Here is a 1,153,433-nt window from a genome sequence, read left to right on the forward strand (position 1 = left end):
TGTACAGGTTAAAAACACTACAAAAAATGGCAGGCCATGGCTGAACCAAAAGCAAAAACAAAAACCCAATGTAGAAAACATGAAAAGAAATTTAAATACTGCATATTTCATAAAAATTACATTAACTACAAACAATTTTTTTGTTTGCAAATATCAAACAGTACTGATGTGATTGGAAATCTTTCCCAAACAACTTCATTTTTAAGGCACATCTTGCATATTTACACATACAACACCGGATCTGGTCAATAACTTAAAGGCTCTTAGGAGTGACCTAGTTGTGTGCGCACAGGGATGGGTGTACTTGAGGGGGAGCATGTTGGGTTACGCTTTCTCAGTCGTGTCAGTCTGGGGGCCCAGGTATCTAGTTGAGGGGGCTGGGAACAGGGGCACTCCAATCTCCTGAAGGTCGGGGAGCCGTGCAGGGCGTGGAGGGGAGAGGAGAGTGATCGTCCGGTCAAAGTCCCTGTGCAGCACCTTCTCGTAGACGCTCTGAAGCCCTACTGTTTTGGGCAGCTGGGCTTGATAAAAGTTGTCCCTGCGAAGGGGATCCCTGGGCAAGGACGTGCTCTTGCAGAAGGTGGAGAGGGGTGCCGAAGGATGTGGAGAGGGGTGAGGATTGGCTCGGCCACAGGAGGGGCTCCAGCAGCGGTCTGAGTGGCCCAGGATCTTGCACTCAGCCGTGCATGCCCACAGACCTAAAGAGAGACAGAGAGAGAGGAGGAGAAACCCGTTGTTACTGCAGGAATAAATCCACATAATTCATAATCCTCAGAGCTATCAGTCACAGGATGATTCAATGTACTGATGGTAGCAGTGGGGAGGTGATGCTCTACCATACAACAAAAAAACCCCCATGCTTGGGAAGGTTATGTCATTTTGCTAGGGACACTCCTCACAATTCTAACTTAAAGGGAAGCTTTTTGGGGAAGAAAAACACCCAATCCTACAGCACTTCCAGCATCTGCTAATTTGTGCTGGGCTCTCACTGCAGAGAGGAACCAAGATCTAACAGCCTGCTGCAAAGAGATGGGTGGTTTGAGCCGTGCAACGTCACGTTTCCCCTTCCAGCTGCCCTGCCTGATCACTGTGCCCCAAGGATGGGTCCCTCCATCCACCTTCCCATCCACCCATCTGTCTGTCCGAGGGTCCAGCGGGGAGCAGGGGCCGAGCCCTTACCGTTCTGCATGTGTGTGATGAGATCTTTCTTCAGGGCATCTCCGCTGACATCTGAGTCGCTGTCGTTAAAATCACTGTCACCTTTGCCGCTGTCTTTGCCACTGAACTTCTCTGCCTCCCGGCCAGAGATAGTGTTGAAGGAGTGTCCCTTCCAAATGGCCACGGGGGGAGCAGGCTCCTTGTTGTAGCTTGGAGTGGCAGCAAAAGCCTGCTGTTGGGGAGGGAAATTAAAGGAGATGTGAGAGGGGGAGTGGTGAAGGGTAAATCAACATCAACTGCACCTCTGCAATTCACAACCTCCAAGACACCCCCACCCTTTGCCCCACTTCCCTGCAGTGGGTCCTTACCTCCCCACTTTGTCCTCTCAGCCTCTTCTGACCCTCATAGAGGCAAGTGCTGTCACTGCCATTCTCAGTGGTGGAGATCTCTTCAGCAGCAGGAGAAGGGTCAGAGCTGGTGAAAGAGGTTTTGCTGGGAAAGGTTCGTACCTCAAACACATTCCCCCTCTGGCTGCCCTCCTCCTGATGGCCCTTCTCCAGGTGGGAGATGTCTATTTGGTCCTTCAAGGCAACATTGTTTTTGATGTCATTCCCCTTCTTGCGTCTGTTGCAGGTGGTGGCAATGGTGATTATAGCCACCAGGAGGAGAGTGCAGCTGCCTGCCAGGATGATGATCACAATCAGAGGGATGTCCCACTGCAAAGCCTTTCCTTCCCAGGAGCTGGGCTTGGCTAAGTCCTGGATACTGGATGGAGCAGTGGCGGTCACCAGGAAGTTTACTGTGGCAGTTGCAGCCAGGGGGGGTCTGCCATTGTCTGTCACAGTGAGGACGACCTTGAACAGCTGTCCCAGCTCTTCAGAGAGGTCGCCCCTCAGCACGATGTCCCCAGTACTTGGGTTGATGGTGAAAAGTTCCTGCTCAGACTCTTCCAGGAAGGCAAAGGTGAGCTCGGCATTGGCCCCATCATCTGCATCTCGAGCTTTGATCTGGGCCACCAGGGAGTCACGGGAGGTCTTGCTGGACACACTGATTTCCACCGTCCCATTAGTGAGCACTGGGTGGATGATGACGGGAGGGTTGTCATTCTGGTCCACCATCCTCACTTTGACAAGGGTGCTGCTGGAGAGCTGTGGGGATCCACCATCAGTGGCCTGGATCCTCAGGTCCAACTGTTTAAGGATCTCGTAGTTGAATGTCCTGAGGGCATAGATGGCCCCAGTGGCGGGGTCCACCGAGACGTAGGTGGAGATGGGGGCCCCCATGACTTGTGTTTCCAGGAGCCGGTAGGTGACCTTACCGTTGTGGCCAAGATCAGGGTCACGAGCCACCACTGTAGTGATGTAGGCACCTGGGGGGTTGTTCTCTGGTACGGCCACCTCGTAGAGGGGCTTGGCAAAGAGCGGCGCGTTGTCATTCTCGTCGCTCACCCGCACTGTGTACTGGCGGACAGTCTTGAAGGGTGGTGAGCCCAGGTCCTCGGCCACCACAGTGAGGTTGTATTCAGGGATGCGCTCGCGGTCCAGTGCTGCTGTGGTGACGATCATGTAGCTGTCCTCATAGGCGCGCTGCAGGGCGAAGTGGTCGTGGCCGCGGAGGCTGCAGCGCACCTGCCCATTGGTGCCCGAGTCGCGGTCTGAGGCGCTGACGAGGGCCACAAAGCTCTCGCTGGCTGCCGCCTCGCTGACGTAGGCCACGCCAGCGGCACTGGCAGCGCCACGGAGGGCGCTGATGCTGATGCGCGGTGCGTTGTCATTGACGTCAGTGAGACGCACGATGACGGTGCAGGTGGCAGCGCGAGGGCTTGCACCACGGTCCTGGGCACGCACGTCCAGCTCATAGGTGCGGGTGCGCTCATAGTCCACGGTGGCCTCCAGTGTGAGGCGGCCTGAGCGTGGGTCGAGGCGGAAGAGCCGCCGCGCCTCGGGGGGTACCTGGCTACTGAAGGCATAGACCACCTCACCATTGGGGCCCTCATCAGGGTCAGCAGCATCCAGATCGAGCAGTAGGGAGCCGGGTGGTGCATCCTCGGGCAGCTCCACTGTGACTGAGCTCTGGGCAAAGGTTGGACTGTTGTCATTGGCGTCAAGGACACGGACGTGCACGGTGGCTGTGCCCGAGCGCGCTGGACTGCCACCATCCTTGGCCACCAGCTCCAGGGTGTAGGAGGGCTGGCGCTCACGGTCCAGCTCCTGGAGCAGCACCAGGTCCGCACAGCGTGCCCCATCTGCCCGCGTCTGCGCCTCCACACCAAAGTGGCTGTTGAGGGAGACCTGGAAGCTCTGTATGGAGTTGGAGCCCACGTCCTCATCTACAGCCACCTCCAGTGGGAGGCGAGTGCCAGGTGTGGCACTCTCCGACACCTCCAGCGCCATCTGGGCGTGGGGGAAGCGTGGTGAGTTGTCATTGATGTCACGCACCTCCAGCTCCACGTGCACCAGGCGGTAGCGCTCCCTCCAGCAGCTCACCACGTCGAAGGCCAGGACACACTGGGGGGCCTGCCCGCACAGTCGCTCCCGGTCCAGCCCTGCTTCACCGATGCTCAGCTGTCCGTCCTCCTCCCGCACCCGCACCAGCGAACTGTTGCTGAACTGCCTCATCATGCGAAAGCTCATCTCCCCCGGCGCCTTCACGGGCATCTCGTCGGCCAGCGTACCGATCACCGTGCCCGGCGCGCCCTCCTCGTCGGTGCGGTACCTCACCGTCTTGCAGCGGGACAGGGCGAGCAGGCAGGCGGTGGCCAGCAGCCGCAGGGGGCTCATGTCAGCGGCGCAGGGCTCAGCCCGACGGCGCGGCGCGGACGGCTCTGTGCAGTATCGGGGCGCGGCGCTGCGCAGCACCGAAACACCGACACCGCCGTCTGCGCCCCCCGCGCCGCCGCGCGGCCTTTCATAGACGGCGCTATGCAAATGAGAGGGCGGTGGAGCCAATGGGAGGCGGCGCCGCGCGGGCGGCGGGCGGCCCCCGGCGGTGCCCGGGCCGGGCGGGAGCGGGCGCGGGGCGCGCGCCTTTGTTTTCCTTAACTCTCCGGGGTCTGGGGCTTCCCTTTCTCTTTTTTTTTCCTTTTTTTTTTTTTTTTCCTCCCCCCCTCCCGTTTTTATTCCTCATTTTCTCTCTATTTATTTCTTCTTCCCCCCCCCCCCCCTTCCATTCTTCCCCCCGTCTCCGTCTCTGCGCTCTCTCCGTACGCGCGGCAGCGGCGCTGGCGCGGGGAGCACGGCGTACAGTGCGCACTGGGGTTTGTCAGTCCTGCCACAGGTCGGGAAGGTGCCGGGGCATGCAGCGTCATGCCGTGTCGTGGCATGTCGCGGCGTGTCGTGGCATGTCGCGGCGTGCCCTGCGGGCGCGGGCAGCGGTGCGGTGCGGGCGCGCATTAGCGGGGTGCGGGGGGTGGCGGTGGCCGCATTCAGCTGCGCGCCCGGAGTGGCGTGTCACTCGCGTGAGAGCCTGTGATCAGCGCCGTAAGTCGCCTTTCAGGAGGTGTCCCCGCATGCTTTAGTATGCATGTCACCGCCCGGGTTTCTTAAGCCTGGGGCACTAGCAGGCGAGGAGGAAAAAAAGGAAAAAAAAAAAGTTCCAAATAGGATTTAGCATAAGCTTGAGGAGATTTGGAAAGGTTTCAAAGATCAGGCTGTATCAAAGGCTTATGAAGCCCTCGTTAGCTGCAGAAATATAATAGCATGGCAGGCTATCCCATTCGAGGAACCAATGTCTGTATTATTTCACTATGACAGGCTAAAGGGAGAGAAAGTTGAACAGTTTCCACAGAGGAGTTGGACTAAGTTGAATATAATGAGCAAACGCCACATGTATCCATTATGTCCGTCTATTCATTCCCAATCACTGCCATAACTCTTTGACTAAACGATGATGAGCGCTGAATTACACACAATGCCCTGCTCATATTAAAATACATTTAAGACCTATCCCTCCTGGTGCCCTGTTACGCCTATTCACAGGATTTTCTTTTTGTCCTAATAGGGCCTCTCTGGGAAGCAACACCAGTCTCGTTCCAGAAGAACAAAATAACAGCATGAGGCTGAAACCTGGCACGAACCGGGGGGAACGAAACCATCTGCCCCGCAAGGCACCGAGGCCCTGTGTGGAGCCGGGCGCAGGCTCCCAGCGCCGCAGTGCCTTGGCGGCCATGAGGAGGGCTGTGCTGGCCTCGGCCCGCAGGGAGGAGACCCTAAGCGAAGGACGATAGGGATCCTGAAGGACAACTGCCTTCCTTCCTCTCCTTCCTCTCCTTCTTCTCCTTCCTTCCTTCCTTCCTTCCCTTCCCTTCCTCTCCTTCTTCTCCTCCCTTCTCCCTTCTCCCTTCTCCCTTCTCCCTTCTCCCTTCTCCCTTCTCCCTTCTCCCTTCTCCCTTCTCCCTTCTCCCTTCTCCCTTCTCCCTTCTCCCTTCTCCCTTCTCCCTTCTCCCTTCTCCCTTCTCCCTTCCCCCTTCCCTTCCCTTCCCTTCCCTTCCCTTCCCTTCCCTTCCCTTCCCTTCCCTTCCCTTCCCTTCCCTTCCCTTCCCTTCCCTTCCCTTCCCTTCCCTTCCCTTCCCTTCCCTTCCCTTCCCTCCCCTCCCCTCCCCCCCCTCCTCCCATGTCTCAGGGAACTCAAGACATGAATTTTATAGGGAGAGGGTGGAAAACAGAACGGGGCCGTGTCCAGGGGTGTCCCGGGGGCGTCCTGGGGCTGCGCGGGGCGGCACGCGAGCGGGGGGCTGCGGGCTGCCCGCAGCACCGGCTTATGGAAATGGGATTTAAATCGCTCCTCAGCCCTGGCTGCGGGGGCGCGGGGAGAGGGGGGGCACGCTCCGCCGCCAACAAAAGCTCCCCGAACGCCCGGTTTCCATACGAAAAAGCTCCGCGGAGCTCCTTTCTCCTGCCCGCGGGAGCTCCGCAGGCGGTCGCCCGGCGGGGCGGGGAGAGGCCGGGCCGGGCTGCCCTTAGCCGGATCGTGGTCCGGACCGGGCCGTGGTCCGAGGTGTAGAGGCCGGGGCCGAGCTGCCTGGGAACGGGGCCGCCGGCCGGGAGCGAGGAGTGGGCAGCGGGGCGGCCCCTCGTGTGTAACAGGATTATCTTTGCCATTTCAAGTTCCATACAGCATGTAATTTATTTTTAATTAGGATTAGATCGAGCAGGGAAGGAGACCAGACCTTTCCGCCCACCCTCTACCTCCCCCTCCCCGCAAAGGCATGGCTATTCCACGAGGAGCTCTTATTCTTTACAAAATAGCCAATCAATCGATAAACCAGGACCTGTGTTCACCTCCCATGCACTCTGCAGGAGAAGAGGGTGCAAGGGGCTGTATTTTCAATGTGTGCTCAAGTATTTGAATCAGAAAGAGACTTGGAAATCCTTCCCCTTTCCCATATACCTGGTCCCCATCTCAAATGCTTACAATCCAAACCCATTCTTAAGAGCATCCCAGTGGGGTCTTGCTTCTCACGCCTTTTTCAATTTTTTTTCTTTTTTAGAGGCCAAATGCACTTTCTGCCTGCCTGAGTTATTCTCTTTCCACTGTCGTGACTTTGATTTAAAAAAAGCCCTGACATATCAGTGTCTCTGCTGGAGCAAAGCCTTCTCCTCAATAGTTTGGATAGAGTCCATCACAGAAACGTTCTGAAAGGCTAGTGAAGAATCCTGTTTTACAGCTCAAAATAAACATACGGATCAGCTGCATTAAAAGCACTTCTTTGAAATATTGTGGTTAAACAGCCCACATTGGTTGATTGCTCCATGCGGGGACATATGTTCTTGCAAACTGTGCGTATTGTTACTAATGGGGATTCTCACACCACAGCCTTTCCTTTGAATCTGAGGCACTGGTGGTTTCTCTGGAGCTGTTGCAAGGTTGTTTTAATAATTTACCAGCTCTCTTGCACTTAATGTTGTTGCAGAGACTCAGAGCGTGCAAAGAAGGAGGTGTTTTGTGGTGTCCGGAGGTCTGATCTCTGCTGCCAAGCTCCTTTCCATACCTCTTAGACACAGAAATCAAAGCTGCTCCGAGAGATGGGCATCAGGCAAAGGAAAAAGCAAAGCTCCCCCACTCACCTCTGTGAACCTGGGTTCCTGGGTAATGTGTTGCTCCCAAGGAGTAGGAGCACTTCTACACCACCAGCCTGATGTCAACAGCAATCAAGTCAGTGATCACCAGCAAATCACTCCAGGTTCTCTTTTTTAAACTTACCTTTTTTTCCTCCTGATTCTGATTCAGCCCTTAGAAATAAAGTTTGTGAGTGCTTTACCCTCTCCCCAGGTAGTTACTGCCTTAGGCGGAGCAACGAAACCCCAGGATCTCATCCTCTTCTTCACTCCTCCAGCTGAGCACTGACACTGCTGTGGCCCTTTTCACCATCACCTACAACACAGTAGGTTTGCATATGTGTATCAAGGTGTCAGTGTCCCCAGCACAACAGGGTAAGACTTTCCTTCTCTCAGCAGATGTCTGGGATCCTGTCCAGTGATCTTCGTTGATGGAGATAAGCTAGAAGGTGTTAAGTTTTGGTAGTGTGAGAGAAGGTAAGAGTCCAAAAGAATTCCAGTCCAGCACATCAGGACCACATATACCTTGAGGGAGAATGTGCAGCTTCATGCAAGCATGGGGTGGTGGAAGCAAGCCAGGCTTTAAGAAGAGGTGGCTGTCTTATATGTGCTTCCCTGTTCCCAGAAGATCTTAGGGGCACCAAGCTTTGGCTATTGAAAGTTCCCCTCTCTCTTTGGCCCTCTCAACATAGGCTGCTTGCATGTCTTCGGGGTGGTGTGTTGGGATCCCCTTGTAGCATAAGCCCTAGGATGGTATGACTTTGCTGTGCCTCTCAGAAGAAGTCAGGATATCTGGGCATGGTGTCCTGCTGGTCCTGCTCACCAATATACTTAAAAGGTCTTTTTGACTTCTCTCCAGATGTGAAGTTGAGATGAAGCATGTCACCCCATCCCTTGTTTCTGAGCCTGTGGAGTAGTGGCAGAGACTTCCCTCCCTGGAAAATCCTCTCCATGCTCAGCCCCTTCCTCTTTCTTCTTGGGCACCCCCACAGGCTTGGCTGCCTTGGAGTGATCTACAAAAACAAAGGAATTCCTTCTGCTTCACGGCCTAAACAATCCCCCCTGTTTAATCATTTCTACTGAAACCAAGGAAGTGCGGGTTAACCTGTCAAGCTCCACAAGCCTGGGCTGACCAAAACCCCTGGAAAACAAAAGAGTGGAACAAAGTGACAAAGGGTTTTGTTGCTCTATGACTGTTTGCGTTGGAGGGTAGCATGAAGCATTGTGCTTCTGTCTCTGGCCACGCGGGCTTATAGGAGACAGAGGCTGCAAACCTTCCCATGAGCTGTGGGTTGGTACTGGGGTTATAAATCATTCTGATCATTTGTTTATTTACTGCAAATGCTTCCCTGCCTGCACCTCCCCTCTGTGAAATGTGGGTTGGAAGAAAGAGTTTGTTTTGCAGAAGAAAGAAATCGTGTGCCCGTACCCCCCACCTGGCAAGCAGTTTTGATTCCACAGGGAATTTATTTTTTAATTGGATTAATTTCTAGCCTCTCCCAGAGTAGCAGCTGGGATCTTTGATTCAAGAGGTTAAAACAAAGGGGCATGAAACAAAAGACCAGTTCTTCACATTCCCCACACAGCGTGTGCCTCATGGGCCTCGTGCGAGCTGCCTGGAGGTATCCGTTCAGCAGCGCATTCCTAAAGGTCTCCCTATATCGCCCTCTGTCAGGGTCTAGTGCATGTTTTTTTGGGGTGCTTCATAGTCTGTCTTGCCTGCAAGGTATCTGCGAATTTTTCCCTCCTATCCCATACAACCTTACCCCTTAGTGTCCCTCTCCTTTTCTGCTCCCCCCCCCCCCCCTTTTCCAGGTCTCTTTACCCTCTACTTTTCTGCCCCAGAAGAGGTAAGTGAGGCTCTTCAGCTGTTAAATCAGGAGGCAGGTGCTCTCATGTTCAGTTCTCAGCTTTCTCATCTGGAGCAAGGCTCCACCCCAGCAAGGTCTGGGATATTTAGGTATCCAATTGCCATTGAATGCCATGGAAGTTGAGCATATTTTAAACTGGATGAGGGCTGAGGCTCTCTCAGAATCCACCCCTCATGTCCACAGACTGTGGGTGCATTGGACCAAGTCCTGCTGTTTGCCCACCATGATGACTATTGAGTCAGAGTTGCCCTTAGAAGTAACTATTTTTATTATGCAGGTTCTTTGTAGCTATTTTGCCTGAGTGCCTTTGGTTTTAAGGAGTGCAGGTAACAGTCAGTCTCCAATCTGGACCTTTAGAAGAAGTGCTTACCTTCTTCAGAGCTTGAGAACTGGTTAGATCACTGAGATGCACAGCTTCTCTCCCTGGATGTTGGGAGCTGGTGCTCCCACTCTGTGGCTGCTGCTGTATGCCTGCCTGGGATGTCTTTCATAGCACTTTGAAGGTGTCCGGACTGGTATATTTGGCTTTCCTCCAGCAGCTCCTTGTTTCCTCCTGGGTCTCATTCACAGTCTCCTCCTTGAAGGACTCTTTGGAATTTTAGACTCTTACAAATGATGAATGGCTGGAAGAAATACACCTCTCAGCTACCACGAAGAGGTACAGTCCTCTGTGAATACTTATGTGTGGTGGTTGTGATGGGCTCCACTGATTTCTCTGAGAATCAGCTCCCTTGCTATTTGGTGTGCCAAGTCCCTTTCTGCATGTCCTTCTGCTGCCCCTGGCCAGCCAGTGTCACCCACCCAGTGCCACACTAAGCAAGTATGGGCAGGTCACTCCTTGGGCTCTGCCTCCTTCCTACAGTTTCCAAAGTCCTTCCAAGTAAGATTGTATCCTTATACAAACACAAGGGTAGTTATATACATGACAATATATTTTTACTATGCCCTTAATAATGTCCTTCCTGTTTCTCTGTTGTCTGTATATTTCAAGTCTTACTCTGTGCAGGTAATTTCTTGTCCCATCCACTGATACATCTGCAGGACAAGAGGGGACAGTGGGAAGCAATTATTGTTGAGGTCTTGGAAACTGAGAAGTTGCATTAATGTGATGCCATGCTGGAGCTAATTAGCCCAGTGTCACAGCGGGGTTAATAAGCTTGGGCACAGTGCCACAGCTTCTGATTCCCAGGCTGGGGGGCTTTGCAGGTTCTGGCCCTGGTATGCTCCTGGTTGCTTCCCAGACGATTACAGTGATGAAGGTGGCATGGGAGGAAAATGCGACAGTGAGGCAGGGACTCAGCCATGTGCCATGAGCCCCTTCCTCCATCTCGCCTCTCCTTCTCCCCCCTCTTCCCTCCTTGTCCTCTATCCTAATCGCGCCTCAGCTTGCAAAGTCAGGGCCCCCAGCTGTGAAGGACTAAGTCTCTTCTTCTCCCAGCCTCCCAAGTGGCAGCAGGCTGTGAGCGAGAGTGTGCCTCGCGTCACTCCTGTTGAAGAGGCAGCGAGAGCAGGGGAAGAGCCCAGACGCGGGCGGCTGCCGCACTTGGCTGCCTGCCAGGGCAGGAGCACGCCATTCACTCCTGGGGAGCCAGCAAGCACTCCCCCTCAGCCGGCTGCCTCCAGGGCTGGAGTCTACCCAGCCTGAGGTTTTATTTTGGTATGTCAAGGAGCACCCTGCAACTGAAGGATGGGGGGGGGAGCGGTGATGAGTTCCATCAGGCTGCTCTCCTTCATTGTGGTTTTGGGATCATCTCCCTTTCTGTTCTGCAGAAGGGCTCATAGTTAAACCTCCCTCTCTGCCTCCACCTTTGATGTGCTGGGTGACGGATTTTAGCTTCAATGGCTGCCAGCATGTTGCTGCCTGATGTACAGCAGCTCCAGGCAGAGCAGGGCAGGAAAACATCACATAGCAGTACAGAGGAACCTGGAGACCAAACACATCCCATTACAAGAAAGTTGGAAAGGTTTTAAATATTCACACTGAGTGAATGAGATGTAAACTTTTCAGAAGCTTGGAAACTCTGGTTCCTAAATCATTTGAGTGTTCTTGAGTGTCTCACCCAGGATTTTTGCTTCAAGGTTTTCTGCTGCTGCATTGTGCTGCGTTTCATGAGTCCAGGATTAGATCAGACTGCTTTTTGAGGCCATGGGTAAACTTTTTCTTTGTTTTTTTTTGTGTCCAAGTCTACCATTCTTTGACCTTTGCAGGACCTCCAGATGCACAAAACGTCCCTGTACTCATGGTCTGTCTTTCGTGCGCGGCATTTGCTCATTCTCTGCATACGCTTCACTGAAGGGGTCTAGCTGAGGAGGCAGAATATTGGCCCTGGGTGATGTGACCTGGGACTGGAGCTGGTGACAGAGTGGAGAGGAGTAGAGCTATTTCCCGTGGCTGAGGGATGCATCTGCACCATAGCCCTAGGTGGCATGTTTGCCCATCTTTAGGAGTTAGCCAGTCAGTTCCCAAATGTCACCTGTCCCTCCTGCACCTGCAAATGTGCATCAAAGCAGGACAAGGGGGCCATCTGGAAACCACTGCAGTCTCTATGGCTACATCTGCAACACTGAATAAAATGCTCCATACTCTGGTTCTACCTAGTTTACTTCTGCAGATGTAGTCTATGGTGATGGAACCCTTTCACAATTTGGGGGGAATTACCTATTTGCCTTTTCAGGTTTAGCCATCTGGTGCCTTTATTTATTTAACTCACTTTAAAAAGAGGTGCACATTGCTACCCTTTGTCTGTGGGTTTTGCATCTGGAAATACAGACACCATCACATATTTCACACATTACCACCGGGGAAAAAAAATCATTTGCCCCCAATGTCTTCAGAATTCAATTCTGAAAACTTAAATAAATTGTTATCGCTTTTCAAGTGCCATAATAAATGTATGGAATGATGTCACAAAAAAGCTTGAGGCTTAGAGAGTAGGTGCTAAAGAAATGCATCAAATTAGACCAAAAAAGAGGCATAAAATCTGTTATCCCAAAAGATAAGGGCTGACGGCTCAAGCGACTTTTCTGTTTGCTGCTGTACTAAACATCAAATTCATGTTTCTGCCTAAAAGAATTTGCATCTCTGCAGTGAGCAGATCTGAAGGCTTTGTTTTGCTGGAGAGGTATGTGGTAGGGCGGGAGAAGAAGAAAATGATGCAAACCGGCATGGTTCGTAAGCGAAGGGTCACAGATGGGTGAAGCCTTGCAGAAGTTAAAACTGACAAACAAGCCTTTGGTGATGCTCCTGGAGCATCCTGAACATTTAGAACTGAAGAGGTTTGAGTTTGCCTCAGCAACATTATGTATGCATATGCATGTGTTATAATGAATATGATAATTACAGGAGATAATTTGTAATATATGTGTATTATATATGAGTGCCTCCTCAGCAGGCTAAAACAATGCCATGAGAGTGCAAAGAAATGTGAAATCTAATTACTGTAGCTGTGTAAGTGAAGTAATGAGGAGCTTGAGAGTGTGACTGATAAGCAATTAGATACTAGACTAATGAGCAAGCTGTCTACAGTCCATCAAAAGAGTAAGAGAGCCTTGTGTAAGACACCTCTGGCATTGCAAAGAGGACAATATACTACATCCAAATGCAGCTCAGTAATGACCGGAGACTGTGTGCTCAGCTCAGGGATAAAGTCATTAACCAGTCAAAAAACCTGTGGCAGACCCACAGGAGATAAGGACAGGAAAAAGTACAAAATATATAGAACTGCAAGTAAGTATAGGAGAGCTAAAGCTTGGATTGAAGGTTCTGGATTAGTGACTCCCCAGATTGGGTTTGCTGTGCTATTTTACACCAGATAAAACAGCCAGGGTGAGAAATTGGTGTTGGGTTGGGTCGTGTGGGTGGCAATGTAAGTCTTGCCTTGGAAGAGCTGCACTGGGAAGGGGGAGCAAAGAGCCAGGCAAGGGTAGTGGAGGCAGAGACAGCAGGGGTGCTGGGGAAAGACACTCAGGACTTTCTATGTCCTGTAATAACAATACTTATATTGGATAGATATCTGTCTCCAGGAGCTTATTCTTCTGCAAGTATTAACTGTTTAAGCTGAAATTTTCCATCCTGGGTGTTGCCTTCAGGCTGTTGCTTCTTTCTAAGAGAAAGCTTCAGCTGAAGCAGTTCACTTATCTCCAGAAAGGAAGCTAGGATAAATCTATCCTAGCCTTTTTTATGGTTGTTTTGCCTGTGAAATAAATATCCAGGCTCTCCTTTTTCTTTCCTGTGTTTTTTTTTCCTTCTTTCTTTCTCTCTTTTTTTTGTGTGTGTGTGGTTTTTCTTTTGTTTGTTTTTTGTTTGTTTGGGATTTTGTGTGTGGGGTTTTTTTTTGGTGGATTTTTTTTTTCCCCTAAGTTATGGAAATCTCATGGTTTCATTTGAGGACTAGACATTTGCAAGAAGATGCAGGGAAGTGACTTGTGCCATTTTGGTGAGTATCCAACCAAACTGGACTATACATTTGAAACAGTGCAGCCTGTAGGAGTGTCATGGTTTGAGAGCCCCAAAATCCAATTCTTGAGTCCTAGTCCCCCCCTCCCACATCTCAGCCCAGTGTGAGATGGGTTTTCCAGACACCACACGAGACTCAGAATGGGGGGAAGGGATTACATATTACAATGACTGTACAAAATAAATAGTATAATACATCATATACAATCTTAACTATCTCTAACTATGACAAAATAGTATTTACAATGGATCAAATCTCTTCTTCCTTCCAAATAAAAGTCCAGGAGGGAAGAAGGAAGAGATCCTTTCTACTCTCAGAGCAACAATGTCTCTAGGGCATCAGGTTTTCTCATGCAGCAGCTGTAGCTGGATCTCTGCCAGTACACACGAGGGGGGTATCCAAGCCTCTCAGCCCATCGTCTCCAAGCAAGGGTCTTCTCTTCCGTGGGCTATGCTCACCCGGACACGGTCGTTTCACCATGGTCATATCAATGAAACTCAGGGATTTTCGTGACGGTCTGTATCTTCAGGAGATTCAAGCCCCCTTTGCAGAGCTCTATGCTCTGTCTCAAAGCAGTGGGGGGGAGCCAAGGTCACTCCCTCCACATTCCTTCTCTGAGCTTTTCAGCTCCTTTCTGCAGTGCTGTAGCACTCCAAGACTCAAAGTCCATCATCCTCCTCTCTCTAGGAGGTCTCAGAGGGGTTTGGGGTCTTTTGGTTCAGTTCTTACACCAAAACTCTGTCTCTGTCTGTACAGCTTAGTCCTGCTCTCTCTGCTGCTGGCTCTCTTTCTCTTCAGACAACTCTGTGTCTCTCATCCTTGGCTGCAATGCCTGTTTGCTGCTCGTTCTTATCTCTTCTGGCTCTCTGCCACTTTCTCCGTCCACTGCCGTCTCTGCTGCTGCTCCTTCTGCCCGCTCACGGTGGAGGAAACTTCTTTAGCTTTCTAGCTACAGGTGCTTAGCCCAGTCTTACACTGTTCCAAGTCCCTGTAGCCCCCCAGCTGGGGCTGGGGGGGGCCAGAGCCCCCCAGGGGGCTCCTGCCCTTTCTCCTCGTGGCTCTACAACATGGCTACTTCTCCAATAACAACTACCACAACTTTCTTTTCCGGTCTGCTTCTGATATGTTTATATTTTGCAGAAGCGCTCATTGGCTCAAACCCCAAGGGTCACCACCCCCTGGGGATTTACCATTTTATAGCTTCAGGGGGAAAACTGTTTTCCCCCCACCACAAGGAGTTAAGTAGAGTAGTGATTAAGCAAGTAACCTTCTCTGCTTTTTTCCTGGTCTCCCACAAACTTGATATTCTGAATATCCCACAAACAGATATTCTGGCTACTTGAGAGTCAGAGCCAACTATTTGCCTAGTATCAGGAAAAACCATCAAAACCCTCTAGCAAAACATCCCTTGCCCTCTTGATTTCAAGAACAGTTGGCTATGATAGGCCGATGCCGGTCTTGGCTCTGTTCTTCCTCAGACAGGGATTGGTCTGTCTTGATGGACCTAAGTCTTGCAACCCTGGGGACAACTGTTGGAGAGCTGATGGTGAAGTTATGACTTACCAGTATCTCTACCTTAAGGTCTAAGGAGATATGAATAGGGCATCATGGATTTTGCAATGTCAGGCCCTACAGAGTGAAGAGAAAGCTAGACTTGATCATTTCAGTTTAAGTGTGCAAAATTAGCAGATACTAATCTACTAACCTGCATTTCTTTGTGTCTCAACTCACCAACTGTAATGTAGAATTAATGACACACTCTCCTTCCACAGGGTCATTATGAAAATAAGATAATTAAAATCTGTGAATTACTCTAATTTAAGAGAAGGGAAGGCCAAAGAAATATCTTTGAGAAAATTATTGCTTCCATCCTGAGCAAGGCTTGAGCGATGTGAAGAAACTGGAACATAGAGCAAGCACCCAGAATATGCCACTGAAGCTCTTGGGTCTGCAGACCAGAGTAGGAGAATGGTGGAGAAATAACACTTCTCTGTGCAAATAACAGCTGTATCACAGTGTGTCTGGGCCTGCAAAGATCACCTTACGCTCCATATTTCCTAGATTAAGTGCCTCACTTTGCAGTCCTACTATCGTACTTCCAGTGCAGTTCCCTTGGGTGTCATAGCCATGGAGTTACACAGGTGTGTGGAGGGAAACCCCTGCCCTATATGCCCTGTAATAACACAAGTTGCCTTTGGCATGATGGGGGTTTAGATCAGTGATTGCTCATTAAGCTACAAACTTCGGCTGCCCAGATGGTGAATTCTTTTTTCACTGTCCTCCAGATACACAGTGACATTCTTGTCTTCCTTTTCTCTGCAGCTGTAAATCTTCTCTGCTCTTCCTCTGATGAGGAAGGAACCCCTGTATGGGACTTCCTTGTCTTGGTGCCTCAGGAATGCGGCTTTAGAGATTAAATAACACCAAAGCTTTATAGGGGGCTGCAGCTTTTTTAGGATGAAAAGAGGCTTCCAAAGTGGTCACAGGCTGAAGACCCAGGTGAGCCTTGAGGCAGAGCTGTGCGGAACTCATTTTGGGCAGCTAGAAATGATGCACAGGCACAGTTTGCTTAAGGTGTGCCTTGTGAGTTTGAAGGTCTAGATTATACTGCCATGCTATGGCTCTCTGTGTGTTCTCGGACAAGACACCTCCTTGTGTTGCTGTAAATAATACTCCACAGAGGGCAATGGGTTCAGCCTGTGGTTAGGTCCCTTTGAAATGCTGCAATGAAAAAAATCAAAGCTATTGATTTTATTTTTCTAAAACCCTTCCAGACATATAAAATCCCAGCGAAGTCTTTATTGATGGGAATTTCCTCCTGATTGACTGTTGTGGAGAAGTGGACATGGAAAGGGAGTTGTGGGGTTTCATCTGGTGGGAGAAGCTGAAGATCTCCCATTGGGATGTCAGGGCTGTCAGCAGCATGGTAGGTATGAGTGGCAGGGAGGGAGGCAGGTAGGACTCTCTGTATAGCAAGGACATAGTGGAGAGATGGAGTGGTCGGAAAATTCGGGATTGTGAGCAAAGGTGGGAGAGGGAGGACCAGGTGGGGGGTGCAGGGTTGGGGAGTGTTATGGGGTTTGAAGAAGCCTGGGGAGCTGAGAACTTGATGGGGAAAGTGATGAGAGAAATGTGATGAGAATGCTGGCTTTGGGGACAGCAGCTGGCTTGGGGGAGGCTAGAAGCTGTGATCTGGAAGTAGCTGGGGAATTTGAGCCTGAGATTGTTTAAGAGGTGTGGGGCCACAAATATTGGGTATAGGCACTGCAATATAGTGGGAAGCTAAGGAATCTAGACTGGGAAGGGCTGATGGAAGGGGCTTTGTTTTTGGGGGACAGCAAGGGCACATGTAGGGCTGAGTTTCTGGAAGAGGAGGGATTTTAGGATGGCCACCAATAGGCATCGTGTCCTGGGGTGCAGGCAAAGGCATGATCTGATGTTTGCTCCAAGAAGGCTATCACATGCCTTCTTGATATCATAAATATGGTAATCCTAAGCGTGCCAGGAACTTCGACAGGCAGCATGCAGCTGGACTCTCATGTTTGATGTATCACCTGCAAAAATCAATGTCCATTAAGTGGGTAACAGACTGGTCTGGATGTGTTCATCCCTTGAGCAAGTCACCAGGCAATCCTATTAACTTAATAAATTCTCACCTTCTCTCTCTGCTCTTCCTTCTGTGACTTATCCCACTTTCTTTCCATCTCTGGTTGAAACAGTGTACTCTTGTCTTTCCGGTCACTTTGCAGCATGTCTGGCTTGCTCTCAGAGAGTAACCCTGGAAAAAACAGCAGATATCCTTATAAACAGATGTGTTTTGCAGCACAAAGCTTTTCAGGGATAGTGTTCTTATGTTGCACAATGTGTTATTTAGGGGCATGGTGTCAGGGCATGGGGAATGGTTGTAGGATGTCTCTCAAAAAGCATTTAGAGCTGCACATGGGCAAACTCAAACTGTGCATAGCACGTTGGCTGCCATCCCGTGTTGAAGCACAATGTCCAACCTAATGATGTTGGTAATGTAAGCTGTCCTTCTAGCCTGTCCATTTCAATTTACAATATTTCACCTGAAATCCCTCTTTAATCATAAACAGATCAGAAATTACTTATTACAGAGTGCCATAGGTGTACATGGTGTTTTACAAATATATGAGGAGACAGATTGCTGCCCTGAAGAACTCACAATTGGATTTAGACAAATGCAATAAGAAAGGAAAAAACTATTGGAGTTGAAACTTTAAATAGACAAATAAATGCCTGTATACAAGTGCTTCAGTCGCAGTCCATGGAAATATTATCTTTTTTTTGATTCAAGTGTTCAGCTGTGTCACATCTACTGCTGAAGATGACAGACTGCTAGTTCCTTAGGTAGAAAATGCTTATACTTTAATGCTTGTTGTGTCACGATTTATTAAACCAATTTAAATGTAAAAATCAACTGAAAGAACAAGCTTATGTTTAAGGATGACCTGCAGCATCTAAAATAGAGACACTGACCAAACTAGTAGAAGCAAGGTCAGATTTTGTTTAGTTCAGATAATTTATGCCCAAGTTGTAATGCTGATGTAATTTATGTTGCATTTAGTGCTTTGTTTCCTATGAAATTTGACTGTGCAACAGTGTGATATGAATAATATTTTAAGACAGGATTTTTATAGATGATGCTTGCAGCTAATATACACAGAGTTTTTACTGGTCTTTCTTGTGATAGGAAGAAAAGGAGGAAAAAGGAGGAAAAAGAAAGAAGAGAAAAACATAAGACAATAGCCATGCAGGATTGCATCCTTTACACCATGAATAACATTTTGCTCATTTTAATTTTTTGGTATGCTTTTCTTGAAAATAAAAAAGGCAAATATATTTTGGAAATTATAGACTAACTAATATAGCTCTAATCTTCAGAGCAGCATTGAAGTAGCCCTCCTGTCCTCTGTTCCATGCCTCTTTTTTCAGATTTTTTTTTATCCATCAGTGAAGGAGTCCAGCCCTTGTGCTACAAATCAGCTGGAAAAGATCCTGCTCATGTGCTGTGAAAAAGTGCCACTGAAGTATGCCCTGTACAGCAAAGGGAATGGTCCTTAAAGGCAGCACATAGATTTATGAAGTATGACAGCAGAAACAAGAGGTGTTGGCTATTTTTTATGGGCAGCCATTAAAATAAGCCCTTATTTATCAAAGCTGAGACAACGGTCATATAAATGGTTTCTCAGATTCAAGGTGAATCAAAGGAAAATCATGTCCAGGAGGACAGAGATGCTCAGCCAGTACCACTACGGCATGGCCACATGATACACCCAGCGGCAGGCACGGGCTGTGAGTACGGCTGCCCGCAGACTCTGCCAAGGAGCCAGATGATGCTGGAAGAATATCTTTCACAGCTCTGGATCTGGCTGTTCTTGGCTTGTTCTCTGGCTGAAGCTCAGTGCTGGGCAGATAAACAGAGAGACTAATAAAGAAGATGAGGAGCTGTTGATCATTTCAACAAATTGGAGATGAGCTGTTAAGCAGAGGAACGTGGTGATCCTGTGAAAAATCACCTGGTGGCTGACACTTGGTCGAGGATGAAAGCATGTGCATAACTCTTGGAATAAAACTCCTCTCTCCCCCCAAGCAGTCCCTCTCCCCAAATGATTAAATCCTGTGCATAATTACAAACGTGAAAAAAGCTCTACCTCTTTCATACACTGATTTTTTTCTAATTCCCATAATTGGCAAGCGGGTGTACATGGGGGAAAAAAAGGGGAGAAAGCTTTGATTTTTTTTTTCAAACTGAAAACGTGCAAGCCCTGTGTGGGTTAGGTCCTTTAGATATTTAAAAAGATTGAAACAACTTCAAAGGAGACATTCTGTTCTATCAGGTTAAGTATATTTTAATATTAGAGAGTCCTTTTTTTTCAAGAACAGAGATCTGTTCTCTTGAGGAAATAAAACATTCTGAAAGATTTTATCCAGAATGGTTTTTCATTGTTTTTAAAGAGACAAGACAGGATTTCAAGTCTGCTGAAGCTGGTAAATGTCCCAATTTCTGCTTATCAGTGCTGACTGCTCTGTGTTATCAGGTTGATAGTTATGTAAATCAAATTTTTTTATCAACAGAATGCTGGGGTTTTTTTGGAAACAAGAAGGCAGAAGCATTTGGCAATAATGTTTTTATTTACCTGTTATGAATGCCAGAACGCTGTGGCTGAACAAGGTGCAGAGTGCCAGCCCTTCAGTTCAGAGACACATGGGAATTTTCCTAAGGAGGATTTGCTGAATTCCCTGTGTATGGCCCAGAATATGATGGATTACCAGAAGGTGGAACTATTCTCTCTCCAATGCAGGGGTCTGTTTGAGCTACCTCTCCTGCCCTGCCTGGTGGTCTAAGTGCATTACTCATGAGAAGTGTACTTTAAATACAAACTTGAAATTTGTGCTGAGCAAATGGCAATGAAAAAATTTAAGAGAAGGGGGTTGAAAAATCTTTGGAGGAGAGTCACAGCCACAGCTTGAAGCAGTGGCATGGGGTGAAAGACATTGTGAAATGCACGTGGGGATGGAGTTGTTGTGCTTCACAGCAAAGGCAACGCAAAATATGGGCCCCATGGTCCCACAGCTTGTGATCCTCATGGGACTCCCCCTGCAGGCCCATTGGCAAGAGTTGGTGCAGGTGGCAAAGATCTTTTCCAAACCCTGAGGGACATGGAACCAATTGGGATGTGAGACTCTGTAGAGCTGTATCCCAGGTGGCATCTGTGTGGCAAATTCAGGCTGCGCATCATTCAATCTGTTTTGTCAGGAGGGGGAAAGGTAGAGGCCATGCTTCCATCTCCTGTTGTCAGCCCTAGCTTTGGCAGCAAAGCCTCTGTGTGGGTTTTGTAACCAGTTGGTTTAACATCTGGGCAAAGAGTCCGCAGGGAAGTGATTGCCTCTTACCCTCTTTTCTCTCTTTTCATTGTAATCCAGATAATGAAAGCGACAAGTGGCTGATCTGCCCCTTGTGAACACCAAGGCGATCCAGCTGCCAGCTTCTGCATATTCTCATTATTTTAGATTAACCTCCTGGCCTGTGTTCCTTTTGGGGCTCAAGACCAGAAACAAGGCAGCAAAACTGTGCAATGTTTGATCAGGGTTCTTTCTTCCCTTCTCCTGGTTCAGACTCCATATAGTCTAACTGGGATGCTTTAGTCTAGGAGAAAATCTGGAGACAGGGTCCTTGTCAGATTCTCCCAGTGTGTGGAGCCAGTAACCAGGAGCATGGGACAGAGAACTGTTCTGCAGGTTTTCCTCTTTGCCATCTATCATGACTGGAAGGGTGGGGAAAAGGCTCTGTATTTGGTGAAGGTGCTCCTGAGTATGGATATCCAGGGGATGTGGGATGGTGGAAGTGGTGACTGTTCTCCCACTGGGAGTCATCCCTCAGTCCATGGGAGGGCAAGCTGACTCAGGGCATTTGCCTGCTGGGATCAACACAGCCAGAGGACAGAGCATCCTGTCTTGTTAGATCCTGTCATTACTAACAGTGGTTAAACATGTGTTTTCATGTACAACGTAGTACGTCTGTCCTCAGTTATCCAGAGTCCTGTAGCTAAAATAAGATCATGTCCCCAATGTGTAATAATGACTCTGAAAACTTCCTCTGTATTTTACGCTCCCTTGTCCTTCAGCTCATTGGTAGGAAGACTTTATTTTTACCACTGGGGTGATTTTAGGCTAGACTGGTCCTGAATGAAGTCTTGACGAGGTAAAGTAAAGAAGGAAAAAAATAGCAGTCTCTGAGCTTCTGCAGTGCTCATGTATGCCTTACGATCTCTGCATGAAAAGTCTTAGTGGTGCACAGCAATGAGCAGAATACATATGCTCAATAAAACAGATGTAGACATCTTTCCTTAAATAGATCTTTTGTTAATTTGGTTCAACATTGGGTCTCTGCTTGCTCTGGGGGTCCGGTCTGTAATTCCCCCGATTAAGAACTTGCTGGAGATGCTATAGCTTAGCACAGAACTGTGACCAGGGACTTCAGCTTCCCTCCTAAAGTGCAGAAAAGGAGGTGCCCCAAAAAGTAGACCATATATAAGTGACTGTAGATAGCCTCAAGCCATAGTTTTCATCTGAAGTTTTCATTTGACTGGCTTCATTCACACACTGAAACAGTGCAGCAACTGAAAGTTAACATTTCATGTGTCAAAACTGTCACTTTTTGCTGCTTACTTCTTGGCAGAGACATCCAGGTCATACCAAATTTACCCTATTCCTTCCTGGATACCAGGTTATCCCACAGGAAGATGTATTGGTAATTCTGATGATGCAGACACTGAGTTAGCTGCACAAAAAATTATAGTTCATTCTGTTCTGGAAGTGGTCTGATATATAAAATATGTAAAATGATTTAAAAAGTCAGATAAATAACAGAGTGTGTGCTCTCATTATTCATCCTCATGTTTAATTTAACAACATCCTTCCTTTTTGTAATGAATGTGACACTGCTACAGAATTTCCAGCTCGGGGCACTGCAGCGTCCAAAAACCAGAGGCGAGATCTGGAAGTTCTCCAATCCACGTGGTTTACTGCCCATCTTTCACTTGCCAAGCCAGAGCTCTCAAACAAGGCTACGGGCTTGACTCAGAGGGATTTCCATAGCTTGTGGGGCTGACCAGACCTGTGAGCTAGGAGTGGGTGGCAGAGGACTGCAGCATTTGAAACCCTCCCAACCTGCAGCCCCTAGGTGCCCACCTTCTGGCTGTAGTAAGGGATATGTCTCACCTCACAGCAGGGTCTTTTCAAACTACAATTTAAATTTTTCTTAAAGGATGGAACAAGGCTCATTATTTTTCTGCAAGAGACATCTGGAACATGATAAGGTATCTGTTTCTTGCATGGTGGCCTCTTGGTTATGGCAGTTATCCAAGCAGTTATAGACCCAGGTTTGTTCTCTGCTCTGCTGGGGGGTTTGAATCTGTAGGTCACAAAAGACACAACTACCAGGTGATGAGCTTATGAGGTGGGGAGGAACACTGCAGGAAGAAAATGCCTTATACATGATTCTAGGGAGAAGGGACAGAAGAGGGAACAGGAATTGTAAGAGACAAGATAATTGTGTGAACCTCTGTAAAAGCCTCTTCAGGCTATTATACAGATGAAGGATACCCTCGGCATCTTCTTTTCCAGATGCATTTTAAAAGTCAGATGCCTCAGGGTGCATTTTGTGAGGACTTGAACTGCATCAGTGTTAGGTGTGCTCTGAGAATACGTCTTGGAGAGGGCTGTGCAGGTAGCCTAGTGTTTTGCATATTTTGTGTTTGCATCTTGTCAGTCTGTAAGGCTGAGCTCCCTATACCTGGAGCAGATCTAGACTTGCCAGGCATTAGAACTCTAAATTTTTATAATGTTTAGAACTGGAAAGAGAATGATGACTGAATTTAGGTATTTCTAGGGCTAAATAGCTTTTGAATGGGAGGGGGTTTCAGTTTAACTGAAGCCCATTTTAGACACTCAAACCCCAATAAAATTACTACTACATCAATGGACCTCTCTGGCCCTTGTGTAAATATTGTCAGTACAAGCAGAGAGACTCATTAAACACAACTCTCTTGCAATGTAACATGAGCTGTAACATCAGACTTCAAAATGTTTAAGCTATCTACAGCAGATTCTGTTGATCCCTGTTCCCGTTATCTCTCTTCAAAAAGTGCAGCTGATTGTAAGCAAGTTTGTTGAATAAATTGAAACAACCCAAGAGAATGAAAGTGTGGACTGTGGAGGCCAGCACCTTGAAATCCTCAGTTGCCTCTTGTCTCACCAGTGTGGTACAAAGCAAAATATAAATGGATGAGGACATCAAGAGACTAAAGTAGAAAGGTGCCTGTAGCAAGAACTGAGCTGCCAAAGCAACAAAATAGTAGTGTGGTGATTAGCCCAGTTACACTAGACTCTTATCAATATGGAACTATTTTTTTCAGGTAGAGTAGCAGGGCTGGAAATAGTTTTTTTCTTATGTAGCTGTATTCAGTTAAGGTTTTCTGTTAATACAGCTATGGACCATATGCCTCTGTGAGCATCACTGTAGCATCACAGTGAGAATTCCCTGAGTTAGTGGGCAGCTTTTGAAGCACCATGTGAGAGACAGTCGGCTCAGAGTAGCCCTGGAGCATTAACTGGGTTTTGATGGTTTTGTCTTGTGGAAATGTAAAACTGATAAGCAAGCAGTTAAGAAGATGTTATATTGGAACATCATTTCGAATTCTGATGCTAACAATTTTACAGGTGACCCAAATATCTTATGATTTTATTTTTCAGCTGCAAGGAAAGACTTTAAGAAATGAAGACTGGTCTCTTGGGGTTGGATTTAGGTTTTGTTTCTTTTTTGGTCCCTTTGGGCTATGAGAAGGTAATTTTGAGGCTGTTTGGAGAACTGTGAACTCCTGTTTTCAAATGACCTGCTAAGTATTTAGTGTGCCTTTTGGTGACTGTCAGTAAAATAGAAAGAAAGGTTTTCAGAGGAAGAGAACAAGATCTTAATAGTGGGTAATGGAGTTGGAAGTCCCGATAGCAGGATGTTGGGATGCATTAGCCCCATTTATTATAGGAAGATTCATCAGGAGAGAAGACTAAATGAGCAAACCTGGGAAAATGTATTAAAATAAATAATTAAAAAGATAACTTTTAACTTACTGTGCTCACAGACTTGGTGTTTCATGGAACAGAACAAAAAAAAAGATTTTTGCAAAAAGTGTGCTCCCAAACCAGTGCTATGTGTGTATGTGTTATGATTCCATTTTTTTTCCCCAGCCTTTGAATTAATTAGCTACCATGTTGAATTCTAAGTGCAATAATTAAGCAAATTAATGCTGCAGTGAAGTTATTAATGAGGTAAAAAATGCTAATATGCTTTCGATAAAGAACTTGCTTTTTCTCTCTTACCAAGAAACTGGAAAAGCTCTTTTATTTCAGGCCAGACACCTTCTCTGGAGTTCTTAGAGAGAGGGTTCTTAGTCATATGCCAGTGAGCAAATGTTTAAAACAGGGGTTAATATCTGCATTTTTAGACATCTATAAAATCCTTCAGAAATGTTGCAGTGACAATGAAGTTATCAGTTTGGTTTCTAGCAGTGTCAAAAACGAGAAAACGAAGGTGTTCTGTGACCTGTACTTCCATTATGGAAGAGGACAATACCTATTAAAGGATTGCTATTTTTATGATGATATTTAAAACATTCAATTCATATAAAGCAGTGAAGGCAATTATTACCATGGCACAATAAAAAACATATTTCTCTATTCAGTGTGCCTGATGCCATTATGTTTTCAGACTGTAAAAAAATATTCTGCATTGAAACATGATGGTAATTATTTAGTGACTTGGAAATATGTGTGTGTAGCAATCATAATCATAATAATAACTAGTAACTGGTTTCTGTAAACTTTGCCCAAGTGTTTGGATGTGGGCATGTAATCTGTAAAGCCATTTAAAACATGACAATAAAACACTGTTCCTTGAAATGCTAAAAGTATCCATCTATGAAGAAAGCCAGCCATGTTATAACTTAGAGACCCCTTGTATGGCTGCTGCTTTCTCTGGCTCTGCCTAATAATCACTTCTTTTAGTCCCGGATAATACAACAGACACTATTTTCCCCAACTGATTTCTTTTTTTAAGCAGAGTCTATGACTTTTAGATATTGCTCCTCTGTGAAAACTTTCAGCCTCTTCTCTTTCACTCCTTACTTATCCCTTGTTGTACTGTATGCTTCTTGCTATTTGCATCAGTTTGGTCAGATTCTCAAATGCTGAAGGGCTTCTAACTGGTTCAAAGAGGCCCTCAAGCCAAGCCAGGCAGCTGTGTTCATTAGTTTCTTGTTTTTGTGTTTCATCCTTTTTTTAAATAATTTTATTTTTATGTTCAGCAGTATGCATGCCTTGGAGATTTTCTTATCAATCTCATGAAAAGATGTATTCTTGCTACCTCCCAGGATTTAATTTCCTTCCTTTAAACCTTCAGGATATTTTCCTGCTCATTTGCTGACATGTCTTTTGTTTTCAAATATGCTGTTAGCAGATCCCTTTTTGGTATCGAACTAAACCCTTGGACATATTTTAGTTATTTTGCAGTCAGTAACAGTGATTCAGGTAACATTATCTACTGTTTCTTAACTCTATGCCAAGAATAATCTCCTCTCTTTATGTGCTTATTTCCTGAAAATGCTAATTTTAGAGCATTAAAGTGGTGAAAAATCGTTTCTCTAAATTTTCTCCCTGCGGGCAGTTTGACCGGTTTACTGGACAGTGGTTGAAACTCTCTGTTTAAAGAAAAAAAAGGTTAGGAGTTTCTGCTGCTTTGATCTGTAACTTCAGCATCTGCTTCCCTTTAACTTGTTCCAAGGCTAGCAGTTCATCCATATATTTATATCCTTACGGGCTGGGATCTGTATCAGATGGTCTCCGCTGTTTGGATCTCATCATTCAACATTTTTGCATCACTGGGGGAGCTGGTTTCATTTAATTACAACACTACTCACCCATGTGTTTGACCTGCCTCTCTGGTGCCTGCTGACTATGGCATTATGCATCTCCACTCTTCTTGCCATTTCTGCAGTGCTGTCTTCTGCAGGTCCAAAACTTCTTGCCTGTTTTCTGCTTTTGGATTGCTCTCATTCACATCCTGGCATTTCCAGGGTTTGTTCCTGATGAGGAGCTAGCTCCAGTGAAGGATCTATGTGTTTACATGTTAGGAGGCACATTGCTGTTTGGTGCCCAACAGTACAGCCAAGAGGTCCCCATGCTGACTGGTGAGACTTCTTCTGCATGCCAGAGCTATGGATTGAATAGCCTTGTACATTGGGGCCTCAAAAACTGGTTGGCATTGACAGCTGACATCCAGTTTCAGGGAATTAAGATAGATTGAACTCCAGTTTTATACCACCCTGTATTTGGGTATGAGTAGTGGGTCTAAAAGCCACAGTATGTGGACAGTATGGGTAATTTTAATAAATTATCTTTTGGTAGGGTTTTTAGAATATGAAAATGTTGTTTTGAAACCTAAGTAAATGGACATGGGAGGATATAAAAGAACATGTGGAAGTACCTGGTGACATCTGGCAGGTAAATTTAATAGGGTCAGGACATTTCTCCCTTATGGTCTGACTCTGAAAATACTATTTGTGCCTTTATCTGTCTTGTGCAGCAGCTTGAGCACCCAGTTACAGCATTTGGTGTTAGTATCAGTGTGGTCATACCCTGGTTAAATTTGGACTGTGCTATTTGTTTGCGTTCCTGAGTGCCTTGGAATCTTTGGCGTGGATCCGGACCTTGCTGTGCTCACAGTGCACAATAGCAAAATGAAAAGGTCACCTCTGCAATAAAGAGTTCATACTGTATGGAGCTGAGGTTTGGATATATCACCCTCTTTCCTCTGAAGACTGTCCTCTTGGTTAAACATGAGAGCTCTGATATCAGAGATTGAAGGTCTTTCAATTCAAAGGCCGGGATATTGTTCTATAAAGTAAATAGTGGCAGTGCCCAAAGAGGGTCTAAGTGACCTGGGAGGAAACACGCCAAGAATGACTGCAGCCCTTTGTATATTGGTTTGCTTTTCTGCATGATTTTCTTTGATCCAAAATGTGTTGCTGCTTCATTTATTGTGGAGATTCTCACATGATTTCTTTAGTCAACAGCAGAACTCCATCAGGAATTCATTAAGCAGTGTTTGTACAGATGTAAAACTCCGTCTAAGTGATCCTATTATTATTTATATTGGGCCTGATACTGCAAACCCTTAGTCACATAAATATTTCCTAGGAAGGCAGTCAACTAATGTGACAGAGAGGACTGTAGCAGTGAATTTAAATTTGCACTGCCAAGGCAGCAGTAAACTTTTTCCTTGATACATAAGAATTTTGTTATTAATTCTAATTTTTGGGTTTTTTTTCCTATTTTTTTAATTGATCATGATGAACTACACTTCTATATTTTGCACTATGCACACTTCTTTAAAAGTACTTTCAGGTAAGTAAGGTACATCTTACTTCCTTACTTTTCATGTTCCAGAACTGACTATTTTAAATCTTTATCTGTACTTTGTTTTATGTTCTCTGCAATAATTCCCTTCTGTAGCCTCAGAAGATACAGTGTGTGTATATATATATATATGTATGTTGTATATATCTATATACACAGATGTAGTCTATCTGGACTTTTGTAAGGCCTTTGACACAGTTCTCCACAACATCATTTTCTCCAAATTGAAGTCATATGGACTTGATGGGTGCACCGTTGAGTGTGTTGATGCTCTCATCCAGAGGACAGAGGTCAAAAGTTCTATGTCCAGCTGGACATTGGTGATGAATGGTGTTTCTCAGGGGTTCATAGTGGCACCAGTACTGTTTAATATCTTCATCAATGGCATAGACAGTGGGATTGAGTGCATCCTCAGCGAGTTTGCAGATGACACCAAGCTGAGTGGTACAGCTAACATGCCTGAGGGACAAGATGCCATCCGGAGGGATCTGGACAGACTGGAAAAGTGGGGCCATGAGAACCTCATGACGTTTAACAAGGCCAAGTGCAAGGTGCTGCACCTGGATTGTGGCAACCCCTGGTAACATCACAGACTGAGGGATGAACAGATTGAAAGCAGTCCTGCCGAGGACATGGAAATCCTGATGGATGAAAAACTGGACGTGATATGGCAACGTGTGCTCACAGCCCAGAAAGGCTGCATCAAAAGCAGTGTGACCAGCAGGTCAAGGGAGGTGGTGCTGCCCCTCTACTCCTCTCTGATAAGACCTTGCCTGAAGTGCTGTGTCCAGCTCTGGCGTCCTCAGCACAGGAAAGACATGCAACTGTTGGAGTAGGTCCAGAAGAAGGTCACAAAAATCATCAAAGGGTTGGAACATCTCTGCTGGGACAGGCTGGGAGAGTTTGGGTTGTTCAGCCTGGAGAAAAGAAGGCTCTGGGGAGATCTTATTGTGGCCTTTCAGTACCTAAAGGGGGCTTGAATGACAGAGACAAGCTTTTTATCAGGGCCTGTTGCAACATGGTAAGGCGTAATGGCTTTAAATTACAAGAGGGTTGATTTAGATGCGATATAAGAAAGAAGGTTTTTACCATGAGGGTGGTGAAACACTGGCACAGGTTGCCCAGAGAGGTGTTAGATATCCCATTCCTGGAAAAATTCAAAGTCAGGTTGGATGTGGCTCTGAGCAACCTGGTTTAGTTCAAGATGTCTGGTCATTGCAGGGGAGCTGGACTAGGTGATCTTTAGAGGCCCCTTCAACCCAAACTATTCTATGGTTTAACAATTCTGTGGTTAGGGATGGTCCAATACAGATGTCAACCTTATGTGATACTGTTTGGGTCATTACTGTAGAACATACTGTTTCTGAGGTCACAGTACCCAATTACTTGGCTGATAACACAAAGAGAGAAAAGATATGTTCTACAAATAGGGTAAAAAAAGAACAAAGAGCTTACTTTTTATCTTCAGAAAGCATAGCTGTAGACATTTGGAGGTGGAGGAGTGAGAATGCATCCTCTCAGTTTAAATGGAGTTAGAAGCTCTTCATCTCAATGGTTGGTGAAACAGTCTAGTTGCAGTGAAGGTTGAAGCTGGTGATTGTTTTCAGCATTAAGCTCTGAGATGTTGTCGGATGAGGCAACCCCAGAGGTTCTTTCCAGTCTAAGGATTCTGTGGGGATTTATTGCTAAATCTAGGTTGGAAATTATATTAGATGTTTCTTTGGCTTAAAAAAGTACTGCCACTCTTGCATGTGCACGTGTGTGTGCACAAATAAAAAGGGGAATACTCTTCCTACTGCAGCTAGTGAATGTTTTGGTTCTGTGTACATGAGGGACCATGACACTTGCAATAGATAAAAGTTGCTCCAGGGTGCATACTGAATCTTTGCTGGAGGCAAAGGTTTTCCAGTGGGGAGCGTATGGCATGACCAGTGAAGACTATTTCTGTTCTTCAGAACACACAGTTCATCTTCTTACAATATTCAGTTTGAGACAGGTGGCATAACAGATTTACCATGCTACTGCTTCACTGCAGTGTTGAGCTGAAAGCTTTGTCAAGCACTGGAGAATTACCACTTTTGAGAAGGAAAACTAATGTGCAAGAGTTATGATAGAAGAAGTCTCACTAGGGATATAGAGGGACCTGGCTTCCATATGTCTTCATAAAACCACTTGAAAATGGTCCTCTTGATTCTGAGCTTCCGTAAAACCATATTCCTCACATGAACATAATGAAAAAAAAATCATCTGTCAGTCTGCAGACACTGAGTATCACAGAGAAGAAATAAAGCATTAGATCTTAGAAATGCACATCTTGCTGAGGCACCCATGGGAAGCTTGGTCCACGTATCAATGTTGAGTACAGTTGGCATATGAGGGCATAGCAGTGATTTCCCATCCCAACCACCAGACATTTTTGCCCATCTGGAGCACAGTATGGTTAAACTTATGGTAACTGAAGGATCTATGAATGAATTTAAACGCATGTACTGAAGGTTCCTCCTTAGACAGTTGCTTGCCTCCCACTGTCAGAATCCCTCACGCTAGTGATGGATGGCACGCTGGTGATGACAAACCCTTGCACTGATGAAACTGCACTATGTACATGGACTGTGGCTTTGTCCTCCTTAATCTAATTGTCTTATATGCACAAGTGCTTAGAGGTTGGTGATTTTATTTTAGCACAGGTTGGTCTGCACTGGGCCAACCGCATATGTCTTGTTGCCTGTCTACAGCACAGTTCAGGGCACCTTAGAAGGAATATCTGTTTGCGTTTCAACTGGCTGAGACATAGACTTCAATTTTGTGTGCTCCTTTGCATCTAGGCAATAAATCTTGTAATAGCTTAACTTTTTATATGAATGCTGCCTCAGGCAAGGACTGCGTGGCCTAGAAAGCAGGAGGTTTAATATTTTATAAAATCTCCAAATGCTGTTTTGCTGCTGCCTCTCCTCGAGTGAATGGAAGCCACAGTAGTTTGATAGACCTCCAGACTCTGAATTGTATCAGGGAACAGAAATAATCATGGGCCATCTCAGTTAACTGACATTACACAGAAATCAAACACTGGGGAAAAGTGGTTTGAGTGGAAGCATTTGAGGAAATCACAATCCACTTGGGGAATAAGAAAAATCTGAAAAAAATCCCAACAAACCCAAACCCCCAAAAAACTGTGCCCTGCAGGTTAGTAATTTGAGGGAAATTGGTCACTTGTCACAAATAGTAGCAGGGCTGGGGTGTGTTTTGAGCTAGGCAAACAGTTCATGTGAAGGTAGACATGAGATAAACAGTGAAGTCAACAGCCTGGCTCTGTACTTTAGTGGTGTTAGAACTTTGAATTGTTGAGGGGATGTTACTGTGGTGACTTTATTTAGGTTTATTAGGCACCATCATGCAGCAAGCCACTGGAGGGGGTATTGGCTTTGTTATTCTGGAGGAGTACCTTGCATCTCCCAAAACAAAAATAATTCCCTTGTTGTGGGTGGGTTAAGACTGAGCTGAGCTTCATCAGTGAGATTCATCAATACTGACTTGGGGCTGCTTTTGGACTTTGATGCAGTTGGGGCCCTTTTGTCTTCCTCAACTGTCTCTCAGGTCTCAGGACAGAGCTTTGAATAAGCCAAATGAAAAACAAACCATGCAGAATGAAAAGAAGCCAAGAGACTCCATGATGAAGCTTGAGACTGTCACAATTTGCATCTTTCCAGGCATAAAATATACCTTTCTTGAGGTAAAAAGGACTTCTGTCTGCTGCTCTTGGTATCTTATGCAATATATTCCCAGCAACGCAACCCACAGTGTCTCGTGTGTAGTCCAATGATTATACCTTGGCTATGGGCTGAAGTTATTGTGGCAGGACTTGGGTCAGGACAGCACTTACATACGTTCACCCCATGGAATTCCACAGGGTCGAGTGAAAGAGAGGGAGAAGGCACGGGGTTGTACCTTCCCCTCTACCCCTTTCTGGTGTGATGGACTATGATGTTGTACAATGCGGTTGCATCCTCTCACCAATTTTCCCCCTCAAAATGACTAGAGCCAGCCAGGAAAGGCAATAGGGTTCACTTAAATACATAAAATGAAACACAGGATTAAGTGGTTAGCAGAACTGTATTTATACAGACCCTCTGGAGACTGGAATGAATTAGTTTCAGGCAGAAGCTCACATTGCCATCTGTGAGCCCTGCTTGGGATCTCTAATTTTAAGCATAAGCTGTGGTCAGGGAAGAATCCAGTACTGCAGAACCTGAATGCATTTCATCTCTGCAATTCTTTTTTTTTTTTTTTAAACAGTTGCTGTTCTGACCACATTTTCAACAGAGCCACCTGATGGTGAGCTAAAATGAACAGAATCACTTCTTGGAATTTGGCATCTCCAGGTGCTATTACTTAGGAGTTGAGAAAGATAGCAGATGTGACAATTTGTATAGATTTTTCTGGAAAATTTGCCAGCTGGGGAAGAGATAAATGATGACTCTTGAACATGCTTCGCTTATTCATCCCTAACAGCTCAATGGGCTAAAACTTTGAAACGTGTTGGGCAGGAGTAAGTGGGACTAAGGTCTTTTACAATGGTTGGGGGAGGGTACCTTTGGAAAGTCACTTTGCCTTTCACATGGGTGTTGCGTTCTGGATTAAGATATAAACTGCCCAGAGTAGTTACATTTTTATTTAAGACTTTTAAAAAGCCTTTTGGTTCGTTATAACCTCTAATTAGTGTCCGGAGAAAGAGTCGCACACTCTTCTCTAAGAGAAATTATTTTTAATTTTGTGAGAAAAATAAGATATTTTGGCAAAAGGTTTTTACAGGAGCAAAATACAATCAAGAAAAAAAGCACATTTCACTAAAACATTCAGCACAAAGACCCATTCCACAGGAAACACCCACTAAAAAAATCCATATACCAGCTTTAGTAAAACATAGTTCATTGGTTTTAAGTTATCCACAAGAGAAGGAAAAGAGTAAGAGAAAACAGATTAAAAGGAATAAAGAAAGAGAGAAGGAGAGAAAGGAGAGGAGAATAGTTACCGACAAGATTCGATGGTTCGCATGGTGGCAACTGGAAAGGAAGAAGAGGGAGACCTCATGGAGTCTTGTGTATTTATAGAGTTCAGTTTTCCCTCCCAGGCAGGATATCCAGTCAGTGCCTTCCAGGCCAGAGTGAGTTGTGCTGTAGCCAGTCACAGGCTCCAGGGGTGTGGTGTGGTCGGGCTACCAGGCAGCTCTGCCTCGACTGACAGCCCGGCTGCAGGACCTGCAGCTCTGCTGTGTGCTCTGCGTGGGCAGCAGGCCTTGCCTTCAGCTCTGCCCTGTGCCCTCAGCACAGGCCTGATGTGCAGACCTTACCATGGACCTGCAGGTCCAGGCCCAGCCCTTCCCCACATGCACACTCACAGTGAGTTGGTTCCAACCCATATCAGTAAGTCAGTGAGATTCGGATCCAGGATCTCACAGTGGGTGCCGAATGTGGAGTCACCAGGAGGCTGAGCTGGCAGTTCAAGGTGCTAGGGCTTCAAGTTGTTTTTTTTCTGTACTTCCCTCCAACCCTCTGTTCCCACTTTGTATTTTCATACCAATGCAGCTGCTCAGCTTGTGCTTTCTGCACATCATTCCTGCCTTTCGTTCCTGCATGGTTCCCTCAATCTCATGTGTTTCTCCTCCCTCTGATGTTAGCCTCTTGCAACAGACACCTTGAGATACCAGTCCTACAGGGCATCCTCCCTGGAGCTTGCTGCCTGTGTGAAGACAGTAGTGGTAGGGGGTTGCAAATGGCACCAGAGAGAAATTCCAGACAATTAACAATGCAAGAAATATTCAACCTGGACTCTGCCTAGTCTCTCTCTCTTCCATTCCCCCTCCTTCTCTCTCCCTGCTTCTTTCCTGGGGACTTTGTCCTTTTTTCTGGAGCTGTGCTTGGCATGTTGATGCAGGTCCAGCGTGTGAAAAAACAGGCTGGGTCTGGTTCTGCATTTAAGGGGGATTTCTTTAGAGCCATCTGCCATCTCGAAAATTAAAGCAGGGAAAGGTCATTGGGATAAACCGATTTGCTAAACAAAACAGTTAACAACTCATGAATAAAACTTAAAAAAAAAAGAATATCCTGACGGGAGGGGCAAACATAACGAGAAAGAAACACGCCCCCAAAAAACCATAGCCTGCCCACACTGATCTCCACCCACCCCTTTCCAGTTCATTTCCACTCTTTTGGGGGAGGGACTGGTCCCCCTCTTTCCTTCCTGAGGCCCCCTCCCTCCTCCTCCTGAGCCCCCATGCCCTTGTGTATGCCTTGGGAGAGGAGGACTTGCAATCTGTGCTGGGACTGTGGCTGTGAGCTTCCTAATGACTTTCCAGTGGTAATGTCCACGGGGCTTTGTGCCTCCCCTTAGCTACTCTGCAGCAGCAGCAGTAGCAAGCAAGTCACTTTTGTCCCTTGCTTGCTTCGGCGGTGCCTCCTCCTCCTCCCTTTTGCTGGGTTTCTTGCAGGTCACACACAGGAGCAGTGAGCCTGCCCCTGTGCAGACGAGAGAACACACAGCCCTGCACAGGCACAAAAAGCAGCAAAATCCTCTTCCTTCCCCTCCCCCATTTCAGCTCTAAGGAATAATAAGGATTATAGGGAAAGCTGACTGTTGGAATACGGCTCACTGGCCATGCTGACCATAGCTACTGCGCCGCTTATCTGGGCTCAGCTGACAAGAGAGCAACCTACCTGAGACAGAAAATAGGAGATGAAAGAATCTCACCAACCACCCAGCATCTGCTTTTGTTCCTTTCCCCTGCAATCAGTTATGTATATTCCCTGATGAGACCTTAACACAAAACCAAGCAATAGATGGTTTCCGTATTTGCTTACTGCTCTGCAGACCCTGCCCTAAGCAGCAGTTCTCAGGGGTCCACTAATGGAAGAAATCCTTAAAAATGGTTGCTATCTGCAAGACCCACTAGGGGCTATGGGGCTTCTCTTGGAGATGGCTGAAGAGAGCTCCTAAAGACCTTGGCAAGAATAAAGCTCTTGCAAAGAGCACTATGAGACTGTTCAAAGGGACTTTCTCTAAGGGTGAGTGCCACATTGCCCTTCTACCCACACAGAGTTGCTCTGGATCCATGTCCTTACCCTGCCCTGTAAACCGTCAAGGTCAAGATACAGCCCTCATTATCTTCCCCTTACGTCTGCAGGAATGATGACAACTGCCCTCAACCTTAAGAAAAGGGGCTTAAAACATCCAATGCCTAAGGGATGTATGCTTGTGGCTCACCAAAGAGCAGCTGAAGGTGGAAAGTGCTGCCTTGCCCTAGCTGCTAAAGGAAATCCATGCGGGCTGTTATGTAAGTTCTTTCTAAAGCTACTTTTTGTTGGTATGTTGGGAAAAGTAAGAGCATGTTAACAAAATTTCCCATTTATTTATCTGCAGTCCAATGACATCAATACAAAGACATCCATTCAGCCAGTTCCTTTCTAATGTCTTTTAGTGTGTGCTCTTTTCTCTTTCCTTTCTCCATTTTATTTAGTTTTAGAATGGTTAAAAAGAACAATATTAGGGGAAAATGTAAGTACTTGACTGAAAAGAATTAATGGATATTGTTATAGCTATTGCTGTAGCAGAGTTCAACTTTCCTACTGATCTTGCAAGTGCAAGCATCAAACTGCCAGAGTAGACAAGGAAGGTCCCTCTGCCCATGCAGAAGCTTTATCGTCAAACTCAAGTGGGCAGAAAGGCATTTTCTGTGCTTTTGTTTAACTTCCCAGTGTAAATGAAGTTGGCCTACATTGCTGATATGCACCTATATCAAACTCATACTTGACTTTATGAATTGTTTATAGAATTCACACCATGAATTTTGCATAAAATAGATGCAGAAGAATTGCGCATTCACTATATTTGCATTTCCATGGGTAAGGTGGTGAGTACTTAATGTTTAATTGATCAACAAGCAGGATTGTCCAACATATTTCCTTTCTAAAATGCACAGTGTAAAAACAAGAATCTGTAACAACTAAGGTCAAAACAAAATCAGGAGAAAAATCTCAAGAAGCTTGAACTGTAGAAGCATTTATAAGGAGAAAACTTCAAAACAGGTGATAGAATAAATGAATGTTGTCCCTGGATTAATTATTACTCTAATTATGCCTCATTTTCCCTTAACTCATCCTACAAAAGAACATATAGCTACTTACTGCTGTTTATATATCCAGGTGATTTTTCTTTTGATTTTGGGAAGTAAAATATGTGTTTAATATGTTGCTTACTTGCTTTGATCTCTGACAGTCATTAATATAATTTTAATTTTTGGACTTCCTTGCTTATATTTAAAGTATTAACCCTGAAACATCATTTTTCTGCAGGGAGGTGATTGCTCCTGACTTGATCTATTTAGAGTTGGAAAGAATCAAAGAGCCCTACAGGGTTGTGGCAAAGCACTCGAGATAAGTGTTTTCCCCCTATGTATTACTTATTTATTAAAGCTGGTGGAGCATAACTAAAATGGAGAAAAAAGACCAAAGAAATACAGAATACAATGGCCTTCAGATTTTAATGGGACATATGGCTGGAAGCAATTTCTAAATTATTAAATAAATCGATTTTATTCTTGCAGTCACCCTCTAAGGTGTGTTTGTCAGCCTTATTATATTCATCTTCAGTGGTATTCAAAACCACTTACAGAGAAACATGCTTTTCTTGGCCACAATTCTTCAGCCCTCCTATTTAAACATGAGATTTACATTACAAGTACAGCATTCTTTCTGTTTCTTTCTCTTTTTCAGCCTTCATTTTTTTTCCTCAGTCAGTTCTTCCTATGTTTGGTTTCTAGACCTAAAGACAAGAGACAAGAGGGTGCCAGGCTGACAAACCTGTAGGTAGCCCTGTTCCCATTTAAAATGCAAGACCTGTTGGCTACACACATTTTTTAAGATAATATGTGCAGCAAAGTCCTGCTTTTACTGCTCACAGAGGGCGACGGGGCACAAAGTGTTAAAGAGCATATTTGTGACAGCGGGGTTGTAGACAAAAGGTTATTACACAAAGAAAAATAGTTAAAAAAATATTTGAGTTATCATTTAAGTGGTTCTGTGCTCTCTCACTCTCTCTCTGTGCAGATGTGCACTACACAAAATCCATTTGCTCAGCTTTTCCCATGAGTAATCCAACCACAGTGGTTTGGAGCAAAAATCTGAAGAAGCAATTGAGAAAATTCCGGTATTGAAAGTTATTATTAAATGCCTATCGATAAACCAAATGTGCTGGCGTGCTGAGAGTGGGAAAGTAGCAAAGTATTTATTTCCTGAAGAACAACTTTACAGTCTCGAGCAATTAAAAATGGATAAAGGCAGAGCATTTCTTCCCTTCCCCCAATTGTCAATAGTGTCTGTGCTCAGCACACTGAAGCATGGAAAGAAATTGGGAGCAATTTTTGCTGCTCCCTTTATAGAGGAGAGGGGAGATGCTCTGCTGAGGATGAACGCTTCAGAACTCTGGCACGGGGTGTACCTTTTGTGGCCATTCTCTCCACTGGCATCTTTGCTGGAGTACAGACTGGGAGAGGTCTGTGAAGAGATGAGTGCATGGAACTCAGAGGTGAGGTAGTTCATAGCACATGACTAGAGGTTGTGCCTTTAAACAGGATTTCTTTGAATGTGCAAAAACATGACTAGTGTTCTGCTGCTTTCTGTGTGGGTTTACCACAGTGAAACAGTGCACAATGGTACTTAAAATAGATGACTACCTCTCTAGAAAATATACACCCGCTGTGTAGTGTTCATCCAGCTGACTCTTTGCTCACTGTTTTTTCTGAGATATGTAATTTTTATTATTACACACTGTACCCATAAATAATATGCAACTTGAGAAGGAATGAAAACATTCCTCAGCTCAATTAAAAAGCAGGTTATCTCAAGGCTAGAGCTGTTGCCAAGTACATAATGGCTGTTTCACTTTACTGCCACAATCACTTTATTGCCAGAGCCAGGCTCATTACTTTGGGCTACTGTGCATCTCAAGGCTTTGCTCTGAGCAATGCAGAAGCCGGGTAGCTGCCTAATCTCAGGAACTGCTCTGAAAGACACCATGCCCCTTGCACACCTCCCTGCTTCATCTTTGCTACAGGGGACAGTAATTCACTGTTAATCTATAGGCAGAAATTTACATTAAGCCTTGATGTGCTGAGCAAGGTGTTTGGGAACAGAGCCCATTCCCCACTTCTCTTTATTCCCTCTCTGCTGCTTTCCCTTCCCTCCAGCCCCCAGCTCTGTGAGCTGACAGATGGGCCCATGCCCACCAGTTTTCATCTTGTCAGATTCATGATGCAATGACCATGGGCAAGGCTGGAAGCCTAGAAGTTCCTCTTCTCTTGTGCAGTTCCTCACCTTAAGTCACAGTTGAATCCCCAGTTGTGGGGCACAGGGTGGGATAGCTGTAAGAACAGACCCACACCACTCAGTGACATACTATCTAAATCTCTTTTACTTAGCATGGTGAGTTTGGTGGGTGGATAGTGATTTTTTTTATTCCAAGAATTCCATTTTATCACATATAGATGCATGACACACATGAATCAAACCCCAGCCTCATCCGGTCTAGACCAGCACCCTGGACACCAGAGGGCAGATGCTTGCTCTGGCAGAGGGACATGTCAGGTCATGTGGCAGCTCAGCCCCAACACAGGGTTGTTCCACCTTGGGCAATGGCTGCCTCTCTGTGTCAGCTGTCCTCGTACATAAGTTCTCCTGCCCCTGGGAGACTGTTGTTTTTAACTATTTATTACTTTCTAAATTAGACTGTTGGCATAAGCTGCCAATGACTTTGCTAATTATATTGCCCCAGGCCCATCTCTTTGACTTACTCCTTACTAAGGCCGATTAGCAATTGCCAGAGTGGTTTCTGTCACCTGCTGGCCTGCCGCCCCAAATGTGAGTTCAGCAACAGTTATATAACAAAGTTCACCTAACACTTGGTTTCCTGGATCATTATTTCAGTTGGCCAGAGCTGGGCAGATGTAGACAAGGTTTCATATGGTGCTTTTGGGGAGGCTGGAGCCTACCTGATGGCTCAGGACCCTCTCAATAGAGATCTAGCCCATGGTTTTGAAAGAAATGTTTAGAACCCAACCTGGTCCTCTTATATCTCACCCTTCCCATGACTTCTTTTGAATACTTTGAAACCGACTTGAAAGCAGACACAGGGCAAGCTTCATCTGCCCTGCACATGAGCACATGGGGATGCAACCACTTGTCCATGAACGTGAGGTCACATCACACAAATTGCTCTTAGTGATTGTAACAGACAAACTGATGGTTTTCCTGCCTCCATTTAAATCTGCATAAGAGATACATGAAGATAAGGCACTGGAATGGAGCAGGAGAGGGAAAATGTGTGTTTCCATCCTCTTCTTGCAGTCCCTTAATAATAAGAGGTCCCTGTTCAGAGGTGTAATGGCTGGTGATGTTGACAGTGAACACATTGATCAGTCTCACTTTTCAGTGGGGTATACTCCATCAGAAAGCTAAGGAGGCTATGTGGGGTTCTTGCAGAGACAAGCAAGCCTTGTGTAACTCAAACTCAGTGAAAAGACTATGCAGCCCTGTTGGTAGGTGAATTGTGCTGGTTTTTTAACCTTGTTCTGTTTTTAAGCTTATTTAAATTATGCCAATGCAAAGGTGTTTGTAGTCCAATTAGTTAAACATTGCTGTTGATTTTAATCATGGAAATTACATAAGGCTGAAGCTTTTCTCCTTTGGTTTTTCTCATCTGCACTCCACTGTGGAATGTGATTGCACTGCTTATGTTTATGATATCAGTGTCAGAGCTAGACATAAGCTAACCCATCTGCTAGCAGGGCAGCAACAGCAGCAAAAACTTTGCCCAGGGTTTGCCTGACCCTCACTGCACACTACAGACATGGGATTTACTTCCAGTTTTATTTGTCAGCCAGCAGGGGTGAGAAAGGAGGCATGGTCAAGACTGGGGAAGGAGGCAGCTGGCAAGGATGCCCCTTTTATTTTTTACTCAGAATATAGAGAAATAGGATAAAGATGGGGCTAAGAAGGAGAGCTGATCTAGAACAACATGGCTTTTGCCCATGAGGGTGGCAATGGCAAAATGGTTTATTTAGGTTTTCAGGTGGTGGGGAACTAGTCATGATTTCAACAACGAGTTTGACAGAACCAGTTGGAACAGCTCCATTGCCCTCACACCTCTGAACTGCAGTCTGCATACCAGCAGACAATTAATTCTAAGGATACAGTCTAATGTTACCAGACCTTTCCCAGCTGGAGCAACAAAATGGCTACTTAGAATATACAGTAAATTCCATTCCTTCAGGACTGCAGTACTGGCAACTAGTCCCCAGAGGTTCACTTCACTGTATTACTTCATGCCTACATTGTTTGTGTAGGCCCAACATTGTTTGTGTAGGCCCAAATAAAGTCTTTGCATATGTCTTTGAAAGTAATTTACAGTGAGCACTGTAGTGTTCGCTAAATATTCCTGGTGCTAAATTCTTTACAGGGAATCATTTGAACATGGTGATATCCTTATCCACTTTCAAAGGCAGAATTGGAGAAGTTTTAATGATAACCGCCGTCTATGCATTTTATGCATTTTGGCTGAGTTTTTCAAAGCATGTAGGTAATGAGGACATCCAATTCCCATTAATTTTAGAGGCACCTTAAAAGGCTTTATAAATCTCAGCCTTTATGCTCTAGCCAAGAAGGGAAGATTGATTTCCATAGTGAGAAAAATTTTAGCAAAGTACTGATAACGTACTATAATAATTTCCATGATAGCTCACAGAAAAATTAACCTCATTATCTCCACTATGTATGAATTTCTCTTCTTAGTGGCTTACCTTGCATATCAAGGTAGTTGAAGGTTATGATTGCTGATGTGGTTGATGTTACATTAAGACTGAAATTGCTGAGTACTTATCTTTTTTTTCTGCTATCCTCCTGGACTCATGAAGTTGCTTAGATTGCTTTACACAGCAATGTCACTTGGGTTAGACTAAAATTTGTCTAGGAAACAGGTTCCTATATCTGGGGATTCTAGACATCTTTTGTAGGAGCTGAGATTTTTTTGGCAAGATTTTTTCATTTCAGATCTGTTCAGCTTTGATCACTTTTGACCACTATTTTTATAGTATTTTCTTCTTCCCCTAGGTTTTTCTTTGCTCTCCTTCTGATTGAGTGGAATTTGTACTTTCTTCTGTAAATCTGTGATCCTTTAGCAGACTGGAGACTATATAAATTTCTGTGAACTACAAGCTTATATATAACCTAATATATTTCAGCTCTTGGATTGTGCACAGGCTGTTTTCCAGCGAATTTTACTTTAGGTTCATAATTTTTAATTTTAGCTACTTTGGATGTATATAAGGGGTAAAATAATGTCTTTGCTAAAGCCACTTGCTAAAGTGATGTGGGAGAGAGTGAGAGTGCTCTTAGTTCACATGCACGTGTTTGTGAATAATGTGAGAATTAGTTCTTAATTCAGAAATTGCATGCATGTAAATTGCAATTGATACACGTATCTATAGCTGTAGAAACACACAGATATGGATATCTCTCAGTGCAACTCTCACTGTTGCTGTTTCTCAGTACCTGTGGCTTCAACTTCCAAAACTCCCAGTGCTTCTTACATCACATCCCCAGTTTCACGTGGGCAAACTGAGGCCCAGGCTGCCACCTGGAATGAGTGGCACTTTTTGCATGCACCATATAATTTAGTAGGTGAAGGGCTTAAAACACACATCTCTTGATGTATAGTGATTATATCTAAGTGGTGGGACCTGATAGTTCCTCACAGCTACTGATTCTGGTTGCAGAGCATGGCTATGTTCTGCCTGCTGAGGTGGGCTGAAGACTCAGCAGTGTGGGGCAACCCCTTCTGTGTCCTGATTTCTGTGTAATGATAACCTCCCCCTGCACCTATCTCTTCAATGACCATCTATCTTATGAATGGGTCTTGATATAGAAAGAGCTACCATAGTATATATAATGTACCTAACACCTATACCTCTCAGGTGAGTGGGGTTCAGCCGACCCACCTTCAGTATCACAGCAGGTTTGTGCTGAGTGTCTGAGCTCCTGTTATTCCAAATGTGGGTAGAGTAGCTCTCCAGGCTCCAGTGATCAGATTGTGACAGGGGACAATACCAGATCATAAGGGAAACCAAAACATACAGCCATGGCCCATGGACTTAGCTCATATCTATGTCAAAGATATCTCATGGCATAGAAAACTAAACCCACCCCAAGAATGTTGTGCTCATTGCTGTGCAAACATATTGAGAGACTATCCTTACAGTCTGGGAGACCAGCTATATAAACTCAGTAACTTTCTATGGAGAGAGTGTACTGGGAGATGTTGTCCTGTACTATGAGCAAACATGCCCCCAAAACAGAGCTATGCATCCAGTTTCTTCTGTGGAAGTTTGCATGGGAATGAAAATGTGAATTATGTGGCTCAGGTCAGTCCCTATTATGTGGCTTGCTGAAAAATGTATTGGTTTCTTAAAGGCAAAGCTATTCCCATCAATGCACAACACTAAATTCATCCTTGTTATGTGCCCAGTGAGTTACACTTGGGTTGAGTTTCATCCAGAATTTTTATAGGTGTCAGAATTATATAAAGCCATAATAATTAAATGTTTCCTTTTTTTAGAGCTGCAATATGTAATTGTCATGTACGTTGCTGTGGTTTATGCCTTTAGTTACATTGCCAAGGTACTTAATGTTTAATAAAATCCTTTCATAACCCTTTGTCATTAATACATAACTTGAAAGAGCTGGGACAACAGTCATGGAATCTAAATGAAGCAGTAAGCTAGGCACTTTTTAGTCTTCCTCATTATCTATCTTTTAAAGTAGGCTAGAGCTAAAACAAACAGACTTCCTGGAAAGTATTATTAAGACATACAAGACTAGTGTTATAGGCAGGAGCCCTGTGAAGCAATTGTATACAGGGTAATTTTGTTGAAAATGTTTATTTTTCAGAAAAAAACTGAAAACAGTTTCTTGTTAGTACAAAATGTTCAAGTGTTTTTTCTTTTCTTTTTTTATAAGGTTACTCCATATGCCTAATAAAGTTCCTTTATTGAGCAATTATGACTTTTTTTCATTATGCATTACACCTTGTCACATGTGATGAAGGAAACAGCAAACTCTTTCTCTGTCCTGGAAAACCAAAAATGTAAATAGTGGCATTACTCTCAAGGGAAGAGCTGTATTAATTGTGGAGCACTGCGTTAGAAATCCTGGGTATTGTATGTCCTCATTGTTTAGTTAGTGTGGGGTGGTTACTGTGGGATTTAAACCATATGTCACTTGAATTCCAAAATTGGCCTTTTCAGTCAGCTGTGCTTTATCATTCGATATTGATCACAGATAATATGCTTTGCAAATTAGGGGTGGTTACACTGCCTTTGTCCATAATAGATGTTGTCATTCATGTAGAATAGCCTGAAAGTGAAGAACATTTTAAACGGGGTTAAAGCTTCTATAGTCATCATTAATGAATTTTCTAATGCTGTCTGGATTCCATAATAGTGCGAAGATCAATAGCTATCCCAGTATAATGTAAACAAACAGAGAATCCATTAGGAATGGAGAGGTTGCGATGAAACACTTCTTGCCTACAATGGCACATTAGTTATTATCAGGGCAAAACTGAATAATCGAATGTATAAAACACAGCCTTAATGAAATGGTGATTAGTGAAAGTGAGGCTATTGCTGAACTAAGACAGTCTTAGTACCTTTTGTAAGTGAAATGAATTTGAACAAATTTAGCAGCAATAACAGGATCCCTTTTAGGTACTGCTGTGGTACTGGACTACTTATGAGCTGGATGTTTGAAAATGGGGAAATAACAAGATGGTTTTGTTGACTCACACCAACACTTAGATTGAGATAGCACACAGATGCTCTGCTGGGGTGGGACCTGCATTACCGCAGGCACAGGAGAAATACAGAGAAATGGCAGTTCTTGTCCCTAAAGGGCATGGTCTGAAATATAAGGGATGAGAATAAGAAACAAACAAGGAGGTGAAGGGATGACAGGAAGAGTGGCTGGTGTTGAGCTTCTCTCAGCATATTTTAGCATAGTCTGGCTAGCTGTGAATCTCTCATCCAGCTGGTGATAGCAGCCTCCCCCTAGGTCCATCGCTGAGTTGTGGCATTGTGAGCATTGTCTGCTGCAGGATAACTGAATGTTGAAATCAAATCACAGCACAACAAATAAAGTGCATTTCTTTTGTACAGTCTGCGATACTGGGTCGTATGTGTGATTTCTTTATAGCTTCATTAACTTGATTGCAACGACAAACTCAGAGTCCTTATTTGCAAAGAACATTGTATTTCTTCTTATTGTTGTGTGCCATTTGTTTAAGCTCTCCTTAGCAGATAATAGGAGAGGTCAAACCTGGGAACTTCACAGGGCTTTGCAGGACTGAGCCTGCGGAGGCCTATTAGTGCTCCTGTACAGCAATCGTACAAGGTTGTGACAGTGTATTTGCCCAGGCGGAATGTGACTGCCTAAGACTGAAATGTCACACTATCTGCCAGTCTTCAGTGGGGAATGTTACCTGAAATATCTATCATGCTGCAGAAACTGCTCCAGTCTGTTTCCCTGTCTGCTTACCAACATTACAAAAGAAGTGAGAGAAGTGTTAACCCAGGATATTGCACAGCCCCGGTTTGTGGCTGTTTGTTTCATACTGTGTTTTGGTTGGTTGACTTTTTATGGGAACTGTGGTGTGACACAAGACAACCCACCTGCCTCGGCTGCGATAGGGTTTCTCAAGGGTTCTCAAGTTTTTTTTCTGTCATACGGCAGACCTTACTGTGAATTTGTGATTTGAACATTCATAAACCCACATGTCCCATACTGGAGTTTAGTAAGAGCTGACCTCACTCAGCAGACTTTCCTTATGTCTTTTCCTTAATGTCTCTACTAGGCTACCTATTTCCTTGAAATTTACAGGAACTCTGAATCTGTTATTCCTCTGTTTGAAACAGCTTGAAGACAGGCCATATGGAACTGGCAAACGGAGGGACTGTGTCTCCTTAAGAACCTGAGAAATAGAAAAGGGACATCTCCAAGAAGTTTCCACTCCATAACACACCACAACTGAAATACAACATAGCATGTCACTCACATGAATATAAAGTTATGCTTCCCATTTAGGAACACTTACACACTCAGAGGAGCCCAATCAGTTAGGAATATATACTGGGGAGCCTACTCTGTCCTGTCTGTGAAGCTGAGATCCCAGTCATGTTGCTGCTTCCATTTCTGCAGCAAGGCACAGAAGAGCATTTGGCTTAATCTCTCCTGAGCTGACAGTTTGCTATTTGTGGCATTTTCTCAGATTACATACTCCATGTAGCTGACAGTAGCTTGTGATTTTCAGCAAGTGGAATGCAAGGGAATGACACGCATCCCTGGCAGTCTGGTATCACAGTCACAGTGGGCTATTCCCAGAACCCTGAAACATTGAGCCTGTGTGAAGAAATGGCCTGGAGAGGCTGGGTCCACTGGTGCCTCCAGCCAGGCACAATTGTCCCCGGTTTTGCTATCTAACTTCTCAAAATATTACTTAATTTTTGTCCAAGTGCAGATTTGCAGGGCTGAACCCACAGAGCTGATCTTATTTCAAGCCTGAATTTTCTTTTTTTTCTGTGCCTCAGAAATAATCCTGCTGTAATTACCCTGGTCTGAAACTTGGCTGAGAGGAAAACGGGGAGAAAGCGTTATATAATTTTCTGCTATTTCTGATGCCTGAGATCTTTTTGGAGCCTTCAAATTTTGTGCAACTGTCGTGTCTTTTGGAAATTTTTTCTGTCATTCTAAATTGTCTTGCATTTGTTGTAAGATCTTGAGGCTAATTGCTGCATAGCTGTACACACAGTCCTCAGCTATCCATGTCTCCAGGCTTTGGACTGATCATGCGTGGTGCAGATCCACCTTGGCTGACTCTGAGCAGAACCAGTTTGTCTTGGCGTGGCTTATTCTTTCAGACACAGTGCTGGTAGAGCAAGACTATATTGTTTCAGGGCCCAGCAGGGTTAGGGAAGCATTTTAGCCATTTTTGCACTGTCGAGGTGAGTGCCTGTACACTGCAGGCAGCTCAGGCCTGTGGGCACTGTGTGTCCATGCCCCAGGAATGGCATTATCATGTGTTTGGCTCTGCTTGGACCTAAGCCCCATACAAAATGGGTCATCCCAGCTCTGCTATTAAACAAGACAGAACCCATGTACTGGGTGCTGGCTCTGAGTAGAAGTGACACAACTTAGCTTGTGTCCATGGACCTCTTCTCTCCAAAAGAAAGGAGCCTTGTGCAAACTGCATAAAAAAAAGAAAAAAAAAAACAGGAAAATCTGTGTTCATCTGTTAAGGGTGCCTAGGCATTGTGTAGGAGACAGCAAATTGTTATGGGCCAAAACCTTACCAGGAGTGTGCTAAGAATTAACCAGTATAGACAACTGTGAATCAGGGCTCAAGCCCTCACCCTGGCCCTGGTTTATTTTCCTGTACAGTCTGCTAGAACCAGAGTTGCTCCTGCAAAGTCTTCAGATTTACTTGTACTCTACAGATGTGAGCTCACACTTTGGCAACGCTTTGCAATGAGGTGAGTTTGGTCTGCCTGCATTTTTAGTGGACATAGTCTCATTCTGCTTCTACTGAGAGCTGAAAGCAAGCCTTGTGACCATGCTAGCATACTGCTTTGACTGCATAAACTCTGCAAAGGTCCAGCATTTATTACTTTTGGCTCAGGGCTGGGCAAAGGTGTTATCGAGGCTTCCTTTTGTTGGTAAGTAAACTTAGTGCTACATCCAATACTTGGGGTCAGAGTGCCACAGGAGATACATTCTGTGTCACCCAGTGCACCAGTCTGCTGGGATGGTGAAGCTTACCTGAGTTAACAAACTGTCCAGAAATTCTGCACCTTAGAGAAGGGTGTAGGGAGATACTCCAGGAGCTTAACACAAGTCAGGCTGGAAGTGATGAGGCTCACTAGCTCTGGGTCCGTGCCAGATCCTGGTTTTCCCAGGGAATCACACAGGGTTTTCTCCATTCTTTCTTCCCCCACCATGTATATTTTCCAGACTTTATCCATGGCTTCTTATATTTTAAATTCCCATTTTTCTGAAAACAGAGAGTGAACTACATGTTTGTCTGATAATATATAACAAACAGCCAAATGGCTCACATTCAGGATTTGAAATCCCTCAGTGTGCTATACAGATGTGAACAGAACTGTATTCTTTAAAAGAGAAGTTTCTGAGTAAGTGTTGCTGGACAAGCTTTTTTTTGGTAGGTTTTTCATGGAATGTGCTTCAAGCTTATGTCAGGTGACTGTAGGACTCCAAAATATTCTAAGTTACTATACTTGACTTTACATTTCTTTACATTGACTTTATGTTTCATGCCTATTTTCTAGGATTTTTAAAAATTATATTTTACAATGCTTTTAGTTGTGATCTTTAAAAATTAAAGAAGGGTGAGGTCTGAGAAGGGAAAGCTACAGGTATCAAATTGTGTCTGCAGTGTGAGTTTGGGTTTGCCTGAAATGGCAGCACATGGAACTAGGACTACATGAATATCTACTGAAGTGTAAACATGCATACTGTTCACATGCCACTCTGGACTCAGACTTGCTTGGGAATGCAAATGTCTTTTGTTTAAAATAGAACATTCTGCTTTTAGGAAAATATTTAATTGAAACAGCTGGTCTACAACAAACAAAGACAAAATTCTTCAAAAGGGGTTTCAAAAGAAAAAAGAAGGAAAGAAAAGAATATCCCTTAATTTCTGGGATGTGAAGATATAACTTTTTTCAGATGTGAGGGACTGAATGAGGGAAGTGGTAGCTACTGTGCTGCTGGGTGTAATTAGTTTCCAGATTATATCACTTTTGATAATTAGATTTACATGAAACCTCCAGTCAAAGACTTCACAGGCATTTCTTGTATGTCAGCCTGGATATGCACTAGTTGGAATGATAGATCTACTGGATAGATCTAGGCTGGTAGATGCTTTGGGAAACACCTTCATCTTTCTTTTAAGCTGGCAGATGGTTTGAGTCCAGGCTGGACTGCCTGCTGTTGTTTTCAATGAGGGAGTGTTACCTTTTTGGATTCATGAAAGACTCTCAATCAAAGCTAAAATGGCAGGCCAGTGCAGTGAATCAATAAAATCTCTACTTTCAGCTGGAGTGTCGGATAGTAATTCTTCTCGTGTCACTGCCTGGTTAAACAGTCATACTCCTGCTAAAAGCCCTATAAGACATAATAGATTCATGTGGCATTAGTCTATTGTCCTGCATTTACCCAGAAAAACGGAAAGAGGTTACTGTTTCACTAAAACAAATCAGACATTGATGCATTGTGTATCAAAATGTATTCACCCATTTCGCTCTGCCTCATTAGAGCAGGGGGAGCTTGTTTTCTATACCACTTGTGGAACAGCGTTAAGACATCTGACATATTCATTGCAAATCCTAGTTTAATGATGACTTAGACATCAAATGCCAAACTATTTTATATCCTGGCTTTCTGATTTGCCATTACAGCACATATAGTGTGCTTTCTGTTTATTAAACTACAATTAAGATGTACAAACTGGATGTATTAGAACATATTCCAAGAGGCTTTAGAATAAATCAGTTGGCCCTGTGGAACAATTATCTAACTGTATAATTTCTAATTGCAGGAAATTAACTTGCTGCATCTGATTTGATGTATTAAATTTCCTAGTATATCATGTTTTAGTAAAAAATGTTTATGGGACAAAGAGTTTTCATTCAAAATGAATCTGAAAGGCCTTAAATGTTAAATATCAAGGCTCAGAGCATGCAAGAAGGAGCGGCTGCTTTGTGCCCTACAGCTGGAAGCTGGTGGTCCTAAACCAGCCTTATTCAGATGCAAGCGAGTTCCCCAGCCCTTGGAGATTCCCCAGCTGCATTTATCAGCCATGGATACCCTTCTCCTATTCACTCCCAGAGACTGACCTTGTATTAGAGAAGTGAATTAGCAAAATGCATGCAAGAGATCTGAGTTAAAACTCTGTTTGGAGGCCTCTCATGCACATCACTCTTCTGGGACAGCCAGAAGTTAGAGCCAAAGTTAGAGCCAAAGGCAAAACAGTCAGTGTCTTAGAAGGGGAAAAATCATGTTACAAAGTCTATTTATCTTCCTTGTTGAAGAGACCTGTTCAAGCAGTGGAAGTTTTGCTTCCTACTACTCACATAGTGCTCACACATCTGCCATATCTACTCACCTACCCAGCTATCTAACTACTTAATTATCTTCATGCATATTACTAATGGGAAGCATTGATTACTTTTAGGAAAATCATTAAGGGAGTATTTTCATTACTTACTTTGGAAAGACTCCGATTACCCTTGCTAGTATACACAGCAGTGCAGCTTTGTAACATTGTAATTCAGAGGCGATGTGCAGGATTTTTATACTTAATGAGACTCACATACCACATTATCTCGCCATCTGCGTGGATCTGGGAATCGTTGTAGAAAGTTCCCATTAGTCATATTAACATCCATCATGCTTTCAGCTCACTTGGAGGATACAACCATGGAAATGTTTCTTTCACTGTGGAGGTTATTTTCCTTTGAAAACCCACTGAACTTTTGTATCTTGGACAACTTATAGATTCCTCTCTGCTACTAGGTCAGGTATGACCCTGGATACTAAACAAGGGCAGACTACAAAATATCAAGGGTCCCTTCCTCCACCCCTCTGAAGCAAACCTCAGCAGATGTAGACAAGATTTTAATAGCTACAAAAAGAGAAATGCATGACAACCTCATTAAGGGAACTATAATAGGCTGTCAGAATATCTGCAAGAGGACAATATATCAATGTCTAGTTTGTTGCAGCATTGCTAACTATGGTAGCTTGCTCCTCTCATAATCTTTCATTCATCTTCTATTGGTCTGCTTTCCAATAATACTTCACCGCCACATGCATCCACTCTCCTTTTCAGCTGCCGCACAATTACTGACATAACTCTTTAGGTATAGAAGAATCAGGACTGGTAAGTGACAGTAATAAAAAAGCAGTTAGTGATCCACCCCACTGATAGCCCTGATACGGTACATTAGAAGGGTTTTCATTTTCTTTCCCTTTCTACCATCCTGAGGACCATTTTGTCCCATCCCAACATCTGCAGGAGGTCAAGGTCCAAAGGGCCCAGGGATTTTACACCATCTGCCACCAAAAAAAAAAAAAAAAAAGAGGGAAAGGAAGGCACTAAACAAATTCTATGAAGAGCTATTTAAAGTTATTTATCACTGTAATGGCAAACCAATCATTATTAATTGTACCCACCCATTGTCTTTCATGTAGACCACATGGCTGTGAGACATTATTAAAATAGATTTAAACCACTGCAGTTGGACTTCTTCCCCCCTCCCCTTTCACCTTCCCTGACCCTTCGGGAAGATGAAATGGAGACAAGTGATTTTGTTCCTTTCTTTCACAGTGAAGCTGGCTCTTCTGTTCTGCTGGGGATCCAGCATTCCTCTGAACTAGGAGTGATCCATAAGGGCTGTGAGACATCTCATACCAGTCTGTGACAGCTGCTTGAAACTGCTTCTGAAGCTGGGCTGGAAACACAAGCAGAAACTCACACCAGAGACCCATAACATTGCTTCCTCCTGTATTTTTGAAGGTTTTCTTTCCCCATCTGCCTAGGAAACATCAGTCCCGGTCAAAAGGCAAGAAAACAACAATGGGCTTTGAGGCTTTTCTGTTCATGTGTCAGTTAATAGCGCTTTTGGTGAACCTGATTTTGTTCACCTTAGGCAGCTGTGGTTACAATAATGTGTCTTGAATGAAATGCACCAATTGGAGGAAATTGTCAACTCATTATTGTGGCTAACAACTGAGATACAAACATTTCAGTCAGAGCAGAAGGTGATTTTGCAAACAAGGAGCATTCCTAGAGGGGATTTTGATTGCTAAAATCAGTATGAAGTAGACCTGAAATAATTGTAGTGACAAAGGGTACAGCTCTGGTCCTGCTGGATTTGATGAATACCCTCCATCTGATTTCCATAGGGAAATCATACCCTTTGGGGAAACACACCTAGCACTGGCTCGTGCTTTGCAGTGTTACTCATGTGCCCAGGTGCAACCTGGAGTTCAATCAGCCAACTTAAACTAGCTGATTAAATGGCCCAATGCCCACCTGGATGCTGCATTTCCTCTACTGGTCCAAATACACTTCCAGCAACAGCTCCCCACTGCTTGCTGTCTGGGACAGCTTTGGGCACAGACCTGAACTTCGCTGTCCAGTAATCCCAATGCCCAGACACTACCTTACCTACTTTTAAACTCTACAGTGCTGTTTTAGAGATGCTTCTTCTCTTGGCTTCAACTGTATTTTGAACATGTGCATGACTCCCCAGAAAGCTACTCTGACACTAGTGTCCTTGTGCAGGCAGAGAAGACTGGGATGTGTTTGGATGGGAGGGAGAGAAGGAGGATAGGAGGAATGGGGTCATGAAAGCTTTGAGTCACTCTGAGACTGAAGTCGCCTCTGGGGACATGACAGAGAGAAGAAGCTGAGAAAGGCCAGGCAGCAGGAAGGAGTTGTGACAGCCCTGAGAACAGAGAAGGCCAACAGAGAGTTTAGCACTGTCTGCATGCTGTTTGACACAATTAAAGAGACATCCATCTTTATCTTCTGAAGGTTTATATCCTCCTTGGTGTTGCGTATAGCTGAACAACATTGGTCCAGAATGGGAAAAAAGGATACCATGGGCACATGTCAGGGGAACAGTGTCTTTTGCAGGGCCTCCACAGTCATCCTGGAAAGAGGTGGAAGAAGGAATTTTTGAGCCACAAACTAACAAGAAACTTGCTGAGACCAGAGAGAGAGAGGGGGAGCAGAAATCAAATTGAGGGCTGTCATCTCTTTGCAGTTCAGTTGGGATAAAAAAATATATGGAATTGTAGAATCATAGAATGGTTTGGGTTGTAAGGGACCTTAAAGATCATTTAGTTCCAACCCCCCTGTCATGGGCAGGAATGCCTTCCACTAGACCAAGTTGCTCAAAGCCCCATCTAACCTGACCTTGAACGCTTCCAGGGATAGGGCATCCACAACTTCTCTGGGCAACTTGCGCCAGCGTCTCACAAAAAGAAAATAAAATCCTGTCTGTTCCCTCAGAGTCCTTCTCCCTCTGCTTGTCCTTTCTTAAGAGAGTGACTGCGTGTGTAATGTTGAAGTAAGGAAGATAGAAGTTACCTGTTTTATGATGGAATCTTGTACTTTTTATTGTTAAATAAAAATAAAAATACTGGAATGAGCAACCTTAAGTCACTACAAAGAACAAGTTTTCAAGTAAGGCAAGCAAAAAATGAATTTCTGATTGCAAATCTCCATAAATAACAGTCAAAAAGACTACTACCTTTCACAAAGACTATTGCTTCAGAATTCATCCATAGACTACAAAATATCTAAAATAATCTTGGCAGCAAGCCACTAGCTGGTCATTTGTATTCCATGACTTGTGGAACAACCCAAAATGTAAACAGGTAAATGCTGGATGCTTTGTTTTCACTTGTCCAGGTCCAAAATATATCGCACTGGAAAGTCTGTAGCTGGTGCTTATCACAAAATGAACAGTGTTTCAGTGTTTGAGCACACAAGATTCCTCCACCCAACCTGTGCTGCTACTCAGGGAACGCAGGCAGCACTGGTGACTTTCAGTCACCCCTGCATGGAGGATAATCTGTTTTTCACTAGATCACAACTGGCTGCAGCAGAAGATGCTGAAGCTCCTCCCCAAAGGCAGGAGAATTGTCACCAGGGACAGTCCACTATCACATGTGGCATCCAAACCTCTACTGAGAGAGCTGGCAAAGGCATTGAATCTTGGCAGCTGGACAAGCTGAGATGTACCTCGGTGGAGGCATAGTGATTGAAGGACGTGAGTGTGGAAAGTTGTCTCTGCGGTCTCATGGTTTCCAGAGAACAAGGCTGATCTCCCACAAAGTAGACATTACTGTCCCACAAGGCAGCAAACATGCCAGAAGGTGACTTGGCACAGATCAGAGAATCCTTTTCTGTAAGCACTCAGACTGAGACCACAAGCTCTGATAAAAACCATGTGAGCCTTTTCTAGTGAAACAGCAATTTCAACCAGTCTGCATCAGCAGAATCTGCCCTCTGAGGTAGGAGTGAAAGCACAGTATTTCCAGTGGCATGCCTAAGGGAAGACAGGTTTGGGATTACAGCCATCCTATTAAAAAAATTTATGTTCTTCCTTGCGCTACCTTCTCCTTTCCAGTACAGATAACTAGGTTTTTCCCCTCACCTTTCTGCATCTTTTTCCCTTTCAGTGATCCACTTGCCTCAGAAAATCCTGTCCATTCTATAGGACATCTCCAGGTTGCTCACAAAGAAATTTAGGCACTGGTGTCATATAACATATAATATTCTCATATAGCAATTTGCTGTTGCCAAGTGGTGAGGCTTCTGTTACTCCTCTGCTCATGCCTGGTTCCCTTGTGTCTACTCCTGTTTGCCAGACCCTTCCCATAGCCAGTTTTTGAAACTATCAAAATCTCTTAATTTTCTTTTGGATTTCATTTCTGCCATTTTCCTGAGTTAGTTCAGCTTCTGCAGGAACCTTCTAAGTGACAAGCCAGATGAGTGAGCGGGTACTTTTTATACAGGGCTGAGCAGTCACATTGACTGGTCTTGCCTTCTAAAAAATTATTTTGAAACACATTGAATGTAAAAACTCATTTGCCAAAACACTGAACAACTGGAATTCTTTGCTGAAGCCACTTCTCTTCTGATACTTGGTGCTATGGAGATGCTTAATGCAGTGAGTTCCCAGATCCTGGCACTGAGGGCAGGCAGTTGTGCTCACACCATTTACAGGGATCACAAAATGAAAGCATCAGCAGAGATGACTTTTCCTTTTATAGAACTATACACATACCTGGATACACAATGGCTTGGTGAATGGCTCATAAAAAGTGTTCTGAAATAAAATGGAGATGAGTGTGTTCAGCTCATGCACCTGACAAAAATAATGTATGTGATGTGGGAAATAAACAGCATTCCCTCAAATCATGTGCAGTTCATCACTTGTTTTCATCCACAAAAGGACCAACAGCTACATCTGAACGGAGTGAAAGAAATTGGGATGAAAATCTTGACATCTAGCCAGTTAAAAAATCTGGTCTAACTACTCAGGACAGGATTCATCTCTATAGGGTGCAGGTACACAGGTAAATACAGTGGTCCTGCTTCTGTAGTTTGAACATGAAATACCAGAAATATCAGAAAAGGACTGCTTGTTTTGTACTTGTTTTTCCCCACCTAAATTATAACCTACCTTCTCTCCTTTTGGGCATTTCAGTATTCCTGATTCCTTCATGTGCACTTCTAGTTCAAACAAAGGTAGACAAAAAAGTCTTTGACGTCATGAGCAGGGACATATATCTGGGATGAGATTGTATCTTATTTGTTCCTGGAGGACTCAAGCAGGGTAGACTACTACCTTACAGAGTAGTCTGAGGAGGCTGTTCTGACTGAGGTAGGGCTCTCTGTGTTTTGCTGTGTCTCTCTTCGATGAATAGGAGCTTCAAAAAGCCACAAATATGGTTTGCAACACTATCCTGCTCCATGTTGCTTGCCTCATTTATCCAAGACATGGTAGAAGCTCTTATTTTTAGATATGATAACATGCTGTATTTAAAAAAAATATTTCATTCTATTTGATCTGTCATTTTGAAAATGAAACCGAGTTTTTCCAGTTCAGGAACATTTTGTTCTGTTTTTAAGCTCGGTGTTTTACTAAAACTATTTGAGAACACACACCAAAGAGAGAACCACAAACCTTGAGAAGAGATTCTTTGTGTGAAAATATCGATTTTACCTGACACACCTGCAGCAAGTGAACAAAATTGTTCCACTTGTATACGAGTTATTCCTATTGAAGTCATTCTTCTGGCCAGAACTGAACAATTATAAATCTGAAATGAAACCACCATTTATTTTGGTGGTTTTGCTGGTTGGCTGCATTATTTTACTCGTTTTTTTAAATTTTGACTCTTCTATAGGTAGAATCAGGTCTCCCTTATTTGACATGGCATGAAGGGTGTTAAATATTTTCAACTTAAAGGCTGTTAGCATTAGAAAAGTTTGTGGTTAATATAAGTATTTATTGCTCTTCACTAAAGACATGGTGTAATAAAAACCCCTATTTTCTTCAGATACTAATTATACAGGTACATAATTAAACATCTTAAATAATGAAATAGTTGCTCTGTAAAAGGCTAAAAATATGTGGCCATAAATTAGTAATTTAGCCTATATTAATAAATAAGTTCTGGTTGTCAGCTTACAAAGATTTCCTTTCTGTAATTTGACCACTGGTACATGCATTGCAAACACATCAGACTCCCCATCTAGACACTGCTCAGTTGCATTTCTTTGTGTTCCTGAATCACTGCACCTTGCAGAGGGTTTTGTGTAAATATTGAGACTGATCTGATTCACATATGGGCCATGGTTTTGTGCACAGGAGTAGGGTGGCTGTGTCTGTAGAGGATGCAAATCTTTGTAAGTGCTGATCCGCCTTGGTGTCAGTGGGGTCAGGATTTCATCCCAAAAACCATCTGAGAAATCTTGGTGCTTGCCTGCCATAGATACATTGCATTCTTAGGAAGCTAATTCCCTTTGCTGCTTCATTCACCTTTGAAGAGTGAAGAGTATGTGTATGTAACCTACCCAAACGAACTGCTGTGAGGACTCAATAACTGATATTCGTAGAGGACCAGGAAGAGTTCATGCTCCAGAGAAGTGCTACTGATTACTCCTAGCCAGGCTTCCTAAGGAAATTAGACTCCCACGATCCCCCTGTCTGTGTTTACTGTTGCACTCCTTTAACAACTACTGAAATGTCCATTTTAAGCAAATTGACACAGCAGTAGAGGCTCTAGGACATTGTGGTCCTGTGACTTCTGTGGAAGCAGGCAGGTAAGTAGAGGAAAGGCAAACAGATTAGTGCTGCCACCAAAGGAAAACCTGCAGTGAGAGCACAGCCAAGTAGCAGGCACTAGAGAACCCACTTAGGAAACAGAACCTGGCTACTGGAAAAGCTGTGAACAAGGATCACGGTTTTTAAAACAAAGCAGCCACACAATCTGTAAGCACCCTTGCACAAGAAAGTGCTTGTTTAATTTGGTTAATTTAAATGATAGGGAAAGGGCAAATTGTTTTTGGAAGAAAAAGCCCACCCCCACTTTTCCACTGGCCTTTTGCCCTTTTCGAAAAAATTGCTCAAACTACATCATTTTGAAGGTTCTGAAATATTTAGTTACTGCCTATCCTTTTCTTATTTTTTTTTCTTGTGTCTTTCTGGACTGTGGCCAGAATAGGAAACAGATTGCTGAATACAGCAAAAAAAGCTGTTCTCAAGGTACTTCCATGCCATCTGAAAGCTAGAAATGCTGTAAATCTTGAGCTAACCTGCACTTGAAACCTTGAAACTTGCTGACAACGCACTTTGTCTGTGCTACCAGGTATAACCGCTGACTGTTCTTGTATTAGCAGGTCTCATGTTACAAGGGCTGGCCCGCAGGTAATGCTGCTGTTCTCTGTAGTACCAGGCACTTGCCTGCAGGCTCCCATAAACTCAGCTTTGGGAACTGGAGATGGACTCTGTCCTACTTCTCTGCAAACCATCTCAGAGCAAAGAGATGCAGCAGAGCAGAGCTTGTGTGTGTGTGTGAAACTGGTGCAGGACTATGCCTGTGTTCGAGACGTGCTTGGAAGAGGTTTTATAGTCCCATAGAGAGGCATGGAAATTCCTGTGATGCTACTTTGTGTTGCAAACTCTATCACCATGTCCTAGAAACAGATCTTTCCTTCCGTTGGACAGCAGGATAAGGTGAGCTGAGGCAGAAAGAATTTTTCAGCTATTAATGCTTGCCCCCTCAGACTCTCTAAATCTTGCCAGTTCTAGCAATCTGTCATGGTTTTATTACATTACAGTACTTGGTGATATCATATTACTTTTTCACCAGTGTTATGAAACTTCCAGTCAATACTGCCTAAAGAATCCTGTTCGTGTATTCCTTCTGGTTGTTTGGTACAGCTTTGTCTTACTTTCATTTAAACATTTAAGGTACAGGCCATGCCTTTGCTAGGTTATCGGCATCATCAGAATAACATATCCCTGATGACTGGCAGGATCTCAAGGAACTGCTGTAAAATAGATAATGAACAATACTTTTATAAAAACTTCTACAGAATTTCTAGCCACTGTTCAAGATCATGTCAACAAAGGTAGTACGGATAAGTCTCGGGAAGTCACCATTTCCTCATATCCGAAATGGACCTATTTTCCACGATTAACATAAATTGGATTATTTGTTTTGGGTTTTTTTAGTGAGTACAACCAAGTCTAAGAAAGGGAAAGGATGAATGTTTTGCATCTATTTAATGAAAAATAGTGAATTAATACAGAATGCAAATTGATTCCAACCATGTTTGTTAGGAAAAATTCTAGTTCTTTTGTTCTGGGCTTTATTTTTCTGGACAGTCAGTCTCATAAGAGATAGGCTGTGTAGTCTTTACTTGCACAGATAAGCTTGTACTCACGTGAGAGCTCCATTGATTTCCTGGCCAACAGCCTAGGGAAGTAAGTCCTGCCACTTCTGCTGAGCACTTAGCTGACACATAAATGACAATAGACATAAATAAGATATGTATCACTGAGGTCTGTATCATCTGTTCATTTGAAGTGCCACTTGTTGATGTGTGTAAGCATGTGCACAACAGTGACTGCTCAGCAACAGGAGAATGGTTCTGGAAGGAAGGGCAAAACATGCAGAATACTATAATGAGACCTTTTCCCTCATTGATTGTTGAAGAGGCACGAGCCATTTATTATATGTGATGGTTGGCAGAGACAGAGAGAGATAAGAAGGGCTGTTCAGGCACCATGAGAAAACCACTTATGAAGAGCTGGGATTTAGTTATTCCATCTTGGGTTGATTGGTATTTTTAACTTCATTGAATGCAGTGTATTTTCTTTATGGCCACAGTCCCTTCATAGGCTGACTAAGCATTTGATATTCTAGTATTTGATCAATTCTGAAACTATTATTCTAAAGATTGATGCCCTGCTGGTGAAGCACCCTGTACACGGACACTTTCTGTCCCAAGTAATTATCTTTCTAGAGAAGCAGACAAAGGATAGCTTGGGGTCACTTTATTTTTCCCTCTTTAGGGATGAGGAATTGGACATAGGAGAGATAACTAGAATTTCAAATGCTACAAAGGAAGTCTGTGCCTGAGCCAGGAACTGGTTTCATGTTTCCTGAATCGCAAACTACAGTTTTAACTATCCCTTCCTCTCAAACAAATGGAAACATTTATGAATAGTGATGTCACTGAGGCTTTAAAGTGATGGGACATAGGCCAGTGAGTTTAAGGGAATTTATAAGAAAGGACACAAACATAAACCATACATATGACTGAATAATCTCTGTCCATAAATCAAAATTGTAGTTTTTCTCCCAAGGAAACATGTATGCCGGCTTTTTTCTTTACAGTACTTTAGTAAATTTGGCTTGAAAGTTTACTTCTCACCTCTAAAGTTGATATCTACAATCCAATCATGTATCCTTTTGGGTTGAAATAATGTTGGTTGAATTATGTGAATTCAGCTGAATGCTCAAGCTCATGACAGTACAATTTGCTACTCACTGTTGCCTGTCGCTGAACTTTGAGAGGAGAAAGGTTCCACAGGAGGGAGAAGACAATGGAGATGTTCTCAGCACATAATTTTTAGAGGCTGGACTTAAAAAAAAAAAAAAGAAAAAGAGATCACTCATGCCAAACATACTGTGAATTTTTACATACTTTCTGTAAATGAGTTGCATTAGAAGAGCCATCATTTAAGTTATGCAAAATCAATATGCTATCTTCTGTGGATATGAGCACGTCTCAAGGACAATTTAAGGAGACTGATGGTAGTTGGGAAGTGCACACTGAGGGTTGGAATTAACCCAGAAGAGCCTGTTGTACCTATGAATAGAACTGAAGCCTAGTAGGTGAAAGATTTGCACAGGGCTAATCTAGGAGAACTAAAGATTTACCTCGGTAGCTATGAATTTTCACGTAGTCTTTTTTGTTTCTTTTCTTTTTAACAAAATAGCATCACATAAATCTGAGGACCCTTGCAAACTTTTCATTGTCATTACACTTCATGGCCAATATGGTTTCCAAGTGATGTACTGAATTCCATGTGGTAAAGTCATCCTGATCTGGTGGTTCTGTTTAAAAACCACAATGTATTCAGAGGAACAGAATTCTCATAGGCATAGCATGACTGGCAATACGGGCTGGCCGCGTCCTCTGTTGCTAATGTGTGTCATTGTTCCTTGTTGCTCACAGGGCAATAAAAGTTCTTACCAACAACAGAGTTGGAATACATGGCACTTGCTCACCATTTGCATTTCCAGGCAGTGGAACAACACCTCTTTGAATCTCAAAATCAAACAAAACTGCATTTTAATTCACTAGTATCCTTTTATTTTATCCTTATCCTTAAAGAAAAAAGCATTTTTATTTATTTCTCATAAAAGAAACCCTCATCCAAACCCCATGCTAACAGAAATTTCCAGCTCAAGTCAGCAGTGCAGCTATACCCACAGTTCTTTTTGGTCAGTGTCTATTGGTAGTCTGAAGGCTGGGAGGGTCTCCTATACAAACAAAACTTGCTCATAGGAGAAATTCCTTCCTATTTGTATCCCTATCAGTACATTTCTAGCTTATATCATGAACCAAATGTGATTTTCTGTCTCTTTTCTAATTGTATTTCCTATTGTGATTGCAGGAGCTGGTACTACTTGGACAAGTCTAGGATCTTTTAAAAATCCTGTCCTCTAAGATGTCTTTGACAGTTGTCTTCTGAATGCAGTGGCTGTTATAGTTACAGTAGAGGATTAATGCACAATTTATATTTCCATATATCCTTTGCTATTGTATATTTTTATATGGTGTAATTTCTTATTAATTTCCTCCCTGAATTAAAATTCCCTCATATTTTCTACTGGCTTTTTACAGCTTTTGCTCCACTTTAAACAGTCTTAGTGATATAGCAAAGCACCATCAAGGTTGCACAAGGCTCCTGTGAGATCTCATCTGGAGCACCCTGTGTAAGTTCTGGTTGGAAACTGACAGGCTCATGCATGGGTGATTGGGGAAAGGGAAAAGATTATCATATGAGAGAAAAATAGAATATCCTGGCTTGTTTTCCTTCAAAAACTGAAGGCCAAGAGGGGATATACCTGCTCTCTGTGGATCAGGGGGTTAAACTCCAGCAATGAAAAAAGTATTTCTTATGCAAAGGCTGATGTTGACATAACAACCACATGCATATAGGCTTGCTGTGGATGTATTAAGCCTTGGAGTTATGAGAATGTTCCTCATGATTGCAGCAGTGAGGTTCTGCAAAGGTCTTCCTATAAGAGTGGGGAAGGGCTAACTACTTCCACGGTGGTTACGAAGGAAAAAAGCACTATGTGGTCCCTGAGGTAGTAAAGGACCAAAGTCAGTGAATTCAGAGATTAATTCCAGTTTCTCTGTCTGGAGGTCCCAGGTCCAGATTGTAAGTTTACACTTCAAGAAGAGACTTAAGTATTTTTTCTCCCATTATATCCCTCAGATAATGGAAAACAATCCAGCTCAGCCAAATGTAAATACAAGCATTTGATCAGTCTCCACTAATTGTAGGTTAGGTGAATAGACACCTACTTTTGGACACCTCAATTTAGATGTTAGCTCTGAAATCTCATTGTACTCTGAGTTAATTAATTGCATAGCCTACAGGGGTTTGACTCAGCTGGCTCAGAAAAGAGTCTTGGCCCATCTGAGAGGCCAGTAGGAAATCTGCAGGGGCAGGCAGACATGGCATAGGACCTGCAGAAGACCTGCTCTCTTCTGAAGGAGCAGCCAGGCATTCAGTAGGCATGAGGGTAACTTATAAAGCACAAGCTGCCTATATTTTGGCAACTGGATTGGATCCCAGACAGAGGGAGCAATGAATCTGAAGTCATAAGCTTGATAACTTTCTCTCCTCTCCCTTCCTTGTCTCCTCTTTTCTTTTTCTGATTTTTGTTGTATTTGTCTAATTTGGTTACACATACTTCAGAAAAGACTCCAGAAACTTGAGAAGCAAAGAGTTATGCATATTTAAACTAAAAAGAAATCAAGTATGAGTATAACTTTCTTTCCCAAGTAAAGGCTTCCATGTTCAATGGGCATGTGAATTCCCTCTTTACAGCCCCAACCCTTGTGCTAACTTTTCACTAATGTTCTCAGCATGGTAAACTGAGCATTTTAATGTTTACTACCATGTTCTCAATGACACCAGTGAGTTTCTTCTTAGCCAGCAGAAGTCTGGCTGACGTAGGGCAAGAAAGAACTTTAAGGAAGGACAAACAGCACCAAAAGGTAAAGCGCTGGTTTGCTGCAGGATCCTGGTTGCCAACCATTATTAATATGCTCATTTTTGGATTTGTCTTTGGGGCTTTCCTTGCACTGTGATGTTAAAAGTCTTGGCAGATGTTAAAAGTAAACACAATCTGCAGTGTTTGTTGCCTCTCTGAATGGAAGGAAGGTGTGACTGATCACTGCCTTGCAACCCCTTGATAAGAATAGTGTTATTGAGGCACGAGGAAGGAAAGAAATCCAAGCCAGACTGTTGCGAGAACTTCTTGAGGGAGTAAGAAAGGAAGGAGAATAAAACAGAAGATTTAAGAGAAGACAAGAGATTATGCAAATATAAGCTGTGAATAACATCCTGGCAGTACAACCCCTCCAGAGATAACTTGCCACCTGCATTTCTCTAATAGGCACTTCCAAGTAAGTGAGAAAAATAGAGTAGCTTTTGAACAAAAAGGGAAGGACAAGAAATAAAAATCAGACTAAGCACTCTTTAATTCTAGCCACGTTAAACTCTAAATGCTGCCAAAGAGCTGGTAATAAAATTTAATTCTTTCTGAGGACATGACGATCAGTCATCTGACCAAAAATCAAAGTCTCCTGGGAGTGTTTCTTCTATCACAGGGCTTGAGTAGACTTGACCCTTTCAACATGTCATATTTCATAATTGAACTCAATGTCCGTCACACTTTTAACATCTTCTAGATTAAAAAAGAGCATTAATCACTCTCGCCTTGGAGCAGCTCTGAAGAGGGAAGTAGGATACCAGGCGCAGTTTAGAGAGGCCTGGGGTATTAAGATGATCAGTGTCTCAGTGCATGCATTTGCGTGCATTCGTGTCTGTGTCAAACAAATAACAAACTCTCCAATATCTTGCTCCAATATATATGATCTACCACCACCTCAATAGTTTCACTCTGGAAATGGGGGCACACAATTGAGCACTGCACTTCTTCGGCTTATCTCTGGAGAAGCAAAAAAAAAAGATTTAAAAAAAGCCCTTTTTGACTGGGTGCTTTGTTATGATTTATACATTTCTTTTTTTGAATAGCCGCGGTTTATCTCTTTCAGCTGCAGGAACTTAGAGCAAATGATAAATGAAAACATCAAGCCAGAGCCTGCGCTAATGTCTGACACAAACGTGTCACTTGATATTTAAGTATTTATTTATTCATTTATGTTTTTGTAGTCTCTTCTTAGGCATAGAACCTTTGTATTTATTGTAATAATGGTGACAAAATGTGGGAACGAGGCGGGGGGAGTGGGGATAGAACGAACACAAATGTGAGGGAAAAAAAATGACAGCAACACCAGAGACAGAGGAACGGTCCCCGTAGAAGTGGGGCAGTCGCTCCCTCTCTTTGTTTTTGGTTTAACTGAGGAAAATCCAGCTGGGGAGCGGGCTGCACCCCACGTCTGAGAGGAGCAAGGCCTAGAAGGCATTTTGGGTGCTGGCCAGGAGGAGAAACTGAGGGAGCGCAGGGCTGGGGCAGCCTGAGGGCACTGGGGCAGCCTGAGGGCGCTGGGGCAGCTGGTGGCCCCTGAGCGGAGCGGGGCCATGTCCCACAGGCCGCGGCGAGGCCCAGGTGGCTGCGGCCATCCCGCGGGTTGCCCCGAGCCCAATGGCGGGGTGGTCCTGCCACCAGCATGGCTACAAATTGCCGTGGCTGCGGGCCCAGGAGCGGGAGAGCGGGGTGGTGTTGGGAGGGGTGTCCCCTTCTGCTTGGTCGATCTGTAGAGAAGCCACAGGGCCAGGGGGTGCAGCGGAGCGAGAAGGGGACAAAAGAGGTTGCTGGGGCTGGTTGCCGGAGAGGGGTGCCTGGCTGAAATCCTTCACAGTTCCAGGACACAAAACCTCCTAAATCTTCATCAGAAAGTCATTAGAAATCTGTTGGCGGGGCCGGGCGCAGATTGCCAGTGGAGAGAACTCCAAAGCCCCTCCAGCCTCCACAATACCTGAAATGAACTGGAAGGGATGGGGTGGGGCTGGGAAGCAGATTTCCTGCCATAACTAAAGCCCCCTTTCAGACTGCCCTGCAACACTTTTACGATGTGTTAGAATTTACATTCACGTGTTGTTAACCATTCTTTGGTGCAATGAAACGTTTTATCTGTCTGACCTCAACCTTTGCCATATGCTGGTGCAAACTGTTCAGCTTAAGCCTGGATGAGTTTAAGAAAAGGAGGAAAAAAAAAGAGAGAGAGAAAAAGGAGGATCCAAAAAGCACATTGCTGGTTAGGCTCTGTTGTTACTTGTGATAGCTGCCTTCCTCTCCGTTTTCCATGGAAACGTTTTGAAAGCCAATTCCAAAAAAAAAACAAAAAGGAAAAAGGAAAAGATCCAAGGTTCAGAACATGCCAGCTCTTTACTAACTGTCCACTCTACTTATGCTCCTTCATGTCTGGTGATTCCTTTTATATTGTGGAGAGACGACAATGAAACTTTATTATGTTGGGTTAAGGAGAGGTGTATTTAAAATAATTATTTTAACATTTAAAATAATTGGAATGAGTTTTATAAGGTTTTTATTTATTTTATTCTAATTTCCTGATTTCTTAGCCCAGTTAGCTTGAAAGAATCAGAGATGTGGATTATGGAAGGAGAGTGATAATTGTGTGAGACAGCCTGGTATTCCATAATGAAAGACCCCATCTTCTGCTTTTGAAGATGTCCTGGTTAACTTGTAAATTCCACCTTATTTTTCAAGACACCTGCACTGTGGCAGTGCCCTGGTCTTGCTATTCAATTCCTCTGAAACTGTGCTTATGGACTTGTCTCTACATCTTGCCTCCAGTGTCTAGAAGTGGTTAGGTATTTCTCACCTTGTGTTTTGGGTGAACTAAACAATCCAGAGTGCATTTCCTAATATCTGGTATGAGGGATTATCTGGTAGTTATTTCTGTTCTAAGAACCATCAGATTTTCTTCATCCCACAGATGCCTCTAGAGTCTAATAAGAAAGGTCTTGGACAGATCCCTAAGGAGGATGTCCACAAAGATGTTGTAATGTTGCCATATTCAGCAGCAAGGGAACTTTGAGATCAAAAAAGCTTCAGTTCAGCCATTCGGCTGTGAAAGCCCATGCTGAGGAAGATTCATTTGCACACGTAGGGAGTTGTTTATGACAAGACTTTGAATGCTTAAGGTTATTAGGTTATTTAGGAGTTAGTCAAGTCCTTAGTGACTCAACTGGTACCACTTAGGTTCCTGGAAGTCCCCCTTTTGTAAATCTTATAATTGCTTTGTGAGCCTCCTTCTGTAAAGCCATGCTGACCTTGGGGGCATTCAGGTAAGAAAACTCTTATGGCTAGATAAGGCTCATATAGTCAACATAATCATGAATCCTCAAATTCATTAAATTCAACCTAATTAGGTATGTTAGCATTGTGAACTGATACAGCCCATCAGTAATCTCTACTCTGGCCCAGTCATTGCTGCAGTCTCTTGCAGTATATATTGTAGCATTTCTTGGTATATGACATGTCTCTCAGGGAAATAAAAATCATTGTTGCTTTCTGTGAAGCCCTGCCAAATTTTTATAAGTAATTTCCATTCTGCTATGGTCTATTACATGTGATGTTTTAAAAGAGTGAGAAAGACTTAAGCAAAATGAAGACCATTATCAATATTTCATTTGTCACAGCTGAAAAACTACACTTATAGGTCAGTCTGTTGCAATCCATTCATTGATTTCAGTACTCAAAACCCTTCAGGGAGTGTCTAAAATCCACTGATGTTTCAGAGTGCTAAGTTTTGTGTTTGGATTTCTGATAAAACTGAAAGATGTGTCAAAACCATGTAACAAGCTCTGGATCTGATTTACCACTGTACACTTTCAGTCTCTACTGGTGTTAACTCCAGTGATTTCATTGATGTGGAGCTGCACAGTATTGATTTAATTCTTATGTTGATGTGACCCTCCAGAGACATACTTTCCTGCTCTTATTCCCACAGACTTCAGTTCAGAATATAATCAGGATCATAATTAGAAATGATGACCTGATTCAGTCAGGCATAAAAATACAAGCCAGTCTTGAAGTTTCTCAGTAACGCTACTGACTGCAGTTGCACTACTTTCTTTCTTAAAGTCAAATGTGTGCTTACATCCCTTGCAGATGGTAACCTATGTATTTAGGTTCACTCTTGAATTCTGTGAAAGTGGAAGTGTTTTGACTGGCTATATCAAGTTTTGGAACAACTCCACAAACAGAGAAAACTTGGTAAGAGATTTAAGGAGACTTGGGAACAGAACTGTAGGTGTTCCTCAATCCCTATCTATGCAATTCCATTTGCTTCAATTAACTTTTATGTTTGCAACTGGAATGCATGGAATTTGATCAAAGTCCCTTTCAGAGCATATTTATGGTATTGTCTACAAACCTATTACTCTCAGAAAGCAAAATAGGATAATGCATTTCTTTCTGCGGGTTGTGCTGTCTATTCTAGGTGCCATTTAAATATCTGATGCCTCAAAAGGCATACTCAGCAGGGTTCAAATGCCTTTGTTTATATGTATTTTTCAGGCAAAAACTTGCCAAACTCCAGTTGCGAGCCTGTGGGGAGAGAACTTGGCTTGGAATTAAATGCCCTGGAAATGGGCTGGATCCAAGAATGAGTAAAATCTGAGTAGCTGAGGTGCAAACACCTAATTATAACCATATCCAAAAATTCAATGTAAAAATAAGGAAACTCTTCACATTAAAAGGTGAATTTTTCTAGTTCCATTCAGAGATTTTAAAAACAGCAAAAATATCAAAAGTTGAGTAATCAAAGTATCCATGATCAATATTTATATGCAAGTCAAAGGGAAGAGCCACAACAACCCCCTGCAGCACTACAGGCTGGGGACAGAGTGGCTGGAGAGCAGCCAGACAGAGAGGGACCTGGGAGTTCAGATTGGCAGGAAGCTGAACATGAGCCAGCAGTGTGCCCAGGTGGCCAAGAAGGCCAATGGCATCCTGGTCTGGATCAGGAACAGTGTGGCCAGCAGGTCCAGGGAAGCGATTCTTCCCCTGTACTCAGCGCTGGTGAGGCCACACCTGGAGTACTGTGTCCAGTTCTGGGCCCCTCAGTTCAGGAAGGACATTGAGGTGCTGGAGCAGGTCCAGAGAAGAGCAACGAGGCTGGTGAAGGGACTCGAGCACAAGTCCTATGAGGAGAGGCTGAGGGAGCTGGGGTTGTTCAGCCTGGAGAAGAGGAGGCTCAGGGGAGATCTCATCACTCTCTACAACTACCTGACGGGAGGTTGTAGCCAGGTGGGGGTTGGGCTCTTTTCCCAGGCAACTATCAGCAAGACAAGAGGGCATGGTCTTAAGCTGTGCCAGGGGAGGTTTAGGTTAGATATTAGGAAGAATTTCTTTACAGAGAGGGTAATCAGACATTGGAATGGGTTGCCCAGGGAAGTAGTGGATTCTCCGTCCCTGGAGGTTTTTAAGATAAGACTGGATGAGGCCATGGTCTAGCAACCACAGCGGTAGTGGATCAAGGGTTGGACTTGATGATCTTGGATGTCCCTTCCAACCCAGCTGATTCTATGATTCTATGAAAGAAATTTAGAAGTGCATGTATTTTAATTTGGTTTGAACAGTCAACATTGGTAAAAAGCCCAACTGTTTACTATAAAATTGCTTTCTGATTCAGCACTACCTCACAGATCTACATCTGTTACTCTTCATTTGAATACGAAAATTACCTCTAGTCACCTAGTCTAAGGGTTAGGTGACAGGAAGAGCATGCAAATTGAGGTAGGCTGGTTTTGTATCTTGACTGGTATCACTTTCTTTCCCTTGCAGATCTTTTTAAACTGTGACCTGAAAAGGGCTTGCATCAGAATTTCCCCTCCAACATAGTAAAAGCATTATTTCTCTTAAATACATTAGATTACCTCTGAAAAAAAAAAAATCCAACATCCTGGCAATAACATTTTTTTGTGTGTGTAGTAATTGTTTGCTTGGAAAAGCCTCCTGTTCCTGCAAGCCTATGAAAACAAACACAGGCATATGCAGGGAACAGTGTGTGAATTTTTTAGTAGAACGCTTCCATCGACGCTACCTCCGTACAATCCTAAACATCCACTGGTCAGATTATGTGACTAATGCGTCTGTTCTAGAACAAGCAGCAATCACAAGCATTGAGGCCATGTTGCTGAGAACACAGCTGCGCTGGGCAGGGCACGTCTCCAGGATGAAGGACCACCGCCTCCCTAAGATCTTGCTTTATGGTGAACTTGCCACCGGCTGCCGCATGAGAGGAGCCCCGAAGAAAAGATCCAAGGACTCCCTGAAACAACATCTCAGCCTTGGCCATATCGATCAACATAACTGGTCTATTCTGGCCTCCAATCAGGAGGCCTGGAGACACACCTGGAAACGCTGCTGTTTCCTTTGAGAACACATGCAGGATCACTCTCGAGGAGAAAAGATAACGCAGAAAGAATCGTACCTTGCAGAATATACCACCTAAGGAGTCTTTCTGCTTTGCCTTTTGCAATCGGATATGTCTGTCTCATATTGGCCTCATTAGCCACCAGTGTGCTTGTAACAAGTGTGGATAGAGCCTTCCTAAATCTTCGTTCGCAAAGCCTAGCCATGATGATGATGATGATGATGATGATATCTTATGATAAGTGACTAAGACAGGCAGAAAAACAGTAGTCTGAAGTATTCATGTAACATTTTATATTCCTATTTAAGGTTTCCACTTCCTGTAACTAAGAGAGGACATCGGTTTGTCTTTTCAATGTGGAGATGAGTGAACACAATATAATAAATGTCATATTTGTTTCTGATCTTCTAGTAAATCTTGTGAAATTGCTTTGCAAATTTCAGGTGGAATCTATTTCACCTAGCTTCAAAAAAACCCAAAACACCAGGAGTCGGCTAGCATAAAGCAGCCATCTAGGCTTCACTTTTAGTCAATGAAGAACAACAGATTTCTCCAATTTGTGTTGTATTCTGTCCTAGTGGAGGTATGTAACAGAAATGCATTGGAAAGAGACCTTTTCTAAGGGCTTGTAGTGACAGAACAAGAGGGAATGGCTTCATACTCAAAGAGGGTAGGTTTAGAATAGGTATTAGGAAGAAATTCTTTACTGTGAGGGTGGTTAAGACACTGACGCAGTTTACCCAGAGAAGCTGTGGATGCCCCATCCGTGGAAGTGTTCAGGGCCAGGTTAGATGGGGCTTTGAGCAACCTTGTCTAACGGGAGGTGTCCCTGCCCTTGATGGAGGGGTTGGAACTAATTGATTTTAAGGTCTCTTTCAACTCAAACCATTGTATGAATCTATGAAACGGGGTCAGCAACCTTTGGAGAGCACTGACAAATGTATCTCCACAGTGACTGTGGAGGAGGAAGCTCAGGGAGCAACTGGCTTACATCAGATGCCTGATTCTCTGGCAGCTAGAGTTAGTTGAGGTAAAGGTCTCCCACTATGGTGCTGTTGCAGGTCTGTAAAAGGGAAGGGCACTCCAGTTGGTGGTTTTAGTAGATCAGATGTAGATGGTTAGATGTAGATTTGGTAAGGTGAATGCTGATTGCAATGTCGCTGGCATTCCTGGAAGACCTTTGTTTCTTACTGTCGTTTCAGGTTGTGGTACATTACAGCAACTTGTCGTTCAGCATTCATGTGTCATGTCTGGATGCTCTATCAGAACTGAGGTTAGTGGGTGCTTGGCCGCCAAGAAGAGCTTTAAGCCTGTAAGTAGTCTTGGATGTGCCTAAGGCCCCCTACTGTCACAAATGAGGAAGTGTGTGCCATCTTTCTTGCCAAAGATAGAGGATTGTAGGATCTGTGAGAGAAGCTATTTGCATAGGAGTGAGGCGGGACATGCCATACATGTGGCTGCTCTGCAGACCTCTTTCACTTCAAAAATGTTCAGCACCTTGACCTAATTCCCCAGATAAATTATTTACCATTAATATTAGATTGTCCTTTTGGAAAGTGTCAAGACAGACAAGTTTGATACTACTTTGATCTTTCAAAGAATTCAGGCCCAATTATCTAAAAATATGGCATAGGATTCATCTTACCTACCTCTAGAAGCCTGCAGCTTAACCGATGTCTATTTCTGAGCTAGCACTACCAAAGGGCATGTCTTCAGCTCCTGCTCTATGAGAGACGACTCATCCAACTGCAAGTGCTTAACTCTTCCCACTGACTAGGCTAGCCTGGAGCAGTGAAGTCAGACTAGACACCTTGGGTTTAGACATTCAGCAATAAGTGGGATAAATCCTGTTCCTAGTAGGTGGGTACGGCTATTTAAAAATTACAGATAATATTAATGGAAAAGTTGCTACTGATGTGCATGGGAAATGTGACCTTCCAGCCCCATGGGACTTACTCACATGAGTAAAACCCATGTGACTATTTCACTGATCACTGGATCTAAGCCATGCTTACTGCTGTTTAAATAAAAATAACAGTCTTAATTGATTTTAATTCGTTTCGTGTTAGGATTCCACTATAGATCCTCCTCAGTATAATCCCTTGTGCACCAGGATGAGTTTTCTAGTTTGACATTGGTACTTCCCATATCAGAGCACATACAGGAAGTTTCATAAGTCTCCATTGCAGCCATGGAGAGCAGCTTTAGGCAGTAGGTATCTTTGGAGTACCTGTATGGCATATTGTGGCAGGTACTCTATGGGCAGCTGGGGGCTACACTGCTATGGGCTTTTGTGGCTGAAATGTGAGATCTGCTTCAGCACATCAGATATGGTTCGTCACCTGGGCTGCTTGCTGAGTACTGCTGCCACTGTCTTGTTACTGCTTGCTCCAGTCTACTCTCCAGCAGCCTCTTGCTCCTCTGGTTCCTTCTGCTGTGCAGAAATCAGGCCAGGATATCAGAGCTGGCTTCAGGTCCTGAGCATTGTGATGTGTTTGTGAACAAGAAACGGTGCAAACTGTCTGTCCCAAACAGCCTCTCCCTTGTCCCTCATATTCCCCCTTGGACTCTTGTTATTTCTGCTGCTGCCTGAGATTGAACTGCCACTAATGATTGCTCTGAGCAGCCAGAGGAACACGCAAGAAGTTAGAGAGTGGAAAATAAAGGAAGATGGCAGGGACAGAAGACTAGAAGTCTTGTTACCCACCCATAGCACATCTCCCAGTTATACATCCAGTGTACGTATCTATCTCTTGCTATCCTTCTTATGCTGCCAAGTGCAGAAGTGTGTTTGCACCAGTGGTCATACTGCTCTTGTCATGTCTTTCATGGGGAGTGGCAGAATACAATGCAGAAAGGAAATTGTTTTTCCATTTTGGGATTTCAGGGCATATGTCTCCCTTCTTTCACCTCCCGATGTCCTTCGGGGAACGCAGGGAAATTAACCCCATTCACAATGTGAGTACTTGTAATTAGAATTCTCATTCACTCTTAATAGCCTCTGGTATCCATCTAAGGCTTGATTTCCAGGTCTGTTGTGTAGTGCAGTGAAGAGGAAAAGAGCTGAAGATACTAAGCTTGTTGGCAGAATGTAAGCAGAATGAGGGGAGCTACTCTGCTGGCTCTGAGAGCAGGCTTGAGAATTCCTAGCTATGCTTGGCAGGCCCCAGGGTGCTATGTGGTCTTGAAAAGCTGGAGGAGTGAGAGTGGGGCTTTTAAAGGCATTTTATTAGACGCTAGGGGCAGGCCAGGAATGGGTTTATAATCTGTTGTCATGGTTCAGCTGACAGATGGCAACTGGTGAGCAGTGCAGTCTTGAATGCTTCATGGGACTGAAGCCTGTGCTAGCTACTCTAACCTGATGGTAAGCTGATGAAAATGTCCCTGTGCAAAGAAGCTGTGCTAGCTAAAGGCTGAATGAATTGAAAAACTGATTTTAATTATACTAGTGCAAATTTTGTGAGCAAGCACACAGTCACCTTGACAGTAAGGAGAGAGATGCTATTAGTGGGGTGTAAGACTCATCCATGCTCTCTAGACCAGGCTAGCACATACTGGAAAGAGTATCAGATGCAAGGTAATTACCATAATATAAATGTTCAAAGTACCCTTATATTATGATGGTACATGTTCACCTGTCCCTTGTTAACAGCATCTAACTGATGAACAAGCTGTAATTCAGAACTCAAAACTGCGAAAACCCACTAAATGGTACTCTATAAGGTATAGGAACAGTGGATTAATAGGGTACAAGGAAGCCTGCCAGATTTGTGTTGTATCCTAAGCTCCACCATCCCATTTGGCAACCTCTTTACAGTGCAACAAGTGTCATGAGCTGGCTGCATGCTGACACATCGGATTTGTGACCTCGCGTTTCATCCCTGTGCAGCTGAACTGACCCCTGCAGCCAGGGATCAGATGGAAAGCCATTAGGGCTGATTCTGCACCAGCACCATGTCCAGACTCATGTCACTGCTGCTTCAAGTCATCCTGGGAGCAATCATCCATGCATTGATTTTATGGCAGTGCTGACACTTGCTTTCATTCTTTTGGAGCCGGGGAGAATTGCTCTTAACCATGCCCCCTGCCGCCTCGGGATATAATCTCAGGAGCATAGTTTAGGGGCACAGCCAGCTTCAAGGAGCATTACTTTGCTTCAGTGCATTTTTATGTATTTTCTTTTCCCTGCAGGCCTTTTTCTGCTAAGGGGGATGTTTGAACCAGCAAATGCACTTCTTTTTTCTTCTCCTAAGTAAAGCAACAGTCAAAATGTCTAAGTCTGTGTGCTGTTGTAAAAAAAATACAAACATTTGCCCAATTTGTTTCCTGGGTAGCATCCTGGGCAGCATCCTGGGCTTATGTCTAAGATTCCAACTTGGTGATAATATCCTCTCTTAAAAAAGGACTTTGTGAAAAAATCAGTTCATCAGTATAACTGCAGTTTGAAGCCTGCATTTGCCAAATCCACAATCCCGGGAATAAGTTTTAAAGGATAAAGCTTCAGTAAGACTATTTATGCAAAAAATTTTTTTTAGCCCCAGGATCAAAATAAGATTTTTTTTTTTCTATCGGTCAGGAATCCCTTGAAGTCCTTTTTTTTTTTTTTTTAAATTTATTTATTTATTTATTTATTATTTTTATTTTTTTTTCTTTTCTCTGTAATTCTCATTAGCTAAATTAATTGTTGCTCTCTCTTGAAATTAAGGAGAACAAATTGTTTTGCTGGTACTGAAGGGTACAAGAAAATAATTGCAAACAATCTGTTTGTACCTGAGTTTTTATTGTATTCCTCTTGAATGGAATCTCAGGAAAAAAAGGGAGAAAAATTTTTCAAAGAAAAAAAAAAGCACAGTACATTAAAGAAAAAATATATTTGTGTGATGATTTTTTGTGGATGCATACAACATTGCAGTGTTCTGATAATGGAAACAATTTGTTTTAGAAACAGTACAAAGCTTGCTAATTTCCAAATAATGGAAAATGGTCTGCTTGACAGGCTTTTCTCTTTGGTATTTATTCTGCGTATATAGTAGCAAAAGAGCAGGAGCAGAGGCAAAGCTGGGCAGGCAGGGCAGGCTTTCCAACAGCTGCATCGGACCCCTGCTGTGTTGCTGCCAAAGCCAGTGCAATGGGACAGCGACAAGGAGACAGGCTTTTGCGAGTGAGTCCCCTTATGTGATTAGCCCTCTCCCTTTGGGCTGAAAAGGGAGAGAAATGTTTTTTAGAGGGGGGTTTTTAGAGAAAAATGAAGGCAACACCCACATGGGCAAATGGGTTGTTTTCCATATTTTTCTACTGCATGAACAAATATCTCTGAAAAACAAGCAAGATTTGGAAAGGTAACCTGGCTAAGGATCTTTCAGAGCTACATTTTTGCTAAACCATTTTTCATCTTCCTATTACATTTCATGCATCTGAAACAAGGGAAGGAATCTTATGCTTATTTTTTGCTGTTGTATGGGGTTGGAGGTCTGTGGATTAATTAGAATGGGAGATGGTTTCCTGCCTTCTGTTGGTGGGAGATAAAGGTGCCTTCTCACCTCATGGGTCTTTCTGAAACAGTTCATGAGGTTCGGTATTAGAAAAGAGAGTGGATGAACTGAGTGCAGAGCAGTAGGTTTCTGGAGTAGAGTGCATACTTTCTACTTACTGACCAATGATCTTATGAGTGTACTGGTCATATTGCTCTGGCAATATTTGGGACAAAGGGCAATAGTGGACCACTGAGGAAACTAGAGCTGATTCTTGGGAAGAATGGTTAGCCTGGCCCCTATTTAGCTGACGAATAACCTAGAATTGGAATGGGAAAGCATGAACAAAACTGTCCATGCATACCCTATTTACAAGATAGGAAGGTTGAAGAAGGGTTGTTATATGGGCCATTCACATAAAAGTTGGACTCTATGATTCTTGTGGGTCCCTTCCAGCTCAGAACATTCTGTGAAATCTGTGAAATCTACTGCATTTAGCAGCTCATTTCTTCCTCTATCTACATAAGAAAGCAGTTAGGATGCAAAGGATTGGTTTCTTGTGGGTACATAGTAAGAATGCGTGATGATTGATACATAGTAAAAATATGTGCTGGCACAGTAAGTCACTGAAAAGCTTCACATATTTTGATAGAGGATGAACCATCCGTGCTACTCTGTAGAGGCAAGGTCAAGTTTTCAGTCTTTTCAGTTTCCTATTGAATTCCTTACGGTGAAATGTCTTTCAAAAAAATTTTAGAAAGGTTAACAGTCCCCTAAGAATCCTATAACCTTCTAGACAGATAACAATAGAAGATCTTCAAATTTACTGTCTTTTGGGATTTTAGACTCACTAAATCATAGAAAGCTTTACATGTACCTCAAACTGCAAGTATATAGAAAGTAAAGAGTAGGACTCACAAGCATCCTGTTGATAACAGGAACATGCAAAACTTCCCTCAGTGGGCTAGTTGAATACTATCTGCTCAAGGAGGGCTAGAAAGCTACCTGGTAAAGGAAGGCTTGAAAGGATTGAAGAACAACGAAAGAAAAAGTTAAAGAAGTGTTATGAAATACCCGTGAGAAAAGGAGGAGAAAAGAAGACTCGTACACATGTGGGCTTTTAGGCTCTGTGGAGCAGGGGCCGGCCACCTTACACACTGTTCACAAGGCACTTTGTACATGCAAACACACATAACAAATCTTAGTATCATTCCTGATATGATTACTTTGATAATTCAGTGTATCATGGGTGAGAATGAGTAATTAAAATAAAATTTAAATGTAGGTTTTATTTGCACAGGTACTGAAAAATATTGCTTTAGTAAAGCCTTTTGCTATTGCTCTTTGTACCCTGGGGAGTCTTCAGATGCCTGATCATTTCCCTTGGCTTCCCAGCTCTGGGGAAATCATATCTTTTTGTTGGTTCCCTTGGCTTCCCAGGCAATGCAAAGAGCTGGCTCAATGTGGGACATAAATGTCAATTCACTGCCAGGAGGGAAGTAATTTTCAGGCCTCCTCCCCTTCTTTTTTTGCCATGAATATAATAATACACTTTGGAAACATTACTGGGGTAATCTAAAAACAGCAATGCTGTCAGAATTTAGAAAATGCCTGATAGAACTGATCATTCACATAGCTTAGCTATGATGTTTAGAATCACTGTACATCATATTTCATTCTTCACTAACATCCTGCTGGATTTTTCCCCAGTGAGAAGCTGTCTTTGCACTAAACTACTTGTTATTTTTCTTCTCCTTCCTTCCTGTCTACCTCTTTTTCTTCCTTTTTTCTTTTTTTCCCCCCTTTTTTTCCTTTTTTTTCTCTTTTCCAAAAAGCTACTTCATGTTGCAAAGATCATCAGATGAAATGAATGCAGCCCAGCTGGGATTTGCTGGAAATGTGTTCAGCTTGGCAACACCTCTCACAGAGTAGCTGTGTCCCTAAAAGCTTTGTTTAAAACGATGAAATGAAAACAAAGGAGACATAATTAGCTGGTGTGTAATAATAGAAAAGGCTTGTATCCAGCTACTGTAAAAGTCATTTAATGAAGGGTAATCTGGACATAAGCCTGCACACTATAGCTGTAAAATATTTAAGCTTTTTAATGAGAGAGAAAATGGAGAGAAGGGTTTGCTAACGTGATTAGGAAAAATGCCTTTCATAACCATTTTTACAGGGTCTTACAATTCCTAAACTGAGGTTTGTAGCTTTCTTCAAGCCAAAGCAGCAATAAAACTTTTATACTGCACCAACCCTTAAAAGCTACATACATCACATTGGTTTTATATGTCTGAGTGGGAACATCAGCATACTGCTTTTTATGTCTGCAAAGGGCTGCACTGGCTATTGAGTAGCAGCTCCAATTTCTTCCACTTACCTCAGATTGTAGAGTGTTTGTGGATGAGCAGTCATTAATCTTGAACTGCAGTAAAAGTTGCTTTCAGTGATGTTCTTTTTCATCTCCCCTCCTTGTTCTGTTTCTTCTGTCTATGTTCCCTATCCTCCCCTTCTTTCTCCATCCTGAAAAGCTTCCTTCTCTCATAGTTCCTCCACTATTGGAACCAAAACCAATGCTGCGTGGACCAGCTGCTCTGATGTGATGAATACATAGCACTACTTTTAGTCCATTCACGGGTTACTAGGCAGAATGCAGAAATCAGCTGGGGATTTTCTATCATGGGAGAATCATAAATGATGTATTAAAGAATTATTGTACCCCTGTGAAATATTTAGAGGTGGGTATGATTATGGTATTTACCTAACCTGAGTGCAAATGTGTCTATGTTTTTGATACCTATACCTGGGAGGAAGGGATAATCCTGTCACCTGTAGGGGACACCTTCTCTCTAATCAATGGAGAAAGGTGGACACTGAGAAAGGTGGGCACATCTGTAAACCTTCTGGATTTAGGTGTCCCTCTCTTTGTTCAAGAAAATGAATGGAGTGTCCCAGTGGTACACCAAGTTTCCGGTTCTTTTCTAAGATACAAGAATGGCTGAGAAGGGCCACATGATATTGAAACAGAGTGCATGGTTCTCTGAGATCTGGGCAGGGAGATAATGGAGACAGGATGGTTTCCACCCTAAACCTCTCTTTGGAAAGTCTGATGCTTGTCAATAGCAGGACGGCCGCTGGTAGAGACTTCTCTGTAGTCCTCTGAGCAGTGACCGAGGAGGAACAAGGGCCTGGTGATGAGGAGGAGCTGCGGCGCAGCAGTTGCCACTGAAAGTTTTGAGGGTGAAATGAGGAAAGTCCTGGGAGTTCATGTGCCCTCATTGTGCCAAAACATTGCCCAAGCAATGCTTGCCTGCCTGGCTTATATGCGCTGCCATAGTTCAGCTGGCTTCAGCTGTGCTCTTTCCCTTGTTTCCTAGCTGCCTTTTTTCAAGGGCTCGATGGATTGCACTCGTTGTCAGTACAGCCAATCAGAGTAATCGTTGCCATTGTTTCAGTGATATTTCACAGAAATAACATGCTCATAGCCACAGCTTTCTCATCCCTTCAAAGTCATTACTGTGCCATCAGAATTTTAGCTCAAAGGTTTTGCTTAAGCATATAAATAAATATGTGTAGGTCTGTCTCTCATATTCTTGCAAATTCTTCATTTAAGTTTCCATGTAGGAATGGAGATAATAAATATTCATGCATTTCTTCCTACCTTGATATGCTAATTCTGGTGTGAATGGTAATCAAGAAGCAGCTGAAAAAGATGGCTTGATTCTGGTATTATTTATGAATCCTGCACTGAAGTATTGGGCTCGGGCTGTGTGACAATGCCAGTTAAGGGTGATTTAACATGAACTGTTCATTGGAGGTGTCATCTTTGCTTCATCCATTACATAAAATCATTTAATACTATTGAATTCCCTATTTATTACCTTATTACCTTATTACCTCAGTGAGTGGTCTCAAATTAAGTGAAATTGATTCTTTTTTCCTCACCTTTTTTCCAGCCTTCTAAATAAGGTGTTGAACTCAAGTGCCTTGAGCTGTGCACCTAATAGTCTGATCGACTTCAATGAGCTAGTTAAAGCCTAAATATTTGTAAGAGTGGTGGGTCTTCTTTAGTTACCAGCTCTATAGTATAAACTGAAGAGGTTGTTTCTGAGCAAGATGAATGGAAGTTCAAGTTGACTTATTTAGTGTTGGAAGCAGTCACAAAATATTTTCATAATATTGGAGAATTAAAGACACATCTCAAATGAATCTCAAACATAAAGACCCCCAGATTTTGTTTCTAAAAGCTTCATAATTGAAAAATCTAGGACAGAAGCCTGTTTTTCTCACTCATCTTAAGCAGCGATCCAAGCAGTTGCACTATACCTGATAATGTGAATATTAGAGTGAAAATATAGAATCATGACTATTTTTTGGCTAGTTACTTGTACTACAGATCTCAGGACTCTGCTGTTGCCTTCAGTGACAGCAGGGACATACTTTCATCAGTGCCAGAATCTAATTGAGTTAGAAAAGTAGCAGTGGCTCAAACCAATCACTCCAAGGTAACCTCCATGATAAGTGCTTGAAGGAAAGACAAAAGACAGCTTGAGCTACTTGTAAAGTGGTCACTCTGATCAGTGTGTAAACTCTGTCATGCACTGTATTGCATGTTTGCTAGAAGAGGTGTCATACAAATGGACAGAATTAATTTTTCTTTTTTGCTATTTTTAGCATTTCAATAGAATTGTAAATAACAGGAAGAATCAGAAAAACCCTGCTTTAGCCAGTTTTCCATGTCACAAGCTGGTCTCCATTTTTAGTAAGTGTGAAATTATGTTTGTCATATCAGCAAATCTTGATTGCTGAAAGATCAAATAACCCTTGAATGTAAGGGGTTAAAAAGACCAGATGCTCAGAAATGAGTTAATTGTAGATTCAAAGTGCATAAAGCTAAAAGCTGAAAGACTGAGCTTGTGTTTTCTCATTTGATGTTGCAGGTCACTGAGGTTACATACTCTTAACTATTGAAGGCCCTGTGAATATGAAGACTTCTTTCTTTTTATCTAGTGGTTTCATAGCAGAATAACTCATTATGGTTATAAATTACAAATTTTTTTTAGTATCTGGAAAGACAAGAAGGGCTAAACTTTAAAACCCTGATTCAAATATGCCCAGTTGCAAGCTCTTTAACATGGGAACCATGAGGATTGTATTTAACTGGTGGTAGATGGCACTCGACTAAATAATATCAATTTGGCTCATGAGCTGCAGCATCACCAGATGTACCCATAAACTGCAAACATTCTCTTTATTCTGTTTTCTCATCAACACTGAGTAGGTTAAGGAAGAATATTTGTCTTTGTAAGTGGTCAAAAATTGTCTAGTCCATAAAAATGGGAAGGTAGTAAAAAACGGCGTAAAACAGATACAATAATTAAATACAACTTCTCTATCCTCTCTGTAATAGACTTAAAAAATTTCATTATAGTTTTCAAACAATTACATTTCTGTTTGTAAGATCAGTTGCTTATCAGATAGATTTTATAATGGGGGGAGGTGGTTTGCCTGATTTGACACAAGATATTTGTTCTGGGTCTAGATTAGCTGGACCTAAATGGTGAAGTTTATGGAGATTGTAGGATGCAAACTCCATTTTTGTGTTTGCTCTAGAGCAGTCCTAAGAAAAGTGACATTCACTGCATCACATTTATTCAGTCTTGTTATTGCCACTTCACCCTGCTGCAAGGAGGGCCTGAGTGGGAAGGACTCTGAGGGTGTGAGAGTTTAATATTTCTCATTAAGGATGTGTAAGACAATGGAAGGGAGAGTGGGACTTCTGCCAGAGGTGTCAGTGGCAGAAAACAGGTCATTGATGCCTTCTATCAAAATGACAACTCCCTGTAGGAGTTCCTCATCAAAGGCTGCTTGAGACCAGTGGAAAGGTAGTCAATTTTGTTGGTGACAGAGGAGATCAGGAACTGGTATTGTATCCATTGCACCCCCTCAACTGTACTGCTGTATGACCTGCTGGTGGGAAATGCACTGTACAAAGACAGAGGCACTGCTGGCATGGGAGGAGTCCTGCAGAAGTTGAGAGTTGTCAGGAAAGCACTGACAGCTTGTGCTTTTCAGATTTGGTAATCAGCTGATGCATGGCTTGTTTAGCTGTGCTGTGAGGATAGCAGGCCTCTGCCTGCTGTTTTGTGGTGTTGAAGCTAGATAAGTATACGCCACTCATATATTGGTTTGCTCTGCTACTGCTGAAGTTTGAATGTGTTTTTATTACTTTCTTTGTTTTAAGAAGCAGACTGTAGGAATTACTTTTGATTCAGCAAAACATATGTGTCATTAAGTTTAAGATGCTGTGTTTGCTCTGGCTGGCCCACAGATCCAGGTGGAAATCCTGTCTGACTTCCAGTTGGGGAACCTGCTCTGTTCTCACGGACTAAAGCTGAAGGGACTACCACAGCAGGACCAAGAGGGGACCTCTGCAGATAAGGTAGCAAGGAGCTAACTTAACTCCACATAGCCAACTTCATTTAACCTTTGAGCACATCTTTTAGAGCTTGGTGTTTTAGGGCTAATCCCTGCTGTAAGCAATTCCCTGCATCGGTCTTACTGAAACATTGCTGTCTAAAAATTAGATGTCTAGCCTAAACTCGTTAGACATCTTGCCTCTAGACTCTACTGCCAGTGGGGGGAGAGAGAGAGTTGATCTATCTATCCTGTTTTATACAGACTTGACTGTCTCTGAACCATCTCATGCTTCTGCTGTTTCTGAAAGGATTTGGTGGCTGCATCATTTATATTTAACAGATCCTGAGCCTCAGCTTTGCCATATGTATTGACCAGAGTGAAAAGATGTGCTGTACAACATTGAAACACTCCACAAAGAATTGAGTGTCACTTCTGAAGGTAGATTTAGAGGTGGTTTGCTGCCATTGTCATGTCACGGAGTGGTAGCATGGGTGGGCTTTAATCTAAACATTTCTTCTTAAATGTAATCCTGGTGTGCATATTTAAAGTGCTTTCCAGATTCTGGCCTCATTTCTGTTTTAATGGGAAATTTTTACGCTGCAACTGTTTTCTCCCTAGACACAAAAGGAACGAGTTCTCTGTAACATATGATGACACATTTTGCTAGAGGGATAGAAATGAATATTTTCTGATAAAAAGACCCTGTTAAATAACATCCATCTTCTTCTTTGCAAAATGAGCAGTTATTATTAAGTTATTTCTGTGAATGGCCCTGCTATAATGCATTTTCTTTTGCATTTAAACTTGTTCAGCACCTCTTCATTAGTGCTGTTAAACCCATAGGAAAAGCAATCCATTGTACTAACTGGATGGGATGCCAGATACAGAGGCTGGCACAGAATGAAACTCAGATGGTCACTATCTGCTTACTACACTGCCTGCCAGGAGTGGGATTGACCAGGAATACACAACTTGCTTTAACACATTTTTACAAAGGAGTACATCTTGGTGCTCATACCTGTTCCCCTCTTTTCAAGTGAACACTTGCTTTTCACTTTGTCAAGAGTGTGACTGCTCACTCTGAAAACGTTTGTTGACCCTCTCTGCTAAAATACTTTATTCTTGGTCATCAGGGGTCATGCATTTTTATACGGAGCCATGAGATTTTTGGGTGGTGAATATTCCTAGATTTCAGCACCTACCAATGCTGGGATTTTTGTGTGCTTCAATCCAAAAGAAATATATTTTTGTAAAAGAAAACGAACTTTGATGTAGGCACTAATAAAAGGATTTATTTTACCTCTGAAAGTCAGATGTCAGGTTGAAACTAGTTGTCTTTCTTCCTCTCTAATTAACAGAAAGAGAGTCATATCAAAAATCTTTCTGAGACACTTACCTTAGTGTCATATATGTCACTCTTTGGAATTACCTTTCTCTCTACTGATTTTAGAGATTAATCCCACTCCTGATTTCCTTTGTTTATCTCTTGATGTCATTGGGAAGCTGGATGTTGACATAGAAATTAAGAAACTAAATTTCTTTATGGATATAGGTCCGAGTTGGAAAATTTTGTATGATGATGTTTCTGTCTGCTTCTAAGTTCACAAGTATCACCTTACCTTTTATTTTCACAGGGCAGGGCAGAGGAGAAAATCTCTTCATAAATCCTTTCCATAGAAAAATACTACAATCAGCTGAACACCAGTAATTGTGTTCTAAGTCTTTATAGCCTCAGTTCTAGTCTTTAAAGTATATTTAGAATAGCATATTTAGCTATATTTCTTCTCTTGCTTTAGAATGCCAGGCACACCAATAGAACTATATGAATAATAAATTATAATACTGTTTATCATCTAAATTGTTATCATTTAGAATTTTTCTCTCAAGTGTTTCTTGTAGAAATCTATTCAGCCCTCCCTGATGACACATTTGGATGAACATTTTTCAACTGTGAATGCCTAAAGTTAATCATCTAGATCTATATTTAGGCACAAAAAAGAATGACCTGATTTTCAGAGTTGCTGATTACTTATTTTGATGCATTAATATGAATTTAATAGCTTTGCTGTAGGTGCCAAAGTCTTAAGAATGTTGTTTTTTTTCCCATGCACAACTTGTCTATCAAACTGCAGAACACATGCAGAATTAAATCGCTAATGAACGATGACAATATGCCATATAAAAATGATTTTACATTGATTCATTTATTTGTTTACATGGCTGAGCAGAAATTTTATGCAGAAAGTCCACTATGAAAGCTGATTTATAGTGATTTAAAAAGAAAAGCATTTATTTCTCCCGTTTCATATCGAGACAATGGTGAATTCTTTGAGAAGAAAGGGCATCCTCTGGTTGTTCTTTGTTGTACGCCAAAGAGGAATATCATAGGAAGACATTTTGTTCATTTTATAGAAAAAAACCTTAGTTTTTCCTGATGACTTCCATTATTCTAAAAATTGTGGAAAACTGGAGATTGCACAACAAATTGACGCATATTGTAAAATAAAAGCCTTTCAGAAAATATTAAGAGCCATATGTTCATTTTACAGATATGCAGTGTCACTTTGACATATAGCTTCCTTGCTGTTTAAAGACTTGAATCACCAAAGTACTTGGCTACTTACATTAAGGGGTCATAAGGATTTGCATAAAGACTGCTGAATAGGGGCCTAACAGTCTGATTTGCTATACCTTGCCTAGCTGAGTTTGAGAAGGTGTCCAAACTACTTTGAGGATGCCCAGGACTATATGGAGAGTAAGGACTGTTGAACTATATAGTTGAATGGCAGGATTCAGACTTCAGAGATAAGGGTACTAAATAACCTTTATTTAGTGTGTTGTCTTATTCTCTGTTTTTATATTGGAATATTCTTGATACACACAAGGGCTTTTTGCAAAAAAAAAAAGTAAAATGAGGAGTAGATGCTAGTTTTCCTCTTTTTTAAGAGTTGGTCTTTGGGTCTTGATTAAACCAGTGGGGAGATTCTTACAAGCCACAGTGGCATTGGGTGTAGGATTCCACCTACTGCACTTGATTTGCTGGCAATATCCTGAAGGGGATAAGCTTGAACAAGAGTAAGCTGAGTGAGGACTGCATAGCTCCATCTGACATTATATTGACAGCAGGTGGCAAATGTGGATGGAAGTGCCTGACTATAGCTGAATAAAGTGCACAGTCCCTTCAGCATCAGCAGCTGTGTGATCACTGGGGAGTTGGTTACATGTGGGTTTTTTTCACATCTATCATTTTAACTAAATTGGTTGTCTAAATGAATGGTGTCATGCACAGGAAGGTTACATGGATTTATGGCAGCTGAAATGTATAGCACCTAGGGGATTTGGGGTCCATGAAGCAATGAGTGGATTTCAGAAAAGCATGATTTTCATCTGTAGTAGATATAAGCTTGATCCATTATTCAACATGCTATGCAAAAGATAATTGCACATTGGGTTCACAGGGCAGTCTTCTGGCATTTCAAAAAGAAGAAAAAGGAATTTAAGAGAAAGATTTATATGCTTATGTTGCCTCTGTTTATGATGTTAGCAAAAGAAGTCCAATTTCCTCCTAATTAGATTATAACAGGTGCAAGCAAGTCCAACGGAAGGGAAGCTCTTTGTATAATATCTATACAGCATTTAGCGTGAGTGTAGCAGGGAAATAGGAAGCATCTCTCCGCTATGCTTTTCCCATCTTATGATCTGACAGCTGTCACATGCTCTGCCATCAGATAGCAGTGTTACTGGACTTGGTGAGGTGGCCTCACCCTGGATCAGGTTGGGCATCTGAGTTCAGCTGAGTTCAACTGGGGAAGCGAGGCCCCTTCTGAGACCCATTTCATACTATGCCTTGTCCTTCTGAGAGCTGTGTTGCCCCAGGTGCTCTCATCCTGTCTTGTACACCCTGTTTCTTGAAGGCTTGGGTCCATTGCTTTCACCCATGTCGGAGACATTGCAGTCCTTGCCACTTCTTCCCTGCTGATCCTGCCTCATGTTCCCCTTTGCCCTCCAAACTGAAGAGGCAACAAGAAAAGCGTATCACATTCTGCATGCAGATATTGCCTCCTCCAGCCATTTAAGTTGAGATGCTGAGATGTGAGCAGAGAAGCCTTGGGGAGTGTCACACATTCTGCTGTGTTAATGGGTGGTACTACCAGCAGAGTGGTCTGGTGGTCAGTTGGAGTCAGAAAGTTCTGAAAGTGCTACACCAAGAACGGCCACAACTGGTCTCTCAGAGATTTCAAGTTGTTTTGGTATGTACAGATGGCAAGAGTTTTTCTCCTTTCTCATCAGATTTGCACTGAGGAAGCTCTATTGACACGTCTCTGATAATGACAGCAGAGTCCAGATGGGCAGATACTGAAAAAGGGGTATATAGATGAATGTTTCACTCCTGTTTTTAAGCAACTCAGAGAGCAATGTTACTTCAATTAAAATAAAAACTAATGAGTTCAGAAACTTTAATTGCATTTTAAAGGAGAGGTAGATTTTCTGCTTTCATTTTGACTTTGTAATCTAATATATAAGAAAATGAAGATCTACTCTTTAATTAAACAACTGAAGAGATCATATTGAGATCCTATTTGACTACGATGTTACTCTGTTCTTTAAAAACTGCAACTGAAAAATATAGAGGATTAACTTATGATTATTTTAAAGAAATGCATAGAATCATTCATGATGGTGAACTTAATAATTTTCTTGTGGGTAAATTGAAAGATTCTGATATCATACTGTGTGTTTGTGAGGAAACAAGATAAAGTCTATTTCTGTGTAAATACATTTTACCATAACTTCAGACTCCTGGTGAGATCATAATGATAAAGTTGCACAAATAATGTTACAAACCGGCAGAAACCAGCCTGGCAGGAAACTTCAAACGCAATGGCAAACTTCCACAGGCTGTTCCACTAAACAGTCATTGGGAGTATGTCTCATGGGAAGAGAACTGAGTTTTAATACATAGGCGTGCAGATGGGTCTTTGTCAAGTTTATGGAGTGACTCTCATGTACCTTCAGGGAGAAGCTGAAATCCAGACTGTAAAGAAAAAAGAGATTCAACAGGCAGGATCTGTGAAAAAACATTTTTTTTTTTCCAGGTATTGCTGTTGGCTCTTCAGAAAGATATGTGAAGAAGTGCATTTACAGAAATTAAAGTGAATATTATAACTCTGGTGGTTTTTTACAACTTGGATTTTCTCCCTGCTTCTCTTTCCTTTTGGCCATAAGTTCTTCTGGTGCTACATTCTTACCTGTTTTTGATATGTGTTTTGAGAAATTGCTCCAGACTTGTCTATAGCGCTCTATTAATAGAAATGCACTCTCTAGGCAGATGCACTAATTCCACTGATAGAGTGCTTTTTTTTTTTGAATTAGGTTAACTCCAGTCAGAGTGAATTTAGACTATTTCAATCTAAGTCACTATTATTTGGAAATTAGAGAGCCTATCCAAAAATTGAGGAAAAACTTATTTTTCTTTAAGGATGACACTGTCTCAGTCTAAATACACTCTGTGGTGTAAACAAGCCCTGCAGAGCATACCGTGTGTTCTGAATTGCATTTGTAAGCTTTTGTGAGTACTCCAACTCATGTTCATGTGAAATTCAACCTACAGCAATTCAAGATATTATCACTTTCCCACCTTCTCCGCTATTTATCATAGTCAGTCTGTCAGAAGTTCCTGCCAGGGTGGCAGAAGCAGGCAGGAGCACCAGCTCATTCAAGTCCTACTGCTTCAGTTCAAAGGGTACTGTCTTAGCACAAGCCTGGTTTCACTCATGAGTTACACTGGACTAAGAACGGGAATGTGATTAAGGATGCAGTTCTGTTTCTTTGACTCTAATTTTGGTGTTGCTTAACTCTTGCAGGGCAGCAGATGGATGCAACACAGCACTGCTGGAGCGAGATTAGCCAGGAGCAGCCCTTTGTCAGAAGATCCCTGAGAGGTGATGTGGCTCAGTAGCTCACCCAGGAGTTTGGGCATTATAGACTCATGTTCTTTCTCCCATCCTTCTATAAGTGACCTTGCATGGTGTCTTTGATATTTTTCTGTAAAGAAATCAGTTTTTTCTTGAGGTCAACAAGAGAGCTTTTTCAGCCCCTGAACTAGGTTCATTTGAATACCAGATTCCTCTGAATGCCAGTGAGGCTGTTCAGAATTCTGCCAAAAAATAGCATTCAGAAGAACTGTCTGTTCTCCTTTAACCTTGTTCTTGAAGCAACAGCGACAAAAAATTGTTCTGATCCCCCTGAGTCTTAAAAAAACATTAAGGCAGGCACTGAGATCAGACACTTGAAATTTGGCTATATTAAAACAGACTGAAAATGAGATATTTGCCCTGGTAAATGTCTTAATAGAGGGGTCATTACCTGTGCTCTCTCAATGACTGGGTTAAACTCACTGCAGCTGAACATGGATCAGACTAATAAACTCTGAAGCAGACAGAAAGTCTGCAGTAGTCAACAGCAGGGAAAGCAATCAGTGTGCGTGTTATAGTGAGAACATTACTGGAGGAAAGCTTGCCTTGCTCAAGGATCCCCAGGGCTGCTTGGGCCACTCTATTACCTTCAGACTCTCTTACTTCAGTTGTCTCAAAGGTGAGAGCGGATATGTTAATTTGTTCTGAGAAGTAGGCTGAGTTGCATAATAGCAACTGCAGGAGATGCAGAGCCTATCCCATCCTGAGGTTTGCAGAAATCTGGCTTGCCCCTATAGTCACAGTTCAGGTCAATCAGCTGTAGAGAACACCTCTGAGCATAACTCTTCTTTGTGCTGCCCAACAAGCACGTTTTTGTGTGGCTTATCTATTTATTTCTAGGGGAGAAGAGCTGCTTTGGCATTGCTTGCAGTTACCATTACGCAAAATTATATATCTGGTCAGAATGAATCATTGTGTCCATTGTAAAGCCCAAAGCACACATGTCCATTTCTACAGGAACTGCAAAATAGAACATTTGAATAGCTTATAAAACCAAATGATGACTTTCTTTTCTAGGGTCAAGTGTTATCTGGGTGTGAGCTTTCTTCTCCCTGAGTGATAAATGCAGCTGAAGAGAAAGGACTACTCATGTAAATAGCTGCTCATCTAGTCTATTTGATCACAGTCAAGCCCCTATATATCCTGTCTAATATAGTGGACATGCCTATGCCACACAGTGTTGGGCAGTTTGAAGATACAATGGCCACACCTTGATCCTGCATGTAATAGTGCTGAGGTGATGGAATGGTCCAAAGAGGCTGAGTAGGTGTAGGATTGTTTAACTTTGTGTGCATGCCACAGGAAAGGGATGAGGCCTTTGAAATATATGCTACAGGTCTCTTTAGGGATATCTAATATTAATGTGAAAATATTCACAACGCTAAAGGTTAATAAAGCTGCAACTATATCCAGCTGATAGTCTATAGGTTTCCTCATCTCTTATTCCAGTTCAGATATTTTCCATATCCTCTTCATTGTGATATCTGGCTGAGGATGAAAACATGAAGGAGGACCTTAGCAACCGTGCCAAACCCAGAAGATTTTGCCTGTAGAAGAGAAAGTGGTCATTAGTACTTTTGGTGTGATTGAACACTTTACATTGCTTGACCCACATATAGGGAAGAGATTGTATCTCTGAGAAGGAAAGTATTAGTAGAACTGTCATGAAAACACATTTCTCTCATCAACTCCTTAGGTTGGTCAAGGCAACCCTGATCTGAGACTCAAAACAGGTAGAAAGAGTAAGAAGGAGAAGGCCACATCATTCAGATGTGGGATTATTGTGGGGAAGAAGATTTTTTTTTCTTGTCTCTTAACTCTGCACATATGTGCACATTTAATCAAGGGGTCACTAAACACTTGCCACCTCCTGGCTGGGCTAGCCACATTCTTTTTCACAGAGCAGTCAGGGCTGCAGGTGCATGAGGCTGGTGCTGCTCTACAATTTGACAGAAGTAGCAGTTTTTCTGGAATGTGCAAAACCATAAAAAGCAGCTGGGAGCCTTTTCCCTCTGGTCAAGTGGCTGCACTTATATTCACCAACTGCAGGCATATGCAGGCATTAGAGAAATGGCTTTCATTTTTTAATAAAGGTTTTATTGTTGTTGGGACTTGTAACATTGTGATATGTGGAGCAGATGTTTCAAGGACCTTTCTGTATTAAGTCTTTACTATATAGGTGCCTGTAAGTGCTGGGATTCATATTAATGACTCAGACCACATCCAAGTCGTATTCCTCCATTCCTTGGGTCTGGGGACATATGTATGAAGGACAAGTTTTTGTGAAGGAGTAGGTATTCTCATCATTGGATGTACTTTTATGGGAAGAGGCAGAATTAAATGCAAGACTAAGAATTTCAGCTGCAGTGTACCGAAGTGCTAAACAAATAGCTGCTCAGATGAGAAGACAACCTTTAATAGGTTGGTGTCTTTCCTAATTGTGTGTCACCTTTTACTTTTGAAAATTATTTATCTGCAATACAATACCAAAGCAAACAATTATGTTCAATGTCATGCTAGGTCTGCTTCCCAGATGCCTTTTGAAGAAGCAGTTATCTGTTGTCAGCAATAACATGTCCCCTGCCTTGTCATTGCCCCAGGTTATTGTTGAGCAATTATTTAAAAAAATTTGCATGAAGGTTTCTCCTGCATTTGTACATATGGTTAGCTGTCCAAGAAAACCTATCATAATCACAATTCAACAGCGTACCTTTCCTAGACAGACTGTCCTCAAACGCTCCTTCTCCTGGATGTTTTCTTCTGCCTTCTTTTGCCATGTTATATGAATATAAACTACTCTCTGGTTTTGTTCTTGTTTCTTTTAATGAAGTAGTTATTTATTCTTCTTAAGTGTCCTTGCAATGGGATTTCATTTTCTCTTACCATCCCAGCATATTTTGATACTACTATTTGTGTTTAATATATACAGACTTCTAGATTTTGGTTTTCATGCATTTTGATGTTCTCTAACAAAATGTGACAGTTTTCATGTATGCTCTAGCCTTTTTGCCATCCACTCTCCCTGTTGTCCTTCCTTTCTTACAGACCAGCACTATACTTCCTTGATAACTTTTGGCTTTGAGCTCACAGGCAGATTGTGGTTAGAAATAATTAATTTATCCAAGAGTCTCTAGATTGCTTTGTTTCAGGGTAACAGGCTCTTCTGCTGAACCAGAGTTGGTGGCTAATAATTTCTCATACTTCTGTCTGGTGTGTACCTCACCAGCTGTTATCTTGGTCTTATGTCTTCCTTAGTGAAGATCTTTCTTTTTTGACATTACAATAATTTTTTTTCCTTTCATTTTTGAGTCTCAGTCAGCTCAGTTTGTGTCAGTGGTGTTTTTAAAGGTGTAAAGGAAATTTCACCCTCTCTGCAAAATATACTCAGTCTCTAATTCTGCTCCAGGAAGATGCTCCTTTCCTACAGTCTCAGAAAATTGAGGTTCACCCTTACTAACATAATTTTTGAAACTAGGGGTTAATATTTCCCATACACTTTCTTATTTTGAACATGGCCCAGAGGGATATTTTTTAAAACACTAACCTGACATTCTACTGATAAAGGGATTAAATGAAAGTATTTGCATAACGTCTTCCAAATAGATGGGCTTTATGATAGATGACACCAAAATATGTTGCATAAGAATGTGAATCTCTTGAAGAGGGAAAAAGTGCAAGCAATATGTAAAGGGATTAGCAGAGCAGAACAGGTCTATGTCGAACATAGATATCATGAAATAGATAGATATAATGATGTCAGTTGTTACAGAGCACCTTATCAAAGAAAGCTGACCACCTCCTTGTTTCACTACAGGATGATCCTATAATCAAAGAAGCCCAGACTCTTTAGTTTCAGAAAGAAACACCTTCAGAAAATAAAAAGGAATATTAGCTGTTTTGTTCTTGTGTCACAAGATGAATTTGAATTAATATTTTCTCCATCTTTTTGGCTTTACTTCAGGAATACATAGTCTGGTGGGAGGGGGGATTTAACAAGCTTTAGGCAAGCTTTGCTAAATCCACAGTATAGAGGGTACTGGACGACATGCGCTGAAATACTGATTCCATGAGGCTCGGAGTCTTATCGCGTCTGCAGGCAAAGAGTAGAAATGCTTTCACATTAGACTTGCAAAATGTAACATGCAGTGCAGTACTTTCTGTCTGAGCCATTCTGTCAAGTTAGCACCATTAGGTGCTGTACCCCTCTTTGAATCTACTTATTTTTATTCTTTATACCTGTCTTGGGAATGTAGTGAACAATTCAGCGAGAATTTGAAATTGCCACATCAACTAGGATAAATATATTTATTGATGATTACTTGATAGATAGAAGCAAGATACATAACCTACATTCAATTAATGCTATTATTGGCCGACTAAACTGAGACAAATTATTTACTTTTTTTTGCCTGTATTTTTGCATGTTTAATGTGGTCCCTGTTCTGTAATAGCTGAATGGCTCTTACTCTTGTTAATGCATCTAATTGCAAAACATGGCTCTGAGGCAGGGAAATACTATCTTTTCCAAATGTTGATGGGAAACTGAGATGTAGAAGGTTATGTTCATACCACCAAGCATGTTCAAATAATATTTAACTCCGGTGACTTTGGATTGAGCCATCAGCTTTAGAGGACAAATGAATCATCTACCTCTCTGTTAAATAACAATCACAATAATCTCTGCTGTAATAAAAGCAGTGATTAAATTAGACCAGATTTGAGAAGGGATCTGCTGAACAGGTGTCTGAGGGACCTAAGCTGTGGTTTTTTGCAAAGACATTTCCCACCGAAATCAAAGAGAAGGTCTGTTGTAAAAGAAGGGACTTTGCCCTGGATTGCCCACTATGACTGTTGCATAACAAGGAAGTACTGATGTGGGTGCAGCTCTACAAAGAAAAAATTCTTGTATTTTCCTGTTTTCCCAAGTGGAAATTGCTAAATAAGTGCAACTTTCCTGTATGACATAGAAATAGTTTCTCTCCTCTAAAACGTAGACAATGAGTCTAAGTTATTTCTTCAGATGAAGAGCTCTACATAGATCAAGAGAAGGTATTTTTATTTAGCATTAATTACGGTTTGATTAGGAATAAAAATGTAGGCCCCCATTGTCTCTGTGAGGTCATGTGAAAACACACATCCTGGAGAAAATACCAGAGCAACCGACTAACTATTATTACTTAGCCAATATTTGCTTCCTATCTCGGAACTGCCTTTTAAGCATAAAAGAAAAACATTGAGAAATTGTTGTGCTTTGTGGGCGATTTGCAGCACCAGCCTCTAGAAGGAACAGAGAACAGGTTTTTCTCCTGATCAGATATCAGGCTGGAAACTCACAGGCTGTCTTTGCTGACAGCACAAAGCTGCCTACAAAACTTCACTCGCTTGCTACACAGTGGAGCCTGCGAGTGTGGCCATGTGTGCTGCAAGGTTTCCCTCCCTGTAGGCAACAGGATTCCTGGTGCCCTAGCAAGGCCAGCGGGTTTGTAAGTGCCATAGCCAGCTGCCTTCAGGCAGTTTATAGGCTGCCAAGGAGTTTTTGCATGAAGTGTTTTTCCCATGGTGCAAAGGATATTTCATAGCCTACAGCTGCTCTGACATGAACCACTCTGTTTGTCTTGCACTGGAGCTCAGGGCTTGAGCCCTGACTGTACTTACAGTTTTGGTTTCTCCATTCCCTGGACAGCACTGTGATTTACCCCAGGAAAGCAGATCACTGTAACCTGGGAGGAAGAAGCTTGGATTAATTTTCTTGCTCTACCAGTATGGCTCTGTTTCTTTTTGCTTTTACATTATCACATGCCTTCCAGGTCTTGTCTATCTTACATTGAATTATTAGCCATGAAATCCTCCAGTAGAGATGCAGCTTCTGCTGTGAAAAAATGTTTTTGCAAGAACTTATTATATCCTTACCCTGCAAGATGCTTCTTCCAACCTTGTGAGTCTGCCAGGAGGCTTATGCTTATGCAAAGCTGTGGTAAAAACGTGTTACCCCAATGGACTTGACTCCTCTGAAGAGTTTTCTAGTATGGATTTGCCCTAAGCCTCAGCTTTTTCATTGCCACCTGGAGCTGATAGTGCTGTGGTAACACAAGAAAGTCTTAAGAGTTCCTTACCAGGGAGCTGAGTTTCATATGAGGTAGCACTGCTACTCAGAAATACTGCTGCTCCTGCCTTTACCTCTGCCCACCAACACTGAAAGGGAATAAGGGTCTCCTAATCACTTTCTTCACCTAGACACAACCATAGCCTTTTGTTGCTGACCTAATAGAAGAACTCAGTCTGACAAAATGAAGAAGGAAAAGGAAAATGCTGTTTTGGTCATGGTCATGTTTTGGTCTAGGGACTTCTTGACTTTTACAAGTGCACAAACATGGCTATTCCCTTAGTCCTGACTAGAACCTTCCTTCCAAACACCAAGCTCATTTTCCCAGTGATCCACAGAACCTGAGAAACTTTAATTTCTTTTGCACCAGATGGAGGCTTGCAGCTGACCCTACCAAGGTAGTAGCTTGTTGGAAGTGAGGAGTTTCCATGGTGGGTTGGGTGCCTTGGGAACTGCAGGCAGCGCACTGCTTGTTGTACAGCAGTGCAGCACAGCTGGGGAATGTGGGGACCACACTAATTCTGTGTGGCCTTTTTTCATCTCTCTGATTCAGTGCTCTAGAGACAGGACAGTGAATCATTGTGATCAGGTGGCACGTAGCTCCATGAAAAGAGTGCAGCTAAGTAAGCATTGATGGATACACGGTGCTAATACATGAGCAAACATTAATGGGTACATAGTGTTAATATATGATACGTATGACTGCTGGGATGGAAATGGGAGATAGTCTGTGTCTCACCTGTGCTATCTGAGAATAAAGGGAACTGAAAAGCTGTAGAGACCCTTGTGTATTTTACTTATTGGCAAAGGTCTGTTGGCCTTTGGAAAAAAGGGAACATGGTTCTGCTGTGTGAACAGTCTAACCTGACCTGCTCTTCTCTGTACATATAATAAGTAATAAATACCACCAAGACCTGTATAGTCTACATAACTTTGAAGGAATCTATAAGAATTTTTATGATTGAGTCACTGTAAGGGAAATATCTGTCTACCTGTCATAGCAAATAAGCATCTGATGTTCTGCATAACCAAGATTAAAATCAGACAGTGTACTGTACAGGAAAGGTATCCTGTTAGAAAATTGGACATAACTAATTTATGAGGGTAACTTGTGTTCTTTGTACGTTAGTAATTTGGCACCTGTTATTATATGAGTTTATGACATCACTTACTTATCCAAAAACTAAAAAAATATCACGCAAGTTCCTTAAGGTTTGGTTGGGGAAATCCCCAGACTCTACTATAAAACAAATCCTTTCTCCCTTTGCTGTCACATTTGCTGGCTGAGAAGATGAAGTGCACACAGGTGGCTGTGCTGCTCCTCATGCAAAGCCTGAGTGCTCTGGCTGGAACAACGACAGCAACTGAAGCGGTAAGATGGGGCTCTCATAACCTGAACTTTGGTGCCTTCTTGTATTCTCATGTAGGTTGCTGAAAATTCTTTCAAGGTTGCTGGAAAATTATGAGATCTCTGCATCATTTTAAGAACAGAGAAAGTTTAAAGTATTCCTTCATCCTCCCCCCCAACTAATATATAGGGACTGGGTAATAAACGTAAAAGCAAGGCACAGGTTTAAAGTCAGAGTCAAATTCTGCCTTTGGTTAGATGAGTGCAACTCCCAGTGAGGATCCAAGTCGGATATTAAATGCTCTGTGTAGCTTCTAATTAATTAGCAAGGGCTTATAGCAGGAATAGATCCACATCTTTGATGTGGAAGGATTTGGGAGGTGGGAGCTTTCCCAGTTGCATGACTGCTGTCATGCTCTGAGACAGGCAAATGAAAGCCATGTTGCATGGTTTTTGTCGGGTGCTCTCCCTCTTCCTCAAAATACTGTATCTGGTTGGGCAAGAGAGAAGTTCAAAGCAGATCAAATCAATCAGAAAAAATACCATGACAACTCCAAACCAAAGGCAACATCAAATTCAGGGAGGGAGGTAGAAGAGGAAACTTTGAAAAATGTTTTTTTTAAGAAAAAAATTACAGTAGTGAAAGATCATTTTGATTTTGTACTGTCTTTTTTTTTTTTTTAATTTAAAACTGGACTTCAATTGTTAAAAAAAAAATGTTTGTGAATAGTTTAAAAGGTCTTTCAAATGAAGCAAAGCATTTTGGTTTTTTTTTGACCCAAAATAACTGCCTTTTGGTATTTATTAGTTAAAATTGGAGGAAAACCATTTTGGCTCCCTATGACTCTTTCTGATTTATCTGGTTTAGTCACCAACCAGAAAATTCCTGTGTGCCCCTAGTTATATTTTTTGAAGTTTGAGAGTGCTGTGGATGCAGGCAGTGAAGTCAGCATCTCCTGGGAAGGTGTTTTTATCCACTCCAGGAATGAAGAGTTGCAAAAGTCAAGATGGAGGTGTAAATATATGTTGATAAGCTGAGGATAGAAGGCTTCATAGGGAAGAAATTCCTCCTCAGTCTGCTTAGCTTTAAGTTAGTCCTCAGTTTGTGTAATTTACACAATTTGTGATGCTCCTCTGCCCAAACACTCTTAATTGCTACTAGCTGCCCCCTGTTGTGTACAGTGTAATCATGGAAGCACACAAATGACTGTTCAAGTGGGTTTATTTGACAAACTGTCCCACAAAGCTTGTTTACACTGTGCCACTCAATAGACCTGCCCTTTGCTGGCCATTTGGATTTCTCCACCATTCCCTGGCTCAGGAATATGGTTCCAGCTGGGATTTGGGAAATGCAGAAAGACCCAGCAGAGAGTGTCCTGTTGCAAGGGAAGCCCATTTGGTGCTCTGTCTGTGACACCATTTGACATTGAGGGTGTCTTGCTCCAGTTTCCAGTCTGCCAGAGATTTTGGCAAGACCCTGTTACGGTTGACAGTGTGTTGCACCACGGCAATGCACCGTGCTCTGCACACTGTGTGAGGATGAGCTAACCCACAGTACGGGTGACAGCTGCTCTCCTTGCTGTGGCAGGAAGGCAGACATCTGCCACAGATGAAAGTTAAAGTAGTGTAAATAGTCTTACTACCTAAAAGGTTCCCAAGGTGGACCTGGCTCTATCCTTGGCAGTGTGGTGTCTTTCCCCAGCACTCCCTCCCCACAGTGGGATGCTGTCACCTCCATGGTGCTAGTAGCAGAGGGACACGTTCCCCAGCAATCACAGCTCACACCCTGACAACTTGGTGTGAAAGGTGCAGTGAGTCCTGTGCTGAGAGGCTGGAGCATGAGCTGGGTAGTGAGGTACAGACATCCCTGCTGGGAGGACAATATTCTCTGGATTTATGGCAGAGGGGCATGGTACTATCTTTTTAGACTGCCATACAATCTGCCAGGGCTCAGAGCCCCAGTTCCCACCTCCTGGACCGGCTGAGTGTCCCCTGCCTTGCACTGGTCACACAGAGCTTTTCTTCAAGAAGAGGTGTATGTGAAGTGACACTCTGCTCAGGGAAACCATTGCCTCAGCAGCAGATCAGAAAAGCCAATTAATTTTACAGTTGCTGGGGATGGCTCCCATAATAAAACAAAGTGCTTTGGAGCGGCAGGATGGGGCCTAACTGGTGGGGAAGGGATGGTGCCATATGCAGGAAATTACACTGAAAAAATATTTCCTTTTCTTTTCAGACCACTCATCTCTATACAATGCTTCCATACCTGACTCAGCCTAGGAATACGAATGGTACACTGCACACTCCGCCAAAGGTATAACCATTACTATGCTTCAAAAAAGTCCAGAAAAGAACAAATTTAGGAACTTCTGTCCCATTCTTTAAATGCTACACAGTCACTCAGAGGCTTAACCCTGATACATATAAGCCAGTTAGTCTGTCTGGGAAAAGCATTTATATGTTGTGTATCCAGTATTTTAGGAAGTGGTGAATTTCTAAAATCTTCGCTACTGCTACCATGGCATTCAATGCCTTAAGTCACATCCAGAGCTTTGGCATTAACCTTGTAACTACTGAACTGGACCCCAGACATGAAGCAGGTGGGGCCCTGGGGATTTGATGGCAATGTGCCAAACAATGTGGTGATTAGCCTCCCTGGAGGAAGTCTTCTCTCATAAACTAGAACAGGGCCTTGAAACTATTTGCTGAGGAGCACCCATTTCTGGTTGCTGGGATTCAGAAAATCTTGATTCTCACTGTTCTACTTCACTATATATTATCAGCTATTTGCTGATAGAGGGACCCAAATCTGATTTCTGTGCCTTCTCGTACAGTGCTTAAGTCCACGGCCTGCAGATTTCAATGTTTGGTTTCTTTCCTTCTCTCTATCAGTGACTGTTTAATAATATGTTTGCCTTGGGACAGATTCAATGGGTTACACTTGCTCTGAATGGTCCTGCAAGCTAGTGTCATAAACAGAGTTTGTTCAAAGAACAGCTCCAGATTAGGTTGGAGATGGTAGACAGCTTGACAGCAGATCTTTCTTGTCTAGGCTAGCCAAGTGTGGCACCTGGGATGTGTGGAGGGACCTCTTCTGAAACAGAGTTAAGTCTCTGACTCCCGTAGAGCATTTAGAAAGTTAAATGGAGTCAGGGGTCTCTCTCTCTGAGTCCAACTAGCAGGACCCAAATCTTATTCATCTCCTTGCCCAGCTGAGGTGGCTTCTGTCCCCGCCATGGTCTCTGTACTTGTCATGTGGTTTCTGTGGATCCCATTCTCTGTCTTAGGATGAGCAAATAGCTGATTCAGAATTGTAAATGTCACTAGGATACAGTGACAAATTTCCTGGTTTTCAGAAAATTGAGTAACTGCTGGCTCCCTTTCTTAATTTGAAGGGATGTGGAGAAGGAACATTTCTCATAGCTTCAAATATGTATATCTAACAGCTTAATTTTACAGGGTGAAAGTTGCTGTCAAGTCCTTGCTGTCGGCTAGGACAGTTCACTCTCTTTTAAGCATTCTGTATAAATTATTAAACTTTAAAAAACATACAACTCCACCAAAAGTAGCACACTTTCTCACGCATTTTTCTACAGGATGAAGGAAGACATTTTTGTTACGATTGTCATTTGACCGGTATTATATTTTGATTGAAGCACTTACTGACCGAAGGGGCTTTTAACTAAACATTCCTCTTGGTCTTGTCAGCATCATGATCCCAGTGTCTGTAATGTCAATGGAAGAATGGAAGCAGTTCTGTCTGCTCAGGTTTACTCTTTTGGAAAAACTGTCTCTTGGCTTAGATATAAGCTGCACTTACTGCAGTGAAGCTCTGCTTTCAACTCAAGGCTCCCTCCAAATGTCAAAAGATAATGATTGTTTTTCACAGGGAGGTTAAAAACATGAATTGGAGTTTTTTTGGGAGATCATCTGAATACATTTATGAATTTTTTTTAGCACATGAAATAAGCAGGAAATCTAGAAAACTTACTGCTATATACAGTAAAGACTGTAGTTTATAGCAGAGTGTACAATGTATACAAAGGTGTAGCACACACTGTGCTATACTATGTATAGTACACTCTCTCTTGTAGACATATGCACATATTTGTGTTATACACAGAAGGAACAGAATACAATACCTTCCATATAAAAATTAGCATGCCAGTGTGCAACAGTCTAAAAGAAGGTCCCATGTACTCACTAAGCCACATTTATTTCTTCTTTTGGTTCCCCCCCATCTGTTTCTTTTGTTATTGCTGAGCAACTTGCCATCCCAATCACGCCCATACACAGAGGACTCAGAGATGCAGAAATGTCTGACTTAGGAACTTATTTTTCATATTTTCATATTTTACATACTTGTAGCCACATCTTCGAAAATACTTGGAAACTTAGACATAATATGTAGTGTGTTCTCAGTGGGATTTTCAGAAATGCTTTGGTAACTTACCTGGCAGGGAAATCAGTGGAAGTTATGTGCTGGGACATTCTGGAAAGCTTCTTTTCATGTTAAATGTCTTCTGCAGTCTGTCTATGAGTGAAATTTTAAGACCTGTGGTGCTTGAACAACACAGATAAAATGACTTTTCACGCTTTCTTTCAAAATGAGATGCATGTTGTTTGTTGTGACTGCAGTAAAGAGGTTGCCAGAAGTGTGAACTGTGATCATTCCTGCTTGCTGCTGTTCTCTTTTTGGGCTCAAAGATCAAGACAGCTTTGCTGCTGGCCATCACTGTGTGTTCTGCACTGGTTTGTTGGTGAGGATGTTAGTTGAAATCACTGTGAAAAAGCAAGAGAAGTGCTGAAATGTCAGATTTCAGGACATAGTTTTGTTGTTTGCATATTTAAGAGGGAGAGAAAAAGAGAAAACACATGAATAAGACTAGTATTTCTGCAAGGCAGGAGGAGAGATTATAGAATGAAGCATGTTTAAAGAGTAAGTCTGTAGCCTTAAAATATGCAGCTGCATTGAAGTGTGTGCTAGAATATTTTAAAGTAACATAGAATATCTTTATTAAGAAATTTGTGATAGGTTTATGAATTGGGAAACATTTTGTGAGCAAACAAAAAAGAACTGCTCCAAACATACTCAGTATTCAGCCCAGTATTTATAGAATATAGTGTGCTTTGACTGTAAATTATGGCAAGATCATGAATTGCCAGCCTTGACCTTTTCATACCTCATACACATTGCTCCAGTGATGATGCTTTGAGCATGCAGACAACTGGGACAAGGCAATTCATGCTAATGGCACGGTCAATAGCTTTGCCAGCTATTCACAAAAATGGATGGGTGGGCTGTGATGTGTGGGTGTTACGAGCAATATTTTGTAGGAAAATAAGAACCTCAACCTTAGGCCAAACCTGCATATTTAATTCATCACCTTTCAGTGGTGTATAATTAAATATATGTCTGTTTGCTGTGGCTGGCTGAGAAACTTCAAATGAAAGATTTTTCTTTTCAAAACTTTCCCTGTTACTAGTTCTACTTCAGTGCTTTCATCTCCATGGATGGAAATGACTAGATGATTTGATCAATTTAGATTAACAAAATAGTAAATATAAGACATAAATTACTAAGTTACTATTTTCCTGCTGTTGCCCACTTTTCTATCTGCTGGAAAAGTTATTTCATTATGTTAGGAGCATTATCCATAAGATTAGGAAAGTCAGGACTATTATAGGCCTCTGTTTTTCTAATGGTAAAATCTTTACAGCAGTATTTGACTATTTTCAGAGAGATTTGTAACACTGAGTCATAAAAATTGCTAGATATTTTGAGTTCTTTGGAAGAAAAAGGTGAAAGCTGGCTAGTAATGAAGTTATTGATCTCATGATTGTCGCAACTCATATTAGTGCCAGACATTATTAGGTACTAATTGTAGAGAAGAATATTAACACTTTTTTTCTTACCAATTTGTTATTGCAGCTCTTTGCCAATGTATCCGGCTCTGTGGATGATGAGGGAACTTGCCAATGCTCTGTGTACCTGCCGGATACCACCTTTCCAGTGCAGAAGGTTGAGCAACTGGAAATTATAGCCACAACACTCTCGAAGAAATTTGAGACAGAGCTTTCTAAAGTAAGGTGTTCTTTTCTCTTAAAAATAACAGTTGCATCTTTCCTGAAAAATGGTTGCCTGGGAAAAAGTACAGCAGTCAGCACTTTTCTGTGGTGTGTCTTTCAAACCATGGGAAACTGGGCTCTGTAAGAACAAGGAGAAAGGTGATTAAATCTCTAATCTTTGACATTGTAGCATGTCATACATTTGAATATCCTCCTGTCTCTTTTCTAGGCCTTTGCAGCTAGAGACATATGGTATTTTTTGGAAGAATGATTATGTTTTTCCTCTTTTGGCTCAGTTTTATTAGTTTGTGATTGCTACATGATGCTATAGGAAGCCAAGCCTCCTGCTCTTTCATGTGTTATTATTTGTATCAAGCCAGCCAGATTGTAGGAAGGCAATGAAGGGAAAGAGGAGAAAGGTCACCACAGGCCAGAGTGAAGAAGTAGGTGAATATTTGCTCCTTCGCTGATTCTGCTCTCACAGATAAAAAAATAAAAAAAAAATAAAAATCAAATATCTTCCTTGTCAACATCTGAAGCTGTCACAGTGAGACTGCTGAATTATGCATTTCTGTTGAAGACAAACATACCTTACACTGCTTTGGCTGCTTGTTTCATGAATTGAGATCCGGTTTTTTGAGGAACTCAGGCAAACCTACACATGCTGGAGTGCACTGGGTGAACTGCGTGTGAAGACAGAACTCTGCCTTTTATTTTTTTATAGTGAATAAATATTCAGGATTCAGATTAGGTGCCCAGCAGAAAGTGTTTCCTTCAGAAACCAAGCATCTTAAGAAATGAAGTGTCCTTGAATTAATCAGCAGAAAAGGCAAAGCATTAAATTATAAATTCTAATCATTAATATTCATAACCCTCCTCTGGTATAATCAAGAACAGATAAGAAGTTATGCATAAAAAACACAACAACAGGCATGGGATCCTGTGGTAAGATCTTTCAGTTCAAACTGTGTGTTTTGAAAGAACTGGAGCTAACAGTGTAAAACATTCAGCTGTCAGCAGGCATATGAAGGACAAGTTGAAAGAAGTCCCACTGCCTCCAAGCACAGGAATTACCTGATCCCTTGCAGCATGGAGGTGTAGCTCCGAGTTAATGAGCCATGAAAATTACTGAGATTTCAGATCCCCATACAGTTCCCACTGTGGTCATTTGAAGCTAACTGCACTGGAACAGGATCAGGGGCATGATTCCCAGCCAAAAAATTGGCATGATTCGTCAAGGTGCTTGTACACCACCTTTCCCAGTCACTTGTCCTGGCGTGACCAACCTCTTACCAGTACTTTCCTCAGAATGATGCATGCTTCCTTTATCTGAGTGCCATACAGGTATGCAGAGCATCTCAAGTGCTGCTTGACCTCTCCATGTGGACAGTCTCAGATATCCTTTGAATTCAGACATCATGCTTATACATAAACATAGGTTGCTATAGATACCTAAAATTAGGTGTATGGATTTGCACCTGAAACTCACCTCTAAATTCACGGCAAGCTGAATCCCTACCCTAGACATTAATGTCTAGGTTGCCAGCTGGTGTCAGCTGGTGACAACTGTGTTGTCATCCTTCGGTGCCCAGCAGTGTACCACATTACTGACCTCAACTTTCAGTTCTCACTGCAGACAGTGAAAATTCTTGACCGTACTCAGGCTTCACTGAATTTCATCCTGTCGAGACCAATCCTCCAAGCAGTGTTACAATGCATCAAGTTGAAGTGTGACGTATACTTCGGTGTGATATGGGCAAAGAGACACATTGGGTCAGAAATTAAAATGAACAGATTGTGTTTTGGTGTAACTTTATGCGTGCAAGATTTCTCAGTTATAATGTTGTGGATTTTTTTGTAGGAAGAAGAGAGCTGTTGAGCATGGCCCTATTGAGAACTGAACTTAAGTACTCTGAGATCTTGCGATGCATCCCCATGCTCAAAAATTCTTCATGTTTTCCATATGGAAAGAATCCTCCTTATGCAATTCTGCATATTACTTTAGTCATGATAATACTCATAGAGAGAAGGAAATAATGAAATGGAGGAAAGCCAAGCATTCAATATTGACCACTATTAGAAATGATCCAGAGCAAATTCCTAGGGAATTTCATTCAGACATAACCCAGTCTCACCACAACAGTGTGAATTTCTACTGAATGCTTCCTTTTCTGACTCTCAGAATCCATGCTTTAGTTGCTCTTCTGAAACACCCTTTGAAGCTCATGGAAACTTTTCCTGGGTAAGAGCTGCAGGATTGGACCCTCTTAAGGATGCTTTCCATGCACTAGAAGTCCCAGAAAAACAGCCTGATTGACTCATTAACCTTTTGCCTGATTGTTGGTTAATTCAAAAAGCAAGGGGGTCCTTTTATAGAATCAGCAGGCAAGGAAGCTTGCAGATAAAGAGATGCTCTCATGTGCCAAGTGAGTACAAACCATAGGCTGAAAATACCAGACTAATTTTTCCTCTGTCAGATCAACCTTTGCCAGCATAATTATGATTACAGAAGAAAATTAACCTTTTAAAGCAAAGCAGTAATTGGCTGCTCCTCTCAATAGAAAAGGGGAAAGGACACTTCCATAACAGGGATAGATCAGCACATGGTCACAAGGAGACAAAATGCCTTTCAGAATATGGCTCACAATGGCCACAACATCCTCACATAACCAAAACAGGAGGCAAAAGCATGCTTGCTCTCTACTTTGCAAAACCAGTTAACCTGTAATGGAATTCTTCTCTGTCTCAGGAGGCAGACTGCCAGCCTTGCTCCTTATGGACCTACAGAGTGCAAGCCTGCCCAAAGCTAGTGTCCTGGGCTGAGTGATTTCATGAAGTTGCTGGTTTTGTCATTTATTTCTTATCTTCTCTCAGTCCTCCCACATTTTGTCTTTTACATCTTCATCCTGCAACTTTGTTCCCCCTTCTGTACTCTTCAAATGCATACTGGAGAAGTGTCTTTTTGCATGCTGCAAAACCTGTTTTGATAAATACCAATTGCAGGTAAATGACACAGTAAATGAGCATTGCAGATTTTTCCTGCCCTTTTCATTTCATGAAGGTGACAATGCTTGGAAAGGAGGAAAAAACTGAAACTGAGGATTTTTTTCCCCTATATATACCTCACATGACTCCATTCCCTTCCTATACAAGGCTAACACAGGCCCTGTGCACTCATCATACCCTACTTTAGGCTTTATGATAAATGTGACTGCAATCAGTACTAGTTATTGGTCTGTATCCTTAAATATAAGATACGCACAAAATTTCTGTGCCAGCCTGTCAAGAGACAATAGCCAGTCCCTAGAAGGGAGATGCAGTAGAAGAGCAGGGATTACAAGCTGCTTAAATCTATCTGCCAATAAAAGAGCAACATCATGTTCTTTTTTCAAATGATATTTCTAAAGTATGGAAACTCCTAAACCAGATCTGAGCAGGTGGTGATTTCCACGCAGGGCATTGCTATGCTTGACATATGTACTGGATTTGTCTGAAAAAGCAGTATAGACCTGTTAGAGCAGCACTGCTGAGAAAATTTTATTTGTCCAATAATTCGCCAGGGGAGATATTAGCTTAAGTTCATTGTGATGCTGGTGTGGCCCTGCAGAGTGATGGTGCTAGTTCAGGCTCAGCTGTACTCTGCTGGATGGTGTTGACATGTCCTTAAATGACCTAGATGGTTGACTGAGTGAAAATCCGCTAATATGGGAGGAGAACTTCAGGTCTGTGTCCTGCAGCATTCTGCAATCAGTGCTGAAATAACTATGTATGCCTTGTTCCAGCCCTCAGCATTTTGTCCAGGCTCTGAGGACCCTGGAGAAAACTTCACATTCATAGGTTTCTCACTAATGAATAGCCAATACTAATTCCAGCAGCCTGTTTATTTCAGTGGTTTGTGGATTTGTATCGCATTATTATTACCAGTATTACTGTGAGAAATGTTATTAATACCTAGAGAGGTTTCCTAATACCTCTATGATATACATAGCTTCACCTCTATGATATACATCGCTTCACACAGCACTGCCATTTTGTTCAAAATGGCCTTGCTTTATATTTCTCGGGCTGCACTAATATATTCTTTCTTTTTTTGTTGTTGTGCAAACTCTAGACACACACTGACATTTGAAAAGTTTTTTTTGAAGATCTCTTTCAACTCCAAACTGACTTTGGTGATCACTGAAAGTGTGAGGTCCAACTACCTCTGGTTTTTCCTAGAGCATTGTTTGGTTATTCTTACTGATCCCTACCAAACAGATGATGGTGACAACCAGGAAAAAGGATCCCAGTTCTTGGCACTGTTGCCAGCCAGTTACAAGGAACTAGGTCTAAGTCTTGGTAGGCTATTATTTTTTATTCTTTATTGCAATAAATAGCTTGAAGTTTCCCTGGCTTGACCTGGGAGATCTAGAACATCCAGTGCTATTAGTCAGGGTGCTACAGCTTGTGGAGACAGTTTCGAGCAGCTCAAAGTCTGGCTGCTTCTTTAGAACAGAAGACCTGTTTCAAACTGATTTAAATATACGGAACTAAGCAACCTGGTTTTGGTGTATACTATGTATGTGCATGCAGAGGTTTTGTAGTGGGTTCTTTAAGATTTATAATGTAGTTTTGCCACTATTGAAAATTATACTTTTGAACAGAGGATCTACTCTTACACTTCTCCTTAATTCACATCACTAAATAACTTATGGACTTAATGGATCCTTTCTGCCCTTCACGAATTTCCATGCCATGAGCTCCCATACCTCCTCTTTGGTACAGAAGGAATCAAATCAAAACTGAAAGGAATTATTTGATAAATATGGTTTTTTTGGGGGGTCCCAATCGCAAGGGCTGGTGCCAGAACAGAAAAAGGGAGGATTCATGGTCTTTACACCATGACAGAATCTTTGATGACATTTCAGAGACAATAGGGAAAAATACTGACTTTTATTTAATATTAGGGGCCCTCTGGTAGTCTAATGGTTAGGATGCGGCGCTCTCACCGCCACAGCCCAGGTTTGATTCCTGGTCAGGGAACCCCTCCGGGCAGATGGAGCTCGTCAGCCCTGTAAGGCCATCCATCTAAGAGAAGGTCACTCTAAACAAACCTACGTCCTGAGGACCTCGCTGCCACTGTCCAAGCTCGCTCGGCCCTGGCAGTTGAACCTCAGGATTAAAGGGTGGGCTCAGTTCAGCGCACACTGTGTCTCACCTAAAAAATCCACTGCGCAGGCTCGAAGGGTAAAGACCTTTCCCAAATCTTCGTTCGCGAAGACTGGCCATACCATTTAATATTAAGATAATGTGAAAATACTTGAGAAGAAAATCTTTCAGCTGAAGAAATAATAGTTATGGAAAGAACAGTGCTCTACAGAGAGGCACACATACCATCTCAGAGTATAAATACGGAGTTACTAGTGCAACAAACTAATTATATTTATTCTTATTTTTTGTGATATAATGATATTGATTTAAGGGAAAAGAGACATGACTTTTATGAAGCATATGGGAGAGAAATTATGTCTCTTTACCAAAGTGTTAAATTTTGAGGAATTAACATTTCTAAGGGAAGTCTCAAATCCATATCATATTCTTAACATTCTGCATCACAATGCTTGTGCTGTGACCTTTACCTTCGCAGATATATGTGTGAAAATATATTTATCTGGACAACTGCTTAATGGTTCAAAGACTGAAAAGGCTGCTATATAAATTACTTTAGGTAAAGCCCACAATATATTTTACACTTTCACTTAAACGAGATTTGATTTTTAACACTGTGTTTAAACATTTTCCCCCTGTCTAAAGACAAAAATCAAACCAGTATTGCCAATGTCTGACACAATTCAAATGTACACAGGGTAATGTCCTATTTGGATTCAGAGTTAATAGGAAATGAAGCTGAAAAGCTTGGGAATCCTTTGTGGCATTTTCCAGCCTCCTCTGGTTGCTTCTGAGAGATAATACACTGCATATTTCCTAATAAAATTTTCACGAACAGAAGTTCTTGGCATACTGAGGATAAAATTAGCTTACAGAGACAATATTGGCAAAGAATTAAAAAAATGGAAGACTGTGAATAATATTCTCCCTTCAGTTATCCCCAGGCATTCCTGAGGGGATTTTGGGAAACTGCCAACAATAAGCGAGGGTTAAATTTCACATTTTTTATGTATGTGATGAGAATTTCATTTACGTAGTTTATGTGAAGAATATATATGTCAAGTATGTGAAAGCTATGCATAGGGCACTCAGAAATATAATAAAGATGTCAAACAGGCTTGTCTTATTTGCTAACCTGGACTTAAATATGTATCTTTTTTTTCTTTCTTTAAGGTTAGAGAGTACTCAAAAAGGATTGAACTGTATCAGCAGCAAATTCTTAATCTAACCATCAGAGTGCAGCATATGGAGGAGGGCAGTATATCCTACACAGAACTGGACTTCCAGTTACTGAAAGTGGAAATCAGTGACCTGGAGAAACTGGTCACTCAGCTGAAACCCAGCCTTGTTGGAAGCAATGTCATCATTGAGCAAATATATTTGGAGGTATTGTCAAAGACTTAATTAGCCACAGAGGGTTCAAATATACAGTTAGTCTATTCTCTCTTTAGTGTTTAGGTTGAGGAAATGTAGCCTGTCTCTACTGCAGCTGGTGGAATTATTTTAGCATTTCATCAACATAAATTAAAAGAAAACTTGACCTTAAACGTGTTAAAGTCTTATTCCTTGATAAAAAAAGATAAGCACAGAAAAGTAAAGAAACCCAAAACCAAATGGAGACCACTCCTTTTTTGCAGAATATCTGCCTGAAAGTTAACAGTGTTGTGTAGTGTTAAGCACACAAGCTGATGAAATTACTATAATGAATATTAATTTACAGACCCCCATGCTTGAAAGCCTCTGTGCTTTAATTCAGATAATTAAAAAATCAGCTTCTCGTTGCTAGGGCAGTGGCCCAATCAATATGAAATCAAGAAGTGGGAAAGACTATCACCTTCTCAGCTGACTATAAATCACATTTTCAAAACTGTAGTTAATCACTCACCTAGAGAGAATAATTACTTCAGATGGATAGTGAAATATCACTTTCTCCATTGTCCTCTAGATCATCAAGTAGGTGATTAAAACCATTATTTATCTTTGCAAATAAAATTTCCAGATACTTTTGTAAGGCTGGAATAAGTACTTTCTATATTTAATAGGTAGTACTTGCCTATGACTTTCTGGCTATTTTTTTACTAAGTATAAAATAACACTATATTTTTGCATTCTGTTATACAACTTAGTCTTAAAGCATTTCCTTGTGTTCACATACCTCTGCTGGAAATGTCAAGTTGAGGCTGGTAGGATAAGGCCTATTCTAAGGATATTTTTTAAAACCATTTTCTGTAGTGCCTTCTGTGTTGTGATCAACCCTGCCTGCAAATACCTGTACAATAAAGTTGACATCAAGCTTGTTCTGTTTTTTTCCTCTCTAGATCACAAATCTGACTATACTGGTAAATGAACTAGAATCACTGGACAAAAACAATGTCCTTGCAATTCGTCGACAAATTACGTCCCTGCAGAAACGACTGAAAGAGTGTGAAGAGAACGCAAACAAAACTACAGTACCCCCTTATTTCCCACCAGGTAAGCATATCACATAAGAAATAACATAATACATAGTTAGACCAGTAAATGCAGGTTTCTCTTTGTTAATATAAAATACAATTGTAATGATAACCCTTAGCTGTCTTGAGTAGACAGCTCCTATTAGTTTCAGCAACGGATTCAAATGGAAAATGAAGGCAGGAGTCAAACTCTTATAGACACAGTAGCTGTTTTCAACTGGAAAAAGTTGTAATCTTCCTCTCACCTATAGTGCAAAAAGCAAATCTGTACCCCTCTTCTCTTTTTTTCCAAAACAATTACCTGTGGGAAAGTATGGGTTTTGTTCTAACCAGCTTTGATTTTTAATAGTTTCTGTGAAAGTGACCTGTGACATGGCAATATTGCTCTAATGCTGCTTGGGAAATGTGTGAGCAACAGTCAATGTACAAAAGCTGTTGGCATGTAAGCTCTGGAAGGTAACCTTGCATGAAGATTACTTTTGCTTCACAGGCAAAAGATTCTTCTAAAACAGAACGTCAAGAGACTTGGAGAGAAATTCTGGTCTCAGGGAAGTAAGTGGGAGCTGTATTACTGCTTTCAGTGGAACTAGGATTTTATCATTTTCTTAACTAGGAAAGGTTATATTCTGGGGCCTGGAACAGTGACTCCCAGAGTGCAGTTCATATAATGGTGTCAACAGTCACAAGGTGTGTGGTAATTAGTTTTTAACCAGAATAACTTTTGTCTTGACATTGTGTTCAGTTTGAAAAATCACATTGTGAGTGAATCACAGTCTGAGAAATTTTGAGAGTCAGATATGATACACTGGAGCAGACCATTCAGGAAACACTAGTTTAGATATGCCAGGTCAAGCATCCCACTTGCTAAGAGACAAGAGGATTTATCAAACTGTGTTGATCCCCTGAGTGTTTTATACACAGGGGGTTCCTTTTGGCAGAGTATTGTAAGAGCAAAAGTGCTGTGTTGTATACAATACACAGGGGAAGAATCTTGCTTTTTCACATAAGCTGGTTAGCAATCAGCTAGAGGAGCCTATAAAAAAGGACAAGTAGTGTCCTGCTTGCAAGGAGCACAGATTTGCACCTATCAGCATTTACCTTTCATCACCTTCAGGTCAGCTAATTCAAACATCTCATTGGAAAGGTGAGAGGCAGAAATACAAGCTTCCCTTAGGGTGAGCAGCTCATCACTGGGTCTTCATGGTGGTGCAGGCAGTTGCTGTTTTTCTCTGACAGAATGCACGAGTAACACCTTGTCTGGGAATCAGACAAGAGACAAAGCCAAAACAAAAACCTGTATTAAAAAATCTCAAAGCCCTTTTCTGCCTCTTAAGGAAGGGCTTAAAATGTTTCAATGAAAAAAAAACTACATGAAAGGCACCTCACTGATTTATTGAGGGTGATGGTGTGTGGAAAGGAACAATCTTGTTCTCTTCAAGCCTACAGCAAACCTTTGTTTTGATGAGAAAGTACTGAGCTTTGGAACAAGAATACTGTTTCCTTCCATGAGTGAAGAAGGAAAGGGCTGCTTTTAGGTCTGGGTGGCTGGTGTGTCTGGGGGACATAGCAGCTTTCACTAAGTGGGAAAGGGAGGACAACACTTCACAGTGCAGCCCCATGCAGGGACAGGCAAGTCGTGTCTAGAGCAGGATGATAACTCTGGGATGGATAAATGTAACTGCAAGGAATTGTGACCGGAATAGAATTATTTGCCATTGTTTCTCAGGGCATGGTAGGGAGATGGATAGAGTTTGTCTGGGACCAAAATGGTATTGCTTTAGCATTGTCTTATTCCCAACTGGTGAGCCAGCTAGCTCATGCATCCTTGCATTGTAGCAGAAATAACCAAGGAGGTCAAAATCCTGCCTGATATAACAGCTTCCAAAGACTTACTAGCACTGACGTCAGCTGAGGACAGCCTCTGGTGTTGTCTGTGAGTTTGTCTTCTGTTCACAGCAACAGGAACCTGGGAGGGGTTCCTGTGTGTGTGAGCGTATTGTCACGGCCTCCTTAAGGATGAGGGCGACCTTTAGGGTAATCTCTGCGGCTGGCACAAAGGACTGGCAGAGAAATTGCTGCAGGCTGGCAAGTTTTCTTTGTGATGGGAGATACCGGCTCTACATATAACCCAGGTGTTATGTAGGCTCAGATCCTTGCTAATCCACGCAGGACTAGTATATAGCATATGCATAGACTTTGTGTGACTGATGGGGAGCAACTCTCATCTGTGCAGAGAACTTTGTAGAGCAACTACATGTCCTGCAGACTGTATCTGAAAACACACAGAAATAGTAAGATGTGATTGCTTAGGACGATGAAGTAAGTATCTACGAGGGCTGCATTTTCTAGTTGGTCATTTTGAAGTCTTGGCATGGATGCTCACACCTAAACCTCTGAAGCTCTCTAGCACTCATTTATGTGTTTGAACACAATTTCCATATGTTTTCTCAGCAAGCTTGAATGCCTTGAATTTCTGCCAAACACTTGGCCTTGCCCTGCTTTTAGTTCATATTATATTTATAAAGTTTGTATTAAACTGACTCTTTGTCCTGTTTTCAGATTGCTTTTTCTTTCCCCCTTCATCCTCTCTCCTGCATGTCCTGGCTAGGCAATGTGAACTAGAGAGACCTTGGCTAATCCCTAAGATATCTAAGATTATGAGTCTAAAAGCAAGTTTAATTAAAGCTTCTCTCTTTGCATTGCTGTAGTTAGCAGCCCCTCTGACTCTGTCCCCCAAGGCTTTTGCTGCTGTATTTCTCAGAGTGAGCAGGCCTGTTCTCAAGCAACATAACAGAAACAAATCACTTGTTTCCATTTGCCCTGCTGTCTGACTGGAGAGGTGGGTGTTGAGTGTTGAGTGTAGTTAATCATCCCCCTCATCATCACTGGCTTTCCTATCTGCAATGGTTCCTGGCATCTCGCTCCTCACCACTCTGGTGGGAAGAAATATTTATCCATTTGTTTTCTTTTGTGCCGATCTCATGTGGCTGCATTGGGCAGGTATAGAGAGGAAAGACCTCAGGATGGTTCTTTGAGTACTGCAGAAGATTTTATGTCACATCTCACTGAAATAATCTAAGAGAGGGAGAGGAGAGAAGTGAGTCAGGTGAAACTCAAAGGCAAAATAGAAAGAAAAGAAAAAAGGAGCAACGTTGGGTTTTTTCTGGCTTTTATACACTCAGAAATTAAGGATTTCAAGCTACTGGTGAATATGTCTCAGCAGGAGGAAAACCTGAAGTAGCCCAATGCTGAAACTCACGCAATTCTATTAGTCTTACAGTGATTTCAGTTTACCTATGACCCAAGTTTTCTGTGTTTTTTGAGTAATTTGGGTTGTATTTTGAACTGAATACATCCATCCACAAAGAAAGAGACATACCTAGATGTGAAGGAGCAAGATTCAGGATGGGAACAGTTCCAGGCATGGAGGAAGATATACAGCAATTGACAGGACTTTATTATACGGACTTTACAGTTTTCATGTGCTTATAAATATACACATTGTGTGTTGCCCCTATATTTATATTTCCCGGGCGTGCCCAGGCATGCCTGCTTCCCTCTCCCTGCTTCCCCGCTCCCCTCTCTGATTGGCCGGGGAAGCTGGAGAGAGGAGACAGACTCCATTCGCCCTTTCCTTCCCCGGCTCCTCCCACGTTCCTCCCCCTTTTGCCTGTGTCCCTATCCCGGTTTGTTCCCCTGTTTGTCTGTCTCATGCTCCACCCCATGTTCTAGCACTTTTCCCGCCTGAATTGATAAAAAATCCCGTGCACGCCTCAATAAAAGATTCCATCTGCACACCTACCTTCTCTCCGGATCCATCCGTGCTGTGTCACGGCCCCATCCCCCCTCGGACCGTGGCACCTAGAAGCACCAGAAAAGAGCTGGCCAGTCTTTCTCTCCAGGACTTCCTGAACTGCCCCCGGAGACACATGCATTTCTCCACTGGCAGTGAAGGGAGCCGAGCTAAGGGAGCAGAACTTATAGTTGCTTTAAGGCAGGTCAGATGAACTCCAGCCCTCCCTCCACCTCATCTACTGTTACATGTTGCCAACACAGGTCTTCTTTGACAGCTGTCAGCCTGTATCTGTGCCCCGTGATAGTGGTGAAAGACTGGAGTGTCTTTGTTTGTCTTCCTATGTCAGTGAGACAGTAGGAGACAGGATGAACCTTTGCATTAGAGCTCTGTCTTCTGTATCTCAAGTCCTAGTAAGGCTGGTAACAGCTCACATATCTGGATGCAGTGGTTCATCTGATGGGACAGGAGGGTGCACATCTGGTGCTTAGGAGCATGTGTAAGAATATAGAACCATCCTGCTTCTGGTCTCTGTGCCCCTCGTGGGAGTTCCTTTAAATGTGAGTCCCACCTTGTTTCGTAATCTTTGGCTTGATAGGCCAACTGTGGTCCCTTCTCTTCTGCAATCAGATGCAGCTGCTTGGTGGGAGGAGGCTGCTGGAATGTTTTCCTGTATTGTTGGAGTGAGAAGCTGAAGTGCTCTGCCGGTGCTTCAGAGTGAAGTGGGTAAAATGAGACCCAACAGGATGTGTCTTACGTTCAGTTCTGCAGCCTGTTAGCCAAGCAATTCAGACTCACTCCAGTCCTGACAATTAGGTGTCAGCTCCTTTTCTGATAAACCAGAAGGATTAGGAGACAACTGAGCTGAGACACTGGTTCTTTGTGTAGGGAGGAGAGGTATACGTGTATGTACTTATGTTAGTCCTTCCCTTGTCTATTTGCTACATTAGCATGAAACAGAGAAAGGCAAAAATACCAGGGCATCATTTATCAGTGGCCCAAAATGGTGGAGAAAGGAGTTAAAAATCTGAAAGTTTGAATAATGCATATGGATTTATTTCAAGTACCTTCTAATATTTACAAAATTACATGACACTTTGTTTCCTTTGTGCATTTTTTCCCCACAAGATCCAGACACAGAGGCAAGTTTAGATTAAATAAACAACAATGAATTCTTCTGAACCTGTGTAAAAGACGAATCACCCCTGACTATCACAGTTCTTTAAAAAAAAAAAAAAAGTGAGAATTTTTTCAAGGAATCAAAATCAAGCACATTCTCTATAGAAACTGCAGACAATTTTTGATGTCATTAAAACGGAACATGCTTCTAACTTTATTTTAATAATTCATTATTTCATAAATAAAAACCAAACAAGTGTTCAGCAGAGAGATCTCTTTAAGGGGAGAAAAAATAATTTATTATTATTTCTTTTGTAAAAAAAGGTCTCTCTGCTGAACACACGTTTGTTTTTTATTTATGAAACAATGTATGAATTATTAAAATAAATCTGGAATTGTGTTCTGCTTAATGGCATGAAAAATTGTTTGAGGTCGCATATAGATGAGCTTAGCAGTGCTCTACTACCTGCAAGCTTCGGTGCTATAGTTTTCTAAACAAATGAAGAGTTTTAGAGCACTTAATAACCATTTAATTCTGAGATAAGTTTATTGTGATTTAAGCACAGTAATATATTGAATAGGTCACCAGCTTTAAAGAAGTCCTCATGCCAGAGTTATACATAATAGAGATATAAGAAAAAAACAGTTTCAAATGATTTATGAAGTCGGCAGACTGCAAACCATTTTGCTGCCTTAGCTTTCTTCCTTTGCATGAGCTGAGGTATAAGCACCTCCAAATGCTGGTATCTGTGCCAAGTGCTGAGGCCACATTACCAGACATGCTACTGCCATTTCCAGAGATACAGCCTGGACAGCCATACAGCAGTGCCTGCCTTGTGTGCTATATTTGGAAATGAGATTTCTGCTCCAGGGCCTCATCCTTTGTAAAGCACTTAAGTGAATGCTTAAATGCTCATCTGCTCTGAGCCAGGAATGCTGATTTCTGTTGATTCTTGGTGGTACAAAGAGAAGCAGTATTCAACCGGGGTCATGCCATGTTTCAGCTGCAAGAATCTCAGGACACAAAAGGGTCTGGGGGAGGAGATGGGATTGTTTACAATTCATGTCACCCTCTCTGCCATCAGCTGGACACTCAGTGATGAAGAGCTGCTCTCATGGGCAATACTGACTCCAAGGAGGTTGCCAACATGGCCTGGGGACACAGGGATTTAGCTCAGCATAGTGATTAATATAAAACTGCTCCTCATCTTCCTCACAGATGTTGAGAGGAGGCTGCAGGTGAGTTACCTGTCCCTCAGGTCACAGTCCTTAGCACAAGACCGCACAAAACTATGAAGAATGAAGGTGTAAAGTAGGGGAAGCAAAGAAATACTGCATTTTGATTGAAAAAGAAGACATGAAGAGCTTCACTGCCCAAATTGACTTTACACCTTGGCACAAATGTTACCCACTTGCTTGGACATTACTAACACTCAGAATACAGGTTTCCTTGTCCCAGAGGCACAGCACCTTTCTCCTGGGCAAAACAGATCAGAAAGAGGTTTCTCTGCATTTGCAACAGTCCATTTTTTTCACCAAATATCTTGTTTACCAGTGTTTTTCCAAGTACAGTGCTTCATATTGGTCTGTCTCTATGTTTCCTTCTATCTGTGGAATGGACTGTGATGTCTTTGAGAACAAAATGTCTCCTAGGTTTTTTCTATCAATGGCTTTAGGAAATTCCAGTTCTTCTTCATAAGTATTGTCTGGCCTTGCTTAGGGATGGTCAGCTTTGAGGACAAAAGGTAAATTCTTTCTCTGTTATTTCTCTTTGTGATAAGACAGAAGTTATTTATATGCCAGACATCACTTCATATGACTGAGCTTATGAGCCATTCTTTTTGTAGAAGCTGTAAGAAAATGCATGGTTCCCATACAAAGTATTAAAGCCTCAAAAGATAATCTTGACTTTCATCATTGACGCCATAGCTGGCAGTGCATGGATTTCCTGTGTTGAGGGAGTTATTATTAACATCAAACAATTGTGGTCATTAATTTATTCATTAATTGATGTGGGAGGCTTGGGTCTATTCATGTTATACTCCATCTTTAATAAGAAAGACTGTCTGGTGTCTAGCGCGCCCTAATGAACTGGGAAACATTGAAATACCACTAAGCTTGTGAGCTGGTACCAATCACTTGACATCTCTGTCTCCATTACCTCAGGGGAACACACTCTTACAAAGAAAAATCTGGGACACTTTTGTGGCAGTAGTAAAAAAAGCTGATATTAACATTTGGAAAAACGCATGCTAGTTTTTGCCAGTGGCAGCTTCAGACTCATCAGCAGCCCATGAACACTTCTGAGTGCAGGATTTTTACCATCAGTGACTTATAGTACTGAGAATTTGTCAGGAAACAGGAAAGTCACTAATTCACCATAAGTAAAAGGAAACTATTTCTTGTATTTAAATTAAATTTTCCATGATCCTGAAAATGGTTTTGCTGTTGATATGTGTAAAACAAAGCTGTTCTGGTTCAGCTTGAAGTCGTATTTTTTTCCAAGTCACCTCACATGAAAACTCAGAGTAATATCAGTCTACATTTCCTGGGTTGTGATTGTTACTGTCTGCAGATTTCTTTGAGGGCCTGAGGTACAAAGCACCATGTGGCTGTGACGCACTGTTGTAAAGCTGTGATTCTGACAGCAGAATGCTAATCTGAAATGTGACTCTGGAATTACTGCTGCTGCTGCTCCTTCCTTCCTCTTTTTTCCCCATTGCCCAAGCTTTTGGTTCCACTGAGGTAGAAAATAACCTAAAATGCTTCTGAACTTGTATTTTCCAAGGGATCTCCTAGTGTATCAGGCTGGCCAACATCAAATGGGTAGAAATAGAAATCTGTCCCTTGTATGGAACAGCACAGTGAGCACTTATTTTCTTATTCTTCAAATAACTGTAATGATATGTACTCTGTTTTCTATTGTTAAATTTTTTGACTCAACTTGGAACACTGAGTGCCATTCAGTTGCTGACCTTAGCCCGAAAGGAACCTTTTACACATGAAGCTATTCATTTATGTCTGTGTTTTGCCACAAAGCTAACCTCTAGTAAGCCCAGTCTAGAGGCTATGGTCTGCAAAACCTCTCTCCTGGTAATGACATTTGGAAAATCTGTTTGCTTTTTTTTTTCTCTTTAATTGCAGGTACCTGCATGCACCGCGGACTGCTGAATGTCAGCCAGCCCTATGTGGTAAAGCTGAACTGGAGAGGATTTTCCTACAAATATGGCTCCTGGGGTAGAGATTACTCTCCCTCTAATCCAGAGGACGAAGTCTATTGGGTTGCACCATTGAACACAGATGGGAGATACTTGGAATACTACAGAATTTATAATTCCTTTGATAATTTGCTGCTGTTTAAACCCACGTATGAAAGTAGAATAACCTATGGGGAAGGAAGTGGTGCTGCTCTTTATAATAACTATTTGTACTATCATGCTTATAATTCAAGATATATGGTGAAGCATGATATAAAAAGAAACACACAGGTTTTGAGGAAAGAGCTTCCAGGTGCTGCTATTGGTAACCGTTTCTCCTATGCAGGTGTAGCATGGCAAGACATAGATTTTGCCGTGGATGAAAGTGGGTTATGGGTAATATATTCAACAGAAAATAATGTAGGCAACATTGTGATTAGCAAACTCAATGAGACCACACTTGATGTGCTAAATACTTGGCAGACAAGACAGTACAAGCCATCTGTTTCCAATGCTTTCATGTTATGTGGTGTTCTTTATGCCACAAGGCCATTGAACACTAAGAAAGAGGAGATCTTCTACATGTATGACACGAGTACTGGCCAAGAAGATAGAATTAGTGTCATTATGGATAAAAAGTTAGATACAATCCAGAGTATTAATTATAACCCCACAGATCAGAGACTGCATGTTTACAACGATGGTTACCTTGTAAGCTATGATGTGACCTTTCAGCCTTAGTACCCTAGTGATATATGCATGTGATAAAACTGGCAGCAGCTAAAATGAGAGACCCATTATGCCTTTAAACAGTGCTATTGCCAGTTTAGAGTTCATCTGGTCTGATGTACTGTGTCTTTGGGTGTCATATAGTTACTTATACTCTTTAAAGGGATTGCCTGCTCTATTTGTTGCTAGTATTGCTGGCAGCAGTGTTTGGCACTACTGGGTTCTTTAGGTTTTGATTAGTGTTTATTGATGCTCGGTGCTTTACAATTGTCCTGCCTCTGAGGGTTGATTTTGTGTATAGATTTAGTGCATCTTGTTTGCAGAAATAGCTGGGCACAGCCTGTCTATTGACCAAGAAGCTAGTTACCCACTGGTTTGCATTTGTCAGAGTAACACAGGCAAGGCACTCAGAAACTGAGAATGAATTTCCACTTATCTTCATCAGAGTGAAATAAGGCCCCTTCTGTCCCACTCTGCTTCATCTAATAATTTCTTGTGTCTAAACCTGGTCTTACGAATGTCTTACTACAATTCAGTCATGTACTCCATTTTCCTGGCAGTACAAAGCAAGAGACATTGTTTTCCTTTCCTTTATGCTCTTATAAGTTGATGCAAATCTTTCCATTGACTTTATTGGCCACAAGCAGCTCTTGGTATATATAATGCATTGCCATAACAGACATGTTATTAGATGTGCCTCTTTTCAGCATTTTTGCCATTCTGTAATTAGATTCCTGAGAGCCTTGTTAGTCTAGGGTCCAATTTGTTCTCTGGGTAATTCTATCTTATAGCAAAGTAAGAGGTCTTGTGGAAAACAGGAGTCTGGTCAAACTAATTCAATATTATGATGTGGTTTTGTTTTTTTTTTTTAATGGGTATTGTGTGATAGTTTCTGAGTATGTGCATTGTAACAATGTCTTATTTTCATAATTTCAGAAATTCAGAGCTCTGACTAAGAAAGCAGTTCATGTGGTTCATTTTGTGCTTTTACATATGCAACTGTGTCTGTACCCTCTAATAATCAAAATCAACACATATACAACTGATTGTTTTTGTTTTAATAAAAAAAATATTTCAAAGAATCTCAGTTGTTCTATAGAGGCATTTAAAGCTGCTTGCGACAAAGTGCTTGGTAATTTCTGTGGTGCAACAGTAAGCCAGGGCACCAAATGTTTGAAATAGAATCACTGCACTCAACCTGGACTCTGTATGCTTAGGTAGGAACAACACAAAGGTATGAATCTGTATGCCAACAAGTACAAAAGGGGGGCTTTATTTCCCTGCACAGAAATATGGTGGTTAGGGTAACCACTCCGAGATGTTACTCAAGATATTGAAGATATCAGATGAACTGATGATAGGTTTTGAATCCAGGTGCTGCCACTTACCAGGTATCAGTATCTGTTTCTTGTAAACCTGTGAAATGAATTTGAAAGCCATGGAGGTGTTGGTGCACTAATCAGATCAGGCAGTACAGGCAGGACTGCTGTGTGAATAATCTGTAACAGCACAAATAAGGATTTGGCTGAGAAAGGAAGAAGAAAATACTGCAAAAAAATATTTTTTCCCTCTTTATCTCTGTGTGTCATGGAAGGTGAACAGCTCTCCACTTATTTTCAAGAAATGCCATCAGTGTGGGCCTTGAGGCTCCTTAGCTCATCACTGCTTTGGGAGGGAGTTGATGTTAGCATGTAAGTGACTTATTCTGGTGAATTGACAGTGGTACTCAAATCCTTCCTTCAATATCTTTAATGTTTCAATGCCTTTAAACTGAAGAAAGGTAGATTTAGATTAGATATTAGGAAGAAATTCTTCATTGTGAGGGTAGTGAGACACTGGAACAGGTTGCCCAGGTAAGCTGTAGATGCCCTATCTGTGGAAATGTTCAGGGCCAGGTCAGATGGGGCTCTGAGCAACCTGGTCTAGTGGAAGATGTCCTGCTATGGCAAGGGGGTTGGAACTAGAAGATCTTTCAGGTCCTTTCCAGCTCAAACCATTCTGTGATTCTGTGATTCTGTGATTCTGTGATGCTTGGGAACAGTTTTCTCCCCTTTGGAAACATCGGTCAGCCTGGAATGGAGGCTTCCACTTGAGGTGGGGATGCTGTGACTGCCCACCATGTTCATTTACAGTGTGATCCAGACCCTGTATGACTTGGCACCAGGTTCTGGATGGATGTCACTGAGGTGGGAAGATTGTGACAGTAACCGTCTCTTCAGGTTACCACTCAGTGTCACTGCAGAGAAGATAAACCACAACTGGGTTGGACGTCAGTAGCTCAGCACCAGAATGAAAGCAGAAACATCCCTGAACTTTCAAAACCTTAAAATATGTTGTGTAGAGGGGCTGGTTCAGGATGTTTTGGTGCTAACAAGGCTGAGCTTGTCCTTTGATTTTTGTCCTGTGCTAATATTTCTCAGGTAGCAGGTCCCAGGGTGCAGCTGGGACTCCCAGTGGGTCTGTCAGGGCAGGCCTGGCAGCCAGGGCCGATCCCAATGCCCTGGCCAGGATCAGGGCAGCCCTGAGGCACCAGGGCAGCCTCAGCCCCAGGTGTTGGACACCTCCGCGGGCAACAGGCTGAGGCTGGGCTGTGACACTGGGCCCATGGGTGGGCCAGGTTCCATGGGGCCCATGGCTGGACAGAGCAGGGCTGCAGGGAGCTGGAGAGTGGCCCTGCTGTGCCATCACTGGTTAGGGGCTGATGGCCCTGAGGGCTGACAAGGGGTCCTGGGCAGGGGTGGGGGGAGCCCCAGCGGGTGGGCACCTGGGGCATCGAGGCACATGAGTGCCCCTGGGGGCACTGGCAGCTCGCAGTGCTTATGTTAATGTTATAAGAGGTTTTGCAGAGTTGTAGAATGACCATTGTCCTTTTAAAAAACAGAAAAAATAAAGGCAAAAAATGACTTTATTTCAGCTCTTGGACTATTGATTTGTTATCCCCCATGGAGGTTTTGGGGTCTATAAACAATATTGAACATAAATAGTACCTGCCACAGAGCCTGGAGGAGAGGACATCTGTCTGTGTGGTGACATAGGGAACTGCAGTACAGGGGCTTAGATGCAATTTCACTGATGAGTGGTTTTCACACCACCTAACTCAGGTCACCTAAGGTGGGAAATTCGGCTCTGATCCATGCACTGATGGCATGTGGGGAGAGAGGGATCTTCTGCAAAGGAGCACTTCAAGAAGGAGTAATATATCTTTTCACTTCTTCCCTTAGACCTGTCCTTTGAGGCCTTTGTTGAAGGTGGTTCAGTAGAGCTGGCTATTAAAACTAAAGCTCGTTCTTGAGCTGGCCGTGGCACACAACCTTGGGTAGACTTCATTAGATGTCCCTGTTGCATCCTCTCCTGTCGCTGGTGCTACCTCTGCTTTATTTGGGGGGTGTTTCCTCCTCTTCTTCCTCCTTGGATGTGGAGAAGACCTCATCCCCATGCTTCCCAGTAAGGACTCTTACTGGTTTGGTGGCTCTACACCATTTCTTGAGAAGGTGTTTGCCTGCACTGACATAAGTTTCTCTCTGACCATTTTCACCCAGAGTTTCCTAACACCTGCTGACCTTGTTCTCCCCGGTCTATTCAAAGTGCAGTGACATATTCATCCTCTTTTGCATTTTACAGTCCTCCTTGGTCTCATTGTTTTTTTAACAAGTTAGGTACAAGCTCTCAATTCTTTGATCCATGACTTTCACATCCTTCCCTCTCAGCAACCTAAGCCTCCTTGCTTTGCTGCCTAGGCAATGCTAACCTCCTTTTTCTTTCTGTTCCCTTGTTTCATGCTCTTCCATTTATTCCACTTTTCTCTGGGATGTCCCTCCCTGGACTCCTCCAAATTTCTCACTAATTTATCTGTGAATATCCTGATAAATTGCTAACTGGATACAGTTAACTTTTTGCCTTCAGTAGGAGATTGGTATTTATATGCATCAAGTATTCAATTAGCTGGCACATCAGTGCATAAAGCTGGCACATATAAACTATCTTATTATTCATTCCCGTATGTTACTCCCTCACCCCCTGTTACAATCACTTGTTATATCTTGTCTTAAACAGAGATAGTATGTTCCTCAGGCAAAATACCTGTCTTTAAGTTTGGGGTAGTACAGCACCTAGCATAATGGGTTGATACCTTCTTCCTCTTTCCCTGGTACTTCTGAGCAACAAACAATAAGGAGCAACAAGAGCTGACTAGGGATTGTTGCACGCATCTGTGTTTTTGTCTAAATTTTCATGCATGCTGTGATGTGTGCTGCATACAAATTGGCTTTGAAAAGTAGACAAACAATATGCTTCCAGACAACAGTGTAAACATTCTGTTGGAAACTGTTTCAGTAGCTATACGCACATAATGTAGCTACAATGCACCCCTAAATTTGTACCATGTGGGGTAGGATCACTTTTTCTCCTGTAAATATTTGATTTCTTTCCTTTCTTTCTTTGTGTTTTTGTGATGCTCAACAGTTGCTCCCTGAAAGCCACAGACCAATGGCACAAGTGTGTGCCATGTGCAGAGTCTGCAGCCACAACCTGTTTTATACTGCCAGAAAACTTGAGATTTAGCAGAAATTGGAGTTCTCTTAATAGGACAAGAGCTTTGTTGGTGAATTGGGTTTGGAGAGATGAGAATTAAGGAATTGCAACATTATGGTTTGCAAGAGTAAGTATGTGTGAGGGTGAATATGTGTGTCTTCCCCTCTGCTTTCTGGGTTGCTGCCAGCTTGCAAGCTGTTAGCTATGTATGGGGAACCAAAGGAAATGAGGGAAGATGCACAGGCAACTGTTCTTTCAGGTCTTCAGGGAATGGCTCCTGCCACTGGCCTACATTCTCCAGGCCAGTTTGGCTGTACTTGGCCATGGGCCACATGTGAAGGCAAATCGGGCTTTAAACCATTGCCCTTCATCAGCAATGAGGGTGGAAAATGGTGGTTGAGTTCCCAGCTCAGCAGCTCCCAAACTTCTTTAACTTCTGCCTGCTTTGTATGATTCCTGTGGAGTAAATGGACACAGCCATATGTCACATACATCTTTCTGCCTTTGGTACATGAATCATGCTGGAGAGAGAAGGAGGTGGACAATACTGCTATACAGCTGGTGGATCCACCAATGGCAGGAAGTGTCACTGAAAGAAGACGTGAGAGAGCACTGCTTTTGGCCACAGCTGTCCAGAAGAGGGGCAGAATCCTAGATATAGGTCCCAGGAGGTGTCTTTGTCCACTCCTCTGCTTGAAGGCAGGAACACTTTCTAAGCTGCCTCTGACAGCTGTTTGTGTAATCTGTTCTTTAAAATCTCTAATGATGGAGATTTCACAGTCTCCCTAGTCACCTCTTTTGGCACTTAACTACCCTCCCAACTAGGAAATTTTTCATAAATCTTCTCTGCTAAAAATTAAGTGGATTTGAGAAGATAAGCATGACTATGTTGCTGAGACCAAAGGCTCAGCTGACCCTGCATCCTCTACATAGCAGTGGCCAATAGCAGAGGCTTCATAGAAATGTATAGGAGCAGGACAAGGATGCAGTGATAATCCTGCTACTGGACTTCTGTGGCTTGATTTTTGGGAATGTTTTATTGGTCTGTCTACAACAGGTTCAAAGCACAGTTAACTCTCATCTGTCTAAGAACCATTTATGTAGTGGAAAATGCATTTCATGTAGCTACAATGGCTCTTTTCTAGATAAAGAAAGTCTCAATTTCCACCCCTTCCTTCTAGGTCAAGTTTTATAAACCTTATAATATTTGTGTTGATCTCGCCTTTCAGTTGACCTATGACTCTTTTCCTCATCACTGAGGAGGATGGACTGGTTACCTCTAAATCTCATGTGTAACACTTTGAATTGGCACCACCTTTTCTATTGCTGATGAGTTTAGGCTCCATCTGGTTTGAAAGGAAGCACTAAGGTGCCATAAAGAGAAGAAACAAGAAGAGGGCTAATACCCTAGCCCAAACAACCTCCCTGAACACAGAGAGTCCCCCGGCCTGCCTCCTGCATCTGATGTTCATGAACGGTGTGTATGAGATACACAGAAGCTGCCTAACATATAGGAACCAGCCTTAGGACTTCTTCCTCAGAGAAGCACAGAAGAACTGGGCAGTTGTTACCCCTTAGGACCCAGGGATATTGCATTCCTTCCTGCATGGTAATACAGTTTTCAGAGGAGGAATGGAGAATTTGCACCCATACCGCAGCCCCTGTATTATTCCTGCTGGTGCTGTAATGAGAGTTGAGGGATATATGGATTTGTATGGGGTTTGGCTCTGACTCCTAGTGTTGCAGTGCCATCTTACTGGGAGATTTCAGTCTTTGGCATTTCTTTCTGGCTGCCTCAGTGTGTTGGTTGTTCCACATCCTCTTAGAAGCTCAGGTCTCTCACAGTATTGCATGGGGAACTGAGGATATGTCTGTGCCCTGCAGTGCAACTCCTTACAGTGACACTTGAGTCATTAAGCTGCGATGATGTAAAGCTGCCAGTGTCTCTTGGACCAAGGACAGAACCCTCTTTGCTGTCTTTCATTTGGCAGTATAGACAGCTTCTTGAAGTTGAAAACAAGGATAGCTGTTTTAGCAGATGCTAACATGAACACTTGGCTAGCAGGCTATGCTAGTGTGGCTAACTGGCTTCCAGAGTGTGAGCACTCCACCACAGAAATAACTCAGATTGTTTAGAAATACCTGGCGAGCAATGTGGCATGGGTACATCGACAGGCAATTTCCTCAGTGCCAACATTCTGCAACTGGGTGTGGGAATGCCTTTTGTGCCTTTACCTAGTGAGCCATAGCTTTGTTAACCTACTGGGTTCTTGGCTAATTTTACATGCATCTGTGTGACTCAATTAATTAGCTCCTGATCTGTAATCAGGGTGGGCCAAAGAATACTCTAGAAAAATTGAGTGGACAGAGTGGACTTGATGATCTCAGAGGTCTTTTCCAACCTGGCTGATTCTGTGATTCTATGATTCTATGACCGAGGTGATGGAAGATTGCTGCCATTGCCTGTGTGATGGAAGATCATTGTTAGAAAGATTGACAAAAAGAGCTCAGGTTCTTGATGTTTATGTGGGAAGCACATGCACAAACTGCTTGAATCATTAGCATCTGTATTATGAACAGACCCCAGAGCATTAACCTGTTCAGTTACTTACCTATGCTGGAAATACTGTTTGTGTTGGCAAAGCTGAGGTACAAATCCTTCTTATGCATAATGCAGGACATTTAATACATTTTACAGGAATGCAATTTGAAACATTTTGAATGGAAACATTCTCTGCTAAATTGTTTTATTGTGATGAAAAATACCCCCAAGTAACAGTGACGTTAAAGATGCTGGGTCTTTGGAACTCAGGAAAGTTTGGAGTGATAAAATGCACCTTTATTTAACATTTGCTGAATCTACATTTTGGTGTGTTTTAAAGCAGGAAGAGATTAGTTTGGCCTTTTTAATGGGAATAATAATAGTTAGCTCTTCGTAGAGTGGCTTTTATCTGTGGGCCAAAGTCTTTCACTAGCAGTTATTTAACATGGAAAACCCAATGTGAAGAAGGGGAAGATATAATAATACTCATATTACCATGACTTTATAAATGGGGAAGAAGAAAAATTCATCTGGAAGTTGTGAAAGATCTCTTTATCTGCAAAGCATTCCTTTTATAGATTCTCTCCCCTCGAGAAATCTACAGCTTTGTAGAAGGGGGGACAGTCATGATTCTGTAGGTCAAATGAAGCACGTGCACCTGGGCTTTTGTCTGCTGATTACTGAGGTCTTTTCCTTTTGACCAATCTGACTCCCTACAAAACTTTGGGATGCAGTCTATGCAGCTTCTCACTATGCCCTGCCATGCAGTACAGGAACCAGGATGGGGAATGGTACTGTTTCTGGCATCACCAGCTCCTGCAGGGATTTCTTAGTGCAAGTCTTTGGGAACTGGATTATGTTTTGGAAGCAATTCTTTGATGTCTTCTTATTGAGGGCCCAGGGGCTTTAACTGTGTGTCTGTTCTCTGCTGGATATGGGAAGTATTTTCTCTTTTCCCTAGCTCAGAATAATTCCTGCTTTTCCCTTTGTATTGACAATAAGAGAAGTGGCCCAAAGAGATTCAGATGTGCATCTGCAGGCACAGAATCAGGCTCAAGAAGAATGGCAATTTTTTTTCTTATTCTGATCTTCTGGAGTGATGTCCAGAATCTTGGGTGATGGACATTGCATAAGAGCCTCAAGATGAATAAGCTTCGAAGAATAATCTCTTGATTTTTAGTTTTATCCAGTGTTAACTCTTCATGTTTCCAAATGGAGAAATATGAGCCAGTAACTTCTTTCTGTTGCAAAGCAACCTTCCCAAAAGCATTTTAATATAGTGAGATTCATAAATAAATGACTTTAAAGTGCACTTATCCATGTCCTGGGAATGTAGGTGGATTCATAAGCAGGTCACAGAAATCCAATTTTGCAACCCTCCGAAAAATAAATGTCACTATTGCAAGGGAAATAGGGCCAAGTCCAAGCGACACAGGCTGACATACTGGTGAGAAATTCCAATTCTTTCACAGCTAATTCTTGAAAAAATCTAGTTGGAGAGCAGAGACAGGGAGTCAGGAAACACCACGTGGAGGATCAGCAGTCCAGCACGGTTCCGCACCCTAGGTTATTTGAGTGTAGATTTTAGTGCACAGCTTCAGCTTACAGCATCGGGATTTCTATGACTGACAGGCAGATCATGGACATACTTTTTTTGCAGCTTGGGAAACAGAGTTCCATATGAAATGCACCTGTAAAACATGAGGAAGAAGTTTTTCCACAGCCAGCCTGTAGAGAAGTTTTGGACAGGGTGTCCTAAGTGATGTGTCCAAGATAGTTTGGAGGTGATACTAACATGATAAAAGTGAAAGCTGTAGGTAGAGGTTTGTTACTGAAACAAAAAGAAGAGGTTTGAGTGGTTTGGCACTGAAAGAATTTGGGGGTGAACAAAGAACGAGGACAGACCACAAGGTTTCTTGACTTACAGCTTTCAAGAGAAATAAAGCTTAACTTTTTTGGCAGTTAAGTACTTTATTAAGTAAGCTTTTACATACTTTTCCTTTAAATAAAGGGTGTGTGACTACAGCTTGTTCACAACATTCACAATGTACTTTTGGCCAAGAATTATTTTGTACCCACAAATCAAACAAGTTTGCTTCATACAGTGAAAAATGTTTTGTTAAATGAACAATGCACTAGACAGGATTTAGCAATAGTACCTGTGGAGCATTCCCAGGAGTTAATTCTTGACGTATCTCAGTAAAGAAGTATTAGTAGACTGCAACAGGGTGAAAAGCATCTTATGTTAGTCCACATTGTAAAAATCCTTCTACTTCGGGGAACAAAATACAAGATAGATGTTACCATAGGTACTAGTTGCTGTATTGACAGGGTCTCAGTTTTACTGCTGAAATAGGGCACTCTAAAGAGCACCACTTAGTTTTAGACATTTCAGACATGATCAGCAGAAAAGTGGTTAATGTGCTGAGAGCTGGAAAAGAGATTATGGTTAAATGGAGCAAAAATTGCCATTTTGTACCTGACTCTTCACAATCCTGCCTTCGTTTGCAGCTGTATTGTGTCATCAAACCATGAGCAATCCATGGGGTTTCAGCTGCATGACTCCCATTAATTTTAATCAGAGTCAGGAGAATAAACTGCTGAGCAGAGCACTCTGAAAATGTACCCCTCCATTCTTAACAATTATATTACTCTGCTTTGTGTGGTGGGGAATCTTCAGGAGGGAGAACTGAATGCTCCATCACTTCAATACCTGCTCTTTGTGCATAACAAAATCATCACCATTTGCAGCCTGCTCCCTACTACAGTTGACTACTGATTTCACTACAGAAATGACCAAATGATTGACTTCAGCATTTCTCTACATGAAACAGATACAAATCTTTCAGGGAAATATCATCTGTGTCCTGTGCATGTGTGTGAGGTTTTATGGAATGGAAAGGCTGTTTGTGAATATTCAGTGATGTAGTCCTTTAATTAAAATTGTTACCAGGGTACTGTCAAGTTATACAGGATAACTGCAGCTATGACTGTTCTAGTGTTAAAGAGATGACCAAATACCAGCAGCCAGAACAAGTGCTGTGTGTTTAAGGCTAGAGCAGAGATCCGGGTACAAGCTGATACATCCCCACTGCCATATTTTCATGAACTATAGCAGGCATGCAAACCCCAGAGTGGTCCATGCAAACAGCCTTGCAGCAGTCAGAGCCTGTGTGAAGCTGAAAATCCTCATCCCTCATTAGTGTCACTGACGGAGAGGTACGGCTGCTCAGAACCACAGATAGGCAGTGAGCACGTAGAGCTGGCATCCAGCCCTCTCACTGTATATGTGCTTCCTGGCTTTTATACCCAGGCTCAATTGTTCTGAGTAAATAACTGCCCTCGTTTACAAATCTGCATTCTGAATAATTTCTTCAGCATTCAAACACGCCCCAACCTTTTACATGATCCTCAAAGTGCAGATAAAACCTCAGAGATTTCCTGTGGGAACTTTAAAAAAACAATAACCACAAACTCCTCTGAAGGACAGATAAATATGTGGTGAAAGTTTCATTAGCAACAAACTCTAGCCCTTTTAGTTGCACTAGCAGCCATATTTTTTGTTCAGTGGGACAGTCTTTGCACAGATGTCAAGTTTTGCTACTTGAGGAATGTGAAAATGGGAACAGAGTTTTCAATGCATTCGGATCAGTAGGCATAATCAGGTCTTACGACTACCCTTCCTTATCCAGATAAACAGAAATTCTTTACAATGATTTCTGAAGTGTACCATGTTCCCATTTATTCAGACATGCAGTGCTTATAGTGGGAACCATTGAAAAGCGTTGTCCTGCATTATCTGAGGGATTTTGAAGGAAATGAAGCAAATCTGCTTTACAATACATTGTTCCTGCAAGGAAGGATCTCACAGAATCTAATCTTTTTTCATTCATTTTTTAGTGTAGCCTGCACAACAGAGGCAGCTCTTCAGCATCATTTGTATGATAATAGCATTGTTTTGTCCCAAATATGGTGCACATCTCAAGGACCTCCATAGTCACATCAGGAGGATTGTTCAGTCCAGACAAGGGGGAGGCAATTGTGGAGGGAACATGTCCAAACACAGTGAAGTGAATTTCAAATATTACCATTAAATCATTACATTAGCTTTTTCATCTGCCACCAAAGAGCCTTTTGAGCAAGAGGAATGCTTGGCTTCCCATGGAATATCTGCCAGACCAGAATACACTGAGCTTTTCCAAGAGACTTAGTCTCCCAAACGTCACCTGTCTGCCTAATCCTGGACTGCAATAGAGCCTTTAGGCAGTCAATAAATACTTAGCCTCAAAACAGAGGTCCTTTTCAGTGTGCATGGGTAATTAAAGATAAACTTCTGGGAATTTTGAGGTGAAGTAGGAAGTCACTTAGACCTCAACGTAGTTTAGGTCTAGAGTTGTCTGAGGTGCCGTTCCTGGCCACCACAACCATTCCAGAGAGGTCGGTCCTTCCTCTCTGATAGCCATGATACCCCAGGGTGTCTTGCATGGTCCTAAATACCCATGTGAGAGCAATCACAAGCTAATTTATTAATGATTTTAAGCGTCTACAGGACTATGAGGGCTCAAAAGTCTGCAGAATGGATTGGTGTTTGAGATGTAGGTGTCATATAGGGAGATTGGTTCCTTTTGTTCTTTCTCTGTGGATTATGCAGGGAGCCCAGGGAAACTGGCCTCCTAATTTAGGCACTTCATTGGGATGCCTAAAGCTGGCAACATGAATACCCCAAGTGCCAGTTAGAACAGTGCTTGGGCTTCCACAAGTGAAACTAAATGCTGTCTATGACTGTATAATGAGTACTTTTATTTTAACAGAGCAAATGATTTGGATGTATGCTTTAATTATAAAACTGAACCCACTTTTCCTTTTTGCAAAATGTTAGTGAATAGCTCATGAAGTGCTTATTGTGACTGGTTGTGTAACATTCATTGTCCTCTCAGTGTGATGAGTTTGCTGTGAATATTTGAAGTTCACACTTGTTATTATATTGCAAAGCTGTATGAATCAGATGGAAAGAAATTTATTTTATGCATCATTTTATTTATCAATCTAAAACATGTATTGCTTCAAGCCAGTTGAATAGGCACTATCCATAGAAAGAGTTAGACACTGCCCAACTATGTTTCACCTTCTCCTTTAGGAAAAATATGAAATAATCAAAATAGATAGGCCAGATAACAGTCTGGAATGTTGTTGCATGATAAGTGGATTAGATTAAGCAGATGCGATTTAATTCTCTGGCCCACCCTGCCATTTTTAGGGCCATTTGGAGTGCTTTAGGGTATACTGCCTTGCCTGTATCTGGTCTAGTGAGATGTATTTCCCATAGCCCCTTTGTTATAGGTACCTCTTCTAGGGCATCTTAAACAGCCCTAGGTGCTTCCATTGTGTTGCGACTGAGTCCCTGAACAAGTGTCCCTCAGTTGCCTTGGTCCAAGAAATTAGAGATTTCCTTACTGATCAGACGTATATGTTTACTCTAGGTTGTGTTCAGTACCTTTCTAGTTTCTGTTGGTTCTATTCCCTTTACCTCTTGGATGAGACACACCTCACATGCAGAGATCTGCATTCTGGACATCTACATGTAAGTATCTGGGTTCTACTATTCCATTTGGGGGGAATTAAGTCGAATGAGATGAATGTGACCCAAAGGTTTTATTCTAATGACAATAAAAACAAGTAATAGCATTTACAGTTTGAAGGTTGAGACAAAAAACTGTGAGAAGAAACAACTAGCTCAACTCACATCAAACTGTAGCATGTTTCCTTCTTGGGGGTGAGATAGAGGACCCCAAAATAATCTGATTTGCTTCATACTTGGCATAACTAAAATGTGTGGTTAACTAAACCACTCATTCCCTATGCAGTTGAATCCTCTTATTTTTAAATGAGGTCAATTTTGATATGAAAAGCCATTTTGAAATAAAAAATGCAAAAGATTCCTTTTGAAAATGTTGAAATGAAATGTGCCATTTTGGAAGTTTCATTCCTGTTTTTTCAAATGAAATGTCAAATAAATGCAAATCAAATTTACACAGTTTCTATCATGTGAAAACAACATAGTTTATCAAATCTATTATTCACCTATATTTTTAGGATAACTCCATGTTTGATGTGTGAGCAGGCAACTTATAAAACTAGCACAGTGTGAATTCAGTTGTAAGAAGAAGATGACAACTCATTTTCTGTGACTCTCTGCATTGCAAAAGAATGACTGAAAATTCAGCTCCCATGGTATTTGTGTTAAAAAGGTTGACTATATAATGATTTTTACTGAATAGACTACGAATGGAAAATAACTTCGACTTCTAAAGAAATAATTCTGGACTGTGTTTTTGCTTGAATTGAAAACCAAAAGAAACTGAACTCAGCATATAAGATGAAGATAAGGTCTAGTCCCCCTACTTTTTGTATTTAACTTTAGTTTACATTTTAAGCTGCTGTTTAAATGATCCTGCCATAGTAATTACCTAAGTATTTATATGGCTGTTTTCTGTGTAGATATTTGGCAATGGTAATTGTTTTTGAAAAAACTCTAAAAAGTTATGTAGTCCATCTATATTTGGTCACTTGAGTTGGACACATAACTGCTCTACTGAAGTCTTCAGTTTTCCATATTTGCCGTGTAGGGACCAAAACAATTTAGGAGGGCTGCCTCATCATAAGCCTAATATTTAAAGCTTAACATAGGGGCCAAGATCATTGAGTTGGATTGTGTTCGAATTGTCCAGTGACATTGTTCCCAGACCACTGCTGAGAGTTAGGGATAGAAGGACTATAGACACCTATAGGAGGAAAAGAAACTGAAATGAAAGGTTTCTGCTGATATGCACACCATTTTTCAAGTGTGGCCTAAAACTTCAGCAGGCAGAGACCTGTGCAGCAATTAGGTTCTTACTTTTGGCAGTGATTTCCTAAATTATGGCACCATAAGGTTCAGGTTTTATGTTTTTCCTTTGAAAGAAGCCCAGCAGCCAAATAGGTCAGACTTTCTGGGCAGTGGCTCTGCAGATCTGGAGACTCAGATGGAGTGAATCCACACCTCATGCTCAGGGAGCTGGTCTCACTGCATGTACAGAGAGATGCACATGCTCCCATTACCCATGGCCTCCAGCATCCTTAAGACAACACTGATTTCTAGAGTGAGTTTCCTATATGACTTTGGACAAGTCACGCTTTAGTTTCCTCATCTGTAGTCTGGGGATTATATTGCTGGAATAAATGGAGGCTAAAATCACTGATGTTTGTAATTTGTGTTGATATTCTCTGAGGGGAGGCAGGCACAATAGAAGTGCAAATAAATTGTTGTGGCTGTTTAGTATTTCAGTAAATGGAAAAACTCTTCGAAACAGAATTTACAGCAAGTACAATACGGTGGAAAATTACATGTGCAGAGCTAAGAAAGACAACTGAAGGATGTGAGGAAGCAATTTCATTTCAGTCATTCTAGTAATCAATGAGATGTGTGCATTTATTTGCCAGTGTATATTATAATATTAGCAATGAGTCTCTCAAGAAGATCAGTATTGGATTTCGGCAGGTAAGGCAAATCTGAAACAGGTCCAAATTTGGTCACAGAAGTCCAAGTTGGTTTCCACTTCCGTTTTCATGCCTGTTATTTATAGTTAGGAAGTAGAGCTACATATTTCTCTGGGAAGGGACAGCTGAGCAGGCTCCTGACTTTAAGATGGACCCACGCTTTCCTCATGAGTCTGACTGCAGTGGGATCAGGCATTTGACAGCTTGGGCAATAGGGGATGGCTGGTTTGGTGCTGGCTAAACAGTGTGGACATGCTGAGCTGAGACCACCTATACATGTGGGGGTGAAGGGCAGATGGATCATGGAGCTTGCCATGACCGTCTCAGGTCCACCCACCTTGGGGGGATAAACTTGGGCTTTGTAGACACTGGAGGGGTGAGCATAACTCTGCTGAGTGGGAACAGGGAGGCAGCTCTTGCTTAGGTCCTGACATTGGAAGTCATTCCCACTTGGTGAGGAGGGACTGGACTGGTGACAATGCAGGAGGCAGGTTCTGAGGTGGAATTATGAGAACCAATTCCTTTTGGGCCGGTTACTCACATTTGTTGTAATCATCATTATTCATCTTCTTAAAAGAATATATATTCCTAACAGGGATGAGCAGGGTGTCTGTAACTGTAGTTTGAATATGAAAGCCTCCATGTACATATCAGAGACTGTGACTGTGGAAATGGCCATTTGACAGCTTATGGGAAACAAACTATTTTTCAGCCTGGCTATTAGAAGAGTGGTTATCCTCACGTCAATGTTGACCCTGTAATGCTTTGCACTGGTGATCACAACAGCAAACACATCAGGGCAGAATGAGTGTGTATTACTCCCATGGGTATGTTTCCTTAAATTCTGCATTGACACATACCATGAAGTCCTTGTCATGCTTCTACTAATGCTACATCATTTCTATCCCTGAGCAAGTCTCCTAAATTCCCAGACTGTTATTCTCACACTTCTAATAAACAGTCAATTCCCTTACAGAGAGAGATTGCACAGAACCAGACCTCAGATGTAGACTATTCTCCATTCTGGGAGGTAGACAGAGTGTAAGTAAACATGAACTTAGAGCTTGCAACTGGGTCTATATATCTAGCAAAATCCCCTTCCTCAATTCAAATATTCCCGATCTTTGATCTGCTAGGAGTATTGTTTAGAAGTAATAACTGAAAACTGAAGTCTCTCCTATATAAAAGACACCTTATAAGAAAATATTCTGATGTGGGGTAGGTTATACCAGCTCTAGAGAGGTGGGAGGATGACGGTACAAGCAGGCTGTGATATGCACTAATTTTTAATACCTATGTATCACACAAATGCAGGAGAGAGAGAAACCCTAGGTGAAGAAAAGATGTGAAAAGGTAAAGAAGGAAAAGAATGAAGTGAATACTAAAACCTTAAAAGGCTCATACCTGGAAGCAATATGAAATGGTAGAGGATGTTAGCTGTGCTGAAGAATGAGGACAGAAGTAATCTAAGCTATGATAATACAATATTACTCTATTTAAATAATCTCTTTAATTCTTTTTGATTTGTGGGATCTTTTTCTTGGAAACTGGGGTCCTTTTGACACTAAAGGAGTGTTAGCCCTCCTTAAAAAGCTGACCCTGCCACAAAAGGGACTGTTAAGAAAAATTGAAAACAGCCCTTTAACAATGGATGCTTCAGTTATAGTGTGCAAGTGTTGGAAAAGCATGTCTCAGGACTTCCAGAGAGCTGCTGCATAGAGCTGAAAAGCGATTAAGGCTGGCAAATCACTGTATAGTTTTGCACTGCCAGTCTTGAGACTGCCTCAGTAATGGTGTGACTTACTCAATTCACTATAGCCCTGAAAAGGGACCTCTTGAGCTCAGAAATGCTGTTGTGTAGACCACTCATTTGCCTTGAGGGGATTGTCACAACATTTCCATGGCAATTGCTCTTGCAAGCTGAGAAACGTTCAGGAGGCTGCCATAATATAGATGCTGGATAGTATGTACTGACTTGTGTGTGTATATATGTGTGAGAGAGAATGACTGTCTAATGGAAGATCTATCTATCTGACCTATCAATGTAGCTGAACAGGCTAAGGTGTTTCTCTCAGTGCTGTAAAGATCTGTTTTTAGACCAATGTCTAAGCTTCAAGTGAATACATTTACAGAAACTAGGACCGTTTTGTGAATTATTTGTCAGCAGAAAAAGAGATCTAAATGCATGAGATAATGTATTCATAATGTGTAATTTGACTATTTTAGAAGCAATTATGCTTCTGAAACCATCCGTGTGAGCTTAATGCAGGCAAAATAGAGCTCTTCGTACCACCCCTAAAGTCCTTTTCCTTGGGCACTGTATAACATTTTTGGCTCACCTGGGTCCTTTCTCCAAATCCCAATATACAGGTCACGTTAAAATTTTTCTCTTTCTTCCTATACAATAATAGTGGTCCTTTCTCCCCACCCCTGACACTAATTATTTCCCATCTGGGCCCTCATCACCTCTCATTTCACAAGCTATCATTGTGTATAGCCACTTTGGAAGGTTTCTGAAAACTTAGGGAAAAATAGGTGCTGGATTGGAATTTTGGGCCAAATTTTCAGCAGAACCTTAACCATGGTTTCAGTCTGCAGCTATGCACATCAAATATCAGCATTTCTGGAGTGTTGTAGGATTTGGCCCACCAAATGACCTTAACTGGAATCACCGACAGCTTGTGGCTGCAGAGAGGTGAGGCAACAAGGACTTTGCTACATCCTGCCAACCAGGTCCTTGGAGAAGGCTCTTGCAGCACTGCAAAAGCAATCTGGTCTCGTTTGTGGCTGCAGCTTAGCTAAAAAGGCAGGGAAAAGAATGAAGTCTTACCTGGTAGTGCTATCTGGTTTTATGGTGCTTTTTATTGTGCATACAATATACCTTTTGCTGCTGTTGCCATGGGCAAAGGCTGTTGTCACCTGGCTGTGGTTTGTGGCACATCAAATGCCTTTTCTTTTGTTCTGATGACCTGCTGTATGTTTGGCAAGATAAAAATAGCTGGGGTGTTCAGCTGTCATTGAGAAACTGCTTTACTATTATTTCCTTAGCTCTGCCCTTGGTGCTCCTTTCCACTTCACCACGCATAAGTGTTACTTACCATGGTCCATCTGGCCAACTTCAGAATGTCTTAACTGTGAAAGTGTGTGAAAAACCCTGAATTCTATCAGCGTTTTCCTTTCTGGTGATAGAGGGTGCTGAGAAGAGAAATAAATAGGCAAAGAGCTGTGCCAGCTGGGAAAGGAATGAGTTGACATGTTTTACATGTCAGCAGGACATAGGACAAGGAGCCACAGGCTTCAGATACAGCAAGAGAGCAGTATGATCAAAATTTAGAAAGGTTTTCTAAATGGAAAGACAGTCAAACATCTAAGAGACTGACTAGGGATGTTAAAACATCTTTAAGACTGGACAAATATATGTGGCAAATAACACAACCTTGGTTGTTCATGCTGTGGTGCTGGGTCTAGTCTGAGCTGCCTCCTGTCATACTAGAGGTCCTGTTCTGGTCCTGTTTGTGAGTCCATCTCCTGTCAGGTAGCTCAGTCATAAGTTTTTTCTTTTTCTGACTTACATTGATGAGTCAAAATTCTGGAATTAGACTTGATACTGATTTCCAGCTTAATTCCTGAATTTTGCTATTTGCCACTTACTGTCTTGTTATATATGTTCACAAGACATCTTGCTTTGCTTTTTTCATCAGTTTATACCTCTCAAGGATCTAAACAGTAGCAGTCTGACTAGTTAGGATGCTTTTTACAGTGACCTACCTTGGTGTTCTGTATTTCCAACCTTGAATTTTTCCCAATTGGCTTTACATACAGTTTCCCAAGGCTTTGTAGGCTATTTCAAAATTGACCTAAGCAATCAGATGTGTCATGTAGAGCTCAGATTGTTAACAGCACATTGGCAGTTGAAAGTTATTTCATCTCTCCTTGATGACTGTAAAGAAAATTCTTCAGAAAAGGTGTCCTGAAGCATTTGTAAAACTCTTTAGGAAAGCAGTGTGTTCCTATAATTTAACCAGTCACTGTCAGATGACCTGCTATCCCATATCAGGGAGCAGAATAGAATTTCTGTTTTCTCTGTTGACATTTGCAGAAATTCATCAAAGGCAGTTCATTTTTGCATCTGTTTTCTTTCCTGTGACCAGAAGAAAACCTTCTTATATCAAATGTCACAGTCTGGATTTACACGATGTTTCAGGGTGTATTGACTTTTCACTGTGACTTCCAAACCACCTTCTGAGTCGACGCCTGATTTATTTTCTGTTAGTGGCCCAGACACCGTCCTCCCAGTTGAACCCTGAACCTCACTGTAACGTACAACGTATATTAATTTAAAATGTCTTTTTATCTGTTTCTCAACAGTTTTCCTGGGATTTGTTTTTATATTGTTTTTATAGTCTTTATGGGGTCCTCAGTCATGGTGACCACTGAAAGAACAATTTCATATGCTTTCTATATTCCTCTACAGCTTTGAAAAGCATGCCCATCATTTGCATATGTGTGTGTCTGTGTATGAATGCGTATGTATAATTATTTCTTTCTGGAATAAAGACAGTATAAGGAACAAAAATGTTACATGATGAGCTCTCAATTGTCAGTAATGAACACAGAATACAAAATCAAATTAAAACCTTGTATGCTAGAAGATAGCATTAGGAACAATTTGACACTTATTGAACAACAGATGGTGATTAAAAGCATAAAACCTTGATTGTCTTGCTAAAAGCCAAACCTCATAGTTCTTTCCAAAGAATGTCTAACATTTCAAATAAAACACTCAAGGCATCAGGGAACTCATAGGAAGATCAATCTAAAAAGGAGTTTTATATATGTTCTTATCAGAAGTGCAGTTAAAATCTGCCCTTTAAAAGTATCACATTTTTAGCTTGATAGTTTTCTGGAAATAAATCTTCTCCTCCAGGAGAAGATCCAGATAGTAAACACTTGAGAGAGAAAGCATGTGTGTTGAACTGTATTACAGGAGGGGGGAAGTGAATGCTTTCTTTCCCTTCTACCCTATTCTTTCAATGCAGCCCAGCTTTCCTTATAAAAGGACGCCGTGTACAGTCCTGTCCTTCAGAGTAGGAATCCATGGCAGTGGGGAGGTCCCCTTGTCAATCATACTGGAGTGAAAGGGGGGGCAAAGAGAAACTCCAAAATTATTTGGTAGCCTGTTTTGTCCTCTTTCTCTTGCACCATGCAAGTAGGAGCTGCTCTCCATGGGGTGCCTGTGAGACACCTAATAAAGGTGTTTAACCAGTAGCTTTGCGTCACAGATCCCAGAGGTCTGTATCCTGCCTGTGAAGGAATATATGAAAGATAATAAGCAGTCTATTGTCAGCAGATTTATATTCACTTCTTTGTGGAAAAAGGGTGGATGCACATTGTACCAGGCGGTGGTCTTGGGCAAGTGGTCCCATTTTACCTCCAACCAGTGCATCTTGCCTGCCTGATGGCACTCAAAGGTTGTCTACTCTGAATGCATTATCTGGCTGAGTCTGTTGGTGGACACAGATTGAGACATGCTGAATTTATATTTGTAGGATGAGTTATGAATAATTTTGCTTCAACTCTTTCCCCTTGTGCTAAAAAATTTATCACATCTTTGTGTGCAATCACTGCTGTGTCCTTAGGAGTGATATACTGATAATTAGCAATAATTGATAGATATATTCAACTTAAGTTTCATTGCTCTGACTGTGTATTCTTCTCTCCATGTGTAGTTGTCATGTCATCTGTTGATGGATGAGTTTTGTTTTATTTTTTGTATCTAAAGCCACTCTGCACCCTTCAGACTGGTTTGCTGTCATGTTCTTCTTTGCTCAGACCATACTGCTTCTCTGCATCAACCATATCCTTTTTTCCTTCAGCATTTTCACCTTTTCTGTCTTGGCCTTTCTTCTGCCTTCTCTATGTTTCACTGACTGTGCATAATGAATTTTCAGTCATCATTCACACATATTTGCTCTGCCAAGCCTGCTTCACAGATTGCGTTTGCTGTGTCTAGAACAATAACCAACAGCATGATCCTACAGACTTGATGATACCAGATATTTCGTGATAGAAGTATCCTTTAAACGTCTTTGGAAGTCAATGACTATAAAACTCAAAGTATAGAGACAGACTGTAGGGTCTTCAAAAAGGATGGAGATTCATGTGTTGAGACAAGGAGACAAAAGCATTGCAGTAAGTAGTTCATCCTACCTTGGGCCACGCATCATGGTAAGACGGCTGAATCTCTCTCTGAGGCAATTATAGCTTTCTACTAACTATCAAGGTTGGCTAGATGACTGTCTCAAAGTTATGGGAAGTAGACTATGGCCATGAACTGGAGCATGAGATATTGGATTTTTCAAGTCCATGTGACAGCATCACTGTGTTTCATCAAAATATTTACTTTCTTGGTTAACAGTATTCAGAGTTTGATATTTTGGCAAGAAGTTTGAGGTTTATTTCCATAACATTGTAGGCATTTTAAGTCAATATCCAATTCCAAGTTACAATGTAACTTTGAGAATAAGAAAAGTCAATACAAATATGTGGTACTTTAACACCAGAAAAGGACTCCAGTGAAAAACCTGAATAAGTCATTAGAAGTATCCTGGCCTTGATCTCAAGGGTGTGAAAGATGTCAGAAAACCATTACTTTTAGTTAAGGAAATTGCAACCTGTACCTACTTATTAGTGATACAGAAAGCAAGAAACAAACAGTGAAATTTGGAGGGGGAATACTGAGGACTATGAGGAGAGAAAGGTGAGCTGGAAGTATTGGTGAATAGATCATCTGAAGAATCTGGACACTAAATGCTAGAGCTGTGAGTCTGCTTCACAAGGTGCAGGATGGCTAGTGAAAGGCATCAAAGGAAGAGAGAGAGATTACATGGAGAAAGACAGAGAAGATTTTCTTGCAATGCTTCATGGGAAATTGAGGACCCTGTTTTAGGAGCTGTTCAAATCTCAAGCCCTGAGCAATCTGAGCTAGGTCAACCCTGGTTTCATCAGGGTGTCAGAGGAGATTATTTCAGAGGTGCCTTCCAACCTCAGCTGCTCTATTATTTTATGCCTTTTTTCTCAATTTCAATCATAGAAACATGGTATTATTTTCTTTAATTTGTCCCCCAATAAGTAGCATAAATTGTCTTCATTGCTATTGAAAGAACAAAGGCCTCCTGCTATTATCAGCCAAAATATCATACTGAAGACATAGACTGAGGAAATCCTCTTCTTTACTGTAGGGCTAACATTATTGCATCAGTAGAAAATAGTAAAAGATTATTGAAAAAAATGGAAAGCACTTTATTTTGCTGATGTTAGCATTAGGTAATGACAATATCAGCAGTAAGGACCTATTAAGCTACTTCAAAATTAGTATCTGATCTGCTTTAAAAACACACTCATTATCAGTTAATTCATTAAGGGTATTTGTTGAGATTTAAAACATATGAAACAAAAATACCTCATTTGCAAGTAATTAATACAGAATTACTTAAGCAATAGAGTTCCACAAATGAAATACTTATATTTTAATTTCTTTTAATCCACTTGAAAGAGATACTTAGACCTTTAATCATCAGCTAAATTAGATATGTTTTGTTAATTACCTATCAATCAATATTCCAGTTCAGCATCTAAATTGTTTAAGAGAAAGGCACACAGTTGAGATAGGAGGGTTTTTTTCATTAAAAATTCTTCTTTATTTATTTTCTTTGTGCAGCTGGCATTGAGGGTATTAGCCAATTCAATTGTTCAATAATTCAAGGGAGAATTACAGTATTTATTTATTTATTTCTTACTGGATTGTAAGTAAAGCTCCCAGGAGATTTGGTCATGTATTCCTATGCAGTGAAAACTTCATGAGTAATGTAGTTTTATTTAAAAATATTATCACAAAGACAACATTGCATTTAATTTTTTATTTTAATCCTGAATTGACTGGATTTTTCTGGCAATTGCGTGGATCTAGTGATTTTGAAGAGACAGCTCCCTGTTCTAGGAAACCACTTTCTTGTGTTAGAGTGGTACACTGTGTCCTCAGTTTGTGTAAGGTGCAGGCAGCACCTGCAAAGGTCAGACTTCATCATTCACTAGTCTTTTGGCATATTGTGGAGGAGAACTGGGAAGACGACATTCTGCAGGAAGGTGAAACCACCAGGAGAAATTTCTTGGTCTGTGGTTTAAGCTCCAGCACTCAGTAGAAGTTCTGCTGTGTTTCCCTGTTCAGAAGCAAAAATGGATCTTCAGATAAAAAGTGGGCCAGAATGTTTCTTTAAAAATTATTTCAAATGATTCTCACCTAAGTTTAAAATATTTTCCAGTCTAAAGCCAGGGATGAGAATTATGTTAATGTCTGCCTTGAAAAACACTGAAAAGCCAGTGTTAATAACGAAATGCTGACACAAGTTTATCTATAGCCCTTCTAGCAGAGCAGTTATAATATGAAAAAGTAAGGTTCAATAAGATGCAAGGCAGAAATAGCAAATTATATTAGATGTGACATATTAGCCATAAGGTCTTTTCTAAACTACACTGAAAAAATTAGGACAAGGATATGGTAGTATACTTCTCCCCAAAGCATGAGAAAGGCCTAACCCCCAGAGCATTTCCTCTGAACTTGCATTCTATTTCTAGCATGTGTTTTATTAACTTTTATTTTTGTTTTGCAGGCTAGACACACAGCACCAACCTTAATGTCAAATTAGATAATGAAAAGCAATAGTCATCTTAACAAAAATCATTCAAATAACTGTCATGTTGCATTATAGTTTTTGCTGCTAGCAAAAGCCTTAATTAAGTCTGCAGAATGGTTTCTTTTCTCATCTTCTGATTTCAGATGTTCTGAACTTCCTAGGCAATTTTTCTGTTAGAGCTGCATCTCTATGTTCTTATAGAAATCATCCTATGCATAGAATAGAGCAATATCTAAAAATAAATAAATAAATATAGGAGGGGAGAATTTCACACGGAGTTGTGCCGTTTTTCAAGTTGTATGAAAAAAGTGAAAACTGGAATTTAGAGTGTTGCCAGATTTCATCTGGGATGATGATGAATGCAAGCCTAATGACTGCTGCTGATATATAGCGATTATCAAATCAGAACAACAGCAAATGACACATTAGTATGATAATCTGGAAATATGCTATCACACTGATCCTGTCCTACTCATGCTGCAGTGAGGTTATCCAGACTAGGAGTAATCTCTGGCTGGTGCAGAACCAAGTTTATCCCAAGATAAATTTTCCTAAAGGAAAGAGCACTGGTGGATCATTGCTGCTTTGAGCAATCTCTGACTGAATCAGTAATTCCCAACAGGGAATCTAATTATGCCAGGGGCTGAAATGATGAGTAAAGGCACCGGAAAGTGCAAGGAAAATTATGTCTCACTCGGGTGCTGAATCAAGCAGAGCACAGCTAGATCTGGAGGAATGGGTCTAATGAATGAATGCATAACAAATTGCAATTAATACCACCGAAGGAGTTACTGGTGTGATAGACACTACCTACTGTAAATGCATTAATATGCATTGGAATTAGTAAGTTGAATGTGGTTCTACTGCTTATGAACTTTCAACAATTCTCCTTAGCCTTAAGAGCAAACTCTTCCTCGTGGGCGGTGCTTTGCTTTCTATTATGAAGTGAATCTCAGCAATCATGATCAATTCATGATTCTTCTAGGTTGAAACTAAACTGGAAGAAATGACTGAGATCACCTACAGTGTACAAGCTTCAGACAGATTCTTAGCCCATAGAACCAGATTAGAACTATTTCTAAGTGAAATACTCAGAAATATGCTTATTGGGATGCCAGAATACTCTGTACCAATCTCTGACGTCTGTAGATCTACTTTTAGTGGTCCAAACAGCTTGCTAAAGCCTTTGGAGAGATCCTCAGGCCCTGAACACAAACTTTGGCCATGAGGAAAACATGGCCTCTTCTCTCTGGCGTTTACACAATGCAGGTAGAAAATGTTTCTGAATCAGAATATTCCATTGTTACATGTTCCTATTTACACAATGTCCTGTAGAAATGACAATGATTACATGAGGTAACAAGTCGCAGTGAGCCAGGCTCCAGTTTTTTTTCACTCAGTCTCCAGATTTTTTCCCTGACTTTGTTAATGCCTGAATTGAGCTGGATCTATTGCTTGTTGCACTAGTGAAACCAGCAGAAGTATTGCTGTCTTAAGGCTTGACTGCGAAACCAAGTATTGCACATTTATTCAGGCTAGTATGAGAGTATGATATTCTAAGGTGATTTTAATATTGGCCTAAATTCCCCTTCTGCAAAACTGAAACAGTAAAACTACGTTTCCCCTGTACTTTGCCCCTCTACCTCAGTGGTAAGACCTCTGTAACATAAAAACATAAAATTATCAGGCCATGATCCTTTTAGGATGATATGCACGAGGGGAAATAGTGTCCTCTTGGGAGTACATTCATAGTTTGACAGGATGCCTGGCTATCTTAGGCCACCAAGAGGAAAAACAACTTGAAATGCAGAAACTTTCCATGGAAAATGAAAACCTGGTCAAATGGAGAAGGAAAGAAGAAAAGTAAATCAAGCAAACAAAATGTTTTTAAGAAATTTTCATGATGTCTTTTGAACTTGTTTGTTATAAAAATTTGTTTGTTTTGACCAGCTCTATAAAGTCACAGCAGAGCTGGCAAGAGGAAGAGAGGGTCAGGACATGCCAAGCTGAAACAGGAGTATACATCCCCTAAATGCTTGCTGCAACCCATAAAGGGTTTGTTCATAAAGACCTGAAGCTAATGCAGTCATATTTTCCAATTCCTTCCTTCCTTCCTTCCTTTCTTCCTTCCTTCCTTCCTTCCTTGCTTCCTTCCTTCCTTCCTTCCTTGCTTCCTTCCTTCCTTCCCCTCCTGAATCAAACCGAAAATGATTCCCTTTACATGAATATGTTATAGCTTTCTTTGCCAACCTCTGCAATAAAAGACTCAGTCACTTATCACTACATACATGTAATAAGTGCCTTGGCCACCTCCATATTTTACAGTGCTGTTTAAAAACATTTGTTTCTGGAATGCAGGCACTGATTTCTAACCTGGAAATGAGAAAGTAGTAGAAAGTGTATGAGGAAGATTTACACAGCGAATTGAAGGAAAAACTTTGTCAAGCAGGGTTTTGGTGGTTTTTTTTTGTTGTTGTTGTTGTTTTGATTTTCAGTTTAGTTTGTTTATAGGTCCTGGAAAATCCATCAGATTAAAATACATCAGAAAATCCCTAGGAACAGGCTGAAAGTGAACAAGAATTTAATCTTTCTTCATCACTGTCAACTGCACTTCTTTCCTCCTGATAAATATAAGTAGATGCTGTTTCTGCTTCTTTATTGATGTTGGTGATCTCAATCCAATAGTGCAGAAGAAAGTAGAAGATTAAGATGGATTGTAAAGCAGGATTGCAAGATTATTGCAATAAAATGGAAAAAAACCTGTCAGTCATATTGCCTTAAGATGAAATTTTACAACGCTTTTTTGGTTAAGAAAGGTTAAAACTCTTCCAAGAATATCTTTCTTACTGATAGGCTTTCCCTGGAGAAGACCTTGTAGTCATTTTAGTCCTTAGTGACCTGACTATAAATCTGATATCAAAAGTGCAAAAATAAACTGACTTGCTTAAGGAAATTCAGCTGTCGAAATTATAATTGCTGTGAGTTCCATAAAATAGGAAATTAGAGTCTATGTAAAAATCGAAGTCCATCATGTTTTCTGGGCTAAAACCAGCATTTCAATAATACTGAATTAACTAGATGGTGAGAGCTATTGAATAACAGGTTCCATGTGTTAACCAAGGAAATCAGATGGGATGAGGTGAATGGTAATTTAAGCCAGTATCCCAAAGAGAGGACAAAGGTTATTTGGGCTAATCATAATTGGTCTTTAGATTTTAGCAAGGCCCAAAAAGTGTCTGGAACCTGCTCCTCAAAAATTTCAGTTTTAAAATGGTGAAAGTGAAAGCAGCATACAAAGGGCCTGGGGTCATACTAGCACTCAGATGGTCACCTGAGGAGAGAGCACTGCAGCAGAGAATTTTGCACAGGGAAAATCTGTTATCTGGTGAAGGCATGAAGTTGCCTTTACAGGGGCATGGAATCTGGAAACATGTTGTGTGCACAGGTAAATCTCATCATCACAGGAGAACTTGAGCAGAGCCCTTTCCCGCTATAAGGATGCTAGCACTGAAGCCTTACAATAACATCAGACTCATCCCTGTTTTTTCACACAGCCTCTGCTTGGATGATTTGTATTGTGAAAAGGACTGGGCAGAGTATCACTCCCATTCCAGTACCCTTTGACACTGAGCTGAAAATATTTAAGCCTGCAGGGAGATTGGTGAAAGACTCTTTTGAATATGTTTCCATCTAAATCATTAGGCACATGGGTAGCGAGGGGAAGAAGCCCTGACAACATTGCATAGCATATATTTTAACATTTCTAACTACAGAGAAAAAAAATGACCACAGAAAAAGTCGTGCAAGAGCCCAGTATGTCAAAGCATTTCCAGAATGCTTGTGCTCCCTATTTACATCCCTCTATTTGCATGTGAAAGGCCTATATTTGCAGATGTCAAGATTTCATCAAGGGTCAGACTGAGCCAAAACCCTGAGATTCAGATATTTCAGAAGGCTTGTGAAGGCTTGTTTTCATGGCTCTGGTTTATGTCATTTTGGAGATAAGAAAGTGAGATGATTCAGTGCAGAAATAAATTCCTCCGGGACTGGTGCGTGCTTTGGTTTTGGTCACTTCTTTCGGATGGCATTGTCTGATTGTTTTGGCAGTGAAGGCTTCATACTTGCACATTTTGCTCTCATTTGAAGTGGAGCTTACTGTAGTCTTGATTAAGATAATTCAGTTTGCCAGAGAGATATTCTGCACAACTGCTCTGGGGCACTTTTCAGCATCATCAAACATGTCCAGGACTGGCATATAAGCTGAAAAATCATGCCAGAAAAGCAAGGAAAAGAATGAGGAGGATGTTCTTGGTGTCATGGTGGCTGCAGAACTGCAGAACTCAGCTTACATTGGCTGACTTGAGGCAGGGCAAATTTCTCTGTTGTTAAAGTCCTTTCTGAGCAACTGGGAATTTCCTGACTTGTGGACTCCCATCAGTGGGCAGTCGTGATCCCACTGCCTGTGCGGCCATCCCTACTATCAACTCTCCACTATGCTAGTGTCTTTGCATCCTCAGCAACTGGCTGCAACAGAGTGGAGTGTCAGAGCTACCGCAACACTGCATTTCCTTATCCATTACTGAGACTGCTAGAATTTTTCCTCATTACTGTGACAGTAAAATTTGATTTTGTCTACACTGCTGTGAATCCTTGATCTTCCCCTGAGGACTGTTCTTCCAGATCTCAGAATGAGGCTATTATTACATTTCCATTCAGAGTGGGCTTGCCAACATAATTATTCCTATTAGAAGTGCCTGCATCATTGCAATTTCAGACTATTGAATTTGCATTACACAAAACTATTGGTCAAGATCTTAGCTGATGTAACCCTCCTAATTTTGCTGAAAGCATTCTAGTAGGTATGGATCTGGCTATATGCATGTACATGTCTGTATATGTAGATGAAACAGAGAAATGTTATGGTATACATGACATTGTTAGGAAAAACTCTGCTTTATATTCAGTTTGATGCTTCTATAATAAAGACCACACTGGAGAACAAGTTTGATTTTTCAGATGAACAATGGAAATTGGTCCATTTTGCCCTTCAGTAGAATTAAACTTTGAATTATGTGCTGTAAGTCTTCAAACAAAACACTGTAATTACCTTTATATTCACTCTTCTGTTGAGAGACTTTGTGTCAGGACTACGTATGCAGACTGGGAAGGAAAATAATGATCAGATTTAAGTGAAACTAAATGGCAATTTCTCAGCTGGAGGTTAGAAAAAAGTGATTCCATATATGCAGAATTTAGTGAGAAGTCCTTGATGATGTCTGGAATAACATTACATGCAGCACAACATAATAATAACAAGAGAAAACAAAAAACCCCCAACCCCTGCTTTAAACTTAGTTCATTCCATTCATGTACATTTTTCATTTTGGTATTATATTGTTCTACATAAAGTGTATTTTAAAGAGGACTTAGATGTTTAACTGCATTGAGGTCGTACATTATACTCTTTGTCCTTTGCAAAAGTGAGCATGTCTGCCAGAAGCACATAATTTAATAAAGAAAATATCATTATAACTAGATTTTAGTGATAGCATAATCAGGAAGCACAGGCAAGGGGTCAGCCAACCAATTAGGTTTTACCAGGTATTTGAGAACTGTGGGCTGCTGTTATTTTCAACTACACCATAATTTTATTTTATTGTGGGGAATAAATCAAAGTTTTAAAAGGAAGCTTTTTTCCCCCCATATCTAAAAGCTACAGATGTTGGCATGAGAATTGCTTGTTGTTGAAACTAGCTTGTAAGCATATTTAGCCCTAGAGAAAATGATAAGGCTGATAGCTCAGAGGTCAAAAAAACACCTTTATGAAAATTATGCTCCATTTGGCATCAGTGCAGCTTCTTCTATGCAATCCTGTCGTTGCTCCTTCATTCTCCTTTATATTATTTTCTTGTTATTGTGTCCTTTAGGGTACAGGCTTTACAGGCTGTTCAGTCTGTGAATAGGTTTAGTCCTTTGCTTCCGCGGAGACTGCTGAGAAGGGTGTCACTTGTGAAGGCAGTTTTGTGAAGAGGCAACTCACTAATAAGACCCATACTCAGACAGCCAGCCTGTTCCATGCAGGCCTCTTAGCAGCTATCAGAAGCTAATTGTAATGCTTATTACAGACAGCTTAGCAGGGATGTGAAAATGGCAGGCAGAGCTTTGCTATTATCTACACCAGCTCTCAACCCTCTTACTCAGCAGCTCTGCTCTCTGGGTCTATTCAGGAACAGAGATGCTGCTTTTCTAAAAGGAGGGGAAAAAGAAAAAAAGATTCCAAACTAGTATAACTTGGCAGTTCTGAAAAACTGGGAAGGCTGATGGAGGCTCTTCAGGTTGCATTTTCATCTTGTGCCCTTTTTTTGATAGAAAGCTGTTTGCAGGACCACTAAGCACATTGTACTTTCTTCACAGGCAGCATGTGAACATGACATAGGTGTTTCTGAGGAAAATAGAGATGTACAGATGTGTCTAAGATCCTTTATTAGTGGTGATAATAAAGAAAATGAAGAACCAGAAAACTACAGCTTGACTTAAGTATCCCCTTTTAAGCTTTTGAGTGTCATATTTTATCATTTGCAACATCTCCTTCCCACTTCCTCCCACCTCTTTCAGTTTTTCCTGTGAAAACTAAGCAAGTATGGTATGGAAATCAGGGACACAACGCGTGTTAAACTCAACATGCCATATCCTTAAACTCCCTGTCAGAGTAAAAATACAGTTTGAGGCTTTGCATTCTGTTATTCCTCATGCAAACTGCTACTGCAGACAAGCACTTTGCCTGTGGTAAATGCTCTTGTTCAGAGCAGATGTTTCCCTTAATTAGCATTTATTCAACTATTTAGCAAGTACATTCTATTAAAATATTTTAATTTATGCAGAAATTATGTTATTAAATTTACAAATTCTTTTTATAAGACACATCCTGTAGTTTCAAGCTAATAATTTTCGATCAGCAACAGTTACTATGGACCAGAGAGTATTCCTCTAAAAGAAATTTTTTTCAACAGTGAGCTATTTGCTCCTTTCATGTGTTCCTCATAGTATGATGATTACATTTTTTATATTTTCCCCATAAAGATACTTAACATTTAAGACACTTGACAGGTTTTTGGAAACATAGGGCTACAGATTTTTGAAAGTTCTGCACATATGTAATAACCCTTTTGTTCTTATTCTATTAACTTCCCTTCTTTCAAAGCCACGGACAGACAAGACAGTCTTTTTCTCCTTGTCTTTCCATCTGTTCAGAACATTTTCACACACTCTGACAATGCCATTCTGCCCCAGTGTTCCTTTTCCTTTGAATATTGACTTAAACGGACAGTATAGCTTAAGAAGTCCACATATAGGTCAGCAGTATTTCTGAAAACATTTTCACCTATCAATTAAAATCAGCTGTAGCAAAGGCTAACCCAGATTTTTTTCTGTTGATAGTGAAATGCTGAGTTTTTTCGCATCTCAGTTGTGTCAGGAATCCAGCTCAGGTTAGGAGTGACCGACAGTTGCTACCATCTGCTGGCTGCTCGCGGTCCTCCGCGGAACAACCGGGCACCTCGGTGCCTTCCTGCCGCGGGGGGTGCCTTTTGCCTCGCTGGCAATCTGACCGAGAGCCTGTTGAGGTTGGCAGTTGACCAGAGGGATAGCACGTTCCCAAGTCCTCTTAGCAGGTCTTTTACGCCAGTAAAATTTAATTTTTTAGTCTCTTGCTATATAACGTAATGCTCATTGTTTACTTGAGATGGCTGCGGTGTTAAGGCGTGTGCCAGCTAATCGCTGCTGAACCGCGATTTGATGCGAAGCAGTCCTTATCTACCTCGGATATCAACGTTCAGTGTCCCATCAGTTAACCTGTGTTTATCTGTACATTTGTAAAGGCCTTTCTCAGTGCTGGTAAACCTTCAGAGCTGTGGGGCTAAAACAAAAATAGTATTTTGTATCAAGGTTAGTCCTGAAAGGCACTAAGTTAACTCTGAAGATCCTAAAGGGCTGAGGCAGTAAGGCAGATAATGTCTTTCTGTAAATAATAGATATATTCACTTAATAATGAACAAAGAGTAAAAAGGTTTGCTGCCACAACACTGTCTGCTTCAGGTTTTTCAGAAGATTCAACGCAATTTAATTTTTTTTTTTTAGTTCCTTTGTAGTAATATGCACAGGTTAGCTACTTTAAGAAAAAGTTGGTCTAATCTGGAGAGATGCATATTTATTCTTCACGCTTATGATTTTGGAGATAAACATGGTAATTAACAATAACAACACAAATGAATTACTACACTAATTCAAACACTTTCTTCTTTTTTGCTTTCCTTGGTCTCCTGGCTCTCTTAACACCAGAGTTTAACACAATTTGGCTTTTCCTTTCACATCTCCTAGGCATAGCCTTCCTGTTCTCTAAAGGGGAACAGCTTTGACTAGTTGCCAAGTCCTTGTCAGCTACTGTTGAAAGAAAGGTTTTTAAAGTAGAATAGCAAGTGCCAGTACACTGGAAGTTTATTTGCAGAACGTAATAGATTATAGATCTAACATCACCTAAAGGGAACGCACAGAGGCAGCAGTGACAGAATGACAGTAGAGTTTGAGGAAGCCAGAATTCAACATAGCAATGAAACATTTAATGTTCCTGAAAGCAGTGAACTCTGGCAAGAAGAAAATTAACCTCAGACTTCTTGTAAATTTAGGTCACAAGCAAGAACAACAAGAAACTTATAAATAACTGGAGTGTTACTGTTGGTTTGATGTTATGAATGACATTGCCCTATGTATACCTGGCTATGGGCAGTTTGTTAATAATACAAGAATTCTAGTGCAGCTCTCCTACCCCTACTGATAATATTCATCACCATAATGGAAGAATTTATCTCTTCTTGACAAATAAATATTAGGTGGATTTCTCTGGCTTCTCCTCTGGTAGAGATCAACCAAAATATTTGACATATTTTTATTTGATCTGAATCTCAATGGAATCTATGAAAAGTAAGCAGCCTAATATCTTCCCTGATTAGTCTGTTCCATCTCTCCAAGATTAAATGCACACATGCAGGTCATGGTGGGAACTATTATAGAGTTCAGGTATTCATGGCCCATGCAGTGACTTTCAATTTATGCAGCGTGATAGTAAAATAAGAAGAGGAAGGGAAACAATGTCCTGATAGTTTGGCCATAAACTGAATCTTTTGTTTAAACAGTAAATATGGAAAACTATAGTGAACCGGCGTTTTAAAGTCCAGCAATTATGGGATGCTTTGCTTTCTTCATTACTCTCAACTGTGTGGTCAGCTGAGGTAAGTGATGTGGTCACCACATAGGTGGTCAGCACTGTGCAATTGCTAGAATCATCTTAATTGCTAGTTCTGTATAGAGCTACTTAAGTAACTGGGACTTCAGTGTCTCAATTCATACCACTTTGGTAGAGCTGGTCATTATCATCCTGTTTTCCCCTTTACAGGGACTCTACAGTCTATCTGTCTAAGTTTGCTGAGTGGTGTAGCAAACCAGAATTTCTCCTGCCATTCTGAACTAAGGTTTGCAGACTTACTGTCTAATGGTGGACAATTTTGATCCTGCAACTGCTCTGACTGCATCTGTCTGATCAGTAAGACGGGATTTGGCTCCAGGTAGAGATGCTTAAATGTAGGTGTCTAAATGATGGTATTTACTATAATCTTACTAAAACCCTATTGAGGGTTTTCAGCATTACTGAGTCACTTTCTAGGCACTGCTGAATGTACTGACTGGCAACAGAATTCAGATGCCCACACATGGACTCACTGATGTTTTAGATTCCCTGAGATACCCTCCCTGGTTTCAACTTGCTGCTATGGGAAGTTATTTCTTGTTGTAGGTCCTCTGTCATATCCATCGTCTTCACAGGAGTGTTTTCCACATTATAGGACGTCTTAAATGTAACTCCATGTGTATGTGTGTGCAACTCTTAAGATCTCTGATTACATTGGGAATTACACAGGCCGTAGGTAAACATCTGAGCTACCTAAACTGAAGTCTCCTGCCATTAGAGATGCCTTAGGGTGCTCCACCTGACTGTCCTAAATACTGTAGGCTGCCTGAAATGGCACTGCACAGTTTTATTTAGTCAGCTGAATCCTGCTCCTGAATTTAGATGTCTTAGTCTCAGACTGAATCTCATCCCAAGGGAGTGATGGCACCTGAAACGCAGGGGTTTTTTCTGTATTAGGTACATGAATGTACTCCTGACATATGCAGAGATATAACAGATAAGCCACAGTATTCGTAGACCTGAGTGGTGTTGGAGTGGCAGCTGGAGAGATACCCTTGATGTCTTGTGGAGAATAAGGACAGTGCTGCACTGTTGAGTACATCCATGATAGGTTCCAAACAGGTTGGATAAGATGTGCATCCTACCCATGACCCAAGCAGAGCCAGGGTGGATGGAGCCTCATGAAACTCTACCAACACAGACTATGTAGGTCCGCATGTGTGTGTGTACAGGTGTTTTATCTGGGCCACCTGCTTCTCTTCAAAGGGAATATTCTGATGCTTAGACTCTGGGAGGTCAGATGTGTTTCATTGGCTTCAGAAATTAAGCTGGTCCGCCAGGTTAGGCTGTGAGCCATCAGGGATGTCAGCACTGCTAATGGAAGTGTTGCTTTGTTTTTTTATTGCTTTGAAGAATTTCATTTTTCCTGACCCTAGCTGACTAGGTTGAACAAATTAGGCAAGATAGAAATGGTTATGGAAGTATCGGGAGAGCTAGATAATGTTGGTGCCTAAATTGTCTGTTGGAGTAATTTTCTATTTACTATGTAGTCATCAGTTAAAAGCCATACTTGATCTGTCACTCTGTGTCCATTTCCAAATAACACTGGTAGCTCATCGTGTCTTTTGAAATCTGTTTGGACAGAGGACTGAAACATTTTTTTTCTTGACAAGGAACTTGTCACACTTACTCATGTCTTTGTCGTTCCAAGCAAGATTTCTGCAACATGTTCTGCTTTAAAGGGATTGCTAGAAATAGAAGTGAGGTGTGCTGGAAGTGAGGTGATCACTAAACACCATTGCAGTATTGCTCTCCCTGCATTTTAGTATCTTTTCCAGTTTGCTGGTGAAACTCAGAGAGTTATGATTAAAGCCCCATGGATACAGCAGCTTGAGAAAAAAGTCTTTTTCTTGTGAAAAATCCTGATGGAACAGAAAGTTTTAGCCAAGAACATATTTACTTGTGAGGAGGAAAATTAAAGTTTTTGGGCTTGTTTTCCTGACAGAAACTGTGGGTTTGATCATGTGTCTGAGTGTGTGTGTGTGTGTGTGTGTGTGTGTGTGTGTGTGTGTGTGTAAGACAGGGATATTTTCCCATAGAAACAGCTTTTGTCCAATGGAGACATCCTGTCTGTATACAAATGCTACGTCAGCTTGATAATGGGAATTTGCTGTGCATACAAGTGTTCAGCTAAAAAATACATTTTGGGGACATAGTTTTGTCCTCTGATATGCTTTGCTTCAACTATTAGAATTAAATCCATAGTTGGTAATAGGAAAAATTCCTACACCTGGTGTATGAATAACAACAAAATTCTAACAAACTTGAATGACTGCCAGTAAAGGCAAAGTGTCACTGGGCAAAGCAATTTTTCAATTCTGCACTTCAGAAAGACGTAACCAAGTGATGGATTATTCAGTAGGAAGTGGTTTTAATCTGGTGAAATTTAGGGGGAAATTTCCCAACAAAGTTGAAGTCAGAAGGACTGACAGACATAAAAAAAAGGTTCGAAGGGATAGAGAAGTGGGGAGAAATACTTCATAGTGAAGGTGCCAAGGAAGAAGTTGTTTGGCTGTGGGAGTGGAGGTGTGATTCTGAGAAACTTTGAGAGAGAAGAGCAATTCTGAGAAGATATGAAGGTGAACAGTTAAAGATTAGGACTGTTTGGGAAGGAAAATACTTAGAGAGATAGGTTTTCTTTTGCCTGTAACTGACACACCCTTTTACTTCAGAAAATCATGTTGATGGGAAATTTTCAGCTAGCTCTGCCTGGTTAAGACAAAGGAACCTTGGCACTTTCTGTGCCTGTTATTGTGCTCAGTCTTCTACCACTTTAGGCAATGATTCCGGCTTAGAAATATGTGAACTGTTTTCAACCATACATCTTAATTGAGAATGATGCATCTGGAATAATTTTTACTGGGATATCTCTGGCAGAAATTACATTCCCTATGACGCACATATTATCTTCCCAGTTCAGGGTACTATGCAAAAGATGCCTGTATATAGTATTCATTCTTTAAAGTACTGCTCTGAAAGTTGTCACTCTCCATAAACTATTTTGTATGCTCTTCCACTGCAGCAATATTACATTCAGATAGCATGGTGCCGAGTGTCAAATTAAAACATACAAATAAGCAAAATAATTATCCTTGGTTATTATAAAATTCTGCCTTTAGTTCTCCACCGGGGAAAAAGAAAAGATTCTCAGAGTTCTTTACAGAGTAAAAAAAATATCCATATATTTTATTAGAAAACATTTTCCACTTTCAAAACATTAAAAAAATAAACATCTGCATTAAAGGTTTATAGCGAATGACAGTCCTTAAAAGAAGAATATATCTGAAGGTTTTTATGACTTCATAAAACTACCTAAGTTACACATGCTGAAAGTGCTGCACATTAGATACTCTTGTCTTGGAATGTAATTGCCTTAAAGGTATGAAGGAGGCTGAGGCTAATAATTCCCCCAGTGCGACTATTCTCCATTTCTGTTCCACAGAGGAAGATAGAAGGATGTGGTATCATCAAAGAAGCATGTGTTCGGAAAAGGAAGAGCTAATCCTTAAAATAGTTGTGCTCTGCATCTCAACTAAGGAATGAAAACCTTGCGAAAGGATTTCCTGAAATCCTACATACACTATATCCCTTAACCTACTAAATACTGTAATTGTTGCACTAAGATAAAAGATGCTTCTAAAGTAATCCATGCTGGGTGGCCCTAGGTAACAAACTATTTATTAATATCCCAGAGCTGTGCCATGGAGTGATAGTGATGGAAATTTGGCAAACCAACTCTACTTCTGTCAGATGAGTAGAAGAGCCACTTCACTCAAGGCTGGATGACAGATAGATATAGAGATCATAGTACAAGGGAAATCTGAAGAGATGGCTCATGATTAGGATGGCGACTGAGAGAGATGACAAGAAAAAGAGAAGTGAGCACTTTCGCATCCAGACAGTTTGACAAACATAAATAAGTCTGAACCCTTTCTATTTTACAATCCATATTGCTAATATAGATTGGCTGCAAAATTCTGTTAATTTAGATTATTAACATTTGGCACTGGTTTTGATCTTGTGCAAATAATTTTGGGTGGTGGACTGATTTCAAAGAATGTCTGCAGTCTGTTTTACATGGACTGATATGATTTTCCGTACATGAATGGGAAAAGTGTTAGATAGAACAGAAATAACTTGCTTAAATGGAATGAGTAGAAAACCTAGGTGATAACTGGTATTTATTTTTGTGACTAGTTAAAATCTTTGGAAAATATGATCGTAGTTGTCCTAAAACTAGTCATAAATTTGGGTCGACAGGATAAATCTGGCAGAATAATGTGGGAGGTTTAATTCAGGAAACAACTTTTACTCAGCAGTATACGGTGGTGCGGCATTTGCTTGGGTTCTGAGTGGTTTGGGACTGACTATTTCAGCTGTACTGAAGCAAATTTCATTTTTCCTGCTCCACCCAGGGAAGGCCCCTCCTGTTAAGCTACTCAGGTGTAGGTAGTTCTCATTTGCTGTGGATAATGTCTCATTTTTATATCATCACCTGAGCATTCAAGTGCTGCAACTGTCAGGACACAGGACGATTCCTTGCAGTTTGGGGGAAAGCCATGCAGGAGACACTGACAACATGGCATTTGAGTTGTTCAATGAACATAAACAATCTTGGATCTTTTGCCTATGACAAATAAGTCAGAAGGTGGCCTTGAGCTTGGGTGTTCTGCTGATTAGATAGTCCTGACCAGAAGGGTTTTGGGGAGGCATGTGTTGTTGAGTGTCCTTCCCAGAGCTGTTCCACTTTATGAAGCTGGTGAAGATGGTACCCTGCTAGAAACATAAGGACAAATGCTGTAAGGGGTGCTCTCAACCCTAGGCTGGCCCAGGGTGTGGGTCTGAGAGTTGTGGGTTCAAAGACCGTGAAGAAGGGCAGGCTTAAATCCAGGACTTCAAAATCCTGGGCCCCATTCTGCTAACAGGTAAGAGGCAAAATAATGTCACCAGTAAGTTTTGTGAACTTGTCTCTCCCTGTTCAAGGGGGTGTTTGCTCATTTTTGGTGTCCAAAACATTCTTATTCTCTGTTGAGTGGAATATTTTAACAGTGGAATATAATGATATGCACTGAAAAAAATAATAATAATTAAATTTTTTATTCTTCTCGAGATGAAGAGATGAAAGAAATTCCAAAGTGTCTGAAATGAGGCTCGTTTTTTTTTTTTATTATTTGTTGGCCAACCTGAGAAATCAATTAGTCATACTGTCTTCTTGTGAGGGCTGCCCCAACTCTGAGCAGCACAGGGACATAGATGAGCAGTCCCAGTGAAGGAAAGTCATGGGCATCCTAGTACACACAACTGCTGTGAAAATCCCACCATGTCTGAGGTCAGTGGCATTGCTGCACTTCCTTTGTGAAGCATTTTTTTCATGTTTGTGGTGCACTCTTGTTGCTTGGACCTATGCTGAGTCTGAGTTTTACTGAGAGAAAATAGTTCAGAGGATCTAAATATTACATAAAATAACATGCCGGAGCACAAAGAGTTTATAAAAGTCTTGGTGTCAGTGCACAGACAGGGCTGCTTAGCAGGGGAAAGGAGCAGAGGTGGCGGTGAGGCAGGTAGCGGTAGTGTCCTCCCCTTCAAGCTATGATGCTCCAGCAAGGCCAGCAGAGCAGCGACAGGGACTGAAGATTGTCCAAGAGCCTGGTGGCCTCCAGACATGTCCTCATGTCCACCAACCAAAGCAGGTATGAGGTCAAGCCAATGTGCTCAGGGCAGCTCAGGGCCACTTGTGCACTCAGGGACCTGAGGCTCGTAACAGATCTGCACCATGGCAGACCAAGGATGAAAATAAGTATAAATGAAATTAGTGAGAGAAAACATTTAAACATAAATGAGAAAACATTTAAACATAAATTCTCATATATGGGAATTGCAATTTTTTAATGAATGCTTCTGTGGGTGTTCCCCTCCTTACCCTAAAATTAAGATGTTCTGCCAGTTAGAAAGAGAAGGCATCAATATATTTTCTAGATATTATCAAAATGAATGAGAAATAGAGAAGTTCATAGACACATATATAAATTAGCAGAGGAAACAGACAGATAAATGACAAACTAAGTTAAGGATGTTTGTGAAAGATCTATATGTACAGCAGCAAATAAATAAAAATGGTAACTACTAATCATGATTCAGAAATGAAATGGTATTCGGAAAGTCTGGGTGATATATTAGTGTCAGAGAGTGAAAGACTATGGCTTAAACAGGAGAAGCCAGGTGTTATTAGAAATGAAGTGTTTGGTTCTCATTTTGTACTCCACAATCCCCAGGTGGACACACATTCTCCCCTGTTTGTGTGTGAGGGAGGCAAAATGCCTTGGGCTGGAATCCAAACCCACTCACGATCTGACTGAGTGACTGAACACTGAGCAGAGAGAGGTGAATGAACCCCTGCCCTTCCCCATGCTCCTGCAGCAGAACCACAAATTTCGGGGGATTACCCAGTGCTCACTTTGTAGTGCATTGAGCTGGAATCCCTGCAGCTGTAAAAATCTTATTCTTAAACTGGGGGAAAAATACATCAAACCCACAATCAAAAGATGTAATATGTCTGCCAGCTTTCTACATAATAATATAGTAGTTAGAGCACTCACTTGGGAGAAAGGGATTTTTTTTCAGAGCTTTCAGTAGCATGACAGAATTCACATCTTCCATCATTCTGGAGAGTGTAACCTGAGCTGCTGATTATGATGAATTGCCTCCAGTAATGTTTGTGAATTCACAGTCAGTGAATAAACACTATTTAAACACACCCTGTGTGAAAATGAAGGATGTAGTCCTGAGAGCAGTCCTGAGAGCAGACTGAGAGCTCAGTCTGAACACAGGTGAGCTACCTCCCAGCTGGCTTACCAGCTTCATATCTCATTTTCTTCCTCTTCCTCTCTTCAACCTCCCATTAAGGTTTCACAGAATCACAGAATATGCTGAGTTGGAAGGGACCCACAAGGATTATAACCCACTCTTAGCCCTGCACAGGACCATCCCCAAGAGTCACACCATGCGCCTGAGAGTATCATGCAAACACTTCTTGAACTCTGTCAGGCTTGGTGCTGTGACCAGTTCCAGCACCCAACCGCCCTCTGGGTGAGGAACCTTTTTCTAATATCCAGCCTAAAACTCCTCTGACACAACTTCAAGCCATTCCCTTGGGGTCTGTCATTGGTCACCAGAGAGATCAGTGCCTGCCCCTCCACTTCCCCTCATGAGGAAGTTGTAGACTGCAATGAGGTCTCCCCTCAGTCTCTTCTTCTCAAGGCTTCCCCTCAAGGCCCTTTACCATCTTTGTTGCTCTCCTTTGGACACTCTCTAATAGCTTAATATCTTTCTTATAATCCAGTGACCAAAACTGCACACAATATTCAAGGTGAGGCCATCCCAGTGCACAGCAGAGCAGGGCAATCCCCTCCCTCAACCAGCCGGTGATGCTTTGTCTGATGCCCCCCAGGACATGGTTGGCCCTACTGGCTGCCAGGGCACTGTTGACTCATATTCGACTTGCCATTGACCAGGACCCCCACGTCCCTTTCCGTGGCACTGCTTTCCAGCATCTTATTCCCCAGTTAGTCTGTACATCTGGGATTGCCCCAACCCAGATGCAGAATCCGACACTTACCCTTGTTGAACTTCACATTATTGGTGATTGCCCAGTCCTCTAATTTGTTTAGGTCTCTCTGCAGGGTCTCCCTGCCTTCAACGGAGTCAACAGCTCCTCCCCATTTTGTATCATCTGCAAACTTGCTTAGTATCCCTTCCAGTCCTGCATCCAAGTCACTTACTAAGATGTTGAAGAGCACAGGGCCCAAGATGGAGCCCTGTGGAATCCCACTAGTGACAGGATGCCAATCCGATGTCACCCCATTCACTATCACCCTCTGTGCTTGACCCGAGAGCCAATTGCTCACCCACCACATGATGCATTCATTTTGTCCAGCAGGATCCTGTGAGAGAGAGTATAGAAAGCTTTACTGAAATCCAAAAACATTACATCAACAGGCCTCCCTTGATCAAATAGGTGTGTTACCTTGTCATAGAAGGCAACCAGGTTTGATAAGCAGGACTTTCCTTTCCTGAAGTTGTGCTGGCTGTGTCTGATGACTGTGTTGTGTTTTTCAATACCTCACAGAATAATTTTCTCCATAACTTTAGCAGGCACGCAAGTGAGACTAACAAGCCTGCAGTTTCCGAGGTTCTCCTTCTTGCCTTTCTTGAAAATCGGGACAATGTTCGCCAACTTCCAGTCAGCTGGGACTTCTCTGGATTCCTAATACTACTCAAAAATAATTGAGAGAGGTTTTGCACTGACATCAGCCAGCTCTTTGAAGATTCTGGGATGAATCCCATCAGGCCCCATAGACTTGAAGGGATCCAGCTGGAGCAGCAGATCCTGGACAATTTCAGCGTCAACTGGAAGTTGATCTTTCAGTCATGGTCCTCCAGCTCAGGGCACTGAGACCCCTTTGGCCCATCATCCACGTTGAACACAGAGGCAAGTAAAGCTCTAAACACCTCTGCCTTGTATCTGTCCCTGTTTGTGAGGTGACCATCCTCATCCTGTAACATGCTGATGATATGTCTATACTACCTGTTGCCATTAATATATTTGAAAACACTCCTTTTATTGTCCCCCACATTTCTGGCATCTTCAACTCCAGCTGAGCTTTGGTTGCATTTTCTCCTTACATTGGCAAGCAACATCTCTGAATTCTTCCCATGTCCCTTGACCTTGCTTCCACTGGGCATACACCTTCCTGTTTTGCCTTATTTCCAAGAGAAGATCCCTTCTCAGACAAGCCGGCCTTCTGCTTCACCTGCTTGACTTCCAACATTTAGGAATTGCCTGCTCCTGTGCCCTTAGGAGATGATGTTTGAAAAGTGACCAGCACCGATGGACCACAGCACCTGCAAAAACATTTTTCCAGGGGACCTTACTACTAATTTCCTGAACAACCTAAAGTCTGCTCCTCAAGTCTAGAGTTCAGGTTTTGCTGGCACTTTTCCTCCTGTCAACAGAGATTTCAAACTTAATCCCTTCATGGTCGCTGTGGCCAAGACAGCCCCCAATCTCCACTTCGCTCATAAGATCCACTCTGTCAACAAGCAGCAGATCAAGGAGCAGCTCCCTTAGGACCTATTCCATAAAGTTGTCATCCAGATTTGTTAGGAATCTTCTGGCCTAGGTTGTACCAGCTGTGTGATACTTCCAGTTAATTTCTGGCAAGTTGAAGTACCCCATAAGGACAAGGGCAATTTACTTGGAAGTGTCCCTTAGTTCCTCAAAGAATAGTTTGTTGGCACCGTTGTCCTGTCTAGGAGGTCTATCAGATTCCCACAGTGACATCCACAGTATTTGTTTTCCCTTGATTCTCACTCAGAGGCTCTCAACTGTGCCATTGCCAACTGTGAGCTCCATACATTCTAATCCTACTACATACAGTGCCACCCCTTTGCCTCTTCCACCCTGCCTATCCCTCCTGAAAAGCCTGTAACTGTTCACCAGGTTTAACTTATGCCAGTGATGTCAAATCTCTGGGACTGGGATAAAGCTTCCAGTTCCTTTTGGTTGTTCTTCATGCTGTGTGCATTGATGTAGAAACATTTCAGGTGTGGTACATTGTAGCTGACACACCCTGAGGCAGATTGAGGCATCCCATTAGTGCTGGTTTCCTCAAGTTTTTGCACACCATCCCATCGCTCATCACTGGCAAACCTGGTTTTGACCCTTTCCCCTTTCAAGCTAATTTAAAGCTCTATCAAGGAACCCAAATAGCTAGCTGTCCTAGAACTCTTTTTCCCCTCTGAGGCAGGTGCACCCCATCATGTGCTCCAGGAGTCAACCCTTTCCTTGCTCTCCATCCCTGTAACAGTGTGGGTCTCACTAGAGGTATGAGGGTGGTGTGAACAGGTTACCAGCCTCGGAGAAGAAGGGGAAACAAATCCTCACAGTTGCTTTTGTTGTGGCTGCCCATGTAGCAAGTGAAGGTCTTTGTCTTTTCCCTCTCTGCCCACAGACTCACCTCCTACTCAGTGTTGCTGAGTGAAGGCCTGGCTGCCTTATAGTGATGGCAGCAGGGCTGCAGGAAGTTGCGAAGACCTCTGCAGCTGAGCAGGGAACTGCTGTGGCTACTAGTGATAAAAGGAGGCCATGGAAAGAGGGATGGTCCCCAGGAGCTGGATGCAGTTGTCATCTAATTCCAGGCACTTGGTGCATGTAAATGGCCAATGGCCAATTTTGGTTATCATTCTGATTACAGTTTTTATGTAGATAATCTATATGTGCTTAAGGCATTATTTATACTGAGCCTGTAATGAAATACTTTCTCGTTTTCCAGTAACTAGGAATGGGGTGGGGGGAGGATTAGTGTGAGGGATTTAGAACAACCTCAAGATTCTCGGTATGACCACAGATGAGGAGAAAGAAAGATAAATTAGAACTACTATTTGCTGCATTGCTTCTCCTATCATCTGCCTTTTTTTTTTCTTGTGCTGGCTCCAGCTGGCTCTCTTGTGCTTCAGACATTCAGGGACCCCATGACAACTGAGGCTTTTTAGAGAAAAACCTGCTCCAAGCTCTGTGTTTCCTGCAGACACTGTAAGGACTCTGGCACAGCTTGACTTAGTGTTGGAAGGGTAAGGCAAGTTCCTTTTTTAGGCCACAGAGCACTTAAGAAGCATAGCCTGTCTGCTCTTAGTGAAGCAGCATGCAGCAGATCCCACAGCACACATCCAAAGAGTCAGGCATGACTCACCTTTCCATACAGATAATTACTTCATTATACATTGTGTCATGTGTTCTAATGATCCTCTTTCATGCCTCTATTGTGTAATCTGTTTGTTCCTTTAACCCTGTGCTCAGCATGCACTCGAATGCCAATCATTACCAGCACCATGTGTTTAGTTCAAAGTATATGTCCTTGAGCTCTATATTTGGTTGTTTTCTGGTCCCTCTGCACTATTTGTACAGTACCACATACGTTTTGTGGAACCCTCTGATGAAACTCAGACGTGCTGCTTGTTAGGCTGTTGTGGAGCTACTAAACAGTACCAATTCTCAGTTGCCCTTTGGTGACAGAGTTACAATTATTGGACTTCCAGGTCTGTATAAATGAAGACTTTACCCTTCAATGATGCTGGCCCATGGCCTGCTAAGAGAATCTGGGCCAGTGAATGAAAAATAGGGCAAGGTGGCAATGACTGTAATCTTCGATAAAGGTTTTATAAATTGACTAGTGCTTCCTGAGCACACAGTGTTATAATGAATATAACCAAATATTTATGGGAGACAAGTAATTAGATATGAGTGAATAAAAGACCCTATTAAACCATCTGGACAGTTCAAAGAATTGGAAATTTTCAGATAAAACATTGAAGGGTTAAGGACAGCAGTTAAAATCTGACCCTTGTTAATGGTGATTAGACATTACTATCTCTTGATCGTGTTTATGGCTAATTTTGGAGAAGAGATTTTCAGATTCTTGTAATCCTTCCAATAGGTCCCCAGCAGGAAGATGAAATTTTAGGTTTGTCTCCATCAGTGTTCACTTAAATTTAAATTGGGATGTGTTAGATGTGGGAAAGCTTGTGTTTCTATGCCGAATTATATGTGTATTCTGTTGATTAAAAGAGAAGCTGAGATTCCAAAATGGATGCTTTCAAGGGAAAAGTGGAAAATCCCAGGGAAAAAAAGTCTGAAATCTACAAAAATGTTTTACATGGAACATAGGCAGTCATGGAAGGTTGAAAAAAAGAACAGAGCACTAACTGAAACCTGCTTATAAGAAATCTTTGTCAGCAAAAGAAAATCACTTGAAATATTTCAACCCTCAGCAATTAAGAAACCAAGCTGTCCTAGTTAGAACAGCTGGGACCAGTTCATCACTGTATGGGTGTAACCCAAAACTGTGTATTCTATAGCCTTCCATGCCATTTCCCAGAAACTGTTGTCAATAGACTATTTACACCCTCTGCCCAGAGCAGCCTGACTCCTCAGGCTATAAACTAGGTGTTAAGAGGCCTGCAAGATAGGAGGGTGCCCCCTGTCCTCATACCCATTGTGGAACTCCCCGCCCTGAGGGAAGTACTGGGCATTCCTGCCTGAACTGGAGAATATATAATCTTACAGTCTTGGAACCTTTTTTAACCACTCGTGGGATTCAGAGGAAGACTCTCAACCAGACTGCAATCATCACTCTCGACCGGACTGCAACAGCACTCTCACCAACAGGTTTTCCCCTCTCCTTTTACTTTGGACTCAGGTGGCCCAATGAACACCACTCTGTTCATGCCCCAGGATGCTGGGTTATACATTTGGGTTTTGTGGGTTAAACCCAATTGTTTGTCTGTATAATCGTACTTATCGTATTATTTTATTAAATTGTTATTCAGATTTATAATCTCTCTTTTGAGTTGGGTTCATTTCCCCTGCCGGTTTACCTTTAAACCAGCACACAAGCTCTCAAGCAAGTAAGAAACTGTGAAGGAGGCATTACACAAATAAGTTTTATATGAATTAGAAAAAAGTTACATTAAAGTGGGTGGAGATTGACTCTCACTTTGCTAAAACTGGTGTTTACCACTGTCATAGCTGAGAATAAATTTCAAAGGCAAAGACAGCTGCATTCAGCTATATCCAGCCTAACAAGTTGCTAATATATCTTCCAGCTAAAAAGCTCCTTATGTGACCAGTACCATGCTTAAGCAGGAAGTTACCTTAGTCAAGAGATTCTAAATGTTATTCTCTCCTCCTTTACAAACTGCTACTGATTCAGCAAGGTTGTGATTAAGCATAAGAGGAAATAAGCAGTGAGATGCTGGAGCCTACTTTGGTTCCTTGCTTAATGAAAAGAGTTATGGATTTCAACCTCAAGCTTCTGTCCACACTTAGAGGTTATTTAACACATCAAGTGCTTGCTTGTTAAATAAGTAATGGAGAAAGGGATGAGTCAAGACGCATTTGGGCAACACTCTCAGCCACTCTTGGGAATGGTTCTGTGCAGAGCCAGGAGTTGGACTTGATGATCCTTGTGAGTCCCTTCCAGCGTGGCATATTCTGTGATTCTGTGAGTGCTGAGCTGCTTGGAGCAGACTGCCTTTGTGCCATGTGCAGTAGTGTAACACCATGAACGCCAAATGCTAAGAAATGTGGGGCTAAAGAAGGATTTGCCTATTTTAGGTTCCTTATGGACTAGGTTAGGCTTAGGTCCTTCATTGGTACTTAGTTTAGACTTATTTTACCATATAAGGCTTATATGCTGGGCACTGGTAGGTATCATGAAGACAACTGGATACTCAAGACGAGTCTGAAGAAGCCAGAAGGTTTGTTGAGGAAGTTCCTGAGCAAGCCATGGAGAGTTGCCTGCAGCTAGAAGAAAGACAGCTTTTCACTCCTTCACATAGGAGTAAGCCACCTCCTGAAGTTGTGTGTTATCCACAGTAGTCTTTTGTTGGAAAGGCAAGTAGCAGTCTGATATGTGATACTTAACCCTCTGAAGGCCTGATTGGGAAGATCCTCAACCCAAGTTTCCCACCCCTCTGATGAATGCTGTAACCAGGAGTCTGCAGGTACCAGCAGGTTAGTGTCTCCTTTTGAAGCTATTCTGTATGATACAGGCTATTGAAGTATTCATTGGAGCAGAGACTGTGTTGGAGCACTCACTCCCAGGTGAGTCTTCCAACCACCAAACTACAGCATTTCTCTCCCTCTCTCTCTAGCCTAATGAATATTTATGGTATGATAGTGATGACAGCCATAGAAAAGCCCATGAGAAAATTAATTCTGTCTTCATAGCAGGGTTTGAATAGTGTGCCGTAAATAAAGCATGGGGCCACACTGAATGCGGAGGATAAAAGAAAATGTTGAAGAGCTTACTCTTAAGTGAGCACCATCAAGCACGAGTACTGGACTGTGTGGAAAAAATAGTATGTCATCAAGTAATTAAAGAGTGTGGCCCAATGTATATGCATAAGAGAATGAATTAATGTTTTCAGGAAATCTAAATTTTGGCATTTACTAGCACTGAAGTGCTTGACTTTGCAATCTGAGCAATATTCATTTAGTGTATCTTTTTGTGTAGATAAGCTGGACATAAAAAGGAAGTGAGGGAGCCTTACAAAGCCTTAAAAAATATACTTCTTTTTCCTTCAGCCCAATCGGCTCTGAATGAGAAATTATAGTAGCTGGCTGAGAATCATAATCAAACAGTGAAAACTTAGTGTACTTGATAATTATTACCATTGCATTTCCTCTGTAGGAATAATTTTCCTCATTTTCATTCCAAGCATTCTCTACCTCATCAGAGTAACATGTAATAAATGTTACCAGAAGGAGGTTTTTCCAAAAAACCTCTACTGTTACAGCTGAAGATAAAGAGGGTGGCAGCAGAGGCATTATAAAGGGTGAGGTTTTGAAGAGATAACTAGAATAGATGGCTAAATAATAAAAAGTAATGAAGGTAGAATATTTTGCCTGCTGTTTTGCTGATGAATTTACCCAGAAGCAGATAAGAATATTTTAAAAACATATTTGTTATTCAAAATAATTTGTCAAGGGTCAAATTCTTTCCTGATTACTCATATTGAAGCAAGAAAAACCTGCCTGTGGAACAAGCTGCTTCTGTGTGAATAGATGTGAAGAAATCTGTTCCCAATTAATTTATGGAAATAATCCTCCATTTCATAAGCGACTCTCTGTGTGTGTTTATTATTCAGAATGTGAATGGTTTTGACTGATCTTATAAGTAATGTGGCATGTTACAATGTGTCACAACACACTGAACTCGGTTTCTAGTAAAAATATTTGGCTATCTTCGGTTTTAAGTTAAGTTCTCTGATTGTTTTCTGATATTCATAGATAGTTGTCTTTCTTAACAGTTCTCCCCCTTCCCCTGGAAACGTTTTCCTTGAAACAATGGGAGAAAGTAAATACAATAGGGACTGAAGTGAATTCATTTTGCCATCTACAAGAACATGTGTGATTTTTATTTGGGAAGGGGGCAGTATTGGCCTAGTGCTAATGATAAATGACAGATGAAAGGATTATTTTTAGTAACACATGAGAATAGTCAGACAAAAACACACACATGATATTTCTAAATTCTCAAATGCTTATATAGTGAAAAGATAATGGACATATAAAAATGGTGTCTTGTAGATAGATAAAGAAAACATTATGTTTTATGAAACACTTCTTATATTTATTTGTCAGAAGCTTTTTATATTTTGGTAGCTTGCTGTGATAGTTTCAGTCTAGGCCTTCCTGGAGACCAGCTTGTAACCAGGAAAGTAGCCTACGTTCCCAGTATTCCATATGATTTTTACGTAAGCCAGGGAATAAATAATAAGAAGAGAGAAGGCTCTGCCCTTCTTCTGGACTTGAAGACAACAGGTTCCCTGCACCAGCTTTGCTCGTGCGGGAGTGAGGCCTGGTCAGGCTTGCTGTGGCCTGTTGTTTTTCTTTCCAATCCAGGAAGCCGTCTGGTGGCGTGGTGTGATCCTGTTTTCTCAAGGAAAGTATTGAGATTTAGTTTTGCTAGTTCTTTATTGATTGCTCCCGGGTTTCGATGGTGCATATCTGTTTTGGTTTTCTTTTTGTACCTTTTCCCTTTCCCTTTGGAGGGTGTTTGGGGTTCCTTTTTTATATGTACATAGTATTTTAACTGTATATAACTGTGATATATGTAAAAAAATATATATTTTGATATAATTCAATTGGTTTCATTTTTTTTCAGTTTCTATAGTTTTTCCTTTGCCCAAAGGGGAAGGGAGGGGGGAGGTTTTCACTATAGTTTCGAGGACTTGGTGGGGAGCCAGGTCCAAACTTTAACACTTGCCAAAGAGTCATCATGGCACAATATCTCTCTTAGTCTGTAATACACTTCTGTTTCTGCTTCAGCAAAAGTAGTTTTAAATGTGACATTTGGGTGAATTGAGATGAACAACCAAATATCATTAAGAATTTTTGCAGTCCTGCAGGAGTTCTGAGAGTCTTCAGAGCCTTTTTGAAGTGGAAAAACAATAGAGGTTAAAACTGGGTACTTTTTTCCTCTCACTCACACTGCAATGACTAACTCTGGAAGAGCAGAGATGTGCTTACAGCCTGCCTGAAGCATCAAGCCTACAAAGAACCCATAGAAGTATTTTGTTTACTAGCTGAGCTGAGTGCTAAGTTTCTCCTTATTTCTTCCTAGACTGATTTTATAATGGGGGTTTCCACTCAGTCACAACTAGAAGGGAGTTGTTGAAACTAGTTTGTACAGCTACAGATGAATTTGGGTTTGGCAGTTATGCTGCTACATGAGGACCTTTTCCTCATTGTGCTAGTTACAGGAGCCAGGACCAGTTTATCATTATGTGGGTATAACCAAAACTGTATATTCTACACCCTCTGTGTCATTTCTGATGGACTGTTAATAAATGGATCGTTTGCAGCAGCTGCCCAGGGCACACCTGACACCTCAGGCTACAAGCTGGGGTTAAAGAACCTGGGAGGCAGGGGAGTGTGTCTTCACACCACTGACTCAGCTGAGATAACTCCCCTCCAGGGAGGCATTGCACCTTCCCACCCAGCCTGAGGGGTCATCTCTGCTAATGGGCCATACCGGACTGGCATTATAGGCAGCTGCAATGACCTAGACCATCAAAGATTCCAAAAATATCCCATGACTCAGAGTTAAATCACCTGTTGTGAAACTCCTTGCCCTGGGGGTGGTACTGGGCATTCCTGCCTGAACCTGAGCATATATAATCTTTGGGTTTTGGGATTTCTAGTACCACTCATTGGATTGAGAGGAGAACCAGAACTCCGACAGGATTGTTCTGCCACTCTCGATAAGACTGTGATTGTTACTTCAACAGAACTGTGACCATTTTCCTTCCCTTTTACTCTGCACCCAGGGAGGCCATGTGGTGCTCAGCACAGGGGTTAACAAACACTGTTCTGTTCTTGTCCCTGGGTGCTGGGTTAGCCATCTGTCTTTGGGGGTTAAAACCAGTTTTCTTTGGATCATTGTATTTATTTTACTCCTTTTAGTAAATTGTAACTCTGATTTGTAATCTCTTGAGTTGGGTTCATTTCTCCTGCCAGTTTACTTTTAAACCAGCACACTCATTGAATAGTAGAATGAGTTTTTAATAATTTTGGAATTTCAAGCCAAATTATGCTACATGCTTGGATTTACCACTAGCAGGGTAAAAGGCAGACCTTTAACACCAGACTATCAGGGCAGACTCAGAGTGTGGACTTAAGATGCTTTTGACCTGTATATCAGGATAGCAACAGTGGCAATCCTGTTAACTGCATCTACAGGAGGCTATTGAAGGTTCTTTAGACCACTGTGCACTGCACTTAGGAACCAATACGTATTATTAAAACACAATGTAGTCACATTTAGCCTCTAAAATGTCATATCCTAAGCATCTTTCAGTGATTTATTTGCCTCAATTGCATCTTTTCAATGGAAAGTTATTTCTCTCTCTACATATAATAGCTGACGTGTTAAGCTTGTCATGGCTGAAGTGGAAGACTGGCCATCTGGAAGTGGTCTTTTCTTCAGTTTTGGATCCAGATGGTTTAATCTAGAATATTCTCTGAGTCAAATTGGTGGCTGTTGTGTTTTAACTGGGAATACAGATGTAGTTTTTTCATGTAAGGGGGTCATTTATGACTCTGCCTGCCTTGCCACCTTGCTGTATAAAGATAGCCAGAGGTCAATCCACAGCCCAAAATTTGTGTGAGCCTGGTGAGGGCTCACACATGACGTGAGGGTTAGCCCCTCTCTATGAGATTTGGTTTTGAAATAGCCCAAATTGAGCCAGGTTCTCTTGAAAAGCCAGGGTCCTCCACTCATTCTTGCTTCCTGATCCTCTAGTGCCAGTGGTACGGATGTGCCTGTTTTAGGACCTAAAAGGTAAAACTCAGTGTACACTGTATATTCATTCCTATGGATTCTTCTTACTGAGTCAGGCAGGAAGTTTTGAATGTTGCCTCCTCTCCTTTGCATCCCTGCTTGAAATAACAAGGGCCTTAAAGAAATGGACCTGTTGTTTTTTTGTCCAGGAGGAGTACAGATTGGCACTTGAGTATCGAGTCATGAATATGCTGAATAAATTAATGAACTGAAGTGTGAAATGAAGAATATTCATTATTGTAAAGACTGGTTCCAGCAGAAACTGAAACTTATTTTTATTCAGAGAGTAGGTGGTATAAAAGCCAAAGAAATTCAATTTTCTCCTACAATAATGGCAGCCATAATAGAGGGAGAATACCTTTGATGTAAGAAGATATTGCAGAACCAGGTAGTGGCTGAGGTTGGAAACGACCTCTAGAGGTTATAAGGTCCAACCTCCTGTTCAAGCAGGACCACCCAGAGCTGGTTGCCCAGGACAATGTCCAGACAGCTTTGAATACCTCCATGGAGGGGGTCTCCACAACCTCCCCGGGTGACCTGTGCCAGTACTCAGTTACAATCACAGTGAAAAACTATTTCCCGATGTTTGGGAGGACCCTCCTATATTTCAGTTTGTGCACATTGCCTCTTGTTCTGTCACTGGGCATCACTGAGAAGAACCTGGCTCCATCCTTTTTGCACCCTCCCTTTAGGTATTCATATTGCTTTATATGATCCCCCTGTAGCTACTCTTCTCCAGGCTAAACAGTCTCAACTCTCTCACCCTCTCCTTGTATGTGAGGTGCTCCAGACCCTTAATAATCCCTGTGGCCCATTGTTAGACTCTCCTCACCAGTATGTCCATGTCTCTCTTATACTGGAGACTGCAGAGTTGGACACAGTACTCCAGGTAAGGACTCCCCAGTGCTGGATAGAGAACAAGGACCAGCTCCCTCCACCTGGTGACAATATTTTATGTAATGCAGTGCAGAATACCATTGGCCTTCTTTGCAACCAGGGCACATTGCTGGCTTGTTTTTTTTGCCTTTTATGCAAATCTGCTTTCCAGCTAGGTGGCCCCCAGGACATGTTCATGCCTGGGATTGTTGCTCCCCAAATGAAAGATTTTGCGCTTCTTGTTGAACTTCATGAGGTTCCTGTCAGCCCATTTCTCCAGCTTGTTGAAGTTCCTCTATGACCCTCTGGCATATCAGCCACACCTCCTGGTTTAGTGTCATCAGGAAACTTGCTGAGAGCACACCCTGCCCCATCATCCTGATCACACATGAAGATGTTGAACAGGATCAGAGCCAGCGCTGACACCAGTGGTACCATCATCAATTAATACCTGGACTGCCTAGACTTTGTGCCAGTGATCACCACTTTCTGGGCCCAACCATTCAACCATTTTTCAGCTCACCCCTGCTCATCCAGACTATACTTCATCAGCTTCTCTATGAGGATCTTATGGGAAAACTGTTAAAAGTCTTACGGAAGTTAGGTAGACAACATCCACTGCACCTCCCTCCTCTACCAGGCCAGGCATTTCATCATAGAAGCCTATCAGGTTGGTCAAGCATGACTTCCTTTTGGTGGATCCATGCTCACTAGTCCTGATGGTTTTCTTATCCTTACTGTGCCTGGATGTGGCTTCCAGGATTATTGGCTCCATCATCTACCTTCCCAGGGATCAAGGTGACTGGCCTATAGTTCCCTGGATCCTCCCTCTCACTCTTCTTGAAGACAGGAATGATGTTTCCTTTCCTTCCCTCCTCAGGTACCTCTACTCATTGCCATGATTGTTCAAAGGTAATTGAGAGTGATGACATTGGGCAGATCCTTCAACACTTGTAGGCACATTCCATCAGGGCCCATGGACTTATGTTTGTCCAATTTGTTCAGGTATTTTCTAACCTGACCCTCTTCCACTAAGGGTATGTTTTTCTTGTTCCATTCTTTCCCTTGGTATCTGGGATTCCTGTCAGCTGGTCTGACTAGTAAAAATTGAAGCAAAGAAGGCATTCACTACTTCAGCTTCTTCCATGTCCTGTGTCACTAGGGTCCCTCCCCCATTCATCAGTGAGCCCACATTTTCTCTGGTATTTTTCCTAATTAATGTACTTATATAAGTCTTTCTTGCTGCCTTTGACATTCCTGGCTGGATTCAATTACACTTGGTCTTTGGCTTTCCTAACTGCATCTCTGCGTGCTCAGGGAGGGCCGTGCATTCCTCCCAGGTTACTTGTCCCTGGTTCTACCCTGTGTATACTTGATTTTTGCCAGGCATTCCCTGGTGATCCATGCAGGACTTGTTGGGAATGGATTGCTCTTGATATTGGAGGAGGCAATCCTTGACTATCAATCAGCTTTCTTTTCCCTTCCGGGCCTTGTCCCACAGGAGTCTTTTAAGCAGATCCCTGAATATTCTTTGCTAGTAACCACGTAGGAGCTAATCTTTCTTCTAAATCATGTCAATTATACCAAATGTGAAGATTTTCAAAGATGCAAACCTGACTTTGGTAGGACAAAAGTGGAGTGTTTTGTGCTGGTTGCTGAACAGCCCTTCACCACTGTGGTTCCCAGCTTCCCTTATTCTAAAAACTGATGTCCCAGAAGTAAATATTTCTCTAAGACAGACTGATTTGCTGCATCTGCACCTATAAATGGGACAGGGAGGTGATCATCCTTTGGCCCCACAAACATAACTGTTCCCGTCCGTGTAGCTAAAATTATCACCAAATTCAGGCTGTCTGTGCCCAGGTATCTGTTGTGAATGGCCTCAGAGTGGTGCTAATTTCATAACAGTGCTGTGAAAGGAAAGCTGTTCTGAGCCAAAAGTGTGCTAGAGAAACTGCTTGCAAATTAATATACTTGGGCCTGTGCCCTGCTCCGCTTTCTTTTGCTGATACTGATGTATCCATGTAGTTGGAGCAGTTGCTTTCCCCAGGGAAGAGTTTCATATGATTTGCTGCTACATGAATTTGTCTTTTTTGCTTCTGGCTTCCCAAAAGTACCTAGAACTCACAGCATGGCATAGCACTTTGCCAGCTGAGACAGCCATCATTTGAAACCTTGGTGTTCCACTGCCCCCAAGTCTGTAAAAGCTGGAAGCTGGTCTGGGAATGGAGGTTTATGATATTTTTCGATAGAACAAGAACAACTGTACTTAATTTTTAATTTATAAAAGAATTTACTGTTTGCTCAGGAAGGGATTTGAAGCCTTTTGTGTGCTATTTTTTTAAAAATTTATTTTATTTTATATAAAGGCAAGCCAAGCTGTTGTTCTTAAGCACAGTAGTTTTACAAGCAAGCTCTCACAGGAATGAAGTGTTACTCCCCAATGTTTAAGCATTATTCTGTATAATTATGGATATTTTCTTCCTTCCAAAAATATTTTTTTTGAGAAGCTGACATTTCAAAGGCTTTCAATTCTGTGTGTCACTATCAAATAATCTTTTTTGTACTTGGCTGTTTATTATTGGATTGCAACAACGATAAAGCTCTAGGGGTTTTGTCTCCTTTGGTATGTTAATTATCTATTTTCCCTTTGATCTTTTTCTTACTGAAAAGAGTGAAAAGCTATCTCGGTAGGGAATCTTACTGATGTACATTCATCCCCTCATCTCCATAATCTGAGGATCAGAGGGAGACAACAAATTTCACCGCTGAGTGAGGTTGCTATAGGCCTTAGTTATAATGCACTCAGTTTCTAAATAATCCCACCACCGCTTATATTCGGAATATTGAAGAGGAACCTCTGAGAAAAAGAAACCCAAAAATAATTAATTTTAAACTGTGAACTACCTTCATTAATTTAACTTTTTATTGAAGTTTTAAGCTCATGCATATGCCACAAGCTCGCTCTTTCTTGCATGCCTCTACACATTTTTTCCTTTTTTTCTCCTTCTTCTTTACTGTTGGCTTTTGATACATTTTCAGTTCTCACAGAAATAAAATATAGGCTAGGCACAGAGTAACTACTGAGTGAACTTTTAAAGTATTAAATGTTAGAATACTTTCCTATGAAAATGATGAAAGTCCTGTAACTTTGGACCATTGGAAAGGATTGGGCAGAATTGTGGAGTGGTGGAGAAAAACATTATAAATATATATAAACACATTATATGTATGTGTTTCTGTCTCTCAGTCCTTCCTCAAAGGCTGACATCATTTCTTGAAAAACCTGAAGGAAAAGCACTTCAGCAAGAGGCAAAGGCAGACAGATCTGCTTCATGGGGCAGTTCAGCAGTGGCAGAAATGTAGGCAAGATTATGTACTGGAGACTTTCCAAACAGTTTCTCTGAGGTAGTTTATCCATTTCCACAGCAGACGGACAATGCACGAGGCAACCTTGCTGTTGAGATTCTTGTGTTGTGCAGTGTGGGATATGATCAGATCTTGATGTTCACAGTAGAGACATCTATATTTGAACTGGTCATGTAGTCTGCCTTGGCAGTCAGGGAAGGGAAGCTGGCACTTACAGAGCAAGAATGGTGCTATTTCAAAGAAAATGCTTAATACAGTTCAGGCAAACTGTGCCCTAATAGTATCCATTTCTCTCCAGTGCCCAGTTCATACCTGTATCAAATTGATACTGGTGTTTTCTGAAATGGGATGGTACAAATCCTCCCTCTTCCATGTTACCTTGCATGTGGAAGGGTGAAGAGGACCTAGTGCAGTGTACCTAAGATGCTCTTGCCAGTGTACTATTGCTGCTGTTGCAGCTTGCCATAGCCATGTCTCAGCTGTGTGCATGCATGGGAGGAGGTGCCAGGCTGTTCACATAATACAGGTGCATCACCTGCTGATGGATGTATTGGTGTTCTCCTGTTGTGAACCCTGGGGTTGGAAATCATCCCATTAACTTGCAGCAAGTTCAATTTGGTCATTAAAATAGTGATGGCTAATTCAGTCTGAGATGCCTGAAGAAATCTCAAAGAGCCATATGAGGCTCTTATGAAAGGCACATCACTAATGAGAGGTACAAATTCTTCTGGAGCAGCTGGAGGTTCTGTAGCATCTTTTATGGCATTTAGACAGCTCGGTGTCACTCTGAGAGTGGTATTTAATGACACATTGAGACACTGAAATTTATGCGTTTGCATGAAAACGAGGTGTCTAGTGGATGAAGATCTAGTCAATGCAGTAGAGTCTAGAGCCAATAGTCTCAGTTTAAAAGAAACACTGCATGTGACCAGCTGACTACAAATGTCTAATATGCTTCTACATTCTGGACCTGAATTCCATTGCTGCTATGTAAAAGTCCAATTCAATGGACCTACATTATTGTGGCACCTACTGTGATTTGAGATACTCCCATTTGGCTACTATCTCCTATTTTAGGAGAACATAGGTCCTTTGTCATATCTACACGTCTACCCCATGTAGATACTACAGTCCATCTAGGGCATCTGAAATGGCACTAGATGCCTGTAATGTGCAATTGACTTGAGCATTAGATGTCTCCTTTTTTGTGAGCTCAGAAGTTGCCCTGAAAATACTCTTTCTCTCCACTGACTACAAAAGAAACTTAGTTCAGATATTAAGACATCTGTGGTAGATCCCTAGACGTGGTCAAGTGAACTCCATTTCTGGTTTTCTGGGCACATGCATCTCAAAGACACCTGTGATTCCTACTTTTCCCAAGGTGGTAGTACATTGTTTGTTTCTCTAAAGCACCTGCATGATATAGTCTCTGCACTGGTGTTTCTGACACAGAATCAAAAATGAGTGAAAATCATGCTGAAGTGTTTCTGGAGTGATTTCAATTCTTATGCCTTCCTACATGCTCTAAAACCACAGGATGTGGCTTGTGACCAATGCAAATTGATGCTAAGATACAAAGAGTCAGGGATATAATTTTTTTTTGGCCATAGTGAGACCTGTGGTGTTAATTTTCTAAATGTGCTTCTTGCACAACAGCTCTGCTCAAGCTTTCCCCCACTATCTCTAAGACTTAATATTTTGAAATGGTGTCAGTCAACCAAAGGTAATGAAAAAAAGTAGACAGGAGGATTTAGATCCTACTATAGTCTTATGCAATAAAAATCTTGTTCCCACAAGGATCATCTGTTCTGAGTAAGGCTCAGGTGGGATCCCCAATGGTCTGTGTAATTATAGGAGAAAGGATTCTTGTTTTCTGCTCTGAGTTAGGCAACCAAGTCTGAGCTAGCCACATGACCTTTCTTTCACTGAAATTGAAGAGAGAAATTGAAGTCTCCAGAGGAGTTTTGCATTTAAGACTGCTCCAATAAATCACTCTCTGGATGTGTTCATTTTGGTCTACTGCCTATAAAAGACATTTATAAAGTCAATGAAATAAAACAACCTATATGGACCTGAGACCAGTGGAAGATTTGCTCCTGGTCTTCAAGATTAAATCTTTTGTCAGCCTTTATGTGAATACATTAAATTGTATGTACAAACCCACTATTTTTATGCCTTTTACTGTTATGCTACTTTTGAAATATTCAAACAGTGACCTTCATATGAAAGTCGTCAAAGTTTTAAGGAAAATGTGATAAAAGTCTGCTTGGCAATCACATCTATACTTAAGCCATGGTGACTGTCAAAATATATACTGAGTTAATGCTAACTGAATCAGGTATAGTACAAACCCCCTGGGCACAGTGGGTGGGTTTCTATTTGTTCTGGCTGGCTATCTCTTCCAATACACATTCTGCTTCTTTATTTCTGACCTCTTAGCTCAAAGGTTTGGCTGTTGTTCCCTCTCTACTTGTTTTCTTTTCCTGTCTTGCTTTTTCCCTGTTTTTCTTCTTTGCTTGTCATTTGGTTTTCAGTCAGTTTCTCAGTTCTGCAAGTTGTGGATCATCTACAGGAGATGCTCAGTGTTCCTTGATCTATGTGGCTTTTCTTTTTACTGCCATATCTGCAGTGAGGTTTATTAGTGCTCTGTCCTGAGACCTGACCTGTGTAACATGTTTACAGTGACCTAGAGGAGGTGAGGCACTCTTCAAGCCTGCAGATGATGACAGACTGGAAGGCACCTGTCGATATACTCAAGGGCAGGACTGCCAGACAGAAAGACCAAGACAGGATAAAGGAATGGGCTGACAGGAACCTTATATAAGGACTCACCTTGAATATTGTGTACGGTTTTGGACACTGCAATACAAAAAAGACATTAAGCTATTAGAGAGTGGCCAAAGGAGGGCAACAAAGATGGTGAAGGGCCTTGAGGGGAAGCCATATGAGGAGCCTCTGAGGTCACTTGGTCTGTTCAGCCTGGAGAGAAGGACACTGGGGAGATCTCATTGCAGTCTACAACTTCCTCGTGAGAGGAAGCGGAGGGGCAGGCACTGATCTCTTTGTGGTGACCAGTGATAGGACCCGAGGCAAGGGTCTGAAGCTGTGTCAGGGAAGGTTTAGCTTGGATGTTAGAAAAAGGTTCTTCACCCAGAGGGTGGTTGTGCACTGGAACAGGCTCCTCAGGGAAGTGATCACAGCACCAAGCCTGACAGAGTTTAAGAAGTGTTTGGATGATACTCTCAGGCACATGGTGTGACTCTTGGATATGGTCCTGTGTAGGGCCAGGAGTTGCACTTGATGATCCTTGTGGGTCCCTTCCAACTCAGCATATTCTGTGATCTGTGATTATAAAATGAGGACTTGAGAGACAGCACACTGCGCAAAAGCCCTGCAGCACACAAGGGCAAAAGCCTCCTCAGCTATATGAACAGGAGTGCAGCCAGTAAGCAAACTGAGGGAAGTGATCATCTTCCCCTGCTCAGCACTCACTAGACCACATCCAGATACAGAAACCTTCTGTATTTTCAGATTTCATACCTACATTTCACAACTTCTCCTTACTCTTTCATCTACCTGGGAATAACATCTAAATCAGCCTGTCATCACAGAGGGCTAAAGCACAGGCAAGAGGCAGTGGCATAATGGTTGCAGTAGAAGCATGTATTTTTATTATCAGCATCCTGGAAACCATTAAGAAATTGCAGCATTACTTCTCGATATACTAAAGCCATCATATTATCTTTATCTGCTTTGAGGAAAAAAAATTTGTTCACCTTGGGGCACTGTTGAAGAAATATAGGGAAAGAGATATTCCTGAAGAATCACATGGTGGGAGGAGAGAGTAAGAAGATACAGGGCATATAGGATTTGCAAGAAAGGTGTAGTTATAAGTGGTCGGATAGTTGTGGGGAAATAGTTTGACCATTACGATAGGCAGGGGAAAAGATCTGGTTTATTTACTCCTGTGGTTTATATAAACAATGATGTACAGCTATTAAATTTTAACTCCATTGTACACCTTGAAGACAAGTTGCAGGATTATCCAGATTCTCATGTTACTGCTAGAGACAGGAGGCATATAGTTTCAGTGTTCTTCTCACCTTAGCCAGCAAGTATCTGTCCATGTAAATACTAAAATATGAATTTTTTCTGCTGTTCAAGGTCAGCATCTTAGCAAGAATGCTCATTCTTGAGTATGTCATGCCAAACAAGACCAAACATATCCACAGTTTATTGATTGCTGTTGCTTCTACATCCCTCTAGAATCAGGAGTTGCAAGTTGTGGGTGGTGGTGGAAAGAAATTTAGGAGGGAGATGTAGGCTTTTTATGTGACAAAATATTTTGGTATGGCTGTGCTGGACTTACTCTGTGTGGTATTTGGGATGCTGCTGCAAAACTACCTGGTGAAAGTTAACAGTGGATTTTGTAATCAGGAAAAACTGTCCCAAACTCTCATACATGCAGTGCTCAGTGCTTATCTGACAAGCTGCAGCTAGTCTTCTGATCAACACTGTGTTGTCAGAGCATCATGGAGAAGCTGTCCCAGTATGTTGTTCTTCGAGTTCTTGACAGCACAGACTTCTCACAAAGTGCACTTGATCCTTACTTTCTTACCTTCTGCTGTCTACTTATCATTGTTAAACAGATATATCCATCCCACTTCCCTGCAGAGTCATAGCCTCTCAGTTTTATGTGGGCTTGGAAGGAAAAAGGGCTTATGTTGTTTCTGAGATCCCCCAAGATTTGGAGACATTCATTAGGATTTTCTCCTCCTCACACTGACGTTGCGTAGGAGATAGATGCATTATTTTAGTGATGACTTTGAATTGGGTGGCATTCTGTTTTGAAGCATACTGTGGAACAAGGGGTGGGTGGGGGTCACAGCTGAAACTTTCTGCTAAATTCATCAGGATCAGCTAAATAGACAAAGATCACAGATAGAAAGATGATAAAATGATAGAATGTTTGACTGCAAGGATCCTCAAAAGATTGCTTATTGCCACTATCTGCAGTAAGGTAGGGTCAGGTGTACCTAACCTTTGGTGACAGAGCATTGTCTACTCAACTGTTACAAACCCATTGCTCAGCCATTATATACCCTAGATTTCACAACTGCCCCTTGCAGCAAACTCCAATGTGCAACTACTCTCTCATTTGCAATGCCTTCTTAAATGTAAAATTAAATAATGTTTGCCACAAATTAAAAGTCTTTCTTTTTATGGTGAACAAGGAGAACAGTTAATCACTATAATGAGCAGTAGAAAGACTGGACCACTGGAACAGGACAGTCTGCCTCCAGAGGTTTTGATTATGTAGGGCTTGCCGGCACCTTTCTCACCTTCCTTGCTTGAAAGACAACACTGTGCAAATCGCAGATCTCTGCTGCCTGTCTTCATGGCTGACAAAAAGCATTGACAAAGGAGAGAGTTTTCCCAGGATTAAAGTGAGCCCAAACCAATCTTTTTTTTGAGAGTCAGAAATGGTAACGTTGTAAAATCAAATGTCTGGCATTGCAGACAGTGTCCAGAGCATGGTCATGTGGGAGACTGGATACTGGAGCTGGCTATAGCTGTCATATTCACAGAGATGCCCTGTACTTGGTCCAGTGTCATCATGTAAACTGAGTTGGTGGGGTTGAGAAAGGCATCTTTGAACCTTTGTATGGAGGTGGTAATGCAGACACCTCTCCCAGCTGCTGCCTGTCTGCTCCACTCACACCAAATGCCCTTCCGTTTGCTCTGAGTCAAATGGGCAGGAGGAAGCCAAATGCTGCATAAGCTTCATGAGGTTGCTAATTATGATGGCTGCCTGGAGTTGATGTGGTAAATAGAAATACCACAGCAGAGTCCAAATGGACATGCTGGTGTTTGCTTTTACCCTGAAGAAGCAAACTGAACGCAAGAGTTTGATAACACCTGATCCCAGCCCTCAGAGCGTAGCTGGCATATGGTACTCTGTGTGATGAGGGACATGTTAGATGGACCATTTGGACAAAGAAAGTGACCCAAACTCTCCCACAGACCACACTTAGGAGGCTTGGGATCTCTACATAGATAAATAACACAGCAGAACAGCTGTGTATCACATAGCTGCCAGTAACCTTGTATTTCCAGTCTGTTGGAAAAGATACTTATTCTAGAAAAGTGCTAAGTACATTTGTGTAAATACAGAAAGTGATCCTGTTTGCATTTAACATACACATTTAATGAACAATAACAATTGCAAGGTCGGTATTTAGGAATAAATAGAGTCATTATTAAATTTATTCACGTAATTTCAGTTCTGACCCTTTGCATACATCTGATATTTACAGCTGTATCTACTCCTAGTTATAGTCATTATTGACATCTGAGAAAAATTTAACATTTTCTGTTGCAGTGGAAGGTTGCATCCTTAAAATGCTAGAAGTTCACAGGAGGAATTTTAGAGTTGGCATTTTCTAAATTTACACAGTCATTTCTTCTTATACAGGCTTATTTTCTACTCATTTGTTTGTGTGTGTCTGTGAGATACATATGCACTTTATTCTATATATATTCATGTCCACACCCACTATTTTTTATTTCTTTCCATTATTTTAAAAACCATATTAAAGACTATAATTCATTTTTAGTATATCTGTGCTACAGTGCAGGAAAATCAATTAGCTTTAGCTATCCCAGTTTCTTTTCCGTAAAACTGGGATTTACAATTCTTTGCAGTCCTCCCATGGAAAAGGCATGTTGACCAGCACCTGGATGTTGTTATTATTGCTGTGTACTCCCTGTTATCTGTTGAAGGGGTTAATAGTTTTTTTTACCCATACAAGTCTGAGCTGACGATGGAAGCCAGCTTAGGCACAGAAGTTTATTGCCTCATGTATGGTACTGTGTATGTGTGACTATACTACATGAAGGCCCCATGTGGCCTCCAGTATTTGACCTCCACTGGTAAGCTTCCATGGAAAACAAAGCAGAAAACAAACAGAGAAGGGCACTAGCATCTGATATGCCACATGGCACTACAAGGCACAGCATCATCCCTGGGACAGTAGTTAGCTGAGGTGGGGACTTTGGGCATGAGCACAGAGCTGTAGCCCCTCCCATGGTGCTGCAGTACCCAGCTGATATTGCCCAGGGGTGTCTGTACTGTGGCAGATGTATATTGCTGTTCTAAAACGGCAAACAGCAAAGCTGTAGCATGCATTCTGCACTGCTTTCTTAATGAAATGGAGCTGTCTGCATGATGGGCTCTGTCATTGCAGCCTGCTTGTTCTGTGGTCAGTGCATGGAAACCATTTAATGTAGGTCACAATACGCTAAATGCAAATAAAGCAAAATCTGGAATGACTGCACTCTAACATGTCTATGCTTACACGCTGTCTTAAGTCATGGCTCAGAGACTGTTTATTTGCAAAAATAATTTCCTCTCTGAGCATCTGCAAGGAAAACAGCTTCTGTTCAGTGCTATAGGACACATTAAAATGACAACCTCTCTTCCCTTTTGGGTTTTGCAGACTCCATTTTTTGGAGCCCCACTGTGAAGTACATCTTGACTTTTTTTTTTTTTTTTAATTACCCCTTTCGGCATCCCCTCTCTGACTATCAAACCCCCCCCCCCCCTTTTGTGAGTGTCTTGCTGAAGTCTTGGGCACCTACTTCTTGAAAGAGAGGAAGACAGAGAAGTGGATAAATAGCAGAGGTAGTGCTGGAAACAGCTCTTTTCACATCAACCTCATCTAGGCTCAGTCTTGAAGTTCAGGTAGAGCAAACATAATTCCTAACTCTACTGCTGTCTTGATATTCAGTTCTAGCTCTGCACTGCCATTGCAGCAGTGCCCCAACCCTTAAATAAGGAATGATATTACCTACTTCCCTATGCAATATATTTAGACTTCTGTGACAAATAGCCATAACTAAAATCAAAGTGTTATTATAAAATCCTATCAATCATAATAAATAAAAGTGCTGCAAACAGCTGAAAGAGAATTTAAAAAGTGCTGCAAATATCTTATTTGTAAATTGACCAGGACACTGCTGGTAGCAAATTTTATGTACAGTGTTTTGTAGGGTTTTTAAATGACCTTAAGTAGTCAGGGCATTTGCTCAGAGTGTGTTGTGCAAGTTGGAATAAATGGCGGAATGATTTGGGCTTTTAAAACTAGGCTGAATAAAATGCTACAAGATATCCTGCATGGGTGGGCTCACTCTGACAGGCAGATGCATTCAGGAACATAACGTGTCTTGTATGGCTCTGATTTATATGACTCTGTGAAGGTGCCTAAGGGCTGGTTTACACACAAGCTCGCACTGTTTTAATTAAACCTGTTTTTAGTCTAGGATTTCAGTTCAGAATAAAAGTTACTGTCATCAAGACAGCTAAAAAATGTCAAGCTCTGCTTTATGCATCCCACTGTAGGTGTCTAAGTGAAGTGGTACAGCTCCGCAGGTACTGTACATACGGAAAACAGGTAAGCACTTCAAGAGTTAATGTCCTGAATTCCTTCAGGAAAGGGTTTAATTCTTTCCACTGACTCCAGGGCATGAGGAGATGAAGTCCATAGTTTAGAAAACTTGAATGAGAGATTCAGAGAAGATGATGTAGTATCTCCTCTCATTTGTGCAATTGTTTTTCCCTGTCTCTGATAGTTCTTTCAGCATTTATACCCAAATTGCCATTGCTGGGTGCAAATCAGAACTACAAATGCAAATATTCTGGAAAAGATATGAAGAATAGCCTGGATAAAAAATGAGGTCTAATAATAACTCACTAAAAATATTTGTAGAGAAATTCAAGAAAAAGTGAGGAAAAGAAATAAAACAAAAATGAAAAGGTACAGATGAAGACTTAAGGAATATGTGGCTGGAGCTTCTTTTAATGGAATATAGAGGGGTTTATGACGATATTTGTTGTCTGAGCCTTGAGTTTTAAGAGAAGTCAAAGGGAGTAAGACAGGCAACTTAATGGGGCTTTGGCACTAGTTTTCTTTCAGAAAGTCTTGCCTTAGATACCTAAGTGATGAAGTCTATTCTATTCATGTACATATATATTAATGTATATATGCATATAAACCACATGTGTGTATGCATGAAGAGATATACTTATATATATCGCATGCATACAAATATAAAATGTATATTTAGTAGATTTATGTGCACAGTAATTGGGTACACATATGCAGACATACCTCCCTCCCCTTTACATAAGTACAATCCTAAATCAATGAGAGTTTTTTTAAAAAGAATTAAATAATAGTTAGACACCACTTACCACTTGAACTTTAAGCACTGATCTCTTAACAGAGGGATTCAACGGTCCCTCAGTCAGACCCTCAGACTCTGGGGAGTTTGACCCGCTGCCCATTCAAACTCCTCTGAGTTTGTTTAGCTCTCTTAGAAGCTGCAGGCTCCCCTGTTTTCCTCAGTGGTCTAAGTTCTGCTTGCACAGAAGCCCAAGGGCTCTGGATCTCAGTCTATCTAGGGTTTGGAAATGAAGTTCCATCCCTCTGTCAGGTCTGGCAGTCATGATCCAAGCCACCCAGCTAGCAGGATGGTCTTTGTACAAAATACAAAGCTCAGAGAGGTAGAAATAACCTTGAGACTGGAGCACTAACCTCAGACTTGGATTCAATCTTCTGTTTCAGAGACTCACATCTAGGTTGCCTCAATAGAAAAAAAACAGTAGCAAGCACACCTGGAGGGTTTTTTCTGCTCCTGAACTGAGACCACAGCAGTATCCACATACAGGAGTGCCTGTGGTCAAGGCCAAAGTCCATGTGCTGCATTCTTATTGTTTAGCGCCAAGCCCCTCTGCGCTGGTCTTCAGGCTCTTCTGGACTCATTGTAGGCTTAGTATTTCAAGTATCTGAAATCAAGAACTGGAGATAGCTGGTGCTATCCAAAACAGCAGTGGAGGACTGAATTTCGTGCAGTTTCACCTGTGCCACTGCTGAGGTCTTACCTGGGAGGGCTAAGAGTAGGAAGAAACAAATTTAGCAGCAAACAAGTTGTTTCGCTCCAAAGGAGAATCCCAAGCTAAGCTGTAAGTAAACAGATAGGGTGTTGGAGAGAAATGAAGAGGTAAATCTGTTGGCATTTATATAATGAAGAGCTAAATCTGTTGGCACGCATCATAGCATTTGTGTCTAAGAGCTACAGGACTAGGAAGAGTGTCTAAGTTTTCAGCTGAACGGGTAGGTCTCTTGATTGTGAAGATTCAGTTACAGATCATTTACAGTTCTTCTTCCTCATGAATAATGTTCATTATCACTCGTGGAAAAAAAAAAAAAAGGTGGAAAATATTTACAGGGGTGATCAGTGGTAGTCAAAAGTTTGGTCCCACTATTTTGTAGAAGGAGTCTGCAGTCTGGGGAGGAACTGACTTGGAAAAAGGGCATAGATAAAAGTGAATTCTGTGGAAAAAGTGAATATACAATAATTATTTAGTGTAATATCCAATGAAGTTTCCTGGGAAACTTATAATAAACAAATTCGGTATTTTCACATCATTAAGTTATGGAATGCATTGTCCATAACTGATATCTCATTAATACTGGGAGAGCCCAGAGTTTAACACTAATGGGCAGGGGGCAGATTTGTGGGGGAAATCTTTCTTGCAGCTTATTCAAGCTGTAATAGAATGTCTATTAAACATAAGGATCTGATATAACCTGTGGCTGAGGAGGATCCTAAGCTGCTGACAGAGGGAAACAGAGGTTTGTTATTGATGTGCTTTTTCTTTCTTTCCTAATGTCTTCCTCAATGCCTCTGCTATTGGTTGCTGTCAGAAACAAGAACTAGGTTAAACATGCCTTTGGTCTAACTCAGTGACTCTCTTCTTATGTTCTTGTAAAAGAAATCACAGATAATCCTGTGCATTGTTACTTTTAAAGCTGGAAAGGGAATAGTTCACATATTTTTCCTGTTGCCTCGATAGCTCAGCGTACTGCCATCATGCATGAAGTGTGCCAATAATCCCATTTAACTCTCCTTATTCCACAGAGGTTTCAAATTCAAGAGAACAGCTCCAGGCACTTAAAATATCATATAGGAAGGCCAAATAAAGGACAGTGATCACAGAAAACCCTTTCCAAGCCTATTGGGCTTGACTAAAAAGTTCCTGCTTATGTCCCAGAATGTCACTGGTATTTTAGAGCAAACTCCCTTGGTGCCTACTTCTTATGATGGAGGTCCAACAGTTATAATTGCTGGTTTACATTAAATGATGGGACACAGGCAGTTTAAGTCTCAGTGCCACAAGCGGAAGTCTGTTCCTATTTCTTCCCCCTCCTATCATGGGCACATGGACACATGACTTCCCTGTGCAAGTACAAGCACTTCTGTGGCTACATAGTCAGCTCGATCAGCAAGATGATAACCATATGGCTACCTGCATACTACTGAGCAGAAATGTGGGACACAGGCTGAAATCAGTATTTTAAGAGCAATGAGACTTTATATTGGTTTAGACCATGTGTGAAGGCATGTACATCCTCTCTGGTAAGATCTAATTACTAAGTTTGCTTGGTCCATGATGAAGTTGTTTGGATAACACTGACCTCAGTTAAGAACTTGTGAAATTTATTGTATAAATGATCATTAGCTCCACCAAATGTGGAGCATTTGGTCAGGAAGTAGAAGACCAAGGATTTAAATTAATGTCCACATTGTGCAGATTAAAACAGGGGATTGTACTGCTGAGAAGGATATCCTTGCTATAATTCAGACATATCCTTAAGATGATCCCCTACATCCTTCCTCTTTAAAGCAGGAGTGAAAAAATTTACAGGGTCAGAAGAGGTGGGACAGAGTATATTTGCAGCTTAGACCTTAAATGCCTCATCAGGGGAAGGAAAAGCCTCTTTCTTTTTCTTGGATGATTTTTTCCCTTCAGTGCTTATGTCAGGTAGGATGTGCACACAACATCCTGTAACTACATCCAAATACACAGTTGTCCTTACTCCCAGGTATAGAATTGGGCTCTTCTGCTGTTCTTCCAATGAGGGCCATGAATTCCAATGCCTGGCTGTACAAAAATTCAGCTTGAACAGATGTGGAGGCATCTTTCCACCCAGGTAAGCCTACAGACGGCCATTCATGCACCCTTCATCACTTCTGGGAGGTATAAATTTAAAACCTGTTAGTCTGAGGAAGACACTGAACTCAGGTTTATTATTTCCTGGATAAGATGTTATGCAGAAGAGAGCTGTTGTGGAGGCCTACTCCTCAAGGGAAATCCAAAAGCTTAAGCTAGTACCAGGTCTCTGAATTGCATGTTGACAGCTGTGTCTGATACAAGTGCTCAAGCCTTAGCAAGGGACAATGTTTCAGATGCACCCTCCCCTTCGTCTTTGCTGTGGCAGGCTGCGGTGTAGGAACCAAATCACCTAGTTTTACTCAAAGGGAACCTCAGCACCTCATGCATTTGAGTGCAGTGAGGCACCCTGGTGAGTGCCGCAGCCGAGCCTCGCACTGCGAAACTGCCTGAGCTGAATATGCACAGAGGCGGTCTGCCAACACCAGCTGGATGCTCACACAGGAGGAGGGGAAAATTTTTAATTAACCAGATTCCAGTTACTGTAACACAAATCCAGATTGTAGTTGGGGCTTCAGTGTGTTCCCTTGAGTGCTGAAGGCTACAGCCTGCTTAGGAAAGCCCCATGATGGTCACACATAAAAAGAAGACATTGGCTGTGTTACTACAATGGGGCAAGCCTTCCCATTAATTGAATGGGCCTGTGATTAAGCTTCCAAAGAAATTTACTTGCATGTAAGGCTACTCATTTGCCCAGAAAATAGGAATAAATGCAAAGAAGCTTGAAAAGAGTACTGTATTTTTATGTTAGGAATAAAGCCAAATTCAGCAGTGTAGTGATGATATTCCTGTAACTCACTTAGAAGAATTAAAAAAGGATGTCTATTTTGTGAATATTTATATTTTTTCTTAAATAATGATAATTAAAATAGCAAGAAAAGAGGTGGTTGGAGGACATCATATACCTCCTCCTACTCCTTGGATGAAATTCACAAGCTTCAAATACTATCATCAAAGATAAAAGGCTTGTTGTGTTGGCAACTTTACAGTTGCTTTTCAAGCCTGTCAGTCATGCTATGGCACCAGCCATTGTTCTTCTGGAGACCTCCTTCTTCTCTGACTTGATGGGAAAAAATCTGTCATCTTTTAAATTATATTCCCTTCCCAAAATTAAAAGGAGGGCAAGAATTGGCAGATCCCGCTTTAGGAAAGAGAAGACATCTATTATTTACATACCTCTTTTAACCTTGCCGCTGTTAAATCTGATTGCAGAAAAACCCAAGCTGCCATTCACTATGAAAAAAAAAAGTAACATTGAAACCTTTGTTTTGTATTGAATTAAAATATTGGAAATGCAAAGCTCTACCTTGATGTTGGGATCAAGGGAAATGCATTTGTGTTGTTGCGGCAGTCATAAGACAGAACCCATTCTTTTCAAAGTAATTGGCTGCCTGCTGTCAGAAGTCCTGAGGAAAGTTTGGCATGTTTGTTCAGAGCTGCATTGTCTTGCTGTATTTATTTAGAATAGGATGCTGCCTATAGCTGGACCTGTTCAATCAGCAGTGACCGTCTACCTACTGAGTTCTGAGCATGTTCACGTGCACTTGCTTATACTGTGCAACGTATTTTTTTGGTTTTGCTCCTTTAAACTGCTTTGGTTGGAAAAACTCCTCTGCGAACATGGAGTAAACTGAATTAGAAAAGATTTCCACTTCAATCTTTACAACAGAGACTTCTGAAATCCTTGTTTAGAAGTGTTTTGGAGAAAAGATGTGGCCTCAAAGCAGCTCAAAAGCTTCATCTCAGTCTAGAAGCTCAGAAATAATTCTTGCACACCATCTGGCAGGGAAAAGTATCAGACTCAGACAGTGGAAAGAAAACGAGATATTGACCAAATGTTTACCACTTAAGTATCTCTCAATGGATATTCACCCCATTCTCATCTTGAGAGCTCAGATTATCCAGTGAACCGCTTTGCCTCAGTATGAAATATGCATCTATCCAAGATGTAACTTTCAAGCACAGCTACTGATAGCTGAACAAAACCCACCAAAAACCAGAGCAAGCCAGTTGGATAGTTCCAGTAAAGCTTCATATAATGAACAATACAGACTAAAGCTGAAGTTTTTCATGAAATCACAAAGCAATTATAATCAAAAGGAGCTTGAAGAGATGTGATATGAAATACTAGCATTCCCCTGGGATAAAATAGTCCTGCAGGGCCCTTCCTGTCTCATGAGTCTGTCCTGAATTGAAGGAGGAAAATAGGACATATCAGCTGATACAACAGATAAAGAAATTATAAATTCTTAGTATTATGGACCAACCTGCCTCCTGCTATAAATGTGTTTCTCATATTGAAGAGGGATATTCTTCCCTCATCTCCACATTGAATCACTGTGGATTTTTGAAATTTAGCCTGAAAGGAAAATGAAAACCAAAGGCTATGTCTGAAATTATTAGCATCCTACTACTATCCAGTATTTCATACTGAGACAAGGAAAATACCAGCATTACTGTTTTTTTGTACATACACAGTAAACTTTTTTTTTCTTTCATATTATGAAAAGAATTTCTGAATTTTGAGTTCTAGAAAGTCAGAAAAAATATATTTATCTAACTTCCGCATATGACAAAGTTTCCCTCATCAATCAGCTACTCTATACCTTTTTCTAATGTCAGATACCTAAAAAGAAAAAGTGTAACTCTGGGCTTGTAATCTAGATACTACTTCTGTTTAATGGACACAAGTAGATATCTCCAAAATATGACACATTTCAGACTATGCTAAATAACATGGCTGGGTGAGTCATTCCCTGTCATGCCCATTCCAGTACAGCTGCTTTCTAGGAACTGGATAGAGACCATTAGGCACTGAAGGCTGCCCAGCAGACATAATAATTTTGGTTCCAAATTCACGTCACCACTATGAACCTGGTCAAAATCCAATTAGTGACCTGCTATAGAGGTGAAAACCTGAATAGCCCATTGGTAATTCCCTGAATTATTTGGTCTCCCAAAGCAATTTTGTTTAGCTTGAAGCCTGTTCGTCCAAACTACTGATTTATATTTTAGCCAAGTACAAACAGGATTTTGATCATTAAATGTAATAACAGCATTTGTTCTTACAGGGTAAAATCAGCTCAATCCATATCCAGTAAAGTAGCCTGAGTAATTGAAATAGAAGCACACCACTCCATCCCTTCAGGCATGTAACAATAATAGCTAATAGTAAAAGATGATATATCTCAACCCTTAGAGACACTGGAGTAATTTGTAGGCCAACAAAAAGATCTTCTGTAGCAGCTATTCAAAGAGGGCAAGGTGTTTTCTTTCTATTTGTATCTCTTGATTTATGCTTTGGATAGTATTACTAATCTCTGTGCTAGGGGTAGCTTGAACAAGATATCTGTAACTAGAAAAATTACACACACATGCTCACAGGTTCTCACTTGTGCCCATACTCAGTCACATACTTTTCTTCCCTATTTTTGTGATAATAATTTGAACTCATAGAACAGAACATGCCAGAGCAAGGAATGTTTTTTTTAAATGCCTGAATGCCAAGGTATCACATCACTTTTTCACTTTTGCCATAGTAAATGTATCAGAGCAAATGTGCTTGTGCTCAAAAATTTAAAAAAAAATCACAAGTCTGGTAACTGCTGCTGCCAGAATCTAACTGCTGCTCCCATGGTGAAAGTAATGGAACCAATGTATTAAGAGAAATTAATCACTAGCTATCTAGATGGTAACAGCCCCCTCTCTATAAGAATAAGCTTTGTTGGACACAGCTTGCCTGTTTCCAGCACGGATTGACACGGACTCTTTGGGTGATTATTCCGTTTGTGCTTCAGTATGTTTCCAAAAAGTACTGTGTACTCACAGAAGAGAGGTAGATGACCCTGAAGGTTTCAGGGGCAGAACAGTTCCAGCAAACCAAGTTGCCTGCTCCCAGGAAAGCAGCTTTCTTCCTCAAGAGGTCTTAACTGGCATCTACGTCTCTCCAGAGAATGTAGAAACTTCCTATAGAAAAATTGCTTCACCTGGAAATTTAAATGTGGGTACAAGTGAGGCATCCAAGTCAACTGGATTAGATCACTCCCTTTTTTAAAATCAAAATACTAGTTGAGTTCTTGACTTGCTCTAGACCCTTGACTGTTGCAGCCTGGAGAACAAATGGTCTGACTCAGAGCAAAGGAGGAACAGAGGGAACCTTTATTAATGGGGGACGGGGACTTATATAGGGTTTTGAGGGAACTCTCTGGAAAAAGGGGTGGAGTGAGGGTGGACCATTCTAAACAGGACCATATAAGGGAGAAAGGGGAGGGTTTTATGAATAACTGGGTGGAGACTACCATATATGGAACATCCAAATAAGGTATGGTGCACTGCACCAGCTGAGAACCAATCAGCAACAAGGAAAGGAACAAGGGCACAGACCATGAGGGATTTTACAAAATTAATAAGAGGAAAGTACATAAAAAGGGGTAAAATACAAACTGTAAGGTATAACTTTAACATATAGTCCAAACAACCATATCATTCTCTGAAGGTGGGAAAGGTAGTATTATTAGAAACTCCACAGACTTCTTCTGAATCCTCTTGTTCAGATTTCCATATTTCATATTTGTCAGGGTTCCTGTTTTCCATGTCTCTGTCACCGTTTCCCACACTTGACTATTCTATGGATCCGTACAAGCAAAGGAATTTCCTTTTGCCCAATGAGATTTTGGAAGCTTTTGGGAGAATCCTGTTCTAATTCAGAGATGTGCATCATCTATCACTTGGCTTATCATAACCCATGCTCTTATCTAATAGCTTAATTAATTTTTAAGAGACAACATAGACAGCTTGTTTCCACAGTAGTTTGTTATGCCAGGATGGGAAGGGAAGTATGCTCTGGCTGCATGTGGATAGAGGAATAAAAATGATTCTGAGAGTGCAGGCATATAGAGATAAAAAGATAAAATGGAATAAAGAGTGATTCATTTGGGGAAAAATAAAAAACAGCCCATACAGTCAATGACTCTAGATGTCTAACTTAGGTGTGAATGAATGCAAAAATTTGGATAATTTTGAAAATACTTGAAAATGCGGGGATGGAATTTTTTTTTAGGTGGCATGTGAAAATACAGGACTATAGCATGGAGGTGGCAGTCTCCCTGGGTGAGTTTCATGTCACCTAGTTCTAGGCACTTAAAATTAGGTTTGTAAGTATGCCTTCCACATGCAGGTGGAGTTGCCTGAGATTAACTACAGGCAGTGAAGATTTCTTCTTCTAATCAACTGCCCCCCTGCAGGTGTCTACTACTACTTGAGAAGCCTAAGTTATTGTTCTTGGTCTACACCTCCTCTCCAACAGGCAATAGATTCTCCACAGGTTCTCTGTCTCATTTGCTATCTCCATTTGAGAATCTCAGGTATGTTAGAGCATCTCAAACTGCCATAGATGATGGATTAATAGAGATAACTGAATCCTACTCAAAGTGTATTTAATACTGGCGGAACCAAGTGTACTGAAGCAATTGCAAGGACAGTCTGCATGGAGTCCATCCACCACCCTATGACTACAAGAGAAAGATGAAGTGGTAAAAGGAGCAATGAAATAAGAAAGAAAAAATTTTGACAAAACTTTCTGAAGAGGGAATGCTATTAGGATTATGAAACAGTCTTGCTAGAGAAATTACATCAGCACCTGGCACTTTAAAAATTTGATAGCATAAGGCAATAACAAAAGTGATTTTCAACTCATTTGCATTGTAGATACTCACTTTCCATAAAGGCCTTCTGCTCCCCCCTCTGATAACTGTATTTGTCCAAATTATTTATTGCAAATGAAATACGAGATGAATTCAACTATTTCCCCCTGTTTATAAATCATTTTCAAGCTTATCTTAATTTGTATGGAAGTATTCATTGCACATAAGTATTTGCCAACTAGTTTATGAGGACAAATTACAGATGACAACTTGTTCGTGAACACTTATTTCAACTCTTTATTACTCTTGAGCTGTGATTAGTCATCCATATCACATGGTATTGAACTGACTGTTACTTTTTAATCAAGAAAACAATGATTAATGATGGCAATTAACTGATAATGAGAAACAAGAATGATGTGAAGTTCAGGACTCACAAACATTTTTAAGTAAACCACCAAGCATTGGAAGATACACAGGAAACCAATACGAGTTTCCTATGAGTATGAATATGACTAAATAAGTTCATTGATGAAGGATGCATCTCCTCTAGGTTTTATTCCTAAAAATCCATGCTGCCATTGATACATGCAAATGTAATTTTGGGATGGTACTGAAGTAGTTTGTTGATCCATGTTGTATTTGCTTGCTTTCCAGGTGAAGGATGTTATTAACATTTTATTTTCTCCTGTGGCCTGCAGTACTCTTAGATGTAGTCTTTTGAGGACATCCTGGTAAGTCTGGTCCTGCACAATATGTGGTAGTCCCCAGTTTTGATCCTGGCTGGAGCTATACCAAAAAAAGATAAGACAACACAAAAGACAAGAAGCAGCTGTGTGGGTTGCAGACAAATAGTTGTTATTTTGAATTTACTTGGTTTAACTACCTACAGGGAACCCTGGAAGAAGCTTATTCTGGGCTATAAGAAGCAGAAGGTGTCACTGCTGAAAGAGTGAGTCATGCTTCATGGCTGTGACAGAAGCAGCTCTAAGCACTGTCATTTGAGTACCATTGCACTAGCAAATATGTGATAGAAATAAACTCGCCTTTGCAGCAAAATGGGCGACAGTACTTATAGAATATCTTTTAACATCTCTTCTTCTTCTGATTTCAGAAAGAAACAACACATAAAACACTTAAATTTGTGATATTTCTGTAAATAATGCCTCTCGATGAAGGACAGCTTTTACCTTCTCTCAAATTAGTTGGGGGGAAAGTGAAGCAGAATATCCATCTACAATCTCTACAATCTCCTTGTAAACACATAATCTCCTGTGATAAGCCAAGCTATGAAAAAAATCCAACCTGATTACTCTTGATAGACGACAAAAATCCAGAAGAATATGGAGCCACCAGAAAAGCAGTGGAGCAATTGGTACTGCAGCCTTTCCCCTGCTTTCAGGCTGTTCTTCCAGTCCCTATCTATTGCAAAAATGCAATGTTTTGGGATTTCTTCTTGACTTTCAGATGTAGTTGTAACTGGTGAATGTATTTGGAATGGACTGGGAAGCGGCAAAAGAGCACTGCTGTGTCCCCTCTCACTAAAAAAACCAACTTATATACAAAATAAATGTAGAAAGACTAAAATCATGATCAATTTACATGCATTTTAACATACAGACAGTATCATGGGATCATAATTATAAAAATAATTGGTTTAATTACGTAAAAAAAGAAACACATACACTTTTTTTATATAGATATATCAACGTTTCAGTTTGGCTGTGCAATTATCATCACCTCAGGCAGTCAAAACAGCCTTAACCACCAAAAAAAACCACCCCAATGCCCACTCCCCAGCAGTTAGAATAGATTAAATACTCCACAGAAAATGAAGCCTAGTTGTAGCGCAGGTATTTCTGAAGCATCTCTCTTTTAAGACTATGAAGGAGCTGAGTATAATGGATCATGAGCAGTGAGTCAGGTGAAGAGATGTTCGTAGCCACTCCTGAGCTGCATGAAGGGCACACACCTGGCAGTGCTGTCTCAGCTCTGCCCACCTGACCACCTGTGCTTGTGAGAGTGGCTGATGGCAGGAGCCTAGGGAAGTTTATAGGATTGGGATAAGTGTGTAACTGATATTCCTGAATGATTTCACTTAGGCTCCGACAGGCCAAAATGCCAGGACTTCCTTTACTGAATATGGATTTAACAGTTCTTAGTAAGTTTTTTCCTAGGGTTTTGCCTGTCAGTTCTTTAAGCTTGCTAAGCTTTCAGCATCTGTACTATCAAGTGACAGGGAGCTCCTCAGTTTACTTCTGTAGGGTGCAAAGGAATATATGTCTGTGCATCCTCAGTACTTCTTCACTGGCCCTGGCTTTCTGCCCTGAATTCCCTCAGATCTGCTTTATTGCTGCAAACCTGTCTGGTAGTTGCTGGGCTCTCAGATGACCCCTGCTTCCCCAGACCTGCTCTGCTTGGGTACCAACGGACTGTGTCCCTGCAAGTGAGGACACTGTGCCTCTGCCTGCCTTGCTGCCACCCTCCACTTCCAGCCTCCCTCCTGCTGTGGAGCAGTCCTGGCTGTGCCCTGGCAGTGTTCCACTCACCAAGATGCAACTCTCACTCCTGTTTTGGACCTCTTATATGCCAGTTCCCCCGGATGCTCTTGAGTCTTGGAAAGCACAGTGATCAATTAATTTCCTTTAATTTTCCCAGGATTTTACAGAATCAATTTTTCTTTGTACCTTAGTTTCTCCATATAATAATTAGTAATAGAGTCCTTTCTTTCCTATGTGAAATCATTTATGATCTAAAGATGAATAGGGTTATGTAGGAGCTGCCTAGGCCTAAACCTTGAAGTATGTCCCACTGAAAACAGTAGGAGCAGACATCTCTGTACCTGTGTGCAACTGGCTCCTACTATAGCTAAGTTAGGGAAGTTAATTTTCCCTAGCTTCAGCAATCTAAATAATAGGCATTTAATATAAATTAGTCAACTGAGATACACGAGTAGTTTCAGACCACTTTAAAATCCCCGTGGTGTCCACAAAGAGAATCTAAATTAATTGCTTGGATGGCCAGACCTAACTGGTTGTTTTATGCTAGGTGTCAGAAAGTTAATGGCTAATATACTTGAGTCTGGACTGATGGATCCAGTATTAGGCATTGCTAATAAGTAAAATATTTGCTTATAAATCATTAGAATAGCAATATTGTCCTGCTGCAGCCTTATAATGCTGCCAATTTAGCATGTGCCTGAAAGGGCCCTTTGGGTAAAAAAGGATTAAAAGATTAGAGATAAGATGAAGGTGATGTAATTCAAGAAATCTTCTTCTACATCTAGTCCAGATAACAATTAATTCTGATTCTTCCTTAATTTACACTAAGTTAAAGAAAAGATGGCTTTGAATTGATAAAGATGATTTGTTCCTACTCTGCTGCACTTTAGTAATCTCAACTGTATTTCAACCTGCCATGATGGTACTGAATATAAGGCATACTTAGCACTATGTGAACCTGAGTTATCTTCTTGGAATATACTTTATTAAAGAGACGAGTATTTTTACTGATATCTTTCTTTTTAGCAGGCTGAACTCTCTGGTCTCAGTCACAAAAGAATGTAATATTAAAGATTTTAATAAGGATGAGATAATATGACATTGAGATGTCCCTCATTTGTTTGATTTTGGTTTAGATTATTAACTCTGGTTCTGTTTCAAGGAATGGTTATAAAATTAAAACAAAAGACCACAAACTCTATCCTTCAGATTTATTTCTCAGATATATTAGTTTCTTCTTATGGTTTCCATTCCTGGTGTTTAAATCTTAAAACTATTGCACATGAATGCTGCCATAAAATCTACAAAATGTGCAGACAGGTGAGCAAAGCAAATTGTATTCAGGTTTTACAAGAACCTGTACCAGGGATAAAATCAGACAGAAGTTGTTTATCTCATAGGGAAAACAAAGGAGAAAAAGAGGAGAAGTTTCCAAGGTATTGCAGAAGTTTATGCTTCCATTAAGACCAGCCATCTCACCACTCACTGTGTTACATTCGGGGAGCTTGAAGCAGCCTCCCCGCGGTTTCATTTGTTCGCAAAACATGCTAATGACAGTTTCATGATTAGAGCTAGCGAATATGAAACGTGTGGAATGAGATTGGGAGTTGACTCGAGAGAGCAACTAAATCTGCGGTGCGTAACCTTGCATAGTCACAGCTCTCTCCTCCCCGTGTCAGTGTCTGCTGTCCTATTATTTTTTCACAGGGAGGAGGGAAAAGCATCCTCGGGTCGCAGCTGGGCTGCGGTTTCACCCGCTGGCGGCTGGACTGTCCCGCGGCGGGGGCGGGCGCCGAGCCCCCGCCGAGACCGGGCGTCCGTGCTCTCCAAAACAGAGCCCCGGGCTCCCTCTGTAGTTCAAGCCCGGAATTCTATATACCTCCAGGAGCTGGTTAGTCCGGAAAAAAACCCAAGAGGGCGAGTGGTTTGTACGTGCGTGCATGTGGCAAAAGGGACAACGGCCTGGGGGCGGGGCAGGGGGTCTTAGGGGCTTCCCCGCACCACCCGAGCGGGGACGCATCAGGTCTGTCTTCTCCAGGGCTCTGATGGGGAGATCCACAGCAGGCAATAAAGTAGGCTTGCTAAGTCCTCAGCACAGGAAAGACATGGACCTGTTGGGGCAAATCTAGAGGAGGGCCACGAAGATGATCAGAGGGCTGGAACACCTCTCCTATGAAGACAGGCTGAGAGAGCTGGGATTCTTCAGCCTGGAGAGGAGAAGGCTCTGGGGAGACCTTACAGCAGACTTCTAGTACCTAAAGGGGGCTTTTAAGAAAAATGGAGAGAGACTTTTTACCAGGACATATACTGATAGGACAAGGGGGTAATGGTTTTAAACAAAAAGAGCATTGATTCAGACTGCATACAAGGAGGGTGTTTTTTATAATGATGGTGGTAAAACACTAGCACGGGTTGCCCAAAGAGTTGGTGGATATCCCATCTCTGGAAATGTTCAAGGTCAGGTTGGATGGGGCTCTGAGAAACCTGATCTAGTGGAAGATGTCTGATCATTGCAGGGGGATTGCACTAGATGACATTTAAAGGTTCCTTCTGACCCAAATTATTCTATGATTCTATGATTAAGCTGTAGGGTGTATAATCCACATCAGGTCAATGCCTGATGCCCCAGGGGACACATCTACAATGTCTGGTCTAACTTACCTGTCACTTCACGGGTGTAGCGTTGATCTTGCCTCAGAAAATGTCATTCTTTAAACTGCAGATGTCCTTCATTAGCACACGCTGCTTTGTTTGGAAATGGTTGGTGCATGTGCAGGAAAATAACGGGATGACCATGCACCCAGGGCAGTCAACCTGCAGGGGCGTGATGCCCAGAGCAAGTGTAATCTGAGATAGAATCAAAGAAAGTCCCAGAAGAGCTAACAGAAAACATTGCCATCTCAGGCTTGATTATGAAAAAATAAGACCAAGAAATAAGTCATGCACTGTTGGCCCTTAATTGCTAAATCATCGTTGTCAAAAGCATATCTTGAAATGCTACAGTAGTTGTCAGCCCTGGTGGGCTAAAAGAAGCCTCCTGCCTTTATCAAGTAAAAAAGACATATTGGAAAAATCAAATCATTCACAGATGGGAGATTTTCTGTATAGAGCTTATAGAATAAAGAAATATTCATGATTCCTATAAAAAGACCTTGTTCAAAGATAATTTTGCCACTGTTGCTAGGACCAGAGGCCAACAAGTGGGGCAGAGTAACTGCTTCCCAGTACGTGCATTACTGCATAAGATCAGGATAATTCAGATATAACTAGACAAATACAAAGGAGCTGCATACCTCCTTTTGGCATCACTTCATAAAACTAAGTTTCTGCCATTTTCTAGCTGTGACTAATCTCTTCAGTCATTTGTGTTTCAGTACAACCGTGAGAGTCCTCTCTGAAATCAGAGTAAGCTAAAGGTTCTCTGAAGTTTTTTTGTGCTCTTTCCATGGAAGATGTGTTACTCCTCTTCTCTGCTGCTTGACCTGAATGCTTCTAACTTTGAGAAGGTCCCCAAAGATGGAGATACCAAGTGCCCAAATGACTGATTCCTCTGAACTTCAGCCTCTTTATATGTAAAGAGAGAAAACCAGATTTGTTCATCCTGTAAATATGCAGGTTATACTGCAGCTAAGTATTGTGCAGAAGTTTGTACTGTACTTACATTACATTTGAACTTTTCTTTAGTTCTTCCTCTTCAGTATTTTTTAATCTGAGTTATGTTTGCACCACACTGATATTTAAATCTTTGCAATAAATAAGCAAAGATATTTTTTCCTCAGAGCCAAGTTCTTCTTTTCATTCTTCATCTCTTTGGTGTGAGGAAATATCTACTTCCAATTTAAGGTAAATTTGCCTATTTTGCCAAATTAACAGTTGAAAATATTGTCCTTCATTTTCTTGTGGTGTCTGGAAAAGAGAGTTTTAATGGTTTCCTTTTGTTTTTAGTGTCCATTCAGCTGCAGATCAACTGAGCATGAAGGACAGCAAAAGAGGAGACAGTGAATTAAATGACAGTCATTCTGTTATCAGTGGAGAAAGGCTAAAGAAGCCACCTTCAGAGATGATGGAAAATCAGGTTGGAAAGTATAAAATTTAACATCTCAGTTTTGGAGTGCAAGACATAAATGGAGGCAATGAACTAAAACAAACCTTATAATTCTCCTTTACAAAGGCCCTGGATGAGGAAAGGCAGGAATAGATTGAAAAGTAGAGATGTCTGACCCCCTAGTCATCATCGTCCCTGACTCACGAGTAAAACATCTCAGTGATGTTACACAGACATGAGGTAATCACAGGGTGGCATGATAAACACCTTCAAACCCCAAAGTTACTGGCTTCTGAGTGCTTCTTTTTTTGGGTGCTCAGTTTGGCACACCTCAGAGAGGCTTGAGAGTGAGCAAGTGCTGAGCATTGGTTCATAAGGCTTCTTGAAGCTGAGTAGCAGAATACTCCTAAAGTGTTTGGTCCATGTCTGTCCATGTGTGTTGCGAAGTGCATGTCATATGTATGGGCACTATTTGCCTAAAATGAAAGAAAAATTGTCTGGAGAGTTTGTTAAAGTAAGGTAGAGAGCAGGTCTTTATTAAGGCCTTAAGGTGCATAAAATACATTCAGCACACACATGCAGAATAACTCTTACAATTTTATAATACTGGCTAGTTATCCTAACTAACCATTACATCCTGGCCCAAAAACCGTACATCCCCCCACCCGCCCTCAGGCCCTCCCCTAGGCACGCCTCCCCAAGTTGGGTTGGTGGTCCCAAGAAACAAAAGTTGGTCCCTCCTTCATCTTCATCATCCCTCTCTGTCCTGCTTGGCCCTCTTTCAAGGATCCTGGGTGTTCTCTAATAGTTTAGTCTAAAGTTTGATAAGGGGTGATCAAAATCTAGAATGGTGATAAAAGATTGTGGCCTTAGATACTTCCTAGAGTTAGGTGGTGGTGTGGGCCCGGGCCGGCCCCGGAACGGGTGTTTCGTGGCGGTGCAGGCCTGGGCCGGCCCTGGGCGTGTGTGCGGCGGCCCGGCCCCGGGCGCTGGGTGAAAGGAGCAAGAGAATGGGAGCTTCGCCTGTGCGGACAGTGCCATCGTGGGAGATGAGAGGGGAGCCCCGGAACACACAGAAGAGAAGGACAACTCTAAACCCGGGCAGACAGAGCTCATTCAGCCCTGTAAGGCCATCCATCTAAGAGAAGGTCACTCTAAACAAACCTACGTCCTGAGGACCTTGCTGCCACCATCCAAGCTCGCTCGGCCCCAGCAGATGAACCTCAGGATTAAAGGGTGGGCTCAGTTCAGCGCACACTGTGTCTCACCTAAAAAATCCACTGCGCAGGCTCGAAGGCCTTACCCGCATTTGCAAAGCCCTGTATCACCAGCGCGCTTGTAACAAACGTGGGCAGAGACCTTTCACAAATCTTCGTTCCTGAAGACTGGCCATGACTGACTGACTGACTGATAAATAAATGAATGAGATATAGGAACAATTGAACTGCTGAGTGTTGAAGCACATGTATTTCATAGGTATATGTTTATTACAGCTCACTTCATGTAGGTGCTTCTAGGATCCTAGCATAGTATCTGGTGACCTAGCATAATTTTAGGATATCTTATTGCCTGCAAAATTAGCCCAAAGAAATGTAGATATACTTATTTGTAACTATAATAAATAGTTTTTTGATAGAGTAAAAACACCTAAGATTTTCCTATTGTGTGATATTGCTGTCCCAAGCATTAGGTTGCTACAGTCAGCCTTTGCTGATATATGAGAATATATTGTTTGTGATTTAGTAAAACATATTAGATGATTGAATTCTAGAAAAATACCTCATACTAATTTAAAGGACTTCAAAATATTGCTTCCTTTCCAGATACTGTATCCTCTGCAAAGGAAAACACATACAAGTACACAAAGAGCTGTAACAGTTCTTATACCTTACAGCTGAACACAAGGAAAACACTTTCTCTACATTATGAAATTGATCATACAATCACATATTCTACAATACCAATTTATTAGCCCATACCTCCAGTTTGGAAAGTCTCATTTTCATTCCCAGCAGCCAAAGCAGAAAGAATCTAATTATCAAGCAAATATTCCTAAACCCCAAAGACTGTAGAGTATATTTAAAAGATTTCTAAATGACAGGCAGACCAGCTCAGGTACTGTCCTGTCAAGACAGCAGAGAGGATTAAATCACCCTTCACAGAACACTTTACCCCTAAGTGCCTCTGATATAGGAATATCATTCTGAAAGAGCAATGGAAAGATATCACAAAGTATCATAAAATTGTACTGGGTTCTTTTGTCTGTGTTTATGAGAAAGTGTTGCTAACTGAGTTGTGTAAATAAAATTCCAGCAAGACAAAATGTTACTTTAAATTATGGTAAAATCAATCAGTGTCTAGACAAATCGTCTTTTTAAAATCATCTGTATTTTATCAATGAACCTGAAAACCATGTGAAAGCATGCAATTACTGCTGCTAGGAATTAGAAAGTAAATTAAACCAAGCCATGACTTTATTCTGAAATTATTATGTAAGTAAATAAAAAGATCTAAGTGTACATCTACAGTCAAACGTATTCTGAAGTACTTATTGTGTGATATATCAGATGGCCTATTTATATTTTTGCTATTTAAAAATAGCATCAAATTGGCCTCAGGTCTGCATCTTTAACAGTGCAGGTAGACTTTAATGCCCACATGGCTGGATGAGTTCTCTGCTAATGAATGAGCAAAAGCTCTCTATTAGACCTCTAAGAAAGTCATAAAAATAGCTGTGCTGGAGGCATGAGGAATGTAGGTTATTTAGGAAATTATTGGACATAGACATAGTTATATACATCTCTCTGTATGCAAAAAGATAAAACTTTTCAGTATTTCTTTTCATGATTGTAGGGGGTCTGGCTGGGATGGAGTTAACATTCTTCATAGCAGCCCTTATGATTACCTGTGGTTTGGATTTGTGGATAAAGTAGCAATTTATTATTGTTGGTAATACATCAATGCTTTGTCTGTTAATGAACAATGCTTGCACACCTTCAAAACTTTCTCTTTTTTGCCACTCTTTCCCCAAAGTAATTAAGACTGTGATGTGCAAGAAGTTGGCAGGGGGCACAGCCAGGACAGCTGATTTGAACTCTCCAAGTTGAATTCCCAAAGGTATATTCTACACCATATAATATCAGTTCCACCTGAAAATATTTGGTGAAGAACTAAACTTTTTCTGGTCATTTCAGACAAGGCTAACTCAATTTTCGATGAAAAGCAATATCTGAGAGCTGTTTAATAGTGATTTTAGTTAAAGAAGATTAATTAAAATTGGGTACTGGACAACAAACTGCTGTCACTAGGCCAATTGATCCAGGTGAAGATAATATGAGGACAGGCTTTGGGATCTCCACAATCAAACTAAATAAAGAAGGAATAGAGCAAAGATTTTCTATTTGTAAATGCACACTTGATCCTGGTATTTTCCTGGATCATTTTAGAAGGAGTTGCTTTTCACAGCAGAAAGACATAATTCAAGCACTTCACATCACCAAAAAAGATAAAAAAATATCCAAAGTATAATATAAATGATCGATGATCTGGGACCAGTAAGCTATTTTAGTGGATGAGTTAGGATGCTCTTTACACACACCACTTGTGTAGCTTAAAGCACTCCAGGGGAGGTAGCTACATTTTGGCTGCATATTCTTCTAAATTATATTCTTTTTTAGCTTTTAGTTACATTGTGTACTTACTTAGGCACTTTAGATATGATTTTTTGAAGACTGAGATGATTCTTGAATTAAAACCACTGAGATAAACACTGGCTCTTAACTTCAAGGTGATACACAGTTCAGAAATTCTGAGAGTCATCTCCTAATAAAAACTTCCCCAAACACCAAAGGCAGTTTGAAGTATGCTTCTCAGGGAAAATATATACCTACCTAAATCTAAGTCTAGAGTCACAAGTTTGATCCACGTCCCTCAATAAACATAGTATTCTAAGTCACAGTAAAAATTAGATTGCTGTTAAATGGGATAATTTTTAGTGTCTTCAGTCTTCTTTCAGGTGTGTGTATATGAACCCTCTTTGATAGCTTGTGAGTGCTAGCAGCCTGTATGGTGCAACAGAGACCAGGGCCGGGAAAATGTGGTTTGGTTGATATGTGTGTTCTACCACAGTATTCTTATTAAATAAGGCTTGACTGTCACAGGTACCAGCCTCATTTATTAAGGGAAGCCAATTTACCTGAACAAGCCTGTGAAGTATGACAGTATAGTTGCTGCCTCATTTGCAGTTGCAATGTCCCAGATGAGACGTGTAAAAGTGGAGAGAAGGGTGGGATGAATAACTAGGATTAAGAGTCACTAGAGTCATCCCAGGGGAAGAAGCTGTCACTCTGAAACAGAACCCTTGGCTTGTTTGAAGCATATATATATATATAACATTTATTTTAGGCTGCTGTGGTGATTTATCTTAGCTACAATTTTGAGTCTAAAGGTAATAAGTAAGGCAGGCAATTTCCATGTACAGCCAATGACAAGAAGTAGGATCCTCCAGGGGGCAATTCAGACCATGCAAGTTAGATGCTAAAGTAGCTGAAAATGGATGATGTGGTCACCTCTTTCTCAACCTCATTTTCTTCATCCATTAAGGGGGGAAAATAGTATTTCTTTTTCTCCTCTCCCCCCACTATTTCATTACAAATTAATTTTTATTCAGTACAACTCCTCCAGCAGCACAAAGGCAACTTAAAATCCTGCATTTCCCATACATACTTTGTGTTCTAGGAGCGAACATATCCTGTGACCAATGAATGCTGGGAAGGAATACTGCTCCAGTATGAATGTCTTTGGCTATCTTGGTATTGCTAATGGGGAATAAAAAATAGTTTTCTAGAGCCTATTGTATTGATACACTAGCTATCTTGTTTGACCTTTGATGGTTGAACTGAATTGAATTGATCTCACTCGAGGAAGAGTTAATTTCTGAGATTTGTGGACCATGCATAGAAGCCATAAAGACTTGAAAGAAGACTTTGTGGTTCAAATCCAGTCCATAAAGGCCATATTGTTGGGCTCAGCATACAGGTGAAGGAACCCGTTCTTAACCAACATAACCAGCACATCCAGGCTCAGAGTTGGCATGCTAGGTACTCTGGCAACCATACAGTAAACATGGAGAATCAGCTGCTGTCTATCCTGTCAGCTGGTTTGAATAAAAGACAATAATTATGAAGTTTCTGTGCCTTCAGCAGATGCTCAAGGGCTCATTAACCTCAGCAGAACAGCAGACTCATTAGCAGGCTTGTCTATGGATTAACCATTCAAGACTGACAGAGATTGCATTTGGCCAGGGTAGGTTAAATTAACTCCATAAATTCATATTATTTTTATATTTTATAGAAGCTCGAGGATCTTTAGAAATAAAGTTCTGTAATTTTCTTCTATCACAGCCCAGCCAGGTTTTAGAAGGCCAGGCAGGGATTTACTGTGGCTTAATTAGTGTGTCAAAACTGTCATCAAACTGGATTTGTCTCTAAAAAAAAATCAGGAATGCAAGTTATGGCTTGGTAATTTTACTCTTTTGTCCATCTGCCTTAAATATTGGTGGAAGCTCCAATGATAGTATGGAAACATGTCTAAGATGATTATTCTTCTGCCATTTCTCAGATCTAAAATTGGGTTCTGGCCAACCCTCAGCCATCCTTGTCTTCGAGACACTTATAAAAGAAGACAATAATGGAGGCAAGGTTGAAAAAAAACTCCAACCAATTAGTTTAAAATCATAGTGATAACTCTACTTCACCATTAATTAGACCTCTCCACCTGTCTGTTTTGATTTCTTTGCTCCCAAAGGATGCCAAGAGGAATCAAGAGTGTCTTTCTTGAAAGTAAGAGTAGCTCTGTGTTGTATATGGGCTAAGAAAGAAAAACCTGGTTTATTTGCAGATACAGACTTGAGGCAGAAGCCTCCTCTAAATCACTGAACTTGATGAAAGTGTGAGAAATGAGCAGTGGTCAATTCATTATACAAATGGGGTTTGTTCTTTTCATTAATTGAAAAATAAACCAACGGATTCTTATTATTTGTTGCAAGTGACCATTAAAATAAAGATTTAAATGAAACTTGGATAAACACATTTTTCCCCTTTAGAATTTAGAAAGAACTCTTTGAGTAGAAGTCATTTTTACTGTCTTTATTCTTGCTTTGCACAGAACTAGGTAGTGAAGAGTCAAGCTTGACAACCAGAGCAGGTGTGAATTCAGTGTCTCTTTAGGGCAGAACAGAATCTCTGCCTGAGGTGCTGAACGCACACATTCACTTTAGTTGCCTCAAAAATCAGGTGTTCTAAGTTTTTATCTCATGGAAGGATGCAGTTTTGCTTTAGAGAAAGATCTTGCCTGCTTAATTTTGGACATGTCAGTTAGGCAGGCAGGTCTTCAAAGGTACCTGCCAGTCCTCGCTGACTATGTGGGGAACTTTGGCATGTGCTTTAGGAGCACTCCTTCTCTAGTGTGAAGGTGTGAGAACGATGTTAGTTAGGTGTGAATACGATGTTAGAGTTGGTCAGGTTAGTTGTCATCTGGTGTCATCTGTCTGCAGTCATATTTTGGGACACCAGGATAACACTGGCAGTATTTACTGAGGATCAAAGTTGGGGTGCAATTTACAACTAAATTTGTGTATACTAATGTAGCATATTCTATCGCACCTTTTTATTCTGTGTTAAATCACCTCAATAAATCCAGCATCAGTAACACACACAGAACTCTGCCAAGGCTGTAAGAGCAAATCATATCTACCACAGAAAGGTGACCTCAGAAGTTTAAGGAGGATGTCTTAAAGATGAAGGGGAGTTGTTTAGGAAAAAAAGCTGACATCTGTGCTATGTTGTAAGAGGAAAATATTGGTGCATCTTTACTGGTGAATTAAGTGGTGTCAGAGTGTTTTCCTGGGTTTGGCACTTGACCATCTGTATTTTCAATGTAGTCATTGAGAAAGGTTTGGCCCAGACCTAGTAGCAGCCTAGCCCATAATTCCTGGGCACTGTTCGGGAATTAACATGCACCATGGGTATTTCCAAGAAGCACATTGCCTGTGATGAGCCCATTTTGAAGAGCAAGAGAGTGGAACTCCATGTGGACACTGGCCCTTTCATGCCAGCTGGCCTCAGTGCCTGAGATCAGTCCCAGAGGTTTTCCATTTACTGGAATAGCCAAGAGGCTGGCATAGCCTCTTGGGGACTGAAGTTCCTGAACTGTACAACTATCTCTGAAAAGATCATAGAATGGTTTGGGTTGGAAGGGATCTTAAAGACCATCTAGTTCCAACTGCTCTGCCACAGGCAGGGACACCTTTCACTAGGCCAGACTACTCATAGCACCATCCAACCTGGCCTTGAACACTTCCAGGGATGGGACATCCACAGCTTCTCTGGGCAACCTGTTCCAGTTCCTCACCACCCTCACAGTGAAGAATTTCTTCCTAGTATCCAATCTAAACCTACCCTATTTCAGTTTAAAGCCATTTCCCCTTGTCCTATCACTTCATGCCCATGTAAAAAGGGCTCTGTTTTAGTGCAAAGGATTGTACTGATCCTAAAGTAATCTTTTTCTATTAATTTCAGAGCCTTCAGCTTTAACACTTGGTTGATCTGTTTTCCTCTGCTTCTGAACTGGTGTGCCAACAGAGCTGCAAAGTCCCGTGGTACTCTGATTTTAGTGGACATTTTCAGTAAAGAAATCACAAGCCACAGGTAGAAGATCTGAAAGGTGCAACAAGTACTCATTTTGTAAACGTTAATGTTACTTATAAGCAAAACCATCACCTGCGAATAACAGTAAGTCAGCTCTCTTGTTACAAGTTCTGGAGGACACCTGATAATGTTTTTCTTTTGAAAAAGGCACTTATATATTTCTTACAGTAGGATATTTTTTTCCTGGTAGGAAAGCTAACAAGGAATTTCCTTCTCAGTGTTGTATACAAGTAAATATATATAGGCAAGATTGTTTGAGAATGATACCATCTTCATTCAATAAGACGTCTTAGGAAATGGCTCTTATGTCCTCTCAAAAGTGTAACCCATGACTGTGCTCTCTTCATCTATGGAGATGGCTTCTGTCAAACCATCAGACCAAGATTTTTCTCAGACCTTTGAATGATGTCTCGAGAGTTTTTGCTGTGCTGTAATTAACCAGGGAAGGAGCAAATCACTTTCAAAGTTATCCCACACACTCATTTGCTATTTGTGATATGCCTGAAAATTAATTACACTTTGAATTTACTCAACGCACAGAGAAGCTAGTGAATCATAATTTGCAGTTCATTGAATAAATGTCAGTTATTGATTTCTGTGGTTGGGTACTAGTGAGGTAATGCCATGTTTGCTACTCATTAGAGGTACAATATATCATAAAATGTAATTAGGGCAACATCAATCATTTAAAATATGCAGCTAAGATTAAATCTATTGCTATGCACAGAGAAATGAAAGGGCTCATTAACAACATAGTGTAATGTGACAGCAAGAGAGAGCTTGATTTCAAAAAAGGAATCTTCCAGTGTATTGAAGATCATGACAAGCCTCTTCATATTTTTATTAAGATTTTAGTCTGATTTTGCTTCTGCTGCTACAACAGATAAACTTTCATGCGTGCCATTTTGTCAAAAATATTTAGGATAATGTTCGTTAATTGTTGATTAATAAAACTTATGATTAAGGTTCTTTCAAGACTGGGCAAATGTCTTTTTGAATGGGGCATTAAGTTAATCTTTGCTGAGATCTGAAATGTGATTGTTTGATCACAACTTCCAACAAACCAACTAATCTTCATGATTTTTTGATCTCTCACTTGGAGAGAGAGAGAGACAGTGAGTCAGGACAATAAAAAGCAGGGAGGGAGGGAAAAATCAAAGCTTTACCTTGCTGTGAGGGAACTTCTGCAAGGAGCTAGTGGGAAAAAGAAAAAAGCAGAGGAAAAGCTAACATCCTAACACCATTCTACTTCTTTCTTCAGTAATGCAAGTAGATTTTCAGTAGGGGTGATTCTTACAGATCTGTGAAGCACAATTCTAGTCTGTGAGCTTGTTAGAAATGCTTGAAAAGTGGAAGGCCTGTAGAGAAGACTAATTTTAGCTCCCTGTGCAGCAGAGGGATCCAATTCTTGTGAATGGTGTGAAAATGATCCTTTTACCCCTGTCTGTAGAGTCCCTCATCTGTTCTGTCCTAGGCTGTTCTTTCATCTGAGCTGAAGCAACAGCTGAGAAGAAAAGTCTCCTAGGAGGAGAAACACTACCAAATAGCCTTGCTAATTCTGCCACTTGAAAAGCTTTAAAATTTTCCTTACCTGAGGGAGGAATGAATTTTACAAGTAATCTAGTTTTAGGATGTGTGACTCTGTGAGCAAGGCCCTCATTATACCATAGCCTTAATAGGAGGCAAAGATCTTCTCTAGCAGAGAATTTCTTTAATGATTCTTAGATATTCAGACTCTGATTGCTATCCTAATATGAAGCAAACTATACTAGCATTTCTATTCACACTGTAAGTTGTTAATTTTCAGATATCCTTAGTCATTCTCTCCCTTTCTACTTTTATTTAAAAAGAAAAGAAATTTGGCCATAATGGAATGGCTAAAACATGAATTTTATTTGCAACATATTCCTTCTCTTTGTTTCTCTTCCCTTCTCTCAGGACTACATCTGTGTTGACAGCTTAACTCATTACTGAACTCTAAAAAGTTCCTTAAAAAAGCTTAGTCAATGCCTCTATGCCTAAACTCCTGCCTCCAGGTTAAAATTTAAACCCAGGGCTTTAAATTACTCGGTTAAAATGTAAAACTAGAACTAGGACTCATGGCACCAAGCCTGTCAGAGTTCAAGGGGCAGGCATATGGCACCTTAGTCATATGGTGTAGCTTTAGGTAGTCCTGTGAGGAGCAGTGAGTTGGACTCCATCCCTTATGAGTCCCTTCCAACATGAGATATTCTATAGTTCTATGATGCTACGACCCTCTGGGAACACTTGGGTTGATGTCAAGTCTGGAATGCATCCCCCTACCAGAGTTTTCCTGTAGCTGCAAAAACATTCAAGGCTCCAGTCCTAAACCAGCCCATCTGTAGATCACGTTTTATTTACACAAAATTCAATCCCAGTGGCCATGTCTGTGCAAAAATACCCTTCTGTCAGTTACCGCCGTGCCCTTTAGAATGCACCCATTGCACCCTTTAGAATGAGCTGTGCTCCCACTTCTTCTACAACAGGTTTTCCAGAACTCTGCTGGTTCCTGTTGTTATGCCCATGTCTCTGAAAAGAAGTTACCAAAGTAGGAAGAAAGCAGATTGTAGGACCGGAGGAAGTAGATTGCAGGACTGTAGATGTGGAGACCATTCTCATTCCAAGCCACATCAGTGAGAAGTGGTCTTCTTTCAGATAACTGGCCCTCTTGACTATACCGGTCACAAGCATTTGACTTTATGGCAATAGGTCTATTAACTAGATATTTAACAGAAGCTCATGCACCTATCATGCTTGTAGATACCTAACTGGAGGACTCATGGGTCACTTCCCTGAACACTGGTGTGTAGTGCTACTTCAGGTAGATGAGGTACTCTACCACTTCAGCTGAGCATGGATCTATGGGACTGCTACTGAGTATTGCAGTCTTGAAATGGCTGATAAGTTTTTCTCATCCCTTCCTCTTGATTCTGGCCAGAATTTAATCCTGTGGTGTTCCTGAGTTGCCTGACTGATCGTGGCTGAAAGCATAGGATCAACATTGGTTGCCTGTGAGTTCAGGGGCTCCTCTGTTAGGAAGAAATTGAATCCACATATTCTACTATCCAGTAAGATACTTCTAATTTCAAACAAAACCCCAAACATTTAAGCATTTAACAATCATTAAAAGGTAAGCATTCGTTGTTCAATAAAAGAGGATAAGAGAGCTAAGATCTAGTCTCAGAGTCAGGGGTCTCGGGAGTGAGTTGATCAGATTTTTTGTTTGGAGTAAAAGGCATATAGAGGGCATGACTTGTGTGTAGTATTTGTGGGAGTACATGTCCCAGTGTGTCCATGCAGCAGGAGAAATTCCACTGTGCCAGTTCACAGGGCAGAGACTTGGATTTTGTAACACACTGAGGAGCACTGGCTGTTACTGAGGTCTTTATGTACTTTTGTCATAGCATAGCATTGAAAGTTGTCCACATTTAAAGGGTTATGGCTCGAGAAGGAAAGTTAGAGACATTTCAATATCCTGGATATAAACTGGGATTAAAAGAGCATAGTCACTAGTCCTAGTCACTAGTCCTAGTCACTAGTCCTAGTGACTCTTATTAGAAGACTAAGTCTGTCCTGGGGCTACAAAAAGCTTTCCCATTTTTCCCTGTTTTTATTTTAAGATGATTTTTCTTGGTCAGATTATCTGGATTATTTGAATCTAAGACAGCAGAGAAAATTTTAAACAGAATTTTTCAAGTTGAATAAAGTAAGTTTTAATGTTAGAAAATGTGCAAGAAGAATAGGAAATGTTGCAAGATCTGCCTTTAATGTACCTATAACACTATTTTGCATGCATATGTAATGTACATCTGTGGTATACTGGTCAATAATAGTGCAGAAAGAATTAAATAAATTGATTGCTTATATAAGTTCAGACCCAAGATGGTAATTGCATAATTAATGTGTATTACATAGCTTTAGCTGAAAACTTACCAACCTCATCTACTTAGCAATATACATTTAAATAATGTTTCAGAATTCCAGGGAGACACTACAGCATATGAATAAATAGCATTCATCCGTTCCTAGCTGAGTTGAAAGCACAGCCAGACTGTATGAATTTATTTAAAGCAATCCACAAATGTGCCCCAGTGCTCGCAAAGTCAGCCATGTAGAGAACCTTTGTTAGTTTCCTTTTTATCTTTATTTTCAAATGAAAGGAACAATTAAAAAAAGCATTTAGCTAAATAAAGGAGAAAGGGCTAAGTAAAAGAAAAAGATTGTGAGTCAGCCAGTCTTTCTGTATCATTCAACAGGCAGCAGACAGAAATTGGCAGCTGGCCACCTTTCTCCGTAGGTGAAGGCAAGAGTCTGAGCTTTACTGCACAATGACTTTTCCTAATGCATCAAAATTACAAAGGCAACTGTACTAAATAACTTGGAAAAATGTGGAAGCTTCAAATGTGTTATTACTTCTCACAAATGTTCATTTGGGGAAGGAGTCTTCTGGTTGCATATTGAGCAGCAATGCAGTGAACATGAACAGTTGGCCATGGTTATGAAAGTTTTAAATACACAGTCTGACTTTTGCAAGGTTTAGTAATTCTTAATGTCTCTCTGTGTATTGACAAGTAGATGAATTTTAAAGCATTCCTTTGACTGATAAACATAGAACTAAAAAGGGAGATGTGTCAAAGACACAGGATTTTCCGAAGCGCGGTGTTGACTCTGCTCTTAGGTCAAGAGCTCAGAATTTACCAGTGTCACAAAAGCATGGATTCACAGGATAATTCAGCTCATCATCTCACAACATCTCTAGTTCAACATTCTGTGGTTGGTGAGGCTGAAATGTCGCATGTTGCACTATGTTTGAAAGGAGAAATTAGGTATGAGAGAATTTGATATGTATTGGGCAAATTTTCTTATTATAGAAGGATTAATGTCAGGTAACAGTAGCCCTCTTATGATTACCCTAATTTTACATAGTCATTCATGTTCCCTCTCAAGGGAGTAGAGATTCTTCAATTAAACAGTACATAAATTTTGAAGACAGATTAGATGAATCTTCCAGATCCTCAACTGATGAAACTTAGGCAGCTATCTGAGACTGGTTACCTAACTTTTAGATAGGCGAAGACAAGTGAAGTGAGTTGCATGTGTGTAACCTTCAGTAGCATAAAGAAATGGACACTTTTGGTGTCAGCCTGTTTGGCTGGAAAGGAATTATATTAAGTAATGAATAAAAAAAATATTGACATTGAGATTGATCGTGTTTGATTATTTAGGGTCTGATACATAAACATCTATTCCTTGTTCATAGTATGAAAGCTTTTTGGAGGCTACTGTTCTTCTGGGTATTAATTTGAAAATTAGATTCACATGATGATTTGACGTTAACCCATAGTATTCAAAATTAATTGCCATTATTCTCATTCAGGAGCAAGGCAAAGAGGAGCCAGGCAGCTTAGTTTTAAGATGTTGGAATGCAAGGCTGAATGGAAAAATATTATTTTCCTTGTCATCAGGTTTTAGCAGCAAGAGGAGATGAGAGACAAAGCAATGTCTTAAAACTTCAGTCTAAATTCTCCCTCCTATTCTATTCCTTAGAATGGATTTGGCACCAGACATAAAAGCCTGAAGCGTGCTAAAAAAAGGCTGTGGTGACTGGAAATGGTAATCTGTGTGCTTTCTCCATTTTTACAGCACCAGTGCAAGGGAGTATTTCATCTGAGATGGAAGTGAAGATAGAAGCTTACAAAGTAACATGATGTGGTGTCAAATTTGCTGAGTCCCCTGGTGAGATGTGGACAGCTTTCTCTGTTAAATGATGGAATACAGAGGGCCAGAAACAGAGAGTGCTTAGACCTTTTTTCTCATTGATATTTTGCAATCTGAGCTCAGTGACAGCCAAGCAATGTTTTGCATAGCTTCCCTCTCAGCATGTGGATTTTCTTTCTCTTTTTTTTCTTTTTTTTTTTTTTTTTTTTGGTGTTTACCTTTAGTTTTATTTTTCCTTCCTGTTTTTCAACAACTGGCAATAGCATATTGCTTTGTTTAAATGGAGAGTTTGCTATTAGAGCTGTCAGTATTACCAGCCTCAAAAAATTAAAAAGAGTAATTTGCAAGTCAGACTTCAAAAGCCACAAGAATTTGTTAAGATAAAAGCCTTTCATTGTAGTCTTATTGTATTTTGTTGCATTCTATTATGATATTGTATTGACTTGTGATTTATTTTTTATTCTCAGAGAAAGAATATCATCCAGTCTTCTAAATTTCTAGACAAAGGTCAAACTCCAGCTTCAAATTTGAGTTTACTTACTCTCTCTTGCTCACATTCACTTCTCCCAGTCATGCTGTTTCTGTCCTTATATTCTCTGCCTCACACTCTGACTACTACATATCTGATGCCCAGATATATATTTTGTTCAACCCCTCCATTCTCTCATCTCCCTGGCAGTGATTCATTGTGTTCCCAGAGTTGTACTCCCATTTGAAGCCCCACATTTGACCCTGGATGTTTGGATCATCCAGTGGGGGATTTGTCTAACCGACTGTAGACTTTTAAAATGTACACGTGGGTACTGGAGCTAGTCAGCATCTATAGCCTTTAAAAAAAAATTGAGCGAAATACAAACTTCATCTTGTCTTAAAGTTAGTAGGAAAAAAATGAGTTAGTTGAATCTCGTTTTGCAAAGAAAGTTTTCTTGCACTTGTCTGCTAAGAAAGCCCAGAGTGACAGTCTCAGAAGAACAGTTCTGTACAGCAGAAATCAAAGGAAAGGCAATATGGACTCCACCTTTGTAACTTAAGGCCCACCCCACAAAGCAGAAGAAACTTTTGCTTTTGCTAATAAATCCCTTGAGGTGAATTAATGTTAATAGATACTAGATGATCAGTGTTTACAGATATATAGTTTATTTTACAACAACTTGGTTGCAAAGGAAAGCAGGTATGTAGCCATTTTGGTTATTATGATCTATAGTAATATAGAGATATAAAAGCACAAGGATATCACCCAAGAAAATGTGTAAGAGAAAAGAGAGAAGGAGAGAGAATAAGAGTTATAAGGGAAAAGAGAGAAGAAAGGGGAAAAGTAAGAGTTTATATTCACCACCCAGAGGTCTCCAATGAACTTGGTTGTTTTTGCTGGTATCTTGGTCCATTGGAGAGTGGTGGGGTAAAGAAGCCCATGAAACAAAAACTCCAGTGGGTTTATACACCCTCAGAAACCCTCCTGGTACCTTGCCAGTGTGTGTGGGGGGGTGCTGTCTTTGCACAGTCATGCCGTTTTTGCAGGAATGAGTCAGAGGCTGCAGGTGCTGGTTTTTGCACAGTTATTTTAGGCTTGGATGTGTGTGTGTGTGTGCTTCAGACGCACCCCTGCTAAGAGTGAGGCCTTCTCTAGGGTAGTGGTGGGTGTATGCACAGAGGACCTCCTTTGACATGGTCTGGCACATAGAGATAAGCATCACACAGCCAGAGACTCACCCCTGGGCCTCCCCACATTGTAACAGTTTGTGGGATATGGCCTCCTCCCCTCAGCCTTGGCTTCAATGTCCTGGCAGGAGGCTTGCACAGCTTGCTACAGGAGCAATGTTTTACAGCAGTTAAAAAAGTCCAATTCCTCGAAAACTTGTAGGGCTTCTCAGTAATTTGTTTTTATCTTTAGACGTTGGATGTAGAGGGAAGACAACAGAAATAATCACACTAATTCATTTTTTATGAGGGAGGTGAGTGGAAGAATCAATAAAGATGTGATGATGCTTCTAAGGAAAAGAAAAATTTTATATTGATATGGAAATAAAGGACTAGTTCCCTTGAAGCCGAGTATCAGGTAGAAAATACTCATGGTAGTCTGGAGACTGGCCTTCTGCGAACAGAGAGCTTCATGATTTGTCTGGAAGTGCTTCAGCTCAAAGAATTGATAGAATCAACCTAAAGGAAATAAGAAATCTTCCTGTCTTGGAGCATGATCAATCAAGAAGGTAAGTGGTCATGTCATATTGAAGGATTGTTCCCTGCTGAGAACTAGTTCCTACTGGGAACTGGTACCTGCTAAGGTCTGGTCCACAGACTCCAGGAGTCTCTAGATGAGAAGCAGACTGCCACTGTTCTGGCTTGAGTGGATTGTTTACTGGTCTGCCTCAAAGACACAAAGTCATGGATTTGGGGTTTTAAGATGCATTCATGTGACATTTTTTAAAGTATTGTAGTGTTTTCTTCTATGTTAATCGGCCCTTGGCCTCTCCAGATGACTTAGCTGGAACCTGTGATAAAACAATACAGAAAGCAGTGAGATACTCTCAAGTATCAAAAATTAGTTCTAAGAGTTGCAAAAGGAGGAAGTGACAGTGATTTATTTTTAATACACTTTGTTTTCTTTCTGATTAGCCTCTCAAATGTAGGGGAATTTTAAATTTTTTTCATGACTCTACGTGTGCCCTTCTTCCAGAGATTCACAAACATACATACACTGGTGCACAAGCCAAAGTATTCTTGTATTCTACTTGGCATAACAAATCATGATGAAGTCCAGTGGTTAGCAGTATAAATCTTGTGAAACTCAAGAGCAGAAGCCCCAGACTCTTGTTTCCCTTTGCTCATAGCAGCTGTTAGTTGGATAAATAGCTGTGCTTATATTTGAGAGACATCCCAGAAATATTTAAAAGAGTTAAAATGCTTTATTAGACAGGCAAGAATAAGAACGTGCAATCAGTGTGCCTCAGCCGTGCTGAAAATGCCAGAGCAGACAAATGGCCTGGAAAACCTATATCAGCTACTCTTTTGAGGCCTGTCTCTCATGCATGCAATTATTTAGGGTTTTGTTTAAAATTACTGGGAAAGTTATAAACATGGCTCCCAACATGAACCTGGCAGGTATGCTCAACAGCCAGGAGGGGGAATGTAAAATAGCATCTACCTAAATCCCTAAATTGTGTGAAATTCAGGTGCTGGGGAGAAAATCAGGAGCTTGATGATTAAACGTAGAAAGCTGTCATTGCTGTGTTACATTAAAATAATTTGCCTCTAGCAAACCACTCACTATTTCTACCTTTAAATCTGTCACTTTTGAGGATCCTTTTACTCTGGCTGGCTGCATCAGAACCCTCGGAGCTATGTAAGTTTTACAGTGAAGAGGGCACTTACAGAGAGACTTTTTCAGAACAGTGGGGACCCATTAACCACTGAGTAACCACTGCAGTGTGCAGATTATATTTTCCTGTGACTTAGTAGGACTAGGCACAATCAGAAACTTAAAGCAGAAATATTCCTCAAATGTGTTTTTAAGACACCACAAGTCTCCAGGCAAAATGAAACTTATTTGTTTATGGATTGCTGTCGTTAATAAACAGATCAGAGACTTATTACTGCCTCAGTTTTAATGATGTCCAAAGCAGATAGGTATTAAAGCTGTGAACAGCAGCACAATGGACTTGACCTAAATGAGCGGGAGAAGGAAGAGGAATAGCATGTCAATGGCAAAGTGCCTGACACTTAGAGAACAAGCAGAGGTTTCTCATTATAAAGACTACTCTTTCTTTGTAGCTTTTGTCTCTCTGAAGCAGACTTCAGTGTCCTCCAATAGATCTCCATTAAGTTTGTGTTCTTTTTCTTGAAGCTGGAGGCGTATTCTCTTCTACTTGACCTCTGGGGTTTTTCTTTCCTCCGAAAAAGGCAGCTTTAATACATCTTTGCAAGAAGCGATTTTCTTGTCCCATGAAATTTTGTGCCTTAAAAACCAAACAAAACTCTCTTTTCTTTCCACAGTGATTTTTTTTTTCGGTGTGAGTTTTTCACATCCCAATTGTGTGACTAGACCATAAGACTATCAGGTGATTCTGAAAAAAATATCTGCACTTTTAAAAATATATATATAGGTATGTGACATAGGCATTTATCTTTCTTGTTTCCCCAGGGAAAGTGCCCCTAAAAATTGTAAATATAGTTAGCTTATTGGTTTTTTTTGGTAGACCAGAGAAGTGGTTTTAGTTGCCAGGTTAATTTAGGGACTCTCAGGTTTGGGACTCTCATCCATTAAATATTTGGGCACTGTTATACGGTGTGGAGAACAAGATAAGTGCCCTCTGTGCAGACTCTCTCCTTTTCCTGTGATTTCTTGCAGCTCATCCTCAGAAACAGCCTGTCCCCAGACATTAGTTTCCTACCTCTTTCCTCTGCCCATGTTTTCTCCTGAATTGGTGGGCGTACAAGGAGCACGTCCCTCCTTCCAAGCATGCATATTTCCTCACAGCCTGTAGCTTGCTGAATGGCTCTGAAAAGTATGCATATAAAATTTAGTCAATGTAGAAATTATTTGCATGCATTTTGAGGGCATTTACATGCTTGATGTGTATTTGTGCTTGTGCGAATGTTTGTCACATGGATGGGCATGTCATGTTCATTTAAACAGCATTTCTTTTGAAGGTAGCTGTGAAATTAAGGGCCCTTAGAGTTCACCAGATGAACTAGGGATAGGCTAGAGGAGATGTGTGCAGGAAAAAGAGAATCTGAAATGGGAATGTCGTGGTTTAAGAATGGTACTTTCCCATTTAGTACTCCTGCTAAAACCCCTCTCCAACTGGAGGCACAAAAGGCAAAGATCATGGGTTGAGATAAGAACAATTTATGGGGAACAGCAATGAGCTAAGAAAAACTAACATTAACAGCAACAATATTAACAACAAAAGTGTACAAAAGACAGAGTCATTCATATGCCAAATGCTCATCAAGCCCAATCCACAAGACCACAGCCGGTGCCCCCCACCCCAACCAATCCATACACCACACTTGCTCCCTGGAATAGAGTTCCTTTCCCCTTCCCCTGGCAATGACATGAGGTGGTATAGAATAACCTCCCTGTCTTAGCCATGCCTCCTACTGTAAAAATTAACCATGTCCTGGCCAGAACCAGGATAGGAAAAAAGGGGGAAAGTAGGGGAGTAGGTTTCTAAAATATGTAGGGTTTTATGGTAATGAATAAAGCTTGGGAACTTTATGAAGAGCAAGGGAGCCAGGGGGTCAAGGGGCCAAAGGGTAGGACGAGAGGATCTGTGAATTTATATACTTGTAACAGAAATGAATTGAAGGCCCCAGTGAAGAAGAAGCTACACCTCCTTTTTATGGCCTCCCCAGGTGAGAGAGTGCACAGATAAGACATGGAGCTACAGGAAGGTCTGAATCATAGGCTAGCAACTCTTTCCTCCAGAAATGTTTATGATTGTACTCTCCCCTAACAGGAAAAGGTGAGCAACATGTCCAAAAAACGTAAAGTGGAAAATATAATTACTGTGAGCATATGAAAAGGGGCAGGCTCTCCTGTGGCTAGTTTTTCTGCCTTCAGCAGGAATCCCTGCTTCTTGTAAGATGCTGTTTCTTCCATTGCCAGGAAAGGGCCATTGCAGGTCTTTTCTTTCTTCGTATTGACATCAGGTGATTTTGCTTTAGGACTTTTCTAAAGTCTGTGAAGGACCATGAGTTGTCTCGTAGAGTTAAAAGAGTTAAAAGAAGAGATGTGAGATACCAACTCATATCTCATGTGAGCTCTAAATGGGGCTCATGGGACCTATTTAAAAATTCTGAATGCTATTTTTTTGAATGCCAGTGTTTATAAAAATGTTTATATCAGTGAAATTCCTTCTAAAATGTTACCATTAAGTTTAAATGAAGTTGATTTTTTAAAACAGATTTGTGACTTTTTTATTTTAATGAGTATACTATGTGCGTGAGAGTTTGGGATGCTTCCTGCTTATCTTAAAGGACATGCAGGTAGAAATAGAGGTATTGAAAATGCATCCTTTGGTAGAGTATTTCTCTTGGAAAGTATAAATGGGTGCAAAACGGGGATGAATTGACAAACTCCACCACTGCTGATGAATGAAAGAGTGGGGAAAGGAAGGAAGAAAACATCCCATAAAATGCTAAAGGATGGATATGGTACTTGCTTATCTTAAAATCAGAAGTATATGTGAAAAATATATGGTATTTCCTTTACATCTTGAAAAATAATAACAGCTTGTGACTTTTCTTTTTACTTTTGATCTTATTAATTGTTTGAGACTATTTCAGTCATCTACTGCAAACACAAAATTATATCATTACACAATACACACCTTTGTCTGTATCACATAGCTTGTTAGGAGATGGTGGTGGTGGTTTGTAACTAATGAGTCTGTGTTGTTTTTGCTGTAAAATCATATCCATCTGTGTAGATGATTTCAGTGAGTTTTAACAGGGTCTCTGTAAGATGTTATTACTTCTGTCATGCAAAGACAACTATATAATGATTTGCATAATTATAGATGGAGGAAAATGTTAGCCTGAATATTTAAAACTGTTATATACATCTCCACCTCATTAAAGAAAATCAGTGGAGCTAGGTAGTGTACTTAGTTTGGAGATCAGGTGGCAAAGTGTATACATTACACAATCTAATTTTCTACTGTTAAAGAGTTCCAGCTGAACAAAACCAATAGAACTGACCTCGTTCATTGAAAAAAGTTAGAAAACTCATTTAAGAGTGCTTCTGTGAAAACAGACACGTTCCTCTCTGTCATTGTAACTCTAACCTTGGGGATCAATCACTTTGGATGTGCTAAAGAGATGCTTTCCTGAATAAGTGATGATAGGCTTTAATATAATTATGGATCTTAACAGGCAGAGCGGGAACAAGATTACAGTGCTTGCAATGTGAAAGCACGGGGAGAGCTTTGCAGAGGGGATGCATGCACTAAAATCTATAGTTTAGATCTTTTATTCTTCTGCCTAAATCTGGTATTGTGTAAATTTTTGCTTTCTGGCATCTGTGGAAGTGCTCAAGTCTTGACAGCTCTGGATGTCTCAGCACATACTACATGCTATGACTCTGGCAGGACCTCCAAGGAGGCAGATTCTGCTAATCTCATACTTGAAGTCTAGCCCTGTTCTTGTGACTGCTTCAAAATACTACTGAACATGGTCCTGCATATGAACAAATACATGCACTTTTGGTGTGCTTATTCTAATTAAATGAGTAGGAATACAACTTTGGCCATACTATTAATTTGGGTAACATGCTTGCCCTTTTTCCATGTTTCCTTGATAAAAGCACAAGAACAAGGAGTGCGTCTAAATCAGTACAATAAAGAGTACCTGAAAACAAATTAAGGAAGTGAACCTTGATTATCCACATTTATTAGCTTAGTCCCTGCCTCTGTCTCGGATTGCTTCAATCAGTTCTCTGAAGGACTGGTCTGTAAGAGGCTAATCAAATGCAGTGTGAACTCCATCCTTGATCTTGGGGCCAGGAGTGCTTCCTGTTCCTTTTTGGTTTGTTATTACAGATGTAATTTAGAGATCTCACCAAATGCTGACGGAGCAAGGATTCTTACAGGCACTGGTAGGAATGGCCTATTCATCCTAGTAAAGTGGTGTGCAGGGGCTCCCTGCCAGGGAGCAGCGTTTGGGCTGTGTAAGGTCCTACAAGATACTCCTGCGTATTTGATATACACAGAACTGTCCAAATTCTGCATGGGGATTTTCCAGTTCTCTCTCCAATTTTAGCGCTGGATTAGGAAGAGCCAAAAGAAGCTTAGAAGTAGAGATCTCCAGGATAACTTCAAATGACTTGGGGTATCTGAAGACTGGGAATCAGTGCTGGACAGAGATAAATGCTCAAGACTTGGAAAATATACATCCTGCTCAGAGTTGATAGTCTGTCTGGGGTTTCAGTTGCATGTACCATATCAACTACTGGAAGTCAATCAATGGCAGCTAAAAGCACTGGCTTTCTGTTCGGGGCTCTCATCATCTGCTCACTGGACCACACCTACAACAGAGAGATGTGAGAAGGCAATTACACAGTTGCAGTTACAGAGAAGCTCGATAAGATGTCTAATAAAAGCATGTCCAAGTCCATCATCTAAGCTTCTGGTGTAACAGAGATTCTTCAGTATCTTCACTATTAATTTTGCACTGAGATTTAAAAATATGACAGGAATTCCATACTTTTTGTTTATGAACTGTATCATATAATCCAGATTTAAAGGAAAAACATTTTGACTATGCTATGATTCAACTGAAAATGTAAAAGACACTATTTTAATTAAGAAAGGTTTGAAAAAGACTTTCAGTGGTTTTTTTGGCAGGGAAAGCAGAAGAAATAAGTTTCATACTTCACTTTTAGTGAAAATGTGTCTGGAATTAAAAATTTTGAAGCAGGATCCACTATGTATTTTTCCCTTCTATAAGATTTGGCAAAACATAAATTCAACATGCCTTAAACTATTATTTTGTGATCACTAGTTCTAATAAATATTTCTATTAGGCTACCATGGTCTTCATACAGTCCTACTTACATCAGATGAATTTCATGAAAAATGAGTGTGGCAACAAATATTTTTGAAGTTTGCAGGTTTTGTTGCAGGGGTGGAACTTCTATTCAAATAAGCAGTGCTAGGCAAATGGATATTATATAAGCTCAGTGAATCATGGAAAGTGATGAATGGTACAACACCTAACTCATTATGCCAAGGGAAAAAAAATAATCAGTTAAAAATATTTGACATGACAAATTTCTTTCAAAACTCCCAGCTGCATTTATTATACATTTAACACATTTTGTACATGCCTCACTCAAGTATTCCCTTACGTGCTAATATGTTTTTAGGTAAGAAAGCTGGAAAAAGAGGTTTTTTTAGTTATTATTGACACAGGCAAAGTAGCAACAGTGCAACATGCTGACACTGGAAAACAAAAGATTGGGTCAGACTGAATTAATCATAGTCCCCCTTGCCAGTACTGCTTCTCCTGGTGATTTTAGCAGATGCGAGCAAAAAAATCCAAAGTCACTGCAAGGCAGTAGTAGTTTTGTCACTGATTCAGTACCATTACATTTTCTCTGTGATACTTATCATTAGATAAAAGCACTGAGTAGTGACAAACTGATTGATCAAGGTCACTATAGAAGTATTTTTTGAAATACAGGCAGCAATGTCCTAAAATGGCAAGCAAGTTCTAGTTCTGTCATTTAGATGCATGAGCAAAGCTTCAATAAACAGTGAACATTTATAAAACTCCTGCCCTGGGTCTGCTGGTGGTAGTCTCATTTGTCATTAGAGGGCCCTTAAAACTCAATGCTAAGATGCTTCCAAATGAATTTTGATTCTGCGAGTAGCTACTCACCACAGGAATGATTTGTCTTTACTCCATCTTGCTCAGCTTTATAATGCTTCACCTTTTTATTTTGTAAGTTGGCCCCAAGCAAAACTGTGTGGAGTCTGTTGATGATCCTCTCTCACGCAAAAGTACTTTGAAGACAAGAGGGATAATACCATCAGTTCGTGAAAGAAGACTATCTGCATCTTTGGTTCTGTGCCAGATGCAATCTTTCTTTTAATCTCAAAGTATCCAACAGATATAGATGAACTTGATGTTTCCATAATGTGCAGAATGACCATTTTATATCTATGGATTCATCAAATACTCCCCTCCCAGGAACTCTGCTCAGGGACTTAGATTCACACAATGCTGCCTGCAATATAAGCACAGAGCGGAAAGACTCCCCCAAACAATATTCTGTATAAAAAGAAGAAAAGAGGTGGTTAAAGACAAGTGGGAAGTACAAAGGGATGATAAGATAAGACTGAGGGAATCTTGAAAATGAAGTGAAAAGAGGTCTTCCTAAAGTTTATGGAGATCATTTCACAGTCATGAGGGAGGCACAGGTGAAAGTGTGACAGATGTTTTTTGAAAATGCAGCAAAACTGTGGATCTAAGACTGAGCATCAAACAGGATCAGATGATGGTGGTGGCTGGTAAGAAAGGAAGTAAGGGATGAAAAGCACTGTTTTACTCCGATTGTGCCTCCTTTCAGATGACAGACAGGTTCTTCAGTGCTTGTTCTGCTTCTGGTCTGAAGACTTGCATTCTTACCCATCCAGTGTTGCAACTTCAACAGTGAGGGAGGCTTTTCCCTTGTGCTGACAGGGAGTCCACAATGTCTGGAATGCCCTCCAAGGATGGAGGGTTTAAGATCCTCCCAGGCTAAGGCTGTTTTCTCTCCAAAATTGTGCCAACAGCTGCTTCTGTTAGTCCATTGGTTTAAAAAAATTGCCAGCCCTAGAGGACCACTGAAGAGAGGCTGGAAGCTTGCTGCACTACCTTGGCTACCTGAAACGGTCTTGCTGAGGGGTGTCTTACTGCACTGTTCACAGCAGCAGGCAAGCACTTTGGAAGGGCTGGGGATCCAGTCAGATCTTATATGCCAGGGCTAAGCACACAACAGCCATAACTCACTTCAGTGTCTACCTTAGTGGCATGCGTTCTGGACCACAACCTTCTGATGGAACATTGTGTGAGTACTTGGAGTGTGCAGATCACAAATGTCTTTTCTCCTTCACATTTTTGGTATTACTATTACATATACAAACATCCTTCCTCCCCAAACTATTGACTGCTGACGCAGTTCACATCTCCTAATTCTTGACCAGTATGTTCCACCAGTTCATTCTGAATAGTCTTGCCCATGAGCTGTGCCTTTGTGAGACCACATTTTAAATGTCTTTGACACCGTTGTCACCACTGTCAACAAATGCCTGAAAAATTCCGAGTATCTGTTGCTCAGAAAGAAAGTATTTCCTAGGATGAGACTCATGAGATGGATGAAAAGAGTCCTGATCCCCATGCTGCAGCTGTATTAGTCTGCCTGCCTGGTGTGAGCTCAGTGTAGAATTGTTTTCTGCCAAGGTCATCTTTGGAAGGTTTTCTTGGCTGCCTTGAGACAGAGCAAACTACTTCCTTTAGAAACAGCTTGGATTCTCCAAATGCTGATGGGCTTTCCATGGGAGTGAAGGCACATGGTCACATAATCTCTTGCCCCACATATCCCACTCTGTGTTACTGAGGGATCACACTTGTTTAAATGACATACAGTTTTATCAGTTCCTGTGAACTTGAAAAGTCTTTTTGATGGTGGAATTAAAGATGCACTTTTGCTTCGTGTTGCATGAAGGTTATTTAATGGTAAGATAAAATGCTTTTTTTTTTTTTTATATCTCTGGCTTTCACAATTATCTTCAAGGGACATTCAACATGTTGGGTGATTCCAACTGAGGGACCTATCATGTTTTATACTTTCCGTATCCAGATAAACTGTTTACCAAAATAAAAGCTGCAGATTTCTCTCTAGTGTTTATCTAGAGTGTCCCTCATGTACAACACTGAAAGATTTTGGAAAGCAGTGGAACTATCCGAGACTAATGATGAGAACTTGTTAAGAGCAAAACTAATATCATTATTTCCTGACAATTAGGTCTATGCCCACCTCTATCCAGACACAGAGTTTCACCTGATCATTTGTGGCTGTCTGGAGGTGTTTGTCTGAGTACTGCTTCTACACTCTTTTGTACTTGATGGGATGTGGTAAGCACCTTTGTGGCTCAATTCACTTTGACATGAAGGAGAAGGCATATAAATTCTAGGTGAAAAGTGCCTCAAAATACCTGTTTATTTTTTTAACTATTAGAAGAACCCTTGGGCAGTTGGATCAGATGTGAGAATCTGGCTCTTTGCAAGCTTGAAGCTAAGGAAAATGAATCCACGGAAGAAGAGTCCTTTCTTATCTTAACTGTAGAATGAACCTCACACCACTCTTATGTGAGCAGTGAGCCTCTCTTTGTGATCAGAGGCACACTAGGGAGTAATCTGAAATCTTCATATGCCTCTAAATCAACACATGTATAGAAGGTTCCCTGCACATTGGATTCCATAGGAATCATTACCAAAGTGCATTTAAAAGATCTGTATCATCAGACCTGAATCTGAATTTGTTTACCCTTAAGCAAGATGACCTAAATGTTAAAAGCATGTTTGAAGGTAGGTATCTGAAAATCCCAGTGACTGACTACTTGATTCTTCAGGTACTTAGGCATCGAGTCCCAGGGGCAGTCCTTGTCTATGGCAATGCCTCTTTTCCCTGTTTTTAACAATGTATTTCAAAGCGTGGGACTTGTGTATAAATATAAATTACTCTTTTCATGTTTACTGAGCTCGACAGGATGCATTTGAGATTTTGAAGCAGTACTCAGCAAATGGTGAAGGAAATACGAAACTGAACAAAATTGTAGATATTTTTATGTCTTTTGTTTGTTATTGTGGCATACTACAAAGCATAGATTGTTTGACTTCACAAATTATATCTACTTTTGTAAAAAAAGAGCTAGGTCTCTCTCCTTTTAAAGCAAGCTTAAAGACAATCAATTTTTTTTTTATCCTTCCAAGATCCCTGAAAGTTTAGATTATCCAGTAAAGGGACTATAAAAGTAGCAAAAAGACAAAAGTACAAAATAAGCAAGAATAAAGAATGCATTTAACCTGGAAAGCAATTTGCACAGTGCCTTGTGTTTTGTTGCTGTTAAAGTACAAATGAATGTAGGGGTTTATATGTCACCTCAGAGGATAGCTGCAAAGATTTGGAGTCACAGGACACTAAGCCTATTGAATCCATTTCAAAATGGCTAAGTAGCTTGTTGTACAGCAAGCAGCAATAGATATTGTGATAAATATAATTTTTTTGCCTGAGTAGTCTTGGGACTGGCCACTAGATGGCACTGGTTTTACATAGCTGGACAGTAAGCAAGATTTTTTCCAGAGAAAAACTGAAATGGCTGGTTCCATTAAATTCTATGTTATATCGGTAGGTGGCAGATTTGAGCTATTTATGAGGGGAAAAAAAAAATATTCTGTGTTGCTTCTTGCGAAAGTATTTTCATTTTTTTTCTTAAGTTTTCTATGCGTAAAATATTATACAAAATAAAAACTACTGGCTAAAAAAAAGTTTTCTTTAAAGCTTTTGTTTCATCGTTTCAAATTACAAGCAAAAATATACAAGAAAGCAAGAGTCTATTAAAACCATTTATAAAAAGGGAATCAAAACATAAATGAGTAAGAACACACTTCTAAAACCAATTTCCAGGTAGTGGCAATAAAAAAAAATATTCTAACACATAAAGAATACTTAAAAGGCAAAAATAGAGAAATGTCTCTTGATTTAAAAATATATGACAAAGATGCTTTTCACTTCTGTGCTGCTTTCAGTCTAATATCACAAACCTGCCATTTTTTTGGTCTCTGCGAGCCCTTTTAAATACTTTTACAGAGGTGAGTAAAAATGGGTGCAAAGAAAATTATTGCCTCGTAACATCGATTTCATTCTTGGATGCTTGTGCTCTGTCTAGAGCAAGAAATCAGGAAAGTAGGCTTGGCTTCCCTGAAATCAATGAAAAGTGTTTTTCATGGAGCGACATTTTTCAGCCTAGCTGTCTTTAGGATCCTAACAATCACATCCAAAACTTATTTGCCATGAAGGAGTGTGTCTACCTGGAGCAGGTAAAGTTCCAGCTAGAGGCAGCTGGGTTAGCTCTGAAGCAAGAGCAGAGTGGCCACAGTTCATGTGATGCTTTGTCTGGGGAAATTAGCTTTCAAAGGATTGGGAGGTGAAGTTGCTCCCAAGACCTGAGCTATTATTTCTGCAAGCAGTGCACTGTGAACCAACCAACAGAGACAATTTGAGAACAGGAATGAGTCTTGTCCCCTCTAATATGCTACTATAGCATCAGGTGCCTTCATCCACTTGGACCCTCCATTTTGTTATTTTACTCTCAGAACATTTTTACCTCTATTTTCCAAAGTGGTATACTGGTCTCACACTTCTTTTTAATTTTAATTTTTTTCAGATCCAAGTATGCTGTTGAAACTGTGTCACCTTCTTACGTAACAGACCAGTGCAGTCACCCAAGAAGGAACAGCCCACACTCAGCTCCCACATTTCCTTGGGGAGACTGCAATCCATGTTTCACTGCTCCTTGGAGGTACTGTGAACACCTGACTGTGGGGTGCTTGAGCGTGGAAGCTCTCTTTTCACTTGTTCTGTGGATGGTGCACAGCAAAAAACATCACTGGGGTCAGAGCAGGAACAAGAGTACAATCCCTGAGAGATGTGGATTCTGCTGCTCTGCTAAGTGGGTGCATGCCAGGCTTTCCTTCTGCTTCCAGCACTTACGAAGTTAACTATTTCCTATGCAGTGGAAAACCTCCAGGCTGAGGACTATAAGCAGCCAACTGCCTGACTACAAGAGGCTGTGTTTTTCAGAATCTCCTTTGGGATGTTGTTTTAGTCTTGAACCCCCTCGGGCAATGATGGGGATTGAATGCAGGTTGCCTCTGATCCAGACCTGCTGTAAGTACTGTGCAAAGGCAGGAACATAACCCTCCTCTTCTGGGTGCCTTTTCAAAACAAGCTGTGGAAACAACAGTGTTTTATAAAGGCCCTAATTTTGTAGGTGTGTTAGGTGAAAAACACGGAACTGAAGGGGAGTTAGAGTGGGTTTCTAAATGCTAATTGAGGTTGAGTGTGAGATGGAGCTCATCAGTGCTTTCAGAACTGAAGGTTTATCTGTGCACACCCAGAAGATCTTTAGGCACTGAGGGAGGTTTGATGTAAAAAAGCATTTGAATACTTTTGTAACCAGTAGAATCCAAGAGAAACTGAGGGAAGGTTTTGTCTTTCCACCCTATAGTATATGTGCTGATTCTTGCAGACACCCAACAGCTCTCTTTTGGACCAGTCCTAAATGGTTAGCATAAGGACTCAGAAGAAATTAGTGTGTATGCTTAACCAGAACTGAGCAGACATTTACTCAGACATTCCCTCCTATTTACTTGGAAGCTCATGAAGATACAGGAGACTCCAGAGGGGCTTGAGTTGCATGGTCTGGCAGAAGGATAGCAGAGATTAGACCAGCGTATTACACCTAGAGCAGACAGATTCCCTAAGGGATGTGTGTGTAGGACGGATTAGGGAAACCTGGATGAGAAACATATAGTACATAACAACTCCAGGCACATTACACTGATGCCTGCTGCTTGGGTAGGATAAACACAATTAGTTATACGTGCTGTGCTAATCTGACAAATCCCATCCCAGCCAATTCACTCAAATTGCATTCTCTAGCTCCCCCTTCGCTTTTTGTGTAGACATTCCCGTGCCTAATTCTGGGAGCTTAACCAGAACGTCACTCTGCACACAGTTGCTGGAGGGGATCATAGCAGGAGTCATGCCCTCACATGTTCTGCTTTTCAGACTTCTAGCAAATGCTGTCGCTGTCTCAGAGTGTCTCTGAGCTCCTGCAATTCCTGTCAAAGCCAACTCAGTACCCTGATCAAATCCAAGCATGAAATTAGCCAGCATCTCCCTCAGATTTAGAACAGGGCTCATTTCTTTTAGCTTTAACTGTGTAAAAGGTAGATGCTCAAGGGCATCCTCTTTCTAGACAAGAGACATTGTCACCTCCAAAGTGATGGTGCCTATCTAGTTTCTCATTTCAGACCCTGTTTTATGACAAGATGAATTTCCCTTTCTTCTGCTTGATTATGAAGGGGGCTCACAGAGCTGTCTGAGATTGCAAGTTTAACTTTGAGGATGTCACAGCTAGTGAGGTGAACTCCATACTGTCTTTGTAAAGGAATTAAAAAAAAAAATATCCCCTAGATGATAGCTGTACTCCAGAGATATTGGCACTTCTGTGGTGCTGCCCTCTGCTTCTTAAATCACCACAAGAGAAAATCCTTCCAGAATTTCTTGGGTAGGTTATAAAATATTTCAGACTGGGAGTCTTTAGAAGATCTCTAGTCAAACATAGTGCTCAACTCAAGGCTAGCTGTGGGGTCAGACTAGGTCGCAGAGGACTTTATCTAGCTGGATCTGGAAAATCTGCAGTGGACAACCTGTTCCACTGCCTAATTTCTCCTGGGAATGAGAAATGCTTTCCTCATACCTGCTCAGAAATTCTTGCTCTTCTGCCATGTACTGCTGCGAACAGCCTGTCTCCATCTTCTCAGTGACCTCCTCAAAGGTGCTGGGATCTGCTGTATGGTCCCTCTGATGCTCTCTCTTCTCCAGGCTGGAAAAACCCACTTCCTTGGCCTCTCCTCATAGGCCAAGTACTCCACCCCAACCATCATGGCAGTCCCTTGCTGAACTTGCTGTACCAGAATGGGAGTTACTGATTCCCATGTCCAGCCTACAAGATATCTCTCACACACACTAACAGGAGCTGGACTTCCAGTAACCCCATCAGGATGCTGTAAGGACCACAGATCTCCTGCTTGGTCTCCCAGAGGAGTAGAGCAAGAACAGCAGCTGACAGGCTAATTATTAAGGTAAGTATCTCTATGTCTGTAAGACTTCTAGTTTTCCTCCTCAAAATTTTCAAGCATGGAAGGCAATGTGTGCTATGTGCCCCAGTTGTGAGGAACCAAGACTTTGGCCTTGATCAAGACTAACCTTTGTGAGTGTTCTAGTGTCAGGCCTGCAGTTAAGAAACTAAAAAAGAAGATAGATATGTGCCTTAAGAGATTTTCGAGGGATATCAATGCTTAATCCACCTCCATTATGACTTGGCTGACTCCTAACTACATTCTTCACCAACCTGTACACCCACATAAAAGCTGCCAAGTTCTTTGTTTGACTCTGGATAGGTTTGCATACTCAGAAAGTGTTATTTCTAGCAGGGTTCAACGCTCATGGTGTTTCTCCTGTGTTTCAGCAAAGCTAGTGTTTCTTCCAGCAACTGGTCTCATTAGAGTGAACGGGAGTATTTTTTCTCTCCTTTTGTATTCAGCACAAAGCAGTGTGGTTCTGACATGACTGAGTTTAAAATGAAGCAAGCCCTAGCATCTGCATTTATGAAAGAAGCTGCAGTTTGTTCTTGCCACTAGATCTATACGCAGCCTAAAGAGCTGACTGTAACCAGACTACAAACGAGATGCCTGCACTGGTATTGTTTGAATTTAGAGGCTACCTTGTTTTTTTCTGGGGATGGTAAAGACAGCTCAAGTGTCACACCTGTGTCTGCAGTGTCTCTGGACAGTCATCAGGAGGAGGTCAGAGTCACACTGTCCTCCTTTCTGTTCTGCTCTAGACTGCCCAATCTCCACCTTTGGTAACAAATTTTCGCAGTAGCTCTAAGCTATGTGGGACTATTTCTGCCTGCTGTGCATGTCTCTGTATGTCCCACTGTAGTCCAGGCGAAAAGGCAACAAGGAATCTGGCTCCCCTGCTTGTCTGCACAAACCTCGTATCAGTAGAGGAAAAATTCTTCCCCTCCTCTCTTTCATTTGCTGTAAGAACAGTCCCAGCCTAGGATGTTAAAAAGGTCTGGATTTCATCTCAGTTTACTTCTTTGACAAATGTGGGATTCCACTACTGCCTTGGCATTAAGCTCTTTTTCAAATGTAAATTTCTCAGCTGCAAGGAATCACATTAAAAAAAAGTATATTCAAAAAGCAACTGTCTAAATCAAAGACTAATTGGCTGCCAAATTATGGGTTTATGCAACTCCCTCATCACAGCTTGTTTTGCTTTTTTACCAGAGGTAAGTAAAAAAGCATCAGAAAACACACAAAAAATATTTTTGTTTTCCTTTCATAATAAAACATTTGATGTCAACCCATTTACTTTGAAAGCTCTTGCTACCTACAGTGAAAATCCTGTCCACCTGAGATTGCCTGTCCAGCCAAAGAATGTGTCCACAGGGAAATGGAAACCACTCTTGTGATTAACTCCTAACTAAGGGGAAACTGAGGCAAGAAGCATGGTCAGCAGCAAACTATTGGGTGACTTTGGAATGGCAGTAGGTTCCTCAAAGACCTGGCCACCATGACTACCTGCAGAGGGTTCAAAGCAGCAGCACTGAGATCATCTTTCTCTAAATGTATGTCAAAGGGCACAGGGATTCACAGTCTTCTTATACCTGGGATTTTTTGGGTGGATACCCTCTGTGACTGGGGCCATATGGGGACTGAATATGCAACTGAAAACTCTTGAAATCAAAGTGCAGCAGTTGGTTAACTTTATTGCTCAGGTCTCCATAGTGGCCTCAATCTCACACTCAGGGAACTTAATGAGAGGAAGAAATTAGTTCCTTGACAGATGTTCACAATTACATGGGTGAAATGCTCTGAACCATGACCCATGAGGCACTGGGGTTAATGTCAGACCTGAGGTACATTATTCTGGGTCACTGTCTTTGTCATTGACCCAGTACCGGTGTGGAATTTGGAGACAATCTCCCCGGGATGTAATAGGAGTCAGATCACATTTTCCTTTCTTCTTTCTTTCTGACAGTTCCTCCTCCTGCCTCAAGCTCTGTACTTGCCAGCCTCTCAAAAACATCATATGCAGCAGACTACCTGGATGCAGTGATCTTCTTCTCTATATGACCTTGCAATGATATTTTTCTTCCCCTACTCCGGGCCAGGAGTTTTATCTTAATCCTTTGTTGCAATCTCAGCATGTGAATTCACACTTGCAATGAAGAACAAGGATTCCAGGTAAATTACATCAAAACAATGAGAGTTCATAGGAAAGCATTTGCCTTATTTCTTCAACTTTATTGATTACTTTTTCCTCTAAGTTTTCCCAGTGATTCGTGTTTAAAGGGGTAACAAATCCATTGCCACTGGGGAACTGTACACCTAACACTATGCTGTAAAACAATTACTCAGGAATTCCCATAAAGAGTGGGATAAGAAATCTGATTCTCCTGCTTCAGCAACACAGTACTTTACTAGAGGACTGGGGAAGGAGGTGCAGGAGGCAAGGGGGGAACTTAGGCAGGCAGAGAGCTCAGTATATAGAATAGTGTACCTATTTTACCAGCATAAGGGCTTTGTGAAGCAATGAGGGTTTTATCTAGTAACAGGCTTGCTGTGTATATGTACATACACTAACCAGGTTAGGAACTTACACTCACCTTTGAAATATGCTCTCTGGTAAACAACAACTTAGAAAGAGAAGGGTAAAAATACCATTCCGAGAGCTTTTCCAACCGTGCTGCATCTTTCCTATGTCAAAAATAAACTGCAAAATGAAAAGATGAAGAATGAACCTACCATTTTGTGTCCTCACCTCTTAAAATAAAAGAGTAGTTTTAAACCACATAAAAATGTTCTGCCATGATGAATTACACATTTATAACCCTATTTAGTGAAGTATTTTACCTATGTAATTTTAAAACTGTCATTTTGACAAAAAATATAGATGAGCAAGTTGGCCTTTCACATTTAATGTTTTCGTTCTTATTTGCAATTCACCAGGTTCAGCTTTGATTAAAGAACTGGTATAAATGCGATGCATAATGGTCAGGACTTGAAGAATATATTACTCTGACACTGCAGGATAAGACTTTTTTTCTTTGTATAAGCAGATTTGGTTTCTTCACCTGAGAAACTTCTTTATTCCAGGCCTGCTGGCTTTATAATATCTGAAATGCATCTTACCTTCAACTCCAAATTTGCCTAGAATAAGGTACTTGATTTAAAGAGGAAAAGACAAAAGTCAGTGGACAGACATACTTATAAATTTGCACTTTCTTTTTAACAGACTTTCAGTGAATTAATCATCCTATGCAATCTGACTTCCAGCCTGAGATGAGGTGGGGCTGCTACAAGAGATCTTAGGGACAACACTAAGAGATGATTAAAAAAGGTTCTGCTCTGGATGTGCGCCTTCTGTTAACAGGGGCTTTTCTCCACAGCAACTGCTGTGAGTGCTTGGCATAATGTGACCCTGAATTAGCTCAGAGGAGATATTTCCCTCTCTCCTACTTGTCAGAGAGACGTCTTTATGTCTTCAACTTATTGTTCTCTGGAAGTCTCAGTGCTTTTAGGTTAAGTTAAAATTTGTGAATAAAATCCTGAAAACAAGCCCAAACCTCAAAACCAACTAGCAGAACAATCCTCTAGATAAAGACTTCCCTTTAAAATAGATAATCAAATACATTAATATCTTCTTTTTCAGTAAACATGTTAAATACAGATTCTCTTCCTTTTGGATAGCTGTAATTATTACACATTGCTTTCTAGCTCCACACTCAAAATGGTTTCCTAATGAAATCACTCTACATCAGTATTTAATGACTGAGGAAAATAAATCCAGATGATCCCTCTGGAAAGACCTTAGGTATGTAAAAGAATTAGTGACTGTTAGGGCAAGTACCTAAGGAGTGAAGTAGGCAGCCATTTAATGGCTAATAAGAACTTTGCACAATTATCTATTTTTAGTTCTGTTTGATTAAATGGATCTCCCTCTCAAGGGTCAGTGACATCAGAGTTTGCTTTAGGATCCAAGCTTACCAGCTTGGATAAAATGAATATAAATAAATAACTGAATAATAATAAGAAGACAGATGTGAGAAACAAGGAGATAACAGAATTCAATTATGCTATTTGGAGATGGTCCTGACAGAAGGCGTGAAACATCTACATATCTAGGAAGGCCAATTTTAGGAATGAGGGTGGAGGTACACTGAAGCATTCATTCTTCTTTTTTAATTTCCTTCTTTGGATGTTGGTTTGCAGTAGACCACTCGGCAGCATCTTTGAGCCAGCACACAGATCTGACACCTGGCTTCCAGTCCCTGTTCCAGGGAATTTGATAAGCAGTTTATGCAAGGCTAAACAGTATGAAGAAGAGATATTGAGCCCATAATTTTAGATAATGTACCCTGTGCTGTGTAGGAACTTGTCTTTAGAGGTAGAAGACAGGGGTCTTAGTCCATTTTAAGAGCTCCAGGTTTTCTGTATCTGGGTTGGTGACAACTGGAGGAAAGAAGTCACTCTTTCAGGTATTTTTTATGCCAACCTAAGTTTCAGAAAGCCTTCTCAGCTGAAACTATTTGTCAAATTAATGTTGAATTCATAAAATTGTTTTGGAATGGATGAAATTGCTTTTTGGGGATATGAATAGTTCATTCACAGGAAGAAAAATGTGCCCAGCTCTGGCAGATTATATTGGCAGGGATGCACCCAAATGTTGCTAGAAATGACTTCCAGGCTGAAGAAGAGTGATGAATCCCACACTTAACCTTAAAAGTGCACTTAAAAGCTTTCCTGAATGCAAAGTATATTCTTGTTACTGGAAGTGCAGGGCCGAATTCTGCGCTGCTTTATGTGCTCATGTACATCCACTCAGGCTAAGTGCCAAAAAAATGCAACATGCAACACATTTGCAGAAGTGTTTGCTACATCCCCACCTATTTCCAGAAGTGTTTATGCTTATGCAGGTTTCTTTGACAGCAGAGAAGCAGGTCTTTTCTAAAAGACCACATTTTTTTATACTACATTGTCTCATTTGATTTGCCTGCAGAGATTGTTAAGCAGAAAGTCTCCAGTGAGGTAAATGAAATCTTTTCCTAACTGTCCCTTTTCAGGGCAGTGAAGGTATTTAAGTCAAATATGACTCTTCCAGGCTGAGTGTGACACATCTGCTGTACCTTTTCTTCCTTCATTGTCACTTATCCCACTTAACGGTGTCTTGATTAACTGACTAGGTAGAAACGCTGAACTGTAGCTGAAATCCTCTCTTTTCCTATCAGTTCTTGAAAAGCCAACATGATAAATGGGATTCATAGCTCAGAGACTCGCATCACAAAATGTCAAACCAACTACTACCTGGGTTCAGTGTTTCTTAAAATCTAGTCCATGCCTGCTGTCTTTATCTTCCTATGTAGGTGCATGTGGCAACATATGTGTGTGTTTTTAAGGCCAACCTCTGGTTGTCTTGAGTTGCAGGCCCAGAGAATGTGGAAGACTATAATACGTCTCTTCAGCCTCTTCTACTCATCGATATCCAGCAATTCAGAGATCTGATACACAAAGGTAAGAAAAATAAAAGAAGGGAGAGGAAGATATTTTGAAATTCTAGAACAGCTATATAAGAGGTATGCAGAAGGACTGACAGAATGTCAACTCCACTTGAACCTCCTGTTGAACATAGCCCAAAAACCATTTCCACAACTAAAACCCCACCATACCCATTTCTATAGTGAAGATGAAAAGACCACAATAGAAAAGATGAAAAGGTCACAAATATATAATATTTCTCTGGAGAACCCAAGAGAGATAGATCATGGTCAATCATCCTAAGGTAATTTTTGATCCCAGGATACAAACCTTTTACCAACATGATAAGAAAGGCAAGGAGCCTTAAATAGCTCCCATCTGTTGGATTTGGATGGAAGGACCTACCTGCTCCTGAATCTGTGATTATTTTCAGCCTGAATGTGCAAGGAAGATGCAGTTGCACAGCACCAAAGAGAAATTAGTATTACAAGGAGCACTGGTGTGTCCTGCCCTCTGTCTGTAGCTGCAAAATCTACTGTCCTGGACATTACAGTGCCATTGTATCTTCCAATTACAATTTTATCACCCTGGGTTGCGCACCTGTGACTTTTTCAGGCTTCTAATTGTACAAAGCTCATTCTAGTGAAAGGATCATGAGCATTTTCAAGCAGTTTATAATGAGGATGTCATTGCTTTTCATAGTGTTAACAAGATTACCATCATGTGTTCATGAATACTTAAACACATTCAATAAAAAGGATGGGATGTGAAGAGGATGAGCTATTTCAGCTCTGAGATTGTTAATCAAGGTTGTAAATTATCCATATCCTTTAAATTCATGATGGGACAGCAACATCAAAGCACTGTTTCTCCAACTGGCTGTAGTCAGAAAACAAACTTTATTTTTTTTCCCAGGGACATTACCATATTCTGTAATCTTTCAGGATAGAATATTAGCTCAGAGTCCCAATGTACATGTGGTCATGAGCTGTATCTGCTTTTGCTTGCTCCTGTCAGCTGATAAATTAGTGATTTGAGCTAGAAGGAACACTTTATTCCATGTATTGGATCTGGGGGAGGGTGTGATACAGGTTTGATGCTTTACAATGTAGGCCATCAGATATACAACTTTGTTTCCAGGCAGCTCCATTTATTTACTTACTGATGTTTGTATTGAACCTTCTTCTGCCACCTAATTCATTCTTGTTAGCTTTCTGGAGTCTGCTTGTTTGCACTCCCTCACTCAGAAAGTTCCCATTGCTGCACTACTCTAGGGACACAGGACTCTGTTCTCACAATCACTGATGGGTACTTCTTGAGTGCATCAACAAGCAAAAAAGACAGTTGGGCTGACTTCTGGCCCACAATTCAAGTGTCACTGACCAGTTCCTGTCAACACTATTTAGAACAACCCTTATACTAGAAAATTCTTGGAGTTAGTTGTCATGGTGTAGTACTAAGGAGTAACTAGCAGCTAAATCATGTGGACAATTAGATGGACACTCAGGCTCAGTCTTGTTTTTCTCAGCAGAGTGGACAAAGCCTCTCAGTAAGAGTCATGTTTCTGTTTACCTGCTGGAGTTTCTACCATGAAAACATATTGTCTATGAAAAGTCATTTCAGAGCTACTGTGGCTTCTAGTGAACTCTTCAACTTTGAGCACTACTATGTTACCAAAATCCTCACTTGCTTCTTACCTTCTTGGTTCATAAAATTCACTTCAAAGCTTCTGTCACTCTTAAAATTAAAAGGCATTGCTGTACAATGATTTATTATTGCTGTGATACTGTGATAATTCCCAGAGGCCCAGTTAGTAACAGGGGTACTGGGATCTTGCTAGCACTCAAATGCCTACTTAAGTGTTTTGAATACAGAGGGGGAGTCCTGAGTTCTGGGCTCTGATGAAAAATCCAAAATTTTATTTAGTATGGAACACTAGAGGAAGTGGACACAAAAAGTTTCTAGCTATAATATGTCTCTAGCCTCTGTACTAGAGAGATTCACTCTCCTATGTTTTACTCCCTTTAGATCTCTGTAGTTGTTCTTAGTTCTATGGCAGATTGTCATGAACAAGGTTAAAGACAAATGGTCCCAGCCCTTTTCAGCCTGCTGTATCATTTGGTGGTTTGGACATTCTTGTAAAAGGTAGAAGGAAGAGGTGACTCAGCATCTCCTCTGGCAGAGCAGTGAATTAAAACTGGGCCCATGTGCGATTGCTAAAATGACCAGATTATTGGAGAAAAGATGATGTTTGTTCAGGGCTATCAGAGGCTGTTAGACATGTTCTCCCTAATATGCTTAATTTGCTACTGAGGAGGGTGTTGGAAGGCACATTGACCTTGTTGTGCCCTGTTGTACTGTGTTGAATCTAAACCTGTGCAAGACTCAATTAATATAAGCTTATTTGTAACCATCTGAGGGATGAGTCTTTTATATGACACTCTGATGCAGGGGAATATAATCTCTAAATCACTCCTCTGCTCTCTCACTTAGGTTAGTGTCAATGTCAAGTGGTCACATGAGGAAGACACATCTCCTGAGCTCCTGAGTTTGATCCCAAAAACTGATGCCTCCAGTGTTTCGGCTGACACTAACAATAATAAAACATCGGAGTCTGCCAGGCTCCCATTACGATTAGTTACCACTAGGTTGTGATGACCAGGTATTGGTCTAAAGAAAACAACTTGTCACACCTGGTGGTACTACAGGAGCTGGATTCTCCTTGTTTGTCTTTAAAAGTGGAGTGGAACAATAGAGGAGGTAATCTTTGCAATTAATGTGATTGAGTTATACAGTGTAAACCTTTGACAAATTAAAACAGACTGTTGCAAACAGACTTTGTACATAAGTTCTCCTAAAGTTGACATGAAAATACACTTTTAATCAGAAAGCCAGATAACGAAATTCTTTCATGTTATTATTGCACTATATCTTTTTTATATTTTTTCATCTTTTTTTTTTTTGGCACTGTGGTGAGCCTCTAGTATTATAATTGAACCGAACAGATACTTTTCATTAAACACCATGGATCTTTTCTGTGCCCCTCCTCAGATGACTTTGAAATTCTCAGAAGTAGCAATATGATTTGGTTCATATTCAAAGCTTCCTTCTTGAGGGGACAGTAAAAACATGTATGATTGCTCTAAACCTTAGTTGAGGTAAATGCAATGTTCAATAACTTCATCAAATAAAGCTTGAATTTTATGGTGCATATGCCAGTCTTCATGGTTCAGTGAACTTTTCCAAATAGTACACAGCCTGCCTATATCAAATTTGTAGAAAGGAATTGATTTTGTTGTTGTTGTTGGAATAAGGCCATTTCAACCTCTTTGCACGCTTTCCTGAAATAATAATGCTATATTAAAAGATAAATGATAAACAGATTACTGGTTTTAAGGATTATTCAAAATGTTAACAACAAATATGACAGATTTTCTGCTGTAAACTTAAATGGCATGTCTCAACCTGATTATTAAAGCTCAGTTTTCCATAGTCATGTAGGATTATAGGGCAAGGGTTTTTTTTCATCTTCTAGACAGAAGCATTATGCTTTCAACTATAACTGTAGACTGTTGTGATTATTTTTTTCCCCCATCTATTTCCTTAGTTTTGTGGTGGTATTGATAAGATAGCTATGGAGACTGCAAAATGCTTCCTGAGCACAGCTAATGTTACCAACTATGGTAGGGGGAGAATATGTGATGAAAGCAGACACATTTAGAATGTTGTCAATTTCCAGACTGATAGTCAATGACAGGACAAGTGGTAGATGTTTAATGAATTATTGTGAAACCTGGCTAGTGCAATGAATTCCCCTTGGATTTTTTCTATCCATGTTTTCTAAGGCCGTTTGTATATAGCTATTTTTTTCCTGCATTTGTTTGCTTTTATGTATAGTCAGATGATGAAAGGACTGCCTTTAGCATACACCGGAAGTAGCACATTTAAAAGCATCTAAAATGCAAATCTACCTAAAATTTGGGTTAGGAAGTGTGTAGTAGCAGATTCTGAACTGCTGTCAGTGAACACAACTTTATTAAAGTCACAGGCATAGTGCTAATGTGTCCGAGATGAGCCCATATCCTCCTTAGGTCTCTCTCAAAGCAATACACGATCAAAGCTTTCTTTGTTCCTTCTCCCAAATAGTTTGTAATCTAGCATTCAGTTCTAATTGGTTTATCCTCATTTCCTTTTTGTCAGTGCCTTTTTGTGACACTGGCAATTTTAAATGACATGCATCTTGGGATTTCACAGGCAAAATTTATGCCAGTAATAATTAGACATCACTTATGCCTAGGACTTAAAGAGGAATATGTTCACCTAGTGAAGATAACAGTAGTATTATCTGAACGTCTCAGTATAGTCTGAATGCCAACGACATGGTATCAAGTAGTCTTTGGTGTTCAAACAGTATGGAGAAAATGGAAGCTTATTTCAATTAGCCTAGAAAGGGCCACAACAAGGCATTTAGCTCTGCAAGCTAAAGGTACAATTTACCTGATGGTGGCAATTCATTCATTCTATATTGGAATACAATGAAAAAAAACAAACTCAAACTCTGCAATTTCGGAAAGTCTATAGACAAGAGCTTGTATGAACTTTTATTTGGACAAAGTAACTTTGGACTAAAACTAACAGGTACAGTGAGAAGTGGATACTTTACAGAGAAATAGTGGGCATTTTTTAATCCTCTTTATTCTTAATTTGATTTGAAGCCCCCCAAAACCCTTGGCAGTATGTATTGGGTCTGGCTGAGATGGAGTTCATTTTCCCTCAGCAGCCCTCACAGTGCTGTGCTTTGCATTGTTAGCTAGAAAGGTGTTGAAAACACACCAGTGTTTTGGCTACTGCTGAGCAGAGCTGGCACAGCATAAGCACTGTCTCTCAACATTCCTCCCCCTGCCATCAAGGGCAAGATCCTGGGAGAGGACACAACCAGGCCAGTTGATCCAAACTAACCGAAGGGATATTCCGTACCACATGGTGTCAGCTCAGATATAAAAGCTAAGGCAAGGAAACGAAAGGAGAGTATTACTTATTTACAATGTTTGCTTTCCTGAGCAACTGCCGCACGTGCTGAAGCCCTGCTTCCCAGGAAGTGGCCGAACATTGCTCACTGATGGAAATTAGAGAAAAAAGTTATTGTTTTTCCTCTTTGATTGTGTGTGCACAGACTTTTGCTTTTGCTTTAGTAAAGTGCCTTTTCTCAACCTATGGTTGTTTTTCATCTTATTTTCTCTCCCCTGTCGAACTGGGAAGGAGGAGTGATAGACCAGCTTGGTCGGCACCTGGTGTCCATCCAAGTCAACCCACCACACGTTATTAGGTAAATCATCTGAAATCATTGCCTATAATCACAATCAGTTCTCTCACATGTTTTCCTTGGCTTCTTGTGGGACTTTGAATGCAGCTGCCATCTGCAGTGTGGTCTTTGGGTCAGTGATGCCGCCTTCTATTTCCCCCTAAGACCTGTAACAATGAGGCCCCAGTCCTCATGAATTTCAATACTTATGGTATGAGGAATCAGTAAAACAGGGTTTGATGAGAAAGAGGAATTGCACAACAACCACTAGAGAAATCTATGTTGGCATACTTGTTCTTCAAGATTGGGATTTTTAAACCTATATGTCATGAGAACCTGGTCATAGGGTATGCTTAGTGTAGTGAGAATATAATTTATTCAGTTAAGATGTCCATTAAGTTCTTACAATCTGGTTATCTTAGTCATGACAGGTCCTGATCTGCTCAGAAAGTAACCTGAATGTGAAACCGAGTGTGGAGTAGATATGGGATGTCAGGAAATAGATAGATAAATATTAGGGAGTAAGAAAAAGCACTTCATTAAAAACACAGGATTCAGGCAAGGTTAGAAGTAAATTATAGATTCAGCCTGCCTCCAGGTTTGTTGGGAGCAAGGGTGTATATGCTGAAATCTCTTGGGTATGGTTGTCATCAGCTATAAAATAAAGTGTACCACCAAGGGCTTATGTGGGTATTTTTTTTTTTTTTTTGGTTGAACATGAAGTGTAGGGAAAAAATGGGAAAGCTTAAAAAAAATAATAGGGCAAGGAAGACTGGTAAATACTGGTTAAAAGAATAGGAAACTGACCTTTGACCGATGGTGGAAGGTTGACAAGGTTAAGCCGGGATTGCACATTAGAGTGTTTAACATATTGTTCTGTGCATCAACATTTTGATTTCATATTCACTTGATAAATAATACAGTGAGAACAGGAAAAGATGCATATGAACCTCCTCTGACATTGCTTGTAACAGTGGAAAGGAATAGACTTGCAGTGCCTGGAATGTCAGTTGCCACACATACTAACAATTATACAGAAAAAACCTTCAGACAGCAAAATGAAAAATTATCCTCTTTCAAGTAACCCTGCTGCTGTGCTGGAAAGACTTAAATAAACTTGAATTCCATTTGCACATGCTGCAATGTGAAAAGTGTATCTCTAGCCTATTTATTTTGTGTTGCATTTGAACTGGGCATTTTCAAACCTAATGCAAATGAAGTATGACCTTCAAACTGAGACAGAATTTGGGTTCTTTTTGTGTATACACACACACACATATACACACACATGCACACCCACATATATATATATATATATATATATATATATATATATATAAAGAGAGAGAGAGACATATGAATATTGGAAATATCAGCTGAATATCTGTAGCTCATCCAAGTCCCTGGGGAAAATCTAACTGGAGACATCCAGTCTCATCTCCCAGAACAAATTGAGACCACCTTCCCCGACCTAAGTGACACTCCTCTTTCCTCTTTCCCGGTGCCTTTGCTCTTTCCTTTTGGGTGTGCTTTGCAGCTTGTTTTCTGAGTGAAAACAGCCAGTATTCTGAGACACCAAATAGTGATGAAGTAATTTTAAAGTATGAAAAAGCCCACCCTTAGGAATAAGAAAGGAATAAGGTTAAGGTTAGGTCCAGTATAATCAAAAGGAGATTTACCATGTTGCTTTCTTAATGTATGTTGATGACAGGAGTTAGAAGGAGTTAGGAGTTAATGGCATTTCCTCTTTTATGAAGTTATGAGGCTGATTGTTACTTTTGGCTTTTACTATTACCGGCAATCTGATTCAATGAGCAATCACATATAGTATGTGTAATTCTATTATTTATTGCTTTGTTCGCTATTCACTTTACAATTTGGCTTTAGATAGCTATCATTTCAAATTATTTGGTTCAATGCTGCAATTAGACAGTCGATAGTCAGTCCTAAGTAATGCTTTCTTCTGGCACATGGTAATACTTGAAGAATAATTCCATTCTCTCCTTCGAGACAAAGCTGCCGAGAACTGTGCATTCAATTTTCTCCTACTCCAGATTGGCTATTTTAGTTACTGCAGCTCCTGAACTTACGCAGTTTCAGCTGCTTACTTATCTGCAATAAAACTGTTAGAACTAAGGAGGCCCTGAAAGCTTTTCTGATTAACAGGCTTGATGCCTTGTAGAGTGCATTACTGCTATGGTGAGAACTATATGGAAATTAAGAAGCCCAGTAGCCTTGGTACCCCAGAAATACGAAGGACGTGATTTAAAAAAAAAAAAAAGTTAGTTAGGTTCATTTGTGCTTGTGCTTGAATGAGGTCAGAGACAGCAAGTTGCATTTTTTTCATGTGTATTGGTCTTATGAGGTAGCTCTGCCATGAAACAAAGTAAGTTCTGCTGGTTAACTAAAGATTCAGGTTGTTTAAAGGCTTTTACATAAGACAGAATGACTATAAAACAAAAAGCTATATTCAGATGTTGTTAGCTGGCTACCTGTTTCTATTTTTGCCACAGTCTTTGTCCCAAATCTGAAAAAAAAAAAGTTGTCAGATTCTGTTTTTGTTACCATTTTTTTCCTCAATAATGAAATATCAACATTTTCATGGTTTGTACACTACATGAAATATAATATTTTGCTGGAATCCTTTGACCTTTTCAAAAACATGTATTTTGATTGTCTGGCAATTCTGCTATTTCCCTGCAGGATAGAGAGGAAAACTATGTTTTGTGGAGGAGGTGAATTTACAATGGCATTGCACTGGTCTTTCTGGCAGGTATTCATATGCAGACCGGATAGGGGGATGGTGGTGATTTGTAACAGTTAGTCCTGCAAAATGCAATGACCTGGACCGATTTACTTTTTTTTTTTTTTCCCTGGGTTTCATTGTAATAGGATCTGTTTTGATGAAAAGAAAAAAAAATCCTCCTCAGAAATTGTCCAATTACCCAAGATGAAACTCAACCCAGGCCTCCAGGAATGATACCCAATTCTGTCTTGGACCTGAAGCCATATTCTTTTTTCCCAGGCACACTGATAAACACAACCTTTCTCTTTAGCAGAGAGGCTCCAGGCTGACAAAAATTCCCTGCCTACTTCCCTGCATGTTTTGTGAAAAATGTCAGTGTTGAGAAAAAACCCTCTTTTCTTTTTGTGTAAAAATAAAAATCAGACCTTTCAAAATATTTTATGAGAAAGAACAAGTCCGATTCCTTATCCTCTGCAGTGGTATGAAATAAATAGGTGGGACACATATATATGCAAGACAGAGAGAACAAAAGTAAATCTGAGCCAGCAGTTTTCTTGGACCAAGTGAGGGTGCTGAACAGCTTCTTGTAGTGTCTCACCAGATTCGGACACGCCTTGGAGGTTAGGGTATGCTTTTGACAGGTTGATACAATAACCATAAAGTGCCTCACTTAAAAGAATTCCGCCTGATCCTACCCACAGCTGGAGAAGTTCTTGGAGCAGCAGCCCTGTCATGTTGAAGCACTGCTGTCTCTTTATGTACCTGAAGCTCTGTAGGTGCTTCTCTGGTCTGCAGCAAAACTCCTCATCATGATGGACAATCCAATGTTTTCATCTTCCTTTGCAGTTTCTTTCTCCCCTCTTTTTCAGTCCAGCTTAACGGCACAACGTAATTAGTTTTTCCTATCAGGTACTACAAGTTCCTTATGTACCTGGATTGGTCTTTTTGTCAGTCTCCTCTGCACCTTTTTTGTTCTCATCCCTCCTCACTTCAATTTGTTTTAAGTCTTTTTCTAATCTGAAGCACTCTCTCTTTGCATGGCCAGTGTCAGCTTTTAAATTTCTGCATAAAAGTAGTATATTTTCCTTTTCAGGTTTGTGCATATTAGGCGCTTGTGTTTCATGCTGCATAAACTTCTGCTGCAATTTCTTTGACAGTCTTTTGCATTTTACTTCTTTTATAGCCTTACATCTGTTTAACATCTTTGTTGGTAACATGGACAGTGAGATCAAATGTGCCCTTAGCAAGTTTGCCAATGACACCAAGCTGTGTGGTGAGATAAGATGCTGGAGGGAATGGATTCCATCCAGAAGGACCTTGACAGGCTTGAGTGGTGGGTCTGTGTGAACTTCATGAAGATCTACAAGGCCAAGTGAAAGTTCCTGCTCCTGGATCAGGGCAATCCCAAGCACAAGTAAAGGCTGGGCAGAGAATGGATTGAGAGCAACCCTTAGGAGAGAGACTTCCAGATGTAACACAGCTTTCAGACCTTTAATGTTAGCGCTGGCAACCTGGACACAACCTGCTGAGAATTAATTTCTTTTTAACTATGGTATGTGATTTAATCTACCATCACACAATTTTTGAGTAATAATTTTCCTGCCTAGTCATTTTCACATTTGACATTCAGTTAAACCTTTCTTATGTTGTAAAGAAAATAGCTTTGATATAGGCAGTTATAGTGTAATTTAACATTTGTGTCTTCATTATTTGGGCATTTCAGTTGCTTAATATGACTTGCTTAACCACCTGATCTCCCCTTCCTGTCCCTCAGATAACAGTAAAGCTACGTGTATCAGTGAAAATTTCACTTATAATTCTAGTTATCCATAGAAGATTTTCAGTATAACATGATATCTTACAAAAAAAAAATCTTTTGACAATGGTATTAAGCATAAGAAAGTGACTGATTTTAGTGAATTTGTAAAAAAAAATCCTTGATTACATCAAATCTTTTGTTAGATTTGAAAACATCATTTTATTGCAGGGAAAAAAGAGAATTTTTGCATACATAATTTTTTCTAGAAATTAGTGTATGAGCATGAACTTCAGTTCTAGAGTTGTTTGATTATCTCCAAGGTAAAATCCAGTACTTTGGATTAGATCTGCCATGAGATATTTATATAAATTATAATTTCTTAAACAAAATATTGAAGGTGTAGCTCGAATCTTGTACAGAGGCAGAACTGCACTCACCTAGTCTTTCACAGAAAAGAGGCATGCAGTAGATTCCTGCTAAGATTTCATCATACATTGTTTTTATGTGAACTGTTATGAAGCTCTGCTTGTATAAAAATGCATTATTAAATGTTGATCATTTAACAAACATTCTGAGTTTTCTTTCAGAGATTACGTGGGGGTCTTGAACAAGAAAAACTGTTTCTTCTTCTCCCTCTGGGAAAAACAGAGAATGCAGATTTCTCTGGCTAAGTTTTGCTACATCAGAACCCAGTATTCACATGAAAAATGTGTTTCTAAGCTCTGCTATTACTGCCTGTCCTCTTTCTAACATTTGTGGAAGTGCAGTAAAAGGAAGAATTGCAATAGTTATAGTCAACAAAAAAGAAATGAAGTCTGCCATGAAAAATTGCATAGCAACTCCACGCTTCCAGAGCTTGGGCTTAGAGGGTGCTTAGTGGGTGCTACAAGCTCCATTGCTCCAGTAGCTTTCTAAAGCTCAGCTGTACAAACTGATATACTAGTTTTAAAGGGAACAGAATAAACCCTTCCTTTTGTAAGTTCAGTGAAGTCTTTTGCAATTAATGGGTAGGTAATTGATCTAACAGCTACAAGACTTTTAAAAAAAAGATAAGATAGTGCTATGTACACAACTATATGAATTTTAAACTCTAACCGTTAATTGGAATGTATTAATTTTTAGCTTTGATTCTGTTATGGTGTTTCTGCACACATAATGATTTCCTTACAAGATCAGATTTCTTGAGCCCATACCTTGGCACAAATGAATATTTGGTTTACTGAATATTTCACAAATTTATTGTCTTTACTTTGTACTCTTAAAACTCACATTATCCTTAACAGAGTTTTTCCTCATGCCACACCTGACTGCACCTTTAAGATTTTACCCATAGTGTGTTTATTGGAGTCAAATTACTGTAAGATTTAAAATGGAGATGTAGTTAAATATCTTTCTTTACCTTTTATTTTTTATTTTCAAGCCTTATTTTCTGAGAAACACTTGGGCAGTGTGGGTCTGATCACATGTCAGGGACAGCTCAGGTTGGAGGGATGAGATAATAGAGAACAGCAACAGCAGAAAATTCTCCTCCAAAACCTAGCCTGACTGTTCAATTTCTATTCTGTCCAGAGGAGCTATAAAACTAGAGAAAGGTGAGTAATAGATTTGAGAGTCATCAGAAATATAAATTGTAGCTAGACATTTGCTATAAGCATCTCATGCAGTTAATGATAAACAGTCAATGAGATGTATGCACTTCTAGATATTTTATAATGAATCTATTGCTTCCATGACAGTTTACTGTCAAACATTATGCTTTGGAATTTATAACTTTTGATACCATTTTAATAGATGGTCTGGATATGCTAAAATCTATTCATTTTCTTTTGTAGGAGTATGACACTTTCACCTAATGAACCTACCTAATGAAGTCCAAATGGTTCTGCAAACACATGCACCTACACACAAGGAGGATTTTCTTCCTTCCTACTTTGTCTCCCTCCTTTTCTCTCTCTCTTTCCTTCTTTTCTTTCTTCTAAATTACTGCCAATCAAAAGAGAACAAACAATGTTTTTAGAGACTAACATTTCAGTGGCTCAGAGGAAATGAAAAAAACAAACACAAATGAGATTATTTAAAATCTATAATTGTATAAAAAAGGATCACTTCTGTACTTACCTCCTGATTTATTACTGATCTTCCTACTAGTTCTTTGTGTGTTTACAATCTTATATGCTAGGTGTTTTCAAAACCATTCAAATAATGACTGCTCTGCAAGCATTGTTCCTCTTTGCATCATTCCAGATTTATTTGCCCAGGAATCAGTGATCAGACCAGATTCAAGAGATGGGAAAATGCAGTATTAGATCCCTGTTACCAGAAAAGCAGGTTTCACCTTTGAAATTATGTTCAAATATCAACCTTTTCACTCATTCGGGTTCGATTCTGATTGTTTTTAGTGGAAATATTTACATTAAAATTTTCCTGCCCTTTGCATGCACCCTACCCCAAAGGAGGCCATGGTTTTAGGTGACAAGAAATGTTTTAGGTTGAACACAATTTTTTTTCCACTAAAAAAGTCTGCATGCTACTTTTATGCCAGCTTAACTCTACTGATTTTATTAGCTGCCAAGGCAGGTGAGCTGTTTGTGAAACATTTTCCTTTTCCCACACTGCTTGCCAGGCGGTTGCAGCCTCCTTGTCCTCAGATTTCTCCATAGTGATAGCTCTCAAAGGGAGGTCAGCTTTTTCCTGGCTTTATTGCTGGTCCGGTTTTTCCTCACAAGCTCTTCTTCCTTTTTTTCTAACACGTGAGGGATGAGGCCTCCCTTGTAACAAATAAGTTTTGGAAAGAGTGGGTGACATATTCAAGTCATGTCTAGAGGACTTGCTTATTGCAAGATAAATAGCACTGAGCATCAAAATGTATGAAAATGGCAGTCTAGGCCTTTTGTTTAGTTTTGTACTTTATAATTTGAATATTAATCCCATCATTTAGAAGAGTATCACATGCTCACTTTTTTATAAGTACGGGCAGGGCATTTTTATACTCTGTCTTATAACAGAAGTCTACACAGGTGATAATAAGCCTGATGTTTTTTAAATAATTCCATGCTGAAGTTGAAAAATCACAACTTTCTTTTGTCTTACAATAGGAGAGCCAACAATTCGCTAACATCTCATAACATATGCAGGTTTCATGTATGTTCATTACCTGGAGTCTAGGAACTTCTACCTAATTGCATAATCAGGCAAGCAGTTACAGAGGAACTGGTAGCTAATAGAGCTAACTTTGAGCCCCTCAGCTGCTACAAAGGTTGCATATAAATGTGACAGCAGTATGTGTGACTATCCTACTTACTAAAGTAAAGATGGGAACAAATGAAAACATGAAGGGAGAGCTCCACAGAAATGGGTGCAGAGCAGTATAATCGACAGGCTAAATGGCAGAGGTGGTGAGGCAGCAGCTTAAAGGCAGGAGAGAGGGATGAGAAGGAGAATTTGTAATGAGTGCTATGGACTCTATAATCAGATTTTCAAATGTTATAGGGCACTTGGAGCAGGGATGTGAACAACTAATATGGGCTGTGAGCAAATTAGGATGGAGAGCCCACTGGGATAGGGGGACTGAGACAGGCCAATTTTCCAGGAAATAAAGCTGTTGCTGTCTATCTGAGAGACTAGTATAGGCAAGATTGTTGTGAATGGATGTACTGAAGAGGATGCTGATAATGAAGCCACAAATATGGGTAAAAGAGTGCACAAGAGAGAGAAGATAAAATGGAAAAGACTATGATAGGTGTTCTGGAGAGGAATATATAAATGAATATAAGACAAGGGGATCTGCTACATCACCCCACACTGCAGGAAGAGAACGAACCTTAGTACAGTCCTGTGTAAAGGTGTTTGGTTTTTTTCTTTCCCTTTAATTCACTCACAGGGACAACTACAGGCTGAATTCTGTAATTTTGTCTTTTCTATATTTTCTTGAATCAAATTATTCTAAAGTCTTCTTTCTGGTGAGTAACTGAAGGGTTCATAACAAATCATCCCTTCCAGGAGATCATTCATTATTAGACATATTGATGGCATGTTTGAATCTCTAAAGTGGTAATTTATGCTATTAGCTTAGTTGTCTTGATGACCTTCACTACACTAGTATTTTACTCATTCTTTCATATTCTTGTACTTCATACATACCAGAGAATAATTCATATCCTTGGTAACCTTTGCAAATGATTTCCCCAGAGGTTTTTCTTCATCAATACCAGAGAAAACTAACCCATTGTCATCATCCTCTAAAAAGTAATTAGCCATGAATAATTGCTCCTTTCTGACATCTTTCTAACTTTGCACTGAATTGATTTTTTTTTAAAGTAGATCTATTAATTGTGGAAGCGTTAGGCTGCCTTCACACTTTTATTCTCTCATTTCTTATTCTATGCTTTTGTTACAAGTGCTCTGGATTACATTTTGTTTGTCTTGCTTAATGTTGCTTGCACAGTTCCCTAGCTTTATGATACTTTGAATTCCAGACTGGTAGAATAGATTTTTCTATGCAGTGTTATTAGATTCGATTTTGGAATACTTTTACTCTGCGAGTTATTTCTGTGGAAGTTTTATGCCACTTTCATGGGACATTTTTTCTCTTATTTACCCTGCACAGTTGACAGTTTGTCTCTGCCAAGCAAGATCTAGGGAAGAAATATTGATCAGCTGTGGTTCCCTATCTTTTTGTAACTGATCCTTGCTTTATGTATCTGGCACAATTTGTGCTTCATAGGGTTTTCTGCAGTTAGCTAAGCTACTGCCCAGGGCTCAAGGATGTGGCCTACCTGGGATACACCTATGACTCACCCTAAAAATCCTAAAAAAAAATGTTTCAGAAGTAAAAGAGAGCAAGAGAAATGCATTCACATGCCTGCACCGGTGTTCTCCTGAAGGAAGAACCTCTTTTCATCAGTGTTGACTAAGTTTCCCCGTTTCCCATGGAGGTATTTTTATAAAGATGGGTTATGCTGGAAATGTTTCTTCAATGGACTATGAGGGAGAAATGTGTTTTCCTTCAGCATAAGGGAACCCTTCAACCATACTGCTACACAGCAAGAAAAACTGTTGTTTTAGACTGCTGCAGCTCCATTGATTTTAGCAGAGCCATAGTTCTTTTTAATAACATGAGAAGAGGCAGGCAATACACTGTTTTGTGTTCCACATGTCTACACCCGTGCTTGTCCATATGAGTAGAAAATCACCCTATTTTTTCCTACTGGCATGTCTGAATCCTTCCTGATACTGTCTGAGTTCTGCTACACTCCCATCTCTCTTTCATATATAATGCAGTGGTGCTCAGTGATGCTTCAGAAAGCTTTGAATCCATTTTAATAATTAAAATAGCTTTTTATTTAAATTTCTAAAGAAATATCTTCTGGTGCATTCCTACACGTTTTTTCAGCCTTCTCTATTTGTGGGCCTCTTTCAGCCAATTTATTTTTAAAGGTATTTTAAATTTTTTTTTTAATCAATCCTGCTGTTTTGCTTGTCTGGTTTGTTTGTCCTACATAATTACATTTTATTCTCTGTATTCTTTCTGGTTTTACATGTAAGTTTAGAGACTCTTAATGGAGTTGAAAAATGTGGTGGATTTTAAAGCTTTCTTCCCATTTTTCTTGGTAGCTTCTTGTTTTTGTAAGCCTTATACACGTCAGGTTCTCCTTGATTTCCATTAAAGTTCTGCCTTTAGGACTGAACTCTTGTTTACTTAAATTCTCCAAGTGCTCCTTTCTGAACTGAAAACCTTTACACTGCTTTATTACATGAACTCATTCTTTACTCTGTTGGATACAAGCATCCAGTAGTCACTATTTTCAGGTTTATCTATCTTTCTTTTTTTTTCTGGTTTCTTTTCTATCTGTAAACATTACTATAGACTGAGGACATCTTAGCTGCTAACTTTGGTAGTTGTTTCATGAATCCTAAAGTTAACTTCAAAAGGATTTAGACATTTGTTTTGGTACATATATCAGTATACCCTAGAAATATAACAACCTAGCATGTTAGCCCAGGAATATTTTATACTTTTCCTTTTGAATGTTTTGACTATACTTTCCTTTTCTATTTGTATCCCAACTATAGCCTGTTGAGATAGCATATATTTCCTGGACCATAAGACCACATGGCTTGTTTTTCTGTCTCAACCTCGAATGCAGTGCTTAGATTGAAATGATGACTGCTTAGAAGGGAGATTAAAGGACTGCCATGAAGCTACCCAAGGACAGGGAATCTGTGTTCTTCTGTAGGGAAATTCTAGCTATAGTTACAGATTCTGGTTGCACAGTTGCCATCCTAACAAAGGATTTATATGTATTCGCTGGTAAAAATTTATCATATTTATGTATATACCTATGACTGAGTGGGATCAGCTGAAAATGGAAAACGTTCAGATTATATATGTATGTGTGCAGTAGGGAATGGAACTTGTCTTAAAAGAATTTAAAAAATTAAACATGTTTTTCTTTTTTCTTTTTTTAAAAAAAAAACTTATTCTGATTAAAACATATTGGACTGTAATAATAATGGACTTAAATACTAAAGCAGCATCTTCATTGATTTATATCCCTCTGGCATAGCTCAATCTACAAAACGTCAACAAACAGAATGTAAATTTTCTCCCTAATGCACAATCCCTTCATGCCACCACAGACTCTGAGAGACTCCTTGTTATTACTTTTGATCTCTTTGGGTCTTGATATTACAAAATCCCTCTGTAAACTGAGCTGCACATTTCATCTGTAGAGAAAGCACTTAAGTTGACTTTATATTTTTTTCCACCTTCAGAATTCTTTGTTTCTGTCCATATGAAGCTAAATTTCTCAGGGAAAGAGGGATTGAAGCCTCAGTAGAATGGGAAATGGAGAGGAAAATCCCCTGTTGTCTACTGGGTATGAAGAAGATTCATAAGCATTTCATTGGAAGTGTTATCTAACCTCAGATACTTCTGTGCTGCCTTATATGTAATCCGATATTTTTCATTTGGAGTCCAAGTGCATCTAATTACTTTTACAGAAATGTAAAATAAATCTGCATATAAATTATAGATTAGGAATGAGGATACTCTGGTAAGTAATTCCATATAGTTCAACTACTTTTTTTGTTTCTATTACATTATTGGTTTAAGTTTGAAGCAATAAAATCCTTTTTTAAACTTTTAGAATTACTTGCATTATTCCTTATTTCTTCCTTCTGAAGCCTCCCTGTATGAAAGGTTATTTATTGTGGCACTACCACTTGCTAAAGCTTAATAGGAAAAATTCTTGTAAGCGTCACCATGGTATCTGTCACAGTTGCAAGTAATAATTTTGTTTCCAAAATCTGCCGTCTCCTTCTTTTTTTTCCAGAAAAGATACCCTGCTGATATGAAAATTGCCTGTGCTCTACTCAAATGGACAGAGAAAAAACACTCAGTGCCAATGTTTTTCATAGACAAGCCTGGTGAAATTCTTTCTCTAGGTGAATTTTAACCTTATTCAGGTGAATTACTTATGTCAGCAATTAATTTGGCCCCAGATTGTTCTAGAAAGCATTTCAAAAGTTAACAATATGAGTCTCGCTGTACCTGGAAATAGTGCTGACTTTTCCATGTCACTTCAGGGTCACAGTATCGTCAGTTTCTGATTTTAATGGAGTCTCATGATATTTGTTGTTTTGTTTTGTTTTTTTCCTTGAAGTCCCAGATTCTGGGGCCATAGATCATATTTCATTTTTAAAAGCACAGGTTTATAGCTCTCATGGTACCTCAGAAACCCTTGATAACTTGACTCTAGTGCACCTTATGGTCTCAGAAACACAGACTTAAATAAAAGAAACAAGCATTCATGAGACTGCTAAAAATGTAATGGTTTTTTTGGCCAGTATTATTCCTTGGAAACTGTAGTAGAGATAATTTGTGACTTTTGAATGCATGCATTTTTCTTTTTCCGATAGTTCCAGATACACAGGAATATATTTATGCAATATATGTATTTTATACATATATATTTACAATTAATTTCTTTGTAGTTAGTTGAATCTCTCATCCCTTTTTCTCTTAGGCACGCCCAGCACAGCGTATTGAGGGTCAATGTAAACTCTACTCATGTCTTGAGGTGGCCAAAATCTGGGTGCCACGGTCCAAGGGGGGATGGGGCTGTGACACAGCATGGATGGGTTCAGGAGACAAGGTAGGGTGAGCACGGATGGGTTCAGGAAACAAGGTAGGGTGCAGATGGAATGCTTTATTGAGGTGTGCACCGGATTTTTTATCAGTTCAGGTGGGGAAAGTGCCAGAACATGGGGGGGAACAAATCGGGATAGGGACACAGGCAAAAGAGGGAGGAATGTGGGAGGAACCGGGGAAGGAAAGGGCGAATGGAGGCTGTCTCCTCTCTGCAGCTTCTCCAGCCAATCAGCAGGGAAGCAGGGAAGTGGACAAGCCTGGGCATGCCCGGGAGATACAGATTCTGGGGAAACATACAATGTGTATATACATAATAACTGTGAAGTCTGTATCATAAAGTCTTTTCAAATGCTGTACATCTTTTTCCACTTCTGAAATTGTTCCCATTCTGATTCCTGGTCCTTCACATCTCACCCTTTCTTGTTTGTTTGATGCACGGCTAGAAAGTATCTGTTGTGATAGTCCTCTTACAGTATGTTGTGACACAAGAAATAGTTAATAACAATACAAACAGAGAAAGCAAAATTTCAAAGCAAGTTAAAAAGGGTTTGTTTAAATGGGCCTGGGGGAGGACAGATCTGCATCTTCCAAATCAGTTTGGACAGCTGTATCTGCTCAGTGACTCCCCCCTAAAAAATTGTTTCCAGCCCAAGATGCTACTGCTCCATGGTGTCTAAAAGCCCAGTGATAGTGGTCTTCTGTGGACTACGAGATCCTGAAAAGAAAACAGAACATGTTAGAAATGGTCTTTCTGCTTGTACAGTTGTCGTCCAATTGACTTGTAGTTCATAGCTGACTGTGAGCTCCTCATCTCGTGACATGAGATTCATTAGAGAAGTTGTGGAGATCATCTTTGCCACTGGAGAACAGTCCTTTACTTCTACAGGTGGAAGGGAGACAAAAATACAAATAAAAATGTTATGTTTGTTAAGTTCAGTTAGCAATGTTGGTAATACTGTAATTCCTTTCTCATGTGCTGCTAGGTGTGAGATGACCAGATAGGTTTCATTTGGGTCTAATTCAGGGTCAGGGTCAGGTTGTGTGGGCACAACTTGCATAATTTGTTTATCTGATTTAAGTTGAACTGTAGGGAATGGTAGATTTAACATGATCCATTCTAATTGCTGTGGTTTCCTGGCACCTGTTGACAGGATGGACTGCGCAGGATGGAATGCAGTTGAGGGGATGTTTGTGTCATCACGCCACCCCTGGCACTTGCTGCCTTGTTTCCTGACAGCTCACAGGTGCACTGTCTGAGGTCTGGCAGTGAATTAAAAGTCACTTTTCTCTTTAAGTCAGGTGACTTTTTCGGGGGTAGCAGCTTTCCATAGATATTAGTGAGGGACCCGCAATCCTTAGTCCAGTGTCTGCCTTTGCCACATCGCTTGCATGGTGTCTTTGGAAGCTCTGTTTTTGTGGTTAGCTGAGGGCAGTTCTTTTTTATATGTCCTGTCTCACCACAGTGAAAACAGGTTTGTGGACCAGCTAAGGCTTCAGCTATTAGCCTTGCTTTATGAGAATTAGACCCCACATTCTTACAAGCTTCTATCATCTCCAGAAGTGTGGGATCTTTTAGCATTTTTAAGGCTTCTTGGCAATCCTCGTTAGCTTTTTCAACCACAAGCTTATTAAACAGAATGTCTTGGCTTTCTTTCTGCTGGACTTGGCATGCTATAGCTTCCTTTAGTCTGGTTATAAAGTCCACAAAAGGTTCTTTTGGGCCCTGATGAATTAGGGTGAATGAAAGTGTTTGGACATATGCATCAGCAACCTTTTTAGGGCTTCCATTGCTAGCTCCTTTGTAATGTCCAGATATTTTAAATGCACAAGAGCCTGATCTTGTCGGCTGGCATAGTTGCCCTCTCCATACAACATGTCAATGGCATTGCTTATTGGAATACCACACCTTTCCATCTTTTCATTAACATATTTAACTATAAGCCGTTTCCAACCTGCTTCCTGGTCCTTCACATCTGGGTGATTGGGGGAGTGTGTTGCAGCATGTTGATGATGAGTACCTGGCTGGAGGCCTCTCTGAAGGTGTGGGTCCCACCTACAGCTCTGATGCAATTCCCACCATGATGCAGAGGTGTATGATGGGTATCAGGGCCATAGCTGGGGTAAGGATTGATAGCTCACCCAGCCCCTGCTGGGTATAATAAGTCAGCAAAGATAGAAGATAAAAAAAAGAGGATTTTAAAACAACAAAGGCCAATTTGCATGTCTGTCTTACTTGGGTTGTTGCCAAGTGCTGACAGAGCTACTAAATAAGCTTCCTGTTCACTGTCAGCTCTAATGGCTGCGGTTAGAGCTGTAACCTCTGTCTGTCTGTGTCCCTTCACGGCTAGGCTTCACGAACGAAGATTTGGGAAAGGCTCTATCCACGTTTGTTACAAGCATGCTGATGGCTAAAGAGGCCAATATGAGATAGGCATGTCCAGTTGCAAAAGGCACAGCAGAAAGACTCCTTAGGTAGTATATTCTGCAAGGCACGATTCTTTCTGCGTTGTCTTTTCTCCTCAAGGGTGATCCTGCGTGCTTTCTCAAAAGCATCATCAGCATTAAAGATAGTGTGTCTCCAGACCTCCTGATTGGAGGCCAGAGTAGAGGCCAGTTATGTTGATCAATGTGGCCAAGGCTGAGATATTGCTTCATTGAGTCCTAGCATCTCCTCTTCGGGGCTCCTCTCTTGTGGCAGCTGGTGGCAAGTTCACCATAAAGTAAGATCTTCGGGAGGCAGTGGTCCTTCATCCTTGAGACGTGCCCTGCCCAACGCAGCTGTGTTCTCATCAACATGGCCTCAATACTTGTGACTGCTGCTTGTTCTAGAACAGATGTATTGGTCACATAATCTGACCAGTGAATGTTTAGGATTGTACGGAGACAGCATTGATGGAAGCATTCTAAGAGTTGCAGATGGTGACGGTAGATGACCCATGATTCAGATCCATATAAGAGAGTAGACAGCACTATGACTCTAAACACTGATCTTTGTACTTTTCTTCAGATGTTTATTTCGCCAAACTCTTTTATAAAGCCTTCCAAGGCACTGTATGCCTTTGCTAACCTGTTGTCTATCTCTCCATCAATCTTACCATCTGAGGAGATGAGGCTACCTAGGTAATTAAACTGCTGGACTGATATGAGCACTGATTCGCCAATGGTGATGTGGGGATGATGGAAGACTTCCTGAGGTGCCAGTTGATAGAGAACCTCTGTCTTCTTTAAGATGACTTGCAGCCCAAAAAGCTAGGCAGCTTCTGCAAAGTAGGATGTTAAACGCTGCAGAGCTGCTTCTGTGTGAGCAACGAGGGCGGCATCATCAGCATAAAGCAGCTCCTGAACAAGATAATTTAAGGTTTTAGTATGGGCCTTCAGTCGCCTTAGGTTGAATAGGCTTCCATCAGTACGGTATCGAATGTAGATACCATCCTGATCATCGAGGTCTGCTGTGGCCCTTTGGAGCACCATGCTGAAAAAGATTGTGAGTAGAGTTGGTGAGAGAACGCAGCCTTGTTTCACTCCATTAGTTATTAGAAAGGGCTCAGAAAGTGCATCACCATATCTGACTTGTCCATGCTGATCGTCATGAAGTAAGATGATCATTTTAAGGAACTTGGGGGGACATCCTAAACGTTCCAAAATCTGCCATAGACCTTTTCTGTTCACAGTATCGAAAGCCTTGGTGAGATCAACAAAGGTTACATAGAGACCTTTGTTCTGCACTTCTCTTGCAGTTGTCTGAGAACAAATACCGTGTCTGTGGTACTCCTGTTCGCTCTGAAAGCACACTGGCTTTCAGGTAGAATTCCTTCTGCTATAGTGGGTATTAGTCTGTTCAAAAGTATTCTTGCAAGGATTTTGCCAGCAATGGAAAGCAGAGTAATACCTCGGTAATTTGAACAGTCTGATTTAATTCCTTTTTTCTTATACAAGGTGATGATGACTGCATCACGAAGGTCTGATGGTAGTTCGCTGAGTTTCCAACAGCGCACCACAAACTCGTGAAATTTAGCATGGAGTGCTTGGCCTCCATGTTTCCAGACTTCAGGTGGAATTCCATCAACCCCAGCTGCCTTGCCAGTTTTCACCTGCTGTATGGCCTTGAGGGTTTCTCCTGAAGTGGGGGCAATATCCAATTCATTCTTCACCAGTAGTTGTGTGATGGACTGAATAGCTGAGTCTCGGACTTCATGGCTAGTACTGAAAAGGGTCTGAAAGTGTTCAGACCAACGATTCAGAATGGAGGTTTTATCTGTCAGAGGTCTTTGACCATCTGCGCTGAGTAGAGGGCTTTGGACCTGGTATGTAGGCCTGTATGCTGTTTTCAAGGCCTCATAGAATCCTCTGTGATCACCTGTATCTGTGCATAATTGAGTTTTTTCAGCTAGATTGATCCTCCACTTGTTTGGGATGTCGCAGAGTTTCTGTTGGAGCTTGCTGCATGCAAGACAAAAGGCTGTTTTTCTTATGTGACAGGATGGCAGTGCAAGGTGTGCTTGGTGAGCAGATCTCTTCTCCCTCAACAATTCCTGGATCTCTTTGTTGTTTTCATCAAACCAGTCCTTGTTCTTCTTGAAGGAGAACCCTAAGGATTCTTCGGAGGATTGCAGGATGCTGTTTTTAATATGTTGCCAAAGTGTTTCAGGAGAGGCATATATAGAATCTATGAAATGGTTATCAAGCCTAGTTTGAAGGTTTGCCTGGAATCTGTCTCTCACTGTGGCTGATTGGAGATTGTTAACTTGGAGTCTCCTCCTTGGGATACTGCCCCTTTTGGGTTTGAACTTAAGTTTAAAGTTAAGTTTACAGCACACAAGTCAGTGGTCTGTTTGGCATTCTGCGCTGGGCATCACGCGGGTATGGTGGACATTGCGGACATCTCTGTTGCACCAAGACAAAATTGATGAGGTGCCAATGTTTAGATCTAGGATGCATCCAGGTTGTCTTCAGACTATTTTTCTGCTGAAAGATAGTATTAGTGATGGTGAGCTGTTGCTCCGCACAGAATTCTAGCACAAGTCGACCATTATTGTTGCAATTTCCAACACCATGCTTGCCTAATACTCCTTTCTAGGCTTCAAAGTTCTTTCCTACTCTGGTGTTGAAATCACCAAGGATAATGATCTTACCATCTGCAGGAACCTTTTGGGTAAGGCAGTACAGGTCAGTGTAAAATTTATCTTTTTCGGCAGGGTCAGCTTGGAGAGTTGGGGCATATATACTAAAGAGGACAGCGTGTTGCTTGTTGTGTAGTGGAAGGCGTAGGGAGATAATGCGGTCAGAGTGACCTGTCGGCAGATTTTCGAGTCGCTGTCAGCCCTAATGGCTGTGGTTAGAGCTGTAACCTCTGTCTGTCTGTGTCCCTTACTTACCTGGGAAAAACCTATACCCCTCTGCAGACAGAATTGTATTTTATTGCAGGAATCTTTTATCATTTCCTCTTCCTGCATTTGTAAATCTCCCACGTGTTTGTCAAGAGGTATCATGTCTGAGATTGTTTCTTGGCTTTCCTCATTGTTTCCCAATTTCTGTGTTGACACCTTTCTCCAGTAAACCATACCAAGTTAACTTGGTATTTGGGAATTAACACAGAGCAGCTCCATTTCTGCCACAACCTGTTTCAACATTACAAATAGTCTTTGGGTTTTTGGTGAATACTCATTCCATTTTTTACGGCATTGAGTGAAAAAAGATCCACTTTAACAATCAAGGCATTATTTTATGATAAGCAAAATAACATTTTACAAAGTAAAGGCATGGTTGTGAGAAGCTTTGAAACGGAATTTTTGAACCTCTCAAAAATGCATGACTTCTTTTCTTACACTGTGAAATATTTGGACAAGGGTTTTACTGCAGTGATTCCTACTCGGTAGTTTTGTGAGACTGTGATAGTGCAGGAATCAGAAGCAGGTATGACGGGGGAAATCCTAGTCTGGTTAGAAAGCTGCCAAGGACTTAAACTAAGCCAGGGCTTTGCCTGAAGTTTCTGCACAGCAGAAAGTCTGCTATAGGAGGAGTGGAGAGCATTCTGATGTAGTCTCCTTTCAACCAGTACTGGAAGTCAGCCCGTCTAACTTAAGCTGCCTGGAAGTCCAGTATCTACTCTAAACCAGTTTTCCGGGCTACCCTTATAATTAATAGGAGGAGATAAGCTCCAGAGGGCAATTCATGCTGCTTTTCTGAGACACCTGCTTTAGCACTGGATAAGTCAGTCTCCTCAGTGTTTTTCATTCTTTGCTGACTACAGGTGGATGCCAGACAAGTAGCTTAGACTAGACATTTCCAGCTGGGGAGTGAATAGGTTGCTTGTTAGCTGCATGGTTTCGTGCCTGTGGAGTGTGAGTACCAGTTCCTGGAGGATTCCTGCTCTCTTTCTCCTTGTGATTAAAAAGGTAATCGATGTTTGGAAGTGAATTTGCCCCTTACTGTTTTCAAAATACAATCCTCAACTGTGTAGCAGGCTTGGTGTGGAGTAGAACACAAATTAGACTGCAGACGTAAAACACAGATGCAACAGCTTGTAACCAGGAGTAGCTCTTGAGGTGGTCACCATGCTTCTCTCAGGCACTGTGACTATTACAGTATTGAACTTCAGCCCACAGGATCAGACTGCTGCCTGCTGCTAGCCAAGGAGCAGACATAAACATAACATCCATGTAAAACACAGTCTATACGATCTGGGTGAAATCAAGAACGAGCAGGAGTGACTGTCATGTAACTTGTGCATGGGATGCATAGACACATAGTGAAGATGAGTTTTTGATAGGTGGATCAACTTTTCTGTAAGCCATGCAGTCCTCACGCATTACTGCATTGTGGTGCAGTGGCATGTGTAGATGTTCATTGCTCCACACCTTGTTATTTATAGCAGAAGAACTAAAGGAGAAGAGGACTCACAATAGCTGTCTAAACCCTTGTAAATGGCAAGGGGGCAGAGGGAGAGTCTGCAAATGACAGAGAGAGATAGTTCTTGAGTTTGACAGGCTAAAGAAAAGTTAAAAAACAACCAAACAACCGAGCCTCTAAGTAATGTTTGTCTAACTATTTTCAAAGATGGCATTTTGAGCTTTATGTTGCTTTAGTCAGTGATGTGTTTTAGCAGAGAAACAACAGGAATCGCGTTGAGCTCATCTCAAACACACATAAAATATTTTCTTTTCTTTTCTTTTATCTCCTCTTTAAGATACAGCTCAGGAGAACTATGTTCCAAGTGACAGCATCTTTGACAACCTGTACTTTTTTGTTCTACCTTTTGTTCTTCTTCCTGTGAAAAGCCATGTGATGAAGATTGCTGGAGAACATTGATACTGTCCCTACTTAGGTAAAAAAAACCCAAGAAGAAGTAACTGTATACTTCCCAGAGGGTCAGACTGAGCCTTTAACTGCAACATCAATTGAAGGGCTCTGTATCTCTGAAGCAGCCCGGGGCAGGATGTATCCTTGCCAGTATGTATCAAAATGAAGTAGTAGAGCATTGAACAGAATTCCTCGCTCTACTGCTAACAAAATTCCTCACAATAAGCTAATAAGTCTATGCAGCACCATGGAAATGCCATAGACTGAGTTTTCTGAATGTGCTTCCTCCCTTTGTGCCAGCAAATGCTGCTCTGATGCTTGGAGAGAGATAGATTTTGAAAATGTAGGCACTATTTCTTAACCTCAAAGTTATTGATTTCTTGAATTGGAACATCACCTTTTTATTTTAAGAATTTCAAACTTCAGGTTTTTCCTTAACTGTACCTTTCTTGAACTTGGGCCAAAGACAGCAAGCACTTATGAATGTATTAAACTTTAGTCATGACTAATGATAAGCCCAAACAAAACTAGTTTTTGAGAGGCTTTTCTACAACCCTTTATCTCTCGTAGTAGAGGCTTTCACAAGAATAATGAATTTTCTTCACAGAATCCCAGTGAGATAAAGCAATGTTATTATCCCGTTGTACAGCTGGGAGAAATGATGATATGGAAATGAAGTGCTTTTCTTAAAGTCTTATTTTCAGTTAAAAAAGAGGTTACTATTCCAAAAAATGTCATTGTATTATTTTAATTTAATTGATCTTTCTGTCCCAAAGACTTTTTCTGTGTATCCATACACAAAGCAAGCGGTGCTCTTAGGTTGCTAGTGATCATTTATGATGACAGACCTCTGCTGGGAAATGACTAAAAACTCTTTTATAATGTGAGCCTTGTGTCTGTAGGTGCATGTGTGCTTGTTTGAGAGCATGTTTTAGAGTTTAGAGTCACTGAACTAAAGTTTAAATCCTCTAAGTCTCCCAGCAGGGCAGAAGTTTCCAAGAATGCTGGAAATCAGAAACAGAAATCAGAAGAGACTGTAGAGAAGGAGTGAAGAAACACACACTGTGTATTTTCAAAGCAAGGTCATTGTTCATTAATATTGCTATGGAGAATTTAGCTATACACAGAGTTCTTCACAAGCTTTACTTATCAAGGTGCTTGGTACTTCAAATCATCGCCTGCTTGTAGAGCAACATGACTAGTCCTGCACTTACACAGCTGGGAGAGTTGGCCGAGATATGAAGACGACTTCAAATTCCTGTTGTTTTACTGTTTGGAAGTAGCATGACATTCTTTGAGAGCTGTATCCCACTGACTGCAGAAGTTCAGAGGCAAGCTGTTTGGAGTAGTTGGAGCAGAATTCAATTGATTTCAATTATAAACTGGAAAACATGATGAGGACCACACCCTCCACCTGGCATCTGCTGCGAAAATCCACCCATTATTATCAAACTTGGTGTTCCCTCCAGATTACAAATCAAGTCTGGGGAAAAAGTATCTCCTTACATAAAAGCAAGGTCCGTCCCAACCAAATTTCAAAACTCTTCTAACTTCATGGGCAGGAAAGGGATAATGAGAGATGAAGACCTAGGTGGAAATTAGAGGCACATGAGCCCCGTACAGAAAGCAGAAGACACAATGGTCTCTGATGTACTGGAAGCAAAGTAATGAAGAGAGCCACAGAGGCACTGGAATTGGAGAAGATGGAGGAGGCGAATGGAGATATGGGAGGAGAATGGGGTATTTTGGTGCACAGGGTGAGTATAGATGCAGAAAAAAGCTATTACTCACCAGAATGAAAGAATTACAGATCCTTGATATACAGGAAGGAGGGCTGCCAGTCCCTAAAACAAAGGAAAAGGGTAAATAGCACACAGAAGGAAGGTGAAGGTGAAGGAAATCTCTCCAGTGTGTCTGCAGTAAATCTAGGCTAGTCTTCCAGTAAATCCAGGCTGCAGAAGATACAAAGTGTTTACAAGTTTATGAAGCAGTACATCCTTGGATGTGCCTGTTCAATTTTGAATCTGTTCAAGTTCCTATGCTGCCTTCAGAAGGATGGGCCAAGGACCACCACAGTTGAGCCTCCTTCCTTAGATGGCTGTGAACACTGAATAGGTCGGAATCTTGATGCCTTCACTGCATCAAGAATTTGAGAAATTTGGTGTTAGAAGCAGCTCTTACGGACAGGAAATTACAGTATTTCTATTTTGGTGCCCAAGAGTGATCACAGTGATCCATAGTTAAGTGGAGAAGGGAGCATGGTAGTTAAAACTGAATAGACAGTCAAGATCTGAAGGCAGTAAATCTTTTTTCTGTGAGAAAGCTATAGGATCAAATTATATGTTACCAACATTACAAAATATTTGTTTATTCATTAACAAGTGCCCCCTTGAAAGAATTTCACAAGTCCCCTCTCTCTATTCAGTTAAATTTAATACCTGAGGTTTCCCAGTTATAGGGATTTCATTGCATTACCACCTTCGACATGCAAAACAGATGACAGCCCGTGATAGGTCACTAGTTTGCAAGTACCGTTCAGGCGTATTTTTACCCTTCAGCTGAAACCTCACATGTGGAAACTGTGTGAAGTTGAGGAAGCAGATAAAGGCAGTGTGGACAACTCAGGAAGAACAAAGAGGATGATTTTTTTCCCAGTGTTTTGAATGTAATTTAAAACACTGCTTCCAGCTACAAGAAAAAACAAAAATACAAGCTATTAAGGTGTAATGAAGACAAAACTTCAGATCTTCTTGAAGTATAATATATATGTAAAAGCAATAGATTGTTATAGTGTTTTGTAGCGGAGACTGTCAGACCTTTGAAAAAATAGACCTTCCAAAACCCCTGCAATGTATTTGAGCTGTTGTTTCCATTTCACAGAAGATTAAAATGAGTCCTCGAAAGATTCATAGGACCGAAGTAAAATAATTGTGAAGGCCGTGACAGGCTTTAGTATACCACTCCTCTCCCAGGCCTATGCTTCATCTGCATTGCTGTCTTTATGTTCGCCTGCAGCAAAACAGAAGTTTAAAATAATAGGCAAGTTGCTATACATGTATTAAAATTCCTTTCAAAATACATTAAATTGTATGTTAATATGAAATTCTATTTTTAATCCTTTCGTCTAGTTCATAGACATAAACAAGAAGGGGAGGATATTTATAGGCATGTTCTTAGCAGACAACATTTTGTAGCAGGAAAGTTTATCTTCTGTGTGTTAGAGCTGCTGCAATCTTCAAAACACTACAGCATTCTGCTTTGGTAGTCCCAAAATTCTCTTTCTTGCAGCTACTGCACATCTCGTGAATTCTGTGATTTGCCTAGCTTTTAATAAAACCAGATAGCACGTGAATTAGGACACTCTGGGCCAAAAGAGTTTCACCTACTTACAGCTGGACTGAATTTTGTCCTGAACAACACTTTGACCGCTTTTCAACAGAAGAAATAATCAGAAGGACATGCAGCTGCTGCATAAAGGCCAGGGGAAATTAAAATGTTTCCCATAAGGAAACAAATGAACAAAATACATATGCAGCTTGATTAGAATTTGCATTGTAACATCATTAATTACTAAAATGCCACAGGTGGGAATGACATGAGGCATGAAAATATTATTACGAAGGGGGAAATGATTCTGTGTCAATAGCACAGTCCTTGCAAAGGGGCATCAAGCTGGCTGTCAGAGCAATATCTTAGTAGATGAAATATTTCATAAGAAATAAGTACATAACAACAGAATGTTTTCAATGCTTACTTTTTTTCAGTCCTTCACAAATATAATTTTTTTTTCTCCTGACAGGAAACTGTGTAAACACTTAGTTAGCTACTGGTTTTCTATACACAATAGCTAATCTTGGCAGTTTATAATTTTATAGTTAGGGAAATAAAGGAGAGAGATGCTCAGGTAAGGCAATGAGTTTGAAGCAGAACTGAGATTGACAAACCCTGCGTTTTATTGACAGCACAGGTTCTCTTTGATTGTGATTTGTCTTGTGCTACCTTACTCTTCTGGTAATTCTGCATAGATGCTTCTGCCTGGGAGCTTTACTCTAGGACTCCATTGTTGGCAGATTCCAGACTTTAAAAAGTTGTTGCAAAATTTACAGAAATATCTGCAGATTTCACATTTTTTAAAAAAACTAAGCTAATAAATTGAAGTTACAAGGAAGAACACCAGGAATAGATCCAAATAATTATCTTTACAATTATTTAACTTATAAAATTTTAAACCAATTTTACTGAACATCAGGCTATGTAGGTAAAACTAGTTTAGCTAACTAGCTAAATGTTGGAGATAAATGTTGGAGAAGCTGACAACCAGCAACTAATCTGTTCTTTTGTGCTAATCTTTTCTTACCACAAATGGCAAAACAAATGGAGCAATACTTGGGAAGATTTTTCTATGCTTCTGAACACAAAGATCCGTCCCCTTTCAAAGAATTTAATAGTGGAATTGATAAATGAAATAAATCTTCTCTTAAATGCTGAGAAACAGATATTGGTGCCTGTGATGCTAGCAAAATGAGTAATATTCAGCAAAAGGAGTCTTTCACACCTTAAGGATATGTTGAGATTCTCCTCAAAGAACAGGTCTGACAGACAGAATAATTTTAGATTGGTGACAAAAAGCACAACAAAAATTTTTAAGATTGGGCTGTGGCCACCAGGCCAGAGCCTCATGATTATACAGTATCCTCTGACTGCTATCCCTCACCCACTTGTGACAGATGAAGTGGAAAACCACGTATTTATGTACAGGGCAGTTTGGGCAGCTGACTCCAGTGAACATGCCACTGTGCTTTTTATCCCTCCTGGGTGGCTTATATGAATTTTCAGCTATAGATATTTCAATGCAATTTGAAACACAAATTCTGATATGGGATGAATGAAGGGGAGAAATAGAAAACAAAACGAAACGACTCAGCAGTAGCATATGACTGTGCAGCAATGCAAGTCTTTACATGTAAACAGCAGCATGGATGAGAACACAGCCTCTGAAAGCTGAATAAAAAGTCAGTATGAGCCTCAGCCTGTCTGCAGTGCACTGAAGCCTTTTCCCTTTCCCTTCAGAGTATAAATTTTTTTCACCCTTTTTCATATTTTCTCTGAAAAGAGGCTATTCCTCCGTGCTCAAAACAAACCAGTAAAAAGTAAAGCAAACAATCTGAAGCAAAACCCAACAACTTTTGTTGTTATATGATTGTTTTCTATCTCAAGTAAAGCAATAAAAATATTGATTGCTGGAGGAAAGCCTAAAAATCAAAATGATTTGTCTCAGTAGTAGTCCCTAGAAGAATGAGCTCCTCAGCAGCTGTAAATTGGCCTACTTCTATGGACTTAGATTTTAGTGCAATCGTCGCATGTGTCTGAAATGTCACAAGAGCTATGAAGCATTAGATATTAGATGGTAAAAATAAATAGAAACTAACAAGGTTTGCCTTCCCGCTCAAGCCTTTCAGTCATTCTCTGCCTTGTTTTTTCTAACCTAAATAAAACCAAAGGACTTCACTTTATTGCTGCTAGCACAACTCAGTGATCACTTGTAGTCATGGAATGATTCAGTCCTTGAAGCTCCCCTCCATCACCACCTGAATTCAGATCAATCAACCCTGCACAGCATAAGCTTCACCATGTCATTATCAACAGCTGCTGGTTTTCTTCTGACTGTATGAGACTGTGCCTCAGAAAGGGGTAGAATCCCCAGATTCTTTATAAATGAGGCCAGAGGGTGGTCTCGAAGCCCTATCAGCAATGTGCATGCTGCACACAAATTGTCATCCTATCTGAAGAAAATGTACCTGCACAGAGTTTCATTTTGCTGGGCAATTTGAGGAATCACAGAACTGCTGCCATGCTTGTGCTTTGGGGACTAGGGTTAGCAGGGGCCGGTTGGGAGGGCTGAGGGGGATCCTGCCTTAGAAAGAACTACACCATACTGCAGGAGTGCAGCTATTCACTTCAATTCCTCATCCTCAGGCAAACTTTTCCTTTTTAGACTTTCTGTCTCATAATATTTTTCACTTGCACCATTTTCCCTTCTGCCTTTATATATATCCTCCAGTTATTTTTTGTGCTCCTTTTGTGTTGCATGTCCTCTGTTTTCCACTGTTGGTGCTTTAGCATTCTGAATCCAAACTCAGTAAGCTTTGCCTGTGGTCTAATCATTGTGCCAGCTATGTCTTGCTATTCGAATTTGCCCTCTGCCTTCTCATCTGTTTCAGTAATCGACCACTTTATTTGTTAGTTTAACATTTTCATTCCTTGCTCTAGTTATTGTCATTATTCTACTTATACAGACTCACTAATGTTTAACTCCATAGTCATTATATGGAGAGAAAAGCTGCAAGCAATTTGGAACAGTAAGTCCCTTTAAAAAGAGGAAAAGCTTTAGAACAATTTTCCCCCCTCTCTCCAAAGAACTGTTTTTCAAAGCTAATCAACTAATACACCAGAATAAACTACTTTGTCTAGAGAGTCAACACATGGCCATCTGTCCAGTAAACAGGAATGAAACAGTGCCTCATAAATGCCTCAAGGAGAATGACATTTTCTGCATCTTCCACATTCAGGAGAGAGAGAGTGGCCAAAATATTTACTGCTGATAGACATTAATATGCCCCTTGAAGGCTGCACTAGAGAAATTGTTTTAAGATAGGCCAAATCTCCAAATATGTTTCCTGTTCCTGCTGCTTCTGCAATTTTAATTAAAGTCAAGTTTTTCTCCTTAACTTTGCAGTATGATTTTAAAATAAATATGTTGTATTTCATTTCAGAGGCAGCAGCTTGGCTTATAAATCTAGGCTCAAATGGCCTAGGCAGGCCGTTTCAGCCATCCTCAGCCTAAAGACAGAATAGCTATGAGTAAACATTTCTGTCTTTCACGTATCCCTTTTAAAAAGCCTGGTGGTAAGACTGCCCCATATATATCATCCAATCCTTAACATTAGGAAGTTTTTCGTAATGTCTCATCTAAAGCTTCTTTGAAACAGTTTAAACTTACAACCTCTTTCCCTACCCCTAATAAACAGAAAGATCAATTTATCACTTTCCTTTTTTTTTTGCAGCAAACTTTTACATGTTTGAAAATGGTGGCCTTTTAGTCCTATGAGTAAATGTTTCCAGCTGGGCTGTTCTTTAGACATCCAGTCATTTTTATTTTTGTCTGGAGTCTTTCATGTTAGTCAGCTGTTGTCTTGAATTATGAATGTTCAGTGGCTGACATGACATTACACTGAGACTTTCTTTGCCAGATGCTAAGGTTTACTTTTGCATATGACTCTTACATATAACATTACATATAACATTAATAGGTTTCAGCACAGTGCTTGTTTTCTTTTTTTATTTTTAAATTGGTTGGACAGAATTTGTTTATAGCAGCTGTAGCAAAAACGTGAGTTGCTAGCTCAGCTACAGAAGAGGCTGCAAAATATTAGAAAACATGTATTTTCATGCTTGTCTTTCCCTTTCCTGACCTCCGTATAATTGTTGCAAAGTCTCTGACTAGTCAAAAGACTTTGAGAGGTAATGTGATATTTAATACCACTCAGTTTTTGAAAAAGAGTTTCTCTTTCAAGAAGCAAATATCGGTGCTGATCCCTCTAAATCTTGCTTTCCTGCTGATCCCTCTAAAACTTGCTTTCCATGTACAAGATTACTGCTTCCCTTCCTCTGCCTCTTGCAGAGGACTGGACTGATGCTTCCCTAGTAATCCTAAAACCCTTTTGCAAGCATGTGGCTACTTTTGGAAGTTGGTAAAGTCTTATATAATTCTCAAGTTTCATTAAAAATGCACTTTATCTCCAAAGCTTGTGAGCTAATACAGTGCAAAGAAGGACAGTGCAGGGCGATATTGATCAATGTATTATTCTTTGCATACGTCTTTCTTGTCTTGAAGCCACTTACTGAGTTATCTTGACTCTAATCTTTCTGGCGCCCTGCACACTGAGCTTCAGCTGAAGTTAATGGCAGAGCTGCATGTAAACTTGCAGGTTCAAGCCCTCTCTCAGAAGCAATATCTCCTACACTTGCAGATTCTGTGATAGCATGAAAGCTTTACCGTGCGATTGCTTTCCTCTTGTAAACAGGATCAAAGGCAGCATGTCATCTTTTTATTTTATTTTATTTTGGTCTGCTGTCTGGTTGCTGTCATCTCTTTCTATTCTGACTCATCGTGTATTGCACCTTGAACATTATATCTCACAGCACTTCACAGTTTGGTTCCACCCTTTTTGTGTGGTACATGACACATTTGACTATTTTTCTGCTATCAGGTATGGCATTTTGTATGATATATGCTACTCTGCTGAAATAATTGTGATAAGTCATGCTGCTAGATCCAGTACAAATGTCCCTTTTCCAAGGTTTCTCTTGTGCTTACATATCCTTCACTTTCTAAGCATGCAAGTTCTGTTTTCCTAATTGATCTGTTTGTATGACAATTTGATAATGTTAAGCCCTGTTGCAATTTTCCTAGGACATAAAAATACAGGCTTTTCTGGATGACACCTGAGAATAGTCCTGAATATCTATCACATGGACGGCATAAAGTACATAGGTTGCAAGTGCCCTAAATGTCTCAGCATTGCAACTGTGAGTATTCAAACAGTATTTCCCCCCCTTAGCCCTTATTTGTAACCCTTTGGCAAAACTAAGCAGCTGAAGTGAATGCAAACTCCTCTGAGCTGAGGAACCTCTCTCAAATCCCAAATTACACTAAACAAGGCCATCCCTGCAGTTCTCAGCAGCTTCAGGAATGTAATTGCAATCCTTCAGTCAAAGATTCAGTCTCAAAGATTCAGTCTCAAAGCCATTGAGGATTTCAGTCCTCAAAGGCATTTTCTTTCTTCTTTCACATCTGGATTTACACTCCTGCCTTTCAGAAAGAGGGCAAAACCTATCAGATGAAACACCGACTCCTCAAAAATAAATTACATTGGGGGTACCTGAGCCTAAGTCATCAGAGGTGGATGTAAGGGGTTGCTGTGGGATAAAAAAGATGGGTTTCTATATATAAAAGGGATAACTGAGAAAAACTAGTGCAGTAGTCATTCCTCTGTGCTCTGCATTGTTAGGGGTACTATGAAAAGGTGCCCTCAGCTCAAGGAGAATGGGGAAAATCTAACAGGGATAACATCAGAACTTACCCTCTTCTACTGACTGAAGAAGTGGTTGAGAAGTAGTCACTGGATTTATTTACTTTTCACTGGATTTTGCTAGTTCTCTACAGAGAGGAGTTTTAGTAGCTGTGAGAGATACGTAGAGAAGGGCTCCAAACTTGCTGACACACACCAACTGAAGCATTGCATCAGAATGCCAAAGGTAGACATTATCCATAAATAACAAAATGTATCTTTGTAGCAATGAGTTTTAAATAAGATTCTCGAAATTTCTAACTACACATAGGAAACACAAGTTCCATGGATTGCTAGCACTTGGGGAGAAATCAAGCTAGACAAATACCACAAAGGATGTAAAAGTTCCCCATTCAGTCCTTCTCTGCTGAGGCTGTAGGGAGAAGAAGTTGGGTGTTCCCACTAACACTGAGTTGACAAGCATATAGGTTTTTGTCTTCATGATCAGGAAAACTCTCCCCCAGGGCAGACCTGGACACTGCTCCTTTGTGGTACAGATGATCCTCTGGTTTAGTTCTTGCCCACTATGTCAGGTTCACACATTTAGAGGCAAAGGTGGGTTCTTCCCAATTCAGAGCATCAAGGGCTCTGGGTTTTTCCTGCTGTACAAGAGTACAGCACCTCTTTGTTATCTGGTGTTGCAAAGGTTGTGGGCATTTTTGGTGGCTCTGTTTCAGCTGATCTCTGTCTGAAGCACTTAACAGTAAGGTCTCAAGGGAGCTGGAATGTTTTAATTTGAGTAACGTTACTTGATTTCCTTAAGGGGAAGAAATGCAATGGCCTGTGATACAGAAGAGGTGACCTTCAGCTCTGATTTTAAATCCTTTTATGAATTCCTATGCACAGATATTGCTGAGGGAAGGTTTTGGCACAATATGCATTTAATTTAACAGTCTTGTTTATTCCATTAGTGCAGAGGTGTTCTAGCCTCTTGTATGAAAAGTTAAATCCAGAGAAAGTCATTTTAACCAAAGAGCGAGATGAAAAGCCAAGCTACATTATAAAGATACTTAAGCAAACATACTATATTTAAACTACTCTCATCTTAAAACAACTTCCAGTTTTCACTTTCACTTACATTTCTAATGCAGTGGTATTTATTACTTATTGCCTACCTTACCAAATGAGCAACAATATCTAGAGATACCTTCTCTCTGATTAGAAAGTTCTCATTGCAAAATAATAGATTTATGAAATATACATGAAGAAACTTTTATTAAAATTACATTAATAGCCAAATTCTGCACACAATTACACTTGGCTATTGTGGAAATCAATGAATTGCACTAGGATAATAGAGAGCAGAACTTGCCCTGACTGAATAATTTTAGCTGATTAGAAACAATGAAATGAGATATTAATATTGACATTCCCTGTTTGTAATACTCTTGTTCTATGGTTCCAGGACTGATGATTTAGGGCTTTGTGTGGAAGAACAAAGTCACTCTGCCAGCAAGCTCTGACAGTAAGACCATATATACTTAGACAAATGGTCTCATATATAATTCCACTTCTGGGAGGCAAAAAGGAGGAGAATCCTATTCCTTCCTTCTTTGCACCAGGTCACATTTAATATTCCCCCTCAAGTAGCTGGTAATACATACCCGACTAAGCTTTAAACTCACTAGCTCAGGTGTTGAAAGCAATGGAGCTCCAGCAGCATAGAGTTCAATAGAGGCTAAGCACCTGAATACTTAGGCTGTCTGTTCTGTCACTAGTTAGCTGTGATACCTCTTTTAGGTTAGCTACAACATGAGGCTGGCTGCAGTCCAGTAAGCAAGTTTATTACCTCCAACACAGAACTGGGTGTATTAGCCTGGGTATAGTACTGTGCTAATGTAATATATATGATACGGTATAGATAGGGAAGTGGCTTTAATTCTTCTGGTCTGCAAGGTAGCTCATGGCTCTGCACTGTGTTTTATACTCCAAGGGAATTATATGTTTCCTCACCTGAGGAAACATCCGGCCTAGGGGGAAAAAAGATCTAGGGCTAATGACTGTGCTCAACTGTTTGGACGTTTAGCTGAGTGTTCAGATTTTCATGCAGAGGAAAATGGGGCCTGGGAGAGATGCAGACTTAGACAAGGACTCAGAAAGCAAGGGATGTTTGGGAACTCATTGCTACTAAAAGAGGTGTACTGACTAACAAACGCTGTGTACCCTCCCTGTGTCAGCTGGAGCAAAGGTGAACTCAACCCTTTCTTCCCCTTCTGTTTGGAACTGTAGGGTTATGGTGCAGGAGGGTTTCTGAACTGTGTGAGAACTTCTTATCTCTTAGAGATGTGAGACCCTAGTGTCTTTAGAGCTGCCTAGGAGGTTTGCACAGCTCCTTTGCACAAGCTACCTACCAGCCCAAACAACCAGACCTCAGCAGGCTCTTCCCTGCTTGACTTGTCAGCATCAGAGACTTGCTGTAGTACAGAAACCAGCATAATTACAAAAAGATGTAAAGACAATGTGTAAAAAGCTGTACTGCTCACTTCAAAGGTGTTAAATGTCTGCTTCCAAATCACAGAATAAGAGAATCATAGAATAGATTGGGTTGGAAAGGACTTCTTTAGAGGTCATCAAGTCCAACTCAGCTGCAACAAGCAGGGACATCTTTCAGCTAGGTCAGATCTCTAAGAGCTCTGTCCAGCCTGACCTTAAACATTTCCAGCAATGGGGCATCCACCACCTCTCTGGGCAACCTATTCCAGTGTCTCACCACACGCATTGTAAAAACCTTCTTCCTTTATCTAGTCAAATTTTTCCCTTTTTTAGTTTAAAATTATTACTCCTTGTCCTATATTACTGAAGGATAAATACAATAAAGGAGGGCTAATATCTGAAAACTGCTAAAAGAGAAGAGTTTGAATACACTGACAGGCTGGGAAGAGTCACACAGAAATAAATTAATTACACTTCAAATAATGCGGGTTGTTCTTCCTGACTCAAGTGTTGAGGACCTGGAGAGAAGAAGAAACTGTAATGAAATACATTGCTTCTCTCTTTCTCTTCTATGTCCTGTTCCCAGGCACTTCATTTGGTGGGGTAAAAGAAAAAGCTATATCTTTACTGGAGAAATCAGATTGTTCAGCCAGTTAATATGTCTCTAGTCACAGGTCCCAGGTAAGAATATCTGTATAACTGAAATGGGACCTGGGCGACTGCAGTGCTTGGGAAGCAAATGTGCCAAGGAGTTCAGGGGTGCTACAGCAGAAACCCACAAACTGAATGTTTTCCTCTGTGGTACCCTGGCACAGAGGTATATTCTCTAGAGATCACTCCAGGCCCACGACGTGGAGTGGCAGGAAGAGACTGGGGAGCAAGACTCATTGTGTATGCTGAAAGGAGCAGCTGGATTAAGATGCCTCCTTCCCTTTGCAACTCTTCTTATCTGCACCGAAATCACCGGGGCAATAATATGTTGGAAGTCTGAGGACTTCAGAATGGATGCCCTATTATTTCTCTCTTTTGTTTTCTTATAATAGGTGTGACCTTCAACTGCTTTCACACACTTTTCACTCTGTGGAGAAAATACCATGCTGAATGGCTTAACTGTGATTTCAATACAAACCCGACCAACAAAAAGAGCATTTGGGACAAAAGCAACAATGTGGGCAACGACATTCAGAAGTGTTAGAAGTAAATCTAACTGCACACAAAGCAGAGTTCAGCTGAGTGTCACTGCCAAAAATCATCTTCTGTTCTCTATGAAATAAAGTTGGAAAAGAGTTTAATCGAGTACTGAAACTCATTGGGTGCATAAAAAAACATTGGGAGGAAAGGGATATACCTGCTCTGGAGGACTGCAGGCACCTGTTCTGCATCTATGTGTATTTGACAGACAGGATGCAGAAGGCCAGTCTTTGAGCTGGTGTAAAAGCACACAGCGATTGCTTATGCGGAGGATCTGCTCCACGGCCTGCGCTTAATTCGCCCAGGCAACACTTTAGGAAGTAATCAGATAGTCCTTCATATCTGATTTTGAGTGTACAGCTGGAGGGAAATGCTGTAATTCCTCTTTTTCGAAACACGTTTCCATAAAAAAGCCATCTATTTTAATTTCCTTCCTTGTCTTCACCTGCTCTTCTCTCTCAGTTTTATTGCTGCTTGGAATAGGTTTAGTTCTACACACAAGGCACACAAAATGTTGCCTGGCTGGACTGAACGAATAGAGGAAAATCCCCCAAATTTCTGAACGGTGCTGTGCTGCGACACACAAGTTGCTTTCAGATGCAAGGGGTGATGCACAAGCCAATGCTTCATTTGCATGCTAAGGAAGGTCTGAAAGCCTGCTCATTCTCTGCTTGGATCACTGTAATATGCATGAGTGAGAAAGGAGGATAATAACCAGTAGAAGGAGTTGCTTTTATTAACATGTAAATGCTTCTGCAGTTTTTCTTTTAGATGAAAAGTTTAGAGGCAAATATTTGCTTCCTTTGCTTATGTGTGAGAAAACATCCTTTTTGTCTCTGTTTCAAATACTAAAAATAGGAGGAAAAGGTTTCAATTTTGATTTTTTAATCAGAGGAAAAATGAAAATACCCATGTGGTTTGATAGAAGACATAAAATGCTTCTTCAGAAAACACCATTTTCCACACAGATGCAGTGAACAGGGACTTTGATATTTACTTCAGATTGATGCCAATACCAAAACGACACTTCAGGTGAAAAGTTTGGCAGTCCCACTACCCTGCCCACCTCGCACAAATAAACCCTTAAAGCAATTCGTCCTTGTCCAATTATGGGGTTTGTTTGTTGGCTTTTATAAACGACAGGAATTCAGGAAGAATTTCAGGCTGGTAGGGAGTACCACCATTGATATTCTCAGCATCCTCCATATACAGGGCACAGGAGAACAGCGTTCACTGTTCTGGTCAGCTTCACCATTGCATGTTTTTTTCCTGAAATCCAGGAAGCCTACAGTGAAGTATTTTGCTTTTTACAGAAAACACGGGATCAAGGATCAACAGACGGGAGAAGTAGCAAACATTCCAAAAATAATTGCTCAAGAATCAGAAGGAATTAGAATACCTTGTTCATCTATAGTTTGCAGCAGGAAATGAATATTTATGTCTCATATGTTATGTTAAAACATTCTTCCTTAATATGTATTTATATACAACCTTCCACAAAAAAATCTGCCTTCAAAAGCAGCAGGCACTGACATCCTGTCTTGCCAAAAACACAACATCTCGTCAGATGCTCAGAAAGAATTTATATGAGACTTTGTGAAGTGCCTAACAAATAGCAGGCATTCTACTGAAGAAAGCATCAGCATTTCAAGATGAAGAAGTAAATCTGTTCAGTGCTTTAGGAGTTTGAAACTACTTTAGGAGTTTAAAGAGGCTTCCTTAAAAAATGTAGACTCCCAGCCTAATGTTTCCTCTGGACCCCTCTGGCTAACAAATGACTTGTTTATAGCATTTCTAAATATAGACCCAGGTAACTTGGATTAAATCCCATTCAAAACTCACTTTATTTCTCAGCAAAATTAATAAAGTTTGTATTGATGTCATAGTTTTTACATACATATGTAAACAAAGCCTCTGAAAAATTCCTTATTAATGTACTCATCATTTTCATGTAATCCAAATATACAGCCCCTTTTCCAAATAAAACCCAGAATGTTTTTGAACACTTTTCTGCATTATTACTGACAGTACCACTTTACTAATTTAGGATAAAACCAACACTTCTGGCAGAATTCCTTATATTTGGATTTTTTATTACATACAACTGTATAATCCCTTGCTTTTTACTTTATTCTTTTTTGTTTTCTTAATCAGTTCCTCGAACTTTCTATCTTCAAAATTTATATACATTTCTGTCGTGTTGTCCTTTTTTTCATTACCTCCCACCACAACCCTCCCCACTAACACATGCACACACAGACCACAACTATATTTTAGCTTTTGTAGGTGCTTTTATTCTTTCTGCTAAAGTCAAGTTGTTTTATTACTAACATCACCTAATTTTTCAGCGTTGGGATGGTAGCTTTTTGACCATCAAATAAAATATTTAATCAGTTCTCCCAAATTATTCATATCTTTTTCCAGTTCCATCAACCTATAGTTGTTTTCAGTTTTATGAACCTGTCTCTTTTAAATCACCAACCATATTTATTACTGATTTGAGCTTTTTTCAGTCTGCATATAATGAATGTAATTAAGTCATGATGACTTGCTCCTAAAAAAATCTTTGTTTTTAGTTCTTAGATCAGTGCTCTTTTATCTGCCAAGATGAAATCAAATTTATCTTTCCATGACATTATTTTTTGAGTTATGAAATTGTCATAAATTTTTTTTAGAAATTCCAAGGTAGTTTTTGTACTGACAGATCTCTGATATATATCACTCACATCAAGATGTCAAGTTCTCAGCTTTTTTTCCCTAATATAGGACAGGCAGGTTTTTAAGGAGCTGTTGACGCTGTTCTGAAATGTGATATGATGGTAGGAGCTGCCAGTGGTTTGTGCCCCAGCTTGCACTATATTGGCTAGAAAATTGATCCATAAACCTTCAAGATCACTTGCACAGGGCTGTGTTAGTGGCTCAGACATGAGTATTTTGTGAAATTTGAGCAGGTATATAAAATGGTACTCTCGTCCCCTGTTCTGCAAACCCTGATCTGTCATACAGCTTGTTCCTTAGTGATGGGTCCCTGTTGCCTTGAATCTTCAACAGTGGTACTTTTCAGATGTGTTTTTTTTCAAATATCCCTCCTGTATGTTGTGTGCGGTCATTGTCTTTCTTTCCAATCTTCCTTCATCTGCGTGGTTCCAAAGCACATCAGGCAAATGATTTATATATAAATTCTCGCTGCAGAGTCTCATTCCATCAGTAATCTGGGAGGGATTAGCTACTTGATGATTTCAAGCACTGATTCTGATCAAAGACCTGCTAGTCAAGGCCAGATGGGTCTCACAGAAACACTGTCAAGTCAATCAGTATAGTCTAATAGGAGATTGAGACACTGTCCCCACAGCCTCCCCAAAGGACAAAACTTGAATAGATAATGCACACACACACACACAGACACGCATGCAGATGCTCTCCCAACTCACCTTCTGCAACTGCTTTACCTCTGAGTACAGAGTCTGTAGCTAACCCTTCAGAAACTCCCATGTTAGCTGCTCTGTTTGCTGGGCTCAGCTGTTTCATTCAGCTTTTGATTCTGAGTAAAGTTATTTCAATGGCTAAACAGAAGGAACGATACATGCAATGCCCTTCTGGATTATCCCAAGTTATGAGCTGTGAGTGATGGTGCAAACAGTAATATACATGTATCATGGTGAAGTGAAAGATGGTCCCAGTGATCACAAAAGAGAGGCAGAGGATAAACAATTGCCAGAAGTAGCCTTGCTGGCTGAAAGAAATATCTGATTTCTACTAAAACCAAAAGAACAAAAAACATTTTCAAGTTTGCTGAAAGACAGATGGAAATGACTTATGGAACTTGACACAAAGCAATTATGGATGCTCAAACACAACAAAGATTTTGAACATGAAAAGAGAATACTAAAAGGATTTTTATACTTGACAGTTGATTTCATTGTATTCTCTTTTTATATTTAATTATTAAAAAGAGCTATATCAATGTGTATATTTTTGGTCCCTTTTTGCCAGTTTAGCTTATTAGAAAAGTTTAACATTTCCCAACAAACTATTTTCATAATATTTCACAAATGTTACAATTTGCCAAGTTTTGCCCTCAGTAAATTATTATTGGTTGTAGCCTCTGATGGGTTAGTCTTCCCCTCTCAAATGAAACTTCCTTCATAATTTAATAAAGCACTGAGAGTGGGACACAGATAAGAGAAGCTGCTGATCCTCTTTGAAGTATCTTTGAACCCTCATCTTTAGAACACCACTGAATTCAACAGCACCATTATTTTCGGAAGGTTTTAACCTCCAAGAGCTTTAATAGTATGTTAGAATGATATAGACATCTAATTCCTTTACTCATGATTCTTCCACGTAGCTGAATGTAGTTAGATGTGTGCTGGAGGTTTGGTGGTTACAAATCAATTTTTACACTGCTTATGACTGCCATGTTTTTAAGTTCTTCTGTATCACATTATGTAATATAATATGTCGATTACAGGCATCCATTCTGAACTGTTCACATGGTCCACTGCTATAATGCATTGTCAAGGATGCCTTGAGAGAAAGCAAGCCATCCCACCTCAAGATAACTGTGTAAGTTAAGAACAATAACATTTCCGTGGAAATACCCATCTCTGCATTGAATGTAGAAGGAGCTTGGAGACCAGCTTAGCCAAAAGCTAAACATTTGAATTGCTAAAATTAGGTGAGATAAATCCCACTGCAGGAGCTCAGTCTTGCTGCACAGTCAATGAAGAGGCAGGAGACAAGAGCCTGAGTTAGGAGTTTGTGTCTCTCCATCAGTTGTGTAGAGACTTCACAAGTCTCACGTAAGCATCTATATGAGACAGTGTAATTTAAATGCCCACATTTAATGTCAACAGCTATGTGATCAAAGCACTTATTCACTCTACCAGGACTCATAAGGAGCATGCTGTGCTGAGGTTATACAGTTCTACAGGAATTTGGGTTTGCAATGTGCTTACAAGCCAGTTTTGCTATGGATATGTACAGAGCGACAACAAAGTTAAAATCAACTCAAGTTGTCATGTGATACTATTTAGGGAACTATTATCTGCTCTTCTCCACTCTGAGTTATTACTTTCTGCCTAAATGCAGATTATGTGCAGGAACCAGAACTTTTATATGACTCAGAGGTGCTGTGTACTTTCCTGGCACTACAATAATACACAAGGACTTGCATGCAGCCAAAACACATTGATACTGCTAACCAATATTTTAAATTCTCTGTAAGAAGTCTGCATGTAACTTCTCCTCACAGGCACTCCCATCCCTGTCACATGCATCTTCTCTTATAACACAGTTTTAAGCAAAACCAAAAAAAGACCTTGTTTCTAATTTATGTTTTCTTCTCCTAGCATCCTGGCCAGCTGCTGCTTCTGTTTACTACTTGAAAAACCCTTGGAGTACTGGAGGAGCTGCTAGCTCTCAGCAAGAGTTGGAAAAGTTGGACATTATTGCAACTCAGAACTTGATGTGTGCTCCCTGTGGGTGGCTGCTCACCAAATAAATTTTGGGTGAGATACGTACTATTTGCAGAAACCATATCATATGGGGAAAAAAAAAGTTTATAAGATGTGAATTAAAATCTCTCTGATTACCTTTACAAAGATACTTTGTTAGTTTCACTAGGAATTAATTGCATTACTAAAGTGTGCTGCTGTATCTGTAATTCTTTTCCTTGAGTAAACCATTTTCAAGTAACTACCAGGTATAGGTACTACTTTTGCAGTGAAGAGAAATACTGAAGCAACAGAGATGAACCCATTTCACCCATAAATGAACTTTCTTCCACATTCAATGATGGTGTTGGGAGACAATATGTGATGTCCATTATTGCTGATCTTGGATTCTGTCACAACTTTTTGCCCAGAATAGTCTGAAGCACTGACAAGAATAAGGAGACACAAGGGAATTAAGAGAGGGTTAGTAAATGACCACTCTTGGAGAATGAGGTGCAGGTAGATTCATACCTTCTGTGGTTGTCACTTTGGTAATCTTTCACAAAGTATTTCCTTTTTCTGAACCTAAATGTGTGAATTCTTATACAGTATCACAGCTAACTGCAAGGGGCAGTCTCTTTCCAGCTGTTCCTTTTCCTTTTCTCAGAATGGAGACCTCTCTGGACACCATGTGCCAGTATTTGACCATCCTCAGAAAGTAAAATTGCCTTCTTGTGTTCTGATGGACTTTCTTGTATTTCAGTTTGTATTTCCCCATTGCTACTGATCCTGTTACAGGGAACCACTGAGAAAAGCCTACCTCTGTCTTCTTTACACCTGCTCTTCAGGTATTTGTATGCATTGATAAGATTCCTCTGGAGCCTTCTCTTCTCCAGATTGAACAGTCCCATCTCTCTCAGCCTCTCCTTGTATCAGAGATGCTTCAGGCCCTTAGTTATATTTGCAGCTCTTTTCTGGACTCTCTACAGTATGTCCATATCTCTCTTATACAGGTGAACCCAGGACTGGACGCAGCAATCCAGATGTGTCTCATCAATGCTGAGTAAAGCAGAAGGATCAGCCAGTTTTTAGCCTGCTTTACTGTCTGTTTATCTTGCCTGTGCTTCATCAGTTTGCCAATGGTGATATTATGAAAGATGGTTGAATGCCTTGCTAAAGTCTACTTCTGCTCTCCCCTCGTGCCAGATTACTCATTTCTTTGTAGAAGGCTACCAGGTTGGTCAGACATAAATTACCTTTATAAATCCATGCTGATTACTTCAAATCACCTTGATATTTTTGGAAATGGTTTCTGGGATTATTTGGTCCAATACCTTAAAAAGAATTGAGTTCAGGCTGGCTGGTCTGTAGCTCCCTGGATCCTCTTTTTGCCTTTCTTGGTGTGTTATTTGAATTTAACCAGTCCTTGTGAACCTCTTCCAATCATGATGACTTCTGAAAGATAATTCAGTGTTGACTCTCCAGGAGAGCTCCCTCAGCATGGGTACATCTTATGAAGTTCCGCGGACTTATGTTTGTCCACTTTGTTTAAATGTTCCCTAATCTGATCCTCCTCTACCAAGGGTAAGCCTACCTTGCTGCAAACTTCCCCACTAGTCACAAAGGCTTTGAGTTGGTGAGCATGACTTTTACTAGTAAAGGCTGATCAAAAAAAGGCACTGAATTCTTTGGCCTTTTCTATGTTGTTTGTCACCAGATCATGTGCCCCATTTAGCAGTGGGGCCACATTTTCCTTCAAATTACTCTTCCTTTTGCTGCTGATATACCTGTAGAAGCCCTTCTTGCTTCTCTTCTCTGCCTTTGCCAGATTCAAATCCAGGTGGGTTTTGGCTTTCACTGCCTCATCTCTGCATGACTGGACAGTGTCTCTGAGCTGCTCCTTGGTCACCTGCCCCTGCTTCCACCTCTTGTCTGCTGCCTCTGTATGTCTGAATTTTTCAGGGGCTCCTCGTTCATTCATGCAGGCCTCCTACTGTTTTTATTCAATTTCATGCTCATCATATTGACAATCCTTGCACTTGGAAGAGATATTTGAAAATAAGGCAGTGCTCCTAGATCCCTCTTCTCTCCAGGATGGTATCCCATGAGATTCTTCTAAGCAGATCTCTGTACAGACTAAAGTGTTCTCACCCATATTCCAGGATTATCGTACTGCTATTTGTCTTGCTCCCTCCTTGAGAATCATCATCTCATGGTCACTGAAGCCAAAGCTGCTCCTGACCTTCATGTCACCAACATCCTTCCTTTGCAATATCAGGTCCAGCAGAACTCCTCTCTCTCTTGGCCCTTGTCTTGCTTTGCCTTCCCTTCCCCTCATACAGAGCTCCTATTTAATCTAGTGCAGAATGCTCTTTTATTGTTTTGCTTGTACTATTCATTTTTTTTTCAAACTAAATGAACAATGGAGCTATTTGGTCTGAGGACATTTCCAAGTGAGTCTTTCTTAAGCAGAATTGAGTACCAGGAGCTATGAACACAGCCTTTTTACAGATTGATTGGTATATTAATCCATATTTACTACTATTATTTTATGAATTTGGAAATCTGGATTCATATCTTATTCAGATAAATCTTCAGCTGAAGTGAATGTAAGTTTAGTCTGTGTAACAAATTGGTAATAAATGAGTAAGACCTTCAGGATCTGGCATGCTAATCATTATAATTTAACACTACTATAGCTCTTTCCATCTTCAAAGTGCTTCACGAACATTAACCATTCTAATTAATTTCATTTAGAATTGTTCCTACTGTATCTTTCTCTACTGAGCACTGTAGTACACTTACTACTGTATTGTAATTCAAAGGTTGTTACAGTAAAGATTTTGACAAGAACAGAGAATCCCTTGTGAAAATTTGCAATTGTGCTAATTACATCAGAGATCAGATGTCAAGATTATCCTTGAAAAGGATTTTAGTAAACACCACATATGTAACAAGTCTCTCAGTAGAAGGGCTAGGTTTGGTCAATCCACCACTTTCTGGCATATACCTGCTGCAGGGGTAAACAGATTTAATAACTTGCAAAATTGATTGAAGACCATGTTAATTTTCAATCTTGGGCTGAGAAGACACAGATGAGGAAACAAAGAACCCATGCAGCTATCCTACAACTACCAGTAAATTTGTCAAAGGCAGTAGGACAGAAGAATGACATATGACACAGTCAGGCATCTGTGTTCCATAATTTTCCTGTCCTGAGATACACTATTCAAAGTGTTATCTTGTTAGTCTACATTATTGGGAGTTACAAAAACAGTTTAATATCAGTCACTTGACAGATTGGTCAAGTTTCCTCACTGTGGGGAACTGCCTGCCAGTTTTGGGACGTGCCTTTGCAGGCTTCCAGAATGTAGTGGGGGTAGACCGTGAGTGTAATTTCTGGGCCACCCAGGGGTACAACAGGAGATGCCCTTCTGCTGAGCCTTGCTAGCTGTTTGAACAGCTTTTTTTTCCTGCTCTTACCTCAGAAAAGGCTGTAAGGAATCACCTTTTGGAAGCCTGGCAGTCAGCATGCTGGCATTGTAAGTTCTGTGCTAGAGCACTTGTGGAAGTGTGCACGTGTGGTGGGGGGAAACAGTTTTCCCCCTGCAGTTATAAAATGGTAAAACCCCAAGGGGTGGTGACCCTTGAAGTTTTGAGGTTTTACCCAACGAGCGCTTCTGCAAAATATAAACATATCACAAGCAGAATGGAAGAGAAGGTGGTTGTAGTTGTTGTTGGAAGAAGTAGCCATGTTGTAAGGCCACGAGGAGAAAGGGTAGGAGCCCTCCCTGGGGGGCTCTGGCCCCCCAGCCCCCGGCTGGGGGCCTGCAGGGACTTGGAACAGTGTAAGGCTGGGCTAAGTACCTGTGGCCGAAAGCTAAAGAAGTTTTCTCCACCGTGAGTCAGCAGACGGAGCAGCTGCAGGGACAGCAGTGGACGGAGAAAGTGGCAGAGAGCCAGGAGAGATAAGACCGAGCAGCAACAACAGACATGCAGCAACACAGAGAGAACTCCTGGAAGGAGAGAGAGACAGAGAAAGAGAGCCAGCAGCAGAGAGAGCCGACCTAAGCTCTACAGAGTTTTTGGGGTAAGAACTGAACCAAAAGACCCCAAACTCCTTGGAGACCCCTCACTTCCTAGAAGGGAGGGGTGAAGTGCAACATGAACTGCAGGAAGGAGCTGAAAAGCTCAGAGAAGGAATGCGGAGAGGGTGACCTTGGCTCCCCCGCTGCTTGAGACAGAGCACAGAGCTCTGCAAAGGGGACTTGAATCCCCTGAAGATACAGACTGTCACGAAGACCCCCGTGCTTCGTGGTATGACGTGGTGACGTGACTGTTGTCTGGGTGGATGCAGCCTATGGAAGATAAGACCCTCGCTTGAAGACGAGTGGCCGAGGGGCTTGGATACCCCCTCGTGTGTACTGGCAGAGATCCAGCTACAACAATACAGTTACAGTTGCTGCATGGAAGACAGAGATAGGCTGCTGCCCTGAAGACACTGCTGCTCTGAGAATGGAAGGGATCATTTCCTTCTTCCCTCCTGGACTTTTATTTGGAAGAGAGAAGAGATTTGATCCATTGTAAATACTTTTATGTCATGGCAGAGATAGCTAAGATTGTATATAATGTATTGTAGTATTTATTTTGCACAGTCATTGTAACATATTCCCTTTCCCCATTTGAGTCTCGTGTGGTGTCTGGAAAACACATCTCATTGGGTTGAGATGTGGGAGGGGCCTTGGACTATGGAATTGGATTTTAGGGCTCTCAAACCATGACAGCATGGAGAGGTACACATCAGCCTTTGAGCAACTGTGTGAACATCTGGTGTGTGGAAAATGTGATTAGGGTGTCTAACTAGAATATCTAGAGAGGTCAGTACAGTTTTTCAGGTACAGCTTGTGAAAGAGAACTCAACATACACTGTTTCTTATAGGTATTGAGAATATGACAGGACGGTGAACATAGAATCACAGAATCATTTAGGTTGAAGAAAGACCTCCAAAGTCATTGATGTTCATGACTCAACCAGTTACTTAATGGTTGAGTCAAAGTGAGATATGTAGAAAATTCACCAATAAAGTTCACCAACTCTTGGCCTATGGCAACATTACTAGTTGAAGGAAGTCCAGGGCCCTGAGGCCAGCTGACACTGACTGCTTCCCAGTCACACAGTTTAGCATTAACACCCTCCATAGGCTCCTTGGAAAGTCTCAGTTGGAGGGCTACAATATCAATTGGAGGGATAATATAACAATTTGAGAGTGATCACAGAGTCTGTGCTCAGTCTGCATCCCAGATCTGGTTTGTAAAAGTTTCAGCTGAATCCTACTGAATAGCCCCATCTCTTTCCAGCAAGCCCAAATATTTTCCTGGAAATTGAGAACAACGCTACAAGCTGGAGGATGGCTTGAACTTTTGAGAGAATGTCATCCTCTATAGGAATCACAGTTCTGGTCTACACTGATTTACTTCAACACTGCTTCATTTAGACATCTGTTTCTGTGGCAGTGGCATATATATCAAATGATCAAATGCAGAATCATCTGATTAAGTATTTTTCTATGTGCCAGTGGATATCTGTTGTTTAATAACATACAGCTCTAGTTCACAGAGGCTCCTAGAATAGCCCTTCTGATTTCTCTTTGTAATGGCTGTTTCTGTAAGGAAAAAATCCCAAATGTAACATTGTTTTTAAATCATACAGTGGCATTTAACAGATGATTATATTCCTGAAATGGCCATTTCAAAATAAGGAATAATTCATTTAATTATCGATTATCATTGCTAAATGATAGATGTTTCCGGGACAGCTCCTATAGCATCTTATTACATTTCTAGAGAATCTTATTATTTTAATTGCTGCTCCTTTTCTCTTTTTTCCTTTACTGTCAAACTGCTTAACTAATGGCCACTATGGTCAAGGATCTTAGTCTCCTGCATTTGAGACCTGAATTGTTCATGATGTGACAGGACAGTAGATTTCTCCTTTTTCATGTATTGATACTTCTCAGTTTGCAGAATATGACTAAACACTAGTTGTTAATGTAATACAAATTTCTAATTATATCTACCGTTTTTTGTGAGATCCTGGATGTTTCTGCAGTGGGATTTTATAGAAATGTCTGGTTTTAACCAGTAGTTTGTAGCCCTTTTGCACTGCTACGCACATTTTTCCAATGAGCCTTGGTGCAGTTATACAACAAATGACATTATGGAAGCTGTTAAATCACAGATCTATGAATTTTTATGAGTTGCATAAGTTCCCTGCTTCATGGCAGCAATGAAGTGGGCTGGGACAAATGCCAGGTGGGTCAGTGCAATGGTGCAGCTGTATGGTACATAGTCCTGAGACTGGATTGAGGTATTCCCAGGGTTCCCCAGAAGTCGCTGAGGTTCTTCTTCTTCCTGGGTTCCCTCTGAGGTCTGTGCCCCAGGAATCTCTTTGTAAATTCTTTATTTTCCGAAGTTACAGGAATGGCAGAAAATACATGCCTAGTGACTCATCACTACTAGTCCCACTGTCTTTTTCCGACTTAACAGTTGGTGCTCACAATCAGCTGCTGTGGTTGGTTCTGTTTGGGACAGTTCTGGACAAGTTTGAATCTTCTCAATTTTCAACAGGATGTATGTGAAGCTTGGTTGTTTATTTTCCTTGAGCACACAAAAATTGTTCCAAGTACTTGTTTATTTTTGGAACAAAGGATTCATCTACTTCTGAAACAGTCAATTAAAGCTCATGGACCTATGCTAAGAGCTCTGCTAACTAGGCCCAACTCACGATAACTCCTGCAAGCCCTCAGAACCAGACTTGTTGAGGCCAACAAGTTGCCGACAAGTTGCACAGCTTGCCTGATGCCTCAGAACAAAAAGGTTATGGAAATCTGGAATGATGTTCTGCAGTTCAGAGGGTACAGCACAAACAGAGGAAAAGGTCCAAAAGACTAAAATCTACCTGCATGCTCTGAGGATCCCATGATGCTGGGGGAATTGTTGCTGTGGTATAAAATAGTGAGATTACTCTATTACTGTTGTGTAGAGTGACTTTAAACCACTGAATTTGATCTATGTTAGTATTTTCCACAGCCTGCTCTATTTGCTTGCACCAAGAATTTATCCTCAGAACTTAAATGGTTGTTTCAAGCCCCACAGAGCATCTTGAGTAGAGGAATCACCATCCCCAAAGATTGATCAGTCCAGTTTTACTCACACTAAGTACACTTCCCACCTTTGCCCCTTCAGGATCCTGAGGTGACTGGCATTTTGGTGTTTCACTTTGATTCCTCTGAAGTTGTGATTTAGTGTGTAGAAAATATAATGCAAAATTATGTTAAAACTGTAATAGAAGGTGTTACTGTACTTAATTGTCATAAGTCATTCTATTAAATCGCTGAGGAATATTAACAAGGGATATGATAATATCACCATCTAAAATTCATATACATTTTTTAGCAGTTGTAAAATGTGTTATAATTATTTAATAGCTTTGCAACTGGTTGTGTTTGATACTTTACTGCTGCAGTTAAGGAACTGTGCTATTATTTTAACTATCTGGAAAAGACAGCCTCAGTTTAACCTGACAATTACTCACAAAAATGATCAAATGACAGAAAAGTATTTTTATTATTTTTTTTCTCCCCACAAAGGCAAACATAAGGCAAAGATAGCCTACATCTTCCAAATGTGCTTGTTTATTTTGTCTGCACCAACATATGGATTAGATTACTGAAATTCTCTCTACTGAGGGACTGCATCTAAAAAAATCCTTCAGAAACAGCAGAAACAGGTTTTATAATACTCATTATCTGCTCCTTAATTGCAAGCTTTGTGCGGGAGAGAAGAAATGTGTGGAATAGTATTGTCATGACCTATAAATCACATTTTCTAAAGTATTTAGGCAGGTGTTTAGGTGTGAAGTCCCACTATGGGCAGTGAAGCTCCCTACTCTTACATCCTGCAAATCAAAATGATGCTGCTACCTCCAAGGAGAACTGGGAAGAATTCAGGCATCAAAATGTGCAACCTGAAAATCCCTGCTCAGCTCTCATCCAAACCTTGAAAAGCCTCACAAGCTGCCTCTGGAGATGCCTCAATTTTTAACCTTTAAAATCCCTGAGAACCTCGTGTTCCGCTTCTGTGCCTGCCCAGAAGTGCTCAGCCTGAGGAGGACAGATGAAAAGTGCTTCATTCTCACTGAAGTCCACACAGACAGTCCCTCTCGCCAAGAGGCTCAGCCTGATCAGGCATTCTTAGAAACTGCTTACGGCATGCCTGAGAGATATCTATGACAAATGTACAGCAGTGGCTGCTGCTTTCCCTGAAAATGTACATGGAATGGCTTAAAGTCTGAGTACTCATACAGCTATGGGAGTCACAGATTCAACTCACTTCCCCATCTAAAGCAGTTCAAGCACACCTTCCCCCACCCCTGAAAGGACAGAAGTTCTCAGTATCATCTTATCTCTAGCACTCAGATATGTCTGAAAGCCCACTTAAGAACTTCTCTTTTCAAGTGTAGAGCTGAAAGTTGAAATCAATCATAAATGAAGAGAGGGGGATGCCTGATAATGTTTACTTGCATTTGGTGCCTATTTCATTTTGACAAGCCATTTAAAATGGCTGAAGAACTGCCTGTATGGAAGATCCTTCCTCTTGTAGTGCTGCATCTTACTGCAGGTGCCTTTGACTTGAAGTCCTATCTGTCAAGCTAATGGAGATTTTTCAGAGTGGTATCTTGGTACCATTCATGGCTCCATCTGTATGTGTTAGAAAAGCTGACACTAAAACAAAAAAACTTTTTTGGGTGGACTACTACAGGCATGTGTTTCAGGGAGGAAAGGGCTATTTAGGGCTAATGGGCTTCCTGCTTCCTTTTCCTGTGAGACCTAACACAAAATGGCTGGAAAATACGGAAGCTGTGTTTCCCCTTGCCTGTCTGCATATTTTTTCATCTTTTTGAGTAACTTGAAGGTCACCTAGTATGCAAAGGTGCATATTTTATCTTACTATTTGGTATCAATAATTAAATGAAATAAGCAATAACAGATTATTGATTAAAAATCTGTCAGTAAATAACCTAAACTCCTACTCAAGCTCTTTACATCTGGCCCTGCCACCAGTTACACCTTGCAACGGATCAGATCTCTAACAATAGGAGTTGTTCATTCTTGCTTACAGGGAATTTTCTGAAAAGACTGAATTTTGCCTTGCACTCGTTACCTGACCAAAGTCAGTGGAGAACCTTGGGACAGAGTACAGAATTTGACCAAAGAAATAAGAGATGAAGGCAAGGAAAACCAGACAGATAAGGTCATCCTTCAGACACCACAGGGACATTCCTTTGCCTGACATGTTTCTGCAGCTGATCCTAGCAGTATCTCTTTGTCTGCCTGCCTTCTCCTTCTCTGACAGCTCAGCTGTGATTCAGCCCTTAAACCAGAACTGAGATTTTAAATCAGCTGATAAAGCCAACTTTAACAGGAGATGGAGCTCTCACAACACTTATGGAGGAGTTTTGAGGGTGTTGTTTACCCAAGGCAAGCAGAAGACAGAAACCTGTCCTTGTTTTTATCAAGGAGGAAGAGGTGCAGGCTCATGGGAGGCATTCAGAGTTTAGGTTGCCTACTGCACAAAAAAGACTAGGGATTTGAACATATTTAGGAACTAGGGGTATCCACAACCTGCAAATTATTTGGCCCCGTCCGTGTTCTAACTCATGAGAAGGTGTCCACACATGAAAGGAGACTTTCCTCCTGCAGTCAGCTGACCTGCTCCAGCACTGGTGGTCACTTGCACAGTGTGACACGAGTGTTCCAGATAAGGTCCAAGAGGGCAGTGAAACACAAATGAACCTCTCGGCTCACTAGGCTTGTTTGGGGAAAACTTACTGAGGGGTTACTAGCAGAACTGACACTTGCTTTCCCTCATCCCCTTGTTTCCTCCAAAGCCCCCACCAAAAGGCTCATTTTGTCTTTCCAGAATTATGCCTTTTGTGCTTACAGAGACAGTTAACCTAAATAGTTAATTAATGTTTCCAACAAATTAATATATTCAAATATCCTCTTTTTTAAGAAAAATGGAGTAATATGTTCCTTTATTTAGTAAAAAGGTCTTAGGAAAAAGGACAACATATTAATCTTATCATAGATTTTTGGTATCCTGCAAGAGAACAGATGTGCACTTCTTCCCTTTTCTTTGCCTACATCCTTTCTACAGAAATTTTTTTTGTCCAGTATAGACATTATTCCTTTTTGCTTTTTATGTGTGTGCTCAAATGAACAAGACAATAATGACAGCACAGCTATGGGGAAGTGAGAACATAAAAAATTGTAAGAACCAATCCTGCTCTCAATGTGGTAATATAAATCCCAAGCTTCTCCTTTGGCTGCAGTGAATATACTGCTGACTTAAGCCTTAAGCATGCACCAAAATCAGTGCATGTTTAAGACTGTGCTATAGGACATCATTATTAATGTCAATGAAACTCTCCTTGTATACCAAGGCTTTTTCATGGGGAATCTCAGTATAATTTCCAGAGAACAAGGAACGTGTCACCAGAAATAAAATGAAGCTGAAAGACTTCACATACTAATTTGAAACTAACCCTTTTCCTTTGTTTTCTTAGATGACAGAAAGAGTAGTGACTCATAATCCATCATAAATCTGAGGAACGTCAAACGAAGAGGGATTCTTCAAAGGGAAACCAAGAACAGAAACTTGTTATAGATTTACAATGTACACAGATATATAATGAAAATGGTATACAATCTGATCAGAGACAAACCCCCACATTTAAACAAAAACCCAGTACAACAGAACATCATTGTCCCAATGACACAGCCAACTTGTGAAACTGTTTTGACTTAATGTTTCGAAATTATAGATGAGTTATTCCCATTTACCAGTAGTATAGGAGTCAAAGCAGTTAGCCGAAATGTGGAAGAAAATGCTATCTCTTCCTTCTTCTATCTGAAAACTTCAAATCCTCATCAGAAGTTCCTAGATGCCACTCCACTAGTGATTTCCTAATATTGTGTCATCCTCTAAAAATAAATACAAGCTGGAGTGAAGATCAGAATCTGTCCAGTTCTCTGGCTGGAGATCCAGACTCACAGCTTTGCTATTACTCTCAGTAAGTGTTTATATGTGGTATATGAAATAGAAAAACACCAATAAGAGAGGAAACTGAGACCTTTTTTCAATGAATAGTTAATTTTAGCAGTTGAGGACTTCCCCGTGGAAAAGCCTGATTCAGATCTCCATTCAGGAAGAGATTCTTAATCAAAGAGAGGTCTTCACTGCTGGATGCTGAAGACATAACTCTATAAAATACATCACCAGTTATTTGGTATAACTGTCTATCCAGAAGATGAAGACATTCATCTGAGGGAAGTGGGGCTAAAGTCTCTATTCTAGCATATGCTTACTTGGCTCTGCAAGGATACTGAGGCAGCCCAATATTTGTTCAGTCTCATACATGGTGGATTATGGTGTTTCCAGTCCACCTAGAAGGGAGCTAAATCTGAATCACCCACGCGCTTGACCCATGCTCACAGAACTCAAGTTTTGGATGAAACAGAGATGATCTTTTTTTGATAATTTTCTAAATCTAGGTCATCATCACATTTGTTTCTTACACGCTCTGGAAATGATGGATGGTGTCATTGAAACAACAATTTGGCAAGAAAAACCAAAGCATTTTAAGTCTCCTTCTTCTGGACTATTCTTTCTAACTCTTCAATTTGCCACCCAAAGTTAAAAATAGTGATTTCTATGGCTCTAGTTTTGATTTGGTGCTGCAATTCTTCCACATAGACTCTCCTTGAAAAGGGAGTTTAGCCTGCTATCCTGTTGTAAAATTGATATCTCATCTTAAATTAGAGAACAGAGCAACAAAACTGATTGAAGAACTGAGAAAGTGAAATGTAGAGCAGGAGAAAGATTAGAATTTATTGTAGGCTTAACATTGATTGTTAAGAGGGAATTTATTGAATCTTATAAAATCCTCAACAGCATGCATAATATCCCTGTAGTTTACTGTTTTCTTTAATATAAACTAAAGAATTATAAATATGGAACAGATGGTATAAACACGTTTTCCATACTGAGAATCATAAATGCATCTTACTGCAGAAAGGTTGTCAGAACAGTCTCTGTGGGGAATAAAAAAGTTCTAACCTGTATTTTATCTGAGTGGAAAATGCATGTGAGAAGTTTTGATCGCTTAAGTTTATATTAATTTTTGAACTTCAAAAGCCACCTCTGCCTACTAGATAACTTGATGAGATAGAGTCACAGAATAATTTGGGTTGGAAGGCACTTTAAAGATCATCTTGTTCCAACTCCCCTGCCGTGGGCAGAGGTACCTTCCACTAGACCCCATTGCTGAAAGCCTTATCCAACCTGGTCTTTAACACTTCCAGGGATGGGGCATCCATAGCTTCTCTGGGCAACCTGTCCCAGTGCTCCAGTAAAGAATTTCTTCCTAAAATCTAATCTAAACCTGTTCTCTTTCAGTTTAAAACCATTGACCCTTGTCCTGTCACCAAGAGAGTTGCTGGATGCTGGTTCCCCAGGGAAGTGGTCAGATGCCCAAGCCTGACAGAGTTCAAGAAGCCTTTGAACAATACTCTTAGGTACATGGTGTGACTCTTGGGGATGATCCTGTGCAGAGCCAGGAGCTGGACTCGATGATCCTTGTGGGTCCCTTCTGACTTGGCATATTCTGTGATTATGTGATTTTCCAGTGTGTCTGAAATCCCTTTTTAGCTACCCCCCTACAGTCTGTACATTTGAAGTTCCTATTAGTATTCCCTGAAATGGCATTGAAAATTATCTCTGAACTGCCTATCTAAACCTCTCATTCAAAAATATTGTTCAGACCTATTTGTGGGGAGATTCACTAAATAATTCTGCTGACTTGTAAGTTCCATCATGTGATGGTCAGGTATGGTTAAGAGGAAGGACTTTTGAAGAAGAACCTAAAGGTCTGCAAGATGGAAATGAAGTTATACCCAAACAATTGCATAGTGTGTGAAGGTAGGCAAATGTCCCTTCAGGTTAATTCAGTTGATTTAAGAGTTAAATTCTTCTCTGGAGTTATCTTCCTCCCTTCACCACGTATATGTCAAAAAATTTGTCAAAAAGCCTAATCCTGAGTTCATTTACACTGAAATTAATTCAGAGTTCTGCAACAAACGTGGGTAGGGCCCTTCCCAAATCTTCGTTTGTGAAGCCTAGCCATGAGCAATTCAGAGTTATCTTATTGTAACTGAAAAATGAAATGATGGTAATCAATCACAGTATTTCCAAATGAAATTACAGTCTACTGCTTCCGGTTATATCAGGGTAAATCAGGAGGGTTTTGATAGTGATTTTTCTGGCATTACAGTTCAGTTGAGACTAATTTGAGCCTTTATTTCAGGAACTGATATTGTATGTGTATTTTAAATAAGGAGGGATGAAGAAATGTATCCCAAAGTCATATCCATGTTGGGGATTGAATGACCATGTAATTAGACTTCAATATTATATTCCCTTTACTTAAAACATTCTTTACTGGCTAATTTCTTCTTTATTGTTATTAGCATTGCATTATTTTCCAGAAGATTGCTTTGTAGACTAGTGTGTCCAGTGCTAGACACTCTACAAGCACAGAACAGATCTGCTGCTGTGAAAAATATATTGCTTGAGACAAAAAATTGGTGAAATCTATATGTCTGTAGATGTTAATCATAGGTACACAGGAATTTCTCTTTTTATCCTTTGAACTGGTTTAATGTAACACTGTCTTAATCCAGAAATATGTAACAATGCTAAAGTGACACTGTGCCTGTGAATGTATTGATGGAGCGTAGTCCTTTGGACACTGTGTTGTCCAAACATGATTGTTTCTCTTGTAGCATCCTGCCAGTTTGGAGCATGGAAAAAAGACACTGGATCTATGTACCCATCAGTAAGAGGCATGCACAATAACGCAAAAGCACTCAGCATGTGTAAGACCTTGGGTGCAAGCCACGTGCTTGCCCCAGTGTTTTACTTACATTTAAGACTCCAAGAGTTGGCCTCCCGAACTTTTGCAGAGCCTTCTTCATACTTTGAGATAGTGTAAAGACAAAACGCTGTATACGTTTCTCAAGAGATTTCTTTTAATTTAGTGACAAAATAGGCATTTTGGTAAAAGTTAAAAGGGGTAACATGCAACCAAGAAAAGCATTTCACCAAAGTACCCAGCACACACTAACCCACACAACTGAGTAAAATACAACTCATTGGTTTTAAGTTACCCAAATGAGATTAAGAGTAAAGAAAGAAAAGAGATTAAGAAGAGATATCAAGAGAAAAATAGCTACCACTGAAGAATTCTACGGAAGTCTGGTTCCACATGGCAATGGCAATCCTGAGAGAAAAGGCAAGATAGAGCCCATGTGCTTCTGCATTTATGTGGTTTGGTTACCATGGTCACCCCTCCCAGGCGGGATGTCCAGCTCACTGACCACTCAGTGCCCTCCTAGCCGGAGTGAGGGGTGGTGTAGCCAATCAGAAGCTGGGTTGGGGTTCCAGGGGGTGGCTACCAGGCGGGCCTTTTGATTGACAGCTGCCCTATCCAGGCTTTGTGCACCCTGCCATGTGGCTCTTGGTGCTGCCGTGAGGCTGCAGGCCTGACCATGTGGACTCCAACCTGGTCCCTCCCCCCACAAACACACACGTTTGTTCTGACACAATAATAAAATCCAGTGAGATTTGATTCGAATCCAGTGTCTCACAGCATGGAAGCCAGGAGATGTTCTTGACGTCTGTGAGACTATTAGAGAAAAGAATCATGCTGCCTGAGAAGGAAGACTGAGTGGTGTCATTATGAATGATCCATAAAGTATCATTGAAATGCTAAATTTCTTATTTTTATCTATTTCCATCTACAACTATTTTCTACTGTTCTCCCTTAGTGCAAGTGCCATTTGCTTTCATGATTTATTCCTCTTTTTAGTCCCACTCCTTCTATTTATTAACCAGATAATCCATCTTTACTATACAGCCAGTGCCATGATTGCAAATCCTACAGGTTTTCAAAATGGCTATAAAGTAAAACTTTTTTAAGAGCCTCAGGATGGTGACTGGTTGCATAAAGCAGATTATTCCTGTCTGGGGTTTCCAGGAAATTGTTGTATTCCACTTATTACCTGTCTTTGAAATGAAAACATCAAGATAGTTTATCTTTGAAATGCTACACTCCACACTATACGAGACCAAAAACTTAATAGCATCATGAATTTCATATAAAATAACAATACATTTTTCCAAGATAGCTTTCTCCCTATTCCACATCATGAAATCACACTCAATAAACTTATTCACTGTTGTGTCATATAAACGTATTAAAATCCTTGATTGACTGAACTAATCTTTTTTCAAAATAGGCTGTAAATAAATAAGTATGGTGCAGGATACAAACCTTGGCTATATGCCTCTCATGAAGAGAAAAATCCAGTCAGGTTCTGACATTTAAGAGCAGTATAAGTGAAATGTTAATGGGCACAAAGCACTCTTGAAGAGCCCTGCAAATTACAAGCAATCCAAACAGCCCTTAATGGTTTTCCTATCTATTGACTATCTTTTGCTGTCACTTACATCTCAGCAATTACTTGGTCTGCAGCAGAGTTACAAGGAGGTGTAGATTTAAATTATGCATAGACATAGGGGCGTGGATTTATTCTACTCAATTTAGACATCTCACTGAGATACTGGAGTTAGGAATCTGATCACCTTAAATTCCATAGTCAGTGGATAAAGACAGAAACCTCCAGACGGCAATGCAGGTCTTAAATGGGCAGAATTGTCCTCTGAATGTCATTGTCCCTCTATATTTACTGCAGAGAGAGCTTTGGGCAAAGATGTTCTTCGCTTAGGGACCTGAGTTAGATTGCATTAAACCAGAGGCAGCATTTTCTCGTGTAGTGAAATACGTAAGTTCTCTGAAGTCATTAAGTTTGCACTGAGTTAAAATACATGTAAGTAAGAGAAAAAGAGGTCTGTCTATTTTAGGAAGTGGACATAACTATGAACAAGTTGTTTCTTGTAGCTACTGGAGGCTGGACAGGGTGGAAAAATGGCACATTCACCAGACATAATAATTTGTGCTTTCCACTAAATAACTGCCAACTACTTCTTAATACTCCTCATCCTTCAAATAGTTTGTTTCTTCAGCACTTTATGCTTAGGACCGAGATACATTTAATGTAATTTCTCTGTCCTATAACTGAGCTGATGCTGCAGTGGCATCTGAAGATAGACTTGAAAGCCCCAACTCTCCCTCTGAATCAGCAAGAGAAGCAAAACTAAGCAGCAAACTCCTGCACCTCTGGGCTCAACAGCAAAGTTCCCATGGACTCCCCTGAGCCCAGGGTCTTGCTCAGTGACCCTGAAACAAACATAATCACTTCTGTCATTTTGTCTCTCTCCCACTCTCAGTTGTCTGCAATGCTGTTTGTAATTTTCATATTTTAGATTTTAAACATTTCATGTAGGGACCCTGCCTGAATGTGTCTGTAAATCACCTATCACACAGCTGTGCAGTAATACAATAATAATAATAATTAATTAATAATGGGCCTCTTCCTTAGAAGTGTCAAGAACTGGCAACTGACATTGATGTCGACCCCTCTCAGAGGAATCTAGTCATTAATAATAAATAATAGCAGGAAAATAATAATATCACATTCTGTTTTTTCTTGGTGCTGTGATGATCAAATCTTTCTTTCCATTTGCTAACTACATTTGTATAGATCAAGTTACATATAGGACACACACCTGCTGTCATACCAGCTAAGTGCCCTACACAAGCTTTGGGCTGTCTTCAGCTGTTTGGCAAGTTAGTGAAATTTGCAGTCTCCACAGCCTGAAAGAATATATCTAAGGGACCAGAACTCCAAGTGTCCTGCAAAACAATGATGTGAAGGTTAATTAAGCACATAGCCAGTTATATAGAATCATAGGAACATAGAATCATCTAGCTTGGAAGAGACCCTTAAAATCACTGGGTCCAACCAGAAAACTAACACTGTCAAGTCCACCATTAAACCATGCCCCTAAGCACCACATCAATAGCTTGATGCTGAGCAAATGCCCCAGCTGTGATTTTGTAGAGAGGTCCTCCATTTTCTGCAGTGCTTATGTGTACAAGGTGTCTGTCAAGACAATGCTACATGGTAAACGTTCATCCTTCAGCTGTCATGTCTTTAACCTTGGCTTGGAAGAGTGATTGGGCTGTGCAGTTCATCAATCCACATAAAATTAAGGACATCAGTAATTTCATTATGCAGCCACTCCAGACTCTCTTGATGCAAACCAAAAAAAATCCCCCAGTATTCCTACAGCAAAGGTTTCAAAATTCAGGCTGGTATTTATACTACAGAGTGGCAAAACTCTGTGGACAAGATGGAAACTTAGTCTGTGACGTCCCAGTTTTTCCTTGCTAAGTCTGTAAACAAGTGTGTTATGACAGGCCAAACTAAGCCTCTCCTACTGCCTTAGCATGCAGTGATGTAATGACACATTGCTTTACTGGGCTTGCAGATAAAAAGACTGTTAGCATTAGGACAAGCTGAGGATTTTCTAAGATTTTCTGCCCTTTTCAGCATTCATGTTCTATATCCCATTTGATGTAGTTTGACCAATGCTGAATAAATATTGTTTAAAGGTAGCTATTTAATCCTTATAATGGTGACAATTTTTACTATAATTAAGATCATATTATTTTAAATAACTCAGATTTTAAAGTAATTTTAAACCCATTTTATTTAAATCCCAAATAGACTAATATCCCTAACACCCCTTTCTTCTCTCTTGATAGAATTTGCTTACTTTCACATGCCATAGAACTTCCCCCTGTAACCCTCCCCCTGTAACCCTGTGCATCCAGCCTGCCTGGATAACCTTGCAACCTAATCTAAGGCACTAGTGTTGCAGGGAGAGCGTTTGTTTCGCTACTGGCTGCAATGAACTTTCTCTGCTGCTACACAGAGGACTTCCTCTGAGGCTGTCAGTCAATCATCTTTCAAACATAAAAATCACTTTAGTAATGAAAGGGTTATTATTCACATAATTCTCTGCTTTTCTTAACTACTGTACGTCTGAGTCCCTCATGCTACGTTATTACATCAAAGTTGATTGAAAGGAGTTAAATGGTAATCACTTGATTTTTAACATTGCTGGAATCTCAAAGGACTGTGTTACTTGTAATTACGACATTTTTCTTTACTTCACTCTGAATCATATTAGACAATGCTTTCTCCAGTATTCCTGGTTAGTCTGCCTTTAGAATAGCTTTGTTTCTTCAGCTCATCAATTTTTGTAATGCTAGCTGACAAAACACAAAACTGCACAATGCTTACTTTGCTGCCTGTGTGTATATATATATATATATATATATGTATGTATATATGCATGTATTTTGCCAAGACTGTCTAAAATCTTAGGGGATTTCTGCATATTTGTTTAAAAACATGTGTGAATGAGGTCTCTGTTGCCTGAATTTTCAGAAGAATTGACATTCTTATACCATGAAGTTAACAAGTACAATTATGAGAAGAAAAAAGAAAGGGAGAATAAGAGAAAGCCATATATATTAGTGATATGACATTAAGATTTGGTTTCTGTTGTGCTTTACACTGCTTTTGTTGCGTTCTAGTTTGTAGTAAGGCCACTAAATTAAAAACCTGACATCCAGAGGAGAACCGAGGCTGAGACAGCAGCATCAAGTCACACAGAGAAGGGAGACTATGATGGAAACCATGCTTGTTCCTGGTAGGAATACAGAATTCAATCCAAATTCATATACTTCAAAGTTGGATTGCTGCATCCTTGAAAGAAGAAGGAAAAAAAATTAGACTTTTTTAAGCAGCATGTTTTTTCTTTGGTAGCTAGAGATGCAGTCTCAATTGGAATGCCTAAACACAGACAACTATTGCCACTTCAGATACTTCCTGGTCATTTGCTGCACTCCCTGTGGCCACGGACTTCTGGTAAGTCCTATGTTAACTCTGCTCTCTCCTTATCGATTTCTTGGTTGCAGCAGGCATTTCAAGAGGCATGGTAGCCTACTTTATCTAGAGGAGAGTCTTAAGCTTTCATGTCACTTCAATCAAGAAATAATTCGCTTTCAATTTCATGATAATTTTTCACATCTCAGATCAAGGGTATGACATAATTTTTGGGATGTGTGTGAGTTCTAGATAGTGGAGTGACTCTATGAGTGCTATTAGCGATTCTAAAACGGCTAGTGTGTTTTGTAATCATTATTATATCTTTATGTTTGCTGATGTAGCATGTGCTAAGCTGGAAACTCCATTGCAGAACTGGAGCTGAGGGTACATGTACAGAGTTTCCATTTAAAACAGAAGTTATATTTTTTTGCTTTTGATGTTCTTTAGCATGAGGATGCTGAAACATCAAGTAATTATGTTAGTACCTGAAATAATAATTTGCTTGTAGAACAGAAATGTTGGTTTAAATTTTTAATTTTAATTACTTTCTAATAGCATGAAAACTCACAGTTATTGGCAGCAGTTGTGGCCTGAAATTGATTAATTTAAAACATATTTGAGAAAACTTGTGAACCTTATGTGGATCCCACGTTAACAGTCACAAATTTTAACCCAGTAGAAAAATTAAACTCTTACAGAAATTTAGGACTCTGCCAGCTCAATCTTTCATAATTATGTTGTGCTTATTTTTTTTTTCCCACTTAATCAAGGTGCTATTTGAGAGTTCCAAAAAGGTGCTTGACTACTGCAGTTCTCAGAGCAGTTTTTCACATAGCAAAAGTTTGAATTTGTACATTTTATATTAAGCTGGTATTTGATTGGAGGCATAGACATCTCTTGGAGTGGGAGCCAGAACTCCATCTATCCGTCCCCCATATAATTCAACTTCTGACCCAGTGAAGCTTAGGTCATATACTCTTTATAGGGCTTAGATAAGGCTTACTTTGAGAAAGAGTTTTAAACTTTTGCCTTTGGAGTATTGCTTTTTATAACTCAGAGAAAAATGTGTACTTCCAATTTCTTCAAGAGAATTTCAGCATTGTAGAATACATTAAAAAGTATATATCCCCACACTCTAAGCTATACCAGTAAACAGAAAACCAATTTAATTTCTAAATTATGTCTTTATAATTAATTTTATTTCACTTCAGCAGATTTTCAAAGATAGATGGCATTCACTGTGGGAGAACTGTTTCATACCCTCTGGTAGATACTTTCAGTAGTTATTTGATGAAAATGTGTAATCAATGTCACCGTAATGTCCCTAACAGTAACACTTCCAGGAATGTCTATCCAGGCATGATTTATCAGTACAGGACTATTTTACGGTGCTATTGAAGGATGTATCTTTGAACCCTACAAACAGATCCATTACCAAAAGTCAACTACTTGTATACAGTATTGATTGTGTAGATTTTTTGGGAGGGAAAGAACTGAAATAACTTAATGTAAAAAATGGGAGAAATTATAAATATAATTATTATTATTTTTTTTTCCAGTGGATCTTTTGTAACATTTTGGGTATTATGATCTCCCATGTTGTCATTTTCTTCAGCTGTAAATCTGTGTCCCTGAATGAGACTGTACCTGATTAATTTCTGCCAATACAGACAGACAGCAAAAAGCTTCACACCTCCCTGAGAGCAGGTAATAACGATGACAGTTGTGCCAATCAGTGCAATGCAGAACTGCAAAAAAAGTGTATGGTGCTTGTTGCACCTGCAGAAAGAGTCCTTGGTGTGCTACAGCCAGTATCACTGCTGGAAGAAAAGGAAAACTATCACTCTGTTAAGCTGTTCATTGAGTATCTTGTAGGTTCATCAAAGGTGAGCTCTGAAACTTGCATTGTCTTCCTGTCTATATTGGATATAGGGTACAAGTGCAGATGAGTTATATTAAGGGCAAACTCAGAATTTGTCACTTTTTCCAAAGCTTTTACTGTAGAATACATCCCTTCCCATGGCAAAGGTGTGATGTCCCACCCTTAAGGTGAAGGGAGCACTCAGGATTCACAAATGAGTATCTTTTTATGGGCAGGTTTCCCTGCCCTGGAAACAGGTTCCTTGCTTTCTATGGGAATTAATTATCATATGCAGTCTGTTCTTTCAGATCTTTCTGGTAATGGGTCAGGGGTCTTCAGGACTCTTGACTGGTCTTGATCCCCCCCTACAGTCCATCCCCATTTCTTGGCCTCATTCCTGTGCTTGTGCCGTGCTGTGTTTATCTCCAGGAACTAAACCAAGGATTTTTGTCTCATGAAAGTGCTGCCCTATCTCCTCATGTCCCCCTTCTCCAGCCACATATTGTTATTCTCCACAGTATTTTATTACCAACAATCCTTGGCTGTTACCATCAATCCTTTTCCATCACTACCAACAGTCCTTGGATGGCTCACAGATATCTGACTATTGATGTTTGGGATGTACACATTGGCCCCTTATCTTCTGAGATTCTACAAAAGACCATCCTCTAAACCTCTGGCTCTAAAACTGAATATGATGTATTTGCCCATGAAATATTGCTGAATTATATTTTGTGTTTCTGAACTGTTTTATTCTGTTCCCAAAATGCAGTTATCCCTGAAAGAAAGTAGATCTGACTGTGGTATGCTGCATTCTCTTGTGTTTCAGACATTTATATGCAAAATGCTATTTAATTTTTCTTATCCAGCGCTTCAGTGAGACTTGTGGTGTGACTGAGGACAAGTTGCACGAGTAAGAGCTCTTAGGATCAAAAGCTTTAAAATATTCTGTGCTTGTTAAGTTGCTGATGGAAGTAGAGTAGCACACACACAAAAAAAAGACACAAAGAACTGATTATAAGCAAGCCTCATTTGAAAGCAGGTGCTGTTGTAGTTACCCAGCAGAAGACTCAGTTCACAAGTTGTCCATAGACTAAAGAAGAAAGAAGGTTTAATACAAAAAGACTGTCTCATTGACCCAACTTGATCTGTGTTTCAAAGGCAAAGTTGTAAGTGTACTGCAGTGGGCTTCAAATATTGATCCCTACAAGGAAAGAATGACATAGCTCAGCCCATGCCATTGTCCTTTTTTTTTACCTTTTGTCACCTGCCCCTACTTCTTTTCAAGGTAAAAGAAAAGTTGCAATTAGTTCACCGTAAAGAGATTAGATTTCCTACTCAAAATCTGGAAAAGATGCTAAGAAATCACAGGTATCTTGGATGGATTTATTTTTGCTTTATGAGTTTTTGACTTCACATAACTAATAAATATTTCTAAATGAAAAGGAGGCAAGTAAGAGAAGAATTGGAAACACTTTTTTCTTTCTTTTTCTCTCTCTCATACACACATAAATGCACACATGCACACACAGACACACAGGCACACACTAGTTTTGCAAACTGAAATGAATACGGACATCGCTGCAAATAATCTCTCAGCTCCTCGTTTTCCATTTTTGTGAGGATAATGAAATCTTATTAAAAAGACTAACAACAAAATGTTTTCCCATGAGTCAAAACTAATTTTCTCATATGAATGAAGGAGTTCTATACAGTGAATAGTGTGGTGTATTGGAAAAATTTTAATGACCTAGATTTGGATGTTTGTATGTGGCAATTATATAGGTCAGCCTCAGCAAAAACAGATGTCTTAGCTACTAAAAGTCCTATTTGCAGAAATCAGAAAGAGGAAATATAACTTGTAATTATTTTTAAAAAAATCTCCAGTGGAGCTGTTGCCTTGCCATTAAAATGGCTGAATGTTGAATGTTGACTCACCTAACATACCTATTTATCCACCCAATAAAATTTACATCATCTGCATTAGGTCTCTTAGATAGGAAAGGGGAATGATCAGTTAAGCATGTGTTGCACCAAAGCCAGCACGCTGATTGGTTATTCAAAGATAGTTAATAGAAAATTCAAGTAGTTATTACAGTTACATTGGCTACATCCAGAAAAAAATGTTTTAAAGCCTTACTTGCATTTAACAAGCTGCTCTGAGCTCCTTGAGCTGCTTCCTATTGTAGAGGATGTCCATGCCTTTATTCTCCTTGTGAGTTTGACAGTATAGCTTTGAAGGACCAAGAGTAGTTCAGGCCTTTACAGCTGCAGTGCAGGAAACGAAAGAGATGCCATTTCACTTCTATGTTCCGAAAGGATAGTATGGACTGACCATCCTAGTCATTTTTTGTAATGGATTCAGGTTTTCTTAGGTGGGGGCAGAAATTGAATTAAAATCTCCTGTGCCTGAAGGAGGGCTCCTGATAAAGCTGGTAGATCCTTATAAAACCAGGAAGGGAGGTAGGCAGAAAATTCATCAGTGTGGTCAAGGCCAAGGTGTGCTGGGATTGCTCAAAAACAGAACTGTGTGTTTCAAAGGAACTTTGTGTGTGAAATCACGGAGGGTTCAAAAGCCTGAAAACTATGTGTACATCCCTGTCTAGGTAGCAACTAGGTGAAGGCTGGGAGGACTTGTATTTGGACAGGAGACATGACAGTGGCCATGAGATATCTTCCATAAATTTATTTGTGGAGCTATTGCGTGGTCAAAAGTGACCCCAAAACTCTATAGAAAGACACCTGCATATGTGAAAATACTGTCCTTTCCATCTGTATTTTCATGTGGAGTAAATATAGCCATCTGTGACAAATAGCTCTTTCCCATACAGAAGTCTTTCCTGTGGAAACCAGGACATACATTAAATAATTTTTCATTTGGGATCTGAGGATTTCACCTGTCTTTTTTTTTTGTCCCCAGTGACATATAACTTGGTTTCTAGGTCTGCAGGTCCATCAGACTTTTGACATCAAAGTTGTTATGTTTCCATTTGTAATAGTTTTATTTGGCTTATTGTTTGCAAGAAAAACAAAGCTATGCAATTCAGTCATTATAAAAGGTCATTATTAATTTATTCCTGTTGTGCTAGAACTTGATATTCTGTCTGTGTGCTTAAAATGCCTTTGTATCTTGTACTTTGTTATTTCCTAGGCATGTAATTTAATTAACTCATGTACACTGCTTTGAAGATGCAAAGAGATATATAAATGCTTAAAGCACCAAATTAAGGCTTTCATGGGTGAAACAGAGGGGCAGCAGATGGGAAGTATGACATACAAGCAGAAGTGCTTGAAGGTAACATTGCAAAGGGTAAGAGCAAGTATAATCCCCTTAAATTGCTGTGGGGAGCAAAAAATCCAGTGTCAACCATTGAAAAGCACCTGGGTCTTGCTACCATCCGGTGATGAAGAATCAGGTGCTTGCTGCTATTCAATTCTCTAGTTCCTTTTAAATATGATGGATAATTTTTTGTGGTGACTTCACCATGTAATCCTGGAAATGAGGAAAGAAAGTACCACAGGGCGGAATAATACCTAGCCATTTAGGTCTATATTCTGCCAATTGTTAAAACAGGAAGGAAATAGATTCATGTTAATAAAGTTAAACAGATTCATGCCTGTCAATTATAGACAGTACCGAGTAAGGGATAGGTGACATTGTATCATCTGTCTTAGTGAGCTGTAGATCTTGTGAAAGCTATTTTACAAGGAAGGGTAATAAATAGCAAAACTACTTTAGGACTTCAGCTGCATCACTGGCATTAGTCCCATAACACCACCATAAAATGACACAATGTCTTACATATGGTATGCGAAGATCTCAGGTGAGAGGAATGAACTGCTGTTAAGAAAAATTCATTGGCTTGGGACTTAAAAGCTTTCTGATAGTTTACATTTAGGAAACAATTTTAATCAGCAAGGGTGGAGTCAGATGCCTAAACGCAGACATCTACTGCCATTTGAAATTCTGTATCTGAGCCTGGGCTAGCAAAGACAGCCCAAGCCCCATGAGGGACATATGCCCTTCCAGAGCAGCAGTTGAACTCAGGAAAGCACTGATCTGCCAGTCTTTCTTGTCAGCCCTGCACGGATATTAGAAGAAGTTAGGATGTTTCAGATGGCATTGGCTGCCTATGTTTATGCAACTGAATCTCATCCATGCAGTCAAGTGCCACCGTTTGGCATCAAAAAGTGTGATAGTGTCATGGCTTCTATTCAATTTACAGGCCATTAACCTCTCTTCTTCTGGAACATTTGCATGCAGCACACATCAACGCAATACCACAAATGTTAGTTATAAATTGCATTAATAAAATTAGGTTTCAACTAAAAGAAAATAAAATTGCTCTGATGTATATTTCAGGTATAATTCCCTATGAATGAGTAGGTTCATTCCATTTCGGATTTGACAAGCACTTTGAAGTTGTCATCAATTCTTATGACATCCCAAACCAAAGATCAGCCAGCCAACACTGATACCGCATTGTAGATACAATATAAGGGCAGCATTTATTTTGTCTCAGGTGGAAATTTTTCTTGTGCATTTTATTGTGATCTTAAAATTTGTTACCTTATGTGGGAACATTTTAATTTTTCTATATGTACTTTGTCATGTTTTGGGTGGAGGTGGGGAGGAATCAACAAATCAGCATATTTATCACTCTGACTGACACATTCACTTCTGATGGGTTTTATCTTGCACATACTTATTATATTATTCACAACAGGATCCTTATTATGAAGTGGATGGATGCTACTGTTCATTCAAAACAGATGCACATTAAGTGACACTCACTGAGTCATTGCCTTTTATATGACAAGGAGATCAGTACAAAGTTGGCTTTCATTTGACACAGTTACATTACTTTGCAGAGGCTAGCTATCCTTTAGTACCAACAATATCATCCTAATTTCTACTGTACAGCTTGCTGTTGCCATGATGTCTTACCTTGGTTTTGTCGTTGCTGTTGTTATTTTTGCAAGAGCCACCAGATATTGTGAAGCAAAACTCATTATCAGCTTTCTTAGGCTGCAGTGCTGTATCTCTCTCTTTCCTTTTGTGATAAACAGTGAACAGACAGAAGGGTTCATCTTTTATACAAATATGTAAAGCTCTGTTGCCACTAGTCTTCCAGGTTTGACTTTCATTCTAATTGCCATGGGAAAACAATTTACAGATTTAAGCTTTTTTTCCCTCTTGAGATGTGTAAATTTTCAAATTCAATCATTATAATGATGAACATGTGTTGAAGAAACATATTAAAAGTGGCATATACCTGTCAGGGATTTTTTTATTCAGTATATCCAAGTAAAATCTATCGTAATCACCGTATCTATTTTTCAAAGGCAACAGAACAAGACATTTCTAGAATTGCAGTTAATGATGACAGCTGAAAGATATAATAGTGTGTGAAAAAGCCTGTATGTAGAGTCACATTTTTCTGTTTATTGCTAATGCAGTGTATCTTGCATATTCTCTTGATAAGCCTGTGTAGTCTTAGTTTCTGTACAGGCTTGAGTGAAATTAAGGAGGCACTGTTATGTTGTTATCAGCAGAAAGATGAGATTTTTCTAGAAGAAAGTCATCTCATGCCAACACATCAGTTTTACAAAGCTCTGCTTTGCTGTCATGTACATGAGTGAAATTCAACTCTAGCAGTTCATAGAATTGACTTGCTTTTTTGCTTCTGTAGAAATAAAAAGATCAAATGCATGTACATGATCTAAAAAGATCAAATACATGTACATGATCTAAAAGTAATCCTTCTATATTGCCTACTGCCTGAATAGGTTGACTAATGATAACTGATTATCTGCTTGGAAAATAATGGGTGAGTTTCCCTTTCTGTAACTTCACTGACTTCGGGCTGCACTGTGTTTTAATTATAACTTGTTCAGACCAAACTCAATAAAGAACTAGTAGATGTGCTAAAGGGAGAAATCTTCCTTTGGTCAGGTCAGACTATTACTATTTATTTAAGTGGTCTAATGTGACAGTCTTGACCTACTTGGTCTTTTCTTCTGCTAATGGATGTGAAATTGAAAGAATTTGCTTGGCATTTTAGACTGTCATTAAAAAAAATGCCCAAGCATGCCAGAATGGAGACATTTCTTGCCCATTTACGCCACTGCAAGCTGCTTAAGAGTTGCTTTGCTGCACTGTTCACAGTGAAGAGGACATAAAATCCTCTGCGACAAATTATTGTACTCAGAGTACAAAACCAAGGTAAATTCATTTCAGCCACTCTATGACTAGTTGGCTTTGAGGATATCAGACAAAATCTTTAGCCTTAACATCAGTGAAAGTTTCTTGTTCAATTTGATTATACTTGAACTCATAGTGCTCCTATCACATTTCTTTAAAAGTCATGGACTGACAGTTCCCACAGTGAGAAACTCATCTGATGCAATATGAGCATTGAATAGCTCTGGGGTGTCTTGTCATTGTGAAAGTATGCTTGGGGAGCTGAATAGAACAGTAGGAAAAGGAGCTGAAGGTCCTGACTCTGATGTGAGTTTAATTTGTGAGTTTAATGTGAGATAATTTGTGAGTTCAATGTGAGATAATTTCTTCTGCATCCCTTTCCTTTCTTTTTTCTCCCATTTTTAAAAAGTAATTAATTTACACTTGTAAATTTTCTCTTTTCAATGAAAGTGATGCTATTTTGGAGTTTAATCAAGCATTTGTCAAGTGCTTTATTGATGAAAGACACAATATCAATGCTCTCTGAAGCGTATGCAGATCCATATTTAACAGGAAAACATTCTTTAAGGATACTGCTGTAAGATAGGAACAGGAGCATATGTGCTGAAATCTGCTCAGCAGTGCAAGGAGCTATTTGGGAGGAATCTGTACACAAAGAAAGTAAGGACAGACCCCTTATGCAGCTACTTCCAATTCCTACTTTAGTCTCAGCATCTCATCAGACTTCCCCACCTTCCTCCTACCCTTTTCCTCCTACCTCATCCTTTTTGTTAACCAGAGTCCCATTAAAACTGCAGCCTTTCTCAGACTGCAGTCTTGCAGCTGGCATTCGCTCCTCCATAATTCCATACCTGCCTTTCCTGCCTGTTTGGAAAAGCATTCTGAAAAAGATTTATGCAGGAACAACAGGGAGAGAGGTGCTATGCTACTGGAAAATGAACAAAGAGACCCCTCTCAGTGGCAACCCTTCCTCTCTTATCCCTCTGGCAGTGGTGACAACTTTCCTCTCCTCCCTTGAGCCACAAATCCCTATTTCTTGCTCCCCAGATCTCCAGCAGCCACATCGCTTTCTGTTGCAGCCCATGAGTAAGTGGGGGAGGATGAGGCCAGTTTAATGCTTACACAGCTCCTCCCCATTTGATTCCTGGTTCTATGGGCTACCAAATGGACTATAGTGGCTCACATCCTCATATATTCACATGTCCAGCAGGGTTGAAGAACTTAGCACAAGGTGCAGAAGACCAAGAATTATTCCTTTTAAAAAACTGGAATAGTTTTTCAATTTATTCTAGCTGTCCTCTCTGCAAGTAAACTGAACAATTAAAGGGCATTCACTTATTTTTCATGTACTGAAAGTATGAATTTTTCATTACATTCCAATTCACATTTTTTTCCCCTGCTTCATTAACTGTCTAGTGTGAACTTTACTGTCTGCTCATTCATACCCTTTAACTAGCTGGTGTGTTTGGGGGAATATATTTTGCAGACTCTTCCTCTGCACAAATCTTGTTATTCTTTGAAAGTGAAAAGAGAAAAAAAGGGAAGAATAAATAATGATCAAAAAGCATGTTTCTTTTCAGGCATCAGCACTCAGCACTCCACTGCAAACCATGCTGTGTAGGATCTTGTAAAGCTTGATTGGAAACATGTTATTATATTAAAAATGTGCATATCTCTTCCATCCCCCACTCCTCCCTGCTCTTACAATTATCCAAAACATGGGTTTCAAGGGGATTTTTCTCTGGCAAACAGCTGTGTTCTCTGCTAAGGTTACTCTTTCTGTAGAGCCTCAAAGACACCAGTTTTTAAGACCTTATTAAAGACAAAGTCAGAGCAAATAGACTGGCAGCGTTATGGCCATTTCAGGTGAAAACGACAGGTCTTTTCAGAGACTCCTCTGGGGGCATGTAATGAAAACTGTTTGGGAGATATCCCCGTCGTGAATGCCCAGCTGCCTAACTCAGATCTATTGCAGCAGTTCAGGGATGAAATAGAGAGTGACCTGACCCTATTAAACCTTGACAGCACCCTGCTACCCACAATACACACGCCCTAAGTGCTGCCCCCATGCCCAGGCGTGCATGCACATTGTTAATGTTGTGGGCTGTGTTTACAAAGTCATTGAAGTCAGCATGATGTTGGACAGTGGCAGAAGCAGTCTATTCCAATCTAATGCACAAAAAGGCTGTCACACAGGAGGAGAAAGATTACATTCACTTGCAGTGTAGCTGTGAAAGTGGGCTATTAACTTCTAATACAGCCCTTTTTTTTCTTCAGGAAAGCTACAGAGACATGACATTAAACCTGTGACTGTCAGAGAAAGCGAGAGCGAATAGGAGTGTGTTGGTGAGGTCTCAGGTCAGGGTGTTGTGCTGTGAGTGCAGCCTTCCCTCTGGAGTTGGAAGCTGCTGCCCTTCATCCTTCTCCACCTTTTAGTGCTAATGCTATAGGGGTTCCTCTCACTCAGACACGTATGTAGCCTGTTGAAAGTCTAGTCCTGTATGCTAGCAAGTGGGGACAGAGAAAAGAGAAGATTTCTGAAATAAATCCAGGTGAGAGTGCTGAGATTTTGGCATGAAATATTTTTCTTTAGGCTGTTTACAATGATGGCATCTGGCTAATTAGGAAGCATCAATGCTACAAGGACTTGAACTGTATAGGTTTATCATACTCAGTGTGAGGCTGCTTGAATCTTGATCTGAGGGTGCTTCATCTTCTAATAAGTGCCTGTCACCAACTGCATTTTAGTGTTTGTGGCTTTGTATTTTATTTGAGTAATAATTTCTGAAGTTTGGCAAAAACCTGAAGAATTCATAGGATTTGTTCCTCAAATGTTTCCTTTCTTTTCCATTTCTTCACCATTTTAATTTCTGCACTGCAGAACAGCAATTTTGAGCCACACACCAAACCCTGAGGTCAACTCTGCTCACTTTGGACATGCATTTTGAAACACAAAGTTTCCTAGCATCTGAAACATAATCTGAATTTAATTGCTCTGAATGCTATCTAAAAGAGTAGAGAAGTTTGAGGAAAAAAAATTGTGATTAATTTTCCTGTCACAGAAGTGTTCTCATTGGTCTCTGACTCTAGCCCTCCTCTTAATCTAAGGTCCACCAAGTAAAAGATGGCAGAAGGTAACAGTCACATAGCAAAGTTCCTGGGTTTTCAGATATTTATACTGGAATTAACTTTCTTTCTTGCTTAAAAATCACTTGCTGTTTTAGATGGGGTCCCTGGAATTTAAAAGACTCTCTCATTTGCCAGGATTTTATCACATTTTATGAGGATCATGTTTCCAATTATATGTTTTGGTGTAGTTCAGAGGAGCTTTGGAGATAGGTCAATAACAAAGTATTCACTTGTTAACTTTAATATTTACATTACCTCCTAGAGACATACACTGAATTGACATTCACAGTGACAGTTCATCTGCCTATCTATTGGAAGAGACAAGTTTTAAAGTTTTTTGATGAAAATGAAGTGTTATTATTACCATTTTATAGCAGAATACTAAGCCCATGGAAATTAGAACTAAGCACTGAATTCAGATCTTCAGAGTTGTGCTTTTCAGTTCAGTACATGCCTGTTCAGATGTATAAATAGACCCTTTACACTCCATGTGTAAATTCCCTGAGAACCTTAAAAGAGCTGATATTTCAAAGTCAGATTCCACATTTCAGCATGAATGTGTGATAAAGAAGTGGGAAGAACAAGAAAAAACATGTTATATTAACTTGAAGAGTTTACCTTTGACATTTGTGGAATCTGCCTCTGACTTAAATGCTGTAATGAATGAATGAATTATTTTACATTTTAGGCAAATGTTGGGAAGCCTATTTGTACCACAACATATGGTGAAATGAGCAGCTTCCTACGTGTGCTTAGGAGAGGGAAGAAGATGTTTGTGAGAGCTTCATTCCATCCAGCACCAATCAGTCAAGACTCCTGCCTGCTGCAGGGCTCAACACTCGCCGTCCCTTGGGATTTACCTGTGCAACCATCACAGGGCAATATTTTTTTTTGTTTTCTTTCAGTTGGGTTACTCAGATACAACTAAGGGTAAAAATTAGGCTGCAGTATTTTTATTACTAGTAAATATGCATGTTGTGGAAAGAAGACAGGTTTTTTCCTAGCTCAGGTTGAATCTGCATAATGCCAGTTGGAAAAAAACCCATCTTTGTGTGAAAAAATAGGGAATCTCCCTTGGATGTCTGAAGAAAAATAAAGGTGGAACCCCCTGAATCCTGAAGCTGTTTTTACGAAGTTGGTTTGAGAGCAGAAACACACTTTAACCCCAAATTGGTAAAAGCGACTGTGCCAAATTGCAAATACACTATCTGAATAATTACATATGCACTATCTGAATAGGGAAGTTGTACTCTAATTGTTAGATATAAGCTTGACTGCCTTTGAATTAACAGTTAAAGCTGTATTCATTAATCTGAACAGGGAAGAGTGGGCAAACTGTCACAACATACCTCAGTTCAGTAGTCATGCAGAGCAGGTGAGAGAATGCTAACTTACAAAGTGAAGCAGTTGATCTCTATCAGCCCCAACACTTAATGATGAAGAGAAAAAGACAACCAACTGCATATCCAGATTTATAATGTATCTGAAAGTCCAGAGTCCCAACAGGCAATGTACAACATACAATAACCCGGAATGATTAGTCTTAATGTTTTTAAATGCTTTACTAACTCAAGAACTACTAAGGACAGAATCTGTACATGTATTATGGTCCATTTGCTGTATCCACAGCTTCTGGGGAAAAAGAAATCTCTTAGGGGAAACAAGCATGAAATTCACTACTTTTGAAGGAAGCATTGGAAATGAGAATGCTAATTCAGAAAGAAAAGGACCTGACCCAAAACTAGGGATGAGATAAGGCGAGACACAAATTTTCTCCAAAAAGGATTGATTAAGGGAACAACCTGGGTTCCTAAAACTGGATCAAATCCAATTTCACTGCCTACTGAAATTTTCACTTCTTCTTTGTCTTTTTTTTTTCCTTAAGAGACAGGTCAAGGGTTAACAGATTCACCACTGAGAACTGGAATATTTAACTTTTAAATGGCATTGTTGTTGAATGGAAACTGCTGTAGTGTATGAACTGTGAATAAGAACTCTGGCAAGTCTTGCTGGGATAACTTAAGATATTTCAGTCCTCAGTTGTCTGTCCAACCTCTTGCTGAAGGATACCACTACTCTCATGGAAACTGGTGTAAAGGAATTGCCAGCACTCCACCCACTCTGCTTTACATTCTGGCATGTTAGTTAAATCCACCTTCATCAGCAGAGAGATCTAAAACCAGTCAGGCTAAGATATTCAAGCTGTGCCTTCTTTTTTTTTCTGCAGGCTTTATTACCGAGGTTATATCTGCCAGCAGAGAGGTAGGTGTTGGAGTTATCTGAGTCAACATTTTAAACACAACCAGACTTATAAGAGCTAGCACATAAAACCCGAGTTCTTTTTGTGTTTGTTTTTGTTTTTGCCTTAGTCTTGCCTGCTGACAATATTATGGAGTGGGATGCAGCAGAGGCAGCAATTCCATAGATAATAGTTGTGAGAAGGAGCATTCATCTGAAAGAAATTAAATGGTTTCTGCAAATGTATCTCAACTGGAAGTGTAGTCACAATTTGAAACAGCTTGGAAATTGCTGATCATAACAGTCCTGTAAACAGTACTTCTGAGAGATCTCTGCTAGTGCAAGTTGCTTGTCCAAATCCCCTGGGTCAGGTCTTCAAGTGACCACTTCCTTGTGCTGTCACTCATTCTCTGAGCTGAAGCAACACCTTTCAAGAGTGATACATAAAATAAGCCGTAACAAAACACATAATTGTTTTCAGGTTTCCTACCTGGATGTGCCTAGTTACCTAATCAGTGACTCTGAGCAGTACAAGCTGCACCATGCCTCTCATATTTTTGTGTGAAGCTCACCTGGGAAGAATCCAGAATATTGGGGGAAATAAAGTGTGCTAAATGACAGCTCTTGGTAATGAGATGAGGAATGAGAGATCTCACACAGGGCAAAGTCAGTGGGATCAGCCATGTGGAATCACCTTCTTTTCAGCGCAAATTGAATATTTTCTGTCTTCATTTTCCTTTGTAAGAAAGGCTTTGTAAAATTTGCTCTCACTGACAGAACTTGGTTTATAGTTTCTCACTGTAGCTGGATCTGGATAGCCTGGAGACAAACATTATATGAAAGAAAGGTTTTCCAATCTATCTGAATAAAGCACTGGTGAAACTTTCATGAGAAAACCTATGCTCCTTTATAAGAAATTTGTATATATCTCAGAAAGACTGCCTGCTTCTGAATGTGGAAATGACACAAGTAATATATACTATGCCATTTTCTGGTTTGAGATTAATAGCCCATAGTCAACATGTAGTCTAGGATCTATTTTTGCACACAGAAAATGATGCCCTCTTGCATGAAGCATGAGGCATGAATAATCTTGCCTCTTACTGAGATTTTTTTTTTCCCCATGGCATAGAATTCCCTTGTCTAGCTGTAAAAACAAAAAGAGCTGTGAAGCAAATTTATTATTAATGGTGTACCATAGTAAGTGTGGAATACCAAGACTCCAATATCAGATTTTGTGGACATTGGATCTACGTAATCACAGATGTGTTTGTATTTTCTCTATTATTTTCCATAAATATCCACTAAAACTAGACTTATTTGCACCTGAAGTGGAATACAATTCTGTGGTGTTCAGAAGACTTTGCTGCCTGAACTGCATTTCAGTAAGGCAGATCCCTGGCTCCTTACATACTGCTGCCAAAAATTACTGCTTATTGTGATACTCAGCCAAACTGAGTGTTGTATACTTTGAGATACCTGTGAGAAAGGTAAGTTCATCTTTTAAATATCTGTTAGGTAGTTCAGGATCTCAGTACTTATGAATTACTTGAATTGAAATGAGTAATTTAACTTGTTAACATTCATACAAAATAAAGTGAAGGATGAAGAAAGTGTTGTCTGTTAAACTTGAGTATAGTGTTTATATTTTTCATATTTGTTTAAATTTCTTGTTTATTTCGTGTTCCAGAGCCAACCTGGCATTTGTAAGTCCTTGTGCATTTTCTGACTTTTTCTTGACCACTGACAACCATTTTTATTTTAGGCCTGTAAGGTGACATTATGTCTAAAGTGTGCTGACTGAGCAGTGTTCATACTATGAAAACAAGAATGGTGAGCATGTTAGTATTTAGATAAAAATAGACTGATGTATTTGCTAGTCTTGTGAAATACACTTTTTTTCTGTATGTATGTACCTTGGCCTCCATTATACTTCTAATGCCAAGGTTGTGGGTTCAATCCCTGTATGGGCCATTCACTTAAAGAGTTAGATTTGATGATCCTTGGAGGTCCTTTCCAACTCAGAATATTCTGTTATTCTGTGATTCTGTGATTCCTCTACAGGTACCGATATAGAATCATAGAATGGTTTGGTTTGGAAGAGACCTTAAATCACAGATCATCTACTTCCAACACCTTCCAGTAGACCAGGTTACTCAGAGCCCCATCAATAGATAGATAACCCAAATAAATATCTCATCTATGAGTTGACAATGTGGAACAAAAACGAGAAAGCAACACGTGCTTATTCATTTTGAAAGTAAAAGAGATGAGTTAATTTCTTAAGTCAAAGCCTAGGTGTTCAGCTGTACATCATATATTATCTTCATTAATCTACTGTAACAGAACAGGAGCAGAAGGGTGAAACATACTTATTCAAAACTCAGATACACTTCTTGAGCATGATGAGTAAACACAGCATTTAGTACTCCCCTTTGTATTCCTGCCTGCTACTTAGAAAGCAGGAAAAAGGAATGGGCGTGCTTACATAAAGACAGATGTATAAGCATCTGTATTGGGCATTGAGTGATTTAGAAAAATGGCAAAATATGGCAGTGGTATTAGTCAAGTCTTTACATGTATTCCCCCGTAATTTTTAGAGATCTAGAAGCAACATGTTGGTATAGATTTTGATGTGCAAACTGAATGGTGAGTGGATGATGGATTCCATGCTGTGCTTGGACACAGTTCTCAGCTGCCTCCTACTCTGTGAGAAATTACTGCAATCATAAAGCCATCACGTAATGAAGACTTCAATAGGAGCAGGAAACACTACCACACCAGGAATTTGCAGGACATCTGGTAAATCAACAACATTATCACAAACATCATGGCCAACATTCTGAGCTGTAGCAACAGTATATTCATTTTCCAAATGTTCCAACTGAGAAAGATACTCAAACCATTCCCACTATACACCAGATGGTTGATTGGGAAGCCAATATTTTCTCTACACAGAGAAGCTTACTCTTTCATCATTAGGAAACATTTTGCATAGAGACCAGATATTTTATTAGAGACAGGATTTTCTCTGGCCCATGTTCTGCTGAAGAAATATATGTGCTGTACAACATACACACCACAATATGGGCAACTGCAAGATATTGGAAGAAGTGTCCCAGCAAACCACAGACATAGGAGAAATTTGTATGACAAAATGCCCCCCCCTTTCATTTTTAATGATGGTAAACATATTTTAAGTGAACTACAATACACTAAATTGTATTAAATATGACACAATATCAAATCCATATGAAAATGAATTAGTCTGTAATACAGCAACAGCAGAGGGCCATAAAAATAGTCTAGTGATGTAGTAGGTCAGCCTAGTGCTTAGTGGTATGATAATTTAGGCTTTGAGTAATTAGCATAGCACAATTCCTAGTGCCTTAGTCGAGAAAAACTGTCTGCAAAAATCAGTGAAAGTTTTACCTTATTAAATATGTACTTGGGAATAGAAAACTGAATTGACTTTGTGTGTTGACTTTGCCAAATGCTCTCCAAATAATAATAGTGAATTTACCTACAGAGAGAGAGAAAAATTCTTGTATTACTAAAACTTTCAGTCTTGCTTTCAGTTGGATAACAAAGATTTTGATGTAAACCTTTTGTCTTTCTTCTGTTTATCTGTGTTTTAGCTGTAGTTGTAAATCACTGGATGGGCTCCTAGCTCCATTAATCCAAGTTTTAGCAAATGTCCTATAAAAGACAGGAATTTCCTTAAAGCTGTTCCAGTCTGATATTTGATTCTTCTATGAAGCCGAAGAGAAATACAATATTTTTTATTTGAAGGGTGTATGGCCTATACTTTTTAAAACATTAAGTTATTTTTTTCTTGCAACTTCCCCAAACTCTTACTGCTTGACCCCAATATTTCCATTATTAGTGTATATGTCAGACTGCTGGTTTTGAGAAATCAGCAGCAACAATAGTTAAACTTCTGCAAAGGCCTAGGAAAACATGTTGTCCTATTATTTTTAGATTCTCCTAGACTTTGTCAGGGGAATTTTAGTGCTATATTTGAACAAATATTTGAAATTAAGCAGTGGGATTAGCCTGGTTGTTGGGAACATGTCATCTACTTAGTTCTTCATCATCATGGCTAGGCTTGGCGAACGAAGATTTAGGAAGGACTCTACCCACATTTGCTACAAGCCTGCTGGTGGCTAAAAAGGCCAATGCGAGATAGGCACGTCTGGTTGCAAAAGGCACAGCGGAAAGACTCCTTAGGTGGTATCGACAAGACATGATTCTTTCTGTGTTGTCTTTTCTCCTTGAGAGTGATCCTGCGTGCGTTCTCAAAAGAAGCAGCAGCGTTATAGATGGTGTGTCTCCAAATCTCCTGATTGGAGGCAAGACTAGACCAATGATGATCAATGTGGCCAAGGCTGAGATATTGTTTCAGGGAGTCCTTGTATCTCCTCTTTGGGGTTCCTCTCTTGTGGTATCCAGTGGCAAGTTCACTACAGAGCACGATCTTAGGGAGGCAGTGGTCCTTCATCCTGGAGACGTGCCCTGCCCAACGCAGCTGTGTTCTCAACAACATGGCCTCAATACTTGTGACTGCTGCTTGTTCTAGAACAGATGTATTAGTCACATAATCTGACCAGTGGATGTTTAGGATTGTATGGAGGAAGCACTGATGGAAGTGTTCTAAGAGTCGCAGGTGGTGGAGGTAAATGACCCATGATTCGGACCCATATAAAAGAGTAGACAGCACAATGGCTCTGTAAACATTGATCTTGATACTTTTCTTCAGGTGTTTATTTTACCAAACTCTTTTATGGAGTTTTCCAAAAGCTCTATATAACTTTGCTAACCTGTTGTCTATCTTTCTGTCAGTCTTACTGTCCACGGAGATGATGCTACCTGGGTAATTAAACTGCTGGACTGATTTGAGCTCTTATTGGCCAATGGTGATATGGGGATGATGGAAGACTTCCTGAGATGCAGGTTGATAGAGAACTTCTGTCTTCTTCAAGCTGACTTGCAGCCCAAAAAGCTCAGCAGCCTCTGCAAAGCAGGATGTTAAACGCTGCAGAGCTACTTCTGTGTGGGCAATGAGGGCGTTGTCATCAGCATAAAGCAGCTCATGGACAAGATGATTTAAGGTCTTAGTGTAAGCCTTCAGTCACCTTAGGTTGAATAGGCTTCCATCAGTACAATAGCAAATGTAGTTACCATCCTGATCATCGAGGTCTGCCATGGCTCTTTGGAGCATCATGCTGAAAAAGATTGTGAAGGGGTTGGTACAAGAACACAGCCTTGTTTCACTCCATTAGTTATTAGAAAGGGCTCAGAAAGTGCATCACCATATCTGACTTGTCCGTGCTGATCCTCATGAAGTGAGATGATCATTTTAAGGAACTTGGGGGGACATCCTAAACGTTCCAAAATCTGCCATAGACCTTTTCTGTTCACAGTATCAAAAGCCTTGGTGAGATCAACAAAGGATCAACATAGAGACCTTTGTTCTGTTCCCTGCACTTCTCTTGCAGTTGTCTGAGAACAAACACCATGTCTCTGGTACTCCTGTTGGTTCTGAAACCACTTTGGTTTTCAGGTAGAAGTTCTTCTGCTATAGTGGGTATTAGTCTGTTCAAAAAATTTGGTAATTTGAACAGTCTGATTTATCTCCTTTCTTCTTATACAAAGTGATGATGACTGCATCACGAAGGTCTGATGGTAGTTTGCCTAGTTCCCAGCAGCGCTCCACAAACTCATGAAATTTAGCATGAAGTGCTTGGCCTCCATGCTTCCAGACTTTGGGTGGAATTCCATCAACCCCAGCTGCCTTGCCAGTTTTCACCTGCTGTATGGCCTTAAGAGTTTCTCCCACAGTAGGGGCAATATCCAATTCATTCTTCACCGGTTGTTGTGTAATGTACTGAACTGTTGAGTCTTGAACTACATGACTAGTACTGAAAAGAGTCTGAAAGTGTTCAGACCATTGATTCAGAATGGAGATTTTATCTGTGAGAAACATTTGAGCATCAGCGCTGAGTAGAGGGCTTTGGACCTGGTATGTAGGCCCGTATGCTGTTTTCAAGGCCTCATAGAATCCTCTGTAATCACCCATATCTGTGCATAATTGAGTTTTTTCAGCTAGATTGATCCACCACTTGTTCTGGATGTCATGAGCTTTCTGTTGGAGCTTGCTGCATGCAAGAGGAAAGGCTGCTTTTCTTACATGACAAGATGGCTGAGCAAGGTGTGCTTGGTGAGCAGATCTCTTCTTCCTCAACAATTCCTGGATCTCTTGATTGTTTTCATCAAACCAGTCCTTGTTCTTCTTGAAGGAGAACCTTAAGGATTCTTCAGAGGACTGCAGGATGCTGTTTTTAATATGTTGCCAAAGTGTTTCAGGAGAAGGATCTATGGAATGATCTTTGAGCCTAGTTTGAAGATTTACCCGGAATCTGTCTCTCACTGTGGTTGATTGGAGATTGTTAACTTGGAGTCTCCTCCTTAGGATACTACCCCTTTTGGGTTTGAACTTAAGATTGAAGTTAAGTTTACAGCACACAAGTCAATGGTCTGTTTGACGTTCTGCACTAGGCATCACGTGAGTATGATGAACATCGTGAACATCTCTCTGTCGCACCAAGACATAGTCAATGAGGTGCCAATGCTTAGATCTAGGATGCATCCAGGTTGTCTTCAGACTATTTTTCTACTGAAAGATAGTGTTGGTGATGGTGAGCTTCTGCTCTACACAAAACTCTAGCAGAAGGTGTCCATTATCGTTGCAGTTTCCAACACCATGCTTGCCTAATGCTCCTTTCCAGGCTTCAGAGTTCTTTCCTACTCTGGCATTGAAATCACCAAGGATGATGATCTTATCATCTGCAGGAACCTTTTGGGTAAGGTCCGTGTAAAATTTATCTTTTTTGGAAGGGTCAGTTTGGAGAGTTGGGGCATATATACTAAAGAGGACAACGTGTTGCTTGTTGTGTACTGGAAGGCGTAAGGAGATAATGCGGTCAGAATGACCTGTCGGCAGATTTTCGAGTTTAGGGACAATAGAGTTTTTAATCATGAAGCCAACTCCTGAGAGATGCCTTTTGGTTCTGGGTTTACCTGACTAAAAGAGTGTATAACCAGCACCATGTTCTCTAAGGCTGCCTTCTTCATGGAAATGAACTTCACTGACAGCAGCAATGTTGATGTGGAGACGTGACAGTTCATGGGCAATTAGAGCAGAACGACGCTCAGGACGTCCACTATCCGCAGTATCAAGCATGGTTCTGATGTTCCAGCATGCGAGCGCCAATTTGGATACACCTTTGAAGGCAGGTGTATGCCTCTGTCTCTTAATCTTTGTTTGACCGCATCAGAAGATGCCCGTTGGCTGCAGTTAACCAACCAGGTGAAGGGTGGAGATGAGCTTTGGTTAGGCCACCTTTTCTAAGCCCCTCTTCATGTGGAGCAAGCAGTGCTTTCCTTGAAAAAGGATGCTTGGTCATTCAGGGTGCTACCAAATGAGGCTGTCATCTCCAGGGTCAGTCTCAGGCGACCAATATCCTGAACTGCCTGCATGCAGGGTTGGGTCTGTGGCTTCCAGTGCACCTTATCACCTGCCTTTTCGACCCTTGCCTGTCCCTACAGGGCTTTACAAATGTGGGTATAGCCTTCGAGCCTGCGCAATGGATTTTTTAGGTGAGAAGCAGCATGCGCAGAACTTGACCCACCCTTTAATACTAAGGTTCATCTGCCGGGGCCAAACGAGCTTGGATGTGACAGCAAATTCCTCAGGACGTAGGTTTAATTAGAGTATTCTTCTCTTGGATGGATGGCCTTACAGGGCTAAGCGAGCTCCATCTGCCCGGGTTTGGGATTAGAGTTGTCCTTCTCCTAGGATGACTGTTGGAAGGCTAGTGAGCCCATCCTGCCCTGGACACATTTTGTCTAACCCTTCAGTTTTGACCTGTCTGGCATGAGAGACCCTGCCAGAGGCATATACCATCACCAGCATAGCTCGCAACCTCATAAGGGCACACAAGCAGCTTAGTTCTACATCCCTTAGAAAACTCAAGAGACACTTGGTAGAGTTTGAAAACTACATCCTCTGAAGTGTCCATGTTATGGTGCTAAACATACTGCTTGTGCTTAGGAATAACAGAAACTCTCTAGGAGTGTGCTGGCCTCCTTTTGGGTAGAATTGTGGTATTACTTTTGTTGTGAAAGATGAATAACAGAGACAACACAGCGGTCTCCAGACTGGATCAGTCCAGACAAAGTAGTTCAAATCCTGGTCTTGGTAAAGTAAATGGCAGCTATGCCTTGTGACTTTAACTGTCAGTGAAGAGAAATGACTGTGTAATTGCTAAAATCTGATACTAAGCTAGTAGCAAAGAGACCACATTTCACAGGTACAGATATGTTTGGGTTTTTTTCTTTTTAAAACCCAACCTAACAGCAGAAAAAGGCAGGCCAATGCATTAAAACAGGACTTAACAGAAAGAGTTAATTCTGGTCATACTTTGCTTTAAAAAAAAAAAAAGGAGAGATTTAATATACTTTTCAATCATGTCAACTGAAATAGACTTGCCTACATCTATCACAAGGTAAACAATCTGTGCTAAAAACATAAAGACTTATTTTTCCTTTATTCTTATCTCCATGAAACAGTCCACTGACAGAAGCGCCTTTTGTTTGGAAGAGATTTGGTCGTGTTTCACCCTAAACTAATGCAGAAATAGAGGTGTATTAGAGAAGTTTTGACTGCCAGCGGCAGTGGAATTCATTGCCCATTATTTTAGTCTCTAACAATTAAACACAGCTTACTCTTGCCAAATAACTACATGCAGATTTGCAGTTTCTTAATAGTAACTTATTAGCTTTCTCAAGAGTTAAAAAGTCATTAATGACAGGCACTTGCAGAAAGAAAAGGACAAAAAGGCATTAACCTGGGAGACTCCATTTTGACAAAACTGAGTGATAGGAAGCAGTATTCCTGAAGGAACAATCCTCCAACTACTGAAACTCTAAGACAAAAAGTATGTGGAAGCTGTTAAGGTGTAACATGAGTCTGAAATTAGTGAGGATTTTTTTTAAAGTTGGAGAGTGGGGTGGTTTTGTTTTGCTTTAGTGCCTTGCAGAATTTGGCCTCTCTGTACCAGATTTCCAAGAGTTCCGTCAGGTAGTGTGTGAATATCCCAGGCAAAGCTGTCACATCTCAATGCCTGTCAGTTGGAATCCGTTTCCAATGACTGAAGTCTGGAAGAATCAGGATGGAGCTGAACAACCAAATTTCTCTTGCAACCCCCTGTGTGTGATTTGCTCATAATAGCACATCCAGGGGCATCCTTAACTTATGAGACACAATTTTTCTGCTTATGTCAGTTATCTGCAAAATGAAAATACATTTTCAGTATTCTTCAGGCCTTTTTCATCCTCTTAAGAAACATAGCTCATCTATCTTTTGAAATCTCCTTTTGGTACAAATGGCATGAGTCCCTTCTGTCTTTCACATTGTACGGTAACTTTCAATTGTACATGGTCACTTAGTGAAGTAAAAAGAGTAAAAAATTCCAGTTTGATAGTTCTTATACTCCATTTTATCATTATTAAATGATTAATCAACTGTAGACATGTAAGCTATAGCATCATAATGATACAAAGTTTTAAAAGACTGAAGTATTAGCATATCATCTGCATGACAGATTTGGCTAAATCATCTGAATATATTTATGTAAATGTGATGTGCTCTGCACTGGAAAGAGCAGAATAAATTTATTGGAACTCCTAGTACCTCTTAAATTTATAAAGTAAATTTGTGCCTGTAGTATAGTAATAAAAAAAATTCAATTGCCTTGCCTCTCCCTGTACCCAGAATATCATGAAATCAAGTTATGTGCCTACCTTTGTCCTTAGCTTAATTACAGCCTCTGACACCTTCTTAAAACACTCCTGTTTTCTAGCCTTTCACTTTTACTATGCAATATCTTAATTACTCTTTCAAAAAAGAAGATTAAGTATGACAGCCTTGACCTCCCTTTTTTCTCCCTATTCCTCACACTCTCTAAAGCTTCATTACATTTCAGATCACATTTTCCTTTGTGGTATTCTATCCTTTAGTTGGGTATTTTCATATTCACTGTTGGTTTCCCAGTTGCTTTCTCTTGGTGCTCTTCCATTATCTTAGTGAAAAAACCCACCCTTCTTTCCTTTGTTAGATGCAGGATTTTCTTAGGGATTAATACCTCTTTAAGTGGCTGACTGAAGACAAAATTTCATTTATTATTTTTACATCAGTCATTTTCATATCAACATCTTCATTGTCATCTCTCCCTTCATCAAACTTGCCTACATTGTCTCTCTTAAGATGTTCTGTGTGTTCCACCTCCCCTGAAGTATAGTAAAAATAAAAGCAAATTCCTTACCCTTTTTCTGAAACCCTGTCAGCTGCTAATTGCCTGCTGGTGCTGTTAACAAAACTCGTTGACAGATTCTGTAACTGTGGAGATCATTTTAGACCCTCCTTCTCTCTAGCTTTGCAAATGAGAAAGCATCTCTGTGTTTCAATACCACTGTTTTACTGCTTCTACAAAATGTCTAAGAACCTTCTCTTTCCAAACAGATGTTGAAAACCCTCCTATATTCACGCAGTTTATACAGTTTGGGTTCTTGTTAAGTCTTCCTTACCATATATGCTTAGGAAGCATATAATTTTTTTTTCTGTAAAATATGCAATCACAACATTTTCCTCAACAATTTTCTTTTTTGGGTGCTTTTGACTCTCATCATCGGTTCTCTGTTTCTCTGACTGCTTCAGACATTTGTTCTCCAAATCCTTTCTGAATGTTATCTCATCCCAACTTTTAGGTGAATGGTGGAGGATGAGTGAACTCATTATTTGTCTACAGGAGCGTATTAAATTTGCATGTGTAGCTGAGATCCTAGCACCCAGATCTTGCAGTTTAAGGGTGAGTGGTGTAAGCACCTGATGAAAGAAAGCAAGCACTGGTAGAATAAGATACATTTTGAATATTATATTTGAAAAGGTGTTATTTTTAAAACCAGATAGTTAACTAAAGGAGCAAATATAATGTAAACATCAGTTTTCTCACTGATCTAATTTCCAACTGGATAGGTAAATTTCCTCCATTTAATGTATTTGATCCCCAGGCATCTAATCTGACTTTATGTGTTACACTGCCAGCACAAGATGTCTAAACCATCCTGCTTGAATGTTTGAGTTAGTCACGCTAGATATGCATTCTTAATTTTAAAATCTTTAGAAAGAAATATTTGTACACTTTAAAGGCCTTTCTTAAACCAGCCTAACAGCCCAGCTTTTGGAAATGTGCAACCAGACTGATTCCATTCTCCCCCTCTCATCTTTTCAGAACTCTTTCTTTCCCCATGTTTCTTCCCATTTCAACTACTTTAAATTGTTTGAAAATGAGTGTCTAGATGCTGGCCAGAGACGGACACAGACGTCCAGAGATGCTTTCCAGATTAAAAAGGGGTACTTAAGTTAGGAAGAAAGATTTGATAGACAGGCAAAGTAAACTCAACAATTAGTTTAGACTAGACCCCTGTCTTCTGGACAGTTAGCTGTCTAGTTACTCAGGTGAGTTAGATGAATATCACTCTGAGGCAATACAATTATTTCAACAGGATATTACCTAAAAAATAATAACCAAGAAAAAATACAACTCCATTATTATGGTAATGGTACTATGGTATTGGTACCAACTCCACTAACGTTCTTTATTTCTCCATGGGGCTAATGAGCTTAGGGTAATGCTGCTATGCCTTGTGCCATAAGTACAATAACTTTCTGACTCTGACAGCAGACTAGACTGGACCAGTGCACAAGGCACAAGTAATGGTAGATAATTCTCTGTAGTGTTTAACAGGTAGCATTTTAGCTAGGGGCAGTTAGCATTTTCTAGACAACACGCAAAGAGGGTTTGTTCCTCTCAGGCACTGCTGTATCTCGTCTTCAGCACCAGAGAACATGGCTGGATATAATTTCTTTAATGATATACCTTTAACTCTGCAACTAGCCTAGCTAGCCCTTCACAACACAACACTTACCCTTAGTAACCTTGTAAAATTTCACCGCTGGGCACTCCTGAACACTTTACTGACTTTGACAATAGATAAATCTCTTTACCACTGAGATTCACAGCCAAAAACTGATTGTGGTATTCCTGCACTAGTCTCTGTAGTGGGTTGACTTTTGGATTCTTTAGGCCTTCCTTAACAACGGGGGTCAGAAATCTAAGGAAGTATTCCATATCATCCTTTAGTGTAACACAACATATAAATAAGGTGCGGATACGAGAGCTCGCTCTCTTCTCTCTTCCAGTGGCTGAAGACGACAGGTCTCTCCACAGATGGTCTTTGCTTGTATAGGCCAAGGCCTACCTGCTTGGACCTGCTGTTATCTCCGGTCTGTTCCGGAGGCGTGGGGAGTTGGTTGGTGCTTCGCATGGTTCTGCTGTCTCATTCAGGGAAGTATTTAATTCAGGGTTTTTTTGTTTGTTTGTTCCCTTGCTCTCCATTAGTGGTATATATTTGGAGGGTATTTTTTTTTTTTTATAATCCCTCTTTCCCTCCCCCTTTTCCCCTTTTTTCCCCTTGGGAGCTCCCTACTGTGTGTACAATATATTAACATTGTATATATAATTGTAAATATATGTAAATATATATTTTTGATATAATCTCATTTTGCTTGAGCTTCTTTGTTTTTTTTAACTCACTTGAAGGAGTGGGAAGGGGGAGGGGGCAGCTCGGACTTAGCAAGAGAGCCAGGCCAAACTGAAACAGTCTCAAAAGTCACATACTATAACAGCAGATAGGATCACAGATTCACAGAATTGTTTAGGTTGCAAAAGACTCTAAGATCATTCAGTCCAATCCAGCAACTGCTAAATCTACTGCAAAACCATGTCTCTAAGTGTCACATTAACACATCTTTTAAATACCCCCAGGGTTGGTGACTAAACCACTTTCCTGGGTAGTATGTTCCAGAGGTTGACAACCCTTTCAGTGTTGAAATGTTTTCTAATATGGAAATGAAATATCAACTCTTTAATAGCTGCAGCCACACTATCAGCTCATAGGTTTAGGATGGAGATTCTGGAAATAGTATAAGCAGTTTCCCTGAGACTCTGAGGTTCCTATTGAAAACTTTTATGGCAACCGGGTCTGAAAATTTTCACAGGCCAAGGTATAAATCCTGTCATGGCTCAGTAGGAAAGTACCTGCAGAAGTTTGATCAAATCATCATTACGTGATCTCACATTTTGACCCTTGCTGTCATTAGAAGATCAGGAATTCTGTATCTAATTATCACTTTGTTTGTTTGTTTGTGAGGGAATATGTTTTGGGAAGATGATTTTGTTATGAGACTGCACAGCAGAGAAGGGAGTAGTGATAAAAAGAAATTATATTCCTTGGAAACCGAGGGAGAACTACAGGTTTCTCTTGCTTAGGACTGAGGCAAAAAGGCAAAATTGATCCCCAGTTTCTCTCCAAGTGTCACAGTCTAACCTGATAAGGAGTTTTAGGAAGTCTCATTAACTCAGTGTTCCTGCAACTAATAAATTTTCTTGCAAATAACTTAGCTTATTTTGCTAAACCAAACATGAATAACCTCCAATTGAGTCATTTGGAAGGTAATACTAACTGTCTTTATTTATATTTGTGTAGATTGACTTCATGGCAGGATCTCTTACGATAAAATGCAGCATAATAACTATCTACTAATGATACTTTGACTTGAAATATTGCCAGGAAGTTTAAATTGGTATCCACCTATTTTTAGCAGAAATAGCTGCAAACAGTTCACAAAATAAGCCCCAGCTGTAATAGCAAGAAAAAATTGACATAAACCAAATGCTCACCATGGGTGAATTTCCACCTACTCTTCACAAATAGAATGAGATCATAAACAGTGGGAGGCTGTCCTGTCTCTAATTTTAATTGTTTTATTTTTCAGTTCACAGCCTGATTAGATTGAGAATGGTAAGCAGGTATAATTTAATTTTAGCACTGACCCCCTACAGGATGGATTACAAAAGTGATGAGCCCTAGTATGAATAGACTGTTTACTAGTTCATGTGCATGCAAAGACCTTGTTATACAATTTATCTTCTGCAAATTCATTTTGCAGTTTGAAGTTCACTATCTACCCTAACAGAAACCGAGCACTATTATGAGCATACTCATATCCTTCATGGATTTATAAAGTGATCCAATGAAATTTTCCCTTACATACTCTGTGATATGTTTATATAATTGTCATCATCTTATGAGCAGATCATTACACATATTTTATGGATTGGTAGGAGAAATAAAATATGGAGAACTGTAACCATTCAATAGTCAAAACTGAAATGTGACTTCCATTTTAAATCTGATACAGAAATTCCATTCAATTTTGTAATCAAAGGCCTACCTGTATGAAAATGAAGGTCACCTGGGATTTTTTCTACTAAAATTCAAAATTATTTACTTAAATATTTGTAAAGCTGATGCAATAAAACTAGTTGCTTGTTTTAACTTACAAGTAGGAAGGAAAACAAACAGCTTCTCTTTAAGATGCAGAGTTTACTAGTTTCAAGCCTTCAGTTAGTTTTTTCTTTGTCAGTTCAACAGTGTCATGTCAATGCTTTTACTGGATTCTCATCAACCATGATACAGTATTAACTGTTCTGTTCCACTCAATACCATCACCATCTGGTACCCTCCAAGGGACACTTCTGAAACAGGAAATCTATTGATAGGTAAGGGACCAGTGAAGAACATGAACTCTACAGAGGTAATAAAAAAAGAGATTTGGAACATCATTAGACTAACAGCACTTTGCAAGTCCTTAACAGTTTAAGCTCCTGCTATGTGTGTAAATGATTTTCACATTTGAAAACTGGATAAAACTGTACTGAGCATAATAACTAATGTGACATTTTTTGATTTCCCTCCACTTTTGACCTGCTGAGATCCAGACTTGAGCACATGAATGATCTCACATCTGTCATCCATACAGTATCTGTCTATAGAGAATGACTGAAATATTGCTTAGAATTGCTTTAGAATTAGAATTATTTGAATTAGAATTAATTACAAATCCCCAAGACACCTTAGTAAAATTCAAAAAGCTAATTAAGTATGTAATATTTTCAAAACAGAACAACTTATCTGCATGTGCTCAAGAGTGAAGATTTAAGGAAGTGAAGACCCCAAAATATGCCCAAAACTCTCCATGTGCATGCAGCACATCATGACATATTGTGCATGTGAACTGGAAATAATTTCGGATGGTGCCAGGGATCTGCGGTGCTAACATACTCTACGGTTTTACTAATCTGCCAATGTCTCAAAGCTTTGGCAGAGCTGTTGCACAGTGCACAGATACACAGAAAAATGTTCTGGAATAAGTGTAGGCTGTTTTATTTTCTACATTTACAAGTTACTAAAAAGAGTTTTCTTTCCTTTAGACCACAAATTTTATTAACTTGCTTACATACCACCGTGTGACTTCAAGCAGTGCACAGGTCTGAATTTTCTTCCACTGTTGTTTGCTCTTGTATGCCTTGGTTTTGCATTTGTACAATAAACAACCCTGTTCTCACCTCACATATTATTTGGCAGAGAGAAATGAGAGTGATTTTATGCAGTAGCAAAGTGAACTTCTGTAAACATTTGGTTTCCTCTGAGATATTTCCATATCCCAAATACACGGCTATCAGAGCTGTGTTAAAGATGGAATGCATGGCATAAGAGGTGAAATGTAAAGATGAGGTTGACAGTGTGTTTGAACTAGTACCTTTGGGGAAATAAGGTTCAACACCATAAATTAAAGATAGATGCAGGCTATGTTTTGAAACTCCTTGGAGACATGCCTTCAACAAAGAAAAGGAAGAAGGGTTGCATGAAAGCCTTGGAGGGAACAAGGCTGTGAAAAACTGAAAGTTATAAAAAAAACCAACTGAGGGCTAAAATATGCATATTAGGTAAAGTAGTTTATATTCCTTTATACCAAACTCCTTACAGTTTCTCCCCTGTTAGGTAGATGTGTCCCTAAGGGTTCTCCTGAGATGTTGAAGAACTGGTGGCTACATCAGGTTTGTACCTTGTGGTTATATATCACTTTGGATTTGGCTTATATTTGTAGTGATTTCAACTCATCCTTCCTCTCACTGTGTATTTTGTTAGCACTAAGGTCTTGGTCTCCTGGTCATCTAGAAAGCCTTTGAAGAGCATGGGTATTCCTATCCAGGATGGATGATGGGCTTTCCTCTGGGTAATGAGAGGAAGGATGGACATAGTAATATTGCTGTGATTCTCATGGGACTCTTCACCTGCAGTCTGGGCTCAGCTGCTGCCCAGTCCTGGCTACTCAGTCGTGCTCAGACAGTATGGACACAGCCTGAAAGAGGAGAGCAGCAGCAGACAGATGGAGGATTTCAGCAGAGCAGAAAGAATCTCAGAAGCTGTGATAGCTCTGGAGGAGACTGAGCTTTGCTGTATTGTCTGAGTGCTGCTAGAGGATGGTTACACTCACATGTGCCACTAAGCATGCACAGCCCTACTCGGGCAACAATATACTGGGGTCTTCTGGGGTGAGTCTTACACACATGTCAAGCCAGGACTAGTTCTGGGGTTCAAGGAGAAGGCAGTGAGTTACCAAGCCAGGTGGCAGGCTTTCTGGGGCTCAGCTGACCTATGAAGGAAAGGACCTTGCAGCACTGTTAGTGGTACCAGTCTTCAAAGTGGCTTGCGTCTTGTTACAAAAATGTTCCTTCTGCCCTAGGAAAGAGGGTAAACTCTACTGTAGAAGGGAAAACTACTACAATAGCACACTGTAGCAGCCTCTGCTCCAGTGATCAGCCTTCACACAGCTTTTGTTTTTGAGAGTCTATAAACATGTAAAAAATAGCCTTTGAGCCTGAGGAAACAAGGTGGTAGCATCCTGCCTGTTTTGTGGGGCAAAATTTTAATCAAAATGATTAAGAATCTCAGGTAGTGAAGAATGCTTTGTGGTCTTGTTGCCTAAATGCAAGATCTTAACTCCTTGCTTGCCCTAGTACTGCTAAAGGATACCTCCTTCAGGATTTTGTTTATCCTGTTCATCAGGGACTATTTTTCTAATGAGTTTTACAAAACTATTTGAAAACACTAATTTCCTCTTGTTTAGACACTGCTACTAGAGATCTTCTTTCTCTGCCATAACAAAGCTGCCAGTCAATCTGCCAGATCATGCCCTTGCTTTTCCTTCTAAAGACTTGCTTTGTTCAAACTGAATTGCATGACCAACAATCTCAGCACATCTGTGCTCTTTTAAATGCTGCAATATGCTATTAAAGAGATACATTCTTTCTACTGCCACAACCACATTTAATAAGACCATGGGAGACATTTGGAAATAGGCAGTATTGTTAATTCCTTGGGATTTTTGAGGAGGAAGCAAAGTGCACCTAAAGCATTGCTGATTAATTCCAAGAGATACCATTTTCCATGAAGGTACCCTGCACCCAGCAGGCATCTTAATAATAGCAGCAAGAGATTCAGCCAAAGGGAAAGGGAAAAATTCAAACCATACAGCAGTTGGAAGGGTTTCCATATTTGATTTTACTTGTCTCCTTTATAATCGTTCAGAAATAATATTTTACAAAGTACAGCAGTGCACGCTCTACATGTTGCATTATATCAGGTTTTTGACTGTAAGTAACCTACGCCCATTTCATCCCAGATGCAAAGCATTAGATTTTCAAAAGAGGAGTTGATTTTAAGTGTGTTCATTCTGCTGGGGAAGGTTTTATAAATCCATGCTGAACAACTTGCAAACGTGAACTAAGTTTCCCATCTATGCAACACAGCAGGCAAAGTCTGAAACATATTTTTCTGCAAGTGATAGCTTTGAAAGAAAAGTATATGGGCTTTCTTTTTTGCTGTCCCTTTGTCCCACTGCTAAAGAGATCTTCAACCTCTGTGACACAGTGGTAAGAGGGAGGTGAGGCGCATTGGTGTCAGCAGGGGGCCTAGAACTCCAGCTTTTTAATCCTGTCTCTGAGAGAAACCAAACCAAATTAAAATAATCTCTGGGCTAGATAGTGCATAACGTCACTGTTTTGGATCAGAAGTAGCTCTGAGGTGTGCAGCCCAGCAGGAGCTCCTGGAGACAATGTACTGTCATTCAAACCAGCACTGATGCTCTTGAACTCCGGTGAGCAGCCTGACCATGGGGCTCTGAGGACAGGATGTGTCCCTCTGTCTCCAGCAACAACACTGCAGCTTCGGAGAGGGAGCAGCATGTGTTTGTCCCCAAAACACTGCATTATGCACAGTCCTTTCAGTACTTTTTATATTCCCCTTCCCTTTTCTCATCTCCTGCCTTTGTTTCCCACTGACCCAAAGTCGCCTACACCTCCACACAGGCTTACAACAGTGCTTGCATTGCCCTGGAGTTTGAGCTTCTGGCTCAGAGCTTCTGCCATGATTGAAAAGCACAAAGTGCATCTGAGGATTTGGACTGAAAAGGAGGAATCAAGCTAGTCTCTCCCTTGATCTGTGATTGGTTGAGTGCCTAGCTGGTACCCTTGGGTATATGAGAGTGGTCTGCAGGCAAACAGCCTTAACTAACTTGCAGCAGATGCCAACAGCAGCAAGGGCAGCTGGACATTGTCAGTGCATGATGAGACCTTGGATGCCACTCAACAAGAACTTTACCTCCCTATTGTATGCCACTGGAGGAGCTCCATCAGCTTGAGTGATTCTTCTGCATGATGGCTGCAATACCAGCAGGCGCTGAAGCAGTGTGTTAGCTGTCCTTTTCATGATTATAATGCATTAGACTGAGCAGCTCTAGGACCCAGTTATAAGATGCAAGAACATTATGCTTAGGTGATATGTTTAATTCATGTGTGTGCTTGCAAATATGACAGGCAGGTTTCATTGTCAAAAGGACAATGCTGTTGTGCTCTGGGTTCTAATTGGAACGCAATAACCTGAAATGCTCATATATGTTGCATATTTACTTTCAAATTTCAAAGGCTATGGGTGTTTCCTTCTGCTTGCAAAGTTTTAGTTGGTCACTACTTAAATAGAAATCAGGGTATGTAAACAGATATTTGTAAGAATGAATTCAGCTCTTTACTCCTTTGAGTTGCAATGCAAAGTAAATAAATCTAATCACTTCTAAATATAGAAAGTGTGATGTGCTAAAGTGCAGGAGGGAATAAAAAATATTTAGGAATATATTTCCCCTATCTGCTTAGAGAGTAATGAACACACACCCCAACTTGAAACTCTACTCTAAACAAAAAAACTCAAAACAAAACAAATAACCGAAAACAAAACCCCAACAACAAAAAAACCAACTGTCATGGATTAAAACCATCCATTTGGGGTAAAACTTAAATCCCTGAATTTTCATATTTTTAATGCTGACTGTAAGAACAAAGGCCGCATTTTTCTACCTTTATTTTCCTTGTATCTGAATGCAAGTTTTGGCAAGATTTACTGCTGAGCATTTCTCATAGTGAGTAAAATTACCAGAATTTGACCTACTGAAACTACTTCTAATCTAAATGGAGTCAGAAGGTCTTCAAAACATTTCTAGAACAAATATACAAAACTTAAGAGAGCTGATTTGTTCATGAGATAGAGATAGGAATCTAGCACTGAGTGTTTGATCAAAACTTTGAAAATTGCCTGTTAATCATTAATGTTGATATAGAATCAGTGAGCTGAAAAGTGATTGTACATAGTTCTTTTTCTTTACTTCTGTATTTTCCATATGCAGTTACTTACATGACTGTCCTAGAAAGCTGATGTGTTTCCTTGGCTCCTACTTTCCCTGAAAGCTTGCAGTGGCCTCGTATATGTATTCTTTACATTGGGAGCCTGACATGTATGTGGAGATTGAATTAAAAACAATGTGACAGAATGAAAGTTAACCAAAATGATTTGAAAAAATCAATGGGTACAACTTCAAAGTCTACAGTACAGGGCCCTTTTGTCTCAGCAGCATTTTCATTGTTCCAAGACTTGTCATCACGGACTTCCCCTATCGGCTGCTGTGACTGAAGCTGGATGCTGAACAGCAACAATCTGAGAATTTTTTAGTAAATGCAAGTATACAACAGCTTTCCTTTCACCTCCCAGACATAGTGGCCACCCTGAGTGGAAAGAAATTAGGAAATTGCTTTCTGCTGCTATATTTACATCCAGAGATACAAATTTTTCACATTTTTTGGTGTTTAAAGAATTCTGTTTAAAACTCAAGTGTTTCTAAGGAATCAGTCTGATGCCTCTAAGGTCAGAACTAATTTGGTATCAGTTATTTCTTCTTGGGGAGAAATTTGTGTTTGGTTCAAGGAGTCATAAGGCACTGTTTCTGTGCTTACTGAAATGATTCCCATTATGTGAAGGGAATCTTTATCCCCTTTCTCTTCTTCATTTTCATAAAGATTTTAAGTAATTCACTTATGGACTCAAGTTAGTTCCATTCCTACCACAGATCTAAGAAACATTATTTTCCCAAGCAGGCTCTGTGAAAAGAAGCACATTTCATCATGCCTCTCTGACTCTATTTTCAAGGCAGACTTTCAGGGAGAAGTTGGTATTTCAAAATCTGCTTTGTTAAAAAGACTTGCTAATAAGGTGAGGGTATGTTCTGCCTGACTGAAAAGCAAAGCTCTTCATTTTCAATAGTAGACAAACTGCAACATAAGTCCCTGAAGATAGATTTAATCATTAGAATAACAATATGGAGGCTATAGAAGCAAATGGCTTTTTGAAAATTCAAAATTAGTTGAATTTGTATGGCTATTCTATATACGAATGAAGGCTTCCACTTTAGAAAGATAATTTAATGTCTTCTGTGCCACTACCCAGACATTTAGAATGAGGCCAATACTTGTGGAGCTTGATGAATCACAATAAGACATAGAAAGTGGGTTACCATGTGTTGCATTAAGCATCTTTAGAGTCTGTAGCACCATTGAGAATGTTTCCTAGTAAGACTGGACCTCCTTCTCACCTTCATTCACCTATTAAAGACTGAAGAAATGTTAACATCCTGCAGTCTAAATTTCCAGTATCCTTCACAAAGCGTTCATGTGATGTGTTTTTCACCATTTTAACTTCTCACAATGGGTACCACAGTTGCTCTCCTTTAAACAAAGTCTTCCTAGCATTAAACACACAAAAGAAGACAAATTCATGTAATTTCTCAAGAAACAAACATGGGAGTCTACTGAAATGCACTTATACACTCTCAATTAGCACACTTATTAGGAAGTGTTTTGAGCAAAATAATGAACTTTTTACTTCTTGCACAAGATAAAAATTGCAATGGAAAATGTGTAAGTAGAGATAGTGTATGTTATTGAATTATCATTATAGAGCTGTGTGAATGGCTCTAATAAAAATCATTTTCCCCCTGCTCAGAAATGATGGATTTTAGTCTCCTGAACTTGAATAATAGTGTCCGTTGTAATGCACTCCTTAGCCCTCTAAGTAGCTAGTAAAAATTAATCTTCAACAGCAAAGAGCAGTACTAGGATGCTTCTTCTGCTATGAGATTAAATTACTCAGACTTTAAGTCTTTATAAAAAACAATGGAATATGATGCATCCTGTTTACCAGGTGTTTTAGGAGCAATCAGCATGAAGGCATGGAAATTTAGTCATCAAAAAATATGAAGGCATGCTGTGAAAAACCAGGGGGACTTTTAATTCATAGCATTAATTTACAAAGGTTTGGTGTTTGCTTTTCGTTTTATTGGTTTTTTTTTAAATTATTATCCTTTTGTTTTATTTCAGTAATAGTATAAACTTGAATATGAAATAATCGCTCTCAGGCATTTCCCTATTGCAATTGCTAATATAGCCTAATATTTGAGGGCCCTTCAGATCTTCTCTTAAAGAATTTGAAGATTACCTTAATCTCTATGACCTGAATGCTAGTTCAGAATTGCTTATGTCTTCTTAGTAAATGGAACTTGGGAGAATTGTACTCCTATTGTAGGCACTTCTGTTGAGTTTAGATGAGATAAATCTGACTTCATAAACACAGGAGAGGACAAACCTTTGTTTTGGGTGACATTCTGCCATGACACACCAAAATAATGGTGACTAGATGCTATATGGTGAATACCATGAAAAACTGAGACCAATTCATCCTGGAGCTAATGAGATAATGAAATTATTTGCATGGCATTTTTACAGTTAATATCAGGGCTGTCATACATGGTACTCACATGTCAGAAAGAAAAAGGAACCAGCTGTATGAGTTTTTCTTTAATTCAAAACACTATCTTCAGAGCTGGATGTCCAGGTTCATAACCTGGTTGCACCATGGTTGGTTGTGCAGAATTTCCTGTCTCACACCATACCACTGAATCTGAATGAGCAAATCTTAGCTGATCAGTATGGGAAGGCAGAAAGGAAGTGCATAAGTGAGAGAAGGGAGGAAAAAAGATTACAATGGAGCTATGTAACTGACAAAATGTTTGTTTTTTTTTTTTTAACAGCTGCTTGTGTGGGAGGACACAGGATACAAAAAACCATCACTTGAGTAAGTCCCTCTATGAATTTGTACATGAGAGAGAAAGAATTCAGCTAGAAATTTGTAATTCTGTTTTCAGCTGATTTTTTTAGCTCTATTCTGCTTAAATAATATCTTTTGCAATGCCAAGCTTGAAGAAAGGGGATACATGGATTTCTTATTGATAGAATGTTTTTTAAGAATGAAGAAAATAAACCAGATTTAGAGGTACATAAAATGACACATATACTGCCAAAATATCCTGCCCTGCTTGCTATATTATGACCACTGGGTTGTCAGTTGTGCTCTGTATCTTATGTATAAATACCAATTTACTGGTCTGATTTCTCATTAGTGGTAGTAGACTACATTAGTAGACTAAGAATTTCCAGTTATTCTATTTTCAACAATCATTTTTTCAGTTCCATAAAATCTTTCTCCTTCTCATTTCTTTTGGAAAAATAAGGGGAGAAACTCTGTTTGTATGAATTTCCTCAATTTTGCTAAAAACCTCTGTCTTTTCTGTGATCACTGATACAGTTATTGTGAAGTGTTTTGTAGTTATAATGGACTTTTTCCAGAAGCCTTGCTGTGGTGGCCCAATCCCTAATCCCTGCTCTAAATTGTTTCTTTTGGTGCCATATCACAAAATTAATCTTTCCATTTGCTTTGCACTGAATCTTTTAACAGTGTGTGAATCCATATAAAGAGCCATGAGGCAAAGTTTTTAATAAAAGCTAGCTACAACTAAACCAGCCTGCATATCTTATTTGGCAATAAGAAAATAAAATTTTCAGGAATGGCAGGTTTCACTGCAACTTTTAGTTTTTCTCCTGCCTTTCTGCTAGAATACATAGTCCATTTAATAGTTTCCTTTTATTTTGAATATATTTTGCTGTGTAATCAGGTGGCTGTGAGATATGACTGAAATACTGGTCATTCTGGTCACTTGTTTATTCTAATGATTTGAAATAGCATTGTGGTAGCAATGCCCTATATACAGAAAAGTAACGCCAGCAGCAAGATTTCCGCTTAGGATCTGAGGGTGTATTTAAATGGCATGTGGTAGTGGTCATAAAAGTACTCTGGATAGCAGACCAGTCTTTGGGAAAAGGTTTATATGACAAATAGAGAACACCTTACTAGTCCTTTGAATCTGATCCCACTATAATGGTAATATTAATGATAAAATTTGTTGGTTTCACATAGCCACTCAATGGACTGTATGAGATGGTATTTGTTGAATTCTTGCTCCGGGGGGCCTGTCTTCAAACTAATACTGCAGTAAGGCAAAGTGACTGAAAATACTGTCAGTAGGAGAATCTGAGAGGGTGCTGGAAGTGCACTATTCGGAGAAAGTCAGACTAAAAGAGATGGGCTAGGTTGCAATTTGAATAAGATGCAGTAAAAAGTCTTAAATGCTGGAAAGTTTCTGACCATATTGTCCCAGCAGTTTCTTTATATTAACTAATCAAGTATTAGCTAGCTTGACTTGAAAGAAAAAAAGGAGAAGATAAATTGTAGTTAAATTTAATATTTGAAGTGGGAATCACCTTATCTAGCTTTCAGAGTGTGATTCACTCCAGAGCTGGTCACCTGGATTCAGTTGCCCATTTTGTATCTATGTATCAATCAGATGTTTAAAATCCCACTCCAGTCAGAATTGGACATATACCACTAGCAGAACTTCAGGTTTTGAGCTTATTCCAAGCCCAAAAATGTCCTCACTCTCATGCTTAGTTCTGATCCTGATCTTTCTTTTCCTGCCTAGAAATTATAGATGGAAAACATTGTTGGTTCTAAATCCAGAGCGTACCAAATTTTTGAAATGTTGGATTCTGTTTAGCTCTGACAAAGTGCAATTGCAATCAAGATACTTTTTTTTTCTCAGTTAGCTCAGTTCAGAAAGTCTTTATTTAGGTCTCTATGGAAGAACTGACAAAGTAACATGAAGAATGAAATATTTATTGAAAATATTTAAAAATTATGATGATGTTTGCAAAATTGAGTGTTCCTGTAACAAAACCAAAGGACACAATATTTTGTAGTTTGCATGATGCTAACCAAATGTCAACATTTCCCTGCTTGTAGGGAACTGTGCTGAGGGAAATCATATAGATGTGGTGTAGATTCACACTTAAGCTAACACTCTTGGTTACCTGCAGCCAGTTATCCTCACGGTTGAGTTATTACAATGCTGGGGTACATTGTGTTAGTTTACAAACTTCTCACTAAATGGAGCCAGCCACTGATCATAAGATGCAATTGTCCTCCTGTGACAGAATAACTCAGGATGAATTTAATCATCATTGCAGTCAGATGGGCGCACATGTTGTAACACCAAAAAAGTACTTAAACATCTGCTTTATATAAAGCAACAGGGTTCATCTCATTGTCCACATTTATTAATTTCTTCAGCAGCAGTCCCAGAAGCATGGGAATGCAGTGTGGATCCGACCTTTTCTTCTCTTTTCCCTTTTCTCTTCCATTCTGTCTTTATAAAACTGCAGGAGCTCACAGATTATTTTTTTTTTGGTCTTCTGGAGTATGGAGGTGGAGAGTGTTTATGAAAACACATCTGGGTTATTTTTAATGACTTGGGTTTTGTAACATAGTTGGGTTATATTTCTAAATTGCTCTCTACAAATATAGTAGCAATGTGTTTTGAAATTCTGAAGTGTTCCTATTCAGTTCCAAAACTAGGGCCCCTAGATCTTATGATGAAATCTACTGTTATAAGAATAACTAGAATCTGAAGCAATACTACAACATGGAGATTAGAAAGACTTGAAGTAGGTTGGAGAAGAACTTTATATGAATTTCTTGATTCACGCTAAAACCTGTTTGATCTAATTTAGCATTAAGTATCCTTCACTAGTAGAATTCTTAAGCCGGGGGGAAATTTCAGCCCCATAGATAATCTGCGTGGAAAAGAACATTTTAATTCTTAGAGCCTTTTTAGTTCTTTCCCTTATAGATGCTAAAGCACCTGTGAGATATTGTCTGAAAAGTGTTGTGTTATATTATTTTCTATTTAGAAATGAATTTAGGTAGTTAAATCCTTGTCTGTTGAGCTGAAAATTAACTCCTTGGGGCATACATCTGATGCCAGCAGGAATGAGTAATTTAGAACTTGAAGCCTGTACTTCCTCCCCAGAGGATATGGGAGATATATAAAAGTGCTTTAAAAATTATCCTTCACATTTGCATCCAGAGGAAAATACAGCAGCTCCAATTTATTTGATTTGTTCATTAATTGCTCAGCTAATGCTTAGAAAAAAGCACAACAAGAACAAAATGTAACCAGGCAACTTACCAGGCAGCGTTGTGAAAAATTTTGAGCTACTAGGAGAGGGAATGTAACACAGAAATTGTATTGCATATTAATCCAAAATAAACATGAAAGAAAAATCAATTCATATTTAGGTCTCTATTCTTTAGCAGTGTTAACCCATAGCATATGGGAAAGAATATGACAATGTGTACCTGTGTGAAACTGGAATGGACAAAGGATTTTATGAAAGTATCCCCTATGTCATAAAATGCATTTGATCCAATAGGGGTTTATAGCTAACAAACTTCAGACAAATATTTTGTACAGTCTTGCTGCTCAGACCCAGGTGTGAGTTCAGGAGTGTGACAACCCTACCCAGACCTGTAGGGTGGATTACTAACTGGTGATCATCAGAGAATCTATTTAATTTAAAACAGTAAGTTTTCTTCCAGAAACCTCATGTCTAAGTTTTCAAGTCCTCCCATCTGTTACTTTACTTGTTTCTGCAATAGCATTTCTGTTTGACTTGCAACTGCATGTATAAATCTAAAAGCCCGATTTGGGATCACAGCTAGTTGGTTCAAAGATCCTTTACATAAAGCTGCATCACAAGAGTTTGTGAGTTGTTACCTGAATGAAGAAAAAAAACCAAACCAAAACAACAAAGCAAAAAATCCCTACCTTTTCTGGTTACCTTTTTTGTTGTTGAAGAAGAGATCTATCAGATTGCTCATATTGTCATAATCCATTGGCATTCCTGTCTCCACTGGCTTAGTTTACATTAAGTTGAATCTACCTACCTCTGTATTACTTAGAAAGGGATTTCTTCATCTGTAAAGATTACAGAAAATTGTAAGAATGGCACATATAAAACTTCTCATTCAGAAAACCTCTACACACTGCTGGATGTGTCAAAGTAAGTTGTGACTCCATGTACTTGTCATATGTAACAACCTGACTGTTTTCCAGCTTTCTAGGCATTGATCATGGTGTGTGGGCTATACCTGATGAGCTAATTGCAGGTCTCCATATTTTTTTAAGGTTTTTTGGTTTACCCCAGTTACAATACCAGTTCACACTGTCCTGGACCTATAAAAAAGCTAATTCTAATTTAATTCCTTTTTATACATATAATTAAAGGTGGGGGTGTTTTTTGTTTGTTTTGGTTGGTTGGTTTTTTACTACTACAATGCATGTGTCTTTCAGTTCTGAGAAGTATCCACAACATGTATAGTTATCCAACTCTGTCAGGGAGACAAGGGACAGACTGAAAATAGAGATAGCCCATGTAGAGGAAAAATTAGTTTCAATACCAGAAATGTGTTGCAACTGATTTGTATAGTATGGAATAATGCAAATATATCAGGGCTTCAGCTGTCTGTCTGCAATTGTTGGGAAGATTTTATTATTGTGTTGTGATGGATAGCTCTTCTCTCACTCTCTTTCCAGGTAGAACTTGGGACATTTTTACTCTCTTTTGTAGGTTGGACTGTGGTCTACATCCATCACCTGGATATTGTCATCCATCCCATTCTCTGTTACAGGAAGGGCCTATGATATTAGTGACACATACAATGCTCACTCTTTCTTCTTGTAGCATTCACTAGATTCAAAGCCTTTGATTCTTGTACTCAAAGTCCTTAGCTGTAGAGGTTTGGGTGTTTTGTGAATTATGTTATGAAAACAGACTGGAGCTGCGATGTTTGTAATTCTGTGTTTCTACTTTCTGAAAAGTCAGAAGATCTTGATGTGTTATACTGAGGATGAGAGTTGTCTGACTGAATGACTATATCTACAGTGAAGATACTTAAAAGAGAAACACTGAACTTCTTTTATAGTCAGTGAAGAAAACTAGCAGCTCCTTGTTGCTTACTGTATGAAGCAACTCATTCCGTGCTCGACACCTGAAACTGCTCAAGTGAATTATCCTCTATGAGTGCCTGCTATCCGTAAAGGAAACAGGACGACAAGCTGAGATGTAGACATACAGAATGGGATTCTGTTGCTCAAATGTAGCCTCTTAGTACCGCTGACAGTTTTTATTATCCAGAGTATCCACATAGGCTGTAAATTTGTCACAGATGGCAGATCCATATCTTTCTGATGGAAGCTAAAGGGCAGAAAGGATACTTTTTGGAACGTAAAGCAGCACAAAACGGCTCTGTTTAGATGATGAAATTGTACATTTAGTGTGCTCCTTCTGAATTTTGCTTTTACTTTCTCCCTTCCTTTCAGCTGCAGCTGCCTGGTTAAAAAATAAAGCTATTGTGTCTGTTCTTCTGGAATGTCAGTGTTACTATTTCCCAGGAAAGAACTGCTTTTACTACCTAGAATTCAACTTCTTGTTTCATTTAGGTTATTGATGTGTTAGAAAACATGGTCACATAGGAATTTAGGCTTCTCCCCTCCAAATTGTGACAGGATCAATAGCTCTACTGAAATACATCTACATCGAAGCACACAGCATGGACAACAAACAGGACAAAATGGAAGCCACTGTGCAGCAGGAAAACTATGATATAATTGCAATCACATAAAACTGGTGGGATGTTTCACACAATTGGAGTACTGCAATGGATGGCTGCAAATTCTTCAGAAGTGTTTTGGCAGTCTAGAACTTGACGGTGGTGATGACAGGGTTGAGTTTTATGTGTCGGAATCAGGGGTAATGCCAACAAGGCAGATGTCCTGGTGAGAGTCTGTTATAGACTGTCCAAAGAGGATGAAGAGGCAGACAAAATACTGTATAATTTGGGGGCTTCATCTTACCAGACATCTTCTGGAAATACAATACATCAGTGAGGAAACAATCTGAGAGGTTTCTGGAGCAGGTGGAAGAAACTTCCTGAAACAGATGGTGAAGAAGCCAACTAGGGGTGGTGCCTCACTGAACCTGTTGTTTGTGAGAAGGACTGGTGGGTGATGTGATTGTTGGAAGCTATATTGAGTCTCTGTGTGAGATAGAATTCATTTCCCCATGGCAGCCCTCACAGTGCTGTGCTTTACATTGGTAGCTAGAAAGGTGTTGGTAACACACCAGTGTTTTGAGAACTGCTGAGCAGAGCTGGCTGTCAACTTTCGCCCCACCCCATCAAGGGGCTGAAGTTGGGCAAGGTTCTGGGAAGGAACACAACTAGGTCAGCTGACCCAAACTAACCAAAGGGATATTCCATACTGTATGATGTCAGCTCAGATATAGAAGATAAGGAAAGGAGGATGAAGGGGGGCATTTGTTATTTACAGTGTTTTTCTTCCAGAGCAACTGTCATGTGTGCTGAAGCCCTGCTTCCCAGGAAGTGACCAAATATCACTTGCTCATGGGAGGTAGAGAATAAGCCTATTTTTTTCTCTTTTTGCTTGTGCATGTGCAAACTTTCTCTTTTGCTTTGGTAAACTGCCTTATCTGAACCTAAAAGTTGTTTTCCATCTTATTTTCTCTTCCCTGTCCAGCTGGGGAGTGATAGAGCAGCTTGGTGGCCACCTAGTGTCCAGTCAAAGTCAACCCACCACAGAAGCCATCTTGGGTACAGCAATCATGAAATTATGGAGTGTTTGGTTCTTGGAGAAGTTAGGAGGGGGCCAGCAGAACTGCCATCTTGGAGTTCTGGAGGACAGATTTTGGCATGTTTAGGACACTAGTTGAGAAAGTCCCTTGGGAGGCAGTCCTGAAGGGCAAAGAAGTCCGTGAATGCTGGACATTCTTCAAGAGGGAAGTCTTAAAAGAAGCAGAACCAGGCTGTCCCCAGGTGCTGAAAAATGAGTTGTCAGGGAACAAGACCAGCTTGATTGAAGAGAGAGCATTGTCTGAAACTGAGGAGAGAAAGGAGAATTTATGACCTGTGAAAGAAGGTGCAGGCCTCTCAGGAGGACTAAAAGGATGCTGTGAGGTTATGCAGAGAGTACCCAAGAGTACTGAGGGAGCTGGCAGAAATGCTCGCCAGGACACTGTCCATCATTTGCCAGCAGTCCTGGCTAACCAGAGTGGTCCCAGTTGATTGGAGGCTAGTAAATGTGAAACCCATCTACAAGAAGGGCTGGAAAGAGGATCCAAGGAACTAGAGGGCTTTCAGCCTGATCTCAATGCTAGGGAAGGTTATGGAGCAGATCATCTTGAATGTCATACTGCAGCATGTATAGGACAATCAGAGGATCAGGCCCAGCCAGCATGGGCTTGTGAAAAGCAGGTTCTGTGTGACCAACCTAATCTATGACAAAGTGACCCACTTAGTGGATGAGGAAAAGGTTGTGAATCTTATTTACCTGGACTTCAGTAAAGACTTTGCACTGCTTCCTGATGTTTTTCCTGGAGAAAGTGTCTGCTCGTGGCTTGGCCAAGTGCACTTTTTGCTGGGTAAAAACTGGTTGGATGGCTGGGCCCAGAGAGTGGTAGTGAATGGAGTTACATCTCCTGGTGCCCTAGTACAAGTGGTGTTCCCTGGGGCTCAGTATTGGCACCAGTCCTGTTTAATATCTACATTGATGATCTGGATGAGGGTCTCAAGTGCATCCTCAGTCATTTGCAGAGAACACTGAGTTGGGTGGGAATTTTGATCTGCTGGAGGGCAGGAAGGCTCTGCAGAGCAATTTGGATGGGCTGGATCCATGACCTGAGGCCATTGGTATGAGGTTCAACAAGATGAAATGTTGGATCCTGTTCTTGGGTCACAACAACCCCATGCAATGTTACAGGATGGGGGCAGAGTGGCTGGAAAGCTGCCTGCAGAAAAGGAGCTGGGGATGCTGGTCAACAGCTGGCTGAACATGAGCCAGCAGTGTACCCAGGTGGCATCCTGGCCTATATCAGAAATAGTGTGGTCAGCAGGACCAGGGAAGTCATTTTTCCTCTGTAGCCAGCAACTGTGAGACTGCACCTCAAGTCTTGTGTCCAGTTCTGGTCCCCTCACTACAAGACATTGAGGTGCTGGAGCAAGTCCAGAGAAGGGCAATGAACCTGGTGAAGAGCACAAGTCCTGTAAAAGGAGCTGGGGTTGCTTAGCCTGGAGAAAAGGAGTCTTAGAAGGGACCTTATTTCTCTCTACAATTACCTGAAAGCAGGCTGTAGTGAGGTGGGTGTCAGTCTCTTTTCCCGTGTAAAAAATGATAGTACAAGAGGAAATGACCTCAAGTTACACCAGGGGAGCTTTAGATTGGATATCAGGAAAATTTTCTTCACCAAAAGGGTTGTCAAACATTGGAACAGGCTGCCCAGGGAAGTGGTGGACTCATCATCCCTGGAGGTATTTAAAAGACATGTAGATGTGGCACTCAGGGATATGGCTTGGTGGTAGTCTTGGCAGTGATAGGTTGACGGTTGGCTCCATGATATTAAGGTCCTTTCCAACCTTAATGATTCTATAGTTCTATGATTCTTCTCTTTTTTTTTTTCTACTTAAAAGTGTAGCTGCTCTACATACATCAGTCTGGTGTACTACACAGTAGCTCAGACTCAAAACTTCATAAGCAAACCAAAATTTTACTACTTCAGTGTGAAGATGCTTCAGTCTAGCAGTTAAAAACCCATGTCTGGCAAAATCTTTACTGTATGCCATTGTATGTCCAGGAATTACATGGCAGAGTTTTCATAAAGAAATCTTGCTGTCTGCTATCCTCTTTATCTGAAACTTGAGCATCCAGAGTAAATTGTTGATGTTCAAAGGAGAGACACAGGCTTCTCTGCAAGTTCATTCTGTTTGTCAGGATTTTGAGAGTTGAAGTGAAAAGAAACACCTATGCTAACCTATATAACTTGAATCTGGACGTACAAGTCTGATCAAATTATTCAATATTTCCCTTATTAGAGAGCAATAAATACTCCTAGACAGTGATTAATTTTATCCTAAATAATGTGTATAAGATGAATCAGATGAGTCACCTTCTATTTATGCTTATTTCTATCTGTTGACTAAGAAGGATGCTTAAAGGTATTCCTAGAACTTCAATACATAACTGTTAGAAGTCTAAAGCTGGTTGGGGTGAATCCCTAAAATACAGTGACTGAGTTATTCCAAGAGTTATTGTTTTTCTGTTGACTCTTCAAAGGGTTTACACAATTAGCTTTACAGAGATACTTAATGTCTGGGTGACCAAATTTAGTGAACTGAATCATATTCAAAATGAAGCTCAGATTTTAAATGCATGTATGACCTTCTCCGCACGTAGAAAAAAAAAGGAGAGAAAGCAAATTAAATGTGTTCCATAATGTTTCATACTGTCCAATCAGAATTCATCTCATGATATGTTCCTATAATAAAAATATAAATCCCCAAAACATAGTAATACAATCAATGTACATTTTACTTGAAGTGGGAAGTTTCCCCTGCACATATATCCTATATAGAGCATTGATCAAAACCAGATCATCATTAAAAGTACTGAAATAATGCATCCCTTGTATCAGGGTTTACATGCCTATGACACCTTTAATAGTGGGTGCTTGGCATCAAGACAAAAGCCATCAATATTACTCATGCCTGACAGGAACTGTGTAACATATATTAAGTTCAGCAATTCAGCAAAAGAGGTCTGAACATTTTTTTTATTACAAAGGAATTAAAACTTCATTCATGGATTCATGAATTATAGCTTGTCATGATGCATCTAATGTGTTTTAAGTTGTGCTCAGTGAGTGACTTAAAAAGATAGAGCTTACATATTTAAATGACAACCTGCTGCTGTATCTGCCATCTTTCCAGTTGTCACCAGGGTTTCAAGAAAGTGTTGCTGGCTTTCTTTTTCTCTTTCTTTCTTTTCCTCTTTCTTTCCTTTTCTTCCCTTTGGAGGCTGGGGGAGGGGAATCTGCCACAATAAACTAGAAAAATCCATTCTGTCAAATTGCATGCCCTGCTGCTTCATCACCATTATTATACCGAGGTTTTACATTAAAGTACCCTGGATTTTAAATTGAAAGTCAAATATAATTTGCCACTAGAAGCATGAAGTGAGTGACTAGAAAAGCTGATAGGTAGGCGCAGCATGACAAATTGGTATCTATCTAATAATGAGCCTTACAAGGTCATGGATCACTACGAAACTCTAAATTTTATGTAAGTAGAACTGGACTACATTGTGTCAATTGTTGTTTCGGGGGAAAGGGCAATATATTTTAGATTGGCCCATACATTTTCAGAGCTAAAGCTAGACAGCTACAATAAGTCCCTTTTTGATAGAAAAAAAAACCCAGGGAAAACAACAGAGAAAGGAAGGGGGAGAAATTTTGTAGTTCCACACATCCACTTTCAGGATAAATTACAGACAAATAAATTGTTTCAGTGTGTAGGTTTAGGCTCTAGAGAGGAAAAAGCCCACAGATTTATAAAGTTTTTGAAAAAATCTTTAAGTAAGTGGTCCTTTACTGGGATTTTTAGGGTAAATAGTGAAATTGATTTTGTGTCAGCAAAAAGAGGAGAGGACCACCCTTGTTCCTACATAAGAAGTAATCTTATTATTAGACCATTACAACATTTGAAACATTCAAATCAGTTCTCAACAAATATTAAACAATAGACCCCTAGTGAAATTGATAAAGGTATGACTATACCACAAAATAGATGATTTGATAATATCATCCCTTAGTGACATCCACAGAATTTGTGCAGCTGGCAAATGTTGTCATTTGAGACTTACACTCAGCTGAGATCATTTACTAGGAGTTGCTCTTCTGAGACACAAAGACCTTCATCAGTTTGTCTTATGACATTATTTTTATGTGCCTTTATGAGACACTGTGTAGGATTCATGTACCATAACTTTGACATCTGAAACATAGTTAATCTTCTAAGTTCCTTTGCATCACTGTAGTGAAATAGGTGAATATCATCTTTTGGAGATGTTGAATTCTAGGCAGAGATTATTTTATTACAAAATAGGCCTCTGGGACAGATCACATTGTCTGCTAGAAGCTAGAAGGGTTTCTGGCAATAAGGGGAGCTTAGAGTAGAAATTTGGGTTTCATCACCTGTCCTTTAGATGTCTGAAGATGGATTAGATGATTCCCAGAATATCTACCTCTCTTCTCATCTGTCTTACCTAATAGGAGAACTGAAAACAGTGAGAACTGAAAACTCATTGTAGAAATAAATATATATTTGTAAAGGACAATGGCTGGAAAGTGTGCAGTGAGGGCAAGAATTGTAACACTGGGGAGAGATATGTTTTAAGAACCTGTGGAACTGATAGGTAGCTGGAGGGCCCTGTTGGGTAACTGCTGTTCTGACACAAAGTGGAGAATGAAATTCAGCAGAAATAACCCAAAATGCCCACATGCGTCATTCAGCCAGACCAGTAACCACACTACTTTTGTACAGAGAACATTAAATTTCACTGGGAGATTATTGTGATTTGATGTTCCTCTGTTGTCTTAGAAGTAGGATTGTAGTAGCACTACCAAAGTAACAAATAGAGAAGCTGTCTCCCTGTAAAGGTGCTGTGTATTGAAAATCAAAATGCACAAGTTGTGATCATGTAACAGTTCTAACTGTGGAGTTTGGCTTTATAAAGTATCTTGTTTAATCTATTTCCATGTTGGAGGTCTCTTGTTTAATCTCTGCCATGTCAGGTAAAAGGGAGGCAACTGCGACAACAATGGCTGTGAACAAACAACCCATAGTATTCAAAATGAATACAATTTTATTTCCTGGGCAATGACCCTTTCAAAATGCTATGAGTCTGCTAGCTGGAAATGGCTGATGTTTTTTCTGTAATTCACATAAGGGACACACTGTGGCTTGCTTCTTGATTCTTCTGGTTTTGTTGGTTTTCTTCAATCCACAATAAAACTCACATTATATGTGGGAGGAATAACCCAACCATTGGTGCTATGATTTAACCTATAATACATTGAAATAAATATAAAAGACCATTGCTGATTAGTGCTGAAACAGACCCCTAACCTAGTGCTGGGCCCTGAAAATAACATGCTGAACAATGAGTTTGCTTTTTGGGGGACAAATAGTCAAATCAGAGTCAATGTGTGGAAGAACCATCCCTTACAAGCACAGAACAGCCCCCAGAGCATAAGAAAACCATGAGAAAGAAGCAGCATGATTTAAGAAAAAAAATCTTATCAGACAAATTTGATTGCTTCTTCTGATAGCATTACCAAATAAGCAAATGAAAGGAAAATGGCAGACCTAATATAGTTTGACTTCAGTAAAGCATTTGCTATGGCATCCATGAAATCTCATACAATTAATTCAAATTGACAAATATGTGGACTGTTGCATGGATTGAAGATTAGCTCAAAGGCCATAAACAAAGAATATTGATAGATCAAGTTGAAGGAAGATACATAGTCATTTGTTGCAATGCTGGTACTAAATCAAGGCTGGTTTAACATCTTCTTCCCTGATTTGGAAAAAAGGATGCATCAGCTCACTAACAACATTTACTCATGGCATAAACCAGGAGGAGCTTTGAATGCCCTTATGGGGAAAGAAAAATACAATGTGTCAGAGATTGATGTGATAAAATAATAAATAATTTATAAAAGTGCAAGGCACCACTGCTGGTAAAATTTGGATTGAATATTGAACGAGTATTTAACAATCTGGAAAAGATGAGAGAATAGAATATAACTGTGGCAGATAATGGGAACAACTTGAAAGGACAACAAAAAGGGCAAGTGAAATTATAGGTGCTTATGTATTATTACCTAATGGAATAAGGTGATACAGTAATATGTGAGAATAGTAGTCTAATTTTGATCACAGAAACAGACGTAGTCTATACAGCTCTGGCACTCAAAGCACAAAATTGGATTCTTGGAATGATCAATGAAACAAACTATAAGAAACTATAAGTGATATCCAAATGGTCAGATGAAATGAAGAAAGATTAAAATGGACACACTGTACTGGGCTAGATTAAAAATATTGGGTCATACAAGCATTGAAATACCTTTCTGCCATGAATTTAGTAATCAGTACTAAAAAGCTTAGATTACCTGAAAATATAGCTGTCCATGTATGCCTAATTAACAAATAGAAGGTACCTGGTTTTCTCCAAACATCAAAGAAGTACAAATCTCAAGCATGTAGAGGAGCTTTGTGTGATGTAGAAAAGTATAAACAAGAACAATGGGAGAAAGTTGAGAAAAATACTAAGGTGATTACAAGCAACACTTATTTGTCATATTAGAACTGTATTGTGAGGGAGCAATACTGTGTGACTAGAAATGCACTATATGTACTTGTTTGGCTTTCATGTTCATGGCAGCATACTACACTTGCAATGAATTTTGCTTCTTTAAGAGAAAGTTTCCTTTAGTGGGAAGGGTGTTAGAGAGAGAAAATATTTGGGACCATACCATATCCCATATGCAGAGTCTTTACCACCCCAGATGGCACACCAAATGCCAAGTCCTAGAAATACTACTGAGTTATTACCTTCCAAACATGAAGCAGACTAAACCAGCACAGTGTATATAACAGATCCTCCTGCAAATGCTTCCAAAATTAAGGCTAGGTGCCTCTTTTTATATGCAAAGCCCAGATGGTACATATAAACCAACTGTGAACTACATTGCTGGTGTGATGTTTAAACCCTACAAAAATGTATGCTGATATAAAAAATGGCCTCTATTTACAAATGGAAGACTGAATAAATGAGAGATGCAGTTTTGCAGCTTGCATTGAAGATCTTCAGTTAGATAGACTTTGGCTATCACTCTGTATAGCCATTCTTATATTAAAATTAGATGCAGAACAAGTTTTACCCAAGTAGGAATATTTAAAATGGCAATATGGAATCTAATGTCTGAGCTTGTGAAAGTCTAAGTTAAATTCTTGCAGCAAGACCCTGATCATGGAGTAACCACTCAATACACTTGAAGTCAATGCCTTTGTTGACTAAGTAGAGGAAAAAAGAATAGAAGCAAGAGAATGATTTTCAGCTTAACATTTGAAGAAAATCAGGGCTTTGTGTTTGCAGTAGTTTGTCAGCCTTTCTTCTCTTCAATATCTATTAGATCCATTAGCTAGTTTCAAGCAAAGAGATGAGGAAGTTTAAAGACTAATACTAAATAAAAGAGGAATTAGGCAGATCCATGGCTTCATCACAAGTGGCATCACCTGTGTTCATGGTAATGGGACTGAGCAGAGGAGGAAATTCCTAACTACTTTTGCAGAAGGAAAGTCTGCACTACGAGTCCTTATAGCCTTCTTGCACTGAGAATGCAGGAAAGCAATATTAACTCAAACAAAAGTTTTATGAACTAATCATGAGTTTATTTGGATACTAGTATACCTTAGACCAAGGTGGTTTATTTGTGCAAATACTTTGTAGCTGTCCATGCACAAGCTAAAAGTGAAGCTTTTCATATGGCATTCTTAAGGAGTTTCTCAGCCTCTCTCTTTCTTGCTCTCTTTTCTTTTCCTTTCCTTTCCTTTTCTTTCATTACCCCTCAGAGCTGTTCTTGTGTATATTCTGATGCCTATTAGTGTGTGCAGTCAGACTGTGTCCATAATGCAATTAATTTAAAAAGTCAGTTAGGGATAAGGCAAGGTTTCAAAGACAGCACAATCATCAGGAGGCTGAATTGGGTGGTTCTTTTCTGGACTTAGGAGAAAACCATGATGAAAAAAGGTGTTATCTGCTGTAGTTTAATTCAATGAAAACTCAGCATTTAACACCACCCCACTGCTCTGCCTCTGATATTAGATATGTGAATATATCAAAGTTGGGACAGCCTTACCTCTAGGACAGTGAGTGGTGAATCAATAACATTTTCTCTGTGCTAGCTAGCAACCTGATAGAAACAAAGACATACATGTTGCTGATACTGTATCAATAAAGCATGACAAATTCTGATGATCAAACTAGTATTTTTTTACTTGTTTAGGCATATTTTCAACAAAAGGAAAATGTAACAACATGATAAGATCATCATTCTGTCACTATATGAGAGGCTGTTAAGGGTGGCTGTAGAAAAGAAGACTAGATCTGTTCTCTGAGTCAGCATTTTAGAAGTTACATATATTCAGACATGTGACAGCATATAGCTGACTCGTACTTCTGCAACAGGTCTAAATAGGTATGAAAAGTACCCCATACATGATATACATTTAATCAAAAAGTTCTGTATTTTTAAGTATATCAATTTAAACAACTTCAGCTTCTCTGAACAAATTTGAGTCATGTGTCATAACATCCAAGGTTACCAGAACACTGTCTGCTTACCTAACTGCTGAATGTTTTGGGTCTTTTGTGCATAAAGGTCATATCTTCATGCAGTGACTTCAGTGGATGCACACCAATTTAAACCAATTGAAAAAGCGGTCTGTAAGTGTTTGTGGCCAGGATTTCTCACAATAAAAGTCTTGGCAAATCTGAAAGTCATTATTTTAATGGCACTGCAGACAGCTATTGTTAAACATGAGGCACAGTTCTAGAGCAATTATGGCATTATAACATTACTTTATAATTCAGCTTTTCTCAGCCTAAATTACCATCATTGAATTGTGTTTGTCTTGCTCCCATCTAGCCAAGCATTCTGCACAGAGAGTGCAGAACAGGAAGAGAAGCTCTGCTAGTACAGACGCCAGGAGTTTGTACCTTTTCTTTTTAAAAGTCTCACCTAGGAATAAAGCAGTGGATAATTCTATGTGAATTCATGGTGTTAAAATTTTCAGCTTTCTAAGTACTTTGGCAGCATCTGGCTTTACCTATGTGCCTATATGTAAAAGTGCCCACTGACTGTAACTGAGGTTTAAATTGATAGGTAGAATGAAGGAAAACTTGGAAAACTGGGATCCCTAAATTAATTTCTTGTATCTGTTTCAATAGGGAGTGATGTAGCATATATGTGGAATCCTTAAAACTCATGTTCTGAACATGAGTCGTGTCAGCTGTTACGATGTCTCATGGCTTGCAGATTGCACTTCACAAGAGTCAACTACCCAGCTCACACAAGGGGTATGTCTAGCACTGAGATTTAGATATGTCTCTCCTCATTACAGGCTCTGATCACATCTCCTCTGCTGCCAGGTGACCCAGTCAGGGAAGAGGACTTTTCAGGACAGAACCTTCCCCCTTTTAATGGTTTTCAGAGGTATACAAGAGAGCAGAGCTCCTCTCTGGGTTCTGTAGTACTTGTGTGTGGAGCAGAAGAGCAAAATCATGGCTTGTGATGGGACAGGCTAGAATTGCCTCTGTTTCTGTCATCACTAGTTTAGGTGTGATTTTTAAGGATTATCTGGAGCAGCAACTAAAGTCATAACCACCACAATGACAAAAAGCGCAGAAGGTGCAATGTATTACCTGGAAAATGTGAGAATGTGAGATTTTGAGTTTTACATGAAAGCTTTCAGGTTTGGTTTCTCTAAACTTAGGGGCTCAAAATGGGTCAGGTTTGGGTTTTTTTTGGTTTGGGTGGGTTTTTTCTGTTGCTGGTTGTTTTTTTTTTAGCTCGCCTCCTGTAACTTTATGAGAAGATTTATTTGGCCCAGCACAGCTCTGCAAGAGTAAAATGAATTGTTGCTTGTTCATGCATCCTGATTAAGGGCCTTACTGTCAGTTCTGTTTCTCTCTGCTGAGGCTTGAAATGTTGGTATTGAGTACTTGCTATATCATCATGGTACTGTTTGCCTGAAATTGAGCTTGGAAAATGCGGAAGAAACTGTCAGGCATTCTGGCAAGTCCTGAATTGCTTTTCAATTCAGCTGTGTTCACGGTCAGAGGGAGTAATCCTTGGGGGGAGACATGATTAGCAACACAATATCCTGACTTGTCTTTGACATAGAAAGAAGGGTTGTAGGTCCTTGACAACGTGGGATTCAGGTGCCTCACTGGACCAAAGGGACTCATGTAAAACCTGCTAAAATGACGCATTAAACCCATACCGAACATTTGGCCAGTGTTCCTGTTTGAAGGATAATTTGGGAATGGATCTTCCCATTCATTAACCAATAAGCTTGCAAACCCAAACCCATTTGGATATCTTTTTACCACAGCTATTCTCCTACTCCATTTATGGACATTTAGAATTTCAGGCAAGTAGTGACGGAAACTGCTATGAAACTGAAGTTGCCAATCACACCCTTTGAATAAGAAATAGTGCATGCTGAGTAGTCAAGGACATAATTAAGTGAAAAGTTTGCAACAGGTAAGTTGATTGAAAAATGTTTGTACAAAGCACCACAATAATTTAATGAAAATGAACACATTTATAGGGATCATAATACTTTTACTAATAATCTGCCAACAAAAAAAGGGTCTAATTTATTAGTTAAAATGTTTGCCAAGAATAGTTTGCCCAGTACTGTGAAATGACATACAATTCCTTTGAAATAAAATTTTTTGCAGCTAGTAAAATATCCCTGGATAATCACAGCGGTCAGAATCTGTGACCTTATTGTGTTATATGCCTATTTACAGTTCACTCCCATTGCAGGTAGTCAGGGCTTCAAGTACTTGCTCTACTTGAAGTACAAAAAAAGAAGCCTCCATATTTGGCATTGGGAAAAACCCAACCGTCTCCCTTCCCTCCTAATTTAGTCAAATTTTCTTCTTAACCTATAGGAATATCATAGCCCATTCAATGACTCACGCACCTGCTACAGTGATGATGATGGTACCAAACAGTGTCACTTGCCACATTGTTTCATCAAACTTTTTTCATATTCTATATATTTGTTCCTATTTACAGTATTTGTCAAAGTTCCAGTACAGAAGTACTGAGTCTAAGCATATAAAAATGCTTAAGTTACTTTGGGAGAATTCATTCCGGTCATTTCTCTCTTTTAGTCCTCACAAATTTCCTCAGGGTTGGTAAATCTTTTATTTTTTATTGAATGTGTTTTTCTTTCCTGCTCCTCCATTTAATTTGAGCAAATTTGATAGCCATGGGCATTTTATTTTATTTTTGCCATCTGTTTTCCATTTTTATTAAATAGTTATGTTTATTGTTAATTGAAATTGCAAATTGGCCATATTATGTTTATACTATAATAATAGCGTCTGGATTTAAAACTGTGGGAAAGATTGCTTCCAAACTGTTCTTACGATGTATAGGCCTAGAGCCTTAAAATTATACCTGTCCTATGGGGGATTTCCTGCCCTTCGAGTTGACCTCTTGAACAGCCACGTTTTTTCTTGAGAAATAAAAACTCTCCCTTTCTGTTCAAAAAGAGAAAGGTCAAGCTTCTAGCATAGTAGACTCAAATATTTTTAAAAGAAGTCACTTGCAGTAAGGTGGGTCCTTTCAGGGCCTGATCCAAAACTCCTCCTTATTTCTGGAAAACAATAGCTGTACAAGAAACATATGCTGAATTACAAATATCTTCAACCAGATTTGAGAGAGGTTTTATTCTGTACTCTTTGGCAGTCCAGTGTACTATTACTAGAGACATTAGAGAGGTATTGCGGGGCTATTGAACACTGCAAACTTACCCAACATATCACGGTTAGAGAAACACCTGTTCTAAGTAACATTTTGCTGAGCCACCATGAGAATTCAGTGCTCAATAGCCCTCAAAATTTCTCATTTCTTTCCTGTGGTGAGGTACTTTAGCAACTTCACTCTGGACCATAAGAGAAAATGCTTAAGGTCAATGGTTCAATGTCTCTTAAAGAACAAGGCCCTACTTTCCTCCCCCTCTCCCCTCCCCCCATTTCTTACTAATAGTGCCTTCTCAACACAATTGTGATTCTTTTCTTACGGGTGTCTATTTCTTCATCTCTGTATTTTTGTTGTTTAGAGCTGAGGAAGAAATGAAATAAGTGGCAGATTAGTTACCGGTGTAGTCTAAATTGACATACAAAGGTGTTATACAGAAGGAAGAGGAATTTATAGGAGAGAACAAATGCATGAAGATTACTGTTAAGAAAAAAAAAGTAGAAAATAGGAGCTCAGTCCAGACAACCTTGAAATCGTATGCTGTGGATGAAAGACCTGATTATGTATGGAGTTGGTGGGAGACACCAATTCTCTGCACAGTAATGGCCAAGATTAAATGCGCTGTTCTAGACATATTTCATAGTGCTCCATGTCTCGTTCAAGTACAAAACAAAAGGTCAATATTTTAGAGAGCAGGATGTTAATTGCTGAGTGATATCGAAAATTTCACTCTCTTTCATTGCAACTCTTGCGTTGAAGTACTTTGGCTTTTTTTGGTATGGAGTAAAAAGAGAAAACTGATAACAACCATATTAATCAAAGACACCATAAAACTTCTATAAAGAGTATATGGGATGAAGGACATTGGTGTCTGCTCTTATACTGTTTTGAATGAGACACTCTACTGCTTTTCTTCCCATCCTTTATCTTGAGCTTGTCTATTTGTGCTAAAATATTTGAGGATAAAGACTGACCTTCTGACTGACCTTCTGTGTGCTTGTAAACTATTATACATAAATCTTACAGGTCTCATGATGCACTTTTGCAGTTAGTATCTTATATTACTAGATGAAGACATGAGAATGGATAATGGGAGAAAAATGAACCAAACATTGAAAGATCCATTAAAAGCAATAAACAGCCACCCTTGGTGAGCACAAGCACCTGCTTCTTCTCCAGTGCATGACAAAAGCAACTTATTCTGCAACTGTAACTCTAAACATAAAGTAAATGGACCCCAAACTGGAGCTGGATGAGGTAAAACCAGCAGTTTATCCAATAGATGTCACCTTTTTTCTCTTTTTTCTTTTTCTTGGATGATCTGTGGACAACTCTGGATTTGAATTAAAGTATTCAGCTTTTCTAATTGTGTGAGGAAAGTTTTTTGTGTGGGGGACTCTTTGAACCTACCAGGTTTAAGTAAATCACCTCGCCTTGTTCTGTTAAGGAGGAGGAAGCATTTCAGGTAAGAATATTGATGTGTAAACATGTAAGTTCATGTTCAAAAGCAAAATAGATATTTTCTTGAACATCCTGACCCTAAAATCTCAAGGGTGAAGATTATGAAGATACGATCCTTCTAGACTGGAGCAGGACTAAAGCCAAGATTGTGAAGCCTTAATTCCTTGTCTTGATAACAGTAATCCCCAAAACATAAGTTTTTAAAATAAGATATGAAAAGATTAAATACTACTAGACATATTTACTTTGATTTTATAAAGTAATTTAAAAAATATTAATGAAAAGAATTTCTTTTCTGACTAAAAGGGAAACCAATAGGCATTGCTAAGTTAATGTGCTTTTTTTTTTCAGTGTTCAGTTACGCAGTGCCACTTGAGCCATCTTCTGCTACAAAACTGTAGTAATTAAAGTGTAGCATGTTTAAGACTACTATCTGCTGCAATCCATTGATCCATACAATTGCTGTCACACTGGAGAAGACAATCTTCAACTTGACATTAGTTTCTTGTCCTTCCAAATTGTATATGACATACTGTCTTTGCCTTTGCATGTTACTTGCAGGACCACGGCATTTTAAAAGAAACAGAAAAAAGTCTTGTTGGGGTGTCAGTTATTGACTAGTCTTGGAAGACTTTTCTTCTGTTCAGAAAAACATAACAACCACCCTTTCAGACGTCAGCTTTTCAAGCACCTCAGCATATTATATGAAGTTTTGTTTGACTTCCTAACATGGAACAATAGGGTAATGCAGTGGAAGTTCTGCATGTGTAATTCCTTGAAGGGAGCAGTTCAGCTAGTAGTTGAGATCTCAGTTAGGCTTTTTACCTTCTACCTCACACATAAATTTTCTGTGATGCTATCATCTCCTGCTTTTCAATATTTCTGGGAGAAATTAAAAATCCTGTAATTCACACAGGAAAAAAATTACTCTCACAATTCCACTCTCTAAAGAATAAAGCAGATATCTGATGAGTATTAGTCTTTATGGAGCTGAATAAGGAATGCATGATGAAGAAGCTCTTACTTCCTAGCCTATGTAACCTGGGAATGATAGTTTCCTATGTTAGAAAACACTATGACGATAAAAACTGGGAACTTTATAGATCTTATGTTGCATTCCTTGTTAGTTTCTGAACTCTCATATGGTTCAGTAAAAATCCCAGCCAAATTCATTACTGTTCAGGTCTGCTCAGAAACAATTGTGATGGGAAGTATTATGGTTATAATTCAGCATGTCTGGGGTGGAGTAGGGAACACTTTTAATTTCCCTTTACTGCTGGTGATGGATTTTTGCAGCTTCACCTTTCTGTGCTACTGATCCCAGCAGTCCTAGGCTCTAAACAACAAACAGCTTGACTTGCAGAAACTTTCCACTCTCTCTGGGGAAGACCACAAACTTATAGCATATTTTAAGCTGTTGTTCAATTTTCTGAGGGGAGAGAATTGTCTCTAGGCACAAATTAGTGCTACTGGTGGAAAACGGAGTTCAGCTGTTTATATACTAATATGCAGCAATTATGATAAAACAAAACTTATTCTGAAATTCTGCTGTAACTATGGTAACCTACATTCAATGTATTCTATTAAAAATATAAAAAAGGCTCCCCAGCAGGAGAGAGTAAGTACTATCTATTATTGATTGATGAAGGTTTCAGACTGTGAAAAGTGGCTAATATATTTTTTGCAATGAAACGCAGTTGTTAAACCTTCCTTTTTATTAATGCTTATTGTCTGTTTAAATAGCATCAGGTAGTTATCATTAATTTTTACATCTATTTTGAATAATTTGCTTCCTTCATTAGAAAATCTCCATTTTACAAAAGGTCTCTGAGAAATTCCTTTATTAACTTTCTTTTATCTGATTTCTGGTCTGGGACATTTCCATTAGTATTTGACTAAAACTTAACAAAGAGGTTACACCTCCAAATTCAGCTGGTACATTTGGATAATTTTATATTTAATAATAATAGTAATAATAATAATAACAATAATAATAAATCCTGAAGGATTCTGCTATTTAATGAGGAACCAACAAGTTATGCAGACATTTTTTTGCTTTACTCACTAGTTATGGTTTCCAAGTTATTTAAATCAAATGTTGCAAATTACCTATGGAATAAAAAAACTTTTTAAGTTCAGTCAGCAACAACAATGTCAAAGCATAATGATATATGTGTGGCTGGGAATGAAAGAGAAAAAATTGGCAGCACCATGTAGGCATATTAGCAAAATGCTTGCTGTGCCTGTACCTCTGCAGAAATCCATGGACAGAGCTGCTGAAGGGGGAAGCAGGATGGCCATGTTGCAGGGCAGTCTCCTAGGCTGAAATAACCCCCAAAAATGCTGTTTCCTATACAGTTACAGGACAGTTTAGTATACTGGCAGTTCAGCTGTCTCATCCTTTGGCTGCTGGTCTAGCAAAGAGTTTCTTTCCTGTGTATGTTCTGACATATTTACTAAGTCTTTGAAGCCGTCACAGGTACCCTAAATGATTTTAACAGGATACCTGTATGAACTGTGATACTGATTGGAGCCCTTGATCTCTACTCTGCATAATGGGAGCTTAAAGATATGAGTGACAGATGACACACAGCTAAAGACACTTTCATTTGAAGCCAAATCCGACTCGTACTATATATTCTGTATTTTTGTGGGCATGACACAAGACAACAAAGGAGATGTGACCCATACCATTGCAATTTCCTGACAGAGACAATATTCTGGTTTCTCGTCTCCATTTCAAACAGACTTTCCCTTCACCTAAAGTGTCTGTGGAAACACAGGTTAGTCAGGTGCATCAGAATTGAGCATTACACAAGCGATAACATTATTGCATTAGTTGATGTATCTTTTAGAAGAGATACAAAAGGAGATCTAAAGCAATATTGAAAATGTGTAATGGAGAATTATTTTCTTATTTTTAGATCAAGACTGAAATCACTGTCAGGACTCTGTAAAAAACACATATTGATATCACTTCTGTAGAGGAAAAGCTTAGGTCTTCAGCAATATATCCCTCAACTACTCACTGGTGATAGAAAAGGGAGAGAAAAAATGGAAAATAATGATGATAGAATTTTGGGGGAGGAAAAAAAGAAAAGATATTTTCTTTTTATTCACAGCCCAAACAAACTGTCTATCTTCTTTTTTTGGTTTTGTTGTAGGAACTCACTCTGGAGTGTTGATACGGATTACTAGGCTGTTATCTTGAATAAAAAGTGCTGTCATTAATTCTCTTTTGCTTCAGCTATGGGCCATTATTTCCAATAGCTGTAGGTGTCACTTCCAGTACTGTGACCCATCAGGAAATCTCTCAGGAAACTGAAAGAGTTTACACAATGGCCTGGCAAGAATATAATTTACAGGGTAGCAGAAGGGGCAACTGCCTACTGGTTTCAGATTTATTCCTTATTCCTATAGCAGGAATAAGTACAAGGAGATGTACTTTTCCTGCTGTTGGGCTGTCTTCCTGCCATTTCAGAGTGAGTTTTGAGCACCCCAAGACAGTATATCCTCCATTCATTAACTACCTGCTGGTGTTAGAGCTTGTGTCAGGATTGCAGCCTTCTGCGGGGCACTGGCAGCAAAGAGGGCAGGCAATTTCCATTGTTGTGGGGGTTCCAGAAAGCAAAACAAAGCTGGTAAGCATAAGAATGAAGAAGGAATTTTTAATAGGTTAGCAGTAGGTATAAGGAGGAAGGAGAAAAGAGGGAAAAAAAGCGATATCTGGTGGAGAACATCTGGGACTACATATTCCATAAATTGACAGAATTTTTAGTTTATTTTATTTTTCCTTGTGTACTTTCATTTAAAAGAAAATCATTGTAGTCTCTGGCTTTTTGTATCCACAATAATAATTTCAAACAAAATACGTAACTTTCAGAGCTATTAATTTGTTTACACCATTAGGGAATATTTAGCTACCGTGTAAGAATTTTTGCTGCTTATGTTCAGATAATACAAGTTGATGGGAAGAGTACTCCTTCTCATACTTGCCCTTCAAATACTGGGAAATGATCATCTGAAGCTGAAAACCAAGCTTATTACTATTGGGATTCCTTGATAACTTGTGATTGCTATCTTTCTTAGGAAGCATTGACTTTCTTTCTATTTGATAATAATCTTTAAAAAGGCTATGGCTTTTTTTTTTGTTTTTGTCATACTCCTCCACCATGTGTATTTGTTATTCTCTCATTTTTGAGCATTTAGTGATTTGTGAAGAGTTATGAATGGTAATAAAATAGTAATCAAAACAGAAGCTCTGAACTGATCCATGCATCATCATGAATTTTTTTGTTCCTTAAATCTGAATGCAGTAGTTAGAATGAAATGTACTGCGCAAAACAAAAATATACTCTCCATAGATACTTCACAAATTATTCCTCTGAATACTGCTTTGTATTTCATATTTTTGTATGAGCTACTAGCTGAAGGTATGCAGAAAACCATTGTAAAACGAGCAGTAATTAAGGGCCAAATTATTTTACTCTATAAAACTCTTTACAGACCAATTTCTTTAAAGTTCTTTTTGACCTATGTGTATATATTTTTGTCTGTCACTTAATGGTTGGGTCTGTACTGGGTTGGGTTGTTTCTGGTATCCTCATGGACTTGTTTGAAAGAATGGAACCTAAGATTCTCACCCTCCTCAAATATAAGTAATACCTCATAGTGCCTAGGTCTATATCTGTGTTTATCCTTGCCTTCTTCAAAATATACTGGATTTCTTTACTACATCTGTTTAGTTCAGAAATCAAAATGTATTGCTACTGGAAACTACTAATTACTAACCTAATTCTACCAGACTAGTTTGTTTCCCTCTTTCTACATTATCTAGTACATTTTATTCTGCTATAGCTGAAGAACAATCAGCAGCTATGCTATGTTGTTGCACTATGCCTTATACAAAATTAAGACATTATTAAGCAATTTGAGAACATATTAAGAAAGAAAAAAAAAAGAAGGAACAGAATCACTTTACGATGAATTTCCACAACTCTTGTAATAAACACAACATACTGGTCTTGATAGAATACAGAGTAGATCATTAATGAGACAGTACACAGGAAAAATAATTTCTAATATAGTTGTTAAGATATTTTATATAGATTGTAAATTAATTGAATCAGGGACTGTCTTCATTTTTTCTGAGTAATGCTTGACACTTCATGATACTTACAAATCTTAAAAAATAGTGCATAATACCAGAGAATGAAAACAATGACCAAATTATAGGAGAAACAGATTATTAATTTTCATTTCTATAAAGAGCATAAACTGGTAGAAAGCTAAGTGTTTCTGCCCATCTAAGCACCTACAAGAACTGCAAGGAATTGAAATTAACACTTTGCAGGATATGTCAGAATTTTAACTTTTTAAAGTCACACATAATGCAACTACAAATGTATTTTGCTTTGCAGTCCACTTTAGTTTTTATGTATTGCCTAGCATTTAAAATTAAGATTGTATAAGAGCCAATTTTGAAAGAGAAATAGGTATGATATTTGAAAAGGTAAAGAATGTCTGTTTTACTCTTATTTGAAGGCTTTCCAATTTATAAGGAAAGGTAATGAAAATTTCCGTGTTTTCACAAAACTTTTTGACTGTTTTCCAACAGGTGTTTTATGATGAAAAACAGTTATACCAATAGATTGCCAGAAGTGTTTTAGTGCAGCTTTCAACTGTGTAGAGGTTTAAGGAGGGAGGGAATGAGTGCAAATCCCCAGATAAACTTTTGCCCTATTTCTACTGAATTGAAAATAAGATGGTGTTAGCTATTGTGTTTCTACTCCTTCAAATATAAAAGTCAAACTTCACCTGTGCTGGGCCATGTTTCAAAACCAAACAAAATTTAACCTGGAGAAACAACATTGTTGTGGAATATCGTGGGAATGTTCAAAATTTCAGGAAGGAAAGTCAAGCTACGAGAGGATCCTTCTATTTTTGTAGCACTGTATAGTTATCCAGGTACATCTTGCCACTGAAAATATTACACCTGAAGCACTGTTATTATGTTTTTTCATAGGAGTGAAAGAGATATAACTCAGAGAGCCTCAGGCAACAGTGAATTACCATAGACTTTCCAATAATTGAGTGAAATATATTTATACTCTTCAAGAGGTGAAATAAAATATATTTTGGGTAAAGAAAGGAAGGTAAAAAGTATATGAGACAAATTGATTGTGCTATATATTTATCATTAGGAAGATAAATGAATGCACATGGAACTAGGAACCTAGCCAAGGTTTTACAGTAGTAAAAGAAGTACAGAAGTAAAAGGAAAAGCCTAGTTTGACATAAAAAACAATAATTAACTTCTGCTGGTGTTGCTATATTAGTGTTTACTAAATCATGAGGCAGATTGCTGATAAGAAACACTCTGGCCATTCAAGGATGTGGGTGAGGGCACATGCATGCACACACATGCACACTCTGAAGATGCAGCCCCAAACCTAATTTTTGTTAGCAAAAACCACTCCCTAAGGCTGAGATATAAGTCAGCTATTCAGCTGAATTTGTTTCACCTAAGATACAGTACCTGACTCTTACTCTTTGCACGTCTCTGAGGTAAAACACAGAAAAATAAGGTCTTTCACTTAAAGATGCATTTACTTCCCATGGTTTAGCTCACTGTGGTATTCCATTGTAATTTAACCATGTCTGTGCTACTTGAACAAGCCTTTTCATGCTGAAACATTTTCATTTTGGAATTTAGACCGATACCTTCTTTCTGTGTAAACTATGATTGAAGTTAGTGGAGTTTTCACACCTTACTGCTTAGCCCAGGCACCTCATTACTCTGCTTTGAGACACAAAGTGGAAAAGTAACTCTCACAGATATTAACTGAGGTTACTGGGCTGAAATCAGATCTATTTCAATATCCTGCAATAGAAGAAATAATTCATAGATTAGTAATATGCTGGCATTGCTTTCTACTACAGAGATAATTACCTTTGATAGCTTTTTGTCCTTGCAAAGACAAACACAGCAGAGCAGTTGATGTAATTATGGTATGGTTAAGCACAATCATGATAAGAAGGAAAAATAAAAATTCTGCTTAAGGCTGACTACATTTTGAAGATTTGTCATTTTGAATTAAAAATTGCATCAGAAAGTAGTCTGTAAATAAAACCTTTAAAAATGAAAATTAAGAAATGACTTAAAACCACTTACTAAAACTAATAAAATTTTAGAACTGTGGTTTAACAAACACATATTTTTCTCAAGTACTTTTTCAGTGCCAGTAAAAACAGTGAAGGCTCCCTACTGAATATAATTTGAATCCTAGCTGAGGGGAAGAAAATCATCTTTCTGACACATAGACCGTATAATTACAGAGATAATTTTCTTCAAACAGATTTTTTTTCTTTTCAACGTCTTCCCCAAATAATGACACAACACCTAAAAGCTGTGGTGAGTGTATGCATGCATTCTACTCCTGAGCACTTTTTTCTTCACTCATGCATGAGAACTGTTCACACCCCATTTGTTTGAACAGGTACTACCAAAACAAAAATATTTGAAGACATTGCAGATATTGCTTATATCAGTAGGGAAAAGAATACGTCAATATGTCATCTGGTCCAAACCCCTTGCTCAAGTGGAACCACCTAAAGACAGTTGCCTTGGACAATGTCCAGGTGGCTTTTGAGTATCTCCAAGGATGGAGACTCCATAACCTTCCTAGACATCTTGTGCCACTGCTCAGAAGTGCTTCCTTGTCCTCAGGAGGAACTTCATGTATTTGTTTCACTTTTTGCCCTTTGCCTCTGGTCCTGTTACAGGGTATCACTGAGAAAAATCTGACTCTGTCTTCCTCATTCCCTTCCATCAGGTATTTGTATACATGGACAAGATCCATCCTGAGCCACCTCATCTCCAGGCTGAACAGTCCCAGCTCTCTCAGCCTCTCCTTACAGGAGAGATGCTCTAGTCCTTTCATTGTCTTTGTGGCTCTTTGTTGGACTCTCCTCACCAGTATGTCCATGTCTCTTTTATGCAGCGGTGCTCAGAGCTGGACACAGCACTCCAGGTGTGGCCTCACCAGCACTGGATAAATGGAAAGGAACACCTCCTTCAACTTTATGGCAACACTTTGACTTTATGCAGCCCAGTATACCATTGACCTTCCTTGTGGCAAAGGCACATTACTGACTCATATTCAACCTAGTGTCCACAAAGATCCCTATGTTTCTTTCTGCCAAGTTGGTTGCCAGCTGAGTGGCCCCCAGCAAGTAATGATAGCTGGGATTGTTCCTCCTCAGCTGCAGTACTTGGCAGGTCTCCTTGTTGAACTTCACGAGGTTCCGGTCAGCCCATTTCTCCAGCTTGTTGAGGTCCCTCTGGATGGCAGCACCACATTCTGGTGTATCAGCCACTCCTCCTGGTTTTTGTACCCCTGCTGAAGTGCACTCTGGCAATCATCCCAAACATTGATGAAGATGTTGAACAGGATTGGAGCCAATACTGACCCTTGGGGTACTCCACTAATTAATGGCTAGACCAGCTAGACCTTGTGACACTGATCACCATCCTCTGGGTCTGACCATTCAGACATTTTTCAATGCACCTCACTGTCTGCTCCTCCAGCCCATACTTTACCAGTTTCACTATGAGTATCTTAAGTGAGACAGTGTCGAAGGCCTGGTAGGCAGTGAAAAAACTGAAGTGGTGGAGTCCAAGTTGGCAGTATTCACTGCTCTCTCCTGCTCTACCAAGCCAGTCATTTCATCATAGAATGTTATTACGTTGGTCAAGCCTGTTTTCCCTTTGGCGAATCCATGTCAACTATTCCTGATGATTTTCTTATCCTTACCATAATTAGATATGATTTCCAGGATTAGCTGCTCCATCACCTTCCCACGGATCCTGGGGAGACAGACTGGCTATAGTTCCCTGGGTATCTCTTCTTGCCCTTCAGGAAGGGAATTTTCTTGGGTGATATCTTTATGTTTATACATTGCTATATTACCAAAACAGCTAAATTCCTGTTCCCATTTCCAATACCTTTATGCTTTTATATTATCATGTTACTATACATAACAACGGCTACAAATGTGTTTTCCTTTGCAACCAAATTGTTCTAAAATAAATAAAAAAAATATATCTATATCTGTCTATGTATCTCTATCTATCTATCTATATCTGTAAACACTGATCATCTAGTATTGATTGACTTTAATTCACTCCAAGGGATTTATTAATAAAACAAAAGTTACTCCTGCTTGGCAGGGCATATTGTAACAGGCTTATGGACTTATACATGTTCAGTTAGCTTAAATATTCCTTGACATGACCCTCTTCGGCCAAGGGTACCTCTTTCTTGTTCCAGCCTTTCCCCAAGTCTCTGGGATTCCTGACAGCTGGTCTTGCTAGTAAAGACTGAGAAAATGGTAACATTCAGTACCTTGACCTATTCTGTGTCCTGTACAACCACATCCCCTTCCTGTTAAACAAAGGTCTCACACTTTACCTGGTCTCCTTTTTGGCACCTGAGAGTACTTAAAGAAGTCCTTCTTGTTGCCTTTGATATCCCTGGACAGATTCAGTTTTACTTGATCTTTAGCCTTCCTTTGTCCCTGGATGCTCAGACAATGTTTCTCTATTCCTCCATCCTTGCTTCCACCCACTGTATGCTTCCATTTTTGCTTTTGAAGAGGTCAAAGTCTGCTCTGCTGAAGTCCAGAGCTGTGAGCTTGCTTTTTACCCTCCTCCCTGCCCTAAATCCAGGGTTGCTGCAGCCATGACTGCCTTGAACTTCATATCCACAGCAAGTTGCTCATTGTGAACATGAAGTGCAGCACAGCACCTCTTTTCATTGACTTCTCTATCACTCAAAAGAGGAAGCTACCATCAGTGCACTGCAGGAACCTTCTGAATTCTTATATTCGTCTGTGTTGTTCCTCCAGAAGGTATCAGGGTGGCTGAGGCCATGGCAACCAGGGCTTGTGAATGTGAGGCTGTTCCTATCTGTTTATAGAGGACCTGATAAAGGAAAACTGACTGAGTTCTCTGAGTGGTAAACAGACCAGTTCAGTGCTCCCCATTAATGATATATATGAGTTTGGAGAAAGGGCACACTGATAGAAAGTTGTTGACCAGGAGTGAGAGACAAAATGTTCTCTGAAAACCACCATTCTCTATAAGGCACTTCAGTAATTTCATTTTATAGGTTTCAATGTCATGAAGACACATGGTCTACTCATTCTACAAATAGGTTTCACACTTTGATGAAGAAAACATTACTTTTGTGATTTAACCCCCCCTAAACCCCATATTATACATGTAATTTATTCATTTTAGCAAGGTAAATAAAAAATCAGTCTTTAAACTTCAGCATAAGAGTGTAATCCAGTGTAAAACTAAATTAGAGGCAGAATTTAATTATTGCTTTTCTCTGCATGATTTGCTCCCTCGCCCCATTGCAAACTTTCTAACACTTATTTAAAATTCCTCTTTTATCCTTCATCTATTGACATTATTTACATACAGAACTCTGATGTGTTTACCATACAATTAGAATAGATCTTCATTTTAATTAAATATCAATTCAGGATCACAGCTTCAAGCTATTTGTAAGTACTAATAGTGATCAATAGAAGGACATGCTGAACAAAGAAGACAAATAGATTTTCTGAGTAGTCAAATATTTTTCATTTCTTCACATATCCCATTTTTTTTAATAGAGGACGAAGAGATTAAATTTCTTGCATCCTTTCAGTTATTCAGTGGCACATAGTTAGAAAGTTAAAATGAAAAGCTAATTACCACATCATTATGCTTAATTGACATGCTACCTTTTTCTCTGTAACTCACCATGACAGCTTCGTTTAACTGACTGCAGGTCCCAGGAGTAAAACTTTTGGTAGCTGTTGGCAAATTCCTAAAAGTGAAACTCAGTTAGGAACATGGAATTCACACCAGAGCCCTTGGGGCCATGAATCCACTGTCTTGCTAGTGCAAAATCCACATCACATAACCTTGTAACTTACAGCTTAAGTATATATCATACTCAGTCTACACTTTTTTTTTGTGCTCACATCATTTTTGAGCTTTTTCAGGTTTTTTACCTGCTGACATATGTCCCTTCATGATATGTTTACAGTCAATTCCCCACTTAGTCTTCTTTTACCATACCGAACAAGCAAATGTCTTTTATTCTTCTCTCTTAAGAGAGTGTCTAGTTTCAGATCAGTATCCTAGTACTCTGCATCTCTTGAATTTATGTACTTTGAAAAAGTGTGAACAAGGTTCAATGGGGGTGAGCCCAGTGAAGCACAGGGATACACCCTCAAAAACAGTGAATACGTTTTAGCTGATACATTTGCATCGCAGTTGCCTTTTCATGTTTGAATTGGAGTCATAATGGATATGGTGTAATTGACTATTACCTCCCATATTGTTAGATTTTATCCATCTCTTAGCCATTCTTCCCATTCTCCCTCTCTCCCTTCTCGTCCTCCCACCTTCCCCAGTTCTCCCTTCACTCCCTCCTTCCTCCTATTCCTTCCTTCCTTGTTCCCCTTTGTTATCCATTCCTTTACCTGTCCATATCTAACATCGATGTTAGTATGGAAAATAGCAGTACAGAACTTACCTGACAATGAAAATTTAGTGCAAAGAGAATATAAGTGAGGAGAATCTTAGCGCTAAACAGCTGCTTCATGACTTTTTGCATTTGATGTATTGTAAATACAGACTGGAGAAGAGAAAGCCCTGGATAGACCTTACAGTACCTAAAGAGTGCTACAAGAGAGCTGGAGAGGGACTTTTCACAAGGGTGTGTAGTGACAGGACAAGGGTGAATGGCCTTAAGCTGAGAAAGGATAGGTTTTAATTAGATATTAGGAAGAAATTCTTCACTGTGAGAGTGGTGAGGCACTGGAACAGGCTGCCCAGGGAAGTTGTGGAACTGTTCAAAGGCAGGTTGAATGGGGCTTTGAACAACATGGTCTAGTGGAACTCATTCTTGCTGTGGCAGGGGGTGTGGAACTAGGTGATCTTTAGAGTTTCTTCCAATCCAAATAATTTTAAGATTCTATAAAATACCCATTACAGACATTGTATTCATGAAAGATAATTCTTTCACACTTCGTAAGAAATAATTCCTCAACAATTAAATTACATATACTTGGAGTACTAAATTTTGAGTCTCAACATTTCCTCGGTTTGAAATTCTAAATTTCAAGACAAGAAATTTAACTAATGAATTTCAATTTTACAATGCCTTTATTTTGTAAGAGAAGTGGGCTGAGGAAAAGAAGAGAGTGAAAGAGAGCAGAGATATTTAAATTACACCCTATTGACCCATCACACTGGGGTAACAAATGAAAGGAGATTACAGTTTGTAGAGAGATTGGGAGATCAAACAAAAATGAAGTTCACTAACGGAAAGATATCTTCTCCCTGTCGCAAATTCAAATCTGTATTAAATTTCTAGGCTGAAACATTTTAATACTATTCTTGCCTTTAGAGGGCATAAATTTTAACAGCACATTTCTAATAATTTGTTTATATTTTACTTATGTGTCTACTGAGTATCAATTTTTGTCTCATGTGTGCTATTCTAATAGCAATACCTATTTATAGGTACCATGAACCTATGTACAAATGTACGTACAATTTGTGTGTGTCTAAGTGAATGTATAAGCACGGATGCGTTAAGTGATGGTTATTGAGAACGTTCCACAGGGCCTAAATGCAGTGAAAAATGAAATGAATGTGAAAGAGGGATTGAAAAGACAAATGAATGAAGGGGCAGAAATGGAGTGTCAACTGGTAAATATCTAGCGAAATTTTCATTTAGCAAAGCTCTGGTTGAGTAGCTCAATATCTTACCCTGCTATGCCAAAGAGGTATTCCTTAAAAAGGTATATTGGATGTAGCATATGCAGTGATGCTGTGATTGTAACCCAGTAATACGTGTACCTGCAAATAGTGTGATTGAAATTTCTTTTATGGCTCATTAAATAGCTCTTTTATTTGTGCCAAATGGTATTCCCCTTCACATATAAATGCCATATTCTTATGTGAATATTTGCATGTCCATATTTATCATTCACATTTGCATTAGTACCCAAGCATGTGAACTAAAAATTTTACAGTACAGTTTCTTACAGAAAACAGATGTCAAAAGTCTGAAAGAAGCCAGATAAGTAAGATCATAAGAAGTTAATTTTTAGTTTTACAATATTTGCCCAGCTTCAGAAACAATAACAATCACACCACCCTTTGATTCCTACACAGTAGTTATATCTTAAGATGTACTAAATAGACCTATTAAAAATAAGGTTGAATCAAACCCCATTTCTACATAGAAAAATTACTGCAAAGTCACACCTCATTATAAGACTGTAAAGATCAAAGATGTTGTATTGTTACTGAGTACTGCTAAGTGTATTTTTATGCATGACAAGGTAGGGCATGAGTGATTAGGAATTCTCAGAGTTTAAAAGTTGTGACTGGAAATCCAAATGACAATCAAGTTGTCTTTATAGATTCACATGAATTAATTAAAACAGAATTTTATCTAGTCACAAATACTCTGGAGACTTAATTGTTAATTAAATGTTCACAGTAGAATTTTTATATATGTTAACTTTGCAATTTTGAAATGTGATGGACCAATAAAAGTATCCACATAGATTTTAAAATAGATAAACTTATTTAAATAAACAGAACCATATTCCCATTGCTAGCCAACTGAAAAATAGCATCAAGTAAACACAAAGTGGGACTTAAAACACCATAGAAGTTCTTCAATAAAGGCTGTTACTCTAGATTTCTAGATATTGCAGTTTTGAAAACCGTTTGCCTTCTATCTTGGCAAGCTTATTTTTGGTTTAGGTTTTTTTGTTTTTCCCTTCTCTTCCCTTACTTTAATATGTTTTGGCAGTTTCAAACCTGTTTTGAGAAGGATTTCAGGGCTGCCAGATTTGAGACTCATCAGTATGACTTGCTTCCCCCTCATGCTCCTCAGCTTTTCTACCTTTTGCAGATTGCCTGTGGTTCAAGTAACATATCACAAATAAAATTTAAACATGAATTGAAAAATCACTTGTTGATCTATCTAATATCATATGAGGACATGGCCACCAGTTCAACAAAATATTTAGACTCTTTACTGTTATTTAGGCTTTGAATGTTCTTCTGAAATCATTCACTGATGTTTATTACCTCACAATTGGGGTGGACTAAAAGCCTACCCACAGACAATTAAGTAAATTCAGCTAATGGCTGGTAATTTATTAGGCCACTGTAATTCAATTCCACCCTGTTATGTGCCTTAGCTCTTACCAAGCTCTCTCAAATGAAGTTATAACAAGGGCTTTACTTAGTATGTTTATGGTAGCATTGACAGGCGTTACCAAATTTCTCAAGGATATGTTATTATATCATGCTTTTAACAAAATTACAACCTTCCTGCCTATTTATGCAGACCAGAAGTATTACCTAAAGCTATTTTACAAAATAAATGAAAAAAAACAGATTTTCTCCATTATAAGGACAAACTTATTATATATAGGGAGAGTGACATTTAAAATGCAATCTTCCCCATGTACGGTGATCCTAGGTGTGCTGACTAAGCAGTCCAGTGTTTACCAGAGTTTCTTATGTGTGGCTGTGTGTACACCACTGGTTCAGCTGGCAGATACCAACTGCCAGGAAATGATGTAGTTTGGGTCCAGCCTGGTTAACTCCTGTTCCCATGAGTCACCCTTATGTGTGCAACTGTTCCCATGACTGCTGAAAATTCCTGCACACAAAAATTGTACAGATTGGTCCCTACCAGTTTTTGCCTTGGCTAAGAGGTGAAGCAGAAAATCTGTCCCAAAGTGGATTTCTCTTCAAAAAGATGAACTTGATGGAACATTCAAAATGCCAGATTTGGCAAGGAAAACGATATCTCTCTAGGTGAGCGTGACTCAAATCCTAAATTACTCACAGTGAAGCAGGCTGGCAGTGTCATTTACAGAAAAGCAGGTGTAGTGTTACGACTAAAATAGTTCACTTCTCAGTCCCACCCACCACCTCTCTGTGAGAAAACCACCACCTCACAGCTCCCACTAGGGTGGATACTTATGAAATTATATAAAAAAAATACAGCAAGGAAACAAGAGATTGAGTTTGTATCAGACATATTTCTCAGAAAAAGCAGGAAAATATTAAGGCAGGGAAGCACTCTAGGTGGTTACGATAACTGTAGTACTTCTTAGAGTCATCCAAAGGATGGGACACTGATGTGCCCAGAGTTGTTAGGCAGGTGGTAGGGAAGACTGAATTTTTTTTTTTTTTCAGAGTAAAGAAAATGACTGCTAGCACTCACAGTTGTAAACAGTTTCAAAGTATAGAAAAAAAATAAAACAATGTAAGGAAAGTCAGAGCATCCATATGTATCAAAAATAAACTAGGACAGTAAATTTTCTGCAGTTTGCCCTGCTCTCTTATTTGTGTGAAGAGATATTTTGCACAAAGATTGTTTCTTTCTTTCTGTAAAAGTCAGGAAATACAGCCTGTTTCATGAAAAAAGCACTCATCCTGTACTGAGCTCTGAATATGCTGTATGCACTTTCCTCAAAGGGAATCATGACATTAAATAATCATGGAGTGAGGAATGATAGATGAGTGAAGAGGGCTATCTATGCACCCGTGACAGAGATTGTATTTCAGCAGTTGTAAGCCAGACCAAACAGATCTCATTAAAAGACGTGGTAGCTGAGAACACTATAGCTGTATGAAGGCCATATTGAAAGCTGTAATTCCAGTGTTTGTGGGGCTCTGTTTTAGAGCTGCATTTTTTGTGCTGTGCTGTTGTGTGTCTACTTGTGTGTGAGAGAAAGAAAAATTTAAATGGACAAAAAAAAGAAGGGATGTCAGGGTGATTCAGTCATCTAATATTTGGAAAGAGAGTTTTTTCAACAATTTGTTTCCAAACAATATATTACTTGAAATATTTTTCTATTATATGTCCAGCTGAAACTGAGAGCCAAGGGATATATTGATCTCTTGAAAGAGCTCAAGATTTGAAAGATAAATAGGACTGTGGTGGCAAAAAGGCATATAAAAACATATACATTATACAATGAGAGAAAATAGAAGGATGATGAACTTAATACCAAAATTTTTTTAGAATAGAAAGCCAGATTTTCAAGAAAACCTAACCCCTCAAAGGTGATTGAGAAGGAGATGGACCCCTGAAAACAGTTTTAATGAAGTTAGTAATTTATTAGGTTAGGTACGTGCCTGACGAGCCTCAGGAAACTACAGTTACCTGGGATAGGACTTAGTCCTTACATTAAGGCATCTACATGCAGATATCGACATGTTGAGGAAGCCTGATGCCAGTCCCTAAATATAAACATCTCATGCTGCACCCTGTCCTCCATCTGCCAGTCCAGATGCACTCAGAGCATTTCAAATGCAGACATGTATTTATGCGAGTGTTGCCTATCCTGGGTGACTAAAGCCTCATTATCAATAAGGGAGATTTAGTCAATAAGGTCAGTCAAACCTGGAGATTTGGCTCAGCAGATGAGACTAACCATATTAACCAAGATTTCTGTTCAGCTTCCTGAATGCAGATGTCTTGTATCACTTTCAGATACCACAAAATACCCAGAAAATCCATATACAATACAGCAGTTACAGGAAAGGGGTGGAGAGTGGAGGCCAGACATAATTGTCACAAGTGCTTCAAATACCAGTCATTGTTTATGCTAAATAGATACCGGGAATGCTTCTGATTAAAATAGGAGCTCAGAAACCTAGCAGATGGTCCATACTTATATGTAGGCACCTGCAGTCCAGAACTGAATCCCGTGTTTTGGGATTTTTTTGGCTCTGTTTCCAACACAGACCATATCTTCCATGATTTATTTTCTTTGTCAATCTGAAATGAAAAGAACATTTTAAAAGATGGGGATTTGGAGACTGAGTTCACAAAGGATACCTCTGGCACAGCAGTTAGCATGAGGCTGCTATTTGCACAGCACTCAGGAATATTGTTTACTAGAGTATGGAGTATTGATTTTTTCTGCTGATAGTTAGCTTTTAATAAATTGATTTCTTGCAATGTTAAGATAACAGAGGTGTGAAGAGCTAGAATTGAACTTTGGTTATAGTACATGGGCCATGCTTTTCACCATACTACTAACCACTACAGAATTTTTTCTCTATATTAGCATGTTCTGCAATGTCAATCAGGAATTCTAGCTTAAAGTTCATTGAAAAGGAAGGACAGAACAAAACCAGAGTCTTTCTCTTAATTAGGAATAGAGATGGACTTCCAGAAGATCTGCAAATGACACAAAAAAAAAAATTAAAAAAATATTTTGGGGGGTCCTTTGTCAGCAGGATTTCTGAGGAACCTCTGGAAGAAATAAAAACTGTCTAGATCTACTGCAGACCCTGAGGTAAGGTATTTAGTCTTTCCATGGCATGCCTTCTGCCAGAATTAATCTTCTCAGAAGGATTAGATGGTGCACAGAGATATAAATTATATATAACTGTACCACTTTGTGGAAATTTGGTCTCTGCTGTCAACTCAGACCACTCCGGAAATTTCCTGCTCATTTTTATTACCTACTAAACTGCTTTACTGTAAGGCTGGAAGCGATAAGTTTTTTGATGTCAGAACTCACAGGATAATGCCTTCTTGAATGGCTCACAGCTGTGTGAATGATGATATTGTCTGCTACTAAAGAAAAATCAGAGATATGGTCAGTGTTTGTTATCATGTCATTTTATACATCATTTTATCACTTGCAATATCTCCAACACCTAGAATTGTCTGTTCAAAGCTTTTACCCCTTTACTATAAGTTGCTGAGTTACTGCTAGTGAAAATTGCATTTCCTTTTGAAAATGTGTGGTGATGTAGTTAATCAAAGCAAACAGTAAAGGGATGCTGAACCCCACATAAGCTGAGGGTCTGATTCTGCCACCTCTACTTCCATTGAACAGCTGTTACTGAAGTACCCTCACAGAGGATAATTGAACAATTCAGATGAAATAATGCTACCCACTGTATATGGACTTTGGGGAGTTCAATTCTGTATGCTAGATGCTGTAAGAGAACTCACAAAGAATTATGAATTACAGCAAAAAGAAGTGGTGAGATTAATTTTAAAGAATGACAGTAAAACTTTTCAGCTGTTAGTTTTCTTAGACTTTTTATGTCTGTCATGTAATGGATGGCAACTAACAACTGTACTTGCCTAGGGATGCTGAACTGTCAGTCCTGCTCATCTCCTTAATAGTAAGGATGTACTTTTTAATACCCAGTAATACCTGATACTGGACTTGGTCTGTCCTGAAAAGCAGGCGAAGAGATGGTTCTATGAAAGGCACAGACACTTCTTAGAGTCTTCTTCTAGTCAATACTGACAAATTACTTTGCTGCCTGCATATATTTTCTAGGCAAACCAGATTTCTAGCACATATAATTGTACATTTTAACATTTGAAATCTAGCAGCTGAAGTCCCTTGATTGTTAAAAGAAAATTTGGATTTCAGCTATGTTATAGCTTCCAGAAACTCGCTCTTAAATTAACGAGTCACTGAGTTCTTCAAAACTTTTTCAAGTGCTGATTAACAAGGCAATGCAAACACTTTGAAACTTTTTGCCCTTTTCCTTTATTAAACGCCTGACATTTAGCAAAACTGGTTGATGGAATATGATGAATCTTACTACGTGTGCTGTGTGATGGAACATGATGCAAAACCTAGCACAAAATCTGAACTGAAATATTGCCATTAGTTTGGACACCTACTGTTAAACGTGATTTTTCTTTTTTTTTTGAAGAAAATTACTCACAGAAGCGAAGTGTTCCAAGATGATGTGGTATTGCAGGAGGATGGCACAGCTCCACATTAATCTTTTTCCAATTAGAACTTGGTAACATTTCTGGTGCCCGGAGGACTCCAAGATCTCCTTAAATGTTACCTCTCTGTTAGCAACTTCAAGGTATTTACTCACAAAAATACAAACAATTTTCTCCAAAGGAGTTGAAGTGTAGGTGGAAACAAGAAACAATGTAAATACTTGAAGTATAAGGTAAAGAACAGCAGACAGACTGGCATGCTGGGTAGATAATAAGCGATAACAGTGGTTAGAAATACAGTGCAATAATTATCCCAAATAAAATTTTGGTATGTGTTTTAGGGAAGAAAACAGAAGTAAGGAGGGAAATAATGTGATAATATTGAGTACTGATGATGTGTAAAGACAGGAAAGTAGAAAGAGTTGAGAAAACATAAACTGCTATGGTATCAAAATGTGACCTGGATGAATTTCAAAACAAGTGCTGTTGAGGAGGTGATAGAAATAAAACATGGATATCTATGCTCAGATTCAAAAAGCAGACAAATAAACTAAAATTCATATAATGTTATAAAGTAATCATAAGCACCTTTAGCCATTGAAAATAAATTTGGATCTAGAACAGACCTAGTTCACATCAAATGGACAGAAAACAAAATTAGGCCATTTCTGTTCCAAAGAACCAACCTTGGCAAACTGAGGAAAATGTTTAGTGAAGTCAGCTAGACTAAAGCACACCTGACCTTAGAAAAAACTTGACTTTTTTATGAATACCAATGGTCCATAAATGATTAGAAATTGTAATGGCTCTTCATCTATTGTTTTAATATACATTTTGGACATGATTTCCAGGCATAAGTAGATAAACTAGCAGTAGAGACAGGACCTTGGTGATTAGTTAAGAGTTAAGAAAGAATGAAAAAAATAATATAACCAGTAAAGAAAGCTACAGCTTACAAATCCTGAAATGTAAGGCGTGCCAAAACTCAAGTTTGTTTAGTGGTCATGAAGGAAATTAAAAGAAATATTAACTAGCTGTTTAAAATTAAGAGGGGATGGGTCAAGAAGTGCAATATTTATACTGGGTATACACTGTCTAGCTAGCATCAAAACCACCTGTAACCTAGTTTGCCTGAATATTAACACATGATAGATTGCAAGGGTCAAGCTAGGATGGCCTGTGAGAATGAGGTATGGAAATAAGAATGGCAACATTTAATTCAAATAAATTACTACAATTAATTGGATGATCTTAGTAACAGATTAACTGTGAAAACTAGCACATGAAGGCAGATAATAAGGATTCAGATAATGACTCTATTCAGTGAGGAATGGCACTGTTCTCCACAATATGCCAAAACAAGTTGTGAAGAATATGGAAATTGAGAAAATGAGAATGCCAAGCAAACTTGAAACACTTTTTGATAAGGTAGTATATGTTCCCAGTAGGGGAAAAAAACCCAAAAAGATCTCTTTGATCTTCTAAAAGAAACAGATATGCCACATGGGAAACTATTAATTCATATGGAGAAGATGGCTGTAATTATGTGAAAATTAACAAATTGGCTGAAAGTTAAACAAAAAATGATTATGTAAGTAAGTGAAACACCTGGTTTGAAAAGAAATTGTCAATAGAGATCCTCAAAGGAATTTGAGAATCGATATAAATGTTAATATTTTACTTAAAAATCATGGAGAGGAATGTGAGGATGCAAAGCTGAGAGACACCGTACTTCTAAAGTTTGGTCTATTAACACAGGAAAACCTAGTCGTTTTAGAGGATAGAATTATAAAGTGGCATGAAATCTAATTGTATCTCCTGCAAGGTCATGCATGTAGATACTATCAGGTGTAAATTTGCCACCTGGAAATGGTAATTTAGCTGATTTAATACTATAAGGGTGCCTCAGACCTATGAATGAGATGAAAAGGTAAGCATTGTAGTAGAATGTTAAAAATTATGGAGAAAGCAGAGTAATATTAATTATGCAATGTAATAGCAAAAAACCCCCCATGTTTCCAAATTGTGGGAAGGTTATTCAGAACAGGATCATCTGTAAAGAATACCACCAAAATAATGAAGTTAACTTTATGAGTTAATGTTTAGCATCTAGTTTGCAAAAGGAGAAGCCATCAGGACCAAAACCACCATATAGCTAACCACCACTCTACCATTTCTAAAAATGAAAAGACAGTGGGAAGGTAAAGGTGTGTTCAGCAGATGTTACCTCTCTTGAAGATATGAGTCTCACATCTGATCTGACCCATATTACAGACTGAAGATTCTACAGATTCCTTTTTCTTTACTGGCTGAGAGATTTCATTTTCACAGAGATCCATATCCAGCTGTGAGGTAGACCAAGACAGATGTATACCAGCTGACTGAGATTACGTTTTAATTGTAAAGCAAAGGCTCATATAATTGAAATCTCAGTGGTTACAGTCACTGTAAGAAGGAAACTGTCCTCAACTATTCTATTGCTTAGAAACTTTTTCTAGAATGTTCCATATCAGTTGAATTAAACAGCTGCAGGCTTTTTCAGGTGTAAGGGCTCTATAGCATTAAGTGTAGATCTGGAGCTTACACGAGTCCAGAGACAGCACAGATTTTATGGGACCTGTGATGCCTTTAAGACAAGGAGTCTTGCTAATATTGATGGGTAAAAGCACAGCAATCATTTAATTCAAAGTAAGCATTTGTGTATAATCCAAGCACTTGGGCTCTGTCCTGGGAAAAGCATTAATCCTTTGAAACTCCTTCCAGCAACTCCTTCTTGTGCAAAACCAAGAAAGCAGCAGCATGCCAGAGCTCCACTTCCTGATGAAAAAGCAGGTCTTTTAAATTGAAAAGACTCTTAATCTCTTTTGACTTCCTAGTAAATCTAGTCTGCAGGATGTCAATGATTTTGTTCAATGAATCATTTCTGGATATGATGATTGAATATAACTTTTCTGATCTAGGACATTTGAGATGAACTAAGACAAAATCACTGCAGGTAAACCTTGAACCAAGATTTGGCCAGGTCCTCAAAGTGTTAGAATATAGATTGCAGATAAACACTTCTCAGGTTTCCAAACCTGAAAAGAAGATCTCCATACAAAATACCTATTAGGTGTTGTTCTCCAGGATGTGCTCATACACAGAAACATCTGTTCTATTAGCCAAGGATTTCTGTCTCTGACCTAGACAGTAGGGAGGTCACCAGTTGTGAACTGCTGTGCCTAGATTGGTTGCATGGTCTGAGAAAAGCAGAGAATTAACATAAATGGTAAAGCTTTTATGATTTCATGGCTGAATTGTTTGCTTGATTTGCTTTTATTGAAGATCAAGAATTTTAACGGTAGCATAAACAAGATTGGAATATTAGACAATTCACTGATGACATTTTCCCAATTAGATGATGTACAAGAAGTGTGATTGATTTAATCTGTTTTTAGTTGTTAGCAATATGTTCTTCTATCATAGTTCTGTTTATTTAGGCTTTCTCTATAGATGGTAAAAAAATGCAGTTGCTTTCAGGGGTGTAATTGAACTGGAAGTTTTGAGAAAAAACATACTTCAATTTTCAGTTTTGAGTTAGACTTATTATTCTGTCATATTTTCATTTAATTTGCTTGACATTCTACTCTGTATTCAGCAGAACAGCTATTTGCTTGAGATGAATTTCAATTACCTTCTCATCAGTTGTTTCTTAAATATTATATTTCCTCCCCTTCTTCAGGAGATTTCTCATACATTATAGAATTCCAATCAGCATTCCTCAGAGCATCCAGCTTTCTTTCACTGTCCTCTTTCTCAAAGTCAAAACACTTCTAGTACACAGCATTCTCTCATGAGTATTTCAGACTCAATGATAAGATAATAAGTAGATCCAGGATGCTCTGTATCTTAAATGTGATTCTTACATTTAGCTCATTTCTTAGTATTAGACATGGAATAGCCTTGGACTATAAAACCTGCTCAAGGAATTACTGGAAACAAAACATCTGCACTAAGAATATGTAACAATTAAGAATATGTTCTTCCTTATAATTGCATTCCTGTTATCCTAATCAATATCAGAGTAATTAAAATGCCTCACGATCAATGTTTCTGCCTTGTTCAGGAGGTATCTCTTATCTCTAAAAGGTTGCCATGATCTACTTTTTCTAACCTCACTAAATTTCACTTTGTCGAAATTCATTTGACTTCCTATTTGGCTATAAATTACACGTAATCGGCCCATATTGTCAGATAAAATTGCACAGTTTTTCCTTTCATGCTACATATAATTGCTATGCAACTTAATTTTTCTATGCACTGAATGGTATTTTCACTGCAAGAAAATTAAAACTTTTTATCAGATACTTTTATTATCATGAATCTAATATCCATCCTCCAACCTCAGGTAGACTTTTATTTTTCCATATGTTTTTAACCACTGGCTTTGTACTTACCATCCCTACCAGCAAGCATTTGGCTTGTTTCATGCTGTGAGTTCTGACAGGAGATAAAGAACATTTTTTCAGCCACTATAAAAACTGAATAATGCTGGCTTGATTTGAGTGTCTTTGCCAAGTTGTACACATGGCCCAAAGGTCTGCATGGAACTCGTGAGACTTAATTTAGGAATCTAAAAGAAGGGTCTCCTTGTAAATGCAAGGGGACGCCCACTTCCAAAGAGCTTAGTGACCGCATCCTCATAGCAGGACATGGAAGATTCATCCTCTGGAAACACCTGACATCAACAACATTTGACTGTGTGAGATGGATCACACCCATGGACTCTGCAGCCTCACAGAATCAGCTTGATGACATGCTACCAAACTTGTCTTTGAGGTCCTGGTCTTACTCCTTTCATCTGCATGCTCATCTAAATCCCTCTCTGCATCCTGGCAACTACAATGGATGATGAATGACATCTGGAGTCCAGCCACCAAGATATTCAGTGCTCTAACAGCAGTTGCAAACATTACGGTGTTCTTCGGCCACATTCTGTCAAGTAAAAACTACAGCAATATTTCTATTTCTAGGTGTTCTATTTCTAATCTTTCTTGGCTGTGGTACCTTTTAGCCTTATATCACCAGCAGAACATTCAGAATAGACATAGCAGATGATTCCAAATTTTCTGACTTGTTATAAAACTTTTAGTAATATTTTCAGCTTTTGCAGACTGATTCTTCTCCTTTATCTCAGCTCATCTGATAGAAATGGCTATCTATAAAGTGGCTATCTTCTGTTATCAATACATCTCTATTTTTATGCTCAATAGCTTCCTCACATGTTAAGTTACAATCTCCTTCCTCTCCCTAGTCTTTCTCAGGCTTACTGATACTGACTCAATTCTTGGAGACTATTATTCCACGCCATGGTGGGTTGACCTCGGCTGGCCACCCATTCTCTCTATCACTCCCCTCCCCAGCCGGACAGGGGAGAGAGTAAGATGGAAGCAACCCCTGGGTTGGGATAAGGCAGTTTATTAAAGCAAAAGCAAAGCAAAGCCTTGCACGCACAAAAGCAAAGTGAAAGATAACAATGTTTATTCTCTACTTCCCATGAGCAGCGATGGTTGGCCACCTCCGAGCAGCAGGGCTTCAGCACGCGTAATGGTTCCCCAGCAGGCAGCCTTTGGAGGCAATGAATGCCTGCCTTTCTGCTCCTTCCTTAGCTTTTATATCTGAGCTGATATCATATGGTATGGAATATCCTTTTGGTCAGTTTGGGTCAGCTGTCCTAGTTGTGTCCTCTCCCAGGATCTTGCCTTCGATTGAGGAAGGAACGTTACAGTGCTGATGCTGAGCTCAGCAGCGGCCAAAACACCAGTGTGTTATCAACACCCTTCTAGCTATGAATGCAAAGCACAGCACTGTGAGGGCTACTATGGGGAAATGAACTCCAGCTCAGCCAGACCTAATACACATTCACACTTCGAAGTACTCACCTTACCTTTGTTTCTTTTCCAGACATTTACTTAGTGCCTTTTCTTCTGACTTTCTTTTTTTTTGTGCTGTGCTTCAGAAGTAAACTTTTTCCTGTGAATTCACAGCTTTTACACCTTTCCTGATGTTGTGACTCCTTTTGCATCTCATCCTAACTTCATGCCAACTGTCATTCTGTCATACACATCAATCTTTATAGGAAAATCAACCAGTTGCTCTAATTTGGCTGTCCGATCTTCTAGTACCCCAGCTAAATGACAACACTCACACACAAAAAAGTATTTTTTAATGTCCTCAGGTTGACAGCCACAAGCATTTCACAGTCAATATGTACCATTATATATATACTGAACTTCACAGATACCTCCAAATGAAATAATTCACAAATAAAATTGTCTCAACCTTTGAAGGGATAAAATAAAGGCAACAAAATGCTGAGGATTAAGACACTTTTCAGGCAGGTTTCAACTCTTTTCTTTAAATTTACATCTTCAATTCAGAATAAAACATAAAAAAGCATTCTTTAAACTTTGCAATGACTGAGCATAGAACTGTTTGCCTGACTCTTGTTCTCAAAGAACGATGAAGGACATGGTTCTGTGCATTCAAAATCTGCAAATTATCTTGTTAAAAAAAAATAGGCAGCACTGCTGCATCAAGTGAGCATGAGCTGGGTGCCCTGGAATCCAAACCCATGCAAACATGCTGACACATTGCTGGACCCAAGCTAAAACCCCTGCCTTAATTTTGTGCCTGAGTAATGTGACTATTGCTTCTAGTTGTACGACTACATCATTCTGTGTCCGCCATATCGTGCTATGTTATGCTGTTTTGATAGGCCCTTAAATATTTACTGAAAACCTTTAGTTTTTGTCAGGCAGGTTTAGAACAGGATAACAGCTCTGGCACCATGCCTCCTGTATAAACTGGGGATAATTGATTAATTCTAAAGAGTAGAACCAGGTAGAATGAAGAATTGGAGTTTATAGTCATTGCACATTGGAATTATTGATGCTTAAGTGGCTTGTCTGTTACTCATATTAAAATAATAATCTGTGTTTTATAGTTACATATATATATTATTGTAAGTTTTAAATTCTTAAAAAAAAATTCTAAAACTTATTTCCCATTTTTAATGTTTTAAAGAGATCAAATATATAACTGAGGAAATATATAGCAAATAATAATTTAAAAAATCTGGACAACAGTTTTGCCTTGTTTTTCATTCAGTTCATCTACTTTTGCAATAATGTCTAAATAAAACAAACATTTTGAAAGAACAATTTTTTCCATTTATAAAAAAAGACATATGTGTGACATCTAATTTAAAAGCCTCACAAGATATGTAGACCAAAATAATTCATCAACAAGTTTTCGATTTTCAAGAATTAGTTTTCCTTTCTGATAAATTTAACAGAAAACCAGTTAGAAATAAAGAAGCTAACTTCCTGTGGTTCTGAAATTATAATAATAATGATATTTTTTAATTTTCATTACCTTTGTTAAAGCGATCTTCAGGAATCTGTGGACTAAATCTAAAAGGTAAACAAAAGCATATATCAATGAGTCATATTTTTGGATAGGCAACCTATCAGAGTCTAAGTCACTGTCAGATGCAGGGCTCTTAGAAAGGTAGGCATAACTCTTCTGTTCAGATCTAAACCAAACCCTTTCTACCTACATTCATTTCTGAAGGTCTTTTAAACTTTTTGACAGATAAGCTGAAAAGTTTTTATCATCATGTACAAAACACATCTCCTTCGTGTTTCTCTACAAGCGCTCTCAGACTTCCTAGGTGTGAAAATCTAATTTCCATACTAGCTAGTTTAAGGTTGAATTCTTTATATGTTATTTTATTAATTAAAAAAAAGATATTTTTATGGTTCCTACGTGATGCATCATAAAACCCCGTCTTTTTGGGGGGCAGATTTGTAGATTTCAAAGGAAATTAAATTTGTAGGTTTGAGGAGATGACTTTAAAGAAGTTGAGAAATGGGCAGACTGTGGAGATTGTATAAATAAAATAAATTTTTGTTATTATAATATCTGGAGATGTAGCTTAGCAGATAGAGCTTCTGAGAATGAACTCCTTTAGCCACAAATTACTAGTTTCAGGTAGTGTGTGCTACCTCTGGTGTGATAAAGTCCTTGGTCACTTTATCGGGAGTAAAAACTTTGCAGCTAAACCCAAATAGCAGATACAATATAGTTTTAATGGCATCCTGTAAATACATTGAATTACATATATGTTGTATTTATCATATTCTTTATGTGTTAAGAATAACATAGAAATTCTAATTCTGGGGAAAAAAATTCTCTGTAGAATGTCCATTGCTGGAAGTCTAAAGAGAGATTAGATAAATATCTGTCTGATACAGACTTAATTGATCCAGCCTTGGATAACAGAGATGAACTTGATGACCTCTGAAAATCCCATTCATCTTTAATTTTCTGATTATATACCAAGAAGTATTTCAGAAGAGGGCTAGAAATTTAATCTTTGAAACTTGCAAAACACCTGAAAACACTCTGAAGTGGATTCACATCTGATTCTTTTTAGATACTGGATTTTCTTGAGTGCTTTTTGAAACTGCTTGGTCCTACACATCTCCTTTGTTTTATGAAGTACCCAAATATAAACAAGACTTAGTAGGGAAGCTAAAGTTTTTGATACTAAGGTTTTCCCTTGCTGAACTTTATTTGCAAGTTTATTTTATGGAATGGTGTACACTGACAAAAATACTCTTCCTGACCTATATGGCAATCAGCCTACACTCTGAAGTGTGACATTTGATTACCTTGTCTTAACATGCAGAACTGCAAATGTTATTAATGGTCATAAAATTATTCAACCCTTTTAAAAATCAGACACAGTATTTGACTTGATGACCTTCTGCAGTCATGAAATTCACGTTCTGATTGAAGTGGTATCAGTCTAGAGGATCTGATAGAACTCTGGTGCAAGTGTCACAGCTCTGTCACTGAGGTGGAAAAGAATCTTAATGAGCTGTTATCTAAGCAATGTAAGTATCTTTGAGTTTTACTATTTTCTGATTTATTCACAAAATATAGACCACAAAATATAGGTTTGCGATACCTTGCATTTTCACTGGTAGTAAGCAGGTACTGGGTCATAGTTCACTAGCTTTCTTGCCCTTTAGCAGCATGTTGCATCCACTGGAGCAGATGTCACTTGGAAACCAGTGTGGTGAGAAGTATAGATGTAGCAACGGGTTGCATATTTATGCACGTCTTGTAATCACGGTCACCTGGGACATTAAGAGTTTCTTTACTAATTTTTTTTAAAATGTGTGTGAAGAGCAGAAGAGCACATCATTTTGTATTAAATGTTCCAAAACAGCAGTTGCCACAGTGGCTAGTATTGGTTGAGTAGGAAAAAGGACTATTCTTAATTTGGAAATGTGATGGCAACATGTCAACATTATGAATAATTTAAATTGCCAATTATCTGAAACATCTGTTTACCCATCAGATTTAAACCATTTTTCATATGGCCAACCCAAAATCTTGCCCTTATGCTAGGAAAATGAAAAACCATTCATAATGCAATAAAATTATTTGCTTGTGCCATCAGTTGACAGCAATGTATCATCTTAAGTATTTGTGATGGAAAATGGTTCCCAGCATGGTTATTATGCAGAGGGGCGGTCAGGGTGTTTAGGCTGAAGCAGTCACATAATCCTCTAATTTCACAAGTTTTCAAGCTTCTTTGTGGCTAGAGACTATTTCACTTTCTGCAGTGCAGCCCTGTTCAGAGCAGGCTCAGGCTTTAGGAATTCAGTGAATGTAGGATGATGGATGAAACCTGACGCTTAATGTTTTCTCTTGGTTGTCTCTAGATTAGTCCTGCATTTGGTATTGGGGAGTAGTTACTCTGCAGAGACAACACAGAGTCAGTGGGGAGTGATGAACCTCTGTCATCTATGCAGGAACACACATTAAATCCACAAAATTGCTCAGTTCTGTAGCATAATACCTTTTCCCAGGGTTGCAGCCCCAGCTATGAAGGGGCTCCATGTTAAGGGCTCCTGATCTGGGTATGCAGTGCCAGATTCCAATCTCAACTGTCTTCACGTGTTGAGACTGAGATGTGTCTGCAATTGTGCAGACTGTCAGGGGGACTTTTTGTTGGATGTGCAGAGAAATATGAGCTTATAGACTGGAAGCAAGTGTGCAGATGTGTACGCACACAAAAACTATGTCCAAGATGCCTGTGGGAACTCTTCTGGGCATAGGAACCTTCTTTTAAACTTTAGATTACTTCGATTAGGTGTTCGAGGTGGGCGGTTGATATAAAGTCTCAGATGAACAACAGCAAGAATGTTAGAGTATTTTTACTTCTCAGTTCCATTTGCTAATTTATTTGAAAAAGTTGCTACTTACTCCCCTCTGCGTCAAGTGTTTTCTGCAGAATTTGAGTACAGCTTAAGGCAGAGTTCACAAACAGCAGGGGCTGCATGCGCTTCCCTTTTCTTGCATCCTGCGTCCTTCTGCCCCCTACAAAGGCTGAGAAGCTGGTCTAGCTACTCCTTTTGTACTCTAAGCAACTTCAGCTCACGAGAAAGAGTCTGTACTTCGGGTTAGTTTGACATTTTAATCTCAGTGGTTTGCTTTTTATATTGAATCGGTATGGAAGATCAAGTATAAATTGTAAGAGGACCATTCTCATTGGGCAACTGCTCATAATAGGGTGTAATGGCAAACACTTCTGGGTTGGGTGTTTGAGAAATTAATAAATGATATGGAGAACTGAGATGAAGAGGGATTATGTTTTTACCAAATACAGCTGTAAGGTCTCTGTCTCAGAAAAAAGAAATCCATAACAACAGCTAGGTATGGCAGCCCTGGGTTCACAGATCTCTCCCTGCAGGCCAGGCTGGTGGCTAAAGAGGCCAATGCAAGATAGGCAGGTCCGGTTGCAAAAGACACATCAGAAAGACTCCTTGTATGGTATCTGCAAGACATGATTCTTTCTGCGTTGTCTTTTCTCCTCGAGAGTGATCCTGTGTGCGTTCTCCAAAGAAGCAGCAGCATTATAGATGGTGTGTCTCCAGGCCTCCTGATTGGAGGCCAGAATAGACCAATGATGAAGATCAATATGGCCAAGGCTGAGATGTTGTTCAGGGAGTCTTTGTATCTCCTCTTTGGGGCTCCTCTCTTGTGGCAGCCGGTGGCAAGTTCACCATAAAGCAAGATCTTAAGGAGGCAGTGGTCCTTCATCCTTGAGACGTGCCCTGCCCAGCACAGCTGTGTTCTCAACAACACGACCTCATTTCTTGTGACTGCTGCTTGTTCTAGAACAGATGTATTGGTCATACAATCTGACCAGTGAATGTTTAGGATTGTACAGAGACGGTGTTGATGGAAGCGTTCTAGGAATCACAGGTGGTGATGGTAAATGACTCATGATTTGGTCACTCCTCTCGGACAAATAAGCTAGAAAGGATCAGCCTATTGCTGAACTAATATGATCCTCTTTATGTATTATTACAAGATTTACTTATTTGCTGTTGTTCATAAATAACTACAAAGTACAGTCCTGATGAAAACCACTTAGATACATTGGAAAAGCCCAGAGAAATTAATGGGTTTGATTCCATTGTCAACAAATAGGTAGTGAGTGCTATTTAAGTTCTCAAAGTGTCCCAGAGGGCACTTAGGGGTTGTTCCAGAAGGGAACAGATCTTCCTGAAGTCCCACATTATATCAGCCAGTTCCATGTCTCTGGTGTCCTAAGCCATCCCAAAAAGCACATCGCAGGTACAATTCATGTTGAATTTGTGGGTTCCTAAATTTAGATGTCCAGTTGTGGGACAGAGGTGCAGAATGGGATTTTGTTGGCTAATGTGGATACTTAGGGTTACTGTGTACCTGCTAGAGTATCTGACATGTCAGCCTAGAGCAGTTAGATGTGGCACAGAACTTACAGGAGATTCATGCACTTCTTGAAGGGTAGATGAAAGTGGGGTCGGATAGTCTAGGATGACATTAAGCACTTCAGTTTAGACAGCTGTATGATGTCCAAGATATTTAATGGGAAGTTTACTCAAGTAGTGAAATAGCTAAACTGGTAAATATGTTATGGGTGAAAAATTTGGAAGTGAAAAAATATATAGTTCTATTTCTATTTCTGTTCTCTCTTTGAATTTTTTTCATCTCTGCTTTTTAGTTTTATATTTTACCAGTGCGTATATCATTTCCCACTAAAATATAAACGAGATTAGTCTTTTTATTTGAAACATATATTCTCTTTAAGCATGGAATTTCTTCAGTCATATTGTTATATTTGGGCCACATCAAATGTTGATATGACACAGGAGAAAATTTGTTGCGACTGCTTATTTATTTGTGGGTTAGTACAGTATGTCAAGGCACACCAAAATATTCTGTGCACATTTGTATCAGTAAAAAGCACTTGTGGTCTTTGGAAATGGAAAAAATAATATGTCTATGTTCATGCTGCATGACAAAAGGTGCTTTTGGAAAGGTTCTCACGCAAGAAAAGAATAATCAGCTTTTTGATGCACTATTTCAAAATGCGTAGCTGAATTCCAGAAGGGTTTGCCTTTTATTTCCCATGGTGATCCTCTTAGTCAGCAGTAAACCAATATTCACAAGAGCATTATATCAAATATGGCCAGTGTACTCCTCTTCACACATCTGATGTTGTGCATCTTTGGGGAAAAATTTTTTGTAGTTTTTTGTATAACTACTGAACATGTATGGATAACTTGGCACCTGCCATGCATTGTCTTCTATATAAGTCATCAGTCAGCCAAGAAAGCCTTGCCCTGAATTTTTAGCAGTTAAAATTATTTGTACTCCCTTTGACACAATACATAATCTGTCAGTTTGTCAATATGGTCAGCTGTTCCTTGCTTTGAAGAGTCTAACTGCAGTTAAAAGGTATACAAAATTTAGAACACATAATAAGTTAAAGAAAAGAAATAAAGAAAAATTAACAAATTAAAAAAATAAAGAAAAAATATAGGCAATATTTTAAAAACTATCCCTCAGTACTTTCAGGGGACAGTAAATACTTAAATTTCATGGGATTCCTAGCAATACCTTGACAGTCACACATTCATAAGCAATGCTGCTAGTTTCAATGTTTCCTGTGGTATATCCCAAGTGTGGTAGTTTCAGCCTGGGACATATTTTGTTCTACGGCACAGTGTCATCACAGTTTCCTGAGATGAAGTCATTGAATAGATCCTCTTCAGAAAAGGAACATTTTGTAAAAAAAAAAAAGATTTTTACTTGGTTATGCTAACACAACCTTAGAGTGTGGCAAAACCACACAAAAATTTTACTACATGACTCAGATATTTAAATATGTGCATATGAAGTCCCACATCAGCGACTGTCAGTTACAACATATGCCCACAAAGACTGCAATGCTAAATGTATTCTGCTATGATAAGCATAATTGCTTTCTGAAACATATGATTGACAGGAATAGACAAAAGAAAGAGGAACAGGAGATCAATTTTCCACATCTTACTGTAGTCCATCTCTCTTCAGAAACATTTTGACACAGCAACTGTTTTTAAAACACTGTGACCAAGGGCTGTAAATACCTTTAAGCATGTCCATGACATACTTTAATAAAAAAGCAATGTGTTTTGCCTTCAGGGGGATGGACTTTCCTGCTGTCAGCCTCCCAGTTCTCTTGGTTCATTGTCTGTTCTCTTTTAAACTAGGACACCTATTGTATAGCTGGATATAAAGAGGAGGATGTATTTAATCTTTTATAAGGAAATCCAAGATGTAGTGTCAAAGACAAGAATATCTGAAAGACACTTTGTCTTATGATGAATAAGAATTAGATCCTGGTATCATACTGTCAAGCTGCACCACAACTATCCCTTTATTTAGGTTTTGTTCTGTAGCACAAGGACTTAAAATCCTATTCATTCTAAACTCCAAGGGTAAGTGCTTTCTTTATCAGCAGAAAGAACAAACTCAAACCAAATGTCACATGCATTTGGAAATTCACAACAAATTTAATAATGACTATTAACCCTCAAAAGAGATATATTTTAGCTCACGAGAAAAGAAACAGGCAACTTGGGTGTGACAACCAGGTGGAAATACTATCCCCTTATTCCCCATCTTTCCTTTACTTGCATTGTCCAAAATACAAGCAAAGTGATACAGAATTTGCAATTTCAATTCCTGAACATATTAGGTGGGTTAATTTCCTGGAGCAGTCAGCATTCTTAAGTGATAAAAGATACTGAAAAGTTTATTTTTTGCTTCAATGCATGAGTAGGATGAAAAGAATCAAATGTTCAACTTTTTTAGCATTTTAAGCTTATTTTTTGTGCTGAAACTGAAGTGAAACAAGGCAATATTGTGTGTTTTACACTTGCAGTAATATGCTAGTGCAAGGTTAAGTTATGATCATGCACTGAAACTTGAAATTTCACCCAGACATAAGTCATTAAGAACTTGGATATTTTTTGATTGGTGTGATTTTTCTTACAGAAAGGCATGACTACTGTAGTTCAGCACACAGCGACATTAGCTGTAAAGAAAGTAGAACACTTTAATTATTGTGGAAGAGGGGACGTCACATAAAGTTACAGTTTGCTAACAAAATTTAATGATAACTCAAAGTTAAGCGGCATTTTCAGCACATCAGAGGACTGGGATTTTATGTAATGAATAATTTCAATGTCTTGAGAACAGGAACAATAGAAATGAGATTAATTTTAATAGAACAAAGTGGGAAGTCCTAATTTTAGGGAATAATAATAACAGGAGTGTTGTCATAAGTCATAAGTAGAAGTAGATAAGAAAAACTTGTATACTAGCAAAACAGTGTAAGTATGAACTGCTGGTTTGATATTTGTTAAAAAAGTTAAATCAGTTCTGGGATATGTAAGTGAAACAGAGATTAGGGAAATCTAAGGCCATGACGCTGTGTACTTATGGGACCCTCTTTGGAAGGCAATGTTCCATTCTGGACACCTGCATAAAAGAAAGGTGCATTTAATTTAGTGTGGGGGCACAGAAGTCTTAGAAATATATTAAAATAAGTGGAGATTTTGTTTTAAATAGAAGATGAATAGAGCTAGGTTGATTTAGACTGCTGCCCCTACTGAACTGAAAGAGAAGGAAGGACATGTTACTGTCTGTAAAATTATTACAGGATAAAACTCTCATTATTTAACTTAGGAGATGGCATCAGCAGAAAAACAGATGGATATAAACTAATCATGAATACATTTAGCCTGATAAATAGAGAAAATTAACACGTGGCACTTAAGAACAGGTTTTCAATAACAGTTATAGCTACAAAACAAAGAAAACAGAAATATTTTAATTTTAATTGGAATAATATTATCAGCACATGATGTAATGTCTTGCTTTCAATAGTATAAAACTGGATGCACAGACCCAGCATGTCCTTTTCAGTCCAATGTATTTGCAAGGTGGGGGGTATCTATGTCCAAGACCAGAAGACATAAAGAGCTTTCAGCCACAGAGAAGGGGAGGCAGATGAGAAATATGGAGAGGCAATATACTGATTTTTTTTTTATTTTGTTTTTTATTTTTTTTGTGGGAGAAATATACTATAGAAAACAGTTATCTGAGTTCTCTGTAATTCAACATGATGTATTGCATCAGTAATAGTTTGTTAATGGGAATAATAAAAGGATTCATAGCATTAAACACTGAGATGGTCCTGAGGACAGTTCCATTAATGATCCACAAACCAGCTGCATTTCACGTGCTCAGTGACATAATTCTGTTAAGAAAACCTGTCTTTTAGGAGGATTAAAAAAATGTAAATACACCAACAGTGAAGAAAAAAAGGAGACTTCTGACATGCTGAAGCTCCAACTTTACACATGCTAGAGAACTTCAAAACGCCAGATCATAAACTTACCTTTTGTTAATCAACCATTGAGTGAAATATCATGCATTTAATTTCCCTGGGTCAGTTTGTTCCTCATGCAACTCTCTTTCTTGAGCCAATCAAATTGCAAACATAAATAACAACAAAACAGTATGGATACAGAATCACTGGAGGTATGGAAAATTCAGATTTAAATATTTGTAATAAATCATGCTATTAATAAATAAATAATCCAGTAAGGCAAACTTGAAATACCTTTGGGACAAATTTTCTTCACTAGGGATGAAGGTCTTGACCACTGTCTCACTGGCTGTGATGGAAAAACTGGGTTGCTGCACAGCTGTGCAGCTCTCAATCTTCCCTTCCCATCTGTCTCCTTTTCCCAGTATCCTTCTCCTCTCTGACTTCTATTAAACTTCCATAAGGAGGACATTTATATGCAGAAGTACAAAGGAAAGCCAGTGTGTGTTCTAACTTGTGCCTAGTTTAGATGATGATGGGCCAAGAACTGAAAGACATTGACCATTTAATTGTAGGTGCAGCATTTTTCTCTCTTCCCGTCTTCCTTTCCCTTCCCCAAGAACTATAATAAAAGGTCTAGGCTACATGTGAAGCAGAAGAACAAGGATTTAAATTTATATGTACCTGGTTTGTGAACTGGAATTTCAGCTTTTTTATATTTTAAATGCAATCCACCTTCAATAGCTTCATTTTCATACAAAAAAAAAAAAAGGCACTTTTAGTAATTATTCTACAGATATTCCAAAGTCAAGTGACTGCAAACCTAGTCTCATGCACAGAAACTCCTTTCAGGAATAATCTCATGTTCCTTCAGCGGAGCCTGCCTTGTTCATTTCCAGATAAAAATATCTTTGTCAAGTTTACCAAGCAGTACAGAATGGATTTGCTTTAATAATCTTTCCATTTACTATTTATTAGTTTCTCAGCATTTTTCAGATGCACAATTAATCAGTTTTGTTTTAATTTTTTTCTTGGTTATTGTAAAAAAGTATTAGCTAGCATGGAACCTTGGAAAAACTTCAGTTAAAATACACATGCTCTCAATGGCTTACAGTTTAAAATTACTTGTCTTTTTGCTATTTTTAAAATTCATGTAATGTTTTGCATTCTGATTCTGTAAGTTCTTAATTGCATGATATATAGAATAAAATCAAATATTCTACTGAAATATAGCAACTTATCACTAACCTTGTACCTCTCTTATAAAAAAATTAGTATCTCAGTAATTTGACAGATTCTTTTGTCATAAACTATGTTGCATGACATTAAATATGCTACCCTCTATTCTTTATTAATCAGTTTCTCTATCTGATGTTCCATTACTTTTCTCAAGATTTATGTCAGGCAGACAGGTATATATTTACCTAGACTACCTCATTTATCATAGAATTCATAGAATAGCACCAGGTTGGAAGAGACCTCAAGGATCGTATGGTCCAACCATTCGTGCAGAAGCGTGATCTAGACAAGATGGCCCATCACCCTGTCCAGCTAAATTGTAAAAGTGTCCAGTTTTGGGGAATCCACCAATTCCTGGGAAGAATATTCCAGTGGATGACTGTTCTCATTGTGAAAAATGTTGCTATTGTGTCCAATCGGAATCTCCCCAGTAGTAATTTGTTTCCATTACTCCTCATTTTTTCCATATGACTCCTCATAAAAACAGAGCCTTCATCTTTGCTGTAGCCACCCTTTGAATGCTGGAAGATGCGATAAGTCTTCCCTCAGCCTTCTTTTCTTGAGGCCGAATGAACTGAGTTCTCTTAGTCTTTCCTCACATGTCAGGCTTCCCATTCCTTTCATCATCTTTGGAGCCCCTCTCTGGACCTTCACAAGTCTGTCCACATCTTTTTCTGTATAGCAGGGACCAAAACTGAACACAATGTTCCAGATGTGGCCTGACAAGTGCTGAGCAGAGATAATGACTTTTTTATTTCTGCTGGTGATATCCTTGTTGATGAAACCCACCATCCTCTTGGTTTGCTTTGCCACAGCAGCACATCATTCATTCATATTGAGCTGCTTGTCCACCAGGACCCCCAGGTCCCTTTCCATAGAACTGTTCCTCAGCTGAGTGGATCTCAATCTATGCTGGACTCCCAGATTATGTTTTCCCAGGTGCAAGACCTTACACTTGTCCTTGCTGAATTTCATAAGGTTCTTGTTAGCCCACTCAGATAGCTAGCCATAGAATTCCACATATATTCTTCTGTGTGGTAGCCATCTGTTATTTCCATTTGTATTCTAAATTCAAATGATCTAATTTATTCACTTTCTGTCTTGTCTCCTTGTCAAACGTTTATATCTAAAATTTCCTATTGTCTTTATCTTTTCAGCTAGGCTGGTATAGAATAGACTTTGTTTTGATAGCAGTTCTTAGATCATCTCTTAAAGTGCTTTCAAATATCTTTATTATTGTTTACACATTTTTTTCCTTTTATATCATTCCTCTTATTTATCAGGCACAAACTTGTCCTGTTCCAAAAAGGCAATTTTAAAGTAGTAAATGACTAATTGTGTTACATTCTATTTGCATGTAACAAATGTAATCAAGTTCTCACTTTCATTTAAAGAATCACTAACTTTTAGTTGTGGAATCAATTTTGATTTAGCTGTCAAGATGATGTCTAGTACAGAGTTTTCTAAGGAGACACACAAAACTTTTTGGTTTAGGAAATTTTTATCCATCATTTTTCAGAATTTCAAAGGTATTTTATATATGGAAATGTCAAGCCTGTAGAGCTACGTCTTTCAACTGGTTTTTCAACCCGTGAAAAACCATTTTTTTTTAAAGCTCATACAGTACAAAAAGTCTTTTCTCTTCTTCCTCTCCATAGACATTGTAAGTACGGTTTTAGGGTACTAATCATCCTGCTCCATAGGGTAGTTTCATGGTAAGTAGCTGCCTACATGTAATTGTCCTTGTCGCAGTCTCCATGACAAGGGAGATTGATCTGTAAACACCAAAAACATTTACTACAGGGTTGTCAGTGGGCTGAAATCAGTTATTGCCATGTACTGCCTCGTCTCTTGCCACTGTGTTTTTCCTAAATTGCTTATAGTTAATGAGTTTAACATTCCTATCACAGAAATTTTCTTTCAAGTTCCAGTAATATCGAGCAGGTCAAATTCATTCTCATAGTAGTTGTTCCTACTCTTTCTGTTTACTGCACAAGCTCCTGCCATTCATGAATAGGCAATTAAAGAATTTATTTTCTTTCTGTCATTCAGTGTCTCGATTAATTTTGTTCTTGACAACTTGGCTGTTCTAAATGAGTGTTTATTTGGTGCCCCTTTTTAATCTCCCCTTTTGTTGTAAGTTTAATGTCATTATTACTAGTCTAGTCAGCTTGTCCCCTGTAAAATTGATTTCCCCTTTAATGAGCTGGAAGCAGCACAAACCACATAACTCCTTAGTTAGAAAATGGCTCTATAGTCCACCAAACTAAAATCCCCTCTCCCTCTTACACCTGTCTAATTGGCAGTTTATTTGCAAGAACTCCATATTCATGTGTTCATTTCTGGGACAGGAACAGTTTCCAAAAAGATCATTTGTGTATTTTCATGCTTTATCATCTTTCTTAACTCTCTGAAATAATTCATAACTGGTGAGGAGACACATGAAGCATCGCTAGTACCAATACATACCACTGCTACACTAAATCTTCCCCACTCAGTTGGGTAAGGTTGACTTTTTTCCCTGAATGAAGAAGAATTGAGACTCTGTAAGAAAATATCATAAACTGCTGTCAAAACTATCAATTCTTTCTATAGGATAAAGCTGTTATCTGTGCAATTGCAAAATTCCTGGAGAAGCTTCTCTTGTTTGTAACTAACTTTTGATATTTTGCAGGAGGAATACTTTAGGGCACCAGAAATATCTTTTATCTGTTGCATGAAATTCCTTTCAGCTTTTGCTCCTTGCAGGTAGCTTTTGGTCCATGTACATGAACTTAGGAAGAGTACTTCTGTTGCTGAGGAAAGGTAAAGCACACTCTTTCCATAATAGCCAAGCTCTCTAGGTCTGTGGAGTACAAAAGGAGGGTGAAAGAGCTTCTGAGTTCAGTGTGTATATACTGAGTTCTTCCTCATGGCTATTTTTTTCATTCAGTGCATGAACCAACTCTACATTACCCCTTTGGGTTAACACTGCTCTGTACGTGCCCTCTAGTAGGTTACCATGAAAACTGTCTGTGCTGCTGTGCTACAGGCCCAGAGGTAAAACCATGCTGCATATATATGTGGGTGGTTGAAGTTGTGCATTATCAAGTTTACTTTTTATCTTTGTCTTCAAAGAATGCCAAAAAACCCATGTTCATTGGTTGGTTGATATTTTAAGGTAGATTTTGCAGAAGATTTTAGAGCAATGTTAAATTCTTGGAAGTTAGAAAATACTCTTAGGTTGCCTATGTAAGTGCATTCAAGAACTCTTGCTACAAAATACTAACAAGGAGGTTGTTTACTACATTTAAAACACTGCATCCTAATTACAGCATAGAAAGGAATCCCATTAAATCTTCCTGAGAGCATAATTCTATGTAATACCATCTCAGTAACACTATTTGTCCTAGTTTTACCATGACATGGATATATCTTTGAGTGTAGCTAAAGATACAATGCCCCTGGTAGTAAAATCCCTTATCATTACAGCTACACATCCTGTTGAGGCTAGTTGTTTCCTCTGTTAGACTAAGGCAAAGGATGGGAGGTCATTGTACAGGATAAAGTGGAAAAGTGACACCTAGAAAATTCAGACTCTGTACCAAGAAACTCTGTGTTACCTCATTCAGGTTACAGTGTTAGATTTTAATACTGAACTTCCCTAAAACAGGCCTGAAAGCCCCAGTCAAGCCATGGCCTTCTGAACAAATCATATCTTGGTACTGCCAGCCAGTGCCTGGGCTGTCCAGCTTGGCAGTAGAGCTAGAGTGCCCTGAAGGTGACACTTGCATCATTTTGTATCCTTTCCCTTAATGCCTTTTTAGGACATCCATCTCTCTAGACTGTAATCAGCAATGCACATAGCCAGTAGAGGAAAGAAAAGGTGTAAGGAAGCCTATTTTGTGCTCAGTTGAGAATAGGGAAAGTGGACAAGTGACAATTTAACCTTTAGTAAGCCATTTACCCACCACAATTGTGTATGATTGTATGCAGTTTAGCACTGAGGGGCTCCTTTCAAAACATAATTTCAACTTCCATTTGCCTCAGTTTCCTTATATCTAAGCCATGGATAACTCTCACTTTAACAAAATATTGACAGTAATGTTTGTGAAGTTGTGAAGTATTCTCTAATCTTCACATGCCAGCTGCTCTATCATCATTAGTTTACTTCTTTTGAATTGCCTTGTTTTGTTTTCCATAGGCTAGCAGGCTTAGAAGTTATTGTAAAAATTATGCCAGTGAGGTTTTAAGTTATACTTATTTATTTTCTAATAGAATTGTGATTAAGGCTCATCAAATCCCCTCTATTGCTTTTCCTGCTATTGTTGATTAGTTAAGAAGCAGAAGGGAACACTGCACTGTAAAACATCCATTTATCTGCCAGTGTCAGGTTTTCCTGACATGAGGTGCTAATGCAGAGCACATTAAGCATTAGCAGTAGGTGCTCCAGACCTAGCAGTTCCTAGACAGGCATTAAGAGACCTCAAATGAGTCAGTGTCACACCATGGTTTAACCTAATACCAACCCCTTAGGGCATCACTATCAAATGTAAGAGAAATGGAAGGTTTTAAAGGCTATTAATCTCAGTGACTCCACATTAGAAGAGCACAAAGTTATTGGTCACAGATCTTTTTGTCATCATGATATTGTGGTAAAATGTGAAGTATTCAGTATTCCTGAAATTTCTTCTTTTACCTACTTAAGCATAGAGATTTTTTATTGATACATTTACAATGCTTAACTGTGATACCAGCTACTGGCTCTTACTGACACTTTCTGATCATGAGGTTTTCTCATATCTACAGTGCATGAGAAGTAGCAAAAACATCTTTAGAAAACAAGCTTTGAACTGAAAGGAATCCTAAGTAAACAAGCAAGCGAACTCTCTGCTCCCAGACAGGCACCACTACAGCATGCAGCAGAGGCATTGAATCAGAGTTAAATCTAATGCAAGGTCTTAACTTCTTTTACCCTACTTGTTACCTGGAGCTGCTTTATTTCTAATGCAATATATGTTTTGTTCTGTGTTTCTTACCTTGAAGTTGCTGAGTCTCGGGAATAATCATGTTGTTTTAGAAATCTCTGATCTAGTGTTTTTGTGGAAAGGTGTCTCAGATAGCTGGTTGTCTGGCAGCAGCTGCTTCAAAGGGTCTGGCAGCTGAATGTGAGCAGCTCAGGTTTTCTGGAAGTGGTGACAGTTACATGACTTCAAACCCTTGCCAGGGTCAGAATTTGTACATTTCAAATTCACTTCATACACATTCGGTTGACAAAAATTTTCTAACCATCAAATTGCCACACTGGTAGATGTTCTGGCTTCAAGTCCTATCTCTGATAAAAACCCAGTCCCTTTAGATAAATATTCCTGCAAAATATTTGCTAGCAGGCTTGCAGGATACATAAACTTGTAAAAGGTTTTTAAACCTATTGATGGAATATGTCAGTCTGAGGGGTTTTATTAGCTTACCTGCATTGTAGCAAAAATACATGGAATCACAGTGTGTTCATTTGAGCATGCATATGTATATATCTGTGTGTATGTGTAAAGCCCAGCCATGATGATGTGTAAAGCATGTACAATTGTTTGGCTCCAAGGAGTTAGTCAATATTTTAACCTTTGTCAGAATGCTCTGAAATCAAGTATCAGCCTTTTGTGTATATACAAAAAGCAATCCTATTTATTTGAAAAGAGTCTGGGGAAAATCCTGTACCACTGAACATAGTAAAAACTAATTAGAGCAAGAGAATGTAGTAATGGTTGTTCCAAGATGCACCAGAGGTCCATCTGCCACAATCTCTGATGGTGGCCAAAACCAAAGGACTGCAGAAGAGATTAAGAACAGAACAAGTGTATTTGATACTTCCCTGTGTACTCTCCTACTGACCAATATTTTGGGGCTCAGAGACAAGATTTACTTTAGAGATTTCCGCAAAGTTGCCCAGCTGCTCCCTGAACCTATCTACAGTGAGGGCTGTAGAGCAAGGTTTTGGCATGTAAAAACCACAGATTGTGTAGTATCACTCTCTTTCATTTGTTTTAGAGGTACCAATTGCTAGTTTTATTTGATGAACCATAGATTTGGTACTAGAAGGGCTAGCTGTACCTATCCTAGACATCTTCCTGTACTTGGGGTTTTCAGAGGCTTATGTCATGATACACTCTCTTTTCCAGTGCTGTACAGTTGTTCCATACTTTTGAAAGTGTTTTTCAGACTGCCATGAACCTTTCTAATAATTCCTAATTTTTCAATTTTTTTTTCCTCCCCAACCATTACTGAACACTAAGATGAGTTTGTCCTGGATCTTTAAGATCAGGATCTCATACCTCTGTAACTATTAGTCATCTCTGAGCTCATTCTTCAGTACATAAGATTAGGAACTTTTCCTTCTCCCATGATACTCCCTTAAAATTCACCTATACTGAATTTTATTATTTCCTTGCCTTGTCACATAGTCCTTCTGGATTTGTTCTAGTAAATGAACCAGGGCAACAAAAAGCTTTCAAGCACTATGCTGAAAAACTTAAGTGCTTTTTCTAAAAAAAAAAAAAAAAAAAAAAAAAAAAAAAAAAAAAGGTGGCCTTCACATATGTCTTCACAGCATATATTTTCTGGTTTATACTAGAAGGCATCCCTGTTCTATTGCTTTTCCTCCAAAATGGTAGTCAGGCTTTAGCTGGAAGTGTCAGGTAGCACCATGCTGACAAATGACAAAATGGGCAACCATGGGCCAGAGTCTGAGGCCATGAGAGCCCTAAGTTAAGCCATGTCAGAAGATGATCCCTAAAAGATGCCAACCAGTACAACTAGTACTCTCCAAACCAACACCCATTCAAGGCTGGAGACAGCATGTGCTGTGTGAGAATGCTCTAGTTTTGGCTCACTCCATCCCACATGGTTTTCTAGCAGTGTATAATGCAGACTTTTTACTCTGCAACATCCATATCTACCTTCAAGTCAGACTTAGGGTATACAATCAGTCTCTGCTTTCTTGCCAGAGAAATACCACTCTGACAGAGTAGCACTGCCCTCACATTTTTCTCTTTACTTTGAACATAAGTGTGAAAAAGAAAAAAAACAATTTATAGTTTTCTGAAGATCTGCTAAGAGCCAGCTGAAAGTACTGTATAATGAATACTACCAGCCTGTACGACTTGGGTTGGGGCTGGAAAAAGTACCTGACTGTTTTATTTAAGATTATAAATGTATCTATGGAGAACTTCTGCAATTCTCCACAGTCACTCTAGAATACCCAATACTGTGAGTGATCTTGGTTCTTTCATACTTTTTTCCCACTGTTTATGAATATTTTAAACAGTCCAGGCACCTGTGAAAATTCCTGTGGGAAACAACTCACGGCTTCTCCTTACTGGGAAAGCTGACAGTTTACTCCTACATTGTTTTCTTCCTTTTTACCAGTTGTTTATACATGTGAGGACCTTCCCTGCTGTGCTATGATAGCCTGGGCTTCTAAACAACTTTTGGCGAAGAACCCTGGCAAATGTCTTTTGGGAATTGCAGTAGACTGTCATCTACTTGCCTCAGGACCGTCTCAGTGAATTCCTGTGGCTTTTATGGTCATGACAAGCGACATAAAAGTCTCTTTATAAAAGAGACTCTACATGTCATATGTACCCATAAAACATCTTACTTGTTCTGCACTTATTCATTCAATGCATATGCTAGATCTTTTATTGGCCTGTAGTTTCTCAGTTTTCCCCATAACTTTCTAAGACTGATGCCACATTAGCCACTTTCCAAGACTTCTGATAATAAGACAGATTTAAATGAGAATTGACATGGAGTGGTGAGTTGTTCAGCTATTTCAACCTTGAGTTCCTTTAGAACCAATGATATATGACTATTCAATTGATTCATTTGCTTCATTAACCTCTTTTGCTAATACAATCAGCAACTTACCTGATTGTAATAGGGAGAGTTCGGAGGATACTGAAACTGAAACCATGGCACTGTTGAGAGCTCAACAAGCACTAATCTTTATTACTAAGAGGTGGCCAACAAAATGAACAAACCCAAAAGAGAGGATGGAGGAGGAAAATAAACCCTTGGTACGACTCCCCCAAATTACCCAAGTGTTTCTTATAAAGTTATCTTATCAACCCAGAATGTCTAGAAGCTGAAGCTGCATTCCCGGATAGAGTCGGCAGGCTCACACGTAGCGGGCGCCCCCGCAAAAGGCAACCTTGTACTTGATGTGAAGCTGGCTTCCCCCTCCAACCAAATCTAACCGCTTTTATACAATTAACTGAGTGACGTCTACCGGAGCCGGTGTGGTCAGCACTGCCCAGCTAGAGGCCCTCAGTCCCTCCCTTTGTTTTGCAAGTAACACCTCTTCTGCCCGTGTGTGGCTACTTGGGGATTTCCCTGAGCATGCGTGTTATACCTGGGGGGGTCTTTCCAAAATGAGTCTGGGGGTTTACTTCATCCTCCTCCTCTTCAATGTCTCCTTCAAGCGACCTTGGAAGGCGATTAGCCAACCATAGAACCCCAATTAAATATAGTTTATACAAGAACCTCTCTTCAAGGATGAAGTTCCTGTTTATCAGTGTTTGTTTTCTCCTAACTTGGCAGAGAAAAGATACAGTCTCACGGGTGGCTGGGCCAAACACAGACCAAAAGTATCAACGTCCCTGATACACTGATCTAAGACGGAACTTTTGAAGAGGTTTGAAATGAAAACTTCCTCAGGTTCCTTTACACCGCAATGCAGATACAGAAAATTCCTTAGCTGTTTTCTGCTCTGTACTTTTCTTCACTGTGCACTTCTTGATTCTGTTGACACTCTGGCCTCTGCCTTTTGTTAAGGAAAGGAAGTTTATCAGGTAAATCCTCCTCCAATGCCAAGCGGTACCAACTCCCTTACAGCCAACTTGCTTGGGGCCCTAAGGAAAACTGTTCCCAGAGATGGGAGTTTGGGGCAAATCAAAACAGAGTCAAAGAACAAACCAGGAGTTAAAGAGTAGAGACTACAGCAATCCAGTGTTTGACCTTGTTCCCTGCTTTCTTTCATTGATAGAAATAGATGTAGACACAGGCTCTCCAGCAAGCTTCCTGTTCTGATATGTTAGAAAAGGGATTTACTGGAAGACTTTATGCCTTTTTCCAAGTTCAACCTCCAACTTTTTTCAAGTTGATGGAAAAGGCATTTTTTGCCCACATTTCATGAAAGTTCTGCTCTCCCAGAAGTTCATCTTCTGCTTCCTTTAGTGGCTGTGCTTTGAGATGTTTATCTCCATGTCTCCTGACATTCCTTTTTTTGTTGTGCTGCCCAAAACTTGAGGGAAGCAATTGGCCAGCCTTTGAATTTACAATTAAGGGAAAAAGGAAGTTGTTTCTGTCTGGTCCTGGACAGTCACTTCCTCTGTTTCAACACTTTTAGTACTTGAGGATTTCAGTGGTTTCTTCCACTTAGCCTAAAAGCTTAGCATTCTCAACAGCTTTAATGATGTCTGTGATTGTCTGCAGTTCAAAGACAAGCTTGTTAGCAGCCATTAACACCTTATAGTACCAAGAAGGATAGCTCAGTAAGAACTATAAAAACTTGGAAATTGAAAAGTGCTACAGAAACAGTTGAACTTATTTGTCAGCTGTACTTGTTTATTCTTTCTTTTGGCACAGTGGGCTTTCTTCTGTGGTACTAAAGACCTAGTGTCTTGGCACATGTTTATTTGTGTTCTAATTTCAGTTTCATATAGCTTTAACATTATTTTATTACAAAATCAGTTATAAAATATTTTACAGAAAAAAGGAAAACTTATCATTCTCATTGCCTAAGTTTCCTAAGGTTTCTTCCCTGAGATAAGATTTTCACAAGAGCTCACAAATCTGAGCAGCATGAGCTTGTTGCCTTTATCATAAAGCAGACAGCAGTGTAGGACCTATTATATTTGCATGTGATCAAGTGAGAATCAAGGGGCAGCGAATTGACAGCCATCATAATTCTACACTGGGCTTCAGGGCACCAAAATTTAACAGACATGATCATGACTTATATCATTGGTCACAACATCAGTTTTCAACCTCATCTTAATCTGCATTGGTTGAAGCAATGTATAGGTCAACGCACATATTTATTTTACACGCAAACTAAACATTTCTGTAAAAGCATCTCCTCTAGCAAAGAAACCACTAGCTACGTCTTATATTGAACTTAATGGAGGCAACAGAGACCACAGAGGTGTTTAGGTATATAATTAGCTGAATAACTTTTGGCACATAGAGTTGAACACATACAGTGTAAGGTCTTGAACTACAAAGACCACCCCACTGGTGGTCACAGACTTATATTCATAAGTCACAGTTGCTGGTTTGTTTTTTTTTTTTTTTTGTAGACATCTAATTCAAAGCCCACCAAAGTCAATAGAAAGAAGTTTTCCCACTGGCATCATTGATTGGGCCATAGGACAGTGATGGACCTTTAGACATCATTAAATCCCTTTTCATATTGAGCTGGAAATGCGCAATAAGGATTTCAATCCTGATTGAAAAATTGCTATCAAGAAAGTTATCATAACATTTCCCATGAAAAACTTTATAAAACACAAATTAAACAAAAATACTAACAGTTCCTGAATGCATGTATGCATTTAGATGCATCTATGTAGTTAAGACTTTAAGATGCAAAAGAATAGAGAGAGAGACAGCATAAGAATTCGATAAATGGCAAAAAGAAAATCTAGGAGAGGTATCCACATAAAAACTAAGCATTTCCTTTATGAAGGAGAGTTAACTGATTTCCTGAATGGTGAGATATTTTTAGATAGTTATCTTGTTAAGGAATGAGGAATCAGAAAGAGTGATGTGCTCAAAGCACTTTTTCACTGAATGGTACATGTACTTACACTGAATTCCTTAAAACAAATAGTTGACAATGGCATGAACATGCTTTTGGTGACTGAAATAAAAAAAGTGATAACTGAAAATCAAGCAGTGAAACAAACATCCACCTATATCAGCTGAAACTGTTCACTGAAAACAATTCCAGGAGACTTCCCTTACCACATTAGACCCATGAAATTGATTACTTATTTTACTTGTGGATAGATATAGGAAGAGGAATCCCTCAGGATTCTGCAATTAAGTCTGCTTTTTCCCATCTATATATGTTATTGGCATTATGTTTTCTAGCCTTTCCTAGTCACAGCTGACTTCTTCCTAATGCCAGATCCTGCCACTAACTCACACTGAGTTGTACATATTCTCAGACAAGTGTTTGTATTCATTAGTCCCAAGGAATCAATGGAATAACTACTCTACTCACTGGAAGCAAGGAAGGTAGACTAGGATTTCATATAAATGAGCTTGTCACATGAAGCAGCAGCAAACAATAAGAGAATGTGCATCTGGCACCTCATCATCACGAATGTTGCATCCAGTTTTTGTGATCTTGCCATTAAAAGGCTATGCAGATGGATAGTAAAACTAATTGGAGCAACATGCACTGTGGCAGGGTACAGGTGCCCATGTGAGACAACATATTAAAGCATAGAATTATTTGCAGATATATTCATGGGAAGCTGGTAAGAAATATACCCAAAGCAGAGATCAGAGATAAATGAAATCATGCGAAGATTTTCTTGTGAGACGTTTCACTCATAAACCTGGAGTTTGCTCCTTTCCCGCTTTGAATCTTAAAACTTCCTGTTGCAATTTCAGACTGCAAATAATTGTTTTGCAGGTGTAAATGGAATTTTGGGAAAACATGCTTTTTGTTGAATGCTAGAAAGTTTATTTTTAGCTACTCCTTAAAGAGCTTGAGAGGCTGGAAAAAGAAGACAGAAGGGCCAAAGCCATGTGGCCACTTGTATGCAGAGCGCAGTTTGAGAACCTCTGGTAATGTAAATGCCAGGCTGCTGCACCTATTTACCTTATCCTTTACTACAAAATCAACGATAATCTCTTTAGGGTAGGGACTGTGTCATCTGGGAACAAAATCAGCAAAATGAATTATGTTTGTTTGTTCACTTTCTTTCAGCTTAGGTCACTTCTGGATGCAGGATATTTGACAGGATGGAGTATTGACAGTTAGTGCAGTATGAAATGCCCTATGAAATTTGTCAACAAGCTGCCAATTTCTGTCCTGCAAGATGATGCCAGGATACATTTGAGAGGCACATGTTTCCATCCTGGCATTTATTTCGGACTGCCAAAGATAAAAGGTTTCAGACAACAGAAGACTTTAGCAGTGTCAAGAATAATTCATTACCCAGTACTATGACATTCTCTAATGAATATGAGGAATTTAGCATCACATCTTGCTAACGTCTCTGTTGCAGACATTGTTTTGGACTTTTGAAAACATTGTTCACATGCATAAAGCAATTACTGAGTCATACCATTTATTGTGTATCTGTCTCTATTTCTGTGAGCTTTCCAGTATAACTCTGTGATGCCTATTAGGCTAAATTTGCTGAATGGTGCCCTTCTTTCCTTGTTTTGCTTTTTTGATTTGCTTGTTTTCTTCCTTGGATAATCAGCTCTTGGTTTGTGTGGAGGCTGTGTTGATGTCTGTATGGAACAAATAATCTTCAGCTTGCCCTTGCTATGCATTTGGTTCAGTAAGCAAGCAAGCAACGGGATAAACCTGTAACTCTGTGGAGTAGCCCACAGGTTCATCTGTTTGTGCTCCAGGGTTTGGGTTTGTAAAGCACAGCTGTGTGACCTTGGCTCAGATTTACAGAGAAAAGTTGTTGTTGAGCTGAGAAAAAAATATATACACTAAAGCCACTCAAAATAGGAAAAATAAAAACAGAGAGAAGTGAAATTGTTATGCTAGTAATTGTAAGCCAAAGACTCAGAAGAAGAATACTGACATGAAAAGGTCTAAAACCCTGGGATGAAATGTAGGGAGTTGGAAGATTATAGTAACAGAGTTGAGGATCTGCCTGTTCTGCAGGGCAATAGGGGCTTACGCTTCCCTATGTTACCAATCGGCTTGCAGAGACACCTGATTTATGTGGCAGGGGTGCAAATATATGACTGATTTCTCCTGGCTGGATCCTATTAGCAAATAATTATTGCTAACCCATTTCTCCTTTCAAGTTTCTACTCATGGCAAAAGATGCCCAAAGAAGAGCAGTGTAGCAAAGAGAAGGTTGCAGTGGGCAACCTGCAAAGGTACAAAAGGGGCATGCTGAGGTATGACAAGGTCAAGGCAACATGAGGACAGATAAAGTGTGATGAGGCATTCCTACACCAATGAGCATTCCTGGTTTTACCTAAAAATTGTTGAACGTAAAATATATGATCATTTGAGGGAGCTAAACTTTGAATTATGCTACTTCCCCTTCCATGTGGTTTATTGAAATTTCTCTAATGCTCTCTGCTAAGCTAAATACATACATGGTGTTGATATAGAGACTGTGTTTTGCCATTACTCTACCTGGAGAGGTACTGCAGAAGCAAAAAGAGAAATAGGGGCTGTATTCAGGTGGAAGCATAACATTCAGGTATTCTGACCTTTTGTGCACAGACTGTGTCAGGATCCAAGGTCTGGCAGCCATGGGTGGCAGCCATTCTGAATCACTCATTGCTTGTTTGTACTTAGATGCCAGAGCAGCCTCCTAAGCAATTTTTACACCTGTCTGTGTCATTCAGATAAACTCACTCCTGTTTCTGTGCAATAAAAGAAACACAGAATCTTTCCAAGAATAATCACAGTTCAATAGTATCCTTAAAGCACATTTATTTTTCATTTTGTTGAGGACTTCCAACTTGGAAAAGGTATTATAAAGCCTGTCATTTTCTAAATATGAATATACTGGGTGGTGTGGAAAGAATCAGTTTGTTCCATTTCTTTTCCAAAATGACTCCTGATGTATATTATGGAAACTGTTTTAAAAATAAAGAAAATTCTTTAAATCAATAAATATAAATGATTTGTTAAGAAAGTATATGATTCTCATTGATGGCAAAGACTTATGGCTTCTTGTTGGAGAATAGATGTGGTTTGTGTTTGAAATCACTCAGCTAATGGGTATGTGGAGAAAAGGTTTTCAAAAGAAAGAAATGATCTTCAGAGAGGCTTTTTTAGGGGATACTTACCATTATAGCAGAAGCCTCTGAAATGGCATTTGTGTCAGCTAAGGGAGCAAAATTGCAGCATGTTTGTGATAATTTAAAGCATGTGTCACTAATGAAGATAAAGAGAGCAAAGTATTTAAAGCTTAATGATACGGCAATAGCAATTGCCCTGTGATAATGAACAGTAGAGATTATCAGGCAAAGCTTAATGAATGCTGTGCTTATAACAAGCTTTTTATAAACAAATACTGGTTGAGCCCTCTTTCAGAATTAGTACTGACAAGAGAGTGAAATGATTTCATTAAAATATGCAAGGTAAATAAGGACTTGGGCAAGGATGTTGCATAAAATAGTCTGGCAAGTGTTTGCTGACAATAGGCCTTATAAAATTGCTAGGCAGAGTACAGTATGTAAATGGTTTGACCCACAAAGTAACGTTAGCACTCAGAGGACAGACTGTGGCTGTATCTACAGCTCAGCCCATCCCCTACGTGGAAGGAGATGCTTTCACTTTCTTCTTCTGAATTCCCACAGTTTGGAGATACACACCTCCAGGGAAAAGCATTGATTGTTTTCCCTCTTGATTATTGAGGGGAGAGGTGGGAAACCACAGCAGATATTAGCACTCATTGTGGAGATCTGGTACAGCCAAAGTAGCAGTGGGCAGAGTGAATTTTTTTTGTTAATACACTGTCTTCAGTCTCTGAATTCAGGGACCCGTAGGGAGGAGGGGAAGTTTCACAGCAAGGCTTGTCTGCCATTCACAGGGATATCTTGGGCCACTCATCAGTTCAGGGACTCATCAGGTCAAGAATGACATCCAAATTAAAAATGTAGCCCTGAGGATTATTTATTAATGCCTTATCGCCATGTTATCAAAAGTGCTCACGCGTTTCACCAAGATTTTTGGGACATTAAGAAGATGTTCACAAAGAGCTCCAGCTTTTCTGCAATATCTCTTTCCTTTGATAACCAGCATCATAGAATCATAGAATCATACAAGTTAGGTTGGCAGGTACCTCTGGAGATAATCTAGTCCAACCCAGCAGGACAAGTCAGGTTTTGACTGTCTCCAGAGATGGAGACTTCACAACCTCATCTGTTACAGTGCTTGGTCATGCTTACAGTAAAAAAGTGTTTCCTGATGTTCAGATGGAACCTCCTGTGTTTCATTTTGTCCCCATTGCCTCCTGACCTGTCATTGGGCACCACTGATAAGACCCTTGTTTTGTCCTCCCACTTCTCTCAGTCTATCCTTTTATCAGAGGTGCTCCATCCACTCCCTTAGACACCTTCTGGCACTTTGTTGGACTCTTTCAGGTGTGCCCATGTCTCTTTTGTACTGGGGAGCCCAGAAATAGACCCAGCATTTCAAGTGTGGCCTCAAAAGAACTGAGTGGAAGAGAAGGATCACCTCCCTTGATTTGTTGACAATGCTCCTCCTCACTCAGCTCAGTATGCTATTGCCTGCCTTTGCTGCAAGCAGATATTGATGACTCATTCAACCTGTACACCAGGATGCCCAGTCCTTGTCTGGAGAGCTGCTTTCCAGCCTGTTGTTCACCAGCATATACTGGTGCTTGGTTTTATTCCTCTAGGATTTGGGATTTTTGTTTGTTGAACTCTCTGAGGTTCCTCTTTGCCCATTTTCCCAGACTGGAGAGGTCTTTTCAAATGGCAGCACACCGAAGCCTGATGTGTCAACCACTCCTCTTAGTACTGTGTTGTCTGCAGACTTACTGAATGCACACTTGATCCCATCATTGATGTAATTAATGAAGAAGTTAAACGCTATTTTACCCACAACTGACGTGCAGAGTACACCATTAGTGACTAGCCCCCAAATGGACTTTGTGCTATTACTCACAACCTGCTTAACCTGGCGGTTAAATCAATTTTTGGTCCACATCACTGTCTGCTTACCTAATCTGAATTGCATCAGCCTGTCTACGAGTATGTTCTGGGAGACGGCATCAAAAGTCTTACCGAAGTCAAGATAAATAACTTCCATTACTCCTCTCTGTCCAACCAAGCCAGGAATGTCGCTGGGGAAGGCTATCAGATTGGATATGTTCATAAATCCATGTTGTCTGTTCCTGATCACCTTCTTGTCCTTCATGTGTCTAGAAATGGCTACCAGAATTAGTGGCTTCATCACCTGTTTGTGTATTAATATGAATCGACATCTGCTGACTTTGGTTGGAGCTGCATGCAGAACTTTGTTTTGAAGGCTGATGTCAACTGGGTGAATATAAGATAATTAAGGTAATGATTAATTAGAAGTCAAATTACTTTATGCAGAGCTACTGGCTAGTTTTGGCTATCCGAGCAAGACTATAGAGAAGGTTCCTACGAGATGCCTTCTTACACATGTGAGAAATATGGTTCTAAACATTAATTGATATCCTATTGCCTAAAAATATTGAAGATATTTTTTCTTTTCTTTTTTTTTTCTGAGAATATATGTAACTTCATTAATGTGAAAAAAAAACTAGTTAGGAACAGCTGGAATTTGTTGTCAGATAGAAAAATCAATCCCATACATCTCTGGGATTATTAGATGGATACAAAATAATGTCATAGGCTTTGAGAAAAAGACAGTCTTGCATTTAGTGCAAATTCTGTTTAGATTTATGTTAAAATTGGGACCAGATTCTGGTACACTGGGGTCAGAGACTGGTATATATAGCAAGATTATACGTAAGGTAGAGCCTGTGGACTGTGCCCATGGTGAAATGCACATGCCTCTTCCTATCTCTGTCATTTTGAGAAGAGACATAAAATGTCATATTAGTCCTACAGAATTTAGGGGGAGTGAGTGTTAGTTAGCAGGTGATTTAATGAAATGGAAAGGACTGGAGCACTGAAGGAGACCGAAGTTAAAATGCAGCCTATTGTTTGCTCCCTTCCCTGTCGTTCCAGAGCTCTGACTGTATTTTCTAGTGTTTTCTACTGTTTAAGCAACTAAAAAAATTAATTTCTTTTGACATCTGTCTTAAACAAAGGATTGTTAGCATGCCCCCTGATCTCAGGATGACCTGTGATAGAGATAGCCTAGAGATCTAGGTCTATCCTGGACACTTGCCATCAGCGGCCTCTAGCATGAGAATGCACAAAAAAACTAGAGAGCTTCAATGAAACAATGAACAGCAGTGAAATAGAGACATTTCTAGGAAGGAAAGACTTCCAAACTGGAGGTGATGTGGCTTCAGGAAGAAAGAGAAAAGGTTTCCTTTTATTTTAAAAACACTTTGTATGTTTCTTTAGTACTCTGAGGGGCACGTGCACATATGTAGGTAGTCGAGGGTGCTCTCTGAATATAAGTGGAAAAAAGAGAAAAGCTTTTTTAAAATGACCCCAAGAATACTTGCGCACACAAATCTACATATAGATAGATACATATATGGCAAGTCACAAGATGTTTATTTACTGAGCTATAAGCTTGTCGGGTCAAGTCCACCAATTACGCTACATTTTCATTGATACGTTAGAGGAAGATCTAGGAAGGAGGAAGAAAAAACTAACAGCACTTTGTAGCTCTGAGGGAGTGCTGCTGTTCTAACACATTACAAGAGCCATTACTGCTAGCTGCACATGGATAAGAGATGTATTTTTACCACTGTAAAGTAAGCCTTCTGTGAAGAGAATGACAGCTACTTGCAGTGGCTCCCTCCCCTTCTCTCCCACAGGGCCCTATGCTGGGATCTTCAAGGCCAAAGAAGGTGGTTACTTTTTCCTACTTTTGAAATGGATTCCTACTCAATGAAGTTATGTCAGAAGCCCTCTGACAACCATTTGGGTATTGCTGGAGCAAGTATCCTTAGAAGCTTTGTGGGGGCTTTCTGTGGTTGTTTTTGCTAGTTTGTCTGTCTTGGTGGTTTTTAATGTTTTTTTTTTTCATGTCTGGCATCTTTCATTTCTTTACACAGAAGTGGGTCAGTCTTCTAAATTATTTTACTAATAATAAAGAAGGGAATAGTATGCTCAGCAGCAGTGTTCTGCAAATGGTACTTTTTGTGTATGAATTCCTTCTAGTCATGCCCACCCTGAAACTCAGACCAGATTTAAGATACTGATGGTACCAGAAAAGGAGGAGTTGTGCTGCAAAGGCAAGGCAAACATAGACAAAAGTGATAGTTTCCCAAAGAGGCTGCATTTACTTTATAATCTTTTGAAAGCCACGGAGCCCTTTCAGAATAGTAAATTGAGTCAAGTGAATATATACTGTGCATATGAGCCATTCTTAAAAATGGTAAAATGTGCTACTCTTTTTTTTTTATTTCTTATACATATTCTTATTTTTATTTCTTATATTTCTCAAGGTACACTGCAGAGCTTCTAGCATAACCCAACTGATGACAAAACCAGCTTGGATGTAGGAAGATTTTTGAAGGGAAAGAATAAAGGCTGAAAGAGTTTAAGCAGGTGTAGAAAATTTACAACAAAAGCAAATTTTCACATCTATTGATCCTAGCATTTGCATCCAAACCCAGGCACTCAGTCCTAAAGTTAACCTAAGAAACAAGTAACAATGGACTATTTGAACAGAATGTTTATCTAACAGCTCAAATTCAGTAAAGCAAAGGGTGTCAGTGACTTGTTTACAATCCAATTTTTTTTCCCCTGAATTTATTCAGTTAAATTCAAATGATGGCTAGATTCAAGATCAGTTCCTGGACAGTCAATGAAAATGAATAGAAAAAAAATGAAATTCATAAAAGAAATTGCTTGTTACAAGTTTCTCCTTTAGCTTAAATTACAATAAACACAAAGGAAAAACAAGGCCTATGAGCCATCTGTGTGTGCATAACCTCAAGGCTGACAATGACAAGCTAAGTTAACAAACAAAAATCTGCCCAGGGTGGTTAACAACTGCTGACAGTGTGGTAAATGCTAAGGCAGGTGATACTCATCAGATATGGCAACAGCAGAAAGTATTCCCAGGCTCAGAGTGCAAGAAAAAAAAAAAAGCCAATGGAAGCTTCTTTTTGTTTAGGCAAAAGCAGGCATATAGTTCAAAACAAAATAATGGCAGTCTTTAGCTATTTAAAGGTTGTTATCTTATGGCAAAAACTGTGATAACAGTACATGGAATCAAATTGCTCTCAGAGATTTTCTGTGGCTGGACCAGGTATGTTCTCCCTTCATGTTTCAGGGTTTACAAGGCACTGTGGTTGCAGGCTTAAAGCAATTGAGTTCCAGTCTTAAGATCTGGATTTGACCTTCCCTGGGGTGCCACAGTATCAGTGATACAGATTTCAGTTACAACCTCCCAACACCTCCAAAGTCACCTCCAGCTCAGCACCACCTCACTGGTGATCAGTCTCTTCCTTCTAGGCAAAGAAAAGTGGATTGCTCTGACACCACAAAGCTCACCAGTGAGTACTTTAGATACATATTGAAAAAAGCATTTAGAGTGGAAAAAGGTGAAGATAGCACATGATTTTTCCCACAGAGTTAATTTTCCATGCTTGTCTTTTTAAATTTTTCTTTATTTTTCTCTTCTGTTGAAAATGACTCCCACAGAAGAGTCCCTCCTAGTATGTATGTAATGCAGTACATGTTCGCTAAGAACTCTTTGTACTGCTGTTGTACAAACAATAAAATACAAAAAGTTGATGATGTGAAAACAATTTGCGTAGTCTTGTTGAGTTGCAGAGTGAAAGATAACTTGTTTCACAGCAAGCTTTTATCACTGTATTCTCCATTTTTTCTGTTTTGCATGAGTGTCCGTAATTTACATTAAATGTGTGGGGTTTAGGTGTTACACATGAACATTTTGATGTCTCATTTTCATCAAACACTATATATGACAAAAGAGCAGAGAAATAATAATGAGGAAAGAAAAATGCCCTCTTTAAGTTCACAGGAAAAACAGGTTACAACAGGAAAACCTGGAAACAATATTCTTAAATCTACCAGAGTGGGAATATCCTAAAGTTAAAAAAAAGTTGAACAAGTAGTTTCTCCCTAAAAAAACCCCACCCATGAGTATACTAGATCTTGTGAAACTGCTGTGTCATATAGCCACAGCTTAAGACAATTCTGAGGGGGTAAATGTGTAATTAAATGAGTGATCTATCCTGTGGGGGTAATAATCATTTTGTAGTGAGATTGCTCTAAAGGTTACAGTGCATTGACAATATTGATGTAGAAAGTACAGAGCCTTTATCCATATAAAGGTGTGTTTGAAGAGTTGGGCTATACAAAAGGCATCAAAGTTCCTCAGCTTGTGATGTGCTCACCTTTCAGAGTACCATTAGTATTAAGGGAGCAGATTAAACACAATTTAGATCACATTGAAAGACTAAAGTCAATTTAGCAGGTATATAACCATGCATGATAATGGTCTCTAAATCTACAGCAACAAGGTGAGGATATGCTTGGATATGCAGCATAAAGATGTGAAAGTAAAATAATTTCCTTCGAGGACTATAAAAGAAGCAATGATGAGGAGACCAATTTTAGATGCTAGTTTGTTTAAGTATGTAAATTCGATGGACTGATCTGGAAGGGAAATAAATATGATAGCAATTTTATATATGTGGTCCGCAGGGTATTGTGAACTTGACCTTTGCTGGAGTAAATGGGTTCTTAGCTGAATGATGCAGTATTTCACTGTTATTTGCATGCTGATAGCAGCATGCAGATGCAATACAGAGGTCATGAGAAAATCTTTTTCAGAAAAGCACATGATCATCCAGCTTTTCCGTGCTCAAAATTTTAAATTAAGGGATTTTTTTTTGTTTTGTTTTGTTTTGTTGTTGTTACCCACTCTTTTTTTCTGATGCTGATTTCTTATCTGTTGCCCATTATGTGCTAGAGTGCAGAGGCACACAGGGGAGAGGAAGATTTAAACTGCAGGAAAGTCACTTCTAAATTAGAAGGTGTAGTTATCTTGGCAATACATGTTTCCAAACAACATAGAAAACATGAGGAATCAAACTCATAAAGAGCAAATTTACATAGTACTGGGATAGCAGGTGGGCTTAGAAGAATAAACAAGCAATGCAGCTGCTATGGAAGTCTCGTTTGAGTAAGTTGAAAAGTATCCAAATTCATCTGTATTACATAGCCTGACAGTTTGCTGTCATAGACATAAGAAAAACTGTGACTGACTACTTAATGTTCAGTCTGATCTGACTAATGAGGATGCTTAACTTTTGCCTGAACCTTAGGCTCAGGGCAGAACCCTAAGAAGACAAAAGAAGGACACATTCAAGGAAAAATGAATTTATGACTGCACAGCTTTCCTTTCCAAAACATCTAAAACAGAAAAAAAGTTAAGATGTTACAAGTCCTTGCACGTAGTTATTGACAGTACTGCTTTTGCCTGTGGATTGACTTTGCTGCCCTGCTTGCTGGGAACTCCAGTTGTGAAGTGGCTGGAGCTCTATTACCACCTTCTATAGGCCTTTTATCATCCCTAATGGATCAGCCACCAGTGAATATTTCCCAAGACAACCCCACAGTCAAACTGCCTGCTTTCTCTCTGGTCCATACTGCTGCCTGCCTATCTACCTCCATATAAAGTCTGGAGCAGCAAGTCCTTGAGTTCTGCCCAGACCCCTACTGTCATGGCTTGTGACCCTGTTGCATTCTCCTCACCAAGTGTTTTGTGTTTAATGTTAGTATGTGTTAGTATGTTAGGATGTGTTAGTAACCAGCTCCAAGGATTGCAAGAGCCTCCTGTGTGTTGGCTTTCTGAGCCCACAAAAATGTATTGTTTTCAGAGACTCTACATTGACATAATAAGATGTGTCAACATTACCTGCCGTTGAAGCACTAATGGAAGTCTTTCCTTTGTTCATTTCTGAAAGAATGCACTTTGAAAATAGAAACATGAAAACTGAAGAGTGTTCTTTCATAGGCTAAAAAAGCAAAAGCCATGGTCAGAAAAACTAATTATGGTCCTCTTTTGGGAGAGCCTATAAAACTGTAAGGTTGGGCTAATACTTACCTGACTTAAATCTTCTGTTGGTAGCTTCACTGAAAGAGTTAAAACACAGTTCCAAGTCCATACAAGCATTCCAGTAGAGCTATATTGCTGTAGTTTTTATACTGTGCCAGTATCCATCCTTTAATGTGTGTTTTAACCTCCTATGTTGCTGATATAAATCTTAACTCTTTTACAAAAAGGATGAAAAAGCTCCAATATTGCAAATTAACATCCTGATTCAGTCAGGTAGTAAACTGTGTGCTTAATTGGAAGCAGTAGTTATGTTGTAGCAAATGGGATTTCTTGCAAGCACTAAATTAGAAATGTACTTAAATACCTTGCTGAATTTCAGCCTGAGTTTGCATATTGCACTCTTCCTAATAAACAGCGTTGTATTGTATGTCAGTGTGTTGCATGCCATAAGTAACCCAGTGTCACATGCAGTAAACTGAGCAGAATTGCAAACTAAAAAGCTCTGTGCAGAAGATGGGGGGTTAATTAAGGGCTGCATCAGGTTTCTTATTTTGATCAGAACACAAAATTAAATATAGGTTGCATGGTACATTAATGTGCCTGTCAAAGACGATGGCTTTGGCCAGGCAATTAAAGAGAGCAAAATAATCTAAATGAATTTTTAAATAGCTTCTTCCAGTCATTAAGCACAGTTATCACATCCATATTTTGTAAATGTAAAACACTGAAGTTCTCAAAAGTCTGTTCTCTGCAGTAGTTTTTATTGATGATCCATCTGAGCTTCATTTCCTAACTGAAAACCCTTGTCGGTCAATTTATTCCAACATAACACTATTTGGTTGGGTAGTTATTAATCCTGTAATTGTTCATGGCATGCCAGGAATAATTCAGCTAATTATTACAGTATGTCTTACTTTGCCATGCTTCTATATGTCAAAATGACTTCTACACATATTGGAAAAAATCATTTTTCTAATTGACTTGAATATATAAAAATTGATTATTAATTCACTAAAAAATGGAAAACTAGATTTTTTTCCTCTGCTCCACACATAATTTCTACTGGTCTGGATACATTTTTGACAAATATTCCACTGCTAACTTCAACTGATCCATGAATAGCACTATGCAGCAAAACCTAGGAGTGCTGCCCTCACTGAACATTAGTTTCAATTATAGGACAACTATGACAGAGCACATTGAATCCTAATAGAAAAGGACTTAATTTTTTCCAGTTCCTTGTAGATGTAAAAAAAAATACTACTTGAAATGGTGAGATTAAGAGGTTGGTTATCCTTGTAAAAAGAAAAATTGGTCTATACATATGTACTTTATTAATTACACTGTACATACTCTAATGCATTTTAAATGCACATTTATGCATAAAACACATATATTTAATTCTCCACTGGTGAGTTCCCATCAATACAGTTCGCTTTGTTCATCTTCAGTTTTTTTCATATTTGACAATGTATCTCATTTCACTGAAGTCAATCTCCAATCTCTCTTTGGCCTAATAAAAATAAAACCAGGGTCTTATGGACTAAAATATCTTTTAAGTTGCAGGAAAATTTTAGATGCAAGAAAATTGAAAGTACAATGGGTATCAGTGTATTTGCTGGTTTATAGTTCTCATTAGCACATTTCCATAGTACAAAATTCTCAAGTTGTATTCTGTTGGGGTAAAGAAGATCCCTAGCTCCTAATTAATGAACGACTGTGTGTACACTGACTAGAACAATATTTTACACAGTAGAGCTCCATGCTGTGATATATTGAAGTAAGACAGGATATTTGAAAATGAGAAACATGTAAAAAGTCAGTAACTTTTATTATTGTGAGAATTGTTCCAGAACATTGTTCTCACTGTGAATTTCCTCCAAAGAAGATGGCTCACTCAAGGCTTCATATGGTGTTTATGTGCCATACGGGGACTTATTCAGAGATACTCTAAATAATTTTGAGAAGTTTTTGAATGGAGATGGATTATTTTTTAAATATATAATTATGACACCAGAGAAAGAGGAAAAGGAAAAATGGTCTGAAAGAACAAATCAGCTCAAAATTAAAGATTGAAACTGGTGGAAATAATCCTTTTATTGTGACAACTGCTACTTTGACTGATAATGGAGGTTTAATTGGAGGAACTCCAGAACTATGGTAATATATCTGAATTATCCAGATTCAGTATCAGTGTTTACAGTAAACTACTCTGCACTAAGGAACACGTGACCTGCAGAAGTAGGTCAGTTTCAGTGACCAGATATAATTAACACATTTTTGGGGAGAAATCTGCCAATTTACCAAACCGTTTGAACTTCTTGGTTGAGTAGTTTTTTGGAAAAGCTTTGCAAATCACACTCATTTTTGACACACACAGCCAGAGACTTGAGATGTCTGTGTGATTTATCTGAATTGTGCAGATCCTTTGAGTTTCAAAAATTGGATAGGAAAGGACTTTAATATAAGATTTTGTTACATTTTTAACTGATGGGTCCAAGTAGTGTCACACTGGGAACCACTATCATGATATTTTAGTGTTTATTGTGGTGAACAGGAACAAATACAGCAAAAAGGCCCCAACTCTGAATCAGAGTTGAAACAGAAAAGCCTAATGCTAGAAACTGCAAAAACCATTAGGAACAAAGCTCAAGAAACAGAGAGCCAGGAGAACAGTCTGCTACTAACTGAGAATAATTCTGAATTGGACGGTTTAAATGCTTCGGTGTCTAGACACTGTGAATGCAGTGGTTAAGTTACTTGTGTCTATTTTCCCTCTCCTACTGTAAAGGGACTGCCATTCAACACTTACTTTTCCATTTAGATAATTCTATTTTTACCTTTGATTTTTTTTAATTTTTTTTTTCATAATAAAGGATATTGTGTACTAGCATAATGTTCAGAAATGGGGAGATGCAGATCTGCAAATGCATATCATCCACGGTGTCATGTACCACAGATGCTCTTACTCAGTTGAACTTGTAAAGTGAGAAAAAGCACTCTTAGGAGCACTTTAAAGGAGAGCTAGCTAGAGTAGAAAGCTATTTCATTTTTCTAACCATATCGATACTCTCATATAGTATTCACCTTTAAACTAAAAAAAAAAATAAGGCTTTTTTTGTACATTTCTCATAAAACTATGACAAAAGTAGGTATTCTTCTGAATTGTTGAACATTACATCATTACATCATTTTTTGTTGGATATGAAAATGTGTATCTTCAAGCAATATTAGAAGGCAATACTGTTAGTAAGCATAGAGAAATGTAACAGAAGAAAATATATTATGTACAATCATATAATGATAATACTTATGACTTGCCATAATACCAGTATAATTCTCAGTATTTCAAATTATACTCTAGAAAATTAAAATGAATGCAAAGTTAATGTCTAAATAAAATGGTTAATGAAGTTAGCAGTTGTTTAGATACAGTAGAAATTAACTAAGAAAATTAGAAAATGGTCTGTAAGTTTTCCTATGGATTTCTTTGTAAACTACGCTCCCATAAAAGAGTTCAGTTTAAACAAAACCATGTTTTCAAAGTTCAAAGAAAACAGCAGGCAGGTCAAATAAGACACTTGTTAGAAGTACCTAATGTTATATGCTTCAAATTGATCATGTTCCTTCCATGAAAAATGCTCTTTTATGAAAGCAAATTGGAAAGTAGGAGACAGTCCATCTCACACTGTGTTTGATTGGGATTCAACATCCATTGGCTAAACCAGGGTCTTAAGTCTGTGACAGAGTGGACATGGAAAATGTTCACAACTATAATTTCCACTGCCAACTTCATGCTGCTACCTAATGCAGCCAGTTCAAATCATTGCTTATGCAGTTACAAAGAAATAAGTGCATATCTATTTGCATATAGATTGTATATCTGCCAAAGTGAAAAACCTAAAAGAATAAGACTAGCAATTTCTTGTATGCATATTGAGGGAGAGCCTTTCATTTAAAATACATTCCTAAAAATTAGGTGGAGTACTGGACTATTCTTTGTTTTGCCTTAAACTTTCTTTGTGACCTTGAATAAACAATTTAGAACTCTTTTTCCACAGAGTAAGTATGTGTGTGCAATCATAAATGCGCTGCTGTTCTAATTGTGCCAAGTTTAAAACACGAGGTACTTCCTTTTCTATTCTTCATATGTAAAATAAGGTTAACATCACTTAATTTGCTTTGTAATAACTAAGATGGTGTTGTGTTGATTCATTAGTTTAACTTTTTGTACAGTGCTTTGAAAACTGCACAGTTTTTTGACAGTTATATATAATTATTATCAAAGGCATGTAATTTTTCTTTCTTGATCTACCCTGCCGCATATTTATGACATTGTTTTTATCATAATATCGGGAAAGCAAAAGGAATTTTTTTCTGTATGTAGAGTTGATGAGTAACTTTTAAGGTGTTCAGGGGGAGGGAGGATTACACTAGTCCTGGAACAGGGTTCACGCCATGGCCTGATTACACATCTAAACAAGGCCTGAGCAGGCACTGTCTTCTGTCTTCTCCCTGCCAGGTTTCTGTCCTATCCTATGAAGAAATATGACTGTATGGTGTGAACCAACACTTTGAAACACTTCATGGCGTGCATCAGCCCCATGGCTTAGGATGAATTTCTGGAGGAAATAGTCCTACTTACTTGTAGAGGACCCTGGTGGATGGTGGTGTACTGATACTTTGGAGATGTGGATTCTGTCTGGCTGAATTACTCTGAGCAATATATTTTCAATCCCTGGCTTTTGGCATCTGTAAAATGGACAAATACTAATGCAGTTGGAGAACTGAATAATGAAAACCTCTATCGATTATTATTAATGTCACTGTTATTATTTTTGTTATTAGCTGAATTCTGGAAGAAGAGTTAGAAATTCTCAGAGCTAGTGGGTCTGCTGGAGTTCCTGTGCTCATCCTGAAGTCATTAGATGCATCTCTGTACCGCAAAAGAGAAGTAAAATGCACCAAAACCATACTCTGCCCCATAAACACTGGGTGCTGTGGGATATATTCTTCTGTTGTTCATACTTAGAAGATTGCACTGGAAACAGTGATATTGCTTGGAAATGAAGTTCAGTGTTAATACAAATAAGTGTGAAAGATTCTGGCCTTTCATTGTTAGTGCAGTTATTAAACCATATTTTTCTAATATAAAAGAATCAGTTTTTCAGTTAGTGAGCTAGAAATACCTAAACAGCAGTTATCTGTAGCACTTGTGTTGACTTTATCTATCTTACATTATGAATGTTCCTGTATTTTTTGTCCCTGAAAAGCTTCAGGCATCAATTGTGGTTGTGACCTAAGTGTAATCTCGAACTTACTTTCAATTATTTCTAACCCAAGAGGCTCTGACTGTACAAATCCAGTTTGAAAAAATGAAAAAAACCCCATGTTTTTATTTTCCTGTTTTATACAAGTTATACATAAGAGCCATTTGAGGGTAAAACATTTGTCTCTAATATCTGGCAGTCTAGTATTTCAGTTTTTATGTATTAGCCCAGAAGCTTTGTTGAACTTGGAGATTACTGTTGTAATTGTTATTTATAATTTGTATTGCCAAAATACCATGGACAGTCCAGCTCCATTTCTGTTATGTATTGTATAAGAAAAGCACAAAACAACCTCCCAACAAATATCCCAAACTCTAGTGTAGTGTGGCCTTGGCTATTTTAATTTTCTTCCCTATTCTGCATGTTAAACAGACATTGAGGATCCTTTGGAATGCAGAGAAGATGAACAGTGATGATAGGGGACAAGCTTTTAAATGGGTGTAAATTGGCATTTTTGGTCTTTATAGTGTCTGTGAAACTTCACTTTATTTTAGTTTGATTGGCCTCATTTTTCAAAAGAAATGTTGAGGTTTTCAGTGATTTTTTTTTAACTGACAGATGTATAAAATAGGATATATTGTATTTCATAACAGATTTTTATGCTTGCCAAAACAGATTGTACAAAACCTAACAGTAAATAGAGATAGTTTAGTTCTATCTTGAAGATAGAGTACTTAGAAATTGGGTCCATCACTGTCATTTTTCTCAGAAATTCCTCTCATCTGTCACAACACAATAGTTATGAAAAATGAAACCATAAATTCAATTTGCAGTTAATCTTTGAAGTAATTCCAGTGTGAATAATTCAGCAATTTGGATGCATGGTCAGTCAATTCTGTCTCTGATTTATTAGAATTTAAGAATTTTTTTTCTTTCATTAATGATAATTACCCAAGAAGAGAAAATAATTTCTCAAAAATTATCTATCTTCACATCTGTGGCCTCAGTTTTGAGAAAGACTGCAATGTTTTTTAAACTTATTATTGCAGAGAGGGGGGAAGCTTTGTACAAAAGATATATGAGGTATTTAAATTCTGAACTGTATCTCTTTACAGCACATGTGTGAACTGTTCAGCACTGGTTTATGGCTGCTTTTATATGACTCCCATTAGAGCTAACATTTTGAATATCTCAGCATAAGGACACTGGGATTTGCTATTGATTTGCCACACTTCTTACACCTTGAAGATTGCATTAAAATCCAGCTGAAGTAAGAGTGACATTTTTTGTTCCTGTTTAAAAGTCAAATTTATTATCTGAGACTTTTTCTACTTATTAAATCCCCACTTTCTCTGATACATTATTTATGTATATTTTTTCTATAGCTTTCTTCGGCTCTCAAGGTCTTCTCTTGGTTTTAACAGACAGTATCTACAACAGCTACATATGATAGATACTATCCATATGTTTGTGTCTGTTGCTGAAGACGGGGTCTGGGATGGGGCCAGAGGACAAAACAGTTCATTTAACATTGGCTTTAAGGTTTAGGCAAAATTTTTAGTCATCTAGAGAAATACTTCTCATGAATAAGTGCCTTTAAAAACCTCTAGAGGAAGATTCCAAGCTAGGTATCTTGACTCAGTGTGCCTTCAAAGCTTTCTGCACTGACGAAGGAATGAGGTACTTCAGAGATGCTGGCTCCCAAGGCAGCTAAAGAGTAGTCAGCTAGTCAGTAGAATTGAAGCGTATCCTTTCTCCTCTCACCTGGGGCCACACATGGCCTTCTTCATTAGCTTTATGGCAAGTATCTCTACTATCACACCATTGTTCTTCGTAGGGAAAGTATTTCATAATAAGGAGACTCAATAGGGACTGACATCACTCTCCCACCAGAACAAGTCATCTTCCAACCATGGATTCCTATGTTTACAAAAGTAGCACTCTTAGGGTTTGTTTGTTTTGTTTTTTTTGTTTTCTTTTGTTTTGTTTCCTTGTTTATTAAAATACTGCAGAGTTAATTTGCCCGCTTTATCGTTCAGAGCACCAACTAATCTACAATGCCTCTCAAAGCCCTAGGAGCAATCCACAAATTTGTGCATCCTAGTTTTCCAAAGTTAAGGGTGATACTTCCATCCGAAAAGATGAAGAAATATTTTCTTCCCTGAAAATACTACGGTTAGATATCTAAACTAGAGATCAGGTATGCTTGGCAAGTTTGTTTCATTGGAACAGTAATGCTGCATATGAATTGGCAGCATCTGCCAAGCAAAACATGTTATCAAATTTCTAGCAGCTTTCTTTTATCTACACTTATATTTAGATAATTTTTAGTTGAATCTTGCACTCAAAAGAATAGATTTCATATAAATATGGGAAAGAGGAAAAAAGACAATAGCATGTTTTCATACATTTCCTTACACTAGACTGTGAGTCTTTTAAAATAGGTCTGCAAAACTGTGAACCTGGAAATGTTTTTTGATTGCTGAAGAAAGTTTGTATTTGCCTACTTTGAGCACATAATCTTTTTAAACCTATGAGGAGAGTTTAAACTGGCTTCACAGGAAATTCACACACTGATAACAATTTTCAAATTATCATGCCATGAGACTACTGTCATTTAAAAAATAAAATATTTGGTTTACATTTTGTTTTAATAAATTCTATTATTTAGTTTTTATTCAACGTATAGGTTTCCAAGTATATTCTTTTCTTACTTTTTTTTTTTTATAGATTTATTCATACATAGGTTTCAATCTTGTAATCTACAGGTCTTTTTCACTTCCTCTCAGCTAAAGGTCAGTCCTGTTAACAGATATCTGTGTGAAGATGTTAGAGGAAAGTATTTTGCTCAAGTGGTACAACACTAGAGCTCCAAACCTTCACAACTGATTGATTCTGTGTAATGTTCTTAATGTTGAAATTATCTTTGATAATAACTTCAAATTGCATCACAACTTCCACCCTTGTTACAAAAAAAAAATCTTGGTGAAGTAGTATTTAATTTATTATTAGTCTATCTAAATAGTTTCTCTAAGCATATCTAATTAAGACCAAAAAAATCATATTTATTTAGTTCCAATTCTCTTAACATTTCAAATCTTTTCCCAGCTGCAGAGAAGCTGATGATTGGTCTGCAATGTTGGACCATTTCTGAGGTGGAACCACCTCATCTCTTAACTACCAGAAACTGCAAACTGTTCTTTTCTGCCTCTTGCTCCTTTGTGAAGGACTTCTGACGGCTTGTTTTGTGTGCAATGTGGTTCCACACACCTTGGCAAGTATGTGGGGCTGTAAAGCAACTGTACATGTGCAATAAGTGAAATATAGCCTAGGAACATAAGGTTTGCTGGAACTGTGCAGTGAACATTCATCTAGTAACTCGGTGGATTTCCTTATAGACTCCAAAGCTGCATATGATACATGGAGTGTGGGCAGGTGTGATGCCTGTGTAAGGATCTGGTCCTGATCTGCTGGATCTGCACAGACTGACCAGCAGTTCCCTTCCACAACAGTTGTAAACTACATCTAGGCAAAGAGTGGGATCTGGAAGCAAAGTAACCTTGCACTGGAATCTCAGGGCAGGTAATATGTTACACAGCTAATCTACTAAAAAATCTGGGCCTTGTGTTTGAGCTGTAAGTGAAAATAAATGGAACGGAAAGTGGGATACAGGACAGTGTTTTTCACTACTTCCTTTCCCCAACATATGTCACCTGCTAGGTTAACTTTTTTCGAGTTTAAAACATTTTAAGAAAAATCCAGCAAGCTCTATGGCAAACTATCTCATAAGAAATCACCGAAGCAGGGGATGAACTGCTCTTTCAGTTCCCTGTCAGTTCTGTAAAATCTGAACCGAATGCAGCATGCAATTGGATTTATGGTGACTTTGTGCATTGTGCCAGTTGCTGAATAACCTCAAATTACTTTAGGCAAATGCTTCTGGGAACATTACTCCTTTGTTCATTTATTTAGGGGTTTAAAGTCTTCATTAGTCAAGGGATAAATACATCTGTGGAAGTAATTTATCAAATTAGTAGATGTCTTCTTGGGCTGCATTCTTTTACTTGGTTATCTTAATAATGACTTGAGGTATGTAGCCTAAGTGATATTTGCTTACAAAATATAAGATTTTTGTAGACACAGTAGGATTGAGATGAATTCACAGTGTGCATGAAATTACATACAAAATTAAATTATGGATGGTAATGTGTGCATGTCATTCTCAGCTGAGTGCTTTAAGAGTAAAATATAAAATTACATGGGCTCTTTTATTCCAAACCACACATAAAGACTATGTTTTGTACTTAGACATCATCAGCTGATTGATTTTAAGGACCTGGAAGAAATATTTCTCTCACTTCCTAGTACAATCTTTGCAAATACTTGTATGTTAACTGAAAAGAGTTGTTCCAAACTGAGTGTTTCTACTGCACATGAGATAACCAGATTTTCAATTTTCTCTGAGCCTGATTTTTTAAAAATTAGTTTCTCCCAAAGGCGTTTGTAAAGCAAGTTATAATATTTTACAAAATTTCAGTTTGAAATTAAAGTTATCATCAGAAATATGTTTTTTAAAAATATTTTTATTATTTCATAACACACAAACAGAATTGCATGATATGCTATAGTATACAAAATAGAATTGGGAGGAGGGTAATTTCTCCTACACTTGAGTTGCAGACATTCAAATCAAAGCTAGCTATTTAGAATCCCTTTGAGACTGGCAGAGGAGATAGGCTCTTCTAGCATGTAACACCTCTCAACAGAATCTAGACAACTTCAGTATGCCAGATGAATCATGAAGCACCTACTTCATTCTCTTGATTCTAAAGGGAATCTACATAAGATGTAAATATTGTAATTATTGTAGATGTCAAGGTGAGGTGAGAGAAACTACCCCTTACCTGTCCTACTATGACATCATATAATGACCAAAGCATTTAAATATAAACATGAAGTGTCATTGTTACTTTATATATGTGGTAGTACTTGACATATATGATATTTATTAAATAAAATTTCTTATTTTAAACATCCTCTTCCAAGACTTGGAGTATAAAAATAACAGAAGCATTCATGTTTATGTACATCTTATCTAACAAAGCATCTGACTAGCTTAACTTAATAATTAACTTAAAGGCTTAATTGCCTCTGTGATCAATGGTGATAAGCATCTCCAGAGTCACATCTTAGGTTGGCTGAATAATCCTCTGGAGATACCTCTTTTTCTAGTGATTTTAAGGTAGCACAAAATAACAAGGAACATCAGCTGAAATCCCTGCCTATGGAGACCTAGTTTCTTGAAACTTATTTGACTTCCAGGCACCAATTTAATTGACCAAATTTTCAGGATTGTCTAAGCTTAATGTCATCTAAATTTACTAGTTAGCTCCATACTTAGCTTGAACCTCTATGGACATCTAACTCTAGGGACCTATACATGTTCATACTTGGGAGTTAAGCACTAATTTCCCACTCAAGCTCTTCCTCAAGCCGTATTGAGACACCAAAGTGCTATCCACACTGCAGAAGTAACTTGCTGGAGAAATCTGGAGTGTTAGATGTGGTCCTCATCATCATGGTAATAAGACAGTCTGAAAGTAGGCTCTCCTTAAGCCATCAGTCCTCTTATAGAAAGGTGTGTAATCACCTTGGAAGTAGCCTTCACAAGTCTAAACACACACATCCTTTGAAACAGAGTCTTTGTGCTGCCGGTAAAGCAAGAGTCAGAAAAAGCTAGAAGAAGGGACTCTTGCTGCTGTCCGTTAGTGGACTAAGGAGAAAGAAAATAGATACAGGCATACTGGACTAATTAATGTTTTTTATCAGTTCCTTGTATTCATAGTAAAGATGTTGACAACTTTCACAAGCTGAACTAAAGGAAACTCCAGATTCATATGAAGAAAACCCTGTTATAATTAGGGGATCTTTCTCTGCAGGTGTTCAGACATATCAATTGTTTTCCTGTTGTCTTCAACTTTAAAAAATGCTATTTTCCTCCTGCAATCCTCTCTGTTCATCACCCTAGCCAGTTAAAAGTTCTGTGAAAGAAATTACAAATCAAATTCCCTATGGATCCCAGTTTAGGACTTTCAGTTTGGTGCCTAAGGCAGAGCAGGATGAATCTGGGCCACTCACCAGTGCAGAAGGTCTTCCCAAAATGTAGATGTTTGCTGAGAATCACTTTTCCAGGATGCTGCAAAAAGCTGTTCCTTAGATTAATAAACAGACACCTAAATTTTTAAATCAAAAGTATGAAATTTTTTGATTACAACATAGATTAATCTATAAAAATAAGATGCTTCCAACAGCTCTAGGTAATAATGGTTCATAATAACATTTCAAAAACTAGAACATTTTATTTATCATATTATTCATACTGACACATTAACAGCAACATAGATTGCCATGTCATTACTAATATGACTAAAAATATGCTCTGTATTTCATGTTGCTCTTTGTATAACAAAATATATGAATAAATGAAAAAACCTGACTTGCCATTAAATTACATTTTATTTCAAAATAAACTTAGAAAAATATTTTAAAGAAATATCTCTAGAAACTTCACTGGAAGTCAAAACTCCACTTTTGACACATCTGTTTGGATACTGGATTGTGGAATTCATGTCACCAAAGGGAGATGTTTACATATGACCTAGTGTGACTCGTTCAGATGAGGATGCCTAGAATCGATGTATCTAGGATTTGGTTCAGCTCCCTAAACATAAACCTCTAGTACCATATGACGTGCTCCAAGGTACCTGTGGGTTGATCCTGACAGCATGCCAGCTCTCCACCAAACTTGTTCTGTCAATCCCCTCTTCAACTGAATGGGAGAGAGAAAATATAATGAAAGGTTCGTGGGTTGAAATAAGGGCAGGGAAAAATGACTCACCAATTACTATCATGAGCAAAACAGATTTGACTTGGGGAAATTAGTTTAATTTAATACCAATCAAATCAAAGTAGAATAATGAGAAAATAAAAGCAAATTTTGAAACACCAGGCATATGGTTACTCATGGTTTCTCCATTTCTCTCCTGCAAGCAGCACAGGGGGATGGGGAATGGAGGCTATGGTCAGTTCATCACATGTTGTCTCTGCTGCTCCTTCCTCCTTAGGTGGAGGATTCCTCACACTCTTCCTCTGCTCCCATGTGGGGTCCCTCCCATTGGATACAGTCCTCCATGAACTTCTCCAACATGAGTCCTTCCCAGGGGCTGCAGTTCTTCACAAACTGCTCCAGCATGGGTCCCTTCCCTTCAGGAACAGACTGCTCCAGCCTAGGTCCCCCACAGTGTCTCAAGTCCTGCCAGCAAACCTGCTCTAGTGTGGGCTTCTCTCTCCATGGGGACATGGGTCCTGCCGGGAGCCTGCTTCAGTGCAGGCTTCCCACAAAGTCACAGCCTCCTTCAGGCATCCACCTGCTCCATCATAGGGTCCTCCATGTGGTGCAGGTGAATATCTGCTCCCCCATAGACCTTCATGTGTTGCAGGGGCACAGCTGCCTTGCTGTGGTCTGCAGATTTTAAAGACATCTGTCATGCCTGAATTCTCACTGTATGGACCAATGAAGGAAACATACTCACTGTAAGGTCTGTAAATCAAGCTTCTGCTGTTCCATTAATATAATTGCAGCATATGGGAGGCTCTAGAACATGTTTTGCATTAAAAAACAACCTCTTTTTAAATGGGAAATAGAAGGTAGAATAGGCTTGGAGAAGGGCTACTAAGATGACCAAGGAGACAAAGCACTCACCTCCTGTAAGAGGAAGTTTTAACTTGTTCACGTCAGACAAGTGCATCAAAGAGGAGTAAGCAGCAGGAAAAAAAAGAACTACTTAACCTAAGGAACAATTTTGGCCTAAGTACAAGTGTGTGTAACTTGGCTAGGAATAACTGAGCTCTAATCTAGATGAGTGTTTTTTGATCAGAGTAATGATTTTTCAGAACATCCTTCCAAGTGACTGCCAAGAGGACTAGTGACATCAAAACTCCAACTTGTCCTTGTCCAGAGTTTTAAAAACAGAAGATGATGATCTATGAATCAGATTATCTGCTGTGATCGGCTGTGGTAGCAGGCAGTGAATTCCCCAGCTGCCTTCTTGCTGCTAAGTGACAGAGGATCAGAGCTAGACTGGTGTGGCCTGGCTCATCCCCTCACTGGTGAAGTTCAGTCTCCTCTAAGTAGACTGTCCACATGGCATAACACTTTGTTTTGGTCTCGTCTGTAGCCCATATGATGCCCTTAGGAAATAAAAGCTATGTTGTGCGAGTTTGGGCACTTGTTCAGTTCAAATTAACTCAAATGATGTGAAGACTGTGCTGTCATCCACCAGAGTGATGTTTTATTATAGCATGAAATAGGTACTTGCTGCACATTAAGGTTTCACTGTACAGAACACTGTACCCGAGGATGCAAAGCCTGCTGAGGTATTTTGGTTAGTGCTGCTTTTTGTTTAGTTACACCTAATTTACAAACCACATTTCAAGGCTTAGTACCTCAGTGACCAACAGGTGATAGAAAACTTGGAACCTCCCTGTTTTGGTTGATGACTCTCCATAAAGGACTTTATATGCTATGGAAATTGTGTCACTTCCAGGGGAACACAGATGGAGGAAACCAAGTCTGGTACAATACCATCCATGCTGTCTCCTGGGATCAGATCCTGGAGCGAGGACTATTCAAGTCTTTCCTTTTCTTGGGAAACTACTTGGAAGAGCCCAAAGCTGAGTGGATAAGGAAGCTATTAGGAAAGCACTGTGAGTGATTGTAGGTGTAGTGCTTGATCGTGTTCCCCATTTCTCTTCTGTACAGTATAATGTACAAAATGTAATCTCCTGCATTAATGTAATCTCCTGTGTGAGATTCTATATCCTTTGTAGAGGTGTGTTTGAGAAATCCTTAACAAAGTTTAAAAGATACAGGTGACCTGGCAACCATGGTAAGTCTAAGGTTGTACAGAAAATATTCCTAAAAATAAAATACTGTCAGTAGAAAAATTAATCTTGTTAGACTTAACATTATTGTCCTTATTTAGCCACTACCAGCCCTCTGGTAGAAGATGATCAGTCTAAGGAGTTTTATGGGTGTACTAGTGAGATTGAGAGTACTACTCATGAAACATATGAACTTCTCAGCCATAGGTGTTGATTTTCTCTGTATTTCAGCACTGTTTTTGTCAACAGGCTATGAACTCTGCTTTGAAGCTGAACTGATTTTATTGCTTACATGTGGTTGTTCCTTCTGTGCAGGGGAACAGCATTTTACTCCTTTCACTCAGACAACCTAATGCTGTGGACATGATATTTGTTAGAAACCCACTGGTAGCTTGAATTAGAATATGCTGGAACCAGCACCTCTGTGGACTAGCCTTTTTTCTCATGATCAGCTCTGTTCACACAGCTGACATGTAACTTACCATAAATAATAAGGTACAGTGCTAAGCTGTTAACTGGGTTTCCATTTTGGCTTTCTCTTCCAGTTTATTTATTTGAACAAATACTAATTATATACATAAATATACATAAATATACATACATATATGTCATATATACATATCACTCAATAATAATTAGTGAATTAAAAGAATTAGTTACACTTGCAAAAAATGGTGTACTATATGTGTGCATGAAGGGTAGTAGAGGTTAGAAGAATGACTTCAATTTTGACAAGAGAGGTAAGGGTTGTGTGCTATTATGCATCCAGAACTGGATGCAAACCTAGTATCTGAATAGGGTTTTAATAAATGTATCAGGACCAGAGATGGAGGAGAACCATTCTATATCACTTTTTTTTTCTGATAGGTCTCCAACATTTTTAGGGTTGGGAAAGGGTGAGAAGAAGAGGAACTGGAAGAAAAAATATAATGTTTGTGTGAATAGAATTGATGAATGTATGAAAGTGAAAAACAAAAGAAACTTACACTTTTGTCATAATAGTACCAAATTATTCCAATACAGAGTAAAAAATTATTGCATTAATTACAATGGCTTACAGACCTGAATGAATGGCTGCAATGATTTGTGCAGTTGTCTGGATCACATATGCTGCCACATACAGACTCAGCATGCTGAGATGTATTAAAACTGTTGGTAATGTTGATGGCGTAACATAAAATTTGCCTTAGAACTCAGATATTTATCAAAAGGTTTGCTAAGGTCCATAGGCCTTTTGAATGAACTTGAAAAGAATTATGGCTTTGCAATGACATGCTGAAAAATTTGTGGTGCAATGTGAAACACAGTAAAACTCCTTACTTACAGAGGCAATTTTCAGCCAGGCAGAACCTAATACCTCCCGCATGTTACTGAGACAAGCACACCACAACCCTTTTGCCTTTGAGAATCTCATCTTCAAATAAAATAAATGTTGCAATGTAGTGTTTCTTTGCATCTCAGCTTTAAATGGCAGATTGTAATTAGAGTTTGGAGCATGTGAAATGTGACTTGGGGAGTCTGCTGTGTATGGATTACAAATTCTGATTGATTTTATTAAAGAACTGTTTCATTTGGTGCCACCATATGTGATGAGTCACCTAGAGCTGGCAAGATTCCTGGCACATGTTGCCTGTCCTCTCTGAAAGATATTACAGATCTTCCACGGGAAGGTTTTTAGCACTAGGGAATGAGAAGTGGTAAAACAATGCACACACTAAGGAAAAGAGTAAGAAAAATCTAATTTGACAATGCAGTCTGAGAGAATGAGAGGGAAAATATGCACTAAAACTCAACGCAATAACAAAGACCAAAGGTGTAAAAGGAGGTTTTTAAGGACAAAGGCAAAAAATCACAGTATTTTTGTAAGTCCACTTTAAACTAATGCACAGAGACTTCCAGCTGCCTTGAAGAGGTTGTTCTAGAACACATATGATGTGGCTCATTGCTCTACGATTTATTGAAGAGAAGAAAACCACTTGGATGATATTAATTATTTTTACTAAAATAAAATATGAGTGGTTTTGGGGGGGGGTGTTTTGTTTAGTTTTGTTTTGTTTTTCCCCCAGCAGTTACAACCAAACCTTGTTTCAGTGCTTCTCACTTGGGCACAGATCTGATCATACAGAGACAAGGCCAGATTCAATATAATGACTAGGTTGGGGAATGTGTGTAAATGAATTAGTGCTTCAGAGAAGTTATGAGGGGAAAAAATCAGGAAGTTAGTTGGACTTTTGAACTTGAAAACCTATTGATGTAAACCTGAAATTTACTCAGGATTTTTCAGGAAGCTGATGTATGGAACGAGGAATAAGATTTTTACTGCTGTGTAAATATTTCCCAAACATGCATATTTCCTAAACTGTCTGTGATTTGAAGTGATCAGTTTACAGACTTTGGAAAAGTTTGTATGATATGTATTCAGTTGCCTCAGGTGTTGGAGAATATGATCAGCCCTATAAACCTACAGGGAATATATCCACTCGTGTCAAGTGTGAATATAGATGAAGAATTGCATTGCTATATTTTAAAATACAAAAAAACAGCTGAGGAATATTTTATTTTTTTTTTTTTAAGGAGAGGAACCCTTTCAAATAAAATAAATGTTCACAGAATCACAGAATATGCCAAGGTGGAAGTGATCCACAAGTCCAACTCCTGGCCCTGCACTGGACCACCCCCAAGAGTCACGACATGTGCCTGAGAGTATCATCCAAATGCTTCTTGGACTCTCTCAGGCTTGGTGCTGTGACCACTTCCCTGGGGAGTGGTACCAGTAACCAACAACCCTCTGAGTGAAGAACCTTTTTCTAGTATCTAATGTTGCAATACAGAGTTTCTTTGCATTTCAGTTTTAAATGGCACATAATGGTAAATAATGTTTAGAGCAAGTGAAATGTGACTTGCGGAAACCGCTATGTACAGGTTACAAATTCTGATTAATTTGATAAAAAACTCATGGTAGAGGCATTTTGTATACTTTTTAAAGTAAAAAGAAAGAAGTTTCTGCATTATTTTGTTGCAAGAATAATCTTTTCCGGTCATACCTTTTTATTTCATTTGTATTAGCAATGTGTTGCTTCAGTCCAGGACTTAGATTGCTTCATCTGACTGAGTACTCTTCAAAGAATTCACAAGTAAATTCTCTCTTTCCTTGAAATATTTTTCCTTTCCTTATCTCAATATTAAATATCTTTGCATCACTCAGTCTACAGGGGTTATTAAGACCACTTTCCAGAAATCAGAATCTTGTATGTTCATTTCCATATTCTCTTCTTCATATGAAGCCAAACAATACTTGCTTGATGTGCCATGACTCTCTTTAAAAAAAGAACTGAACCTTCTTTATCATTTTCAATGTGGATTTTCCCCAAAGCAACTGATGGAAATGTGAAGACTTTGTTTTAAAAAGTCCATTGGGAAGACAAAAGTAATGAGATTGAAACTTAAAGAAACTTGTGATCTCTTGAGAGAACCTATACAAGGCTACTTTATCCTCAAAATGGAGTGGTAGTAACAAAGACAGGATGCAGAAATGCCATGTGTGCTATACATCCTTACAGCAAACATTATTAGGGCAAAAGTAATGGGCACCCTTATATTAAACCAGGATGCTTGTCTTTGGACTGTATGGTCTGATTCTGACCACTGGATCATCTTCAATCTCAAATGTGAATCACATTCCTAAACTTGATTTGCAGTGTTGGCTCCTAGGAGATTGACACCACTGGTTTTTTTTAACTAACCTGGTTGCGTTCCTTATGAGAAGTTATCACGATTCTACATAAAGCAAGACAGGAAATTATAATAGAACACTGTCAGAATCTGGGACTTTCAGGCCTGTTTTAGCACCTCAAAAATCAGTTCCTAAAACTGCTCACTGGACCTGCACTGTCTTGAGTGGGATGCGGCAGCTCCCATACTGTCCTCCAGAGGAAACCATTCCTGAACAAATATAGATGTTAAGTATGCAAGGAGTGTTTTGATTTGTGTCCAACAGTGAATAGAAAACTTAGAATCACAGAGTCTTCTAGGCTGGAAAAATCTCTTATGATCATTGAGTCCAACTGTTAACCTAATGCTACCATGTCCACTACTAAACCATGTTCCTAAGCACCACAAGTGGAAGGTGAATGGAAGCGCCACCATAAGATGTATTCTGAAATGTTACAATTTGGCTACATTCTGTATGAGAATTGAAACAAAGTATTTTAAAATTCTCTGAAGGAAATTTACTTTGAAGTTATATCAGGTGGCTAGAAATATTTTGTTTCAAGAAAACTGAGGCATTTAATTTTGCAGTTGACAATTTTTGCCCTACAAAATATAGTAATACACAATTAAAATATTCAAATTATGATGCATTTTTAACAATAAAAAACTTTGATCTGCATATTCTGTGAAAGGGAATTCAATTCTCTTGACAATTTCCTTCCTTTTTTACTTTCAAAATTAAATTCTGGGAAAACTGACCTGATTTTACAAGGGTTCTTGATGGTATGGCATATTCTAATGGAAAATGGCTCACTGAGTGTCCCTGAGCAGCTTTGGTAATGAGTTTACCCATGAAACATTTTCTGAACAGGTAATGTCTGCTCAATTGAATTACTGTGCTTCCTTTATAAAACACTGATCTTTAGATTCATGATTTCATTTGTGTTCTTTCCTGTTTTATGGCTAAAGTGAAACTAATCAAGGAATAAAAAAACAGGACAGAGCCCTGCATTCACATGCAGTTTACATTTTCTTATTTGCAGATCTGCAAGCTTTTCAAAACTAAGGCAATAGAAAATTAACTGTTCTTTTGAAAGATGCTGGGAATTGCTCTCATTCCCATCAGGGAAAAGTTTTATCTTTTGAAACACGACTTGACTTTAGTTTTTATTCTAATTAAATCAGTTAGTAAAAGGAGGTAAAAAAAAATACCTGTCAAGAAATTAGCTGTAAGACCAGTCAGTTAATTAAAATAAATACATAAATAACACCCGTTCTGTCTCTGCAATATATCACAAAGGGGAGAAGAGATTATAAGGAGCAAAAATAAAGATGTTGCTTTCATTCATTATAAGTCGGTGCAGTAAATTTTAGAAATGCTGTACTTAAAGTCATTCTAACAAAATAAAAATCACATGTTGCTCATTCACCTAGGTACATTCTAAATATTTTTTTTTTATCTTTTTCATTACCTTGACAATGTAGAGCACTAAACTGGTAGGGATGGTGTGTAATTTGAATACAAAGCTTCCATAAATAATAATCCAGTATTCATGTTCAAGACTGTGCTTTGCTGGTGACACAGGGGATTTCCAGGAAAGGAAGGACTCTTTGTGTTTACATTAGGGGTAAAGAAACAATGGAATTGCATGTCTAGGGCAGATTTGGAGTTTTCATCACTGGAATTAAATACCCGTCAGACAAAATGGATACAGTATGGTAATGTAACCAAAGAGTGGAAAGATGATCTCTCATGTTTCAAACCTGTCTTCTATAATTCTGGGATGGCCATTTTATAAGCTTGTGGAGGGTAGAGGGAAAACTGTTCTTCCAACCTGACTGCAGCTGCTCACTGCTCACTGCGGCTGCTGCTGCTCCCTGTATCTGTTTGAAGGAAGTGTGTGCTACAGATGTGTAGTTGCTTCACAGTGAGATTTTCTCTCCATAACCCAAGTTTGTTCAAGTTTGGGTATATTGGAGGTTTTCCAAAGTGGATACATCCATGGTATATAACACTTGGCCCTGTGCCTTTCCTGTGCTGTGCATGTTGTCCGTCTAGCCTTAGGAGACAGTCCCTGTGTTTTCTTTACTGGTGCAGGCATACTAGCATGATTGGTCTGACAGTGAGAGTGACCTGGAGAGGCCAGACTTTTAGCTTTAGAGAGCCTCGGGTGTAACCAATGGCTAAGCATGTGAAACATGTCGAGTTCAATAATCGCCTGGGTCCTGCTGAACTCTGTAAAACCACTGCCTCATGCTGAAAGGCAGATTGTCTTTGACTGGCACAGGCTCATGGAAGAGCAGAGCCATTGCTCCCTCCAGGGACATCCCAATCTTACTTCTCTGAATGGGGCTTTCCCCAAAAAAATGATAAGGGATGTTGAATGAGGCCACCGTGGGGTTACTTGCACTCCTGCTGCAGCCCATTTTCCCAGTCTGCTCCTTGCCTCCCAAATGTGATAACATATTAGCATTGTCATTTACTGGACATTTTTAATGAAACCAGTGGCTGTAACAGAGTTAGTCAGGTCTCCTTATCTGTATGGACCTTTAGAAGCAACTGCAGTTGGAATTATATACGTTATATATTTTCCCATGGGATATTTGAGAGCTGTATTATGTCTGTAAATTTTGCTAAGGAGAGGGTAGGACAGCTTGTCTTTCTGTGTGATACTCCAGTCTGCATGTTGTATATCCATATGGTGTAAATACTGTTGCTCCATTGACTTCACAATCATGTCCTACTGAGACAGCTGCATCTCCTGGCTGTGTACAGCAAAAATTAAGACTTGAATGAGAAGTATATGAGGAATATTCTGCTTCTGTAGGAAGCAGTATCAGTAGGTCAGGGCAAACAACTTCCAAGAATGGACTGTAGGGGGATATTTATCCTCCCAAAGCAGACTTTGTCAGCAAAATTACTACAGTTAACAGTCAATGTCTTGTCAACACCCTGTTGGATCTCAGCCACTTATTTCTGGAATCAGATTACTGGGCCTCAAATATTCAGGCAACAAAGACTAGGGGCTGGGACTTTACTTCCCTCATTTATCTTTGGCTAGGAAGCTGCCATCTATTCTCCATACACTTATTGGTCTTCTCTTGCCCCTTCCACTTGCAGGTAGAATCAATGAGGTGATCTTAGTTTAGTCCTAACAATAAGACTAGTTAGGAACACGAGCTTTTCCTAATGAAGATTAAATAATGAGTACTCCGTATTATGCACTGTCTTTAAGCTTAGTTGGAAGAAGTCCATGTTTCTCTATGACACCTTTAACTATTTAGATTACAAATGTCCTACAGGTCACCTTTTTAATATTTCTTTAACTTGTCAGTTTGAGAATAAATTATTTGCTCAAGCTTATGATTCCCACACAAGTTTTCTTGGGATTGAAGCATACAATATCTGCAAAAATGTCCTTTACTTCTTAGAAGCACTCCTTGTTATTTTCTAGTGGCCCACACATTTGCTGATCTTCAGAACAGAGTTGTATTTATCACTGATTTTTTTTTGGTTCAGTGTTCAAATAACAACAAAAAAAAGTCATTTTGAGTCAACCTGAAATGAAAATTTGTTTGGTTGCTTCTCTCCCAGCTCCTGAGAATCAAAACTGAAAATCATTTTAGCCTTGTTTGATCCCACATAATGTTAGATATAAGTTTTACCACTTAAGTAATGTTGAGGAAATTTGGGAGCAAATATTGAATTGACAAGGGAAATTAATTTAAAAAAATGCTATGTACTTCTGTTTATCTCCTTATTCTTGCCTCTTCAATCCCAATGTTTACAGCAGATTTTGGGGAAGTGTAAGCTGCAGGTTCAACTCTCATGTCTCTCTGATTTTAAATATAGATTTTTCTATCTCTCTAGCAGGCCTACTGGTGCATTGCAGTCTCACTTGCTGAAGCTGTTCCACTTTTTGTAAATAATTGAGTGTTCATTTTGACAGACAGGGAAATAAATGTGAAAGCCTGGTTCTTTAGTTTGCTGGTTATGACATTTTAGCTTGGAGGTATGAAAGTCAGTTGAAGTCCTTGCTTCAGCAATGGTTTAACCACTTCTGCTGGCTACAGGGACTCTGGAAAGAGAGCTCATTCCTAGAAATATTGGAATGCCGAATGGTAAGGGTAATGGTAAGAGTACTCTTTGGTAATAAGGAAGACTCATCAAATTCTGATGCACACAAAGCAGAGCAGAAGTAGAAAACAATTTCCTGCTCTCCAGCTACAAGTGCTTTCCTGAGGGGCAGTACCAGTCTGCACTATGTAGTTCCCATGGGGCTGCTGTAGTGTTTTTGTAAAGTTTATAAAATGTTATGTTGTTTTGTCCTATCAACAGTGCTTGTCTAAGCTAAGCTGAAACAGTAGATGGTTTCAGATGCACCCAAATTAATCTTTTGGTGTAAAGAGACATCAAAGGAATGTCTACCAGCGCTAATTCAGAACTCTTCTTAGATTTAACTTGATAGGATTTTTTGCGGTCCTAGTGGAGTGAAGGAGAGGCTATATAAGGAAATAATCAGTGTGTGCCACTTGAAGATGTTTTCTGTATAAGCGAATAGCTGAGTGTGAATTTAAAAAAACTCCAGTTTCAGTATTGTTAGTCCTCGAGACAGTGATATTTTATAAATAGAAATAATAAATGTGATCACAAAATGTTTATAAGAACTTTGAAGATGTAAAATGCTAAAAACAAAGAAAAAACAGAAAGAAGTTCTAAGTTCATGTCAAAGGAAAAGTCTCCAAATTTTGACAGTTTGACAGTCATTTTCTCTTCTGGGTGCTACTGCAAGTGATATCTCAGACTTCCTTTTAAAGGTGCACCAAACAAATGCAGAGTATGTATACCAGTGAATTTATTTAAAATAAGAAAAGGTTATTAAAGATGACAGATAACAAGCTCCTGAACAATTATTTTGCAATAAATAACTCAATGCAAAATATTTTTAGGAGAACGCATGTTCAACACCCTGAGAACGGCTGCATGGGTCACGAATCAACTCAATATCAGTCATCTCAAATAATGAAATTATGATATTGAAGTCTGGTCCAGAGAACACCTGTTTCACACATCCTTATGCCTGTCACTCAAAAATTCCTCCCAACAACTCTATATTAATTAAAGACACAGTTTATAGGTATAACATTCCACAGTCCTTTTTCAGTGTTTTACTTTTTAGGGACATCAGCTATATCTTGGCATTATAGCCCATTCTTCAGAGTAAGGCAGAAACACCAGTGATTCCTATTGATTCAACCTGATAAAAAAAAGCCCTTTGAAATTTCATGGTTAATTTATGCCTGAGAGTGGAACTACAGATCTGGAAAGCACTACAAACCAATTACCTACCTGGACCTTGTTTTATCACACCCTATTTTAGAAATCTACTTACTATGTAAAAGCCTACAACTGAGTTAGTCATAGGAATTATCTTAAAAGAAAATGTGCAAAAAATGAGCATTTCTGGAAGACTTCTGGTGGTATAATATCTAACATATGTTGGTAGGGGTTATGCACTGCAAGTGACTGTAAAGGAAACATTTGTTTTCAGCTCGAATGTAGGCATCAATACCACAGGTGTACTCCAACTTAATTAAGCTTAATTAAACTTATTTTATGGTAGGATGCCCACCTAAGATGTTTTTCTGACAAAACGGAAACATCATCCTTAAAGCTTCTTTGTATTCTAAGTATCCTACCTTCATCAGTTTTGATCCCGTTATTGTTGCCTGGTCAGAGCATAGAAGGCTAGCAAGGCAATGGAAGAGTTTGTTTTACAGAACATTGATTCTGAGAAACTCTAAGGTAATGAAAAAACAAAAAATGAAGATAAAGAGAAGAAAATGAAAAGGGAAATAAACATTCAACTGTGTAAAATGTCCAAGTATGTGACTTTAGATTATTGAGAAATAATAATATTGAAGCAAAAAATGTACCATTTTACTTTATTGCTGAGAAACCTCAAATTTGTCTGTTTGAGAGTTTAAAAAGTCAATTCTTTAATGAACAAGAAACTCTGCTGGTGTTATATTGTTTCCCTTATTTCCATAGAGTTATATGCCAAATTACTTTATTAAACTGAGAATGTAATACAACACTATTTAAAATTTTGGAATCTTATTTTATTAAAGCTAATATTCAGAGGTTATTGAAAGAATTAGAAGGCAATTGTTTCAATTGCTTTAAAGAAATCATAATGTTAATTTCAACTTCCTTTTTAATTCTTGCCTTACCAGAACCTTGTGACAATCAAGAAAAACTCATTAATTTGGTTAACAAGCATAACACCAGTTTTTCTTGTGAAATCAAGTAGGCAGAACTGAGCTACACATTGTCCATTAGCCCAATATCTTCTGCCTTTTCTTATGAAGAGCTTATAGCTCTGCCTCATATAACATTTCTTGAATTAATTTCATAATGATCTGATCCCTTCCTGTTGTGCAACAGTAAAGAAAATGACCTTTGGAGTATTTTACCTGGTGTCTTTGCATTCTGTGGGTACAGATAGTATTTTTTCAGTATGTCCTTCAATAAGAGAAAAAGCAACAAAACACTTCAACAGAGTAAAGGATGCAGAAAGGGGAGGAGAAGAAATTTTTCTGTCTCCTCACATATCAGACAGCTATTCTGGACAGCATGGTACGATTGAGGATGATGTATTTGTTGGAATAGTGATATTTTTTGTGTACCCTACAGGTATGGAAGAGGTGAACCTCCAGTACTGTGAATACTCATCATCATCCAGGTAAGGAGTTTCACCTTAAAACTATAACTGAAAAATAAGAACAAATATTTAAAAGTACATACAGAACTTTCAGGCCTCCTGGCTTTAGTCAGGAATAGGTAGCTTTATGTAGAAGGTACCTCTCAAAATTTTTCCTATGTGCTTATTCCTGCTAAAACTTTTTTCAGTTACTCCAATTAAGGAAGAAAATCTTCATAGAAGTACTATTCATCATCTGCAAAATTTCTTTCATTATGACAAGCAAGGACTTGTCAGACAAACTAAGTATTCCCTAATATCCACCATGACATGGAAAACACTTTACATTTTAACTAGAGGTCAGGAAATATGGCTGCAGAGTTTGATACTACTGATTTCCTCCTTCAATTACATAATAGTTGTTTAAAACTGAGTGCTAACTATAAGTAGGTTTTTGAAAATACTGGCTCAGCATTTGATAGATTCACATATTCACATTTCTTCTAGTGGGTCTTTCCCCTTAAGACATTTGAATAATTGAGTTCTACTGACAGGAAAACAAATTTTGAAGTTGCAAGTACCATACTTAAATTCACATACAGATGTACTCATGTCCAGAGTGTAACACTCACCAAAATGAAAAAATTAAATAAAGTCACATGCTTTACCAAACCAACTACAATCTACCAATGCAAATCATGTAGTAAGCACTGTATATCAAATGCTCACAGGGTATGTTCAAGTTCAATACAGGGATAAAAATATTTACCAAATGTGGTCAGACAATTTTGATTAACAAATAAACTGGAAAGTAGATTTGCAGCAGATATTCAGCAAGCAGAAAATGAGCTTACATTCAGCATATGAATTATTCATTGTGAATTATTTGCTCAGTTCTAATAATTACATAAGGGAAAAATTAATTAATGTTACAGCAAATACTTTAATTTTTAAAGATTGATCATTGAAATGAGTCTCAAAAAGAGATTTCTAAATGGAAGAAAAAATGAGACATGATCAAGAATAATATGAAGCTTCAACCTGTATAAAATTTACACCTGTGAGTAATCTCACACATATAGTTCCAGTATAAAAGTTGGACATTTAAATAATTTCTTACTTATTTTCCTTTGCACGATGCTTATGAAAAGTGTCTTTTTCTTAACCAGGAAGGTATCCTAATTGTATTAAGTACAGGTTCAGCTCTAGTTGTTTTATTGATAATTTTATTGCCATTTCTTTGTTTCTTGCAGTCACAGTCTCCTAGAAGCTCTACTGAATGGAGGTATTCCCAGCAATGAAACAACATAAAAGTAGGATTGAAGTCACTAAACTGACAGTATGGATCTTGATGGAGACTGTCAAGAAAATGGTGAGAGGAAATCTTTGCACTGGAATGGAAGGAATACGCTCATTTAATCTCAAAGGGAGCTAATGGAAAACAGTGACAGAGAAAGCTGCTTTATCTTGGCCACCCTCTTTACTGGTAAATATTTTAAAACAATATAGATTGCACCAGAGAAAGTATTGTCTGTGGAGAAACAGTTTATAATAGAATTTTATTTATTTAAATTATTATATCAACAGCCTTACAGAAGTGTTATTCAGTTATAGAGATTAATTTATCATCAAACATCTGTTTTGAGACATTCACAACACTCATTGAACCAAAAGCTACCTTTCTTTTAAAGTGAAAATTTCCATAGAAAAACATGGCAATAAAATTGTTCATGTTTTCATGAAAATAAAAGTAGTTTGTTTTTTAAAAATTTTGGCATCAAAAATGGTTAAACAACACATTTTAGAAGAAGAACTGTTTAGTTTGGTTTTGCTGACTTTTTATCAAGTGCCAAAGTCTAATAGAACCTCCTGATCATTTCTGGAGATTGTTTAAAACTTGAATATAAAATGCGTTCTGCTGCTCTAGGGCTGATTGAAAGGGATACATTTAATTCCTCTGCTGTGTTGTTTAACTAACAGAAGTTCTGTGCCATTATATGTTATTAAACTCATAATTTAAACCTTTGTTCCAAAAACACTTTGTGAAAACATGGGATCTCGTGAGCATCCAGCTGCTTTAGAGCTGAGTAACTATTTTGTGGCTATGACTCACAGGGTGAAAGGCAAGAGCAGCACCTGTCAACATGTGTGTATGCCGAAAGCTGTCCCAAAAATACAGAGACCCACTGTGCTGAGAAGCCTAACAAAATATAGCAAGGGTGGCCCTGCCCCGAAGATTTTTCCACTGTGATATAACTCACAACCACAGCATCATCACAAAATGAAGAGGCTCTGAAATGGAAGGCAGAGATAAGACATTATAGGTCTTATTATACAAAATACTTACATGCCTAGATTCACAGGGTTATGTTTAAAAAGTTAAAAATACATAAGGAACAGGAGACATTAAGTATGCCAGAATCCCTACTGGCTACCTGCCTAAATATTAGTCAAAGTGCTTGTTAATGCAGCCTGAATTCAAAGAGAAGCAAAAAGCTTCTTGAAATCAGATTTCAAATTAAACCAAGGCAAAAGGGTTTTCTGTAGACTCCCTTTCCTTCTTCTTAGGGAAACTCAGGCCCTTGGGTCTGTCCAAATTTAGAATATTAGAAAGTAATAAAACTTTTTTTTTTCATTTGTTTCTTTTTCATATGTGTATATTTTCTGGCTTCTGTCCCTCATGAAGCAATTAGCCTCATCTGAGCCCTGGTACAGTTTCCCATGGCATGGCTCCACAGAAATTTCTGCAGTGGGTCAGACATCTGCTTCTATGATTTCATTTTCTTTGCTACATGAGGCAAACATACAGCAGAGCACCAAGAGGAATCAGAAGAACTGGTGTTAATTCCATCCATCACAGTTCTTTGTAGAGCCTCAGATGTGATGTTTTAATCCTCTGAGCCTCATTTACTGGATATGCCACATGGCAATTCATGTTTTCAGTTTGAAAGTAACATTTGGGATCAGCAGCTTTTTTAGCCCTTTGCCTTCCCCCTCTCTGTTAGCCTCCTCTGTCAGCAGCATGTGACCTTCTGGATCCTCCCCACTGCTTTTCTGAAGCATGTTGAAAGTATCTTTGTCTGTGTGCTATATTTTTCCTTTTCCATATTTTCTTCTTTTTTTAAACAAAATTTTCCCTAGCCAGTGGTAGTTGTTGGATCTCTAACTGGCAGTGGAATACCTCACAATAACAAGACTTTGCCACATATAAAATACCAATATTTCCATAATATTGTGGTGTGGCAACCAATACATTAACTTGGGATGCTTTATGACATCAGGTACTACAAATCATCCTTTTAATTTTCCTTAAAAAATACAGCTCGAGAAAGGAGATTTTTCAATCACAAAGCTACACATTTAATTAGAATTCTCATTACAGTTCATACTACTTATTTATGTTGTGCTCAGAAGTGTGATAGATGCTGTACGGCTCTGTAGACCTTAGGAGGAAGCTTTAGATATGACAAGGCGAGCGAGACCTGAACAATAGGTGAATCAGTCAATTTCTTTTTATATTAATTGGATCTGGGAGGAAAACTGAAGGAGGGAAAAAACCCACTATTCAAATATCTCTAGAACTTCCACTGACTTTAATGGCATTAGTATTGAGGCTTTAACGACAGCCTTGTTCTCTTTGAGGAGCAATGACAATAATTTTTCACTAAGACTCTGTAAAACCCTCTGCTTATTTTTTCTTTCTCCAGTAACATTTCTTTCCAGTAACAGTTCTGTGTCAGCTTCCAAAGCATGCCTGTTGGGGAAAGCCTGATTTTTACTTTCAGTGGATTTCTGATGCCTAACTAACAATAATAAAAGCAGTTTGTGTCCCTGAACCCTCTCAGGAACACTGCAGCCTGAATTTGGTGTTATGCATTGCAGTTCGGCCTTTCAAAACCATCTGTGGAAACAGAGCACACCTCCTTGTCAGCCTCTGTTCAATTCTTCAATTAAAATGTGAGCTGTCTCTTTTATAGTTCTGTGTTTTGTCTCTATTCCTTATTGCAGCACTTCTACCTGATGCATGATATTTTAACACTTGCTTTCTGGCAGTCTGTTATATATTGAGGATTTTTTGTCCTCTAGGAGTGAGCTCTGTTGTTTTGATTGATTTTTCACTCTTTTTATTACCTGCAAAATACTAGGTTCTGAAAGTAATAGCAACCATCGTTAAATAGTATAGGAAATAAAAGATACTTCAGTTGTCTTAAGGCTGTTTCAATCTCCTTTTCCCTTTCTACAGAGGCACATAGGTTTGTCTATGGCTTAGCAAAAAAACCAAAAAACAAACCACCTTTTTTCAATGTAGAGGGTTTTTTGTCCTTTAAAGGCAAACTTGAAAGGCTATAGATTGTTTGAAGAGAATAAGAAAAGTAAGTTAGGCTCTAAGAGTCTACTTTATTCTGCCCACTACATTTATTCCTGCTGTTAGCAGGATTAAAATTTACTACAAGAGAGAGGCATAAATAAAGACAGGTTCTTGAGAAATATATGCAAATGTGAGCACACCTTTCAAAACCTCATTTGGCAGTTCAAATGCCTAAGTGCCTGAGCTAGAAGCTACTGTAAAATTGAGTGCAAGGTGGAGAAAATGCATACAAAATAAGGCACAGGCAGAACAAGGCTGCAGTTCAGGTCTACAGAGTACCAGTCCAGGATAGCATCCTCTAGGGTACATTGCCATATATTTGCCTTGGTTTTGTTTGTGAGAGGGCACATTTTCTTTTCTGAATGGTCATAATTTTCTGGTTGGAGAGCTGAATCCAGATTTTAGGACATAGTCTCCCTCTTAGGATTTGCTCCCAGCTGTCCTTCCAACAGTGGTAAATAACCTTGCAGGATGTGCTAGGGAAAAGTCAGATTGCTGCTGGGAGAGGAGGGAGGAAAGGGCTAAAGCTGCTTCTGGAAAGAGTGTGCAGCAGGTTGACAGCATCATCTTCCACGTCTGGTCCCAGGGGAGGAGGCTAACTGCAGGCAAGCTGTAGAGTCTGGGTTTGGAGTCCTCCAAAATCAATAATGCCAGTCTGTATTCAGCACCAGGATTTTCAGGGTAGGTAATTTAATATGGCTCAGAAATCTTCCTGTATAAATACCCTAGCTGTGGTTGTTTGAAAACTGCTTGACCTGTCAGTCCTTGACACAGAGAATTGTTGGGAGCAGATTCTTTGCAGACCACTTTAAATTGCACTCAGATAATTAGCCCCTGGAGGGCTGGGCACACTTTTATCACACAGAGATGGTCCTGGCATTCCACACCACTCCTCTCTCCTGCTGCTGGCTTCACTGGTAAAGAGATATGACAGAGGAAATTGTGTGGTGGCTCATGTGCCCTGTCAAACAGGTGCTTGATCTCTTTTCTGGGTACCTTGCAATGATAAAGGTTGGTGTAATTTAGAACAGCCTATGGATTTCTCAGACATGGGCCAAGGGAATGCCTTCCACAGAGCAACAGACCTTTTTGCACAACAGCCTCAACCTGTGAAGTTTGATTGTGCCTGAGGAACCAATCCTTTGAATGACAAGGGCAACGACCTGAACCTGGATTAAAATAGACTGAAAGCTGGTTTTAATCCTCCCATTATTTCCTCACAGAATGATTTCTAATCAGAGAGGCCAACCTGTGAAAGGTGTAGCTAGTTAGCACATATTTCATTCTTCCTTATGTGTTTATTTGCATTATTTTCCAGGCATGTGAATGAATGATGTGAATAATGTGATTTGAATGCTTCAGTGACTAGGTCTTTTAAGAAAAACCAAGAGGGGATTGATCAGTGTCATGAAAGAGCCAAAGAATCCCTTAAACAGCAGCTCACATAACTGTGGATTGCATAATTCAAAGCTGTCCTGGGGCATCTTTAAATGATGCATAGATTTTGTTTTCTTACTTTACATTTTTGAGAGGAGAAAGTTAGATTCAAGTTTCTCATTGACCATAGTGCCACTGAGAGATGTGAAGTGTTTTCCTTGGAAGGGAAGATGCCATGTCTACCTGATGTCTTAGAGTGGGAAGGGGGGGAATCAGCTCGGCTCAGCTCTGTTAAATTGGAGACACTGCCTGAGCAATGCTTTGTCCCTTGTTAATTAAGATACGTGTTGGAAAAGTAATACAGGGAGACAAGCTGAAGACTTTTAAAGTCACCATTAGATGTTGTTAGTGAGAATGGTGTGAGCATCCCCTGGTTTGCAAACCAAATTGCTGTCTGGTGCAGGACTGCTGCTAGAGCCTCCCGGAATTCTCCAAATGCTGTTCCATGCAGCCAAGCGCACGGTGGCAGGCATCAGATGGTGCGAGGCAGCAGGTACGGTGAAGAAATCCGAGATAATGATTTTATTTGTTCAGGACATTTAAGTTTTTCAAATTGGCAAATTAAGACAGCGTAATTAGTTAATAAAACACCATACTTGCTCAGCCCATGAGTCTGAAGAGCTGGCATCATTAAGATAACACCTGTGGGTTGTGTCTAATTACCGAATTTTTGAGACAGAGGTATACATTTTAATTTTCTGCCTTTTAAAACTGAAGTCAGAGTTTAACAAGTTGATATTTATGAGAGAGGAGATTTTAATTTGCGGCGTGAGCAGCGGGTTGGTTTTTTTCCCCTAAGAGCCACTAGGTGGCACAGCCCGCCCGCGGTTCGCCCGAGCCGCCTCGGGGCCGGGGATGGCGATGGGGCCGAGGATGGGAATGGGGATGGGGCCGGGGATGGGCCGGGGATGGGGCCGGGGCTTGGCTTCGGGGCCGGGGCCGGGGCCGCTGCAGCCAGGGCCGGAAGCCGTGTAAAATCAAGCAGGAGAAATGGCCAGCTTGAAAAACGGTGACGGAGGCGAGATCCCTTCAGGTACGGAGCTGCATTCTTGACTCCTGCTGGCAAACCTCGGCGGAGAACTCGATGTAGGGAAATAAATGGTTCTTGTAAGTGCTGGTGTTGGGAGAAGGGACTGGGAGAGAAGGTGTCCATGCGATCTTGCACCGTTGTCCTAAGATGTTACAACTGATGCGTGCGTGTGCCTGGCTCTCTGTCTGCAGCTGCCTTTGCAGCTCTCTTAGAGGTATTGTAGGTGTTGATAAATCTCTGTGTAATAAAGGTGGGGCAACACCCCCCTAAAATGTTGTGCACAGCACAAGTTGTCTTTGGCATACTGCAAATTGCAGCAAAGTGATATCAGTCATATAGGGATTGATTCTGGAACGCCCTTTCTGTAACCACTTTGGGGCAAAGATTGTTTTTTTTTATGTTCAAGGCAGTGGCAAGTGTGCTGGCAGTGCTTAAACAACACGTGGCATTTCATAGTGGAGCCTAATTTTAAGTACACTTCAGTGCTACACTGCTGATAGATTAGCATGGGGGTTCCCACAAAATTATACCCTGAAGATTGTAGTAAAATACATTTTCCAAAGCAACATGGATTTGAAAAGAGGAGGGGATTGCAAATACACTTGTTTGCTTACCCATTTAAACAAAAAATATCCTTTCAAAGCATGAAAAGAAGCTTGGCAAATGAACCGATGGGAGAGGCCAGATTCCCTCATGTGTGAGGGGATTGCCGCCCTGTGAGTGGGGCTAGAGGTCCCCTGTGAAGCATCTCTTGGATGCAAAGAATCTCCTTTCTCCTCCAATACAGGGATTTTCGAGACATCATTGCATCTCTGTGCTACCATATAACAGTACAGTACAGTGTGTAGTCTGAGAGAAGGGAAGGATAAAGGCAAACCTCTGCTCTCCTATAACAGTTGCAGTGCCCCTGGTTGGAGCTTGCAACAGAAGCACCACGAAGGGATTGTTAGACAGCAGCTTTGATAGAGTTTCTGCATAGCAAATTGGAAGGGTGATTGAGACATTGATAAACTTATTGTCTTCCCTGGGGGTTTGGGGCTTACTGACAGATTGAACAGCCTGGGATGTGCGTATCTGCCTTTCCCTAGACAAGAAATAGGGTATCACACTCCCACGAACTAAGGTTGCTGTCAATATAGCATTTCATCCTGTATTTTCTGATCCTATATTGAAGGTGGGTTGGGTCATTCAGGTACAGGTAACAAGACAGGATCCTGAAATCAGGACTTTTTTTCTTCCTTAGCGACTTGGGAGGAAAAGGTGAGCTCAGAACTTCTGTGCAGCTACAGTGCAGCTTCTGACACAATTCCAACATCCCCACAGGCATCAAACGTTTGGGAAACTGCAGCCAAAGGATTCCATGTGCACCTACACCAACTTCTCATTTCAAGGATATGAGGTGCTCTGAAGAGAGTTCACTGTTCACTCCTGATACTGTGTTACTGAGCTGCAGAGGATGACAAGACCCTGTGGGCCAGCAAAAAACACTACTTTAGTATGGCCCAGGGTTTAGCATACATTCTTCAGGTCGTTGTTGTGTGGTTTTTTTGTTTTTTTTTTTTTTTTTTTTGTTTGGTTTGGTTTGGTTTGGTTTGGTTTGGTTTGTTTGTTTTGCTGTTGTTTTTGGGGGGGGGTTGTTGTTTTTATTTTAAATGCAGGAGCTGTTTCATGTAGACTATGTATTAAATTTTTCATACTGTATCGTGAATAGTTAAGGCAACACAGTTCAACAGGCCATCCCTGGCAGGAACAGCACAGCAATGTTCTGACAGAGAATGGATGACATCAGAAAACCACACCAAACCTTCCATCAGTGTGGGAGCAGGACCGCTGGCCAGAGCTGCTGTAGAGAAAAGACCCCCATCAAAAAATACCATTTGTAGCCTATCGTACTTGGTTTGCACTCTCTCCTAGGTAATGAATTGTAAGCATTAAGGCCTACTTAATCAAAATGCATGTCATCATAACACGGGTTTTAAACAACTTTTGGAATTTGCACAGGAAAATCAAAATTAGATAAATATTTTTTAACAGGAACACTGGGGGAATAAAAGTGAGTGAGACAAAATAGAAAGAAAACCAATCATCAGACTTTATCAATCATTTCAGTGTAATTTAACTCAGAAAATATACATTCTCTCATTTTCACATTAGAATTTTGTTTATAAGGATATTACTAAAAAGTAGTTGCATTCTACTGTGTATAACTGCATGTTTTCACAGCACAACTTACTGCTTTGCAATTAAGGCACTTTTTTTTTTAGTTTTATATTTTAACAGTCACACTAGTGTTTTGTTCCTATGGGTATAGGATTTTCACCTGTATTTCTTGATCCTGAAGACAAATCATCCTGGGCAGTGCCAAGGGGTTAGGCATAGATCAGTCAGGAATTAACAGGTTAGTTAATTTCAAGTGATTGAGCTTTAAACAGCATTTGGATTATCCCATGCTAAAGAATCTCAAACTGTAAATCACAGTGGTAAAACACAGTGATTCCTGAGGGTATATAATTTGCAAACCTTCCCTAATGATTTTAAAATCTCCCAAATGAATCAGTATATTGACACAACTCAGGCCACAGTGGGGAATATTTGTAGTTCAATAGCTATAAATCCTAGAACTGTTGAGTAATCTTAAAATAAAACCAACTCTGTAAATGTCATATACATCCACTGTATGTTTTAAAACCATATTAGCTCATTTAATAGCTATAGCAGAGAACTGCTATCTGTTATTGCTGTCTCCACTGGCAGGTTCACAAGATGAAGGGGAGCTGCAGCTGTTCTACTCCGTTTATGGACCAGCTACCAATTTCTTGTGTAGGCATTAAGTTGCGCACACTGGATGAAGGAACTGGGAGGTTTCTGTTCCAGCTCTGAGGGGGAATACAGGCATCAGTTTTATGGGAACATATTGTTGATCCCCTGCCTCCTGACAGTTCACCTTTTCTGACTGAGCTTTTTTGATTTTAACCCCAGGTCCTTGCTCTAAGCATAATTTTGGAGAAAAATAAAAGGATTCCGCCGTATATTGGCAGCTGTTAATTTATACTATCTACAACTACTATCTTGAGTGCAAATAGGTGCATCAGGAATGCTGCCAGTATGAAAGAGTCCAGACTTTCATGGAAAAAGTACAGATTTATCCTGGAGTTTCAGGTTCTCACAGTGCAGTATTCAGCTTTGGTAGTGACAAATGATAGATTTAAAAGTGGCATATCTCACAGTGTGAGTAAATGTAACATACTGCAAACGGCTGCAAGAGAGCATTTCTTCTAATGATATTACATACATAATTAATGCTATGGACCTCATTATGCATGAACAGTGGAATAGTTCTGAAATACTTGAGACATCTGTCTGAACAAATCAGTGAGAAATCTTGGTGATCTTTACTACAGAAACTTCCTATGATCCAAAAGTAAGTTTTTCCAGTTAAAAACAATGATCCTTTTGCTCCTTTAACTTTTATAGAAATTGAATTAATGCAGTAATGACATCATCAAACTTCCCTGCATTATAATTACAAAGATCTAGTGGGGTATATCCTTTTTCTAAACACTGTCACATCATTTTATGCTGATCCCTGATCCCACTTTCAATATATCTAGGATTACCGTACTGAACAGTACATAAAGCAAACATTACCTGCAGTCTTGTCTGAGTCAGCTGCAAGTGCACTTTAGAAACTGCCTCTTCTTAAATCATGGCATGGCACTGGAGATCAAACAAAATACTGAAGATGTTAGTCCCTGAATTTACATCTTCGGGTTTCACAAAAGGGCATTTGCAGTGGAAGACCCAGCAGAAAACTCACATACCCTGCACTGTAAGAGAAATGTCAAAGTGTGTTTATTCATCCTTGTGCTCAAATGGCCTGATCCAAATCTCACTGAAGTTAATGATGAGACTCGGGTTATAACAGGTTTTGGATTAGACATTTATTAAAATAAGTGTAAATATTTCTATTTCACTAATGTAAAATTTCTCTCTAAGCAATTACACCTACCAAGTCCTCAAGATGTTGAAATTTAGGGGTATAATTGAAGTTTACGAACTGGTTTATATTCTGAGAATGTAGAGACGTTTTGGCTTTCTGTGATTTTTTTACCACCTATCTGTTGAAATATCCATGTAAATAAAGCCATTTACACAGACACTTGGATATTCTCTACTATTTGCACATTACTGTTAATAAATAGAGAAAATATTGATTTTTCTCTCCTTTTCCAGATCTATTCTTCAGTGTCTTTCTTTACTACTCAGGTAATAGCAAGAAATAAAATATGAAGATTATCTTTTGGAATTAAAAGACACAAATATCAAAAATATTACTAAACATAAAGTAAAAACTGGGTAAACCTATGTTAAGACATATGTGCACAGTCTCAAATGCAGTGTGCATATGTTCACTGAGGAAATACGTCCTAATTCAGGAGAAGGTTGCTCACACTTAACACACTGAAGTGTGCATAAAGTTCTCACATTATCTAGCCCTGGGCAAAATATGGATCTCTTATCACATGGGAAACTCTTTCATTCCAAACTGTGCATTGCAAAGTTGAAAACACATTACTTTTAGTGATGGGACTACCAGAATCCATTTGTTAGAGTGTTATAAGCTAGTCTCTCTGGAGTTCCCCCAGAGAAGGGTTAATTTGCATGTCTAATATCAGAGTGTAATTCCCTCCCCTAGGCAAGACTTCCCAATGCATTTACAGGCCTCTGGCTGTTGCTTTGAGGAGTGTCTTTTCCAATCCCTCTGCTCCTGAGGGGATAAAGCTTAGTGGAGGACAATAAAAGAAACAGGACATCTACACTAATACTCTCATGAGGGACAGCAGGAGCCCAGACAAATGCAGATTTATATGCATCACTCAGAGAGAAATAAGTCATTTAGGGGTGTTAAGATGCAATATTTTAGTCTTCTTTCTCAAGAAAACACATCTTTAGTGATTGTGCTCATTGTTCGTCTACCCATTCCTTTTCTGAATTTTTTTGCCAGTGTTGATCTTAACATAAAAAATAAATTAAGTTCCTTCATGTTTCTTGAACATAGACAGCAATGTGGAGAAAAGGGGCCTAAATAACAGAGGGAACACATTGCTACAAGTCAGTTATCTGCTCTATTTCACCCTGAGGATGCCCAACACCAAACTCATCAGTCAGAGCATACCACAAATAGGGACAAAACTCTGCAGCTGGTTAAAGGTACTGTAAGGAGAAAGTGTTCTGAGAGACATCCTTTAAAGTTCAGAGGAGGAAGATCTCCATTTTGCATAGCAAAGTACTAGCCATAATCAATTGGTGTCAGCAGAAACATGTGGGCAGACAGCACCACTGTGGAAAATAGCTGAATAATTGCAACACCACCTGGAATTCCAGGAGAGAAAATATCTCATAAAAATTGATGTAAGATATATGAAGAGATGTGCCCACTAAGCTCAGACATGAATCTGCACAGACACTGCTTCTGTGTACTCCTTTTACAAGAGCTACAGTACATTATCACTTCTGACCTACACCTGAAGAAGAAATAGCATGTACCCCATAAATGGTAGTTCCATATGAGAAGAACATAAGTTATCTTGACATTTATTTCTACTTTTGTTGCTGGACCATTTCAATTTGTTACTGGTTACAGATCCAGACAGCCTGGATTTTAGTACCAGTTAAGGCACTGCAAAAGCCCTGGTCCCTCCCTAAAGCAGCCTTGCAGAAATTCTCTTTCCAGAGCAAATGTGTTCGTATAAGACAGTAGAAAAACAAAACAGAAGAAGAGAATATACTCAACTACAACTTTCTTATGAATCCCCTTCTTATGAGTTTTTTTTTTTTTTAAAGAGAGTGCAGAGAGTGAAAGAGATTTTTGCTTGGACTATAATACATACTAGTACATAAATTTTCATTAATACCAAGACAATCTCCAATGACATACTTGTTTTTCTCTACCTTTTTTTTTTAGCTGAAAACAACTGAACGTTAAGAAAAGTAGGAAATGCAGTAGCTGCCACCATAGTGAAGATTTTCTTTTCCTTTAAAAGACAAATTATTTTCCACAGATTTCAAATATTATTGTATTAGGAAAAAAAGAAAAAAATATCCTTTGAATTCCTTGTATTCCTTCAGCAATTATAGTAATTCTGCTAATGTCTTATGAGCGGCTTTTATGATTTGATCCAACATATTTGCATGAATTTGCTAGCATTTTCAGATTTCAGTCTCTAGTTCCCACATAAATGGCTAAGATTTCAGTGACTAGCTCTTCATTGCCTTTGTCTTTCTTATGTGGGAGTCACCTTTTGGCTATTTGCAGAGAAATATTCCCATGCTCTGAGCATAGATAGTGTGGTTACCTTATACTTTTGTACATCAGATAAAACAAATCTTCCCATGAGGCTAACTGAAGATGCCAGTCACATTTTCATTGCCTATTGTAACTAATACCATCAGCAAAGCTTTTTACTGTCACCAAATACAGGGGAAATTCTTAATCAATAATGGACCAATGGTCTCAATAACTTGCTCTGGATTTATAAGTATGCACAGTCTTCATTCCTGTTTGCAAGGTCTTGCTGCAGGTATAAGTTGTACTCAGTCCAAGACATTTGCCATTGTCAGAGGACATGGAGAAAAACACTTCCCAGATATGCTTTAGTAGTATTTCCTGAGACCTAACCCCTGGTTAGTCTTCCTGCTGCTCCCTGCTGTATTACCTCAGAGAGAAGACACTGTACTCTTCACAGTCTTTACAGTCTTTCGTGTGGAGAACTTCAGCTTTATACAGAGGTTTCATCTACCCTGCACTCTAACCTTAAACTGCTAGCCAATCTAGACAGATTAGGGCGGCAGAACCAGAAATATTCTGAAGGTTTACAGCTTTTTGTGGACTTAGAAATGAGGACAGCAAAAGATACAGAGACTTTGCCCTGTCTGCCATTCAGAACATATCAACATTTTTCAGCATCACTATGATCTCGCTGCTGGTCTAGAGCTGGAGGAAGACCAGAGTCCAGATCTCATATCAATCACCCATTGTTTCTGTTGATGATACATTGCCAGTGCACAAATATCCTGAGTCCAAACATGTGCTGTTCAAACTGACGTAATTTGGATGAGTCACCGTCCCTGGAGACTGATATGATGTGTAGATGTGGCACTTAGGAACATGGTTTAATTGTGGACTTGACAGTGTCAAGTCCAGTTGGACTCGATGATCTTAGACATCTCTTTCAACCTTAATTTCAACATAGAGTCTCTGATTCCATACGAGGTAGCTACTTGCTCTGCATGTATGAATATTGTCACAAAGTCCATGATACCAGATTTATTCCCTGTTTTGCTCTATCCTGTGAATATCGGACCATCTTTGCTGCATTTGTCCCCTCATCCCTGTACCTTTCATCACCACTCTAAAGAGAAAGATAGATTAGTGTTGGACACAGCTCTTCACCCACCTTCTGATTCAAAAAATTTATGCCATTCCAGTGAAATGCCTGCTGTGTATGCTAGATCAGTTGGTCCCAGGAGAAGAAGAGAGGGGGAAGGGAAGACTCAGGGCAAAGGCAGCTGAAAAACATGGACTGGGAGGTAGCCCTTGTGCTGTAACTTCTACCAAGTATACATTTTCTTCAAAACAGCCTGATCTATACAAAGTTACTGTGATGCAGTACACCCTCATCCCATTCAAAGCCTTCTAACATCCTATGGACCCCTTTGTCTAAAGGTTTACTGTGATCCCTGCTATTGTGAAGAGTTTTTTCAGTATCAATATCTAGAAAGAGTTGAGTAATATTGCCCATCACTTATAATTATTTCATAATTATCAGACTGCACATTTCGTATTACCTTGGCTTCCTGACTACCAATTTTTATTATGCCAAATGGCTCCTTTTTTGAAAAGTTTGCTGTGGCATTTAGCTATTGTGGTCTGAAAGAGTCTGGACTGTGTTACTTATCATCAGAAATGTATCCCGGATTTTCTAGGATTTGAGAGAGTTTGAATTTGAGACTCAGGTTTTGCCCGTTAAGAGTGATCTCTAGGTGCCAAAAGGAAAGTCTGAGTTTAGAGCTGCTGCTCTTCAAAGTTTGACAGTATTTAAAGTGGATGTTTCAGGCCTAACTCTGCTTGTTATATTTCCCAAAGCTTTCCAACCATTGTGCATTCTGTGCTATAATAACCAATGCTCCGGCACTCGACTGCACTACTTATAATGCTCCCAGTGCTACTTGACTCTGCTACTAAAAATGCACCTGATGATAATGCCACTTGCCCACCACTTCCTAATGCACCACTGGTTGGCTCATTACTGGATGCCTGGAGGCAAAGTGAACTGTCCCAGTCTTTCTCTCCACCTTGGCAAAGATAAGGGTAGCATAATAAATACCACTCAGCCATTTGATTTCCCAGTTCCACTGAGTTCATGCGTTTGGAATAGGTTGTAAATTCTCTTGAACACAATCGCCCATAGATTATCACTGATGCACATACACCGAACTCTGTGCTCTTTATTTCAAAATAAGCACTGTCTTCAGCAAAGCAGCTCAGCTCAGCTGCTTTCCTATCTTCATGTGCAATAGATTGTATCTTTAACAAATTATTAATGTTCCTATTACAAACTGATTTGATTTATATTTTTGCTGCTAGCAACGGTCTAATTATTTTTGTATTACTGTGTGGTCATAATGATAATTGTCCTCAATTTACACACTGACTAAGCATTTACTTTCACAGATTTAGAGATTGTGAGATTACTGATGAGAAAAAGCAGAGAATGTAGAAGTTTAATATAATTAGTTCTAAGGGAAGTCTCTAATAAGGAACCATAAAAACTCAATTTTCATTGAAAGGATCATTTTACATTGTATGGTTTTTGTGTTGGTTTGTGCTTTCTTTTTTTTTTTTTCCCCCTAGGAGCAGAATAAGCTGATTGTACTGTCACAGATATTTTATTTGATCAGTCTATTTATATGTCCTTTGTAGATTTTTGTTTTGAGGGATAATATGTAGAGGTTAATGCATCATATTAAGGACTGGGACCTAACTGTTCTGTATATTTAATGATATTTAAGGAGAATAACAAATCCTGGCCCTCTCATTTTCAACAGAGCCAAGATTTGCCTTTGGATTGGCAAGATACACATACGTGTATAAAACATCCACCAGGGAGAAAGGGGTGGATAAGATAACAAGAAAATAAACAAATTATCACGCAAGTAGTCTGAGCTTGCTAACAGCTTGTCCATTGTCTGTAAGCCCTGTAGGTTTCACTGGGGAGTCATGTTGTAAATACTGATTTGACAGTAATTATGTGGATTTGTGAAGGAATGTTTACCATGCATATTGAAGGTGGCAAGTTAAAACCTGAGCTCATCACCTTCATGTCTTTTTAGAGTTAATAGAAAGACACAAACATCTGCAAAGGGGAATTTATCTGGTCTTTGCTAGATTTCTGTTTGAGGGTGAGTATTAACTGGGAGATGTTTACTGCTCTGCATTAACTCTAAGGGAAGCAAAAGAGAGTTAGACTGTACTTAGACAATAAGGTTTTAGATGACTAATTTAGACAGGATCAATCCCACCAATGGAGAGGTTATATTACTCTCCCTGTCTAAGAAAATAGGGTAACAGACAATGAAAGGAAGTGGTTTTTTTAAATAATTTCCAAGTAAAACACAGTCATTCTACCAGACCTTTGAAATTTTCAGCTCAAAAAGGAAAAAGAAAGTTTTAGGGAAATTATTATTCATTCCATGCAAGAAGAGTGTTATTTCTGTGACATTGTACCAACAGGATAATCTGAAATAATTCAGGGTTATGAAGATTCCACAGAAAACACTCAAAATATTTGTGTAGTAAACTCAGAATTTTGTACTTATTTTACCAGATTTTATATATATTTTAATAGATTTTCTTATATTCGCCTGTAAATCCATAATGGTAGATTTTCAAAACTGCAGATTTTCATCATGTGACATCAGGAGAACAGTATTTAGGAAAACAGTGTAGTCTGTGAAGGAGCAAGTAGCTGTTGTAACACAACTCCATTAATTAGAAACCTAGCTTGACAAGTTATAACCCGTCTTCCTAATTTTAATTCGACCTGGTAGATCTGTAGGAATGAGTTATTAATGCTGATATTCTGAAACGCCACTTAGGTCTTGTGTAATCAAAGAACTGTATTCTCTTAGAACACAAAGGAACCCCTAGTGTGAATTTGTAATTAACATGCTGAAGGGAATGTTTCCACCCATGTACCGAACACAGTTGTTGGGGCTAATAAACAAGAACAATGGATTCATCCTTTCAACATGATCAAAGAATACATAAAGATACAGGCACATGTAATTTTGGGAAGTGTGGAGATACTGCTTAGCATAAGCTTATATCACAGAAAGCATGTTAGATCTGTGTTTTTGGATATGAGCAATTTCCAGAAGAGATACAAAAAACATCTTGCCTAGACTAGCAGGAAGATGCACTGTGTAACATTAAATAAAAGATGAGGCAGCACCCTTGGTACAAGTGAAACCTGGTACCAGTCTATAGACATGCCTGTACTAGAAAGATTTAAAAGGCTCCTGAACAGGACTCTTTCTGGCTAATGTAAAGATTTTAAGCAGAGAAAATATCTTTTATCAGACAAGAAACCATGTAACTTTCCAGGCACAAGTAATCTTTCTTTAGGTCCTTTCAGGCTTATGAGTCTAACTATTGTTTGGAGGTTTGGAATTTTTTTTAAAGTGTATTGGTTGCTAATAGAAGATAGTGATTCCATACAAAAATTGCTTTGTTTGTGTCCTTAGGACATGGTGGTACTATGCATACCACCCCAGTTGCTGCTTTAAGCAAACCGACCAAAGGCATAGCTTGCCATGTCTTAGTTATGTTTCAGAAAAATGTAAGCGAAGCAAAAAAATCACTGATGTTTTTGTCAGAAGATGAACCATGGCCAGGGGGTGGCCTCATTTAGCCATCTCACAGTAAGAATACTGTAAAAAAGCAAGAGGCTCATCTTGTCTGTTTAATTTGAGAGTAGTGGCTACTCCAGTTAGCAGATATCCTGATGACAGAAATACCCACCATTTTTCAACAAAAATACAGTCCAGAAGTGCTGAAATGCAGCAACACCTATTCATAACAGCCTGTTGCATTTCTATAATCTCAAAAAGAGGAAAAGATCTTGATTTTATAGGATATTTACAAGAGGTTAGACTAGTGCTTAATAATCACTGTTTAGGATTCAGTCTAGGAACAAAATCAAATTTAGGCATATTTAGACATCTATGAGAAACCATATCATTGAGGTCTCTGGTTATTTTTAATCTTTTTCTCATGGTTTCTTGGTTACTGACAATATTTACAGAAAAAGAATTCAAGACTTAAAAAATATCCAGCTTCTCCTCTCACAATAGCAAACCAAAAATATTCCAAAAGTCATATTCAGCACTTTAACTCTTGACTCCTGTGCCAGGGTCTAGCGATATGACTTCCCTTTAAAATATCTGTAAGTTATCAAAGTAAGAAATCTGTAACATAATCCATACTGGAAACAGGGAAAGCTGATAAATTCTACTTGTAGCTGAACAGTCAGCAAAAGCCTCAAAAGTAAAAAAGTATTTTAAAACCTCAATAAAGCCTTATCTATCTATCTATCTATCTATCTATCTATCTATCTATCTATCTATCTATCTATCTATCTATCTATCTCCCAGCAATCTAGCTAGCTAGATTCTCATGTTATTTTCCTTTTTTAATGTAGAACCTATTATTACCTAGAATCTAAACACCTAACACTCTAAACAACACATAATCTAAAGAAGCTGACAAAATACTTGCCTGGAACATTGCAAATCTTGCTATTTTGTGCTATGTTTGCACAGCTCATGCATGAATGCTCTCTCCATATACTGAGCTTTTGTTTGTTAAGATAGTGAGGATAAATGAGGAAATATATATTTTGTGACTTGAACTGAAAGTGCAGAAATATTTCCAGTGTTACATACCAAAATTTATTTTTTATTTTTTAACAAAAAATTTTATGGTAATGAGAGGAGTTCATGGACATTGCTTTCTCTGTTTTCCAAATCTTATTTTATTTATTGATAATTTTAGAATGTCATGAAGCCTCAGTTCGCTACATATACTGAATACATATACATATTCTTCTGAAAAAAAAATAATGTGGATGGTTAAATTATCAGTTCAATTCATTTATCTTTGAAACTAAAGAGACCTGAAAGCAAAGAGGAGCCTCAGGGAATTCATAGTAAATCTAATCAGGTAAAAAAGCATTTGTAAATCTCAATGCATCTTCATGTTATTTTATTTTGTACTAACCATATTTTCAGGAAAATGGTTGTAGTAGGTTTTTTAAAAACTAAGAGCAATCATTCCTTGTTCTCTAACAGGGTATACTACCTATGTATATAAGCTCTCTCTCTCTCTCTCTCTCCTGTTCTTAATTTCTGAAAATATTCATTGCTTATTTTGGAGGATACCACACTGGACTTTCTTAAGCAGAACTCACTCTGAAAGTTGTATTCAGTTTCTGAAATTAAATGCAGAAGATGGAACACCATGCTACAAAGGCCACTATTTCATTTTGAACACTTCCAAATTCTGTATATTTTCAGTTTGGGAGTCTACATCTACTCCATAAACTCTGTTTGGTGGGTGTGCTGCATGCCACCAGAAGTGTTGTAGAGCTCAGCTGCTCCATGCTTAGGCTGTGAGGCTCAAATACCCACCTCTTTGTCTTTTTTTTTTTTTTTTTTTTTTTTTTTTAACTACCCTCTGACCCTCTCTCAGGCTTCAGCAGTTATGTGCCTCAGAGTCAACTTCACACCAGTGGAGAAGAGGAATCTTCTTCAAACAGTTTTGCCATCTGTGAGATTCATTTATAAGTCATTTGCCTCTGCTGTTCTAAACCTGTCAGCAGTTATGCACATGGATAATTTTATGGACTGGGCTATATCCTTGAATGGGTAGAGGCACACTCTAACAGTTAGGCTACATAAGTGCCAAGCTGTTTGCAGCAAGAAGGCTTTGGCCTTGAAGATTTTCTGGCAGGGACTATGTATAATGGATGGTTTTTTGTGGTTCCTAGTATGTGCCCTCCATTTTATTGAACACCCTACTTGCCTCTGTTTATAAATGCTCACCTGGCACAGTGATGGATACACCTCACTCAGGAGCCAAACAAATTTGGCACCAGGAGTCTTTGGGGGGGATTGTAGATCACCTAATGACCATAGGTGCAATTAGAACAAATTCAGAAATTATGGGTGAACACACAGAAAGTGAAAAAATTGGAAAATTCTTGTTTGACCCTGTGGTTTTCGTGGGCAGACAGAAAAGATCTTTGTCTGTGACAATTGAACCGGGGCTTATCAGCAAGGCAAGTGTTTTTAAGAATAAAGATTAAAAAATGTCATTGCCTGTTCATGATATCATATCGATTCTATCTAGTTTTTATTGTATATGTAAATATGATTGAAATTCTTTTTTCTGTTTTTTTTCATTCTATCATACATGATAAGATGACATCCCTGAATTAAAAAGCTATATTAATTAAGAAATAGTCCCATATTTCCAATAACTTCTTTGAAAAAGTTAGAGGTTCTTTCAAATAATGAAGCAAAAGCTCCAGTGGAGTTTCCTTTCTCTGCAAATAAGATAGAAATCTTTGGAGTTTGCAGTCTCCACTGAGTGCGTACTATTTTCATAAAGCTGTGTTACCTCCTACAGAGCTTCGCTCTCAGGACCTGCCTTTCATCAGTTGTTCTCTGCTCTGCATTTATCTTTCCTGTCTCTACTGACAGTACAGGGCTAGATCCTCCCCTCCAGAGGCAAACCCCACATCTAGGATGAATCTCTAGCTGCGTGGTGACCTCTGCACAGCAACTCTTTAAGCAGGGTGGTCCAAGTAAGGGTCTATATTTTTGTGTCTGGTTGTTTGTGCCTGCTCATAGGACTGGAGGTTGCCAGGCTCCAGGGAAAAGATAATACAGCTTCAGTTTGCTGTTTTCTAGGAGATTCAGTCAATAGCAATAAGGCCTTTGGAAATCCTGGTCCCTGACTGAACCAGCAAGACCTTCTCACAAATAGCTCGTCCTTCAAAAGCCTGGCACTTTGGGCCTGCCTTTGGAGGATGCCTTGGTGCTCGGCGTAGCCTGCTGAGACAACTGAACTCCATGGGCATGGATCAGGGGACCACTCAGAAGAGAGGATAGCACACAAAGTCTAGAAGAAACTGGAAGCAGTGACTCTAGCTCATGGTAGAGCTACCATGCACAGCTAGAGCAAAGGATACTTAGTCTATCTAGAAAAGGAATTAGAAATGGCCCAATAAAACGTGGTAATCTTACATTAGTTTTATATGAAGTTTAAGTACAACATTTGAATTATATTTAAGTATATGGAGATGAATGAAAAAGGGGGTAAAAAGGCCCATGAATAAGTAAGTGGATCTCATCATAACTTTGGTAACAGAACTTGTCTGAAAAGATTGTTTCAGCATTTAATCTACTTGGATTCAATACACATGGAAAATAACTACATATTGGCAATAAAAGGTAGATTAGCACAAGATCATAATGTGGGAACTACAAAAAATTATGCTTAAATAAAAATAAATTGTTGGCTGTAATTCCTCAGAATCAGAGCCAATGTTATGGAAAATATCAGCAATATCTTTAGTACAAGATACAGGAAAGCGTTAATTTTTTTTCAAGAAATACAAATGTAGCAGACATGAACAATATGGAAGATGATCAGAATATCACATGGGAAGAAATGGATAGGCTTTAGAAATGGGACAACGTATGTGATTTAATTAGTTTGAAATGTGAGGTAATGAACATAGGGAGCAATGAGAATTTTTCAATCAGAATTTCTGCAATCATCCTAAGGCCCACTGGTTGAAATGGGAAGACTTAAGGGTATTAGTCAGTCAAAGAATTATTATGCACCACCTAGGTGCATGTAGCAGTAAAAAATGGAAATACAATTCTCAAATGTATCCAGTGAGGCTTTTGCAAAACGAAAGCATTAAGTATTAATTATAAGTTGCACTGTTGAGACATTATCTGGTATGGAGTTTAGAATTCAAGTCATAAAACTCAACAAGTTAAACTCCTAATGGAGCAGGTGGAGAGAGGATAAGAGTTAATAGCAGTGCTATAGGAACAGAAAGCCTGATTTGTGGCCAAATCTTATCAAATTGTTTAATGCAATGAAATAAAAACCAAGAGTACTTTTGGTCTATTTTTATAAAGACATGATAAAAGCAGATGGAAAAGTAAAAGAAGGCCCACTAAAGCTAAGGGACAATTTTGACCTAAATAGGACATAATAAATGCAGCACTGAAATTGGGAAAAAAAAGTTCTAGAAAAACGTTATAATAGAAGTAGCGGTGGCAAGAAATTGAATTAGTTTCAATGCATAGTATTTTCAGTGAAAAGGATTTGATAATGTGATTGATTATGATGAAGAGCTGGAGATGGAGAAGTGTCCTAGAATGAGACTTCATGTTGAAGCTGGAAAAATGAAACCAAAAAGATCAAGACCCTGATTTTAATAATACCTACATTGTCCTTATGCATATGGACCTGGTCTGTTGAAATCAAAGTAATATTTAACTGAACAAAGCACTAAACAATGAGCAATGAGACTGAAATTAAGCAATAGAAAGGATAAAATGCTAAAGAAATTATTCAGTAAAAGTTGTCACTTTAGTTTTATATGTGCATATCAGTGATACCTGTAACTTTATACCTGTATATAGACTTCACTCTATAATGATCTATTTAACTATGTTAATTGTCAGGGCCCCATGGGCATCACTCCCTATCCCTGGGGCTGTCTGCCCGGTCTAGGGGGCAGTTTACAGTGTCTGCCTGTCCATGTTCCCTGCTTTGCTGGTTTGGTTAGGGCACCACAAGACTGCAAACTTGCCAGGCAGGACACTGCCCCTACCTGCCCTGTCATCACCCAACCTCCTGGAACCTCTTCCCCTGTGGAACATCCCTGATTTTAGCAACCCTGACACTAAACTACTTTCATGATCTGTATTACTTCTTTGAAGGGAAAGAAAGGTTCTTCACTCTGAGGGTGGTTCGGTACGAGTACTACTCCCAAGGGAAGTGGTCACAGCACCAAGCCTGCCAGAGTTCAAGAAATGTTTGGATGATACTCTCAGGCGTATGGTATGACTCTTGAGGATGATCCTGTGCAGGGCTAAGAGTTGGACTCAATGATCTTTGTGGATCTCTTCCAACACAGTATATTCTGTGATTTTTTCTCCTCTGGGGACCTGGGAAATGCAGCTGTTCCTTTTTAATCTGTAAATCCAGGTTTACTCGCAATGTTGAGGAGCAGTAAAAGGGCACTTGAGCAAGGAGTCTGGATCTGGGTCTGGGATGTGCAGAGAAGCCTGGGAACTGGAAAGCACTCTGGAACTCTCTCTTTGGCAGCTGCCTGGCAGACCAATACTAGATTTCTTCTGTCAATACCAATACAGAAAGTATCTAAGCACACGAAATCCAGTTGATTTCTTCTGAGCATTCAACTTAACCAGGCAGGAACACTGAAGACACAAGCGCTTCACCACACAATATGCTAAAGCTCTCCCTGACATCTAGAAGTGCTGAAAATTTAGTTCAAGTGCTGATGAATTGCTGATGGATGTATCAGGATCAGCAGAGAACACTGCAATTCCTCTACAGTCCCATGGGCTGCCATGGCATGTGTCCTGTGTGTTTTAATTTTGCTTTGGATATTCTATTTGGTACAGGCTCCCTGCAGCAGCACTCTCATTTCAGCAAAAGCAGTACAGAAATGATTCACATTCCTAGGTAATTTACCACTGTGCTGCTGCACAGAAGATGGGAAGGGAGTTCATTTTTCTTTGTAGTTACCAACTTGTTACTTGAGACCAAAAAACTTAAAACAAAGATTCTTTTTTATTTGCTTCTTCTCTTTTTCTCTTCCTCTTTTTAGAGTGTAAAAAAAAGTTGTATTTGTGAAAATAAACATTGTGTTGCTATAACAATTTCCCAGTCCAAAGCATTTTCTCAGAATTTTTTTTCCTCCTTGAGGATCTATAACACCATTCTGATGTATTAGAGACTCCCTCAGCATTCCTGTATATGGACTACAATATTTGGTTCCACACAGATCACAAGAGTATTCTAAGCACGCAGAAAATATTTTAATGCATGCTCCAAAAGCAAAGTCTTCTAAATAGAAAGGGAGTAAGGTGTCAGCAAAGTAACTTTTCCAGATCAACATATTTAATTTTTCTGAATTCTCAGTTGTTAGCATCTGTGTATATTTTTCTGTTTTTACTCGAATGCATTAGTCATATGTTAGTATTTGATTTATGTTAATGAAGATTGTAATTGGATGATAGTGAAAAAGGGAAAGAGGAACCAACATAAAAAGAAAAATGTTGCAGGGGAAGCAAAAGACCAAGAGGGTTGGATCCATTTCCTGTTAAGTTCTTCAGGAGTGTTTCCACTGATTTCACTGAATCCTTGGTGGAAAAAAAAAGAGAGTGAAGTTCATTAACAATTATTATTAAATAAAACTTATTACCAAAAAAAGTACAACACCCACCTTCCAAAGAGCTATGTGGAAAGAGAAAACAGGAATTAATTAAAGGTTGTGGGGCTTAGCTGAGCAGGGATCTTCTCTTCGAAATAAGGTAAAAAAGGAAGGTGTATGCCCAGTGGAAGCAAAGTCAAGGGACATGGGAAGAATTCAGAGATGCTACTTGCTGCTCTAGGGAGAAAATTTGTGTGGCCAAAGCTCGGCTGAAGTTGAAGCTTCCCAGAAATGTGGGGGACAATAAAAAGAGTTTTTTCAAATATATTAATGGCAAAAGGCAGTATGGAAATATCATCGACCTGTTACAGAATGGGGATGGTCACCTCACAAACGGGGACAGAGACAAGGCAGAGGTGTTTAACACTTTCTTTACCTCTGTCTTCAACACAGATGATGGACCAAGGAGGTCTCCATGCCCTGAGCTGGAGGACCATGACTGCAAGAATGATTAACTTCCAGTCAACCCTGAAAATGTGCAGGATCTCCTGCTCAAGCTGGATCCCTACAAATCTATGAGCCCTCATGGGATTCATCCCAGAATCTTAAAGAGCTGGCTGATGTCATCGTAAAACCTCTCTCAATGATTTTTGAGCAGTCTTGGGAATCCAGAGAGATCCTACAATGATTTTTGAGCAGTCTTGGGAATCCAGAGAGATCCTAGATGACTGGAAATTGGCAAATATTGTCCAAGCTTTCAAGAAGGGCAAGAAGCAGGACTCCAGAAACTACAGGCCTGTCAGTCTCACTTTGGTGCTGTAAAGTTATGGAGATTATTCTGGGAGGGGTTGAAAAACACCTGAAAGAGAATGTAGTCATTGGTTACAACGAGCACGGCTTCATGAGAGGAAAATCCTGCTTATCAAATCTGATTTCCTTTTATGACAAGGCAACCCATCTAGTTCATCAAGAGAAACCAGTTGATGTAATCTTTTTGGGTTTCAGTAAAGCTTTCAATACTATCTCTCACATGATCCATCTGGACAAAATGTCCAGCCCACAGCTGGAAAAACACATCATGCAGTGGGTGAGCAATTGGCTTATGGATCAAGCACAGAGGGTGATAGTGAACGAGGTAACATCAGGCTGGTGACGTGTCACTAGTGGGGTTCCACAGGGCTCCATCTTAGGCCTTATGCTCTTCAACATCTTCATAAACTATTTGGATGTAGGACCGGAAGCGATATTAAGCAAGTTTGCAGATGATACAAAACTCAGAGGAGCTGTTGACTCCCTTGAAGGCAGGGAGGCCCTGCAGAGAGACCTTGACAAATTAGAGGACTAGGCAATCACCAACCATATGAAGTTCAACAAGGGTAAGTACCAGACTGGGGAATGAGATGCTGGAAAGCAGTGCCATGGAAAGGGACCTGGGGGTCCTGCTCGATGACAAGTTGAATGTGAGTCAGCAGTGCCCTGGCAGCCAGGAGGGCCAACTGTGTCCTGAGGGGCATCAGGCAAAGCATCACCAGTCAGTCAAGGAAGGGGATTGTCCCACTCTGCTCTGCGCTAGGATGGCCTCACCTTGAATATTGTGTGCAGTTTTGGGCAAACCAATATAAGAAAGATATTAAGCTATTAGAGAATGTCCAAAGGACGATGGTGAAGATGGTGAAGGGCTGTGAGGGGAAGCTCTATGAGGTGTGGCTGAAGGTCATTTGGTCTGTTCATCCTGGAGAAGAAGAGACTGAGAAGGGCACCTCATTGCAGTCTACAACTTCCTCGTGAGGGGAAGAGGAGGGGCAGGCACTGATCTCTTCTCTGTGATGACCAGTGACAGGACCCAAGGGAACGGCCTGAAGTTGTGTCAGGGAAGATTTAGGTTGGATACTAGAAAAAGGTTCCTCAACCAGAGGGTGGCTGGGTGCTGGAACAGGCTCCCCAGGGAAGTGGTCACGGTACCAAGCCTGCCAGAGTTCAAGAAGCATTTGGATGATACCCTCAGGCACATGGTGTGACTCTTGGGATGATCCTGTGCAGGACTTGATGATCCTTGTGGGTCCCTTCCAACTCAGCATATTCTGTGATTCTAGATTTTTTTGTTGTTTGTGATCTTGTTTCTTTATTGGTTGGTGGCTTTGAAACTGAAGCTCTTTTTCCTCAGAATTGCAGGAATGCTTGTGTTGCAAAGAGTTTTTCAGTTTTTTTACCTGGGACGGAATAAAAGGACATGAAACTTCCATTAACTGAATGGAGGACACAGAGTCCTTTTTCTGCCTCTGGACCTGATTCCATAGTTAATATGTTCCCTGACACATTATTTCATTGTGAACATGGGCCCAGGCATGATCTACAGTGGACCCGAATGCAAAGGACAGATGAACCATTGCATTTGGAGAAAGAGAGGTTAGCTACAGGGATGCTGGCTTTGCCCTTGTCACTTCCCACATGGTCAGATGTCGTGGTTTGAGACCCCTAAAATCCAATATCCGAGTCCAAGCCCCCCTCCCACATCTCACCCCAGTGTGAGATGGGTTTTCCAGACACAACACAAGACTCAATATGGGGAGAAGGGAATTTTATTACAATCACTATGCAAATAAATATTAGAATACATCATATACATAATCTTAACTATCTTTCCTATGATAAAACAATATTTACAATGGATCAAATCTCTTCTCCCTCCAATAAAAGTCCAGAAGGGAAAAGGAAAGATCCTTTCCATGTTTAGGGCAGCAACCTCTCTTCTTCCATGCAGAAGCTGTAGCTGGATCTCTTTCCATTACACATGAGGGGGTCTCCTTTCACCCCTCTCTCTTCCATGGACTGTGATAGCAGGGACAGGCTCGCTTCACCACATCATATCACGAAGTGCAGGGGTCTTCGTGACGGTCCCTTTCCTCAGGGGATTCAAACTCCCTTGAGTCAGAACGACAGGGCAGCTTTCAGTTGAAAGTCTTTGCCTCAGCCGTTCTACCAGAGCTCCTGTGCTCTGTCTCAGCTGCCAGCTTGGCAGCAGCAGTGGGGAGGTAAGGACACTTCCCCCGCATTCCTTCTGGTCGTCCTGGTCCAGCTTCAGGATGTCTCTGAGCTTCTTAGCTCCTCTCTCTCTGCCGCATGCTGCATTTTAGGACTTCCATCCAGTAGGAGTCCACCCCCTTCACTTAGGAGGGGTCTCAAAAGGGTTTTGGGGGGTTTGGTTCAGTTCTTACCCCAAAACTCTGTCCCTGTAGAGCTTAGTTCTCTCTCTCTCTCTCCATTAGAGATCTCTGTCTCTCTGTTTAGTTGTATGCTTGTTTCTGCTGCTCCTTATCTCCTTCTGACTCTCTGCCATGGTTCTCTGTCCACTGCTGCTCTGCCGCTGCTTTTAGTATCTCCTGCTACCCACTCACAGTGGAGAAAGACTCTCAGCTTCTCAGTCACGGACTTCGGTCCAGTTTAACACTGTTTCCGAGTTTCTATGACCCCAGCTGGGGGCTGGGGGGCCGTGGTCCCCCAGCGGGGCTCCTGCCCCCTCTCCTCGTGGCTTCAGAACATGGCCACTTCTTCCAACAACTACTTCATCAATCTTCTTTTCCGGTTTGGTGTGATATGTTTAAATTTTGCATGAGCGCTGATTGGATCAACCCCAAGGGACACCACCCCTTCGGGGGTTTTTTTAACTCCAGGGGGAAAACATTTTTTCCCCCACCACACCAGAGAACAGACAGGTTAACCCATTTTATAAACTAGTATATGCATGCTTTGTGAGTTCTGAAAACTATGTGTTTTACTCCTGTGGTGACTTTTCTGCCTCCTTACAATCAAAATTCTTGCTTGCTTTTAAATTGTCTTAACCTCAATCATTCCAACATAGCAAATGCTTTACCAGGACTGCTCAAAGTAGTGCCCCCTAACGTAGAACTGATTATTTATTTTGAAACATTTTCAACATTGCTTCTTCTGTCATGTGAGCACTTACAGAGTGTCACTTTTCTAATAAATTAATTTATTATTTTGAATTCAAAGAAGTTAAATATGAATGGAGCAGAATGAAGCAGACAAAAAAACAAGAAAGAATGAAAATAGAAAATTGTTTGGGAATACATGCTAAAGTAAATGGATTTTAAAATATCCTCTTGCTTATAGTGCTTACTTGTAAAACAGTGACAACCCTAACATCTCAACAAATACAGGGCAATTCATGCTGTAAAATAACTGTGACTTTTTATATCTTCTAGATTCGTGGGTGGAAAGAGGGATCTGCATGATGTGGGGTTTCAGAAGTGTGGAGAGAGGGATGCTGACCCATTATTACCTCTCATATTACATGGTGATACATTCTAATGTAGGTAATTACTTGGTTTTTGATTTGAGGCTTAAAACACAAAGACCTCAGAGGTAGGGATTTCTTCTGGTTTTATAGTAATTTTCCCTCTATATTGCTGTACAGCACCCACACATACCTTTGATTAAGTGAGAAGTGAACATCAAGTGCAGGGCAGAAAGAAGCACTCATTACGATATCACTTTAGGACATAAGCTGAAATTCACCAAACAAGAGCCTCTGCATCGTTTAACTCCAGGAACTTTCCTACTTTGAGACTCCGGGTTCAAGTTGATCTGATGTTGGCTGTTGCCCCTAATTTAGATTGCAGATGTCAAGACGAAGTGTTTGTAGATGGAGCAAGAATGTAAGAAAAGAGGTATGGATGGGTTGCCACATAGGTGATACCTGATTTATTTATTAAATCAGAAATAATGAATATTGTTGCTTTTATGTTTAGGTTTTTGCAGATTTCTTAGGGTCTCCCATAGGTAATGAGACTAATTCGTGTGTCTCACTACTCTGTTGTACCCTCTGTATTTTAGAATTAAGCTATAAGGAGTAGATACCTTAATATCATAGCCAACTAAGTAGTAAATTTTGTAGGATTTCTGAATGCACCTCAGTAAGTCCACATTTCAACAGTATGCTCCCATTCAACAAAATTCTGAAGGTGAAAGGTGCCAAGGTGCTACTTTGGTCTCATTGACTTAATTTGTATTCCTCAAAACCTTGTCCTTAGGTAGATACATATACTCTGCATTTTTGTGAGGCAATGATCCCGTGTGTTGCTGGACCTTGGCTCCCACTGGAGTCAGGGGTCCTATACATACAGCAAGGCACTAATGGCCATGAGTAGTCTGATTACAGAGAAGTACCCACACAATGGTTTTAGCCTGATTGAGCCCCTTGACTCCAAAGGGATAAAGAATACTAGGTCCCTTGGAGGAATCAGCCCTGAAAGTCCTGAGTTGTTGATGTTCCCACTGACATAGGCTGGAAGAACAGAAGGAAGGAAGGTTAAGGACTTCAGAACAACATTGTGATAGAAGAAAGAAGTGTATATTGTTTATTCCCATCAAAGGGAATAATGCTGCAGAAAGGCTATAAAGCTGTCCTCCTCTTGCAGAAGTTAAAGTGACAACTGCACAGTCCAGCTCAGCCAGGTGTTCTGAGGTCCCATTTCAAGGGAAGCAGACAATGATAAATTGAACAAAGCAGGTAAACTGGTGAGAGAGAATGAAGAAACAACATGCAATGGGGCAGAGCAGTTCTGCAGCTGTCTCTGTGTCCCTTTTCCAGTGGTCCCACTTGAGGAAGGATGGGACTTGGGTCTCAGTAGAGGTGGTAAAGGCTGAACACTATTTTGCATTAATGTTTTTAAACTCCTTTGTCTCTCTCTCTTTTTTTTTTTTTTTAATTGACTTCAGCCTGAAATTCTCAATGATCTTTAAATATCTGAGGAAAATAAGCAGAACACTTCCACACACATAGTATAAATGAAAGCCATTTCTTTGGATTTTTATTTGTTACCTTTTTGCAAGTATCATTTTATCCTTTCATTTCTCTTTTAATCCTGATCTAGTTCCATTTGGCAGCTGCAACAATAGTTTCTAGCTTCTGGCAAGTGAAAACAGATGAGAAATATTCTCTACCTTGAAGTTAAATGCTTTGCTGCAGCAACAGGCCTCTCTAGCTTTCCAGCTACCATGAATCCTGAGCCTACTCTTAAACTGGTAAGTCAGCAGCCATGCCAGCACAACGCATTGCCAGAATTGTTCAATCAGGCCAGTCTATATTGATTTATTTTTAAATGTATTCAGCATCAGTTCCTCTGTTTTCTGTCTGTTAGCGATACTGTCACAGGCTTTGATTCACCACCCCTTCTACTGCAAATCCTATGAACACATTATCAAGCAGCTGGTGCACCTTGGATTTGAAGCTGACAATACAGGATCAAGGTCCCAGGGGTCCAACCCTGAATTTCAATAATTCAGTTAAATTTCTTGAATACTGGATTCAGCCAGATCGATTCCACTTTGCTTGCACGTTCACATAAGAGTCATCCTCCACAGAGAACCTGCATGTAGTCCTCTTGTCGATGTATAACAAAGGGAAAAGAGAAGATATTGAGCTGGAAAAAAGATAATCAAGCATCGAACCTGCTGAGCCTATTACGTGAAAAACTGTTCCGGAGAATGCTGCAGCAGCTGAAGCCACTGGAGGATACTGCATGTAAAATTGGGGTCCTATTAAAAATGTATAAACATATTCAGGATTAGGGTTTAAAGCTATGGCTACAGGTATGAAATGAGCTTAACTTAGAACTCCTAGGTTCCCTCTGGGCTCATTTACAACTAACCAAGGGAAAAAATAAACTCGTTTATTGCTTGAATAATTCTATGGTACCTATAACACTAGTTAATAGTTAATAAGGATTTATGCCTCTCATAACTGAAAGGTGTATCTAGTTTCAGCAAGTGGGAAGGCTTATATTACAAATGCTAGAAATTCATTGCCCATACTTCATTCACAAACAATATAGGAAGAAAGAAAGAAAGAAAGAAAGAAAGAAAGAAAAAGGAAGAAAGAAAGAAAGAAAGAAAGAAAGAAAGAAAAAAAGAAAGAAAGAAAGAAACAAAGAAACAAAGAGAAAGAAAGAGTCTGTGCAAGCCACAGGTTATTACTACATAGAAAGATTCTTTAAAGAATGCCCCAACTTCCAGGCTCAACTCCAAACATCTCTGGATCTGTTTCTTTGGATGCAGGAATCTACAATATAGTCCCCTCCATCATGGTATCCTATGTGAACAGTTATTCAGGCCATGTAACAACCTCCTTCCCATCCAACAGCTACTGCAAATCTGTAACTGCATGATGTGCTGACTAGTGATAAACACTCCTTCTTAGTCTGCAGCTGGAAGTTTCTTTGGGCCCTCATTACTTCTTGGTAGGTGTTTGCAAAGAACACTCAGAATGAGAAGTTATCATTTTATTTTAAGCTGCTGTCCTTGTTGTAATGGAAGAAGGTAAAATAGCAGTAATTGATAGTAATGAAACTGTGAAATCAACTTCCCAAAAAGCAGAAAGTCTGTCATGGCTAGAGATTCTATATTTTTATTCTATATATTTAGGAGAGGACATTTGTCCTTATGGTCTAATTTGCAGGTCATTTTTCATTGACTACTAAAGGAAAAGTCATTCCCCTATAAAAAATTTTACTGGGAACTCAATTAAGAAAAAATTCCAATTTTTTCTGATTAGGTGTTATGATTATTTCATATTTAAAAAAAATCAATGATAAATGGTCCATATAGGGCATAGCATAATAATACCCTGGAAAGTAAGTATTCATGGGTCTTCCAGTATCAATACTTACCCTAGATTATAGTCAACAACAAAACCAAAAGATCACTTTAATTTTGAAAGGAGACAACTCATTTTTTTAAATTTTTTTTAATAAACTATGACCATTTCAATTCCATAGGTTATGTTCCTGTATGACTGTTCTATTCTTATTCATTTATTTGCTATAGTAGCAACCAGAGACCCATTCTGAATTGAGATATTGCACAAACACTCAGAAAAACACAAAAATTATTTTTATAAAATACAAATGAGGATCAATGAAAGCTGGAAAGGATGGAGCTTGGAATACATGCTCTTATGATACCCTTATGTAAAACCATTTATATTAACAAAAAAATGAACATGTTGAATAAGAACTAACTTTGCAATAGTATCAGCTTAAATTTTATTACCACAATAAAAAAAAAGTAATTTTTTTTCAAAAATGCAGTCTGATTACTATCTCAGGAAAGAAGTACTATTTATTTTTATAAATCTTTATTCCTTTTGTTGACATCTTCTCAAACCACAGTGAAATTTTCATTGACAATATCTCTGGGTATAGCATTTTAATATCTTTTGACAGTGAGGAGCTGTCTTCTGACTAGCTGGCTCATTGAGGATAAGCTTCCCATCTATACCATCATTCACCATACAGATCTTTTTTATTTCAATCATTAGTTCACCGGTGCAGGGACTTTTTAAAATTTGTGTCTCTTCTTATTTGTATCCCACAAACTGAACTGTAATGTTAATACTAATACTTGCTTCAATATGATTTCAGAATCAGTCCCCTAGTATACCAGTGCAGAGATGGTTCATTATACAAATATGCTTGTAACATACAGTGTTGTCCTTTGTGGCTGAAGCAGAGCTAATCCAATTAATTTGTTCATGAAAGACAAGCTGGTTTTAAAACAGGGTCTAGAACAAAGAGGAAAGGACAGTTTTTATTAACTTTCTCCCATGTCTCAAGACATATTTATTGCTTTCTGCTGAAGCAGAAATAATAAAAGCCTGAGTTCAACCACTTGCATGAAAAATCTTTCAGCTCTTGTGCACGTAAATAGATTGGACTTTTGATTGAAAATACTCTATGTGTTTCTTAAGGCTTAAACTTTAAAATGCCTAATTTGGAAAGATAACAGGATGTGGAAAAGAGTGACTTTCATAATACATGGCAGTAACATTATTAATTAAAGCCAAGGACACTGCAAGGATATGTCAAAGCAAAATAACCTTCAGCTAGCAGCAACAGTCTGAGCTATAGGTCAATTTTATTCTGTTAGAGAGGCAGACACTGTTTTTCACATTGTGTTACCAGAGATACCAGTGAGATACTCAACTCAGGTTTTTGCTAAAGAGAGAGACCACATAAAAAGCACAAGTAGTCAAATTTAGAAACTGTGTGATTGTTCAGGGATATTTTCTCTTCCTCGTCAGGAATATTTTCTCTTTTCCACTATAAAGACTCTTACCAGTGGTGGCCTTTATGAGTCTCTGAAATAAAAGTTGAACACAAAAAAGTGGAATGAAAGGGTTAATGTGCATTTACACAGGCACAAGTGGTAACATGTATTAGCAATTGCTTGGTCGGAAGACCTGTGAAATTGAGTTGCAGGTTCACAGTTATGGCAGGTTTTCCCTTTCTAGGTGCTGAGCATGTACTCCTACTGGGCTGAAAACCTCCAGGAGGATGCTGTTAATGAAAGAGACTTTTCTTGGTTCTGAAAATACAGATGTATTTATCTGTGTGTCTGGCAGAAAGTTCTTTCCCTCCAGGTTATGACACTAATAGTCATTAGCAGGTTTAAAAATCTTTACAAATGGTAGCGAGAAAGGATGTACCAGTCACCTTGGGATATACCAAGGAAGGAGTGGGAGCAGCATTCACAAAGCTATTATTGCATTGAGAGATGGGGTCATGCTCAGAGAGTTTTATTGTCTGTCTAAAACACCTGATTTGAGAAGTATTTGTCCAGTTATGAGCAAACTGGTTTCTCTGACTTGTCCTCCTTGACCTTTATATATTGAAGTTATAAACAGGACAGAGCTTCAACTGGCTTTATTTGTCATGGACATACTAGATCTTCAAATACTTAGAAAACTTTCACCAGGCAGAACCTGCACTTCTATTTAGATCCCATTTCTTTCTCAGGCTGTTCTGAATTGTTCTGTAGCACTGACTCATAATGCAGTCCAGTCTGTAATAGTGCTAATTAGCAGCTGCTGAAAACATCTATTGTTCCATACATGGCTTTCAGGGAAAGATTGTGCAAAACCACAATGCAGCCTGAAGTATGAAATGTTCTGATGCCTGAAATAAGATTTGGAGTCAGGTCACTTTCTTGTTATGAGCTTTTGACCTGTGCTGGGTACATTAAATAAATATCATCGAATATAATCCATATTGGAATAGTCTTGTAGACTATTATAAGGAATTCCACATTTTCAGTTGAGAGTAATAAGCCTTCAGAAAATGGTCTTCTTGATTTGGAGGCAATAACAGAAAACCAAAACACTAGAGATCATTCAGTTGCCTATATCTGGGAATGATACTCTGATTTAGAAAATAAAAGGAAACAAGATAACATTCCCACAACAAAATGATGATTTAATCTTTTTATAGAATATGAAACTATTTAGTATTTTCATAACTTGGAACTAGAAATATGGCAACAATATGGTAGTTGAGAGAAGCATCATGTACACAAGCCTCTGACTTGCTTCTTTGTGATGGTGTCACTTTTGCTTGATGACTGTCCACTGATAGAGAAGACCCAATCAGAAGCTGCTCACCCATTACAGGTGGGCATTTCTACACCTCTTGTAGAGGACCGCCTCTTGTGGGAGCCATTTCAGCATCCATTTACTCTTGTTTGGCTGAGCTCAGTGTGCTTTGGATGAAGTGCACACAGAAGAGTAAATGCACTGAGCAAAATGTTTATCCAACCCCACAGCAGCCCTGTGTAGAATAAGTCCTGCACATGATTCATTCCACTTGTGCTCTGACCTGTGCCACTGTTGCTTTCCACGTGCACTGCTGGCTGAGGGTCATCAGGCACTGGTGATTGTTGAACATTCATTTTCTCTGTGCCTTCACAGCAGCAAAGCTTGTCTAAAGCTGTACATCAACACATTTTCCAGCAACTGTGTCCTCTTCTCTCCTTCTGTGGCCAGGTGTGTGCTTAGAACTAATCCCCCTGGTATTAACCTTGCTTAGCACTGCAGAGATGAATACAAAATTTAAAAAGTTGAGAAATGTTTAAATGGTTATCCCAAATGTACCTGATCAGTGTTACTGAGACCTTTTTTTTTTAATCTTATTTCAGGAAAGGTACTTTCCTTTTGGTTCATTGCATGTAGCTTTTTTCTCTTTCTTTCCCCCCCCCCATCTATAACAACATTTTTGATTCCTCATATACAGATTTTTGTGAGCATCTCTTCTGTAAATATTCATTCCTGTACCTACAACCTTGGGTGAATTGAAGAATATATTTTACAAAAGGTAGAACCTTCAAGTAGCAGAGGCTCCACCATGTTGTAAATAGATGATGCAATAGATAGATGACGCAATAAATTCTTCTACCAACTGATAGCTTTCATTGTTAAGAATCATTTATTACCACTCTAAATTTATCTAGATTAATTTTCCCTTCCAGTGGAAGATGTTTTATCATTGTTTGCTAGTCAGAAATCTTTCTCTGACACTCACAGTGATCAAACCAACTCATAACCTTTCCCATACATTAATAGGACTGAGCACTAGGCTCCCAGAAAAAGTGAGATTTTCCAGGTCTTACATAGATCTTTTAGGTCTTCACTAAATATTTCTAATTTGTAAACATCCCCTTTTGCAGCCAACAGACTTCTTATTATTTTTCTTGACTGTTTTATTAATATTATTCATGGTTATATACGATGGAATAAATAGTTTGCACCTACTCTCAGTATTATTCTTTATTTCTGAATATGACTACTGCTTTGCTTTTTATGTATTCTGTCATACCAGGAGGTCATGTTTGAAACATCATCTGTTTAGCACTTCAGAAACAGTAGTTTTCCAAAAACCATTCCCCCTTCCTGCAACTCTGACCTAAATTCCATTTTCACAGATGCTTGTCCTTGAACTCCATTATTTTAAGAGGCATGATGGTCATATGGTCTCATCTTGCTAAGGGAACTTGATTGCTCTGTGGAACTGACCAATTCTCATCCTGATCTACCACTCCACTGATTTTGTGTAATCTATAGACCTCGGCAATATTGACTAGCGTGGAGCCAAGAGTAGATCATGGTGGGATCCCACTAAAAATATTCCTATTAGATGATGACTACCAGCCAGTTTTAATCCATTGAATATATAGCACAGTGATTTTTAATAGAACAAATTTATTAATCAAAATAAGATGAACTTCTGGGTCAGATTATGTACACATAGGTGACTTTGTCAGTTGTATTTGTAATCTCAACAGGACATAGTTCCTATCAATGAGATCTGTTTCCAATTCATCCCTACCGATTAAGCATTAATATTACTATGATTTCTTTTTTCATCTTGTGTGTACAGTGAACCTGAAAATCTGCCCATCTATTAATGCTCTCAAATACGTCTTCATGTCTTACCTCCAAGAAGCTGATTCTAAATTGATATCACTTTTCCTTTTAGGTGAGTTTGCAGTGACCAAGTTGTAACATGGGATACAATTTCAGGCTAGAAAAAGATTGTGAGGAGAAGTAAGAACTGGATAGAAGAGTTACATGACAGTGTATCCAGCACTCTGTCTTGTGATATTATTTTAATTTTGCTCCTTGTAGAGTTGTTTGTTTATTCTACTGTGGGTATGTTTGTTTGTTTGGGATTTTTTCCCCTGTTAAATACTTTGTGGTGCTAATGTTCGAAAACTGGGACATCTGTGACTTTTCAGGATTTTTTCATTGCTTTTTCTAATTCCTAACAGCCCACAAGAACAGGTACATCACTACATGTTAATGTAGCTAACTTTTGTAGGAGTAACTTTTTCTTGAGCTACTAGGAGATATGTCATAGAGGTTTCACAGGTGGTGTGCAGATTTTATTGAAAACATTCAATGCTTCTGCATTATTTTAACACCTCCTCACTCCCCATTAATACTAGATATTATAAGCTTCTGTAGGTTTTTCTAAGTAAACAATCTACAAGAAAATTGAAATAGAACAATATTTTAGAAATTTATTACAGATACTTTACAGTGGGCTCAGTAAAAACATTCAATTTTAAAGACTTTTTCTTTCCTCACCCACTCTTAATAATCTGGTCCCAAACACCACCTCAAAATGACATTTCTAGCTTAGGAAAACCAAGAGCCACATATTGCTGGAGGCTGAGAAAGTGTCATTGTATGCTTGACCTATTTTACTCCTTTCTATTGGCATCTCTTGTTGGCCATTGTTGGAGATGAACTGATGGGTATTTGGTTTAACCCCATTTATTGTTATTGTGGTCTTGATTTCTCCAATAATTAATATATATTCTTCAGAGGTACCAGTATATTAGCTTTCTTCAACTTTGTTGCATAAGATTTTAAACCCTTACCATTCAGGCTAAGCACAGCAGCTGTATCACTGTAGTAAATGGTTACATGTTGCATATTTTCCCTTTTTCTGTTGCTATGAATGCAGAGTTTATTAAATACAGAAATACTCTGCTTATATTTTCTGTTTGGAAAATCAATATAATCTCAAATATACTCAAATTCCCTTCATGTTTCCGCCACAGAGACTAGCTGTCACTTGTTCCATATGTATATTTCCAGTGAACAACAAAGCTGCTTTGGGGAAAAAAGAACAACGTGAACAGTAGAAGGAAATGGTAAGTGATATTAATTTATATTAGTGGAGGGTATCATTAGCCATCATTAGAATATAACCTGAATGAAATACATGCTATAGAGTTAAAAATATTAGTAATTATTATATTGCTTTTACCATCCATCAAAGTTTATGATTTTGTCCAGTCTAAATTACTTGATGATGGATACAAATATGAGTGCAGTGAGACCTGAGATACCAAGGCTTGAGGGCACTTCTATGTGTCACCTATTGGGAAGGTTTTCATGAAATTCAAATAACCAAATGACAGACTCTGATAAGATTCAGATGAAGAAAGGTTTCAGTTTTGGTTTTTTTTTTTTTTCAGTAGCAGTAGACCCCCCTGGTCCAGTTCACTGTTCTTGTGCTATAGCAATCTGAAAACTGGAACAAATTTAGAATAAATTAAAAGGATTTATAGTTGAATAAAAAAAAATAATTTATCTTCTACTTTCTGTGTCACTGGATTAGAGATATCCAAGACATCAAGATACACTCTCAGAAGGAAAAACCACCGAATCAAAAGAGCACACTTTAAAGAAAATCTAGCGTAGTCACTATCTCATGGGTCCCTTGCAATCCATGCTACTGGCTTACAATGACACCTTTAGTACTCAGACATACTGATGCAAGAGTGTAACATTGCCATGGATCTGTAGCTACTCTGGTGTAGGCACTCACACAAAGAGAAATCTTAAGACAGCAGTAGAAGCCAGTCATGAAGTGAAATTACTTTGTCAATAATTTTGACTGTTCCCCTTAGAGAAAGGAATATGTTCTTTCTACATTTTCTCAAAATGTTTTTCAGAATGCTGCTTAAGATTCAAAACATTTCCAGTTTCTACACTCTGCACTCAAAAGACAGATTGAAGAATACACCTGAATGTTCAAACCTGCCTCTCATGCACACTAAAAGCAGTAGCAGAGTGATTTTTTCATAGTATAAGGATATGATATATGCCTCTTCTCTCCTTTGCACCAGCACCCATGCTGTGCTGTGCTTTGCTTTCATGCAAACTGTAATCTATACAAAATTCTCTTTTCCCATATTGTTAACTGATCTGCCTCTTTACTTCTAGCTTAGGTGGAAGTTAAATAAACAATAGGAAAACCCCTTGAAAGCAAAAGATTGCACATAGATTTATTTTCCTTCCTACAAGCCTCATACAGAGTTAAAAGTGTGGTAGCCTGGCAGGAGGACAAGAATTTTTAGCCATGCTTAATGTAATTAGAGCGGGTCAGCCATAAACATGAGGTGGCTGTCCTGCAAAATGTTATGCACATTGATAATTACAGAATTGTATATGAATATGTGTCTGAGTTTGATACAAACAAACAAGCACCTTCACTGAAGCCAGTGTGGGTCTACTTGTGTGATTAAGTTTCAGCTCTGCAGGTCCAGGGAGAAAGAATTAAGCTGTATCTTTTAGAGATGGGAACTATGAGACATCTTTGTAATTTTAAAATAACCTTCAAAAGAAAAGTAGGATGTATCATTAGCCAACACCAAATTATTTTTTTATTTTCTTTTAAACTCTTTTCTTCTAATTTTTCCCTCATCTCCAAAGCAGCGGTAAAAATCCTTATTTGGTGCACCACAAAAAAGAATGTTTAGTATCTTGAAATAGATGTCCTTTCTTGCTTCTGTACCCACTCAAAAATGGGTAAGGTTGGAAGGGTCATTGTCAGTGGGTCATCTGGTCCAATCTCCCTGCTCAAGAAGAGTCACTCTAGAGCACATTATACAGGATTGTGTCCAGACAGTTCTTAAATATCTCCAGTGAGGGAGACTCCACAACTTTTCTGGGCAATCTATTCCAGTGCATAGTCACCCACATGCCAAAGAAGTTCTTCCTCATGTTTATGTGGAATTTCCTGTGAAAGAGTTTCTGCCTGTTGCCTCTTGTCCTGTTGTTTAGCACCACCAAGAAGAGCCTGGATCTGTCCTCTTGACACCCTCCTTTCACATACTTAAAAACATTGATGAGGTCCCATCTCAGTCTTTTCAAGGCTGAACAGGTCCAGCTCCCTCAGCTTATTCACAAGAGAGTTGTTCCTTTCCCCTAATCATCTTCATTGCCCTCCGCTGGACCCAGTCCAGGAGCTCCATGTCTCTCTGGCACTGAGGAACCCAGAACTGGACACAGCATTCCAGATGCAGCAACACTAGAACTGAGCAGAAGGCAGGACAATCTCCCTCAACCTGCTGACAATGCTCTTCCTAAAAGAAGAATTTCCTGTTCATGTCTAGGAAAATAAATAAATACTTTAAAAAAAAAAATAATTCAAAATACAATATAAAAAATCAAAATATTCTGGCTATGCTGCAAAAGGGAACTTGACTCCCCCAGGGCAGTTTGTGGTGCTCCCAAAAGTATGATTTTTTTTTACTAAGCAATAATTATGTTAAAAACTAAAATAAATCAAAACAGTTAAAAATTAACCCTCCTCAGACTTAAGCATTCTGAATGTAAGATTCGAGTCAGTCTTTACATCCCTCTTTTTTTTTGCCTTGCTTTCAGAGTAGCTCAATCTCTACAAGAGAACTAGAAACTACTTACATACGCAAAAGTACCCTATACATTGTGAAGCATTTCAACACTCTGTGATAAAAAAACTTAAATAATCCTGTCTCATTTTTAAGACAAGTTTTTTGGTGAAAAATACTGCTCTTTAATGGAAGTGCCTGGGTGGTTTTGCTTTCCTTTTGGTTTTCAGTATTTGCTTCCCTCTCTAAAAATACGGTGATGTTAAATTTGCTTTGTGATCAGCTATAAAAGTATGTTATTACTGAATAGAAAGAACAATTCCTGAAATTAGAATTTTAAACTGTAAGTGATAATGTTTACTTTAAATTAGAGTCATTCACTCACGCAAAAAAAAATAGAATCCGAGTTTTAGGTCAAATTCTGACATTAACATTTAATAAAATAATCATTTGCCATAAACAGCTGTAAAACTACATAAGAGGAACACGGTAATAATTATAAAGTATAATTCTTTGTACTAATCGAAAGATTGGTTTACTGTTTGCATAATGTGTATCTCATCATTTAGGGGCCTTGTCCCTGATCCCGTAATGCGAGAGTGTGTTTTATGTTTAATAATCAGAATTGCAATGAAATCCAACAATTTATCTGGTGTTTCAAATACAAACTCAAGTTGCTTAATGGTCAAATGCAACATTTTAAATTTTTTCTATTCAAATGCCACTTGCTGAAAGAGTTAAACTCATATGACTGGAATTAAAGCTAGGCAGATATTGCTCACAGGCAAAAGAGAAGGCAAAAAAGAAAGAAAATAACTGAAGGAAACAGAGCACCAATATTGCAAATGCTTAAATGAGAAATCCAAATAAACATACAAAACATCTGGGTTTAGATAATTTTCAGAGACAATTCTAGGACTTCAGTAGTTTTAGGTGTTCATTTTGTTATTCTCTTACTCTTGAAGAGTGGTGACACTTTTTGCACAAAAGACAAAGGTTTTTTCCTTTACCAGTAAGGATTTGAAAAAAGTCATAATACTAAAATTTGCAGTGTTTTTATAGAGCTGAAGTCACCAACAAGCCTAACTGAAAACAAAGAAACAAAGCACCTCTGAAAACGTTGTCTTACAATCCACAGTTGGAAGCAAATTCTAAGGTATCCAAGATTCTTAGACATTTCTGAAAGGTTTAGCTCACAATTTGAACACTAATAATACAATATAAAAGGAAGAGGGAGGTTTTGTTGTTGGTCTGTTGTTTGGTTTTGGTTTTGTGTTTTTCTCTTTTTGTTTTATAAATCTCCACTTATCAGCTATACTGAAAGCTTTAGAAACAAGGGAGCAAACAAGTAAAGTGCCTGAAGGCAGACTTCAAAGTAGTTCCATTAACTTAAATGGGATATGGTGAAGTTTAGAACTTCCTAAAGTCAGACTATTTCATTAGTATGATACCATGGGTTTATGAATGTAAATTTAAACTTGTACTTATCAAAATCTTGTCCCAGATACCAAGTTTGCATTTTAAGGTATTTCTGTAAATTGAGAAAACAAAACATTAAGATGACTAGCCAACATAAGTTTTTCTCATCAAGCATCTAGGTTAAGCAATTTTTTAAGGGTTTGCCACAGGAAAAATGTTTTCTTTTTTTTCCTTTAAAAATGGTTAAATATGAAAATTTAACAAACTGAAGAGTTACCAGCAATCATAGACCCTTTTGTCTTTACATCTTCGTGAAACACATTTTACTTAACTTGAAAGGACAATTAGGATGCAGTGATGTTGTAAGCTTGAGATGCAGTCTAATTTCCACCATATGGTGTTTTCGTTTTTATCACCATCTTTGTAACAAAGAGTAGAACTTATTAACTTGTTTGGTTTCATGGTAATTTTGTCTTTTTTTTTTTTTGTCTTAAAAGATCTAGGTTAAATCCAATAAATTTCATCATTCCCCCCCTTTTTTTTAGTAGCTTTCACATTTTCAACATTGTGTAAAATACCCATTTGTAATTATGTGTAACCTTTGTAAAGCCTCTGGGTAAAGTCTACTCATTAATCTTTAACCTGACAAGCCTTGGGGAGGGTGGAATTGGCACAGATGTGTATTAAAGGCTCAGAAACCATAGACTAGAGGTGAAAAAGGCATAATTAAGAGATAGTATGAAAGGAAATGGAACAAAACTAAAGGGATAAGATGATATTATGGTGCATGTCAGACAATAATAAGGACCAGGGAATGCAAATTCCTATATACACAAATAAAAAATAAAGGAGGTAGCGCATTTTTCAAAACAAAACCAATTTAATAGTCTTTCTTAGTGAAGCACAGATAACATTTACTAAATTAGATCTCGAACATTGTAATAATCATACAGCATAAAGACATGGTTAGTTTTTAATGCACCCCTATTTATCTTTTGTTTGTCTGTTTTAAGACAAGCTGCCTCACAGTAACTGTAAAAGGCACAAGTTAGTATATCTCAACATCTCACAGCAGCAAACATCTCCTGGACAAGTGTCAACCTGTAACTAAGGAAAAAATCCTACCCCTGGCTGTGAGGAACCCCTGGTTGCTACACAGATGCTCTGTGCTGATCCCATCAGGAGTCAGGGCCAGGATTCAAAACACTAGCTCTGATAAGGCTTTATGGTTTTTGCAATACCTCTGTAAGGAGTACTTTGAAACTATGAAAACTACTCTCCTTGCTGTTCCTAAAGGACAAGATCCTGTCATCTCTTTGACTGTCTGCTGAAATAGGTCTCTAATTTTAAGTTCATTAATCATTCTACTGACCACAGTTAGTCTCTCCATTTGATTAGACACTTGCCTTAGCACCTTTCTCAGTCTGATCTCCTCTGACCAGTCTCTAAAGTAGTGGCATTAAGTGGTAATTTTACCCCAGTTCTCTGCAAAAATCCTCCTCATTCAGTTGTAATATTTAGACTTGGCTCCAGGGGCTGGGTTTCCTTTAAAGAAAATTTCATTTTATGCTTCTGTAATCCTTCAGTGTATTACTGAATAAAATGAGACTGTCATGCATTCATAAGCTGATAACATTGATGCCTATGGATTTTTTTTGATTTTTAGTGATGATTACTTTACCAACAGGTAAAGTTGTTTTTATTTAGAGGTTACATGAGAACCTCAGTTTTCATCGGAAATAAAATTTAATTTTTAAAAGAACTATTTCTGACCTTCCTGTTTTCATGGAAGTGTGACAACTGTTCAGAAGATGCAGCGTGGTGTTCTGTACCTCTGCCCCTGGGTGGGGAAGAAAAAGTCACTAAGATGGTTGTGCAGTGATAGGACAAGAGGGAATGGCTTTAAACTGACAGAGGGTTCAGACTGGACGTTTGGAATAAATTCTGTACTCTGAGGGTGGTAAGACACTGGAACAGGTTGCCCTGAGAAGTTGTGGATGCCCCACCCCTGAAGTGTTAAGGCCAGGATAAATGGGGCTTTGAGCAACCTGGTCTAGTGCAAAATGTCCCTGCCCATGGCAGGTGGTTGGAACTAGATGTTCTCTAAGGTCTATTACAACCCAAACCATTCTATGATTCTATGATTCAATGATCTCTAGCATACTGGAGTTACAGTTTTTACAGTTCTTCCTTGAGCAAGGTTATATGTTCAGTGAAGTAGCGACCTACGAGGAACTAATCCTACATCTGAATATGTATTTAAGTGACTTATGAACATTTCAATGTTAACATATTACAGGAATTTTATTTTAAATTCCCAGTGAAGATAAAATACTTGAGGGGAATGTGTCCCTGCCGTACCTCTCAATGTGTTTATCTAGCAAATCACGTGAGTAGGGAAAAGTAGAAAAATGTTTGAAAAAAAATGCTGAGGAAAATAATTGTAATGGTGAGAAGAATATATCTTGTCTTTCTCAAGGGCAAATACTAGACTTGCAAACATAATTAAAGCTCCTTTTAAAAAATGCTTCTGAAACATGAACAAGCTGACAAAAGTAGACTTTACCAGTTTTGGAAGGGGTGGCACGACACACAATGTGGAAGTTGTCAACTTTGCACGTAGACTACATAGAAAATGTAATAAATCAGACACTCCAGTCTGGCAATGTTAGCAAAAAATAAAGGTTTAATATTTTGAATTCGTTTCTTTCTGCTTTACTGCTCGCAAGAGGCATAACTGACTACAGTAAGTTAACTAAGGGCCAAATACTACCTTTTTGTTAATGGTTGAAATAGTGTCTCTGTTTCTTAAATAAAGGTATAGGCTTTTTTAAGGCCAGGTCTTAATATTCTGAAAATCCAGCTCTGAAATGTTGATTAGTGAGGCACTCTTATTATGACAAAGTGATGTGAAAAAATAGAATTATAGGGAAAAAGTAAGATTCTGTACAGTTATTATTTTAAATTTCATTAAGAATGTAAACTTCATATACTGAGAAATATCCAATTCCCTTGGTTTTGAATGAACTCCAAAGCTTGTTGAACGTAGTTAGCTTTAAACAACACAGAGAATCATACCATAGCTTTTTAAAAGTTCGGTGTAAATAGGAATAACGCTTCTCCTTTCTTCCCTTAACCTAGCACTTTTCATTCCTTAATGAGATAGAGAACATGTGTAGGTCCTACTTGTAGGATTTGCTTATCTTTCCCAGTCCTTCAGGGCTCCCAAGAGGAACTAAATCAAACCTAATCAAACAAATTCTTACTAAATTTAACAAATAACTAGGAAACCAGAATAATGAATGCAACCAATATGTGAACTCAGGATATAACTGTAAGACAATTATGGGAAAGAAAAGTAGGTCAGAAAAAATAAGGTGGAAAATGCTGTGTTTTTAATGCTGTATTTATTAGCTGTCTGGGTCAGCTACTTTATCTCTTTTTAATCATCTGTGTAAATAAGACTAGCAATGTCATATACTTTCATTCCTGCATTACACTGACAATTTTCATTGCTTAATGAGATCGAATGTTTCTGGCTTCTACATATGTATACTCATTCTCCTCAACCCTTCAGGGCATCCTCCTAACGATGAAAAAAATCGTCAAAGAATAATAAACCGTTTGTAGTGAATTCAGTAAATAAGTAGGATACACATGCAGCGCTTTAAATTTTCAGTTATAACTAAATTACCCTCAAAACACACAACATAAATTTTTACTTGACGTGCAGTATGTCACAAATTAGTGCCCTGGTCATTTCTCCTGGAGTTTGCAGTATTGGCTATTGTTGGATGCAGAATATTGGATTTAATAAAGGTTGCTTTATTAACACAGTGATAAATACTGTATTACTTTAAACATGAGTGGTATTTTTATCAATATAAAGAATTGGTTATATTGATAAATGGTTATATTGATAAAAGCTTATAGTGAAGACTTTTTAAATGGACAATATGAGGCAAAATACAACAGTACTCGCCTGTGGCTTTTTTCCGTTTTCATGCAAACCAGTTTACACTTAATTTCCTTATAATTTATTTTCTTACCCCCCTTAAAATAGTGGTCCCATAGACAAATCAGCTCCACTGAATCCCAGTCAAAAGAAATAGCAAAAACATAAAATGTCATCATAAAACAAGAATCTTCTCAAGACTCTCTGGTAACATTCCCAGAACAAGCTTAATGTCAAGACAGTGCCTTATTTGTTTGGACTGGAAGATAAACAGGAGGGCAAATATTAAGACTCAGAAGTAGACTAAAATAACACAGAAACCTGTCAAAAATCCAGGAGCAGCGAGACTATAACACTCAGAGTTCAATATCCCCATGTAGACAGGCATAATCCTTAGGAGAAAAGAGGTTTGAGCAAATTTGCAAAGAACCCAATGTCTGCAATACATGAATATCAGCGTTATGGGGATGCTGATATTATCATGCGAATGTTGATTATCAGGGCTGAAGGGAGGAGTTCTTAGTCTATCAGAGTAAACCAAATATCTTGCGAATTACCAAAAATGTGAATAATAGAGTCACTTTTTAATTTCTAAATATTAATTCCCGAAAAGTCTCTGTAACATTGTTAAATACATTTTGGACACCTTTACCAGGAACTACTACTTCCTGCCTTTGTGTTAGCCGTTGTAACCTCCATACTGGTACATTTTAGATGTCTTAAATACTGTCATCAAAGAGTGACTGGGTGATTTGATATCTGTCTAGAACATCAATGTCTTTTGTCTGTCCTTAATCTACCTTTTTAATTTTTCTTTTCAATAATTTTTTATTCACATGGATCAGTTAAATACATAAAAAGGGAATGATTTGTCTCTGATGATCCTAATTAAGTTAATGCATATTTCATTATCACATTTTATATGTACCTTTTAAAGTGGTTTTACCCACTCACATGTTTAATGACTGTGACTCCTAGATCTTGACCTAACTTCTTACTCTGGGTTTGCCTCCCTATGCCTGGTTTAGCAAGGTGATACAGAATTCTGACATCTCCTTGTTAGATTGCTGCCAGTTTCAACTTTACATGGCCACATGTGATCTACTGTCCTTCCCTGTCACTACTTTCACCCCTCCTCTTTTTCTTCTGTCACTGTCACTTCCATCATCACACTCCTGATCACTAAGCTCCATAAATAACCCATTTATTCCCTTTAAGACTTCTCTGTGGATTTGTACAGGTGCACTACTTCCAAGTCCTGTTTTCTTCATTCACAGCATTTTCACAATGTGGATTCAGCTATTTCTACCTTTAGGAATTGAAGAAGGACTAGAAATTAGCCTGACCTAGTCACCTTATTGACTGAGAGAAAAAGACATATGCAGAAATTGATTTACTTCTTATCTTAAACATCTATTTTAAATTTAGATGAAGTAATCCCAAGTAGTACCTCTTCCTCTGCATATAGTTACAGGTAGTGTTCAAAGTTAGAAATCACAAATGTCTAGATTTAGACCTTAGGATTGTTGACATTATTGCTTGTTAAATTGCTGGCCAATTTTATCCACTGCTATACAAAGTCAGAGATCGCCTTGCTACAAGTTATGGTAAATATATTTGTGCTGGGTCAACAATACTATTACTGCCCCATTTCAGCACAAAAGTCCCCTTTCTGTAACCATGGGATGATCTTTTTTGCTGTTAGATTTCTTTCTACAATGCATCCTCTTATTTTGACTCCTTGACCATAGATGAACCAGAATTATGTGTTGCCATGGCTGGGGTGACAACATGACTTCAGATAGGTGGAAGACATAACCAGTCAATAATATCTTTCGTCCCCTGGGCTCATGCTGGACCTTTGATGTCTGGGCAGTCATGATTTGTCAGAGTAGACTCTATATAGTCAACATCAGGCAAACTGTTTTACTATTTAGCACTGATAAATTAGAATAAGTTATAATGCATACTAGTATTAATATAATCTATTAAAATTATAGACAGTTCTGGTCAGTTGGATGACCAGGGATGTGGACTGAAAACTGGCTGAACTACCTGGTTCAAAGATCACTGGCACAAAGTCCAGCTGGAGGCCAGTTGCCAGCATTGTGTCCCAGAGCTCAATAGCGATTCTGATACTGTTTAACATCTTTATTAATGACCTGGATGATGGGATCAAGTATGCTTCCAGCAAGTTTGCAGAGGACACAAAACTGGGAAGAGTGGTTGATAGACAATATGCTTGTACTGCTATTCAGAGGGAGCTACACAGGCTGAAGAAGTGGGCAACTGGGAACCTTACGGAGTTCTGCAAAAGAGAAGAGGGAAGTCCTGCACCTGGGGAGACAAAACCTGCACCAATATATGCTGTGGCTCCACAGACTGGAGAGCAGTTTTGCAGAATAGAGCCTGGGAGTCCTGGTGGAAAACAGGCTGCCCATCAGCCAACAACACCAAAGGGCCAGCATGGAAAAAACTGCGTTAGAGGTGCTGCCAGCAGACCAAGGGTGATGAATCTTCCCCTCCACTCAGTGCTGGTGAGATATATGTGGAGTGAGTGGTCCAGTTTGAGACTACCCAGTACAAGAGAGATAAGGACATACTGTGGACAATCTAGGGAAGGGCTAGTGAGGTGATTAAGGGGCTGTAGCATCCACCTGATAAGGAGAGGCTGAAAGTACTGAGACTGTGCAGCCTGGAGATGAGAAGGCTAAGAGGGATCTTGTCAATATGTGTAAATACATAATGCAAGGGAATGAAGAAGGCATAGCCAGACTTTTCTCAGAATTGCACAGTGACAGGGCAAGAGGCAATGACCATAAATCAAAACACATCAAATTTCTTCTGGACACAAAGAAAACACTTGCTTTTACTGTGTCAGTGCTCAAGCACTGGCACATGTTGCCCAGAGAGCTTGTATAGTCTCCATCTTTAGAGATATTGAAAACCTTTTTAGTCATGGTCCTGCACAACCTGGTCTTTGAATATGCTGGGGGTTGAATTAGATGATCTGCAGCCATCTGTGTCAACCTCAACCATTTTGTCATTCTGCAAAATTGCAATAGGATTTATTAAGTGTAATAAGTATAATACCTCAGTTGCCATGGAGGAATAGGCCATGAAGTTATCATGTGTTAGTGCTATTTGGAGCTTTAATTTTTGTTGCAATTCAGATAATCACAAGCAGTTCCTGAAGTGGTGGTGTTAGAGCAAGTGTCACAAATAACAGGATGGTTTGTGCAACACTGCTTAGAATGCTTTCAATATTTTAGTTCTTTGATACTTTCGATATTAACATTGTTATTGATGCACATACTCCTTTGAATTGGGGCTCATATCTTGCCTACTGTCACAAGACAAATGGACATATATAATTTATATCTTTTATTAATGATGTGGAAATAGATGTCTGAGTTGTGCATGTTATTGTGGGGAGGCATAGACCATAGTCTGAACAAAACTCTGTCAACTTAGTTTCTAGTGAAGCAGAATTGCACTTTTTACTGAGTTTGCTTATTATTTATAAGATCAGAATACAAAAGTTGGCATCATAGCATATGCAAGTGCATGGCCGATACTGTTAACAAACACAACCTAGAAAAGAGAAACCAGAGAGACCTCATAGTGGTCTACAGCTTCCTGTTGAGGATGAAAGTGAGGAAGGAAGAAGCAGCACTGATCTCTTCTTTCAAGTGACCAGTTATAGGACCAGAGGAAATGATGTGAAGCTATGTCAGGGGAAGTTTAGATTAGATATTAGGAAATCAGATTCTTCATCCAGAAGGTGGTTGGACATTGGAACACGCTTCACAGGGAAGTGGTCTGCCAGAGTTCAAGAAATATTTGGACAATTCTCTCAGGCACACAGTGTGTTTTTTGCAGTTGTCCTGTACCAGGGCCAGGAGTTGTACTCAATGGTTCTTATAGGTTCCTTCCAACTCAGGACATTCTATAATTCTATGATTCTCAACTATGGCACAGGAGTTTTTTACTGGCATGCTGATCGGTATTTAAATGCCTAGGAACATATCTAAGAATTGGTTCTTGATCATAATCTTGAATTTATTATTCAACAGCCTATTTTACTTTTAATACAGATATTGCTACAACAAAGAAAGAATTGCACCTTCTGGGCCCTTTCTGGACTAATACACATAGTCTGTTGCAAAATCATTTACATTGCTCATGACAGGCTTGATGTTTATGATTAATCATGACCAGAAAAAATATATGCTTAAGTCCAAGGTCACTTTGAAATTGGATCTATACATACTGCTAGTCTGTGATTTAATGCCTCTGGCCCTATGACCCTTGCCTTCCCTCCATATGCTCTCCAACTACTTGCATTGTTTTGCAAATTAAATCCTGACTCCTTAACTGACTCTTTCCCTGTCCTTGGACAATGTCAGTGTTTGGTGCTACTGAGTACCACTATTCTGCAAATGAGAAGAAATGAAAATATCAGATGTATATAGCCTACAGTGTGCAGCTGAACAGTTCAGATTCTGTCTGAGAGAGGGTTCATGAACTTTGTCTTTCTTTATGCTCTTTGGGAGTAGTCCATAAATCTTTATTCATGTCTGAAGTGGTTTTACCTATGCGAGAATTGGGTTGTAGCACACAAAGTTATAAGTGATTTAAGAGGATTTGTTGCTAGCCAACAGTTTTATGTTATTTAAATGTGAAATGCAATTAAACTAAAGATGTACCTTTGAATCTTTAGTTCTCTTTTTTTCTGATGGTGGGTGATGAGACCAAATGGGATTTCACCTTCTCATTCATCAAATTGACCTCTTTGCTAATTAATGAGAGTGTGAGAATCTATAGAGCTTGTGACTCATAAGGATGTTTCAATTATTGGTGTGTATGAAAGCCTTCACAGTACTAAAGCATCGTTCCAGATGAACTTATGTGAATGTTTGGCAGAAAAATTCCTCCTAAATAAACAGACCAGAACAGTAGTATTAAATCACATGTCTCTTTAACACTCCTCTGCAGTCTTATACCTCATTGTGTTTTAAAAACTTTATGTTGCTGGACCTGGTTGAGCACAGTACAGAGGCCAGATTCATCCTATGTACCTCACATATACCTCACAATTAAGTTAGAAGAGTGTTGTCTTATGCTCTATCTTTGGCAACAGACAGAGGCAGGCACTTCTGGAAGACAATCCAGACCTCAGGTGTACTCAATCACACTCTGGCATAGCCTGTTCTCCTTGTATAATAGAAATCAGGGCTAGGGTGATGATGAAGTGCCTTCTTCAACTTTACATGGATACCACAAGAGCTTCACAGTTAATAAGCTAGTGGAGCTCATCTTTAGATCCTTTTAAAACCTCAGATTTTGTGTAGTTACACATGTTGGGAACAGATGTGCATTGTCCATCACTTAACAATGTTACTTGCAAGGGGGAACATGACATGCTGTCCTAATGGATGTAATGCATCGAAATGTGACAGTGTGACAGTAGCTAGCCATGAATGAATGGCTCCTACAGCTGTTTATACCTTCTAACGGTTTTTCCCAATTTCTAGTGCAAAATTTCTTCATCTCAGGAAGTCAATATATATAAGAAAAACAAAATACATGGTTCAAATCCTCACTCGTAGCACTTTCTCATAATCTTTGGTGGTTTTAGCTCTCAGGTCTTTCCTCTTGTTGATTTGCCTTCTCCATATCTTCTACAGCTAGCTCTATTCTACATTAGCTATATTCACCATCTGTAACCTAGATAGGCAGAATTCTGGCTATCACGGGGCTTTCCACTTGGCAAATTTTATTCACTGTTTTCTGTTCTGAAAGGGTTTGGGGTTTTGTTTTATTGCTTGCTTTGATTTTGCTTATTTGTTTTAAACATTGAGTCAAATATGTAAGTTGCATTGTTTGGGACATTTTTTTTTCTTGTTTTGTTTTGTTTGTTTTGTTTTGTTTTTTTTTATTTATTAGCTGAGAACTGTCTTTACTCCAAAATGCAGGAGGTCTGGGTAGGTATTCAGCAATGCCCTCATATTTCTACCATCAGTTCTGCTTTTTTTTCCTTTTTAAAAATGACTACGGGCTTTGAGTTATGATTTTAAAAATCACTTGATGGGAGAAAATATAAGTGCTCTAGTAGCTAAGAGCAGAGAGAGTTATATATTTTTTTGCTACTATATACTGCAAAAGTCATCAGAGGTCAATACTCATCATACATGTAGGAACAAATTGGGTCATTTTGGATGTGTTTACACTCTTGGGTTCAGGTAAGTGCAAGAACCTTTGTTCATGCTCTGAGTTGCAAATCAAAAAACCCGTGAACTCTGGTCTTCTGGCTGAATTGGTAAATCTTGCCTCTCCAAAGGATTAATTATAACAAAACTATATGGTTTCCGAAGTGGGGCTGAAGTAAGGAAAGTGACACATGGTCATGAGCATCTGACTGAGTAAAGTCCTTAGGTACCATTAGTTATTGTCATATGCTGAGTTTTTGATACTATACATTACTTCTGTGCATTTGATATGATAGCACAATTTGTTAAATAGATGCAGAGGAGAGAAGGAAAGAAAAAGAAAAAGAAAGAAAGAAAGAAAGAAAGAAAGAAAGAAAGAAAAAAAGAAAAAATTGAAAAGAATATTCACTGATATTTTTGTGAGTTAGAAATAACTCTGCGAAAATCTGTCACCTAAACTACTGGAAACCTTTTATCACTCATCTCTGAAACAGCTGCTGCTGGTTTAAGTAGTAGTCTGGTCTTTCATAGAAATTTTTAAGAGTAACTTCATTTTCATTTTCAACTCCTTTAGCAAAAATTACAAATATAGTAAAACAAGATGGTAGTTCCCAAAGAGCCTTTTAACATTGCTAGCTTTCTCTGTTTACTATGCAGGCACCCTGCACACTTATACTAAGTTAAATGTCTGTTCTGAAGGTCTAAAACTGAGTGATTTGAAAGTCCTCCATTGCCATTGGAAATATGTTTTTCATTAAAATTTACATCCAAAATAAAAATACTTAAAATCTAAGTTGATTCTAACTATCCCCATGCTTTATTTTCAGTGACTTCTTAATCATGCTGATGACATTACTAAGGTTTGTAACTAAATAGCATGAAACAAAACATAGTAAAAAGGTTGAAAACTCTAAGAAGACATGTGAAAACCCACTGTAGTATTTCCTTACAAATTCTATATTGCTTGATAAAAAAAAGGAATAATATATCTTTAGAACTATTTAAATAACAAAATTCTCCCTCTTATGTTCAGCTAAGTTACTAAGCTGGAAGGTGCTGTTGGAGACTTAATTGAGTAGCTTATAAAAGCTTACACTAAAAGGAAAAGAAAATCACATGTAATTATTCTTAAATATTCCTATTAATTACAGTACACCCATGAGTTTTAAATTCAGAGCTGTAAGATTTTTATTGCTTTGCAGTGGTCATGAAGGATTTGAATTTTTGTTTATGTTTCCATCTCACAAACCTCTTATAAAGAAGGAAGGAATTCCATAGTACATAAGACTGAAATATGTAGGCCAGTCAAATACAAGCATCTGCCTCAGACAATAATCTTCAGCAATATTTCAGGAGACTTCAAGTCATATTGTATGCTCCCATTTGTCATGAACAACTGAAAACTAGTGGCAGGTCATGGCTAAATAACTTGTGTACATGCTTGTCAATATGGTCCATTTCAGAAAATTAATGACATAAGATTGATGCTAAGCGAGAGTCATTAAATCATATAGTCCCAACTGGGACTTCAGTTTTCAACTGTTGATGTGTTTTCACTAAGAACACAAATTTTTCAAAGTATCCTTGATGCTGGATGACGAAATAAGTACGTGAGAATGTACCGGCCAAGTTTTTTAAGTTAGTTCTTGGTCCATATATTTTCCATATTAAACAATCTGATTTCAAGGTTGCTGCTAATCCACCAATTTACAACTAATTATCATGTAAAGAAACTCAACAGAAAAATATACTGAGGAAGATAGATTATGAAGAAAGAGTGAAAAATAACAGAGTGGATACCACTGGCCAGAAACTCATTACTAGAGGATGCAATATCTGTCTACAAGCAACTGAATAGTGTAAACACCTAGGAGGTATAGAATTTCCTTTGAGAGGTCCAAGGCACCATAACTGGAAACAACTGAATGAAAATGAACTAAGAAAAATGCAGACTTTACACCAGTAAAACTTCCTGTGAGGTCTATTAAGCCATAGTAATCTGCCCGAGGAAGTATTGGAAGCCCAACGTGAATAATTTAATACTATACTGGATGAAGCACTTGAGAATATACTGTAGGAAACAATCATGTCCTGACTTATTAGAGCTTATAGATGGATAAACTACATGCCTAAATTGCATGGAGTTCTCATGGTTTTAAGGGTCAGGCTGCTCTGTGTATAACAGGACTATGGTCTAGAAGACCACACCAACCTTTCACCCTGCAACAAGACTCTCTAGGTCTCAACATACATACATCTAGTCCACATACTTCTAGTCCACAGAAGAAGGACTTCATCCTTTTGGGATAAAGTTGTTGCTTTATTTTGTATTCTCTTGATGCTTACAATGTTAGATTGTTGAAATTTATTATGGTGTCAGACTATTCATGTTGTTGACATGTTATGTCATCAGTTATCTCAACAGTTCTACATCAGCTATGAGCAACTGATTCCCAAGAGTTCAGTAAAACCCAGGAAAAAACAGTATTTAAAAGACTTTTTTTAAAAGCTTTGATAAAGTTCCAAGCTATGCCCTGTATTTGCCAAGGCAAAATTAACTGTATTTTTAATATTACCGACTCTATGGTTGTATTGTGAAAATTTCAATTTTGCATGTTTCTATAATGTGGGATTTATTTTTAGCATTGTACAAAAAAGATGTAGAATAAGTGTGGTTTCCATTCATGTTTTCTATAGGGAGTACATATTTATAAAGTAATTTCAATAGCTAATGTCTAATAGCAACAATGCATTTGGCTTATAGCAGAACTAAAAGTCCAATGTATTCAACTTTGAAATACGGAGTTCCAATAAAACCATATTGGAGTGTAGAGAGTAATAGGATTTTTTGGCCTACCACAGGGTTCTGCATTTTCTAGAGTAGCACAACCACTGGGGTTCACATCAAGGATGTGTTCAGTGCCTTCTGCTCCAGCGGTCCCAGGTTGAAAAGATATGATTTTGTGTAGGCATAGGGAACTGTGACTTCTGTGATGGGGAGGTCAGGCCTTGAAGAGAGCAAACAAAACAAGAAAACTGAAGAACTGCAAAAGCATATTTGCAATTCTAGTTTTGAAAGACTTTTGGGAAGCAGTTTAATCACAATAAGAAGCATGTCTTCCCCATTGTAAAAGAAATAGCTAAATATTGATTGCAGAGGGTAGATCCAAAACCCCAGATGCAATTTACTTTTTTAGTGTAGTATTTTCTGTGAGGAGATTGACCTACATCCTTTTCAGTTATCAAGGAAAATTCTATCATTTTTGTGTGGGCTGTTTTGTCTGGATGTACTTTGCAAATGGAAGTAACAGATTACAGGAAAAATGAACAAAGTATTGTTTTCTAGCCTATGGTAAGAAATCTTCAGTTTCTTAGAGTCATAGACTTGCTCGGTGATATTCAATAGGTCTGCTTGCTATGTTTGCTCTATTTTCCCCATCTATTAAATAAAGTTTATAATTCATGGAGTTGTGTTGTGGTTTAACCCCAGCGTGCAGCTCAGCCCCACACAGCCACTTGCTCAGTCCCCACCAATGGGATAGGAGAGAGAATCAGAACGGCAAAAGCACGAAAACTTGTGGTTTGAGATAAAGGCATTTCAATAGGTAATGCATAGATGCGCTCAGAAACAAAGTAAGGAATTCGTTCACCACTTTGCATGGGCAAGTAGGTGTTTGTCTGTCTCTAGGAAAGCAGGGCTCCGCCTCATGTAGCAGTGACTTGAGAAGAGAAACATAATCACTCCAAATGTTCTCTCCCTTCCTCCTTCTTCCCTGCAGCTCTTATTGCTGAGCATGATGTCATATTGTGTGGAATATACCTATATGGTGGTAATGTTTTCGTTATCCTGCTGCATCCCCTCTCAACTTCTGCACCCCCAGCCTCCTTGCTGTCAGGGAAGGCTGAGAAACTAAAAGGTCCCTGATGCATTGTAAGCACTATTCAGCAATAATTAAAACATCCCTAGGTTAACAACACTTGTGTTGAATTTTCAACTCAAATTCAAAAAAATAGCATGATATAGGCTTGTATGAAGAAAATGAACTCTATATATTAATACATTTTTGTGTTAAATACAGTAAGAGTTGTGAGGTACACTGACATTACAGTAAGGGTAGGTATAGCAAAGAGACAAAGGCTTTCTCATAGCCTATGGGAATTACAGGAGCTAATCCTTCCAGAAAATACTTTATAAAAATCATGATTCATTTTCTTAACCTTCTTCTTGTCCTACAAATTGGTAATAGTTTTGATTAGATTTTATTATTACTTTCAGTTGAGTTTGCAGCATGTTCAGAATATTCAGTAAACCATGAAAAAATTTCTCCAAACAGGGTGATTTATTTGCTTTATCAGAGCTTGGTAAAACCTGTAAATTTCAATATACAGTACATTTCACCAAGTGCTTACAAATTTGGGAGCTCTATGATTTTTTCACCCATGTTGTTTAATTTTCTATTTTACAGGAAAACAGAGAACAAAGTTGAATGAGATGAACAAAACTGAAACTGCTTATGTTTTAAAACACTTTCTCTTTCTTACAGAAACATTGCTTGGATTTATTTTCGTGGTAGATTGAAAAAGTTTTAGAAACTGAGATAGGCATTTCTTTGCCCTAGTTTCTTAAGTGTTCTCTAATGGATACAGATCTACTTGTAAAACTCCTTCCTCATATAGAAAGAAAAGTCTATTTCTACAAGAAAGAGTTTGCAGGGTCAAGGCTTATAGCTGTAATAGAATACTGAGGCAGAACTAAATAACAAAGAATAAAGTGAAAAACACCAGTAAATTAAAATAAAGCTGAAATACACTCAATTAGCTAAATTACTATTGATATCTGTCATTATAAAGTACCCAGGGCTGTATAATTTTCTTCTAATCCCCTAAATGCACAACTAAGCAAGTGAGAGAACATATATTCCTACAACCCCCAGTGGAGACATTGAGATTATGCATGCTCTCACTAATTTAAAGAGGGACTTTCACACTGGGATACATTTTAAAAAGAGAACATTTAAATAAAAAGCAATTTAGTCTGCCTGTAATTGTGTTCCCCTTGCTGTTATTGCTAATTATTGAAGATATTTGTGCTTGAATGTGTGAACTTCTCCATTCCTTTTTTAAAAAAATTTTAGTAACTCTGTTTCTGCTTTCGCTCAATTCTGCTGAAATTACAGGGTCAGAGTCTTTCTTTCATGTTTTGTTTTATCAATGTCAGCATGGTGGGGTGACCTTGTCTGGACATCAGTTGCCCACCTAATCCACTCTATCATTCCCCTCAGCTAGACATGGAAGAGACAATATAATAAAACTGTAGTGGGTTGAGATAAGGACAAGGAGACATCACTCACCTGTTATCATCATGGACAAAACAGACTTTGCTTGGGGAAAATTAATTTAATTTATTATCAATGAAATCAGAGTAGGGTAATGAAAAATAAAACCAAATATTAAAACAGTTTCTCCCACTCCTCCTTTTTCCCGGATACAGCTTTACTTCAAGTTGCCTACTTCCTCCTCACAGTGGTGCAGGGAGATGGGGAATGGCCATTGTGTTCATCACAAGTTGTCTCTGCTGGTCCTTCCTCCTCAGAGAGGGGATTCCCCACACTCTTTCCCTGCTTCGGTGTGGATTCCCTCCCATGGGAGATGATCCTCCATGAATTTCTCCAATGTGAGTCCTTCCCATGGGGTGCAGTCCTTCAGGAACAGGCTGTTCCAGCGTGGATCCCTCACGGGGTCATAAGTCCTGCCAGCAAACCTGCTCCATCATGGGCTCCTCTCTCCATGGGGCCACAGATCCTGTCAGGAGCCTGCTCCAGCGCAGACTTCCCGTGAGGTCACAGCCTCCTTCAGGCATCAACCTGCTCTAGAGTGGGGTTCTTCATGGACTGCATGTGGAACTCTGCTCCACTGTGGGCTTCGAGGGGCTGCAGAGGGACAGCCTATACTTCAGTATGGTCTGCATTGTGGGCTACAGGAGAATCTCAGCACAGGCCTCTGGAGCACCTCCTTCCCCTCCTTCCTCACTGGCTTTGGAGTCTGCAGGGCTGTTTCTTTCACATATTGTCTCTTCTCTCTCTGGTTGCTCTTACACATTCCCCCCCCGCCCCCCCCCCTTTCTTAAGTCTGTTATTCCAGAGGTGCTAACACTGTTTCTGATGTCCTTGGCCTTGGCCAGGGGCAAGTCTGTCTTGGAGACAGCTGGCATTGGCTCTGTCAGACATGGGGAAAGCTTCTGGCAACTTCTTACAGAATCCATGCCTGTAGCGCCCTCGCTACCAAAACTTGCCACACAAACACAATACAGTCAGCCCAGAGGCAACGTCAGCACACTCTTGGAGGGAGTCACACAAATGCTTGACTAAAATCTGAAACCAGTCTAGAGCTAACCATATTCAAACTAGAAATAAGATAAAAGTTTGATAAATGAGGATGATGTGCTCCCAGAAGAAATTCCTCCGAGAATTAATGGATCCTTTCTCTCTTTCTTTACTGCCATATAAATGCTGGATACTTTTTGGATCTTGATCTATTAACTCAAGCTACATATCAGCCACATATGTACTATTGGACTCAACAGAGAGGTGAAGGGATTATTTTTAATGCATAGGTAGCTAATTATCTATTGGCCATTTCTGGCATTAGAATAGGCTAGTATAAACTTTGACCTTACTGTAGCGGAACTGAAAAGTGATGAGAAGTGTATTAAAAATTATTATACTTGGAAACATCCTTACTTCATTTTATAATTTGTGTCTAAAAAAAAATACCATCCCTTTTTTCCCTATGGACCAGAATAGCAGAAAGAAAGACTTTGTCATGAATGTAGCCTTGTGATAAGAGGGTAGTTTTGTTAACATTCTCATCCAGATCATAGACAAGTTTTTTTAGTCATTTTATATAAGGTGAGGGCATGAATTTTGAACATGGTGGACAACTGGTGACTTCCCAGCAGTTCAAGCAAAATTTCCATTCTAGGGATTCATTACATAACTATCAACAAAGAGGTCTTGGCTCAAAGCTTCTGAGTGAAACAAAGTCCTAGCTGTGGGAGAATGTGGGGTCCTTGGAGTTATTAGGTCAAAATTAACAGGCTATCCCTGTCCCCTGACACATACTGGCCTAGTGATAGAAGACCTTGTAATTCTTTGATGAAAAATTACTCACAGAGTTCCCTTACTACTATTCTGAAATGTGGTACATATGTTATATTTTTCCAGCCACGTGCGGGTTTTCAAATGTGGTTAATAGGATCAGAGAGCCTGGCCATCATCCAAATTAATATGTCTGAAGGCTGAATTTCAGAAAGCATATCTGTAATAAAATATCCCAAATATTTCCTAACTGAGTTACCAGATTTAGCAATATGCTAGTGTGCTTTTAAAAACACACTCTGCTTTGCAGGCAATTATGTTGCCCTTTAATAAATTTCATTGTTTATAATGATATATTGTACATATATGTTACACATCTGAATGCTTTCTCAACATATTTTTGCTAATAAAAATAATTTAGTGAATCACCCCATTTAAGTAAAGATATCTCATCTGGCTTTAGTTTTCTTCTACATTAGCCTAGATGTGGCCCTTAGATTATTTCTTAATACTGTAGCTATTTTATACTTCTTGTTACGTGGCTTAATAATTACATGAACAAGGTAAACAAACAAGAATTAGGGAATGTGAACTGAAAAATTTGGGTTTAGTACAAATCAAGAATAAACTATATAATTCCTTGCTATGTTAGGATGTTCAGACTAGATATGTTAGATACAGATACCTTTAGATCACAATTTTCTGGCACTGAGGATAACTGGCAAGGGACAGCTGGTATTTGCACTAAACTCTTGTAACCTCCAAGACAGAGTAACTGCATACAAACTATCTGTTAGGAATGGTCCTAGCTTGTGCTTAACTCCCAAATTGTGCCTAGGAAATATTTGAAAGAGCTCTAATTGGTATGAGCCAAAGCTCTGATAGCAACTGTTATAACAGCTTAGCAGATGATCTAGTTCGAGTTTGGGAATATTTCCTGGTTCTGTTTAATTTCATACCACTGACATAGCCTACAGACGCTAAAAACATAAATAGTTAAAAAACCGATTCAACAAGTAGTAAAAAATTCAAAGGTATATATAACGGAGTGCATGTTATCTATAAACTCAAGAAGGAATTCTCTTTAAGACACAAAGAGCCGAAGAATAGAAGAGTATTACTACATGCTTACTTTAGTCTTACATTTGTCCCTGGGAATCTTTTCTTGCATATTGTCAAGACCAGAATATTAGGGTGCCCTAGAAAAGATAAATCTCTGGAGTTCTGTTCAACAAGTGTAGAGGCAGATGCAAACAGTGGCTGGACTGAAGGTGGTTTCATGAGAAGGGAATTTCTCAATATCAGGGCATATGTTAGGTAAGAGGACAGCATGGAGTTTAAGTTTGAAAAAAGCAATCTACACTAGACTCTTGGGAAATTCTGCTTGTTGCTGATTTATTGCATGCAGCACATAAGATTGTGGAGCCAGGCAGATGTTACCACAAAATGCTGGGAAAATGAATTGTACCTATGTCATAGAAACAGAGCAGGAGACAAGATACATCTTGTGGTGTATGAGAGGGAATTAAAGGTTCATGGCAAATCTGTGCCTAGAGCTCTAGGAAAGCAATTATAGAGGTGAGCTGATCACTTCCTATTACAGATGAACTACTATACCACATGACCTTGCCACTCTAATACTTTAAGAAGCAGCTATATGGAAAATATGAGATAACAAGAATATCTGGTGACTAAAGATATATAAAATATGTCTTGTTTTTCAAAATACTGACATTTAACACTCTGTCAGTCCTTTGAAAATGTAACAACTTTGGAAAGTGCTCACTTGGAAAGTCCCTCTGACTGTATACTCACATGTACGTGTATGTGCAGCCAAAAGCAAAATACTCAGTTGATGCAATATAATATTATGTGATGAAAAAAATGGAATATTGTACATTCCTCAGAATTGCAAAGATAGGTCCAGATAGCATTGTTAAACAAAACAGTTAACATCCATACCTTATAGATGTAAATGTCACATTTTTTCATGCTAGATATGTATTTTCTTTCAGATAGAGTACTGTTTATTTTCATACTGTTGTTCTCTTCTCTTCTATGTTTAGTCATTTAGTTTTCTGATGAAAGAAAGTATCCTTGTTTTGCAGCCACAACCACATCTGTATTTTTCTGTCAAAAGAAAGTCCATGTAACAAAAACATCTTAGTGAGCAATTGAAACTGCATGAGTCCCTGCCACAGGCCTTATTCCCCTTTGCCATTGCTGTACACTCTCAAACTCAGTACAGCTCCACTAACCTAAAATCTGTGCAGTGGTGACCAGAACTATTCTCTCAAAAACCCCCCCCTGTGTCACTTTATGATTATTGTAATTTCAAAGGTATCTTTATTAGCTTCCTTGGTAAACAGGTAATGTATTCACTGCTGATACAATGGAGAAGAGCAGCAACACTCAGCAGAAGCAGACTTGGCAATTGTATATGTTTTGCAAATTCCACATTTATCTCTTTTGTTATATCCCACATATCCCATTACATCTTATAGGCTCTATACCACACCGAATTTAAATTTGCTGTTGTATCTCCCTCTTCAGCAACGACTGTAAATCATGACTGTGCTTACCTTTACTTTTTAAACTGACAGGTATGAACAGATAGCTGTTTTGTATGAACAGACCTTTTTAAATGGACGGGTATGAGCAACAGTTATTGCTCAGGGTGTGGCGGGTGTGACAGGTGTGACTAAGCAACCAGAGGAAAAAAAAGCTGTTGCTTTTAGACTGGTCAATATTAGTCTTCATCCCAATTGCATAATTTTGGATGTTGCAAGAATGTATCTGTAGCCATTTGCTAGAGGGAACACTGCACATTTAATAAATCTGAGACAGCACCATTACAATCAACGGAAATTTGAGATCTGCTGAACACTTGAAACTGTAATTTCCAAATATCTTTCTTTTCTTTAATTGAGATTTGTTCTGCTGACAGACGAATGCACCCTCAGCTGAATTTGAATAGGGCTACTGCAATAATCAGTGATTCTATTTGAATGAAAAAACATGCAGCCTGGTTCTCTGCATGGTTATATCTAAGAATGTTTCTCAGACAGACCTGACTGCTATTTTTCCTAATTAAAAGTGGTAATAACTGTTTTATTGGATCTAAATTACACTTTTATATGACAAACTTAATTTAAAGTGTGACCTATCAACTTAATGACATTTTGAGACTGGGCACAACCATACATAAATTAGGAGAATGTGAGATGCTTTGCAATAAAGAGGTAAAGTGAAGAGGGAAAAAAGCCCCAAAATACAAATGGAGGATAAAAGCACATCAGAACATTGTAGCTAATGAGGTTTGCAGTTTGGAATGGAATCAGAGCTAATTCTGCAGAATATTGATTACCAAGCTAATGACTAAAATAAAAAATATGGAACTTTGAAGTTTCTGATAGGTCTGATTTGATTTCTGTAATATAAATGCTGGAAGTTTTAGAATTGAATCTTCAAATTAAGAATTAAAAGCTTCCCTAAACCTTTTGATTTCTATCAAGAAAGGTATCTCCATTTTTCACATCCTTTTCATCCTTTTATGTAAGTATAGGAAAGTAGGTAAATACTTGTATATTAAAACTAATTCATCCGTGGCTCCCCAATAAACTAATATATTCAAAATTCACTAAATGATTTTACATTTTTCTCTCCAGGAAATGAAGGATCATTTCTTCCTCTACATAAGGCAGTCCCAATATTAGGATGTTTGTACACACCAGTAAATCAGGAAATAGGGAAATTTTACCATAAGAAGAGTATCAATATGAAGTGGGATTTATATTGCTGTTCATAATACAAACAGGAATCTCAGCTACACAACTGAGGAAAGATTGAAAATAAAATGAAATGTAACAGAGTTTTTTTGTTTATTTTTCCTGGAAAACTTTGAAGACAAGAAAGTGGAAACTAAATATGCACCTTTTTCTTTATATCCTTCTTGTTGATGTTTGCATGTGTGGATAGAAAGAGACAGAAAGAAAAAGAATGAGGTAGCATGGACAATATCACACTTTCTTTAGTACACTTTGAGAAGGACAAAACTGGTTTTTGGTAGAAGAAGATACTTATGCACACCCTTCCCATATATAGTCTTTGGCAATAGCTGCAATATTTTGGAAACGCAGTTTTTGCCTTTTTGTGTCTGGGACCAGCTAAAAAGTAGCTACAGATCACTATGGTGACAGATTGAAATAACAGGTCTTTACAGAGAAGTTATTTTATTTCAGTGCACTTAGTTAAATGAGAGGAATTCCTTGCAGACTATTTATAACCTACAGGTTTGCAGTAAGAGTCCAGTGGATTAACCTTTTTTAGTTTATTGTTATATCCAATTTATAAGCACCTTTTGCTACTCAGACTGCTCTGTTGGAAGGGGCCATCTTACTCCATTCCAGGCTTATCAAGGAGGCAAATCATATTTCTCTAAGCGTGTATATGTGTATATAGCCCTATTAATTCCATGTATGAGTTTGTTTGTATTCTAGCAAGTAATTTTGACCTTTTATTTTTTTTTTGGTAAGTTCAAAATCCAGACCAATTTCTACAAAATTTGTGACTGGAATTACCATACAAATATGTGTGTGTGTGTGTGCATATATATGTGTACTTCCTAGGTGTTCAATGGTGCTGATAGGTGCATAGTAGGATTGATTAGATCAATTAATACTAGTTTCCAATAGAAACCATATTTCCTGTTTACCTTCATTAGGTTTGCCTTGCAGAACCTTACAGTAGTAATTAAATGTCATGTGTTCTTTGTTCCTTCCTTCACCACAGCAGCAATATGAAAATTTCTATCATGATGTAATATTTGCTCTGAAGACCCAAGCAAAGTTCTGCTACCATGGCCAGTTGGTTAGTGGAAATTTCTTCACACTTGTCCGCTTTTAAGTATGGCCTTACCATTGCCATTCTTCTGCAGACTGGGATGGATGCTCTGGTGTTTCTTCTCAGCTGGTTCTAGTTTAAGAGTGCTGAGCCAAGAACAGAAAACATGCTGATATTACTCAAGGGACCTTGTATTTGGAAAAACCTTGGTTAAATTTTTTGTTATTCAGGGATTAAAGTCTTGGCATCTTCTCCCCCTCAAAAAAAAGACAAAATGTTTATTTTCATTTCTTCATCAAGAAGTTGCTTCAACACATTTCTTGAGAGGTTTTTCTTACTTTCTTACACTTTGCCCATTTCTCCCACAAATCCAAGCTGGCTTGATATCACGCATTCTTTTGTAAATGTAGACCTCAAGGAAAGAAAAATGACAGAGAAAAAAACAAAAAACAGGGAAAAAAACCCCTCAAGAGCTTAGCAAACTGAGGATTCAGCAGCTTGGTAGCTCATGCCTGTCTTGGTAAACAAAAGTACCTTACATTAGTCATGTTGTGTAGCAGTCTTTCATAGAATCATAGAATAATTGAGATTGGAAAAGACCTCTGAAGTTCATCTGGTATAACCCTTCTATCCTAGCTGGGATACCAGGGTGCTTAGGGCCATGTCCAAATAGCTTTTGAATCTCCAAGTAGGAAGATTCCACAACTCGCTGCGCAACCTGTGCTTCTGCTCAGTCACGCCTGGAAGAAAAAATGTTTCCTGATATTCAGACAGAGCCTTCTGTGTTTCAGTTTGTGCCTGTTGACTCTGGTTCTGTCACTGAACATCACTGAAAAGAACCTGGATCCTTTCTTTGTCCCTTCAGGTACTTATGAGCAATGATAAGATCCCTCTGAGCCTTCTCCTATTTAAACTGAACCGTTTCAGCTCTCTTAGCCATTTCCCTTTTGTATTGAGGAGTCCAGAACTGAACACAGTGATCCAGGTGTGGTCTTATCAGGGTTGAGGAGAGGGGGAGGATTACCCTCTTCCGCCTGCCAGCACTGCTTTGCCTAGTGCAGCCCAGAATACCAAATGCAGTCAGAATGCCATAACATACTCATTATCCTCCAGTAGTTCTAACATCTGCTTTCCTTATGGTTTTCTTCTTATTCTTAATATTGGGGTTCTACCCAAAAAACCTCAGAAAGCTGTTGGACCAGCAGTTACTTCAGTAGCCAGAAAAGCCTGAGTTAACTGAATTTATTGATTATTAAGGAACAGTATTCACACTGAGATGGGGACATAATTCTGTGAAAATAGTCATTCTTTCCTACATTTGGGCATGAATAGTGCTACTATGAGTGAGAAGTATGGAAAATAGAGGGGTTTAGTTATTTTTTGAGGGTTTTATTGAGTCTTTTACAAGCGAGAAAGTCACTGGGGTCATGAAGGTGAAAGCAACTCGTAAAGAGACAGGTAAATAATTCCAATGACATGTTACAAAAGATTCTAATACCTGTCTAAAATAGACTTATGTAAGGTATTGACAACTGTTCACAAGATCTTGCTTAGGGCAATATGCATATATAATGCATGGTTGTCACTCATAAAGGGGTTACAACCTTTCCTTGTAGTATTATTTCAGGACTTGGGAGAAGTCATACCTGAGGAGTTATACCTGAAAGATCATCTGGAAAGCTGACTGTTCCTGTTCTTTTTGCAGGATTTCAGAGAGCTGAATTTTAAGAACATCCATTTTGTCCTGTACGGAAAAAGATTGTCATACTAAGTAGTATGATAATCATAGTATTACAGCATCATTTAGTTTGGAAAGGACCAACAGAGTTTTTCTACACTCACCCTTGACTCAAAGCCACCTCAAAGATTCAAAGCAACTAGACTTGGTTGTTCAGGGCCCTTTCTGGTTGAGTTTTTTTTGTGCCCGAGGAAAGTGTTCCTACAACCAGCCTTTCCAGGCAGCTTGTTCCAGTGTTTGATCGCCCTCATAGTGATGTTTATTTCCTACTCATATCCACTTCTTGAGTTTCAAATGATCAAAATGAATAAACTAGTGTGTGTATTTGTATGGTGCATGTGTGTGTACACAAAGGAGTAGTAAACTATAACCAGTGTTCAATTCTTGTTCTATCTACTCTCAGACAGTTGCAAAATGATAGTCACTAAAGCAAAACTGTAATGTTTCATACTTACCTTGCATAAGGTAATTGCTTTTATAAAATGACAGATGAAATTTCATAAAAAACTGTTTATACATTAAGATTGGAGATCAATATTTGATACATTTGACCTTTATTCTGAGAAACTATGTGAGTGCAATTTAAGGGTTTCTTTCACAAACTTGAAAATTACTTTCCTCTGGAGTTTCATTCATTTAAAATTGGTGGAAATGAGAAGAAACTTTGCACAAATCTAGGTCAGTGTGACTGTTCATGTTGTCTTTGGTAGTGTCCTTCTTTGTAAATAGATGACTGCAGCTAAAGATTAAACAACTATATGATGATATTAAAAACGTTTTCAGATATTATCCTCAGACAAGTAAATACCCACTGAAAGACGAAGATGGCTTCTAAAGTGCTCTTCAGCCCTCTAAGGTAAAAGAAACCAAACAACCCAAAACCCCCAAAAAACATGTATGATTGTAAGTTATGGCAACATGAGAGAGGCATTTGAAGTGCTCTGTGATAAACATACAGCAAAGTTAAGACTTGCTTCATGTATTGCAGGTTAAACCATTTGATTACTTTATTGCAATAGAGTCAGTATAACTGCACATGTTTGTTGTTTTACTTCAGAAGTCTCTTCCAATACAAAACATTCTAAGATTCTGTGAAACCCAAACCTACCTACATCAATTTATGTAAACCAATATTCTTAAAAATAAGCTTCCACGAGTCCTAAGAAGCCTTTTGCAACATGATGAAATTACCTTGTGTGTATAGTGTCTCTAAAAAACTTGCTTACAACCTCCACTGAGTCTCTACCTCAGTTAGAAATGCCTGCCAGTCCCTTTTGAGATTCATGAGAGTTTATTAAAGCTTGCAACAAGTTACTTCTAGGCAAATGTCAGTAGTTAATGTATAACTATGTTAGGATAATTTATAGCCAGCTTGAAGAAATTTATGGCCTCTGTGTGAGGGGGTGATATAGAATCTTATTATGTAAATTCGTTAAACCATATTTCACTTGAAAGTTTTTCCTCTTACCATGGCCAGCAGACTGAGTTAGAGACATGGCACACCCCCTCCTGAAACACTTGAACGTGACAATCATATCGAACATTCACAGTTATTTTAATGTGCTCTTTAATTTCCACAAAGAAGTGAAGTATTAAATACAAGAATTGCAATGTTTGGAGAAAGAAAACATTTGCATGAACAAGGCCCCAAAAGGAGACTTTTAGCATATCTCATTTTCTTGGTTCTTTTTTACTTTTTTTTTTTTTTATTTCATTTGATTATGCTTGCCATAACTCATCTGTAATATTTAATTGATTCCTCCAGTTGACTCTTACTGCTGTGGGCATTCTAATGAATTAAGAATCTCCACTGAACTGTGGCCTTCTTTTTTCCCTCCTCCACCTTTCATCCATTAAACCTCTTGAGCATGACTGCATGCCTACTTGTGTTTACATTTGGATGTGCTTGTTTGTCCTCTGAACTTAAATCAGATTCTTTCATTTCCTTTATCTTAACGTTGTTTATTTCCACCTGAATTTCCTCAAGATCCGGTATTCTGTGGGGCTTGCTCTTGCTTCCAGCTAACCAAAAAACTGCTTGTGTGGCATCCGACAGCATAAACAGTATTTCAGCAGTGTTTATCAGGCAATCTTGTGATATTATTGCATCAATATGTCTATAATGATTCAGTGTCATAACCAATGTTATCATAAGGAAGCAAGCATCTAAATAATCCTCTAAGATCCCATAAAGCCTTTCAGTGTATTTAATTCTTCCTATATCTCTAAAATTCAACTGGATTGCTAAACTTCACAGGTTTTCTTTCTTGCTTGCAGACTGATGTTTCGCTTTCTCATCCCATTTATTTGAGAAACTAGCTTTTGATTTAATCTCTGTGTACTCCAGACCCGCAAATTTCCAAATGTTAATGCTGTTACTGCTGGATTATTGTTCTCCTTGACATCTGGTATGCTGAATATTTAAACTTGAGGAGTCAAATTCCCAGACATGCCTAACCTCTGGCCCCCACTTTTGAAAATTACTATGAACCAGAATATGTTTTTTTAATATGGTTGTCTTTTTATAGTCAAGGAAAAGAAACATTCTTTGAGGATTAAGTAATTTGATGTTCTGCTCTAATACCCTTTGTCTACCATAAATTTTCTCTGACAATAAACTCAGTATTTTTGCTTTTACTAAGGCAATAGGTGTTGTAATTTTTAAGTATATGTACCATGTAAAGTTTGCTTTACTTTTTACAAAAAGAACACACAGTACATACCAGAAAGCATGTTACACTCTTCAGAAAAAAAAAAAAAGGCTCATACTGTTTCCTTTCTCCTTTAACACCTAGAGTCGCAGGAGATGTTCAGCTGCTGGAAATGCAAGGGCTTCCTAAAGGTCCTGATCTGGCAACATTTTTTGTGCCAAGTATTATTCTATATTTTAATCTTGCACACCTGTATTCAGGAAGTTTCCAGGATGAAAGTATCTGAGGGGACTTAACTAGTTAACTTGGACTGGAACTTACATTAGATCAAAGTGACCACCGCTACATATATATTAATTTTCTCTTCCTTAGCATCCCTAGGAGAAACTTAAAAAGTATTGTAATACCAACCTGCTGGCTCAGGGTTTTTTTTCTCTTCTAGCGATGATATTAAAATCCTTTCCCCAGGGATTTTCACAACTGCTAGCAATAAGAAAATTTATCTGATACTTTTTTCTTCCTTTGCTTTAGAATTGCTAAACTGGTAAGCAATGATTCTTTTCTTCTTTTCCTCTGTGTTATTTTTCCCTCTGTTCTTTCTTCTGATAATGTTACAGAAAACTCATGGGAGACAAGAAAAGACCTAAAAGACTTAAATTATTTGACTGGAAAATGTACTGCCTTTTTATCACTTCAGCATCTCAAGGAAAACATATTTATTTTACTTTTATGGAAGATAGCACAACACTTACTGTATTGGGATACTTTTCAGTTAAGCAAATGTCATTAATTGAATGAAAATCAAATTTATTTTGCAAGACTAGATAAAATGCTCATTTAGAATTTAGGCATTTATACAGTAGTTGTTTTCTTTCAAATATATCCAACTGCAGAATCCAAACTCTCTGCACATGTTTAGACAACTGAGAACAGATTTTGGCTGTGCATGGCTTCAGTGGACACATACGGTAATTGTGCTTGTGGACAATTTCAGACCTTTATTTCTAGAGACTGGGCTTAGCGAAAGAGACATCATGACAACTGTATATTTCCTGAGATTCTTCCTACATGAAAGCACTGCGTCACTATTTGGTATGAACTAGTTTTTAGAGTATTTTGGGGAATTGAGTGTACCATTAGCAAATTTTCAGATGACATCAAGTTGGGGGGGAGTGTTGATCTGCTAGAGGGTAGGAGGACTCTGCAGAGGGACCTGGATAAGCTGGAGAGATGGTCTGATTCCAACGGGATGAGGTTCAACAAGGCCAAGTGCCGAGTCCTCCACTTTGGCCACAACAACTCCCTGCAGCGCTACAGGCTGGGGACAGAGTGGTTGGAGAGCAACCAGGCATAATGGGACCTGGGAGTTTGGATTGACAGGAAGCTGAACATGAGCCAGCAGTGCACCCAGGTGACCAAGAAGGCCAATGGCATCCTGGCCTGGATCAGGAACAGTGTGGCCAGCAGGACCAAGAAAGTGATTCTTCCCCTGTTCTGAGCGCTGGTGAGGCCACACCTGGAGTACTGTGTCCAGTTCTGGGCCCCTCAGTTCAGGAAGGATATTGAGGTGCTGGAGCAGGTCCAGAGAAGAGCAACAAGGCTGGTGAAGGGACTCGAGCACAAGTCCTATGAGGAGAGGCTGAGGGAGCTGGGGTTGTTCAGCCTGGAGAAGAGGAGGCTCAGGGGAGACTTCATCACTCTCTACAACCACCTGAAAGGAGGTTGTAGCCAGGTGGGCATGGGTCTCTTCTCCCAGGCAACCAGCAGTAGCACAAGAGGGCATGGTCTTCAGATATGCCAGGGGACGTTTAGGTTGAATATTAGGAAAAAAATTTTTACTGAGAGAGTAATCAGACATTGGAATGGGCTGCCCAGGGATTCACTGTCTGTGGAGGTTTTTAAGATGAGACAGCATGTGGCACTTAGTGCCATGTTTTAGTAACCACAGCCGTGTTGGATCAAGGGTTGGATTTGATGGTCTCGGAGGTCTTTTCCAAGCTGGTCAATTCTATGGTTCTATGATTCTAATAGCTGAGAAGGACAAAATGTACCCACCTAATATCCATCAAAAATACAGTGGGTTTTATTTAGAATCATAGAATCAAAAAATATTCTCAATTGGAAGGGATGCACAAGGATCATGAAAGTCCAACTCCCGGTACTGTGAAGAATTACTCTAAGAATGATGATGTATGTGAAAGCACTGTCCAAACACTTCTTGAAATATTGGATGTTGGTACCATGACCACTTCCTTTGGGAGACCTTCCCAGTGCCCAGTCACCCCGTGGGTGAAGAACCCTTTCCTAAATCTCCCCTTACACAGCTTCAGACCATTCCCTCTCGTCACCAGAGAGAAGAGATCAGTTCCTACCCCTGCACTTCCCCTTGTGAGGAAACTGCAGACAGCAACGGTGTCTCATCTCTGTCTATGCTAAACAAGTCAAGTGACCTCAGCCACTCCTCGTATGGCTTCCTAATCCCATCACCATAGATGACCGGGATTAGAAAGGTGTGAAGGTAGCAATGCCAGAACCCTGTCATGATCACCATGGCATGACTTTTCCAGCCCCAGTTTCCCTGGAACTGTAGGTTCTCTGAACCCTAACCCCAGCCACAATGGTAGCTTGTCACTGAGGATGAGGCCCTGTAACTATGGGTGGCCCAAATTATAAAAGTGTGGAGGCAGCAAAGGTAGCACTCTGATGTGATACCCCTGGCATAGCTTTTCTGACCCCATTATCCTTGGAGCTTTAGGTTCTGTGGTTCTCTGAACCCTAACCCAACCATAAAGTGAAACTCGTCACTGTGTCAGAGGACCACCACTGTGGGTGGCCCAAAGTAAAAAGGTGTGGAGGCAGCAATGTTGGGGCCCTACCACGATCCCCATGGCTTACCTTTTCCAACCAGAATGCCCCTGGAACTATAGGCTCTGTGGTTCTCTGGACCTTAGCCCTACCCGTAACCCCAACGGCAGCTTGGTGCTGCTCTGGTAGCCCAGAGTAAAAAAGTGTGGAATCAAAAATATTGACACTCTGCCATGAGAGCCTTGCAATGCCTTTTTGAGACCTGATGCCTCAGGAGCTGTAGGCTCAGTTGCTCTCTAAATACTAACCCTAAACCTAAATGTAATGGCAACTTGACACTACAATTGAGGTTCCCATCATCATGGGTGGTCAAGATTAGAAAGATGTAGGAGGAGCAATGTTAGGGCTTTGCCATAATCCTCTTGGCATTCCTTTTTGAATCCCAGTGTCCCTGAAACTGTAGGTTCTGCGGATCTCTGAACCCTAACCCTAACCCTAACCCTAACCCTAACCCTAACCCTAGTGGTAGCTTGTGCTGCTGCTGAAATCCTCATTACCATTAGTGGCTCAGATTAAAAGAGTGTCATGTCAGCAGTGTTTGGGCCCTACCATAATCCCCCTGCAATTGTCTTTTCTAGCCTCATAGGCCTTGGAGCTCTAGACTCTGTGGCTCTCTGAACCCTAACCCTAATCTTTAAGCAAACTTGGTGCTGTGACTGAATCCCTCATCACCATGGGTGGTCTAGATTTGAAAAGTGTGGAGGCAGCAATGTTGAGGTCCTGCTATGGTCCCCTTGACATGTGTTTTCAGCCCTAGTATCCCTGGAGCTCTAGGCTCTTTTACTTTCTCAGCTCTAACCTTAACCCTAATCTTGTTGCTGCATCTGAGGTCCCCATGGGTTGCCCAGATTAGAAAGATGTAGTGGTAGCAATGTTGGGGCCCTGCCATGGTCTCCTTGGCATGCCTTTTCAAGTCCCAGTATTCCTGGAGCTGTAGACTCTCTTAATCTTTACGCAACCTTAGTGCTGCAGCTGAGGTCCCTATCACCATGGGTGGCCAAAATTAGAAAAGTGTGGAGGCAGCAATGTTGTGGCCCTTCTTGATCCCCCTCTTCCAGACTCAGTGTTCCTGGAGGTCTAGGTTCTGTGGCTCTCTGAACCCTAACTCTAACTGTAATCCTAATGGCATCTTGGTGCTGAGGCTGAGGTCCCAATCACCACTGGTAGCCCAGATTAGAAAGATGTAGGGGCAACAATGTTGGGACTCTGCTGTGATCCCCTTGGCATGCATTTTCCAGTCCCAGTGTCCCTGGAGGTCTCTGAAACCCAACCCTAACAATAACCCTTAAGCAACCTTAGTGCTGTGGCTGAGGTCCCTATTGTGGAGGACTAGGCATATAAGCACATTTTGTTTTAATCATTGACTGTTGTGACCGGAAAGATGTAATTGAAGAGTGGGTCCTGTGGAAGTGTGGACACACTGTGCTGAGACAACTTCCTGCTTCACCTTGGGACTTGTGCCTCAGTCCCCACGCCTCCTCGACTTCCTGTTGGACTCAAAGCGCTGACTGTGCAAGTGGGAATGAAGTGTCATGAAAAATCTAGTTTACATAAGAGGCGTGTACCAGTTAAACTATAAAAGCAAGCGGATCTACAACACTCGTTGTGTTTTTCTTCTCTTTACCTTTCTCTTTCTTTGTCTCACTTTCCAAGCTCCTGACCATCCATACAGCAGGACCAACATGGGATCTAAGGATTAGTGGTATTTTTTGTTCCTTCCTCTCTTTTTCTGCCTTTATTGTCTCCTCCATTGCTTCATTTGGCCTAAGTGTGGCTGTCATATTCTACCCCATATTCTCTACTGAAGTTTGTTTTGAGAGTGGGGAGCTTATGGAAGTGTGTTGTGGTTTGTTAGTCGGTACCTTTGAAAATTGATGCGTTGTGGCTTGTGAGCCAGCACCTTTGAGAAATTTGTTGCAGGAGTTCAGAGCTTATTGAAGTGCACTGTAAAAATTAAGGGTTTGTTAGCCAACACCTTTCTGAGTCTAAATAGTGGGCTGGTTGCTGCAGTTAAGGCAACTATACAATAAAACATAAGAGTTCTCTGACGTGTGGTCTGGTGTCTTTGTTCAGCCTGATGAAAATTTACACCCCTCACCGATGGGTTGTGACACCCATCACCACGGGTGGCTGAGACTACAAAGGTGTGGAAGCAGCAATGTTGGGCCCTTGCTGTGATCCCTTGTCATGCCTTTTCCAGACCCAGTGTCTCTGTGGTTGTCAGTAGAATTCTTAAGGTACAGTGAAATACTGTCTCTGGAGTGTGCTTGCTGACGTGGCAGATGGTCTTTATTACTCCTATATATCTGTTCTGTTAACAACACTGTAATTCTTTAATATCTCCCTATCCTTTAATATCTTCCCTTCCAATTAAACGTTGGTGACACAGTTTTATATTCTCTAAAGCAGCATAAATTAGCATCAACCATGGACACAATAGAGTCTAATTGCACTAATTGCAATCTGATGATTGACTTGGAGATACATACTGAAGTTTTAAGATTGGAGAACTCCTGTGAATGTTATTCTGATATGAAGAACTTTTTGAGTCAAAAAGTTTAGTAAAACTGTCCATATAGGCAACTAAAAGAAATACTGTAACATTATTTTAACATATATTTACTGATAAAATTTTAAGCAAATTCATATGTTGGTGGACATGCTATAGAAGTTTATTATAAACAGTCATGCATGGAAAAACTCTCTTCATATGCTACAGAAGCTAGAATACACTTCATGGACATCCAAGCAGGACCTGACTCATAGTATATTTAAGTTATTGCAGAAATCTTTAGCCTTCAGGGAGTTTAGGTCATAGTTGTGATGATCATTTTAAGTCACTACACAGAGTCCCATAGTTTCACATCCAAGCATTTCTCATCAGTACAGGCAACATTTCATAGACTCATATAATGGTTTGGGTTGGAAGGAATCTTTACAAGCAGTAAAACAGGGACTTTCAAGCAGGAAGCAGGGACACCTTCAACTTGATTAGGTTGCTCAGAGTCCTGTCCAACTTGACCTTGAAAGTTTCCAGGGATGGGGCATGTAGGACATCTCTGGGCAACCTGGTCAAGTGTTTCCCCACCCTCATTGTAAACATTTCTTCCATGTATCTAGTCTGAATCTACTGTCTTTTTGTTTAAAATTACAACTCCTTGTCCTATCACTACAGGACATGCTTTGCAGAGGATGAGTTAGAGAGGGCACTGTGATTTGAATTAAATTAACTTAATTAACTCGAATGGTAATGAACTGTAGCCATTTTATTATATTGATAGCTCTTTAGCTGTATTTAAATGTCATATTTTCACAAAGTTCAATCATGTCTTTCTACTTTCCAGAAAAAACCACAGACTTTAAGACTGCTATTCTCCTTTCCTCAAATGAGAAAACTGCAAAGAAGTGAACATTTTTATTGTTGCCTGATGTGGAGTTCTTCTGTTCTTGGCAGCCTTTGAAGTGAGTGTTTAAAATCAGAGTACACTTTCAAAAGACTTAAGCCAAAAAGTACTGGATGCAAAGCCAAATCTAGGACTCAATTGCACTATTGTCTCTCTTGTGCCTCATCCATCAAATGATGCTATTAGTGCTACCTGAGCATGATGGTGTCTCTGTCTCACAGCATTACTGACATTATAGATCACTGAGAGATGCTGGATACTTGCCCTGTAGTTTGCCCTCCTTTATGCTTTTGCCTAAGCTTTCAAGTTACCCATTATTGAGGACAGGATACTTGTCTAGAAGGAATTTTTATCTTACTGAGGACATTATATTCTCAACTGTGCTGCTCAGAGTAAACTGATGTGTAGAAGATGAATTTCTTGTTCACTTTTTACATATTTGCTTAGTCTTGTGAAAGTTAATATTCCTTCTCGACTATCTGGAAAACACTTACGCAAATGAATTACAAATACAAAAATAGGTGCATAATTCTGTCACTGATAGAGTTCAATTAAATAGTTTTAAGCTCTATCAAATAATCAAACAAGGACAGTTCCCTGCTTTTAAATAAGTTAACATCTGATGTTCTAAATAAGAATGTGCCCTGAATTCATACACTGAAGGGATGATAGCATAACTCTAGCTATAAACCACATAATGTATTTCTGGACAAGGAAAATAACCAACCTGCTAATATATGCAGTATCCTTTAGATGAATCTCTAAACTACTGAGAAAGAAAACAACATCTTTTTTTGCTAACAGAAAAAAACCACTGATTTCAAAGCCTTATATCAGTTTCTATGTATGCTTATGTATCCATTGTTTATATTCATAAAGGAAAGGTTAGTATTCATGACTTTCCTTTATACTATTCAGGTTTTCTTAGTGCAGTTGCAAGTGACACTTTAAAATAGGTACATTTTGCTTATAGTTGCTGACAATTTTACTTTTCTTAATTTTTGACTAAAATACTCATAGTCCCATTCTTGTCAACAAAGCAGAAAGAATGATCAGTTTCTTTTGATTTTCTGATTTTCTATTGAAATATTGAGTATTAAAATTCACCACAGTTAGAGTTTGTATGGTAAAAAAATTTCTTTGTCTGGATGGTATATGAGCTAACTGTGGATTTAACTTACTATAAGTAGCATTTCTAACAAATGACAGGTCAAAGTCTTGGATTTGAAAGTGTTTATGCAAAGTGTCAATCATTTACTGTTTGCCAGCTGAAATACATAGACATATAGGCACACCTTTAAGGTATGCCCCAGACCTTTCATAAAACAATTTCTTCTTTCCCTGTCTCATATGGTGGGTCTTAATGATTGGAACTCAAAAAGAGATAAAACCCAACATATTTGAAAGGAAGATCTGAACAGCTATACTGGTTTTGTTACTATTACTCACTACCTCCTAAATTTATAGTGCAATTTGACTCTTTTCTCCTCTATCCTTTTTAAATGAACAGAATTTCCTTGATTTTTCTGCAGAGAGTTACCTTAGCCTTTTAAGTTCAAAATAAAGAACATCATTAAAGAACTAACAGAAGCAGCAGCATAAGGAGGGTCATGGCAAGTTATTAATTTAGTAGCATATTACAGAAAACAAACAATGAATAGGAAGGATGAAACAAATTTTACTGGTAGTATTTAAGATAGTATTTAGGAAATAACTTTTTTTTTTTAGCAATATCTATGACTAGTTCAAATAGTCAAATTCTGTTTATCTTTTAAGTGCTTTTTTTTTCTGATGGCATGTCTGTTTGAAGTGTGAAATGCATAACAAAGGACCTCTTTTAAAGAATTTTGGAATCATAGAATTGTTTATGTTGGAAAAGACCTCTAAGATCATTGAGTCCAACTATTAACTGAAGGCAACTCTTTGATATGTTTCATTGCAGAAACTAATGGTTTCCTGAATATCTCTGTCTTTGAAAGAGATTTTTCTGGAAAAATTATTTCCTCAAGTATTTCATTTGCAAGTAGCACAATAGGCAAAGAAACATGCTTATTTTTAATTTTTCACTCCTTTTAACTGGTATTTATAGCGCGTCTTGCGATTAGTGAACCATCTGAACAGCAAGGTTTGCAAAAGTCTGCTTTTAGTAAAACAATAATTCAGAAGTCTTCACATTACATAAGTTTGTGATGAATTTATACCTCTTTGTACGATATTTTCCCAACATACCTGCAACTGCTTGACATCAATATATTTTGTTCATCTTTAGGAGGTGAGATTGACGAGCAAAAACCTGATATAGTAACTGTGGGTAGCAGTTTTCTCAAGTGTTTAGAGTTTACCATACTTTGTTTCCACTAAAAACACTGGAACTTATATAACCATGACTTTACTGGAACTGGTATTTTAATCTCTAGAACATACTGGGTCAATGAAGATTCTGATCACTTAAGGTTTTGATGCACTTTATGGAAGTTTCCATTGTAGTTTCAGTTGACACAGGAAGGAACAAAAACAGTATTTCAAAATTACACAGAGGCTCCAGAAGTTTCAAAAGAAAAAATATTTCTCCATTAGTTCTGCATGTCTTTAAGTACTTGTATTAAACGCTGCATGATTCACATTTTATGACATTTCTCCATCATGTCTTTATGCCTTTATCCTTGTGAAAGTCTTATTTCTGGCCAAGAATTTAGAATTAACTTTCACATTAAGTGTCCTGAACAGTAGCCAGTATTTAATACTACAAACTGACATTATTGCACACAGTTACATACTATTTTGAACCTACTTGGAGAAAGGCAAATCTCTTCCTCCTTTATGTTTACACTCTTCATTTAGTGCCTTTATGGAAATTCAGATCTTCCTAGAATCATTCCAGTACGCTGTTCTTGTTGAACAATGATGTTCACAAGGAATACTACTTATATATTTCTGCCAAAGTCTGAGACAGCTTCTTGCTGTAAAGTTGCACAGAAAAGGGAAGGTGGAATTTGGCCTACAGACTTCAGCAATTACCAAGCACCCTAACTTAGAAAGCAGATAACTCAATTATGTAAATCAACAAGAGATTGACCCTGCTGTGAATTTTTAATAATACACTAATTGGCTGATAGATAAATCAAATTAGACTTCAGTGGCAAAGCTTCATCTCAGCATGCAGAGTTATATCCCTAAATCTATTGCTAATAGAAGAAATGCATATAATTCTTGAGGCAGTATGATAACAATTTAGGTTGGATTTTTTCATCTATAAAAAGAGATAATATCGAGATTTAGTCTGTCCTGGCTCTTAAATATTGATCTTCAGAGTGAATCTCAGCTACATTTAGGAATTTTCTATGGTATTCTCCTACAGAGTATACATTGGTTGTGAGATTTAGTAAAGACCTTTTTCACGAGATAGTTGTCCAGGGGAAGAAAAACCTCTCTTCACAGAGAAATTCTGTGAAACCATTGGAGAAAATTGTGCCTAAGTAACTATTTTAAAATTCCATAAAAATTCTGCTGAAAGTTTCAAAAATTACCTTTTACATTCTCTTTTTACAATTTGTCTTTTGTTATAACAGACATGTAAAATACTTCTGCTACTGCTATGTCACAATAATGAGATACGCTATTTGTCTAATCATTTTTTCTGTAGCTACTACTGATAGAAGCATTGTCTAGAGATCAAAGTGTCTTTTGTTGTGTTCTGAAAAAAACTTCAAACTGCTGCTTGAAACTTTTCAAAAATATCTTTTTGAAGATATTGGCTTTCATATACAGTCTCAAAAGTATCTGGCTCTTTATATGAGACCCTGAAATTTTTAATGTCATAGATATTCTGATTTTCAGCCTGCTAGTTGCTGGTATCAGCAGCTGGCTATTTATGATTGAAATAATATATTATGAAAAAAATACTCTTAAAATCATGAATCAGATGCAACAAGTGCAAGAAAGAGGAGTGAAAGGGATGCCAAGTCCTTACAGATTCATCTGTATAGAAGTGTAAACATTAACATCTATTCAAAAATTAAATACACTTGATAATTCCCCTGTTTTCACTGAGTAATCATGCTCTTAGTCAGAGTCCATAAAAAATAATCAACATGGACTTCTGGCAGTTTCTGCCACCTTTAATACGAGAAATAGAGCAAAATTCTTTTCTCAGAAACATCAACTGTAAGGACTTGGCATCCCTTTCACTCCTCTTTCTTGCACTTGTTGTATGATCTGGCACTTTAGGCAATCTTCAAGCAACATACGAGTGGGGACTTAGAAATTAAACAATTATTTTAACTTGTAAAGTCCTTTGACAAGTATTAAGATGGCACTTATGAGTCAGCTGGCAACAATGTCTTACATATGTTTTAAGTGGACAAAATAATAGACCTGAATTATGCCTGACTCCATTGGTTTCTAATGCTTTGGTACAAAATAATCTTTCTCACCTCAGGCTCTGAGTGGTAGCTGAGAGCATTAGTGAAAGGCTCTCTTAAAGCAACTGTGGATGGGCTCCAGCATCGCACTGTTTTATCTCGTTTCTCTTCTAATTCATACAGTTTGGCATTCTTAGGTGATGCTTCTCAGTATAGCTCTGTCTGCATTTCATCTCCACAGAGCACCTCCATCAGTTACATCTAACCAACTACTTTGTTCAATCCTCATTTGAATTTCTTTTTCTTTTCCTTTACATTTTGGAATATTTCATTTAAAAAACCCTAATTAGTTTGAGACCCGAGTTCTTCAGGGGTTTTTTGTTTGTTCATTTTGCCTTTTGTTATTGCTATTTTCACTCAAGACTTTTAAAAGATTCTTTTCTTGCAGTAGAACTGAAATATCCTGTGGTTCAGCTTTGTATTGGAATAAGAATGGCAGCATGCAATGTTCTACATCACTATTCATTTTGTTTACAGTTTTTGACATCTTTTCTCCTCTGTTAAACTCTCTCATAAGCATATAACTTTCCAGCATGACTTTATTGCTGTAAAATACACATTGTTTGCTCCACTGTATTTTGTCCCTCTTGTTTACATAACAATGGTTCATATATTTTTTTTATTTATTTAAATAGAAGTTGGATCATTGCTGCTCAAAATCTTACAACAAATTATATTCTTGTTAATAATCATTAGGAAAACTGCTGTGTTTCTCCCATACCTTATTTAGTCAGTGACAAGATTATTACCTGCTGTTATTCTCTTTGAAATAAATATGTTGAAAGCATTCTCATGAAAGCATGAGCTAGTCACTGAGGAAAACTTCTCAGATCTCCAAAGGGCCTACCCTTCAGGATGCTACAAAATTCAAAAACATTTCACAAGACTTCCTCTTGAGATAGGTTTAGTCCTGGGTTCACATTCACAAATTCTTAGGAACTCTTCTAGTACACCTAAATCGTGGTCTTTACCAAACTAATCTGACTTTGAAGATGGTCCTATTTTCAGCAGAAGTCCGATGCTTCTGCAGATACTCTTTGGAGCTACCTTCTAGCTCTAAATTATTCTGTGATTCTGTGACTGGTGCTCAAACACGTAGGTAACTAGGGTAACACACAAGGATAGCATTTTCAGTATTTCCTCTCTGACATGTGCCTTGGCAGTTTACTCTTGCTGTAAATGAGAACTGGAATTTTCATTATATTAGTTGCATTCGAAGACTGGCCTCTAAGATGGAAAGGAGAGGCTTTTAACAAGAAAACAACAGAAATCTCACCAGAAATTACAAGCTGACAACTCAATAAGAAAATAAAAAAACTTGATGACCTACTTTTTGCATTTCAAGGTAACATTTTGCATTCCTTTCAGTCTGAGAAAACACCATCTGATGTCATGCATACTCTTGGATTTGTATCTCTTCCTAGCTTATAGGAGTCAGACCAGGGGATCTGTTAAGTTGCAACAAGTTTGAAGTTTCCCTATATGCAGTAAGTTGTATTTTGTGATGCTGTACTGACTCCACCAGCTTTTTGTTTCTTTTGGTTTATTTTTACCGGGGAACACTTATTTTCTAGTGTGTATACTATGTAACAAAAAAAAGGAGGCCAAAGTTGGTAGGGAATATCTGTCCCCTCGTAAATCAGAGGAGTAAACCGGAAGATATAAATATATATATATGTGTACATGCACACAGACATACACAAGTATATAGACATACCAGCATATATTTATCTATATACAGGACACATATATGGCTTGACCTTAAAGGAAACAAACAAATAGTCATCTTAATTATGCTCTTAGCTATGGATTTGTGTCTTATCAGAGTAATGAAATAGAGTAATATATCATAATCTAATAAAATTCTGTGAAACAAGCATAGACTACAGATATTTGAAGTAATTCTGAAAATTCCCTTTATATTATATTCAGTTTCATATATCTGAGCTTGGCATAGTTCTGTAAAATTTTGTAATTCTTAGATTTTAAAAGTATAACATTCCTGTTGTACAATAACGAAACCCATGATTTCAGATTGCATTTTTCTGATCCACATCCACATTCATGATGAGTCATAAGGAACAAGAAAGAACGTACTCTTCAGTATTTTCTCTGTAACTTGCAGACAGAAAACATGTCTCAAAAAAAAATGAACAGCAAAATAACCTGAAGCCTTGAAATTACAGAGATACTTAAAAATAGGCACATGAGAATAAAGGGACAGGACTTGAAAAATACTCCTGCATTTATGTTAGAACATTTGTATTTTTCAGATTCACTTGTATTTTGCTGACTCACCAAACAACTCATCTGACAAAAAAATAATTTTATATTCTAACCATTACAGAACCAAATTATTTTTGGACAGGTATATATCAGATAGACATAATCAGCCCTCACCATTGCCTTCAACAGCATCACCAGCAAGAACGCAGAACATTCATGGTAGTTATAGCACTTGAAAATACATTGGATGATTCTGAATTAATTAGTCCTGCTTTGCAGTACAGCTGTTGGGTGTGCATGGGCAAGATGAGCACTAACAGTCTGTGTATTATTACTGTTCACAAGTATTCATTTTTCAACTTTACCGTATACATACATTATGTGTAATGGTTCTGAAAACTCCCTTTCACAGATCTTAATGATATTGTGCCTCATGTAAACTGAAATGAAAGAGGAAAGAAAAAGGCAAAATCAATCAGATAAGCTTCTTTCCTGTTCTTAATTCCTCATTTAAATCTCCTTTTTTTACTGATGCTTACAAAATACCAGCTGCAGAACTGAAATTCCATGCTGCCAAACATAGACCCTGTATTCCTTCAATCTCTCTATCTCTATACATGATACAGATTATCTGATTGCAGACCATATAAAATTAAGATGACCATTCAGTTCTATGCTTAAACCCTATCTGCTTTTAGGGTCTTGATAAACAAGTAAGGATTATGGCAAAAGAAATAGCTACTAATAAAATATATGATATAATGTCAAATTAGCTTTGTGAAGTGCAGAAGAAATTTACAGATATATAAGAATGTGATTTCTTTAACATCATCATATAAAGCAAGGACAGCTAATCTAATACATGTAAATATCTTCTCCATGCTCATGGAGGTAAAACCACAGATCCCATCATGGAGTGTATCCTCTCTCCTTAGCTTGGGGACGCCTGCTTCTGATAGCAGAGACTCTTGTTTGTCCTGGCAAGGTATGGAAGGTTCCTTCCTTAAGTTCCTCTCTTAGCTTCTGATGGCCCTCTTCAGTTTTGTCTTCCAGGCTTCTGACGTATTTGTCCAGTTTGTTTCCACAGATGAGATATGGGGTCATAATGGGGTGGTGACAGTGTCTTCATAAATCCTGAGTTTACTAACCAACATGCTCACCTTGTCCTCTCCCTCCCTCCATTGCAATGTTGCTAAGTAGTGGCTTTTGGTCAAAATTCTTGTTAAACAGCCATTTATTATCTCAACCATTTTCTTGAATGGATTTTTTCATTCGCAGTACTAGGGATCAGCATGGAAAGCATTGTCTCAGTGAAGAAATTTTGATCCTTTGTTGTTCGTATTACTGAGTTTAGTTACCTCTAGTATAATATGGAAAATGTATCAGAAAGCAATTTACAAACATGAGAGAAAGCATGAGTTTTTGAAACATTTATTTGCGGAGCCAGACATCTCTAGATTTTGCAGTTTCTGCCAAGGAAACAGAGACCACCTAATTGTAAAATCATAGAATATGCTGAGTTGGAAGGATCCCATCAGGATCATCGAGTCCAGCTCTTGGCCCTACACAGGACACCCCAAGAATTCCACCATGTGCCTGAGAGTATTGTCCAAATGCTTCTTGAACTCAGGCAGGTTTGGTGTTGTAACCACTTCCCCGGGCAGCCTGCTCCAGTACTCAACCATACTCTGGGTGAAAAACCTTTTCCTGATATCCAACCTAAACCTCCCCTTGCTCATCTTCATTCTGTTTCCTTGAATCCTGTCAGTGGTCACAAGAGTGAAGAGTTCTGTACCTGCCCCTCCTCTTCCTCTCACAAAGAAGTTGTAGACTTCAATGAGGTCTCCCCTTAGTCTCCTCTTCTCCAGGCTGAACAAACCAAATGACCTCAGCAGCTCCTCATACGGTTTCCACTCCAGACTCTTTACCATCCTTGTGTCCCTCCTTTGGATGCTCTCTAATAGTTTAATGTAGTTTTTTATACTGCGGTACCCAAAACCGCACGCAATATTCAAGGTGAGGCCACACCAGTGCAGAACAGAGCGGGATAATCCCCTCCTTCAACTGGTTGACAATGCTTTGCCTGATGCCTCCCCAGGACACCGTTGGCCCTTCTGGCTGCCAGGGCACTGCTGACTCATATTCAACTTGCCATCGACCAGGGTCCCCAAGTCCCTTTCCATGGCACTGCTTCCCAGCATCTCATTCCCCAGTCTGTACATGCATCCCAGGTTGCCCCATCCCAGGTGCACTTTCTCTTATTAAACTTCATATGGTTGGTGATTTCCCACTTCTTTAATTTTTCGGGGTCTCTCTGCAGGGCCTCTCGGCCCCTGAGGGAGTAAACAGCTCGTCCCCATTCAGTGCGATAAGCAGTATTACTTAGTATTCCTTTGAGTCCTGCATCCAAGTTGTTAAATAAGATGTTAAAGAGAACTGGGCTGAGGATGGAGCCCTTGGGAACCCCACTAGTGACTGGATACCAGCCTGATGTTACCCCATTCACAAAACCTCCTTATGTCCAACCTGTAAGCCAGTTGCTCACCTGTCGCATAACATGGTTATTCAGCTGTATGTTTCCCACACTTAGTGACTGAATATTTATAGCTACTGCATAACATACATTATACTTATCAGATGCATATGTTTGTATGTGTATCTGTACTGCCATGACACTGCTAGTCAAGCTAGGCAAGCTAGTCATTTAAATCTCTTCAGAAAGGTAGCATAAAAATGACTAACCAAACAGAATGACTAACTATAAGAGGCATATTTGTATTCTTCACTATAATTTCTTTCAAATGGTTTTCTACCTTCTTTTACAAACCACTTTTTCCATATTTTGTTGATCTTTATGGCATGCAGAATATTTTTAAATTGTTTTTAAAAGACCTTCAGATTTCTTGGCTCCTTTTTCAGTGTTTATTTCTCCTTTGTGTTTGCTAAAAGCTCCAAATTATTTTAAATAGAGGAGACCAGCATCTGGGCTGCTTAAAATATTTTTATTGGGTCCTTAGATATGACATCTGCCTATACGTCTTTATTTCAGCACAGTCTCTCCATACACCATCAACTTTCACTGCTACATACCATAGGGTTTTATTCAACTTATAACTCAGTTCTTGCATTTTCACTTGATAACACTTCTTTTTCTATGTTACCTTTTTCCTCTATAGAAAATTCCGGTTCGCAAATCTAGGGCCTACTTCTTTGTCTTTTGCTCAAGTGTCTACTTCTTATTACAAACATAATTGGGAATTCCAATAAAAGAACCTGATTAAGAGACAGGGAAAAAAAAAAAGAAAAAGAAAAAGGACTTCTGTTGTGCTGAATACAGGACTGACTGCACTGAACATGCTAATAATAAAACATATGACCTCCTTGTCCCTACTCTCTCAGATAACTCAATGGTGTAATCTCCATAAAAGCAAGATATATTTCTGCAGTAACTTTTGTATAGACTGTGGCTATTAGTAACTGATCCACATGTGGAGAAATTGTTAGAAACCTAGTTAAAAAGGTGTTCTGTATTTTGAAGTGCTTGTAAGATTAAATTAGAGAAACCTTTGGCTATTCCTCCAGCTTGCCTATTTCAAAATCAATAACTTTTTTGATTATAAAGTAAATGTCGTATTTTTAATTTTTTTTTTGTGTGTAGTAGTTCAGACAGTTGAATATCAACTTTCTTTTAAAAATATTTATCTCAAGGACATTTATAGATTCTCAATCTGAATTACTGTACCAGCACAAAGATTTGTCTCAGAAGAAATGACTTGCACTTAGACATTTAAAAAGTGTCACTTTATGGAAAGACTTCACAGAATTTGCTCTATATTTCCTCAGAAACTTTCTGGTCACTATTTGCATGCATATTTGGCATGAGAATTACTCTTCTGGCCTGTACACACGTTTACTGGGAGACAGGAGTGGTGAATGTAGAGCACAAAGCTGGACATGCACAGGCTGTGGACTGCAGGCTTGATCTTAGCCAGGGAACACTGAACAAGGATACCAATGGCCATGACAGCAGCAGGCAAATTACATATAAACCCTCCAGGTTATGGACAGTGAATCTAAAGTAGCACATGGCAACAGCCAGCTACAAATCCTGCTGTTCAGGACTTGGAACACTGAGTGTGGCATCTGGGCCCTGCAACTGCCAGCTCTACTCTTACATAGCCTCAAAGGTTGACTTATCCGCAAAAATAGTCAGAGGAAAATGAAGGCCAAAGGATCTGTGTACAGCCCACTCCTTGCCAGCTACATGAGGAGGGAGTGCCAAATACATTTTCGTATTGCCTTAGTCACAATCATATTGATGAAGTCCAAGGATTTAAAAATACATTAGTGTCAGATAAAACCTGGGTTGTATGTATTGGTTTTGTTAAGATAGTATTAGGGATTACATTCTCCAAACCCTGTATATTTGAAATGATTTTCAAGGCTACCTTTTCTATCTACCCTCGGTCAACTTTGTGATCAATCATTTCACTGCTTAGAATAGATGTCAAGCAAATCAGGAGAGATGCATATCAAAAGATCAATATAGGACTGAAGACGGAGTCAAAGTAGTTGTGAATATAAGAAGGAAATTCACATAAATTCTCATCCCAGCTCCGTATCCTTTCCAAAAGTATATAAATCGTGCTGACATAAAAGATTTTAAAAAAAATACAAACCAGAAAAAATATCCCCACCACAAACCAAAACCAAACCTAAACTGCTCCTTTTGCCCAAAACACCCAAGCAAATAACTAAAAGATGGATTCCAGAAGCATGTTCCTTGAATTGTGTCATATCACATAGAAATGTAGAACCTTCTCTCTACCCAAGTGTTAGTTCATACAACAGAGAGCACACCTGATTGCTTTATATTGGACTGCATGAACAGGATGGCTGACTTTCATCTTTTTGCTGTGTTAGCAATTTGGGGCACTTTCTAGAACACAACTACAGTGGAAGATGGTAGAAAAATCTTGTATTCTCAACTAAAATTTATAGTACTGCTGCCTTTGTACATACTAATAAAGTAAAAATACATGAGGAAAATAGATCCCTCTGTGGAATGATGGAATGGAGAATTCCAAGTCTACCGCAGACAAAGTCAGACATGGTCACTTGTAATGAGGAAGTTAGTCAACGATCAAAGAGTGGATTAGGATTCAAAGTATTTGCGTAAATTCTTCTATTTGACCCAGAGAAAAGCTGTTAATATTTTTCTGCCTCTTTCTGAAAACACAGTTAGAATTTCCTCCTTCTTGTCATTACACAATAAAAATTATCTTAAGGCAAATTATTTCCTTGATATGGACAGGTCTATTGTCCAGAAAATAAAGCCTTGACTTTATTCGTTCTTCTAGCTGTCACCGATATTTAGAGAGATAACTCAGAAATTTATCTGGATTGACACTTCAGATTTTAGTTGAATAAAGTGGCAATGATCTTAACTCAGGCTTAAGATTTAGGCTAGTCATCTAATCATTGCAGAGATGTACTGCTCTATTAGAAACCAAACTCTTTTATACAGATGCCCCAGAACAGAATAAAACATTTTGTCACCAGAACAAAATAAAACATTTTGTCAGGGGACTTTTACACTGAATATATAAGCCTAGACTATTGACTTAGTCTATAGGTCTCCCTTCCAGAGAATCACAAAATTTGAGATTCGTTTTGATCATACAATCTCACAATGTACGAGAATGGTCTGGGGAGTACTGCAATACTTAAAATTTCCAGCTAAAAGTAGTAACACTGGAAGAAGGCCTCTGCCCAAAAGCATATCTGAATTCAGACTCCTTTGCTGAGTTTTGCATCTCGTATCCTCAGTAGTATTCATTCAATCAATATGAAATATCTGAGCTTTTTTAAGGAAATCATTCATAAAACAGGGCTATTGCCTCTAGCTGTGCATCAGTCTCTCTATGTAGTATGTAGTTACCAAGCAGTTTGACCTAAAAATTTCAGTTTACCAACTGTTGATGAACTATCTAACTTAACATTAAATATTATGTAAAGCTAGTCAACAAAATTATTAGAAATTCTAATGAAAAATGGGTCCTTTTTAAAACAACATTTCCCTGAATAGTTCTGCCAGTTGAAAAAGAATCTAGTCCTCAGCACTTCCTCTTACTAATTTCTTTTCTCTCTCTGATACATTTTATCAATGACCAGCACAACACAAAGGGCTGTGGAAGAAGAAGAACATGAAGTATTAATATTTTGTGTTTCATTCAAAAATGCAAAAATTAAACCCAAAAATATTTCTAAATGCTAGTGAACAAAGTTATAAATTGCTCTGGCAAAGTGTACGGCAAATGAGGATGGAAATTCAGTCTAAATAGGGCTTCTGTGCTATTCTGGTATAAGATCACAGCTCATGGCAGAGAAAGACATAAATTTCCTGCCAGGGAGACCTCTGGTTCCTGAAGATGTCACTAAAACCCTTCTAGACCCTATGGAAAATCCATGTTACTAATTGGGTTTACTTTGTCTCACTAACACCTGCCCAAGTTACAAGTAACTGTACTGTCAGATAATAGATTTTGTTCTTGTGATATTCTAAAAATTTTGAAGATCTGAGTGAAATTAGTAGATCTATTATCCAAGTAATTTCCTGCTCAGTATAAACAGCAGTACTGGTTCCCGGTGATTTTCAGATCACGTCTCTGGGCTTAAAAATCTTTCTGCTTACATCTTTTGGACACCACCACACAATTAATTCAGTATCAGCTGCAGCCAAAGGTTTTACCATCTCCTGAAGTATTAAGCGTCAGATGCTACTGCACACAGTAAGCATATAGAATTTACTTTTCTATTGACCTGAGATACCAGTGTCTGAACTCCTAGCTGCAAAGCTATGGCATCACCACTCAGCCCTAAATTATGGGTTTGCTAGAAAGTGCTTAAGATTATCATTATAAAACTGCATTTTGTCATGCATCAGCACTGTGAATCACTCGTACTTTGAATCTGACTATGCTTTAAAAGTGATGACGAAGGAAGGAGATACAGTTAGTGGTAGATGAAATAGAAACACAAGGAAAACCCAACAAAACTCAGTATATTCCAAAGGGGCTTTATAGTGAGGAGCAGTCATTTGTTATTAAAAGGAAGTCATTTTTGTTTTGGAACAATTTTTCCTTAGGTAATGGTGACATCTAGAATGATGATTAGCCCCTTTGAATCCCCTTTCTAAATCCTCACATTCCTGTAATGCCTAGTTTTCACAGATTCTTTTGACAGACCATATCTAAGATGAGGCTTTTGCTATCTACCTGCACAGTCAAAATATCTCATGTCTCAGCTACTGCAATACTCTTTTTTCTCTGACTTTGACAAATGCAATCTTGCTCAGCTGCTGCAAAGATCATTTTCCTGGCCTGTCATTTCGACCATTTCACCGGTCTCTGCACCTTCCTTCACTAGCTACTGCTTTTCTGCCACTTCAAACACAAACTGCTTGGCTTCACCTTCAAAGTCCTTTCATGATCCTTCCCCACCTCACAAATGATCTTTACATTCAGTAAAGAGTAGTTGACACTTGTTATCGATTGGCAGTTGAAACCAGTCTCTAACAGATTTTTAATTGAGTGCCCTCCTGATTTCTCCTACTCTCTTTAAGATTCCCCACGTTTCCTCATTTCTCTCTTTTTCAATTCTGTCATTAAAATTTGCCTTAACATCATGTCCAGAGAGAGCTAAGGACAGAGAAGCGTCAGAAGTACAGTCTTCTACTCCCCAGTATCGCATTATTATTGCCTTACTTCTGTCTGTCTCTCTGAAAGCAAGTTCTTTGCAAAAGGGATTTTGTGAGGTTTTATGTGTTTTTCATACATTGGCATCCTAGTCAACTACTAAGATTCTTTAAAAGTACACAAAATGAGAGAATTTCTTCAAAGCTTTGCTACACTTTTTGTGTTTAGAGTGATTTGAGCAATGTTTCTACATTTCCTGGACTTTCTGATCCTTGAATATTGCTATTTTTAGCTTTGGTTTTCATCTTCCAGACTAAATATCCAATAGATTCATTTGGGCCACGCTAAGACTTCAGTTTCATCTCAGTATAACAATGACTGTCAGAGCTGAGCCTATCATCAACATTTACGAGAAAGTCTTGGTACTTCTTAAATGTAGAAGCTTAGGGGTAATGATGGCACCTGAAATAGCAATTTCCTCAGAAGTGATACCATATTCAGTGTAAGTGGCCAGCTCCTTCTGTCTTGTATCATTGCTCAGATAAAAATGAAGTAGTTCAGGCAGTTTATGAGAAGGATATACTACCTATAAAATTTATTTCTCTCTTCACATGGTGAGAAAACACTCCAGGGTATACCAGAGAACAAACATAAGGTACATAGCACATTGGATGCAGGCCATTAAATTAGTGCTTTCTAAGCTATCTAATTGGATGCGGCAAGCAGAATTGACTGTTACAAGTATTAGGAATGAACATGTGTTTCACCTTCTTTCTCCTTTGCTCTTACTTGCATTTTTTAATCATAATTTTTAAGCAATTTCTAGGAACAGGTGCTGCCACATTGATGGACTCTTTTCTATGAGTATGTGTAGAGCATATGATGATGAACAAAAAAACCCCAAAGTGCTTTGGTTAACGCTCATCCAGAATGTTCAGATCCATAATATTTTAATTATTTTCTTTTAAGGACCATTCTGAGGAAAATCAAATCTTACTTTAGATAATACAAAATAGAAGATTGAAAAGACCACCAAGAACCAAAAAAACCTCCAAAATCAAACAACACACCTAAACCATCAAAACATCCATTTTTCATGCAATGGTCTGAAGCCTCTATATAGACACACATGTACCAACAGCAATTTAATCTTAGATCTGATTCGAACTCACATAATAGTTTTAAGTGAATCGTTGATAGTGGTATATGAAAACTGGTGTGTATTTGTGAGTATTTATATTCACAGACTTCTATCAGTGGTTTGACTATTTTTCTCCACAGAGCTACTGAGCTAGGAAGGTGAATGTTGACCTTTCAACGCACATAAGTGACAATTTTGGGTTGGATATGAGGTTTATTATGATGAGTGGTAGTTTTTCAAATTGCATGAACAGTTTTTGATGTCTCATGAACCACGTCTTGGTGTTCTGGGCTTCTGATCTTTTGGATAAATGACCACACATTTCGTATGCCTTCAGTGAAAAACAGTAAGATGCAAAAAGGGTGTTGCGTATGCATATTTATATCTACGTAAAGTCAGGGCATAGCCTATGAAGAGACTAGATTCAGAAACTAGGAACCCCTTCTGACACCTTTGACATGTGTAACCTCAGTTCAGTAATGTCTGGCCCATTCATCTGGAGTATATTGATGAAGAAGGTAAAGCAAGCATTACTTATTGCAAACTTTTTAAAGATCAACTTCATATCACAGTATTCTGGCTGTGGGAAGATTCCAAAAATATAAATTTTTATTGAAAAAAATGTTTACTTTGTACTTGAAAGCTCTACTCCTTTCTCTGTACTACATAAAAAACTGATCTTTTTTTTTTTTTTTTTTAAGCAAGTAATTTTTGGTAGCATTTTAGAGTCAAGACAACTGTGAAAAAGTGAGTTTGATTATTTTTGTTTGTGCATCTGTTGTATTCAGTCAACACCATGTCCAGAATCTTTTCTCCTGTTGGTGCAGTGCATTCAGAGTGCAGACCAACTTTCCCATCTTGAGTAATTATGGCTGGAAGACATCTTAAGTATAAATTTCTTGAGGTACTTCAAGATAAGAAAGATGACATTTCCAAGTGAATATATCAGTATTACCTAGAGAAAATTGACAAGGGAAAAACCCCCTAAAAGTCAGAATGGGATGTTCAGTTTCTAGAACTATGCTTAAAACTCATTCAGCTCCGGTTGCAGAAGAACAGTAAAATTATATTTAAACACATAAAATTGTAAGTAAATATAAGAGGTAAGATGTAGAATTCCCTTCTAAGATTAGGAGTTGAGTACTGAAGTATCATTGAATTGCTGAGAAAATCAAAGACACATGGAAAGTTCTAAGAAGTGTATGAATTCACTCTATATGGAATAAACCATACTTTTTTGTAAATATAAAAAATATCTCATGAGATAGAAATAGAAGGATAAGTAGAAAGATGATGATTTTTCGTCATCCCAGTGAGATAGTGTTCTCTAGTACATATAGATTATCCTTCAGTTGTACCTATTATCTACTTCTTGTTTGAAGTTTTCACAGACACTAGCAAAACAAAGAATGTATCAGTAAGTGAGTGAAATTCACATTATGTATCTAAAGCCTAAGTAAAAGCCTGAGTGAAAAAGGTCATCTTTCTGCTGGATATGCAACTGGAGTTTTGATGAGGTGAAATCCAGTCTTCAGTGTGGATCCAAAATCTGTGTTGCAGCTCAGCCTTCATCTTCTCTATAGTCTAAACTACATACATCGCACAATAGTGTGTGTCAATGTTGGCAGAATTAGTAATGATCGGAGAAGACCACACTGATTTTTGTACTTGTATGACTTGAAGAATGTTACTGTACTTTGTTAATTTGTTCCTCACTGATCAAATACAAAGAATTCTGGTTTTACTATGGCATTTGTGTTTTAGTGCATATGTAAGATACTCGTGAAAGAGGTTAGCAAATTTTCACTTGAACTACTCATTTTTTGTTCTTGCTGACTGGCTTCCTGCACTAAACATTTCTGTGTTTGATCCTTGTTCCAGAGATTGAAGCTTCAGCATAGAGACATTGATTCAGACCAAGATGTAGGCAGCTCCATGCACATTTATGCCGCAAACATAGAAGAATTGGTAGAATTTCAGTTTAAAACATTTAGGGTTAGCCGACTTTTCTGCTCTTAACTGTAGTAATTATCTGCACGTACTTTGACAGAAATCTTTTAACTATGTTTAAAATATACATAGTTTTCCTGATTTTTTTTTTAGGTGAGAAATTATCTTTATGTGGTAATCCAATCATTATATTAGAGATGGGAATGTGAAAATCAAGGAGGATGTTTTGACATTCAGAGAAAGCACTTTGATCTTTTGACCACTTAATTAAGCATAATCAGGTTTTTTAATTTTATTTTGCTTCCCGTGCAATTTGTGAATTTGACTTTACAGCTGGCCAAGGTGGATAGCATGACACAGCTTGACAATCTGTGTCAGAACAGTAAGCATATATCTGAGTCATTGCATGGCACAAAAATGTGGACTGCTGCAGAGACAGCAACAGTATTTATAAAAATATTGCCATAAGTGTCCCTTCAAAGACAATATGTACAGGTCACAGGTAATAACTGATATGGAATAACTAAAACCTCATATTGAGGTTTGTACCAGGATCAAAAGTATTACACTTTTTTTTTTTTCTTAGCAAAACATAGATACAGGTCATGAGAAATACCCTGACATTCTCTGCTGCACTCATTCCTCTGACATACCAAAGCATATTTTTGGGACTGTCTGATTGGATGCTAAATGTACTGACAAATGTTGACATACTCCTACTCAAGGTGATTTTTCTTCTTTTTCTGTAAACTGCTATACAGAAAGAAAACAATCTTTCTGCAGTTATGCTCAGATTGAAAACTATCAATATCTGCAACATAGAAACCAGATTTTATGAAATGGAGCTATTTAATTTTGAGATTGGTTTTATGTAAGTAAAGACACTGCACACACAAATGTACTGTATAGAAATGGTGTGGTTTTTCTTGGACCAATAGGAAGACCAGAGAACACAATAGTTTTTTGAGGACACAGTTAGAAAAAAGGCTGGTTGAAGTGTCTATATGGAAAGTCTGGAAATATTTTTTCTAATCCTTTCTGATTTTCATATATGACTGGAAAAAAAATATCTAAAATGAAAACCATTTGACTTGGGGAAATGCCACTGCACTGTTTTACATCAGCTATAACAGAGGTGTCTCAGTTTCCTTCCCCTTCTCTGTAGAAGACTTCACGGTTGTCAGAAGTCTGACATAGTTCACCATAGCTTCTGTGACTTTGTGATTATCTATATTGACATAAAATGGTAGGAATCAAAACAAGCACTACTTGCATGCAATCCTAGAATGGGCACATCCAAAATTTGTCAGAAGTTACCCTGCTGGCATTTCTGAATTAGCAAAACCTTTTGCTGCTTAAAAAGTGTATTTTTAAATTTATTTTCATGGGATCAAAGTACAGCATGCCCAGCTAACTCTAGCTCCTTTTTCATGTAGTCATGCTTACACACAGTTTAATACTCTATTTTTAAGATGTTTAAAAATGTTTTCTTAATGAAAAAGGAAACTAAATTATGTTTAAAGGGAAAAGCATGAACAAAAACATGATCCTGAGTCCAAGATACACCAAGAGATTAGTTCACTAAACATTTATATTGCTTTTTTCTTTATAGGGAAGAAAAGAATGGAAAGGATGGAATTTGTTTTGAGCACACTGTAGTAATTCTCTCCTCCTAACTAACTAGAGTTCCAATTTAATAGTCAAACACTAGTTTAACATCACCCACTTTCTAAAAATCTGTTAGTTGGTGTTAATTACGCCTTCTATTAGTTATGACCTGAGTCATGAAACAGCTGTTCCACTATTTCATCCACAAACTGGCATGCTCATAATTACTTATGTTGCTTGTTTAGTGTTTTACAATGTCATAACAGTAACTTTGCTCAGTCAATGAAGATGATGAAAAGCCTCGTCTCTTCAAACCATTTTTCAAAAATTTATATGTCAGGCTGTTGTTGTTGTAAGGAAGAAGCTATATGACCAATGAACACTATATTTGTTACTCTTTGTATATTCTTTGAGTGAATTCTTTTGTTTAATATATAATTTACGCTTTATAAGTAGAAAAGTTTTGAGTATATTCTGATGAATTCTGTAGTATCAAAGCTAATGTGATGAAAAATGCTATCGTATATCCTTTTTGCACCCACTAACTTGAAAAGGAATTGACTTAATTTAAGATGCATACGGAAAACATGGCTGAGTCCTTAGAAGTAATTTACTAAGATAAAATAAGTTTCAAGTGAAGCATTGGGGAAAAGAACTAACTGCAGAGAAGCCCTACATTTGAAGCTGCTTAAAATGGATAAAAGTTACACTGTGTTTCCCAGGCTTGATTATGTAGAGGTAAATATCCCTGCTTTAGCATTCTTCCAAATTCATCTCCAGGGTTAACCATCCATGTTTAATCATTGCTTATAATGAGATTTGTAAACTTCCAAAAATCTCTCTAGAACTCTGTGATTGGCTTTTTTTAACCTGTACTTCAGGAAATTTTCTTATGCAGAGAACAAGCTTATTGCCAAGATGATGGAGTGAAAGCAGTGCAAAAGAAACAAAAAGAAGTTATTCAGTTTTCTTCAATATCTGAATATTTCTGAATACACTGATTTCTGCTGTGCAGGTAGGCAAAGTACACATCCATCTGAGCATTTCTTTCTTTTTCCCTTTGAGTTTTAAAACTGTAGAAAAAATACTTCTGAGTTTTAAATTCATCTAGACCTTGTCAATTTGAAGTCCAAGGGTATGTGAAAGGAGCATGTCTGTTCTTTTAAGGATATCTGGACAAAGAAACTATAAAAAAGAACAGATACAAACCTGACTGACACGTGGTAAAGGAGGTTGTGATAAGAACAAACCTGGTCATTCACACAAATTGGTGTGAATATCTGGAGTTGAGGGTGTTTATTTTTCAGGTGGATAGGGAAAGGAAAGGGAGGAAAACAGCCATAGACATAAAACCTGACCAAGTAGCATTAACAGACAATAGTCAGAACCTATTGTCTCACTGGTGAGTCAAGGTAACTGATGGGCTATAGAGTCCAGGCAAACTGGGACTTGCACAACTGATATGGGTGCAAACCTGAGTGTGTTGGGTGTTGGAATCTGTTGGTGGGACAAGTGCTGAGGCTATGTGCAAAGGAGGGAGGGCCCAGGAGGAAAACATAGGGGTAGACTAAAAGCAGTCTAAAAGGGGCCAGTTGTGTAAAACGGGGTCAGTCAGTACTCTTGTCTAGCTGTGCCCAGCACCTGATGAATCCAGTTGTCCTGTCTTCTTATGCCTTCTTATTGGATGTTTTCTCAATTCTCTCTCTACATAATCTCACTCTCTATGCCATGTATTTGCCTGTTGCAAGGATTGCAACTGCCAGCTACTGGTAAGAGCCTCATGCATGTGAGTGAAATTTTGTGCCTGCTACTGTAGTCAGACATGGAGGTGTCAGTGAGTGTATCTTTCCAGAACTGCCATGTGTGCATGCAAGGGGTGTATGCTTGTGTGTGCGCACCTCTGGGACATGTGGTAAACTCCACTAATTGATGGAATCTGCAGACAGGAAAGTGGTAGCCTGGGCAGGAGAGTGTCCTGACTGAGGCAGCTGGAGGAGGCAGACACTTTTAGTTTCCACTCAACACTAAGCTGCACATGCATATATATGTATAAAATATTATTGGCCCACATGCAATCTCACAATGTATAAGCATTTGATTGTTTGAAAGTATGGAGGCACACAAATAAATCTGTGTTTGCTTTCTTAAGAACAGAAATATCACTGCTGAAAACACACTCTAGCTCAAATGTTACTTACTTAAAGGAAATACTGACAGAAAGTTAATGAAATTTTGAATCAAATGTGAAAAAATTAATTTTATACCCTTTATTAATCATCTGTTGTGAAGCAACAGTGATATAATGCATAACTTTCAAAAGGATGATCATAGAAACAAATTTATAAATTCTTTTGATAAATCAAAATGGGCAACGTAGTAAACACACACACCCATTCTTCTCATTATTCAGAAGTCTGTTCTGACAAAGAAATTAGCTGTATTTTGTCACCTCATTTGTCACACAGAGGGAATTAAAAAAAAAAATTGCAATACCGTACCTTGCCCTAAGCCTATTTCAACTAACTTGAAATTGTCATTAGAATTCTACTTTGGTGTCACTCACTTTAGCGATCTGTTTCTTATTTGCAGTTTCTAAACTTAATTACTACAGCTATATCTAAGATACAGAATCCTGCCAGAACAAAACTCTTCCCTCATGCATTTGTTGGGTAGCATCACACTCCCTGTAAACTGACAGTAAAATGCCAGTTGATAGTAGCTTGTGACGTGTGTTTTCTCAAGTAAAATTATTTGTTTTCTTGACCTAAAGTTTTAGAATATAAAGGACTCTGTTCTTAAGCTGTTTGAGTAGAGTCCTTTGTCAAAATAGTTGCAAAACTCTATTACCAATGTCTCATGCTTTAGCCTGAGTTGTTAGATCTGATGCCAGTTGGATAATGTGACAAGACAGGCAAGGCTACCTTTTCTTTTACTTAGTAAAAGACTTTGGTTTTCCCCTAACTTCCCATGACAATTGTCACTGTGAGCTGCAGCCATGTTCTCCCACTTACATCCTCATCAATGACAAAAAGAATATCCTTGACTTTAAGGAGATCTTACATTCTCCTGCTGAGGCACCCCATTATCCTCTTCTCAACAAAGTCCTGAGCAAGGCAGTGAGTCCTCCTGTCACAGGAAATGCTGCTCACGTCTAGCTGTGGGCACAGCACTGGAAGCTACATGTCACAACCAAATTTCAAAGTAAATTGGTGCCTGTTTTGCAGCAGGGGTATGCAACCAGAATGCATTCTAGGGGATGTATAGGAGGTGAGGGCTATATTTAATACTTTCAGGTTGGTATTTATTCTTAGGGAAGTCAAAAAAGCCCTCTGCAGGCAGCAGCACTGTCCCAGCAATGTGGGCTCCCCTGTGCTCCAGCAGGTTGTGAAGCCAGCATCAGATACAGTTAAATAATTTATTGTGAGGTTCTTTTTGTTTGTTCGTTCATTTGTTTGTTTGTTTTTCTTGATTTGGGCTGTTTTGATTTCCTGTTTGCCCCCCTTAATTAATACACCTCTGTCAGCAGTTGGAGTATCAAGAAAAGGAGGTGTCACTGCACAGTCTGGGCAAAGTGCATGTAAATTGCAGCAGCTCTGTCTTTCTGCATCTTGTGATGTTCCTCAGAGCTCTGGTCTATTTCTCTGTGATCCTCTTGCAAGGTATTTTACCTGCTCCTGCTCCTAATCCATCATCCTTCCCACATAGCCTGTGTCTGATTCATTTAAAATGTCACTGGGTAACACTGTGGCTTGTATAACAATGCAGCTGATGGGAAGTTTATTCCCAGAGCCTTTTCCTCTAGAGTTATGGGCACTTTGCATCTAAGAGGCAGTGGTTGACTCCCACCCCTCCATGGTTCTTCCTCCTCTACCTTCCTCCTCATGCCCTGTGGCTCTGGAAGCAACAGATGATGGAGGGCACATGGGAGGGAGGGACCTACATGAGTGACTGCTGCCACCATAGGTGCAGGTGTTTCTCCTTTAGCTAGTCTGCTCCCAGACCTAGGGAGAGACAGGGTCTGACACTGTGAAGGAGGATGGCTGGCCCATTCGGGTAGAGCAAGGAGGAACAAGGAGATGTGGATGTAGGATCGCAGGCCTATCAGTTGCAAGATGTAGGGAATGACATCAAGGGTGTGAGGCGAGGAGCTGTCACAAATCTGGTTGCTACCCTGAATGCTGTTTTTGCATCCAAGATGATGGATGCAAATGGATGGATTGTTAAGGGCCAGGCTATGAAAATACTTATGAAAATACAATTTCTGGGGCTGCTTTAATGCAATTCATCCCTTGAAGAACAGCAGTCAAGTGCTTTCTGCTTGCAATCTAGCTGCTTCTACTTCCCAAAGTAATCCAACTAGTTTGATCATTTGCTGTTGCCTTTTTGGTCTGTTCTTGTTATCTCCACTGATTATTCTCATCTCTCTACTTCTATAAAGCTTTCCCCAATCCTAAATTGGATCTTAAGCATATGTTTCTTCTAATTCATCATGTTACTTTTCCTTCTAATCACATCCTTCTATTGCATCTTTCATTTCCTTCTATCTCTCTCATCCTTTTACCTTCCCTTTCTTTTCTTCTGCTACCACTTTCATTTCTCTCACCTGCTTGCTTCTCTCCTGCACATAAACCTTCCTCTGCTTTTCCTGCTGCCATTGAAATTTATTTGTCTTGATGTGGTTGTGCTCTTTCCCAAACTTTTCTCACCTTTCAGTTACTATGTTTTGGAACTAAGTAATCACTGCAACTTCTTCCTGTTCCTTTGCACCTCAGGAATGTCTGCACACCCTCAAAATCTCATAGCTTGGTGTCTTCTCCTCTTCTTTTTGCAACCCTTCCTTTGCGCAGATCCTGCTCTTCCCCTTTTGTGCTTCTCCTGGGCTGTCCTATATGTCTTTATTTTCAAACTGTAGTAGCTGAAAACTTGTATGTTCCCCCCCCCCCATATAATTAACTATGAGAATGTCATATTTTCTGCTTGCCATGCAATTGCAGTCAGAATCAGTAAACAGAGCAGAATTGCTTAGAATTAGCCCTTTTACAAGCTCCTAACAAAAGTGTCATGTTCTCTGCATTGGATTTATAGAGCCCTGAATCAAATGAGTGCAGGCTTCCTTTCGTTTACGGTTGTTTATCTTCCCAGCAACTAAGATTACGTAAAGCAAAACTGCATCAACTTTGATAATTATATACAGGGGGGTATTGATGGGCAAAAATAATGTTTTTCTTATGTTGCTAGAGGAAGACATTTCCCACGGAGTAGAAGGCCCATCTGTTTATCCAGAGCTTTATTTCACTAAAGATTTAGACAGAATAATTTGGGTCTTTTTAAAAAACTTTTTCAGCTGCACCTGCCTTTCTAAAATATTGAGGCATTCTACTACAATAAAATTCTGTAAATTATATGCTCCTGTAAGCAAGTTGGGTTTTTTTTTAAGAATTTGAGGATGAGAAAGGGTATAAAAAGTTATTTTGATATTGTATTTTATTCCTTATGTATTATATAAAACAAAATAAAATTTAATTTAAATTATGTGTGTAAACACTTTAATGTTAGTAAAATGATTTGTTAAAAGACATGCACCGCAACATGAGCTTCTCACTATTTTTATGTTTTGTGATATCATGTACCATAGATTTTTGTATGATTTTTTGTATTTCTAAATATATTGGTGCACACGCATATACATGAGTTAGATTTCATTATATGGGTGTATGTAAGTATATTTATATGTATGTCTTCTTACACTTTTGGGTCAAATTTCTCTCATGGAGAAGACAAGAATTCAGTCCTTTGCTCCTTATTTCTCTTCTTTGATACTGGTATAATTTTACTTTTCATTTGTTACTATCAAGTAATGATATCCATTGATCATCCTAAATATGAATTCCAAGTTCCATTTCTATGTTTGGGTACTGAAAAAACAACATTTTCTAGAATAAATGGCTTTTCATTTGTGGTTACCTCTTTTAATATTTTAAATTGCTAAAGATGAAATATTAATATTTTCAGTTATTCTTTTTTTTTTTTTTTTTTTCAGGTGGCATACATACCTATATGGTCTGATCTAATTCCTGCCCTATATTTTTGGAATCTCTGTAACAGTAATAACTCCTGTAACCACAAGTAAGTTGATTTAAGACTCACCATCCCTAGAGTAATTCAAGAAGTTTTTAATAGTGTCTCTGCCAAAGCTCATAAGGTGGACAGTGTTTAACTGTTATTTCTGGGGTATTAGTCAAATTCTCATAACAACGTGAAAGAGTTTAGAAAAAAAATAAATTAACTACAAGTTTCACAGAAGTCTTGGAGAAAAAGAAATGGCTTTACAAACTAAAGCTATTCAGTTTTCCATAGTGCAGTTTACAACTGTAGTTTTATCACCTTGTGTATTGGAAATAAATTACTGATAACAGTAATTTCCTCATTCTGTGAGAAAGACATATCCAAGACATAGGATATCCAAGACATATCCTTATCCAACAATTGGATAAGGAAGTTAACCAAAAGCAAAGAAGAAATAAGGGACTTTTTTTAAAAACAGAAAATATGTTTATTATTCATTGGACAAATTCAGCTACGTGTAGGATAACTTTTCTGTCAACTGTTGTTTAAATCAAAAATAATATGTTACCTCTGAAGGTTTGTCTCTTTCTTTTGATTGACTGAAGAGACAGTAAAGCTCCTAAGTGTCCTAAGTTAGGTAAAATAAATCACAAAGTGTGACTATGCACTTAAAGAATAAGATATTCTTCAGTGTTGTGTTCAAGATAAAATTTAGAACCTTACATGCATCATCTACTGGACGTAAAACAGAGAATAATTTATGGTCTGGATTTTAGAGGTCCCATTGAAAAACACCTACACAAATTCTTAGATGTAATTTCATGGGTCTATTTGAGTGATTAGTACTTCACCAATAAGTGAACCATGTTCTACCCTAAAGTTATTTAAAACATCTTAAAACTCTACTCCTTACTTTTTCAGTATAATCTATAACTATTCTTTTTTTTTGCTGCCCCATGGTGCTCTTTATAACCAAGACCATAATTCAAATTCTTATCAGCAAAATTGATAGTAATCTGAGGAAGGGCTTAGCAATTTTGTCTAAATTCCAAAGCATTGTGCAAAGGATTTGCAGATGCTCTAGGGAAAGCCTCTTATCTTTTGGCACTATTGTCAAACTTCAAATTTGCACGATAAAAATTATAAGCAAAGAAAAAATAAAACCCCCTTTGGTCTCAATGTAAGAGAACACTGATGAAAAAACAACAGAGGAAAAAAAATTCACACAAAAAAAGGAAGAGAAAAAATACTAAGGGAAGAGATTGCATGTACAACAACGTACAAATCTAAGAAGCTGACAGAATTAATATAGCAAAAAACAAAAGCTATCTCACAATGGCATCACATGCCACAAAGGAAATAAATAATTAATTGTTTTATTTTGGTGTTTAATGAGGAAACAAGTCACTTGTGTAACTGTTTCTAATCGGACAACCTCTAACAAAACCTTTCCTTGTCTTTCACCAATTTGGTGCACAAAGATTGACCTGTTCTGCTCTCTGAAACTGATACTGGACAGAAATTATTTTCAATAACAATTGGCACTGGGCCACATCGAAAATTATTTGGGATCAAACCCTGACTAATTAAAGGAAAATGATTTAGAAGTCATCATGATAATCTGTGACTCTGAAAAAAGTGGAAACAAGCTGTAAAACAGAAGCAATAAAGAAAAATAGGACAAGTAATGGAGACAACAACTAATCTCAGTTGTTAGTGTACTGTGTCCCTTGTTTCCTTCTTTGTTTTTTTACTTTTCAAGATTCAGCATATTGAAATGATAAATTACAATTGCAAATAGATTTATATCAGTTAAAATTTTTGGATGCTATAATAAGAGGTTGGGTGGGTATATTTCTTGTTTCCCTTTACTCCTCACCACCCTCCTGCCCCCAAACTCTTCTATGTGTGGTGTCAGAAGTTCATTCAAGGAACAGAAAACAAGTTACTCAAATTTTTTATTTTCTGTTCTTTTTCTTTACTCAGTGGTAATATGTAAGGATGAGACCTAAAACATCCAAGTCAAGATTCATGTTTCTCTTTACATGACTACCTAGCACATTAAACATCATCAGAATATACTTAATCCATGATTAAATCTTTTGGCCTTGGTCATTTTCATTGACAAATGTATCTGGAGACAGATGCTCATTTTTGCAGGATATCTTAGTGAATACATCGGTCACATAGGAGCTGATTTGAGTGCCATCTTAGGGAACAGTTGGTCACATTTGTGACTTTCACCTGGTGTTTAGCATCTTTCATGAGTAGATAGATAGAGTTGGGGCTGTCTCTTTTTTTGATAAATGGTCTAACTACTGGGAAATTATAAATGAAAATTATTTTTGTTGTACTCAGGACAAAACAGAAAAACAAGATCCTCCCACAGAAATATTGTTTCTATTTAAATTTTCATGCTAATTTCAGTAAGGCTTACATTGTGTTGCTGTGTATTGTTAAACAATAACTATATCCTGCTGAACAGACGGCTGCAGTTCAGTAATGCATGAAGGCGTTCCTGAGTATTGTATGCTGTTTGAATGATCCATATAGCATGCTAAGAAAGGGCATTGAAATCCATTTCCATGACAAGCGATAGACGAAAGAATAACCTCTGTAATGCATTTAGAATTTCTTCTGGATTAAATGTGCTGTATGAAAGTAAACCCCGATTTTGTTGTTTTTCTTCAGATTATTAGTGCTTGGTGTAGTAGTTAATAATAATTCTGACTGTATAACAAAGGTATTCATGCATGGTTTTACTGAAAAGTAAATTTGATATTTGTCAGATTGCTTTATGAGACAGTGAGGAAGGAAAGCTGATGACTTTAACTATTTATGTCTACAAATGTTACATACAGGTGAAGACCACCTGTGACTAAATAATTTAAGTGCTACACATCCCACTTTTAGGACAGGGTGTCTCCTTTTCAGTGACATCTCAAGTAAAACTGCATCAGGTGGCCATGCAATTCAAAATACCAGTGGTACTTCTGAGCCCCAATAATACAGAGCTCATGTAATTTTTCCTCACAGATTTTCTGTTTACACAATGGTGCAAAAGTTTTACCTCTGGAAGCAATTTTTATTTATTTCTTTGCAATACCACCTTCAGGCATTAACAGCAGGGGGGCAAATCCTGTATTTTATGCTGTCAAAACCAATATGCTGTGAGTTATTCACATTGCTTTCTGAAGTACCAGTCAATGGCTTTGTGTTTGAAGAAGTGCAAACCACTAACGGACTCAGAAAAAGCATATTCTGAATTGGTAGCACCAGAATGGACATTAGTATGGAACGAAAAAGAAAAAAAATAGAAAAAAAAGTATCAAAAGAATTCTTTTTTTGTTATTGCTGCTGTTGAAAGTTTTCTAATGAAAGGAGTTGAATCAGGAACTTTGTAATAACGTGCCTGGCCACTTAGCTGTAGCAGCAGATCTGGAATGACGCTTACTCAGCACAAGCTTTGGACCTTTCAGACCTTATGTATCATTTCTCATCTACTGAGCTTCTCATATTTGTACAAAATAAAAAAAGGAATAAAAAAATCATTTTTTTAACAAGTTGAGTCCAAAAAGTACACACATATTCACCCATTAGACCTTTAGAAAAAAAAAGTGGCAGATAGTCTGACTTTTTGCCCCAAAAGTATTTGTCTTCAGAGCCATCAATTTAGACTGATACTCCTTTGTCCATTTTTTTTTAAAGGAGTCCCGCTCAAATGAGCAAAAAAGAAAGGGAAAGAGCAAACATTAAATAATGAGCCTGTAATGGGAATATCTGCCAAATTCTTGCACTGCAGGCTGGAAGGCTGCTGAAATCTGAAACTGATTGTATTCCGTGCAGAGAAGCAACTCTTCAGGACTTCTGACAATGCAGAGACCTCAAGACAGCATTTCTGGAACTGTTACAGTAAAGTCTTGTAACCATAATAAATGTGTTCGATTTTTATTTTCCTTTAAGGGCTGAAACACCTCCCCCCTCCACCTACTGAGAGGTGCTAAAAAACCTCTTCCAACTGCCTGTTTGTTGAGAAAATGTAACCTTCCTAAATCCTACCTTCAGGTTGAAGCTGACAGGAAGATCTGTGGAATATTTCCCATTTTATCTAGGGAACTGCAGCAGTTCAGTGGAATATAATAGTTTTCTGTATGAATTACAGCACACCAGTTGTCAGAGATAGATAACTTGGTAGAAGTCCAGCAAGCTCGATTATTGAGAGTGTCTGAAGTACCAGAAGACAGCAAGCAAGACAAGCATAGATGTTGCTCTCTTAGTGACTTACACCGAGATGGTTTGCTTTCTTACTTTGAGTGTTGAATCAGGTAGGAAACTTCCAGGTCCCAGTTGTAAGAGTTTAGAAGGTCGGTTAAAGGAACAGTTCACATTTCACAGTTACAAACTATCAGCCTGAGGTTGAAACCAGCAATAAATAAATACTTATTTGGAAAAGGAGAAGTAAAAAACAACTACATTAAATTAATAGTGCTTTTTTTTGTACTCTGTGTTACAGAAATTGGTGGGGCTACTGTGACCCTATCCAGGTAAGTATTTGGGAAGAAGTGAAATGCTGATAGCCCATAAGTATTCTTTGCAGCTTAAACCTTGTTGGGGCTAAGGTTTCCTTGGTTTAGTTATAAGCCATAAAAGTCTGGTTTTATAAAGCGTTCTGTAGGATGCGATTCTTCTGCTATTGGGAGAATCAAAATAACTCAGATTTCCTATTTTTCTTGTCTACTATGATGCGTAAGAATAAAGATTTTTTTTTTAAATACTTTTTAAAATACTTGTTCATGATCATGAAACAAAAAAAAGCCTTACTGCATAGATATTAAAGTGTTTTATTTTTTTAAATTTCTAGAGTGCTGTACTCTTAGTAAAAAAAAAAAAAATCTCTGCTCATAATTTTCTCAGGAAGGAAGTGCTGGAATCTTTAAGCTGAAACCTTGTTTGGCAGTGAGATCAGAAATGATATTTTGATAATGATTTACAAGTGACTGATCAAAAAAATCATTCTAAACTTTCATCAAATTAGCCATTCTCATCTAGTTCATTTGGTATTCAATAATATTAAAATATATTTTCAACTTAAATATTTATAGTAACAAAAATAGACTTTCATATGACATTTAAAGGTGTAAAAGAGACATCTAGTATGAAAACATCCCAAATTCCTGAATGAATTCGAGTTGCTAAGAAAATTCCAAGTTTATTATTTTGCTTTTAGGAAAGAATTCCTGTTACAGAAAAATCAACTCTTCATAGACAGAATTGTTACTCATCAAATGAAATGCTGAAATTAAGTTATACCATATTCAGGAAAATGATAATAGTGTACCTCAATTGCTGTGACTTTCATAAAAATCAGACACACTGGCACCAACTGAATCAATCATTGAAAGACACTTAGCCAGTGCATTTCAAACATGTTGGTTACCATGTTGCTTAAGCCCATTACTAGAGATCTGTATTATATCCTCATTTATTTTTTGATTATGATTTTTAGCATATTCTCAGGAAGAAAATAGTAGTTAAAAATAAGTTTTTCTCTTCATGTGAGTGTAGTTCTCACTCAGTGTACATTATTGCTTTGTCATTGACTTCAAAGGATAAGGACAAATCAGGTTGAAGAAACGGAATTGCAGAAAATGAGATTTCCAGGTTAGAGAGAAATCATTTGAAGTTATCATACTTGAAGGTGCTGGGATAATGATAATAGGAAAGAAGATTTACTTGGATAAAAATTCTGATATCATCTGTAAATGATGATGCTTTGACATTTGGTTCTTTTATAATTGGCCTGGAGACGCAATGTGAATATCAGAAGCAAATGAACATTGTCTGCAAGTTGAATTGCAGTTCTTATTTTCCTCCAAAATTTTATTTAGATTGTTTGAATTAAGAATGATTCTTCAAGAAATTTTCAAAAACAATTTACTAGAGGAAAAAATAAGCATGGACAAACTGAGAGAGATGGGGAAATAATTTACTACACTCCTTTTACAGTTGCATAAATGAAAAACTGAGACCAACTCTCTTGTGCCTTTTCCTGATCGAGGTGATATTCTTAATTTGAGTAGTTCTGAGCTTTTTGGTTCAGGAAGCCACAAAGCATTTGCTAGTTTTAAAAGGAAAATCTGTGGAGACTTCCTTGTGCAACGATTAATTCCAGGGTAAATGCAGGTCTGTATGCTGCCTACAGATACAATATTTGTTTCTAAATATCTAAGGAATGCTAAGATCCATATAGTTTCAATAAGGTCATCTTCCAGTGATTCAGTGCCAAAGTGTCCAATTCTTTATTTGAACGTGTAATTGCATTGTTTTTCATAAATTAGAATCCTTACTTATAATAATTGATTGTGATAATACAGTGAATCAACCCCAGTCACTGTTCTATTTAACTATTTTATTCAAATGTCAGGTATGCACGGTAAGTCATCTAGTTAAGTGGAAGCTTGATAACCTAATGCAACATCTTTGACATCAGAGATCAGATAAAGTCTTTTATGTGTCATTGGCTCCAAGAATCTGCCTGGGCAGATGGTGTTGGTTTTGTAAGTTAGACTTACATTGCCTGGAGAATTTCAGAGAAATATGGGCATTATTTTCCAACTCCAGTAAAGGAGAAAGGTGTCATTTGACTGACAGCCCCTGAGAATATTTCCCTGTTACTGCATGCTTGACAGATGCCATGAACAGATTGATGTGCAGAGAAAGGAAAGGTACAAGGAAACCGTACATTAAAACTCATTAACTTTAGATAGGAAAATTCTGTTGGGAGCAACTCTAGAGCATTTTTTGATGTACAGTGAATGTTTAACATTCTAAATATATGTGCTATTTAATGTGTTGGGACTGCATTTACATATTTGGTGTAAATATGAATGAAAATGAAAACAGTGACAAAATAAACACAAGAGAAAATACATCAGTAAGATGAATCATTAGGAATCTCAAGGAAAATAAAAGAGACACACTTCTAATTTTAGAACCAACAGAAGTTACAGGTCTGATATTTGGAGTGGATCACTTGAATTTCCAGTATTAATTCTCTCAGAAGAAAAAATTCACTTTTGTTTATAATGTAACACTTGTTTATAAATAATCAGATCTGCGTCTTAACACAGCCAAACTCTTATGTATAGACTTAATTTTTATCACTGAAAAAAGAGACATTGAACCTTATTTTCTGAGTTATCATAGAAAAGAAGTTTTCTGGTCACCTGGTCCATATGTGTTGTCTCCTTATTCCATTGAGTCTTTTTTACAGATACAGCAAATTCCTATATTAAGACTTAAGATTAACTTGATTTTTTTTAAATTAGATATAAGATGAGTACTATAATACAAATAGAGCACTGAATGATGAATATAAAAGCAGTGAATTTTTAATATGAAATTGAAATTGTAATATTACATATACATAACTATAATTTCTTCATTATAATAATTTCTATTCCTGTCCATTGAATGGGCATAGATTTGAGAAGGTATTTTTAAAGGATCTTGTATTTAAAACCACCACAGATTAGTGTATTTAGAAACACCACAGAAGGTAAGGAAGATATATGTGCTTGTGAATAACTTAGGCATCCTTAATTTTGATAGTTCTTCATTTGAGCACTTGACTTTTCAACCTTAATATTCTTTTAAGGTAGATCTCATTGAGAATTTAATTTATGTAATTCCAGTTTTGATATAAACAAACTTGATGGTAATTTTGAAGATGAAAACAGATTTTAAAAACTAAACAGAATAGCTGAAAGAAATGTTTGTAAGAAATTCTGTTCTCAATGCAAATAGGGCAGCGTTTAGTGAACTGAAAGTGGAAAACACAAATAAACAATGACGTGTTCTTAGTATGTGAATATCTACTTATTCTATATCTTCATGTCAAGTTTGAAAAGGCTTCTTTTAGACAGGTTGAACTTAATTGTTTTATTAGAAATGTGTAGGTACTAAATAATTGAAATAGCCATGCATAATTCAAATAATTGCTTCCAGTAGATACCAAGTCTGATAAATATCTGTTGAAAATGCCAATTGAATACTTTTCCCTGATATGAGAATTTCTTTAATTTTGAATTCATGGAATGTTGTGTTAATTTACATAATGGTATAACTGTAACAGCAGGTTACAGGTGATGACTTGGATTCTGATGCTATCTGATGCAAAATGACCCATCTCTTACTTCAACTTGCAGACAGCAGCTAATGGAATTCAAAATGATAAACATTGTGCAGTTCTAAAGATGAAAAGAACCTATCTTGAAAGGCAGTAGCCAATTAGTACTCATTTTTCCTTGTAATAAATGCAAATGCTTGAATGAGATACCATGAAAGTCTGTGCTACAGAAGTTTACCAAGAGCTACTTTCTAGTTTTGAATTAAATCATGTATGGCCATCAAAATAACAGTGTTTGAATAAGTTCTTGGAGTGCATTGAGCAGCATTGGCAAGATCTGTTACATGTGATTTGTTCTTTCTCTCACACACACACATCCTCTCCCCAGGACGAGTAACTGAACAGGCGGGATAAAAAAATGCATTTGGTAAGTCATACTTTTCTATCTTAAATGAAGTCAAAATATTTATGAAAGAAAAGGTAAGATCCTTCATTTGAAATAGTATGTTATTGGGTTTAAGGAGGCTCCAGTTCCTGTGGCAGTTCGCAGTCTCAGAATCCCATCCTTCCCTCAGAAACATCATTCTCCAAGGGGTTAAATATTTACCCCTTGGAGAAAATTTTTCTATGCTTAGGGGTTAGAACTGAACAACAGACTTCAGCTACACATGACAGATGGCATTAGAGTATCTTGAAAAAAAATTACTCCAGGTTGTTTATGATTGAAAAAATGCTTAAAAAGAAACACCTCTATTTTCTGGTGCTTTTGCATCTCTACTACCTAATGATGGACCTTCTCCAATTTTACAAGTCTGTAAGGTTCTTTTTCCTGCTGACTTGCCTTTGGAACATCATTGGAACACCTCTTGGTGACCTTGCTTTTTAAGGTCTCAGACTAAGAAATACTTTTTTCTTCTTCCCAATATACAGGAAAATACTAGCAAAAGTAAGGTTTATTGTTTCTGAGGTCTATGTTTAGTCCTGAATGAGGAGGGTGAGGCAGAAGAGAGAAAGAAGAGGGAGATGAGGAAGGGGTTTCTTTCATAACCAAAAGCCCTAATAGAAATTACCTGTGCCATTATTTCAAGATATAAAGAACTGACTAATGGAATAAATAGAGGGCTAGTCAGTGAACAGAAAAGTTTGGGAAATACAAAGATTTGCATTTTCTTTGTGCATTATTTGTAAGGACATTTATTTATTCCGTATGTGATTATAAGAAGAAAACCCCCTCACCCCAAAACCTGAAGTTTCACAGGCCATAAAAAAATTCTAACATGGCTTTGCAGATTTAAGTATTCTATATAGAATTGGAGTCATTAGCTAAATTTGAACTGCTTAAATGATTGAGGCAAGGTTCCAGTGACTTTTGAAACCTCTTCATCCCTCCATTTTTGAAACTGAAAAAGTAAACATGAAACAGAGATGCTGAACCAATTTCATCTATACTCTGTTCAGTTTCCACTTTGTTATCCATATTTCTTGCCTAGGTTTGTAGAAACTTAAATTTTCTAGGAAATTCTGAGAACTACAGTAGGTTTTAGATGCAGCTTTTGTCAGGAAACTCAGAGAAAACGAATTTGTAGCAAGTGAGTCTCCTATAATATTGCGGATAAAGTGGGAAATAGTTGTGTAGCAAATGAAATTTAGGAGGTTCTTAAGGTCCCTGTGCAAAGTATTTATTTTTTAAACACAATTACAGTTGTATTTAATGAGGTAACAGAACTGTAAAGCTGTCAGGAAATGCTGTGGTAACAACATTTCTTGAAGGAACATATTAAATAGTAATGATGTCAAACACTGGAAAGAGTGAGTAGACCTTGCATGCACAGTTTTCTAGTCATAGGAAATTAAAAAGGGGTTTGGAATGTTGCCAGTTGACTGACTGTAGGGAAAAAAAGATTCATAATAAACAACAGTTGTAGTTACAATATTTGCTGAAACCAACACACATTAAATAATAATGAAAGCAGCCCTCTAAAAATGCTGGCAGACTATATGAAACAGCTGAGCTGAAGAATCTGCAAAAAGGATAAAAAAAGAAGAAACTGGTATATAGCCAATGTGCTGTCAAAGAATAAAAAGCTCCATTGGAGATTAAATGGTGAGATCAACTTCAGATGAGTATTTATAAAACAAATAGTTTGAAAGGAAAAGACTTAATTCTTGGGTTGTGTAAGTGAAAAAATCTCTACGGATAAAGTGATATCTTCAAAGAAGAACTTATTTCATTAGAGTACTAAAGATTTTTATGTGTTTGCAATTTTTTGATTAGGAAAAGGTGTGGGCAAGGAAGACTATTTTTAACACATTGAAATACAGCATGATGATTGTTTTGTACAAGAATCTTGCATGAAATTATTTTTTAAATTTGTGGAAGATTTAAATTTCCTTCTAGCCAAGAGGACCTTGTTATCGCTACATTAAAGAACTTAAAAACCAATGACACTGGGATCTTGTGTTTGCTTGTAAGAATTAAAAGTAAACTTCAAGAAACAGAATAGCTGATGATTTTTTAAAAGACAAACAATGTAAGTGTTGAATAAGTGCTATGTCTTTTTGGTTGTTATCCTATATATACTCTAGCAAATATTAGACTGTCATAGTCATTGGGAGGAAAAAAAGGCTCATTTTCAGAGTTATAAAACAGTCAGATAAATATATTAAAATCATAGGGATTTGATTGATAACAACACAACATGAGATCATTACTAAGCCTTATGATTACATACAGAATATACACTTCTATTAAAGAAAATATATCCTCACTGTTAAAATGGAAATTGGGATTTGAAACGGACACCAAAGTGCAAGGCTTGTATCCTCTCAATCCCTGCTCTGCTGTTCTATAGAAATGGAAGTCCTTAAATTTAAAAGTGCTCTGAAAGCAATTGACTGTTCCCCAGAAGCTTTGTGTTCTGTTCTGGAAACATCTCCCTTGCGGTATGTTCCTCAGTTCAGCCCATTGGCACTTGCACTTTCAGTGGTTATACTAAGCATTCATAGAGAGTTGAGGAATGTTTCTGACCCTAGGAGAGACCTTGCTTCCGCTAAGACTTCTGCCAATGGTAGTACTTGCATGTCACTGTTTGCAGATAATATTTTAAATTTTTTGATTATAGAGAGCATAAACCACTCATCTCAGCTATGAAGATTCTTAGATTACAAGCTCAGGTCTGGCATAAACCCATCTGCAGACTAGTGCATATGTGTTTAAACAAACACATACATACATCAAGCTCCTCTATGATCTGAATTCCTTAGGAAGGATCCAAGGGGAAATAATGTAGACAATCTGAATAGGCGGAGGACATGATATGTTTGAGATACTCTGCATTACATGGCCCAGAAGATCAGTTCGAGGCCACAGAACATGACTAATGGGAGGTTCTTAGTATTTCTTGAGCCTCTCTGTCTTCACAGGCAGTCAAAGCCAATATCCTTTAAATGTTTATCTTCTATGAAAAGTTATTCTATATGTCTTCCTTTTCCCACTATAATATGACACATAAAACAAAGAAAATGAAAAATATTTCCATGTTCAAATCCTCTGCTAGGCGTCTGAAACTATCTCTGAAAACCTTAAAATTACTCACAAAGCCTTCTGAAGGTTATGACAGACCTCCTGCTTCTTTGTTCTTCTTGGTGGTGGTAAAAGCTGGATCCATGCCCAGCACAGGGAACACAGTGTAAATAACGCTGCTGCAGATTGCTATGGATTGTTCAAAACATCAGATGGTGAGAATATGTTATTATCAACAAGCTGTTTACTGGCCAATCAATTACAAACTCTGATGGAGCACCAGGCATTTTATTGTAGGCTAGCCAAAGGGATGGAGAAAACATATGTCAATCTGTCCATTACTTTAAGGGGCAAATTTTGCTCTTATGCTTCAGCATGCTTTAAAGCCTCCCACAATGGAATCACACTGATATTAGTATAGAAGGGCAGGATCTGTGACAGTGCTGTGGGAATCACTTGGATAATGCAGTTCTCAGATATTTGGGCAACTTTATGTCAACATACATTTGCATAATGAGAATACAGGTGAGGCATCTGTGAGTAGTCCACCCCTCAAAAGGGTTTTGAATGCATGAATTTGTCAGTCTGTGTGCAATATAGAAATAGTCAGGAACTGCTGATTGGCTTTTATATTTGTTAGTTCTTACATGAAGTGAAGTTTTGGGTCTTTTATTCTCCTTCCACTTTTGTTTTTTTTCCTGGAGTCTATAAAATAAAATAGGTCCATTATCTTCAATCCCAAACTGGAAAACGCTATCCAGAATCAGATACTTCAAATAGAAAATATTTGAGTTTAGAAAGGGAAAAATGTATCTGTTTGCTCACAGTACCTTAATCAATAATAGGTGATTGAAAGGATGTTGCCTTTGCCTTTTTTTCACCCATGCAACTGGGACTTTCTTTCTATATTTTTACAGAGAGGGTTTAGTTCCAATGGGAAACAGAATATAGAGCTGAGAAGAGAGTCATTATGGTAATGAGAAGAGAAACAGGCAACTTTCTCTGGAAAAATCTCTGTTTATATTGGTGGCAAGTAGTTATATACTTAGACCTTATCCAAAGGACACTTGGACAATGACTAGAGGCAACAGGTCTCACAAATGTGCGGTCATTTGATACGGTTGCTTATGTCACAGTATGTCTGTGACTTGCAGGCAGTATTGGCACTGGAGGTTCTCAACTAAAAATTAAGTCAGAGGTGATCCAAACTGTTGTTCTGAGCTGAAAAGGAAGAAACGAAGCTCTGCCTTTGAGAACCTATTAAATATTACATAAGATCTCTTGAGATTAAAATAAAAAGAAAAAAAATTCAAAATGTTCATTCTTCAGAAGCATACACTGAAGAAAAGTTACATTAAGTGAAGGGCCAAGCAGGTGAAAAGATCTTTCTTTTTATCTCCTCTTAGCTCCAACACCAGTAATGTGTTAATGCTGAAAAAAAGCATTAGAGGGAATGAATAAAAACAATTGAGAAGTATATGATATTTATATTCCAAAACTATCTGTTTTAAAGTGTTAGAAGAGTTGAATAACTTCTTATTGATTGTTTCTTGGGGTATTTTTTGCCGCAATCTGTGACTGTGAACAGTAAGTCACTCTGCAAGTTGTTCTTGAAAATACCAGTAAAAGAAAGAAGAATCTGTTCTGCAGTGAACTTGTCACTACAACAAGCTGAGGGCCAAGGATTGTCTTTGTTCAAAAGAAAGAAGAGCTACCTCCTGTGGAGATAAGGAGTTCTGGAAGAAAAATTAAAAAAATAAAAGCATACCTGCTTTGCATTGAAATATGTTGATGGATGTTTCCTACAATGAAAAATCCAAATCCTTTCTCAAAAAGCTCACTACTTAATTTTAATTATTTCTTTTTTTTTTTTTTTAATTTCAGCAAGAAGCAACTAAGATACTGAGATTTTTTTTTTCCTAGTCACTCAAAATTGCTTAAAATAAGGCTCCGACTCTCCAGTTGTTTGCAAATCAGCACAGTTCTATTACCTTTAACAGACTAATGCCAGCAAGACCAAAAAGGTCTGAAAGATCTCGGCCAGATCATCTGAGATTGAATGCCTGACGCAAAATTATTAGTATGAGCGTGCAGGCTGCCTCTTTCTGAATGGTTACATTTTCACTGGTATTGACACCTTCTTCAGATGAATTGAAACCCATAAAATCATTCAAAGGTGAAGGATGGAAGAGCAGGGAGATGGTGAAGGTTACTGGAGCAGGTTATTAAACAGGTGGTAACAGGACTCTGAAACGATGGGAAGAGAAGGAATGGATAGTGGCATGTACTCTGCTGACAGTCCCACAGCCACACAGGTGTTTAGGAGTGGGAAGAGGAGGATCACATGCAGCTGATGGAAGCCGAGGAAGTCGTATTAGCATTCCCAGCCCATCAGTCACTTCTGAAATATGCACAGAGCAGCCCTGTTGCTTGCAGTAAATATCTCTGAAATAGTTGGTGTTCGATCTTTTGTATTCTGTGAGACTTAATATTATACAGAAGATGAACCTGATTAACATCTCTCCTCCTCCCTCCACTTCAAAAGTTTAAAAAACAATTGGTAACTGCTAGATGCCAAGCAAGACTTTAAAGGTGGCTTGTACATTCTAAATTTCCTTTTATCCCTATTATTAGCATGACTCAGATAAAATAAGAGGCATTGCGCAAAAGAGAAGCCAGCTTGGCCACAAGCAGGAGACATCTCAGATAAAGCAGTAACTTCTACAATACAAAAGTGTAGGGCAGGTCCAGGAGCAAAACTTTGGCTGATAACATTACACAGCTCTGCTTTCCCTTCTTCAACAGTTAGATGTTAATGCTATTGAGAGGCTTTCAAATTGAAATCAATGGGATTTTCATTATTCACTCCAATAGGAGTGGGATGAAGTTCTAAATAGTAAATGGAGCAATAAAAATCTAAGAAAACAAGAGACATGCTAATGTGTGTCTTGTTTAAGAATTCTCTGTTTCATTGTCTCTGTTTAACAAGAGCAAGCAATTGAAAACGATATGGTTGGGGAGTGTGAAAGCATGTGTGCCTCCTGGGAATGACAGACTATACACCTTTCTGCTAATGTTGGACGGAGACAAAACCAGAGGTAAATAATTTAGCCTACATGCAGAAAGTGTTGGAACAAGTGCCTTCTAGAGTAAAAATAAAAAGAATAAAAATAAAGGTGCATTAAGTGTTGTGTGTGTTTTACCAGCTTGGGTTTTCTTGGAACCATTAAATACAAATCAAATGAATAATTTAATATTTTACACAGTATGAGCATCTTGCATCACTGAGTTTTTGGAACAGTTTAGCATAGAGAAAATGCAGTGGGTGCTTGCCTTGCTGTTCTGTAATTTTACCTTGTCTTTATTTCAATTATATTTCAAAGCAAATACTCTTCCTATTTGTGAGGTTGTCATTCTGGTGAGCTAGTGGTTTGTTTGGCTGGTTGGTTGGTTTTGTGGGTTTTTGTTTGTTTGTTTTTTGTTTGTTTCTCTGTTTTAGAATTTCAGAAAATGAATTGTAGAGACCAGAGTGAATATTTCTAATAATCTTAAGCTAAATGAATACCTTTTTGCTCCATCCAGATTCATTAGTGCATAGACCCTTTTTTACTTCACTCTGGGACAGCGTATAAAACACTTGGCAGTGAAGGTGTGTTTACAGATGCTTTGTCTGGAAATAGCAACCCCAGATCTCTTATTTCTCACATCCCACATGCTCCTTTTCCTCACATTTGCACAATATTTACCTTTACAGTTTAATTTTCCCTTCCTTTTGTCCTTGAGCCTGCAATAGTCAAGAATCTTTTGCAAAGAAAAGCTTAAGATCCATGGCCACTTTTTGTTATTTTCATAAATTTCTCTCAGAGGACCCCAGAAAAAAGGTTGTGAAGAGAACTTAATGAAAAATAGTTTCTTTGTGAAGATTTGAAGTCAGTCTGTTCTTGGGTGTAGTTGTTCTAATTCCCAAGTTTTTATTCTGTATTAGAGCAGACAGGGATGTACACCAATTCCCTCCGAATCTTGATTATTCAGAGAAAACCCCCAAATATTATCAACTGCAAGAGAGCTACAGAATAGTCTGTAGGATCTGAGGTCAGGCTTCAGACCTAGATGAATCAACAGGAGAGATTTACCTTTCTTAAAGGGGCCATTGACTCATTAGTGTGGATTAGAAATAGGTAAAACCTAAGACATACTAGCTTAGAGGACTGATGAATCTATGATCAGTTCAACCAGCCTCCAGTCTTAATGTAAAGCTCAGATGTTGCAAAACTCCATTGTATTAAATGTTGCATTTCAATTATGTTGCATCAAAAAGTTTTTTGAAGCAGAAATAAAAATTAATTTCTTCAAAAAAATAGGAGATTAGGAGAAAGTTACTTAAATAGCAATGAAACTTTTAGAAATAATGAAAAATGGAATGTTTTGATTTACACAAAGCAGTGTTCTTCTGCAAACTTTTATTTTTACAGAGGTTTCTGAAAGGTGATTCTTTCATCATAATATCAGATTAAAAATTATCTCCATGCCTTTAAAATCTCTGTGGACAGAAATGACTATTTTCATCTCAGTTATGCCATCAATCCTGTAGAAGCTTTTATTTTACACATATATGAGCATGCCTTCCAATGGCAAGTTTAAGTCTATTGACTTACTGTTGAGATTATTTGAGACAACAAAACACAAAATTCTGCAGTGGATATTACTATTTTAAAGGTCTCTAAACTGTTTCTATCTCAAAGCACATCAGCTTATCTGTGTATTTTTGACAATAAATCACCATGCTTAAGAAAACCTGTATTTTGGTAATCTCTGTAGTATTTTCTTTCTAGCTGCAAAATGGTTGAATTCTTGCATTAGTAAGAGTTTAAGTTGGATCTTACTGGAAAGCTGAAAGAAATACTTTCACTTGGAGAAAATGCTAATAAGAGCAATTAACCTTGCTCTTATTGCTGTTCCAGGATTTCTGAGTACTACTGTTTTAATCATGGAGACTTCTAAGTGAGTAATGACTAACACCAGGAAAAAGTTTCCTACACTTTGTTCTTGTCCAATTTGGCATTGAAACTCTCTTCTATTCAGCAACAGTTTTTTTCCAGAGCTTGAGTTTTGGTTCCTATAAGGGATCAGTGTAAACTCTATTGGCTGTAAGCACTGAGGTAGCATGGTACTGAATGTTAACCCTTCAGGTCTGAGTAGCAGAGCAATCAGGTTTGCGTTTGCATGTTGTATTAAGTCCATGTTTTTTTACCTGGCAAAGGCTCTTACCTCCTTCTGTTGCATCTGCAACTGAACTCACCTTCTCTCACTTGGAAGAAAATAACTTCATGTTATGCAATTCACATTAGGGCATAATGTTTTACCTTTTATTTTCCTGAGCAGAGTGTAGGCTCATCAGTTCAGAGGTGCTGTAAACTGCTGTTCATTCGATATCAAAACTTCATGCCAAAGGCATGCTCAATGGACAGCACTCAGGGTAACTCGCATCACTCCTCTGGAACTTGAGCTTCACTATGGCTTGAATCAATAAACTGGCCAAGTGGCAAGAAATATAGTGGACTTTAAAAGTGATTAATGAGTAGGCAGGGACTTTAGACTGACTTCTGAAATGTCTTGATACAGCCAAAATGAATGCAGGAGTAGAAAGAAATGAAACCAACTACTGTTAATACATATTTGGAGAAAGTCATTGGGTAGCAAAGTCCAGTACGAAGACTGAATTTGTGTGTAATTGCACTGGCAAAGACGACAGAGGACAGAGCACGTGGCTGTTGCTTTCCTGAACCTGTTCATACTCTGAGGTCCTGTTGTAGTGGCAGCTGGCAGGAAGACAAGGGGTGGTTGCAGCAGCAGACAGACAACTTCAAAACACACATGGGAAGATGTGTTTCAACTGTATTTTTTTCACCCAAGAAAGTAGTTTACTTTTTAGCTATCAGTCCAGCTAGTTACAGTGGCAAATGCCAATCTATTGTTAACAGCAGTAACAAGATGAATTACTTTTGGACTCAAAGTATCTGAAATAATAAAAGCTGTAAATAGTCTGACAGGCAGTGTCCTTCTCCTAATATGAATTCTATCTTCTAAAGTGAGTTTAGCATTTATTGTTCGGCAGGTCTGCATGGGATGCATGGGATGTTTTGTAAGAATTCAATTAGCTTGTGTTGTGAGTTAACACTATTTGCATGGAAATGAAACATTCTTTCAACAAAGTATTGAATGAAAACAAACTAATTAGTTTTTTGAGCAGCACCTGACATTCATAGGGTCCAATGGTGCTGTTGGATAAATGTCTGCACGACTGGTGCCCCTTTCTTAGAGCTGGCCAGCATTTTTCTGTTTATGAGTATATGAGACAAACAAGAAAACAAAAATCTCCCCAATCCCACTATAGCTCCTTAAAATGTTACTAAGCCAATTTAATAAAATTTACCATATATCCCTGTCCTTCCAATCTCTGCATCCCTTTTGCTGCCTTCTATTTCTTTGATACACAAAATGTTGTTTCGTTTTTGCTGTTATGGACTTACATTACTTCTCTTCCTCTATTATATCGTGTTCTGTTTAAAAAAAAGAAGACTCCTACTTTCTAGTATCCCCCTATGATCCTCCAAGCACTATTCTCTGTACTGCAGGAATCACCATGGCAGCAGAGTGGCTGCCAATAAACTGCTCTCTCCTTTTTCCATACAAGTGACCTCCAAATTGCTGACCAGAGAGAGAAAATAAGTTACGACAAAAAATGGGCTGGCACAGGTTAGTTCCCTGCTGGGGTTCCTGAGAGCAGCACAATTGTCCTTAGCCCTTCCCTTAGGGAAGATGGGCAGGTGCCAACATTCTCCACAGTGGATAGCACAGCAGAATAAATAAAACCAAAATATTTTTTCAACCACCATAAACTACTTGAATAAGAAACCAGCCAACCAAACAAAATTTCATCTTCTGGTCAAATTTTGCTCAGGTTCAATCCCACAGTGTTTCTAACAGGTTTGTCCATTCTTTTGTTCCCCCCCCATATGTTTGTCCAAAAGATTTTTGTTCACAAAAGCTCCCACAAACACAGATGCATTTATTCTGAGGGAAATTGTCATACTGGATTTGACTGCCCTGTAATTTTTTTTTACTATCTTTCATCTGTAAATGCTTCTATCTTACAATGAGGAAATAGCCACGAACATGGTAACTAATGAAGTAATTGCGATAACTGTATTAACTACTGCAGAAGGTTTGTGGCCTCATCTGAACAGGCATCTTTTGCACATATGAAGTTTATTTTACTTCTTCATGATTCACCACTTTATAGATGGTATCTGAGCATGGAAGAAAAAAGCACTATAAAAAGGCATAGCTGTCGACTGACAGGCCTGACCTAAGGCAGACCTGCAGCTGCCACCTGACTCCACATAATCAAAGATGTGTCCACCTTGGAGGTCTTCCCAGAAGGTTTTACCATTGCTACAGAAATCTCTTGAACACAATGATGCATGCAATAACTGCAAAGGAAAAGGAAATTTGCTATAAATTTGTGTATTTGAAGGTATCCAGTGATTTGATTTAGATAAAAATTGATTTTTCAGCTCTCAGCTGAGCTATTGAGTCCTCTCACAAGACACTACCCACAGCCAGTTCAGCTACTACTGCTTAGCTGATGGCAGGAAACTGGATGACTTCATGTACTGTGCTTACACCTAACCCATATAGCAATTATCAGCTGTCCTGGCTGGAAGAAAATGATTCCTCCATTCATTTGGTAGACTAAGATAAAGCAAGAATCCATTTATTCCTAAAGGATAGGGAACAGTGTTTTTATTTTTTCCACAATACACTGACATTATAATACTACTTCTGAACTGGTTACCATTTTAACCTACCCTAAGAATGGTGTAAGAATCCCTCCAGTATAAAGAGAACGGCTGTAGTGTGCCTGAATTAAATATCAAGTCTTTGGGGGAAGAGTCAGTCCTTTTTGCCATGCTGTTTCTTGCTGCAAACTGAGAGAAATACTCCAAAGCCTGGCCACTGCCAGGATAGTAGGCAGAAACATCTGTGGATGAGTTATTCCTGCAAGTGTGCAGCAGCTCAGCCAGCTGCCAAACAAGCTACCCACAAGTTGTTTGACTTTGGGTGGTGTCAGAAGACTGGTTGGGGAAACAGAGCTCATAGCACAATGGAGAAGATTGCTTTCTTATTATTGTTCTCACTCTCTCTTATTATTGCACTTATTTTATCTCATCTCTCAGTGTGCTAATGGTCTGTTACGTAATTGCTGTAATACTTAGCAGCAGCACAATAATACTTGGTCCATTTTCCGAGATGGAAATCTCCTCAGTTCTCAAAAACAACTGAGTCAGTATATTTTGTATGAGAGTTGTAAGGGATAAATAAGCAGCTGCAAAGCATAGGGTGCCCTTTCATATCTGTCGTGTCCATGCAGGGTCTAGGGTATCTGTGTTATTCTGGAAAAGCAGGCAAAGTCTCTGTTGATTCTTTCTCTTGGTGAGCCCTACCATCAAATCCAAGATCTTCTAGGTCTCTTTCAGAGTTAACTTGTTTTCATAATACTGCTAATAAAAGTGGAATAAAGAATTAGGGGGGCTTGCACTAGGAGGAATTTGAACCTTTTAAATTCATTACTAAGTAATTGATTAAATTCATTCACTAAATAACTGATTCATTACTAAATAATGGATACACTCTTGAACTGGCATTTTTTTAATGCTTCATGAATAAAACTTGACTTTTTAAATATTTTTTTTTAATTTTAAAGTATTCAACCTTCAAGCTCTTTTACACATATTTGTTTGTAGCCCTGATAAACAACCAAACATTTTACAACTGCTCACAGCTTCTCTTTTTTACTTGAATTTTCTGAAAATAATAAGCAGAAAAGTCTCATTGTCCTGACAAGCTCATTCAGGCATGGGTTTCTGGCTGTAATTTGACATTATTAATTGGTGCATTCTGTTCTCACATGGGAAAGGACTGAAACAGAACTGAGGTACTTTCTGCATCAAGAAATAAGTCAGGTGAAAAAACATATGTCTAATCTATATGTTCTGTTTATTTAGCAAGCTGGTGACTCAGTCCATGTTAATGAAGACCAAAAGGACTGTGAATAATGATCTGTTATTTTTATTTGGGATTTGTAAAATCACCAAGACTACAGCTAGAAAATAAAGGGAAAATCAGAGGCTCGAATAATTTTGATTTTAAAAAGAATAAGAAATTATAGAGCTTATTTTGACTACACTTAGAAGACAGCATGTTTCACAGCAGGGATTTTGATGCATTCTGTAGACTTAAATTTCTCCCAAGCTAATGAAAGTTGATGTAGTGTCCTTGCAGGTAGGGTTATTATGTTGCTGTTTAAAATCCCACAGTAGAAAATTCTGGGAGGTTGAGCAGGGGCCTGTTAAATGTTTTATATGGTGGCTTAGGGAGTAGAGCTATTGCAAGAATACAAAGGAACTTCTTAACCTGAGCTGAGACCAGTGCAGTACTAATCAGAAGAGATTTTTTAGCAACCTGCATTTGATTTGCACTTTTGTGCCACAGGCACTCATGAAAACAAGGCATGTGGAACAGTACTATACAAAGCTTTGTAGTGAAATGACTTTTACCTTACCTGGAAGATTTGTATGATTTCTCATGAACTATGGACATACTACAGACAACAGTTCATGGTAATGTGAGCTGTCAAGACACCAGAAGTTTTAAATGCTGCTTCAAAATCATTAGTATCACTCCCAAAAGGCATTTGTGGTGTATCTGTGTTACTACATACTGTGATCCCTGACACGGTCACATGTAGAAGGAAACATCTTTTACAAGGACACTTTGTGTTCTGAAGTGCCTTTAGAAACCTTTATGAAGTGTAATTGTACATGGACATAAACCCCAACAGCAGTGTCTGAGACCTACTGCATGATTTTGAAGATGGAAGGGACATCTGAAGACAGTTAAATGTCTTTCTACTTGCTACAGCCAAAGAAATGGCATCATGCAGCGCTACACTTAACTGATCTGTTTCTATTAACTATTATTAGATCAAAATTGAACAATTAGGAAAAAACCCCAAACTGAACCACAACAGGCATTTAGAGATGCTGAGTATTCCATTACTAATTTTAGGTTGGAGATCTTTTTAGCTAATAGCATATCTGCTTTTGAGGAAACATGGAACAGAAGCAGTCTATTTACAGAAATGTCACATTTAGTGCTTCAGAATGAAAACTTGTGCAAGAAACTTACAGAATTTAGTTTACAGAATTCAGTATTTGATATATTTGGTTGATCATGTACATTTTGATATAAAGTAGCATTTCTGTCTAGGGAATTATTGGTACTAGAAAACCTCTCAGGGGACCTAATCACTGAGCAAAGTTACATTGTAGTACTGAAATTACTTTTTGTAAAGCATTCAAAGATTCAAGGATAGAAAGTTATATGAAAGAGTTATACATTAGCTTCATTAGTTTACAGTACGAACATGATTCTAACAAAATTTCCTTTGCTTATGAAGAGTTCAAATGGCTTTTAATTGCCAGAGCAATAGCTTTCTTTCAGACTGAGATGGGCACTCCTGTCTTTTTAAAAATCTATTTCAGGACTGAAAAAAGATAAGTTAGTTAAAAATGGATGAATACAGAGGACAGTATAAAGGTGAAATGGATAAGAAAGTTAATATAAAGTGACAATGTGACTTACGCATAAAATATTTTTTTTCAAACAGCATTTTTTATCAAAATCTAGTGCTACCAAGTATGCTTAGATTATTTCAAGTGAAATAATATTAGGTCATTGAAAAAGGAAACTTGAAAGACTTTCTTTAAATTCTGCCCTTAGAAGTACCTACACAGCTTACAAAGGCAGAATTGTGGAGCTGTTCCATGGCAACACAGCAAAACTTCCCAGTAAGTCAGGAAGAGAAATCAATGTGTCTAAGTTCAGGAATGAGTTACAGCAGTGGTGAAGAGTCTTTTTTCCTTTGTGGTAGAATAAAGATGATATGTTAGCTAGGAGTCCTGTCTGGAGGAGGTTTCATTCAAAGTGAAACCACCACCAAATCATATTTCCCTGCAGGCTTTCTCCCTGAAGTGTTATCCTCACTAGGATCTGTTTGGTAACCCAGTACAGTTTGTGCTAAATGGCACTTTCTAAAATCTTTATGATGATGTGGGCCTTTGTGAAACTGAACAAACACAGTCTAGTAGCATAGCTGGAATTCTTGTCCTTTTGCACCCTGAGTTTATTTGTTATGAAAGGTACTACCTGAACATTTCTCACTAGAATCTCTGGATCAATGGTCCCCACATAAGGTTGTCTCTCCTCAGGCAAAGGCTTCACAGGAGCAGCTGAGGGGAAAGGATGGCAGTAGCTGAGAACCAGGGTCTCCCATTAGCAATCTTGCACAAGGCTCTACCTTGCCCTGTTGCCTCCTTGCACCTTTGCATGAGTGTTCCAGCTACCTCGTTATGAACTGGGGTTGCTTTGACACTTCTGGAAGGCAGGTCTGGGAGGCAACAGTCAGGGGTACAGTAAAGGGAAGAAGAGGAGAAAGATAACTTCATACACTATTGGAAACTTATAACCTAAATTTTTCCCTCTCTCAGAACTGTTCTGACATATCTAGGTGGTGTAATGAGACCTCTGCTTCAGCCGGTCTCTTCGGGGTCATCTATTATGAGGAAAAAGAAGGTATCAGCCCAACCCTAACCTGCCATGTCAGATTTCTTTTCAGGAAAATATTCAAGATTCATTATTTATTAAAAAATGTCATGGCTCTTGGGTTGAATAGTATAAATACCAGAAATAATTTTGGATCCTGGCTGCAATGAAATCAGAGGTTTTCATGCCATGACGCTGATTGACAATCAAGATTTTACCTCTGGTTAGAAAAACACTTAACTTTAATTAATTTTTCTCCACCTACAATACTAATTTTGAATGAGATGTACAAAATTGAAGATTTAATGAAACTATTTTACAAGGGAAAATTAAATAGTGAAAATTTTAAAGGAAAGATGTTTATCATATGTGAGAAATACAAGAGAAATATATTTCTGAGTTAGCTTAGAAAGAACAGAGGGTTACTTGAACCTGATTAATATCTTGTAATCTCATCAATGTATATAAATATCTCAAAGGCATTCATCTAGACCCTTTTCAGTGATGCTCAAAGATAAAATAAGGAGCAATGGACATAAACTAAAGTTCAAGAAGTTTCACCTCAACATGAGGAAAACTTAGTGGCAGAGCACTGGAACAGGTTTCCCAGGGAGGCCTTGGAGTCTCTGTCTGGGAACATTCAAAACCCACCTGGATGCATTCCATTTTAACCTGTTGTTGGTGACCCTGCCTTGGCAGGGCAGTTGGACTAGATGATGTCCAGAGGCCCCTTTTAACCCTAACAATTCTGTGATTCTGTAAATCCCAAGATATTCTGAAGATAGAAACTATACTGTAGAGATTCCTCTTGGAATGGATACCTACACCTGAGCATTGAACATGTCTATCTGTCATACACAGAATCACAGAATCAATTAGCTTGGAAAAGACCTCTGAAATCATTGAGTCCAATGATGTACCATGCCAACTAGACTATGGCACTAAGTGCCACATCCACTCTTTCCTTAAACACAGCCAGGGATGGCAATTCCACCACCTCCCTGGGCAGCCCATTCCAATGCCCAATCACTCTTCCTGTGAAGAACTTCTTCCTAATGCCGAACCTAAACCTCCCGTGGTGCAGCTTAAAGCTGTGTCTTCTTGTCCTATTGCTATTCACCTGGGAGAAGAGACCGACCCCAAGCCAGCTACAGCCTCCTTTCAGGTAGTTGTAGAGTCTCCCCTGAGACTCCTCCAGCCTCTTCTCACAGGAGTTGTGCTCTGGGACCCTTCACTAGCCTCATTACCCTTCTTTGGACATGCTCCGGCACCTCAATGTCCTTCCTATATTGAGGGGCCCAGAACTGGACACAGTACTCCAGGTGTGGCCTCACCAGTGCCAAATAAAGGGGAAGAATCACTTCCCTGGTCCTGCTGGACACACTATTCCTGATAGAGGCCAAGATACCATTGGCCTTCTAGGCTACCTGGGCACACTGCTGGCTCATATTCAGCTTCCTGTTAATCAGAACTCCCCGGTCCCTTTCTGCCTGGCCACTGTCCAGCAGCCTGTAGCACTGCATGGCATTGTTGTGGCCAAAGTGCAGGACCCAACACTTGGTCTTGTTGAACCTCATCCTGTTGGATTCAGTCCATCTATCCAGCCTGTCCAGGTCTCTCTGCAGAGCCCTCCCGCTTTCCAGCAGATCAACACTCCCCCACAACTTGGTGTCATCTGGAAATTTGATAATAGTAGACTTGATCCCCTTATCCACATCATCAATAATGATATTAACAGGACTGGGCCCAACACTGATCCCTGGGGGACAGAGCTAGTGACTGGTTGCCAACATATAAGTAGCTAAAACAGAGCTTGGTTTTAAGAAATTAAATAAGACATTGCTTCAGCACGCATTTGTCCCATTAACTTTTGTGGAACTTCAGCACAAGCTTTAAAGCTCAACAAGAATTTTAGAGCTATTTTGAATACAGAACCTTAAACTGATGGTTTAAAACTTGGAAGAGGAAGTATGTTTATATTTTGCTTGAGCCAATCAGTACTTAATGGATGTCAATTTGCTGACAACACCCAGATACCTAACTTCATGCGGCAATTCGCATTTGTCAGTTTGTATACATGTGTTCTGGGGGAAAATACAGAGCAAAAGAAAACTGAAAGAACTAAATAGACAAATTGCCCACTTGAGCATTTCAATTTTGCTGATAAGACTTTGAAACTCACAACTTATTTAGATGAATGCTGTTTTGGGGGACTATCAGAGACACATGATGAGATGAATGAGATGGGGACATACGGGTTTACACATTTGTTGATTCTACTTGGTTGGTGACATTTGTTCTCCGAACCCGGATTTGATAGCACAAAAATGTCTTTGAGGAAAAAACATAAAATAAGACCCTGTTCTCAGGCCTTCTTCTTTCACACCTCTTTGACAGTGTGAAGAGGCATGAGAGTCAGTGAAAATAACAGAGAAAATTCGTGCTTGTTAATTACTACTGAGCATATTACTTACTCTCATGAGTAAATCCACTGGAATTGGGGTATAAATCACTGTGCTTGGTTGTAAATGTTTTCAAGACTGAGAACTCTTCTGAGTCTTCAGGGATATTTTGCTGTGTGTGTGTGCCAATTACACTTTTACAACTCATCTCTCTTGTGCGCGTTTTCCCAGCAGCATCTCCCTTTCCTATTAAGTTATGATGGCCCAGTGGGCCACAGGATGTGCCTATTAAACAAGATTCCAATGGTTTATGCTCAGAATAGTACTTTTTAAAATTAATTTAATTTTAAATTATAACCATTTTGGAGGCAGTAGGGGGTTGTGCAACAATACATCCATTCTGCAACTCCTTCATAAGAAGTTTATTGGCTCACCTTGCTACTTTAGTAGAAACATCTCCGAACAAATACGTGTCAGTGCAATGCCAGTTCATTCAGTTTTATGCAAAAGCAAAGCTACAGGATTCGGAGAAAGTTACTAGGAATACCTGACACTGTGTCATTAGTTTTTGGTTGCACGGAATTGTAAAAGGTTTTCTAGTTGCTCACATTATTTAAAAAGGAAGAAAGAAAGAAATAAGGCAGTCTCTTCTTTGGAGAAGTGAGAGCTCTAAAACCCACAGTGGGTCTGAGGTCATAAATAAAAGGTTACATTTTGAGAAAAAAATATTGCATAATTTAGGAAAAGTATGTCTGGGTTTTATAAACTTTTTTTTTCCCCTTTCAGTAGGTATTTTTTAGTATAAAAGAGAAAAACACATGTGAGTATACAAATATTTTGCCATCACTGTGCCTCATCTATGGTATCTTCTACCTGAACTGGACCCAAGGGACTTTCCACTGAATTAATGTATGCTTGTACGATGTTGACTTTTTTTTCTTTTATCACTTATCTCCTGTTTAGCCTACATCCAGGATATATGCATTTTCCTGTTAGAGAGGGCTATAATATTGCCTATGGGCATATGCTGCTTATGAGTTTATTTCTGTTTCAGATGCATTCACAACAAGCTCTTTAGACCAAAATTAAACCCTTGCTTCCTTTCTAGAGAGAGAAAAAAAAAAAAAGAGAATTCTCACAGCTAGATCTGGCACTCAAAAATCTCATCAGAGGACTGGAAAAAATCTATTCATTATTAGAAAAATTGTCCACTGTTAATAGAGTAAGCAATGGATTCCTGTTCTCATCTCAACTGGGAATGAAGCTGGCTTGTCTGTTTGAACTGAGGTGACAAAAAGCATTTCTTGATTGAATTCACGTAACATCTGGTTACACAATCAATTCAGAATATCCTTATGCATAATACTAACTTGCTCTGGATTAAATTATTTTTCTGTATCCAGTGCCAGCAGAAGTTATCATCTGTACACTGACAGCCTATCACTGCATATAATGTGAACTTAGGGCACATCCTTATCTCCCTGAGTATTTTTATAGAGGACAGACATCTTTTTACTTGTTTTTAACCATATTTATCTGTGTTTTTCAGATGAAACAAGATTATATGTGGAGCCAGACATCTCAGGATTTTGCAATTTCTGCCAAGGAAACAGAGACCATAGAGTCATAGAATATGCTGCATTGGAAGGGCCCCTTAAGGATGGCTGAGTTCATCACTTAGCCCTGCACAGGACCATACCCAAGAGTCACACCATGTGCCTGGGAGTATCGTCCAAACACTTCTTGAACTCTGTCAGGCTTAGTGCTGTTGAGACTTTCCTGGGGAGCCTGTTCCAGTGCTCAACTACCCTCTGCTTAAAGAACCTTTTTCTAATATCCAACCTAAAGCTCCCTTGACACAACTTCAGGCCGTTCCCTTGGGTTCTGTCACTGGTCACCACAGAGAAGAGATCAGTGCCTAACCCTCCTCTTCCCCTCACAAGAAAGTTGTAGACTGCAATGAGGTATCCCCTCATTCTCCTCCAGGCTGAGCAGACCAAGTGATGTCAGCAGCTCCTCACATGGCTTCCTCTCAAGGCCCTTCACCATCTTCGTTGCTCTCCTTTGGATACTTTCTAACAGCTTAATACCTTTCTTATATTGTGGTGCCCACACTGCACACAATATTCAAGGTGAGGCCACACCAGTGCAGAGCAGAGCAGAACAATCTCCTCCCTCGATTGGCTGGTGATGCTTTGCCTGATGCCCCCCAGGACACAGTTGACCCTCCTGGCTGCCAGGGCACTGCTGACTCACATTCAACTTGCCATCGAGCAGGACCCCCAGGTCCCTGTCCGCAGCACTGCTTCCCAGCATCTTATTCCCCAGTCTGTACATACATCCCGGGTTGCCCCATCCCAAATGCAGAATCTTGCACTTTCCCTTGTTGAACTTCATGTGGCTGGTGATTGCCCAGTCCCCTAATTTGTCAAGGTCTCTCTGCAGGTCATTTGTCTTCCCAAGTCACCGTTATGCACGATGGAGCCCTGGGGGTGGTTGAACACCTCCATGTCCGTGGGAAGTGGTGAATGAATTTCTTGTTTTACTGTGCTTGCGTGTGTGCCTTTTGCTTTATCTATTAAACTATATCTCAACCATGAGTTTTCTCACTTTTATTCTTCCAATTCTCTCCCCCATCCCACTGGTGGGCAATGAATAAGCAGCTACGTGGCACTTAGTTGCCAGCTGGGGTTAACATAACAACTTTATTAGAAAACATACAAGTGATTTAAAGATTTACAATCAGAACAAATAAGAATTCAAAATGTTCCTTGACCAGTCCAGCACTTTGTTGCCACAGTGTGTGATCTCCTATGTCCTATTTATTATATGAAAGCCTTAGTTAATTTCAGAGTAAAATTTAACAAGTAATTAATATTATCTGTAGATAAAAAGTTAGATGCTTTAAAGAATCCTATGGTATTGGACCTTCATGTTGATACCTTCATGTGGTATCAACTAGCAACCGTCCACTGACATTTGAAAGATAGAGGTTAAATTGGGGAAGGTATTACTAAATAATCTTAACTCTAATATAAAAATAGATGGTGACTGTAAGAGACAGAAACTCCTCTGCACTAGCTATAATACAAATAGATGGTATTTCAAATTTTTACCTTTTAATTAAAGGAAAAAAAGACCCAGTAGAAGGGGAGAAGTCACTGACCGGTAAAAGTTTGTGTCTAAAGTAATAGAGAAGATCAAGGTCTGAACTGTGAATAAAACCTGTGTTTTCTGAATTTCTGCCTAATGCTGTCTCCACTCTCTGATGCTGCCTGTAAGGCAATGAAATGTGTGTAGACATGCAACCCCATCTTTTCTTTCATATACTTCACTGTGTGACATGAAGGTTGGAACATTGTCAGTTGGGTTCTCTGTTGTGCGTGGTCTAATTTCTACCAATGCCTGTACACTTGTGCAGACAGCTGAGTGCTTGATTTGCAAAGGAATAGCAGAGCACGTAAATAGCTAGTGAGACACAAGGCGCTGTCAGTGCCTGTAATACAGGGAAGCATACAGTCAAGGTGACTACACGAATGACATAGATGAACTGTTTTGCAGGTGCACTTTTGCAAAGCCAGGTGAGGGAAAAGTCACAACTCATGAATAATTTTAGCTCATGACTATAACTCTCTGTTGTCAATTCCAGTTCTGTTTGTCATCAGACAAAGGCACACAAGACAGTAAACCATTACGGCTCTGCATTCATCTATACCCAAGGGGGCCTTTTTAAAGAGACAAATTGATTTTTGCCACCAGACAATGATTCATGCATACAAAATAGGGGAGTACTTTTGAATCCCTATATTCATTTCCCCAGGGCGCTTGGTAAGGTGTGTTGTTTTCCTGATTTGTTTAAGAATAGATTTTGAGAAAGAAACAAAACAAAGCAAAACACAACCCTCTAATGTTTTTAACCCCTGCCTCAATAATACAATTTATCTATCAGCGTTCAGATAAATATTTTCACTCCCTATGGAGGGCTTAAATTTTTGATTTACACTGTATTGATATGGTCAAATTGTTTGCCAAGTGCTCTGTATAGAACTTTTAAAACAAATCTTTGCTTGGTTATTTTCAGAAAGAAAAGAAGAAAATCCAAGTAAGAGGGATTGATTCTGTTTTCTTTACAGGGGCCTTTTGAGATGCCTTAAAGTCCAAGGTGTTCACTGGAGCTGTGTAAAACCTGTATCCTTTTAGAGGAGCAATTGGAACCCAGGTGGGACACTAATTTCTATATAACCATGCAGATGAGGAAAAATTTGGACAAAGTAATAGAAATTGAAGGCAGACTTGTTAAACTAAGCATATCTCTACTCGAAGACCAAAACTGCAATTGTCCTACTTTTCAAATTAAGGAATACTGGATTTTGATAATTTTAACTTTCTCAAAAAATGGTTTTCTTTCTGCAAGAGGTTTTGGTTTTGTTTCTTTTATTGTTTGGGATTATTTTGCTATCATTTAATATAAATATGTGACAGTTATATAAGACTGAATGTCAGAGATAATGTGATTGAGAGAGCTTAGCTTTCAAGTTAGGTTTGTAAATTATCAGCAGAGCAGAAAACGTGATTAAAAAAGCATCACCTAGAGCAACAGACCTGCAGCACACACTGAAAGTTGCATCTGTTGATATAAGATGGAGCCAAAAATGGGCTTGTAGGAGAAAGTAGGTGGAGGTTTGTCTCAGTTTGGAGGGGCAGAGACTTCGAACAGATGTCTCCTCCCCTGGATTCAATGCCCCTAGTTTTTCCAATACAGAGAGAGAGACCAAATACACCCAGATGTAAGTGAAAAAATAACTTTTTACCAAGAATGCTAATAACAATACTGATAACACTGGGTTAAACCAACTGAGATGTTGCAGCTGTCTCTTATGTCAGTGCAGCTGAGTCCGTTTTGGCCCATTATGGCTTGTCAACAAGAGATGAAAACCTTCAGCCTGGGTGTGAATGTTCCCAGGAGTTATCACAGCTGAGCCGAGGGAAGGGCTACTCGGTACAAAATATCATAGCTCTCTTCTTTGACTGAGCCCTAATGATTTGCACCCATTGGTCTTGGACAAAGAGCTAAGTCCGGTTGGCTGGCCACCAGCTGGCAAACACATTGCACTCAGTGTGACACAGGAATCACATTTCAATTGACCTGCTATTTTTTCGTTTGCTTTAGTGGAAGATGTATTTCACAACATAGAAGTTTTGCCAGAGAACAAAGTAGTAGGAAGTGGGAGATACTATCTAAAATCACATGTAGTTCTCTGAAAATCTAAGACTTTGGTGCCTACATTTTCTAAACTTTCTCTGTGTAACCTGGAATCCAGGCCTTTGTTTTTTATTTTATCTTTCTTCTGGATGTTTTATATCTATACTCTTTCCTAAGTTCCCAATGATCTTAAACATTTTGAAATATTCACAGATCCTAAATCTCAACTAAATGCAAAACATAAAACAGCTACAAAATTCAAAGGCAGCTTTATAACACAAAGGCAAGCAAAGTTTTATATTTCCTGGTGTAATATTAGCCCTTGAGTTTAAGCAAACATGGGAATACTTCAAAGGATGACTGACTGATAGAAAATACCAAAATGAGAAGGAGAGAAAAGAATATAAATCTACAGACATCTATCAGTGACTCGTTTAAAAATACAGAGGAGTAAATGGGATGGAGGATACATAGTGAGATGAAACTGGAACAGAGAGGGTGAAAGCAGAGCTGCTGCTGAGACATAGAAAGGATGCAGAGGACGAAAAGGTACGGGGCAGTCAAGAAATAAGGAAATAATTAATAAAGAGGGAAAATATAGAGGCTACCTACTTCATTCTTGTTAAAAAGGTATAGCCGTGATTTGAGCAGGACAAAATAGAAAAAAAAATCAAATCTTCAGTCCAATTTATTCCACACATTTGAGAGCAGATAATCTTTCTTATGTTTTCAGGGGAAGAATGCATTGTACATTTTTGATTAAGATTCAGATATGAGGCATAGTAGTAATAGTAGTCTCAGGAAGGTTCCTTTTTTTTCTCTTCTGTTTTTTTCCTCTCATATCCTGATATTTCTGTTAGAGGTAGGAAGCATGATAGCTATAAAAAGGAAATTAGCTATCAAATTGGAAGTAGGTAATGGAAAACTAAACTGTTGCAAAAATTATAAAATTTTGTCTTAAATGCATTTTTTCTCAGTTGAGTTTTTAGTAGGAAATTGTCCATAATAAAGTCATGAATAACATATAGATCAAGAAACATATGAAGAATTTTTGCCCCCATGAGAGTACATCCCAGGTTTATCAACCACTTCTTGCCAGCCTGGGTACAGGTGGAAGAGCTTGCTTTGCTGACACATGTGCTGTACTAATTCTAAATTTTTATTGTATTTCAACCTGTGGTCTGTCCAAAACCAACCCAGTTTTTACTATGGTAGTTCAGTGAAACTTGCCCCTAGGATATCTCTCATATCAGGATATCTTTCTTATCAGAAAAAACCTCTTATACTCTTAACTGCCACTAAATTCCTCCCATGGTTATGGTGGTAGCATGACAGCTTCACATCCCCTTTAGGATGATGATTTGGAAAAGCCCTGCTTTTTATTGGACCATCCTAGGTAATATGTACTTTTTTTTCCCCAAGGAATAATGATTCTGAGGATGTAGATGCTTGTTGTGCATTGATGCTTGCCAGTAGTTAAGCACTCACTCACTCCCTCCCTCCCTCCCTCTCTCCCTCCCTCCCTTCCTCCCCACCTCCTACAGCAGGATAGGGGAGAGTATCAGAACAACAAAACCTGAAAACTTACGTATTGAGATAAAGCAGTTTAATAAGTGAAACAAAGCAGATGTTTTGACACTTCCTGGAAAGCAGGGCCTCAGCATGCAGAACAGCTGCTTGGGAAGACAAATGCCATAACTCCAAATGTCTCTCCCCTCCTTATCCTACCCTTGAGCTTTTATTGCTGAGCATGATATAATATGATATAATTAATTTTGGTTGTGCTGTCTGGACCCTCCCAACCTCTTTTCGACTCCCAGCCCACTTGCTGGGTGGACAGCATGAGAAACAGATGAAGCCTTGATGTTTCACTGTATGTCACTAGCCAAAACATTGATTACTATCACTATTTTAGACACATATCCAAAATATAGTATATGGTCTACTATGAAGAAAGTTAACTTTATCCTAGGCAGAACTGTTCTCCTGTAAAATACAACTGGATAAATTCTGCTATAACTTATGAAAATTATTCTTATTCAAATATGTAGGCAATTAATTTGGATTTATTCAGACATAAATAGTGAGAGGAATAACTACTGGCTTTGACTGATTACTTCTAACTAAGACAGGTAAAAATGAGAGGAGAATTAGGTAATTATTTTTTTTTTATAGAAACTTGCTTAAATTAAAGTACAAAGCCAGAAAGCGCTTTAGAGAAACAGGTCTAAACTAATTCCCAATAATTTTCTCATCTAGCTGGGGAACATTTCAACTTTTATTTAAGCTTTAAGAAAAGAAAACAAAGCAATATAGATTCCTTATTACCATAGGTTAACAGTATATTATTTATTCTATTTTAATTCTAAATACTCTAATATTTATTTTAATTCTAAATAAACATTTTACATCTTTATTATAGTTTTTGCACTATTTAACCTGAAGAACTGCACCATCTTCTGCTTGAATAAAGACAGATTACTGAGTTTGAGTACCTAAAAAGGAAGGTAAATGTCAGGTTTCTGCTAAGAATACAAGTTTCCAAATGACACTACCATTGTTATAATTCCTTGCAGTATGTTGGTATTCCTAAATGGTATGAGTTCTACCATTTCAACAAAGTCTATAGCAGTAATCTGATAATAAATCTGTTTTTACACCAAACATACCTAGAGAGGATAGGGAAAAATGAATCAGGTCTAAGGGGCTGGTTTCATCCTTTGAGAAGAATGGCCATAGAAAACGTCTGTGACAATACTCAACATGTGAATAAAATAAGTTGGTAGAATGTAGCATTTTACCCTTTGGAAGCCTAAGACCTACCTTTTTCCTGTGATGAATATTCTAGAAGATATGTGGCCAGGATATCTTAATTTTGATATCTGCACATCTGAAGGCAGTAACTGCACCAGCAAGGTTTTTAACCTCATCTTCAGTACTACAAGAACAAAGATTCCTTTTATACAAAGTGTTTTCCATATTTATTGACTCATAATGCTTATTGAGATGCCCTTGGTTTAATGTTTAAATGTTTCTAACTATTGTTTATAGTAACGAAATATTACTTAATGGGAAAAAGTTCCATTTCTTGTCCACCAGGATCTTCAGGGCCTTTTCTGCAAAGATACTTCCCAACCAGTCAGCCCCAGCCTTTACTGGAGCATGTGTTTAGTCCTCTCCAAGTATGGGACTTGGTGTTCTCCATAGTTAAACTCCAAGAGGTTTCTCTCTGCCCACGTCTCTGGCCTGTCAAGGTCATTTTGAATTAAGTACAACTACCTGATGCATCAACGTGGTGGATTGGCCTGGCTCACATCCAAGCACTGACACAGCCACTCACTCACTTCCTTCTCATCCCGTGGCATCAGGATGAGGGGGAAAATAGAATCATAGAATCGCAGGGACCCTAAAGACCATTAAATCCAACTCCCTGCTACTTATGGGCTGCTTGAAATTGAAATTATTTAAGAGCATTTTCCACACACTCCATGAACTCTGACAGGAAAATAGGAAGAATAAGAGCAAGAAAGTTCATGGGACAGGGAGATAACTTAGCAGTTACTGATGCAGGCAGCAGATACCTGACTCAGAGGAATTTAACTTAGTTTATTTCCATATAATATGGATAATTGAGTACTGATAAAGATATTGGGAAATAAAAACAAAAAAAGAGACAAGCACACGCTTATGGAAAACACCTCTCTGCTGCCTTTTCCATGCTCAGCTTTACTCCAGACTCTTCTTTTCCTACTTTGTTATTGATGCAGTTTATACTGAGTCTCTTCAGTGAGACAACTGGCATTGTAAGGTGTGGTAGTGGTTTCTCTCTTCTGCTCCTTCCCTCTCACACTTTCTGTAGTTTGGTGTGGGTCCTTTACAGGATGCAATCCTTCCAAAGCTGTAATTGTTCTGTCATGAGATCATCCATATATCATGGTCCCATTAGGAAAAATTTACTTCTGCATGGGCCCTCCACAAGCTGCTGCCCCTGCTGGGGCATGCCTGCCCTGCAATAGAGCACCTCCTACTCCTTTGACCTTGGTGCTCCCCCATTGCTTCTCCTCTAATTCCATTCTCTCTCTGTCTCTCTCTCTTTCTCTCCCTCTCCCTCTCCCTCTTCCTCTCTCATTTGCTGATGGGCTTAGCTGTGTCCTATGGTGGGTCCCTTGTCGAACTGGCTGAAATTGATGGGAACCCCTGGTGTCCAGCACAGGGAAGACACTGGTCTGTTCTAAAGAGAACACTGCTGTAGCCGTACCAGTACCTTACACTACACTTAGTACCATCACCCACTCTTCCCAATTTTGTATCATCTTTAAACTTGCTGAGGGTGCTCTCTGTCCTACCAACAAGATCAATAATCAATATTTTACATATTATTGGCCCGGATATTGCCTCCCTTCTGACTGGGGATATTACTTGTGAATGGCCACTAGTTGGACTTCTTGCCACCGATATTAACTTTTTGAGTTTATCAGTTCAGATAGTCCACCCTGCTGTCCATTTATCTAGTCTGTACTTCACTTTGTCAATAAGAAAGTTATGGGAGACAATGCCAAAAGGTTTCTGCAGGTGCATCGTAAGGGAAAAAAACAACCCTTCTTTTTGAATTTAAATTGAAAATAAAGGAAAAAAATCAAAATAAAAGGAGTGCACTATCTCTATATTATATCTCAGACAAGATTAAATAACTTCCCTAAAATCTCTGAGGCAGTCCCTGACAGAGGAAGTCATTAAGCCCATGTCCCCTGAACCAGTTCTCACATTACAGAGGAACCTTTTCATTTTGTAATCATTTTTCTATTTATTACCTACTCTGCCTTGAAGCTGTCCTCTTCAACTGTTTTTTGAAATTAACCTTAAATTTTCAATATCTCAGAGCAAGATGTGGTCACTCACATCTTGCATTTTTCACAGTCCTGGAAGAGCCTGAATATCATTCTTGCTTCTCTTTTCCCTATCACACAGAAAGTGAACTGCAGTAGTTGTGAAGTACTGCTGAACTGACAGGTTGGAGCTGCTGCTGACACTGTAGAAAAAGACTTCCCAGAAGGCTAAAACCTACATTTTTATCAAAGAAAAAAGCAATGAATTATTTGAACTGTTCTGTCTTGAACTACAGGTCTTTGAGATAACATATGGAATCACTTAATCCTTCTAAATCCATCTTATTTTAACTTTTATGTAACCATGCAAGTCTGTAACACTTCAGGAACCGTTAGGGCTGGTATTAAGGCTGATGGGCTGAGTGTGAGCTCAAACTCTGAAGATTCAAGGCAAAACCAGAAGCTCAAAGTTCAGGAAAAGTATATACTTTGAATTTTTGTACTTTTCAATGGACTCAAACCATATATATCCAGGTTATTTGTAACATTCATGAATCAACTGGTGAAAAAAAGAAGTAATCAGCCCAGTGAATACTTCTTTTGAAAAGTAGTAAATGTATTGACTGAATGCATTTTAGGGAAAATATTATAGTGGTAGTTGTGCCAGATAAATTTGAAATCAATTGGACTTGACTGCTGTTCTCATGTGACACATTTAGAGAAGCAGATTGATCTGTTTTTTGCAAGGTAAGTGCTTACAATTAAGTTTTGATTTTGCTATGTTACCAACAGTGAAATAAAGGGGTAAGAGATGAGCAGTAACACTCTACTTCAAAGTATCAAAATTTGCTAAAAGGACAAGAGCCTCCATTTTATAAATAGAAATAAGAACTTCAGTCATCATTCAAGAAAATCCTATAAAAAGATGTTCTTTTTATTGGTGCATATGTTTAAAAGGTACTGAGTCAGCATGATGGAGGTAGTTAAAGATGTGCTGGTCAAGAAGGCATGAAATATACAAAAAGCATCACAACCAGATAAACTGTAATCTGATAGTCACAAAATACACTTCTGTCTTCCTAGCCTAAGGACCTGTCTGCACTTAGTCAGATTTGCAGCCAGTCGGTGACATGGCTTTTCTAAAAAGTGCTACAATACAGTTGGCCAAGGCAGGGGCATAGGCCTAGGTTATGTATGAGAAAAAGAGAAAGAAAAAGAAAAAGAAAAGAAAAGGGAAAAGAAAACGAAAAGACAAAAAAAGAAAAGAAAAAAAAGAAAAAGAAAGAGAAAGAAGAGATGCTGCATGGACAGAACTAGATGCAAAACAAAGAGGCGAGCTTAGAGAGCCATTGGTAAGTATGGCAGTGTACTTCTTGCTTGAGGCACATTTTATTAATTGTCAAGTGTTCAATCTCTTCATTACTCCTAAATTAATTTATTTTTCTGTACATTTAGGAGATTTAAAAAAAAAAGAAATACAATATTCTCCCAACTCAGATATTGAATAAAAGTGAGCTGAATGTGCAAAGTAAACTGCATGACAGAGGTTGCTTTTCTATATATCCCAGGCTTTGAAACATATGCTATGGGCTTTATGTTTCATTTTAGTAAGAATAAAATGAAGTCATCAATGAACATCCCCTTGAAAAGACACTTTGGGTGTCTTTTCATTGCATGAAGTGCTTCTAGTTACACCAGCTTTGTAGAGTCTGTATCATTGCATGCAACTCATACTAAATACTGAATCTTACTGTATGAAAAAGCACTGTTTCCCAAATGCAGTGTATATCTTTCCCTACACTTCACTAAAACCCATCATTAGGAATCTATGAAGCAGGAGAAGAAAAACTGGCAGAAAAGATTAATTTAAAAATACAACTAGACATCATGTTCTTTCACTCAAAACAAAATGAAACAATAATTGCAGCATGAGCTGAACCTGCAGAACATAACCAGCTAACCCTAATTGAATGCTGCTTTCCATTATTACAGAGGGTGGATTTGGCATTTATCCATTCTTTTATCTGAATCAGCACATGAAAATGTCTTCCTCTGAGTCAATTACCAAGGACTTTTGTTATAAATGACAGACAAACTGACAAGAACTCTTGCTCTACAAAGGTTTACTTTGAAGACACAATAAGTTTAAGTACAGATCTGATCTCCAAGTACTTTCTTCTTTCATATTTATGTATGTATTCAAATACACAGTTGTTAAATTGATTACCCCAATACATGATAATCCTGTATTGGAATAAATAAGAGAGGAAACCACCACCTTTCTATAACCTTATGTCAAAATCAAGCAAGCTGTGCTAAAGGACTGAATCCTTTTGGCTTCATGGATCAGATTCACACATAGAAGGATCTGCTTCTGCATCACGTATACGCAAATGCTGATGTGCAATCCAACATGGTGTATTTTCCTCTCACAAAATACAACAAAAATGACAGTGTGGTAATGATGGAAGAGATGGCCTGGATCTTAAGGAACTTCAGTTCTTCTTCAATTTGTAACACATGCTGAGAGTTTACAGCAGAACATAACTTCTGATTTGGTGTCTAGCAGTGGCATCTGTCAGCGTAAAGTAAAATGGTTACAAATGGCTGGGGAAAAAAGCCAGTGTTCGAAGTAGAATAAAACAGAACAAAGCAAAACCTTGAAGTTTATATTTTTAGGCAAAATGTACTTAGCTTACATCTTGTCCTTAACAGCAATACCACAACATGGCAAAAGAAGAAAATGTGATACACGCTTCTGTGCTCTGCTGTAGTCCTTCAAAAGCAGTATAACCACTGCTTAGTTAATAAGCCTACGTGCCAGTGATAAGTGCATTTATGTATTTCATAATAATGATAATAGTTGGAAAAAAAAGTTGCCAAATGAGACAAGCAAAAAGAAATATTACAGTCCAAATTGCACATAACTATTTTTTTTCTTGGTATAATCAGGAATTGAATACTGTATAGTTATTTTCATCTTTATTTACTGTAAAATGAGAATAATAACTCTATATGATTCATGGCAGATGCTGGTGACACAAAGTTACATACCTGTGGAGAGCTGGATGTTATAATCCCACTGCGATTAAGAAGATATATATTTGCTGTTCTGCAATGAGGATGGATTGTTTACTTTTCCTATTAGGTCTGTAATTAATCATGGATGTTTGATCTGTGTGATACCAAATGGATTTTGTATCCCTCATTTCTTAAGTACCATGCTGGTTTGTACAATACCCATTGTTTTTATCAAGAGATACCTCTACAGAGCACAGTACAATTTTTTTTTCTTACATAAACTCTGTTTATTTGGACAGAAAATTGTACTGCTGTGAATAGAAAGTAATAACCAGAGAAACTATGGCTGGGAAAAAAAGTACTTTTGAGTTACCATTCCTGCACTGAATAAATAATTTCCTTTTACATAATGTCTTGATGTACTCTTTTTCAAAGTGCTTTAAATAAGAATTAAACAAGTCTTAAAGGAATAAAAAAAGTTTAATTTTACTTCATATTGCAAGAGTTCTTTGATGGAAAAAAGTCATATCTGGGTCAAATTACCTATATCTTAGTTTACTATATCTCAGTTTTGGAATAGTATATCTCTAGCAGAGCAGTGAACAAAAGTCATGTCCAGCTGGGCCTGAAGTCAAGTCATGACTGGCTAGCAGAGTCCAATACTCTCTAACCACGTTCTTTTAGATATCCAATATGTGGAGGGTGTTTACTAAATGTTTACTTTCAAACTTACTTACTTGAAGATGGTTAATATTACACGGGATTTCTGACCTAGCAGAGTAATATAAAATACATAGAAATCACAATTCAAATGACAAATGTAAGACAAATATAGAAGTTACACTACATAGTTCAATCACACTACCAATGTAATTTCCATTATCGGTTTCTATAAATAAAAACCATTTTAGGGTTTTATTGGTCAGTCACATTGATGTATTCTGGACACTTACCTGGCTAACATGGGGATCATCATTGTGACGATGGACTGTTTTCGAAGAGCTGTCAAGACAGCAATTGAGAGCCACTGGCTGTGGTTGTATTGTGACTATTAACCTAAACCATGCAAAGGAATAGAATTCATCTTTCTATGAATTATGAAGCGGAATAGGAAAGTCTGAAGCTCGGCAAATCAAAGATCCTGTCTTTAATATATGATATTTATGTGTGGTTTAGATCATCTTGGTTAGATTAGCACATGCAAGAAGATTAGGAAGCAGGAAGAACTCATTATTCCTTTACTTTTGTTACCCACTTTGCATGATATTTGCATATGTTTGTTGAGTGTACCTAAAAAGTTTGACTGGAATTTGATTTGGATGCTGTGTGTATGCTAGTTCACCTCAAAATTGTGAGATCATCCTCAGACAGTTTTGGTTGGGATTTGCTGTTTTTCAAATTACAGCAGGGTAGAACATTTATTTCTTAAAGAAAGATGTAAAAGATAATTCTTTACTGAGACTTTATTCCTTCTGTCTGCTGCCTCTCTGAAGGCATTAAATGCAAAGCCAGGACATTAATCAAATTAAACTATGGTACATCAGCGGTACAGTCAAATGAGGCTGTTTACCATCAGAGTTGTTGAGTCCACATATTTACCTTGCATGTATCTCTGCTGTCCCCCATCCATAAATTTGAAACATCAGTCTTCAACAGCTTGTTTTCCTCCCACGTCTTGCTTTACATGCAAAGGGAATCTGGGTGTTTCACCCTAAGAGATATGGGCTTGGCAGGGTTGGATCCTGGGAAGCAGAACCCTGGATGATCTGTGGATCTCAAGAGACTTCAGCAGAGATATAGGGTAAGGTGCTGGACAGGGAAAGAGGCAAGTCGCTGACTCCCAAGTCTGGATGTTTGGATTCAGGGATCAACATCCAAACACCAGATGGCCTGAGAGTGTGGAATATGTCCTAGAAGTATTTGTCTCAGTGAATTAATATCACTTATGCTTAATTATAGTTTCAATATCTGCTTAAATGACATTTCAGTTTCCTGCGCTAGAATGGAATGATCACTGATACCTCTACAGTCCTGTAAGATATATTTGAACTTGTTTCCAGAACATAAAGATCTTTGGGTTACCACTGATACATGTATTCTTTACCTTAGTTGGAAATGTGGCAATTATCAGAATCAATTATGGACATAAACCATGGAAACAAGATAGATCAAATGATGTGTACATAGAATTAAATGCTGAATATCTAAGTTATATATTGTGAATAACATCTCATTTCTGGCAACTTATGGGTCAAATTAAGTTTGCAGGCCCACAAAGGAAGAGAGACACCATCCCTTTAGACTCATCCATCTTTCTAATCTGACTTGGTGCAATGTCAAATGTTTGAAGTGGAACCCCTGAGTTGCTCATGAAGTGAAGACAAGATAATAACTATGGTGCTATAATATTGACATTTTCAAGTATAGAACAAGAACTGTGTAATGTCAGGTTTTTTTTTTCATTATCCTCTGGTAATGAAAAACCCACAAAATATTTGGCTAACTGAAATGAGAATTTTGAATAGACTTTCAAACATGGAATTTCAGGAGAAGAGAGGGATTTCACTGATAGCAGAAAAATAAAGAAGATATAACATTAAACTACACTATTCTTAGGAAAATGCTGAGGCTACTGCCAAAAAATACCTTCAGAGTCAGTCACAGTGTTAAGAAACCTGCTACATTTTTCAAAAAGATGTAACTGGTAATACAGTTACACTTACCTAGATGATATGAACTATTACATTCACTATCCAGGAGAAATTTAAAATATATTTTAAATCTGTAGTTTAGGAAACACATGTCTATTAAAGGCATAGTGTTAAAACTGGGTCTTCAAAAGAAACTTATCAGTGGGATGACTTACAGTTTTCTGAATACTTTATGGAGAACTGGGGTATTTTTGTCATCCTGTTCACTGTCATGCTCTCTTTCCTCATACTTTCTTCATTTCCTTGGCCCTTCAGGAAGGACCAGGAGATTCTTTTCTTTCCGACTGAGTCCAAAGAGATGCCTAATTCTTATGTGATTGCAATTTAGATGCTGGTAGACTTGCTGACAGGTGTCTCAGAAATTCCTTCTGTGAATCATGCTATTGTTGGCATATGGTTGCTTTACAAGACAGCTGAGCTGCTGCTGCTGCATGGAAAAGTTAATAAGCATTCAGTCTGAATCAGTGAAGATTCTCCCTGAAGTTTTTGATGCTGCAAGGCTCCTTCATACTTGTCCCTGTCCTGGACATTGCTTTGACTAGAGAAGGCAGTCCAGGGTTGTATCATTCTTTTGCCATGTCCCTCTGACTTATTAAAGAGACTAAAGAGATGTGTCAGATCAACTTCGAGCTGTTAGAAGGCTAGATGCTGAGGCTCAATGAAGAGGGGTGAGGAAAGAACTCATTTATAGATGTGTACAGCCTAATTATCACTCTAGTGTCAACAGCACTGTAGTTGAAACTGAGTAGAAATTTCCCGAGGAAAAATTAACTGCATTGTTGGATTGTTTTGTCTTCTTTTTCTAAACTACTCAAAATAGTAAGGTACTTGGCCACCTATTTTACAGTCCACAACTTAAGTCACTTCTCTCTCATTTCCTAGACTCTGGTATAGGGAAAAAGACTGAAAAAGGATTGGGTAAGATAGAGCATTGTGCATCCCAAAGTGATCACTGAATCATAGAAAGCAGGAAGGCACATTTCAAGAGGTGGTTCTGATGAATATGTGAATCTGAAACTTTATGTTTGTGTGGCAGAAAAATGAAATGGTTGGATGGATGAGAAACTCCTTTGAAGTTCCTAAGCAAAATTGTTCCAAGTATAGCCACTGCAGGGAAAGAGAATCAGAACAGGGCCGTAAATTGAATTCTCTGAAGTGCGGAGGTCAATGAAGCTAAGGATCCCAGGGGAGGTGAGAAACTGGAATACTTTATTGGACTCACAACTTCATATTTAAAGGGTTCAGGGTTTACATATTCAACAGGGGGTTTACATATTCATCGTATTAAAATTGGGGACTTTCACAAGGATGAGGTAAGGGGAAAACCCAGGTTAACAAACCTTGGGGTCTTACATCATAGGAAAAACCCACTTTATCTTGGGGGATTTTACAGGGAGGATTAGGTAACACATCTTGGAGTCTTAGGAATTACCTCATGGGAAAAATGCTACTTTATCTTGGAGGATTTCATGGGGTGAACAGGTAACACAAAAGAAGAGATAAAACACAAAAGGTTTTCTGCACAGGTTTGATGAGATCAGGGCATGGTTTCTCCAGGCTTGGGCAGGACATTCTAAATCCATGACATCAATGGATCCTTGTCTGGACTCTAGATGGAGGTTTTTCCCCAGTCTCTGTCCATCCAAGGCTTTGTTTAAACTTAGCAGTTTTTCTTTTTCTCATATCCAATTTTTGGAATCCAACACTGAAGTGCACCCTAGAGATTTATTTTTTTTCTACATGGACCAGGAAACTCAAATTTCCAATTTTGGTGACTAAAATTAGGCTATTTAAAACCCAATTTCAGACACCAAAATCTCCATTTTCAGAAGCAAGATCTTTTGCAAAATTTTAGACCTGAAATACTAGTTACACTCAGCATATTCACAAATGAAACTGACTTGTGTACAAATCCCTGGGAGCTATTGGAGCCATGAATAAACAGATTTTTCCCACTAAAAATCTGTTTTTTCTTTTTTTTTTTTTTTGCACACACCTTCAGTGGGTGGCTTTGTTCATGTATCTACATGAGAACTCACTCACAGACTGAATGCTTGCATAGAATTTTATAAGTAAAAATACTTCTTCCACAGAGTTATGAATATTTGAAAAGATCTCTATCACAGAGATGAACAACAGTTGTATGGATTGCCCTGATGATCAGCAATCACTGCAATGTAATGAAAATAGTATTTTCCCCCTGCAATGCTGCAAACTATAAATAATTTGCCATGTTATAGAATGACTGAAGTATCACAGATACTTGGAGGTGTTTTCAAGGAATTACTTCAGTTTTACAGAAATTGTGATGTCATTTCCAAAAGCAACTTTCCCTAAGAGCACAAGGACTGCCACTAGTAACACTGATCAAATAAGATTAGCAGTTGATAAATACTTAGATCCATACATACACGTACCCCTACTTCACTGTGATGCAGAGGTATCCAATGAAGACCCCAAACTGATCCACTACTAATATCACGCTTCTAACTCTGAACATCAGCTTCTCATCTGTTTTCTTAGAAATGAAGTTGTTACAGAACCAAAGGGCTTATTAAGCAGTCCGTCTTCCTGCCCATACAGGAATGTTCTCTGCAGTAGTCTTTGTGACATATTTTCTGGTGTTTAACCTGTGCAGGTTTTGAAATTTCCACACAAATAACATTGCAGCTTTCTTTTGGGAGACTGCACAGTTCAGGTCCCCTTTGGAAACAGTTGAACAAATTCCTTGGACGAAAGTCAGTAGAGCAGCTCACTCACCTTAACCGAAGTGCAACAGTCTTAAGGAAACTTCCCAGTCTGACCATTCATGAGACTCTCTGTCAGTCACACTCCCAGGGCCAGAGTCTGTCACTGCTGGGGCTGAAGCCCCTTCACAGGGGGTGGCTCCAGTGAGCTGAGGGTGCCTGGCTTGACTCCCCACTCACACAGTCAGACCTGGTTTCCTTGTTGATTCAGCCCCAGGTTTCCCATGGCAGAGTCTCAGATGACTTGTTCCACAAAGCCATTTATTCATGTCACAGTAACACAGAAACAGCCCAAGCTGGTCCCTCTGTGGAGGACCTCCAACACTGGGTTTTTATAACCTCACAGTCCACCTCTGCACAAGTCTTGCTCTTCTTCCCATGTCCTCCACACCTACTGTGTCTCTGAGTGTCTGGTCACCCACTGGAGCCACAGGTCCCCAAGCCCTTTGTTTTGAAAGGGCGGGCAGTTCCTGACCTCTTGCCCTGGGCTTCCACTACCCAGAGCTCAACACGCAAGTGGCACTGCAGCTCTATATGTATTCCTCAGTATACTTCAGTTAGTGTTGAAGCTAAAGCAAAATAGAACTAGAAGAGTTTCAGAAGTGGAACTTGGCAGGTTGGTTAAATTGGTAATTGAGCTTAAAGGTGAACCATAAGTGGAAAAAAACCCCAACAAACCCCCACAACAACAACAAGTGGTGCTCTATACTGCTTATTATTTATGCTAAAAACCCCCTATCAAACCCTCAAACTTTCATCATGCCTTCATTTTCTCCTCTCTCAGGAAATGTAATTACTTCTCACTGCTTCCTTGGGGATAGCAGAAAAAAATCCTTGAAGGATTTTTGCAGTGCCAGTTGATAAAGCTTCATGAAACTGTAATATGACTATTGATATTCTGATCAGTGGAAATATTAAGCCTTTATTCTTCAAATGTATTGCTATAGGTAGACAGTCACACAGATTATGCTACTGTCTCTGATCCATACTGAGCTTGCTCAGATGAACAAGTGTGATGTAATTCAGGGGGCTTAAATAATTATTATGTCCACGTAAAAGATACCACCCTGACTGGAGACTTTGAGTGCTCTTACTCTGTTTCAATGTCAGGTATAACAGGTTATTGTAAACTACTTTTGCCCTTAGAAATTACTTCTCTAGATATGATTCAACTGTAATGATAATGTCTGACATGTTATTTGAGTTACCGTCAAGGCACCGTATAATTTTGGTGTGATATGCAAGTGGATACAATATATAAAAGCCCTGAAAATACTTTGCAGGATTATGTTCTTTTAGCATTGACTCCGCTTAAAATCATCTGAATAATCCCTGTTCACAGACATGGATACTCATAGAAAGAATATTTTAAATTGGTATCCCTGAAAGTACTTATGGGTATTTTATACAGTTCTTTTTTTGTAACAATGAAGATTTATTCATATCCATGCACTTAGTTTGAATGTAATGTCAAAAAACTTAAGTATCAAAGAAACTCCTTGCACCAAAATCTTAGCTGTGGGAAGTTTAGTACAATAAATACTTCACAAGTAGTCTTATTGACCCAGGACAGGACAAGCTACAGCTTTCTAATATTCCCTAAAGGGTCCCTAATCTTCCTTGTCTAATACCTCTGCTTAAACTGCTGCTTTTCTCCCCTTGTGTTGATGAGAATAGAAGTGCCACTGACTATGTAAGCCATCATCTTCCTGGTTATAAGAATGACATTTATGTAAATGGAGGGAAGAAACTGTATTGAGAGGCTAATTCTACTTTGATTAAAATGGCTTACATTTCAAATGAAACACATCAAAAATTGATACAATCTGAAGTCAAGAAACATAATCAAATAAATCAGTCCATCACAGAAAGCACAGTAGAAAAGGAGAATTCACGAATGTTTCCTGTCTAATTTTCTCATCCTTGGTTTTAGACAGGGGTACTTCATAAGACCCCCCCCAATACCTGGAAGACTCATGCTAGCCCATGATTAATAGTTTTCAGTGCTGCTTTTGTCACAGACTATTGATTCAGTAAGAGAATTAAAAGTTATGATCTGTGCATAAATTGTCATGGTTTAACTACAGCTCCCAACTAAGTACCATAGAGCCACTCAGTCACACTCCCTGCCCTGACCAGGGATGGGGATAAGAACAGGAAAAAAAGATTAAACAAGTAAAACCCATGGTTGAGATAACAGTTTATTAATTTAAATATAATAATAATTATAATAATAATAATAACAGTAGTAGTAGTAGTAGTAATAGTAGCAGCAGTAATAAAAAGGGAGATAACAAAAAGAGAGAAAGAAAACCTAAGAGAAAAGCATAATGCACATTACAATTGCTCACCACCTGTTGACTGATGGCAAGCCCATACCCAAGCAGTGATCAGCCCCTCCTGGCCAATCCCCCCTATTTTATATACTGCCATGACATCTATGGTATGGAATATCCCTTTGTCCCATTCAGGTCACCTGTCCTGGCTTTGCTCCAAGCTTCTAGTGCACCTGTGCTTTGACAGAGAATGGGAAACTGAAAAGTCCTTGACATGGAGTCAGAGCTACTTAGCAAAAACTAAAATGTCAGTGTGTCATCAACTTTATTCTCATACTAAATCCAAACCACAGCACTGTATCAGCTACTAGAAAGAAAATTAATCCTATACAAGACAAAATCAGGACATAAAAAAGGTCGGTTTTATGCTAATTTTGCTATTGCTCACTGTCATTCTGGAAACTGTTCAGGGTGGAGGCCTTCAGCTGCTAATAGGAGAGAGGAGAGGCAATTTTAATATCTTGTGGGTCACCTCCTTTATGGTGATCTTTACTTGAACTCATAGAGTTTCATGTTCAAAATAAATAGCTTTCTTTTATAGAAGGCTGCACAGCCATGCAGAAATGTCAGCAGTTTTACAGTGGCTTTTCCTATCCATTTAAATTTCATACATTATTTTCTTAGGAAAATAAATATTTGTGGGGATAAACTCTAATGGTGCTATCCTGTTTCTGATGCCAGGGCCATGGGGGTACTGATGGTCTGATTGTACCTGCCAACTTCCCGAAAACTGCCCTGACCCTGACACAGCACAGGACCCCATGTCAGCCTCCTAGGTCTGTCAGTCCCTGCATAAGCAATACCATAGCAGGGTCAGAAAAGTGGGACAGGACCTGGCTGCCAGGTCCTGCCCTGATGGAGAGCACCCAGAGGGGATCTCCATAGCACTCGGCCCCATGGAGACCCTTGCCCATGCTGCATCCTAACAGTTGCTTCTCACCATCACACCCACCCACTCATAAGAAATAACCTTACAGGATATACTATTGTACCAAAAAAGCACCCTGAGGGCCATTTGTTTTCTCTAAGGGCGGGTATTTTGTCCTTCTGAGGTCTGAACATTTCAGCTGCCTCACCACTTGAAATGTGGTACCTGTCCCTAAGCCACTAGTTTAGGAATATTTCCCTTTGCTTGTGCTACCACCATATCATGTGTTGGTGCTGTCTGGGAGAGCATTAGCTAGCCCAGACCAAAGCTGCACACAGAAACCTCCTGCCAGCAACAATAGAGTTATACATGCTTTTTTTGGGCATTAATATCAATGTTATAGTCTAGTTCTTGCTACATATTAGAATGAATGTTTCTGAAGAAGGCAATTAAAACAAAAGTCAAGCCCACTAGGAACAAATACCTAAGTGTGGCAATGTAACTTTCAACTTCAGAGGAAATCAACTGGTGAGTTCCCTAGTGATGGTGTTCAAAGCAAATGATGAGCTGAAGTTTGTAGCTGTCATCTAAGTGCAGTAAAACTAACAAACAACAGGGTGGAAGAGAAACACGTATCTCAGACAAACATCACTAGTCAATTAATGCAATCAGCTCCTGGTCTCCCAGTGTGCTGTATTCAAACATGTCTTTGAATGGGCTGGCAAGTCATTAACTAAAGGCTTTTCTTCTCTTCTTGTCTTCAGATGGAGCACTACAAAACATTTCCTATATGTATTATTATTCTTGCTTGGTCTGCTTTGAGAATATAATACTACAGAACGAGCCAAAGAAAAGGTGATTGATGGAAGGAGTCATGTGGACAAAGCTATAGCTAATGTTTCCATGTCTCTGTGTTAGAAGTTCTACTATGTCCCTTTCTGCAAGAAATTTATCATATGTGCTGAAAGAAAAAGAACAGAAAAGTGTTGGATAGAGAAATCTTGCTCTCCAGAGATTAATTCCTGTCCTCTCTTACATGTGATAATCCAAGAAAGCCCATTGATCAAGCAAGCTCCAGACAGTTCTGTAGTTGAAATGCATTTAGTGTTTGAGAATTAGAGAGTCTGACCCCTGATATGTCAACGTTCATTTGTAAGCAAGCATTTTGATGTTTAACTTGCCCATCTCACTTGACATTGTGACTCAACAGGTGAAAATCAAAGAAAGACTTCAATTGGGCAGAATATTGCTGTTAAAATATTTTAGAGAGGTTAAAACTCTATTGTGGGTCTTCATGGTTTAGTTTAGCAGGTTATGGACATTGTTGATCTCCAGCTTGTTCTCAAGAAACCAGGATAAGTGATTCTTTCTGTGTGTCAAAGAAGAAAAAATCTGCAGATTTTATTTTCACTGTAACATGAAATTATCAAGCAGAAACACAAGGCTATGTGGCATCACTGTGCAATATCTTTATGATTCTTGGCAATTTGTGAATGTTCAAAAGACAAAGTAGGTAATCGCAGAATCACAAATATGCTGAGTTGGAAGGGACCCACAAGGATCATTGAGTCCAGTTCTTAAGTGGCCCATACAGGGATCAAAACCATAACCTTGGTGTTATTAGCACCATGCTCCAACCAACTAAGCTAATCTCAGGGTAGAAGCATTTGGCATCAAATAGACATATTTGAAAATAACTGTAATCTTTGTGGGAGCAAAATTTCTTTCTCTCTTAATGCAAACTCAGGTGTTCAAAGTTGAGATCTAAGAGCCTACCAAAGCCAGGAGTTTGACAAGTAAGATATTCTGCCAATATGCTAGAGACTGAAAATTTAACTAATATGATTATCATCCATACAGTTTTTATGAAATCATGTAGCTGTTTTCAAATAAGCTTCTGATGATATACAATTATGCTGATTAGGAGGATATACTAACTGTTCACCAAAGCTTAATTAAAACTAGAAAGATCAAGAAAGTTAGCCCTGCATTGTTGTAGGTGTTCAGACACTTTTTGCTTGGGTTTTAAATCTCATCTCTTTTCACTTATAATTAATAGGAAGGAGGAAAACTGAAGCTTACGTTAATGACAACATGCTTAGTGTGAGGAAATACTTTTTATAGATATGCATGAATGTAGCAAGTTACAACTGGAAATGTGGTGAGCCACCTCTGGGTGGAGACTTTCTTATCCTGAGTTTGCTTGACTTGTTAAGTGAACTGGATTATATATTACCACCCTTTATACTGTCTGATGTTTGAAAACTTATTTTCTAAAGCAGATGGCTTATGCCACAGCTAATATTTTATGCCACAATTTCATAGCATTCTCTCAGGGAAAACTCAACAGCTAAAGTAATAATAAGTCTTCAGGTACTATCTTCTGGTCTTGCACCTTTGAAACCGGAAAAAAAAAAAAAAGTTAGCTGGTTCATCTGAACCAAAAAGGGAGACAGGAGAAAGTTTACTTGTGTTGGAAAGTAAGAAAGGCAAATATGGTTTATTGCCCCAAAATTGGTTTCAAGAAGTTAGGAAGACCACAAACCATGTCCTTAGCCACCATTTGACTATAGAGAGGTACAGATTTTGAAAAGGCTGGAAAATTGGTTCTTGCCCTGAGCTGAAGCAAAATCAGTTCACCTCTTCAAGCACCGCAGTGATTCCACAACAATTCTACATTTTCCTACTGTGCGAGTATTTTCGGGTTATTTGCATTTTGTTATACACACAGCCAGTATAAGAATGTATGATTATTATGACTTTAAAATTTCCACAACTAGGTAAAACTTTGATAGGCTTCTAATGTAAATTGTAAAAGCTACTATAATCATTGTAGTATGATAATTTATATTAGCCAAGGGCGACTGCTTGGATAAAACTTTAAAAAAGGGAACATCCTCTCCCTTCTCGTAAATTGCTTTAATATTCCTGTCACAGAAGGGCAAATAATTTATTAAGGGATGAAATAACAAATATGTAACAGAGTTTTGAATTCTATGAAGATTCATGGATCCACTTTTTTATACATTTGATTAATTTCTTAAAATTAGGAAACTATTCTTTTAAACAGTGTTAATTATGTATGTGCAAATCACTCTAGCTCTGAATCTAGTCATAATGATAGTTATTTCAGTGTGTCTTTCTACCTCTGATTCTCTCCTGACTTGACATTTATCTTTGACAATGACATTGTAGACTTCAGAATGAAGTGGATAAACCCAGTAAAGTTTGGATCTGTATTTCTTTTTACTCTGAAATCCTCTGCAATATTAACAAAACTAATCTTAGCCCTCAGGAGAGGGACTACAAAAGTAAAATTTCAAATAGTAACTTTAATTTCTTTGTGTTGAACAGATGAGTGGCTGTATAAGTTGCATTCTTCATGGAACGATTCAATTCATGTCTTGTTTCATATCTTTATTGGTTAGATGGTTTATGGAATGGAGTACACCATCATCAGGTTCATGGAACACAAAATTAGTGTGAGTAGTTAGTACACTACATGGCAGGGCTGTCACTATGAGGGACTCAGAAGGTGAAGGAATGAACTGACAGAAGCCTCTTGAAGGTAAGCAAAGACATATTAATTATTACTTGATATATGACTATTTATGGCCAATTCTAATCTGAGATGCATTTTTTCATTTAATTTAATTGGAAATTCAATTTATAGATATGCAAAGCCTACCTATCTCAGACATTTATATAAACAGAGCTGTGTAAGAGGTTGATCTCTTTAATTTCTAAACTTTTAAACTTTTTTTAAAGATCTATAAATGTAATTTTTTAGAAATTATTTATTTTATGGTGTTCATGAGCAACTTTCAGGTAAATGTAGTCACTTCTGTGCCTAAAATGATAACAGACTTTGCAATTAGAAGAACACAAACCAAGTTTCAGCTAGGATAAATCATCGCTTTTCTATTCTCTATTTATATGAACTGAGTTGCAGTGAATTTTACCCTGTACCTCTTTCAAAGTCAGGAATTTAGATTTTTTAGGGGGTTCAGAAACTGTAAGGTCACATAGTACTATGTTCATAGCCCTTTTATCATTTAAACCTGCTTCAAACCATTCTCTGCTATCTCCCTTCAGTTCTTTAAAACCAAGAATGCCTTAATTTGGGATGCAGTTGACAGGAAGAGCTATCCTCGGGAGACTTATAGTATTCTGACTGTTGGCAATAGCTACCCTGTTAATCTAATTATTTTTTCTTAAAGATAACCAGGAGCAATATGCAGCTTGATTTGTAAAGAATAAATCTTACCAGGCTCACTTTATTTGTTTGGTACTGCACAGAATTTTTAAGTTTGTGAGTGAAGAGAAATGGCAGTTGCACTGTAGTTTGATTTTCTTAAAGTTTTCAAATCTCTTCCAAAATCTTGCCCTCAGATTAATTTGAGGAGGCTTGGGTATGAATACTGATGCATGGATTGAAAAGGGGATGAAGAACTTTAAGTGGAGATTTTTGATAAGCAGCAAATAATAGGGCACCAAGGTGGATTCTTAGAGGCTTCTCAGAAGACCTCCTGGGTCTGCATATCTTCATTAGTTCAGAGGTGGAAATCAACTGCAGACAGTGCAATGACCAGGTGACATTTCACCAAGAAAGGCTGTGAAAGGTAAGGAAATGTGTTGATTTGGCAGTTTGAGGAGAGAAGAATGTAAGTTGATAATACAATTGGGTAGCAAAAAAATAAATCAGGCTAAATTAATTTCAAGATGCACATTCATTTTACGGCTCAGGAAGGTAAGGAGAGTTGGTATGTGCATGGTCTAATATTATTTATATGAAACATTGCCTGGATGTCTGGATATTGCATTAACAAGCACATTCATGAGTTGAAGAGCACTCAAAGAGAGACAACAACAATTAAGAAAAGGTGACAGAAACTGATTTATAATTAAATATTAACAGAGTTAAATATTTTAATTTTCACCATTATTAGCCATAGGAGACTACTAAACTATGGCTGGAATCATAGTCCTGAAATAAGAACTTCAAAAGTATAGAATTTCGTAGCAAATTTCTTGTCTGAAGTTTCTATTCCAGAGAAGAAACACAGGATTGAGAACTATTATTTATGGGAGATTGTTATTTCTCTTTTTTTTCTTTTTTTTTTCAAACAAACTCTTTTTAGTTTATATTTATAAACATAGGACTATGTGGGTGCAAACAAAAAATACTAATATGATATGAATTAAAGGGAAATAAAAATTGAATTATATGGATTAAAAAATGTAATCTTTGTTAGTTACAGTTGTGAGCACAAATAAATTACTTAGAAATGTAGCAGGTGAAATCTTATTTTTAATTTACATAAGCAAACACTTTAGAAGATTGCTTCCACCAGATGTGTGAAGTTTAGTCTTCCCCAAGATTAAATAAAATGCAAATACAACCAGCTTTCATCACATTCTGTAAACATTAAGATAGCTGGAACAGAAAAAAATAGAATATTTACATTTTGGAGCACCTTCATTTTCAGCCTGAGCCTAGGATGAGTGGTATTGCACCATCATGTGCCCTGTTTAAAGGGTTTTTAAATATAAAGAAGTATGGTAGCTCACAATTTTAACTGAAATACATTCTCTCCTGAGGATTCAATCACCAGTTGATTTAATGTTGCCTATTTAATCATATTATAAACTACTTCAACAAGATGCTTGTGTAATTGCCTTCTTAGCAGAAAAGGATAAAAAGTATACCTTGCAATTTTGACAGCATTAAATAAGATATTACAATCCTATGAACACCAAAAGATTTGTCAGCATTTCCATTATCAACCCCTATGTTCAGGAATTGAAAAGATGTCCATAAAATTATTCTACTGGCTGAAAAATCCCATATAAAGTCTCATCCTGGGAACAAGCTTCCTTTCCTCCTCCTCAGCTAATACTTTTCATTTACAATGCATTATTTTTTGTGGGCCAAATTACTTCACTCTATTCTCCAAGTTGCTCTAGAAACAAACAGGGGCTGAAGAAGAGTCAGAAAGTGCTTGACTTTGGCATTGGCTTATGATGGACTGCATATTGTAAGTTGATATTTCTACAACCATTTGAACAGTGGAGTGCAGCAACAAAAATGTAGGTCTCCACAGTTCTACAGTCCCCACTCCACTGGTTGCCTTTTCACTTTCTTCTTGTTTTAATTCCTTTTTTGTTTTGACTACTTCATGGTTTTTAAACTGGGAAACCTTCTATATGCTCAGACTTCAAAATCAATTTGGTCTGTTCCTGAAATTTTTCAATGCCACTGACTTTTGTAATTCTCCACTTCAGTCTTTTTAATTTCGGTGAAGGCATCTATCTTCTTTTTCTCCCTGTCTCAAGACAAAGCCTCACAAATTAAAACTGTTATCCACTCATCTGGGTGGTTGTCCTAGTTAGGACAGCTGAGATCAGTTCATCATGGTGGGTGTAACCCAAAACTGTATTCTATAGCCTTCCATGTCACTTCCCAGAAACTAGACTATTGTTGTCAATAGACTATTCGCACCCTCTGCCCATAGAGCATGGTGGGTGTAACCCAAAACTGTATTCTATAGCCTTCCATGTCATTTCCCAGAAACTAGACTATTGTTGTCAATAGACTATTCGCACCCTCTGCCCATAGAGCCTGACTCCTCAGGCTATAAACTAGGTGTTAAGAGGCCTGTGAGATAGAAGGATGTTTCTGTCCTCACACCCTTTGTGAACTCCCCGCCCTGAGGGGAGTACCAAGCATTCCTGCCTGAACTGGAGGATATATAATCTTGGAGTTTTGGAACATTTTTCAACCCACTCGTGGGATCCAGAGGAAGGCTGCATCTCATCGCTCTCAACCAGACTTAGACCACCACTGGACTGCGATCACCAGTTCTGGCCAGACTGCAGCAGCTCTCCCACCAGCAGGTTCTTCCCCTCTCCCTTTACTTTGGACTCAAACAGGGCCCAAGGAACACCACTTTGTTCAGGCCCCAGGGTACTGGGTCATACATTTGGGTTTTTGATGACACTATTGCTTTAATGAAACAACAACAGTGTCATTACACATTCTTATATGCTAATTCACAACATTTTAAACACAATGCCTTTGACATTTGTAGTATGTCTACTTGAACTCTACCACATTCTTAATGATGTGGCTTCCATTATTGTAGCTGTGTTGTTTCACTCTCATGTGCTGCTATAAGGAGAGAGGACTGTGAAGAAGAGGGGTTTAAAAATGTTTTGTTCATTGAAGTTGTAACATAAGATGAGGTAAGAATGTGGATTAGCTGGGGACTTTATTAAGCCTTCTCAAATCCAAAATCAGTGCCCTTCCTCAAAAGATGGAGCCGTTGAAACAATTTTTGTGATAAGTTGTGTCATGAAACTACCCTCTGCAGCCTGCAAGCCAATAGAACATATGGCAGGTTGAATTTGAGTCTTGCCACTGAAAAACCTACATAGAGCTTTGAAAATTTACTGCTACATGCCTAACTTCTATTCATGAAAGGAAAGGTTAGAATTGAAGTTTATTCTCTAGTATACATTTGTCCGAAAGAATCCCTCAGTAATGTGTATCTTACAAGTTAAAGACTTGTAAGCTCCAAGTCTGCAAGCCAGCTAAGAAAACAATTGCCTACAAACCTCATGTCAGAAAACTGCACTGTAGCCAAAACCACCTGTTGTGAGCATTCCTTACTTGAGACATAAAGCCAGTTCCACAATGAAGAGCCATAAACTCCAAAAATAAACCAAAATGATTGCAGTCTGAAGAAGTCTGTGAAAAGTTGAAGGATACCTGCATCACCCTGGAAAAGCCATGTCTGGCAGTGGAAAAAGTAATTGAAGAAAGTTAGATCAGCTCCCAGTAGCTTTAAGTAACTGCTGCAAGTAATCCATAGTTCAGGATGGCAAAAATGTAAATTCTATAGGGGTGACTAAGCAGTCAGAGGCCATCTACAAACAGCATAAGGACTGTGGCATTCCATTCAGGCTGTGAAGGGTTCAGAAAATCTGTGTTTCTACAAACCAAACCCTTTCTCACTCACCTTTCCCAACACAAAGGATACCCTGCATTTAACCCCACAGATTTCAAGTGTTTTACCACTGGCATCACGGCTGTCAGGTAGTGCACTAATAAAGACAGATTTTAAATACACAAGCCTTGGGGAACGTAGGGCTTGGGTGAAGTACTTGTTCTATCAGAGGATTACACAGGACTATCTAAGGCATCAAATTTCTCCCTTTTAGTTCTTTTTTTTTTCTTTTCTTTAACCTCTAGTAGAAGTCCCTTTTAGTCCTCAGTTAAAATAAACAAAAAGTAAAATAAATGATCTAATGAAATTTATTAATTCCTTCTTCAGAAGTCAACATATTAATAATGGTGGAAAAGCTGTGTCAATAACTGCAGTCAAGGATGAGCAGAATACAGGGATCAGGAATGTACCTTTCTGCATGTTGAGATAATGAGTCTAATCAGAGAGACAAAATAATATGTCCCCTGAGCCCTCCATGTGGTCTCCAACAAAACACCCACCTCAAAAAATTTCCATTTTTTAAGTAATTTCTTTTTAAATTAATGTTTTAAAATATTTCAATTTTGAAATGTTAGCTCTTTTCTTGTTTGCCTGCTACTTAGATACTTATTAATAATTATAATTAATAATTTCCAAATACTGAATTTTCTCTTAGGGTGTCATATTTTTCCTATCCTCCCCTTCCTAACCTCTCAAAAAAATAAAGTTAGGCTTACAAATGCTTCTTTCCTCCATTAAAAAAAAGAAAAATCAAGCATTTTTGAACAATGTATATTAGAAACCAATTCTCATTCTTTTGAACTCTACAAAAGCTATTTCAGTTGTGGCTACTTTAATATCTAATTATACTGCTTGACTATAAAACAATCAGGATTTACATAAATGTATATTTTTTCTCCTCCATGAAACAGATTACTTTTCCAGATATGTAGAAATTGAGTGCACTATCAGTATTTTTTTCAGGATTCTTTCTAAACTTAATTGGAAAAAGAAAGAAATAGTCCACTAATTTATTTTTAAGGTGGAAAATTAAAATGTGTAAGCTCTTTAAAGCAGAAAGCAGATCTTTGCATTTGTAAAACCTTCTTTATTAGGGCCTTTGGGTATTATAGTAAGATAAACACAAAAAGATAATGCAAGGGATGACAGCATTTTGCTGGAGGCAGCTATATATAATTGCTGTGGAAGGGGGGCTTATCAGAAACGTGAATGCATGTATGTGTTATGTATTTTTAAAAAAGGTTTTTGTAGCACATTTTGCAGTGCATTTTCATTAAAAACTAGCAAGTGCAAGAGATAAGTATACAGATTTTGCAAAGAAAGAAGAAATTAATTGATTTGTTCCATTCTTACATTTCCCCTTTCTCTTCTCTTGTTGTCTGCTTGAAAAAAATAGTCACAAGTTTGTAAATACAAAGCAAAAAATAAAATGTTGCTTCTATCTAGAACTCTCATCAAAGACTAGCTCACATCAAATATTCTAATGAGAAGCAAGTGAACAATGACTTAAAACATGATAACAAATATGTGATGAACTAAGAACAGCATAAATCAACAATTGCACTCAGGCTCTGTGAAAATTATACTGTCCTAGATTCTAGCAGGAGAGGAGACAATTTGCTGCAGTATTTTGTGAACAGAGCTATCCTGTGGGATCAGGCTGCAGAGGACATTTCAGTGGGAGGAAGAGAGCAGTAGGAAGAGCAGCATGATTCATGTTCAGCATCTCAAGTGGAGGATAGAGCACAAGGATTGAATAATGAAACAAAGACGAGATATTCAGCATGCCAGGAAGGTTTCTGTTAGAGAGCTGTTAGAATTATTTAAAAAGGTTAGTCTATGAATAAACATGCTTCATCAAGGTCTCTTACACATGCAAAGGGAGATGCTAATGAATAATAAAAGAGTAATGGGGACTGGTGAAGAAATTAATGTTAATCTTATCCAAAGCAGATACAAATTAATATTGGAGAAACATTTTTGTAATCACTTCTCAAGGCAAAAATTCAATTAATGTGACTGAATCAATATTTCAAATCTCAGTCCCTTGAAAGTATACTTGTCTCTCTTCATATCAGCATGCTCTCCTGTGTGATCAGCCTGTGCTATTCAAGTTAATACTCGGGGAGACTTGTTAATGGTCTATTTTTGAGAAATTTGGTCCAGTTCTTTAAACTACAATGCTGTATTTCAAACTCGCCTCAGGGTATCTTTCTGTTAGGAGAGCTGAGTTTACATAGGGTAATTACTGTATAGAAAATAGATATTTGAGCCAAAGATAATTTTGCTTTAAGCTTCAGGGTTTGCCTCTTTAATTTTCTTTTTCTCCCAAAGATTACCCTCCCTTCACGCAGGGTGACATGTCAATATATATGACATTACGCATAGGACTATGTACCGAAACAACATCTTCCATAACAGCTAAAAAGACCCAGGACAGAAAAGATAAAAAGAAAACCCAGAATAAAAGAAAACAAAGCTCTTCACCAAAAAATAAATATTGACTCATCAGCAGAAACAGCTCTATGTGCCTCAACTTTATTGTAGCATGGGTCATTTTATATGTCTCTGATAGGCAACCTCCTTCCTTGTGTATAAACAAGTTTGGACAGCAAAGATATCTTTGCAAAGATCACAGATAACAAGATAACCTTACTTGTTCACTTCAAAAAATAATACAAAATATCACAAAGTGGTTCCTGGTTTCCATTATTTTGTCTTTTATCACCTCTCGATAAGGTGTTGTTTTTTTTTTTCACACAAAAAGTGATCTTTCTTGTATACTATACAGTATAAATGCCTGTCATATTTTGTTTAAGGTGTCAGGGAATTGGAAAAAGTGTATGAAACTAAATGGACTACCAAATAATAGTTTTGCAGCTCTGGTAGATTGTGCTGTTTAGGTTGTAATATCTTGACGCCTTGACAGGTTTATACAATCAGAGGTTCTAAAGCCACCATTCTGTGATAGACTGGAATTGTTTGAAGCATGGAGTGGTTGAAAAAGTAGGCTTCTGTTCTCTTGCTTTCGAAACCAAATGGCCACTCACTCAGAATCATCCTATTAAAATAACTGCGTGGGCAATCTCACTTCTGCACTTTTAATACCTAAAGTATCATTCCCATAATGAAAGAAACATGAAATGGTTTCCATGCTGAATGAGCTCCCTAGAGACTCTGGGATTTGTCTCATTATATAAAGCTTTTCCATCACCATTGCAATGCTTCTTCTCATCTTTGCTTCTCATCTGAGTGGAGAAATTTCTGTCAACAGTTTTAGTCTGGCTAAACCGGTATAACATTGAAAGCAGTATAGGCAGTAGATAAGATTACTTTTTTTCCATTTATGTAGAAATTTATACACAGTGTCCCTGCTTTAAAAAGGATTACTATATGATGTGGACAGCATTCCACTCTCTCATTAGAAGAGACAGATCACAATTTTATTTCTCTAAATAAGTCTGGATTAGGCAAGGATATCAGTAATTTCAATGCAGCTGCTTTCACAACGGAAAAGAAATCATCACTTGTGTATTCTTATCAGAACTTGCAGGTAACTTTAGCATTCAGTACTGATCAGAATAATTCCTTGCATTCTGCAACCTACCACGTGCCTCAATTATTTCATATGCAGAAAGGAATAGTAAAATAATGAAATAAAATGTTAATAAAATAATACTACTGAGGGGAACACTTAAAAAAACCCTCACAACAAACCCACAAAAAACCTTGGGAATTTGGGGACAAAGTTTCTACATATATGTTCTGAATTTCCCTCCTTTTTCCTCCCTTTCAAACACAGTTTTAAACAGCTTGTAGGCCATGGATAACGAAGATTTTATTTCAGCATATTCCAGGGACTGGTGTTGGAAACAGCTCTGTTTCATGTGGCCAACTGTAGATGAGCCAGGGGGATCCCCAGGCTCAGACAAGCCATGAACTGCGATCTTCCTTGGAAAATCTCCAAAAGCACAGGTACCACCTCTGTCTCCTGTTTGTTCTAGATTTCTATATCTCTGTGAGACTAAATTAAGACAAGCATGAAATGGTGGTTTTGTGGCTATGACACTCTATGACAGCAGGGTTGTGTATTTTCACTGCATAGAAGAAACCAAAGATAAATTGGCAAAATAATTTTCTATAGACCACAGCATAAATTAGGTGACTAACATTAGTTGCTAAATCACATAACTCAGAAAAGCTTTTGTTTTCTAAGTCCCTGACTTCTGGTTTCAGGCTAAAACCCTGGGCAGTTTTCCTTACCCTAGAGTGAATGGAATGTAGTGTGGTTCCCTCCTATCTCTGGGAAAAGTATTGGTGGCTTGGATTTTCCTGACATCAAAGACTCAAAATGATATAACCAGGTTTCTGATGACACCTCCTGCTCGGGGAGAATATCATGCTGTGTCAGTGCAGACCAATAAAAAATGAACTATATGGGTAAAAGAGGATTAGAAAGAGGAAAAAAAAAAGCATAATTCAAATATTTTTTTCATTTGAAACAGATGCAATCATTGGCCTTTAATTACTGTTAAATTTAAAGGGAGTTTGGACTTTAACACATCAGAATATAACATAGCTAAAATTTAGTGTGGTATTAAGGTATGCTACTCATAAACCCATTCTGAATTTGTCGTCTTCTTTTTCTTTGCTGAGAATACTGCTCTACCTTTCACGCCATAGCACTATTCTTCTGTCGTAGTTATGTATCATACCATTGCATACTAAATTCCCACTTAGTTACTAAGAACAGTTTGCCCTAAGACGTTTCCCCAGCAATTATTGTCAAGTTCACAGGAGCTATGAGAACTTGCAGAGTTTTCATAGAAACATAGCAATTAATTCTGTTTGGAACAATGACAAAATCGTTTGGAAATGTCTGAAAGAGGATAATATAGAAGTAGCTTATTTGCAATAACATCATATTCTAGGGGCCTCTCTGCTTTACTCTGTAACCAATTTGCTCTGTTAATTTTACAGAAACAAAACTACTGAATATTACTCAGTGAGTCTAGGTCCTGACTGCAGTTAACCATAAGAAATATGCAGCCCTAGAGACGCAAAATTTGCCCAAAACTGCAAATTTTTTGATCAGGGGAAAAAGAGAAAGAAACACAAAACACCCCAACCAAACAAAATAAACCAATAAGCCAACAAAAACTCCAAATCCCCAAGTAAATACATAAAAAAAAAGAGAAAAGAAAAATGTCTCTTCACAGAAAATATTCTAATGTCACTTAAAATAAGAGTTAGAGTTATGTTGAGCCAATATCACCAAAAAGGGCAATTTCACTGGCTTACTTAGCTACATTAAATGGTAAGAGATATCTGCCTACATTAAGGAAATACAGATCAATCTAAAGCAGAGTTTTTCCAGTTCTTTAAGAATTTTTCTTGATTTACCTGTCTCCATTGCCTCTCTGAGCTGGCTGCACAATGTTGATAATCCTGAGGAAGAGGGTGAGAGATGACTGGCTTTGCATGTTTCCAGGAACTCAACCAATTTTCATCCTGCTTTTCTAGAAGAACTAGACTTTGGCAAGCCATTTAAAATAATTGTCAGGTTCTTTTGCCTCTTTTGCAATCACCCCAAGAGAATGCAATTCATAGACTGAAAAACAATATCTTAGGTCATCATCTTTCCTTATACGGTCAGTGGAAGTACCCTCAATAGCTTGCAAAGGGTGATGTAGTTCACTGGGACAGAGTGTTAGAGACTAATTTTTGAGCCAGTGCAGAATCCCCTTGTCATTTGCACACAAAAATAGACATTGCCATCATATGGTTCTGCACAATCCACATATCTGAAGTTGAAGAACTTAATTACACTTATAAGGATACATTAACTAGAGGGAATCTGGACAACTAGCCTAATAAATATTTTTTTTGCAAGCATTTGAATTTAGTCTAGAAACCACCAACATGTGATATGTTTTCCTGCAACTTATGAGCAATGTAGCTCATTCTTAAGTACTGTGATCACTAAATGCAGGTTACCAGAAGAAACTACTATTTAGCTAACTTAAGTATGTTTCTGATACTGGTTTAACCTTTCACAGCTCTGTGCTTAAAATGTGACTTAATATGTTTGCACTTTGAATTAAATGTCTATATTAATCTCTTTGTTTGCAAATTGCAGAAAGACCAAATAAACTTGGAGAATGTCACAAAATAACAATGGTTAACATTTTTAATATTATTTATGGAAGTTACACAAATATGACGATTGGGGTTTTCAAATAGAGTAAATTAGATGGCTAAGTCCATTAGATTTAGTGGAAATTAAGGGACTATGGAAAAACCCTACTTGATAGATTGTAATGGTCAATACATAATTGCAATGAAACTCACTAATAGAAATATATATCAAATTGATAATTATGAAGTAAATTATTAAAATCAAAACATGAAATACATATTTTGGTTCAGATTCAAAGATCTTTCTTAGTCCATTACCTTCTCTCCTACCATAGTAATAGCAGAGGTAAGCTTCTTAGATATATTCTCTCAAATCCCAGCAATTACTACTAAATTACTACTGTAATTTTTTGAGCCAGAGAAAGTATCTTAATATTTGGTAGCTCTGGATGTTGGGTTTTCTTCCTTCCCTTCCCCTTTTTACCCCAATCATGGATTTGTCTGCTCTCTTATTGAACTCCTGTGAATTTCTAGCATACAAAATGTCTGGTGGAATACAGTTCCAAAGTTTAAATAGCCATACTATGGAAAAATTCTTTGCTCCAGCCTCCTCTGCTAGTTTTGTTTAAGATTCTTCTGATCTTATATTGGAAGAGACAATGAAAAATTGTTCAAAGTTTATATTCTTCATGATGTGTATGATTTTGCAGACTTTTGTTTTATTTTTCTTCACTCATCTCTTTTCCAGGCTGAAGAATCCCACATTTTGATCATCCTTGTTCTTTTTCTCCATTTTCTAGTTCTGTTATATTCTTTTTTAAGATGGGAGATTCACACAGCACACAGTATTCAAGATGAAAGCACACAATGGATTTATACAACAGCATAATAACAATGCTCTTTGTTTTGTTCTGTTTTTCTTTCCTAATAATTCCTACCATTGGAATTGTTTTTTTCTACTGCTACTAAGCATTAAGTTGATATTTCCATAGAAACATATATAATTACCCAAGATGTATTTCCTGACTAGTAATAGCAATTTCAGAGTCCATCATTCTGAATGTAAGGTTAGGATTGTTTTCTCCCATGTGCATCACTTTGTATTTATCTAGACATAATTTATTAGATTATACTACGCTGATTAGAAATGGGAAGTGAATGTTCAATGATTAATGAAAAAAAAATACAGCTTAGTTGAATTATAGTAGGTTGTACGGATATTGAAAGTTGTGTGTGCCAGATGAGGATTTAGTCAATCTGACTAGTGGTTTACATGAAACTCTTAATTTATAAATATGTGTTTGTAAATATTCACTAAATTAGACTGTAATTAGGAGCAATTACAGATTAAGACAAAATAATACCCTACATACTAGTGCAGGGTTATGTGTCTTAACAGATGTTGGCGTATGTAAAACTCCCGTAAGTGTTGAAGCATTAGGCTATTGATTGACTTCTTAAGTTAATTCTGCCACCCTTTAAACACAATCGAAAAGGATTTTGATGAGTTTACTTTATATGAAAAGCATAAGCCTATATGAGCCGGGATGTAGCAACTCAGCTGAAAGGAATTCCAGATTCACCACTTGCTGGGCCATTTTAAACTGGATTGGAAACAAGAAGCCAGTAAAAATGTATTATAATTAATCATTTTTTACTGACTCTGGAACAAACTGGATGACCTAATTGACCATTTTCTCTTTCTAATTTATGCCATTCTATGAATCATAAGAAAGGTATATACAAGCTGTCAGATCCTCACTGTATCTCTGAGGCAAGTTGTATTTATTAAGATTCCATGCAAAAATTGGTGGGAAATCTACCATTATAGCAGTAGATCAAGCGAAATCTCTGGTTTTGGCTTTATAGGAGACAAAGTTCACCTTACAATACAGCTATAAATTGAATTTATACAACACTGCCCATATAAAGTATCTCAAAACACTTTATATTAAAAATGCCTCAAACAAAAACTTAGGAAAGTTCTGAACTTGAAATTGAGATGTGAGTCTTAAAATTGAATTGAAAAGTTCTTTTTTTTTTTTTTCCCTGAAGAGCTGTGCTGACTTTACAGTTCTAATGTCTGATAGAAGTGAATCCCACAATCAAGTAGTATAAAAAGCAAAAGAAAAAAATAGCATTGAAAGGATTTAGGCTAAACTAAGGGTCAGTTGGCAACCACTTAGCAGAAAACCTCAGTACAATGCAGAGGAGAATACTGATATCTATAATTGAAAATGGATGAAAAACCAAGGTCATGAATTGCTTTAAAAAGTAATAGGATAGCTTGATGAAGCAGAGAGGGCAAAAAGCAGATGGGAAAGGATCAAGGAAAAAGTTGTCTAGAAATAAGTCAAGCCAGGAGAAGTCAACAGCATCCTTAAGGAGTTTTTGTCTTGAATGGACCAGAATAAGAAAACATTCTGTATTCTTTACATCCCTTCCCCCACCCACTCTTCAAGATGGAACAGTTAAGAGAGAAGGAATCTATTTATTTCTTCTTAAATCATTCTTGCAAATGGAACCAAAAAACGGCAAATGTTTCCTAGTTAAATGAGTGTGGCGGTTACCTCAAAGTATGAATATTAGCTAACAGAAGAGGAGACTAAAAGAGGTAGGATTGGGCGAGATAGGTAGATAGATAGATACTGAGAAAGCAGAAGTGTCTGAAGTCTTTAGGAAAGCTTTTATTTGGGCCAGTAAAATAATTTGACTTCTGCATCTATAACTCTTGTAAAATTACTGGAGTATTTCTCTCCAGCAGTTCATACTGGCAAGGCAACACACCCATGAAAACTGGCATATTTTGACTATGTAAATCACTCAAATAATCTATTAAGAAAGTAGTGCAGATAAAAATGCATATGTATCATCATCTCCTATGTGTTTTCATGTCCTGTCTAAATCTTGTGAGCAAACAGAGGTGATAGTGAGTTTAGAAAAACCTGTGTTATTTTTCATAACTTAGCTTGAGCCAGGTAGTTTATTTTTAAGACAAGAATTGACTTTCTGTCAACAGACATCTAGATTTATGTTCTGAATCTGACTTTTTCAGGATGTGGTTTTGCACCTCACTCTATATGTATACTTTGCTTTGGCCATGAAATAAACTTGCCAATGCATTTTTGAATGAAGCATGAGGAGCATGTGCTAGTGGCAATAATCTGAGCACTCCTGCTGGTGATTTGAAGTTAAGGAAATCAGGTAAAAAGAAAAAGAGATAATTTTAAAGACAAATATTTCAAAAGTTTTGAAGGTGTCTGTAAAATCCTTTCAAGCTGGTGCTGCTTATCATCACTGAAAATCAGATTACTTTTTATGTAATTGTCTAAATGTCAGTTTAGTTAATGATTTTGGTTTTCTTACACACTCCAGGTACACAGTGTGATTAAGTAGCTCAAGATGTAGATATTATGTATACATGCACAAGTAGTTTTCTATGAGAAATCCATCTGGAGAACAGTATAAGCCATACATAATGGACAGGATGGGCAGGAGGTGTTTAGTTTAGCTCATTAGTTTAGGTCTATTGGCTGTAGTGGATTGAGCATGTCAATTATCAGTCTGCTTCTGTACACTGTCATGAAAGAATTGGGAAGGCAAATGTTCTTTAGTGATAGGTCAGTCTTTACTTTGATTCTTATATATGACCCTAACTTGAACTTCCTTGATCTGTACATCCCCCTCTCTGAAAATGACAGATTTCTATTTCTTTAAATGTTTCCTCTTTGTGGAAGATAAGAAATAGCATTTTACCAGGTAACATGTAAAAGAAATAGTAATCCCATAAAAAAAAAGGATATGAGGGTTTGAGTCTTTCTAGACAGCTGGTTAGTACAAAGGAAAAAAGGATTCAGCTAAAATCCTTTTTTCTCTGAACAGTACAGTCTCACGTGCTCTATACATTGGGAACATTTCCTGTGTCATGCTAACACCTTAGGATATGCCCAGATGTTTTCTGTATAAGGGTGTTAGTTTGCATGTGTCAAAAGTTTGGCAGGCAGTTGGATTGCAGTTAAACAGTATGGATAATCATGTCCCATATTCAACCTTGAATTCATGAACTATCCAAGTTGGACCTACTGTAATAGACACAGTAACAATGTCCACATGCCTGTAAGGGCATGGTATCAGTTTTTAGTGGTCTCCGACTTGGCCACATATGGGCGTTTGGTATATCACCATAAGTGGCCACAGGAGTCTTCAAAACTAAACACCTCCACCTTAAGCTAAACACTACCTAGAGAAATTAATATTATCATGATGTGGTCTGGTTTCTTGCTATATGAAATATGTATTTCTTAAGAGATTTAAAAAAAACAGGGAGAGAATTGGGGATGAGTTACATTAGTTATACTGTCTGAGGCCATGTATAACAAAAAGATGCCCTACAAGCTGAGAATTATAGACAGCTATAATAACATGTGGAGGAGCACATATGTTTGTGCACAGCCACTACACACTTCAGAAGTGCAAATTAAATAGTCTGTGCCATTGTATAGCTGTGAAATGGGAGCCGAGAGGCAGGAGTGTTTGTCTGTTTAGATAAGGTACCCTATACTGGAATCCTGCAGAATCAGAAGTTGTTGATGGATTATTCTGCCACCCCATATACATTCTGAATACATATAACTTCCATTTATGTCATGCAAAATCCATACCAACCCTTTTTATTGTAGTTCTCTGGATAATGTAGAAATATCCCCCATATTCTCTTTAAATGGGGCATTACAACATAGGATCTTACAGTGTTGTTAAGGAAAAAAATGCATTAAATATTTAAGCAAACTAAATGGATTTCCTTATCTATCAGTTCAGATATATAGAGCTTATCTAAGATGGTAAAAGGTGCAGATCAGAGAATCTAAAAATATTTTAAAGTCATATTCAATGACACTTCCATAATCAAAAGAAAAACAATTGGAATTTTGGAATACATAATAAAAACAATTCAGTGTGGTGCTTTAAAACTCCAAAACCAGATACTTTCCTCCATTTAAAAAAGGAAAAAGGTGTTTTGTTTTAAATAAAAGAATGTAAGAAAATAGCTTTCATTGAAATTGTACCCTGGTATGTAAATAAAGTATATAGTACTGATAACAGGCACAATTCTATTACAGTATACTCTGAAACTGGCAAAATGTTCAATCATAAGGTCAATACAAGCAAAAGGAAAGCTGGAAAGATAAAGGTTTTCTGCTGAGACTGGTAATTGGCTGAATGTTAGGGTTTGGGGAGGATGTTTTTCTTTACATAAGTGGGAAAAGTAGCTTCAGGTTCAGTGATTTACTCACTCAGATGAAACTCAGCCCTGTTAACATTTTTTTTTTATCAGATCTCAAGGCATGACAGCCATTCAGGTCTCAGTGGAGCTATTTCCTGGCACACTGCAGGTGCATTTTGACTGAATCCCTTTTTTCTGTTGTCCATAAGTGATTTGGCACTACAGGTGAAGCACACTCCAGCAGAATCATAGAACCACCAAATCACTGAGGTTGCTAAAGACCTTTAAGAGCATCAAGTACGACTGTGAACTCAGAACTGCCAAGTCCACCACTAAACCATATCCCTAAGCACCACACCTGCATATCTTTTAATATCTTCAGGGATGGTGACTCAGCCCTGTTTATGTTCAGCTGGCTATTGACCAACACCCCCAAGTCCTTTTCCACCGGGTAGCTTTCCAGCCTCTGTTCTTCAAGCCTGCAGCATTGTTGTGACCCAAGCACAAGATCTGGCACTTTACCTTATTGAACCTTGTACCATTGGCCTTGGCCCACTGATCCAACTTGTCCAGATCCTTCTGCAAATCCTTCTGACTCTTCAGCAGATCAACACTCCTGCCCAACTTGGTATCTTCTGTAAAACTGCTGAAGGTGTGCTAGATACCTTTGTCCAGATCATCAATGAAGATGTTAAAGAGAACTGGCACCAATACAGAGCCCTAGGGAACACCACTTGTGACCAACTGCCAACTGGATTCAACTCCGTTAACCACCAGTCTCTGGGTCTGGCCATCCATCCAGTTTTTAAGCCAGCAAAGAGTGCACCTGTCCAAGCCATGGGCTGCCATCTTCTCCTGGAGAATGTTGTAGAAAATTATGTCATTTTAGTGAGGTCTAGGGAGACAGCATCCACAGCCCTCATTTTGTGGCTAATGCATTTATAGAAACATTTGTTTATTGTCTTCTATAGTAGTAGCTGATTAAGTTCTAATTTTCTCCCTGTATAACCTCGCAACTTCATTGTAGAGCCCTCCTGAGTTACATGCCAAGGCCATAAACTCTCTTTTTTTTCCCCCTGAGTTCCAGTCAAAGCTCTCTGTTCAGCCATGCCAGTCTTCTTCCCTACTGGCTTTTAACAAATGGGGATGGCCTGCTCCTTTAAGATTTCATTCGTAATGAAGATTACCTTCAATCAGTTTGTGGTCAAGCAGGAAATACCTGAGTTATTACCTTATGACAACAGCAATGTAGCCCAAAGCTCTGCATATTTTTAGGACGTGAATATATCAGGAGATGAAATCTTCTCAAAAGGAGGTTAGTAAATCTACAATTGGAGAACCAATGTTTGTCTTACTGTAAAGAGTTGCTCTATAGAGTTCAAGAAACGCTATTCTGGAACAACAAACCAGCTCCTGAAAGATACTGCCTAGCCAGAATGCTGTATGTGACCCACCTCCAGGGTGACAGGGTACATGAGTTATTAGCTGCATGTCTCGGGCAGTGAGTAATGGAAATTTATGTGAGAGTATGACAAATATGCAGTTGGGAAAAATGAAGCATGCTTGAAAGAATTTTTATCAGCTTTTTAATATTAAAAACCTCAAACCCCTCTTTCACTTCTATTTTGTAAATGTAAGAAGAGTGCTTACTTTGGACTGACTTTTCTCTTTCTTGATTGTGGGTGCGACATAGTTATGACATCCAGAGAACAATGGTGGAGATGAAAGTCTGCTGAAAACATTATTTTATGCATGGTCATGAAAATGAAAGGAAACTATGAAGGGTTGAAGAAGAACTTATGATGCTGGGAGACTGGTCAGTAAAATAGTAGATTCAAAGGAGGACTGCAAGGTGTGGAATAAAATCTACCAGAGGGAGGCATAAGTAAACTGTGACTATTCAGCATGAAGAGGAGGTGTGCTAGAGACATGAGAAGTGCAGAGAGGACTGGTAGACCATAAACCATCCCTGTGTCTTCCAACAAAAAAGATGAAAGTTATTAAGTGCAACTATGAGGATTAAGTTTCAAACAACAACAACAAAGGCAAAAAAATCCAAAGAAGTATTTCTTCAGTCAGAGGGGATAAAAAAATATTGTGGGTGCAAGAAATTTACCTGGGTTCAAAGGGCAACTGAACTTGGAAGACAGATCCACAGAGGGTTGCTAGAAAGACAGACATCAACAGCCTAAGGTAGAAGAACATAATAAGGAAATACACATATATTCATCCTTACTTAGGCATACATCTGTGGTCTTCCTGAAGACAGGGGATTGGTCTAGATAAACCCTTGGGCTAAACTAGTGTCATCATTCTTCTGAATATCATTCAACCTATACACCTCAAAAACCAACTATGAAAATGTACCTTTTCAATCACATTCAACACAAATTATTTCCATGCCTTTATGCTCCCTGTAACCCCAGTTTCAGAGTGGCAGAATATAACAGGAGCAGAGCAGGATTAGATACTGAAACCATCCATCCACCTGTGATATACATCTTTGGGCCCTTTTCTGACCTTTTCCATTTAATTACTTTTCTGTGTTCATCTGGTTTCGCAGTATGGATCTTCCTCTTTTTCTCTCTTTTTTTTTTCTTTTTATTTGAGAGTGGGGAAGGGCCATGGTCTTTTTTCCTCTGAAAGTTTAATTTTTTTGTGAGGAAAATCTTAACTGGTTCTAAGCTTATCTAAGTTTCCTTAATATGTTCATTATCTTTATTGATTTCTCTTTAGTTATGTTTTACTAAATCTTCTTGTATCCAGAATCCTTTCCCATTACTTCTGCATCAACTCAGGGAAAATTTCTTAGGGAATAAGTGAAAAGATGCTTTGGCATCACTGGAGCTATTTAGCAAATAATATTGTTCTATTAGATCTGGATTTCAATTCAACAATATTTGAGAACTTCATGCCCACCCAAATTTTTATTCACCTAGACCCTCTGTGTTCTGGTGACTGAAATGTGTATGAATATTTCTATATCAAAAGCAAATCTGTGACTGCTCTTTTCTCAGAGAGTCATGAGATCCTTCTTCTCCAATAGCCACTCAGAAGCTGTACAGGCTCAGTATCTCTGTGTTGAACCTCATTTAGTATCTTACAGAAAGGCTTCTTTTAAGGAAATTTCATTCCATCTTGGACTTCAGTGTTTCTGGTTGGCTTGCAGCCAGGCAGAGTCTGCTATATCTGACCATAAAAGATTGTAGAGAGAAAATTCCAGCTGGAATAGTGAGGTAAGAGATTGTTGTATGGCCCCCAATAAACTTGCTGTCCTTAATTTATGCAGCCTACTCTGATACATGGAGGATTTGTTCAGCTTCAAAGAGTGAGAAGGGAATGAGTCACAATGGAATAAAATACTTTCCCACAAATATGCACCTCTATTTGGATGATTTTTTTAGAGATATTCTCTTCCAAATCTCTTTTAAATATTGATGCAAATGTCTCAACTTATATTTAGAGAAGAAAAGGGATTTAGATCTAAAAGCATATCATCTTGTATTCAGGTCATTTAAGAATATTGGTAATTATTTTTGTGCATATTCTAATTAAATATGTATGTATCACTTTAATTTCAAATAGCACTCCATAGAGATTTAAAACCCCAGACCTACCCACTCCAGAGTTTACCATCAAACAATATATGAGGAGCAGAGATGACAGAATGTGCAGTGCAAGATGGGGTAAGTCCTACTATGAACATAATCAGAACCTCATGCTGCTGTAAATGAAACTTGGCAATGATGATGGTTTAATTTAAGAACATGTAAGGCATGAGGACAAAAAGCAGATAATGGTGGAAAGCTTAAGAGGAGGGATTTGAAAGAAAAAGGGCAAGCATGAAACCTTCTACAAAATATATCTCATATCAAGGCAACTCCTTTGAAGTTGCTCAAGTCATTAAACCTACAAGGACCAAAATAGAGCTGTGACACAGGGCCAAGGTTCTGTGCATAAGTAGATACAGCCAACAGGAAATTCCAGCATGCACTGGATATGCCAATATTGTCTTCTGAGAGCCTGGAAGCACTGGCTAAGTCATTGGTGCAGTGGGTTCAGCCCTTGAGCATGTTAGACAGTTTCTAGACAGAGAAGCAGACAGACAGCTGGATAGCAGGTGGTGGGTGGGAGCAGTGTACACTATGCTAATTTCTCTTATTCTATGCTTATTCTGTGCTTATTCTCTTATTTCTCTTCACTTTCTGCATCTGATAGACCTCTCTTAACAAGAACTATGGTTGCCTGGGTGAAAAAGCTAAGTTTGTGAATGTCACTTAGACAAAATACAGTGGTGTCTGTTCTGATTTTTAATACACACACAGTGTGTATTAAACTGGAACAGTCTTGCTGCCCATCACTGTCGGACTGGGACCCTTATGTCTTGATGAAAATTTTGTGTTCTTTTGGAGTCTCATACTTTTTGATTCAAAAAGATCTTTCTGATGAGATTTAGGTTCTTTTTATGTCCATAGCCCATAAAGGGATTTAGTAAGTTTCTCTATGGTTTCTAGTCTTCCTCTTGCTCACATAATTGACCCTAAAATAAAGAAAAACATATAGCAGAGACTGTTGAACAATACTACCTTTACAGAGGATTTTAGGAAGCATTTTATTTCTCACCTCTCTTTTGTGAGAGACATAGGTAGACACAAAAATGTTCAGTCAATTATTGCAAAGAAAATAGTTTTCTTAGAGAAAAGTAAAACTTTGTTTTTCTTTTTAGATATGGAGTGCACTGATACATAATTCTGTTTCTTTGAAGTGTGCAGCACAATTCTCATAAAGAACAGTTTCTTTAATATTCCATTGCTTTGTATTTATTGACCTGATATAATACAACACAGTATTTATTGTGCTGAATTTTGTTTTGATGTACAGCATGAGCAGCTTCACAATGCAGTTATATGAGCGGGTGATTTCTTACAAATAGTAGATGTGTTCATCAGGTGTTTATGACCCCAGCTTTCTTTATTTGTAACAGGCATGTACCAGTACTTGGAGACAGTGCACATAGATGAACATGCACACAAATATAGAAAATGTTTGAAATATGCATTTCCATCTCTTGCCTACATTCTCCTCTAGCCTGGAGGTACTTGGAAGGATATCTATCACTAGGGCTAACAGAAAGCGTTCAATGCATCTGAAACTACTCTAATTCTTGCTCAGTCAAAGTTCAGCTCAATCTTATCACTTTATGAAAGGCAGGTCCTACTTGACTCACTTGGGCTCATTCTATGACAGGGTGACCCACTGTCGTGGTTTAAGCCCAGCTGGAAATTAAGCACCACGCAGCCACTTGCTCAACTCCCCCTCTCTCCCTGCCCCATGTCAGTAGAATGGGGAGGAGGACTGAAGTAAAATTTGTATGTTGAGATAAGAACAATTTAATAATTGAAAATAAAGTAAAATCCAATAACAATGGTAAATAGTAATAATGATAATAAAAGGTAAACAAGCAAGTGATGAACAATGTAATTAATCATCACCTGCTGACTGATGCCAGACCCCTTTTCTGAACCCAGCTTGTTCTCTTCCAGGTAACTCCCCCATTTTATATGTTGGGAATGACGTTCTGTGGTGTGGATTATCCCTTTGGTCAGTTTGAGTCACCTGTCCCAGCTATGCTCCCTCCCACTGGCAGGGCATGAGACAAGGGAAAAAACAAAAGACCTTGACTTAGGGTAAGTATGACTTAGCAAAATCCAAAACATCAGTGTGTTATCAACACCATTCTCATTCCAGACCCAAAACACAACACTGTGACAGCTACTGAGAAGAAATTAACTCTAACCTAGCTAAAACCAGGACACATGCTTAGTGGATGAAGGAAAGGCTATGTGTGTTGTCTCTCTAGACTTCAGTAAAGTTTTCAATGCCATTTCCCAAAGTATCCATGGTCTGGATGGGTTCACTGTTCATTGCATTAAAAACTGCATGACCAGACACAGGGAGTTACATCCTCTTGGCAACCAGTCACAAGCAATGTTCCCCCAGGCTCAATACTGGGAGCAGTTGTGTTTAATATATTTATCAGTTATCTGGATGATGGGATCAAGTACATTCTCAGGCAGTTTGCAGAGAACACGAAGCTGGGCACATGTGTTGATCTACTGGAGGGTAGGAAGGCTTTATAAGCAATCTGGACAGGCTAGATCAATGGGATGAGGCGAACTGGATGAAGTTCAACAAGGTGAAGTGCCAGGTCCTGCACTTGTATCACAACAACCGCATGCAGTGCTTCATACCTGGGGAGGAGTGGTGGGAAAGCTGCCTGGCAGAAAAGGACCTGTGGTTTCTGGTCAATAGCTGGCTGAACATCAGCCAGCAGTGTGTCCAGGTGGCCAAGAAGGCCAGTGGCATCGTGGCCTGTATCAGAAAGAGTGTGGCCAGCAAGACTAGGGAAGTGACTATAGTGACTATGGTGACTATATTCACACTGTACTTGCACTGGTTTTGTGAATCCTGATTTAGGATCCTACTGCGTATATCAATTTTTATTGAATGAGTGATTTTGAATTCTCAAAGAATCACCAGGTATTAGCAAAAGCATCTAACTCTCAAATTTTTACCTGTCACAAAGCTGTGAAACATTGAAGATGAATGGATATCTCATCTGTTGAAGCTGAGTCTTTGAGAATACAGAATTCCTGACTCCAAGGAGAATAAATAAGTCAGATCCTTTATTCTTACTGTTGAGCTACTTGCCTAGAAGATGCTCAGTGAAAGAAAAATTGTGTGAGTATTTCTTCCACAACTGTTTATTTTAAAATAGACAAATATTGAATTTTAATCCTTCAATTAAAAGTAATTTCTTCTTATTATTATAGAATAGCTTAGGTTTTCCATCCTGTCTTTCATAGGTACACACAGCCAGCACCTTGCAGAAGACAGACAGGAAAGGTAAATACTCCTTTATGCTTGCTAACTTCTGACTGTTATTACAGAACACACCCAGAATCTTGGTGCTACCATCTTCCACATCACTGGAAAACCCTGATAGTATCTGGGATGTGTACCCAGGTTATTTGATTTTTGAAATTAAGATACAGGAGGCTGACATATATCTAGGTCTCTCCCCAGTATGAAGTCAGACTGCAGCGAGGAAGTATACTTGGATACAGCACCCCTGGATTCTCTACGAGAAACATAAGATACTTATGTTAATTTTTCATCAGGTATGCAGTTATAGGAATTCCACATCCTCAGGTTGGTGTTTAACCTATGTTAAATGGAAAAGTGAAACAGTCAGGGAAAACCTGGAATGCCTAGGGGAGTAGTGAAAATTAATTAAAACTCCATCTTAACTGTTGATTCAAGATTTGATGGAATAATTATAGAACTGTAGAATGGCCTCAGTTGAAAGGGACCTTAAGAATCACCTAGTTCCAACCCTCCTGCCAAGGGCAGGGACACCTTCCACTAGATCAGGTTGCTCAAAGCCCCCTCCAAACTTGTCTTGAACACTTCCAGAGATGGGGAGTCCACAGCTTCTCTGGGCAACCTGTATCCATGCCTCACCACCCTCACAATGAAAAACTTCCTCCTAATATCCAATCTAAACCTACTCTCTTTCAGTTTGAAACCATTTTCCCTTGTTCTATCATTACATGCCCTTGTAAATTGTCCTCCTCCATCTTTCTTGTAGGTTCCCTTCAGGTACTAGAAGACCACAATTAGGTCTACATAAAGTAAACACAGAAATACCAGGTCCTTAGTAAATGTTCACAGAATTTTTAAGCAATACTTTAAAAAACTTAAGGATTAAAAGAGTAGCTGTTGAGCAAATGGAACATTTAAATTGAAATGGGAGTTAATTATTCTCGAAAATTATTTAGTGTCCAGGAAGTGCTTGAATATTTTAATAATGAACTTTATTAAAAACAATGTATATATAAATAAGCTCTGAAAGTACTTCAAAAAATGACACGATTAGACAACCCAATGGTAGAATAAGATTATTACAGAAAAATAAATTAGAACAAATACTACAAACTACCCCTACACACTGATGGATCTGTAATGAGTTGCAGTCACTTAGGGAAGAGAGCTGGGTGTCATTGGAGCAGTTAAGTGAAAATGTCCCTCAGTGCTCTATAAGCACCAGAGACACCTGGAAGGCATACAATTGTTTGAAGGGTAAGATACAAGATAGAACAATACTGATGACACATATTTAAAAAATTCAGTATTCATAGCTGCAGTGTTCATTTTGATATGAAACGATATAGCAGAAGAGAAACAGTCCAAAGAAAGGAAATGAGAATTTAGAAAATTTTTATTGGAAGAAAGATCAAAAAGATTAAGTCAATTCAGTTTATAGAAGAGATGAATAAAAGGTGGTAGGCTAGAGTTGTATATAATAATAATAGTATAGTGAATGACATCCTATTTGGTCATATGCCTATCTCCCTTTCAAATAACTTAAGAACAGGTTATGAAATTAGCCTAATGAAATTAACACCACTTGAATAATTTTACTGCAGCTTTTGAGATATTCTTAGTACATGCTAAACTGTCCATTTCCTGTAGCTACACATTTTCTCTGGGTTTCAATATTTTTCCTGACAGGGTTTTTTGGAGTTAAATTAAAATATTTCTTAATGTTAATTAACTTTTTTATGACCAATAGACACCAGCAATGAAAGTTTAAACTTTGCATTTTGCAAATAATAAGTATTCAAATCTTTTATTTGTAAGAAAAACAAAAGTTAATAGTCATCATAATCCTAAATAGATGAAGCAGTGGTGAAGAAAACTGTAAAGCAAATATGAAATTTAATAATGGTCCTCCAACAGCTTGTGCTCAGATTGTTGGGAATTCATTAAACAACGGTTGAGCAGAACAGACAATTAAATTATTCTCATATAAAATATCTATCCATATTATGAATATTGCATATGACAGTAAACATTTCTGAAGGGAAGTAGTCAACAAATTTCATTTCAGAGAATCAGCAAGAGGCTCGATTTCAGCCTCCAGATATATCCTTCTTTGTTTCACAGACAAAATAATAATAATAGCAACAATAATTGGGATGCCGATGTATAAACAGAGTTAACATACAGAATCCTAATAACATAATGTACGATTCTGATAACTGTAGACGGAAGCTTATGCCAGTGACTTGACAGATATTTCAGATACATATTTTATGTACACTTATAAAAAGAGTAAAGGAGGACCTGGTAAAATGTTCATGGTAGCATTAAAAAAAGCCAATGAGACTGAAAGTCAGCCAAAACAAAGACAAACACAAGTAGAATTTACAGTGCTGTATATCACAATGTGTAATGAACATCAAACAGTGTGAGAAATCTGTCTCGTACTAGCACTCATGTTTTGCTAATTTTAAACCTGACTTATAACTGATGAGCACTAATGGAAAAAGAATCTGAGAAAATAAATTTCTGCTTTACTTGACACCTAAATGTGTAGACTAAATATTTACTAGGAATCAACTAAGCCACTGAAAGTCAGTGGTAAATATTAAACAGTTTATCTAAAACACGTTTTAAGAGTATTTTGGATTTCTTTAAGACAATAAAATGGAATACAAATAACAGTTTATGTAGTGTTTAAAGCTAAAAGTAAAATCTGTTACATCAGTTGGTGATGATAATTTTATAATCATTAAATTATTGATCTACAGATAAAATCAAGGTGACCAAAAGTAATATAAATACTGTAATAAATAATATATTCAAAATATATTTGAGATAGTATGTATCTAAATTAATGTTTTCAGAGGAGAAGCTATGTGCAAAATACAAAAATGTCTATTGTGCAGATTTTTTCCTGTTGTATCTAGATACAGAAAGCTTATGAACACAGAGACCAGACTGGTAATCTAAACTCTGAAATTAGGCTTTTCAGGTTTTAGTTCAAAACATAGTGTGACCATCTGACAACTTGATGGGATATTATTCATAAAAATGTTTTGATTTCTTAAAAGACCAGAGATTGAATCCAACCTGTGGAATCTCTTAGTCCATGACATCAGGTTTTTTTCAGAGGAAGCAAGAGAAATAATCAGGACAGTGACTGAAGACCCACAGATAAATAGGGTGCACACTACTCTGGTGCACACTGCCTCAGTAGCTTTCCTTGATGTCTCTATTTCTCTGCCACTCTTCTATGTCCTAATCACTGCCAACACTCTGGATATTCAGATGTGTGTAGCCACAGCAAAATACCTTAGCATATTTTCCCAGCATGACAATCAATACTGAAATTCTAAGGAGTGACAGACTGGCAACTTCCAGTTTAGATGCTGAAATCCAGACTAGCTTCAAAACTTGCAGGGTTTTCCCATTTCTTTTATAAAGCTAAAACTCATTATGCTGTCTCTTATTTCAGCATGAATAACATTATTCTCCCCAACCTTGACAAACGCAGTATTGCCCCACTTATATTCATTTATAATGATTATTTTCCTAGCTTGTCACTTGATCACGCCATGACCCTAACATACCTTTGTTGGTGCCTCCCTGCTTGGCTGAGTTAAACTACTTTCCCACACTGCCCTTGTTTCAGTATTATTTTTTGTATTTTTCTACTTTGTGTATTGCTTTTCATTCAATATCAATAAAGGCATTAAGACTCGGTCTGTCTATTGGCACGTTCTATTCACTTACAATATTTTCAGAAAAGCACCTTAACATGTGCTTTTACCTTCAGGTTGCAAGAGTATGGCAGTGTACAACTAAAAGTGCATCAGTAACACCAAAGAGCCTTTTTGGGTTTTTCAGACTGTGTTTTTAAAAGTTTAACTGTTCTAAAATGTTTTTATCTAGGCTGACTTTGTTTTAAGCAGGATGATGATGTGCTTGTTCTGCTAAATTAGGTAAGTTGGCATATGGTGCAGAAATATGCATGCCAGCTGCGCAAATGTTGTCTGTACTGGTGACACATTCTCATTAAAGAAAAAAACTGCATCTGTGCTCATCAGAGCTAGAATGCGCTGAGTAGATGCAAGGCAGGTTGATGTTTTTAACCAGGTTCAAGCAACCGAAAAATACTGCCACCACTGTGTCTGGGTGTAGGCCAAGTAATGGAAATAAGGTATGCGTTGTACTCTCCTGTCCTTGCTTTGCAGAGTGTCAGAGAGGAGGGAATGTGATTATGTGTTCTGTTCAGGCGTGGATTTGCTGGGGGTGGGAAAGGAGAGAGGGTGAGAAAGAATCTTTAGGCTCTGGATTCCTACTGCTTGGCGTGAAGCACATGCTCATCCACTGCATGAGACAGCTGTCAATGTGTAGCCTACTAGTCTGGTTGGACTTTCATTCTTTTCAGTTACAGCATCCAGTCTTAAATATTGGACTATAGACTCTATCTATCAGGAGAGGAAGAGGAGAGGAGAAAAAAACCGACAGTGAAACCCCTTCTTCAGGACAACAAATCAGGAGGCAAGATACACAATTTACAAAAGTCAAAGGATGAAACATCTTAAATCTTACAGGTCCAGGACAAAAAACAGGGCTTCACAACCACAGTCAATTTGGACTCCTGTAATAGCTTTTCACCAGAAGTTGAGGCAGTCTGGATATCAAAGGAAACTATTCTCCCCAGTATAGGAGATCTATAGTAATCATTAGATCTGCAAGCACTTCCAAAAGTGCTGGAGGGAGCTCTTGGGGAGAAACTCAGGGAAAAATATCTCAAGGTTTTTGACACAAAGGATTTTCTCAAAATACTGTTTAGAGTAATATGTCATTAGTAAAAAAAAAATAGACTAATAGAGCAGTGAAGGTAGTTCCAATAATCAAATCTTGAGCAAAGTTATTAGTGTTTTATCATCAAAATAGAAGGACTAAGTGGGGTTCTCATTTGCATAATGATGTAATAAAAACCATTTATAATGCATAATACTGTAAGATGTGAACAAAAGAATAGTCTGCAAGATGTGCGAAGTATTCTTTCTACCTTATTTAGAAAAGTTCCAGTTGGACTATATCCAGTTTTGAGCTACTCTTCAAAAAATGTGGTTTTCCCTGGACTCTTTTGACATGAATATCCAGAAACCTGGAAATCAGCTGCTGTGCAATGGACTGTGATATTTCAGATTGTTTAGCTTAGAGATCCAGAAACTTAAAGCTGACATAGGTAGTACATGCTAGAAAATTTAGTTTCTGTCCAGTTATAAGAAGAGAAGGTAGAAGGAAGGAAGTGATTAGGTGAATTTAGTACTATTACTTCCCAAATACTACAATACTGGAACTAGGATGCTCAGTGGAAGTAATAGGACAGTATTTGAAAACATAGGACAAGGAATGTTTTTGCATGAAGGACAGTGAATTCCCCGAACTTTCTTCTATAGGAGATTTTGGTGGCAGTAAGGATAACCAAGTTCAAGAAGGAATTGAAAAAATGCCCAGATAGCAGATCCATAAAGGGATGCTGAAAGGACTAGGGAAGAGACTTTCCTCTAGAATGCCAAGTATAATATTTGTAGGCATCAGAGAAGTACAATGGGGATGGTGCGGAAAATGAGCAGTCTTACATACTCTCTTTAAATTGTCTTTCTCATTACTATTTTCCGAGAGAGAGTATTGGACTAGATGTACTATTAGTCTGATTCAATAGAAAATTTATTGCATTTTTAAGATAGATATATATTTTATCCATAGGAGGACCTAAAATTAAGCCTTCCTCTCTTTCTGACCTGAAAACATAATATTTTCATGATAACGGTACCTTTTAACAATTTGGATTATGGAATGTTCAGATACTCTTTCTGGATATATAGGCAAAGTCAATGATATTAATACTTCAATTTCTTTAGACAGTTATATTCTGATGGGTTTTCATTTACTGGGTTAAGGCATATCAAACCAGGGAACCTGCTATTCTTATTCTTTCAATGTTATTTAAGGCTAGGCAAGCCTTGGAGGGCATTAATCTTCTGCTAGTCCAGAGGGAAGAGAACACATTTTCCAGGCTACTGGTGGAATTCATCTATCTCCGCAGAGGAGATTTTTCATTGCCTACTCACTGAACAGCCTAAAAAGGAATGGAGTGGGCTGCAAAGCTATCAATGGATTCTGGAAGTGTGCCTTGCATCTTATGATCCTTCTGCACAAAAACAAATAGAAAATCCTACACTAGAGATTTTGATCAAAAGTAAAGTGGTTTTATACAACGATATATAGGTCTGCAAACTGATCCCTCCCTCCTTTTCACTGTCAACTAGACTACCCAACATAGCTAGCATATGTAAGGAACTTTTCCAAGTACTGTAGCCCTTGGGATAAAAAGTCTATAGTGATTTGTGCAACATTTTAATGTTAATAAAAATGCAATGCATTCAACTAATGTAACAGAAAGAAAAAGCACGTACTGCTGTTGCTAATGAGAAAGACTACTGACTTCCTACATAGAGAGCATGCATTTAATCTTTCTGACTGTAGTTTCTGAAATTGCTCTTGCCATTTTTAATTTTACAGTATGCTATGCCTGTGCTCAGATTCAGGGTGGAACTAATAAAGTTAAGAGACTTCAACTAGTGTGCATACTTTTTTGGGTGAAAGTAACTCATTATTTGAATTGTATGATGCTATTGATTTATGATGCACGTGTTATATGATGTTGTATGTCAGTATTGCTGGAGTTGCCATATGTCACAGATATTATAGCAGGAAACTCTTCCTGCTAACTAAGATAGAAGATAGGGGAGGAATTAATTGCAATGTTAAACCCTATGGCCTAGTCCAAGCCAGTGGAGGCTAAGCCTTACAAAAAGCAGTGGAAGAGGGGCAGTGATCTGACCATAAGCTGGTTTTGGCGTCCAGTAATGCCACATAACACACCACCTCTCCTGCCTGGACTGACCACCCTAACAGATGGAGGCCAAAGTCATGGACTAAACAATCTCACCAGACATTTTATGAGTATCATATTTTATGGGCATTTTATGGACATTTCACAGAGGTGGTCCATAGACTAAGGGGATGTTACCTGTGTATATATATAAAAGGATGGGATGTGAGGTGGAGGTTAATAGGGAATTTACTTTATAGTGTGGGACATGAAAATTATGTAAATAATATGGAATAAGTGGTGAATATTGTACTGATTTTGGCTAGGATAGAGTTTAATTTCTTCATAGTAGCTTGTATGGCACTGTGTTTTGGATCTGTGATGAAAACAGTGTTGATAATACAGAGATGTTTCAGTTATTGCTGAATTATGCTGACACGGAGGCCTTCTCTTCCTCTCGCCCTTGCACCGGTGAATAGACTGGGAGTGCACAAGTTGTGAGGGGACACAGCCAAGAGAGCTGAGCCAGCTGACCAAAGGGATATTCCAGACCATGTGACATCACACTCAGCAGTAAAACCTAGGGGTGACCTTGCTCAGGAACTGGCTGGATTTTGGTCTGTTAGTGCTGAGCATCTGGGTTCTTTTGTATTATGTGTTTGGTTGCTGTTTCCCTTTCTTGTTTTTGTTTTGATTTGTTTCATTTGCTTTGTGTTTTTTGTTTAACCTTTTTTGTTTGGTTATTAAACTGTCTTTATTTCAACTCATGACTTCTGTTACTTTTACCCTTCTGATTCTCTCCTCCATCCCACTAGGGGAGAGTGAGTGAGCAGCTGTGTGATGCTTAGTTATCTACTGAGGTTAAACTGTGTCAACTGAACATACAGAATCCAGGTCACTTAGAGGCTTGACTGACCTTAACACTGTAGATTATGAAACCTTTACTAATTCAGATTATATTGCTTTTCCAGAGAGGTGTCTGTCATTTACATTACAACTCCTTACATTACTAAATCAACCTAGAATACATATTAATACATGCTACAGAGTTCCCAGTGAGGGTGATCAAAGTAACCTTACCATGAGGAAGAATTAACCTCATAGAAGTTTTATTGCCACAGAAACAGCAGGTCCCATCAAACTCATAAGACTACATACTTTATTGCCTGTGAAATTTTTTTAAATAAAACCTGCAAACTCCCCTGGAGACTAAATCTATACATGATTGGCAAGGAAAACCTGTTTCCAGATAAATAATTAGTTATATGAATTTAAAAAGATATAGGTTTCCAATTGTCTTTGTTTTCCTTCCTAAAGATGAAAGTATTCTGAAATATTGGTATATTTGCAAATAAAGAAATAGGTGGTGCCATTCCTAGTTGGTAGTTCCATGAACACAAAATCATGAATTTCTTTGAAACAGCTCTTCTTGCATATTTCTAGGTGCAGCTACAGCTTGGAAATAGGCATGAAACAGTGCGCAGAAGAATATTTGTATTCTCTTGAGGATATTCATCGTGGTTTATCAGAAAGTAGTAAGATAGAAAATCGCTTTATTGGAAATATATTTTTTATACAAAATGTTCATGGTATGAGAGTAAAGTCTAAATATTTCAAAGAATTGATATGAAACATTTACAGAAAAGTAAAACTTTCACAAGAAAAGAAAACATTCTTGTGATGTTGAGCTGAAATGAACAGAGTTTATTTTTCTAGAATCTACACCCCCACAAACAACAATATTATGCAGGATTCATCTCTCCTAAATTTAATTTCTACAGTGTAGATGTTTACATTTGAATGTATCATCCACAGCTCTTTTTTTCTTGTCAATGTAAAATAAAGCACTTTTGGAGGACACTTTTTCCTAAACCAGACTGTTCATAGTCACTCTGTCACCAGATATCAAGCTTTATCAGAATATACCACTTGGGGTGTTAACCATGCAAATACCTGTCTGGCAGGTAGTGCTCCTCTGGGGCAGCCTGACAGACCTCTAGCACAGCCCAGCCTTCGTGCAGTCCATCTGGTGTGTCTGACATGTGACAGGATTTTACGTTTCTGCTCTGTATGCAAGGCATCCTCCCTTGGGCCTCAAATTCTGGGTTCTGAGATCTGAAGACTGCGGAAGACAAAACATGATGTTAAGAAGATACAAGTACAAAGAACCTCAAAGTCTTTACTGGAAGTGGCTTTCCACTGTGACTATTCTGTAAGATGCCCAGAAGCCCTAAAAAAACATATTGATTGTTGCACAAGCTGAAAGGTCTCAGAAAGACTCCCAGAAGTCTTTGCTACTAGGAGAGTCCACCACTGGCCTCATTTTAGTAGGATGACAAAAGTAGATGTTGAATACCATACTCACATTTAGACTTCAGGTGATTAAATGTAGGTATTCTATTTTCAAACTGAATTACATTATAGAATTTAGAGTCACTACTGTGACCGTGGGAGTCTGTGAGAATCTCCCACAAGTCCTGTATCATATTCCTTTGTGGACAAGTCATATATGTTCTAGACATTTCAACTGTGGCAGTCAAAGCTGGCAAACTATATCCTGCACATTATGTCTAGCCTAGATTTCAACCTATTTTTGATAAGTAGATTACTGTCAAATTGACAGAGGTCAAATAGATCATACTAAGATCCTCTAGAAGTAGCATAAAAAAAGATATCGAATCAGAGCTTTTAATTGTAAAAAATGAATTCTTCTCAACAAAGACAATGAGAGTGGACACATGGTTGCCTAGTGTGAGAGGTAACGAGAGAACTACTTGACCCCTTGGTGTTAGACTCATTTTTAGAAATTATGTTACAGTGTACAATGTCATAGGTCCTAACTACCTGGTCTGAGCATGAAATCTATGGGACAGGATCCGTGAAGTGTCAGGACAAAAAAATAAGGCAGAGAGAAAGATGATAGATAATGCTGTGAGGTTGGGCCATCCATATTTGTGGTTGCTGCCAATCCATTTTCCACCCAGCCTTTACTTGTTCTTGAATTCAGTTCTAATTTGAGTTCACCAAGTTCAGTTGTCTCTGCATAAGTCTGTAAATGAGAGATAGGTTTTCAAAATTTCATTAGAGCAAATGGAATGGCTCTAATTCAGTGGCATTGTTATGTGTTCTAGTTAACCTCCAGATGCCACTCTGAAATATGGAGAGCTTCTGCAGATCCTGTATCATATTTGTCAACTCTTTGCACATTTTTTGAGTATGTTAAGATATTTCATATTACACTGTATGCCTTTGTTTAGGTAACTGAATCTCACTTGGAGAGCTACTAAAAATATTTCAAGTCTAGTGCTCATTTTGGTTTGTACTGCAATTTCAGAAGCCCTAGAGTATCAAAGACATCTGCGCAGGGCTGACAGATATGACACACGACCTATTGGAGATTCATACCCTTCTGAAGTACCCATTAGAGGCTAGACAGAGAATGACTGGTGTTTGAAATGGTATAGACATCTGTGTTTAGGCAGTAGAATAAACCCTCTAAATCTAGATGTCTTAATCTCAGATTGAATTTCACCCTAATAGCCTGTGTTTAGAAACTTAATTAAGTAAACTGATTTGCAAAAGTTACTGGGAAATCAACAGCTCTTACAGATGTCAAACTTGTATTCAGTGAAGGGAGAGAAAGATCTGATTTATGAATCAGGAAAAAAAAGATGCTTATCCAGATTTCTCTCCACCTCTAATAAATAAATAAATAAATAGAAATATCTTGAAAGGCAATAATAATTTTTAAAAATTTTAATTATCAGATTGCATGAATATTGATATTTAGAGATTATTCTGCTTTACCCATGTTTGCATCTCTTAACCTACTTGAATATCTTCAGGCAATCAGATGTAGCAGGCAGGATCATACACAAGCAAATTTCAAAGTCACAAGTATTTTCACAAACTGATTGCCACACAGGGCATCTCTAACAGAATTGCTTCCATGCTCATCCAAACACGAACAATCATGTGCAATTTTATCTGACCTATGCTAGGGAATGCATTTTAAACATGAATACTGATCCATGCAGTAAAAGAATCTATCTAAAAATAATAATCATAACAACAGAAATCAAATTCCATTTAAATATTGCCTGTCTGCTTACAGATATTGCATGCAGAAAACCGACTATATTGATTTTATGGATTTGTTTCAAAATAGACACTATTCTGTGTTAGTAATACATAGAGTTAAGGACTACTATGCAGTAAATGTAATTCAAACCAATTTTGGTGGGCATGAAGAGTCGACTGGCAGAACGGAGACAGACAAAATCTGTGCTTCCAAAAGCTACATCAGTTGATGCAGAGTAACAGTATGTGTTGCACATCGTACAAAAACAGTACCTTCCTGCACTGAACAGACTCCTTACACACCTCGTGGGATTTGTACAACTTTACTTAGTTGTGGGTGCTGAGGTTGCTTGGTGTGTGGCACTGCTTTTTCCCTTGTGTAGTGGTTTGACCGTGGCTGGATGCCAGGTACTCACTACAACCGCTCTCTCACTCCCCTCTGCAACTGGACAGAGAGGGGAAAAAGCCAGTGAAGGATTCATGAGTGGAGATAACAGCTGGGAGAGGTAACTTACTTATCACCATCATGAGCAAAACAGACTCAAAATGGGGATATTAATAGAATTTATTACTGACAGGGTCAGAGTAAAAGAGTGAGAAATAAAATAATCTGAAAAACAACCTCCCTCCACCCCTCCTTCCTTCCAAGTTCTCCCTCCTCTCCCCTAGCAGTGCAGGGGGACGGGGAGTAGGGGTTATGGTCAGTTGTTTTTTCTGCCACTACTCAGAGAGAGGAGTCCTTCCCTGCTCCTGTGGAGTCCCTCCCACGGGAGTCCTTGATGGACTGCTCCAGTGTGAGTCCATCCCTCGGGCAACAGTTCTTCATGAAATTTCTGTCCCGTGGATCACTCTTTCATGGGGTGCAGTCCTTCATGGATGAGCTGTACTGGCGTGGGTCACCCACAGGGGCCACAAGTCCTACCTGGGAAAAGCCTGCTCCAGCATACTCCTATTATCTGTGGGCTGCAAGGTCGCCAGCAAGACCCTGCTTCATCTTGGGCCTCCCATGGGATCACAGCCTCCTTCAGACATCCACCTACTCCAGCATGGGCTCCTCTAGGGGTTGCAGATGGGTCTCTGCGCACCAATGGTCCTCCATGGGCTACAGGAGCACAGCTGCTCTACCATGGTCTTCACCATGGGCCACAGGGGCCTCAGCTCCAGTGCCTGGAGCACCTCCTCTCCCTCCTGCACTGACCTGGGTGTCTACCTTGTTGTTCCCATGTTCTCACTCCGCTCTTCCCTGTCTGGAATTTTTTTTCACACAATACCTTTCTGTTCTTAAATCTGTTATCACAGAGACGTTACTATTAATCCTGATTAGCTTGACCTTGGCCAGCAGCAGGAAGCCCATCCTGGAGCTGGCTGGCATTGGCTCCACCAGAGAGGGGAAGCTTCTTGGCAGCTTCTAACAGAAGCCACCTCTGTACTCCCCCCTCACTTCCAAAACCCAGCCCCAGAAACCCACTACACCTTGCTAGGGCTGCGCTGTGACACAAGGTTATGGTCAGCCATGCTGCACCATCTTCCTCTATCATGTTAGCAGTGTTCATCTTGCTGTTGTGTTTTGGTGGCTTTATCATCTAGGTCTGAATTAGGAATAGCTGGCACGTTTCAGGGGTACGGATGGCATATGTGGAGAAGGCTATTTCTGCAGCCAGGTAGAGAAGCCCATGGAGTTTCAGCTCACGCATATTTACACAAGGGAAACAACTGTTAGGGGTGAGACAAATGGGTGATATGCTTTTCGGGAAGATGTGGTGAAAGGCACTTAGGGAGACATGGATAGAAGCTGTTGGAGGAGTCTTAAGGGGAGAGATTCCTAAGATACATAGGAGATAGGTTCTTGGGAAAAAACTCAAGTGAGAGGCTTTAGGGGAAAAATGTAGGGAGGATTTTGGGACAGACATAAGGGGAGATACTCCTGGGGGCACACTTGGGAAGAGACTTTTGTCAAGACACACAGAGTAGGTGCTCCGAAAGATGCTCTTGGAGACATGAATGGCTTCAGTGGTAGATGAGAGAAACTGCATGAATATATGACAGACTCCAGGAATACCTGAGAGAGCACCCTAAGGGAGATCCAAAAAGACTGGAAGAGAGGACACCAAAGTAACTTCCAGGGAACCTCACGGCTACTCGTCTTAGGATTGTGCACTGCTAACCTGGGACTGTTGAGTTGAGCCACCCAACCTTCCTCCCAGACCTTGCTATCTCCCTATCTACTTAATATGTAGTAATGTAGTACTTAAAATGATTTAAATATCTGTAAATAAACTGTTTTGATATCAACATTCATTTAATTTCCATGTTATCAATTTTGTCTCAAACCATGAGAGGGTATCCTGAAATCTTCTTGTGATGATAGTTTAGAACAAAAATATCCTCCTCTTTTTTTCCCCTCCTTGTTTCAAGAATGAACTTTTTTTTCCCAAAAAGAGGATAATAGAAAAATTCTTGCACACTTTAAAACTTGTTGCTTTGACAAGCTTATCTCAATGTACTCTTCTACTTCTGCAGACAATTTAGAGATATCCTTTTTTTGACAGCAGCGCTTACCATCTGCATAGGACCTCTTCAACAGAAAATATCACCAAGTCCTCTGGCAAATCACATTACTTACCATGGAAGCAACTATTTGCAGCAAGTCTCAGATACTGGACTTTCTTCTGTTTGTCCAAAACTGCGTAAGTGTTGAAAATGTTTCATTTGAAAACACAAACTCTTATGCCTCCTTTATCAGTTTGTTCTTCATATACTCCAAAACTGGCTTGAACTGTATTCACTGCACAGTCATTAGTCCAATTCTAGTTCTTTATAGCTTATGACTATAAGGAACTATAGGAAGACAGATGAACAAATTCATGGTGCAAACATCCAAAAAATTGCAATCCTTTTATTCTAGACTGAAATGGTAGTGATAGATGACTATAAACTACACTGGGTTAGCAGAGATAAAAGGTGCAACTAATATTGTGAATGCCGAGCTCTCTAACATGTACTAAAACAATATGAAGGAAGAAATTACTAAAAGAATATTATTGCTTTTCTTATCAAACTATTTTGTTTAAATATCACAGAAGAAAGTGGCCATTTTATCCTTCTTCACTGTTGTATTCTAATTTACATGTTGCAAATAGGTGAATCAATTTTCTGTTTTCTTTACTATTGAACTAAGCTCACTGTCTCAGCTGTACAGTCCAGTAATAACACTGCAAGATTTTAAACTCACATAAGCTGGCATCAGTGTTCACCAATAACTATGGAACCTACAATTATTTCCTTTGTTGATTTAGAAAACATGACCTGTCAGTTATTATTACAGATCGGTTTTCCTAACCAAACTATTTAGATGCAACTAAACTGCAGTTTTTATTTTCTTAATAAGATTTTATTTTTACATACTACGTATTCTAGGACCCATCACACTTAACCTTGTTTAATTATACCTCATGGTTACAGGGTTAAAAAGCAAGATTAAAGGGTATTTTGGTTTGTATGTGATCTTTTAAGTAAAAAGCTATCTGAGACAGTCTCAGGTTTTCAGATGACCTTTATAATGTTTTTGTGCCCCTTCACTTCTTGTCGTTACTGTTTCTTGTCTTTAACTTTCAGATTGTAAATTGCTTTGATTGCATCATCATAAATCTACTCTCCCCCGCCCCTCACCCATGGTACTTCTGTTGCTTACCTAATCCTTTTTTAAATAATTTTTATTCTTTTTTCAACATCCCAGACAAATAAGAAAGTTTTCCCCCCTCTTTGTATTTATATACTTTTGTTTCTAAGGCTATTTTGGAAGATGATTTTTTCACCACAGAAGGACAAGATAAATCTGTTCCATTTTCAACACAATTTGCAAACCTGTTTCAAACATAGCAAATGAGTTCTTTACCTCGTTAGGTTATGTTAGTGGAATTGAATGTGACTTCTATCTTTTAATTTTCCTACTCATGATTTGTCAAGTGTAAGCTAACTATTTTACACAGCAGCATTTGATTTCTCTATTAATTAAGTTCATTGACGGGAATAAGAAAGTGAAAAAATGTGGATTTTACGGAGGTTGCTTTTTGGCTCCGCAGGCATAGAAAGTTTTGCAAAGCATTCAGATAGTAAATTCAGCAACAACGTGCCATTTCTATAACTGTATTGTGAGATTTCATCTAAAGGATGTTTTTTGAGATACAGTGCCTGAGGCACTAGTTTAATGTTGTATCTATATATTTATGAGCCATCTTATTCTGTGCGATCCTCCTAAATCAAATATATATATTTGCTTATATATATTTATGAAGACCTTCAGATGTCTATCATGTCCATCAAACTTAAGTAATATAAGGAATAAGTAGCAGTGCTGGGTATTCACTTGGGTGAATGGCATAACCCATTCACTTGGGTTCCAAGCTGCCATGGTGCCAAATGGAGCAGGATCAATTCTTAAAAAAGAAAGAAGATGGCATTTCAAGTCCCACATTTTACAGAATACCCTAATGATTAAAACTTTTTCCTCATAAGTAGAAGGACATGGTTCTAGATTTGATCCAGACTGTGTCCTGGAATTCACATGTCCTATAAGGGAAATTTTTGGAGTGGGTATTGTGTTTTCGTATTGAAATGTTATGCAATTAGGAGGACACAATTGCATGGTACCAGTTAGAGAGCACAGATCATGGGGACTGCATAAGAGCTAGAAAAAGCTCTTATCATATGTTCACCTCAACATATGATAAAAATTTCAACTAGCTGATCTTCCCCAGGGTTGTATTTGATTGTTAGGATAAGCTAGTCTTTTCTCCAGTGGACTTTCTGTAAGGATGGATGATCACCAAGGTAGAATACAGGTATTGAATGCGTGGTGAAAGAAAGGAAGAAAAGACATAAAATAAGTAATCAATACTTTCAAAATAAAACATGTTGACTGACATAGTTACAAAGAGAGAATTGTCACTATTATGCACAACGCATAAGTCATGCACAGATACAACCTCAAATCATTACAGCTTCTGTCACCAGGTTAATTAAGAGCTTAGATGTATATCTTAATTCTCCACTTGGAGCTTTAATTATAAGACTGCAATGACACTAAAATCAGTCATTGACCACACTGTGGTTATTTGATGTCCATTAGGACATGCCTTTGCTCTTGATGAAATAATGATTGTTCAGTGTATTTCCATCCATCGTTATTTGATTAATGAAGAAATGACAGTTAACTTTTAGCTAACACTGTCAGTCTGTCTTAGAGTGGTTTAGATCATGAAAAGCAAAATCAGTTCTTATCAAATATCAGAACACCATAAAATCATACGATATTGCTGAAAAAAGGCTCATAGAGATGCTGAACAGAGTCAGCTTAAGAATACTTATCAAGAATATAATGTATTTCTAATTAGAGTGACATATAGTTTCATTTAAAAGAACTGAACTGAGGTTTATATATGTAATTAAGTGTGGCTTCTGACAAAACTGTTATTGCTATTACAAATTTTCTAGCTAATAGCTTCAGGATGAAGTAATTGACAGCTAATGATATCTATGGCATATTTTCATAACTTCTGTGATTGCTGCTCCAGAGGAGCTTGTTACCATTATAAATCTTCAAGTCTCAGTTTTCAACTCTGTTTCCCTTTTACAGCTAAATGTGGACACAGCTCAGCAGGGTCATTTAGTTTTATAGAGCTGTTTGGAGAGAAGGAGTACTTTTATCCACTGGGATATGATATACTGTCATGCTGCACCATGTACTAAAGTAAAAATTACATGCAAGTGGAATGAAAGCAGGAGTAGGATGGCTAATAGTACTGGGGCATCCAGATTCATACAAAAGGTTGTGTCTCTGAGTATCTGGAACTTAAAACTGTTGTTTACCTCTGTGCACCTCCAATTTTATGAAGTCTTCAGGTGTATCTGAAGACCTCTAGAACAGATTAGGACATCACTGTTTGTATGTCCGTTTTCTCATGAGTTACTTAGAAAGAGTTGTCTGAGGCATATAACTTCTAGCTATTGATGTATTTTCAATGCTGCTTTTTCTATAGATATTTACACTAAGGTAAAAGAAGCAAAGAAAACAATAAATGTACATACTGGAGACAAGGTGTAGTCATGACAGAAATACAACATCTAATAATCTATTTACCTGGAAAATGACTGTGTTTCTTTGGCAGTCTTCTTGAAGCAAGGTCACTGAGATAAAGTGCCTGAGGCACTAGTTTCTGGTAATACAGCTGGACAAAGCAGACAGGGAAATCATGATTTATTAACATCTGGTTTAGTCATTCTTATTCTCTAAATCTGATGAACAATAGAAAAGTAAATTGCAACAGAGTAAAGTAGCTTATTAAAAACCCTGAAAAACCATAGTACTATAAATTGTTTAATGCCGGTCAAGTAATGTTCACAGAATCACAGAATCATGCAAAGGTTAAGCTGGAAAGGACCTCTGAAGATTATCTAGTGTGTGTGCCCTTTCCCATATCAATAACATATGCTATAGTTTCAATAAATTGCAACAGCATTCAGTAAAACATGTAGCAGACTATATCCTCAAAGCAAACTTAAATCACTTAAGCTCCATTTCTCTGATTTCACCTTTTCCACCTGTAAGTAGATTATTCATTTTCTTTTAAATACATCTTTTCACCTCCTGATTTTGTCTAGGATGAAGAACTGGACTGTTAAAAGACCACAGAAGCCCAGAAATACTGCAAAACCTTTTCAGATTAATCTGTAAAATTGGGTCTGAGAAGATACAATGGGACTAAGATACAATATCTACAGTGGAACTATTTAACTTCCCTTGATTGTTTCTTTCTGATTTTCATTAATAAATATCCCATAGACCAGGAGATCAAGTGGGAAATTCATATTATTTCATCTTTCCCATCAGATTATTATTACTTTGAATTTTGGACTGCTTTAGATGTTGTTTGTTTTGCTCTTTTATTTTTTTTTTGTTATCTACTTTTTGAAAGATGATTATATTATGACTGACTAAACATCTCTGTCTCACACACCTAGCTGACTCAGTAAAACAGCTCCTACTGATTTCAGCAACAGAGGATCAGAACTACGAAGCCAAGGTTCATTCCATCTTAATTTAGTTGCTGAAAAAGATATACTTTAGAAGTGCTAATTCAGGTGTTTAAGGGATCGTTTCCAAAGCCCAAACTAGTCCAAATCACCTTTCTTTATAGTTAAGGAAGAGAAAAGGTATTGCAAGAGGGTAATTCACTTAATCCCAAAACACTTGCCCAATACTGATGAGGAAAAATCACTCTCCCATTTGATCTGATGCTGGGTCAGATGGGGTGAATGCTAGTGCATAGAGACCCTCCAGAGGATGGGTTGAAACTCTGATAGACTTCATCATTCTCTAGGCTTTTTTCCCACTCTTCTTCTGTCTATATTGACTACAGAAGTAGCCCCAAACATTTATACTCCTAGCATAGGTGTTTCAGCTAGAATTCTGCCGTGAAACAGGATTAAATTGGACTAGGTAGCCTTCCATTAGATGTTCTGGGAATATCTATTTCACACCTTCTTTCAAGCTGTTGTTTACATTCAATTGCCTAAATCACAGAACCACAGAATTTACTGAGTTGGAACAGACACACAAGGATCATCGAGTCCAACCCTTACCCCTGCACAGGACCATCCCCAAGAGTCACACCATGTGTCTGAGAGTATCATCCAAGTGCTTCTTGAACTCTGTCAGACTTGGTGCTGTGACCACTTCGCTGGAAAACCTATTCTATCAATGTGGTTCCTTTTTCTTTTTTTTTTCCTCAATTTTTTTTTTTCACTGCCTGACTTCTGTTCTACCATTTCTAGTGTGTGGGTTGTATCAACATCCTTTTTTATCACCAAAAACTCAGCATATACTATGAATATCTCAGCTCATATTATGAACACATATGGTAATAAAACAAACAAACAAAACCAGAAACTAGACAACTAAGGCCAAGTTTTCACAAGTGTCTAGTGATTTAGGTCTAACTTAGGCATTAGAAGCATGATTTACTGTTTCTTAAAGGGTTCTAATTTCCCATGTGGCTTTCTGAAAATTATGCAGGTTTTCTCTATTTCCCAACCCAAACACATTCAGCTATTGATGTCCTACTTCTGGAATTGGCTGCAAGCAGAGATATACTGACTTTCCCACTTTAATTCTCTCCTCAGTACTCTCTCCCAGCCCTGAGTATCTTTTATGTACAGTAATATGCACATACCAAATAGTGTAGAAACTCTAACCAAGTTCATATAAAACTGGCTTGCTTGTTCATTTTGAATGTTTCAGCAGGCTAAGATCATCATAGTCCTTACATTTTCTGTAAGATGCCTCATGTCATCCCCCTTTTTAAATGTCCTAGCAGAGAGGACTGTATTCATTATCTGAAAAGGAATGTAAACTGTTAGGGTTTGTTTTGCTACTGGTTGAAGAACAATTCCTCACATAGAGCTTAATGCATACATTTTAATCTTTCTGTCTTCCCTTTCATTCCATAATTTGTTTCTTCTTGTCTTTGTTTGTTTGTCTGTTTGTGGTTTCTTTGTTTGGTTGGTTTTTTGTTTTCATATACCCATGTATGAAGTACTCCTTTTCTTCTTCACCCAAGGGTACTGTAGTATCCTGGGGTGTCTTTAGATGTCAACTAAGTCTGTTAATACTTTTTGACGTTCCATGACCCCTGAGGAAAAATGTGGAAATGTATTCTGATTTTAGATTAACTAAGAATTCAGTTTATGCAAAACTGACAGACAAATGGAGTGGAAATGATACATAAGACAAATATAACTAGACACTATTAATGACCTGATGTTGCATTTGCCATCTCTATGGAAGAGGATGGTTCCAACAGGAGGAGCCTTGATGTATGAAATTTCGCCTTTTTTTTCTAGACAGAAGGCAGTGTTGGGATTCAAGAGAAAGATTTTCAAGAAAACATATAAATTTATATAACACACATCTAATCCTTTTCTGGTGATGACATGATAGACCAGTGGATGAAGGATATCGAGTTGGATATTGACTTACAGAACCTCGGATTACTTTTCTTCTGCATTGTATCCTATGTAAATATTTGTACTTTTGAATAAAGACTATAAAATGCTACCATTGAGAAAGGGACAGCTGATCCACAGAGTATGACTCTTTATGATCATAAAATGGGAAGTATCCAATGCTACAGTTCTGGAGGAATATGTCTGTTTGCATTGGCTATGGAAGGAAGTTAAATGACTAGTGCAGAGTAGATGGCAGTTTTCTGAAAACTAACTTAATGTAGGAGATTTCCAACCTTTAAGTCTACCTAGAATGAGGTTGGAGTAAAAGTTCAGTGATGCAAATCCATGCTTAGGCCGTTAAGTCCCTTAGCTGCTTTTGAAAACCTTAGATGTAATCAGATTATTTTCAAAAAGTTAAAAGTGACTCAACTTTCAGCAGAACTTAGCATTTTTTATCTATAACCACAAAGTTTATGATGTGCCTGCAAAGCATAAAATGTGATACCTTTCTAGCTTTTCATATCAGATTCATAATTTTCATCTCAGACAGGTGGATGTTTAAATATATTTTAAAACCTATTTCATTATATGAGTTTTTATGCTTTGTGGTTCTTCCTTAGCCTTGATCATGAGTTTGTTTGCTAGCCTCTGTTCACTTCCTATTTTGTATTTGCCTGCCTCCATTATCTCTTGGCTTGTGCAAAGCTTTTTGAACTTTCAGTCACTTTTCCCATTAATAATTATGATATGACACATATCCAAAAATGAAACTTTGTATATAAACATATCGAAATCTCGAAAGATGAGTCAAGATTTGACTAACTGAATATACTGTATAATATCACTAATCTGTCTCTCCCCTTAATGCTAGCTGCAGCTCCACAGGACAACTTCTTCAGCCTGGAAAATTATGTTCTGAAGGAATCAGACATTTCAGTGAGTCTAAATTTAAAATTAGAAGATTATCACTAAAGCCGATCTATTGGAATTACTTATCTGAGCCAAAGTAATTCAGGTGCAGTGAAACACTTCTAATTTTAAATTTAGGAGCACTGAACAGTGAGGGGAATTCTTTGGCACAGCAAAGAACTTAGTTGCTACTGCTCTCTCCTTCTCATTCTTTCTGCTTTCCAACTTCATCCTTTCAAAATTCATGTTTCCAAAACCCAAGCGCTGATAGTGTTAGATAAAAATTATGTCCTTATATAATAACGAAAACAAAAGGACAAAGTTTATGTTATTTCTGAAATGCTGTAATGATTTATGTCATGGAACACTGTGATGCAAAGATCACTCTTGGGAAAATAATATAGGAGGGTGGTAAACCCATCAAATGGCTAGAAAAGTGAGTCTTGGAGTTTTCATTAAAGGTGAATGTGAAAAAATTGAAGTAAATGCACTCTGTTGGACTATTCAGGCACAACAGGAGAAATGTATATTGTTTTAATACAGGCAGATGGAGGAGTTATGCATTTATACATTTCTCAGATACATTGGAGCCATTAATTGTGCTCTAATAGTGTTTGAGGATTAAATGCTTCACAAGCTCATGAAGATCAATGTTCCCAGTAACACTCACATGAAAATATTCCTTATGATTTATATTATTATCAAGGGGCACGCATTTAAGAGTTATTTTTAAGTCTGTAGTCAAAAACATGAAGATCTTTTGTCAATGTATTGTTTACTATTCAAAGATTAAGGGAAGAGAATGTAAGATCCAGGCAATCCTAAAGGACAGAAGTTGAATGCCAAAAGATGTAGAGAAACACAATTCTACTGACACAATCTGGAAATCTTGATTTTCAACTATTGTAATAATTGAAGATAACCAAGCAAAGCTATGGACATAGTCTTAACATCAGTCAGTGTGTTCTTGTAACACGTGATATGATGTATGTTTGCACCCCACGGAACCCCAGGTCAGACTGGTACTACATTCTCTTCTAGAGTTTATTGAATACACTCAGATAGTTTCAGTAACAAAACTGACAGTTTAATTAAGAAAAAAGAAAAGGGTTGACAGTGCAAGTAAGGTACTGAAATGGTTACAGAGCCATAGAAAGTACAGATCAGATATGGTGATTCTTCAAACAAAAGTATACTTTTGTACTTTGAGAAGGCTGTCTACTGTCATACTGGGCAGACTCTGTGTCTCAGTTTGAGACAATTTGGAGGAATGGAGACCTTGACAGAAGTCTCCTCCTCAGATTCAATACCCCTGGTTTCTCCAACACAGAGAGAGAGACCAAATACACCCAGATGTAAGAGAAAAAAATAGCTCTTTATCAAGAAGAATTCTAATAACAGTACTAATAAAGTTGGGTTAAATCAACCGATGAGGAGAAACTTCCCAAGTCCGGCCCACTGGATCAAATCGAGATGGCAGCCAGCTTCCCCCACCCAGAAAAAACAAAAAACACATGTGGACACAGGACAGAGACAAGATGGTTGTCTTTCCATGTGGTTTGCCTCCCCCACACCCGGAAAACCTGGCAGGAATGGTTGGAGAGTGAGTGCTGGCAGGAAATGGCGGATAGCTGGGATTCAATACTGGCAGAAGCTTCCGTAGCACTGGAGCAAGGCTGACGTGTTGGTACAGGCAGTTGGAGCAGGGTTGTGGACCCCCCAGGTGACTGGAAGGACCCATAAGACACCTGAGACTTGGTTGTTGCAATTTTGATGTTCATTGGTGAAAGTGGTGGTTGCAATCCTGTCAAAATTGAGGTCACAGTCCAGCTCCACCCCTGAGGTGGTGGTGGTCGAAGCCCCAGGTGGTAAGGAAGGTCCTCTATGGTGAGGGAGGAAAACCTCATCTTGAATGAAGTCCAAGTGTGGTCTTTTATTTGGCTTAGGCTATGTGGAAATGGCCTCAGTACCACCCTTGGGTCAGGGAGTTTTACAGTGAATGATGCAATACTGGATCACAGGACACCTCATGAGTCTTTGACACCTTCTAAGGTGGTGGTTCAGCTGCCTGTTATGTCAGTGAGTCCATTATGGTTTATCAGTAGAGATGAATATCTCCAGGCAATGTGTGAATTGTCCTGGTGTTTCCCTGGAGGGGAGTTAGGACAATTGTGTCATTTGTGTAAGGACAAAGAAATGCCATCCAGCCTCATCAGGATGGGGGGGTGGGGGGTGGGGTTTGCCTCTCTCCTCATCTTGTTCAACACCCAGCTTGTGGTTACTTTGCACATCTTCGGGTTGCACCTGGGTTGTCTGAATCATCAGCGTTCCAGTCTTTCACACCTGTGGATACACTCTTCTCCTAGAAAACAGTACCACCCTTATCTTATCTCAAGTTCCCATTGCAGTCCAAATTAGCAGGCATATTTGGGTAAAAGAGAAAAGAAAAGGTGGATATCAGAATTTTTTGTAACCCAGGACACCCTGGAAAAGTGAATTTCAGGATTTTTTAACTTGTAGAAATTGAATATTAGTCAATAGAAATCTTGCCTCTTTGTATAGAAGTAGGTTCAAACCAAACAAAAAAGCCCCACCACAAAACAAACCCAAAAACATTCTGAGATGTCTTAAATGAACTCATCCTATCAAGCTTTAGGTAGTTAACTGAAACACTTGACTATGGAGCAAACTTGCCTTAAATACACTCTACAGTCAGTGGATTGAAATAGCCACCTCCAAAGACTTCTTCAAATGCAAATCCCTTCTAGAGGATCTTGATGTCCTTTGAATAATTAGGTAATTTTACCTCTTCTAATACAGATATGACAATTCGATTTCAAAATTAGGTTGGATGCATTTGTGTCTTTCCATTTTTCTGAAAAGAATAACTTCATTCAAAATTTCCACATTTCTTCTAGTCCTAACCTCGGTGATGGACTTATTGCTTAATACAGTTTCAGACAGCAGGAAACTACATTTCTAAAGGTAAGTTGATAATCCTGATAAATTTACTACAGCTTTACTGAAGGGACAAAATGTTATAAAGGGTGATTGAAAATAATATTCTATGTAGTTGGCTGTTATTTTATGCTAGCATTTTTGTTGTAGAGGGTATGGCTAACGTCTCTCAACATCCATTCTCAGACTTTGTTTCATAATTAATAAATAAAATTAGTAAGCACCTCTCAAGCTGCTTTTTAAAATGAAATATGGCACAGCTTTGTAATGAGAGTTGACATTCCATGTTCCATTTTAATCCTCTTTAATGGGCACAGGTCCACATAACATATGGGTAAAATATATTTGAAGATGCCTTCAATTACAAAAATAGTCAAGACCATCAAGGTATTCAACAGTTAATCTATAATCCACACAGTTTTTCATGAATAAATGGTGAATAGTTGCATTAAGTACATGTAACCTGTCATAAAATGACTTACGTCTTCCTCTGGGTAACTTCTGCTTATATGCTCTGCTCATTCAATTCTATAATACATTTTTAATAATAAATAGCAAATTCAATAATAAATTTGGATGCCAGGTGCTGAACTTGAAGCTTGTCTTTTTCATTCCTCAATGTTAATATCTTTGACATCTAGCAGATAAAATCAGAGAGGAAACAGACATGGGATGAGAAACATAAGGACTATAATGCATAGAAAGAAATAAAAGAATTTTAAAACATATAATTAAATTAAGTAAAAGACTGAAATAAAAATTTTGAATCCTGTAAATTTTCCAAGACTTTTTAATAAAGCAAATAAATAAATAAACATGGTCTATTAAACAGAATCTCTTTAAAAATTACCTTGGCACCCCAAATAAAGACCTAATAACTAATAGGCAAACTCAGCAAACGGAGTAATGAAGTTTTAAAAATTATAAAATGGATTGGAAATTGTCACAGAATCATAGAATGGTCTGGGTTGGAAGGAACCTTAAAAATCACCTAGTTTCAAACCCCCTACCATGGGTAAGGACACCTTCTGCTAGACCAGGTTGCTCAGCGCTCCATCCAACCTGTCCTTAAACACTTCCAGGCACAGGGCATCCACATGTGTGCCAGCATCCCATCATCCTCACAGTGAAGAATTTTGTCCTAATATCTAATCTACTCTCTTTCAGATTGAAGTCATTTCCCTTTGTCCTGTCCTGCCCAAGACTTTACAATGCTTTTGAAAATATAAACTCTAACTAAAATATAGTATTGATATGGATCAAAAACGCTCAGTTGGAAGGTAGTGCCAGTGCAGATAAATTATAGAGAGAATTAAGTAACTCTGGGACCTCAGTAGCAATACCAGGACAGCATGCAGTAGTACAAAGTTCAAGGTCATGAGTTTAGAAAAAGACTACCATGATAATTGTGGACAAGGAAGGTTTGTTGTTAGAAAGAAACTGGAAAAGCCATCCAGCACAATGGAAATATTCATAAATACATCTAGGAGTTAAATATAGAGGAGAAAGAACCATTGAAACTCAGGTACTACACTGGTACGGTGGCCAACAGACCTATCTAGGTCTTAATTGCCTTTAACCTGGAAATTATCATTCCTGTCTTTCCAATAGATATTGTAAGTGAAGAAAGTCTAGCTAATATAAGATAGACCTTGGTACACTAATGCATTTAATAATGTGATTTGGTGGTTTACAGTGTCAGAAATCTTTGGCTATTTACTCAAACAGCCCCTTCTAGTCCCTCTCTGACAGAATCACACTTACAGTTAGTCCTTGTGTCTTCTTTTGCAAAACCAATCTCCCCTCTCTTTCTAGCTTTGCCCAGGGCCAGTGTACTGAAAGAATTGCCCAGGGCCGGTGTACTGAAACCCTTTGAATTTTAAAGGAAGTGAATTCCTCTCATCTTTTCTTGTTTCACCTTATTCTTGAATAATTTACATCTGTGAGCCTTGAGTCTCTCTTACATCTTACCTTTTCTTTCAAGTGTTGTCATTATAATATTGTCATCTATCGATGCATTGGGCACTCTATGGTTCTCTTCAAACAGAATATGAAAGCTTAACTATAATGAGTCAAAAGGTATGAGGTGGAGCCTTGGTCTGAGGGTTTTCTTTCCCAATGAAGGCTCTATGAACTTCCTTACTTGTGAATGGTCCAAAAATTGATGGACATCAGTAACTGCAGAAGACCCCAGGACAGTTCACTCTTTTCCTAGGGAAAGGAAAAAAAATTAAAAAACAAACAGACAAACAAAAACCAAACAAAACAAAAAAACCCCACCAAAAACCCCCAACAAAAACAAACAAACAACCCCCCCCAAAACCGAAACAACAACAACAAAAAAACCACCGACCAAAAAAGGGATATTCGATTTGTTGAGGCATACAAGTTATTACATGAATTGTTGGCTGATATCCATCGGCTTAAACAGGCATACAGGCGATGTAAATAATCGTAATAATCTCTTCTGGCAAAAAAAAAATCCAAAAAAACCCCACCTCATAAATATATGAAAAACTCAAACCCTAAATGCAATTTTCAGTGGATTTCCCTCCTGAAATTCCAGTGCTTCTGTTAATGGTTTATTAACTCTTTCAATTTCATGTCAAAATAGAATGCTAACAATGAAAATCAGCATAATACAGAGGAAAAAAAAGAAAATGTTTCTTTACTAAGAGGGAAAAAGAGAACATGATAGACTGCAAAAATAATAAAATGTGCAGCAAATTTCAGCTCCTCAGCTGATCAGCAACTGCAATAAACTATATATGTTGTCATGTACTTCTATATATGAAGAGAAAAATAATAAGTCTTCAGTCAAGGAACATGAGATTCACTGGAAGGAAAGGGGTCTCAGTTTCAGACTTCTTTGAAACCAATGCTTTACATTAAATTCAGACTGCCAAATTTAATTTCAGCAGACATTTGGTCTGGCATCAACAAAATTCTCTTTAAAAATATACCTGGCACTCATTGCCAAAATGTTTTGCCATTAGTGTCTGAGCTCACAGAGTCATATTCAAAGCTTCTTAATTTGCTTTGAATCAAAGAATATTTATTGACATATTTCTTAGATAGATCAGCCTAAAAAAAAGAGAGTAAGATATAATTTACTTCCTCGCATCCCTGAATAATTTATGTTGAGGGGACTGGGGGAATATTCTGGAACATGAAACCTGTGTGGTCAAATCCTCTTACGCAGATGTGATAGGCAGCTGTTGTTCCCATGTCAAGGATGAGTGGAGTGTTTTAGTTGCATGGAAAAACAGAGGTAGCACCTCATTCTACTGTCATTTTAAAGGAAAGTTTTGTCTATTCATTTTTTCCCAAGGAAGGATTAAGTGGCATACCTCAGAAGGAGAAAGTTTTTGGGAATATTAATCCCACAAAAAAAGAAGCATTTTTCTTTAGTACCAGATTAAAATATTTATAATCTGGAAAAGGTCTGAAACATATCTATTGTTTTGTCCTTCATCTTTTTATTAATTAACTTAGGTTCCCTGAGTTCGTAATACCCTCAATTTCGCAGGTAGGTACTTCTCTAAAATGCACACAGATGCTGCAGCTGTCAGTGCTACAAGGCCAAAGTCTTATCTATACATCTATTACACGCGTTCATTGAACCCTTACAGTCAGGTGCTCATGTCAGTAGGTGCATCTTGCAGACATATGCACTATTTTATTCGTTGAACAGCCACCAACAATGCCTAGTCCCATCTCTTTTGTGATAAACCTGGACAGTGATTTATATTAAGGATATTGTCATAAAATTCTCTTTTCTTTTTATCAGACCTACATAGGGAAGGAGAAGGGTCAAGTCGTTATAGAATTCTAAATGGATTTGGGAGGTCTTGATAGAAATGACATATAAAGAACTATCAAATTGAATCGATAATGACAAATTTTCATAGGATATTAAAGCCTTCTTTTAGTATTCTGCAGAGAAAATATTGTGCCAAATCCTCTAAAGTTCTGCACATTTTATTTGATGAAGAGATAATATGATTTAGCAAGTGGAATGGAAAAGGAAAGTAAAATTCTTATTAAGTTTTACTATATATCACAACAGTGATTTTTCACTATATATAACAAAATATTGAATAAAAGAAAAATAATTGTTTTTTATCTTTAGGGGATTTTTTAAAAACTTTGGATAAATGTTTTGACTTTGGGATTTCTCACAAATTTCATGTGTTTTTGCTGTAGATGTGGTACACTTGTATATACAATAGACAACAACTTATCATGTTTGTTCAAAAAATTATTTCCTAACTTTCTGAAATAATTTTTTATGTCTGTCAGGTGTACTTCTATACTTATATCATGGCTACTACCACGTCCCAACTAATTTTCTATTGAGATATAGTGGGTTTCAGGTGCTAGTGAAGATGCCAAAGTTGAAACATTATGTGAAGCTTAAGACACATTGCAAAATTTGTCAGGTCATCATGATAGGAAGTCAACAACATTTACCTATATTGGTATAGACCCTCTGGAATAAAAAAAAAAATTGCTATGCTTATGATGGCTACATAGTGGGGAGAAAATACAGACAAATAAAAGTATTTTATAAATAAGAAAGATCTTTATCACAGCTAGTAGGCTATTAGAAACATAGAAATTAATTATCTGAGGCACTCTGCATTTGAAAATCACATTTAACTTATTCAGCCATTAGATTGTTGATTTAAATGACTAAGAAATCACAAGAAAAGATGCAGAAAAAATTTCATTTTTAATTGAGAGAAAAATCAGAGCTCAAAACTGATTGAAACTAACGATATGAGAAATTTCTATTTAGGAAGTGGAAATGAAAAAAATCCAAGCAAACAAACACAAATGTAAATTATATTCTGTTTTATTTAGGAAATTTACCTGCATCTCTCTTGGTTTTGAACTCGATAACTGTTGAAATGCATTATATTTATTTGAAATGCATGATCTGCAATGGACAAAATAATAGAAACAAAAAAATTAGCTTCGACTTTCACAAATACAGACAGCTCTGTGAAATATAAACATTTCACGATGACTCAGAATGAGGTAAGTTTATGTGCAAGGAATTATACTCCTCAAACTCCTATTAATAAAACAGACATCTTCATGTCTTCCCAGAAACCATATGCATTGATCCTGTCAAGTGAGAATACAGAGAGCCCCATGCTGAGGGACTCTGCTTTAAAATTCTGATGAAAAATGTTTGGGTGTTGAAGAACAGTTAATCTCTTGTGTTATGATTGCCACATGCTGGTTTCCTATAAATAAAAATGATGTGAGGTTTTAGATGACTTTTCTTTCTTTTTTTCCTGTTTGACAAACACATAATATGCTTTTACCTGGAATAACTGTGTGCTCTTTATGACAGTAATGAAATTGTGAGGCCCAGATATATTGATGATTTGTTAAATTGGGAACATTACCTTAAATTCACAGTTTAGAATTTGGGCAAAAACACTCTTATTGAGCAACGGGTATGATAAATATCTGAATATATGACAATTCACCTTAGGCTATGATTCATTATATTATCAAATAATATTTTAAATAATAACTTTGGTAAAAGAAAATATTGAAAACCATGCATTGTAATACTGTTACAAAACTCTTAAATTCATTGGATACTAGAAGAAGGATACAATCTACCAAAATACAGAAATTTTAAAACATGGAGCACAGTGACTACAGACTTACACCTAAAAAATTGTATCCTGGTAAAAATCTTAACAAACTACTGTAGTCCTGAATTAAGCTTACTGCTAACTGTAAAGCTGTATAGAGAAGATGGTAATGGGGCATGACATAATGGCCAAAAGCATGGAGAATGAGGTCTTTGCCAATGAAATCTTTTGCATCCTCAGAAACTTGATCATGTTTGAATTTACTGCCCATAAAAAGAGATTTATTGGGATAGCTCATTCTTTCCATAGCAACCCAAATGTGCAGAATCATAAAGCGATACACAAGGTAATGTTGTTTGAAGACTGATGTCGAAACAATTCCAATTTTTCAGTGTGACAGGACAAGTTTTCATATCTGCTAAATAAGAGTGTAGCAGAAGCAAAGCATGTTGGCTGTTTGGAAGGCAGCTGGGACCACAGGAAAATATGGTAACACAAGCAAACTGTTAGCAACAAAGCTGGGAAGACACTGCACTGTTTTGATTTCATTCTCTACGTGTTGATAATGTCTTGATACTAAAATCCTATAAAAATTACTTTTGTTATTTTATAGCTACTGTTATTTTATCAGAAATGTGAAGTTTTTCTTGAAAAACATGTTACAAACCCACCCCCCCAAAACAAAACCAAAGAAACAAAGAGGGAAAGAAAGGAAGAAAGAAATAAAATTTCCAGAAGTGTTGAAAAATCCCTATGTAATTCATATATTGGAATACTCTTTATCTTTTCTTTAGACTCTGAGAATAAACTTCACTAATCATGCTCAGAAAATAGCTACTGGGAATACAATTATGCTTCCCTGCTGGGATTTGCCTGAAGACATGAACAGTTGGAAAGGCTGTCTCTAGGAGACATAAACAGTTGGTGTGTGGTTTGTTTAAAACTGTCTTCATAAAAGTGGTGTCATGAAAGACCTGCTATCTTGGTTTATAAGAGGAAAAATTAAGATAACAATGATAAAGCAGCCTATCTTTATTAGAAGTCAATAACAGTATCTTAATGAAGCAAGCAAATTGTCCAAACAGACAATAATTTTTCTCTTTGTTTAATATGCTTTATGACAGATTTAGGCACTGATGAGATCTCAGAGGCACAGCATAGCCTAAAGACAATCAGATTTGTTATCAGTCTTTATCTATCTAATGAAGGCTTACAGCCCTTTTATACCTGTACAAAATTAAATGATTCTTTACATCTCTTGCATCAAGTCTGTCTAAATGAATGAAGTTGGGAGAAGGATTGCTGAGAGCATAAATGTCTGATATTTTGTACGACCATCCTTATCAAAGTACATGAACCTTCAACTTTTCTTTAGGGTAGCAGCTGGCTTTCTGCTTTCCTTTACTTTCTCTCATGTGAGATGAGTAGGATTTATTCACATCTGTGGAAATCCAGCATACGAATGAGAGATATTTCTTGCTGATGGTTAAATCTGCAGAGGAAAACAGAAAAATCAATCGGAAATGCACATCATGTTTGCTTAGGGAAGGCTGCTGTGTTGCACCCATGACATAGAAAATAAATAGCTCTTTAGCCTGGAGATGTTGATCTTGAAATTTTTGAGCAATTTCTCCCCCAGCATGTATTCATTCCCAATCCCACTCAAGGGCTGGCACCTGTAGCTGTTGCTAAGTGGTGTATCTGCCACATGGTGGAAACATAATATTGATTTTTAGGAAAATCAATTCCCAGTTTTACAAGATCAAAACCAGAAGATAGCAAAAGAGAGATCGGACTTTATTTTATAATGATAATCATTATACTGTACAGATTCTTGAAAGAGATGCATGGCTAAGAGACATCATATTGATTTACCAATAATAAACTCTGCCTGTTATGGTTCTAACTGAGCTGCTTGAATCTCTAGATATAACGCTATTGATCACAAGCAGTGAGTATCTTCTTATCTGTAAATAAAGGATTCCATTCTATTTTTCAGGCCTTTCAAATTGTGAAAACGTGGAAAAGCATAAAAAGATGGTAGATGTCACTGCAATCATTTATTTTAAAGAGAAAAATAAAAAGACTGAGTTTTCTTAAAACTATGAAATCTACAGATGGATTCTTTGGGCAATGTTCTTAAATAGCTACCCTGACCATTTCTGGTAAATTCCATTCTTTAATACAAAAATATATTGTTACTTTATTATCTTTCTTTAACTAGTGAATGTGGCTCATCTCACTTATTAAGTAATGACTTAAAGAATCTCAGAATCACAGAATAGTTAAGGCTGAAGAGACCTGTGGAGATTGTGTAGTCCAACTCCCCTGCCAAGGCAGGGTCACTTAGAGCGGATTACACAGGAACACATTCAGAGTGGCTTTGAATGTCTTCAGAGAGGGAGACTCCACAATCTCCCTGGGCACCCTGTTCCACTGCTCTGTCATTTAAAATATAGTTTACTGTGTGCATAGTGCATAGAAGAAAAGTTACAGCCAGAGTAGCAAAGCAATCCTCAAGTTGATATTCTGCTTGAGAAACTTGTAGTTATCCCTTGGAGAATGATATAGATCAGAGGATTTTATATGGTCTGTGAAAAATTCCCTTGTGTCAGATCCATCAAGTATTGCTAAATAATTTTGAACAATATCCAGTCTTAATTCGTATTACTCACAGGTTCAACAACCTTTTTGTAAAGACAGATAAAATGCACAAAGGCAGATCAGCTAACACTTTCCAAAATTGGTTTACTAGTTTAGTTTACAGCAATTAATCATGGAATCAGAATCATTTAGTTCAGAAAACAACTTTAATATCATTGAGTCCAATTGTTAACCTGGCACTGCCTGTCACTCACCACTAAACTATAGCAAGTCAATATCTACGCGATCCCAGTGATACCAGAGGAGGCAAGAAACTGGAATGCTTTATTGGACTTGCAAGTTCATATTTAAAGAGTTTAGGGTTTACATATTTAACAGGGGGGTTACATATTCATTGGGGGGTTTGCATATTCATTCTATTAAAATTGGGGGGTTTCACAAGAATGAAGTAATAGGGAAAAACCCAGGTTGACAAATCTTAGGGTCTTAGGAATTCCCTCATGGGAAAAAAAACCGTTTTATTTTAGGGGATTTTACAGGGGGGAACAGGTATTCAGGTCTACAGAATGCAAGGATTCAGGGAAAACAAAAGGAGAGATAAGATGCAATAGGTCTTCTGCACAGGTCTGATGAGATCAGGGTGCGGACTCTGTGGCTTGGGCAGGGCATGTGATAACATCATGCAAGGAGTATCTTCATATCCTGCCACAGGGATGAGGTTAGTGAAGAGGGGTTTTCCCAGCTTCTGTAGCCCATGGCTTTCTGCAGAGACCACTCAAATCTCTCTCTGCAGAGACCACTCAAATCTCTCTCTGCAGATAGCATATTTTGGAATCCAACACTAAACCATGTCCCTAAGTGCCTTATCTACATATCTTTTAGATTACTCCAGGGATAGTGACTCAACCACTTCCCTGGGTAGTCTATACATTTGAATCTTACCTCCCATGTATGATTTGGGGAATGGCTATAGGTTATCCTTAGGTTCAGAAGCCGCAAAGCAGATTCAATTTTCACAGTACAGATATTTCTTCTGTGAGGATCTTCCTAAAAAGGCAAGAAATATGAAGAAAACTGCTTGACACTGAAGGTGAACTGATGGCAACTACGGTTCCTTCTCCATGCAGGAGTACAGCAGTTCACCTATGTAGCTGTCAGTAGGAAACTGCACAGGTTCTTATTGCAGCAGGTTTCATCTGAAGCAGAGAACTGAAAGTAGGTTGCAAACATCTCTAGTGATAATTTCTTTCCCATGGTTTTAGACTGCCCAGTACAGGGGGTACTGTGACACCCAGCCGCACCATGAGAATACAATTGCGTCTTGCTGATGTTGTGTATGTGTGTCTTTGAAAAAGTTAAACTTTTGAGTAACTGAGCAAACATTTAATGCTGCAGAAAGTTTTCAATATATTTGGTGCTCTGTAAGACAGATCTTCTGACAAATCATCGTTGCCCTACGGCATCAGCAGAAATCCAGCAATTTCATTTGCATTTGTCTCTTGCATAGGACGTGACAGATTCCTGCCTCAAGTCTTGTGAAAATGGTTCCTGTAGTCCATATTTCCGTGTCACACAGTTAATTGGCTTTCAGGATCAAACTGATCTTTGCTAGATACAGTTTTACTTGTAGAGGACTTATAACTATGATAGAGCACAGACTTCATATTTTGGACTCATAGTAAAAAATTTTTTTGTGCATTTACAAGTGCCTCTCTAAAGCACCATTCCTAGGTAAGCAATTAATGATTCTCAAGAAAGAAGGGCTTAGCACAGCTCCGAGTGAACCTGAGAAATGCCTTCTTTTGGCTCAGAGGACAGAGTTTTTCTTCACAGACTATTAACTAGATCCACTTTTGGCATAGTATGCAAGGGAGATGCAATTCCTTTAAGTGGTACTCAATTTAGCTGTCAGAAAAGGTACTTTTCTGCAGAATACCTATTAAAGTTGTACCTGCAGAATCAGACCTTTCTTTGATAAACCATGTAAATAACTGATCTATTAGGTTATTAATTTAAAATGGCTTGACACAGCAGAAAAATAAGCAACATTTGGTAATTACAGTAATCTGAGGGCTTGATTCAACTATAGATGTAAGTAGTTCCAGCTAAAGGACTTGAAAGCTGTGGTTTAGGTGCCTGATTCTTACAGAGATCATATGTAAAGTAAATACTGTCTGGGAACCTTCCTGAGTGTTGAAAACTCAGCATCTGTATTGCTAAATCATTACAATTGTCCCCAATGGAATTATTGTCTGTGCCAAATGTCATCCTCCCCAAATATTTCTAGGAATAGTTGGTGACATAATGTGGAGGTGGGACCATTCCTGACTTGTAGCACAGTCACTATGATCTGGAGAAAATAGAATGGCTACAGGCTGTCCCTTGCCAGCTGGACTCAGAGTCAGAGAGGTATCTCAGTTGTGTTTAATGCTAGAGGACAGATGTAGCTGCAGGAACCAGACTCCAGAACCTGGATATGTTGCCCTAGTTCTTGGAGAATGGCATACAAAATAGCCATGCGGAGATAGCCAAGGTGGAAAACTGAGAGTACAGAGGTCTAAAATGCCTCTCCTCCACAGTTTTGATGTATGACTCTTAAGAGTCAGCAAGCGTTTTGGTACCAAAGCCCAAAACTACTGACAGAATATCTGAACATACTGAACCAAAATTTCTACTTGAACATTTCCAGTTTTTCTTTCAAGGAGCTTAGAAAAGTGTACACTTTTCTATTAGAACAAGCACCATAGGAGAAATAATAAGAGTGTTTAGGAAGGAAGTCTATTTTCTACATACTCAACAAAACCCTCTTCTTCCCCATGTCTCTCAGCACAGGATCTATGCTAGATCGTGGTAGAAGGAGGGACTGCTGCATGGTGCTGTTGGAGAGTTGAGCATGCAGAACTAAAAAGAAAGATTACAAAAGGATGTGTGATGAAATGATGAATGTAAAATTGATAGTAGGAATGTGGAATAGAGCTCCACATACCCTTTTTTCTTTTCCCAGTTATTACCAGACAAGAAGATTAAAGTGATCTTACTTACTTAACAAACCTTAAAAAGAAAAAAAAGAAAAGTAAATCTATTAATTAGGTTTTGTTGGGCTGACACAAACATCTTTTTCACTAATCTGTAATGTCTAAGTGCATTCTTAAATTCTCCTGTCCAACTCATGTCCTGTTGCTTGCTTACACTTTGGTTACATACTACTTGGTTTTGTACAGTGCCTAGCACAAAGTTATCCAGAAGCATAAAACAGGGCTATTAAATGCTGGATGGTGATGATAATGCTGATAGTAAAAGTATGATTTGATTAATTATATCAGTCTTTATTTGCATGAAACAGGCTTACATTTCCTTCTGCATTTTAATAATACAGTAATGGTTATTGTAATGAACTCATTAAATCTGAGAGTCAATATTAATGGACTGTGAGAAGGATCTTTATGAACTTCATTGGCAGCCTACAAATAGTGGATTAATATAAACTACGGAATGAGTCAATTGGTTGTACAGTTATGAGTAATCAATTTATATTACTAAAAGTGCCTTAAGTTAGAAGTAAACATTTTAAAATACTGAGTTGAATTCTTGTTAGATGCAAATCAATAAAGGGAGGTCAATCTAAATGAGATGCAGTTTTGGAAGAGCATTTTAGCAAAGGAAATGTTGTTTGTATTGATAAAAATATTGTCAATACTAAATCACCAGGCAGGCCCCAGAATACTATACTGCATTGATATAATGTGATTTTAACGGATATCTGTATATTTTAATCAGGTATTACTCTGTATTTATATAATAATTTCATGCACTTTTAATTATTCTATTTTCTGTCTGCATGTGTGCAATTTTAGAGAAAAATATCAATTTAAGTATCATTTTCAAATTTTTCTCCAGGATACAAGAGCTAAACACTTACTTTTTTTATTTTAAACGACAATGGAGTTGATTTTGTTGTGCAATTGCTTGTGTTTAATAGCTGTTGCAAAAAATTATAAGAGCTGTATTAAAATTGGAAAAGCTGACAATGTGGCAGTAATTCAATTATGAAAATCCAAATGGAAAAAGAACTGCTAATGCTCATGGAAATGTTGTCATTCAAAATAAAGATTTTGTTAAAATGAGGAGTATCATAAGTTGCCATAAAGAAGTTTTAACCCCTTTTTGTTTTGTCCTTATCTGGGATGTCCGGGTATTGCAAAGTGAAAGACCTTCTATAACACAGATGGCCAACAGGGCACTGAATTTCAACTTTCTTAGTGCTGCCAAAGGTTTCTGTTTCCCAGTTTATGCTTTTTTTAGTGTTCAGATTTTTGAAAAACTGCTGCGCGCAGACACATACAAGGCACCCTAGAGAGTGATGTGATAACCAGATCCTCGTACATGAGGCAGTGAGCCATACAAGTAGGAGTTCACTTTCTCTGTGTTTCCTGAGTTTGCTGGTACCTCGCACCTTCTGTGGACAAGAAACTTGGCATGAGCCAGCAACATGCACTTGCAGCCCACAAATCCAATCATATCCTGAGCTGCATCAATTGCAGCGTGGTCAGCAGTTCCAGGGAGGTGATTCTGCCTATTTACTCTGCTCTCATGAGACCCCACCTGGACAGCAGCATCCTGCTCTGGGGCCTTCAACACAAGAAAGACATGAACCTGTTGAAATGAGTCCAGAGGAGGACCACAAAGATCATCAGAGGACTGGAGCACCTCTCCTATGAAGACAGGCTAATGGGGTTGGGGTTGTTCAACCTGGAGAAGAGAAGGCTCTGAGGAGACCTTATGGCAACGTCCAGTACCTAAAGGGGGCTGCAAGAGCTGGAGAGGAACTTTTGACAAGAGCATGTACTGATAGGACAAGGAAGAATGGCTTTAAAATGAAACAGGGATGATTAAGATTAGCTCTTAGGAAGAAATTTTTTCCTCTGAGAGCAGTAAGACGCTGGCACAGGTTGCCCAGAGATTGTGGATGCCCCATCCCTGGAAATGTTTAAGGTCAGGTTGGACTGGGCTTTGAGCAACTTGATCTAATGTGTGGCGTCCCTGCCCATGGCAGGGGGTTGGAACTAGATGATCTTTGAGGTCCTTCCAACGCAAACCATTCTATTATTCTATAACACACGTTCTCCACTTAAAACTTTACCAGCAACTGGGGCCTTGTTGTTGACTTTCTCCTTTCTGATGTTTTTTATATTGGATAAGTACTACACTTTTCTCAGACCTTTGCCTTAGACTCATCTTTGTGGCTTCCTGTTATAAACTGTACGAACTTAACAACTACACCTGAGACTTAAATCCCTCTTTTGGATTTGGCTGAATGTTAGCTGGTCAGTTAAAAGATGGAAAGATATCCACAAATACCCCCCCCCACACAGACAAATAAGAGAAAATAAATCTTGTTGCTTTATTAAGTCAAGAAAAATGACAAAAGCAAATGGTATGCAAAAGGAAGTTCAGACAGCTAATACTTTCTCTCTTTTTCATTTTTTTATTACTGTGTGTTGTTATGCAATATATTTTCATAAAATACTCTGAAAAAAACCAGTTCTTTGTTTTATTTTTCTCCATTTGTAATTTGAAATAGTGTAACTTTTCTCCCCCTTGATCTCCTTGATCTTCGTCCTGGCTTTGACTGGGGTTAAAACATGACATAAGGTCAATAAGGACTACATGTAAGACTTTCTGATCCTTAGTCTGAGTCAGAGGTTCAAAGAGTTTGAATACAGAATTTTCATGTGAGGAAAGAAAGAAAATACTGGAATTATCTTGAGATGTGCTATAATGAGTGAATCATCATTGTCTCTTTCTGTACCCTTGTCTTACTCAGCAGGTTTCACCTTGTTGAATGTATTTTTAACAGGCAAGTACTAGTTCAAAATGTGCACACACACATCACAGCAGCCACAGCGAGTCCCTGCTTGGAGGCAAGAAACAAGCAAACAAACAAAAGGAATGGATACCTCAACCCACTCACACAGCTCTGTCTCTGGAGCATTGCATGTTTTTGTAATGCAGCTCAAATAGAGACTGATAGAGAAGAAAATGAAAACCCAAATCAACCCACAGTATTTTCTGACCTCAGGAATAATTTTTATCTTGACAGTGTTCTGCTCTTTCACTTTTCTCCTGGACATTTGACCAAAATGACCAAGTCTATAAATCCTACTATTAAGTCCCATTCTTTTCTCATGGGCGGAAGAAATTCTGTTAGCTGACATTTCATGGTTTCTTTCAGTCATTCCAAAATCTGTAAAAATCTACAAAACATCCATAAAAATAAAAACAATAACTTATTTCCTTTTCCAAAAATTTGAGGTCTTTTTTTTTTTTTAATTTTATTTGTGAATATTTAGCAAGCACAAAATTTGTGTTTGGAAAGATTATATAAGAACCTTTAATGTCTACCTGTCACTGTGAAAAACTGTGTTGATGCCAGCTAGTTAGATTATTTCTTTACTGGGAGTAAAGGGTTTTATTCCTCATATATTAGAGTAGTAAGGGCCCAGTAAATTGATTCATTCTACAAAAATAAGCTTCCAGCATGCAAAAGTTGAAGATTCAAGCTAAAGAAATCACAGTGTCTTATGGTAGTAGTGATCATGACCAAGAGTAACTTGGTGAATCCAAAAGAAGCCTCTAATTTCTAATTCAATACAAGCTGTGCTAAGCTTATAAAAATAATTTAGTTTTTTTATGTAATATTATAAGTGAAAAGTGGCAAAGCTGGGATCTGTAGGACAAACAATAACAACCTCGGGATGGGAGTGATTTCTTCCAGTCATGATACAGCTCTGGGCTGATTTGTGTATGTTGTAGCTCAAGATGAAAAGCTGGATTCCCAGGGCTTATATACTAAGGTACATTGATTGGAACACGCCCATGTAGGAGTGTTCATGGTTAGTACGAAACACGTCACTGTTAGAGGGTGTTGCATGCCTAGATCTTAGCATGATACGCCATTAAAATTTTGCTGACATATGCACCCAGTCTACATGACTGTGTGCAATAGACCTATCCTCCACAGCTGTGAAATTTAACGTCTAGAACTGCTGATTTCCACCTGCAAATAAGCTTCCGTCTAGTGCAGCCTAGTGTGGTGCTGCCACTTCCTGTGACCATGCGGTAGCTCCTCTTGCTTCACTGTACTATCAACTTTGTTTCTAGTCTTCCTTCAGACCTAGTTTGTGGACTGGTGTGGACAGGGTGGGATACACAAACCCCATGACACTGACAACTGTGATTCAGAACCTCATGAAAGGATAAATAATTTCATAAAGGACTTCATTACTTAGTCATGGGTGCTCATGAGCCCTACCTTATGTGCATTCCCAGGGCCTGGAGTGCATCACCATTCCAGGAGATTAGATGTTTGAGTCAAGGAGTTTAGCTGGTTGAGTCCAAGATCAGCTTTATTGCTGGTAAGAACTGTTATGGAGAAGCTAAAAACAAGGCCCTACACCACCTTTCCTGCGGTAGCTATTTTTAAGCTCTGGCCTAACCACCAGCCCCCACCTGGGCTACAGCGCAGATGTATTGCAGCTACATCTGCACTTGGGTTTGTGCCTCCTCTATCTGGAGGTTTTGGGTGGTCATCGGTCTGTTTCTGACCCTGACCATCACCTCTAGTCCTTATCCTGATCAGATTTGCCACTTCTAATGATCAGGCTCTTGCCTGTCTTGTTCCCTCTGGTCTCAGTTCCCTTTCCTGGAGGCCCTTCCTGCTCCCTGAAAGCTAAGATCTGAAGCTGACTGGAGAAAGAACACCAACTGTTTTGATCAGCTGTACAAGAACTTTGCATTCAGCCTGGCTGCAAAGATCTGTGGAAGCCTCCAGCACTACTAGACCATGCTGAGCACCAAACCGGTTGTTCAGTTCTTAACAGCCAATGTGACAGCTCTAAACAGGATAAATTATTATGATTGAAATATTTAATGGACATCTTTCACCTGGTTAATCAAGTTGGATATTTCACTATAGGATTTTTCCTTTTATAGACATAAAATGTCAACTATTTAAATGTTATATTTCTCTATTTTTCTCCAACAGTGTGGGATTATGTTATTCCCTGCTGTAGAAAAAGCTATTAAAAATCAAAAAACTGCATGAATTTTTCTTACCCTAGATTTCTGTCCTTTTCCCAAAATGAATCTTCCTTTTCTGATTTTGTTTTTCTTTTTATCTTATCTTTCAAGCTGTCTTAATAATACTAAGCATAATCCTTAAGTCATATTTACAATTCCTTCTCTCAATGAGTATGGGACAGTAGACAATGGAGTTTTGGTATCTTAAATGAGCTAAGGACTTATTCTCAGTTGCTGGTACTGTGGTTTGTCTTTAGAATTTTTTCTTTTCTCATCCCAGTCCTCAGAACTTTTGTGTACATATATGAAAGGTTGTTACTGTATTTTGCTGAAAAATTATCAAACCTTTTCAGACATAATTATATATTGTTACATGACACTGCATTTTCCAGCATGCTTTTGTTAGGATGCATCAAAACTGGAATATGACATTTAATAGCTAAAGAATCTTCCCCCGACATCCTTCACAAGCCTCTGCATCTACTGTCTTCATGTTTCTGTTTTCTTTGCTGGCTATCTTCCCAGAACTCTGGTGTTGAATGTTATTGATGAAATGTTTGGTTCAACTCTATGCAATGATTCTCAGAAAGTTAAGCCCCACACAGTGTATACTTTAAGCACAATGATATATTCCTACAAATGAATAATAATGATATACAAAGGACCAAAATTTTGATTAGTGAACACTTCAGAAAGACATAATCAAGAAAGAATAGTAAATCATTGAAAACAGTTTGTGGAATGGACAATGTTTCCTTCTTTTTTTCAGGTCATTTGTTGCAGCTAAGAAAAGCTGGTTAGAAAACTCTGAGCTGAGAATGTGCCAGAAAAACCTAAGTTAACACTTGTACAACTCTGCCATTTAAAAATTATGTTTTCCTAAGCAGTTCAGTATGGAGAAATGATAGTAGGTGATATTCTTGTTTAGTCAGAAGTGACAGAGCCATTTGATTTCATGAGCAGTAAACAGGACAGTAAAAATAACAGTAACCAACTAGCAGATTCAGCAATAAAACTAGATTAACATAATGGGGAAAGAACATTGGAAGAACGTGTGGGGATTTTGACTTCAGTTTCTCTAGTGTACATAAGGGAGTCAGCTGACATAAGTAAAAAAATAAACATACTTTGAAGCATATGAGAAGAGAATTTTGAGTCAAAATTTTAATTACCATGATCAAAAGACTAGAGCTCATTTAGAGATTATATTTCTGTTTAAAATTATAACAAGAATATGTTCTTCCCTAGAATTTTGCAATTCCATTCTCTGTTTCAGATCCTGTGTTGTTTTTCACACTTTATAAATCTTTATACACTCCAAGACCTTTTTCCCTGTGGGGTGTTTCTCTTTACAAACCTCATAATTTTTTGTGCTCTTTGTTAACTATACTTAACATGTAAATTTGAGAAGGTATTTGCTGCCCCAGACCGGTGGAAAGTACCGCCAGCTCCATACTGTCACTGTTACCAGACTGTAAATTTTGCTAGCTTTATCACCTAGTCCCCTCTAGGTGATTGCTCATGTCCACTGCTGACACAGCTACCCAGGGGACATAAACATAAGGTGGTGTATTAACATATGACATGATTCAGAGATGAAAGCACTAAGGAAAAAAAAATTATTTCTGAACTTCTCTTTGTCATCTCATTAAAAAAAAAAAGACCATCAAGGCCTATATTTTGCATTATTAAGTCAACCTCAAATTCAGGGTACAAATAATTGTGGGAATTCTGTCTAGATTCCATATCTCTTCTCTGAGTCAGGCAGAATGACAGTAAAGGACAAAAGAAGTGTAGCATACTGCAGAAGGAATGCAAGAAAGGGGTGGAACAGATGGAGCAAGATGACTTTGGCGGTGCATAATAGGGCTGTCACAGATATTTAAAAGGAGATCAGAGTCTAATTCTGATTTTACCTATTTTTTTCAATAGGTACTGTAGGAGTTTTGACACTAATACAGGACTTCTTGTAAAACTAATTTGTCTTACCCCAGAGTAAGGTAATAAGAGAATTTGGTCCATTATTTTTGAAAATTTATCATCTTTAACAGGAAACAATTACTAGAAATTGTGAATTTTTCTCATGATGCAAGATCTCAATGGATGGTATCAGTATATACTGGAAAATTAAAAATGCAAACAAGCTGGAATCTGGTAAGTTTTAAGTCCCACTTTTGCTGCTTATTGTAGAAATAAAAATACAAAAAGAACCCCAAATTCCAGGAAAACTAAAAAGGAAAAGGGGAGAGGGAGTAGAGATCCTTATGGTTCACTATATGATAGCCAGTACACTTGGAAGTCTCTGGCCTTGGACTACCTCACATTCCTTTTGAAAGACAGTGTCTCTCATTAAACATGAAGAACAGAAGAAAAATACTAAGTTCTTCTCCTCATCTTTTGGTTCAAGGCCTTAACAAAAAGAAATAAATTTGAATGATAGACATCTCCTTCACACTTGTGAAATGAGGCATTGTTCCCTTGTGTGGAGAGAACAATCCTTCAATGCACAAAATTACCTTGTCATCCTGGAGGTTTATGAGTCTGTCATGTGATTTTCTAAATGCACACTGTATTCTCGGGAATAAAACCAAGATTGTTGACCAAAAGAAAGCAGTGGATGAGGAAGCTCTGTTGGTGCTGCAAATGTTCAGTTCTGAGAGGAAGCCAGCAATTCCAGATTTCTCTGCTCATCTGTATACCAATGGTTGAATATAAAAGTCTAATGATCAGATGAGCAATGTACAGGAAAAGTTAGGACTCTAAAGGCCTTTTAGACCTAAAAGGTTTCCTTTGCAACTAAATTTTTCACATATTGTCCGTGCTTTCACAGTGCAGCATCTTTGTTATTCTATTTCACTATTCCTTAAGTAGTTAACCCCCATGGTTATGAGGGTGCATGGTGAACCACTCCCCCACCCCCCTTCCTTGGTTTAATGTTTACATAAAGCACCTCGACTAAAAGGCAGTGGCAGAATATTTCATTGTTACTGGAGCATACAAAAAGAGCAGTCTTCTGGAAATAGCAATGGGTAGAAAGTTGATCATACTGGACAAGGGGGAGAAGACAGTAAGTGTAGAGATGATACAGTGATCTAAATTTAAGCCTCAGCAGTTTTCAAAAAGAGCTCTTTCTCTGAGGAATAATAGTAACAGTGATAGTAACAGCTGTCTCTGGAGTCTCCCCACTCACTGAGTGATCTGGAATTTCTTAACATGAAGATTAAAAAAAAAAAGCTTTTGCTAATATGCTCTGAGGCCACAATAATACTTCACTAAGGCCACTACACAGTCAAAACAGCAGCTGCTCAATGATAGCCTGAAATGGATCTGAACTAGTGAACTAAGGTAACATTTTCAAAAGCATGTCTATGACCTGGCTTCTTAGCAAGGTTTTAAAATGTGTCTGAGAAAGATGAGGTGCTTAAATATGCAGATACCCGGCTATATTTTTCTCCCCTCAGAAATGTCAGTGTACTTAACTTTTATTGATTTCAGAGACATTAATTTCAATGAGAGTGGACTACTAAGACACTTTCAGAAAATCCTACCAAGCATCTACATGAAACTTAAAGCCTTTAAATACCTTTGTAAATCTGACCCTTTTGTAATTAGAAATACTTAGAATCACAGTGAAGGGCAGTGGGATTTGGACTCTGAATACCTGTGACTTAGACAAGTGGGTGCTTTTGGAAGTCCTGAGACATAGGAATGAATTTGTTACTTTATACTAGTCTGTGATTTTTTTTCCTTCAGTCCATTAACATGAACAAATAAAATATACAGGCATGTGGTTTACCGTACAATAACAGTGAAGCAGGACATACACACTGCTGTAAAATGCTAAGTAAGAAATTAAGGTTGTGATTGATATTCGTCCTGGCTAAATCTGAATAGAGAAAAAGACAATAAAAGTGAATGTACTTGAGAAGATATATCTTTTCTCAAAACTGAACTATCAACGAAGACTAAATTTTTTTTTTGTTGGATTTTATTGTTGTTGCTTTTTAACAGAATACATTTTTATGAGATATGAAATCCCCAGTAGTGCTGAGAAATGGTTGTTATTCCTCTTGGGTACTACTGAACTATCACCATGAGATCTTTAATAGAAATAGGGAAAAAAAATGCTTTTCCAACTGCAGAAATTCATTGACACAATTAAGGATTGATTTCATGAGTCTCAAACCTCCTAATACGCAGATGACTCTTGGGAGGAGTAGGAACTCCAGTCACTTAAGACCATCTTAACAAAGCAACAAGGGATCACAGTCTTCATGGTCCACAAGGATCGAAGAAAACAAGGAGTCTTATGCCATTCATCTCTGTATGTATGAGCTTATTTTTACAGTTTCCAGGGAGTAGATGGAATCATTTTGTTTCTTCTCCTGAACAGTTTTGAGTCATGAATATATAGATTGAGAATTTCCTGCCATGAAATCTAATGCAAAGGAACATTTGTCTTATACAGAACATACTATTCATTGTTTTGGTGTCTCTTGTAGACACTCTTTTCTCATAACCACTTCTTACCATTTTGCCATATGAATGGCAAATCAGTTTTGTTACCAACATAGGACTGAAATAGAGATGGCACATATAAACCTCTAACTGTTGGTTTTATTGGATTGATAAGGAAAGCTTTTCCTTGTCAAATTGAGAATAAATTTCACATTAAATGAAAACTTCTGCGAAAGACAAGTATATTTTTGTCTTAAATTATGTCTAAAACTCCAAAATGTGTTTTTCCAATTGAAAACTGTTGTTGCAAATATATGGTTACTAGTTTTATTCATCTCTCAACAATCAATCTATCCCCCAAGAAATCAAAGAAAATTGCAACACATATGTAAAGATTTCATGTTCATCTTAAAATACCTCCTGTAAGTAAACTTAGGTTTACTGTGCAGTGATTACAGTCTTTCTGTATCTTTGGGCTTGTATGACTTCACTGCAGCTACTTTGGCATCCATACTGTCATCTGTAAACCATCACATCTCCACCTGCCATTTTCAGAATACTATAAATGTCTATAAAGCCCATGTTCTCTGGGTCTATAAATGTCATTACAAGAAGAACACCAGGGATTTGCAGCAAAATTTCTAGGGTGGATGTCATGGATGGTGGCAGCAGGACTACCAACAATCCAAGCAATCAATCAATTCCTGTAGTGTAGCGACATCTGTGCCTGAGACCAGACTATGGCTCTGTCATCTTGGCTACTCTCCATCCATATGTAAATTTCCTAAAATTTCACTTAAATCTGGATGTCACCATGAGTTGGCCTGCATGTAGTGTGGATAGGCGATAAGTTTGGATATCATCCAATCCTGATCTGATCTAATTGACATGAATTTACATTTGATAAATAGCAAAAATGCACCCTTACTGGACTGGAATTATCTTTTATATGTTGGGTTACATCTTATTCAACAAGAAATCTACAGGACATAATGGCACAACTCTGAGATCATGGATGCTAAACTTGCCCTCTTTCTGCTATTAATAACTAGACTGTGCAATATTTGTGATGAGAAAGGCTTGCTGCTAGAAATTATCAGTAGAAAGACTCATGAAAGGAAATGATCACATAGATGAGCGACAACTTCTCTTTCCAATGTCTCAGGGAAGATGATTTTCTTAACAGCAAAACTCCAGAAGGTACATTTGACACATTTGAGTCTAAATTAAACTAACTCAAGGTAGATTTTATACAACTGAGTTTAAATTAAACCCTGTTTCATATAAAATTATGTTTGAAAAAATGTACAGGTGGTATAGAACAAAAAGCCAATGGCATGATAATAAGATAAAGGGTTTTTTTCATTTGAAAATAATAGCCTGAAAACTTAAACTTTGGTATTTCTCAAAATAAAGTACAAGTCAGTTGTAAATGACTATATATAGAAAATTTTGTTAAACCTACATATATTTAGTTTTAGAGTTTTAATGGCTCTGTGTCATGTCCAGCCAACATGTTGATGGCAAGTACATAGCTTTACTTTATCTTCTTTGTTCACCTTGGCTTTGTATCTGATTTCTGGTTATCTACTCTTTTCTTAGGTTATGTCTCAGTAATTATGATTGATAATATTTTCAAATGTATCTGAAAAGAATTTACAAATTTAAGAATGTAGGTTAGGAATCAGCTATTTTGATACATATGCACACACCCAGGTGAAGGGAAAAATCATTTGCTTTAGAAAACCTTATAGGTAGTGCAGAGAATGATTACATCTACTTCCTTGTAGCCCTGCTTATCTCTGTAGGTTCCTGTAGTGATTAAACTCCCTATAGAGTTGGTATCTCCTTTTGTCCTTAACAGGAACAGTCTATACAAACTGAGAATCACCTATCTCCCATCTACAATCCTTTGATATCCAAATTTGGATGGTGAATCATCTATACTTTTCCAAAGTCCACTACAGGATCTAGAAAATATAAATTTGATTAGGACTACGAATCCTTTCATTTCTAGTGATGCATTGAAGATAGTATGTTTCTTGCCTAATGGTGTGATGATACAGTATCATGCCCACACAATATTCATATACTTTATTTTAGAGAAAATGTAAATTGTTCCCTGGAAAAAGGGATTAGAACAAGTTAACTCTCCTTCCTACAGATCTTTCTGTTATTGAACTATAATGCTGAATGTAAATCACTAGATGGAGTGAGTTTTAAGTGGACTAATTACATCCTACCAGTTCCCTATGTTCTCAATGGAGAGGTAAATAGATAATTTACATAAGCAGAAATCCCTCTTTTCAGGTCCTCAAAAGAACTTAAACTCTCCACAGATTGTACTCAAAATTTGTGAGTTTACTTGCCTAACTGTCAACAGAGAGGATGGCACAAGTTTCAGACCAGGAGTCATGGAGTAGCTCAGACCCCAAGGTACTGGCTTGGGGTAGTATGCAGATCTGTGTTGTCATGAATACAAGAAATATTTCTGTTGCTCATCAGTAGTTATAATACTAGAGCTATTATGTCAAGTATGTGAAGACAATTTACACTAAAGAATACTTTTTAAATATATTTGATTAAGAAGAAAAATTGCTTAATTTTGATAAACGAATTCTGGATACAAATGTAGAAAAAATCTTAGATTTTTTTAAATCTGTCTAAACAATAATGATTTCTTCTAATGTCTTAGACCTTTGCTCTTATGGCTTCATATATTTGGGTTTCTTCAATGACAAGGATCTCTAAGTTACTGTAGTTGAATAAAAACTAGTCAAAATATGTCTATTATTTTTTCTATACTTAACCATCTGTGCTGCTTATTTTCGTTATCTAGCAAGATTTAATGCACTCTTTTTAAAAACCAAAATTCTTCTATATGATTTATTACTTGATTATTGGATTTGTCTTTTGAAGTTATTGCAGTAATTGTTTCTGGAACTAAATAAAATTCAAATTGGGGCAAATAATCCAACGTCTTACCCCGTGGTGTCAGGATGCCTTACTGCACACAGAAAGAAACTTCTCAAGCGTAAATTACTGCATTTCCCACTCTAACAAATTGTTCACTGAAATACTGTTGCAAATAATGACATATTCAATCTACTGCATGGCTTTGAGGAAATGATGCTATGACATTTATACTAAACCTCACCCAACTTCCTGGCCATCTTACTTTTAAATGTCTTTAACAATATGTGGAACCACTTGACTCTCTGTCATGGTGCATGTTGTCTCTCCACCGTGACCCATCTCTGCCTGAAATTCGCCCTGGCAATGTGAGCTGGAGTTTGTCTCATACAGACAACCAATAATGAACTTACACCACAGCTATATAACTCCACAGGCAGCTAAAGGAAAGAATTGGGCTCATTATTTTTCTTTGGCCTTGTTACTGTAGCAACTGGGGAGTAAGGAGATGGTAATTTACTGCTGGCAGACATAAGCAGCAGCTTTCTGCCACTTACTCCTTCTCTCCTGCCACCCAGAGAGCTGGAACTCTACCCACCAGCCAGCAGCAGTAAAAGTAATAAACTGACACATAGTATTTATTTTTCATATCTACTTGCAAGATACAGAGAAAAATATAGGATACACTTATTCCCTGAAGTCCAAGACACTTTATGTCTCAGGAAAAAGCCATGACACATAACAGAATAAAGAATAGAGAAACATGCACTTTTGTTCTTGCTTACAATGGTGCTACTTCACTGGAGCTCTGGTCTCTTATTTTTAAGTACAGTTCTTCAACAGAACCAATAATTGTGATATCCAAAATGATAAAACAGAGTTGGAATAAAATGGTGGAGGATAGCAACAGATATATAGAACAGAATGTCAAAGCATAATCTATTGACTGCAAAATTTTCTTGCATGTTATTCATATTTATTGAAATGTTCTCTTTCTATTTCACAGACACAGTAAAGGGAGAGTCATTAATACACATCTCTGTAGAGTTATAAGGAGGCTATAAGAGATGCTCTATTGTTATGCAGATGGCCCTTGGTCTAGGGGGCTTGAATAAAGTACCATTGTGCATCTAATTAACTCTAAAACGACTGTGCCAATTGCTTAGCTATGTTTGAAACCTTCTGTTCTCATATGTTTTGATGAGTTGTTTATTCACAAAAAATACTAGGATGTTTTGTTGGCCTCAAAGCAGCACTCAGAAAGGTACTGAAGTTTGCAGAATTAGCTTACACCCACTTGTCAGGCTAGCAGAATGCATTAACAAACTTCAGGAAGTGTTCCCTTAGACCATCATTGATTGAAGGGTAAAGTCTATGACTGTAGCCTGTAAATATTCCCTGGCAGTAATTCAATAGAGCTGGGACTCACTGTTCTGTAATGAACTGCAACTCTAACTTCCCGTTAAACTAAGCTAGCACCCAAGTTCGTTACAGAAGTCTTTAGGAAATGAGGCTACCATGATCCTTACTCAAGTCTTTAAGAGATTAGTAGCAAATTAAATGCTGGCACACAAAGTAAATTAGAACATCAAACGATACTGGAATAATAAACTTTAAACAGTGTACCAAATTATGTTCAGTTTGCAAAAGGCAAGATATGTAAATTAAGCCCAATGCACCAGGCAACCACTGTGCATATAACTGTGTGAAATGTAATGGGAGGTGCATGTATTTATTGCCGTTTTGAATTTATTTGACTGATTCCTCCGTAGGTAGCCTCCAGGAGTACATTAAGGCAAATGTTGACATATGGTTTAGTCCTGCATTTGCAAACATATACTGTACAACCACATTAAAACAACAACAGCTCACATATGTTTATTTACTGATCAGGCACTTGGGAGAAAACAGTTTGTTTCTTGGACCTTACTTCACTTAATTTAAAGGATACTCCAATACATGCATGGATATCTTTGCTTTCTCTAGGGCTTCCACAACTTTTTATGCTCCCTGCACATGGGAAACTTGTGACTTTTAGGAAAGGAGAGGATCTTATGCATAAATTATATGCATGTAGAGAGAGTGGGGAAGAAGGAAGGGGCATCTTCCTTTATTTGCATGAAAAAAGTTTCAAACCGCATTCCCTCCCCATGTAACTGTACGCAGCAGATCTGTATATTGAAGTATGTGGAGTATATGAAATGGAAACCAGTGATGACTGGCATTCCTCAGTGGACAGTATTGGGATCAGCACTGTTTAACATCTTTGTTGGTGACATGGACAGTGGGATTGAATGCACACTCAACACATTGCCAACAACACCAAGCTGTGTGGTGCAGTCAACATGCTGGAGGGAAGGGATGCCACCCAGACAGACTTTGGCAGGCTTGAGTGGTGGGCCCATGCAAACCTTATGAAAGTTGGAAATTCTGTTTTCACTTAGGAAGCCTGTAAAGTGCCTTCTGAAGAGGGTTAGAGGGTTTTTTTTCCATTCTGCAGTCCAGAGGGGGTTGCAGAGAAAGCTGTATTATCTCTCTGCTATGCTGGAGAGAGATAATCCTAACAGACATGCATAGAGGTGTTGGGAGCCTCTCCGTGGGGGAGAAACAGAGAGGATAAAGAGGACCTGGAGAGGGTGGGAACTTGCCTTTTCTCCCTGGGGCCTGATGCTTCAATGAGCACTGTGGCAAGGGCTTGGCAGAGCACTGTAGGGTATTTGTAAGTTTCTTGCATTCTGGCCTTCTAAATAAACTTTTGAATTCTTTCCACTGCTTTGGCATTTCTGGGGATACCTGCATATCTTACTTTACACTTTGGCACAGGTTGTCCAGAGAAGTTGTGGATACCCCGTATCTGGCAGCCTTCATGGTCAGGTTGGGACTTTGAACAATCTGGTCTAGTGGAAGGTGTCCCTGTCCATGGCAGAGAGTTGGAACTAGATGATCTTTAGGGTCCTTCTAAACCAGACCATTTTATGATTATATGATTCTGTTGATATTAATTTTAAAATGGGTATATTAAAAAGAGCATATTAAAAAGAAGCACACAGTTTTTTCCTACCCCATTCCAGGTGAATGCTTTTACATTTGCATGGCAGACCAGTGCTACCTCTTACATTCTTTTACCTCTGGTTTCATGATGTGGGTTCTTGACAAAACAGCATCCTCATTTCAAAAGGAAAAGTTTACAGCTCTGTGATCTTAGACTCATAGAATCATTTAGGATCCCTAGAGCCCAACCTCTGTAAATCTGTCTTTGCTCATATCTGAACATGTCTCTATGTTTTAGTTTTGAACACTATGCTGAGTTGTCAGGAGGAAAAACTTACCAGCTAGGTTTGTTCCTTTCTTTTGTGTGTTTTGTTTTTCTTTTTTTTGTTTCATTTTGTTTTTCATTTTTTTGGTTACTTTTCTGTTGTGTTTTTTTTTTTTTTTTTGTTTTTTTTTTTTTTCTTTTGTTTTGTGGTTTGGGGTTTTTTTTTGGGGGGGGAAGGATTCGAAAAATGTGTCAAACTGAATGGTAAAACTACACTAAAAAACTCTGGAAGGCCATTCTCAGCTTAGACATGGTCAAAAAAAATACACATTATGAAAACAAAAAAACTCGAAGAACAAAATTTAAACCTTCTTACTTAACAAAGTTTAGCTGCCTTTGAATTAGTATTCAAGTTTATGTATTATGAGCAATATCATTGGAGTTTTTACTCAAATTGTCCTCAAACAGTAGGGTAGCTGTTACTATCAAAAAAAAAAAAAGAAGAAGAAAGGAAGGAAAAGAAATGCACATCTTAAACCCCTATTTCTTAGTAAAGTTTTATTACACTGCATAAAGTGTTTATATAAAAAGGATTAAAAAATGTATTAAAACAGAAATGCATTCTTAATAGCTGTTGCTTTGTGAGTGCTGCCCTGCATTACTACAATTGATTTTCACATCATTTTCATGCTCCTGCAGTATGTCTGCCCTATTCAAAATGCACGGATTTGCTGTAAGAATAGAATATTGTCACCATCCATAAGACAGCAGCTAGATTTATGTGAACTGTGAAATCTTTTTAAAAACTTCTCAAGTCTCTTCCCAGGATGATCATTTTCCTCCTGGGTCCAAGATCTCTTTAGCTGTTCTAAGGCTCTGTCTTGAGTCTGGAAGAGAAGTTCACTATCATATTGCCAAGCAGTAACATCCATCAGTCATGGTATGTTCTGTGAGTACTGATTGCACAATATAATTTTCTCCATGTATTGACGATGCTTTACTTGTCAGAGGCCTTTGAAAGTAGTCAGCTTTCATCAATGGATCTTGACAACATGAAAAGGATGAGTCACCTGAAGGAAGTGTAGGGCATAGCATTTCAAAAGTGGTATCTGAAGATTGATTATTCTTTGTCCTTGACATCCTGCCAAGGGCCAAGTGCACTGAACATTTGGGAAGTAATGGAGCCTACAAATCACTGGTTGCCTACAATCCCAGTCAGGCCACAAGAGGATAGCATGCGCGACTTCAATTTTTATTACGTGTTGTAAGCTTTTGACTGTTCTGTGTTGTCACTGATGTGTCAAGACTGAGTTCTGACAGGGTGTCTGACCTGATTGAGATCAACAGTGACCTGTTAAAACTGAAAAAGGAAAAAAAAAAAGGCAAAATAAAACACTATTAAGGGACTTTAATCGACCACAGTCAGTGGAACCATTTTAAAATCTTTTATAGGAAGATCAGTATATTATGTCTTAGGACTAAACTTCTCTAACATTATTAGTGCTAGTAATCATGTCCTGTTAAGTGAGGATCTGGTAACAAGGAACTGTTTAGGGCTTTTGTCCTCCACTTTAAAAATACCAAATATTTTGTCCCGTAAAAGCTACATGAGGTAATAATAATAGTGTTTTTACAGCCATTTGTAACTCTAAACAAAGAAAAAGAGGACCAATGAGGCTATATTGACCCAAATTATGCTATATATTTTAATTACAGATCTTTAGGTATAGGATGCCCACTCAAAAAGGAAAGATAAAACCTCTCAGGATAATGTCACCATATTCTTTGAGTGACATCTGAAAACAACACTATTCCCTAGTTATGTGTCAAAGTTCTGCCAAGTCAAAGGAAATATTAGAGTGCAGCTAACATTTGAACTAAATGAGAACATCTAGAAGATTCCTGTACATGGAGAGTAACAGAGCTACTTTAATGCAGACAGCTGAATTTGCAGGATGTAAACCAGCATGAATTAAGAGCTCATTTTCCTCTGAATATTTAAAGTCAAAGTATATATTTTCTGGAACCACCAAAGTGTTCCCAAAGCTATGGTATTTCTTTTCTACAAGATAGCACTGATATAAAATAATTTAAAAGTTTCTACCTGTACTACCATTTAGAAGGAAACTTTCAGATATTATTTATCTTACTGGGATCTATAAATCTTTGCAACTACTTAAAATTGAACCAGTATTTATCGCTCTCTCGTTGAATACAGACAAATAGCTCATTCTAGTACATAGGAAGAAAAGCAATAGTTCACAGATTAAATAAAACCCTTTAATGTTGCAGATGCTTTTGATCCTGACATAACATAATGCCCTCTGAAACAACAGAAGCATCATGTGAACCAGTATTTATGCTTCTATAGACTGAAGAAGTTATAAAGTGTTAGATGAAAATATTTCCTAACACTAGCTCTGTCTCTTGACAAAAAAAGCTCAAGTGTATTTTACCATTGTGGCATTATAGGCATAGCTTTTCATTGACAAAAATTTCCAGTAGTGACTTTTTAGTAGACTAGAATTTCCTGACCTCATCTGGACAAACCTCTCCCCAGATTGTATTTTTGATATGGTGTCATACCCAACATTGTCGAAAAACACACAAGTGAATGAGCTACCAAGCAGTTCTTTGGTTCGGCAAATTGTAAAAAAAAAATTCAAACACTTGAGATCTTTTCTGCAATATTTTCCCTACATTTCCTTCAGTTTAATGTTCCTATTCTTTTACAATAACATAGTTTCACCTGCTTTGGTAATTGCACTGCTTCTGTGTTTACACACAGGCATTGTAACATATCTTTGCCATCCATAATTAAGGACAACAGATCAAATTAGAATAAAAAAGTGCAAAACAAGAAAAAATTACATTGATAAGAAAAGTCCATGCTATAATTTTTCAGTTGATTTGCCACAGCCTACTGATTTTTTCAAGCAATTAGAAAGTCAAAATGCAGAAAAGTTCCAGGACTAAAACCAAAGTAACATAGCATCAGCATGTGTTTTCCTCCAAATTAGGTAACAACAATAAAATCAAGAACCTGTTTAAATAATACAAAAATAATATTAATAAGCAAAAACCCTGAAATGTCTGTGAAAAAATACAGAAGTTTCACCTCAGAGAAAGCAGGACAGTGCATAGGAGGATCAGGGGAGACCTTATTACTAATAAAAAACAGGGTGAAGAAGGTATTGAGTGTCTAGGTGTTTCCACAATGTTTGTCACCAGGTCCTCTGTCCACTAGAACAGTCCACACATTCTTCAGATTTTCTTTTGCTGCTGCTGTACCTCTAGAAGCTCTTCTTGTTGCCATTCAAAGTACTCATCAGATTCATCACTGCATGGGTTTTGGCTTTCCTAATTACATTCTTGCAGTCTCAGACAGTGTGTCTATATTCCTTCTTGGTTACCTCTTACTGTTTCTGTTTCTAGTACAATAATTTTCTATATTTGTCCTTTTTTTGGAACTTGTTCCTCTGTCAAGTTCTCCTACTACCTTCACACTCCCAGCTCTTCACCTCCTGTCACAACACTGACCTTATTCCATCTTCAGCTTGTGATCAAGTGTAATTCCCAAATCCTTTCCCAGAAAAATGTTATGTTGTCCATCCTGTATAAGCTTTGATTTTGTATTTGCCCTTATTCAGCTTTTTTCTCCTCTTTCTCCCATTTGTCAAGGTAATTCTGAATTCTCGGATCTTGCCCTTCAGCATCATTCCAGATTCTCTCAGTTTTGGGCTGTCATGCATCAATTAAGTCATTGATTAAATGTTGGAGAGAAACTGGGCACAGGATGAAATATCAAATTCCTTCCATTTTGTCAGGGAACAACTGATAACTAAAAGAGGACTGTGATTTTCAATAGTTTTACATAACTTAGGGGAATGTGTTCACAAAAATAGACTTATGTGAAACACTGTAAAAACTAAGTTGAAACTTCACATTTAAATGTAAATATCTAGCAGCAATAAAAGGATGAATTTCTGTGAAAACAATAGATTAACTAAGCAAATGTCTTTTTTAGATATTGATAGTATTCTAATTAGGATTTAAAATACTTTATACTATTTTCAGTATTTGAAATATTAGATTTACATAAAATTATAGAACTGGGCTTTATTAACAAATTTCAATTTTCTAAATATAAAACCAAACAAATAATAAAAAAACAAACCAAAACCAAAATAAACCCAGCATTTGCTACTACAAAATCCTAAGTTCTAATTCCGTACAGTGTTTTGTAAAAGTCTAGAAAAGAAAATGTTGGTTTGTGTTTTGTAATGGTCTTAAAGCAAAATGCCACAGAATGGGAAATGTAATAGAGTTTCAGGTCAGGTTGTCTCTGTATCCTTCTCCTCATTATACAAAGAAGATAATGACAGAGCAGAATTTTATGGAAAATTAGAGTTTTCTTGTGAAAGGATATGGCTGAAAAGTCAGCTTGTACAATGCAATGTAATAGTAGCTTTTTCTTTTCAAACAGTATTTTAATCCAATTAGTCCTTAGTTTATAACTTGGTAAGATTGAGTTGAAACATCAGATGCAGGAGGTTTAAAGTTAGGATTCATCTCATCTAGATTTAGCCATCTAGAAGTCAGTTGTCTAATCAGAGTGAATTATTTAGGTGCTCTCTGTTATTACTGGAAAGAGAGAAGAATATTTACTCCTTCCTGAAATAAGTAGGATTAATCTAACTTTATTAGTGTTACTTATCTCTCTCAATTGACTAGTGAGGTAATCTTTATACTCTATTTAGGACAGTGCAGTGGACTAAATATTAGCTTATGCGAAGGTAGGGTATATTTTAAGAATAAGAATGAACCATTTGCACTTTACAAAACAAGAATCCATCAGGAATAATACAGGAAAAAGTCAAAGTTTGAATATGCATTTTTTTAGTAAAGCCTATGAATTTGACGCAGTTAGCAATGTGAAAAGGATAGACTTTCTTTTAACAACTCTTGCCCTTTATTTCCCCATAATAAATGAAATGACACTTCAGGGTGTGCATTCAGCACTGTGCCTTTCATTGAGATACCACAGAAGACATATTTATTCTAAAGAAGTTACCATCTCACCTATAATGAAACAATAAAGTATTTCTGCTGGTACCCCTAAATTAGTAAAATATAACTGGAATACTAGAGAGGCAGATGTTGAGGACCAAGAATTAGAATGGGAATGATTTCAGAAGTTGAAAAATATGTACAGCGATTGAAAGGACTTTATGATGCAGACTTTACAGCTATCATGTATATATACATATATATATATATGTTTCCCCAGGATTTGTATCTCCTGGACATGTCCCGGCTTGTTCACTCCCCTATTTCTCTGCTAATTGGCTGGAGAATATGCAGAGAGGAGACAGCCTCCATTCACCCTTTCCTTCCCGGGTCCCTCCTGCGCTCCTCCCCCCTTTTTTGCCTGTGTCCCTATCCTGGTTTGTTCCCCCGCTTATCTGTCTCATGCTCCGCCCCATCTTCTAGCCCTTTCCCCTCCTGAACTGATAAAAAACCGCGAGTGCGTTGGAATAAAGGATTTTACCTGCACCCTACCTTGTGTCCCGGACCCGTGCTGTGCCATGGCCCCATCCCCCCTGCGGACCGCGGCAGGCAGAGGCCTACATTACCTCAAATACATACACCTTCTGTTACATTAGTTCTTCAGGACTTTTCTTTCTGCGTGAATTATGTTGTATAAAAATAACAATAATCACTTACAAATAGAGCTGTATTTCAAAACAACCCTTATGTAGACCAGGCTTAAGCTAACAGAAAGAAAAAAAATTGTGAAGAAAATGTGTAAGAATAGCTATGCCTAAATTCATATTCCCTTTTTGATCAATACCGATACACTTTCAGAACTCAGCCATTAGGTAGTATGGCATATAAAATATAATTAGATAATAGTCCTTGCAATATCCTTGAAATCTTCCCTTGCCCTTTCTGGAAAGCTGGAAGGCACCTTGACATTTACTTGTGGCACCTTGGAAAGCCTTGAAGAAAAATTATACATCATATGTAGCTCCTGGTAAAAGTGACTGAATTGCAGTGCACTGCTGCTGATAATACAGATCTATTTAACCAGCAGTAAATAGATCTGTACTGGTTGGTTAAAAGGAGAAATGGGGAGAGGGGTGGTTGTCTGGAAGGATTGTCTCCCTAAAACAAAGATGCTGAGATGGACAGAATTCAAAAGGTCAGTAAGGAATCAGGGAAAGTAATTGTAAGAAAGAAAACCAAACCAAACCAACAAAAAAATAGCTCTTGCAAGTAAGCTCAGATCTGTCACATATTTACTTAAAACCAAGAAAAAAAAGATACATATCCAAAAGAAATATTTCTGGCTGGGACTCATGGTATGTTTCTTTTGTTAAACTAAAAGATTATTTAAAAAGTTTTGCTTGTGACTCATGTTGACTAGTAACTGTGCAACCATGAGAATAGAATGAGATATGGATTTCACCAGTGTACTGAATTATACAGCTGTTTCCTAGATAGTATGGTTGAGACTAAAAAATAAGGGATAAAATTCCAGATTGAATTCTAACTATTTTAGTCTCTCCTGACCTTATTCTCTTCCTCTCCTTTCTAGTCTCTCTCTGCTCAAATTCCTAATATACCCTGTTACGATTCTAAATTTTTCTCTTTCTTCCTTAGCTTGTAATCCAGCTTCACCCTTTTCTTCTACTCCTTTTCCTTATTTCTGATACATGCTTGCTTCCCTCTCCCTCCTCCTTTTTCTCTCCCTGTTGCCAGCCCCTGTAAGCCCTAATTTTTTTAATCTCTGTGTTTGACTGTCTCCTTCCAGCGTGCTCTGTTTCTGAATCCTTGCTCTTCTATTCCTGGACCTTGCTTTGGCCACCTACCCCTGCTCTCCTCATCCCTTCTCCCCTTCCTCTGTCTCCACTTGATTTCTTCTCCACTACCACAATATTTCTTTCTTGCTAGACTTTAAAAGAGGAAGCAGTGAAATCACAGAGACAGTTTCTCTGCTCATAGCTGCTGCATGAGACATGGGGTTGCAGGGGAGACTAACCCATGTGCAGAGGGATTATGTTCTGCTGCTGAGAGGATGCAATATCTGGTTGGGTGCAGCAGCTGACAGAGAGCACAGCCCTAGTGGAGCAGGCAGAATGCTTCCTGTCTGACCTCTGCTGCAAAAAGCCAAACTGCATAAGCATCCAAAGCTTATAGCTTTACCATGGAGAAGATGTCTGTGCCCACAGTTAGCAGTGTGTTCCTCAAGCAGCACCATTGCCTTTCCCATTCTAGAAGGCTAAGACCTCCTCTAGAGCACAGAGGTACATAAAGCTGTAAGGGTATGTGAAGTAAGAGAGCATCTCACTCATTGATTTACTTGTTTATGGACTCTTCAGTATAAAGAAATGTAGTGGGTTGGTTTTTGGATTTTTTAGGTCTTCCTCAGTAACGGGGTCGGAAATCTAAGGAAGTATTCCATATCATCCCTTTCTGTAACACAACATATAAAAGGCGCAGATAAGAGGCCTTCACTCTCTTCGCTCTTCTGGTGACTGAAGACGACAGGTCCCTCTCACAGACAGTTTTACTTGTATAGGCCAAAGCCTGCCTGCTCCAACCTGCCCTTGTGTCTGTTCCATTCGGGAGACATGGGGAGTTAGTTCTGCTGTCTCGTTCAGGGAAGTATTTAATTAGTTTTTTTGTATTTATTCGCTAGCTCTCTATTGAAGGTGGATATGTAGAAGATATTTGGTTTTAGTTCTTCCCCTTCCCGTTTCCCTTTTCCTCCCCACTCCCCCCCGGGAGCTCCCTATCGTGTGTACAATATATTCAAATTGTATATATATAATTGTAAATATATATTTTTAATATAATCTGATTGATTTCAGTTTCTCTCAGTTTCTGTAATTTTTTTTCCTTTCCTCTCTTTGCCCAAAGGGGGAGGGAGGGGAGGGGTCTTCACTGAGCATTTGGAGACTTGGTGGGAAGCCAGCTCAAACTTGCTCAAGGAAATAACACATAACTAGGAAATTCACAATGAAGACAACAACAAAGACCAGACCCTTTCAGATGTCAGTTCATTAAATGCACTGCTCAGAGATAACCCTGAAGAGGGTCAATCTGAACTTGTAACTGATAAGAAGGAAAAAACATCACTATTATCAGATACTAAAGTGGGTTTGTGATAATTTGTTAAAATAGTATATTTTTTCAGGGGAAAGGCCAACAGTGGAGAAAGGGAAGGATCAGGATAGATTGGCCAAAAACAAGCACAGGGAAATGGAGAGGAGAGGCATAAGGGGCCCAGCTACCTATCTTCTTATTAATCCTTTTACTAACAATTTTTTTTGAGTGTAAACTCACTCCCTATCCTTTATACGTGAATACTGCAAGGTCTACATGCCAAGCAACCAGAAAAGGGCTGAACTGAAAAGACTCATAAATCCATGTGGCAGGAACTGTAGAGGCAAAGATACAATGCTTTGTGCATGTGTGTGTATGTGTCATTTGCTAGTACATTTCAAGCTTGACTAGCTGCCAAGTAGAGGGAGACCTGCACCAGGGAAGACTCAGATTCTGGACCAGTGCCTAGGAAAGAGGTCCAGGGTCCAGGAATGTATAGTATGTAGAGATCATCCTAACACCTGAGGAGTCTATGATTGTGGGTCTATGTGTGAGAATGCAGCTAACAGAGGCAGCTGGCAGATACTGCAATTAAGCACCTGGATTCTGCTTCTGGACCTTCTGGAGACAAACTCCAAGGTCACTGGGAAGCATCTGGGAACCTTATGAGAAACTTGAGGGTTACCTGCTGCTGTCAGGCAAGGATGAGGTAAGGGGAATTACAAAGGTGTAGGCACAAGGAAGTTCTAATAGCTTCTATTCAACCTGATTGACAGAGTACCTGGAGCCTCTGTTGCAGCTTCACCGTTCTTAGGGAAGGACAGTGCATCTTCAGTCAGTGCTCAGGAGGGGCCCAGAACACAGCTCTCAGAGGCAGCAGTTTGTGCAGAAGAGTGTGCAGAAGGGGGTCTCCACTGAAATGCTGCCATTGTAATGGCAGTCAGACATAGTGGTAACATTTCATGGAGCAATTTCTCCAGCAGATGTGGAGCAACTGTCCCTACCAGGGCAGAGGCTTTGATGTAGACTGAGCCTCAGGTGGTGGATGCAGCCCTCCAAGTCCCAGGCTGAAGGAAAGAAGACAGAAACAATCACCTCTGCCCTGAGAGAGGTGTGCTGTCCTGGAAGATCTGTCCTGCCAGGTGGAGAAGTTAGGGGAAGAAGTGAGTTGGCTGAGTAACATTTGCAAAGGTGAAAGGGAGATATATACATATACATATATATACCATAGAGAAGCAAGCAGTGTCCAACTCCACTGTCAAGGCAAGAAAAACCTCTAAAGAAGGGGAAGGATTGGCACTGATGATTTCAAGAGTAAGACTCCTGCCTTGCTTGAGGACTTACATCTGTAAAATAGGTTTACCACTCTGGAACGTGAAGGGAAGCCAGGTGTACCTACAAGCAAAGAATCTATTTCACTTACCTGTAAACCTTGCAAGATTACCAGGAAGAAATGATAAGTCACCATAAGAGGTGACTCCCTGTTGCAGGCGACAGAGACACCCAACTGCCAGCCTCAGCAGTCATTTGGAGAGGTTTACTGCCTGATGGAGGCCAGGACCAGGGATTTTTGGAGGGTGATATTTATGTGAGTTTTGGTGCATGTGTCTGTGTGTGTGGGGGGGTACGCTGCCAGTGTTGATGCTGGCTGAACCTGCAAACAGGAAGAGCAGCAACCACCTGCATGGGAATAGTGTGAAGGGAACCCCAGGGTCCCAAAGTGCACCCAGTTGGGCTTTAGCACACAGGAAAAAGGAATTCAGAAGTCTGCTGCATCTGGCTGGTTCATTAACATCCTTTTTAAAAGATTTTCCCCTAAAATCCCAACCAATATGTGACTTTATAGTAGGAAAAGAAAAAAAAAATCTCTAATAATATTTAAGCTTTGTCAAAACCCCAAAGTGACATAATTCAGGTTAAACAGTTTTTATTAAACAAAGTTAAAAGCAGCAAAGAGGAAGGAGTATGAAAGCCTTATTTTTCCTGCTTATAATGTCATTCATTGTCTCAGAATGAAAAATGTATTAATTGTCCTTCTGATTCAACAGAGACTATTACGCTCTTTTTTACCTCTTATGGTAACACAGCATTAAGACACAAAGTGAATGATGATTTGAAGATTTCAGACACAGTGGGTTGCCACTGCCCCATCCCCCCTTCAGACTGTGGCATATGCACAGTGAGGATGTGTTTTCTTTCTATTAGCTGACCTGTCATACAGGGTTGAAGCCCCTTGTCCCTCCTCAGGGTGATAGGTAAGAAGTGTGCTTGCTCCCTGCAGGCATTGGGACACACAGTGAGGACAGGGGAGCTGAGGAAGGAAAGGGCAAATGGAGGCTGTCTCCTCTCTGCAGCTTCTCCAGAAAATCAGCAGGGAAGCAGGGAAGTGAACAAGCCTGGACATGGCCAGGAGATACAAATTCTGGGGAAACATACAATGTGTATATACATAATAACTGTAAAGTCTGCATCATAAAGTCCTTTCAATCGCTGTCCATATTTTTCCATTTCTGAAATCGTTCCCATTCTGATTCTTGGTCCTCGACAGTGGGTCACAGTAAAAAGAGACCTCAGATAACTTCAATAAGCAATTCTCAGTATTTGAGAAGCAAATGAACCATCTCATGAAGGTTTGGGTTTTTTTATGAAGTCTGTAACTGTAGATTTACAGAACATGAAATTAATGCTTTTTCTAAAGTACAGGGAGCTCTAATTACTGGTTTTTATGTTGACAACACAAATTATTTCTGAGAGAAAAAAAAGCTGAATTAATTCTATTTCTGGAGGCAATAATGGGTTGATATATGGCGGCTTCTGTCTGGTGTTCATTGTCTTTTTTATCAATCTACTTTTTTAACAAGTAGATTGATAATTGGGTCACAGCAAGGAGCAGAAAAACAAGCAACATCACCCCATCCAGTTAATCAAACAAGTAGAGAGGGAGAAGAGGTACAAGAGAGTAAATAAGAGCAGGCCTTATAGGATTATGGTTGTCAGAATTTTAAAACAGTTTTGCACAAAAAGCCTAAGGCTGACTTTCAGGTCAAGGAGCTGACCATGTGTAGTGTGCTATGAAACACATCACTTCCACACAGTTTTTAATACTGGCACCAGTTTTATGTTGAATGAATAACCTCCCTCTCACTATAAACTTTTGAGGATGAATTGCACTGATCAGATTTGCTTCATTTCTTCCAAATGAGAGGTGTTATCTTCTAATCTTCTCTGCTAGCAAAGAAATACCAGGAAATCTTTTGGATTCCTTGCTTTGCCTGCCTGCTGGGCCCTACTGTTGACAAGCTTGCTTACATTACATTTTTTTTGGTTGAAAAAGTAATGTGTTGCTTATATCAGGGGCTGTGACTGAAGTCCAGCACATCAGAGAAGCACAGGAGTGATCTGAAGCAATCATAGATAAAAACAGGACATATTTGTAAGCAGGTTGTGTGAGCCTTTTGGTTTTCATTCACCTGTGGAGAGAGGATTAATGCCTTATAAATAAAGCCGAAGGGGAAGATGTTGAACATCCTGTACTTGCTTCCTGAATATATGCATCTAGAAATGAATTTGCATTTTTTGTATTTAGCTCTATATTATTACATCAAAATCACTTTCTGCTGTAGCTTGTAAGGCAAATGAAGGGATATCATCAAAAATGAGGGTAACCTCTGAAGCAAAATAGATTTTTTCAGTAGTAAGGTCCATGGTGATTTTTCAGCACGTGTATATATATGCCAGATAAATTTTCTTGGTTGGTTTCAAGTGAAATGGAAAGGTGCTGTGCCCCCTTAACCACAACTTCCATTCCCAGTTTGTTCATCTTAGACCCTCAGGAAAACAAGACTGTCTTCTCTGAGAGAGAGATCTCCCTAAACTGTTTTTTCTACCCGTTAATGCACAGTGTGTAAGGGGCCTACTCCAAAATACCCAGCAATAAACCTAAAACTCAGTCCTAAGTATGTTTCCTGCATGGTTCATGAACTGATGTGATATGATAAATACAGACTGTATTGTTCTGTCATATGGCACAGCTCACAAGAAGTGGGTGTAGGTGAAATATCTGTGAAATTCTATAATTTTTCTGGAATTCATCATATTCAGCTTGGACATCCCTTGGTCTGAGATCACAGAGCTTTCCAGAGCCATTTGTGCCTTTCTCTTCCCTGGTACCACACCCATCTCCTCCATGGCAGCATGGGTGGGTTCATTCTCCTCTCCTATTTCCATCTCATAACCAGGAGTCATATTTGGTCAGTGAGACTCCCAGTAACAGGCACCACTACAGTGCAATTAATTTGTGTTGCTTTAATATCTTAGAAGGAGATGAACTGCTATAGGCGGTGTTTATCAAAGAAACCTGTTTTCATATGGTTGCACTAAGGGGAGATGACTCCCACCGCAGGCAAGGTGATTCTGTAGAGTCCTGCCTTGCCTCAGGAGCCATCTGAAAAAAGGAAGTTTCTGGAGAAGAAGGATAAAGAAAACCAAACAAAAGTGTTTTTAAGTAGGCTGGTAAAAGCCAAAACTGTAGCAAGATGAATGTTGCTTGTCATTACTCTGCTATTGCTGCCCTTTTATTTCTTCCTCTCTTCTGTTCCCTTTCTTTCCACACACCTCATGCATGTTTCCTGGGAGACATGGAAGGCAATTCACTGCTGTGTAATCCTTCTTCCAGGGCTGTTTTTACTTCTAGTCAGGAGAGAAAAAGAAGATGATTTCACCATAGTGTTTATTTGTAGGGGCTAATGATACTGGCTGAAGCAGCTACATATTCCAGTATTTTCCTTATGATGGCTTTGGGAGAGTTTCTGTCTGGTCAGATTAAAAAGTTTTGGTCTTCCTTTGTTCCCATGACCCTCACACTGTTTTCTGATATGTGAAGTTCTTGCTGCTGTCATCTAGTGATAAGGAAGGAACACAAAGCTTTTCCCTAAAATTATTTTTGAAGTATCTCTGTAATAAACTTCACGTAATCATTTTAAATCCTAAGGGAAGATTTTTTTGGCTATTCCTTTTAGTATGTATGAAAAATGATTGTAACAGAGGGTTCATCTTCACATAATAAATGATCAGCATGGCTTCTTTATAAATGCATATTGCATTGCATTACAGCAAAACCTCTTCTGACATAATGTGTTGCGTGAAAAAACTTTTGTGATTTTAGTTTTAGAAATTTAATCCTCAGCCTGCAGGACAACTGAAAAAAGCAACAGACCTCTAAATCAAGTGACCTCAAATGAAGTTCTGTCCAGAAAGGGAAAAAAATTGTCTCAAATGTTAAAATAAAAGAAATGGAATTGATTTTAGTTTAAAAGTTGTTTTTTTAAAAAAAATTATCAAATAAATTTATATTTTTTTTTCTACTGCACAGGCTCATAGCTTGTTTGTAATTATCAGCTATATCTGCATACTGATGAAATATAAAGCAAATACTTCTCCCTAAAATTATTTTCTTGATACAAGTACATTTCCAGTACAATTAAAAATATTAGCGAGTATTAAAAGACACTGGCTGCACTCGGATATTCCATATTAGACCAAACCTAACCATTTACAATGCCCTCTGAGCCAGAAGAAAAAAAATTACTATTAAAAGTAACATGCTTTTGGGTTAATGCTTATGTCATGGTCCTTGGAGGGCAGTAAATGGACCAGTTTTTAAGTTAGAGTTGGAACTGAGGTTGGGTTTGCCTCTCAGGAGGCATGCTTCGTTTCAGCAGGGAATAGGTAAACAACAACCACTTGGTTGCTGGCTACATAAATCTGTAGGGCCAATTTTGCCAGGCTTGTCCTTTTTGATTTCAGTGTGACATAGGAGGAAAGGTATCTTAGTAAATAAATAAAGCAAGTCCATCTCTTTGCAACACCACATGTCATAGAACTTGTCAGTGTTGAGTATCATGCTTGGAAGTGCACTAAGAGCTTCGTAAGTGAAAATTTCTCAACATTCACGTACACATTTGCTATGATAGACAGTAACGGTAGAGAGGAGGTTGAAATGCCTTTTCCAGTGTCCCTGTCTGCCTGGCAGTAAGTCTGTTATACCGTATGAGCCACTGAAAGCAGAAAGCTGAGGGAATACTACACGCCATCTCTGTCACCAGAAATCAATTAGGAGCTTCAGGACAGGAGTCTGTGTAAACCCAGAAAATTAAAGTGAAACATATCGGAATAGTTAAGGGGAAAACAGAAAAGGGGAAACAAAAGCAAGTGTTCTGCAGAAATTGCAGAAAATTGTGGTTTTGCAACTTATTTTCATAGGACATCCTCTCTCTCTTCAAAACCATGCATAAATTTTTGAAATCCTAGTAATTTTTAAATCAGAACAGTTCCTAGTCCAGTTCTGTTTAGGGTATTGTGCTGTAAAATGCAACATGCACATTTATTCGGATATTTTTGTCTCTTTGTCTCAGACATTAAGACAATCTTAAGATTGTTTGTTCCCAGTGTATACCTATGTACAAGAGAAAGCAAAAGAAATGTCTTGATGTCTTAAAGCCACAGGAAATATTCTTTCCTGAAGGAACATCTCCTCTCGTTCACACAACTAGAGAAAAATACCTGGTATTTCAGAACTGATTTGTAATCCTATTTTGTTGGTTAGTATCATTGTAATGACTGATGATCAATGAAGATATTAGTAGATGTCGAAAGAGACTGTGCATGATGCATCTTCTCTCTCTTTCTGGAGATCCAGGATAAATAGAAAAAGCTGACACCTCAAACTCTCTCATAATATGTCTGTTTCCATAGTATTATTAGCAAAATATGGAAGTACTAAGATCTAATGGATGCCATTTTTGAATGCAGAGAGTGCAGGCATGTGGACTTTTGAAGACTTCCTCAACAGTCAATGAAGACTGAAAACACCTCAATAGAGTGTTCAGCTGACCTACTGTATACAGCTACTTCAGGGTGTGATGAATCCAGGTATCTCTGTGTGCAACACTTCTCTGCCATTTGTGGGAGCTAACTTAAGACTAGAAGTTTGACTTTTCAATAGTTTCAGTTTAGAGACATGAATCCCATCCAAAGTGAATACTGTAGTCCTATAGAACTCAAGGAGATTGTTGACTTCAGTATATGCCTACTAATTCTTCTACCACGTGCAGAATCAGACCTTGCTTAACGAAACAGCTGCTGTGGTGTGTTTGAGAGTGTTCACAATTAGATGCTTCATATGAAGACGACAAAGCCTTTTCTTTGGCAAGATGTCTCTAACTACATTTTACAGCAGCTAGTCATAATTTTACCTGCCTATAACAGTTTATGGTCATAATAAGATAGTGGTACATTTAACATCAGCTGTTTAAAATTTTATAAATATCACAAATGCCAACCATTCTATAAAAACAAAAACAGAACCAAAATTTAGAAAATTTGGTGACAGGAAGATTTGTAATATTTTAAAAAATAAAATCAGTGCTTTAACCTCTGAATTGTGGCTGTTAGGACCTGTAGTATATTGCTATAGCAATACACTGCAAATGTAATTTCAAAATATGAAAAAATAATGTAGGAAAAAACTTCATGTGAAAAAAAATCCCCAAATTGTAGAATTACAAAATTTAAGATGGTTCCAAAGAACTTTTTCCAGGATTAAAAAAAATTGTCGGAGTCTTATTTTTCCTATAAAGCCTTTAAGTCCTCTTTAGTAATGAAAAAAACCCTAGATTTGTCAAAATATTTTTTCCCATTGAAAATTAATCACATGATGAAAATATACCAGACAGGTACAGTGTGTACTGTTTAGAAAGACTAAGCTAGAATTTTGTGATTATGTACAGAAATAGCTTGTTAATATCATCTCTGTATGAACATAATCAGAGCTATTAAAACAGTGGATTAAAAAACTACAGGGAATTTATTTCTTTTTTTCCCCTTAGAAATCTAGATGGATGATGGCTTCCCCTGTGAAATCATTTTATCCTGCACTCCAGGATAAGTTCTGTTTTTCTCTGTCACATAACCTAGAAGATGAAGTGATCTGCAACAGAATTTTAACTATAGTATTGATGTATCCATGCAGAGGACGATCTTAATGACAGCAGGGTTCCTTCAAGAACCTGTATGGATCATTTACTTTTACAGGTCTTTCACCTATTAGAAGCTTACAGTCATCATTACAGATGTGCTTGTGAGCAGACATTTTCCCAGTTAACTCATTAACTCCCAAGGAAGTAGTGTCTGTTCAATGCAAATGCATTTGGGTTGTCATTCAAACCCAGAGAAGAGGCCCAATGATTTAAATATGATCAAATATGTGCCAGCTTTTTAATCTATTTATATAGAGAGCAGGTATCCAAGAAGATTTGCTACGGAAACAATTGATTACTTTGAAAGTTATAAGGTTAGAAGCTTATTTCTTACCTGTTTGGAAAGTGGTTTTTTTAAAATATTTTTTAAAAGGCATATCATGTATAGAGAAGATAATTAATGATATTCTGATAAAAAGAATTAGGGAATATGTTGTCACACTTTGTCTTTCACACAGTAACTTCTATGTTGCTTAGCATTTATTGAAGAAATGGTTTCAGTCTGTTTGACCATACGAGACTGAAGGCCTCTGTACTCATGCTCCAGGTAAACATCATAAGCTCCAGGTTATTGATTTAGCCAATGGTATAGCCCTATCTATTTATTTCTAAGTCACTGCATATGGGGATGCAGCATATGGGTGCAAGGAGAAGAGTGAGAAAAGGCACAGCTTATTCACTTAAAAACAGAGTCGAAACTGTGATTTTAAAGAAATTTAGATATCTAATTCTGTCTTCCAGACCTCACTGGAGTTGCAAGAACTTTTATTGCATGCAAAACAATATATTGGATGTAGTCTTGAATTGTCTTGTGTTACAGAGCCAGGGGCAATAAGTTACAATAAGAAATTCTCAATGTACTAATCTGCAAACAAAATGAACTTATCAAAATAAAGAAATAAATGAAATGGAAGCTTCAACTCTTTTAATCTTTTAATCAAAGGCTTAGTGGCAGATTGTTACAATGAAGACCCCACATTAGCAAGTCTTCATTACTTGAATGTTAAATTAATTAGTGTTACTATGGAGTTTCATAAATTCTTTAAACTAGCCTTGTCAAAATAAATGAGCAAAGTATGTTCTGTGATACTCTACCACCTTCCTCTACTTTTTTTCTGTTCCATTTTCTTCACATTTTGCTTGTTTGTGTGTGCTTGATAGTTCAAAGAATTGTTGGATCACAGATCAATGCCTATCTGTGTTAGTCTAAGCCTTACTAAACTTAGTGTGAGTTTGAGTGGGCACTGAGTGTCCCTATATAAATGAAAATTAGTCATGTTCTGCTCTTATAGCTAATTAACCTGCACGCAGGGCCTGTCTTTGATGGTGTGATTGCACAGCACAACACAATCGGGCATCCATTCTGATTGGATTATCTCCATTAATGGCATAGTTCTCTTGTGAATGCAACTAAATCTCTGCCATGTGGTCGGGGTATTTTTTATTAATTACCTGCTTTTAGAAAGTTCTAATCTGTACAACACATTGGATTCATAAAGTATGCACTATAAAATCTGTTAGGGTGCTGTTATCAAGAATTATGACAACATTTTAAGATCATTTTATTAGTAGTCAAATGGTGAGAAAAGGTAAAATAATATTTGAGAGGGAGTTTGATATTTTTGTTTAATGCATACACACATGCATGTATATAAATAAATAAGTAAATTATATATAGATACATGCATATATATGTGTATTTCTGTTTATGCATACTTATGTTAAAACTTTAGGCCAAACTGTAATCTGCTACTTCAGCAGATGACCTCCTGGCTGTGAGCTCCATCAGAACTCCATTTCATACAAAACTGACATGTGAGCTTCATTTTGTATAAAACTGACACAGTAGACACCCCAAAAGGAGTAAGGAGGAGATGGAAAAATATTGCCTGGCTCAGGCAGTGTAACAGTGAACATCTGATATTAATTTAAAGTAGAGAATTCCTATGACAGCCTTTCTTTTAAGGTAGTGTAGTTCTACTCTACTCAACATGTGGTTCTGCCCAATAGCCATACTGTTGAAACAGTACAAGATTTTTATCACATGAGGCATAAATGGAAAAGTTCAGCAATGATTATTCCTGCAGAACACTTGGTACCCTTCAATTTCAATGACGTTCTCCCATAAGGTAAAGAGAAAACTTAATATTTGAACTTGATCTTCAAGAAGGCAAAATCAGACTTTATTCATAAATATTATAAAGACAAAAAGGTGTTATATATATATAAATGATAATAGTATTAGAAAATATTTTAGTGAAGAAAATTAAATGTTTTATGACTATGTGCATCATCTGCATTTCAGAAATGTACAGTACACTTTTACTGACTTTATTCAGTATTGGAATTCCACTGGGTAATCATGCACTTCCTTAAATTATGACTGTTTCATTTGGTTGGGCAGATTCTGTTAGAGTGTGCATACATGTGTAGGAGAGAAACTGCTGATGCTTTTCTAAGCTCTTCATTAATCTCAGTTTCAAAGTCTCGGAAAAGACCAGTTGCCTTTTTTTTTTCTTTTTGTAATTAGTGATACAGCAAATACTGCTGGCCAAAACATCACTGTTCTTCATAGTCAACATCCTATTGATGTGAAAGGAAATTGTTCCTCCTTCTACAGAGTTAAATGCTGAACCATCTCACTGACACTCTGACACTTTTGAAGTGCATACTCATAACCTGACTATGCACTTTAGTAGCAGATTAAATCAGTCCTGTTTCATGGGGGCAGTAGGACACTGCAGTCATAGTGGTAGACCTAAAAGCAATTTTCTCTGTACCGAAAAATGAATTTGTGGGGAGTCCCTTCATCTGTCCAAGACCTTGGAAAATAGAATTGCAGCAATACATTTCATGCTTTTTATTTGTGCAGCACAGTGAAGGGACAGTTGCTTCCCAAAGGCACTATTTCAATCTGTTTGTTTGGAGACTCAGTTCTGCATTGCTACCTGTCTGAAACTCCCAAACAGTACAAGCAGAAGATTTCTTTCTCATAAAAGTTTGTATTCTGTAGAAATTGGTAAGTATACCAGAGAAGACTGGCATGGTGTAATGCCACATTCTGGCTCAGTTGAACCCTTGCAGCAAATAAATATGAAAAGTCGTACCAGATGTCTGTTTAAAATCCAAGGGCTCTGCTTGTGAATCTTATGTAAGGTTCAGCATCGCTTGTTCTCACAGTCGACTGTGAAGTGGGTCTGGCTCCCAGCCCAGGTCTCTCACATAATGATTAACCTGAGACTACACGGCACCATCTGGTACTGTCTCAGGTAGGAAACATGTATAAATGACTGAGTAGTTACAGTTTTCCCTCTGTAAGCAGAGTAATATGTGAGGAATGGCACCAGAACTGCCTTGAAATATTTTGTCTATAGCTAAAACTTACCCTTGGTACTAAACCCCCTCCCTAAAATCTGTCTGGAAGTCTTTGCTTCCTCCTTTCTTTTACATCCTCTTCCTTTCTGTCTCCTTCTCTCTTCTCCCCTTCCACCCTTCCTGCCTCTCACCCTTTCTCCCTTTCTATCCTTCTTTCATTCTTTCTTTCTTTTGCCTTCTCTTGCACTTTTGTTCAGTCTTTCCTAAATGTTTGTTTTGAGTCTGGGGGCTGGATTATCAGCCATAGACCTAAATCTGCCCTGTTTTCTGCTTTTTGGCTGGAGAATTATTTCTGTAGGAGCTTTTGGTTAGACAGAAGATAACGTAAATAACCAGCTCAGAAAGAGTGATGACTCTCGGGGCTGACACAGTTGCAACACCTTCATTTCTGAACAGAAAATCCTAGACGTGGCTCTTTGGAAATGCCTCATGAACAATTAACGTTCACTCAAGAAAGCAGTGTTAAAGGGGAAAAAGGTAAAAAAAAAGAATCAGAGGCTTCAATCTTTTCCTTATCTCTGTTTCTTCCTTGGGTGTTTGTATGTTTCAGTGGTTTAAGAACAGTAGGGCATGAATTTCTGCTGTCCTACATTTTAAAACACAAAAGCTGTGTTCTCACCTTTCTCTGTATTCCTAATGAATCTCTTCTAAAATTCCCCTTTAAAATCATAAAGTGTGAAATATGAAGGTCATAAAATGTGGAATAGCAAAGATTTGAGATTTCTTAGATTCTACAGGCCCAGCTTGCTATAATGCCTACTCTGCAGCTGACGTGGTGGTGTGGCAGCTACTCCTCCAGTCAACGGTAGCTAGAGAGTGTCTCCCTACAGAGATGGAGCTGAGTTATCCTCTAAAAGAGCTATCATTACTTTTTTTCACCCCGTGCCTGTGTATTTCATAACCATGAAATCTCAAATAAGACCAAACTTAGAGGGTTGATAGACTTTGACCCTACAGTTCTAACCTTTCATGAGAACCAAAACCCATGGAAATAAAAACAAAATACTGAGGATATAGGATACTATAATGGAGAAGTGGCAGAAAGTAATATCTCGAGAATGTGTTAAAGACCACAAAACTGGCTCAGACATAGCCTGGGAACTTGATACTATTAAATATTTATGAATGATTGATTCTTTCTTTTTCTGTAATTTTGCCAAAAGTACCATATTTTTCACAACTATTACTTCATACCCTTTTCTAAAAATTATGAATTTATTTTAAAAACATATCGTTATAAAAACAAACATCTTTGTGTAGACTTATTCTACATGTTGTAAATTAGTAACTTTTGGGCAGGTATGGTTAGGGTTCTGTTCTGGTCCAGCAGCCACACTCAACTGATAAGATACTTTGACTTCTGCTCCTAGAGGTTCCTAAACACAGGAGGTAATTTCAGAGGTCTGTTGAACAATGAAGGTAGCTAAAGATAGCTAAGCTAGCAAGGAAACGCATCAAGTTTGGTTGTGATGCTGGAACGTAAAAAGGCATCCCTAACAGACAGGGAGGAGCCTCACACTGTAGCAGGATAGATGGAACAGTTCCCAACTTCTTAACCAGAAGTATATCTGTGATAACATTGCATAGAGTTTGACACTACAGACAACAAAGCAAGAGTTGTACCTGTCCCTGGATGTCGACATCAGGAAAAAGAGGAAATATTTACCTAGGTGTTAGGGGTTGTCACCGTGTTTAATGAACTGAAATTAAGAACAGTTAGATGTAGGCTGAAAGCAACAAAAACTTCCTCACATTGATATGTCCAATAATACAGAAGAGACCTCCAAAGGGAAGTTGTAAAAGAATAATCAGTGCTAAAACCCAGAATATAATGATCGATTCTTCATTGGCAGCAACGTGAACTAGGCAGCCCAACAGGGCTTTTCTATCCTTGGCTTCCATTATTCTATGATAAAATTAGAAGGCAAATAAGCAGAGTTGTTCACGACAGCCTTATCTTTTATTGCTAGTAGGAGAATGCTTACCCAAGCTAATCATGCTGCAATATAACTTCAACATTTTATATGGGATATTATTATAGGTACATATCACTATAACATAGTGCTTTCATTTTGAGCCCATCATGGTGCTGTAACAGTTTTCTAGCAAAACACATTAAATTTAGAGGGTAAAAATGAGTGAGAGGTATAATACTCAATTATCTCTACTGTGGCTTCTGTTTTAGGGGTTTTAACATTAAACCTGGTTTTCCTTACTAGTTCACAATAGCAGCTGGGATTTACTTTGTGTGTGTATCATTTTAGTCTGAGGGTCTCCAGGGTTTTTAGATGCATGCAGCCTTTCCTATACTGTGGTATTTATTTTACTTGCTTTCTTTTCTGTAGTTTTTAATTTCATTGAAATTAATTGCTGTTTAGACCAATGACTTGCAAATGTTAGTATACTGATGGGATGCTAGGGAAGAAAAAAAAATTAGCGAGCTTTCATGAGTTGTAGGGGTGCAAAATATGTCATTATTAAAACTGAAGCTAACCCCATTTGAGGTAGTAAAATAGAAACTTTAAAACCTGTGCACACAATACTAGAAATTAGATCCAAATTACAGAGAAGGAACAATGCTCCTTAAACTGTTCACTGTGTTCCTAGGAACACAGTTTATGGAGTCAAAGATATACTGTTTTCTTGACTGCTGTTTATTTTGGGAAATAAATTTGTTTGAAATGCCAGAAATTATTTACATAAAATGGAACCCCTTGTTAATCAAGGAATTCATCCATCACTCTGAATTCAGATCCAACTAGTAACTAGACATATGTTTCTGTAGGCATTAAAAATAATTTAGAGTCTAGATATCCCCCTTAAAAAAGTATAATACCTATATAAAATTGGCCAAAATCCAAGGCTGGCAGATTGAGGGGCAGGGCCCTGCGGTGCTCAAAAATATGATCTCAGAATTGCAGTTGTAACTCTTCTTCCAGATGTACACATGTATACATCCACTTCAGATTTCTCAAGTAAGGAATCACCAAAGAAAAACCTGTTCATTTCTCTGGCTCTCAGAGGATATGATTTCCATCTTAGAAGGGTTTTAGCCTCCTAGTGTTTAATTAAGAAAGCTTATGATGAAAGCCCTGTCCTAAAGGCTGTAATAGATATGCCTAGATAAAATTAGGTAAGATCTGATTCTGAATTTTTTCTTCAAAAAAATTTCTATCTTCTACAAAATTTCTGTCCCAATGTACATGTCAGTTAGCCTTGTTAATCCAGAAGCAAACGACTAATCTGAAAGTCAACTGTAACATGGTGCTAATAGATCTCAGTTTCATTTATTAATTATTATTAGTTATATTCATTATTTTTAAATACCAGGTTAAAGAGAGGTCTAGAAGGTGCATCTGTTTCTATGACAGCCTTGTTCATTTAGCAATCACAAATGGATAATGTGAAGGTGACAGAAGGAGGCTGCATTTACCTGTAAACAAGCTAGGACCTCTTCTTTAAAGAGTAACTTCAGTGGCAAGTCCATCTGAGTCCTCTGAGACACTATATGGATACACCATTACTTGAAATAGAAAAAAACTATGATTTTACAAAAACAGTTTGAATTGCATAAAAAATATACACAACTTCTCTCACTGTTGTTAATATCTAATACTTTTGACTAAAAATTTCAACTGAAAAGTTCATAATGATGCCTTACTCTTATAAACATTCTATTTTCTCCAGCACAGAAGAATCACAGAGTCATAGAATGGCTTGGACTGGAAGGGACCTTAAAGATCATCTAGTTCCAACTCCCCTGCCATGGGCAGGGACACCTTTCATTAGACCAGGTTGCTCAGAGCCCCATCCAACCTGGCACTGAACACTTTCAGGGGTGGGGCATCCACAACTTCTCTGGGCAACGTGTTGCAGTGTGTGACCACCCTCACATTAAAGGATTTTTTCCTAATATCCATTCTAAACCTACTCTCTATCAGTTTGAAGCCGCTCCCCCTTGTCCTGTCACTCCCTGCTCTTTTAAATAGTCTTCGCCCATCTTTCTTGTAGGCTCTCTTCAGGTACCAGAAGGCTGAAATTAGGTCATCCCTTATCTTTTCCAGGCTGAACAAACACAGTTCTCTCAGCCTTTCCTCATAGGAGAGGTACTCCATCCATCTAATCCTCTTGGTGGACCTCCTTTGGACTTGTTCTAACTGGTTGACATCCTTCCTGTGCTGGGAACACCAGAGTTGGATACAGTAGCCCAGATGGGGTCTCTCAAGAGCAGAATAGAAGGGCAGAATCACCTCCCTCAACCTGCTAGCCATGCTGCTTTTGATGTATCCCAGTATACAATTGGTTTTCTGGGTTCTAAGTGCACACTGCCAGCTCATATCCAGTCTCTCATCCACCAGCACCCCCAAGTCCTTCTCCTCAGGGCTGTTCTTGATGTGTTCATCCCCCAGCCTGTGTTGACACAGGGGTTCCCCTGACCCAGGTGCAGCACCTGGCACTTGGACTTGTTGAACCTCATGAGGGCCCATAGGCCCACTTCTCAAGTCCCTGTCCAGGTCCCTCTGGATGATATCCTGTCCTTAGGTGTGTCAACCCCACCACTCATCTTGGTGTCATCTGTAAATTCGCTGAGGGTGCACTTGAACTTTCATCTGTGTCATTAATGAAGATATTAAGTAACAGTGTTCCTGACACAGGCCTCTGAGGGACACCATTGTCACTGATGTCCACTGAGACTCTGAGTTGTTGATCACTACCCTCTGGATGTGACCATCCAACCACTTTCTTATCCATCTTACAGTCCAGTCAACACATCCATCCCCAATTTAGAGAGAAGGATGTAGTGAGAAACTGTGTCAAAGGCTTCACAGAAGATGCAAAGTTATGCTAGGGGTCTGAATTAGATGAGAACTATACAACTGAGGGTTAATTTTCTTTTTTCATTTATTTCTACTGACATATATCACTTGTAGCTTATTGTGTAACAGTGAGAGCTAATCCTACCTGAAGTCTATCTTTTTTTTTAATGAGGAGAAGAACTATACTATCAGAAATTATTGAGTTACATCATTCAATTGTGATAATTTGTGGAGATGATAATCAGGAATGACTCAGCATTGGCAAGTTTGGATCACTGTTGTAAGACCTCTTCCCATAGTCCTGCTCTCTAAGAGCACCTGCAGATATCTGAACTTTTGGTGGAACAACGTAGAGGAATGAGTATGTGGGAATAGGCAGAGACATCAAAGCCCATCTTAATCTCCTTACCCAAATATCTGCCCAGAGAGCTCTTGAGAATATGAAGGAGAGATACTGAAGTGGTGGGGAGGAAAAGGTCATTATAGTAGTGTAATGGAACTGGTTACTGATCCTAGACACAAAAAGTGTGGGCAGAACAGCAGATCCATTTTATTGACATGATAGCAAGCTTAATAACATTAACATTATTTAGCCCCAAACACAGTTAGAAGTGTAATATTACCAAAGATAAAAGTGTATATGTGTGTATTCGTATAGCTGTGTCTCTCCACACACATCTTTGTGGTTAGAGTTGAATATGTGTGAATCTAATCATCATGTATATGCACATACAAACCCATTTTCCTTTACATGCAAAAAATAGGCCTGACATCTACATCAAACAGAAATATATGCACAGCCTTAGCTAGTACATTTGATAAGATGTTAAGTCCAGCCGGATGGGAACAGAAGAGAAGGGTTGTATGGCTGTGATCCATTGCCCTGTATCATCCCTGTAGTGATAGAAGAGCTGTGTATCTCAGCTTGTAAGAAAACTTACAATGCACAGTGAGTATTTGAACAAAACATCAGCTAAATCGTTCTTTTCAAATGTTATTACTTACAGAAAGTCACCAGTATGATAAGAATTTAAAATCCTATTAGGCAATTGAGATTTTTTTCCTGTAATTTGACATGAAAGTCTTTTTGTTAATGACTTTCATATTGTGTTAGCTGTAAAGAGGGAATGAAGAAGTAGGCTCTGGCTACGAGCCAAGTCTGAGATGCAGTCCTACCACAATAAATTCCAGAGTAAGTGGCAGAAGCATGCCAATGAGCCAAGAACTCCGATGAGCAGACATGGCACAGACAAGCTGATAGGAAAGTGCAGTGTTAACCTCCCATTTAGTCTATAACAAAATTGCTTGAAATTCAGGGGGCAGAGCACTGTCTCAGAGTTGGATTTTATCCTGTAATCTTGTGTAGACGCAAATGCTTCTTTAACAGGTTGTACAATGTCTGTTCCATGTTATTAGGGATCATTCTTACATAAATCCTCTTCTTTTCCCAATTCATGAGCATAATTCCATCTTTCCATTGTAATTTTCTTCAGACGGCTTACCGTCCAATATTTCTATTTTCTTTGAAGCCTCAAATGTTTAGCAGAATCATGTATCTCAACACCTCATCATCCCTCTTTGTGTGTGTGGAAAGAGAATAAAAGTTGCTCATTGTCTAAATTAAGCTTCAAAATGATGTATCTTCTTTTTAAGGAGTAAATGGAAAGATAAAATAAAAAGATTATGATTCTAGTAAGTACACCTATGTAGACAAAGACCTAACTCAAAAAGAAAATCCATATCTAATTAAATTGAAAATTGCAGAGCAAATTATACATGTAGAAAAAAAGAAATTATTAATGTGTATATTTACACATCCAATGCCTAATGAAAACAGCTGGTCTTGGGTGGGTATTTTCTTGTTAGTTTTTTTTGATATGTGCAGGATTTACAAAGCTCTTCCTCCTGTGACCTACAGCAGAAATTCAAAGTTTAAATGATTGCATAATGAACATGTTTATGCAATTCAATTGTTGTGTCACTAAACCTTAACATAAAATTATACTGCTGAAAGTGAAAAGAGTGCAGAGGAGACAGTAGTCAGCATTTATCTGGTAATCAAGGTACTGTACTGATAGTGCCATGTATGCATGATATAGGCCAAATATTAAAAAGTCATTTCTTCTGCTTTGTCTGCTTTCAAAAATGACACATTTAAAACAGCACTGTATAGGGAAGAAATCAAAGAAATGTCCATACATATAATAAAATTTTCTAAATCCTGTTTTTTTAGTGGGATAAAAGGTTATTTCTTAGTTTACTATAAAACAGACTTGGGATATAAATTTAGCATCTTTCCAAATCAAATTTTAGCACTGTATTTGGGTATTTGCTGTCAATGTCTGAAAGTACTGACCCAGACAAAGCTGACTTGCATCCTCTTCATGGCTGCCCCTGTAATTATCTCAGTGAACTGCAAATTGTTTACAACTGGCTCAGTGCCCTCATCTATAAGATGAGGATAATGGTCCTCATGAAGATATATAACTGAAAAGGACAACTGGAAACCTAATATAGTAATATGCACTTTGAGTGAAAGAGATTAATAGAAATTATAAAGAAGAAAAAGTTGTATTTATACTACTAGGAGAAACTGCTAATAGATTTGACGTAAATTCTGATTAATCACTGGGCTTTCTGATTTAATATCAGAAAATTTATCTTAAATAATGTTATTTGGCAAGTGATTGATCTAAACTGTTGATTATAATATATCTTGAAGACAGAAATACATTTGTATTTATAAATATGTATAAGCTAGGGGGTAGCAAAAATTAGCTATAAAAGATAATACTAAGTAGAAGTGTTGGGAAGGAAGGAAAATACATTAAAGAGGGAGCTCATACCTTAAAGTAAAAATTAACTTTTTTTTCAAAGGACTTTAATATATATATTATTATCTTAGAAAAAGAAATTCAAAGCTTTTAGTAAAAATGTAGATAAAAAATTATTTTTATGCTGCTGAAGTGGCTCATCATTTCAACAACACTTTTAATATTTTTATGGATTTTCACCTCAAACTACTCAGATTCTGTCTTGTAAAAGATATATTCCTTTTATCTACGTTATTTTTATCTTTTCACTGAATAGAAAAAACCCCATACCTTATAATCACCTGCAGTACACTGTTTGATGTCATCATTAGACAACTAAAAAAATGTAGACAGGTATGATTACTACAGTATATGAAAGATTGATGATAGTAATTACAACAATTTTTATTTATATAAAGGAAAATAAGAAAAAAATTGAATAAATTCCTTTAAAAAAGAATGTATTACAATCTTGGAGCAAAATTGGAGGCTCTAGATTTTTTTAGTTGGTTTGTTATTGCTACATGGCAGCTATGCCAATTGATTTTACAATCTTTTCTATTTGGAAGCCACCTGGCAACTACTCTATCTCCATCCTTGAACTCACTGTTTCGTGTTCTGAGTAGCAAATGGCACCACATCTTGAGATGCACTTAGCATTAACTAAAAAAGATAACTGACAGGTAAAGTAAAAGATAATACAGATCTGAGGCTCAAACCTGACAGGCCCACAGATTCAAGTGCAAATTAGGCATCTGGCTCCTCTTGGCATCAGTTCAATATAGATACCTGAATACACTTGAGGACCTGGATTTGCCATTTTAGGGTACTACTATCTTGTTCAGGGATGTGATCCCACATGCCAGTATGTTATAGGAAACAATAAAGTGAGAGAACAATCACAGTTTTAGTTTTCCTTATAGATTTGGATATTTTCATATGTCTCTTTTAGACAGTTTTGGCATTGATTGCATGGTATATTTACCTCCATAAAAATTGTTTTAATAACCCAAAATGCTTTTGATAAAGTATTTAAAATATATCTCCATATCTTTCCAATACCTTGTAATTCTTCCAGGAGACAGCAAGCATGAATGCTACGGGAAACTTTCAAACATATAAAAGATCTCAGTAATGACAGTTCTTTCAAAATATACTTACTCATTAAAATCCTCTGTAGAGTTTGTGTGGAGAATATTACATTCAGAATCACATTTCCCACCTAAAAAACCCCCAGGTATCATCATGCCATGAGAGCGTACAACAAAATGGATATTTCCATAAAAATCAAAACAAACAAATAATCCCTCACAACACACTGATAAAAAAAAAATCCTCCTTTACTTCTAAAACCTTTATCAAGGGAAGATATTCACTTGGTTATTATCATTTCCTTCTAGAAATATGGATAAAATCTTTTTAGAAATTTTATTCACATTGCTATTCTTCCAAGCACAATAGGGAGAAAAAACCCTTCAATTACTTACTATTCACAACATTAGGAAAATTTATATTTATAGCAAATGCATGGGCACAATCTAGATCTGAATATGACATTCTGTCACAGTATGCCACTTGCTCAAAAATGCTTTTATTGACAGTTTCACTTGCTTTCTGGATTCATCTTTTTCTTCATAATCTCAGAAAAATCCCCACTAAAAAAAGAGCAGTATAAAACCTTCTGAAAAATTAGTAAAATGCTCTGAGATGATCCAGCTGCTTTAAAGTTGAAGATATACTAACATTTATATAATCAGCTTTCTGAGGGGGAAACTTCAAAGCTTCCGAGCTACCTGAAAAACAGCACTGCCTGTAGCAGCAGGGTAAGGGGAAAGGGAGAGGATTGACAGGAAGAAGGACAGATGATAGGTGGGAAAAGGAATTACAGGCTTTTGCTGCCCCTGGCTAAACATAGCAGTATTTACTATTTTTAAAAGAATTAGGCGAAAGAAATTGATGTTGCTCTTTTTATCACTGTCCATAACTATTTAATAAGAATGATGTGCTCTGATCTGTTTGTGGATCTTGGCGAAAAGGGTGCAAGAAAACTTCTTCCACCCCCTGCTCAACTCACAGTCCTCATTTCAGTACAGCTACGGTCCCCTTGCTCTATGCAAATGAAGAGTTTTATCCCACAGAGAGCACTCTCTCCCATCCCCTGAGAAAAAAGGTAAGAATTTGTCTCCCTTTTCTATAGCACCCACTGCATGTTGGTACCATGACTGTATTGCCTCGGTAGGTGGAGAAGTGAGAGAAAGTATTGCCCACTGGGGAGGAGAGGCACCATCTCCCCGGAGCTCCCTGAGAGGAAGGATGCTCTGCTTTACATCTGGCTGGGGCCTCTGCCTTAGGCATATATTTTCCCTCTGTAAGTGAGCTGAGTTGGTGGTGAGGCAGACTTTGTTTCAGAGATTTACCACTAAACACATACTCAAAGAATAGCAGAGCTTTGAACAACACATGCACAAAAACGTCTTTTTACACTGCATGTATTTGCAGCTGGTACTTACACAAAGAAACAGGCAGAGAATAACAGGAATACCCTTTGGTGACTTGTACACTGGAGTATGTATTCCTTGAGTGGGCAAGGAATTCATAGAGCAGTGCTCATTAACACAGCCTGAGTCATTTTAGAAACGACAGTATACCCTCTTTTTTTCCTTTATACTTATTTTTAACCTAGACATCTTTTTTTTTAACTCTCCTGGCAAAACAAGGTCTGTGTTTTGGGTGGGCTGAAGATTTCTGAGCCAGTTCCTCAGCTGGCCTAATAAAGCCCATTTACATGAAGTCAATGGGGCTAAGCCAATTTACACCAGCTGTGAAGCCGTGCCTCCATGCATCTGTATTCACAGGAATGAATGCCTGGTGCAGTTTTGACTGGTGATTGAATAATGCCAGGTTCTAAAACACTGGGTTCTCATTAATCACAGTAGAGATAATTATTACTGTAGGCTTGATTCAGGCTCTCTTAAATCGTTTTCAAACTGTAGTTTGGTCAGATCTAGACACTTAAAGATGAGTCTGTATAGATAAGTGCAGTCAAATGCATGTATTTTGCCCAGCACACTGGGAACATCCTGCTATGGTGATATGTACCGTGTCCTCTACCCTGTTTGGGCAGCATGGTGGCTTCTCTAACAATAAGGTTGCACAAACCTACAGTATGTCTACTTCGTGCAAGTCAAGCATACAATAAGGACTGAACAAAGACAAAATTATTTGCATTTGCCCCCAAGTATTTCAGACAAGATTTCAAGAAGCCTATTTACAAACATCACCTGGTCCATGAATGCATCTAAAATTCTCACACTGTTGTTGATGAATAAGAAGCACCTATAATATCCTCCAGATTTCTTCTGATTAAGGGCATGGAAATTCTCCCCAGAGGGCTCCATCAACAGCATGCTCCTGCCCAATGCTTAGGTCCCTCAGGAAATGCTAAGCTCTCCAAGAAGCTCCCTAGGTCCTATTCCTTAGAAAATGCAAAGCATACTCTTGAACTTGCTGGTTTGGACATTCCCACAGCACACTGCTGATCTCTGATTTTTGAAGCTCTTCTCTGTCTGCTAGGCCTTGCAGCTACTCTTCAAATGAGGTTACAAACGAGTTTATTCCCAGCCTATTCTATTTAAACTGGTTTCACGGACAACCGGGAGTGCAAGACATGAAATGTTAGGCAAAGATTAAGGAACAGAAACACTGTCTGATTTGATTTTCTTTTGATGTTGTTAATGCGGATATTATTGGAATCATAAGATCAGTTTTGAAGAGCTCATCAAACGTGCAACAGTCCATTCAATGAAATTGAACACAACATTCTTGGGTCCAAGAAGACTTGCTCCCTACCTCAGCATCTTCCTTTATTTCTCAGTGACACTGAGAATTTTTACAATATTTGGTTTATAAGCCTCTCCAGTCTGGCATGAAGCCAAGCATGCTATTTTCATGCTCCATAGGCTACCTTGTGTTGATGGTGGCATGTTCAAACTGTGAATATAGCAAAATTATTGAAGCACTGGATTAGAAGCCTTGTGCTGACCCACATAATGTTCAACAACCATCACCATTTTCAATGACTAACTAACTTGTGGTGACGTTGTCTAGTAGTTGCATATTAAATTTGAGGGGCGGGGGAAAGATGGGTAAGTACTGGATAAAGAACTCTGAAGCTGCAATTACTGCTTCCGAGGTAAGGGGTATGCATTTCTCCATTAGTGAGAATATTTGTTACATTCATTCAGTTTAAAAAACAAGGAGGGAGAAAGAGGAATGTAAGCTTTAAAAATTCTGCAGTTTTATTTGACTTCTAATAAGAATACAGAGGAGAAATGTAAGGATTAAGGGAAAAATATAAATGAGAATTAATACATAAAGCCAGCTTTGAGGCTGCAAGGCTCTACCGGAATTATCAGGTGTGCTTGCAAAGGAAGTATTAGCATATACATTGCAAAGCAGTGGAAGTGCATTTGATGACAGTTATGAGCCCATAGGAAATGTACAGAAAAAATAGGACTTTGGGGGTAAATTCAATTTTAGCACAGAATACCCTGGCTCCTTCCCTTTCTAATACTGAGTATTTTTTTATCTAGTGCATTTTGATCATGGTTTACCTGATTCTTCAGTCTGCTTCCAGTGTCTATAAAAATTATGATGGCTGTGGGGTTGATATAACTTGCATCAGCTGTCATTAAGCTGCTGAAGAATTTGTCCGACTAAGCACAGCCAGGGTGCATTGTGTTCTGACCACTCCTGCCCGATCTCTTACATGCTTCTGAGAGGCCTTTAAGGCAGGCAGGGAAAAGGGTTGCTGGGAAAATGATGTGCTGCTGCCATTGTGCCTCGTGTGAGGGAGATCACCTAAGGAGGAATGTGTACATTCTTGCTTAAAGCTGTTAAAGGCAGTAGGACTGGAGTCCTGAAGGGATTTGGTCATTGGCATTGCAATACTTAAAGGTAAATGTGAATACATTTCACATGAAAAGCACTTGTGTGAGAACAGTCAGAAAGTTAAACACAGGTAGACAGCAAATTGTTAATCTATTCCACAGTGAAAAACATAAGAGCAAAAGTTGAAGTGTCTCTTGTGGCTAAACCACCCAAACAATTCCGCAGTCTGTTTTGTTGATCATTTGGTCAGTTAGGCACTATCAATCTGTGTATCAATCTTCAAAGCCTAACTCTCTTTGTACGTCTAGACTAGACATTACCTTAGGATATGGGCTGTGAAAAACTGGCAGCAAGGTGGAAGGATTAAATGGGACACTATAATCTCCCTCTCTACCACCTACCTTTATCTCCTTGTATTTCTTCTTTATTTGTATTTTTACCTAGTGTTTTTCTTTTGTTCCCTTGTGGTCTTCCCCCTTCCTCTAGCTGCACTTTTCCTTACCCCAGTTGCTCTGCTCCGTATGCACAACTTGGCTGGAAGCAAAACTAATAAGATTTTCAATCTACAAAACCCATATGGCACTTTCTGTGCTTCAGAGACTGTCAATCTTGTTCGTCTCAGTTCTTGGTCATTCGCAGAGGGAAGGGAGGAATGGGAGGAGTAGAAAGTCTCCTGATAGTCTAGGAGTAGAAAATATTCCCTATCAGCATTGCTGGGTTGTGAAGGTAGATGCAGAATAGCGAGAAAAAGAGAAGCAAGGCTCAGTGCACAGTGCAGGAGTCTGGTCTATTAACGATGTAGAAAAGAAAATACAAAATAGTATAAATGGACACACACTAAAAAGAGAATAAAGTATATTTGAAGGAAATAAATAGAGTAAATAAAAATGATGTGAAGAACATTTGGAGAAGCAAGAGCCATGTGTTGGGAGATGGAAGAGAAGCAGAGCCTTATGGTAAGAACAAGAACTATACAGTGATGTCAGCTAGTTGTGTGGGTAGATTGGACATTCATGGGGCTGGAGTCCTGGGGCTGGAGCTGTGAATGAGAGGGCAGAAAGCTGTTGTGAAAGGAATGAAGACATGGCCAAAAAGAATTAATTGTGTATGGAAAATAGCTTATATTATATAGCTTTGGATCTCCTAGCCAATTTCAAACAACTTTAAAAGATGAGTAAAGGGCTCAGATAATATTATTTTAGAGATTTGGAAAAAAAAAAAGTAGCCAGAAATAGGAAAGGCCTTATATGCCAGGCTAAAGTGATGCCCAGTATAGAGTTGCAATGCATGTGACATTGAGAGCTATCCCTTCTTTTAGTCAGCAGATCTGACCTGTTGAGAAGATGTTCAGGGCACATACAAGGAAAAGAAATGACTGCAGTTCTGCTGGAACTACTAAGAAACATTGCTGAAACAGACATTGAACTCTTCTTTCTTATTGTCGTCATGCAAAAAGACCAGAATACTCAGCTAAATACACAACCAAGGTGTCTCATTCTTTGTTTCTTGTACCTTGTGATTTATATTCGATTATTGGCATCGAATATAAAAATAAGTCCTTTGAAACAGCAAAAGTTGGTATTTACATATTATCATTTTTATCTACAGGAAATTAGGCCACAGTGGGTTGATTCTGACTGGCTACCAGCTGCCCAGTAAACCAGTCTCTCACTCCTTCAGCAGGACAGGGGGAGAAATTAAGATGAAAACTCGTGAGTCAAGATAAAGGCAGTTTAATGAAATAAAGCAAAGGTCAGACGCGGTAGAAAAGCTAAAAAAAACCAAACAGAAGATTTATTCTTTACCTCTTATCAGCAGGAAATGTCCAGTCAGTTCATGGGGAGGAGGGCCTTGGTATAGGTAAAGGTTGCTTTGTAAAACATATGCCTTAATAACAATGCCTCATCCCCACACTTTTCATAGCTTTTCTTGTTGAACATGACATCACATGGTGTGGAATATCCCTTTAGGATCAGATTGGGTTAACTGTGTCAGCTATTCACCCTCCCAACCCCTTGCCCGCCCCAACCTCCTGGCCTTTGACATTGCATTTGGAGAGAGTGCCTTGATGTTGTGTAGGCACTGGTCATCAGCCAACGGATTGGTGTGTCATCAACTCCTCTCTAGCTACAAATACAAAGCACAGCACTGTATGGGTTGCTATGAGGAAAAATAATGCCATTCCAGCCAGACTCAATACATAGGCCAAACTCAATAATGGTCATAAAGCCCTAGAAATTTTAGTCAGAAGGGACCTCTAGAATCTGCTTTTCCAGGCTCCCGCACAAAACAAGGCTAGATGAGGTGAGCTGTGGCTTTACCCAATGAAGTCTTGAAATCTTTCTGGGCAGAAGGGTCCACAGTCACTTTGGGCTGCCCAGTCCAGTACTACACCATTTTCCTAGGAATTTTTTTCCTGGCGTCTGATCTGAACCTCCTGAGCCACAGCTTGTGGTCATTGCTCTTTTTTGTATATCTATCTTCAATAAGAATTGTTTGGCAGGTACCCTCATCTCAAAATGTCAATCACCTTAAATGAATTCTGAGTCCATGGTGTTTAACTCCTGCTGCACTAGTGCTCTATAGGTACTGACAGAGGATGGCTTCGTGATGAGTTAGAGCCCTATGTAGTTTCACCTCCTTCTTATTTAGAACAAAGTACTTACTTACATTTAGCTTTATATAGTCTAGCTGTCAAACTTCAGATGTAGTTTTCCTTGTAATTGATGAAGAGAAAAGCCCACCTATCTTACTTTGCTTACATCTAAAATTCGGTGGTGTGTCACTTATTGTTAAGGTCAATTGCAAAATTACAATGTGCTAGTTTGGCTGAATAAAACCAGGTCGTTGTTGTAAATTATTTCAAAACTAATTGAGGCTAAACTGACAGATAAAAAGGTAGACATATGGAATTACCATCTTAACGATTTAGAAAACTGAAGTATATTCACATTATGTGTTCTTTCAGTTCAGTATGGAATGTCTTATATCATTTGGTTTACTGAGGGTTAAACTCTGGGCAACTGGGAAACAATAAAATCTTTCTACAAATTAAATATCTAAAATATGACTACTGCATACTTGCTCTATAACTTCCACTGACACAGATGTCCTGTATGTAAATAGGAACCATCCCACAGCTTAGGTGCATGGCTCTGTTTTATCTCTTGAAATCTGTACCACAACATTAACAAGCATTACATTTCTCTGCTTCTGTGGATAATTGATACTAAATCTGTAAATCTGAAAGTTTTCAAAGCAATATAAGGTTTTTGTTAATTCAGTATGCATTTAAAAGTTGCAACTAAACCTTCACTTCTTTCCTTCTGTATTAAATTACTCTGTCATATTTCTAACTCATTGTTATTCAAGATGTGATCACTGAGAAATATCTTCATCTCTTCCTGGAAAAAATGTCTACTTAAAATAGACTACATCCTTTACAGATTTTGTCATTATTATTTTGCTCACTTTTAGTGTTACATATAAATATTGATTTTTGCTGTGCTAAAATCTTCAAAGAAGTATTTGATATTTCCTCAAAAAATATCATAAAATACAAGAGAAATCTCAGAAATTGAGATTTGAGGAGGAATTTATGTAAAATGAAGTGTACATTTATGAAATGGTATTTTTATAAAATGAAATAGAGTCAAGAATTTTGTTGGAACCAGTAGATTGGAAAACATTCGCAAGGATAAGAAAAAAAGCAAATATGTATGTAGTTCAACAGAGATTTATTGAGTCAATGTGGGAATAGCTTAGGTGAGAGAGGTTCCCTATTTTAGAACAGTTAATAACTCATTGTTCAGAATGAATGTTGGATATAATACAGAGCAGCAATATGAACATGAATTATTCTAACCCAAATTTCGCAACTACCTATCAGTTTCCTCTGGTTTAATAATTATTTAATTACAGAAAATTGATTAGCTCCCAAAGGAAAGACAGGAATTGTCAGATTTATCTCACCTAATGTTGGGTGACTATAACATAGAGTGTTATATTTGAGTTGTGTTGCAGTGCCCAGTCATAGAAGAAAAATGGGTACTAAGAGGTCACAGTTTTATACGATGGATCTACCGCAGATGAACAGGGAGATTTTTGTTTTTTTCTAGCACAGATTGACAGCAAATATTGAAAATATAGAAATGTTTTGTGAAATAGATATGTTTTCCAAGTGAATGCAAACTTTTAAACACCTGTATAAGCCAAAGAGATAAAGTAAGACATGTTGAATGGATACCTAGAATCAAATACATGTAAGAAGATGATGTTTAGTTAGAACATCATTTGTCCATTTAAAAGTTTTCTGTCACACAATCACCAGCTCCTTTCAGTGATGTACCCTTTCTTCTGGTTACAGGAAATTTTGGCACTTACCTAGGGATCTTCAATGTTCCACCTGCTAGAGTGAACAAAGTTTGATACTTTTCTCTTTTTCCCAATCTGTTTTGCTCTGTGCCATGTTGCTGTTGGCCTAGGCAAGTGGTGTCCCTTTGGAACAATTTTAGGAATTCTCATCCTCGATATTGAAAGTGTCACAGTGCAGATAGAACCAGCAAATAGAAACAGCTGATGTGGCCTGGTATGTATATTCACTTCCTCTCAATATATCCATGCTCATAACATCTCTGAAAATCTCTTCCTTTGCATTCTCTTGTTGATAACAAAGAATCAACGAGAATCTGAAAGTTGTCTTTAAGGAAAGAACTACTTAAATGTTACATTTTCCTTTTCAAACTGGGTAGTGGTAGTGAGCAGATTCTGGGCAAAAGAGGATAATCTAATTAATATGACAGGCTAGGAATTTTTCAGTTAACTATTCTTATTTGAAAAATATTGCTTCACTGAAGTAAAACAGACTATTTGGTGAAAAATTTCCTTTCAAATCTATTTTGAAAAAAATCTCTAAACTTTAGAATGGAGGAAAGAGATTTTAAAGTGACCAAAAATGTGTTTGGTTTTAGACCAAATATTTTTTCAAGTAAACTAAAAGTTGATAACAGTTGAGAGAAAAATAAAATATTTAAAAATAAAGAAGGAAATATTTGTTATAATGTGCATGTATATATATATTAGATACATGTCTTTAAAAGTAATGAGAAACAAAATTTGACCTTTTAATTAAAAATTCGTTATCTAAGATATTTTTATAAACCTGGAAAAAAAAGAATTCCTGAACACACCTAAACCTTAAATCTTCTTATTATTTCTTTTATTTAGATTGTATGTATAATTTTTTTAAAACACACGGTAAAAGAAAATTCACATAGTCAGTTAAGTCAATATTTGGTTTAGAGTAGTGAATTCTCCAGATCACCTGCTTTTGAAGAAGGGAAAAATACTCATTTAAAATTATTCTGTGTTATTGAACAGACTTACTCTGCAGTGAAGTTATTTTCTTCAAGGACAGATTGAGTTTTAAGCCTCCGTGATTACTTACAGAGCTAAATTTGTGCTGGTTTTTACCTGATTGTCATTTGCATTGGTGCAGAGTCATTGCTGCTTGGGTGTAAAATACTGTCATTCTGAGGTGGTTGATATTTATCCTACTTTGCACATATATACATCACTATACGTAGAGCAAAACACTGCATTATTAGGCCAGCGGTTTTACAGATATAGTTAGAGGAATACTTAGGTTATTTTTCACTGTGTTTTTTTACTGACAAAATACATTTTTCATTTTCTAAAAGAGGTTAAATATCTTTTTTCACTGTGTGAAAAAAAAATCCCTAGCCCCTAAGATGCTCAGAAACACAAACAGCATTAGTTTACTGTCTTTTAAATTCTTACAGATACAGTTTACAGACGTCACACTAAATTATTTTCATATCTCCTAGTAGCATGTCTTTCCTGTAGGTGTTAGGCATTCTCCTAATTAATCATTGCAGTGTGGGAGGGAATAAACCCAAATGAAGGAAGAACATATTCACTTTGATCAGAGCCTTTTTCACATTTTTTTTTAGTTTAGCCTTTAAAGGCTCAGCTTAGTTACCTAAAGATAAAAATCTTCTAGTGTTTGAAATGTCAGAGATCATATGAGGTATCCTCACAATACTGTAAAATAAAATAAAAAATTATAACTTACTAAAAGACCAGCTGAAGGACAGGTGGGACAGCTTAGGTCATCTCAAACGTGCCTGTATACTGATGTTTATGCAGCTCAAGACCACTATAAGAGTTTCAGAAGTGCACAAAGAAAGTAGTAGTATTGGTTGTTATTCTAAGAGAAATACTTCCTTAGAATAATCCTGACTCTCTCAAGCTAGATCAAAGACTTTGTTCGATACAGATCTGATATCAGTCTGTCATGAAGTAAAAACATTAACCTAAAGTACCTTTGTGTGTTTCATAACTGGAGCAGATTTTAAGGATACTGTTACCTAAAGAAAACTCAGGGAGAAAAAAACCTCGGAGGCAACTTAATTTTGGAGGCAAGGTAAGAAAAGGATTTAATGGTGCCTCTCAGGCATAGAGGTTACAAGATGCGTGCAGCTCTCCGATCCAGTGTTACAATTTTATAATACTGTCTGTCCAATCCCTGATTTTATCCACCCCCTGGCCTTTACCCCAGTCCACTCCTGACCCGCCCCTTGGGAATTGGGTCTGGGGTCGTCCTGAGACCCTTTTCTTCATCACCTCAGTCTTCCTCGGAGTACAGAGGGCACACAGTCACACAGTTCTTGACTGTATCTTGCGGTTTAGGCTAGGGATTAGATGTTCTTAAACAGAAGAGGCCTACCTTGAAGAGAAGTCTAAATATTCTAATGGAATTTAGGGGGGGGATTGATATGGGGAACATGGAATGGGGTAAGAGGATTGGGTATCTGTGTTGCTACTGTGCTAAAGGGTGAGGGAATAAATGCAACTGTTTTAAAATCTACATTTGCTATATAACTACTCCTAAAACTTATGAAAATGAGAAAAATCAAAAACCTTAAGGCAACAATGCACACAGTCAGTTACCACAACTAAGTTGACAACCCGTCTTGATAACTCCATAAGGTGACCAAAGTCTTCTGGTAAAACTCTACTGTCCTGTTTTGAAGCATGCAGAACATCAGTAACTGTACTGAATCACAGCTCATGTAAAGTTGCCATAGATCATTTTTTCTACTAGGGAATGAAGCAGAATTAATGGAAAAGTCTTGGGGCGGGGTATGACCAGATCTAAATCAAATTTTTTCTCTGTGTCCTGCAGCTAGCACTGTAGCTTGCAATCACGACAGATCCCTCTCCCTGGTATACCGAATGTGTTTCTCCAGGTTATCAGTAATTTCTAAATAAAGTTGAGGCTGTCTCTGAGTCTGGGCTGTAGACCAAGATGTAGTTCTCTTCCTCAAGCTTAACTGTATTATTTGGGAGAGGGATGGCTGGAGACCAGCCATGCAGACATGGATCTGGGGGTGCTGGTACGCAGCAGGCTCAGTCAAGATCCAGCCCTGTCAGCCAAGAAGGCAAAACACATCCTGGAATGCATCAAATACAGCATGACCAGCCAGTGAGAAGAGGTGACTCTCCTACTGTATTCAGCATTGGTGAGGCCTCACTGTGAGTACTGTGGGCAATTCTGGGCCCCACAATTTAAGAGGGATGTAAATGTCTTCTAATGAGTCTGGAGGAGGGCAACAAAGCTGGTGAAAGGGCTAGAAGGAATGTCCCATGAGGAGAAGCTGAGCACTTTGGGCTTGTCTGATTCGAAGAAAAGGAGACTGAGCAGAGACCTCATTGCTCTCTACAGCTTCCTGAGGAGGGGAAATGGAGATGGAGGTGGTGAGCTCTTCTCCATGGGACCCAGTGATAGGACAGAAGGGAATGGTTCAAAACTGTGTCAGGAGAGATTTAGAATTAACATTATGAAGCACTGCTTTGCCAAGAAGGTGGACAAACACGGAACACGTCTTAGAGAGGTGGTCAATACCTCAAACCAGTCAATGTTTAGGAGGCATTTGGACAATGTCCTTGATAATATGCTTTAACTTTTGGCCAGCTCTGAAGTGATCAGATGGTTGAATTAGGTGGTTATTGTAGGCCCCTCCCAACTGAAATATTCTATTCTATTCTATTCTATTCTATTCTATTCTATTCTATTCTATTCTATTCTATCCCATCAGAAAAAATTAAACTAAGTCATCATGGCAATTTTCTTACATATATTTCTAAAGTCTGCAGTCAACTGTTTTGTTTGTTTCTTTTTTTCCACAGGTGGCCCCCTGGAAAATTTGCAGTCCAAAGGGACATTTTAGTATCTAAAGAAAATGTAATTAATGTTATGAATTCTTGTAAGATTTGAAGATTGTAAGATTTGAATTGTCATAAGATTTTGCAGATCAGAGAAAGTTTGACTAAGCATGTAAGCCTCCCAAGATTCTCTAACTACTGATGTTAATTCATGTACCTTGAAAAGATAGAACTATGTTTTACAAAGGGAATACTGTCTTCAAACAAAATTAGACTACTTGCCTAAGGCTTTGGGCACTGTTCTGCTTTCAAAAAATCAGCAGACCAGAAAAATACCTTTGATGATGGTGTCACTTCAAACCATATTGACAACATTTTCAGTCATCTTAAGGTTTTCTCATCTGTCTATCATGTTTCTATCATTGTTAGTGGGTCCTCTCCTCTCCTTGCCTCACCTCGCCTTGCTTCACCTCATCTCCCTTGCCTCCCCTCCCATGCCCTGCCTCTCCCTCCCTGACAGTGGTTTTTTTCAGTCGCAAGTGTCCAAAATAATATGATAGTTGGGCTGCAGTGCATGACACTGAGGATATGTGTTGTATGGCCAGAAGAGGCTGATGGATTTATGTGTATGCATCCAAAGGTATACTTCTACAACCTGTGTGGATGGCTATATAGGACACAGACAAACACAGTGTGGTGCTGTTCATACTGCATGTGGGAAGTAAAAGAAAAGCATGTATCTCTCTGTTCACTTCAGAGGGTGCTTCTGGTCAAACAAAGGACTTTGGGAGGAGCAGTGGAAATAACCTGGACTGAGACTAAGGGAAAGTCTATCCCAGCTGTTCAAGCAGTTGTTCAAGCAACATTGCTCTCTTCTGCTGTTTCCAATGAGTCTCTACTCCCCAGCTTCCCTAAGCAGTATTCTGACTTTTCTCCAACACCAGAGCTTTATATAGCTCTTTGATTAAATTAGAGAAAAAACGCACCTGCCAGGATAAATAAGCAAAGTCCAAGGAAACAAATCACCCTTTCCCACTGGCTCCTGTGTTCTACTCCAATTTTTACCTGAAAACATTGATTTTGCTAAATTTACTTTTTTTTTTCCCATTGGGAAAATTGAAATTAAATGTTTTGTGCCAGCTCAACATTCATTTGTGCTGGCTAAGCTCCCTTGGAACCTCATGGGAGATGTAGCTTTGTGCACTTTATGCTCCCTTCCTCCCTGTGGGCTGAACTTCTGGTCTGTACTGTATCTTCTGTAAGGAGAAACCCAACACCTTTCCTCCCAATCTGTGTGTGTCTTTATATCTCCCTGTCTTGCTCTGTTTCTTTTGGGAGAGATCCCATTTCTCCTTTTCTCCTGAACTTCTTTTTTATATTGGGAAAACTTTTATTTTTTTCCTTTCTGCTTCTCTCTAATGTCTCTGAGCTTTGCTGCCATCAAATCCACAAGGCCTTTACCTATCGCCAAATGTATCCTTTGGATACTTTTTTATGGGCTGATAATGAAGACATGTTTTGCTCAATTGATCTCTTTATATGTCAAATATATTTTTTGCATGACTGTAAAAGGTTTTGGTGTATCAAAGAAGGTTCGAAAGAACATTGGATCACTCTGTGCAGTTATCTTGAGATTCAGAACTTCTTTAGTTGCCTGGGATGAAAATAAAAAAAAATTCTTACCTTTGGATAATTTGGGATTTGTCTAGATGAGATTTTTTGGTTTCTTTTTTTCTTTTGAATTTTTTTACAGAAGCCCTATAGATTGACCACATTAGGGAGTGGATCCTTGGGGGCAGAACTTATACAAATGCACAAACTTAGATAAATCTATTGCTAGATGTGGTGTCAAGAGGATATTTTTTTCCAGATTAGACTGACGGGGATTGTTTTTTCTTTCCTTCTGCCATATATGCATGGCATGGTTTGCTTTCTATTGTCATCTGTGCGATTCTTTTATGAAAAGATTTGTATTCATATCCTGTTACAAAGTAAAAAAAATTGGGAGTGTCCTTGTCCTCTGACTGTGTGTGTCTTTAGTGAAAGTAGTGTACCTTTTACATTTTGTGTACTTTGTTTTTAGTCTGTGTAGAAGGCTTAGAAACACCTGGAAAGGAGGTAGGGAGGTAGGGAGGGAGAAAAAAGACTTTTTTTGCAATCACATGACTATTAGCTCTTTAATAGTAGCAATGTGTTGGCTTGACTGTGGCTGGACACCAGATGCCCACCAAAGCTGTTCTATCATTCTGCTCCAAGACTGGATCAGGGGAGAGAAAATGTCATGAAAGGCTCATGAGTCAAGATAAGGACAGGGAGAGATCACTCACAGGTCTCTCTGCAGGGCCTCCCTGCCTTTGAGGGAGTCAACAGCTCATCCCATACTTTTTTATGGGCTGATAATGAAGACATGTTTTGCTCAATTGATCTCTTTATATGTCAAATATATTTTTTGCATTACTGTAATAGGTTTTGGTGTATCAAAGAAGGTTTGAAAGAACATTGGATCACTCTGTGCAGTTTTGTATCATCTGAAAACTTGCGTAGAATCCCTTCCAGTTCTGCATCTAAGTAATTTATGAAGATGTTGAAGAGCACAGGGCCTCAGATGGAGCCCTGCCTCTATCATTGGAATAGTATGTTAGGAAGGTAGACTATATGGGGTTATAGCTTTCATTCATGCACAATGGGACATTGAGAGAACAGGAAAAGGTAAGGAGAGGGGACCAACAAAGATCAGAGGATGTTATTATCCAGGAGGAATTAATATATGTCAGAGAATACTGAGAACTGTTGATTGAAAAAATATTTTTATCAGCAACAGGTAAAGAGAATTGATTTTTAACTACTGTTCAAGACTCAGAGAATACAGACAAAAAAGCCACTACAGATCAGATAAATCAGTACATGCTAGTGATCCATCCACCAATAAAATTACACCTATTCATTCAGATGAAATAATAAAAGAAATAATAATAAAGACTGTGACGTCATGGAAGAGAGGGATGTGGGAAAAAGTAAAGCCATTGTGTTAATGACATACTATGAAAGCACAAGGACAAAAAACAATACTTAAGCAAAGACAGAGAACATAAAATTTTCTGACTGAAACTTGTAAAGAAGTCAAAGCTGAGTTTACCAAACAAAAATGCCAGATGTAGTTTGGAAAGGAGTTCTGGGTAAATCCAGGTTAAAAGTCACTCTTTGGATGTTATTCAGTTTAGCGAATACACTTAAATGAAAGTTCTGCTCCCAGGATATTTTTGAGATTAATTGGGTAGGTCTAAGAGAGCCAGAAAATTTCCAGAGTTCGTAATGGATGATGTTTTAATTTGGCTTAGAGGATTTAAATGATGCAATAAGAGATTTTGGCAAGATTTTCAGAGAAGAAGAAGAAAACCAAAGACTTTGATTAATCTAACAAATGTTCTATGCATTAGACAGAGAGGGACTAATGCTTCACTGTTTTGTGCCCTCACTGTAACTTTGAGAAACTGCAAGGAGAACTCTGCTTTAACAGCATCCATGGTGCACAGTTCTAAATAAGTATGTCAAATATGAGACAGCAGAAGACCATGCTGAGTGTGAATCACTGCCCACAGATCCAGGTGAAACAGAGTTATTCTCTCACTAGAAGCTCTTTGCGATACTCTGATAGTACAAAGGCCATTGCAGGCATTTTAAGTATAATGTAGGTTTTTGAGTAATAGTAAAAAAGCCCTTTAAATTTCACCTTTTGGAGGGAAAAAAATAAATCTTTTTCTTTTTGAAATATGTTTTATTTGTGTGGTAAACTGGAATGGAAAAGTCTGGAATTCATCATTAAAATCTATTTAAAACTGTGTGAATTATAGAAAGAAAACTAACAGAATAGTCTTTTCACAATGGGTTACAGAGAAATTATTTAAATAACTACATGAGATGAGGCAGCTTTATCTGTAAAAAACAATTTATTTTAAGTAAAGTATCAGAACAAATATGATATTGCCATTTCACCATCAAATGGCTTCTCTCCAGCTATTTACAGTGTAATTGGCATCTCAGTGGTCAATTTCAGTTAAGTTCTGAAATATTTTTCTTTCATGCTCTTTCAAAGAATTACAAGAGTTTTAAAAAACTTCAAACACAGTTGCATTTGGGGCAGTAGGGGATAGGAGGAAAGCAACCAGCACCATTGCCCAAGGCCATAGGCCATAGGAGGCTATGTTGGAAAAAGTTCAGTCATTCTACCCTTGAATCGAAGGAGAGAGAAATCTTTCCTATTGTGTCTTCCCAGTCTCACTAAATCATTACTGTCCACAAATCTCCCTTGGTTCTGGAAATCTGTGGAGAAATGTGCAATAAAAATATTTGTATATGAAAAGTGTTTAAAAAGGCAGACTTCCTATTTTCTTAGGTTACAAAATATAATTTAAATAAGGACCAAGTTAACTAATTGGTATGTATGGAAAACAATAGTTATCCACAATTCAGTACCATAAATATTTCCAATTAACATTTTAGCATGAAGCATATGTTTAAGAACTTAGGTTCAATTCAAGCAGAACACCATTTGGGATTTAACTGATAGGTATTTTGCAAAACTCTACAGCATGTTGAGCAAACAGCAGCAAAAAATGTGTGACCAATTTAATCAGCATGTGCTTTGGGAGTGGCTATAAATATGTTTCTAATGAATACCCAACTACCCTTGTGAAATCAACATTTATATGCTGTTTTTTTCGCTCCCTTCTCCACCTGCCTTCTGAACCTTTTAGTCTGTGGGTATTCACTGGTGAAAACAAAAACAAAGAAACAAAAGCAAAACCTACATGCAAGGGCAAGAGAGGAGTTCTTGCAGTTGAGCAGTCCGATAGAAAGAAAGGGAGGTTACCTCCTCATCACCTTCAGCTGGATTAACGTGCACACACACATGCACACAAACACTTACGCTTGTAAACAGATGTGTGTGGAGTAGCACCAAAGCTTCTTTTGCCTCGAGAGTTTTGAAAAACTCTTGTTCTAACCTGGGAAGGATGGAACAGGCATTAGGGAAGTGCTTCAAAGGCTCTGTTCCTCTAAGACAAATAGGGTCAGAAGATAGCTGTGATCCTAGTGGGAATGAGGAAGGGATTTTAGTCACCACTCAATGCTAGATCTTTTCAGAGGAGGACAGCTGTCTGTAGACTGATTTCCTACATTTTTTGCAAAAAATTTGTCCTGGATCTATTACCAAAATGCCAACAGCCTTTCATCCACTGTGCCATGTTACTACAGTCTTGCTAATAGAGCAGTATTCCTTTCACTCAGAACAGCAGAGCATCATTTTGAAGGTCTTCTGTCTTCGAGATGCCACAGCAAAAGTCGGTGGTGTCGGAGTGGTTTCTAGCACTTGGAAAACAGAACCTAACAGGTGCGGTGTATCTGCATGCCAGAGTAGGTAAAAGAGAGAACTAAGTAGCTATTGAGAAGTGAGACTGTGCTTTTCATATTTACCGACATTAAGTAAAATGTTCTTGCTTGGGAGAAGAATTTAATCAATCAAGAAATGATTTTAAGCACCGTTAAAATCGCTTGTTGTTTCAATTCTATATGTTAATGGAATGATTCATGTGGCTTCAGTACTGCAGGTTGCAATCAGTCTTTCCAGTAACTAAACACAATCCTTTTAACTAGCATCCTGTAAAATCCACATTAAGAGGCTACAAGCCTACTTCATTAATCTTTTCATTAAACTACCATTCACCCATGAGACAAGAGGGGTACTAGGCATCTGTGGGCCATTTTATGCAGATTTTACCCTTTAAGTTTCTAGAACACATCAAAATAGTAGTTTAGCATGCATTGTTGCAAATATGTCTGACAGCATTTCTATCTTCATCTGATAAAAAAAAAATGCATATAAGCCAATAAAAGTTCTGTTCTGGGGATTGGTTCATATCTAAAATTTTTATGAAGTATTTGAACCATTTCCTTTTAGGAGATATGGGTTGACAGCTTGTATGACAAGTTTTAACCCAATGGGATTTTAAAAAGATGATAAATTAATCCTGAAAATCCAGCTTTATAACAGAATGCCTTATAGGTTCTTACCTGTATTGCTAGTGAGAGCTGTTAGAATACTAACAGTTTTTCTAAAAGCCTTTCAAAATATTTTCTTTTCAAAATTCAAACTTTGAAATAGTTTAGTTGTAACCAAGTGCCAAAGCCATAGCACTGGAAAGGAGAAAAATTCCTCTATTATATTTTTTGTTAAATTCATTCTATTAATCAAAAACATTTTCAAACCATTTTGTTAAAAAAAAACTGCATAAAAAATAATCCTTTAACTTCTGTTCAGCATTCCAACTAAAGATCTTGGGATTCTTTGCCAATATGAATGAACTTAGGCTCTCAACCAATATGTGTAACATATAGTTGCTCTATTTACAGCTGGATAAACAGTCACATGGTGAAAGTGGCTAAAGTATTGCAGTCCTTCTTCCCCATTCAACTTCCACAGTAACTACTTATTCATTCCCCAGAATTCACATGAAAATTATTTATATTCCCATTAATATAATTAATCCAATACATTTTTCTGGAAGATTTGGTTTCCATTCCATGTTTCAGGAGAGACACAGGAATGTACCATCCATAATAGATACTAAGTAACATTAAGTGTCTTAACTAAACGGAGGTGTCAACCAACAAAGATTCAAAGATTGAGATTTGTTCCACCTCTCTTGTGAGCCATCCAAACTAAGAGCTTAACTGCCCTGCACTTCTGTAGGTAGCAGGGGAAGATAATGATTCAAGCCACAAATTAAGATCTCTAGCTACAAAGTGAATGGCTAAAAGGAAAACAGATTCTTTTTCCCCCTATTCGTTAGTTTAGGTAGCACCTCAGTGCACCAAAGTGCAGTGGTTTTCAGTGTAACACTTTTTTTTTGTGGCTAGAATACTAGGATGCTTTTTCTCCCTATAAGTTATGCAAAGAATTTCAAGCTTTTCAAGCCTTTCCATAGCCCTGGTATTTCTCAGTGGTATAATACCTTTGTTCAGAGAGCAAGCTAAAATCATATACAGATAAGTAGCAATATGAAGGATAGGATGAGATGGGATAGAATAGGAGAGGAGAGGATGGGATATATTAGGACAAAAAAGATAGCTCACATTATTTATTCATTGTTTTGTCTTGTTCCTAAAATACATTCAGTGTCTCTGTGGTAGCTTTTGAACATCACATTTACTTCCTACTCGTACTAGTGATATATACTGGAGGAGTCTACTGCCTAGTCTCCTTTTCAACCCTTTCTTCCTATTATGTAATTTCGAAACAGTCCCAAAAACTTTATCTTTACTACTAAATCAAAGTGAATTCACTTACTCAAGCTTTGTTCCCTGTCTCAAAAGACTGGAACCCTCTTAAATAGCTGCAAAGAATTGAACTTGCTTAAATAACTGCAATTGAGCAGAAAAAGGAGAAATCTAATCTCCCTACGCATCTCCGTGGGTACAAATATAGTTAACAGCATAATCCTGGTGCATTTTCACTGTCCAGAAAGGTAGCACTGCTAGATTTATTCCATCTATGCATTGCAGAGCTGTGCCCATGTTAAGTGGGTATTTGATTGTATTCAACAATTGCTGTTTGATCATCAATGGCTGTGAATCCATTTGTGGCAGCACATAAAATTCTCCCTCACTACCAGCATCACACTGGGCCATTTAGTTCCTTCAGTGCTCCACTGTGTTGACATTCAGGTACATATTGTCATTTACAAGGCACTCAGGCATTCAGGGGATCGCATGATGATCTGAATCTCATGACTTACAGTCCCTGTGTCAGTTGCTCCAGTCAACAGGGATTTTTTTTTAAGCAGAATGTCAGCTGGTGAGGGATGTCAAAGTCTTTGAAAGACTATGTCACCGTTCTAGCCACATTAAACAATGTTTTCAGAGTTTCTGTGGCTCTTCTGCTGTCACCAGTCAGCGTCTACCTGTCTAGTAGCTTAGAACTTGAGGAAGGGCAAGGCAAGAGCACAAAGAAAGGCATTTCTAAAGACTGTGGAACTAACATAATCACGCATGGCTTTTCAAAGGGGACAATTTTCCATTTTCAGGTCTTGTTTTGCTATTGTATGAGGATTTCTCCTTTTCTTAAACATTACAGGGAAATAAAATATGTTCAGAAATATAAATATGCGCATTGAGTATTCATTTTCAAAACCACCTGGGAAAACAGCTTCAGCAATTTCCCATTAATGCACTTTTAAATATTGAGAAACTTATATTTGTGACTTTTCCACCAGAAATATTATTATTTCACTCAGCACCCCTTCTGCAATTGTAAAATACCACTCTTGCATCCCCTTTTTTCCAATGATTGTTTCGTGCTGTCCAGAAAGTCTTCAAGCTGTTTTAAATTGATTTGCAAATGCAACTGATTGCTTATACTAGCTCTTCATACTCTATTTACAGAGAGGGTGATCAGACATTGGAATGGGCTGCCCAGGGAAGTAATGGATTCTCTGTCCCTGGAGATTTTTAAAAAGAGACTGGATGTGGTACTTAGTGCCATGGCCTAGTAACCACAGCGGTAGTGGATCAGGGGTTGGACTTGATGATTTCGGAGATCCCTTCCAACCCGGTTGATTCTATGATTCTATGATTCTATGATTCTATGATTCTATGATTCTATGATTCTATGTTATGCTCAAATTCTGGTTTATGGACAAAGATGAAGCATACTGTATAAATATATATATGAAATTGAAAATTTATTGTTAGCGTAAATGATATTTTAACCCTGCAGCTCAAGAAGCATATTTAATCTTGGTGTAATTTTTCAGAATAAGGGAGAAGAAATAATGATACACCCATAATACTTGTATGGAGAAATAAGTCTCAATAAGATTAATAATGTAATTAAAATTGTAACACACTTCTTAATTTCTGTCCCTTTTTCTGGTGTTATGCCTACCCTTCTGCTGTTTTTTTAGATCTTATACTACTGACTACTTAAAGTAGTTTCTTAAAACAGCTTTGGACTACTAGAAAAGGCAACATCACAGTTGTCAGCTTGTCCTTCTTGTTCTGGCAGGAATAAGATGTTGGTGGCTTCTTCATTCTAGGATCCACTTGGAGTTATTTTTATATGTTTGCTACCATTCTTTAACACCTTTACTATGTCTTCATCCATCAGCAGCTCCATGTTATATCTAAATTTATTGTATACGGTGGCCCTTATGTCTTAGTTGCTATTTTTTGTTCTCTTTATTACTCCTAAACCAGTTTTACTCAGATCCACATCTATGTTGCTGTTACTGACCATAGATGAGCTTTTAACAGCCATGAGACGTTTAGAGCTGTGGGTTTGTTGGTGCCAGTCTTTCCTCCATTCTTTGTCTCATGCCAGTACACCTCTGCAATAGTCTTCCTTTGCTATCCTACCAGCACCGTATTTCTCTACATCACTATCTTAGAGTCAAAAATCTCTCCTTATGAATAGAGCAACTTCTCACTACTGCTGTCTATACTACATAAAGATAAGGAAAAGTGAAACAAATTAGCCATAGACATCTGGACAGTTAGAGAAAATACCATCATGATTAACCAGGAGAAACAATGCTGCAGGCAGGTCAAGAAAAGCTGAAGCAGAGCAGGTTTGGCAAAGCCATACTTCTGCAAATCATGCAGGCTCAGTGCAAAACATATGACCTGTTACTAACAGTCACAATGCCATGGTGCAGGGTGTATGAAATGCACGTGACATATATTGCGGGGTAGCAAGAGGAAGTCAGGCGTTATTTTAGGCAGACAAACTGGGGGGTGCAGCGACATCAAACAGGGTTAATTTTTCACCTGTTTCAGTTCCCCCAGTGTGTTGTTGCAGAGGAGACTGATGGGTAATTTGCAGCTGATTCCAGTTAGTGCAAGGATCACAAAATACTAAGTGCAAACATTTTACAATTTTACATGAGCTTAAAATCTTCCTACAAAACAATATAATGAAATCTTTTGTGAAACAAACCCAGAGGCGTTGATGTAAATGATTCTAAAATATTTTTTTTCTTTTCTGAATGAAAAGCAGTGCTTCAAAGTCTGGTACATTCTACCACGGCTGTGATCTGACTAAAGAAGCCTCAGTTGTGGTCATTTTATACAGCATAATGATATCATTATTTCAGAGCAGCAGAGCCCATCTGGTGGCATTTAAACTACGGAGAAATTGTCTTTTTTAAAACAAAATTAAAAAGGACTTCTTTTTGCATTAATTATGAGAATGATGGCTCTTTTGGTCTTTTTTGTTTCTCTCTTTTGCTCTTTCTGTCTTTCTGCCATTCTGTTTTTCTTTTCTGAGTGCAGTAACAGATGCAATAAATAATAAAATAACCTGTGGATTGTAAGATGGCCCTGCGCATCCATGTTTTCTGATGAAAAATTTGTAGCATTTTTATTTCTGCTTAACATATGAATTCATCCTGATCCCTGATGAGATTCTACACAGCATAAAAACATCCATCTTAAATAAGGTGTTTATGGAAATTCCTCATATCTTCTATCTAGTTGTTGTTAGGTTTCATCAGTTGTGACTGAGCTCCCTAAGGATGTAAACATACGACTCAAACTAATTTAATGCACTAAAAATGAATATTTGTTACTTAAGACCCTCTCCATCTCTGAATAAATCTGCTATTGATAAAGGTGACATAAATTGAGAGCACCTTTTTCTCAACATTAAGAGAAAGGTGCTATATAACGTTTAAATACTTTTGTCACAGCCTCATTCTGTTTTCTTTTTTTTTCTTTTTTTTTTTCTTTTCATGCTAGTTAAAATTGCAAAATATTAGGAAACTGTAAAAGGAATATTTTTCTTAAGGCTAACAGAAGTGAACTGCCGAATCTGAGTCTGAAATGACAAGCACATCAGTCACTGACACAAAACAGCTGCCAGGCCTCTTTATATGCAAGTCATTCAGTGAGATATCAAAACGTGGAAAATATAATACTGCTACCAACATTTCTTGTTGAATTAATGCCCAGGTGAGTTCTTCTGAAATGCTGCAGTTGTATCTTAGAAAAAACAAGAAGCAGTAAAGCATCATACTTATTAGGACCTAATTTGCCACAGCAGCAGTCAAGTGCTTCAGCCTCTCCCAGTGGCAATGGGGAGGGAGGACGGGGGATAGGGAAACTTAGATTAAATTCATAGTGCAGTGCACATTTAGAATTCAATATTGACAGCTCTAATTACACACACCTTTCCATCACATGTTCATCAGCTAAGAGGGAAATGCTAGAAGCAGCAGTATCAACTTCTCATGGAAATAAATAAATAAGTGCAGAGCCAAGAACTCCAGGGTTACTGACCTTCCCCCTTTCTTTCTGGCAAAGCCCCACATTTTTTTTTCCTGCACTTTTTTTTTTTTATTTTTCAGATTGGAATAAATTAATAATAATAATAAAAAAGCTGTCTGGATATTAATCCTTCATTCAAAATGTAATCTTAAAATGCTACAGTCAGTGTGTTGGATGCAATATACTCTTAGGATAATTTGCCTTCCAGCAACTTTTTAAAAACAAGGAATCTCAACAACTCTTCAGGCTTCTTCCAAAGTAGATGAAGGGAAATAAGCAGCCTGAGAAGGCAAGTATTTTAGAATAGGTTGAACCATTTCATGGAAATTATTTCTCTCTGTCAGCAAAAGAGAGAATTGGATAGCCAAATGCTGGTCGAGGTGAATCCTGCTTCTTCAGAATATACCATTAAGAACACAAGAAGTCCACTACTCAGCACAAGATCAAAGACCTCCCTGTATGACATTAGACATACTTATGTTCTCTGTGCAACTGTACTTGTTAGCCATAGTCCAATTGCAGAATTTTGATGCATTGGAGCAGATGCTACAGTCAGTTAATTTTAAATATGATTTCCACCAGCATAGAAGCTGATTGAAGTAATTCATCAGCATATCCCAAGTCAGGTAAGTGAGACAACTCAGTCAAGTTACAATTCACAGGTTACACATAATGAGGAATGGGGTTTTGTTGTATAAGATACTGTTCTCAGTAATAACAGCTTACGCATTGTTCCAACAAGCAGTTTTTTTAAGTGATTACATGTAGGCAATTCTAAACCTCACTAGTGTGGGCACAGCTCCCTGCTTTTCTTCCCTGACTTCTGTATATTTAATTTAGTAAAATTTGTTGGATTTTGAACCCTTACAAAGTATGGTTATATCTTTTCTTTGAGCATCATGTCTCCAGGGAGATTAAAGAGGTATTTTGAGCTAGGCTATACATTAACTACTGCAAAATCTGGTTTGGTTCTAGCATCAATTTGAGAGTGTGTAATTCACATGAGCTATAGGGTTGCAGCCAGCCCTTATGTAATAAATTACCTGTGGAGTGTGCCAGGAAGTTCAAAGAAAGAGTCACTGGTGCATCCTATTCATGATCATATGAGACCACTGGTGGAGAGCTGAAATATGACGGACATATGCCTAGCTTAGGGTGAGTTAGGGCAAGTCAGTAAAGAATTCTTTGTCTGATTTTCCACTTTGTAACTATTTATTCAAAATTTCTTAAAATACAGAGGCATGGTAAAACTGCCATGGATGAACTCTCCAGTCTCTCACATTTCAGATAATTTGGCCACATGAATAATAGTGGAACACAAGCATCCTACATGTGTTCATGGAAACCATGATGCATTTTCCTTGTTCATTTTACAATACTACTTCTCTAATGAATGAGTAAGTTTGAAAGATTTGTTTAGCAACACTTGTAACACAAATGTCTTAAAAGGGAAAATATGAATCAATCCTCATTGACATGCAAATCTGTATTTTATCTATGGATACAGCATGAAATGTGTTTGACATTTTTCCTTTTACAGAAGAAGTGGATTGTAGAACTTTGCAAGCTAGCAGAAGTTTCCACCTTCAAAAATGTCCAAGACTTTGCTATATCTTCAGTAAGAATAATCCTTTTATAGGCATTATGAATATTTTAATATGCATATGATTCAGATCCTCACAGTTAGTTGCAGGATCCTGTTGTTACTACACAGACTGTTGTAAAGATTACTACAGCCTTTGCTGTATCTCCAACTGCAAATTTCTTTTTTGTCCTCATTCCAGATATTACTCATTACAAAGCATGTTGTCTCAATAGATGCATTAAGATTCTGACATGCCAAAGACTATTCTGTTAAAACACTCTGATACTTGGACAAAGGATGTTATTTTTTATTAAAAAATTGAGCATCATGCATTTAGTAGGGTTCCATATTTCATTTATCTGACAGTCTTTCTGTTACCTTATGGGCACAAAGTACTTGACAAGGAGTATTCAAACAATTTTCAGGTTAGGTTGCTTGGATTTGCATCTCTGTCTTGGCGTATTTTTTCAGGTGTTTGTTTGTTTGTTTTAATGTGTGTGTGGTTTTTATTTTGTTTTGGTTTTTGTTTATTTGGGTTTTTGTTTGGGTTATGAGTGTTTATCTGTTTCGTTTGGTTTGATTTGGTTTTGGTTTCTTTTGACCAATGGTGTTCCTGAATGTACATCTGACAGATAAGAAGTTCTCATATTTTCTGACCATTTACAGATGCTGTGGAAATGCTGCATCCTCTCTAGGAACAGGTTGTTAACAGAATTATTTCCTTAGTCTTCTATATAGGTGAATGTAAGGCTAGTCTACAGTTCTGCTTGCTTCCAGAAAAAAAATGAGAAAGTCTTTAATCAGTAAATTTCCCATAGCACTGAAGTACCAGTTAGCCTTTTTTCAGATGAAAGCACCAGATATAATTCTCTTCTTCAAAGGGAATAAGTGCAGCAGGTCTGAAAACCCATCTGACTTCTTCAGCCCATATGTCATATTAAAATTCCCTAAATATTATACAAAAAGCCTAACTGTGTTCCTCATTTCATGTCCATTTGTGGCTAAGAGGAACATGAGTAATTACCAGCCTGGTTTAAGTGAACATGTTGACTGCATGGTATGGAGATGTTCTCTGGCTGGATGCTTCTGTCTCCAAAGTAAATAGCATGTTCATAATTCAGTATTTCTTTTTAGAAAGCATTGTTTGAAAGGTATGCTTTTGAGTAGATTTTAAAAACTTTTCAAAATGTGCATTTACTAGAATAGAAAATGCAGAACAAAACTGCAGGTTTGTGCAGTACAGTTAAAAAAAAGCTTTTTTATAATACTTGCAGGAGGGTTATTTATATCTCATTTGATTTTTAAAGAAGTTAGCTTAAGTGTGCATAAGTCCCAGATTCAAAGCTACAGCAGCTTTAAATTTATCCCCAGGTTAGATTTTGTTTCAAATCTTCCTGTGGTTTGTATGTGCTCTTATAATTACATCAGTACTACCTCTAAAGGCCATTTCTCTTTTTAAATATGCAAAATTTATCAGTGATCAGTAAACATCTGTTACCAGGTATGTTGTAGAATATTGTCTCTTCGTCAGGCTAGGAGGATTGCACTTAATCTGTTCCAACAGCTCAAAAGATTAAAGGTATAAATACTTTGGGGAAAACTTAGTTTTCTTGTTTACAAATATTTTCATCAAGTAAAATAGTTCCTCAGTAGATAAAATTTTCAAATTTCTACATTGATATATTATTATGTTGATGAATTTCACCTGACAATTCTTCTAATCTTTCAGTAACAGTGGAGTGATGCCTTTACTCTCTGTTGAAGAAATTTGATGAGGTGAGAAAGAGTACTATTGATTCTTGTATTAGCAGTACCTGATGGAGTGTGTTTTCCTCATCACAGGATGCCCCATCATCATGACAGCACTGCCAAAATTGTTAACATTGTGTTAGAACTGTGTGTCTGGGATAAATACACAGACAGGTCTAAAATATATATTTTCAAAAGCTCTCTGGGAAGTAGAAGACCTCAAGAAGAATGGATAAATCAATTCACACTTGTTGATAAGCCCAGGAGTAAATGCTATTTAAATAAATTACTGAAATAGGTTTATAGTTGTTTAACTGTGAACCTGTTCCCTACAATCACAGCATTTCAAGTTTTGAAGTGAACCATATGTTGATAAATGCTCAGATACTTAGACTCTTTGCAGCATAACAAACACGCCAGCTGTATCTACTTGCATTTTGCTCCACTGAGGAACTTAGGTGTCCCAATTCAACTAAGTATTTAATCACAGTCTTCGGTCTTCTTTCAGCATTTTGTTGAATTTTAGTACTGAATTCAAAAGTGAAGTTAGCACTGCCATGTGCACTCTCCTGAGACCCTAATGAAGTTAAAGGATTGCTGTTGGGCTGCAGATTTCACAGAATTGGACTGGAACACCCCTACCTCAATGCCTCTGAAAAACCTGCTGTTACAAACTGTTGTAGTTTAACCCCAACCAATAACTCAGCATCACACAGCCACTCGCTCGCTCCCTCCCCAACACTACGATGGGAGAGAAAACTGGAAAAGTGAGAAAATGCATGGGTTAAAATAAAGACAGTTTAATAAATTAAAAAAACAACAACAAACAAACAAACAAAAAAACAAACACACAAGTAAAGTAAAACAATGAATTCATTCACCACTTCTCATGGGTGAGCAGGTTTTCAGCCATCCCTGGGAAAGCAGGGTTCTATCACATGTTAACAATGACTTGGGAAGACAAATATCATCACTCCAAATGTCTCCCCTTTTCTTCTTCCCCCAGCTTTATGCTGAGCCCGATGCCATATGTTATGGTATATTCCTTTGGCCAGCTGGGGTCAGCTGTCCCCTCAGTGTCCCCTTCCAACTCCTTGTACAACCTCAGCTTGCTTGCTGGTCTGTGGGGTGAGAGGCAGAAAAGGCCTTGACTCTGCACGCAGTGCTCAACGGGAATGAAAACATCCCTGTGACATCAGCCCTGTTTCCATCACAAATTTAAAACACGGCCCCATACCAGCTACTGTGAAAAAAATCAACTTTATCCCAGTCCTAACCAGCACACAAACCCTTATAGGTATGGGATGTTCCACTGCCAGATGCCAGACTTATCTCCTTTGCCCAGCACATTTGATCCCTGTATAGAATCCAGTATCAATCCATTTACATGAAAGTGATTACTCCTGAGAATTCCTGTAAATATGTTTTGAGTTCAGTTTCTCTGATCTACTAAATGTGTGCACTTGTTTTTTCATTCTTTCAGACACTGTGAGGTTACTGCCTTCAACTTCATATATAGTTCCCTTACAGCTTAAGACTGTATGTGCATTGGTACGCAAATACAACTCATTTATGGTTGTTTTCCTTATTGTCAAATTTAAAATCAAATTTCTTTCAGTTACTCCAACAGCATCCCCTACTTTCCTTGGGGTTAAATATATATGTGTATTGTGATGGAATATACCTACCTTCGCTAATCTCTCTAATGATATGTGAAGGAGATTTCCTAGGTGTGGCAATGATGAACAGAGGTCGATTCACTCCGGCTTCATCCATACCGTCTTTCTAATGCATACCAGATAGCTAACCTGATCTCTGTGCTGAGAGGTATTAGCTGAATCATATCATAACATTTTGCTGGCTATAGGCCTTTACAGAACTTACCCATTTTACTTTCCAAGGGAACTAGCTGATTCACCTGTATGCAAAAATCCAGAAAATAATTTCCAGCGTGGGGGACAAACGGACTATGAGTGGATAAAAAAGGTGGACTGTATACTTTTCAGGAAAGTTTTACTTTTGAGCACTTCAGAATCCCAATTCCAACATTTTTATGTTACTTTTTGTCGAAGTCGCTTGATGTGAGCTTAGTGTGTTTAGGTTGCATGACTCTGTTTACTCCCTTTGGAGTGTTGAAACACCTAGATATTCCCAGAACACATCCATTAAGAAAGGCTTTACATCAAAGTCAGTTGGAATATAACAGAGTATGTGTATTCCTTTACGAGCTAAGTAATGGCAAGGAAATAATTTGACATTTGAAAAACCCAAATAAAACCTCAATTCCTTTTCATAGGTAATTATATAAGCAAAACAGAGTAAATTTAGTATAAAACAGATTGAGAGCTATTTCTCTCAGACTGTCCAATAGCTCAGGATCTGATGATACTAAAATTTTAGGGTTTGATCCTCATAAGACAATTTACAGATGTGGGTTTTAAGTGTTCTCAACTCAAATTTTCATGTCATTTGTCTAGTCAGTAAAGTGAGATATACTAGAGGAAGAAAGAGTATCAGTATGTGTCTTGTTTTTCAAGAAAAAGTGATTTTGTGTCCTAGTTACCTAATTTAAATATAAGGTTTGTATCAGAGAAGAAGGATGAACAGAGAAAAGCAGTTCTGTCTAAGTTAAGACATCAACTATCTTCCAATACCAGAAGTTAAGACCTGGACCCTGAGAATTCTGGAGTGTATAACTTTACATCTACCTGTTCATCATCAAAACATTTACATATTTCATATACAGATTACAAATTTGTTATCTGGTAGTTGGATATTACAACCTGTTTCTTTTGGCGTTTAGCTAAGCCAACATGTTCACTAAGACTGTTATAACGGGAATAACTAAATTCAATTCTTCTTTTTGAGGCCACTGTCTTAATAATTTTGTAGATTTTTTCCTGCTCTGTATGCTTCTGTCTCTGTAATACAGCTGGCAAATGCATTTATGGCAGCTACAATTTCAAGGGCTTATTTCTGTTCTGGTGTCTTTGCCGTAAGCGTTATTCAAAGAAAACAGTAAGTTGTTGACCTTATGTTCATGTATGCACAAAGCACATGAACAGTAACAAAAACTTTGTGGTCTGGATTATAAAAGTGAAGATTATTTCTCTGGTTTGTAAAAAAGCAATCACATCTGCACATTTTTTGACAGGGGTCTTACGCATGCTAACTAAATTTCATTTTGAAAACATCAACTTAATGTAACAGTCACAGCCAAAAATTGCATCCTTGTTCAATTTTAATTGTTTTAAGTTCAGAAATAGATTTGGCTCTTTCATTCACCTTTACTAAAATTCCAATTCTATAGATCTATGCAGATAAAAAAGAGAAATAATATTTCCTTTGTGTCTGCAAGTAAATATAACAAGTTATTACACATACACCTATGTTCATGCAACATAGTCTTATCTGACTTAGTTTCAACCTAATTTGCTTTCTCCTTCATTCTGAAAATGTCATAACCTTCTCTTATTAGCACACCATGAGCCCTTTTCCTCTGGTGCATGTTCTTTTCTTGAGGTCATGACAGGTCATACATTTCTCTCAAAAGATATGGCTATCAAAGCACCAATCATCTAACAGATACATGTTGTAACTATGGAACCATTCAAGTGTGTCGCTGTCATAATCCATTGATGAAGGTCACCAGAACCATAACTTACCTTGTATCAAGATCAAAGTCCCTGAGTACTCCGTTAGCAGTCATGTAGTTTGGCTTTCATGGTCCATGGTACTACACCTAATAACATTAATTAACTATACTGTCAGAAATTTCCTTTGCATGCTTTTACTTTAAATGTTCAGGTTGAGTAGTACCAATATATTTTTGTGTTGGCATTTAACAATAAAAGTAGTTTGTCTGAAATAAGCAGTATAAGATTTTTCAGCTTCTCACTAAAGGTCATTTTGACCAATTACCTTACAAGGAAAAGGTGAAAAAGAATGAAGTAACACTTATTGTAAATCCTAATTGTGGTTCGTCATAAACTAGATTGCATCTGTGAATGTCATTTTGCTTCCTTATTTATAAGAATGAGTTTATATGTTGAATCATGCTATTTCTCTATAACATATCCAGGCGCAAATGGGAAAAAAAGATAGAAAGTTAAAGAAACAAAAGCCATAGAGAGGCTTGAGTTGAAAGTGACATTGAAGAGAATATTGCAGGCATTCTACCCACTAGATCAGGTTACCCCATCCAATCCGACCTTGAACACTTCCAGGAATGGGGTATCCACAGCTTTTCTGGGCAATCTATTCCAGTGCCTCGCTACCCTCTGAATGAAGAATTTTTTTCGATTATCTAACCTAAATCTCTCCTCTTTTAGTTTAAAACTGTTCCTGCTTAACCTGACTATCAGTCCATATAAAAAAAGTCACTCTCCCTCTTTATTATTAGCCCCTTTTAGGTACGGGAAGGCCACAAGAGGGTCTTTCTACAACCTTCTCTTCTCCAGGATGAACAACCTGAAATTTGTCAACCTGTCCTCATATGAGAGTTGCTCCAGCCCTCTGATTCTCTTTGTGACCCTCCTCTGGACCCACTCCAACAGGCCCACATCCTCCTTATGCTGAGGATCCCAGACTTGGATGCAGTATTGCAGGTGTGGTCTTAGGAGGACAGTGTAGAGATTTAAGTATATATTGAGGCAATTATGTATCAGTAGGGTGATTTTTTTCCTTCTTTTTTATTTTAATAATTACAGATTTCAAGTTGCAGTCTTCCTGAACTGTATCTCACTAAAAAAGATTTCAACATGAATTTCTGCAAAAACTGAAATACTAGTAGAAAATGACCCTCCAAAAAAAATATTGACTTTGTTGAAAATAAGTTCTTTACAATGTTCTTGCAATCTCTCTAGTTTGATCAGATTTTATGTGAAAAAATCTAGAAGAAAAAACCAAATGAAATGACAAATTTTATGCACAATTAATTGGGTGTTTTAGAGTAGAAATAGCCTTTAGGTAGAAAAAGAAATATTCTAAATCAGTTGAAAAAATAATATCTTGTAAACTTTTCATCCTTTAAAGAATCGATGACAGTTTTCCAAATAGTTTAAAAGATATTCTTGTTACCTTTGCATATTTCACTGAATGTACATTCTCTTTAATAGTCTGTCTGCTTTACTGTTTGGAAGTGTTTTTGTTCTGCTTGGGCAATTATATTCCTCTTCAGGAGATAAAATTAAAAACACTGTAACAAGAGAAGTACACCTGTTGGTGCACTGGTGTTGAAAAGCTCCCACAGTCCACACCAAAGGTGTTTGCATTTCAAAGCTGAGTGGAAAGAACAAGATAATGAATACCGTAATTTTAATTTCTGCACTTGTGCATCTGTGTGTGGTCAGCGAAAACTTGTGAGAGTTTGTTGCAGTTCCTAGGTAATTTTCTTGGGTTTTTGTCAGAGGAGAACATGAAAACTGAAGAAAGTCCACAGTGCAAAATTATATGAAAAGTGGAGGAGGGGGAGATAATTTTTAGGCATAACACTGATGTGTAGCCCCCTAGTGGTAAATATGAACAGTCTGATCAGCACGGGTGCTCATCTGGAAATCAAAACTTTTTCTGGAGCTTTTTTTATTACACAAACTTGTGTTTCTTGTAAGCAGTTTAATAGTGAAAGACAGGGAAAAGTGACTATCTTCAGTATGTCTTGGGAGAACAACTTGCCCAGATAAAGTGTTCTAGGTAGTAAATATGTCAGTTACATTTAGACCGCAAATGGATCTTGCTCATATTTTGCTATTCTTCCCGTTTTCTTACTGAGGTCTGAGTTCTAAATGACTGTGAACTGTATGTTGTGTTTGATTTGGGAATATGTGCATATGCTCCACAATGAGCATAGTCCCTTTTGAAGACTATTTCTATGGCATACAGGGTCTGGGTTTCAATATGTAGTCTTTTACAGTATGATACTCTCATATGGCAGGTTGGCGAAGTTAGTGTCATTTTACTGTATTGTATTCCAACAGAAGAATTCAGAAATTTTTACTCCAACCTGAGGAAATCACAACATTTAGGATGGCTTTTTAACTGATTTTAACTGGTGATTCATGTCTTTAAGCTCTTCCTCAACTGTGAAAATTGTGAATTTGCCTGATGAGAAATTAAAATCTAGCATCAGCTATAATCACTTGAAGCTGAGGTTATAAGAAATAAAAATCAAACCCACATACTCACATTCCCCCACAACATTCCCTAAACAACTTGTGAAAAAAGGTCAAGTTGAATCATAGGATGTTCCGATTTCTGTGAATGCCAGTCACCAATTTTCAGGGGTTTTTTTTCCCCGTTTTTCTCTGCCACACCCTTCAAAACATTACACTATAATACCATATTCAGAGACCTAAGGGAATTTAAGGATTACCCTTTTCTTATATCCTTGTCCCTAAAATGAAAAATGAGAAATAAAACCTGTTTCTGTCAAAATGTAGGCTTGATGCCTTGTGTCATTTTTAGATATTATAAATATTAATATTAATGCATTATTGCAATATAAAATATTAAATTAAATAAATCATTTTCCCATATGGGAAGAGAAGAACTGAAATATATTTGGAATAAAAATCAAGAACAAGAAAACTCTGGTTTAATTTTTTTTCATGAGGAAACACTATATTAACATAATTTTGAAGAAAAGTTTTATGGAGATCACCTTAATTTTCCAGATAAAGTGTTGTTTCCCTTTTTCATGCTGTACAAATAAGTCAATATTCACTTTTCATTTTAAAAGAACTTACTTCAGTAAAGTGATATCTACACAGCAGACTCTAAGAGCACATACCAGTTGCCAGGTCTCTGTGCCTGCCAAGCTTGTCCTGAATCCACAGGTGGATGGTGCATATGCATGTCCATCACCCCTCTGTGCTGTGGTTTCAACACAAAGAAATAATTTGCACAGGGTTATGCTAGAAGTGTGATGTACAGCGGCCAAGTCTATATCAGTGATTAAAACAGGATTAGAAACTACACCATGTTGTTTAGGATTGTTGGTATCCATGCTACTTAAATCTACTTCCTTTTGTTAGCAGATGTACCTTGGAGAGACATTTAAAAAAAACGAGCAATCCAACAATTAAGTGGTGTGAATGAGCAAGGATCTATGTCTCAGGTTCACTCCCTAGTCTGTTTTTATTTAGCAATACATGTGTAAATCCTCTGCTATGGATGGTCAGTGATCCTGAGATGGGTCACAGCAGGCTTTAGCAAATACAGCCAAAGCTGAAGATGTGGCCATACAGAGGAAGGAATAACACTTGGGTTCAAAGTTCTGAGTGTAAACAAGAGAAATATAATTGGTTTCAACCTCAGTTTGTGCAAAGATAACACACAGGTTCTATATTTTTTATTGCATTCACATCTGGAAGTCCTGGCTTTGAGTTAGCCTGAATGAGAAGCCACTGGCCTGTAGCCTGAGTGCTTTGGGTAGGGGCAGAGTGATGGGCATGAAGGAAGAAAAGGATATCTGAGATGAGAGCTTGGTCTCTTAAGGCATTCTTATTCTCACTTATCTTTAGGTCCGCTTGGATCTGAACTAAGAATAGAACCCTAAATAATCATCTCTGAAGAAATCAGGCCGAAGTTGAACCACTTCTGCATCTGCTTAAAATACACTGAAGTTTCAAAAGCTTCACAAAATTCAACTGAAAATGTTCATCTTCTCTGGGTAGCTACATGACTTATTGAGTTAATTTTTTTTTGTTGTTCTGATGAGTCTCAATATTGTATTTGCAAGCCTGATCTATCAAATCTTTATGTCTGACTTTGTTCTATGTAACTTAGGGTGTGATAGGCAGATGTTTTGGGAAATTGCAGCTTTGCTCAGCTTTACAGGCATGTCCCAGTCAGATTTTGTGCAACACCCCAGAGTTTTGCCTAGCTCTTGTCCCACTTGCTTCTGTGCTTGTGACTGTTTAAAAAATAAAAATGGTAAGGCAAGCTCTCTGAAAAAGGGAGTCAAGGTGTTCATTCTTGGGTAAGTAGTGATGTATGATGCAAAGATGGCACCAGCATGCTCCCTGCCATTGCTCCTTCGCCCTGAGTAAAATTAGAGCATCTTGTGAATGGAGGGAAAAGCTGCTTCAAATTATGTGTTAAATTATGCTCTAAATTACACGCATTTCTTATATGTTGCTGGAGGCCTGTTCTACCTCTTCTTCCAATATGCTGTCTTAGCACAGGTCAGTCAGATCTAAAGTCTGTTTCCATAAACTGAGCTTACCTCAGTATAACTCCTTGGGTACTGAGTCAGCTAAATAGTTATTTTCCTTACAATGCAGATGCTCTCCTGTGTGTGTGTGTGGGGGGGAGGGATGTTTTGTGGTTTGGGGAATTTTAGATTTGTTTTGGGATTTTGGCACCTTTTCTTTGTTTGTTTGTTTTAAAATAAATATAGCTAATAACATTTGCTTATTTTGTGGTTTGAGATCATAGGTATTTTCCTTGCTTGATCCCTTCAATTTTATTTTGAGCAACAGAGCAGTACTTGAGATCCAAACTCTGTATAAATCAACGTAGTTAATTTTATGAGGCATTTAAAAGATGTAGTTACACTGCAATCCCTATGTAATTACAATGTAATCCCTAAACATATGTGTCAGCTATGGTTTTCAGTACTTCTGTGTAAAACATTTCTGGGCTTAAATTTAGTCATTACTTCCCACAATAAAGCGTTTTGAATTTACAAATGAGGTAAAGCCAGGATTTTTAGATCATAGATTATGCAATGGTAATTACTTTCTTAAGAGTCTCCCCCTTAGCAATCAGTGGGATTTCTCCAGGCTAGGATATCTGTTATCAGCATGACTCATCACTGCAGTGGGTCCTTGCAGCTATTCAGCACTTAGCTCTGGACTGGCTAATGAAGTCAATCTTATCTTTGTGCAGTGAAACAAGGACTTTGTTTGTAAGCAGTTACGAGTAAAAGGCACAGAAACAACTTACAAGTCAGTATTATAATGAAGAAGAGTTTTTTCTTACCCTAAAGTTCTGAAAGACAATGTACTATTCTTAAATATCTGCAAAAACCACTAGACATTGTTTGATCAATTTTTTTTTCTGAGTTTTCAAATTAAAATGTTTTCTCCGAGAGACAAATATAATCTCCTTTGTAATTTAAAGTGCTGGATGATATGGTTAGGCCCCATAACAGCTGTGATTTCTTTAGGGAGAGTTTAATCAGTTTGTTGTGACATGGTACCAGGAACTCAATTATGATTGATCACTATTGCTCAAAAACTGGCCAGAAATGAGTCAGCGCAAATCATGTAAACAGTGCCTCAGAGCTTCAGAACCTCAGAAAATGAGAGGCCTCTTGAAGCTGGCAGAAATATCAGCATGCTTCAGGAATGAAAGGGTTTCCAGCAGCTCCACAGATACTACCTTGGTGGTATTTTATTCCCAGCATGGCCAGGGGAATTCTGTTATCCCATTACTCAGTGCAGTGGTTGCCAAAATTAAAAAAAGGATAAAATAGATCATTTGCTGAAGCCACCTTACTGGTAGGAGTTCAGTGTCAGTGAATTTTCAGGAAATTTTAAAAATATTCTTTTTATGAAAAATAAATTTTCTGTGGTTCTACTGGTGTATATCAGTTGGTTTTATTTCCTCTTCATAGATTCAGGTAATCTAAGAGACCTTTATGCGCATTGATGGGTAACTAAGATGTATCCTGACCACAAAATTTCATTAATGATGTTTATGTTAAATCAATATGTCATGGTTGATCTAGAGAACACCCTTTAAAACCACATTGAATCCAAGGCATCAAGTCATCAAGCAAATCAATGGGCCATCAAATTCCAAGGTAAGTTATTTTAGTGGCTATTTGCCTTTGCAACCGGACCTGTCTATCTCATATCGGCCTTTTTAGCCACCAGCACACTTGTAGCAAATGTGGGTAGAGCCCTTCCCAAGTCTTCGTTTGCGAACCCTAGCCATGACCTGCCTTTGTATTGGTTACATAGTGACTTCCACTTTCAGTCACCATATCTAATTGTGCTTTTCATCATGTCTTTACCGACAGAAATCTTCTTTGATGTAACTAACAAGTGACAGGACAAGAGGAAGCAGCCTCAAGTTATGCCAGGGAAGATTTACATTAGATATTAGGAAAAATTTCTTCATTGAAAGGATTATCAAGCACTGGAACAAGCTACTCAGGGAAGTGGTTGAGTCACCATCCCTGGAGCTAGTTAAAAGACATGTGCATATGGCACTTGGACACAGGATTTAGTAGTAGATTTGGCATTCCTATGTCAACAGTTGAATTTGATGATCTTAAAGGGTCTTTTACAACCTAAATGATTCTATGATTCCATCCATAACAAGAAAGATCCCTGAAAGATTTTTCCCTGGTTGCTATCACATATTAGTCTCTGTGTCATCATATTTTAACCAGTATTGTTACCACTATTGTAAAATGGTTTGCTGTGGGCTCCTTCTTTTGAGATTATCCAAAAGCATTATACTGTAAAATACCCTAGTACGGACAGAATCGTAACATTAATATTTGCCCTATGCCTCTCAGAATCTACTTGTGTCCCAATAGGTGGTCAGCTCTCACTACAGTAATGTCCCCATTCTGCTGGTAGTGATCAAATCTGGTTTTTTTCTTTTTTAGGTAATTTACCTGAATCAAACTCCTTTAATAACTCATTAAAAAATATTTTCTTGACCCTATATATTTTTTCTAAGCCCTAATTTTCACATTCAACTTTTTTATTTATTTATTTTTATAATGTGGACACTAGAATCATATAATATTCTAGTAATAGCTTTACTAGTGCTGCAGATCAGCTTTCTACTTCTACTCAGTATTTCTTTGCTTATGCATCCAAGGATCACAGCTGCTTTTCCAGATGTCATATTAAAGTAAGAGCTCATCACTGTGAGCTATTTAGTTTCCCAATTACCTGTTTCTCAAGTAATTAGTTTCTATAATATTATCCTTTTTGCTGTATATTTTTGTCTCAAAATAGTAAAATGGGAAAACATGGAGAGAGAAGGAGTGAGAAAAAAAAATCTCTGAAAAGAATAAATACTGGAAAATTTTAAGGACCAGGTTAAAAAAAAATAAAAAGAGGGGAGAGAATCTGAGAATCACTTTCATATGTAAGAGATAAATTTTACAGTCACCATGGCACTGATATACTTAAATAGAAGAATATGAGGCCTGGAGATTAGAGAAATAGGAATGGAATAGGAAAGTTTGTCAGTAGGAAGTTGTTTGATGTGGTGCGGAAGGAGACTATAACTCTTTAGAAAGGAAAATTAAACTGTTATAGGGAGAAGGGTACCAAGTCTGGTAAGAAATAACCAAAGAAACCATGAGAGAAAACTAAAGACTAACAGGAGAGGAGAGATCTGAAAACCACAAAACAAAAAAATATGAAATCTAGGTGAAAGCCTAGAAGAAAAGCTGAAGAACCTTCAAATTTTGTTATCTGGCGCTAGGCAACAAAGTAGTTATATTGCTCAAAAATAGGAACTCCAGGTAAAGAAGCCATACAATACAGAAATCTAACAATTTGGTTAAAAAAAGGCACCTTGCCCAGTAGAGGGAGACAATCTTCAGGACACGTTCATTGCTGCAAAAGGCAAAAAATAGGAAATACCACAGTGAATTATTCAGTACATCTTCACCAATCTCCTCTACAGTCGACTATAGAAATTGCAAAATGCCAGTCATTTGGTTCCCAGAAGACACCATGCCTCATATGCCTTTGAGCTTATTCAACTCTGTTATGCAATGTCTAGTCTCTGTAAGAAAGTAACTCTTTATTACCCAAAGGTTAACTTTCTGAAGTCACCTGTGTGTTAAGATTATTTTAATATATGAGCCAGAGCACATTATTTATAACTCCTATGAGCACTGGGAAAAAAAAAAAGGTCTTATGTATGCATATTGTGACTTAAAATGCATCCAAAATTAGCTGGATTGAGGGCATGAAAGTACCAGCGTAATTTATAATTTCCATACTGAGATTGAGCTTTTGTGCAATTCATTCCTGCACCAAGCATTACAGCTTTTTCCCACAGCATGGTTAAATGCATCTCTGCAGCCAGAATGAAGTGATTTCTAAGGAGCTTAGCTTTTAAGTGCTGCATTTTAAGACTTGAGAAGATACTTGGAATTTTGAAGTGACTTAAACAAACATTTCTTAAAGAAGTCATTTTAATGATAGTTGCTATCTTTCTCCTACTGTGCAATCATTCAGCCACTTTCATCCTTGTCACAAGGGATGCAGTATATGTAACATGCACACCTAGCCATCCACTGGAGATTCATGTTGTCCAAGAGAAGATTTTCAAGGCTTCACATTCAAAATAGTACCAGAGACCCTCATCTGGACAAATGGATTGAAGCTCCTTTAAATAGCCAATGACACCTGGAGAGCTGAAGATCTGACCAAATCTATGTTGATGTCAGCTGAGTAGCTCAGCAGTCTATATTAACAGCAATTACTAGACCTCCACTGTCTGCAGTAGACATTTAAATGCTATAGCTGATAGGCAAACGCCTGTATTGAGACACCTAGAGTGTTTAAAATCTGCAGATGAATTTGGACAGCGCCTGACCACTGAATGTAATGCCCTTTGAAGTATCCCAGTGTGTCCTACCTGTGCTTTAGCTACCTTTTCACCGAGTGATCCATGGTATCTCTCATAGGCCTTATTTTCCATTTCTGTTCATTTTAGGGTGAATCTATATAAAAGTCTTAGCTTAGACAGTAATGTGCCTTTGGAATGTGCCTCCTGGTTGTGCCCATCTACTGTTTGGGTTTGTATTATGAAACTGTCTTGGAGTACATGAACCTGTTTCCTTTTGGATTAAGTTTAACCAGAATATGCCCTCAATAAGTGTATTTGAAGCTTTCTAGCCACGAATGTGAATTTTGTTACCAGATCAGGTTATAAAACTCTGAAATGTGTGTTCATCATTCACTGTTTCACTCTACAGACTTATCCCTATAATCTGGGATTGTATCTTGGGCTACATCAGAAGAAGCATGACCAGCAGGTACAGGGAGATGATTCCCCCACTCTACTCCACCCTCATGGGACCCCCATCTGAGGTATTGAAGTACTCTGCAGTTCCAGCACAAGAAAGACATGAACCTGTTGGACTGGGTCCAGAGGATAGCCAGTGAAGTGCCTGAAACATTCGTACAGGGATGTAGATGTGACAGAAGACCATCAGGCATATCTACTGTGCAAGGCAAATATACACAGGTATTCTTCCAAAGAATGCCAAGGCACTGGAAGAATTAAACAAAAAGGTTTCTTTCAGATGAAAGGACCACTGTTTTTACAATGCAGCATACCTGCTCTTCAGGGGCGAAAACGTGAGTTCCTGAACCCTCAGGGCCCCCTGTATCCTCTCTGTTTCTCTCCCGTGTTTCCAAGACCTCTGTGCATGTCTGTTAGGACTCTCTCTCTCCTCTTACATACCAGAGAGAGAGGCTTGCTATGGGGCGGGGGGGTGGTGTAGGAATTGAGAGGCATTGAAACTGCCTTTGAGAAAGAGTTACCATTTAGGCAGAAAGCCTTCATAGTGAAAATCGAGTTTCTAACTTTTCGTTACAAATTCTTCCGCAATTGTATCCATCCCTACAGCTCCTTTCTGTAGGAACAACTGGAGACGGTAGCAGTTACTCTAGTAAATCCAAGGTGGCATTTAGGTCTTTTCTTAGGTGAGAGAGTTTAGGCTGCCCCTGATATCTTCATTGTTTATGTTACTTTTGGAGTCTATGTATGTTACTCAGACAGCTCTGAGCATGGTAGTACCTATGTATATAACTTTGTGAAAAATTTCACTGTATGCAATTAATATCTGTATAATGGTTTATAAACAGGATCAGGCACTACCTGTTCATGTCTGAGTTTTTTTTTCTCTTGGGTTTTTTTAGCAATTTTCAATGACTTAATTATCAGTTCTCTCTCTTCAGTTCATCACACTGTGTTGATGGAGACATCCAAGTGATAATGTGCATTTATCTATATTTCCTTCTACTGCTTGTTATTCCTCCATCTATCTCTAACTCACACATCTCTACTGCAGTAACAAAGACTACAAAATCATTTTCAGCATAAAGAAACCTTCAACAAAGACCCATGTTTCCCATTTTCTGAGAAAAAAATTGCTTGCGTTACCAAAATTAAAACAAAGTGCAATTTTCCCTAACTTATCAAGCGTACATTGTCTTTGTTGGAGATAATTTCTTTTGCCTGCTACTTCCTGCCAGTAGCTTGATTTACTTTGAAAAACTGAGCAGTGGGTATCTGCTACCAGAGAAAAACAGAAGGAGTTTTCATATTTTCTGTAAGCTTCATATTTTTGAAGAAATAGTGCACTGGTATCCTTGCTGAGAACTGTATTAACAATTAAAAGCTGAGCATATGCTAGTGCTCATATGATACACATCATTTACACTACCTGAGTGGTTTTGCACTTCATAGACTCACTGTGTCTTCAGGCATTTAGTTCCTGATTCAGCAAAATAATTATTCATACTAAGTGTAGAGCATATAATTAAGTGTATTGGCTTTACCAAGACTAATGCATAGGCTTCTCTTATGTTTTGTCATACATTTGTATGACCTTAAACAATTTAACTAAAACTGCTTGTAAACCAAATGTGAATATTTCAATGACTTAACAGCACTTTTTCAGTCTAAGAAACAGAAATTCTTTCATTACTGTTGAAAAAAATGTGGTAGTGTTCTCATCTTTTTTTTTCAACTCACATTAATCTTTTGTTGAAAATTATAGTGGTGGCAGGTGGGCACCTAAGGTGCAGGTTCTCTTCTACTTAACTTTTTTCTACTTCACATTTCTCAGGACAGCACTTTCATTAAAAGATTATGGAAAAGACTGAGATTTTTTCTTAAACCTACCACGAAAAAGTCAGATACATAATGCCAATGCCTAGCTCTTAGTCAGAAATGCCACTGATTTATGGCTGGGCCCTCACTAGGAGTGATGACTTTAGAAATGCAGCCAAGTCTCATATGACAGACTTTGTGGGTCCACTCAAAAAATGTGAGCAATAATAATTTCCAACCCTAAAGAAGCATTGTGAGGTCAACTATGTTAAAATGGGTTATTCATAGATCCTATCATAGTTGAAGTGTTTAAAAGTCTGAGTACTGTACTAAGTGTTTAAAAGTACTGAGTACTGAGTGCTAATATAAATGTAAGCTTAAATGCTAATGTAAAGTGACTGTAAATGTATAAGAGCAGAAGATAGTGTCTTACCTCCAGTTTATGCTTAAACTGTTCAGGACTGCAGAATATATAAAGAAACCAAGGTATGAAGTCCACAGAGCCATGATATTACAGCAGTTTTATGACACTGATTTACAGAGGCAGAATAGCAGATGAAATGAAAATGTCATTCAACATCTGGAGAAAAAAATGTTGGGTTGTTTAGTGCTTTTTTTTTTTTTTAATACCACTATTTCTCATTGAATGCATAGTTTGAAACCTAAAAGGATGATTCACCACAGAATACCTTAGTTTTTCTGCTAGTAGAGTTGTAGAGTTCATTGATATCACTAAGGCAAAAGACTTAGATCTTGATTTTTGAAAATGTTACCTGTATACTTCGTGTCAGTGTGAAGTTAAGCACCTTATCAGTTTAAGTAGGTTTATTGTAGGTGTCTTTTTGGGTTGTATATCTAAGATAGGGGAAAAGCTACTCAAAGAAGTAGTAATAACTAGATTTGTAAACTGTACTGCTGCAGAATAAGTGAAGTATACTGGTCCTCGGTTCCGTCCTCAAATAAGGTTGTTGATTGCCCTTGTGCAGTTTTTCCATCTGCAAAACAAAAGAAATATCTCCTATATTGCTGTGTGAAGCTCTTTTCAAAGAAAAGAAAAAAAATATGTAAAATCTAGGCATTATCAAGCACATACATTTGGCAGTTTTCCAGCACACCCAATCTCCTTTACCCTTAGCCACATGATGGTCATGGATTTAGAAAACTTTTCAAAAAGCAGCTATGTAGTGAGAATTGTACTTTGCTTATTAACATGCAGGCCTCTGCCAAACTTCTCTCATTTGCATTATATAAACTGTTTCTCACAGCTTATTTCCCCTTATTCAAGCAAACAATGACCTTTGTAACAATGAAATATATTAGCAGGAGGAAAGTTATTTTATGACAGAAAGGACCAATTTTTTAACAAGTGTATGACCAACGTTTTTTCTCCCCTAATTCCTCACAAATAGGTTGTGCTGTTTCTGTTCTCTCAGCAATATTTTCCGTTCTTTCAAAAGATGACAAAATTAGGTCTTTGTCAGTGTATTTCAGACTTTTCAGGATATATAGTAACATATGAAACACTGGATTTTATTTAGATGGATTTTGCAACATTTTCATGCTGATTGGAACTTAGAGAAAGAAGTGTATTTGTTTGTGTCTGTCTCAAAACATTTGCATCCCGAATAACAGTTCACGATTAATTTCCAGGAGGAGTATTGCTCTTTTGGTAGCCAGATAAAAAACTGCAAAATAAGTGTTAAACAAAAAAAAAATAAAATCCTTTCTCGTTTGTTTTCATAAACATCTAAGGAACCAGAAATTCTGGTTCAAGACTATTAAAAATATTTTTCTTGAATTTGTGAATTTTACCTTTTATGATTTTGTAGAGATGATCTGATTTGATGGCTCACTGGTAAAATTGGTGGATTTCCCTCAATTCCGTTCCAGTACAACTTTGCCAAATTCTTGCCAATTTTTTTGTCAGTAGAAATGAACTTAAGTTCTCTAAGAAAAAATAAACACTTTCCCATAAATGAGGTAGCTGAGCACTCATCCATTGATAAAATACCCTTATTTTGGCATGTTCTGTAAGTATAGACTCTCTTTTTTAAGTTCTTTTATGAGAAGAAAACTCATGCCTAAAAAAAACAACATCAAAAAAACTCACTTAATCTAAGTAAGGAGTTTCAGTGTAAAGAACTGAAGAGCTTGCATCTTTCCAGGAAGCTCGGAGCTAAATTATCCCCTCTTAAGTTAATATTTTGATTATAGTAACTACATTTAAATATACACATTGACTCGATTGTATGACTGTTTCTATGGACTCTTAGAGTGTGTGACTGACATTATTGGTTGATGTTTATCATAATGCAGTTGTGCATTATACAGATCCACAAGCACAAATCACCTGTCATTGATGACCTGTTTTTTTTTCTAAAGGATGCTGTGAATAAGGTGAAAATTATTTGTCGTAAGCTGTGAGTTTTGATCTAGCTAAGCTTTCCTGAGAGTAAATGGAGAAGTGAGTTATTTAGAATATGCCCGTGAATAAATTGTTGGGCAGCAATTTTAAAGCATTCATAGCTTTACTATAAATTTAAAATTAATTTTGGTAAACATATTGAGGTTATGTGAAAATTATTGCATTTTTAGCAGATAATCCTGCTTTCCTGAATAGAGCATCATTTGTTGGAAATTGAAGGAGAAATTGGTATTGCAAATTTCTCCTTGCTTTTCTTGAGCACCATATAGTCTAAAATGATAATAATGTAGTATGAAAATTACATGTGAGTAGACCAGATACTTGTTCACTCATATGTAAGAAAACAAGAAAGAAAACTGGAGAAAATACTTGCAAACACCTCAGTAGTTCTTCTCTTGAAATTTTGTTATTGGCAAATTTATAATTTTCCCAAAGTAAGCATCAGTGAAAATCAGCATAAATGGATTCTCACTAAGTGGTCAAATGAAGTTAGGTAGATCTCAACTATTGAGTAGTGTAATAACGTATTGCTATCTAAATTTAAATTGTCTCTAAATTGGAGATTGACCCTGTTTGGAGCTGGGATTTGGACTTTTTGACTACCAGAGTTCCCTTCTAACTTGAATTATTCTACTGAAAATAAAAAACTCCTTAAAATATAGCACCTTGAAAAGATTGCCTTTTTTTATTCTTTTTTTTTTCCTGGGCCACTAATAGTTGTTTAGCTGTGGTACCTAAATGAAACTTGGAAAGTGGTAAGACAACTGTTCTTTAATAGAAGAAGGTGGCACAATATATTCTTCAATGCTACATTCATTTAGGAAAATAGGTCTCTTTTAATCTATGTTCTGTTTTCACTAGTGACAGGTGTGTTTTTAACACGAGTTGTTGCCACTGTGTGAAATCCTATAAGAAATAAAACCCAATATATCTTGTAAGTTGGATATAGCTGGTTTTCTAGCTTTTATTCAATACCTAGGGTTATTTTACTGAGATAAGCCGTATGTGTTCCAGTCTGGTATTTGCAGGTAGATCTCTGGAAAACTTGTGAAGATTAACATTTTTTCCAATTGGAATGAATTAACTGATGGGACTAACATAAAAGTACCCTAAAAGAGGTTATATCTACTTAGCTGAATCTGTTTCTAGTCAAGTCATGAGATTTAATTAGCATGAATTTTTAAAATTAAACTAGGATATCTCCCATTATAGAGGTTCACATAGACATTTTGTGAATATATTAAACTGATATATAATCAACTTAAGCTACACTGGAAAAAAAACTTGATTTCAGTGAAAATTGTTCACTTCCTATAATTCATAAAATAAATGAATAATGAGGGAAAAAATTGGGGAAACATAGTGGTGTACTTCATGGATCATAAAGGAGTAAAAAGGGAATTAAAAATGTGCTGGCTATACTTTTTTCAGTGTTCTGAAACTATAATAATATTAAAATAATCCTAGGACGCCACAATCAACAGAGAACACTGTGTTCACTGTAAATGAACACTATACACATGTAGGCTTCTGTACTTAACTTTAGAAATGAATTATTAGATTCTGTGGTGGTTTGACCCACAGAATGCCCACAAAAGCTGCTCTATCACTCCCCTTCACAACTGGACAGGGGAGAGAAAATATAACAAAAGGCTCATGAGTCAAAATACAGGCAAGAAGAGATCACTCAACAATTACCCTCACGGGCAAACCAGACTGGACATAGGGAAATTAATGGAATTTATTAAGAATCAAAATCGAAGTAGGATAATGAGAAGTAGAACAAATCTTAAAAAACACCTTCCTCCCACACCTTCCTCCTTCCTAGGCTTAACTTCATTCCCAGTTCTCTATTTCCTCCCTCTCAGTGGCACAAGGAGGATAGGGTTTATAATCAGTTCATCACACACTGTTTCTGCCATTGCTTCCTCCTCAGGGAGAAGAATATTTCCCCTGCTCCAGTGTGGAGTACCTCCCATGGGAAACTGTCTTCCACGAACTTCTCCAGCATGAGTTCTTCCCACAAGTTCTTCACAACCTGCTTCAGCATGGGTCCCTTTTCACAGGGTGCAGTCCTTCAGGAACAGGCTGCATCAGTGTGAGCTCCTTTTATCTTCTTAAATATGTTATCTCAGAGGCATCACTGATTGGCTTGGCCTGGGCCAGAGGTGGGTCTGTCTTGGAGACAGCTGGCATGGGCTCTGTCAGACATGGGGTAAGCTTCTGGCAGCTTCTTGGAGAAGAACCTACCTCTGTAGCTCCCCCACTACAAAACCTGGCCACACAAACCCAATATAGACTCAGAGAATTCAGATTCAAGGCACGGCTTCAAAAAGAAAAGTAATGACTACAGAGTGCTAAAAAAAAAAAGTGTTCTCTATCTTTTTCCTTTTATTTAATAAATCAAATATTGTTATGAAGAATCAGCAATCCTGTGACCCTCTGTGGGTTGAGGAACACAGAACCAAAATCAAATGTTCATCCTATGCAAGAGCTGCAGCCATGAAACTATCATTGGACATGGCTGTCTTGTCCTTTCTCTTTAATTTTGAATGAAAACTAACTGCAGCTCCCAGGTGTAGCACAGACCCTAATACAGGCTCCTTGGCTATTGTAAACACAAGAGTGTCATTACTTTAGTCAATAAAGTTAAGACAAACTTGTCAGTCAATTGGCACTTTGGGACAAGCATAGTAGCAAACTTTACTGGAAAGAAGTTTGTTTCAATAAAAATTTTCAGCACCAAAGCCATCTAATAAGGTCACTAATTGAATAAGGAATAACCATTTGATTTGTCCCAGAAAGACACTAACATTACAGACTTACAATTTGGTATAAGTACAGTCTCGGTATTAGTTTCCTCAAAACATTACTTTCTCCCTTACTACTTTATTACTATATTCAAGGAAGACAGAATTGTTTACCTCCTTTCTGACATGATCTACAGCTGAGTCATAGGCATGATTTGTAAAGGAAATGTTTCAGTCCTCATGCTAACTCGAAATTCACAGCAATGAGTTTTAAAAATATTTCCTTTTTTCTCATTATCATTTTCCTGTTTATCCAGCAGTGATCAGCCTCCTCAGGACCATTTATTGGATTACCTTTGTTCCTCTAATCTCTGTGAATTTTCAAACACTTTACAAGTGCATGTGATTAATAAATCATGGGAAGAAGGTAGGGGGTTTTGGTTTTCTTTGACGAAGTTAATAAAAGTAGTGAAATATTCAAGTGATTTCTCTTGATTTTCATTAATATTTCTGCTGTGTTTTAGTGTAAAGCAGTCATCCCATTTCACATTGCCAATCTGCATTTTGAATGAGCCTAAAGATTTGATACTTTTGATCAGACTTTAACACACATCCTTCTTATCTGAAAATACTGTTAAAAACATCATTTGGATTATAAGCAAAGTTTTAATTTGTACACCTCATGGCTGTCTGTGTCATAAATATGCACGTCTCTTCCCCAGCAAGACTTTTCTAAGCACATTTCATGGCACTTTTCATATGCCCTGGATTTGATTTGTTTTAAGGCATAATATAAATTCTTGCTGTGATAGAGGAAAAAAAAAATCCTTAAAAAAAAAGTCTGGCTTAGTTACAGGGCTGCACTCCTCCTACAGAACCCTAAGTTTTATTAACTATCCAAATAACCTGTTATCATTGTTTATGCACAGAGCTCTCATTTTGTTCTGAGTATTGTATCTACCTTTTCTTGAAATATCTTCAAGTCTATGCATTTGCCCTCAGTTACTGGTGTGAATTCCTTCAGCACATAATGATAGTGTTTCACATTCTGAGCCATGAGCCCATGCTACCTACCATGGAATACAAATGTGGACAAGGTGGTATTTTCATTATCCTAGGGTCAGTAGAATTTCAAGAGCTCCGAAATTACCTCTATCAGTGATGCAGGTGTCAACTTAGTTTTAATAAATCTTTGGAAACAGCCATGAGTTACTTCTAGGACATCTTTCCATTTCCGGAAATACATCATTCAGCTGCCAAACCTGCTATCAGTTTGTAGCAAATAGAATTTCATCCTTTAAATGCAAAGTCTCACTTCAGCTTCTGCATACCATCACTCTGTGATAGCTAAAAGTGTGATTAACCTGAAGTTTAGCTGATATCAAGCCAAATGTATGCTATTCCACTTTAACCGGAACAAGGTCTTGAAAAATTGTATTTTCTGCAGCATATGCATAAGGAATGTTATATTTACCATACTTCTGATTATTCCAGCTCTCAATTGGCATTACATTGTGTAAGGAGATTTTGACAGTTTCTCAGTTTCCATTTATTCATTATTTTGGCTTTTAAAAAGCTGCCCAAAAACATCAAATCAAATAAAAAAGAAAATGCAGCCTCCCATTAAGAAGAGAATTAAAATATAGGAGAACATCTTGTTTGCTGATAATAAACCAATATTGTATTATGTATTCAGGCAAAAATCTAACTCAAGTTAATGGGACAGCTATGGTATTTTAGTCAATGCTGACTTCAAATGACAAATTCTTTTTAGACCTAGTAGCTGCACTAATTAATCCTGACAACAGCTTGAGTAAAAAAAAAAATATTAGTGTCCTGCTTTTGTAAATGTGAAACTGATATATGTGGATATTAAATGGTTTTCCAGAAATGGTAGAAACAATATAAGATGAAATAAAATTCAGGATGGAGAATAGCAAAATGGAAAAAAAAGAACATAGTCCTGAGTGTTACGTGTCAACCACTAGAGTATTTTACAAGCCTGATATGTCAAGTTGATGGAAATCAGGAGATATTTCTATTAACTTTAATGAATCCTTCTTATCTGAAGCTTTTTTTTTTTCTCAAAAAGACAGTCTTTTGGTCTCTCTAAAAGTCCTAAAAGTGGGGGCAAACCTTAAGTAGTACTGTTGTCTAAACAAATCAGGTCTAAGTATAAATGAAATGAGTTTCTAATGTTCATTATGGTAAATAAAGAACTGTTTATGCTTGGTTTTCTGCTTTGCAAAGATTTTGATGACTATTGTCATGTTATACGTTTCATTTATTTTCCAAATATTTTTCTTACTTCTGTAAAATAATTAATGACCAAGAAAAGGGGATCTCTGGCAGTCATACAGTCCAACTTATAGATTGCATCAACTATAGTTTTGTTCAGTGAAAGCTTAAAAAGCCTTTTGGAAGGAAATTCACAGTCTTCTCAAATAATATCTCACAAGAAGTCACGTTAAACTCTGTTAAATTTCTTTATTGAAAATCAAAAAAGTTTCAAAAAATACACTATTTTCAATAATTTGTTGCAAAGTCTTTTGTAATTAAAAGGGGGAAAAAATAAAAAGTTGTGAACTTTGTTAATTTTTTCAGTGGAACATTGTATAAAATTAGTGCACATGCTTTGACCTTGATTTTTGATATTAAATACTATTACACCCATCAGGGATATCAATAAGCATTAATATTAAAATTAATATATTTTCATATATTATTTATTATGTACTTGCTAATTACTGGTTTTAGGTTTTGGTGATTATTCTACCTCCACATTTACCTTACCACACATAATAATTGTTAGGACTTCTTTTTCCAGGGAAACATCTCAGTTTGGAATGGACAGAAGAGCATGTATTTAAGTTACCAGAGAGGTATTCCATGCTACCTTGTAAAGCTTTACATATCTTTGTTTTACCTTCTTCATCCTTATCATGCCATTATTACAGATTGTGCAGTAGTGTGTGTCAGGTTTTATTTGCCTTCTCTCTCTCTCTCTCTGAAGACTGCAATGTGTTAAACAGCTCTAAACAATCATTACCATTTTGTTCAAAATATCACTTAAGCCAGTATTCAGCTTCATTAATTAGGCTAAAGTGTCTCCAGTATTTCAGTGTTTTCTTATATAAAAGTACACTTTGCTTTGTAACAAAAAGCATTAATAAACTTTTTACTGCATTTCTCTAGCATAATTTAATTACTTAGCAGCAATACCACTATTTTTATTGCTATATTGCTATAGACTGTCTAATGTCACAAAGGGCAGACTGCAGACTGCATGTGGTCTATGAAAAATTTTAAGTAGCTTACAAAACCAGTTCTCAGCAGTGGTCCCTTTTGGCCAGAACCAGTTGATTGTTATCGTTGTGATAATTAGAGGACCCTTTTCAGCTCAGCTGCAATGCACAGCTGTTCAGGTCCAAAAGCTGCAGGAGCTGCCAATCACTCTGAACCTGGGACTGTCCCTTGTCAGGGAATTTGTCAGATGGCGAAAGACCCTGCTTCACACTCCACAACATGCTCTTCTGCCCTTCCAGTTCAACCTACAAAGTGACCAAAGGCTTTTGAAATTATTATTTCAGCAATGTGAAGCTTCTGGAGCCATAGATTAATAAAATTTGGACTCTAGGGACATCAAAGCAAATGTACTCACAATATTAAGGATATGGAGAATTGCAATTCAAAGGTATTCAAAGTCTAAACAGCTATGCTGTGAAAAAAAGAAATATAAAAAATATGGAACACTGAAACTTAAGTACATTAACTACTCAGATAATGTTGTGAAGTCAGTTGTGTATGCATGCATTTTATGACATTTGATATTAGTTTATGGTAAAGAATTGCAAAAAAGAAAGTTCTGTATGTTTGAAGTTAATGGTTCTAACCATTCTAATGAAGTTCTAACTTAGTGGGGCTTTTTAAATCACTTTTTAAGGAAACTTACCATTTGTCTCAAGACATAATGAAGTAGTTATAGATATCACTCAGAGAAAGGTAAAGATACTGCCAAATTTTGATGAATTCTTCTTCCCTATTTGTTTTAACTGAAAGAGTTATACACAGTGTAATAAATTAGCTGTGCTTTTAGTCAGAGCTTGAATGTTTGTGAGTCCCAGACATGAACTACTATAACATATACAGTTTTATAGTTTTGACCTTTACTGTAGAGTACTGACTATCAAAAACTGCAATAGTAAAATATTAGTATTTTTCTGGAAAATATTAACTGGAAAATATAGGAGACCTATGCTGAGAGTAAAATAATGTATCTATGAATTCTAAAAAATAGCAAGCAAAGACTTGGAAGACTTATGTATGACTGTCAATATCTCAATTGAAAGACAATGGGTTGTTCAAATCCTGTTAAGGTTGTACTTACTAAAATTTGAGTGTGCCCATCAGGGCAGTTACAGATTAATCCCTTCTATTTCTGTAAAGAAAAGATATATCAGATTAGAACATTTCATATGGAAAGAAGCCAAGCAAGAATATAATCTCTGAGACCATTTAAATAGGTAATATCTGTACTATGTTCAAAGGAATTAACTGGTTGTTTAACCAATATAGTCTGCCTGAAATTTCCATCCAACGTCCTATATGAATTCCCCAAGATGTTGAAGAAGCTGGTTCCTCTGGAATCCATTTGGAATCGAAGGCAGCATTACCCTTGTGTCCTAGTTAGAACAGCTGGGACCAGTCCATCACTGTATGGGTGTAACCCAAAACTGTGTATTCTGTATCCTTCCATGCCATTTCCCAGAAACTGTTGTCAACAGACTATTTGCACCCTCTGCCCAGAGCAGCCTGACTCCTCAGGCTATAAACTAGGTGTTAAGAGGCCTGTGAGATAGGAGGGTGTTTTTGTCCTCACGACCATTGAGGAACCCCCGCCCTGAGGGAGGTACTGAGCATTCCTGCCTGAACTGGAGGATGTATAATCTTGGAGTCTTGGGACTTTTTTAACCACTCGTGGGATCCAGAGGAAGACTGCAGACCACCATTCTTGACTGGACTGCAACCACCACTTTTCAACCAGACTGCAATCACCACTCTTGACCAGACTGCAACAGCACTCTCACCAACAGGTTTTCCCCTCTCCTTTTACTTTGGACTCAGGGGGGCCAACGAACACCACTCTGTTCATTCCCCAGGGTGCTGGGTTATACATTTGGGTTTTGTGGGTTAAAACCAATTGTTTGTCTGTATAATCGTACTTATTTTATTAAATTGTTATTCTGATTTATAATCTCTCTTTTGAGTTGAGTTCATTTCCCCTGCTGGTTTACCTTTAAACCAGCACACCTTGTAATGTGATCTAGACTGATCATTTACGATCTCTCAGATGGCAGAGTATGAATTACAATGTCTGGATCTAGTGTAACAATTATCCCATACAGTATGAAATAATTCTAGCAAACTGAAATGCATCTGTATCTTTACCTTTGTGGTGGGATGACCTTGGCTAGCTACCAGACTCCCAACAAACCTGCTCTATCACTCCCATCCTGAGCAGAACAGGGGAGAGAGAAAATATCATGAAAGCTTCATGGGTTGAGAAAAATCAGGGAGAGATCACTCAGCAATTACTCTCACAGGCAAAACAGATTCGACTTGAGGCAATTAGATTAATTTCTTGCCGATCTAAATCAGAATAGGGTAATGAGAAATAAAACTAAATCTTAGGACACCTTCCCTCTACCCTACATGTTTCTTTCCAGCCTCGACTTTACTTCAAACTTCTCCCCCTCTCTCTCCAACCAGCAGTGCAGAAGGATGGGGGCTGTTGTTAGTTCATCACACACTGTCTCTGTCTTTCCTTCCTCCTCAGGAGGAGGACTCTTCATACTCTTCTTCTGCTCCATTGTGGGTCCCTCTCACAGCACTCAGTCCTCCATGAACTTCTCCAATGTGGGTTCTTCCCACAGGCTGCAGTTCTTCGTGAACTGCTCAAGTGGACCTCTCCCATGGGTTTCAGTCCTTCAGGAAGAGCCTTCTCCATTGTGGGTCCCCCTAGCGGGGTCACAAATCCTGCCAGTAAACCTGCTTCAGCATGGGCTTTTCTCTCCATGGGATCACAGGTCCTACAGTAGCCTGCTCCAGTGTGGGCTTCCACAGGGTCACATGTTCCTTCAGGGCCTGCTCCTGTATGGTGTTCTTCATGGACTGTGAAATGGGTATCTGCTCCGCTGTGGACCTCCATTGTCTGCATGGGCTCCATGGGCTGCAGAGGAATCTCTTCCTGTGCCTGGAGCACATCCTCCTCCTCCTTCTTCACTGACTGTGTGTTTGCAGAGTTGTTACATATATTTTAAATCCCCTCTCTTGCTACTGTTGCACAGCAGTTTTTTTCCCCTTTTTAAATCTGTCATTCCAGAGGTTCTACCACAGTTGCTGATGGGATCAGCTTTCGTAAGTGGCTGGTCCTTCTTGTTACTGGCTGGCATTGGCTCTGTCAGACATAGGGGAAGCTCCTGTCATCTCACAAAAGCCACCCTTGTGGCTCCACTGCCACAAAAACCTTGCCACATTAGCCCAGTACAACCTTGAAGAGTGACTAGTGTTGTTGATAGCTGAAGATGAGAAGGACATTCTTTTATATGATTTGGCATGAGGCACTACAGTCTCAGGGGCCCAAGAAAACTGGTTAATATTCAAAGATCACCTCATCCAAGCTCAACAGCAGTCCATCCCAAAGAGGATGTCAGACAAAAATATCAGGTGGCCTAGATGTATGAACCACACTCAAACAAAAAAAAAGGAAATATAAATAAGATGAAAGCAGGGACAGATAACCTGGGAGGAATACAGAGAAACTATCTGACCATTCAAATATGCAGTTAGGAAGGCCAATGCTCAACTGCAATTGAATATGCCCAGGGATGACAAAGATAATAATGAAAGGCTTTTATAAGAACAAAGGAGACAAAAAGAAGAATAGGGAAAATATGGGCCTATTGGTCAATGGAATGGGGGACCTGGCTACACAAGACATGGAAAAGGCTGTGTTACTAAGTGCCTTCTTCATCTCAGTCTACTAACCTTCAGACCAGGGAAAGGTTGGATCAAGGAAGACTTATCCTTTGTGGAAGAGGATCAGGTTACAGAATATCTAAGCAAAGTGGACATACATAATTCCACAGGAACTGATGGGATGCACCCATTCTTGATAGCTTTTGCTTGATCATGCCAACTGGGAGAAGTGTTTGAGGACTGCAGAAATGTCACTTCTATTCTCAAAAAGAATAAGAAGAAGTGCCAAGGGAACTACAGGCAGGTCAACCTTACCTCAATCCCTGGGAAGATGATGCAGCAGCTAATCCTGGAAAACATTTCCAGCCACATTAAGGACATGAAAATCATCAGTTGTAGATAGAATTTGTTTCACCAAGGAGAAGTCATTGATCAACCTGACAACCTCATATGATGAAATGATAGGTTTGATAGTCTAAAGGAGATCAGTGGCTACTGCCTACACAGATTACAGAAAGGCTTTCAACACTGCCTCCTGTAAGTTCCTCATTGAGAAGCCAAGGAAATATGGCTTGGATGAGGAGACAGTGAGGTGGACTGAAAACTGGCTGAATTGCTGGGCCCAGAGCTGGTGATCGGGATAACGAAATCTAGTTGGAGGTGAACCAGTGATGTACCCCGGGGGTACATACTTGCTCCAGTCCCATTTAACATCTTCACCAACGAGCTGGATGACGGGGCACAGTGTACCCTCAGTAGTTTGTTCATGATTTCCCTTGCTCTGCTGTAGCATGCAAAACTGGAAAGAGTGGTGAATACACCAGGGTGCTGTGCTGCCATTCAGAAGGACTTTGACGGGATGGAGAAATTGTGTAACAGAAAACACATGGAATTCAACAAGGAAAGTGCAAAACTCTGCATCTGGGGAAGAACAATCCCAATCAATTAATATATTTTCAGGGATGCCCAATTAGAAAATAGCTGGTGGACACCAAATTGAACATGAGCCAGCAATGGGTCCTTGATACAAAGAAGGCTGATGATTACCTGGGCTGCATTAGCAGTGTTGCCAGCAGATGGAGGGAGATGATCCTTCCTCTTTACTCAGTGCCGGTGAGCCCACTCCTGGAGCACTGTATCCAGTTCTGGCCTACACAGTACAAGAGAGACATGGGTATACTGGACACAGTCCAGCGAAGGGCCTTGAAAAAGATGAAGGGACTGGATTATCTCTTCTATATAAAAGGCTGACTGTCCAGCCTAGAGCAAAGAAGGCTTAGAGGGAGTTAATCAGTGTGTATAAATGCTTAAAGAAAAGGTCTAAAGAAGACAGAGTAGGGTCTTTTCAGCAGTCCCTGGTGACAGGACCAGAGTAAGTGGGCACAAACTGTAACACAGGAGGTTCCCCCATAATAACAGAAGACATTTCCCTAGAGATCCCTTGCAACCTCAACCATTGTTTTATTCTGTGATTCATCCTTTTTATCTAAATAAACAAGCATAAGTATTGTGAATTGGTTAGGTAACTGTGTCACCGGGATACAGAGACTCCTTCATTTAATAACCTCACTTTCTAATTAGTCAATTTTGTAATCTTTATGGTCAGGTGAAATGATGCCCAGCTATGGTTGCCTAAATAAGGAGTATTGAGATAATTAGCTCAGAATCTCCATCCTTTTATTTTTATTTATTTTAACTAAGAGCACTTGCACAGCTTACATATTTTGTATGTGAGAGAAGGAAATATGATAACTGAATTTATTATTTGTTATTAATTTGTTGTCTGCCTAAAAGTTCATGTTTTCTATATCACTACAAATTAGCTATGATATTCTTATACTTCCATTGCAATTGGAGGAGAAATTTCAGACTCTGTAAGGGATAACAGTTATCTTTGCTTTCCGAGCAGCTAGCAGACAGCCATTGCAGCATAGACTTCGATGCACAGTGCATTTTGAAGCTTGAGTTTAAGCCAGTGGCAAGACAGTTTCATCTTGGAGGGTCCCTGAACTAGTTAAAGGAAAGGTAACTGAGGCATGTTTGACCCCATTTCATATTCATGTCTCTGACTGCTATGTAGCTGTACCCATAGAGAATTATGGAACTAGTTTGTATCATCCTTACCATCTACAATAATTTCCAAATGCAGCTCAGCAAATTGCTTTCTGTATTTACAAACATTTTTTATTTTCTGCTTGTTGTCTCTGTATTTCTGTCCTTTGATGTGCTAGAATTCCATGGAAATTACATGAAAAAAGTATGGCTACTCTGTTGTCTAGTAAAAAGAAAAGGTTGAAAGTTTAAAAGTTGTCATAGCATGGTCATCTGCTTATTTTATATAAATGCTTATTATTGTCATGAAATCATTTTCATTTTAATGAAGAATTTAGATCTTTTTTTCTCTGTCATTTAATAGACAAAAAAACCAGACCAACAAAGAATTTAAGAAACAACACCTACTTCAGATAACCAAATAGTTTTAAAAATGAAGAATTTAATCCTGATGGAAGAATGTGAATGTGAATAGATTATCTGCTTTAAGGCTGCTAAATCCTATATAATGTGTTCGGCAAATAGATCTCAAATGCAATACAAACCAAGAGAGCTACTGCACTGGCAGAAAATCATTCTTTGGAGTTTGTAACATCTCCAAGCTTTAGCAGATCCCATCTGCCAGACAAATGCAACAAATACATTTGTCGTATCTGACAAGTACAAATCTTCAGGTGGATCACACCTCTAATTTGCTGCTGAGCAACAACAGAATGTTATGGCAGGAAATTTCACGATAGCTTGAATTTCAAATTGGTATTAAGGTTGGAAAGATTTTAGGGCCTCAAAGATATTATTTTAGAGGTGAATTTATGTTCTGGAATACAGACACTTTACTGTATGATTTAATGTTGATTGTCTAACCTTGTGATGTGACTGGCAGAGCGAGGCAGGAGTGCTGTAATTCTCAGGCACTACAGAAGACATGGTGTTATCCAAATCCCAATGGAACTCCACTGAATTGATGAAATGACCGGGAAGGCCTAATTAAAGCTGTTCAGCTCAAACGTATTGATGTATTACATCTATTATGGTTTGGTTCAATAGGTCTACCCTATGAATGCTGGCAAGCCTGTAAAGCAAACTAAACAAATTGCATAAATAATGCTGGAAGATAAAGAGACACCCATGGAATTAAAGCTGAATCATGCAAAATGTAACAGGCTGCCCTGTGAGGTTATTTTCACATAATATTATATAAAAAATATTGCTTATATCTTATCAAGTCAGAAAAGAGTCAAGCTCTAAGATTGAAAATTATTATGTATTTAGCAAGCACAATATTTTTGATTCTGTCATGCAATATGTGATTCCTAAAAATTAAAAGGTTCTTCAGATATTACTTCCTTTCCTATGATTAAAATATTTCTGAATATATCCATTATAATGAACAGGAATTCTCATGGTGATTCATTTATGTCTGAGTTCTGTGGGCAATAAGGTGTTAAAATCTTATATTTTTTTAAATATTTCAGCAGGATTATGTGATTTCAAACTGATCTATATTTAAGTTGCACCATTTTAGCAGAAAGCTGATATAGAAAATTATTTCGCATTTTCTGCTGGTGAGTCATGAATTCAACAAAATATATAGAATGAAAAAGACCAGTATTATTCACAAAATGAAACTGAAATCTTTTGCTTGTCTTTATATACAAGAAGATGGATAAACCTCGTCAAAACTTTTCAAATATCAAACTTTGATTTAATACTTAAACTTCTAGAAATGTTAAAACATTTCTGCTTACTGTTTAAAATAAACATGAGAAATTGTTTTCGTCTTTGTAATTTGGCAATGTACAGAAAAAGGAAAATATTTTTTTAAAAAAAGTAAGCCTGAAAATGAGAAAAAACCCCTTTCATTTCAAATAGATCAGACCAACTGTGACATTAATTTTTGTATTTGCTAATTTAAGAGGTTTATATATGAAAGTTTTGCTTCAACCTAAATCAGGTTTTTCTTACTTTTTTCTTTTTGGACGTAAAATTGAAAAATTCATGATTTGCCTAGCTCTTCTGTACAGTACATTATAGAATTCTATGTATTAACAACTATAGCTAATCTTGGTGAATTTATAAGTCTCTTTTAAAGACAAGGATGCATGAATATACCTGACAGGAAATTTAAAAATAAAATTAATAAAAGGTATGATGACTTTTTTCCCCTTTCCTGAGGCATGGATTTCTTCTTTCAAAGGAACATGTCCCAGATATTTAATATCTTAAGTCTTTTAGGGTCTCCTGGAGAAACCGGCTGCTCCTGGCTTGAATGGGTGTACTTTTCACTGAATAAAAAACTGGTGGGATGGCCCAGCCCAAAGAGCAGTGGTGAATGGAGTTACATCCAGCTGGTGACCAATCACAAGTGGTGTTCTTCAGAGCTCAGTGTCAGGGTCAGTTCCATCTAATATCTTTATCAACATTCTGGATGAGGAGATTGAGTGCAACCCCAGATGGTTTGCAGATGACACCGAGTTGAGTGGGAGTGCTGATCTCTGGAGGGCAAGAAAGGTCTGCAGAGTGATCTGGACAGGATGAATCGATGGGCTGAAACCAATGATAGGAGGTTCAACAAGATCAAGTGCCAGGTCACAACACTTGGGTCACTGCAACGCCATGCAAAGCTACAAACTTGGGGCAACATATCTGGAAAGATGTCCAGTGGAAAAGCTCCTGGGGGTGCTGGTCGACAGCGGCTGAACATGAGCCAGCAGTGTGCCCGGGTGGCCAAGAAGACCGATGGCACACTGACTTGTATCCAAAACAGTGTAACCAGCATGATGAGGGGCTGATAAGAAAGAGAAAAAATTTACTGTTGGACACCAAATAGCTAAACAGGATTTCTGAAAGTACAGGCTGATGAGAAACTTATCTAAAATATGCCTACAGAATACATAAGGAAAATTTTTAACTATTATATTGAAAGAGACTTTTGGTTGATAGTGAATAGTCATGCCCCTTTGCAGATATTGCTACATATGCTCAGTGTTTGAGCTGTATATTTTTCTAAGAAAGGACACCTCTTACATATGTCTTCAGTTTTAAGCAAAAGAGTTGTTCTGAGCCTTCATGTAGAAACATCCTGTCGCTGAAATTTAAAATAATTCTTTCTTTGTGGAATACCAGATCCACTTCTTTATAAACCAATAGGAGCCTTCATCCTTTCTTTTTGTTTTTTTAATTATTCACTCAAGATGAAATTTCTTTTACAAAAAAAGTCTTTTTGGTTTTTAGTAGGCTCTGGTAATTTATAACATTTCAGTATGTCTTTATAGTCATGACAAAGACTTTCAAAAGAGGCTAGTAGTTTGGAGTGCCTCAACATCTGAATACCCAAGTAAACGTATTTAAAGAAACTGCTTTTCAGCTGAGATTGCTTGGAATCTACTACTGCACTACTCAGTACACTACTGCACTACTCAGTGAGAGTCCTGTCTGCGTCATGAATGAAAATAAATCCTCACTTTTTTTCAAATTCTTCTAAAAAACATTTACTCTTTGACACAACTTAATGAATCAGTTCTTCATTCAGCTGCTCATGTGGAATTTTTGTATTGAAGTTCCCTAAATGGCTCAGTAGGAGTCAGGACTCTTAGAATTACACACATAATTATTAATAAAACTGATTAGCAATTTTTTAGTTCTATTAGCTGGATGCTATAATTGTATTTGTATCAATATTCAAGCTGTGCCAGTTTTGAACAATCCTACCTCCAGCTGAGATCACAGAAAATGATGGACAACCTCGAGCTAATATATTCTTCATCTCCATATCAAATACAATGACACTACAGTACACACTAATGTAAAATTACTCAATAACATTTTGAAAGGTACCATCTGCCTTTCCTTTAAACCTTTCAAGATATACTGGTACAGAAGCGTGACAGGGAAGGAAGAGGAGAGAAAAGCCGAAACCAGAATTTCATTTTATTCAAAAGGTCTTTTTCAAATTTCAGTCAGAGGGTTTTCGTGCTTCTAGTCTTGACTAAAGAAGCCACTCACCACATGACCCAAATTTAATTCAAGCTATTCCTTCAAGCTCTAATCAATGTCACTTGGAGGGGTTTTGCTGTGATGTTGTTTATATATTCAGTTTGAACTATTTTTCACTTCAGTGTAATAATGCTTCAGAAATAGGGCTGTTTATGAACATCATAGCTGTCACCTGTCATGGAAAAACTGCTTCCAAAGTGTGGCCAATTAGATTAACATTTATGTTTATTCACACTTATTAGACCCTCATAAACTAACCAGAAAGTTGTTTCCTTGTGTGTTTCTCCTTCACAAAACATGAGCCAGAAGGTCACTCTCATTGCCCAGTGGCTTAGCTCATTCCCTAAGGATCCTCTTCAAAATAGGGAAATAAAACTTCTCTCTATCATGTGGAATAAACCACCAATGCACCATGTAAATGTCTGATAGGAATGTCTTTCAAATAACCACAGTTGCACAGAGAATGTCCATTTTATATTGACAGTGATCTGGCAATGATCTGAACAAGGATTAACCTTGCTTTGACAATGTTTTCTTTGGTCTTATTTGCATTACAGGTCAGCAACTGAATGATACCTGTCAAACTGTATACAATCACATCTCAGTAAACAATGATTTCTGCATGCCAGGCTTTGCTTGACAGTATTTTTGTCTAACAAATGCTAGCAGCAAAAAGCCAATTAACTGCTTCTACCCACTGTTCTTATATAATTCTCTGTATCTTTCCTTTCTGAGGTTATGAGGAACAGCAGGGACACAAGATATTTGTTCTAGTTTTTGTCACAGGCTTCACATTATTGTAGATTAGAGTCTGCTCAGTCACATCACATGGCACAATGCAACCTAAGACATTAGAACGTGCCATGGATTCATCTTTGCTGAAGAAATATAAGGTGACATCATGGTAATTTTTTTTATTTATTGGAATAGGCAGCCACTTCTGCATGATGCAAAACTGAAATACAAAAGTAAATTAGAAAACGGAACCAACACCTCTGAGCTTTCAACAACTGTGCTATGGATTTTTCTTATATTATAAAGACATTTCATGCCAGACTAACCACAAGAAATTATGGCTGCCTAGTCATGGGTGCTTCTATAAGTCTCACTTTCATTAACAGGCAATGTGTGCCTTTGGCTTACAGTAAACCCATGTGGGGAACAATTACATCCCCGTCACATTGGTACACAAAAGAACTTGGAGAATACATGTGAACAGCCAACAATTTCTCAAGAGGTTCAGGTAACTTACTGAAATACTTAACACTAACTCTTACATTGCATATTTATTTCATCCTTTAAAATCTCATTCCCCACAGTAAATACATTGAGGTATATTAGTGAGTGGTTGAAACCAGAACTGTTTATTCTATCAAATAATCCTATGGATTTTACTGCAGTGGGATTCAGCCCTGCACCATCCATGATTAACATTCGACTCTGCCAAAAAAAAACCCCAACAAAACCCAGTTACCAAAGCTAATCAAAGTCTAATCTTTTGCAGCTTTTCCTTCAGTCCCAAGTCATCAAAAGCAAATGTTAAAATAGATAAAATGATTAAAGCTATTTTAGAACAAGGCAGGTGGACCTGTGTTTCACGTAATTTTATATAAAGTTGTGGTCCATTTAATTTATCTTCACAAAACTTCTCATTGCATTGAACAATGCTGTAACCCAAAGTTAATTCCCCTGAAACCAATGGCATAGATTCCTGTTTGGACTTTGATCTTTTTCAGATACAGACTTGTTTGATATTTATTGATAAATATTTTTGTTAAAATTGGATTTTGTGAATCAGATGCTTTCTACTCACTGAAATGTGTTAGTGAGAATGGTATAATAGACTCCAGAGATTTATTTGGTTATTTGATTTCAGAGATACCTACTGCACTTTGAAAGGCCCTTAACTATCCATTGTGATCTCCAGCTGCTGCTCCAGGAATTCAGGAATCTCAATGCCAGCCTTGTATAGGTATCTTATACCTTTATATGGATATTCTGTACATCCTGTGTCTTAATTAGCAGCTCTGTGCATTTCTCAGATACCTTAGCACTTCTCAGATAGGTCAAGACACTTGTGTTTTAGCAGATGATTCAAGTCTTATGTTTCCATTGCTTATGTTGGGAATTTGCATACATGGCTCACATATTGATACATGAAATGTGTGTGGATATCTGAATTTGGCTCTAAACCATATTCATCTGTACTGTAAAAGGTATCCTTGTTAAGACTATTATGAAGATTTTTAAGACTGGATGAGGAATGAAATACTGCCTTCACTGCACAGCAGGAACTGTAGTATTGAGGTAGGGTGACTCAATCAATTCAGTCAAGCTTATGTAGTTTCATTTAGATATGTTACTGTTGTGATTTAGGAATGGTATTCCCCAATTAGTGTTCCCACTGAAGCACTTCAAATCATGTGCTGTGCTGTTCACTCACCACCCTCTCCTCGTTCCCCTCCCCCTGCAGCAGGCTGGAGGGGAGAATTGGAGGCAAAAAAGGTGAAGGTTATGGGTTAAGAACAATTTACTAGAAACAGCATTGAAATAAGAAATGAACATTAACAGCAATAATATTAATAACAGAATATACAAGTGAGGTGAATGATTCACATGCAAATGCTCATCATGCTGAACCTGGCAAGCCCCTGATCTCTCTGCTATGCTAATTGACCAGAGGGGAAATCTTCCTTCTGTCCCCTGTACATGAAGAGTTTTAGAGTAACCTCAGGGTTCTAGCCATGCCCCTCCTACCTACTGCAAAAATTAACCCTGTCCTGGCTGGAACCAGGACAGTTGATAGCACTAATTCTTACTTCCTTCCAAAATTATTTGGGCCTTGACTTAGCAGAACATATAATCTCTTGGTTAATATTTGTCCTGGTTTCATCTTCTTCTTAGTAGCTGGTACAGCAGTGTGTTTGAAGAGTAATGTTGAAAACACACTGATGCTTTAGTTGTTGCTAAGTACTGCTTATTCTAAGTCAAGGACTTTTCAAGTTCTCAGGCTCTGCCAGTGAGCAGGTGCACATGAAGCTGACAGGGAACACAGCTGGGACAGTTGACCCAAAGTGGCCTGGAGGATATTCCATTCCACAGAATGTCATTTTCAGTGTATAAATTGAGGGGAGTTGGCTGTGAGGGGTTTGATCGTTGCTTGCAGACAGGCTGTGCTTTAATCAATGAGTGGTGAGCAATTGCATTCTGCATCACTTATTTCTCTTGTGTTTTATTCCCCTTTCTCTCTCATTTTATTATTATTAATTTTTTTTCATTGTTAAACTATTCTCATCTCAAACCATGAGTTTTACTTTTTTACCTATTCTCCTCCTGTTGTGGGGAGTTAACAAGCAGCTGCATAGTATTTGGTGGCTGCCTGGGGTTAAACCACGACAATATTTTACCTGTGATTCAGTTCAATGCATAATTTAGGACTTTTTGATCAGATTAATCTCACCCAACTGGTTACAGATTCAGACATCTAAAGGTGTATATGTATTCATGGTGTACAGTGCTATGTAATACAAATAATTTAGTGTGTAAAGCCCAATTATAGAATCACAGAATCCTTTAGTTTGGAAGAAGCTTCTAGGTTCATGGTGTCCAACCATTAACCTAACACTGCCAAGTCCACCACTAAACTATGTCATTAGTACCACATATGCACATAAGGAGATGTGACTTCTTACAGTCAAGGGCAGTCTAAAACTTGATTTAATTACCTGAACATGGACATCTAAAGTCAACTGAGTTTTCCTAAGTTACCCAGCCAGGCTATCAACTGGCTCTTGGAAAGATCAGAAGTCTTCTGTATATTCTGGGCCTCATGAGCAGGTAATTTATAGATACCTCAGCTATCCTTGGATATATCCAATGGCACTAGGTCCTTATGTGTGGGCAACAGAGTAAATAATCAGTTGAAAAAAAGAACAAATCTGCAGAGGTAACTAAGCTCTTCTATTTTACAGTGGGATTAATTACCCCTTGAAGGGTCTCTCTTTCTCTAGATCTATGGCAAACATGAACACCTAACTTAGTCTTAGATGGGAAAGCTAAAGTGATCTGAATCTGTCCCTTACAGAGTGTAACATAACAAATCAATTGTCTTCGTACCAGCATTTTTTTTCTCTCAGTAGGAAGGATTTTGTTTTAAATTATTATAGCAATTCATGAATAACCATTAGTACCATCTGGCAAGTTTTCAAGATGACTTGTTTTACTACAAAATGCATGCACTGGCTTTGATACAGTGACCTGCACAGTGTTGTTTTTGACCTAGTTTAACTGAGCAGAAACAGTACTAGAAATTGCATTACTCATTTACCTGAGAAAGTATTTTATAAGGTGAGACAAGATAATAACATAATTACGTTTAATAACAATCTGAGGTTTGGTGCATTAGAAATAATAATAAAAAAAATCTTCTCTGACTCTAATTTAAACTCTTACATGGTATGAATTACTTCATTTTATTGCAAAGGTGATTTATAGAACTTCAAAACTTGAGTAGATAAGCAATTTTCTGTAAATATCAGTGCCCTAAACTTCCAATCAGCATTTTTTTCAATGACAAATAATACTGTAGAAAGAACTGAACCCTGATATGATGAACTTAAGTAATTTTTTAATAACAAAAATAAGTAACTTTTTTTAGTAATACAGTATATGCTAATGAACATGTGATCCATCCAGTGTTAAACTCACTGGTACAGCTCTTTGAATAGGTCAGGCAAGATCCAGGAGTTTAAGAGAGAAATCGTATTTTATTACTGTCTTCAGGAAGGTCTCATGCATGGATGCTTTAATTCGTCTGAACAGAAGAAAGACTTCTGGAATCTTTAGATCCATCCTCTAGACTCTTTTAGGATGACCGAGCTGTGATTCATCATATTTACTACAGTGTTAATGTGCCTTTCCACTTCAGGGATGAGATACTACAGCAAGTTCCACTGTGTTCAGTGGGAGGTTTTGGTACAGCTACATGCAAATACTGCATGAGAGTAAACCTTAATGTATACCCTTTGCAACTGTTAAAACAAATCAAAGTTAATTGTGCTCATTTATTTTTAAATAAAAAGCATGGAGCATGAGTGTTCAGTCAGTGTTGTAGAAAGCCACCATAGTAAGGATATAGAGACTTTCTGTAGAGTGCATTAGTAATAAAATGACCAGTCTGGATCAAATAAAGCCCTCAGCTATGCTTCACACTTAATTACACTCAAAGTGGTTCAAAGCTATTTGCTATCTGTGTCTACTCTAATTTCTAAACTGATGTTCATAGGGCTGACGGAATGTTAATAAACAGCTCACACTGCTGATCAGGATGACCAGCAGCAGCACCAGAAACTAAAGGAGTTCGCTTTTTTGTATTTCACTTTCACTGATGGCAATTAGCTGGTGTATGGCTTAGCTGTCAAACAGCATAAGTCCTTTCAGCACACTTGCAGCAGAATGGGAACAACGCGACTTGGAAGAAACCGGCTGACATAAGGTGGAATTGTCTGTGAAAGGGAAGAGGTCATTATTGGCTAGTTTTGTTAGATGTCTCCAGAAGAGAAAGGAAAGCATCATTCTCTGCATGGATCCTTACGGCTCTCTGGGATGGCAAGCCGCTGATGATGACAAGATGCCATCTGTTGAGAAGCTATTCTGGAAGAAAACCAGAGCTGCTGGAGGATTTCACTGCACTGCAGTGAGCAAATGGCACATTTGGCATATCAGGGGCTTGAGCATGTCTGCAAGCTAACATGCCCTTACACACACTAGCTTTCTGACTCTAATAGATAACAAGAGTGGGGAATCTATAATTATTTTGGGAATTCCATTGTTTATTCTAAAAAATAAATAGTTGAGTTAAATTAATGATCTCCACTTCTAATATTTTCCAGGAACAACATGTTTTTTCAGCTGGGAGATCACAGGCCTCTCTGTTAGGGGTGGTTGGTTTGATACTTATTTCATGTGAAAAAAAAATCATCACACTGGCTAGACAACCAATATCTTATGCATTCACAGACTCATAGAATCATAGAATGTTAAGGGGTTTGAATGGACTTTAAAGATCACTTAGTCCCAATCTCCCCTGCCATGTGCAGGGACATCTACCACTAGACCAGGTTGCTCAAGGCCTTATCCAGCCTGACTTTGAACTCTGCCAGCGTTGGAACATCCACAACTATTCCTTTTGGATACATTTCTGTTTAATTTTCTAATAAACACACCAAATTTTCAATATCAAATCGCAAGCAAATCTATTTTATTAATATGAAACTCGGAAAATGTCAGATAAATGAAATATGCTTGCCCAAACAAGTTGATAGTTTGTAGATATATCTGCATATCACTTATTTTACCCTACAAAACATCCAGTTATGTCTTTAGTCTTGGATTATTTAAGTTTAAGGAAAATAAAATTCAATAAAATTTCAATTCTGCTGCTCCTTGTATTATAAATAGGAATTAAAGTAACCTGTATTTCCTACAGAAGAAAACAAACAAGCAAACAAAACAACCTTAAACCCATATATAGAGTATCCTAAAGAGCTTTTCATTAGGGAAGGTTTTACATTTAAAATATTCTGTAGACAGAAGAATAATGACAGTAGTGTAACATAAGCCTTGATGCTATGAATATTACTGTGACTGGATGCTCTCTGCAACTGACTTTTTAAAGTCCTCTTAAGTTTGAATTGCACAGTACTAATACATAATAGTATCACTAATAGTTTAAAGTTATGTGTTAATCCAGACAGGTTAGAATAGTTCTGAACTGGAGTTGTCTTTGTACTTTGACAGATCTTTATAAACTTTCCACTGCTTGCTTTGATGATACCCTTTCCATGTCTGAGTTTGCTAGTTTGTTTAGGGATCCTGTAATAATATTATCAAATCTTAGACCTCTCAGCAACAGCCAAGGTTGTTAATAATGATCTTAGCAGACTACAGTAAATCATGATCTATGCTGTATTTCTCTCTGTATTGGGTTAAGATTGTCAATTAGGGCTCTGACCTGCTCCATATTGAACTCAAATGAAACATTGTCCATAGCTACAGTGTGACAGGAATTCCCAGAGATCAACTGTGCAAATTACTGATTGTATATGGAGATAATTAGACTGAGTTCTCAACTGGATTCAAATATTATAGCTTCAGTCTCCCATTGAGCTATACTGTTTTTCAAAAACTGAGGTTATAACCACAGACATCTGTTCATTAAAGCATTATATGGAACTTTTCAATTATGATCTAACCTGATGTCACTTGACATTTTCTTCCATTTTATTCCTTTCATAAACCCGGAAGACTCATTTCATTGCCCAATAGTTCCTTGCTTTAATATTGACTCTGTTGAATTGTCTGGGCACACTCACTGGCATCCTGTTCCAGGGGCTGATGAGTTCTGTCTTTAAGCACAATTTGCACCTAGTTAGGAAAAGTAAGTGATGATATGCCATTTTGTTGACTTGTTGTTAAGTACATATATTATGGCAGGAAAAAAAAATCAGTTCATTATTTTGCATGCTTCTGGCTTGTGAAGGGCTTGGGAAGATATATATGTGTTCCATACTTATTCTAAATCTAATGACTTGAGTATTTTAATATTGAATTTATCCTCAACTAAAGTGCAGAAGACTAGCTCTGATTCTTTCCTAAATCTGGAGGAAGGTTACTTTGAAATGTATTCTTTATTTCCCTTCTGGTAATAGTGGTAATAATAATAATAACAGCAGCAACAACATCATCATCAACCAAAGAAACAGACAAAATCCTAATTTTCAATTATCCCTTGAGGCATATAATAGTCTATATAATTCTCTTCTGGAGACATGCAAATGAAGACAACAGACAAGGGAACAGAACAAGAAGGAGAAAGGAAAGGGGGATAAGAAGAAGGAATGTGAAGAGGGAGTGAAGTTGGAAAAGGAGATAATAGGGTTAAAGTCCGTGCACAGAGATGAAACCAATAAAGCTATGCCATTTTATATGACAACTGGGATGGGATCTTCTGTACATGAGTTTTGGATTTTCAGTATGAAACAGAAATGTCAAAAAAAACCAGACAAAGAGATCTGTCAGTTACTACTTAGCACACATTTGAAAGTACTTGCCTGATGTATTCCATAGGTTAAAAGATTAGTCTTCACAATGTTTTGGAGAAGAGTCATCCCTACTGAATATAATTTACAATGGTAGCTTCAGCTCAATGAAATTCAGGTATTTATGGTACAGATGTCTTCAAGTAAGCCAGGTAGCTCAATTCATTTGCCCACATAAACATGTCTAACATCATATGAGTGTATTCAGCCTGGCCTCCAGCTGCCATTCCAGGGCAGCAGGTTTCCAAGAGGTCTTATGCAATACATGACTGCTATCTCCATGTGCATGACTCCATGGGTACTGCATGGCATCTCAGATGACACCAGACATTTGAGTGTGCACAGGTGATTAGACATTTAGATTCTCCTTAATTAAAATGTGGTTTAAAGAATTCATCCACCGTGTAGGCAAGTATGTTGCTATAGCCCACATTAAATAAGGTGACTCTGTATCATTCAAAAAGATGCTTCAATTCCATCACAGTTAAGGCACACCTTAGTCCAGCTTTGCCTTTAAAGCCAATGAGAGGTTTACAGATAAATGTACTCTAAATAAAATAAATGAGAAAACTGGAAAAAGAGGCAAAAAGGATGAATGGCATTTCAGAAGCATAGACTAGAAAAACACACAATAGGAGAGATTGTGAAATAAAAATAAGAATTTTGTCTTAGATATCTTTTAATTAAAAAGGCCCAATATTCAGTGCTAAAAGTAGGCAAGTTAAGCTCTGATTCAGCAAAGTCTATAAAGATATGCCTCTGTTTCATTAGACTTTTGCTGAATCTTACAAAATAACACCTTTTCCACTTTGGCGAAGGAGGTTTATATGCTATTGACTGATAGCCTTAAACTGTAAATTGAGGGACAATAACTGGATCAAAGCTGTAACATTTATCATAAAACTACTAATGGAGAGAGAGAGAGATGGCCAGGTTTCGCGAATGAAGATTTGGGAAAGGTCTCTACCCATGTTTACTACAAGCACACTGGTGGCTAAAAAGGCCAATACGAGACAGGCAGGAGCGGTTGCAAAAGGCATAGCAGAAAGATTCTTTAAGTGGTAAATTCTGCAGGTCACAGTTCTTTCTGCATTGTCTTTTCTCCTCAAGGGTGATCCTGTGTGCTTTCTCAAAGGCATCAGCAGTGTTATAGATATTGTGTCTCCAGACCTCCCGATTTGAGACCAGAGTAGACCAGTTATGATGATCAATATGGCCAAGGCTGAGATGTTGTTTCAGGGAGTCCTTGTATCTTCTCTTTGGGGTTCCTCTCATGCGGTAGCCGGTGGCAAGTTCACCATAGAGCAGGATCTTAGGGAGGCGGTGGTCCTTCCTCCTTGAGATGTGCCCAACCCAACGCAGCTGCGTTCTCAGCAACATGGCCTCAATACTTGAGACTGCTGCTTGTTCTAGAACAGACGTATTAGTCACATAATCTGACCAGTGGATGTTTAGGATTGTAGGAAGGCACTAATAAAGCCTGTGCTTAGCAGTGTACGAAAGGTCTTCCCATTTCTTTAGTGCAGCGATTTTCAAGGAAAAAACATTTTAATCCCAAACATTACTTAACATGAATATTATACCTCAGGCATTGTGTTTTCACAACCATTTTATGTGCAACAATGAGAAATCAAACAATATTTAAATCAGTAAGTGCTCAGCTGTAGAAATTGTTAGACTCTACTAGTGATCTCTCAAGCATGGGAATTATCTCACTGAGCTCTTACTTAATCATTTCTACCTTATTATTCATATTTTCATTATGCTTGTAAGCTGTCTTTTCTGTAGTGTGTTCCGTATCTTTTCTCTCTGGAGTTGGGATTCTATTAAATTACTGTACTTTACCTTATCCAGAATGTTTTACAGTTGCATTTTAATCACTTTAAGATGTTTCATTTTTGCATATCCTGTTAATGGTACTGACATATTTTGTATCATATTGCATACATATATTAAATGTGTACTTTTGGGATAAGCTATTCAGAGCTAGGTTTGGCTGAACATACTCAATCAGAGGGATTAATTTTATAACAAAATAATCTCCCAAGGAGTAACATCAGGTCTTTAAGATGACACCCTGGATTTCATAGAATGGGTAAACACTTGATCAGGCTTTGCTTTTATGGAATATAAAAGGTACCCCAACATAGTAGGATTCTAAATAGATGTGCTTCCCAACATATGGATAGGTAAATCCAGCTGCACATGCGTGTTTCTGATGATTTCAGAGCTTATTAGTTTCCCTAAGCATAGTTAGACAGACCCCTCTCTAGTACTTCCTAGTTATTTACAGGGAAATAGATAATTCCCCCATAGTAATTTAGCAATTAAATGTCCTTCCTTACAGTCCCTACTCTTAGTAACAGAGTTGCTCTCCAGTTGCTATTAGAGACATTATTTAGCTGAATTATTCACTGGGGATTGGGCATTTATTCCACACAAAGGAATTTTTCAGGTTTCAAGTAGTGTTTTTCAATAAGAAACACTGCTGAAGTGGGCATTATAAAGAGTCAAGGACACACATGAGCTCTTACCTTTGCCTCTTGCTCCAGTTGTCCAATGAACATTCACTGAGCATTCACAGAGTCACAGAATACAGAAAGGCTGAGGTTGAAAGGGACCTCTGGAGGTCATCTGAACTCCCAGCTCAAGTAGGGCCACCAGGAAGAGTTCACCAGGACTGTGTCCAGGTGGCCTTTGAATATCTCCAAGGATGGGGACTCTACAACCTCCTTGGGAAACTTGGACCAGTTCTTGGTCACCCTCACAGTAATGATGTTTACTGATATTCAGGAAATATTTCCATGTTTCAGGGTGTGCCCATTGCTTCTTGTCCTGTCATTAAGCACCACAGAGAAGAGCCTGTCTGTCATTTTTAGACCCTCTCTTCAACCATGTGTATACATTGATAAAACCCCACTGAGCATTCTCTACTCTAGTTTACACTGTCCCAGGTCTCTCAACCTTTCCTCATAGGACATTCCTGTCCCTTCATGATCTTTGTGGAACTATTTTTTTGACTGTCTACAGAATGTTCATATCTTTCTTGTACTGAGGAGTGCAGGACTGGACACAGAAGTAAAAGTGTGACCTCACAAGGACTGAGGGAAAGGAGCGCCTCCCTTCCACCTGCTGGCAACACTCCTGCTAGTGTTGCCCAGGATATCATTGGCTTTTTTTGTGTCAAGGGCACATGGGTGGCTCATGTTTAATTTGGTGTCTCTCAGACTGCCAGGGCCTTTTCTGACAAGGTGCTTTCCAGCTGGGTGGTCCAACATGTATTGGTGTATGAGGTTGTTCCTCTCCCTGTGCAGTACTTTGCACTTCCACTTATGCAACTGTTCCTGTCAGCCAACTTCTCCATCCTCTGGTAGATCAAACCACTCCTACTAGTTTTGTGTCACTGGCAAATTTGCTGAGGATACACTCTACCCTACGGATTATTTTTAGGAAGGACTTGCACAAACTTTCTGGCTCTTTTATCTCTAAGAAGGCCTTGGACTTGGGAATTATCTCTTGAAAAACAGGATCCTCACAGAAATTGTGTTTGGGTAGGCATAGAAAGTAGAAATGGATTAGCAAGTGTATCTTAAATATTGCCTCAGTTGCCTTCAGTTATGGTATCCAGATTATTTGATAAATTCCTGAGTTTAGTTTCTAAAAACCTGACTTTCAGTCCTTATGCTTGTCATTTGAAGATGTTCTTTATTCTTTGAAAATCAGAGATGAGAAGTGAAAGTTCAGAAGATTTTTTTTTAAAAAATATACTTCCTTTAGTTTTGGGAACATTTTAAAACATCTATAGTTGCAAATGTCTATACTTGAATCAGTTAAAAAAAATGTTAGAGCCACTGGAGAACGGTAAGCACTGCAAACTGTTCCATCTGACTTATTTCCTATGACCACCTTAAGGTGAAATGAAATATCCGAATTTATTCTGAAGAAACCTATTTCTGCACATTAGCTATAATGATACTCTGGTCAGCTGGATGGGGTATAATGTATATATCATTGATTCAGAAATTGACACAAACATATTTCAGGTACACATATTCTTTTTTTTTCTCATAAGAGTTCTTAGTGTTTTATAGGGGTGATTGTTTCCCCCATGTTGTTTTCTTGGAGATGGTCAGTGTATTCTACAGTACGGATGCATAAAACTAACACAGGATTATTATCTTTGAAAGGGAAAATCCCTTGCTGAAGCTCTGAAAATACATTGGAAAATACACATTTGTTGCTGGGACATGGTTGATTTTCATTCAGTAAGAAGAGTTGCCTTGGAGATTTTCTGATTTTTCAACTACATCAATTATTTTAACAATAGGTACAACTGACCTGCCTTCACCATGTCTCTAAACCCATGTGGACAGCAGCCCTACTGTCACAAGGTTAAAGGTACATTTGTTTAGCTACTGCCTGTATGTGAGTATGTGGAAAGAGGAAACAGTTCCTTTAAAGTGTCTGGTCAGGGACCTTTCCAATACAAAAGGGGATAATGAAAAAAGGATGAAGCCATAAACAAGGACATGTAGAGATACAAAAAGGCTTGACAAATTAAAAGGGAGGGAGTCAGACCTGGTGCCACGGTCCAAAAGGAGAGATGGGACCGTGACAGAGCACGGATTCAGGAGACCAGGTAGGGTGCAGGTGGAATGCTTTATTAAAGCGTGCACGCAATTCTTTATCAGCTCAGGCAGGGAAAGGGCCAGACCATGGGGTGGAGCATGAGACAGACAAGCGGGGCAACAAATCGGGATAGGGATACAGGCAAAAGGGGAAGAGCGTAGGAGGAACTGAGGAAGGAAAGGGCGAATGGGGGCTGTCTCCTCTCTACAGCTTCTCCCTCCAATCAGCAGGGAAACAGGGAAGTGAACAAGCCTGGACGTGCCTGGGGGATACAAATTCTGGGGAAACATACAATGTGTATATACATAATAACTGTGAAGTCTGCATCATAAAGTCCTTTCAATCACTGTACATATTTTTCCACTTCTGAAATCATTCCCATTCTAATCCTTGGTCCTCGACAACATGGTCTGTCAAACTAATTGATGAGAATTTGTGGGAGTGTGGGAACACTTCTTCCAGGTCAGTTATCTGATCAGAGTCCTTGTCAAATGGGAAACTGAGGAAAAGGGGAAAGCAAATACAAAATACACAAAGTTGACAAGTGAACATAATGGAGACAAAGATAAAAACCAAACTTGGTCAGTCATGGTAGCTAATGAGCTATTGAGAAGCTGCAGGCAAACTGGGATTTCACAACTGACAACAACGCAACCTTGAGGATACTGGGTGTTGGAGGACATCAGTGGGACTATAGCAGGTGATGGAGAAATGTACAGGGGAAGCAGATCAGGGAGGAACAAAGAAGAGGTAAACAGAAAGGGGTATAAAATGGACCAGTCACATGTAAAAGGGCCACCCTAGTCTGCTCCCAGTCCAGGCAGAGGTATCAGGTGGGAGGGTCTGTGCTGGTGTGCAGAGGGACTTGTGAGCATGCGGTGTCCATGGGACAAATGTGTGAGTGCTGTGTCTGTGCAGCAAGCACTGAGCGGTGAGTCAGAGACCCATGGGGCAGATAAGGGGTGCTGGAATCCATGCGGGAGTGCTGAGCGGGCACAGGGACCACAGCAGTGCTTGGAGAACTCATGAATATGCATATACTTATGAACCTGGGGAGTGTGGTGTGTGCTGCACTAGCAACCTTCTGTCTCTACCAGTCCAAGAGGAGGTCCTAACTTAAAAAAAAAAAAAAAAAAATCCAGAAAAGCCTAAGTAAAGATAGAAGGTGGAAGATTTTGAGATTTTGATAGTGACAGATTTTTTTCTCTTGTTGACAAAACAACCTTATAGAATTATATTACATGTGACAAACATACAAAACCCCTCAATCTATGGAACTCCTACCCATTTCCCTGTTACATAATATGGACTAAAATATGAGTGAATTTATACCTTTGGTCAATTGCTTGAACAATTCTTGTATAAATATTCTGGTTCCATCTGTTTAATTATTACACACCACTCTTGTTAAGGGAACTTCTCTGAACTTTCTCACTTCACTGTTACTGTAAAATAGTTGTGGTAAGTCAGGGGTACAAGAGAATTTATTTTCTGGATGAACATATGAATAAAGAAAAACTGAAGTGATTTATTATCGGGACTCAATTGACAAAAATAATCTTTCCCCTACTGCAAGTTTTCATGAATCAGCAATGAAGAAAGGTCTTACTTTCATTCAAATTTTAAGGGTAACAATAATTTGCAGTAGCTCCAGTGAAAATGGGTAGGAGATAAATGAAGTTCCTTTGGCATATTTCAGAAGTGAAGCTATAGAGGGAGAGGAGACAGGATGAGTCAGGCAAAGGAGATATTCACAGTAATGGTAGATCTGCACAGTGAATGAGAAAAACATATGCACATATTTAATACTCGAACATAATAGCCTTAAAATATACATATATGTCCACTTTATACTGTAAGGGCAATCAGTGCCTTTTCAGCCATTTTACAAACATATACAGATTGTAGGAGTTATTTTACTAGTGAAAATATTTATGGGTACATTTGGGCTATTTTCACACTTGGAAAACCGTGTGTAATAATTCATGTGACTTTCATAAGAAGCTAACTAAGCATGGCTCCTTGAAAAAGTCTTGTGGGTCTACTCTTTTCTTCAGCACAATCATAGGAAGATATTTGAAGGTATCTTCTTCTATAGGTGGCAAGAGACATTCTCCAAGGCAAAGGCCAAGTAGCAGTTCCTGTCAGTCACTGATATGGACCAGCTTTTGCTCACGCTAGTAACCAATTTATCATGTTTCAGTCTATGCTGGGAAGAAACAAAAGCTGTGCTGCAGTCCTTGTGGATTTGGGCACATCCAGCAAGTGGGTGGCTTTTAGGTATTCTGTCTAGCCGCCCTAGTTAGCTGAGCACTTCAGCTAGCTATTGATAAATCCTGATACACTTGCCCTATGATTAATTAGTGCTTTAGCCTGCCAGCGTGCTGCAGATGAGTACAATCATTCTTCTTGTGTCTGATCAAATGCAAAGACTGGCGAAAAGTAATATCTGACAAAAAATCAAAGGCTACTTCCACTTAGTACTGGACTGGATAAGGAGGAAGAAAAGAATAATGTTGCACATTTAGGTCACAATACTTTGGCATAAACATTGAGAAACACTGTCAGGGCAGAACTCAACACTGCACTGATGACTAGCAACATCTTCTCTGGCAAATCTAACATAGTAGTCTGAGTACAAAGAACATATGGATATTTTGTCATCAGTGCACAGTGAGTTAGTGTGAGCCAGGTAAACTCCTCTTGTGTACTAACAGGAACAAGTTTCTAGAGTCTGAAGGTACTTTAATATGTTAGTATGAGAAAAAAAGATTTGGCATGTTTTTAAAAAGGGTCTTTCTTTTGAGTTTCCTTTCTCAACATATGGTATTTGCACAAAAGCCACTTCTTCTGTTGTGTTCTAACATGAGATTTCACACTTTTTTAAGAGCAAGACTTTGTTTAATTGTCTGCTTAAGAGTATTCACACTACATGTCCCTATTGTTGCCTCAAATGACTTGTTTTTACTGGAAATATTGTGTGTTTGGTCTCCTATCTAAACTCTACTCAAGTCAATAGATTACTCTGAATGCAGAGTTTTCTGGACCAAAACATTTTTCCTTGGACAGCTAAAGTTTATTTGCCTGACATGTGTACCTTTAGGTCTCCACCTCCACTCTTCCATTTGTTGCATTTATCACCCCTAGGTTTTCTAGTACTGCTCTTTTCACTGACATTTTCTGACTCTTTTTACATAGTAAATACAACTAGTTCCTGTACCCTACTACTGTACAGAGTACAGCTACTACTGTATTTTAGTGAGGAAATGGGAGAGTATGTGAAGTTGCCATATCCTCATCTGTTGGCTTGTAGGTGTACCCTTCAACCACTTCTAGAAAGACTCACATCTTAGTGCTAGCTGACAGTAAAGTAAAATTTTTTTAATTGCTTCAGGTTATTCTTAACAGCAAAAGCATTCTTTAGAAAGGTGCATATGTTTGATGGAGGGTGGAAGAGAAAGGTTTTCTTAATACAATGAGTGTATTCCATAGTTGGCAACTTAAGAGAAAGCCCTGGGTATATTTCATCTTACCCAACTTTAATGTTAATGTCTACATCATTTAATCTTATTAGCTCTTTCATAATGAATAGACATAAATAAGCAGATCTGAAATGTATTTTGAAGTAGCATATGAAATAGGAAGAATTGAGATCTATTTTTAAAATCTAGTTTAGGTGAGATGAATTGTTTCCTAGTAGTGCTCTCTTCAATATCTATAAAGGGGGCAGGGGACACCAAGTGATCAGCTCAAATGTAGATACTCTAATCTGTAGACACCTAACAGTAAGTGTCCAACCTAACACAGGTGACTGGTGTCTCCTTAGATTTAATAGAAAGTAGTCAATAATATCATAGAATCCTAGAAAGGTGCACTGTTGACTCACATTTAATATGTTGTCTTCTAGAATTTTCCAGCACCTTTCTGAAGACCTGTTTTCTATCCAGTTATTCCAGTTCAGCTGTTGGACTTCGCATTCGTCTTGTTTGACCTTCATAAATGTTGTCAGTCCATTCCTCCAGCTTATTGAAGCCACTGTGAATGGCATCCATCTTTCTATCATATTACCTGCTTCCCTAGTTTGATGCCTATCTTCAAGGGCATTGATGAGGCCTTGCATCAAACCCCAAGGAGAATTATTTTTAGCTGCTTTCTGGATTGATCCATTGACCACTATCCTCTGAGTTCAGCTTTATACACAGTTTTTCACCCACTACCACCCATCTACAAGGGCCAAAACAGGGTCAATGAGATCCGAAGGACCTGAGTACTCTAAAGTACCTTCTCAGTGAGGAAAGAATAGGTTTGCTTAAGGTTTCCCCTACACTTAGAAAACAATCTCCAGTGAATTATTTAAAAACCAGGAGGAAGGGGTTCTGGCATTGAAGATACTAGGAACAAGGTAGATCTAAATCTGACTCTGATCAGCAGCCAGAAATAAAAATGAAAGACTTCTTACAATATTAAGCAGTGCCAGAGTCACTTAGCAGTATTTTAAATACAAAATGGCTGAAAACCTAAAAGAAAACATGACTGAAATTATAAACAAACAATTGAACCTTTATTTTGAAAAGTATTAGTTTGCTGAAACAGAGTGACAAATTCTAATGAATGTCCCTTATGATTTTACAGTGTGACAAATCATCTGTGAAAGTGAGGTGGTTATAAAAGACACTGACTGTGCAATGCGAATGCTAAATGAAATCAGACATGCCTGTAATCAACATCAATAAAAGTATCATAACTAATTTTACTGCCTCAAAGAGCAGCATAATAAAATATACCAAAAGAAAGAATCCATGGTCTAAAAATATTGCTCACACATACAAAGATGTGCACATAAATATATACATTTTTAATTTTGAGTAAAATGCTTACAAGGGTAAAATGAAGATATTTACAAAGATAGTCTTATCCTATTCCTCATTATTTCTTTTGACCTCATGGGGAAAAAAAAACCCACCCTTAAATAAATATAGAATAATTTTCAGTGGATTTGGGATGATATCCAGAAGTTAGGTAAATCTTACTTTTTATCCAGAAATAATCTCTTCAGATCACAGAATACAAGATCCCACCAAAAGTTTTAGAGATATGCAGTATAGAGGAACTATAGTTAATAATGGAATAAAAAGGAAATGGTGAAGAATAGATATACTGGAGCAAGAACTGGCTTTTTTGCTCTGAGTTTAATGAAGGGATTTGAGGAATTGATGCAGTGGGATTTCTAGGATTTACTATGATACAAATCAGGAAAACAGCATATGAAGGAAAAGGATAAGTGAGTGTCTAAGGAGTACCTTAGATAAATTTAGTATTGAAATTTCGGATTTTGAATTATATCTCAACATTTAGGTATTGTTTTGGGTAAAACCCAATACCTTGGGGGAATAATGCTTTGATTTTATCCGATAGAGAAGATACTCTAGCTTTTGTTAGGGTGAAAAAAAAAGCTTCTGATTTTTCAAAACTAATGCTTTTTCTCTTATGCAATTTCAAGTCTGAATGAGAAGGATTGTCTTTGCTTTCTTCTTTCCCCACAAAATGTGAAAAGCATTTTTTCACATTTTCTTATGACAGTAGTAAGTGTATTCTACTTTCAGATTTACTATTGTGACAAATTTAAAATTTTGGATGTTAAAGCACAGCAGTTTTCTGTTTTACCGAGGTAGTATTTTATCAAGTCATAAAACAGTTAACTGCACATTTCTCTAGGAAATTCCAGAATTGTTTCGTGTCACTGCAGTGACAAGACTTGAGAGTCACAAAACTGCTACCGGTTTGTCTTGGTGAGAACATGTACAAAATCCCTACTGGGTGCTTCTGCACGAGCACGAGAGCTGATCAAAATTGTCACTGCAAACATTTTGCTGTGAAGAAAGTGAAAGAAGAGTGGTCTTAGGGAGGAAAAAAAGGAGGTGGATAAAGTTTTTGCTTCATTTCTGATGGACTGAGGATGGTAAAAATTGCCATAATTTACTACAGAATTATTTTAGTAGAAGTAAAGTTGTTTGTATCAACTAGGAATAAGGTGGAATAAGTAGTTCTATCTTGAGCCATAGTACCATAAGACACATCCCTGCAGAGATATGCAATAGGCACATCCTTTAATCAGAAGTCTAGGCCACAATACACCTCTAGTATTACAATGGTGTCTTTAACATTAAAATTAAACCCTGTTGAGAAAGAGGTGAATTTTTTCTTGTCGTTTCCTCAATTACTTTTTTTCTCTCCATAATCCCTTAATAACATTTGTAGCTCGTTAAAAAATATAGAAAAGACAAACACAAACAGTGAATCCTTCATGTTTTCACATTTTTTTCTTTAAGAAACCTGTATCTTCTGAACTGTTTGAGCATCCATCTGATTCACAGAATAGTGCAGAATAGGCTTTCAAAGGGAGGCATCCTGCCGTTGGCATCTCTCCAGGCCTCTTCAATAAAATACTAATTTCAAACAAATTTAATTACCCCCTTTAGAGTTTTGGCTTTTGCTTAATTTGTATAAATAATTTGAGCATCTAATTAGCTCTCACTTTGTATCACATAAAATAATTGGGACTGCTTTGTCAGGCAAAATCTTCCTTTCAAAATGAATTACTCAAATGCAAGTCTTTGCTCTTAGTTCAGGAATTACTTCTAGCTTCATCATCTCTTTTTTCTAAAGCTGTCTGATGTTGATCAGTATGGACGCCTCCTCCTCTGCTGCTGGATACAGACACCATTGACTTACTAATATCTGAACAGTATCGCAATGCAGTTTCAGCTTTCCTGTGTTTTTGCTTCATCACTGCAACATCTCAGTACCTCTCAATCTATAATATTTTTTTCCTGGCAGCTGTGTGTTCTACGAAGGATAAAACAGAAAAAAAAAGAAAGGAAGTATGTTTGATATGTTCATTTCAAACTTGTTTATTAGTTTAATTGAAGAAGAGTAGATGAGGTTAAACCAATGGAGGGTTGTTTGTTCCCATTGCAGAGCTTGGGAAGTATGGGCAAAGAGCATCCATTCTTATTCTAGGAAGACCTAGGAATTCAGAGCTCACGCAGAGCTTGAGAAATTGCTAAGAGGAGTAGATGCCTCAGGCAGCCTTAACAGAGGTCAGGCATACAGGACTCAAGCTGTTGTAGAGAGCCTTCCTGGAGAATGGTCAGGGCACTGCAGAATTTATTATGTTTTGAAAAATCACAGGGATGACAGAGTCTTGTACTGGACTTGTTTGAAAAGAATGTATCTGTGAGAAGAAAATTCTACTTCATTTTTCCTTGTGTCCGATGTAGTCAGTTCAAGCATAAAGCAGCTGGCATCAGTGTGGTGGGCTGACCTTGGCTGGACACCAGGTGCCCACCCAGCTGCTCTATGACTCCCCTTCCCAGAGGCACAGGAGAGAGAGCAAGGTGGAAAAGGGAAAAAAAAGACAACCCGTGGGTTGAAATAAGACAGTTTATTTAAAGCAAAAAAGCAAAGTGAAGCTTGTGTGCGCAGAAGCGAAGGATAGCAGGTTTTATTCTCTACTTCCCATGAGCAGAGGTGGTCGGCCACTCCAGAGGGCTTCGGTACGCCTGACGGTTTCTCAGCAGACAGCCATTAGACAGTGAATGCCCACCTTCCTGCTCCTTGCCTTAGCTTTTATATCTCAGCTGACGTCATATGGTCTGGAATATCCCTTTGGTCAGTTTGGGTCAGCTGGCCTTCTTGTGTCTCCTCCCAGGATCTTGCCCTCAACTAAGGAAGGAATGTTACAGTGTTGGTGCTGTGCTCAGCAGTAGCCAAAACACCAGTGTGTTATCAGCACCCTTCTAGCTGCTAGTGCAAAGCACAGCACTGTGAGAGCTACTGTGGGGAAATGAACTCCAGCTCAGCCAGACCCAATACATTTTGAGATTCCATATTTGAGATGTCACAAGACTTGAAGGATATTCAGCCTCCCAGAGTAACAGGTGGGGCTAGGTAGAATACTCAAGAACATCTAGACAAGACACCTCAGGTATTCTCAGATGCTTAGCAGCCTTTATTGCTTAGGCAACTGAAACAAGACATGGAGTTTTATCTGTTTAAAAAAGTTAATGGTCTTAGTTTACAGTTTAGTGAAATCTCACTTTCTGGACCTTGAAAGTCCTTTTTTTTAAATTAATTTTTTATTTTTTATTTCCTCTGGGATTCTCATTATAAGGAGAAGCTCTAGGCACATATACTTTCAGGCTCTGACAAACTCTGACTTTATGGTGAAAGCCAGAAAATGTTTTATCTATCATGATTTCTAGCTTCTTTTTCACAAGAGTGCTTTTAGTAGAATAAGTACTGTGTCATATCTACCCAATCTGTTCATCCTAGATGGCAATATATACTTATCAAATGAAGCCAAAAGAGTAGGGTTCTTGCAAATAAATGGAAGACACTGTAGCTTCTTGGTGCCTAAACTTTTGAAAGGTCTGCATTTCTGTTCATGTTCTTTAGGACTGTTCAAGTCTTTATATTATGCAGTCACCGGACTAAAATACAGAAATAAACAAACTAGCATCCCAAAAGTAGAATTACCGGGAGAAAAGCTTTGCTATTACCACCTCCTCATTGGATGAGTTTCCTATATCTGTGTAACACCTGATGCCTTACTGGTTACTGTAAAGAAATTGAAAATAATTGTGACTGATTATGTCAGAACCAGCAACTTCTTCACCATCAAGCTGCCTCCATTTTGAAGAAAGAATCCCTTCATGGAATGATTTTTTTTCATAGAAGTAAACTAATGAAGAAGTTTACATGGTAGCAGCGAAAACTATTAATATACTGGAAACAGGTATATATATCCTAACAAACTGTATTTTTCATATAGCCATGAAAGAGTCATCATTGTTTTAGAAGTATGAAGATGATGGTCACCATTGCCAGAGTCTGAGTAACAGTTTTTGGCAGAAGACAGGCATAAAGAGCAATAAAAATTTAGTAGGGTTAGTATGCAACTGTGTTGTAACTTATCGCTTGATACCATCCTGTGGAAAAGTAAATTTAAATAAGAATGTAGGAACATAAGGAATGCAGCATCAAACATGTTTCTGACAGTGGTTAAAGCCAGATACTGCACTGTAGGTTAGAAAATGCCCACAATTGACAATTAAGCAAAAAAATACCCATGATAAAATTATAGCTAATCCTAGATCATTAGCAGCTGTCTTATATCTCAGAGCCAAAGTCAAAGTTTACATCTCTGAGACATTTTTATCCTAACTAGTGGAAGTATAGATATTCTCAGAGTAAGAGAATTTAGATAAATACCAGCATTCATTCAGTTCCTGCAGTCTTTAAAAAAGATGAGCATTTTGCAGTGTGATATACTGAAATGCCAACTGTCGCATATTATTTTGGATACATCTTCACCCAGTCTCACCATAATGAATGCTGTTCTTCTTATTCCAACTTCCACATCTTCTCAATATTGACACACTAATAGTTCATCACAGAGCTTTTCACAGGTCAGCTTCCACTGTATATTTTCCAGACAGTGTGCTCTCAAAATGAATAAACTTTCTGGTTCCTTTCCTATGTAATATCCTAAAGGAGGCTTTGGGGTTACTACAGATCTTCTGGTTCTGTGATACATAGGACTCTCAAGTTTGCAGTCATTCCTAGATATCATTACTTAGTATACCATGTATGTCCAAAAGGAACCTTCTCTTCATGTGCAATGTTATGGATCTTCCTGACTCATGAGGTACCTACTCTTCTTAACTGACTTTGTTCTGTCAGGTTTTCCTTTTCTTTACCATATGTGTTCTTCCTCCACAGTTTTAATGAAGTGGTCTTGGAGAATTCCTGTTACAGTATTTATAAGATGACTAACTCCACAAGTGACAAATTGCTGAAAATTTTTTAAATTGAACTCTATTTCGTGCATATTAAAATTAAATACCCTGTAATTTTAACTTCATGTGGAGTATCAAGTGCTACAGTAAAATGTATAGGTTCCCAATGGGAAGATTCAGACAAATAAAAAAAGACTTTGTGTGCCATGCTGGCTTTGAAAACGGTAAAATGATCTTTTTTTCACACACACAAGATGAGTTGTATAATTTTATAGGTTTGGTGGAATTTTTCTTAACTAGATAAACCTAGAAAATTTTTCAGCCCTTTTAAAATAATAAGATTATATTTTAGTTTTTACCTTTCCAGATCTCGATATAAACATTAAAAAAATCAATTACAAAGTAAAGAGTATGGACTCTTTCAATGTCTATAATCTAAAACTCCTGATATTTTTTACAACCTTCAAAAATTTATCAATAGGACAAATTTGGGAAGCATAGATGACATCCAAAATGTTCCAAAGAAAATGCATCTCTGTAGTAAATGAAAGATTTACACTGACTTTAATGTTTGAATATTAAATGCACAATTCAAAATCCTCAGCACTGGGTCTCCCAAGTTACATAAGTTTCAGAATTCATAGGCCTCTCAGAAAAAAAAGGTCTTCATAATTGTTGCTTCCTTACAAAATAACATTGACACCTCAGGGATGGTATTTTGTTTGCATCTGGGGTAAAATGTGTTGATTATGTTAGAAGATATATACCACAGAAATAAAATGTATTATTCTCACTAAAAACCTCATACTTTCCTTTTAAGAATGGTATAAAGGCAACATGACCTATAGGGCATTGCTAAGACATTGCAAAGTGTCGTGGATATCTTGGGAATGGTTGTCTGCTTTAAAGGTATTATATACTTCCCACTTACTTTCAAGATTTCTGCTTCAATTGAATTGTAAAACTCCCCAGTATTTCACTGTTAAGAGCTAACCCAGTATAAGTAAAATATCTTTATGAAACTCAATTCTCTGTTAAGAATACAAAGCTACAGTACTTGTTCTTGTTTGGTTTGATTACGACTAGATAGTTAAATTGAGATATTATGCATAGGTAACTATTTATTTCTTATAGAAAAATCTAATTTCATGCATGAGAAGTTACTTCTTCCCCTTTTTGTCCACTTCTCCATGTCTTATTAAAGCAATAATTTTTTGGGGGTAGATTTTTAGATGACAGGTATTACTAAGGTCCCATGCAGGTAGTTACTTTATACATAATATATGCCTCACAGATTATATATTGGAGTTAACCTGCTTGGCTTCCAACAGTTAATCTAAGAACTCTGTTTACGAAAGAAACAAAATATTGAAACAAATGAAATTCTGCAGTGGATGAAAAGGTGTTTATAGGAGATTGTCTCAGATTTGTGTCCATTTAAGCTAGAATGACTTAAGTATTTCTTTTCATTCTAGGATTTTATACCAAAGCAATTACACTACAATATACAACAAAAAAATAACATGCAAGAAACTAGAACTACTACCCAAGTGAGACAGTTAGTAGACCCTGGAAAGGACAGGATGCCCTTTACTTTCTTATTGCAGTACCTTAGCTGATTGAAGCTAACAGTTGTTTGAAGTCCATAAGGACTGTAGGATTAAGACTACAATGAGACGTTCATTAAGTTGATTTTGTTGGATTTAAATATGTATAAAGTTCAGCTTTGCAGGGAACAGATGGAATCCAAAAACCAGAATGTATTTTATTTATATATATATATATATTTCTGCACAGATGTATAGTTCCTATTTTTTTTTTTCTCTCAGTGGGTACTGTGCATTGGAATTTGCTACGGAATAACCTAGATGCAAAGTGTATAACAGGAAACGACGAACAGCAATATTGTGTCTTGAGGTAATGAACATAAAATTTGTCTCATCTACCTTTAGACAGGTAATAATTCAACATCACAATCCAGAAAGCCCAGGTAGCCAATGAAGAGTAGGGAAACTGCTGCAAGGATTGCCATCTCATCTAAATTGTCCTCAGGTTGTACCAATATCTTTTCATCAACTAGAGAGGGGTCGAGGATAGTTTGCTTAGATTCAGTGTACAGCTTTTGTGAACTAAAGCTAAATGAAATTAATATTTTGATGCAACCAATAATGTTTTTGTTTAAGGGATAAATCATTATTGTGGAAGAAAGTACAGAAAAGCTGTAATTCGTTTTGTCATTTGTGCATCTGGATCTGCTCTTGTGGTGCACAGACTATTAGAAAGGAGCTCAGATCAACAGTTTAATTTAAGTTCCAAGTACTTACTTGAATCCGCTGAACTTTATCTTTTACAATGAGGAAAGAAAGGACTGAAGTGGAAAAGCGTAGATAGAAGAAAGGTGACTGTCAAACAAAAAGCAAAGAGTGAAAATCTCTATAGAGTGAAAAAATGTGCCCAAAGTATATTGGTGCATATCCAAAACAAAACATCCAAAAGCTGTTTTTCCTCTTCCCTCCCCCCTGCAACTCAAAAAGAAACAATCAACCAAACTCCAACTGTTTTTCTTGAATAAGTCTTAGGAGAAAGGCAGAACATTTAGAAACTTTAAGGAGCAGAGATTAGCTACGTTACTTTTACTACCACACTTCTGAAGCATTATGTGGAGTTTTTGCATAGTTTTCCTGGGGCAGCTACAGAATTCAAACCCTCTGCACTGTATATTAAATGGAAGGGTTAGTTTCAAGCATTTGATGTATCTGTAAGAAACAGATTTCTTTGCTGTGCTTTTGCGTTTGATGTGCGATGAAAATCGAGAGGAGAGAATACAATCATTTGAAGAGCTATGATATGAGCAAGGAAATTTTACATTAATCTTTCATTCAAATATTCACAAAGCAGAAAAAAGTTAAGAAGAAATATCAAGAAGGTGTGATAATAGACCAAGAATGGAATAAATAGGAAAATCTCAGTTTGAAGGAATTAAATCTTAAAGTACAGGATACAGCAATGACAGAGGAATGACAGAGAGAGTCATCATTCTGACATGTACATATCCACACAACTTAGGAAATATTGTGAAGCAAATCTTTTTTGTAAAATGCTTTCAAAATGCCCACTGTGACAATGACGTTTGAAAGACAGAAAGCTGTTCAACAAAGAGGGAGAGTGATAAAGTACAATGAAGAACATGGAGAGAAGAGGATACAGAGCAACAAGAAAACTTGAAGAGGAACAGGGAAGTAAATGGATAAAAATGCATTACATCTGTAAAAAAATGAAGATAAAAATCACCAGAATGATCCTTCCTTCCACTTTTCAGTTATTTTTTATTTCACTAAAAAGTTTTTGTGATTATAAATTAACATTAATTGTGATTCAAAGGGATAAATATCACCTAAGAACTTGAACTAGCATAAACATCCTTCAGTGCTTTTGAGTCAGATTACTCAAATTCACAGGCTGTGGATTAGAACATAGTGGACATTTTGTTGGGTGCAGGTGATTAAACTCTGTGACAGATTCCCCAGACAGCTGGCTGAAGTCATCAGCCTTGGAGATGTTGAAAACCTGACTGGGCACAGCCCTGAGCAACCTGCTCATGCTGATCCTGATTGAACAAAGAAGTTGAACTATACAATCTCCAAAAGTCCCAGCCAACCTTAACTGTTCTGTGATACTCTGAAGATTCTACCACATCAAGGTATGAAAGAAGCAAGGACTGCTAAAATCAGCCTTAGGATATTCATTCTTTTTCCTAGTGATTTATTATGAAGCTTGGTATTCTAATTAGGAATAGAAAGGCAGCAAATCATAATTGTGCTTTGTTTTGTAGATTTTTTTTCAAATGAAATAAAAAACATGGTCTGTATTGCAACTGTCACAAATTATATCATTTTTCTGCAAGATACCTATTGAAAGCATGGTAAGACATTGTTTTGAATCATTTTTCTTAGTAAATAAATATAAGGAAATTGTTTTTATCACATGAATAAATGGTTATTGTTTCCTTCTGAGATGATATGTCAGATCATAGTTTTTATTGTCCGCAAGGTATTCCTTTTTCTTCTCTGTTTTAGTAGTTTTTGATTTGGATTTTAATTTTGAAAGGAAATCCACTGCCATATAAGAATATATAAGGAAATATTTCTAGTTTATAATTTTGGGGGTAGTATTTAATTTCATATTGATTTTATTCTGTTCTCCTTTTCTTTCTTGGAAAGAAAAAAATGTATATAAGAGTATAGGTCATTTATTTTCCTAAGCATATGTCCTGTGTTTTTCAACTCATCGTCTTTTTCTTCAGGTGCAGACAAACACTATTCATATGAGGATGCTCTCATCAACAGAGATTGCTTTATTTCAGATGAATTTGTGACTACATGTTTGATTAAGCAGCAGGTGGTGGCCCATTTGTTAAAATGGACCATTTGTTGTATTAATAAGGTAAACATAGGTACCTATTCATTATGTGCAAGGTATTGTCAGTTTGCAGACACTGTTCGAATCCTGCCAGCCTTTGGTTTGGAATCAAACCTGCATATGTCATAGGGCTTGAAATATATAGAGAGAAAAATGATGGAAGATGGACCGTTTTGCAGCCGTTAAATAAACATAATCCACAGGGAGAATAGTTTTATACTTTGTCTTTGCATTAATTATTTAATTTATCTTTGATGTCTTTTTTGCACAGTCATGAATGAAAAAATCCTCAAGTCCTTGAAAAGTTTGGAAAATGTAATATGAAACATCTGTGAATTAGGTCAGTCCTAAATGAAAGGCCCTACTAAGATGCAGTGTTACCTTGAGCACATTTCTTACTTAGACAAACAGTTTCCCTGACTAGGACTGGCACAGTCCTAGTTAGCTTTAAGAAAAGGGTTTGGATCTGTCTTCACCCATCTGTGGGAATCCAGAGAGGTCCCAGCTGACTGGAAGCTGGTGAACATCCTGATTTTCAAGAAGAGCAAGAAGGAGGACCCCGGAAACTACGTGCCTGTCAGTCTCACTTCAGTGCCTGGTAAAGTTACAGAGAAGATTATTCTGGGAAGTATTGAAAAACACCTGAAAAACAACTGTGTCATTGGTCAGAGCCAGTACAGCTTCATGAGAGGAAAGTCCTGCTTATCCAACCTAATTTCCTTATATGACCTGGTAACCCACCCAGCTGATCCAGGGAAGCCAGTTGATATAATCTTTTTGGATTTCAGTAAAGCTTTCGATACTGTCTCTCATGGTACCCTTCTGGACAAAATGTGCAGCATGCAGCTGGATAAGCACATCATGTGGGTGAGCAATTGGCTCACAGGTTGAGTACAGAGGGTAATAGTGAATGGGGAACATGAGACTAGTGACCCGTCACTTGTGGAGTTCCACAGGGCTCTATCTTGGGCCTGTGCTTGCTCTTCAACATCTTCATAAATGGATGAAGGACTGGAAAGGATACTAAGCAAGTTTGCAGATGACACAAAACTGAGAGGAGCTGTTTACTCCCTTGAAGACAGGGAGGGCCTGCAGAATTGATCTCAACAAATTAGAAGACTGGGCAATTACCAGCCGTATGAAATTCAACAAGGGAAACTGCCGGATTCTGCACATGGGATGGGGCAACCCCAGATGGATGTACAGACTGGGTAATGAGATGCTGGAAAGCAGTGCCATGGAAAGAGACTTGGGGGTCCTGGTCAATGGCAAGTTGAATATGAGTCAACAGTGCCCTGGCAGCCAGGAGGGCCAACCATGTCCGGGGGGGCATCAGGCAAAGCATCACCAGCACGTCAAGGGAGGGGATTGTCCCACTCTGCACTGCACTGGTGAGACCTCACCTTGAATATTGTGTTCAGTTGTGGGTGCCACAATATAAGAAAGATATTAAGCTCTTAGAGAGTGTCCAAAGGAGGGCAACAAAGATGGCGAAAGGCCTTGAGGGGAAGTCATATGAGGAGAGGCTGAGGTCAGTTGGTCTGTTCAGCCTGGAGAAGAGGAGACTGAGCAGAGACTTCATTGCAGTTACAACTTCCTTGTGAGGAGAAGAGGAAGGGCAGGCACAGATCTCTTCTCTCTGGTCACCAGTGACAGACCCGAGGGAATGGCCTGAAGTTGTGTCAGGGGAGGTTTAGGTTGGATATTAAGAAAAGGTTCTTCACCCTGTGGGTGGTTGGGCACTGGAACTGGTTCCTCAGGGAAGTGGTCACAGCACCAAGTTTGACAGAGTTCAAGAAGTGTTTTGACAATACTCTCAGGCACATGGTGTGACTCTTGGGGATGGTCCTGTCCAGGGCCAAGATTTGGACACGATGATCCTTGTTGGTTCCTTCCAACTAGGTGTATTCTGTAATTCTGTGATTCTATTCTGTGATTCTGTGTACACGTTTATAAAAATGCATTTTTACTTGGTGTAGCCAGGAAGATATTTAACATAGTTAGAGACTCATTATTCAAATTCCAGTACCCTGCTATACTGAGAGATGTTAGTAACCAAACATGGCCCAGGGTTTGAACAACAGAGTTAGGAAATTGTAGTTCTGTTTTTGTAACTATAATGTCCCAAATCTTTTGTCTTATTATATTTTGTCTTAAATTATCTTATTTCTGATCACTCAGATTAGTTCCACTTGGCAAATAATTACTAGTAAAACAGGATTTTCATCTCCTTCTTATATACTAAGTATTTATTTGTAGACATTGACAAAAATGCTCAGAAAAAAAATTGTTAGTTTTTGCAAAGTAATTTAGTTATCAGATCTTAGCTACTTGTCTTTAGAAAAATTGTGAGCTGGTAAAACAGGGCACAGTCATGCACAAACGGTAACTGGCATGATTTATGATAGCCTTACCTCTAAATCTTCTCAAATGATTTTTTTAATTTGTCTGTAGAAGACCATAGGTATAAAGAATCATATTAAGAGATGCAGTTTTATTTGGCAATCAAAGTAGGTAGGAATACCATGCACTTTCTAGCCTATGATTCCATTGTTTGTGTTAGTACACCTTCCCAGGATAATCTTTTACCATAGTTTTTTTTTTCCTAACCTCCCAAACTTTCCAATCTATATATTTTAGTATTTGTGCTGTATCATAGGGAACAGAGAGTAAAAGAGAAGGAAAGGGAGTCTAAGAGATGTCTGAAATTATGAGGGACCTTAAGATCATTTTTAGGTAATTGTTTAATTTTATCACATGATAAAACCCAGGAGAGCAAAAAGACCACATCCCACTAACAACTCTGGAAACTTTAGAGCCTATGCCACACAGATAGGTTACATATTTTATTAAATTATGCAAAATTTTTAATAAAATCATTAAACTTACAGACTAGATTTGGACTAAAATGGTACTTGCTTTTCAAGTAATAAATTAGAGAAAAAAATCACTGAGAAAAAAATCACCAAGGAAAAAACCAAGGGAAAATATAATTGTTCCAAATCAGCATACACAAACTTATAACTGAACCAAATGATCCATGCAGCGGATGAAGGTTCTTGAAGAAAATTTTATTCTTCTTCCTTCCTTTATACTGTGAATATTTTTTTTTGGTTTTAAAGAGAATTAAAATTAAAATTAAAATCCACCCTTCTAGATGATATTTTCTTAGTGAGATTTTATTTATGAAACTTTTTAAAGACTATGAAAACCAATCCCATCAGAATTATGACCTTCGATCAAACTTATTTAACCAGCATTTGCATATTATCTGCAAAAATCTGGCATCAGTTGTGGCACAGATGAGATCCATTGTTTTCAAATACTCACTAGCATAGGTAAAAGCTTACATTCTGCTAGTTATGAGATATATAGAGAGAAATGTATATATATTCCAGACATTTCCGTAGAACATGTAACTAAATTTTTTGCTCCTCTTCACTCCTCTAGTTTCCCTCCCCTATGATTGCAATGAAGGGTAGAAATTTTGTCAGAGTGGAATAAATGACATAGAAAATCATGCAGAGTGACTGCAGAAGGAATGAAAACCATAAGATTGTAATAATGATGCTTCTCGTATTCCATAGTAGGTGAAGGACGGGACACATTAGATCAAAGGACCCAGAAAAGCAGAGAAATTAACAGAAAACCAGGTTTCTTTTCCCCCAGCCAAGAGCAGAGCTCCAGCAGCAGCTGATCAGTCCACCCTTTGTAAGCAAGCAGAAAAGTCTGTGCGAACGAGTGACTCTGGGCTGACGGATGCCCAAGGGGAAAATGGCATTTCCCATTGTCTTGATGACCACCTGGATATGTGAAGTTGTTCTCAAGCTTTCTATTATATAAATGTCTTTATATTGTTTCCAAGAAACCAAAATTACTCATTATATAGAAACTAAATAATATATTTCAGGGTCTTAAAAATGTCAGGGTATGTATAGGCTGCTGAACAAAAGAGAGCTGGGGAGTAAGTGTAGGAACTTGATTTGCAGTCATCCCCCACGGTTAACTGTCAGCTCCCTCAGACTGCTCCAATGAACTTCCTTTAAAGACAAATCCTGAGCATGCTAGCAGATGTCATTCACTTCAGAGACTGCTTGAGAATGAATGATCCTGCACTGGATTTGTTTCCCTTTTTCCTAGCAGGCTTTGAACAACCTTATATCTTAGGATACCTAAAACATACTTTCAGCTTTATGTGATAAAAACACCGGTCCCATATGATGCAAAACAGCCCCCTCATTATTTTTGAGAATCTGAACCGGAAAAAATATACCAAAACCCCCATACTTTAGTTCTTCAGGAGCATGGCTTGAGTCAGAAGAACCACAGAGGCATTTAATGACTAGTGTGTAGGCTGCCAGTTCTCTCTACTGGGAGCAGGTTTGAGAAGAGTGTGAACATGAGGCAGTCTGGGTCATCTGGCCTCAGGAGCAGGGAACAGACTGTTCTTCTATTTATCATAATAAGACAGTACTGGAGTGATGACTTTCTCTCTCCTCACTCATGAACACAAGATAACTTGCCCAAGACATCTGTGAATTCCTCAAACCACAGTACCATGCTATTTTGCTATTTTACATTTGTTAGGTTTCTGTTACAACGTAAATTTCATTGTTTTCCTTCTTCAATGGATTGTTTACCTCCTTAGAGTCTCCACTTAATTAGAAGAAAAACTTCTAGCATGCTCACCTCTGTACCCAGGTTATCCTCTGCCACCTTAAGGGATCTGATATAATATTATTTTAAAAGATATCAGCAATCAGTTATGATTCTTTGAAACCACGTCTGGGCTCACCTTTGAAGTTTGGCCAAGTAATGTGATCCTTGAAAAGCTGTGCACTTTAGTTTACATAGTCTAGCCAGAGAACTTGCAATATGGGCACAACAAAACAAATACAATTGTGCTTTTGATGGCTAATCTTATGATGTTCAGACAAAGCCCTTTGGGTAGCATATGCTGCGTTTCCCTTTACAGCTTAGAGTCAACAGGAATAAACAACTTTCACCCCATTCATCCTTTGAAGATACTAAGCAGGTCTTCTGTCTCTGCAGGACTCTCCCTTAGTGACTCCTGCCATGAGTGTTTGGCTGAGATTGTTTCTATTATGCAGCCATCACTTACCAATGCAGTGAGTCCAGATTTAACTTAGATAGTTCCACCCTGCTGTTTTTGTAGTAAGTTTTCATATCATATTATTGTAGATTTTTTTTTCCAAAGACAATAGTCATTTTAACAAGTAATTTCAAACTTTCACCAATAACTTATCTATTTCAGCTCTTGTTTTAGGGTTTTCAACCTTATTTATTTCAATGCTGTTAAAGAGATGATTATTTCAACTAACCAAGATTTTTTTAAATTAGTTTCCGATTACCTTTTCTTTTGTACTGCTAGAGACTGTGAATGTGAAGTTATGTCAGTTACAAATCCATGCTAAGAGTGTGTTTGAGCTATGAAGGTCACAACACTTAGTTTAAAAAAATCAATAATCAGTATAAAATAATAATAATAAAAAAATATTAAATAAGAATTTTGAAAGGAATCATGATTACATTGTTAACACTTAGAACATCCTCAGCCTAAATCCTTTGTGAATGGTTGTAGGTCTCCTGTTACCAATTTATGCATTGGCTAGTTTGCAAAACTTTCAGTTATCTCTGATGTAAAGAAATACTCAAAAGTCCAAAATTTCCATAGTATCAAGAATAGACAGGAGTGATAGATGACTGACTTAGCTGTAAGTCATGGAGGTTTGACTCCCTCTGAATAGGTGCATGCTACAATAGTTTATTAGCATGTGTAGAGCAAGTTCAACCTAGGTAGCCTAGTACTAATTACAGTTTTGTTCTTCGATGAGTCTGTGATTTTGAAATCAATGGGGCAGTAAGTGAAGCTCAAAAAGAATTTTCTTTTTTTTTTTTTTATTTATTAACACTGTATGTCATGAATAAGACAATTGATAGTTGTTTTAATATCTGATATTTCTGCTGTCAAAAGCAGATTTTTGTCTATGAGAAGAAATGGTTGTATCCTTCTTTTCACTGAAAGCATTTCTACTGGCCAACTTTAACCTTTACCAGCAAAGTGAATTACACTTGGATATAGTCAGTGTAAAATACTCTTACAACATTCTTCCTCTTTTTTTTCACCCATTTTAAAACTATGAAGAGGAGGGTCCTGATAATAGAGAATCATGAATCCTGTTCCTAGAAGAGAAAATCTTTCATTAAAAATGAAAATATACCACTGGAGATAATTTTAAGTGTATTTATTGAATTTATTTTCTGATGGAAAGAAATAAAAGAGGAAAGAGAAAAACATGGTATACAGAGATATCATAGTAAGACTAGAATTTGGGCTTTGCCACTTATGCTTGTGGGTGCTGTGAGATTTTCAGAGGAGAGTTTTACTGCTTACTAAAGTCAGATAGAACAGATAAGAAAGGAAAGCAGGTTTTTTTTTATACAGGATTGCTTGTCTAGTTATGGTTATGTTTAACCCAGATAGAAGAATATCTTGGGATGAAATCAAGAATGTGTTTTTATTCATGTGCCAATGGATATCAATTATTCAGCATTTAGAAATTCTCAAACTGTGTTAAGTCTGAAGTCCAAATAAAGAAAGCTTTAAAGCCGTAAGATTGAATTCAAATGAATAGTTTGATATTTAGTTGTAAAACTTCAGAACAGCTGATCCTGTACATTAATATATTACCCTTTAATTCCTTACAGACTCAATTCAGATCATTAATGGATCACAACTGAAAATGAGACTCATAATTTTAAGCTAGTCAAGCCTTATATTTTTCCTTTGATTTTTCATATCAGCCATTGTGAAAGGATTAGCAATCTGTCTTCAGAAGAAGTTCAGGACTAGAGTGACACATGCCAAGGCAGGTAAGAAGTGAATTGCCAGCATTCTCTGGAGATACATGCACACTTGCTCGTTACCTCCGGTCCAAGGCAGGATTATTAGCATCTCAGTTTCCTAAGCACTATATTCACTCATACATTATTGAGAGGAGAAGAAAAGATGCACATATGTAGAGGGGTTTAAATGTCTTCCACGCTACTTAGCAATACCAAATAGCTGCCTGAAACCATAGAGAACAATTTAGAATAAGAAAATAAGGAAAGACATAAATTTGCAAAAAAACGTCAAGATGAAGAACAGAAAATACATTTATAAGACCCAGAAGCAGAGAATCAGAGCACATACCAAGCTTGCAGCAGTGACAAGTTACATTAGCTGCTAAGTAAGACCATTTGGTCAAGTTTATTGTTTGCTGAAATACTTCTTAAGTAATGTAATAAGAAATTCCTGCTGATTTCTGATGTTCTTTATTTTTCTTCCTTTATTTTCCCTTTTATTCTTTCCCTCCAATATTGAACATAACTGTATAAATATATGGAATTTCATGAAAGGAAAGTTTAGAAAGGAAATGCAAATTCAATGAGCCTGTTTGAAATGTATGTCTTGGAAAAAAAAAAAAGTATTTTATCTTGAAGACTGTAAACTAAAATTTTAAACATGTTAGGGACAGTATGCCATTCACTTTCTGTAGTAAAACACATAAGAAGTGCTAATGATTCTACATAAATTGGATGATGCCACTTTTCACTGAGTGCTCCATGTCACTTATAAAAAGAAGAAGATATTTCTTTCTTTATAAAAAAAAATGAAGAAAGATTTCACCATGATAATCCTCTATTTTTTTTTCTCTTCAGACTGAACTAATAGTGCTACCTTTAGATGAAGTCCTTTTTCTTTTTATATATTTATGTGTATGGCCATGTTTTACAGAAGCATTTAATAATCTTGGATCTGATTAAATAGACTCAAAGACACAAAGACAATAGACTGATACAAAGGCAGAAAGACAAAGACAGAAAGAGTCGTGTACAGGTCACAGTGAAGCAGGAACAAAAATGCTTCAAGCTTTGTGAATAAGGTTAATATCTTAAAATCTACAGCTTATTTTTCATGTAACTCCTCAGTTATCTGAACAGAACAGGCCAGAGATGACATAGATCAGATAGTCTTCAAAGCACACTTAATTGATCTTTCTGTTAGGTGTTTTGGTCCATAATTTCTCAGGAACCTTCCCAGTCATGTTCTACTATTTGATTTGTTCATCTGAAAAATGTGAGATGATTCTATAGTAAAATTTTAAGATATTTTCCTCTTAATAATCCTAAAATCTAGGAGGTATGAGGTTTTTCATATTTGAGATCATAACCCAAACAGAACAATAGAATGAAAGAAACAGTAGTTGCATGGAAGATACAGTTATAGCTACCTAGTTAGAGGAAAAATAGCGATTTTGGAAATATAGGCTAGCTGGAATCTAACAGAATTTGGCTGTTCATGTTGATAGCACTCAGTCATTACAGATAGAGAGGAAACATTTCTTTTAAACTAGAAGTCAGATTGTCCTGGAATTCCTATATTGAATTTCTTGTTTATTACTAATGAAAGGAAAGTTTTACTTTTATAACATCTATTGATAGATCTTGTGGCTGAGAACTGTAAAGAACTGGGCAAACAGAAACAAACAAGCAAGTAACAGGAAAAAAAACAACCCCAAAACAACCACCCACCCAAAAATATAGAGTAATATTTGTATGTGTTAATCTTAGAGTTTATCTGATTTTCATTTCTCTTTACTTTACTTTTAAGTACATTTTTCAACGTTGATAAATGACCAGGGGAAAAAAAGCCTATATGGCTTGGGATAAAGATCTTTTCCGAGAAACATAGGAATTCAAACACCTCATTTATTCTTCTCTCTAGTGCTATCAAAAGCAGATTATAAAACAGGAAAATACTTATGAATAAAATAAAAATATTTGTATTGATAAGAGTGCCTTAAAATATTATATACTTTTAGTAGCATAAAATCTTTCCTAATTTCAAAAGGCCTGTGAAATATTTCAAATTTAACTTTTCATTGTGCCAGAATGTTAAACATTGTTTTCTCAGATAAATCAGCTGTACTCATTCAGAATAGACTTTTTTATTTATTTTATTTCTACAACTTTTCTTTGTATTTTTTTTCCCAGGTAGAGTTTAAATCCATGCCATTTCCAGAAAGGTATATTTGCCTTTAAGAGTTTAGGACACTCAAGGTAGTGTCCACACCCTCTGGTTTCAAGAAAAGTTCGTGAGTGGAGCTTTCACTATTTATCTAAACTCTTGAGGTCACGTTCAGCTATTTGAAAGAAGTATAATTTTGTTCAGGGAACTCACAGTAAAATGTAAAATTAAGCAATTTAGCTGGAGTATTTGCATAACAAATTTTCTACTACAGATTTTCATTTTTTGAAGTCCTAAAGAGGGGACTTCTGTCTGGAAAAGGCTGCCCTATCCACAACTACATGGGAAATGAGCACTGAAAAAAGAGGAACTTTTTAACAGAGGTTGGCAGAGTTACCAGAAGAAATTGAGTACTAAGAGACTGTAGACTTACTAACCCTAAAGATTACATTTCAAGAAATCAAGGAAACAAAAAAACCCCAAACCCAAACAACTTGCAGAATGACAATTTGTATAACTACACTAAAGTTTTCTTATAAGAGGAGTTCATAAGAGACTAATGAGCAAGAGATGTAGGATGGAGTCACAGAATGGGACTCTGGGCACATTACTCTGATTCTGCCAAGATCCTGGGGGAGCTACTGCTACTTAATGCTAACATGTGTGGAGAAGCAGACTTCCTACCAGATCCTTCTGCTGCTATTGTAGTGGTGTCTCTTTAGTCTCCATGCTAGTGATTCCACATGTATAGGAGGAGAAGACACTAAGGAGAAACTGTAAAAATTAATTAAAAGGTCAATAAACTTCTATTTGTGCACATAAGAATATGATTTTTTTTAAATGAAGCAAAAAACTAGTGATGAGTTTTATATTCTACTATAAAAATAGAAATTATTTAGTGAAATTCTTTCACTAAAAGAAAATTACGTTTTTTTTTCTGATGGATCATGTGATTTTACAGCACCGAATTTGCTAATAGTAAGGGAGTTCCTGCTACACTGTGTGATAGAGTAATATTCAGTTGGCACATCTGAATAAAGAGAATAAAATAAATCTAATATATTTAATGAGGTATAGATTTAACACTACCCTGAGATTTTAATCTCAATAATACTTTCATGGTCTATCAGTAGAATATGGGTCGGAAGAACAAAAGGAAATTAAATGTATCATACTAATATCACCTGCACGTCTGCAATATAGGTGTGCCGATGTAAATATGTAAAAAGTCTTTGAATCTATCAGAAGGAGTTGAATCAATAGCTCATATTCACTTTGAAATAGTTGCCTCATCACTCAAAACTTTTGGTTGTCTAAACCCCGAATATACAAACTGTGATAAGAAAATATTAACAAATGTGTTCCAAACAGAACACATGTGTTGTCCCTGTCATGGCTCTCAGAAACTCTTGATGAGCTTATCTTTCCAAGACATGTAAAGTTTGAAGGAACAGAAAAACCAGGCAGACATAGAAGCCGTCTGAACCTAAGGCGGTAGTAAACAGAAGGACAAAACTTCAAGCTAAATCCATGTTGGGAACAAATATTCTAACATCATTACGTTAATTAGCAAGAGTGTAGAGAGAAAAGAGCAGTTATCACCGTGGTGAAGTGAGGGGAAGTTAACAAGGAGGGCAGTGATAAGGTCATTAGCTCTTGTGCAACAGGGAGAAGAGGTAACCGCTTATGGCCTGTGAAACAGCAATGCATTAGCAGGAGATGAGATGTGGGGTAAATTTCAGGGGACCGTAAAACTAATGTTCTGAGAGTCCAATTTTTGTGTAGAAAAGTGTATAACACAAGTCTGTAAGCATTTCCTTCACCGTCTGGTTACATGTGCTCATGAGCTAATACCTTTATATTGCCCGTGGAACAGAAACAAGATTTTTAAACACAGATTTTATGTGGTGTGTGTCACTGCATTATTACATAATGAGATTCCATACAGCAGATGGTTCTGTATTTCACAACGAATATATTGTCTCCACCAAATTACTGCAAGTTACTTCCAAAACAACTTTAATTCCCATTAATAAAACTGATTTAATGTATTATGTATTTACGCTCTTTTTGGGAGGCTCATCAGATTTAAGCATTTGACTCATATATATGTCTAAGTATTAAAACATTACGATCTGTCCTGGGTGATAAAGTGAAGCAGTTTACAAAGTAAATGGCAGCTACAGCCACTCTAGCAGTCAGCTAATAGTATGAGCATATTTTGGGGCATGGCATCATTTCCCAGAATGTGACACAGAAGCACAAAGTTCTCTTAGAGACCACAATCAGCTGTTTATTAGTGTCAGAACAGTGCATAACAATGTGACTTTGTTTATTCCAGAAGTGCCTTTGTACTGTACAAGCATTGCATAGTGTTATTTGACAATGAAGAACTTAATATTTTGCCTGACTACAGCCATAGAACTTTTAAATCAAAGTACTTCACTCTTGAAAATGAAGCAAAAGCAATGTGAATGATTCTGTTCTAATGAAGTGCAGGGTTTCTCTTGGGAATAAAAATATGATAATTCGTATAGCTGAAGTATTCCATGTAAATTGTCAGCCATTCAAATTAAAGAAGTAACTAATGAATAACTGCATGAAAGATTGCATGGTGATTAGCAGTACAATATTTAATATCAACTGATGTTATCAATCATTTCCCACTGTAATTACCCAAGGTGTTGAATAGAAAATTGCTTTTAAAGAACATTTCAATGAATGAAGTAGCAATGATTACGGGTAACTTGTAAAAGGGAGTGTTGCCACATAGTTAGAAGTGGCCAAAAAAGTTTTCCAACCTGGTGAATATTTTTAAGATTTTCTTTTTCTGTACCAAAATGAAACAACTGTTTTCTGAAAAATTCGTATGCAACATAAGTGAGAAACACATAGAAAAACAGCCCTTAACAAACACCTGATAGTTAGTCGATAATGAACTTGTCAATAATGAAAAAAATTTATGTACATGGTCAGCCCTGATTGCATGGCCTAACAGCACAATATTCACTGCTGGACATAGAAATGCAAATGTGAGTTGAAAGATTGCAAGCACATCAGCCTTTATTTTTGGTAATGCAAAGTTTAGACACATTTTTTAAAAAGTGTTATGTTCTCACCTAAAACTATGCATGTATTTATATATTTATTTATTTAAACAATGTGATAACACTATTATCTGATTATGTTATTCGATTAATTAGTGCATGCTAACACACTTTTTAAGAAGAGCAAGCAGAGCAAGGCTACTGTTCTTCATGCATCAGTAAAATGAAGAATTACTTTTTTTGGAGTCTGTGAAACTATACTGATGTAAGACTCTTTGCATGATCTCTCTAAATTTTGCCTTTTGCAGGTGTTCTATTTGATTGATTTAATCATTAATTAGAGTTGGGACTTGCACCTGAGTTTCTTTTATCTCAGGTGTATGTAAGTGACCATCAGATTAACAGGTATTCTGAAGTGGTAAGGGATGTGTTTCTCTTTGGTTTTGAATTGAAATTTCATCTGTGAGCTAAGAGATTTTTCACAATATGATTTTAAACCAAACGATATTTTTGCTTCAAGTTCCAGATTTGACAACCATCTCTACATGAATTATGTTCTATAGATTTTACCTTAACGTGTATGTATGTAGGGATGAAGTGGGCGGGACATCTCTAAATTAGTAGAAAACCACTCTGTTGATTCATTTGCATTTCATGATATTTTTACAGAGTATGAAAGTTAATTTCACTCCGTGTCCTTGGAATGTGCTATTTGTCTCTCAACTAATTTACTTTTTAATTGCTGTCACAGAATCATATAACAGTGGAGACTGTAAGGGACCTCTGGAGATCATCTTGTCCAAGACCTTTGCTCAAGCAGGGCCACCTAGAACCAGAATAATGTCCAGATGGTTGTACATTTTTTCACATATTTCATCATATATTTTTAATTCTCTACTTCATTGAGATAAATCCAGGTGCCGTTAAGTGTTTTGCTTTATTTTTTTTTCCCTTATTCATTAGTTCCAAGGCCAGACAAACTATTATGGATTAAAAGCATTAAAGTGGAACAAAATTCATGCATCACTATATTTTGTTTCTGGAATTGTAGTTGTGGAATAGGAGGAGCAATAATACTGACAGCCTTCAAATATTTAACTCAAATAATGCCTAGGTGAAGAGGTAAGTGTTCTTATATTTCCTACATGATCCCTGAAGAGAACAGCTAGAAGGAATTTCACAATAGTAGCCTAACTCACAAATTCTTATTTTTCAGTGTACTACAGAGAGACCTTAAGAGGGCTGTCCTTCTAATATTCAGATTTTAATTTTGTCCTCAAATTAGGTGAGATTAATAACTTTTTCTGTGCTTCAGAAATAAATTCTTGGTTAGGACAGTGTGAAAGGATCAGTTTATGCCAGGCTCATTCATTATGATGACTAAGTTTTATTTAAAAAATGAAAAGCAACAGACAGAAGAGAGTATGTTGAGGATGCCTGGAAGCCTGCTGTTGTAGGAGGCGTGTCCAAGGCACGGGGGACGTGCCGGGGCAGAGGAGCCCAAAGGAGCATGCGTCTAAATGGATAACCCTATTGTTTACAAGGTCACATGATATCAGGGTATAAAGGGAAGCGCCGAATTTGAAATAAACCTCTTTGATTACCACCTCAGAAGAGCATACATCCTTCTTTATTACATAAAGGCTTAGTGTCACGTGGTTCCCACATGCTGTCATGTAAAGGAGATATCTAGTTGTAGGGTCTGCAGGAGAGACTTTTTTCTGAGCGTTTTGCTGCACTTTTTCTAAGTAGACTGTTACCAGAGAATCTTCTTTTTCAATTTAGACACAAAGGCTTTTCATGAAGTGCTCAGAAATATATTTTCAGAAGACTGTTAGCTGAGTCAGGAAGACAGCTAAGCTGTCTTAGCAGGACAAGAGCAAGACATAAAAAAACCCAGAAAGACTGAAGAGATTTAAGCTAGTGTTCCCTGTTCAGATCCAAGACTATACAACTTTCTCACAAGTCTCATCTGGGAATCCTTTTCTACACTTAGGCATATAAAGTAAATCATTCACTACAGCAAGTCATGCCCTAGTAGCTGAACAGAAGCCTTTATCCTAAATCAAGTATTGGTAGAAAACAGAAGCCTAAAAGACTCTGCCTATGCTGATTCATTTAAACGAAACCAAAACAAAAAATACCCAACTAAACCAAAAGGAAAAAAAACAAAACAACAACAAATAAGCAGTCTAGATTAGCTCATGTTTATACTACTTCGTGCTACCCTACATTACAGTACCTATGTCTTGAAGATGGCTAAACGGAGTAATCCTGAAGAGCTCAGTGAGCAAACATTTGAACAGGGTTCATGATTAGGGATTTAGTGCTCCAACTCCTCTGCTTCAGCTCTAGCTTTACTCAAGGTCTTTTTTCAGTAGAGAAAACTGAAACAAAATGGACATGACTGCAAGAACTTTCATCTCTGAAAACGTAGCTGTCGTACACCATGATTTGGAGTAGGAGTCTTGAAATGCTTGCTATCTGTGTAATAGCTGTAGATATTCAATTGGTTCATTTCAAACTATGACACAAAGAAAGATGAGTAACTCCAGTGCTGGGACGCAGTCATCAGTTTTGGGAAATGTCAGCTATGAATTAGGATGCCTACAAGCAGTAGGGAGATGCTGGAGTACTTTTAAGGCTCCAGACGTCCTGTTTCCTGTGAGTTGACCAAAGAGAGACAAAAAGTACCCTACTGATGAGTAATTCCTGTTCTTGATACTCCTGATGACTTCCTTGAAAGCTAATGATCAAAATTTACTCTTCATGAAATTCGATTGAAAGCCCAGACTAATTCTGAAACAGATAAATGACTTGTCCATGAATCTGATGTGACTCTCTTGACAGGTCTTGTGCCACTGTTGTCTTGAGTTGTGTTTCTAAGCATAACAAACGGAAGTTGCTTTATTAATTTTACTAAAAATACGAGTGAAGAAGGCATGTTTAATGCCTGCTAAAATGTTCTACAGCCTTCCTCCTCCCTTGCCACAAGCAGATATTTGGTTGTTTCTTAGCTGAAAAATGTTTAATAAATTTCTGCCTACCCCTCCACTTCAGGCCTTCTTCCCTCCTCCCCAAAGAAGCTCAGTGGCCCTTCTTATTCTGAAATTCTTGGTAGACCATTGCTACAAAATCCCTAAATGATCAGAGTTTTAAAATAAAATCTGATTTTTTTTGGTCTTTCTTTTTTCTTTTTTTTTTTTTCCTTTTTGAACACAAATAATTTCAGAGAGCTGATTTACAGTATGGTTTTAGTAACAGTTGTGTCAACAAAAATAAGGAAGCAACAAACTGCAATATTTAACTGCACATGACCAGATAGAAAGAAACAAAACTGGAACTCTGAAATAGTCCTTTTGCTAGAGGAAATATATCACCCTTACTGCATTAAAGCCCTAGGACGAGATGACACAGTGGTGCTGAATGAATGGCTACAAGAGAGCATATGCGAACACTCTGCTCTGGTACATGAGGTATTGCTTTATGTTTTGCAGTATAATGCATACAAATTCAGATCTAGTCAGTTTACTGATAGTAAACTGGAAAACAAAACAAACCAAAACCCACAGCCTCTAGTAGCAACTCCTGAAAAGAAAGGAAAAAAGTCCTCAGGGTAGACTGTCAGTTTATATTGCAATTTTAATAAAAAAGAACAGTTGAAAGGAATCAGACCTCAAAGTAATAACCATGTCAGAAACTGCATTGTAAACCCATATCACAGAATTATTTTGATTTATGTTTGTAGTATAGATAGAAATATCAGAGAGAGAGTACAATGAAATTTTAGCAGAACGAAGTCTCAGAATTTGGTCTCTGTACAGTTTGCTACTCAAAACTCTTGCTCAAGAGGGCCTTAAACTTACTTTAAGGGAAGTTACTAATTTGTCTACTGTATGTTAAGTTACCTAATTGTTGTTTATATTGATGTAATTGCTATGATAAAAGCAGTAAAATGAACTAAACTAGATTTTCAGAGCTATAGAATGATACCCTCGTTAAATTAAGAGATAATCACTGAATACGATCTGGTTGGCTATTAAGACATTTCCCAATGTTAATTCTGCATAATAAAGCATGTTTTACATCAGGTAAGAGGGAGCACAGATGGAATGATGCCAAAAATGAACAGAGCTGTTGAAAGTTTGATTACCCAATGCATCCCTTCTTTACCATTTTCTGATTTCTCTGTTTACAATTTTGGCTCTTTATAAAATTTCAGAATCAAGCAGCTTTGAGGAAAAAGTCTAATGCTCACAGCAAAGTGGTGGGGAGAAGAAATACCCAAATTCTATTAAGTATTTGAATAACTCTTGTTGTGACTTTTTGTTACTAAATCAACCTCTCTGTGCTTGTTTCAATATTTGAAAAATTCTTCTTCTTGCACAGCATGTTCTGAGTTTAAAACTTAAAATTTTTTAAGTGACTGTCATGTGAGGATCCTGAAATGCCATTTGAATGTTAAAGAAAAAGTTTCAATGCTGAATAAAACAGCTATGTTCCCCTAACGAGAGAGGACTGATGTAGTACTTGCAGACATGCATGGTGCATAACAAAAACTGAATCACACACTGCAATAAGGAAGGGATGAGAGGTAAAACAAACTCTTAGGAAAAAGTCTAGAAAAGGCCAGAATGTCACTCAAGAAATACTACATCTAATAAGGAGAAGAAGATCTGATTCAAAACAAACAAACAATCAAACTAAAAGTCTGGAAGATTGGCCAAAGAATACAAAATGGAAGAGTATACCAAGTAAATCCTTAGTAGGTATGGGTAGAAAATGGCTAGAAAAAAGATGTTCAGATTCTGCTAAATTAATTTTGAGGGGGAATCTTTCAGTTTTGTGTGAAAAAATAAAGAGCTAGAATAAAAATACCAGCAAACAAAATTGTCTTAAAAAATAAATTACAGCAAAAAGTCCTTTCAGGACCAACACAAGGAACACCTTGAGCTCTAAATTCTAAAGACCTCTGCCTCCTGAGTTCTGTAAAGAAAACAGAAAACAATTAAAACCAACTAAATTGGATAAAAAACCAAAAGCATTAAAAGGAGAACTGAATTTATGATAACGTCTGTAGGTGTAAAGCCTCCCCTTTACAATTGCTGCACATCCATCTAAGCACAGCAGTAAATAACAGCCATTAGCAACAAAACCCCCAAAAGTCAGACCATATCAATTAATTTCTTACTGTGCACTTCTGTAGTGAGGAATGCTTAATATAGATAAATTATAAAGTGAATGCATGTTTGACATCTTTTGGTTCTTTTCCTTTGAAATATGCACTTAAATGTTAATATTAGATTCCATAAACAAAGGACACCCAAAACAAACATGAAAGAACATAAAAGCCCTGAAGTTGACAGTATAAGTACCAAATCTGATGGAGCACAGCAGTTATAGAAACATAAAACATGTTGAAAACATAATAATTATAGCTACTTAGAGATCAAAGAGATATGTGCAATAAAAGCAAACATAAACAATCAGATAAGACACATTAAAAAAAGAATTCTGCTGTAAATTTTAATGAAAACTATGGGATAATATTTGGCTGATATAATTCAATTAAAAATGAAATGGTTTTATGACATTGATTTTTTGTTTATTTTCTCACTTTAGTTTTAAAATTAAGCTATTATGTGTTGAGTATGAATGAGCATATTTTAGATTTATATAGGTTTTATGATTTATCTACATACAGATACATGCACACACATATGCATATATATGCACATGCATGAACACACATATATACACTTATTTGCAGATGTGCATGTGAATATTCTTACAATTGTTTAAGATTTTATATGACATATTGTGAATAACTGTTAACACGAGAAGATCAGTCGTTACTATTCTTAGATTGTCCATAAGGTGATATTATGGAAGGATGGGGGGAAGGTGATATTATGGAAGGGCCCCTGCAAGGTGAGATATACCTATCAAACAGCAAGTTTCATGTACTTCATGTTTTGCTTTTTTTTTCTTGAGGAGATATTCTGCATGATAGAATTTGCCAGAATGTCCACGGTAATAGATATCTTCACCAACACAGAGTCTACCTCAGAAAGTATTGAACATCAAGTGAATGTCTTCTAACTTTAGAAATCACTCCAAATACAAAATGAACTACACTGAAGAAATGTCTATTTGCATCCACTAGCTATATAAAAGGTCTTACAGGGATCATCTCATTACAAAAGTCTAGATTCATCCTTTTGCACCCCAGCTGTAGGCAAACTAAGCTGACCCATTGAGAATAATGACATCCAATTGCTTTTCTCACAGAAACCACTAACATAAATGTGACAGGGATGAGACACACCACCGTGTGATTGAATTTGGAGTATGGATGGTTCTTGCCTTTTTTGGCAGCAGGAAGAGAATGTAGGACCGTATAGTCTCAGCAGAAAGGCTTTCTGTCATTAGAAAATCCAGATGTTGCTGACAGAAAAGGATGTTTCCTGGAAGCTTTGTCTAGTAAATCAGTTACAAAATTAGCCAAGTACCACAGAGCTGCTCACTCCCTCCCTTACCAATGGGATCTGAGAGTTGGAAGAACAGAAGCCAGAAATCTCATGAGTTGAGATAAAGACAGTTTAATAAGGAAATCAAAAGCTGCACACACAACTAAAGAAAAACAAAGAATTCATTCACTCCCTCCCATGTGCACACAGGTGTTCAGCCATTCTCAGGAGAGCAGGGCCCCATCATGCACAATGGTCACTTGGGAAGACAAAAGCCAAATCTCCCTTTCCTTCTTCTTCCCCCAGCTTTATATCCTGAGTATGATATAATCTGGTATGGAATATCCCTTTGGTCAGTTGGGGTCACCTGTCCTGCCTGTGTCTCTTCCCAGAGTCCCAACTTCCTTGCCAGTGTGTGCAGTATGAAAAGCAGAAGAGGCCTTGGCTCTGTATAAACACTGCTCGGCAATAAGAAAAACATCTCTATATTGTCAATCCTATGTTCAGCATGAATCCAAAACATAGCTCCATACTAGCCACTGTGAAAAAAGTTACCTCAGCTGAAACCAGCACACACAATTTAAAATACCTGCAGAGCAAATTCTACCACAAGCTGAGAAGGGATAAGGACATGTAAGACTCCTCAAAAACAGAACATGAGAGGCAAAAATCTGAAACATTTCAGAGTAACTGCCAAAAATAGATTTCATTATCCTTCCTCATGACATGTATTCAAGTTTATGAGGCTATAGCTGCATTAGCCTCAAAGATCTGCCCTTAAATGGTGTAAACAAGAAAACAAACAAAAATTTATAATTCTCTAGAAATTATGACTTTTTAATTAATTAATGATCCATTATAGTAATCCAGCTAATTAGGCTAGAAATAGATTGGCTGAATTGGGTGTGGTTTTGAGTAAGAAAACCAAAGTATTTCCTACTAGCACACCTGGAAAATAGACTGAAATTTAAAATGGGTCGTACTTGGCCCAGAATAGCTGTTTCCATCACATTTATTTCCAATCTCTGTTTAATCAGTATCCTGAAATTGTCAGAAAAGTTTAGAACATTCTGTAAATAACAACCAGGAAGTTCTGAAACTGCTGTCACATTTACCTGTTATATGTTATGCTTTTCTGATAACAGAAGAGGGGTTGATAGCATCTCATGTATTTCTCGGTTGCTGGATGGCATTAATTTATACTATTTTTTTTGTAGTAAGTCTGTGTACAGTGGTTCACTAGAGAGACAAAGAATTATTTATGGACTATAAAATGTGAAGTTGCTAGAGAAGTCAAATTGTTCCTTTAAACTTCTGCTCTTGAGGACCTAGCTACTCATATACTCAGTAAAGGGGAAGGGTAAGACAACTATTTCACTAAAATTTGAATTCAAATGAAATTAATTTAATGCATTTTTTAGTTTCAGTTTTTCAGGAATAAGTCATATATGTCTCAAAGAGTAAGTTGGGAAAGTTTATGTATGAAAAATGCTGTGTTTTCCAAAGAAATTTTTTCTTCCACATTTCTGTGGAACTGCTTAATACTGCTTTTTATGAAAAATGTGTTAGGAACTCTGTCTTACAAGCAGAACCAAAATTTCCAGTCCAAATAGAGAATCAAACTTAAAAAAACAAACAGAGTGGGTAGGGCAGTGAATACTTAGTAGGAAACATGACACTTCTAATTCAAATTTCTGCTCTGTCTAGTGCAAATCTGTGGCTTGAATCTTTGTCTTCTACATTGCAGATGAGTGCCTTAACTCAGTTTTAAAAGCCTTTTGGAGTTTTGCTTCTTTTTCATATGGAAAAAAGAAAAGACAGAAAAAAAGAGTGCAAAGAGCCCATAATTCTTTAGTGAACTCCAACAGTCAAGGTGCAGAATGTTCTTTGAATGTGTATTACTGTGAAATAACTTGACTCTGATTCATACAGGGCCCTGTCTTCTGATCAGCCACACATCTTAGTTCACTTTTGGGATCTTCTTTAGAGAAAACTAAGTAATGTCTTCCAAGTAAATCAGAGCACAGCTCTGAGAATCTGCTCTCTACAGATAATGTGGATGATGTTAAACCAACTCTTTCAACTCCTCTTGGCAACTACATCACCAACCCGTGTTCCTGTTCCAGTGGCTTTTTAGATAAGCACCATATATTCCTGAGCACAAGCCCAAAGACATACAACATGCTTTTGGAAACATACTGTAAAACATCTCACTTCAAAGTACTAACCACTGTACTAACAACGGAGCACCATTAGCTTCTCATGAAAGAAGGCTTATGGCTCTGTCTCCCATGCACTTGAGTTCCAAGAGAGTCCAGACTTAAGACAAACCTCTCTTCCCTATTTCATACTGGCACCTGGATGCCTCAGAAAGTATTCTCCAGGATAACTCACAAGTATCTAGTACTCTCCATGTGTCATATAACTGTAAAACCCTTGTATGTCACAGGGAAAATTAAAATAAGGTATTAAAAAAATGTATTTTGCATGAGCAGGTTAAGTTAAAGTCCCCACTGTAGAAGCTCCCTTCTCTTTAATCCCTAGTTGCTGGCTGTTAGTCCTGAAAAGTCAAGGTATTTAAGTGCACTTCTTGCTAACATCATTTCATTACCATCATAGGTGGGCAGAGATTACATCCTGAAACAGAACTCCCAGTTGATGACACAAGAATTTTTTTCAGCCACAGTAATCACTCTGCTGAAATTCGGCTTGTGATACCTTGCATACAGGAAAATAAATAAACTCACACATCAATAACTCCTTCAATCACATGGAATTCTACTTACCACATGGAATTCCACTTACCACATGACTAAACATGCTATTGATTTTAAATTAACAGCTATCCAGTTTTTTCATCAATCCAAAAGTACCAATTTTTTCTATTTTTTTTTCTTCAGTTCCGAAACTTTTTCTTTATCCTTTCTGCCCAGCTTTCACTGATAAAGTCAAAAGTGGGTGTTTTCCAGTGGTATGTTGTTTTAGCCAGTGTATCATTTGTATTCAGAAATCCCACATATGAAAAAACAGCACTTTCTTTGTGGTGTTCATGGTCATTTATCTGCAGTACAACATAAATAATTTTTTCCAATTCAAATTAATAGCTACAAATAATATGTTGTTGAAAAAAAAAAAGTCATTACAAGACATAATCCAAAGTAATGTTTCTTAACAGCAAAATTTTGTAGTTTAAGGCACTGAATCCACCAAAGTTCAGGAGTTTCCACTATCTGTGTCACTTAAACTAGACTGACCAGCGCACTGTGGAATATACAGTAAGGAACAGCCCTGTAGTGGTGAAGAAATGGGGTAGATAACTGGAAGACTTCCCTATTTATTTTATTTCTCCTTTTTTTTTTTTTTTTTTTTATGTTTTCAGTCAATATGGAATTCATATAAGGCCAAATGAGTGACTGGACAGTTGTGTAAGAAAAGGGACAAAGAGAGAAGCTTTATGTTGCAAGAGGTCTCATGGAAAAGAGATATTAGAAAATAAACAGAGACATTGAGAATAAAATTTTATTTTGTAAAGAGAGGCCCTGTAAGTATTTTTTACAACCGCAGCAAAGAATATTTATACATTGTATTTGTTGAGCTTAACATCTGTTATTCTTTCATATTGATTAAAATACTTTAAATATCAGGACTCATGTGACCAAGACAGCATCAGCTTGAAATAAACTGTTGCTCTCTTGCTATTAGCTGAATAGTTTGCAGTATTTAAAAAAATAAGAAAGAATCAGGTATTTTTCATGAAAAAGTAGCAAATGGAAATAGGCAAATGGATTTTGTTGGAACATAAAATATGCAGTCCTTTAAGGCCTGTGGTTTTTTTTTAATAATCTGCAAAGATTTAGTAATAAAATCATGATATATTTAAGAAATAGGAATAATTTTTACAATCTCTTAATTTTCATCTTTAACATTACAGCAAGTGCAATTTCTTTTACTTGCCTCTACATTTAACTTTTCCTGGTCTAACATTTTAAATGAGAATCTCTTTTATACTGTAAATCTATTCCAATCCTATGATATTTTCAGACTTTATGCTTCTTTTTTTGGTAGGGGATACTGATACCCTTACTGGGTAGATTTAGGAAAGCAATAAAGTATCTCAGATTAAACTAAAGCTGCCAAGTTGATCTGCGACAGAGGTTAAATAGAGTGATGTTTGTAAATCCTAGAATGGGCATCTCATATTCTAATAGTTGCACTTCCACGATGAAGTATTACCCCTTAATGTTTTTTAAGTAGCATCTGTGTGAATGTATTTCATTGTGAAATCCCTTGGACTACTTTAAGTCTAATATATGTTGGCAAGTGGGTGGCCAGTTGTACCTGCTATTATCCACTGCTGTGGGAAACAGGGCGTTGACCCCTTCTGTGCCTTGAGGCCGGAGCCGAACACAAACTTCAGAACCAGCCAGCAGCCACAGGCTGGGATTGCTAAGGCAATGCTCCAAATAGACACATTGCTTAAACAATCTTCTCTGGACTGGTACCCATTTCTGTATGGCTTTCACCTGTTGGGTTGAAGAGAGTTGTGGCTGTCCTGAACCACAGTAGCTGTTTCTTGCAGGTATCCATTGCAAAACTCCTGTTCTCATGGTCTTAATCATTCTTTCAGAAGACCAAGGGAGTATGGAACACGGGACATGATTTAAAATTTCGGAAAAAAAAAAAAGAGAGTTAACAGACTGCTAGAAGTTGATTTAAGGTTGTATTTCCACAGCTTTTCTCTACCACACAGGGGAGAGAAGCCTATGACATTGTGTATGAAAGAGAGAGCAAGGGAGATGACATACTAATCCCTCTTGTAAGCAAAAGAGTAGAAAAGTGTCTAGAGAAGTGATCAGATCTCTGACCAGGAACAAAAGGGAATAAACTGTTTCGTGAAAGAAAATAAAACAGATCAAAAAGAGGAGCAAATGGTCATGGCTGAGTCTGTTTACTAGTTTACTCCTGGATTTATACAGCTCTGAGTCAGAAATCCCAGGGAAATGTAGGAAACAAGGTTTTACACAGCCTGTCCATCATCTGTTGACATGCTTCTATGAACTACTGAATGCAGTAATAACAATCAAGTCCTGAAAATTTTGACTTTGCTAAACAATAAACAAAAAACTGAAAAAAATAGTTTTGCTAAATTTCCTTTCACAGTAAACAGATTTCAAAGAAGATCATTTAGGTTTATAGGCTGACTCTACAAACTGAATTTGAGATCTTTTATTTTAAAAATCGCTGTGTAACACGGTGTTAGACACAGTTATACTACATCTGATTCAATGAGCTGAAGTCTGGGAACAAGACAGCTTACAAGTATAGCAAATGTCTAGTTAGGTTTTAGAAAGCTCTGATCAAAAAGCCTGGTTTAATTATGTACCTCATTATTTCTTCTTCTTTCTTTAACTGTTGTACCTTTCAGCATGTTTTAAATAACAGTGTTAAAATAAACTGTTTTACCAAAGGATGATTTAACTGCTCAAATATGGTACCAGGTGCCCTAGAGTACTTGAGATGTGCATTATCTTGGTAGAGACAACACAAGACTGCAGGAAATCCATGCCTTTCTATAGATGCAGCTGGAAACTGGGAAGGATGACAGAAGGTACCTAGTCTATTTTATAGCCACATACTTTTAGGCAATTGATTCCAACATAAGCTGTGTCTTACTGTCATTATAAAGGTTCCTGGGTTAGTATAAACTTTGGACATGAAAAGTTTATCAGCAGTTCAATTTGTGAAATGGCAAATCCCATATTTGTGAAGATTTAGGTCATAAGTAACTTTAAATTGAAGAGGTTTGTAAGGTTTAAGTAAGCCAGAATTTGGCAGTAGTGTTTTCAATCCATCATTTTTCTTTTTCAGTTATCTACAGCAAATCCAAATTTTTTGTTGAAGTGATTTTGTGAGTAGAGGAGATGAGAAAAACTGTGGTCACAAAAAAAGTAGGTAAGAAAACCCTTTCTATCCTGTCTTATTTCTCATTTCTGATTGTTCCTTGTTACCATCCAACACTTTCAGTGCTCTCATGGTTCAACCTGGGTAGGCACCTAAGCACCACATAACTATTTGCTCACAACCTTCCCTCCCTGCTACCACAAAAACAGACAAAAAAACCAAACCAAGAGAAAATTCACACACAAAAAACCCCACAAATCTACACACACACACACACACAAAATAAAAAATCAAAGCCAAGAAAAACAAGTGAAAAAACCACCAAAAACTGATGCCCAGCTAGTACCCAGCTGGCAACAGTAGTCCTCACAAACCTCTCCCCATCTCCCTACGTTTCAATTTTTATTGCTAAGCGTGATGCCATATGGTATGGGATATTCTTTGGACCAGTTTAGGTAGCTGTCCTGGCTGTGTTCCTTCCCAGCTACTTGAGCATCTCCAGCCTCCTCTTGGTGGGGTGGGGTGAGAGGGAGAAAAGGCCCTGACTGTGTCAACATTGCTGAGCAGTAACAGAAACATCTCTGCAACATCAACACTGTTCTCAGCACAAATCCAAAACACAGACCCATAGAAGCTACAACAAAAAAAATTAACTCTATCCCAGTCTAAACCAATGCAAGAGCTTATGGCACGTGCACTGCAAATCTGCATTCACTTACTATTGCCAATATCATTTATGCTGCTTCTAGATTTAGGAAGTAAAATGGTTTCCACGTAAACTAAGAGTTATCCTTTATCTTCTTATTTTCACTGCTTCCATTTTTTTCCTCATTTTCTTCCTGTTCCTTCTAGAATTTTTAAATTTCTTTAAAAGTTTTTTTTTCTTTTTCTTACATGTATCAATATTATTTATATTCCTTGCTAGCTTGCTCTGCTCTCTGTTTCCCTGTCTGGATTATACCAGAGTGAATTTTAATTGTCAGTTCTTCCATTACTTCAGTCTCAATTGTACATTTCCTAAGTGTTATAAAATCTCAGACAAAATTCCACTGAGCATTTCACATTCCCTCAAAGTCAGACTTTCTGACATTAAACCTAGTGCATTTTTTCTCTGCTAAGAAGTCTCATAAGTATGCCAAATCTGAGGATTTTTTGTTTGCTAGATAGTGCATGTTCTCAATATCAACTATGTTTATACCTGTCTCAAGTCATTGCATTATACACAGAACTGCCTCTAACCATGTAGGTTATTTAACAGAAAAACAAAACCAGAAGAGCTAAACAAAAAAGACCCCTCTTTCCTCCATCATCTCCCTCCGAACAATTCAGAGTTCCTTGAAAAAAAAATAAAATTCCTTTTAGGCTTTTGCTTAGTTTCTTTTAACATCAGTATCAAGGTAATTACTTTTCCCTTGATAAAGATTAAAGCCAAGCTCTAAGAGACCATGCTGAGCGTACTGCCATATCTCCTCTAACTGCCCAAGAGATCTGTAGCTACATCAGTGAATTACCTGACTGCCTTTATTATCCAAATTTCTATCAGAACTTTCTCTACTGTCATTCCAAGTGTTTATGCCATTTTTCTCAGCAGATTCTGTTTCATTTCTCAGTAATGTTGCTATTCTTGCCTCCTGTTTTTTTCTTATCTGTGCCTTATATCCTGACACTTTAAATCATCATGCTCTGTATTGATTCAGTAAAGTACACTGTTCCACTCATTTTGTATTGTACATATAAGTGAAAATCAACAAGAGTGTTTATGGGAAGTGAGGAGGACTGACAAATATGTCGTTCTCAATTCACAACTTTTACACTGATTAATGGGTGAGCACTCAACAATATGAATAACGATCGCTGGTTTCACAACTGTCCGTAGGTGCCTGACTGAATAGGATTTTGGTGCCTGAGTCCCCAGTGAAATCAATAGAAATTAGAATTGTGGTCCCTAAATAGCTTTGTTTTCCTGTCACCTGTAATAACTACCAGTAGGATAGATATAAGTTTCTCAGTGATGTTTAAATATGTGTAAACAAAACATAGACTCTTATAAATTTACAGTGAGTTATGAAATGTGAAAGATTGTTAAGAGCCTGATCCTTCAAATTCTCATGCTTGTTATGCTCTATAACAATAAATAAGTAGATAATTTTATTAATTTTTATCACATTCTTTTTCTTTCTTACTGTGTTTTGGGTTCTTCATGTAGAGGGTGTCTTTCTAGGAAGATCTTTCATAATGACTGCACAATAGTGACGAACCAGAAGTCTCATCATCACAAGTACATTTTCTATGAGGAAATTAAGAGCTTCAGTGGATGCAAGAATTATCACAATGAAGACTTGAAAGAAAATGTTCTGTGTACATTCTCTAAAGAAAAATGCAGGGGGAGCTGGAAGTGGCAATTTATTTACCCTTGAAAAATTTCAGTGTCAAGGAAAACACACATTCCACATTCAATAGACTTTGATGGAAATTTATCAACAGGCTCTACTCAAAATCACGATATGCTAGAATGTCCTTAAATGAGAGAGTAAAATTTCCAATCAAATAGTTTTTAAAAAGAACCAAATCACAGAAACAGTATGTATGTATAGAACCAGAGCAATGTTCTACTATATCAAGTGAAAAAATGGATTGTTATCCAAACTACCTTAGTTTTCTTATCTAACTTTAATTTCAGGTCTCTCTTAGTCTGTCAAATTAGGTACAAGAATTGTGGCCCCCTGAATTTTTCAGTAAGTAATGATGACATACTGCCATTTTTTTCCTTAGGATAAGAAGTAATTGTACTTTGTCATTTCAGGGTTTTTTTTTAATTATTATTTCTAAGTATCTATTATAGTTTCATTTGGTTTTGTTCTATATAGTAGTGCATATCATTTAATATATTGAACATCTGCAGAATATTTGACCTGGGGGAGTAAAACAACAACCATGAGATGCATGCTTCTGATGCAGCAACATAAATATATTACTGACTATTAAATGTAAATATTTATCCCCATAGTTACTGCTGCATGGCATCTTACTTTCCACAGCTATTTATAATTCTATATGAAAAGTCTCTTAGGAAAAAAAAAAAAGTAGTACCTTTGTATAACCATCGACTTTTTAAGTGAACATCACTATACTACCCTATTTTGAGGCATGGCAGATACTGTCTTGGGAGAAAGTGGTTTCTAATCCTTTCTTATCCAGCTTCATCAATAAAAAAGATATTTTAGGTTGACTATTCCGTTTGTTTATGTTATGCACTGTCACTAATACCTGCGCAAAACGAGTTAAAAAGAGATGCAAAGGCATAATAGGGTGCCCATAGAGGTGGTAGTTGCCCCACCCCTGTAAACATTCAAAACCAGGTTGCACAGGGCTCTGAGCAATCTGAGGTAGCTGAAGATGTTCCTGTTCACTGCAGTGGGGGTGGACCAGATGGCATTTAGAGGTCCCTTTCAACCCATTATCATTCTATGATTCCATGAATCTTCTACACCTAGACAGAGAAGATGTAAGAAGCTACACCAACTTCAAGGCAATAGAAGGGCCAAAGATTACTTCTCTATGGTGTTCTGTTCCTGAAAAACTCCCACGATTGTACAGTAAGACAGCTTCAACTCCAACAAAAGATCTGAGTGGTTGTTCAGTTGGTAGGTCAATCATCTTTGAGAGCTTCCTGTTTGTGCCAGCGTTAAGGGTATCACTGTGGACTGAGTGCACACTGCAGTGTGGACTGAGCTTCTGTTTTCTCCCTAAGGATCTACGGGAAGCTGTATCAACCTTTGCAGAAGTTAAAGCAACAAGGAAAGCCTCAGTAACATTGCTCACTGCTTCAAGAAGTTTGTAGCAATGGAGCATATTTGTGCATTGGCTTCCTGCCTCCAAAAGAGTGGCCCACTTTTTAAATGATCATCTGTCTAATACTCTCCTCTGAAATACGATAGATATTATTTTAGCAGAAAATATTTTATGTTGATCTAATAATTCTACAGTAGCCTCTAAAAGCTGATCCTCAGTTAATGTGTGTGCACTCCTAACCCAGCCCATGGTGAGACAATACAATTTATTGCAAATTTCAAAGGAAAAATTTGCATGTAATCTGCATTACTTGGCAACTGAGCTAGGCCAGGAACAGTTGGGTTGTACCTTACCCTGTTATGTCTTCTTTACTCAATCACATGTGTTTGAGTCTTCTGTCAGTCTCTGGAAATGCCAAATACCCATGTAAAGTTTATGTTTATGATCATGAAAAATGTATGGAATGCATATCAACTTTTTTAAGAAGATGATGCCTGCAAAATATACAGTACAGTCTTCTGTTTTTCTTTCTTTCTACTTTTAATTCCACATTTCTCCATTTATTTCATGGAACAATGCTGTTTTCTTTATTGACCTGAGAGTTATACAAGATTCAGAACATGAACAGTTAACTCATTTCCTTAATATATTCCATTCTCTTTTTTTATCACCTCTCCTTACGGTCACTGGTCTTTATGTCAGCTCGTTTCTCTTATGTTATGCCTTTAATACACTTACCCTACCACTTACATGACTGCTCATCTTCCTCTGTCACTTTTTCTAAGTCTAAAAACAGTCATGTGTGCCATCAGTGAAGCTCACATATTCATTTATCGTTTGGAAGCAGGCTGTTACTTTTTTCTAAAATCTGATCCCTTAGCCCTACAGCCAACCAGTGCTTGCAGTAATCATTTTCCACATTCTCTCCCCTAAAGAGGATTAATCCTATCTTTCATACTTCTTTTGCCATCCTCTGATAAAATGTAAGGGAAAACTCTGCTTGTGGTCAGCACTCCTCAGGCTGGTAATTCTGGTTCAATTTCTTTTTCTTTCTTTTAAACACACAGGTGCTGTGTTATGTTAGCAATCAATTGCTTTTCAGCCAAATTGGTGGGGGAAGATATTTTTAGTTGGGACATTTAACTGGTACTGAAGAATTATGGGTTAAGTTGCTCTGTTTGTTGCAGATTTTTCTGTCTGACTGTGGGCAGCTCATCATTTCTCTGTATCTCAGTTCCAAGTCAGTAACATAGAAGAAAAACATTTTCTTCTTTTCATCTTTTCTCAGAATGTTCATAGAAAGAAACACTTTAACACTTTAAATAACTATCAGTTAGGATTTGAAAGCAAGTATTAAATATTAATTACAATTATCTGCTCATTTCTCACAGAGAATAGCAGCTGCGATCTTTGCTGCCTAGTTTTCTTGAAGCAACTTTAGAGTAATGAGTTGTATTCTTCCCTGGTTTTTGACACAGAAGAGTTATATGAAGATACTTCTTTCACACAACATCCTTACCCTTTCCCCAAAAAAAAAGAAGAAAAAAGTTTAAATAACCTTTTAAATGAAATATAGCAATAGTCCAGCATTTTAAGGATGAAAGCGCAGTTTTCTAAAAGGTCAGTTCCGTCCCTGAAAATGTTTTCAGTTTAGACAACACATTATGAAGTCTGTACAATCTAATAGCAATTTTCAGCACCACTAACAATAGAAAGTAAATTCCAGTCATTCACAGTAAGATGGCAATGTGGTGACAGTTGATGCTTGAGTATGTGTGCTTTGAGTTACCGCAAGAAACTGCTTGCTGAGGGGAGAGAACTTTTCCCTAGCTGACTGGATGAATTTTAGATATAGTTGAAAAATAAAACCATAACAGATTATAAAGTGATTGCAAATCATCAGCTGTGTGGCAGTTTCCCCGACCCTCATTTAGCAGACAAGTATCAAAATATATGAAATTAATAAATTCCAACAAAACAAATAATCTCACATTTTCTCCACCATTGTATTTGACAGATGTTTTTATCTTTTACTTTGAATGAGCCACTACCATTATGCTTTATTTTCCAGATGTATGTTCTTGTTCTCTTAAAACTACAGCAGTTCCACTATGCAGTAAAGCTATAAATTCATAGAACTGTCTTCTGAAGTGCCTGTTTGTTTCATAATTCCACTTTCATATCTTTAGTTATTCTAAAATATATTGAACTGTCAATGTGAGGGTCAGGACATAGAACACTTTGTAACTTCTCTGCCAATGCCTTTGTTTAACTCGGAAAATAAGCTACATCACCAAAGGAGTGATGACATCAAGGATACATAGAGTCACAAAGGCATTAAAATGTTAGAATGTTAAACACTGTATACTGCAGACAGCGCTTAAGAGACAAAGTGGTATATCCACATGCATTTACTTTGGGTATCCACCAGCAAAACATTATTAAAACTTGTAAAGAATACAAAGCAGCCCAAAAGGGTTCTGCAATTTAAAATAAATAAATAAATAAATAAAACTGTTCCCTGTTCTCAGAATTATTGTCTCACAGAATCATCTGCCTTTTGACCTTGAAAACTTATGCATGTTGTCTGACCCTGTTTTGCTGTCAGTTAGCTTAAATTTCATTTTATTATTTTCTTTTACCTGGGAATCAGCAAAACTTATGGGGTTTTCCTGGAATTTTCAGAGCCCTTTCTGGGTTTTCATAATATTGAAGGCAAACATTACATGTTTCCTTATAATTTCCTAGGAAAAAGGGAGAATGAATACAAAATATCTTGCCAAAGTCTTAAAAAGAAAAAGGATCATATAATATTTATTAATACCTAATTTCAGTTTATACTTAAATAGATGTTTATATTGACAGATAAAACACTGACCCATTTGAATTAGAGCAATTTTATGAACATGGATAGTGAATTATGAAGCCCTAATAAGGTCTGAAGATGAATGCTTTTTTGTTCGTGGGAGATCCAATAGCAATATGTGTCAGGGAGAGAGAAAGAAAGAGAGAAAGCACATCTATGCTGGGACTTTGTCAGGCCCAAGAGATGAAGGTGTTATATTAGGCAAGGAGAAAGGGAAATCGTGAACATTTTAGGTTATGTTCAGGTGTATATCGCTTTCTGGTATCAAGCCAAGACTTGTTATCTACAAAACTCCACAAAACCTCCGAAGCCCCTGCCTTAATCTTGGAACTTTTTCTGATTCACAGTTTAAGTCTAAAAGATTTGAAGCTCTCAGTCCAACTGCACTGGCAGAGCTTAGGGGTAATCAGAAAAATTGTTAATCAAAATTTAATCATGGATATAGTCATCAGGCATTTGCCTACAGGACACCATACAAAGTGTAGATCACAGCCCATCTCAAACACATAAGATCTTTGAAAAATACTACTCTACTTCGAGGAAAACATCAAAGTTAGGACACAAAGAATGGAGTATTAGTGCTTTCCTCCATTTTTATCTAGACTTGGGGAAAATCTCTTTATGAGGGCTTATTCTACAGTCAACTTGGGTTATTTACTGTTTTTTTTTTACTTACTTTTTCCTCCAGTTGAAACATTTATAAAAGTAAAACAACAAAAATTAGAAGAGTTGGAATTCATTAGAAGAATGAGAATTAGAAATTACACACAGAAAAAAGGCCAGTGTGATTTTCTGGTTAGCTCAGTATTAGAGGTAAAGTTTTCTGAGGGAGGAATGAGGGTGAAGTCAAATTCTTACCTAAATTTGTCTCCCATTCATAACCCTGGAAATCTTCTGAAGATGCTTAGATATAGCATATCTATTTTTTGGCACAGCTTTAACAAGATACAGTTTTCTTTAAAAAAAAAAAAACATTTTTACATTTCCCCAGGTAATGTTCTTATATATAGATGACATTGCCCTTTTCTTTGTATTTGAATATTGAGTATTTTGCTGAACACAACTTTAAGGAACCATTCTGCAAAGGTACTCTTTCTAGCCCATTGCTTTGATGAAGTCACCCTTCTCAGAATTCTGTGCTCAGCTTCTACTTCAGATCTATCTGTGGCACAACTGTTACACTTTAGGCAATCAATTCCAGGCTTATTCCTTACCTGTGTCTCATACCTAGCAGAAAGTCCTTGTAAAAATCCCTGGGGTTGATATTTCTACTCTATTCAGTATATATATTTTCCAACCCTTCTTGTCTCTAGTGTCTGAACACAGGTGAATCATGAATTAATAAATATATGTAAAATTTGTCACTTTACTCTGTATATTTTCTATTGACTAATATATATGTGCAATGAGGATAGCTGTATATCTTTTCAGACCTGGTTGTTGAAAAAACTGAAGATAAGGAGAGAAAGCCTTTGAACTTGCTGGATAGATGGAAAGACAGTATGGAGAAAGGAGTAATTTTTTTCTGCAGCAATTAAATACTCAGAAAATTATATATTTACACACAAATCACTACAAGCACAATAAGTGTGCCTCGCCAAAAATAATTTTTGTTCTACAGGGTAGGTAGTTTTGTGTATCCGAAGAACAGAAGGCCTATTCACATTTTGATTCTAACACAGCTTTTTAAATTGTCAATTTTCATCAGATTAGTACATAATTGGACCCTTTCACTCTTTTTATTCTTTTTTCCTTTCCTTTCTTTTTTTAATAGTTTTAGATTGGACATCACAAAACAAAACACAAATAAAAAGAAAGCCTTAGAAAAGTGTTTGTGATATTATTTTTCTTTTATATCCCCAACAGGAAATAATAACTTCAACACAGTGTAAGGTAGATAGTTGTTACCAAATAAGTGTACATAAAAAGATTTTTAGTATCCCACTAGGCACCTATCTAATATAATACCAGAGAACACTTATTTTCTGATTCCATTTAAATATTGAGATAAAGAAGTTATAGTATTCGGTTTAAACCTCAGGACTAGATCCAGGCAGACAGGACAGCAAATAAGACTTCTGAAAGCCTAGAAAGTAGCACAACTAATAGTGCCCCAAAGGAAGCGAAATTCTCACCAGTTCACATAGAGAGAAAAAAAAGAGAGTACTCAAAAAAGACTTCTGATGCCTTAGCAGAAGAAAGGATCTAAAGGTATTGCTCTTAACTTTTGACCTGGCACTATAGTCCCTTGAGACCTCTGCCTTCTGGGTGAAAGGGAAAGAGAAAGAAGAGATGGGTCTTAGTTTCACCTGGACAAATAGAATACTATATTTTTCCACTCTGTGACCTTGGCTATGTGATTTACCTTGTTGGGGAAAATAAGCAGCAACAATCTGGGTATATAAATAAGATGTTGAAATTTAGGCAATACTGAAATTGGTTGGGATTTTTATATATTTAGACTTAAAAATAATGCAGATATCTAGCTACCAAGAATTTTTTAAACCAGCATGATTCTCAAATCACACTCCTAAGAAGGCAAAAGTCTTCAAACAGTCCCTGAAGCACTTCCTCTTGGACCTATAAATAGTTTTATAAATCTGTTTCACTGAACATTATTTCAGAAACAGCAGATCAGCTTTCATCTGGGTATTTGTTTATATGTAATCTGAGTATTCCTTTTTAAGTAATTGTGTAAGACAAGGACAACATACTATTTATCTACATATCTAATCTTGCTTACATAATGCAGTACCATCCATTAATATGAGTTTATCTTGTTCTGCTCACACCAAAGAGACATTAAAAATACCTGGTTGGAATTTTGATTCTGTTGTAGGTGGTTTATTTCAGTGGATTGCAAGCAGTCAATCAGTTTCCATGTGCTTATGCAAAACCTTGGAAACAGTTACGTCTTGTGTCCTATATTTCTTTAATTTCCTTAAATAAATATTTTTCTTTTTCTGGAATTCAAAGTATGTCTTAATAAAAAAAGAAAATCAATATTTTTATCTTACATTTATGAAATTTACCTTTAATTCACTAAGCTGTTAGGTCAAGTCATAACACATATTGGTCTTTTAGGTACCAGTAAGAGGCTTTCAATATCTCTATAAGTAAGAAAGAAAAGTGGGAAGAAGACATGACCTGTTGACTAATAATATGTCACCCTAGAACAAAGTTCAATATGAGATTTATGTTTGAGAGCTGTTAGTTATGCTGCTGATTCAAGATATGTCCTGCTCAAACTGTTTATGATGATGTAATAAAATGTGGAAGATATTTGTTGTGCAGTCTCTTAAAATTAGAAAGGAGCACTGGAGGTAAATCTAGTCCAACCTCCCTGCTCAAGCAGAGTTCCCTAAAGCACATCAGTGAGGATTGTGTTTTGAATATCTACAGGGAAGGTGATATTGTCAGAGTCTCTGGGGAACCAGTGCAAGTGGTCCATCATCCTCACAGGAAAGTTCTTTTTTATGTTCAAGTGGAATTTCCTGGTTCTCTTTGTTCATGGGAGTGCTGGTTTTGGTTGGGGTAGAGTGAATTTTCTTTAGAGTGGCTAGTGTGGGGCTATGTTTTGGATTTGTGCTGAACACAGGGTTGATAATGTAGAGATTATTTTGTTATTGCTGAGCAGTGCTTACATAGAGCCAAGGTCTTTTCTGCTTTTCATACTGCCACGCTGGCAAGGAAGTTGGGGGTGCAGGGGAGGTTGGGAGGAGACACAGCTGGGACAGGTGACTCAAACTGATCAAAGGGATATTTTACCAAAGCATCATATTCCAGACCATATGACATCATGCTCAGTTTATAAAGCTGGGGGGAAGAAAGAGGAGGGGGGGATGTTTGGAGTAATGGCATTTGTCCTCCTAAGTAAGTATAATGTGTGATGAAGCCCTGCTCTCCTGGAGGTGGGTGAACACTTGCCCTCCCATTCCTTGTTTTGCTTTGTTTGTGTGTGCAGTTTTTGGCTTCCCTATTAAACTGTCTTTATCTCCACCCATGAGTTTTTTAGCTTTTGCCCTTTTGATGCTCTGTCCGATCCTGCTGGTAGGGGAGTGAGTGAGGTGCTGCATGGAGCTTGGTTACTGGCTGGGGTTAAACCACAACAGTGGTGTTCACTGAACCCAGGAGAAAAGTTTCTTATAATATTGCAAGCTTAGATACCTTATGTCAGAGACCAGACTCATATCTCACTGGGTAGTTTGAGTGATGGGTCAAATAAAGCCATGTCTGGGGGTGGGGTGCAGAAGGGCTAAACCTAGGCCTGCAGCCAATATGGCCCAGAGCACATGGCAGGGAAAGCTGTGTGGCTAGGCTGTCAATAAGGTCTGCCTGGTGGCCCACCCACACTGAGCCCCCTAATTGTCTGTGGCACCCCACACTTTGGCAAGTGGGATCATGAGTGGTCAGTAAACCAAAAGTCCCGCCTAGAGGGAGTGGCCACAACAGCCAAAGTCTATAAACAGACATGCAAGAGGTTTCCATATTGCCTTGGCCTGTAGTTGTCCTTGCCAGGCAACTTGTCACCTTTTAAATGGTGACTATGTGTTTCTGTCCTCTCTTTCTCTCTTTATTGTTTCTTCTCTTAATCTCTCTTTCTTTCCTCTTCTGGGCAACTTAAACACCTATTTTCTGAATTTCACTTAAGTTTGTGTTGATGTTTACCTAGTAACTTGCTATTAAGTGCAATGCTTCTGTGAATTGCGTTCTTTGCACTGGGTGTTGTAGTGAAATGCTTTTCCTTGGTTTGCATGTTATTTCTGTAAAACTCTTTTTGCCAAAACACCTATTTTCTCACCAATTTAAAAGAAGTCTCCCAGAGAAAAGTGTGTAGCCTTTTCTCTGGATGTGAACTCAAGGTATCAAAGAATCAAAGACTTTGCGAGAGTTTGTGTAGGCAAAATCTCTTGAAGTCCAAAATTAAAGTGTAACACCTGGTAAAAACGTGGAACTTCTGAACCAGGGTGTAACATTTAAGCACAATTATCTGGCACTGAAGCAATTTGAAACCATGTCTTCAATTTAGTGTATGAGTATAAATGAAATAACTTCCAGTTTTAATCTTCATTTTGGACGTGCTTGAAAAGGTCAGATGGTGTATGAAATGAGTGAAATTCTGGTCTGGCAATAAGACTACATCTATACTATCTCAGTACAATATATATCATAGCTAATGGCTAGATACTCTAACATTTAAATAATGTAACTGCAAACAAACTGATTAGTGGGAATGCTGTTTGACCCAAGCTAACTTCCAGGTTTTACCTGGGCACTGTCTGAGATGGACTGAGCTTGTGGAGGATAGTGCTGTGCTAAGGACTAACATGAAGGGCAACTGCAATACTAGTGCCTGGGCCCATGCTTCGGCCCTGGTGATTTTACTGGAAAACAGCATAGCATAAGAGTCATGAGAGTGTTCAAAGAAAGAAAAGGAAAATATACAAGTTTTTGAAAGTGCAGCTGAACAACTTTGTGTTTAGCAATGCCTGTGCTAAACTGAACCTCTTCATCTGACCTTTATTTATATCTTGGAGATTTTTTGCTTGTGTTTTAATCAAAAAGATAATTTATCCAGGAGGCAAGATGACATTTCAGTTTCTGGAGAAAATAACAGATAACTAGAAAAAGAGAAAAAACATCATCTGGTTTTGCTGCATTTTTTTAAGCAGGATGTTTTAGAAACCTTATCTTAGTAAAACAAATAACCTTCTCCTTCAGCTGTGAACAATAGCAACAAAAACCTCTGACTACAGTCTTAAAATCTGCAGAATAGAAAACTCCTTTATAGTCATAGAAAAATATTGTAAAGCTTTAGAAGATACAGTGACTGAAGCCCCAGTCCTTGGTGAATTATGATAAAAAAGAGAATGTCCCGGTGGCTGGCTTTAATTGTTCTTCATGAGCTTGAAAATGCCATGTAAATGTGAAAGATCCAGTTACTGGATTAGCTATGAGTGTTTGATAAAAGATGCATCAATCATTACTAGTTATGAGTTGTTTCCATGAGAGGGCTTAAAAGAGAAATGCAGCTTGGTTTCTGTGCTGCAGATAGCACCCAATAAAGACGCTGCTGCTGTTGAGCTGACTGCAGAACTGTCAGCCCTGCCTTTTGCTCTATCTTTCTGAAAGTCTGTTTGCTTTGTACCAGATAAGGATGGAGGTACTTGTTGATAACAGGAAGGAAGGAATAATGGGATACAAATTTTGCTTATGATATTTGGTTTCTATTCCGTCTTTCTCCTTCTGCTTTTAAACTCAGTTTTTCTTCAGGTACCCTTACCAGTTTTACATGCTCACTCTCCTCAAGTCTTGTTTCCCTGTGCAAAATGGATAACAAGTAATACCGTAAGAAATGCTTCACTAATTCCTTTGAAGGTCAAAAAGGTAGAGGCAATATTGTCACTGAGCTCTAGTACTGAAGAACAGTATCTTAACCATCAGCTTTGAAGATATTCAGAGGCAGTCATCCTTTCATTTGTCACATTGCATGCAGTGTAAGGAGTGAGTGAAAATTAAAACTAAATTAATTGCTAAAAGATTAGTTTTTAACTTTGATTACAAGTTGAGCTTCAACAAAATCTCCAATTAAAACTTCAAAGAATGTTTTATGGCTTCTCTAACGACAAGAGGTACTGAATATGTCCCATGTCATCTTATCTCATAAAACTATTCAGGAATGACTATTCCTGAAGTTCTTCTTTTGCATGATGTAAACTCAAAACACCTCAGAGGGACAGTAGTTTTAACTTGGGTGTATGACATCCTGAGTAAGTTCCTGAACTGCTAGATAAAATCTCTTTCTAAGATTTTCTCGCTAGTGGTTTGTGGGGTTTTTTGGTTGGTTGGGGTTTTTTTGAATTTTATTTTTTTAAATGAGGCACCCCTTGAGGCAATAATAAAATTTCCCCTCTTTTTCCCAGGAACTTTTTTGTGAATTCAACCTGAAATATCTAATAGCTACCTACTATATATTTAAATAGAATTTACTTTTTTTGTTGTTGGTGGTGGTTTGGTTGATTGTTTTTTTGTTTATTTGTTTTCGCAGAAGAAACATACTTGAGTCAACTTAGAACATTTATACCTAAATGACATTCATGTACAGAGAGACGTTCACATATGTAGCAGCATTATAAATGCTGCATATTTCATTGGAACTCCATGAATCACTGACGGTTCACTTTTAAAGGTACATGGTCTGGGTGAACATAACAGGTTTTTTCATCCATTTGGACAGCTATGGAACAGACAGCAAGATCTTTCAAAACTCAATTCTCCCTTTATTTACACCAGCGTGATTCAGATTAACTCTACTTGCTTTTATGAAATTAAATAAAAATTAAATGCTACTGTTATGAGTAAGACTGAAGTTAAAATCACAGCGCATTTGACAACATTTACCACATAGTTGAAGGAAAGGAACAATTATATGCTAAAACTGGTTTCTAATTTTTATTTTTTAAAATCACAAACTTTTACTGCATTTAGGTTCTGTTTCACTACAGAAAGGAAGGAAGCAAGCAAGGAAGGAAGATCCAAACACCTAAAACCAGGAATAAAAAAACCTTTATTCTCATCCCATTGATGCTTAGAGCTCCACTAACTTTAACACGTTATTCTGATGTACACCAGAACAAGAGAAAAACCAAATTAAATGTACCTCCAACTGTAAGTAATATTTACATGTGTGTGCACATGTGTTTTACCTGTATATAAGAATGAACACAGAATCTCCAAACTATTTCTGTACAATATTAATACCAATCCTAGTGTATGGGGAGATATATTTTCCAGACTTTTTTTAATATAATAATGAGAGGCTTCTGGTCTGATTCTTTATCTACAAGTAGATAAATATTCACAAATATAATTGCGGAAATCCTCATATCCATAAATATTTTCTTTTCAAGGCACTCCCTTCCCTCTGTGCACATTTGTATGCTACTGGCTCTTTTGCCCTAGAAATGGTTCTCCAGTCTTCTCTTTGCCACAGCACAAAGATAATCCCAAGGCTGTCCTGAAGTTCATTTGCTGAGGTTATACAGGGCACTGAGTGCCCTGACATCAACATGCTGAATATAAGGTGCTGCTGGAATTCCATCTTTGAGTTCAAAGTCTTCTCATAAAATTTCTCATCCATTACCATTCTTTCAATTTGTGTAAAACTTTCATTATGAGTTTTTATTCCTGAAATAGGTTATTGATTCTTTTAGAGAAATCTTTTACCATTTTTAAAAATATTGCTCTGATTATAAGTTTTATTCAGTTTTGTAGTGTTGAAAATTTATCAGTGTCTGATTTCACATCATTGGGTGTCAGTATACACCCAAATGCAATTCTTTTAAATTTTAAATAAATAGGGCAACACCTTTTACAGTTAGACTTGCTATCCAAACAAATTCTAAAACTTCCCTTATCATGTGAGAATGTTGACTTCACCAGGAACTGAGAGTACTTAGGCCCTCTGAAAAATATCACTAATTTCATTTGAGACCTAAATATGGAGGTAAGTGTCTGGGGGAAGCCCCTGAAACTAAGAAACTGCTGCTCTGAAATCAGGCTGCCTCTAACCCTGTATTTTACAAGTAGCCTTGACCCCGTCTCACTATGCTAAGGTATACAGAAAGGACTTTCCAGGTAAGGGATTTTGTGTCCATATGCAAGTGCATTGCTGAATTCTAGGACAAGAAGATCCTGTGGTCCTCTAGCACTTTTGGAGGAGGCTGTAGATCAGGACAATCTGAGGAGCCTGGAGAGCAACTCAGCTTACTCTTAGGTAGACTTTTAAAGGCTGGCCTTTGATTTGCTCTCTAGGCTTCGTTGGCTGTATTGATTAAATCTCTTAAGTACGTAGGAAATGTATATACCTATCTCTTCTTTAGACATCTACATTCATGTAAATAAAATCTAGATCTAAATTCCATTCCACCAAATTATTCTTACTAAGCTTATATCAATATAAGTATTGAATGTTATGATAAGGAAATCTGCTGCTAAATCATTACTACAGTTAGGGCTGACTTAGCTTTTGTAATGTGAAGACACAAATGACTTCTATTACTGTGTGAGCCTCAAAACACACTGATAATCGCCTAGCTCTCTAGCAAAGAGAAGCCAACTTTTCCTTAGCTGTCTTATTGCTAATTTTTCGGAAGGCACTCAGTCAGACACTAGGAGATGAACTTTTAAAAGTTCATTTCTTTTGAAAAAAACTTCAAACTTCAGACACACTCCAGATGTTTAATTCCCACGCATGCTGATTGGCAGAGCAAAGGCAAAAGTATGTTTTAAAGAAGTTATTTTTTATTTAATACAAATGGACACCTATGTCCTCCTATCTCCTCAAAATATCCATGCTTTACCTTTCTTTCTTCTCATCTTCACATCCACATTAAATGTGCTGTTGTTCTGTTACTCCATGTGTTTATCCTGACCACCATACATCTCTTCATCAGAGCAAAGAACAGAAGCTCAGAAATCTCTGGAGTAGCAAAGCTGCCAGAGAAGGTAAAAGCAGATTTTGGAGACTGGTTTACCCAGGGAGTCTATATGTCACATAAGACTTCCAGCAGGTTTGCTGAAATGGGCCTTTGTGGGAGGAAAAGAGCTGCTTTGGGAGCAGTCAGGATCCCGGGTGAAAGCTTTTTCTCTTCAAACCAGCTGCTTCGTTAGTCCTCAGAAAACACTGATGGGATTGTTTCAAGTTTTATGCACATTTGCCTAAGGCATTGAATGGGCACTTCTTTAAACAGAAAAACAAATAACCAAATCACAAATGATTAAGAGAATAATAAAATGGTGATTTTTTTTCTTGAAACCTCATCCCACCTGTACTTGTATGTGCAGATGTATTTTTAGTTCGTTAACAGCTGTCCTAGCAAGGGAAGTCATCAAAAACCTGTACAGGCAGATGATAGAAATAGGACACACAAAGTCCCCTTCCCATTGTGGGGTGGAAATGTCAGCAGCTCCCACGCAAAATGTTTTTATAGTTCAAGCCTGGGACTGCCACTTTGAGTAACTGAGTCTGTACTTGTTTTAAAAATTCCAAAATAAGCCAATATTTTTTTCTATATCTTGGTTTCTCAATACAGGAAGGTGAGAAACAAATTCCTTCCTTTCAGCACTTTCTGTTACCTTTTTTTTTTTTTTTTTCCTAAGTTGTAGCATCTCCAGGCAGAGAGTTGTGCATATCTTAATGGGCAGGCACCTAGCCATCTCTACATGGCCTCTGCATGGGAATGCAAATAGAATAGCACACCAAAACTGTCTCACCATGGTCTTCTATACAACACTGAATTGAAAAATAAGACCACATGCCATGGAACACATTCAGTTGAATTCTATATTTGAATGTATGCAAGAATTACATATGCAGTTAAATTTTAAAGTCTTTTTCAAAGGTAGAAGCAGGATACTCCTTTGGTATTTCTCCCTTTAGCTTTTTTAGGGAGTTTAGTAAACAGTGAATTTTAATTTGGACAGATTTAGCCAACTGTGGTCAAAGAGTGAATATTTTATTTGTTAGGAAAAGGACAAATGTTTATAAAAGAATACATGCAAACTTATTTTCAGAAACTGATATTTCAGAAACTGATATTTCAGGTATCTAACTGGATTTCTTCTGTGTTTATCTCAGAGGACAAATAAGTTACATGAAAGCATTTGTATTTTATTTCTTGTTTCAGTTATTCAACTTCTGTTCCAGACACAGGCTGACATTTGGAGGAAACTATGTCTTTACTCCCACAGTTATCTAGCTGAAGCATATCAGTAAGGAGGTTCTTTATAAAAAGCCTTACAACCAACCAAACACCACAAAAAAAAGACCTTCCAAAAAACCCCCAGCAAACCAGCATGCAGCTAAATCAAAGAGGATGTATTTCTATGTGGTTTTGACAGCACTTACCATAAGAAGCTCTATGGGAATGTAGTCTCCGTATTCAGTAGATGCTTCTATATGTCTTCTATTAAATGGGGTGATGGGATTGGAAATTCTCCAAGAGCTAACCTGTCTTTTTGATAAAACTGCTCATCTGTGGCACCTTTGCTAAGAGCTTGTTGCTGCTTTTAGTGCTTCATGTCTTACTCCAGAGAAAGAAGCAACTGTGAGCTCCACCGCTACATGCCTGTTATGTGACTGCAGCTATCTATTATCACAATATTTGCTTTTGTACACCTTCAACCTTTCAAGAAGTTTACCTGTTTCAGGTTCTTTTACAAAAGGCACTATTGAGGAAGCATAGTATAGCATAAACACTGTCTGGAATCTTTCATGGATTTTTTTTTTTTTTATTTCTATCTTTCGTATTTTCTGCCCTATAACATGGAAGACAATTCATTCTTCCTTTGGTATGATATACACACAGCATGTTCACAAAGATGAGACAGAAAACAAAAGGAAGGCAGAACACCTTTCCAACCATGACTGATTTATACCATTCCTGGAATTCAAATTCATTATTAGGTCAGTATTTCAAACCAGCTTAACTGGTTTTGTGGTAATTTGTATTTGCAGAGCATTTCTGGTCCTATCAGTAAATCTGGACCTTCGTTCTATTCTACTGAGTTTGCTTTTGGCTTAGCAATGTAAGTGTACCTTCTGGCTCTAACAAACAATTCAAATATTTTCTGTTCCTCTGGACTTGGTGTTTTTCGTTTTCAAACAATCAAGAACTTAAGTACAGGAAGGTGGTGTTGCTGGAGGATGTTGCATTTCTCTCTCTTTTCTGCCCATGTCAAATGCACCCCTCGTGGTAGTAATCAAGGGAAATAAGAACAAGGAGAATAAGAAAGAGAAAATAAAGGGAATAATAGAACTAGATCACTCTGTGATTGCACATGAGTGCACAGCTCAGACCATTAGCACAAAGAAGAAAGAAAGAGTTTTTCGTCTGTTTTAAATTGGAATGGGGAAAGCTGATCTATTAATTTCATAGTACGTACAAATTTCCTCTGACTTCAACAAAAAATGGTCCTATGCTGAATAAGTAGAACCAGAAAAAGAAATAAAGATAAAATAAAGACAAAATGCTCTCAAAATACATCAGAAATTTATAGCTGGAGTAAGTACTAGTTGCTGTTAACTGAGGAAAAATATGTCCCAGTTAGCCATTCAGGTGGTGACAGATGTTTTGTGGAAACAATTTGGGCCTGTAAGAAAGAGAGAACCTTGGGCTCTAATGCAAGTGGAGACTTGGCCTTTGGTGGAAGGAAGAGGTCCTAATAAGGACAGGGAGTTAATCAGATCAGTTAGACTGTGGTGGTTAACTGTATATTCATTTTGACAGCTTACTGTCGTGAACGACAACATATCACAGAGTCAGAGCTCAAGATGCCAGCAATACCATGGGAAGGTGAAACAATTTAGTGAGTCACGGATTTACTAGGATGGCTAATGCATCTGAGATTTGCTGCCCTGTGGCCTTTTAGCTCTGAATTGTGGCATACATGTGATGCAGACTACGTGAAACGATGACAGCCATATGTTTGTGCATCCAGTCCAGTTCAGACTGTAGCCGTATTTGGCCAAGACAGTAATATGAAAAACAAAAACCATTGTGGTCAATCTATTTAAAAGGAATGTTGGCTTAAATATTCTTGCAGTACTGGAACACTGTTTAGGGGAGCAGCATCAAGCCTTTTTGGAGGATGTGTAAAACAAGGGTCAGCAAGAGAAAAACATAATCCTATACAGATTATGCTGGACAGCCTGAATGGTAGTTCACGTTATTCGCAGTGAAATACCTACAACATAACAGAAAATTTATCTCATTTAAGGAATAGCACCATTTAAGTGGCTGCCATATTTATATTATATCTGCAATATAATATTGAGTTCAGCCACAGTAGAGTCCAGCATCAGTGTCCCATTCCTGCCATATTTAAGTCCTTTGAAAAATATCCTATTTCAGTTCATTCATTACCCAGAATTAGTACTTGGACCTGTTTTGCAATAACAGTAGCTGAAATCATAAACAGTTAACTTTTGCTTATTGCTATCTTCTGAGAGCAAAACTGCAAAAAATGTGCATTTGCTCAGGTTTACACACCACTCCATGGAGTCAGTGCAATTCAGAGAGACTGCAGCATGTCCTAACTATTTCTTCATTTTGCACAGGTGAGACAAAACATGCTGTGGAGGTTGAAGTGCCATAACCTTCTTATTGTATTTATTCATCTGGAAACTTAACTAAATAACTAGGATGCAACCACACAGGGCCTTAACATTTAACACTGAATACATTGAACCGAGTCCGCACCAGATGGCAACTAGCAAAGAGAGCAAAACAGCAGTTAAGCAGAAATCAAAATTATTCACATACAATTATGAAAAGATGGGAAGTCTGTATTTTCAAACTGGACTGACACATTTTCCTGCATTCATCGTGTGTGATAATTCTATACATTGTTTTACCTACCATTCTGCTGATGAGTTGGGTATCTTAGATTACACACCTGAAATGCATACTGAAAGGAGTTACATTAAAATAAATGAGCCTATTCATTTTCAGAGCTTTGAGAGAGAAAGGTTTAAACTTTCACAGCAGGTGGAACTACCTATTTCATTTAAAAATACTACTAGGGAAAAGAAGAATCTAATAGCTATCTGATGTCAGGAAGGTGTTATAAAGAATACTACATCTGGTATCAACTTTGGACTTTAAAAGAAACAAGAAAGACCCCAGTATCTACATTTTATTTACATTCAGAGCTGACTGATAACCTATTCCCTTTTTTCCCTGTGTCATCCTTCCATACCTTCTGCCCCTGATGTCAAAATATCATTTCTAGGGTAAGTGTCAGAGGAAGAAGACAGATTTTTCATACATGGAAAGTTCATTACATACTTCTCCATAAAGCTGAAATGTCAGATGTTGGTCTTAATGATTAAAATAAAAAACACTATTTTGTGTGTGCCAATTAAACACACATTGCAAAGAATCATGAGGATAAAATTATACCATAGAGTGTTGGGATCTCTGTGTTTATGGGAACATTAATAGATGTATTTTGTTCTCACAGTGGAAGCACATTAGCCTTTTATATTTTAAAGGTCCTTGCATGGAATATAGGTGGGATGTACTCTTACCCTGTAGCCCTGTAACAGAGCACTACCATTGTAAGAAATAGACCATAAGCTTTGCATTCAATTTGCAAAAATCTCAAGACAGAGGCTTGTCAGGCCTGCTCTGTGTGAACTGATCTTGACCTGCCTGCAACATTTGTTCACTCAGTTTAGCTGTAACATGCTAATGCAACTCTATAGCCTAGAGAAATGCAGACTTGGTATGGTAGCAGAGTCTCTGAAAGGTGGGGATGCATGATGCAGTGTAGAGGACCACAGGAGTGGGATGATAAGGCATTGAGTGCAGGCTGGCACTGGAAATCCTTTAGGAATAAATATTTCACTCACAGTCAGTTACAGAAATGCAGACCTGGAGTTGCATAAAACTGGGTTCAGGGATGACAAAGATAGTAAATCCAGCTGTAGAGCAATGAAGGAAGACGAAAGGTGTAAAAATATGTTAGCAAACCTAGAAAAATGACCCCATGTGGACTCTACAGTGAGGAGAAAGATACCATCAGCATGAACACCACATTCATTCTGGAAAAGGACTCTGGCTGCTGATGACTCAGTGTTATAACACACACATACCAGAATGAAATCACCAACTTGAGGATTTCCAAGAGGAGTGGCAAGGTAAGCACACCACCAGAAAAAGGGCTAGAAACTAGGAAGTGCATATATAGTAATTCCAAATGTATTATTATTGTTTTTTTCTTTGAAAATTAGGGTTTGACAAATAATGATTATATTGTTAAAATTTTAGTTATGCTGACAAGAAATTATTGCCTTTATATGTGTGCTTCTTTGTTAAAAGTAAGGTTTCAAACATTACAATATGCTTGGCATGACTTTTGCATTTTCACTAAGAGTATGCACAAGTGGCCTTACAAAGAATGTCTGGCAGTGTCCTGGTTGTGGAGAGAAAAATCAACCACCTTCCAAAAAGATAGTGCAGCTAAAGCATCAAAAATACAGGCTTATCCATGCTCTCTTTCCAGTGTGATTAAATTCCAGTTAGCAAGGACCACCTCAAAAGTGAGAGGTTAATTCAGTTTCCACAATCCATTCGGCAACTTGACTTGACAGCGTCACAGCCAATAAGCATGCCAATTATTGTGATGTATTTCTATTAATTTTAGCATTAACTACAAAAATAACTAGTCCAGATATTCTGGAAGTACTGTGATTTGAACATATAATAAAACTGAGCATTGAATTAATCTAAATGGATCTTAATTATGCATATGAAAAAGTATATAACTTTGGACATAAACATCTGGCTGATGATGGGTGAGGGACTGGTTAGTGTTCATTTGTAACACAGCTCACTATTAGTTGAGGTGCAAACAACCCATTTCATCATGAACAAATGCCACTGACAGACGTTATTTCACATCTCTCTTCAGAGCATTTTGTCCTCTGGATGGAATTTAATCTCTGCAGCTAGTGTCACTATGGTACTGCTGGTGACTACAATGGGCAACGTGGCATTATCCACAAACTGTTATGCAAGCAAAGATTTGCACATTGTTTACCCATTACTTGTGTGATGGAGCCTTAAATAATCTTTTCATTTGATGCTGTTTTCCTAATTTCATTTGAAATAATATATCAGGTTTTGTGCTGGGAGGAGATGATTTCCATAATTTTAGCTAGAAGTGAAAATATGCATGGAAGCAAGGACAAAAATTAATCCTGAAATATACCTACTGAGCCTTAGCCCATGATTTTTAAATCACAGTTCTCATACTTGATTTTTTTCTCTTCATTTTCTCTTTTTTTTTTTTTTTTAATTTGGTCTCATCTCATTAGACAAGTTTGATGTTACCCCTAGCTCTTCTCAAACTATTATTTCCATGTGCAAAAGCTTATTCCCACTGAAGACATTTGCGGTCTCACTGTTTAATGTAAGCAGGTTTTGACCCATTGAATATACAAGGCTTTAAACAGTCCATTTTAAAAGACATTTTTTCTTATGCTGCGAACCCCTGAGGTACTATGCCAAGGTTAGGAAGCTGTGCATAGTTATTTTTATGCTTTATAAAATGTTTAACATTTTCAGTGCATAAATCATTTTTAACTTTACCTAATTTCAGAGCATAAAGGGCATGTCAAACTTTACTAAACTGAAGCCCCAGGAAACAGTCTATAACAATGATGGATTTTTATAATGATATAACCCTTAATGAATTATTGTAGTTCTTTAACAAGGTTTTAATAAGAAATTTCTTTTGCCAGCATGGTTATTAGTTCTCTCATCTGAACAGCCCTGGGCCTGTCTGACATAGAATTGTACAACATAATATTTCTTTCTGTGTCAATCATATAATACTACAAATCTCCAAGCCTGAATAAAAGAACTAACTTTTCATTTCTTTGATTTTTTTTTTCTTTTTCTAACCGTAACGGTCGGGGTTTTTGAATATGTAACTTGAAATAAAGATGTGTTGACTACGATACAACTGTTACTTATGTGTAATGGAAGAATGCCCACTGCTACTTAGACACTTTCACTGCGGTACATGATCTATTAAAACTGAGTGGATGCTTGTCTGTGTCCTTATGCACATTTTTATGGATACATTGTTCTCTTTTCTTCTTTTTTCAGATATTTCTATATGTCTGAATGATATTTTGAATATTCTGAAAGACATTAGTCTTTTTTATTTTAGTGTCACCATATGTTCATGTATGTGTACACATAATTATTTACTGATGTCCACTTGAGACAATTTAAATACATCTTTAAACCTTAGCTTTAAAATACTAAAAGAACATTAAACCTTCAAAGTTGAGCAGGGAAATGTTAAGAAATGCCTGTCCTATCTTTGTTCACTCCTCTTTTGTATATGTTATGTTACAGTTATTAATTACTTGTTTAATTATTCAGGAAACACTAAACTAAAGCTGACTACAAAAGGCTTCAGAAAAAAACTTGCAAGACTCACTGACTGCATGGTATAAATTAGTATGGAGTTTCATGTCAAGAAGTGTAAGTCAATCAGCATGGTTAAAACAGCAGTAAATGCTCAAAAGCTGCAATGGACTCTAAATTCATTACTCCAATCAAGAAAAGGATTTTGTAGTCATTGTATATTTCTCAGAAAACACCAGATCAATACCCATCAGTGATCGTAAAGGCAACTGGAATGTTAGCAATTTTTAAGGAAGGATTTGAGAAGAAAATATGGAATACCATATAACCATAGAAATGCATAGAAATTCACTTTATGATGGTACTTGCATCTGGAATACAATATAAACTTCTAATCCCTCATTTCAAAAGGATATATGAGAACTAAGAAAGGTACAGAGAAGAGTGACAAGCATGATTAGAGGTGGAGAATAGCCTATGTCCAAAGACAAGTTAAATGTACTCAGAATCTTAGGGGGGGGAGAATAAAAGAAAAGAAGAACGAAACAAAATTTAAAAAAAGAATAACTGAGGAAGGCTGTAATACAAAAAGTCAAGAGTATCATGGAAAGGGGAAATATATCTCATGCCAGCAATCAGAACTACATGCAGATGATTAAATTATTAGGTGACAAGTCTACAAGTGACAGAAAAAAGTATTTTTTCACAGGTCACATAATTTCATTGTGGGACTAATTGCCACAGAATATTTTGGAGACCACATGCATAAATGGGTTTAAAAAAGTGATTATACAAATTAATGAAAGAAAAGCATTAAGAGCTATTAAACATGATGAAGTGATTCCCCAACTCAGAAAATCCTTAAAATATATATTGCCAGAAGCTGGAAGGACACAACAAAGAGAGGGTTTATTCCACTTTAGCATTGTGGATTTTATTTTGTTTTGCTTTTTTTTGTTGGTTATGTTTAAATTCTTTTCTTCAACTTCCCTTACTGATGACTTCAGAGACGGGATGCTGGGTTAGACAGACTTTGGTCTTAAACATTAAAGACATTTTTATCTTTATGTTTTCTTTTTACAGATTAAAATCTTCAGAGAATATCTTATAATTGCCTCTGTGTCTTGAAAGTGTAATCACAAAAAATTCTATGCAATGTTGACACAAGGAACAAAAATATGTTTGTAAAAAGTATTTTACAGTGTATCTGGTTAAAGCCTGAAAAGGCATATTCTGATCATATAAGTGGGTTACATTTTATTTTTCCAAAATATGTGACCTAACCAAATTGGAGAGAATTTTGATTAAATGGCAAAAGGAAATTCAATAGTAATTTCTACCCTATATTATAAGTGTTGGCCATAACCTGCAGTTGAGTCTAAGCTTGTCTTGTTTTTTGTTCAAACCTTGATATGAGAGTAGGCTTCTGTTGTTCAGGTATAAAAGGAATAACCACCGAGATAGGATTTTGGACATATTTTTATATAGGCATGTTCAATTTCTTACATAAAATGAGATCTTGAATACAAACACAACATTTTTATGTTTGTTCTCCAAATATTAGGCTTTACTGGATTAGGCATTCCTTGTGATCTGCACTTTTTTTAGCATTCGTTTGGCCAGAAAACAAATTTGTTCAAAAGCTGCAATTTTATTTTTCTTCTTGTGTACTGTTGTGTTGAAATGTACAGCTATTACTGGTATAGCCACAGTGTATAACTGCAATTTCTTCTTTCACTGGGCAAAAAGCATCTCAGACATAGCATACACTTTTTATTGCATGTGTTGCATAGATAAACTAGCCTGAGTTGTAGGATACTGTGGTTCTGAGTCATGCTGAATATTTCAGAATGGAAATAGGTTCCCCCTTAGCATGAGGGTCTTTCTGTGAGATACAAATTAAAGTTTGGATAAAGAATGTGGACATGAATGTTTGACTTGCACATCTCAGGATAGTACCCTACCAGCTTCATTACTTTTCTGCTAAGGTAGGCTACGTGGTCTTGGACATCCTTAGCTCATATTTGATCTAGTGAATGTCACTGTGAAGATGGCATTCAAAATGGGTAAAAACTGTATGAGAATCAGAGTTTGGTAAAGGCTTAGCCTAGTCATAAACAAATTGTTAACTGTAAGGCAACATCAGTTATTGGTGGGTTAACCTTGTGACTGGCTGCCAGACACCCATCCAGTCTCTCTCTCACTATTTTTCCCACAGAACAGGGGTAGAAGTGCAATGAAGAATCTCACAGTCTGAGATAAGGACAGGGAGATCATTCAGCAGTTACGATTGCAGGCAAAACAGACTCATCCTGGGGAAAAGGAATTTAGCCTATTCACAATTAAAACAGATTTAGATGAAAAACAAAAAACTAAACCACCTCCCCTCCCTTCACTTTTTCCCAGGCTCAACTTAACTCTTCTCGCATGACCCTGCACCCCAGGTGGCACAGAGGGATGAGGAATGTGGGCTTGGGAGTCAACCCACAACAACTCCTTGCTGCCACTTCTTTCTCCTCACACTTTTCCCCTTATCCAGTGTGGTCTCCTGCATGGGCTTCAGCTTCCTTGAGAACACATCCAGCTGCTTCCATGAAGGGTCCTCCGTGGGCTGCATGAAAATACATGGTTCACCTTGGTCCTCACCACCTGTTGAGGGGAATCTCTACTCTGGCTGCTGGAGCACCTCCTCCTTCTTTTTCTTCTCTCACTTTGGTGTCCACAGGGCTTCCTCACACATTTTTGCCCTCACTCCTCACTGTCATTCAATGTTTTGCCCTTTCTTACAAGTGTTTTCCCAGAGGTACCACCATCTTTGCTGAAGGGGCCTGTTGGAGGTGGCTGGAACCAGATGGGACAGTCCCAGCCTCTCCTCAGAGATGCAGCCTCTGTAGCCCCTGCCTGCTGATGCCTGAGCTCTTGCACCTGGTACAATTTTATGGTGTTACAGGTGCCTCTGGAAAATAAAACATGCCAATTTTATCAGCTTCTGTACTACTTCAGCTGAAATACAGCAGCACTCTGTTTTCAGTCTTCTATACAGACATGATCCATGAAACCTAGGGTCAAATGATAATTGACCAATGTTTTTGTGGATATCATTTTTGTACTGAGTCTAGGTGCTATGGAGTTGATTTACTAAATAGTAGATTTTATAATGCCGGAGTTTGGATTTGTGACCAAAACAGTGTTGAAACACACCAGTATTTTAGCTCTACAGCATTAACTCCTTCTCTGTTTTCCCTCTGCTGCCCCAGAGAGTAATCTTGGGCTTAGCAAGAGGCTTGGAGGAGAGACAGCCAGGACAGACAACAACAACTGACCCAAATGATATTCCATATCATATAACATTGTTCTCAGCAATAAAACTGAGAGTTTTTCCAAGGTAATTCTTGCTCATTTGTCTGCTGGTAGGAGGTAGTGAGTGACTGCCTTTGCATCAGCTTTTCTATTTTCTATTTTTTTTATTTATAAACTATCTTTTTCTCAATGAACAAGCATTTTGGTTTGGTTTGTTTTTTTTCTCACAGCTTCCCTTCCAATTCTCTCCTCCATTATGGTACACGGAGTGAGTGACCCCATGGGGGCTTAGCTGCCAGCCAGGGTCAGCCCAGAGGTAGAAAATGGTTCAGATTTTTGTGGAAACCAAAAGCTGATGACATCTGAGATGATTACCTCTGCACTAGATGATTTATGCTTACTTTACGCTGAATGGAAAGAAGCAAAGACTGCTAGGACACTTCATATGATTCATAAGATCAATGCAGGTAAGACTGATCCACTGGTATCTTATTCACAGATTTGTTTGGGTTCCAGGTTCTGACTTTGGTGAAAATAGACCAGCCAGTTTGCTGCTTAGGTAACTGTACAAGCAAGATAAAGCAGGAATATAAGTAAGTATGTTAAAAATATTTTTTGCTGTTCCTACTGTAGGAAGGCCTCCATGTTGACTCTTTTATGGTTCAGCAATCCTAGCAGGATGAATTTGTATTTGTATAATCAATTATGTATAAAAATCAGGGCTGAGCAAATAGATAATATTTTACTTCAATAAGTCATTCTTGGAAGGCATTCTATCAGAAAGTGATTCAAATCTTTCAATACTAATGTCTGTTCAGTTATAAACTTTTCAAAGGGAAAACTTTAACACATAAATTCAAATTTTTAACACAGAATACTAGAAGGAATTACTGATCCAGACATACAAAGACCAAGTATATGTACGAGACATTGGATTATTATACCAGTTATTGACTTGGACCAACTCAAGTGTGTGTGTGGGGGGAGAAGGGACAGGTCGAATTTCAGAAAGGTGAAGTGATGCCCTGTTCCATACTTCAGCCCCTTGGAGCCTCCTTGGGAACCCCTGGGGCATCTGTCAGTCACTGGACACGGGGAGCACTGCCCACACCACACCCCCTGTAGCTCCTAACCCAGCCTCAGGATGGCTGGCACACTGGAAGTCCCACCTTGGGGGTGGCCACAGGGGGCCAGAGGGGATGAAACTAGCACGATGCAGCCATTGCATAATCACAGCCCTACCATCTCTTGAATTCTTGCTGGCTGAATCTACGGTGGATCTACAGGTGGCAGCTATAATTCTCTCTTTTTCTTTTTTTTTTTACTTCTTCTCGCAAACTGCTGTCTTGATATTTGGGTAACTTAAAGCTGAATGGGTTGGGTTTTGCTAAATTGTATGGGCTAGCATGTGCTAAGTCAGTGCTCTGTGGAGTGCTTTATTTTGGTTGAATATTGCCTGAACTTTTACCAACTTCCCTTATTTTCTAAAATTTGACAGTACAAGTGTGTTATTTGACCTCCCAAAAAACACGTGCAGCATCTTCTCCTGTGCACTCTCTCAAGGTATTAAAAGAAATGAAGGCCCTTTTAATATATCCGGAGGGTGGATATTTTTGGTGCTTTGTATATTTTTAAAGTAAAACTCCTTCGATAACCTCGTAGCTGTAATCTGGAGTCTTACAAAATGTCAAGAACATGAGACTTCATTTTATAGTTTAAGCCTTTTTTGTGTCTTATTTGGATCAAATTTATGTGAGAAATTTGCATAAGTCAGGAGAGATCCTTATTATATGATTCACTGTAACTCATTAGGGCTTTTGTTTCCATACATAAATGAACTCTACTGATGTAAAACACAAATGATTGCACTTGATTGACCCTGAAGTTATACATTCTTGACAAAAAAGTATGGAGCATCTTGAAAGCCACATGCCAACAGATGTAAAGGAGATGAATTCCACTATAAATATGGTAATTATTACTGGTCAGCATTGTGAGCAGCAAATTTTTAAAACATGCAAGCAAAGAAGGTGATGAGACAAGATTGATCTCAGAAATATTGATCTCATCCTGCAGCTTTGTGTTTCAGCACATCATTCACTTTCAGCTCTCTGTCTCAGTGGCAACCAGCTTGAACAGCTTGAACTTCTTTCTGTGTTACAGCTACTATTCTGTGTACAGAGTTTTTGCAAAGAACGATGGGGAAGAGACCCAACATTATTTAAGGAAGACCAGAACCATGGCATTCTTTTAAAATACATTCATGCAGTATCTTGATTAAATAAGTTAAGTTTGGTCGTACACAGATTTATTTTAATACTCATGGTTGGTGTAATTTCCTATACCAATATTTTTTTCTAGACTCTTTTCAGCAGTATGTATATATATAAATGTGTATAAATTTATGGTTTTATATAAATGACTATGTACAATATAAAATATACCTTCATTTGTAAATATAATTAATAATACGGATTATAATCAATAAAAGCTGAGCAAGAGAGAAATCGGAAAGATGATTAATCACTTAAGATCTTTGCAAATGCATTATTAAGCATACTAGGCAAGCTATGATATGCCAGTTTGGATTAACTACTTGGAAGAGGACCAGACTATGTGACTTCATTTTCTGACTACAATGTACCAACAAAGATTTGAGATCTGACCTGGACTTCTTGTATTTTGTCAGTACCATCTATCCCAGTTGAGCTAAAGAGATGTTTCCCACTGTCTGGGTCAGTAGGAGCTGTCATAAGTATTTCTCAGTCAGCAGGGGTCATTCTTGAGCCAGTGGGAGCTGTCACAAACCATTTTGACATAACATGCATCATGCTGGAAGTGAGATTGACCTCTCCAACCTCTCTTGCTATTATGTGCAGGTAATCAGGCCGCTCCACCCATATGGTAGCTCAAATTCAGTTCAGCTCCACCACTCAACCTGATACTGTTGGTCTGACTGTCTTTTCAGCTGCAACAGCCATGTATCTGTGGAGCTTCACCCAAATCAATGGGATTATTCTAGTGGGAAGTTATTCTGGACTGCAAAATATGGTCCTTTATCTCACACCATTTTACCCTGCAAACCATCAAAGGGGGAGTTTGGGTTGCATTTGAAAAGACTTCATGATAACAAAAGATGCTCTGTTGTGCAGAGCAAAGCATGTGACACACTAAGTGGTTAGTTCTGAAAGTGCACTGGGTTTGGCAAGTAGGGTCTTCCAACAGAGTTTTCTGAGAAAAAAATCCCTTACACTGTGAGAAAGTCAAGTGTTGCAGAAAAGAGAACACAATGGATGCTATACTCGCTGCAGTGGGTGATGGGCAGTACTGGAGACATTTTTATCTTTTATCTCTGAATAAGTTTTCAACCATGAACCCTGTCGTGAAGGAAGTGACTAAGCTTTCTCTTTCAAGACAGAATAGTGGAAACTACTTTTAAAGTAACTTCTTAAAGTTACTTTTCTTTATCCAGTGGTTCCTGGCTACTTTATAGCTGAATATGAACATCTACACAGAACATGAGCCACTGTTGCCCTAAATTTCCTCTTTGGTTCAGGGGAATCAAACCCCACAAAGCCTATCTTGTAGAAATGCTTCTACTTTGAAGTACTACCTGGGAACAACACGAGTATGAGTGACAAGAAACTCTTCACTGATCCTCTAAAAGCCTTTTTCCTGTGCCATGTATGTTTAAAGATTAATTAGATACACAGGTACAGTCTGCACTACTGGGAGGACTAGAGCAGGGTTCACAACTTTGAACCCTATTTTAGATTGTGATACTTACATATGCCTCATCTCACAATAGACAGTCTGTGGGAAAGTGAGTTCTGTACCTTTTATCTAGTAGTGGGTGGCTAGAGTTTCTTCATGTGTAACAGTTATATATCCCACAGCAGAGATTTGAAGATCAGTCTGTGGGACATCTGCAGTAGGTCAGTCTCGGTTTCTATTGCTGAAGTAGTTCCCCTTCATGTGAGTGATTATGGAGTAAATGGTCCTTGTGATAGCATAAGAGTGTGTGTCACTCCATGACCTAACGACAAGCCTCAGTGTATGTGATGAAGAAGGAATATCCCTCTGTAATATACCTTTACCAATATATATATTTAGGAAAAGCTTTCTGTGGATCATGAATGAGGACTTTGCTCTTCTTAGTCACATGGAAAGTTCAGATCCAGAAAGGCAAAAGATAAATGATCTCTGATTTTCCACTTTCAACATCACTGTTCTTAGTGTTATTGTTAACAGCTAAAAAGAAAAAGGATAGGAAGCTTTAGGAACTCGCTTTTGTGTGGTCCTTTTCAATAGGAACTATGTATATGACTGAAGACTGACATATCCTCAGGAAAATACTCTTTGACAGGTAAGGAAAGGGAAAAAATAGGACAATTTGCTTTTTTAACACAAGAAGCTGGATTTGATGACACATTGCAGCTCCTAGTTCTGCAGAGTGAGACCAGTGCTACTTCTAATTGGTAGGGGATCCTGCTTCTGTACTTGGTGGCATAGCCATAACAAGAATGCCAGTACATAGTGGTGAGATGGAATCATGAACTGAATTAATATAGAGATTTTGTGCTTAAGAACTGAATGGATGGCCGGACTGAGAGAGTGGTGGTGAATGGTGCTGCATCCAGTTGGTGGCCGGTCACTAGTGGTATCCTCCAGGGATCAGTGTGGGGCCCAGTTCTATTTAATATCTTTATTGATAATCTGGATGAGGGAATCAAGTATACCATTATCAAATTTACAGATGACACCAAGTTGGGGGGGGAGTGTAGATCTGCTGGAAGGCAGGAGGGCTCTGCAGAGGGACCTGGACAAGCTGGAGAGATGGTTTGATTCCAATGGGATGAGGTTCAACAAGGCCAAGTGCCGGGTCCTGCACTTTGACCACAACAACCCCATGTGTTGCTACAGGCTGGGCAGAGTGGCTGGAGAGTAGCCAGGCAGAAAGGGACCTGGGAGTTTGGATTGACAGGAAGCTGAACACGAACCAGCAGTGTGCCCAGGTGGCCAAGAAGGCCAATGGCATCCTGGCCTGGATCAGGAACAGTGTGGCCAGCAGGACCAGGGAGGTGATTCTTCTCCTATATACTCAGCACTGGTGAGGCCACACCTGGAGTGCTGTGTCCAGTTCTGGTCCCCTCAGTTCAGGATGGATATTGAGGTGCTGGAGCAGATCCAGAGAAGAGCAGCAAGGCTGGTGAAGGGACTCGAGCACAAGTCCTATGAGGAGAGGCTGAGGGAGCTGGGGTTGTTTAGCCTGGAGAAGAAGAGGCTCAGGGGAGACCTCATCACTCTCTACAACTTCCTGAAAGGAGGTTGTAGCCAGGTGGGCATCAGTCTCTTCTCCCAGGCAACCAGCAGTAGGACAAGAGGGCATGGTCTTAAGCTCTGACAGGGGAAGTTTAGGCTGGATATTAGGAAGAAATTCTTTACTGAGAGAGTAATCAGACATTGGAATGAGCTGCTCAGGGAGGTGGTGGATTCACTGTCTGTGGAGGTTTTAAGATGAGACTGGATGTGACACTTAGTACCATGGTCTAGTAACCATGACAGTGTTGGATCAATGGTTGGACTTGATTTCAGAGGTCTTTTCCAACCCAGTTGATTTTGTGATTCTTCCAGTACTTGGTCATACAATGCCTTGTATCTTTGTTTCACTTGGTTGCAATTAGTAGCACAGTTCAACAAGTTCCACCACTGGCTTCTGTTTTAGTCTATTTGTTCGAAATTGAATATTTGGTCTCATGATCGCATTTGATATCCAGGTCTACCTCTTTTCTCTATGTCTTTTCTCCATGTCTTTTCTCCACGTCATGTGTTACTATTTGATATAATTCATCCCTATAGAATGTATCACAGAATCATAGAATGGTTTTGGTTGGAAGTGACCTTAAAAATCATCTAGTTCCAGCCCTCCTGCCATGAGCAGGGACACCTTCCACTAGACCAGGTTGCTTAAAGTTCCGTCCAAAGCCCTGTATTATGTTTCTCTCTGGATTGCAGGTTTTATGTGGTCTGTTATAGTCTCTTTTCTCCTCCTCCCCATCTAAGAATATTCCATGTATTCCACATTCCCTCATAAACTAGTTGTTGTGATTACAAAGGAAAATTAGACAAACAGTCAGATTTTAATGGAAAGCAAGATCTGCCATTCAGATTGCTGTAAATATCTACAGGACAGGTAAACAATCTCTGCTTTTTGAAGCAGAACTGAGATGTTCTTCATGTTGTTAAATTGTGGAATGATACAGAGCTTCAATGTGGTTGATCATAGCTCTTTCCATTCACTTAGCCTGCAGTGAAGCACTGTGTGCTAAATAATTCTATCCTAAAAATCAAGCAAGCAAGCAAACAAACCCAAACTTCCAAACCCTAGACCAAACCTAGTGGAGAACAAATCATATAATAATAAAAACACACTAGATAAGATCTTGTCATCCTCTTCCCTGCGCCCCCATAACTTTCAAGTAGGTATACTTTATCCAGACTAGTCTTCTTCAAGGACCACTGAATGCTGAATTTCCTGAGTGCATCACAATTACAGAAACATCTGTGCTAAATGACTTTGCCTTGAATCACTGTGAAAATCTGCTCTATTCAGCAGCTTTGTACAGATCTGATCCTTATATGTGCTGAAATGGTAATGAATGTTGGTTTTCTCTTTTAGTTATTGTGACTGTATGTGACCAACATGAACCTGGTGTCTCACTATCATGTGAAAATCCATTTTCCTTTTTCTATTTAATGGTCAAAACCTGTCACTATTATAGATTTACTGTGGTGACAATACAACAGCAGCAGACTCAGACTCATGTTTGAAAACTACAGAAGAATGTATACATTACACTGTAGCTTGACAGACCAGAGAGAGGCAAAATACAAATAAAAGGAATGCTTTGTTTGCTTGTTTTATCTTACTTTTTTATTACCTTCTGTTGTTTTCATTTCTTAAACTTCAGTTGTGTTTTTCGCAAAGGGTCACATAGATGGTTTATCTCGCATTGTAGACCAATAATTCCATCACAATTAGCATTAAGCTTCCTAGAATTAATTAGGTTACAAGGGACCTCTGGAGCTTATTTAGTCTGACCTCCTCCTCAAGGATCAGCTGTGAAATGATACCAGATTACTTCAGATTTTTTCCAGCCTTTTGCTAAGCAACTTGTTACAGATTTAATGGTTCTTTGTGCCAAAGATAGCACCTGTGTCTTTAATTTCCCTTGCTGTCAATGGTGGTCATTGCCTTCTGTTCTTTCTCTGTGACCCTCTGAGAAGAATCTGGCTCCGTCTTCTTTTTAGCCACCATTAGACAGAGGAGAAAGACTGCAATCCCATCCCTCCACAGCCTTTCTTTTTGAGTTTAGACAAACGCAATTCCCTCAGCCTCTCTGTGTACCTCCTGTGCTCAAGCCACCTGTTTTGGTGACTCACCCTATTTTGATGTTGACAGCTTGCTGAACTGAGAGATTCAAAACTAGACACATTATTCTATATGCAGCGTCTGAAGATGATTTGGGGAGGACTCCGAAATGGTTTAATTTGTCCAGTGTTAACTTTACAACTTTGAACTAAGTGTGTGTTTACTTGGAGTAAATTTTGTAGAAATCCTGCTTGTTGAGACACCTGGAAGAAAGATGATGTAAGGAGGGATGGGAGACAAAATATGTTGATGATAGATTAAAATAGAGAAAAATTTCTTTCCAGTTATTTGCTAGAGCTCTTAATATCTCAAAATTAAAATCCTAACTGAATGGAATCAATTTTTTTCAGAGCTGTTGTGCATCTGAAAGGCCTTGAGTTCAGAATATCTCTAAATAATGAAATCTTGATATTGCAGATTATCATCTAAATTTCGTAGTACACATCCACCCTTTAATAATATTCTGTGTGGCTGAATTCCTACATGGCTGAATGAATTGTCTCAGGAAAGCACTTCATGGAAAAAGGAGTTTGTTTTACCTATTAGGTATTCTCAAGATTTCTGAATAATCTGTTGTTGCTTAATTGTTTTCTGACATTTTCCATTCTAATACCCATTATATGCAACTAGATGGACATACTTTGTTGTCCAGTATCTCCATGTTATCAAAACAGCTCATTACTTACAGAAATCTGGGAATTAACTAAAAATAGTCGTAGCATTGTACATTTACCTAAAAAGGAAATAAATGGGTGAAAATTAATCCCATGGTCTGCAAAGACCTGGAAGAGAAGAGCACAGCAGGAGGTAAAAGGAACAAAGGTTTTCCTGGCATATGGAAGCATACAGGCTTTTCAAACAATTTAAAGTAATCAATATTAAAGTTATTTGCTGAGTGTTTTACAGCTTTATGCTTTCTTTCCCTCAAGCAAGATTTAACAATAATTCCTTTTCATCCCTTCAGGATGCTCTGAATTATATACAGAAAAGTCTTTCCAAGCATAATCTCATATTTGGAAAATAATGACCTTAGGTTCATGTAAAAGTTTAATATAATATACCCTTATTTCTGCTACTGTTGTTGTAGGCAATAAGCATCTGGGCTTATTGCTACACTTGGGCTAAACAAATGGAGTGCTGTAAATTGTGTTTCAGGATACTGTCATTTTGAATGCACCAGAGTTCCTCAGCACTTTCTTCAGCCAGCACACTCATGTCAATCATCCACCTTTTGGTACATCAGGGTTTTCATTAGTTTTGTAACTGCCTGACCTTGTGCCAGACTCAAGCAGACAGGTAGTTCATAACCCTTTACTGTCAGAATTAGCATTCATGATACTACTTAAACTGCAGAGCAAATTTAGAGTTCATTATTAAATGAGGCATATGTTACTACACTTATAACTGATTCAGCCTAGTTATTTTTAGTTTGACCTTTTCTGTATTCATCAAATCAACTTTGAAATAGACATTGAGGTACCCTTTACTGTTAGCTATAAAAATTCTTAGAGATAGTTTTTTTCATTGAGCTTTCTGGCAAATTCTCATATATCACCTTTCTGTTAGCTTAAGTATAAAGAAGAGAAGATGGAATCATGTGGATGTTAATGACCATTTTCTTCTGCTGCATCCTCCCTCTTTGCCTTTGCTTTTATGCTGAGAACTGAAAGGCTAGTGTTGTCAGTTCAGGATAGCATGGAAACTTCCACTGAGGATAGCAAAAATGCGTGAGGGTAGAAGTATATATTAAAGAGCATTTAGTCTTACTATAGCTTTATACACAAAATTTCCCCATTATTACTCTGATTTTCCGGCTATCCCATTCCTCTTTCCTTGAGGTAATCAACTGGGGACAAAGACAATAAAAATTCAAACCCACTGGAACATGACAGGCTTAAAAACTGTTTCATGTCATTTTCCTTTCACTGTCTTGGATTTCTAAATTCTAACATGGAAAATATCTTCAAATTCTATAAACTTATTAGGTACCACAAAACATTAATCCTTAAAAAAATCTCTTTTTGCACTAAAAAAACCCCTCATGTTTATCACTGAAGCCCTCACTCACTGTTTCTCACTAATACAAAAGGATAAATGTTCTGACAATATATTAGAATATATACTTATGAAAACATTATTACATTGATAAACCATAGTATTAGCAAATATATTCAGAATTGAACTATTTGTATACATAGTAGAAAAGAAATTCTATCAAGGTGTTAATTTAATATTACTTTATGCTTCATCAAGAGTCCTAAGAACATGTGACTGTTCACATGTTTGAATACTGAAAGTACTTAGAAATTCACTGAAGGTCAAAACCTTCAATCCTCTTGCTCGTTCCTCTTTTCATCTCCTTTTTTTTTTTTTTGTAACTAGTTATGCAACCAATTTTTTAATTAAAAATGTGTAATTATAATAGACGAAGGTTTTAAAAGTATTCAAATATCCAACTTCGACGGAAGTCGATGGGAGCTGATTAATAGCTTTTAAATCTAACCTCGGCTATCGTTACCCTTATGGACCATTGTGAAATGGGAACTGCTGCATTTTGTGTTGAATATAGAGTTTGAAAGTTGCATCTGCTCTTATTTCATTTTTGGTAGGCACCAGTCTCACTTATTGCCACATAATAATTTTGTACTCTGTGACCACAGTTATGTTATACAACTGCATACAAAAGCACTTTGTTGAATTAACACTTTGGGGCATATGGAAAACAACAAATCACAAAAACTGTAAGAATTGTAACTCTGAAATGTACTGTTTGAACTTCCAGTTACTGTATAATGTAACTGTAGTTCATTCCCTTAGAAAACCCTAAAATCTAATTTAGCTGTATGTCACATTCTCTCTTCTGCATGATCCAGATGAAGGCTTCAGTTCATATCCAACATGACAAATTCAGAAACCTAATTAAGACAGACTGACTCACCCTCTGGGAAAGTTCAGAGGCATTAGTCTTTCTTGAGAAAGTTGAGGAGGAAGAGTGTAAGAATTAGATGAGTAAGCAGGATTTACTTTAGGATAGCTGGTTTGCCTCCCAGCACTATACATTGGAAGTGTAGATGCATCCTTAACTAAGTCAGGTGTCTAATACAGTCACTCTGAACCTGGCAAATAGTCTTCATAAAGGTGCGCTGTGGTACAAGCAGGAAGGAGGCACACTGGGACAGAGCTTACTGCACAGCTATCTTACTGGGGGAACCAGACTTGGGCAGAGATATGATGGTGCTATCATATGAATCAATTTGTAGAAAAAAAATGTAAACTTGACGCATGATTACACCTATTTCATTTACCTAAATATACATTTTGGAGCAGACTGATTTCTGCATGAAAAATTATCTTCTTTTTCTGATATCTCCTTTATATCCTCTAGAATGTAGTACATTCTAGATCCTAAAGACTGTTTTTCATCTTTTATGTAACTAGGAAACAAAACATTTAAGTGATGTATTAAAAAATTAAATAATATACAACATATAAAATAAAGCACATCACAGTTTTGTGGGTTTTTTTGCAAGATTTGTACATGTGTTACTAACAGTGTTACTTTTTGGCCTTCTAGAATGTTTCAACTTAATAACATTAAATTCCATAACCACTTGAAGAAATGAAAGAATTATTAGCTTTGTGCTGTTTATGGGACTCTGCTTACATTTTAATTTACCTTGATTGTTATGTAAAAATTCAGATATATACAAAAATAAAACTTCTGAAAATCAAAGATGGAAGTGTGTGCTTTTAACTTAGGTACCCAATATATTTTGCTTAAATTTAAGAAACCACCACCAGTATAGCCCAGGAGGGCATTCTAGGGTGCTTAGTTTAAGCTTCTTATTATTAATTCCAGAGGGAACGGAAGAGAAATCTTGGACTGTACACTCCAGACTCAGACCTCCAAGCTTCATCTGAGGAGGCTCAGCTTTGCTGTCTGATTGATGCTTTCCTTGGTTACACCTTTATATGAAACATAGCAAGCAGGTTCTCAGATCTGGACTGAGGATGGCATTAGGTGGAAGATAAGTGCAGAACAGACATTCTGAACATACTGACAATCTGAGAAATCTCAGACCAATCTAAAGGAATCTTAAAATTATTTACTATCTGAAAGCTGGTGAATTCAATTGCTGCTTGGGAATTATAGTCTTGAAAAGGTCTTAATCACAAAACTTATGGGCAAACTCCAGAAATATTTTGGATTTTTATGTGATTCTTATGTCCAACCAAGAAAAAACAGAATTATTGAAAGCTGCTGATTTTAATTTTTTTTTTTTTAATTTGTGAAAATATTAACAAATTATGTGAGTTCTTCTGTATTTTAATTTTGGAGCATAATATATTTCACCTACATTTTAAATTAAATTAAGAATACAGATTTAAAAAAATACAAACATATATATTAATCCTTTAGTAGAGAGAGCAAAAGCAACATTTATGCATATTGTGTTCTGCAACAATTAAACAAAGATATTCCTTCATAGAAATGAGAAATACTGGCACTAATTCCAAACTTTTAAATGAGATACCACATCTGGGGTTTCAGCCCGGAATCAGTGTGATTGTTGCTCGAAATTGATTATCCAAAATTATAATGTTAAAAAAGGCCAAAAAAAAAAAGAGTATACATTGGTCATTTAGGAATCAGGAAAAATCTGTGGCTCTTTGAACTAATGAGTCCTGCCTACTGGTTATCTTATTTTAAATTCCTTGTCTCAAAAGTAATATTTTTTTTATGTCAGTCAATCTGAATATTCAGCTAACATCAGCTAAAGAATATTAAATGATCTCTACTTTAAATTTTGTTTGGGCTCCTTGAAAATTGTTAGGAGCTTCAGACAGTTTTTTTGCTACTGGCCTAATAATTTTATTTTTATTTGATGAATATTTACTTACCCTAAATCTAGTCTTGAGTTGCAAACATCCAAAAGCTAAAACCTATTACTTCTACAGCAAACAACGTTCTCACCATGTTCGTCTGGAATCTAGTCCAAAGTTCTATCTAAGGTTTTAATTATATTTTATAACCTTATCAAGGTTTTATATCTGGTAAGTCAGCTCTATGTCATGTAGATTAGGCAGAAAATATAGCTATTTAAGTTGTTTGGGTTTTTTGTTTGTTTGGTTTTGTTTGTTTTGTTTTACTGTAAGGCATTATATAGAGCCCTTAAATATATTTTATTTCAGTATTATCAAAGAGCTCTGAATATTCCTATTCCTTAATGCTACTGTTGTTACTTTTGTTTTTTATTTTTTAATTTGGTGGAAATTTCTGAAAAAGAAGTGTTTTCTTTTTCTTCAGAAAAAGATAATAGAAAAAAAAAAAAAGTTGGTGTAATCTTTGCTTTCACTCAACTCCAAAGCATTTTGCTTTACTACACTGAAGAGAAAGAATTTTTCCCTGTTCAGTTCAATGATGATATTTCTGGTACCCTATAAAATTCCAGTCGCTCCGCTACACTTCCATTCTCCCGTGGGTCTGGTTGCATTGCATCCTCCCTCACATTGCAGCCTTTTTTTTCCTGAACTGGCATTATGACACAGGTAATCCATGAAGAAAGTCTGGTTTACCAAAAAGAATTAAAGGCGAAGGCAGTTGAACTTCAACTCAGAAGAGGAATAATAACTATGCAGAGTATGGAAGCTGGACCAATGTAAAATAACTCATTCTACTATTTATTAAAGCTTATGATTAAAGCTTACACTTAAAGCTTACTATGTTAACAAAGACAACAAAAAACCCACGTCATTTTACTTCCTTTCTGTGACCAAAATGGTCTGAAATTTTTCTGGTACAGTCATCCTGTACCATAGCATTTTTTTCATAAGAGCAATAGTAAGAGCTTTGCAATCTCACATCACAGGCTTTAGCTGTAGCTCTTTCTGTGAATTTTCTCATGTGCTCAGACTAGAGCTCCAGGAGCTGGGTATCACTCAGCAGTGGGAGGTAACACAGAGAGTGAGGAGCTATCACAAAGTGCTTATTACAAACCTATCTTGAAGCTGAGATCCCTGTTCAGGTTTCAAAGATATCTCCTTCTTTTTTTTAACTCCTGCCTTATAATATGGGTGAAGGAGAGTGAAGTGAGGTCAAAAGAACACCAGCAGTTCCTACAACAAAATTATTAATTTTAGGTCTATTCTTTCTTATTTGTCTCTGTCCTATGCAGCAGATTCCCTGAATTTGTTCCTGAGGAGGAGGAACAGCGGCGATCATCTGTTTATGGATCGCATCCAAGTAAATTGCTATGGGTTGAGCTGAGGACAGACTAGCCTACAGAAATCAAGCCTCCAGCTCAAACCTTGCTGACTTTGATGACAGATTCTTTAAAATTGGATTGAAGCCAGACTTCAAAGAAGAACTGAGTTCAAAAATAAGCTTTTTTTTTTCTTTTCAGAGCAGATTTTAAAACTTTACCTGATCTGAAGCAGTGAGGTTTTTTTATGACAGCAGATTTACTTTGAAGTCCATCTTCTCAACAAGGCATATCAGGGTATCTATAAGCATAAGCAGAGCCAACTGAGCTCGAAATACCAGGATGTAGGTGTGGTGAATGCTACACATGCCTACATGGGGGTTTTGTTTGTTTATATTAACATTGGGGAGAAATTTGTTCTTTTGAAGACAAGGAATTATCAGCATCAGAAGATTTAGAATAATCAGATAAATTGTAGGACAAAATATGAGAAAAAAATTGTTTTCGTCATTCTTAAATATTATAGTCACTCTTCATCTGTGAATATATTAATTTATTGGAATTATTAAATGAGTCATTAATTTAGAAAACCTAAAAAATGTATTTATATTCATTTGTGTAAGAATCTTTCCTCAATTGATTAAACAGATTCATAGATTTTCCTCTCTAATTGCAATACTTTCAGGTCTGTAAGGGGGAAGCAAAAGTAAACTGAGCTGAGTACTCATAAGGAGGTGAAATCATGTCTTAGTGATATCAGTGATGAAGTATCATGCTGCCAATTGCGTGCTTTTATATGTGATTAATTGTATGAGTATATGAAAAAAAGTGGAACAGAAAATTTCTAGCTTTCATTTTATGTGGTCAAAGGCTAGAAAGTGGGGACAAAATATCTATTTTCTAATTACATGTATATTTATATGTGCATATATACTTGTGTGTATTTATACATAGATAATACTTTATTGAACACAGATCAGTACTTTCACTAAACAGGTGAAATAATTAAGGAAAGGTCTATACATGAGAAATTGTATAAGATTACAGATACATGACTGAGATACTTTTTTTTATTCATACCTTTTACCTGGTGCTCAAGTTCCAGAGCCTCATACCTATTGTGTAAGGGCACTTGGGAAGGTGAGGGAGGCCAGCAGGGGATTCTCCTGCTGCTTCAAGAAGTGACTTGTTTCCATTCCCCCTCCATCTCCTAGGTCCTGTCCTTCTGTGTGGTGACAGAATAATACAGTATAGAAGACACTGGAGTGGCTTCTCTATCCAGACCAACTTAAGACTTTTCAGGGAAGATCTTGATGTAAAGTATGATATAAAATATTTTCGTAAATTAAAGCTTTATTACATCTGGTGCATTCTATTTGTGCATTTGCTTTATAATTTGAGTCACAAGAATGAACAAATTTATCTGGCGTAATTTTTTTTCTTTTTAAGATCAGATTATTGTTCACAGTTTCATTTTCTCAATTCCATTTGCAAAAATTCTCTTTTGTCTCTCTCTTTCTCTTTTTTTTTCTTTCTCTCACTCTTTCTCTCATTTTCTCTCTCTGTTTCATATTTACACTCTAAAAAGAAGTTCTGGCCATTGTTCCCAAGTCAGCACAGCCCTATGGTGAGTCTATGAAACTTCATTTCCACAAAATACATTCATAGGGACTAGGATACTTGATGCAATCAGTATATCAGATGACTAGTGTTTCACTCTGTTTCTTACAGAGAGTGAGAATCATTCAAACCAGAGATGTACTTAAGCCATGAATTTCAGCTCAAGATTCAAATGCAGTTCTTAAGCATTTCCAGATAACAGGCTCTTCTTCAAGCCAGTATGCAAAAGAAAATTATTTGGTTTCAAGTTTTGTTAATGGTTCAATGTTTTTCCAGAACACTTTAATCTCGAGATCACATTGGAACAGTTCAGAAAAAAACCTCAACTCTAAAATGGTTGAAGAAGAGAAATATGTTACAGGTTTTCATCTGTACTATTTATTTCTATACATCAAGGAAGTAGTATAAAAATGAATGTTGTGTGATGCATTTAACTTGAACTTTCAAAAAGACTTTGGACAAAGTCTCAAAATAAGCTGTTAAGAAAACTCATTAGACAAAGTGGAGAAGATCTGGTTGCCTGAGCACTGCCATTTAGAATAATTTCAGACTCTGTAGGGCACTGCATCTAATTTTACGTGTCATTCTCTGGGAAGTCAGTCACATCAGCTGGCCCTGTGGAAGTATCCTAGATACCACAAGGTGTCACAACAGGAACTAGGCACCACTGTTTAGGCTTACAAGTGCCGTTGCTAGGGAAAATAGAACTTACCTTTCAAAAGCTCTGTAGAGATCTGGAACCAGAAAGTTCTGTTTATAATGCAAGGGTTTTGACTGCTTTCTACTCCTCTTAATATCAGTTAGGGAGCTAATTTTTTTTCTGCTATCATGCAGGAAACTCATACCTTGAATACTCAACTGACTCTATTGAAGGGTAACCTGCCTATCACACTTGTATATATATAATAGTTCTAGAATCTCCCCTCAGAGTTCTCTACAATATTTTGAAAAGCCTGTTGCACTGGGAGAAGTTTTGTTTCAGTGTAAGAAAGCAATTTTTTAAGGGAGTACAATAATTTGCTGGAACAACCTTCCTGGATATATGGTAGGGTCCTCATTGTTGGATGTTTTCCAGATGCAATTGGACAAGATGCTACATAATCTCATCTGGGCTCCCTTTCCCATGAAAGGTTGAATAAAATAATCTTTTGAGGTCCCATTGAATGTGGGCTATTCTATGATTCTGTGAAATGACGAACCTACTTTACTGGTTGTCACTTTTCTTTGTAGTAACAGTCACTACATAAATTCTTACACTTTGTTTTATTTGGGGTTTTTTTGTTGGTTTTTTTTTTCCCCCTGCCCCATCCCGCCCCCAGGCAATTATTCCCTACAGGAATGGACAAAGTTAAGTACATCTTTAACTTGACAAATTATCACAGGAAGACTTAGACAGAATATTTTTGCTTTTCATCTCTTACAAACACTGGACTTCTTGTTAAAAAAAGAATCACCAAAAATGTTTGGGTGATATTACCACAAGGTACCTCTCTTGTTTCATGTTTCTTTTGCTTCCAGTCACTGCTGCAGGCATCGTCCCACCAAATTACCACAGATCTTCTGTCGCACTGCCCACCCGCGACACTCCATGCAGGACTGCCCCGCCTGCCCTCCCACCAGTCCGGGGACCTCACGGCCCGCCCAACCCCCCTCCCCTCCCCCAAATTGGACTGACAAACCTCTGTGCGCTCCGATGTTCCTCCTCTCCACTTCCACAAAGGCGCAACCCCTCCGAGCGCGGCTCAGCCCGGCTCAAGGAAATTATATCATTCTGAGTAAAGTACAGGGTTTGGATTAGGTGGCTGTATTACTTGGGATAAATGAACAGAAATAGCAGAGAGCGTCAGTACACTTCTTGCAACTTGAAAATACAAAATAAAATTCCAGTATCTGACTTTTGATTCTCACCACCATGCAGCTGATTCTCCTACTGGCCAGACAAACAGTTTAGGAGGAAAGCTTTCTCTTCCTCCTTCTGGCATTGTTCGCTGCACACTGGTTCTGTCACCTCTTTCCTTCTCTATCATTCTCCTTCTCATCTTTGTTCTGAACTTTTTTTTCTTTGAACATTTTACTCTTTGAACATTTCCTCTCCCTTTTACTGTTAGCTCTACCATATTTATTCTTCAGCTGTCTCTTGTGTCAGTATTTTTCCACCCACTCCTCCTCCCCTGATTAACAGTACCTTAATAGGACTGTTTCCAGAAGCAAGTATGTTTCCTGCAGTTATGGTTTAATTCTTTCAGATAAACACAGGTATAAAAATTTGATGTCTGACTGAAATACTCATGTTTTCTATTGTATTTTATCTAATGGATACCTGTCAAGACTTCCACTGTTACATTTCCCTGTACCCAAAGAGTATCTTTTATTTTAAAAAAAGGGTGAAAAATATAAAATAGAACCTGTAATATATTATACTGTCTTGTCCACTTGCTCCTTCTACAAAGAGACCCTCAGTCCCCTATGGAGCTACCCTTTAAGCACTGGAATACTGTGATGAGGTCACCCACTGAGCCATCTCTTCTAAAGGAGAAAAGACCTGACTCCTTCAGCCTTTCCTCAAAGGTCATATGATTAGCCCTTTAATCACCTCCTTTGGACCCTCTCCAGACCATCCAGGTCTTTCTTGAATTGTGGGGACAACAACTGGACACAGTACTCCAGGTGCAGCCTGACAACCACAGAGCAGAGTCAATCTAAGGTAATGAAAATAGTTGCTGTAAATGATATGTCAGCATTTATAAGGGAACAGTAGGATGACATTCTATCTGGAAAAGAAAACAGTATAAAAGAACCTGAGAGACCTAGGATAAACAGAATAAAACTTCTATATCTTATCTTAGGTTTTCTTACTTCCTGCTATTCATAGTTTTTTCCTTGATGCATCACTGTCCTTTTATCCTCAGAAATATTATGTCTTTTCTATGTGGCTATTTTATAACTTTATATGAACCTTCATGTTTCATTCTTTGACTCCAAATACATTTTGTGACTATTGCTTCATAAATAAATATAATAATAAATGTACTAGTGGATACCTGTAAAGAACAGATCTACTTTGTCCTCACATGTAAGTGTTGAGATGAATATGTGTGGGGCAAATTAAGAAATTATTGTGTAGTGTTAGTGGTTTATTACTATGCAAACTCAATAATAAATTAAAAAAAAAACACAGAAAAATAACAGGCACATAATGATATCCTTGAGACGATACATAGGAAAGCTAGAACAGCAGGAGTATTAAAGCATGGTAGTTTAGATAATGAAGTCAAATAAATTGTCTTCATCATTGGGCCTTCATTGTCACCAAAGTACACTGTGATAAATGAAACAGACTTGTCTGATGGAAATCGTAAACATTTATATTTAATAAACAGTTATTAACACTTTTATAATGTTGCTCTTTTATGTTCATTACATGCTCATTGCATTACAGCAAGTTTATTTCCTGTTTCATTTCTCCACTGTCATTGTGTATCGCAAACCTGTGCAAGGCAGATCTGTTTTTTATGTTCTACTGTACAGCATGTGAGTAACGTTCAGATCTTAATGGAAGTGTCACATTTCCAGATCAAATTATCTAGTTTTAACAGCTAAGGGGAATCAAATTAATCAGTAAAATTAGAATACAAACCAATATAAATGTTGTGGTTCCCAAGATGTTGACTGAAATACATGGAGGTCATGTTTGCCAGTTATCACATTAAAAGGAAGTCAAAGGCTTAGTGAGGTGCTCAATTAGTTATCATTAGTAGTCCTAAATTAGGAGTATATATAAAAGTTTAAACTACTAAGAAAGTGCATGGATCAAGTGAATTTAATAGCATAAATAATAACATAGATTTTCTTTTTTTTTTCCCCCTCATTAGTTTCTTAAACACTGACATCCAGGAATACATAGAAACCCAGAATATTAACTCTGATTTATAGGTAATTTTTGCCTTTGAAACAAGCAAAATCTTTATTTCCAAGAATTAAAGCTGGAATGTCCTAGAAAACAACTTCACAACATTTTGGAAGAATATGGATAATCATCAGGATGTTTGTCCCTGTTTCTTTACATATCTCTTCCTTCTATCTGTCTAAGCAACTGGAATGTGTCTTGTTTTTCTAGCATATTTCATAAGCACACACTGCCAGAAATAGGACATTGAGTCCAAATGTGTGAGACTTCTAGAATATATGTTAAGTTTCACCCTCTTCTATCTGCACTCCAAATACCCCTGAAAGCTGCTAATTAGCTCAAAACCATCTGCTTTCAGTCTACCATAGGGTTTACAATTTCTAAATCAGGAACACAGCAACAAAGACAAAAAAATATTTTGGTGAGTTGACCCTGACTCGATGGCAGGTACCCACCAACACTCCATTACTCCCCTTCTCAGCAGGACAGGGGAGAGAAAATATAGCTAAAAGCTCATGGGTCAAAATAAGCACATGGAGAGATGACTCACTGATTACCCTCGCGGGCAAGACAGAGTCAACTTGGGAAAAAATAATTGAATTTTATTGCCTATCAAATCAGAAGAGAATAAAGACAAGTAAACCCAAACCTTAGAACACCTTTCCCCCCCATCTCCTTCCTGGGCTTAACTTTATTCCTGATTCTCTACCTTCTCCCTTTCAGAAGTTCAGGGATCCAGGGAAAGGGAGTTGTGATCAGTTCATCATGCCTTGTCTTTACTGCTCTTTCCTCCTCAGGGGAGGACTCCTCACACTCCTCCCCCAATCCAGCACAGGAGTTCCCCCCTCACAGGAGTAAATACTCCATGAAATTCTCCAGTATGTGTCTGTCCCACAGACTGCATTTCTCTATGAACTGCTTCACTGTGGGTCATTTCCACACAGTGCAGTCCTTCCGGAACAGACTGCTCCAGCCTGGGTCCCCCATGAGGCCACAAATCCTGCCAGCAAACCTGCTCCAGCATGGGCTTCTCTCTCCATGGGGCCACAGGTCCTGCTGGAAGCCTTCTCCAGTATGGGTTTCTCACAGTCGTAGCCTCCTTCAGGCATCCACCTGCTCCCCATGGGGTTCTCCAGGGACTACATGTAGATAACTGCTCCCCTGTGGACCTCCACGGGCTGCAGGGGCACAGCTGCCTCACTGTGGCCTTTACAACAAGTTGAAGGGGAATCTCTCCTCTACTGCCTGTAGCACCTCCTCCCCCTCCTACTGCACTGATTTTGGTGTCTGCAAGGCTCTTCCTCTTACATATTTTCAGTCTCCTCTCCTCTGTCTTCAATTTGCTTCTGCACAATATTCATTTTTTTTTTTTTCATTCTTAACTCTGCTATCCCAGAGGCACTGCCACTGTAACTGATGGGCTCAGACTCGGCAGGAGGAAGGTCCATCCTGGAACTGGCTGGCATTGGGTCTGTCGGACATAGAGGAAGCTTCTGGCAGTTTCTCACGGAAGCCACCCCTGTAGCCCTGCTGCTTTCAAAACCTTGTCACGCAAACCCAGTACAGATATGTCAACTTGGTAAAGTTTCTTAAAGATTATGAGACTTTAGGGGTGAGCAAGAGATGACATTAGTATTTACTATAAGTATAATAATGATGTATTGCTATCAGCTATAATTGTGACATCAATTGCATGTTCTACACACACACACACATACACTTCTTAATATACTTATTTATGTTCAAATTCATATGATTTTTTTTATATTTTAGTTTTAAATGCCATGCATCTTCTATTCAGGTTTCCATGAGGAATGCTAATATTGAAAACAGATTCAAAAAGTCACACAAGCCTCTCTGACATTATCTTTAATACTGCATGTTCTACAAGAAACACTACAGATTTTAAACTGTGGCATAGTTCATTTGCATAATTTATTGATCCTGAAGCAGTTAGAAAATTGCTATCTATTTGTCATTGCTTTACTACTGGCCATGCAGGTGAAGAAGATTTTGTGTCATTTTGATGGACCAAGGTGGATTCTCAAATCTTTGACAATAATTTCTCTGATGTGCATAGAAATTGGATATATTAAGACAGACCTATATTAAGACAGATATATTAAGATCTTTTTCTTTGTCAGTGGAAAAAAACCAAACATATATACGTGAAAAAGTTTTATAAATGGAGAAAAAACATAGTGCTTCTTTTCATGCTACCATAAAATTAGGTAAAAAACAATTTCCCAACTCTGATCAAGATAACCATCCATATTAAATAAGAATGGAAATTTATCTTCAATGTTTGTATGTAAAAAGAGAATATGAACCGTTTAGTAGAGTAAAAATCAAATTTTTGCTATATCTGAATGCTCACTAACGAATTTCAGATTAATTTTCTTAATTGAAACTAATTCCAGTGGTACTTTAATGTTGAACAGCACATGCTCAGGACATAATTTCTTGTGCAGGATTTCCCCATGAATATAAAACATTCTCTTTTAAAGTAGTTAAGAGATTAATACTCATTAAGGATTAGTGGATTTCAGGCTTCATCTTTTATAATAATTTTTTCAGTTAGTTGAGTGTCAAGACCCCTGAATATTAAGCTATCTTTCAAAAAACGATACTGTGCTTCAGAAAAGATTATTTTTGACTATTCCATCCTCCTCCAGAGAAGCAAGCCGGTATGCAATCATACTAGTTCATCTCTTTTCAGAGATGACAAGTATTTGAAAATCTGTATAATAGTGCCAGGCTTTTTATTATTGATACTGTAACAAGTGTAAAGTTTATAGCCTGAGAAAGACAATTTCAATCTAGCATTACCATGCAAGTGCTGTGCTACAATAATGATTTCATATACAAAATAAGCTTATCTTGATTTACTGCACTTAGTTCTTTTCCCCACTTTGCCACCTGTAGCATCTTGTTGTAAACCTCAAGTGAAATTTCTATTAAATTTTGAAATTATTGTTTTGTGCAGGAACTAAGAGAAATGGAGCCTTGTTCTTCATATCTTCTGGAGCTCCAGATGAAGAAGCATTGTTTGTCATCCAGCATAGTTTGCTGTATATGACACTGACAACTACATTCTACCTAGATGCAATTGTTTTTAACCCATACTTTGGTGCATTAAAATACAATTCTTACATCAGAAAATTTCTAGTCTTTAATTGAAGCCTTCAAGGTTTGGAGAATCATCTCTTCCATTTCTGATCTGATCTCAGTGTTAATTGATTAAAAATCTTTTTATGTCCCTTGTGAAGTTACCTGTCTTTAACTTCCAACTACTAGTCCCTGCTGTGTGTTCTTTTCCTCAACTAAAAGTGCTTTTTCTATCCAGAATTGTCTAACCTTGGAGGAAATAAAATTTAAAAAAGGTATCCTTTCCCCCAAATTGTGTACAATGTGGGCAGTTAGTCCTCAGGCCTGATGCTTTCACTATACAAATGCACTCACATTGGACTACATTACTCACTAACATAGATGGGGACCATACCATCCAGGCTCCCTGTAGCTGAACGAGAGAGGAAGGAACCTCTAAGACTAACTCAGAACATTGTTTGGCTTAATCACCCTTTGATTTTGTTGAAAGTACCTAATTGAACTATATGAACTTAAACTGGGGCATAACCAGATTCAAGCTTTTGAATCTCTTTAGTATGTATAAAATAGAATTAATCCATTTTTTCATACAGCGTATGACATTTTTAACATATAGTAGCCTGACAAATTCTTCAGAAACATCTTAATAATGGAATCAGAGCAATTGTGTTTTCCCGTGACAACACACTGATTGTCAGTTTCACTACCTTTCAAATCTCCAGTGTTCGTACTAATGTGAACACCATCGCAGAGTCCTGCTTCTATTTTTTGTCTAATTTTTTTGTCATGCTAATGAGCTTACTCTTATAGATGTGTCACTCTTTCTAAACACTAGAACAGTACTAACATTCTACTAGAATTTATCTCATATTCAAATATTAATATCTTATGATCGCATGAACCCACTTCTGAATTGAGGATAAAATGAAAATATTTTGGTGTTTGCTGTTTAGTATTGTTTATACAAGATGTTATTCCTTTGAAACTATTCCTTTGAAACAGGAAATATTTCATTATCCCCCAGTGAGTTATCTAACCCTGTCTATATCTCTAACTTTTTTATCCTATGCAAAGTAAGAATTCTGAACATTTCTCCATTTTTTGCATAGCTGTTAACAGATTGTCTCTTCTGACTAGTAAAAGATTTACAGATTTGTCAGGATTTTTTCTCTGGAACATTTATTCTAAATGTGTTACAACACATTAATAAGTAACCATTGTCTTCATAGCTTATTCTATTAGTCAAAGACTTGAAATTTTTGAGTAATTCAAACTGTTATTTTCAGTCTTATTGTTAAGGTTAAGAAAATAATGCTAATTTTTCAATTTTTTTTAAGTTTTCCTCTGTAGGCATTATGAACTGTTATTTACTGATGATTGCAAAACATATTGTGTAACCAGCACAGTTCTCTTTAAATACAGTAATTCTATCAAGTGCCAACAATAAAGCAGGTACTATGTTCTCCCCTACTGCTGTCTGTTTATGGTTTCACAAAACACCTGTAATACATAGCATCAAATATCAGTTCAGCAGTATGGACTTCCATCTGACACCTAAGAAATTCACAAAAGGCATAGACCAACCAGGAACAGGTAGTTTTCCACAGAAAGCACAAAATAACAAAAATTAAACAAACAAACAAAACCATAGAGAAAACACCAGCAAACTAAAGCAAATATACAAATACAGATATACACATATCTTCATATAGGCATATTTGTGCATTTGTCTGCATGTGTGTACACATACATCATGCTCTTCATAGTCAAATAGACATAATATTGTCAAATAGTTTGATACCTCCATGCTATGTTCTTTTGTGAACCACTACATATTTTATTCTGAGTGGATGAGTGATCTATATGAAGTAGTCTGGTTTTGAAGTACCTTGGTTTCGTATTTTTTGGGACTAAACTTTTTTCTGCCAAAATCAACTAATTTCTAAAATGATCATCACATCTGAGCATGTACTCTAACTTCCACATTCATTTTTGCCATAGCTTTTAGCAGTTAATGGTTATTTTAAGCTTCATAGCCTGGCATTACTCATCTGAACCTTAAAGAAGCTACAGGTTGTATCTATGCATATTTCCACTAATTTGAAATTAATTTGCCAAAGGAGCATATAGCTCAATAGTAGTATACAAGGCTGTGCATGCAGTATCTGGTGCATAAAAATTCTTTCATAAATTTCAGTGGGATGTTCATATCTCAGGTGTCTCAAAGGTCTCAAATTCCTCAAGGTATATTAGACAACTCTCCTTGCCAGTCACCAGTCACTGAGAGATTCTTTCTCTGTTGTCCAGTATGATACTAGCTCTCAAGGCTGCCCTTGCAACTGGAACTTGTAACCCATCATACTTAGATACTATAAATAATAATTTGGAGCTTACCTATTAAGGTCTCCTAACATGCTAATGCTTGGCTAAGGGTATTCTTGAGGTAAAGGCATCTGTTTAACTGATCAGAATTAACCTGCATCCTTAGGCAGATGAAGAGGCAAAAAACAAATAAAAATATTCACATACAGCATCCAAATTTGAAGCAAATTGACAAAGCAGCTACATAGTTTCTTTATTAAAAAAAATTTTAAAAAATAACAGAAAAAGAAAAAATTATCTTTGTCTATTTATGATGTAATTAATTTTTTCCAGATAATTTTCTTTTGTGAGTATTCTATGCCTCAGATTCCACTACAAAGATAGCAACGGTTTGCTGCTACATATTACATTTAGAGCTAATATTTTTTTCCCCAGGATAATTCATCATCTTTCCTTAAACTTGTTTACTTCCCCCCCCGCCCCCCATACCTCTTGTTTCATCCCACCACTTATTTAACAATAATATACTAATAAAATTAATTTTTTCTTCAAAATATAAATTGATAATTTCATTTCTTTGGAGATGCAAATACTGCTTTTCAAAACCATCTGTACTTGACTGGTCAATTAGCTCCATGACTAAAGGATAAATTAGATAGGCAGTTTGTAATTTTCAGAATGAATTGTTTCTGTATAGTGAAGCATAGAATAATTTTGGTTGGGAACGACCTTTAGAAATTATGTAATCCAATCACTTGCTCAAAGCAGAACTAGTCTCATAGTTAGGTCATGTTGCTCAAGGCCTTGTCAAAGCATGTTTTAAAAATCTCTAAGTTCTGAGACTGGACAGCCTCTGTGGGCAGCTTGTTCCAATGTTTAGTTACTCTCACCAAAAAATATTTCTTCCCTCATACTCAGTAGGAGTTGTCCTTGCTGCAGCTTGTGTTTGTTGCATCTAATCCTTTCACCATGCACCTTTGGGAAGAATCTTTCTCTGCCTTCTGTGAAACTGACACTCTCAGAAGGCTGAAGACAGAAATTAAAATTTTCCCTTAGCTTTCTAGTCTCTGTGCTAATCAGACCAAGTTCTTCTAGCCTTGAGCATTACCTGCTCCAGCCAATTACCCATCCTGATCCATGGGACTAATTCCAGGTTTCTGGTGCCTTTCTTGTAAGGAGGACAGTTCTCCAGATTCAAGCTCACAGGCGGCAAGTATGGTAGCAGCAGCAGCACCACCACTTCACCTTTCTTTTAGGAATACTATGCCTGTCCTAACCTGCAATTTACTGGCCTTGAAAACTAAATGATCATCACATTTTGCCATAAAAGTCCCTCCTTCACATTAATATTAATAGGAAAAAGGCAATAAAACTTGCAATTGTGAAGTTTTAAAAATTTTGGGGATAGACAGCCCTATCACTTTTGTCTTCCTCTTCTCACTGAATGCAAATAAGCCAAGTAGCCTGACCTATAAACTGCCACACATAATGAGGGTAATCACCCTGAGTCATGTAGCTCAGGCTGAATGCCATCTTGAGGTCAGGAGAAAAATTTTTTATATCTTACTATTCTTATTAATCAATTAAGAATTATAAATAATTTAAACCTGAAAGTAAAGGTGGGATGTGGAGCCATTCAGGAGAGAGAGCAGGACCAGACACTTTTTGTGTGTCAGAATCTTCATGTGGGTAGAAGTGTGAGCCAAACTTTTGGCAGAGAGAAAGGATCAAGGAAGACAGAGATAGCAGGAAACCGAAATGAGAGGTTACACCTGGTAAAACTAAGAAGCAGAGCTATTGAGAAACAAGTTTAAGGAAAGAGCATGGAAATGAGAATAAGAATACAGACTGACTTGTATAAAATATGGACACATATGGTCAGGATAGAAAAAAACTAAAAGACAAATAACCAAAGCAAATGACAGCTTTTAGCAAGCCTCACACGTGTACCCATGTTCTGCTGCTTTATATCTGCAAAATCTCGGATCTTGAAACAATGCATCTAAAGGACACAAGAATTGCAACCAGTATCCTAATATTAAACAATGGTATTATTGTGATAACTCTGCAAGATGAGCTTGTCCTCAAACTACCTTTTTCCATATGCATGAATATTACAATATGTCTCCAAACTCAAAGTTTGAGGTTATTGTGCAGATACTCAGGACAGAATGTTTGATGGAAGGGGGAAGGGAAAAAACCCCAAGTACTAATGGATCAGGATTTTGGAATAGAATAATTCTCATTAAGAGCATCAAATATCCAAAATGAGGTGGCCATCCATTAGCTGGTAACAGTTGAAGTCAATGTTGCAAGGGTCCTTGCAATGATATCTCTAGCTGAGCTGGGAGAAAGTCTTTAAAACCGCTGTTTTACTCAGTTCCCAGATGACCATCCCAACACAAGGAACATTTACTTCTATCGTTCTCATGGTTTTATATCTTATTAGATATGAAATGTCTCTTTATATCTTAGTGACATTCTGGGTGGCCTTTTCTACTATTTTTACTGATCTATTGCAAAAGTTATATCTGTGCACAATTTGGTCAGCTCTGCAACAGGAATCAACTAGGTAAGCCTTTTGGATGCTTTGCTCAGGATGTTCATCCACAAATACAGGCATAAGAATGTGCACCAGGGAGCCATTGAACTGTCTAAAATTCCCACCCAGAAGTTTCCTGTAATGTTTAAAAAAATGTTTAATTGTGAAGATTCAGTGAAACACTTTGAAGTCTTTTATCTGAAGCTATTATCTCAAGATAGTTGTACCTTCTGTGTAGATAACTGGCTGGGGAGTTGCTGGATCCCATAGAGAATTAATAACTAAAGTGTACTGCATGTGCACATGGTTCCAGCCCTGATATCATGTTACTTTGAGATTCTAACTAAAGAATGAACCTGGTTTTTGTCCTTATAACTTAGTTATCACTTAAGTCCTGTGGCAGTTTTCATAGTCTCATATGGGGTTGGTATATGTATAAGTTAAGTGGAAGAATTGAGTAGATTTTATTTCATTGGGCTTCTCTTTGTTTTTAAACATATTAGCAATAATCTGTTTTGTCAGGTATATTTTTTAGTGTTTTTTTTTTTTTTTTTGTTTTTTGGTTTTTTTTTTTAAGAGAGATATATCTGTGAAATACCATTTCCATGAAGCACAGCAACTGTACTTCAGAACGAAAATTATTTTAGATATGAGTTTGTTTCCTCATAAATTTGAGATTTTTATGGGGGAAATGATTCTAGTTAGCTTTAGTAATAATATACAACGCAAGACCTAACATGCATTTGTTAATAAGAAAATTTGCAGTTTATATTTGCATAAAACCCTACTCTGGCAGGCTACTAATCTTCTGCAGCTTCTGAAAAGAATTTACAGAATTCCTTTTCACTTAAGTACTTAAAATAAAGATTTGTGCAGTTTAAGAAATATCAGAAGTCTATGGGAAATTAGTGTATTTCTTGAATAAAATTTATTTTATAATGTAATTTTACAAATGTTCTTCTTTATATTTTTCTGGCCTTGAAGTAATGATTAGACCTACCTGAAAAAATTTCTGCTCAAATAATATTTTTATCCTAGAAAGATTTTGTTATAACATAATATTTTTATTAAAAATACCTGTTTCCTTTAGGATTATTCTAGTTTATATAGAAGAAACAAATTCTGTAAGGGAAAATATTGACATTTGGAAAAATGTAATTGGAGATCATACCCCAGTGTCTTCCACAGACAGGGATCCTCAACCAAACTGGTTTTTGTCTTGCACAGCCATCCAAATATCCCATGATACATTATTTCCATCACAAAGACATGACACTGTGATATAGATTCAGAGACACAGTTCAAACTATATGAGAAAAGGTAGTCTGAGGAATATCAACTGAAATGTATAGGATACAATTTCTGAATTCTATTGTGATGTCCTTATTTCCCCCCACACACACACTCTTGACATATTCCAAATATTCCTTTAGGAAACAGTCATATTTTCAGATCAAACCTAGCCCTGATGTACAACACAAGTCCAACTAAGTCAATTACATATTGAAGAGTCATGTCATCTTTAAAAGGAATCATAAATTCCACCTTATGATAATTTTATTATCCCCAGCCTATTACTAATGTATTCATGATCACAGTTCTTTAAAAATGATTTTACAACTGGCTTACTCATCAGCTTCTAACACAGTCTTGCCTAAAAACAACAGCATTTTTAAAATATTTACCTAATGTCCTAATGAGGACTTCAATCCTAAGCTCTGTTTGCAGCAAATGTGTAATCATCAGTTCCAAAGATAGATGTGAAAATAAGAGAGTTGTTAAATACCTTATTAAAATGATGGTGTTTGCAATTTTTTTTTTTTGACAAAGAAACACAGTTGCATACCACTTAAAGGTGGCAGTCTAAAAAGGTATAAAAGTGAAATAACTTTTGCATGTCAATAATCACAGAATCGTAGAACAGTTTGGGTTGGAAGGGACCTTGAAGATTATCTAGTTCCAACCCTGCTGCTGTGGGCAGGGACGTCTTCAACTAGTCCAGGTTGCTCAGAGCCCCATCCAACCTGGCCTTGATACTTCCTGGAATGGGGCATCCACAACTTTCTTGGGCAACCTGTTCCAGTGTCTCACCATCCTCATAGGAAAGATTTGTTTCCTAATATCTAATTGTCATGATTTGAGAGCTTCAAAAATCTAACTCCCTATTTTCAAACCCCCTCCCACATCTCAACCTAGTATAAGATGTGTGTTTTCCAGACAATCACACAAGACTTAAAGTGGGGAAAGGGAATATCTTACAATGACTGTATACATAAATATTATAATACATTACACACACGATCTCAACTATCTCTACTATGATACAAGTATTTACAATGGATCAGATCTCTTCTCCCCTCCAAATAAAAGTCCAGGAAGGAAGAAGGAAAGATCCCTTCTTCAGAGCAGCAATATCTCTAAGGTAACAGGTCTCTCTGTCTCTATGCAGCACCTGTAACTGGATTGTTGTAGCTGGATCTCTTCAGGGACTCCTTAAATGGGTATTTCACTCTCACCGCGTGGAGGATTCGGAGCCAAAGACTGGATACCATTATCTCCCTTCCCATTTCTTGCTCTATCACAGGGTCTCGAGCAATGGATCCCAATTGTCGTGCTTCATCACCTTCAATTAAGTGACTATCAGCTCCCTTGTCCCAGCATTGCACCAGCCAGGTGAGGACTTCTTCACCAGGCAAGCACATATAATTTCTACGTAAATCTCAAAGCTCTCTTGTGGTCAGTAATTGTGTAATTTCGCTTTCTCGCAATATTAACCTACTCTGTTTTAGTTTGAACCCGTTCCCCCTTGTCCTGTTACTACACAAATTTATAAATAGTCTTGCCTCATCTTTCCTATACGTTCCCTTCAGGTACTCAAAGGCCACAATCAAGTAACACTGAGGCTGTGTCTTTTTCAGTCTGAACACTCCCAGTTCTCTCAGCCTTTACTCATAGGAGAGTTGCTCCATCTCTCTGATCAACTTGGCCCTCCCTTGGACTCACTCCAAAAGGTTAATGTCTTTTCTGTGCTAGGGACAGCAGAGCTGAATGCAGTACTCCAGGTGGGGTCTCGCCACAATGGAATAGAGGGGCAGAATCACCTCTGTTGACTGCTGGCAAGGCTGGTTCTGATGCAAGATCTATTCCAGATAATGGAATATTAAAATTACATCTATAAAACACTGTATTTACAGCACAATACAAAGTATCTATTTTTGATCACACTATAATAAGTTAAATAGTCTCTTTTTGTGATAACATTCACAAATATATTTCATATGTACAGCTCTTAGATGCATATTTTGTGTATGTAAAATATGTTACACATAGGTAGAATTCATACTATGTGAATTTGTCATTCATAAATTTAATTAGGTTGAAAAATATTTTTTTAATGAACAAGTATAAGAGTTACATCTTTTAAAAGGGTAAAAATAGCTCACTATCTGGAGCTTTTTTTTTTTTTTAATGTACAAAACAAATAAAATAAAAATGTATAGTTACCTTGTGCCCTGGTTTTGCCCAGAACAGGGTTGATTTTTTGCAGTCACCAGGAGGAGGTGTGGCTAGGGCCTGGATGTTTTTCTATACCACCTCATGACATTTCTGGGGGCAGGGCAGAAGGGTTCCTTCTGGTGACAAGGGGTTCCTTCCAGTCAAGAAAATGTGGTGGATGGAGCAGTATCTGTTTATTGTCGGGATATTTCTGTGTAAATAATTTCTTTTTATTTGCCTTTTTTGCTAATATTATTATTGTAACTGTTCATTTTCTTATCTCAGTACTGTTTCCAGTAAATTGTGCTTATCTCAATCCGTGATATTTGCCTTTTGTGCCTCCAACTGGAGGAGGGGGAAGGGGAAGCAGTGCATATTAATCTCAGACATGTTTTAGAAAGAAGCTGGTTCTATGAATTGCTGTTTTTTGAAATCTATGTGATGATTTCAAATACAAGTGGAAGTAATGATGCAGTTCAGATGAAAACATGGAAATAATATAAAATATCTTAAAAATTGAAGCCAGAGGATGAATAACTGGACGAGTAGGCAAAATTCACCTTTGGAAGTGTATAAGCACCAAAACCACTGAGGAGGGAGCTCTGTATGATGTCAAAGTGAACAAATGTGATACACTGAAGACTTGAGAAGGTAAAGAAAGCCAGAGCAGAACCGCTACCAGTGACAGATCAAGGTCTTGATTCACTGCATATGGCCCAAAACGTAGGCCATATTTTCATTGACTGTCATTTCCACCTAGGGAGAGATTAAATTGCTGGAACATATGGTCATTTCAGGTGCAGGTCTCTTATGTAGAAATGTGTGCATGGTTATTGAATTCTGAGCAGAAATTATTAAAAATGAAAGAAGCCAAATATAACAGCTTATGTGCTGGATGTGATAGCTACACTGGCTCCCCACCAGATACCTTACCAATGAGAAATTAAATTATTTCAGTATTGTTTTGTCAAAGTAGTGAAGGCGTAGTGTGGTGCATAAAGCAAAAAGATGACAGTAATCAAGGTTCACCAGTTTTAATTAAAGTGAGAAATAAACGAATATCCAGTTGAAAATGGGCATACTTTGGAAACCAAAGGGAGCAATTTGTCAAGCCAACAAGACTGAAAACAATGAAAGGACTTATAGAAAGATCTTGAATGTTTTTAACGGGAAGATATGAAAAATTATCTAGTACTTTTTAACTCTGACAGTGTTTAAAAGGCAAGCCCTCACACCAGTTTTCTGAAAGAACACTTCAAACATGAGGTCAGACAGCAGAAGAGAGCCACAGAAGCAGAAGTACCAGTAAGGAAATTTTTGGACTGTGTTTTTGATTAAAAATAAATTATCCCTATGTATTCCTTGGTAGGTACTTAGAAATGGAATAAATTGTGGATTTATGTTGCAAATTTACCTGATGTGAGGACATTAAAAATTTCATTATTGAAACTTGTGGGAATTTCATTATTTTTATGTTGTCTGGAAAATGTATAATAAAACATCCAAGAGATGCAAAGATTTTTAGAAAGTTGCATTGGTAAAGAGGTAGAGAAAAACTGGAATATCCTCTCACTTGCTTAGGAAGCTAACCTTCCTGAAGATGAAGTCAGAACAGAAAATAGAGTAATGAAGTAAGAAAGGCAAAATTTCTACTACTAAATATTGCTAATTAAATAATAAAAAAAAAAAAGCTTGTTTTCTTCAGACATAAAATAAAAACTCAGAAAGGAAAGAGGAAGTAGTTACAATCTCTCGTGAAATCTGGAATATGAAAACATAAAATTATTTTAACTTAAAAACTGAACCTATAATTTACTTCCTTTTCTGCTAAGGATTATAACTCATAAACAAAAACAAGGAAAATAAAAATGAAGACATGTACATAGAATTCTATCTGTCCAAATAGAGATAAATGGAAAGAAGAACTCAAAAGGAATTGGACAAACTCTTTTGCACAACTGTGAAGTTACTGGAGAATCTCACTTCAGCTGAGATAAAAATTTCAGTAAATTTGCCAAGCCTCAAGTGATACGAGTGAATAAGCAAAAGCATTGTTCTAAAAGATGAACCAGAAAGTGAGCCCACAATTGTTAGTCTGAGTCCAGTAATATGTGTAGCATCTCTGCCGGGCCTTGACTGATAGCAGCAAGCCTCATGTCCAATTACTAAAAATCCAGCTCAAGTCCTGTAACAGAAACTTGAGGAAATTAAATTAAACTGACTGGTTACTTAAAGAACTATATTTTTCCATTTGAAAATAGAGAATCAATGGCTTACAAAATAGTTGTTCTGTCTCTTCTCATTGAAAGAAGAAAAGGAAAATAGAGTGTAACAGACAACAGGATAGTACATACTAAACCAATCTACAAGCTACTTCACTTGCTTGGTATTTGGACAAGGTGTTGGCTCCTAAACAACAAATGAGAAGAAGTAGACATGACACAAGTATTAAACAGTCATATATTTTCATATCCTTCCTTTCTTCAACTAATAAGAAGTATTTGGGGGGAGGGTGGGGTATATTCAGATTGGAAAACAAAACTAAAAAGATTTAATTCAGTTCAGATTGACTTAAATATTTGATGGACAATATTTTCCTGCTTTACTCTGAAAGCACAGAATTATATTGTTCTGTGCATTGTTTTCTTTGTGCTTTACTCTACCAGCCCTTTTGTGAATACTCACCATAGTTTGAAGTCAGGCATTCACTAAGAGATTAAAAAGCACTTGTGAAAAGTTTGTATAAGTAAGCAATTTCACACTATACATTATTCTGTAAAAACAGGAATATCAAATCAATGTTTGCTGTCTTAACAGTCAGTCTTTGTTAAAAAAATCTTAGAAATAGCATTGCAAGTTGGAAATTCTTTACCTCAAATCTTGCCTAGGTGCCAACATTTCCAACCACTGGAAGCAATCTTAATTTTGTCATTTTCTAACTCTTTAATGCTTTGACTTTGTATTTGTTGATAACAAAGTAGAAAGGTAGAAATTGCATTACGTGGTATTATATCAACAACTTCATTTTTAATCAACAGGATAAGAAATCTTATGCCTCTTAGTAACTGAATATAATAAATAGTATAGGAGTATCTTAGTTCATACCAATGTTGTAAATATTTACTTGCTATGTCTATTTTGCTGAAAAAGGTGCAAGGACAATAACTTGTTTCCAAACCAAGCAGCACAGAACAATTCCCATCCTTGCTTAGATCACATTCCCTTTGGTCGACTTGTTTTAGACAGAACTCTCTGGAGCCATCAGAACCTGAGGTGAGACACTGAATGATCAGGAGGCCAGTTTTTGGACACAAACTGGTTGTCTTCCATTTAGCTGTATAGTTTGAACCATTAAATAGGAGCCTGTTTTGCTCTGTTTTGGCTTTCCATGAGGTCACAACTTCCTTCTGGGCACATCCATCTGCTCTGACGAGGCATCCTCCACAGGTTGCAGATGGACAACTTCTCCAGTGCCTGGAGCACCTCCTTCCCCTCCTTTTCCACTGATCTAGGTGTCTGCAGGGCTGTTTCAGTGACATATTCTCAGTCATCTCTCACAGCTTCTGTTATGCAGCAGTTTTTACTCCTTAAAACTGTTATCACAGAGGTACTACCACCATCACTGGTGGTGTCAGCTTTGGCTATCAGCGGATCTATCTTGGATATGGCTTGTATTGGCTCTGTCTGACATGGTGGAAGCTTTTGACATGTTTTCACAGAAGCCATTCCTGAAGCTCCTTCATTACAAAAACCTTACCACATAAATTCAATAAAAAGACTGATAATTTATTAGATGTTTAGAAGGTATATATGAGGAACAATGATGAAATGGGAATCAAATTAGGATACATTGTCCTCCCTGATATTTATATGCTATTAAATCATATAGCAAAAATGTTTGTAAGTACGTAGCATGTGCCTCCGTTTATATGATGGCATGTAGTGATCATTTAAACTCATATGACACTTGTGCTCACCTTAGTGATAAAATCTTCTTAGGTTTCTTGCCCTCAAGACTCTAGTTGGAAGGCAGTTTTAGAACCTTACTGATTTAATGTTAAAAATGTTCTTGTGATTATAAGCCTGAGTGCATTCATGGTCTGTCTGTATAAAGTGATTCACGATATAACAAGCACTTTTTGAGTGCCTACTTTATGCTACCTGATTTTTCAAGATGACACATACAAACTCAATGACATATAATGAGTGTAGTCTAAAAGAGCACTAAAGATTAATTATAGACTGTACTGAGTGGTCCATCTCTTCCTTTTCTAACTTACTGTTAGATAGTAACTGAAAAGAATTGTTTCCCGAATGTAGCAGTACTACAAGTAAACACTCAAAAAAGATTCAGCCAAGAGCAAACTCTCAAGTACTCTTTATGTTGTTGCTCTTTCATTCCGAGAAAAAAAAAGTCTATTGGCTTATAACAAATAAACTAAAATTATTTTTTTAATATTCATTGTGCCTCCCTTTCAAAGCTATAGTGTCAACTCACTGATCTTAGTGATTCTGTAATCAATCCTGAAAATGCTGAGTTATGTTTGTTTGGTGGGTTTTAAGTTTTTTTTTTTATCCCCAGATTAGTATCCAATGATAGCAAACAGTTTGGTTGAATTACAATGGCAGATAGATAGCAAGCACAATATTATTTTAAACAGTCTATTTTAGGTAAATGATCTACAATATCATCATATACCAAAAAAAATGCATATGTTCAATGAATCAGATTAAAAATAATAGTAATTTAAAAAATCATGGGTTAATCTATGTATTATTGCCCACTAGAAATATATAGATTTAATCCTACATATATGTTTCAATTGCCTCTAGTGATGAGTGTTTTGATATTCTGTGACCCAGGGAAGGATGAACCTAACAATCTGCATCCATCCATAGTACTTTGAGTTCTAGTTTTATTACAGTTAAAAAAAGCAAATATTCAAAAAGTTTAAATTGAAACCTTGGCTATTAACTGAGGTTATATTAGGACGCCACAGTTCTTTTAAAGGTGTTTTGAAATAGAATAATTGTTGTCAAGATCTGTTTGCAAAGGGCAGTAATTAAGTTCAGGAAGAAGTTGCTGGTGTTGTTATATATTTCACAGATTTATTTTTTTTTTGTATTTCATAATGTTGGAATAAGACATTTCACAATAGAATCAGAGCAATTTATTTAGTCATTTTCCAAATTGGAAGGGACCCACAAGGATCAGTGAGTCCAACCCTTAGCTCTGCACAGGACCATCCCCAAGAGTGACACCCCATGCCTGAGAGTATTGTCCAAACACTTCTTGAACTCTGTCAGGTTTAGTGATGTGACCACTTTTCCAATACCCAGCCACTCTCTGGGTGAAGAACCTTTTCCTAATATCCAGCCTAAACCTCCCCTGACACAGCTTCAGGACATTTCCTTGAGTCCTATCACTTGTCACCACAGAGAACAGCGCCTGCCCCTCTTTTTCCCCTCAATTATATGTAATTTTATGCCATTCTAGAAATCATAGAATCATACAAGTGTAGAATGTCATAAGTGGGGACACCTTCCACTAGACCAGGCTGAACACTTCTAGGGAAGGGCATCCACATTTCTCTGGGCAACCTGTTCCAGAGACTCACCACCCTCACAGTAAAGGATTTCTTCCCAATATCTCACCTAAACCCACCCTCTTTCAGTTTAAAGCCTCTAATTCCTCATGTTTATTCCTCATGCTATGTGTGTTTGCATATAGACATTAAGTTGGGCCTCTCCTGATGAAGCTGACTTACTGGCTGGAGTAGCTGGAATTCCTTTGTGCTGCTCCTCAGGTGCTCTCCTGCTGACCTGCAGCCTCTCTCGAGTCTCTCAACATCTCTTGCTAGTCATGGCATCAAACTGGTAGGAGACGGGTGGACTAAGGTTCCCCTCCTTAGTTTAGTGCCTTCTTCACTAACTCTAAAACAGACATCTCTTTTAATGACCAAATGGAAAAATCACATAGTGAAATGGAATGCTTACAATGCCAATTATTTAAATAAATGACTGACATTATTTCCTGTTTCACAAAATGGCAGTGAAGAAGACATTTCATGAAGCGTCTAAAAAAGTACTTATTTTACATAAGAATTATTTTTCTGTACATACAGCTTAAGAATGAGATATTAGACCATGTTCCTCTATGAGAAAAAAATATCTCAGAATATGCCTTAGAGGTGAAAAGGTTAACTGCTTTCGTAGTACTTCCTGGACATGGATCCTAGACTTGCTGGTGCCAAGGCAACACGTGTTTAGGACGTGGTCTGTGCGTATAATGTGGGTAAGTACTTTTGTCAGAATTATTAACAAAGAGCTGTTTATGTTATTAGAAATAAACAAAAACTGATGGTAATAGATCTGAAAAAATTGTGGAAAATATGGTAACTCTTTATTTTTAAATTAAATAGTATGACTGCTACACAGAAGCTTTACTGAGTAGTCAGCTGATCTGTACTCAAAGTTTAAAAAAATTCAAAAGATTTCTAAATGTCTGCCATGATGCTACCAATTGATACTCAAAATGAGTGTACATATATAAGCACATTACTTTTTTCTATCTTCATATGTATAAAAAAGTAACATAAACTTCATTCTGAACTTACATTTAAAGAAAAAATATTTTCCAGATTTTAATCTTGTTATTGAGATTTTTATTCTTTTTCTTACAACAATTCACACTTTGTTTTTATTCCATTTAGCTGTAGAACTTGATTCCTATGCCAAGTCTTCTGCCTCTGAATAAATGTGAGAATCAGCTTTGGCATCTCTACTGCACAGTGCACAAAGGTTTATAGCATTATCACCTGCAGTCAAGGTCTTCACACCACTGCTATTTCAAATATTTGCTGGTTTAGCCTACACCTTTTTAATATTTGTAATACTAATATAGAGCAGTCATTCTCTGTTGATCTCCATTAATTCTGACATACTTGGACAGAAAAATTTACTTTCATTATATTGAAATGCCAGGTGGCAAAAACCCATCTGAACTCAATTTTGGTCTTTCGTAAATTATAGTAAAGTGGGACTGTAGTTTATGAAATCACTTGGTAAATTTCAAAAAATTAACACCTGAAATCAGATCTGATGTTAAAATCAGAAAAGTTTGTTATTTTCAGAAATACTAAAAATTTACCAATTTGAATGTACAATATCTTCAAGTTATGAGAAAAAATCCATACTTTGAAAAACAAGGTATATATCAAAAGCCATATATTCTTACCTAGGTATCATTTTCTACAATAACATACAGGAGTAATGCTGTTTGAATGTAAAATTTCATGGGTAACACACACATAATATATCTGTTAGTATGTTCTATATCTATCCTATAACTGTAATCTTAGTACAGTCTTATTGTAATCTCTGGAACAGGTATAGTCCACCTGAGTACCCTTTTTTTACCTTTCCCTGGCTAACAAACCTACCCAGACTTGGACCTAAAAGCATTTCCCTATCAACTGCAACTGGCCTTGAAAACAGTGTACACTCTGTGACATTCTCACCAGCCTGTTCAACTCATATAAATTGGTCTGGAGAACATTGCCACAATGGGTCTAGTGATTAGTGCCCTCCATTACATGATGGAACAGGTTTTCAAAGAGAAAATTAGGCTCTGGAATGACAGGGATCACACAATTGTATTGGCTTTATTCTCCAAATACTTCTGTATTTAGTATTTTGTTTTTATTTATTTTGAACTTTTATGCAAACAAAATTATTGTGAACCAGAATCAAGTGTGCATATATATATATGTATGCATACATATATATAAAATTTACATTAATTTTCCTTTTTCATTCCCAGATAGTCACTGTTTGCGACGATTGTGAGAGAAGCAAATGTAAATGCAGCAAGAAATATTTTCTATTTTATTTCTTTTTCTAGTGGTAGCCATACTGAGCATGAAGTCAACAGTATTACACAGTGCTTTGTTCCATGTGACTTAATTTCTACCTGAAACATCAAATTTTCACAAATTCCAGCAATAGTTTGATGGGTGGATAAGTTAATTAAGGAAGAGGGAGGAGGCAAAAGGCACTGTATTAGGTTGTAAAGTTCAGACAGACCAAAGATTAAATAGAACAGAACAACAGGCAGGTATATAAATACCAAATAGCTATAGCTTCACATCTATCCTCTCTCTATTATAGACATCCATATTTCATTCAACAACATACCCCATCTCTACATCTGTTTTTCAGAATTGTTCAAAAATTCATATTGAGAGCAATTTTTCGTGAACATCTTAAGGTCTCTTGGATCCAGGCTACACAGTATTGCATTTAATATAATGTATCTGATTTACAGATTGGTGATCATTGAAAAGCAGCAAACCAAGAAATAGCAAAACAACAACAAAAAAAGAGTAAAACAACAAAAAGAAAAGCAAAAGCATAACCAACTAATAACTGATAGAGCATTTTATTTCATTGCAGTACACCTAACTCTTACAGTTCTCTCTAACAGAGTACACCTTCCATATTGAAATGTTTTCACATCTCAAAAAAACAAACATCTGGAAATTTATAAGTAAAAAATCTGATCTAAGAACTCAGTTGTTAAATCCAGCCCCGTAGTCAAAAATCCAGTCCAATTCCAATCCCTTTTTTATCTTCCTGGTCTTTTACTTGACTTACTTCAGTATGCCCTCAACTCTCTTTTATTGGGGTACCCTGAACTGAATGCAGCATTCCAGTACTGAGTGTGAATAGAGAATAACTACCTCCATTCACCTGCTGGCAACTCTCCTCCTAATGAAACCATGGATACCATCAACTTTCTTATCTGCAAGGCTAAATTGCTGGCTGTGGTCAACTTGTTGTAGGCCAGGACCCATAAGTAATTTCTCGGTCAGTAAGGTCCCAGCCTGTAGTAAAAGTATGAGTTATTTCTCATCAGCTGACAGACTTAATATTTCCCTTTGTTGAATTGTTGGTCCATTTTTCCAGCTCATTGAATAGCAGTGCACCCCACTGGTGCATCAGCTACTCCTTTTAGTTTTGAGTCTTCTGAAAATTTGCTCAGGCTCCAAGTCATTAATGAAGAGGTTAAATAATAATGGACCCAATATTGACTCCTGGGGTATTCCGCTAATCATAGGCCATCAGATGGAAACTTTGTGCCTCTGATCACTACCCTTCAACCATGGCAGTTTACCCAGTTTCAGTCCACCTTCATGTCACCTTATCCAGTCTATACTTCATCAGTCCATCTATGATGAGATAGTATCTTTACCAAAGTCAATATAAAAATATTAAAAAAAAAAAAATCCAGTTCTCATTTTTACCGAGCTAGTAACTTCATCATGGAAGGTTATTGGGCTACTCAACCTGTCTTCCAGGTTTATTTGCTCTATCACCTATCCAAGGACTTAAGTGAAGCCGACTGGTTTGTAGTTCCCCAGATCCTCCTTCTTGCCCTTCATGAAAATAAGAGTGACATTTGCTTTCTTCTAGTCCTTAGGAATCTCACCCAATCACCATGGCCCTTTTCAAAGATAATTGAGAGTGGTCTTGCAATGACATCACTCAGCTCCCTCAACTTTTATGGGTGAATCCCAAGCGGAGCTAATTTCCTTGCAAATATAATTTCCTTGCAATATTTCCTTGCAAAAATAAATATACATAAATTTTATCAGTGTGTCACAAAGTGAAGCTAAACATTTAATACAATAATCTCTGGACTGAAATATATTCTTACCTCTTCATTAAACAATATTTAATCTCAGTAGTTTAAATCCAGTTGTGCATTTGCATTGCAGAACAAAACAAGAGCTCAAGTTGCAGTGGTTTCCTAGCAGAGAAGAAATGACTGGAATTACAAGAGACTGAGAAAAATGGTGACTTGACAAGGGGTTTTTTATTTGTTTGCTTGTTTTTTTGTGAATAATAACTGAATGACCCTCTTTTTTCTTTCACTACCTCAAGGATTTCAGGTGCCATGCTCAGTGTGTTGTGGTAGCTAACTCTGAGACTGGCTGTTCAGATGACCCCTCCTCAGCCCTCTGTTTGGGTCAAAGGAGCAAAACCCCTCCCATTTCAGTTTTACATGTGATCCATTTAACTATTGGCTACTTAGGCATCGAGCAGAAAAGGTATTGTTTGTTCAGCTCCTGTACCAGGAAAATTTATTGAGGAGTACAGCAAACTGGGATCTGTGTATCTGCTCTCACAAAATGGTACTTGCTTTTCGATGCTGAAACAGTGTTGCTGCCGTTGGCAACCACAGCCTGCTATTAACATGCAGCCATTAAGTTGCAGAACTATTGAACACCAGATCAAAGAGCTATTTGGTGGTAATTTGTAAACAATACATAGCACGAGCATCAACACAGAAGATTTTCTAGGAGGAAAGAAGGATTTAGGTGCCAAAATCATTGTAGACTTTGTCAGGCTTTAATTGTCAGACATAAAGGCACACATACAGGAAAAACATTTTATTAGCATTATAGATCGTGAAGAATTTTTACAAATTTAAAAGAGTCTTCAACATCTAAACTTAATTTTATCATTTAACTTTGGACTAATTAAAAACCAACAAAATTATATCAAACAACTTTTATGAATATTCATTAATAATTCTCCGGGTACAGGTAGTCACATCATCACTAAATGTCAACCCATCATTAGGGACTGGAAAAAAAATTTCCGTAATAGAGAAATTAACTAAAATGCCACAGAGTGTCACTGGGATTTTTTAACTGATCATGTTGAAGTCACCGATTGTGCAAAACCATCCTCAATGGTATAGAGAAAAGTTGATAAATTTGGCAGTAACAGTACCTCATAAACTGCCTTGATTGCTAACTTTTGTAAACTTTTACTTGATTAACAGAATTCTAAACTACTAACAAAATACATGTTTGGAAGTTACTTAAATAATCATAAGAATAACAGAATGGCAGAATGGCAATGAGAAGAGACATCTGAACTACTCCAAATCTTGGCCAACAACTAACTATATCAGAACATTTCTCTATATTTCAATAACTCAAAAAACGTATTGCCCAGATAATTTGCATGTTTCCTTCTATTGATCAGATTTCTTGTGATTTTTGTGTATTTTTATGTTTCTAAATGGAATTATATGAAAAAAAGATCAATTCTAAGAGCTCCACTAGATACCATTGTGAAATACTAAACATCTGTATCAACTGTTGCAAAATATTGCTCTATTTACTTCAATGGACTTATGTTTACTTTTACTTAGTGTGGAAAAAAAAGTGAATACAACCCATCTGTCCTTAGGAGAGCAGACAGGGCTTTTACGAAGCTAAGTAGTTCTCTTCAATTTCTCCTGCTTACTTCCATGTTTACCAGTCTTCTGCTGGTACTCACTCAGGACTTACAATTGAATCATATTAGAAGTTACAGGAATAGGTTCAAGAGGACATAGCTAAGATGCCACGTAAATAAACTTTCTATTTGTGTTTAACTTGCAAAGCTTTTTTCAGTGAGGTCTGAACTGAGAGTCTCAGAGTAGGCAACACACCAGCTTTTTGATATCTTCTGTCCTGCACTCACTCCTCAGCATATCTCTGGAGGTGCATGTGATCCCCCGTTCAGCCCATTGGCCATTGGTATGCGGATATTTCTTCATTACTATCAGATAATTCTTGGCTTTGAGGATTTCCATGAAATTCGTCCTTGGCAAATACTATTGTTATTTCATCATCTTGCTCATATACCAGTTCACTAGAAGTTGGAGTTTTCACACATTTTTCTGATGAGTTGAAGGTTGCAGAATACTGTAGGTCATACAAGCACATCCTTCCCGACTCCCAAACATAACACAGTGCATTTCTCACAGTGGTGGGCATGACATGTTGGCCATCTGGAGTGATTGTTTTACTTTGCAGATCAAATTTAGAGATGAGACCCTAGGGTCTGTGCACAGGATATGTAATTCTGTCCCACTTCTGACCTTTGCATTCAATCCATCCGTGGTGACTGTTTTTGTCAGTCAGAGATAAAATCTCTGTCAAACTCTGCCTACATGTGACCATTCCCCTCACATTCCAGGTAACAACAGGCCAACCATAACTACTATGAGTGGTTGGTTCAGACAAAGGCAATGTGGTCTAAGAAATGCAGAGAATCCCATGTTCTCCTACAGTTAAAATAAATAATCAGAATTTTTAAACTCTGTTACATAGCTCTTGGATACTTCTGGTTTTCCGAGGCTTAGCTGGGTGAAATTTAGATAAATTAAGCTTTCTGATTCAGATCATATGCTTGAGGGTTGCTCTTTGAAGAATATCCTATTGAGGCCATTGAATCATATAACAACAGAGCAGCTCAAAATGGAAGGATTCTTGAAAAATCATCTGGTCCAGTCTTGCGTGGAAAGAGAGTCTAGATGAGTTTATCTACTGCGCTTTCCAGTTGCATCTTGAAAACCAGTGATGGGAACTCTTATCAGAGACCTGTTGACACTGAGACCAGCAGCTTCCAAGTCCAGTGATACAAGGATATCTCTCTTCAGTGTTTGCCCCTACACTGTAATAGTAGCCAAGAGGCAGTACAGACATCAGCCTTCTCTGGGTTGTACATGAAAGAAAACACTTTACAGCCTCTTCCATGAATGTTTCTTATGAGCTGGTTTCTCAATATGGATACTAATCAAAGTGTGTGTTCCTTAGGAAAAGGTCCATATAATCTACAGTGAAGACAGATAAAAGAATCAGGTATCTGGCACTGGACTACTGAACTGTGACTAAGTGCGTGTGCCTCATCTTCAGTGGTGTTTAGACATGTTGTGGATTCCTAATATAGGGTAGATGAATGACACCCAATTACACTATGTTAATACAGGAGTCAGCCAAGTGGGACACAGATAAAATTATTAAAAATATTTTCTGCTGTAGAAATCCCAGTGCATATAAGACTGGGTCTGTGATGTCTAAAAATTTGGTTTTGCCATTTATAATCTAATGAAAGAAAAAAAGGTAGATAAGGAGTATGGAATACAGAAAATAAATCTTACTGAAAGTAATGATCTGAAAGTATGATAGTTAACAAGTGACATATCAAAGGAGTCTCTGACAGGAATCACGGGACAGCTAAGAGGGAATGAGATGTGGATTCCTCTGATCTGACCCTAGACTTCAAACTAACTTGTCATTAAAATCCTGGAAGGTGGAAAAAGTTAAAGCTACTCTTCGCTGGTCAAAGTCAGAACAGCATTTGGCTATGGAACAGATTTAGTTCAAGACTAAGTTATTTTATTGAATAAAATAATACTAGAATAAATCAATAGTATTAAAGATGTGAATAAATACTGAAGAATAAAGGAGAGAGCATGTGATACTAAATTGGGATTTGTTAGAAATTACATATACACCATTGAAAAGAGGAAACATTTCAATTGACTTTGAAACAAATGCGCAACAGGGAAAGTTGAGCATAATGCTTATATAAGAATGTGGATGTTCTGAAATCTAGATTTTGTAAAATCATAAAAGGCTATAGAGAAAGCCGCTGCAAAGTTAAAAAGTATTAAAGACAGGTATTGGTATTGTTTAAGTTTCCAGCAGGTGTATAGTAATGAAAGTTGAAGATAAATCGTATAGTGATGACAGGGATAAATCCATGAATTAATGCAGGGTCAAAAATAGAAAATATCAAAGCTGATAGAAAAATATGACCAAGAAGAATAATATGAAAGAGTGAAACATGGTTTACTTTGTTCTTTGATACCAAAAAGTAATGATACTATATTTCTAGCTGATACTGAAAGTACCAAGTAAGAGCAGTGTTAAGCTCCAAAGGGATTAACCTTACATATTTGGAAAATTAAAGAAAAAATATATATCTCTGATTATAAAACTCTCATATATCGCCTAGTTTCACTTTAGCCTGTTAGTGTTCTTAGTAGAGCTGTGCTTTTACAGTCTTTGAAATAAAAAAGGGAACACAAAATGGGATTGAACACAGCATGAATTTGCTAAAGTTTGTTGAAAAATCTTAAAGGAATAGAATAAGATAACTAAATGTTTTTGATAAATTATTTTTTCGACGAGGATTGTATTGGTTTCGTGTAACTGGACTTCAATAGAAACACTATCAGATGGAAATTATCAATCAATTTGAAGAAAGTGAAGATTTGTACTAGGATAATAGCTCATGTAAAAAAATGTTTGAGATGTTTTTGTCAATGTGTAATGACAGAGAGGAAACTATCAGAATTGAATGAGGCTAACTTTGGAATACCTGAAGAGCAGAAAGAAGATGGACAGCTTTAAAATTTAATGTTTTTATATTTGGTTTACTTATTATTTTTATTTTTACTGAATTACATGTGTTGACAACTTTAAGTTGAGAAAACATTGTGAAAACAGGACTACTTAAATACACCAGAAAAATGTGAATAATCATGAGGAGTAAATCAGATTAAATTTAAGAGCATGACCTCAAAATTATCTGATTGTTGGAGTTCACTTATAAATTATGAGATTTTGAGTTGAAAATGAAGAAGATGAGAAAAAGAGTCAAGCTACCTGCCTTTTAGTACAGAATAAAATTTAGTTCAGCTGTTGGATGGCTACATTTTAGACATTTATACCACAGTTGATCATACCAAACTCATTTTGCAGTCAGCAAAGAGAAGTAGACATTTTTAGGAAGTGAGTGCTGCAAACACTTCTAGACATCTTCCTTGGTATGAGATGAATGGTGCCCTGAAACTTGCTTGCCTCTGTGAAGAAAGAATAAACTTCTAAATAAGTTTTTAAAAAAATGGAAAATGCAAAGATCCTCCATTCAAGAGAATGCTGTCTTGAGTACAACATGCAATCAGATGTAACAATGAGAATGGAAAATGAAAACTTGAATGAGGTGGTAGAAACAGAGCAATATGACGAACTTAAACACATAGATGAGATTTTGTCTGAAATACTCTAAATGGGGTTTCCCTGATTACAAATAAACAAAAACAAACAAACAAACAAACAAAAATTGTGTCTCAAAGCATCCATCTATAAGTACTCAAGAAAAAGGGAAAAGCTATTTAAGACAAAAATGTTAATGGTATATAGAAGCATACATTGATTATATATTTTTTTAGATTAGAAGAACATTTCTAACCACATAAAGATTGAAAGGGACAATGTTTTAGAATAGTTAGATCGGGAAAAATTCTAATGTGAAACTTTTTCAGCTTGTGAAATATATTATAGTATGTGGCTGTGGGCAAAACACTTGACTTGACAGACCAAGAAATCTAATCTGTTGAAGTATCTGACATTGTATAAAAGAAATTATTGTTTTGCAAAATATTTTAGAAAGTAGAAATCAGTGCCTTCAGAGACAATTGAAAGAAAATACTTTTGCAAACAATAATGCCTCATAAAGAAACTCCTTAAGCAGAGAAAATTATATAAAATCAGCTACAACCTGAATAAATCCCAAAATGTTATCAAATTTTTGGGAATACTCATACCTGAAAGTAAGTGGAAGAGAAGCTTTATGATTCAGTCTCATCCCTAATTAAAAAACATAACTACTCTATTTTATAATGAAAAATTAAATTCACAATTGGTTAATTATTTTTTACCCTGAGTTAAAATACTAATTGGTAAATATTTAATATACTTACTAATAAGTAAGATTTTCTGTTTTAATACATTTTTAATTCATATTATAATTTAATTACAAATATAAATTATATACAATAAGTAGTTATATTGAGAGCCAGTACAGGAGGTTGAAACTTATTTTATTGAAATTTGACTTTTAAAAGTAAGGTCTATAAAGTGGGATCCTGTGCCATGCTTTGAAGACCTAAATTTAAGTAGTAAAGGAAACTTACAAGATAGTGTTTAAGTTCAGAACATGTAGACTTAGGTATTTAAATGTAAATTTCTGTGCATAAGCTAATTATTTAAGTTGCCATGGAGATCTATAAAGATTTCATTGATACAGTGAATGGATCTTAGAGAACTTTTAGGGCCAAGGCCTTTAGAAGTGCCCCTCCTAACCCATATATAAGAGTAGTGCTATTTAACAAACCCTGGGATATCTGATGCAAGCTGTGGAGCAGCATCTGTGTGGAATAAGCTGAGGCATTAGATGGAAGTGTTTAAATGGTGTGTGGATGTGGCATTTGGGGATATGATTTAGCGGTGAATGTGTTGGTACTGGATCATGGTTGGACTCAGTGATCTTAGAGGTCTTTTCCAAACTTAATGATTCTATGATTCTGTGATGCCTAGTTGGCACACCAGAGTTGAGCCCTTAGGGTAGTTAGTCAGATAGAGTCAGTTTCTGCAAGTGTCACTCTCCCTCTGTTCCTATGGAGGGGAACAGAGGTGATTCCCTGTATGCTGGATGGAGATCGGGATGGGATGGGATAGGATGGGATGGGATGGGATGGGATGGGATGGGATGGGATGGGATAGGAAAGTATAGAATGGGAAAGGAGGGTGAGACAAGGCAAGGCAAAGAGAAAAGTATTCAGACAGTAGTTGGGAAGACTTCCCAGAACATATTGAAGAAATGTGAGGAAGAAGAGTTAGGAAGGATTTCTCACCTTTTCGAAAGTGAAACACTGTGATGGACTCACTGCTCATCAGATCAGCAATGTTTAAAAACAAACAAATTTTTCTATTCAACACAGGTATAAGGTATGAAATTTACTGTTATAAAAGGGAAGAAGCCAAAACCAACTGAAAAAATCCATGAAAGAAATTCACTTGAAAATCAGTAAGTATAGTGGGGTAGATACAATGTCCAGCTGGATAAGTCACCTGTCCTACAGTAACTAAGAGCACACTAAAGTTTCACAGAAAAAGGAAAGAATTATAAGTAGAAGATTATAAATTCTGGTACTCCTTCACTTCTGTTCTTCAGAGGATCTGTTACTTGCATGTTAAGCCAGCCCTTAATCCAGTGATGGATGCTATGCCTGCCTTTCATCTTATCCAAAAGCTTGTTTTCCAAAGAAGAGGAGGGGCTCCATCCTGACTTTCTGTTGAATTAATTTGCCATGTGATATGATCACTCATTGAAGATACCTTGAGAAGACAACAAATTGCTGTCCACTATTCCTTCACCTTTTTCATTTCAGTCTTCATTCTCACAACTTATTTCACCTGTTTTCCCTCTCTCTCTGTAGCTTCTACAGTCTAATCTACATTTCTGTTTTACTGTACCACTCACCCTCTACACACATACGCACATGCGTGTGTGCACACACGCAGAGTTAAAAGTTCTTGATTTTCTATTCCCTTTTATTTCCCGTGTTCTTATATACTCCTTCCCACTCAAAAAAGCAGAAACAAATCAAGCAAACAATAGTACCATCAAGTTGTGTATAAAATGAACCTAAGTAACCATGTAATTATTCTCACTCTATTGCCGCTACTCTTTATTGCTCTCACTTATTGTGTCATCTTTCATATTGTAAGACTGTAGGCTCCTTGGGGAAGGGATCACATCATTTATTTTCTCTTTGAAGTACCTTTACCACCTCAGGCACTTTGCAAGTAACAAATAATAATAATAACCATTAATCAGGTAATGGGATCAGTAGAAAGCACCAGTCATCGGCAATCAAAATCTTAGCAATAGTAGGTAGGTTCCTACTTCAGAATTTAGAAAGACTTCTTTCTGCTCCTTTCTAAATAAGAAACCACCTTGATTTATCCAACATAAAATACAGAACCTCTCAGTCACACTTATTTGCCCACACTTTTTTTTCCTTCATACTGAAAGGATGAGTGAAATCTACAATTCTTGCATGTAAGTGGCCCATAGTTCAAAATACATATCTGTTTTCTGATCACTCCAAATAGCAAAGGTGATTAAACTGAGCACACACTGTAATTGCTAGAGCTGAAGGCCTACATTATCAGAGGAGGTGGCAGGATTTGATTTTGTCAGTTGCTATTGAAATCCAATGAGTTTTCAGCACCTAACTAGTATAATCAAGGATGACTGAATCCAAGATGACACAGCATTTCCATGTAGCTGGTAGCAAGAGGTAATTTTATACTGCAGCTTGTCTTTAGTGTTGGAACCAAGCAAATGAAGGCACTTTTGCTCCTTTTCTTTTTGAGTACTTTGCTCACAATGGTATAAAAATGTTTTCAATAACATTTCTAAATTGATATTAAGATATTAAGATTTTTTCCCCTGACTGGTAATGATGAGGCAGATAGTCTAATTCTGCATATAATCTATTAACATCTTAGTCTATTTTTGTCTGTATCCAAAGCTTTCATATATTTTTTCTTTACAGTTTTAATTATAGCAAAACACCATTAATGTTGATGAAAGGCCTTTAGTTTCAGTTTTAAAACTTGAAAAAATTTCCACAATAAATACAGAAACAATATTGCAACAAAGTGTCTTAATTGAAAATACTGATAGAGACACACTTTAGGCACAGATCCTTGTGTAATTCTAGTGAATATATCATTTTAGTCTCCAAACATTTTCCCCAACCCATTTTTTTTCCCTCCTCAGTTTACTTTTTCTTGCATAAATTAAAGGCTTATTCTATTTAGCTTTAGCAGCCTGTTGTCTTCCCCCTAACCTGTCTGTTCATATTTTTAAAAATAAATATTCATCCATATTAATATTCATATCTCTGAATAAATCAGAAATTGAAATACTAGCATGCCCCTATTTTTCTATACACCCTCATATCTAATAATTGGCTCTAAAGTAAGGTCATTCCCCCTTTTAACCTTGTTTTATATGTAATCTCATAAAAGGCATATGCACATAACTTTTATATATTTATATATTGGTATATAAAGCCTAAATGGTAGATATAAATAAATTCTGAAAACTCAATTCTCCAGAATGCCAAGGTTTACAGGAGATAAGTAAAAAAAGTAAAACAAGTGAGGGAGGTGGAGGGGATGCTAATAAGTGAAATTATTTTTTACATAGATATTTATACACGTATGTAACAAATCCCCCAGAGATACAGATGTCTCACATGCTTTACTCTTATTTTTTATTTTTCAAGTCCAGTAACTCATTTATAGTTTGGATTATAACCTCTTGGGGACAGAAGACGTATTTTATTTCTACTGTGAGATGCACAGCATACCTTTAAGTATTTGACACTAAACACCAATATGGATGGTTTCCTTTCTGTTCTTCATATTTCACATGCTACCCCAACTATTACTTCCCACAGCATGAATTTGGAGCAAGCTGTTATTTTCCATGTTTTTAAAAATTTGTCAACACAGCTGCCAGAAGATGTGGTTAAAGCATGTGGTAGCACACATGTGATATTTTAATTAATACAGAGTAGATTAAAGTAGCATCAGAGTCCTCTCTCAAGGATTTTTTAAAAAACTTAAAATCACAATCTGTACATGGGAATATTGAAGGGTATCCACTTTGCCACCACGTGATAGTGATTGAGACCTTCTGCTTTATTGGCGTTACCCATTATGCTATCTGGATTAGTATGCTTTCATTCTGCCCTGTTGTTATGCTTTGTGCTAAGTGATATGACAGAATCGTCCCATGTTCAGCTTTATAATCATTAAAACTTCTTCTCTCAGCAAGTCATCACAAAATATGTGCTAAGTGTAGGGGTGAGTGGTGGTGGTGTGTTTTTTGGTTGATTTCCCCAAGATAGTATGTGGATCATTCATAGGAAGTAATCCATAAACTAACTGATAGAGCAGGACTGGATGTAGACTTACAAAAAGAAGCATATAGGGAAAGGCATAGTGTTGCTGGTGTTATTTGACAGGAATCACACTTTTGGCAATTGGTGATTATGGAAAAAAGTGATGGAAAGAAGTAAAAGCTCAGTTAATCCATTGCCTACACTGTAACCCTGAATTACTATATTTCTCATACTATTGTGCTTGAAATTTGCTGTTTGACTTTTCTACCCCTGGATCCTAAGTAATTGTTATGGCATGTCCTGTGGTGTATGCTGACACTCAGCTGCTAAAGACTCTTCATCTTCCACGTTATCACTGCCATGCTGGGAGTGTACTGTAACTCTTCTGTGATCAAGACTGATATCTGAGAGCATTCTCACCTACTGGCTGTGGTATACACTTGCCCCTTTCTCCATTAACCCACACACCAAACAGTTAAACCATGACACTATTTGAAAACATAGATTATCTTTCTCTACGCTGAAAAAAATGCTGGTTTTTTTATTTTATTTTATTTGCTTCTTGAACTTGATATATTATAAGACTTCAGTAGCATTTGAATTTACAATATTACAGCCAAGACTCTTATTGTTAATATTAAGCAATGCTGTTGGCAGGCAATGCTTTCATATACATTGCACTGCAGCACTGTACCTTTTGGTTGTGACAGATATTTTTGATGTGGTACTCAATGACCAGGCCTATATTGAGCAAAACCACTGAGCCAGGTTTTATAAATACATAACTGATGATTACATTTCCCTCACAGCCTCATCTGCAGTCTCATGTCTTGCGGTTCACTGCCTTTAACCAGCATGTGTCTCTGATAATTGGTTTTCTTCTGCCATCGTCTCTGAAGCTAGTGTTGAGTGGGAGTGTAGTGCAGGCTGTTCTTGTCCTTTCATGTGGGAGGAGATACTGTGAGTTCAATCACCACCCATGTATTTAGCTTCTGAGCTTCCCAAAGTCTTGCTTTTCCCATAGTCTTTAAAGAAGATTTATGTTCTGAGTTTATGACTGGCAGTTACTTTACTGCCTGTTGTGTTGCATGGGCCAGTGCTAGCAGGGATCTTGCGCTCAGCACTGTCTGTGGAAGATAAGGTCACTTTTTGTGAGGCTTTCTTTGATCACACAGCTACATCCAGGGGAGGAGGAATGACTGTGAGGAGAAAAAGGAAGGTGAGGAAATTTCCATTGGATCATAAGTCGTTAGAAGAGGAATCTCAGTATTTGTCTCCTCTCTTGGCCAGCAAACTAATGGCTAAAGGAAACTTACTCTTGCCAAGATTATGAAGAAGCTGATTTCTCTTGCCTGGCAAGGTACTGGAGTCCTTTTTGGATCTCTTTTTTGCATCTTTACTTGAAAAGAGATTTGGCATTATCTTTAAGGCTCTTGACTCTGGACAGAGTCACTAGAGGAATATTTGTCCTGCCAACTCTGCAACCATCTTATTCCTTTCATTTGAGTATTTCATTTCAGATTTCATTTTTCTTCTTCATGGTTGCTTCTGAATACTTGCTTCCAACATGTGGTCTTCAGCCAAATGCCAGGGAATGAGGTATCTTTCAGCACCTTTGGTACATCTTTTGCTGTAAGACTGCAACATATATCAATGTGGGAAGATGACTGTGGGTAAAATTAGAGAAAATTGGGAAGTTATATTCACAGTACAACAGTACAGAAATTATAGGGTGAGATGCAGTTTCTACTTCCTGAATGGAATGCAGTTGGCATGCATGGAATCTATTCCATGATGTTCTCCACACATAGCCTGAAACCTTAAGCACATGTTAAGAGGGATGAAATGGAGGATGAAGCAGAGTGGACATACTATGACCAGGCTCTGTTGAAATTCTTGCCAATAAACTGCATAGCACCTGTCAGCCAAGGGAGAAAGGAGATGTTGTGGTGCTGAACCAGCAACTGCAGTGAAATCACTTTATTCAGGTGAACTTGGTTCACTGTAATCTAGTTATAATACTACCACACATCTCCATCCTAAAGTTACCTACCTCCAAGGTACAACCATCCCTCACTGAGCATGCGCTCTATATTTTATTGACCACATCTTTAAGAGCAAAGCAAGAGAATTTTACACCAATCAGCAACAAAAGTATGTAAGACTAGAGTCACTCAAGCTCTACCAAAATGTAAAGAATTTAGAGAATTTGGGAAAGAGTCCATCATAACTTCTGGGATTGAATGATGGGCTGAATCTGTCTTCTCCCCTGTAAGGATGCCTATGGGGTAAGAGCAATATTTTATGTGCACTGAATGATTATCTTGAGCTAGCTTTCTTTGGTGATTAGAGCTTGTTTGTATATTGTTTCAAATATGTTTTTGCAGTCAGATATAATCACCGGTAGTCCTTGAGTCTTAGCCTGTCAAAATTTTCTATCAGTGTGTTTATCAGTGAAGTGTGTTATTGCCTGAGCTGTTTACCGTGAGTATTTCAAGGGCAACAGCAGTCGTCGGCAGCAGATAACATACTTGATTAAAATTGAAGACATCCAGGAGGGGGTCCCTCTTTAAAGGATTTGAATCCAATATGCTGTTGGTGTGTGTCACTGAACAAGTTAGTCGAACTGCCCTCCAGTACAGCAGACTCTTCAATGGAGTCCCCATAATAGGACAGTGACAGATTGGCCAAAAACAAGGGTTTCAGCTTTCTTGGGGTGTTGACAGACTGATCAGACATAGAGGGTTCAAAGAATCCCCACTTCCATGTGACAATCAGGAATGGGAAAGTTTCAGAACATGAAGGAATCCTCTTTTTCTCTTGATTTTTGTGTCCAGCTGCTGTCCTAAAATGAACCACAATCCCTGATACGCTGAAGATCCTTCATGTAGCTATAGCTCATCTGATAGCTCTTAGAATATTAGCTAGTGTAAGATAACCTTAAAAATAACTTTACATCAGTACAGATAGCAGCTGAGCAAAGCATAATAAAAATGATAGAAAGTATAAGAACAGATTGACTTTAGTTACAGTTAAGTAACTGTGGCATGTTAGAAGAGTCACAAATGAGAAATGAGCCAGACAGAGGTCAACAGACCAGCTCATTTATACAAAAGACATCTTCATTTTTTAATAGAATAACATGATTAAGCAATAGATTTTCCCATACACAAATTAGAATAACTTAATAATGTCTAATTTTTTATATCATTTGATCTTATATTAGCAATAAGATAATCACTGAGAGGTTTATACCAAGATTTTGTTCCCCTGTTGCAAACTTGTATTTATGCCAAAGTACCCATCTGTAGATGTTCTGAGAACATCACTGTAATATAGTCTTTGAAGTTAGGGAAATTAGACAAGATTTCATCCCTAATATGTTGTTCATATTTTAATGGTCTTTACAATAAAATATAAATATTTGAGTATAAGCATATATTTTTGTCTTTTTTTTCTTATAAATTATTCCTGTAATCACAGATTTTATATATATATATGTATATATAAACCCACTATGTTTTCTCTAAACAAATTTATTTATTTGTTTGTTTGTTTGTTTAGTTATTTATTATGTGCTGCAAATTTTAAATAAAAAAAAAGACTTCTTGTGGGTGGGGGGAGATATTATTTTGCCTGTTTGTTTTTCCTTGGCAGATTCCTTAAATTCCCTAGACTCTCAGCTGTGTCTGAATGTCAATAGTATCCTTTGGCACCAATATTTTTTGGTCACTTTGTTTGTGTAGTAAGCCTCTTTTCAGTGACAAACTCAGAGACTACTCCTCAGTTTGATAGGCAGAGTCTTGCCTGAGTGTCATCTTCACCTTGACAGTAGATGTCTACAAGAAAAAGCCATTTTGAGCAAATGTTTTCATTGCCCAGTTGCCTCAAGTGTTCAGTCACAGAGATGTGACATCTAGGCTTTGCTTGAGCTTCCTTTTCAGTTTGCACTCACTTATTTCTGTGTTAATACTGGAGTATGTTTCTTTCTGGGTTTACTAACTTTTAAGGAGCCTGCAGCTGCTGCTTATACTTACATTGTGCATAATGATCTTGTTCTTCAGATAACAATGAATCTCTATTTTTCTACCTACAAAAACATCTAATATATTTTCACTCTATACACAGTTGAAAAGTTTTACCTTTGGCTCCCATTAGCTTGTGATCAAGTTCTAAGTAGGCTTTCCTTAAGATTTTTAGAGTAAGATCAATATTTTTTCTTTCATCTGCATGTATGGGTTAGTTAGCATGTGTGGGGTGAGTTCAGGCAACAATTCAGAGTGCAGTGCATAAGACTGTCAACCCGGTCATGCTTCTAACATTAAATGTCTCTAGTTGCTAAATAAGAGAGAAAGAGAAACTGATTCCTGGCCTTGGATAAAAATGGCACTGACTTTTTATGTGCTTCGTCCTTCAGACTAATCCCTTTAACACTATCGTATCCTAGAGGCATCTATGTGCAGTACCCCAAAACAGAGACAGGTAATAAGCTCTCATTCATTTAGCAACATAAACATGCCCTTTAAGAATCCTTTTGCTATTGTAACCAAGAGGGAGTACACTACTGAGAGTAACTTTCTTGTTCAACTTGCTGCTCCTCCATGAAGAATCTCAAACCAATCTGGACAAACTTCCAACTTCTGCATTTTGAGAAGAGAGCTATGGAGACATTACAAGTGTTGAGAGCCACTTTTGACCTGAAGTATTCATATTCCTTTAGACAACTGTGGCCCTTTGAGCTGGTTTAACAGGGATACCATCTAGTAGAGAATCTTATCCTAGCACCAAACATTCAACCTAATGAAAGGATTGCTCAGTTCTTTATGTATCAGAGAGGTCACACTATATTTGTTATGCAGAACTCCACTCCTGAAGGCCCGATTTTCTCCAAAATATAGGATGATGAGTTCTGAAGGATCATATCCTAATTATGATCTTTTGAGACTTGATGTCTCTTTGTTTGTTTGTTTTCATCTAAATTTCTTTTTACATAGAAAGTTACACTACCCTCTTCTGTTTTATCCTGATCTGCTTTAAACAATCTTGGTTTAGTTTCCCAGAGTGCTTCAGTTTAGTTCAAAGTGCCTCCTACATGTTTTACATTTGTTTACATTCTTGTATACACATAAGAGAAGCATGAACATTACTTAAGAATTCCCTTTAATTTATTTATAGAAATAAACTTTTACAAGGATCAATATAATGTCCTGAATATTTTTACATTATGTTTATAGTAATTTCTCTGTATATTTCTAGATTCTTTGCCCTTTTCAGCTCTTCTGTTTAAATTTTTTTTGAGACTAGATGAATTTTTTAAATATTCTTTTTTCAAACTGTGCTCTACAAGTTTTGTGGAAAATAATACGATCATTCTTCTTGAAGCTAAATTTTATTATATATATTGAAACAACCCTTATCTTTGCATAAGATTTTAACCTACCTAAAATAAATTGACCATTATGTTGAATAAATGACATCTGGTGATTAAAAGATTTAGATATGCAAAAAATGTTGTCAGTTTGAGTCAAAAAGCTCATACAAAAGCCTCATGGGAAGTCATCCTTAACAGTTAAATAGTTTGTACCAGACAAAATCTATATCTTTTGAATATCTTGTGAACAATGTGAAAATAACTTAATATGCCTTGTTATAGATGTGTGCTCTGTGATACAAAGGAGCTGGCTGCTACATTTTGTTTTGGATGTGTTTCTACTAAACCTTTTGTTGTAAAGGGACAAAGACAGAGGCTCACTTTTTTTTGTCTGAAAATAATTGGGTGATGTAATAAAAACATTGTTAAATATCCTCTTAAATTAACAGTTTCAGCAGGCATAGTTCCTTCTGCAGATAGGGAAATAAAAAATCATTTATAGAGTATGATTTTGAAATAAGTTTTTAGCCAGCATATATAGTAGCAGTGTAATCAAAGAGAGCTGGATTTTTTTCTACCAGCATCTAATAGATTTCCAATTTAAACACGTTTTTACTTTCATATAAATTATCCAACATGTTAAGTGGTATTTTTATCATCAAATCAATGTGGTATTCTAAAAACTTTATTTTATTAGTCTACAGACAAAGTTACTTGAATGTTTCAGCACTATTTAACTATCAGCCATTTAGCACTTTAATTTGAAATCGATCATTAAACATTCATTTTATCTCACTACAACTATTTGTAAACATTCTCCTCAATTTTCCTTGTGTCTTCATCAATACTCTGTCATCTTCACATTGTTTTGTAACTTATTAGAGTCACTTTATGGCATCAGCAACAGGCCTTTCATCAGACTGCCACTGATAAAGTGAACTATTAGGTAACAACGGAGGTAACTGATCACACTAAAATGAAGCATTGATTAAAAACTACATGGAATAAAGAGGCACAAACACTATGAACTCTGTCTCTACCTTCCCTGCAATAAGGGCTAAGTGTTCAGTGTTCAATCACATAATCAAGACAAATTATCATTGAAGATAATTACTGGTAAATCTATCAATAATATTTGTCAGTAAACAGATGTAGGCAAAATTTGCAAATAGTCTCCTAATATCCCATTTCACACTGTTTGACATGTACAGTCTGGTTTAAGGAAAAGTATCTTTTTTGTTTTGCTTGTACAGTATCTAATATAAGCAAGCTCTGGCAGCTACCATCATTCAAAGCAGTCATCCCATAATGACTAATGAAAATTGTTTCCTTGAGGATCTGTGTTCTGTCTGCATAAAGATTTTTACAGATAGGTCCTTCATTAGTTAATTTGAAAAGAAACTTGTTATAGTCTCCTATGGCTTCCTTAGCTGCACCAAACCCACAGTGCTTTCCTCTCCATTTCATGTATCTGGCATGCATTACACTAATTCGAGCTCTTTTCATATGAGGTCTCATAAGCCCTCCAACAGTATCCGGAGTTTCTTTTTGTGTTTGCTGGTAGTTGGGCAATTGAAAGCTTAGTCTACATCTGGATAAGAGCTATAGCTGCTGTGTCTGACTAACAAATAGCACAGTAGGTCAATTCCTGGCTGTCCCTTAAAGAAGACATTAATAGATTCTCTATCCCTTACCTGTCTCCTAATTTTTCTCAAAAAATTAATTGAAACATATTCTTTTTCAGATCTCTATTTCTTTGTGAAACTTGCTTGGAACTGCCTAATTATAATAAAGGTTTTTGCAAGTGAGAGGATACAGAAAGAGAAATAGTACTAACCTCCTTAGGAGAATGGTTCAAGAATAAATATAACTAATATATAACTAAAGTGACCTAATTGTGGACTTTCAGTAACAGGAAAGATGGGGCAAGACTATATACAAGCATGTATAGTAACAGGACAACGGGAATGGGTTCAAATTGAAAGAGAGTAGGTTTAGATTAGATATCAGGAAAAAAATGTTTCCTCTGAGGATGGTGAGACACTGTAACAGAATGCCCAGGGAAGGTGTGGATGCCCCATCCCAGGAGGTATCAAGGCCAGGTTGGACTGGGCTCTGAGCAACCTGGTCTAGTTGAAGATGTCCCTGCTCACAGCAGTAGGGTCAGAACTAGATGATCTTCAAGGTGCCCTTCCAACCCAAACCATTTGATGATTCGATGATTCTAGGATGATTGGTTTTGCTAGGATGAGACCAAAGTTGATGTAAGTGAAGGAAGAAGAAAGTGTGGTTGCTGATTCCTTTATAGTTTATATCTTTCTCACTTATTTCTTACATTGTTCTTTTTCATTCCCATGGGAAACTCCCATGGATTTATAGCTTGCTGTTATGATTTCATCATTTAGGCAAATGGACAAAGATGGACTGTAGCCTATGAACCACAGCATTGCATGCACAGTGTATTAGCTAAACCTCCCCATTCGCAACATTATGATTTAGTTTTTTCATTCTATCTTTCTTTCTTTTTTTTTTCCATCAGAGGTGATAATATTTGTTACAATGGAGACGGCTTTCGAATAACCAATCCTCTAATAACATCCTCTGATGCATGGATGGTTCTGCTTCACACTGTGATAAAGCCCGTGTAGATGGCAGACTTTTGTTCCCAGTTGCAGAATAGTCCTAGAGTCTCTATTTCTCTGTGATGCAAAATGCCAAATGGAGCTAGGTCAGTAAATCACAAAGCAAGTTAATTAGATGGTATGGGACATAAATGCAGAGCAATAACGAGCCACTGACATTGCTAAGGGCTATAATCTTGCCCTCCACTCTTTGCTACAGAGTCCTCTAACTTTCTGTTAAAAGGTGGAAAGAACAGAGGAGTGAAAACCTTGTCTTTTGTCCATAGAATAATATGGTTCTTGTCCTTTCTTGGCTTGATAAATAAGATTTTAAATGGAACAAAGGGCCTACACACTGCACAATACTGGGTAAAAATGGTTAAAATTTACATTGAGGTTGCTCTTCAAAATAACTTAAAAGCATAATTTGATACGGATCCTGCAAAAAATTATGCAACTTTTCCAATACCTGCAAACATGAGGATAAATGATGTCAGTGATTGAAAAGTTTTCTGTTTCCCTTCTTATTTCTGTAAAAGTAGCAAGTCATTCTTTCCTTTTTCTCCCTCTAATAAAGTTGTCTCTTGCCTTTTTTTGTCACCTATTAACTAGTAAAGGAAAGTGCTGAGGTAGTGTCTGATATCTTTACTTACTTGTCTGCATTGCCATCTTCCTGAATGTCTCTATGCTCCAATTCTCTCTTTTGACATCCATATTGCTGAACCTTCATAAGTGAGGCCATTAGCCCTCACCACCTGTTCTCACTTCAGAAGAGAGAAAACTGATTTGCTGTTCCACTGAATTCTTTCAGGTGATACTGTATTTTGTTTTGAGGTTGGTTTTGTTGTTTTTCAAAGCATTTAATGATGTTTTTGTTAAGTGACACTTAAACACTAGCAACAATAATGGAATCTCAACAAGGCAACTGTGTTCACTTCGGTACTATCAGGATAATGAAGGGCAGTGATTGACAGAGGCTCAACAAAGAGAAAACAGAAAAATCATTTTTCATAGAGGGAAAGAAACTGCAAGCTAAGTGTTAGGAAAGTGGCAGGAAGGGAGTACTAATCATTCAAAGCTCCTACTATTATTAATACAGACTGCACCTGCAAGACTTCAATGACTGCTGTGGCATCCCACACTTAAGGGAAAGAGAGCACCCAAGATTCATAGATGTTTGTGTTTGAAAAGGAATGACAAAAGTCAAAGGGTCAACAAAAGAAACTTCAGGGTTTTATTAGTAAAGCATACACTTGGCATGGAAAGTGGTATAGGTTAGTCCCTTACCTTCTAGTATAAGCACATGCCAGTGTGTTTTGAATAATGGACAGGGTAAAAGGTAAGAGAGAGAAAGAAGATAGAAAGAGAGGAAGAAAGAGAGGAAGAAAGAGAGGAAGAAAGAGAGGAAGAAAGAGAGAAAGAAAGAGAGAAAGAAAGAGAGAAAGAAAGAGAGAAAGAAAGAGAGAAAGAAAGAGAGAAAGAAAGAGAAAGAAAGAGAGAAAGAAAGAGAGAAAGAAAGAGAGAAAGAAAGAGAGAAAGAAAGAGAGAAAGAAAGAGAGAAAGAAAGAGAGAAAGAAAGAGAGAAAGAAAGAGAGAAAGAAAGAGAGAAAGAAAGAGAGAAAGAAAGAGAGGAAGAAAGAGAGAAAGAAAGAGAGAAAGAAAGAGAGAAAGAAAGAGAGAAAGAAAGAGAGAGAAAGAAAGAGAGAAAGAAAGTCTTGGCTCCAGCGTTGATCCAGTTGACAGGGTATCCAAGGTCATGGGGCATGCTTGCCCAGGCTTCATGGGAGTACCTTTTTATAGATAAGTTTTCCCCACCCTGGAGATAAGTCTCCCTCTCTCCACACAAATTAGTTACCATGTGCAGTTTGTTCTTCTAGACCTTTCTGGAAATGGGCTGGAGGGCTTCAGTGGTCTTTAGTGGTCCCCATCTACTGGGTTGGCCTTTAGTGGTCCCCATCTACTAGGTTGGCCTTTGGTTGACAGTCCATGCCCATTTCTGGACTGTGCTTGCACTGCATTGTGCTGTACTTATCTCCAGGAGACAGAACAAGGACATTTGTCCCATAGAAGTGCTGTCCTACTTCCGTATGCCCCTGTTGCGCTCTGGATTAAGCTATAAACTGCCCAGAGCAGTTACATTTTTATTTAAGACTTTTAAAAGCCTTTTGGTTCATTATAACCTCTAATTAGTGTCCAGAGAAAGAGTCATAAACTCTTCTCTAAAAGAAATTCTTTTTAATTTAGTGAGAAAAATAAGATATTTTGGCAAAAGGTTTTTACAGGAGTAAAATAGAACCAAGAAAAAACACTTCACTAAAACATTCAGCACAAAGACCCATTCCACAGGAAACACCCACTGAAAACAATCCATATACCAGCTTTAGTAAAATACAGTTCATTGGTTTTAAGTTATCCACAAGAGAAGGAAAAGAGTAAAAGAAAACAGATTAAAAGGAATAAAGAGAGAAGAAAGAGAAGGAGGAAAAGGAGAGGAGAATAGTTACTGACAAGATTCGATGATTCACATGGTGGCAACTGGAGAGTAAGGAGAAGAGGGAGACTGCATAGAGTCTTGTGTATTTATAGAGTTCAGTTTCCCTCCCAGGCAGGATATCCAGTCAGTGCCTTCCAGGCCAGAGTGAGTTGTGCTGTAGCCAGTCACAGGCTCCAGGGGTGTGGTGTGGGTGGGCTACCAGGCAGCTCTGCCTCGACTGACAGCCCGACTGCAGGACCTGCAGCTCTGCCGTGTGCTCTGCGTGGGCAGCAGGCCTTGCCTTCAGCTCTGCCCTGTGCCCTCAGCACAGGCCTGATGTGCAGACCTTACCATGGACCTGCAGGTCCAGGCCCAGCCCTTCTGCACGTGCACACTCACAGTGAGTTGGTTCCAACCCATATCAGTAATTCAGTGAGATTCAAATCCAGGATCCATCCATGTCCTGTTCTTTCTCACAGCACATTATTACCACCAGTCCCCAGTTGACTCCATAGCCATCAGGCTATCATTTTTTGAGACAAATACATTATCCCCTTTCTTCTGGGCTTTTACGACTGCCTACAGTCAAGTCACACGTATCACCTAACCCCCACTCCCCTTTCAATTCTTCATTTCTCCAGCCATAGTAAATGTTATGTTTAACTTTTTGATGGTGGTGGTTTTTTTGGTGACAGTTCCTCTGCTAGTGACTTTTTTTAGAAGAGAAGATCAAGTCTTGAGTTATGTTTATCTCTCTATGTCACCCAAATTTCAACCAGAGTAGATTTGGTTGCGGATAACTTGTCTGTACAACGAAGTCAGGGAACTTCAACTGAAATTGTGCATCTATCACCAAGTATAGTCAGAGCATGCTTGATCCATCTGCACTTAAACAAACTAAAAATAGAAGACATGTAATACTATTAGAATATTTTGATTAATAACTTCTGCACAATGTTTTATTCAATAGGTTTTAAATGGGCTTAACCTTCCTACACCTATAATGATACAATACTGTTAGCATATTCATTACTGTGTTCAGGCCCCTCCATTCACTCTGTGATGCAAATTTTCATATTGTTTTGCACACTGAGATAAGAAAAATTCAAACTCAATGGTCCTTCAAACCCTCACATTTTCTTGTGCATCTTAAACTGACTTCTTTTTGACTCTTGCTGAGAGACTTCTGTATTCCACTCTCATGTGTCTAGTAGACTTGTAATTGAAAACCATTACTCTATATATTTATATTTTACTGCCCTAGACTTTCTTTTTGTCTTACTCAGACAAGTACAAGTCAGTAATGGAGCATTTAACAGCCAGCCAATATGATTTGGTATATTCTTGTTTTATATACATTGAAAGTTTCAAAATGAGACTTTACTATTCTTATTTGCCTATAGCTTTCCCATACTGAAGAGTAATAAAAATCTTCCCAGTTTATTTCAAAAAATCACAAATTATGCCAAGTTGGAATGGACCCACAAGGACCATCGAGTTCAACCCTTAGCCCTGCACAGGACCAAGTAACCTCAGCCACTCCTCATAAGGCTTCCCCTCAAGGCTGGTCACCATCTTCGTTGCTCTCCTTTGGACTATTTGTTCCATTGTAGTAGCTGGCACGCAATTTTTAGGAAAACTTAGTCATTCCATGAATCTAAATACTTTACCGAAGAAGATACATTTTTAATTTTTATCACATTAAAGTTAGCAAAAGTAAAACACACCTGGAATCCAAGTTGATATCCATTACCATAAATAATATATTGTCGGTTTTGTTTGTGGTTAATAATTGAAGCCAAGTATGTAATTATAAGATTGATACTAAATCATGATGGGAAGCAAAATTACTATTTACAGTAATAATCGGCTCCCATCATGACATAGCAGCAAACTAAAATGAAATCAAACAGGATTATTTGCAAGATCATGCTATTGTTAATTAACCACTTTTATTGATTAAAGAAGAGCAGTATAATTCTTGACAGTTTCATTATTCAGTTGACCACTTCATATAATAAACTCAAACATGGTGATCTGTTTTAGGTCGTCTGTGTGCAGATTACAGTGGTTCTTTAGGCTGCTATGATCACTTTCTTATACCAATTTACTAAACATAGGAATCTTGTATAACATTTCATTCTTAAATACATGCTGCACTTATATATCTTTGCTTATTGCAGAAATTTTAGAGCTATCTTATTAGAGTCTAGCCATAGACAGAATTCCTATTAGCTTATTGTCACCATGTGAAAAGAACATAATAATTTGGTACAACAAGTATGTTACTACACAAGAAACACTGAGAATAGCATCCACGATCAAGAGTAAGGGGAACGTCCTAAAGGGTGATTCAAACTAAGCAGTTTTCAGAAAAGAATCAAATAGGTATCACACTTAGTTCATCGCTCAAAACCTTAATTGCTTGAGTAACGATATTATCCTAAACCCTTGAGCTTCTGTAAGCTTTTACTTACAAAAAGGTAGAGCAAAAAAAAGTCAGTGAAGTGGGAAAACATGTAAATCTCTCTCTCAGCTGATTGTAATTCCCCCAATTCCTTTATGAAGGTTGGTTGAAAGTTTTGGACAGCCACTGCCACACAGGATAGGAGCTCTGTGACAGCCAGAATATCAGACGAAAAAAATATGTCAGATTGGGTCATAACAGCTAACCACTGGGAAATAAAATGTCTTGGGCTACAGACATACAAGCTGAAAGACATCATAGTACCCTTTTACTGGGTGTCTGAAGCAAGGTTTTGGTGATGAGATGGAGATGCTGCAGGAGCATCTGTGAGGAGGGACTGAGGCTGCACTGTGACAGACACAGCTAGTTCCAGCTGGCTCCAACAGACCAACCAGTGTGTGTGACTGAACCTCTCAGCCAAGACTATGGCACCTCTGAGAATGTACAAGAAAGTGCAGAAAATGCTGGATAGAGAGAGTTGGATGGAACAATACAGTGTGAGAAAGAGCTCTTCTCTCCTCTTTGTGAGTGAACACTAAAGTGAGAGAAGGAGGGAGAGGAGGTGCTCCAAGCAACAGAACAGAGATTCCCTACAGCCCATGTAGGAAACCATGCTGGAAAAGATTTTTCCTAATTGGAACCACCTGGAGAACCCATACCAGAGCAGATATTTTTTTCCTGAAAGAAACTACAGGTTGTGGGAACAGCCCATGCCAAAGCAGAGGAAAAATGTAAGAATGAAGGAGCAGCAGAGAAACCTCTATATACTGATCATAAGTGGGAACATAGACAATACATATGCCATTTCAGAAGCTGCTCTTTTTTCCTATGGAATAATAGAAGAAATACCAGAAAAAGTAAAACTGCCAAAAACTGAAAATACACAAATTTTACTTTGTGTGCAAATGTTTGTCCAAAGATTCCTTGTGTGAACGCATAAGCAAAGTGTTTTCCATGCTTTGAACAGAATCATTAATGTATTCTATGATTATTTTCACATTACAGATAACCTGAAATCTGTAACATAAGGGAAAATATCAAAGCTAAAGTCAGTAAAGAGCTATTGACTTTAATAATAAAGTAATTGACTGAAGAACTTTCCATCACATTCAATACAGACTTCTCTTCAACCTAACACAAGCAAATCCTCTGGAAAAGGTTATGGAGTACCTCAGATAATGTCAAATGAAAATCACTTTCTACTTCTGGTTAAAAAGTTTTGATAATAAAAATATTGAGTAGCTTATGCCCCACAACAGAGCCAAGAGCATGACTTGGAGTGTTACATAATGATATGCAGCAGTATAGTCTGGAATTTCATTTGTATATATTTTATTATGGGACTGCCATGTAAAATTAACAGTTCTACCTGGGCCAAAGGACGTTTCTGAACAAAATAAGCATCATTAAAAAGTGATAAAAACTATGAAAACAGCATAAATATTCCAAGACTGTTTTCTATAATTAAGCATTATTATTAGAAAGTTGAGTATAAATATACCTTGTTACAAGTTTTAAGTATAAATATACCTTGTTACAAGCTTTTGGCATCAAGTAAACATGGATGAATATTAAAAATTTAGTTTTGTGCTGAAATGCTGGGAACTTTTTTTCCACACTAATGTAATTCAGTAGTTTTCTAATTTACTCAGAGATTTTTTGTTTTCTTTTAGCTTAATTCTGATGAGACAGTGATGCTAAGATAATTGAGCTTTCAAGGAAAACATACACTTGGCCATGTGTGCTTCATAGGAACAAATAACCTAAGTAACAGCAAAGAATTTCTGAAGTTTAGTTTCTATTTTTCAAATTTGTCTTATGAGAGTCATTTCAATGGGCAGTATCTTCAGAGAGTGGTCCTATGTTAACAGCTGACACACTGTCATGTATTTCAGTAACATTTTTTTTCAATGAAAATTTAGTTAAAATATTTCATTAATTTGTATAATATAATACCTTCTACTAATTAGCATCCTAAGTAGTTCATCTGTGTTAACACTAAATTCTACATTAAGTGAAAAATGGAAAGCTGTAATATATTGACCTGTAATTTTATCATAAATTCATGCATGCTATAGAGTCAATGACATTCAGAAACTGTATTAACCTTTGAAATAAAATGAATCATCAAGACAGTAACAGCTGAAGCATATGTGTCACCTCTACCTAGCAAAGTATGGAAAAATGTTCACTCCCTCTGAACCCAAGTAATGTAGAAAAATATTTCAGTTATGGCTAACGGGGCATGTTTATCCTGCAATATCACTCATATGCAGGTAAATCTTAAGCATTTACACCTAATGGAAAACAAACTTTAAAAACAAAATTTGTGGATGCTTTGAACAAGGAAGAAAACTGGAACAGCCACAGAAAGAAATTGGCACATCACCAGCCAGTTCTATATGTTAATGTAATAAAGACAGATGGCAATAGATTTACTATGACGATCATTTCAGGGCCACTTCTACTGTCTTCTGCTTGATAGTGTTTTTTTGAGTATAACCAGAAAACATAATTTGGGAGAAATAATATTATATATAGGCAGTAGTGTGCCATTTCTTTCTCAGGGAAAAAAGACTTTTTTTGACCATAATAAGGAGACATTTTTTTAATTAATAAACTACCAAGACGATAATGGGAAAGAATTAAGTAAATTAGTTGCTGCCAACTTCTTGTGGTAAATTCCCTCTACAGAGTCTGTTATCAAAAAGGGAGAAAACACCCCCAAACACTGACATTCTAAGTGGAGTTAGGAAAAATATTTGAGGAAACCAGGAAAAAGTGATTGAAACTTCTAGTGTCTGGTGCAGCACAATGGTAACCTTTCCACCATTCTAGTGCCACTCTGTGAAAGAATAGCAATTATCTGACCTAGCTGGAAGGGGGATGTCTGGAATCTATCTTTCAGAAAGGTGAGACAATCAGGGAAAGAAATAGAACTGAAATTTACTGTTGAGTAGCCTTCTGAAATGAGAGAAAAGAGTTGATGCCTAGGTAAACCAGATTGTTTTCTTCTTTTGAGGATGTGGTAGCTATTTCTTCCTTTGTAGAGACTACGGTTAGGGCCTACCATGGGGGGCTTTTACAAAAATAAAAATTTGTAGTATTCTGTGTTATACTTCTAGCGCATCAATAATCAATTCTCACAAACTCTCCAGGTTTTAAACACCTACATGTATGATGTCAAATAGTTGCATCAAGTTGTCTGTTTGCCTGCATTGTAAAAGCAAATGCCTTTTCATCCTTTTCAGACATTTATAACTGTATGGCTTTCTCACTTAAGACCACAGTATCTTGTTGAACAATGACAATAAACCATTCTCAAAATCCTCTTACCAGTATTTGAGTGGCTTAGTGCAGAAGAAAGACTAATAGTCACTCTACCACAGAGCTATAGCTTTTCTAAATAATCCCTATGTCATGACGTTTGACTGATTGCAGTTATAAGTAAAAAAACCAAAAGTAAGTATAAAACTTAATGAAACTTTATCTCTGTATCTTTGTATCTATTACTCCATTTGGAATATCAGTTTTTACATAAACTAGTGAATTGTTTACTGAATATTTTCATCAGATTAGTGGTGGAAATACAAATATTACAATTGTTGCAAAGTTCTTTAAATTGAGTCACATCCTACAGTAGGAAATCTCTAGCACTGAGTAACAAAAATTATGGAAAGATTCATTGATTAATTGGTTGGAAGAAAATGATTGATCATCTGATGATAAAATATGGATAAGCAAACCACATATTCATCAGTTAATTAAAAAATGCAAAGCTGTTCCAATATATTATTCAACGGTGAAATTATTCAGGTCTATGTAAGCACTCTAAATGGCTTTGCATATTATTATTAGGTTAGGTAAGATGTCTTTTTGCCATTTAGATATGGCCTTTTGCCTTGTGCAGGGCGCGTATTTTGTCCTAGTGAACAAATAACCTAAATGTAATGTATTATAGCATATAATATATATAAATATGTGTGTATATATATACATGTGTATATATGTATATGCATATGTATATATACATATTTTTATGTATGTTTAAATATAAGTAATTTAAATATAATGTCTTATATCATATAATGCGTTATCTGTTATAATTTTCTATTTCTTTTCTTTACATCTCCCTTTTATTTTTGCCTGATTCACTCTTCTGCACCTAGAAGATTCTGAAGTGAGAAACAGTCAGTCATATACAGAACTTTAATACTAATTAGTAACCATCACATTTGGTTTTATATTAAATGCAATACAGTCTTAAGGAGAGTCCATAATTTTCTTTTTCATAAATCACCTGGAATACAAAGCTTCATATACTAAAAAGTTTTGTAGAGGGTAAAATTCTTTTCTCTAAAAGTGGTGTGCCAATTTAAAGGCTTGTAAAAAAAAAAAAAAGAATAGCACTATATGTAAAAATAATTATTTTTTCTTGAATCCTGTCCAGAAACTACAATGCATCTCATCATGGCTAGACTTCGTGAACAAAGATTTCAGAAAGGCTCTATCCACATTTGTTACATATTAGCTGGTGGCTAATAAAGCCAATATGAGATAGACATGTCCGACTGCAAAAGGCACATCAGAAAGACTCCTTAGGTGGTAAATTCTGCAAGGCACGATTTTTTCTGCGTTGTCTTTTCTCTTCAAGAGTGATACTGCGGGCGTTCTCAAAGGAAGCAACAGCATTATAGATGGTGTGTCTCCAGACCTCCCGATTTGAGGCCAGAGTAGACCAGTTATGTTGGTCAATATGGCCAAGGCTGAGATCTATTGTCAACATAAAAGACATACCTGCAAAGTGAAAAGCAATAATTATTAGGAATCATGTTTCCAAAATCTAAGAAAGAACAAAACTGAAAAACAATCCTCCACCCTTAAAACATGTTTTGTAGTGTATCTGGAATTTCTTATTTCTCTTTGTTTGCAGAAATCCTCAACTCTGGAAAATAAACATTTGAAAGAGGAGAAGAGAGAATCAGAAAATGATTCAGCATTCCCTGTGTCAGCATATGTTCTTAGAGTACTAAAACATTAATAACCATTTGTCTTTTGCTTCCATTCATCTGAAACTGAAACAGATAACCAACAAGTGATTCAATTTTGATGCAATACTTATAATAGAAATATGGAAATGTTGGCTTTGCACCTTCCAGTCTCAAAGTCATGGCTTGGCTTCGCAAACAAAGATTTGGGAACATGCTAGAGTTAATTTGGATGCAGCTTTGGAGGCAGGTGTATATGCCTTTGTCTTTTGATCTTTGTGTGACTGCATTTGCAGAAGATGGCAGCTTTGCAAATGTCGGTAAGGCCTTCAAACCTGTGCAGTGGATTTTTTAGGTGAGACACAGTATTCGCAGAACTGAACCCACCCTTTAATCCTAAGGTTCCTCTGCCAGGGCCGAGCGAGCCTGGATGGTGGTAACGAGGTCCTCAGGACATAGGTTTAATTAGAGTGACCTTATCTTAGATGGATGGCCTTATGGGGCTAAACGAGCTCCATCTGCCCGAGTTTAGAGCTGTCCTTCTCCTTTGCGTGCTTTGAGGGTCCCCTTCTCATCTCCCATGAGGGTACAGTCCACGTCAGTGAAGCTCCCCTCTCTCACTCCTTTCCGTACCCGGGGCTGGGGACAGCTGGGAGTCACCCCGTGCCCGGGGCGCCTGGGAATGGGGCAGCCCCACAGCGGGCCCGGGGGCGGCCCCACGGCCGAGGTTCTGGCGGGTGGGAGGGTACCCCGTGCCCGTGCTTTCCAGTCTACTCGTAGAACTAATCACAACTTGTTTCAAAATTAAATAACGCTGAAAAAGCAGAGAATTATGTGTGAAATATCAAATATGTGGTGATAGAAAAAAATGGGAAAGACACATTAAGTTTTGTGCATAATCTTATGGGTAGCTTTTTTATATTTGAGATTAAAATTTGGCTGTACTCACCTAAGAAACCTCTTTTCCCCCTTCTCCAAGAATTATAGTCCTCAGGTTTAGTGCCATTGCTTGCAGTAGCATGGCAGCCACTGTAGGTGTTTTATCTTTCTACCACAGTCAGTATCAAAGCCTTTAATTGATGGTAAATACTCCACTAACTACAAAGTATTTTACTCTTCTATGTTCATTCAAAGGTTACCTCTTAGTTTGTCAATTCATAAATTTATAAACAAACAAAGTTTCAAATTTACTTCACATAAGTGAGTGATACCATTATACATCCATTATACAACTGTTATTCATCTCTTTCTCTGTCTGAATATGTATCAATCAAAAAAATATAAAAATGCCAGTTTCCCTTTTAAATAGTATTTTGCAGGAGTAAATTGAATAATTATATTGGAATATGAGCAAACGAAATGACTGGTTTTAATTAATAAATATGTTGTAGTTTCTTTTAAAGAAATATTTATTGTTCTTACAAAATATTTTTCATTTTCATTTAGAAAATTTCATGTAAAAATAAATTGTATTACTTCCATGCAACAGGCATCCTGAATTGAGAGGTGAATCCTGCTTGTTATCTGAATTCTTTGTCAGATCTTTTAGTCCCCCAATAGAAGTCAGTTACAGTCCAGTGAAGTGAAGCCTAAAATATATCGTATCAAAAATATGTAAAATAATGTGACTTCTTATCATCAAACCACTTAATACAATCCAGGAAATGCGTGAAAAGTATTAAAGGTCTTCTTACTAGCACTTATTCCATAAGTATTTTTGAGGAGATTTTTCCTCATCCATGTTTTAATAAGTTTACCTTTCTTCATGTCCTTATTTACTTGATGTACTATTTGAATTATATGGATTTAGATTCTTTTACTGAAGTATATCAATATTTAGTTTCATTCTGAATTTGAAATAAACTTGAGTACTCCATGAATTTAAAGATCAAAACCATAATAAAAGCACTTCAACTAAAATACATAATTCTTTCTCAGTGTGGACTATTTTTATTATCCTTTAACAAAGAGTAATCTAACTGAAAAGTATTTTGAAAATAAAAGTCAAAACATTCAGCTCAAGTATTATCAAAATCCATCACATTCAGTCGGTGATGAAGGTTTCCACCTTCCTTGCCTCTTGTGTGTTTTTTTTAAAGAAGGAAAACATAATCAACACAGTCAACAATATTTTACAAAGTTTCAGTCAATGCCTGAGTCCATTGAGCCTTGCTGATTAATTCTATATGCTGTACTTTGTAGAACCTTTCCTTCTTATTTTCCTTTTCTTTCCCTTTTTTATCTTCCCCATCAGTTACTTAGAGAGGAGATGAGGTCTAATCTCAGTCTGGATTATGCAGATGCGCTCTGCTAACATTTAAGAAGACTTTGTGGAACAACACTGTGTAACAGTGAACCTCAATAAGACCTTATTTATTTGGTAGTCAAGAGAGGTTTCTTATCTAGTTACCTCTTATTTTTATAACTATAAAAATTTTTAATTCAGCTTTAATGCACATTCAGATGTCTTATTTTTCAAGGGAGACAAAGGGCCATTTTGAAGTGAAATCATACTGACTAAAAGCCATATCACGAGAGTTAACTAATATATTGCATTTGAATATTTTCAGTAGGCGTTGAAAGATGGCTGAAGATCCCATGGAAAGATGGCTGGGGCTAAAACTAGAGGAAACTGAGAAGTTATATTCACATTCTAACAGAAGTTATAAGGGTACAGAAATTATAGGGTAAAATGCAGTTGCTAGTGCCTGGATGGAATGCAGCTGGCAGCTCCATGATGATTTCCCACACAAGAGTAAGCATCTGCCACGGGGGATGGAGCCCAGGCTCTGTAGAAATCTTTGCAGGAAGGGGAGACTGATGGCACTTTCAAGCTAATAAATTCCATAGCACCTGTCAATCAAGGGAGATAGGAGATGTCCTGCTGCTGAGTCAACAATGGTGGCAAAATCTCTCTTCTTGGATGAACTTGATTAATTATAATATTAATGCGCACCTCCATCCCAAAGTTACCCATTTCCAAGGTACAACAACCCCACACTGAGTATGAGCTCTATATTTTTTTGACAGTATCTTTAAAAGTGAATGAGATAATTTTACACCAATCAGTAACAAAGGTATGTATGACTAAAGTCACTCAAGATCCCCTTAAGCATAAAGAAATAGTGTAAAAGTAAGTCAAGAAAGGAGGAAATTTAGAGAACTTCATAGAAACTTCTGGAATCAGTAGTCCCACTGCACCTGTCTTCTCCCCACATAGGGAGGCCTGTTGGGTAAGAACCACATTATATGCATGCTGAATAATTTTTTTGGGAATTAGAGTTTCTCTGTCATTGCCTTGAATATGTAGTTGCAGTCAGATACTATCATCAGCAACACTCGAAACTTAACCTGTCACAATTTTATATTAATAAAGAGTGTTCTTTTGTAAACTGTTAGTGTGAGTCCTTCACGGGTGCTAGCAGCCACTGGCAGTGGATAACATACTTGAATAAAGTGGGAAGACCCACTGAGGTGTATCCCTTATGCTGTTGGCATATTTCCCTGAATAAGTCAGTTGAACTGCTCTCTAATCTAGCAGGACTGTTCACTGAGAAGTCCCATAACAGGACACTGATAGACTGGTCGGGCACAAGGGTCTTAGCTTGTTTGAGGCACTGACAAAAAAATAAAACACTAAGGGTAGAGGAAAACTCCCCTTTTCACATGACAGTAGGAATTGGTGAACTGTATATTAAAAGTAATTTCAATACTGCCTATCATCTATTTTTATTTGTAAGCTAATTATCAGTTAAATTATACTTCATTGTATACAGCCTCATGGCTTGGCAGCCAGCAAGAAATTCCAAGGGCAAAAATGGATATTGTCTAAAGGTTAAATACTGTAAGAGAATCTGTAGATAGTAAGAAAGTAATTTGGGTTGAGTAGAACTTGCGCTTATCTGTTTCAGTTCCTTAGCAAAATCCAGCATCATTTTAACATCACTAAGAATTGGGAAAGCTGCTATTTTCACGTGACTGAAATCACAGCCATAAGATTTAGCCTCTTAATATTATTTCCTCCTATATGTTCAGGTATGTTTGAGTTTCTCTGTTTTAATTCCAAGTGAGATACAGTGGGTGCAGTTTAATTTCCTGTATATAACTTCAAAATGCACCAATTTCTCCTTTTTGGCCTCCATCTGCTGCTCCAGAGGACATGGCGTCACATGAACCCTCCCTGTGCAGATGTATCAGATGCTCTAAAAGTGTTAGAGACATAAATACCTTCCGTTGCTCTTATTTAGGCAAGTAATTTAAGCCGTTGGCTTCTGAATCTGAAAATGAACTCAGTATTGCTGCACGTGATACTCAGTTTTCTGGTTCCTAATCCCAAAGACATGGTCCTGAACTAAACTGAAATTCCCAAACAAGATATCCTAAAATTTCCTTGAAATATTAAACCTCCTAAAAATGCCTTTGACTTAAGCACTTCTCTTCATCAAATAGCCAGGAAGTCAACCTTTTAGGGGTGTACAGACCTGGGATTCAGCCCGGTTTAGTCTTCTTTTTGAGGCAAGGTGTTTTAAAATGCAGGACTGAATTTTTTTCCAGCCCCTTAATTGTTGCAGTTGCCCTTTTCTGTGCCCTTTCTAATGCCATTTTATTTTTTTTGAAATGTGGAGAAAACACAACTGCACAGAAGCCAAGATGTAGAACTCCAAGGTGTTGTACAGGAGTAGGTCATCATGTTGTATGTAAAGGAAAAACAAGAGGATTAGGCACAGCCAGTATGGTTTTATGAAAGTCAGATCCTGCTTGACCAACCATCCTGAACTATTTCTACGACAGGGTAACATACATAGTGGATCAGGGAAAGGCTGTGTATGTTGTCACAGAATCACAGAATCCTCTCCCTTGACCTCCTGGTGATGCTTTGCCTGATGCCCCCCAGGACAGAGTTGACCCTCCTGGCTGCCAGGGCACTGCTAACTTAGACTAAACAGCTGCTTTTCTAAACATCTCGTGAAGTTCACTGCATCTGCACTCAGCAGTTTTCTGAGACATTACAAACCCTTCTGTCCATATCTAGTAGTCAAATCTTCCAGTATCATCACCCACTTCAAAGTGCTCTTCTGTTGTGAGAGTATCCCCTGTGTAATAAAAACCACCCCAGTCTTAAGAGCAGAGATAGGAATAATTATGCTTTAATCAGTCAGAATAAACTTAGAGAATTTCTCAAAATTAGTTTTCTGATCAGTGATACTTTTGTGCAAAATGCCATGGCAGTGAACTTTAAGCAAGAAATTAACTCCATTCCAGCCAGACCTAGTAGAGATATAACTACAGATATGTATATCCAGAGGCATATACATTTAAAAATGTTCAAATTTATGTGAGAGAACAAATATTGTGATATATGTGGGAACTCATAAAGTTTGGGGGTTTTTTGACTGAAATTCAGAATCGTTTATGAGAAATTCTCTCTATAAAATATGTATAAAATAGTTTATGAGATATTCTTTATAGAAATTATATTTTATAACATATGCTTGTAAGAATACTTACTAGAAGCAAAAATTTCACAATAATGTGCCTGTGCAAGAGTAAGCACTTACCTCAGTGAATTAAATTTCCCTTTCTTTTTCTATTTATATAGCCATGAAAGTTGTGTTCATCAAGTTGAGAATATATAATACTTTGTCATGGATGTAAGTAAATGGAATGGTTAAAGATTTCTCTCATATTAAAATATATGCACATTATATTTTTATAAATTTTTCATATATTTCAAAATAAGAGTTATTCATTGGTAACTCTTTAGCAAAAAGAAAGATAAATTCATCAAATGTGTTCCTGTCTCTGTGAACAATCCCCTGAGTTTTATAAGGATGAAACCACCATTTCTTTTTCTTAGTGTACCTAAGTCTAAAGGAAAGTAACAAAATGCCTATGACCTGTCTTTAAAGTTGCTTAATATACAAGTAGTGGTGGCTAAGCCTCAGTACTTCGTCTGGACTATTTACAGATTCTAATGAATTCTTATCTAGCAAAAATGTGATGAGAAATGCACAAGGTAAAGGAGATTGATGTTTGCAATAGTTAATGAAACTGAGCTGAAGAACAGAAAAAAAAAATGCTGCAGATCCAGCAGTTACTGCCCAGAGTGTTGTTCACCCTTAGAAGTCTATCTCATACACTATGCATACGACTGATGTAGCTACCTTTATCTGGGAATAAAGGTTATGAAGGTCTGGATGCAATGAAACTTTGGAATGTTTTCACAACTCTTCAGCATGCTCTTATGTAATGCAGCAAAATATTTTTTATGAATGCTATCACAGCAGTTACATTTCCAAAATTCTTACCTGTAGTTCTATTGTCAGAATTGTTTTGAATTACATCTATTTATTTCTCTCTCTATCATCTATATATCTATCTATCTATTTATCTATATTTTATAGAATTATATCTAGCCAAGCTTGGCTAATAACCCAACTAAAAGCAGTACTAAAAAAAAATTCAATATATTAAAAAAAACCCCAGCAAACACAAACTAACAAAAAGCAAACTTATATATAGCAATAGTATTCATCGCTAATAAAACAAAACTCTTGTACATGTTCCAAAATCAGAGACGGAAAACAAGCAAACAAGAAAAAGTGATGTACTAGAGGGGAAAAATAATGTCTCACAACAATTTATTTGGCAATCAATAGCATAGACCTTACCCTGTTTTAACAACTAACGAAATATTAGTTTAAAGTGCCCAGAGACAAAGACATTTCAAATGCTACAACAGTTGCCAAGAAGCAAAGGCTTCTGCATTTGTAAGGTTGCTCTTTGAAATAGAGAGGTGGTTTTAAGGCAGTAATTCATTCGAGGGGCTCAGTGGGCACCATAACTCATGAAAATTTAGAAATGTCAGGTGTTTGTGAGATAAATTGCTGCCTTACAGCGATCTCTAATTATATATTATAGATAACCAAAACAAAAGAAAACCACAATTAAGAGTAAAAAAAAAAAAAGATTAGTATGGATCTTGTTCTATTTATAATTCTGAATACTGTACCAATTTCATATACACAGAAATAGTACAGGAAAAAGTTTTTCTTTTAAGTCATCTAAAAGTGTTCACTCATAAATTTCTTTTTTTAAGTCTAGATTTCATTTTACTTCCTCTGTCTATTGCTTTGATGAATTATTTCAGTTATAGGTATTTTATTTTTTTATATTTTACAACTCCTTTGCAGTAGAGAATGGCACAGAAGTTGGGATTAATTATATTAATTTCCCTTAAAGATTTTTTAAAGTAGCAATACTGCTTTAAAACAACCTTCATATTAATGTGAATCTGATGTAATGCACTGACCTTTGTAACTTACTGAAAACTGTCCACACGGAGACCAACAGATCCTTTTGTTACTCAATACCACTATGAACATATGGACTACAAACCATAACATTCAGAATGGTTTTGTTTTTCAGAAGGATGAATATATATGAGAAAAAAACCAACACCTAAATAAAACAAAATACAAATTTCAGAATAAATAATTTGTCTATTTGCTTCCAGCTGTTCGTCTCCAGAGTTTAGGAGTACAAGGCTGATGTTATGTGCTTACATACCTCTGATGCACTCTGTGGGATTGTCTCTGAGGTACAATGTAAATTTTTCACTGTGTGTTTATTAGATTTTGACTGAAAGACTTTTGAAAGAGCCATTTGAAAGAACCTATTCATCCCCTGACATCCAAGAAGATATCTGGGAATCAGATGAAAGCCTAGTCTGTCCATGTGGAGATGCTGGCCCTCATCCAGCAATGCTGTGTGTCCAGGCAGTTTAACTCCAAGAACTATGCTACCATAACAATGGATTATATTGACATTGTGTAGGACAGGGGTTGCTGACAAAATAGTACCGTTTGAATCTTTTTTTCCACTTTAAAATTAGAGCACAAGATAGACTGAGAAAAATGTATGGTCTCTATTAAAAATATAATCAAATGAAATAATGTTATGAGTCAGCATGTATCCCTACTCTTAAAAGATTTTCCCATCCTCTATTATGTATTTATGTGAAAGAAATTATATCTTCCTAAATCAGGAGGACTATATCACATGATATATAGAAAACAGTAGGGGAGAAATCTTTCTTAGATTTTTTTTTTTTAATAACTGAAATGTACTCTTGAATATGTCTTAGCCAGCTGGTTATTTGTTCCCATCACTTTGATTCACAGTCTTCTCATTATAGACATATTAATTACATTGTGTTTCTCTATCTTCTTTTCAAATAAAGAAACAAAAGCTGTATTAAAAATTACTGCTGTTGGCAGAGTTTTGGCTGAACAAGAAGGATACTTTCTAATCAGAAAATTCTGCATTTTCCTGTGAAAATATTCTCATCTCATTAGGTTTTTTTGTAATGTCAAAAGGAGGAAAGAAGGAGTTATGGATGCTTTGCAGTTTTCTTATTCTGCAACACAGAGGCTATCTAGATCAAAATAAATTTTGATTTCTGGGTGTGCTTTATGCCATCATGGTAACTTGCATAAACAATATTTAGATTTCAGTGTGCTGAGGTAATTTCTATATTTATAAAAAATAATTATGATGACAAGATGGACAACATCATTAAATGTTTATACCTATGCTCACAGAAATAAGATATGGAGAAACTTTTGTAGTAAAAGAATAACATTAGTCACAGCAACTCCTGTAAGTGTTCCAGAAACCCAATCGTTTGTATCCATGTGCATTTATTCCAATCAAAAGTTCCTCAAAAGCATCACAGAAACAAATAAAATTATGGTTGTTGTCCTGAAGAAGTTTATAAAGCAAAGCCTGAGTTTGTTTCATTTAAATTTATGCTTTTGATTTAAGATCTGTGAGGCTGTTTTCTCTACCCATAATCAGTGGGAACCTCAGGTTTCAGTTCTACTCTGGAGAGTCACTGCTCATAAATCTAATGCCTCAGACTTCTAAAGTTTGGTGGGATGAATCTGGACCTTGGATTTTGTTGTTGGGATAGACAGTATTATATGACAGCACTGTGCAGGATCAGGCTCACAGCTTTACCCTCTGTGAAGGCAGTGGAGCTCCATATGGTTATAACAATTTGCCTACAGGCAAACTATTTAAAACTGGGGCCTGAATTTTATTCTGTCTCAAAACAGTGGGACTCTGTGTTGGTTCATTAGCTCACAATGTGCTGCCAATTTGAGGATAGGGGGGTTAATTTAAACTTATTTACAAAGGTAAATTGCTTCTGGAACTATTATTGTTCTTATTTTTTGTACTAGTCAGGGGACTTTAAGGTGAATTATGATAAAAAATATAGGATATCTAAAGACAAGGCTGATGAAAAGCCAGTTGATGTAATCTTTTCGGATTTCAGTAAATCTTTCGATACTGTCTCTCACAGAATCCTTCTGGGCAAAATGTCCAGCACGCAGCTGGATAAACACATCATGTCGTGGGTGAGCAATTGGCTCACAGGTTGAGCACAGAGGGTAATAGTGAATGAGAGAAAATCAAACTGGTGACCTGTCGCTAATGGGGTTCCACAGAGCTCCATCTTAGGCCCTGTGCTCTTCAACATCTCCAAAAATGGCTTGGACAGAGGACTGGAAGGGATATTAAGCAAGTTTACAGATGACACAAAACTGGGAGGAGCTACTGACTCCCTCAAAGGCAGGGAGGCCCTGTAGAAAAACCACAACAAATTAGAGGACTGGGCAATTACCAACCATATGAAGTTCCACAAGGGAAAGTGCCAGATTCTGCACCTGGGGTGGGGCAACCCCAGATGTACATACAGACTGGGAAATGAGATGCTGGAAAGCAGTGCTGTGGAATGGGACCTGGGGATCCTGGTCGATGGCAAGTTTAATCTGAGTTAGCAGTGCCCTGGCAGCCAGGAGGGCCAACTCTGTCCTGGGAGGTATCAGGTAAAGCATTGCTAGCAGGTCAAGGGAGAGGATTGTCCTGCTCTGGTCTGCACTGGGGCTACCTCACCTCGAATATTGTGTGCAGCTTTGGGCACTGCAATACAAGAAAGATATTAAGGTATTAGAGCGTGCCCAAAGGAGGGCAATGAAGGTGGTGAAGGGCCTTGAGGGGAAGTCATATGAGGAGTGGCTGAGGGCATTTGGTCTGTTCAGCCTGGAGAAGAGGAGATTGAGGAGGAGACATCATTGCAGTCTACAACTTCCTTGTGAGAGGAAGAGGAGGGACAGGCACTGATTTCTTCTCTCTGGTCACTAGTGACAGGGCCCAAGGGAATGACCTGAAGTTGTGTCCAAGAAGGTTTAGGTTGGATATTAAGAAAAGGTTCTTCCCCCAGAGGGTGATTGGGTGCTGGAACAGGCTCCTCAGGGAAGTGGTCACAGCACGAAGCCTGATGGAGTTCAAGAAGCATTTGGGTGATACTCTTGGGCAAATGGTGTGGCTCTTGGGGATGGTTCTGTGTGGGGCCAAGAGCTGGACTTGATGTTCCTTGTGGGTCCCCTCCATCTCAACATATTGTGTCATTCTGTGATTCTGTGAAAAAGGACAACCAGAGAGTAGAATAATCAGTCTTTATATACATATAGATATATCCTCTTTTTCCTTATCTGCCTCTTCATTTGTGTTATGTAGGAAGGTGAGGCAAATATATTACCAGAACAGCTACAACCAACAAAAGTAGATGTTTCACTTCAAACTAACCCAGGTGTGTTTCCTTATACTACCTCAGCCATCAACTCAGTTTAATTTTTCTTGATTCAAGAGTTTCAGTATCTCACATTTAAGTAGTCTACTAGCATCAGGCATATTCAAATCAATCATTAATTTCCATCAAGCAGCTTCTGTATACTTAGGCATGTATCATCAATCAACTGCTGTCAGTCTGAGTCAGCTTCAGCTCCTGTGCTGACTCATGCTACAGATACTAGATTGGACTGAAGATGCCACAAGCTTACACCGGGTATGTCAAAGAAGAAAGTTGTAGAAGGAAAGTATTTCCACCCTGACACTGAAAAGAAAGGGAGTTGAGCAGTTTTGATAATCTGTAACATCCTGTCGTCTGAAGCAGAAGCCTCCTCAGGGTTCTGATTTAAACCAAAGCTGTGGTAGCTGTAATGTGGTAAAAAGGTAAATGTTCTGTTTTTCTTTGTTACCCCTAAGCAACCAGGAATGCCACAGTTATGGAGCCAAAAGGAATATGAATAGATGAGCATGTTTCTAGCATACCTAGGAGGAAAGCTAACTGAACATGTTGGATTTCCCCTTCCTCATTGTATTTATAATATTTGGTACCATTTTCATTGAATTAAGAAAAAAATTAAACATAAAAAGAAAAAGTAAAAATGAAGTTGTAAGCCCACCAGGTTGCTACAGGGCTAAAGCATGACTCAGAAAAACACAGCAATTGTAGAGCTGCATGTTACATTTGCATATGCTTGATTGTTTTTCTATCACATGGCTCCTATTTTTTCTTTCAGTGCTATGGTTGCAAGAGAGATTAAGAGCTTTTTACTTGCCTCCACCCTGGGCCATAGATCGCATAATGGACAACACTGAGATTGGACAGCCTCATGATGAGAAGAATATTGATGTTTGGCTTTTACACTGTTTGTGAGAGCTTCATATCCTGTCTGCATGTAAGGAAGACAACTTTCACAAAAAAGATTGCATGTCAGATTTCTTGTATTCCAGAGAAGGACTGTGCCTAACTTCTCCGGGTATAACTTATCCAACAGAAAATACATTTTAACTCTCTCATGATTACAAATGTAACCCCAATATTATTTTAATATTGAAAGAATTTTATTTTATAATTAATAATAACCTAATTTGAAGATAAAATAATTTAATATGTTAGTGCTGTTTAATTATCCCACCAACAAATAGCAAGAATGAAAACCAGAACAGCATTGATATAAATTATAGAGAATTTGTTGAGGGGTACCAAAAGACATACAGAAATCTTGTTCTGTTCATTCCCTCATCTGTCCCACTTTTAGTTGCACATGTTTTATCAATCCGACCTGGATTGCTTCTTGTGCTCAGGTTCTGTTCTGGCTTTGTGACCTAATCAGATCAGTGGTTCCTACGATGACCTCTAATCAATATCAAACAACTGCACTCCTCAAAGAATTGTTTATCAGGTAGGGATAAGAAAAATCCAAAATCAAAAATAAAAAGTGGAAAAGTCAATCCTATTGTTTTTGTGCTTCCTATTAATATATTTCTGGGTAAATCATAATAAAGGAGGCAGCGGCCACTTTGCACCACTTTTGCATTGTCACAACAGTGCCTAGAAGAAAATTCAAGAATCTGTCCTCATATTTAGGTACTGTATTTATGATTTTGCAGAGCTAGTTAATAAGTTAGGCATCTTTCCCTCGAAAATCACAAGTTGCGGCCAAATTAATTAAGTGTTCTGAAGCAATAAGCCAAAGATGGCAAGTTCTGCTGAACTTAATAAGACGTATTGGATTAGGAGCACTGGTAAATCTGTTAACATCATTCTTTCATGTCTACCTAGTCAAATATAGAACACTTGAGGACCCTGTAACAAACAAGTCCACTGACTGAAGTTGGGCACACATTTCCATTTTTAGGAACTTCATCCAGCATATGTGTAATATGGATATTCACGTTAGATTCCTCTGTTTTGGAATTGAGCTGTGTGTGGTGTTTGGCAGTGGTTGACAGATCACAGCCTAAAGAATAGGACACTGCAGGGAGATCTCATTGTGGTCTTCAACGTTCTCATGTGTGGAAGCAAAGGGACAAGTACTGATCTCTGCATCCTCAGCCAGAGTGTGGTTGGGCGCTGGAACAGGCTTCCCAGGGAAGCAGTCACAGCACAAAAAGTGAGTTCAAGAAGCATCTGGACAATCCTTTTAGGCACATGGTGTGCTTCTAGGGGTGTTCTGTGCAGGGCCAGGAGTTGGACTTCGGTGAACCTTGTGGATCTCTTCCAGCTCAGCTTATTCTATGATTCTGTGATTCTGTGGACTTAGTTTATTGCTATGATTATTATATTGGACCCAATATTTAGCTGTTATTTTACAACCATCAGAGTTCTTTCCAAGATGGCTACTTACTAGCTTCCATTTTCAAGTATAAAGCTGAAATTCTATTATTTAGAGTTTTTTCTTAAGACTTTTAAAATTTGAAGTATTTATAATTTAAATGCTCAGTGGTTTTCCAGTTAACAACAAAGCAGCAGTTATTAGTGTTCATAGCTGTATACACTCAGTGACCAAGTAACAAGACTCTTGAAATACTTGCTAAGTAAAGATATTTTGCAGCAGACATTGCCGGTTAACATATATACATGAAATATATCTACTGATTATGTAGCAGCTGAGATATAAAGAAGCACATGGAATTAATCAGGGGTGGGACATCCTGCTGAAATTTAGATACAGGAGCTGTGCTACACCACCACCCTTTACTATTAAGTGATGTAAACCTTTGACTAGGCTATGTGGTAGTAAAAATTATTTCATATACAACTGAGGTTTAAAAACTTTATTTCTCAAAGGAGTTTAATTTGAATCCTATGTATTTTCCTTCAGCTGGTCATTGCAACTCCCTTTTCAGTGGGGGAGAACTAGACTTCCTTCTGCCCCCGCAATTCATTTATGTTGCGAAATTGCATGTTAATATTTCTGGTAAGTCTTGGCTGACATATGCTGGATATATATGCATGTATTTTTTTATGTACCTGACGGGATAAGCAAAAACATAACATTTACAGAGTGATTTGGGATGCAAGATGATCACCAGAAATTTTTTTAATGCTACATAATGTGTAATACTAGTAACAATTGTCACATGATTAGCTTACAAATAATTTTTCATGCACCAATATTCCCAAGTCTTTCTCTGGGCTGTTCTCTAACCCTTCAACTACCAGTCTATATCAATGTTGGTGATTACCCTGACCCAGGTGTGGGACTTAGCACTTGGCCTTAGCAAGCTTCATGAGGTTATGTGTGCTCAATCCTTATGACTGTCAAGATCTGGCCTGGATGGCATCCTTTCCCTCTCATCAATCAACTGCACAACTCAGTTTGGTTTTTTCCGCAAACTTGCTGAGGGTGCACTCAATCCTATCTATGCCATAAATTAAGACATTGGTCCCAGAATGGACCCTTGAGGGACACTGCTCATTATGGGTTTCCACTTGTATATTGAGACATTGCCCGACACATCCTGATGTATCCTTAGATGTAACATATATATATACATTTTTAAGCTATTTTCAGTTGCTATTAATTCTCACTTTCCACTGGCATTGTCAGTTAAACAATTTGTTGTTTCACCTAGAGAAGGTTGAATTAGATTGTAAATGTCTTGAAGGTACAGCAAAAATTTTTACTACTTTATGGGTGCTTAAAGAAAGAGAGGAATTGTCACAGAACTGCAAAGTATGACTGTTCTTTGTGCAGTCATCCAGCACACGGTTTAGAAACACCTGTAACACATGTAAACATTTGAATAGTTTAGTTAATTATTTCCAGTGTTATCCATGAATAAATGAGTCTGCTTTGTCAGACTTCAGCATGTTTCTCTTTGCTTGTGAATATACAGCATAGAACTGTTTTTTGTGTTCCACTGGACAATACAGCGTTGAATTATATGTGCTATGACTGTTAATGAATCTAAAGCAACTTTTAGAGCTCATATAATCTCTGGAAATTCTCTTTTGTTTGAGAACACTGAAATTTCTGAGAGTCATAGCTGTTGATGACACAGCCCAAAAGAAATGACCTTGTTTCAGTACCAGGTGAGAACATCCTTAGTACAGTCTTAGTCAGCCAGTCAATGAAGTTAATAATCAAATGAATCACCTCTCTGCCCATTAAGCTGTGACTCATTTGAACTGACTCTATGCATCAAAAGTCTAGATGCCTGCTCGAATATCTACTTTGCTCTTAAGTCAAAGAGAGGGTCAGAGAGGAGAGGGCTGGAGAGGAGAGGGGGGGGAGAGGTAGAGAGGGGGGAAGAGGAACACAAAAAACCTAAAGAAGACTTCTTCTCTTCCTCCTTGGAATCTTCTGAAATAATCAATTGAAAATAGTAACAATAATATTAATACAATATATTAATTTTCAGGAACAATTTAATTTATTTTCCAGGCCATTTAGGTAAAGTTTATCCAAAGTTTCAGGAGAGGAATCTGCAGAATCTGTGGAATGGTTTTCGAGCCTAGTTTGAAAGTTTGCCTGGAATCTGTCTCTTACTCTTCCAAGCCAACAGGAGTACCACAGGCATGGTATTTGTTCTCAGACAACTGCAAGAGAAGTGTAGGGAACAGAACAAAGGTCTCTGTGCAACCTTTGTCGACCTCACCAAGGCTTTCGATACTGTGAGCAGAAAAGGTCTGTGGCAGATTTTGGAACATTTACGTTGTCCCCTCAAGTTCCTCAAACTGATCATCTCACTCCATGAGGATCAGCATGGCCAAGTCAGATATGGCAACACACTTTCTGAGCCCTTTCTAAAAAAGAATGGCGTGAAACAAGGCTGCGTTCTCGCTCCTACCCTATTCATAGTCTTTTTCAGCATGATGTTCCAAAGGGCCACGGCAGACCTCGATGATCAGGACGGTATCTACATTCGATATCGTACTGATGGAAGCCTTTTCAACCTAAGGTAACTGAAGGCCCACACCAAGACCTTAAACCATCTTGTCTGGGAGCTGCTGTTGGCTGACACTGCCGCCCTTGTTGCCCACACAGAAGCAGCTCTGCAGCATCTAAGACGCTGCTGAGCTCTTTGGAATGGAAGTCAGCTTAAAGAAGACAGAAGTCTCCCATCATCCCCACATCACCATTGGCCAATCAGAGCTCAAATCAGTCCAACAGTTTAATTACCTAGGTAGCCTCATCTCCTCGAATGGTAAGATTGACGGGGAGATAGACAACAGGTTAGCAAAGGCATATAGTGCTTTTGGAAGACTCCATAAAAGAGTATAGCATAATAAACACTTGAAGAAAAGTACCAAGATTAGTGTTTACAGAGCCATTGTGCTATCTACTCTCTAAGGAGTCTTTCTACTGTAGCTTTTGCAATCGGTTATGTCTATCTCGTATTGGCCTCATTAGCCACCAGTGTGCCTGTAATAAATGTGCATAGAGCCTTCTTTAATCTTCGTTCACGAAACCTAGCCATGAAATGAAATCCAAAGTATATGAGTGTAGCACCTTTCAGGGTCCACGAGCAACAACAGTCTCTGACAAGTGGATTTGAATACGACTATGCAAAGAACTGAATGTTTGGTTTCTTGATCTTAGAAAAAAGGAAACAAAAAGTTATTTAAACCAAATAAGAGCCATTTTCATGATTTCTTACCAAAATTGAAAAACTACAGTGACAACAATGGAGAAGTACTTTCATTATTTTCATCTCATTTCATTTCTATATGTATCTTCTTGGCAGAAATTGCAAAGTGTGGATGTAATTAACATTCACTAAATGAATAACTGAGGCAAGGAAGCATTTCTATCTTCTGCTTTTTATCTTCTCCTTTTGTTGTTGCTGGTTTTATTATTATTATTATTATTATTATTATTATTATTATTATTATTATTATTATTATTATTATTATTATTATTATTATTATGGGTGGGGGGATTACTAGGATTACTAGGATTTTGATTTGATAGGCTTTTTTGGGTTCATTTGATCTGGTTCTTTAAGGTTTATTTATACTATAAAAATCTGAAGAGAAATTCTTCCAACATCACTAACTATTTCTTGAAGATTATGTTGTACTAACAGATATATGTGAGATAAATTTTCCTCAGATAGTCAAGGGAATTCTCACAGTGTTGTGCAAACAGGAGAATGGTGTTGGAAAAGGTAGTCCATCATTACTACTTTTATGTATCAATCCTGAAAAACATTTCCAAGAAGTTTTTTTTAGCAATTTTAACCTGGATTTGAAAATATTTTTTCATAGGAGACAGTATATACATCTATATCAAACAAATGGATGATAGTTTTTTCACTGGGGAAAAAAGAAATCACAACCCAAATTGAAGGAAAAAAAAAGTTTTATGAGATTTAGAAAAGAAATACAGCTGTCTAGGAGGCAGAGGAATTTCTATAAAATGTGTACAGAAGAAGTCATCTGAGTAAGGGTTCAAAGGGAGAAGCAACCACATATCCTAAATGTCCATCACATTTCTTAAAGCACTTCTGGAAGGTGCTTAGAAACTATGTAGTTGAAGCTGGTTTAAGAAAATATGTAGGGCTGCCTACCTTAGATCATTAAAACAGGGCAATTTCAGAGCAGTAGACACTTCCATCACCTTGAGGGTTACAAAGATAATCTTTCATAAAGTTTACTATTTTAATTGATTCTTATTTAAAAAGGTTTATTAATTTTAACTTATTTTTTTAAGTAAATTTATGGAAAAAAAAGGATCTGTCTACTTCAAGGTGACAAATTAAAAGAAAAGGAAAACTAGAAAGGAAGACATGACAGAAGACTAAAGACAGAGGCTCTCAGGAAACCTGAAATTTTAGAGGAAAATGTAAAGTTAAAGAGAAATATTTAATACTTTTCCTCTTCTGTCTAATACAAAGAATATTTTCTTCTACTCTCATGTCTTGAAATGATCCTACTAGTGACTTCCAGCTAATGTCCCTTTTTTGTTTTCATGTCTGGTAATTTTATAAGGATAAGACCAACATCGTGTCTCTTTAAAGTTTACCTATTCTTGACTTGCGTCAAGACTTGACATAATTTATTGCTTTAGTTGATAGTGATCACTCTGAAGGAAGACAAAATTAAAAAAAAAATCAGGTAATCATGAAACTAGTTTTACAGAAATTCATTTTCCAAACTTTGTTAGGGGCTAGAAAATGTGTTAAAACCTGATATTGGTATTTATTCAGTTAGTAGTCCACAAATAAATTCTCTTGCTATCCCTATGTTAATATTAGTATTGAAGCTTGAAGTGGTTCTATTTTCTAGAACCTTAGAAATCTTTTCTGGGCCAAAATTTATACAAACTACCCATGTCTGCACAGATATATATATAAAACTGTAGTGGGTTTACTCTGGCTGAATACTAGGTACCCACTAAAGCCGCTCTCTCACTCTCCCTCTGCAACTGGACAGAGGAGAGAGAAAAAAACCAGCTAAGGATTCATGAGTAGAGATAAGAGGTGGAAGAGGTCAGTGACTGATTACCTTCACAGGCAAAACAGACTCAAAGTGGGGATAGTACTTAGATTTATTGCTAACAGGATAAGAGCCAAAGAGTGAGAAATAAAACAGTCTTAAAAACACCTTCTCCCCACCCCTCCTTCCATGTTCTCTCTCCTCCCCCTCAGCGGTGCAGGGGGACGGGGAATAGGAGTTATGGTCAGTTATTGTTTCTGCCACTGCTCAGAGAGAGGAGTCCTTCCCCTGCTCCTGTGGGGTCCCTCATACGGGAGACAGTCCTTGATGGACCACTCCAGCTTGAGTTCATCCCTCGGGCAGCAGTTCTTCCCAAACTGCTGTCCCGTGGGTCACTCCTCCATGGGGTGCAGTCCTTCACAAATGAGCTGTACCGACGTGGGTCGCCCACAGGGGCCACAAGTCCTACCGTGGGAAAACCTGCTCCATCTTGGGCCTCCCACGGGGTCACAGCCTCCTTCATGCATCCACCTGCTCCTCCATGGGCTGCAGGTGGGTCTCTGCACCCCGATGGTCCTCCATGGGCTGCAGGAGCACAGCTGCTCCACCATGGTCTGCATCACGGGCCGCAGGAGCCACAACTCCGGCACCTGGAGCACCTCCTCCCCCTCCTTCTGCACTGACCTTTGTGCCTACCTTGTTGTTCCCATGTTCTCACTCCGCTCTTCCCTGGCTGGAATTCTTTCTGTGCAACAACCTTCTTTTCTTAAATATGTTATCACAGAGGAGTTACTATTACTCCTGATTGGCTTGGCCTTGGCCAGCAGCAGGAAGTCCATCCTGGAGCCAGCTGGCATTGGCTCCATGGGACAGGGGAATCTTCTAACAGAAGCCACCCCTTTAGCCCCCCCTGCTACCAAAACCCAGCCACAGAAACCCACTAGAAAAAACTAGCAATTAACTTGGACATAGAAATACGGTTGTTACCAATTCCCCCAACCAAACAAGGAAACCCCTCAAAATGCAAAATTATGTCTCAAGCACTCAGTACTTCACAAAAAGATTTTGTCAAAATCAAATTACTTTCTTATATATGAATGAAAGTATACTGGGCTACATCCAGAATTTGTCCTGAAGAAATCTGCAATTTCATTCTACTTTGGAAAACATTTGAACTCCCTGATACATTGATGATACAGATAAAAACAAACAAGCAAACAAAACACACACTCTTCAGGTCCATCATGCAAAAACATCACTGAGGTTTTCATCAAACTTCTTAATTTTACAGTCTCTTGAAGAAAAGACTTGTATGATTAATGTGTATAACAGAACTTATATCATTGCATCTGTGACCCAAGACAGGATTATTCTTAATAATCATAATTAATTTTTACAGACCAGCTTGTCTACAGCAACAACAGCTGTTCCTTTAACTAATTGTCTACATTTTGGCAAGCGAGTGCAAACAGAACTGAGTAATTTTTGCCTTACATTTCATCTGACATACAGCATGAAAACTAGGAGCAAAGTCAGTTCTTATAAGCAGCTTTTGTGATATTTTCCTCTGTACACAGTCCTTTCACTTGGATTTATGGTTTCTTCTTTTCTCATTGAAGACTGTTCAATCTGTATATAATAACTTGGACCAAATAATCCTCCCAAAGTCAAGAGAGTTTTCTCCTCATCGTCAATGGGAACACTTTCAAATGATTAAAGACAAGTGGAGATTATATGACAGATGTTTTCTCTTAGTTGTGGGAGTTTTTTTAGTTTTTTTGTGGTTTGTTTGTTTTGTTTTGTATTGTTTTGTTTTTTTTAATAAGAGTAGTTGCTTCATGTTTGGTCAAATCTTACAAAATGAGTTCAGTAATTAATTGGCAAATAAAATCCAGTTGGAATTCTTAAAACAGATTTAGATATTTGTAGATAACACATCTCTGAGTGGACCACTAAGTGCCTTTTTAATAGCCCATAGAGAGTAATAGGAATTTTCAGGTATAATGCACATCATCATAAGGGAATACATATGTATTTATATGAACTGTGCCATACTGTCTCTATCCACTGACTATGGTGGATACAGTACAGGGGCCTAGCATGACCAGCTCAGATATAGTTAGTAAGTTAGGTGAGATGAATCCCATCCTGAATGTTAAGGAGATTCTTCATTAGAAAATTATGTCAAATTGAACATCATCGAATATGAAATGGACAAGGAAATGGACTAATTTCCATTTTGCCTTCTGTCCAATTCTGTATAAACCAGGCACTATCGTATGTTGTTACCTCATAGCAGATTTGCTAAATGTAGGTGTGTTATGTACTTGCTTCCAGTATGTGAGTGGAATGAACTGTGGACATCTCAAAATCTGATGTCTAATTCTCATCTAATAATTCTAGGCTTTGTTTATAGTCAACAAACACAAATAGATTCCTTCAAACAATGTCTCGTCTGAACCATTTCAATGTCTACAAAGGAAATGCAGAGAAACTATCTTTTAGAAGCCTGATTTAGAAAAAATAAATCCCAAGAGAGTTATTTTAATGGAATAAGAAACACATTATCAGATATTCCTGAGCTGCATTATAACTCTCTGTACAGAAGAATGGAGCTTTTTCAAACCTGAATATGTTTTCTGGCTATTGCTGAAAATCTGTGGTGAATGACCTTTATTATCCAGTCTCACGGAGGCTGGATTACACTTTGTTACAGACTGTAGTTGGAGCACCACTGTAATCACTGCTCTTCAATACAGGGAGTCAAAAGAGTCAAAGTTCTTTCTTGGGCTTTGTGTAGGGTGAATATATACATAATTAGGTACACAAAATAATGCCTACTGAAATAAATAGATATATAAGTAAGTAGATAGACCAATTGATTGGCAGACTGACTAAATGGGACTTAATTCAAAGAATTTATAGTTTAAATTTAAACTAAAATAATAAAAAAGTAGAAATTGACAACATAACCTGTATCTCTAGGTCATTTTTTCCCATCCTTTCACTCAGTTTACCTGCAATTCCTTTGTCTGAGTGTCTCAGATCTTTATTTCAACTCTGAACATATTTCCATATTCTTTAACACTTGTAGATTATTAAAGTTGGATTACTTCTCTTTAATACATAATGCATTTTTCATGATACATCTCTGAATTAGATGGACAGGCAACAACCAAGAAAACAATAGCCCTCTAACAAATAAGCTTTACTTTATATATCTACAATTTATGGTAAAATAAGCAGAGGTGCCTAAGACACCTAGTCTACTGACCAAACATCCTGGGAATGTTGGGAGCTTGGAGACAGTATACTGCAATATTCCTTGGTAGTTTCAGCATCTTCAAATGCAAAGTACACATTGTTCACACATCCAAATCTTTGTTCATCCTTTGTTCTTGTCAAATTTCATCAGTTTTCCAGTTGTTTATTTGTGCTTTTAGTGTCCCTACCTTTTGGTTTTGAGCTGTTGCCCATAGGTAAGACTTCCTTTTTATATCTAAGGACATTTTTCTCGGGTTTCCTAATAGTTTTCCAGTTGTTTATTTGTGTCTTTACTGTCTCTACCTGTTGTTTTTGAACTGTTGCCCATAAGGACTTTTTTCTCAGGTTTTCTAATCTTCCTCCATTATACATAGGAACTTTCAAATAAAAGAAGGGCTAGTTTTCTTTTTATTTTTTTATGAAGGTTCAATCATAAATTATTTGTGTTAATGGTTCATACAAGCTATAGGCTAACTGGCCTGTAGTATACCTGAGATATTTCCGCATGCATATAATTAATTTAGAAAGCATACAAAACTAACTCTTTTTCTCTTTCTTGTCATAGGGGTAAATTCTGTACCCTAAAAGTATTGCTTCAAATTTGCTTTATGTATTATGATAAACAGTTAGGGATGTGTTATGAAATAGCCAATACCAACCTTTCTCCCTGGAAATAAATTCATCTTGTTGGTTTCTGTAGGTTACAGTTTAAAATTTTTATTCCAAGGTGATTTGAGATTTACATACATTCCATTAAAAATGCTAAAAAATTCTTATCTTCTCCATATTCAATTTCTAACATTTCTCACAGTGAAAAAGATGTTTCTCTTTTGCTTCTTAAAATCTTATTAAAGCTCTCACATGCGTATGTTGTTGGCATTGATCACACTACCACAATGTCTAATGCTGACAGATCAGATGATATTTTTGCAGCAATAATAGAAGCATGTGTATGATTGCTAACTATCTTTGCCCTTAGTTTATTTATGAGGAATGTGCACAGTTTCCAATGCTGAAGTCGTCAAGAATCATATCTTACTCTTATGCTTTTGATGTGCAAATAATTTTTTCTTCTTGTTAAAATAATTTCCATACCCTCATATTCTTGTTACTACAAAGAACTATTGGTTCAGCTCCCTTTAGAGAAAAACGGTCTTAATTTTCTTCCACAAGTATTAGTGTGATGCACAAGTTTAAATGATGCAAATTTAAATCTCTTGAATGTAGCTCTATTTCCCAGTAAATATAGGGTTACCATTGCTAGTAAGGGACCAGAGATTTTTTGCTAAAGTACAACACAGACCTCAGGACATGTCTGGCTTTATCCAGATTTGTCTTGTCTGCATTGGATCTTTATCTTAGCTTGCTTAGTTGTAACAAGAATTTCTTAATGAGCAGGTGACTTTTACCTAGCTTGTTTTATTTTTGCTAAGTCTCATGTGTGGTGTGACATGCATTGCTAAAAATGGTAAATATAAAACTACAATTTTTTATGCTGTGTAAGAAAAAATTGTTTCTGAATTGTCAGTGGTATGCAATGTAAAGGAAGACTAAAGTGGGATAGCAGCAGAGTCCTTGAAGATGTTGCATCAAGGTGTTGGTTCAGGATCATCCTAAAGGCCCCAGGGCTATCAGCAACTCAACAGCAATCAGTTAATGGTAGTAATGCAAAATTAAAGGCTCTTTTAGGGAAAAAAAATAGAGATGAGGAAAAAGTATCTTACATTGTCCTAGTTTCAGCCAAGGACAGGGTTAATTTTTCTCAGTAGCCATGAGGTGTCAGAGCCTGGAGCTGTGTGGGCATCTCCAGGTTGTTATTCCATACTACTACCCATGTCATCACTGGGGGGCAGATGTAAGGGGTTCTCACTTCTGAGAAGAAGGGGCGTGGCTTCAGGTGGAATGAAAGTGGGGGGGCAAATGGTCCATGTGCCTTTTTGCTCATTTCTCTTGGGGTCTCACCGCATTAGTGAGCATTTTGCATGTTAAACACCCTCTCTTTTATACACTGTTGTTATTAGGATTGTTGATGTTATAGTTCGTTTTCTTATCTCATTGCTGTCTCCAGTAAATTGTTCTTATCTCAGCCCATAATCTCTGCCTTTTTTATCTCCCACCAGAGCGGGCAGGGGAGCGGGGGTAGGAGGGTGGCATTAAATTGTGGAGTAGTGCTACTAAACCATAACAACATATATAATGCACTATATGTATATGTAGAGTTTCAGATCATTGAAGAAACATTAAGGTGTAAACTGTGGTAGAAAATACAGTAATGGTCTCAATAAAACCTTGTAGAAAGAGGGAAGAAACTATCAACAACAACATGAGACACCTCATTATTATCATCGTATTCGTCCAAGTAAACACTTAAAAATGCTGATAACTGTCATGTTTCTCACCCTCATCTGTAAACAATAGGAACTATAAGTTTTTCTTTTATAATGTCTTTTCCCTGTTGTACTGTTAATGAAGTTTGTTTTGCATTTACAACTGCATTGTAAATGTAAATGACTGCAGTGTCATTGTAACTAATAATAAGAGCTCTACTCTATTTTTGTTCCTGTATAAAGGATCTTCATAGCTTATGAAGACTAACAATAAATTTTTGTTTTCCAGTGTACTGGTGTTCTCCTCTTTCCCTCCAAAAATATTTTGAGTTTCACATGAAAAACTGGAAGGAAACAGTCAGTTTTCCACTGGAAAGTTAATTACTAAAAGTTTTAGGAAGATTTGTGTGTTATATTCAAATCTTTGTCAAAAATGAGTGCAAGTATCATGTTGAAAGTTAGACACTGACTACTGTTAGACAGTTGACATCTCATCCATTTCCCAATGCCACCTGAGAAAAAAGAAGATGGAAGACCACAGAAGAAGAGTAAACACTAGTACTAAGGTCTGAACCTTATTTTTCCAACTTGTATGAAGTTAGCAATTTTAACACTAATATAGTATTATTTGTCAGATCCAACATATGAAAATATATAATGTCAAAACAGTATTAGCAAAAAGTGGAAGTAGAAGTTGAGGTCTACTAGATATGAATTCAAACCTCTATAATAGATTTCTGTCCAGAAGTGTCCCATAAACAAAATAAATCTGACAAAATAAATCCTTCCCTGGTCTCTTAACTTATACAGATGGGAGGACTAAATTACCTCACCTATTTCTGAGGACCATAATTTTGCTTTGTCCTTATGTACTGGTTGCAGGTGGCCAGGTGTTGGCTATATAGGCAGCAAGGGTGGCCTCTGTGGGACACAGACAGTTCCTGTCAGCTCCAACCAACCCACTGCAGGACACAGCTGAGCCACTCAATCAAAATGACGGCTCCTTGAGAAAACATACTTAAGAAAGGGCAGAAAATGCAAGATGGAGGCAGGTCGAGAGACCAAAAGAAAGTGAGAAACAGCAGAGAGAATACCAAGGTGAGAGAAGAAGGTGTTCCAGCAACTGGAGCAGAGATTTCTCTGCAGCCCATGGAGGACCCTGCAGATGGATATTTTCTGAAGAAGTTCAACTCATGTGGAGATGGGAGAAAAGAAGGTCTGACAATAAAGGAGCACCAGAGAGGAACCCTCATGTAATAATGACAGCCTCACTCCCTCCTGTACCACTAAGTGGGATGACTGAAGGTGTAGGGAGAAGAGTAAAGCCGAGTTTTGGAAAATGTGGAGGAAAAGTGTCATTTTACTGTTTATAGTTTTACTTCTCACTATCCAAATCTATTTTAAGTGACAATAAATTGAATTTATTTTCTCCAAATTGAGTTTTGTCCCAGGCAGTATCTGATAAGCAATCCCTTGTCCATTTCTCATCCTATTCCCCACTGCCCCCAACTCTATTCTGTTGTGAGCCTGGCCATCCTCCAAAGTTAATCCACCACATTCTGATCTCAAGGGAAGCAGTATAAAACATACATGAAAATATGAAAGAGTGAAAACGAGTTTGGACATTGTTTATTGCTCACAGGAGAGGTACTAAGGCACCAAAACTGTATGCAGCACCTCCAGTTCTGGAGGCACCTACACAAAAGGTGACCAAATAGCTAGCTTTAACTTCATGATGAAATGGTTGAGTACCCATTTACAAATGGATCAACCAGAGGAAGTCTTCAGGAAGAAAAAAGCGTGACAGTGAAACCAGACTTCTGGATGTGCAATAAGAGGGATTAACCACTCTCATATGTTTCCACAAGCTAAACCACAGTAAGATATTATCATTATTGTTCCCATAGTAGATGCTGGAACGTTCATGACTGTAAAATACTGAGTTATACTGTAGAAGGTTCTGTCGTGCTATAAGATTGACTTCACCTGACCAGTTTTTCTGTTCTAGCAGATCTCGTTATCCCTTCTGCAGGCAACCAAGAGATTTTGGCTAGGGTCCTTTCCCTTCTACATCCATCTGCATTGCATATTCTGCAGCGTCTGGATAAAATGGAGTTAACTTTTTTCCACAGCAGCCCATACGGTGCTGTACTTTACATTTGTGGCTAAATCACAACAGTGTTTTGACTATTGCTAAAAAGCCTTTGCACAGCATCAAGACTTGTCTTTCTTCTCTGTTTCCCTGTTAAATCCTAATATGCTTGGGTGGACAAGAGGGGAGGGGAGGGATACAGGAGGGACAGCTGAACCAAAAAGGAAAGGGATATTCCATGTTATATGACCTTTGTGCTCACCAATAAAAGCTCAGAGAAAAGAAGAAGGAGTGGAAATGTTCATGGTTATGCCATTTGTCTTCTCAACTAACCATTATACATGTTGAGGCCCTACTTCCCAGGAAATGGTTGGACATCTGCCTGCTGGTGGGAAGAGGTGAATAATTATTTTTTTTTTTTTGCTTTACTTTCCCTGTTACACTGTCATTATTTTGATACTCATCTTCTTACCATCCTTTATTTTCTTCCTATCCCACGAGAGAGGATAATGAACAAATTGTAGGGTAGGTGTTTGGCTGCTGGCTGGGGTCAACCTGTCCCACCTGTACACAGCAGATAGGTCCATGTGTAGTAGGCCCAACATTTACCAGAATTATGAGGGTATTTTCTACAACAAGAACATATAAAGTAACTGCTTACTAGTACCTGAGATAAGGTCTCTAATTAGCAGCACAATTCACCAACAACTCAATATTTTAATTACTCTGGACTCCTTTAGGAAAGGTCAGACAAATTATCTTGGATGTCAGGATGTGGCTATAGTTCTTGTTTTCAGAAACTATTAAATACCTTTCCAGATAAAGTGTATTATTTTAATCTATTGTCTAACACTACTTTTTTTACAGTTTATGCATTAAACTTCAGGGATGTGATGCCATCAGCTTCAGCCATAAGCTAAAGCCAGTAGCACTCAAATGATACTTAAATTTAACTAGAAGGATTCACAAAATAAACTTTCACTTTCTCATAACATGTAACAATGTAAGAGGGCTGATAAATTCCCAGGATTATAGTCTTCAAAATATTGTCTTTATTTCTTACTTAACTATATTTTTCTTTAAACTTGTGAGCATTTCTCATCACAATCTACATGATATGCAGATGTCTGCTGGGAGTCCTTCCAGAACACCTGTCTTTTTTCCTTGTCCTATAGAAGACTTATTAGTGTATTCCAAGGTACAGAAAATGTGGGTGTAACTTAATTACCTGACTTGAACAGATTGAACCCTACTCTAAATATATGGTTACTTACATACAATAAATAAAGCTATCCTGGAACATCATTAAAAAACCAAACAAAACAACTTTTTTTAGGGAATTATAACTTATATATGTTTATATTATTACTTCCAAATACATCTGTGTGCATCCAATAAACAGGTTGTTCCCCTGGGGAACACCACTTGTGACTGGCAACCAACTAGATGTGGCACCATTCAGCACCACACTCTGGGCCTGGTCATACAACCAGTTCTTAACCCAACAGAGAGTGCACCTGTCCAAATCATGGGCTGTCAGCTTTTCCTTGAATATTCTATGGGAGACAGTATCAAAGGTTTTGCTGAAGTCCAAACAGACTATATCCACAGCCTTTCCCTCCCTCCCCCCCTAGGTGGGGATGACCACCTGGTCATAAAAGGAGATCGCATTGGTCAGGAAGGACCTGCCTTTTCTAAACCTGTGCTGGCTGGGCCTGATCCCTTGGTTGTCCTGTAGGTACCATGTGATCCCACTCAAGATGGTCTGTTCCATAACCCTGCCAGGCACCAAGGTTGACAGGCACGTTGTTCCCCAGATCCTCCTTCTGGCCCTTCTTGTGGATGGGTATCACATTTGCCAACTTCGAGTCATCTGAGACCTCCCTGGTTAGCCAGGACTGATGATAAATGATATTGAGCAGCTTAGCAAGCTCTTCCACCAATTCCCTCAGTACCTTTGGTTGAAACCCGTGTGATCCCATAGACTTGTGAGTGTCTAAGTGGCACAGCAGATCACTAACTATTTAATCCTGGGTTATAGGGAGTCTGTTCTGCTCTCTGTCCCTGTCTATCAGCTCAGGGGAGCCAGTTGCCCTAAGGCAACTGGTTTTACTGTTAAAGACTGGATGGAGCCTAACTCTTCTCTGTAGTGATAAGCAATAGGACAAGAGTCAAGAGGCAGACACTGATGCACAGAAAGTTCCACCTGAATATGAGGAAGAACTTCTTTACTGTGCGGCTGACTGTGCACTGGAACATATTGCAGAGAGAGGTTGTGGAGTCTCCCTCACTGGAGATATTCAAGAATCATCTGGATGCAATCCTGTGAAATGTCCTCTAGGATGAGCCTGCTTGAGAAGGGAGGTTGGACAAGGTGACCCACTGTGGTTTCTTCTAACCTTACCCATTCTGTGCTTCTGTGTAACATATTCTGGTCAGGCAGTTGAGTGTTTATTGATACTAATATAGTGCTATGAAAGGAATGAGTAGTGAATACATATCTTAAGCAATGAAATAGTTTCTATTCATCCCAGTTCAGTTTAGATGCTCACATTGCAGATATGTGTGAACCAATTGACTAGATACTCTAATAGAGAAAGAAATTAGTCTAGAGCAAAATTAATCTGTCATCAGTTGTACAGTGTGCATTTCACAGCAACTGCCCATTCATATACTGAAGAGCCAAACTAAATGATTGGGCTATACCTCTGTGCACAACACTGCATTTGCAACTGCATATCTTTCTGCCATCTAATTAACAAAGAACAAAGAATAATACTTGCTAATACTTTTCTGCAAATAGAATTAAGTGATTCAGCCTTGTTTAATACCATGATAAATGTTCTTTTATTTTAAAAAGAAATCTTTTGTTCCTCCGTAAATCAGCAGCACTTTCTTAAAATGCAAAAGCTTTCAGGGTTTTAAAGCAAACAAACAAAAAACCCCCCAAAAACCCCAACAACCCACCAGCTCCTCCCCAAAAAACCCCCAAACCAAAATAAATAAAAAAAGGAACCTCAACCAAAATCCCACCTTCAAATGCTCTAGTTCAATGACGTCTCATATTATCTAACAGAAAAAAATATAGCAGCTGGGAAACAATAATTTTCCAAACATTATAAATACTTTGAAAGACTTACATGAGTTATTTTCTAAGTTCATGAAAGATGTCAGCTCTTCTGTTTTATACAATAGTTTTTCATGTCACTTTCTGCTTACTGGTCTTTCGTAAACTTGTCTAGTTGACTCTGGCAGTTCACAGTCCTTTACAAGCAAAGAATAATATAACTTCTATAAAGCACTCAGTGACCTTCACAATAGCTTTAGTGCCATCAGATTCAAGATAAAAACTGGTGTATATTCTCTAAACCAAACAAAATGTCTCAATATATAACACATCTGTAGTTCAGTCCTGCAAAGTTGCTTTTTTTGTGACTAACAGCGCTGAACAACAACTGAAGGAGTGGCTGCATATTGAGCCCTAAGCTGATAGTGGAATCAGTCTGAGATCATCAGATCCATGTAAATTTTAACAAAGTCAGTGGCTATGTCAATGGATTTAGTTATTGCAAACAGAATAAAAAATTCTAAGCAAGAGGTTAATAAAAGAAAAGTCCATCTTTTTCTTGCATAATTCTTTTGTTATTTCTTTTGCTTTTCTTTCCCTTTATGTTTGTCTGTTCTGTCTTTATAGACTCTGAATCCATAGTCCCGTTGTTTCGGCTTATGAAGCTAGTGATCACCAGCTGCTGTGTAGGAACTCCCTATTTATGTGCTGTAAGCCTGAAACAAATGAAATGTCATTCAACTAGTGCTAGCACGTAATTGAAAGAGTATAAATGACATGAAAATATGTTATATTTTTCAGGGACTAAAAATGTTCACACAAAAAAACCTGTCATAGCTTATAGGATGTGCAGTACTTGTTTACCTGTAGTAGTTTGACAAAGTGCATAAACTTCAGAACTGCCTCATTCTGATTTTTTTTTCATTTAACTTCATTAATATCTACTTCCCCACAAAAATTACAATTGGACTGTCATAATCTGTAGTTGATTTAGTGAGTTTCTCCTCAAAAGTTTTAGACTATTTCTGTATGTTCTTGCTGGAACTGGATCTGTATGTTGCTTCCCACTTTTTTGCTTCATTTGGTGTTCTTTGAAACTGCTGAAGTGTTTCCATTGTTCACTAATGCAGAATGTGCATGTTGTTTCGTACCTCCCACTTTCATCAATCCATCCACAAAATTACTCCACTTTTTTCTACACTTAGGCTGTAATTTCAAGAAAATTCATCAGAAATCTAATTATTTTAAGGGATAAAAAAGAGGTTTGAATTTTGTAACATTATGGCACATGGTCTATCCCTTATACATCACAGAACCTATGTATAGGTTCTATGTATAATTTTTATTTCCTTTTTTCCTAGTGCAAGTGTACTATTTTTTCTTTCCCTAAATATGTTAAGTCCCTATATTGAAAAGATGAGTAAAGACATAATTAGATGAGATCTTCCATTCGAATTTGAATAATTTGTGAAATTAATACTTCATTCACAAGTCACCACTTTCCCAGTGGTGCCTGAGTGCTTCTACAGTTCTCCAGTGTAGAGCAAGTTACATCAGATAAATTACTTCAATTTGCACTAAAATGGCTCACAGAGTTGATTTATTAAAATATCACAGCTCACTGGGAGAATGGGGACTTCCAGTCAGCTCTGGTAGGACTCAACTATATAAGTCTTTCAAACTGAATCAGAAGAACATATCTTGACACATTTAACTTGTCATCATGAAATGGTGAGGCTGACACTGCTAGAGATGACATTGCATGAAATTTTGTGACAGGTGTACAACAGGAAAAGAGTTTATGTTAAAGTCACAAAGTAAACTAAAACAGACCTCCCTTGTATCACCATTCATGAATGTTCAGATCTAAGGAGGAATTGTCAACTCTATTGAAAATACTCCTTAGCACAACATCTTTCTAGACATTACTGCAAAAGTATTTCAGAAAGTAACACAAAGCAGGAACTGATCGACAAGAAGATTGAGGTCTGATAGAAAGACGCTGAAAAGAATTTTTTAAACTTTTTCAAATTGGGAGTTCAAGAAAAAGTAAGACCTATCTATCATCTTGAGGTAGGAAAAGGTAGCAAGAAAATTGCCATTCCACTGAAACATATTGTGTTAGGACAAGTAATAGATTGTTTTCTCCTTAGTTGTCTGACTCCTGTAGCTAAGAAAAAAGAACGAGGATTTTCCACTGCTGAGGTCCCAAATTTAATCCAAATTGGACCAAAAATCTTTTCCAGCATTTTTACCCACCATGAGTTCAAGTTGTTCAAGTGTCAGTTTTTTCTAACTTGTAAGATGTTGTGTGCTTTGACAAACTGATATTTTGTTGAGTAAGTACAAAGACATAATACCGTCACTGTCATATAAATCATGCTGATGATACAAAATAGGACAAAACTGCTCAGCATTATCAATCACTGTCAAACAAACAAACAAAAATTTATCTGACAAACATAGCTATTTTATGTGGGTTTTTTCCTACTTCAGAAACATGAACAGCTTATGTGCTTTGAGGAAGCTTTCCAAAAGCCTGTCAGTGATTTTTAGCTCCAGATTGCCATTGAAAATAAAAAGGTGGGAGTGTGACTTCCCCTGTGCCGCTTAACATTTCCTCTAACGTGCTTCATGTACTTTTTTGTGCTTCATTCTTAATCAAATGTAAAATTTATAACTCAGCCTCAGATACTCCCTTTTGTTTGTACCAAAATAGAGGTGGGAGAATACTGTAAAGCATTTGCAAGAATATTAATTCCTCTTGTTAAGTGGGTTCACTCCAACTGTTTTCATGCCTACTTTGTGCTTATTTCCTGCTAATATTGCAGTGATCAAGCTTTACTAGTTATAAAATTCATGAAAGATACCTTCATCTTGAATGTTCAGTTGCCAAAAGCAAAATCTGAATTGCATAAATATCAATGGTGTAAATTTCAATTATCTCACTCAATATTGCATTTCAAAAATGTACCTCAGCATGAAATTTAACATTCTAACAAAATGAAATTTAGTTCTTTAGTGAGGGGGAAGACAAAGGCAATTCATTGACTGTAAATAAAAATTAAATAGAGGTCAAGCAAAATAGTACTGGGAAAGTTAGAATATAGATGTTAGAAAATATTTGGGTATTTAAAAATCAGGTTCGTGGTTTACGTTATCAGATTAAATGATTACTTCTGGTTTTTTCACATTAGGTTTAGACATCAAATTAGTTTACAAATTTGAAAAATTCTACTGAATATCTACCTTCATCTTTATGTACTCAAGATGGAATTAATCTCAGAATAACCTATAGTTAATAGAGGGCTGGGCATCGCCAAAGGGAAATGTACCCCACCTCTTTAAGGCTTCTGCGTTAAATGCAATGAAGCCTGTTCTTCCTGCATTGGCTATATGTCAAGACTGGCCTAGACGAGACACATCAAGGCAAAAGTCATATTTTACAAACACTCTCATATATTTCGGTAGAATCATAAGATGGTGTTGTCTTAAAAAACACAAAACGTCACAGTTCTATTACTTACAGAATGAAAATGCAAATATATTTTTTCACAATGAAAATTCTTAATGTGTTCTTCAGCTAAACTCAAACAGAAGTTTAAACAAAGGAAACTGTAAAACATGCTTTCCTATTTAAATGTGAAGACTGACATAGTGTGAACATCAATACCTTTGTGTATTGTGCATATCCTCATGCTGTGTCAGTTCCTTATTCAAGATCTTAACTTCCCTGTATTTTCCCAATGATTTTCATTTAACTTCTTTTAAACCATTACAATCGCTTTTTTTATTTTTGGTTTAAATTGCAAACTACTGACAAGGTTGTGGATTGGGATAAATTGGGTGATAACACAGGATTGTCTTTCTTAGGAAACTAAATATCAAGATGACCCTTGATGCTATTTCTGTGTATCTAGCATTGTTTCTCATGAAGAATCACAGAAGATCAGATTAAAATTTAATCTTTCTGTATAAGCACCATCTGGGTCCTCCAAACATTGGCAAAGGTCCCAAACAAAATGTCATAAACTATAGTGCATAGGGTGACAACCTGGCTGCATTGAAGTCAATACTAAAGGTTTTATTGATTTCTGTGGACCAAGGAAGTTATTGCAATTACTAGCAAAAATCATGAACAATGTATTATTAAAGTTTTTTGATGTGCAAAAGGACTAAAGGATATAGACAGATTTTATTTCTCTTCATACATTACCTTTGGCTATTATACGTCCTCCTATGACCTCAAATTTGAGCTCCTGAGCAGTTCTAATTATTTGGAGTAGACTTAATGTAGAAATGGCTTACACATCTGTCATATTCACCTAAAAAGTAGATTTAAAGCCTATACTGTATTTATTATGCTAATTCACTTTGAAATCTATGGTGAAGGTGCTTCATGCCTTTCAGACTGAGTTTGCATAGTAAATTTAACATGGGTCTTGGTGGCCCACAAACATTATCCCTGAAGCAACTTTAACTGTGCCCTAAGGAAATGTGTAGTGTACACGCTGGGAAATACACATGCAGTGAGAAAAAGAGGGGAAAAAATAAGTACTTCTATTTTGCAGTCTATGCTTTAGTAGTTCACAGTTTTGGTTTCTTAATGTCTTCAGTTGCTGTAATCATGCTTTCAGAAGCAAAAGCACTAAGCAATCGTACTGCTAATGTGATCCTTCCCTAAAATGGCTAGCTTTTATCAGAATTAGCCTTTTCCAGACTTAAGTGTTTAAAGGTGTTTTTGCTGTTGCCAAACAGGTTATTTTCTTCTGAAAAAAAATACCCTCCAGCACTCATCATCAGTGCCACAAGAAAACCAATAAGTGTTTAATTCTATATTCTTGTCTTTTTAATCACCATTGATAGTGGTAGGTTTTTTAGGACCAGAAGATCCTAAAAATTTAGAAGTTTTTTAATACCAGTGAGAAGAAATTGTTATAGTCAGCTTGAAAAATGAATATGTCTCCCCACTGTATGCAAAAGGTTGTAATAGCTGTTTTTCTGGTAAAAAAACCCTCACAATAAAATGAAGTTCAGACTTCCTGTACATTCACTTTCTAAGAGTGAAAATAATAGGAATTCAACAATAATCCCTCTCCACCAATCCCTGCAAAGCATATATAATTTTAAAGTAAGAGTAATATAAATGTATTTAAACATAAAAATGAACAATTAGGGAAGACAAATATCATTAATGCTGCTCCATAGTGGCAGTCCTGGCTATAGCATAGTAGTTTTTTTGTCCCAGGTTATACTAAAATGATTTTAAAAATTTCTTTTTCTTTCATTTTTTCCCCCTAAATTAGTCATTAAAGAGGGGGTTTGAAGTTGTTTTGTTGCCTTAAATGCATTTTAATATAAACATCATAGATATTTTGCATACATGAGAATTCACAAAAACTGCTCTGCTGTTCTGATTTGTGATCTTCATTGAACCATTTTCTAGCTTTACTCCAGATGTCTTCTTTAGACTTCTAAGAGAGGCATGGTATTAATGAACACTAATATAGTTTTTATAGTCCCTGGACTCCACTGTTTGCGCAGTGTCTCTTAAATAGCAGGATCATCAGATATTATGAGATGAGTAATGAATAATTAAAGAAAGCAAAAAAAAGATGCATCCTTTTGAAATTCTTTTATTTATGGCTTTTACAAATCATTCACGCACATTTCACAAGTATAAAAATTCTACCCTTTAAACATGCAGTGAAAGCATTTAAATGTAAAGGAAACAATGTTACATTAAATTCATAGATATCAGAAAACTCCAACAGAAACTGCAAACAAAAAACTGGTCAGAAAACTAAAAACCAAATGTAAAAATAGTTATCTTGCAATCCTTACATGGGTTTTACATCTGAGTTAATGAGCTGTAAGACACTTAACATACCTGTATTTTCAGGTCAGTTTTTCTCTCATTCTCTAACTTCTAAGCTGAAACAGAGGTAAAAATTATGTTCTTCATCTTGAATTCTTAATGGTTTTTGTAAATGACAATATGGGGTAGATATTTCTTTTTAATTTACTGTGGAAATGACCACAATTAAAATACAGGTGAAGGCACCAATTCTGAGTTGAGATCTACTACTTAAAATAATCTACTATTTTACATTAGGGGAAGTGAGAAGAAAATGAGCCACATTTGGCTTAGGTTTTCATCTTTCACACTATGGCAATTAAATTGTTCTGGAAAATGTTATTTCGGTCGCCAAGAAAGTTTATCACAATGACACAATGACACAATCACAATGTTCTAAAACAACTATTCATTGAGTCATGGTTAAATATCCTGATGTATTTGCACTATAAAAAGTATAATGTGAAGGAAGAAATATTTCATTTGGGACACTACAATTACATAGGGAAAAGATTACATATTTTATATGTTCCTTTTGCCAGTTCTTATTTCCATATATCTATATACATGTGTATAGATCTGTATGTGTATATACACATGAGTATGTTTGCTTGCATGTGTAGATTAGAAAATTAATCGAATTCCTCATTTAAAAATGAACATAAAATAGTAATTTCATTATCAAAAGTGCTTGTCCTTAAATTACAATCAGTCCTGCAAAAATTGCCATAAATATTTTTATATCAAGCTGAAACTCTAAATATATATGTAATGAATACCATTAAAATGCAGTGAAAGGAGTCACAAGGAGTCTTGATGGTGTACAAAACACACTGTTTTACTGTGTATTAGAACTTTATGAAAAATCTACATCCTCATAAATTTACTAAAACAAAAATGAAAGACTTACTCATCAGGAATACAAAGAGAGTAGGCATGCTACCTTGAAAAGCCACAGAATAAATGTAGGCAAGAATGGTGGGCTTCATGGGCTGTCTGAAGGCAGGGAAGCCATTTAAGGACAAGTCTTCTGTACAGATGTACTGCTGATCATGTTGCCTCCTTGCCAACTCATCTCTCTGAAGAAAAAAACCATCAGCCCAACTTGCACCATGTTTACCTTTTGCTATCTACAATCTTTCTGGTTTAAAAGCAGCAAGAAATGGACCAATTTTCAAAGTTATTTTCACTAGCATTTCCTGAGATAGGTCTGCACCAGTTCTGCATCCAGCCTTCAAGTCTACTCTGAGGAACAAGATTCCTCTACTCTGCGGAACGTGAGCTCTGCCCTATGTTGTGACATACTATTGAGCCCCTTTACAATTTAGTTATCCCAGTAAAATTCATTCTACATAGCAGAGTGTAGTGATATTCAGAGATCTACCTCTGAGGCCATCTGAGAGAAAACCACATTGCTTAAGTTTTTGGAGTTGTTTTGACTATTCGTATAAACATCCTTCATAAATGAGTGTGCATATATCCTGAGTATTGTATCACACCATGAATAATTAGATGTTTTATCTTAGGTCTCTAAATATGAATTTTTAAGAAACTCATTTTAGGCAGATCTCTGTTGGAAAAGCGAACCTGTCTCTAAATTAGTTCTTTAAGATCAGGGTATTTTCCAAGTAAATGAAAACACTTTAGATGATGGAAAAATTTCAGTAAGTATCTGCAATGTATTACCTCAAAATTGCCTCAAAGCTCAGTATAATCTTGCGGAAGACACGAATTAAGACTCGTGCCTCCGCTAGTTGCAGAATTCTTCAGAATTTTGTTAGGAGAAGCTGAACTATTTAATATCAAAATCCATGTCTGCTTAGATTACATATCTTAAGCAAAGAAAAATAAAAATTAATGTGAACCCAAATTCACTCTTTAAATTTTCTTGGAAGCAAAGAGATTTCTTTAATACCTTATATATATAACATATAATTACATATGTAGTTATTAAAACATGTCCTTATTATTATACATATTTACAAATATAATTATACGTATAGTTATGCATATAATTATAATTATTGCAAGGTTAATGGAAATTTTAAAATTTAGATAAAATTAGAGAAAATAAGCTTTTTTAGCTGGAAGACTGTGATAAAAAGCACTTTTTAATATATTGACATAGTTATTTAAACTTAAGAAATTAAATAATATTCCAGAAAGTAATGCATCTGTTATAGTATTATTTCTGCCAAAGATAAAATAGATGCTGTGGGACTTTTTCCTACAGAGAAGTATTCTCAGTAGTTAGAAAAGTTGTAGAAAAATATCTGGACCTAAATAAAACTAAAAATGTTGTATTGCTGTAAGGAATCAACTTTCTGAAATTTTTCTTCTTGTCAAAGATAATTTTAAACTACCAATTCAAAATGGTGCAATGTTCTAATTCAAAATAAAAATTCCATAGATACTGTGGTTCCACAAACACTGTGACTTGCATATGTCTCAACTACATATATTTTAAAACATTTTATATAAAATCTATGACAGTAGAAATTTTCTTCCTACAAACAAAGCATATGGAAATATAACCAAAGTGGGTATCTCTAGGCTTAAGGTTAATATGGTTTTACATTTTTATTTATTTCTTTTGCCTACAAACCCCGGATTGTAAAGCATATTTTTGTTAGGAATTCCTATTTGTTATTGCAAACAGAGGGACAGATATGATTTGTATAGTGCAATGTTGCAGTGATTTCCTATGTGCAAAAGTGAAAGACAAGGGGAAGTTCTTTTAGACATCTTGTTACACTATAATATAAAGCCCTACCTGCTAAATTAGTTGGCTTTTTCTTTTTCATCCTAAACTAAAAAACGGATAATGTGTAATGTCTCTCTGGTATACCTTCACAGCTTCCAACAATCATCTCTTAAAGGCTACCTACACTGAAAATTTTATCAAAAGTGTTGTTTTTAAAAGACATTGATTGTTCTATGCCTCAGTTATTTGTCTAATCCCTTTTAAAATTCATTTTTACTTTCAGTCTCCACAACCTCTACTGGTAACAAATAAGTAAGTACTGGGAGATACAATATCTACTGTATTTATTTATATTTCTGACATAGTAAGTTTCCTCTAAAATCTCTCAATTTCTAAGTACTTCCTAATTCTCCTTTTATCTATATGCATCTTATTAGTTTCTCATGCTTTATCTTCACTTTCCCTTGTACCATATCCTTTATCTCTGCTCCAGGGAAGCATCACTATCACATCCCAGAATGTCTGCATCAGATATTTGAACAGCTCTGACCCAACTCTAGTAGTTATCTTTGACAACCTACGATTTCCAGTGAAAAATGAGTACCATTAAATTTATGTAAACATTGATCTCCTCTTCATAATTATCAGATGGCTTTTACAGATATGGAATTTATTCTGCACAACAGGATTCTTTTAACAACTTACTAAGTGTTGTGATATCCAGTTGTAACTTTTCAGTCAAAAGTGCACTTTTCCTCATGCAAATGTTTTATAATCAGCAAAGTCTGTTACTTCATTATCCCTACATTTTAGAATGTTCTGAACAACGCAAATAACAGCACAGATAGCTGGAACTGGCTGCCATCATTTACTGATGAAATAGTAGCTTATTCTTATAGTTTATTTTCTCTTTCTTTACCATTGCTTAGTGCATGAGAGGATTTTTCCTTTTATTTTGAGGCAGATTAATTTCTTTAAAAGCCTATTATAAAATATCTCTTGAAAGCTTTTGAAAATCCAAGTACACTAAATCTATCTGAATAACCTCACCATGCTTCTTGAGATCTTTAAGATAATTCCAATACATTTGTTAAACATAATTTCCTGCTGAAAGATTGCTCTTTTTTCACTCCTCCTCATGTCCATACTTCTCCCTAGTTTTGTATTCCCCTACTAATTCTACTGCTACAGCATGGGTTTAGGAAAGGCAGGTCCTGTCTGACCAACCTGATCTCATTTTATGATCAGGTGACCTGCCTGGTGGACGAGGGGAAGGCTGTGGATGTGGTCTATCTGGACTTCAGCAAAGCCTTTGACACCATCTCCCACAGCATACTCCTGAAATAGCTGGCAGGCCACGGCTTGGACTGGGGCACTCTGTGCTGGGTTAGGAACTGGCTGGAGGGCCGGGCACAGAGAGTGGTGGTGAACGGAGCTGCATCCAGTTGGCGGCCGGTCACTAGTGGTGTCCCCCAGGGATCAGTGTTGGGCCCAGTTCTGTTTAATACCTTTATTGATGATTTAGATGAGGGGATTGAGTCCACCAGTAGCAAATTTGCAGATGACACCAAGCTGAGGGGAGTGTCAATCAGCTGGAGGACAGGAGGGCTCTTCAGAGGGACCTGGACAAGCTGGAGAGTTGGGCTGATTCTAACGGGATGAGGTTCAACAAGGCCAAGTGCCGGGTCCTGCACTTTGGTCACAAGAACCCCATGTGCTGCTACAGGCTGGGCACAGAGTGGCTGGAGAGCAACCAGGCAGAAAGGGACCTGGGAGTTTGGATTGGCAGGAAGTTGAACATGAGCCAGCAGTGTGCCCAGGTGGCAATGCCAATGGCATCCTGGCCTGGATCAGGAACAGTGTGGCCAGCAGGTCCAGGGAAGTGATTCTTCCCCTGGTTAGGCCAGGGGAAGAATCACTGGTTAGGCCACACCTGGAGTACTGTGTCCAGTTCTGGGCCCCTCAGTTCAGGACGGATATTGAGGTGCTGGAGCAGGTCCAGAGAAGAGCAACAAGGCTGGTGAAGGGACTCGAGCACAAGTCCTATGAGGAGAGGCTGAGGGAGCTGGGGTTGTTTAGCCTGGAGAAGAGGAGGCTCAGGGGAGATCTCACCACTCTCTACAACTCCCTGAAAGGAGGTTAGAGCCAGGTTGGTCTCGTCCCAGGCAGCTATCAATAAGACAAGAGGGCACGGTCTTTTAAGCTCTGCCAGGGGAGGTTTAGGTTGGATATTAGGAAGAAATTCTTTACAGTGAGAGTAATCAGGCATTGGAATGGGCTGCCCAGGGAAGTGGTGGATTCACCATCCGTGGAGGTTTTTAAGATGAGACAGGATGTGGCACTTAGTGCCATGGTCTAGTAATCACAGTGGTAGTGGACCAAGGGTTGGACTTGATGATCTCTGAGGTCCCTTCCAATCTGGCTGATTCTATGATTCTGTGATAATTTCCACATATTTGACATATGTTGAGGTTTAATGGACTAATTTGAAATTTACCAGATTATTTTTTTATTTTTTTTAATTTTTTTCTTCACTTTTTCTTTTTTTTTTCTTTTTTTTTTTTTAGCTAGTTACATAACAGACATTCAGGAACTTTTTATTACAATTCCTTCAGAGTTCAGGGGCAAGCAACAGCTTTCCTAATGTCATTAAAACTACAGTTCAGATGGTAATTATGGAAGAGTCAATGACAGGTTCTTCTTTCAGAGAGGTGATGCTCTCTGATCTACAGAAATTGCAGAAACCTTTTTCCTCATTTCTCTGTTTGTGGCTATTTGAGAATTCTCACAATGGAGCTCGCTTTACTTATGAAATTGTTAGCCTCTTTCATTCAAAGTGAAAGGCAACTGGGATAGATGAGTTGTAACAGATTGGGTCTCGGGCTGACACCAACCCTTCCGGAGTTACTCTGACATGTATATGGGGAGGGGCATGAGAAGTAGGATCCTCTACCCTCAAGAGGAACAAAGACTTTGCAAGTAAATAATCATGAAGTATTTGGATTAATGGCAAAGTAAGAAGTATGGTTTTGCCACAACTCAACAGTTTGAGGAAATCAGAGTGTTAGAAAATGATCGAACAGCGAAAGCCAGAGATCCAACCAATGTACGTTTACAAGCAGTTCCTGCCAAGTAAATTCCAGTGTCTGTCACCAGCTTGACAGCTCCAGCAAAACTCAGGTTTCCATGTCAGCCAGTCAGATAGGTTATTCTCATGAAGCCCATAGAAGTTGTGAATATTATTCTGTTGTTGGTATTTCCAGGGCTTGTACTCCTGAAACGTAGGAATACTTATGTCCCAACTGTCAGTATCTCAATGACTACCACATCCATATTTCCAAGGCTAATAACCAAGCAACCTGATACAATCATCACCTTGTAATGGTAGATTTCAACTTTTTCCTATTTGTTTGAATTTCTAATGAGAGGAAAGCTAAATGTCAAACTACTGTTTTACCAACCAAAATTTCTTTCTACATTCATAATCTATGATTCACTTGGGGCTTTTCTTCTTTTAGAAGTAAATTTCTATATCTCTTTGAAGAAAGCAGAGATGTGCAATACAGAAGGAAAATGCGGATACTTAGAAATAAAATAAATAAAAAACAAATTAAGAAGTATACATTACCAGAATAGTTCCTAACTTCAGAGGACTTATAATGCATCTGCTTGATTTCACTGTACTCTCTACAGACTTCGGAGATCTCCACAGGTATGTCTTAGGTTTTTTCCTTTCAGGTCTCCTCAGAGAGTTCATGTGTGCCTTTAAAATAAATGTTCATAAGGGGGATTGTGTAGTGCAGTGCTTCAATTTTTTCAGTCTGCCAGTGTTTCAAAGGAAAACTAAATTAATCTCATTTGCTTTTCTGAGGCAATATATTGGGAATATTTTGCCCCTTCTCTACGAGTGTGCTGTTGCATAAATAAATTGCCATAAAGTAAGAAGACAGGAAAAGTAAGAAAAAGCAGATGGTAAGGTAAGAAATACTAAGCCACAATAAAATACTGTACAGGTTCACAAAGTTTTGTCTGGTCTTTCTTCCTTTTATTTTGTTTTACAGATTTGCATAATGTGTTTTTATACAAAAACTAGCCCACATCTCACAGCAGCTAGCACATCCTAGAAGTAAGTGTAATATGATCTGCGATGCTGAGTGTCCTGTGAGGTCTGTCATGTAGCTCTTGCTCAGGAATGCTGCTATCTTCATTCCTTGAGGAATTCCTCTGTGTCCCTTGGACCTTCCTATCCCCTTAACTTACTGCTAATGAGTATTTAAGCTAGAAGCTAACACAGGGTATAAAAGAAGAACCCTTGAGAAGAATCTTGGGACTTCTTAGTAATCAGGCACATTTTCTTATCTGCTACAGGCAACCATGTATTATCATAGAATCATAATGTTTTGGGTTGGAAAGGATCTTGAGGATCACCTTGTTCCAATCCCCCCACATGGGTGGGGACACCTTCCAACAGACCAGGTGACCGTTTTCAAGTTAAAGGAACAAACACTTCGTTGTCTGTGTACCACCTTGTCCCTTTTCCTCTGTGTTGAAGAAAAAAGCATAGTTGATGCATTCAGCATAAGATTAATGATTATACTACGTCTTGTACAACACAAGCTTTAAGATCTGTGTATTTATTTTTGATATTCTGTTTTCAAGTGGTTATTTCAAGATAGGTTTAACTTTTGCAGTATTGCCCTGTCAACCTCTTTTGAAGCCTTTATCTAATTGCCACTTAAAAGGGATGCAGTGGACTTTTTTCACCTTTCTGCATCAGCTAAGAAACTGACACTTTAAAATCCTTTTGCTCTGATATAGTGAACAATCAGAGCAGATAAACACTCACTGAATGTCCAGTTCTCCAGTAAATCACAAGATGAACAGAGTGGGCAACTGTATTTTCTAAGTAAGATTAAGTAAATGTCTAGGAAAGTCAATATGAGTCATCAGCCCCAGGGCCCTGGTAAAACAGGTAACAGCATCACAAAGCCTATTGTGTAGATTGATCAAGCTCTGCCTTGAAAAAAGTAGATAGCACCTTCTGTTTCTGTTTCAAAAGCTTGCTTCTGTGATAAGTAAAGCCCTCTAATTTTACACCCTGAATCATGGAGTTTTTATAGCCTTCATGGACTCTTTATAGACTTCATAGACTCTTTATAGTTGTTGTGTCAGAGTGTCTATAACTTTTGCCTGATATAGGTCACAGATAAATGCTAAATAAAACTGGATATGACATTGTCCTGAAGAGTTTTGCATGTAACATCCCTGGAGCTTTTACCACAGATGTTTTCAACACAATCCTCTTTTACTTCTCATAATTCTCACATTTCATAATGAGAGCACCCGTTCTTTCTTCCTTAGATTCATATACAATTTTATGCATGAGATCACAACAGTTTTTTTCATAATGTCCGTCTAGACAAGACCTGTTGCATTCCTATTACAGAAAATTTTATCAAAGGAAGCTATAACTTTAGTGTGGCACTTTCAAACTTTGGAAAAATAGATCTAATTTTTGCTTTCAAAATTATTCAAAATGTACAAAAACTCTTCGACAGTGTGGATTTCTGACCAAGGGTAATTGCAGATGACAAAATTATATAAAAATATCTTATTGAAATCCCCTTGCCCTGGACTTTTGACTTTGTTTGCTACAGATTTTTTGAGAGGGACAAGAGTAATTCAAATTAAATGAAGCTTCATTTATCTGAGGCTGGGATATGGAGAGGAACGAGGTATTCTCAAATTTTCAATGCTGCCTAAGTGTTACATGGCAGTGATGGTGTAGCAAAAACATGCAGAGAATGTCTCAAGGTTCTCTGCTCTTCTTTATAATCTTTTGCTGTATCATAGGATTACACTATTTTTTCAGACATTAATGTATTCAATTGCAAAAATGCCTTAATTATAGTAGTACACATAATTACTGGACCCTTTTGAACAAATAACTAAACAGAACAACATACTTCACTTTCCTCCTTTCTTTTTAAATGATGTTCTTAAGGCAATATTTATTAACATTTCATATTGTTGGTCCCAGCAGAATTCCTTGCTTTTTGTCTTAGACAAAAATAATGATATAAAATGATGCATGACGAGGAATATGATGCTGTCAATAAGAAGCATTAATTAACAAATTAATTAGACACAATTTGTTTCTTTCTCTCATGAGAAAAGAAAAGATTTTTTCTATCTTGCCGGAAAGCATACTAAATAAGGAGAAAAATGCATATATAAGTCCCCTAAATGCTGCAGCCTTAATAAACTTCCTCTAGGGTTTCTTTCTCCAGGGTAGATACAAATTGTTTTTTAAACTGGCTCACCCAGCCCTAATCCACAGTTTGCAGACATAATTTTCTTCTACTTTTAGTGACGTCTTAGGAACTGCAGCAATAATATAGCCCCGCATGGCCCCCACTTGCATCTAAATGAAAACCACTTTGATGCAATGGAATAATTTATGTTTAGTTACATTTCCTCAGGCCAGATGTATAGACAAGTATATTAGATGTTCTACCCTCTGTGCTGGAATTGGTTTTCCATTGTAATTAAACACTGGAAATGCCTATTTCTTTCCTGTTTTGCCCTGGGTGTCTTCATAAGGTTAAGTGTGTGTAGGTGTCGTAAGAGAAAAAGCATGTAAACAAATACGAAAATAACACAATTAAGAATACAGCTTATTTTGTTACATGTTTTGTTGTCCTTGTTTGCAGAAAGCATTTCTTTTGTAGAAACAGGAATGATGTGTGGAAATCTTATAAAATAACTTTCTTAAAGTTTTAATTAAGTGCCAGTTTACTTTGAACGTTTTTTCCCATAGTAATACTAATCCGAAAGTTACAGAACATTTAAAAATCAACAGAAAACCATCCCTTCCTTCTCCTTAACAAATACATTTCCTTTTCTCTGTCTTTTATTTCTTAATTTCTTTTTCACTTAGCTTGTCATTAATTTTTTGAAAGAATCATGTCTTGAGTAAAATTAGTGAGCGACACAGTTGGCAGGAGCTGCTAGTTGGAAAAAGCCTCTAGGATACAGCGATTAAAACCATTACAAAACAGATATTGTGAGGTATTTAAGGTAATGGGATGAAATGCCCTCTAGAGATACCTGTTTATCACTGACTGTCAAGAAGTCTTAGATAACTAACTTAGCCTAGTCACCAGCTTGCTTTCATCTAAGGTTGCATGACATGGATCTCATTTGCAAAGTTATTTTCTGGAACATTCTTTGTTCTAAAATAAGAAATACACTTCTGATTTTGAATTAGAGGGAGTATGTTGTTGTTTTGGTGGGGTTTTTTAATAGGCAATGAAGAAAAATTATTGTTTGACCTGAGGAAGAAATTGAAAGAATATTACAAAATATTAATGAGAAATAAATAAACAATGTAAAAAATACAAAACCCCCCAACTCTACAGTGAAGAGAGAAGTATGCAAGAAGCAGCTGTTTCCAAAATGCCACAGGACTTGGTCACATTCTCTTTACAATATCTAAATAATCATTAAAAATTACAATGGAGAAGTTTGGGGCTGTTTTATGACCATGGACTGTCAATATCAGAACTGATCATGCTGTCAATTGTTTTGAAACTATCACTTAATAAATTACTACAAAGTTCTACAGATTAATCCTAAGCTTTATGTCTTTGTGCCTCCTCGTTTACTTCTGATTTTCTCCTAATTGAGTTTGACTGTTAGAACCATAAACAATGCCAGAATATTGCAAACAATATAGCTCTGAAGCAGATAAGGTAACAAAGGAACGATTAAAAGGATGAATTGAAAACTATTAATGTGAAAATTGAAGTTAGCAAATACATTAATTTATACCTTAAAGACAGAAAGGATATTTACCTTTCTCCCTATCTAATTAGACTCACCAAAGGAAGACCAAATAATTTGTTCCTACTTGGAAGATGCTGAGCCTTTTTAATTACTATATGAGGTAACTGGATAGTCTCTAATGAAAATATGAAAAACCAGAAAGCCAGAATTAGAAAAAAAAAATTATGATATGCAAAATAGTGATAGAAGCTACTCAAATCTTCTTGCAATATTTTGTATGAAATCTGGTTGGTTTTATTATTTTTTCCTTTTATTTTTTCCAATCCAAAAGGTTTTTTATTCTGCACTTTTTTATAAGTGCATATGATGCCACTATATAATAAATATTATGTTTTCCTATGGTAGTGGTAAATAAACATCATCACCTTGAAAGTCAAGAACTTAATTTTTCACTTCAGAATGTAGCATATTTTGTGTCTAAAATAACAACATGACTCAGTGAAGTTGGACCATAGAAGTCAAACAGTATACACTTATGTAACCCTGATGGTTGTCAGGTGATAAGCCAAGAAGAAAAGTTCAGTCTCTAACAGCTTTTCTATGTTCCACATCCTTGCCAGCTATGCAAGCAGCATGCCAGTGCTGTATTCACTGTAATCAAATTTCTCTAGAACAGCAAGTTGTTAGGGCTATTAAATGTCTCAACTGGAAACCTCCCATATGGCTAAATTGAAAAGTGGCAGCTAAACAGGCTGAATGAACTTATGCTCATTTAAGTAGCACATCCCAAATGCTTCCATCATCAAGTATATGGTTTTCAAGATCACCCGTTTACTGAGATTTATTTTGAGCAGCCACCAGATTTCTCTTAAGGTTTCTGTCATTAGTAGGTTTCTCCTTATGCTGAATGTTGTAAAAATGTCACTGCACCAGGAGCCAAGATGTTCAGGTTCAAGTGATCTTCAGTTGGATCACAGACCCAATTATGCCCTAAAGTCCAACGATGGGCTTTCTTTTCACAAAGAGTATTGCTTCACTAAATAGTATGATACTGAATCTGCCCTCGTCTGATCCAACTTAATGGGAAGAACAGATGCACTAAACATCCATTTCTTAAAAATGAAATGGAAGCAGTATGTTATGTGGTGCAATAATATCTCAACATTTAAGGGAAAAGAAAAAAAAATAGAAAATGTATGACTTCTTTAGTTTTGAACTCATTATTGGCAAATTCTTATAACGTGACCTTTAACCTCATAGAAAGAATTTTATACCAGAAAATATGTATTTTTGTGGATTTATACATATCTTTATAGAAAATATCACAGTTTGGAGCTGGATTTTGTTGTTTGTTGTTTGTTTGTTTTATTTTAAATAAAATTCAAATAATCTGCAAAGGAATACTTATGAAATTAAAAACAACTTAAATTTTATAAATTTGTCTAATTACAAATACTACTTATCATAAGCATTTACGTTAATTCAGTATGATAGTTCAGAACCTGTATTTTTACTACAGAATGAAAAGAAACACAAAACCTCAAGATGTTGGGGTACTTTGTAGAGAATAAATTGATGAAACAATACTTGAGATGGCTCATATGACTGTTGCTGACACATAATTTCCTAAGAAAACTGATTAACTTGCAGATGTTTTAGAAAATTAAAACTGTCTTTTTACAGTTGAACTATTCACCAACTGAAATTTTGAATATCTACTTAAAAAAGTAAGCATTTTTGTTTAGGGGTGGGGAGGGTTGTTATTGTTAAAAGTATTCTATATGGCAGCAATTTTGAACAGGTTCCATATAACTTTAAGTTATGTGGTCTCATTAAGGGGAAGAATTGTTACTGCCCTTCTCTGACACCCTGAGATGATCTCTTGCCTTCTCTCCTCTTTGCCTTTTCTTGTGTCCTGGGATATGAAGTTAAAACTGTATCTCATGCATAGTCTAGCTTGCATCAAGTTCCCTAATGTGTTGGTAATCTCCTCTGTTTTGGGCTGTGATGTTTCCTTCTTTATAATAATTGTGTAGCGTGGGTTTTATTTTTTTCATTCTAGATAATGGTGCATTAAAATCATTAGCTCCTGTTTGCTGTTAATGACCACATTCTTTTTACTGATGATCTTTTCTTTTAAATTTGACCTTTTCTTACTGTCTACTAAAATTTAGAGAATTGTGACAAATTCACAATGGTAATTTAAGCATCAGCACTAAAACCACTAAACTGTGGTTTTAACCTGCACAAAGCTTTTAATGTGTTTTTTTTCTCTATTGTTTTATCTGCTTCTGCTTGAATATGTTTTTGTGATGATGGGCTAAAGACTTGTCAGGTTGAGTTATTCCCTAATATTTATCATTGCTTTAGAGTAATCAAACTAATATAATTTTGTGGTTTTTTTAAAGAAAAACCACATTAAAAAAATTCTAATTCAGGATAAGACAAAGTCTCATATACATCAACAAGATACTTTAATTTGAACATATCATCAATACAAAAGATGAATATTGGCCTTTTTGAAGTACATAGCAAACCTCCCACTAATTTTACTGAGACCAAGACTTGATTTCCAGGTCAGCTTGCAGAAGTTTGTGAATAAAAAAAGTCCACATTGACAACTAATATTACTCAGAATGAATAACTCAACCAAGTCTGTTTAAGAGAATTGTCCAGAAAAGATTTACACCATTCATTTTAAAAGAAAGAAAGTTAAAATTGTAATAAATGAGGTGGCGACTTTTCTGAGCTATAACTGTATAAAAATATTTCCCCTGGAGAGAAGTGTTACTTTTATTGTGCAATAATCGTCTTCAGTCTTGGGCTTCAGGCATTTTATCAGGATCTCAGTAAATGGTCTACCTTTAGGATAATATTTTATCATGATTTTCCTTAAAACTAGTTACTATTTATATGACAGAGCATTTATAGTTCTGATGGTTTGGCTCGTTGGACATAGACATGCTACTGAACAGCCAGTGACAGAGATAGCTTCTTACATCAAACTGCTAAAAGAAAAAGCTTTTCAAATATAAGAAATCGAACATTTGTCATGAATTCTATATCAGTTCAGCATGCTGCTCCCTAAATCCCTAGAATATCCCATATTCCTCATTCCAGTGTGAAGTACAATGGAAAAAACAGGTAATAGAGAAAATTCTCCAGTTATATTCTTTTAATTCCTCAAAGAGGGAAAATGTGTAGGAAATACAAGTGCTAAGCAATGAAACCCAAAGAAACAAATAATGATTTTCATTCCTTTACAGAACAACTTACCAGTCCTAACAAGTATTTTCAGAAGCTAGAGATCAACCACTATAAAAAAACTATAAAGTGTTCTGCAGAGTTAATATTAAAGATATATATTTATATGAAAAGGGAACATGATGTTATGGTGAACTGAAATGTATTCTACTCATACATATGTCAGTGCCCATTTTTAGAGAAAAATATCAGCAATAATCATGTAGCAGTACAATTGTGCTGCTACTTCGCTGATAATATGTAAACAGTTTTAGAATTTCAGTCAATCAATAACATTCACTAAATCCTGGGGTTTTGTCATTAACTTCTTGACTACAGACTTCTGGTGACAGAGTATGCGGATCAGTCCTTTGTGAATAAAGCATTTAAAATTACCAAATTAAAAAAATAAATTTTTAATTATTTTCCTTTGTTTTTACTCAGTGCAATTCTCCTTTTCTTGCTATGAAAATGTTACTTGTAATGAAAAAAGAATAAAAACCAGAGACCCAATAAGGACCAACTCTGTTAGGGTATTCATTTAATTAAACTAACCAAATCTGAAGGAAGAAATTTGTAAGACTTCTCTCAGAGAAATTTCTTTCATAACAAATTCTTTAAAGTCAGTTTGAACACTGTATGTCACATATGACAGCATCAGAAAAATGCTTGTCTCTCTTAATATGTTTAGAAGAATCACTTTTCTGCACAGAGAATATGTTGCAGAGGAGAAGGACTCCTCTAACCTAGCTTTAGACTTCTACTATTCAGCTTACAACATCTGAACTAGCTACAGCTGCATTAGTAGTCAAGAAAAAGAATATAAAGGCCAACATCAGAGAGCTGGGTTTTGGCAAGATGAACACTGTCCTTGCAGAGGAAGCTATAGTGCATAATGTACATTTGAATTCAGGAATAGATGAGCTCGTCTTTATATGGAAAGCTTTAACTCCTGATGCTTTATTTGTTTTGTTGAAGCAGATATTTGTAAGCTCAAGGAACACACTGTATAAAATGTCCTGCCAGTTTGCTTTTTTTTAATAGTGCACACATGAAGATTCTTTTGAAGAAAAAAAATTAAAATTAAGAGTTAAAAGACAGTTTAAAATGCACTTTAAAAGAAAATACAGATTTTTTTCCTCTCAGGTATAAACCCCTATCTCTACTTAAAACAGTGATACCCATATTTCTGTGTCCCACTGATCTATCATCATGTTTGTAATTTCTTGTCATCAGTGGTGCTCTCCTACATACTTATTCACACATTTCAAAGGATCACTGGTATGGCAGTTACTCTTCACTTTAGTATTAGTGACATTTGAAAGAATATTTGCCATTGTCACATACTATGTTATGTAGTGTAAACAGAATATTGAATAAAGCTCATTGTAACTAGGAGACATTTTAAGATAGCTTAAGGGAAAAATAGCTGATCTAGTTCCATTTATGAACTACACAAATAAAAATGGCTGCTAGTATCACTGTATATCTATTTTTCCACAGGAAAAATGAAATTCAGACTAGAGCAGAATTGTATTTATACAGAGCACAAATGTATTTATATGGTGTTATTGTAATAGACCTGTAATTTGTTAATTGAGGTTTCCAGCACATATCTCTGTCAGTACTTACGGTGACAACACACTGTTGAATGCAATGTAGGTACAGGAAAAATAATTCTCTGATGCTCAGTCCATTTCCATATCAACTGTGACCAGGATCCCAAACTTACTTATAATATTTTTATTTCCAGCAGTACTGTGATATACAAAGAAGAACAAGAGAACAATGAGAGTTTTTGCTAAACAGTTTTGTTTGTTTACCTTTCTACTTCCATTCAGTTATCTTTTTTTTTCTCTTGTCAGCTTTTGACTCATAACATGAAATTTTCAGAAGTGCCTAAGGGCCATATTAAAAAAGGACTGAATTATCTGAAGTGGGACTTACTCTGCAGATATCTGTAATGAAGAGTGTGGTACTGAAAAGCCCCATACAACCTCTGTAGGCATGTTGTTATTCAAATGTAAAGTTTTCTGGGCACCAGATAAAATACCCAGAAGTTCCTAAATACTTACGTATTTAAGTTCAGTATCTGAGTTTTCTTGGGATGCAGAAATTAGGTATTTCTCTGCCTAAATCCCTCTGGAGTTGACTTTTGGAGGCAATCTCAGGATATGCATAATACAGGAGACCCAGAACCGATATGTTTCAAACTATCTTGTTAACACTTTCCTTTGAAGAGCTGGTGGAAAAGAGTCCTTTAGTTTTTATATACTGATCAGAAATTTCACCAGGCTGCTTTGTTCCCCATTGTCCTTGACAGACTTTGTATTTCCATTTCTCAGCTTAGTGAAGCAGACTAGATAACACAGCAGGTGGGAAGATCACCTTATCTTTTTCTTTGTAGAAGCCATGCCAAAATTCAGACTTCAATTCATTTGGCCAGAAAGAGGGAATAAAAGAATCTATAAAATAACAGTTATTGTGTGAATCCTTGTTTTCAAGGACTGTTTAGCATTTTAGATTAGACTTTCCTGGCCTCCTAGTTGATTTCTCTGAAGACAAAAGCTTATTTCTGCTCTCTCTTAAGCATTCAAGTGGCTTCTTTTTCTCAGATTTTAATGATATGGGGAATGAGTCCCAGAAATCCCTTAGAGATTTATGGGTGTTTGCTTCTTCAGTGTAAGCTCTGGGATAAGTAATTCTTTCACTGCATTATCCCTTATCAAATATGATGCTGTTATGTTAAATGTAATATTTAGTAATAATAATAATAATAATAGTAAAAATAATAACAAAAATAGTGTTCATTATTTATAAAGTGTGTAATAAATGTATAAAAAAATTGGATTTTTTTTTTAATCTTAATGACTGTTTTAGGATGTCTTTCATCTCTCATTTTGCCTTATTGTCCTGCTAATGGCACAAGAGCATCACAGAGTGAAACCCAAAGGACTCTATGCTGCAGAGGCAGCAGCAGGAGCTCCTAACTGGTCCTTTTCAGAGAAGATGAGCGACAGCCAAATTACTCATCTTGATCAAAGAACTGGCAGTGTCTGCTGCCTGAGCATGTTGGTTCCAGGTGGAAAGGAAGAACAAGCTGATAAATTGTGTGTTTGTGCTGGGATGTGGGGGAAGAGAATAGGGAAGAAGCAGTATAGGAACTGCCTGTTCTAACAGTACTGTTGTGCTAGCAGTGAGCTTTTGGGCAACTCACCTAAGTTGTGGTGACAGGAGCTGTTGTGTCCCAACAGAACTGCTCCTACAGCTGCATCACTGCTGAGGCTTTTACAACATTTAAGAGATAATTCACCATATTTTCACCTCAGAAATAAAAATTCAGAATCATGTTAGTTGGAAAATGTTCCCTTACATGAAGCTCTGCTTGACAGCTAAAAGCAGGGACTTAATGGTGTGTATCATTCCTGAAAAAAGGGCTGGGACCTCCTTTACCAAAACTTCTATAAAGGCTGTTCCTTATTTTTTATTTATTTTTTTTAATATTCAAAATTGTATTTACTTTCTAATACTTACGTTTTTTCCACACCTGCAAGTGATGCACAGTAGAAACATTTTGCTAGGACATAAGCTTTGTTTTCAAAGAAAAGCTCTTTAATACTGTCCATGTAAGTGAGGAGTACCCATTACTGATAGTGAAGTACAGTAAAAAAGTTTCTATCATGTGCACAATCACTATAAAAAACTATAATAAAAATAACTACTCTGAAATAAAACATGTCCTGTATTTGTACATTTTAATAGCAAATTTTAGCATGACCCCCTGAGGATTCACATGAGCAAGACCAGTATAAGATTAATGCTGAGATTTTACTGCTCGATGGTTTCAATACAGCAGGGAACCAATTTGAGGGCGAAAATTATTTAAACAAAAAAAAAGAAAAGCAATGAAGTCAGGCAGTTTGAGAACGAAATTTACAACATGACTTCTCATACAGTTCACCCCTATGTTACTCCCTCCCTTGAGTGTCAAGCAATGTCATAAAAGGTGTTGCTATAACAACACTAATTAATTATAGTGGCGTTTCATGTGTGGTAGTGAAAAGCCAAGCTACAGTAGTCCTGTTTTATGTCATAGCCAGTGGCGTAAGACAAGAGGTATATGATATTAAGATCGAACATAATGCAGTAATTACCAAGAAAGGCCAGATTGTGTTAAGGCACTACATACATATCTACCCTTATGTTTTGGATACATGAATGACCCTCAAAAATACTGACACTTTTCATTCTGCACTAGAAAGTAAATTGAAACAGAACGTGAAATTCATGCAAAATAGTAAAGATATTGCATAGCTATTTCACTTTAAAAATCATGGTTGTCATACATCCAAAATTGTGCTGAATCTAAGTCAGAGATTTAGGGGCATCAGGAATTCCAAGATGACCATGACATCTATTCATACTATGACATCTACCTGATGTCTATAAGCTTGAAACAACTAATGCAAAATATTACAGATTGGTAAAAAGTATCAAAAGGGTTTTGATAAGATTTGGCTTGCTGAGATATTACTATAGCTATGAAGAGCAATGATTCTTCAGGGAAAGTTGATGTTCTTTTTCTGTGATTGTTAAGAATGTGTAGTTTTATTTTCTTTTTTTTTTTTTAACTTGTACTAGGAGAGCATCAATTTAGAGAAGTATTGGTCATTACAAGAAATAATGTGTAATGAAGAAATGGAAAATTTTAAAATTATTAAAAAAGACTCTACATTTTTAGGAGAGATGATTGACACTTTAAAATTCCAGAACTGCCCAGAAAACACTTACCTGCCTGTGGACTGAATACTGATAGGTGTAGAAAATGATTATATGAAAATGGCTATACCAAATTGAAAAAATAGTATTGATAGAGTGAAAATATCTCCCTCTTAGGAGTACTATAAAGAAATTTTGCACTGGATTATATCTTCTTTGGTACAAATGTCTAGGTTGAACTTCCCAAATATAAGAACCTACATTTTCACTTATTAAAAGTAAGAAAATAAGCCTTTTTCTCATAATGGCATGAGTTGCTCTGAACATAAACAAGAAAGACACCCATATGCATGTCTGTCTGTTTACTGCAATCTCATTAGACAGTCTTAGGTACGTTTCTAGGTGCAATCTTTGTAGCATTATACTCTAAGCTTTCTTTCACACTAGTGTAAGAGGAAGAAGCTGATCAAAACTGACTAAGCGAAAATAAGGCAGAAGTCAGTAGAACAACATTCTCAGATTTAGTACTTTTTTGGTTCTGTATTAGGTATTATTACAGGGTTGAGTCATTTTCACAAGTGATGCATACCTCACCATTTTGATCAAAGTTAGCTTTGAATCATTTGGTAAGTTATTAGCATTGAAAGGCAAAAAAATTGTAATGGGTGTTGAAGACCAAGAATTAGAATGGGAACGATTTAAGAAGTGGAAAAATATGTACAGCGTTTGAACAGACTTTATGATGCAGATTTACAGTTATTATGTATATACACATTGTATGTTTCCCCAGAATTTGTATCTCCCGAGTACGTCCAGGCTTGTTCACTTCCCTGCTCCCCTGTTTCCCTGCTGATTGGTCGGAGAAGCTGCAGTGAGGAGACAGCCCTCATTCACCCTTTCCTTCCCCGGTTCCTCCTGCGCTCCTCCCCCTTTTGCCCATGTCCCTATCCTGGATTGTCCCCCTGCTTGTCTGTCTCATGCTCCACCCCATGTTCTGGCCCTTTCCTCTCCTGAGCTGATAAAAACCCGTGTGCACGTTGGAATAAAGGATTCTACCTGCACCCTACTTTTGTGTCCAGGACCCGTGCTGTGCCATGGCCCCATCCCCCCTTTGGACCTCAGCAAATGGGCATAGAAAGGCACTGGCTAAATGGAAATAAAATCTCTGAGGATCACTTTTCAAATCTAGAGTAGATGTGTAATAAATTAGAAGACCTGTAGTTTTGATTGTCATTAACATTTCCTGTAAGTTTATGTGAATGGTTATAATAGCTACAGTGCTTCTTCAGGATATCCAGAACCATTATACAGAGAGTAGTCATTAGACTTTACATCTATAAGTGTTTCTCTTATCATCGCTAATGGCAAGATACTGTGCTTCATCTCACCGGGGGTAAATTTCACCTAACTTCAAATACTGTATCCAGATGATGACACAACAGACAGGTCAGTTTATTATATGCTTGCATCAGATGTCAGATTTTAATTTTGCTAAGAGAAAAACTTCAATAATTTATTAACCCACTGTCCAATATCAATGCTGTCTGGATGTTTTAAGGCACCAGAATATGTAATTCTCAATGAATATGATTAGAAACCCTGTTTAATTGGAAAAGTACACTGATTTTCAGTAAAGGTTTACTTTCTGCGAGGAGATTATGGAGCTAGTGCCTTTTGATGAAAATTATTTTCAGCAAAATTTAACAGATGAATCAAATTTTTGGACTTCACAAATGCTTATGAAATACCAAAAGACTCTAGTCTTTTGATCAAAACACCTGGACTCTTTTTCCAGTGAGGAGGGTATGAAACAATCTTATGGATATGACAAATGAACGGCCTTGGTGGTGTCACATGTTATCCAATTTGTGCATCATGGACTCTTGGTTCATTAATGTGAATGACATCTGTCTCACTATCCATGCTTAGCCATTCTCAGATTAAAATACATATCAAATAACAGTGTTTGAGGTGGTTTCATCTTCAACCAAATAATATCTCAAGTGTTCCTCTTGCCTAATATTTCCACTGTCATTTAGTTTTAAATAAATTTAAATCATAAGATACCTCAGTATTTGGTATTCTGAGCTTTTACAAATGCTTTAAAAATCCTTGTTGCCATTGTTAAAACTGATAGTGAACTTTGAATAAACTAACTGACTAAGCATGAAATAAGTATGCTTGTATGTCCTATTTGTTCTGAATTGTCACTGATCTTTCAACTTCAGAATATCATGATCTGATGTGGTGCCTTTGATGCAAATACACTCTACCACAGAAGATGACATGAAGCAGCACTGCCAAGAGGAAAGGGTTTAGATGATCTGTTTATTTTTTTCTCTTGTTGTTTGAGGGGTTTTTTGTGTGGGTAAATGGGTTCTTTGTTTTCTCTTTTACTGTACACTTTCCTGTTTTTGACCTTCCACACTGTTAGTGAGTCATAATGAACAACTCGTGAACTATAATCTGTTTCCATAAGAAGGGCAAATAAGACGACCTGCCCTGCAGCTTGAATAATAGAAAGCTATGAAGAAACACTTTGTAGGGAAGTACCCTCTAAAGAGTTCAGCAACATCCAGTTGACATTGAACACTGCCAGTGCAACACCTGCCACTTGTCTCAACAAGTCCACCATTCATTTAGTGCACAGATAAGTCTGGATGCAATTTTTTGGTAGAGATGGTAATTTTCAGTCCACAATATATCACGCTCTGAGCTGCAAAACTATTTTTTTATTTGTCTTTAAGTTATCAACCTTTTAATTTCTCTCCATTCTCCTGTAAAAGAAATTGCTTTATTTTCTGAAAAGTGCATATTCTGGCATGGATTGATGGCTCTGCTACAGATGAGTAAGAAGCCCTAGTGACCTGTTTACCCTTCCCCAGCAGGGTACCAGCTGCCAATTGCCCCCACTCTGTGATGACTTGTCCTTCTCCTCACCTTGTCATCAAGCCAAGACTGCACACTGTAGGAGCACAGGTAAGCATCTGCCTCTCTAAACACTGCCAACAGCTCTCCATTATCAGCTGCCAGGGGTGCTTCAGAGAAGTGTGCATAACTTCCTCCAGATGTACATACTGAGCATTTTTATGTCTGCAACAAATTCTGCCTTTTCGACACAGGGAAATCTCAAATGTCAAATCTGTTTCCAAAGTTGCATTTCATCTCACCATGAAACATGATATATGTTAGTGCACTTTTATTTTTTTCCCACCTTAACTGGTAGACCTTCCCAGCTGAACTCAGTATACAAACTTCACCTAAATAATAGAAATATCCTTTCTGATGAGATGCATTTCTGCAAAAAAAAAATTAAAAGGATAATGTCAGCATTATTTTGTTGCACTCAAAATGATTGAGCATTTGATGAGAAGTTTTAGTACTGAAATTGTCAAAAACTGAGGTGCAAGAAAGATTTTCCTTGTAGGAAATTTAAAGTTTAGCTACATCACAGAATAAGCAGGAAGATGTGACATTTTGGCTTCTTCAATCTCCATTTTATGAAAATGTCATCTTTCTGGAACTCTTGATGAAGGTTGGTAGTTTTTTTTACACATTTGGTGGCTTTGAACTTCACACACTAACTGCTGAGATTAGCTCGGTTGGAGCATTGTACCGATAACACCAAGGTTGTGGGTTTGATCCCTATATGGGACATTCACTTGAGAGTTGGACTCGATCCTTGTGGGTCCCTCCCAACTCAGAATATTCTGTGATTCTGATGTGAATGCCAATTTAACTGTCCATTGAAGTAGGGGCTCTCAGTAATTCACGAACAGTGAATTTCACTTCCAGAAATTGTCAGAGATTTTCACTATTACTATATTAAGGATCACAGAACACAGGTCCTTCATTGATTGGTCAACTATTCACCACCATGGGATGATATTAGTGCTGAATATGCAAGTAGATTTAGTGTGCCAGGCAATAGTGTATTGCAAATATTGAGCATATAAAATTTCTTTATCATTTGGAAAAGACATTCCTCATGAATACTGGAATTGTTAGAAATATGTGCTATGGACTACATAGGATGGTTAAAAATTGTTTCTTTTTTTTTTTTTTTTGCTTTCCATAATTTGGAGGGACAAAAGGATAAGTAATTTTTTCAGATTTAATCTCCTTTAAACAAACTCCTTGTTTATAACAATAAATATACAATCATATTTGTAGCACATTGAGAATAGTTTCGTAATTTTTTTTTACTATACTTTTTATTTTTCTTATTTGGTTAGAAAATGAAAATTATTTTCATTAAAAAAGAAAAAACAACCTTCTCTAAACTCTTACAGATCCTGACTAAAAGTTGCTTTATTAGAAATTCTCTAAGCTATTATCTCTAACTTGAGTTTATTCTTGTACAAATACATTAGTATAGATAGGCAGGTAGATGCAATGTCTCTGTTAGAGATATTGATAGGTGACATATATTTCTCAAATTCCAGCCTTTCTAATGGAAGGCAAGTGGAGCTTGGGAACAGCTTTTGTTTCTTTGATTGTTTCTGTATTCCCTGGAAAGTAGATATTTTGCCCTCACCTCTGTATTCCTAAGTGGAAAGGTTGTGTTGCCATAGTATCTGCCTTCTTCAAAACTTTTAATATCATGTTAATCCTTTTAGTTAAAATCAACCAATATTATAGAAACTCAGTATCACTGCATTATTTTTTCACTCTGCTCTGGAAGCACAGGCAAAGTGTGGGCAGCCCAAGACAGTTTTCTTTGCTTACCAGACATGAGGGAAAAAAATCATTAAATATTAACATGAATTACAGTAACTCAGTGAAAAAAAAATGTAAAATTATGATGGGATAAGCCACTATTCATTTGTCTTTAATTTGTGCAGAAACAATAGTTCTCAGGAACATGTATATGAGAGATATGGCTTCCTGTGATGGACACAGTGGTTTTCATTGATGTTTTCTGACACATAAGAATTATCCAAGGGTTGACAAATTATTTGTCTGGTTTAGAAGCCTCAGAAGAAAAAAATAAAAATAAAAAAAAAGAAGAAGAATATGTCTAGTTTTAGGGGTTTGGAGGTTTGTTTTGTTTTTATTGTTTAATTTATAATTTTTATAAGGTGATAGTTAAATGAACCAAAAGATGGTAACAAAGCCATGCGAGAGTGTATTCTGATCTTTATTACTCACGCTGTCCTGTTGGCATTCTGCCTTAAAAGTGACAAAGGAACAATACTAGTGGGAGTATAGCCAAGTAACATTATATCATACTGGTAAAGGTGTAGACTTCGGTGAGCAGCACTCAAAAGGATGAAGACCAATGACTGTAAACAAAAAATAATGTACATCGAAAGAGTGGAAAGGTAGAAGGGCAGCGTTCAGACAAAGCCTGGAGAAAGAAGGCCTGTCAGTGGGTAGGCAATTAATCACTTGAGCAAGGCTCAGGCCAATGCAGAGCTTTTTGGCTAACACACACATTTCAGGCTCCACAAAGCTGTTTAAAAAATGCAATTCAAAAGAGTAAAATGTGAATATTTAAAATCAAAGGCAACAATTCTCTGATGTCAAGATCTAGATGCAGTGCTTTTCTTTTCCAGTATCGTCTCTGATCTTTGTTTTGGTAATAAAATACTCAGGGTGAGGTCCATTTATTTGCTTCTTTGCCAGCCACTCTTATTTGCTTCAATGATTTCTTCATTCATTATTTATATGATTTAATGTCCAAAGGATCTCATAAGGCTGAGAGGGATCAGGACTGATAGCAGGAATTTTGCTAGCTAGTGTAGGTGAGTTTGGTCTTGCACACATACTACCAGGCACAATTTAGCTCTTCAAACAAGAATTGCTTTTGACTTTGTGCCATCTCTGCCAGCTCTATATAATCAAGCACTTGAAAAGAAATTATAAGCTTTTTTTTTTCTCCTTGGAAAATAGCTCACTATTTCTCAAACAAGAATTATCAATGGCTCTGCTGTTTTCATGCATTCGTCTCAGAGACATCGCATTGTGTTTTCATGACAAGATTTTCGTAAGGGGTGGCTTCTGTGAGGAGCTGCCAAAAGCTTTTGCCGTGTCCAACAGAGTCAACAGCAGTCGATTCCAAGATACTGTCCAGGGGGGTGATAACAAATAACAAATCAGGGGAAGAAGGTAAGAAAGAGGGAAAAAATTGTGGCAAAACAACATCCAGAAGAGAGGAGTGAGAATGTGTGAAAGAAACAGCCCTGAAGGGATCAAACAGTGAAGAAGAAGGGGAAGGAGGTGTTTCAGGTACTGGAGCAGAGATTCCCCTGAACTCTGTGGTGAACACACTTAGTGAGGTTGGCTGTTCTCCTGCAGCCCATGAAGGCTCTCAGAGGAGCAGAGATCTACCTGCAGCCTGTGGAGAACCCCACACCAGAGAAGGTGGATGCCCAAGGGTGGCTGTGACCCCATGCAAAGCTTGTGCTGGAGCAGGCAGGACCTATGGACCCATGGAGAGAGGAGTCCACCCTGGAACAGGTTTGATGTGACCCTGAGGAAGGGACCCATGCTGAAGCAGTTTGTGAAAAACTGCAGCCTGTGAGAAAGACACATGCTGGAGAAGTTCATAGAAGACTGTCTCTCGTACTAGGGACCCCACACTGGAGCAGGGGAAGAGAGTAAGGAGTCCTCCCTGGAGGAGAAAGGAGTAGCAGAGGAAACGTGTGATGAACTGACCAAAATCCCCTTTTCTTACCCGCCTCTGCATCTGGGTACAGACAGTAGAGAAATTGAGAGTGAAGGAAGAAGGGAGTGGTGGAAGGAAGGTGTTTTAAGATTTAGTTCTTGTTTCTCATTATCCTACTCTGATTTGATTGCTAATAAACTAAACAAATTTCCCCAAGTGGAGTGTGTTTTGCGAATGATGGTAATTTTTGAGTGATCTCTCCTTTATCTCCACCTACAAGCCTTTCATTGTATTTTCTCTCCCCTGTCCAAGTGAGGAGAAGACTGATAGAGCAGCTTTGGTGGGCACCTGATGTCCAGTCAAGGTCAACCCACCACAGATATCTTAATAAGACCTCCTATACGGTATCTTTTCGTATGCTGTACTGTGGTTCTATTTGTATTTTTCTGATGCAGAAGGGGTTATCAAAGTATTTATGCATTGTCAGTTTAAATTTTGTAAAGACAATAGATGCTTGTTATTCCCTTTTTAAGTAATAGTTATGTCATTACAGAGATCATCAAAATAGGAATCACTCCCTGGGAAAAACATTTACTTTCTCAAAAAACAATTGTAATTGATTCTGGTTTTCTTTTTCTTAATTAATGTTTTGAGTTCATATTTCCTAATAATACTGTGAAATAAAACCAAAAATACTAATAATATCTGATCAGAATAGGAGGTTCTGTTACTCACTGTTTATACAATTAAATGTTCAACTGGACAAAAGTTGATTTATGTTTTGAGAATAGCCTTAGCAAAACTGTGGGGATGTGGCCTCTACAGAATATGGAACTGTATCTCATGATGAAAAGGATTAAATTTCAGCAGTTTCAAGAGAATATCAGAGACAAAACATGGTGGCTACTTATGTAAGTTTTGGTTGGCTTTGTATTATTCATATCTGACTTTCTAGTTCATATTCCATCCTACCCTTGTTTGCTTCTCTGTTCTGTTCTCTGGACCCAAAAAAACCCCAAATATAGTACTACATGTTTTATGCAGAGAATCACAATTCATCTAAATAAAGGCATTCACAAGACTGGAGCAACACCTGAATTTTTGATTCTTTTGTGGTTTTTGGTTGGGTTTATTTGGTTTTTTTTTTTGTTATTGTTGTTTGTTTGGGTGGTTTGGTTTGGTTTGGTTTTCCCCAAGTGAATTTTTGAACCTTTTTTTGGTATTTTTTTCAGTCACTGTCTAAAGCAATTATTAGTTCACTACTTTGGTCGATGATGTGGGACAAATAGTATCGGTAATATGAAATACTTAAATAATGATGACCATTGTAACAACAATAACAATAATAATCACTTCAAGTGATTAAAACAAGAATATTAGCAATAATAGCAGTAATACAAAATGAACACACATCTCATACAGGTTGAAAGGTTTGCAACAGGAATCATGAAATCGACACAGAGTCTCTTCATTTCATCAAACATCAACACAACAACTTCCAGGCTCTGTAGTTTATATAGGTTCTCTTTTGTTCTGTGTGAGGATTTAAAATCTGCAATGCTATACCATGGCCCTAATGAGCAATACATTGAATATACAGGAATAGAAAAGAAAGTCTCTGTCTGTAAGAACTAAAGTGCAAGAGGGGAAATAAGGAAAATAAAACAAAACCAAAAATAGAACCAGATGAAATATGTGACGATAAACTAGTGGCATTGGTCAGAATGATAAGTTCTCTGCATAACCAGTTTGTGATTTTGCCTAATATTTTTTGTCAGGTCAATAATCATTCTTTCTTTGCTATACCGCCTTTTGAAAGTGCAGATCTTGCACTTGTTATTGAGGCAGCAAATATCTCATTTGGAGACTTCAGAGACTTTGAAAACACAACCTGAGTTTTCTAGCCTTTCTCCTTTTCATTAAAATTGTTACTGTCACATTTGTTTCCAGAGCAGTTTATTCTCAATTGCTGAACATTTCTGATTCTGACTTGCAATCTTGTCAAAGGCACCTGAAATCTGATTTTCATGAAATGCTGAAGAAAATAATTTCGAGGTATTAGTCTCTTCAGCTTCTGAAACAAAAAGAATTTTTTTTATTCTTAATTTTTTTTTCAATCTTTGCTGATTATCAAACACAAAAAGGAACTGAAGGAAAAATTGTATTGAATTTGAGTGTAAGGCATACTCCAATTATTTCTGCAAGCATGTTGTCTTGAAACATCATGTCAAAGAATGACTGAAAGAATGATGACACAAGGGATTGGTAATGACATCTAAAATCTTAGTTTAGTAGCAACAAAAGTTGTTAATTATCATAGGTACTTTAATTTCCAGAAAACAGTTCTCAGAATTTGCCCTTGAAGAAAAATGGTCTCATCACATAAAAAGTATTTCCCATCTTTAAAGGCAGTGTTAGTGGAGGACATGAGGCGGACCCATGTACACAGTGTGAGACCCTAGAGATGTCCAGACTACTAGGTTCGGCTGCCTGTACCAGCCATATGATGACCAAACTTCTCAGGGACAGCTTGGAGCGAGGCTGTCTCCTGGGTCTTGCTTTCTGCTGCATGAGTTGGACAGAGGAGAGCAATATTTATGAATACTCTAGTCTGCTTCCTTCTGCATGTGACTGAGGAAGCACACTGCAGCAGACACATCATGCACAGCTGCAGAAAAGTCTGAGCGTTACTCACTCAAAGTCAAATTGTTGGAGTGAGGTATATCTTCATACTGCCCTGGGAAGCAGCTTGCCTTGCCAGGATGGTAGCGTGCTGAAGGTTCATATGGAGACAGTCACCGCTTGGATAGAGACAAAATGTTGGAAATATAAAAACAGGACTTCATCTCTTCATCTTTTAGTGCTACTGTGTTACTCCTGCATTTTGGATTTGTTGTATTTGCACCAAACAAGTCAACATATTGGCCCTTCTGTACTACAGAGATTTTATAAGTGGAGTTGATCAATATTCATGCACTTATTTAAAACCTTTTTTTCCATTTAAAATGGCCTTGTCTTCAGGGTCAACCTTTCTGTGAGGAAGGCTTTTAAGATTTATCTGTATATGTATGTGTTTTTTCAAGATTATTGCTGAAAAAGTAAAATAGTACATAGTGCTTTTCAGCAAGGTCTAAAGTCCTTTTCACAGGAAGGCAGCTTTAGGAGGGCTAAACAAGGGGAAAAAAATAGAAGAAATGGAAAACATAAATTTCGAATGTCTAAATTCTTTTCCCACAAATGATTATTTGAGATTTGAAAGAATATAGTAGAACAGACACAGAGAAATGAGACTTTTAGATTTTTTTTCATAAATCACCTTTTTACCTCCTCCATATATTTTCAGTAGCTATGTTTTTATCTCTTAAAATGCTGTAGGAAATTTGTGTATGTACTTACTTGAGAATATATACATATATGTATGTATATGTACGAAGGCTATATGACATGTTCAGTGCAAAATTATAACCATTAACAATTCACTTATCATCAGGTTCACAGTACTTACGAAGATTCTTCTTGAAATTGTGGCCCTTGAGAAGCTAATGGGAGACCTGCTGTTGACTTCAACAAAGTCAGTGTTTTTATCTTCAATATCTTGGACAAAACATTTGTCTTCATTGTCCAGATGCCTGTGGAGATTTTGAGAAGGTTTTTATGAGGCACTTGCATTTCAAATTAGATTGTTTACAGGCTGGAATTTCAACAACTGAAGTTTAATTAGCTGTGCCTCCATTGTCTTCTCCCGGATCTTGAACAGGAAATCAAAATCATTACTCTTTTCAGAGGAACTACTTTTAGTAATGCATCTTCTTCAAATACATTTAAAAAAGCTCATATTTTCAGTTTAATCTCTTTCATATCCTGTTGTTTTAATGCTGGGGGTGCCCTTTTTGCTTTCTGAAAAGATAGGTGATTCTTCTGCAGTCTCAGTGAGTGGGTTTGTAGGGGCTTTTTTCTGCTCTGGTAGGACATAAATATTTAATTCAAACAAAAGACTACCTGAGCAGGTCCAGAAGATAGGGTGAGCCTTTTTTTCGTTAGAGATCCCATGGGAACGATGACCAGGCCATTGGTTCCATTTTCTTTCATTTTAGGAAACAATTTTAGAAAGCACTGGTGTAGGAGGTGTGATAAATCATTAAGCTTGCATGAGATGAAGGTCTATATGTTGACAAAGAATAGTGTGTTGCAGTCTTCTAGTGTTTGCCATCACTACTTTTAAGTGGTTTGTTTTGTTGAAGTTGAAATATTGCTAGGAATTACATTCAATTTTATTATGGTAAAGCTAGTTACTATGTATTTTTATCTGAAGTTTGATTATAGCAATATTGAGAATTAGATGTTTTGTTTTCAGGCTTTTTGTGTTCTTTACAGAATCTCAGAAGCTGAAATATAAGGAATGAGCATTGATATTTCAGCACAGATTTCATAGCTGAAATAAAGTCATGCTTCTGAGTTGAAAGGATATAAGATACACACAAGCATCAAAATAGGAGAGAGATGAGAGAGAAATAGACAGGAATAGAACCTTGAAGACAAGAATAAGGATTTAGAGAGTGACTGTGGAAGGAAATCAGAAGCCAGTGCAGGACTCAGGTAATAGGGTGATATCATGGGGAGAGGCCATGAAGAAAAAGCTTCTAGCTATAAAGTGTTAAGACTTCAGGGAGGGAAAGATGTGAGAGTTAAGAAAGAATAAATCTGCAAGGGGAAAAAGGACTCAGACATTGACCAAAGATTAACAAAAGGGGAGGTGAGCTAAAGATGGACTTTGATTGGAATTAAGAAAAAGTATTGACAATATTCCTTTTCCCTTTGCTTGCTCTGTCTCTTATGCTCTCTTATCACTTACCCCAAGCAGAAGTTTTTCTTGAAAGGATATGAGAGTTTTCGTGTGGTCTGTGAGTTTACATTGCTGATACTGTTTGGAAAATACTCAAACATTAGAGTGAGAATTTTCAGTGCAAGGAGATGCATTAAATATCAGCATTTTCTCAACAAAGTAATGACATCATTAAGAAGCATACTGAAATAGGCAGCAACTTGGACAGTAATTCCAAATAGATAGACTTAGAAAACTCAGACCTTAAAGAGCACCAGCTAAGGCTCCCCAGTTTAAAACTACCTGGATATCTCCGTGACTTAAGAGCAGGGATAAAGGGATAGTCCAAATTTATGAGCTAATCAACAGATTTAATGTGTTGTTTTTTTCAAGTAATTTCAGTTGTGAAGACATGCACAGACTGCTTTGCAAAGGCAGCAGCCAAATGTTTGCCAGACTCATTTATTTGCCTGAGTGTCAAGCCTTCAGGAGTCATATGCGACTGCATAGACTATTTCATATGTCTCACAAAAGCATGAATCGAAATCTATCAGTTTCCATTAATCATGCTGTAATTCATAAACTGTTCACCACAGTCATCAATAAAATTTATATGTGCAGTGGAATTTGCAAAGTGTAAATTCATGTACCTTATTTGATTAGTAATGTTAATATCAGATCTTTACTTTTTTCATGTTTGTAGAAAATTTTCGTTGGTCCAAACATATCCATGGAATCAGTGTGCCTATCAGAGTCTAGGAGAAAATGCATATTATTTTTTCTGCTGGAAAAAGGGAAAAGTGATGATATAATGGCCCACTTTCTGACGGGCTGTCTAATCTTCATATTCTAATTTATCTCTTGCTGAGAAATTTGTATATTTTTGCAAGCCTCACTAGTTCCAGGTAACCAACTTTGAGTAAAGGTTTTAAGACTTTTAGATTTTTGTTGCTTTTTCTAGCTCATTAGTTTTTTCTGTCATAGAAAAAAAGAGCTGCTCCCATTAAATTCTAATGTATGAAGTTGACAAGTAAGTCAGTAGTCAACCAAGTAGTTCATGGTGAGCAGTTCCTTGAAGCTGGAGATTGAGCCATACAGAGACACTCACCATACTGTAACTTGCTAGTACAAACTTTCAATGAACTTTTATGGATGAGTGAAACAACGCGGAGAGGAAAATTTTATCAGGGTTATATTTGTCACAGTGCTATGGGACCTGGTTGGACTAGAAATTAAGCTGCTTTAAAAGGTAATATGGCAGGAAATAGTTTATTTTAATAGTTTAGAGTCACTAGCCTGATGCCCTGAAACCTTGCTTGGAATAAAGTGCTCCGAGAAAGATTTCTTAACAAATTATTTTTATTTATATTGTCTCTCATCCTGTGTTTTTTTTATTTCAAAAAAAAAAATGATGTTAGTTAATTTAATTTTTAAACTAGCTTTTCAAATTCTAAGCTTTGTAAGTGTTTTTGACCTGCTCAGAGGAAAAATTCAAATAGATCCACTTTGATGCTATCTGGTTTCGGGTCTGTTTCACATTGACCTACCAGCAATTCATTTGAGAGTCTGGGCAAGAGACTGTTAAGCCTTCAGAAAGTTAAACTAGATGTAGGACTTTATTAACCTACGTGGTAGGCCAGACAAAAGAGATGCAGAATATTTTTTATTTGTAATAACAGTTGTCTGATACTTCTGAAGAAGGAAAACTGGTAACCTCCTTTTCCTATTCAATTTACTGCTTCAATAAGTTTGTAGAAATAGGTTCCCAGTAAGCAGAAATTTGTAAGTGTGAAAGTTCCTGAATCTTCAGAAAAGAACTTGGAAAGAAACTTATGTAGTAATATATTGAATCAAACTAGATTACACTTAATCACCATAAGTGGAAACCACATCCTTACTTCTTAAAAGGAATTTACTTGGATCACATCAAAGTAACAATCCCAAATGAAGATTGATCTGTGTAACCATGATCCCTGTACTTTTCTGCTTGTCATGCTTTAATCCCATAAGCTATGAAGATGCAGGAAACAGATCAGCTGCCTGGTTACATTTTACCTGGTTATACTTACTCATATGATCTTCATTTCTGCTTGACAGCAGGTAGCCTATAATTTTATCAAGGATAAAAATGTGTAACAAGTGAAACCAGGAGATGCAGGCTAAGTCATTAAAAATAGAATGACCTCTTTATTTCTCATCATGCATTTCTCCCCTTCTGTTTAAATAGCTTACTATCCTTCAAGTTAGGAAATTAAGTGGTCGACAGATGAATCATGTTGCTTGCAGGTACTAGAAATACATACACTTGAGGCATGAGGTTATTAAAATGTCTGCATGCTACTTATTCTTCTAAAAAGAGTGAAAAAAAATCTGCTCAAATACATTGGTGGTTTATGAAAGCCCAGATTAATTAATAAAGTCTAATCATTTACTGTATATGCCAAATAGCAAAATGTAGGTTTGAATTTTTATATACTCTTTTTATTTCCTCAGTAAAACATCAATTCCCTCAATGTTCACTGGTGGACTGCCTTGGAAGTACCGAAAGATGATGGATATATACTCCGGAGATGTTAGATTATTAAAACCATGGTAAAATGATGAGCCTGAAGGCATGACCATTGTTATTGGCTGGTGTGACTTCATGGGCCTTTGGATTCTGCTTCTCTCAGTTGTACCTCTGCTGTTCCTCCTGTACATCTTTGCAAGCAGTTGCCTTGTAACTTTTCATTTTCTCCTGATCTAAAATCTTTTTTCCTACTTGTCTATGCTTCTCCATTCTTTTTCTCTGTTTTGGAGGTGTTTTTTGTTTTGTTTTGTTTTGTTTTTTCTTTCTTCTAGTTAGTCTTTTGCACACCCTAATGCTGGAAAAGCAAAATCTTGACATGATGTTCTTCTACACACCTACATTAAGGACTAAAGAAAAAAAGAATGGTTTTCCTCTCATTTGCTATATTACTATGAATATTGAAAATTAAGTTAAACTAGACCTAAATTTGTTTTGGTTTGTTGTTTTTTTTCCCCTGGGTTTTATTTTTTATTCTTTAACAGGTGTCTGTATAGTTGCCCTTAGACTCTGAGGCTTCTGCTTAGGGAAAGCTGATACAGAAGAGTTGATCTTTGGCTGAGGAAATTTCAAAAAGTTTAGAGAATTTTGACAAAAGCCAAACCAAGCAATCCTCTGCAGACAAGGAAAAGGAGCAGCTAAAGCAAATGGTGTTACTCCTTTATAAAATTAATTACTTATTTTTTAACCATCCTTCATTACTGTTTGAGTGGGGGTTTTTTCACATCTCTAGGCAGATGAATGGCAGAACAAAGGCCATATGTCTTACCTAAGTAAGATATTTTTAGGCTGTGAGTAGGTCTTTATCAAGTGGATGAATTTCTCTTGTCATGTAGCTATTTTACAGCCTCCTTTCCACCATATGGTGTCCCAAATAAAGTATTTTATTCATATCTAAACTACTTAGCCATCATGTCAAAAGTTTCCAGTGATGTCCATGTACAGCTTGAAGATGCTACAAAGAACCCAGAACCCGATGCAACAGATATATGATGCTGTGGCTGGGGTAAGATTTTGGATCAAGCAAAAAAAGTAATTCTATTCTACCTGCAGACTATGACAATATCTTTGAACAGCGCATTGCCATATAAGCAGCAATGGCTTAGGTAAAGTCTGGAGTTTTCCCACCTAAGAACTTCTCTCTCATGTTGTCTTTTCCAGTACATTTTACCATAAAGGAAATGAACGGCTTTTCTAACTTAGAAACCTCAGCTGAATCCTTACTGGTAACACTTTTATTGTTTCTTAGGAAATTACAACTATTTTTGAAAAATTTTAGTAAAATTGTGCCATGTGCATGTGTCTGTGTGGGCATGCACATGTAAGACATTGGGGTTTAAAATTGCAATATCATACAAAATAAAATGGGATAATCATCAATAAGAAGATATTAGCTAAATGAGTGTATTTACATCTTACATGTTGAAGAAATAGACATCTTTGTAAAGCACATCTTTTTAACTCTTTCTTATGTTAGGATAGGATCCTCATGGAAACACTGTTAAGGCATGTGCAAGACAAGGAAGTGATCTCAGACAGCCAACATGGCTCAACTAAGGGAAAATCATGCCTGACCAATCTGATGGCCTTCTGTGATGGAGTGACTGCAATGGTTGACACAGGAAGACTGAGTGATGTCAACTACCTAGACCTTGGACACAGTCCCACTCAACATCCTTATCACTAAATTGTAGAGATATAGATTTGAAGGGTGGATATTTTGTGGATAAGAAATTGGATGGATGCAGCCAGAATTGTGGTCAGTGGCTCTGTCCAGGCAGAGGTCGGCAATAGCAGTGTCCCTCAGGGCTCTGGCTTGGGACTGGTGCATTCAGTATCTTCATCAATGTCAGAGACAGTGGGATAGAGTGCACCCTCAGTAAGTTTGTAGATGTCACGAAGCTGAGCAGTGCAGTTGACAAAACAAAGAAAGGGATGCCATCCAGGGGGAACTGAACAAACTTGAGAATGGGACTCACAGGAACCTCATGAAGTTCAGAAGTCCAAGTGCAAGGTGCTGCACCTGGATCAGAGTAATCCCAGATATGAGTCTCCCAGACTGGGAGATAAAGTCATTGAGAGCAGCCCTATGTAGAATGACTTGGGGTTTCCAAAGGATGAAAAGCTGGACATCGGCCAGCAGTGTGTGCTTGCAGCCCAGCAGGCAAACTGCATCCTAGGCTGCATAAAAAGAGGGGTGACCAGCAGGTTGAGGAAGGTGATTCTGTCTCTCTGCTCTGGTGAGAACCCACTTGGGAGTACTGCGTCCAGGTCTGGGGTCCTCAGAACAATAAAGACAGGGGCCTGCTGCTTCATTGTAAGACTCCAGCCCTGGGAGCTGCCAGCTAGGGGTTTTACTTTAATATATAGATATAGGGTTCTTTAATACCTCAAGATAGTGTCATGAGAATGAGCCATGGGCTTGTTCCCAAGAGGTTTCTTTATTAATTTAGTGGAGAAAATAAGGGAGCTTGGCCAAAGTTCAAAAAGACACTACACAAGCTAGAAAAAATGTTCCATCACAGTACCAACTCAGTACATATACTATTAATCCACAACACTTAGGATCCAACCAATCCACAACACTTATGCCAAAATCCAATAAATCCACAACACTTAAGTGAAGATCCAATCACTCCAGCTCCAAGCCACTCGAAGCACCAAGAAAGGAACAAAGAAAGAGAACCAGAGGGAGCAAAAGGAGAAAAGAAGAGGGAGAGACAGTTTGTGTAGCTACCACTGAAACCTTGTGGAAGACCAGCACTCACATGTCCAGATGGCAGAGCCACAACATGAGGCAAACACATGCCCTTGGTTTTATCTGCTCTGGTCCCTATGGTCAACCCCTCCAGGCAGTGTTTCTGACTCAGCAGACGCTCTGGGGTTCCAGGACAGGGTGAGGGGCAGTGTTCTCACTGCCTCTGTCAATCTGAGACTGGGTTAGGGGCTCCAGGATGTGTGGTGTGTTATAGTTTTACCAAGCTACTTATGACTGACAGATACTCCTGGTCTATATGGGCCATATGTGTGAGCCTCTATGGGGGCTTCAGGGACCTGCTATGAGGGATACAATGCCATCCCACCTCTGTGAGGTTTGACCCATCACTTCCCCCTCCACACACACACCACACACTCCCCACAAGGTGGTTCTGAGCCAATAATAACTGATCCGGTGTATAACATTCATGAGGACCATGAAGTTGATCAGAGGACTGGAGCACCTCTCCTGTGAAGACAGGCTGAGACAGCAGGGGGTTGCTCAGCACGGAGAAGAGAAGGTTCTAGAGAGATCTCATTGCAGCCTTCCAGTACTTAAAGGGGCTTATAAAAAGGAGGGAGAGTGACTTTTTACAAAAGCAGATAATTATAGGAAAAGGAGGAACAGTTTTAAACTAAAAGAGAAGAGATTTTTTTACTGTGAAGGTATTGAGGCACTGTAACAGGTTGCCCAGAGAAGTTGTGGATGTTCCATCCCTGGAAGTGTTCAAGGCAAGGTTGGATGTGACCCTGAGAAACCTGATTTGCTGGGTGGTATCTCTGCCTGCGGTGGGGTGGTAGGAACTAGATGATCTTCAAGGTCTCTTTCAACCCAAATAATTCTATGATTCTGTGAGCCCTTTTTTGCTGAGCCCAAATTGCCATTTGCCCAGTTCTGGAGCTTGGTGGTATTCAGGAAAATCCTGCCACTGTGAAGGTGCGATATGCTTCCTCTTCTTTCCTTCTGGTTCTGTTGCTCTGCTAGGACTGGGGCTCGTTCAAAACAAAAAGCAAAGAAATAAGACTCTGAAAGATTTTAGAGAGGTTTATGGGGGAATGGATACCACTCACCCCTAGGTAACATGCTCACAGACCCCTTACCTTTTATCCCTTGTGTAATTACAATCCAAGTAAGACACCAGGGTTAAAGGAAGAGAGACTGACTTCATAGGGCTTGAAGCCAAATGTAGGCAAATTTTGTCTGCTGCCAGCAGAAGTGACAGATAAAATACACTTCCCAAATTTCTATGCATGTCTAGTACAAAGAAAATAAAAGACTATTTAGCTCTCTCCCAGGCTGCAGAGCTGCCCAATCTGTTGTTATAAAACACAATCACATCTAAAACAATTAATATTTTTGTTTCCAGTGTGAAAAACTATTTTTTCTGGATATTAAGTGGCGGTCAACATTAACAAGCATTTTTGCAGTTCAGCTAGAAAGCATGTATCTTCTCAAAAGTGTTGGCTGATGCAGCTATTGTGCTGCAGTCATGACAAAAATAAGGCCTTGTGATTCTGAAAGGCAGGCAAAAGAGTCTGAAAAATTTTCCAAAAGACCTAATATCAGAACAAAAATACCTGAGTCAGCCAAGCCTATCCTCTGACTTTTCTGATTCTAGAATATATTGATAATAATTATTTGTATCACTTAAGCTTCCAAAACTTCAGCTGTAAATGTATAAAACTAATAGTTATCAAAATCTCAGCTGCTTTTAGAATTCCTCCAAGTTGAAGCTGTAGTTACCCACATGATTACACTCTCCGTGAAGTCCCCTGACCTCAGCTGGGATTTGCTATGTTGCACAGATTCATGCCCTTAGGGCAATTTGTACAGGTTTTCAGAGTTTCACAACCACAACAAGGCTTTTCTCTTCCCTACCTCCTTCTCTCCCTCCTTCCCTCTTTACATTTTCCTTTCCGTTTTCCTTTCCTTTCCATGTTCTTCTCCTCTCCGAACCTCTCCGAACCTCTCCTCTCCGAACCTCTCCTCTCCGAACCTCTCCGAACCTCCCCTCCCCTCCCCTCCCCTCCCCGACCCTCCCCGACCCTCCCCTCCCTCCCACCCTCTCCGACCCTCTTCTCTCCTTTTTTTCCTTTTTTCCTTTTTTTCTTCCTCCCTCCCTCTGACACCCCTGGAAAAAAGGGTGCACTCAGGTAAGCCACTGCAAATCACTCAAGTTCATGTTTAATTTATCCACTAAATTAACTCACATCAAACCTCAGAAATACCCTTTAAAGTACTTAAAATTATTCACCTGTTAAAAAGTATAAGCACATCTGGAGCTCATGTTGTGGTCATATAACAACAGATCTATTCTGGTCTATTAATGCCTAAAAACAGAGTAATAATACCCCAGAGCTGTTCAGCTACCAGAAGTCCCTCAGTGTGCAGCTGCTGTAGTGTGAATTTGAAAAAGCCTCTCTGTTTACTCTGAGTTTGCTAACAGCCATATGCTCCTAAATGGGAAAAACTATTGCTCAGATTAATATCCCTGACCTCTTAGTGGCACAACTTTATGATACACTTAGTACCACATCTCTAGCCTGCTTTAATAATAAATTGCTTTCCTCTACAATTCATATGAAGAATAAAATTGTCTTAAAATCCGTGTAACATTTACTAATTGTAACTAAAGCAGTAAATTTGAACAGAGCCAAAGCTCACTGACAAAAATGTACATTTCTTTTCTCTTTTAATGCAGTTAATCTGTGACTGTAATTTGTTATTACCTGAAGGCATAGAGTGTTTTCAGTACACAGAGGAAGGTGCTATAACACCAAAGTAAGACTGACGGTCCATTTATGCTTCTCCTAGTTTACTCTTAAGAAACACACACATGCAAATTAAAATGTGAACATCCAACATTTTTAATAGATAATACTTCATTTGCTTTTTATTTTTGTTAGAATTATTTTGTTTGCTTTTTCAAAATTACATTTTTCATTTGAAATATATACTGGATTCTAGTTTATGAAAGCTTATTGAAAATTTAGTGCAATATCTTATTTTGGTACCTCCATTTCCAAAAGTTCTAATATTCTTAGACAGTCAGCAGGATGTCTGGCTGTCTGCAATATGAATAGCTGAACATTTCTTGTAAAGAAGAGAATGCACTATGTTGCTGGAATTGCATGAAAAAAGTCTTTAATGATATGGAAAAGGCTTTAGGACCTTGGATGTCAGTTCTGGGAGAGATGAATTTATAGGTAAAGCAATCTCTCTCCTCAAACTGACATCTGAGATCCCAGAGGCTTTCTCCATAACACTAAGGATTTTCTTTTTTTCATGATTTTCCAACAATATAATGCACGGTGCATATAGTATTTAGAGAAATTTCACACCTGAAGCAATTATGACAAACTTGGGCTTAGAAAATGCCCACACTCCTTCAATTTTACTGAATAACTTCTAGGTTTTGCAGTAATTTGCTTAAGAAATCAGGAAAAAGCTCTTTGCAATGAAGGGCAAAGGAGGTCAGAGTTCAAAATCAAATTGTTATATTTACTTTCTATTGAAGTCTCTTCTATGTGTTCAAAATAGGTAAATGAACCAATCCTGAAAAATAAGCTACGAGGTCTCTGTACATCTAAATTAAACAGTGCATCATCATTTTAATGTCTCCATTCCACTTATTACAGTTGCTCTCTTATCATTACCTACACTTCTCAAAGAAATTGTCCAGACCTGCATCTTTTTCCTTACACAGTAATGTGACTTTTCTGAGTTCCTTTCCTTAAGCACAACATGAGTCCATAGGAGGTTGCCATTGATTCGAATGGAAACTTTACTTGGTCTTACTGATTTGCAATAACCTTACTATTTCAGACCAACCAATGCTGATTGTTTCATTTGAACAAAGAAAGCCCACACAACAATCTCTTCTCTTTCCTCCACAGATAATATGACACTCTAATATGCAGGGCCTTATATATTTTTCATTGCAGAAGTATATCCCTTAAGGAAGCTTATTATTAGACAATTTGATTCTGAGCATATTTGGAAATGGAAAGGTAACAGTTAAATTTAGTGGAAATCCTCAGAGTTTGCAAATCAGTCCAGCTGAGGATCTCAGTTCTTATAAAATTCTTAACTACTAAAAAGCACTGATGTTTTAATGTCCTTCTTCAAGTGTATAACTCTAAAAGGAACATATTTCAGTATTATGGGAGAATAATAAAACCAGTGAGTCCACAGGTTATTTAGAGGAGTAACCTTGAGTGACTTCAATAATAATTCGAGTAGTTATTAGAAAACAGTTTAAATTACATAAACGTATTTGAACTCAATTAGCAATAAGCATATCACATTTTTCAGATTAATTAAAAAAAGACTCTATTGGCACTGATTTGCTATATATAAACTTCTGGTTTTTAAAGGTGGTTTGGTGGCAGAATAAATAACAAAAAGATTCTGCCTGCCATTTGAAGGAAATAAATAGACAGCGAAAAGCCAAAGAAAACGATGTGATGAGGTCATATACCAGTTCAATCAACCTATTTCTTTTCTTCTGTGTTTCCCTGCCAAACTAGAATATTGTGTTTATAATGTTTAATATATTTCACAGTCACATCAGTCAGTGTTTGTGATGAATACAGAAACTTTAAAACATCACATATGGATATATAACAATGTACTATGAAAAGATATTAAGATACTGTATTCAGCAACATCATTCTGTGTCTGTGCAAATGAAATGTGAATCAATTATTTCAGATCAGCTGTCAATTGAGTGGAAAGAATGATTTCATTTCACCATAAAACAGTGCTACAAGAATTTCTTAAAGTGGTATTTTCCTCAGAGAAATAACTAGAAATAAAAGTTTTTTCCAGGTACAGAGACACATTTTGCTCAGCTGAAAAGAAAATATTTTATTTATTTTTTATGATTTTTAAAGCCTTTTGATGCTCTTTGTATTGATGATATTTTAAACTTACTTCATTAAAAACCAACAACTAAACTGTCAAAATATTCAGGCTTTCTTAAGTCAAAAATATTTTGTTGAAATCGTTGAGAGAATTTTATACAATTTTGGAAATAATTTAAATCCTACCTTCCACCCACACCAATATAGATTTATTTTGGGGAAAAAAAGTATTCAGTGAAAAAAATGCTAATAAAGACTTCCTTTCTAGTGGTTGAAAGCTGGTCATGTCTGTTCCTAACACAGCCATAGGCAGCAGAAAAACCTCCTTTATATGCATAATGTTGCTGGAGTATCACTGTAGGTTAAGTTCAAATGCTAAAGTCATCCCTCACATAATGCTTTTGAAGTCACTTAAACCATGATCAGGTTTTAGCCATGGTGGTTACCAAGGCAGTTGTGCTTTGATCTCGCAGCTTTTCATTACTTGGAAGTTCAGAGTGTTTAGTCTGCCCGTAGCATAGTACGAAACAGAAAGTACCACTCTCTCACCCGGCACACTCAAAAAGTCTTGTCTCTCATACTGAGGCAGGTCTATTAACTTTAGTGAGACTGGCACAACCGAAAAGAAAAACTAGACTAGGAATTACCCTGTTGGTCATACTTACCCTAGTTGTGTATATTTATCTATGTCTGTAAAATACATCACATAAAAATGTACAGCCTGCCAAACAGTGATATATAGTGTCAGTTTAACACAGTGCTTTGCACTTTGTGTTCCTCCCCACCGATTCCTATTGTAGGTGGCAATCACTAAACTTGCATTCAAGGTAAGAAAGAGATTTTCCTGGCAGCGATGCCCGTTTCTGAGCAGAGTCCATGAGTAATTGTGTGGGCAGCTTTCAAGTTGCCTGTGGGTCACTCATGATTAGACTGCTGATGAGAAATCTGTACTACTTTCTCCCCTTGCATGTTATTTCTTTTTAATTCACTTCGATTCAGGGAATGTATTTTTTTTTTATCTAGCTATGAATAAAAATAAGCTGTTGTAAATCCAGTTACTGGAACTGTACAGAAAGAGGTCTGTTGTAAGACAGTATGGGAATATGCGTGTAACACTACAAATGTACAGGTTTTATGAAGTTTAAGATATCCCCTACTTTTGATGCCTCCCCCCACATTTTTATTTGAGGTGTACAGCAGAGGCAAGATGCACACACTTTTTCCTTTGATCATATGAAGGCACACATTTATTTTAGATGAATGGAATTAAAATTATTTTCTTCTTGAAAAGCCTTGTATTATAGTGTAAAAGCTTTAATTTGGAAAGGTCACAATCCTTGGAATGAGTGAAATGTTGGTGGATAAAACTAATTTTTCACCCCTGAAGTTTTCATTTGTTGCTTTCAATAATAATATTTGCATTTCCATTCTGGTGGGGAAAAAAATTGTCTCTTTTAGTAAAATGGACAGATAGGAAGCCAGATAATTTCCATGTGCTTGTATCTAACCAAGAGGGACAATAACAAAATGTAATCTTTTTGAACTAAAACTGAATTTCTTTGTAAGGAATACAGGAGGAGGATGCTGGATGATTTCTACATTTTCTTTTGACAGCATCAGTTTTCAGAGCAGAACACAACGCTGTTTGTGAAAAGGAAAGGTCTCTGCCTGGAGCTCACAGGGGTTTTGAGTGAGCTTAGTAGCCGTTGATGTTTGGTTTATAAATAGAAAACTTCTTTAAAAGAGTGTGCCAGTGTCAGCTCTGCTTTCTGTGGTGTTTCATGGCGCTGACAGGGATTCACAGCACCCATCTCAATGTTCCAATGATCAGGAGTGTGAAGTCTCTGAGGGAAGACGTGTGAAGGCAGGGTGAGGATGGTAGAGTTTCTGATTAATTATGAAGAAAATTAAAAGGAAATCGTACATATTCACATTATAATATGGAATGTATATATGTAGAGAGGAAGGCACAAACTGTGTAGCCTTGAATCAGACACAGCACCCATATGGCGAGCAACAGTTTTGCCACTGGCTCTTGTTTGCAAGATTTCACCCCTAATTATACCCTGAAGCACCTAGGAATATAGAGGTCAGTGTTTCAGTTTTTCTTATTGAGATTTAAGGTTGTTGCCACCCCCTCTTGGGTGAACAGAGTTCACAGTTTCCAGTTGTTCTGGAATAGTAATTGGATTAAATCAGAAACTAGCATTAAAAGCATGATAATTTTAGGTGACTGTTCTGTAATAATCACATCTGAGTGAACTGTCTGTCTTCTGGGGAATCTTCAATAGTGAGGTTGGTTCTGTATTTTTTCAGTACTTAAAAATGTAATATTTTATTCATAGGAAATCTACAATCTGGCAATTGCTCAGGACAGGAGGAACTATTGTTTTATAAGCTTTACAGCTTTGCCCAACATATGTTTGAAAATCAAGAAGGGAAAACATATGTCAAGGGATTCTGCATTGCAAAAAGTGTTATGAAAGAGAAAAGATTACAAGGAGACAGAATGAGAAAGTATTAAAATGACAGGAATCCCATGAATATTCAGTCAATAACGTGTCACTGCTGATGTGCACTAAGGGCTCCTGAGTACTGAACAGTATGGGTTGGGAGAAAGGCAGACCATATATCTTTACACCTTTCAGATACTTTGGCACAAAAAGGATACATTAAAACTTACGAGGTCACTGTCAAATACATAGCACTTTGGAATCCATGCTTACCTTCAACTTGTATTGCACAGGATGGGCATAATGTTACTACAGAAATGAAAATATATTCAAATAGTATTTAATTTTTTTTTCAAAACAGGCTTTAATTCTTGCTTTAAAATTCTTTAGCAGCTCCTTACGAGAAAGGGCACTATTCAACATCAAATGTGCATCTCATGTCAGAGATAAAAGGTCAAAAATGTACTGCAATGTCCACTGAATGGAGTGAAGATTAAAAGTGTAGCAGGCTGGGTTATCTGTGTCTTAGTCCCTCTGCTAAACTTCTGCACTTAAAGATAAGCAGAATTTAATGGGAACTCTTCATTTCTTATTTTTTAAAAAATTAAATATCTGTAACACAGGGTTTCATTTACTTTCAGTAATATGGTTATGCCTTGCAATGTCTGTAAAATTGTATGATACAGCTGTTATACTGAATAAATTTTATCTGGCCTAGACAATTAAATTATTTTAAAAACATTTTTCTTCATACATAAGAATAGAACGTTAGCTATTTAGTGAACCATGTAAGGATTTGAAATTTCTGCTTCTCTAACAATAATGCCTTGCAATTGCCTATCTGAAAGACAGGGAAAAGGAGAATCAAGCGTAAAGGTTAGTGCCTTTGACTGAAATATCCCTAAGAGTAGATACTTCTAAATTTAACTGAGAAGGAAAGTGAAATAAAAAATCAGTTGGAGGAGAATAAAAACACATACAAGATATGACTCTGAAAGTCATTTACAGACATTTACTCTACAAGTCTTTGACAGACATCTCCGAATATCAAGGAATATAAGTCTACGGTACACTCCAGTACCGCAATGTGAGCACCTGTTTAGAAAGAGCACAAGTTAACACTATAGAATTATTAATCTTTTGAAATCTTTTGAAAGGCATCTATAGCAAACATTCTACGAACTTAAATCTTGGGCATTTCTGCCCTCACCCTATAACTGAAGGTGTTTCATCTTGTTTCAACATACAAGAGTCTGGTGGGGGCAGTAGGTCCGCACACATACATATTTTATATAATCCTTCTACATGAGGCAACATTCAATTCTATTACACAAAAAACATATACCATTAGATGTCTCACAATAAAATAAAGAAAAATAAGCATATAAGTGTAAATTTCAAATTAAAAAAATATTTTTTTTCTCTGTGTTAAACCACTGAAAATGGAGTATCACTAAGTATATATTCTGAAAAATTTCATGGTGTAGTCTTGTATTTATGCATTGTATCTAAAAATTTAATCTGGTGGTAAAACATTTGAACAAAGCCTTAAATTGGATCTGTTTGTCCTATGTAGCAATTGTCTAAAAATTTTTAGTCACGTAATTTGTATTCTTTTTGTTTTAGATCCGCCTAAATATTTGAGGTGGTAGAATTTATAGCATAAACACAACACATATTAAATGCTACTTGATCTGAAATAAACAAATAATATACAGCAATACTAGTTTCTGTTCTCCACTATTTGCACTAGTTTAGGCTGAGCAAAATGTTTGATGTAATACACCTAGAAATAAATAAAAGCATGTGTTCTGTAAACCAAAGTTATCAAACATAAAAAGTGACAATGAAAATAAGAAAAAATGAACCCCATGAACTCAGTAAAGAATAAAAATATCACATCAATTACATGTCCATTTTTAACAATTTTGTGTTTTCTGTAGACATTGAAAAGTGGAGTCATCATGCTTAATTTATAATATCTACCAGGATATCAATACTGGATAAGATGCTGGTACTGAAGAGATGATGAGTATAAATGAAATTGAAGATTAAATATAATACAATACAGTGATTGATTCTGAATTTTGCCATCACCTCCTATGCTGTGTTAGCCTCTGGCTTTCTAAACCCATTTGGCAGAGCTATGTTTCTTTCTGCCCTAGTGTTATTTAAAGAATGAACTAGGGAAACCTTCCCCTTCTGTCCCTAAAGCTGTTTTTCTTTTCTCTTTTGAAGGAGCAGACAAGAATAAAATTGCTGGGCTTAAAGTACTATGGTGGGTGGTGTCTATGCTGGGGATATCTCCACTTGTACTCCAAAAGTTGACAGGAAATGGAAAGGGAATTTCAGCACCAACTGTGCCAATGCTAGAAACAGCCTCCAACACATGATGGAGGCCTCCAGCAAGAGACCACCAGCTTGCCTATGAGATCAGATAACCTGCAGAACAGGAAGTAGCAAGGAAATATCTGGAGTATCAGTAATATCTCTGGTCTGAATCCATAGAGTTGCACAGCTTTTGTACTAGTCAAATCATTACACCAAACCTTAGCCAGCTGTTGAAGAAATCACTCAAAATGAAGTAACAAGGTGCCCACACAGAACACATTGGGCACAGACTACCTGAATCAGGAGTAACACATAGATAAAAGGATTCTGTTTACACACATAATTGCATATAAAAAGCCAAAGAGAGAAACATATACTTGATTACACATATGTCTCTTCCATATGAAGGATCCTTCAATATGAATTCTGGCTTGGAGTTGATGTGTAAGCCCAGTCAATTGCACACTTATATCTTCTTGTAGATAAGCTGACAAAGAACGAAGTCACAACTGCTAAACAGGCTTGTTTCTGTTGTTGCTGCTCACTGCTGCACCAGCAATTGTACAGTGCTGAGCAACTCCAGCCACTGAGTGCAGCAAACCTCTCTCAGTCTTCTCATCTCTGAGTGATTACCAAAACAGGAAAGCAACTCACCCATCTGAATGGGAAGACAGTTTTTAGAGCCCAAGCAAAGAAATGTGAAGGACGAACAAAGAAGACAGACATACCTTCACTTTGAATTTATATTTAATGGTACAAGCCAAAATAAAGCTATCTCAGAAAACTTTCTTGCTTGATTGAACCTATATCAAATATTTGGGGTTTAGGCCATTTTTCTCTAACTTGAATGGTTTACTTGGACTCCTGTGAATCCTCTACCTATCCTGAAGAAATTTTAGGCAAAAATGAAACCTGTAAATGACACATTTCTTTTCAAGAGAATACAAAAATAAACTGAAAACAAAGTGTTTCACACGGGATCTACAAATGAATAGCGCAAATGCTAGTGAACTGATGCTTTCTGAAAAATGTACAGCTTGCTCTGAGCATAAGTTTTGGGTTTGACACTTCCCTGAAGTATCATTACCTTATTAACATGAACTGTGGTCACCCAAGAAATCCCCAAATGACAAGTGACTGCCCTGGAATTGGCTACCCTGGTTAATATCAAGGTAGCTACAAGTGAACAAGAAAAAGTGCTACCAATGAGCACAATGACAAAAAAGTGTCAGGTGAAGAAGAATTATAATGGATGAATATAACTCAATATACTAAGCTGTATCCCTAGAAGAACCAGATAAATTAGATATAGGTTGCATCTGAAAAGGACAAGAGGGAAAAAAAATTCATCATGGAGTCAAAAATGTCTTGAGTTCTCGGTCTTATAAAAAGGTGTGCTACACATGGGAACAGAAGAGGACTTGAGGAAGCATGTGATGATGTCTCCAGGGGAAACAAAAACTCTCGACAAAATACAGAAGAGAACTGAAGGTACTCGACAGACATATGCTTTATGCCTCTGGGAAAGGTTTTCTCCTCTGGGAAGAAGATAAAAGAAAACCTATATGGCTTTATTGTTTCAGGAGTCATAGAAAGCAAAAGGACAAATAGAGTATGCAAACCAAATAATCATTGTAGGCAAAACCAAACAAAAAAAAAGCTTGTTACAGAACCCCAAAGAATTTATATCCATCCATACATATCTATGTATACACGCATATATGAAAAGGACATTTCTACTACCTTCAGGGTTAGAAAATAGAAAAGATGTACAGGTCAACTATCCTCCTAAACTTCTTTCAACAAGAAATAATAATAATATAGAAGACCAATAATCCATGCCTCATCTCGACTTGAGGAAAAAAAATTATGTGGTTAGAGTAAACCAATTTTTTTTATTGGGGCTTATCTCCCATTAGTATACTCTATGCATGTAAATTTGAACACTATTTCCAAAAGCAGAAAATTCCCACAGTAACAAAAATTCACCAGAGCCCTCAGATACAAGCAGAAGGTATAATGTCCTGATAAATAAACATCATAAATAAAGTGAAATGAAAATGATAAAACTGAGTCAAGGGAGATGATTTTTGCCAGGTGAAGGTCTTGTTTATATAATTGAAGGATTCACAGTCAGATCCAAGTATATTTTTCTCAGGTAATATTCAAGTTATTTTTCATCAAAATACCTCAACTGCAACATGTCACCTCCAACAACAATTCTACAGATTTTTTTCACCTGAGGATGGCCTTTGTAAAGAGATATATATATTCATACCTGGCAAGAAACCCCAGCTTCTTTCAGAAAGATTCTTTGCTTCTGCTTAAATGTCAAAAGTAGCCTACAAAACCAAACTGTTGCCAAAGCCAGACTGTGTGAATGTCACAGTGGGGCATACTAGATACATATTGTTTACGTAATTCTTATGCATGTCAAATTCTGTCAGATTCACATTAATGAAATGCTGTATTTCAGAACCGGCTATCTACAGCCTACAGTAAAACAGTACTCTGCATGGGTCAGTAGTTACCAGAGTTTCCTACCATCAGGATGAATAAAGGCACTTTGCACACCTGCTTCCCAAGTTTTAATACATCCCAGTGTCTACTATCACAAAAAGGTCTTATTAAAATATTTGAGCCACATTTACTAAAATTACTATTTACTTTACTTCTACATACAGTTAATATGTGGGTTAATTTCTTGATTTTTGGTGTGTCTTTGGTATAACTGTAATTTTTTTTGTTATGAAAAGATCTTTGGTTAGTTAACATCAGATTTCTAAAGATCAAATTATTATATCCAGTGGTATCAGAGGACTTGCTATGTTACTGAATTTGACATATGAGGTTATAAAAATTGATATATTTCATTCCTTGTCAGCAAATTTTCAGACTGTAACCCATGTTATATCACATAAGTCCAAAGCTAATAGTCCTATGCCTACATGGGGCCCAATGTAACCACAACTCCTCAGGGACAAAAAGAGTGTGCACCCTTTTATAATCATATCCCTCTCGTGATAATTCAACACAATGATATATAAAAAAATATAATTGTGCCTCTCTACTCAAAAGATTACTTCTTGAATGTCTGTGCTGTTGGCTTCTCCTCTATTGGGATTTGTAAATTACTGCTTTAATTTGTAAGTCAACTTCAGCTGACATCAACAAAACTCCCAAATCTTCAATCACACAAATATCTGTATTCCATTTATGTGGCAAGGTTTTTGTGGTATCAGTTGCAGAGGTGGTCCTTCATGGTAATCTAGGAGAGGTGAAGTCTATCATTTGTTGGAATGGAACCACAAGTTCCAGTGATGTCCAGTGAGAGGACCAGAGGCAATGGACACTTGCTGAAATACAAAAGGCTCAACCTAAACATCAGGAAACACTTTTCACCATGAAAAAAGTAACTGAGCACTGGGTGACTGAGCACTGGCACGAGTTGCCCAGCAGGGTTGTGGAGTCTTCCTCTTTGGTTATGTTCAAAATTCATCTTCAAACAGGAACATTTTAACCAATTTTTTTTCAACCATTCACATTCTTCCAAATTCAAGAAAACATACTGAGTCTGGGGTCAATATTTGACAGACTTCACTTCCAGTTGTACTTTCTTCTTTTTTCTGCATATGCTACTTCTGAAAATGTCAATTCAATGGTGGTCAATTAAATACTGATAGAACTAAGAAATCTTCTTTACAAAAAGATTTTTTTCATACGTACAACCACTGAAATAAGTGTCCATTTACTGCATTTAGGTTAGACTAAAACTTAGGGATGATTAATACTCTGTAAAATAGTTATGATTGAAAGGACTTTTATTTTATGTATAAAACATGTTCGTGTTGTCCACCACCAACATTATGGAAAGATATATTTAACAGATAAGATAATTGTACCAGTCATTTTAAGATAATAATGCTACTGCCCATTGACTTCTACCTAATTGTACTTACATTTATATGGTGGTAGTTAGCTCTTAGATTTGTAGAAAAGGACCATTTTTTTTCCCTCATGGTGGAAAGGTGCTAAATAGTACAGTAGAACAGATACCACAAGATATGTTTTCTTTGAAGCTCTCCAGACTTACAAAACTGACTTATTTTTTTCCTTCCAGCACTTAACTGAGTCCTATGAACTAATCTGCAAACACAATACTGAAAATTTTGAGTTAAATGAAAGGTCTAAAATGAGCAGCTGTGGCAGTTGTTCTTTTAATGTGCATAAGCAATAGGTAACTGGTCAAAACTCTCCACAGGCGACCTTACAAAGAAAGTACATGGTCACCAGCAGAACAGCATCTTCTCTCATGCTCTAAATCTTCTTTATGGGCAAAGAGGAAGCGCAAGCTATATATAAAAGAGGCCATGGGTTTATTATTAATATAGTGGAAAACTTTTCAGTTTAATTCCAGAGTCATAATTAGTCTAGATCTAATTATTTACAGAGGGGAAAAAAAAAGGTGGAATACAGGAAAAGGCACAAATCTGCAGCAATACAATTAACATAAATATTTACTATACATACGTCTTTGTCTCTATCCTTTCCCAGGTGCTGTGCTCTCCCTTGTACTGCCACTCAGGGTCCTAGTGTCAGTGGTTCCACCATAGTGTTCATGGTGGTAAGGGAAGTGTTACAACAAATTGCCAACAACTGGAGTTCCCTTGTTGGAAGCAACATGGTACTCATGTTGATGATTTTCTTTTCCACAGTCCTTTTCTTTGGTGTTTTTTCACCATGTATGGTCTTTTATGACTTTCTTTTCTTCAGTGGTCAGCAGCTCCAGGTTGCATCCAAGTTTACTATGTGTGGTGCCTTTTACATATGTCTAATACTGTTTCTTTGTGTTCTTTGTTACCCCTGAAACCAGTTTTGTCCAGCTCTAGGTCTTTATTATTTTTTAATTGACCATTGCTGAGCTGGTTATAGCTGTGGGGTCTCCAGTGTTAGGGGAAACTCAAATTTGGCAGCTCAAAAGAGGTAAGGCTGTTGGAGCTCCATTCTCACAGCTCCACATCCCCTGCTCTGCCAGTAGTGAGGCTGAGTGTGATGAACCTGGGCACAGTGTTTGTTCCTCATGAGCTGTAATTTGGATTCCTGCCTCCACTGTGTCCCGGTACTCCTTGATTTTCTGCAGATGGGCTTCTGATGGGGTGATGACTACTGCGATGGGCCTGGGAGGAGCTAAGGGCAGAATCTGAGCACACCCTTCTGCTGTTGCCCCTGTCCTCTTCAGTAGGGTGCAGATGAGCTTTCATTACATAACCTAACACCATCTTGTGATCCATTCCTTATCACCACACACTTGTGCTGTCTGTGCTGCATTCTGTGTCTCTGACTCCAGAAGTTTCTGCTGCCCTTCCAGGCATGTTTCTCTCTACATATTTGTGTTAGTCATAAATAACCCTTTCTACCTGGCAAAACTGCTTGTTAGCTGTGTATAAAACTGGAGTACTACATAAATATAAATAATAGTAAACCAAATTAGATATGGATACCTGGTCAGTTAGGGAGATGCTTCCATGGTGAAATCAAGTAAGATCTGGAGGCAGATCAAGAGAAACACAATCAAAACAGACCTGATGAGCCTTTTTCCTGAGTCTCTGCAAACTCAGTACAAAATTTATAGCCTACTACTAGCACTAACAATACTGTATTATGGGGCTACATGGTTACACTTAGCCACAATCAAGCAGTCAGGAACATGGGGTTCAGACAACCAGACCACATCTTGCAGTCCACGTCACCCAATAACAGCCCTTTGGATATGTATTCTGGAAAGACTCCTAACTGTGTAATCAACTATCCATGACTTTTCAACCTAGGGACTCTCAGAGCATTGTTTTGTGATATAGAAAAAATTTCTGAAATCCCCTGAATGTTGACTTTGTCCCTTATATCGTCATGCCTTATAAACTTCTCCATGCACTGTAAATGCTGTATTCCCTGATGCACTGTGGCCTTTGGAAAACAGATCTGCGTGGATGGGTTCAGACAAACATGAATTCCTCTCCTTGTACCTAACCTGAAAAATGTGAATCAGCACCTGCTGTTTTGTGTCTTCATCAGTGCAGTGCTATACTTAATGACAGGAAAATCAGAATATATGAATACCAAAAAAATTCAAAGAATCACATTAAAGAGGTGTAAGTCTCCCATACCAGAGTTGAATGACATGTCTTTTTCAGAGAGCTCATATTTTTACCTATCTGTGTAGGCAGATGTGGGTCCACAGATGCATAGGACTAGAATGTGTCTCTCTTTCAAATTACCTCTCAAAGTGAGCTGCTGAAGGACTGTGACCATATCTGGGCAGTAGATAGAGTAACTGGGCACTTATAAATCACTATATACTTACAACAAATCTTGTAAAAGTCCTGTGTTTTCATCAAGCTGCCTGCAGAAATACTAACAACTGCAGTCCCGGTCTTTAGACAATCACAACGATAGTAACTACATTTTTGCAATGCTCAGTGGCCCATATATTAAAAGATCAGGAAACAATACTGTTAATTGCCAGTAAGGAGTCACCTACTGATTTCTTTCTCCATTTTTTCAGTATTTTTCTTCTCAAATAGTATTGATGGATGATTTAAAATGTTAGGCAGAAAAGTACATGGCTTGCGGGAATTTGTAAAACATCTCCCTACTTGTTAAGAATATCTATGAGAAAGAAAGTTTTAACAGCAGACTCATAACACAGTTTTACAGAGCTGGAAGAAAGATTACAATCCAAATGCTGCACATGTATAATATGGACAGAAGAACTCTGAAGAATAAGGGTGAAGAACTTCATATAGGAGTTGATACTGCCAGTTGGGAATTTGTATTGCAAAATTTTTTGTCAGTTAATAAGCCTTCTAAAAATAAGCACTGATTATTAACTTAGAAAATAGTTGAAGTAGAAATAATGCAATATCCTATAGAATGTCTGTGAACTAAGTGGAAATTCAATGTTTATATATAAAGTCAGTGAGAGTTTTTTAATGGCTAGATCTGAACCTTATAGTAGACTGCTGTTACTTTGTCTGTCCCAGGACTGTAAGAAATTGATACATGAAAGGACCTGTTTAACTTTTCATAAATAATTTTTAAATAGATTTAAAAGGAATGATAGACACTTTTTAAGTACGTGATACAATGAGACATTTTCATCTGGTTTGGTCAGGTCACATCAAATTATGTCACATCATAGAATGTGTTTAACCTAATGAAATGCGATACAAGTGCACTGTTTGCATCAAAATTTTAAAAGAATAATTTATACCAAAATTTAGAAGTGCAAGAAAGTAAGAAATATAATACTTAGATCTCCTTATTCCAAACATATCTCTTCTTTCTTGTAATAGACAGATGCCCCTATGTTCTCAGAATCAGTATCAGTTACTTTTTTCTCCAGCTAGTTACAAATAACATAAAAAATCCAATCAAACAAACAAAATCAACCAACAAACTAACTAACCAAAAAAAACCCAACAACAAAAAAACCCAAACCACACCACCAGACACCGCCCCCCCCCTTAGGATTTCATTGAAATGCCACTTACTTTCTTCTTATAATGGGTCTTGACAAGAAAATGTTCATGCTGTGTGACTTTGAAAATGCCCTTTTCTGGCAGGCAGCTTTCCTGCCAGTGCTACCCTGTGCTGGTTTTAAACAACAGGAACAAGGGCCAATTTAAAGTCCAGGAATCAACTAATTTGAGATGCACAGACTCCCCATGAAGCAATTGTTCCCTTGGATGGACATACTGTCTTCATTATTCCACGGATTTTGAAGAACTTAAATATTCAACCACTGATATACATTCTTTGCACTGTCAGTAACAAAAGTGATGTGATTGTCCAAAAAAGAAAGCACATTTCTGCCTAAGAATGCATAGTGTGATATTCCAGCACACGCGGATGGGAGTGGAGAAAATATACATATATACTGGAATTAAGTTATGTCCTGTGGAGATGAACTGGACAGGTTTAAAAGAAAGAGAAATTTTCAATAGCCTTTGAACAAGATAGTCTAAAGATGTGAGTATATGCTTTATTCATCTTGTTCAAAATATGGAGATTCATTCTCTGTCTCCTTCAAAGAATTTTCATATTTCCTACCCTCCCACTAGCTGGTAGCTTATTTTTGTTCAAATTATTGGATAACCTTGATACTTCTCTCCCAAGCAGTTTGTTTAAGAATACTAGCAATTCTTGTAACCTTTCAAATAGATTATGTATTTTTTTATGTTAACAATGGGAGAGCAACAGAAGACTGGGAGGAAAAAGGAAAGCAAAATAAAAATAAAGGTAACCTCTTGTGCTCTAAAAGTCTATGGAATTTTTCTCTGGAATTCATTTTCAAAAAAAAGAAAAAATATTTTTTTGTTCTATATTGCAAAATTGCTCTTCTGATCAGTCAATGATTTTATTTCTTTTTCTCTAGGTTCCAGCTAGTAATACACTGTCATCCTACAAAGTAAGTATCTGGCAACTGGTACCTCAAATTTTTGAAACTGGAACCCTCTTCCCAATAAAGGCCAGTACTAGACCCAAAAGACTGAAATATTAAAGGCAGAACATCATTATCTTGGTTATTTAAGAATGTAAATTTTCATAGGCTAAAACTGTAGCAATGGGTGTGTTTTAGTAGGAACAAGATCAGCACCCTAAAATTTAAGCATTACATGTGTTAACTAAATTTGTGTCTGAATCTGTTTTCTTATCTAGCCCTGTCTTCTGTGCACTCTGCTGCCTCATGGACATGGATTTAAACTGATCTGGAGGGGTCTCAGAGATGAAAGAGTCTTGGAAAGCTTAGCATCTCTAATTTGTACTATCTACTGAGTACAGGTAAAATCATGGAAAGTATGCATTCCACCAACATGTCCTAAATCCAGCTCTTCCAAAAGACTGCAAGAAATCTTTGACTTTCACCTACATCCCCTCAAGAAATTATATGGAATTTTTCAGGAACTTACAGACATCTTATAGAGTAGAATTTCTCTAAATTTAATATGCTGTTTGGATTATATTTTAATCTATTTTTCTCAGGTGCAGAAATAGGATGGACACTTGAGACTAAATCAAATAGGGAATGAAAATGTGCATTAAAATATAAAAATATTTTGGTTGGACAAAAGGCACAATTTCCAATGACTACTATGCTAGACTGTACAGACACTTTATTTTAACAGAAGGAGAGAAGGAGAAACAGACATGCAGACAGATGATCTGATAAGTCTGCCAACTGCTTACTCACTTCTTTTAATAACAGCTAAAAGTAAAATCTGCTGTCTAGCTAACAGTATCCAATTTTACTCTGTAACCTTCTCTATGAGTGTGTTGTACCATATTAAAGTACTTAGATATAAATATGTGGTCTTAATGATCAGATTTGATTTTTAAAGAAAGCATTTTGCTGTGCTGACATGCTCAAGATAGCTCCTATCAGAACTATATCAGAATCCCAGAACGGTTGAGGTTGGGAGGAACCTCTGGAGGTTGCCCTGGTCCATCCACCCTGCTCAAGCAGGGCCACTTAGAACAGACTTCTCTGGCAGTGTCCAGATGGCTTTTGAACATATGAAAGGAGGGAGACTTCACAATCTCCCTGGGCAACCTGTGCCAGTGCTCAGTCACTCTGACCTCTGTTATTTTTTTCATAGTGAAAAGTGTTTCCTGATGTTCAGATGGAGCCTCCTGAATTTCGTTGAGTGTCCTTTGCCTCTGGTCCCCTCACTGAGCATCACTGAAAAGAGCCTGGTTCCATCTTCACACCATCCCTTCAAGCACTTATGCACATTGGTAAGTTTCCCCCTGAGTCTTCTCCAGACTAAACAGTCACAGCTTTCTCAGCTTTTTTTGGTATGTCAGTTCATTACCTTTGTGGCCCTTTACTCTATTCTCTCCAGTATGTTCATTCTTCTCTTGGACTGAGGAGCCCAGAATGGGACATATGGTACCAGACGTGGCCTCAGCAATGCTGAGTAGAGGACAATGCGTACAATGTTATGTTAAAATGTTTTGGACAAAGTAATGGACTTGAAAGTTATGTGGCAACTTCAACAGTGCATTGACTTCTGTTGCATAGCATAAACGTGCTCAAATTTCTTTGACAGTTTTTAGCATTGCCAAACAGCGGGTCTTTTAGCCCTAGCAAGTATATCTACACTGTCAAACAGCATAGCTCTACATTTTTTTCCCAAATGCTTAAAATTGGACTTGCTATTGTGTATAACTATTCATTTCCCCTGACTTTCGGAGTCAACGATTCAGTCATCTATCCAGTTGTTTCTACACATAAGATCCTAGTGACTTTCTCTTATTCAGAACAACTAATTTTCAGATTCAAAACAGCTTCTAAACCATGATAAATGGATTTCTTTACCATTTCCTCTCTCTGTTTTGCAGAGTCCTTCAACACTATCTCACAGGCCTCTGAAATCACAAAGATGTCACGGCATGAATTGCATACCTCAGCTTCGTTAAAACACCAGTACTGTGGGACAGAATACGTGCTTGCATCATTTCAAGCACTTGGAATGAAGATGAAACTTTCATGTGTGAAAGGCCCACGCGTCCCTATGCATACACATGCATTCCTGTTATTGTATGTCTGCCTCCAGTAAACCACTTAAACACCTGTATAATTTCAGTTAAGTGAAACTGTGAAAGGTTAAGCTATGGAATTAATATGCTGCTCATGAAAATCAGCTCTCAGCTGTGAGACAGAAGCTGTTAAATCTCCATTATGCCTCCATAGAGGCAAAGGTTGAATTTGAGCTTTAATCGACTTAGAACCAAAGTAATCTACACGACAAAGTTAAACATTAGGAATGCTCTCACCCCAGGGACATCATAAAAAAAAGGCAAAAACAACCAAACACCAAAACACCAAAGGATTCAAGCATGAAATACCATAAATACATTGATAAAAAACCACATTGCTAAACAGTTTAAATTGTACTGCTTATTGAATTCTCTAAATGAAATGAAAGACATATATTTTCTCTTCTCTTGATACATTGATCTCTTGCTGGTGATCTCTCCCACCAGAGTACATATGCACCAATATATTTTAATATTTGACTTTTTCAAGGTTTTGTGGGTTTCAGAAGGGCTGAGTTAAACAGACTCTAGCTCTTGAGAATTTGGCAATTCTTATTCCCTAGATGTCTAAACTTCGTCCACCAAACAGAGTGAGATTAACTTAAAATAGGTGTGGAAATATTTGCAATAATTTCCAGGTGTTCTTATTTTGTGTAGAAGGAGACTTCATAAATTGCTGAAATGCTCCAATTTTAGATGGTTGAAGATTTTAAGATTATGGTAGAAGTTAAGTAACATTAATCTCATTATTACTTGCTGCTTAGATGTATCTTGCTTGTTACAAGTATCTTTATTTAGAATGACAGAACTGGAAGAAATCTCAAAGGCTACTGCATCCCTTCTTTTCTTCAAACCATCATATCCTTCACAAAATTCTTCTGTTAGCAAGCTCTAAACACTTGAAGTAATTTGATGTATTTCATTACTTTAGAATCTGATCAAAACCCCAAAGTCAATGGAAGGCATCCTATTAACTCAGTGGGGTTTAAATCCTATTAATATTGCTTCTATTATCCTCTTTGCTTTTTTCTTGCTTGGAATACCAAAGACTGGGAAAAATTTGTTATCTAAAATTACTATTTCAGTTCCTCTCCAACAAATAACTTGAAAAATAATAAAATTTATGGGTTGGATTTCTTTTTCATTTAGATTTTGTTTTTAAGATGATCATAATATACCCACATTGACAGTGATAAAATGGAATGGAATACTTTACTGTGAGAAATAGTTAGAGACTCAAAAATAACCTTTTAGATCAGAATTTTTTCACTGGCATTGTAAAATTTACTTATTTACTGATTTGAGGTCTTCTAAACTATCCATATATACTTCAAGTGGATAAGGGTCTGAGTGGTATGGTATAGTTAAGATATTGCTATATCTGCTTTAAAATATTTTTCATTAACGTTCCTTTTCTATTATCTACTGTTTCATTCTCACATTTGAACCAAAAATTTCTTAAATAAGACAGTATTTTCAGTACTGAAACAGAGTCACATTTAAGGAGAAGAAATATGTTTGGAATCCATTATTTCTCCACATAAATTCGGAAGAGAAAATCCAAGGCATTTTGGCTTGATTTGAAACTCAGATGTTCATTTGATAAAATGTTCATAGCACTCCTGCTGAAATCAAGTTATATTGGTGAGCCTAACAGCAGATCTGTCCTTATTGTTATATTTCCCAAGCTATTGGTAGTACAGGACATTCTTAATAAATGAAAAGGAGAATTTATTTGCTTTGTTTTTATTCATAAAAGTCTGTTAAGGTTGGGGAAAGCTTTCATCTTTATTAATAAAAGAAAATACAAGTCATGCATCATTACACTGAAACACAGTAATAAAAAGTTGATGGTAGTTTCTCTGAGCAAAAAGAAAATAATGCATGAAATAAGATTAAATATTCCAAAATGTCTAAATTACTTAGGAACTTAAAGTCAGTGTCTAGATGTATGTAACTACCTTGGAATCTATACATGTAGAAAACAAGAACTCTCACTTCTTGCTGTTGGTCTCTAAATAGTCATTCTGGATTCCATGAATGGGATTCACCTCATCTTCCTTAAACCTCTACATTGAATCTGAATTAATCAGCCAGGGCTCCCTTTATAGTGAGTCGAAATAATAGGCACTCTCAGGGTACAGTTCATCCGACCTACTTCAGATGCCTATTTTAGGATAAGAATTGTGACCTAGAAGTGCCTGTTTCTCTTCTTTGACTACAAGGGAGCCTGAAGTGATTAGCTCAGGTGCAGGCATTCACACTCTTAATGAATATGCTTAGCCAAATTAATTCCTCTTTTTTTCTGTGACTGTATCTTGAGGAATTTTGCATAACAGAATACATATCCATACTTATCTGCTTTTTCTTCATTAAAAAAAATATTTATCTGTGCAAAAACATTTCTTACATTAGCACTAATGTTAGTGCTTAAGTTTTCACCTTATAACCAGAAATACAATTAATTTGCAAAGGGATAAAATATAGCTATATAATTTCCTATTTAATCAAGTGAACAAAAACTCTTAAAATAAAATGCAAGTTATAGGACCTCAAAGACAACATGACATTATAAGTTAACATTAATACAGATAGACTAAGCACTCAGTTGCAGGTTTTCCAGGAGGGGATAAGGAAAGATTAGCTCCCTTTCACCCAACTCCCCGTTACCTTTCTTAGCTCTGGTTCTCAAAAGTCACAGGCCAAAATCTATATTAAGTGCAAATCCCACTAAAAAAAATAAAAAACAACAACCAAAAAACCCACAACACAGCAGGGAGAATATACCTCTCTTGTGGGGAGATCTACCTGTGTATTTTTACTCATCAATTAATGGGACAGAGTTGTAGCTGCCTTTCGCTCTGACTGACACAGCAGGAAGGGCCACATGTGACGCCCTTTCATTTCAGGCTGCAGCTGTTCCTAGGAAGCTTTGGAAGAAAAAGCCAGAACAGGGAGGTGAACACAGTTTTATTGAAGGATTAAAAAAATCTCAGTACTTTTTCTTGTGTCTTTCCTTCTACACATAACATTGTTTATCACCTACTTTTCACTGGTCTACCCAGTGTTTTAAAACTATTTACATATAACATGAGACAAGTAAGCCAACAACAAATTTCTGAGGCACAATGTACTACCTGTGTCAAGCAGAGCATTTTACCAATTAATTTGGCAGCTTTTGCAACTGACTAACTGTCCTGAGGAAGCAGATCTCTGGAAGGACTTTGTGTATGGGGTTTTAAAATTACTAAACACCACTACTTAATCAATACCTAAGTTCAAAGTAAGCTGTTAATGAAAAAATTATAAGCAGATGTAGAAGACTTGCAAAATCCAGGAAGGTTATGTCAAAGACTTCAAACAATGATAGCCCATTTTTCTGGGCCTTTCTCTTTCGAATTATTTTTATTTTTTTATAATTAATTTATTTTAAAAATAATTTCTATCTAATTTTCATGTTTCTTTCTCTCTCTTTTCATTTCAAGTTTCTCTCCCTGTGCTCAGTTCCACCTGCTTGCTGGAAGGGCACGCTTAGGCTTGTCTTTTTTATTCTCATGGCTTACTGACTCTTGATTGTGTATTGAATGAGATCTGGGCACAGGACAATCTTTTCTACCCTGACCTAGTTTCCATGGAAAGGAAAGCATGACAGGAGCCACTGCACTCTCCAAGTGCTCAGTCTACAACTCAGAATTTCCTATTTCAGCAATGTATGTGACCAGCTAATAAACAGAATAGAGAAAAATCTCTATATCCTTCCAAGAAAAAAAATAATTTTTTGAAATTTGCTCTTTATTCGCTGCTTGTAGCTAGTTCTCAGACCCTTCAGGCTATGTAGCTGTCATACAAATTCATAATTATGCTATACCCTATCTTTATTTGTTTGGGAAAAGTAAATATTGTAAGTTTTTTTGAAGGCAACTAGAGAATCATATTGCTTTGTTATCTGCCCTTGGAGTGAAATAGGATAAATGTTCATGTGCTTTCTTATTTTCTAATAGAAATAAATTTGTTGAAAAATGTTATACTATTTTAATTATGAATAAACTAGCATAATTCAAGACATCGTTATTCATAATAGAATGTATGCACATGTATTGTTTCTGTAATATTTTCTGAGATCTGAGGTTTTATGTATAAAAAGGACAAAAGATACTCTCTGTTAAAAATAAATAACCTAAATCTGGGGTTGAAGATTTATTTTTCCTTGAAATCATGAATAATACCCTGTAAATATGGTACAGGAATCGTATATATACAGGAGTCTACTATACATAACCTAGCCAGGACGATGATGTCAATGACTAATTCTTTGAAGAAGTAAGGAATACATTGGAATCAACTGGCCTTATCCTTATGGGGGACTTCAGCTTGCTGGATGTTACTCGGGAACGCCACACAGCTGGCACAAACAGGTCCATAAGATTCCTAAAACACCTCTAAGATAACTTCAGGGTACAGGTACTAAGGGAGCCAACTAGGAAAAATAACCTCCTTGCTTTGTTAAAGGAAAGCGTCTTGTAAGTGAAGTGGAGATTGGTGGCCTTCTTGGCCACAGTGACCATGATCTAGTCTAGTGATCTAGTTTAAAAAATCTACTGACAGGAGGAAAAGTGCCAGCAAAACCTCAACTGTGGACACAAGGAGAGCAGACTTCAGGGTTAGGGTTAGTCTCAGGGAACTACTGAGTAAGGTCCCCTGGGATAATGTTTCTGCAGGTACTGGGGTCCAACAGTGCTGGAGTTAACCATCACCTCCTAGAGGCACAAGAGCAGGCAACTCCCAAATTTGGAGGCAACTCCCACATTTGGAGGTCAAGCAGGAAAGGCAGAAGTTTGGCTTGGCTGAGGAGGAATCTTCTTTTGGAAACCAGGTGCACAGCATTAAGACACATGGACCCGGTGGGGGAAAAACTGAGACAATTTATTCAAAGGGACACAGCCTTTTATAACCAACACAAACATGTAAACATTCCTTATAAGGTAAAAAGTGTGACTGCAGCATCCGATTGGTTGCTAGCTGTTGCCTGGGAAACAGCAGTTTTCAGAGCTGCAACTCACTCCTGTAATGAGTTGCTCTGTTGCCTGCAAAGGTCTGTTTTTTTCCAGGCCTTCAGCCTATTTATCTCCCACAATAAGGCAAAAAATCAGAAGGTGTATGCCCAGTGGAAGCAAGATCATGGTAGGAATACAAAGATGCTGCTTGCCACTGTAAGGAGAAAGTTCATGAGGCCAAAGCTCCAGTGGAGTTGAAGCTGGCCAGAAACGTGGAGGATAATAAAAAGAGTTTTTTCAAATATATTAATGGCAATAAGCAGTATAAAAATATCATTGGCCCTTTACAGGATGAGGATGGTCACCTCCAAAACATGGACAGAGATGAGGCAGAGGTTTTTAATGCTTTCTTTGCCTCTGTCTTCAACACCAATGACAGACTAATGGGGTCTAATGCCCTGAGCTGGAAGACTGTGGCTGTGTGAGTGACAAACTCCCAGTTGACCCTGAACTGTTGCAGGATCTACTGCTCCAGCTGGATCCCTATAGGTCTACGGGGCCTGATGGAATTCATATGAAAATATTCGAAGAGCTGGCTGATGTCTTGTGAGGCCTCCCTCAATGATTTTTGAAAAGTCTTGGGAATCTGGAGAGATCTCAGTTGACTAGTAGGTGGCGAATATTGTCCTGATTTTCAAGGAGGGCAAGAAGAATGACCTGGGACACTACAGGTCTCTTGGTTTTACTTCAGTGATTGGTAGTTATGGAGAAGATTATTCTGTGAGGTATTGAAAAACACCTGAACAACAACAGAGTCATTGGTCACAGCCAGTACAGTTTCATAAGAGGAAAGTCCTGCTTATCAAACCTGATTTCCTTTGATGACAAGGTAACTCATCTAGTTCATCAAGGGAAGCCAGTTGATGTAATCTTTTTGGATTTCAGTAAAGCTTTTGATACTGTTTCTCACAGGATCCTTCTGGACAAAAGGTCCAGGACACATCTGGAAAAACACATTATGCTGTTGGTGAGCAATTGGCTCAGGGGTTCAGCACAGAGGGTAACATCAAACTGGTAACCTGTCACTAGCGGGATTCCACAGAGCTCCATCATAGGCCCTGTGCTCTTCAACATCTTCATAAATTACTTGGACGCAGGACTCAAAAGGATACTAAGCAAGTTTGCAGATGACACAAAACTGGGAGGAGCTGTTGACTCCCTCAAAGGCTGGGAGGCCCTGCAGAGAGACCTTGAGAAATTAAAGGACTGGGTACTCACCAGCCATATGAAGTTCCACAAGGGAAAGTGCCGGACTCTGCAGCTGGAATAGGGCAAGCAGGGATGTACACACAGACTGGGGAATGAGATGCTGGAAAGCAGTACCACAGACAGGGACTTGGAGGTCCTGGATGATGGCAAGTTGAATATGAGTCAGCAGTGCCCTGGAGCCAGGAGGGCCAACCGTGTCTGGGGGGGGGGGCATCAAACAAAACATCATCAGCTGGTCAAGGGAGGTGATTGTCCCACTCTGCCCTGCACTGAGGCTGCCTCACCTTGAATATTGCGTGCAGTTTTGGGCACTGCAATATCAGAAAGATATTAAGCTATTAGAGAGCACCGAAAGGAGGGCTGTGAAGATAACGAAGGACCTAGGGAGGAAGCTGTATGAGGAGCATCTGAGGTCTCTTGTTTTCTTCAGCTGGGAGAAGAGACTGAGGGAAAACCTCATTGCAGTCTACAGCTTCCTCACTAGGGTAGAGGAGGGGCAGAAATGGTGACCTGAGGGAATGGCATGAAGCTGTGTCAGGTGGGGTTTAGTCTAGATATTAGGGAAAGGTTTTTCACCCAGAGGGTGGTTGGGCACTGGAATAGGCTCCCTAGGGAAGTGGTCACAGCATCAAGCCTGACAGACTTCAAGATGCATTTGGACAATGTTCTCAGGTACATGGTGTGACTCTTGGGGTTGTCCTGTGCAGGGCTAAGAGTTGGATTTTGGCGATCCTTGTGGGATCATCAAAACCCTTCCAGCTCAGGATATTAAATGATTGTATATATGCTTATAGAATAATTACCTCCAGGTTTCAGGCAGAGTACTAGCAAGACGTTCTTCTAGAACTTCGTCCTTAGAAACCTTTCTTTTACTCAGCACTGATTCCTATCATCAACATCCTTAAGGACATATATCCACTTCCTTCTTGTTTCCTCTTTGAAGCTTTGAGCTTGTTTCTGTATGATTCCAGTTCCAGTTAAGCAGAAAACTATTTGAGAAGTAGAAGGAAAATGTTATTCTTTCCTCATAGTATATTTGTACATATTGCCTTGGGAAATATCATTTTTGTGAATGATCAGGAAACAGTGGCCAACAGTTAAATGTACTTGAAATGAGTTTCCGTCATTTTTGCCCTCTGCTGAAATGAAGGTGCTGGCAGAAGGAGTCAAACCAATTTTTGACCAATCTCAAAGATAAGCCTAAATATCTAAAAAAAAAAATTTGAGCATTTCTTGGAGATGAGTTGGCAAACAAAATCTTAGTTAAAAAAGCTTATCAAGCCTAGTCATTTAATTACTTTAATCCTTCAGAAATTCTTTTAATGAGGCAATTATTGCTATTATAAACTGGGGAAAAGAAATCTGTGTGCAAAGTTGGAGACAATATAATCAATAATGAAACCTGCATCCTGCCTCTTTTTTTAATCAGTGTTCAAACTCAAGGGAAAGAATAAAGCAGTATAAGTAACCATATCTCAAATGCACAGCTAAATACAATTATTCCTGGCCAAACTCATGCTGATGTTTTTCTATTTAGATATTTTCTCTATGACTAATTAGACAGCCAATTTAGCATCTTTATGAATTAGATAATTTAGGATGTCTTCTTACTGCTTAGAATCAATAAAAAAGAAAAACACTTTTCTTCTCTTAACTGATTTAATTAAATGCCTCACCATTTTACCTCAAATGCTAGATAAACAAAATTTTTTAGGGGATAACTTCCTATATTTCCACCATTTTTTATGAATAATGACTTAATATTTCATATATCACTTCTTAGATTTTTTCATTGCATTTGTTTGGGTTTTTTTAATAGCTTCTTTGGAACTTTGTCAGTCTTTAAAAAAGTTGCATTTGTCAAAGATATTGTATTTGTCCTCATTGAAAAGATGACATCCAGTTGCTGTCCCATTGCATACAACTATTATATCCCCAGTGTATGACTTAATGCCTATTTTTATTAAATTTCACAAAGTTCCTGTCAGTCCATTTTTCTAGCCTTTCCAGGTCCCTCTAAATAACAGTCATGCCCTCCCATACTGACTGCTCCCACAAATTTGGTTTTACCTCCCTGGAGTACACTCATCCCATCCAACACAGCATTAATAAAAACAGTTTGGCCCCATTATCAACACTTGAGGGAAAGCACTGTTAACTGACCACCAGTTGGACTTTGTACCTTCTGATTACTACTCCTTAATTCTGATTTCCAGTCCACTCTTATCCATGCCATCAGAAATCTCCCCATAAAAGGCTATGGCGGTTACTGAAGTACAATTTGTTCTTGGTAAATCCATGCTGATTGTTTCCAATCACCGTCTTGTTCTTCACGTCTGAAAATGGCTCTTAGAAAGATTTGCTCCATTACCTTCCCAGGGACAGACGAGGGGATTATTGACCTATAGGTGGGTGACTATGATGTTAACATGCCAAAGTTTTAGCAATAGGGGACCTGCAGGGGTGGCTTCTGTGAGAAGACAGCAGAGGAGTAACTGTGAGGAGTGTCCCAATCCAAGGGAGGAATCTCCATATACACTCCTAAAACAAGTGTGTTAGAAGAACCCACTGTTTTAAAGTGAGACTGGAGTTTTATAGTGTTTGACTGTGTCATGGTTTGAGATAGCCCCAAAATCCAATTCCCTAGCTCCATTCCCCCTCCCACATCTCAACCTAATGTGAGATGGGTTTTTCCAGACAAAAACACACCAGACTCAAAGTGGGGGAAAGGGAAATATATTACAATGACTGTACAAATAAATACCATATCACATTATACACACGACCACAACTATCTCTACCATGACATATAGTATTTACACTGATCAGATCTCTTCTCCCCTCCAAATAAAAGTCCAGGAGGGAAAGAAGGACAGATCCCTTCCAGTCCTTAAGCAGCAGGATCTTCTGAGGCAGCAGTCTGTCTGTCTTCTCCACATGCAGCAGCTGATAGCTGGATTTCTGCCAGCACTCACGAGGGAGGTATTCAAGCCTCTCTCGGCCCCATTGCCTCACAACCGAGGGGTCTTCCGTGGGCTTCGTAACCCCAGACAAGGTCGTATCACCACGTCATATCACGAAGACACAGGGGGGTCTTCGTGACGGTCTGGTATCTCTTGCAGGGCCTCTGTGCCCTGTCTCTCAGGCTGCCACTGTGGCAGCAGTGCAAGGGGCGGGGGGAGCCAAGGTCAACTCCCCCCGCATTCCTCTGGCCGTCCCAGTCCAGGCTCCAGGACGCTCTGAGCTTCTTAGCTCCTCTCACTCCGGTGCTGCATGTCCAAAACTCTTCTCCTTAATAGGAGTCCGTCTCCCTCTTTTCTCAGAGGGATCTCAAAGGAGTTTGGGGGCTGGTACAGTCTTACCCCCAGAACTCTGTCTCTCAGGCTGCTGGCTCTCTTTTTCCCGGCTCTCCTTCCAGGAGTCCTCTCTGCGGTGCTGCATGTTGCTTCTGTTGCTCCCCTGGTTCAGGTTCTTATCTCTGGCTCTCTGCCACCATTTCTCCGGTCAGTGCCGGCTGCTGCTCTGCACCTACGGAGAAAACATCTCCCGGCATAACTACAGGCACCTAGCCCAGCTTTATGCTGTTCCAGGTCCCTGCAGCCCCCCAGCCAGGGGCTGGGAGGCCCCAGAGGGCCCAAGGGGCTCAGAGCCCCTTCCTCGTGGCTCTACAACATGGCCACCTCTCCTCAACAACCAAACTACAACTCATCTCTTCCAGTGAGCTTGTGGGATGTTGACATTTTTGCAGGAGTGCCCATTGGACAGAACTCCAAAACTTCCAGGGGTTTCCACCCCTTGGGGTCTACCGCTTTTCTTAGCCTCTGAGGGAAAACAAGATTCAAACCACTACAACACTGTCAGTCATATGTCCTCCTGTCAACTGTGTCGGCTTAACATTCTAAATAAGGATACTTTACCATGTCTGCAACACCTTCACCTCACTGTCAGGATGTTTAGCTTTGAGGTTAATGAGTCAGACTGGTTTTACCATAATTCAACACCAAAAGCAGTGTGACACCTACTCCCAGTCCACCACTGATAGCTGTGCAAAATAGGGCAATCTTCAAGCTGTTTTGCCACATTCAGGGCAGAGCATCCTGCTAAAGAAGCCCATGGTAGACAGGCTCCTGGCAGGAATTGTGGTCCCTGGAGAGGTGCCCATGGTGGAGCACATTTGCTGACAGGATCTGTGGCCCCGTGGGGGACCCACCGTGGAGCAGTCTGTTTCTGTATTGAAGCAGATCATGAATGGCTGTATCCTGTGAAAGGGACCCCACACTGGAGCAGGGGAAGTGTGTATGAAGGAAGGAGCAGCAGAGACAAAATATTATAAACTGAATGCAAGCCCCATTCTTTATCTCCCTGTGCTGCTCAGTAGGGGAGAAGGTAGAAGAGTCAGGTGTGAAGCAGAACTTGGAAAGAAGGAAAAGATGGGGAAAGGTGTTTTTACATTTGCTCTTATTTCTCATTATCCTACTCTGATTAATTAGCAATAAATTAGATTAATTCCCCCAAGCTGAGTCTGTTTTGTGCATGATGGTAACTGGAAAATGATCCCCATTTTGTCCCTCTGTCCTATTGAGGAGGGGAAGTGATAGAGCAACTTGGCGGACATCTGTGCACCAGTTAAAATTAGCCCACCACAGCCTTTTTTGAAATGGCAGAAACTTCCCCTAACAACGTTTGCTTTTCAGAGATTACCATCTCTGAAGAGCAGCTGCAACTGACTCCCTCGTCAGCTTTGGATCTCTTCTGGTCCCATGGACACATGTGTGTTCAACTGTTCTCTGATTGTGCCTTTAGAAGAAGCAATGTTACATTCCCACCATTGTAAAACAAGGTGGTAAAAATGGGAAATGCACTAGTTACCTCATTCTTTTCCATTTCTATGGTCATGAAGTCCCATGTCTTCACATTCATTGCTATTTTCCACTCCAGTTGACCATTGGCTTTCCTAACTCCAACTGTACAGATTCAAGAAATGTCTACTACTTCCATTCACTCTATATTTCCTTTCTGTGCTAAATCTCTATTCATCCAGGCTGGATTTCTGCCATGCTTTCTTGATTTTCTGACCACTGAATAAGACAGCTTTTCTGGTCTGAGAAGAATTTCTTTGATGATTAACAATCCCTCTTTGGCCCCTTGCCCTCAAGGAAGGTCTCCCATGGAACCCTGCCAAAGAGATCCTTGAGGAAGCCAAAATCTACTCTCCTAAAATACAGTCCTGTGTTTCTACTATTTGTTTGGCTTACTTATCTCAAGACCTCAAACTCTATTAACTCACAGTCACTGCCGTCAAGATTTTCCTTGGCTTTTATGTCTCTGATCAGTTCTTCCTGCCTAGCCTTGTTGCCAGATCAGGAAATATCAAAGTATTTGAAGTCTCTTATTAAGCACCAGGACTGACAATTGGGGGACTTCTTTGAAGTATCTAAAGAAGGCTTCCTCTACTTCTTCTTGATCATGTAGTCTGTATCAGACATTTACCAAAGCAATAGCAGTGTTGTTCTGTCCTCTAATCCTTATTGTTAGTTCTCGACTGGTTCATCACCTATCCCGTGCATTCTATATGCTCCTTAGTGTAAAGTACTAATCCTCCCCTTCTCTTTCCCTGTTTTTCCTGAAAGCTTGCATAAAAACATCTGTACCTTTTAGATCTCTAATGTATCAGATGTGGCTTCCAGTTGCTAGTCCAAACAAATATTCCTAGTGTGACCTGCATTCCACGTAAACAATAACAATACAAAGGACTATATGGGTCTATCTGAGGACAACTGAAATAAACATTAAATGTTTCATTCTTATTTTCTATGTTTTAATAATTATATTAAATTTTCCATTCACTGTTATGGAATCATGGTAGCCTAGACATAGCCTCATACATAGACTTCTACAAATAAAGACCTAAAATAAGGTATCATATTACAGAAATGAATCCTGTCTGAGATCTCTGCAGTGAATGTCTATCCACATCTAAGTTGAACATTTCGATCTTAGCTAAAGGAGGGAAATAGGCAGTTTTTCATCTTCCTATTTTAACTGTCTATATCAGGATGAAATGAATCTCATCAAGATGAGAAGTTCATGAGAAGTGATCTAGCTGGCTGTGTTTAGCTAGCTCAGTTAAGCATGCCCATATTAAAGATATTTAACTATACATAAGATTAATTAAACACTGGTGTGTTCACAAACACTTAATTTTATTACAAATCCGTAACCTGAGTCCCCCTGAACATTTGACTGTATCTGTGGTTGAAATTGTGATGATTTGCTCCCTTAATTCCTTAATTGCTCCCTGATTCCTTAATCCTGCAGTTTTCAGACTAAATCTCCATTAGGAGTGACATTTTGTCTGAGAAAAGAATGAAGCATTAAGCACAGTTCTCTGCCTTAAAGCTTAAGTTTCAGTGACAAATAAAGAGACTAAGAGAATATGAGATATGTCATATGAAATGCAGACACCTAAAGGTTCAGTGTTGATGGTGATATCAACAGAGAGAAGTAACTAAATTACCAAAGGCTTTGGACAGAGAAGAGATTTAAATGAAGACCATAACTTTCAGAGTTAGCTTGTAACAAAGCAAAGACCTACAAAATGAAAAAAATAACCTAATTATGAAAAATTAATTTTATTAGGCAAACAAATGTTCTTATTCGCAAAGGGTTGCCATAAAGGGTTGCCACCTTAGCACCGGCAAAGCAAGCAAAACAAAAGAAAGATGAATTAGGGTTAAAATCTTTCCTTACTGAACTCTTTCCTCAACAGCTGTCTTGCCATTGTCTAGTAATGAAGAGCTTTCACATCTCTATTTGAAACAGGTGGATTCTAGACATTACTGAGATGGGATGTTCAGGTGATACAAACAGGAAATATGGCATCTGTAAAGTGTCAGTAGCTGCATTGTGAAATAACGCAAGAAAAAAAAAAGGCAAACCAAAAATTCCCACCTCCCTTCCCCCAATTTGTTCTTGTAATGTACAACCCTATATGCTGATATGAAAAAGGAACTGACTTGTCATATCAACTATCTAGTGACAATGCCATCCAAGAAGGAGTACAAAATTGGGCCTCTTGAGCTATTTCGCATTTACAGTTCTTCTCCTTGAGCCTCAAAGCATGGCTATTTGAGCAATGGGAGCAAATCTGCACTTGTTTTATTTGTAAACTTCCCAAAGAGCTTACATAACTAACTGTTCTCTCAGTGTGTTGGTCTGAAATACATTTCCTTATAATGTGACATTTTGAAACGGTTTTTGGAGAAGAAGCAAAGACAGGAGAACAAAGTGACTGCAGAGGAATAGTCTTTACTATCTTGTATTATCACAACCTCATTTGCAAGAAGAATGCTTATACTTTTTCAGTGTCCAGTACAGCAATAATGTTCAGCTTTGCAGTCAGTGTTTCATTCTCACTGCAGTGGTAGTGCTGTCAGAGTACTGCAACTTTGTACTGAAGATTCTTGAAGATTCTGGGGACTTTGTTGTTGGTTTTTATTTTATTTTGTTGTTGTCGTTTTTGTTGTTTGTTTTTTCCATTTCTTCTATTTGAAAATTATTTCATGATTGTAGTACAGGAATAAGAAAAGGCAAAAATTTGTGCCCCTACAAGAGAACACTAAAAAACAGGTATGGGAGGTTACTTAGCACTGACAAATATTGCCTAAGCCTCTGCTATATAAAATCCTTGAAAAAACATCATAAAAGTGTATTCATTGATTCTCTACTCCCCTAAAGAAAGCAGAAAACTGAAGCAAGTGAAAATTGGAAATCCCCTTTGCTTCTCATGCCTGGTTTGTGTAGAAAAAGAAGATATTTGCACTATGTGGAAGGATACCATGTGTTTTCATTCTATTGAAATCCATATTTCAAGGATTTTTTTTCCTTGTGAAAACATTGTGACTGCAATACTGACAAGGTCAATGTCAGGTTGCATTTTCTGCTGTACAAGTGCCACTCAGGCAAATTAGTTTTGCCTTAGGGTCTAGTCTACTGCCCACCTAGTTTTCTGAAACCTTTTCCTTCCTGAATCAGCATTTCTTTTGTTGACATGGCACATCCTGTCTCTTTCTGTCCTTTCCTTGCTATTCCTATTTGTTAATCCCATGTCTTCTTCTGATTCACACACAGAAAGAGATTTGCTTTTAATTTTTGGGATTTTTTTCTAAGATAGATATTCAACTCTCCTCCATTTAATTTTTTCTTTTAATGCAGTTTCCATAACAACACATCTGTGAAATATGGGGCATTGCAATTACAAACTTACAAACAGGAAATTTATGCAAGGTGATTATATGCATAAAAACCGATTCCTGGGAACACAGCAGAGACAAGGTACTTCCTGAACATCTTTTGACTCAACATAATTTAATGGTCAACCGTATGAAGTTTACCCTCAGTCAGTTTGCAAATGACGCTAAGCTGAGCCTGAGTGCTGATCTGATGGAAGGTAGGAAGGGTCTGCAGAGGGATCTGGACAGCCTGGATTGATGGGCTGAGACCAACAGTATCAAGTTCAATAAGGCAAAATGCTGGTCCTGCACTTAAGTCACAACAACCCCATGCATTGCTACAGGTTTGGGGAAGAGTGGTTGGAAAGCAGCCTAGCGGAAAAGGATCTGGGAGTACTGGTCGATAACTGGTTGAACATGAGAGAGCAGAGTGCCCAGGTGTCCAAGAAGGCCAATAATATCCTGTATCAGAAATACTGGCCAGCAGGACTGGGAAAGTGATTGTCCCTCTGTACTCAGCACTGGTGAGGCTGCACCTTGAGTACTGTGTTCATTTCTGGGTCCCTCACTACAAGAAAGACATTGAGGTGCTGAAGTAAGTCCAGAGAAGGCCAGTGAAGCTGGTGAAAGGTCTGGAGCACAAGTCATACGAGGTGTAGCTGAGGGACCTGGGGCTTTTAGTCCTGGAGAAAACAAGGTTCAGGTGTGGACTGGTCTCTTCTCCAATACAGCAAGTGATAATACAAGAGAAAATGACCTGAAGTTGCACCAGGGGAAGTACAGATTAGATGTTAGAAAAAAAAATTCAGTGAAAGAGTGATTAGTCATTGGAATAAGTTGCCCACAGAGCTGGAGTCACCATCTCTGTAAGTGTTCACCAGAAGCACTATGCTTAATGCTTAGTCATTATGTAGTCCTATGTTCTGTTTTAGAAGGTGGTATTCAGTCTAAGGTTGGCCTTGATCTTGGAGGTCTTTTCCAACCTTAATAATTCTGACTCTATTCTAAGGTTCTGCACCTTGTAACAAGGCAATCCTGGATGTACAAACAGACTGGGGAACAAGAGGTTGGGGACCAGCACTGTGGAAAGAAACCTGGGGTTCCTGGCTGATGGCAAGTTGAATATGAGTCAGCAGTGCCGTGGAGCCAGGAGGACAAACTGTTCTCTCAGATACATCAGACACAACATAACCAGGGGTAACTGATTTATTAAATTTCAAAGTTGTCTCAAGTAAAGGAGGTCAGTGAGATTTCTAAGCCAGGAAAGCCCTTGTGTATGCAAGAGTCGTATAGCATAGTTGGTCAGAGCCTATCAGACTGAAAGGGAAGAATTATACCTAAAATAAAATTTCACTGAGCCTAAAAGGCCATTCAGGATGTAAAACTTATTTCATTAAATTGATCTCTTTTTGTGTATAAGAAGTTATTTGTTGTCTGAAGGTACCTGTTGAGTTTTGTCAGCTTACATATTTGAGGTGCAGGTTAGAAACAACTGAAGTGGAAGTTACAAATGACACATTCTTTGTTCTTGATCTCTGGAAAATTAAATGCAGATTTTGCGATTTGTCACCAATAAAAAAAAAAAGAAACTGTGATTTCTACATGTAAAATTTATATTATATTTTCAAATTCAATTTTTTAATTTTATAACAATATTTTATTTTGGTTGCAAGATGTTTACTTGAGTTTTCTTTTTATTGCTATATGACATTTTTAACTAAGAAGTTCTCTTCAGTCAAGGAATATAAAATATTTTAACATGGACAAAGCATAATTAAAATTAAAGTATAATTAGTAAAGTGGAAAAGCATCTACAGAATCATATTTCCAGAGTGCAGGCCATTCAGAGCTAAGTATTAAAGATTTGGTTGAACCCCCAAAATAGTTGCATATGAAAGTAATCTTTTCTGTTTAATTCGATGACACAAAATTGGAGACAACATTCTCACAGAGAGCAATAACTGAGTCACTGACAAAATATTGTTGACTACTACCATATCATGTTTTCTCTCAGATGAGAGAAGAAAGCATGAACTGTAAGGCTGAACAGTTAGTTAGGATACCCATTTGAGAAACAGGTTGAGAAGAGTCTGAAGTAAAAGGTCAGAGGAAAGAATAAGGCAGAACCTGAAGGAACAATCCAAAAAACTACAAATTATTTGGCAAGGCAGCAGACAATAAAAGGAGTGGCAGAAAAATCAAGGTATATACATGCTAAGAGAAAAATGGAAAGCTAAAAACAATGTAGTTTGGAATTTTTTAAACTTTAATGAAGTATGATATTAAATTACGTCTAAGAATGCCTTCCTCCAGAATACAGGCCTTGGATAACTATTTGCTGATCAGCCGTAGGGAATGTTGTGGCTTTTGATATGTTGTTTTTTTTTTCAACCTAGATCAACTTGACTAGCCACATATGTGTTGTTGTTTCATGCAAATTCAGCTGAAAACATTTTTAGGCCATAAAATGTAATGCTTAATGAAGAGAGTTTAATAATGAGAGCCCTTGGTTATGATTTTGTGGATCTTATTGAATAAATAGTTTCAGCAGGAAAGCCATGTATCCAGCTTTGATCATTACAGATAAGGGTAATTTGTTATATATGCAGGAAAGATTTTTTTTTTTTTAATATTTGGTGGCAGGTTTCACTTCGGAATCTGTGGAAACTGAAAAATGCTGAGATATAGAGTTGAGTTTACTGTTTCTGCCTGATGAAATACATTAAGCACAACCATAAATGTCACAGTTTACATGGATTAAGTTTTACAATCTGTCTAATGTTCATGTTGTCTCTGGGTCATATCTAGTCCCTCTGAAGCTAAAGAAGGCTTTATAATACACAAATTAACCCAGTAGCAGTTTCTGCAGATGGTTCCGCTGTGGAATTAGGGGAGATAGCAAGACCAAGGATTATGGGAAATACCATGACCCAAAAGCAGCATGTTTCTATGAGAAGGAATTGCAGAATTGCAGAATAGTTAGGAACAGAAGGCACCTCTAAGGATCATGAAATTCAATGCCCTCCCAACCTTCTAGAATTAAGAAATGCTTACATACAGAAATGAAAAACTACTACCATATCTTTTAATCACTTATAATATTCAAGGTTCTTGAACCCTAAATGTTCACATCTCCATAATCCTTGTGGAATAGGAACACTATTGCCTTTTAAACTTTAACTAAAAATTAAAATTCCCCACCCCGCTCATTTCCCCCCACCCATTCTCACTCTGTCCACTCCATCACCAAGAAAATCATATATTTGAAGCAAAGCAGTCTGCAGTACCTACCCTTCCCTTGTCACAGATTGCTGAGTGGCTATTGACGATAAATAAGCCCAGAAAGATATGTGCTTAGGAACACGGTATATGCTGCAAACAAATAAGTTATGACTTGATATATATTTCTCTACTGGAGTATATTAATTTATATGTGCTTTCATGTATAACTGAAATTGCTTATTTCCTTTTTCAATCGACTGTCACATTTTCTCTACCAATGCAAGGTAGGCACTGACTTATGTAATTGCTACCACATCACTGAATAGTTGGAGAAATTAGGATTAGGATCTAAGGTACTTCTCCAGGGATGTCAACATGGCTTGAAGATCTGCTGGTTGTGATGGGATTCCTCACATAAGGTTCGAAAATGTTACGGTTCCAGGTATTCAAGGAAATTAAAAAGAAAAAGCAATTATTGCAGAGTTGTCAACATGGGTTTCTACAAAGCTCCAAGACCAATATTGATTATAAAACCACAGGGAAGCAAACTGAGATAGCACAAGAGACTTGAAAATGAAGGGTCATTGCAGAAAAAAGTTTTCCACACTTATTTTTTGGTTCCCTAGTCGAAGCATTCCTTACACTACTAGATGTGGAAAAATAATATTTTCTCTTAAATTAACCATATTAGGTAAAGTACCAGCTTCTGTATTACCTTACCTCAGAGAAATCACAGGAATGAAGTAAAAGTCCAACAAGAAGAAATATTTTACTAAGAAAAGACTAAAGTGCAGTGAAATCTATTTTTCCTATTACTTTTCTGAGAGAAGAAAAGAAATGATAGTCAGAAAACAAACAAAACCTTACAACAAATATGTTTCACCAACATTTTTAATCTAAACATTTTCTTACTTCAACGAGAATTTAAAGACATGGCACATTTTAAGGTGATTTTTTGTATTAATCTTTGTAACTGACCTAATTTGAAAGATCACCATTCTTATTACTGTAAAAAGAGATCATATATTTTGTGCTGCATGTAGGCAAAATTGCTTAACAAGATATTCAAGCCCAGGGTCTTAAAACTTGGTGAATACATAAAGATTTTCTATCCTATTGAAATCTGAACAAGTAATGGTATTTAGTCAGTCTCTACAATTGAGCAAAATTTGGTTATTGATCCTATAGATATACCAGACCATAAAGATATAGTTGGAAAAGTATGAAACAAAGCTGTAGATCCAAGGTCTGGATCCTTTTTGACACTCAGATAGCACATACCTTGTTAGTGCCTTAGTTTCTTTTAACTAACGTCACATATCATAATTACTGCTACAAGGGTACAGGTATGGAACTGTACTTTTTTTAGGATATGGATGAAGTCCAAAGTGAAAAAAAACCCCATACTATAACTTATTTCCTTTCATTAAACATAGAAGTTTCTGATGAATTTTCAATATTAGCAAGAAAGGGGCCAACTTCAACCCTGAGGTATGCATATGCTAGATTGTATTTTACAATATTTTATCTTAATGGTACTTGCTTTCTTACATGATTTATTTAAAATGTACTTGCAGTATATGTACTGACATATAGAGAGACAACAATTATGCAGTCAGAGTTTAACAGCTTGAAGGATCAACAACACACAGAATCAAGATACAATGGAAAAGGGAACATTCAAAGTAGATATATTCCGAGCAGGCAAGATCTCCATTAAATGATTTTTTTTGTTTGTTTTGTTTTGTTCTCTGGTGTAGAGAAACAAATGTTTCCTTATTAACAAGAACAGGGCTAATTTTATGATTAAGGTATGCACATAAAATCACTGACTCTGTACAAGCACGTTGCTGTTTAAATGTGCAACTGCAGCTTGTGTAGTCAAATACGAGGTCTCTTGAAAGCAGTCAGCTTAGACACTAATAGCAGTATACAAGAATAACTGCCTTACCTTCTTAATTTCCTTGAACAAGTGTAACTTCTGCACCTTAAGGCTATAATGCATCAGACATTATCCTCTGAATACTTATCCAGTATTTCATAGTGCACTCACTTTGACATCTATATTGTCATGAGTAGACGGCCAGAAGTACCAGGGTTAGATAGTCTGGCTTTTTCCTGATATGTTTACATGCACCTTTTGAAGTGCAAAAAACCCCAACCCCTCTAACCTGGAATAGTACCAACCTTTCATTGAAGTGGAGCTGCAAGAATTTTAACCCTAGACACTGTGAAGTCTTGATGACATATAATGAGTTTTTGCATAATGAGTTTTTATAACAGTAGGGGAATAAACACCAAATCCTGCATATCAGGGTCCATTGTGTTTTGCACAGTAAATAAGGACATTTATGTATTCCTACACCATACAATGCAGTACTATGTGATGAATGTCCAAACAACTTAGTATGTATATAAAGAACTATGCAGTATCAGATAACACACTTGGGTCTTGGCATCAGAGCATCCTCTTAATAGGATTATTTGGCTCTGGCACAGCACAATGTTGGCACAACAGTACTGCTTCTAGTTCCAGACCCAGCTTGTGCAGGGATAGCTTTAATGTCTCTGTCTGGGACTGAGTGATGCAGCATAGATCTGTATGGGTTATGAACCCACAGTAACAGTTTTGCTATTATGCTACACCTGATTACAACATGTTTATTTATACATACTGAAGTTATTTATTATGTGGTATGTGGTAATGAGCTTCCAGCAGAAACCTTTGAGAAAGGGTGTTTCACCTAAACATCAACCTCATCCAAAAGATTCAGTAGAATGAAACAACATGTATTTTTCTAGGAGTAGCTTAAATGAAGATGAGTTGATTTCACATTTATTTAAATATTAAACCAAGAGAATAGTATTTTACGTAATCTGTGGCTGTACCTGTTAACTATGACATGCTCTTTTGCTTATTATTTGGAGTGGAAGTTAATTAAGGGTTTTCAACACTTTTTTTTCCCCCAGAACAGCTGGAATAATAGCATTCCTTAGGGAAAAAAAAAAAAAAAAACCAAAACCAAAACCAAAACCAAACCTAAGTAAAACCACACGCAGACAATTTTACTGTAGTGATAAAGAATACACCAGCCAAGGATATATATTGTGAATAAAAATATAGGCATATAAAAAAGATGTTTTAAAGCTGTCTGCAAAGTCAATAGCAAAAGACAACATCAGATAACTAACTACTCTATAACAACATCCAGATACATTTTTTTTTATCCTCTTTAATGTAGCTGACACACAAGTGTGCTGGTTTTAACACCATTAGGGGCCTAAACTCCAAATAAACCACTCCTTTACCTCTGCCCCTTCAAGTACTGCAGGGACAATAAAGGAGAGATTATGCATTGAAATACAATTTACTAAAGGCATAAAACAATGGAATGAGACACACACAATGACAACAGCAGTATTAATAAGAAAGATATATAAAAAGAAGGGATTTTACCCACAAAAGGGTATTCACCACCAGGAACAAAAAATAAAGGCAATATGGTGACCATTCCAGCGCCCTGGACCACGTGGTTTAGGGAAAAAAAGGCAATACAGCAGGGGGAGCTCCTATGGCTAACATTTCTCATCCCCGATCCTGATACAATGGAAAGCAATGACAGATAAAGCCCAAAAAGCTAGATTGTCTGCATCATACTGCCCACTTTTCCATCCTGCTGTGCTTGGCTGTGTTGGCAGTATTTGGCTCAGCTTGGCTCCTTGCGCCTCAGTCCACTGCCATTTTGTTCCCTGTTACTGCTCCCAATCCACATTTCTCTGTTCCTTCTGCAGCTGCTTCCACTCTGCCAGTGCCAGAGGCGCACACCCTTCTGAGCTCAGATGCACCACGGCCATTTTTCTCAGTGCACCCCAATGGGCTCAGGCTTGTCACCACTTTTCTCAGAGTGGTATCTCGGGCTCCTTGCTGCTATCCTTCAGCACCATGTCTTGGAGTTGCAACTTGAAGGAACAGATAGGGAGTCAGTGGTGGCAGAGCAGAGAGGCTGGTAGAGAAGCTGGGTCTGCAGGGGTTGATTGTGGAGGAGCAAGAGACTGACTGGGAACATTTTAAAACCTGGAGAGAAATTTACGGCACATAAGGGGACTCTTATCTTATGGACTTGACAGTTTGAACATTGTTTTTGTATTATCCCCATATGGTTGTATTATCCCCATATGGTTGTATTATCCCCATTGACTTGTATTGCCTGGGGTATGTCCAGGCTTGCCCTGAGTTGTTTGTCCCATGTTCTCCCTGCTCCTCTCTCCGATTGGCTGAAAAATGCTGCAGTGTGGAAAGAGCTCCCATTGGCTTTTTACTTTCCCAACTCCTCCCCAGTTCCTCCCTCTTCTCCCAAGTTCTTACCCTCATTTGTTTCCCTGGTTGTCTGTCCCATGCTCCACCCAGTTTTCTAGCCCTTTGCATACCGAATTCTATATAAACCCTGAGACTCCCTCAATAAAGAGCCATTGCACCCGACCTTCTACCTTGAGTTGAACACTTTGTGCAGTGTCGCTGCCCCATTCCTTGACACCTGGACCGTGGCAGCTGATCCCAACACTTTCCTGCTGGAGGGAGCCAAACAACATGGTACACTTACCATTCCAGACCCCAGCTTTGCCTGTCAAAACCACAGTCCCAGTGATGACATGAGTGATATGGAATGAACAAATTGGTCTGAACACATTGGTCACACCCATACTGTGCTAAAACTCTACCCCCTTTCTTTGTAACCAGGACAGTGAGCATAGATGGAGAAACTATATCCCATTTACTATATGGTTGGGTTTGCCTACAGTTTCCTATATTTGTAATTAGATATAGGATGTAGTTAATATGCTATTGATTCAGACTTCTGCTACCTTCATGTTATTATAGTAGCTGCATGCTAAAAGTCAGACCTTGACTAGACCTTCATCTACAACTTGCAATTCATTCCTGGTTATCTTATTGGCTGGTCATTATGTTTGGATCAATCATCATAAACCTGACTAAATGGCATCATACCCAATTTACAAAGCTGAATGTAAAGCATTCCAAACTTGTCCTAGCTCTCAATGTTGGACAGGAGAACAAAACTGAGGTATTCACCCCTGTTCTCAATTACTGAGTTCCATTAAGGTCTAGTAGTTACACCACTTCTCAGAGGATTTGCAGCTTATGAAATGAAGTCTTCTAATACTCTTAAATTTCTGGCAATTCTTGATAAAAGTGAGACACAAGCCTTGCTATAATCAATAGCCTCTAAAGCAACTCCTTTGTAGTTGCAAATGTTCATCAACAAATAAATACCAATGTAACTGAGTGACTTAGTCATTGTATTTGAGGCAGAATTTGGAAGTGTGTCTTTTACATGGACAACCAAACATATCTGAAACAATAGTTCTGCTTATCGTTTGCTGGTTTTGGAGGAAGCAGACTGAATTTAGAATGTAATGTGCACTTAGTGCTGTTAACAACTAGGACCTGCATGACCACTGTTAATAATTTGTTAAATTCTTATCTCAAAGGGAGGCAGATCAAAAAAGTTTTTATAATTAAAGAAATTCCAGTGACTAAGTTGTTCACTTTATTTTATTCTGAATATGAAGAGAAGTTCTGCCTTCATTATTGTATCTTCAACTGTTCACTCTCAACAAGGTTTTCTCCTCTCTTGGTGATAATTTTACAATTCTTTAGTATCAACAGTTTTCTATTTATCAACAGAAAACTCCAGGCATGTTCTGAAAGGAGGACTAATGCTTGTGCAAAGAAATTTGTAAAATACAGGTCTTAATATATTTAAGTTTACTACATGTTTTTGAATGCCATTTGAATTCACAAAAAGAGGCATATTTCTTTGTAATCTTTGTTTCTTTACTTGCTTTGTTGATTTTGGAGTCTTTTAATTTTGTGATTTGTAGCAGACAGTAAAGACTGTAGAAAAAGCCAAACCAAAACAACCTCCCCCAAAAACATGTGATAGAATTATGAAAGGAGGGAATAGCAAATCAAACTAATAGTAATAGACTTGTATGAAAGCCCTGCAGTTTTCACATCTACCCTTTTTCCTATCCTTCATTCTTTTTATTATTACTGAGACTCTAACAATTTCAGGGCATAAGAAGTCAAACCAGCATGTAAAAGTGGGTTTGTATGTTTACGTCACTCAGACTATTACTGGCATTTGGTATCCAGTATATATCTATATATATTAAAATGCTTTTCACATCAAAAGAATTTAATTCACTTATATTCATTAAAAATATGCTTTTTTTCCTGTTTTGATTTGTTGCACGTGTTATGAATTTACTAGCAGTAGGACCATGACATGAGGAAGCACCTGTTCTACTGTGGAATGATACCGTGATAATTTAATATAAATAATCCTCCCAGTGTTAAGAACTCAAACAAATCAAAAGTGTTGCTATGTTGAAGGCCTATCAACAAGCACTCTTTAACCTTTGTTAAACGTCTCATGTTTACTATGCACCAGCTTTAAAGATCTATATAAATGAATTAATTCACCTTTATCCCCTTGAGAAACACTATTGATTTTTATGAAAATGAATTAAACATTCACTATCAATTAAGTTCTGTGTTTGATTTTTTAGAAGAGCTATCTTCTCACTAAATGAGAAATTTACCTGCCAGCAAACACAATAGACTGTTGTGCTGTCCACATATTGGCATACATATTGGATAAACAAAACTCAATTACACTGCTGCTTATACTGCATCAAGATTGCACATTATGTGCAGACGTCTTTTTTTCAAGAAGCAATGCCCAGCTAAATTGCATCATTTATCCTAGGCTTCTTTATTGCTTAAACATGTAGAAAATTAAGTTATTGAGAAGCTTGGTTCTGTGAAAAAAAATCATAAACTAAGAAAAAACCAAACTCATTTTGGCTAGATGTAGTTTACATTTTATTTTTGCCCACTGACTACATCACTTTTTTTTTTTTTTTCTGTAATCATAAGTAACTTCTTTGGACTTTGCATTATGAATTTTTTTTTTCCTGGAGTTGCCTTGGCAGCAGTTCTAAAGAACTCTTTGGGACAATCTTGAGCACTTCTTCCAGTTTTTTCTCTCCTTTGATTTATACTATTAAATTTGATCCTAGATGTCTCTTTTGCTTGTTATTCTGTTTGAAGTAGTAGTGTGTAGAAGTCTGGATGCAAACCAAAAAAACAGTATTCCTTTTGAGAGAAAATGATTAATACAAAACACTGACTGGAAAGAGACAACGATTTTTCAGAGCAGTAAATATATTAGATAAATTTCACAGCTCTTATAATGGACAATGTGGTAGTGCAACTTCAAGGAGTGACACATGCAAAGAAGAGCTGAAATAAAATCTTTTGGGATGATCATGTACTGAAAATGGACACCATTACCTAGACTGTTTTCAAATCTACTAATTTTTACAAGTGAGTCTTGTAGTAAATAACTTACATAATTTACTTTTTAACTTTGACTTATCTTGAACAACCATATTCTTCCATCTATTAGCAGCATTTAATTTCTTTTTGTATGTTACTTTACCTCTAATTTGTGAACTGTGTTTGCAGTTCATTAAAAAATTTCCATTAATTTATAAAGCAGTAGAATTTGTGAGTTTCACATCTTATTTAATAACTTTTCAATATTCAGAGGGTATCTGGGTAGAAACATTTTACTTGTATTCTTGGGGTTTTTTCACTCAGTTAAAAGTGTCTGATGATTGTCAAAGCAAAGGTGAAGAGACACTATGCCATAAAAACACGAGTAGAGAGGCTGATAACAGACATTTCTTTTCCTCCTTGATTTCCAATTACCAAAAAAAAAATTCTCTAGCAAAACCAGTCTTCTCCTTATTTGTGTACATGTCCAATGTCTCAGAGGTGCAATCATTGACTTTGGGCTTAAAGCTTTTTGTTGTCTTTCAGGGTACTTCAGTAATACCTGACATGACTATATACATTTATATAGCAGTATCAAGGATCTTCTGCATGTTTAAGAAGAAAAGCTAATGAATTTTTGGCTTCTGGAAGATCTCTGCCTGAATTATGAAGTTCAATTAATCTCCTAACTTATTTGTTTCCAATTAGTACTTAAGTTATGTGAAATCTAATCTGGGCCATTTTATTCTCACAATTAGTTCTTTCTACCTTAGGGGTGTGCTCCATTCATGTTTTAATCTACAGGTTCTGGCTGTAATCATGAATCAGAAACAGTTAATCATCAACTTTGCTCAGAATTCAAGTACATCAACTCAAGAAGACATAGCAAAGATTTGTGCATGTTTATGTGTGTTCTAAGACTCTTCCAATTTCTTGGCATTTCATTCAGCTGAGTCTCTTGGGGACAACTCTGCATGAACCTAACTATAATTAGAAAAAATGTTAAGTTGCTCTCTTTTCCTTTTTTTTTCACAGCAATGCGTAGAGAAAACATGTTTGTAAAAATGAAAGAGATTTTTTAACTGCAAGGGATTCTTTGGCCTAGTAAAATTTAAAATAGTAAGTTACTCAAAACACCAGTTTTGAGATCTTTATAATCACTAGTTTATAGCTTTGTAAATTGAGTTGCAGTACTCTTCCTAGCAAAAGCAAGATACATACTTATGAGAGAATTAATAAAATGTTTCATTTTACTGGATAAAAACTTAAAGAAGACAAACCTTTGTAAAGGTATTTTTTGAGTTGAGCTCCCTTCCTGCATGCATGCCACCCTTCCCTCTAGAACTGATTGAAAATCATTAGCTTCAGATTCCTTTATTCTTTGTGATTTTATATGACTGGAGAAGGAGGGAAAAAAAGCTAAACAAATCAAACATGCACATCACTTCTGAGTCTTTAAAATATGATCCTATAGAGTAAAGCTTGTACTTTTTTCTCTAGCATTGTCCAAAGAAGATTTTGGCAAAAAGAGAGGACACAGAAATGTGAGAACCATTCACTGTCTGGAAATAAGTTTCCATAGAAGAGAATTCTAAGCTTTTTGCTAGATCTCTGTAATGTTCATTTTACGTAACTGGAGGAATCAGTTTCCAGGTGGATGTGGTTGGAATTGGTAAGATAGAAAACAAAGAAAGAGGACTGAAGATCCCAGAGAGAATACTGGGTGGGTCTTTTGTTTTTTCTTTTAGTTCTTGGAATATCTTTTAGGTATTGAGGGAGTGCAAACTGTTGGATTTTTCTTAATCATACTATATATTTTCCTTATTCCCCAATCCACTGAAACAGCAAAACAAATTTCTATATAATTTATTTTTTCATATTCAACAGAATACAGTATTAATCAGTGTTCATGTTTTGTCATTTATCCACACAATTTTATTCCTTCTGTTTCCTAGTGACCTAATAAAAGTGCTACTTCTGCCAAAAGATGTGTTAGTTTCCAGTGGTTCCACGATTTCAAATTTCATGTAAGTTTTTGAGGAAATTCAAGTCACATATCTCTAACAAAAGAATGCAAGATATTTTGTTGAAATCCAATATATTTGATTCAAATATTATCTGCACATTTGGTCAGTTACATAAAAAATCTCTGTTAGAAAAACTCCTCATAGAATAGTATTAATTTAGGATATGATGTTAACAAATCTAATACAAGACTTAAGAAACCACGAAGGAATATGCATAAGTTAACCCCTGTTTAAATTGATACTCAAACATATCATACAGGGCAGTGTGAATAAAATGTTTTCCTGAATCATGGATTGAAGCAGAGTATGCAAAAGTGAACAAGTCTGATAAAAAACTTTGGAAAAAAAATTAGCTAAATACATCCCTGTCATGGTTTGAGATAGCCCCAAAATCCAATTCCCTAGCTCCATTCCCCCTCCCACATCTCAACCTAATGTGAGATGGGTTTTTCCAGACAAAACACACCAGACTCAAAGTGGGGGAAAGGGAATATATTACAATGACTGTACAAATAAATACCATATCACATTATACACGCGATCACAAACTATCTCTACCATGACATATGTATTTACAATGATCAGATCTCTTCTCCCCTCCAAATAAAAGTCCAGGAGGGAAAGAAGGACAGATCCCTTCCAGTCCTTAAGCAGCAGCATCTTCTGAGGCAGCAGTCTGTCTGTCTTCTCCACATGCAGCAGCTGATAGCTAGATTTCTGCCAGCACTCACGAGGGAGGTATCCAAGCCTCTCTCGGCCCCATCGCCTCCAACCGAGGGGTCTTCCGTGGGCTTCGTAACCCCAGACAAGGTCGTATCACCACGTCATATCACGAAGACACAAGGGGGTCTTTGTGACGGTCTGGTATCTCCAGGAGACTCAGCTCCTTGCAGGGCCTCTGTGCCCTGTCTCTCAGGCTGCCACCGTGGCAGCAGTGCAAGGGGGGGGGAAGCCAAGGTCAACTCCCCCCGCATTCCATCTGGCCGTCCCGGTCCAGCTCCGGGACGTCTTTTGAGTTTCTCAGCTCCTCTCTCTCTCCGGTGCTGCATACTCCAAGGCTCCTCTAAAATAGGAGTCCATGTCCCTCTTCTCCAAGAGGGGTCTCAAGGGAGTTTTAGGGGATCTGGTACAGTCTTACCCCTAGAACTCTGTCTCTCAGGCTGCTGGCTCTCTTTCTCCTCGGCTCTCTTTCCAGGAGTCCTTTCTCTGGTGCTGCATGTTGTTTCTGCTGCTCCCCCGGTTCAGGTCTTATCTCTGGCTCTCTGCCACCGTTCCTCTGGTCAGAGTTGGCTGCTGCTCTGCGCCCATGGAGAAAACATCTCCCGGCATAACTACAGGCACCTAACCCAGCTTTATGCTGTTCCAGGTCCCCGCAGCCCCCCCCAGCCAGGGGCTGGGAGGCCCCAGAGGGCCCAAGGGGCTCAGAGCCCCTTCCTCGTGGCTCTACAACATGGCCACCTCTCCTCAACAACCAGACTACAACTCCTCTCTTCCGGTGAGCTTGTGGGATGTTTACATTTTTGCAGGAGCACCCATTGGGCAGAACTTCAAAACTTCCAGGGGTTTCCACCCCTTGGGGTCTACCACTTTTCTAGCCTCTGAGGGAAAACAAAATCCAAACCACGACAACACCTCTTGTATTAACCTGTTGGACTAAATGCCTTCATAGTATTTAGTTATGTGGTTCGCCTGAAATTTATATTGTTTGATGAATGTGTCCCATATAGTAATTTTCTTACTATTTAAACTCTAAAGCAGTCTTGGCCACTTATATATCATATTTTAATTCCACAGTATTTAAAAAAATACTTTGTGAAGATAAAATGCTCTTTGAGTGTAAAATAGAGCAATTTTATTAGTGATTATATTGGTCAGGATGGTGAAGGGCCTTGAGGGGAAGCCGTATGAGGAGCAGCTGAGATCACTTGGTCTGTTCAGCCTGGAGAAGAGGAGACCAAGGGGAGACCTCGTTGCAGTCACAACTTCCTCATGAGGGGAAGAGAAGGGTCAGACACTGATCTCTTCTCTGTGCTGACCAGTGACAGGATCCAAGAGAATGGCCTGAAGTTGTGTCAGAGGAAGTTGTTGACTTTCCCATCCAGTGAATGACTCCTGTCTCTTAATGGTTCTGCAGATTAGTACAGCAGTAATAATACTAATTTCTTCTCCTTCTCCAGTTACCATGCATGAGATGATGGGGAAGAATTACAATATGAAGTAGAGAGGTCAGATTAATAAACGTCATGGTAACTGCTTACTTTCAGTCTTTCACTCCATAGATAGAAAACTTAAAATATGTTTTAGCTTCATGTGAAAAAGTCTGCAAATCTGTATTCTGGAAAAGAGTCACACAAATGGCAGTTGTCAACAAATATGTATCACCATGTTTCTGATTGAGAATGTTTGGATTTTGATCATTATGCATTGCTGTTTTTATTATGTTAAGAAGTGTAGGGTTTATGGTTATAATCTTATTACATGACATTCTGTATAGAATACTCGATCTGATCCTCCATTCTATTTGAAGACTTTAAGGTGACAAACCTTTTTGAGGTTGGATCATATGAGCTCCTGAGTTTCCTTCAGACTTAAATTATCCTATGATTTGTAATCAGTGCTAAAAGAAGGAGAAAAAAAAGTATCAATAGCTTTTCTTTAAAATTCACATAAACTTTTCAAATCATTCTGTTGGTTACTAGAACAAAAAATAGTACAATTAAGAAAAAGTTGAATATATTTTTTATGCTGCTTGCATTCAAAGTCAAGTCTACCTTCAACTGTATGTTGATCAATTTGCCACTGTGTCTCAGAATGGCTTTTTTAATAGTTTGTAAACAGTGTGAAGCTGTAATTTATTTTTCACAGAATTCAACACTGTTTTTTTCTCAAATTTACTCTTAAAGAAAAATTTACACCCACAGTTGATTATTTTACTCATGTTTTTGGGAACCAGCTCATTGGGAATCACTTTTTTACAGCAGTAATTTTGATGGGAACTGTTAGATCAATCAAAATTACAAAATATCGTGCTCTTCTCTGTTTCCGTAAAGGCAAAAATGAACCACCTGGCAATCTGTGATAAATACTTTTATAAGAAATTGAGTTAGCTATTCATTATAACAAGTATTTTCAGGACAAAAGAAGAACTTTTAATTTTGAATCATAGCACATTAATTAGTGACCCAACTGAACAAGCCAAGCTGAATAAAAACAAACTAAAATTAGTAACAGGCTAACAGCTTGCCTATTTCCTTGGGCAACATGTGGCTAACAGATGATGTGATGTTCAGTGACAGACAAATTCTGATCCTCTTTGCCACTTTTAAATTCTATGCACTAAGAAAAAATAAATTTCATCTGTATCATCAACAGCAGAATCACTCAAATACAGAAGATATTTCTAATTTAAAAGAAGGGAGAATGAGAAATGATTATGATTCAATATTTTTAATCTGATACTAGTGGTAATGTAGATAATAATAATTGAAGATTTTATTACTTAATTAGTTGTTATCACCTGTCCTGATTTTGTATCAGAGATTCCTCCTTTATCTTATACCCTACTGGAAAATAAATCAATCATTCTTCCACAATTACCAGATAAAAATTCCATATGTTCATTCATGTTCTTCAGCAAAAATTAGACAATATAGTTATTTCTACCTATATATTTGTTATGAGAACATCTGAATTTGCAGATCAGAGGAATAGTACCAAATAAGCAACTCCAGCTTACTTCATGCAATTGTTTGATGTTTTTCTACTTATGCCTCATTATATTCTTCCTTTTGAGGTGTCTGTATACTGAGAAAAATTCCTCTTACTATAAGTATGGTATTTCAAGTGAATGCAGCTATCACAATGCTCTTTGACTTTTTGTCTCTGGTGCTTCAACACGCACCTGTATTTTTTGTCATAGGTAAACTCAGCAGTGGGAAAGAATTTTGGTGGTTTTTTGTTTGTTTTTTTTTGTTGTTAGGGTTTTTTGGTTTTGTTTTGTTTTGTTTTGTTTTGGGTTTTGTTTGTTTTGTTTTTGCGGGATTTGTTTGTTTGTGATAAGTACTATCGATTTCAAGGAAGTGGTTTAAGGGCAGGGTTTGTTCTGCAAAGAACCTCTATGCACAGTGGCATTAATGAACCCTGGTTTTCTACACCTCTATGTCCTTCACTTCCATCTTCTCCTGTAAATATCTCTCAGCTTTTCTCCTACTCCTATCATATATGTCACTTTCAACAATAAAATATGGCATGTTTGTGTCATGTCTGTAATAGCATGCATGCCTGCTGGTTAACTGGGCTCTGTCAAAGGGATTACATTATAGCTTAGCTCTGCTAGTTTCTTTCAGTGTAGATTTATAAGATTCACTAATTTTTCTTCCTTACTCAACTAAAAAATTCCTACTGCATTTTTTTTCTGATATTTTTCTTCCTGTCAAATTTGGTAGTGACTAATCAGTAGTTGAAAATACTTATGTAAAGACATACACAGTTTTGGGTTTGTATGTATATGTATATCTGAAGCAGGAAGAAGGCTGAATAGATGAACAAAATATATGGAGGAACACACAAAGGGTATGATAAGGGATTTTTATTTTATTTGAAAGTTGATAGGAAGAAATTTTAGTACCTATAGACATGCAACTCTAGTTCAGGAAATTCCTGCATCTGTTCTTAATATATTTTGTGTGGATTGTCCTATTTATGTATAAATTTCATAGTGGGCTTAGGTTCTTAATGATTTATACTTTCTTCTACTTTTAGATTGTTGATAATAAGTTTTACAGAGCTAACATATTTTTTAAATCCTACTGTATCTTTAACTTAATCGTTTGCTCACAGAAGAGCAGAATTTTGTTGCAAGTGGGCAAGGATCTAGATACCCAACTCTTCTTGAAGTCAAAGAAGTTAGGTAATAAACCATCTGTTTCTTCAATCTTATATAACTCAGAAAATTTCTCTGAAGTGCCCACGTTACTCAAATATAGTTGTTTTCAGAGCTTGAGTCAGCAGGCTTCAACAAAATTTTTAAAGTTAGGAGGATGTGTAGAGAATCATTCAGAATCAGAAATTTCCTTTCTGATTAGTGATGCCTCTGGATTTTTTTGATTCCTTTAGCTTGTTTATACTTCCTTCGAGGTAGGTCTTTATTCTGTTTAAGAACATTTAAGAACATTTGTACCCTGACTTGGACAACAAGATACACCATAGACAAAGCAACCTTCAAATCCTTAACCTTGGAGGAGCTCCAAAAGACTGCACGTATTGTGACAAAGAGGAAGCTGAGGAAGGAAAGGTCTTAGAGACCCACGACCCAATTTCCAGAGGGGCGTGCCAGGGGCAGAACTGGGAAGGATCTGGGGGGTGGATAGATCTGGGATTGGATGGACAATATCATAAATTGTGGAACCCCTGGAGACAATGTGCGCGTCTCTGAAATCCCCATTGTTGAAAGCCTTCATTAAAGACCCTGTTCTCTTATCTCTACTAATAACTACCTGATGAGTCTATTTTTTGGCTCCCATGATTCTTTAGGGCATCATTAGGTTCCATGACAATAGTTTTACATAAAAATAGAAATAAAATGACAGTGTAACTCCATCTAAAACAATACATGATTTTTAATATTCAAGTTAGTGACTTATGAAATGTCAATGGAAATTTTACTGAGCTATGACTAAAGTGGATTTTATATCAGTAGCAATTTATCAAGTAAGATTAGATGTCTCTTCTTTAAAAATATGTATTTTTGCTTAAGGAGGGACAGATTAAGAGTACAATTACAGTTTTTATTACACAACAGAATAAAATCAGTTACTGTGATAGTTTCTTCTTTCTTCATAGAGAACGCATTAGTCCTACATTCCCCGTAACAGACTAAAATAAATGGAAATCACATCTTTCAGAGACTACAGCATGAGTCTGTGGCAGAGCAAGACTAGTAGAATAATATCACAAGTCATGGTACTGTGCTTTGGCCTCAACTTATTTTATAAAAATATCTATGCATTTAAACTTCATTTTTCAAATAGGATGGAAAGTTACATATGGTTTTCTGAGAATCAGGGCTTGAGAATGTTTTCTCCTAAATACTGCTCCCTCTTCTTTCAGGCAATCCAATTGTCATGCATTTTTGCATCTTTAAAGAAATAAATTTTCTTATACTTTTCTTTTGTAATTGAATTCCTAATAGTTTTTGAAAATGCAATTGAATGTAGGTTTAACTGAAAGTCAAGTATTTACTATTCAGATATTCCAGTAGTTAATGACAGTTACAATGGTTCAGTGCTGGAACTACTGGCAGATTCGCAAATAATCCCCTTCGGTTTTTTTTCCCAGTATCCAACCAAATTTTTTGAATCTCTCAACATCATTTAGTTGCTTCCAGGATTTTGATTTTAATGATATTCATGCAAAACAACTTTGTGAAGAACAGGATTTTTTAAACTCAGTTGCAGATACTTGATTTATGCAAAAGGTGTTATCAACTCTTCACTTAAAGGTCTCTGTTGTCAATAAGGAGGGAGAGGCATGCCTTTCAGAAAAAGCCTTAAATCACATAGTTTGGAATTCTTCTCTGAGTGTAAAGTAAACACACTGAGAGTAAAATTCTGATTTAAATGGAATAACCTCAGTACCTTAGTGAAAGAAACCTATCTTTTTTTCCTCACTTAATGGCTAGATTTGTGCCAAAGCAAGGCATCCACAAAAATGTGGACCTACCCAAACAACCCAAGAATATGAGAGCAAACCTCCGTTAGGACTAGCCAGTGTTGCATGCACCTAGTATCACAGGAAGTAGTGAAGTCTGTGCACATGCAATTTAATCCTCACAGTTCTTCTGTTTGTCTGTATCTTATAACAAAATATGGTTTTCTATAATTAACGTTTGCAGTCCTAAATTGTCCCTTTGTTTTATAGACAAATGTTTTCTCACAAAATACATGTTGCAGTTATATTGGGATATTGAACAGCGCCTGAATTTATTTATTCCTGAAACTAGAACTGGTGATCCATATTGTGAATTTGTTAGAATTGTATTTTGGCACAGTTTTGACACAGGCCAGCCAGAACAGTCCCACATAATCCCCAGGAAGAACTAGAAGATATTTTTCCAATGTACTGTTTTTATGCAACCACAGTGTTCTGGGTAGCAAAAATATATGATGGTATGTAGATTCAGCACCAGATGAGCTCTGCACCACGCAATGGTCCTGGACGTTTGACTCACTACTACTAGCATGTTATGTCATAGTGTCATATCATTGACAGAGTATGTGTCATTTTAAGGGATGGCTACAGAGAAGATGGAGACTCCCTTTTCACAAGGAGTCACATGGAAAAGAGTAGGGATAATGGGTACAAGTGACTCCTCGGGAGATTCAGATTAGACATAACAGGAAAATTTTTCTTGATGAGAACAATCAACCATTGGAACAATCTCCCCAGGGAAGTGATGGATTCCTGAACATCGGACTCTTTTAGGATTCAGCTGGACAGGGTGCTGGGCCATCTTGTTTAGGCTGTGCTTATGCCAAGATAATCCTTGAGCTTCTCTTCCAACCTGGCACTCTATTATTCTATGATACTGTTAGTCATAAAATATTCTATACCTTACATACTATCAGTTTATATGATAAATAGCTAATCACAGTAAACACAAAGGCAAGAGAGGATCAGAGGAACAACAAAGCGTAGAGGAACAAAAGGAATATTGCAATATTCCAATTGGAATGTTTTCTATGGCTATCAAAGGAGAAAACTTAGACCATGGTTGTTACAGTGAATCTCACCAGGATAAAACTGGACAAATGAAAGAGAAAGCCCAGCATGAGCTGAGGGCAAACAAGTATGGGAAATTAGAGGCAAAAAGATGAATCCAAGGGTAAATGGTCAGTGATCTGCTATAGCACTGGGACACACTAGTCTGTGAGGCTGGATGTCATCTACCCAAGGGCACTGAAGGACCTGGCTGAAGAGCTCACTAAGCCACTCCTCATCATTTATCAGCAGTCCTGGATAACAGGCAGATCACAACTTACTGGAAGTTAGTAAACCCACCTACAAGAAAGACCAGGAGGATCCAGGGAACTACAGGTCTCTCAGCCTGACCTCAGTGCCAGGGAAGGTCATGGAACAGATCATCTTAAGTGCCTTCATGCAGCATATGCAGAACAACCAGGGGATCTGGCCCAGCCAGTAAGGGTTTATGACAGGCAGGTTCTGTCTGACTAACTTTATCTTTCTATTGCACTGTGACTCACTTAATGGATGAGGGAAGGACTGTGGTTCCTGTCCACCTGGACTTAAGCAGCACCTACTATATCAACGTGACACAGCATAATATGATTTAATTTATTAGACAGTTACAAGCTAGAAGAAAACCTAGTTTGAATTATATACTTGCTATCAATTTCAGTCATGAGCATCTGAACTGATTTGCTGAGTACGATGGGACTGGATGTCTCTGAAGTTCAGGTACTTTACAATCAAAGAACAGCAATGTATTTCTGCCTTCTCATCCTTTGAGACTCATGATGCACTCAGTGACATTTGAATAACTGTGGGGTTTATGAGACAGAATTAACACCACAAATGGTTATCAGATCTGTGAGAGGAAATGAAGTTTTCCCTGTACCGTCATATGAGACATCAAAAATATGATGGTCCTGAGACTAATTGACCTGGAGATCTTTAGAAATAAAGTCCCAGTACTGTAGACTGATTACCTGTTATATCATCAGTAACGGACTTTGGAAGTAGTACTATCATTAAGGAAATTATAGTTTTTCTTATGTTAAAACATGAAGGTGAAGGGTGTTTTTTTCTGAAAGGGAAAGGAGAAAGAAAGAGCACTAGTTTTCACTTTGTTTTTTTTTTCAAAGACCTTGAAACAGCACTACATCTTGTAACATCGCTTTCTACAGATGCTGGATCTTCTCCAAGGACAGCTGGTACTGACCTAAGCCAAATATGCTTAATGTACAGAATGGTAGTGTTGAGTTTTTTTTCCCTGAATTCTGTTGACTGAACAGTACCATTGACTACTACATATACTACAAAAAAACCAATGCTTTTTGAGCATCACAACCTTCTCCCATTATTCTGAATCTCAATTTTAAAGAACTGATTTATTTTGGGGGGGTAGAACCACTTATGTTTTACAACATGACAGGAAATCTTGCATCCAGATTGAAAATATAACCTATTGAAAGTGAATCCAGAAAATATGATGTTGTTTCTGGGTTTGTCTATAGGAGTTTTTCTTCCTCAATTCTTTGTTTCCTGGCTCACATAACTGATTTATAGTAATCATCATCAGTATTCTGTTGTGGTCTTATTGCTACTCTCTAAAGGATTTCTTTGTTTTGTTGTATAGGAATGTTCAAACTTTAATGCCAACTATGAAAACCTCCAAGTTAAGGATGAAAGAAAACTCAAGTTATGAGTAATCCAACTCTGGAAGCAGTACCAAGTAAGAAATAGTGGATTATATTTAACTTTGTCAAACAGTCCATCCTCTAGAATTAAAATTAAATCTAAACTTTATAAATCTGAGTTCTTAAAAAAATTGAACATTATTAAATACAAATTTTCTTAGTTTAATTATTTATTTTAGTGGTTTTTTCTGCCTGGAGATATTAACTGTATGCAAGAAATACATATCTAATGGACAACTATGCAGCTCAAGTACCTGTGGCCTCCACAAGTCTTTCATGTGGACATACATATATTAATAGCTCTGTCAAGGAAAAAGAAAGAGACCAAATGACATGAACCAGTAAGTTCACATAGGGAGGATGAACCACCAAGGACTTTCTTTGTTAAGAGTCTTGAAAACTCTAAAAGACATCACTTACAAGTTGCATTTAGAGAAACAGAACGGAAGAAATGTTTCTACAGACGGTAGGGAGGATAGTGAGTGGGCAGAAAAATTGTATTCTGTGATACAAGTCAAAGAAAAAGAAGGAAATATAAAGAAACCAGAAAAAAAAATACCTAGATAACTTGCTATTATCCAAAAGAGGGGTTCAATAGAAGACAGAAAATAATTTAAGTGTTGTGATGTGAATAGGTGTTGCATATTTGTTACACATAATCTTATTTTTTTCCTGTAAAAAATGGGATGTAAAATTTTTAAGACAGCCTTTCAAAGTCCCTGCATTCCTTTATTTATGTTACATTCCCCAAAAGGATGCATAAGTCTAGAATTTATTTGGCACAATCTGCAAATTTGTATTACAGGAGAATTAGGAGCTCTAGAAAAAGATAGGATCAGGAGTGTTAGGAAAAGGCAGTGGAGCTTTCACAATTATGAAGAAGTTACAGCCTGGAGTGTCTGCATCCAGAAACCTTGGATGAACTCTCTCAGATACGTGTTCAATACCTGACCGAGTACTACAACAAACAGGTTAAGCAGACAAGATGCATGAGATGAAAAAAAAAAAGTTCATGTAGGGAGTTATGCTACAATCCATCTTTAGAATTTGTTTCCTTCTGCTGCTGTGTTCCAGACGAACACGATCAACAGAGTGCTCCCTTTTCCAGCTGCTAACAATGTTCCAAGCTGAGATAGACCCCAAGAAAGTGCAGGCTGCATTATTTCTAATATAACCTTCCTCACTGCGACGAGGGGAGTTGCTACACAAAAGTCACAGGTTCAGATTTGAAGGTCCACGTGCAGATTGTTTCTGTGCTGGGCCTTAGATTTACTGAAAGTTGGTGAAGACTGAGATGATTCAAAGTATTTTGGCCTGAATGAACAGTCCTAGTGCAAGTAGCAGGAGACAATGAACTTTGTATTTTAAGTCCACCTATTTTTTTACCCTGTTCTCAAGAAACCTAGAGAAATAAAGGGGGAAACTCTTCAAGATTTAATTACAAATTCAGTAATAAAATTGGCAGGGAGAAGAGTAACATTCAGTTTTTCTGTCATTGCTCTGGACTCACATTTTTTCTCCTTCCTGATTAATTTCACTCTCTGATAATAAAACAAGTCATACTCCATACACAAAGATACAGTTGCTGGCATCTTTCAGGCTTGCTTCCTAACACAAGTCATGAAGGTGAGAGATCACACACTTTCCTATGCAATTCTATTCTACATCTTCATTTACAGCTCACCAACATTATTCCTTCATTACCTTCAATATTCCTCTCCTGAGTATTATATACTGCATCAGTTTACATAGAAACTCCTTTTCTGTAGTTGGTTCGCTGCACCTACTAATGAGGGTCATGATCTGGAGAGGATTTTTCCTCACTTTGAGTGCAGGTATTTAATAGTTGAACAGGAGTCTGGGAGGCACAAGCTGTGTTGCCCCATGTGCCCCACCCCTGTCTCCCTCAACCCCTCATTTTCATCCCTACCCTCTCTGAGATTTGAAGGACACTGGTTTACTGCATTTCAAACAGAACTACAGTTCCACTCCAAACTTTATTGAATGATAAAAGCAATAAAATCAAGGAAATGGTGAAAGAAAAGAAATCACTAGAGGTTTAAATTGCGATTGTATTCCATGGTTCTTGGCAATTACATTTTGCTTTCATATACTAACAGGAACAAAGACATGGCAATATTTTATCAGTTATCCCGCCTTACATTAGTCTCAAAACCAGAAAACCTGATTTACGGAGCCAAAAGCTTTTAAAAATCAGTATATCCTAGTAAATTCCCTTTGTCTATCATATTAAATATGTAATTTGCTGTGATGGACAAATCCCCTTTGGTTTAATCTTTTGGGAATTTAGGAGCTCAAAAGAAAATATATTTGAGCTCAACATTATGAGTCAAAAGATTGCCCACATTAACATAAGGAATATAAATACAAAAGTTCCAGGATTTGTATTAAACATTTTAAATCTCTATTCATCTGTAAAGAATAGATGTAGTGTATCTGCCAGAGAGTTGGCATTGATGAAGGTGGCATCTCAAGTCATGTCACAGGTTAATGCCTAGACAGAAGTAGGGTGAGGGATTAGTAGACCCACTGTAGATTACAGACACATCAGCTTTGTTGTGTTCGACCTCACAGCAACCTTATAAACAGGATAAAAGCAAGGTTCCTAGTTTTTAATGGTCAGCAGGGCACACATTAATTTATAAATCTCTAAGAGTTGTTTTCTTGGTTAATGTTCTTAATTCGCTGACTTTTATGACCTAAATCAATTATCTCTGTATTTTTTAAAAGTAGAAAGTGCAGGAAGTTCTTATATTTCCTTAGAGGAGATTGTCAGAGTAGATGAAATATAACACAAAGCCAAGAAATTTACATGTCTAGCACGTAGTATTGTGCCACAATCTTAAATTAATATTTTATTCCTGGTGGGTGGAAATTAATTATTATATACTATGACTACCTAATGGTTGGATTGTAGAAACAGATGTACTTTTGCCAGGGGTAGAAATCAGCTTTAAGATCTGTTAAGTCATAAACAGGATGCACATAGTAGATCTGATGCAAAGTATATGCTAATCCAATTGTAGAATTTAAAATTTGTTGCTTTGCTCTGTGGCTTTCTGGGAACCCAGTTGGTGAAAATTTTCATATCATGTATTACCCACATAGTAATATAGAAAAAATTTAGAAGAATACAAGGTCATATTTCCAGTCCAATATTTCTCCGAATTTTGAATAAAGTCAATAAGTCCTTTTTAGCTTTTTTTGTTTGCATCTTATATTTGGTTAGTGATGCTTATGGATTTCCCTCTAGAGTATAAACAACTGTTATTGATGTGTTATTCTGTGTCACTGTGGCAAGAACATTTCCAAAGAGGATTTGACTGTCTGGAAATTGTCATTGTCCATTTTTCAATAAAGAAAGTATAACAGGAATACCTAAGGCATTTGACTTAATTTAATTTCTGTGCTTTCTGTTGAACGCTCCCCTGAGACTCTTGGGAATGTGTTATTTTTAATTTCCTGGTGGTGTCCCTGCAAGGGTGTAAGGCAGTCCTTTTTTTCTTAATATATCTTGAAAGCCAACATAAAATTTCTTCATCCTAATATGATCGGCACTGAACATAAGTCAGGGAAGATAAGCCAGGCATCCAGGGGGAAATCCCAGGGCCAGCAGACCCTGTTCCACAGGACCTAGTGAGGTGGGCAGGGTACACTCAGAGAAGATGGTCAAACAAGTCTGGATTATAAGGATATATCACAGTGAAGAGGCAGGTCTGAGGTCAAGCTGGAAAGCCAATCCGTAGGTCAGAGCTAGGATTGGGTCTTATGGTGACCATGCAGGCCTATAGGGACAGTGGTGACTGAGATCAGACCAGGAACTCAGCCCAAGGGTTGGAGTTCAGATCAAGGGCTTCCATGATGAAGCAGTACAAGGCTGTGGCAGACCTGGAGACCAACATTCCTGTGGCATTGCTGATGCTGGGGCTGATGGCCTTGAGCTAAGTGGAAGTGGGGCTCCTGGGTCCATGGGTAGGGTGTGGGGAGCTCCTTGGCGAGGGTGGACAGAAGCAATAAAGCCTATAGCTCCTTTATGGCCCTGATAAAGATAACATGTGTCAAGAGAACTAATTAAGGAATGCTTTCTATCCCATAAGAAAGAGAATAACCACCATATTTGAAGTTTCTAATTTTTCAGGAAGAAGTGGCAATTTTCAGAATTTGAACGAGGAAAATTAAGATGGACCAAGAACATTTCATAATTAAATTTGGCACTAGCCTTGCATAAACTTAATGAATTTCCAAATTCTGAAAAACCTCAGTAAAGCACTTGTTTGTGTTTTCCAGCAAATGTTATCATACATTTTTAGTCTACACCCACTGAAGCAAAACATTCAATAAGCTTTCTGTTCATGCAATGGGTGAATGGGCATCCCTTTGAAATATTGTATGCAACATGGTGACCTCTAGTAATACCCCTTATAGTCAGCAAATTGCTTTTTAAAAAAAGTCAGAGTATTGCTTTTTGAAAGGAAATTATACCTACTTCTTTTAGAAGTCTTTCTAGCAGTGTTCTCAAACTATTAATAATATACCATACTCTTTGGTGATTGATATGCCTTGAATATTAAGGGATTTGTTCTAATCAAGATGAGAAATAAAATAAAAAATAAATGCAAGGGTAAGCAAAGTCTCTTGGTAACTTATTCACCAGGCATCTTATTTGAATAGTATATATAAAACTGTTATTTAAATTTTGTATCAAGTCATTAAAAACAAAGTCACAGGTTCACCAGTACTCTCTATCTATCCATTCTGAATTTGTTAACTGCTCCCTTTTATTTTAAAATTATTTCTGTATTTCCATCCTATAATCTCCTTATTAAAATTGTCACACCAAGAGGAGCAACGCTCTAACTAAGGTGAATTACACAGAGTGAGAATTGTACATTGCTCTTACCAGCACAGGTCAGAGCTGCAACTCAGCAATTTTGTGTGTCTGTTGCTAAGGCAGTTCTAATATATGATGCAACTACAGAGGAGTGGGGATAAATCTTTATGGTTTGCTACTCTTATTGTTTTCTCCTCCAATAATTTTAATGACCCGCTCTCAATAATTAGCATAAACATAATCTAAAAAGTAGATCAGTATTGGAAAAAATGTAGACTGTAGTCATCATGTTGGGCTGTGTTTGTTGTATCATGTGTTGGAATGATGTGGGGAGCATCCAAAACTCTAGGTACTAAGGCTAGGATTAATCTTACTTAACTTTAGCCATCTAACCATCAACTCTAAGACGACTTCACAGTTTCTCTTTACAGCCACAGAACTGTATAACAGGGCAGTCTCACAAATCCTTAAAGGTGATCCATCTGACCTAGTACAGTTTCTTGTCTCAGAATGAGATTAATTGCTCTCTAAAAGTAACTACTTCTTTCCACTGACTATGAAGGAAGCTAAGAAAGACCAACTCAGAAATCATATTTTTTGTTTTAAGGAGGAAGTAAATTTAATCTTACCTTAAGTTTTCAAAAAGTTTCCATAACTTTACTGAGTTTAAGGTTAAAATTTTTCTTATATTTGCTTTTCATCTCCATCTCATGTACTTATGTACAAGGAAGAAAGGCGCTCACCTGTCTCATGTAGATTATCGAAGCTTGAAGGATTAGATGATCTATTCAGATTTTACTTTGCATCTGTGCAGCAAAGGAGTTGGACAGCAGTTAGAAGGGAACATTCATTGTCATTTTCAATTAAGTAATAGAATAGTTATCTTGAAGCTAACATTAGCATTATAAGATGCAAATTATAGTCTTTAGTGAAGGGAGATGCAAGCTACCTGATTGTAGTAAAGTGCTCACATTTTCAAATATTCAATGTAATTGCTGTCTTGAAATCAAGAGGACAAATGTCTATTTCCCTCTTAAATGCACAACAAATACATACCAAAAGCATTTTAACATTTTCATGGTTTGAGGCACTACCACCATGCCCTTTTAAACAAAGTCTTCAACTAAAGAGGAAATAATACTTCATTGACAATAAACAGTCATTCCAAAATGTAGAATTCAGCTACGCACAAATGTAAGAGCACATCTTTTTGTATTTTAATTTTGCAGTTAAATACTCTACACAGATGACTGTGGGCAACATGATGCTATATGCTAGTCACTACTGCTACAGCTGTTTTTACTAACCCATATGAAACAACATCTCAACCTTGGCCATATTGATCACCATAACTGGTCTACTCTGGCCTCCAATTGGGAGGCCTGGAGACACACCATCTATAACGCTGTGGATGCTTTTGAGAAAGCACGCAGGATCACCCTTGAGGAGAAAATACAACGCAGAAAGAATCGTACCCTGCAGAATATACCGTCTAAGGAGTCTTTCTGCTGTGCCTTTTGCAACCGGACATGCCTGTCTCGTATTGACCTTTTTAGCCACCAACGTGCTTGCAACAAACATGGGTAGAGCCCTTCCCAAATCTTTGTTCGTGAAGCCTAGCCATGATGATGAAATAATTTCTCCTTACAGACTGAAAAGACTATCCTGTAGTGGATTGGTTAGAAATACGAGGACATATGAACATGGCTAAGGCTATGGATGAGCTGCTAAAGTATAAGACGCAGTCTGACTAGGCCCATGAGAAAGTCTGAGATAGCAGGGCCGTGAGAAAGCAGCAGCGTCCTTGGGTATCCTAAATTGAGCTGAGAAACAGGAGCTAGGCATTACCAAAACAAAGGCACTTAACGAGCCACCTGTGTAAACAATGGGAAGCAGTTAAGATGATATCACCACCTAACCGAGTACCAATAATGAGCCTGATTTCTGTAATATTCATGAACCTATTATAGAGTGTATATTAAGCTACTGTCAATCTACAATAAACGAAGTTCCTGGATTCTCACATTGAGGTGTCTAGAGCTTTCCGTCGCGACGTTACTATCCCGAGATTTAATGGAGACATCTTCATTTGATGATGGAGTATTATCAAAGTAGTCACTGTCACACTCATGAACAATACATAGATTGTTATGCAAGAAATGAGAAAAGCACAAACAACTCCAACTTGACTTTCTGTTGTTGTGCCTCTATACATACTTCACTAGCTAGTCTGTAGTCATTGCACAGGATTTCTGCTTATTTCAAGGATATGTGTTTTAAGGTAATTCTACCTGTCCATGGCTAGGCTTTGCGAACAAAGATTTGAGAAGGATTCCATCCATGCTTGCTACAAGTACGTTGATGGCTAAAAAGGCCAATACGAGATAGACAAGTCCAGTTGTAACATCATGAACATCTTTCTGTCGCACCGAAACATAGTCAATGAGGTGCCAATGCTTAGATCGAGGATGCATCCAGACTGTCTTCAAACTATCTTTCTGCTGAAAGATAGTGTTAGCGATGGTGAGCTGCTGCTCCGCACAAAACTCTAGCAGAAGGCGTCTATTATCATTACAGTTTCCAAAGCATGCTTGCCTAATACTCCTTTCCAGGCTTCAAAGTTCTTTCCTACTCTGACATTGAAATCACCAAGGATTATGATCTTATCATCTGCAGGAACCTTTTGGGTGAGGCGGCGCAGGTCAGTGTAGAATTTATCTTTTTTGGCAGGGTCAGCTTGGAGAGTTGGGGCATATATACTAAAGAGGACAACATGTTGCTTGTTGTGGAGTGGGAGGTGTAAGGAGATAATACGATCAGAGTGACCTGTTGGCAAATTTTCAATTTTAGGGACAATAGAATTTTTAATCATGAAGCCAGTTCCTGAATGATGACTTTCAGTTCTGGGTTTATCTGACCAATAGAGTGTATAACTGCCACCATGTTCTCTAAGGCTGCCTTCCTCATGGAGATGAACTTCACTGAGAGCAGCAATGTTGATGTTAAGTTGTGACAGTTCATGGGCAATTAGAGTAGAACGATGCTCAGGACATCTACTATCCGCAGTATCAAGCATGATTCTGATGTTCCAACATGTGAGTGTCAATTTGAACACTCCTTTAAAGGCAAGTGTGTGCCTTTGTTTCTTTAGGTATATCTTTATTTGACCGCATCAGAAGATGCCCGTTGGCTGCAGTTAACCAACCAGGTGAAGGGTGGAGATGAGCTTTGGTTAGGCCACCTTTTCTAGGCCCCTCTCCGTGTGGAGCAAGCAGTGCTCTCCTTGAAAAAGGATGCTTGGTCATTCAGGATCTTGCCGAACAAGGCTGTCATCTCCAGGGTCAGTCTCAGGCGACCAATATCCTGAACTGCCTGCATACAGGGTTGGGTCTGCGTTTCCAGTGCACCTTATCACTTGCTGTTTCAACCCTCACCTGTTGCTACAGGGTTTTACAAATGTGGAGATATCCTTCGAGCCTGCACAGTGGATTTTTTAGGTGAGGCACAGCATGCGCAGAACTGGTCCCACCCTTTGCTCCTAAAGTTCATCTGCCAGGACCTAGCAAGATTGGACAATGACAGTGAAGTCCTCAGGACACAGGTTTAATTAGAGTATCCTTCTCTTGGATGGATGGCCTCACAGGGCTAAGCGAGTTCTGTGTGTCTGGGTTTGGAATTAGAGTTTTCCTTCTCCTAGGATGACTGCTGGAAGGTTAGTGAGCCCATCCTGCCCATGGACACATTTTATCTGACCTTTCAGTTTTGACCTGTCTAGTATGGGAGACCCTACCAACGGCATATACCACATAAGGGCGCACAAGCTTTTCCCTCACTAAAATGATTTGGACGAGCCTTCCTCTCCCTACTTTTACCCCCCAGATTCCTACATTCAAACCCAAGGACATTTCCTTGTCCTAAAAACCCTTCCAAGATGCTATAATTCTAAAACAAACCATTCCTGGGCAGAAGCCGTAAGCGAGCCAAGCCCAGCACATCCCATCCTCACTTCAACAATGCTTGAACAGGGAGCAGTCCCGACACACACTTGGGTGGGACGGGCAGACAGATAAAGGGTCCCCACACCCACCTGGGGCTCAGGCATCTCCCACAGCCCCAGCCCAGCCCAAACCCCCAAACTCCAGAGCCTGCCCTCATTCCCCCTGCACCGCATACCCGCAGCTCTCCAAACAGGACTGCCGCTGGCCTGGGGAGCCCCCTCCCTGAAACGGGGCTTCCCTACCCACCCTCCCACTGGTCCGACAATTTCTCAGGCCCAGCCTGGCCCCTCGATCGCCGCCCAGCCTGGTCAGGTCCAGCCTGGCCCCGCGACCTGCTGACCGTCCTGCATGGCAGGCAGCCAAGTTCCCCAGACAATTCTACCTGTACTCTGTAGGTAAATTAAAGTTTTTTACAAAGCATTTTTCAAATTTACCTTTTTTCCACATTTTCCTAGCAGTTGATGCAATTTCTACAAAGAGAATTCCAAAATGCCAACACTTCCTTGCTTCTAATATTTTGCATAAAATGTAAAACTGTTGTTCAAAAGCGACAGGTCTTTTCCTTGAGTTTTTCTAAACATTGATTAAATTTGCTCACTCAGGCTTTGTTGGAGTGTACTCATGCTACTTCCTACACTGAGTTTGCGTGGCCAGGTTTTGGTAGTGGGAGTACTACACAGGTGGCTTGTGAGAAGCTGCCAGAAGTTTCCTCCATGTCCGGTAGAGTCAATACCAGCTGGCTCCAGAACAGACTCACCACTGGCCAAGGTCAAGCCAATCAGGAATGATAGTATGTGATAGCACATTTAAGAAGGGAAAAAATAGTTATTGCACAGATGAAATTTGCAGCCAGAGAAGAGCGAAGTGAGAACATGTGAACAACTATTCAGACATCCAGGTCAGTGGGGAAGGATGGGGAGAGGGTACTCCAGATGCCGGAGCTGAGGTTCCCCGGCAGCCTGTGGTGCAGACCATGGTGGGTTAGGTTGTACCCCTGCAGCCCATGGAGGACCATAGGGGTGAAGAGATCCACCTGCAGCCTGTGGAGGAGACCCACTCCAGAGCAGGTGGATGCCCGAAGGAGGCTGTGACCCTGTGGGAGGCCCATGCTGGGACCTGCTGACCCATGGAGGGAAGAACCCACACTGGAGCAGATTTTCCTGATAGGACTTGTGGCCCTGTGGGGGACCCGTGTTGGAGTAGCCTGTGCCTGAAGGACTGCACACGTGGAAAAGTAACCCAAGTTGCAGCAATTTGTGAAGAACTGTTGACCATGGGATGAACTCATGTTAAAGAAGTTCATGGAGAACTGTTTCCTGTGGGAGGAACCCCATGCTGGAGCAGGGGTTCATCTCTCCAAGTAGTGGGTGGAGAACATGGCTGTAGTTTGTTGTATAACTGATAGAGTTATAGGTTTTAGGATTGCATTCTGGTAATGATGATGGGCTTCATATGTAGGGAGAAAATTTTTCTTTTAAATTTGGGCTGGTTAGATCTGCTCAAAGGTTTGAAATAGGAGTTGTGCCAGTGGACATGAATATACATTATGGAGGGCTATGATAGCACTTTTGAAGTGAATACCCATAATTGCACTCAAGAATGTATAATCAAACACAAGAATACTCATTTGCACATCAGTCTCTGTACTTCTATTAATTAAAACTCTTTCTGAAATGTTTGTACAGAGGAAAATCTGTCTTCTAAATGTTTACAACAAGCAAACAAACAAACAAATAATCAGAACAAGAGGTATTGAATTGGACAAGAAGTTTTGCAAGCAAGATTAACCAAATGACAGAATCACAGAATCACAAAGTCACTGAGGCTGGGAGGCACTTCTGTAGACTGCACTGCAGATTCAAGTCCAAGCCCCTTCTAAAAGCAGGGTTGGCACAGCAAGACCATGTTCATTCCTGTTTTAAATATCTGTAAGGGTGGAGATCCTCTCTAGAAAACCTCTTTCAGTGTTTGACAATCATCACAATAAAAAAAAGATAACAGAATTTCATTACTTTTAATTTGTGTGACATTTCCTCTTGTCCCATTCATGGGCAATGAGAAGATCCCAGTTCCATGTTTTTTACTGACCCCATAAGGTCAGTATACATTGATAAGATATGCATTGATAAGATCTCCCTGGGGCTTCTCTTCTCTGGGCTAAACTGTCCCTGTTTTCTCAACCTCTCCTTGTATGCCAGGTGCTCTGGTCCTTTACTCATCTCTGAGGCCCTTGGTTCAATAATTTTACCAAGCTGTTTTTGACAGAGAAATAGATGATACAGATAGAGGGAAACAGTTAGCAGGGGAGTGAAATGGCATGCCAGCAGGAAGATCACTTGATGTTTATGTGATTTGCATGTTTTAAGAAGTTCTTTAAAGTATGCATTTGACTAAAAGTGGCTTGTGGTTTTTTTTCTCATCCTGTTGTCTGTTTTCAAAGAATAAATCAAAAAAATTTTTTTATTGAAGGACTTGGAAACTGTATTTTGCAAGGATAAACTTCTCATTTTCTGTCCTTCCTGGTCTAGTGGAAGGTGTCCCTGCTGTGACAGAGGGTTTGGAACTAGGTGATCTTTAAGGTCCCTTCCAACCCAAACCATTCTATGACTCTGTGATTCTATGATTCCATCCTAAGCTTTGGGATAAATAGTTTTTTAGTTTGTTAGGTTTTTGCTTAGTCTTGTTTTCTGCTGCTTGTAGTAAATTGATACTTTTGAAAGGTTAGAGAGCAGTATTAAAATTTGAAGAAATTGGTGATGGAATAATCAGTAAAAGAACCAGTTTTCTTGGTATCTGAAAGCTGGGGCTGAGGGCGTATGGCTCTTCTTACCTGAAGTCAGCATAATTTCTACATTCTAGGTTCAGCTCTATGAAAATTTTTCGATTTTTACCAAAATCTTGTGCCTTGTATCAAAATGAAGTATCTGTTCCAGGGTAGATGTTCATATAAAAGGTGAAAAAAGGGACATATGTGGGCAAGGAAAACGACTAAAAAATATCTGTTGTAATACCAAACATCAAAGTAGATTACTTTTTATAAAATTACATAGGATAAACTTACATAGGATAAAATTACATAAACCATTTTATATATTTTATCCTACATGTTTTTATAAGATAAATTCATTTTTAAAAAAGAGAGATTTTATGGGGTTGTAGACATTTTACTTCAGATGGCAATACTACTGTGAGAGGGATTCTCATCATTATGATTGGAAAACACATAAATTAATTTCAATGCTATGCAGCCAAGACCTTAAAATAAACATATATAAGTTAATTTATATAGGTATTTGTTTATATAGTATATATGGTTTATACCATGTATATAATTTAGAAAATATCCTAGAATCATGGAGTTATATAATGGCTTGAATTGGAAAGACCCCTAAAGATCATCTAGTTCCAACATTGCTACTATTGACAGAGTTGGTTTTTTTTTCTTTTCACTGCTGGAAAAAAGATAATTTTTGATTGCTAATTTAAAAGTTTACAGAGTACGTTTTAGCAGGGAACTCTGATTTATTTTTTTGTATTTCTATTTGTTTGTTTATTTGTTTGTATTGCCAGGTGAATCAAACTTGCTGACCTTCATACACTACACATCACAATTTTACACTGTTCATATGAAGAATCTAATTCTTCTTTCAGTCCAGAGAATAAAAGGAATGCTACACATTGTCTAGAATCCAAGCCAGTATACATCACATTTTTAGCTATATTATCTGCTTCAGCAACTATTGTCATTCTGGTTAGTTTTTCACTCTAAGTAGTCAGCTGCTGAGAAATGAAGATTAATCTTTCTAATCTGCAAAGCCAGAAAGACAAAAAAAAATGGAAACAATCCACAATTAAAATTGTCTTACACAAAACTTACCATGTAGCTTACTTTGGAAAAGATAAATATTAGCCTTTCTCTTGGACTCTGACATCTTCCCAGTGAAAAACACACTGCTTTAGGCTTCCTCTGCTAAACTACTTCTCATGCCAGGCAGATGTGAATGTCTTATTTCTTTATCACAATACTTTGGAGGGTTTTATGTGTATAAGCTTCATTGATTATTAGTTTTGCTACAAATCTTTGTGGAATAAAGGATTCCTCTTGGGAAAACTTCTGTTTTGAAGAGGAAGTATTTTTATAAGCATAAGTTTATGTTTTGAAGAGAAAAGAAACATAATTTTCCTATAATAATTTCAGCAAATAATTGATTTTAAGGAATTCTGGGTAAACTCCGAATATCTTTTCAGTGAACAGATTTTACTGTACCATTTGGAGATGACAGTTTGCACTGGGAGAACAATCATTGGAAATTCCTCTGCAATGATGTACATCATCACTTCTCACTTAATCAATAGAATTTATCATTAAAGACACTGATTCAGCACAGTTATGCTTTAGGACATATGAACAGTCCCATTAACTTCAGTAGCTGTAGATAACAAAATCGTTCAAAACAAGGCAGCTATTTATAATACAAGTGTGCAAATCTCATGCCCACAGAGGAAAGATCAAGGAAGCAACTCAGCAGGTATCATACAAAAAGAGGGGATTATTCCAGTCCTGTGTGGAGCAGGAGTTTCTTGAGGTACCTTCAGTTGCACACTGTGAATAAACTGGTCCCTTTTCTTCAGCATCTGCCTATGCAGCAAGTGCCCTGTTCCAGTTCTAAGTTCTGGCTTTGGGCTCTGTACTTGTTCTGTGCCAAATTTCTGCTGTTCACACAGCTCTGAATTTGTTCTTTGTTCTCATTCTTCTTTTTTCAACATCAATTTAGTAACTAGTGGGAAGTAGTGAACAAATTCCTTCTTGATTTTCTTCTGCACACAGCTTTTACTTTTCTGTTTAAACTGCCTTTGTCTCAATGAGATTTTCCATTTTATTTTCTCCTCCTATCTTGTTTAGGAGGGGGACTGAGAGAGCTGGGTGGTGTACTGGCAACCAGCAAAAATTAACCCACTACATCAACCTACAGCAGTCTTGAGATCTTCAGAATGTCTTTTAAACTATGAAAAGGGCTGAAATTCCTCGATGTTTGTCAATGAGATATTTTTAATGCTTAACATTAGACATTAAAACTGTATGAATGTCAGTGTTTAGTCATCCTATACCTAAATCCTATATTAGACTACAAGTTTCCCACAGTCTCCCATGATGGAGCCTGTAGGACTCTCTGTGGAATGACTGCCAGACTCACAACTCCATGAAAGTCAAACAAGCTTTTTTTTTTTTTGCTAGTGAACTCATGACTGAAAGGCAATAAACCTTGTTTGATATGCTCTCATGTGCCAGGTAGTAGAAAGTTCTATCAAAATCTTTTTTACTCTGAGTTACTTGGGGGAAAATAGAGGAAACTCCCTCCCAGTCTCAAGTGATCACTAATCCACTTTCTTTAAATAATACAGTTTACTGGACTGGAGAGATATGAAAAGTGATTGTTTCTGAAGGCTAACATAGTTTTTTTTCCAAATAAGAACTCTATGGTTAAAGATTCTGTCCCAGGAATAAGTAATTTTTTTAAGGGGGAAACTCATCACCATGATTTATGACTTTGAATCCAAAGAAGAAGTACTAAGCAAAATGCTCACAAGTGGAACATCTTCTCCACTGATTTGACGGAGAGTTTATGCACTCACTTAGGAAGACTGATTCACCAAACATTTGAAAAAGGCATAAGTTAAGAGTGCAGTGTCAAAAATATAGATAGACAATACCTTATAATGACAAGTGATTTCATTAGCATAGGTTTTCCTGTATAGATTATCAATTATAATATAAAGAACTGTATGCATCCCTATATTTTAATGATATTGCAAACTCCAGAGGTAAAATCTTCTCTCCATACCTCTGCTGTACATTGTAGGAATTTTTGTCATACCATTTGTTTAAAATGTGATGAAATATAAGGAAAGGCATAGCAGTATGAAATCCACGTTATTCTTTTTTATGGTTATCATACTGCGACATATCTATCTAAAAAATTTCTGGTGGTTTTCTTATTTTTCTAATCTGAAATGCTACCAGCTTCCTTTCTGTCCTGTAGACAGGACAGATGAAAAATTCAGATGGAGGCGTAAAATAAAAGCTTTTTAGCTTGTTAAAAACAACGAAAAATATTCTTTCAGGTCAGAGACTGTGTGAAAAGAATAATAAAGTTAATTCTCCCGATTCTAAGTCTGAATGTTTCTGACAAGTGTTGAGGTTTAAGGACCTTTTTGTAAGGGAGAGGAAGCTAACCTTTCAGTGACAAACAACTTCTTACAGTAGTAAGAGTTTCCATACTTTTAACATGGAAAATACACTTTTTACTATATTGTTAGAAATTATTATCCTATTGGACACATTCAACATATACTAAAATATCATTTGAAAAAAATTATGACATAAAAATACTCCACAAGTTGGTGGTATGTCTGTCCAGATATTTTACTGTGCTTTAACAGAGCAGCTAAGGATATTTATCTGCATTTACAGAGGTCATCATTTCATGGTTAGGCTTCGTGAACAAAGATTTGGGAAGGGCTCTACCCATGTTTGTTACAAGTGCGTTGGTGGCTAAAAAGGCCAATACGAGACAGGCATGTCCGGTTGCAAAAGGCACAGCAGAAAGACTCCTTAGATGATATATTCTGCAAGGCACGATTCTTTCTGCATTGTCTTTTCTCCTCAAGGGTGATCCTGTGTGCTTTCTCAAAAGCATCCGCAGTGTTATAGATGGTGTGTCTCCAGGTCTCCTGATTGGAGGCCAGAGTAGACCAGTTATGGTGGTCAATATGGCCAAGGTTGAGATGTTGTTTCAGGGAGTCCTTGTATCTTTTCTTTGGGGCTCCTCTCTTGCGGCAGCCAGTGGCAAGTTCACCATAAAGCAGGATCTTAGGGAGGCAGTGGTCCTTCATCCTTGAGACGTGCCCTGCCCATCGCAGCTGTGTTCTCAGCAACGTGGCCTCAATACTTGTGACTGCTGCTTGTTCAAGAACAGATGTATTGGTCACATAATCTGACTAGTGGATGTTTAGGATTGAACGGAGGCAGCGTTGATGGAAGCGTTCTAGGAGACGCAGGTGGTGGCGGTAGATGACCCATGATTCAGGTCCATATAAGAGAGTAGTCAGCACTATGGCTCTGTAAATACTGATCTTTGTACTTTTCTTCAGGTGTTTATTTCACCAAACTCTTTTATGAAGCTTTCCAAAAGCACTATATGCCTTTGCTAACCTGTTGTCTATCTCTCCGTCAATCTTACCGTCCAAGGAGATAAGGCTGCCTAGGTAATTAAACTGCTGGACTGATTTGAGCTCTGATTCACCGGTGGTGATATGGGGATGATGGGGGACTTCCTGAGGTGCAGGTTGATGGAGAACTTTTGTCTTCTTTAAACTGACTTCTAGCCCAAAGAGCTCAGCAGTGTCTGCAAAGCAGGATGTTAAACGCTGCAGAGCTGCTTCTGTGTGGGCGACAAGGGCGGTGTCGTCAGCATAGAGCAGCTCCCGGACAAGATGGTTTAAGGTCTTAGTGTGGGCCTTCAGTCGCCTTAGGTTGAAAAGGCTTCCATCGGTATGGTATCGAATGTAGATACCGTCCTGATCATCAAGGTCTGCCGTGGCCCTTTGGAGCATCATGCTGAAGAAGACTGTGAATAGGGTAGGAGCGAGAACGCAGCCTTGTTTCACGCCATTCTTTATTAGAAAGGGCTCAGAAAGTGTGTTGCCATATCTGACTTGGCCGTGCTGATCCTCATGGAGTGAGATGATTTTAAGGAACTTGAGGGGACAACCTAAATGTTCCAAAATCTGCCACAGACCTTTTCTGCTCACAGTATCGAAAGCCTTGGTGAGGTCGACAAAGGTTACATAGAGACCTTTGTTCTGTTCCCTACACTTCTCTTGCAGTTGTCTGAGAACAAATACCATGTCTGTGGTACTCAAGTAATTTTAGATCTTTGTATGATAATGTTTTTGCCAATACAGATATCAATGTTTAAGATATTAGGTTTTAAGACTCCACCTCTTCCTTTCCTGCCGCGAAGGTTTAAAACATCTCTGCCAGGATTCTATACCCATAAACAGGTTTTCTGACAAAAAAACCCTACTGTCACTGTTATGATCTTCTAATTTTCTCTCTCAATACATGCTGACACTGATTCAAAATATACAAGATGATTTTTAACACTTATTTTTGTATATGTACAAGTCATAGATGATTATTAAGACAAGATCCAGATACAGAATAAAAAAGTTAATGATAAGAACCTAAGTGGCTCAGGGTAGAAGTAGAGGGCAAGGAGGACGAGAATATGGGACAACACAGGCAGGGTTTGATGTAATCTCCAATTTTATGCTTAAAGGAATAGGGATGTGAGGCTTTAGTCAACATATAACATTTATTATACACTGCCAAATGACTCTTTTTGATAGGGTTTAAACACATCTAGCCTTTCTATCAAAGATAGATGTCCACATTGCTGCTACCATGCATAGAACCTAATCACGTAAACTTGTGTTAAATATTCTCTGAATTGCTTAATGTATGCATCTTAAATATATGTAAATGTTTATGCTTGTATGTTTATAGAATTACAAATGGTGTATCAATCTCTAATTAAATCCTGCTTCAGTAGCCTATGTTTTTTAAAACTATTCAAGTTTTAAAAAAGTGTTCAGGAGCATGGACTACCTGCTAGATCTTTCTTCCTCTAATATACCAATTAATAAGATGGTATTATCTACCTCTTTGATTTTTATCTTTCTCTTTCTATCCTGAGACAACTCCTTTGGCAAAATGATATGGCTAGTACTGTTCCTTTGTAGAACAATCAGTTCCACTCTTTCTCCATTTGGTAATCAGAAACTTGCTCAGTAAAAGTGTCATAGATAGTAGCAGTAGTTGTGATAAAATCTGCTGGTATTTTGTCTGTGTTAAGTGCCTGACTGGTTATAAAGAGTTCTTTAAGAAGATTCATGCTGAAGGGCAAATTCTTTACCTATTTTGACTCTCTGTAACTAAGAAATAACCAAACATTTTTTAATGTAAATACAGATTTTAAAAATAGTCATAAGACTGGATCAAAATTTCATTCTCCTAGAAAAAAACCCTGAAACAAATAACATTATTGTCTGTATTATAAACTTGTATGGATTGCCTTTTCTTCAGAAAAAATTACTTTCAAGTTTTTTCTAAAAATAACACTAAGAGTTTTGATATAAAGCTGTTGTCCAGGACTTGTGTTCCAAGGGGAAAAAAAAAATTGTTACTATGTGACTGCATAATTTGTCTAAATGTAATCTTTATCACATGTAAGACAACTTTACCAGCTGTCAGAGAAAGGGTAAAATTACTTTCATCTTATTTTTTATGTCTTAAAGTTAGACATTTATACTGTAGTCATCTTCAGTCTTCTTTCATGTCCTAGTTAAAAAAGTAGGAACTGCCAGAAGTCTATTAATGTAGTTTTTATTGCCCATCCTAACATGACATGAAATACCTTCTAGAAGTGGCTAACTGTATCTTACTGAGTGCAAAACCAGTACATGACGTAAATCTGTTAGACACTGAACTGTTAGATGCCCAAGTCAAGGTAGGTCAGAAATCAAACTTTTATTTTTCAGTGTAAGTCTATCTCCTGTGTCATTTTCAGGAAATCTAAAGGGACTATGTAACCCTACACTGCTGACCTGCATCACAAAATTTATGTATACAGAAAAAAACTCCACATTTGTTTCACCTCTCCCTTAAGACTGGAGGGGAATGGTAGAGGAGGTTAAGGTAATAAAAGAAAAATTGATACTGTCCCTCCAATGAACCAGGCAATGCATCTACATAGACTACTAATGAATTCTCAAACTAGAGATGGGTTATAACAGTTATATAAAATAAAAAAAATAGCTTCAGTGTTGAGTAGACATGAGAAGCAAAATAAGAAGTGTGCTGTTTTAGACAGGTACAATTTCACACTAAATTTTCATGTCCATATATCTTAGAACAGAGAAGGTAGAACCTAATTTCACTCTTTCATGGAGACTTGCCTAGTACCCATTTCAATAAGTTTCTGTTTAAAATAAAAGCAAAACACATCAGTCCTGATATCTTTTAACTCATTTCAGGCACGTTAACCACCAGTCTAACTTAAAACTTTTTTGTTTTAAAGAAAGGATAGCTTGTGATTATATTAAATTTATAATATGTGGCAGCCTGTACAGTTTCATAAATGGAATGGAAACATTGAATTGACAAAAGGAAAATATGTAATGACTTGGAAGAAAGCTATGATCTGAATAGCGGAAGAGTATCTTAAATCCAGTTAATCATCTTTCAATAAGAATTAACATCAGGGTGATAAAACCTCTCCACCACACCAATCAGTATGCTACATTATAAGACGTGATTTTAAAAAGTACTTTAGTAAGATAGTTTTAATTAATTCTCAAAATAAAATTACAGCTCCAAGTTGACTAAAAATAAGATGTCCCTAAACCTAAGGCTAAAAGAAGCCTTATAAATGAATATGACAGAAAAGCAGCTAGAACAATTATTTATCTGCAGTGCCATCATGATTTATTTGTATTTACTTTGTACTTTCCTACTTATGAGTGCTTCCTCTCACATGATTAACTGATTTCCCATACAGTATTTATAAAATATACAATCTTTAGACTTTTCACAATATGTAATAAAGAATTTTTGACATTAGGACTCAATTTGATTAATAAGTAATAAGGAGGTGTCTAGTATATGTGTGTGTATTAGGAAAGTAGGTGTGTACATGGTCATTATCTGTCCCTGAGGCCAATTGGCACAGACTAGACTGTGCTGATATTTTTAAACTCTTTTACTCTCTAAAACATGTCAACATTCAAACTGCTGATTTGGAATAGTCCCCTAGCCATGTTAACTGCTGAATCACACAGACAAATTGCTTTGAAAAGTCTACATCAGATGTACCAAAAACATGCAGCGATCACTATAGCGGTCAAAAAATATGCATTTTCTCAAAGGGGCTTCACTTTGAAGTTTTCAAAGACTTGAGAAGGGTGGTATTTTCACCTTACTATTCTCTCAGATAATAAACATGTAATTAATTTATGTGCGTGAAGTCATGGTGTTACAGCTAATGGTTCACTTTATGTCCAAATATAAATTAAAATGTGCAAGTCTTCTTTAAGAGTAGTTTAAATGTAAACATGAACACAGGAACATAGGAAATCTAATACATTTTTGCTGATAACTTGTAGTAAAAAGGCATTGTAGCATACTATGCTGCTAAGGCAAGTTTGTCTGAGGATGTGAACATGTGAACTGGCAACAACAACAAAAAACAAACAAACAAACAAAAAAAAACCAAAAAAACCACCAAACACCAAAATGAAATCCCAAACCCCACAACCCTGAACAAATTACAGAAAGTATATTCATGATATTCTTATTCTCAGGGAAGGACATTATAGAGCTGTGTTGGATTCATCTTCAGAGACAAAATCTGACTTCTTATTCCCAACAAATGTAGAATGGTAAGGGAAGTGTAATTAAATGAAGAACAGGAGAGACAAACAGATTTTGTGGCAGATGGATAATTTAGGAACAAAGTTAGTTCTAATGTTATTACAAATCTTGCTAAATTTGCAGTCATGTGGTAGTGAAATCTGGGGCATGTTCGGATTGGTTCATATTGGAAAAAGAGTCAGGGAAGAAAAAAGGGATATTGTGCTTTATGTCAACAAATTAACGAAATACATAGAGCTCTGCTATGGAATATGCAACAGACTTATCAGTTGCTTATGAAACTGGATTTGAGGAGAGATAGACAGACAAAACTTTATGGTAGGTGCTGGATACTGACCCATACAGTTCTTGATTAATGCTGCAAAACACATGAAGTCTCATGGTTACAATACAAAGTTATCATGGAGAACCTACAGCTACTCCAACATCTTCTGGAAGGGCAATATCATTGAACACAAGCAAACCAGGAGACTTCTGGGCTGCATTAAGGACAGTATTTTGATGCAGATTCTGCATGGACAGAAGTTGGTAAGTCAAATCTGCCAGAACTGCTACTTCTGAATAAAAATGAGTACCGTGATTTGTCAGCAGCAGTCTTCATTCCAAACACCATCAGATGATATAATTGAATATTGTCAGAAAAATGAGGAAGAGAGAAGGAAGAATTTCAGGGAATTGGTAGACAGGATCCCTTGGATGCTGCTTCAAAGGGGAAAAAAGAAAATGAAAAACAAACCAAAAAACAACAAACCAAACCCCAAGAGAGTTGGTTATTGTAAAGGACAAACTCCTCAAAGCACAGGGATAGTCCATCCTATTATAATGAAGTCAGACTGGTTTGGTATAAGGCCAGTATGGCTAAAAACTACTGATGGAGTTCAAATGCAAATAGGAAGCTTATGGAAGGAGGAAATTCAGATTGCTTGCCCAGAGGAAAATAGGAATGTTACATGAGATGCATGGATGGAATTAGGCAATTAGTCAAACTAAAGTTCATAGTTGAAATTGGAAATGTGAAAATCAACAGAAAGGGCTTCTGTAAGTATGTTGGCAACAACAAGAACAGAAACCAAAGATGATGTAGGTTTGCTATTAGTGAGGAAAGTGAATTGCTGATGATAAAAGGCAGAGACACTAATTTTCTCATTTGTGTCAGTTTGTACTTGCTGTCAGGCATCCCATGTCTGACTGAAAGAAGTACAACTTAACAGCAAGAAAATATTAAGTTAGGGATCATGTTAATAAACTATATAAACCTTCAACAGAGACAGACTGAAGACATTCAAGACTTCTGAGAGACCTTTCAGATGTTATTTCAAGGTCCCTCTCTGTCATCTTCAAAGGGTTGTACCTGTCAAAGGAGTTCCCTGTAGCCTGGAAAAAGGCAATTATTATATCCATCCTCTATAATGGAAAGAAGATCCAAGGTAGTGCAGGCTCTCTGTGCAGAAAATGCAACAAATCCTTCTGGAAGTTATTTCCAAGCAAAAAGGTAGTTGGAAACAGCCAGTATGGATTCACTAAGGGCAAATCATGCCTGTTCAGTATGATTGTCTTCTACATTGAGTTAACTGGATGAGTGGGTAAGTGCAACAGGGTCAGTTGTAAAATCTCTGTAGTATAACTGCAAAGAAATAGCCTTAAAAAGATGGAGAAAAGGTAGGTAAGGCTCACTGAACTCATAAAAAGCTTGCTTATAAGTCATCAGCAGTTCAAAAGCATATTTTTGAGTGTGGTTCCTTTGGGATTAACCCTAGGGCTCATCCAGTTTAGATCTTCATCAGTGACTGTGATAGTGTGATCCTCCCCCTCACTTTTTCTCCTTGAGCAATAACCACCAGTGATTGTAGTGGTGGCTGCATCTCGCTTACAGGTAACAGTACAATAGTTAAGGGACACAAATCTTGCTCAACACCTAAGTCTTGCACAAAAGCTGAGGGGTAGTTGAGCATGTACCAACTCAAAATATGGCTGGTTTACAAATATAAGTCATTCATCTTACTCCATAAATAGTGGACATTCCAGGGCCCATCCAGCTCTCCTGCTGGATGAGTGGACTGCACACCAGGATGTCCTCTTGTATAGGGACACCTCCCAAGGTTACTCCTTGAGGCTGAGAGAATTCTTATCTCATCAGACACTTGGTATATGAATTGTAATAAACATGCTGAAACTTTGAAATCTTGGCTAAGTGATATAAAGGACTGACTGTGCACATGTAGTCCTTTAGACATAAACCATTGACCAAATATGGTACTATGTGAATCTAGCCACACCTAAACTCCCCTCAGAAAGGAGTTTAGAATGCAAGGAGGTCCTTTCTGAACCTCATGACCCTGTCCTCTATGCAGTAAACAATGAAGGCCAACCATAACGTTGGATCTTGTTGAACTACTGTTGCATCTGCTATCAAACTTAGTTCTATATCAATAAACACACTGCTATTTCTCTCTCACAAGTGAAGTGCTTCATCCATGACAATGACCTAGAGACTGGGAAAGAATACACTTACTGAGTTTGCAGAAGAAAGTAAATTTGGGAAATAACTAGTACACTGTCATTCAGAGAGAATTCCAGGAGCTGAAGGAATGGGCTGGCAGAAACATCATGAAATTCAACTTATACAAGCAAGAAGTCCTACGCTTGTGATGCAATAACACCGTGCCTCAGTATAGGTGGATGCTGTTTGCATGGGGAGTAATTTTGTATGAATGGATCTGGTGGTCCTAGTTGTCACTAAGTTGAGCATGAATCAGCAATGAGTCTCTGCTTTAGTGAAGGTTAACCACTTACTGGTCTGCATCAGGACAAATATAGCCAGTAGGAAAAGTGAAGCCACTGTGCTCCTCTGTGGGGCATTTCTGAAGCTGCACTTGCAGTATTGTTTCCAGCTTGGGGCTCCCCAATACAGGAGAAAGACTGACAAACTGAACAATGAAGGCAAGAGGAACACGAAATAAAGGCTGAGGAAACTGAATTTCTTCAACATGGAAAGGAGAAGGCTGAGAGATGACCTGTTTGCTCCATTCAGCTATCTTTTAGCAGTTAGACAGAGGATGGTGCCAGAATCTTATTAGGATTGCAAAGTGAAAAGTTGAGAGACAACAGTCAAAAGCTGACATAATGGAAATAGACTGTGTATAGATAAATTCATAGTGAGGACAGTTAAACACTGGAAAAGGTTCTCCAGAGAGACTGGATAATCCTAATTTTTTTAGATATTAAAAACTCAGCTGTAGAAGGTCCTGAGCAATCTCATCTAACGTTTAGCAGGAGGTGAGGTCAGAAGATGGTCCAATCTAAAGTACTGTGTGTTTATTGTGAAATATTTCATTTTCCTTTAATGCTTCATTTTGTGGCATAATTTTAATGACAGCATAGTGTAACATACCTTATCCTGCCACGTAGCCTGCTATCCATGACTATTGTTATGTGAAATGTGCTGAAATTATAAGGGTTTGGGTTTTTTGGAGTGGGGGGGGTTTAAGAATTTTTGAAGTATAATGTTTCTGGATTGCTGTTTAAATTTCCTCTGAAAGAGACTTGTGAGTTTTCTAGTTTCAAGACACTATATATACCTAATTAAAAAAATTATTTAGTTTAGGAGCAGCTCACAAAATTAGAATCAATGCGCTACAGTGTGAACCTACACCATTTTTAACAAAATTAACAGCCCATAGATTAGACCTAGTTATTCTACAAAAGATGTAAATAACAGCTAACAAACACATTCTATTACTGCTTATTATATACCTACACTCTATCTCTTGTTCCTTGTTGCCACTTAACATTAGTATTCATAGCATGTTAACGTGAAAACGGAGATAATAAAACAACACCACTGTGGTCTTCTCCATAGCAGAACCCAGAACTCAGAGATCTGAGTCCATGAGTCCTCAGTGTTTTACAGCCAGCTTTATTCTATTACTTTTTTTCTCTATTTCCCTCAAGCTAACAGCACTATAGGAAAAAGATCCTTTCAAATCATATATGAAGTTAGAAACATGTCAATAACAGGTGATTATTGAAATCACCTTGGTGATTTTAGAAATCATAACATGGTATCTTTTTTACAAATAAATACAAGACAATTATCTATCTATCTAATATACACAGGAGTGCTTGCTATTAAAGCACTTTAATATGTCCGTAATACCTAATTAGTGTCTGCTTCTTCTTTTTCAGCCAGGGAACAAAAAACACTTTGCCAAGAAAGAACTGGAGCTCATTCCAATTTACTGATGAAGAAATTAAACTTCAGAGACCAACTATGACTTCCCAAGGTCCTTATGGCAGAAAGGAGGGCAAAGAAACAATTTAACTTTGCTTTTTTCCTACACCTCAACTGCCTTACATGTCACAGTATGTCACAGGTTGAAGAAAACACCATGGGGTAATCCTAGTACAACTTCACATAGAAAAAAGATGTCTCTAGGGCAGCCTGCAGAGCAGAGTGCTATTAAGATTCTCAGCAATAATGAAAGAGTCAAAATATGCTAGCTTTTCCTGTAGAGAGGCCTTCAGCATTATTCCTACTGCACCAGCTAGCTCTCCAGCTCTGGGTTCAGGGTGGACGTGCAGTGCTGTGAGAAGCCCATCCTTTCTAAGCTTTAAGAAAATTCAGGACTTTCCTGTATTTTCATTATAGCATTGAAGGACATTTCCTACCAGGTAGAAAGTACAGACAGACAGAAAATTTGATCCTTGTCTCCTGATATGCACATTGGTCTAAAAGGAAATATATTCTCTAAGAAGAATACTTACCAGCATTTAGAATTTTGATTCAGTTTCCTAACTTAATATCTTTTTTATTCTCCATTTATATATTGTACCAGGGGTTCTTTGGAAAAATCAGGTTACAGTATTTGATTTTAATTAACACAGATACTCAATGAAATATAAATATTTGAGATAGGGATATTCTCAAGGGGCATGTTATCTGCTATTTTTTTTAATAGCTATTGTGTAGTAACCAAACTCCTTTTTAGCATGTTTTATTTTGTCCTCCACTTTATACCTAAAGTCTACAGCAAGTCTGAGGCAGTCTGGACCATGCTATTCACTACATAGATATGTTAGGATCACTTCACATACATGCATTTTTTTGGGCCTTAACACATAGTCTTGTTTAGAAACTCTTGTGTAGATATATACATGCCAATATTTTCTAAGTGTGCAGCTCATACATTTTTAGAATAACAACCATTATAATGAGAATTCCTCTATAGGTCTGTCAAGAGAAAAGTTAGAAAATGTATGAAGAGCTGGCTCTCACTTTCTCAGTGAAAAAAAATTTGCTAACACTTGTCTACAAGCAGTTATTTTCGTGAATAAAATACTTAAAGTTGATTGTAGTATGCATTCTGAAAAAGTGTCCAAGTGATTTAGCTTTTACCAGTACACCAAAAAAATTACATATTTACTTAATTCCTCAAAATGTTTTTATTATTTTTCACAAGAACTGAAAAATAGAGACATTTAAAATTATCAAAAAAATTTATTTCCAATTTTGTACAAAAGGAATAGGAAGCTCAATGAACAGTATACATTATGTTATTGTGGTATTTGAGTTGAAAAATTCACATTGAGACTCAAAATGCTACTTCAGTTTTTGCATTCACCCTAAATAACTACTTACCTCTGAATAACTGTGAGTAGAACAGGTCACTGTACATTTGCACGAGGATGTCAGGTATATGACAGTGGGATAAGGAAAAATGCAGAAATAGAACAGAATATTTAGCCGACTTCGACCCATTAATCTTGTAATGAAATTAAAGGAAAAAATCAAACTTGTGCTGATAGAGCTACTAGCAAAACCTTGTGCACACTGTAAGAAAGATTTGTGAATATGGATTATACTAGAAACACTAATCTTTATTTCAAAACTCAGCTATGAATGACAGTTCTTTTTCGTCTTCTTCTATTAAAGAAAAAACCCTTTGTGTATGTTTTAGTAGCATTAGCTCATTTGGCACCTTAGGACATTAGCAAAAACAAATACACAGAACTTGTATTCTCCTAAATCATTACAAAAAAAGCACCAAAATATAGCTTAAAATTTTATTTAGATAACTAATCAGAAACATTGTGGTATGGGCTGAAGAAAGAGAAAGTAGTTTTACACAGACACAAATCTTCTTAGAAGTAAATAAAATAATCTGAATATATTTTCTTTTTGTATTTATGAAATCTGGGTTATTTTAGTATTAAATGATAGTATCATCAAATAATTTCAGTTGTAAGGAGCCTTAAAGATCATCTAATTCTAGCCATGGACAGGGACACCTCTCACTAGACCAACTTGCTCAGAACCCTATCCAACCTGGCGTTCCATGGACAGGGTATCCACAACTTTTCTGGGCAACCTGTGTCAGTGTCCCACCACACTCATAGTAAAGATTTTTTTCCTGATATCTAATCAAAACCTACTCTCTTTCAGTCTGAAGCCATTACCCCTCATTTTATCACTACAAGCCCTTGTAACAAGTCCATTGGAAAAAAAAGATAGATTACTTGAACAAAAATATTATATTTGTAAAATAAATAAAAACAACCCAGGATTTTTGTGGATACTATTTCAAAGCCATTAAATAAGAGAATTATAAATAAATTTTCAATAGTAAAAGAGCTGCTCAGTCATAGGTATCTTTAAATGCCAAATGGTGATTCTTCCATGCAGTTCTTTAAAACTATATTATGTTTTCGTGTTCAAAAATTACATGGCTATTTCAGACTTTGTATAATCTATTGAATACTTGAGGATTATCATGTTCATTTTTTTCAGATATGAAACAGGAATTTTTCCTAAGAAATATATCTTAGTGCATGCGTGTTTATCCAAATTATTAGTAAATGCATAAATATGCTCTGAAACATTGTTCCCATAGTTTTGTCTAATACAAAAGGGTGAAATAAAACTATAAAATATATAAACCTCTTTTTTTCCCGTTTTGAAAAACATTTTTCCTACTTTATTTTCTTAAAGGGTTAATATATTAATGTCATCCAATATAATTTATTACTATTATTATAATTATTATTATTAATAATAATAATAATTTTATGTCTTTAGATAAATTTTATTGGTCTTCAGAAAATGAGATATTTTTATTGGCTGTAATTAAGATTTCATGCTATTTTCAGTATATATGACACCATGCTTTCATCAAACGAGCCACTTCATTGCCATATATGTGCCAAGTATTTATAAAAAGATGACTAAAGGAGAGCAAAATCACCTACAGATAACACGGATATGATTAACAGCTTCCAGACTTTAAGTTAAGGAAGATGCATTAAGCAGGCTTATTAAAGAGATTGAGGCCATTATGTCTAGATTTAATCAGCTGGACTTGGAAGACTGGCAGTTTGGAACATCTTTATCACTAATTATGTCCTGAATGATCAAACCTAACAACAAAAGAAAAGATACTCATCAAACCTCTAAGTGGTTTATAAAGATCAGAGAAACACAGGTAAATGGTTGGTTTATGAAGTTGTTCCAGTAAGCCTGTCTTCCCATTTGCTTCCAGGCTTTAAATCAATGATATGCTTGAAACAGAAAATAAGATACTAGAACAGAACAATTCTTCAAACAGGGAAAACTCCAGGTGTCATGATTCAAATCTAATAAAAATAAACTTACACCTCTGCAGTTTCACAAGGCAGATCTTCCACTCCTTTTCAGTCTATGAATTTGTGAATAGCAGAAAGAGTCATACAGTCATCTTTGGGTGCTTCAGAAAATTTCCTTCTTTTTGTCATTTCTAATGCTTGGATCTTGTTTGGTGCAGGAAAATACACTCCTCTCAGGAATTTCCTGACCTCATCATGTGCCAAAAGATCACAGTTTGCTGTATACCTTTCACTGATTCTGTTGAGCTACTCTCCAGAAAGCTCTTCCAGCCCTATGGATAGGTGTCCCTAGTTAATTTTCTGTTGATCTAAAAATAAATTGAGGTAGTGCAAATATCTAGCCTTCTTAAGTGCTGCATGCAATACTTAGTCCTTGTACCATAAACACCTCTGCAATCTATCACACTTTCCATCTTGGCCCTGCCTGAGACTCAACAGTGTTGTGTAATGTTGAGTGTTTGTACCTGGGAGCAGCACAAACACTTTTTCTAGTAGCAGAGGATTGTTAGGCTTTTGTCCATACTTCTTGGACCAAAATGCCTCTAGAAGTTTTAGACTGAAATTCAGAGTGGGATGGAGAAGAATTGCCAGAACAGTAAGGAGAACTCTAGCCCGTAGGCTCTTACCTTGCTTCAGATAATATATGGAAAGTTTCCAGGGTACTGTAGATTCAGATGCTTTAATTTGCTGCCTTGCCTTACAGCTTGGGATCCTCCAGGCAAGTACAGCTCATGTCATTTTATCATCATCTTCTTCTTAGGCCAGTAAGACAGCTGCTACAGACACCACTGCTCACAGCTTAGTCTTGAGTTAGAAAGTGGTATGTGACAAAAGCTGGATTTCTCTGCCTCACATCCAGTACGTGAGTGACTAAATAGCCTACAGAAGCAATGTATCCTGAAGTATACTAGTAAATTAAAAGGGGGAAAATGTGGGTGTGGGAGTGGTGAAAACATAAATAAAATGGTAAGGTGCCAAATTTCAGCTTACACAATCTTACACATTTTTGTGATACTTTTTTTGTTCTATCCCTTAGCGAACACGTTACATAAATATTGTCTTCTTAATTCAGAGATAGTTAATGACTTAAAGTGAACCTGGATCAGTCTGCAGGTATGCCCAAGGATAGAGAATAGAGAAACAGAATTAGGTATATGATGAATTTGAAGGAACAACCCTGGTTAAAATGTTGAAAAATATGTCAGCAATGTTTCAGTAAAATTATATTTAAGTGTTGAAAGCAGGACTGTTTTCTTACAGTATATTCTTATCTGTGGCTACTCAGGAGCCAATGAATTTATGCTAAAATGATCTGCAATTTCTGAGTGTCTGGGATAAGTTTTCCTTTCCTTCTCTGCACCAGTTTTTGGTAGGAAGATAAATAATGGAGTATTGCTCTGGCATCTCATAGCCGTAGCACCAAAAATAGTAGGAAAACAAACAATCTGAAATAAAACTGTGTATCCATGGTACTGAAAATTTTATATTGGATAAGAGACATTAATTAGTAGCATGAGGACTAAAACTCAGATTTCCATATATCTACTAAGTGTAAGAAATACATGGTCTTCCTTTATTTAGGAAAGAACACAGTCCTACAAAATGTAGGGCATCATGATAAATGGATCACATGACCTGATTTTCTCTTTCTTTTGTCAATCCCAGACAAGTGACAGGCTGCATAGCACGTTTAATTATTTCCATAATAAGAATTTTCAGTATCAATGCAGAAAAATGTGTCTAGAGTATAAATCTAGACACTGACAGATTTGCTCTGCTGTATTTCAGCAAAGTTTTTATATAGGTTAATCTATATGATCTTGTTTAGATAACACACACAAATGCCACCATTTACTTAGTATTCCTCCAAATGTCATATTCTTCAAAATAATAAAAATATTTATTTTAGAAATTAAGAACAAGAGAAGTTATATCAGGAATTAATAATAAAGCTGGAAAAGAACAGTGAGTGAATAGGGAGTTCTAATATTAAAAATAAAATCAGAGTTTTACTTAAAATGGATTCTGAATGAAAAGTATAATGATGTCATATAAAAGCCAATGACTACTCTTACTAAAAAATAAAGATGGGTAAAAAGATATTTACTCCAGAGTGCCATTTGCCTAGCGATTACACTTGTGAGATTACCCTGAAAAATACTGTTATGACTCTTGGGAGGAGACACTGATGATTAACAAAAATATAAATATAAAAGCAAATGGAAGGCTTTTATTGATCTGTGTAGAGACATCTTGTGAATTTAATTTAAACATTTATAGTTTTAATGTTTTGCTTTACCTTTTGCTAGAGAATATATGAAGATACTTTGGCTTTCAGTGTCACACTTTGAGCAAGAAATTTTGTTTAGAAGCTGCAATTAAATAATTCAGAAATAATTAATTCAGAAGACAACCCATTAAATTATAACCCTCCCCACTGGTTAACTTGGTGCCAAAATGTATTGTTTAATTTATCATTCTTAGTATTTTTAGAAGGCCTCAAGGCAGGGAATGAAGCAATAATAAATAGGGAATAGTGGATAATTAGAGAAGGAAATGTGGAACAAAATTACTAAGGGCTTTAGGTGAAGTTCATTATTACTATTTAATAGTGCCCAAGAGCATTTGATCAAATTATGGATCATGTTTAAAAGTGGGCTGAGAGAAATCCTGGTGGAGGAGAGTTTTCTCACTACTACTTTCAGAATTTTGCAGTAAGTTTTACAGAATTTTAACAAGGAGTAAAAAACCAAAATCATATTGACCAAACCTTCTACTCTATCACACACTGTGCTCTAGTGAGATTTGAAGAAGACAGAGATTTTTCATTCTCTCAGATATTGTTCGAGATGAGAGTATTACATGATTAAGCAGTAAAGCACTTCAAGCATGAGTGATAAGGTGACACGTTGTAACTGGAACCCTTTGGGTTTTTAAGCACAAGGTGAAGTGGATTTTTTTTTTCTCTCCAGGGATTTTGCTTTTTAGCCACATCTTAAAAGAAGTCCATTTTTAGCACACATCTTTAAGCAGACTTGAACTTTTGATATTTTTTTTCTGTTTATTCAATCATTTTCCTTATGCATTTAATTTTTTTAATTATAGTATATTAAAAAAATCCTGAAAACATCTTTAAACAGAAATATATGTGAAAAAATACATAACTAACCTTTTCATCATTCAAAAATCTAGATCCTCCATGACACTTTTCAGTTGGAACACTTAAAAAAATGAGAGTATGAAATACATGGTACACAACAAATAAGAGTATTTAATTTAAACAGTAAGACCATGTTTAATTTATGGAGTATTTTTTTCTGTTTTTTTAATATTAAATAATAAAAAATATTTTTCCATGTCTTTCTATGCTTTTAAAAATAAAAGGAAAGAAAGAAAATTAGAAAAAAGCTAAAAACTTTTATGATTGGTATTCTACAGTAAAGCAGAATAAGAAACTTAATTATTTCTGAAAATTTCCCTTCCAAGGGAACAGCTACCTTTTCAGATATATATGCTGACTCAAAGTAAAATGATGTCTGTTAAATGTGAAGAATTTTGTGGGATGGAAATTGCAATTACTCAGCAGTTCTGTTCATTAGAAAACAGAGATCTCCATCTTTAGACATTTAATTTCATAGACATAGCAATTTGGACATTATGTCATTTTTTTTTCTTTTTTCTCATGGACTTTGTTAACAGCAAGAGTCAGGTTGGTTTACCTTTGAACTAAGTTTGTATGACCGGGTAAGCTGTTTGATGTGTTTCATTTGATGTTCTGGATGTTTATGAAACCACTGGCGCAGTTTAATAAATAATTCTAGTGGTAACAGCACTGGCAGTAAAAATAAAACACTATTCCCAATGTATGAAATGCCTTAATTACTACTTTAATCAGAGAAGCGGGGCGTTTACTACCTCTGTCAATACGGGAATGATTAAAAATGAATACTGATCTGTATCCAAAACTGTGATATAGTTACACAGTTTGAGGTAGCGTGATGAGGTAGTAGAGAAAACATCACCAGAGTTTTACTCAGATTCACATGACAGAGGACAGAGAACCTTTAGAGCTGGGACAGTCAGAATGTCAAAAAAAAAGGGGGAAGTCTCATTGTCAGTCAGGGGAAAGAAATCAATTGTTTGCATAGATTTTGCACCTAGGTTCTGTGCAATGATTACTGAGTATTCTTTAAACCAATCCACAGTATGTAGAAAGAGAATAGAGCAATTTTCCTTAAGACTGTGTCCATAGTGCAGAGTGTGTTTCATTAATGGATCCCACAGGGACAGGCTACAGCTCAGTCCTCTGTCATAGTCTGCCTTGTGTGACTTGGACCTCCTCTCTCTGATGTGTTCTCTGATTTCAGAGGCATTCTCTGATCTGCCTCTTGTATTCTGTAATGACATTCACATCCATAACCTTGAAAATGAATTATTTACTTTGAAGGTTGTCTATGTTATTGTGTGTCCAAATCCCTCTACACTTCCTACTGCACACATGCAGGTACTTACATCTGATTCATCATACATGGAAATTTGCTTAGACACTTTTTCTATAAAATCATACTCTTTCTAAATGTAAAGTTGAGGAAAAGAGCTAAGCATATATCTCTTAATACTACAAGGAAAAGATCAGATGAGCCTAAAAAATGTCAGTATGTATTTTAATTGGTCTCTTTATTTTGGTCTCTTCACTAATGTACTACTTCTGAAAGTTTCTCAACTCATGATTTTTCCATTACCAATTTTGTTTATATTCTCTGTTATTGCTTTAGTCTTACTACCACAATCATCTTTTACTTGTCTTTTTTTTTTAACCTTCTCTATTTAACATTTAATTTGTTACTAAATTTTATTACTCATCCACTATCACTATCCACTGACTATTCTTCTGCAGTCACTGACAATGTTCACCTATAAATCTCAGCTGTCATGTAAATGGCTCATTTTCTAAGAGTTTAGTGAACTCAGAACAGATTTAAGAAATACTACCACTACTATTTTGCACTTACAACATCTTTTAAATGAAGATTACAAAGGAATTCAGGATCATAGATTAAGCTTCACAATGACCTTGAAAACCTGAAATATAAATTCCTGGTTTTCTACATTTTGAAAAATAAAGATCAGGAAACTGATCAAGTAAAAGAAAAAAAAAAAACAAACAAATAAACCACCACCACCAAAAAAAATTATTGCCATGGTTAAATGAATGTTCTAACATTTTTCAGAAGGAAAAGTCACAGCTACTTTTAAAAACCAAGATGACTTTAAATATGAATTATTAATCTAAAGCTACAGACAGTCACTTTTAGATATAATTTACATTACATATCTTAGGACATGTAACTGTTACAGTCTGCTTAATAATTAGGTCAATAGAAAGACAGTGCCTTCCAGACAGGCAGAGGTTTGGGTCAGCATGTGAGGTAATTCATCAAACTTAGTACAGTGCCTCCCAGGCAAGTAAGTATTCACTTTGGTCTGGAAGAGAAAGCAGAACATGGAGATGTCTCCCAGGCAGAAAATTAAATGGGTCAGCCTTGGAGGCAGCCCAGATAGGTGACTGTTCAGCTTTACTTGAAAATGGATTAACATACTAAGGTCATTCCTGAGTACATAACTATTGGCTCCTGCTTAGATGACAAGCCATTATTCATGGAGTTCCTTCCATTTGAAGGGCTGCTTATTGTGCTTATCTTAAAACTAAACTATGAGACAGTTAGCCTTTGATTCTAATAATAAAAGTTCTGTTTGTGAACATGAGTGTGTGTCTTACCAGGACATAAGAAATCATTGACCCTGTATCTTTGCCAGGGATACTAAAAGATATCCTCTCTTAACTGGTATTGCCACAACTGAGACCACATGTTAATATATAAGAAAGATTAAAAGTTTCAAACAGGGAGGCTTATATACATAACTGCCTTTGGCAGGTGTGAAAGCCTAATAAATGAGTCTATGCTTACCTGGATTACATATATTCCTCACTTGGAAGAGAACATCAAGAGCTTCAAATATTTAAACTGGTCTTTTATTTATGCCCATCTGAAAACTGAAAATACTGTATTATTTGAGGAAAATACACTGAAAGAAACCCATGATTATTAAAGTAATAAAGTAAGCAAGACACATAAAACGGAAAACACAGACATAAGAGACTTGACCAAAGAGGATAGGAAGCCTGAAAAGAGAGATGAAGAGGAGCAGACTTGTACACAACATAATGAGATTCTTTATCCTATTTTCTCTCTTTTCTCTCTCATGTCAGTTCCTTTCGGATTGTGGTTGTAAGACAATAAAAGGGAACATAGTATAATTTGAGGAGGGGGAGCCAAGTGGAGAATAGAGGGCACCCAATACATTGGAAATTCTGATAGTCTTGCTGAGTGCCAAATGGCATATGCGTAAATCAGCAATGCTGAAGCAATTATGGCATTGGAGAAGAAATTTGGCAGAGATAATTCAAAGAGCAGTTTGTTTGGGAAGTCCAAGAAAGACCAGGTAGTCAGTGGCATATTTAATTATACTGCAGGACGTAGAAGGTAGTATCAGAAAGTGGAAATGTTTGATTGGGTTTAACTAGGAAGATGCCTATACTTACTTCCTGTGTAACTCATAACAAACAACAATATTTTATACTGGAAATCAATGCTCTGAGACATATGCTAGGATACTTCACAGTGTTGAAGTCCAGATTTTTAAATGGGATGTTAGAAAAATACAGACGTTCAAGAAAAATTACCACAAAATTAAAAATGAACATTAAAGGCTATAGTACGAGTATCTTAACGCAGACAGCTTACTGTAATGTCTATTAGGACTTTATACAGTGAATGTTTAATGTAAATGCTTTAGCTCTACCTAGAGCAGACAATTGCTTCCTTCTCAAGTGAATGCTTTCATTAATAGTAAAAGATATTTCATATATTTTTTTTCTTTGTGTGGTCGCAAATCTCAAAACCAATACACAGGAGGAATACAGAGCAACTCTATTGCTCCATTTTAACACTACCTTTTCCTATTGTCAGTGTTATATTACCTACAATGTGTAAAATGGGGGTTGGGATACCTGATTGCTTGTCTCATTTCATGATTGAAGTCTAGGTTGTTTTGCCAAAAAGGACGAATGTGGCAAAGCCATGACTGTGCGTCTCATTGGTAAAAGGGTAAATTTCCTTGGGTTGAATTAAACCCACTGTAGAGGTCTAAAGTTTGCTGTCAAAGTCACCATCAGTTGCCCTTTTATAGTCAAAAAAGAGAAATAAGCACCACCAGAGTGCCATTCATCAGCCGTATATCAGATTCCATTTTAGAGAGGCTGGAATTGTACCAGAAAGGGTCTTGAATTTCCTAAATGACTACAGATTTACTGTTCAAGTGAAGGTCAAATGCCACAACTATTTTAATGGGTGAAGAGTTTTCTATTTGTCTGGGGTTCTTCTTCCATAACCAAACATTCTTGGAAGTCTTAAAAATCTTTAAGATACTAATGTATAGTAACTGTTATTAAAAATTCTCAGTAGTGTCTGAAGCTGCAACTTTTCAACACCGTAAGACATAGTTCAGAATTCACATTTTCTTACCTATTTGTCGTATAGATGAGAAATCTATGCACCTAGTATAATGTCTTAAAACCTTGGCTATCGTAGCAATGGGATGGGAAAGATTTGGTACTCAGTTACAACATGGATTAACTTCTAACACATTTTAACATAATCAAGGAAATTAATAAATCAAAAAGAACAGCAAGACCGTTGTCATGGTTATAGAATATAATGGTAACTAGTTTCTTTTGGGGAAAAAATTCAGAATATGGAATGAGCTGTGTGCTGCTTGCAGGCAAAATCCATTCCGTATTTGATTTTGATGTGTTTTCAACTGAATTATTTTCTGTGGTTCATTTAGCTTCAAAAAGAAATTAAAAGATCTAATTTTAAAGCAGATGACATTATGGAACACCTGATGTGTCATTTACAGACAGAGATTATTTAGTTTTGTGCTTCCTTTAAAATTTTTGGGTACAAATGCCCTGGCTTTGACTGTGAAAGAGAAAGTTTTTTTCCTAAATATTTAGTTTCATCAAATGAAGATCAGGTAAAATGTGAGTATTTGCTTTTTTCTTGAGCAAGAGATTTCTAAATTCCAAGTGTGCCTTGGAATTGTCACTGGTTTCTGCAAAGTGATAGCTGTATCAACCTACTCTGCCTGTGTCAGATTTAAAAGCTTGTTGGGTAAAGACTAAAATGATAATTTTCAGGAAATAGGGCATGATATCCACATTTCCTCTCTAGTCTTCAAAGTTACAGAAGGAATTATTCTTACTTCAAGCACAATTACTCCTAGAGTTTCTCTGGTGGAGTGCTGCTTCCTGTGTTGACTCTGCCACGTAGTCTTCCTTGAAGATACAATAAAGAGCACAATATGTGGATGTGGCTACAGACTTCCACTCCTCTCTGTTTTTTAAATTCACATTATCTGATGCCTACAGGTAATAAGGAAGTAGATAAACCTATTAATCAATAGAATTAAATTGGAAAGTAGAGGTTCTGTGGGCACAAATATCCTTACCTCTACCGACAGACTTCCTTGATAAGTAGGCACTCAGCAGAAATCTGTGAGCCATTTATACTTTGTATTGGCATGCTATTACAATCAGTGCTTAACTATTTCAGTGTTGTGAAATTCATCTCTAGGTTGTACGTTTCTCATGTGTTTCCACTGAAGTACCAACCTTCATTTGACAGCTATGGCACTACAAAGCGTGCTTCTGAGATCTGCTGAAGCATTAACAGGAGCATGAATGCCAATGAATGAACTGCTATGGAAAAATAGTAAAAGTAGCAAAAACAATCAGAAAAAAAAAAAACCAACAACCAAACCTAAAACCAAAAACCCACAATCAAAAAAAACCCCAAAACCCAAAGAAATCCAAACCAAACTCTTCCAGTACTTACTGTCCTGTCATTCCTGACAAAAATAAAAAAATTCTTGCTACAGATGAAGCTGCTAAGTACTCTGTCCCATCACTGAAGCTATGAGTTGGAAGCTGTTCAAAGAGCAACTTTTAAGCAGCTGTATCAAGAGACAAAACATCACACATGTAAGTTCTTTCATTGAACTATTACAGAATGAGATGATAAAATACACTTGGGAAAACTCAAGCATAAGAAAAAATCAGTGCAATCATGATGTAATGCTTGCAGATTTGGTGCTTAGGGACATGGTTTAGTGTTGGGCTGGGCCAAGTTATCTCAATGCTCTTAGAGGTCTTTTCCAGCTTTAATGATTCTATGATTCTAAGATTCCACATTGAAACAGTTTAAGGTTTCTCTAAATGTCTATAATTCCATATTTGCTCTGCACATAAAACTTTCATTAATGAAAATTGTCAAGGCCCCGTCTCAATGTTATAATGTGCCTCACTTGTGCTGCCTAGTCCTGTGCTCCCCCCAGGCCTCTTCACAACCCCTGCCCATTGGCCCAGGAGCCCCATTTCAGTTCAGCTCAGGTCCATGTGTCCATTCTTCAGTGATGCTGTAGTAGTGCCAGACTCCAGTCCTGCCCTGCCCTGCCCAGCCCAGCCCAGACATGGGCTCTGCTGATTTTGGCCCAACTCATGGTCTCACCTAAACTCTGCATTCCTAACAGAAACTTGGGATTCCTTGTCAGAGTTGTATGATTGTCTGTTCCAAATTTACAACAGAGACATAGGAAGATGAAAGATCTGTGATGAGAGAATGTCTTGATATCAGTAGGTTATTGAAAATAACTTTTTTGAAATAAAGAGGTTCATTAATATCAGGTTCCAAGTTTCTTCCATTTGCTCTTAGGCAACCAGCTGAGGCATCTAAGCAAAGAATACTGAGATGGATTCACCTTGTCTGACTTCAGGCAAGCGAGTTCAATTTGTCTGTGACTTTAGATGTGTTTGCATAGCGCTCTGAGAGTTTTATTTCTGACATTTGTCTTTGGAGAGATCCCAATTCAAGCCACTGCTTATCTGAGAAAGTTCAGTGCACTAGAATAAATTTTTACCAAAGGGTGGAAGAGACTAAAATGGCCATTCAGCTCCACCAACTCTTCAGACAAGACAGTCATGTCATGAACATAATGATTTGTTTTTAATCTGTAGCTAAAGTCAAAAACTTTAACAATGAGTGAAATTGGAAAGTGGTAAGAGATTTATAGCTATGCTCTGCTGCAGCATCACAAAGCACTGCTGAAAAGAGTAGTTAGTTATACACCGCTGCCACATCTGTCACAGTTCAGGACCAAATGACAGTGTGGCAACTAAGTAGACTTGGAATCCAGAGCATTTAATCACAGATGTATGCAGTTTTATAAATTACATGAGTTCCCTTGCACTGCAGTAATCATGTGATCACTCCCCCTCCAACTCTCACAACTTTGCTGGGGCACAGGACCAGGTGGTGATACGCCACTCTGGCTACACAGGCTGCACTGTAGCAGCCTGAACACCTTGTCTTGTCCCCTAGTCATATGCCTCAGCCAGCCCATGATGCAAATACATTCAAGTAATTCCTACCTTGGTTTAATGATTGTGATGGGGATTTCTCCTTCTGTAGAGCCAGCAAATCCCCTTGTTCTTGGAGGAGAAAAAGGAAGACCAGATGTCCCCATCCAAATTTGGAGAGTTCTTTTCTAGATGCCCTCTAGGAAAACTGGACTGAAGCAGAACAGGTGTCTTCATTTGTGTCAGAGTTGCCCCCTGACTAGTTTTAAGAAATGAGAAGAATTTCTGAAGCATATGAAGAGACTTAATAGAGTGGAAACCACATAGAGTAGCTACAACGCAACATACACAATTACAATTACATCCTCTTTCAATGTTTTTTTTCTTCTACGCTATTAATCTGAAGTAGGTTTATGAACCATTTAACTGTTAGAATCCTGCAAGGTCCAGGAATTAAAAAGACTGCCAGGGACCAAATTTGTCCTATTTGCTTTAGTTACGGTGAGGCACAACAATTAATGAAAGAGCTGGCTTAGATTTTAAACAAACTTAGACTTCAAAACATTGTTTAGCCCAGGTACGTTTACACTGCCCTCAGGAGAAAAAAGAAAAGTTCCTTATGTCTGCATAAAGGAATAGGGTAAATGCACTCATAACTTTAATTGAAATATAGATAAAATAGATTTGCATGTAAGTGCCCTAGTAGACTTGTCAACTTTGACAGGATCCAAACTTACATAGGTCTAGACCTATCCTATTCAGCCTTATAGATAGATATTGCTTTGGATATTAATCCACTCCAAGTACTGTGAGCCAAGTAATCTGTGATTTTGAAATACTCTTGTAATAGTTAATCTAATACAACATGGTAAGGGCCTGATCACTGGCAAGCAGTCACCTATACTACAAAATTGCTAACACAGTCCCTAACATGTCATTGTTAAGATCAACAACTTTCTCTCAGTCAAAGCCTGAGCCAAGGATTGTTCCCTATAGCAGTTTGAACACATCTTGTCTATTTAGGAAGAGAGATTAGCTGTAAAGAAAACTACTATTTTGTTTTCTCAAACAGGCTAATTAGCCTGAGGTCCAAAGAGTCCCTGGACTATCTTATTTATTAACACAGACAGAGACTTAATGATGGAATTTGCAGTTGTATTTTTCTACATACTGGTTTTAGTGACAGATCTTTCTCCCTTTTTCTCATCTGAAATAAATATAAATATTTACAAGTTTTATTAAAACTACCATGAGACAAATCTTATACTTCTCAATGGGTCTTACCTGTTATTTGATTTCTACATTATATATGGCTACACCTGTCTTCTGAGAATTATGTCCTTATTAAGAAATTAGAAACCCAACTTCCCTGTTCTTATTCAGTGCAAATAGAACAGTTTTCTTCTAGAATAAGAATTACGCTAAACCCCACTATCAAACAGTAAAAAATGTAAACAAACTAAGCAACCACTCCTCAAAACTACCTCAAATTCTCATGACTAAAATTTCATTGTACTGAATATCACCACACAGCCATGCCAATCTTTGGAAGTTCAGTGTAGAATATGTGCTCAATTAATTGCCAAAGTTTACTTTGTATGGTGTAATCGGTTTGCTAGCTAAAAAATACTTCTTTTTCTGGGAGGTGACCTAGAATAAGTCATCTGATGTATCTTGACCAGTAAGGTATTCCATACCATGTTATGTCAGCTCAGATATAAGAGAGGGAGGAGGAAATAGTTTATGCTTCTCTTCCAGGACAGTTGCACAGGATAGATGGCTGTTCTTTGGAGGAGGAAAACACCTTTTGTGGGGAAGTAGTCTTTATTGTTAGTTTTCCCTGTGTGTATAGTGCTCATAGTTCCCTTTTTCTTCTCTGTGTAAATATAAAACTGTCTTTCTCAGCAACCTCAGTTTTGCAAGTTTTTTTTCCTTTCCCCCCATCCCTCCTCCTTTTCCCTCTGGGGTGTTTGGGTGAAGTCTCAGTGGACACCAGGTGTTCAGCCAAAGTAAACTAAGACATATGGACTTCATTAATAGAAATAAATTAAACGAGAAAAAAAGTTTGAATCTGAAAAACATAATTAAATAATACAATATTTAAATTCTTCTTTCATGACTATCAGCAAAGGAAAAACAATTCAATCTCTAATCAAAACACTACAAGACACTGTATAATCTGTTTTTCTTTATCTTTCTTCTTCCTCTTCCTCTTCCTCAACCTTGATCTCAACCTTTTTCTTTTTCTTTTTTTTTTCTTTTTCTTTTTCTTTTTCTTTTTCTTTTTCTTTTTCTTTTTCTTTTTCTTTTTCTTTTTCTTTTTCTTTTTCTTTTTCTTTTCCTTTTCCTTTTTCTTTTTCTTTTTCTTTTTCTTTTTCTTTTTCTTTTTCTTTTTCTTTTTCTTTTTCTTTTTCTTTTTCTTTTTCTTTTTCTTTTTCTTTTTCTTTTTCTTTTTCTTTTTCTTTTTCTTTTCTTTTTTTCTTCTTCTTTTTCCTTTTCATTTTTTCCTTCCTTCTGTCTGTATTTCTCCCAGGAGTTTCTCCAATAATGTTTTTTTTGTTTTCTGCCTCTACAAAAGACAAATCTGTGCTTTCTGACCAGACGAAAATAGCCTTGGGAAATAACCTTGTGTATGTAAATAGAGAGGTGAATGTTATTGCAAAGATGCATATATTTTCACTTAAAACCATCATAAAAAGAAGATATTGTTCTACAGCGGCTGTCTCCTGACCTGCAGATACTGAGGTAGATTGTTGGTGAGCTGTGTGCTAATGAAGTTCAGAATGCGAATTACTGACTTGTTAATTTCTCCTTTAATGATAGGAGAACGTCTCGTGAGGAGTTTGCAGGTTAACATACGACAAACGTAGTCATGCATTTTGTCACTGAACATTGTTTCCAGCAAAGTATTCACTCTCAAAATATGTTATTTAATTTTAAATTAACATCAAGCTGGAGTTTCTTATTTTAAAATTGCAGGATGAGTTTGTATTAAAAATATCAAAATATCTCTCTGGAGATATGTAGATCATTTTCCTAAAGGAACTTTAATTAATTTACTGAGACTGTATATCCACTCTTTTACTCTGGGAACCCTTGACATAACTTAAAACTCAAATATTAAAAATTCTCTTTATTTTGGGGGAATTACAGACTTTTCAAAGTGTACTACACATCTAGAACCCTAAAAGACAAACCATACAAACCATATTGGGAACAGTTCTCATTTTCAGTCTTATTACAATCCTTTTCTTTGTTCAAATACTATAAAGATACGCTGTTTTGGAATTTCATTCTAAAGACAGTTAAAATCTGTTATGAAGATGGAAAAGAAAAATAATATATGGAGAAATAATGCCTGCATTTCACACAATATCCCCTTACTGATGGAAAATTAGCCCAGTCTATCATTTAGACTACACACCTAATAAGTGTGTAGAACTGCAACAAAAATATGGTAAGACAAGAATTTGGTTTTGCCACATAAGGATAAGTTGGTTAGATTTTTGGAATAAAAAAATCTTGAATTTCTTATCTTTGCATAGAATTCATTTCAACTGACTTACTGTATCTGACAATCAGACTCCTAAGTCTGAGGCAATCACTTCCCTTTGTAATCAATAACAAGAAATACAAGCATCTGAAAGTGATTTATCTACCTTATCTCAAAAATCAATCTTAAACTGGAAAGGACCAGCCCTAAAAGTAATTGTTTCCTTGCAGAGCAAAAAAAAAAAAAAAAAAGTAAGTTTATTCAAATTTAGTTGTTTAAATTACAGTTAAAGACATCTATGGATTACGCCAGTGCACACGACGCCCAAATGCATAGTCATGATTCCTGCATAAAAGGTACAAATGCTTTCTACCCTTACCCATCTGTTCAAAAATAGTTTCTCTAAACTATCAAATCAATTCACTGGGGAACAAAAATAAATTACTGCCTTCTAACCTTGGCCTTTCAGATTAAAGTTGTTGATTCTTCAGTTCAAAAAATTACATCTCAGGTGAAAATAAATTGCTTTATTTGATATCTGAATTACCAGATACCTAAATTTTTTCTGCATTAAAAAATATATATTCCTATGAAAACAGGCTCTACCTATGTGTCGTTTTAAATTCCGCATCTTTTTAGCAGTTTCAACTGACTGATCAAACAGTTTTCAAAGATAACTGGCAGAAGTAACACCAGCGATTGTCTCATCAAGCTTAACAAGTGATTGGAATAGACTGTGAGGATGTGTTTGCTAAAGCTTTACTTAAAGATTTACAGAAAAGCTGATACACACACGAGGAATATGCAGCTGTTTCAAAAAATTCAATGGTATGGAAAGATGAATATATGTATGGCAATACTTGTGTTCATAACTTAATAAGCATAACAACGGATACCTTTAGGAGGTGTGAAAATACAGAGAATGATTTTGCACTTACATTTTTGTATTGTATCTGACTGAGATGGAGTTTGTTTCCCCATAGCAACCCCCACAGTGCTGTGCTTTGCATTGTTAGCTAGAAAGATGTTGATAACACACCAGTGTTTTGGCTACTGCTGAGCAGTGCTGACAAAATATCAGCACTGTCTCAGCATTTCTCCCCTCTTCCAATCAAGGGCAAGATCCTCGGAAGGGACACAACCAGGCCAGCTGATCCATACTAACCAAAGTGATACTCCACACCATATGACATCAGCTCAGGTATAAAAGCTAAGAAAAGGAGAAGGAAGGAATTGCCTGCTATGAAGAGCATATAAGTGAATACAAAAACTTGTTTAGTAGAAAGGATTGTACCAGTACAACAAGAATACATTACTACTTTGGGAAAAAGAATGCAGAAGGAAGGATATATATTGATTCTTTAATCTTATCCTTTGTTTAAGCTAATATGAACTTCATCTTATCTGAAATGGGAAACATAATATAAATAAAGAATGCCATAAGAAGTACACATTCCTAAAAAAAGGAGCAGACAATTTTTACATGGTTCAAGCTTGTGAATTTGAATTATCACTAGACAAGTTTAAAAACTGGAAAATATTTCATGACCATATGTGTTTCTTTAATAGGAGGGCTTTTTTTGGCAACCAGTCACTTTTCAGGGAGCTGGTAACTGCATCATTTAGAACTCTCCCTTACAAAAATGTGACTGAGTACTGAACTGTGAAAGCTCCATGTGTTACCATAGTTTGGCACCCATGGAGCCTAATGCTGGTTTTAGATCGACAGAAGTATTTTTACAGTGCTATTCACACAGGATGTGTCATGGTGCTTTAAAATGTGAAATAAAGTAACAAAGCCAAGAGTCTAAACACATACTCCACCAAAGACTACCCACTAATATTGGATTTCAATCTATCCATATCAGGAGGCAGACCCTTAGATTGTTTTGATGATGAAAGGCTTTGATTTTGGAAGTGTGGAGGTGCATAATGGGGAAGAAAAATTGTTTTCTCTGAATTGCTTTTAAAAATGAGAGATTTAACATTCCACAGACTCTGTGCTCTGTGGGGGATAAGAAGGACAATGGATAACTATGAGTTCATGGATACTGAAACAATACAAGGCCCTTAGACAATGCAGGGGCAAAGATAAATAAACTGTAAATACTCCAGGCAACTGTTGTGGAAACTACAATTCTGGAGCAATATGCAGAACTTTTTCAATCTTAGTAAAAATATTTCTAATAGCAATTTGTATTCAGGGAAAATAACACATTGATCTTCCTATAAGTCTAGAAAAAGAGAGAGAAAAACAAGACTGCTCAATATCACCAAGCCTGATGTTTTAAACCTGAGAATGGAGAGGAGAGAATAGGAGAGGGTGGCAGTGGGGAGGGAATCCTATTTTTTGAAGGTACTTCAAGGAGGACTTTTGTACCAGTATTGCTTTGATCCTTTAAAAATGCTGGAAAGATTTCTGCTAGAATCAACTTGAATGAAAGTTAAGGAGAAAATATATATTTGTGGTGGTTTAAGATTTGTGTCATATTCAAAGAAGAAAAATATAATCCTACAAACACACCACAAAATGAATCATCGAAATTGCATAGATCAGACACATAATACATATTTATTATATAAGTGATTGCATAATTTAATCAAATTGAAAACTTTCAGTGCTGCTGAATTTTTGGGACCAGATTTTCTACTGTCATCAGTTATTGTAATTTTACTGAAAACAAGGGAATTTTGCACATCAGAACCCATTTCTAAGAGGTTTTTTTTTCTTTAGGATAACATACATATACTTTCCTGTTGTGTGATGTGATTAGGTTGTTTAAAAGCTGGAGACGAGCGAGACTTGTTTGGGTAATTCCCAGCTAGAGTGTGATTCCCTGGGGAATCACAGCCAAGAATCATAATTTAGAGCAATATCTAAATTGTTCAAATTCATGCAAGTGCTGGAACACTTTAAATAGCAAAATAATAAATTTTTAAATAGCAAAAACTGTAATCAGCCTCTTGGTAACATACCCCACACGCACAAAACCATGAAGAACATTCTCCAAATTACTTCAGTTTTGTAAAACATAATCATTAGTACCTTATTTTTCTTCCCAGAAAATAAAGACTAGAGCCCTTAGTTTGAATGAAGAGCATTTGTTTCATCTGTTGTGATGTAGATACCCTTCATTGACCTTGGGTCTGTTAAAGGCATGTCTAATAATTGATTAGTGAGCTGAAATTTAGCAAACAAAACCAAAATCACCTTTTGAAAGATAGCAAAAATAGCATAACATTGTAAATCAAGATTCCCTTTCTTATTATTATTGAGTCTTCTGCACTGTTCATTGTGTTAAGTGGATGCATCAGTTAGAGGGACATCTGCTAATTCCTAGTGGGTCCAACTCCCCGTGACCTATTCTCATCGTACAATCCCTGTTTCTCATTCCATTCTGCTGGCATTCTGTTATGCCAGCAGTATTGTCCCAGTAAAACTCTCAAAAGCTAGGTCAGGAACAGTCTTAAATTATTTTAATTTCTAATGAAGCAGAGAATAAACAACACACTGGGGACTGAGAAATACTGTAACAATAGATTGAGGACAATGAGCTCCTAAATTTCTATGGCCCTAGACAACAATATTAAGTGGCAGAGCACTTGCATTATACAGACTTGGTATATACAGAATTCTTTCCTCTTTCTTTCATAACACATTTCATAAGGGCAGTAGTAGCTTTTTGTGGGAAGTGACTAACATTAGGAGAATGAATTGATATCCATGAAACAATTTCTAGAGATCATGGATTTGTGTGGGTGAACATACTGCGTACCTAAATGAAGTATGAAACTGAAATTTCTTTATGGATTTGTATATGTGGAGTACTACACGGAAACAACACCACAGTTCAACCTGGTTTAAAATCTGAGCAACAAAATAAAGGTTAGGATTTTTTGGGTGATGCTGATTTTTGTTGACTTTTTTTTCCCTGATGCTGTTTATAGATAAGCAGTGATCAAAACTCCAACTATGTCACTACCTTTTGAGTCACAATTTTATATCTGAATAGGTTAGACAGAGTGGGTAAATAGTTAAAGAACAGATTAATTCAGTGGTTCTGATTCAAAATAGAGAAATGTAGTGAGATTATCTGCTCACATTATGTCTGTTGAAAGTTACTTTAGAAAACTGCAGTATTTACTTAAATATGATGGTTCTGCTAGATAATGAGATCAGTCTTCTTCTCATAGTATCAGGCAGTGCTCTTCCAGCTCTGTGTGTCTAGTATATGGCATCATGTAACCCAGCAGATATTAGCTTACTGAAATGTCAGCAGCATATTAATGAACTTAAATGATCTGAAGTTATCAATGTCGTAGAACAGCCTACAAGTTTTTATGCATACATAACCTGTGCTGGGTATATCCTGCCCAGCAGCTAAGAACTCATATGGTCACTTACTCCTTCCCTGTCCCTTTTCCTCCAATGGGATGAGAGAGAGAATAGAGAGCAATAAAACTCATGGGTCAAGGTGGACATACTTTAACAAGTCAAAGAAAGAGAAAAGAAATGCAAAAGGGAACCATTTACCACCTCCCACAAACGGACCAATGCCCAGCTAGTGTCTGACCCACAGCCATCATGGAAGACAAAACCCCCAAATTCTCTTTATCTACTACAGTTTCTATTGCTGAATATGGCATTAGATGATGGAATATCACTTTGCATGTGAGACAACCAACCTAACTACGTCCCCACCCATTTTCTTGGTCAACTCCAGTCTACTTTACTGAGAGGGAGAGTAAGAAAAAGTCCTGTGTATTCGCTTTTTGTGGCAAGGTTTGGGTAGTGGGTGGGCTCAGGAGTGATTTTTGTGAGAAAACATTTCAAGCAGCCCCCATATTGGATTGAGCCACTTCCAGCTGCTCCAAAATGGACCCACTGCTGATGAAGGCTGAGCCAAGTATGGTGGTGGCATTCCAGGGAAAATACATTTACAAAGGGGTAAAGAGCTGTAAAAAGGCATAGCTGCTGCACAAGTGTTACACTCCAGATTTAAGCCATAAGTGCCCAGAGCGGTTACATTTTTATTTAAGACTTTTTAAAAGCCTTTTGGTTCATTATAACCTCAAATTAGCATTCAGAGAAAGAGTCACACACTCTTCTCTAAGAGAAATTATTTTAATTTAGTGAGAACAATAAGATATTTTGGCAAGAGGTTTTTCAGGAGTAAAATACAACCAAGAAAAAGCATTTCACTGAAACACCCAGCACTGACCCATTTCACAGAAAACATGCACTAAAAACAATCAATATAACAGCTTTAGTAAAACACAACTCATTGGTTTTAAGTTACCCAAAAGAGAAGGAAAAAAAAAAAGAGTAAGAGAAGAAAACAGATTAAAAGAATAAAGAAAGAGAGAAAAAAAGAGAGAAGGAGAGAGAGGAAAGGAAAAATAATTATCAACAAGATCTGATGGTTCACATGGTTCAGGTTGCAGGAGAGAAGATGAAGAAACTCCCACAGAGTCACCTGTATTTATACAGTTCAGTTTTCCCTCCCAGGCAGGATATCCAGTCAGTGCCTTCCAGGCCAGAGTGAGTTGTGCTGTAGCCAGTCACAGGCTCCAGGGGTGTGGTGTGGGTGGGCTACCAGGCAGCTCTGCCTCGACTGACAGCCCGGCTGCAGGACCTGCAGCTCTGCCGTGTGCTCTGCGTGGGCAGCAGGCCTTGCCTTCAGCTCTGCCCTGTGCCCTCAGCAGGTCCAAGGCCAGCCCTTTCCAACACACACTCACAGTGAGTTGGTTCTGACCCATATCAATAATTCAGTGAGATTTGGATCCAGTATCTCACAAACAGCAGCTAGTAAAGAGGAATTAGAGTACGTTAGAGAAACAACTGCAGACATCAAGGTCAGTGAAGAAGGAGGGGAGAAGGTGCTCCAGGCCCCAGAGCAGACACCCTCCTACAGTCCATACAGAAGATCACATGAGGCAGGTCATTCCCCTGCAGCCCCTGGAAGTCCACAGTGAAGAAGATATCCACATGCAGCCCATGAAGAACCCCAGGCAAGAGCAGGTAGATAAACACCGAAGGAAGCTGCAGCTTGTGAAGGGCCCATGCTGGGGCAGGCTCCAGTCAGGAATGGCTGCCCATGAAGTGGAGCCCATGCAAGAGCAGATTTTCTGGCAGGATGTGTGACCCAATGGGGGACTCACCCTGGAGAAGCCCATTCCTGAAAGACTGGACCCTGTGGAAAGGACTCATGCTGGAGCAGTTCATGAAGAGCAGCAGTCCATGGGAAGGATCCACATTGGAAAAGTTTGTTAATGACTTTCTCTCGCGGGAGGGACACTACACAGGAGCAAGGGAAGAGAGAAAAACAGGAGGAGGAAGAAGAGACAACACATAGTGAACTGACCACAAGTCCCATTTCTTGTCACCTTGTGCCATCCAGGGGAGATCGGGAGATCAGGAGAGCTCTACCTCCCCTATCTCTATCAGGAGAAGGGAGGGGTAGGGGGAAGGTGTTTTAAGATTTGTTTTTATTCTTCATTATTTTACTCTGATTTAATGCATAATAAATTAGAATAATTTCCCCAAGATGTCTGTTTTGCCAGCAGTGTTAACCAGTAAGTTCCTAGTGATTTGCCCTGTCCTTATCTCAACACACGAGGTTTTTGTCTTATTTTTTGCCCATGTTTTCAATGGATAGAGAGCGATAGAGTAGCTTTCATGGGCACCTGGTGGCCTCCCAAGGTCAAACCAACACACCCTGACACTGTTCAAGCAGTACTGAGCAATAGCTAAAACACTAGTCTGTTATCAACACTGTCTTAGGCACAAATTGAAGACACATCAAATGGGCTGCAGTGAAGAAAACCGATTCCACTCCACCCAAACCCAGTACAATATTTCAGTAGAACAGCAATTGCTTGCCTTATGAAAATGTTATTGTTTCTAAAGAAAACATATAAATAGTAAAAGAAAATTGGAATTTCAAACACAGATGTTCTAACATAAAAATTTCTATATTCCTTCCCAAGGGAATAGGACACCTTTTCTTCCACTATGTTTTTACTGCTTAGTAGAGGAGACCAACTTCAGTATTTTTTATATTTTAAATATAAATATTTACAATATTTACATATTAAATTAATCAGACTTATTCCCTTTCTTCTGCTTTTTCTCTGGCCAAAAAAAGAACATAAATATCAAGCAGTAGTATGGGATGAAACAATACATCAGACCACTTTTTAACTCAGTGGATGATATAATGTTTCTAAAGATACACTGTTTATAAGGTTCCATCAGTGACTCCTGAATTTCTTCACAATGACATTGTAACCTTTGGAAATGGTTGTCCCTTTTACTAATGATATAGAAAATGAACAGATGCAGTACTCTGTTGATGACAGTTGCTACTCTGGATGTTGTTTTTTTTTTTATGGTTTGATTCAAAATCCATTAGTGTCACTGGAACTTCTTTCATACTCAAAGGTCAACATGCTCCAAAGGGCTTGCAAAAGTGGGCTGAATTGCTAAGCCAGATGTACCTTTCAGGTTATTACGAAGAATTCTATGAGTTCCTAGTAAAAAATTCTATAAAGTTTTATTAAAAACCCTAAGCCGACATTGATAACTATTATCTACAAAACATATCTAAGATATCTGAGTTTCTGCTTCAAAATAGTATCAGAAAGGATGTTTTTTTAAAGGATGTTTAGGAAAAAGCAATTTTTTAAATTTTTACTTAAACAAAACAGTACAGCAAAACTTTAAAAATTAATAGAATTGCAGTAATTTCCCTGTCAAAAAACCCCATGAATATTAGTAATGAAAGTGTCGACCGAAACAAACAAAGCATCATGATATATGTTTCTTTATTAACCTTAGTTTATCTTCTACTTGCTTCAATTTCTGCAGTAGGTTTATTCCTATGAAGAATAAAACCAGGGCCAGATAAATGACAGCAAATAGTTTTGCAAGATTTCTGCCACCACCCACCCACCCACGTTTAGCTATTTATGCATGAATTTATTTATTTGTTTGTTTATTTGAAATTTTGAGGCTCTGAGATCCAAATGCTCCAACTAGTCTGTACAATTTGCAATTGGAATGGCAAGGAGAATATTTTTTAGTATCTGTGTTTGTATGACAACACAGAAATAGAGATGCACAAAAGTGTCTTGCTAAATTGCTAATTGTAGTAGCCAATAGTCATTTTTTTTAAATGCCCTTGATTAGCTTTCATTGGACATACAAGCCATGTGTTATATGATTTGATGTTCACTGGCTGACTACAGCTTTTTTTAATTAGGTTTTCAGTGTACATAATTTTTAAAATGAACTTGTCATGAATATGCTTAATACTCAATTAAAAATGAGTGTTTCCATGAAAGTTCCCATTGATAAACTTCTTTGTTAGAACAAGCATCGGAGGAATGGGAATTGGAGGCTCTTAATCAAGAGAATGAAATTTTGGTTTTATGGTTTTCCATTGAATATTCACACTCTGTATTTTTAAGATATTTATTGCTACCACAAATTCTTATTTGTTTGAGCTAGACAAGCAAGAGAACAGAGAATGTTAGTGGATATCCACGAAAGAAATATACACAATTCATCAGAGTCTGTTAGGGACCAGAAAGCTTCTCAGACTGTACTATAATAGCAAAACTTGCCAAAAGAATACAGAAATTAATCTGAAGCCCTTTTTGTCTTTAACAGAGTAAATGTGCTTATTTAAGTCACTTCAGTGTTCAAAAGGAACACAATTTAAGGAACGTTAAATTGTTTCTTAAAGATCATTTAAGATCTTTTCTTTACACTTTTTGGCTCAGTAAAAATGGCTGAATATTAAATGTGTTAATGTTCTTCCTTAAGTTGCTATAAATACATAAATCAAAGTATAAATGTTGTTCTTGCTTTATGATGAAATATTTTTTAGTTAAAGCCAATTATATTTGTGGTGGCTTATCACAGCAATTATATGAAGCAGCAGGCCAGTCAGTAATGACTTTTTTGTTAGGGGAGTGCTAAGAACACTTCCAGCAGAGCTCCATTACCTGGATTACAATCACAATTTTAAATTAGGTACCAATGCAAGTAATTTAGTTTTGGTTTTGTACTTAATTGGTCATTAACTTGTTCACGCCAATAATTTTATTTCTATGCCACTCACTCATTAAACACTCCCTGAAACATCTATCCAGAAGCATTCCCTCCTGCAAAAGAAATAGGAATTTTTTATAAAACATTTCTATGTCTGCATGCCACCTTTATCTCCTTGTGAACAAATTTGAATGATAAAACACTTCTTTTTCAAGCATAGTACCTGTGAGGTCATTAACATAAGTCAGTAGGAGCCTGGTAATTGCTATTCTGGATAGAGCAATATTTGTGTGTAGTACAGCATCTGGTTACTGTCAGTGACTAGAACGACATACTCATAAAGAAGCTGAAATGAACAATTATGCAATAATTTTACTGAGATGAGAAATTTCCTCCTATTGCTGATGACTACCTTTTGTTTTATGTCCTGAAATAAGATAGTTTGTAACTTTTTCTTTCAAGAAATAATTCTAATTCTATGCAAATGTAAATGCTCTCATTATCCATATAAATGTTTAATCCTTTTTAAAATTCTGCTAATCTTTAAGGCCTCAGCGATATTTTTGGGGCAATGAGCTCTCTGGGTTAATTATGCATGTGCAACAAAGTATATCCTTTTATCTGTTTTAAATTTAAATCCTGCCTATTTACTGCTACACACAGGAACTTTATAAATCTATACTGTGCAATTTTCTGCTCCAGGCATTTCCCTCAAGTTAGTGTATGCATGAATATAATACCTGGAGGATATCTTAATAGACTTTTCCCACCTCTGACTTTTCTCCTCAGTGTGTTTCTCCACGAAACTAACTTTTGGATCAGTGAATTGGTTTAGAGCTGTGTCTAAGGTAGACAGTTAAGGGCAGACTCCTTCAAATATTTTTGACACAGGTCAAAATAAATAGCAAATAGTTTTTTCTGTAGTAAACACTAAACAGATTTTTGAAGCCATACTCAGACTAGCCTGCTTAGACCAGGCGATAATCAAGGAAAAATAATAAAGGAAAACATTATGTGAATACGCACATAACCCACAATTAGTGTGGTTTTCTTTCCCTTCGTAGTGACTGGACTACAAATCATTTTTTAATCTAATCTAGCCTTTGAGCTAGGAATGCTAGGTCATTTAGTTCAGGCAATAACTACTCACAGCTTTTACATCCAGAGGTCCAGCTGCTCCTCCCCAAGAGACATCTATCACATTTGTTAAATTTTAAATGCAAGTACAGTTATATTCAGATATATACTGTGTCCAAACACCAAGGGGATTTGTGCAAACAAGTTTTATATAAGAGACACTGTTTTGAAGAATTATTAAACAACTGATTAAAATTAATGTTGTGAGCTTCTCCTGCTGACTTTTTAACATCAGCCAAATGACATTTGGATGATTAAGTATTTCTCTATTCCTGCAGTATTCTCATTGATTTAAGAGTTTCTTACATAAAGACTTTGTAAGATTATTTTCACTCATGTGAGTTCAAAGGAAAAGATGAGGGAGAAGCAAAAGATGAAGGGAGATTATTAATAAGAATAGAGCATCCAACTCTTGAGATAACAGAAAGATGAAAGTGAGATATTCAGGTACTGGAATCAGAGAAGCAAGAAGGATAACATAACAGGTACCAGGCCTATTCCATTAATGGGTTGTGCAGAAACGGTTAGCCCAGTTCCTTGGAACGTAGCACCAGTGATACAAACATTTCTTATTTGGGATCAAGTCCTGAGGAGCAAATGGACTCCTGGGCAACTGTCGTGGGTGGACCTTGGCTAGATGCCAGGTACCCACCAGGCCATTCTATCCCTTCCCTCTTCAATAGCATGTTGGGGAGAAAAAATAAGATGGAAAAAGCCTCATGAGTCAAGATAAAGGCAGTTTAATAAAGCAAAAGCAAAGGCTGCACATGGAAGCAAAGGGAAATAGAACTTCCATTCTCTATTTTCCAGTGCTCCAGTACACATTCTGGCTGATCTGGAAGAGTAATAATTCTTTCTCCCTTCCTCTTCCTTTCTCTTAGGTTTTATTGCTAAGCAGACATCACCTGGGTGTGGAATATCCATTTAGTTAGTTTGAGTCATCTGTTATGGTTATGTCCACTTCCAGCATCTTGCCCACTCTGAAAGATGCTGAAGAAGACAGAGGTTTGGATGATAGAAACATAGAAAAGTCCAGGTTGGAAAGGACCACTGGACTGTCTTCAGTCTTTGGAGATTAGAACAGGATAATGAAGTTTAGCGAATAGGGGAACAGAAGATGAGAAAGACATAAAGGATTAAAAGGATTAAAACTTCTGATCCTGATATTAATACTCATGATGAGAGAAAAATTGTCGCATAAGGGAACAGTAGTGGATAGAGAGTGTCACTAACAGAAAATTGAAAAGGTGGAAAAGGCCTTGAGGGTGTTGGTCAACAGTGTGCCCAGGTAGCCAAGAAGGCCAATGGAATCATAGCTTGTATCAGAAATAGTGCGACCAGCAGGACTAGATCAGAGATTGTCCCCCTGTACTCAGCACTGGTGAGGCCACATCTCAAACACCATGTTCAGTTTTGGGCCCCTCATTACAAGAAAGACATTGAGGTGCTGGAGCGTGTCCAGAGAAGGGCAGAAAAGCTGGTGAAGTTTCTGGAGCACAAGTCTTATGAGGAACAGCTGAGGGAGCTTGGGTTATTTAGCCTGGAGAAAAGGAGGCTCAGGTATGATCTTATTGCTCTCTACAACTACCTGAAAGATGGTTGTGGTGGGGCTTGGTCTTTTCTCCCAAATAAAAAGTAAAAGAGCCAGAGGAAACGGCCTCAAGTTGTGCCAGGGGAAGACTGGATATATAAAAAAAAATTCTTCACTGAACGGGTGGTCAGGCACTGGAATGGGCTGCCCAGGGAAATGTTAGAGGCACCATCCCTGGAGATATTTAAATGACACATAGATGTGGCACCTGGGGACATATTTAGTGGTGGACTTTGCAGTTCTGGGTTAACAGTTGGAACCAATGATCTTAGAGGTCTTTTCCAACCTAAACAGTTCTCTGATCCTATGATTTTATAAAATGGTCACTGGGAAGAAAGACAATACCACCATTGCTAAGATCCTCATGAATGATAATGAGACAGAGAAGGTGGTGAGCACGAAATCTTCATCTCTGTGTTAATATAAGTTCAGAAAACTAAAAGGAAGAACTTGCAATTCTAATATGTACTCTATAAAAAGATAGTGGAATGGTAACAGAAACCTAGAAGAACAACAGTCAGGACTGCATGCATGAAATGCATTAGCTCATGAGAGACAAAAATAAAAAAAAATCGTGAGAAATATCACCCTACTAATGATATCATCAAAAAATCTTACAAAGAAAGCAAAGATATCACTAAAAGAAAAGGAGTCAAAGATGATGAAAAATGCCATGAAAATTGTTCTACTGCAGGGAGAAAAGTTAGTTGTCTATAAATACTTCTTTGCCCTTGTGAATAAAGTAAAAAAAAAAAAAAAAAAAGAGAGAGAATCCATTAAAAGTCAGTGATAAGACCCAGGCCACAAAACTGCACGTTTCAAGAAAAATGCCATTCCAAACTTATCTATATTTTATTGTGATGGGAACAGTTCCAGATGAGGAGAAAAACATACAGCAATTGATAGGATTTTATTACATGGACCTTACAGTTATTATATGGACTTTACTGTTATTATGTGGTTTCATTGTGTTCACACTACACAGTGCACAGCCTGGACGTGCCCAGGCTTGCCATGAGTTTGCCTGCTGCCTGCTTCCCCTGCTCCTCCCCCTTTTGCCCTATCCTGGTTTGTCCCCCCGCTTGTCTGTCTCATGCTCCACCCTATGTTCTGGCCCTTTCCCCTCCCGAGCTGATAAAAGACCGTGTGCACGCGTGAATAGGGGATTCTACTTGCACCCTGCCTTGTGTCCCGGACCCGTGCTGTGCTACAGTCCCATCCCCTCTTCAGACCGCGGCATTTTATCTATAAAGAAAAACTACTAAAGTATGGAAGTAATTAATACTATGTCATATGGGAAAAAGATAGAAAATTTGAGTTTTATTCACCAAAATTTGATGGGGAAACACAACAGTTGTCTGAAAGTACATGGAGATAAAAATAAGGAAAATAAAAATTAGTCTACAAGACAATGATAGAATAAGAATTAAGTGGGTTGGACTGTCAATTGATATAGTTAGCATGAAAACAAGAATATGTTATTCAGTCATCAGTGATATCCTAGAATAAATAATTATTGTTATTGCTATTTTATTGCTATTATTATGCAAACAAACAACACTGATTCCACTTTGGATTATTTGGTAGTTTGATTGTATGAGGTGATTTCTCCATAAGTAAGGGTGGAGGGTTAACGAGTTGGGAGGTCTTAAGAAGTCTTGTTTCTTCAGAATCAAATTTGGAGAGAAAATAGAAGCACAAAATGTCCAAGTTGACTGTGAACAAAAACAGGAGCTTAAAAACGTATTTTCAATCATCTGAAATTATATTCAAAGTAATAGAAGAAAGGTCAAGAATAAAGAAGTAACCGTGCTTTTAAGCAGGAAACACACAACATAGTTTTACAAAGTAATTTAGATGATAATTGTGTGCAGACAATTGACTACAGTCAATGACTCCATTCCAATTCACCAACTGCACTTGGCTTACTTAATGCCTAGAGGTACTTCAGAGAAGAGTCAATCGAAATAAAAGAAAGGAATTGTACAAGTAAGGGGGAAAAAAGAAAGCTTTTTAAATCATTGATCCAAATACTGCAAGAGTTCAAAATTTATGTGTTGGAGTAGAAGTGCAATTCCATCTGAAAAACTCCAGGTATCTGAAGAAAAAATATCCAAGATTCATTTTTGCAGGTTTTAATTCTTACTTGAGTTAATGTTTTGATATTTTAAACTTGTGGTGCACACCATAACTTGAAAAATAATGAATTAAAGGACAGACATTTTACTTAGAGATGAAAAGGTAAATAAAAAAACCCAAAAAACATTGTCCCTGCCCTTGAGATTAGCTGGAAATAGGACTTTATATGTGATGGGCCACTTATATTGATTTTCTTGAATGGGTGTTGCTTACTATTCCAATTTAATTGTGGTGCTTTTCTCCTGCCAAACAAGGAGACTAAAAGTAAGAAGAGAGCAGATTTCCAACAAAAGGTTAGTCAGTTCTCTCAAAGGCACATTTCTGGGGTACCAGGAACACACCAACTATTTTAGGAGAGAGATTACTGTGTAATAGCTAACTTCCCTTACCCAGCTGCATACAGCATGTGAGGCTACATGGGTGGTAAAAGTGTTGACCTTTAGAGTTAAAGTGGGGAGATAGACAGTGGACATGCTGCAGAACATCTGTGAAAGAGAAGGTAGATAGATAAATATCTTCTTTTCCAGTATTTGTTGGGAAAAGAGAGAGAGAGGGCATGGAGCAAGAGGGGGCTAAGAAGCTAAACATCAGTATGATGAACTATCACTATCTTTCCACTACTATCAACAGCTGACTGCCACTCATTAGGTTGTCATTCTGTTTTAGGTGTTGGTTCATTTTAGGTGATGCAATGCCCAATGTTTTCCTATCTTAAAATAATTAATTATTATCTTTTAAATTTTAAAAGATCATCAAAAGTGACCCAAGCACAGGATAATCTACTTGTCGAATGCTTTAAATTAAAATTAATTGATTGCAGCAATGACTGCCCTTAAATTTGCAGTATTTTTGACTTTAGCAAGAAAGGGTTGAAGAGTAATGCCAAATAACTCCTGTCTATAATTTTTCTTTTTTTTTAAATTAAAAAACTCAATAATAGTTGTTGTTCTGGCATCCATTTTTCATAACTAACAGTTTATAAGAAAAAGGAGGTTTTTCAAGCAACCTGCAGTGCAAAGTTGAATTCTGTGGATATACTTGCATATTTTGGGAAAGATGCAGTCCATCCATTGGTTTTGGAAACTTTCCTGGTCTTTTTGAACTCCTGTAAATACTAAATAGTATTAGTGCCTAATAATCAAAGAATAGTGTTGAACTCTGTCAGAGAAAGATGTGAAAAGAGCAGATTTAAGGTAAAAGGCTCAAGACAGAAGACTGTGCAAACTTCTTGTTATCAGGATTTTGCCTTTCTTTCAAAAATGTAACTCCTGGGCTAGAGTTTGATACTGCTTTCTGCAATTCATCTACACTCAGAGATGTCCCCAGGAGTGTGACAGGACATAGACATTAAGTGTCTAAAGATGTTTGTGTACATGTGAGTTGGCTGGAAGGAGGACAAAATTCTTTACCCCAGTCTCCTAACACATTGAACCTATTTGCACATGTAGAAACCAAGGAAATTGGTTATGCTGTTTGAGTGCCTACTTTTTTTTTTCCTTATTTCATAGTATTTTTCCCCTAAAAACACTTAAGATAATCTTGAAATGTATGATTTTGCTTTTGTCAGTAGCTAGTCTTATATTGAGAATACAGCATCATAGTTTCAGCTGGTGTGAATCTGCTGAAGACAGTAGAGCTTTTATTATTGTTTATCATTGTCAGTGCAGAACAGCTGAGGCTATGTAAGACGTAGACTAATTGCCACTTAGGGGTGTGTCAGGAGAGAACATGGGACCATGCAGCCAATCCATCAGTCACAGAGCACTTGAGTAAAGGTTAAACTCATGGTTCTACAACCTCCAGCTTGTATTAGCAGAAGTCTGTACCAGAATAAATGTTAAATTATATTTTTATATATGTGTAAACTAATAATACAGAATCAAAGTACACCTCAGAAAGGTTGCACAGTTTATATGTTAGGTCTCAAAAAGAAGCAAGCATCTTCATATGAACAATGAAAATACTTAAATTAGTGGAAAAAAATCAAAGATTTAGCACTTGAAACTAAGATATACACCTAATAACACTTTGCAGTCACTTTGCCCCACCCTAGTTCAAAGAATGTAAAGAAAGATGTGTGTTGTAACATCTAGACTATTAATGAAAACAGTGACTGATTAGCTTGATGCCAATGCTTTTCCTTTTTTTTTCATTTTTCACCACCATATTTTATCCTAACTTACTGTCTTTCTCAAGGCTTTGATCCCAACTAGATTAAGTTTCTAGATTAAATATTCCATTCTTTACAGAAAAAAAATTGCTTTAGAATATTTATCTTTAGGTTTCCCTACTATGTATATTATATCTTTCATATGTTCTGTACCCATAATTAGAGTTTTGAAAAGCCAACCTTTTTAATAATAAATACAGTATGTCAAGGAAATGACATATGATTCAACTTAAAGATAATGAATAATTATGAATGATACTAATGATCCCTTAATGTCATTCTGCTAATTTAATATGGCAATTAATTTTGCACATGAAACACATGCAGGTGCATTGACTAATTTTTTAAAAAATCTTAATTTCCTAACTCTCTTGATAGTTTTGCAAATTTGGAATTAATATTGAGTAACTTTCATAGTAATTTTTAGTTTAATATATTATCACCATAACAACCACTTAACACTTGGAGAACAGCTTCACATTAATACTATTTATGGTTATATCCATTAATTATATTTACGATGATTTCTGTGGGTAAACTTACTCCACTGATGGTCTTAAATTAATGAAATCATAATTCGGCTCATCTCCTACATAAATTACTTGACATGATTTGCTGTGTTTGTAAGAATGTTGACTTTGAGGACTTGGCAAACATCTTGAGGACTCATCATCAGTGTTGTTTTCAAATTGAATGGGAACTGAAAGATGAACTGCTTTATGTGGGTATGTATCTCATGTTGCAATTTCATGAACAGCGTTATGCTCTTGTTCCAAACAAGGTCAAAAAGGCAATTCTTTGTAGTTCAGATTCACAGCTGGTGTTTACAATAGTATCACTCTTTAGGCCACCTAAGGAAAAGGAAGTATATAACTCCAATTTTAATTGAGCTTGGAAAAAGTAATTGTTGGATAAACTAGTCAGATAACATCTTCTGTTCTTTTAATCAAAAGGATGGTCAAAACTCTCCATGAACTCATTGTCATGTTCTCTCACATTGGTTACTAAGTGGGCAGTGTTTAGCCAAATAAAGTGTGTCTATTGCTACACTGCATAAAGGAAGGTAGATACATACCCACCTGCACATACCCACAGTTTTTTGGGGTAATACTATTGTAAAAGTATAACAAGGAAAAATAATGTCTTCAGAGATGGGATTCCTTTTCAAGTTGACTTGGCAGCTCACTCTTCCTACAGTCCATCTGACCTATCCACTATACCTATAGAACATTACATAATTTAACATAATAAAAAACTTTATCCACTCACGGTGGATAAAGATTCTGTCTCCCATTCACTGTATATATTTTGTAGATGTTCAGTTGTCATCAAGTTGCTCACCTATCTTTTTGGGTATTCTTTGCCCAAAATCTATTGTGACATTTAATTTGTGCCAATCTTCTAAATCCTTTCTACATTATCCCAACAAAACCTTTCAGTATAGTTGAACTGAGACTAACAACATTTGTATAGCGCTAAAAAGGCTCTAAAAACAGAAGTGGAGTTCTCTTTCCTTTACAAAATACCATTATAAAAAAACCCTGCATTATAGCACATCTTGGCCTTCTTTTTAGGGAAGCAAGAAAGAACAAGTTCATTTTGTTTTGATTCACCTAGAAATCATTGAGTTTGGATTGTAAAAGTGTTAGGACAAATTATAAAGGAATAAGAAAATAGCTGAAGACTATTTGTTTGCAAAGATTTTAAGAGAAAACACCATTCCAAATAGTGAAAAGGAAGGGAGGGAGGGAGGGAGGGAGGAAGGAAGGAAGGAAGGAAGGAAGGAAGGAGTATTGCTTGCAATGAAAGTAAGCTGTTAAAGGTATAGCCTACTAAATATGATGAGGAATTTGTTTACTATCCAGGGTAGTATAATGACTACTAAAAGACAGCTCACTTAGTTAATGAGGCAGCTAACTATTGTTAGATTGTTCTGGAGTTTATATATAGCATTTTCTGAGGTGTGTTTCCTCTGGAATGGCACGATTAAACAAGGATTTCTGTATATCACAGAAATACTGTTGATTCCTTTTTAACTCAAAACATCTAGAATTCATGTAAGAACACTATTTAAAAATATTAAATAAAAAAGAGTTTTTAATACTTTTTGATTGAAATGAAATAAAGTAATAGCTTTCAAATAGACTGGAAAATATCTGAAGAATTTATTTCTTCCAGCAAGCAGAAACACTGTCATGTTTCTTTTGGGGGTTTTGTGGTGGTTTGGCTTTTTGGGTTAAGGTGGTTTTTCTATTTGTTTGTTCGTTTATGGGTGGTTGGTTTTGGTTTGGTTTTTTTTTTTTTTTTTGTGCTATTCTCACAGATATTCGGGTCTATCTGATCAAATTACTGTCCTTTCTGTACTAACATTTTCTCCTAGGACACGCTTGGGCATGACTGCACTGCTCAGTGGAGCACCTGACCTGAGTGCTATTGACCTGAGCAAATACATTCACACAGTGTAGCAACAGTTTAGCTGCGAACAGCAGAACTGATTAGCTTGAAAATGCACTCAGTACTACTAGGACACCACAGCCTAGGCAGTCCGGCAGTCAGAAGGTGTCAGCTCATCTGTCCAAATCCCAACCATTAGAAACATTGCTACAGAGTTTAAACTATCTATCTGAGATTTCTACAGTTAACCATCCCAAATAATATACAGAAAGAAGTGATTCACTGTCCCTACCCCTATACAGGAGCCTGTAACACGCGGTATTTATTTTTCTCTCAAGTACATATCCTGTATCCTCACTGACTGTAGGGGATGTACGATTCACCTACACTATTTTTGAGATCTAAAGTTAGCTAAGAAAATTTCAATCATGTTATTGATCTTTCTACCATGGGACATCTATCTGAGAATTTGTAAGATATTGTCCATGAATATATTTATTGATTTTTATATATTAACGTTATTTATTATAACATTTATTAAATGCCATGGCATTGATTGCAACATTTTACAGTAAAGGATCAGGCTATGTTTTAGAACCTTCAATAGATAAATTTGTCCTAAAAAAGCAGTGATCTTAGTCATCCTTGTACCTTGGATATCTTTAAAAAGAGATTCCTTAACTGACAGAACAAAGTAGAAGAATTGAATTCTCTTTTACCTTATTTATTTAAAATCAAAGAGAGATTTGATGTGATTTTCATATTTATGTTTGTACTTGACTTTGAATTTTGTTATAGAAGTCCCTGTGAAAGAAGCAATAGAGACTATCACAAGGAAAAGTTAAAGTCACTCTCCTGCCTCTAATATATTCAAATGACCTAAGGCTATAAACATTTTTCTTTTTGTAATGTGAAAGAACAGTTATGCAATACTGTTATAACATAGGCTTTAACAAACATGCATTCAAAATTAAATATCTGAATAGTGTCCTCAAGTGTTAGAGACAGCTTAAAATCTTTGTAGGTTTGGAACTATGATAGGTAATTTCTTTATTTTTTAGATCACTGGACAGTTTGTTGATAAAATTTCTTCATTGTTGAGCTTGAATTTTTGTAGTAATATTTTTATTTATTGTAACTATGGAAAATTCCATACACATGGAGGCATGAAATAATTTGCCATAATATAGACGCTATCATTTAACTTAATGATCTTCAGGTAAATGGCTTAAGTAAAAAAAAATCCAACAGAGTTGACACAGTTTTGTTTTCAGAGTCAATTATTGGCCTAAGTTTTTTTAAGAACAACATAAGTATGAGTTGCAGCTCATGTGCTCACATCACAGTATCTAACATTGAGACATTATCTGTATTGCTTGTGATTTCACTTTTTTACCTCTGTATTGTATCTATAAAAGCTAAAGGAGAAGAAAACTGCAAAAAGGAAAGGAATTCCACGTCTCTGGACTTAGAGCAGTAATCTATAATAATGCCATACACAAGCAATTAAACATTCAGTGTGATTGATGAACAGAAAGTTGGTGGAAGACCAAACCCCCCAAAAAAGTTTGATTTAAATGTGGATTTATGGTTTTCTTCATGAAAATGAGAAAATAAAATCTAGGGATTTAGAATTTATTAGCACAAAATACTTGAGGTGTATTTATAAGGAAAAAAAGGTGAGAGGAACAGGTGTGGCGGTACATGTTACAAAAATTTGTTGAGAGGGAGGTATTCATCATTTATTCAAAGGAGAGATTTTTACACTAATAGGGGCATTAGTCTTATCTGTGTGGGGGAAAATAGCTGAAGATAGGCAAATAGGATTATAAACATGCTCAAGTGACTTCCAGCTGAGATGTCAAAAAACACATATATCATATTAATCCTTATTTAGTTTCACATGTTTGACAAGAACATATGTGTTTAGATAACATAGGCCTGTGATAAACTTAGAGGGACCCCACTGAACATGTTTGTGATTCCTGCTGGGTGAAAAATTAAAGCACAATGGTAAACTAGTCCTGCATGAATCCCTGATATACAGATGAAGATAGCTGGTCTGGTCATCCTCTAGTATGGACTGAGTTCTACAGTGCCTGAATTGTATACGTCCACTTCTGCTCAAATGCTTGGGATCCAATGGTTGTTGAGGTAACAAAAATAAATTTACTCTTTGCATTTCATTTGTTGTTTCTGTGTCCTACCTGTCTGGTTCACATCCTGGAGAGTGTCTCAAAGCTGTTCTCCTGCTATGTGATGGAGATATATTCTCCAGAAAACATATTCAGAAATGAAAAATCCTCAGAATGACATTCTTGGATTTCCTGTTAATAAAAAGTTTGCACCTGAGATATACGTCTTTAGGTAGGTTTCGTTACAATTAAATCAGATATCTGAAGCTAATGTCTGTATTGTAGTTAACAAAACTCCCTGCATATTAATGGAAAGAAGACCTTTTGGAGATTGTGACAATCCATTTTTAGAGAGACATTTAAGGCAACATAAGTCATCTTCAGATAGTGCCTGTATTGAGAGTTTAACCAAAAGTGAGTACTGTAGACCAGACAATTATCCTTTAGTTCTCTTTAGTAATTGAGGTAAAAACCTATATTAAATGTTTAACCATCTAAACAAGTGTCCTAGTGTTTGTCTTACTGTTTATCTTGGTGTCAATAAGTACTTAATTACTTTTGATGACATAGAACCGATTCAGAGAAATATATTCAGAAGAAAAGAGCAATGCAGAACAAAACCCCTTGTTTTGCCTTCTTGCATGTGTTAGAATTCTCTTGTTACGAAAATCTTGACACATCTTGAGGAAAAAAACTGAACTTGGACATCTATGCAACATACAAATCTGAGTTTTTAGGTTCCCAGGAGATTTAAATAAATGATTCTTTGTTGTGTCTGCAGGATCTAGAGGAATAGATTAAAAACTACTACGGACAGAGGCTGTGGGACCTTGGTATAGTTGAGTTACACGTAAGGGATGTAAGTACTGCTGGAGAGAAAAGGAATAATTCTGATGCTGCACAACAACTATTTCTATTTGTTCAGATTTAATTTCTGATTTGAGAGTTAATGGGAAACATATAATGCCACATTCAACACAGCATTTCAGATGTGGTAAGTGACAGCAGACAGTGCTCTTGTCTGAGTTCAGAACATGTTCTCATACTAAATTTTTGGTAACTGTTCCTGCTGTTGTTTTCCCATAATTTTAATGGTAACATTTTGGCCAAGAATAATACAGTACACAACCAGAATAAATTATTCTTTTAAATAATTCTTGCAATAATGCAAAATATTGTCTGATATAGAATACTAATGGGCACTCAGAGTAGTTTTGGCAAAGGAGACAAAATTAATCTTGGAAAGAGTAAACAGGTCACACTAAAATGGAAGGCTGTTATCAGTGGTAAAGGATAGTTTGTTTAGTTTTTTTCCCCAGAAAGTAATTCCTACCTTATGTTTTACTTACATATTCATTTTTAGTTCATAATAGAATAATAAAAGTGGAAAATTTTAATTCAAAAAATATTAAATATTTAATGACATAATCAAAGCATCAAATTCAACAGGAAAATCAAGCCAATGGAACAACGGAGGAATTTTTAGTGTGTTTTGAAACTAGTTTTACTTACTATTTACAAATCACTTGATTTTTAGAAAAAAAGATTGTTTTCATTCAGTTGTTTTCCATTAGCCGTGAAATATTTTTCTAGCACAAACAGGAGCAAAGGACTTTATTTGGTTATGAAGTTATGTGCCCTGATTTCCCCATTGCACACTTCTGAGTGATTTTATTTGAAGATTTACCTTTGTTCTCCTTAGCAGCTTAACTTTTCTCTGCTTAGAATCATATAAATTGTAAATCTTAATATGTTTTTATACAGAAATATATTTAGCAGATAATTAGATACTATTTGGCAAGAATTTCCACTCTGAAGCTGTGCTATTAGAACAGCAAGGTTTCATTTGGTTTAAATGCATCACTGCTACTATAAAGGTCACAGTAGAGCAAAACATCTCTTCTATTGCTCCACATTCCTGATACAGCAGTCCATTAAAAAGCTGACATCAAGAAGAATGCTGTTTTTCTGTTATGGACCAGACCTGTTAAATTACAGAGATTACACCAGGTCAAAACACAGGAGTTTCTCCAGAGCATCATGGTGTATGTGGACTCCTTCTCCTTAAATTAATAAAGAAAGTAATGAAAGAAGTATGGGTCTTAATATGAGGTAATTTTTTTCTTTTTTCTTTTTCTTTTTTTTTTTTTTCTTTTTGTGATATAGGAACAGCTATTTTCTAGAAATTTGCAGTTTGGATTGTGTTTTCAAACCTCATTAAAAGTATAAACCCCAATTTTCATAGTCTGGTCATATCAAACATATTTAATGCATATCTAGCCATCAAAGCACAATAAAATAAGAAGACTCTATAAAACTATAAAAGCCAATGAAAGCTTGAAGAGCTTTTCAAAAGAATAGTATATGCAGCATTTTAGCACTAATTGTGTTCTTCTGTCCGCAAGAATGCTTCATATTTTAGAGCTTAACAGTATATCTATGCAGGGACAGTAGTTCTGTAAGATATTTGTGACATGTTAGAACTTTGTATGGCATCTGTTTCTTTCCCAACATCTGTCTTAGAATAACTTAATGAAGAGATTACAGATTATACAGTCCCAGACATTTTATCAAATTACATTCAGAACCAGGTCAAGATGTCCTGGAATACAAAGCCCATCATGTTTCTAAGGTTATATATATATATATATATATCCACCTGTTCTCTAGCATATAGTATCATTTTCACACGCCTGAAGACATCCAAAACTTTTGGATGATGGTGGCTGATACAGCATGGTGTAAATTGTTACAGACTTCTGGAGCCATAGCTGGATGTTGCTCAACATTGGAAATCTATTTTTGCATCCCTATCTTCCCTTTTGGGCCTCCTCCAACTCAGTGTTCTGAGTTGGGTCTTCAGCTGTTGTAAAATCTTTATTTCAGATGCTAAATTTACTGTGTTTGAGAAAACTTCTATCTCACCTACTCAGTGATATCTACATCTCTAACCTTTTTCTCAAACCTCAGAGGAAGGAAATAATTTACATGCACATTCTGGAACTTAATACAAGGAAGAAACTAGGACTGCTGGTAGGTAAGGACTGCCCTACAAAAAGAGGTTTTGATTTCAGATGTCTGTTTGCATAAGGAGAGGGCTTGAGTTCTTTTGGAAACCCCTGTCACTTTGGAAAATGTGGCTAAGGATATACGGTTTCAGCTTTTCAGGAATTTATCATGTTCTTCTTTTATTTGGTTTTGTATGTACATGCAATATGGTGAATGTCTATACCTGGTTTTATTGCATTTTGACTCTGGAGTTACTGGCTTCTCTGTAATTTTAACTTTATTTTCTGGTTAGTATAAAAACATCAGAGAAGACATTTGATTGTTTCTTTGTTCACTATTTGAGTAGCTAGAATTTACAGATGAATTTAAAGTACAATTTCAATAAAGAATTTTTATTGCTTTTTCTTTGTCAAAAGGCTGTAGCTGAACAAAATACATGTAGCATATGAAATACACTCCTCAACAATATTAGACTCCAAACTACCTCATGATTTGAAGAGCAAATCCCAGCACATAGCTTCTTATTGAAGGAAAAGTAGATCTTTCTCTGGATATTTTAACAATCATATATTGAAACTATGTGCCTCGCACCTTAGCAATCAATGATTCTAAGGCTTATAGTGAAGATAAAAAGGAAGGAATTTAAACATAGTTAAAGGGTGAATGCAAAGCACATAGCTTGCCTTGTATAAATGCTTTGGGAGAGAGTACAATTCTGTAATAGGAACATATCTTGAAAAGTGGCTTCTAAAATTATCTAGGTCTTCATTACTTATCATGTCAAGCAGATGCATTTTAAGTTTTACTTTGTTAGACTTGGTACAGGGTTGTTTACATTGGTTTAAATGCAGTCTTTAGTTAATAATGGCAAGATCCTTCTCTGCACTGCTGAAAGAGATGTGCAGCTAACCTGGCATTCTGATGTATAAATGAGACTAAATGAAAAGACAATTAAATTTGCAATTTCTGTAGGATATATGAGTAGGGTAGAAGGCAGTTACATATGGTCATTTGGAACAGAGGTATTAGTAATATGTAGGCATAAACTGAGGTAGCTTTTGTCATTACTTATGTCTCTGATAAATACTATAATAAAGAATAAAGAACTCAAAATTTCACACCTCAGGCACATCTCAAAAAAATGCATAAAGCTGGTTTAAATGGCCCCTTAGGCTCACGATCACTCTTCTTCACTAGAAAAGCTGGAATTCTTTGATAATCTGGTTCACAAATTCTAGCTGTTATCTTTTACAACATCTCTTCAAATATTCTCTCACCCTTTCCTGTTTTTACATAGTCATGTTAGAAATTTATTCTCCTTTCTCTTTACATTTTGTCCTTTGTAACTGAATGTACAGCAAATGTGAAATTGTGCTGTATGAAAACTAACTCCTATAGTTATCACTGTAGACTTTAAACACTTTGTCTTTTCAGAATTATTTTTATGACAAATATGCTTTATATACGTAATGATTTATCAACATGATATTATATCTTTCTGAACAGGAGTTTGAAGAATCTGGATGAGAGAATTCCTCTAGGAAAAAAAAAAAGAAAAAGAAAAAAGAAAAAAGAAGAAAAAAGAAAAAAGTAAAGGTTTTGGTCAGTTCTCTAATTAGATTTATTCTTTGATAAAATCAGAGCACTATGCGTCTCTTAGAGTGTGGTATCACTTTGATTCTTCATGTATGTAGACTGACTCATCATCATAACACAACAATTCTTCAATTAGGGAATGAACAGAACCTTCTGCGACAGTCACACTATCACCTACCCATGTGAAATCTCACTCCTTCTCCATTTCCCTCTGATTGTCAGTGTCAAATATCAGCAACTAATTGGCTAACTCTTAATTCATTTAACATGCTCCATGGGGATTAGATCATAGTTATCATATTTGCTTGGCAATGAGTGAGATTCCTTACAGAATCCAAAATATATGACAATGTGTATACCACATTTAAAGTCTTCTTAAAGAAAGACAAAAAATCAGTTACCAGTACTCAGTAGAATAAATTACATGGCTTTAATTCTTTACTAATTAAATAATATGTAGTGTAGTGTATCGTTTTGCAAGAGCTGATATCTTCCTATTTGCTGACACAGGTTATCTTGTTTCTTTTTTAAAGTGTTAATCCAGCATTAGCTTCCTTCTCATTCTATGATTTTCCCAGTCCTATAACACTAACTAAAAATCAGTGTTAGTGAGCTGATGTGCTCATCAGCCAGCACTTTCAGCATACTTTTAGGTAGGTTGCAAAAATTTCTGATTTTGGAAGTACTGTTAGAGATGCTGTTTAAAATGTCCCTTAGATACTGTTAGAATATAAATTATTTCATCATTTTCATTGATATATGTCTATTTCACATCAGTATTTTTCCCATTTACCAGACAGTTTATGAAAAAAATTATGTACATATAAAAATTTAAGTCTATATCCATATGTCTATCTATATACATATATGTTGACATATATATATTTATATATGTATATTTATATATGTATATATATCAAACATGCATGTAATCTGTGTGTATACATGTAAATAAGCTTAAAGATAAAGTCAATGTATTACATGCAAATATATAGTTGCTTTCCTATTATCCTTAAGTTTTGCATAGTGTATATTTCGTATCTTATTGCACTTCAATAAGCTTCTGATCTTAATTTTTTTTCACTGTTGTTAACATTTTTTTCATTTATTGAATATCATGATATCAAAATCTTCTTTATCAATGACATAAAAAGAAAATTTTACCAAAAGATGATTTACAAATGAACATTAGAAATCATAGCAACAGTGGTGAAGGTCATCAAATGAATTGTCTTCAACAATTTCTAAATATTTTTTGAAACTTTTATACTCTTGCTCTTATTTTAACTTAGTTCTTGACTTCATGTTGCTATTAAACAAATTCATATCTACTATAATAATATAAATGTTCAAGTGTAACAGATTTTGAGGTTAAGATAAAGCAATTTAATTTTAAAAATATGTAGTCCAAGGTTTTTAAACCCATCTAGCCATGTGTAGACAGAAAACACTCTGTATCTCCAAAACACTGAATTTTCTAAAGCAATCTGTGAGAACTTGGTGAAATTATACAAATCTTAGTACTTTTTTGAATATATTCTTGATAGATTTGAACCATAAAAAGGTTCCTTTTGTGCTTAAAAGCAGAATTTTAGCTAATTTTTATTTAAATAAAAATCCCTCAAAAAGACTTCTTGTTTTGGAATACTGTCTTTTCTTTTAAAGTGTTATTAATTTTTCATCTTTGAAAAATCACAGTTATGCTACTGTAATCCTTCCTTCTTTTGCTGTTAATGTCTTGGTAGGAATTAATATCCTTGCTTTCCAAATGAGAGGTGTGATCTACAGTCTGATGTCCTAGACATCTAAAGGAACCTGGCAAAGTTTTTACATTCAAGAAATGATTGAAGAAGCAGTAAGTTATGTCACCTCCTTCACATTAGGTAAAGATCAGTGATGCAGTATAATGCCAGCCAAGCATTTTCACTGAGTGACAGGTGACAACAGCAGCATAACAAAAAATATCTTGGCAAATGCACAATAATGAAATATGTGGAAAAACTCTAAATTACTACCTTTCTAGGTAATGTAATTAGTTAGGTATGTATTGTGAATATTTTTCATCAGGATGAAAAGATTAAACTGTGGCTCAATTAACTTTTCTGAATGATAAGCAATTAAGCTGGTTATCAATAAATATCTTGACCCTATTTGGCATATGATATGTTATGTAATGTGAATGAGTTTAGCCCAACATGTCATGTGTTACAGATTGCACATATGGCATTTGTTTTATTCTCCACATAAACCCTCTGCTATAATGAAAGTATTTATTCCCAAGGATTATTAATCCTTTCCTTTTCAAATAAAGCAGAAAAAAAAGGGGGGGGGGGGAGAAAGAAGAAAAAAAAAAAGAAAAATACTATTTCTGCCTTCCAAACCTGATGCAGTGTGCTTGGTAACAAAGCTAAGGGTTAAAGATATGGTAAGTAGAATCTGATTTGAAAAATAAGGTGATAGCTAAATGCAGTGTAAATATAATTTACTGAGAGTGTTAAAGTATCTTAGGATTTCACAAAATAGCACCTAGAGAACTAATACTAAAATGAACTCTGGTGAAGCTTTCTTAATTAGGACAGGAAAAGGCAGTTATCTCTCCTTCTATTTTAACACATAATTTGTTTGATGAAAGACTCCCAAATTATAAATCAGTATGGGTAAAGCTAGATTCACTGGAAAATCTATGCTGAATTCGACTAATTAGTTCAGTTTAATAAAAAGGAAAAATTCCCACTTTAACTAGTTAGTCAAGTGCTTAAAAAATTGGTTTCTAGGAAGTAGGAGACACAGACTCAGGTCTCTGCTCCATTATGGTTCAGCAAATGGATTTGATTTGAGGTTCTCCATATCTTAATTGAAGATATTTAGGTTTTTTTTCAAGCACATCCCCACTCTAAAGTAGATTCCATATGCTTTTATTAATTTTTCTCTATTTATTGGATTCTATTTTAGATTAATTACCATTAACTTACATTAACATGTTGAAACCTTCCTGTAGGTGTCTACAGATGTGCTTAAGCTCTTGCCATTGTCCATGGAGACAATACTCAGCTGGAGTGCCCTCTGAAACACTACGAGGTATCTAAGTGTGAAGATAGAATACCCTTTTTGCCCAGAAGATTTTGTTGCAAAGAGACAGTTTTTGCTTAGGAAGGCTTTCTGCCTAAAATGTAACTCTTTCTCAAAGGCAGTTTCAGTGCTTTCTCCCCCCACTCCTGCATAGCAAGAGAAGTTCTCAGCCTCTCTCTCTCCTACCCTGGACAGGGAGAGCCCTAACATACATGTACAGAGGCCTTGGGAAGGTGGGGGAGAACAGAGTGGATAAAGAGGCCCTGAGAGGGCAGGAACTTGCCTTTTTCTCTCTTGGGCCCGGTGCGTAAACTGCACTGTCAGGTGTTTTGTAGGTTTCTCATGTTCTGGCCTTCTAAATGAATTTAAATTCTTTCCACTGCCTTGGCATTTCTGGGGATACCTGCGTGTCTTACTTAACACTAAGACATCTACACGAGATTAGCAGTAACAACTTAGGCTTTATGACGACCTATGACTCTTTGTAGTGGATCACAGAATCATAGGATGGCTTGAGTTGGAAGGGACCTTCAGGATCATCTGTAGGAGTCGGGTTTCAGAATAGGTGCCATACAGCACTCTGGGAGGTGTAGTCCTAAGTACTCCCATGCACATGGGCAGTAAGATAGCCCGTGGTGATTGGTCAAGCGAGTCACGTGTTACTTTGGACCCATGCAAATATAAGGTGTTGTTTAGATTTGAATAGAGGATTTTGCCTCAGCCCCCCCCAAGGAGCTGGCCGGTCTGTGTAATTTATTTATGTATTACAATAATGCGCAATAATCATCTAGTTCCAAACTAGATGCTTGGACCAGGACACCTTCCACTAAACTAGGCTGCTCAGAGCTTCATCCAACCTGGCCTTAAACACTTACGGGGATGGGGCATCCACAACTTTGCTGGGTAATCTGTTCTACTGGATGATGAAGTAGAGGAACACACTCCATTTGGTGCCTACAATGCCTCAACGTGATTCTGTGGGCAATATGTTGTTGCCTGGAGATAGTGTTCTTGTATCACTTGAAATGCTAACCAAGGCCTGCACATATCTACAATACAAGATATCAGGACCTGTAGAATAAGTGCCCTTCTGGAGGTGTTCAAGAAGCATCTGGATCTGGTCCTGGGTGATATGAGTTACAGTGATAGTGCTGGGTGGACAGTTGGACTGGATGATCTCGGAAGTCTCTTCCAACCTTGACAATTCTGTGATTCTGGGATCAGTACTTGAAAAGTGATCTAGGAAAAGGGATAGAAACTAAGGAGTGTGGTATAACAATTTTAATACTGTAAATATTAAGCTTTTTCTGCATATATGTCTTCTTTCTTTTGCTGTAATAGTTATTTTTAACTAAAAATAATTCTTGATCAAGACAAGTTCAGACAGAGTGGTCCTGGCAAGTTGTAGCCCTGAGCCCTTTCAAACTCAATAAAGAACTTATGGACTTACAAGACTGGAAATATTATATTACATGGGTACAGAATTATAGATCAGGATTTTACCCATGACTTTCCTGTTTCAAATTCATTGTTCAGTGATTGAAAGTTGAGCCTAATTCACCAATACTTGTGTACTGCTCTGATAATGCAGAATAACAAAGAATGATTTTTCATCCTTCTATGAAGGACTGCACTGCAAGTTGAAGAGGTTGAAGCAAGCAGTTTGATGGTACTTCTGACTTGTATGTACCAAGCACAAAATAAATTAACCATATCAAACCTATGAACATTGTCAAATAACCCTAGTGCAAATATGTTTCAGGTGCTGACTCGACACCAGATTTGTCAATGAAAAGTTAGTCTTCTTCAAGAACAAATATCTAAAAGAACATGTTATTTTATTTCAGTTTGGTAAACCACTGAAGTGAGGGGTTATTTAGTCTGCATTTTCCCAGATATGGCTGCTGAATAGTTTTTGGAAGGTTGTTTTTCTTGGTAGTCCCAGCACTCTTTACTGAGGCAGACAAGCACAATCACATTTTCAAAACTTTATATGACTGAAGGCAGATATATTCCAATGAGATTCCCACTTTAAAATACAGGGGAAAACTGCCTTGTGTTCTCTTTTTTTGAATGAAGAAATGAGAACACCTATAAACATCTTGAAATAACAAATTAGGAAAAATAGATTACTGTATAAAATATTCATGCAGTCCTTTCATGGGAAGACAAGTCAGCGATTTAGAGAAATTAAAAGCAATTCATACTTCTGGATAAGCAATTCATACTTCTGGATAAAAAAAAGATAAACCTATACATTTACTCTGTAAATGCTTCAATATAGAAAACTACATCACTGCCCCTTCAAGAAAAAGTTTGAGAAATATGTAAGATTACTATGTGCTATAAGAAATAACCATATCTAAAAAAATTGCTTCAAGCTACATTGTAATGAACAGAAATCTGAAGGCCAAAAGTAGTAGCTCTTTACTCATGATGTCATAGGAAATAAGAAGAATTTTGGTTACACTTGCATGTCTGTGTCTTTCGTGTTGGAAATCCACTAGCTTACTACATTAATACATTGATCTGAAAATGGAAAAGCTGCTAGAAGTATATATAAGAGAAAGGCAAACTTTTGAAATTAAATGATGCATAGATGCTAAACAAAATTTAACTATTCATAATAAGAATAGCAAAAAAAAAATCTGACTTTGGGAATAACAGTTTCTAGTAAATTTAGGTAGAATAGTGGTACAAAGAAAGACATGAAGATCTTCTAACTCTCTTTTATTATTATTATTATTATTATCTTGTGTCAATAAGAAGTGGTCTAGCAAAACTTTCATTACTGTTTACAGAATCAAGATTTCATAGTGTCTTCTAGTATGTCACGCAGAATAGAGCTCAGTGCAAAGAAAGTTACCTAACTTAGTAAAGGATAGGACAGATGGTTCACTCTCACAATCTCTCTGAAAATAATCTGTAGTCTTTAAATTTTAGTTCTGTTTGTCTGAGCATTAAAGAAAATAAGGTCACATTAAAGTCTTTCTAAGTATCACAACCTGAATCAGATGAATAGCTTCAATTTTGACCAGTTTTAGGATGAAGAGAGCAGTTATATCAGTTCTTTGGAGATCCATAAGAGGATCATCTTGGCTAGATGAAAATGTTATTTGTGGCTTGTTGAAAAAGCTAGAACATTTCTAAAGTATCAAAGCCTTTTAGATTTTCTGTTAGATACTGTTTTGGTTCTTTAGATTGACATAGGTAGATGGAATGGTTAATGGAAAAGCCTAAAGAGTCACCGAAGTCTCTTATAATATGGGCAGCATTATAGGCAGTTCATAAATGAATACTTGAGTCAAGGTTTTTATGCCCATATTTGTGCATATCCATATATTTACTGGTGTTCACAGGTCTATGAACATTATCCAACTTCTGAATAGCCTTTTTAATAAACAAAAAAAACTTTGCAATTAATTTAGCCATTTGTGTAATAATAGTTTTGAATGTTCCTCTATTAACTAACCATCCAGTCAGTCTACTTCAATGTATTGACTTTTTCCCATTTAATTTTTTTTATTTTTTAGAATAATGGGAGATGAAATATCAAAAGTCATGATCATTGCTTAAATATTGGATATTTTTTTGGCTTTAGCAACGAAAATGTCACAAGATTAGCTATACCTCCCCATCATCCAAAATCACTTGATTTACACTTTTGAACATTTATTTATGTCTTGGATGAGTTATAAATGATAACTGAGAATCTTTTTCATGAAAAACCATTTTTGTTCCTTCATAGTTTCTTTACTTTACAGTACCTTGTTGCACAAATTTCCCTCCTAATAAAAGGAAAGGAGAAGAAATTAAAATCTGAGAGGGAAGCACAGGAAATGTTCTTCTACAGTCTTATTAACCAAAACAGACAAAATAACACTGATTATCATGATAAATTATAACTCTCTCATTTTATCTCGTGATATGCATTCAGGTAAAACAATGTCTAAAGTCTAAAACAAGTTTTAAAGCCTTTTTTTCAACATCCTGTTGTTTAAGCCAGAACATCCTAGTGCTGCTGTGGATTTCAGAATTTCTTCCTGCCTTAGAATTTCAAAATTTTGCAGAAAATATCTGAAGTATAACATTACACCATTTTGTTAATGTCTTTAAAATTGTATTAGATTAGAGAAAAGACACATCTGGTGTCTGATGCACAGAAATCACTGGTGGAGAATCCGAGAGAATCCACTACATGAACATAATAAAGATTTTCTTAGAGCTTATAGGGATTTATGCTTCAGATAGTTCCTGGTCCAGAGGAAGTGTCCTTGGATATATCTTTCACCAGATTTTTCTTGAATGAAGTTATTTGGTTAAAACCACTACCCATCTAAACATTTGATAAATACAAGGTAAAAGATAATAATGCAGTGTCTCTGTATGATGCAGATAGAGTTTTTCTCTATCTGTATCTACCTGAAATAGACAATTTTTGTGTTTGGGAGCACCACAGAAAAAGGATAAAAATAAAATCAACAGCCATATAACCAAGCCCTTTTTCAGCAACAGAATATAATGGACAAGTACCAGTCATTCAAGTTTAGTATCCAGCATATTCACAAAGAAAAATGAAGATTAAAGAATAATGTTTCAGGGAAGTATATATAAAAAAAGATATTTCTGTAAGCAGTTAGAAGTAAGTCGATAAGGCAAAAAAAAAAAAAAAGTAGTAGTTCAAAGTTCTTCTCTATACATCTCAGAGGATCAGTTCCACACAAATAACTTCATAGAAACTGTGGATTCCGTATTAATCTCATTCTTCAGTGTTAGGCAAACTGTTGAGATGAAAGGCTATTATCTTGTACAATATGCATGATTTACCTATATGCTAAATTTCTGCAGTTTTTATTGGGCTTTTTATTCATTTTTTAAACAATTACTTTAATAGAAATATTTACAATTCAAATTTCTCTTTTCATCATTTTTTAACTTTAGGGTGAATTTTATCAACATTCAAATCAATAATTCAGAACTTGCTAGAGAATGAAATAAGGATTTGATAAACAAGCAAAAATAAGGTAGCTTCTGGATACAGGCAGTTTTTTCTCAGCTTCAAGCTCCTATGAATATCATAATAACTTGAAATAGCACTTTAAAAGATTCATTACATTTGCTACTGGTTTTGCAGCTTATGCTTTTTTCTTTGCACCTAAATTATTTTTGAGATCTATTTTCTGTTTAGAATGGTGTATTCTTCCTAACTAAGGCTGTTAAAAATAGAATCACAGAGCTAATTGCCAGATATTTCAAAGTGAACAGATGATTGCAGAAGCAGATGAATGTGTCATGAACTTTCCAAAAAGGCTTGTCCACTTAGCCATCAATGGAATGGATGAAAGGTACTCAGAAATCAGCCTGTAGCTGGACTAATCACATCGAACTCTGACCTCCTAAAGGGAAGATGTCTGTACTCACTGATGAAACACAAGTGTCTTGCATCAGTGGGATGATTTACCATTTTGAAAGGCTTCATATTATGAAATGAGTCACTCCAAAATTGTACTGTACTCTTTATTCTCTTTACTCTTGACTGTCTACCCATGGTGGCCTTCAGTTGTCTAAACACAAGTGTCAGGTGACATGTCAAATCTGCTGGGTAGCCAAAATGTTCATAGGGGGACAGAAGGAGAGCTTTGAGAGGCACCTTTCTGCAGAGACAGATGGAAGCCAGCTGAAATATGTTACATGAACTCAAAAGACTCTAGGCACTTAAGGTAACAGAATATTCACTTTTGCAGAGGGATTCAACTCCATACTACAGGCAGCTTTGGCTACTATTTCTGAGCTCCTGCTGTAGTCAAATAATCCACAAGCAACAAATAAGACTCAATTCAGTTACTTTTACATGAGTATCTATTGTAATTTGAAATGTCTAGTGGTATTCCGACTGTTCTCTAGATGCATGGATGTTTCATGTGTCATTTCTAGGGTCTTTGGGAGTCTTGAATATACTAGCACTGTTGAAGACTTAGTTCAATTGGTTGAGTCTGTCCTAACAAACACACCACTCTAAGATGCCTTTAAGCATGAACTCAGACTTAAAAAGTGTATTTAAACACTCCCATAGCTTCAATTGTAGTAACTTAGTGCTCAGTATTTATGAAAATGGGGAAAAAAATAGCACAATCATGACAATAAATTCTGTTAATAATTATTCTAATAATACTCAGCCATATTTTGTCAGTATATAAAGAGTAGTATTTTAATTTCTTAATGGCAAATCAGCAAAATTTGTCTTAAATATCTTCATGACTAACCCCTTTCCAAATATTCTGCTAACTATTTCTGAATATTGGCATTTCTTTAGGAAAATTTACATGTTGTTTTGCAGGCAGATACAGGCTTTTCTTTATTAGCTTCAAGGCAGATTCTAGGTGGTTCCCAGACTGGGTAACTGCAGTTAATAGGTCTATAGAATAATGTAGAAAGTCATGAGGAGGCTCATAAAGTTTACTTCAGAGGTGGCAGAGACCTCAATGATTATGATGGCTTAGTCCATTAATAATGTCTATTTGACGATATTATTTCTATATTTCAGTCTGACCAAAACTTCCACCCTTGCGTGACTGCTTGCCTTTCTCTACAAACGCACTCAAAATTTTTAGACACCCACTTCCACACACAAAAAATGAATGAGATCTAGCTTTGGGGTTTTTTTTCTGTATGTAAAATAGTGTTTCAACAGATGACTGCATTGCAGCAATTAGAAGCTATAAATATTTTCAGTTATTTGAAAAAAAAAGGTTTTGCACAAATTTATTTGTGCCTTATTAACATTTTAAGAAACCTTGTGCACCTTATTATGTTACCATGAAAAATTAAATATTTGAAAAATGGCACAACTGTTTTGTCAAAAACTAAAATCAAAGCAAAACTACATTCATAAGTCCTTTCTCCTGAGCACTGATTGCACAGAGCAACATGGAAAAAAATGCAGACAGATAATATTCTTTAATATGTCCATGGAATACATTGTGGTAGCAAGAAGTTTTTTCCATATTAATGTCACGTGACTGAGTGGCAGTCCTCAGGACTTTCACCTGTGATATTAGATGAATAACTGAGAGCAACAACATTGCTCAAGTGAAAAAAGGGAAAAAATGTGAGGCTTATCCTTTGTTTTCTCAATCTTTCAGAATATTCTGAACGAAGACAAAGTGTGAAGAACAGAGACAATGATCATCTGAAGGAGGAGCAATACCTAAAGAAAGAATTACAAAGGATTTTTGAGTCATATTTCATTTCAATGTAACTTTGTTTTCTCTGTATGCCATCTTTTCATCTGTATCAAAAAACAGAATTCAGTGACTCCAAAGGGAAAACAAAACAAAACAAAACAAAATAAAAACCTTCTCAAAAGCTGTCTGTAAAAATAACTGCTGTAATCCAAACTTTTGGTTAGTGCTCGTGTAAGTACATTATTCAGCATACACCAAACATGCACAGTTCTAGAAAAGACCTTGTCAACTTAAAAGTATCCTTTTATGCTCACACAGATTTTAAAAGAATGCCTGTCTTATGGAGTACTTTCCTGGAAGCAGTTGTACCCCTCAATATTCCCATTTGTTTTTCTTAAAGGAAGCACTCCACAGATGTGAAAGATTGTGTCAGAATTTGTTTCACATACTGTGAAAAGAGAAAATACAGGATCATATTTTTATCCCAATAGCCACATACACTAAACAACTGAACAGTAGTGGAGCATGTACATTGGAGAACATAACTTCCACCATTGTGAAATTCAAGTTATACTGAAAAACTAAAAGAGCATAATTCATAAATGCACACATAGAATATATTTGTCTACTTAGCACCTGCCAAAGGCTCACTCCATTAGCATAGAATCCAGATGCCTTAATTATGCATTCTAAATTTTCTCTCCAAAGAAATCCTTTCTCTGATGGTGTATATGTATATCAAGGGGTAAACTGAAACATTTGGTGTTATGAATCAAGTGTTGAAAAGTGTAGGACTGTATTGTTTAATCTAAATACGGGTAAATTTCTTCTTTTTTTTTTTTTTTTTTTTACTTTGTTTTAATTCTCATCTACTGTATGGGCTATTTCCCTTACTGTAAAGAGTTAGCACCACTAACTTTATAACTGCTCCTAAATTAGACATAGGCAAAATTTCGGTTCTGAACTTCTGACGTAGACATTAAGTGCATATACTACATCAAGAATCAGGCCAAATATTTGGTAAATGTTCACATTTCTTGTGAAGGATGGAAAATTATAGAGTACCTTCTGAAACTGATGTTTTCACGAGTGGGGATAAATTTAGCTTTCAGTTGATGAGCCAAAAAATAGAGAAACCAATATTAATTCTAATAATGTTATGCATAACAGTGGAATTAAAAACTGAACCCTTGATGCACCAAACAGAGCTCTTATCTGTTCCACAGAAGAGTTCATGGACTGAGAAATACCTGTTTTAAAACCACTAGAACTTAAAATGTCTGTAAATTGCAAAGGTCTTGTTCTGAATTTTAGAATTTAGTTTACACTGAAGTATAATTTACTACTCTCTTACTTGTGTCCAGAGATGGAGCACATTATTACAGATTTAATAGGGATTTTGGAAAGAGCTAGAGTGTGTCCCAGAGCAATGAAAAGAACTGCTGACATTTGGCTGATGTAATTATTTTACTATTGTTTGGATTTTATTGTATGCATTTATCATGAATAATATGTTAATGCAGCTATAGTAATTTCTAAGTGCCATTTTAGGATTTAAAATGGAAGTAAAAAATTAAATAAAATAATTTATCCTTTTAAATTAGAAGTGCTTTCTTTTCTAAAAGTAATGAATTAACTGAATTTAAAAATGCCATGGAAGATGAAAGCTGGTTAAAGAACTCTAGATATAGTCCCTTACTGGAGGAAGTTTTGTTGCTAAGCAGCAAAACCCGCAGAGTGTTGGGTTCATAAAGTGCTGATTAATTAATATACTTAGTAGATAGTGAACAAAGCCATAAATTGCACTTGAAAGGCTATATTAAAGAACCAGGTGAAACATTTCAGGTAGCAGTTTCACTTTCACTTAAAACTGGAGCCTATGATCAGACTTCCATTTCTTCCAGTGGGGATATAAAGCTGGACACTGCTGCAGATTTCAGTCTGAATGTGTCTGTGTTGGTAATCCAAGAGTTCCAGCACAGGAGCTAGCAGTGCTCATTGACAGAGCTTTAAACTAGCTTGGAAGGGGTAAGGGACAAAACCAGGTTTGCCAGTGATGAACAATGTGATCGTGCGAAGAAATCAGCACTAATGGGATCCCTTGATCTGCTTCAGGAGGTGTTGGCTACAATGTGCCACACCTGAATGTTTCTACACCAATGCACATGGCACAAGGAGCATACCAGAGGAGCTCGAAGCTTTGGCCCAGTCCCAGAGATTTGACATCATTGGCATAAGTGAAAACTAATGAGATGAGTGTGAAACACTGGATTATTATATTGACTCAGAACAACTCAATTGTGTGTGGGGGGTGGGGAGGGACAGGTTGAATCTCACGGAGGTGAGGTAACGCCTTGTCCCACATGCCAGCCCATACGAATATCTTGGGGCAGCCCTGGAGCAGCTGTCAGCCAAAGACAGCCCGGGAGCAGGCCCACACCATGCCACCTGAAACCCCTAAGCCAGCCTCTGACTGGATCACACATTGGGAGCCCCTCATCCTGCTCCAGAGCCCCAGAGCAGTCAGTGGGCTCGGAGTCCCACAAGGAGAGGTGGCCACAGGGGGCCAAAGCAATAAAAGGAGCAACATGTACTCTCCATCTTTGCTTGAGACCTACTACCTGGCCACATGGAAGCTGGACTCTCATAGGACTCTGGTGGCAGCTATGATCTTATCTTTTTCTCTCTCTTTCTTTGCTCCTTCTTCTTATCACCTTTCTTAATATTTTAGGTAACTTGGGACTGAATTGGTTGGATTTTTCTAAATTGTATGGATTAGCACGTGCTGAGTCAATGCTTTGTGGAATGCTTTGTCTTCTAATAATTCAGTAGGTGAATTTTTGGAATTTTTTTAAGTAAAACTCCCTTGGTGAGCTCATAGCTTGAGACGTAGGGTCTTACAATGAGTCCTGCAACGCTCTGTGGAGATGAGTTTGGGATGACAGGGGATGCCACACAGTTTTTCTAGGGAAGTACTCTATCTGCACTCAAATACCTTTATTTTCCCATGACCAGAAAAAAAACCCAAACAGAACACTCTAACGCTGCTGTGTTGCATCTGGTATTTGAGTATGGATCTGTATCCTGCTGCTTTCTCTCCTTCATCTGATTCTATTACAGATTAGGTTTCCTACTTGAGATATTTATTGGACAAACCATGCTTGGCAATTTTCCGCTTTATATAATGGGCTTTAGCATTCATAGACATTTGTGTCAAATGCATATGAATGAATACATTCCTTTAGGTGATTTGTTATATACCTAATTCTGCTAAACTTCCAAGGAGCTGGAAGACTAACTGACTAAAATCCTTCTGAAAATCAAACACTATACATATCATACTGTGGCAAAGTTATTTTCACTTGTTGGTCTAATGTAACAACTTTAATGGAGATGGGCGCAACAAAATTATCTTAAGGGAGTGAACCAGGAGTCCTGCAGCCACTTGAAGTTGTACTTTTTCTACTGTATCGAAATATCCTGAATAACATGCATTGGCTTAAAAATGAACCACAACATCACCTGAATTGGCTGTTTCCAGCTTGGTAGAATTCTGTTTATTTTGTGCTTGAGAGACTTGGGAACTGAAAAGCAGTGGTGGCAGGTAGGGAGGATAGCTGTAAGATAAGTAAGGCTTGTGTTTCCTTTCACTGGAATCTATGTGCAGTTGCTTTGCCCTTTTGAAATAACCTTACACTACTCAGTTCTACAAGCCTTACTCCTGCTGAGAAGCACTTAATAGTGAGAGGAGGTTCCTGGGTATCAATGAAACTACTCATAAGAACAGTACTACTCAAGCAGAGTAGGGCTGCAGAATAAAACCCACAAGAACAAATGCCAAAAGATGTGCTGTTAAAGCAATTAGAGCTGTAAGCAGGATAGCTCCTCTTCTGGGATTTCAGTGTGAAAACGAGGGTCTAATAACATTTGTTTTCATCATGTTGACTTGCTGAGCCGGTCACATGATCAAAAAAAAAAAGTGAAGACTAACGATAATGCTAGGAGAACGTAATGGCTTATATTGCCTTGAAACCTCTTGGTGGAAGAACAGTATTGACTGAATCAAACAGTGTGCTCTCACTACAGTGCTAATAAATAGTACAACTTTGTGACTGTCATTTATGAGATGAAAAATAAACTGCAGGTAGAGTGATGCTTCCTTTCTGGGATATATCTCCTTACTGGTTCAATTTTTTTTGTATATTAATAAATATAACAATTAAATATTTATTAAATAATTACTTTTTTCTTTTTTTAAACAACCTTGATCTCACTCTTTATTAGTAACTTTAGTTTACTGTGTTGCATATTTATTAATATTCCATAAATTGAGAAAGTTGAAAAAAACCACAAAGTCTGTAGGGATTCACAGACTAGCTCTGAATATCACTAGCTCCGACAATGAATGTTACAAGACATCACCTAATTTTTTATACTGACATTACTGTTTAGATTTGCAGAAATGTCTTCTGAGATTGGTCCTTATCATATTAGGTTGTTTATGTGGTAAAAAGAACCTGTTTCAAAGTTTGGAAGCAGAACATTTAAAGGCATAATTCTGATGTGAAAGCAACAGAAATAGACCACGATATCATTTCATGGTACCAGAAAACCTAGTAATGATTTTGGATCATATGTTACCAATATATAAGTGCTGACTTTCTTATTATATATGTGAAAATCTATATCCCAGCAGTGTTTTCCTTTTTGAAAATGTAACTTCTTTCAATAAATCAATGAGTGTTTGGTGAAGATTTTGTTATGTGAACCAAGCAGAATCTTAGAAAGGGAGAACAATATGTTAAAAGAAATTTGTTCTAAAAAAGGAATGCTTTGATACTGGAGACAAGCAGCACAGCAGGAGCTTAAACAAATGAAAACAACCTTGGTGTTTGCTATTCTTCTCTGGTGACAGCTTTGTGGAGGGCATCTAGCTGTTAGAGAGCAATTTAAGAGAAGGATCTGGCAGCATGTAGCATCGTCGTATCACAACAAAGGAAGAAAATGAGATCTTGTTCTTTTTTCGCCCATGAAATTCATACTGATAGTCTGTTTTCTATGCTGAATGAATTTATTTGGTGCATGTGTGCAGTGGTGTGAGGGGATATTTTTTTACAGTAGTGTGCATTAAACTTACACTCAAGAGGTGTTCTTGCCCTTCTGGAATTCTTTGTATTGGTTTGGTTTTTCCAGAGTCACTCAATAAATGTGGTTGGAAAGACTGAAAAGGAGAGATACATTTCCCAGTGAGGGAAAGTAGCTTCAGAGGCAGAGACACAATGTTCCTTGTTTTTACCCTCAGGCAAGAAACAGCGGATGACTCTGGGGAAACATGGACATACTTCTTATTGGAACATTAATAACATTCTCCCATTTTGCATCACTCATTTGCTTGATGATAGTTGTTGTTTCTCCTCACGTGTTGCCAATCCTCCCTCTGCGCAGGGGGACATAGTGTAATTTCCTACAAGAAGTAGATCTGTTCATGAAATAATAAGGATTAAATACCTTCTCACTTCACAGTTTTTCATATGGTACCTTTCCAAGGTCTTTGCCACCAGGGACCTCTAACATAATGCAATGCAGCAATGACTTTCTTCTCTCTGTTTCTGTCTCAAATAATATTACAGGTATGCTGCTTTGCTCCCTGAGCTTTCACAACTTTCTTCTTTTCTTTTCTTCTTCGATTTCCTTCCTAGATTGTTAGCAGCTGGTAGCACACTACCTAAAGAATCATTAGTCTTGAACAAATACATTTTTCCTTTAATACAAAAATATCCCGCTTCTATGTTACAGTTAGAAAAACAAATGCCATTTGCAATGAGTGAGATACTACTTTTGTAAAAAGAAAAGGATTTCATATGTTCTGTGTAAGAATCCAAGACATATAAACAAATATGTTTAGTAATGCTGATGCTATCAGTCTCAGTGACGTTTTTACAAGTTTCATATAATCCTTGAATTTATTGCAAGTATTAAGTATATAACTCACTCTTATAATTTCTTTGCATGTCTATTTTTTATCAAAAATTCCTGTGCATTAGTGTTTCTTCACTTTAATTTTGTTAACCCTGAAAAAAGTGCAATCAAAAAAAATCAGAATAATAATAAAGGCCAGCTCCAAAATTAGTGGAAGACATTAAAACTTCATTTCAGAGAGACTAGGATGAGGCTTTTACAGCTACCTATAATAATTAGAAGAATTTAAAAGAAAAGGAATCAACAAACACATGCAACATAAACTTCAAACAGTTTTCTAAAACTAAAAAATCTTTTTGTTTTCCATCAGTGTTCAGGGGATGAAAGAAAATGAAAGAGAGAGAAAGTAATCAAAGGAGAAAGAGAGAGAAAGAGACAAAAAAGGGAAAGAGATAAAAAGGAAGAAGAAAAGGAAAGGAAATGAAGATTTGATGTGTTATGTTTTTTTTTCAAAGATGGGCAGAAGCACAAATGTGGAGGCAACATGTTCAAATTTTGTCTTTGGGGAAAAAAGAAGGTAGGAGAAGGTCCTCGTGCAAATTGGGAAGTGACTGTAAAATGTCATGAAAAGGAACATTGCATCTTAGGAATTGTCACAGTCTTATTCCCTGGTCTCTAAGCATTTTTACATGAATGCTTTCAATGGAATTGCTTCTGATCTGCAAAGAACACTGATATTCTTTCTTCTACTACAGAATGCCCTGGAACAAGACATAATATAGTTTTGTTTGCATCATGATTTTTCTCAAATCTTTCTATAGGTAACAGAATCAGAAGTGAAAATGAGCTCTTTTCCCTTTTTTTTTTTTAAATCTTCATACAGCACTACACATCACACATATTAACAAGCTTTTTTTATTATTTATATTCTCTTACATAAGTTCTAAAGCTGAGTTTTAGAACTGAGAAACATTTAGCTATATGTAGGTGTTTAGATCAAGATCCTACGATCATCAGGCTTAGGTTTAGACAAAATATGTAATTTAATTAAATAAAAATTGGCTAGAAATGTTTAAAATTAAGCATGGTTATTAGATTTTGTGAGTTTAGAGATTAGAATTTCAAGTCTGTATTTTTTCTTCCCAAGGTTATTTTATATAGCTCTATGTAAAAATATAATAGTGATAAGTGTACAAGTAATGATTTCATTGCTCTGTAAACTGGTTGTTAGTGTTCTTCTGGAGTCTCAGCAAGGAAGAGAAAGCAGAAGGATCAGAGACAAGTAAGCATGTCCACCTGCATTTGCTCTTTTTTTGGTCAGATCCAGTGTTTTTATTCAGTGAAACAGGAACAGGATAAAGATGCTCATGGGAAACCATTTGACTGCTGAGAGCAACAAAATAACCAATTTAAGGATTTCTACTTGTCTCTATTTGTATATTTTAGACTCCAGACGAATCCAAAAAACATGTCAGGTCTGAAACATAAACCCATAAACTTATGGTAGCTCATGCCTTGCAAAAATAATTGTTGTATAACATTAAATACCTTAATTTTCTTTGTTTAATTGTCGTGTTAATTAATATTACCTGATTGAAGAGTAGTAGAAATATTTTGGTATATTTTTTTATGTTTAAGTAATATTTCAAAATAAATAAAATCTTCAGAACTAAAACTCAATTGCCATGTTGTAAAATGTTATTAGAAAGTGAATAACGGGATGCCCTCATTCATCTGTGGAATAGAATATGGCTGTCAGAAATCTATTCTTTTATCTATTTGTCCCCATCCTGCTGCTATTTTTGCAAGTCAGGAAAAGGCTTCTGGTGCATATCATCTTCCATTTAGAAGCCTTTCTGCTGTGGGTTATAGTCAATGATTTAGCTAGTTTGTTGTAATGCTTGGCAGAACATCCTCAGGCTTATTTACACAGCTAAGCAAGATTTTGCTAGATGGTTTCTGAATTCAGAGTCTTTTTCAGACGACTCAAGAGGGAAAATTGCTGATTATTTGGAAAATGCTGCATTGTATTTATTGAGTTAAAAAAGCAATCTTCGCTCAGGATGATGTGGATAATTTACGTAACTCAACATAGCTAAAATTTTTAAAGAAAATTGTACCTTTTTTTTAACCCTTACAGTGCAACTTCAAGAGGCTAGAAAAAAGTTTCTACCTCCTCTGACACGACATTAGCAATTTGTCATGGGTTGACTTTGGCCAGATTCTAGGCAACCACGAAAATCGCTAAGAGCTGGGAGAGGTCACACACGCAAGACAAACTCAACATGGGAATAATACTAAAATTTATTACTAACAGAATAAGAGCTAAAGAGTGAGAAATAAAACAGTCTTATACTTTCCAACCACCCCTCCTTCCTTCTATGTTCTCCCTCTTCCCCCTGCATCAGTGCAGGAAGAAAAGTCCACCCATAGGTCTTCCAGGTCTGCTGTCCTGTGGGTCACCCTTCCGTGGGCTGCAGGAGGACAGCCTGCTCGACCATGGTCTTTACCATGGGCTACAGGGGGGGCTAAAGCTCTGAGTCCTTCCTCTGTTTTGTGGGGTCCCTCCCACAGGAAACAGTCCTTCATGGACCTCTCCAATGTAGGACCACCCCCCCCGCGGGCTGCAAGTCTTCCCTATCTGCCGTCCTGAAGGTCATTCCTCCATGGGGTGGAGGGGGTCTCTGCACCCTGAGGGGTTTTAATGGGATGCAGTCCTTCACGGAGGGTGAGCTGTACCAATGTGAGTTCCCCACAGGGCCACAAGTCCTACTGGGAATAACCTGCTCCAGCATGGGCTTTCCTCTCCACAGGCCACAAGTCTCTTGAAGGACTCTGCTCCATCCTGGGCCTTCCATGGAGGGTAACGGCCTTCTCCCATGCATCCATCTGCTCCATCATGGGCTTCTCGTGGGGCGGGCCCGGGGGCTGTGGCACCATTCTGCCTCCCTGGCCTAGCCCGTGGCGCCCCCGCGCCTCTCGGCCCGGCCATGCCTGCCTGCAGCAGGGAGGCAGCAGGGCCACCCCAGCCCAGACAGGTCGGCTCAGCGGGCAGGATTGATTTCAGCACAAGCTGCTCGTGGGGTAGGCCTGGGGGAGGAGCTGCAGGGCCTCTCTCCACCGCCCAGACCATGGCCCCAGCCCCGGCTCTGGCCAGGGCTGCAGGGCCGCTCCCCCATGGGGCTGCATGCCTCGGCCAGGGCCCTTGCCCCGGCCCCAGTCGCCCCTTGGCAGAGGCCACCATTACCTGCTCTGGGCCAGCTGCTGCCACGGGCCCATGCCACAGCCACCCCTCCACCAGCTCATGGCGGGGGAGGCAGCCCAGGCCACCCAGACCTTCTGTCAGAAATTCCCATGGCTGGAATTTCTTCTTCACAACAAGTTTTTTCTTTAATATATTATCACAGAGGCGTTACTAAAACTTCTAATTGGCTCAGCCCCAGGAAGTGCTGCCCTGGAACCAACCATCTTCAGCTCCAGGGGGGGAAAACCACATACACCCACGACACAATTTTAAGCCAATGTGAATGCTTGAATATTAATGACTTCTGATGCAGCTTTCAAAGTAAATTCAATAAAGCTCTGACTTCTAACAGATTTGTGAAACAGTCTTCAAGTAATGTATTTGATTCCAAGTCACATTTCTTATTAATTCTGTTCCTGAGAAGGTTCCTGAAGTACATTCCTTCTTTAGATTAAGACAATCTTGTTTTGTTTTACTTCCAGACAGAGAAATAACTTTTAAGCTAAATAAAAAATCTCTGGCAAGTGTCATTCAAATAAATTGTCACGCCCTGTGATATCATGTATGTGTTCAAATCCTCCTCTTTTTTCAAATTCTCCTCTTAGACTATTTCTGCAGCCAGTGGTGGCCTAGTCTAGTATATCTTCTGGGCAGTAGTGAAGAAAATAATTTTTTTTCAGGCCTAGAAAATCAAAAGCAATTTAAATGTAAGGTTTTTTGATGAAGGGTCATTTTGATTCTTATACCATCTTCACCATTCTGCTTAATGTTGTATTTCACTTTGTTTATATTGGTTCAGAAAAGTTCTAAAATTATCCCCTTGTGCAGGAACAGTTACCTGTATTCAAGGCCCCGTCCAACTCTTTCATTCATCAGATTTACAGAAGGCTATAAACACATCCTTATGATTGTTTGTCAGTGTTGCTGATGCATCAGGGCTTCTGTAGTCTGTCCATCAGGTGGTCTCATTTCAGGTATCTCAATGGTTGCAGATCTCTTTCCAGTAAAATCCAAGGACCTTTCAGGCTAACTATTGCAGCAGCCATTGCATGGAAGGTATTAAAATTCTGAAAAGGCAGATGAAAACAAACAAACAATTAAACAACAAGAAAACAGATTTGCATGGTAACCCGTAGAAAGCAGAAAATGTTGAAGAAGCGTGTATATGCCATTTTTTGCTACTGTTTGAAATCTTCTCCTTCTAGAACGGATCTGCAGTGAGGAATCACTAAAAAAATCTTAGGATGTTTTTACAGTCAGCACACAGAAATCAACACTGAGAAAGAGTAAAACATATCCTTCAACACATTTATATGATTTATTCTCCCCCAAAAAATCTATGGACTACATAATCCTTAATGTCTACTCAAACCATACAGAACTTCTAAATAGACCACAAGTCTTTAGGATATTGTTTCTCTAATAAACTCAAATTCAACTGAGTATATGTTTTTTAAGAGTTTGGGTAGTTTATGAATTCACTTAGGGTGACATCTTAAGATAATGGTTATGAAGGTATCCTTTATCAAATGTGAGATTTCGTTTAAGACACGGTTTTATTAGTCTGATTCACTTAGGCATTTTTCCTGTTTAGCTATAATGGTCTAAATTCCTCTTCAAGCCTTCAAAATCTATTATGTCATGTCAGGTCTAATCCATGACCAGTTCCTCAGTTATCTAAGGTATGTGTTTTATTCATAGTCAATGTGTCTAGAGAATGTGACAAAGTCTTTTCAATTCCACCGGTGCTGGCAGAAGAATGAGATCAAGTTTTAGGACATCACTTAATAGTAATTTTACTCACATTCCTATTGCTTCCTCTTTTATTGTTTTGCTTTTGTGTTACGGAGAGTGAATGCCTTTAAGGGAATTTAGGAGTTTGCTTCATATAATATTAGTCTATCTTGATTAGCATTACAAAGTCAGGGTTAAGCAGCATTGTTGCAAGACTATTACTATATCTCCTTCCTATATCAGAAATAATTCTAAATATCATAATGAATTTCAAGGTGAAAGTAACATTTGTGAGGCTTTATTTATGTGCATATTAGAGTTCTATAAAAAACAACTTTGAAACACAGTGTGCCTTGTTCCTCTTTCATTATTGTGCAGCCTGACTTCCTAAAGCCTCAGAAGCTACCCCAAAATTCTTCATTCAGGAAATTTATTTATTGTTGTCTGTACTAAACAGACACCTTAATTTTTTTGTTTAATCAGGGGGGTTTTTTAAATTGTATGCTATTCATTTCATTGCAAAAGGCATATTTTCATACACTGCCAACTCCATTTAATCAAATTTAATTTTTTAGGGGAAAAATAAGTCTTCAGTGAAGATCACCATAAGGAGCAGAAAACAGAAAATTATATTGATCTTGCATATTAATATTGTACAGTGGTTAATATCAGATGGCACATATAACTAAAATAAAAAGTTTTCTAAATGCATTTGTAGCTTTAGACCTGAATTTTTAAATTAGAGTAAATTGTGATATGATTTTATTAGGCAAAGCTGAAAATATCCCTGAACGCATCGTACAATCTATGCAGTCTGCCTTACTTCTGTGATGCAGAAAGTTGCATGTAGTTGGTAAATATTTTAAAAGAAATATTTATCTTTATATTATTTTTTAATGAGTTGCAATATTTTTGTTTTATTCCTAGACTATAAGAGCATGGTGAGATATTTATTACAATTGAATAAAGATTTCATTTTTAGTATGTGCCTCTTAACTGCTGGTTTAACTACAATGATATATGATTCACTAGTCAGGAAAAGTAAATTATCATGGATAGTTCATGGAGATACAGAGGAGGTATAATGTTATAAAGCTTATAATTAGGGTAAGGAATAAGATTATAATGATGTACAGTTAAGAGGGGGAAGTCACAAGACTAGAGAAGCTTTCATAAATATTTAACATTTCAGCATTGTCATTATTTGAAATGAATATTCGAATTCTTTGAGAATTATCTATTTCCTACAAGTATCCAAACTTGGTTTTTCTATGAACATTTTCTGCTGAATTTCTGAGGGTTTTTTGAATGTCAGACTACCCCAATGTTTTATCAATCATAAAAACAGTATTTCTGTACTTTATATCATAGACATTTTCCTAACTAAGTTGCAGTTCTTTTTGGCTTAGGGAAAATTGAAGCCCATTTTTTTGTTCTGTGGGTGGAATTGGAGAATTGAGGGTTCGTTACACTGTTGCTCTGCTTGGCTCCAGTATCCTGCTCTCTACGGTCTGAAAATTACATAAAGCCTGCTTGCTATGGGATAGATTTCCTACCTACTGCTTAAAAATGTCAAAGTCTCTTCATGTATAGTTTCTTCAAATTTCACTTTAATTAAGTATATTAATGCCACCATTTTTCAACAAAGACTTAAAGCTTTCTATATTTGAATTGCTTGGGCATCCTAGTGCAGTTGACCACAGCTGATAGTGTATGTTAAGATGTACAGATTCAAGAGGTTTGAACTCTTCTTTACACGTGGATAGCTTTTCTTGCATGACTGAGGTTATGGGCTGAGTAATGTTATAAAGCAAGTCTTTTTCTTCTTCGTGATCATGGATTTATGAGCAATAAAGACTATATAAAAACTATTAAAAATGGATGAAATGAGATGCCTCAAACAGCAATTGTCAATGGAATTTATCATGTGACCTCTAAGTCATGAATCTGTTTGTGGGCCTACATTCTATTGTAACAATACTAAAGTAACCCAAATTCCTTGAAGTTCAGAAGAAAATAATTTGGATTTCAAATTCATTTTTTGAATTATTTATAGCCTCAAAAGTGTGATAACTGAATAACAGGAGTTATTCATGTCTGAGTCAAACAAATACATGATTGCAGTACAGAAAACATTTAAGAATTTGTACATCAAGGTGCCAGAATTATATCCCTATCTCATCCTCATCATTCTTCTTAATAACAAAAACAGGATTAGCTCCTCAAATGTGATTAACACTCATCTGGAGAGTTATGTCCATAGTAATAGTGAAGATCAAGCTAATGCAACTATGTGAAATCAGTAGGTAACTTTAGATTAAATAGTCATTTTAGATGGTTTGAGGATTAAGGCTACATGCCAACAAACAAAGATAAAATAAGTATGGACATAAATGATACTTCAAGATAACAGCATATCTTTTCAAGACAACAGAATCCGAGCAGGGGTGCACAGGGTGGGCAGAGGAGCCGTGCTGATGCTTGAGGGATCCACAAATGTCCGTGTGCTTGTTAAATTGGACATTGTGGTGTGTGTGCTGCACTACTGACCTTCTGCCTCTACCAGCCCAAGAGAAGAAGGGGACATGTCTGTCTATGCCTGTGTCTGGTGTGAATCCTGAATGTGGAAGCTGCTGGGTGGCAGCATCTTGGCTATGTGATCATCAGTGCCCATGCTCCCTGTGTGTCTGTGTATCTTTCTGTGTCTCTGGGATATGAGCTCAGCTTTGCTCCTGGTTGAACTTGAAAGCAGGAAAGTGGCAGCGGCATCCCTCTGCCTGAGCAGAGACCCCGGGGCACTGGGCAGGAGTCCTGAGCTGGACCTGCTGGAGGAGGTGGTTGTTCTTAAAATCCCTAACATCCTCATCCAGTTCTCACCATTTGTGTGGTAGGCTGACCTTGAATGGCTGCCAGGCACCCAGAGAACTGTTCTCTCACTACCCCTCCTACACAGAATAGGGGGAAAAACTAACACTAAAATCTCGTGGACCAAGATAAAGAAAGAGAGATCACTCACCAGTTATCATAGCAAGCAAAACAGACTTGACTGCAAAAAGTTAGTATGACCCAGAAATATGTATTCACAATCCAGAAAGCCAACCACATCCTGTACTGCATCCAAAGAAGCATGGCCAGCCCCTCTACTCTGCTCATGTGATACTCCACATTCAGTACTACTTTACAGCTCTGGTGCCCTCAACATAAGAAGGACATGGATCTGCTGAAGTTGGTTCAGACAATGGACACAAAGATGATCAGAAAGTTGGAGTATCTCGATGAAGACAGATTGAGTTGGGGTTGCTGAGCATGGGGAAGAGAAGACTCCAGGCAGACCTTTGAGCAGCCTTCCAATACCTAAAGACAGCCTACAAGAGGGATGGAGAGGGACTTTTTACAAGGGGATCTAGTAATAGGATAAGGGAGAATGACTTTAAACTGAAAGAGAGTGGGTTTAGGTCAGATGTTAGAAAAAAAATCATTACTGTGATGATGGTGAGACACTGGAACAGGTTGCCCATATAAACTGTGGATGTCCCATCCCTGGAAGTGTTTAAGGCCAGGTTGAGTGGGGCTTTGAGCAACTTCATCTAATGGAAGGTGTCCCTACCCATGGCAGGGCACTTGTAACTAGATGATCTCTGAGGTCCCTTTCAACTGAAACTCTCCTACAATTCTATGATTCTGTTATTCTGTGATTCTATGACTTGGGGAAAATTAATTTATTGTCAACAAAAAGAATATGATGGTGAAAAACAAAGATAAAGCTAAAGCAAAAGTCTCATTCCTCACTCCTTGGCCTTCTCCTGAAGCTTACATTACTCCTTTTGCCCCCCACAGAGAGCAGTGCAGGGGGATGGGGAAGGGGATGTGTGGTCATTCCATAACAGCTCCTCTCTGCAGCTCGTTCTCCCTCACGCTTTCTCTCTGCTCTAGTGTGGGCTCTCCATGGACTTCATCTTCCTTCAGCACTGTGAGGCAGTAGATTATTATATTAATTATTGGCTCAGAACAACTCAAGTGTGTGTGTGTGGGGGGGAAGGAACATGTCAAATCTCACAGAAGTGAGGTAATGCCTTGTGCCACATGCCATCCCCTACAGGTGTCCTGGGGCAGTCCCAAGCAGCTATCAGTCAAAGACAGCCCAGGAGCATGCCCACACCATGCCACCTGGAACCCCTAAGCCAGCCTCCGACTGGCTCACATAGTGGAAGTACTGGCCCTCACCCCATCCCAAAGCGGCCAGTGGACCAGGAGTCCCACATGGAGGGGTGGCCACAGGGGGCCAAAGCAATAAAAGCAGCAACATGTGCTCTCCTTGTTGTTTGAACCCTATCATCTGGCCATGTGGAAGTTGGACTTGCACAGGACTCTTCAGTGGTAGCGATGATCTTCTCTTTTCCCTCTTTCTATACTTCTCTTAATCTTCTTTCTTAACATTTTGGGTAACCTGGGACTGAATTGGTTGGATTTTGCTAAGTTGTACATGTTAGCATGTGCTGAGTCAATGCTTTGTGGAATATATTTTTTGGTTGTATGTTACCCTTCAAACTTTGACCACGATTTCTTATTTCCTAAAATTTACCAGTAAAATGCCTCCTGAGAAAACATGTGCAGCATTTCTCCTTTGTGCTCTCTCTTAAGGTGTTAAAAGAACCAAAGTATCTTCTAATATGTCCAGAGGGTGAATATTGTTGGACCCTTGTATATTTTTAATGGAAAACCCTTTGGTGAGCTTGTAGCTTGAGACTTAGGGTCTTACAAGGAACTATCTACCAGTTCTGACATGGAAGCCTCCACAGGGTCTGATATGTATACCTGCTCGATCACAATCCTTCACACACTGCAAAAGGAGCAACCTGCTTCAACTTGGTCTTGTCCATAGACTGCAAAGAGAATCTCTGCTTCTGGAGGCACCAAGAATACCTCCTCACCTCCTCCTGCTTTTCTTTGAAATTATTGTTATTTTGTTAAGTGAACAGATACATTAAACTAATACTGGACTTTCTTGCATGATGAAGTATGTTGCTGCTTATTGCATATAGACACTATGTAATACTTGGAAAACAACATTATAAAATTAATTTCTTTTTGTGTGTTGTGGTAGAAGTTAAGGATATATTATTTTATATATTTTTCTACCAGTAGCTCACAGTGAAAACTAAATCATTGCCCAGTGTGTCTATAAATTAAGGATACTTCTGAGTGCTTCTTTCCACTAGCATTCTTTAAGACAAAAGACTTATTTATACCTTTTTAATGAAGGAAATCAAGTAAAAAATCTGGACAATGTAGAATTCAATCCCCCCCCCTCGGTTATGCATTATATTATATCAGATTACTTGGAGTTGGTTCTTGTGCAGAGAAAATGAGAAGTTTCATCTGAGAGGACAAGAAATTTTAAGAAACAGAGAAAGAACCCTGAGTCCTAAATAAATTTTACCTAATTTCAGGTACTCACCTGCTCCAGTACTTACCTTGAAGTGCAGAAAGGTCAGTATCCGCTGTGAGACTATTACAGGCATCAGAGGGCTTCATTTGACTCTGTGAGTTTCTTCTTCTTATAATTTTCTTTATATTAAAAGTACATTATTGCATTAAAATAGAAAATTAGGCACCAGAAGGGTGGTCAGATAACACAGAGAAAGCACAGAAAGATAGGTGAAATATGCTGGGGAAATTTCATGCCATGCTGGAACATGAGATTGCTAATGTTGCCTGAAAGAGCAAATAATGCTCTGGAACACTCCTATTTTTGATTCTGGAAAATGAGATTAACAAAATTAAAAAACAAACAAAGAAAACCGCACCAAAGAAAAAAAAAACCAAAACAATAACAAAAAGCAACAAACAACAAACAAACAAACAAAAAACCTAAAACAAAACAAAACCACAAAAAACCAAACCAAAACCAAAAAACCAAACAAAAAACAGGGAAAAAAAAAGGCAGCAAACTAACAAGGGAAACTTTCCCTGAAAACGTCAAGTAATTCAGTCTGTATGTTTCTATGATGTTCACCCACTCCTCTTTGCCATCTGTCCAGGATACAAAAATTGATACAGAGCAACAAATTTCATTCTGCTGCACCAACCCACCACTAACCAGCACAAAGTCATATTGTCAACGAAAGAAAAGTATGAAAGACAGTAGAAGCTGATGTACTTTTCCAAATGCAGGCATCTAGTTCTGTAGGAGAATGACCTAGGATATCAGAAGAAGTCGCATAGAGCTGTTAGGTGTGACATAAGATATTGGCACTACTTTGCCCTTCTCAAGTCACAGCAGAAACCACAACACATACTCTAGGGCATACTGAATAGTATGACATATTGATGTGCAGGAAAATGAGTAGTGCTCTGGGTTGAATGAAAGCTGAATAGCTCACAACTTGAGGGCAAAACTATCAAATTTTGCAAAACTTGAGAAAAGTTTATTTTATAGTAGTCATTCCCAAGGTCTAGTGCAAGAGTACATCATAACCTAAATTTTCAAGACCAGAAATCAATATTATACTTGATTTCTGTGCCTTTCCTCATCATTTGGAGAAAAAATATTTTTTGACTAATTAATCATTTTACAGTGCAGGTTTCTGTTTGATCATTTGTTTTCTGTTCTTTCTATTTTAATTACTTTTTTCTCCTTCTACATTCCTGTCTTTGGAAACAGTGCAGTTTATTGTCTTCCAGAACCAGCATAGACGTATTCATTGATCCCTAGCGGAAAAAATTTAGGGCATCAGACTTTCATCATCAAATAGTATCTTGAAATAGGCAAGGAATATTGCACTGTTTAAGTATGTTTTGAAGAATTAAAAGGTATCATTGGAACTGTCTAGCCTATTCTAAAACTAGGTAACTAAACAGAAAATAAGCTTAAAGCATTTATATTCTGTTTAACACTACTTTCTTTTGTTAATTTCTCTTCTTTTATTATGAAACTGGAATTATTCAACATTTGTGTCCTGTTGCAACTTCCTTGGTTTTTATACTGTGCTTTTAAATTGAACGCTTCGCCAAACATTTTGGATTAGCAATGAATTTTATAGATACCATATGTGAAATGCTGATTTTATTGGACAGTCAGTAACATCCTGTGCACATTTATGAATTTTTGCTTTAGTGGTTGGTCTCTATTAATAGTTGGTTGCTGATGACAACAGCCTTCCACAAAAATGTCTTCACATATCAAGTCCTGTTAGAAAATGTTGACATGCACAAACTGACTAGTGTACATTTTGAAATTATTCATTTTGCCTTCACACAGAAAGCATTAGTAAGAATCGCTTCTCACTGTTTTGAAAAGCGATGCTAGTGTGAACTGTGCATCACATCTAATTTCATCTGGTAAATAAATATAATAGGATCAGAGAATTATAGAATCATATAATGGATTGGGTTGGGAGGAACCTTAAAGATCATCTAGTTCCAACCTCCCTGCCATGTGCAGGGAGACCTTTCGCTAGCCCATTCAACCTGTCCTTGAATACTTCCAGGGGTGGGGAATCCACAACTCTTAAGTTCCAGTGTCTTACTAACCTCGCAGTAAAGAATTTATTTCTAATATCTAATCTAAAACTACTCACTTTCAGTTTCAGTTAATAATAATATGTCTGAAAATCACTTGTGAAATGTATTACAGTTAGACACCTTCAAAAATTATTTTTAATTATTTTTTCTCAACCTGCTAGCACTAAGAGAACAAACATATCTAGTAAACTTCATATAGGGTGTCAAGACATCTCAAAGGTGGTTAGTATACATTATCCCAAAAAAACCAGTTAAAACCTCTTGCCTTAGTTTCCCATTTGCAGATTGAAGGAAAATATGCCATCTTTTGTCTGTTTTGAGAGCTATTTTTTACTACTCCTGATGCAGGATGCTCTTATATCAAAGCTTGAAAACATTTTCTGCATTATTTAAAGGACAACTTTGGGATGAGAGTATCTCATAATTTTCACAGGTAAGTAAGACCCATGAATCAAAGATGTCAAAATCGCTGGGGTCACTGGCAATTAAAGATGTTTCCTCATGTGACAAGATATCCATTTCACTTCTCACTTTAGTTTAATATCTTTGGTAATTTGTTTATGAATAAATAACAAGATAAAATGCAACTACAACAGTAAGATGCTGTTTAGGGAAAAATCTGCAGTCATCGTTAGCTCCCTACTTCAGGCTTCTTTAATGTTTCATGATATTATTTAAATGAACCATTTACAATGAAAATATCATTATAGTTTTGAGATGTCACAGCAAAAATGTTTGCTGCAGACATGTTTGTATCAGAATAGTAAGTTTTGTTTAAGGGAATGGAGGATTCAGGAGTTAGAGATTTACATGTAAAGAGATTAAAAAAAATAGAGTTATAAAAAGTAATAAGAACTATAGTGGTGACCTGACCTTGGCTCTATGCCAGGTGCCCACCAAAGCCATTCTATTACCCTCTTTGTCAAGGGTAATGTTGACAGGGGAGGAAAAAAATCCAAGAGGCTCCTGGGATAAAGACAAGGAGAGATGACTCACTAATTAGTATCGCAGGCAAACCAGAATTGACTTGGGGAAATTAGTTTAATTTATTACCAGTAAAATAAGAGTAGGATAATGAGTAATAAAAACAAATCTTAAAACATCTTCCTTCTTCGCAGGCTCAACTTCACTCACGATTTTCTCTACCTCCTACTTGCACAGCAACAGGCGGATGGGGAATAGGGTCTGTGGTCAGTTCATCACATATTGTATCTGCTGCTCCTTCCTCCCACAGAACACTTCTCAATGAGCTTTTCCAATGTAAGTCCTTCCCACAGATGCAGTTCTTCAAAAACTGCTCTGGTATGGGTCTCTTCAAAAGCATGCAGTCCTTCAGGAGCAGACTGCTCCATCATAGAATTAAATAAATAAATAAATAAATAAATAAATAAAGCCCAAACTGAAACCATAAGGGTCTTTAACCTGCCAATTAATTTACTATATCACACCTAAATTAATCTTCAACATATTTAACTGCAAATGGTTTACAGCTGCTCCTGGTTTATAAACTGTACACATATAAGTCTAATACATTGAATGAACTTCAAGCACTAGAATTTTTATGAGTGAAGTTATACGAGCTAGGGTGAAAAAAAGAAGTGTAGAAGATGGGAGTCACGAGTCTCATCCTGATGTTTTAACCCTGGCACTAGTCTTCTCGTATTTTGACCAAAACTTTCTATGACGTGGTTAATTGAGAAAAAAGTATGAGGAGTTCTGTGAGACTCCATTTTCCCGAAATTTGCTCTTGGATTTTAACTTTCTGCAGCTGCCTTCTTACTTAAGACCTGATTTTCTGTTTTTCGAACCTGTTATAAACCATGCATTTGTTATGCAAATTTGATTTTTCTTCCTATTACAGTTCAGAGCTTTCTTTCAAATGAAAGTACAAAGCCATAACAGTTTCTGATATATATTGTGTTTTCTTGTTAAATTAAAATAAAAATTTCCTTCAAAACTAGACTTTGTGACTCTCAGTAATCAGTTGGGAGAACAAAAGAATTACAAATATTAAAAAAAAAGCAAAAAGGCAAGTAGATGACATTTTATTTCTACTTTATACAGAAAGCAGACCTATGGAGAAAATATATGACTCAGTAATAAACAGACAGCCCTGGGATCGAAGATGCCTGGTATTAATGTATCTTGTTTTTAACAAAGCATCATATTCTGAAGAAATAAAAAGTTTGTACAACAATGTTCGTGAGAGGTATCCATGGGAAAACATCTCCCTTTAAATATTGTCTTCATTGTAAAGGGTGGGAGAAGATTAAAAAAACCAAAACAAAACAATATAACTAACCAAAAACAAAAGAAAAAAACCCCAACCAACCAACCAAAAAAAAAAAACAACAAAAAAACCCCCCAAATGCCCTTTTCCTGTGTTTGAAAGGAATGGACCGCATTATTACCTTTCTTTTCCCCTTCAGGAACACAAAAGACATGAAATGCTGGAAAGATGACTAGGTAGCAAGGAGAATACATTAAATCACTGAAATACTAAGAATAAACAACAAATTTGCCTCATTGGCATGCTGACCCATTGAATTTCATTTTATTTTTCTTTTTCTGCTGATAAAAGACTACAATACCTTGTTTAGTATCCACAAATGGCAGTAGATATGTCATCATATCCTCTAATGGCAGCAGGTACAAATCACAAGATCACTTAATATTTTTGTGAGATAAACTTAGAAGATGCTATTTATGGAAACCGTAGTATCACTTCCTGCAGCACCTGATGTATCCTTGAAGCTCTACTACCTAAGTGTTGACCAGACCCAAACTTGCTTTCCTAATGGAATTTGACAAGGCCACAGATATAAGTAGTGTATCTGCACTTGAGTAACATTTTCCTCAGTAAAAATGAAATGCACTGAAACCCCATGAAAGGTTGTCAAGTAAACTATGTAAGTTTTGCTGTTGTTCTTTCGTATTAAATTTAGACTATTGTCTCTTTATATATTTTGTTAAAAAAAGTTACAAAGAGGTAGATATGAGATGTTAAAAAAGCTACAATGCTCTTTTGAGTTGTTTCAAAGACAAAATTTTTATGTAGCTTACTTTGATTATATGATTGCAGTTTAATTATATTATAATTATGGCTGTAATTGCTGTTTTGTATGTTTCATTAAAGCTGCATACATTAATTGCACCTAACTTCTGCTGATGAGCTTAACTAATATAAGCAGATGTTTACAGCAGAAGAGACTGGTTAGCCTTCTATTGCAAGGTGACTATCTACAGAAAGCAGGCAGCAACTGAGTATAATAGTGACAATTTTCAGTTTCTCATTTATTCTGTTTGTAATCTTGCACTATACACACACACACACATATATACAAGAACACACACACGTACATACATATAAACATATTTTAAACTTAACTCTCCGTCTGTCATATTACAATAAGAATAAAATTGTGTCAATAATTTACATCTATATTTTAAATGAGAACAACAATTGCAGTAATTTTTCAATCAGAAAAGGTAAACAATTATTTTTTAATACCAAGTTATCCAATGGGGAAAATTTCAAGGGGGCCTAACTTTGCCTGAGTGCTTATATTTCCAATGAAATAAATTAATAGAAACTGTATTTCCTAGCCCACAGCTAAGAATAATTCAGCACAGTTTTTTGCTAATCAGTTATGTCCTGCTTATATGAAACTATAAAAAATTTTGTGTATTCTTTTCAAAAGACTACAGTATTCTAAGTCCAGCTAGGGAATAGGTATATTTTATTAGATGGGCATTATCAGCAGTAAAAATATCACTGTTGCATATTGTCAGGGTCAGACTGTGGAATCCATGGAGCAGTTATGTCCTAAAAGAATTTAATCTAGTGGATTTTTTAATGAATGTTAAAATATGTAAACAATTCTAACTGTTACCCTTTATAATCCTGTTTTCTCTCCCTGTTCATGCTTTAGTTTGGTGACACAGTACAGTTTACTGAATGTATTTTCTGTGTATTTCAAAAATTGTTGATGAACTAATCTGATCACAATTCAGAATGTGCAACCCCTACACATCATGGTGTACATTTGATTATCATATTGACTTTGACTAAAGCAATTTAAATAAGCAGAGATGAACATGTTGTCTTTTTTTAATTATAAGACTTTAGAGTGACTGTCATGATTTTTTCTGTGTATTGATGTAAATACAAATTGAAGATGTGTCACAGTACATACTCTGTTTGGTCATGAGTTGTCATTCAGGGTGATCACCTATGTCTGAGTACAGTATCTGCTCAATTCACAATTTTGTGTCTGAATCACAACTCTTCATTTTAAACAGAGCTTTGAAATTCAATATGACAAATAGAGACTGCTGGCAATTTTCTGTGAGGGAAACAATATCTTGATGATATTCTTTAGCTTGGAACTACTGACTTTGAGGAAAACTCACAACCAATATACCAAACCATTTCTCTGGCTCTTCAAAGCTGTGAACCAGACAGTTCACTTCTTTTCTTCTTCTCAGAGGTTTCCATGGCCACCCACTTCTCCTTCCCTATGCACCTTTCTACAGATGAAAAGTAGGTTGAGGTGGTACTAAATTAACTCACAAAACTTGTGGTGAATAAAGGACGATTTCTGTGGCAACAGAGCCTTCAATAACCTCAGACAACTGAAAAATCTGCTAGGTGAGTGTGTTCCTCTGTGTGTTGGGTGAGATGGGAGACAAAGCATGGGAGAGAAGCTGTTTACATGTATATTAGAGGGAGAAATCACAAACAGTTGAAAGAGAAACTGAAGGAGTTTCTACTAAACTTCAGTAGTGCAGGATGATGTTGGTATAATTTACTGTACTGTGAAGAGATTTAAGCCCATTTTATAGAACAGCCTGAATGTAGGAGGAGAACTGCCAAATATGCTAACAGGAATTCATTATGCTGAAATCCCCCATATGTTTGTTTAAATGTGTTTGTACATACAATGTATATTTAAACATATGAAACAAGCAACATTAAATCAACATGAGGGATTTTGGAGTTAGCAAAACTGACAGGAAAAAATTCCCAAACCAAACCTGTAAAACTGAAACGCTGCAATAGAAAGGTATGGACTATATGATCTAAAAGGTTATTTTTCATTTTTCATGTTTCATGTGATAATCTTGTATCACATTCAGACAGATATCAGATGGCCCAGACGATTTTATCTCAAATTTAGTATTATGTGCCCTTTCTTAAATAATTAAATAAACATTTATTTTTCAGCTTTAGCAAGGCTAATCCTGAAATCATCTGTCGACTTACAAATATTTCACATTAAGAAAACATTTTATTTAATGTACATGTAACAGAATCATGGAGTCATAGAATATCCTGAGTTAGAAGGCACTCACAAAGATCATCAAAGTCCAAATCATGGCCCTGCACAGGACATCCCGAGAATCATACCATATGCCTGAGTTCATTGTCCAAATACTTCTTAAACTCTGTCAATCTTGGTGCTGTGACCACTTTTCTTGTTCCAGTGCCCTCCCTCTGGGGGAAGAACTTTTTCTTAAAATCTAAACTAAACCCCACCTGGCACAACTTCAGGCCATTCCCTCGGATTCTGTCACTGGTCACCACAGAGAAGAGATCAGTGCCTACCCCTCCTCTTCCCCTCACAAGGAAGTTGTAGACTGCAATGAGGTCTCCGCTCAATCTCCTCTTCTCCAGGCTCAGCAGGCAAAGTGACATCAGTCACTCCTCACATGGCTTCTCCTCAAGGCCCTTCACCATCTTCATTGCCCTCCTTTGGACACTTTCTAACAGCTTAATATCTTTCTTATATTGTGGTACCCAAAACTGCACACAGTATTCAAGGTAAGGCCACACAATCACCTCCCTCGATTGGCTGGCAATGCTTTGCCTGATGCCCCCCAGGACATGGTTGGCCCTCCTGCCTGCCAGGGCACTGCTGACTCATATTCAACTTGCCATCGACCAGGACTCCCAGGTCCCTTTCTGTGGCACTGCCCTCCAGTCTTGTTCCCCGGTCTGTGTGTACATCAGGGATTACCCCATCCCAGGTGCAGAGAATGGCACTTGTTTTTGTTAAACTTTATACAGGTGGTGATTGCCCATCTCTCTTATTTGTTTAAGTCTCTCTGTAGGCCCTCTCTGCCTTTGAGGGAGTCAACAGTCCCTCCCAATTTAGTATCATTGGCAAACTTATTTTGTATGGCTTCAAGTTCTGCATCCAAGTCATATATGAAGATATTGAAGAGCACAGGGCTTAGATGTAGCCCTACAAAACCCCACTAGTGACAGGTGGTCAATCTGATGTTACCCCATTCACTGAAACCCTTTGCACCTGACCTGTGAGTCAGTGTTTACCCAACCTTAACTCCAGAAGAAGATGACCGCTTGGCCAAGCCAGCTTTCTGCCTTGTCTGCTTGACTTCTGACATTTTGAAATTGCCTGCTCCTGTGCCCAACATACTAACCTGTGTTGAAAATCTGAAAGATGACCATTTATGTTGTGGTCTACCACCCTCCTTTTACTGAATCTCTGGACTGTGGAAAAGAAGGCTTTTTTTCTTGTATTTTGAGGAGATGATTAGCTTAGAAAAAATGCAGAATAAAATTTCCCTAGCAGAGTGTAACTTTTAAACAGCATGATGGTGTAAAGATAATGATTAAAACGTTTGGAAAAAATTGCTCCATTTCCCATAACATTTCAGTTGTAGACTGGGATTTACCCCATTTATCTTTAGTTCACCTAAAAAAAAGTAAAGAAACAGTGTATTCATCTAGGCTTATTTAATTGGCAAGAAAGGCTAAGAGTTACTTCCATTCCAGTAGCTCTATTTGAACATAGATGTCCAAGTCAGGTAGGATACATTGCTTTTTATTTCTTTCTGGAAGTACTCGTGTCTTTTTTGACTAGTTTTATCAACAAGCAAGATGGGAAGCTTAAATTGCATGTGTAGCTTTTAAGTGATGTGAAATGACTGCAGAATGTTTAGATATCAATAACATAAGATTAGTTTTCTATGCCATATAATTTCATGTCTCTGTTTTCAGACCCATGCTCCCATTCCATGCTGCAGATGGAGTACCTGGGCTCTGTTTTGTAGGGAACCATAAACTCTTCTGAGGTGAAAATAAGGGTCATTTCCAGAGATTCTAGGAACTGTTCCTTACAGGTGGTATAGAGAGGCTTAAACTCCTTGCACCCTGTGCATACCATTCACTCTCAAACACCTCGCTGTTGTGTAGCTTGGCAGGGCAACTCTACCTACTGCTTTGGCACTATGCTGTAAACAAATCACTTTGATTTCAACAATGATATACTATATGAATTATTTTAGGCTATTTCATCAAATAATTATCATAATTATTAGGTATTACGGTTACGTGGCACAGGGAACACAGAGGGGATTTGGACTGATTGTTTGCTGTCATTTAGTTTACAGGTCATTTGATTAGGCACATAGCAAAGCTGTTGAGAACACTGGAGTTATGAGAATGAAGCTGAGCTCTGAGCATAACTTGCTGGAGATGCTGGTGTGACAATGATTTTAATGTTTGACCCTCCCCAGGAGAAGAGGGAACTAGAAATTAAGTATATCAACATAGAGTCCTCAAACAAAACAAAACGTTAGAAATTTCATGATTCAGTCATGTCTCAAACCCCAAAAGCCTGGTAGGTGATCTACAAATGGCTGGAAGAAATTTTTGCAAACAACTTGGCTGATAACATACCTGATGTGCAAATGTGTTGTAAAAACCTGGTTACACTGTTCCACAAGCTAGTTTTGGTCCAAAGCCTCTGGATTGTGTCTCTTGGTGTCTTAGGCTACATATCTATCTTCATTGGTTGATATGTGGTCTTGGGATAGGGCCTCTGAGCTTAAATCTTACTTCAGGCACAATTTTACTTTTTAACTTATTCTGTTAACAATGCTTATACACATCTTTAATTATCTTGTGTTTACATAGATGACTGATATTAATTCTGAATAATCCATTTGTAAGCTAAATCAAATGCATTTTATCTACATTTAAACAATGTAAGTGTTTAGCCCTTAACCACTTGCATCAAACTCCTTTTATAGTCAATGGAAAGAGATAGACACAAGTGAATTATGTTTTCCCAATGTAGACACATATAATAAATCAGGTTAACCTAACTGAAAGTGTTTCCATGGATTGGCAATATTTATGGGTGTTTTAGCTGTGACATAATTTATGAGAAGCCTGATTTTTATGAGGTCTTACCTTGCATCCAGACAACAATGCCTTGGATATTATCTGGTGAAAGTCAGAATTTTAACTCCTTTCTGAATGAAACTGCAACACCTTTTAAAGATAAACTCCTCACTAAAGAAGTGAATTTTCATCACACAGTGTACATCAAAGTTAAATATAAATTACAATCATCTTCCTGCTCTTTCATCCATACCTACATATTACCTGCTACCTATACACATCTGTCTGATTCTAGAGAGTCTTGGAAACAAAACTCCAACCAAAGTGTTGAACATGGGTGAAATATTTCCACAGCTGGATCTCAAAATTGAGCTGTATACTTTAGACAGGCTTATTTTCCGGAGTCAAAGTGTAACATATATATGGTCATAATTTTTTGTGTTATTTATTGTCCTGCTCCATATATCTGTTGTTGTGAGAAGCTTATATATTTCAATATATTTGAGTATTTTCAGAGGCTAAGTGAAAATGTGGATAAATTTAGTCTTTTGATTTCTGTCCAAAAACTTGTATAATTCACTAAGCGGACAATGAAGCATATCTTAATGTTATCTCCATAATGTGTATTGCAGTCATCAAGTGAAAGTCAGAAAAGAAACTCTTATCTTTTTTTTTATTCTTCAAGGTAAAAACCTTGAAGAAGCTGACATTTTAATAAGAAATCATTTTTGTTAAAGTACCTGCCTTTTCTTATGATGAATATTTAAGTATTCAAAGAAATCATACTTAAAAGGTTTCACTTAACTACAACTTTGTGTATAATCATTTTTTTCCTATTTTGCACCATAAAGTCCTGTGAAAGTTCACCAAAAGAAGATACAGGGTGAGAATAAAATGGAACAAACCAGATCACAGTGGTGTTGATTGCAAACTTCTGACTCCTTAATGTTCTCTGTAAGAATGAACAATATTAATAAATTTGCTTGCCTTTATTACCTAGCATGACTAATGTGGATCAGCTTACTGCACAACAGCTTTAATCAAGCTACTTGTATAAAATATCTGTGAAGACACTGGAGCATGAATGCAGCAGGTCAGCAGACAGAAAGTATTCCTCTAGTTGCTAATCCGTGTTCAAGTTCAGGTTATTCTTCAAAAATAGTGTTTCTTTGCTTCCTGTACTCACTCACTTAAAGATGACTCTGCGGATATGCCCTTGTGCTGCAATGTCAAATTCATTTGTCTGTGTGGATATCTAGTTAAAAATGTAAGACAATAATTCAAATGGTGATACCTTAAGGTCCATCTGTTTTTTTGATTTTTCTAATTTTTATAAGCTTTATAAGTAGATTTTAGAAGCAGTAGCATTTATTCCCTTACCCTTAGCACAGAAGCTACACACATATCCCAACCCTTTTACCCCAATTCCCCATATCAATACCCCTGAATTCCAGTAGAAATGTTTAGTCTCTCTTTAAGATAGACCTCTTCTGTTTGAGGACATCTAATCCTGGCCTGAACCGCGAGGATACAGTGAAGAACTGGGTGAACGTGTGCCCTTTGTGCTCCGAGGAAGGCTAGGGGGACAAAGTAGGTGGTCTCGAAAAGACCCCCACCTCAGTTTCCTAGGGGTGGACCAGGGGTGGTCCAGGGTAAAAGCCAGAGGGAGGATAAAATCTGGGATTGGACAGAGAGTATTATACATTGTAACATCTGTAACAGAGAGGCACATCTTGTAACCTTCTGCCTAGTCACGAATTAAATCCTTTCCTTATCTCACCTTTAAAACTAAGTTGTCTCAGAGTTTCTTTCTCCCTGAATTTTCTTTTCGGCATCAATGGAAAGCATGATTTTGAGGCCACAAGTGTCCCCAAGGCTTTGTGCTTGTACCTATGTTGTTACCGGCAATAAGAAAGACAGTTAAAGGATATTCCTCACTGTTCCATGTTGACCCTATGTACCCTGTAAAAAAAAGAAAAATTCTTTTTTAAAAAAAAAACGTTTCACATGGAGATGATGGATTTTCACTGCCTTGTCTGTATTGCTCTCTGATAGACCATCCTTATTCTCCAACAACAGTTGAATCCTTTGGCCAATTCCAAGATGTGAACAAACAAATTTCACGGTGGGAAAGCATAATGAACAAGTCTACTGACAATATGCACAGAAATAGAGACAGATTAGTGCCCGTGTTGAAGTAAGGTTACGATCTGAGTTCAACCATGTTATTAGATGCCTAAGAATCCTATAGGGGAGAGACTTAGGAAATTAACAAGAACACATCCTGCAGCAACAAAGCTATGTATTTGTTTTTTCCCACTCATATGTCAAATAGTTGCACTTGGCTTTAGACATACACTTTACATTTGCATTTAATAGTCCTTGAATAAATACTGTATTCGGTTGCTGTTCCTCCACTGGAAAGCTCCTGTCCTTTCAAGCTAACTGACTTGCACTCATCTGCACTGTTTATTTCGAGTTCCATTTCACTGCTCTTACCATAATGTCTATTTAGGATTTTTATTGTGATTCATATTACATTATGAGCATCATATTCGATTAACTCTCTGTGGCAGTATCCCTTCTTTACAAATAGATTTGAAATAAGCCATATGGTTATCTCACAGTGAGTACAATTTCTCCATAAAGTATATGTTGCATTTTGAGCTGGATATTTCTGAATTGGATAAGATGACCTTCAACTGTTATTTCATTTTATTGAAATTACAGTTCAGATATTTTTTTCTTTCAGTCTCTGTGTCCCACTCAAGAGAGAGACATGATATAAATCCAACTGCAGCAGAAGTACAGATATCAGCTACCCATAACTTACATTTTTCATGTCATCAGAAAGTTTCGCTTTCCTGAGCTTCTCTTTATTTTCTAGTTATCTTTGGAGAGAGAGGATAAAAGTAACTTAGAAAAGGAACAAATTATGGTTCTCTGGTTTAGCACAAACAATTGGTTAACAAATTGTGAAAAACTCATTAGATAGTAGAGCTTTATGTACAAGTATTCAATACTAAGATAAAAATTTGAATAGTGATTTTTATAAAAAGAAAAGATAGCAACTGCACATGTTAATTTAATGTTGAAGATATACCAACTAATGAAAATCTATTGGCCCCAATGTCAGTGTCCCTGGAGAATTATGACTAAGTACATAGTAATTAAGCTGCTTGAAACATTTACTTCACATATTTCTCCATAACTCCAACCCCAAATTTGTCTTTAGTCCCTTAGGAAAAAAAATTAAGACCAATAACAATGGTAATAACAAATGTGTCACAGTAAAAGAACAGGAGAAATCCGGGTTACATCCTTCAATAGCAGGGAGTTTGTTATATTAAAATGCCTGGATGATTGTGGGAAATAGGTCAAAGCCCACGGAACAGGAAAAGCTAAAATACTTTCAACTGTCTTTATAGATTTCCCTTGGGGAAAACTCCTGACTCTCATACATTAGATTAAACAAACCTTGAACCTGCAAATTTATTAGAGCAATAATTAAGAATATTTAAAACTTATATTCTGTGAGAAACATGTGTAAAGAAGAAGAAATTTGGCAGCTTAATGAAGAAACTATATTAAAAGCACAATCACAGACTGCAAATACTGGAAGGATAGGAAGTATAGAAAAAACATAGCTTGGGTAAAGTATTGACTCTTTAGGGATTTTAATTGCATGAAGGGAGTATATGGAATACAGAAAAAGAGGTCAAATTGTTAAGGACAAATGTGTGGAAAAAAATTGTAAAGGACCAAGATGTAAAATAAGACACAACTGGCAAGAGTTATAAAGAGCAACAAGAAGACACGCAGTAAGCATGTTAGTATCAAGATGAAGATAAAGGGAAATGCTGAACGGGGGAAGGAAGAACTGATGATGATACCAAGAATTCTGAGGTGTTTAATGTTCTTTTTAGCTTCAGATATTGCTAAAAAGATTGTCTGAGATCAGGCAGCTGACACATAATCAACAAGAAAGGGGTGAGGATTTAGTCTGGAGAAAGGAAAAGTATATTAAAGACATCTAATGTAAGTTAGAAGTTTTATGTTGGATAATCCAATTGAATTTTACTCAGAAAACTTTAAAGAATTGCTGAAGCCTTATAGAATTCATGAAAGGTTATGAAGTTTTGGAGAACTGAGAAAAAAAAGAAAATCACAGTTCTCATCTTCAGAAAGGTGAAAAAGTAGGAATTGAGAATTATGTGTGAGTTAGCTTTAGTTCATTTTGTAAAAAGCTGGAACAAATAATCAAAAAAATTTATAGGCACATAGAGATAACGTAAGAGTAGAGCAACTACAATCACAGATTTCTTGGGAACAAAGCTTGTCAGAATAATATAATTTCCTTTTTGTGATAGGATAACGGTCTTACAGATAAAAGAGAAGAAATGTATATGTAAGATATTTTGAATTTACAAAATCTTTTGAAGCTGCTTTATGTGACACTTATAAGCAAAAGATAAGATTAAGAAGATTAGTATTATAGATGTGAAAAATTATCCGATATGCCCCAAAAATCATTAACAGTGATTACCTGTCAAATTGGAAGGTAGCATTTAGGCAGGTTTTGCAGAAGATTTTCACGTCTTGTACAGTTCTGGCTTTTCACGAATGATTTAAATGTTGCAATACAGAAGAGACTTATTTAAATTCACAAAGGCTCAGTTGGGAAAGTGATCAGAAAACAGACAAACTGATAAACTGATAAAATTCAACAAAAAAGGTTTTGAAGTTCATGACAATGGGCACAAACTGAAACATCTGAATATGAGGGAAAATTTCTTTACTGTGAGAGTGACAAAACACTGAAACAGGTTGTCCCAAAAGGCTGTGAGTTCTCTTTCCTTGGAGATATTCAAAACCTGCCTGGATGCAATCCTGTGCGACTTGCTGTAGGTGAAACTGCTTTAGAAGGAGGGTTGGACTAGATGATCTCAAGTGGTCCCTTCCAACTCCAACTGTTCTGTGATTTTGGGATTCTGTGAAGTTCTACACTTAGGCAGTAATAATTAATGGACTGATCAAATGTGGTTTAGGGAAAAAAAAAAAAGGCAAGAAGATGCTCTGAAGAAAAGTATCTGGTCAGCATACTGGCACCCGAATTGACCTTGAACTGAGTATGTCATGATGTTAGGCTAGGTTGGATTACAGAAATAGAAGTGCTGTGCATAAGGTCTGTGAATTATCTCTGTGCACTGCTTGGCTCTAATAAGGCTGCAGATTGCGTACTGGTCCAATTTTGCACGCTGACTGAAGTCCAACACAGTGTAATGAGAACGGGTTTTAAAAGTATAAGCAGCTGCTGTGTATTGTTTTGTTCTCTCATTCAGAGAGCAAAAAAGAGAAAAACAGGTTATGCCTCTTTGAGGAGGCATACTGACAAACCACAACTTTATTTGCTTTTATTGCAGAATCATATTCTCATGACCAGCAAAATAAGAGTATACTGGTAGATAATTAAACTACCTTTTCTACACAAAAATCTGAGCAATTAAATGTGGAAAAATATTGCTTAATTCTCAAAAACTTTGTGTTCACAAATATTACTCCATAAAATTTATTTGGATATCTTTTTCTTCATGGACATTTTGTCTAGAAGTCTGACACTTGTCAAGTGGCAGTTTTTATTTCACACAGAGGTCCTATCAAGGAACAATGAATGAACCATGGGATATTGTTGGGAAAAATGAACAGAACTCATATAGAGTTTGCAGATTGATATCTATTGGTGCTGTAGACAATGTAGCTTTAGATCTAATCCTCACAATGCAGTAGAAACTGAGAACTGTTGGAAATTTAATTGGAGTGTCTTTAGTGCAAGCTTGTTCGATTTGCGCAAGTCTCTCTTTTCTTGCAGCCTGACCCCCTGCCCCCATTGCCATGCAGGGAGAATGTCACCCACATCATCTGAGATGACATGTAGTCTGTGCTACTGCCATGTACCGTGTGATTCTCTCAACTCATACTCATGCTGGTGGAGCCAAGGAGTGGCACAACTCTTACCCGTATTCAAAAGTCATTTGCACGACTGACTGGACATTAAGCCCCTGATAGTCTACCAGAGCCATGGTATTGTTTATGACCCTGTGTTTGTTATCAGTGATCAAGGTGCATCACCATTAGGAGGATTGCTGCTCATCTTTCTTACTGCCTCAGTAAGGTTTTGTGTATAACCTGTTGTCAGACTCTATTACTGTTCAGACCACAGAGACATGATTGTTCTCTGAATAATCTGCTAGTTTGCTTCATGTTGATTAGCAGCAGTGCTGTTGAAAAGAGATTAGGGAGCTCAATCATCAGGGAAAAAAAGATACTGGTTATTAGTTTTGAATAAGAATACTTATCAAAAAATGTAAGATTTTGTTCATGTATTAATATTCACATCTGGCATTATAATTAATTCTATTTGCCCTGTATATATTGTCTCTCTGTACATCTGAAGAGAGCTCAAACTCAAAGAGAGGTCTATCCTTCATCACCAAGCATAAAAAATTCCCACTGAAACCTCTGTTTTCAACAGGAAAATAGGACAAACAAAGATTTGTTGAAAAAATACGCAATCATGACACTCAGGATCAAGAAACAACGACGCTGATATGTTTGTGTTCTCACTAGTGCCAACATTTTAATGAGTAAAATATTGTTTCTAGTGCCTTATTCCATAAGCATTTTTGAGAACATTGTCATACTAACTGTGATCATTTAACATGCCCTTGGATTAATTTATAATATGGGAAAATAAATGTATATGTATTTTGAAAAATTACATTTATGGAAATATCAGTGGGATAATAGGCTAGAAATGGTATATACATACTGCAAAACAAGAAAAAAATTCTGCCTGGTGTCATGCAATCCAAATGAGTGGAAGATTTGATGGAATTTTCTTTTGTTTTTGAATGGAAAACAGATGAAACCAGTTGGAAAAATGTATGTTTCAAGTCAGAGGACTTTTAATCACTTAGGGTTTTTTTAGGGAACTGATGTATCTGGGGAAAAAAAAAAAAAGTGAAATGGAGTTTGCTTTTTAATAATCACAGAACTGAAACTGATCATGCAAAGGAATAAAATCAAAAGGTTAAGAAGGCTGCAGATACTTTTCTATAGCAGAAATTCCTTGTGGAATAAGTGAAACGTACACAACACCACTGAGATACAAGGTATTAGAGGAGGTACTGCTCTTCTACATGCTTTTTTTTTTCCATGATGCTCTTCTTCAGCATATATCTTAGAAGAGCTTTAGCTGGAGTCAACAATGAAGATCATGTGCCTAAGCAAGCAGTTAAAATTACAAGCATGGTGTTGACATACAGCCAAAGCAATAATTCCAAGGGAGGAGATAGGGGGTGGGGGGGATGGAACCAGCACAGGAAGACTCTGAACTCAGAATGTAAGCAGAATGGGTAAAATGGACATTCATCAACTCCCCACGAGATCCTATCTGAAGACACTCAGTTACATCTGAATCATTTCCTTTGAGTTAAACTCTCCAGCAAGCAAAGATGAGATCTGGGCTTGAAAATTACCTTTCAGTGGCAGTAACTCTTGGAAAGAGAGTTACTGGTCTTCCCCTTCTCCACGTCAGCTCCTTGATTAGCCTTGAAACCACACTAGCTCTGGTTGCAGAAATTATTTTCACTGTGAACCCCTTGAGGATTAGCTGACAAATGTTCAAGCAGATAAAATGCATGCAGAGATATCTTCAAAATCACCCTTATATGCTCCTTTTGGTTTCAAGGATTGTAAGTTTATAACATGGAATGAAGTTTAGATCTGGTTTATGGGGGTTACATTCCAGTTGAATTTCCTGGAGGTACAAAGTATGATTTTTAAGTGGGTAAATATAAAGATGTGTAAATACCACCCCACAGATTATCTCAGGTTCTTGTTTCATCTATAAAGAATTATTTGTCTGTAAATGCTGCAGTGCTTTCTAGACATTTCCTTTTTAAAAAGTGCAATCAGGTGATCATATAAAAGTTGGTGCTTGTCAGATTGTTTTTTCAGAGGTTTCTTTGGGACATTTATGTGAAGAAAGACTACAAAAACGTCAGTATTGGGCTTTCAATGTGATACATTTTTAAGGAAAAGGCCAATGCTTTTCTCATTTTTGTTCATGTAGAAAAATAATTGTCACTTTTACCCTCTGAACTCATTTCTTCCTTGTAGTTCATAACCTTCTCCTGTGGACCTGTCTGAAAAGTATTTCATCTAGGAATATAGTTGAGGGGGAGTAAGATCCTTTAGTCTATGCTTCATCTCACTGAGAGTCAGGTGTGAAGTGGAGTCAGAAGCTTTTGCTGTGAAGATGATTCTCTTGGGACAGTCAGAGAGATTCGCAAACTATCAAGACCAGAGAAAGAAAATTGTGCTAAAACAGAAGGAATAGCTTATCTGACACTGCTAGTTTGAAACCAGATGATAATCTGAAGTGAGGCAGAGTTTAGCTTTAAGTGCAGACAGCTTTTGAGAACATTTCTACTCCCTGTATCCCAAGGTGTTTTCCTACTGTTCATGCTTGGTTATACTTTGGGATTTATTTAATCAAAAGGTGTTACAATTTACTGTCATATTGAAAGATTTTATGAAAACATTTCACCATATCACTATATGACCAGGTGCACCATTCAAGGGAAATGAATCAATGACTAATATACTCCTACATCTCTTCTTATGGCTTTTGTAATCACTGTTATTTACAGCCATTTGCCCCGTTTTTCCTTCTGCAAAAAATCTAAGAGAATATTCTTTTTCTTCTTCTGTTTGGTTGCATTTTTTTCCCAATACCAATCATTTTGTACAGGAGATGTACAAAAGAAGGATAGAAATTAACTCAATCTCTCTGAACTGTTTATGTCTTTATATGCCTGTGTATATCTGTGCGTTTGTGCCGGTTCGTGCATGTCTGTATTTGTGCTCCAGGCTTGCAAAGATACAGAAGTGATCATTCCCCTTTCTATTTTAAAAGAAATAAGAATTATTGTTAGAGACCAAGGAATCTGTCACGTTGATGTCACATAGCAGGCATACAATAGTTTTGTTCTATATAACCCCAGTGTGATCTCACCTGCAAGAATAAGTTCAGTTCTGGAAACCTCAATATCACACATATATTAACAAATCAGAGGCAGTTCAGGAAAGTACAACAAAAAAAGATTAACAGGATAAATCTCAACAGGATTAAAAGGATAAATCTCAACAGGAGCTTTTAAAAATGGTGTGAGCTAGGGAAGACAAAAGAAATAAGAGCAACCTCTGAAAGAAGAACCTAAGATTAAATCAACAAATATGGTATTACAGCTAGATTTCTTATAATTTTGAAAAAAAAAGGAAGAAAAATATAATAAAAATTGTTAGGGTAAAAGGGACTCTGTAGGTCACCTAAGTTCCCGATTAAAGCAGGACTGGCTTTGAAGTGTTCTGTTAGACATATTAGATTTGAGAATATCTAATGGGGATGAATATTTCAGGGTTCCAGTGCTTGACCATCACCACCATGAAGATTATATATATCTATATCTAGATATATATAGTCAGAATTTTATTTACAGCAGCTTTTTTCTGTCTGTTGTATAATAATCTTTCACTGAGCATATCTGAGGAGAATCTGAATGTCTTCTCTCCAGTTAGCATGGGTACTTTGTTTTTTCATGTTCAGTCTTCTGCTCACTGGGACTCCTTGGCACAGCAGATTCCAGCCTGTCCTGTCATGTGGGTTGACTCCATTCCAGGTGCAGGACTCAACATTTGTTTTCACTGACTTTTACTGGAGTTTTCAAGTTTGACAAAATCTCATTCCTATGCTTCAGTACATCATCCTCTTCTCTCAGATTCATGCCATCAATGCATTTTGTGAGGGTGCAGTCTGTTTTGTCATCCATACTGTGCATGAGCTCTAATACTATTTTCTGCATAATACCACTAATACCTGGACAACAGTAGGACTTTGAAGTGATGTCTGTTAGTGTTCTTTGGCAGTCTGACAATCTAGACAGATTTCTATTCACTTAACAGTCTGACTATCTAAAACTCTCCAAAATTGCTATGCGAACACTGTGAAACAGTGTGTCAAAATCATTGCTAAAGTCAAGATCAAGGACAACTGCCACCTTCCTCTTGTCCACTGAGGCAATCAACTCAAAAGTTAGTTGGCATGGTTACACATGAACTGTGCTCACACACAACATATTGACAGTTCCCAATGAATTTTTTTGTGCTTCATGTGTCTGAAAATGACTTTCAGCAGGATTTGTTCTACCATCTCAGAGGCAAGAGTGAGACAGACAGTTTTCCTCCTTCTTAAAAATGGGCATCACATTTGTGTTTTTCTTGTCATCATGGATGTCTTCTTGTCTCTGTAACTTTTCAAAGATTATAAAGGCAGATTACGAATGGTATCAGACCTTTTTGATGCATCCAGTTTGGTCTCATGGATTGTACATGTAAAGTTTGCTCTAGCAATCACTAAGACATCCTCCATCTAATTTGTCTTCTGGTGCCTTTGTAGCACTCTTTATCCTGTACTCTTCTACTAGAGACAGAGACTTAGTCTGAGATAGAGGAAGTACTGAGTAGAGAAGGCGCTGAATACCTCAGGCTTTTCAATATCCTATGTAGATAGATATGTCTCATTCAGGAGCAGGCCCACATTTTGCTTTTTACACCTACTATTTCTCTACAGACCTGTAACATTATTTCTTGTTCCCTTTTACATCTCCTGTCATTTTCAGCACCTGTTCAGTTCAGCACTGAACTTTGGTTTCATTAATTCTTGCCCTAGAGACCTAGGCACTGTTTCTGTATTACCTCTTAGTGGAGTGTCCCCAGCTCAACTCTATATACTTTCTTTTTGGTTTTGAGTTCATTCAGGATTTCTGCATTGAGTCAGCTAGCCTTCTGCCACACATTCTCATTCATACTGGGATTGAACTCCTTGTGTTTTAAGGAGTTTTTCTGCGAAGGAAACTGGATCTCATCAGTCCCTTTACTGTTCAGATCAGCTTCCCGTGGGATCTTGCCTATCAGTCTCCTTAAAGAAGCTGAATTACTTTCTTATCTTCATTACTGAAGCTCAAGTTTGCTATTCTGCCACAAAAAACCTAAATGGATGAATAGAATTCATGTCATTGAGATTAAAAAGACCAGAGTACATGCATCCTTAGTCCTTGGAACTATTCCACTGGTTCTTTTTTAATAAAAATTTTGTATCTATCAATTTGAATGGTCCTATCAGGAAGTAAAATTTATAGTTATGAAATAATAATAAAAAGTAGTGACCTTGACTCTTTTATTTGAATATTGATTCACAAATTAAATCTTTGGTAATGGTTGGCTCTTTTACTCAGTAATATTCAAATACCAATCATAATTTAAACTACAAGTAAAAAATAATACAATTGTCATTATCAACATTCATTGGATATTAACTATTTTATTATTATTATAAAATATTAACTATAGTATTACAACATTTTCAATAATGTATTCACATTTAGATGTCTACGTAATAGAATCTCAGAAAAACAGGACTAAGAAGGCATGGAGAGGTCATATAGTCCTTTTCCCTGCCCTAAGGCAGACTTGGTAGTCTCTATGATTCTGCATAGACATTTTTCTACTTCTCCTAAAGACTTCTATGACAGAGATTCCCCCAGCAATCTATGCCTGTAATTCGCTACCTTACCTTTACATGTTTCCCCAGTGTCTATACTGATTTTTCTGTGCTGCTTTTGAAGCTCATTATTTCTTATCCAATACATAAAGATTACAGAGAACAATTTCACATCCTTCTCTGTGGCTATGGATATCCAATCTGGTTTACTTCCACCCCAGTATCATTTAACTGCATTTCCCTTATTTTCTTAAGACAATGTCATGTACAAGAACAATAAATGTTACAAAAAATGAAAGTATATGACAAACAACTCCCTTTCTATTTGTCAATGTGTAGAAAGATTAGATCACTTGGGTTCATTGTTCTTCATAAAGCTGCATTCTGTACATTGTGTACTCCACTCTTGTCTTCAATGTGTTTGCAAATAGGTTGTTTTAATAATTACTAATGAATTTTTCAGGAAGTTTGAGGAACTTACTTATACTTTCTACACTTTTTTGCTCTAGTTATCTGACTTTTTTTTAAAATAGATGTAAACTTCCTATTATCTGTCTCATCACAATGGTTATTGCAAGCAGTTTGCTTATACTGAGTCAACATATGTCATCCAGTTAATTTATGATTAACTCTAAATATACCATCAATTGTGTATTACCTATTCATGTCAAACTGATTATTTACTGATAATATTTTCAGTCATATTAGTAAATCATACATCAAAACTGAGGGAATCTCTGATGATCATTGTAGTCACAAATGAGAAATGCAAAAGTGCTACTTTATCAATAAATTATTGTCACCAAAAATTTCTAATTAGGTTTCTATGAGTCATATAGAAAACTAGATGAAGTAGATAATACCCTCAGCTGTATTAAACAAAATCAAAACAAACGTAAACCCATAAACAAAAAATACAAACAGGTATAAGGAAATAAGCTAGCCAACAAAAATACCACTGTGGAACATCATACTTTTTCACAGCACTATTCAGACTATACACAGAGAAAAATTATTACTGTTCTTTTCCTAGAGGAAAGTTTTTGATGTCTCATAAGCCATCATTGGTCTTAGATGTTGGATTCATCCTATACTGCATACTACAGATAGTCCAGACAGTATACACTGAAATTAGTTGGGCTGTAACCACAGTAGTGCAACTGAATTTGGCTGTGGGCACTAAGTATTACAAAACTGAAAGTAAGGGAAAATTTTGGTAGAAAAATTAGGTGTCAAAAGAACAGCCAACAATAAAATGAAGAAATAAATTCATTGCCAGGTAATAGAATAGTTTGTCATCACTTAGTGCATGACACCCACTGGAAAGACACATTATAGTCAGTGTCTTACAAATTCCTCCACTTTGGTTTCTCTGATAAGTTGTTCTGGTTTCAGCTGGGGTAGAGCTAATTTTCTTCACAGTGGCTAGTATGGAGTTATGTTTTGGATTTGTGCTTAACACAGGTTTGATAATGAAGAGATGTTTTTGTTGTTACTGAGCAGAGATTACACATAGTCAAGGCCTTTTCTGCTTTCTGTACTGACGTGCTGGCAAGGAAGTTGGAGGTGCATGGGAGGCTGGGAGGAGACACAGCCAGGACAGGTGACCCAAACTGAATGAAGGGCTATTCCATACCATATCATGCTCAGTATATAAAGCTGGGGGGGGGGGAAAGAAGGAGTAAGGTAGGACATTTGGAGTGATGATGTTTATCTTCCCAAGTAACTGTTAGGCATGATGAGGCCCTGCTCTCCTGGGGATGGCTGCACACCTGCCCACCGTTGGGAAGTAGGGAATTAATTCTTTTTTTTGCTTTGCTTGAGTGTGCAGTTTTTGTTTTCCCTATTAGACTATCTTTATCTCAACCCATGTGTTTTCTAGCTTTTACCCTTCTGATTCCCTCCACAGTCCAGTTGGTGGGGGATTGGGCAAGTGGTTGTATGGTGTTTGGTTGCTGGCTGGGGTTAAACCATGGCATATGTGACTCCATGCTTTACTTGGGATGAATTTTTGGCAAATACCAAGATCTTTCAAGTTTATTGTTAATAGAATTTGAAGACATGATCATCATCTCTAAAAGAGATCATTTTTATTTATACTGAAAGACTAGTTCTAGTTATCCAATGAGAATCTGTCATCTGAGAGGAAGCTGTTGGCATATACAAACTCCAATTACATTATGCATGGAAAAGAGGTTTGGTTTAGTTCTTGTATTATCAAATTGTTCATAGCCAAAAATAGTATTCATAAATAAAGAGAGCAACATCTTATCAGATTCATCATATGTCTGTTTCTGTATTTAAAAACAATTTTGTGCATGAACCTTTTCAAATTTTAAAATGGATTTCGATTCATGTACAGGAAATAAATAAAGTAAGTGAAATGAATGCTGTTGAGACATGCACATTTCAGACAATCCTCCAAGAAAATGGTCAGGGGATATTGGAGTGGATAATATCTCACTTGTATCTTTCCTTTTTTTTTTTTCTCCACTTTATATAAGAGACTGCAGCTCCTCTGGATGTCAGTTTGGCAACTTTCAAATGTACTAAATTAATTTAAACTCCAACTATCAGTGAAGTAATGAAATAGTAGTGAAGAATAGTAGCACTCTGTGATGTTTACAAATATATTTACATGAGGTTATTCCTCCTGTGAACCCACTGTAAGTGCCAATTTGTTGCAGTTTTCATTATAATAGAAAAAAACATGGGTAATAATGAATTGCAAACCTTATTTGGAAAACACATAACTTAAAAACGTCAAAAGACAACTGGGGTCATCTCTAAAGCAGATTTCTTAGTTGCCAATGAGTATATCGCTGCTTTCATAAATGGACTTTAAAAGGTTTTTAATTACATTTCTTACATTGGCTAACAACCTGATTCTGCTAATACTACAACTATTAAGTTCTATAGAGTATTATTTAGGCCCAGGAAAAATTGTCTGACAGTGGTATTGAGGTCTAGACTAAGTGATCATTCTGAAACTGTATAGCAGACCTCATTTAAACATTTGATTTCTAAAATTTGCTCACTTCTGTTTATACTTACCTTGTTTCCTCCATGATATTGAGTATGGCTACCATCTCCTCTGAGTTTGCAAATCATATGCTACAGAAGAGGTACAATATAGGAAAAAAGCCCAAGTCAGGTGGAAAATGAAGGTCAGTGTGAATACAATTTGAGTTTAAGTGCACACTTCTGCCAGTACTGACTAATTTACACATTGTTCAAGCCTAGGAAAAGGTAATTCCCTGTTCTGAGTAATGAAATTGAACATTAACTGAATATATTGGAAATGGCAGATCTCATAGTCTCTAATATATGCAGGCAAACAACCAGAGATTGTTCCAATTTTAGACATAGGCCTAAGTTTCACTTCTCTGAAAACAGATATCAGAAATATAGGAAATCTAACTCCAGGGAAATAATGTTTTTCTATATTCTTTTCCTTTGTTAATGAAAACAAGGTAAATATGTTCATAGAATATTATGGGTCAATGGTATTGTCAATTAATTAGGAAGTTCTCAGGTGTGTGTTTTAAGTTGATATAATGAAAGAGAGGAGGAAGAACTGCTTTCTCTATAAGCATATGAAAAGATAAGAATAGTGGTACTTTACTCAGTTTTTATCTGGCTCATACTTGATTCTTGTTACTTCATATTGTCATGAACAATACATAAAGGGTCAAACCAAAGTTAGAGGTCTTATCATATTGACAATGGATGTGGTTCATACAGAAAATATTTTTCAATATTTGTCTACAATGATATACCATGATAAGACTGATTTTCTCCTTTTTCTGTGAGTGTTTGGTCAGTGTGGTTGTATGAGGAGTAAAGAGCTGAAATGGTACATATGCATCCTTATTTGTTTAGAATGCAAAGGGTATAGGATGTAATTTAGGGAATCTAAAGAAAATGAAAAAAAATCCCTAAAATGTTTTTTACTGTTATGTTTGTTTTGTTTTTAAACTACCTTATTGTTATCTACTACTTGAGAAAACTCTTTAGAATGCTTTAGGTGCTCATTATAAATCTGACAGTGTATATTTTAAACCATAAGAACTTACATAAAAATTATATTTTGCCTGTAATATTAAAAAAAAAAAAAAATAAAAATTCTTAAAAGGAAGACCTAAGAACCTTTTTTAATCACTGTCAAATAATACATAAACATTCAGAAAATACTGCTGATTTAGAAATTTTGCTGTAATATTTGATAGATGAATGTTTGTTCACAAGTAGTTGGGTTTTGACCCATTGCTATCATTGACCTAATTCACTCAGGAAAATGATGAAGATTCGATTCTTACTGGCACATAGGAAAGAAATCTATTCCTTTTCATAAAAGTTGAATGACTTTCTTGATTGATTCTTGAGAAAACTGTATAAGGAATTGGCATTTAAAATATATTTTGTCCTAAATTTCTCTGTTTTTTCTCCGTTCTCTGAGAGTTTGACTCAGACATGCCACAAAAAATTTGGAAGGAATAATTTTCTGGATTAAATAGTCTTCAGTTTGGTTTGATAAATCATCTTACTAGGTACGTTGAAGTGAAGTGATGAAGTGAAGCAAAACCCTGTCCAAAGTATGAATATTGTCATCTAACATGATCTAGAAATTGAGATTTGACACCATTTTAAAACTGATCTTGTTCTTCATCACACATAATCTGGACTGACTTGGAGAAGTGTCTCTTTATCATCCTCCTGCTGCCAATTTTCTATATCTGTTTTTTCCAGACAATACTTAAGGTGTGCTTGCTTTATCCATAGGAAGAGCCTTACTCTGTATGTATAGCAGTTAATTTCCTCTCATTGAAATGAGAAAAAGCTGAACCAGAACTCTTTGTGCTCAGTCAGTTTCTGAGAGAAAATAAATAAGAAGTCAAAGACACCTATATAAGCCATCACAGCATAGACTTCTACTAATTTGGTATTGTACAATTCATAGAATAAGTATTTAAAAAAAATCAATAGGAAAGTCTATTGGCTATGACTGAAATGGAGTTAATTTTCCCCATAGCAGTCCTCACTGCTCTGTGGTTTTTACTGGTAGCTGGAAAGCTGCTGGTAACACTCCAGTGCTTTGGCTACTGCTGAGCAGTGCTGGCACAGCATCAGTGCTGCCTTTCCAACATTCCCCCTTTACCAGTAGACTTGAGGTAGGTAAAATCTTGGGAGGGAATATAGCGAGGACAGTTGACCCAAGATGACCAAAGGGGTATTCCATATGATGTCTATACTGTGACAAAAGCTAAGAGAAAGGAGAAGGAGGTGGGGCATTTGTTATTATGGTGTTTGTCTTCCATAACAACCACTACAAACACTGAAACCCTGCCTTCTGGGCTGGACATTATCTGCTTTTGTTTTACCTTACTTCCATGTGTAGCCTTTGCTTTATTAAACTGCCTATATCTTGATTCATAAGGATTTTTTCCATCTTATTTCTCTCTGCTACCACCCCTGTCCTGCTTAGCAGGGGAGTGATAGAGGGGATTGGTAATCACCTGGCATCCAACCAAGGTCAGACTACCACACAAAAAAAGCTAAACCATTGTACTTAGATATCAAATTTGAATGTTTTTAGAGCAAATTTATGTAGAATATGGGTCATCATACACAAGTTGAAAACAAAACAAAAGCAAAATCCATCAAGCACTGTAGAGCTGTTTTGACAGCTCAGGCTTAAGTAAATGCAAAACATAAACTGCTACACTTGGTTTTTCATTTTCATACCAGGGCATTTTGCATTGAACCCTTTTTTAAACATTTCAGGCAAACCAGAAGAAAGTATTGATCAATTTTAACTGATGACATGCCCATAAAGTCATCAACAAATATCAGTGTCTAATTCTGAGGTACATGCATATGTCTCAGATAATAGATTATAGTGCTGTGGCAATGATAGATAAGATTTTTTAATAAATTTATTTAGATGTTAGGTGCTTTATGGAAGATAAAGAAAGTAATTTCTTCCTATCTTATTTTGATGTAAGTTTAAAACTTTAGGCGGTATTAATGAAATATTGTTCCCAGCTTTTCTGGGGAACTTACAGTTTCCACAAAGCTTGGTGAATGATTTTTCTTGGAGCCATATATGTGAATATCTCATAAGCTTCATATACCCCTGCTCCTGGAACTCTGAAATAGCTGAATTCTGCACAATTATTCACCATCTCAGTAAACATAGAAACATTGTGATATTTGATAGTACTAAGCAAAAAAAATAAAAACATCAGAATGTGAAATTCTCCCTCTAAATAGTATTTTCCCCAAATTTGGGTGTGAATTTTCTTACCCATAATTTACTCTAAAAATCACATGGTCTCTAATCAGATTTTAAGCCAGTTACAATGACATTCTTAATCCTGCTTCTTACCGTGGTTTTTCAAGAAGGTTAAAGAACAGTCATTACAGGTAACGGAAGTTCTGTATTTGTTAGTAATTTATACTGAAAAAGCTTAGCCCAATATATTTCCAGGAAAATTTCAGTGACTCAAAACTCCTGTAAGGGTTATGGAAAATTTATAAAAAGGTACTTTTGAGCATCCTGACAAGTAGAATAGTAGGAAACAAAAGTAGCAAACTCACTATCTTTACCAGGGATGTCTTTAGGAATACACCATAAAAATAATTTGGTCTGACTGACTTAGCAGGGAATTTTCACCAAATTTCCATGCTTGACAACATCAACGATGGTCCCTTTGGACTCATATTCATTATTCTGGAAGAATATAGTATGTTGCATAGGCCAATCACACAGCCACTGCTTCTTGTCCATGTCGGTGATGATCTGACTGACAGTTGGTGACATATCGCGCATCCATGGGGACAGAAAAATGCTCACACAGGAGTTGCTGATAACCTTTCCTATGAGTGTCTCTGTAAAAAAGAAGCAAATATAATGGGATTATATTGATTAATTTAATGACAGAGCTGATGAGTTGCAATCTCCTTTAAGAGGTCATTTAGAGGAATAGTGTACTGCTTGGTTAAAACTATTCAGCAATCTAGAATTAGCAGGAGCCTTTTCTCTTTGTCTTTCTCTTCTTTTTATTTTCTTTCTTTTTTTTTTCTTTCATTACAGCATATGCACAAACCTGTGTGATGGAGCTGATGACTGATGATGATTATAATAATGATAATGGCTGTTTGATTTTTTTTCTTATGCTGCTATTCCCTAGTCCTATGTGCTGAAGGCATACACTATGCACTAAGACTTCACTAGGAATTTCTGAGTTGAACAACATTTTTTCACATGGAAATAACTTCCATTTTCATTTCTGATACCAGCTCCATCCTGTAGAGGACTTTAAATAAAAAAAGGAAATTTCATGGCTGGTGTTATTTTTAAAACAAAACTTTAAAATAATTGACATTTGAGAAAGAAGGAAACACTCCTATATGTTGTACATCACTCTATTAATCTGCATCATTATTGATGAATCAAAAGAATCCTAACGAGAGTTTAATTATGTTCTACATATTACAGCAGTGCCTACAAGACGGTTTTTGTAATGGAACAATATAAAATTAAGCAGTCCCCCAGAAAATAAACAAAAAATTACACATTATATATTGCTTTAATTATTGACATACTGTACTGCACAACACTGAATATTTTGAATTCCAAACTCTCGGGGTTAAGATCAAAGATCTAGCTCTTGTCTCTTGTAAACCCTGTTTATAAACACAGGAGGCTGCAGAGGTATTGATGTTTAAAGCATACATCATATTCCTCAATCTACCACAACTGGTTTATTGGTCATTGGTCATTGTCACACAGATTGTCTACTTGCACATATGATACATGGAATTTATTACCCATTTCAGTGTTTAACCATAGAAAATAAAGTTTAGAAAATACAGAAGTGCTGGGTATGTACTGTGTAATCATGTATCATAAAGTATCATAGTTTAAAACATGTGTTGAGTTGACCTTGAAATGAAGAACAGCAGAGGAGAGACAGGGTCATTCTCTTCTTGCACAAAAAAGGGAAATGAACTTCCGGTCATTCCTACTTTCTTAGCCATTAGCTGTTATCCTGGAGGTGTTGTGCTTGAGAGATTTTAGCAACAATACTTTGGCATTATTACTGGGCAATCCAGAGACCCACATTACCATTGGCCTCAGAGGAATTTTTCCACATGTCATCTCAGCTGGAGGCTAAAGAGCTATAAGAGAAGTCATGGAGGAAAGCTAATCAGAAAAGGGAAAGGAGGACAGGATTGTGTATAAAAATAATAATAATAAAAAAATCTATTATTTTCAAAGTTGTAAGGGAATATGTCCTTGTGTGTATTTCTAGCTCCTTTCCTCTGATGCCCCATGACATTCTCACATTTTGAGTTACATTACATATTCAATCAGACAGCAAGCTTGGAGGAATATTATGCCATCATTTTTTTTTAAAGAATGAAATCCTATAGCATAACTTTTTCATGAAGGCCATTACTGTAAGTTAAAAAATTGGAGACATATATTATATGCATGTATTAAGGATGCCCAGGTGTCATAAAACAGGATTCAAAATATGTGACTAGAATCTGTTCTGTTTAGATATGGTGGATAGGGTGTTACCTGAAAGTTTGTATCTTCATAGAAGATCTTTCATATGTATTCTTTCCCTAATACTTAGATTGTGGGGAAGGGGAGGAGGGAAACCACATTGTGTTGGATTTTAGTTTTTATTTGGTTGGTTGGTTGGTTGGTTTTATTTTTGTTTGTTTGATTTGACTTTTGTTTGTTTGTTGGTTTTTTTTTGAGGACAAGGAGAGGGGTGTCACTATTGATTTCAGCAGTTTTCCAGATCCTTCTGGTAGATTTCTTTTCCGCAGAGGTCTAGCTAGAAGTGTACAGCTGTTTCAACATAATTCATGTTTTCTGAAATGCATACATCGTTTGATCCTCTTGGATGCAATTATCTTAAACATCTGCAGCCCAGGAAATCACAGACGAATTAATCATCCAAGTCTGTCATTATTTAAGGAAAAAAAATTATACTCTTAAGACACAATTTGTTTGACTTGTTCTACATGTTTATGTTTAGATGAGGTTATTTTTTCCCTGAGAATGAGTTCTTGTTTCCATTCATTAGTTAATCTAGGTCAAACTGTTTTGAGGAACTTTGAGGAACTCTATTGATGATTTTAGTTCTGGATATCTATATTTGATCAAGTATGCCCAGTTTCTGAAGACTAAATTATTTCAACATCTTATTTTTTCAGGGTGAAAAGAAGTGAACAGAAAACTGTGTGAACTTTCCTGTCCTTTTGAGATAGGAAGACCTTCAAAAACTCACATCCTTCACCTTTGCTCATGCTTTTAAAGTATTTTCTTTTGTCTACACAATGCTTAAATTGCAAGTAATTCCTAAAGTTCTGTGTAGTTCAGAACCTATCATTTATGAAAGGGGTTAGTACAACTATTAAGACACTGCCATGATGCATTGAACATTGTCTGTGTGGGCTGAGCAAAATGGTGAATTTGCGTTGCCTTTAGAATTTGGTCCTCTGGTAGCTGTTGGAGCTATCATGCTGTTGCCTTCACGTGAGACAATTATTTAACTTATTTTTAATTAATACTGTTTCTTGGTTAATTAGACTTTGTTCAAATAACTGCTACTGAGTTTTCTAATGATGGCTCTAAATGATGTTTCTAGCAGGAACACTTGTCTTATTTATTCTTGCTAGGGAAAGTGGCATATGCCACATTTTTAATTTGTTTTAAAGAAAACTGTTTACCTGCTGTGGAAATCTATACTGTAAAAGTGTAAAATAATGTTTTCAAATTTTCTAAAATTCTCTTTTCATTTGCTGTTCGCTGTGATAAAAGTCGAGGCAGTGGGTGCTTAATAAAATGACTGACAGGCAATATAATACAAGTTGATAATAGCTGCACTAGTTCTGTAGCATACACTTCAGTTCAACCTAAGCCCCATATCTGTGAAGAATGATAATTAAAGAAGAATAAATATGAGATATTTGAAAGGCCAGTTCACTGTGATTGAACAGATATACTGCTGTACACTTTCTATTTTCAATTCCCAGAATCCTAGAATTACAGAACATGTAGAATTGGAAGGGACCCATAGGGATCATCAAGTCCCACTCAGCCCTGCACAGGACCATCCCCAAGAATTACACCATGCGCTTGAGAGTATCATCCAAACGCCTCTTGAACTCTGTCAGGCTTGGTACTGTGGCCACTTCCCTGGGGAGGCTGTTCCAGTGCCCAACGACCCTCTGGGGGAAGAACATTTTTCTAATATCCAACCTAAACCTTCCCTGACACAACTTCAGGACATTCTCTTGGGTTCTGTCACTGGTCACCACAGAGAAGAGATCAGTGCCTGTCCCTCCTGTTCTCCTCATGAGGAAGTTGTAACTGCAATGAGGTGTCCTCCTCAGTCTTCTCTTCTCTTCTCCAGGCTGAATAGACAAGTGATTTCAGATGCTCCTCACATGGCTTCCCCTCAAGGCCCTTCACCGTCTTTGTTGCTCTCCTTTGGAGAACTCTGCTTTGGACACTCTCTAATGGTTTAATAACTTTCTTATATTGTGTTGCACAAAACTGCACACGATGTTCAAGGTGAGGCTGCACCAGTGGAGAGCGGAGTGGGAAAATCACCTCCCTTGACTGGCTGGTGATGTTTCCCCAAAAGTAAATTTTCAGCTGCACAACATATACTCGATTACTGATAAGTTTGAGTATCCAGTGCTAAGATATTATTAGTTTCCTAAAGCTTAAATTGTGATAATATTTGCCTCCCTTTCTCAGCTGTCTGTTGAGTTGCATTTCAATGAGATATTTGTAATCTATACTTCTAACTTCATAAATAAATCCTCTGTTGCTGTAACTATATATGAATGTAAAATTTTTAAAAGAGAGAAAAGCCTTTCAAGACATGAAAGACCTTTTATGTTTACCGATTTTTTTTCCCAATTGAAGATAAAATTATAAGCTTTTCAGCATAATTCTTTCCTTTCAAACTTAAGTAAACTCAAAGATTTTGTAACAGTTGTACCAGTGGACAGGGAAGTGGTATGTTTCTTAAGATAAAATTGCATGTAGGTGTCTCTGTGTTTATACACACAGGTGTCTTTGTATATATAGATAATTGGGTAAAAATGCCTTTCCCTAGGTAATGGTAGGCCACTTGGACATAAACTGTCAGGTTCTGAAAAGATATAGAAAAGGAATTTTCTCCCTGTTATAATTAAAAAAAAAAAAATCTAATAAGGATTGTTCTCCCACAAAAACCCTGTGACAACCTTCACAGGTTTGTGAAAAGCCCTATTTGAGATTCAGATATTATTTCTTTATATAAGCCCAAACCACTTTATTCTGGTAGAAGATCTAAACTAAAGCAACTGGTCTCATACAAGTACAAGATGACTCTTTTTATCTTAGCTAAAACTGGAAGTGAAAAAGGGATCTTTTGTGTTGACAAAGTAGTAGTACCTCAGCGACGAGAAGAGAAGAGGTCTAACAATTTCTTATTTTTATTCCCTGCTGGGCCATTGCTCTATTTTCCCAGAGCTGACCTTCCTATGAACTAATCAAGTGAACTTAAAGGGGGAAAAATAGTAGCTTCTTCTGTATGCCTTTGACAATTTCCTTCAAACAGTTCACATTTCCATTCCCTACTCAAAGAAAAAAAAAAGGTGCAGCAGGGTAAGTTTTCACTATGTAATCTCATAAAAAGTGTACTGAGATCACACTGGATAGGGGAATTATCAAACTGCACTGTACACTTTGTTGATGGATCTGTATATAATTTTCAAAAGCAGACAATTTAATAGCACATCTGTAATCTATATGTGTATATTTAGACAGAGAAAATTGAGCATTATTTTTTCTTTTAAGAAAAAAATGTTTCTAAACCTGACTTTTCTAGTGATGTGAAATTTTGAAATCTATTAAAAAAAACACTTCATGAAAGAAGTAATTTTATTTAGTATCCATAACCTTTTTTCAAACTGCCTATGATGAATTTCTTAGTGTGGTAAACACTCAGATGCAATTGTAATGCCCAGACTAAGTGATACCATCATGTAGCTCATAGCAATCAAATATTATTTAAAGTATAATAAATCAGAACAAAATTACATGTCAGGTATTCAAAGGTTATGAGCAATAGAATTGCAGTACAAAGTCATTGGCAAAAGGAGAAAATCACTACTGCAATCATGATGCAATTATCCAGTTCTAGACTTCTTTTTATGAGAAGTGGACTGTAACAGTTTAATGAAACAGTGTTAATAATTGTAAGCTAGTATTTTTATCTCTAGATTTGACTTTGTTGGGCTGTTGACAAGACAACAAAGGAACAAAATTAACAAGCCACTAGAAACCACCTTATGTTACAGTATCAGAAAACATCTGTCATGGTGTCTCAATCTATACCATTTAGTCAGAATAAAATCATCGGTGTGCAAAGTGTATTAAAAATGACTCAATTCTTTTCTTTCTTTATGACATTTTGAGCGTTATTAATAATGTTTAAACACAAGGAACTGACACGGGAATTTCCAGTCAGAATCAGTAAACTTCTTTATGGTTTCTGATCTAGACCAGCCTCCAGAAGAGTTTCCTCCTTCTTCTAACCTTCGCTTTCCCCCTCTGTTTGTCCTTTCATGTTTTTCTTTTTCTTTGTCTGTCCCTCTCCCCTCTCTCCCTGGGTAGTTTAAAGCACCAAGGGGAATTTTAAATTACTCTTACAGTAGGATATTGTTATTATTCCCATTTTCATGCAAAATTAGAAAATATACGTCTAGATTATTAGCATTAATTACTGCACAAGGTACAAATGTATTCTTCATACAAATAAAGAGGACAAATACCTTTGATTACCATGACATAATCAGAGAAAATTTAGCTCTCTCTCCAGCAGAAAGCATCTTCTTGATGAATTGTGACTCTGTTTGGTTATGTGGAGAGTTGAACTAAAACCAAACAAAATGCTGATGGTTCATTTTTATTCTAAGTCCCTGAAGTTTAAGATAGGGTAAAATTCATTACTCTAAGATATTCTAATCTGTACCTTTCTCTTAAGTGTGTATACTAATATCCATGAAGAATAACCTGTAAATTAGTCCATCAGAAGTCTAGAGACCTATTATATGGGAAATCACAAAATGATTTTTGAAGTCATAAAAGCTCTTAAATGTACTGTAAATTTATTGTAAATACTGTCTGGTTGATCTTACAGTCTTTTGGCAGGCAGAATTCTCCTTGATGCCAATGGGAGTTTTGCCATTATCAGAATTTCAAAGTGGAAATCTTCTACAAACACCCTAGTAGCCTAAAACATTACATTTTATTATCTCCATGAGAACTATATTCCTTATAAACTTAATAAGAGTGTATAGATTTGTTCTTGACTTGCAGTTCTAAGAAAAACAATGCAGATATAAGACTGTATATGAGCCTTATTTAGTTTTATAAGTAAGTAACTAGGTGCAATTTTTGTGCCTTGCTGATTCACTGTCTACCACATATCTGCCTAGCTGTCTGCCAGTATGTGCATGCATTTGATTCTGTGGGAACAATGGCTCTATACATAATGGATTGGGAACATGGAATATCATGAACTTAACCTAGATAATTTGACTTGTTAAAACAGTGACCATTTTTCATTGTATTAGGATAATTCAACTCCTATCAAGTCTGTAGCCAGTCCTGTGTGATTCACAAAAGGCTGTCACGAGGACTTTTCTCTTCTATGAAGAACTGGGGCTGTTCAGCCTGGGAAAGAGAAGGCTTTGGGGAGATCTTTTAGCAATACCTAAAGGGGGCTACAAGAAGTTGGAGAGGGACTTTTCACAGGGGCATGTAGTGATAAGACAAGGGGAATGGTCTTAAGCTAAAGGAGGGTAGGTTTAGGTTACATATTAGGAAGAAATGCTTTATTATAAGGGTGGTGAGGCACTGGAACAGGTCGCCCAGAGAGGTTGTAGATTCCAGGTCCCTGAAGGTGTTTAAGACCAGGGTGGGTGGGACTTTGAGTAACCTGATCTAGTGGGACGTGTCCCTGATCATGGCAGGGGACTAGAACTAGATGATCATTAAGGTTCCTTTCAACACAAACCATTCTATAACATTTGTTTCATGTAAAAAATTGCCCAAAACCCTTGTCCTAAGCAGTATCTTCAAACCCATGAGGCACAGAAAAACAACTATAGTTGCAAATGCATCTTGATATGTCACTCTCTGCCCCTGCTGCTCAGTAAAAATGATTAGTTTCCATGCTATTCTGAATTTCTGTGTATAAAAGGATGTGTCTCTCTTATTTTGCTGTTAACTGTAACTATATTTGTTGAGTTAAACCAAACAAACAAATAAACAATATTAGAATCTAAATATTTAGGACTAAACCAAAAGAAAGACTTTAAGTATGCAAGAAGCTACAGACTCCATGGTCCTAGTTGGAATTTTATTGTTTAGTCAGCCTGGATGTATTAAAAATTATTTTTATATTCAGTGTTAGGATATATATGCTTGGTAAGTGACAAGACATCAGACTGGGTAAAAAGCTTGTCAATGTACTGTATGATAATAAACATTTGAAGTGCTTATGGTAACTATGAGAAATAAAATAATCTGGTTTTATTATAAGTAAAGTTATGTAAGTAGGAAACGGGGTGTTGGGACTTCCTTCTTACCTCCCATTTAATTTTATTTCAGGCGTCTCGCGAAGATTGTAAGGTGAAAGGCCCCGTCAGGGCTGTACACCAAGGGAATATTGCGGCCGAGGTAGGATACAATATCAGCCACGTGTCTTTTTGTACAGGGGGGTCCCCCTGTACATGTACAGAGGGGTACGTCACCAATCAATCAAACTGTACAGGGGGTATGCCCTGATCCAATCAGGTGGGACCAATCAAGTGAGGAGCCAATCAGGTGGGAGGGTGACACCCACCCGCCAGTTTGAAAAGTACCCTTTTAAGGTAAAATACTTGTTACCTGCTGAATATTCAAGATATTGGGTAACTGAAGAGTATAAGAAAGACACGGGCTCGGGGAGGGGTGTGCTTTTCCAGGCGGGCGGCTTGGGACTGCACCCAGCGCTGCAAATAAAGGATCCTTTTCTGTAAGTTTCCTTGTCCTGCGAAAGTTTTTTTGCCGTTTCTATAAATTGATAGAAGAGAATTTTCTCACAATTTGGGGGCTCGTCCGGGATCCAACGCCCGGCAGCCTTGGGCTGGGGGGCCAACATCCAGGGAGGCACGCGCCCCGCCCAGCTTGGCGGCCCGAGGACGAGACCCCCCGGTCCAGGGCGGCTGCGGAAAAGGACCCAGGAAATACGGCTGCAGAACAAGGAAAACAGAAGAGCCGGCCGGCATATAGGGTTAAAAAGACCGCGGCAACACACGAATCACAAGAACCCGGTAAGGGAGTCATTTAAACCTAAGGGGGTGGATTGGAGTCCCTCGGAGGGGCAAGTTGGGGTCCCTTGGCTGAGGGGGACTAATTGGGTTTCGGGAGAGTGCGTGAGAGTGACTGAGACGTGCCTAAAGGCGCGAAGCGAGAGGGAGTCTTTCTAACTGCGTTTCCACGTCTCTCGCGAGAGGACTGGCCAGTGAAGAGACGAAGTGATTGGTGAGACGTGAGACTGAGAACTCCCGGGGGAGAAAACACAGTGGGGGGGATAAAAATTGAAAAAAGATTAGTTTGGGGTAACTCGTAGTAGGGGTTTGATACGTTTTCAGCAGAACCGGAGCGAGAGAGGCGTGCTGTGCTGTGTAAGTCCCAGGTGGGAGAGCTATATTGTAGCTGCTTTTGTTTGAGGAGGTGCCTGCCTGCTCCGGAGGGGCAGGGCGGCGTGCTGTGTATGTTCCCGAGCGTTGCGGTCTTTGTTTGGAGGGGTGACACGTGCTCGGAGGAGACCCGAGCGTTGCGGTCTTTGTTTGGAGGGGTGGCACGTGCTCGGAGGAGACCCGAGCGTTGCGGTCTTTGTTTGGAGGGGTGACACGTGCTCGGAGGAGACCCGAGCGTTGCGGTCTTTGTTTGGAGGGGTGACACGTGCTCGGAGGAGACCCGAGCGTTGCGGTCTTTGTTTGGAGGGGTGACACGTGCTCGGAGGAGACCCGAGCGTTGCGGTCTTTGTTTGGAGGGGTGACACGTGCTCGGAGGAGACCCGAGCGTTGCGGTCTTTGTTTGGAGGGGTGACACGTGCTCGGAGGAGACCCGAGCGTTGCGGTCTTTGTTTGGAGGGGTGACACGTGCTCGGAGGAGACCCGAGCGTTGCGGCCTTTGGGGACCGGAGAGGCGTGCTGTGCTGTGTGAGTCCCGGGTGGGAGAGCGATATCGTAGCTGCTTTTGTTTGAGGAGGTGCCTGCCTGCTCCGGAGGGACGGGGGCGGCGTGCGCTCCGGTGGAGGGGCAGAGCGGTGTGCTGTGTGTGTCCCTGAGCGTGCGGCCTTTGTTTGGAGGGGTGGCACGTGCTCGGAGGAGACGGGGGTGAAGCGTGGTCTGGCAGGGGCCAGAGAGGCGTGCTGTGCTGTGTGTGTCCCAGGTGAAGACTGAGACAGTGATATTGTCCCTATCTTTGTTTAAAGGGGTCCTCCCCCGGCCAACCCCTGGGCGGGGCATTCCCGCAGGGGTCCTCCCCCGGCCAACCCCTGGGCGGGGCATTCCCGCAGGGGTCCTCCCCCGGCCAACCCCTGGGCGGGGCATTCCCGCAGGGGTCCTCCCCCGGCCAACCCCTGGGCGGGGCATTCCCGCAGGGGTCCTCCCCCGGCCAACCCCTGGGCGGGGCATTCCCGCAGGGGTCCTCCCCCGGCCAACCCCTGGGCGGGGCATTCCCGCAGGGGTCCTCCCCCGGCCAACCCCTGGGCGGGGCATTCCCGCAGGGGTCCTCCCCCGGCCAACCCCTGGGCGGGGCATTCCCGCAGGGGTCCTCCCCCGGCCAACCCCTGGGCGGGGCATTCCCGCAGGGGTCCTCCCCCGGCCAACCCCTGGGCGGGGCATTCCCGCAGGGGTCCTCCCCCGGCCAACCCCTGGGCGGGGCATTCCCGCAGGGGTCCTCCCCCGGCCAACCCCTAGGTAGGAATCCCTGCAGATTTTTCCGCTACCTCTGGGATAAGTATTTCCTTTCCCAAGTTTCAAGTTTGGTATTTCTTGTTTAGTTTTGGCAAAGTGTGTATAATCCTATCAATTAATTACAATGGGAGTTACGGGAAGTAAAACAACTGTAAAGGAGAGGGGAAAGAAAAAATCAGAAAAAATACCTAATATTCCCCAAGACTCCCCCTTAGGCAGAATGTTAGAGACATGGGACGAAGCCAGGTGGACTCGGAGAAAAAATAAGGCAACTATGATACAATATTGCATATATGAATGGACAAAAGAACCAATAAAATCAGACTACCTTATCTGGCCCCAATTTGGCTCTTTTGACAACTGGATTTGTCAAGCCCTTAATACCTATGTCAATAAAAAGGAACCATGGAACCAAGAAGAAAGCGCTTATGCGGCATGTTGGTTAAAACCCATGAAACTCTTTCCAGTTACTGTAAACAGTAAAACAAACAAAAACGAGAAAAAGAAAAAAGGCCCAAATTGGGATCCAATAGAAGAGTGTTTAAATAACCCCCCTCCATACAACCCAGACAGAAACCAAGCTAATGGAGCACAAGATCTAAACAGAACTCCTCCTCCTCCTTCTTCTCCTCCCCCTCCTCCCCCTCCCCCTCCCCCTCCTCCCCCTCCTCTCCCTCCTCCCCCTCCTAGCCCTCCTCCTAGTCCCCCTCAAACACGAAGGAGGAGAAAAGAACAGGAGTCAGAAACACCAGGAAAACTCTATCCCCTCAGAGAAGTTCCCATGTACGGAGCACAAGGAGGGGTAGGATATGTAAACGCTCCCCTTACCAGTACAGAAGTCAGGGAATTCCGAAAGGAAATGAAAAAGTTACTAGAGGACCCACTAGGGTTAGCAGAACAATTGGACCAGTTTTTAGGCCCAAATGTATTCATGTGGGACGAAATGCAATCTATAATTAAGAGTTTATTCACTGTAGAAGAAAGAGAAATGATTCAAACTGCAGGAATCCGGGTATGGAACAGAGAACACCCCCAAGGAGTAAATGGTCAAAATGGGGAACAGAAAATACCCGTAGCTCGCCCGAATTGGGATCAGAACACAGATGAAGGGAGGCAAAATATGATTGATTATCGTAGTTATATCATTAAAGGAATTAAAGAGGCGGTCCCTCGAGGGCAGAACTCAGCCAAAGCCTTTGATGATCGACAAAAGAAAGATGAATCACCGTCAGAATGGTTAGAAAGACTAAAAAGAAATATACAACAATATTCAGGGGTACAACTAGACTCTCGAACAGGACAAGAACTATTAAAGGTCTGTTTTGTAACACATTCTTGGCCTGATATTAAGAAGAAATTAGAAAAGATAGAGGATTGGAACGAGAAAGGATTGAACGACTTATTAAAAGAAGCCCAAAAGGTGTATGTACGAAGAGATGAGGAAAGACAGAAGAATAAAATTGAAATAATGATGGCTACAATTAAAGAGATGAATAAACAAACAACAGAACAAAAAGAAGAAGAAGAACCCCAGAAAGGATATAGCCATGGACCCAGAAACCAAAGGAAACAGAGGACTCAATATGTCAACAAATTCACTAAGCGGCCAGACAGGAAGGAGACAGAAGGAAGAACCCCAAATACGCAAGGTAGAAGACAAATTTGTTGCTACTACTGTGGGGAAGAAGGCCATATACAAAAAGAATGCAATAAGAAACGGAAAGACATCCGAGTCTACCAATTACAAGAAGACTTAGAATAGGAAAGTCAGGGGTTCTTTCTCCTGGGGTCAGAAGAAAGAAAAGAACCCTTGATAAATTTAAAGATAGGACCCCAGGAGAAAGACACTACCTTTTTAGTAGATTCAGGAGCCCAAAGAACTTGCATAATTCAACCTCCACCAGGAGTAAAGATTTCTAAACGCACAGTTACAGTAATGGGAGCAAAAGGAGAAACGTTCGAAGTACCCATAGCCCCAGCTGTAACCATAAAAGGGAATGGGAAAATAATTGAAGCAGATTTACTAATTACATCACAAGCTGGAGTAAATCTACTAGGAAGGGACCTAATGGGCATTCTAGGGGTGGGAATAGTACCCCAAGGGGAAGAGGTGACAGTCAAACTTTTTGTGTTGCGTGAAGACTTAGGGATAAATCCCCAAGTCTGGGCTGAAGATGGGAACCGAGGGAGACTGGAAATACCGCCCTTCAAAGTAGAATTGTATTCCAATATACCCATTCGCATTAGACAATACCCCATTCCCCTAGAAGGGAAAAAGGGTCTTCTACCAGTAATAGAGAAATTAATTCGTGACAACCTATTAGAACCCTGTATGTCACCATACAATACCCCCATCTTACCGGTGAGGAAAAGTGATGGAACTTACCGATTAGTCCAAGACTTGAGAGAAATCAACAAAATAGTTAGAGTACGTCATCCAGTTGTTCCAAACCCCTATACCATAATGAGTAGAATATCCCCCGAGTATGAGTGGTTCTCAGTAGTTGACTTGAAAGATGCATTTTGGACCTGTCCATTAGATGAAAATTCTCGAGACATCTTTGCCTTTGAATGGGAAAATCCAGAAACAGGAAGAAAACAACAACTAAGGTGGACAGTACTTCCACAGGGGTTTTCAGAAGCACCCAACTTATTTGGACAAGCCCTAGAAACTGTGATGAGCAAGTTTGATACACAAGAAGGAACCGTCATCATACAATATGTAGACGATTTACTAGTGGCCGGAAAAACACAAAAAGAAGTAGAGAAGGAAACAGTAAGACTGTTAAATTTCTTGGGGGAACAGGGATTGAGAGTATCAAAGAATAAACTTCAATTCGTGGAAAAAGAAGTAAAGTACTTAGGACACATTATAAAGAACGGAGGACGTAAGCTAACCCCAGAAAGAATAAAGGGAATTTTAGACCTCCCTCTCCCAAGAACAAAGAAAGAGATCAGACAATTTTTAGGATTAGTAGGATTCTGCAGACTATGGATTCTAGATTATAGCAGTAAAACAAAATTCCTGTACGAAAAGTTGACAAATGACACAGCACCCGAAAAAGCCTACCAAGCAGAATACTCCCCAGAAGAGGTGAAGGAATTTAACAAATTGAAAGAAATTTTAACCCAAGCCCCAGTGTTATCTTTGCCCGATCTAAAGAAACCCTTCGATCTTTACGTGAATGCCTCAGAAGGGACTGCCAAGGGGGTGGTCACCCAGGACTGGGGGGGAGTCAGAAAGCCGGTGGGTTTCCTATCAAAAATATTAGACCCAGTAATCAGAGGATGGCCCGCCTGTGTCCAGGCGGTGGCTGCTACAGCCATACTGGTGGAGGAAGCAAGAAAATTAACATTTGGAGGAAAGATTAAAGTACACACTCCACATGCAGTAAGAGCAGTCTTAAGTCAGAAATCTGGAAGGTGGATGACAGATTCTCGAATTCTAAAATATGAAACTATATTAATGGAAAAAGACGACTTAAGCCTGACAACTAACTCATGTGTAGATCCATCTCAATTTTTGTATGGACAAGGGAATACCGAGAATGATATAACTGCACACAATTGCTTAGACATTATTGATTACCAAACAAAGATCAGAGAAGACTTATTAGACATCCCTATAGAGGGAGGAATACATTTGTTTACAGATGGATCATCAAAAATCATAGAAGGGAAACGAAAAAGTGGTTATGCAGTAGTTGATGGAGAAGATCTCACAGTGGTGGAGTCAGGGACTCTGCCAAAGGACTGGTCTGCTCAAGCGTGTGAAGTTTATGCAGTGGTCAGTGCCCTACGCATAATTGGCAGTGGGATGGGAACCATATATACTGATTCTAGATATGCCTGGGGGGTTGCACATATATTTGGGAAAATCTGGCATGAGAGGGGAATGGTAACCTCCCAGGGGAAAGGTTTAAGTCATCGTGAACTTCTAGAAACCTTGCTAGAAGAAATCCAAAAACCACAAGAGATTGCCATTGTACATGTGAAGGGGCACCAAAGGGGAAAAGATATGATCTGTCAGGGAAACGCTCGAGCTGACCAGGCTGCCCAAGAGGCCGCTCTCAGCCTCAGGACACCTGAAGCAAAAATTATGGCCCTGATACCAGTTCCAAAAAAAGTATCCCAGCCAGTGTTTACTGAAGTTGAACAACAAAAACTGATTGAAATGGGAGCCAAGAAAGACGAGGAGGGAAAGTGGTTTCTCTCAGATGGGAGACAGATACTATCAGAAGCAGTTACACGAGAAGTACTAAAGGAACTCCATAACAGCACACACTGGGGCACCCAAGCCTTAGTAGAAACATTTTTGAGAGCTTACGGGCACCTGGGGGTGTATACTGTTGCTAAACAAATAACAAGCCAGTGCATGATCTGTCAGAAAGTAAACAAAAGGGTACAAAGAGCTCGCTCCCTTGGAGGGCGAGAACTTGCAACTAGACCCTTTCAGAGAATGCAAGTAGATTTCACCGAATTTCCTCCTGTACAAAGATGGAAATACTTATTGGTAATTGTAGATCACTTAACCCATTGGGTAGAAGCATTTCCAGTCTTAAAAGCCACGGCCCAAAGTGTAGTTAAAACATTATTAGAGCAAGTGGTTCCCAGATTTGGACTACCCGAAACCATAGATTCGGACCGGGGATCACATTTCACTTCAAAAATTTTAAAATTAACGTGCGAGGCTCTACAGGTCTCGTGGCAACATCATACCCCGTGGCACCCCCAGAGTTCGGGGAGAGTGGAACGAATGAACCAAACTCTGAAACAAACCATAACCAAAATCACCCTGGAAACAGGGTTGCCATGGACAAAATGTTTACCTTTAGCACTCTTCCGGATCAGGACAGCCCCCAGAAGAGACCTAAATATATCTCCCTATGAGATGTTATTTGGGCTGCCTTATCCATCGTGCCATAAAACCCACCAAAGTCCAACTCTGGAACTAGGCGAAAAATACCTCAGAGAATATGTCACAACAATAGCCAAGAGGTTAGACGACCTCAGGCAACAGGGACTACTTCCCCAAACTGTTAAACTAGAGATGAAAATACACAACATTTCAGTGGGAGATTGGGTTTTGATAAAAACATGGAAAGAAGAGCCCCTCAAAGCAGAATGGGAGGGGCCATACCAAGTGGTAT

At 38.1% G+C, this 1,153,433-nt stretch overlaps 2 protein-coding genes and 1 long non-coding RNA gene across 3 annotated transcripts in view; 2 read left to right on the top strand and 1 right to left on the bottom strand.

The window, feature by feature from the left end:
- PCDH8 (protocadherin 8) overlaps positions 1–4,020 on the bottom strand; it is a 4,345-nt gene extending 325 nt beyond the window's left edge. The window contains exons 1-3 of the mRNA XM_051778686.1: positions 1,527–4,020; positions 1,180–1,390; positions 1–698 (exon numbers count right to left, since the gene is read on the bottom strand). The exon at positions 1–698 is cut by the window's left edge and continues 325 nt beyond it. Of these exons, the coding sequence (XP_051634646.1) occupies positions 325–698; positions 1,180–1,390; positions 1,527–3,938 (2,997 nt within the window). The 5' untranslated portion in view covers positions 3,939–4,020 and the 3' untranslated portion in view covers positions 1–324. The remainder of the gene's footprint in view (positions 699–1,179; positions 1,391–1,526) is intronic.
- Positions 4,021–92,592: 88,572 nt separating this feature from the next.
- On the top strand, positions 92,593–116,301 carry OLFM4 (olfactomedin 4). The gene is made up of 6 exons (XM_051779466.1): positions 92,593–92,754; positions 94,967–95,044; positions 98,663–98,815; positions 105,121–105,333; positions 106,266–106,419; positions 114,457–116,301. The coding sequence occupies exons 1-6, from the start codon at positions 92,674–92,676 to the stop codon at positions 115,248–115,250; spliced, it is 1,473 nt and encodes a 490-aa protein (XP_051635426.1). The 5' UTR covers positions 92,593–92,673; the 3' UTR covers positions 115,251–116,301.
- A 219,623-nt stretch (positions 116,302–335,924) lies between these two features.
- LOC127467211 (uncharacterized) lies at positions 335,925–826,127 on the top strand. The gene is made up of 3 exons (XR_007903011.1): positions 335,925–336,002; positions 500,113–500,422; positions 826,069–826,127. It is a non-coding gene; the product is annotated as an uncharacterized LOC127467211 (long non-coding RNA).
- The last annotated feature ends 327,306 nt before the right edge of the window (positions 826,128–1,153,433 follow it).

Source organism: Manacus candei, unplaced genomic scaffold, assembly GCF_025592945.1.
Source record: "Manacus candei isolate 608988 ecotype Guabito, Panama unplaced genomic scaffold, ASM2559294v1 h1tg000014l, whole genome shotgun sequence".
Lineage (NCBI taxonomy): Eukaryota > Metazoa > Chordata > Aves > Passeriformes > Pipridae > Manacus > Manacus candei.

What these genes read in the sequence shown, in the direction of transcription:
- OLFM4 (XM_051779466.1), top strand. Translation starts at nt 92,674, where the DNA reads ATGAAGTGCACACAGGTGGCTGTGCTGCTCCTCATGCAAAGCCTGAGT. An exon ending in TTGAGACAGAGCTTTCTAAA is followed by an intron (nt 98,816 to 105,120) that starts GTAAGGTGTTCT and finishes TCTTTCTTTAAG; the next exon opens with GTTAGAGAGTACTCAAAAAG. An exon ending in TTGAGCAAATATATTTGGAG is followed by an intron (nt 105,334 to 106,265) that starts GTATTGTCAAAG and finishes TTTCCTCTCTAG; the next exon opens with ATCACAAATCTGACTATACT.